Consider the following 1,153,433-nt stretch of genomic DNA (forward strand, 5'->3'; position numbering starts at 1 on the left):
GTCTTCCATCTTCTGCTTTTGCTTCACTGTCTTCTTCTCTGTGTTTCGTCCTCCTCTCAGGATTCTAGTCTCTCTGTCTCTCTCTCATGTGTGTTCTGTCTCTATTCATGGCTTTAGATCCATTCAAGCCCAAGACTATCAGTTCCCCCGTCGAATCACCTTCTGCAGCTGCACTTGGAGTTCCCTATTCGGCTTCATCATCAGCGCTTAGGGAGTGGCCACATGTCCTCCTATAAATGGTGCCAGCCTGCTTCGTCGATTCAATTCTTCAGTTACATTCGTGGGATGAGTCTTCCTCCACCGTGGCGGTCAAACGGACCTCAAATCTTTATAAACTGCGGCTTAATCCTTCATTGATTCCGCTTCCCCCATTGGGCATGATCTCAACCATTAGATCTGAGGCCTCTAGATCCGACGCCATATGCATGTTTCGCGCGGTTGACTTGCTTGACCTTTAGCACGTGATTAATGGCAATTTTCTCTCTCCTCCGCTTGCCACGCGTCGATCGTTGAGTGGAATCGCTCCACTTTCGTCCAAAACCACTTACCGTTTGAGGGCGCCCCGATCAATACTGCCGGTTTCGGAGTGGGTCCCGCCTTTAGCCTTTAACGCTTTTCGCCTTTTGCCCTATGGTTCTTTGGCTCCACACGTGACCAAGTGCTCGGGGCTTCCCCACTTCGAGCCTTTTCGCCCAGCAATGCGCAATTAATCCCGCATCAAAATCCACCTCCGTTTCCTGATCTGGGCCTCCCAAGGGCTAATTCAGCCTCCCGTGTAGTCTCCATGGGCCTCGGTTAGCACAATTTGATCGAGGTCCTCGTCGTTCCACGCTAGCTGCCATTGCCACTGGTTCGAGGTGCTTTTGATCGTTTTTTTGGAATTCTTTGATGTTTGTCCCGACCTGATACAGTCATGGTTCTTTGACAGTTCTTTATGGATCCAATTCTGATCAGACACTCTATTGGTCGAATTGTAAAATTTGTGGGTTTTAATGTAAATCTCGACATTAAAAACAAGAGTCGCTCATTAGGCGGTTGGTAACCGTGGGAAAATTTGGTGTGGGAGGCCTGGGTTCCAACCTCGCAGCCTTCCCAATTGGTGTGTCATTTTGTTTTGAATGAAACACATTGTTTATAGGGCGACACATTAATTTGGTAGTGGGCCATTTATTTTGGTTGGCACGTTTTTTAAATTTAGAGGGTGGTCAAGTGGGACTGCCCATGGGCGAGTCAACTGACAAGCTGAGTGTGATCGAATCCCACCAGCCCCATCACACATAGTTATGATACATGTATATCAGAAGTGGGTTGGCAGGGTTTGACCACCCGCCAACCAATTTTTCTATATATATTTTTTAACAAGTGGTGGGGGTTCATGGGGGTGGTGGTCTGCCACCCCATATATTTTTTATTTTTTATTTTATTTTTGTATATATTAGAACATATTGGAAAAAACCCACCAACCGAAAATTAGGGGTTAATGGAAAAATTGACAAGGTGAAAAATTCACCCATTCCGACAACAGGAATCCGTGCGCTGATAAATGCAAAATTGTTGCCTCGTTAGTGGTTAACACTAGGCCTAGTTTGACCAAAACTTTGACCGACCATAAGTTTCACATACGAACTCAAATTTAGGTGTTGTTTGTGTCATTAGAAATCTTGCACCGAGATCTTCGATTTGACCCTGGTCCCACTTTAATCTAATGACTTTGAATTTTGAGCTTTTCCAAAGCCACTTCTATTTCTAGACCCACTTGGATCATATCCCTACCATCATTTCTTTCAATTTTTTTAATTGTAGCACAAATTACTATTTTTGTTAGTTTTTTTGGGTCCTAAACTTCTGAATTCTTTTTGAGCGCCTAAAAGATGTTTTTTTGGGAAAAGCGAGAGATTAAAAAAGTGTAAGTCTAGTTTACTTGTTTTTTTCTTAGCCTCTTCTTGGAGTTTGTCGAAATGAGGTATTATCATAATCAAACAAAAATTGTATGCCAAAGTTATGACCTTAGGAATTTGACGTTCCAGCTAACCGCAATAGGGCCCACAAGCTTTTGGTGCTTCATCTCTTGGGGTTAGGGTTTTGGATGTTTAGGGTTTCCCATTGTTTCTTAATGATAAAAAGGCATCTGAGCCTCATTGTAACACAATTAAGAATGAATGTAGCTGCCACATCTCTTCTCAGATATAAACTACCATTGCCTGAAATAGTTTATTTCCATTCTACATGTAACAATTTTCAGTATTATGTTATTAATAAATTAAAGTAATTTTTTCATTGTAGCTCTATGGTTCTATTTATATCTATATTTCATTTCGTTCATGCACAAATCTAGATCAACATTTTATCGTTGGCATTATGATACAAGTGTTGTCCTTGATGGAAACTCACACAGATGACAGATCATAGTGCAGCAGGTTAGTAGCAACGAACTGATGATCAGACTACAAAGAATGAAGAAAGAAAAGTATATACGCAGGTTCACTATATACCAAGTCGTGTACACACAAAAGTTCACTATATACCAAGTCACGTATATACGCAAGTTCGCTATATACCAAGTAGTGTATACACGCAGGTTCACTATATACAAAGGCGCGTATACACGCGGGATTTTTGATCAAAAGTCGCGTATGCGTATGCACACACTTTCATGCATGGAAAAGCACGTACATGTGGGAAAGCTTATTTTTGGGTCCGTAGTATTTAGACCTATGGTTTTGGACCTTGGTATTGCATTCGAAGTGTTGAACCCAGGTATTTGGTCCCTGGTATTGGTTCTAAATGGTTTTGGACCATGGTATTGAGTAAGGCCTAAGACTATAAAAGGAGAAGAAGATCATTAGGCAAAGGCAATTGAGAAAATCTTGAATATCTGATGAAGTATGAGATCCAGTATGCAGGTTATGGGTTCATGATGCTTTGCTTGATCTGAGCTAAGGAGGAATCTCAGCAATTGATGGAGAACAAGATCTAAGGATAGATGGGAATTTAATGGCTTGGAATGAATCATATCTATACGGTTTGATCTTGTTAAGTCTATATCTGTATACTGACGCATGTAATGTTCTGTAAATATTATGATCTAAGTATAACTCAAGGTTTGGAATAGCTGCAAATCATGAATGAATATTTACAGATGTATACGCTGGTTGACTATGATAAAAGTGCGTACATACGCAGGTTAGATACATCTAAGTAGCGTATACCATATGAGCTATGATGTTTGAAGTTACAGGTGGTTCTGGTTGTTGATGAGTTCTGATGATTGTTTACTGGTGTCAGTATTCTGCATATTCCGTTTGGTTGATTGTGTTTAGCTTCAGTGTTGATGGATGAGATCTATAATAGATTAGGATCATAATGACTTATCTTTATGTGATCTGATGGACTAGATCTAGTTGCTAACATATGTATTATCCTTGTATATGTAATGATCTAGGTATGTCTGAAGTCAGGAAGTGCAGCGAAGTTATAAGTAAGTAATTGATGACATATACGCTGGTTCGCCTTGGTGAAGTTGCATATACACGCTGGGTCGGCACTTCCAAGTAGCGTATGCACTCTGATGCATGATTTTTGATGATACAGTTAGATCTGAATATTGTTGCAGAGTTCTGTGTTCTGCTAGGTATTCTGGTGACTACAGTTTGTTAACAGGGTTTCAGTGATTCAGTATTGGGAGTTTTAGTGATTGATGATGCTAGTGTTGATCGATTGTGTGCTTCAATGATATTGATGGGTCCAGTATGAAAATTGGATGAAATGTGGCCTTCAGATTATGGTGTTGTGCTTTAGGAGTATCCAGTCTGAAAATTTATGAAACGTGGTACCTGGAGGAAGAAAGAGAAGGTTGTAGCCTTCTGTAGGTCGGCACCAACGTACTAGTACATCAGCTAGTACAAGAGCTAAGGGGGTGGTAGCTCCCTTCCAGTAGCAGCTGGAAAACGAGTAAAGGTTGGAGCATTCGGTAGGCAGGCATCTACGTACTAGTAAAAGGAACGGTTAGTAAAAGAGCTAAGGGGGTTGTAGCTCCCTTCCAGGAGAAGCTGGAGAACGAGAGAACGTTGTAGCCTTCTGCAGGTAGAAGCCTGTGTACTGGTATAAGACTGCACCATTACAGAAATATTGTAAAAAGAAGTTTCTTATTAAAATAAGATAGAGACGACTTGCAGCAGGTGGTTTTCACCCACATTGGATTTCCACCTTATATCATGGTGTTCATGTGTGCTTCTTGTGTGTGATGATCTGTTCTGTTTTACTGCTCCTGTTTACTGTTCATATGGTTAATAATGTTCTGATGCACTCATTAAGGATCAACTCACTGAATCATAAGTTTACTGGATATACGCTTGTTGCATTAAACACAGTTGCGTATACACACAGTTTACCTTAACTGAAATAGCGTATATGAATCTGAATATGGAAATGAAAAATTTATATTGATTTGATAATACTGATTCACCCCACCTCTCAGTGTTATTTCCAACATTTATTTGGGTTACATTACTTTTAGTGTTTTGTCTAAGAGATGGAGTTCTTTGTTTGAAATACTGACTGAATGTTGGACTTACCATATTTTTTATTACTTTTGAAATGGTTCGTTATATTTATACACTTTTTAATGTGTATGGTACCATCTGAATATGGAGATCTCATGGAGTAACAAGGGACATAAGAGATACAAGGAATTTTGGGTTTTTATGGATGATTATCTCAATGATGAATTATGTAGTGGTTGTTTCATTTATTACATGATGAAGTCCTATTTACATTGTCCGCTGTAATCAACAATTTATTTTTTTGATTAATTTGTTTAAAAAAACTCAAACAAAGTTGATCGTTAAATGATATGCAAGAAAATAGGAAACTAATTTGGATGGATTAGAGAGGGTCCCACCTATTAGAACCTATTTCCAATTAACTTATTTTAAAAGCGACCTTTAGAAATTTCTCCTCTTGCCTATCTAATCATTCTTGATTAGAAATGAAATTAACTTAATCTTAAGTCTAAAGAAAAGTTTCCCAAACTACTTCAAGTCAATTTAAAAGGAGGAGAAATCTATGAAGTTGAGGGAGAAAAAAATTATTGGGAGAGGTATGCAATAGGCTTTGGTTGTTATCATTCTGCTGATTTTTCTATCTCTTTACAAAGTTAGAGGTTAATCCTGATGGTGACAACAACTCTATATCATCAAGGGGCGATGAACTAGGTGAATCCATTGAATTCATTAATCTTCATTCAGGTATTTTGTATTTTTCTGATTATCTTTCATTGTTGTTGGAAGGTCACGCTAATTTATTGTCGATGTTAACAACTTTTCGTTTGCAGAAAGCACGCTGCCCACATATTATTCGTTGGAAGGATTTCATTTTTATTGTTATTCTTGTTCCTCACTCAAATTATTGTATATGATACCTATACATTGTAGTAGTCTATGATTGGGCTAGTCAAAAGTCTTCACGTAGGCTTGTCTTTCATGATTTCGACTGTACTTTGTTATATTTTAATAAAATAGGCCTTTGATTAATTTGTTAGATATCTCTCTTTTGTCTACTTTTTTTTTTTATATCTAGTGGAATTGGCAACGGCGGTGCTATCATACTCGCATTACACAGGGTTGAATCCCACCGGTTGCCACTATAACCGCTAGGATGAATCGCCCAGCCCGCAAGAACAGCCCTCAAGTTAAGACGAGACTTGACCCGTGACCTGCACAGCGGCACAAACGACTTAGCAAACCGTCCGTTGGCCACGAGACCAAACCCTTGCGGGCACCCTTTTTTGTCTACTTTACACATACATTTTTTAAAATTTATTTACTTGTTTATATCAACTTATGCTCTATGTAACTTAGGTTACAAGTCTAGGCTCTTATTAGCTAGCTCCTCTTATATAAACTTTTCTACAATTTATATATTTAATGTGTATATATCTCTTTACTTTATTTTTTATTTTTGTTGTTATGATATATCAAATTTCTCAAAAAACCAAAAAAATCATAAAACATAAAAAAATATTTCCGCACACTTTCATATATGAACTATGTGTCTCATTATCACGTTGTGATAACAAATTCAAGGGAGTTTATTTTCTAAGATTAGTTAATCTCACGCTTTTAAGGTGCAAAAATAAATAGTCTAATAGATCTATAGGAGAGTTAGTTAAAAGGTCATGCCTTCACAATTCTTTAGTTTCCTTAAGCTTAGTGTTGGCTTCTCCTCTTTCATTCTTTTTTTTATATTACATTGGAAAAATAATATCATATCTTTATTGTTTAAATAGATAGTTTTTCTTTTCTTTTCTTATTTTTTAAAATATATTTTCTTTTCCTTCCTTTACATTCCCGATGCATATATAGATAAGACTGTTAATATAGTTGTTTGACATTGATTAAAAAGATACAAGGCCTTTCATACTATCAACTCTATCTCCTATCTCATTTATAACTTTGAACAACTTTATATATAAAAAAAAACAAAAACAAAAAAACAAACAAACTTTAAGTGTGTCAATCTCCAAAAAACTTTAAGTGTGTCAATCTCCAAAAAAACCCAAAATGATACTTATCATGTGGATCCAATTTAGATTAACTAAATATTTCTATAAAAAAATTGATATTTATCTATTTTTATTTTTATTTTGAAATTAAAAATGTGTTAACATGAAAACAACCTTACCTTACCAGGGTAACTCCAAACTGTATACATTACATTGATAATTTTATAGAAATGGAGACTCTTTAAGTATGTCCGTGTCTAGAAGTTTAAATTAACGTTCATTTTTATATGATATGAAAAATATCCTCTTACATATCTCGTTATTGGTAATTGGTCAAACAAGAGTATCGTTTTCATATATTTTCTAAGAATACCGTTGACATTCCTACTATACAAGGCATGAGCATTGCATGTTTCATAGAACCTTTATGGTGGGAACATTTAGTATGCCATGTTCCATTCCAAAAAGTTAGCTTGTGGATTCAAACGGAGATGACGTCATTCTGACATGTTACGTGTGTTTGTAGTTAGTTTCCCATGAAGGCGATGACATGTGCAGGCCAGTACTAATGATTGCCCTTGTGTGGGATTCACACGGAGATGACGTCATCCTAGCAAAATATGTCTCAAAGAGATCATATGTCATACGTTTGTTTGTAGAAGTTGCCTCTTGTAGATGGGATTCACAAGGAGATGACGTCATGCCATCAAAATATGTTTCAAAGAGATCATTATGTTTGATGTTTGTTTGTAGAAGTTCTCTTTTGTAGATAGTTGTAAGTGAAGGAAATTATGTTATCATAATATGTTTTAAATGGAGATGTAGATGATGTGTGTTTGTAAGTCATTGATGAACTCCCCCACCTTGGATTCTAAAGAAGGTGACATCATATTGACTCAGTGTGCTTCACAGGGTGAAGGAACACTAACCTTGTGAGAAGAACACCCTAAATTATTAGGAGATTGTTGTGTGGAGCATGATTATTTAGAGGTTTTTGTTTTAGCTAGATGTATACCCTAGGAATTTTATACATCCCTCCACGCGGGGGGTGCGGGGGGGACTTGTCCCCCCTGTGGGGTTCGGGGGTGATGGTCCGGGCGCTAACGGTCCCCCGGCGGGGGTTTCGGGGGCAGCTCCCCCGAAGCTAAAAACAGATATAAAATTGCCTTGTAAAAGTATAGTAATTTCTAGTCAATCTGGGCCATTCATTAGGTAGATAATCTAACGGTAGAACTTATGTTTAGTTTAGGGTCTTTTGCCCTAGAAGGCAACCCCCTCTCTTTGTAGGAGGGCATTGTATTGAGGTTATGTAATAGATGTGTATTCTCCGAGCGAGAAACAGAGAGGCGAGACTGTGAGAGAAAATAGAGGATATTACAACGGATCTACTGTAGGTTGTGTCTCTTCATTTTGCTGGATAATAAAAAGGAAGGACTGGCTGTTTGGGGTGGACGTAGCCCAAACTGAGTGAACCACATATATCTGTGTCTCTCTGGTTTTATGTGTTTTCTGTGTTTATATTTCTGCTATATTCTATGTGTTCCATTGCTTTGTAATTTATAATTTTCTAACAGAGAAGACGTCATCTTTGCTTAGCATGCTTCATAGGGGGATGAATGCCCTAGCCTTCAATTCATAAAGAGATGATGTCATTTTAGGTTTCGTATGCTTTAAAAGGATTAACAAGGAGATGACGTCATATTAGCTTAGTGGGTTTCTAGAGGGGAGGAGACCTTAGTCTTGGTTTCATAAAGATCATCAAACACCATTTTATTTATTAATTAGACATGTTTATTTTGAAAGGAGTAGCCTCTAAGTGTTATTTTTTGGAAAAAAATTTGGTTTATTTTCTAAAATCCAACAGGGATTCATTGAAATCATCAGTTTGAGGGTTTTGAATCCATATATATAATAAAAAAACCAATTTAAACAACACAAATCAAGAATTGACCAGATAGAAATCTGTTGGAAACTCCAAAAAGTCACTTTTAAAGACCACTCCATTTTGAAATAGAGCCTCTGAAATTTTAATTAAATTATGTATAATTATTAGATGGATGGTTGAGATTCAACCTCTATTGAATATTCTAAAATATTCATAGTAGCATACACAAATAAAAAGTTGAGATTGTTTCCAAAGTAGTTATGCTATTTTCGCTCTTTTAATTAAAATTGATTAATCAAAAAATGTCATAAAAACAAGTATCATATAAAGTGAGTTATGTTTTTTGGGCATGTGGTATTGATAAACCATGGTATTAATCCATGGTATTGTAGCAAAGCGTTCATGGTAAACTAGGATAAATCTATGGTTAATAATCTTATTTATGTTTTTTTAATGTAATAATTAAAAATAATATGATTGTGCCATAAGGCATTCCTCTTTAAAAACAATTCCCCTAGTTGCCAATGTGTATTATTCTAAGCCATTGGATGGAATGTTAGATGATTGAAGATTTTAAGGCCATCAGCCAATGTGTATTATTCTAAGCCATTGGATAGAATGTTAGATGATTGAAGATTTTAAAGTCATCAGATTAATAATTAATACTTAAAAAAACAAAGATTAATAATTAATGGTTAAGAAAAAGCTAATAATTAAAACTGATTCTTGGCGAACAATTTCTTAATGACTTATCAATGCACTCGAGTTATCATGGCGGCAACAGTGGATTCCAGTGGTCCGCTGCCTAAGTTTCAGTGCACTCTAGTTACCAAGCATTCACCTATCTGATAATCTCTCACCTCCAATGCAACTACTCAATAATTTTTATTTTTTTTCTGAGCTTTAGCGGGATAAGAAGGGTTAAAGATCGTTTTTTCCATTTAATTTGGTCATAGATATTGTTCTAAGCGTTCAAATTTTCATTTAAACAAATCATTTTCCCATTTTCAATAGTCTTTAAAAATTGTCAGAAATGTTGCGTGGCCGATATTGGGTTTTCCCGACGTCAGTAACTTGGGTAACGTAGCCCATCCATTTTTACGATTGCCTTGAGTGTACAAAGGCGATGTGGTTCATGGGATTATATATTTTGCCTAACCTAGATTATAGAAACAGAAAATAACAAATTTGGCGTCTTGTCTGTAAGGTGAAGAAAAACAAATCCACTTCCAAATTATTTTTTGGATAGAGTAGTGCCGATGTTGCTTTCGATGGATATGGAACATTGACATCTTTTCAATACATATAATAGAGTAGAGTGATCATGTTTAAAATCGATTTAATATATGTTGTTTTCAATATTAAAGAAATGGCCACAGATTTGTAAATATACCCCACGCACAAGAAAGATCAATTGGAAATATCCGTGTACACATTGAAATAGTTGTGAATTAGATTAAGGGATCTCGTAAATAGTTTGTCCATATATTTTGTTTGGGTTAATGCAATGGATTGAATCTTTGCAAAATCAAAGATACACTGTTTGGACTTAGAGAAAGACTTTCACATTACAATAATGTATTTAATAATAAATGACCAGATGGATTAGATCTTGACTAAATAGATTATACAATTTTTAAATTTGGAAGGAAGTTTAAAAATGAAAATGTCATATTAAAAATTATGTTGGTTTTTAAAATCAATTTAGTATGAGTTGTTTTAATGATAAAAAAAAACACTATTGATCCGTATATATCCCACCAGGCTCACTGAAATACACCCGAAATATTTTTTGCTTGGAGAGAAGTGCTCATGGAGTGAATGGCTACTGATTTGAACATCTATTTTTCAATTATTAGAGGTTGTTTATTTATTAGCTATTTTTTTTAAGTATAGATGTCAAATTCACATTCAGATTCAGCTGTAAGGACAAAATCATACATCACTTTTATATTTCATATTGATTTTTACAATGCATATATTTATATTTTGTTTAGTAGATTATGTTTTTTTATTAACTAATTAATTACATGTGCTCAATTCCACATTGAACATAGTAAAAATCACATGGCACATTCTTATTGGTTTTTATAATGTGTTCTAATCATAATTAGTAATTGGGTGCAAATTATAAGAAACTAAAACTAATATAAAAAAAATTGAAGTTAGATAGTGGAGACAAAAGAGTCGATGAAATCAGTTACATGTTATTTCTAGAACCTCTTAGACTTGTGGGTAATTGAAAATGAAAGATTTTTTTAAGTGTTATTAGTCTCTTTAATATTTAATAGGTTAGATTAATAAAAATGTTTTGTTGTGTTGATATTGCATTGATATTTATAACTATTTTGAAATAAGAAAGTACCAAATTCCCTTATATCGTTGTGTAATCGCAGTTAGTTTCCACAAAGGCAGAGAATTGGCCCAATTGGTTTCTAACCATGTAAACTTTGAAACAGGAACTATAAACTCAAAACGAGAACTCTGCCCAAAAAACTACTTCTAACAATGTAAACTTTGAAACGAGAACTCAACTCAAAAAATCTAGAAAAAACATGAAAAACAGTGCTAAAAATGAAAGTGTGTATACTAGAACGATGATTTTTTTTAGGGTCAATTTTGAACATGTTTTAAAACAGCCTGAAAATGAAAAGTCCTAATAATGGAACGATGGATTTTTTTAGGGTTAATTTTCAACATTTAAAAAAAATGCTAGTAAAACCGAATTTTTATGTGCAAAAAGTGTGCAAAAAACACCTTGAAAACGAAAAGTGTTATGCTCGAATAACATTTTTTATTTTATTTTTGGGTAAATTTTCAACAATTTGAAATAATGGTGTAAAAGATTTTGTTATGACTCCGAAAAACATAAAAATTCAAAAAAAAAATAATGAAAACATAAAATAAAAAATAAAAACAATGAAAAAACACAAAAAAAGGTTAAAAAAAATACCTAAACGTAAATAAAAATATATATTAAAAACAAAACATAAAAAAATAAAAAAATAAAAAATAATCAATCATAAAAATGTAAGAAAAAAACAAAATTAACTTATAAAATATAAGAATTAAAAAATTAAAAAATTTAAAGAAATAAATAATAAGAAAAACATATTTTCAAAAAAATAACATTTTTTTAATGTGGTAAACCATAAAAAAATTTGGAAGAAAAAATAAAGATAAAATTAACTATATAATTAAGTAAAAATAGAAAATTTTTAAAAAGCATTAAAAAAACTAAAAAGTTAAATTAAATTAAATTAAAAACAAACTAGATTAAAAAACAAATTAAAAAAAAAATAGAAAAATAACAAAAAAAAATTAAAAAAACTACAAAAATTAAGATTAAAAACATTTTCAAAAAACCCTAAAAAACAAAAATATGTTGAAATTAAAAATAAAATAAAAATCGGAAAAACAATTAAAATTAAAAAAAAAAAAAAACATATTTTCAAATTAAAAAATATATATATTTTTGATTTAAAAAATAATAATAATTCAAATTTTATATTAAAAAATTTAAAATTTAAAATTTGGATTAGACAATAATTTAAAAATTGGATTTAAAAAAAAAAATAAAAAAAACATTAAAATTAAGAAAAGCTAAATATATTTTTGATATTTTTTAAAATAACATTTAAAATATATATATATATTTTATAAATATATATAAAATTAAAAAAAACATTTAAAACTTATATATATATATTTAACAAAATTTATTTTTTAATTAAAAAAAACCAATTTTATCGGCCACCGCCCCCATACGCAGTCGGGTGGTCGCTATTCGATTCCGAGAATCAAATAGCCATTTCCCGGCCACCCCCACGGGTGGTTGGGCGATGGCTATTTGATTCTCGGTATCAGATGACCACTACTCAGTCGCCTGTGGGGGTGGCCGGATGGTGGTTATCTGATTCTCAGAATCGGATAGCCACTGCTGGGAGTGGCCGAACGGTGGCTATCCGATTCTGAGAATCGGATATCCACCTCAAGGGCAATTAGGGGGTGGTTAACCATCGCCTGACCACCGGTGGGGGTGGTTATTTGATTCTCAGAATCAAATAGCCATTGCCCGACTGCCCGTGGGGGTGGCTATCCGATTCTCGGAATCGAATAGCCATCGCCCGGATGCCCGTGGGGGTGGCTATCCAATTCTCGGAATTGAATAGCCATTGCCTGGTTGCCCATGGGGGTGGCTATTCGATTCTCGGAATCGGATAGCCACCGTCCGGCCACCTGTGGGGTGGCCTGGCGATGGCTATCTAATTCTCAGAATCAGATGGCCACCGCTCGACCACCCGTGGGGCCCATGGACAATCGTACGGTGGTTATTCGATTTCAATTACAATAACTGATACTGTTATGCGTTCAATATTTGTAATATGTGATTTTCACATTAATTTTTAAGTTAATCATTATTTTTTAAAAGAAAAAATGATTATTATTATTTTTTGACATGAAATTCATAAAAAAAAAAAAAAAACAAACAATTATTTAACCATTTTTATTTAAAATTTTCGTATAAAAATTGTGATTTTGACATGTCAATTCTAACAAAAAAATTATCAAAATGTGTAGTTTTTAGTTATATTTATGTTAAAAATGGTTATTTTTATGTCCATTGTTAAAAAATATTGTTTTTTAGAAACAATTATTTCATATGGATTGAAAAAATAATTAAGGATGTATAAATATGTAGAATATCGAAAATTCAAAATATTGACCTTCTAATTTAAAAACGCAAAACAATAAAAACCTCACTACAAAAAAATTAAAATTAAAATAAAAAGAAGAAAATATGAAGAAAACAACCACTTCAAAAATTATTAAATTTACAAAATAATTATTTACATTTCATACATTAGAAAATTTAAAGTCAAAAAATAGGTCTTTAAAAAAAATGGTCTGATACAGAATTACCACTTTTTAAGATCAACATGAAATTCACTACCATTCTAAAACGCAATGTACATAAAAAAAATTAAAGTGCCAAAAACTATGCTCTAAAAAAAACATGTGTGTTATGCATCACTCCTTTTCAAAATCAAGTCACTTTTTTGCTATCTCTACAAAATGGGTAACAGTATCAATTCTCGTTTCAAAGTTTACATTGTTTTCTACCAAAGCAGAGCTTGTTGACATTAACCAAAGACATATTAACAAATGTTTTCGGTACTAATTTCTCTTAAGAATGAGCTAGAAAAATTGGTTGTTTTGTGAATTATTTAGGATTCCTTTGCTTTTGTTGAACACTTAAGAATAACGTGTGTCTTTTAATTTCTTTTGAAACCTACCTTGTTTCTAGGATTTCTTTTGATAGAATAAAAACGGTTATGGTAGCATGTCTTTGAGGTTATGGAACACAGGTTCAGGCACATGAATTTTTTTTAAAATTGCCTTTTCTTGTGTTGTTTATTGATTCAAATATCATTGTACAATTTTAGTTAGTTTCCACAAAGGCAAAGCTACAATCTAATTGCCTTCTACCAAAGCAGAGCTTGTTGACATTAACCAGAGAACATGTATTTATTTTTTCCATTAAAGAAGTTTGTAATCCTTAGATTTTCCTTTGAAGTGGTATTGCATAAGTTGTAGGATTGTAGAAAATTTAAATGGACTTCCTTTAACAATTGAATATGGGAATAACGAAAGGCATTCACTAAATAAAAGAAATTGTGACAATGTTACAAAGTGTTGCACTGAAAATGATTGCTTCTTGCCTCTCGTGAATCAAAATAAAACAATCAAAACTAAATTATCATATCCAATTTGATTCCATTCTACAATCAAAACTAAATTATGATATCCAATTTGATTCCATTCTTAGATGTGAAATATCCATCCAAATGGAATGATTTTCAAAATTTTGGCAAAGTAGCTACTCCTTTAACCTGGCACCTAAGTCAAATGAAATTCATTGTGTGCAATGCAACCTGGTGGGGATCGCATCTTGATGCACTAACAAAAATAAAAAGTTAAAAGAAAAATGATAGCATCTAGTGTTGTTGCTTATACCTGAATTATGCCTAGATGATCTCCCAACTACCATCCATGTTGCCTTCATTACCTTCAGTGGCTTTGTAGGATCACCTCCCAATTTATTTTATGCTCTCTTTGAATGAATCTCTTCATGAGCGTTGTAAGCATCTGATCTTCTCTTGATATATTCTGGCAATGAATTGATCCTCACCTTCAAGTCATCATACTCTCTCTCTCCACCCTTCTATGCTCCTTCACAAAATTTGGTTTCACTTCATTTTTTATGAAGTCACCTTTTAAGTTGAAATAGCTCTCGGGATTGCGAGACATTATGCTATGATTTCTATAGAAAGGCATTGAGATTATGGAAAATATTAGGGATTTGTTCAAGAACCCATGATAAGGAAAACCAAATATCACATACCATTCACAATCCCCATAGCCACATTCCATCATTATTGACTTCTACCAAATCAGTGCTTGTTGACATTAACCAAATACATGCAAATCACTTGACGGTGGTTACAAAATATCATGAAGGTTCTGGTTGTTAATTACATGTTTCTATCCATTGCAAAAATATTGAAGTGCTCTATTGGATGATGTTAAATGGCTACACACTTTTTGTTTGTATAGGTGAATTGAAGGTACATTCTATTGAATACGAATATTAATGCATATCCATTTAAACCTAGTATGATTGCATGTCTCGGTTGTTAATCTCGACTATGTATTTTGACAACATAGAAATGGTTCACGTATGAAACCTGAATATGAATACTTGGGCTTAATAATATTGATTTGTTTATCAAACTCATATTCAGATGGGTTACATGACAAGCATCTTGTTACATTTGGAATTGTTGTTTTTTCTTCATTATATTACATTTTTATTGTTATTTCGGTAACTCGTACCTCTTTCAAACCATTAGTAAAAGATCCAAAGATAAATGTGTTAAATGCCCTCCTGCCTAATGTAGAGAATTTATAGCATATATGTCTTCAGACTGAGGAGGAACATTACATTGGTCCATTTGATGTAGTGGCAAAGAATTGTAAATATCAACCCCATGAGGCACCCTTCCATGAAGAGCTTCCTATGCTATTTGTGCCCAATTTTTACTACACTCTCAAAGATATTGTATTTGAGGCTACAAAGAATAAAGAAGGATTAAGTTGGTCGATTCACCATTCAACACACATATTTGGCTTCTCTCCTTGCAACTTGATGAATGTTTTAGGCATAATGTGTGTTTACACTGCCATTTACAAACATGAGGGGTTGTCTTTCAAGTACCCAGGGAACAATATTTCATGGGAATAATTTATGGAGGCATCTGATGCAAAATTGATAGCAGAACAGGAAATTTGGGCTGCCATAGATCCTTATCCAAAGAACGATCCCTTTGATTATGCTAATGGAGACGTGTATAAATGGAAACGCATAATACTAGCACAAAAAATCGATCTAGAACCATTACCATACGAGGGTGAAGGGTTTAGTCTAGTTGAGTCAATGAATGATAATTGTATGGTCTGGGATGCAATTTTTAATGAATGCTCTTAGATTAAACACTTGGGAAGGAGGTTGTGCATGCCTCTGTTTTGAGTAGATTGTTTGGTTGTACTACATTTAACATTAAGATTTATTTTTCATTTAAATTTGGCTATAGTTAGATCACATAAAATATCACATTTTATTTCATCTATGCTCTTCTTTGATATGCGCTACTAACTTATGGTGTTTCCCTTGCAACATCTGGTGCAAATGCTAGTTTAGTTTGTTTTTATGTTTTTTTAATTTTAGCAATGTAATATAGGATGTATTTCTGTGTTTTGATGTTTATTATTGATTACTGCTTATGAATGTTTACTATTCATTTAATTTATGGGATAAATCTCCATGGTTAATAATCTTATTTATGTTTTTTAATGTAATAATTTAAAAAATATATAATTTAGTTAGTTTTTATGTTTTTTTAATTTTAGCAATGTATTATAAGATGTATTATGAAGTCTGTGTTTTGATGTTTATTATTGGTTACTGCTTATGAATGTTTACCATTCATTTAATTTATAAGGTCGTGTTAGTGTGTGTATGCATATATTAATTTTCATCAATATAATTTTAAAGTTTGAATCTTTTCATCTTATGTGTAAGTTTGTCAGTACGTTTGTACCCATTTAAAATAAAAATAAAAAATAAAAATTATGTTCTAAATAGAAAAATAATGTCAGCTATAATTAAAGAAAAATGAATATGTTCTAAAGTAATTAGAAGTAAAAAGAAAACGTGAATCACATGTTAAATCTTATACTTTTCAAAACTAATTTCAACAAGAGATTTAAATAAACTATTTGAAAATCTATGTTAAATAAATTTTGTCAATATCAATTTCATATAATCTATAAAAATAAAAATAAATAAATTAAACTTTTAAGATTAAAAAATTTATTTGGTTTTACACTTTTCAAAAATATTTCAACAAGATATTTAAATAAACTATTTGAATATTTATGTTAACTAATTTATGTCGATATTAGCTTCATATATATATATATATATATATATATATATATATATATTATTAAAAAGTTAAGCTTTTATGGTTAAAATTTTTATTTGGTCTTATATATACTCTATTTAGCATTCAAAAATACAATTTAAACAATGAAAAATAACACATTGTATTTTTCACTCTAAAAACGTTTGTACGTGCAGAAATTTTGATCCCTCTCAGCTCATGTTAGATTTGTACTTAAGATGGATCCATGTTGGTTTTAACTAAAATCCGGCATGGATCTTTAATAACTTGAGTTTAAGTCGTTTAATCTATAGAATTCGTGTGCCCTTGGGTTTTTCAGGAATGAAATCGTATTGTTTTATTATGGTAGTTAGAGTACTCATTTTTTTATATTCTTAAAATACAATATCTTAATTAATCAATTATTTTTTCGAATAATATATATAGTAATAATAACTTAATTAATTAAGAAGAGTCTTTTCGGTAGAAATCACATAAGAGAAAATTTTGCTGAACTAGCTTGATGAACCACACTAGTTGGTTCGAAACGCATCTCCAATATTTTCTCCTATGTGATTTCTACTGAAAAATCTCTTCTTAATGTAATATGGATTATAGAAGAATTTAGAACTTCATTAATAATAAAATAAGAATAGTATTATATTATATGAAATTAAATCTATAATATATTATTTATAGTAATAATAACTTGACTAATAATAAGATATAAATATTATTATATTATATGAAATTGAAACTATCTTCAATGAAAAAAGCATTTAGTTAACTTTTATCAAAGAAAGAAACTCTAATTGATTTAATGAGCCATCTTTGAAGATTTTATATTGGATTAGTCTGGCCAAAGTAGAGTATGTAACTAGAAAGGCCTTTTAAGAATTTTGACTTTCTAGAAAGGCCTTTTAAGAATTTTGACTTTGAGAAATGACTTGTTGCTTTATAAAGCACGATCATAAGTTCAATGAATCAAGCTTTCCAAAATTTCTTAAACTATAATAGTTGACTTATAAAGAAAAGAACCCACCCTTCCTAATATCCTTTATCCAATGGGGACATGTTGGTCAAGGGAATAATCATTAATTACACCTTTAAGGCTTCCAATGTTTTATTATCTTGGGACGTGGTTGTATTTCTTTGGTTGTCTTGGATCATTATCCAACCTCTTTTCCAGGGAAAATTTTAAGGATGAAAATTTATCTTAAAGTTTAAAAATCTTGGCGAATCCCACCAATCCATAATATGAAATCTATAAAACATTTGGAGATATTTTTGTAAAAATATTGAAATTTACAATATTTTTATATAGTATATATATAATTTTTTGACAATTTTTAGGGTAAAATAATCTCATTCTATAAAATTTGGGTGAATCATTTTTACAAATAAATGGAAATTAGCGAATCTTTTTTTTGGAAAAGTATAGAAAATTAGCCCATGGGCGAATATTAGCCCCTAAAATTTTCCCTGCTCTTTTTTGACATACCCAAGTCTCGCATAATGAGGCAATTCCTCCACTTTGATGGGATTTACAATGTCTTTGCCCTTAATGTTGAGGCATTTCCATTGATATCCTATCTTCTTCAAAAATGTTGATCCAATTCCTGTAGTATGTTTCTCAAAAGAAGTGAAATCATCATCATAAAAAATACATGAAATTGAAGAATCATTTTTTACCTCGGGCTTGTTACGCTACAACTTTTCCGAGGTCTCCTCCTTGCCTTGTAATTGATGTTGCAACCTTTGTTTCTCCTTCTCTACTTCTTGTTGGAGTCTCCTTAGTTCAACATTCTCCCCCTGAATGCTTTGGTTGATTTGTTCGATTTCTTGGAGCCATGCAACATTTGGTGCCCTCTTCATTTTTAACACAACATCTACTGAAATCTTTGTCTCATTGCTCGAATCGGAACCCAAATCAATAGGTCCATCTTTTTCAATCCCAAATGAAAACCTGCAAATAAAACAGAACAAGAATAAAAAATAAACAAAGGAAAAGAGAAACTAATAATAGATGAAAATGAACTTGTAAATACATACCTGGAAGGAAATTCTCTATAGGTTTTACTTCATGAATCTTCTAATTCTTCCTTCGATATATCAAAATTCTGACTTTGTCAAAAATCATCTTATTATTTATTCTAAATCAGAGTGTGCAATCAGCCTAAATAAAATCTGTTTATTCATGTTTAGGAAATATGAAACTCATAAAATTTATCAGAAATAAAATGAAAATATGCTTCCCTTTGAATTGTAACAATAGTTTATTACCTCTGCTCATTCCGAATTAACTTGAGAAGAATCTGTATTGTTATAGTGATTGTTCAATAATGCCTTTAGTAAATAAATATGATGCAGATTGTAGAATTAGATAATAAACTAAAGATCATAATATGATAAAGCCACTCATTATGAAAGAATATAATTACAGATTCAAATGTGTGCACATAATAGCATGGACACCCTTAAGGTCATTTTAACCAATTTCGAGGAAAATAAACTTCATATGATTATAGTGAAAAGTTGTGATTATACGAAAAGTTAGACTGACTAATAATGATTGAATTGGCATTAAGCTTGTAATAGACAGTGATATATTTCATGGGACAATGAGATCATGAAGCTTTGTATCCTCAAAACCTTTAACAAATAAATTTCAGAAGAAAATCTTATAAGAACATCTCGAAATGGAGAATTGAGGTGATCGGTGCCAAGTGCAAACTCAATTGAGTTTAGTCAAGATGTTATTCAAAATAGGTAGAGATATAGTTATGAGTAGAGGCATTGTTGCAAGAAATTTTTTGATTTAAAAATGGGAAGCAAGAAATCAAAAAGTTTCAGATGAGGAGAAAATGTTTCACTGAACATGTATGATATGAGAAGAGTTGATTGTTTGCTTTATTTATATCTGCAGAACTATTGAAAATAAATTAACTACATTAATTCTACTCCTATTATTACCATATGTAGAAAAATGGCTAAGTATAGTCATATTTCCAATGCAACCATTCTCTCATTTTAATTTCTGCATATAGGTACAGTTCAAACATTAGTAATAAAAATAAAAATCTAATTAAACTAAGAAAATTAAATCTGCAATCAGAATGTACAGTTATTGTTAGCAACTTATTTACAATTACCTTCTTTAGAAATGTCTTTTCCAACTGAATTCCAATTGGATTATAAAAATCTAGATGGGTTTCCATTAAAGATTGGAAAATGTTCAAAAGAGGAGATGATAGGCAAGATTGTGGATATGAGCTTTTAAATTCAAAGGCTTGAAAAAAATTGTTAGTGTTATGTACAAATGTTAAGCTATTAACAATCTTCCTTGAAGGAAAAATTTCCAAACAGTTTTCAAATAGGCTAATGAAAAATGGATGGAAATCTGTTAGATATAATGGAAGATTATTAATTGAATTGGATTGCTAGCCAGATTGTAAAAATACATTCTCTTGTTGACACTGCCTTTGAGAAGATATAAGCTTTTGATAAAACATGAACATCAATTCAAATGAAATATTAATAGCTTTTGATGTTCATGGTTATAATATGAAGCTTCACTTTCCCAGTAGAGCAATGCATCAATTGAGTGTTCGCTATTAAAGTGCTTAATATGCCAACACAAAATATCAAAAATCTAAAAAATAAAATCAGAAATAAAATCTGATTTAAAACAAAATAAGTGAGGAAACAAAAATAAAATAAAATCACTAATGGTACAACTAATGTTACAGTACAATTGGGATTGTTTTGAAATAATTTCTTTTTCACGAGGATTATCCAAAATTATGGAATTTGAATAATTGTCAATTCTAACTTCTGAATTAGAAAGAGAATTATGATTATGAGTAGGAATGAGAGCTTGATCATGATATGAATCATAAATTAGAATGTTTTCTCGAATAGTGAAATCATGAAAATAATTTGATGCTCTAGAATAAGGATTGGTTGGAATAATTTTTAAATTGAAACGTTTCTCATTCTCAGATATTATTTGAATTTTCTCATGAGGATTCACTTGAGAAGAATAGAAATCAACATCTTCAATGTCAGAGTAATTATCATAAACGACTTCACAATATTCTCTAGAACTCCCTTCGATCTCATCCAATATATCAAAACAAGGAGGAATAAAAAATTTCATGTTCATTAATGGCAAAATAATGATCAATAATTATTTCTCTATCTTGATAAAAACTTATTGGTAATTCATTTAGATCACTCTCTTTATTTTCTTAAATATCATTCATACAAAGAGGGGAAAAATTACCATCACTAAAAATATCAGGATAAAGGGAAAAATGTGCATCTGAAATAATGCATTTAAAAAAGTCTTTGTTTGAGAACTCTTGTGCATTCTGTTCACTATAAATTTTATATTCTAGATCATTCCTTTGTGTACTCATGCTTTCTTGAAGAAGGTTGCTTCGCTGCTCTGATTTCGACATTTGTTCGTCATGGAAAAATTTAGAAATTTATACAACAGTTTGCATTTTATTATTTACTTTGATTGCTGCTTGCACTTGTTTATTTGCGATCTGATTTTCTGAATTTAATACAGAGTAATTTTCGGATTTCAAGACAGCGCTTTCTCCAAAATTGCTGATGTTGTCTTTTTGCATTTGGATAGAGATATTTTCCAAGCTTTGTGAGACCACTTCATCATAATTTATTTGCACATCCATGTTGGAATCCTCATTTATGTTGGAAGGGAATGAAACAAAACTTGAACTAATTTCATATGGATTGGGAATGGGAGGAAGAGAACAAATATATTTAAACTAATCTAGTGATTCTTCTTTTGTAGGTTTATCTTCGATTTTGAATTTTAAATAATTCAAATGAAATTGAATATTAAAATCTCGAACAGACTCATTTTCAAATCTTCGTAGATATTCAATTTCCTTGCATACCTGTTCATAATCATAGCCGTCAAATTTACAAATGAAAATTGTAACAAATTGATCCCAGCTGTGAACTGAGGCAACTGGAAGAGTTCTACACCAGTTTCTAGCTTTTGCCGCAAAATTTGAGAGTAAAAATTATGCATAAAATGCCTTCATCAATTCGTTGAAAATCATGATTTGAAACATTTTGAGTAAATTGAAAAACATGATTAAAAGCAAAAGAATTTTTCTTACCATTAAATTTTACCTAAGAATAGAGTCTTACCATTTCGGGTGGAGTATTGAAAGATGCACGTCCATGGATACAACTCCAAATTGGACGTTTAAGAGGAGCCATCATGATTAAATAAAATGTTAAAATTGAAAAGACTCCAATAGACAACAAGTTTCAGGCCCTCCTTCTAGCGTCAAAATGTTGAAGCCTTGAAAATCACTACAGCAACATGGGGGATGACCACCCGGTCCGGACCTTAAAGCAACTCCTTTTCCATTTGGAATGATGGTTTTGACTGGTTCAACTAGGTCCAATTACCTTCTCTCAATCTCCAATGGCTTTAAAATATGACTTTCATTCACCAATGGAGAAGAGACATCAGATCAACCCTCTTGCTGATTAGGGAAGAAAGTGATCCTTAAGCTAATTTGGGGTCAGCCAATCCACTACTAGAGTTTGCCTATTTGAGAAGAGGACTTAAAAGAATATAGAAATTAATCTAAATGCAAACTTATTCTAAGATGCAAACAAAATAAACTATCTTAATCCTATCTCAATTAGGCAGATATAGATCTAACCCAACCAAGAACAAGATATTTAAAATATTGAGATTTAAATATGTCTGGCTTATTATGAATATCAAATTAATGAAGTAGTTCAATTAACCGACATTATAGATACCAAAACACATCCTATTGAGACCTCTTCACTGAAATAATCAATCAGCAACACTCAGGGAGAAGTTCACAAAATGATATTGATCATTTAATTAGTAACTTGAATAATCAAATAATAATATGCGAAAGAAGTTCACAACATATCACTATTTATTAAACCCGCATTAAAAGACAGATTTATGAGCAAATAGTTACTCAAAAACCAGAATTCAGCCCATAAGAGCAGACACAAATAATAACATAAAATAGAGACAAATTACCCATACCGATAAAAGTGCACAAATATGTAAGTAAATTGACACAATTCTGTCATCATAAAATAAAACCAACATTTAAAATAATAGTGTTTGAAATACCAATTTATTGAATCCATTTCTCAAACTCCGGTCTCTAATAGTCATTTACAATGCCTAAACTTTTGCTTTAAAAAACAGAGCTACAATAGTGCAAACTCTGTTCAATATACATAACTCAGAATATAAAATAAAAATATCAATAATCCCCGGATCTAATATTTCCACTCCTCCCACTTACAACTCTAAATTCCTATTACATGAGGGCTTTTAGAATTTCAGAATTGCAGATGAAAGCAGCGCTTGTTACATTTTGCAATTTTTTATTTATAATATTTCCAAAGGTATTTTTGAGAAGAAAGTTTGTTGAAGAAAAATCTACCCAATCCAATTTTATTTTCTCGAAATTCCAATCTTTAATCGCTGAAGCATTCTTATTGATTGAAATCATTTTTTCCATATCTCTTCCACTGTTTTCCTGCAAAAAGAAATCAAAATAAGTTAAGATGCAACAATAAAATAAAAATGTCATTTGTGGCATTAAAACAAAACTAATCAAATGCAATTTAATTAATTAATTGAAATAAAATATAAGCGTTTTATTGATACCTAGGATGTTTTAATTGGCCAAGGATATCATTGACGAATGGATCTGCATTCAGAAGAGGCTTGGACAATTGAAAATGCAGAAAATAAAACTCAGAAAATTGATTTTGTTTTAAAAATTTGGAGCTTGATCTTCTGCCTGATTTTTCACCCAATAAATAACCAAATCTATTAGTGAAATCTCCACAAAAATTTTATCCTTGATTTTATCTTTCTAATGCGCCGTCGTGGGCCTCATTTAGCCAAGTAAAACTAATTCTTTGAGCATCCAAAGTTGTTGAGTCAAATTTGGCATAAATCTGGAAATTCTGTTGTTGGGCTAAAAACAGAATTTTAAAATAAAAAATCTAATCTTAAATTAGACTCTAATTATCTAATAATTAATACTAATTTAATTGTTAATCATAAATTAAACTAATTATTTAATAAACTATTATTAATTAATATTAATCTAACTAATCTAATCTATAATTAACTATTTATAAACAAATTAATTTAATTAATAATTAATCACAATTTAATTAATCATTAATTATAATTTAATTAAATTAATTATATTCTACATATTAATTAATTAATTTAATTTAAAATTAATTATTTTAAATATTAAATATTAATTCTAATATTAAATTAACACTATACTATCATTATAATTCCTGTTCCTATTTCACTATTTCAATTACGTATGAGTGTTTATTTAAACTTAAAGGTTAGTGTTATGAAAACTAAGGCAAGCACTTGAAGTCTTTCTTAGCCATCGCATATTGCAAAAATGATTGATCGCAATTTGTTTTGGAATGCCTTTTTATTAAAGATGCGATGCGAGAAATTGTGCGATGAAGTGAGCATGAGGTTATGAGAGTTCAAAGATTTACATTAATTTTTTTTAATACGCCGTATAAAACCAAATCATTTATTGCTCATTGCATTTTGCTTTGTGAAAATGTTAAGGTTTCTTTTTATTTTAAATCTGCAGTAAAACTTTGCGAGAAGTGTAAACTTGAATGTAACTAATTACCAAATTCATATACTCCTTTGACTTTTAGCCATCGCATATCGGCGCTCGAGGAATAAAAGCCATCGAGGTTTCTAAAAAATGCATGTTATGAAAATTGCAACGAAACCGATATTTTTATGAAATATTTTATATATTTTATTTTTGTTTGAGCTCCATGATATTTATTATTTGGTTAAGTTATGGGGTTATTTAAATCATAAATTGTCTATCTAAACTATAGCCATTTTGATTAAAAAAATTAAAAAATAAATAAATAAACTACAACCACTTCGATATTTTGAGTTTTCGAGATTGGTAATTTATTTGAAAATAAAAAATTAGAATAAAAAACTAAAATCCCGATGCTTCATGATTTGGTTGTATAAGTAAAGAAAATGAAAAATGTTAGTAATAACTAACTAGAGGTTAATATTTAAAATAAATGCATTATTGAACTAATTTAATTACCAAAATGAAATATTGTACATTTTATGCATTTTTAAACTTGGCAACATAAATGATTAGACTTCAAAGGAGTGTCATTTACAAATTAGTGGACCAAATGAGGCGAAACAAGTATTAATGGGAAACTTATAAAAAATCGATTTCAACCAAGCAATCAAAACAAAAATATAAAGAAGATGAAAAATTAAGAAAATCATAGGATAATCAACTTAATAAAAATCCTAAAAGACGTTTAGCCAAAAAATTTATAGAAAGGGTCCTCATTATTTGAAGTGAACAAGTCAAAAATGAAGGGATTGTGCTTTACCACAACAATGGCGACACACGGGAGAAGAAATAGTTATCTTTGTTTGATATGATAAGATTTTCCCGAAATTAAAGTAAAAATAATTAAAGAAGAGAGACTTGACTAGGTTCATTAATCTGAATAAAAGTAAGAATCATCTTATTGTAATTTTTCTTAAAATTTCTCATAAATTAAAATATTTCAAAAACTCTATATCAGTTCTTAATTAGTTGTAGAGATAAACCAAGGGTCACTTTACAGCTTAGCTTTTAAAATATACTCATTTGTCATAGGCAGAACCACTGTTGCCAGCAAATATCTATAGTCTCGACATGGTTACCTTTTAATCATTAATGATTCAGAATCCCATCTATTTAAGAATTATTGACCTAGAGATAAACTCATTTGTATATGTTTATTTTCTTTGTATTTGTATTTTTTATATTTTTAGTTCTTAAAAGCCATTGTCCTGGTTTGGTAGTCAGATAGTTGACAATGCCATTCACTGGTTATAACTGGATTGAACAAGCTGGCTCGTGATGAGACCCCTTGTCTTATAATTGGTTGCAATCATAAGGCATTACCCTGGTTTGTTTAACAGTGTTGGTAATGTCAGCCTATTTTTCCCCTATGATCATGGTAAGCAAGCTCATGATGAGACCTCTTATCTTTTAAGTTTAAATATATTTTTGGATTACACTCTAGAAAAATAAGACTTTTTTGGATAGGGAGAATCATTGACTCCTTAGGAGTTAAGAATGACAATTTCAGAGTTAAAAGGTGCTTTGCTGTAAAGTGTCTTTACTTGGTTATAAATAACTTTTCTTAATTGATAATAGAAGTTTGAAAGATCTTAATAAAGTATTGAAATCTCAAAATAATTATAATTCTGATGAAAAAGAAATTTCTCAAATTTTATGGTACTTTGTCAACTTCTCGTGTTTTGTAATCTCTTCCTTAAATATGTCTACCTTTATAATAAGAAAAACAAATTTTATTAAGAGATTTTAAGAAAAAACTAATAGTAGATTATTAACAATTTTTCCCTATGTATACCGACCATTGTTAGGTAACAAAAAGACCTTCCATATAAATCATGGTAGAGTCACCAAAATTAAAATTGAAAACTAAAGGAAAAGAATTCTGAAACTAAAGTAAGAAAGAAATCAGCAAACAAAAATAAAAATGAAAAAAGTTGAAAAGTGAAAGGAAAATCCAAGTTTTGAAATACACACTCTAACAAGAATGTTTATACTCAACAAAATGAAGTAAAAGAAAATAATCATGTAATCATTCCTTTTTTTGTCGAGATTCAGATGAATTATATCTTGCAGGGTTGTAAATGTTTTAGGCTTTAGATAGCAGTGATGATAAAATTCAGCCACAATGAAAACTTTCTATTTGACGTCAATCTTCTCGTTTCAAAGCATCATCTTAATCATTTTCTAATAAAATGAATACTTAAAGAAATAAACTAAAGGTTCAAAAACTTCCTAGTGTAGCTGTTTTCAACAAAAATTATCGCTACTTCTTGAAATAAAACCAGGGAAAGAGTATAGGACTTCAAAATATGATCTGGCGAAGGATTGAAAGCTTTCATAAAAGTCTGCAAAATAGATTTATATATCAGAAAAACAAAACTGACACTAAAGTAACAAAATGGAAATTAATGAAAGTGGGTATATGAATCTTACCGTTGGATAATTGCATTTGATCTTACCTGAGAGGTATCAGTTCTCCAATACTAGCTGACTTCTTCTTTTAGTTAACCTTAAAAACATGAAGAAGTCAAACTAGCCGAAATCCTATAACCAAAAATTATTATTTATTTTATTTAAACTAAAGCAAGCAGTGAAATGTAAAAAAGCACTGCTTTGTGTTCAAGGGAATTGAAATTAAAACAAGTTCATCAAAAATGAGAATGAGAATTTGCAGTAATGAATGTTCTCAAACTATTATAAGTTTCATATAAACTCCATGATTTTATAAATTTTCCAGAATTAAGACCAAATCCAAGATAATGAACTTTAAATGTGAGGATAGAGAGGTCTTGAATTTCATATTTAATTATAGAATTTATATTTAAAACTAAAATATATGAGAAATCGAAATGATTTAAATATGTTGCAAATTTATTATCAATTGCTTTAGTACCATAGTGGTTACCCAAGATTGCTTTAAAATATTCCATACAACGCAATGCCTTATCGGATGATTCACATTGCATGTTTTTCACCATGCTTAAAGTTCAATCTACAAAAATTTCACCTTTGTTGATATGCCATATATCGATTAAATGTTAACGACAAAGAGGCATGCATTGGAGTATATTACATAGGAAAATTGCAATGGCAAATTTGCGATATGAGACATGTGATGAGAATATATGCGATGAGATGGAGCGATCACACTATTGAAGAAATATTATATCGGGGATCGAGGAATAGTCATGTCATGCTTTGTTTTTCTCACATCACACATCATACATCACACATCGCACATTCAGAATTGTGATGTGAGCATAAATAAAAATGCGATGAAGCAATTGTGATATCGGCATATCGGGATATTAGAAAGTAGTCATGCGTAAATGCCAATACGATTCTTGCGATGTCGATATGCGATGAATAATGGACTCGATGGATTTATTATAACCATTAAATATCATATTAGATCCGAGACATCGGTACTTTTAAATTTATGCCCCTACCACTATTTCGATTGAATGGACGTGATATTTCTTATGAACTTGATTTAAATTTGATATTGGGTCCCGAATTATGTATACATCACAATATTGGTAAAGTTGATTATTGGAGATGGGTGCTTCAAGATAATGGAAGTATATTCAATTGAAAAACTCTAATATGTGAAACGCAATACAACATTTTATGAAAGAATGAGTGAGGTAACACATCGGAGGTCTTGAATTGTTGATCAAATGGTTGTGATATGAATGATGTGATATTGGAATGAAATAATTAATGAAGATGAGTGGGATGGGAATATTGCGAATATATATTCATTGTAATATCAACAATATAAAAATCAAGTTGAAATGTTTCTGATATGAATCCTATGATACTGTTTTAAATTTCACTTGAGTTTTCTAATGACTGAAATCAAATTTAAAGAATGCTCAAATTCTAATGAATCATAAATAAAATTTTCCTGAACCTGTTGAAAATTTGAAATGGGTTTGCTGCTTACTTCAAGTTTTGAAAACAAATGAAAACTTGCAAATAAAACAGAACAAGAATACAAAATAAACAAAGGAAAAGAGAAACTAATAATAGATGAAAATGAACTTGTAAATGCATACCTGGAAGGAAATTCTCTATAGGTTTTATCTCATGAATCTTTTAATTCTTCATTTGATTTATCAAAATTCTGACTTTGTCCAAAATCATCTTATTATTTATTCTAAATCGAAGTGTGCAATTAGCCTAAATAAAATTTGATTATTCATGTTCAGGAAATATGAGACTCATAAAATTCATCAAAAATAAAATGAAAATATGCTTCCCTTTGAATTGTAACAATAGTTTATTACCTCTGCTCATTTCGAGTTAACTTAAGAAGAATTTGTATTGTTATAGTGACTGTTCAATAATGCTTTTAGTAAATAAATACGATGCAGATTGCAGCATTAGATAATAAACTAAAGATCATAATAGGATAAAGCCACTCATTATGAAGGAATATAATTACATATTCAAATGTGTGCACATAATAGCATGAACACCCTTAAGGTCATTTTAACCAATTTCGAGGAAAATAAACTTCATGTGATTATAGCGAAAAGTTAGACTGACTAATAATGATTGAATTGGCATTAAGCTTGTAATAGACAATGATATATTTCATGAGACAATGAGATCATGAAGCTTTGTATCCTAAAAACCTTTAACAAATAAATTTAAGAAGAAAATCTTATAAGGACATCTCGAAATAGAGAAAATTGGCTTTGAGGTGATCGGTGCCAAGTGAAAACTCAATTGAGTTTAGTCAAGATGTTATTCAAAATAGGCAGAGACATAGTCATGAGTAGAGGCATTGTTGCAAGAATTTTTTTGATTTAAAAATGGGAAGCAAGAATAAAAAAGTTTCCGATGAGGAGAAAATGTTTCACTAAACATATGTGATATGAGAAGGACTGATTGCTTGCTTTATTTATATCTGCAGAACTGTTGAAAATAAATTAACTACATTAATTCTACTCCTATTCTAACCATATGTAGGAAAATGGCTAGGTATAGTTATATTTCCAATGTAACCATTCTCTCATTTTAATTTATGCATATAGGTACAATTCAAACATTAGTAATAAAAATAAAAATCTAATTAAACTATGAAAATTAACTCTGTAATCAGAATGTACAGTTATTGTTAGCAACTTATTTACAATTACCTTCTTTTGAAATGTCTTTTCCAACTGAATTTCAATTGGATCATAAAAATCTGGATGGGTTTCCATTAAGGATTGGAAAATGTTCAAAAGAGGAGATGACAGGCCAGATTGTGGATATGAACTTTTAAATTCAAAGGCTTGAAAAAAATTGTTAGTGTTATGTACAAATGTTAAGCTATTAACAATCTTCCTTGAAAGAAAAATTTCCAAACAGTTATCAAATAGGCTAATAAAAAATGGATGGAAATCTGTTAGATATAATGGAAGATTATTAATTGAATTGGATTGCTAGCCAGATTGTAAAAATGCATTCTCTTGTTGACACTGCCTTTGAGAAGATAGAAGCTTTTGATAAAACATGAACATCGATTCAAATTGAAATATTAATAGCTTTTGATGTTCATGGTTATAATATGAAGCTTCACTTTCCCAATAGGGCAATACATCAATTGAGTGTTTGCTATTAAAATGCTTAATATGCCAGCGTAAAATATCAAAAATCTGAAAAATAAAATCAGAAATAAAATCTGATTTTAAACAAAATAAGTGAGGAAACAAAAATAAAATAAAATCACTAATGGTACAAATAATGTTACAGCACAATTGGGATTGTTTTGAAATAATTTTTTTCACAAGTATTGGTCAGAATTATGGAATTTGAATTTTCAATTCTAACTTGTGAATTAGAAAGAGAATTATGATTATGAGTAGGAATGAGAGCTTGATCATGATATGAATCATAATTTGGAATGTTTTCTCGAATAGTGAAATCATGAAGATAATTTGCTGCTCTAGAATGAGGACTGGTTGGAATAATTTCTAAATTGAAACATTCCTCATTCTCATATGTTATTTGAATTTTCTCATGAGGATTCACTTGAAAAGAATAGAAATCAACATCTTCAATGTCAGAGTAATTATCATAAACGATTTCACAATATTCTCTAGAACTCCCTTCGATCTCATCCAATAAATTCAAAACAAGGAGGAATAAAAATTTCATGTTCATTAATGGCAAAAGAATGATTAATAATTATTTCTCCATTTTAACAAAAACTTATTGGTAATTCATTTAGATCACCCTCTTTATTTTCTGAAATATCATTTATACAAAGAGGGGAAAAATTACCATCACTAAAAATATCAGGATAAAGGGAAAAATGTGAATCTGAAATAATGCATTTAAAAATGTCTTTGTTTGAGAACTCTTGTGCATTCTATTCACTATAAATTTTAAATTCTAGATCATTCCTTTGTGTACTCATGCTTTCTTGAAGAACGCTGCTTTGCTGCTCTGATTTCGACATTTGTTCATCATGGAAAAATTCATAAATTTGTACAACAGTTTGCATTTTATTATTTACTTTGATTGCTGCTTACACTTGTTGATTTTCGATCTGATTTTCTGAATTTAATACAGAGTAATTTTTAGATTTTAAGGCAGCTCTTTCTCCAAAATTGTTGATGTTGTCTTCTTGCATTTGGATAGAGATATTTTCCAAGCTTTGTGAGACCACTTCATCATAAGTTATTTGCACATCCATGTTGGAATCCTCTTTTATGTTTGAAGGGGATGAAACAAAACTTGAACTACTTTCATATGGATTGGGAATGGGAAGAAGAGAACAAATATATTCAAACCAATCTAGTGATTCTTCTTCTATAGGTTTATCTTCGATTTTGAATCTTAAACAATTCAAATGAAATCGAATATTAAAATCTCTAACAGACTCATTTTCAAATCTTCGTAGATATTCAATTTCCTCACATACCTGTTCATAATCATAGCCGTCAAATTTACAAATGAAAATTGTTACAAATTGATCCCAGCTGTGAACTGAGGCAACTGGAAGAGTTCTACACCAGTTTCTGGTTTTTGCCGCAAATGTGAGAGTAAAAATTCTGCATAAAATGCCTTTATCAGTTCCTTGAAAATCATGATTTGAAACATTTTGAATAAATTGAAAGACATGATTAAAAGCAGAAGAATTTCTCTTACCATTAAACTTTACCTGAGAAAAGAGTATTACCACTTCGGGTGGCGTATTGGAAGATGCACGCCCTTGGATACAACTCCAAATTGGAAGTTTAAGATTAGCCATCGTGATTAAATAAAATGTTAAAATTGAAAAGATTCCAATAGACAACAAGTTTCAGGCCCTCCTTCTAGCACCAAAATGTTGAAGCCTCGAAAATCATTGCAACAACATAGGGGATGACCACGTGGTCCAAACCTTAAAGCAGCTCCTTTTCCGTTTGGAATGGTGGTTATGACTGGTTCAACTAGGTCTAGTTACATTCTCTCAATCTCCAATGGCTTTAAAATATGACTTTCATTCACTAATAGAGAAGAGACATCAGATCAACCCTCTTGCTAATCAGGTAAGAAAGTGATCTTTAAGCTGATTTGGGGCTCAGCGAATCCACTACTATAGTTTGTCTATTTTGGAAGAAGACTTAAAAGAATGTAAAAATTAATCTAAATGCAAAATTATTATAAGATGTAAGCAAAAAAAACTATCTTGATCCTATCTCAATTAGGCAAATATGGATCTAACCCAACCAAGAGCAAGATATTTAAAGTATTGGGATTTAAATATATCTGGCTTATAATGAATATCAAGTTAATGAAGTAGTTTAATTAACTGACATTATAGATACCAAAAAACATCCTATTGAGACTTCTTCACTAAAATAATCAATTAACAACACTCAAGAAGAAGTTCACAAAATGTTATTGATCATTTAATCAGTAACTTGAATAATCAAATAATAATATGCAGAAGAATTTCACAACATATCATTATTTATTAAACTAGCATTAAAAGACAGATTTATGAGTAAATAGTTACTCAGAAATCAAATTCAGCTCATAAGAGCAAAGCCAAATAATAACATAAAATAGAGACAAATTACCCATACCGATAAAAGTGCACAAATATGTAAGTAAATTGACACAATTCTATCATCATAAAATAAAACCAACATTTAAAATAATAATATTCGAAATATCAATTTATTGAATCCATTTCTCCATCTCCAGTCTCTAATAGTCATTTACAATGCCTGAGCTTCTGCTTTCAAAAGCAGAGCTACAATAGTGCAAACTCTGTTCATTATATATAACTCAGAATGTAAAAGAAAAACTTCAATAATCCCCAGATATGAGATTTCCACTCCTCCCATCTACAACTCTAAATTCCTATTATAGAAGTGCTTTTAGAATTCCATAATTGCAGAGGAGAGCAGCCCTTGTTACATTCTGCAATTTTTTATTTATAATATTTCCAAAGGTATTTTTGAGAGGAAAGTTTGTTGAAGAAAAATCTTCCCAATCCAATTTTATTTGCTCAAAATTCCAATATTTAATTGTTGGAGCATTCTCATTGATTGAGATCCTTTTATCCATATCTCTTCTACTGTTTTCCTACAAAAAGAAACCAAAATAAATTAAGATGCAACAATAAAATAAAAATGTCATTTCTAGCATTAAAACAAAACCAATCAAATGCAATTTAATTAATTAATTGATAATAAAATATAAGCTTTTTATTGATACCTGGGATGGTTTAATTGGCTAAGGATATCATTGACGAATGGATCTGCATTCAGAAGAGACTTGGACAATTGAAAATGCAAAAAATAAAACTCAAAAAATTGATTTTGTTTTAAAAATTCAGAGTTTGATCTTCCGCCTGATTTTTGACCCAATAAATGACCAAATCTGTTAGTGAAACTTCTTCAGAAATTTTCTTTTGATTTTATTTTTCCAATAAGCCGTCCTGGGTCTCATTTGGGGAAGTAAAACTCAATCTATGAGCCTCCAAAGTTGATGAGTCAAATCTGGCATAAATCTGGATATTCTGTTGTTGGGCTAAAACTCAGTTTTTTAAAATAAAAAATCTAATCCTAAATTAGACTCTAATTATCTAATAATTAATACTAATTTAATTGTTAATCATAAATTAAACTAATTATTTAATAAACTATATTAATTAATATTAATCTAACTAATCTAATATATAATTAACAATTTATAAACAAATTAATCCAATTAATAATTGATTATAATTTAATTATATTCTACATATTAATTAATTTAAAATTAATTAATTTAAAATATTAAATATTAATTTTAATATTAAATTAACACTATACTACCATTATAACTACCCTTCCTATTTCACTATTTCACTCACGTATGAGTGTTTATTTAAACATAAAGGTTAGTGTTATGAAAACTAAGGCAAGCACTTGAAGTTCTTCTTAGCCATCGCATATCGCAAAAATGATTGATCGCAATTTGTTTTAAAATGTTCTTTTTATTAAAGATGCGATGCGAGAAATTGTGCAATGAGGTGAGCATGAGGTCACGGGAGCTTAAAGATTTACATTAAAATTTTTTAATACGCCGTATAAAACCAAATTGTTTATTGCTTGTCGCATTTTGCTTTGTGAAAATGTTAAGATTTCTTTTTGTTTTAAATCTGCAGTAAGACTTTGCGAGAAGTGTAAACTTGAATGTAACTAATTACCAAACTCATACTCTTTTGACTTTTAGCCATCGCATATCGGCGCTCGGGGAATAAAGGCCATCGAGGTTTCTAAGAAAGGCATATTATAAAAATTGTGACGGTACCGATACTTTTACGAAATATTTTATATATTTTATTTTTTATTTGAACTCCATGATATTTATTATTTGGTTAAATTATGGAATTATTTAAAACATAATTTGTCTATCTAAACTATAGCCATTTTGATAAAATAAAATAAAAAATAAATAAATAAACTACAACCACTTTGATATTTTGAGTTTTCGAGATTGTTAATTTATTTGAAAATAAAAAATTGGAATAAATGATTGAAATCCCGATGCTTCATAATTTGGCTGTATAAGTAAAGAAAAATGAAAAATGTTAGTAATAATTAACTAGGGGTTAATATTTAAAATAAATGCATTATTGAACTAATTTAATTACCAAAATGGAATATTGTACATTTTATGCATTTTTAACCGTGGTAACATAAAAAATTAGATTTCAAAGGAGTGCCATTTACAAACCAGTGGACCAAATGAGGCGAAACAAGTATCAATGAAAAGCTTATAAAAAATCATTTCAACCAAGCAATCAAAACAAAAATCTAAAGAAGATGAAAAATTAATAAAATCATAGGATAATTAACTTAATAAAAATCCTAAAAGGCGTTTAGCCAAAAAAATTATAGAAAGGGTTTCCATTATTTGAAGTAAACAAGTCAAAATTTGGGGGGGGGGTTGTATTTTACCACAACACCTTCCCACAAGATGAGAGTAGTGCCACTCATTCGAACGGATGCTAGATGGATCTTGACTTTATCCTCTTTGATTCATTGTATGTGATAATACACTTCAAATAATGAGGACCCTTTCTATTAAAATTTAATTATTAAATTAAGTATAATTAAAATTTAATTATTAAATTAAGTATAATTAGAATTTAAGTATAATTAAAATTTAATTATTAAATTAAGTATAATTAAAATTTAGGTATAATATTTTTTTTAAATATGATTGAAAATAAATTAAATGAATTATAAGTTATTAACAAGAGTTTCAACTTATTAATTACATTTATATTTAATAATAAAAAACTAATTATGACTTATTGAATTAATTATAATTTAATATGAAATTGTTATAATTAAACATTATTTAATATAAATAAATTAATAAATTCAAATATGTTAAAATAAATAATTAAACTCATAATGAATTATAAATAGTAAAATTTGAATTTAAATTAATACTACTTAAAGTTAATGTCGGTTGTGCATCTCAAACATCTATTTATTGATATGAAGGATAGACCAGTCTTCCATAAAATCTTTCCCATCCTGATGATGAACCACCGTTGATGGTTTGAAACGTCGATCACAACTACAAACCTAATGCGAGATGAATTCGGAAGAAGATGTACACAAACCTGAAGATCGCAGAAACCTAAAATTTGAAAGACACTTCAACTTGTTTGATCCAATTATCTATCTTTTCTGCATTAGATTCTCCACTAAACGCAGGAAAATCAAACTTGACATCCAACCTAAAAAAAAAAAATAGATGCATTTCTATGATGCTTGTTAGAATGATTAGAAGAGGAAGAAGAATAAATTTCACTAGAGGATGGGGAGGTTCTCCTCTTCCACCTTCATGAATTACCTAGGCATGATCATCTGGTTATTTCATCTCAGGATTGATTGTCTTCTCATACTTTGCAAACAACTTGTCAACTTTCTCTGTCATGGTGATGTTGGGTGTGTGATATTCTTTCCACAACTAGTCGCATATGTGTGGGGGTCATAGGGAGTGATAGGCCCCCCTGTTCATTATGTTGGGCAGAACAGGGGGCTCACAGGGGGGTGGTAGCCCACCTCCATGGGGTTCAAGGTAACGCCCTGAGATATTTATTTTTAAACCCTATATTAGGTGGGTGGACCTACTTATGGTTTTGTACATGGGTTTTGCACATGGTTCTGGGCATGATTTTTTTCTTCCTATGGTATTTTGTAGATCCAGTCAAGGGAACTACGGTTATGTTCTAATCTAGGGTTAATGGATTAGGGTTTATGAATTCTTCGCCATGTATATATATGTATTATAACATTGAAAAAAAATAAAAATCAATTTGGTAGTTTCAATTTTGGGACCAGGGGAAATATCTGTGTATCTGTTTTATATTCTCATAATTATTTATTTTCTATTTTAGAATTCATATGTAGGTAATTTTTGTATAGGGTTAAAACCTAAATTTGGTATTAGAGTTGTTTCGTCTTCAAGGGGATGCCTTTGCTGCTCAGGGGTTTTTATCAGGCTCATGGTAGACCCTGTTCAGTGGGAGATCTATGAGATAGATTATTGTGGTGAAAGAAGATGGTGAGTAGTGGAAAGATAGAGATAGAGAAATTTAATGGTTAGAGTTTTGAGTTGTGGAAACTCAAGATGGAGGATTTGCTAGTGGATTGTAGTAGATCCGGTTACTAAACCAACGACAATGTCAAATGTAGACCGGGCGAAGTTGGATCAGAAAGAAAAGAGTACAATACATTTGTGTATCTCAGATTTAATATTGTTGAATGTATCAAGAGAAGCTATAGCAAAGGATTTGTGGAACAAGTTAGTGACTTTGTGCCAATCTAAGTCTATGGTGATCAAACTATTCCTACAGAAAAGGTTGTATAACCTGAGAATGAAAGATGGAGACTCGGTGACAGAGCATTTAAACGCATTTAATACTGTTGTAAGCCAGTTGTTATCTGTTGATATTAAAATTTCAGATGAAGATAAGTGCATCAGTTTGTTGTGTTTTCTACCAGATTCGTGGGATAATATGGTTGTTTCAATAGGTAGCAATACAACTACCTTGAAGTTTGATGAAATAGTCTCATCCTTGTTGTTGGAGGAAATGAGATGGAAAAATATAGAGGGAAAGAATGGAGATGCCTTTTTGTACAAGGATAGTCCTAGAACAGAAACAAAAATAATTCTTCAAGTGGGAGATATAAATCTAGAGGGAGATCTAAATCTCTAGGAAACCTTGTAAATGTGTGTTGGAAATGCAAAAATGAAGGGAACTTCAAAAAGGATTGTAGATCTAAAGCTCCTGAGAAAGGAAAGGGGTCTAATGATGCTCCTTCTGCAAAGGAAAAAACTACACTAGATGAAGATGGGGATGTGTACTTATCTTCTTCTTCAAGTACACATGTAGATCATGAGGCATGGTTGATTGACTCAGGTGCATCCTTTCACTTCACTCCCCATAGGGAGTGGTTCTGCGAGTATGATAAATATGATGGTGGTGATGTCTTATTAGGGGATGATAGGAAGACTAGAATCATTAGACGTGGAAAAGTCAAGCTAAAGTTGCAAGGTGGAAGGATTAGAACACTTATTGGTGTTCAACGTAGGCCAGAAATTTGATTTATGTAAGTAAGATGGATGATGTAGGTGTAAAAACAGTGTTTGAGAAAGATAATTGCAAGATGGTTTAGGGAGCACCAGTATTGATGCGGGGATTTCAAATTGGAACTCTATACAAGCTTCTAGCTAGTACTCTTATTGATGGGTGCAACAGTTATGTGGGTCCTGAAAGTGGAGCAGAAAATTTAGTCATCTCTGGAGAAAAAAACCATGTTGTGGCATCAAAGGCTTTGACATATTAGAGATAAGGGTATTTGAATACTTCATGATAGTGGTAGGGTAGAAGGTATGCCTAATTTATCTCTAGATTTTGATTTATGTGAACATTGTGTATATGAGAAGAAATATCGGGTGAGTTTTCCTCTGGTGCTAAGAGGGCGAAATGGATATAAGAGCTTCTGCACATTGATGTGTTTGGACCTGTGTCGATTCCATCATTGTGTAAGTCTGTGTACTATGTACCATTTATAGATGACTTATCAAGGAATACATGGATATATTTCCTCGGGAAGAAATCTAAAGTCTTTGACAGGTTTAAAGAATTTAAGTCTCTAATGGAAAACCAGACAAAGCAAAAGATAAAGGTGTTGAGGACAGATAACGGTGAAGAGTTCTGCAAGAAGTAATTTGAAGAGTTTTGTAATAAGTGTGGTATAAGATGGCATAATACTACTCCATACACACCTTAGCAAAACAAATTTTTAGAAAGAATGAATAGGACGTTGATGGAAAAGGAAATAGGCATGCTCAGTGGTGTCGGTTTAGGACAGGAATTCTAGGCAAAGGCAGTGGAGACTACATTTTACCTCGTTAATAGATCACCTTCATCAACTTTGGAGGATAAGACTCCACATGAGGTATGGACTGGTTAAAAAACCCTCTCTTTCACATCTGAGGTTATTTCACTGTGATGCATATGTACATGTTACAAAGGAGAAAAGAACCAAGTTGGATGGTAAATCTAAAATGTGCATCTTTATTAGGTATAAGGATAGTTTAAGAGGTTAAAACATTTAGAACCCAGAAACAAGGAAGGTTGTGTACAATTGAAATGTGGTTTTTAGAGAGGTGAACTATGTTACTAAACATGAAGTCGTGCCAAAGGAACCTGGGAAGATAGAGTTTGATCTAAACTAGGAAGAACCAGACTCTACAATAGAACATGAATCAAAAAATGAAGAGCCACAAACTCCAGATGTGAGAAGATTAGTTCGAGAAAGAAGGAAACTAGAAAAGTATAATCCATGTTATTTCTATTAAATTTTTCTTTATCTATTACTAATGATGATCCCAGAACTGTCAGGGAGGCAGTAAATTCGGAGGATGGAAATCTCTGGAAAGAGGCTATGTTTGATGAAATGGCATCTTTGGACAAAAATGAGGCTTGGGATCTAGTGGAGTTTTTTTTTGGAAGGAAACCCATTGGAAGAAAATGGGTGTTTAAGAAGAAGATGATTGCAGAAGGAAAAGTGGAGAAATACAAAGCTGAGTTGGTAGCAAAGGGTTATTTGCAGGTGTCCAGAATTAATTTTGGTGATATTTTTTCTCCTATTGCCAAGGTAGCTTATATTAGATTACTTTTATTTTTTGCTGCTACTTTTGATTTTGAGGTAGAACAGATGGATGTGAAGACAAAATTTATTCACGGGGTTCTGAAATAAGGGATCTACATGAAGCAACTTGAAGGCCTTACGGTGAAGGGAAAGAAAAAATGGGTATGCATGTTAAAAAATTCTTTGTATGGGTTAAAACAATTATCAAGGATGTGGTATCAGAAATTTGATACATATATATGGAGACTTGGCTTCACTAGAAGTTAAGCAGATCATTATATGTACTTTAAATTAATTGGTGACCATGTTATTTATTTGGTCTTATATGTGGATGATATGTTGCTGATTAGAAATGACAAAGAAATTATCTAGGATTTGAAGACCCAATTGTCTTCCACATTCGACATGAAGGATCTTGGTGTTGAAAACTATATTTTTGGCATGGAAATTAAGAAAGATTGGGAAAAGAGGAAACTCTGGTTAAACGAAAGGAAGTATGCCAAGATAATACTGCAGAGGTTTAATATGCAGGATAATAAACCTGTGAAGGTTCCTATTCCTTTAGGTGTAAAGTTATTTGTTGAATAGTGTCCCAAGACACAAGAAGAGGATGAGGACATGTCCTTTGTTAGGATTTGGTCAACGTTTCGAACTAGCTAATGCGGTTCATCCTCAGAACAAGGTGAAAAATCAATCGATCTGTAGGTATAAATAGCACGAATGCATCATTGCCTAGAGTTAGCCATTAAAAATTAGTCGTTGATAAGTTAGTTAAAAAAAAATTTAAGAATTTCTTTAACTAACTTACCAACGGCTCATTTTCAAAGGCTAACTTTGGGCAATGATGCATCCATGCCATTTATACCTACAAGTCGATTGATTTCTCACCTTGTTCTGAGGATGAACCACATTAGTTTGTTCGAAACATCAACCAAATCCTAACAATGTGATTAATCCGAAAGCCTTATATCTACATTATGGATCACAAAAGTCTTAGATCTAACAGGACATGTCTTGTGTTCCATACGCAAAATTAGTCAGTAGCTTGATGTATGCAATGGTATGTACTAGACCATACATTACACATGTAGTGGGAGTATTGAGTAGGTTTACGTCAAAACTAGGGAAGGAGCATTAGACATCAGTGAAGCAGGTTGTCAGGTATTTGAGTGGCACTAGTGATTATGATTTGTGCTACCAAGGAAGACCGGAATTGGACAAAGTTTTGGACATTTGTGGATTTGTTGATGTAGATTGGGTTGGAGATCTGAATCAAAGAAGATCTACAAGTGGGTATGTGTTTAACCTATTTGGAGGTGCATTCAGTTGGATGAGCAAGAGAAAATCTGTATTGACACCTTTCAACTAAAGAGGCAGAATACATGGCAGCCACTCATGCAAGCAAGGAAGCAGTTTGGTTGCGGAGATTGTGTTCAAGTATGGGGTTAGTACAATGAGCTATAAGGATAGAATGTGACAACCAAAGTGCAATTTTCTTGGCAAAGAACCCTGCTTATCATTCAAAGACAAAGGACATTTATGTTCAGTATCACATTGTGAGGGATATGGTTGAGGATAAAAAGGTGTTGTTGGTAAAGGTGTACACTTTGAAGAACGTTGCAGATGCATTGACGAAGTATGTGAGCATTGAGAAGTTTTCATAGTGTAAAGAAACAATGGGCATTGCAGGGTTGGACCAATGAATAATCTCTCTTGTGATCCCTTTGTGTGGAAAAGAAAACAACAAGTAGGAGAATGTTGGGTGTGTGTTATATTCTTTCCACAACTAGTCACATGTGCAGGAGGATCATGGGGGGGTGAGAGGCTCCCCTGTCCGTTGTGTCGGATGCAGCATGGGGGTCACAAAGGGGGCACAACCCTCCCTTGTCGAGGGGTTTCAGGGGGGGTGGTAACCTCCCTGCATGGGGTCTGGGGCAACACCCTGGGAAACTTTTTTTGGACCCTATATTACGTGAGTGGACCTACCTATGGTTCTGTGCATGAGTTTTGCACATGGTTTTGGGCATGATGTTTTTTGCCCATGGTATTTTGTAGATTTGTTCAAGTGAACTACAATTATGCTCTAATATAGGGTTAATGGATTGGGGTTTATGAATTCTTCGACATGTATATATATGTATTGTAACACTGAAAGGAAAATAATGAAAAATCAATCTAGTAATCCCGGTTTTGGGATCCAGGGGAAATCTCTCTGCATATGTTTTATATTTTCTTTATTGTTTATTTTCTATTTTTAGAATTCGTCTACAGGTAACTTTTGTACAGGGTTAAAATTTAGAGGTGAAGAAGATCTTGTGATAGTTTCTCTCTTGCTCCATTTGAGCTTCATCATATGCCATGTTTCGTCTTTCTATTGCACTCCCCATTTCGGTATCAAAGGATTTGAGTTTTCCTTCTCCTCTTTGGAGCTTCTTCCTGGTTAGCATTTACTCATGCAACTCACATCAAGAAGGCCAACTCTGATACCAAAATTGATCCAAATATTTTACTTCAAGGATGCATACAAAATTGCATTTAAAAGAGTGTGTAACTAAGTAACATAAACACATGAAAGAAGTAGAAATCAAAAGTAACCATGAGATCAAAGGCACAAGACAATTTGATGATAGAGTTCACCCAATGTGGGCTACGTCTTTGAGACCTTCTTTATGTGGGGAGGCCTTTTTCATTAAATGACAGCAGAAATTAATTTAAATCAGTTACATAAATGACCCTTATAACTCCATTTTCTGGAATGGTCTGAAAATGCAAATATCAACTGTAGAAACGGACATCACCGTTGAATTTGTGGTGTGAAATTGTGTCAAATGACTATAAACTTCACCCCTTTCTGACAATGTCAAAACCTGGACTCTCTGGAATCTCAAAGATTCCCCTAAGATTCCTTCTTGGAGATGGACGAAAAATTTGTTGCTCAGATAAACAAACCAATTGTGCCATCAGACTCTTGGTAAAATTATGGTTTGTTTGAGTATAAATTTGGCATTAATTTGATATTGTGAAATCTTGGCTCAAAAGGAATCTCCAATATTCTCTTCAAGATTTTGCACGGATATATTTTGTGGAATATTCCTTTGGAATATTCTATAAAAAATGCTCCCAAAAAATATGCCCACTTGGGCGCGATTCTACATAGCTCTGCTACTCGAAGTTCCTTCGTTCGACACTTTGTTGGTCGAATTGTAATATTTGTGGGTTTTAATGTAAATGTCGGCATTGAAAACAAGAGTCGCCCATTGGGCGGTTGGTAACTGTGGGAGAATTTGGTGTGGGAGGCTTGGGTTCCAACCCCGTGACCTCCCCACTTGGCGTGTCATATTTTTTTTAATGACACGTATTGTTTATAGGGCGACACATTAATTTGGTAGTGGGTCGTTTATTTTGGTTGGCACATTTTTTAAATTTGGAGGGTGGTCAAGTGGGGCCGCCCATGGGTGGGCTGACCGACAGGTTGGGCGGGTTCAAATCCTGACGGCCCCATCACACGTAGTTATGATACATGTATAACGGAGGTGGGTTGGCAAGGTTTGACCACCCACCAACCAATTTTTCTATATATATATATATATATATATATATATATATATATATATATATATATATATATATATATATATATATATATTTTAACGAGTGGTGGGGGTTTCATGGGGGTGGTGGTCCGCCACCCCATATATATATATATATATATTTTAACGAGTGGTGGGGGTTTCATGGGGGTGGTGGTCCGCCACCCCATATATATATATATATATATATATATATATATTAGAACATATTGGAAAAAACCCACTAACCAAAAATTAGGGGTCACCGATAAAATTAACAAGGCGACAAATTCACCCATTCTGACGGCAGGAATCCATGCACCGATAATTGCCAAATTGTTGCCTCATTAGTGGCTGCCACTAGGCCTAGTTTGACCAAAAATTTGACTGACTGTAAGTTTCACATACGAACTCGAATTGAGGTGTTGTTTCTGTCGTTGGAAATCTTGCATCGAGATCTTCGATCTGACCCTGGTTCCACTTCAATCTAGTGACTTTGAATTTTGAGCTTTTCCAAAGCCACTTCTATTTTTGGACCACCTGGATCATATCCCCACCACTGTTTCTTTCAATTTTTTAATTGTAGCACAACTTACTATTTTTGGTAGTTTTTTGGGTCCTAAACTTCTGAAGTCGTTTTGAGGGCCTAAAAGATTTTTTTTGGGAAAACCGAGAGATTAAAAAAGTGCAAGTCTAGTTTAGTTGTTTTTTTCAGCCTCTTCTTGGAGTTCATCGAAACAAGGTATTATCGTAGTCAAACAAAAATTGTATGCCAAAGTTACGACCCTAGGAAGTTGATGTTCCAGCTAACCCCAATAAGGCCCACAAGATTTTGGTGCTTCATCTCCTGGGGTTAGGTTTTTGGATGTTTAGGGTTTCCCATTATTTCTTAATGATAAAAATGCCTCTAAGCTTCATTGTAACATAGTTAAGAAGGAATGTAGTCACCACATCTCTTCTCAGAGATAAGCTACCATCACATAAACTAGTTTATTTCCATTCTACATGTAACAATTTTTAGTATTATGTTATTAATAAATTAAATTTATGTTTTCATTTGTAGCTCTGTGGTTTTGTTTATATCTATATTTCATTTCGTTCCTGCACAAATCCATATCAACATTTTATTTGGGTTACTTTACTTTTAGTATTTTGTTTAAGAGATGGAGTTGTTTGTTTGAAATACTCACTGATTGTTGGACTTACCATATTTTTTATTAGTTCTGAAATGGTTGGTTATATTTATACACTTTTTCTGTATGGTACCATCTGAATATGGAGATCTCATGGAGTAACAAGGGGCATAAGAGATACAAGGAGTTTTGGTTTTTTTTATGGATGATTATCTCAATGATGAATTATGCAGTGGTTGTTTCATTTATTACATGATGAAGTCTTGTTTACATCGTTTGTTGCAATCAAAATTTTAATTTTTTTATTAATTTGTTAAAAAAAACTCAAACAAATTTGATTGTTAAATGATATGAAACAAAAGAGAAAACTAAGTTGGATGGATTAGAGAGGGTCACACCTATTAGAACCTGTTTCCAATTAACTTAGTTTAAAGGCAACCTTTAGAAATTTCTCCTCTTGCCTATCTAATCATTCTTGATTAGAAATGAAATGATCTTAATCCTAAATCTAAAGAAAAACTTCCCAAACTTCTTCAAGTCACTTTAAAAGGAGGAGAAATCTATGAAGTTGAGGGAGAAAAAAATTGTTGGGAGAGGTATGCAATAGGCTTTGGTTGTTATCATTATGCTGATTTTTCTATCTCTTTACAAAGTTAGAGGCTAATCCTAATGGTGACAACAACTCTATATTGTCAAGGGGCGATGAACTAGGTGACTCCATTGAATTAATTAATCTTCATTATGGTATTTTGTATTTTTTTTATTGTCTTTCATTGTTGTTGGAAGGTCACGCTAATTTAATGTCGGTGTTAAAAACTTTTCATTTTCAAAAAGCAAGTCGCCCACATCTTATTCATTGGAAGGATTTCATTTTTATTGCCATTCTTGTTCCTTGCTTGGATTATTGTATATAATACCTAAACATTGTAGTAGTCTATGATTAGGCTAGTCAAAAGTCTTCATAGAGGCTTGTCTTTCATGATTTCCGTTGTACTTCATTATATTTTAATAAAATCGGCCTTTGATTAATTTGTTATATATCTCTCTTTTGTGTACTTTACACATACCTTTTTTTAAATTTATTTACTTGTTTATATCAACTTATGCTCTATATAACTTGGGCTACAAGTCTAGGCTTTGATTAGCTAGCTACTCTTATATAAAATTTTCTGTAATTTATGTATTTAATGTGTTATATCTCTTTACTTTATTTTTTATTTTTGTTGTTTTCATATATCAAATTTCTCAAAAATCTAAAAAAATAATAAAACATAAAAAATATCTTCGCACACTTTCATATATGAGCTAATGTGTCTCATTATCATGTTGTGATAACAGATTCAAGGGAGTTGATTTGTTAAGATTAGTTAATCTCATAATAAAATCGACACTTTTAAGGTGTAAAAATAAATAGTATAATAGCTCTGTAGGAGGGTTAGTTAAAAGGTCATGCCTTCCCAATTTTTTAATTTCTTTTAGCTTAGTGTTGGCTTCTCCTTTTTCATTCTTTTTTACATTACATTAGAAAAATAGTGTTATATCTTTATTTTTTAGATACATAGTTCTTTTTTGTCTTCTCATTTTTTTTTTAAATATTTTTTCTTTTCCTTTCTTTACATTCTTCATACATATATAAATAGAACTATGTTAATATAATTGTTAATATTAATTAGGAAGATATAAAGTCTTTCCTGCTATCAATTCTATCTCCTATCTTATCTATAACTTCGAACAACTTTATATATAAAGAACTTCAAACTTTACTTGTGCCGATCTCCAAAAAAAACCAAAAATGATAGTCAACTATTATCACTTGGATCCAATTCAGATTAACTAAATATTTCTATAAAAAAGATATTTATCTATATTTTATTTTAATTTTGAAATTAAAAATGTGTTAACATGAAAACAACCTTACCAGGATAACTCCGAATCGTATACATTACGTTGATAATTTTATAGAAATGGCGACTCTCTAAGTATGTGCGTGTCTAGAATTTTAAATTAACGTTCATTTTTATATGATATGAAAAATATCCTCTTCTATATCTCATTATTGGTATTTAGTCAAACAAGAGTATCGCTTTCATATATTTTCTAAGACTCACGTCGACATTCCTATTATAGAAGGCATGAGCCCTGCATGTGTCATAAAACCTTTACGGTAGGAACATTTAGTATGCCACGTTCCATTACAAAAAGTTAGCTTGTGGATTCATAGGAGATGACGTTATTCTAGTTCAACATGCATGGAGATGACATGTTACGTGTGTTTGTAGTTAGTTTCTCATGAAGGTGATGACGTGTGCAGGACAGTACTAATGATTGCCCTTGTGTGGGATTCATAAGGAGATGACGTCATCTTAGCAGAGTATGTCTAAAAGAGATTAGATGTCAATGTTTGTTTGTAGAAGTTGCTTCTTGTAGATGGGATTCACAAGGAGATGACGTCATGCCATCAGAGTATGTTTCAAAGAGATCATTATGTCTGACGTTTCTGTGTAGAAGTTGTCTCTTTTGTAGATAGTTTGATAGGTATATTTTTCACAACTGAAGTGCTCTGGAGGTTTTTGAGGGTGTTGAATCCATATATGTAGTCAAAAAACCAGTTTAAACAACACAAATCAAGATTTGACCATAAACTTTTTCGTCTGATTTTAGCCAGAAATCTGACGGAAACTCCAAAAAGTCACTTTTAAAGACCACTCCATTTTGAAATCGAGCTTCCAAAATTTTAATCAAATTATGAATAATTATTAGATTGATGGTTGAGATTCAACCTCTATTGAATATTCTAAAATATTCATAGCAGTATAAACAAATTAAAAGTTGAGATTTATCTCCAAAGTAGTTATTCTATTTTTGCTCTTTTAATTAAAATTGATTAATTATAAAAATATCATAAAAACAAGTATCGAGTTATGTTTTTTTTGGCATGTGATATTGATAAGCCATGGTATTGTAGTAAAGCCTTCATAGTAAACTGGGATAAATCTCCATGGTTAATAATCTTATTTATGTTTTTTAAATATAATAATTTAAAAAAATATAATTTAGTTAGTTTTAAAGTTTTTTAATTTTAGCAATGTAATGGAAGATGTATTATGAAGTATGTGTTTTGATGTTTATTATTGATTAATGCTTATCAATATTTACCATTCATTTAATTTATATGGTTGTGTTAGTGTATATATATATACACACAATTTTAAAGTTTGGATGTTTATAATTTACGATCTATCTGCCCTAATAATTTAGGGTGATGTATTTACGATCTCTCTGCGGTAATAATTTAGGGTGGTGTATTTCCCATCTCTCTGTGGTAATAATTTAGGGTGATGTATTTACAATCTCTCTCCGGTAATAATTTACGATCTCTCTACTCTAATAATTTAGGGTGATGTATTTACGATCTCTCTGCAGTAATAATTTAGGGTGATATATTTACAATCTCTTTGCAGTAATAATTTACGATCTCTCTACCCTAATAATTTAGGGTGATGTATTTACCATCTCTGCAGTAATAATTTAGGGTGATGTATTTATCATCTCTCTGTGGTAATAATTTAGGGTGATGTATTTACGATCTCTTTGCAGTAATAATTTACAATCTCTATGCTCACAATTTACGATCTCTCTGCGGTAATAATTCACGATCTCTCTGCGGTAATAGAAAAACAATCTGGGGCATGTGCATCTGGGGTCCGACTTGCTGATATCAGGTTCACACATTCCTTATATTTTTCTAATACATATCTGCACATATATTTTCAAGTATGAATAATTCACCGCAATTACCAAAGATTACCAAAGGAAGACCTAACAAAGTTACTTTACAGAGCCTCTATGAGTATATAGAGTCTTTAGAGAAACGTAGAGAAGAAAGAGAAGTCAAGCTACAAACAGAGTTAGCAGCCATGCTGGAAAATAAATTCACATCTCTTGAAGACAAGATCCAAAAACAAATAGAAAATAAAATATAACTATTGGAGAATAAGATGGAGGCAATGGAGACTAGGTTGCAGGTTATAGAAAAACAAAACCAAGATATGAGCCAAACATCCCAGCAAGTAGATGCTGATACTTTAGAGAGTCTTAAAATGAAGGACATGATTAAAGAGCTAGAAGAAAAAGTTAATAGCCGCCTCACACTAAATAGTGTGGCAGGTAAATTAGATATCAAACCAATTAAAAATGAAATGAAAAATTGATAGAATTAGACCATAAGCGTAACAAAAGGGCCTTGGACCTTATAATCTTCGGTTTGAAAGAGGAGGTAGACGAGGATACTTTAACCATAGCCCAGACAGAATTATATAACATATTACAAATTGAAACAACATGTCTCACAGAAGCAACAAGGTGGGGGAAACTAACTGAGAATAAAGGAAGGCTGATCTGAATAAATGTGAGCTCTATTGACCATATGTATGACATATTTAGTAAAATCTCAAGCCTAAAAAGAACGGGAATATTTATAAATGAAGATCTCATTCCAGAAGATCAAGCATAATTGAGAAAGGAGGTTCAAAAGGTAAAGGAAGCTAGGAAGGAAGGAAAATGGGCAATAATCAGAAATAAAAAAGCCGTTATTCGAGATAGAAACAAAAAAGATAACAATAAATAGCAATTCAACATGCTCTGGCTTCTTTCTTGGAACTGTTGGGGCTTTCCATGGAACAAAAGCCCCAAGCTAAGTTGGATCTCGAATGATGTTGATATTATTTTGCTTGTTGAAACTTGGGAGCACGAAGAATCTAAGGTCCCTAAGATAGATGGCTTTACATTATGGTGTACCTAGAATAAGCGATCCTCCCTTAGAGGCATTGGGGGTATAGCTTGTTACATTAAGAAGAACATCTCTCCCCATGCTAGGATTTATAAAAACGACCCTTACAACCAATATAGTTGGATAGAAATTATTGACATTTATGATAAAAATACTTACATAGCAATTTTTTATTTCCCCCCATCAATTCTAACTTCTATAAGAAAAAGAATCTAGATAAAAATAGTTCTTACACTGGTTTAGAGAATGATATTTCTAGCCTAAAGAATGAAGGCAATATCCTTTTAATGGGTGACTTTAATGCTCGAAGTTCAAGCAACCAAGCTATTCTTCTAAGCAATCATTCTAGCCCTAATCCTCTTTGGTTAGATGAAGACCTTCCTCTGGCTAGCCAGTACAAAAGGAGCTCTGAAGACCCCGGGGAGAATTTGTTTCGATCAGAGCTAGTTAAGCTTTGTAGTGTTCAGGATCTCATAATTTGCAATGGTCTAAAGAAGTGGCCCAATTCTAACCAGATGACTTGCATCCATGGGCTTGGTAGCAGCGTGGTAGACTATGTTATCTCCGATCTCCCTTTATACAATGAAATAAAATTTTTTGACATCTTAAACAACCACGAGCCTAACTCTGATCATAGGCCTTTACTTATAACTCTCAACTTTGTCTTACATAGAGATCCCATATAAGATAATCCTTATAGCCAAAAGTAGTTAATCTTTGATAGAAATAAAAAGGATCTCTTTCTAAATGAATTTAAAACTAATTTGCTTCCTTTATCTAGTATAGAAAACATAGAAGATCTCTATCATAATTTTACTACAACCCTCTCATATTCTATTAACAAGTTCTCAATTGAAGTTTCAAGTAATAAAAGAAATAGCAAAACCAACCCATGGTATGATGAAGATTGTAAAAGTGTGAGGAGAGAAATTAAGGAAGTTGTTGATGAATCTCTTAAAATTGGCAAGATAAAAAAATACAAAGCCCTAACTAAAAGGGAAAAAATGCAGTGTATTCGTAAAAGACAAGAGAGTCTCTTACACCTCTCTAAGGTAGCTCCTAAGAAATTCTGGAGGCAGATTCTAACTAGGAAAACTAAAGATAATAATAAAATTGCTTTACACGATTGGAATTCCTATTTTAAAAAGCTTTATGAATCTCCAAATGTCATGGATAATTTTGAAACCCTGCTCACAACAAAATAAGTTTTCTCATTAGAAGACAATGATTATGGGGTTAATCACTTGGCTAATGGGAAAGCTAAGGACATTGAAGGTTACCAGGCGGAAATCTTAAAAATTGGAGGTTCTGTCCTCATCCCCCACATTTACAGGATTTTCAACCAAGAGGTCAATCAAGGGTTCCCTAAACCATGGACTCAAAGCCTCATTATCCCTAATTTTAAAAGTGGGGATACAAATAACCCCTCTAATTATCAGACAATTATGATCAGCTCTCTTCTAGCCAAGTTATATGGTATTACTTTGGAAAGGAAGTTGAGCATATGGCTTGAAAATGAAGGTAAGCAGGCTAAAGGCCAAGCGGGTTTTCAAAAGCAGCACTCAACAACATACCACCTTGTCACACTTAGGATCATTGTGTAGGAATGTCGCAAAGATAAATCCAATTTCTTTTGTTGCTTTGTGGAATTTAGAAAGACTTTCGATACGGTTCCTAGAAACAACCTTTGGAAAAGATTAGAAGAGATAAAGGATTAATGGGGGGTGGAAAGCTTATTTCGGTCTTGAAAATAATTGTAAAACAGAAAACCTCGTAATGTGGGATAGAAAGAAGCTCCTCTTTGAAACTTTAGTCACTCCTGTTATCTTATATGGATGTGAGGTTTGGGGTTGCAGCATCTCTAGAGAATCTTGGAGAAATATTGAGCAAATCTAGAAGCGTTTTATAACGTATAACCTCAAAATTAAAAGCAATACACCATATCCTATTCTTCTTATTTAAGTAGGTCTTTCCCCTATCGAGAGCCTAGTTATGACTAGGCTTCTATTGTACAAGCACAAACTCAATAACATAGGAGACCATAGACTTCCTAAGCTAGCTTTAAACTCCAGCCAAAACCACCTAAGGCTCAAATGAGGTTGGTATAAAGACACCAGGGCCTGGTTAAACCATTGGGAGATCGACGAGAATGTTGCATTGCAAAACATTAATGACATTAAAAATATTGTTACTTCTAAGTTCAAAGAAAAAATGTGGTGTGAGAAAGATTTAGCTGCTAAAAGAAAATTAAGATATTATAAGGAGGTCATCAACCCCACCGTAGAAGATCAAAAATATCTTTCTATTTTATCTAGCTCAAAGAAGAAAATTAATATAGCCAAGATTAGAACGAACTCTCATGAGCTCCATAGTGAAACAGGTCATTGGGCAGTTCCTAAAACACCATGGATGGAAAAGTTCTACCATCTTTGTGAGAATACGAACATCGAGGATGAAAATCACTTCTTCTTAGAGTGCCCTGCGTACAACCACATTAGATTTCAGTTTCAAAATCTTTGTTGCAATACTGACCTTCCTAGCCTTTTACGTTGTCAAAATTACAGTGAGCTCGGGAGGCTTCTCTCCAAGCTTTTTGAGCATAGGAATAAAATCTTAAAGCAAACTAAATAATTCATTTCTTTAGGTCCGATAGAACTTTAACCATCACCATCATCATCATCAACATTATTGTATGTTCATAAAATTTAATATTTAAAATAATTTAATTATAATTAAAAAATTTAATTTTAATATATAATTCTAATTTTAATTTTTTAAGGTGTAGTCTAACTTATAAAAAAAAAGGGTTTTTTTTTTTTTTCACGATCTTTTTTTATTAATTTTAACTAAAATTGGGCATGGATTTTTAATAACTTGAGTTTAAGTTGTTTAATCTATAGAATTTGTGTCTTTTTTTTATTTTCTTAAAATACAATATCTTAATTAATCAATTATTTTTTCCTATCATATATATATATATATATAACTTGATTAATGATACAATAAAAATATTATTATATTATATGAAATTGAATCTATAATATCTTAATTAATTATTATTTTTTCCAATAATATATATTTTTATATTGTTGAATTGAGGCTTCTGTGATCCATATTATTTATAAGTAGAACTTCGGCGTAAATCACATAAAGAGATCCATATTATATTGTTAGATCTAAGACTTTTGTGATTCATATTGTACAAGCACAAAATAAATAACATAGACGATCATAGACTTCCTAAGCTAGCTTTAAATTCTAGCCAAAACCACCTAAGGCTCAATCGAGGGTGGCATAAAGACACAAAGGCCTGGTTAAACTATTGGGAGATCAACGAAAATGATGCATTGCAAAACATAAATAACATTAAAGATATTGTTACTTCTAAGTTCAAAGAAAAAATGTGGTGTGAGAAAGATTTAGCAGCTAAAAGAAAATTAAGTTATTTTAAGAAGGTCATCAACCCCACCCTAGAAGATCAAAAATACCTCTCTATTTTAACTAGCTCAAAGAAGAAAATTAATATAGCAAAGATTAGAACGAATTCTCATGAGCTCCATAGTGAAACAGGTCGTTGGGCAGTTCCTAAAACGCCATAGATGGAAAGGATCTGCCATATATGTGAGAATAGGAACATCGAGGATGAAAACCACTTCCTCTTAGAGTACCCCGCGTACAACCACATTAGATCTCAGTTTCACAATCTTTGTTACAATACTGACCTTCCTAGCCTTTTACAATGTCAAAATTATAGAGAGCTCGGGAGGCTTCTCTCCAAGCTTTTTGAGCATAGGAATTCCTATCTTAAAAAGCTTTATGAATCTCCAAATGTCATGGATAATTTGGAAACCCTTCTCACAACGAAAGAAATTTTCTCTTTAGAAGACATTAAGTTTGGGGTTAATCGCCTCGCTAATGGGAAAGCTAAGGACATTGAAGGTTACCAAGCGGAAATCTTAAAAATTGGAGGTCCTGTCCTCATCCCCCACATCCACAAGCTTTTCAATCAAACAGTCAAGCAAGGGTTCCCTAAACCTTGGACTAAGAGCCTCATTATCCCTATTTTTAAAAGTGCGGATACAAATAACCCCTCTAATTATCGAACAATTATGATCAGCCCTCTCTTAGCCAAGTTATATGGTAATATTTTGGAAAAGAAGTTAAGCATATGGCTTGAAAGTGAAGGTAAGCGGGCTAAAGGCCAAGCAGGTTTCAGAAGGCATCACTCAACAACAGACCACCTTGTTACGCTTAGGATCATTGCGGAGGAATGTCGTAATGATAAATCCAATTTATTTTGTTGCTTTGTGGACTTTAGAAAGGATTTCGATACGGTTCCTAGATACAACCTTTGGAATAGATTAGAAGAGCTAAAGGTTCCTCTCGAGTTGAGAGCTGTCGCTATAAGGTTATACGAGAATGTAATTGCCAAGCTAAAGAGCAATGAAGGGTGGTCGAAAGATATTAAGTGTAACATCGGAGTTAAACAAGGTTTCCCCCTCTCCCCTACCCTATTTGGCATTTACATCGATAAGCTCGAAGGCTATTTAGAGGAAGCAGGATGTGATGGCACGATCTTAGCTGGGATAGTCGTCATCCTTCTTCTTTATGCTGACTATATTGTTCTTTTGGCAAGGTGCCCATCTGATCTTAATAAGCAACTCCGGCTTCTTAAGGATTTCTGCTCTACCATGGGTATGACTGTTAACACTAACAAAACAAAAGTTATGATTATCAAATCCAAGAAGGACACTTACGCTAATTTTATGTATGACAATAATAACTTGGAGGAAGTGTATTCTTACAAGTACCTAGGAATTGATATTCATCACAAGCTCAACTGGAACCATAGCATTGAGAAAAGGATTAATGGGGGGTGGAAAGCTTACTTTGGTCTTGAAAATAATTGTAAAATAGCAAACCTTGTAATGTGGGATAAAAGGAAGTTCCTCTTTGAAACTTTAGTCACTCCTGTTATCTTATATGGCTGTGAGGTTTGGGGTTGCAGCATCTCCAGAGAATCATGGAGAAAGATTGAGCAAATCCATAAGCGTTTTATAACTTATAACCTGAAAATTAAAAGTAATACACCCTATCCTATTCTCCTTATAGAAGCAGGTCTTTCCCCTATTGAGAGCCTAGCTATGCTTAGGTTTCTATTGTACAAGCACAAAATCAGTAACATAGACAATCATAGACTTCCTAAGCTAGCTTTAAATTCTAGCCAAAACCACCTAAGGCTCAATCGAGGGTGGCATAAAGACGCAAGGGCCTGGTTAAACTATTGGGAGATCAACGAAAATGATGCATTGCAAAACATAAATAACATTAAAGATATTGTTACTTCTAAGTTCAAAGAAAAAATGTGGTGTGAGAAAGACTTAGCGGCTAAAAGAAAATTAAGTTATTATAAGAAGGTCATCAACCCCACCCTAGAAGATCAAAAGTATCTCTCTATTTTAACTAGCTCAAAGAAGAAAATTAATATAGCAAAGATTAGAACGAATTCTCATGAGCTCCATAGTGAAACAGGTCGTTGGGCAGTTCCTAAAACGCCATGGACGGAAAGGATCTGCCATATATGTGAGAATAGGAACATCGAGGATGAAAACCACTTCCTCTTAGAGTGCCCCGCGTATAACCACATTAGATCTCAGTTTCACAATCTTTGTTACAATATTGACCTTCCTAGCCTTTTACAATGTCAAAATTATAGTGAGCTCGGGAGGCTTCTCTCCAAGCTTTTTGAGCATAGGAATAAAATCTTAAATCAAAATAAATAATTTGTTTCTTTAGGTCCGATAGACCATAGTTTGGTCTCAGTGGACGTTAACCACCATCATCATCATCAATAATGTCTTTCGGATTAACCATATCAATAGGATTTGGTTTGGAACCAACTACTGTGGAATCAATAACATGAATGCATCATAGCCCAGAGTTAGCTCTTTGAAATTAGTCGTTAATAAATTAGTTATTAAATTAATTAAAATAATATTATAAATTAATTATTAGAATTAGTTACTAAAATATTATTTAATTATAAAGTAATTGTTAAAAATTTATTTATTTTATTAAATAAATAAATTTATAATATTGCAAGAATTAAACAATTATTAAACTCCATAGTGAAACTGGCCGCTAGGCAGTTCCTAAAACGCCATGGATGGAAAGGATCTGCCATATTTGTGAGAATAGGAGCATCGAGGATGAAAACCACTTCCTCTTAAAGTGCCCTGCATACAACCACATTAGATCTCAATTTCACAACCTTTGTTACAATACTGACCTTCCTAGCCTTTTACAATGCCAAAATTATAGTGAACTCGGGAGGCTTCTCTCCAAGCTTTTTGAGCATAGGAATAAAATCTTAAATCAAAATAAATAATTTGTCTTTTTAGGTCCGATAGATCATTATTTTGTCTCAGCGGACGTTAACCATCATCATCATCAAAATAATTAAAATAATATTATAAGTGATTAGAAATTAGTAATAATAATATATATTTATACATATATTTAGTGATAATAATATATATTTATAATAATAATAACTTGATTAATGATAAAATAAAAATATAACCCTTCCCTTTATAAAGCGCGATCGTAAGTTCAATGAATCAAGCTTTCCCAAATTTCTTAAACTATAATAATTGACTTATAAGAATAAATAACATGGGAAAAATCAATCCATCCTCAAGAATCGATAACCTGAATTATTAAATAAATTAATTTATAATATTGCAAGAATTAAATAATTATTAAAATAATATTATAGAATAAATAACATGGGAAAAATCAATCCATCCTCAAGAATCGATAACCTGAATTATTAAATAAATTAATTTATAATATTGCAAGAATTAAATAATTATTAAAATAATATTATAAGTGATTAAGAATTAGTAATAATAATGATATATATTTAGTGATAATAATATCTATTTATAATAATAATAACTTGATTAATGATAAAATAAAAATATTATTATATTATATGAAATTGAATCTATCTTCAATTAAAAAAGCATTTATTTAACTTTTATCAAAGAAAGAAACTCTAATTGATTTAATGAGCCATCTTTGAAGATTTTGTATTGGATTACGAATTTTGACTTTGATAAATAACCCTTCGCTTTATAAAGGGCGATCGTAAGTTCAATGAATCAAGCTTTCCCAAATTTCTTTAACCATAATAATTGACTTATAAAGTAAAGAACCCACCCTTCCTAATATCCAATGGCTACATGTTGGTCAAGGGAATAACCATTAATTACACCTTTAATTGATGGCTGTATGTTCTTGGTGTTGACCAGATAACCTCAAATTGATTTAAAATTAAATTTTAATTTTCTCTCCCTACGAAATCAATTTAATAATTTCGCCTCTTCAAATTCTTCGTTAAGATCCTTTGATTAGTTGCACCTGTCTTTTCTTTAATCATTCGTTATATATATAAATAATTGAATTTTTATATTGGTAAATTATTTTATGTATATTTTCAAATTATATTTTATGTTAAATAGGTTTATATTTATATGGTTAAATAAATGCTATTTAATAAATATTATATTATTATTATTATTTTAAAATATTAAATTTATATATTATTATTTAAAATCAAATTACAAATATATGTTTACGTGGAGAAAAAAATTAGTTTTTCCTTTTTCATATTTTTATAACATCCTGTCTATATCATAATCATATATTCATAAATATTATAAAAATATATATAAAAAATGATTTATATGTTAATTTTTAGATTCCTGGTTCAGTAAAGAAAGCAACTTTATATGTCATTTCAAAGTCTCATACATGAATTTGACATCTGGTTAAGTTGAGATTTTAAATGGAATAATAATAAAATTTTAATTTAATTTAGAGGTATAATCTAATTATATAGAGTAAAATGATTTATTTATAAAATTTATAAGTGACAAAACAAAAGTTATGATTATCAAATCTTAGAAGGCATTTACACTAATTTTACGTATGACAATAGTAATTTGGAGGAAGTGTCTTCCTACAAGTACCCAAGAATTGATATTCATCACAAGCTCAACTGTAATTATAGCATTGAGAAAAGGATTAATAGGGGATGGAAAGCTTATTTTGGTCTTGAAAATAATTGTAAAACGACAAACCTCGTAATGTGGGATAGAAAGAAGTTCCTCTTTGAAACTTTAGTCACTCTGGTTATCTTATATGGATGTGAGGTTTGGGGTTGTAGCATCTCTATAGAATCTTGGAGAAAGATTGAGCAAATTCAGAAGCGTTTTATAGCGTATAACCTCAAAATTAAAAGCAACACACCCTATCCTATTCTCCTTATAGAAGTGGGTCTTCCCCCTATCAAGAGCCTAGTTATGACTAGGCTTCTGTTGTACAAGTACAAACTCAATAACATAGGAGACTATAGACTTCCTAAGCTACCTTTAAATTCCAGCCAAAACCACCTAAGGCTCAAACGAGGTTGGTATAAAGACACTAGAGCCTGGTTAAACCATTGGGAGATCAACGAGAATGTTGCATTGCAAAATATTAATAACATTAAAAATATTGTTACTCCTAAGTTTAAAGAAAAAATGTGGTGTGAGAAAGATTTAGCAGCTAAAAGAAAATTAAGATATTATAAGGAAGTCATCAACCCCACCCTAGAAGATCAAAAGTATCTCTCTGTTTTAACTAGCTCAAAGAATAAAATTAATATAGCCAAGAATAGAACGAACTCTCATGAACTCCATAGTGAAACGGGTCGTTGGGCAGTTCCTAAAACACCATGGATGGAAAGGTTCTGCCATCTCTGTGAGAATACGAACGTCGAGGATGAAAATAGCTTCCTCTTAGAGTGCCCCGCATACAACCACATTAGATCTCAGTTTCAAAATCTTTGTTGCAATACTGACCTTCCTAGCCTTTTGCGTTGTCAAAATTACAGTGAGTTAGAGAGGCTTCTCTCCAAGCTTTTTGAGCATAGGAATAAAATCTTAAATCAAACTAAATAATTCGTTTCTTTAGGTCCGATAGACCAAAGTTTGGTCTTCGTGGACGTTAACCATAATCATCATCATCATCATAAAACTTTTTATTTATAGAATAAGAAGTTATTATTATTATTAAAAATTATAATTAAATTATACAACATTGAAGTGCAACAATTATAGATATTTTCAATTTTGTTAATTCAAAGTCTTATATATGAATTTGACATTTACTTAAGTTGGGATTTTAAATTAAATAATATTAATAGTAATAATAATGTTTTTATTTAATTTAAAGTTATATTTAAATTAAATATTAAAATAATTTATTTATAAAATTCCTAATTATATATAAAATTTCTTTGTTTATAGAATAAGAAAGTATTATTATTTTTAAAAACTACATTTGAACAATATAACATTGAAGTACAACAATTTTAGGTCTTTTTTATTTGGGTCAAATTTTCAAAACTAAGATCTTATAAGCCACTATACAAATTTCGCTTGCTATTTAAAATAGAGTTATCCTAATATACCTTCTTGCAATTTGAAATAATATATTTTTTTGCAATTTGAAATAATAAAGGTTATGACAAAATATAGACGATTTAGAAAACTAAACAAAGTAGATTCATCTTATTTTAGACTTTAGTATTACTAGCCTAGATCCATCATAACTCTGAATTTATCAAGCACTGAGAGGGATCAAATCTCTTGAGGTGCAAAGTTTTCCTCATGGTTTGCACTCAATAAAGAGGTTTACACCTTGATAGATTTCATGCTTCTCGGCATTTGATAGATTTTGAATTAAGATGGATCTAGGTTGGTTTTATTATTTTTTATTTTATTTTATTCTTATTTGACCAAGTCAAAATCTTTACATAACATAACATTACAACATCTCTTCCATACTGGGATGGTTGTTATTATTATTATTATAATACTGATTTAAAATGTTTACATAACATGACATTACAAAATCTCTTCCATACTAAGTTAGATAGCACCTCTCGGTGCAAACATCCACTTGGGACTCTAATTCTTGTTTCTTCATGTGCATAGTGTTAACATTGATGTACATGGTTGTTGTTATTATGAGAAAATGGTACACAGTCTCATTTGTATGCAACCTAAGACACTTAGAGTAAGTGAGCAACATATACAAAGGCTACATTTTCAGCTGGAAACATTATGAAAGGAAAAAATCAAAGAATTTTCCTAAAGTTTACTTAAACAATCAACTCTTGTTAGTGTTACAAAGACGGAAATTCACCACGTCATGACTTTTCCTTCGATAGTCGTGAGGGCTACTAGAAGCCTAGTGAACACCTCGAGACACAAACTTTCTTGAAAAACACTCAATCCTTTGACATGATGGGTTGACCATTCGAGACTTGAGCCCCAAGAAGCATTAATAGCAAGAGGATGGTAGCTCTCATATCATTTATGAGACAAAAAACCTCATTGATGAGCTAAATGAGGGAAGGAGTGTTCAAAATTTGTATAAATGAAAGAGCATGGAGAGCCAAAAACAACAATTTGTGCATTGTTATGCTACTAAAATTGCTCCAAAAAAATCTAGCATACCATTGTGAGGATAATTCCACCATTGTAGAGAGTTTTCTATGCTTCTTTGAGAGAGAAAGATCTTGCAAAAGAGATTGAGAAGGGGAAATCCTTGTTGAGAGCTATTGAGCACCATTGCTCAAGAAACTCTCTTCAAGTGTCTTTGATACTTATTTGTAACTCTTCCACTACCAACAATCAATAAAGAGGATCCTTTTCCTACTCCTTTTGTTGATTTGTTTTGTTTCAAAAGCTTGTTTTATGTTATTTTGTTTAGTTTTAGTTTAACTTTTCTCATGCATTGTTTCCATTCAATTCAATGCTTTGTTAGTCCATGTTTGTTCACTCATAACACTCATTTGTTTGTATATTCCTTGTAGGAAGCAACCAACTACAAGGAAGGTGTATCTGGGACACTCATGCAACCGAGAAAACCATACAAAATGGTGACTTCACTTGCTTGCCTTTTTTCATCTAATTGGTTGTTTTGTAGGTCTTTCCTCTTTGTATTTTCAATGTGTTCCCATCACATTATTTCTCTAAACTTGTGTGAGTCTCCATTAGACCTGTTCACGGTTGAAAAGTATCCAATTTTTTTCGAGCCAACCTCTCAATTTTTTCGAGAGACAATCATGAGGGTCTCACAACTATGCCGAAAATAACCCGCAAGACACACAGAGAACCAGAAAATTCATCATAATTTCCTTTTATAGAGTGTTGTGACAACCTTTAGTGACTTGCTTACACTCTTGCAATTTTTTACAGTTAAGATTGACTTTTAATTTGCTTTACCGACCACTGTAAGTAGAGAAATTACTTATATTTTACTTTGAAGTTTTGCATTCAAACATAGCTTAACTAGGAGGAAAGAAAGTGGTCCTAATCCACTGATCCTTTTTACTTGTTTTGCTCAAATCAACTCACATTATACATAGCTTAACTAGGAGGAAAGTAAGTGGTCTTAAATCCACACATCTTTTTCACTTGTTTTTCTAACCAAAACCAATGTTTTATTTCATTTATTTTGGGACTAGGAGTTAATGTTAGTAAAGAAAGAAAGTAGGCCTTGCCCCTCCTTGCACTCTTGTGGCGAACTTATGCGGTATCTGAAATATTTCTCAAAGCACTAATTTTCCATCTTCCTATATGCTCACATAGCATAATTAGGAAAGAAGTGGCCCATTGTCCACACATCCTTTCTTTTCTTACAAGGAACAAGCATAAAATAATGAAATTAGGGGAATCGTAAAGGATCATTGCATAGACACATCATTGCAATTCACACTTTGTATGATCAAAATTTCACTTGCACACATCTTCATTCCACACACTAAGTTCACTTAAACTTGGTATAAAGGGTATCCTCTTTTGGAATCTTTGTACTTAGTTTTTTTTAGCTTACATTTTTTTCACACCCGAAGTGAATCAAAGGCTCTCTAAAAAGAACTTTACCTTGAATACACTAAATTCCCCACAGGGGCCATAAGATAATTTATAGTTTATAAGGTTAGGACCAGAAGGGTAGGCAATACATTAGTTGTCATGGTTGTTCTCTATCTTGAAACATAGAAGTTGTCTTTTAGGGAGCTTAAAATCCTACATTATCAAGTGACCAATTTGGTAATGAGGAGAAATCTGTGAAGCGAGTAAGGCCTAGGTGGTGGACTATCACATACCTCCTTATTGTATCTCAACACTTGGTAGGAGTATTCGGTCCAAAATTGACAATTATAAGTTGAGATTCACTTATTCCCACTAGAAGTAGGTAACTTCGTGGCTAAATCTGTAGGTGTTAACCCTATATATAAATTACCTGCAAATGAATTCTTAAAAAATAGAAAATATACAATGGCGAGAATAAAAAAAAAATACATAGAGATTTTCCCCTGGATCCCAAAACCGGGACTACCAGATTGATTTTTCATTATGTTCCTTTCAATGTTATAATACATATATATACATGTCGAAGCATTCACAAACCCCAATCCATTAACCCTAGATTAGAACATAACAGTAGGTCCCTTGATTGAATCTACAAATACCTAGGCAAAAAATGATTATGCCAAAAAACATGTGCAAAACCCATGCACAAAACCATAGGTAGGTCTACCCACCTAATATAGGGTCCAAAAAAATTTCTCGAGCCCCGCCCTGTCACCCCCTATTGGCTTAGTGGGTCCTGACCCAGGTTCAGAGTTAATTGCACTAAACCAAACTCTACAGTACTGACCCTTTTCAGCATCAACCCACATAGTGTAGGCTGAAGTCTCACCCGAAGCAGTATGGGGGGATGCTGGAACCAAGTTTCCACATCTAGAGATTAGTGTGATGTCTTTTATTTCCCTAGATTTGTCTTTGTGCAGATCTATAAGCCCCTAAGTCTCGGTACTGCAACCTTTAAATGGCCGTTAGACTTTCTTGAAGGTCTACAATAGGTCTTTGCGAACCCTTAATAGATGAATTATCCACTTACACACACCATAAAATAACCCCAGATCTGAGCTCGCATAGATCTACCTAAGTGTTTAATAACCATAACAGAATGTATTATAATCTTCGTGAAAGTACTTAACATGCATTGCGTAAAGTTAATAACACTTATCCCATAGAGTCGTGCATCAATAGATTAATATTTCATAAAGACATTATTCCATCACATCATATATCGCAAACATAATTAAAAAATGTAAACAGATAAACACAAAGATTCTTCAACAGTCTTCTTTATTAATCTTCAATAAGGTATTACAGACTAAAAACTACCCTACGCATTCAGCTGCGAGGGTCTGCGCACTCAGCTGTGGACTCTACTCTAGGCCTCTGCCCACTCAATTGTAGCGCCTTTCCCTCCTCTATGACTCAAATCTCTATGCTTCTATTGACCCATTACATCCATCATCCTTAGATAATTTTTCCTTAGCCTTTCTAAGACACACCTATCTATACAATCCCATGGTTTGCGGACCAAGGGTGGATCTCAAAACCAACTCAAATTTACATAGACAAGGGGCTAAATCCCCTTTTAGTCCTAATTACCTACGCACTCCGCATCCATAAATCATGGAGACTTTACATCTTTAACCAAAATTTACATCAAAACTTGGGTTTTTAACCCCAAAACTGACCTAGGGGACCCCATCCTAATAGGCCCCCAACACAAAGGTCATAACTCACCCTCAAGTCACTCAGTTGGTGCTGCAATCTTGCCACGAATATGCCCCAGCTCCACCTGTACGATTACAACCTCGACAATGCTCTATGTAGCTACATGCTTGACCTCTTCGACTAGCTGCTCTATAGCTAGTCCTTTCACAACCAGCTTCATCATTTGTTGTGTTTGCTGCAAGCCCGTCAACTTATCCTAAATGTTGGTTGTGACTTGGTAGGGTTCTTCCAACTAAGGTCCCAACCTAGCCTTAAGCATGGCATCCTTATTTTGAGTTGCTTCTACCTGTGTGAGGAGCTGCTTTCCCTCCTGCAATTTGACAAGGCACTGCGCTGGAGAAATTGAGCATGTCGTCGTCCTGACCTCATCATACTGCTTCTGTAGCTCACGAACCTTTGTATTCAATATCTGTAGGTTTGGGTCTTCCTGTAGAGTCATCACTAATTCCATAGCTTGCTCAAATAAGGCCAAGTAGTCAGCGACTGCGACATCCAAAGTGGCCATTCCTTCTTTTACGGCAGCTTTGTGCTGCTCCCTGACCTTGGGTGGAGTCATAGGCTGTAATTTGAGCCGTAGCTCTGTGATTTTCATATTGAGCTCGAATTGAACTCGTCCAAATTCTGCCTTTGCCTCACACACTCTTGCCTGCAGCGCATGAAGAAGTTAATTTTGGAGCGCTGTGATATTCAGCCCAATGTCCTTAAAGGTACTTAATATTATGCGGTCATCGACCAACTCTACGCAGAGGGACCCTTCTGGTAAAGCAACATTTCGAATGTTATGAAACCAGCTCACAAAAAGATAGAAAAGATAGTTCAATGCCTTTTAAATAAGCCTCTTCGAGGGGGCAACCTCATTTACATTTCACAAATGAACAATTCTTGGATGATACAAATGGCAAGACCTCATTTCTATATATAGGAGTCTAAGGGGTCATAATATAATTAGAGCCGACATAACAATAATAATGTAAGGGCACAATAATAACAATAGTGGGCTTCTATGAGGCACAATAATAAAAATATGGGGACTACATGGGCACACCAATATAATAAGGGGGTTGTACTAATAACAATAAGGGGTTACACTAGTAGTATAGGGACCTAAAATGCCCCTCTCCTTCAAAAAGTGTTGTCCTCAATGCTTGAGTAGTTCTTGATGCTTATGTATAAAATTCTTGTCCTCCCATGTGGAATCTTTAGCGGGTAATTTCTTCCACTTGATGAGATACTCTGAATTTGATCGATTTCGTAGCTGTCGAGTTCTTGTTTTTGTGATTGCTCCAGGGTCCAATATGATTTTTCCTTCCTCGTCAAGTTCTGGCAATATTGTTTGAACTGGGATCTTCTGCAACTTTTGAATGAGTGACCACACTTCTTTGTCCTTCTTCCATTCATCCAATCTGGTTGGATAATAGAAATAGCACAAAACAATGCTTGAACATCCTCATCCTTTCTTGAGAGTGCATCTGCCACAACATTTTTCTTCCCTTTTTTGTAGATGATTTCAAAGTCATAGCCCAACATCTTTGTGACCCATTTTTGTTGCTCTTCAGAGGATAATCTTTGTTCTGAAAAGTATTTAAGACTATCATGATCCGTTTTTACCTTGAAGTGTCTTCCCATTAGGTAGGGTCGCCATTTCTTAAGTGCATGTAGTATTGCCAACATTTCCTTCTCATAAATAGCTTTGTGTAAATACTTTCCTTTGATAGGATGACTTTCGAAAGTAATGTGTCTTTCATCTTGCATTAAAACAACACCAATTCCATTTCCTAAAGCATCACATTCCACAATAAAGGTTTTTGTGAAGTCTGACATAGCTAAGACTAGTGCTTGGCACATTGCCTCTTTAAGATGTTCGAAGGCCTTTGTTGCTTCTGGAGTCCATGAAAATGCATATTTCTTCAATAATGTTGTTAGAGGTGCTACTATTCTCCCATAATTCTTAACAAACTTACAATAATACCCCGTCAACCCGAAAAATCCTCGCAAATGCTTTATGGATGTGGGGATTTTCCATTCCTTAATGGCTTTAATTTTGCTAGGGCCTACCTTAACACCATGAGATACAATATGACCCATATATTCCACCTCTTGTACTCCAAAGAAACATTTGGAGATTTTTTCATATAATTGTTTCTCCTCCAATAGTTTGAGCACCCTATCAACATGTTGAACATGATCCTTCCAAGACTTGTTGTAGATTAGTATATCATCAAAAAATACTAACACAAGTTTTCTAAGGGTGGGTTTGAAAATGGAATTCATCAAACCTTGAAATGTAGAAGGTGCTTTGGTAAGGCCAAAAGGCATGACCAAAAATTCATAATGATCCTCATTAGTTCTAAATGTTGTTTTTGGAATGTCTTCAGTCTTCATTATGATTTGTTGATATCCTGGAGAAATATCCAACTTGGTGAAGTAAATTGATCCATGCAATTCATCCAATAATTCATCAATGACAAGAATGGGAGATTTATCTTTAATAGTGAGCTTGTTGAGCTCCCTATAATCCAAACATATGCACCATGATCCATCCTTCTTGTGCACCAATACTACTATAACAGAGAAAGAACTTTGACTAGGTTGAATTATACAAGCCTCTAGCATTTCTGCAACCATTTGTTCAATTTCACTCTTTTGGGCATAGGGATATCTGTATGGCCTGATGTTTGGAAGAACACTTCTTGGAATCAAATGAATAGCATGATCATGATCACAAATAGGTGGTAGGCCCTTGGGAGTCTCAAATACCTTGGAATGATTGTCCAAGACTTTTTAGAGATCTAGAGAAACAGATGATTTCGATGTGGGAACCTCTAGCGAACATAATTGTTTAATTACACCTTGTTGTTCCTTCTTTAGAAGCTTTGTCATACCGTTAGAGTTGATTATCTTTTCTGGTTTCCCTACAATACCCCTTAATTTAACTTCCTTTACTTCCACACAAAATTTCATGAAAAGTTCCTGAAAATTAAAAGTTATTGTACCCAAGGATTGTAGCCATTGGACTCCTAGTACAACATCAGCACCACCCATTGGAATGGAAAGAATTTGGCTATTCAATACATATTCTCCCATGGATAGCTTGATATTATGGCACTTTCTAGAGCAATTTATGGTTCCTCCACTTGCAACCATCACTTGACACTCTGGTGCTGGATATAGGAAGCATTTCAATTCCTTGGCTATCTTACAATGAATAAAATTATGGGCACTTCTTGAATCAATCAAAATTGTTACCTTTTTCTTCTTGATATGTCTATCTATCTTGATAGTTTGAGGAGTGGTAATTCCAGCCAATGCATTACAAGATATGGTTAGATTCATTTCTTCTTTATCTAGGATTTGTTCTTGGAGTATATCCTCTTCTTTTGACATTTCTTGTTCCTTTTCTTCCTCCTCTTCACAATCTATGTAGAATAATTTATTCTTAGCACACTAATGACCTTTAGTGTATTTTCTATCACAACTGTAACAAAGCCCTTTTTCTCTTTTTTCTTCCAATTGTTGTGGTGTCAACCTTGTAGGTTGTGGAAGGCTAGGGGCAACAACACTTCCATCTTTATAGTTGTGAGTGGTAGGATTCCTAGTTGCCATAATTTTGCTTTACATTTTTCTTGCTAACCTGAATGCCTTCTCCAATGAATTAGGTTCCCAAAGGTGAATGTTAGGCCCCTATACTACTAGTGTAACCCCTTATTGTTATTAGTACAACCCACTTATTATATCGTTGTACCCATGTAGTGCCCATATTGTTACTATTGTGCCCCATAGAAGCCCACTATTGTTATTATTGTGCCCTTACATTATTATTGTTATGTCGGCTCTAATTATGTTATGACCCCTTAGACTCCTATATATAGAAAGGAGGTCTTTTCATTTGTATCATCCAAGAATGGTTCATTTATGTAATGTAAAGAGGTTTCCCCCTCGAAGAGTCTGAATTCTAAGGCGTTGATCTATCTTTTCTATCTTTTCTTGAGCTGGTTTCATAACATTTGGGACCAGAGCTTTGGATTCTAGGGTTTCGCTACTCCAAACAGGTCATCGTGGCATTTTCGCTATAACTTTTTTTTGTGACGTTTCAGAAGTTTAAAAACAAACCCATTGAGAAGAAATCATGCTGAACCTCAGGTCCAAATTTCAGATCTTTTTGCACTATATTTGCGGAGATATGATCTGAGGAAGTTGGTCTTTTTGCAGACTCCTGAATTACATTCCAAACATGTGACCTGGGGAAAATCGTCATAACTTTGTCTTTGGGCATTGGATTGAAAATTCGTAAGAAGGTATAGAAAGAGGATGGACTGTAGTTTCTTGTATATGTTTTTCAGAGCCAAAGGTCGAAATAGTGACATGTGGCACATCATACAAGTTCACTCTACTGAACTAGTCTATAATCAGGTCACTATGGTAGATTTCGCATAACTCTTCCTTGGAGAATCCAATTTGGGTCAGACTTGTGGCATTGGAAAGAGGACGCAGAGGGCTACTGCAAATCACAATTTCAGAACTTAAAGATCCAAAAGTACAGAGTTACTGTCGTTTTAAGATCGAGCTCCTAAAATCAAGAAAAAGCAAGATGAGGAAGTTTGATGGCAAGGATCCGGTAAATTGGATACTTCAGATGGAGCAATATTTTGATCTACATGGTGTACCACTGTTACAAAAGGTATGTATTGCATCTTCATATTTATAACTAGATCAATTTTTATGGTATAAAGGGCTTTGTTCTCGTAAACAACTTGTTACGTGGTCAATTTTCACAGAGGAAATGATAGCACATTATGAGGATACAAAGAGCAACACCTTATTTAGAGCAACACCACAACAATTGGAAATAGTAAAAGGGCTTTGTTACATAATGGAAAGTAAAATTATGTCAACAAGTAAGTCTACCCCTCACAACTATAAAGATGGAAGTGTTGTTTCTCCTAGCCTTCCACAACCTACAAGGGTTACACCACAACAATTGGAAGAAAAAAGCGAAAAAGGGCTTTGTTACAATTGTGATAGCAAATGCACTAAAGGTCATAAGTGTTCTGAGAAGAAATTATTTTACATAGAGGATGCAGAGGAGGAAGAAAAGATCAAGAAACGTCAAAAGAAGAGGATATACACCAGGACCCAACCCCAGAGAAAGAAGAAATGAACCAGGCCATATCTTGTAAAGCATTAGCAAGAATTACCACTCCTCAAACTCTCAAGATAGAAGGACATATCAAGAATAAAAAGGTGCAAGAAGTGAAATATCACATCGAGAAAGAAGAAATGAATCTAACCATATCTTGTAATTCATTGGTCGGAATTACCACCCCTCAAACTATCAAGATAAAAGGACATATCAAGAAGAAAAATGTTCAAGAAGTGAAAGATCACATCAAGCATCACGAAATGAATCCGACCATATCTTGTAAAGGATTGGAAGAAATTACCACTCCTCAAACTCTAAAGATAGAAGGACATATCAAGGAGAAAAAGATTCAAGCAGTGAAAGATCACATTGAGCATCAACAACAAGTTCTCCAACTTTTAAAGGATAACGCCATTTCAGTGCAAAATCAAACGAAACAACAAGTAGATCAACATCGTAGTGAAAAATGTTTTGATGTAGGTGATTGGGTATTTTTAGTACTACATCTCAAGCAAGTTATTTATGAGAAGGAAATGATGGCAACACTACATGCACTTAAAAAATGGCGACCTTACCGAATGGGAAGACTCTTCAAGGATGAGGATGTGGAAGAATTGTTTTGTGCTATTTTTATTATCCAACCAGATTGGATAAATGAAGCAAGGAATGAATGGAAGAAGGACGAAGAAGTATGGCCACTTATTCAAAAGTTGCAAAATATCCCAATTCAAACAATATTGCTAGAAATTGAAGAGGAAGGAAAAATCATATTGGAACCTGGAGCAGTCATAGAAATAAGAACCCGACAGCTACGAAATCGACCAATTTCAGAGTATCTCATCAAGTGGAAGAACTTACCTGCTGAAGATTCCATATGGGAGGACAAGAATTTTATACAGAAGCATCAAGAACAACTCAAGCGTTGAGGAAAACAATTTTTGAAGGAGAGGGGAATGTTAGGCCCCTATACTACTAGTGTAACCCCTTATTGTTATTAGTACAACCCACTTATTATATCGTTGTAGCCATGTAGTGCCCATATTGTTACTATTGTGCCCCATAGAAGCCCACTATTGTTATTATTGTGCCCTTACATTATTATTGTTATGTCGGCTCTGATTATGTTATGACCCCTTAGACTCTTATATATAGAAAGGAGGTCTTTTCATTTGTATCATCCAAGAATTGTTCATTTATGTAATGTAAAGGAGGTTGCCCCCTCGAAGAGGCTGAATTCTAAGGCGTTGATCTATCTTTTCTATCTTTTCTTGAGCTGGTTTCATAACAGCGAACCTCATGTTGGATATTGTCCTTGAAAGTCCCTATGAACATGTCAATCCTACACTCCTATGGAATATCTTTTACCCTTATGTTCAATTTTTGGAAGTCCTCAATGTGCTCCATCATTGAACCCTTTTGTTTGAGATTTAGCCCTCATATGTGCTATCATTTCTTCTGTAAAAATTTCCCAAGTGACAGTTTGTTTACGAGAGCAGAGCCATCGATACCATACAAACTTATTTGGTTCCAAATATAAAGTTGCAATACATACCTTTTGTGTGTTTTGCACATTATGGAGATCGAAAAATTGCTCCATCTATAGTATCCATGTTCCGGGATCCTTGCCATCAAACTTCCTCATATCAATTTTTGGAACATGGCGTTTCTTCATTCAAACATTAGAGTCTATGAAATCATGATTAACATTTCTGTTGTTCTCATCATTAGTTTCCTTTACTACCCTTTCACCATTAGTAACCATTTATTGTAGCAACTTATTCAAATTTATCTTCAATTCTTTCATCTTAGCGTCCATGCCATTCATCTTAGCATCCATGCCATCCATCGTAGCTTCCATGCCATCCATCTTAACTTGCACTCCATTCATATTAGCTTCCACGCCATTCATCTTGGCTTCAGTTACCTTTTGTGAGAGTGAGATTTGTTGTACTTGGTCTTGTAATTTTGATATATCATGTTGCATTTCTTCCTCTTCTTCACGAGCCATGCTAGAGATTTCAGGTTACTTGCTAGGTGTTTCCATTTTCTTTCTTTGGGGCATCAATTAATGCTAATAATTCTTCACTATTCCCTTTGAATTACTTCAAACTAATTTTTCAAACTAATCTTATGCAAAATTTAAAGAAAATTACACATTTTTTTCACTTTGTAAGAGCTCAATATTGAATCTATTGTATCTCTATAACTGTGGATCTTGAATATCTAAAATCGAGTCTTGCAGTAGCCCTTTGAGTCCTCTTTCTAACCGCGCAAGTATGATCAAGATTGGATTGTCCAAGGAAGAGTTATGCCAAATCTCCAACGGTGACCTGATTATAGAATAGTTCAGTAGAGAAAACTTGTACAAAGTTCCACGTGTCACTATTTTGACCTTAGTACCTGAAACTTATATACAAAAAACTACAGGCCGTCCTCGTTTTGAACCTTCTTACGAAATTTCAATCTGATGGTCAGAACAAACGTTATGCCGATTTTCCCCAGGTCACCTGTTTGGAATGTAATTCAGGAGTTTGCAAAAACCCTAACTTCCCAGATCATATCTTCGAAAATATAGTGAAACAAGCTTTGAAATTCAGACCCGAAGTTCAGAATGATTTCGACTCAAATGGGTTTGCTTTTAGCTTCTGAAATGTTGTAGAAAAAAATTTATAGCAAAAATTCCATGATGACCTGTTTGGAGCAGCAAAACCCTAGAATCCAAAACTCTGATACCAAATTTAATGAAACCAGCTCACTAAAAGATAGAAAGATAGATCAACGCCTTAGAATTAAGCCTATTCGAGGGGGAAACCTCCTTTACATTACACAAATGAACAATTCTTGGATGATACAAATGACAAGATCTGCTTTCTATATATAGGAGTCTAAGGGGTCATAATATAATCAGAGTCGACATAACAATAATAATGTAAGGGCACAATAATAACAATAGTGGGCTTCTATGGAGCACAACAATAAAAATATGGGGACTACATGGGCACACCAATATAATAAGGGGGTTGTACTAATAACAATAAGGGGTTACACTAGTAGTATAGGGACCTAACATCGAAGGTCCAGGGTCCTTACCAATTTCGCAACCTAATTCATCCCCAATGCCAGGCTCACTTGTGCTGTGCTCACTTGACCTGCGCCCACTTGTATCATGTTAGCCTGGATCTGCAGCTCACATAGATCCTTCTGGATGCTCCCTAGTGTCTTCATATACTGTTGCTGGAACCGCTGCATCACTTCAGTAGTAGTGTCCCGTATTTTTTCGCTAGTCTCATTGAGATTGCCCTTTGTTAATACCATGGGATCACTCCGCGCCTTGTCTGATTTTTGATTTTTGTGGGGACCTTCTCGCTACTCCTGTCTATGCTTCTTAAGTCAACATGGGGCGCGCTTTTCTCTGACTCGTGATTTTCTTGCTCAGCCTACTCATTAGCAACACACTCCTTCTCCATTTGATCCTTCTCTGTAGCTTCATTCTTCCATTGTGCGGCCAACTTTTGCACAACCTGCTTGGCTACATCCTTCCTTTTTTTTTCTATCGATATTCCCATGCCCTTACTAGTTCCGGCATCCAAGTCTGAGGGGGTGTGCTACTCTGTTGGCCATCACTTTATTACCTCTTTTATTGCATGATCTATGACCAAATATAGTAAATCACACCATTTCTGTTGTGGCTCCTTTCGGGCCTGAATGTAAATGCAGTGGAAGTCAGCCTTGAACACGACATAAGCTAACAACTTTTCGTACAAGGTCAGGGACAACCTTGGTCGTTAGTTTATGGATATGCGGAGGCTTGCTTCCATCAATGCCAATAATATTTTTGTTTATGTGACCCGCGTGAGGTCCTTTGTGGCCTAGAGGGAGGAAAATTGTCGACCTCCGACAATCCTTCTTACAACGGGGTAAAATGGCTATCCTCCAGCAGCTCCCATGCGACCAACACAATGGAGAGCAACAACCAAGCATAATGGAATGGCCTGGTCTCATCTTGGACCTCGCGGAAATTTCCGAGGAATTCACTACATAGGTACCTTGACCAATTGAAATGCACACCCTTCGCGCATTGTGCAACTAGAGAAACCAGGGGCGCTGACACTTCGTTTGCGTGACACTTCCTCATTACCTTCCCTGCCAAGATTTGTGTGGCAATATGCACTGTAGGGTTGTTGATAGAAGTGATTGAATATCTACGTGACTTTTTCATGAGGGAAAATTCCTTCTTCATCTTGTCCGCCAAACTCTTTTCACCTGTATTTCCACCAAACTCCTTGGCTAGATTCAAACCCTCATGTGGCAGGTGTGTGATCCTATGGGTGAGCATGTCAGTGATGGGTATAAGCCCTCCTAACCATAAGCACTCATTGTGAACTAGAGTAAGTAATTGACGCACATAGGTTGTGTTGATAGTGGTGTGGTGATAATGGGGTACCCACAACAAGTTCAACAACCCCGAATTCTCCACTCCGTGGATCTATTCCACTATCTCTAGCTCGGTGACACCTGAGTCTAGGTAGTAGACACGCTTCATATAGTTAGCTGTCGCTAGGTGAGGGAACCGCTCATGGTCTACTAGGTCCCAATATTCCATCTTCGATAGGGGAATCTGTGCAAGGCACGAACCTTTGAAGGGAACCTGCTCCGGCAGCAGAGGCGTAGAAATGAGAAATTTGTCCGAGTCTCGGTCCTTGGTGACCTTTTCCCTCCCCTTGCATGGAAGGATATAGTCAGGAAACTTGGTAAGGGGCTTCACCCCCTTAGAATCTATGTCCTCGGTGCCCTAACCTTCCTCGGCCTCGAAATCAACAACTCTCTCTAGCTGCTTGTCTTTCTTCTGCTTTTGAGTTGCAGCGTGTTTTCTAGGTGATTCACACACCATCATCGACTTCTTCTGTTTATCCTTCTTCGGTTTCTGGGTTTCTCTAATAGGGGTAGGCTTCGGCCTAGGCGACCTCGGCATCGTAGGCACGGGAGTCGGAGCTTCCATACTCACTACCTCTGGAGAAACTCCTTTACATGCGACATCTGTAGAATTTTTCTACAAATCAGATAGCTCTGATACCATGTAGAAATTCCCACTTGTAGATCACCTGATAATGAAATAGACTAAAGCAAAATACTTGATCTACTTCTACAAACAATTTGGCAGAAGCTTAATCGAACATTAGAAACATCAATAAGAACACATATAACTGATATGGAGAAATCAATCACACATAACACAGATGATATAACCCGGGGAAAGCCTCAGCCTAAAACCCCAACTTTGTATTATCATACAAGTGGAAATATAGCCAGTATTACAAAACTAATTGGCGTAAAAGCTATCCTGCTCTCTCTGCAATACCTCTGCTACTCATAGACAGTCAAAGACCTCTATCTAACCTCTGGTCTGCCCTCCAAGCCTCCTATTTCTTTGCGCAATTCTGATTGGGGTCTAGTGCAACCACTTGTGTGAATTGGCCTCTTCACACACTCACTAACCTGTAATCCAACTATACAGTCCTGAAGGAGATAAATCCTCATCATGGATGAGCTTCCTTTATAGGAAAAATATTCATCCAACTGATAGTACACTGTCCCTTCTCTAATCTCAACTGGGTCTCTATCTGAACTCACATGCATGATTTATCCATGAGTGAATACTCAGTTATCTAAAATACAGTGGTTACATGCATGCAAGCATTAACTAATTGAACTCTCATTAATTTAACAAACTGTTAAATTAATCTAACTGGACTTGACTTAGTTAACTAAGCCAACTAATTACAACTCATCCTTATCTCTTTAACTGATGGATAAATTACTCAATTAATAGATAAACTGTTGCATGTCCTCACATAGACTTCAAGTTTGTTTTTCCTTAACTAATTAACTCAAGAAGAATTAATTAATTAATTTACAAACTGTTGTTAATATAAAATTCAAATTTTACTTCCTATTTTTAGTCTAGGGACTAAATAAAATAGGAATCCATCCTAAACTGCTAAAAATAGAATGCTATTTTTAGCACATCCATTTTTCATTCCCTGTTGCCCAATCCAACACTGGTACCCAAACTGTTATTTTTAGCAGTGCTATTTTTAGCATTTCTTGTTTCCATTTTCAACAACATCTCCCCCAGTGCTTAGAGTCTCAGTAGGGCTTGGTCCTAACATGGTTTCAAGGATGAATTTCTAATTCAACTCTGGTAAATTGGCAAATGCAGGGCTCGCGACCAAATCCTCAAAAAACGAGTGGTTCATAAGCAACAAATAAGACAACTCAAAAACTCTAAGGGCACAAAGTGTTCTTTGTTGGAATAGAACATGTAATTTATAGGGTTTTTTGAATTCAAATCCAACCTTTCCCCCCAAAATTCGATCATTAATGTTGTTTTGGAGGCAGATCTTCAAACATTTTGGCCGTAAATGTTGCCAGCCCACTCCTCTTAACCGTCTTCTGGCTGTCAAATCATGCATAGTGACTCCAACGATAACTTTCATGTTGTGTTGCGTGAAACCTCCCTTTATAGTGCAACTTACTGAGCATAGCTTCTTATACTGCAACTTCACCCTTTTTCATGTAGCCCGCCTGCCGCATAGTCCTCCAATCCTAGCAGTGTAGTTTAGAGTCCCGTGCCCCCTTACAACTGTTTAGAGCACTAAGACTGTCCTTCTGCCATATAGTCATTGTGTCGAATCCCTTGTATAAGGCTTCCATCGTCTTCCATTCACCCTTCTTGTAAAAGGTTCTCCATTCAGCTTCGCGATTTGAACTACACCTCCATCTATAATCTCTTTGATAACGTATGGCCCAAGCCAGTGCATCTAAAATTTACTCGGAAACTTATTGAACTTTCTATCATATAATAAAACCAGATTATTTACTTTGAAAGTGTGTAGCTTGATGTGTCGATTGTGCCATGATTTTTCACATTCCTTCTGTACTTGCTAATGGAATCCAACCAAGAATTTGTCTTCTTCAAGCTCCATCAGTTGCGCGAGCCGTTATTTCAAGGCTTCGCGATCTGCCATACCTATGAAAGATTCTATGTGTAGACTAGGCACAATATATTCCATAGGCATCACAGCTTCTACACCATAGAACAATCTAAAAGGTGTTTGTCCTATCATCTTTTTACAAGTAGTTCTATACGCCCATAGCACTGCAGGTATGTGCACATCCCAGTCATTCCGCTACGCATTACAAACCTTCATCAGCACGTTATCCAAAATCTTATTATATACCTCTACAGTTCCATTAGCCTAAGGATGATACGGGGTGCTCTTCTGATGATAAACCTAGAACTCCTCAGTGAACGTGCTGATTGTCTCGTTTAGGAAGTGCGCACCTCGATCACTCATCAACACTTTTAGGCAGCCAAACCTGTTTAACACATATTCAAACAAGAACCTTGCTGCTATATCCCTTGTATAATCGTTCGCCAACTATGCCTCTACCCATCTGGTTAGATACTCTGTTGCAGTGATGATATAGCGCACACCGGTCTTCTTCCCTGGGGGATAAAATGGCCCAAATAAATCAATTTCCCATTTTTCGAATCGCTGCAATGATACTTGAGGATTCAGTGGAAACTCATCCCTCTGCAATGGTCTTCCCATTCATTGACATGCATCGCATGCCTTATAATACACTTTAGAGTCTTTATGCAGTGTAGGCCACCATAACCCTCCACGTAAAATCTTCTATGTTGTCACCTTTCCTGCGTAATGTCCACCCGCAACCCCTCCATGAGCTTCAACGAGAATGCTAGTCCTCTCAAAATCTAGCACATATCTTTGCAATGTCTCGTCCGCACCCATTTTATACAAATGTCCTGCAATTACTGAGAAGTCCACCATGTGCACTACTAGTTCCTTCTTTTGCTGACTAGTGTACCCTTCCGGAGCCATTCCCGTAGTTAGGAAATGAATGATATCTGCAAAATGGTTGTGTGCTATGCATACTGTGAAGAGCTGCACCTCAGGCAATTCTTCCTCCAAGTTAGTAGGCTCCTCTCCTGTTTCGATCCATGACAGATGATCAGGTCCTGCATTCAACCTACCTAGCTTCACAATAACCTCAAAGTCATACTCCTGGAATAGCAACAACCATCGACAGATTCCCCCCCCCAAGACAGGCTTATTGACCAGGTATTTCAAGGTAGAATGATCTGTGTACATTTTGATATGTCCGCCCAACAAATAATGCTTGAACTTTTGAAGCGTGTATACTATAGCCAATCCTTTGCGCTATGTCGTTGAGTAATTCTTCCTAGCCTTTGATAATTTCTTGCTCTCGAAGGCTATAGGGTCATGCATCTCTCCTTCACCGCCTTGTGTCAGCACTACTCCTAACGTAATGCAAGAGGCATCAACATGTACATGGATTTCCTTCTTTCAATTCAAGAAGACCAAAATCGGCGCGGTGACCATCTTTTCCTTTAATACATCCAAACTATGCTAACATTCTTCATCCCAACATAATGTAGCATCCTTCTTCAGCAGTTTCTCCATGGGTGCGGTAATTTGAGCATAAGCCTTGATGAACTTTCGGTAATATCCTATATGTCCAAGCGTTGTGCACAGCTGTTTGACACTTCTTGGGGCTTCCAAATTCACTATCACTGTGATCTTGGAAAGGTCCACCATCAACCCTTGCTTGCACACCACATGACCCAACAAGATCCAAAAGGGGACATAAAATAGAAACTTCTTCAGATTCAACGCAATTTGGCATCTGAGGCACGTATCCAGCATCAGGCACAAACTTGCTACATGGCGCTTTACTAAGCCGAACCCCGTCCAGTCATCAAAATACACTTCCAAGAACTTATGAATGAAATCCTTAAATGTTGCTATAACTATGTGAGAGAATATTGCAGGCGCATTCTTGAGCCCAAACGGCATCACGGTATACTGGAAACAACCCCATTCTGTCGCGAAGGTTGTTTTGCTCTTATCCTCTGGCATGATCTTGATCTGATGGTACCCAAAAAATCCATCAGTGAACGAGTAGGCCTCCTACCCTCCAACATTGTCTAATACCTCATTAGTAAATGGTTTTGTAAAAGGATCATGGACACAGGCATCATTAAGCTTCCTCAGATCTACGCAAATCCTTATTTCTCCCTTTTGTTTCTTCTCCTGAACGACCATAGGGCTCACCCAATCAGATTCTTCCACAGGTTTGATGATGCCTGCTTCTAGCATCTTATCCAACTCCAAGTGGAACTTTTCCTTGTATTTGGGATTAAGGCAATACAACCTCTTCTTAATAGGCTTCGTGTCCAGTTTCAAATTGATTTTCATCACACCCAAGTCACCTATGATGCCCTTCAGGTCTGAAAAATTTGTAGGAAAAAGATCCTGGTATTCACGGAGTAACTCAAAAACTTTATCCATTGTGGCATCAACCCAGTAATCCCCAATCTTCACAAATTTTGGCTCTGCTTTAGTACCAATGTTCACTTTCTTGGTTTTCAACGGCACGGTGATGTTTGGGTTTTCTATATGTGTACCTTCTACCTCGCGATGGCCTTTTTTGCCTCTGGAATATTAATATTTCTCAGATCTTTATCTCCCCCCTCAGATGTCACATTATATAATTTCAGCACATGGCACAGCTGGGTGCTCCAATATGGTTGAACCAAGTCCAAAAGATCCCGCATAATTATGAAGATTTCTGCTTTAATCTCCTGCAAAGCTTCATCAATGCTCTCGAACCCATCTTCAAAACTAAAGGTCATTAAGATTCCTTCCCTTAATATATCCCACTCCACGGTGCCATGGCAGAGCTCCGTTTCTAGATACCAAATCATAGGAATGGTATCCAAAGTATGACATTATAAGTGAACTCACTTCGGTTGTGGCTATGTTCCATAATCTTTTGTCCACTTTTCCAAATGATCACGCAGATCATTCCTCCCATTGTATTTCTCAGTCAGTCGAATCTTAGGACGACCAAATTGCAACCTCATCATCCTTCTATAGTCTCGCCATTCATAAAAGTTGTCCTTATGCATACCCCACCATCATGCGGGCGTAGCGCGCAGTGCCAATTCCAATACTTGGAAGCGATGATCCTCAGGGAATTTTTGTTCAAAAGCATCTAAAAACTTATCTACGTCAGTTAAACCATCATAATAGGGTAAAATTCTTACCTCTGATAAAACACAGCACAACGATTTAGTCATCATGTTGCAGCACAACAGGAGATACTTCATGCAACCTATTCTGCTAGTGCTCCAACTCTTCATCGGAGTCTGAGGTACAGGAACTTTCCCGGTCCCATGCAATCCTTCCATCAGCTATCAGGTTAACCTAGTTCTGGTCTCACGCAGTTATTTTGTAGATCTGATCCAAGTCATCACCACTCTCTTCATCATCACGAACCAGTTCAGTATAGCATGATCCTTCTGCAGGATCCAACGATACTACAACCCGAAGTGATTTTCTCTCAAATGAAATTGTACTTTTCTTCAAGTTGATGACTCCATTCATATCAATGGCCCAGTCAATTCCAAGGAGCACGGGGTATGGGTTGTTTTTGTTAACGATCTCTATTAATTCAAAATCAGCCAGCGTGCTCGCACCTCCTATATCCACTGTGACTCCATGTAGTCATCCCATAGGGATGATCTTCTGTTGGTTTTCCATCCTACACTGGATCAAAGACCACTATAGTGTAGGTCTCACTATTCTTTCCCATGTTTGTTTAGGCAAAATGTTCGCATTAGACCCCAGATGTAGAATGACTTGGTCCATCTCATAATCTCCTATGTGTGCAGTGAGCCTCATCTCGTGCCTTTTTCTTGCCTTATGTTTTCCATTTTTTCTTACTACGTGGTGTCCATCAGGAGCATTTTCCTTATTAGCACACTTGTTTATTAACTCCTGTAGGCCCTTCATAACTTTGCTATCACGCAGCAGTTTCATGCAGGTCTCCAAGAATGTGGTAAGCACAAAGGGATCAACCTCTGTAGGTGCGTTAGTTTTTGGTTCTCTGTTTTGGCTCCCTGAGGGGGATGCCTTAGCGAAGCTTTTATTGGCCTCCATAAATGCTTCCTTCACATGCTCCAGAACGAACCCAACTTCCTTCTCTGGGGCCTTGCGGACCCATTTGTCCTCCTTAGGCTGTTTTCCCTTATTCGCTCCTCAGCACTATATTCACATTCTGATCTTCTTTGTGGGGCTTAGCTCTCATCATTTGTAAGTTCTACATAGGTTGATGAGGCTACACCTTTTTCTCCTACATCTTAGTGATCAACACAGGGCATTATTCTATAGTGTGGTCAAACTAGCTACAATATTGACAAGACGGGCGTGTATGATTTTGACACTCCCGCGCGTAGTGCCCTGGAATTCCACAATTATAGCAAATAACTTGTTTACGACCTCTACCAGGTCCTCCTCCTCCTCGGCCTCGTCCTCATCCCTGATATCATCCGCATGCTTGCCCTGCGCCCTGATCTGGAGGCCGAGTTTTCGCTTGCATTCGGCGCACATGCATTCTTTCCATCAAATTTAATTCATAGCTACGACAATGGCGCTCATCGTGGTCCACCGATTTGCAGAAATCACAGAAAAACTGTTGTGGTGTCTGAACAAATTTTTGCATCAAATGAAAACTATCCATTATGTGTTTTCCAGCCACTTAACAAATAGGTGCACCATAGCGCGAGCCCCGTACTTGGTCCTGCTGAAGCTTCTGGCCTCAGGGGAATAGGCCCCCCTCCTATAATATAATTTGCAAAGATAGCACTATGATATTTATCATGCCCCTGGCTTTTACACTTTAGGCACTAGACTTTCTCGTGCACTTTTGGCCTAGCCTCCCTCTATTTTTTCAAGCTCTGCAATTCCAAGCAGAGGTTCTGCAACTGTGAGTGAATTTGTTGGACTCCCAAAGTCGCATCCTGAATAGGTGTCACATGCAATCTCATCGTGATTTCTAGGGCTTCTGCCTGAGTTCCTATCTTCTGTTGTGACAAAGTAATCTTTTGGTGGGGCAGAAGCACGACTATTAAACACTTGCGGTGCTAACCATCTGTGAGCTACATATTAGCTTCGCAAATCACACATTTCAGCCTTTGATCTAACTCCCAAGGCGTCTCATCAACCCTCATTGTGATTTCCTTAAATCTATTGGGTTTTGTTATATTCTTTCCATGACTAACCCACAGAGTGAACTGGGGGGTTCCGCCCCCCCTTCGTTTTGCCGATTGCGTAGCGGGGGAGTCACAGGGTGGTTTGAGGGGGGCGGGTAGGCCCCCTCTACGGGATCCGGGGTAGCGCCTCGGGAAATTTTTTTTGGACCCTATATTAGGTTGGGCGAACCTACCTATGGTTTTCAGTCCATGGTTTTGGACGCGACGGTTTTCGGTCCATGGTATTAGATACTTCGGCATGTATAAATATGTATTGTAAATTGAAAGGAATATAATGAAAAATCAAGCTGGTAGTCCCGGTTTTAGGATCCAGGGGAAAATCTCTGTGTATATGTGTTATTCTCTCGCGTTGTTTATTTTCTGTGTTTTAAAATTTGTATGCAGGTAATTTCTGTATAGGGTTAAAACCTACATTTGGTATCGAAGCTGTTTTGGCTTCAAGGGGATGCCTTTATTGCTGAGGGGTTTCACTCGGGCCTGTGGTAGACCCTGTTTAGTGGGAGATTTGCAAGATTGATTCTGGTGGTAAAAGAAGATGACGAGCAGTGGAAAGATAGATATTGAGAAATTTAATGGTCAGAGTTTGGAGTTGTGGAAACTCAAGATGGAGGATCTGTTGGTGGATAAAGATCAGTGGATCGCGGTAGATCTGGGTACTAAACCAATAGGAGTGTTCTATGAAGAATGGAAGAAGTTGGATTGAAAGGTAAAAAGCACAATACGATTTTGTGTCTTAGATTCAGTATTGTTGAATGTATAAGGGGAAGAAACGACGAAGGCTTTGTGGGACAAGTTAGGGACTTTGTACCAATCTAAGTCTCTGGTGAATAAACTGTTCTTGCAGAAAAAGCTATATAACTTGAGGATGAAAGATGGAGACTCAGTGACAGAACATCTGAATGCATTTAATAATGTGGTAAGTCAGTTAGCATTTGTTGATATTAAAATTTCAGATGAAGATAAGTGCATCAGTTTGTTGTGTTCTCTACCAGATTCGTGGGATAGTCTGGTTATTGCAATAGGTAGCAATGCAACTACCTTGCAGTTTGATGAAATAGTCTTAGCCTTGCTGATGGAGGAGATGAGATGGAAAAATATGGAGAGCCAGAATGGTGATTCCTTGTCTATATGAGGATGGTCCCAGAACAGAAACAAAAATAAGTCATCGAGTGGGAGATCTAAATCTAGAGGGAGATCTAAATCTCTAGGAAAACTTGTAAAGGTGGTGTGCTGGAAATGCGGAACGGAAGGGCACTTCAAAAGGGATTGTAAATATAAAGCTCCTGATAAAGCAAAAGGGATTTGATGATGCTCCTTCTGTAGAGGCGAAAACCACCTCAGATGAAGGTAAGGATGTGTACTTGGCTTCTTTAGGTACACTTGTAGATCACGAGGCATGGTTGATTGACTTAGGTGCATCCTTTCACTTCACTCCACATAGAGAGTGGTTCTGTGAGTATGAGAAATATGATGGTGGTGATGTCTTCTTAGGGGATGATAGGAAGGCTAGAATCATTGGTCACGGAAAAAATTTCAAAGCAGCTCCTTTCAATGTTGAAGGAAACAGTTTGAGTTTTTGAGAGTCTTCCATATAGTCATAGGTTCGGCACAAGACTTCAAACTCAAATAGAAATGTTTCAGGATCCTCACTTCGAAACCCATAAAATTTTGGGAGGACAGATGGTGAAATGTTTTTCATTGTTGTATGGGTTTCCTCATTGAAGTTGAAGTTGCAAGGTGGAAGGGTTAGAACACTTCCGGGCGTTCTACATATTCCTGCATTAGCTAGAAATCTGATTTCTGTAAGCAAGCTGGATGATGTAGGTGTAATGACAGTTTTCGAGAAAGATACCTGCAAGATGGTTCAGGGAGCACTAGTATTGATGTGGAGAGTTTGGATTGGAACTCTATACAGGCTGCAAGGTAGCACTGTTATTGATGGGTGCAACAATTATTTGGTTCCTGAAAGCGGAGCTAAAAATCTAGTGGTCTCTGGAGAGAAGACCATGCTGTGGCATCAAAGGCTTGGACATATTGGAGAGAAGGGCCTTAGAATACTTCATGGTAAAGGTATGGTAGAAGTATGAGTAATAGCTCTCTGGATTTTGATTTCTGTGAAAATTGTGTATACGGGAAGCAGAATCGTGTGAGTTTCCCCTCTGGTGGTAAGAGGGCGAAACAGATATTAGAGCTTGTGCACAGTGATGTGTTTGGACCTGTGAAGGTTCCATCATTGGGTAAGTCTGTGTACTATGTATCATTTATAAATGACTTCTCAAGGAATACATGGATATATTTCCTTAAGAAGAAATTTGAATTCTTTGACATGTTTAAAGAATTTAAGGCTCTGGTAGAAAACCAGACAGAGAAGAAGATAAAGTTGTTGAGGACAGATAACAGTGGAGAGTTTTGTAGTAAGGAATTTGAAGAATTTTGTAAGAAGTGTGGTATAGCATGGAAAAATACTACTCCATATACACCTCAGCAAAACGGAGTTGCATAAAGAATGAACAAGACGTTGATGGAAAGGGCAAGAAGCATGCTCAGTGGTGCCGAGTTAGGACAGGAATTCTGGGCAGAGGCAGTGGAGACAACATGTTACCTGGTCAACAGATCATCTTCATCAGCGTTGGAGGATAAGAATCCACAAGAGGTATGGACTGGTAAGAAACCCTCTCTTTCACATCTGAGGGTATTTGGATGTGATGCATATGTACATGTTCCAAAGGAGAAATGAACCAAGTTGGATAGTAAATTTGAAAAGTGCATCTTTATTGGGTATAAGGATGGTTTAAAGGGTTATAAGCTTTGGAACCCAACAAAAAGGAAGGTTTTGTACAACTGAGATATGGTGTTTAGAGAGGTGAAAGATGTTATTAAACATGAAGTCCAACCAAAGGAACCTAAGAAGATAAAGTTTGAGCTAAAGGAGGAAGAATCAGACTCTACAGCAGAGGAGGAATCAGAAGATGAAGAGCCACAAAATCTGGGTGTAAGAAGATCAGTTCGAGAAAGAAGACAACCAGAAAGGTATAGTCCATCTACTTTCTGTTCAAATTTTGCTTTATCTATTATTGATGATGATCCCATAACTGTGAAGGAAGTAGTAGATTTAGAGGATGGAAAACTCTGGAAAGAGGCCATGGTTGATGAAATGGCATCTTTGCAGAAAAATGAGGCTTGGGATCTGGTCGAGTTGTCGGCTAGAAGGAAACCCATTGGCAGCAAATGGGTGTTCAAGAAGAAGACAAATGTAGAAGGAAAGGTGGAGAAATACAAAGTGCGGTTGGTAGCAAAAGGTTATTCCCAGGTGTCGGGAATTGATTTTGGTGATATTTTTTCTCCTGTTGCCAAGGTAACTTCTATTAGGTTACTTTTATCTATTGATGCTGCTTTTGATTTTGAGGTAGAATAGATGGATGTGAAGAGAACATTTCTTCACGGGGATCTGGAAGAGGAGATCTACATGAAGCAACCTGAAGGCTTTGCGGTGAAGGGTAAGAAAGAACTTGTATGCAAGTTAAAGAAGTCTCTGTATGGGTTAAAATAGTCACCAAGGATGTGGTATCGGAAATTTGATACATTTATATGGGGACTTGGCTTCACTAGAAGCAAAGCAGATCACTGCGCATATTTTAAATTAATTGGTGACCGTGTTATTTATCTGTTCTTGTATGTGGATGATATGTTGCTAGTTGGAAATGACAAAGAAATTATCCAGGATTTGAAGACCCAATTGTCCTCCAAATTCGACATGAAATATCTTGGTGCTGCAAACTATATTTTGGGCATGGAAATTAAAAGAGATCAGGCAAAGAGGAAGCTCTGGTTAAACCAGAGGAAGTATGTCGAGACAATACTGCAGAAGTTTAATATGCAGGATAGTAAACCGGTGAAGGTTCCTATTTCTGTAGGTGTAAATTTATTTGCTGAATAGTGTCCCAAGACACAAGAAGAGGAAGAGGATATGTCCTGTGTTCCATATGCAAGTGCAGTCGGTAGCCTGATGTATGCAATGGTATGTACTAGACCAGACATTGCACATGCAGTGGGAGTATTGAGCAGGTTTATGTCAAAACCAGGGAAGGAGCATTGGACAGCAGTGAAGCGGGTTTTCAGGTATTTGCGTGGCACTAATGATTATGGTTTGTGCTACCAAGGAAGACCAGGATTGGATAGAGTGTTGGATATTCATGGCTTTGTTGATGCAGACTGGGTTGGAGATCTGGATCAGAGAAGATCTACAAGTGGGTATGTGTTTAACCTATTTGGAGGTGCAACAAATTTGATGAGTAAGAAACAATCTGTAGTGGCACTATCAACTACAGAGGCAGAATACATGGCAGCCACTCATGCAAGCAAGGAAGCATTTTGGTTGCAGAGATTGTGTTCAAGTATGGGGTTAGTATAGGGAGCTATAAGGATAGACTGTGACAGCCAAAGTGCAATTTTCTTTGCAAATAACCCTACTTATCATTCAAATACAAAGCACATTGATGTTCAGTATCACTTTGTGAGGGATATGACAGAAGACAAAAAGGTGTTTTTATCAGGAAAACTAGTGTCCATTTAGAGTTGCTAGTCCCACTAAGACAGGTAGCTATCTTAGAAACAAACAAACTAAAGTTACTTGTGTTTTCCTTTATGAGAGATAGATGAGAGAGAAGCAAAGAGTACCAACCTCAATCTTTCGCTAGTCTCCTTGCTTGTTTCCTTTCTCCTTTGATAGAGCTTTCGCCACTCCCTTCTCACTTGTCCCGCTTCAAAGAACACCTGTAGAGTCAAAGCAGAAAAATACCATCAAAGCATAGAGATCTATAACCATAAACAATGTAGGATCAGATGTATATTAACCATACAAATGCATATACAAATACAAGATTCAGAGATACACAAGTATATGGAGGAAAACTCAAATAGCTTTATTGATAGAAGTAGTAGAAGAGAGGATTACAAACAAGCTGTCTAATCCAGCATCATCCTCCCAGCATGAAAGCCCTCTTCACCTCATAAAAAGCAAGATCACCCAACAATGCAATGTCTCAAAGAGAAACCAACAACACTTCCTTACAAATTACAAAATTCCACCCGCCTGGATCTCTAGGATGAGGGATCCATATATAGATGTTTGCAAGAGAGTGAGTCAGCTTCTAGGATTTTGATTAGTGTCGTTTCACTGATAGTTCTTGGTTCCACTTGGAGATTTCATTGATCTCTTACTCATCCCTGGGTGAATTCTGAGAGGCAAGTGTCATATGAGCAGCTTCTAGAAGATTCTTTGAGTTTCCACCTAGAAAATTGCCTCTGCCATTTGTTTGCTCTCGCTCATCGCACCCTATAGAAGGGCCTTTCAGTATGCATCGCACCCCCCGTTTGTAATAGGTGAGATGCATTGCACCCTCAGCATGGGCAGTCTGTATGGTCCAGTTTGACCAGTTCTGAGTAATTTTTCAGGGAGAACTTCTAGGAAATGATGTAATCAGCTGACCTTGTTCCTTTAGGGTATGAAACAACACTTTTAGGGGTTTAGAAGCCCTTGGTTTATGGACATATGTAATTGGGGTTGCAGTGCCCAAATATGTCTATAACAGTTTCCCCCTAAAGCATGAGGTCGTAAATCTTTTGATGTCGGGTGAAATGCTTTATCATGAGGATCTGAGGTTTTTTGAACTGGAAGGTGACCTGTAATATGATACAATACAATACATTATCTTCATAATATTTTCATGATTTAGCTAAGGAGGGCATTCCCATGCTCAACTTTATAAATTCATTTTCGTTTACATGGGACAGACAATCGTTCGTGTGGCAGACTGATGATTCTGGTAGAGCCATCATCCCTTAGTTTGGATGATTATCTGTGCAGAAATGATGTACATTTGGTGTCTTTATTTTCCTAAATATATCGCAGCCCAGATGGATGAAACTAGATTCAGGGTCTTCAAACTCATTCAATCTTCGCCTGAAGTACAAGTCGATCCATGTGAAAAGATGTTCTGATGTCGAACATGGAAAGACATCCCTTGATTACCAGCCAATGATGTAAGCTGTTAACAGGCACAAGAGGAATCATTGATAATGATGATGAAACTCAAGGTACTGCAGTACAATTCACATGGTGTGAATACATAAGTTGATGTCAAACACCACGCAAAATCTTTTGGTCGAAGGCCATTGATGTAAACCTATCACCGGAAGTGAGAAACTTGCCATTGAGGCATGCAAGCTTCAAAGTACTGAAAGGGTTGTTCCTAAGTCAACTTCTTGGATAATGAGCTGATGTCGACAAGAAGTGACGCGTCGTATAAGGGCCTTAATGAATCCCACATCTACGACACAGAACGGAGCAAATGATTTTGTGGAGGTGAAAATGATCTGATGATACAAGGTTCAGGGTGTTGGTGATGAAAGAATGAAGCATTAAGGTATTGTAGCAGATGAGGCATTAGCTGGGTTGGTGAATTCTCTGAGTGACTTCTCTTGAACATATCGGCGACACTGGAATGGATTGGTAGTGTTAACCCCAAAATGGATGGTATGGAGGACCAATGGTGATATGATCGGTGAACGAAATAACCCAACCCAACTCAATCATGGTGATGGAGTGAATGTGTCATGTTCAAGAGCGACCTGCTACCAATGAAGTTATTCAAGTTTTCTTCCCTTTTCCCAGTCATTGCTGACCAATACCTCTTTATTTTTGTCAAGCTTGAGGAGGATAACATATTCTTGTTCTATAATTTGCCCTTCGGGAAAACTTGTCGCTATGTTTTAACGAGCCTACTGACAGTGAAACACGTTCTTGTCTGCATGGACAAGTTTGTCGCTATTGTTTTAACGAGTTTAATGACAAATATAACTCGGTCCTTTTCAATTTTAGAGAGTCTAAAAGAGACATAAAGGAAACTCTAGTAGTCCTTTTTTGTAATATAATCCCTTAAGTCCAAAATAATATAAAATAATACAAAAGGGATGACTTTTCGATAGTTTTAACGAGCCGAAGAAGAAAAACACTCGATCTTTTTGTGTAATGATCCCTTAGGTCCAAAGAGATTAAAATATAGAGGAGGGATGGCACTTCTAATGACTTTAACGAGTTGGAGAGGCCAATTGCTCAGCAATATTTTCATATTTTATGAGTCAGATGAAAAGAGCTTAAAGGAGACCCATTTTTTGAGGAACGAGTGATGTTTTTGGATAGCAACTGCTTCCAGGTAAGGTTTGGAACTTTTCAATCATGGGAGTGTAAAGAAGGTGGCTAATAGAATCACTCGTCGCAGTTGTTCCTCAAAAGGGTAAACAATCAAATGGAGGTGTATGATCAGCTAAAAAAGAGTGGAGGTGATGGTAAGAACACGACCAAGGTTCAAAAGCTGATAATTATGTGATCGCAATGGTTATTTACCGAAGGTGTGTTCATTTTTTAATGAACTTGAACTCTGGTGGAACATGTGCTCATTGCTAGGTTTATTTTTTAACGAGCTTGAACTTCGCGTAAAACTGCTCGTGCCAGTTGTATAATAAGGATGTCTCTCATTAAGAGGTTCATTTTTTAGGGAGCTTACCCCATGCGCAACTTTTCTCTAGAGCCTTTTGTATGCGAGCGAGGAACAACCAAATATGAGTTTAAAGGGTTGAGAGCCTACAAACTAAGAAAACAAAAGGTCGTTTTTCACTTGCATGAAAAAAGGTTTGCATGCCCCCAGGTATAATGAAAAGTAGAGTTTCTAGGTTACCATATGAAAGTTCTTGCATTATCAAGATTGTTCCATCTGCGTAGCAGACAAAATTCTTCCTTGGCTTTGTCCATCGAAATGGACGAAGGTGATTGTTTTCAGTGCCAATCACATAACCTCTGACGGGGGAATCCTTTTCCAGTCTAATCCCATTTTCCAAAATGGACAGGGGATCAGACTAGTCATATATCCTACGTGGAAACCTACCTTATATCTGGGGTTTTCCTATCGAAGTAGACCAGGGCGCATGCCCCCTGGGTTTAGTCACATTCACCGAATCACTAGCGATCATCAGGTGGATGGAATGGAGATTGATGAGACATTCCTTGTGCAAAAAGACTAGTTAGGGATGGCATTTGACTAGTAGCTGTGTTTGAACCAGGGAATGAAAGCTGGTCAACTAGGTGGACCACTCTGCCTTCATGCGGAAAACACATCACTCGAAAGAGTGAGGAAACAATAGCTCCCATGCTGTAAATGTAGTCACGCCCAAGGAGTAGATTGTAATCTAGAGGCCCTTGGACTATCATTACATTTAGATGAATGGTTTTTCTTCTCAAAGTTGTAGGAAAATTTGGAAGGATCCCTAACAGTCGACTGGTTCCTTTGTTAAAGCTTGATAGATTTTGAATCTCAGGCAGAAGCGATGGTGAACCAAGCGCTTTCCAAGCAGTTGAGGAAAGGATACTCATCGAAGCCCCTTCATCTATGATAGTACCAACCATGATCATTCTGTAAGCTTGTACTATGATTCGGAATGGTACATTAGATGGTAGGCGGGGTCTCACTAGTAGATTCCAATCGAAGGAAATGACTAGATTTCTTGGAGGAGGGACCGAATAAACGGCTGGGTAAATATCTGACGAACTTCCTTATTACGGTAAAGGAATGGGTAGATTGCCCCTATGTTCATCGGATTTTGTGTGGACGAAAATAATTTGAACGTTGTCGTTCTCATTCTCTTTGGTGACTGTATCATCTGAAGTGGACCTTCCGAAGACAAGACTGGGTTGACTTCCATCTCGACCTGTTGACTTTGGTCCAGTGTGGACTCAGAGGGTTCATCTTCAATGATGGGTGCTTCGACCGGCAACAAAGGTGTGTCAGTCGGATTTTCAACTAGTGATGGACTTGGCAAGAGTTTCTTGTATCCAAGAGGAAGTCACTGCGACAAAGCAGGATGGTTATCCCAGACTCTTTTAGCTTCGTCTAGGAAAGGACAATGGTGGAGGGCATGATCGCCTTCACATAGTCTACAAGGAAATTTAGATCTTCCTTTCTTTCCATTGGCTTCGTTTTCACTAGTTGATGGTGTGCTCTCAACATGATCGTCAGAGGTTGAAGACACCGGATTTTGCAAGTGGGGAGACCAGTCCCTCAAGATCCGTGGGATGCAAGGACAATCTCGATGATAGTGGTCTCCCTTGAAAATGACACATGGAGATTTAGGTTTGGATAGTGCAGTGTGTGGATTTTTGCCAGATGATGCATGGTTGCCCCTTTCGCCATTGGCTTCTTCTTCTTCTTCTCCTTCCCTTTCTTCTCCTTCTTAGTTACTTAGTTTTTAGCATTACTAGCTTCACCAAGCAAAGAGGAATAAGGAGAGGGAGAAACAAACGAAGTAGAAAATGGGGGAGCAACTTCGGCATCATCTGGTTGCTAATTTGATTGCTGAGGATTTACGGTGTTTTGAATGACAGAGGTCTAGAAAAGCCATACTGGCAGGCCAATTGTGAAACCTGGAAGGGACAATGTAGCCATGTGTGGAGCACCAACATCTCCCCAAGAGGAGAAGGGACTAGGACTTCCCCCAAGGGGAAACCCTTGATTGGTAGACTCCATTTTCTCAACCTAAGACCAACGAGGGAATAGTGATGTTATTCTGATTAAAATAAATTTTATGACACTTTGACACAACTTTCTTTTTCAATTTTCAAGAGTCAAGAAAAAGCTAAAGATGAATCTAGTCGCCTTCGATTTTTAATGAGCCTGAAGTGACAAGTGCTCAGATGGACCTTTTCTTTTAAGGAGTCTGAAAAGGAACGAAAGTGACTTCTCTAGAAATCTAGATAGAGGGATTACCAAACCAATCACAAAACTGTAGAATACTTTTTATAGTCTTCCCGAATGCTGTGTTCAATGCATTGCGATCGATAGGGCGGTAGACACGGCTTCCTAAGGATAAAAGATATAGCCTATTGTGGTCTCCCAATATATACTCGACGGTACGTGGGAGCACAAGTCCGTACTGGCACTTGTCGTATCAAAGAGGAGGAGTCACCCAACCTACAATGAAAATGATAGTTACCAAGCTTTACGACGCCAGAATACGTCTCTAGCAAAGACTTTTAGATGTTGTGGGTTAGGTTCCAAAGCGTTTTTATGTTCATTGAGGTTTACTTTGTTAGAAAATTATATATTATGGAGCAATGGAACACATAAAATATTGCAGAAATATAAACACAGAAAGCGCATAAAACAAGAGAGACACAGATATATGTGGTTCACCCAGTTTGGGCTACGTCCACCCCGAACAGCCAGTCCTTCCTTTCCATTATCCAGCAAAATGAAGAGACACAACCTATAGCAGATCCGATGTAATATCCTCTGTTTTCTCTCACAGTCTCACCTCTCTATTTCCTGCTCACTAAAATAAACATCTATCACATAGCCTCAAATACAATTCCCTCATATAAAGAGAGGGGTTTCCTTCTAGGGCAAAAAACCCTAAACTAAACATAAGTTCTACCGTTAGATCATCTGCCTAATGAACGGCCCAGATCGACTAGAAATTACTATACTTTTACAAGGCAATTTTACAGCTGTTTTTAGCTTCGAGGGCGCTGCCCCCGAAACCCCCCGCCAAGGGGGGGCTCCTAAAGGTCGCAGCCGCCCCCCCCCTGGACCCCCCCTACAGCGAATATTTTACGGGTGGCGTTGCCGCCCCCATTTCGAACTGGGGTCCAATGTGGCGATACCTTTGAATATAGAAGATAATCAGGCTCCACACCCAACATATTTTACAGTTGATCTTTCTTAAGAAGTTTTCCTTTAAGGTTCACCACGTGATGTAGATATACAATTCCTAAATGTGCAATCTAAGATGATAAACAATCGTTTACTTTCTTTTAGCAATGAAAATCCTACCTACTAAGGAAAGAGAAATGAAATTCTTTCAACATAGAGCAAAGAGCACACACTAGATGCACTTTTCCTAAATCAATTTCCGCATGCAGTCTAAATGCAAATGCACATGAATGTATTTGTTTTCCAGTTTCCTTAATGTGAGAATGACAAAAAGAAAACTAAGTATAGATCTGAACTATCTTCTTTCAAAGCGATAGTGCTAACAATTTTCTTTTCAAAAAACGAAAGGAAGACTAAGGCGACACTTTGCAATTTTGAATTTAAAATTGCTTTCAACACTTGAAATACTAATAATTTTAAATCAAATACAATGGAAAAAATGTAGTCGACGATCTAAAAGAGGAAGACTTTACGACACTCTTTTTCTTGACTGAAAACGACAGTTGCGACACTTTCAAATCAAAAGACGATAGCTCGATTAAGCTACTTTTTGCAAAGGAGAACTGTAAATGATGAAAAATACATAAAAAAGTTCACAATTCTTTATCAATGGAGGCTGAATAATGCAAAGGAAGATGGTTTCAACGGTGATATACTGATCATAGACAACAAAACTACTGAATAAAGCTGAAGACAACGAAGAAAAACCAAAATTTGGAGGCAGAAACAATCTTAGTCAATCATTGCACCTGTAACACAGGGAAACAGGGATGCATCTCACTTGCAACACACGGGAGGTGCGATGCATCCAGGTTGCCAATGAGAGATAGTGCGATGGTCCAAGGACGAGACTGAGCTTGGTTTTCACTCACAGTTTGCAGCTAAGTTTAGGGATTTAGGCTAAGCTAATGATAGACAGTAAACACAAAGTATAGGGGCTGATCTAATGAGGTTATTTGAGCTACCACCACGGCACTTAGGATGTTTGCAAGTCAGATGTTCAGTTCATAAACCAACCTGCAGATTGATTGAAGTAGCGTTGATCTACTTTGTAGTTGCATAGCAAAAGCAGTTCAAAGGCTAGCTGGCTTAACTTCAGGCTCCGTTTATAGTTTATAAAGCAAACAACAATAATAAAACAAACAAACTATTCGCTCCCCAGTGGAGTCTCCATTTTGTTATCGGGAAAACTAGTGTCCATTTAGAGCTTCTAGTCCCACTAAGATGGGTAGCTATCTTAGAAACAAACTAACTAAAGTTACTTGTGTTTTCCTTTATGAGAGATAGATGAGAGAGAAGCAAAGAGTACCAACCTTAGTCTTTCACTAGTCTCCTTGCTTGTTTCCTCTCTCCTTTGATAGAGCTTTCACCACTTCTTTCTCACTTGTCCTGCTTCAAAGAACAATTGTAGAGTCAAAGCAGCAAAATACCATCAAAGCTTAGATATCTATAACTATAAACAATGTAGGATCAAATGTATATTAACCATACAAATGCATATACAAATACAAGATTCAGAGATACACAAGTATATGGAGGAAAACTCAAATAACTTTATTGATAGAAGTAGTAGAAGAGAGGATTACAACCAAGCTGTCTGATCTAGGATCATCCTCCCAGCATGAAAGCCCTCTTCACCTCATGAAAAGAAAGATCACCCAACAATGCAATGTCTCAAAGAGAAACCAACAACACTTCCTTACAAATTACAAAATTCCAACCCCTTGGATCTTTAGGATGAGGGATCCATATATAGATGTTTGCAGGAGAGTGAGTCAGCTTCTGGGATTTTGATTAGTGTCATTTCACTGATAGTTCTTGGTTCCACTTGGAGATTTCATTGATCTCTTACTCATCCCTGGGCGAATTCAGAGAGGCAAGTGTCATATGAGCAGCTTCTAGAAGATTCTTTGAGTTTCCACCTAGCAAACTGCCTCTGCCATTTGTCTGCTCTCGCTCATCGCACCCTACAGAAGGAATTTTTAGTATGCATCACACCCCCTGTGTGTAACAGGTGAGATGCATCACACCCTCAGCATGGAGCAGTCTGTATGGTCTAGTTTTGACCAGTTCTGAGTAGTTTTTCAAGGAGAACTTCTGGGAAATGATGTAATCAACTGACCTTGTTCCTTTAGGGTATGAAACAACACTTTTAGGGGTTTAAAATGTACAACCAGCATTAGTGTGGAATCCAGGCTTGTGATTGTGGTCTTTGCTTTAGCTATCATGTCTTTCCCCTCTGAGTTGATGAGGAGGTCAATTTGTTGTATAACAGATGCCCCCTAAAGTATGAGATCAGAGGCTGCGACGATGGCCGAAATACTTTACTTTAACTGTAATTTTCCTTCAAAAAGAGAGAGAGGATTGAAGCTTCGGGTGGCAAGGGAAACTTGATACAACACATATATATAAAACTACTAAAATCATGTCCTAAGTCAGGCATTCCCATGCTTAGTAGCTATGTCAGAGTGATTTTCCTCCAAAGAGATATGACAATACTGACCATTGATAAGAACAATGTGGATCCGGTGTCATAATAGAATCATCCTAATAAGCTGTCTCCAAAAAACAATATCCACAACTTGGGAGAGGAAACAAGGCTGAATGATGCAAGCATCTACCCAAGGTCTTGATTTCCGCTTCACCGAACAACATAGATCGATACATGTGAATATATGCTTTGACATCGAACATGCACAAAATCATCTGATTACTAGTCAATAATGGAGACCGTTAACAAAGGCGAGGAAGGCCACCGATAATGGTGATGGTCTCCAAGATGAACATTACAATCTAACGACAGTGAAAGATGTCTTTGTCATCGAACACCCGTAGAATCGCTTAACCAGGAGCCAATAATGAGAACCCCTGATCAAACACAAGGCAACCTGCCACTAATGACTACAAGTACCAAGGCACTGAATGTGTTTCTGGGTTATGTTCCTAGATAGAGTGTTGAAGTCGATAGGAAGAAACCTGTCGAAAGGTAGGCAATAATGTGTCCTACATCAATCGACACGAAATGGGACAAGAATGATTTTGTTTTTTGATGAATCTTTTGAGCATTTGGGGCTAAACAACATAGGGCATGATGAAAGGATATGCTTGATGGGTTGATGGAGGAAACAAAAGGTTAACCCTTGAACAATAGAAGGCATGACAATGGTTTTAACCAGACAACACTAGACTCATGAACACCAAAGAGTGTTAGGATACGAAGATGCAAGAACATTAGGGTATATAGGCTAAACTCATAGGATGGTAGGATTCATATTGAGAGGCCGTTACAAGGAAGGTTTATCTGAGGGAGTGCCATGTTCAAGGGAAAAACTGCTGCCAAACCAGAGTTTCTAATACATAATATAATTGTATTGTCCACTTTCCCTGTCTGATTAGTTTAATGAGTCCAGACGGGTAAACTCATCGATCTTTTCATATTTAAAGAGTCTGAAAAGGACCGCAAAAAGAGTGACTCTCTGCCCTATCTGATTGGTTTAATGAGTCTAGATAGGTAAACTCATCGATTTTTTCATGTTTAAAGAGTCTCAAAAGGACCGCAAAAAGAGCGACTCTCAGCCCTATCTTATTAGTTTAATGAGTCCAAATAGGTAAAGTCATCAATCTTTTCATATTTAAAGAGTCTGAAAAGGACCGCAAAAAGAGTGACTCTATACCTTGTTTGTGTAATTTAAAGAGTCCAGACTAGACAACTCGGTGGTCTTTTCATATTTAGAGAGTCCAAAAAGATCATAAAGAGCAACTCCATGGTGGTCCCTTTGTCATAGTTGTTAACTGGGTGTGACAAAAAGTTAATAGTATACCCGGATCGGTTACTTTTCCGTGAGTTAATCCATTTAATCCAGATAAAGAGAAACCTATGTTCAATGGATGTCGACCTCATTTTGTTACGAGTGCGAGGAGATGGACTAAACTCATTTTTCGTCATTAATTTTTAATGAGTCACACGACGACAAACTCAATACCTTCATCGAATTTTAACGAGTCAAATGAAGAAAACTCAAGGTATCTTTCTTAGTTTAGTGAGCTAGGAAAAAGAGGTAAAAGAGCTGCTAATTCCTCCTTCGTAGATTTAACGAGCACAAAGGAGGGGAAAACTCGGGGATTTTTCTTTTTAAGAGCGAGAAATGGTCCCAAAAAAGAAAGTGCTCTTGTTGCTGCCATAGATTTTTAACGAGCCCGGTGACAAAAACTTGGGATTTTTTAGTTTAACAAGCGAGAAAAGTACCTAAAAGAAAGCTCGAGTCATCTTTATAAATATTTAATGAGCTTAAAGACAAAACTCAGGATTTTTTTAGTTTAATGAGCAAGAAAAAAGTGCCTAAAAAGAATGCTCTAATGGTCTTTTTCAGTTTAATGAGCTAGAAAAAGAGTGAAAAAGAATTGCTTAGACCATCATCGTATATGTTTTACGAGCCCAACGATGAAAAACTTGGTGATTTTTCAATTTTTTAAAGCAAGAAAATATCCCATAAAAGAACATTGCTCTTTGAGAATTGCATGCAGCTTTTACTGCTTTTCATTCCTGAAGGTACTTTCATCAAAAGCAGAAAAGTATAAAAATGCAGCAATTCCTACCATATAGGTTCATGTATGATAGAAAATCATGGAGAATGGACTACTTCATCTTTAATGATTTCAAAAAATCATGTCTCCAAAAATAAATATAAGGAAATTTTTTGAGCTTTCACATTCACCAGTTTCACTATTTGAGATTTGTGAAAGCCAAAGAGGAGCATATTTTCCACGAACCATTGCAGGAGATCCGGGTGACCATTCGATGTGTCGTCAGTCCCAGGTATTGGCTAAAACCTTTCTCTGTGAATTTATTAACCTTTCTTGGCATTTTCAGGGGTGGAATTTTGCAGATCTGAGGTGCCCTAAAGCCCTATTTGTGCACTAACGCCCTCCAGATGGCCTGTAGGGAGCATTAAACGCTCTGTACAAGCTACTGGAGGGTGCTAATCCTCCCTGTGTATCTCTGGGGGTAGCGTTAGAGATGAAGGGCACAGTTAAAAACCTCATGCATGGATTCCTGAAGCTAATTTGCCCCATTTTGATTGTTTTTAGGGTTATTTTGTGCAGGTTTTAGGCCATAATGACTAGCCTATGGAGAGAACGGGCCCATGATAGCCAGGAATTGTTGATGTGAAATGATCTAGCATGCATACTTGCATTGTGCTGCTGTGGTTTACTAAAGTATGCAAAGTTGGAATTGATGAAAGGGTAGGAGGATTTATTGAGATGGATTATACAGCGCTGGGATGAACACGAGCAAGTGTTTAGGATTGGAGATCAGGAGCTGGTTATTGACCATGATGACATATACTTTTTAATTGGTTTTTTGTGCTGTGGGGCACAAGAAAACCTCACCGGTGGTAGGCCAGATCCACGATCTACTCTAGAGCTGGTGCAATCCTACTGCATCCCTGAGAGCGGACTAGTCAGCAACAGAGTCCCCATAGAGAGGATAAGGCCCAGGTCTATGAGGGAAATTTTATGGTTGATTGTGCATTTGGTGGGGTCAAAGAGTCCCCACATTGCGACAAAGGCCCAACTATTGCTTGTAGTTGACTGTGTCCAGTCACAGATGTTTAACTAGTGTGAAGCAGTGCTTCGCCAGTTGAAGGTAGAGTTAACAGCATGCAAGACTCGTACCCAAAACAATTTTGGTTATGGCACTATCATAGTTTCATTCTTTCTTAAGAGGGTACCTGTTATGTGCCCAAGAATGAGCTTAGGTCCCCTTGATCCAAGGCAGCTGAGGCAGGGTCGCTAGTCATCACTCGATCCTCGCATAGGAGGAGGACTGATCCGACATTTCTTCGATGAAGATTTCTTCCAGTGGCTTCGTGGCCAAATTGTGATGATAGATGACTATGCTTATGAGGGCATGGACTTTACCAGTGACTCGGACTTGATGCTACCGCCCTGGACCAGCTGGGGTCCTCAAGGTGAGAATGGTTTTTGAAAGTACTTTAAGTATTTTTTTGCTTTTGAATATTTATGTAATGTTTTTATAGGCGAAATAAGTACTGGCACGAAGTTTGATGCTTAACACATATGTGGCACCATTATGACCTGCAAGCGAACCCCGCCATATGCGATGAGGCAGCCAACTACCTGTTTGGGGGGGGGGGCGATGCCGACAGTCTTCGCGAGGTTATGAGGAACCTTGAGGGCTTGACTATGGGTGTCCCCCCCTTCCTATGAGGGATATTCCCACTCATATGTAACGGCACACAGTCGGTGTACCTGAGCGATTTCTGGTTCCTCTTCGAAGGATAGCTAGAGTAGTTTTAGCATTTCAGGAGCAATAGGCTCTTTTTAGCAGGTGTTTTGGCGTAGCCAATGATTGTTTTTAGCTGGGCTTTTGAGAGATTTTGTACTTAAAACATCCAAGTTTTGGAGTATTTCGATGTAACAAGATTGGCTTTCGATATATATATATATATATATATATATATATATATATATATAGATATATATAGATATTTGTTTTTTGATGGTGTAAATGTTTTTTAAATGTTTTTGTAAAATTTTTAACTTAGTAAATTTTTACTTTTCATGCATGCTTCTATAAAGAATGAGACAGATGCCAATCTAATACATAGTTAGCTAATGAATCAACAACCACATTAAATTCTCGAGGAATGTGTTCATATGTGATTATTTCAAATTGACATTCCAGGAGTCGTACCCTTAGATAATGACGTAACAAGGTTGGATTACAAACGTGATAACGATTTGTTAATTGCATAACGACTAGCTGGGAGTCTAACCTGACCACCAGATTGGAGATGTCCCTTGATGATGCTTCTGTGAGAAGTGAAATTACAGACATGTACTCGGAAATATTGTTGGTGGCGGTACCAAGAAAGACTCCTCCGGAACAAAATAGTTCTTACTCGGGTGTGTAGATGACTGAAGCAGCTGATGCAATGTGTCGTGTATGACGACTGGCACCATCTGCGTATCCTACGTATGATAAGGGTAACGAAGACATCTGCATTGCGAGAAGAATATAGGAGACAAGTACTCCAATAAATATCAAAACAATCCAATCACACCAAAAATGGGAAGCAAAACTTATGAATACATAAAATTACAAAGCACATGCCTAGTGCAATACTAGGCACAATACTTTTTCAGATAGACCCAATTTCTAGGCTCCTTGAGCGGGACTCCTTCCCAGTGCTTCAGTTCATATGCCCCTTTGGAGAGGACTTTCTTGACGACATAGGGACCTATCCATAAGGGTTGAAATGTGCCTACCCCCAAGAGGTCATGTTTTTGATCATAGAACAAACAAGATCACCCTCTTGGTAAGAACGAAGCTTAACCTTTTTGTCGTATTGGGATTTTACCCGGTGCTTGTGAGTTTCAAGTGCCAATTTGGCATCTTGATGGGTTTCCTCCAGCTGATTAAGGTATAGTAAGCGTTCTTCTTTGGCAGTAGTGCCAGGCAGGAGTTCAACAACTAGTTTCAGGGAAGGGATCTGACACTCGATGGGTTTTTAATTATTGCAAAGCTTGGTCTCATGCTTGATGATAGATGGATCTATGTTGGGAATTTCTTCATAAGACTAGGCAAATACATCACGAAATTCCTTAAATAGGCAGGTGAAGCTTGAAATTTCCTCAGGATTGCAATCGGCTCCAATTTGGATGTTTTCCACGATGCCTGTCTTGATAGAAATATCGATGAGCAATGTCTTTGAAATATTGCCCATGTTTACTTCTGCCTCCAAAATTTGGATAGTCATATATGGTGAGGAAACGATTTCTGGTATGTCAGGGGATAGGATTTGAAGAGGCATCGTATCTGAATCAGATATCAAAACACGATGGTGCCAATCCTCCCAAGGTCGCTCTTCTAAACTCATGATTTCTCGAATAGCTTTGTCCGTAGGTAGGAATTGATTGAGTGGATCGAAAGAAGGAGCATTTATGGGAGGGGTGGTGGTACTGTTGGCTGGAACCAACGTGACCAAAGATGCAGATCTAGATTGAATGGCTTGGTAGGTCAATTTAGCTGGTGACAACGGCATTTGTTCTCTGTATGTGTCAAGGTCTGAAGGAGTCGGTATGATCCATGGATCAGTCTATTCATGAGGAATATATGAAAGCATGTTTACCATCTATGAAACCTTGGGTGCCTGAAGAGAAAAAAAACCCATGAGGGAAGAAGCCTTCAATAGACCGGTACCGAGACTGAAATAAGAGTCAGGTACACCACCTGCTAGGGGTATGGAGCCGCTTGGTAACAGGGAATAATTAGGGGTGAAGAAAGACAACTGATCTACTGTAACTACCTTTCCATCCAATGGAAATAGGATGATGCGAAAGATAGTAGATACAATGGCCATCATGGCATATGTCCAACTACAACCCAACAAGAGATTATAGTTGAGTTTTTTTATCTACGACTTCTATGTCCACCTTACCATTTTGCCATACAAAGTGATGGGGTAGCTCGCTAGGTAACCTTTTGGGATGAAAGTGTCGCCATCGAATGCATTAAGGGAATTCGATGGCAGGAATAGGGTTAGAGAACTGTTGTGCTTTACAACAACCCCCCATTTCTTATCATTATTTCTTTAGAAAAATTATCATATGAAATGGGTCCCTTTTCGTTTTGATTGGTATCAATATTATATTGTTCAAAAAGGTCCGAAAACAAAATGAAAAACATTATGAAAACCTTTTCGATAAACCCATTTTGATCATAATAAAACAAATAATCAATCTTTGATCATTGCGATAAAGCGATCGCAAGATCGCATATCACAATGACATAGGGAGCATAAGTTGATGGCCCAATGATTCTCACCGATGCGATATCGCTATCGGCTATCGACAATATTCTATGTATGTTCTTAAAGCGCCCCAGGCCATTCACCCCGATGCGATGCGATTTCGCTATCGGCGATCGGCGGTATGTTATCCATATTTTCATAGAGGCCCATACTCCCGATGCGATGCGATATCGCTATCGGCGATCGAGGATTTCAAAAGGTGCCAACATAAGAAGTTAAGCTTTCCCCGACGCCCGATTGCGATAAAGCCAAAAGCACAGATTTCAAAAAAGCCGTTAAGACTGAGGGATATTACGATCAATTCATATTAAAAGCTTGATTTGTCGAACAGTGATTTACCTCCGCTCAACCGCCAAAACATCCAAGGCACGCTTAAACGAATCATTCGGCCGATTAATGATATGATGGGTATTTAAAGGATTGGCAGGTTTAAACGGCTATTTAATGTAATAATAAGTTCTGAAATCTCCCATAGATTGTATTCGCGACCATTTTGAAAGCTAATCCCTCACCACGCATTGATCAATTTATCTTTCTCATATTGGGTTGTCATTGTCAACTCTCTGTGTTACGTTCATTTTCACCTCTGTGCAGAATTCATCCAAAGAAGAAAACTCAAGCAGAATGGGGAAGAAATCTAAGAAAACCACGGTCGCTTTTGTTGCGCTAGCCACAGGACAAGCCGTCGCTGATCCAACAAACAAAAAGAAAGGATTGATATCTGATACTACATGTTCTGGTCTCGGCAGAACTACTTGGCAAAGTACCTACAACCTGATTGAAGTCGAAGAACCCAAAGTGACAACAGTACAAGCTTCTGCAGATTCAACTCGGAAATCTGATGGTACTTTAAAGGACTTGGCTGACTCCTTCCTTCATCGGATAGCAGCTCGGGAACAAATTCTCCCATATACAGATGTAGTGCGATGGGCAATTGAAGAAATCCTGATCATGGACAGAACCTTCTGCACCAGAGACGGGAGGATTTTCGGGTCATTCAAGGCTGATGATTTAAGGCAAATGTATCATTTGCCCGAGCCAGAGAAGAAGTACAATAAGGCATTTTTGGAGAAATTCCGAAAAGAGAATGAGGTGGAATCCGAACCCATCCAGGATTGGAGACAAAATCCAGCAAAACACAAACATGAATCTTCCGGTAAGTACTCGGTTGATTCCCTATGTTCTCCTTATTGTTATGCTGGAATAATGATGTGTAGATTGTGGGGATTGCACGACTCTTCTAATTTCACTATAGAAATGGTTCCCTTGATGGAAGCGGCATGCAACAGTGAAATAATGGATTGGGCCACTATTCTCTCAGATAAACTAGCAACTGCTGTCCTTGAGTTTAGAAATAAGACCCGTGTTACTGAAAGAGTAATTCCCCCATTCTATTATAGTGCCTATATTTTAGACACTTTGTGTTTTAACTCTGAATTTCCTGTGCTCGGCTGGAGGTGGACGCCACAAGACCCCATGCCGATTCATATATACCATCATAAATTGTGGAAATCCTCGTATAAGCACCATTTATACCAAGTCTGCAATGGCTTTATGTTACCTATTCATTATTCTATTTTTGATAAACCTGCTCCCAAGATTTCTTATCAAGCCGGAATTGACCTAACATCAGTAGGAAGATGGTTCGGGGAGGAGAAGTTCACTTATATAAGAGTTTTCGGCAGCCAAGCCGAACCTCACGTCCTTCCGTTGTACATACTTGATAAACTGCTAGCGAGGGAAATAGCTTACCAGATTATTGCTGAGAGTGTTACACAGACTCTCAAGAAAAATAAAAAACAGGGCTGGCCCTCTTTTCCTTTGAGATGCGGTGTTTATACCTTGCATGATCTCAAACATGCAGAGAAAGAAGTTACTAAAATGAAATCGTTAACTCTAGCAACTCTCCCTAATAGGCAATTTGATCCCAACAAAGTCGCCTATAATGCAGTCGAACAGGCCAAATTGTCAAAATTTGATCATAAAGAAGATATGTTTGACGACCTGTTCTCCTCAGCTGAGTCAATAATGCAGGTTAAGGCATTTGCCAGAATGAAATATCAAGATGAAGGGTTGATTGAATTTAACAGACTTAGAGAACAGAGGTTGCAAACTCTGCCTCTAGATCTATTAGCAACAACCCCAACAACATCGTCAAGCGAGCCTGAACGGCAATAGTCAAAGGAACCTCCGGTTACAACAAAAGAACAAGAGAAGCCACAGGAGGAAACTCAGGAGAAAGAGCAGGAGAAAGTGCAGGAGGAGACCTAGACTAAAGAGAAAAAGCAGACCAACATTGAAATAAATGTGGATACTCATATTGATCCTAAATTGCTCCAGGAATGGCAGCAATTTGATTCTATTATCAGTGGTCTGGAGTGTTCCAAGAACACAGAAACTTCTAAAGCAGCAGATACACAAGAAACCACTTCACAACAGGTTCTAAGTGGAACCAGCGGCCCACCCATTTCAAAAGAAGTAGAGATAATACCGAAGGACCCCTCCGATCAAATCATTTTGCAGGTAGAAGAGATTCCTCCCTTGGATGTCTTCTACAGCCCAAGACATAAAGCTGTAGTAAAATGACAGAGGAAGAGAAGAAGGCCTGATCAACCTTCTCTTTTCCCAGAACAGACGGTCACGGGTAATGTGGTTTGGAAGGAGGAATTTGACCCCTCTGATGACCTGACAAAACTGTCACAATATGCTGGAGCCTATTCGGCAGCAACAATAGATAAGGCATTGGAGGTGAGTCTTTTACTGAAAACAAAAGACCAGGAAATCTTCTTATTACAGGCACAGCTAACTGAAGCAAAGGAAAAAGCGGAGCAGGCAGAACAACAATTGTTGACACAACAACAATTAAACAATCAACTAACTCAACAATTGCAGGCGGAAAAACAAAGGATTGACCACAGTGCAATCCAAAAGCAGAAAGAATTATCAGAGGCCTTGGCACAGTTGAAAGCAGCAAATGAAAAAATGCTAAAAACAAAAGATGAGCAAATTGCTCAACTATTAACACAGCTCGAGAAAACAAAGGGCATTCCACAAGTAACTGAATTTAGAATAGAAGCGCTACAAATAAATACTGCATTGATAGCCCAAATTAAGCTTCTATGTCAAAAAATCGCCCAAGTAGAGCCACTATGTGAATTAACGGCATCCATAAGCGAAAAAGTAGAAAAGGCTAGGACGGAATTGGATCAAACTGAAGAAATGATAGCGGCATTTCTTCACTGGAAAGATTCTGGTCAAGGACAAGCGGCAAATTTACCAAGAATTTTAGAGTCACATAAAGATATACTATTTACAGAATGGCAGTCCCAGTTAATGAAAGCAGAGAGGGCAGTTTCAAGATGCAAATCAACTTCAAGCAATTTAGTTGAATTAGTCAATAACACCCTCTACTTGTCAAACATGATTTCCCAATGCACACCAGGAAAATTGACCGCGATGAAAACATTGGAGCAGTCATGTTATCCGGATCTAGAGGAAAAGGGAAGGTTAATTGCTGGAATTAACAGTTTAACGTGGGACACCTATTGGTTCTTCTTGGTAAAACCACACACTCAGAGAGCCGCCCTCAAGTGCCTTACAGATGCAATCGGGTATATTATCCCCGATATTCAGGATGCCACCTATGCCGCCCAGCTCAGCACTCGCCTCAACAAACCACCCGAAGTGGAGCCAATGCTTGCGATAAGTCAACTCAGATTTAAAGGCAAACAACCTGCTTGATGATTCATGCCGCCGACTGCCAGATTGCTGAGGAAAATATTATCAAAATCAATTGATACCAATTAAGTAGGATTTCAGTTTCATAGATAGTTAGCTTAATTAGGTATTTATAGACCCTTTCATGTTTTTAGAAAGGGTCATAAAGTTTTGTACTTGACTGAAAGACTGAAGTTGCACTATTGTGCTTCAGCCATATTCTTTTATAAAACTGGACCAGTTATTCTAATTTCGACAAGGAAGCTTTTATGCAAATGTGCACTACTGTCTTTGTTTGAAAGTATTTCTGCGTTGAAGGAAGAATCACAGATAGCGATTGATATTGGGAGTGTTTAGCAGCTCATATGGTACTATTATCTATGTCTGAATCCATTCTTTTCATATGAATTGTTATTTAGTTACCTTTGCTATTATCGAATATATGTATGTGTTTTAATAGCATTTTCGTATTCCTTCCACTATTGGATGTTTATGGTATGCCTTTCCTTTGATCATATATGTTAGGCCCCTATACTACTAGTGTAACCCCCTATTGTTGTTAGTATAACCCACTTATTATATTGATGTACCCATGTAGTGCCCATATTGTTACTATTGTGCCACATAGAAGCCCACTATTGTTATTATTGTGCCCTTACATTATTATTGTTATGTCGGCTCTGATTATGTTATAACCCCTTAGACTCCTATATATAGAAAGGAGGTCTTTTCATTTGTATCATAAATGAGGTTTCCCCCTCGAAGAGGCTGAATTCTAAGGCGTTGATCTATCTTTTCTATCTTTTCTTGAGCTGGTTCCATAACATTTGGTATCAGAGCTTTGGATTCTAGGGTTTCGCTGCTCCAAACAGGTCATCGTGGAATTTTCGCTATAAAGTTTTTTCTGTGACGTTTCAAAAGTTGCAAAAAAAACCCATTTGAGAAGAAATTGCGTTGAACCTTGGTTCCGAATTTCAGAGCGTTTCGCGCAATATTTGCGGAGATATGATCTAAGGAAGTTTGTCTTTTTGCAGACTCCAGAATTACATTAAAAACAGGTGACCTGGGGAAAATCGTCATAACTTTCTCTCTGAGGATCGGATTGAAGTTTCGTAAGAAGGTACAGAAAGAGGACAAATTGTAGTTTCGTTTACCTATTTTTCAGATCCAAGGGTCGAAACAGTGACTCGTGGCACGTCGTACAAGTTCGCTCTACTGAAATAGTCTAAAAGCAAGTCACTGTGGGAGATTTCACGTAACTTTTTCTTGGAGAATCCAATTTGGATCAGACTGGTGGCATTGGAAAGAGGACACAAAGGGCTACTACAGGTCATAATTTCAGAACTTAAAGATCCAAAAGTACAGAGTTACAGTCGTTTCAAGGGCGAGCTCCTAAAATCAAGAAAAAGCAAGATGAGGAAGTTTGATGGCAAGGATCCGGTAAATTGGATACTTCAGATGGAGCAATATTTTGATCTACATGGTGTACAACTGTTACAAAAGGTATGTATTGCATCTTCATATTTAGAACCAGATCAATTTTTATGGTACAAAGGGATTTGTTCTCGTAAACAACTTGTTACGTGGTCAATTTTCACGGAGGAAATGATAGCACATTATGAGGATACAAAGAGGAACACCTTCTTTAGAGAAACACCACAACAATTGGAAAGAGTAAAAGGGCTTTGTGACATAGTGGAAAGAAAAATTATGGAAACCAGGAAGTGTACCCCTCACAACTATAAAGATGGAAGTGTTGTTTCTCCTAGCCTTCCACAACCTACAAGGGTTACACCACAACAATTGGAAGAAAAAAGAGAAAAAGGGCTTTGTTACAATTGTGATAGAAAATGCACTAAAGGTCATAAGTGTGCTGAGAAGAAATTATTTTACATAGAATATGAAGAGGAGGAAGAAAATGATCAAGAAACAACAAAAGAAGAAGATATACGCCAGGACCCCATCCCAGAGAAAGAAGAAATGAATCAGACGATATCTTGTAAAGCATTGGCAAGAATTACCACTCCTCAAACTCTCAAGATATAAGGACATATCAAGAAGAAAAAGGTGCAAGAAGTGAAAGATCACATCAAGAAAGAAGAAATGAATCCAACCATATCTTGTAATTCATTGTTCGAAATTACCACTCCTCAAACTATCAAGATAGAAGGACATATGAAGAAGAAAAATGTTCAAGAAGTGAAAGATCACATCGAGCATCAAGAAATGAATCCGACCACATCTTGTAAAGGATTGGAAGAAATTACCACTCCTCAAACTCTAGAGATAGAAGGACATATCAAGAAGAAAAAGGTTCAAACAGTGAAGGATCACATCGAGCATCAACAAGAAGTTCTCCGACTTTTAAAGGATAACGCCACTTCAGTGCAAAATCAAACGAAACAACAGGTAGATCAACATCGTAGTGAAAAATGTTTTGATGTAGGTGATTGGGTATTTTTATTGCTACATCTCATGCAAGCTATTTATGAGAAGGAAATGTTGGCAATACTACATGCACTTAAAAAATGGCGACCTTACCGAATGGGAAGACTCTTCAAGGATGAGGATGTGGAAGCATTGCTTTGTGCTATTTATATTATCCAACCAGATTGGATAAACGAAGCAAGGGATGAATGGAAGAAGGATAAAGAAGTATGGCCACTTATTCAGAAGTTGCAAAAGATCCCAATTCAAGCAATATTGTCAGAAATTGAAGAGGAAGGAAAAATCATATTGGAACCTGGAGCAGTCACAGAAACAAGAACCCGACAGGTACGAAATCGATCAATTTCAGAGTATTTCATCAAGGGGAAGAACTTACCCGTTGAATATTCCACATGGGAGGACAAGAATTTTATACAGAAGCATCAAGAACTACTCAAGCGTTGAGGACAACGCTTTTGAAGGAGAGGGGCATGTTAGGCCCCTATACTACTAGTGTAACCCCCTATTGTTGTTAGTATAACCCACTTATTATATTGATGTACCCATGTAGTGCCCATATTGTTACTATTGTGCCACATAGAAGCCCACTATTGTTATTATTGTGCCCTTACATTATTATTGTTATGTCGGCTCTGATTATGTTATAACCCCTTAGACTCCTATATATAGAAAGGAGGTCTTTTCATTTGTATCATCCAAGAATTGTTCATTTATGTAATGTAAAGGAGGTTGCCCCCTCGAAGAGGCTGAATTCTAAGGCGTTGATCTATCTTTTCTATCTTTTCTTGAGCTGGTTTCATAACAATATATGTGTCGATGATATAAATAGTGTAGCAATATTGCGCTAATCCTTTGTTTAACGATTTAAGTAGAGTAATTCTGAATGAATAAATTTCATGTTTATTGAATAGAGTCATCTACATGCCTGTTTATAAACATAGATCATCAAGCGCTACACTTTAAAAGTACAATAGTTCCCGGGATTAGTAGTAGTTCCTTTATTTCGTCAATAGATTAAGCTATTTGCCTATCATATAATTAGTTAACCAATCATTCATTTATCCCGTTTATCCATTTACTGGGAAACTGGTCCCATTATCCCCAGTTGGAGCCACCATTCCAAATGGAAAAGGAGCTGTATCAAGGTCCGGACTGGGTGGTTATCCCCCAATGTTGATACAAGGATTTTCGGGGCATCAACATTTTTGGCGCTAGAAGGAGGGCCTCAACTGTGAATGGCAAGAAAACCTAAATCTGTAGGCCATTCTAAGAGTAATTCTCCCTCTGTATCTCCTCGTACTTCCCAATTGCATGCTGGTTCTCCAGTATTCAAACAAGAAGAAGAGGAATCCACTACCATTGCTCAAACCCATCATACTCTAGAACAATTAAGTCTTGAATCCCCTGAAGTTCAGTCTCTTATCCACAAACTTCAGAGCTTCTCCATTTCACCACAGAAATCTGAGGTATCGCAAAGCAGTGCGACTTCGCAGTTTAATTTGCCTCACCCTCTCACCAGACTTCAGAGCGAAAATCTCAGTATTGAACCTACTGAGTTCCCTTTACCCAAAAGGAAAAAGGCGAAGAAATATACTGAAGGATCTGACAGTGAAGAGCTCTCATCCTCAACCTCCATCTCACTTTCCCCTGTGCGAAGTCAACCATCCACTCCCCCATTACATATTGTTGTTCATCAGGGATTAGGAGCTTTAACATCCCCATCTGCTCACTCCGCAACATTATTTCCTTCCCAGACATTTGGAATTTCAACAGTAGCATCAGCTGCTACTGCTGTTATAATGGCAGATCCATGGACTAGGCCTGGTGCAGTCAACATGCCTGCACCATTGCATGCATTACCTGATGCTCCTGAAAAATGGCTACCCAAGTTTAATCCAGATGATGGGACCCAAGCTGAGGAACACATTAATAACTTCATGTTGGCAGTCAACTTGAAAGGAGTAACAGAACAAGATGTTGTTGTTAGACTTTTCCCTTATACCTTGCAAGGATCAGCAGGATCCTGGTATTTTTCTTTACCCTCTGGTTCCATTACCAGTTGGAACACTTGCCAAGAACAGTTTCTTACCAAGTATGGAGATGATAGGTCTTTGGCTACACTAATAAACGATCTCTCCAATCTTAGGATAGAGCATAGGGAACCAATTAAGGAATTTAATGCTCGATTCAATAAACTCTTGAATAAAATCCCGACGGCCTCCAAACCAAGTGAACAAATTCGAAGCGAATGGTATATAACTGCCCTACCTGCCAGTATAGCTATTTTTGTAGACAGGGCTGGGAAACCTACTTTAGCTGAAAACATGAAAGAAGCACTTGCTGTGGAGAAACGCATTAATGCTCTAAAAAAGAAAGCTGCTCTGGAAGATAGAAAAGCCAAAAAAGTTTCTTTTAAAGATGATTCTAAGAAGAAAACCCCAAAAGATCCATATGACATGGAGGGTTTGCAAAAGGTCCTCAAGACTTTGTCAAACAAAATGGTTGAAATCAAGAAACAGGTAGCCGAAACCTCAACCAAAAGACCCTTTAGAAATTATAAGAAAATTGAACCAAAACCACCAAATGTTATATCAAATGCAGATTCAGATCTTGAAGAAGGAGAAGAAGAAACAGCTACACCTACTAATGAAGAAGAGGAGATTGTTGAATGTCACGGGATGTGGGATTTCATACTACCCAACTCCGATACCGATAATGAAGAAGAAGCGTTCCCTGTCACTACTAGGAGTAAAAGTACCTCCGAACCTGTTCAGGCAACTTCAAAGAAAAGGAGTGTAGGTGCTGCTACAACAAAGGAAAAAGTATCTACAAAGAAGCCACCTACAGTGGTCCCTCAAAACCAACCTTCAACCTCAAATACTCCTTCAACATCTAAAACTCTGGTAGTATCCGATTCGATGGATTACAATATTGTTGATGATATGAAGAAAACTAAGGCAAACATTACCATGTTTGAACTTAGCAAATTAAAACATCAGCAGAAATTGCTTCTCAAAGAATTTAATGCTGTTCCCACTTCACCTCTTCCCAGTGCTAAAGCTGCTACTGATACAGGTCATCCACCTTCTGGTATGGTCGAAGCTACTGATGCAGTCCTAATAGGAGATAGATCAAACTCTCATACTCCACCTTTCCTTCTAACCTATGAGATCTACAATAGAAACCTGCACAATTGTTTGATTGACTCAGGGGCATCTTCTAACATAATGCCAGCTTCAGTTTGTTCCAAACTGAACATTGAACCCCAGAAGTCTGCTATTCATATTGTACAGTTGGACAGGACTAAAGTACAGGTTTTAGGAGAGATTAATTCCGTAACTATCAGGTTATCTGCTGATCCCAGAATAATACAAAGAATTGATATCCTAATAGCTGATATACCTGAATTTTACGGTTTGATCTTGAGCAGGGATTGGTCTGAAAAACTACATGGGTATATTTCTACTGATTGGTCACATATGTGGCTTCCCTATAAGGGTAAGCCAAATCAAATAAGGATTGAACGAGAAAAACATATGACCCATACAGTTACTGAGTTTGAGCAAGAAAACCAACCAATAGCATTTAATAATAACATTTTGGGGAACTATTCATCAGAGTCATTCTTTGGCAACTTCGCCGCCCAGCCATCCCCTTTCTCAGTAAACCATTTTGCATCTCAGATTGAGAATTTTTTACAAACAGATAGGTCTAGATGTTTCAATGGTGCTGAGAAAACTGTAAATAAATTTGTTAATACTTCTTTATTTTGGTCGTTATATTTCGATGGGTCCAAATCTAGTGAGGGCTCAGGAGCAGGATGTATTTTGATTAGCCCACAAGGGGAAAAAACAATGTTGTCCTGTAGGTTAGAATTTGAATGCACAAATAACACAACAGAGTATGAAGCCTTAGTCCAAGGGCTATATAAAGCCATCAGCCTCAAGGTCCAATATTTGAAAGTGTTCGGAGATTCTGAAATTATTATCAAACAGGTAAGGAATACAATTCATTGTCTTTCCACCCATCTCAAGCATTATCAATCGCTAACACAAGAACTTACCTCCCACTTTTTGGCATTCAATATTTCTTCTATTCTCAGGTCTCAAAATTCGGTAGCCGACCTACTAGCCAATGTCGCTTCCAAGCTCCTACCTTCCGAAGACTACAGCCCAGATAGATTTTCAGTAGAGTTTCTTTTTGGGCCATCAATTCCTGACAATGTCACAAATTGGAGAGTATTTAACCATGATGAAGACATTTTGCAGTTCTTAACTTCCGAAAAGTCCTATGATGATCAAATCATCGAGGAAAATGAGCATGACCTTCAAATGAGAGGTAAACCTGAGGAAAATTCAATCCCTAAGCCTGTGGTAAAGCTTGAGGATCTGTATGATATTAAAGACAGGTTTAACCTGTGACTAATACAAAGCTCCATAGTTCTACCCTAAGGTTTGAATTGATAAACCTAGGCACTGAGCAAACTCCTCAAAACATTAATTTAGGATTAGGACTTTCTTTGGAAGAGAAGGAGGCATTCATTACACTGTTAAGGAAAAATAAACAGGTTTTTCCTTGGAAATATGATGATTTAAAGACATATGATACGTCCATCATCCAACATACCATTCCAATGCTTCCCGACCAAAAACCAATTCAGTAGAAGTTGAGGAAAATACATCCGAACTTAGAGAGTCAAATAAAATCTGAACTTAACAAACTCTTGAAAGCTAAGATTATTTTTCCCGTTCGGCATTCAAACTGGGTCTCCAATATGGTGCCAGTCAGAAAGAAAAATGGCGACATTAGGATTTGTATTGATTTCAGAAATTTGAACAAGGCAAGCCTAAAAGACAATTTCCCATTACCTACCATGGAGCAGATACTCCAATCAGTAGCAGGCTCTGAGTTAATGTCCTTTCTAGATGGCTTCTCAGGATATAACCAAGTTCTAGTTCATCCTGATGACCAACTTAAAACCACATTCAGAACAAAATGGGGAACATATGCGTATCAGAAAATGCCTTTTGGACTTATCAATGCAGGAGCGACGTTCCAAAGAGCAATGGATATAGCTTTTAAAGGGTTGATTAATAGAACAGTAGTCGTCTATTTAGATGATATTACTGTATTTTCCAAAGAGAGGTCAAATCATTTGCATGATCTAAATCAAATCTTTCAACGCTGCAAAAGATATGGCATTTCTCTTAATCCTAAAAAATCTTTCTTCGCTCTTGACCAAGGAAAGCTTTTAGGCTTTATCGTGTCTAAAGATGGTATTTATATTGATCCTGATCGGATCAAAGAAATCTCTGAAATCCCTTTCCCTCATAATAAAAAATCCATGCAGTCATTTTTAGGCCAAATCAATTTTGTCAAAAGATTTGTTCCAGATTTTTCTCAAATTATTTTGCCACTTCAAACTATGATTAAGAAAAATTCAGTCTTTAAGTGGGGATCAGCAGAAAAGGAAGCATTTGATTTAATCAAGCAATCAATAATCAATGCCCCAGCCTTAAATACTCCAAATTTTTCTAATCATTTTACATTGTATACTATCGCATCCAACTTTTCTTATGCAGCAGTACTCACGCAACTCAATTATCACAAGGTGGAAGCACCCATTTCATTCTATAGTTCAAATCTTCAGGGTGCTGAATTGAATTACTCCGAAGTAGAAAAACAAGCCTTTGCTGTGTATAAAGCTGTCAAACATTACAGACCCTTCCTTTTAAAAGCTCACACAAAAGTTATAGTTCCTTTCCCTGCAGTAAGGCAACTATTGATCCAAAGGGAACTAGGTGAAAAAAGGGCAAATTGGGTTACAACACTTCAAGAATATGACTTAGAAATTAAACCAGCAAAGATTGTTAGAGGTCAAGGTTTTTGCAGGTTATTGGCAGGAGCATCCAACATTCCAGAATCAAGTGATACAGATCAAACCAAAGATAACAACCAGATAAGTATTACTGATTCTGAGTCACAATATGCTGACTTAATCTTTTATTTGAAAAATGGATATGCACCTCCTAACATGTCTTACAAAAACAAAAGGGCCATTAGATTGAAAGCAAAAAAATTTACAATTATTGATGATGTGCTTTTTAGGCGAAATTATGATTCAATCTTATTAAGGTACCTAGAAAAACCTGAAGCACAAAAGGTTTTGCAGGAATTACATGATGGACCAGCAGGAGGACATTTTGGAGCTGACACAACAGCCCATAAAATCATTCATGCTGGCTACTATTGGCCCACTTTGTTTAGAGATGCTCATGAATATGTGAGGAAATGCCAAAATTGTCAAACTTCTAGTGGAAGACAAAGAAAATCAGCTTTCCCTTTGCAGCCGGTCAACATTGAACAACCATTTGAACAATGGGGATTGGATATCATTGGGGAAATTACTACGCATTCTTCCAAACAACATAAGTATATCCTTACTGCTACCGATTATTTTACTAAGTGGGTTGAAGCAATTCCTTTGAAGACAACGAATTCTGATGCAATAATTGAATTCATAGATCAATTCATCATTACCAGGTTTGGTGTCCCAAATGCTCTTGTTTTTGATAATGCATCTTATTTCTCAGGCAATGCTATGTTTGATTTCGCTATTAAAAGAGGATTTAAATTAAAATATTCCGCTAATTACTACCCTCAGGGTAATGGTTTAGCAGAATCTACAAATAAAAATCTGATTAAAATTATTAAGCGAACTATCGAACAGAACCATAAAACATGGCACAAATCCTTAATATTCGCACTATGGGCTGATAGGATAACACAGAAGGCTTCTATAGGATCATCTTCGTTTAACCTTGTGTATGGAAAAGAAGCAGTGGTACCAACTAATATTGTCCTACCTTCCTTAGCCCTAGTTCAATTTATTGAGGAAAGCCCTTCTTCTTCTATTCAGTTTAGACATGAGCAAATTCTAAAATTAGAAGAGGAAAGGGAAAAAACCAAGGTTATTCATGCGAAACATCAGCAAATCATCAAGTCATCCTTTGATTCAGTCTCATCCGGGTCAAAACAATTTCAAGTCGGTGATTTAGTTCTGAAATGGGACAAAGCCCATGAGGACAAGGGAAAACGCACCAAGTTCCAGAAAATGTGGCTTGGGCCATTTCAGATCTGTGAGAAGATAGGCCATTCGACCTTCATATTACAAGATTTATCAGGTTTGAGAGATTCTCTCCCTGTTAATGGCCTTATCTTAAAGAAATTCTTTAATTGAGGAGGTAACCCCTTCTCCTTTTTAGTTTAATAGAGTTTTGTAGTTTGTAGGACCATTAGAAAATAAAGTTATAAGGTATCTTCCATTGACCTTTGCTGTATTTAAAAGTTGCTCAACAGAGGTAGTGTGGATATTTACTTTTAGATAATAGAAGTCTTACATAAGAGGAAAAATTTCTAGGAAACTAGGTATACTTGCATCCCAAAATCACAATTCAATTTTTGTGAACCCCTCTCGAAGTTTAGAAGTATTGTAAATCATTTTATGTTTTCAGATTGGCCACAAAAGGGTTATCAATATCAAAACAGAAACTAATCCAACTTCAGCATCTTTAACTCTTACCTTGTCATCCATTTACTCTTAAGGAGAAAATTGTCCATCCCATTCACCAAAGATTATGGTTACTCAGAGTGTAATTCTAAAAAATCTGATATTAAAGATAAGAGGTCTTATTACAAGCCTGCTTACCATGTTCATAGGGAAATAGTTTAACTGACATTACCAATACTGCATACCAAAATAGGGTAATGGCTTACAATTCTAAGACAAGGGGTCTCATCACGAGCCAGCTTGTTCGGTTAAATTACTACCAGTGAATGGCATTGTCAATAGCTGGCCACCAAACCAGGACAATGGCTTTTTGTCTTAGCGGTAATAGAAAATGAAAGGAAATACAAAATATGAAAACATGTTTTGAATTCATTCTGTTAATCACACTCTTAAGTGGATGGGATCATGGACAATAATATGGTTTAGAGGTATCCCTGTCGAAACTATGAACGTTTGCTGGCAGCAGAGGCTCTACCTATGACAAAGGAGTCAATTCTAAAAGTTGATTTGGAAAGGTTCTCTATTTTATCATTATAAACCAAGAAACGCCAATTTAAAACTTAGAATGTATCTAATTTTAAGCAAGAGAGGAAATTAACAAAGATAGTTTTATTTTATTTAGAATGCAAATATACCTAGTTATATTAGAATTTTTTCCCTTTAATGAGAACTCTATTTTGGAAAAGTTTAAGTATTCCCATACTTTTCAGAGATAACTGTTTCTTCCAGCGAATCGCCAATTGTTGTGCTTTACAACAACCCCCCATTTCTTATCATTATTTCTTTAGAAAAATTATCATATGAAATGGGTCCCTTTTCGTTTTGATTGGTATCAATATTATATTGTTCAAAAAGGTCCGAAAACAAAATGAAAAACATTATGAAAACCTTTTCGATAAACCCATTTTGATCATAATAAAACAAATAATCAATCTTTGATCATTGCGATAAAGCGATCGCAAGATCGCATATCGCAATGACATAGGGAGCATAAGTTGATGGCCCAATGATTCTCGCCGATGTGATATCGCTATCGGCTATCGGTAATATTCTATGTATGTTCTTAAAGTGCCCTAGGCCATTCACCCCGATGCGATGCGATTTCGCTATCGGCGATCGGTGGTATGTTATCCATATTTTCATAGAGCGCCCATACTCCCGATGCGATGCGATATCGCTATCGACGATCGGGGATTTCAAAAGGTGCCAACATAAGAAGTTAAGCTTTCCCCGACGCCCGATTGCGATAAAGCCAAAAGCGCAGATTTCAAAAAAGCCGTTAAGACTGAGGGATATTACGATCAATTCATATTAAAAGCTTGATCTGTCGAACAGTGATTTACCTCCGCTCAACCGCCAAAACATCCAAGGCACGCTTAAACGAATCATTCGGCCGATTAATGATATGATGGGTATTTAAAGGATTGGCAGGTTTAAACGGCTATTTAATGTAATAATAAGTTCTGAAATCTCCCATAGATTGTATTCGCGGCCATTTTGAAAGCTAATCCCTCACCATGCATTGATCAATTTATCTTTCTCATATTGGGTTGTCATTGTCAACTCTCTGTGTTATGTTCATTTTCACCTCTGTGCAGAATTCATCCAAAGAAGAAAACTCAAGCAGAATGGGGAAGAAATCTAAGAAAACCATGGTCGCTTCCGTTGCTCCAGCCACAGGACAAGCTGTCGCTGATCCAACAAACAAAAAGAAAGGATTGATATCTGATACTACATGTTCTGGTCTCGACAGAACTACTTGGCAAAGTACCTACAACCTGATTGAAGTCGAAGAACCGAAAGTGACAACAGTACAAGCTTTTGCAGATTCAACTCGGAAATTTGATGGTACTTTAAAGGACCTGGCTGACTCCTTCCTTCATCGGATAGTAGCTCGGGAGCAAATTCTCCCATATACAGATGTAGTGCGATGGGCAATTGAAGAAATCCCGATCATGGACAGAACCTTCTGCACCAGAGACGGGAGGATATTCGGGTCATTCAAGGCTGATGATTTAAGGCAAATGTATCATTTGCCTGAGCCAGAGAAGAAGTACAATAAGGCATTTTTGGAGAAATTCCGAAAAGAGAATGAGGTGGAATCCGAACCCATCCGGGATTGGAGACAAAATCCAGCAAAACACAAACATGAATCTTCTGGTAAGTACTCAGTTGATTCCCTATGTTCTCCTTATTGTTATGCTGGAATAATGATGTGTAGATTGTGGGGATTGCACGACTCTTCTAATTTCACTATAGAAATGGTTCCCTTGATGGAAGCGGCACGCAACAGTGAAATAATGGATTGGGCCACTTTTCTCTCAGATAAACTAGCAACTGCTGTCCTTGAGTTTAGAAATAAGACCCGTGTTACTGAAAGAGTAATTCCCCCATTCTATTACAGTGCCTATATTTTAGACACTTTGTGTTTTAACTCTGAATTTCCTGTGCTCGGCTGGAGGTGGACGCCACAAGACCCCATGCTGATTCATATATACCATCAAAAATTGTGGAAATCCTCGTATAAGCACCATTTATACCAAGTTTGCAATGGCTTTATGTTACCTATTCATTATTCTATTTTTGATAAACCTGCTCCCAAGATTTCTTATCAAGCCGGAATTGACTTAACATCAGTAGGAAGATGGTTCGGGGAGGAGAAGTTCACTTATATAAGAGTTTTCGGCAGCCAAGCCGAACCTCACGTCCTTCCTTTGTACATACCTGATAAACTGTTGGCGAGGGAAATAGCTTACCAGATTATTGCTGAGAGTGTTACACAGACTCTCAAGAAAAATAAAAAACAGGGCTGGCCCTCTTTTCCTTTGAGATGCGGTGTTTATACCTTGCATGATCTCAAACATGCAGAGAAAGAAGCTACTAAAATGAAATCGTTAACTCTAGCAACTCTCCCTAATAGGCAATTTGATCCCAACAAAGTCGCCTATAATGCACTCGAACAGGCCAAATTGTCAAAATTTGATCATAAAGAAGATATGTTTGATGACCTGTTCTCCTCAGCTGAGTCAATAATGCAGGTTAAGGCATTTGCCAGAATGAAATATCAAGATGAAGGGTTGATTGAATTTAACAGACTTAGAGAATAGAGGTTGCAAACTCTGCCTCTAGATCTATTAGCAACAACCCCAACAACATCGTCAAGCGAGCCTGAACGGCAACAGTCAAAGGAACCTCCGGTTACAACAAAAGAACAAGAGAAGCCACAGGAGGAAACTCAGGAGAAAGAGCAGGAGAAAGAGCAGGAGAAAGTGCGGGAGGAGACCCAGACTAAAGAGAAAAAACAGACCAACATTGAAATAAATGTGGATACTCATATCGATCCTAAATTGCTCCAGGAATGGCAGCAATTTGATTCTATTATCAGTGGTCTGGAGTGTTCCAAGAACACTGAAACTTCTAAAGCAGCAGACACACAGGAAACCACTTCACAACAGGTTCTAAGTGGAACCAGCGGCCCACCCATTTCAAAAGAAGTAGAGATAATACCGAAGGACCCCTCCGATCAAATCATTTTGCAGGTAGAAGAGATTCCTCCCTTGGATGTCTTCTACAGCCCAAGACATAAAGCTGTAGTAAAACGACAGAGGAAGAGAAGAAGGCCTGATCAACCTTCTCTTTTCCCAGAACAGACGGTCACGGGCAATGTGGTTTGGAAGGAGGAATTTGACCCCTCTGATGACCTGACAAAACTTTCACAATATGATGGAGCCTATTCGGCAGCAACAATAGATAAGGCATCGGAGGTGAGTCTTTTACTGAAAACAAAAGACCAGGAAATCTTCTTATTACAGGCACAGCTAACTGAAGCAAAGGAAAAAGCGGAGCAGGCAGAACAACAATTGTTGACACAACAACAATTAAACAATCAACTAACTCAACAATTGCAGGCGGAAAAACAAAGGATTGACCACAGTGCAATCCAAAAGCAGAAAGAATTATCAGAGGCCTTGGCACAGTTGAAAGCAGCAAATGAAAAAATGCTAAAAACAAAAGATGAGCAAATTGCTCAACAATCAGCACAGCTTGAGAAAACAAAGGGCATTCCACAAGTAACTGAATTCAGAATAGAAGCGCTACAAATAAATACTGCATTGATAGCCCAAATTAAGCTTCTATGTCAACAAATCGCCCAGGCAGAGCCACTATGTGAATTAACGGCATCCATAAGCGAAAAAGTAGAAAAGGCTAGGACAGAATTGGATCAAGCTGAAGAAATGATAGCGGCATTTCTTGACTGGCAAGATTCTGATCAAGGACAAGCGGCAAGTTTACCAAGAATTTTAGAGTCACATAAAGATATACTATTTACAGAATGGCAGTCCCAGTTAATGAAAGCAGAGAGGGAAGTTTCAAGATGCAAATCAACTTCAAGCAATTTAGTTGAATTAGTCAATAACACCCTCTACTTGTTAAACATGATTTCCCAATGCACACCAGGAAAATTGACCGCGATGAAAACATTGGACCAGTCATGTTATCCGAATCTAGAGGAAAAGGGAAGGTTAATTGCTGGAATTAATAGTTTAACATGGGACACCTATTGGTTCTTCTTGGTAAAACCACACACTTAGAGAGCCGCCCTCAAGTGTCTTACAGATGCAATCGGGTATATTATCCCCGATATTCAAGATGCCACCTATGCCGCCCAGCTCAGCACTCGCCTCAACAAACCACCCGAAGTGGAGCCAATGCTTGTGATAAGTCAGCTCAGATTTAAAGGCAAACAGCTTGCTTGATGATTCATGCCGTCGACTGCCAGATTGCTGAGGAAAATATTATCAAAATCAATTGATACCAATTAAGTAGGATTTCAGTTTCATAGATAGTTAGCTTAATTAGGTATTTATAGACCCTTTCATGTTTTTAGAAAGGGTCGTAAAGTTTTGTACTTGACTGAAAGACTGAAGTTGCACTATTGTGCTTCAGCCATATTCTTTTATAAAACTGGACCAATTATTCTAATTTCGACAAGGAAGCTTTTATGCAAATGTGCACTACTGTCTTTGTTTGAAAGTATTTCTACGTTGAAGGAAGAATCACAGATAGCGATTGATATTGGGAGTGTTTAGCAGCTCATATGGTACTATTATCTATGTCTGAATCCATTCTTTTCATATGAATTGTTATTTAATTACCTTTGCTATTATCGAATATATGTATTTGTTTTAATAGCATTTCCGTATTCCTTCCACTATTGGATGTTTATGGTATGCCTTTCCTTTGATCATATATGTGTCAATGATATAAATAGTGTAGAAATATTGCGCTAATCCTTTGTTTAACGATTTAAGCAGAGTAATTCTGAATGAATAAATTTCATGTTTATTGAATAGAGTCATCTACATGCCTGTTTATAAACATAGATCATCAAGCGCTACACTTTAAAAGTACAATAGTTCCCGGGATTAGTAGTAGTTCCTTTATTTCGTCAATAGATTAAGCTATTCGCCTATCATATAATTAGTTAACCAATCATTCATTTATCCCGTTTATCCATTTACTGGGAAACTGGTCCCATTATCCCCAGTTGGAGCCACCATTCCAAACGGAAAAGGAGCTGTATCAAGGTCCGAACCGGGTGGTTATCCCCCAATGTTGATACAACGATTTTTAGGGCATCAACAAGAACCTAGGGCAATCCAACATGAAGCCAACATGACGCAGGTAGAAGCACCTTCGTCAATGACAGTTCGGTGTATACTTTTACCTTTCAAGAATTTGCACTTGAAATGCAAGCTGGTGAGAAAGGGGAGGTTTACACTTTTCCATGTCGAAAATAGCAAGCATGGAATCCTGTGGGTTGATACCACCAATATCCAAAAGCAAAGCTTTCTTTTGTGCTGGGCATGTTTGTAATACTTCGAGCGCTGACATAGCCAATGACACTTATGCCAAGTCTTCTACAATGCTGTAGTTTTGGGCGACACATGCAGATGTATTGTGCATTGTGCGTCGAAGTGCCCCTTTGGGGGGGTGAATTACAAGGTCAGTAACTAGCCTTTCAATATGCAAATTGTTGGGTGGCAGTGGGTTTTGACTTGAGGAAGGTTCCTCTGCATGGGTGACAGGAGCTCCATAAGATTTGGCTCTTATTTGTAGATCTACCATTTGAAAGGTGTAAACGGTAGAAGATCCTTCACCAACTGAAGAATGTTGCAAACCATCATTGTCCCCTTGCGGGGGTTGGTGTTTGTTTGCAATGAGGTTTTGTTGCTACTGAGAGGGAAAAGGATTTTTAAGGACAACATGGGTCTTAACCATATCCATTTTGGCAATGTATTCTGTGCATTCTTGAAGACGTGGAGAGTGATAAATCATGTGGTCTTCGGCACAGATTTTGCAAGGAAATCTGGTGGGTTTATCCTTTTCATCGTCAGGAGGCGCAGCGGCCTTCTATTTTGGGTTTGGTTGCTTTGTTGACTGTTCCTCAAAAGGAGCGGTCTTTTTCTTATTCTTCTTGTTCTTATCACTGAGTCGTTGCATAGAATGCACAGAGTTTATCACAGTGGTAGGAAGAGCAATCGATTTGGTAGAGGGTTCCACTGTCATCTGGGCAATGTGACCACTGAGTTGTTTTACAGCAACCGCAGAGGTTGTGCCGACAATCCCATCGGCGTGCACTCCAGGGTGCTGAGTAGCGGAAACATTAGAGTTATGAGGGGCATTGGGGATTATGTCGTAAAGAGTGCTAGACTATGAATATATCAGATCTAAGTGCTCGGCACGATATATGGATTGGTCTTCTATGACAACACCACCTAAAGCAACATCTTTAGTGATTTGTGGGACTAAGGACTTGCAAAACTAGTCTGCTAAGAGATAGTCTGGGAGGGGAGCTTTGACTAACCTCCGCCTACGTCTCCATTCATGTATATGATCAGAGATGTGGGTGGTGGTATCCTGGCATAATGAAGTGAGGAGCTCTGTCCCAGTCTCATAGCGGATGGGTAGCTAGAAGTGCTTTAGGAATTCCATCGCTAAAGCGTCGAAGGTGTTTACTAACACGTGTGGTAACTCAATGTACCATTTAGCTCTGTTGCCAGTGAGGGTGCGGGGAAAAAGATGTAACCGGACACTATCATCCACCATAGAGTTTGAAACACACCAAATATTGTAGGTGGTGATATGGGTGCCTAGATCCTCCCCTTGCTTTCCATCAAACTTAGGGATGTCCATTAGTATCTTATGCGGGATCGACGACCATTGTAAGTTATGATAGATGGGGTCATTTGTCAGTTTGTAGAAGTCGGGTATATCCAACGTTGCCAAGAAAGGCAGAGAGTTTGGTGCCCCCGACTCGGACCAAGGTGATGACATATGACTCGAGGAGCCTTGCACTCCTCCCATCATTTGACTCCCAATATTATACATGGGCTACATGGTGTAGCAGTTGCTTTGAGGTATGGTGTTGTAGAGTGGATTTCCATGAGGATTTTGATACTGGGGTATAGAATTTCCCCCAGGATAAGCGGTGCCCCCTTGACTCATTTGAATTTGTGAGTAGGGTGCCCCCATGGATTGGTTGGGACCTCCTAGAGGATTCTCGCTCATCACAAAACTAACCATTTGTCCTTGGTTGACATAAGGAATGTTCATGTCAATTAGCGACTGACCATGCATGCCTGAGAATGGTGGGGGAACTGTTACGTTCCCTACCGGCTTGTGCATATTGGGAACCCCCCAGATACATGAATCTGGGGGTTTGAACTGTATAATGGCAGCCGACCATATTGTTGGTAGATGGGAACCGCGCCCATAGTGCCATATTGAGCATTATAGGGAGCGTTGTATGTGGCACTTGTCGAAGGTATGTAGTTTGACACTATAGGGGTGGAGCCTGGCATCGGCTAGGTTCCACTCGTAGAGGGTGTCATGTGAATGGTTGTACCTAGGAAAAATGGGATAGCGAGGTTTGCCATCATCGGTGTTGTGGTGACTGTCAACTGGGGAAGTGGTCAGGGACCAAAAGTGTCCCTTAAGTCCCATGGCCCGTTAGTCGTCGATGGGATAGATGGAAATGTTCCAACTACCGGAGCAAGAAGTGTAGGTACCATGGGATCTAAGATTGGGTTCGACAGATTTGTAAGTGGAGGGTTTAAGGGAGGAAGGAATCCTTCGGTAAAGAAATTATTTGGAAAACTGGAATCGTCAGTTGTCCAAACAGATCCTGAGTGAGATCTGGGAGACTGATTCCCCAAATATGGGGAATCTGGTTCACTGGAGCTCGGTGGATCTTCCACAATGAGTGGAGGAAGTCCTAGCAATTGTCTAGATTGATGACGAGGGCTGGGTGTAGCCATGGTGACTGTTAATTTTTATCAATAAATTTTATCATGATATTTGTTAAAGTCTCAAAATGATAACACTTGGGTGCCTAAAAAATTTAAAAAATACACTAAGTTGATCAATTAGCAAACAAAGGGAAATTACCCTGTTTGATAAGCACTGATCACCGGAGATGAAACCCAGTATCTCAATGAATAACAGAGAAGGATGACTAGATGTATAGTTATGGTTACTCTAGAGTTTCACCCAAATCTCATATTGAGGGGCCAAGTACTCTCGTGAAGACGAGCACCCTCCAAAAAACTAAAGACAGAGTAGATTCGTCAGTGTTAGGTACCAGGACAGCTCGTCCTAGTCACCTTGTGTAAGTTTCTAAAATTTTGGCCACTAAATATACCTCAAATCACAGACACCACCGAGGGGAGACCTAGTCGTAGACATCACGCTGTGTGGGCAAGATACCTGAGTCCTCGACTCAGCTCCGAAATCCCCGAAGGGATCACCAATACACAAAATACCCAAAGGAGTTGTAAGAGAAGGTGAGCTACCTTCACTTACAGTTTGATGTTGTCTCGTATTTTGCTCTGCTTTTACTAGAGTGGTCCTGGTAGTATGAGTGCAGAAGTAATTTTTCTCTCTTTTAATGACACTAGTTTAGTTTTTGACATTGAGCAGTTTACTCACACTGCTTAGCCCAAGATCCTAGCCTGCACTAATGTTTGTTTGCTCAATAAAGAGTTACTGATTAATTTTAGGTAAATTTTATGTGTACTTGATTATTGTCTTCGGTAGGGGAGTTGACATATGAAATGTGATGAGACTCTTGACTCGATAAATCATGCACAAGACAATGCTTTTTAAAAAAAATTCAATTCGATGAAAACAAGCTATCTTCTATAGGTGAGAGTTTTTTACATATTCATATTCTTTCAATGCATCTTAGTCATTTAACACATTCATAACCAAAGACTTCTTTCTAATGTTTCTTAAAAACTACTTGAAACCAAAATAGAGCAGCTTTTAACCAGCGAAACAGAAGGATGAATAAAAAATCTGGGTCTTTCTTTCATAAAAAATTCTTTTAAGAAAGAAAAGCAAAACTTATTTCCCAGGAAAAAAAAATTTTTAGGACACCAATTTTGCTAGCAAAATGCAGTTACAGATCTTATTTCAGTCCATGAGAAGGCTTCCTATCCCTTTTGGCTTACAGACACAACTAAAAATCAAGTTATTGGGAGACTAATGCTCTGTAATAGTGGCTACAGAGAGTTAATGGGTCCACTAACGCTCCCTATGAGCAGACACAGTGCTTTATAAAGCTCTGTGTAGTCTGCTAACCTGCGTTAGTGTGGGAAATCAGTCAAAAAGAGGGCTTTCTAGATCAGATTCAGAGATGAATACATGTAGGCAAGATGCAGCAAGATATTTGGTGGGTCAGAAAGGGATTGCAGAATTATAGGGAGTTATTAGAAGGAGGAGAAAATCGAGAACTGTCCGGGAAAACCGGGAACTAGATGTATAGTCCCCAGTGGAGTCACCAATTCTGTTATAGGATAAAATGCACAGTGTATGGAGAATGAAGATACCCTCAAAGGTCTTCCCTGGACCTTCAGCAGACTATAAGATTATCTGCAACTGTCACAAAGTTACATGCATTTTCATAAACATTAACTAACTATCAAAGAAAAATAGAAGGATTACCTCAAGCCTCCGTGTAGATTTGATGGAGAGCACAATGTAGCTAGGTGGAAGTCCTCTGAGCCGGCTTCAGATCAAGTCCTGCACATAGAAGAGACAAGCGCAATCATAGCATACAAATCTGATAACTAATACATGAATATATAAAATAACATCTAGTTACATATAATTAAGCTACTCATGCTACAAGGTATTGGACAAACAAATGAATGAATGATAGTACCAACACCATGGAGTAGATAGTACAACCGCAGTTCTATATTAATGTTGGAAGAGTGATTACAACCATCTATTGTATCAGCTTTCCCTTACCCCTCCAGCTTCTCTCTCTCTCTCTCTGCCTTCTTACCAACTTCTTAATACTTGAGACAATGCTCAACAATCAAGTATGCTATCCTTTCAAATGCTATAACCTCTATCACCATAGCCCTAGCTTTGCATATGTAGAAATTGAGTTAGGGTTGCCAAGTTCCTCCTTGAGATATCTAGGGCAAAAGCAATGAACTTGCCATGCTTTTCAGCTCTTTCCCATTTGCCTCCTCCATTAGGATTAGAAATCCTCCAAATAGGTCGAATCTGGATATTTCCTTGCTTTTCTTGAGTAAATCTAGGAACAAATATCTAGATATTTATGAGTCAATTCGTTCCTTTGACCCTTAGAACTTCACCAAGTTTCACTAACGCTGTCCCCTTACTAGAAACTTGAGTTAGTAGGGTCACTAACGCACCCTTATGCTTGCAAACAAGCTTTATAAAGCAGGTTGTTAATGTACAACTAGCGTTAGTGTGGAATCCAGGCCTGTGATTGTGGTCTTTGCTTCAACTATCATGTCTTTCCCCTCTGAGTTGATGAGGAGGTCAATTTGTTGTATAACAAATAACAAAGATGGAACATCATCCAAAGTTGAGGATGAAGAGAATTTTTCATTGGATGGAAAGGGGAAGAAGGGAAAAGGAAAGAAGACCTAGAGCAAACCCAAATCTAGTGAAAATAATGGCAAGAAGAAAGACTTGATCAAGATAAAATGGTTCCATTTCCATGAAAACGGGCATTATGAAACAAAATGTTTGCATAAGAAGTCTAACAAGAATCCTTTATGAGGAACAACAGGTGAAGTAGTGGCTTCACAATTCGAATTAGAATCCACCTTAATAGCGTGCATGGACAATAATGTTATGGGGAGTGTGTGGTACCTTGATTATGGTGCCTCGTTCCATATGCTAGGGTGAAGGGCATTTTTTAGTAGTTTGGAGGAGAATGATCACCAGATGCATACCGAATTGGGGGATGATGAGAGGTACAATGCTACAGGAATTGGTACTTTCACCTTTGAGAGGGAGAAATCCTCTCCTCTTCACCTCAAAGATGTTATGTTTGTACCTGGGCTGAAGAAGAACCTAATCTCTGTAGCAATTTTGGAGGATCGTGGCTATGATTTTATTTTCAATAAAGGGAAAGCCTTTCTGAGACACATAGCCACCGGGTAAGTGAAGAAGTTTGGAGTTTGAGTCAAGAACATATAAAAAATCGAAGTGGGAAGTTGTGTTGCATTGACCAACAAGGAAAAAAAGGTGTAAAGTTGAGATTTTGGAGAACTTCAGCACAAGAGATTGGGTCATCTACACCATGGTTCCTCAAAAATCATGCAGAAAATTACCACCAGTCTCCCTAAAGGCTCCCTTGACCAACATGATGTTTACAAGGGTTTAACAGTGGGGAAATATGTCAAATCCACCTTAAATGATTGAGATAGCAGTTAAGATGCAATCTTGGAGCAAGTCCACTCTGACGTTTGTGGACCCTTTTCAGTAACCTCCATAGAAAACATAAGTACTATGTTATTTTTATTGATGATTTCTCTAGGAAATGTTGGATCTTCTTCATGCAGAAGAAGGATGAAGTTTTCTAAAAAATTGTAGAATTCAAGGCATTGGTCGAGAAGGAGATTGAGAATAAGGTGAATGCTCTTAGGAGCGACAATGGAGGTGAATTTATTTCGCATTCCTTCAAGGATTTATGTGCCAAATAATATATTCGAAGAGATTTGAAAGTACCCCATAACCGAAAACAAAATGGGGTAGCTAAGAAGAAGAACAAAAGCATAGTGGGAGAAGTAAGGGACATGTTACATGATCAGGGGCTTCCATTGCATCTATGGGAAGAAGCATGCAACACCACAATCTACTTGCAGAACCAAAGTCCTCATATAATACTTGGTATGATCACACTGAAGGAAGATTTCTTTGGGAGAAAGACTGATGTGTCTTGTTTCATAATTTTTGGAGCTTCTGTGTATTTTCATCTCTCCAAGGATTTGAGTAAACAAATTGAGCCTATAGTAGAGATGGGAGTTTTTGTAGGATACACCAAAACTCCACACAACTACCGGGTGTATTTTCCTCACTAAGGATGACAGTGGTAAGGAGAGATGTCAAGTTTGATAAGTAGAAATCTATGATATTCTCTCTGGAATGAGAGATCAATATCCCACCAGAGAAGGAGCTTGTAGCTCCAAAGGAGGAGCCTCAAAATGAGCTTCAAGAGGTTGTGGAGTAGCCACATGTAGAGGAGTAGACAAGAGGCAAAGTGTAGAAACCCACTCAACTAGAATCTTCTAGAATGTGGAGAAAGAGAACCAGAGAAGCTGATAGATTGTTGTAGGATCTTAGGGAGAATGTGAGATCCCCCACATCATAGTGTAGGCAGAGGAGGTAACATGATAGGTACACTAGTTAGATGGCTCTTATTACAAAGGTCATTGAGACATAGCCTTCTTCATTTGAGGTAGCAATTTCTCAACCTATTTGGGTTGATGCCATGGTGGGAGAATATGAATCCATCATGAAGAAAAATGTATGGGAGGTGGTGCCAAGATTAGAAGGTAAATCAATGGTTGGTTCCAGATGGATCTACAAAGTGAATCATGCAATTGACGAGAACACGGTTACAAACTATGGTGATATGCTACACCACCAGGAAGGAGTTAATACATTTGTTATATGCCAAAGCGCCATGTGGAGATTCATATATCTGCCATGCTATAGCATTAAAGTTATATGCTATATATTGTAATAATTTTATATGATTTTAAACCATAGGAAATGCACCAAACCTTCAACCATACGCCAAATATAACCACAGTTGGTGCGAGGTTAGGTAGCCACCAAATGATATATGGAATGTATTAAAACCAATGTCGCTGGTCCAAATGTCATATATTAAATGTTTGTTCTAACATTTGATATCAAATAATTGTAATTGCACCAAAGTTTCAATCCATAGGCCAATGCAACATGATGAAACTATAGGATATATTTTTTGGTGCAAGGTTGTAACAAAATATAACCATATGATATGGTGGTACACTATTTTTGAACTAGGATGCATTCGAATTAATTCAAATTGCAAATATAGTTAATATCTACTATGTTACAACAAAACTCTAAAAGTAGAGTTCCAAAAACCTTATAAAATGTTGTCGATGCACCAAAGGAAGAGGAAGCCATTCAAAGTCAGAGGAAAGTGAAGCCCAAAGTGGTGTCGAAGTCTAGCTTTCTAAGCTAGAAGGTGTTGATCCATTGTGCCATCGGAACGAGAAGGGAGTTGTGCAACTCAAAGTTGTTGATGTGAGCCATGTTATACGATCATTTAGTAATTGGTGTTTTGAAGTCATCTAGAGTCCAAATTGGGCGCTTGAAGAACCGAAACAAGGGTTTTGGTGCACTCCAACCTCATCGGTAGAGCTTGTTCGATAGTTGGAGAAACTAATTCTTCAAAAGTCAGTACCTGAACTGTTGTCTCTCCAAGTCCAGTTGAGACAGGTAATTGAATGATGTATTTTGGTGCATGATTGCTCAATTTCAATTAAAGTTTAGAGTCCTTGCAGGAGACTCTTTATTTTGTTGTAGATGACATGTTGATTACAGACTGTCAAGTGAGATTGTGAGAGTTCTTTTTAGGAGGACATTTCATGTACCTCATTTTAGAATACTGAAATATGAGAGGCCTAGCCTTTTGAGCAGGGTCCGAAGACATAGCCCAGGAGGGGTGAACTCCGTCACCAAAATTCATGTCGTTCTTCCTGATGTTTGTGTAGTTATTTGTGTTATGTTCTTTATGGCTAATTTCAACTTGTGAATTAATTCGTGCTTGAAGGAACACCAAATTAACATGATGTTTTAAAGACCCATTTTCAATATTGTCAAATTTCAGATAACAATCTTCTTTCACAATTTTCAGATCACTCAGGGTGCCTAATTGAGACCATAGAATGATCGTTTGATTCTGCACACATGAGACTCCCAATCAAATGTCTCAAAACCTTATGGTTTCTCTATGTACACTTCCTCCTCAATAACACTATTGAGAAATTTTGTTTTTATATCCATCTATTGGATATTCCACCCCATCTATGCAACCAGTGCAAGAATTGATCTAATGGATAAATACCTTGCTACAGGAGAAAAGGTTTCCTCATAGTATATTCCCTCAACTTGAGAGAATCCTTTGGCCACAAATATGACCTTATACTTTTCTATGCTTCTATCTATTTCATGCTTAACCTTGAAGATCTATCTCGAACTCACAACTAATTTATCTGTCAGTCTTGGGACCACTTCCCAAACACTATTCTTCATGATGGATTCATATTCTTCCATCATTACATCAAACCAAACTAGTTTCTCAACTTCTTTCTCAAAATAGGATGACTTAGTCTTTACAAGCTCAGTCATTAGAGCCATGTAGCTAGTGTACCTCTCAGGTGACCTCCTTTTCCTGCGAAAATTTGAAGGAGCTCCCACATTCTCACAAACATCCTGCACCAATATATCAACTTCCCTAATTCTTTTTCTACCTTCTATGGATGGTTTTACTTGAGTGGATTTCTCCACTCTACCTCCTCTTTGACCCTCCATTTGTGTGTGGCTTCTCCACAACTTCCTCAGGCTCCTCCTTTTGAGCTAAAAGCTTCTCTTCTAGTTAGATCTAAAGCTTCCTCTCAAGAGAGCATCTCATTTATTTTTCCTCATCAAAATTCACATCCCTTTGCACAACTGTCATTATGAGGGAAGGTAAGTACACTTGGTAATTGTGTGGAGTTTCAGTGTAACCCAAAAAAACTCCCAACTCTATTGTCAGCTCAAGTTTCTTCCTCGAATCTTTGGGGACATGGAAGTAAACAGAGGCTCCAAAAATTATGAAGTGATACACATCTGACTTTCTCCCTGAGAAATCCTTGTTCAGTGTAATCATACCAAGAATTAGATGAGGACTCTGGTTATGCAAGTAGACTATTGTGTTACATGCCTCTATCCTTAAATGTAGTGGAAGACCTTGGTCATGTAACATAGCTCTTGAAACTCCCACAATGCTCTAGTTCTTCTTCTCAGCTACCCCATTATGTTGTGAGTCGTGGGGTGTTTTGATTTGTCTTCAAATGCCTTCTTTTGCACACAAATCCTTGAAGTCATTCAAAAGATAGTGACCTCCATTTTTGCTCCTGAGAGCCTTCACCTTCTTGACTGTCTCTTTCTCAACCAGTGCCTTGAATTCTACAAATTTTGAGAGTGTTTCATCCTTCTTCCATATGAAGAAGATCCAACACTTTCTTGAGAAACCGTCAATAAAAATAGCATAATACTTATTTCTGGTAGTGGATGTTTTCGAGAAGGATCCACGAACATTAGAGTGGACTCTCTCCAAGACTGCATGTGCTTTGTTGTCTTGATCATAGAATGTAGATTTCACATACATTCCCAAGGTACAACTCTTGTAGATATCCTGCTGCTTAAGTGATCCTTTATGGATCCCAATGGTTATTTGTTGCATAATTTTTAAGGCACCATGATGAAAATGGCCTAATCTCTTGTTCCAGATCTCATTGACACTGTGACTCTGCATTTTCTCTTCCTTACTACTTAATGAAGCATAATCTTCCACATCAAGTTTATATAGGTTCTTCACATGAACCCTGATCTTCTTCACTTGTCCATTAGTTATTTTCCTTAGAAAGGATTTACCTTTGTTGAACATCACATCATAGCCACGGTATTTCAAAAATGCTACACAGATGAGGTTCTTCTTTAGGCCTGGAACAAACATGACATCTTTGAGGTGAGGAGGAGATCATGACTCCCTTTGAAAGGTTCTTGTGCCAATTCTAGTAGCATTGTACCTTCCGTCGTTCCCAAGATTGATATGCATTTGGAGATCTTTCTCCTCCAAGTCATTGAAAAAACTCTCTACACCTTGTCATGTGGAATGAGGCACAAAATCCAAGTACCACACACTCCCCATCACAGTTTTGATCATGCATGTGGTAAGGGTGAAGTCTAGCTCAAAATATGAAGCCAAAGCTTCACCTTTTTCTCCTCCTGAGTTCTTCTTTCTAGACTTTTTGTGTTGACACTTTGTAGCATAGTGCCCAAATTCATGACAATTGAAGCATTTTATTTTGGGCAAGTCTTTCTTCTTAACCCTTAGCTAGATTTAGGTTTCATTTGATATTTCTTCCTTTTTCCCTTATTTCCCTTTCCAACCAATGCAAATTTTTCTTCATCCTCTCCCTTGGATGAACTTCCATCTCTTATATTTCTCTTGATCTCTTCTTGTACCAAATTGGACCATAAGCGTTCCCAATTCGATAATTTCTCCCTCCCATTCATTGAGTCTTGGTAGCTATGCTAGGTTTTCAGAAGGCCTAGAAGAGTTAGGCTGACCAAGTCATCTTCTGCAACATTCACACCAACCCCTCCAAACTCATCCTAAACTTGTGTAAACCTGATGAGATACTGCGAAAAAGTATCATTCTTCTACGTCTTGATGTTTCAACTTTTTTCTTTGAGGGTCATTTTTGTATGGTCATTGTTATTCTCGAATAGCTTTGTGAATTCCTTCCACATTATGTTATGCAGGTAAATTCTAAGTGCAGACACAAACAATTCCTCTAGCCCAAGAGAGCAGTTCTAGTCACAAACAAACAATCTATGGAAAATATCCTTAACATAGAATTAGTTAAGAGGGCCTACCTCTTAGAATTCTATTCCACTTGGTGATGATCCTACTTCCTCACTCTAGCTATTTTTCATTTCCTTCCTTCAAACACCTGAAATAAGAAAATAACAGCAAACAACAAACGTAATAGCATACGATATTGTATTCAACCTACTTAACAGGTCAAGCAACATTAAGCCATAAATATGTAAAACAAAACTTCAAGTAGGAAATCAATCAATATTTGTATTCATATAAATCAGGAAGAGATTACAGTCAATGCCTTGACGTCGCCAGTCTCCTCCGACGTATCTGGGTTCCCACACTTCTACTAGCATTTCATGGATAACCCCAACAATGGAACTTTTAAGTCCCTTTTCCCTCTAGTCTCAAACCACACCAAACACACTATTCTCCCTCAATCATACACTAGAAAGCTACAAGCTATAGATGTCTTCCTGATCATTCAAATTATAAAAGCTCCAACTAACTTTTGCTTGGGAAAAGGAGAGGTTTATATAGCTTGGATGGATGGGAGATGGTTTCTCTCTTCATGGGAGAAGGTCTTATCTCTTGAGTTTGTTCCATCCTAATAGGGGAAAGGATCCCAAACTGACTTCCTTGGCTCCATCCAGCCCAACCATTTACCAAAATTCCATTACGAAGCTTCTAGAGCTAGAAGCTTCGACTCCATATTTAAAAAACTTGCGAAAAGAGGATCGACGGGACTATAAGAAGGGCTCAGTCAATCTGATTGGTGCTAGTGATGGTTTTAATATCTGAAAATCAGCGCGAGGAGAATAGAGGTCATTAGCGCCGGTCTTGTAAATTGGGATAAAAGGAAGCTTTTTGGGAAATTATGCAAAAGGGAATTGTTCTGCTCATGAAGAGGGACATACTGGGAGTTTCTTCATGATGGGAAAGAATGACGAGTTCAATGTAGAGGTCCAACAGGATCATGGATGGGGAGTATAGGGACAGTGAAAAAATGTGGCGTAACAGATGCCCCCTAAAGCATGAAGGTTGAACTAGAGTGAGGGGTGAAATGATTTACAAGTGCGTGCAGGGAACCGGAGTCCATCGTTGGAAAACCTGGGAGCAAGAATAGATACATATACATCACTAAAAACTCTGACAAATGATACATGAATCGTGGTATGGACACAAGATCCATAGAAAATTTTAGGGGCTAATATTCGCAGATGGGCTAATTTTCCATGATTTTTCCAAAAAAAAGATTTGCCAATTTCCATTTTTTTTAAATGATTTGCCCAAATTTTACAATATAAAATTATTTTACATTACAAATTGCCAACATTATATATAGAGAGAATATATATAATCATTATAAATTTGAATAGTTTTACAAATGCATCAATAAACATTTTATAGTTTGCATAATAGGGATTAGTGATATTCGCCAATGTTTTTAAACTTCAAGATAATTTTCCATCCTTAAAATTTTCCCTAGACACATCCATCTAGAGAATGATGATATAAATGGATCCAAGGCATGGGCGCAACCATCCGATAGAGCAGATCATAACGAAACCAAGGTATGGTCGCAACCATCCAATATTGAGAAGGATCATATATAACAACTCATGGTATGGTCGCATCCGTCCAATAATGAGAAGGATCATATATAACAACTCATGGTATGGTCGCGGCCATCCATCTGAAAGGGACATGTACATCAACATGATCATGTCACATTGCCTCGCAACCTAGACTCGTGTAATCTGAGCCCATGGGTCTTGCACTCCAAACGACTCGATCAAAGTACAAATCCTAACATGTGAATGAATGTGGTGAAGTCGAACATCCTAGAAAATCGCTTGATTGCTAGTCAATGATGTGAACTGTTAATAAGCACGAGAGAAACCATAAATAATGACAACGATTCTCAAGGTACTAGCGGCATAGTTCATGGAATGTGAATAAAGGAACTGAAGTCGAACACCCGTGAAATCACCTGATTGAAAGCCAATGATGTGAACTTGTCGTCGAGTGCGAAAAACTTGCCATTAGGGCATGCAAGCTCTAAGGTAATAGAAGGGAGTGTCTCGGCTAGCTTCCTGGATAATGAGATGAAGTCGATAGGAAGCAACCATGTCGAAGGAGGGCCATGATGTATCCCACATCATCGACATGAGACAAAGGGATGCAAATGATTTTGAATGATACAAAGAATCAGGAGTAAGTGTAACTGTAGAGGGACTAACTCTTGAACATATCGGGGACACAATTCCGGAGTTTGGTAGCTTTGGATACATAGGATCGGTGGCCATGATGATGTGGCAAAGATCAAATGGAAGGAAAAGTGAACGACCCAACCCAAAAAATTCAATGATGGAGTGAGGATATCCCAAGCTGACACAAAACAAAGAGTGTCATGTTCAAGAGTGAGCTGCCGACACAACTAATAGAATTTCCCATTTGCCCCCACCATTTCTGGCAGGTACCCCAATTATTTTTTATCGCAAGATTAAAGGGGATAGCATGTGCTTGCACGGTAAGTTCATCCTTCGGACGGATCTGACCTAGTAAGCTTAATGAGCCCTAGGAAGGAGAACCTCCCGTTCATCATGGTGATGAATTGGATGTCGTTTAATGTTTTAATGAGTCTGACGAAGGTGTAACTCAGTATCTTTTTCATGTTTAGAGAGTTTGAAAAAGACATGGAAAATAAAACTCCACATGGTCCCTTTTCGTACATTTGTGTCTCTCAAGCTCGAAAAGGTAGAAAACAATACTTGAGATAACCACTTGACCATTTCAGTCAAGGAGTACCTTTTTTGTAAATAGTTTATCCTAGCCCGAAAAAGGGGTAAACATATAATGGGTAAATGACATTTTTCAACCTTTAACGAGTTAAAAATGACAACAGCTTGGAAATCTTTTCATGTTTAAAGAGTCAGAAAAGAGCTTAAAGTGGACCCCCCGTTTTTATTCTCTTTAATGAGTCAAAAAGGGAAAAATACTCGGCAATCTTTTCATTTGAGTTTTACGAGCCAAGAATAGAGCTTACACGTGACTCTAGCACCATCATCAGTAATCCGTCACCTATTGCTGCACAATAGGTAAATGCATTATCCAGTTCTGAGGAAAAATAGGTCAAAAATACTTCTAAAACCCTAATATTTCATTAAAAAATGAATAAAAGGAGGAAAAAGTAATTAATTTTTACCACTTACCATTTTACCTTTGTGCGAACAGCTTTTTACCCACTTGTGCCCTAATTTTTCTGGAGCATATTGGGGAGATTTGGGAGACCATTCGCCGAGTCGTCAGTTGCAGGTAAGAGGCAAGACCTTAAGCTCCATTTTCATACATATTTCACCTGTTTTTAACCATTTTTTGGATTTAATGAGGAGGTTTTGTCAAAAAAAATTCGCCCTTGGTCGGCACGATTTCCCAGCACGAATCTGTGTCGATCGGGTGTTAAGAAAACTATCAAGTGCTTTGTCAGCACTACTGCTTTTAAAACAGTCGCGCTGGTGCCGTGATTTTTTTTTGCAAGTTCTTGCCTGATTCATCTAATGAAATCCAAATTTTTCCGGCCAAGAACGTTTATTGACTTGATTAAATGGTTTTTGTAGGAAAACAATCGTGAAAAATGGTGGATGGGAAGGAATCCAAGCATGAGGACATTGACACACAAGAAATGGATAACCCAAATTGCTTGGATTCTTTGAGGAACTGTGGGCTCCTCAAGTTCTTCCTAACACCAGGGATGCGTGCTCAACCCGAATTGCTACGACATCTGATCAGTCTCTGGGATGTGAATCAGGAAGTTTTCATCATCTGCGACCAAGAAATGGAGTTGGAAACTTCTGACATTTATTTCATCACAGGACTATCCTGAAGAGGGGAACTAGTCAACTTGTATGGATCTAGGCCGATTGGAGCAAGCGTGACCATGCTACTTGCAGAACATTGCCCGGAAGCACTCAAATCAAAAAGTGGCAAGATCGAGATTATTACTGTTCAGGATCTTGTGACGAGAGTGCTACTATTAACCATAAACATGGTGGCGGGGTCTCAAGCACCACATGAAACTAACAAACCCAAGTTTTAGTATGTTATTGACTGTATGATGCCAACAATCTTCAACTGGGCAGAAGCCATGAAGATAAATATGAAATGCCATCTATCAAAAGCTAAGGTGGGAAACCTAAAGTAGTTCTACTTTGGCTTTGTGCTAGTGACCTTCTTTCTGGAGCGGGTGCCGCTATTTCATTACCAGCTGGCTGAGGTGGAACCGTCATTGCTACGAGACCCACGGATGGTCTATTGGAGTGAATTGATGCCTAGGATTACTGGGGGCCAACACATGTCATATAAGGCCACCTTCTTTTCATGGTTACGGTGACAACTAATTGTAGTGGAGGATTGGCCTTATAGTGGTACTGACTTCCGCGGTGACCCAGATGTACTGCTCCTGGAGGGGGAGGATTACGATGATGGAGGTAAAAGAAAACAATTTTATTTTTTGATTTCTTTTATTGTTTTGGAGATATGTGTATCCATGACATTTTGATTTTATGAATGTAGATGTTGGACCAGAACGCCCTGCTGGGATGTCTCCAATTGCCAAGCACATTGCTTGGCGGTTCGAGGTCACTCCTTATCAGGAAGGAAGCAACAACAAGAAGGTGATTGCACGGAACCTTGAGGGATTGGCCCATGGTATCCAAGAGTATACCCAGATGGGTGATGTACCATGCTAGTATCAGAGGCATACAGTGGGGGTATCGGATCAGATCGCTGAATTCTGACTCGTGTAGTCTGAGTAGTTACATGCTATCATGAGAATCATGTTGTTTAGTGAATAGGTCTAGCATTCCACATTTTAAGGCCTGCGAGCCATGGTTGTATTTTGAACACACATATTATTTTTTGGGGTTTTGATGTATGGCACTTACCAAACATTATCCACACACACACACACACACACACACACACACATATATATATAGATATATATATATATATATATATATATATATATGTATATATATATATATCTATATATATATATATCTATATATATATATATATATGTGTGTGTGTGTGTGTGTGTGCGTGTGTGTGTGTGTGTGCGTGCTATATATCCTTGCTTAATATGGTACAAATTATTTGTTTTTGTACATCACATGTTTCGTAAATGTCTATCCAACACATAATTAGCTAATGCATCTGCCAATGTATTCATATGTCTAGGAATATGATGATATGTAATGTAATCAAAATTTCTCTCCAGTAGACGAATAAGTAGGTACATTCTCATTATCTGAGGCTTTCTGATGGAATATTACCCATTGAGTTGAAGAACAACAAGCTATGAATCAAGGTTGACAACTAATTCCCGGATGCCAAGAACGATAGCTTCTGATAACAATTTGATAACTGCGGTATACTCAACGATGTTATTAGTTGTTTGACCTAAACAAATACCTTTAATATCAATCAACACACCATGGGGTCATAAATGGCCCATGATGTGGATGATAGATTCTGGGTACTACAGCAAGCACCATCAACGAAACCGATATGAGGAGATACTGACATTTGCAAAGCAGGTAGAAACATAATAAGTAGGAAAGCTGCTTGAAAAAAACACACCAAACTGTTATAGACATTTTTGTTCCTTACAGCTCTAAGCATGAAATGTCCATAAACCAAGGGCTCCTAAGTCCCTAAAAGTGTTGTTCTAACTCCTAAAGGAACAAGGTCAACAAAATACAGATTCTCCCAGAAGTTCTCCACTAGAAACTACTCAGAATCAGTAAGCTGCTTGAAAAAAACACACCAAACTGTTATAGACATTTTTGTTCCTTACAGCTCTAAGCATGAAATGTCCATAAACCAAGGGCTCCTAAGTCCCTAAAAGTGTTGTTCTAACTCCTAAAGGAACAAGGTCAACAAAATACAGATTCTCCCAGAAGTTCTCCACTAGAAACTACTCAGAATCAGTCAAATCAGGATCATTTCAGCTGCTCCACTAGCTAGCTGCGTTGCAAAGCACCCAAATACACTAGCTAGGTGCGTTACAACGCACCTAAATGCACTACCAGGGTGCGTTGAGTGGGAAATGACAAGTGGCAGAGTCATTCCACGACGTGGAGAGACAATGGAAGCTTCCAGAATCTTCTCCAATGACACTTGCCTCACTGAATTCGACCAAGGATGAGTAAGAGGCTCTCAGTCTCCAAGTGGAAGCAAGAACTGACAAAGAAAAGACACTAGTAAAATCATAAGCTAACTCATACTCCTTGCATACATCTATATATGGATCCCTCATCCAAGAGATCCGGAGGTTGGAATATTATACATTGCAAAGAATTGCTGTTGGTTTTGAGATAGATATCAGAGTATTGGGTGATTTATGCTTTGTTGGAGGTGAAGAGGGGCTTCTCTGCTGGGAGGTTGATGCTGGATCAGGAATCATCGGTTGTAACACCTCCTTGATCTTCTTGTTATATCAATAAAACTATTTGAGTTTCTCCTACATGCTTGTGTATCATTGTTGTTTGTTACATTTGTATGTTTAGCTTAAATCTGATCCTAAGCTTTTTATGAGTATGAACCCATGTCTTTGTATAGTTTCCTTCTTCTGTGATCTTGCAGGTACTTGGTGAAGCTGGGCAAGTAAGGAAGCAGGTAGCTGGAAGCTGTCAAAGAGGAGAGAGATTGGATCAAAGGACTAGCGCAAGACACAGGTTGGTTCATCCTATTTCTCTTTGTTTATAGTTCATAAAGAAGAATACAAAAGTAGTTTTCTCTGTTTGTTTCTAAGGTCACTGTCACACCTTAGTGGGATAGGGTCGTTCTGAATAGACACTTTTCCCGATAACAAAATGGCGACTCCACTGGGGAGACGATTGTCTAGTTAGTTTGTTTGTGTTTCTCTTACTGTTTGTCTCATAAACTTAGAAGTAGCAAATCGAACTGCAATTGCCATTAACAAATGAAAAGTAGACATCTGCTGCTTCAATCCATTCACTAGATTTGTTTATGATTTGAACAACTGAATCACAAATGATCTGATTGCCCTTTGTGATAGCTGTTAGACCTCCTTTAAATCTACCCTCTGATTGTGCATTACTGATTGCTTTTACTCGGCCAAAAACCATAGATTAAACTGCAAACCGTGACCCAGAACCCGGATAGAATTCTCGTTTCTGTCCCAGCGCAGGTACTGTGAAGAGTTCCTGCATTTCAGCGCAGTTCCCGAGAGGGAAACCTGCGTTGCAATCCAGTTTCTCTATGTAGCAGGTGCGTTGATCAGCCTAGCCTTGTGCAGCTGAGGTTCTTTGCTCAATTTTTTCAGTTTTGTCTCTGATTTTTGCAGCCTGTGATCAGTGTGTGTGTCTGTTTAAAAACCCCTTTTCTTTGTTGATATTCCGCCTCAGTTGTATAAAATAAACTGTAGATGTTTTTGTGTGTTTGTTACGTCATTTACAGTTTTCCACTACAAAAGTAGAATAGTCATACTGTCGTCCTTTGATTTAGATCTGTCGCAAGTGTCGATTTTGATCATAGGAGAAAGTTTATTTGCTGTTGACAGTCGATTATGCTTTTACTTTTTCCTTTGGTCTGAATTTTTGACTTTCTAGTGTCGAAACGAGTGTTTATTTCAAAATCACAAAGTGTCGTAATCGTCTCTACCTTTTGATTTCGAAAAGAAGCTTGTTTGTGTTTTTCACTTGAAAGTGAAATCAGATTTGTACAACAACTTTCTTTTTAGGCATCAATATTAAGAAAGTGAAAAACAAAACACATGCATGTGCATTTGCATATTGACAGTCTGTTTGGCTTGATTTAGGAAAAGTGCATTTACAGTGTGCTCTTTGCTCTTTGCGAAAATATTGTGTCTTTCTTTTCCCTTGTAGCTAGGATTTTCATTACTGAAAAGAGATAAAAGTTTGTTTATCATCTTTAGATTGCATTTTAGGAATTACATCTACATCTCATGGTGATCCCAAAAGGAAAACTTCATAAGAAAGATCAACCTAAAATAAATTCAATGAACTTAACAACGCTTTGGAACTTAACGCACAACATTTAGAGGTCTAGGCTAGAGACGTATTCCGGCGTCGTAAAGCCTGGTAACTGTTGTCCTCACTGATGGTTGGGTGATTCCTCCACTTTGATATGATAAGTGCCAGTGTGGACTTGTGCTCCCACGTACCGTCGAGTATATATTGGGAGACCCCTATAGGCTTAAAACCTTTTATCCATAGGAAGCCGTGTCGGCCGCCCTACTGATCGCAATGCACCGAACACAGCATTCGGGAAGATTGACTGCCGTACCGTAAAAAGTATTCTGCAGTTTTGCAATTGGTTTGGTACTCCCTCTGCCTAGACCTCCAGAGCAGTCCCTTTCGTTCCTTTTCAGACTCCTTAATGGAAAAGGTCCATCTGAGCACTTGTCACTTCAGGCTCATTAAAAATCGAAGGAGACTAGAGTCATCTTTTGTTTTTTCTCGACTCTTAGAAACTGAAAAACCAAGTTGTGTCAAAGCGTGTTAAAATTTATTTTAATCGGAATATTCATCCCCTTTTCCTACGTTGATCTTTGGGTTGAGAAAATGGAGCCTACCAACCAAGGAATTCCCCTTGGTGGAAATCCTAGTCCCTTCTCCTCTTGGGGAGATGTTGGTGCGCCCCATATGGCCACATTGTCGCTTCCAGGACTGACAATTGGCTTGCCAGTATGGCTCTTCTCAACCAATGTCGTTCAGAACACCACTATTCCTGAACAATCGAATCAGCAATTAGACGAGTCCAGAGTTACCCACCAGCCTTCTACTTCCTCTAATTCTTCCTCTCCTCCTTCCTCTTCGCTTGATGGAACTGGTAAAGCTAAAAGCCAAGTTCCTAAGGAGAAGAAGGGAAAGAAGAAGAAAGAGAAAAAGAAGAAGGAGCCAAAGGCGGATGGGGGAAAACGAGTGTCGTCTAACGAAAATCCACACACAGCACCGACCAGGCCTAAATCGCCATGTGTCATTTGTAAAGGAGACCACTTTCACAGAGATTGTCCTTGCATCCCCCGGATACTAAGGGACTGGTCTCCTCGTTTGCACAATCCGGTGTCATCAACCTCTGGAGATCATGTTGAAAGCATGCCGTCGACTTGTGAAAGTGAGGCCCCGGGACAAAAAGGGAAAGCTAGATTTCCTTGTAAACTGTGCGAAGGCGACCATGCCCTCCACCGTTGTCCCTTCTTAGACGAAGCTAAAAGAGTTTTGGATGATCGTCCGGTTTCACCGTTACGACTTCCTCCTGGATATGAAAAACTCTTGCCGAGTCCATCACTAGTTGAGAATCCAGCTGGCCCGCTCAGGTGGTCGGTTGAAGCGCCTATCATTGAAGATAAACCAACTAAATCCATACCAGACAAAAGTCAAAAGGTCGAGGCGGCAGTTGACCCGGTCTTGCCTTTAGAGGTTTTATCTTCGGATGATACAGTCACTGAAGAGAACAAGGATGACATCGTCCAAATTCTCTTCATCAACACAGACTCCGATGAACATGGGGACAATCTACCCATTCCTTTACCGCAGGAAGGAAGTTCGTCAGAGCCATACCCGGCCGTCTACTCGGTCCCACCTCCAAGCAACCTAGTTGTCTCCTTCGACTGGAATCAACTAGGCAGACCCCGTTTGCTAGCAAGCATACCATTCCGAATTATCGTTCAAATATATAGAATGGTCATGGCTGGTACCATCATAGATGAGGGGGCTTCTGTGAGTATCCTTTCCTCTATTGCTTGGAAATCGCTTGGTTCGCCATCGTTGTTGCCTGAGATGAGAAATCTGACAGGCTTTGATAAAGGAACCAGTCGACCTTTAGGGATCCTTCCTGATGTGCCCATAACATTGAGAAGGAAGACAGTTCGCATGAACCTCATGGTAGTTCAAGGACCCTTGGATTATAACCTACTTCTTGGACGAGACTATATTTATTGCATGGGAGCCATCGTCTCCTCACTCTTTAGAGTAATGTGTTTTCCGCACGAAGGAAGAGTGGTCAAGCTCGTGGACCAGCTTTCATTTTCCGGATCACGCATAGCAAATAGTCATATACCGTCGCTAAATGGTCTCTTCACGTAAGAAATGTCTCAATCCCCAGTCCGTCCTCCCGATGAGCGCGAGTAATTCGGAGGGATATGACTGAAACCCAGGGGGCATGCGTCCTGGTCTGCTTTGGCAGGAAAACTTCGGGTATAGGGTAGGTTTCCGCGGGAGAATATGACTAGTCTGTACCTCGTCCATCGGTGGAAGAGGAGTTATTCTAGAATAATATTCTCTTGTCAAAGTTATGTGAGTTGGCGGACGTCGTCGCTCACCTTTGTTTATCTCGGTAGACATCGCCAAAGAAGTGTTTTGTTTGCACCGCGAATAGAGCAATCTTTGGGTAACCTGTAAGAGGTAGGCCTCTCCTGATAGAACAAATGTTTGGTCTGCAAATTGAGGGGTAACCTTGAAACCATATTTTATACCTGGGGGCATGCAAACCTTTTGGAGTGCAAGCAAAGGGCGACTATTTATTTTTTAAATTTTTAGGTCCTCCCTTTAAACCCGTAGGCTAACCCTTTAAACTCGTAGGATTAGTCGTCACCTAACTTGCATAAAGAAAGGATGTGGGGCAAAAATCTAAAAGTTGCCATTTTTATATGAGACATTCTTATCATATGACTGGATTATCGAGCAGTTTTAGCACATAGTTCAAGCTCGTTAAAAAATAAACATAATATCTGAGCAAATGTTTCCACCTGCGTTTAAGCTCGTTAAAAAATAAACTATTCCCCGGTAAATAACCACCGTGAATGAAACATTTCAGCCATTAAAGCCTTGGTCGTGTTTGCACCGTCACCTCCACTTTTCCATTGGCCAATCATTCACCTCCATTTGATTGTTTACCCATTTTGAGGAACAGCTGCGAAGAGTGATTTCACTAGCCATCCTTGTGACACTTCCGTGATTGGAAAATTCCAAACCTTACCTGGAATCAGTTGCTACCCATTTTATCACTCGTTCCTCAAAAGACGAGTCTTCTTTAAACTCTTTCCAACTGACTCGTAAAATATGAAAAGATTGCCGAGTTTTGGCCTTCCAGCTCGTTAAAGCGACAGGAAGTGCTATCCCTCCTCTAGATTTTAATCTTTTTGGACCTGAGGGATTATTACACAAAAATATCGAGCGCTTGTTTTGTTCGGCTCGTTAAAACTATCGAAAATTCATCCCTTCTGTATTGTTTTATACTTTTTCGGACTTAAGGGATTAGATGATGAAAAAGGAATTCCGGAGTTACCTTTACGTACCTTTTCAGACTCTCTAAAAATGAAAAGGACCGAGTTATCTTTGTCGTTAGACTCGTTAAAAAGATTAATAGCGACAAACTTGTCTTTAGACGAGAATGAGTTTCACTATCGCTAGGCTCGTTAAAACATAGCGATGGGTTTGCCCGAAGGGAAAATTATAGAACAAGCATATGTTATCCTCCTCAAGCTTGACAAAAATAAAGAGGTACTGGTCAGCAATGACTGGGGAAAAATTGGGAAGAAAACTCAAAGAAACTTTGTTGGTAGCAAGTCACTCTTGAACATGACACTTCCACTCCGTGCCTGAGTTGGGTTGGGTTGTTTCATTCACCGGTCACATCACCATGGTCACGCCATACCATCCACATTTGGGGTAAATGATACCAATCCATCACATAAGTGTTGAGGACATGTTCAAGAGAAGTCATCCAGAGAAGTCACCTGTGTCCCATCCACTACCATACATTATACTCCATTCCTTCATGGCCGCCATCCTGAACCATATATCATCAGATCGTTTTCACCTCCATCAAAATCATTTGCTCTGTTCCGTGTCATTGATGTGGGATTCATTAAGTCCCTCCTTTGACGGATCGCTTCTTTCGACATCAGCTCATTATCCAAGAAGTTGATCTAGGAACACCCCATTCAGTACTTTGAAGCTTGCATGCCTCAATGGCAAGCTTCTCACTTCCGGCGACAGGTATACATCAATGACCTTCGACCGAAAGATTTTGCGTGATGTTCGACGCCAAGTCCTCTATTCACACCACGTGAATTGTAATGCAATACCTTGAGGATCATTATCATTATCGGTGATTCCTCTCGCGCTTGTTAACAGTTTACATCATTGACTGGTAATCAAGCGATGTCTTTCCATGTTCGACTTCAAAACATTTCTCACATGGATCGACTTGTACTTCGAGTGAAGATCGGACGAGATTGAAGACCCCGGATCTAGTTTCATCCATCCGGGCTGCGATATACATTCAGGAAAATAAAGACATTGAAATGTACAACATTGCAGCACAGATAATCATCCTACCAAAAGGATGATAGCTCTATCAGAATCATCAGTCTACCATCAGACGATTGTCTGTCCTATGTACATGAAAATGAATTTATAAAGCTGAGCATGGGAATGCCCGCCTCAGCTAGATCATGAAAACAGTATGGAGATAATGTATTGTATTGTATCTTATTACAGGTCTCCTCCCAGCATTGAAAGAACTTCGGATCCTCCTAATAAAGCATTTCACCTGATAAATGACCTCATACTTTAGGGGGCAACTGTTATAGACATTTTTGTGCCTTACAGCTCTAAGCATGAAATGTCCATAAACCAAGGACTCCTAAGTCCCTAAAAGTGTTGTTCTAACTCCTAAAGGAACAAGGTCAACAAAATACAGATTCTCCCAGAAGTTCTCCACCAGAAACTGCTCAGAATCAGTCAAATCAGGATCATTTCATCTGCTCCACTAACTAGCTGCATTGCAAAGCACCCAAATACACTAGCTAGTTGCGTTGCAATGCACCTAAATGCACTACCAGGGTGTGTTGAGCGGGAAATGACAAGTGGCAGAGTCATTCCACGACGTGGAGAGACAATGGAAGCTTCCAGAATCTTCTCCAATGACACTTGCCTCACTAAATTCGACCAAGGATGAATAAGAGGCTCTTAGTCTCCAAGTGGAAGCAAGAACTGACAGAGAAAAGACACTAGTCAAATCATAAGTTGACTCATACTCCTTGCATACATCTATATATGGATCCCTCATCCAAGAGATCCGGAGGCTGGAATATTGTACATTGCAAAGAATTGCTGTTGGTTTTGAGATAGATATCAGAGTATTGGGTGATTTATGCTTTGTTGGAGGTGAAGAGGGGCTTCTCTGCTGGGAGGTTGATGCTGGATCAGGAATCATCGGTTGTAACTCCTCCTGGATCTTCTTGTTATATCAATAAAACTATTTGAGTTTCTCCTACATGCTTGTGTATCATTGTTGTTTGTTACATTTGTATGTTTAGCTTAAATCTGATCCTAAGCTTTTTATGAGTATGAACCCATGTCTTTGTATAGTTTCCTTCTTCTGTGATCTTGCAGGTACTTGGTGAAGCTGGGCAAGTAAGGAAGCAGGTAGCTGGAAGCTGTCAAAGAGGAGAGAGATTGGATCAAAGGACTAGTGCAAGACACAGGTTGGTTCATCCTATTTCTCTTTGTTTATAGTTCATAAAGAAGAATACAAAAGTAGTTTTCTCTGTTTGTTTCTAAGGTCACTGTCACACCTTAGTGGGATAGGGTCGTTCTGAATAGAAACTTTTCCCGATAACACAAACCACACTGCACAAAAATGAATGACACACTATTGTACAAAAGTAACCATGCAAGATGACCTAAGCATAGTACTTTTTGAGATAAATCCCATTACGAGGCTTGTCTAATGGATTACCTTCATAGTCAATAAGCTCATAGGTCCCTTTTTGTAACACGTGTTTAATAATGTAGGGCCCATGCCACATGGGTTCGAACTTCCCTACCCCCAGTGTATCATTAGCCTGATCATATAGAAGAACCAAATCGCCTTCGAAAAAAGCTCGAGGAGAAACAGACTGATCAAAATGGGACCTGACCCATTTTTTCTGTGCTTCAATGACCAAAACAGCAAGATGGCAAGTCTCATCCAGTCATTCTAAATACAAGAGATGCTCTTCCTGAGGTGAGGTCTCGGGGAGAAGTTCGACAGCCAGCTTAAGGGATGGAATTTCGCACTCAATCGATAAAGTTGCTTCCAGACCGTAGACTAGCTGGAATGGAGTGAATCCAATCACGTCCTTGGTTGAGGTTTGGTAAGCCCACAAAGCTAAAAAGAGCATGAGATGTCAATTTGACTTGTGCATCCCAATGGTGCGCTGAAGAATTGTAACCAAGAATTTGTTCACAACTTCAACTTGGCCATTGGCCCGAGGGTAATACGTGGTTGAGCCATCGTGGCGTAAACCCAACCTAGAGGTCATATCAGCCATCATGTAATCTCGAAAGTGGGATCCATGGTCAGTGATAATGGCCTAAGGCACTAGAAACCTGGAAATAACGTGATTGAATACACATTGAGTCGTTGTTTTACTATCTGTGGAGTATGTAGGCATCACTTCGGTCCACTTGGTTAAATAATCCATAGCAACGATAATATAACCATGCCCCCTTGACCAAACGAGGGTTATATGTCATATAGTCGATACCCCATTTGGAAAAAGGACCAACGATAATAACGGGGTGTAGGTGAGCGGGTGAGGAGTGCATATTTTGCTGGTAAATTTGGCACTCGTGACATTTGCGAATAGCAAAGATGCAATCCTTGAAGATGGAGGGCTAGAAATAGCCATCACGAAGTATTTTTTGAGTAGTAGCATATCCAGACATATGATCGCCACATGCGCTAGAATGGAAATCATTCAAGACTCTCTCAGCCTCCTCGAGAGTTAGGCATCGGCGAAGAACTGAATCAACACCTATGTGGTATAAATTATCTCCAATAATACACTAAGGTTGGGATTCATGCCGAATGCATCAGTGATCATCCTTAGTCAATGTGGACTGGAAGGTGGATGTCTGGAGATATACGATGATATCACCATACCATAGTTTGAGAGTGCTAATTAGGAAAAGAATCTCATCTGAGAGCTACTCACCAGCACCGGCAGGAAGAGAAGAGGAGGGAAAGGAGAAAATCAACTCAAAAAAGACTAGTGATTTCTTAGATTTGGCAGTAATGAATACCAAATAAAATTCTTGGAGGATAAAAATCCATTTAGAATACTTTCCCCCCAGCAACTAATGATTTAGGATGTAGGTCATGGGGTTACATTCAGAAATCACAATGGTTCTGCGGAGAAGGATGTAGTGCCAAAAGCGCTAAACAACCTGGACAGTGTCCAAATCCAACTTCTCGACATGAGCATAACGCATCTTGGTGTTGAGGAGATTGCAACTGAGGTAGTAAATAACATGTTCATTGCCTTCGTCATCATTTTGTACCAACACCATGGTGATGGTACTAGAGGCTGCAGCCAGCTAAAGGAAGTAATCACAGTGATAATTCGAAGGGTGCAGTAAAGGACCATTTACGAGGACAACTTTTAGGTCATCGAAAGACTTTTTGGAAACCTCATCCAAACAAATGGGGTCCCTTGCTTGTGCAACCAAGTGAATCCTAAAGCTAGCTCAGCATATTTTGGTACGAAGTGACGAAGGAAATTTTATTTTCCCTGCAGACTCTGCAGTTGATGCAACGAAGATGGAAGGGGTAAATTAACTATGGCCTTGACTTTAAGAGGATCATGGCAAATGCCTACCTTAGATACAATAAAGCCGAGGAGTCATTTAGATTCGACGCAAAAGACACATTTATGTGGATTCAGCTCAATGTTGTAGTGTCTATAGTGAAGAAAAATTTGCCGAAGATGATCAGGATGATCATCACGCTTACAAGAATGAGTGGGGAGATCATCCAAGTAAGGCTGAATGATTTTTCGAATGTCGTGGAATGCATAAGACATCTGTTGGGGTCCAGGTATGAACAATTTATTCACCCTATTCCTACATTAATTTATCAATCTGGGTGCATATCCTTTCAAGGCAACATGCAAGGTATATGCAGGGGCAAGAGCACAATCCATTCCAACCAAGGGTTCACGATTAAGATTCAAAACATTGTTGTGAAACTAAACTAAATACAAACTTCAGAAAAGAAATTACAAGAATTAAAGAGCTGTAACAACAAGCATAAACTAATAAATAACACACATAGAAAGACGCAACACCTGATCAGAAGAGTGGGCCCAGCTCTCTGATCAGGGCTGCATTAGTCACAGTGAAGATTGGAACAACAAAATAGATGATACTTTATTAATCTGAAAAGGGAAATTACAATATCGATGGGGCATCCCCAAATTATAGGAATAATCTGTCTTTTATACACAGCGAGGGAGAACAACATCTTTCCCCAAAACCTGGTAACCATATACCCAGAAATGTACATTAGTTGGAACGACACCAACACCAGATAGACAAGATCAACAAGAGGTCCAAGAATGGTTTGGGGATCTGCAACTCTAGCTGCAGCCTCCTTATGGCTGGTCGTTGCTGTGAATTGCGGATCTGCTACGGGATGCTGCAACATTGGTTCCTGTTCTCCAGAAGCTGCATTCAAACACACATTTTAGTGCTGCAAATAGGCAAAACCCTATGACTCTACTTCATTAAAAAAATATTCCAATAGACAAGACAAGGGTATTTACCTTACAGATTTAGCATAGTAATCATGGGTAAATAAGTGAAAAAAGGTCAAAAAGGGTGATGGAAATGCAACAGAATGATAACCCGATTTAGTGCCCAACATCTCCCCCCAACTAGCCTTCTACATGCCCTCATGAAGTTCGTTGCCTCCGCAGGTCTAGATTTTGTAGACTGTAGGCTTCATGAAGCTGAGCGAGATCATATTCTACTGCCATCTCTGTCCCTAGAACTTTAAAGCCATCTGAAAGGAGGACTTTCTTCCACTAGTCTCCCGAAACATTATACACTGGGGTATAATTTTCTACTGGCAACCAAATAGTGGGAAACTAAAACTGGATTCCCATCCACCGGACCCCACATGTTCAAACACATGCCACATACCTAAGCATTCTGGGGAGCGCTCGTGCAAAATTTGGTGCCCCAAAAGGTTCCCTATTCCGGACAGCTGTAGGTGACATCATCCACCTTTTCTGACAACAATCAAGGGCCTCATCTTGAAATGTGACTAATTGTCTGACACAATGATCAAGGCACTAGTTTTGTGTCCTCAACATTCTGTCTTTGTTCCCCTCAATTCCCAAAAAGGTGTTGTGTTTAGTGAACAATGTGATTGACCTCTCATGTTCTCCTCTTACTATAAATGGCCTTGTAACTTGATTGGATTCAAATGTGTTAAAAGCCTTCTGCCCGCTGACCTAATTGAAAGTGTAAGAGGTGAGGGCCCTTAAATGAATGTCCCCCACATATGGGACTGGGTTGAATTCTCTGTCTAGGCGTAGTAGATACCCATGCAGGTAAAACTCACACATCAAATGCTAAGTTGGAATGTCATGACTCCTCATTATTCAAAGGAATTTTACACCATCTTCTATTTCATAACTAATCTCATTTTTATGCTCTCCATGCAGAATAAAAGAAAACGTTCATGCAAGAATAAAGAATAACAAGAAGTAGGGGGGAAACATGCCATCACCTCTTGTGCCAAATTAAACATCTGCTCCTTATCAGATTTCATCTCTGCCACTTGCTTTTCCAGCTGCTCCATCTTGAGTTGCTGCTTTACATGCCTTAATCTCATGATATCTATGCACTCCACATATTCAAAAATGGTTGTGGAGGCTCGTTCTTGAGTTCTTATGACCTCATTTTGATACTGAGCCGCAGTAGATTTCCAAGTTTGCACTTCGGCCATTAAGGCATACTCACGGTCTTCAAACAATCGCTCGACCGGGTCTATTTGAGTGGCAATAGAGGTTGTGGCTATCTGGTCCACCTGAGTCTCTGCTTCTACTTCCATGGCCTTGGACATTTTAGCTTGCCACTTGTATTTCTTCATCCGCTTCTGCATTTTGTGTACCTGCCTCCTTATTTTCCTGACCACCATCTTAAGCCACATTGTCTCTTTAAATTGCAGCTGGTATTTTTGCTTGACAGGGAATCTTTGCTGTTCGCACAGCTCTACCCATTCCTGATTAACCAAAACTTCCTCAGTTTTAGCAGCTGGAGGTAAATCCCCCGGGACAGCTTCTTCCATGCTGAATGTTGGGTTTTCCTCCACTACCCATTCTTCTTCGATTATCTCTTGCTTCACGACTTTCTCACCTGGCTTTTCCACTGGCTCATTTGTCAGGACTACTTCGCTTGGTTCCTCCTCTTTGCCGACGAATACTTCCTCTTGTTGCGCACTCACCGCGACTAGTTGTGCCATTGCGAGATGCTCTCCTACTAATGCGTCTGCTGGAATCCTTCCTGGTTCTCCAGCCTTAGGGGCCTTTGTCTCTTCTCTCCTCTCAGGCTCTGAAGTACCTATCACTTGAGTAGCATCCACCCCACACAGTTGTGGCCTTTGTGACAAGTTCAAAGCTAGAGGAATGGCGAGATCTTCTTCTTTGCGCCGAGGGGAACGAGTTACCCTTGCTTCTCTTGGGATAGAGGAGAAAGAGGAGAAATGGTAGGGATCTTCAATGTTCGGTCCTGAGGTCGATGCTAGTTCTTGTGGGTCAACGCAAACCTCATGCCCTAGTTCTTCTAGAGCTTCTTCCATATGTTCCATGGCTTCCCTAGCTCCGAGCCCTTCTTGTCCTTGTTCCTCCTCTTCCATTGGTTATAAGGTCAGGGTGGTCACGACCTCTTCTTATTCGGTTGATCCTCCTCCATCAGCTCCATGCTGGCAGGAGGTCCTTGTGGGGTACCCTTGATCACAGTATTGACCAATTCGCCCACTCTTGTTTGTTGTGGTACTGCCTCTGTGGTTGCCATGCTATTAATTTGCTCAGCTAGTTCCACAGTCAAGGCTGGTTCTTATGGGTCAACCTCAGCCGTGGTACTAGTGGGCCTCTCTGTGTCAACTCCCGCATCTTCCATTGGTTCCACGGTTTTGGCTCGCTCTTGGGGAGCCGCCTCTTCTTCAAATTCTTCAACTTCCATCTCCATCTCTTCTGGTTCCTCCTGGTCAACATAATCATCTTCTCCTGCATTTTCTTCCTCCATGGCTTCTGGTTCATCTTCCCTGGCAGCCACAACGGCTACTACCTCTTCTTCTGTGGAATCCCAAAACAGTTCCCACAGGATTAGGATTCGTCTAATAGCATTCATCACTAACAACTGAACCAGCCCATGGTGGGTGATGACTGCCAATACCTGTCGTGACCCTTGAGCCGAATGTGCCATCAAGTGGAGGCTTCTCAGTAAGAAATAAGGCATATTCAGTGAAAAAGCCTCTGCTTGGGGAAATCACAGATGAGATAATATTCAAAGATGGTATTTGAATATAGTGGAGTATCTCCCTTCGCAATTTATATATTTTATACTCTGCTACTCCTCCCCATGGGTGCGGTAGCGAGTTTCAGTCTTATCCTTGACCCTTTTGCATGATGCTTTCTCTTGCCTGCAAAAAGGCTTCAAGAAACTCCAAAAGGGCAGTCCTTCTTGAAAACCATTGATGTCTGTTTTTAGGGAGCTTGCTGACTTCTGCAATGGCTTCCTCCGACATAGGGATTTCAATTCTGCAGACCCAAGATCTCTCCTCCCAAGTTGAGTGCAAATTTTGCCGCAATTTCTTCGTTTAACCCTCTCAACCTGTCAAAGTAAACGTTCCAACCTGCATTCTCAAAGACCTGCCATACCTCCTGATTGTTCCGAACTCTCGTTGTATCTTCTGGCTCATGCTACACAGACCATCCACCCATCGCTGTAGAGGCGGGATCAGCACGACGAATGTAGTTAGCTGGTAGGGGAGAATGATAGGGATCCAAACCGTTGGCAACTGTAATAACGTCATGGTTGCTTTGGGAACAATGGATGAAACAGTACTGGTACGTTTGAAAATGATGACGGGTTATGGTGGTACTGTTAGATATTTCAGTGATTTAATGTAGTGTGTTGGGGAGGTGACTGGTTATGATTTTGCGCGTATGAATACGCATCCCAACACATCAAATTTATGATTACGAGGTACCGAAATCATTAACTTTTGTTTGGTGAGGATTTGTGACATGAATGCTTTTCCATGGTACACCGTTGTTTATTATGACGGTTCCCCCCCAACTTAATTATGGCCGTCCACGACACGTTTTAATGTCTTTTTGGAATATTTTAATTAAATCCGTAAGAGTCAGCGAAGATGTACCTGGGGACCTACCTTGTGGTGGAGTAACAGCAACAACGGAGTAACGATAATGGCGGATAACAATAGTTACAGAGTAACAACACCGATGGAGTAACGGCAACAGCGGAGTAACGATAGTTACGGAGTAATAGCACCAACGGAGTAACGGTAGTTGTGGAGTAACAACACCGACGGAGTAACGACAGTTGCGAAGTAACAGCACCGGCGGAGTAATGGTAGTTGCAGAGTAACAACGGTTATGGAGTAATAGTAGTTACGGAGTAACAACACCGATGGAGTAACGACAGTTGCAAAGTAACAACAGTTATGGAGTAACAACAGTTACGAAGTAATACCAGTTATAGAGTAATAGCATTGTCGGAGTAATAGCAGTTGCAGAGTAATAGTAGTTATGGAGTAACAGTAGTTACAGAGTAACAACAGTTACAAAGTAATAGCAGTTATGGAGTAACAACACTTAGTGGAGTAACAACACTAGTGGAGTAACAACAGTTACAGAGTAACAGCAGTTATGGAGTAACAACACTTAGTGGAGTAACAACACTATTGGAGTAGCAGCACTTAGTGGAGTATCAGCACACACTAGTGGAGTAACAACAACATCTTAATAGCAGTACCGGTGGAGTAACAGCGCTGAGTGTTACATTTCTCCTGGCCATATTCCTTCGCTATTCCTACGAAATACAAACAAGTAAGTGATAATAGTATTATTATATTTTATTATTTATTTATTTTTATTTTTAATTTTTTAATTTTTAGAGTAGAGTGAGAGTGTCCTTTATTCCAACAACCATTAAATCAGATAAATCAGAAAGGTGTTTGACAAAGGCATCTCTAGAGGTTGGACAGTGGTATAGCTTTAGACGATGTCCATTTACTAAGAACGAGGTATGATTCTCATCTGTTGTAATTAATCTAACAATTCCATTGTCGAACACTGCGTCCACTTGATATGGTCCCATCCAACGAGTGCAAAGATTGCCTTTGAAATCCTTAAATCGGGAGTCATAATGTAATGCCCAATCCCCCACATGAAACACCTTACTTTTGATAAATTTATCATGCCATTTCATTCTCTGCTGTTGAACAGCAGTAGTCTTCTAGATAGCTATTGATCAAATCTCGTCCAACTCATTCAACTATTCTAGTCGGTGTTTCTGTGATTCTGATAGGTCTAGGCCTACTTCTAGAGCTTTTCTAAGTGTACTGATCTCAAATTCTAGCGGAAACAAGGGGGATTTCCCGTAGACTAATTCGAATGGAGAAAACCCAGTTTTGTTCCGCCATGTTGTTTTGTATGCCCATAAAGCTTCTAGAAGTTTTTGTACCCAGTCCCGGTGATGACTTGATGACTTGCTACTATTTTTGTCAAGATATTTTCCAATATCTTGTTTGTGCTTTCTACTTGTTTGTTCGCCCTGGGGTGATAGGGGGTTGTCACTCTATATTTGACGCCATATTTCTACATCAGCTTCCCTATCATGTGAGATGTGAACTGTGATCTGCCATCCGACACAATTTCCCTTGGAGTACTGTATCAGGAAAAGATTTCTTCAAAAAGAAAGTCTACCACTACTTGCTCTGTTGCTCTCGTGACCGCTCTGGCTTCCACCCATTTAGTCACATAATCAGTGTAGAACAAGATCTAATCTTTCTGATGAGAAGGTGGGTTAAAGGGTCCAACAAAATCAATGGCCCATTTCTTGAATGGTTCAAGGACTATCTGGGGCTGTAGAGGCATTTCATCTGCTTTCCCAAGTTGTCCCATTCATTGGCAACTATCACACCTTCGAACATAATCTCGAGCATCACGAAATATGGAGGGCCAGTAATATCCCATTTGCAACACTTTGTGACCTGTTCTTTTATCTGCAAAGTGTCCTCCACAGGGTCCATCATGTGTAGCCTTTAATATCTCATAGATATCATCTTCTCCAACACAGCGTCGAATCTATTGGTCAACCCCTGTATGAAAGATATATCCTGCCATCCATGAATATCAAGTACTTTGATGAATAATCTTCCTTTTCTCCTTATATGAAAGATTACAAGGAACCTTCCCTGTAGTAAGATAATTAGCAATATCTGCATGCCACGGAGTGTTAGCAGAAATTGCAAAAAGATGTTCATCTGGAAAATTATCTTCAATTGGTGTATTCTTACCATCGTGTTCTATCCTAGACAAGAAATCTGCAACCACATTATCCTTCCCTGGCTTATCTACTATAGTAATATCAAATTCCTGTAGTAGCAAAAGCCATCTTGTAATGCGACCAGGGGTAACAGGTTTATTCATTAAATACCTGATAGCTACATGATCAATATGCGCAAAGGTAGGATACTTGGTAATGTAGTGCCAAAATTTGTTGATGGCGTAAATGACAGCAAGGAACTCTTTTTCAGTTACTATGTAGTTTAATTCAGCAGGAGCCAAATTATTACTAACATAGTAAACTGCATATGGTACTCTGTCCTCTTGTTGTCCCAATACTGCACCAATCACTATTTGGGAAGTGTCCGTGTGAATATGGAAAGGTAATGCCCAGTATAGCCCTCTAAGGATCAGAGCGCTGCTAACCAATTCATTAATTTTCGCAAAGGCTGCATCACAGTCACCTGTCCACGCAAAATCTGAATCTTTTGTTAGCAATTGAAAAAGTGGATGTGCTACTTTCGCAAAATTTTCTATAAATGCCTGTAATAACTAGCACAACCAATAAAGTTGTGTACTTGCGTGGGCGTTTTGGGTGTCGGGAAGTGTAGAATTACCTTTATCTTCAATGGGTCAATTCGGATTCCTTTAGCTGAGAGAAAATTTCCAAGAACAATTCCCTCCTCCATCATCATATGGCATTTTACCATACTCAGAGAGTCACGTGCCTATATACACCTTTCGAGAACTTTTTCTAAATTTTTCAGCCCATCTACAAATGAACCCCATATGGAGTAAAGTCATCCATGTAAATTTCAACACTGTCATCTACTAAATCAGAGAAGATCCCCAAAATTGCCCTCTGGAATGTTGCAAGAGCATTACACAGGCCAAAAGGAAGGACCCGGTATGCGAATGTTCCCCAGGGGCATGTGAAAGTGGTTTTGTCTTGATCTTCAGGAGCTATCTGGATCTGGTTATACCCACTAAATCTGTCCAGGAAGTAGAAATTTTTTTTCCAGCCAATGTGTCCAGAACTTGGTCAATAAATGGTAAAGGAAAATGATCTTTTTGAGTTGCCTTATTTACTTCTTGATAATTCACACATATCCACCATTTACCATTTTTATTGGGGACCATTACTAATGGGGAAACCCATTAGCTATCTGAGATGGGATAAATAAAACCTACGTCCAGTAATTTCTGAAGTTCTTCTTTCACAACATTTTTCAATGCAGGGTTCATTCTTCTCTGAGGTTGTCTCACAGGACGACAATCTTCCTTAATGTATATGTGATGGGTACATAAATTAGTAGGAATCCCCTTCATATCTGAGTAATCCCAGGCAAAGGCTTCTTTATGTTTCCGAAGGACATCTACAAGTTGCTTCTTCTGGGATTCTGACAGGTTTGGATTAATATTCAGGGTTTTTCTTGGTTCTAATTCCACTAGGACACTTTCATGGGGTGCATCAACAGGTAGCTCCTCTGATCCTTCTACTGTTTCAATAGTTTCCTGAGTCTCATAGCTTAGGATAGATTCTAAGATTTGTTGATTTGGCTTTGAAACAGAGAAAGGATCATCCATAAAGGAGGTGATTACATCATCTTTCGATTCCATTTTCAACTGAAGGGACCGTCCAATAGTGAGGACTGGTCTCAATTCCTCATTTTCCGTTTCAGGCTCTTTCCTAGATAAAATTTCCTTGCCACCTACTAGTTTTACAGATGGGTTTGGTTCTGTAGGTGGGTATAACACTAGGTTCTTAGTGTTGTCCCTATTTGAAATAACCATGTGCCCTAAACGACACCCAATGTAAGCATCCGTAGTAGCCAACCATGGTCTACCCAAAATCAAAGGATGGCCGCCCACTGATGATTATGTATGTAAAACTAGGAAATCTATAGGATAGTGCCATGAATCCACTGAGGTTGTTACATCTTCCAACTTCCCTACAGGTTTGACTGTACATCGATCTGCCAGTTCCAATACTATAGGTGTATGTTTCAAGTTATGAAGACCTAATGCATGCATAGTTTTAGTGGTGATAACATTGATGACAGCACCCAGGTCTACCAACACATTCGGAATCTCTACCCTATTAATTTGTACCATCAGAATTGGGTTCCCTGGATCTCCATACTTTACAGGCATTGACTTTCCCATCATGAAATCTGATAATTTTCCCATAACATGAATAGTGAGGGGCTCTTTGCATTTCTTTGCAGGTTTATTTGAACAATATTCCCTAAGAGTCTTCATATATATCAGCACATCCTTCATAGCTTGTAACAAGAAAATTTTGACAAATAAGTTCCGCAATTCTCCTAATAAATTGAATTCAGCTTGAGGGCTTGGTTTATTCAAAGTTAGTCTCTTCGGGTAAGGTGGTTTGGATTGATATTGTTTTGTAGGAGGCGCTTGGTTTCTATTAGTTTTTTTTGGCTCTTTATTAATTAATTCTGATTCCTTACCTTCACTATCAAGTTGCTCAATGATAATTGGAGGAGGTTGAACATTGACTGTCCACCCTGATCACAAATTCATTTCATACAACTCTGCAGTAGAGATGCTATATGAAGGTAGGTTAAGAATGTCAGCTTGATGAGCTCCCTTATTATTAGGATTCAGGTTAGGTTGTATTGGAAGCTGAGGATGGGTAGGTTGATTACCAGGAGGCACATTAGAGGGTAGTTGGAGTTGCTGTTGTGGCATCGGCTGAGGAAACTGCCCAGGAGAGGATCCTCGCCAAGTTGGAGCCCATGGGGAGCTCGAACTGGCTTGAGGGTTCCACTGTTGCCAAGGTGGAAACTAGTATTATGGCCACATGGGAGGATAGGGCATGGACTGAGGATTCATACTGAAATTATTGGAATATTGAGATGGATCTGAGTACATACCTGGATTTCCCATTGGTGGTTGAGGTTGCCATGGCTTTCTAGACCCAATGAGGTACAGTTGCTCTGTATCTTCCCCTATGCCTTGAAATACTGCTTTTAGACCTGGCAAGGAGGGGCATGAGCTTGTTGCGTGATTTAGCTCACAAATTGCATATTCCTCTATGGAGTTTAGTGGAAATTCCCTCTCTGGGTGCTTCTTTCTACACTTCGGGTAGAATATCGCCATGGTCCTGTCCAATTCCAACTGCTTCTATTTTACTTGTAACGTATCCATCTGTGCCAACAGAGTACTGAGGATATCCGTTCTCAAGTTGTCTAGCAGGTTCCCGATTTCTACCTTCGTAACACCCCCGCCAGACCCCTTTACTGAGCGAACCCCTTGTTTGTTTCTTGCAAGCCCCCTTGAGCATTGAATGCATAGTTCATAGATAATGTCAAAGGTTTCCTTAGAGATGTCTCCCTTTCCCACAATGTTCAATAGTTCCATCGAGTCTTCACGAAAAGATCGGAGGAGGATAATTTTTAAAATTTCCTTATCTAGGTTGGAGTGACTTGACCTCTGTAAGGTGTACTTGAATCGTTCCACACAATATTCCAAGCTCTCGTCTTCTTTTTGTGTGAGCTTAAAAAGTTCCTCCTTGATGTTTCGAGATTTACAGTAGTCTTGGTATTTTTCCAGAAAAGCTGTCCGCATGTCATCCCATGTGGAAATTGAGCTTCCTCCAAGGCCCATGAACCATCGCAAAGCTATCCCTTTTAATGTAGCAGGGAAAATCTTCAACTTTTGGGCATCCGTCATGTAGTCATACCCCCAACATACTATGTCAAATTCAAATAAAAATGTGTTGGGGTCTTCTGAAACAAGCCCATGAAAGCTTGGTAAGGCTGCTAATGGAATAGGCTTTGTGGGCACACCAGCTCCCAGATCCTCGATCGGAAACTCGATGGTGGAAGTTGTGGGAGCCATAAATATCCTCCAATAACTACTAGAAATTTCAACAAGCTCTGTGGAAGATGCTTAAGGATTCCTTACCACTCGGATTCGAGTTTCTTTAGCATCACTTCCCTGGTCCCTTGGTGATGAAAGTACCCCTTCGTTTCCTTCTCCTGTGTCCTGATGACTTGATCCCTTGGCTACAACCTCCTTTCCCTTGCTAGAGTGGTCTGACTCTGTCGATGTTCTTCTTGTGATCTCTTCTCCTTCTATTACCAGCGTAAGGTTTCCCTGGTCAGGTATACTGTTGGATATTTCCTCAACTGTTGGAGGGACCTGCTGTGTCAAATCACCAAAGAATGTTGTAGACATCACTGGTTGATCTACTAATTGTCCCTCGGGCTTCACTCTCTGTGCCCTTGGTCTCACGGCTACGCGAGAGGATGCTTCTAATTCATCCTTTGTTATAATTTCCTAGATATAGGTCTTTCTTCCCAAATCTGGTCCTCCTCACTTTGGGGCTCTTCCTCTGCCCCTCTTATTTGGTTCTTTGTTCATATAAATGTTAGTATCTTGGTATCAACCTACAGTGCTTTAGTCTTGAAGTAAGGTGTCAAAGGACCATTCCTTCCCTAAGACGAAAGAACTCACAAAAAGAGAGACAACAAAAAAACAGGAATCTAGGGTTCTGTTGATGCCTTGAAAATCGTTGTATCAACATTGGCGGATAACCACCCGGTCCGGACCTTAATACAGCTCCTTTTCCATTTGGAATGGTGGCTCCAACTGGATATAATGGGACCAGTTTCCCAATAATGAATAAAAGGGGATGGATGAGTTATTGATTTCTAATAAATGATAAGGAATGGATGACCTAATCTATCAGCGAAAATATAAATAACTATTCTATCCCGGGAGGCTTCTATTCTTTGAAGTGCAACATTTGATAATCTCTGTTCATTGATAGGCATATAGATGACTCTAAGCAATAAACATAGATATTCCTTTACTTAATGATTACTTTGTTCAAATAGTTGAACAAAGTGATTAACACATTGTTACACCTATCTTTTTATATTATCGATACATGTATGATTAAAAGGAAAGCATGCTGTAAACATCCAGTAGTGGAAAGTATAAAGAATGTTGTTAAAACACATGCATATATCTGATAATAGCAAGAGCGATCAAACAACAATTCACATAAAAGGAATGAACTAAGACATAGATAATAGTACCATATGAGTTGCAAATCACTCCCAATATCAATCGCTATTTGGATTCCTTCTTTCGATGCAGGAACACTTTTAAAAAAAAGCAGTAGTGCACATTCACATAAAAGCTTCGTTATCAAAATTGGAATAATTGGCCCAGTCTTTATAAAAGAATATGCCTGAAGTACAGTAGTGCAACTTCAGGTTTAAGTCATATACAAAAACTTACGACCCTTTGTAAATACATGAAAGGGTCTATAAATACTTGATTAAAACTAACTAACTATGAAACTAAAATCCTATTTAATTGGTACAACTTGATTCTGAATATCTTCCTCACGGCAATCTGGCAGTCGGTAGCATGATTCATCACTTAGGTTGTTTGCCTTTAGACCTTAGCTGGCATATTGCAAGCATTGGTTCCACTTCTAGTGGTTGGTTGGGACGAGAATTGAGTTGGGCAGCATAGGTGGCATCTTGTATATCGGGAATGATACACCCGATTGCATCTGTGAGGCATTTGAGGGCAGCTCTCTGGCTGTATGGTTTGACTAAGAACAACCAATAGGTGTCCCATGTCAAACTGTTAATTCCTGCGATTAATCTCCCATTTTTCTCCAGCTCTTGATAACATGACTGCTCCAATGTTTTAGCCGATATCAATTTACCTGGGGTACATTGAGAAATCATGTTAGATAAGTAGAGAGTATCATTAATCAATTCAACCAAATTACTTGTGGTTAATTTGCATCTTGAAACTGCTCTCTCTGCTTTCATTAACTGGGACTGCCATTCCATAAATAATATCTCTTTATGCGATTCTAGGATTTTTGGAAAATTAGCTGCCTGTCCCTCAACAGTGTCTTGCCACTCAAGAAAATTAGTCAAGGTCTCATCGGCCTGCTCCAAGTCTATTCTAGCATCAACCGATTTATCACCTATTGACGCTGTTAAGTCACATAAAGGTTCTGCTTGGGCGATTTGTTGACATAACAACCTTATCTGTGTCACTAATGCCTTGTTTATCTGTAATGCCTCTGCTCTGAATTCAGCTGGTTGTGGAAGATTCTTGGTTTTCTCTATTTGGGCTGATAGTTGAGAAATTTGCTCATCTTTCGACTTCATCATTTGTTCATTCATTGCTTTTAGTTTTGCCAATGCTTCCGACAACTCTTTCTGCTTTTGAACTGCACTGGAATCAATTCTCTGTTTCACTTCCTGCAATTGTTTATTCAATTGATTATTTATTTGTTGCTATGTAAACAATTGCCGTTCTGCTTGATCTGCCTTCTGCTGTGCCTTCGATAGTTGTGCTTGTAGCAAAATGATTTCCTAGTCTTTTCCTTTTAATAGATTACTCACCTCTGATGCCTTGTCTATGGCGGCTGCCGAATAGGCTCCAGCATATTGGGACAATTTTGTTAGGTCATCAGAGGGGTCAAACTCCTCCTTCCAAACCACGTTGCCCGTCACTGTTTGTTCAGGGAATAGGGAAGCTTGATCAGTCCTTCTCCTTTTCTGCTGTCATTTTACTACAGCCTTGTGCTTTGGGCTGTAAAAGACATCTAAGGGAGGAATTTCCTCTACTTGCAAAACAATTTGATCGGAGGGATCCTTAGGAATTATCTCTATTCCTATAGAACTGGGTAGGCCGTTGTTTCCAATTGGAACCTATTTAGATGTTGTCTCCTGTGTGTCAGCTGCTTTTGATGTTTCGGCTTCCTTCAAGCTCTCAAGATTGCTGATGATTGAGACGAATTGCTACCATTCCTAGAGCAATTTTGGGTCAATATGGGCATCTACATTCACCTCTGTGCTGCTCTGTTCCTACTCTTTTCTCTGGGTTTCCTCTTGCTCTTTTGTCTGGGTTTCCTCTTGCTCTTTTGCATGCACTTCCTCCTGCTCTTTTGATGTAGCAAGAGGTTCCTTAGTGAGTCGCTGCTCAGGCTCGCTTGATTCTGTTGTTGGGGTCGTTGCTAACAGATCTAGAGGCAGAGTTTGCAACCTCTGTTCTCTAAGTCTGTTAAATTCAACTAACCCGTCATCTTGATATTCCATTCTGGGCAGCGATTGAACTTGGGATATTGAATCGGCTGAGGAGAACAGGTCATCGAACATATCTTCTTTATGATCAAATTTAGTTAATTTTGCCTGTTCAAGTGCATTGTAGGCGACTTTGTTTGGATCAAATCGCCTATTAGGAAGAGTTTCTAGACTTAGTGCCTTAATTTTATCAGCTTCTTTCCCTGCATGTTTAAAGTCATGCAGAGCATAGACACCACATCTTAGAGGAAAAGGAGGCCAAACCTGCTTCTTTTTACTCTTCAGAGTCTGTGTAACTCCTTCGGATGTAATCTGATAAGCTACCTCCCTGGCTAACAGTTTATCAGGTATGTACAAAGGGAGGACATGAGGTTTGGCTTGGCTGCCGAAAACTCTTACATAGGTGAATTTTTCTTCTCCGAACCATCTTCCTATGGATGTCAAGTCAACCCCTGCTTGGTAGGAAACCTTAGGAGCAGGTTTATCAAAAATAGAATAGTGAATGGGTAACATAAAATCGTTGCAAATTTGATATAAATGGTGCTTATAGTGAGCTTTCCATAACTTCTGATGGTATATATGAATGGGCATGGGGTCTTGTGGAGTCCATCTCCATCCAAGCACAAGAAATTCAGAATTAAAACACAAGGTGTCCAAGATATAGGCACTATAGTAGAATGGGGGAATAAACCTTTCAGTAATGCGGGATTTGCTTCTAAACTCAAGGACTGCGGTTGCTAGCTTATCAGACAGTATAGTTGCCCAATCCATTATTTCACTATTACATGCTGCCTCCATCAAAGGAACCATTTCTATAGTGAAGTTTGCGGAATCATGCAACCCCCACAACCTACACATCATTATCCTGGCATAACAATAAGGAGAACACAAAGAATCGACAGAGTACTTACCCGAAGACTCATGCTTGTGTTTTGCTGGGTTTTGCCTCCAATCTCGAATGGGTTCAGATTCAATTTCGTTCTCATTTCTAAATTTCTCCAAGAATGCCTTGTTGTATTTCTTCTCCGGTACAGGCAAATGGTACATTTTCCTCAAATCATCAGGTTGAAATGAACCGAATATTCTCCCATCCATGGTGCAAAATGTTTTGTTCGTGATTGGGATTTCTTCAATTGCCCACCTCACTACATCTGTATATGGGAGAATTTGTTCCCGGGCTGCTATCCGATGAAGGAAAGAGTCGGCTAAATCGTTTAGAGTAGCGTCAGATTTCCGAGTTGTGTCTGCTGTGGCTTGCACTGCTGTTACCTCGGGTCCTTCGGCCTCAATTAAATTATAGGTGCTTAGCCAAGTAGTTTTGCCGAGTCCTAGACATGTAGTGTCAGATATCAGTCCTTTTCTGTTTGTTCCTGGATCGGTGGTGGGTTGTCCTGTGGCTGGCGAAGCGGAAGCTATTGCGGTCTTCTTAGACTTCTTCCCCATTCTGCTTGAATTTACTACTTCGGAAGAGCTCTGCGCAGGAGTGAAAATGAACGTAATGCAGAGAATTGGTGGTGCAAACCAAATATGAACGAGATATATTAATCAATGCATGCTGGAGGATTAACTTAAGGTGGCTGCGGATAGAATCTGTGAAGAGATTTTAGACTGACTATCTCATTAAATGGCCGTTTAAACCTGTCAATCCTTTAAATGCTCATCATATCGTTTATTGGCCGAATGATTCATTCAAGCGTGGCTTTGATGTTTTGGTGGTTGAGCGTTAGTGAATCACTATCGAGAAGATAAGGCCTTTAATACTAATTAACCGTAATATCCCAGCTTTATCAATCCTTTTTGAAATCTGCGCTTTTAGCTTTATCGCAATCGGCCATCGGGGGAAAGCTTAAGTTGTTATATTGGTTCCTTTCGGAATCCCCGATTGCCGATAGCAATATCGCCAATTCACATCGAGAGTTTTAACTGAGGGCTTTGGAAAGCATGCATGGTACATCTTCGATCGCCGATAGCGATATCACATTGCATCGGAGCGAAAAGGGGCTTTTGTTATGATAGCTTATCATTGCCGATATTTGATAGCCTTTTGTGTATTGTCGCGTCGGAGAAAATCAATGGGTCTTTTAAGTCATGCCTCCCTTGTCATTGCGATATGCGATCTTGCGATTGCTTTATCACAATGATAAAAGATTACTCATTTATATGTTATAAGACCGATTAATTGGTTTATCAAAAAGGTTTTATAATGTTTTTATTTTGTTTCGGACCTTTTTGAATAATAATAAGTTGATACCAAATTTAAATAAAAAGGGACCCATTTCATATTATAGTTTTGAGAATAAAATTTGTATGAAATGGGGGGTTGTTGTAGAGCACAACAATTGGCGATTCGCTGGAAGAAACAGTTACCTCTGAAAAGCACTGAAATACTTAAACTTTCTCTAAATAGGAATCTCATCAAAGAGGAAAAGTCTAATATAACTAGGTATATATGCATTCCAAATAAAATAAAACTATATTTGCTAATTTCCTCTCTTGTTTAAAATTAGGTACATTCTAAGTTTTAAATTGGCCTCTATTGGTTGATAATGATAAAATGGAAAACCTTTCCAAATAAGCTTTTAGAATTGACTTGTTTGTCATAGGTAGAGCCTCTGCTGCCAGTAAACGTTCATAATTTCAACAGGGATACCTTTTAACCATATTACTGTCCATTATCCCATCCACTTCAGAGTATAATTAACAGAATGAATTCAAAACATGCTTTCATATTTTGTATTTCTTTTACTTTTTTGTTATTTTGTAAGATAAAAAGTTATTGTCCTGTTTTGGTGGCCAGCTAAGTGACAATGCCATTCACTGGTAGTAATCTAACCGAACAAGCTAGCTCGTGATGAGACCCCTTGTCTTATAATAAACCATTACCCTGTTTTGGTATGCGGTATTGGTAATGTCGATTAAACTATTTCCCGATGATCATGGTAAGCAGGCTTGTAATAAGACCTCTTATCTTTTATGTCAAATATTTTAGAATTACAATCTGAGTAATTACAAACTTTGATGAATGGGATGGACAATTTTCTCCTTAAGAGAGAACGGATGACAAGGTAAGAGTTGAAGATGCTAAAATTGGATTAGTTTCTGTTTTGATATTGATAACCTTTTTTGTGACCAATTTGAAAACATAAAATGATTTACAATACTTCTAAATTTTGAGAAGAGTTCACAAAAATTGAAATGTGGTTTCAGAATGCAATTATACCTAGTTTCCTAGAAATTATCCCTTTTGTCTAAGGCTTTTATTATTTTAAAAGCAAATATCAACACTACTTCTTTGAGCAACTTTTTCATATAGCAAAGGTCAATGGAAGATACCTTACAACTTTATTTCCTAATGGTCCTACAAACTACAAATCAAACTAAAAAGGAGAAGGGGTTACCTCCTCAATTGAAGAATTTCTTTAAGATAAGGCCATTAACAGGGAGAGAATCTCTCAAACCTGATAAATCTTGTAATATGAAGGTCGAATGGCCTATCTTCTTGTAGATCTGAAATGGCCCAAGCCACATTTTCTGGAACTTGGTGTGTTTTCCTTTATCCTCATGGGCTTTGTCCCATTTCAGAACTAAATCACCGACTTGAAACTGTTTTGAACCGGATGAAGTTGAATCAAAGGATGACTTGATAATTTGCTGATGTTTTGCATGAATAACCTTGGCTTTTTCTCTTTCCTCTTCTAATTTTAGGATTTGATCATGTTTAAGTTGAATAGAAGAAGAAGGGCTTTCCTCAATAAACTGAACTAGGGCTAGAGAAGGAAGGACAAGATTTGTTGGTAGTACTGCTTCTTTTCCATACACAATATTGAATGGAGAAGAACCTATGGAAGATTTCTGTGTTATCCTATCAACCCATAGTGCAAATATTAAAGATTTATGCTAGTTTTTATGATTCTGTTCGATAGTTCGCTTTATAATCTTGATTAGATTTTTATTGGTAGATTCTGCTAAACCGTTACCTTGGGGATAGTAATTAGCAGAATATTTCAATTTAAATCCTCTTTTAATAGCGAAATCAAACATAGCATTGCCTGAGAAATAAGATGCATTATCAAAAACAAGAGAATTTGGGACACCAAACCTGGTAATGATGAATTGATCTATGAATTCTATAATTGCCTCTGAATTTGTTGTCTTTAACGGAATTGCTTCAGCCCACTTAGAAAAATAATCCGTGGCAGTAAGGATATACTTATGCTGTTTGGAAGAATGTGGAGTGATTTCTCCGATGATGTCCAATCCCCATTGCTCAAATGGTTGTTCAATGTTGACTGGTTGCAAATGGAAAGCTGGCTTTCTTTGTCTTCCACTAGAAGTTTGACAACTTCGGCATTTCCTTACATATTCATGAGCATCTCTAAACATGGTGGGCCAATAATATCCAGCATGAATGATTTTGTGGGCTGTTGTGTCAGCTCCAAAATGTCCTCCTGCTGGTCCATCATGTAATTCCTGCAAAACCTTTTGTGCTTCAGGTTTTTCTAGGCATCTTAATAAGATTGAATCATAATTTTGCCTAAAAAGTACATCATCAACAATTGTGAAATTTCTTGCTTTCAATCTAATGGCCCTCTTGCTTTTATAAGATAGGTTAGGGGGTGCATATCCATTTTTCAAATAAAAGATCAAGTATGCATATTGTGATTCAGAATCAATAATACTTATCTGATTGATTTCTTCGAAATGTTCTATATCACCTGGTTGTTGAATGTTGGATGCTCCTGCCAATAACCTGCAAAAACCTTGGCCTCTAACAATCTTTGCTGGCTTGATTTCCAAGTCATATTCTTGAAGTGCTGTAACCCAGTTTGCCCTTTTCTCACCTAATTCCCTTTGGATTAATAGTTGCCTTACTGCAGAGAAAGGAACTATGACTTTTGTATGGGCTTTTAAAAGGAAGGGTCTATAATGTTTGACAACTTTATATACAACAAAGGCTTGTTTTTCTACTTCGGAGTAATTCAGTTCGACACCCTGCAAGTTTGAACTATATAATGAAATGGGTGCTTCCAAGTTGTGATCATTAATTTGAGTGAGTACTGCTGCATAAGACAAATCGGATGCGATAGTATACAATGTGAAATGACTAGAAAAATTAGGAGTATTTAAAGCGGGGGCATTAATTATTGATTATTTGATTAAATCAAACGCTTCCTTTTCTGCTGATCCCCATCTAAAAACTGAATTTTTCTTAATCATAGTTTGTAGTGGAAAAATGATGTGAGAAAAGTCTGGAACAAATCTTTTAACAAAATTGATTTGGCCTAAAAATGACTGCATTGATTTTTTATTATGAGGAAAAGGGATTTCAGAGATCTCTTTGATCCTACTCGGATCAATATAAATGCCATCTTTGGACACAATAAAGCCCAAAAGCTTTCCTTGGTCAAGAGCAAAGAAGGATTTTTTAGGATTGAGTGAAATACCGTACCTTCTGCAGCGTTGAAAGATTTGGTTCAAATCATGCAAATGATTGGTTCTCTTTTTAGAAAATACAGTAATATCATCTAAGTAGACAACTACTGTTTTATTGATCAATCCTTTGAAAGCTATATCCATCGCTCTTTGGAACATGGCTCCTGCATTAATCAGTCCAAAAGGCATCTTCTGATAAGCATAAGTTCCCCACTTTGTCCTGAATGTAGTTTTAAGTCTGTCATCAGGATGGACCAAAACTTGGTTGTATCCTGAAAAACCATCTAAAAAGGAAATCAATTCAGAGCCTGCTACTGAATGGAGTATCTGCTTCATAGTAGGTAATGGGAAATTGTCTTTTAGGCTTGCCTTATTCAGATTTTTGAAATCTATACAAATCCTGATATCGCCATTTTTCTTCCTAACAGGCACCATATTGGAGACCCAGTTCGAGTGTTGAACGGGAAAAATAATCTTGGCCTTTAAGAGTTTATTAAGTTCGGTTTTAATTTGACTCTCTAGGTTCGGATGTATTTTCCTGAGCTTTTGTTGAATTGGTTTTTGTTCTGCGAGCATTGGAATAGTATGCTGGATGATAGATATATCATACGTCTTTAAATCATCATACTTCCAAGCGAAGACATGTTTATTATTTCTTAATAGTCTAATGAATGCCTTTTTTTCTTCCAGAGAAAGTCCTAATCCTAGATTAATGTTTTGAGGATTTTGTTCAGTGCCAAGATTAATCAACTCAAACCTCAAGGTGGAACTGTGGAGCTTTGTATTGATCACAGGTTTAAATCTATCTTTAATGTCATAAATATCCTCTAGTTTCACCATAGGCTTCATATTGAGTTTTCTTCATGCTTTTCTCTCATCTGAAGATCATGATCGCTCTCCTCTATAATCTAATCATCATAGTATTTTTCAGAAGCCAGGAATTGTAAAATGTATTCATCGTGATTGAAAACTCTCCAATTAGTGACATTGTCAGGAATTGACGGCCTAAAAAGCAATTCTACTGAAAATCTATCTGGGTTATAATCTTCGGAAGGTAGGAGTTTGGAAGCAACATTGGCTAGCAAGTCGGCTGCCGAATTTTGAGACCTGGGAATGGAAGAGATATTGAATGCTGAAAAGTGCGAGGTGAGTTCTTGCACCAGCGATTGATAATGCTTGAGGTGATTTGAAAGACAATGAATCGTATTTCTCACCTGTTTGACAATAATTTCAAAATCGCCGAACACTTTCAAATATTGCACTTTAAGGCGAATTGCTTTGTACAGTCCTTGGGCTAAGGCTTCATACTCGGCTGTGTTGTTTGTGCATTCAAATTCTAACCTACAGGACAACATTGTTTTTTCTCCTTGCGGACTAACCAAGATACATCCTGCTCCTGAGCCTTCATTAGATTTAGAGTCATCAAAATATAAAGACCAAAATAAAGAATTCTCTACAATTGTATTTACAGTTTTCTCAGTATCACCAAAACATCTTGACCTATTTGTTTGTGAATAATTTTCGATCTGAGATGAAAAATTGTTTACTGAGAAAGGAGATGGTTGGGCTGTGAAGTTGCCAAAGAATGATTCCGACGAATAATTCCCTAAGATATTGTTATTAAATGCTATGGGTTGATTTTCCTATTCGAACTCTGTGACGGTGTGGGTCATGTGCTTTTCCCGATTGATTTTTATTTGATTTGGCTTTCCATTGTAGGGTAGCCACATATGGGACCAATCGGTAGAAATATACCCATGGAGCTTCTTGGACCAATCCCTACTTAAGATTAAACCATAAAATTCAGGTACATCGGCGATTAGGATATCAATTCTTTGAACTACTCATGGATCGGCCGATAACCTGATCATTACAGAGTTGATTTCTCCTACAACCTGTACTTTAGTTCTATCTAGCTGTACAATGTGAATTGCAGATTTCTAGGGTTCAATGTTCAGTTTGGAACAAACTGAAGCTGGCATTATATTTGAGGATGCCCCTAAATCAATCAAACAATTGTGCATATTATGATTATAAATCTCATAGGTTAATAGGAAAGGAGTATGGGAATTGGATTTGTCTCCAATCAGAATCATATCAGTAGCTTCGATCCTGTTAGAAGGTGGTTGTCCTGAATCATTTGTAGCTTTAGCACCGGGAAGAGGTGAGGAAGGAACAACATTCAATTCTTTGAGAAGAAATTTTTGTTGATGTTTTAGTTTACTGAGTTCAAACATAGTAATGTTTGCTTAGTTTTCTTCATATCATCAACGATATTGTAATCCATTGAATCGGATACTACTAATGTTTTAGATGTTGAGGGCATATTTGAGGTTGAAGGTTGGTTTTGGGAAACCGTTGCAGCTGGCTTCCTTGTGGATACCTTTTCCTTTGTTGTTGTGGCACCTGCACTTCTTTTCTTTGAAGTTGCCTGGATGGGTTCAGGGGCGCCTTTACTCCTAGTAGTGAGAGGAAAAGCTTCTTCTTCATTTTCTGTATCGGAGTTAGGTAGTATGAAATCCCACATTCCATGGCATTCAACAACTTCCTCTTCATCATCAGTTGGTGAGATTGTTTCCTCTTCTTCTTCTTCAGGGTCTGAATCTGCATTAGATATAACATTCGGTGGTTTTGATTCAGTTTTCTTGAAAGTTCTAAAAGGCCTTTTAGTTGAGGTTTCTGCTACTTGCTTTTTTATTTCAACCATTTCATTTGACAAAGTCTTAAGGACCTTTTGCATACCTTCCATATCGTAGGGATCTTTTGGGGTTTTCTTCTTTGAATCATCTTTAAAAGAAACTTTTTTGGCTTTTCTATCTTCCACAGCAGCTTTCTTCTCTAGAGCATTAATACATTTTTCCACAGCAAGTGCTTCTTTCATGTTTTCAGCTAAAGTTGGTTTTGCAGCCCTGTCTACAAAAATAGCTATATTGGCAGGTAGGGCAGTTATATACCATTCGCTTCTGATTTATTCACTTGGTTTGGAGGCCGTTGGGATTTTATTCAAGAGTTTATTGAATCACACATTGAATTCTTTAATTGGTTCCCTATGCTCTATCCTAAGATTGGAGAGATCATTTATTAATGTGGCTAAAGATCTATCATCTCCATACTTAGTGAGAAACTGTTCTTGGCAAGTGGTCCAACTAGTAATGGAACCAGATGGCAAGGAAAAATACCAGGATCCTGCTGATCCTTGCAAAGTATAAGGGAAGAGCCTAACTACAACATCTTCCTCAGTTACTCCTTTGAGATTAACTGATAACATGAAGTTATTAGTATGTTCCTCAGCTTGTGTTCCATCATCTGGGTTAAACTTGGGTAGCCATTTTTCAGGAGCATCAGGTAATGCATGTAATGGTGCAGGTATATTGACCGCACCAGGCTTGGTCCATGGATTTTCCATTGTAACACCAGTATTGGATGATACTACTGTTGAAATTCCAGATGTTTGGGAAGGAGTTGATATTGAGGATTGCGCAGGTTGAGATGTTGAAGTTCCTAATCCATGATGAACAACGTGTAATGAAGGGGTGGATGGTTGACTTCGCATAGGGGAAGATGAGATGGAGGATGTGGATGAAAGTGTTTCACTGTTAGATCCTTCAGTGTTCTTCTTGGCCCTTTTCCTTTTAGGTAAAGGGAACTCAGTGGGTTCAATACCGAGCTTTCTGCTCTGAAGTCTAGTGAGGGGATGAGGTAAATTGAAATGCGAAGTCTCACTGCTTTGAGATACTTCAAATTTCTGTGGTGTTATCGAGAAGCCTTGAAGTTTCTGGATGAGTAACTGAACTTCAGGGGACTTGGGACTTAATCGTTCTGGAGTATTGTGGGTGAGGGCAGTGGTAGTTGATTCCTCTTCTTCTTGCTTGGATACTGGAGAACCATCATGCAATTGGGAAGTACGAGGTGATGTGGAGGGAGAGTTACTCTGAGAATGGTCTATAGATTTGGATTTTCTCGCCATTCATAGTTCATGCCCTCCTTCTAGCGCCAAAAATGTTGATGCCCCGAAAATCGTTGTATCAACATTGGGGGATAACCACCCGGTCCGAACCTTAATACAGCTCCTTTCCGTTTGGAATGGTGGCTCCAACTGGATATAATGGGACCAGTTTCCCAATAATGAATAAAAGGGGATGGATGAGTGATTGATTTCTAATAAGTGATAATGAATGGATGACCTAATCTATCAGTGAAAATATAAATAACTATTCTATCCCGAGAGGCTTCTATTCTTTGAAGTGCAATGTTTGATAATCTCTGTTCATTGATAGGCATATAGATGACTCTAAGCAATAAACATAGATATTCCTTTACTTAATGATTACTTTGTTTAAATAGTTGAACAAAGTGATTAACACATTGTTACATCTATCTTTTTATATTACCGATACATGTATGATTAAAAGGAAAGCATGTTGTAAACATCCAGTAGTGGAAAGTATAAAGAATGCTATTAAAACACATGCATATATCTGATAATAGCAAGAGCGATCAAACAACAATTCACATAAAAGGAATGAACTCAGACATAGATAATAGTACCATATGAGCTGCAAATCACTCCCAATATCAATCGCTATTTGGATTCCTTCTTTCGACGCAGGAACACTTTTAAACAAAGGCAGTAGTGCACATTCACATAAAAGCTTTGTTATCAAAATTGGAATAATTGACCCAGTCTTTATAAAAGAATATGCCTAAAGTACAGTAGTGCAACTTCAGGTTTAAGTCATATACAAAAACTTACGACCCTTTCTAAATACATGAAAGGGTCTATAAATACTTGATTAAAACTAACTAACTATGAAACTAAAATCCTATTTAATTGGAACAACTTGATTCTGAATATCTTCCTCACGGCAATCTGGCAGTCGGCAGCATGATTCATCACTTAGGCTGTTTGCCTTTAGACCTTAGTTGGCATATTGCAAGCATTGGTTCCACTTCTGGTGGTCGATTGAGACGAGAATTGAGTTGGGCAGCATAGGTGGCATCTTGTATATCGGGAATAATACACCCGATTGCATCTGTGAGGCATTTGAGGGCGGCTCTCTGTCTGTATGGTTTGACTAAGAACAACCAATAGGTGTCCCATGTCAAACTGTTAATTCCTTCGATTAATCTCCCATTTTTCTCCAGCTCTTGATAACATGACTGCTCCAATGTTTTAGCCGATATCAATTTACCCGGGGTACATTGAGAAATCATGTTAGATAAGTAGAGAGTATCATTAATCAATTCAACCAAATTACTTGTGGTTAATTTGCATCTTGAAACTGCTCTCTCTGTTTTCATTAACTGGGACTGCCATTCCATAAATAATATCTCTTTATGCGATTCTAGGATTTTTTGGCAAATTAGCTGCCTGTCCCTTAACAGTGTCTTTCCACTCAAGAAAATTAGTCAAGGTCTCATCGGCCTGCTCCAAGTCTATTCTAGCATCAGCCAATTTATCACATATTGATGCTGTTAAGTCACATAAAGGTTCTGCTTGGGCGATTTGTTGACATAACAGCCTTATCTGTGTCACTAATGCCTTGTTTATCTGTAATGCCTCTACTCTGAATTCAGCTGGCTGTGGAAGATTCTTGGTTTTCTCTATTTGGGCTGATAGTTGAGCAATTTTCTCATCTTTCAACTTCAGCATTTGTTCATTCATTGCTTTTAGTTTTCCTAATGCTTCCGACAGCTCTTTCTGCTTTTGAACTGAACTGGAATCAATTCTCTGTTTCTCTTCCTGCAATTGTTTATTCAATTGATTATTTATTTGTTGCTATGTAAACAATTGTCGTTCTGCTTGATCTGCCTTATGCTGTGCCTCCGATAGTTGTGCTTGTAGCAAAATGATTTCCTAGTCTTTTCCTTTTAATAGATTACTCACCTCTGATGCCTTGTCTATGGTGGCTGCCGAATAGGCTCCATCATATTGGGACAGTTTTGTTAGGTCATCAGAGGGATCAAACTCCTCCTTGCAAACCACGTTGCCCGTCACCGTTTGTTCAGGGAATAGGGAAGGTTGATCAGTCCTTCTCCTTTCCGCTGTCGTTTTACTATAGCCTTGTGCTTTGGGCTGTAAAAGACATCTAAGGGAGGAATTTCTTCTACTTGCAAAACAATCTGATCGGAGGGATCCTTAGGAATTATCTCTATTCATGTAGAACTGGGTAGGCCGCTGGTTCCACTTGGAACCTGTTTAGATGTTGTCTCCTGTGTGTCAGCCACTTTTGATGTTTCAGCTTCCTTCGAGCTCTCAAGATTGCTGATGATTGAGCCGAATTGCTGCCATTCCTGGAGCAATTTCAGGTCAATCTGGGCATCTACATTCACCTCTATGCTGCTCTGTTCCTGCTCTTTTCTCTGGGTTTCCTCTTGCTCTTTTGTCTAGGTTTCCTCTTGCTCTTTTGCATGCACTTCCTCCTACTCTTTTGATGTAGCAGGAGGTTTCTTAGTGAGTCGCTGCTCAGGCTCGCTTGATTCTGTCGTTGGGGTAGTTGCTAACAGATCTAGAGGTAGAGTTTGTAACCTCTGTTCTCTAAGCCTGTTAAATTCAACTAACCCGTAATCCTGATATTCCATTCTGGCTAGAAATTTAACTTGGGATATTGACTCGGCTGAGGAGAATAGGTCATCGAACATATCTTCTTTATGATCAAATTTAGTTAGTTTTGCTTGTTCAAGTGCATTGTAGGCGACTTTGTTTGGATCAAATCGCCTATTAGGAAGAGTTGCTAGACTTAGTGCCTTAATTTTATCAGCTTCTTTCTCTGCATGTTTAAAGTCATGCAGAGCGTAGACACCGCATCTTAGAGGAAAAGGAGGCCAAACCTGCTTATTTTTACTCTTCAGAGTTTGTGTAACTCCTTCGGATGTAATCTGATAGGCTACCTCCCTGGCTAACAGTTTATTAGGTATGTACAAAGGGAGGACATGAGGTTTGCCTTGGCTACCGAAAACTCTTACATAGGTGAATTTTTCTTCTCCGAACCATCTTCCTATGGATGTCAAGTCAACCCCTGCTTGGTAGGAAATCGTAGGAGAAGGTTTATCAAAAATAGAATAGTGAATGGGTAACATAAAACCGTTGCAAACTTGATATAAATGGTGCTTATAGTGAGCTTTCCATAACTTGTGATGGTATATATGAATGGGCATGGGGTCTTGTGGAGTCCATCTCCATCCAAGCACAGGAAATTCAGAATTAAAACATAGGGTGTCAAAGATATAGGCACTATAGTAGAATGGGGGAATAAACCTTTCAGTAATGCGGGATTTGCTTCTAAACTCAAGGACTACAGTTGCTAGCTTATCAGACAGTACAGTTGCCCAATCCATTATTTCACTATTACATCCTGCCTCCATCAAAGGAACCATTTCTATAGTGAAGTTTGCGGAATCATGCAACCCCCACAACCTACACATCATTATCCCGGCATAACAATAAGGAGAACACAAAGAATCGACAGAGTACTTACCCAAAGACTCATGCTTGTGTTTTGCTGGGTTTTTCCTCCAATCTCGAATGGGTTCAGATTCAATTTAGTTCTCATTTCTGAATTTTTCCAAGAACGCCTTGTTGTACTTCTTCTCTGGTACAGGCAAATGGTACATTTGCCTCAAATCATCAGGTTGAAATGAACCGAAGATTCTCCCATCCATGGTGCAAAATGTTCTGTTCGTGATTGGGATTTCTTCAATTGCCCACCTCACTACATCTGTATATGGGAGAATTTGTTCCCGGGCTGCTATCCGATGAAGGAAAGAGTCGGCTAAATCCTTTAGAGTAGCGTCAGATTTCCGAGTCGTGTCTGCTGTGGCTTGCACTGCTGTTACCTCGGGTCCTTCGGCCTCAATTAAATTATAGGTGCTTAGCCAAGTAGTTTTGCCGAGTCCTAGACATGTAGTGTCGGATATCAATCCTTTTCTGTTTGCTCCTGGATCGGTGGTGGGTTGTCCTGTGGCTGGCGAAGTGGAAGCTGTTGTGGTATTCTGAGACTTCTTCCCCATTCTGCTTGAATTTACTGCTTCGGAAGAGCTCTGCACATGAGTGAAAATGAACGTAATGTGGAGAACTGGCGGCGCAAACCAAATATGAACGAGATATATTAATCAATGCATGATGGAGGATTAACTTAAGGTGGCTGTGGATACAATCTGTGAAGAGATTTTAGACTGACTATCTCATTAAATGGCCGTTTAAACCTGTCAATCCTTTAAATGATCATCATATCGTTTATTGGCTGAATGATTCATTCAAGCATGGCTTTGATGTTTTGGTGGTTGAGCGTAAGTGAATCACTATCGGGAAGATAAGGCCTTTAATACTAATTAACCGTAATATCCTGGCTTTATCAATCCTTTTTGAAATCTGCGCTTTTAGCTTTATCGCAATCGGCCATCGGGGGAAAGTTTAAGTTGTTATATTGGTTCCTTTCGGAATCCCCGATTGCCGATAGCAATATCGCCAATTCGCATCGGGAGTTTTAACTGAGGGCTTTGGAAAGCATGCATGGTACATCTCCGATCGCCGATAGCGATATCGCATCGCATCGGAGCGAAAAGGGGCTTTTGTTATGATAGCTTGTCATTGCCAATATCCGATAGCCTTTTGTGTATTGTCGCATTGGAGAAAATCAATGGGTCTTTTAAGTCATGCCTCCCTTGTCATTGCGATATGCGATCTTGCGATCGCTTTATCGCAATGATAAAAGATTACTCATTTATATGTTATAAGACTGATTAATTGCCTTATCAAAAAGGTTTTATAATGTTTTTATTTTGTTTCGGACCTTTTTGAATAATAATAAGTTGATACCAATTTAAATAAAAAGGGACCCATTTCATATTATAGTTTTGAGAATAAAATTTGTATGAAATTGGGGGTTGTTGTAGAGCACAACAGGTTCAAGACCCGGAGCAGTGCATCAAAGGACTCCTCCCTCCCCAGGACAAGAACCAGGAACAAACACACAGCTCGAGAAGACCTAATACTTCCAGATCTGAGGCAGGGCGTCAAAAGACTCCTCCCTCCCCAAGGTAAAAGCTAAGGTTTCCCGAAAAAACACATAAGGGTTTGAAAGAAATAAATCTAACTCAGGGCCTGGAGCAGGGCATCAAAAGACTCCTCGCTCCCTAGGACAAGAGAGTGGCCCAAATCAAATAGAAAATAAAAAAAAACACAAGCAGAAAGAACACCTACGCTCAGGACCTAGAGTAAAGTGAGAAAACTCTTTCTCTCGCCAGGACGAGAGATTGACCCTCTGGTTGGTCCGGATCGTGTTCGCACCTTGTTAGCCTCCCTGGAAATAGTACCAAAATGTTGGGGTCCAGGTATGAACGATTTATTCACCCTATTCCTATAGTAATTTATCAATTTGGGTGCATATCCTTTCAAGGCAACGCACAAGGTATATGCAGGGGCAAGAGCACAATCTATTCCAACCAAGGGTTCATGATTAAGATTCAAAACATTGCTGTGAAACTAAACTAAATACAAACTTCAGAAAAGAAATTACAAGAATTAAAGAGCTGTAACAACAAGCATAAAATAATAAATAACACACACAGAAAGATGCAGCACCTGATCAGAAGAGCGGGCCCAGCTCTCTGATCAGGGTTGTGTTAGTCACAACGAATATTGGAATAGCAAAATAGATGATACTTTATTAATCTGAAAAGGGAAATTACAATATCGATGGGGCATCCCCAAATTACAGGAATAATCTGTCTTTTATACACAGCGATGGAGAACGACATCTTTCCCCAAAACCTGGTAACCATATAACCAGAAATGTACATTAGTTGGAACGGCACCAACACCAAGTAGACAAGATCAACAAGACGTCCAAGAATGGTTCAGGGATCTGCGACTCCAGTTGCGTGGCCTCCTTATGGCTGGTCGTTGCTATGAATTGCGGATCTTCTATGGGATGCTGAAGCATTGGTTCGTATTCTCCAGAAGTTGTGGTCAAACACACATTTTAGTGCTACGAATAGGAAAAACCTCGTGACTTTACTTCATTAATAAAATATTCCAACAGACAAGATAGGGGTATTTACCTTACAGATTTATCACAGTAATCATGGATAAATAAGTGCAAAAAGGTCAAAAAGGGTGATGGAAATGCAACAGAGAGATAGCCCAATTTGGTGCCCAACAACGTCGCTCTCTAAAATGTAGCCCCAGCATTCTTAAGGCCAAAAGGGAGATTTTTATACATGAAGGTACCTGACGGACAGATGAAGGCTATCTTATCTTGATCAGCCAGTGCAATTTTGATCTGGTTGTAGCCAAAAAAACCATCCATGAAGGAAAATAATTCACTCCCAGCACATTCATCAATGAGTTGGTCAATGAAGGGAGTGGGGTAATTATCCTTTGGACAAACATGATTGAGATCATGGTAATTGATGCAAACAAGAATAGTGCCTTGTTTCTTTGTCACCGTACAATATTTGACACCCAATCTGTAAGAGGGATCGGATAAATAAATCTAGCTTTGAGAAGTTTTTCAACTTCACCCTTCATGGCAGCTGCTTTTCTAGGGTACACTGGGCAAAGTCATTGGCGAACGGGTTTCACATGAGGGTAAGTCTATATTTCGTGCACGACTATACTTGGGTCAATGTCGGACATTTCTTCATATGACCACACAAAAACATCCCAGAATTCTTGGAACAAACAAGTATAGAGCTTGATCTCTTCTATAGAACAAGTTACCCCAATATGGACATTTTCAATGACACCATGCTTGACAGAAATATCAATTGGCATCGATTGGGTAATGTTACCCATGTTCCTTCCCTACCAAACTTCATGAGTCATGATCAGTGTCTAAAGTGTTAGGGACAGGAACTAAGAAGAGAAGTCCTCAAGACAAGTAAACATGACCACTGGGCTAGGCAAGAATGAGGAACGATGATGAGTGTCATTCTAAGGTACTTCCTCCAGAGACATTACTTCCATGATACTTTCGTTAGAAATAAAAGTCTCGACTAAGGGATCGGGAGATTTTGAAGAACCAAGCAACGAGGATTGAGAATACGCATAGAGAGAGGTTCTCGAAATAGGATGATTTGAGGACACTGAAGGCGAAGCCGAAACAATTTCCATGTAATTAATTTCGGCAAGACTTAATGGCATAACCTCACCCCATGTATCAACAAGATCTGGAGAGGGAATAACCCAAGGATCAAACTTGAATGAAACCATGTTGATAGAGGCAACATGAGGGGGTGGGAGCACAAAAATTCCCATCAGAGCAGGATCTTTAAAGAGTCCTACCCCCACACTCTCATAAGGAGCACCAGTGTGCTTGACATACGAAACATTTCCATCCGAGAAGGAAGAGGCAAAGAAGGATAGTTGGTCAACTATGACTATCTTCCCTTGATGGGGTAAACGAATCACGCGGAACAAGGAGGCTACAACATACATGGCATGGTTTCGACTCCGTCCGAGTAGAATATTATAATTGAGATTAGTGTCAACGATCTCTACTTCGACATGCACTGTCTTGCCTTCCAAAGTAATGGCAAGGTTGTGTAAGACACCGAATTGCCACAAATCACGTCTGTCAAAATCTTCCAAAGTGTTATGGGACTGGTTCATAGTATGAGAACCAATTTCCTTCCAACAAGTGACAGACATGATGTAGGTGGAAGCACCTTCATCGATGATGATCCTGTGAATGGTTTTCTCATTTATGATGACCTGAATGAGAAAGGAAATTTGATGAGGCAAATGTGGAACATGGTTTTCCAAGTCAAAAAAAAAAGATTAGAATCGGTAAGATCAATACCCCCAATAGCTGACAATAATGATTTCCATTGAGAAGGACAGCTCTAAAGGACCTCGAGAGCAAACATAGTTGATGGTGCTTGAGCCAAATCCTCAACAATGTTATAATGTTGAGTGACTCGAGCATTTGGATTGTACGAGGACTTCCTTAGCACACCTCGAGAAGGTGGTCAAATGGCAGAATCAGGATTAGGTCGCTCTATATGGAGGGGACCGGAACTCAACTGGGTAGAAGAAGAAGGGATGCCTTATTTTTCTTTCCCTATTGTCGGGGATGGAGTGTGATAATATTTTGACATGGTAGCCACGTTAATTGGAGTACTAATCATGAACACTTGTGAAATTGAGGAAGAAAATGACTGAGGCTGGTCTACCATTTGGGTCTATTGGGACAGAAAGGGCTCTTTCAGGATAGGTGGGGTCCCTTTGAGCAAATGACTAGCTTCAGATCATCTGGTACAATCCTTAGTATAATGATCCTACTCACAAATGGGGCATGGATACTTGGGCTTCTGTTGAGAAGCATCACCAGCAGATGATTTGGGAGGACCCTGTTTTGGGGCATTTTCTTTACCCTTTCCTTTGCCTTTCTTCTTACCTTTAGAGGATTTGTCCACTACAGTAGACTGAACAGTGTGGACCTTCGAGGTTTTACCAAGGCTAGGTGGATTACAAGAAGACTCATTGGAAGCAGTGTTGGAGACTGACTTCTGTTTGGAAAAATATTTTGCAAGGGTTTGAGTCACTGAACCAATCACTCCATCAGCAGGAGGTGTAGTAGGAGACTTGGATGTCCTCAGATCACATGATGTTCTGGGCATTGGGTATCACATCATATAATGTGCCAGATTGTGAATAGACAAGCCCTAGATACTAGGCACGCGCGATGGCTTGTTCCTCAATGACACATCTGCCCATAGCAATGTCCTCATGTTTTGGAGAATTTGGTATCTACGGATAAATACTAATTCCATAGATAAGTAGTTGTATCTATTGTAGAAATTTCTCTATGGATCAACTAGCTCTAATACCATGTAGAAATTCTCACTGTAGATCAATCTGATAATGCAATGTACTAAAGAAAAATACTTAATCTACTTCTACAATCAAACTTGCGGAAGCTTAATTGATTTGAGCAAGATCAAGCAGAACACATATAATAGAGAAGAATAATAAATACACATGAAAGATAGAAGAATACTCTGGGGAAAGCCTCAGCTAAAAACCCCGCTATCTGTATTATCATACAAGTGGAAATATCTCAGGATTACACAAAGCTTTAGCTCACAAGCTACCCAGCTCTTAGTACAATCCCTCCCTGCTGCTCTTAGACACAATAGACAACACATATGCCTTCCTTTAGTCCTCCAAGCCTCCTATTTCCTTGCGTAGTTTCTCCCAGGTCCTCCAGCTGCAACCTGTGTGATTCTCACCTCACACACAACACTGAGCTCTAAATAACTACGCAATCCTAAAGGAGATAATTCCTTCTGCATGCATGAGTTTCCTATATAGGAAAAATCCTCCAACTGATAGTACACTGTCCCATCATTTGATATGAACTAGGTCTCTGACTGAGCTAACATGCATGAGTTATTTATGAGAGAATATTCAGTTATCTGAAGTGCAACAGTTACATTCATGCAAGCATTAACTAATTGAACTTACAATTAATTCAACAAACTATTTGAACTAATCTAACTAGACTTAACTAAGTTAACTGAGCTAACTAATTACAACTCAAATACAAATCATTCTTATCTCTTTAATTGATGGATAAATTCCTCAATGAATGGAGAAACCATTGCATGTCCCCACATAGACTTCATGTTTGATTTTCTCCAACTAATTAACTCATGATGAATTAATTAATTATTAATCAAACAACTGCTAAGATCAAAATCGAATTTTACTTCTCAATTTTAGTTCAGGGACTAACTAAAATTGGAATCCATCTCGAAATTCTATTTATAGCACTTCCATTTTTTCATTCCTTGTTGCTATCTCCAACACTGGTACCTGAGATGCTATTTATAGCATTTCTATTTTTATCATTTCTTGTTGCCATTTTCAACACTCCCTCTCAACAAGAAAGGCATTCAACTCGAACCCAATCCTGAACCTTTGGAATGTTTTGCATGCAACACTTCTCCTAAGTGTTGTTGCTCCAGCAACTCTAGAAACAAAAAAATCTCCCAACTGACCTCCCTATTGGGATAGAATCATCATCTGATGTTGAAGCTTCCTCTGCGGCATACAAGTGCTCCATTTGTGACCTCTGAGCTGCTACAACAGTCCATGCATCTCACACTATTGCACACCTCTCTGTCCCATCCTGCACTGGTGCAACACTCCTATGCCTCTCGCATTGTTGCAACCTACTAGCTCTACAATGTCTTGGGATTCCTGCAGTATAGCTTTCTTTGCCGCTCCATCCGCATCTTTCTCTACCCACTCATCCAGTCCGGCTACTCCTCGTCGGGGCTCCTGTAGCAAGGTCTAATCAAAGAGGTTGGGTACCTCATTGATCCTGCCCCTATTCCAGCTTTCTTGGGACTGTCACTCCACATCGCCCCACCTTTGACCTGGAGGTATGGATGCATGTGATCCCTTTGCCCACTTGGCTCAAAATTTCCCCCTACTGGAGGTATCTGCATGAGTGGATGCCTCCACTCGGTCTCCTCTCAGTTCTCTAGTTGTGGCTGCTCCACAACCTCCTGAAGTTGCTTCACCAATTGTGGATCCTCCACAATTGTCTGAGACTTCTTCTGGCACTGCATGTTGAGGTGTAATGTACTCTCCCTCTCAACCACCAAGTATCTAACCTTTGCCTTGCTCCTAAATCATTTGCATGCATATTGTACCTCAAGTTCATACATGTTCTTGGCTAGCACACCAATTTGTTTCATCTTTCCTGATGTCATGAAATTTTATGGAAAAAGAGTTGATTTTAAATCAGCGATATCTCCCTCATCTGAACTCCAATTCAGCCGTGTTTTTTTTTTTTTAGTTTGGGTATTTTTCCTCAAGGAATCCAGATCTGCTATTTGTTTCTAGAAATTTTGCACAAAAATTTTCAGATCTTCTCTGAAAACTCGCTGCCCAAAACTCAAAACTTCGAAATCTCCTCTAGTATATTGTTCTCCGCTTTGATCACCTTTGCTCTGATACCATGTAGAAATTTCTCTATGGATCATCTAGCTCTGATACCATGTAGAAATTCTCACTTTAGATCAATATGATAATGCAATGTAGTAAAGCAAAATACTTAATCTACTTCTACAATCAAACTTGCAGAAGCTTAATCGATCTGAGCAAGATCAAGCAGAACACATATAACAGAGAAGAAGAATAAATACACATGAAACACAGAAGAATACTCTAGGGAAAGCCTTAGCTAAAAACCCCACTATCTGTATTATCATGCAAGTGGAAATATCTCAGGATTACACAAAGCTTTAGCTCACAAGTTATCTAGCTCTCAGTACAATCCCTCCTTGCTGCTCATAGATAGAATAGACAACACATATGCCTTCCTTCAGTCCTCCAAGCCTTCTATTTCCTTGCACAGTTTATCCTGGGTCCTCCAACTACAACCTGTGTGATTCTCACCTCACACACAACACTGACCTCTGAAATAACTGTGCAATCTTGAAGGATATAATTCCTTTTGCATGGATGAGTTTCCTATATAGGAAAAATCCTCCAACTAATAGTACATTGTCCCATAATCTAATCTCAACTAGGTCTCTAACTGAACTAACATGCATGAGTTATTTATGAGAGAATATTTAGTTATCTGAAGTGCAACAGTTACATGCATGCAAGCATTAACTAACTGAACTCATAATTAATTCAACAAACTATTTGAACTAATCTAACTGGACTTAACTTAATTAACTGAGCTAACTAATTACAACTCAAATACAACTCATTCTTATCTCTTTAATTGGTGGATAAATTCCTCAATTAATGGAGAAACTGTTGCATGTCCCCACATAGACTTCATGTTTGATTTTCTCCAACTAATTAACTCAAGATGAATTAATTAATTATTAATCAAACAACTGCTAAGATCAAATTCGAATTTTACTTCTCAATTTTAGTTCAGGGACTAACTAAAATTGGAATCCATCCTGAAATGCTATTTATAGCAATGCTATTTTTAGCACTTCCATTTTTTCATTCCTTGTTGCTATGTCCAACACTAGTACCTGAGATGCTATTTATAGCAATGATATTTATATCATTTCTATTTTTAGCATTTGTCGTTGCCATTTTCAACATATAGAAAAACAGTTTAAAGTATTTTAGACTTTTCCTATAAGCAATAGATAAGATGAGAAGATAAGAATACCTACTTGTAGTCCCACTTTCCTCTCGTCTCCCTTGTATCGATCCTGTCACTCCTTCCCATACTTAATACGCTTGAGAAGTACCCTGTAAACACAACAGAAAACAAAGAACCGATCAAATCACAAGATCTATTGAATATAAGTGAAAGGAATCAGATACAATTCACACATATAAGCATTATGAAACAATACAAACATATGGAAAAAGGTTCAAACAATTTATTAGATAAAAGAAGGAATTACAACCATCGGTGTCTGATTCAAAGCCATTCCTCTAGCTTAGATCCCATCCACATCACATCAAAAGCATGACAAACTTGTAACATTACAATACTTGCTTCAAAGCCAAATCTCATAGCAGCATTATCTCCTTACAATTCAACATAATCCAACCCTTGATCACTTAGATGAGTGGTCAATTTATAGGAATATGAAGGAGGCTTTTTCATAAATGGTGGCATTGAATGGCCTTCCATACTTAGAATTAGTTCCATGGAGGAAGGGATGAGAGGATAGGATGCACCTTAACTCATTCCTCATCCATTTTCGAGCTCATAGGAGTTGATAAGTGAGGGAAACTTCTAGATGGCTCCAAAATATAAGAATATTCCCCAAACCCTATGTGAATTTTTCTCATTCTCACCTAGTGCAGGTGAAAGGAAGCCTAAGTGCTCTGCAGAGCACTCTGGTAGTGGACTCAACTTCTCTGCAGCACACCTTTACAAGGGCTTACCTGCGCTGGTCCCTCTAGATGCTTTTTCTGGATGTCTTCAAGTCATGAAACTGTTTGGGAAGGAGGCATTCAAAGGGCTGACTTGTTTAGGGCATGAAGCAACTGAAATTAGGGTTTGATGAGCCCTAAAACATTGATCTGGATGTTGGGATTTGATGTGCCCAAATGGATCTGTAACAGTTGCCCCCTAAAGCATGAAGTCAGAAAAATTCCATTGTCGAATGAAATGCTTTACGATGTGATGAGGAGGTATCAAAGTGGAAGGTGACCTATATCAATTACAATACATATATCATGACATTTGATTTTACATGAATTGCTAAGGGAAGGCATACCCATGCTCAACTTATAAACTTTCATTACATGTACGTAAACAGTCGTCTACAGATATAGACCCATGATCGGAATGACCATCAATGTAAAGCCATTGTACATATGATTTAGTACTCCTAAAATCACAACCCGGATGGATGAAACTAGATTTGCGGTCTTCTATCTTGTTTAATCGTTCGCTCAAGTACAATTCTAGCCATGTGAATATGTGATTTGAAGTTGAACATGGGAAGACACCATATGATTACTAGCCAATGATGTAAGTTGTTAACAGATACGAGAGAAATCACCGATAATTATAATGATCCTCAAGGTACTGCAGTACATTCTGCATGGTGTGTGTAGAAATTCCCACCTGTAGATCACCTGGTAATGCAATATACTAAAGCAAAACACTTGATCTACTTCTACAAACAATTTAGCGGAAGCTTAATCGAACATGAGCAACATCAATAAGAACACATATAAATGATATGGAGAAATCAATCACACATAACACATAAGAATTTACCCGGGGAAAGCCTCAGCCTAAAACCCCAACTCTGTATTATCATACAAGTGGAAATATAGCTAGTATTACAAAAAGAATCAGCTCAAAAGCTATCCTGCTCTCTCTGCAATACCTTTGCTGCTCATAGACAGTCAAAGATAGTCAAAGGCCTCTATCTAACCTCTGGTCTGCCCTCCAAGCCTCCTATTTCTTTGCACAATTTTGATTGGGGTCTAGTGCAGCCACTTGTGTGAATTGGCTTCTTCACACACTCACTAACCTCTGATCCAACTACGCAATCCTGAAGGAGATAAATCCTTCTCCATGGATGAGTTTCCTTTATAGTGAAAATATTCATCCAATTGATAGTACATTGTCCCTTCTCTGATCTCAACTGGATCTCTGTCTGAACTGACATGCATGAGTTATCCATGAGTGAATACTCAGTTATCTGAAATACAACAGCTACATGAATGCAAGCATTAACTAACTGAACTCTCATTAATTTAACAAACTGTTAAATTAATTTAACTGGACTTAACTCAGTTAACTGAGCCAACTAATTACAACTCAATATTACAACTCATCCTTATCTCTTTAACTGATGGATAAATTCCTCAATTAATAGATAAACTATTGCATGTCCACACATAGACTTCAAGTTTGATTTTCCTTAACTAATTAACTCAAGATGAATTAATTAATTAATTTACAAATTGTTGTTAATATCAAATTTGAATTTTACTTCCTATTTTTAGTCTAGGGACTAACTAAAATTGGAATCCATTCTGAACTAATAAAAATAGAATGCTATTTTTTGCACTTCCATTTTTCATTCCCTGTTGCCCAATCCAGCACTGGTACCCAAACTACTATTTATAGCAGTTCTATTTTTAGCACTTCAATTTTTAGCATTTCCTGTTGCCATTTTCAACACTCCCTCTCAACAAGAAAGGCTTCCTCTCAAACCTGATCCTGTACCTTTAGAATGTTTTGCATGCAACACTTCTACCAAGTGTGGTTGCTCCAACAACTCTCGGAACAAAAAGAAACTCCCAATTGACCTCTCTGTTGGTCTAGAAACATACTCTGATGCTGATGCTCTACCTGCTACTGACAAGTGCTCCCTCTCTAACCTCTGCGCTACTGCAACATCTCCATGCATCTCGCATCGTTGCACACCTCTCTGTGCCATCCTGCACTGGTGCAACACACTTGTTCCTCTCGCATTGCTACAACCTACTAACTCTGCACTGTCTTGGGATTCCTGCATTGTAGCTCTCTCTGCTGCTCCACTCGCATCTATCTCTACCCAATCAGTCAGTCCTGCTACTCCTCATTGAGGCTTCTATAGCAAAGTCAAATCAAAGAGGCTAGGTACCTCAAGGATCCTGCCCCTCCTCCTTGGGACGATCACTCCACATCGCCCCACCTCCTACCTGGAGGTATGGTTGCATGTGATCCCTCAGCCCACCTAGCTCGAAGTTTCCCCCTATTGGAGGTCTCTTCATGAATAGATGTCTCTACTTGATCTCCACTCAGCTTCCCTTATTTTGGCTGCTCCACAACCTCTTGAAGTTGTTGCACCAATCGTGGCTCCTCCACAATCATTTGAGACTTCTTTTGGCGTTGCATGTTGAGAGGTAATATACTTTCCCTCTCAACCACCAAGTCTCCATCGATTGCCTTGCTTCTCAAGGCTTTTCATGCATCTTGAACCTCAATAGAATACAAGTTCTTGACCCGTGAACCGATCTACTTCACCTGTCTAGTGATGATGTGTCTAAGGAAAACCTTTCCCTTACTGAAGACTACATCATAGCCTCTGTCTTCCAGCATCACGATCGACACCAAGTTTCTCTTCAGTCGTGGTACATACTTGACATCGGTCAAGGTAAGGCAAGCTCCATGCTCCCTCTAAAAAATAATTGTGCCTACACCTAAGACACTATACTTTTCATCATTACCCATCGCTATGAGTATCTGGAGATCTTTCTCCTCCAAAGTACTGAACAAAATCTCGTCTCCGATCATGTGGAAAGAAGCTCCACTGTCAAGAAACCAACCACTTTAGACCATGGATGAAACCATGCATGCGAAGAGTGTGAAATCCAACTTGAACTGTGAAGCAAGTGCCTCACCTTCAGATCCTTCCCCGAATCCCTTCTTGGATTTCCTCTGTGGACAATTTGTAGCAAAATGGCCCACCTCATGACAACGAAAGCATCACACTTTCAATTTGTCAAACTTCTTCCCACCATGGGAAGAGCTGGATTTGGAAAGCGAAACCTTCTCCTTCCCATTCTTCGCCTTACTCTCTAAGGCACAACTTTCTTCATCCTCCATGGATGAAGAACCATCTCTAGTGCTTCTTCTTATCTCCTCCTGCATCAAATCCGACCAAATTCGTTCCCAATCTAGCAATTTCTCTCTTCCATTAACCGAGTCCTGGTAGCTATGCCAGCTCTTAGGAAGACCAAGGAGTGCAAGACTCACCATGCCATCATCAGCTGTCACGATCCCTACACTTCCAAGCTCATCCCTGCATGTGGTGAGCTTGTTCAGATACATAGAGATCGTGTCACCCTTTTCAGACTTGATCTTTTGAAGTTTGTCCTTCAGTGCTAGCTTCCTCTGATCACTGCTATTCTGATATAGATCTTTCAATGTTTTCCACATTGAAAATGGTGTCTCCTTCCCATGGAGACTCGAGACTATGTGATCTCAAACTCCCTCCAGAAAGATTCTCCTTTCTCTAGCCACACACTTTTTCCATTCCACCAGTTGAGTAGCATCAGTCAGCTTCTGGACTTCTTGAACAATGAAGTCCTTTAGACCGTTATCTTCTAATACTGCTTCCATGTGATCCTTCCAGGCTATATAATTCAAACTGCCATCAAGGTCATATTCGAGTCTCAAACCACTGAATCCATCGGTGAAATAGATGTGATAAGAACTCAATTCAATCTTCAGAAACCACAAACTTCAACCTCTCCCTTCTTGTATACTACTCTTCCTTGATCACCTGTGCTCTGATACCATGTAGAATGTTTTCTACAAAACCTTGCTCTAATACCATGTAAAAATTCCCACCTGTATATCACCTGGTAATGCAATATACTAAAGCAAAACACTTGATCTACTTCTACAAACAATTTAGTGGAAGCTTAATTGAACATGAGAAACATCAATAAGAACACATATAACTGATACAAAGAAATCAATCACACATAACAGATAATAATTTACCCAGGGAAAGCCTTAGCTTAAAACCCCAACTCTGTATTATCATACAAGTGGAAATATAGATAGTATTACAAAAATAATCAGCTCAAAAGCTATCCTGCTCTCTCTGCAATACCTTTGCTGCTCATAGACAGTCAAAGGCCTCTATCTAACCTTTGGTCTGCCCTCCAAGCCTCCTATTTCTTTGTGCAATTTTGATTGGGGTCCAGTGCAACCACTTGTGTGAATTGGCCTCTTCACACACTCACTAACCTCTGATCCAACTATGCAGTCCTGAAGGAGATAAATCCTTCTCCATGGATGAGTTTCCTTTATAGGAAAAATATTCATCCAATTGATAGTACACTGTCCCTTCTCTGATCTCAACTGAGTCTCTATCTGAACTGACATGCATGAGTTATCCATGAGTGAATACTCAATTATCTAAACTACAATAGTTACATGCATGCAAGCATTAACTAACTGAAGTCTCATTAATTTAACAAACTGTTAAATTAATCTAAATAGACTTGACTCAGTTAATTGAGCCAACTAATTACAACTCAATATTACAACTCATCCTTATCTCTTTAACTGATTGATAAATTCCTCAATTAATAGATAAACTGTTGCATGTCCTCACATAGACTTCAAGTTTGATTTTCCTTAACTAATTAACTCAAGATGAATTAATTAATTAATTTACAAATTGCTGTTAATATCAAATTCTAATTTTAATTCCTGTTTTTAGTCCAGGGACTGACTAAAATTGGAATCCATCCTGAACTGTTAAAAATAGAATGCTATTTTTAGCACTTCCATTTTTCATTCCCTGTTGCCCCATCCAACACTGGTACCCAAACTGCTATTTATAGTAGTGCTATTTTTAGAACTTCTATTTTTAGCATTTCTTGTTGCCATTTTCAACAATTTGAATGGATGAATTGATGTCAAACACCATACAAAGTATTTTGGTCGAAGGCCATTGACGTATTCCTATCACCAGAAGTGAGAAACCTGCCATTGGTGCATGCAAGCCTCAAGGTACTGAAAGGGTGTTTCTAAGTCAACTTCTTGGATAATGAGCTGATGTCGACAAGAAGTTACTCATCACAGGAGGGCCTTGATGTATCCCACATCAATGACACGAAACGAGTGTAGTGATTTTTGAGATGGAATTTCACTGACGACACAAGGTTCAGGAATGGTGGTCATGAAAATGAAGGTTTATGGTATTGCAAAGGATGAATTTTGACTGAATGACTTCTCTTGAACATGTTGGCGACACTGAAATGAATTGGTATCATTGACCCAAAACAAAGTGATGGATGGTATGATAAACCAACGGTGTGATAACCATCAAGATAATAACCTAACCCAAATAGTCATGGTGATGGAGTGAAAGTGTCATGTTCAAGAGCGACCTGCTACCATAAAGTGGTTTTTCCCTTTTTCCCATTTTCCCCAGTCATTGCTGACTAGTACCTCTTTATTTTTATCAAGCTTGAGGAGGATAACATATGCTTGTTGTATAATTTCACCCTTCGGGTGAATCCATTGCTATTTGATGTTTTAACGAGTCTAGCGAAGGTGAAACTTAGTCTTGTCTAGATGGACAAGTTTGTCACTATTTGATGTTTTAACGAGTTTAACGACAAAGATAACTCGGTACTTTTCATGTTTAGAGAGTTTGAAAAGGGACAAAAAGAAAACTCCACAATTTCTTTTTCATAAATTAATCTCTCAAGCCCAAAAAAGCGTAAAAAAATACAAGAGAGATGTCGTTTCCAATCCGTTAACGAGCTAGAAAAGACAAGCGCTCGATAATCTTTTCATGTTTAGAGAGTCTGAAAAGAGCTTAAAGAGGGCTCCACTTTGAGGAATGAGTGGTGTCTAAGATAGAAACTAGATCTGGTGATGTTGGAACTTCTCAAAACATGTTGATTTATGTGAAGAGGCTGGCTAATAAGACCACTTGTTGCAAAACAACCAAGTGAAAGCGTATGATCAGCCAAAGGGATGGTGGCAATGGGATGAAAACAACCAAGGCTCATCTAACGAAAAATGCTGATAGAATGGCAATCACGAGGGTTAAAAATGGAAATGGGTTCAATTTTAGACAAGCTTGAACCATAGGGAACTATGCTTGGATTCAATTTCATGTTTATACAAGCTTGAAACGAAAAACTATGCTTGGATTCAGTTTCATTTTTACACAAGCTTAAAATGAAAAACAATGCTTAAATTCAGTTTCATTTTTACACAAGATTAAAACGAAAAACTATGCTTGAGATTGGTTTACATGCCCCCAACATGATAAAAGGGAGAGTCTCCTGTAACTACATGCAAGTCGCTGCGGTGAAGCAGGACGGTTATCGAACATCTTTTTGGCTTCGTCGAGATAGGGGCAAAGGTGAATGGGGTGATTCCCTTCACATAACCTACAGGGAAACTTAACTTTACGACTAGGTGCATGCCCCACAAACGTCATCACTTTCACCTAAGTAGACTACTTGTGGCTATCAGGTGGATGGAATTAAGGTTCTTTTAGGAGATCAAGTGAAAGACTCGACTGGGATTTTACGAGATCTAATCAAAGACTCAACTTGGAACTTTGCTCTAGGGGACCTTGTTTCATTTTTTAATGAGCTTGACACAAGACAAGGAACTCTACTCAAATTCCTTGTTTCATTTTTTAAAGAGGTTGACACAAGACAAGGAACTGTCCTCATGGACCTGTTTCATTTTTTAACGAGGTTGACATAGTAAAAGAACTGTCCTCCGTCCTTTGGATCACAACTCATAAGAGGTCATGAGGGAGAGATATGGTTCCAATGCCCCTAGTGCATGATGTACAACATCACGGAATTGATCATCTATTGATGTAGGCATGGAACGGGTTGCCAAATTATTAACCTAAGGCGGGGATGATACCATTGATACAAAAGGACCACTTAGAGAAGATGGTTGACTAGGAGCCATATTTGGACCGGGAAATGAAAGCTAGTTAACGGTGGAAATTCTGCCTTCATGCGGGAAACAAATCACTCGAAAGAGTGTTGACACAATAGCTCCCATGTCGTAAACATAGTAGTGCCCTAGAAGTAAATTGTAATCTAAAGGGCCTGGGACTACCATCACATTCAGATAAACAATTTTTCCTCCCAAAGTAATAGGTAACTGAGGGAAGATCCCTAATGGTTGACTGGTTCCTTTGTTAAAAGCCAATAGATTTTGGGTAACATACACAAGCGGCGGTGAACCGAGCACTTGCCAAGCAGTCGAGGAAAGGATACTCACAGATGCACCTTCACCTTCATCTATAATAGTGCTCGATACAATCATATTACAAACCTATACTATGATCTGCAAAGGAACATAAGAAGGAAGACGAAATCCTGCCAGTCGATTCCAATCAAAGGAAGTGACCACACTACTTGGAGGGGGTCCAGTAGAAACGGGGGAATTAAACCCTTGAGTTATGAGAACAGGAGGATTTTCCTCATGTCTTGATGGAACAGTTGGATTGCCCCCAAGCTCATTTGAATCTAAAGAAACAAAAAGAACCTGAGTGGTATCATATTCACTCTCTTCAAGAAAGGTATGATTAACTGAAGGTGAAATTGGGTCAACTGTTTCCTTGACCTGTTGATTTGGGTTGGGTATAGACTCATAGGATTCAGTTTCAGAGAGAGTGGGTTTGATTGACGGTTGACTTGAGTCAGTCAATTTATCAACTAGTGAAGGACTAAGGGAGAGTCTCCTGTAACTAGATGGAAGTTGTTGCAGTGAAGAAGGACGGTTATCCAACACTTTTTTGGCTTCATCCAGATAGGGACAAAGGTGAATGGGGTGATTCGGTTCACATATCCTACAGGGAAAATTAAATTTACCTTTTTCCCCATGAACTTTACTACCACTAGTTGATGGTGTGTCACCAGCATGATCTCCAGAAGTTGATGACACAAGATGATGTGAACAGGAAGAGCATTCTTCTAAGATCTGAGGAATACCAGAACTATTTCGAAGAAGATGATCTCTCGCACAATGTTTGCATGGATATCAAACTTTGTGAGGCTTGACGGGTGGTTTCTCATCAGATGTTGCATTCAAAGCAATAGTTTCTTGGTTGCCCCTCTGCTTAATTTGCTTCTTCTTCTTCTTCTTCTTCCCTTTCTTCTTCTTCTTAGCCACCTGATTACTAGTACAAATACTTTCACCAGGCGAAGAGGAAGAAGGGGAGGAAGAAACAACCGAGGATGAAGGCAATGGGTCAACTTTAGGATCAACTGGAGGTTGATTTTGTCCAGTTGGAGGAGTACTCGATTGTGGAGAAATCACGACATTTTGAACCAAGGAGGTTGAAAACAACCATACTGGCAAGCCAATGGTAAATCCCGGCAGGGATAATGTAGCCATATAAGGAGCACCAATATTTCCGAAAGGAGGAAAAGGACTAGGATTCCCATAAAAAGGAATTCCTTGAACGATGGACTCTGGATTTGTCGCCATATGTTTCAACCTAAGATCAGTTAAGGAGTGAGAAAGGAGGATGTTATACGTGGTCAATTAATTTTATTTTAATAAAAGTAACAGAACAAAACGAAAGAGGGATAATATAGGCAAAAAGTTTACCAAGCAACTGTGAACTGCAGAATACCTCTTGGTGAACCAAGAAGTACGGGTAGGCAATCTCCCCGAATGCTGTGTTCGGTGTATCACAGTGTACAAGGTGGCCGACTCGGTTACCTAAGGATGGATAGCAACCTAGTTTTTTCCTCCCATATATACCCAAAAGTACGTGGAGGCCCAATCCGTATAAGTGCTATCTAATGCAAAACCGCATAGTGAGATCATTCCCATATACTTTACGTACTGTAACACCACCCTATATACCCGAAGGTACATGGACGAGCTACAATATACTCACGTACATGCAATGAGGTATCACACTTGGGATGTATTGCAGACAGGTTAGTGACAACTGCTTTGTTTTACGACGCCAAAACACGTCTCTAGCCTAGAACCACTAAATGTTTTTCGTTAGGTGATAATGCTCCATTATGTAAATTCAGATAAATTTTAAGTTGATCTTCTTTAGAATTTGCCTTTCAAGGTTCACCATGTGATGTATGTTTGCAATTCCTAAAATGCAACTAATATGATAAGAATTGTTTTCATTCAATTGAACAATGAAAACCTTAGCTAGTAGGGATAGAGCAATCAAATCTTTGACAAAAAGAAAAGAGCACATCTAATGCAATTTCCCTAGCTATTCCTTTCAAGCATTCACAAACTACAATATGAACGATGCAAGTTTTTCTTTTCGAATCCCTTAATGTTAATATGAACAAAAGGAAATATGCACATACAATCAATTAATATTTAACAAGAATGAAGACTTTGACGATAGTTCTGTTGCGAAGGAAAGAAGACTTTACAACACTTTCTTTCAAACAAAGATTAAACTATATTCTAACTTTGACTATACATTAATAATGACAAAGAAAACATTAAAATGAATCAAATCAAAGTAGGGCTAGACAAGGAGATAAAAACTTGTTTTCTTAGACATGACATTCATTGATCAATCAGCAAACAATCAAAGAGAAGAAATTTGGCAAAAACTCAATCCAAAGGTGGGAATTTGACCTAAGGTGGATCAGCACAGCCCAGAGTGGGAGACAATGCATTTCATATCACTTTCCCTAAGCCAAGGGTGCTCTGTAGCGCACTGTGTTCCTGACAAGCCTGCGCTGGTGATAGTAAACCATTTCAAGAGGCAATTTGACATAGTTTTGACCAATTTTTCAATGTAAAGAGATGAATTACAGTCTATGAACACAAATAAGGTCTAAAAGGATGTCTAAGGAGGTGGATAAGATACTAGGAAAGAGTATCTTTCCCTAGTGGAGTCACCAATTATTTTTGGAGAATTTGGTATCTATGGATAAATACTAATTCCCTAGATAAGTAGTTGTATCTAGAACAACAGTTTAAAGTATTTTAGACTTTTCTTATAAGCAATAGACAAGATGAGAAGATAATAATACCTACTTGCAGTTCCACTTTCCTCTCGTCTCCCTTGTATCGATCTTGTCACTCCTTCCCGTACTTAATATGCTTGAGAAGTACCCTATAAACACAACAAAAAACAAAGAACCGATCAAAGCACAAGATCTATTGAATATAAGTGAAAGGAATCAGATACAATTCACACATATAAGCATTATGAAACAATACAAACATATGGAAAAAGTTTCAAACACTTTATTAGATAGAAGAAGGAATTACAACCATCAGTGTCTGATTCAAAGCCATTCCTCCAACTTGGATCACATCCACATCACATCAAAAGAATGAAAAACTTGTAGCATTACAATACTTGCTTCAAAGCCAAACCTCATAGCAGCATTATCTCCTTACAATTCAACATAATCCAGCCCCTGATCACTTAGATGAGTGGTCAATTTATAGGAATATGAAGGAGGTTTTGTCATAAATGGTGGCATTGAATGGCCTTCCATACTTAGAATTAGTTCCATGGAGGAAGCGATCAGAGGATAGGATGCACCTTAATTCATTCCTCATCCATTTTCGAGCTCAAAGGAGTTGATAAGTGAGGGAATCTTCTAGATGACTCCAAAATAGAAGAATATTCCCCAAATCCTATGTGAATTTCTCTCATTCTCGCCCAATGCAGGTGAAAGGAAGCCTAATTGCTGTGTAGAGAACCCTGGTAGTGGACTCAATTGCTTTGCAACGCACCTTTACAAGGGCTTACTGTGCTGGTCCCTCTAGAGGCTGTTCCTGGATGTCTTCAAGTCATGAAACTATCTGGGAAGGAAGTTTTCAAAGGGGTGACTTGTTTAGGGCATGAAGAAACTGAAATTTGGGTTTGATGAGCCCTAAAACACTGATCTGTATGTTGAGATCTGATGTGCCCAAATGGATCTGTAACAGCAGTGGAGTCGCCAATTTGATTTGGAGAATTTGGTATATACAGATAAATACTAATTCCCTAGATAAGTAGCTATATCTAGAACAACATTTTAAAGTATTTTAGACTTTTCCTATAAGCAATAGATAAGATGAGAAGATAAGAAGACGTACTTGTAGTTCCGCTTTCCTCTCATCTCCCTTGTATCGATCTTGTCGCTCCTTCCCATACTTAATACACTTGAGAAGTACCCTGTAAACACAATAGAAAACAAATAACCGATCAAAGCACATGATCTATTGAATATAAGTGAAAGGAATCAGATACAATTCACACATATAAGCATTATGAAACAATACAAACATATGGAAAAATGTTCAAACACGTTATTAGATAGAACAAGGAATTACAACCATCAGTGTCTGATTCAAAGCCATTCCTCCAGCTTGGATCCCATCCACATCACATCAAAAGCATGACAAACTTGTGGCATTAAAATGCTTGCTTCAAAGCCAAATCTCATAGCAGCATTATCTCCTTATAATTCAACACAATCCTGCCCCTGATCACTTAGATGAGTGGTTAATTTATAGGAAGATGAAGGAGGTTTTTTGATAAATGGTGGCATTGATTGACCTTCCATACTTAGAATTAGTTCCATGGAGGAAGGGATGAGAGGATAGGATGCACGTTAACTCATTCCTCATCCATTTTTGAGCTCATAGGAGTTGATAAGTGATGGAACCTTCTAGATGACTCCAAAAGATAAGAATATTCCCCAAACCCTATGTGAATTTCACTCATTCTCGCCCAGTGCAGGTGAAAGGAATCCTAAGTGCTCTATAGAGCAACATGGCAGTGGACTCAACTGCTCTGCAGCACACCTTTACAAGGGCTTACCCGCGCTGGTCCCTCTAGAGGTTGTTTCTGGATGTCTTCATGTCATGAAACTGTCTGGGAAGGAGGCATTCAAAGGGGTGACTTATTTAGGGCATGAAGCAACTGAAATTAGGGTTTGATGAGCTCTAAAACACTAATCTGGATGTTGGGATCTGATGTGCCCAAATGGATCTGTAACACCTCAACAATTTTGTTGACAAAAGATTTGGTGAACCACTTGGTCAACAAACGATCAACAATCTCGAACTTAATTAGGTGGTGCCTACGTCTCCATTCATGGATATGTTGGAGATGTGGGTCGTAGTGTCTTTTTTGAGCGACGTTAGCAGATGGGTGCCAGTTTCATAATTAACCAACAACTGGAAATGTGTGAGAAAGGCCATGGCGAGAGTGTTCAATTCATGATAAGTATTTCGAGGGAGCTCGATATACCATTTGGCTAGATCACGTATAAGAGTTCGTTGGAAAAGTTGAAGATGAACGAAATCATCAACAGACAAATTCGAGGAAAATCAGAGGTGATATGTCATCACATGGGCTTGCGGATCCTCTTTCCCTTTTCCTTCAAACTATGGAAAATCACTTGGGATATTGGAAGGGACTAGAGGCCAGTATGGTGAATGAAGAATCAGATCATTCATGAGTCGAGACACATTTGGCAACTCTAGTGTAGCCAATAATGACAATTGAGTATTGAAAGGCATTGGAGGACAATAAGTGGGCCCAACCAGAGGAGCCCATCCCTGTTGGTAAGAATTTTGTCCCCATAGTGGAGGGTTTTGTCCATATGGCATTTTATTTTTCCCCTACTGTAGGTTACCTTGCCCGTAGGGAGGACTCTGACCTTGAAAGCCTTGAAACTGTCTAGCCATAGGATGTTGATAAGCAACATATGGGTTAAAAGTCTGTTAAGCCTGTTGGCCTTGGACATATGGATGTTGCATTTGCTGTCCTTAGACATACAGGTTTTGAACCTATTTCCCCTGGACATAAGGGTTGAAGACCTGCTACCCTTGTAAATAAGGATTTTTCACTTTCTGCCCTTGGACATAAGGATTTTGGACCTGCTGCCCTTGAACAAAAGGATTCAGAACTTGTTTCCCTTGGACATTAGGATTTTGGGCCTACTGCTGCAGGACTTGACCTTGACCTTGTCCTTGCAAAGGTTGACCCTGTTTATATGAGTATAAGGGTTGTTGTTGTCTGGGATGGCCTTGCTATTGCAAGGGCTAACCTTGTAGATGCAAGTGTTTTCCCTGCGGCTGCAGAGGCTGGCCTTACGAAGACATAGGCTAGGTGGTTTGCTGAACATACTGCATTTGCAGCTGCACGGTTTCCTACAACTGTTGCAAGGGTTTCCCTTGTGGTTGTTGCAGTTGTCCTTACTGTAGCACTATTTTTCCTTGCTGCTACATGGATAACCTTTGCTACAAAGAAAGTTTCCCTTGTTGCTGTAGGAGCTATCCTTGCTACTACAAGGGTACTTGAACAGTCCCCGGAGTGACACCTTGAAAATTTCTAAACTGTATCTAGCCATAGCCACCGGGAGTTGAGGATGGACGAGGCTGAACATGCTATCCAAGCTAAAGGACATAAGGCATATTGACCATTCCTTGCAAACCATATTGAACAAGGAGTTTGGTATTAAACTTGAGCCATAATGGGCTGCTAGTATTGGACGTTACTTGACCCAGATGGACCAACAGGATTTTGAACCTGTTGATACTAGATATTGTTTGATCCAGTAGGACCAATAGGGTTTGGAATGACACCAGAAGAGGCCTGGTTCATCCCAATCATGTGAGCCCCTCACATTGGTTGTGCCTGACATCATGATCCAAAGATATTTTGTTGATAGATGTATTAAAGAATCACATGTAGAAATTGCAGCTTAACCATAGAAATATAATGTGCACATGAGAGAAGAAGAAGAAACACATAAAGCATGAGAAGAAGACAATAAAACTTGATAAGGGAGTTCATCCAACTTGGACTACATCTCTGGGCCTGCTCGATCAATGGGGAGGCCTTCATTCATTAAATGGCATGAAAAAGAAGAATACAATCATCAGTTACAACAAAGGAGTCTTATACCTCCATTCTGGAAAATGGTAGAGAAATGGAGAACTTAGTGGAGAAATGGATAGCACCATGGCATTTGTGGCATTGAGAAGGTCTAAAACCATATAAAATTTGTCAAATTTGGATAAAATGGACTTTTGCCTCTCCTGCTTGCTCCTGCCTCGAACTGCGTGCAAATATCTCCCCCCCTGCACTTTTCTGCGTTCATTGGGTTTTATAATATATCTTTGTTACAAGGCCGCTTAAATCAGGAGTTTGGTTGTTTATAATAGAAGTTGTTTGAACGAAAGGATTGACGGGCGTGACAAATCCGACTGTTTGACCTTTCTTTACCATAAAACCTCGAAAATAGCCTTTTTCCGCTCAAACAAACAATAAACAGAATAACACAGAAAATCTGAAAAATCGGACTTCAAATTTCATGAAATCAGGTCTATAACCCATTGAGTCTGGCCCTTTATCGCAAGTCGCATATCGCACTATCAATGGCCCTTTATATCGAGGATCCGTTGGTTTCCCGACCGCTGATCACCCCGATCAGATCTTGACCATTGATCTGCGCACCCGATCCAACAGTCCAGGTGCAATCGCACATCGGCCCATCACTTTATTGCATGTCGCTATCGCAATGGCCCCGAGGTTCTTCCCTTTGGTTATGCCGATCATCGATATGCCAATCTGCCGATCACCGATATCGCACCTCACGTATCGCATCGACGACGTCTATGCCTTCTGCTCCTCCAATCGCCGATGCTAATCACCGACGCCGATATCACATGTCGCCTACCCCCGGTTGCGATAAGTCAGAGATCGTTGATTGGGGGTTCCTTCCACCCAGCCTTAAGTCTGCCCTTTGGACCCCTCCGATTGCGATTTTCCTTTATAAGGCTTTTAGACCCATTTTTAGAAGAAATGCCTCCTTTTTCAAAGGAACAAAGGCAACTTCTTTTTGCGATAACTTCACCATTCGAAGTCCATTTTAGCCCATTCAAGTTGTAGTAGATCATAATGAAAAGATATATGCAATGGGACTATTTCTAGGAGCATCCTTGGACTTTCATTTTCCTCTATTTCCTGCAAGTCAACCCAGAACTTTGACTGCTTCTATCTCCTTCATTCGGACTCGGATTGGAGTGTCGTTCGCACCATTGGAATCAGGGTGACGAGCACTTCGATCTAATGTCAAGATAATTGCCTTTCTACCACCTTGAATTTTGAGATTTTCCCATGCCATTGTGTCTGAAGATCCACTTGGATCACATCATAGAAACAGATTTAAGAATAATCAAAACCATTCCTATTCTTAATCTAAAATTAAATTAATTCCAACCAAATATTAAAATTATTAATTGTATCAATTACTAAGCATCATTAATAAATTATCATTAATCATGATAGGGTCAACTACTATCATTCCCATCCCATCTCATAACTCTATTTGTTCATTCTGATGAGATCTTTCGTACACACTTACTGATCTATCCTAATGATGAGCCATGGTGGATGGCTTGAAACATCGATTCAAATAATTATGGTTGCGAGAACTCCAGAAGAAAACTATACACATCATAGAAACATTCAGATGCTTCCCCCCAGGTGGTGGCACAACTTGTCCAATTATTGGAGGGATCGAAGAACTGAAAAAGACATGACTCGAGGCCATCGATTGAACCAGACAGGTAACTTGGACCGATGAGACAAGAGGATTTAGCATGATGGGTTGCACCGGAACTGAGGTAACTGCAGAATGCGTAATCGGTCAGGAGATCAGGTCCTGGATGAACGAACCTGAGGTAGGTCTAGCACCAGATGACCAGATGGGGTTATGATAAAGCGATGAGGCACTAGGCATACCTGAAACCAACTGAGCTAAAGTCACGTAATTAGGTGGTAAATCAGGCTAAACACTGGTTGGAATGCTTCTCGTGTAGGGGAAACCTTCAGGAGGAAAAGGATATTCTTCCTCTTTGACTGTGTGCGGTGTGTTGGCATTATGTTTTCTGGTATGACTGTATGTTACAGATGTTGTACTTGATGGCAACTCCAGTGGCAAGGCTCTCAGTTTGTTGAAAATTAAGAAGGAAGTAGGAAACCAGTTCAGGAGGTGCGTACCCGCAGGTACACCATGCAGGGTCCGCGTCCAGCGACGCTGGCCAGCCGTTCAGGGGGTGCGTCCACCCAGTGCACACATTTCAAGGCAGAGAAAACGCATGTGGGGGTTTCTTGTGTGGTATCTAGCCGACGGTTTTGTGTTTCTATGGTGTCGGCTCGTGGTATTGTTCCATGTTTTGGGGAGGAGCTTGCCTATATAAAGCAAAGGAGTTCATTTGGATTGAGCATTGTCTTTGGTTGAATATCTTATTTGGTGAGATCTAGTCCAGATCTAAGAGGGCGAATCTTCTAATGGACTGTGATCTCTATGGCGCATGATCAGATCTGTAGATCTGACTGTTTGGGTTAGTCTTGAAGTCTTCATATCATTTATATCTGAAGGGACGCAGGTTCAGTGGAAGAAAAGTGCGCCGGGACGCAGGTACTGTAAAGGGCAAGTGCGCCGAGACGCAGCACAGTAGAGAGAGACCTGCGTGGGGACGCAGGGCGATCAAGGTTCAAGTGCGTCTCTGAAGCAGAAGGACGCGGCGCGATAGTGTTTTCAGGTGCGTCTCTGTAGCGAAAGACGCGGCGCGATAGTATTTTTGGGTGCGTCCCTGAAGCAACAGAACGCAGAGCAGTCAAAGGAACAGTGCGTGGGCACGCAGCGGAGCAGAAGGATATCTACGTGTGGACGCAGAGTAGCAGAAGGTTAACGGCGTCTGGTCGCAGGCCACAGAAAGAAAAACTGCGTCTCTGTTTTAAGATGTTCTGTTGATTGAATTTCTCTATTGATAAGGTGTTCTGGGTTAGTTCTGTTGTTGCTGATCTGATATCTGTAGTGATCTATATCTGTTATGTACTTGTTGATTATCTGATGCTTTATGAAAAGAAGTAGGGGGTTGTAGCTCCCTTCCAGGAGTAGACTGGAAAATGAGAGAGAGAGAGAGTTGTAGCTCTCTGCAGGTTGCAGCCTGCGTACTGGTAAAGGACTGCACCAGTACAAAATCATTGTAAAAGAAGTTTCTAAATTGAAAGAAGATAGAGACATATTGCAGCAGGTGGTTTTCACCCACATTGGGTTTCCACCTTACATCTTGTGTTCTTTGGTGTGACTATCTGTTTTTCATGCTCATTATTTTATGGTACTGACATGCTAAAATAATTCAAAGATCAAATAAGGAAGATTTATTAAATTGTTGCTAGATAATACTGATTCACCCCCCCCTCTCAGTATTATTTCCAACAATTGGTATCAGAGCAGGTCCTTCAGAGAAGCTTGATCGCTTGAAGGTAGATCGTTCATCATGAGCAACTACGAGAGAGAAGCATCAATCAGGCCACCGATTTTTGATGGGACAAACTTCAATTATTGGAAGGTAAGAGTTACTGCATATCTTCAATCTCTTGGTACAGAAGTTTGGGACATTGTAGAAATAGGCTATGCTTTTCCTTCAGCTACTCCTACAGATCCAGCTGAGAAAAAGAAGTATGAAATAAATGCAAAAGCAGTCAGTACTGTATTAGGAAGTATATCCCAAACAGAATTCATGAAGGTAATGCACTTCAAATCAGCAAAAGAGATATGGGACAAAATGGTCACGAGCTATGAAGGAGATGAACAGGTAAAACAAGCTAAACTTCAAACTCTCAGGATTCAATATGAGACTCTCAAGATGTATAATGATGAAAGTCTTGCTAATTATTTTCTTCGGGTAGATGAGATTGTTAATTGTATGAAAAATTTGGGTGAAGAAATAAAAGAGGCTATAGTAGTTCAAAAGATTCTAAGATCATTATCCCCCAAGTTTGAATCTAAAGTATCTGCAATAGAAGAAAAGGAAAATCTCCGTGTTCTCACTATGTCTCAGCTACATGGAATTCTAACTGCTTATGAAATGAGAAAGGGAGGTCCATCAGACAGAAGGGAAGCTACTTTTAAGGCATCAGGCAAAGAAGATTACTATGAAGCAAGCCATGTTCCAGAAGAAGAGGAAGAAGAATCAAATTTTGTCAGAAATCTTCAAAGGGGTTCTGGAAGGTTCAGAGGTAAGCTACCTTTCAAATGCTTTGCTTGTGGAAGAGTAGGTCATTATGCTGCAAAATGTCCTTATAAGGATAAAGGAAAGGAACCTGCTAGATGGAACAAGAAACAAAGTGCAAATAAGAAAAGCTACTACACCCATGAAGATAGTGATGGTTTATCAAACAGTGATGAAGATGAACAAGGTAATAAATATAAGTTGTTAATGGCATTTGAAGATGATGATTATGAGGATGCTGTAGATGTGAATAACCTCTATGATGAAATTACTAGACTCAAGAGATGTATAGAAGAAAAGAATGTGATCATTGATACTCTACAATTTCAAATTGATGAAAAAGGAAAACATCTTGAAAAACTAGAAGGTGAAATTGTTGGTCTCAGAAAAGAAATTGAGAAAACAAAAGCTATTAATCTTAAGTTTGTCAAAGGATCTGAAACTCTGGATGAGATTATCAATGTGCAGCGGTCTCCTCTAAACAAGACAGGTTTGGGTTACAATGGAGAAACCTCTCAAGCATCCACCTCAAAAAGTTATCTTGATGCGGCAAGAAGAAATGAGCAGAAGAACAATGAAGATAATCAGGTAAAGCAGGGACAAAATACAAACAGAAACTATCAGGGGCAATCCATCTTAAGGGTGAACAAAAGCTACAACCAGCCACAAGTAAAATCTTCTCAGTTTGGTTCAAGAATAGATGAAAATAGAAATTACAATCAGTTGGCAGGTAGATTCAATAACCGCAGAAGCTTCTTCAATGGACAATGCTTTTCTTGCCATAATTTTGGTCACAAAGCAGCTCAATGTGTTGCATATAAAACAATCATGACTAGGGAAGCTCAAAAACAAAGAAGTATGACAGGGATGACAAAAAGGACCTATAACAACTTTTCGGTTCTTGAAAATGAAGTCGAATGTTCTATTTGCAATAACTTTGGTCATGAAGAATCTGAATGCAGGAGCAGGTTTCAGCAGAAAAAGGAGCAAGCCTCAAGCACCAAAACATGGAGAATAAAGGAACCTCAAACAGAAAGATGTGGAATAGCATTTTATGCAGAGGGACAGGAAAATCTATGGTACATTGACAGTGGATGTTCGAAGCATATGACAGGTGATAAAGAAAAACTTGAATCTTATTCTGTTCTAGAAAAAGGAAAGAAAGTCTCTTTTGGAAACGATACTCCTGCAACTATAAAAGGAAAAGGCATTGCTCTGTTAAAAGGAAAGGTCAAGGCTAGAAATGTTTTGTATGTTGATGGATTGAAGCATAATCTTCTAAGTGTCAGCCAGATGTGTGATCAAAGGACCGAGGTTATTTTCAGATCGAATGGATGTCTTGTTCGTGATCTTGATACAGGTAAAACAGTACTCAAAGGCAAAAGAACTCCAAATAATCTGTACATATTTGAAGAAGGACAACAACAATGCTATCTGAGCAAGGATGAAGAGCACTGGTTATGGCATCGAAGGTTGGGACATCTAAGCTTCTCACAAATAAGGAAAGCATGCAAATATCAGGCAGTTCGCGATCTTCCAGATATCAAAATTCCTGACAACACCATATGCAGATCATGTCAGTTTGGAAAACAAACCAGGACTAACTTTCCAGAGAAGGAAGGATCAGCTAGCATGCCTCTTGAGCTAGTACATACAGATACATGTGGTCCATTCAGGAAAAGAACACCTAGAGGAGAGGAATACTTGATATTATTTATCGACGATTTCTCCAGGTTTGTCTGGTTAGGACTTATGAAGCACAAAGATGAAGCTTTCGAAAAATTCAAATCCTTCAAAGCCTTGGTTGAAAATGAATCAGGTCACAAAATTAAGTGCCTCAGATCCGACAGAGGTGGGGAATTTACTTCAAATGAATTTTTCGATTTCTGTGATGAACGTGGCATAAGGAGAGAATTCTCTACAGCTAGAACTCCTCAGCAAAATGGAGTTGTTGAAAGAATGAACAGAACAATCCAACAAATGGCTCGTGCTATGCTTGATGAATCAGGAACTCCCGCAACTTTCTGGGGTGAAGCTGCACATGTTGCAGTTATTATTCTCAACAAGACAAATGTCCGGGTAAACAGCACTCAAACTCCTCATGAGCTCTGGAGTGGTAAAACTCCTTCGGTAAAGCACTTCAAAATCTTTGGGAGCAAATGCTATATCAAGAATACTGATGAGCAGCTTGGCAAACTTGAACCTAGAGCAGATGAAGGCATTCTTCTTGGTTACTCTCCACATAGCAAAGCATACAAGTGCTACAATAAAAGACTTGGCAGAATTGTTGACAGCATTGATGTGGTGGTTGATGAGAAGGGATACATTCCTAGGCAAGTACATCGGGAAGATATCGAAGAAGATGAAGGCTACCCTCAAAGACAGAATGATGAAGAAGAAGAACCTCAAGAAGAACCAGAGGAGCAGACAAGAATAGAAGAGAAAACTCCATCCAGATATGTTCAGAAGAATCATCCAGAATCTCAGATTGTGGGGCAGAAAGAAGCAGGTGTACAAACAAGAAGAACAGTTGCAGAAGCCTCAAGCTATTTGGCATTACTATCCTCTACTGAACCACAAAATGTGAAAGAAGCATGCAAAGATGAATGTTGGGTAAAAGCAATGGATGAAGAACTTGAGCAAATCGAAAAGAACAACACTTGGGAGCTGGTTCCTAGACCAAAGGATAAGAATGTTATCGGAACAAAATGGGTCTTCAAAAATAAATTGAATGAAAATGGAGAAGTAATTAGAAACAAAGCCAGACTTGTTTGTAAAGGGTATGCGCAGCAAGAAGGAATAGACTTTGAAGAAACTTTTGCTCCTGTTGCAAGACTTGAGGCCATCCGAATGTTCCTTGCTCTCTCAAGTTTTCAAAACTTCAAAGTATTTCAAATGGACGTGAAATCAGCCTTTCTGAATGGAGACTTGGAAGAAGAAGTGTACGTTGAACAGCCAGATGGGTTCATTCTTGGAAATGATCCAAATCTTGTATGCCGATTGAAAAAGGCTCTCTATGGTCTCAAACAAGCTCCAAGGGCTTGGTACTACCAGTTGGACAAATATCTTCATCAATAAGGTTTTTCAAAAGGTTCAGCAGATAGCAATCTGTATATAAAAGTTGAAAATGACAAATTGCTAATACTTGTTGTGTATGTAGATGACATTATTTTTGGCAGCAATGAAGAAGCTATGAGTCAAAGTTTTGCCTCGGTCATGCAGAAAGAATTTGAAATGTCCTTGCTAGGAGAACTGACATATTTCCTTGGTTTGCAAATCCAACAAAAGGAAGGAGGAATCTTTTTATCTCAAACCAAGTATCTCAAACAGATTTTGAAGAAATATGGCATGGAAGATGCAAAACCAGTATGTACACCCATGGTCACAGGATGTAGTCTCAGTGCAAATGATGAATCTGCAGCAGTACATCAACCAACCTACAGATCTATGATTGGAAGTTTACTATATTTGACAGTTACCCGACCGGACATCATGCATGCAGTTGGAATAGTTGGAAGATTTCAGGCAAATCCGAAGGAGACTCATCTTCAGGCAGTAAAGAGAATCTTCAAATATCTTCAAGGGACTCAAAATTATGGCTTATGGTATCCTAGAGATACAGATCTTTCTCTTCATGCTTATACAAATGCAGATTGGGCCGGAAACGTGGATGACAGGAAAAGCACAAGTGGTGGTGCGTTCTTTATGGGTTCCAGACTGGTATCTTGGTTCAGCAAGAAACAGAGTTCGATCGCCTTGTCTACAGCTGAAGCGGAATATGTTGCTGCTGCATCTTGTTGCACCCAACTTCTTTGGATGATGCAGACTTTGCAGGATTTTCAAATCACTTGTACACCACCAATCCCCATCTTATGTGATAATAAAAGTGCAATCAGCATCTCAAAGAACCCTGTTATGCATTCAAAAACCAAGCACATACCAATCAAGTACCATTTTCTCCGGGAACAAGTGCTTGAACAAAAAGTCAAGTTGGAGTATGTTCCTTCCAAGGAACAAGTTGCTGATATTCTCACCAAACCATTGCCCAGGGACACGTTTGAATACCTCAGGAAAAAGCTGGGGGTTGTTGATGCATCATCTTATTGTTGAACATCTTCTTATTGGTGGTACAGGCTCAGGGGGAGCACATAATGCATTGTTGGCATTATGGAGAAGGAGATCTTGGAAATAGCTGCAATATGTCTCTATCTCTTTCATGGTGGATCTCTGGTTATTTGTTGCAGATCTGGAGGAGCATGAGCTTAGGGGGAGCATACCCTTTGCCCTTGATGTCAAAGGGGGAGAATGAAGCTGAAGTTTGTAAGGTTGCCATCAAGTCCAAAGGGGGAGATTGTTGGCATTATGTTTTCTGGTATGACTGTATGTTACAGATGTTGTACTTGATGGAAACTCCAGTGGCAAGGCTCTCAGTTTGTTGAAAATTAAGAAGGACGCAGGAAACCAGTTCAGGAGGTGCGTACCCGCAGGTACACCATGCAGGGTTCGCGTCCAGCGACGCTGGCCAGCCGTTCAGGGGGTGCGTCCACCCAGTGCACACATTTCAAGGCAGAGAAAAAGCATGTGGGGGTTTCTTGTGTGGTATCTAGCCGACGGTTTTGTGTTTCTATGGTGTCCGCTCGTGGTATTGTTCCATGTTTTGGGGAGGAGCTTGCCTATATAAAGCAAAGGAGTTCATTTGGATTGAGCATTGTCTTTGGTTGAATATCTTATTTGGTGAGATCTAGTCCAGATCTAAGAGGGCAAATCTTCTAATGGACTGTGATCTCTATGGCGCATGATCAGATCTGTAGATCTGACTGTTTGGGTTAGTCTTGAAGTCTTCATATCATTTATATCTGAAGGGACGCAGGTTCAGTGGAAGAAAAGTGCGCCGGGACGCAGGTACTGTAAAGGGAAAGTGCGCCGAGACGCAGCACAGTAGAGAGAGACCTGCGTGGGGACGCAGGGCGATCAAGGTTCAGGTGCGTCTCTGAAGCAGAAGGACGCGGCGCGATAGTGTTTTCAGGTGCGTCTCTGTAGCGAAAGACGTGGCGCGATAGTATTTTTGGGTGCGTCCCTAAAGCAACAGAACGCAGAGCAGTCAAAGGAACAGTGCGTGGGCACACAGCGGAGCAGAAGGATATCTGCGTGTGGACGCAGAGTAGCAGAAGGTTAAAGGCGTCTGGTCGCAGGCCACAGAAAGAAAAACCGCGTCTCTGTTTTAAGATGTTCTGTTGATTGAATTTCTCTATTGATAAGGTGTTCTGGGTTAGTTCTGTTGTTGCTGATCTGATATCTGTAGTGATCTATATCTGTTATGTACTTGTTGATTATTTGATGCTTTATGAAAAGAAGTAGGGGGTTGTAGCTCCCTTCCAGGAGTAGACTGGAAAACGAGAGAGAGAGAGAGTTGTAGCTCTCTGCAGGTTGCAGCCTGCGTACTGGTAAAGGACTGCACCAGTACAAAATCATTGTAAAAGAAGTTTCTAAATTGAAAGAAGATAGAGACATATTGCAGCAGGTGGTTTTCACCCACATTGGGTTTCCACCTTACATCTTGTGTTCTTTGGTGTGACTATCTGTTTTTCATGCTCATTATTTTATGGTACTGACATGCTAAAATAATTCAAAGATCAAATAAGGAAGATTTATTAAATTGTTGCTAGATAATACTGATTCACCCCCCCCTCTCAGTATTATTTCCAACACGGAGTGGAAACCTCTGAGTGACCTGGAGAGGAGACTGGAATTTCTCCTTCAGATTCCATGGGTGGAAACAATCACGAAAAACAACCGAAGATGTTCGAGGGGACAATTCCAAAGGAATACCTGACTAATCATACAGACTGTATGGACACTATGGTGATATCACAACAGGATCGAACAAAGGATTTAGAGGATAAAAAACTAGTCCAAGCTGACCTTCAGAAGTCGACAGACTCTCGAGAGTCTAGATAAGATTATCTGGAGATTCTGATCCAATGTCAAAAAGTGACCCAGTATCAAAGGGAGGTGGAGGACAAGATGACAAAGGTTGAATTCTCAGAACAGTTTGAAGTTCAACACCTTGCTCCTCAAGTGATTGCGTAATTCAGGAAACAACTCCTCAGGCAATCTTTCAGACGGAGGATAGGAAGAGGAACTAGGTGAACCTGATGGTTCAGCCATGATGTCTTTGTCTCAAATAATAGGCAAAGAGAGATAAATTCCAAGGCTTTAAAATGTGTTTAAAAGGAATACTCACGATTTGGTCTAGAAAAGACTAACAAGAATGTTATGAGATCGTGGGCAACAAGTTTTTAAGACACATAAACAAACTGGTGATCTTTCATGTTTTAAGAGTGGAGAAAGAAGCAAAGGTGACTCTATCACTTTTGGTTTGAAACAAGCTCGAAAGGACAAGCGCTCAGATGATCTTTCAAGTTTAAAGAGTCAAAAAGATCAAATTACTACTCATGATGATCTAGGAAAAAAGGATTACTAGGTAACTGTGAATTGTAGAATACCTCCTGGCGAACTGAGAAGTACGGGAAAGCAATCTCCCCGAATGTTGTGTTCGGTGTATCACGTTTACAAGGTGACATATTCAACTTCCTATGAATAAAGGATTGAAACCTAGTGGGGTCTCCCTTTATATACACGATGGTATGGGGAGCAGAAGTCCGTACTAGCGTTGTCTAGTGCCGAAGCGAATGACAACTGCTAGGTTTAAAGACACTAGAACACGTCTCTAGCCTAGACCTTCTGAATGTGATCATTAGATTTCAAATATTCCTTAGGTTAATTGAGTTCATTTTAAAGTTTATCTTGAAATTATGTCTCAGTTTTTAGGCCTTATTGATGTGACTCAAAAACTCCTATATGCAGCTAAATGAGACAAGACTCCTTTGATTTGATGAATTGTTTATGCTAATGAGAGTAGAGAACACAATAAAATGCAAACAAACAAGAAATTGAAAGCAAAATGACCTTTTCACTACTTCATTTTTGAAAATAAAATAATGAAAAACTCTTTCCAATTCCTATCTTCCCTGTCAAGTTCACTTCAAATAGTCCTTTTCAAAAGTAAAGAGAATTCATTTCATTTCCAATGGAAGTGTTAATGCAACTCTAGTCTTCAATGATGCTCGCTAACACAACATATTGATTCAACAAACTAGAATTAGGTATTTTTCAATGAAATGGCTAGACGGATCTTTCACAAACAGTTCAATGAAAACCTTCTAATACAATCAACCTCAAGCAAATGAAAAGCACAAAAGAGAATTCTTTCCAAACTAATGATGCAATGACTCAACCAAGAACAGGACGGGCAATGTGATCTATGCCTAGAAAGAGATGTTTAATCAATAAACGAAGCTTTTTAAACTTGTAAAATGAAAATCAAAGCAACAAAGGACTAAAAATGAGATGCAAGGAGAAACTTAACTATCAAATTGACTCTATGAGCACATAAGCAGCTGAAGGAGCGATGACCTAGATGTCCTATAGCCACCAACCATCCAAGGACTCAAGAAATCAAGTGAAGAAAAGGAAAATCAATCAAGCATACAAACCAAGCAAATAGAGCTTTCCAATTAGGGAGAACACAATCAGAATAAGTTGAGAGACATAAATCATAAGGGCAAGACACACTGGCTGTGATCTAGTGTAAACCCTAATCTTCACCTAAAGGAATCAGTGCAACTACCTAACTGAAAACAAGTTCCAGAAGGGGGTCAGCGTGACTATTTCAAAGAAACTTAATCCGATCGGTGTGACTGTTTTGAAAAATACCGCGTTGTCCGAGGATTCAAAGTAAAAAATAAAAATTTCCACAGGTAAAAACCAGACTTGCCACTGTAAATTTCAGACTCAGAGAAGTAAACCAAGCAAAGAAGAGAATACTAGAGGGAAATGGTGGTACTATAAAATTTCACACAAAACCATAAAATGACAATCAATCAAATAGAAGGATTGGCTCCCCAGTGGAGTCACCAATTTGTGATGCAAGTAAATTCTAAGTGCAGACACAAACAATTCCTTTAGCCCAAGAGAGTGGGTCTAGTCACAAACAAACAATCTATGGAAAATCTCCCTAATCTAGAATCAACTAAGAGGGCCTACCTCTTAGAACGATATTCTGCTTGGTGATGATCCTGCTTCCTCACTCTAGCTATCTTCGTTTCCTTCCTTCGAACACCTGAAATAAGAAAACAACAAAAAACAAAAAACATAATGGCATATAATATTGTATTCAGCCTACTTAACAGGTCAAGGAACATTAAGCCATAAAGATGTAAAACAAAACTTCATGTAGGAAATCAATCATTAGTTGTATTCATATAAATCAGGAAAATATTATAACCAATGTCTTGACATCACTAGTCTCCTCTGATGTATCCGGGTTCCCACACTTCTGCTAGCATTTCATGGATAGCCCCAAGAATGGAATTTTTAAGGCCCTTTTCCCTCTAGTCTCAAACCACATCAAAACACACTATTCTCCCTCAAACATACACCAGAAATTTACAAGCTATAGATGTCTTGCTGATCATTCAAATTCTAAAATCTCCAACTAGCTTTTTATTGGGAAAAAGATAGGTTTATATAGCTTGGATGGATGGGAGATGGTTCCTCTCTTCATGGGAGAAGGTATTATCTCTTGAGTTTGTTCCATCCTAATAGGGGAAAGGATCCCAAACTGACTTCCTCGACTCCATCCAGCCTAACCATCTACCAGACTTCCGTTATGAAGCTTCTAGAGTTGGAAGCTTCGACTCCATATTTAGAAAACTTGGCAAAAGAGGATCGACGTGAATGTAAAAAGGGCTCAATCAATCCGATCAACGCTAGTGATGGTTTTAATCTCTGCAAATCGGCATGAGGAGGACACAAGTCATTAGCATCAGTCTTGTAAATTGGGATAAAAGGAAGATTTTTGGGAAATTATGCAAAAGGGAATTGTTCTGCTCATGAAGAGGGACATACTGGGAGTTTCTTCATGATGGGAAAGCATGACGAGTTCACTGTAGAGGTCCTCGAGGATCGTGGACGGGGAGTACCGGGACAACGATAAAATGTGGCATAGCACATTGCGAAAGGAGTTTCTCTGCCATGGATATTTGAGACAATGTGGTCTCGCACTCCCTCCAAGTTATTCTCCTCACCTTGGCTACACATTTCTTCCATTAGGCTAGGTTCTGGGCATCATATGATCCTCGGTTGGGAATGGCTACCTTGACACATTCCAGTAATCCATTGTCATCAAGCACTTCCTCCATGCGATCCTTCCATGCAATTATATTAGATTTTTCATTCCAAGGCATACTCTAATATCAGTCCGTTGAAGGTCATTCTCCCAACTCTGAAGAAATCATGCTACACTGAAGCTGCAAATTCGAACCTTCTCAGGAACAACTTCAAAATTTTCTTCTAATGTGAATCTTGCTCTGATACCACATATTTTGAGGGAACCATCTTAGAATATATTTCAAATTCTATTTTCATACTTGGAGCCAAAAAAAAACCCTATGCCCATGAAAATACTCCATAAAATATTTAATTTAAACCTTAGAAAAAAATCCTTCTTGGTCTCATTACTTAAGCAAGTTATTAACCAATGAATGTCTACCACATCATCTCATTTTGGGGATGTTGAACACAAGAAGGGGGCACCAAATTTTATTGGTCATATCTCTAAAATAATGAGAAGCCTCATGATGTGCCACATATCATTGGAATTGGAATGACGAGAATCATCCAATGAAGGAGATCTTGACCCTAAAAGACTTAATTTACCTTGTCATTTTTTTCATCAAAGGAGGGTCTTCTTTTGGCATTGATTGGGTTGACATCAATGACAACCATATGTCAACAATCTCCCCCTTGGTCATTGATGGTGTTGTAGCAGCTACAACCACCCTCCAAAATTTTTCCTATGCTTCAATTTTGGAGCCTTCCATCTGTTGTGGCCACCAACAACCCCCCTCCTTATTTAGTATTAGCAATAACACTAGGTAAGTGGGGACCCTTAGTAAAAATTCGAAAAATCAATTAAGGCTCATGTATTTTACTCCTTAAGAAAACATCGCATTGCGCAAAGAACGATAGGACATTTCCTTATAAGTAAAAATGATAAACTGCGAGATTGCGACGTGAACTCCATCGCATCACATGCATTAAGAAATGCTCACATTGGAAAACCTTTAAAAATCACCAATATGCGATATGCGATGCCGCCATATCGCATATCGCAAAGTTGCATGAAAAACACATAATGATTTAACGATTACAGCGATCTGCGATTTTGTGATAGCGCGATCAAACGACCTTGCGATAACACAACCCAATGAAATTGCGATAATGCGATGCGAATTGCAGAAACATCCCATCACAAATTTCCCTGTCTCAATATTCAAGAAAAGTTTTCCATAAGCCAAAAACTGGATACGCGCTTTAATGATAATTAATGAATGATACGCCAGTTATTAATGAAAGATGGTTTTGTGTTGTTCGAAGAGTCAGGTTACGTCAGGTGGCATGTTTTTGTACATCCGTAAAGCTTAAAGCTTTCTTGTCGATTTTTATTGTCATTACTCTTTCCTCACTTACTGCAGGGACAAAAAACAGAAGTAACACAAAGAAATGTGCAGGAAGCCATGAAGGAAAAGGGTAAAGCTCCAATGCTCAGAGACAGAGAAAAGATGCCCTCATAAATGGATACCGCATGCAACAGAGCTGAAGATTCATAGAACGCTACTGAGCTATCCGTTACAGATCTTTCATTCACAGCCATGGTTGAATGAGTAGTTGAACAATGCTGATATCAACAAGCGGTTTAACACTCACGGTCAGAAGCTCACGAAAGCAGTATTTTTACAAATTTTGAAGTTTATACTCGGTGAAGGAAAAGGCGCTAAAGGCGAAAAACGCATCAGAGAGGCCCGGATCAAAGAACGGAGGCAGTTTCCGATGCGCGATTAGCGCTTAGCGCTAATCGCGCATCGCCGAAAAAATTGCTCAAAAAGAAAAGCCTCTAACTGCTCAGTCACTTATAAGCCCAGAAAATGCAAGAAAGCAATGGTAAAGAACAAACTAGAAACATAAAGCTGAAAGAAAAGGCAGAAGCAATTCGAGGATTAACCAAATGGAACTTGGATTATTACTGGGCATACACAGTAAATCCACATAGCCAGAGGATGACTCTCGAGTATATCATCGATTTTGCTGAAAATATGGTGCTAACTCTTACCATTTTTGTTTTCTTAGCTCAACCAAAAGCGGAAGACAGTTAGCCGACTCTACCCAGGAAAATATTGAATGCTCACAACATTAAGGAGCAAATGCAGAAATAGTTAGATTTTAGATTTAATTTTTAGAAATAGTTTTGCTTAGAAGAAGGGCGGTCATTTAAACCGTATCCTGAATCTGTGTAATTAAGTTATTTAGTTAGTAGTTTTTAAACCCTTCTCATGCATTTAGAGAAGGGTCCAGAAATTTATCAAAAACTTGTCCTCAGAACATGCACTTTTGCACCCTTAGAGGAGGTTTTGGTGAATGAATGGATCAATATTTGTTGATGTTTGCATTTGATATCTGCTACTGATGTTGCACTTCTGTACTCTTAGTGGATGTTAGAGCAAGGAGAGATAAATCATTGTTGCTTGAAGCTTATGAGTAGGACTAGTCATAAATGGTACTTTTATCTCTTGACCATTTCTGCTTATATATTAAAGTGATATACAGTTTTTAGTTGTTTATGTATTATTGCATGAATGCTTGAGTTATCATTTGGCACTTTTGTATGGTGATAGCTATTTATTAATGCCTAATGTATGAATAGCTCATTATGTGATATGTTTTTCACAATTGTTTCATCTAACTTTTTATGCGAAGTGGTTCATCTTGATTGATTTCCTTTCTTATAATCGTTGAATGATATTTATTAAGAGTTGTTATTTGAAATCTCTTTAGATCGCATAATAGAAGAATTACATCCTGGGTTAGTATAGATTTAGATGTGTTGTTTATTAGATTACAATAGCATAGAATTAGATTAAAGTTTGAATTAGAATATCTTAAATAGGAACTGTTAGATCAACAACATCGAATTCTACACACGCACACTCATAGATTGGGAAACTAGTCCCATTATCCCCAGTTGGACCCACTATACCAAATGGATAAGGAGCTGCCAACCAAGGTCCGGACCGGGCGGGTATCCCCCTTGTTGTCGACTCGATTTTCGGGGCCTCAACATATTTGGCGCTAGAAGGAGGGCCTGAACTATGAATGGCAAGTAAATCTAAATTTGAATACCATTCTGAGAGTAAATTGCCCTCATCATCTCCCACAACTTCTCCATTACACTTAAATCCAGAGTTAGAAGTCGGTCGAGTATCAACCGCTGCTACACACCCTGATATTCCAGAACAATCTACCGTTGAACTTCTTGAAGTCGAATCCCTGATTCACAAACTTCAGCAATTTTCCATTTCTCCTCAGAGGTCTGAGAAATCTCAAGGCAGCGTGACTTCGCAGTACAACCCTTCTCATCCCCTGACCAGGCTAAAGAGTGAAAAGTTTGGCGTCCAGCCAACCGAATTACCTCTTCCCACCAGGAAAAGAGCGAGGAAATCACCTAAAGAGTCTGACAGCGAGACTCTTTCGTCAACATCGTCCATCTCAACTACTTCACCGCGAAGTCAACCATCCACTCCACCACTCCAGAACATCGTCCATCCATCCACTGGAACCCCCACAACCCCTCTTCAATCATCTATAATCGTAGTATCCTCATCCTCCCAGCCGCAGGGATCATCTTCTACACTTTCCTCTGTTAGCAGTTCAACAATGGCCCAGTCTCCATGGAATAACCCTGGGGCAGTCCTAATGCCTGCACCCTTGAGTCAAATACTGGCCCATCCTGAGAAATGGCTGCCTAAATTTAATCCCGAGGCAGGCATGCTAGCAGAAGATCACATAAATAACTTCATTCTTTCCATTAATCTCAATGGGGTTACTAATGAAGATGTTGTTGTGTGGCTTTTTCCTTATACACTGCAAGGAACAGCCGGGTCATGGTATTTTTCATTACCCTCCGGATCCATCACAAGTTGGGACATCTTCCAGGAACAATTCCTAACCAAGTTTGGTGATGACAGGTCTACGGCAACGTTAATCAATGACCTATCCAATCTTAAAGCCGAAACTAGAGAGCCTATCAAGGATTTCAATTTACGTTTCAACAAAATTTTCAACAAAATTCCTACTACTTCCCAGCCCAGCGAAGAAGTACGATGTGAATGGTATATCATCGCTCTACCATCGAACATAGCAATCTTTGTGGACAGGGCCAATAAAACAACCTTAGCTGAGAACATGAAAGAAGCAATAGCAGTAGAGAAACGAATAATAGACCTGGAAAAGAAATCCGCGATAGAGGAACGTAAATCCAAAAAAGTCACCTTCAATGAAGACTCCAAGAAGAAACAAGCAAAAGATCCATTTGATTTGGAAGGATTGCAGAAAGTTCTAAAGACCATGTCCAATGAAATGGTCGACATAAAAAAGCAAGTAGCAGAAACTTCTTCAAAAAATCCCTACAGAGCTTTTAAAAGAGGTCCTTCAACGGATTCAAAGCCACCCAATGCCATTTCAAATGTTGAATCCGAGGAAGAGGAAGAGGAAATTTCCCCTGAAGGGAAAACTAATGACGAAGAAGTTGTGGAATTACAAGGAATGTGGGATTTCATCCTCCCACAAGAAGAAGATCAAGAAGTATTTCCAGTTAGCACACGAAGCAAAAATCAGCTTGATCCTCCCCAAACTACCCCTAAGCCAAAGAGCGCAAGCTCTGAAATAAAGGATAAAGTCGCGACAAAGAAAACGATGTCTAAAGTGACTCAAACCAGCCCAATCCAAACAGATGAAAAAACTCCATCTAAAACACTGATAGCGTCGGATGAAATGGAGTACAATATTATTGAAGACATGAAAAAGACTAGGGCTAACATCACCCATTATGAACTGAGCAAGTTGAAGCATCAACAGAAGATAATGATGAAGGAATTACATGCTGTGCCAATTGCACCTTTGCCTGCCGCTGTACTTTCTCAAGCTTCCCATAACATGGGAAGACCTCCAACTAACGTGATCAATAAGATTGATCCAAATGACATCTCTCTAATTGGAGGAAGATCAAGATCTCACACTCCCCCATTTCTCCTTACTTATGAGATCTTCAATAAAAATGTGCACAATTGTTTAGTAGATTCTGGTGCTTCATCGAATATTTTACCCAAATCTATATGTGCCAAGTTAAATTTTCAACCACAGAAATCCGTAGTGCGTATAGTTCAGCTAGATCGATCTCAAGTTGAAGTGATTGGCGAACTAAATCAAGTAACCATAAGGTTGTCATCCAACCTGAAGGTATGTCAGGTTATTGACATTCTAGTTGCCGATATCCCAGAATTCTATGGCCTAATTCTTAGCAGGGATTGGTCAGAAAAACTTCATGGATACTTTGCAACCGATTGGTCGCACATGTGGCTGCCCTACAATGGTAAACCGAATCAAATAAAAGTTGAACGAGAGCTACATCAAAAGTACATAGTAACGGAGTTAGAGGGAGAAAATGAACCAGTAGCGTATAACAGCAGCATTATTGGCAATTACTCGATAGATTCTTTCCTCGAAAATTTCAATGCTCATGTGTCACCTTATTTAGAACACTCTTTTTTGTCCCCAGTCGAAATTTTTTCTCGAATTGATAGTTCGAAATGTATCAATTTTTTAGATAAACCTGTAAATAAATCTTTGTTTTGGAAATTATTTTTTGATGGCTCTAGATCTAACGAAGGAGCAGGAGCAAGATGCGTTATGATTAGTCCAGAAGGAGATAAAATCATGCTCACATGCAAACTCGAATTCGATTGCACAAACAATACAACAGAATATGAGGCTTTGGTTCAAGGCCTGTATAAAGCAATCGGGTTAAATGTCAAGTATCTTCAAGTTTTTGGAGACTCTGAGATTGTGGTTAAACAGGTACGTAACACTATACATTTCTTATCAGGTCATTTAAAACATTATCAATCCTTAGTTCAAGATTTCACTGAGCATTTCATAGCGTTTAATATCTCTTCAATCCCCAGACTCCAAAACGCAAGTGCAGACCTTTTGGCTAACGTAGCTTCTAAGCTTATTCCTTCGGAATATTTTAGTCCAGATAGATTCTCAATAGAATTAATCTTTAGACCATCCATTCCTGACAACATCACAAATTGGAGAGTATTCAATGACGATCCTGATATCGTAAATTTCCTCACATCTAAAGGATCCTACTCCAATCAAATAATTGACGAAGACCAGCACGATCGACAATTACAACAAAATAGCACTAACAATGCTATACCTAAGTCGGTAGTCAAGTTAGAATACTTGTACGATTTGAAAGATTGGTTTAAGAGGTCTACCAATTCAAAACTCCAAAGTTCAACCTTGAACTACAAATTAGTAAACCTAGGGATCGATGCTAAACCACAAAACATTAATCTAGGCCTCGGCCTAGCCCCTGAAGAGAAACTAGCGTATATTCATCTTTTGAGACAATATAAAAATGTTTTTGCCTGGAATTATGATGAGCTGAAAACATACGACACTTCCATCATCCAGCATACTATTCCCATGATCGATACTGAAAAACCTGTCCAACAAAAGCTAAGAAAGATCCACCCCAATTTAGAAAATCAGATAAAAACTGAGCTCAATAAGTTATTGAAAGCCAGAATAATCTTTCCTGTCAGACATTCCAAATGGGTCTCCAATATGGTACCTGTTAGAAAGAAAAACAGAGATATTAGGATTTGCATCGACTTTTGAAACCTTAACAAAGCCTGTCAAAAAGATAATTTTCCTCTACCACCTATGGAACAGATACTGCAGGCAGTGGCGGGCTCAGAATTAATGTCTTTCTTGGATGGATTTTCAGGATACAATCAAGTGTTGGTACATCCTGATGATCAATTGAAAACCACATTCAGAACTAAATGGGGCACATACGCATATCGAAAGATGCCATTTGGTTTGATTAATGTTGGTGCCACATTTCAGAGAGCCATGGACATCGCATTCAAAGGTTTAGTCAATAAATCTGTAGTAATTTATTTGGATGATATAATGGTGTACTCGAAGAAGCGAAGCGACCATCTCAAAGACCTGAAACAAATCTTTCAACGGTGTTTAAAGCATGGAATTTCACTTAACCCAAAGAAATCTTTTTTCGCGCTAAGTGAAGGGAAACTTCTAGGATTCATAGTGTCAAAACGCGGGATTCACATTGATCCCGTCAGAATCAACGAAATTTCTGAAATATCCTTACCTCATAACAAAAAAGCCATGCAATCTTTCCTTGGTCAAATCAACTTTGTAAAGAGATTCATTCCAGATTTTTCACGAATCGTGTCTCCTTTGCAAACCATGATTAAAAAGAATTCAAATTTTAAATGGGGCCAAAATGAACATGAAGCATTCGACCTGATCAAACAAGCTATTATTAATGCTCCATCTTTAGCAACTCCGAATTTTTCAGAGCCTTTTATTTTATACACATTTGCCTCAGATAAGTCATATTCTGCGATTCTAACTCAAGCAAATCAAGAAAAAGTGGAAGCTCCAATTGCGTTTTTTAGTTCGAATCTACAGGGTGCTGAACTAAATTATTCAGACGTGGAGAAACAGGCTTATGCTCTTTTCAGAGTGGTCAAATACTTTAGATCTTTCTTACCTAAAACCCATACTAAGATCATAGTACCATTTCCAGTGGTAAGGAATCTTCTAGTACAGAAGGATGTGGGTGAGAAAAGGACCAATTGGGTTACTACCTTACAGGAATATGACATTGAGATCAAACCAGCAAACATTGTAAGAGGTCAAGGCTTCTGCAAAATGCTGGCTGGAGCAGCACAAATTTCTGAAATTCCATCTGAAGAGGTACAAATGTGTGAGGTAAGCCTAAACGATGCAAAACCATTATATGATGATATCATTTATTATCTTAAAAACGGGTATGCTCCTTCACACCTTGATCATACTAAGAAAAGAGCTCTAAGTTTGAAAGCCAAACAATATCAGCTCATAAATGATATTCTTTTTAGAAAAAATTATGATTCTATTCTTCTTAGGTGTCTTGAGAAAGCTAAAGCTGAAAAAGTTTTGCAGGAACTCCACAATGGGCCGGCAGGTGGACACTATGCTGGAGATGCTACTGCACATAAAATATTGTGTGCGGGATATTACTAGCCCACGTTATTTAAAGACTCGCATAGTTACGTGAGGAGATGTCAAGTCTGCCAAGCTACTGTTGGAAGACAAAAGAAGTCGTCCCTGCCACTACAGCCGGTAAACATCGAGCAACCTTTCAGTCAGTGGGGATTGGACATAATAGGTGAGATTGTTCCTCACTCTTCTAAGCAGCATAGATACATCCTCACAGCAACAGATTATTTTACTAAGTGGGTAGAAGCAGTTCCACTCAAGACGGCTAATTCTGAAAATATCATTGAGTTCATAGATCAATTTATAATCACCAGGTTTGGATTGCCATCCGCTTTAATGTTTGATAATGCATCATACTTTTCTAGAAATGCAATGACTGAATTCGCACTTAAAAGAGGATTCAAACTTAAATATTCAGCTAATTACTACCCACAAGGTAATGGGCTAGCTGAGTCAACAAATAAAAGCCTAATCAGGATTATTAAAAGAACAATTGACCAAAATCATAAAAATTGGCACAAGGCTTTGATATATGCTTTATGGGTAGATCGGATAATGCAAAAAGCTTCTATCGGCACTTCTCCCTTTAATTTATTTTATGGGAAAGAGGTGGTTCTTCCGACTCACTTAGCAATTCCCTCTTTGTCTTTAGTACAATACATTGATGAAGTACCCACTTCCTCCTTACAGCTAAGACAAATGGAAATAATTAAATTAGAAGAACAACGAGAACAAGCTAGGAAAACGCATGCTCATCATCAAGCACTAGTAAAATCCTCTTTTGATTCAAACATAATGACCAGAAAATATTTTCAGATGGGAGATTTAGTTTTAAAGTGGGACAAGGCTCATGAAGAAAAGGGCAGCTTCTATCAGCACTTCTCCCTTTAATTTATTTTATGGGAAAGAGGTGGTTCTTCCGTCTCACTTAGCAATTCCCTCTTTGTCTTTAGTACAATACATTGATGAAGTACCCACTTCCTCCTTACAGCTAAGACAAATGGAAATAATTAAATTAGAAGAACAACGAGAACAAGCTAGGAAAACGCATGCTCATCATCAAGCACTAGTAAAATCCTCTTTTGATTCAAACATAATGACCAGAAAATATTTTCAGATGGGAGATTTAGTTTTAAAGTGGGACAAGGCTCATGAAGAAAAGGGCAAACATACAAAATTTCAAAAGATGTGGCTTGGTCCTTTTCAGATTGTAGAAGTCATAGGTCCATCAACATTTGTGTTACAGGATTTAGCAGGTAAGAGGGATCCTTTGCCTGTTAATGGACAAATTCTCAAGAAATATTTTCCATAGAAGATTATTCTTCTAGTTTTGTAGAATAGTTGTTTTTATTTTTCATAATAAAACCAGTTGTGAGTGGTTACATTAGGCATTTACGAAAAAGACACCAATTCTCTTTCACATTTTTAACTTTTCGCTTGTATAAATAGCAAATCTTTTGGAAAACTGATCTTTATTATTGATAGATACAGTTAAAAACTTTAGCCTAGACATGATACTAGTTTCAACTTCAAAAAATTTGATGAAAGCAACCTTTAGTGAAGAAATTGTTTTATCTCAGTACAATGAAATGTATCAATAACAAAATAAAGATTCTATGTAGAATAGCTATTTCCAAAAACTCTATTATTGTCATCCAGAGCTATCTTAAGGAAACAATGACTTCCTCCTTGCTAAGGAAATCACAACTTTCAGAGGAATAACCCAAGGATACACTTTATCTTGAAGAATAAGAGGTCTCATCACGAGCCGGTTTATCATTATCACAGATATTATAACTGCTGACTTTGCCAATACTGTACACCACAACAGGGCGATGACTCAAGATTGTTGCAATCAAAAGGCAAGGGGTCTCATCACAAGCCAGCTTGTTCAGCAAAGTTATAAATCAAGTGAATGACTGTGTCATAATTTGGCTACCAAACCAAGACATTGTTCTTTAAGAATAAAAAGAAAATCAAAGCAATAAGTGTGGATATGGATTTTTCTTTGAAAGTTGTAGGCCACCTTAAGTAGGATACAGGATCATTGCTGGGTAACAGGTAACCCTGTCGAGGCTATAAACGCCTGCTGGCAGCAGAGGCTCCACCTATGAAAATGAGCATATTTAAAACTGGTTTACAGAGGAGACTTTGTTTTATCTTTACAAGACCAAGTAATGGCTGATGTAAATACAAGGACTAGCTTGAGGAAGAAAATAATCAAAGTAGAAAATGGTTGAAACAAAATATCATTGATGGTTTAGAGCATAATGTACTTTATCTTTCCATAATAAAGTTTAAATTTTCTGTTTTGGAAGTTTGAAAAATTCAGTAGAAAAACAGAGATAACTGATTCTTCCAAATGAATTTCCAATTGTTGTGGCCACCAAAAACCCCCCTCCTTATTTAGTATTAGCAATAACACTAGGTAAGTGGGGACCCTTAGTAAAAATTCGAAAAATCAATTAAGGCTCATGTATTTTACTCCTTAAGAAAACATCGCATCGCGCAAAGAATGATAGGACATTTCCTTATAACTAAAAATGATAAACTGCGAGATTGCAACGTGAACTCCATCACATCGCATGCATTAAGAAATGCTCACATTGGAAAACCTTTAAAAATCGCCGATATGCGATATGCGATGTCGCCATATCGCATATCACAAAGTTGCATGAAAAACACATAACGGTTTAACGATTACAGCGATCTGCGATTTTGCGATACTGCGATCTGCGATTTTGCGATAGCGCGATCAAATGACCTTGCGATAACACAGCACAATGAAATTGCGATAATGCGATGCGAATCGCAGAAACATCCCATCACAAATTTCCCTGGCTCAATATTCAAGAAAAGTTTTCCATAAACCAAAAACTGGGTACGCGCTTTAACGATAATTAATGAATGATACGCCAGTTGTTAATGAAAGAACGTTCTGTGTTGTTCGAAGAGTCAGGTTACGTTAGGTGGCATGTTTTTGTACATCCGTAGAGCTTAAAGCTTTCTTGTCGATTTTTATTGTCATTACTAACTTTCCTCACTTATTGCAGGGACAAAAAACAGAAGTAACACAAAGCAATGTGCAGGAAGCCATGAAGGAAAAGGGTAAAGCTCCAATGCTCAGAGACAGAGAAAAGATTCCCTCATAAACCGATACTGCATGCAACAGAGCCGAAGATTCACAGAACGCTGCTGAGCTATCCGTTACAGATCTTTCATTCACAGCCATGGTTGAATGAGTAGTTGAACAATGCTGATATCAACAGGCGGTTTAACACTCAAGGTCAGAAGCTCACGAAAGCAGTATTTTTACAAATTTTGAATCTTATACCCAGTGAAGGAAAAGGCGCTAAAGGCGAAAAATGCATCAGAGAGGCCCAGATCAAAGAACGGAGGCAATTTCCAATGCGCGATTAGCGCCTAGCGCTAATCACACATTGCTGAGAAAATTGCTCAAAAAGCAAAGCCTCTAACTGCTCAGTCACTTGTAAGCCCGGAAAACGCAAGAAAGCAATGGTAAAGAACAAACTAGAAACATAAAGCTGAAAGAAAAGGCAGAAGCAATTCGAGGATTAACCAAATGGAACTTGGATTATTACTAGGCATACACAGTAAATCCACATAGCCAGAGGATGACTCTCGAGTATATCATCGATTTTGCTGAAAAGATGGTGCCAGCTCTTACCATTTCTGTTTTCTTAGCTCAACCAAAAGCGGAAGACAGTCAGCCGACTCTACCCAGGAAAATATTGAATTCTCACAACATTAAGGAGCAAATGCAGAAATAGTTAGATATTAGATTTAATTTTTAGAAATAGTTTTGCTTAGAAAAAGGGCGGTCATTTAAACCGTATCCTGAATCTGTGTAATTAAGTTATTTAGTTAGTAGTATTTAAACCCTTCTCATGCATTTAGAGAAGGGTCCAGAAATTTATCAAAAACTTGTCCTCTGAACATGCACTTTTGCACCCTCAGAGGAGGTTTTGGTGAATGAATGGATCAATATTTGTTGATGTTTTCATTTGATATCTGCTACTGATGTTGCACTTCTGTACTCTTAGTGGATGTTAGAGCAAGGAGAGATAAATCATTTTTGCTTGAAGCTTATGAGTAGGACTAGTCATAAATGGTACTTTTATCTCTTGACCATTTCTGCTTATATGTTAAAGTGATATACAGTTTTTAGTTGTTTATGTATTATTGCATGAATGCTTGAGTTATCATTTGGCACTTTTGTATGGTGATAGCTATTTATTTATGCCTAATGTATGAATAGCTCATTATGCGATATGTTTTTCACAATTATTTCGTGTAACTTTTTATGCGAAGTGGTTCATCTTGATTGATTTCCTTTCTTATAATCACTGAATGATCTTTATTAAGAGTTGTTATTTGAAATATCTTTAGATCGCATAATAGAAGAATTACATCCCGGGTTAGTATAGATTTAGATGTGTTGTTTATTAGATTACAATAGCATAGAATTAGATTAAAGTTTGAATTAGAATATCTTAAATAGGAACTGTTAGATCAGCAACATCGAATTCTACACACACACACTCATAGATTGTGAAACTGGTCCCATTATCCCCAGCCGGACCCCCTATACCAAACGGATAAGGAGTTTCCAACCAAGGTCTAGACCGGGCGGGTATCCCCCTTGTTGTCGACCCGATTTTTGGGGCCTCAACACCTTCTTAATGATAACAACTCATCTCGTACTGATCTAGGCATTTGTTCTTTGACTGAGACTTATATTTTTAGTTCGGCTTGCATTTTCTTACTTAGTTTATTTTCCAAATCACAAGATGATCTCTTGACTTGGTTCCACATCAATGTTGGGCTTGCCACCAGAAACTGTGTAATTCTTGAGGGAAACTAGCCTTGCTGTTGGGAATTGCACAGTCCTGACTGCCAGTTAGCCTTGAGCTCGAAAACTGCATAGTCATGACGGGTCAGGCCAACACTAAACCCATAAATTGCATAACTCTTGCCAAGCTCGGAAACTGTGTAGTGTAATGAGCCATAAATTTTCCTAGTTCTCAGAACTTGTGCATGGAAAGTTTCCCCGGGAAAAGAAAAAGACAAAAAGAAAAACAAAATCCCTAAGTGTCACTTTTTCCTTGATTTTAGGCATGTGCATCATAAACCACAATTTGTCCAAATCTATTTAATCGACGTTGCTAGAGCTCATTTGCACATTCGATCTTGGATCTCTAACATTCTCGAGGAGATCAAATAGCCTTCGGTAAGATTGTTGTCGCTTTTCTAAGTGAGTTTTTATTTTTTCATATTTTTCCACTTTTTCTATTGCTTTTTGTTGTTTGGCTTGTGTGAGTGTTGTTTCACTTGCTTGTTTGCATGGTTTCTGGCATTTTAACTTGTAGAAGTGTTGTTTCAAGTTATAATTTTCCTTTCCCAAGTGTCGCATGAGGTTTCCTATTTTTGCACCAATGGTCATCGTTGCGGAGACTCTCCTTACACTCTTCATTTCCCTTCCATTTAATCAAATGTTGCACTTGATTCATATACATGCGTCTACACTTAGTCATATACGCATTAAGCTTCACACTATCTCTCATATCTGCTTGTTTTCACACTTCCCTTGGGTAGATCTAGGTTTCCCTTGCCCGTATCTCATTTTGCATAGCTTGCACTACACAATTTGGAGGCTCAAGAAACTAGACCGGTCTCTGTAATTTCGCAAAGAACATCCTAATATGGCTCCAACCATGCATTGCACAGTTCCAGGACCAAGCCTCCCAGCTTGGCCACTGAGACTGCACAATGCACAGTCTCTCCCAGTCATTTTCCCAGGCTGAACTGTGCATTGTGCAATTCCAATCATCAAGATTCCACCTTGGCTATTGGGACTGTGCAGTTCCCACAGTCATCTACTCACCCCTGTCAAGAAAAAATGCACAATCCCTCACATATAGTGATTGGCTTGCTACTTGAACTTGCCTTGAATTTGTTTTTCTTTTCAACTGACATTTGCTTGCCATGAGTGTCCTCTCTATCCAATAGGCACAACAATTTTTGAGCGTAGATCTCCAGCAGTCATAGTTAACATGACATCTAAGAGAGTTTCATCAAAGGAAACACCTGAGAGCAATACCGAGGAAGCAGTTGAGCAGACATCAGTTGATTTACCAGTGTTTGCAGATACTCGGTTGTTTATTAAGAAGGGAAAAACACTGACATGAAAACATATCAAAGACACTTTTATAAAAGACTTTGAGGCAGATTTGGAGGACTGGTAGGTCTATCTCAGTATTGATAATCATGGTTATACAATTTTTCATGCAGGTGCCTTGCCTTCCCATGTGTGAACATCATTAGCTAGATTGTCTCACATATAGATGAACAGACTATGACATTGAGTAGTGCCATTAGTCATAAGCTTGCCACCTTCAAGGCAGAAGACTTTCAACAGATGTATCACTTTCCCGAGCCAGTGAAGCGCATGGAATCACTCTTCTATGCCACCCATATCTATGTGAATACAAGATACATTGTCAAGCACTGGGTGAAAGAGCCATAAATGTTTTTGTAGACAGCCACCCATGCGTACAAGACAATGTTCCTCAAGAAGGCTTACCAATTTTTTATCATCTTTTCTCGCAAAATATATGGTCAAGAGAGCACATAAACCTTTCCTGAAGGGTGGGAAGTCTTACTAGACCAGTTGGTGAGTGATGGGAGGCCATTCAACTGGTTATATCTGCTGGCTCAATGATTGAAGTCCCATGTAGCACAAGCTTAGAATATGCCTAAGGATGAGTGTGCATGGTTATATATGTCCGCGTAATTATTGGATGCAATATGTGCATAGCAGCAGTTCCCCTGGCATGAGCTAGACATAGACATCACAAGGGATTGCTGTGAACATCTATTGCAAGTTTCTTTCCGACTACAGTTATCAAGGAGTGATGGCACACTAACTAACCACTTTATCATCCCACTATACAAGCTTATATTTGAAACAGATCCACCTTGCATGTCCGGAGAAGCAATGGAGGAGATAGTAGACATTGCAAAATGGTATGCCTCACCAGGTGGAACCTTCATCAAAGTGTTTGGTGGAGAGAAGTATCATCATGTCAGCAACAATGCATAGGAAGAAGAAAGCACCATGGCCCACTCTTCATTTTTGGATCAGATTATACGATATTAAGAACTTAAAACATGCAAATGTCGAGGTTAAGGACACAGTGAAATTCGAGTTCGGCACCAAAGACTTTAATCCATATGTTCCCCAAAGTATTTGCAAGGACCATAGTATGAGAGTTTACTTTTCATGGATTAGTGGGGCATTTAATTGTCTAGAGGAGGATCCTTGGAGGTACTGCTACAATGCCTCCACACTTTATGAGTTGGTCAGTATAGAAAGTAATTTGAAGGTTGCTCCATAGACAACAACAACTCCGAAAGCACCAACAACAACAATAAAAGGCATCAATCTAGTGCAGGAAAAGGGAAAGAGGAAGAGTGTTGACAGTCAATACAACGAGAAAAGTTGCAAAATGAAGGTAGATCCTATTATTGCAAAGGAAGCTTTGGCAGTGGAAGTAAAGAGGGAGAAATGGATGAATAGAGAAGAGCGAAGAAAGAAAGAAAAGCAGAGGTTGTAGGAAGAATAATGAAAGCTGCGGGAGATGGAGAAGAAGTTGAAGGAAGAACAAGAGTTGAGGAGGAGAGAATGAGAAGAGAAGAAAAAGGTGGAAGAAGAATAAAGGCAAGGCACGAGGATAGAGGAAAAAACATCGATATAGGTTGAAGAGATGAAAAAACCAGTAGCTGAGCAAGAAGGTGAACAAATGCAAGATCGATAACTTGATCAATAGATTGAGAAATTGATTGAAGTGACAAACATGGAGTTTTAATAGGAGCTGCAACATGAAGATGTTGACCTAATGTCGAGAGCACCACAGGTCAGCCCCAAGGGAGCAAGGAGATGTTGTTCTCCTTGATGATGATGTGGTCATGGATGTGTACAATCTATCATTCGATGAGTTCCACAAGAGGATTGTACAAGTATAGAGGAAGAAATTTTTGGATGATCACGCATCACTTGCATTCATCGAAGAAAGGGTGATAGTTTCAAACACTAGGAAGCATCCAACTTCCACTGCCAAAGCCAGGTTAGCTTATGCAAGAGAAATAATCTCAAATTTTCAGTATTTGACAACCGAGAATGAGCAATTGGAAAATAACTTGCAGGATGCCAGGAAAGAGGTATAAAAACTATGAGCAACAATGCAAAATGTAGTTTCCACATTGGTAGAGATGAGAACAATGATATTGGTTCAAGTATCAGCACTTCGAGAAACCATGCAGAAGCTCTATGAAGGACTTGTCACCATGCATAAAGAAGTTTTTTGTTTGCATGTCGTACGACAATGGAGCTAAGAGTTTGTTAAAACTCTCAAAAACATATATGCTACCGTCACCTATGTAGAAGAATGGAGAATGCAGTACAAAGTGGCCCCTGTTGACTTAGTGAAGAAAATGAAACTACAGGCAGAGCTGGATAAAGCAAAGGTCTAAATGTCTATTCAAAACAACGAGTAACTCACCTCATTCATCAGCAACACATAAGCCTCATATTGTGGTTGTACAATTGTTTGGATGTCTTGGTGAGAACACACTGGATCCCATCAATTGGTTCCCTCACCAATGCTAAACCCACGAACCAAGTATGACAGGAGATCGATGAGTACTTGGAGCAGCTAAGACAAGAGGCCACCAAGGAAAACTTGGAGTTGAACACACACAACATGCAAAAGTTCATCAATGGTCATGTCAAGGTCAAGACAATGTTTCTCATGCTTCAGAACGAGTTGGATATAGGTTTCAAGATGGTGTACCCAAATTCCATGGAGGATAGATTCCTCTTCTAGAAAGACGCGTTAAGAATTTTGGTAATACCATCACACAGTAGCAAGCTTGGCACGAATATATGATCGAGAAGCAACAAAGTGGAGGTTTCTGAGCTGGACTTCCCCCAAACTCTAGAGTTATAGGTTGTCCCTACCCTATTTTGTCTTATATGGGTACAAGTGGAAAATGTAATATTATTTGTAATTATGTTGTAAGTGAAATTCCAAGTGTCAATATTGGAATATGAAAAGTCACCATGTAATTTAATGTGTCATTTTGTGAAGAAGTTGAAGAGTGATGAGGGTAGTCCAAAGGTCACAAATGGGAGTTGAAGAGTCACCCCCTCTTGTTATAAATAGAACCTCATATCTCATATAACAGGCTTTTGGGAGCCAAGATTTTGGCTAGGCTTAGGCTTAGAAAGAGCTTGGGATTATTTTGAAGATCCTTGGCTTCTCCATATCATAGAGCGAATATAATTCTTTGGAGGAGGAGGTGTTCTTGACTATAATGTTCCACTATTGGGGTTAGTGTCATCAATGGTGTATGTATGGAAGGAACTTTCACTTATAATAATAAAATTAGATCTAACACACTTTCATGGATATGTTGTTAATACAGTAGGACTATTATTGTTGTATTGGAAATGTATGTTATTTAAATTAAGCATATTCTTATGAACTATTTTGTTTGAATTTGTATGAATCTTGTTGAATGCAAGTTGTTGGATTAACTCATCACTTTAACTTGTAGACTATTTCGCATCTTAACTTGTGATGTCATTTTTCTTGTGTGTTCCTTTCAAGATGCATACTGTTATAGGGTTCCAAGGGGAACACTTCTTTTTCCCTTCATGTATTGGAACCTTAATGCATCGCACTTGACTCTCCACAAGGTCAAACATTTTCTCTTACCAAAAGTTATCATACTTTCCTCTATGCATTTATGTTGTCAAGGAATTACATTACCACCCATTGTCATGACTCATACTCCAAATGGTGTAAGGTCTAGCTGGGACTTCATATCAGGGAGATCCCATGAATGTTGGCAGGTCTAGCACTGTCAACATTTCTGGTGCTAGAAGGAGGACCAGATGACAAGATGAGCCCTTGAAGTCTATTTTGAATTTATGCACACATTTGATGACTTCTCACCAAATCATAACCCCGCCATGTTTTTCTAACTCTACAAATTTGAAGGTGTCGATGAGCATTTTGAATGACTTGTCTAGATTTAAGTTCAATATCAAGGGTGGAATAACCTTGCTTAGCCACACAATTGATTTTCTTGGTTTCTGCAACAAGCATGCCATCCAATCTAAGGATGTTGCTTGTGGGTTCTTTTCTCTCACATTCGAAGGGCGCACAAAGCAATGGTGTCACACATTGCCTATAGCCTCCATACAGTCTTTCAAATAGTTTGTTGGTGAATCATGTCATGTTTTCTTTCTTTATGATCGTAAATCCCTTAATATAAAAAAAATTAATATTGCGAAAAATGCCTGATGAATCTCTTCAGGATTTTCATGATTTTTTTGTTCCTTACTATTTTGAATTTACTAAAGATGAAGTTGATTGAGAATTTAATGAAATATTTCAATATCTTGTTCACTTTTCTAAAACTCCACATGTGTTAGAATCCTTTGAACCTCTCCCAACATACCTCGGTGTTAGAGCTCCTAAATCTGAGACACATAAGGTTTTGGTTACAAGTAACCCTCCATCCCCCTCTCATCAAATACCTCTAGCTCCACAAGTCAAAGTGGGAGAAGTTGAGAATCCACCTGTTGATCTACTACCATCTCCTCCTACCCCACCTTCTCAGAATTTATACGCATATTTGGACTGTAACTTCGATGGTTTTATTGAAGTGTTATCTCCTCATCCTCCATCCTTTGGTCCCTCTGATCCTCCGAATTTTGGTGTTTTGTGTTCATCTGTGTTGGGAACGGGACCCCCCAAGGATCGTTTTGGGGCTAAAAGCCCATGTTTTGGGTCGAATTTTGTAATAAATTTGTAAAGTATCCGCGTTTTGTGGTCGTAGAGCACGAAGGTTTCATGAGTCATGAAGGGTTGTCTACCCTTATTTTGTAAAGTAAAGTCGGCTGTAAATATCTACCCATGGTCCGCGAACCATGGGATTGTATAAAAAGAGCTAAGTAAGTAAGCCCTAAGTAGTTAAGAAGTAGTAAGTTGAAGTATGAAGTCTTGAGAGATAAGAAGAGAAATGTAAGTTTTAGGTCTTAGTGTAGGTAGAGGCTTTGCATCTGAGTGCGTAGAGGCATAGGGTATAAGTCCGCAGCTGAGTGCGCGGACCCCTGCAACTATGTGCGCAGGGCGGATAAAGTCTGTAATCACTTGAAGATATCAATAAAAAGAAGTATTCTGCAAATTCTATGTCATTGTTTCCGGTTAATGCATCTTGTCATATTGTATATGAATTTCATTTATAATGCTTATGTGACACACAAAGGTATGTAATTACGTTGGATAATTGAACGCAAATAAGGATATATGTTTATGCAATGCTAACTATGATTGTTTAGTAAGATAAGTAAGACACTTAAGCTAGTTTGGGAATCTGCATGATAAGCTGCCCTAGCAGCACGAAAGCACTTGAACCACAGGTTAGGGTTGCGCGAAGACCAATCCTACCCCTTCGCGGAGGTACTGAAGGGTGAAGTAAAGGGCTAGACAGATAGAGCCCTAGAACTCTATGACCTACGCGAAGGCAGGAATAAAAGGAATAAACCAACATCACAACCATCTCAAGGTGCAGAAACTTGCTTCTAGCATCACCCCATATTACTTCGGGTAAGACTTCGGTCCGCGCTCTGTGGGCTGATGCTGAAGGGGCCAATAGTGTAGGAATCTGTTTCGCTAACTAATGTTGAACCTGGGTCAGACCCCACCAAGCCAAAAAATGATTTCGTTGTTGGGACTGGAATCTACATAAGAGATGTGCGATGTCGTATCATTGGAATCCAATGAAGAAAGAGATCAAAGACTAGTTGGATAGGAAGATCTACGAATTCACGGTGTAGGAGAATGGAAGCCCTCGACTGACAAAGGAATAGTGGCTAGACAGGTACCTATATACATAAATACACGAGATCTTTTTCTATTCCTTTCCGATTGAGCTATACGAGTGGATTGCGAAGCTAACAGATAGCCAAGGAAGGTGGAGACTTGACGGTCCTATTGTTTGGACTCTGGAGTTAATAAAGAGACTGGAATCCTCTAAGGATAAGATCACCCTCACTATCGATCATTGGCTCGATCGTATCATAGGATGATTTGTGACTGAATTCGCGGTGGAGGGGCACTTTTTCAAAGGACCGTGAGGTAAGTACTTGAAATATTTGAATACCTAGATTAAGATGTTATTGTGCAAAAAATGGGTTATGCAACCACCTTGATGTTTGGAGCTACGCAAAGTAGAAAAACTTATAGGAACGAAGGAAGAAAGGGTCCTGAGTATAGTCCATTGATTTCACCTCCATTGGGTGAAAAAGAGGGAGTAGCGCAGGCTTCTCCGTAAAGTTCTATTTAGTTAATAATACAAGGATTCCCACAACTGCCACCTCCACCCACACCACCATCACCTGCAACTTCACCCATACCACCTCCACCTCCACCGCAGTTTAGCATGGAAAATTCAGTGAAGCTGCCTATGTTTAAAGGCTTGGGAAATGAGGACCCAAACCAGTTCTAGTTCATCATGAAAGATGTATGGGAAGCTCAGGACATTACAAATGATCACATGAAGAAGGTGACAATGGTTGGTGCTCTGCAGGATCATGCGCTAACCCGGTACACCAAATACTCTAATGATAAACCAAATGCTGTGGTGGCAGACATCCAGACCATGTTGAATAAAGAATTTAGTATGCATAAATCTGAGGCACAGTCAATTGTGGGGTTCAAGGAAATCACGATGAAACTAAGCAAGACACCTTGGGAATTAGATCAAATGTTGAAGTGTAAAATCCACGAAGCTAACATGAACTTAACAGATGGATAGCACTGCAAGTGGTTCGCGGCTTCACCCTTGCCACACCTAAGGGTTGTGCTGTCACAACAGAAGATAACGACTCAGGAAGAGGCCTTGGAGATTGTGATGAGACTACATGAAACATCGATGCATGATCTGAATCTGGGGGTTCAGTAGATCCATGCGCAATTGAAAAATCTTTGCCTTTAGATGCAAATTTTGAAGCAAGATAGAACAGTTCGGCTAGAAGCGCGCGAAGAGGTATGGTGCCTGAAATGCAAGGGTTAGGGGCATGATAAAGACCTTTGCCTGGTCTTTGCGAACTACATTGTAGGAGGGGGACCAATGCCTTTAAATCCAGAAGCTCAAGTAGGACCAAGCGCGGGCCCTACATTGTGGTGCGCTATATGTCAGTTAACAGGAAAACATGCCATGGATAACTGTTATTTGCTGCAAAAGTTTGTACAAACACCATAGCAGCTGTTCTGCAACTTCTGTAGGCCGGTAGGGCATGATGAGTGCAAATGCAGAAGCTATGAACTGATGATGGATAGAACAACCACCTATAGGGTTCGGATAAAAACACAACCCCTTGACCAGAATGCGTGGATGGCACGAAAAGGCTTTCAGGGGTGCAGACGAGGCCGAGGCGGAGGAGGACCTGGCAGCGGTCGGGGACAACTAATTTGCTACAATTGCGGAGGACCAGGACACTATTCCCATGATTACACTAACCCAACACGTCTGTTGTGAAACTATTGCACTCTGTTTGATCATGAGACGAAGGACTGTCCTACACTAATAGCCAGGATACATGAAAAAGGGGTGCTACCACCTCAGCCAACTCAGAACCTACAGATGATGAGGTCTGAGCCTCACGAAGAGGATTTGAATGTGAGTATAGTGCTCCTAAGTGGAATTGCAATAGGGGATGATAAGGGGAAATAGCCTGAAGACAGCGCGTGGATTCGCAAAGCTCCTGTGAAGGAGGTTGAATTCAATTTGGAGTGCGCACGTGAAACATTCATGGAAGCAAAGAAGAGCTTTGTTGAGGCCTCCACCTCAGGGAGCAAGGATAAGCCTGATCAAGAAATGGACCCTTCTATGCTTACAACCTTCCTAGAGACCTACATGAAGTTTCTATGCGATAGCAAGGCTGTGAAGTAGTTACAAGAGCTTATAAATAGATGTGCCAGAAACACTCTAGGTGAACCGCACATGGTACAATAAAACAAGGACAAGGTGGGAGATGAGGCTAACCACGCAGATAGGAGAGTATGAAATGGATCAGGTTATTTTGGACCTAGGGTTAGATGCGAACATCCTACCAAAGTAGACTTGGGAGAGAATGGGAAGACCCGTGCTGCAGTGGTCTCTGATTCAATTAAGGATGGAAAATCAACAAAATATCATCCCCATGGGGTGGCTGCAAGGGGTGACTATAGATATTGAAGGCGCAAGCGTGCTGGCTAAATTTGTAGTAATAGAAATTGTGGATGACAACAACCCCTACCCTATGCTCCTTGGCATTGATTAGGCTACTGATATGAACAGGGTAATCAACTTAAAAAATCAAAAGATGATCTTTGAGAAGAAATCGCTCCATGTGATAGTACCCCTAGATCCTACTGAAGGATCGCATTATACTGAACCAATCCGTGATTACGAGAGCGATGACGATCTAGACTATATCTATAAAATAACAGCATGAGACCAAGATTGGGTGAATCCAACAGTGGATGGATGAATTACATGGGATCGCGATAGTTCCTGCACCTCAGACTCTGATGAAGAACTAGAGTAATGGTAGAATCCGTTACATGAAGTAACCACACTAAGTTGTAACATGATGACCCAGTCACTACACGGTGTGTCGTCAGAGGTAATAAGTCTGCCCACTTATGATGGCTTGAATGATGTAGATATCTTTTTGGATTCATTTGAGAGGGAGGTACTAGAGAAGCAGTGCTTCCAGGCTTTGGACTGGGCACTATGCACTATGCCCACAAGGTGGTGGGGTACGCACAAGGATAGTTTGATGATTGGTGCGCATGTAGGAGGATGATGAGAATGTGCTTTGGGAAGCTAAAGGTATGAATGACAGAAAAATATGATGGGCGGGATGATCCACGTGCGCACTTGGCCAAATGGGCTCAGGCTTATGGAGAGAAGCCCCAACCTGAATGGGTGCACTTGTTTTGTCACACCCTGGATGTCATCCCGATGAACTGGTACTTAGAAATAGAGCTCTACCATGGTACAGGTGAATAGGATATTTTGTGTGAAGGAATCATAATGACATTCAACTTTGAAGATGGCTTTGATTGCATTGACGAAGCGCTACAAGAAGTAAAAGAAACAATCTTTAGGATACCGCAGGATCCTTTGGACCTAATCCAACCGGATTGGACTACTCAGCTGAGTCGTGCGATGGAATGCTATAACGTAACCACTGAAGAAGAATATAAGGATTTGCAAAAGGTTAACATCCCTAAAACAGAAGGTCACCGCAAGGTTGAAGGACAGCAAATTGAGAATCTTGATATAATCGCGCCACTGAAAACGAAACAAGTAAATATTGGTACGGTGGTAGAGCCCAAATTCACGAAGATTCGAGATTAATAGGATGACGTGACGGTGGATAAGGTCACTGAATTACTCCATGAGTACCAGGATTTGTTCCCTACCAAGTTTACGAATCTAAAAGGGATAGTCGGGGACCTAGGTGTTATGAAGATCACGTTGAAGCCTGACACAAAGCCAATTAAGCAAAGACCTTACCATATCAATCCAAAGTATAAGGAGAAGGTCTGCTTAGAGTTAGACAACATGCCTGTGGTAGGCATCATTGAGACCGTAGAAGAATTTGATTGGGTAAGCTTAATGGTGGTATAGGAAAAGAACAAAAAGGATGAAATAAGGATATGCGTAGATCTCAAGAAGTTGAATGACACCTATGTACATGATCCTTTTCTGACCCCATTCACTGATGAGGTGTTGGATAATGTAGGTGGCTAGGAAGCATATTCCTTCATTGATGGTTTCTCTGGGTACCATGAGATCAAAATCGCGCTGGAGGATAGGAGAAAAGTGACCTTCGCGATTGAGTGGGGGTGTTTTCAGTACACTGTAATGCCTTTCAGATTGAAGAATGTGCTTGCGATTTTTCCGTGCATAGTCGTTGCAGCGTTCAAGGAATTTATTCATAAGTTCCTGGAAGTGTACTTTGATGACTGAACTGTGTTTGGGTTGGTGAAACACCATATCGCTAGTTTACGCCTAATGCTAGATACCTGTCAAAGATACCAAATCACACTCAATCTAAAGAAATGCCTATTTTTTGTTCCTTTTGGGACCCTGCTAGGTCATGTGGTTTGTAGACAGGGACTGATGGTAGATCGCATGAAGATCGCGGTGACACTTAACATGGAAGCGCTAAGGAGTGTGAAACAGTTGCATGCTACCCTAGGACATACAGGATATTATAGAAAGTTCATCAAAGGCTATGCCCAGATCAGCGCGCCTATGGAGAAGTTGTTGAAAAAGGATGTCACATTCTGTTGGAACGAGGATTGTAAGAAAAGCTGGGATGTATTGAAAGAAAAGATGGTCAGCACATCGATTTTAGTCTTCCTAGATTGGAAGAAGGAATTTCATGTACATGTCGACACGTCATGTATAGTGCTGGGAGCAGTACTAACACAGGTTGGCAGAGGAGACTTGGACCATCCTATAGCGTTCGCAAGCAGATAGTTATCCAAGGTGGAGAATAACTATTCCACCACCAAGCGCGAAGGGTTAGCCATGGTATATAAGCTCCATAAGTTTGGACACTACTTGCTGGGTGGCCATTTTAAGATGTATACTGATCATTTTGCATTGAAGTACCTAGTCAATAAGCCTGTGTTGGGGAGAAGAATCTGCAGGTGGTTGTTATTGCACCAGGAGTATGATTTTGAAGTTATTGTGAAACTTGGACGATTGAATGTGGGACTAGACCATCTGCCGTGCATTGAAACAGGGGAGGAGCCCACTAATTTGGAGGAGGGATTGCCTGACGCACAACTTTTTGCAGTGCGCGTCACGGATGGTCATTTTGAAGATATCATACACTTCCTAACAACAGGAATTTCCCCGGAAGATTACACCATTCAGTAGAAGAAGGAGTTAGTTGTGCGCGTGACGGATTTTTCTGTCATTACTGGGAATCTATACAAAATGGGGTCTGATGAAATATTGCGACGATATGTACCGAAGTTTGAAAGGCGCAGCATCCTCACGGATGCTCATGGGGGCGTCGCGAAAGGACATTATGCAGGGAGAGCGACTGCGCAGAAGATTCTACACACATGGTTGTGGTGGCAAACACTCCATCAAGACTCAAAAGCATATTGCAAGGCATGTGATGTGTGTCAAAGGATTGGCAGGACATCGCAGAGGGACGAGCTATGTTTGAATCCACAGATGATGTTGCAACCCTTTGAGAAATGGGCAATAGATTTTGTGGGATCTATTCAGCCCCAAGGAAAGATGGGAGCGAGGTAACATTATCATCATGAAGGAGTATTTAACTCGATGGGCGAAGGCACAGCCTGTAAAGGATTGCACAGGCACGACTACTGCAAAGTTCCTCTTTGAGTATGTACTGACACGATTCGGGTGTCCAAAGATTTTGATGAGTGTATACCCTATGGACTTTCTAAATGAGACAATCAACCCGCTAACGGAGGAATTTCAGGTATATCACTAGAAGAGATCACTCGTAGGCTAATGGGAGAGTGGAAGCATTCAATAAAGTGCTAGAGAGCGCGCTGACCAAGGTTTGAAATGCTTATCGAAGTGATTGGGACCTATGCATACCCGCGGTACTATGGGCCTATTGGATGACATGCAAGAAGTTGATTGGACAAGCACCCTTTAGGCTTGTCTATGGTGTTGAGGTAGTGATGCCCATGGAATACATTGTGCCTAGTCTACGCATAGCGGCACTCATGGGTATGACAGATCGTGGAGCCCTGGAAGAGAGGCTTGCACAACTAGCTGAGCTTGAGGAAGAATGATTTTTAGCTAGATTTCACCAACAGGTCCAAAAGCAGCGTGAAAAAGAATGGCATGATCAGCACATTAAGTTGCACATATTTAAGGTAAATGACCTGGTTTTGTTATATGATAGCAAGTTTGATAAGTTTCCAGGGAAATTCAGAATGCACTGTTTAGGGCCCTATTTCATTAATGAGATTACCAATAGAGGAGCGGTATAGCTGGTCAAATTGAATGGAGATCCCTTCCCAGGAAAGGTGAATGGCAATTGCTTGAAGCCATACACTAGTGGTCCATCCATGTGACTCTATGAAGGTAGCACAGTCTTAGCGCTCCAAGAAATTGAAAGGAGGTGCGGGACTATAAACTACACTGCCTAGGTTGGGGAGCTGCGTGATTGGAGGATTTTGCGAAGCAAGGAAGTGTCACAGGATTCGCAGCAGCACAAAGGGAACTGTACTACCCAGGGAGAAATCGTACACGTCAGCTGGAAAGTGACTGTTAAATTCACTGTTCATGATTTGACGGTAGAAATGTGGCCAAATGGAGTGGGCGGCCGGCATTTAAGACATAATTTATGGATCAGATCCTTGAAAATGTGCTGCCAATATGGAATTAATGAATTGAATTTGGGAGGAGCAGTCGGATTTGAATTCAAAGTGCCCTATAAATTACAGGTGGCTCTCCAGCAAAAAACACTTGGCATTTCGATAATTAAGTTGTTGAGCTTTCAAGAGCACATGAATCGCGAGCACTACGAACTTCTGATAGCCAATTCAGTATTTGAGACATTGTCGAAGGAGACACAAGAGTTCTTGCAGAACATCATGTTAGAATCCATAGAAGCTATCGATACTAAAGCAAAGGAGTTGATGCCAGAATTTGAGATGGAGGCCTAAGAAGCTTCTCCCGAGGTTGCCGAAGTATTAGTCGAAGTCCCCAAATCACCAAGGACGCCAAGACCAAAGCTGACCCCAACCAAGGAGAGCACAAAGGATAAAAAGGGCAAGCAACTTGCAATACTAGTGCGCGTATCGCCAAGAAGAAACCCACCGAAGCCTATCGCACAGGAGAAGGGCAAAGCCAACAATTTGGAGCAAGAGGAGGAAGAAATCGAAGACATCCCAATGGATGATGAGGATGTGGGAGTAGACGTGGAGGAAGTTGAAGCCTAGGGTGCTAACCCTATCACTCGGTTCCCTGAGTACGTACCTCTACACAAGGGCAAGACCAAGGTGTCAAAAGACATTGACGAGAGCAAGGTATCCTTGCAGACCTCTCCACTACCGGATGAAATTGTCTTCGAAGGACCGCGCTTGGGGCGGGTTCCTCTACTAAAACTCGAAGACTGGGACTTAGCTGATCATGAGAAGTTCCCACACCTAGCGACCGAGCAACTGATTCATCACATTATCGATGCAACCACTGGAATGACCACATTGGAGCCGCAAAGGTGGCTCAGAGGAGTAGACAAGGCAAGGTTTCTCAAGCTGCTTTGGGTGTCACACTACAACAGTACCCTGGTTACAATATTGGTCATCAAGCAGCTGCTATGCTTGGTGCATACTGGGTGTCTGTGGCTGGAGGAGCCAATACCCATCACTGACAGGTTGATCCACAGGATCTCATGGTTTCCTTACATAGGAGAAACTCCTACCATGATATTTGGTAGAAAAGGTGGTGAGCAGGCTCTCGTGGAGGCCATGAAAGATAAGTTTAAGTTGGTGAAGAAGCTGTGTGGATATGCCATATCCAGCATCTATGATCCTGCTGTAAAGGTGGCTACGCAGATTTTAGCATGGAAGGTGATGAGGAAGTTTCGCGTCGATGAGGTGCTGGCGCTCGTCGTCACACTAGCAGCCCAGTGCACTGAAGGAGTTCAGTTCAATTGGGCAGACTGTCTCCACGGTGAGTTCCTTGCGAATAGTCGCGAAGCACAGGAGCTCAGCAAGACATTCCACTACGCGTGGCTCTTGCTATCTATTGTGCTGGTACCATGGGAGCTGCCAGAGGATAGCCAATTCCCTTCGGTCACGCTAGACCTACTAGAGGCAGCGAAGTACACTTCGTTGTGGGCGAACAAGGATGCGCAATGAATCAAGGACAACAAGATCTTCTAGATCTTGATGGAGATGAACACATGCATGGCCATCAATTGCAAACCGTGGTTGTCACCTGTGGTGTTTGCCAACCTGAAGGGCTACGTAGAGTTCAAAGCAGATTTTCACCATGTGGCCATCAGGGCGCAAAAGGACCCTTCGCAGAAATGGTATGACTTTCCTTACCTAGCAACGGATGACGCCATTGATGCATTACTTGATCAATGGCTGACAGAGTGGTGCACCATAGCAGACTTGGCGGTGGGAGGGAGAAAGTCCGCCACATAGAGAAAGAAGGAGGAGGCCAAGCTAAAGATTATGCAGCTAGCCAAAAAGAGAAAGAAGGAGGCCGCTGACAAGGCCCATGCAGAGCGCGATGCCGCTCAACAGGAAGAAAGGAAGACAGGAGGAACATAGCGGGGCTCTGACAAAGGTGCAAGGTCGCCTTCACCTGAGACAGAGGAGGAGACAGATGAGTAGACAGAACAACACGACACGGACCCACAGGCGACGTCTGCTTGCATCAAGCATCCAAGGGAGAAGGAGAAAGGAGGGTCTAGGAAGAAATCAAAGGTTACTAAAACATCGTTGGACCCAATCACCCTAACCAAGGGTGATTTGCACAACATCAGTGAAACAATGCGGGATGTCACTGCAGAGGCCCTATAACAGTTTTAGCAGCAACAAAAAATAATATTGGGGGCTATCTAAATAGGTTTGCAGGATTTGCAGGTCCACGCGTCACTAACTGGCACGGTGTCTACCAACCTTGTTATCGACACTTAAGAAGCTTCCAAGATGCTACATGCAAAGGCCTCTAGTGCGATAGTGCTACCAGATGGAGCATTAACCACAGAGAATGAAGCTGATAGGCCCACTGTCAGCACCCTAAAGGGAGTAGGGTTGAATCTGGAAGCGCTCCCTGGGGAAGCGCTCCACCTTTTTCATGATGGAGTGATTGTGGAGCTGAGGGCCCGTGAGCACCGCACCCTCCAGGTGATTATTGAACATCGGATCAACAATGAGAAGATGGCACTACAGCAAGACTCTTCCATCGCCGCTATGACCGAGGCGACCAAACAGAACAAGCGTATTATGTGAATCGTCAAGGAGGCATGTTGAATGGTCCTAGAGTTGGCCATTCCTGAGGAGGAACCAGTTGAGGTGTGCGTCTGCAAGCTGGCCACAGGGTGCACGACGCTCGTATAGAAATGGTAAGGGTTCAGTTGGAGTTGAACCTGCAGATCACAGAGTTACAGTTGAAGGCCTAACCTTCAACCCTACCAGAAGTAAAGGAGCAGTATGTGACCGCTGTCACAGAAGCAACAACGGCGAGTGACAATGCAGTAGCAGACTGCATGAAACTTTTGAGCAGTCATTCAAGGTCCTGAAAAGCTTGCAAGAGGACCCCAATGTACAATAACTAGAGATACAAGCATGCAAGCTCCAGCAGTGCTATGATGAAGTCAAAGGCACAGCGTGAACTGTCGCGCTCACACAGAGATTGGAAAAGCTACAGGAGCCCAAGTAGCTGAAGGAACAGGTGGATGCAACACTACACAAGGAAGCAATGTTGAAGGCACGACTGAAGCCCTGGCTAGATGAGGCTTACATGGTGATAGCCTCTATTGAAGGAAAGCTTGCGACTCTGCAAGCAACTAAGAAAAAGCTTCAGGCTAACAGTTCAGGAACAGTGACCGAGCAGATGGTTGAAAATGCGAAGCAGGCGGCAACACAGTGCACTGCCGAGCTTGCGGTCATACAAGTCGAGATGGAAGGTCCTCACGCTAAGATCTCCATGCCTACTGAGTGACTCGAGGGTGAATCACGATGTTTGTGTTGGGGGCCTGTTGGGAACAGGATCCTGCAAGGACAATTTTGGGGCTAAAAGCCCATGTTTTGGGTCGAATTTTGTAATAAAGTTGTAAAGTCTCCCATTTTGTGGTCGCGGAGCGTGAAGGTGTCATGAGTCATGAATGGTTGTCCACCCTTATTTTGTAAAGTAAATTCAGTTGAAAAGATCTACCCATGGTCCGCAGACCATGGGATTGTATAAAAAGAGCTAAGTAAGTAAGCCCTAAGTAGTTAAGAAGTAGTAAGTTGAAGTATGAAGTCTTGAGCGATAAGGAGAGAAGTCTAAGTTTTGGGTCTTAGTGTAGGTAGAGGCTCTAGAACTAAGTGCACAGAGGCCTAGGGTAGAAGTTCGCAGCTGAGTGTGCAGACCCCTGTAGTTGTGTGCGCAAGGCAGATAGAGTTTGTAATCACTTGAAGATATCAATAAAGAGAAGTATTCTACAAATTATGTGTCTTTGTTTCCGGTTAATGCATCTTGTCATATTGTGTATGAATTTCATTTATAATTCTTATGTGACAGGCGAATGTATGTAATTACGTTGGAGAATTGAACGCAAATAAGGATATATGTTTATGCGGTGTTAACTGTGATTGTTTAATAAGATAAGTAAGACACTTAAGTTAGTTTGGGAATTTGCACGATACACTGCCCTAACAACACGAAAGCACCTAAACCATAGGTTAGGGTTGCGCAAAGACCGATCTTACCCCTTTGCAGAGGTACCAAAGGGTGGACTAAAGGGCTAGATAGACAGAGCCCTAGAACTCTACGACCTGCGCGAAGGCAGGAATAAAAGGAATAAATCGACATCACAACCATCTCAGGGTGTGGAAACTTGTTTCTAGCATCCCCCCATACTGCTTGGGGTGAGACTTCGGTCTGCGCTTCGTGGGCTGATGCCGAAGGGTCCAGTAGTGTAGGGATTTGTTTGGCTAACTAACGCTAAACCTAGGTCAGGCCCCACCAAGCCAACAATATGTCTCAGGTCTCTCTTGTGATGTTCATGAGGATCATGTTCTGGATGGAGTTGGCATTGAACAACCAACCTGTGATATCATTTTTGATGAGTATGTGTGGGAATATGAATAAGAACTTGCGATGAAGGATGACCTCCTTTCATCTGCACCTCTTCCATTGTATCCTGAAATTTTCCATGATTTTGTCATTTTTGTTCCATCTTGTGAAAATTCATTTTTGGATGTTTCTACTTTCTATCATTCACAAAACTCATGGACACCAATTTTTCATTTGAACACAAAGAGGACAAATATGTCTTCTCGGATCCCCCCAATCTCTCATCTTACCTTTCCAGAAACATAGAGGGTGAAATTCCTCATTTTCCATCATCTCCTCTTCATGATTCGTCAGATCATGAGGATGGCCCTATTCATGATCTTAAACTTCCTAATCACAGTTGTTGTGATATTTTCATTCATTCATTTGATCATGATTATGATTTGTCCACTATTGATCTTTCTAAGCCACCAATCTTTGATGATCCATATTATGATGAATTAGAACCTCCCCAAGTCGTCATGGCACTTCAACCCGAGATGATGGTTATGTCAGGTTCTTATATCTTTGAGGTTAGTTCCACATCGGATCAGAAATATCTTGAATCTCTCTAGGATCATCATCAATCTATTGCTCACACTGAAAATCAATCTCTCTTACAATTTTTGTATCCTCCATCTGTATCACACGATCCTATCACTCAATCATTGGAGGAGTCATACCTAGCAAGCACTGTTGCGAAACAAAAATTTTCTTCCTTCTTCATGTTTTCTGACTTTTCAAGTTAGAAAGTGTGTACATGCTTATCTTCCAATCACAATGTGTTAGGACACCATGGTACATCCGCAGAGTGCCTTTCATGCTCTTTTCTTTGTTACTTTTATGCGGGTACAATCAAGCTTCAAACGTTCTAGTTTGCATTGTTTTTCCTTTCTTGTTTGTTGGTTCTCTTGTATATCCTTCTTAACCTACGTTCTCTCGCCTATATGGGCCAACCAATGCATCGATGGTTGCATTGGAAGTATCACTTTATGTGAGTTGGACCATGTTTTGCTTAGGTTAGGAGTAGGAGTAGTTTTTATTTTCTTGTTTGTTTCTTGATTTGCTTTACTTTGTTTTGCTTTACCCCGCTTCTTTCCTTTGTTTTTTTTTCTTTTTGTAGCTATAGGTTAGTTTTCACATCAAACCATGTTTGGATTCTTTGACAAGAAAGGTGAAGTTCAAGAGGAACTTGTACTACTATCAACACTTGGTTATCTGTCTATTCCCTCTCTTTATGTGAATCTTGAATTCTCTTAGTCGGTGATACCCAGATGCAAAATAAGTTCCTTTCAGAGAGATTCATGGTCAAATCATGATGCTTTCACTTTTAAATAGTACCTCCTACTCTAATCGGTCTTCTATTTTCGGTTAACCCTTGTGTTGTGCTAAGAACATAACCCCCCCATTATTCACTTAATTTTCATTATGGGGACCCTTTGATTGAAGCTTTGTCATGTCACTTTCTGATTTTATGATTTTGGATTACTTCAATGAGTTTGATATGTTTTTGTCTTCCTATCAAAACTTGTTTGATTTCATTTGGTTGTTTGGTTTGTAAATGGCGCCTAATTGAAGATTGGATATTTTTCACTGCCATTGCCTATTAAAATGTATATTACCTTTTGTTTTATAAGTTACAGTTCTTTGTAACTATCTATATATATCTGTTAAATATTTATTTATTTCATTACATAGCCCCCGAGACCAAGACTAAGTCTTATATTACAAAGTGGCTTTTATATTATGAATTGGCTTATTGATAAAAATGGCGAAAGACCTATTGAAAAGAATGCATATATCAAATCTAATATCAGAGCTTTGATATTGGAGGAATTCAGTTAAAATCCCCAATATTCAAAGTCCAATCCATAAAGTGGCTCTTTTCAATAATCAAATTAATATATTAAGCGGCCATATATCTTCTGAACTATATAATAAAGTGACTATCAGAGGACCCACATACCATGTCATTATTTCTACTCCCGTATATCATAGGTAGTGCATATCAGAGATTTCCTTTCAAGACACATCTAAAAAATCTGATAACATCGTTCTTTGATACTCCGATATGGTGTTCCTTGTTGATATTATGATATGCCAATCCCATCGATATTCTGATACAACATATCCCTCCGATCTCAAATGTCTGATACAACACTCACTCCAATCTCTGATAGCGATATAACCTCCTTCTCCAATCTCTGATAATCTCTCCATTGTCGATATTCTAATGTGCCTCCCCCCTCCGACTTTCGATATCTACCAGGCTTCGATATCTAGCCCTGATATGCGTATTAACGATGGTCTAATAGGAATATTGTGTCTCCCTGTATATCAAAACTTTTAAATAGTAACAATTGTAAAATCCCTGATATCAAATCTCCGATACGAGGCTACAATATAATGGACCTGATAAAGTTATTAAAGGGAGTTGAATACGATATCACATCCGCTCGATATCGAAGCCCCCTAATATCGCAAATATTTTGTTTTGTCTCATTTTAAAAGTTTTGATATTCATTTCTCTAATACCTGTTAGCATCTACCACTTGTCACCTCCTATGGGTTGTTTTTGTATAAATTTTAAAAGTTGTGATTTATATGGGCTTGGGGCATAAATATAGTTCACATTTTATGGTTTGAGTTTGTTTTTCGACATATGGCATCACTACTTTTTACCCCAGATGATGTTAAATCTTTCCATGTGTACAGAAAGAAGAGATTATTGAAGGTCCCATTGGACCTACTGCAGATTGAACTAATAAGGGAGCCACCTCCCAGTGTAAGCTTGGAGGACAACTCCAAAGAGAATTTCGTGGAAGAAACCCAAGAGAGATCTATTCATGAGTCAGAGCACTCAGAGCACCAGTCTCAAAATGGGGAAGGCAATAAAAATAAAGAGTCTGAAAGAGATACAACTGGAACTACAGAGGAAACAACTGAGCAAACCTCGGTAACAAAATAGGAAGAAGTTCACACTACATCCACTCAATCAGAAAAAACCACCGTTATTGATTTGGAAAAGGAATGGGAAAATTTCAACAAGAATCTTCACACATATGAACAAACATTTGAGATATAGACTCCTAAGAAAACACAATACAAGTCAACTCAAGAAAAACAATAGAAAAAACTGTAGGCACTCAGGATGTTTTGCTCATTCCTGCAACCCCCACTTCAAAAATTATCTTGAGAAATGAGGAAATTCCTCCACTAGATGTATTTTATAGTCCTACCCACAACGTTGTCATCAAGAGACAGAGGAAGAAAAGAAAGTTAGGCATTGAACCTGTTACGACTCCTGAAAATGAACCAATGGACATTGTATGGAAGGACTCACCCATGGACCCATCTGAAAATCTCACAAAATTGTCACAATTCGCAGAATCCTATGCTGCAACAAGTATTGACAAAGCGATATAGGTCCAAATGCTTCTTAAAGAAAAGGAACAAAGAATTATGATGTTGGAACAAAAATTAGCTCAGGAGAAATCCAATAAACAAGCAGAATTACAAGTAGCCCAGCTCCAGCAAGAATTTGAACAGATGCGAATACAACATCAAGTTAGCCTAGCAAAAAGAGATGCGTGGATACAAACTATGTCAGATAAGTATAAAGATAATCTGCAAATCAATGAGTTCATAAAGGAAGCAGTCAGTCTTAGCTCCCAACTAACATAGCAGAAGGAAGTTCTTTTCCAAAAAATCTCGCAAATAAGTCCTTATTGCGAGATCAGTGATAAGCTAACAAGCCAAGTTGTCGACATGAGACTTGAGTATGACGAAATCCATAAATATTTCTAACTTTATCACATGACAAGAATCAGAAGATGGGAGAAAGACTGATCTGCCAAAGCTGGAGGATCACATAAAGACATCTTATTCACAGATTAGGATTCTCAGCTCAAGCAAGCGGAAAGGGCAACAACGACCGCATCAGCAGCAACAAACATCATAATAGAAGCCATCAACGAAATTCTGCATGGTGCCAACCTGGTTACAGAATGCATACCAAGATTTCTTCCAAATGTAAAACAATTAGAACAACAGTGGAGGCAGGCAACGAAGGAAAAGGAGGAGGTAATCAGACAGATGAGCAAGCTAAATTGGGAAGCATACTTGCAGTTCTTTGTAAAAACATGCTGTCAGTGGATGACCTTAAGATGCTTAATAACCTCCACAAAAAAAATAGTGCCAACAGTAACAAACACTATATTTACTGGGCAGTTAAAATCTGCGATCGGCCAACCAACATAACTCAAGCCTATGACAGATATTTGCGATCTCAAAGATCAAATGCAAAGGAGTTAGTCACTTAGTATATTTTTATTTTAGTTTTATTTCCGCATGATCTGAGGAAGGTCGTTTAAACCTCCTCAGCTATTTTTGTAATAATCTATTTTAGGACTTATAGTTTAGTATTTAAACCCCTCTCATGCATTTAGAGAGGGGTCCAGAAATTTTATTAGAAACATTCTTTGAAACATTGCACTTCTGTACTTTTGAGGAGGTTCTGATGAAGTGAATAGAACAAGATCTATTTTTTCTTAAATATATAGCACGCTCTACTGCAATTCACTTTTGTACTCTTAGAATATATTAGATTGATGGAAATTAGGTCAATATTATTGAACCACTTGAGTAGGACTCGTCATATATGGTACTTTTATCTTATGATCTTGTTTTATTTATGTATCAAGCAATACTTCTTCTTTTAATTGTTTTATGTGTGATAGTATGAATTACAGTTTAGCATTATTACACTTTTGTATGATGTTGGCTTTGACTTTATTTTGAATACATGAACAATTTTGTATGTGATATATCTTTCACAATTGTTTTGGCTAACTATTCATCCAAAACAATTACTGTTAAATGATTTCACTTTTTATTGCAGTCGAATGATCTTTATTACCAATTGTTGTAGGACATCATTGCAGATCGCATATTGTATTTAATTCCCGAGTATATTTCTATTTAAATAGCATTTAAACTAGGATATATGTATGTGTTTAGTAGTTTAGATTAGATTATACTTAGCTTAATCATTCCCCCGTTACATCATATATCACCCCACCAAAACTATCAAAATCTCTTCTGGGAAACTGGTCCCAGTATCCCCAATCGGAGCCACTACACCAAACGGGAAAGGAGCTGTTAACCAAGGTCCAAACTGGGTGGTTTTCCCCCATGTTGTAACAACGATTTTCGAGTCTTCAACAAGTTCTTACCAAAGTGTTAAATTATTGGGCGTTGGGTCCTTGTTTTAAGATGGCAGATAATTCGGCTTCTCGAGAGATAGTCAATGCCATCAAAGTGTTGAATAGAATTTTGGAAGCGGCCCAAGCACTTTTGGTCTCTATTCATAAATTAGAGGATATGGTAGACAAACAGAGGTGCTCCTTTCATCTCTTCTTGGAAGCAAAACTATTAATACATCTCGCGGATATGGAGCATTCACTTGAAGGCTTGCGAGAGGAGGTTCATTCCCTTTGTTATCGTTGCTATGTACTATAGGGATAAATGCACAGGTGATTGTGGTGGAAATACCCTCAGGGATCTTCCCGAGATCCTTGGCAGACAGATCAGATTAGCTGCAACTGGCACAAAGAGATGTATACATGTCCATATCAATGAGATGATAATCAAAGTAGGAGGGAAGATTTCTACCTCGGGTCCTGGTACAGTGTTGCTGGAGAACCCAATGTAGTAGAGTGGAAGACCCCTCAGCTAGCTCCTAGATTAATACCTACACATAGACAAGACAAGAAGTAACACTACAACATATAACCTTGATAATCAAAACAATAATACATAAGGACATCTAACTACACATATCTAAGTTACTCATAATGAATGGTGATGCATAAATATGTAAATAAATCACAATATCAATGCCATGGAGTGGACAACACAAATGCAGTTGTATATTAATGATTGAAAGAGTGATTACAACCATCAGTTGCATCAAGCTTCCCTTACTCCTGCAGCTTCTCTCTCTCTCTCTTCTTAACCTTAGAGCTTTGACAGTCCACAGGAAATCCTTTAGTCTATTCAGCCTCTAACCTTTCTAACCTCCTTCACAATGCCACAAGCCTCAAATATATAGCATGAGAGGATAAGCCTTGCCAATTCTTTCATGAGTTCTTTTGGGCAAAAGCTGAGATGTTTCCATGCTTTATCACTCTTTCCATATTTGTTAGATTCTATTAGGAATAGTAACTCCTCAAACAAGTCGAGTCTATATGTTTCCTTGCTTTTTGGGTTGACATATGAGTGAATAGTGGGATATTATTCAGTCAACCCGCTCCTTTGACCTCCATAACTTCACCCATATTATTAGGGATATTATTCATTGATCCAGGTGGATATTGGTGGCCACCTGCCAAGTCCACCTAGACCCCCACCATTGTCCCTCTTGACATTTCCAGTTTCCTTAATTATAGCACAATTTACTATTTTTAGCAGTTTTCGGGTCCTAAACTTCCGGAGCCGTTTTGAGGCCCTAAACGACGTTTTTTGGGAAATCCTGCTCCTGCGATTTTTTAGATAAAAAAATCATTGTTTGCGTTATAGTCCTCAGAAAGATCTTTTCAACGGGCTATCATGCGCGTAAAACGGAGATCGTATGCCAAAGTTACGACCCCGGGAAGTTGATGTACCAATTTACCCAAACGGGGCCCATAGTTTGGCGTTTTCATCTTCTAGGGTTAGGTTTTGGAATGTTAAGGGTTTTCCATTGTTTCTCAATAATAAATAGGCCTTCGAGCCTCATTGTAAAGACAGTTCGGAACAGTTCAGAGGCATGTAGCCGACACATCTCTTCTCAGAGATAAGCTACCATCGCCCTAGCTGGGTCATTTCTATTTGTAAGTATATTTCAGTATTCTCCATTAGTGAAATGAAGTATTATTTCCGCTGCATCTCTATTTTTATGGTTATCGCATCTCTGTATTTATGGTTATCTCTGTAATCTATTGCGTTCCTGCTTAAACCCGGATCAGTGGTATCAGAGCAGGTTATGATTCCATGGGAACGAGGGTTTGATGCATGTTTCAGTTTCAAATTTTGCAACAATATTCAACAAACTTCAGGCATGTGCTACAACCCCCATAGAGCACTTTCTTGGGTCAAGCAGGAAGAATTTTTCTTTTCTCATATTTTTGCAGGATTTTTTTTGGGCGGCGACTTTGCAGATCAGATCTGAAACATTTGGTACAAAATTTACAAAATCAAATACCAGATCTGGATTCCTCTCGAAAAATCACCCAATTTCAAAAAAAAATGGGTCAAATCGGAGTCCGGATGTGGGAGATATCGCTGATTTAAAATCAGCTATTTTATCAGAATTTTTGTGACGGCGGAACTATTGCAGCACAAATCTGAGATCTCAGAGTGCCCAGATAAGGATTTCCATCACATGGGAAGATGCAAAATGGTTCTTCTGCTTCCAAAAACAGGTTATAATAAATATTCTGAGTTATATTGGCCGAGTTATGTCCATTTTAATTTTGGAGTAGCATTCGGAGTGGGTTTCCATTGGAGACGTGCCCTCCCACCCCACTTTAGTAGGCACCTGCTTCACATTCATCAGTTTCAACATAGCAGCAATCGGCTTGGGTTATTTGGAGATGTGCCCTCCCACCCCAGGCTATGTAGGCACCTGCTACTTCATCAACAACCAACATCACGGTTGTGGGTCATCCACAAACCCACACTTCATCGAAGTCCATTTGCTAGGCCGTACACTGTTAGTATCACAGTTGGTCACAAGTATTACAGGGTATCTCTATCCTCGGATCTTCGTTCTTCATGGTTATGGGTCATCCACAAACCCACAATTCATCGAAGTCCATTTGCTAGGCCACACACTGTCAGAATCACAGTTGGTCACAAGCATTACAGGGTATCTCTATCCTCGGATCTTCATTTATCAGGGTTTTGGGTTAACCACGTAAAACCCTTATCTTCAGTGGATCTTCATATTCAAAAAAGGCTTTGCAGGAGGGAACTTTACGCAATGGGGACCATTGCTTCTTAAGGAGGGAGGAATGATCTGAATGGAAAATGGCATCAACCCATGGTACTCGTCCACCCATATTATTCATCGACCCATGGAATTTACCCATGGTATTGTAAATGGCATCCGCCCGTGGTATTGTAAAATCCACCCATGGTATTCATTCACCCATGGAATTTTCCCATGGTATTGTAAATGGCATCTGCCAGTGGTATTGTAAAATCCACCCATGGTATTCATTCACCCATGGAATTGACCCGTGGTATTGTAACTGGAAAATACTATAAGTAACAAGTCACATTTTGTTAAAGGACAGATTGTCTGCCACAATGTAGCCTTTACAGTTATTATCGGTTTTAATAAAAATGTTTCTTTGTGGTTTTGTTTATTGGGCATTCTGCTATTGTTTGAACTGTAGTGGGGAGCCCCTTACCCACATCTGGGAGTGGAAGAGACGCTCCTCCTCCTCTGGATCTTCGGGTTCATTTTTCTGGATCTTGGCAGTAGCAACAGTGGCGTTGGGATCCGCATCAATGATCTGCTTCCCTTTGTCATTCCCCTTGTCTGTTTCTGCCTCAGAGTCGGAACATGCATCTGATTCTGAAACCTTTAGTTCGGCCATCAGTGACTGCTTGGCCCGACACTCACTTGTGTTGTGAGTGGAGCTCTTATGGAACTCACACCATTTTCCCGTGTCCTTTTTCGGCTTTGCGGCACTGTTCTTTGCTTGTAGCTTTTGCGGGTTGTCTTGGGCTGCCCCGCCTTGGCTTTGTCCCTTGTTCTGTGGTTTAGGAGCACCTTTCCCTTGCTTTGGATTTGTAGATCCAAAGTCTCGCTTCTTTTGTTTAAACTTCTGCTCGATCTTGACGGCATATCGGTATACTATGCCGAGCGATGAGATGTTCAGGAATTCCATTTCTTCCTGGATGTACTTGTGCAGGCAGCCGCGGTATTTGAGTATCAGATGCTGCTCCGAATCCTTGATACCCAACTTCGTGCGAAGGGTATGGAAAAGATTGGTGAACTCTGGCACATCTTGATCCCTTCCCTGCCGCAGCGTGGTCCACTTTATGTATTCATCCTCATAGCTTCCAACAGGGTAGTATTGCTCCTTGATGGCATCTCGGAATGAATTCCAGGTGGGTGCGGCTGAGAATAGCGAGCCTGTAGTTTCATCCTTCTGCTCGCAGTAGGTCTCCCACCAGTCCTTGACGTGGGGGGCTGCTTTGAGAAGAGCGAAAACAATCTTTTCCCGACTTGAAAATTCATGAACAGAAAAATACCCATCTAGCAGATTTAACCATTTATCTACGGCATCTGCATCTATTTGACCCTCGAAGATGGGGATTTCAAAATTAACTTGTACCTTAAACGGTGTGGCGTTTCCAGAGTAGCTGCTGGAAGCTGATGCGTCACCTTTGGGTAGCCGCTGAAGGATTTGGGCAAAGTTGTCCATCATCGCGTTCCGTTGTCACTCGAGGGCTTCTTCGAGCAAGATTTTGATGGGATCTCCTGCTCCCTCGTCTTTCTTCTTATCCGCCATGGGAGGCCGTCGAGATTTGCGAGGCTGGTCTTGCAAGGGTTCAACCAGCTCAAGCCCTAACTCCTTATATCCCGACCTCGTCGGGGACATGCAAAGAAAAACAGAGAAAAAGCAGACCGCTCCGATATGGTCCCTACACCCTTACTAAGGCTGTGGGAGACAATGCATTTGAACTCAGCATTCCCCCATTCCTTGGCCTGCACCGAGTGTTCAATGTGGACCGCCTTCGGCCATACTTTCCACCATTGCTAGATACATTCGACATTACAGAACAGCTCACCCCCACAGAATTAAATCCAGATTGCATGGAACAAGCTGCAACTGATCGAATCATGGACACACAGATCAAGAATACTCGCCGACAGAATATTCAACTGTATCGAGTTGTCAAAGCAGGCCAACTCCTTCACAATGGCAAGTGGCTCACCAGGGACCAAGTTCAGCAAAAGTTTCCCCATCTCATGGAGGAACTCAACGCAATGGGGACCATTGCTTCCTAAGGGGGGAGGAATGATCCAGGTGGATATTGGTGGCCACCTGCCAAGTCCACCTAGACCCCCACCATTGTCCCTCTTGACATTTTCAGTTTCCTTAATTATAGCACAATTTACTATTTTTAGCAGTTTTCGGGTCCTAAACTTCCGGAGCCGTTTTGAGGCCCTAAACGACGTTTTTTGGGAAATCCTGCCCCTGCGATTTTTTAAATAAAAAATCATTGTTTGCGTTATAGTCCTCAGAAAGATCTTTTCAACGGGCTATCATGCGCATAAAACGGAGATCGTATGCCAAAGTTACGACCCCGGGAAGTTGATGTACCAATTTACCCAAACGGGGCCCATAGTTTGGCGTTTTCATCTTCTAGGGTTAGGTTTTGGAATGTTAAGGGTTTTCCATTGTTTCTCAATAATAAATAGGCCTTCGAGCCTCATTGTAAAGACAGTTCGGAACAGTTCAGAGGCATGTAGCCGACACATCTCTTCTCAGAGATAAGCTACCATCGCCCTAGCTGGGTCATTTCTATTTGTAAGTATATTTCAGTATTCTCCATTAGTGAAATGAAGTATTATTTCCGCTGCATCTCTATTTTTATGGTTATCGCATCTCTGTATTTATGGTTATCTCTGTAATCTATTGCGTTCCTGCTTAAACCCGGATCATTCATTTCCCTAATTCCCTATGATATTATGTAAATTTTGTTATATACTTGGGTCCTTTTGTAGAGTTTACAATAGCCATGGTTTTAGTGTTAGAAGGCTTTGCAGCCCTAGAGCTAGTAAACATTTTGAGTAGTTTGATGATATCATAAATCTCGTAGCAAAAAACTTATGAAAGAGTTCTGGCCCCATTTCTAGCTTTTATTAATATCAAAATCATTACTTGTTCTTTAAAAAAAATTAACTAAAATAAAGTAAGATATTTCCAATGCAAAAATAAATGCAAGTCTTTACCACACTCTTTTATAAAATCTTCACAAACTTTATATTTAAAATTTGACAACTAAAATGTATATAATTTATAAAAAAAAATTAAAATAAATATTTTTTTATTTGAAGATGTATATCAATTAGATTCAATTTCATATATTATAATAATATTTTTATTTTATCATTAATCAAGTTATATTAGAGAAAAAAAATAATTAATTAAAAAATTGCTTTCTAAATTATAAATAAATAAAAATTAAAATCATAAATTAAAATAACTTTCTTAAAAACTACAATCAAATTATTTTAAATATTAAAATTCTGTTGACACTACCAATATCCACACTTTAAAATTATATTGACAAAAATTAACACACCACATACACAAAATATATAAATATATATATATATATATATAAACTAAAAATAAACCGAGAGTTACCTAATGGAAACATAAAACCCATGTCCATTGAATCCTTGTGAATGGCTCCTCACGTTGAATCTTAAAATCCATCTACCATGTTGTAATGAAATGTCTTCAAGGCAGTTCATCAATGATGGCCTTAAACACTGCACAAACAAACGTCATCTACCCCCTATGTTGAACTAAGATGACGTCAATCTCCTTGTGAATCCAATGCTAGGGTGTTCCTCCCCTCTGAAGCACACTAAGCTAAAACGATCTCCTTGAGAAACCAAGGCTAGGGGTCTCCTCCCCTACGGAAACAAACTAACCTAAGATGACGTCATCTCCTTATGAATCCAAGGTTAGGGCGTTCATCCCCTGTGAAGCACACTTAGCAAAGATGACGTCAATACTGAGTCCAAGGCTGAGCAAAAATGACGTCAACTCCTTCTGAGTCCAAGGCTGAGCAAAGATGACGTCAACTCCTTCTGAGTCCAGGGCTAGGGTGGTCCTCCCAGAGTAAGTCAAGATGACGTCACCTTCTTTTGATGCCAAGGTTGGTGTGTTCTCAGTGGCTTAAAAACAAACGTCACACACACCATCTCCATCTCCATTTGAAACAAAGTAATCTCCATCTCCATTTGAAACAAAGTAATCTAGGATAAAGTCACCTCATGAACCCAGAAGGGCCCTCATCAATTATGACCTACACACAAACGTCATCTCCTTCACTGACAACTATCTACAAAAGACACAACTTCTACAAAGAAACCCCAGACATCACGATCTCTATGAGACATACTCTGTTAGGATGACGTCATCTCCTTGTGAATCCCAGACAAGGGCAATCATCAGTGCTGCCCTGGAGACCTCATCGCCTTCATGAACAATCATCAGTACTGCCCTGGAGACCACCTCATCGCGTTCATGAACAACTACACTTAACATGGCATCTCCTTTAAATCCACAAGATAACTTTTTGGAATGAAACGTGAAATAATAATTGTTCTATAGTAAGGATGCCGATGTTAGAGTTACAAAATATATAAAAACGATACTCTTGTTTTACCACGTACCAATCATGAGATGCATCAAAGGATATTTTTCATATCAAATAAAAAGGAAATTATTTTAAAATTCTAAGCACGGACATACGTAAAAGAGTCTTCATTTCTATGAAATTAGCATGGTATACAATTTGCATGAGTTATCCAACTAAAGTTGTTTTCATGTTAACACATAATTTCAAAATAAAAATAAAAAATAGATAAATACCCTCCTAGAAATTTCGAGCTAATATGGTAGATAAGGGCACAAATAGAGTGGGTAGTATGAAAGGTTTTATGTCATTCTAATCAATATCAATAATTATGTTAACATAGATTTCTCAATATAAGCTTAGAGAATAGAAATAACCGAAAAAACTATATATTTAAAAAAAAATGAAAGAAGATATTAGACACTATTTTTTTAATGTAAAAATAAAGATATTAGACACTAATTTTCTAATGTAAAAAAAAAGAGATGAAAGAAGAAAAGCCAACGTTAAGTGTGGGGAAATTGAAGAATTGAAGACGCATGGCTTTCTAACTAACTTTCCAATCGAGCTATTATCTTATTTATTTTTGCACCTTAAAAGAAAGGTTCTTTCGCTAAGATTGAGAGAAATTATTGCCTAGATTTCCATTTGAGCACCAAGAATGGACCAAACAACTCGAGGGTATTGTAACTTACAAATTGCTAAGAAATAAAAATCTAGATAAAGTGAATTGAAAATATATTTTTCCCATTCGGTTTCTAGAGTAAACACTAGGGTCTTGTGTGATGAATCCATATATTTCTTGTGTTATTTTTTGTCTATAAGTTTTAAATGAAACTACTATGTATTATAATGGCTACCTAGAAATTATAATCATGTGAGGTTTCATTTAATGGAATTACTCTAAATTTTACTTCGTGTATTCATTCTCCTGGCCACTAAAGGATCCCAACAACCCTGTGTTAAGGGATTTTTCACTACCTACGGTCTAAGTAAGTCCCTAAGCGAATGGGTTAGGTTCACTAATAGATTGAATGATTGATCCCTATCTAAATTCCACCTAGAACTTTCATACATATTAAATTTAAATGACAATGATTGAGAGAAGAACTCGATTAAATGATATTTTTTCTTGTCTTTTATGTGAGTTTCAAACAATCATATTCTTGTTCCAGCTTTTTATCAAATGTCTTGGGCATAAGGAAAACAAACAAAATCTTCCTCATTCTTCATTTACCATAATCAATAATACAAATTAACATGCAAAAAAAAATTCTGAGTTAATGTTAAGGAAATTGAATCTCCAATCAAAACGTCATTCAAATGTGATCAACAGCCAATACAATACAAAGATTGTGGGGGTAAAAAGAAGATAGATCTATATATTTAATGATAAATAAGTAACTACAAGTTTGATACCTAATTATTGATATTGTACTTCCTTCGCCAAAGATTGATTCCTTTCTTTAGCAACAAGTCTTTATCTGTTTATCAATATGATTTTGAAACTTACTGCACTAAAGTAACCAATTTAATCATAATTTGAACTTCTTTCAATCTTTAATTGTTACCACGAGAACTAATGCGAGCTATTTCATAGAAAAGGTATACTTATGGCCAAAGATATTTTGCTAAAGGCTTCGTCTTCATAGCGATGCTTTTACTTGACTCCCTTGCCACCTTTCCCTAGATCTTGTATTTATAAGATGTGGAGGTGATAAGATCAATGATGCATGGAATGCATGCCTTGCATGTGTGAGAGATGCATGATATTAACTCCCAACATTAGTTTTCTTTGTGTTTTTACTCTTTTTAAGGCATATTGAGATGGTCACAAGTTTTTCATTAGTATTTAATAATCATCCACATTTATCAGTAGGAACAACTATGGTCTATGTGTAATTTTGAAGGAAAAATACATACTAATGTGTTGCATTTTGGCACAAATATGTATATTAGCTCAAGTCAACTTTATTTTCTTCAAGTTGGTGCCAAATTTAAGTATAGCAAATGAAACCTAATGTATGAGGTTATAGGTGTTAGAAACCAGGACAGTATTGAGAGGGGGGGTGAATCAATATTGTGGGGGTTTTACAACTTTCTTTCACTAGTAAAGAATGTTTAGGACATGAATAAGCACTTCAAAAACAATTCATATCAACATCACAAGAATCAATCGTTAGAAGCACAAATAGAACACATAGAAAAATATGTTTAATGAATTTTATTAATTTTTCTTGTAGTAATTTTTATGAAGTCAAGGGTTATGGTGTGAAACTTGAATGATGTGATTAACTTGATTTCAAAGAAAAGAATGCAAAATATGAAATGCACTTTTTCTCTTTCAATGAAAAGTAACTAAAATAAGTGGGAGAGGGAGGAGCGGTAGGGGTTTTATTTAGCCCCGACGGAAAAAAATGTATCTCAATTCGGTTGGGGACTTAGCCTAGCGATCAATAATTAAGCTAAGTATCTAGCTTTATGGAAAGGATTGGAAATAACTATTGAAAATAAAATTTTGAGGCTATTAGTTCTGGGAGACTCAATGCTAGTCATTTGACAATTGACCAAGGCCAAGAAGGCGATATGATCAGATTTCTCTCCCTTGAATAAGAGGATCCTTGTCTCCACCTCTTAGTTTGATCAACTGGACATCTTTTCGTATATAGGAATTTGAATTTGGTTCCTAATGATTTTTCTAAAAAAGGTTCCACCTTGGGTCCAGGAAGAATGGAAAGGGATCACATATTTTTCAACTTTCCAATCCCTTATCTATGTTTGGCCTTTTAAAATGCAGTAAAGCCAGATGGGGAGTGGATACTATTATTTCTCCCCACCCTTTAATCATGTTTGGATTCCTAGAAGTAATCATTCCATAATTAATTTAGTCACTAGGGAAAAATTCTTTCAAATTGGGATGTGGTTGATCGCCTCCATAACTTCCTTGCTTTTGGCTCATTTCTAGAAGCGAAAGGGCCTCGGTATCCTGTGGCCTTTCATTTTCTAGCCACAGATCCTCAAGGCTCCTTCTTGGTGTCTTAATGTAAACTACAAGTGACATATATTATTAATCATCTTCTTCCCTGGGCATCTTGTCTATTTATTTTTCTCTTAGTGGGATCCATTGTGGATCACCTCGGTCGCAGAGTCCAATTTATTGTGTAGTAAAATGGATTTCATTTAGTTGTCCTGTGATATCTCTTCGACACCGATTCTATGTCCTGATGAGGCCTTGGTGATGGATTTAGAATTTTTGTTACAGTTTCGCTTGTGGCAAGGCCCCACCCTTGTCTATATATCAAATCTCTTAGCCCCTTAGTTTATTCAAATTCCCTCTTTCCATCTAGGTTCAAAAGTGGGAAGAGTTCTTACCAGAGTGTTAAATTATTGGGTGTTGGGTCCTTGTTTTAAGATGGCAGATAATTCGGCTTCCCCAGAGATAGTCAATGCCATCATAGTGCTCGGTAGAATTTTGGAAGCGGCTCAAGCACTTTTGGTGTCTATTCGGAAATTAGAGGATATGGTAAACATACAGAGGTGCTCCTTTCATCTCTTCTTGGAAGCAAAACTATTAAGACATCTCGTGGATATGGAGCATTCACTTGAAGGCCTGCGAGAGGAGGTTCATTCCCTTTATGCTTGTTTCTATGTGCTATAGGGATAAATGCACGGGTGGTTGTGGTGGAAAACTATTAAGACATCACGCAAATATGGAGCATTCACTTGAAGGCCTGCAAGAGGAGGTTCATTCCCTCTGTGCTCGCATCTCTGCATTGGAGGTCTCTAGGAGTGTAATTGTGCAACCGGATTTGGGAGGAGTTGGCTCAAGTGACATTGTGGAAAGGAAGATAACACGTCGCTCGAGGGGATTTGATGCTGCTAGTCAAGGTCGTTGTTGAGGTTCAAGTTGCTAGGTGGAATCTCATATGGTTCATTTCCCTGTTTCCCTATGATATTATGTAAATTTTGTTATATACTTGGGTGTTTTTGTAGATTTTACAGTGGCTATGATTTTAGTATTAGAAAGCTTTGCAGCCCAAGCGCTAGTAAACATTTTGAGTGGTCTGATGATATCATAAATCTCATATCAAAAAACTTATCAAAGAGTTCTTGCCCCATTTCCAACTTTTATTAATATCAAAACCATTACGGGTTCCTTAATTTTATATTTAAGATTTGATAACCGAAATATACATAATTTATAAAAAATTAAAATAAATATTTTTCTATTTAAAAATTTATATCAATTAAATTCAATTTCATATATATTATAATAATATTTTTATTTTATTTTATCATCAATTAAAAAATTGTCCTTCTAAAATATAAATAAATAAAAACTAAAATCTTAAATTAAAATAACTTTATTAAAAACTACAATCAAATTATTTTAAATATAAAATTTTATGGACAATACCAATATCCACACTTTAAAATTATATTGACAAAAATTAACACCACACCCAAAATAAACTTAAAATAAACCCAGAGTTACCTAATGGAAACATAAAACCCATTTGTCCACTGAATCTCTATGAATGGTTCCTCACGTTGAATCTTAAAATCCATCTACCATGTTGTAATGAATCAAGGCTGTTCATCAACGGTGGCCTTAAACAACGATGAATCTTAAAATCCATCGATCATGTTGTAATGAATCAAGGTAGTTCATCAATGGTGGCCTTAAACAAACGTAATGTACCCCTATGTTGAACTAAGATGACGTCAATCTCCTTGTTAATCCAAGGCTAGGGTGTTCCTCCATACTAAGCTAAGACCATCTCATCTAAAACATACTAAGCTAAGATGATATCATCTCCTTATGAATCCAAGGCCAGGGCGTTTATCCCCTCTAAAGCAAGCTAAGCAAAGATGACGTCAACTCCTTTTGAGTCCAAGATAAGTCAGAGATGACGTCACCTTCTTCTGAAACCAAGGGTGTTCCTCCCCTGTGTAGCAGAGTAAGTCAAGATGACGTCACCTTCTTCTGAAACCAAAGTAATCTAGCATAATGTCACCTCATGAACCCACAAGGGCCCTCATCAATTATGACCTACACTGACAACTATCTACAAAAGACACAACTTCTACAAACAAACCCCAGACATCACAATCTCTATGAGACATACTCTGTTAAGATGACGTCATCTCCTTGTGAATCCTAGACAAGGGCAATCATCAACGCTGACATGCACCCCTGATCGCCTTCATGAGTAACTAACTACAAACACACGTGATCCATGTAAGTTGAGCTAGAATGACGTCATCTCCTTTGAATCCACGAGATAACCTTTTTGGAATGAAACGTGACATACTAATTGTTCACTAATTTTTCGAGGACACATGACTTCTATAATAAGAATGACATACTAGAAACGTGACATACTAATTGTTCACTAATTGTTCCAGGGCACATGACGTTCGACTTAGTACATTATTTTAAAAAGAAAATTATTTTAAAATTCTAAACACGGACATACGTAAAAGAGTCTTCATTTCTATGAAATTAGCATGGTATACAAATGCACGAGTTATCCAACTAATGTTGTTTTCATGTTAACACATAATTTCAAAATTAAAATAAATAAAAAAAGATAAATACCTTTCTTCTAGAAATTTCGAGCTAATAATATTATAGGTAAGGGCACAAATAGAGTTGGTAGTATGAAAGGTTCTATGTCATCCTAATCAATATCAATAATTACGTTAACACACTTTTCTCAATATAAGCCTAAGCCTAGAGAATAGAGAATAAAAATAAATGAAAAAAATATATATTTAAAAAAAAAAACTGTATATTTAAAAGATAAAGATACTAGACACTCTTTTCCTAATGTATATAAAAAAAATGAAAGAGGAAAAGCCAATACTAAGTGTTGGGAAATTGAAGAACTGAAGATGCATGGCCTTTTAACTAACTTGCTTGACCTCTTTGATTCATCTTTCATACAATTTTCAAATCCAAATCATGAAGGCCACTACCTTTCATAAAGCAAATAAATTATCACCTCAATTATTCACCCCAAACGCCCTAAAATCACCTTCAACGATCTCTTATCACTGACCAATCCACCATACACACCAACAACATCAATCATGAACAATTCTTTTTCAACTCATATCTTGCAAATTCGATTATGCTTAAAAAGAATTAGGACTGATATTTTAGTTTTTTGAACTTTAGTAAACTTGCACTTAAATTTCACTTAACAAAGGTTTTGATCTCATTAACTTCTTACGTTTCTGTTTTTGGAATGTTCTCTTGACGTGTACAATAAGCCTTCAATCTATGCTTAGTTGTATCTCTGAGTAAAGATGAGTTAAAATGCTCAATTTTTCAATTTTGGAAAAAAATCAGAATTAGTCTGTGACTTTTTAAATTTGGATTACTCCAAATTTAGCCATACTGCTAAATTTTCCTCTAACTGTAGAAATATGGTGATAGAATTGCAACTTATCAAGAAATTTACTCTAAATCAACAGACACAATTCTACTCTACCGGTTTTCGAAAATTAATTCACAATTTAGAACAACATTCACAAACATGCATCAATCACATACACAAGTACATACATATATCTAGGGGAAGCCAACTTGCATTAATCATATGAATAGAGAATGTATTACAATTGCTTTCTCTCTTTGAGTTCAACTTGCAAGTGAATACTCTTTCTCTCTGCTCACTGAGAAGCTTTGACCCAAACTTAGTCAATTTACGCCTCTGCTTGAGCCCCGATTTCCTTGCGCAAATCGTGAGGAATTAGGCCCCTTTTTTTTTAGGAACATTCCTCCAATTGAATTTACAATTCCCAAGGTTGGGTCTTTGATTTCATGCAACACATGTACACTTAAGACTAGTCTATAACTGATTTTACACTTTCTCAAAATCTCCACCATAGCCAGGGAACTCGAATTCTTTGCATGCACTAATTATTTTTGGTTTATTGATCAAGTAGTTGGATGATCACTGAGTTAGACTATTGTTCCACTGTACAACTAACCTCCAACTAGTTCTATCATCAATTAGAACTCGTTTAACTGAATACAATTGGAAATAACCAAAATAGATTGCTACAAATTAGAAATCCCACATGCATAACTGAACTTCATTCCCTATAACTCGAATTTAATGAAATAACTGAGTGACAAGAGCCATTTCACCTCAGTTAAATACCTCCAAGTTGTCTGCTAATGTGGAAATTTGAATTTTCTCAATTTGACTAAGGCAAGTCCAATTGAGACTTTCTTGCAATGCTTCTCAACACTCCCTCTTAGCAAGAAATGGATTTTAAACCATCCCTATCCTGCGCCTATGGAATTCGAACTTCCCTCTTGAAAAATCCTTTGCCAAGATGTTAACATCTTGTTCCTCTGTCAGAATGTATTATAGAAACATTATCTTCCTCTAAACACAATCTCGTAAATGATGATACCATATATCTATATGCTTGGATCGATTATGAAATACTGGATTCTTAAAGAGCTTAATGCAACTCTGATTATCATAATAGATCAAAGTTGGATCGATCTGATCCATGTGGATATTGGTGGCCACACGCCTATTCCACTTGGACCCCCAACACTGTCACTTTCAGTTTTTCTGTTTCCTTAATTGTAGCACAATTTACTATTTTTGGCAGTTTTTTGGGTCCTCAACTTCTGGAGCCATGTTCAGGCGCTAAGTGATGTTCTTTTAGGGAAAACTTAGAGACAAAAAATGTCCAAAAACGATTGTCTAGTTTGTTTTCGGCCTTCTCTTCAAGATCTTCGAAATGAGGTATTATGATAGCCGAACGGAGATCGTATGCCAAAGTTACGACCCCAAGAAGTTGATATACCAATTTACCCAAATGGGGCCCACAGTTTTGGCACTTCATCTCCTAGGGTTAGGGTTTTTGATGTTTAGGGTTTTCCATTGTTTCTCAATAATAAATAGGCCTTTAAGCCTCATTGTAACACATTTCAAAGGCATGTAGCTGCCACATCTCTTCTCAGAGATAAGATACCATCGCCTGAGCTATCTTATTTCCATTATGTTTGTAAGCATAGTTCAATATTTTTCTATTAATGAAATGAAGTGTTTTTCTACTACATCTATGTATTTATGATTATATTTGTAAGTTGTTGCATTCATGTTTAAGTTTTGATTAGTGGTATCAGAGGGGTCTACTCTTTCTCTATTTTTCATTACATGTCCCCAACGAGGTCAGGGTATAAGGAGTTAGGGATCGATTTGGTTGAACCGTTGCAAGATTAGCCTCGCAAAGCCCGACGACCTCCCATGGAAGAAGAAAATAAAGATGAGGGGGTAGGATATCCTTTCAAAATGTTGTCCAAGGAATCCCTCGAGTGACAGAGGGATGCGATGATGGATAACTTTGCCTAGATCCTTCGATGGCTACCCATAGGCGATACATCTTCATCCAGCAACCACTCTAGAGGCACCACTCCTTTTAAGGTACAGTTTAACTTTTATATTCCCATATTGAAGGTCTAATAGATGCAGACGCCGTAGATAAATGTTTAAATATGTTGGAAGGATAGTTTTCAATTTATGACTTTTCCAATCAGGAAAATATTACTTTTGCACTTCTCAAAGCCGCCCCACACGTCAAGGACTAGTGGGAAACCTACTGTGAACAAAAGGACGAGAGTGAATCCTCGTTGTTTTCATCCGCACCCACTTGGGATTCCTTCCGAGACACCATCAAGGAACAATATTACCTTGTCGGCAGCTATGAAGATAAATACATAAAGTGGACCACACTATGGCAAGGAAGGGACCAAGATGTGTCAGAGTTCACAAATATTTTCCATACCCTTCGCACGAAACTGGGTATCAAGGATATTGAGCGACATTTGGTGCTTAAGTACTACAAGTTTCTACACAAGTACATCTAGGATGAGATGGAGTTCCTGGACATTTCCTTGCTTAGCACGGTGTACCGTTACACTGTCAATATTGAGAAGAAGTTTAAACAGAAGAAGCGAGACATGGCCCACAGTTTTGGGGCTTGATCTCCTAGGGTCAGGTTTTTGGATGTTTAGGGTTTTCCATTGTTTCTCAATAATAAATAAGCCTTTGAGCTTCATTGTAACACAGTTCAGAGGCATGTAGCCACCACATATCTTCTCAAAGATAAGCTACCATCACCCGAGCTATCTTATTTCCATTTTGTTTGTAAGCATAGTTTAATAATTTTCTATTAATGAAATGATGTGTTTTTCTACTGCATCTCTGTATTTATGATTACATTTGTAAGTTGTTGTGTTCCTGTTTAAGTTCGGATCACCATCTCTTGTCCAAACAGTCCCACAAGTATATTTCTCATTCATATCACCTCACATGTTTCTTAACTTGCACCACATACCTCTGCTTCCTTTTGTACCAGGAAATTGCTATAGACCCAACACTGAAAATTCCACCTGATGTAATCTTTCAGTTAGATGGACTCCTTTCCCAATCAACATATGTGAAGCCACACATCTTCACTCCCTTTATCCATATGTACCATAATCCATACTGGGTTATGCCTCTGAGGTATCGTAAAAAATTCTTTGTTTCCTTCCAATACAATTTGGTCAGCCTAACCATAGCATGGCTCAACTTGTTGACAACATAGCACATATATGGTCGTGTGTTCAGAAGATACATCAGTGAACCCACTAGCTTCTAGTAAATGGTAGCATCAACCTCTTCACCTAAAGTGGCATTCTCCTTCCTCCAATTGGTCAGTAGAGGTGTCTCCATGGGCTTACAACTCTCCATGTGAAATCTCTGCAGTATCTCGGTGGCATACTTTCCTTGAGACACAAACAATTCCCCATCACCTTGCCATACTTCCATCCCGAGGAAGTAGTGCATGAGACCCATGTATTTCATCTCAAATTCCCTTACAAGGTCCTCCTTGCAACAACTAATTAGTTTCTCATCACATATCAATGTTAAATCATCAACATATAAAACAATGATAAGAAATTGAACTTCTACCAAGATATGATAGAGGATAACATCTACTTCACTTTTGGTGAAGCCTAATCCAGTGAGATAACTGTCGATCTAAGTGTACCAATCTTGGTGATCCAAGATGGATTGTGTTGAGCCTAGTCAAAGTTTACTATGTAATGGTTGAAGACCAAGATGGTCATAGATAGCAACAATTCTCAACATGCTCAGAATTGTGTAGTCTCAGATGCTCACAAAATCAGTGCCAAGTCGAAGAGCTCGTCATGCTGATCTGGTGTTATATCCAGTTTCGAAAATGGCCTCTGTATGAGGAAGAAAAGGTATTTTGAAGTTTTCCTCCAAATAGGTAAAAAGTCAAAGTCAACACAGGTGGTGGTCAAGGCTCATGGTTTCACTGGTTAAAGCTCATGGGTCAAATTGACACTTGGCGCGCTCGGATTCCACCAAGTGACTCCTTCTAGTTTGTCAAAATTTTCGAATTTATGATTGGATGGTTGATTTTTATTATGACCAATAATGGAGCGCCACGTGGACCAATGATTGGTTGTCACGTGGCCTCCTCATGACATGCTAATTTTTTTTTATGAGTACAGGGCCTCCAGGAGATTTGATCTCATGACCTAGCACCAAGAAACAACAACCTTAACCACTACACCACCAATGGTCCTTGTTTAAGCTTGGGCGCAAAATGATATTTAAGGTTTGTTAAAGTCACATGAGGGGGTAGGGTGGCAGAGCTCGCCACATTCGGCAGCCCCGCTAACCCAAAAGCCATGGTTTAAGAAATGAAGATATGGAACCCGATAGTGTGGGATATGGCGAGTTCCAACCTTCCATCTGGTGGATGTTTATATGTGACCACGGTCAGCATCACTTCTAGATGTTTATATGTGACCACAGTCAACATCAATATCGGTGTTAAATGTTAAATCAGATGCCACGCACATACTGTCGAACTTCAGTTGGCGGATTTGGAACAGGTCACATACCATGCGGAGATGTGTGATATCACCACCAGTTCAACGTTCAATGTGCCACAAGTCAGCACAATATGTTATGAAGTAGGTCACCACACGAAACTGCTCGAGTTATTACTCACTTGTGGTGTAGAGTTTGGTTGGCAACGGAGGTGGCATTGGCATGGCACGAAGTTGGATCATTGGAACCATATGCCATGGAACCGCTGGACAGGGTTACAAACTATGGTGATATGCCACACTTCCAGGAAGGAGTTAATACATTTGTTATATACCAAAGTGCCATCTGGAGATTCATATATCTGCCATAATATAGTATTAAAGTTATATGCTATATATTGTAATAATTTTATATGGTTTTAAACCATAGGAAATGCACCAAACCTTTAACCATATGCCAAATATAACCACGGTTGGTGCGAGGTTAGGTAGCCACGGAATGATATATGGAATGTATTATATTAAATGTCCAAATGTCATATATTAAATGTTTGTTATAATGTTTGATATCAAATAATTGTAATTGCGCCAAAGTTTCGGTCCATAGGCCAATGTGACATGATGAAACTATAGGATATATTTTTTGGTGCAAAGTTGTAACAAAATATAACCATATGACATGGTAGTACACTATTGTTGAACTAGGATGCATTAGAATTAATTCGAATTGCAAATATAGTTAATATTTGCTATGTTACAACAAAACTCTAAAATTAGAGTTCCAAAAACCTTATAAAATGTTGTCGATGCACCAAAGGAAGAGGAATCCATTCGAAGTCAGAGGAAAGTGAATCCCAGAGTGGTGTTGAAGTCTATCTTTCTAAGCTAGAAGGTGTTGATCCATTGTGCCATTGGAACGAGAAGGGATTTGTGCAACTCAAAGTTGTTGACGTGAGCCATGTTATATGCTCATTTAGTAATTGGCATTCTGAAGTCATCTAGAGTCCAAATTGGGCACTTGAAGAACTGAAACAACGGTTTTGGTGCACTCCAGCTTCATCAGTAGAGCTTGTTCGATAGTTGGAGCAACTAATTCTTCAGAAGTCAGTAACTGAACTGTTGTCTCTCCAAGTCTAGTTGAGACAGGTAATTTAATGATGTATTTTGATGCATGATTGCTCAATTTCAGTTGAAGTTTAGAGTCTTTGCAAGAGACTCTTTATTTTGTTGTAGATGACACATTGATTGCAGACTGTCAAGTGATATTGTGAGAGTCCTTTGTAGGAGGACATTTCATGTGCCTCATTTTAAAACACTGAAATATGAATGGCCTAGCCTTTTGAGCAGGGTCCGGAGACGTAGCCAAGGAGGGGTGAACTCTGTCACCAAAATTCATGTCGTTCTTCCTGATGCTTGCATAGTTATTTGTGTTATGTTCTTTATGGTTAATTTGAACATGTGAATTAATTTGTGCTTGAAGGAACACCAAATTAACATGATGTTTTAAAGACCCATTTTCAATATTGTCAAATGTCAGAGAACGATCTTCTTTCACAATTTTCAGATCACTCAGGGTGCCTATTTGAGACCATAGAATGATCCTTTGAGTCTTCACACATGAGAATCCCAATCAAATGTCTCAAATCCTTATGGTTTCTCGACATACACTTCCTCCTCAATAACGCTATTGAGAAAGTTTTTTTTATATCCATTTATTGGATATTCCACCCCATCTATGCAACCAGTGCAAGAATTGATCTAATGGATAAATACCTTGCTACAGGAGAAAAGGTTTCCTCATAGTCTATTCCCTCAACTTGAGAGAATCCTTTGGCCACAAATATGGCCTTATACTTTTCTATGCTTCTATCTATTTCATGCTTAACCTTGAAGATATATCTCGAACTCACAACTGATTTATCTGTCAGTCTTGGGACCACTTCCCAAACACTGTTCTTCATGATGGATTAATATTATTCCATCATTGCATCAAGCCAAAATAGCTGCTCAACTTCTTTCTCAAAATAGGATGGCTTAGTCTTTACAATCTTAGTCATTAGAGCCATGTAACCAATGTACCTCTCAGGTGACCTCCTTTTCCTGCGAAAATTTGAAGGAGCTCCCACATTCTCACAAACATCCTGCACCAATATATAAACTTCCCTAATTCTTTTTCTACCTTCACTGGATGGTTTTACTTAAGTGGATTTCTCCACTCTACCTCCTCTTTGACCCTCCATTTGTGTGTGGCTTCTCCACAACTTCCTGAGGCTCCTCCTTTTGAGCTAAAAGCTCCTCTTCTAGTTGGATCTGAAGCTTCCTCTCAAGAGAGCATCTCATTTATTTTTCCTCATCAAAATTTACATCCCTTTGCACAATTGTCATTATTAGGGAAGGTAAGTACACTTGGTAATTGTGTGGAGTTTCAGTGTAACCCAAAAAAACTCCCAACTCTATTGTCAGCTCAAGTTTCTTCCTCGAATCTTTGGGGACATGGTAGTAAATAGAAGCTCCAAAAATTATGAAGTGATACACATCTGACTTTCTCCCTGAGAAATCCTTGTCCAGTGTAATCTTACCAAGAATTCGATGAGGACTCCGGTTATGGAAGTAGACTATTGTGTTACATGCCTCTAGACTTATGTTGTGAGTCGTGGGGTGTTTTGATCTCTCTTCAAATGCCTTCTTTTGCACACAAATCCTTGAAGTCATTCAAAACATAGTCACCTCTATTGTCGCTCCTGAGAGCCTTCACCTTCTTGACGGTCTCTTTCTCAACTAGTGCCTTGAATTCTACAAATTTTGAGATTATTTCATCCTTCTTCTATATGAAGAAGATCCAACACTTTCTTGAGAAAGCATAAATAAAAATAGCATAGTACTTATTTCTAGTAGTGGAGGTTTTCGAGAAGGATCCACAAACATTAGAGTGGACTCTCTCCAAGACTGCATGTGCTTTTTTGTCTCAATCATGGAATGTAGATTTCACATACATTCCCAAGGTAAAACTCTTGTAGATATCCTACTGCTTAAGTGATCCTTTATGGATCCCAATGGTTATTTGTTGCATAATTTTTAAGGCACCATGATGAAAATGGCCTAATCTCTTGTTCCAGATCTCACTGACACCATGACTCTGCATTTTCTCTTCCTTATTTCTTAATGAAGCATAATCTTCCACATCAAGTTTATATAGGCTCTTCACATGAACCCCGATCTTCTTCACTTGTCCATTAGTTATTTGCCTTAGAAAGGATTTACCTTTGTTGAAGATCACATCATAGCCACGGTATTCCAAAACTACTATAGAGATGAGGTTCTTCTTTAGGCCTGGAACAAACATGACATCTTTGAGGTGAAGAGGAGATCACGACTCCCTTTGAAATGTTCCTATGCCAATCCTAGTAGCATTGTACCTTTTGTCGTCCCCGATATTAATACGCATTTGGAGATCTTTCTCCTCCAAGTCACTGAAAAAAATCTCTACACCTTGTCATGTGGAATGAGGCACCAAAATCCAAGTACCACAGAATCCCCATCACAGTGTTGGTCATGCATGTGGTAAGGGTGAAGTCTAGCTCAAAATATGAAGCCAAAGCTTCACCTTTTTCTCCTCCTGAGTTCTTCTTTCTAGAATTTTTATGTTGACACTTTGTAGCATAGTGCCCAAATTCATGACAATTGAAGCATTTTATTTTGGACAAGTCTTTCTTCTTACCCCCTTAGCTAGATTCAGGTTTCATTTGATATTTCTTCCTTTTTCCCTTATTTCCCTTTTGAACCAATGCAAATTTTTCTTCATCCTCTCCCTTGGATGAACTTCCATCTCTGGTATTTCTCTTGATCTCTTCTTGTACCAAATTGGACCATAAGAATTCCCAATTCAATAATTTCTCCCTCCCATTCATTGAGTCTTGGTAGCTATGCTAGGTTTTGGGAAGGCCTAGAAGAGCTAGGCTGACCAAGTCATCTTCTGCAACATTCACACCAACCCCTCCAAACTCATCCTAAACTTGTGTAAACCTAGTGAGATATTGCGAAAAAAGTATCATTCTTCTACATCTCGATGTTTCAAAATTTTTCTTTGAGGGTCATTTTTGTATGGTCATTGTTATTCTCGAATAGCTCTGTCAACTTCTTCCACATTGTGTGATGCAGGTAAATTCTAAGTGTGGACACAAATAATTCCTCTAGCTCGAGAGAGCGGGTCTAGTCACAAACAAATAATCTATGGAAAATCTCCTTAAGCTAGAATCAATTAAGAGGGCCTACCTCTTAGAATTCTATTCCACTTGGTGATGATCCTACTTCCTCACTCTAGCTATCTTTCATTTCCTTCCTTTGAACACCTGAAACAAGAAAACAACAACAATCAACAAATGTAATAGCATACAATATTGTATTCAACCTACTTAATAGGTGAAGGAAAATTAAGCCATAAATATGTAAAACAAAAATTCATGTAGGAAATCAATCAATAGTTGTATTCATATAAATAAGGAAGAGATTACAATCAATGCCTTGACATCGCTAGTCTCCTCCGACGTATCTGGGTTCCCAAACTTCTACTAGCATTTCATGGATAGCCCCAACAATGGAAGTTTTAAGGCCCTTTTCCCTCTAGTCTCAAACCACACCAAAACACACTATTCTCCCTCAAACATACACTAGAAAGCTACAAGCTATAGGTCTCTTGCTGATCATTCAAATTATAAAAGCTCCAACTAGCTTTTGCTTGGGAAAAAGAGAGGTTTATATAGCTTGGATGGATGGGAGATGGTTTCTCCCTTCATGGGAGAAGGTCTTATCTCTTGAGTTTGTTCCATCCTAATAGGGGAAAGGATCCCAAACTGATTTCCTCGGCTCCATCCAGCCCAACCATCTACCAGAATTCCATTACGAAGCTTCTAGAGCTGGAAGCTTGGACTCCATATTTAAAAAACTTGCCAAAAGAGGATCAACGTGACTGTAAAAAGGGCTCAGTTGATCCAATCGGCGCTAGTGATGGTTTTAATATCTGTAAATCGCCGCGACGAGGACAAAGATCATTAGTGTCGATCTTGTAAATTGGGATAAAAGGAAGCTTTTTGGGAAATGATGCAAAAGGGAATTGTTCTTCTCATGAAGAGGGACATACTGGGAGTTTCTTCATGATGGGAAAGAATGACAAGTTAAATTTAGAGGTCCAGCAAGATCGTGGATGGGGAGTGCAGGGACAGTGACAAAATGTGGCGTAACAGATGCCCCCTGAAGCATGAAGGTTGAACTAGAGTGAGGGGTGAAATTCTTTACAAGTGCGTGCGGAGAACCAGAGTCCATCGTTGGAAAACCTGTGAGTAAGCATAGATACATATACGTCACTAAAAAATCTGACAAATGATATATGAATCATGGTATGGACGCAGGTTCCATGGAAAATTTTAGAGGCTAATTTTCGCAGATATGCTAATTTTCCATGATTTTTCCAAAAAAAAAATTTGCCAATTTCCATTTTTTTAAATGATTCGCCCAAATTTTACAATATAAAATTATTTTACATTACAAATTGCCAACAGTATATAGAGAGTATATATATAATGATTATAAATTTGAATAATTTTACAAATGCATCAATAAACATTTTATAGTTTGTATATTAGGGATTAGTGATATTCGCCAATGTTTTTAAACTTCAAGATAATTTTCCATCCTTAAAATTTTCCCTAGACACAGCCATCCAGAGAATGATCATATAAATGGATCCAAGGCATGGGCACAACCATCTGATAGAGAAAATCATAACGAAACCAAGGTATGGTCGCAACCATCCAATATTGAGAAGGATCATATATAACAACTCATGGTATGGTCACAACCATCCAATAATGAGAAGGATCATATATAACAACTCTTGGTATGGTCGCAACCATCCAATAATTAGAAGGATCATATATAACAACTCATGGTATGGTCGCAGCCATCCATCTGAAAGAGACATGTACATCAACATGATCATGTCACATTGCCTTGCAAACTAGACTCGTGTAATCTGAGCCTAGGCTCTTGCACTCCAAACGACCCGATCAAAGTACAAATCCTAACATGTGAATGAATGTGTTGAAGTTGAACATCTTAGAAAATCACTTGATTACCATTCAATGATGTGAACCATTAATAAGCACGAGAGAAACCATAAATAATGACAATGACTCTCAAGGTACTAGTAGCACAGTTCATGGAATGTGAATAAAGGAACTGAAGTCGAACACCCGTGAAATAACCAGATCGAAAGCCAATGATGTGAACTTGTCGTTGAGTGCGAAGAACTTTCCATTAAGGCATGCAAGCTCTAAGGTACTAGAAGGGAGTCTCTCGGCTAGCTTCCTAGATAATGAGATGAGGTCGATAGGAAGCGACCATGTCAAAGGACAGCCATGATGTATCCCACATCATCGACACAAGACAAAGGGATGCAAATGATTTCGAATGATACAAAGAATTGGGAGTAAGTGTAACTGTAGAGGGACTAACTCTTGAACATATCGGCAACACAATTCCGGAGTTTGGCAGCTTTGGATGCATAGGATCGGTGGCAATGATGACGTGGCAAGATCAAATGGACGGCAAAGTGAACGGCCCAACCCAAGAAAGTCAATGATGGAGTGAGGATATCCCAACCCGACACGAAAAAAATATTGTCATGTTCAAGAGTGAGCTGCCAACACAACTGATAGAACTTCCTATTTTCCCCCACCATTTTTGGCAGGTACCCCAATTATTTTTTATCACAAAATTGAAGGGGATAGCATGTGCTTGCATGGTAAGTTCATCCTTCGGACGAATCTGACCTAGTAAGTTTAATGAGCCCTAGGAAGGAGAACCTCTCGTTCATCATGGTGACAAATCAGATGTCATTTAATGTTTTAACAAGTCCGACAAAGGTGTAACTTGGTATATTTTTCATGTTTAGAGAGTTTGAAAAAGACATGGAAAATAAAACTCCACATGGTCCCTTTTCGTACATTTGTGTCTCTCAAGCTCGAAAAGGTAGAAAACGATACTTGAGAGAACGCTTGACCATTTCAGTCAAGGAGTACCTTTTTCGTAAATACTTTATCCCAGCACAAAAAAGGGGTAAACATATATTGGGAAAATGGTGTTTTGCAACCTTTAACGAGTTAAAAGCGACAAGATCTTGGCAATCTTTTCGTGTTTAAAGAGTCGGAAAAGAGCTAAAAGTGGACCCACCGTTTTTATTCTCTTTAATGAGTCAAAAAGGGAAAAATACTCGGTGATATTTTCATTTGAGTTTTACAAGACAAGAAAAGAGCTTACACGTGACTCCAACACCATCATCAGTAGTCCATCACCTGTTGCTACGCAAAAGGTAAATGCATTATCCAGTTCTGAGGCAAAATAGGTAAAAAATACTTTAAAAACCCTAATATTTCATAAAAAAATGAATAAAAAGGAGGAAAAGTAATTAATTTTTACCACTTACCATTTTACCTTTGTGTGAACAACTTTTTACCCACTTGTGCCCTAATTTTTCCGGAGCATATTGGGGAGATTCGGGAGACCATTCATCGAGCCGTCAATTGCAGGTAATAGGCAAGACCTTAAGCTCCATTTTCAAACTTATTTCACATGTTTTTAACCATTTTTTGGATTTAATGAGGAGTTTTTGTAAAAAAAAATTCGCCCTCGGTCAGCGTAATTTCCAGGCACGGATCTGCACCGATCAGGGGTTAAGAAAACTATCATGCATGCTGTCGGTGCTACTGTTTTTAAAATAGTTGCGCCGGTGCTGTATTTTTTTTTTGCAAGTTCTTGCCTAATTCATCCAATCAAATCCAATTTTTTCCGGCTAAGGACGTTTATTGACTTGATTAAATGGTTTTTTTAGGAAAACAATCATGAAAAATGGTGGATTGGAAGGAATACGAGCATGAGGACATTGACACACAAGAAATGGTTGACCCAAATTGCTTAGATGCTTTGAGGAACTGTGGGCTCCTCAAGTTCTTCCTCACACCAGGGATGCGGGCTCAACCCGAATTACTACGATATCTGATTAGTCTCTGGGATGTGAATCAGGAAGTTTTCATGATCTGTGACCAAGAACTAGAGTTGGAAACTTCAGACATTTATTTCATCACAGGACTGTTCTGAAGAGGGGAACTAGTCAACTTGTATGGATCTAGGCCGATTGGAGCAAGCATGACCATGCTACTTGCCAAACATTTCCTGGAAGCACTCAAATAAAAATTAGCAAGATCGAGATTATTATTATTCAGGACCTTGTGATGAGAGTGCTACTATTAACCATAAATAGGGTGGCAGGGTCTCAAGCACCACATGAAACTAACAAACCCAAGTTTTAGTATGCTATCAACTGTATGATGCCGACAATCTTCAACTGGGCGAAAGCCATGAAGATAAATATGAAATGCCAACTATCAAAAGCTAAGGCGGGAAACCCAAAGCAGTTCTGCTTTGGCTTCATGCTAGTGACCTTCTTTCTAGAGTGGGTGTCGCTATTTCACTACTAGTTGGCTGAGGTGGAACTGTCATTTCCACGAGACCCACGGATGGTCGTTGGAGTGAATTGATGCCTAGGATTGCTGGGGGCCAACACATGTCATATAAGTCCACCTTCTTTTCGTGGTTATGGCAATAGATGATTATAGTGGAGGATTGGCCTTATAGTGGTACTGACTTCTGCGGTGACCTAGATGTGCTGCTCCTGGAGGGGGAGGATTATGATGATGGAGGTAAAAACAAAAAATTTTATTTTTTGATTTATTTTATTATCTTGGAGATATGTGTATCCATGAAATTTTGATTTTATGAATGCAGATGCTGGACCAGAACGCCCTACTGGGATGTCGCCAATTTCCAGGCGCTTTGCTTGGTAGTTCGAGGTCACTCCTCATTAGGAATGAAGCAACAACAAGGAAGTGATTGGACAGAACCTCGAGGGATTGACCCACAGTATCCCAGAGTATGTCTGGATGGGTGATGTCCCAAGCCAGTATCAAAGGCATACAGTGGGTGTATCAGATCGGATCACTGACTACTGACTCATGTAGTCTTATTAGTTACATGCTATCATGAGCATCATGTTGTTTAGTGAATAGGTCTATCATTCCACATTTTAAGGCCTCCGAGCCATGAATATATAAGGCTTGCGAGCCATGGATGTATTTTGAACACACATATTATTTTTTGGGGTTTTGATGTATGGCACTTACCAAACATTATCCACATATATATCTATATCTATATATATATATATATATATATATATATATATATATATATATATATATATGTTTGTGTGTGTGTGCGCGCTATATATCCTTGATTAATATGGTACAAAGGATTTGTTTTTGTATATCACATGTTTAGTAAATGTCTATCCATCACATAATTAGCTAATGCATCTGTCAATGTATTCATATGTCTAGGAATATGATGATATGTAATGTAATCAAAATTTCTCTCCAGTAGACGAATACGTAGATACATTCTCAATATCTAAGGGTTTCTGATGGAATATTGCCCATTGAGTTGAAGAACGACAAGCTGTGAATCAAGGTTGACAACTAATTCCCGGATGCCAAGAGTGATAGCTTCTGATAATAATTTGATAACTGCGCTATACTCAACGATGTTATTAGTTGTTCAACCTAGACAAATACCTTGAATATCAATTAACTCACCATGGGGGTCATAAATGGCCCATGCCGTGGATAATAGATTCTGGGTACTACAGCAAGCACCATCAACGAAACCGATATGAGGAGATACCGACATCTGCAAAGTAGGTAGAAACATAATAAGCAGGAAAGCTACTTGAAAACAACACACCAAACCACATTGCACAAAAATGAATGACACACTATTGTACAAAAGTAACCATGCAAGATGACCTAAGCATAGTACTTTTTGAGATAAATCCCGTTACGAGGCTTACCTAATGGATTACCTTCATAGTCAATAAGCTCATATGCCCCTTTTTGTAACACATGTTTCACAATGTAGGGCCCATGCCACATGGGTTCGAACTTGCTTGCCCCCAGCTTATCATTAGCCTGATCATACAGAAGAACCAAATCACCTTCGGGAAAAGCTCCAGGAGAAACAGACTGATCAAAATGGGACTTGACACATTTTTTCTGTGCTTCGATGACCAAAGCAGCAAGACAACGAGTCTCTTCTAGTCATTCTAAATACAAGAGACACTCTCCCTGAGGTGCGGTCTCGAGGAGAAGTTCGACAGCTAGCTTGAGGGATGGAATTTCGCACTCAATCGGTAAAGTTGCTTCCAAACCATAGTCTAGCTGGAATGGTGTGAATCCAATCGCGTCCTTAGTCAAGGTTCGGTAAGCTCACAAAGCTCAAAAGAGCAATTGACTTGTGCATCCCAATGGTGCGCTGAATAATTGTAACCAAGACTTTGTTCATAGCTTCATCTTGGCCATTGGCCTGAGGGTAATACAGGGTTGAGCCATTGTGGCATAAACCCAATGTAGAGGTCAGATCAGCCATCATGTAATATCGAAAGTGGGAGCCATGGTCGGTGACAATGGCCTGAGGCACTCCAAACTTGGAAATAACGTGATTGAATACACATTGAGCCGTTGCTTTACCATCTGCAGAGTATGTAGGCATCACTTCGGACTACTTGGTGAAATAATCCATAGCAACGATAATATAACCATGCCCCCCCTAGCCAAACAAGGGTTACATGTCATATATTCAATGCCCCATTTGGAAAAAGGACCAACGGTAATAACAGGGTGTAGGTGAGCAGGTGGGGCGTGCATCTTTCACTGGTAAATTTGGCACTTGTGGCATTTACGAATAGCAAGGATGCAATCCTTGAAGATGGAGGGCTATAAATAACCAGCATGAAGTATTTTTTGAGCAGTAGCATATCCAGACATATGACTACCACATGCATAGAATGGAAATCATTCAAGACTCTCTCAGCCTCCTCAAGAGTTAGGCATTGACGAAGAACTGAATCAACACCTACACGGTAAAAATGACCTCCAATAATACGGTAAGGTTGGGATTGATGCCGAATGTGTCGGCGATCATCCTTAGTCAACGTGGACTAGAAGGTGGATGTCTGGAGATATACAATGATATCACCATACCATGCGTCAAGAGTGCTAATTAGGAAAAGAATCTCGTCCGGGAGCTACTCATCAGCACCAGCAGGAAGAGAAGAGGAGGGAAGGGAGCAAATCAACTCAACAAATACTAGTGATTTCTTAGATTTTGTAGTAGTGAATACCAAATCGAATTCTTGGAGGATAACAATCCATTTAGAATACTTGCCCCCCAGCGACTGACGAGTTAGGATGTAAGTCATGGGGTTACATTCAGAAATCACAATGGTTCTGCGGAGAAGGATGTAGTGCCGAAAGCGCCAAACAACCTGGACAACATCCAAAGCCAACTTCTCGACATGAGCATAACGCGTCTTGGTGTCGAGGAGATTACGACTGAGGTAGTAAATAACATGTTCATTGCCTTCATCATCATCTTGTACCAACACCATGGTGATGGTACTAAAGGCCACAGCTAGATAAAGGAAGTAATCACGGTGATAATCTAGAGGGTGCAGAAAAGGAGCGTTTACGAGGACAGCGTTTAGGTCATCAAAAGACCTTTGGGAAACCTCATCCCAAACAAATGGGGTCCCTTGCTTGAGCAATTGAGTGAATCCTAAAGCTAGCTCAGCATAGTTTGGTACGAAGCGACGAAGAAAATTTTCTTTTCCCTGCAGACTCTGCAGTTGATGCAACGAAGATGGAGGGGGTAAAGTAACTATGGCCTCGACTTTAAGAGGATCATGGCGAATGCCTGCCTTAGATACAATAAAGCCGAGGATTCATCTAGATTCGACACAGAAGACACATTTATGTGGATTTAGCTGATTGTTGTAATGTCTACAGCAAAGAAATTTTTTCCGAAGATGATCAGGATGATCATCGTGCTTACAAGAATGAGCGTGGAGATCATCCAAGTAAGGCTAAACGATGTTTCAAATGTCATGGAACGCGTAATACATGGCTCTCTGAAATGTAGCCCCAGCATTCTTAAGGCCAAAAGGGAGATTTTTATACACAAAGGTACCCCACGGACAGATGAAGGTTATCTTATCTTGATCAACCAGTGCAATGTTGATCTGGTTGTAGCCAAAAAAACCATCCATGAAGGAAAATAATTCACTCCCAGCACATTCATCAATGAGCTGGTCAATCAAGGGAGTGCGGTAATTATCCTTTGGATAGACACGATTGAGATCACAGTAATCAACGCAAAAAAGAATAGTGCCTTGTTTCTTTGTCACCGTACAATATTTGACACCCAATATGTAAGAGGGATCGGATAAATAAATCCAGCTTTGAGAAGTTTTTCAACTTCACCCTTGATGGCGGCCGTTTTTCTAGGGTGCACTGGGAAAAGTCATTGGTGAACGGGCTTCACATGAGGGTAAGCCTGTATTTTGTGCATGACTATACTTGGGTCAATGCCATACATTTCTTCATATGACCATGCAAAAATATCCCAGAATTCTTGGAACAGACGAGTATAGAGCTTGATCTCTTCTGGAGAATAAGTTACCCCAATATGGACATTTTCAATGACGCCAGGCTTGACAGAAATATTGATTGGCATCGTTTGGGTAATGTTATCCATGTTCCCTTCCGACCAAAATCATGAGTCATGATCGGTGTCTAAAGTGTTAGGGATGGGAACTGAGAAGAGATGTCCTCGAGACAAGTAAACATGACCATTGGGCTAGGAAAGAATGAGGAACGATGATGAGTGTCATTCCAAGGTAATTCCTCCAGAGACATTACTTCCATGATACTTTCATTAGAAATAAAAGTCTCAACTAAGGGATCGGGAGATTATGAAGAACCAAGCCATAGGGATTGAGAATACACATCGAGAGAGGTTCTAGAAATAGGATGATCTGAGGACACCGAAGGTGAAGTCGAAACAATTTTCATGTAATTAATTTCGGCGGGACTTAATGACATATCCTCGCCCCATGTATCAACAAGATCCGGAGAGGGAATGACCCAAGGATTAGACTTGAATGAAACCATGTTGACATAGGCAACATGAGGAAGTGGGAGTGGAAAAATTCCCATCAGAGCATGATCTTTAAAGAGTCCTACCCCCACACTCTCATAAGGAGCACCGATGTGCTTGACATACGGAACATTGCCATCTGAGAAGGAAGAGGCAAAGAAGGACAGTTGGTCAATTGTGACTATCTTCCCTTGATGGGGAAAATGAATCACGCAAAACAAGGAGGAGGCTACAACATACATGGCATGGGTCCAACTCCATCCGAGTAGAATATTATAATTGAGATTAGCATCAACGATCTCTACTTCGACGTGCACTGTCTTTCCCTCCAAAGTAATGGCAAGGTTGGGTAAGACACTGAATGGCCACAAATCATGTATGTCAAAAGCTTCCAAACTATTATGGGACTGGTTCAGAGTAGGAGAACCAATTTCCTTCCAACAAGCGACAGACATGATGCAGGTGGAAGCACCTTCATCGATGACGATCCTGTGAATGGTTTTCTCATTTATGATGACCTGAATGAGAAAGGAAATTTGATGAGGCAAATGTGGAACATGCTTTTCCAGGTCAAAACAAATAATATTAGAATTGGTAAGATCAATACCCCCAATAGTCGACAGCAATGATTTCCGTTGAGAAGGACAGCTCTAAAGGACCTCGAGAGTAAACATAGTTGATGGTGCTTAAGCCAAATCCTCAACAACATTATAATGTTGAGTGGCTCGAGCATTTGAATTATATGGGGACTTCCTTATCACACCTCGAGAAGGTGGTCGAATAGCGGAATCAGGATTAGGTCGCTCTATATGGAGGGGACTAGAACTCGACCGGGTAGAAGAAGAAGGGATGCCATATTTTTCTTTCCCTTTTGTCGGGGTTGGAGTGCGATAATATTTTGACATGGTAGCCATGTTAATTGGAGTACTCATCATGAACACTTGTGAAACTGAGGAAGCAGATGACTGAGGTTGGTTTACCATTTGGGTCTGTTGGGACGGAAAAAGCTCTTTCAGGATAGGTGGGGTCCCTTTGAGAAAACAACTAAATTCGGATCGTCTGGGACAATCCTTAGTATAATGATCCTCCTCATAGATGAGGAATGGATATTTGGGCTTTCGTTGAGAAGCATCACCAGCAGATGATTTGGGAGGACCCTTTTTTGGGGCATCTGCTTTACCCTTGCATTTGCCTTTCTTCTTACCTTTAGAGGATTTGTTTGCTGTGATAGACTGAACAACATGGGCCTTCAAGGTTTTACCAGGGCTAGGTGGATTACGAGAAGACTTGTTGTGGAGGTAAATCCCCTCTGCGGACAGAGGCGATCCCTACTAGCCTAGACCGGGTCTAGCAACAATCAAACAATGCTATCACGCAAGTTCCTAATTTCAAATTAAAGGTGGATGATGACAACCTACTTGGATTCCAACGCTAATATTCGTAGAAGAGACGTCGCTCTCGTTCCTTTGTTCCGGCTGGTCACGATCCCCACGATCTCCATGATTGGACACCTGCACATGCAAAGAACAACACAAATACAAGCATAAAATCCAATAGATGCAATTATATATCAGTCAGAAAAGATATAACTCAACATCAATCATTACAAAGGACAATGAGAGTGGAACCATAATGACAGTCATCTATTATTGATAAACAACAAAGAAGAATACAACCATAGTTCTGACGTCAAATCCTCCTTTGGTTGGGTGATCAGCTACACAAGTCTTGCAAAGCTTGTTGGCATGGGAAACAAGCCTCTCTCTCCTTGGTGACAAGAATCTCCTCACTTAGATTTGGCCTTATGGATGCAAAGAAGGCTCTTGCAACTTCAATCTCTTGAACTCCTGGAATTCTCCCTATCACTAGCACTAGCTTGCCCAAGGCATAGAGACGAGCTTTTATAGATAGAGGGGAAGGAGATAAGATCAATCACAATTTCCATGGGATTGGCTTTATCACTTAGGAGCTTCCATGAAAGGTGGCAAACCACTTCCCTTCTATGGAGATTCGAAGCCAAACCATCCTAACTCAACACAGATTCAATTGGTGAATGGGTTAAGGAGAACCTTCAGAAGTTTGTTTGTTAAAAACTTTACCCAACTGGGTTGGCGCAAGTGTGACTCTGAGACAGAGTGCCAACTGGCGCGCCCTCTTTAGAGGATTTCCCCCATTGGCACGGGAAGTACACGACGGACCCGCACTAATGCAAAAAGGGCTGTTTTTATGGGTATAATGCAGGAGATGTCTTCAGGGCATATGAAGCTCACACTTAGAGGAATAAAATGCAAGTGGTTTCAGGTTATGTCACTTCTCACAAGTCTCGGAATGAGTCCTCCAATGTACGGGAGAGGGGAAACAGGGACGTTGATAAACGGTGACAAATTACTGTGTAACAAGACTCATTGGAAGCAGTGTTGGAGACCGACTTCTATTTGGCAGAAGATTTTGCAGGGGTCTGAGTCACTGAACCAATTATTCCATCAACAGGACATGTAGCAGGAGACTTGGATGTCGTCAGATCAGATGATGATCTGGGCACATCGGGTAGCACATCATATAACGTGCCAGATTGTGAATAGACAAGGTCTAGATATTGGGCATGTATGATGGCTTGTTCCTCAGTGACACATCCGCCCATAGCAATTTCCTCATGTTTTGGAGAATTTGGTATCAACAGATAAATACTAATTCCCTAGATAACTAGTTGTATCTAGTGTATAAATTTCTCTATGGATCAGTTAGCTCTGATACCATGTATAAATTCTCACTGTAGATCAATTTGATAATGCAATGTACTAAAGAAAAATACTTAATCTACTTCTACAATAAAACTTGCGGAAGCTTAATCGATTTGAGCAAGATCAAGAAGAACACATATAATAGAGAAGAAGAATCAATACACATGAAACACAGAACAATACTCTAGGGAAAGCCTCAACTAAAAACCCTGCTATCTGTATTATTATACAAGTGGAAATATCTTAGGATTAGACAAATCTTTAGCTCACAAGCTATCCAGCTCTCAGTACAATCCTTCCCTGCTGCTCATAGATAGAATAGAAAACACATATGCCTTCCTTCAGTCCTCCAAGCCTCCTATTTCTTTACGCAGTTTCTCCTGGGTCCTCCAGTTGCAACCTGTGTGATTCTCACCTCACACACAACACTGACCTCTGAAATAACTGCGCAATCCTAAAGGAGATAATTCCTTCTGCATGGATGATTTTCCTATATAGGAAAAGTCCTCCAACTGATAGTACATTGTCCCATCATCTAATCTCAACTGGGTCTTTGACTGAATTGACATGCATGAGTTATTTATGAGAGAATATTCAGTTATCTGAAGTGCAGTAGTTACATGCATGCAAGCATTAACTAACTGAAATCAAAATTAATTCAATAAACTATTTGAACTAATCTAACTGGACTTAACTTAGTTAACTGAGCTAACTAATTACAACTCATTCTTATCTCTTTAATCGATGGATAAATTCCTCAATTAATGGAGAAACTGTTGCATGTCCCCACATAGACTTCATGTTTGATTTTCGCCAACTAATTAACTCAAGATGAATTAATTAATTATTAATCGAATAGCTGCTAAGATAAAATTGGAATTTTACTTCTCAATTTTAGTTCATGGACTAACTAAAATTGGAATCCATCCCGAAATGATATTTATAGCAATGCTATTTTTAGCACTTCCATTTTTTCATTCCTTGTTGCTATGTCCAACACTAGTACCTGAGATGCTATTTATAGAATTTCTATTTTTATCATTTCTTGTTGCCATTTTCAACATTCCCTCTCAACAAGAAAGGCATTCAACTTGAACCTGATCTTGAACCTTTGGAATGTTCTGCATGTAACACTTCTCCCAAGTGTTGTTGCTCCAGCAACTCTAGAAACAAAAAAATCTTCCAACTGACCTCCCTGTTGGGCTAGAAAAATCCTCTGATGTTGAAGCTTCCTCTGCTACATACAAGTGCTCCCTCTGTGACCTCTGAGCTGCTACAACACTCCATGCATCTCGCATTGTTGCACACCTCTCTATGCCATCTTGCAATGGTGCAACACTCCTGTGCCTCTCGCATTGTTGCAGCCTGTTAGCTCTACACTGTCTTGGGATTCCTGCACTGTAGCTCTCTCAGCCGATCCATCCGCATCTGTCTCTACCCACTCAGGCAGTCCTACTACTCCTCGTCGGGGATCCCGTAGCAAGGTCTAATCAAAGAGGTTGGGTACCTCAATGATCCTACCCCTATTCCAGCCTTCTTGGGACTGTCACTCCACATTGCCCCACCTTTGACTTGGAGGTATGGATGCATGTGATCCCTCTACCCACTCAGCTCGAAATTTATCCCTACTAGAGGTCTCTACATGAGTGGATGCCTCCACTCAGTCTCCTCTCGACTTCTCTAGTTGTGGTTGCTCCACAACCTCCTGAAGCTGTTTCACCAATTGTGGATCCTCCACAATTGTCTGAGACTTCTTCTGGCACTGCATGCTGAGAGGTAATGTACTCTCCCTCTCAACCACCAAGTATCTAACCTTTTCCTTACTCCTCAATGCTTTGCATGCATCTTGTACCTCAAGTGCATACAGGTTCTTGTCGAGCACACCAATCTGTTTCATCTTTCCCATCGTCACGAAATTTTCTGGAAAAAGAGCTGATTTTAAATCAGCTATCTCCCTCATTCGAACTCTAATTTAGCTAATATTGTTTTTTGAATTTGGGTATTTTTCCTCAAGGAATCGAGATCTGCTATTTGTTTCTAAAAATTTTGCATAAAAATTTTCAGATCTCCTCTGAAAACTCGCGGCCCAAAACTCAAAACTTCAAAATATCCTCTAGTATATTGCTCTCTACTTTGATCACCTTTGCTCTGATACCATGTAGAAATTCTCACTGTAGATCAATCTGATAATGCAATATACTAAAGCAAAATACTTAATCTACTTCTACAATCAAACTTGTGGAAGCTTAATCGATTTGAGCAAGATCAAGCAGAACACATATAACAAAGAAGAAGAATCAATACACATGAAACACATAAGAATACTCTGGAGAAAGCCTCAGCTAAAAAGCCCGCTATCTGTATTATCATACAAGTGCAAATATCTCAGGATTACACAAAGCTTTAGCTAACAAGCTATCCAGCTCTCAGTACATTCCCTCCCTGCTGCTCATAGACAGAATAGACAACACATATGCCTTCCTTCAGTCCTCCAAGACTCTTATTTCATTGCGTAGTTTCTCTTGGGTCCTCCAATTGCAACCTGTCTGATTCTCACCTCACACACAACACTGACCTCTGAAATAACTGCACAATCCTAAAGGAGATAATTCCTTCTGCATGGATGAGTTTCCTATATAGGAAAAGTCCTCCAACTGATAGTACACTGTCCCATCATCTGATCTCAACTAGGTCTCTGACTAAACTGACATGCATGAGTTATTTATGAGAGAATATTCAGTTATCTGAAGTGCAACAGTTACATGCATGCAAGCATTAACTAACTGAACTCACAATTAATTCAACAAACTATTTGAACTAATCTAAATGGACTTAGCTCAATTAACTGAGATAACTAATTACAACTCAAATACAACTCATTCTTATCTCTTTAACTGATGGATAAATTCCTCAATTAATGGAGAAACTGTTGCATGTCCCCACATAGACTTCATGTTTGATTTTCTCCAACTAATTAACTCAAGATGAATTAATTAATTATTAATCAAACAGTTGCTAAGATCAAATTCGAATTTTACTTCTCAATTTTAGTTCATGGACTAATTAAAATTGGAATCCATCTCGAAATGCTATTTATAGCAACGTTATTTTTAGCACTTCAATTTTTTCATTCCTTGTTGCTATGTCTAACACTGGTACCTGAGATGCTATTTATAGCAATAATGTTTATATCATTTCTATTTTTAGCATTTCTTGTTGCCATTTTCAACATCTAGAACAACAGTTTAAAGTATTTTAGACTTTTCCTATAAGCAATAGATAAGATGAGAACATAAGAAGGCCTACTTGTCGTCCCGCTTTCCTCTTGTCTCCCTTGTATTGATCCTGTTGCTCCTTCCTGTATTTAATACGCTTGAGAAGTACCTTGTAAACAAAACAGAAAACAAAGAATGATCAAATCACATGATCCATTGAATATAAGTGAAAGGAATCAGATACAATTCACACATACAAGCATTATGAAACAATACAAACATATGCAAAAAGGTTCAAACAATTTATTAGATAAAAGAAGGAATTACAACCATCGGTGTTTGATTCAAAGCCATTCCTCTAGCTTAGATCCCATCCACATCACATCAAAAGCATGACAAACTTGTAGCATTACAATACTTGCTTCAAAGCCAAATCTCATAGCAACATTATCTCCTTACAATTCAACATAATCCAGCCCTTGATCACTTAGATGAGTGGTCAATTTATAGGAAGATGAAGGATGTTTTGTCATAAATGGTGGCATTGAATGGCCTTCCATACTTAGAATTAGTTCCATGGAGGAAGGGATGAGAGGATAGGATGCACCTTAACTCATTCCCCATCCATATTCGAGCTCATAGGAGTTGATAAGTGAGGGAACCTTCCAGATGACTCCAAAAGATAAGAATATTCTCCAAACCCTATGTGAATTTCGCTCATTCTCGCCTAGCGCAGGTGAAAGGAAGCCTAAGTGCTCTGCAGAGAACCCTGACAGTGGACTCAACTGCTTTGCAGCACACCTTTACAAGGGATTACCTGCGCTGGTCCCTCTAGAGACTTTTTCTGGATGTCTTCAAGTCACGAAACTGTTTGGGAAGGAGGCATTCAAATGGGTGACTTGTTTAGGGCATGAAGCAACTAAAATTATGGTTTGATGAGCCCTAAAACACTAATATGGATGTTGGGATTTGATGTGCCCAAATGGATCTGTAACAGCTGCCCCCTAAAGCATGAAGTTAGAAAAATGCCTATGTCGAATGAAATGCTTTACGATGTGATGAGAAGGTATCAAAGTGGAAGGTGACCTGCATCAATTACAATACATATATCATGATATTTTATTTTACATGAATTGTTGAGGGAAGGCATACCCATGCTCAGCTTATAAACTTTCATTACATGTACATAAACAGTCGTCTATAGATATAGACCCATGACCAGAATGACCATAAGTGTAAAGTCATTGTACATATGATTTAGTACTCTTGAAATCGTAGCCCGAATGGATGAAACTAGATCTGGGGTCTTCTATCTCATTCAATTGTTCGCTCAAGTACAAGTCTAACCATGTGAATATGTGATCTGAAGTCGAACATGGGAAGACATCATCTAATTACCAACCAATGATGTAAGTTTTTAACAGATACGATGATCCTGGATGTTTTCGCTTATAGATGTATATAAAAGAATTTCATATAAACTTGCAACTTAACACATAAATGTGCACATATGAAAATAAGAAGAAAACACATAAAAAGGCACAAAAGAGAACACCAAGGCTTGATAACGGAGTTTGTCCAATTTGGACTATGTCTTCAGGCCTAGCTCAACAATAGGGAGACATTTCTTATTAAATGGCATGAATAAACAGAATTACAATCATCAATCTGTCCACAAAGAGGATTATACCTCCAGTCTGCCTGATGGCTATGAAATGAATGCCTGAGATGGAGTGGTGTGCAGCACCAAAGCTTCCTGCAGCAATAGAATAGGGTTGGAGTCGTGTAACTATTCAAAACAGCTCAATATATTCTCTCAACCTCTACTAAATAGCATGCTGCAACCATAAAAAGAATGCCTCTTCCCTGTGCTCTTCCCTTGATCCCATTTATAATGGAATTTCATACAAGATCCCCTTTAAATCGGGGCTTGCCTGGTTAATAAGAGAGGTTGGTAGAGTGGAAGTATCAGCGGGTGCAACTGTTCCCTGGAAATGGCCTCTTATCATTTAAAATGATAACACTTCAAAAATCCCGAATACACTAAGAAATCTGCCAAAACCGTTCACCCAGATTTCAAATATTATTAAATCGGGCATATAACCTGTATCGGGTCTGCACTGAAGTCGCAATTGGCGTTTCGCTGGTCCATAGGTCTTGTTCATGGGGAAGGGCTGACCGCTAATCACCGATCACTGATATCGGCATCGGCCGATCGTGTCAGTCTCGCTCATATATCGCCTCGATAATGGTTCCACCGAACGGTGTATCGCCAATCGGACTGCCCGATCACCGATATAAGCATAGATATATATATGATCGCTGATTGCGATTGCCTCCGATCCGATCTGATTGGAGAATGGAAATTTGGGGTTCCATGGTCCAATGCATAAGTCCGCCCTTAAGGCTTAAGACTCCTTTTTCAAAGGAAATTCCTCATTTTCTTAAGGATTGAAGAACCCTTCTTTTTGCAATAACTTCATCATCCGGACTCGGATTGAAGTACCGTTTGCACTGTTGGAATCAGAAATACAAGATATTCATTCTAGTTATGAGTTGGCTTCATTTTGATCACTTTGATTTCTGAGTTTTTCCATGACATTGTATCTGAAGATCCACCTGGATCATGTGAGAGAAATCACCGATAATGATAATGATCCTCAAGGTACTGCAATACATTCTGCATGGTGTGAATGGATGATTTGATGTCGAACACCATACAAAGTCTTTTGATCGAAGGCCATTGATGTATGCCTATCGCCAGAAGCGAGAAACCTACCATTGATGCATGCAAGCCTCAAGGTATTGAAAGGGTGTTTCTAAGTTAACTTCTTAGATAATGAGTTGATGTCGACAAGAAGTGACTCGTCGCAGGAGGGCCTTGATGTATCCCACATCAATGACATGAAACAATTATAGTGATTTTTGAGATGGAATTTGACCGACGACACAAGGTTCAAGAATGACGGTAATGAAAATGAAGGTTTATGGTATTGCAAAGGATGAATTTTGACTGAATGACTTCTCTTGAACATGTCGGTGACACTGAAATAAATTGGTAGCATTGACCCAAAACAAAGCGATTGATGGTATGATAGACCAATGGTTTGATAACCATCAAGATAATAACCCGACCCAAATAGTCACAGTGATGGAGTGAAACTGTCATGTTCAAGAGCGACCTGCTACCATAAAGTGGTTTTTCCCTTTTTCCCATTTTCCCCAATCATTGTTGACCAGTACCTCTTTGTTTTTATCAAGCTTGAGGAGGATAACATATTCTTATTGTATAATTTCACCCTTCGGGTGAATCCATCGCTATTTGATGTTTTAACGAGTCTAGCGAAGGTGAAACTCGGTCTTGTCTAGATGGACAAGTTTGTCACTATTGATGTTTTAACGAGTTTAATGACAAAGATAACTCAGTCCTTTTCATATTTAGAGAGTTTTAAAAGGGACAAAAAGAAAACTCCACAAGCTCTTTTTCATAAATTAATCTCTTAAGCCCAAAAAAGTGTAAAATAATACAAGAGAGATGTTGTTTCCAATCCGTTAACGAGCTGGAAAGGACAAGCGCTCAACAATATTTTCATGTTTATAGAGTCTTAAAAGAGCTTAAAGAGGGCTCCACTTTGAGGAATGAGTGTTGTCTAGGATAGAAACTGGTTCTGGTGATGTTGGAACTTCTCAAAACATGTTGATTTATGTGAAGAGGTTGGCTAATAAGACCACTCATTGCAATTGTTCCTAAAAAAAAGGTAAAACAACCAAGTGAAAGCGTATGATCGGCCAAACGGATGGTGGCAATGGGATGAAAACAACCAAGGCTCATCTAACAAAAAAGGTTGATAGAATGGCAATCACGAGGGTTAAAAATGGAAATGGGTTCATTTTTAGACAAGCTTGAATCATAGGGAACTATGCTTGGATTTAGTTTCATGTTTAGACAAGCTTGAAATGAAAAACTATGCTTAGATTCAGTTTCATTTTTACACAAGCTTAAAACGAAAAACTATGCTTAAATTCAGTTTCATTTTTACACAAGCTTAAAATGAAAATCTATGCTTGAGATTGGTTTACATGCCCCCATCATGATGAAAGGGATAATCTCTTGTAACTAGGTGGAAGTCGCTGCGATGAAGCAGGACGGTTATCCAACATATTTTTGGCTTCATCCAGATAGGGACAAAGGTGAATGGGGTGATTCCCTTCACATAACCTATATGGAAACTTAACTTTACCACTAGGTGCATGCCCCCCAAGCGTCATTACATTCACCTAAGTATACCACTTGTGGCTATCAGGTGGATGAAATGAAGGTTGTTTTACGAGATTAAGTGAAAGACTCGACTAGGATTTTACGAGATCTAACCAAAGACTCGACTTGGAACTTTGCTTTAAGGGACCTTGTTTCATTTTTTAATGAGATTGACACAAGACAAGTAACTCTGCTCAGATTCCTTGTTTCATTTTTTAATGAGGTTGACATAAGACAAGGAACTATCCCTATCCTCCTTGTTTCATTTTTTTAACGAGGTTAACACAAGACAAGGAACTATCCTCATGGAATTGTTTCATTTTTAATGAGATTGACATAGTAAAATAACTGTCCTCCATCCTTTAGATCACAACTCATAAGAGGTCATGAAGGAGAGACTTGGTTCCAATGCCCCTAGTACATGATGTACAACATCACAGAATTGATCGTCCGTTGATGTAGGCATGGAACGGGTTGCCACATTATTAAACCGTGGCATGGATGATACCATTGATACAAAAGGACCACTTAGGGAAGATGGTTCACTAGGAGCCATATTTGGACCAGGAAATGAAAGCTGGTCAACGGTGACAATTCTGCCTTCATGCGGGAAACAAATCACTCGAAAGAGTGTTGACACTATAGCTCCCATTTCATAGCCACGCCCTAGAAGTAAATTGTAATCTAAAGGGCCTGTGACTACCATCACATTCAAATAAACAATTTTTCCTCCCAAAGTAATAGGTAACTGAGGGAAGATCCCTAATGGTTGACTAGTTCCTCTATTAAAAGCCAACAGATTCTGGGTAACAGACACAAGCGGCGACTGTTACACTAAAAAATGTCACCTTGACTACTTATAGTTAGTATGGCTCAAATCAATAGTCATGCTACCCTCTTAGGCAAGTCTCATGCCTCTGTTATCCATCTCAAACTCAAAGAAGAGAGAAAGTCTTGTAAAAACAATGTTTATCTCTGGGGTCGCAGGTTCTCTCTGGCCTTACCTGCGGGGACGCTGACCATGTTCACAAAATCTGCGTCCATGGACGCTCTGTATGTTAAGGGACAGGTGCGTCCCTCTGTAAAAGGCAAAATGCGCGAGTTTTATCTTGAAAAAGTTACTTGTGGTTACTTCTAGAACATTCTAGAGGTCGGTTTGATGAAATGGATGCGCCTCCAGTTGGTTCATGTATCTCTATTAAGGGGGAACTTATCCCATCAATAAGGGAGCTATCCCACCCATAGAGGGGGATGATCCCATTGATAGTGGACCTGAATAACCTCTTTACAGCACTATAAATAAAGGCATTGAGCCACAAGGAGAGGAGGTTGGAGCTATACATTTTCTTTGGGTAAATGCTGCAGGATTTAGGTCTTCCATTAGAGCCTTTGTGAGGAGAGATTGTCTTCACTTGATTCTACTTGGGAGAGGGTGAGCTTTGTCAAAGTAGAGGAAAACCCTTGATGGACCCTGGGAGGAACTTGCACAACACCAAGGCCAGGTTGTAAGAGTTTCTTTGTTTCGTTATTAATACAAACTGGTTTATTTTTCTCAATAGCTTGTGTTAATGAGTTATTTCATGTGTTCCTTGGTCTGCATGTTGAATATATGTTTTATTATATGAAATGCAAGTGCTTGGTAATTGTTTGATTGTTTGTGGTTGCAGGAATTGACTTGAAGGAGGAGCTCATCCGGATCGTCAAGAACGGACTTCAACGACAGCGTTTTGGAATAAGGTAAGCCTAAACACTTGTAGTTTTCATGTTGTAAAAGGTGTATTTAGAGAAAGATCACTCCATTTTGTCTTGTTTGTCATTAGAATGTCTTAGAATTCTAGGAAGGTCAGTCGTGTCCGCACCCTTGATAGATTTCGTGTGACAAATTGGCGACTCCGCTGGGGAATCCATTAATGAGAGAGTCTTTTCCTTTATATGAACTTTGCTTTGAGAAAATCATTTTTATTTTCTGGTTTTTGACTGTGAGAATTAGTATTTGGGTGGCTTAGCTTTAGGTTTAGTTGGCTTTAGTTTTTCTTCCTTTTTCCAGAAGGACGCAGTCTCTGTGTGCTGCACAGTGCGTCCTTGGACGCGCTGTTGTCGACTGCACAGTGCGGGGCTGCACCTGTGACAACGGGTGGCCTGCGTCTTCCTGTAAAAGTTAAGAAAATTCCATTTTTGCTTTAAATTACTTTTAGATTTTGTTTTTCCTTAGTGTTTTCTACCCAGATCCTTTAGTACCCTGTCAAGAATTCTCACCTGAACTAGTTTTGTGAGCTTTGAGTGTTTTAGTGGTTTTCAACGAAGTTTAGACCTAGGGTTTGATTTTTGGAAAGGCTTTGTAGTGACTTTGATAGTAGAAAGTTGTCCAGCCTTAGATATCTCTGGTTAGTCAACCTTCTTAGAAGTTGAGCCTATCGTAAAGTCTCCTTGTTTGAGCAACTTGCCATTTGAGTTGTTTTGGGTCAAATTTCGAATTACTTGTTTATAAAGTATTGATTTCCATTTTACAAAAAGAACAAAAAGATTAGAGTTTTGTTTTGGCTAGTTTTTGATTCTGCAATAAGCTAGTCCTTGATTTGATTGTGATCAAGTAAAACACCTTAGAAATTATCATTGTTAGTTTTGGCCTCGTTAAGATTGCTTAGAGTAAATTTGTTTTTAGTTTGCTTATGAGTGCATTTTCATAGATTTTAAGAGTTGTTAAGATTGATTTATTGGTTACATTAGATTTACTTGCTTTATTAAAAGAAAAATACAAAAACATCTTCTTAAAAAGTCTTGTTTCAAGTAGCTTTTTGTTCTCAAAAGAAGAAAAGAGTTTTTTCGTGTATGTAAAGAGAAGTTATGTTTTTATGCTTGGAAAAGAAAAACGAATTGTTTCTTTGATTGTCTTCAATTAAGAAGTTGCTTTTATAAAGATTGCATTCTCTCAACTTTTTAGTTAAGCAATTCATCGAAAAAGTAAAGTAGTGGATAAATCATTGTAGGTGCATTTTGTAGTGGTTCCGAGTCGAGTCAACACACCACTAGTTTCACTTCCATCACCTTTTGACTTAAGAAACAACCTTAAAAGTAACGCTTAAATTAAAATCAATCTAGTAATCTTTATTTTTCTAGGGCTCTGAAGCACCAACATAGCTTAGGCTAGGGTCTTGGAGTAGGTGAGTACTTAACTCTCCAAGACTACAAAACCAAACAGATAGTCTATCTTGAGTAGAACAAATCCAATTGTTTCAGTTACATTCTGGGAAAGCTCCTCTTAAAGGAGAAACACAAGCTCGTGTCCGAACCAGTGAGGGGATCATTCCTCCCTCGTTGGGAACGACGCCAGGCAGTACGTATTACAAACGGTAAACCTCGGATTAACCATTGTTGAGGAGCCAGGGGTCACTTATCGGTAAACCTTGGATTGTTGTCAAGGAGCCGGTAAGGGGATTGGAGCTTGCTACTCTGCCCTTGCGTGCTGTCGGAGTTTAGACTGTTCCCTCAGGTGTAATTGTTGTGATTGGTAACCTTAGTGGCCATAATATCTAGGATTCTACCCAAGGTGACGGTGGAGGGAAGGTCCCACTGTACCTGGAGCAGACGTCGGTTATACTCACTTGGATTTTCTGGGGGGTTCGCTTCACTTCGAGACGGTTAAAGTGGAGGAACTTGGTCCAGTCTATTCATTAAGCAGGTTGCCGGGGTAACTGTTCCACCCACTATTTCTGTACTGAATCCTGCGAGGTTGGGCCTAATCACCAACTAGCGTTTTTGGTCCGGAAGACTACTGTTTGTGTGTGGTTTGACGCTCTAGATTATTTAGGCGTGTGCTTCAAATTTGATTGGTTCTTTAGAAAACTTTAGGTGGTTTGATTTGAAATTTTTTACTTTGTTTTCGTGTGTTGTAGTTAAAAATCTTTAATTGTGGCGGAATTACCGAGAAGGTCCCGTCGCATTGCGGGCCAGTCTCCTGAAGTTGTTTCTGTGGCCGAATTGTTGAGAAGATCCCGTGAACTTAGGGGTTCACCTCCTCGAGACGACCCCAGTCATTTAGAAGGTTTAAAGGTCCTTGTAACTCCTAGTGGCAGTAAAGTAGGTTCACCTGAAGAAGGAGAATCTTCTTTGGTAGTCCATCCAGATTACCAAAGATTAGAAACAGGTTACAATCCCGAAGCTGTTACAGTTTCCGATCTTGCTGGTAGTTTTTCATCTGCCAGTGAAACAGGCGAAGAACCTGAAATTTCTGAACCTGTTACTCCAACTCCTAGTGTTCCTGATTCACCAAGAATAGAAAGAATTATCACCGAAAATCTTCCTGTTGGATTAATTGCTATAGAAGAACTTGTTCCAGAGGAAGAAATAGGCGTGTCTGATTCTGAAGATCTAATTACCCTTGATCTAAGGGAGCGTGAATCCATCTTTTACAGTCCTCCTAGAAGTGAATCTTGGTACCTTGCATTAACCAATTTTTTAGACAACTCAGTAGGTTTTTCTACACCTCGTACTCCAGTTCCACCTAGAGGAATTCATTCTCCTGTAAATATGTCTGGTCAGTCATCTGTGTTTTCACAAAGTCCTGAATCATTTTTACATGGCGGTCCTTCTGTTCCTACTGGGTATCAATCACTTTCTGGTACCTTTGCGGGAGCATCTCCTCAACCCATTGATCATGGGTTATTAGTTGGAAACACTGGTAATGTACCATTGAGTATAGGTGACGTTTATATGATGTCAGGTTCAACTCCCATTAACCAACCTCAAGGTGGCCAATTACCGCCTGGGGGGCAACCTCCGTTAATACCTGGGGGGCAACCTCAAGGTACTTCATTCGTGACTGGGGGGCAACCTCAAGGGTATCAACCCCAAGGGTATCAACCCCAGCCTCAATATGTACCCCAAAGTCAACCTCAGTATCAATATCAACCTCAAGGATGGCAACCTCAAGGATGGCAACCCCAAGGGTATCAACCCCAAGGGTATCAACCTCAAGGATACCAACCTCAAGGTCAAGGTCAACCCCAGTATTCGTATTTACCTCAAGGTTATCAACCTACGGGTCAATACCCTGGTCAAGGTTATCAACCACCTCAAGGGCAATCATATGGGACTACACCTTACAGTTATCAACCCTATCCTCAATACGGCTATGGATCTCAGTATCCTCAACCTGTTACGAGTCAATACCCTGGAATGTTAACATGGGATCTGTCACAAGGTCAACAGATGTCGCAACCAAGTATACAGTCGGTACCTCAAGCAGGACAACCTGCAGTTCCTGGTCCACCCCAGCAACCGCAACCTGTCCAGTCAAGTGTTCAGACCCCTGTAACTTCCGTAGTTACTCAGCCGCCAATTGCACCTAGTACTCCTCCTCACATGGCTGCAGCAACTACCGCTTCATCTACCATGCTTACTTCTGGAGTATCGGCAGCTCCGGTTTCTACTGTCCCTGTAACCGCTCCTCAGACATCTGTACCGTTGTCTGGACCCACGGTTCAAACCACAGTCCAGATGCCTGCAGGCCAACCTGGTACAAGTACGGTTGTTACTACTCAACCTCAATTTGTTCAACCTCCGTACCAGGGACAGTATCAACCTGGGCAAGCTGCCCAACAACCGGTTTACCAGTATCAACCGTATCCTGGGTACACTTATCAATCACCTCAGCAACCCCAGTACGGTCCGGTTAATCCTGGTTTTCCAGGAGGATATAATATCCCAAATGCGACTCCTGTTCCTAGTTATCCTGGATATCCTCCTCCTGGGGCTGGTATTGTGACTCAGAGTTTTAGAGATCCTAACCGGCAGTTACCGTTTATTGCGACTTTAGATTTACCCGACTTGACGCGCCTAACGAACGATCCAATTCAATATCTTCCGTTCTGGCCGCCAATGCCAAATAAGTTGCCCAGCGATATACCCAAGTTCGAAGGTAAGTCTGGAGAGGATCCGTCTAATCACGTGATGACTTACCACCTCTGGTGTGCATCAAATTCCATCTCAGATGATTCTATCCGCTTACGTCTTTTCCAGCGTACACTCATTGGTCTCGCAGCCAAGTGGTACATTGAGTTACCACGGGCTTCTTTTTACAACTTTAGCCAGTTAGCTACTTCATTCTTAACTCATTTTCAGTTACCAGTCAGATACGATAATGGTACAGAATTATTAACTTCGCTAAAACAATCGACATCCACGTACATTTCTGATCACATCCATGAGTGGAGACGTCGAAGAAGATTAGTGAAAGTTTTTATCCCGGACCAAATCTTAGCTGAATGGTTTGTCAAATCATTATTACCAAGAATTACTGAAGATGTAGCTAAGGCCGGAGTAGTTACTGAGGAGCAAGTCATTGCTCAGGCACAATACCTTGACTTAGTTTACACTCAGTCGGGTACGTTACACGAGAAAATTCCGGATCTTCCAAAGTCAAACCAAATCGCTGCTGCTCCTTCGGGATCTCATGCCGCTGATGGTATGATCGGTATCGTGACTACGAAGAGTAAGAAGAAGTCTTCCAAGACCTCCAATACTCCAATTATCACTTTGCCTGATTCTCCGACAGGAGAGTCTTCTCCTCCTGAACTTACCGCCGACATTCACGCTGTAGAGTCATCTACGGCCAAATCCAAAAACGGTGGAAAGAAGAAAGGAAAGAAGAAGGCTAAAGCAGACAAGGCTCCAAAGGAGAAAACGGAAAAGTCGGAAACCAATGACGAAAAGCGCAAACCTCGTTATCCTTGTCTCATTTGTGAAGAAGATCATTTTACAAGAGACTGCCCTCATCGGGCCGAGGTAGTGAAAATAGTTAAAGGTTCTCCCACTCCTGCTGTGTTAAAGAATCCATTTCCCGAGCAGGAAAATAAGATGATAGGTTCTTCTTCGAATGCCAGTGAAGAACCCATTTTGATGATGTCTCATGTCAGGATTGCGACTCGATCGCAAGATTATGGTAGTAAGGCTCCTGTTGATGGTAAAGAAGCAGAATCTTCTCACTCTAACCCATCAACCTCAACTCCTGGTTCCGATCCACTACAGATCGAAAAACCTAACCCAGACTTAGTGATTAAGCCGCCCGCCAAGGGTGTACTTCGAAGGTCTGCTTTCAATCCACATGCGAGAGCAGCCCAGAATTACAACATTGTTGAAGACTTAGCTGTTTCACCTTCAGCAATGTCGGCACTCGAAGTGCTGCAATCATGTCCAGCGCAACGAAAATTGCTTTTGTCGGCTATTGGAGCTGTCGATGTTCAGGACCCGAACCTAATGATCTTTGATCTAGAAAGTAGTACACCGCGTCTCCCCCATCAAATGGCTTTCCAAATTCCAGTGATAGTCAAAAACAGGCCTATTCATCGGACTGTGATTGATGAGGGAGCTTCTACGTGTATTATGTCGATTCAATGTTGGAGATCGCTTGGTTCTCCTTCGTTGAACCAATCCCCCACCATCCTTAAGGCCTTTGATGGCCGTGGGTTCCGTCCGTTTGGTATTCTACAAGAATTGCCTATAGGGGTCGAAGGTAAAACCGTTAGTCTGGATGTGGAAGTGGTTGATGCCCCTCTAGACTACAACCTTCTTTTGGGTCGAAGTTGGTCATATGCTATGACAGCGGTTGTTTCATCGGTCTTCAGAGTCATTAAGTTTCCACATAACGGTAAGATCGTGACTATTGATCAGCTGACATACTTTTCATCCGACCCAACCTCTTTAGAAACTATCCAGCATGTTGGCAAAACGACAATCCCTTATAGGGACATTGGTGTAGGTTTAGTTAAGGATTCCGGTTTACTGGGAACTTTTCCTCTCCCTCCACTCAATGCAGACCCTTCATTCACAACAATTCATATGATCACGTCAGAAAACATTATTTATGATGATCCTTGGTATGTTCCCTCTGACTCTGAGCTAGACTCACTCGGTGATGTTATGCCGTTGAGTCCGTATGAGATTGCTTATGAAGCTCTTATGTCTTTTACCGACTTTCATTCAACCGACCAAATGAATGTGGTCAGTGAAGAGTCACTTTTCACCTCACCTTTAGAACGGATAACGTTTCCCAAAGAAGTCTCATCTGACGAACGACTTCGCGAAATCCTAAGTGTAGATGATCTACCATGGGAAGATCTCCATCACAGATCTTCGTTTTTACCTAAGGGCGATGCATTTGAAAATGATTTTTCATCTATCTTTACCGCTGATTATGTCAAAGACGCTCAGGATCCAACGAAACATTCTGATTCAGAGCTGAATTTAGGGAATATTTCTCGTACTGTCCCATTGATATTTCAGTGAAGCCCGGAATTAAGGAGAACATTCATATAGGTGCCGCATGTACTGACGAAGAAATTGAAACTTACAAGGCCCTATTCCAAGAATTCCGCGACGTGTTTGCCTGGTCCTACGAGGAAATGCCGGGAATTGATCCTGCCATTGTTGTTCATGAGATCAAAACCTACCCGGATGCTAAACCCATTCGGCAACGGTTGCGTCAGATTCACCCTCGAAAAGCGGCTGCGATTAAAGCAGAAGTCGAAAAGCTGTTGAAAGCAGGTTTCATTTATCCGATCCCGTTAACGGATTGGGTATCGAATATTGTTCCCGTCAATAAAAAACAAGGAACAATAAGAATCTGTATCGACTATAGGGATATCAATCGAGCTTGTCCAAAAGACAACTATCCTACGCCTTATATCGATCAAATTATTGATGATTGTGCCGGAAGTGAGATGTTTTCCTTCATGGATGGTTTCTCAGGCTATAATCAAATCAATATTCTACCTGCCGATCAACCAAAAACGGCATTCATTTGTCCATGGGGGACATTTGCTTATTGCAAATTACCTTTTGGACTTAAGAATGCCGGAGCCACTTTTCAACGGGCCATGTCTTATGCATTTCATGACATCAAGCACATTGTGCAACCCTATCTCGATGATTTGCCTGCTCATTCTTTACACCGAGCTGATCACCTTGTCCATTTACGAGCAATCTTTATGAGGTGTAGGCATTATCGAATTCGGTTGAATCCCCACAAGTGTGTTTTCTGTATAGAAACAGGTCGATTGCTGGGATTTGTTGTTTCCAAAACCGGCATTCGCGTCGATCCCTCGAAAGTCGAGGCTATCATCCAATTGCCTCCTCCTTCGAGTTTGCGCCAACTCCAAAGTTTGCAAGGGAAAGCGAACTTTTTACGCCGATTCATCCCTAACTACGCCGAGGTCACTAAAGGTTTTACACGGTTGTTGAAACAGAACGCACAATTCTTTTGGGACGAGATTGCTCAACAATCTTTTGATGCACTGAAACACGCGTTGACCCATGCACCGTTATTGCATCCTCCCAACTACAACCAGGACTACTTCTTATACCTCGCAGCTTCGCATTCCACCATTGGAATGGTGTTAGTTCAAGAAGATGAATTCAAGGCAGAGCATGTGATATATTACCTTAGCAGAACCTTAAATCCAACTGAGTTAAAATATTCACATGTGGAGAAATTGGCCCTGGCAGCCGTTCAAGCTGTCCAGCGTTTTCGTCACTACATTCTTCTCCGCAAAACTACTGTTATTTCGGATTGCAACCCTATGATTTATATCTTGACAAAACAACTGCTAGGGGGCAAGTACTCTAAATGGATCGTCATCCTGCAAGAGTTCGACTTGGAGTTTGAGAAGTCCAAGTCTAAGAAATCTTTAGTCTTCGCGGAATTGATGTGTGATTTCCCGAGTGCTGACACAGAGACTGTGGCAGAGGAGTCCATTGCGGACGAATCTTTGTTTCTTATTAGCACTGTAGATCCGTGGTATGGGGATATAATCATCTATCTCCAAACCCAAACCTTTCGGCCTGAAGCTTCCAAGGAAAACCGTCGAAAAATTCGGTTTCAATCCCAGCAATACAGAATTATTGGAGATACACTTTATCGCCTGGGGGCAGACTTAGTTTTTCGACGTTGTTTAACTCACGATGAGGCTGAGAGAGTTTTGAATGATTGTCACTCTGGAGCATGTGGCGGTCATATGTCTGGGTATGCCACAGCTCAGAAGGTGTTGCGCGCTGGCTATTTCTGGCCGTCTATGTTTAAAGATTGTATCCTTGCCGTCAGAAAATGCCACAACTGTCAAGTGTTTGATCGCAAGATGCGCGCTCCACCTGCTCCTCTCCACCCTATAATTGCCGCTGGTCCATTCGCCAAATGGGGCATTGACTTTATTACTTGTAACCCTCACTCGGCCGGGGGGCATGCGTATATCATCCTTGCGGTTGATTATTTTACTAAGTGGGCCGAGGCGATGCCTACATTCGACGCAAGCGGCAAGACAGCTGCACTTTTCGTATTCAATCATATCATAACTAGGTTTGGTGTCCCACAAGCAATCATTACTGACCATGGGAGCCACTTTCGAAATGTCATGATGACTGAGCTTACAAGCCAGCTTGGTTTGCGCCACGATAGCTCTACACCTTATTATCCGCAAGCCAACGGTTTGGTTGAGTCAATCAACAAAGTTCTAGTCATCATGATTCGACGGATCATTGGTATCCATCGAACGAATTGGCATAACATGTTATTTTCGGCGCTATGGGCATATCGAACTTCATTGAAAAATTCAACAGGTTTCACCCCTTTTCAGCTAGTTTATGGCTTAGAAGCTGTGTTACCTATTGAGTGCGAAATCCCATCACTTCAAATGGTTGTCGAATTACTTCCAGCTACTTCCGAAGAGGAGAAACGGTTGTTATACTTGGCTAAATTAGATGAGACTCGACGTGACACTACTTTAGCCATCGAGACTCACGCGAAACGAATGAAAGCCCAGTACGATAAAAATGTAACTCCTCGAAGTTTTTCAGAAGGAGACCTAGTACTATTATATGATCAAGCGAACGATAAGCTAGGTGCTGGAAAATTCGTTCCCATGTGGCATGGGCCCTACATTGTAAAGCGAAAGCTAGCAAAAGGGGCTTATGAGTTAGTTGATTTTGATGGGGACTCTTTGGGCAAACCCAGAAATGGACTTTACCTAAAGAGGTATTATGCTTAAAATGATGGATGGAGAATTTTTTAGATAGGTTAGATTTCCTTTCTAGCTAGCAAGTGTGTTAGTTTAGTCAGTGTGCTTAGTTTAGCGAGTGTGGTTTTCGTCATTATCCTGGCTTATCTTGGTTTTACTCTTGATATTGTAGATGTCGACGCCTCTCCAAACATACATTGGATTCGCTGATGGTGCTTGTCGTAGTACACGGAATATCTCTTCCGCAGCTTGGGTTATCTATTCACCCTCTGACGAGTTAGTTTCTATGCATGGGGTAAGCCTCGGTCAAACAACGAATAACATTGCAGAATACAGTGCAGTGGTTGAATTATTATTCGAATCTATTTCATTTGGAATTCGACGTTTGATTGTGCGGTTAGATTCTGAACTTGTTGTATTACAGCTTAATAGAGTTTATGCCATTAGAAATCCTGTGTTATTAAGGTTGTTTTTGAGAGTGCGTCTCTTGGAACGTGAATTTGATTACATTGAATATCAACATATTCCAAGGTCTTTGAATACATTAGCAGATGCAATTGCTTCTCGAATGTTGGACAGACATTTACAATAATCATGCAAGTAAATTTAAAGACATTTCATCATACATGTTAAACAAGATAAGCCGGTAATAGTGATATATAGATATAGATAGAAGTGTGTCCAAAAATATATACATCGTCTTTGATCATAGGTTTAACACACCTTATGATCGGCAAAATGATAGTACAAAAAGTCAAAAATGTCACATGTGACTACAAAAGTGACTAGTCAATCACTGGTGATGCTCTCTGTACGACACCACTGCGCGGGCTACCTTGCGCAAAAATCTCCTAAACGGTCCAGGGACCGCGACTACGAAGCGTTGAAGCCTGATAGGAATGTCGTCCATAGAAGTCTCAGGTATGTCTACCGTAAGACGATCTAGGTCATGCTCCAACTCAGCTAGTACGTCCGCAGCCGCGTCCTGTGGGGCCGGTGCCGGTGCAGCTGGATGTCGTCTGTCGTAAGGCCGGAGATTGGCTGGACGCTGTGGCCCAACATCTGCATTTTTAAAATTTTACTGTTACTTTGAGACGATATATATGAAAAATAAAAAATACATAATTAGAAAACTTGTGAAAATGAAAGTACCTCTGTCATCCCATTGTTCTCCCTATGGAAGAACCATGTCCGGATCACCTCTGAAATCCATTCCGGCATATGGAAAGTCTTGTATCACAAAAAGCTGGCCCTCTAGCCAGTCGAAGTAACTGTCCGAGAATCGAACCACTGCAGCACCCTCGTCAGGATGCCGGGCCATCACCGCAACCCATCGAACAAGCTTTGGCTCCCGAGGACCCAAGTCATCAACAGTGAGTTGCTGAGGGATCAGCATAGGAACTCTCTCCAAGGCAAAGCTCACGACTATAGGCCCATATCCAAAAGTCTTTAGTCGTCCGTTCTTTGCCTTGGTCAGTTGGCTCTTCATATGAGCCGACACAGCTTCGCACCAGTTGAAGATGGTGCCTTGGTAACAGTCAACTGCCATCCGCATTTGGGATCCGGAGGAAATGTGCAAGGCGGCCGCGCCACAAATCCTGGTGACCGTAAATGCAATAACTCTAAGTTCCGCCAGAGCGATGTGCTTTATCTCCACGCCTTTTTTATGGCGAGTCCCTGGTCTGCACCACTCCTCGCGGAGATCATCAAGGGATTGGCCACCCGGCCTGGTCCCCGCAAGGTTGAGTTGCTCACCTCTGTTTGGCAAGCCAGTGAGAAAGTATACATCCGAGGGCTCTATCTCGAGCTGGTGCCCTCCAATGTAAAAACATTGATCCTGAACGTTCCATCGCTCAACCAGCCATTCCAAAAATCTTACCTGGCCCCTCATGCCCGGTATGGTCCAATATTTGTACAATCCACATGTTCTTAAGGCATCCAGAGAGGGTTGGTGGTTAATCGCAGCTTCATCGTCCTCTACGTGCTCTCTCTCTCTCCAGTCTAACATGTTTTAGGTCCTGCACATCAAAAGAGTCAATTAGAAATTAATTTGAGCAAATTTGGTGGTTTTTTGAGAGAGTTGGGGTTTTGAAATGCGCCCTTTGCGGAAGACGCACCCCGGCTTTGTAGCATAGGGCGTCCGGACGCAGCTCGCCTGAAGGCGGACTGCGTCCCCCGACCTTTTTCCCGTGTGAGAAAAAGTCGGGGGACGCAGGTCACCCGAAGGGCATCTGCGTCCGCCGAGGGGCGCATTTTGAACCCAAAACCCCCCCAAAAAATGAAACAGAGACCAAAAACAAAAAACTAAACGGATAAAAATGAAGAGTGGGATGTGTAAAATACCTCGGTGAAGCGGCGTTCGATTCCGACGGTCAGATTTTCCGCAGCAACCACGGGAAGTTTCTTGTCAAAAGCTCCTTTTTCAACCTCAACAGTGAAATGGTAAAAATGACATGGTAAAAGGTCTTTTTATAGGTTTTTTGGATGAATTAGTTCATTTTTTACCATGAAAAGATGTTTTTGAATGTATTTTTGCCTATTTTAAACAGGTATGAGTAATGTGTCGCTTTTGTGCAGGACGAAGGGATTTCGAGGGAAATTGTAATTTTTCACAAACAAAATTTCAGAGTCATCTTTTAAGCCCTTTTCTGACTCCTAAAACATGAAAAGATCGCCGAGTGTTTCTTTTTCACTCGTTAAAACGGAATTAAAAGACGGTCCCCTTTTAGCTCTTTTCTGACCGCAAAATCAGGAAAAGATTGCCGGGTTTTTGTCGTTTCGAACTCGATAAGGAAATAAAACGACGTGTCCTTGATTGCTTTTTACTTTTCAGGTTAACGACACTATTATGAAAGTACTCCTTGGTCGCAAGATCAAGCGGTTCCCCCAGGTATTATTTTATGCTTTTTCGGGCTTGAGGGACACAAATATACGAAAAAGTTCAACGTGGAGTCTCCTTTAGTTTTTTCAGACTCTCTAAAATTGAAAAACGCCGAGTTTCTCCTATACTGGGCTCGTTAAACTTTTACAGTAGAGGACCTGTTCAATTACAAACAGGAACGAACCACTCCTTCCTAGGGATCGAATTTAAACTAGGTTGGACTCATCCGAAGGATGAGCTTATAATCAAGCATATGTTATCCTCCTCAAGCTTGTTAAAAATAAAGAGGTACTTGCCAGAAATGGTGGGGGAAAAAAGAGAAGAATGAACCTATTTGTCACCTTTTGTCTCTGAAGAAACTTTATTACCGCTCTTGAACACGACACTTTTCATTCACCTGGGTTGGGAAATCTTTTACCTCACAGTTGACCAAATCACTTTGAAAGTCTTTAACCGGGTTCCGGGGATTAACTTTGAGTTATTCGTCACCAAGCCATCTGTCGTGTCGTTATGTGTTCAAGAGGTCTGCAAGCAAAACTTTCATCTGCAAAATACTTGTCATCCATTTGACCATCCCTGAGTCAGTCCTTACAGCAACATTTCTTCAACTTGAACAATGATTTCGTGTTGCGGGCTTGCCTGCAACGGGTCGCTTTCTATCGACATCGACACATTATCTAGAAAGATGACTTAGGAATCGACAGTACCTTGAAGTCTGCATGCATCAATGGCAGGTTTCTCGCCTTTGACGTCAGTTTACATCATTGACTTTCGATCAGAGGATTCTGTGAAGTGTTCGACATCAAAACATCTATTCACATTTCACGGGTTGTGCTTGGTACTTTGAAGAACCATTGACATTACTGGTGGTTTCTCTCACGCTTGTTAACAGTTTACATCATTGACTGGTAATCAAGTGGTTTCTACCATGTTCGACATCGAATCATTTAATCACATGGCTAGAATCGTACCAATTCGGGAAGTAGAAGTGAAGACCCTGGATCTAGTTTCTACCATCCAGGCTGCGAGGAGTTTTGCATTCATTGTCTATGTAGACTAATCATAAACAGATGGCTGCGTCCATACTGTGTCTACAAAAGTCTATAAAAAATGATGTACTGCAAGATCATTCCTGTATCAGAATAGTTAGTCCATTAGTTAAAGTTTTGAATCTGAGTATGGGAATGCCTACCTCAGCGATGATATAATCTTATCCATGTATTTTGTGTTGAAAATTGCAGGTTCCAACCAGGCCATCCACAAGGCAAACCTTGAAATGATAAAGCGCTTCACCCTTCCTAGAATTACAAAACCCTATTCTATTCCAGGCTTCGCACTTTAGGGGGCAATCTGTTACACTAAAAAATGTCACCTTGACTACTTACAGTTAGTATGGCTCAAATCAACAGTCATGCTACCCTCTTAGGCAAGTCTCATGCCTCTGTTATCCATCTCAAACTCAAAGAAGAGAGAAAGTCTTGTAAAAACTATGTTTATCTCTGGGGTCGCAGGTTCTCTCTAGCCTTACCTGCGGGGACGCTGACCATGTTCACAAAATCTGCGTCCATGGACGCTCTGTATGTTAAGGGACAGGTGCGTCCCTCTGTAAAAGGCAAAATGCGCGAGTTTTATCTTGAAAAAGTTACTTGTGGTTACTTCTAGAACATTCTAGAGGTTGGTTTGATGAAATGGATGCACCTCCAGTTGGTTCATGTATCTCTATTAAGGGGGAACTTATCCCATCAATAAGGGAGCTATCCCACCCATAGAGGGGGATGATCCCATTGATAGTGGACCTGAATAACCTCTTTACAGCACTATAAATAAAGGCATTGAGCCACAAGGAGAGGAGGTTGGAGCTATACATTTTCTTTGGGTAAATGCTGCAGGATTTAGGTCTTCCATTAGAGCCTTTGTGAGGAGAGATTGTCTTCACTTGATTCTACTTGGGAGAGGGTGAGCTTTGTCAAAGTAGAGGAAAACCCTTGATGGACCCTGGGAGGAACTTGCACAACACCAAGGCCAGGTTGTAAGAGTTTCTTTGTTTCGTTATTAATACAAACTGGTTTATTTTTCTCAATAGCTTGTGTTAATGAGTTATTTCATGTGTTCCTTGGTCTGCATGTTGAATATATGTTTTATTATATGAAATGCAAGTGCTTGGTAATTGTTTGATTGTTTGTGGTTGCAGGAATTGACTTGAAGGAGGAGCTCATCCGGATCGTCAAGAATGGACTTCAACGACAGCGTTTTGGAATAAGGTAAGCCTAAACACTTGTAGTTTTCATGTTGTAAAAGGTGTATTTAGAGAAAGATCACTCCATTTTGTCTTGTTTGTCATTAGAATGTCTTAGACTTCTAGGAAGGTCAGTCGTGTCTGCACCCTTGACAGATTCTGTGTGACATCGACGAACCGAGCACTTGCCAAGTAATTGAGGAAAGGATACTCACAGATACACCTTCATCTATAATAGTGCCCAATACAATCATATTACAAACTTGTACTATGATTTGGAAAGGAACATAAGAAGGAAGACAGAATCTTGCCAGTCGATTCCAATCAAAGGAAGTGACCAGACTACTTGGAGGGGGTCTCGTAGAAACGGGGGGATTAACCCCTTGAGTTATGAGAACGGGAGGATTTTCCTCCTATCTTGATGGAACAAGCAGATTTCCCCAAGCTCATTTGAATCTGAAGAAACAAAAAGAACCTGAGTGGTATCATATTCACTCTCATCGGGAAAGGTACAATTAACTAAAGGTGAAATTGGGTCAACTGTTTCCTCGACCTATTAATTTGGGTCGGGTATAGACTCATAGGATTCACTTTCAAAGAGAGTGGGTTTGACCGATGGTTGATTTGAGTCAGTAAATTCATCAACTAGTGAAGGACTAAGGGAGAGTCTCCTGTAACCAGATTGCTACGGTGAAGCAGGATGGTTATCCAACACTTTTTTGGCTTCATCCAGATATGGACAAAGGTGAATGGGGTGATTCCCTTCACATAACCTACAGGGAAACTTAACTTTACCCTTTTTCCCATGAACTTTACTACCACTAGTTGATGGTGTGTCACTAGCATGATCTCCAGAAGTTGATGACATAGGATGATGTGAATGGGAAGACCATTCATCTAAGATTTGAGGAATACCAGAACAATTTTGGAGAAGATGGTCTCCCACACAAAGTTTGCATGGATATCAAACTTTGTGAGGCTTGATGGGTGGTTTATCATCAGATGTTGCATTCAAAGCAATGGTTTCTTGGTTGCTGCTCTGTTGAATTTGCTTCTTCTTCTTCTTCTTCCCTTTCTTCTTCTTCTTAGCCACCTGATTATTAATACAGATACTTTCACCAGGCGAAGAGGAAGAAGGGGAGGAAGAAACAACCAAGGAAGAAGGCAAAGGGTAAACTTTAGGACCAACTGGAGGTTGATTTTCTCCAGTTGGAGGAGTACTCGATTGCGGAGAAATCACGACATTTTGAACCAAAGAGGTTGAAAAAACCATACTTGCAAGCCAATGGTAAATCCTGATAGGGATAATGTAGCCATATAAGGAGCACCAATATTTCTGAAAGGAGAAAAAGGACTAGGATTCCCATATAAAGGAATTCCTTGATCGGTGGAATCTGGATTTGTCGCCATATGTTTCAACCTAAGATCAACTAAGGAGTGAGCGTGGAGGATGTTATACGCAGTCAATTAATTTTATTTTAATAAAAGTAATAGAATAAAACAAAATAGGGATAATCTAGGCAAGAGGTTTACCAAGCAACTGTGAACTGCAGAATACCTCCTGGCGAACCAAGAAGTACGAGCATGCAATCTCCTCGAATGCTGTGTTCAGTGTATCACAGTGTATAAGGCGCCTGACTCGGTTACCTAAGGATGGATAGAAACCTAGTTTTGTCCTCCCATATATACCCAAAAGTACGTGGAGGCACAATCCGTATAAGCGCTATCTAATGTAAAACCACATAGTGATATCATTCCCATATACTTTACGTACTGTAACACCGCCCTATATACCCAAAGTTATGTGGATGAGCTATGATATACTCATGTACATGGAATGAGGTATCACATTCGGGATGTATTGCAGACAAGCTAGCGGCAACTACTTTGTTTTACGACACCAGAACACGTCTCTAGCCAAGAACCACTAAATGTTTTTCGTTAGGTGACAATGCTCCATTAGGTAAATTCAGATAAATTTTAAGTTGATCTTATTTATAATTTTCCTATCAAGGTTCACCAGATGATGTATGTTTTCAATTCTTAAAATGCAAATAATATGATAAGCATTATTTTCATTCAATTGAACAATGAAAACCTTAGCTAGTAGGGATAGAGCAATCAAATCTTTGACAAAAAGAAAAGAGCACATCTAATGCAGTTTCCCTAGCTATTCCTTTCAAGCATTCACAAACTACAATATGAACGATGCAAGTTTTTCTTTTCGAATCCCTTAATGTTAATATGAACAAAAGGAAATATGCACATACAATCAATCAATCTTTAATAAGAACGAAGACTTTGACGACAGTTATGTTTCAATGGAAAGAAGACTTTACAACACTTTCTTTCAAACAAAGATTAATCAACTATATTATAACTTTGACTATACATTGATAATGACAAAGAAAACATTAAAGAAACATTAATCAATCAAATCAAAGTAGGGCTAGACAAGGAGATAGAAACTTGTTTTCTGAGACATGACATTCATTGATCAATCAACAAACAATCGAACAGAAGAAATTTGGAAAAAACTCAATCCAAAGGTGGGAATTTGACCTAAGGTGGATCAACGCAGCCCAAAGTGGGAGAAAATGCACTTTAGATCACTTTCCCTAAGCCAGGGGTGCTCTGCAGCGCACTGTGTTCCTGACAAGCCTGTGCTGGTGACAGTAAACCATTTCAAGAGGCAATTTGACACAGGTTTGACCAATTTTTCAATTTAAATAGCTGAATTACAATCTATGAACACAAATAAGGTCTAAAAGGATGTCTGAGGAGGTGGATAAGCTACTAGGAAAGATGATCTTTCCTCACTAGAGTCACCAATTTGTTTTGGAGAATTTGGTATCTACAGATAAATACTAATTCCCTAGATAAGTAGTTGTATCTAGAACAACAGTTTAAAGTATTTCAGACTTTTCCAAAAGAAGTAGATAAGATGAGAGATAAGAAGACCTACTTCTAGTTCCGCTTTCCTCTTGTCTCCCTTGTATCGATCCTGTTGCTCCTTCCCATACTTAATACGCTTGAGAAGTACCCTGTAAACACAATAGAAAACAAAGAATTGATCAAATCACACAATCTATTGAATATGAGTGAAAGGAATAAGATACAATTCACACATATAAGCATTATGAAATAATACAAACATATGGAAAAAGGTTCAAACACTTTATTAGATAGAAGAAGGAATTACAACCATCGGTGTCTGATTCAAAGCCATTCCTTCAGCTTGGATCCCATCCAAATCACATCAAAAGCATGACAAACTTGTAGCATTACAATACTTGCTTCAAAGCCAAATCTCATAACAACATTATCTCCTTACAATTCAACATAATCCAGCCCCTAATCACTTATATGATTGGTCAATTTATAGGAATATGAAGGAGGTTTTGTCATAAATGGTGGCATTGAATGGCCTTCCATACCTAGAATTAGTTCCATGGAGGAAGCGATGAGAGGATTGGATGCACCTTAACTCATTCCTCATCCATTTTCAAGCTCATAGGAGTTTACAAGTGAGGGAACCTTCTAGATGACTCCAAAAGATAAGAATATTCCCCAAATCCTATGTGAATTTGGCTCATTCTCGCCCAACGCAGGTGAAAGGAATCCTAAGTGATGTGCATAACACCCTGGCAGTGGACTCAACTGCTTTGCAGCACACCTTTACAAGGGCTTACCTGCACTGGTCCCTCTAGAGGCTGTTTCTGGATGTCTTCAAGTCATGAAACTATCTGGGAAGGAGGTATTCAAAGGGGTGACTTGTTTAGGGCACGAAGCAACTGAAATTAGGGTTTGATGAGCCCTAAAACACTGATCTCAATGTTGGGATTTGATCTGCCCAAATTGATCTGTAACAATAGTGGATTCGCCAATTTGTTTTGGAGAATTTGGTATCTATGGATAAATACTAATTCCCTAGATAAGTAGTTGTATCTAGAACAACATTTTAAAGTATTTTAGACTTTTCCTATAAGCAATAGATAAAATGAGAAGATAAGAAGACCTACTTGTAGTTCCACTTTCCTCTCGTCTCCCTTGTATCGATCCTGTCGCTCCTTCCTATACTTAATACGCTTGAGAAGTACCCTGTAAAGAAAGAACTGATCAAAGCACATGATCTATTGAATATAAGTGAAAGGAATCATATACAATTCACACATATAAGCATTATGAAACAATACAAAAATATGGAAAGGTTCAAACACTTTATTAGATAGAAGAAGGAATTACAACCATCTGTGTCTGATTCAAAGCCATTCCTCCAGCTTGGATCCCATCCACATCACATCAAAAGCGTGACAAAAATGTAGCATTACAATGCTTGCTTCAAATACAAATCTCATAGCAGCATTATCTCCTTACAATTCAACATAATCCAACCCCTAATCACTTAGATGAGTGGTCAATTTATAGGAAGATGACGGAGGTTTTCCATAAATGGTGGCATTGAATGGCCTTCCATACCTAGAATTAGTTCCATGGAGGAAGGGATGAGAGGATAGGATGCACCTTAACTCATTCCTCATCCATTTTCGAGCTCATAGGAGTTGATAAGTGAGGGAACCTTCTAGATGACTCCAAAAGATAAGAATATTCCTCAAACCCTATGTGAATTTCTCTCATTCTTGCCTATTGCAGGTGAAAGGAATCCTAAGTGCTCTGTAGAGCACCTTGGCAGTGGACTCAACTGCTCTGCAATGCACCTTTACAAGGGCTTACCTGTGTTGGTCCCTCTAGAGGTTGTTTCTTTTTGTCTTCAAGTCATGAAACTGTTTGGGAAGGAGGCATTCAAAGAGGTGACTTGTTTAAAGCATGAAGAAACTAAAATTAGGGTTTGATGAGCCCTAAAACACTAATCTGGATGTTGGGATTTGATGTGCCCAAATCGATCTGTAACATCTCAACAATTTTGTTGACAAAGGATTTGGTGAACCACTCGGTCAACAACTAATAAACAATCTCAAACTTAATTAGGTGGCGCCTACGTCTCCATTCATGGATATGTTGGCGATGTGGGTCGTAGTGTCTTGTTTGAGAAACGTTAGCAAATGGGTGCTAGTTTCATAATGAATCGACAACTGGAAATGTGTGAGAAAGGCCATGGTGAGAGTGTTAAATTCATGATAAGTATTTCGAGGGAGCTTGATATGCCATTTGGCTGCAGCACCTGTAAGAGTTTTTTGGAAAATTTGAAGATGATTGGAATCATCAACGGAGGAATTCGAAGAACACTAGATGTGATATGTCATCACATGGGCTTGCGGATTCCCTTTTCCTTCAAACTATGGAAAATCGCTCGGGATATTGGAAGGGACTGGAGGCCAGTATGGCGAATGAAGAATCAAATCATTCATGAGTCAAGACACCTCTGGCAACTCTAGTGTAGCCAAGAATGACAATTGAGTATTGAAAGGCATTGGAGGCCGATAAGCGGGCCCAACCAGAGGAGTCCATCCCTGCTGGTAAGGATTTTGTCCATATGGCATTCGATTTTCCCCCCATTGTAGGCTACCTTGCCCTAGGGAGGATTCTCACCTTGAAAGCCTTAAAACTGTTTGGCCTTAGGCTGCTGATAAGAAACATACAGGTTAAAAATCTGTTGAGCCTGCTGGCCTTGGACATATGGATGTTGCACTTGCTGTCCTTGGAAATACATGTTTTGAACTTGTTTCCCCTGGACGTAAGGGTTGAAGACCTGCTGCCCTTGGACATAAGGATTTTTTACTAGCTACCCTTGGACATAAGGATTTTGGATCTGCTGCCCTTGAACAAAAGGATTCAAAACTTGTTGCCCTTGGACATTAGGATTTTGGGCCTACTGCTGCAAGACTTGACTTTGACCTTGCTTTGCAAAGGTTGACCTTGTTGATATCAGTATAAGGGTTGTTACTGCCAATGTTGGCCTTACTGCTGCAAGGGCTAACCTTGCAGCTGCAAGTGTTTTCCCTGTGGCTGCAGAGGCTGGCCTTACAAAGACATAGGCTAGGAGGTTTGCTGTACATATTGCATTTGCAGCTTCACGGTTTCCTACAATTGTTGCAAGGGTTTCCCTTGTGGTTGTTGCAGTTTTCCTTGTTGTGAAACTATTTTCCCTTGCTACTATATGGATAACCTTTGCTGCAAAGAAAGTTTCCCTTGTTTCTGCAGGAGCTATCCTTGCTGCTGCAAGGGTACTTGAACAGTCCCCAAAGTGACACCATGAAAATTTCTGAACTATATCTAGCCATAGCCACCGGGTATCCAAGATAAAGGACATAAGGCATATTGACCATTCCTTTCAAACCATATTGAAAATAAGGAGTTTGGTATTAAACTTGAGCCATATTGGGCTGCTGGTATTGGACATTACTTGACCCAGACAGACCAACAGGATTTTGAACCTGTTGATACTAGACATTGCTTGATTCAGTAGGACCAATAGGGTTTGAAATGACACTAGAAGAGGCCTAGTTCATCCCAACCATGTGATCTTGTGATCCCCTCACATTGGTTGTGCCTGACATCATGACCCAAATATCTTTTGCTGATAGATGTATTAAAGAATCACATGTAGAAATTGCAGCTTAACCATAGAAATCTAATGCGCACATGAGAGAAGAAGAAGAAACACATAAAGCATGAGAAGAAGACAACAAGACTTGATAATGGAGTTCATCCAACTAGGACTATGTCTCCGGGCCCTGCTCGATCAATGGGGAGGCCTTCATTCATTAAATAGCATGAAAAAGAAGAATACAATCATCAGTTACAACAAAGGAGTCTTATACCTCCATTCTGGAAAATGTTTGAGAAATGGAGAGCTCAGATGGAGAAATGGATAGTGCCATGGCATTTGTGGCATCAAGAAGGGCTGAAACCATATCAAAATTTGTCAAATCAGGACAAAATGGACTTTCGCCCCTCCTGCTTTCTCCTGCCTCGAACCGCGTGCAAATTCCTCTCCCCCCCTACACTTTTCTGCGTTCATTGGGTTTTATAATATATTTTTGTTACAAGGTCACTTAAATCGGGAGTCTGGTTATTTATAATAGAATCTGTTTGAACGAAAGGATCGGCGGGCACGAAAAATCTAGCTGTCTGACCTTTATTTACCACAAAACCCCGAAAATAGTCTTTTTCCGCTCAAACAAACAATACACGAAATAACACAGAAAATCCGAAAAACCAGACTTCAAATTTCATGAAATCGGGTCTATAACCCATCGGGTCCAGCCCTTTATCACAAGTCACATATCGCACTGTCAATGGCCCTTTATATCGGGGATCTGCTAATCGCCCAACCACCGATCACCCCGATCAGATCCTGACTGTTGATTTGCACACCCGATCCAACGGTCCAGGCGCAATTACACATCGACCTATCGCTTTATCACATGTCGCTATCGCAACAGCCTCGTGGTTCTTCCGTTTGGTTATGCCGACCACCGATACACCAATCCGCCAATCGTCGATATTGCACCTCATGTATCACATCGGCGGAGTCTATGCCTTCTGCTCCTCCGATCGTCGATGCCAATCGCCGACGCTGATATCGCATGTCGCCTGCCCCCGATTGTGATAAGTCGGAGATCGCTGATCGGGGGTTCCTTCCGCTCAGCTTCAAGTCTGCCCTTTGGAGCCCTCCAATTTCGATTTTCCTTTATAAGGCTTTTAGACCCATTTTTAGAAGAAATGCCTCCTTTTTCAAAGGAACAAAAGCAACTTCTTTTTGCGATAACTTCACCATCCAAAGTCCATTTTAGCCCATTCAAGTTGTAGTAGATTCATAATGAAAAGATCTATGAAAGGGGACTATTTCTAGGAGCATCCTTGGACTTTCATTTTCCTCTGTTTCCTGCAAGTCAACCCAGAACTTTGACTACTTCTATATCCTTCATTTGCACTCGGATTGGAGTGTCGTTCGCACCATTGGAATCAGGGTGACATACACTTCTATCTGATGTCAAGATAAGTTCCTTTTTGCCACCTTGAATTTTGAGCTTTTCCCATGCCATTGTGTCTGAAGATCCACCTGGATCAATCCTCCCCACTAAAGATCTTTTGGACACTAAAAGCATTAGAATGTTGTCTTAATCCACACTTTCAATCACCTACACGTGAAGCCGGTACATTCTTGCAATCATGCACATGACACATGACTCAACAACCTCTCCTTGACAAGAGTTCATAGCACACTCATTGGCTAAGGATTACATAAAAAGTAATTAATGCCTCAAATACTAATAAGGAAAGGCCAAAATATCATCGTTGCATCTTTGAAGTGATGGGAAACATAGCATCAGTTTTACATTTACTTGCAACGTATGATTTACAATGGTGGCCATAACAAGCTACTACCCCTAAAAAAACCAACTTAACAAAGAAGACCACCGTGAATGGGGTGGATTTATCTGTTGAACATGTTCACCTTTCAACTCCTATAGTGATGTTTCTAGAGTGTGGAGTATCGGACATGAGGTTTGTTGGTGCCCCTCTTGGTTGCAATGACTACAATGATTCTTTCTCCTCCAGAATTTTGGGGATGCATTGAGGCGCTTTCCCCTGGTGTTCCTTCGATAAGTGTTCATGGAGCCTTCGCTATTGCTGGACTGTGAGGAAGGAATTTTGTCATCTGTCATTGGTTGGTTACTGGCTATATTGGAGCTTTCCCCCATTTCCTTTCTGGTGTATTCGAGTCCTGCATGGTGCGACAACTCCTTGACTTTGATGGGGTTTATGATGCCTTGGCCTTTGATGTCGCGGAAATTTCCTTGATATCCCATTTTCTTCATTAGTTTGGATCCAATCCCTATAGTATTTTTTTCAAAGGCAGCGAATTCATCATCATGAAAATCATATGAAATCGGAGAATCACTTTTTACCTCCAGATGGCTATGTTGCAGATTTTCCAAGGCCGTGTCCTTGGCTTGCAACTGGCATAGTAATATTTGGTTTTCTTCCCTTGCCTCCTGTAGAAGCCTCCTTAGCTCAACATTCTCCGCTTGGGTGTGGTGGTTGAGCTCCTCAAGTTCTTGGCGTCCTACTATGGGGAGTGCCCTTTTCGTTATGTCAGTTGAAATCCTTGATTCATTGCAGGAATCAGACCCCAAATTTATGGGTCCTCCTGCCATGATCCCAAAGGCTTCAAACTTCGTCTCGTCGCCAGAGTCAGACCCCAATTCAATGGGCCTACACCATGCGAGTCCTATAACTGTGACCTTCTTGTCTTCCTTTGACTTGAAATCTTGGCTTTGCTACATGGTGGTGATAACCTTCTACTTCCCTTTTCTGTCATTCCTCTCAAGTCTCATCTCAGGGTGCAGCTTCCAGCAATTCTCTTCGTCATGCCCCTATTTCTCACAATGTGTACAAGAGGGCTTTGCTCCCCTTCTCTTGGCTGCAGCAGTTCTCTTTGAGTGGTCATCTTTTCCATGTGTTCCCCTGTTTTCCAGATGGGTGGCCTTTACACTAGCCGAGTCAATGGTAGTAGGTTCAAACAATAATAAGGATTTTTAATGTAGCTATGTAATGATCCAATATACTTGGTTACTACTTCAGGTGAGTCAAGTGCAATGCCTAAATTAAGTGCTTGTTTTCTAAAATCCTCTGTAAAACTTTACACATCCTGACCTTTGCCTTGCCTTAAACATTGCCAATCCATTAAGGATTTTTGCTTATAACTCAAGGGATAAAGTTGTTCCTTTAATGCAGAAATGAAACTAGGCCGTGAGGAAGGAAGATTACCCACACTCTTACTACTTCACAATTTTCTCTCCCACCAGACGAGAGTGGTGCCACTTAGCTGAAGAGAGGCCAGCTGAATCTTTACCTCGTCCTCTGCAATCTGCTAAATCCTACAGTAGATCTCGATTTGCCTAATCCATTTATTAAGCTTCTCTGCATTACTTTCCTCGTTATACATGGGAAGATCAAATTTGACATCTAATTTAAAGAAAGTTTTCTTAGATGCATCCCTTGAATTTCTACGATTATGGTGATGGCAGGAAGAAGAACTTTCACTAGTGGAAGGAGAAGGAGAGGGTTCTTCTCCACCATTTCCATGTGTTGAACCTTGTTCTTATGGTTTTCTCTCTTCTGCTTTCTCTAGCCTTGAAAGCAATTGACTGACATTCTCTGCCATTAAATAGAAGGTTTTACGGAAATTGCACTCCTCTTCAAGACGAGCCTCTTCATTTGCCATGTTTCTCCTTCAATGTGCATGCCCCGCTTCGAGATTGAAAGACTCTAGTTTCCCTTCGCCTCTTCGGAGCCTATTTCTTATTAGCATACAAACATGCAATTCACATCTAAAAAGACCTGCTCTGATACCACTTGATCCAAAGATCTTTCACTGATAGATGTATTAAAGAATCACATGTAGAAATGACAGCTTAACCATAGAAATCTAATGTGCACAAGAGAGAAGAAGAAACAAATAAAGCATGAGAAGAAGACAACAAGACTTGATAACGGAGTTCATCCAACTTGGACTACCTATTTGAGCCCTGATCAATCAATGGGGAGGCCTTCATTCATTAAATGGCATGAAAAAGAAGAATACAATCATCAGTTACAAAAAAGGAGTCTTATACCTCCATTCTGGAAAATGGCTGAGAAATGGAGAAATCAGATGGAGAAATGGATAGCGCCATGGCATTCGTGGCATCAAGAAGGGCTGAAACCATATAAAATTTTTCAAATCTGGACAAAATGGACTTTCGCCCCTCCTGCTTGCTCCTGCCTCAAACTGCATGCAAATTCCTCTCCCCCCTGCAATTTTATGCGTTCATTGGGTTTCATAATATATTTTTGTTACAAGGCTACTTAAATCAGGAGTCTGGTTGTTTATAATAGAAGTTGTTTGAATGAAAGGATCGACGGGCATGACAAATTCAACTGTCTGACCGTTCTTTACCACAAAACCTCGAAAATAGCCTTTTTCCGCTCAAACAAACAGTACACAGAATAACACAGAAAATCCAAAAAACCAGACTTCAAATTTCATGAAATTGGATCTATAACCCATCGGTCCAGCCCTTTATCACAAGTTGCATATCGTACCACCAATGGCCCTTTATATAGGGGATCCGCCCATCACCCAACCGCCTGATCGCACTTACTGGAGGGATCGAAGAACTGATAGAGACATGACTCGAGGCCGTTGGTTGAACCAGACGGGTAACTTGGACCAACGAGACAAGAGGATTTGGAATGGTGGCTTGCACCAAAAATGAAGTAACTGCAAAATGCGCAATCAGTCAGGAGATCGGGTCCTGGATGAACTGACCTGAGGTAGGTCTAGCACCAGATGACCAGATGGGGTTATGATAAAGTGATGAGGCACTAGGCATACCTAAAACCAACTGAGCTAAAGTCACATAATTAGGTGGTAAATCAGGCTGAACACTGGTTGGAATGCTTCTTGTGTAGGGGAAACCTTCAGGAGAAAAAGGACATTCTTCCTCTTCGACTGTGTGTGGAGTGGAAACCTCTGAGTGACCTAGAGAGGAGACTGGAATTTCACCTTCGGATTCCATGGGTGGAAACAAGCACGACAAATGACCGAAGATGTTCGAGGAGACAATTCCAAAGGAATACCCGACTGATCATACAGACTGTATGGACACTGCAGTGATATCACAATAGGATCGAACAAAGGATTTGGAGGATAAACAACCAGTCCAAACTGACCTTCAGAAGTCGATAGACCCTCAGGAGTCTAGATAGGATTATCTGGAGATTCCGATCCAATGTCAAAAAGTGACCCAGTTTCAGAGGGAGGTGGGGGACAAGATGACAAAGGTTGAATGCTCAGAACAGTTTGAAGTTCAACACCTTGCTCCTCAAGTGATTGCGGTAATTCAGGAAATGGCTCCTCAGACAATCTTTAAGACTGAGGAGAGGAAGAGGAACTAGGTGAACCTGATGGTTCAGCCATAATGTCTTTGTCTCAAATAATAGGCAAAGAGAGATAACTTCCAAGGCTTTAAAATTTATTTAAAAGGAATACTCATGATTTGGTCTAGAAAAGGCTAACAGGAATGTTATGAGATCGTGGGAAACAATTTTTTAAGACGCATAAACAAACTGGTGCTCTTTCATGTTTTAAGAGTTGAGAAAGAAGCAAAGGTGATTCTATCACTTTTAGTTTGAAACGAGCTCAAAAGGACAAGTGCTCGAATGATCTTTTAAGTTTAAAGAGTCAAAAAGATTAAATGACTACTCAAGATGATCTAGGTAAAAAGGATTACCAAGTAACCGTGAAATACAGAATACCTCCCGGCGAACTGAGAAGTACGGGCAGGCAATCTCCTCGAATGTTGTGTTCGGTGTATCACGTTTACAAGGTGGCATACTTGGCTTCCTATGGATAAAGGATTTCTACCTAGTGGGGTCTCCCTTTATATACATGACAATATGGGGAGCACAAGTCTGTACTAGCATTGTCTAGTGCCAAACCGAATGATAGCTGCTAGGTTTAAAGATGTCGGAACACATCTCTAGCCTAGACCTTCTAAATGTGATCATTAGATTTCAAATATTCCTTAGGTTAATTGAGTTCATTTTAAAGTTTATCTTGAAATTATGTCTCGGTTTTTAGTCCATATTGATGTGACTCAAAAACTCCTATATGCAGCTAAATGAGACAAGACTCTTTCGATTTGATTAATTGTTTACGCTAATGAGAGTAGAGAACATAATAAAATGCAAACAAACAAGAAATCGAAAGCAAAATGACCTTTTCACTACACTTTTTGAAAATAAAATAAAGAAAAACTCTTTCTAATTCCTATCTTCCCTGTCAATTTCACTTCAAATAGTCCTTTTCAAAAGTAAAGAGAATTCATTTCTTTTCCAATGCAAGTGATAATGCAACTCTAGTCTTCAATGATGCTCACTAATGTAACATATGTTAAGGGAAAAGTTCCCCTAGGGTCTTGGGCTGATACCCTAGTAGACTGAAAGTTGTCTATATAGAGAAACACACATTCCATACAGCCATAATGCTAATATAAGCAAACTCTACGATAAGGGGCGTACCTGAGGTCCTACGTTTGAGAAGGTCCTTCCAGGGTCCAAACCCTTCTTGGAGTTCCTTTTGCTCCTTTGACCTGCAAAACAACCAATTCAAGAAAATACAACAGTATATGGACTAAACATTATAAAGAAACCATCTTCATATTATAAAGAAAGGTAGTTAGTTATGCAATTAAACAACCATTCATACATGAATCATAACATGGATATCATAAACATGAAGAAGATTTATATCAGGAACAAAGACAAGTGCTTCTTTTATTATAGAAAAATAAAGTACATAAAGGAATAATTTCACCTGAGTCGTCCTTTCGCAGGCTCCAAGCAGAACCGTCCTCCGGATTCGTCCAGTCTCAAGCCTTTAACAAACTCCTTCCATGACTTACTCCATGATATCACAAGTAGTAGATGGACATCATCACACAAGGAAACAAGGGTTTCCTGTAAAAATGGGGGAAGTGCAGGAGGCACAAGGATCTTTAGACCTGGTCAGGGAAATCTCAGCATAATAACCTTTCTCTCTCTTCTCTCCTCCCTTAGGCCTTCCCATTGAAGCCCTTTTATACTTTTCCCAAAGTAGTTTTTTAGTTGGGAATTCATTGGGAATAGTTGGGCCACGGGCACTAACAGGTGATCAGCAGGTAAAACCTGCGATCTCCGCCCGAAATTAAGGAGATTTATTTTTTTTAAGTGTTTTAAGACATATACGCGGGTTGGGTATACACAGACCCGCGTATACACGCGTTTAGCTCAGGGCAATGTCGTGTATAGGGAATAAAAAACTGTTTTTTAAATTTTGGACCAGGTCTGGAAGGAAGGGTTGCCCTGGGCCATGAGTGCAGCATCACAAACCCCAAGAGTGAGATTTGGAGCTATAACAACATATTGATTCAACAAACTAGAATTAGGTATTTTTCAATGAAATGGCTAAATGGATCTTTCACAAACAGTTCAATGAAAACCTTATAATACAATCAACCTCAAGCAAATGAAAAGCACAAAAGAGAATTCTTTCCAAACTAATGATGCAATGACTCAACCAAGAACAAGATGGGCAATGTGATTTATACCTGGAAAGAGACGTTTAATCAATAAACGAAGCTTTTTAAACTTTTAAAATGAAAATCAAAGCAAAAAAGGACTAACAATGAGAGGCAAGGAGCAACTTAACTATCAACTTGACTCTCTGAGCACACAAGCGGCTGAATGAGCGATGAACTAGATGTCCTAGAGCCACTAACCATCCAAGGACTCAAGAAACCAAGTGAAGAAAAGGAAATCAATCAAGCATACAAACCAAGCAAACAAAGCTTTCCAGTTAGGGAGAACACAGTCAGAACAAGTTGAGAGACATAAATCAGAAGGGCAAGACACACTGGCTGTGATATAGGGTAAACCCTGATCTTCACCTAAAGGAATCGACGCAACTGCCTAAATGACAACCAGTTCCAGAAGGGAGTTGGCGCAACTGTTTCAAAGAAACTCAATCCGATCGGTGTGACTATTTTGAAAAAGATTGCATTGTCCGAGGATTCAAAGTAAAAAATAAAATTTTCCACAGGTAAAAACCAGACTTGCCACTGTAAATTTTAGACTCAGAGCAGTATACTAGGAAAAGCAGAGAATACTATAGGGAAATGGTGATACTAGAAAAGTTCACACAAAACCATAAAATGACAATCAATCAAACAGAAGGATTAGCTCCCCAGTGGAGTCGCCAATTTGTGATGCAAGTAAATTCTAAGTGGGGACACAAACAATTCCTCTAGCCCGAGAGAGCTGGTCTAGTCACAAACAAACAATCTATGGAAAATATCCTTAATCTAGAATCAATTAATAGGGCCTACCTCTTAGAATGATATTCTGCTTGGTGATGATCCTGCTTCCTCACTCCAGCTATCTTCATTTCCTTCCTTCGAACACCTGAAATAAGAAAACAACAACAAAAAACAAACGTAATAGCATATAATATTGTATTAAGCCTAGTTAATAGGTCAAGGAACATTAAGCCATAAAAATGTAAAACAACACTTCATGTAGGAAATCAATCAATAGTTGTATTCATATAAATCTGGAAGATATTACGACCAATGCCTTGCGTCGCTAGTCTCCTCCGACGTATCTGGGTTCCCACACTTCTGCTATCATTTCATGGATAGCCCCAAGAATGGAATTTTTAAGGCCCTTTTTCCTCTAGTCTTAAAACCATCAAAACACACTATTCTCCCTCAAACATACACTAGAAAGCTACAAGCTATAGAAGTCTTACTGATCATTCAAATTCTAAAAGCTCCAACTAGCTTTTTCTTGGGAAAAAGATAGGTTTATATAGCCTGGATGGATGGGAGATTGTTCCTCTCTTCATGGGAGAAGGTCTTATCTCTTGAGTTTGTTCCATCCTAATAGGGGAAAGGAGCCCAAACTGACTTCCTCGGCTCCATCTAGCCCAACCATCTATCAAGCTTCCATTACGAAGCTTCTAGAGTTGGAAGCTTCGACTCCATATTTAGAAAACTTGCGAAAAGAGGATCGACGCAACTGTAAAAAAGGCTCAGTCAATCCAATCGATGCTAGTGATGGTTTTAATCTCTGCAAATCGACACGAGGAGGACACAGGTCATTAGCGTCGGTCTTGTAAACTGGGATAAAAGAAATATTTTTGGGAAATGATGCAAAAGGGAATTGTTCTGCTCATGAAGAGGGACATACTAGGAGTTTCTTCATGATGAGAAAGCATGATGAGTTCACTGTAGAGGTCCTCCAGGATCGTGGACGGGGAGTGCCGAGACAACGATAAAATGTGGCGTAACACATTGCGAAAGGAGTTTCTCTGCCATGGATATTTGAGACAATGTGGTCTCGCACTCCCTCCAAGATTATTCTCCTCACCTTGGCTACACATTTCTTCCATTGGGCTAGGTTATGGGCATCATATGATCCTTGGTTAGGAATGGCTGCCTTGATATATTCCAGTAATCCATTGTCATCAAACACTTCCTCCATGCGATCCTTCCAGGCAATTAAATTAGAGTTTTCATTCCAAGGCATACTCTAATATCAGTCTGTTGAAGGTCATTCTCCCAACTCTGAAGAAATCCTGCTACACTGAAGCTGCAAATTTGAACCTTCTCAAGAACAACTTCAAAATTTTGTTCTAACGTGAATCTTGCTCTGACACCACATATTTTGAGGGAAACATCCTAGAATATATTTCAAATTCTATTTTGATAATTGGAGCTAAAAAAATCCCTATGCCCATGAATATCTACCACATCATCTCATTTTGGGGATGTTGAACACAAGAAGGGGGCACCAAATTTTATTGGTCATATCTCTCAAATAATGAGAAGCCTCATGATGTGCCACATATCATTAGAATTGGAATGACGAGAATCATCCAATGAAGGAGATCTTGACCCTAAAGGACTTAATTTACCTTGTCATTTTTTTCATCAAAGGATGGTCTTCTTTTGGCGTTTCTTGGGTTGAGATCCATGACAACCATATTTCAACAATCTCACCCTTGGTCATTGATGGTGTTGTAGCGGCTGCAACCACCCTCCAAAATTTTTCGTATGCTTCAATTTTGTAGCCTTCCTTCTTAATGATAACAACTCATCTCATACTGATCTAGGCACTTGTTCTTTGACTAAGACTTATATTTTTAGCTCAGCTTATGTTTTCTTACTTACTTTATTTTCCAAATCACAAGCTGATCTCTTGACTTGGTTCCACAACAATTCTAGGCTTGCCTCTAGAAACTGCGCAATTCTTGAGGGAAACTAGCCTTGTTGTTGGGAATTGCATAGTCCTGACTGCTAGTTAGCCTTGAGCTAGGAAACTACACATTCATGAGGCGTCAGGCCAACACTGAACCCATAAATTGCGTAACTCTTACCGAGCTCGGAAACTGTGTTGCTAGTTCTCGGAATTGCATTGTCGTTCCTAACAATGTGCATGGAAAGTTTCCTCGAGAAAAGAAAAAGACAAAAAGCAAAAAAGAATCCCTAAGTGTCACTTTTTCCTTGATTTTAGGCATGTGCATCATAAACCATAATTTGTCCAAATCTATTTAATCGACGCTGCTAGAGCTCATTTTCACATTCAATCTTGGAGCTCTAACATTCTCGAGGAGATCAAACAGCCTTCGGTACGATCGTTGTCGCTTTTCTAAGTGAGTTTTTATTGTTTTGTCTTTGGCCGCTTTTCTAAGTGAGTTTTTATTGTTTTGTCTTTGGCATTTTAACTTGTAGAAGTGTTTTTTCAAGTTATAATTTTCCTTTCCCAAGTGTCGCATGAGGTTTCCTATTTTTACACCAATGGTCGTCGTTGCGGAGACTCTCCTTACACTCTTCATTTCCCTTCCGTTTAATCAAATGTTGCACTTGATTCATATACATGCGTCTACACTTAGTCAGATATGCATTAAGCTTCACACTATATCTCATATCTGCTTGTTTTCACACTTCCCTTGGGTAGATCTGGGTTTCCCTTGCCCTTATCTCACTTTGCATAGCTTGCACTACACAATTTGGAGGCTCAAGAAACTAGATCGATCTCTGTAATTTCGCAAAGAACATCCTAATATGGCTCCAACCATGCACTGCATAGTTCCAGGACCCAATCTCCCAACTTGGCCACTGAGACTGCGCAATCCATAGTCTCTCCCAGTCATTTTCCTAGGCTAAACTGTGCATTGTATAGTTCCAATCATAAATATTCCACCTTGGCTATTGGGACTGCGCAGTTCCCACAATCAACCAATCACCCCTGTCAAGTAAAAATGCACAATCCCTCACATATAGTGACTGGCTTGCTGCTTGAACTTGCCTTGAATTTGGTTTTCTTTTCAACTGACATTTTCTTGCCATGAGTGTCCTCTCTATCCAATAAGCACAACAATTGTTGAGCGTATCTCCAATAGTCATAGTTAACATGACATCTAAGAGAGTTTCATCAAAGGAAACACCCGAGAGCAGTACTGGGGAAGCAGTTGAGCAGACATCAGTTGATTTACCAGTGTATGCAAATACTCAGTTGTTTATTAAGAAGGGAACAACACTGACACGAAAACATATCAAATACACATTTGTTAAATACTTTGAGGCAGATTTGGAGGAATGGCAGGTCTATCTTAGTATCGGTAATGAGGGTTATACAATTTTTCATGCAGGTGCCTTGCCTTCCCATGTGTGAACATCATTAGCTAGATTGTCTCACACATATATGAATAGACTATGACATTGAGTAGTGCCATCAGGCATAATCTTGCCACCTTCAGGGGAGAAGACTTTCAACAGAGGTATCACTTTCCCGAGCCAATGAAGCACATGGACTCACTCTTCTATGCCACCCATATCTATGTGAATACAAGATACATTGTCAAGCATTGGGTGAAAGAGCCATTAATATTTTGGCAGACAGCTACCCATGCGTACAAGACAAAGTTCCTCAGGAAGGCTTACCAATTTTTTATCATCTTTGCTCACAAAATATATGGTCAAGAGAGCACATAAACCTTTCCTGAAGGCTAAGTCTTACTAGACCAGTTGGTGAGTGATGGGAGGCCATTCAACTGGTCAAATCTATTGTCTCAACAATTGAAGTCCCATGTAGCACAAGCTTAGAATATGCCTAAGGATGAGTGTGCATGGTTATATATGTCCACGTAATTATTGGATGCAATATGTGCATAGCTGCAGTTCCCCTGGCATGAGCTAGACATAGACATCACAAGGGACTTCTATGAACATCTATTCCAAGTTTCTTTCCAACTACAATTATCAAGGAGTGATGGCACACTAACTAACCACTTTATCATCCCACTATACAAGCTTATATTTGAAAAAGATCCACCTTGCATGTCCCGAGAAGCAATGGAGGAGATAGTAGAAATTGCAAAATGGTATGCCTCACTGGGTGGAACCTTCATCAAAGTGTTTGGTGGAGAGAAGTATCTTCATGTCAGCAACAATGCATAGGAAGAAGAAAGCACCATGGCCCACTCTTCATTTTTGGATTAGATTATACGATATTAAGAACTTAAAACATGCAAATGTTGAGGTTAAGGACATAGTGAAATTTGATTTTGACACCAAAAATTTTAATTTGTATGTTCCCCAAAGTATTTGTAAGGACCACTGTATGAGAGTTTACTTTTCATGGATTAGTGGGGAATTTAATTGTCTAGAGGAGGATCCATGGAGGTACTACTACAATGCCTCCACACTTTATGAGTTGGTCAGTATAGAAAGTACTTTGAAGGTTTCTTCATAGACAACAACAACTCCAAAAGCAACAACAACAACAATAAAAGGCATCAATCTAGTACGGGACAAGGGAAAGAGGAAGAGTGCTGACAGTCAATACAGGGAGAAAAGCTGCAAAATGAAGGCATATCCTATTATCGCGAAGGAAGCTTTGGCAGTGGAAGTAAAGAGGGATAAATGGATGAAGAGAGAAGAGCGAAGGAAGAAAGAAAAGAAGAGTTTGTAGGAAGAATAATGAAAGCTGCGGGAGATGGAGAAGAAGCTCAAGGAAGAACAAGAGTTCAGGAGGAGAGAACAAGAAGAGAAGAAAAAGGAGGAAGAAGAACAAAGGAAAGGCACGAGGATAGAGGAAACAATGTCGATATAGGTTGAAGAGATGAAACAACCAGTGGCTGAGGAGGAAGGTGAACAAATGCAAGTTTGGGAGCTTGATCAATAGATTGAGAAATTGATTGAAGTGACAAACATGGAGTTCTAATAGGAGCTGCAACATGAAGATGTTGACCTAATGTCGAGAGCACCACAGGTCAACCCCAAGCGAGCAAGGAGATGTTGTTCTCCTTGATGATGATCTAGTCATGGATGTGTACAATCTATCATTCGATGAGTTCCACAAGAGGATTGTACAAGCACAGAGGAAGAAATTTCTGGATGATCACACATCACCTGCATTCATCGAAGAAAGGGTGATAGTGTCAAACACTAGGAAGCATCCAACTTCAACTGCCGAAGCCAGCTTAGCTTATGCAGGAGAAACAAGCTCAAATGTTCAGTATCTGACAACCGAGAATGAACAATTGGAAAATAACTTGCAGGCTACCAAGAAAGAGGTATAAAAACTATGAGAAACAATGCAAAATGTAGTTTCCACATTGGCGGAGATGAGAACAACGATATTGGTTCAAGTATCAACACTTTGAGAAACCATGCAGAAGCTCTATGAAGGATTTGTCACCATGCGTAAAGAAATTGTTTGTTTGCATGTCATACGACAACGGAGCTAGGAGTTTGTTAAAACTCTAAAAAACATATATGCTACCATCACCTATGTAGAATAATGGAGAATGTGGTATAAAGGGGCCCCTCTTGACTTATTGAAGAAAATGACACTATAGGCAGAGCTGGATAAAGAAAAGGTCTGAATGTCTATTTAGAACAATGATAAACTCACCTCATTCATTAGCAACACATAAGCCTCATATTTGTGGTTGTACAATTGTTTGGATGTCTTGGTGAGAACACACCGAATTCCATCAATCGGTTCCCTCACCAATGCTAAACCTGGGAACCAAGTCTGACAGGAGATCAATGAGTATTTGGAGCAGCTAAGACGAGAGGCCACCAAGGAAAACTTGGAGTTGAACACACACAACATGCAAAAGTTCATCAATGGTCATGTTAAGGTCAAGACAATGCTTCTCATGCTTTAGAATGAGTTGGATATAGGTTTCAAGATGGTGTACCCGAATTCCATGGAGGATAGATTCCTCTTCTAGAAAGACACGTTAAGAATTTTGGTAATACCATCACACAGTACTAAGCTTGGCATGAATATATGATCGAGAAGCAACAAGTGGAGGTTGTTGAGCTGGACTTCCCCCAAACTCCAAAGTCATAGTGTTGTGTCTTGTTAGGTTGTCCCTACCCTATTTTGTCTTATATGGGTACAAGTGGAAAATGTAATATTATTTGTAATTATGTTGTAAGTGAAATTCCAAGTGTCAATATTGGAGTATGAAAAGTCACGATGTAATTTAATGTGTCATTTTGTGAAGAAGTTGAAGAGTGATGAGGGCAGTCCAAAGGTCACAAAGGGGAGTTGAAGAGTCACCCCCTGTTGTTATAAATAGAACCTCATATCTCATGTAACAGGTTTTTGGGAGCCACGATTTTGGCTAGGCTTAGGCTTAGAAAGAGCTTGGGATTATTTTGAAGATCCTTGGCTTCACCATATCATAGAGTGAATATACTTCTTTGGAGGAGGAGGTGTTCTTGACCATAATGTTCCACTATTGGGGCTAGTGGTCATAAATGGGGTATGTATGGAAGGAAATTTCACTTATAATAATAAAATTAGATCCAGCACACTTTCATGGATATGTTGTTAATACAGTAGGACTATTATTGTTGTATTGGAAATGTATGTTATTTAAATTACACATATTCTTATGAACTATTTTGTTTGCATTTGTACGAATCTTGTTGAATGCATGTTGTTGGATTAACTCATCACTTTAACTTGTAGAGTATTTCACATCCTATCTTGTGATGTCATTTTTCTTGTGTGTTCCTTTCAAGATGTGTACTATTACAGGCTTCCAAGGGGAACACTTCTTTTTCCCTTCATGTGTTGGAACCTTAATGCATCGCACTTGACTCTCCGCAGGGTCAAACATTTTCTCTTACCCAAAGTTATCATACTTTCCTCTATGCATTTATACGGTCAAGGAATTACATTACCACCCACTGCTAAGACTCCTACTCCAAATGGTGTGAGGTCTAGTTGGGACTTCATATCAGAGAGATCCCATGAATGTTGGTAGGTCTAGCACATCAACATTTCTGGTGCTAGAAGGAGGGCCAGATGACAAGCTGAGCCCTTGAAGCCTATTTTGAATTTATGCACACATTTGATGACTTCTCACCAAATCATAACCCCGCCATGTTTTTCTAACTCTACAAATTTGAAGGTGTCGACGAGCATTATGAATGACTTGTCTAGATTTAGGTTCAATATCGAGGGTGGAATAACCTTGCTTAGGCACACAATTGCTTTTCTTGGTTTCTACAACAAGCATGCCATCCAATCTAAGAATGTTTCTTATGGGTTGTTTTCTCTCACATTCGAAGGGCGCACAAAGCAATGGTGTCACACATTTCCCATAGCCTCCATACAGTCTTTCAAATAGTTTGTTGGTGAATCATGTTGTGCTTTCTTTCTTTATGATCGTAAATACCTTAATAGAAAAAATTTAATATTGTGAAAAACGCTTGATGAATCTCTTCAGGATTTTCATGATTGTTTTGTTCATTGCTATTTTGGATTTCCTGAAGATGAAGTTGATTGGGAATTTACTGAAATATTTCAATATCTTGTTCACTTTTCTAAACTCCACATGAGTTAGAATCCTTTGAACCTATCCCAACACACCTCAGTGTTAGAGCTCCTAAATCTGAGACACACAAGGTTTTTGTTACAAGTGACCCTCCATCCCCCTCTCATCAAATAGCTCTAGCCCTGCAAGTCGAGGTGGGAGAAGTTGAGAATCCACCTATTGATCTACTACCATCTCCTCCTACCCCACCTTCTCAGAATTTATGCGCATATTTGGACTGTAACTTCGATGGTTTTATTGAAGTGTTATCTCCTCTTCCTCCATCCTTTGGTCCCTCTGATCCTCTGAATTTTGGTGTTTTGTGTTCATCCGTGTTGGGAACGGGATCCCCCAAGGACAGTTTTGGGGCTAAAAGCCCATGTTGTGGGTCGAATTTTTTAATAAAGTTGTAAAGTCTCCGCATTCTATGGTCGCAAAGCATGAAGGTGTCATGAGTCATGAAGGGTTGTCTGCCCTTATTTTGTAAAGTAAAGTCGGCTGTAAAGATCTACCCATGGTTCGCGGACCATGGGATTTTATAAAAAGAGCTAAGTAAGCCAGCACTAAGTAGTTAAGAAGTAGTAAGTTGAAGTATGAAGTCTTGAGAGATAAGAAGAGAAGTCTAAGTTTCGGGTCTTAGTGTAGGTAGAGGCTTTGCAGTTGAGTGCGCAAAGGCCTAGGGTAGAAGTATGCAGCTAAGTGCGCGGACCCCTGCAGCTGTGTGCGTAGGGCGGATAAAGTCTGTAATCACTTGAAGATATTAATAAAGAGAAGTATTCTGCAAATTCTGTGTCTTTGTTTCTGGTTAATGCATCTTGTCATATTGTGTATGAATTTCATTTATAATGCTTATGTGACACACAAATATATGTAATTACGTTGGATAATTGAATGCAAATAAGGATATATGTTTATGCGGTTCTAACTGTGATTGTTTAATAAGATAAGTAAGACACTTAAGCTAGTTTGGGAATCTGCACGATAAGCTGCCCAGTAGTGCGAAAGCACTTGAACAACAGGGTAGGGTTGTGCGAAGACCAATCGTACCCCTTCGCGGAGGTACCGAAGGGCGAAGTAAAGGGCTAGACAGATAGATCCCTAGAACTCTATGACCTATGCGAAGGCAGGAATAAATCGACATCACAACCATCTCAGGGTACGGAAACTTGCTTCCAGCATCACCCCATACTGCTTCGGGTGAGCCTTCGGTCTGCACTCCGTGGGCTAATGCCAAAGGGGCCAATAGTGTAGGGATTTGTTTGGCTAACTAATGCTGAACCTGGGTCAGGCCCTACCAAGCCAAAAAATGGTTCGGTTGTCAGGACTAGAATCTACATAAGAGATATGTGATGTCGTATCATTAGAATCCAACTAAGAAATAGATCATACACTGGTTGGATAGGAACATCCACAAATTCACGGTGCAAGAGAAGAGAAGCCCTTGACTCACAAATGAATATTGGCTGGACAGGTACCTATATATAGAAATACACGAGATCTTTTTCTATTCCTTTCCAATTTAGCTATACGAGTGGATTGCGAAGCTAGCAGATAGCCAAAGAAGGTGGAGACTTGATGGTCCTATTGTTTGGACTCTGGAGTTAGTAAAGAGATTGGAAGCCTCTAAGGATAAGATCGCCCTTGCTGTCGATCATTAGATAGATCGTATCATAGGATGATTTGTAACTGAATTCGCGGTCGACACCTCAGTCAGCTACAACGAGGTGGAGGGGTTCTTTTCAAAGGACAGCGAGGTAAGTAGAAATATTTGAGTACCTAGATTAAGATGTTATTGTGTGAAAAATGGGTTATGAAACTACCTTGATGTTCAGAGCTACGTGAAGCAGAAAAACTTATAGGAACGAAGGAAGAAAGGGTCTTGAGTATAGTCCATTTATTTCACCTCCATTGGAGATGACGAGGGAGTAGCGCAGGCTTCTCCGTAAAGTGCTATTCAGTTAATAAGACAAGGATTACTGTGACTGCCACCTCCAACCACACCACCTCCAACTTCACCACCATCACCTATGACTTCACCCATACCACCTCCACCTCCACCACAGTTCAGCATGGAAAATTCAGTGAAGCTGCCTTTGTTTAAAGGCTTGGGAAATGAGGACCTGGACCAGTTCTGGTTCGTTGTGAAAGTTGTATGGGAAGCTCAGGGCATGGTTGGTGCTTTGCAGGATCGCGTGCTAACCTGGTACATCAAATACTCTAATGATAACCCAAACGATGTGGTGGCGGACATCCAGACCACGCTGAATAAAGAATTCAGTATGCCTAAATTTGAGGCACAGTGGATTGTGGAGTTTAAGGAAATCGCGATGAAAACGGGCGAGACACCTTGGGAATTAGATCAAATTTTGAAGTGTAAAATCCGTGAAGCTAACATGAACTTAACAGATGGACAACACCGCGAGTGGTTCGTGGATTCACTCTTGCCACACCTAAGGGTTGCGCTATCACAACAGAAGATAATGACTCAGGAAGAGGCCTTGGAGATTGTGATGAGACTGCATGAAACATCAATGCATGATTTGAATTTGGGGGTTCAGCATATCCATGCACAGTTGAAAAATATTTTCCTTTAGATGCAAAGTTTGAAGCAAGACAGAACAATTTGGCCAGAAGTGCGTGAAGAGGTATGGTGCCTGAAATGCAAGGGTCAAGGGCATGATAAAGACCATTGCCCAGTCTTTGCAAACTACATTGCAGGAGGGGGACCAATGCCTTTAAGGCCAGAAGCTCAAGCAAGACCAAGCGCGGGGCCTGTATTGTGGTGGGTTATATGTCAGTTAACAGGAAAATATGCCACAGATAACTGTCATTTGCTGCAGAAGTTTGTACAAACACCACAACAACTGTTCTGCAACTTCTGTAGGGTGGTAGGGCATGATGAGCACAACTGCAAAAGCTATGAACTGATGATCGATAGAACAACCGCCTATAGGGTTCAGACAGAAACACGACCCCCTAACCAGAATGTGGGGATGGCATGAATAGGATTTCAGGGGCACGGACGAGGCCGAGGCAGAGGAGTACCTGGCAGAGGTCGGGGACAGCTAATTTTCTACAATTGCGAAGGACTAGGACACTATTCCCGTGATTGAACTAACCCAACATGCCTGTCATGCAAATATTGCACCCTGTTTGATCATGATATGAAGGACTATCCTACGCTGATAGCAAGGATATGTGACAAAGGGACTACCACCTCAGCCGACTCAGAACTTGCAAATGATGAGGTCTGAGCCTCACGAAGAGGATCCGAATGTGAATATAATGCTCCGAAGTGGAATTGCAATAGGGGATGATAAGGGGAAATAGCCTGAAGATAGTGCATGGATTCACAAAGCTCGTGCGAAGGAGGCTAAATTCAATTTGGAGCGCACATGTGAAACATTCATGGAAGCAAAGAAGAGCTTCATTGAGGCCTCCACCTCAGGGAGCAAGGATAAGCTTGATCAGGAAATGGAACCTTCTATGCTTACAACCTTCCTAGAGACCTACATGAAGTTGCTATGTGATAGAAAAGCTGTGAAGGGGTTACAGGAGCTTATAAATAGATGTGCCGGAAACACTACAGGTGAATCGCACGTGGTACGAAAGATCGGTAAGCATAAAACAAGGACAGGGTGAGAGATGAAGCTAACCATGCAAATAGGAGAGTGTGAAATGGATTAGGTTATTTTGGACCTGGGGTCAGACACGAATGTCCTACCAAAGAAAACTTGGGAGAGAATGGGAAGACTCGCGCTACAGTGGTCTCCGATTCAGTTAAGGATGGTGAATCAACAAAAGATCATCCCCATGGGGTGGCTGTAAAGGGTGACTATAGATATGGAAGGCACGAGTGTGCTGGCTGAATTTGAAGTAATAGAAATTGTGGATGACAACAACCTCTACCCTGCACTCCTTGGCATTGATTGGGCTACTAATATTAATGGGGTAATCAGCTTTAAAAAGAGAAATATGATCTTTGAGAAGAAATCACTTCACCGTGATAGTACCCCTACATCCTACTGAAGGATCGTGCTATATTGAACCAGTCCGCGATTATGAGAGCGATGATGATCTGGACTATATCTATAAAATAACAGCGTGAGACCAAGATCGAGTGAATCCAACGGTGGATGGACAAATTACATGGGATCGCGAGAGTTCTTGCACCTCAGACTCTAATGAAGAACTAGAGTGATGGCAAAATCTGTTACATGAAGTAACGACACTAAGTTGTAACATGATGACCCGGTCGCTACACTATGTGTCGTTAGAGGTAAGAAGTATACCCACTTATGATGGCTTGAATGATGTAGATATCTTTTTGGATGCATTTGAGAGGGAGGTACCAAAGAAGCAGCGCTTCCAGGCTTTGGACTGGGCACTACGCGCTACGCCCACAAGGTGGTGGGGTACACACAAGGGTAGTTTTGATGATTGGTGTGAATGTAGGAGGATGATGAGAACATGCTTTGGGAAGCTGAAGGTACAAATGATAGACAAATATGATGGGTAGGATGATCCATGCGTGCACTTGGCCAAATGGGCTCAGGCTTATGGAGAGAAGCCCCAACCTGAATGGGTGCACTTGTTTTGTCACACCCTAGATGTCATCCCGATGAACTGGTACTTAGAAACAGAGCTCTGCCATGGTACAGGTGAATGGGATATTCTGCGTGAAGGATTCATAATGACATTCAACTTTGAAGACGGCTTTGATTGTATTGACGAAGCGCTACAAGAAGTAAAAGCAACAATATTTAGGATACCGCAGGATCCTTTGGATCTGATTCAACCTGATTGGACTACTCAGCTGAGTTGCACTGGAATGATATAACGTAACTGCTGAAGAAGAAGATGAGGATCCGCAAAAGGTTAACATCCTTGAAACAGAAGGTCACCGTGAGGTTGAAGGACCACAGATTGAGAATCCTGATATAACCCTGCCACTAAAAACGAAACAAGTAAATATTGGTACAGAGGTAAAGCCCAAATTCATGAAGATTGGAGATTACTAGGATGACATGGCTGTGGATAAGTTCGTTGAATTGCTCCACGAGTACCAGGATTTGTTCCCTACCAATTTTACTGATCTAAAAGGGATAATCAGGGACCTAGGTGTTATGAAGATCATGTTGAAGCCCGACGCGCAGCTGGTTAAGCAAAGAACTTACCATCTCAATCCAAAGTATAAGGAGAAGGTCCGCTTAGAGCTAGACAACATGCCCACGGTAGGCATCATTGAGCCCGTAGAAGAATCTGATTGGGTAAGCTCAATGGTGGTACAGGAAAAGAAGCAAAAGGATGAAATAAGGATATGCGTAGATCTCATTAAGTTGAATGACGCCTGTGTACATGATCCTTTCCCGACCTCGTTCACTTATGAGGTGTTGGATAATGTAGGTGGCCAAGAAGCATATTCCTTCACTGACGGGTTCTCTGGGTACCATGAGATCAAAATTGCGCCGGAGGATAGGAGAAAGACGACCTTCACGACTGAGTGGGGGTGTTTTTAGTACACTGTAATGCCTTTCGGATTGAAGAATGTGCCTGCGATTTTTTCACGCATAGTCATTGCGGCATTCAAGGAATTTATTCATAAGTTCTTGAAAGTGTACTTTGATGAATAGACTGTGCTTGGATTGGTGAAATTCCATATCACCAGTTTATTCCTGATGCTAGATACCTGTCGAAGATACTAGATCATGCTCAATCTAAAGAAATGCCTATTTTGTGTTCCTTTTGGGACCCTGCTAGGTCATGTGGTTTGTAGATAGGGATTGATGGTAGATCCCATGAAGATCGTGGTGATACTTAACATGGAAGCACCGAGGAGTGTGAAACAGCTCCATGCTACCGTAGGACATACAGGATATTAAAGAAAGTTCATCAAAGGCTATGCCAAGATCAGCGCACCTATGGAGAAGTTGTTGAAAAACAATGTCATATTTTGATGGAACGAGGATTGTAAGAAAAGCTGGGATGTATTGAAAGAAAAGATGGTCACCGTGTTGATTTTAGTCTTCCTGGATTTGAAGAAGGAGTTTCATGTACATGTCGACACGTCATGTATAGCGCTGGGAGCAGTATTGACACAGGCTGGCGGAGGAGACTTGGACCATCCTATAGCCTTCGCAAGTAGACAGTTATCCAAGGCAGAGAATAACTATTCCACCACCAAGCGCGAAGGGTTAGCCATGGTATACACGCTCCATAAGTTTGGACACTACTTGCTCGGTGGCCATTTTAAGATGTATACGAATCATTCCACATTGAAGTACCTGGTCAATAAGCCTGTGTTGGGGGGAAGAATCTACAGGTGGTTGTTATTGCTCCAAGAGTATGATTTTGAAGTTATTGTGAAACCTGGACGACTGAACGCAGGACTAGACCATCTGTCACACATCGAAATAGGGGGGGAGCCCACTAATTTGGAGGAGGGATTTCCTGTCGTGCAACTTTTTGCAATGTGCATCACTGATGGTCATTTTGAAGATATCATGCACTTCCTAATGACAGGAACTGCCCCGGAAGGTTACACTGTCCAGCAGAAGAAGGAGTTAGTTGTGCGCACGACATATTTTTCTATCATTGTTGGGAATCTATACAAAATGGGGTTTGATGAAATATTGCGATGATATATACCAAAGTTTGAAAAAGGTAGCATCCTCACGGATGCTCATGGGGGTGTTGCAGAAGGACATTATGCAGGGAGAGCAATTGCGCACAAGATTCTACTCACACGGTTGTGGTGGCCAACCCTCCATCGGGACTCAAAAGTGTATTGCAAGGTGTGTGATGTGTGTCAAAGGATTGGCAGGACATCGCGAAGGGATGAGCTACCTTTGAATCCATAGATGATGTTGCAAACCTTTGAGAAATGGGTGATAGATTTTGTGGGATCCATTTAGCCCCAAGGAAAGACGGGAGCGAGGTACATTATCACTGTGATGAAATATTTGACTCGATGGTTGGAGGCACAACTTGTAAAGGATTGTACAGGCACGACTACTGCGAAGTTACTCTTTGAGTATGTACTGACATGATTCGGGTGTCCAAAGATTTTGATGAGTGATTGCGGTATGCACTTTCTAAATGAGACGATCAACGTGCTAACGGAGGAATTTCAAGTATATCATCAGAAGAGATCACTCGTAGGCTAACGAGATAGTGGAAGCATTTAATAAAGTGTTGGAGAGCGCATTGACCAAGGTTTGCAATGCTCAGTGAAGTGATTGTGACCTACGCATACCGGTGGTACTATGGGCCTATTGGACGACATGCAAGAAGTTGATTGGACAAGCATCCTTTAGGCTTGTCTATGGTGTTGAGGCAGTGATGCCCATGGAATACATTGTGCCTAGTCTGCGCATAGCGGCACTCACGGGTATGACAGATCATGGAGCCTTGGAAGAGAGGCTTGCGCAGCTGGCTGAGCTTGAGGAAGAATGATTTTTAGCTGGATTTCACCAACAGGTCCAAAAGCAGCGTGAAAAAGCATGGCATGATCAACAAATTAAGTTGTGCACCTTTAAGGTAAATGACCTAGTTTTGTTATATGACAGCAAGTTTGATAAGTTTCCAGGGAAATTCAGAATGCACTGTTTAGGGCCCTATGTCATTAAGCATATTATCGACATAGGAGTGGCATAGCTAGTCAAATTGAATGGAGATTCCTTCCCAGGAAAGGTGAATGGAAGTCGCTTGAAGCCATAAACCGGTGGTCCATGTGACTCTATGAAGGTAGCATAGTCTTAGCACTCCAGGCAGCTGAAAGGAGGAGCGGGACTATAAACTACACTACCTAGGTTGGGGAGCTGCGTGATTGGAAGATTTTATGAAGCAAGGAAGTGCCACAGGGTTCGCGGAAGCACAAAGGGAACTCTGCTACCCAGGGAGAAATCACACAGGTCAGTTGGAAAGTGACCGTTAAAGTCACTGTTCATGATTTGACAGTAGAAATGCGGCTAAATGGAGTGGGAAGTCGTCATTTAAGACAGAATTTATGGATCAAATCCTTGAAAATGTGCTGCTAATATGGCATTAATGAACCGAATTTGGGGAGAACGGTCAAATTTGAATTCAAAATGCCCTATAAATTATAGGTGGCTGTCCAGCAAAAAACACTTGGTATTTCGAGAATTGAGTTGTTGAGCTCTCAGTCGCACATGAATCGTGAGCACTATGAACTTCTGATAGCCAGTTCATTATTTGAGACATTGTCGAAGGAGACACAGGAGTTCTTGCAGAACATCATGTCGGAATCCACAGAATCTATAGATACTGAAGCAAAGGAGTCAGTGCCAGAAATTGAGATGGAGGCCCAAGAAGCTTCTCTCGAGGTTGTCGAAGTATTAGTCGAAGTCCCCAAATCACCAAGGATGCCAAGACCAAAGTCAACCCCAACCAAGGAGAGCGCGAAGGATAAAAAGGGAAACCAGCTTGCAATACTGGTGCGCACATCGCCAAGAAGAAACCCACCGAATCTTACCGCACAGGAGAAGGGAAAATCCATCAATTTGGAGCCAGAGAAGGAAGAAATTGAAGACATCCCAATGGATGATGAGGATGTGGGAGTAGATGTGGAGGAAGTTAAAGCCCAGGGTGCTGACCCTATCACTCAATTGCCTGAGTACATACCTCCGTGCAAGGGTAAGACCAAGGTGCCAAAAGACATCGATGAGAGCAAGGCCCACTTGCAGACCTCCCTGCTGATGGATGAAATTGTCTTCGAAGGACTGCACTTGTGGTGGGTTCCTCTGCTAAAACTCGAAGACTGGGACTTAGCTGATCATGAGAAGTTCCCACACCTGGCGACCGAGTAGCTGATGCATCGCATTATCGGTGGAACCACCTAAATGACTGCATTGGAGCCACAGAGGTGGCTCAGAGGAGTAGACAAGGCAAGGTTGCTCAACCTGCTTGGGGTGTCACACTGCAACTGCACCCTGGTTACAGTATTGGTCATCAAGTAGCTGCTATGCTTGGTGCATAATGGGTTTCTATGGCTGGAGGAGCCAATACCCATCACTAACAAGTTGATCCATAGGATCCCGCGGTGGCCTTACACAGGAGAAACTCCGGCCATGATATTTGGTGGAAAAGGTGGTGAGCAGGCCCTCGCGGAGGCCATGAAATAGAAGTTTAAGTTGTTGAAGAAGCTGTGTGGATATGCCATATCCAACATCTGTGATCCTGCTGTAAAGGTGGCTACGCGAATTTTAGTAGGGAAGGTGATGAGGAAGTGTCGTGCCAATGAGGTGCTGGCACCTGTCGTCGCGCTAGCAGCCCAGTGCGCCAAAGGAGTTCAGTGCAATTGGGTAGACTATCTCTGCAGTGAGTTCCTTGCGAACTACCACGAAGCACAGGAGCTCAGCAAGACATTCCAGTACATGTGGCTCTTGCTGTCTATTATGCTAGTAGCATGGGAGTTGCTAGAGGACAGCCAATTCCCTTTGATCATGCTAAACGTACTAGAAACAATGAAGTACACTTCACTGTGGGTGACCAAGAATGCGTAATGCATCAAGGAAAACAAGATCTTCTGGATCTTGATGGAGATGAACACACACATGGCCATCAATTGCAAACCGTGGTTATGGCCTATGGTGTTTGCCAACTTGAAGGGCTACACAGAGTTCAAAGCAGATTTTCACCATGTGGCCATCAGGGTGTGGAAGGACCTGTTGAAGCCCCGAAAATCAGGTCGACAACAAGGGGGATACCCACCCGGTCCGGACCTTGGTTGGCAGCTCCTTATCCGTTTGGTATAGCGGGTCCGACTGGGGATAATGGGACCAGTTTCCCAATCTAAGGGGTGTGTGTGTGTGTAGGGTTAGATTATGCTGATCTAGGAGTATTCTAAGCTAATTTAATTCAAACTTCTAAACTAACTCTATGCTATTGTAATCTAGTGAGAAACAACACATCTAATCTACGCTAACCCGGGGTGTATTTCTTCTATTATGCGATCTAAAGAGATTTCGAACGATAATTGGTAATAAAGATCATTCAGCTATCATAAGAATAGAAATCAATTAAGATAAACCATTCTGCATAAAAAGTTAAGCAAAACAATTGTGAACAGCATATCGCATAATAAGTTATTCATATATCAAGCACAAATAAATGACTCCACCGTACAGAAGTGCCAAATGGTAACCCACACATTCATGCATTAACATATAAACAACTGAAAACTGCATATCACTTTAAGAATATAAGCAGAAACTGGTCAGGAGATAAAAGTACCATTTATGACTGGTTCCACTCATAAGCTTCAAGCAATAACGATTTATCTCTACTTGTTCTAACATCTACTAAGAGTACAAAAGTGCAACATCAGTAGCAGACATTAAATGCAAACATTGATAAATCTCGATCCATCCATTCACCAAAAACCCCCTCCGAGGGTGCAAAAGTGCATGTTCTGAGGACAAGTTTTTTGACAAATTTCCGGACCCTTCTCCAAATTCCTGAGAAGGGTTTAAATACTGCTAACTAATTAATCTTAATTACATAAATTTAGGACACAGTTTCAAATGACCGCCCTTCTACTAAAGCAAATTTATTTCTAAAAATTGAATCTAATTTCTAACCGTTTCTGTATTTGCTCCTTAGTGCTGTAAGCAATGCAACATTCGCCTGGGAAGAGTCGTCTGGTTGTATTCTCCTTTCGTTTGAGTTATGAAAATAGAAATAACAAAAGTTGGCACCGCTTTCTGACAAACTGGAAGATATTTTCCTCTGGCTTGGTGTATTTACTGTGTGTATACTTGGTAATAACCCAAATTTCTCTCAAACTGATTGTGCTGTTGCTATTTCGGTTTCCGGCCTTGCGAATGACTGAACAAGTTAGGGACTTTGCTCTCTGAACAATTTTCTGTATTGAAAACTGCTTCCGTTCTTTGTTCCAGGCTTTTCTGGTGCGTTTTCCCCCTTTAGCATTTTTCTTTTTGCTTTACCCAGTCTAAGCTTCAGGATCTTTTGTAAACATGCTGCTTTTGTGCGCCTTTGACTCTGAGTCTTGGATAGTCTATTTCCATCAGTATCTGTTGAGTGATACTCTGGAATTCGCGGTCCTGCTGCATGCGGCATCCGTTTGCGAAGGCATCTCTTCTCTGTTCTCCGAGTATTAACGCTTTCCCCTTTTCCTTAGATGTTTCCTGCACATTGATTTATGTTAGTTGCTATCTTACAGTTTACGCAAAGGAAAAGAGTAATGACGAAAAGATTGACATGAAAGATTTAGCTCTAATGAATGCATAATCATGACACTCATAATGAACTGACTCTTCGAAAAACACAACACAATCCTTCTCGGATACTTTGGCATACAATCATTAAATTCTTTTAAGGTGCGTGCCCAATTTTGGTCTACACACAGCTTTCCTTGAACACTGTGTCGAGGAAATTTTGCGATGAGTGATTTCTGCGACTCGCATCACAGTATCGAGGATTGCGTCGTCAAGATGTGTCATCGCAGGGATTGATGATCGCATTCATCGCAGATCGCAAATCGCAGATCGCAATATCGTAGATCGCAATATCGCAGATCGCAACGTCGCAGATCGCAAATCGCAGATCGCAATTAATCATCCAATCATTGTGTGCTTCTTATGCGATGTTGCGATATGCGACGTCGCATATCGGCCGTCGGTGATTGCTTAAGTTTTTCATTTAAGAGCGGTTCACAATATAAGCGATGCGATGAATTTCGCGTCGCTTCTTCGCAGCTTATTATGCGCATAGGAAAACGTCTCACTCTCTTCTCGCGATGCGATACAGCTTTAGGGAGTCAAAATACAAAAATTTTGATAAAATGTTTTTTTTTTTTGGATTTTTTGTTAAGGGTACCCATTTGCTTGGTGTTATTGCTAATACCAAACAAAGAGGGGGGTTTTTGGTGACCATAACAATGGCGATTCACTGTGAAGAACTAGTTATCTCTGTTTTTCTATATTGAATTTTAACTTCCGATGCAAATTTTTTTTCATATGTCTAAATTTTGTTATGGACAGATAGAGTATATTACTCCTTATCCTACCACTGATACTTCGTCTCAACCTTTTCATATTCCAATTGTTTGTTTCCTCAGGCTTAGTTCTTGTATTCACACCAGACATTACTTGGTCTTTTAAAGATAAAATACGGTCTTCTCTGCGTGCTGGCTTTTAAAATATGCTCATTTGTCGTAGGTAGAGCCTCTGCTGCCTGCAAGCGTCCATAGCCTCGACAGGGTTACCTGTTACCCAACAATGATCCTTTATCCTGCTTGAGGTTATTTACAACTTTTTCAGAGAAAAACCCATTTTGACACTTTTTCCTTTTTTATTCTCTAAAGAACAATGTCTTGCTTTGGTGGCCAAATTATGACACAGTCATTCACTTGATTTACACTTTTGCTGAACAAGCTGGCTCGTGATGAGACCCCTTGTCTTTTGATTGCAACAATCTTGAGTCGTTGCCCTGTTTTGGTAGACAGTATTGGCAAAGTCAGCAAGTTATAATATCTGTGATCATGATAAGCCGGCTCGTGATGAGACCTCTTATTCTTTGAGATACAGTGTTTTCTCGGATTGTTCCTCTGAATGTTGCGATTTCCTTTAGCAGGGAGGAAGTCATTGTTTTTCCTTAAGAAAGCTCTGGACGACAATAATAGAGTTTGAAAATAGTAGCTTTACAGAGAATATTTATTTTATTATTGATACCTTTCATTGTGCTGATATAAAACAATTTTTTACCAAAGGTTGCTTTCATCAAATTTTTGAAGTTGAAACTAGTATCATGTCTAGGCTAAAGTTAACTCTACCTGTCAATAATAAAAATCAGATTTTTCGAAAATTTTTGCTACTTGTACAAGCGAAAAGCTCAAAATATGATAGAGAATTGGTGTATTTTTCATGAACCCTTTTAGTGACCATCTACAACTGGTTTTATTTATAAGAAGAAGAAAAACAAATAAAAACTAAAACTATCCTACAAAAATAGAAGAGTGATCTTCTATGGAAAATATACTATAAGAATCTGTCCATTAACAGGCAAAGAATCTCTTCTACCTGCTAAATCCTGCAACACAAATGTCGATGGGCCTATGACTTCTACAATCTGAAAAGGACCAAGCCACTATTTCTGAAATTTCGTATGTTTGCCCTTTTCTTCATGAGCCTTATCCCATTTCAAAACTAAATCTCCCATCTGAAAATTCTTCCTGGTCATTATGCTTGAGTCAAAAGAGGATTTTATCAGCGCTTGGTGATGAGCATGGGTTTTCTTAGCTTGTTCTCGTTGTTCTTCTAATTTAATTATTTCCATTTGTCTTAGTTGTACGGAGGAGGTAGATACCTCATCGATGTGTTGTACTAAAGACAAAGAGGGGATGACTAAGTGAGTTGGAAGAACCACTTCTTTCCCATAAACTAAATTAAAGGGAGAAGTGTCGATTGAAGCTTTCTTCATTATTCTATCTGCCCATAAAGCATTTACCAATGCTTTGTGCCAATTCTTTTGGTTTTGGTCGACTGTTCTTTTAATAATCCTGATCAGGTTTTTGTTTGTTGATTCAGCCAATCCATTACCTTGCGGATAGTAGTTGGCTGAATATTTCAGTTTGAACCCTCTTTTCAGTGCAAACTCAGTCATTGTATTTCCAGAAAAGTATGAAGCATTATCAAACATTAACGCCGTTGGCAATCCAAACCTAGTGATTATAAATTGATCTATGAATTCAATAATGTTTTCAGAATTAGCTGTCTTGAGAGGAACTGCTTCTACCCATTTAGTAAAATAATCTGTTGCCGTGAGGATGTACCTATGCTGCTTAGAAGAGTGAGGAACGATCTCACCTATTATGTCCAAGCCCCACTTGTCAGGCGGAAAGAGTCGATAGTGCGGACACAACCAACCTCGCTAGGAGCCTAAGACTCTCTAGTGACAAACAAGACAAACAAGAGCAATCCTTCTCTAAACATGCATTTACAATATAAGAAATCAAGTGTTTAGATCCTACCTGTAATCCAACGCTGTTGTAGCAGTCCAGCTCCACTGATCCGGATGAGCTACTCCTTCACTTTGAAACCTGCATCCACTAACAATCAAACGATTAAATAGCACTTGATAATCTCATAGAATAAAACATATTTAACACATAGACCAAGGAGTACATGAAACAACTCATAAATAACAAGTTATTGAGAAGAATGGACTCATTTGCATTAATAGGAAACAAAAGGAACAATTACAACCTGAGCCTTGGTGTTGTGCAAGTCCCTCCCAGGGTCCATCAAGAGTTCTCCTTTACTTTGACAAAGCTCACCCACTTCCAAATAGAACAAGTAAAGATGACAATCTCTCCTCACAAGCTTCTAAATGGGAGTCCTAATTCCTGCAACATTTACCCTTAGAAATGTTTAGCTTTCAACCTCTCCTCCTTCTGGCCCAATGCCTGTATTTATAGTGGTTTAGAGGAAGTTATTCAGGTCCACCATCAATGGGATAATCCCCTCTTTGGATGGGATAGCTCCCTCATTGATGGGATAAGTTCCTCTTTGGTAGGGGTACATGAACCATCTGGAGGCGCTCAATACACGTCGAACAACCTTCTAGAATGCTCTAGAAATGACCACAAGTAACTTTTTAAAGATAAAACTTGCGCATTTTGACCTTTACAGGGGGATGCACCTGCCCCTTTACATACAGAGCGTACAAGGACACAACTTTTGTGAACATTGGGTGCGTACCCGCAGGTAAGGTTGAGAGAACCTGCGTACCCAGAGATAAATACATTTATAAAGACTTTCTCTCTTTTTGGAGTTTGACATGGAGAGCAGAGGCTTAAGACTTGCCCAGGAGGATAGCATGACTGTCGATAGAGCCATACTAACTGTACATAGCCATGGTGACATTTTTTAGTGTAACAGATTGCCCCCTAAAGTGCGAAGCCTGTAGTAGATTAGGGTTTTGTAAATCTAGGAAGGGTGAAGCGCTTTATCATTTCAAGGATTATCTCATGGAGAGCCTGGTCAGAACCTGCAATTTTCAACACAAAATACATGTATAAGATTATATCATCACTGAGGTAGGCATTCCCATACTCAGATCAAAACTTTAACTAACAGACTAACTACTCTGATATAGGAATGATCTTGCAGTACATCATAATCATATACTTTTGTAGACACAGTATGGACGCAGCCATCTGTCTATGATTAGTCTACTTAGATAATGAATACAAAATTCCTCGCAGCCTGGATGGTGGAAACTAGATCCAGGGTCTTCATTTCTACTTCCCGAATTGGTACGATTCTAGCCATGCGAATAAATGAGTTGATGTTGAACATGGTAGAAACCACTTGATTACCAGTCGATGATGTAAACTGTTAACAAGTGTGAGAGAGACCACCAGTAATGTCAATGGTTCTCAAAGTACCCAGTACAATCCATGAGATGTGAATGAATGAGCTGATGTCGAACATTTCACGGAATCCTTCGATCGAAAGTCGATGATGTAAACTGACGTCAAAGGCGAGAAACCTGCCATTGATGCATGCAGACTTCAAGGTACTGACGATTTCTAAGTCATCTCTCTAGAAAATGTGCTGATGTCGATAGAAAGCGACCCATTGCAGGCAAGCCCACAACACGAAATCATTTGTTCAAGTTGAAGAAATGTTGCTGTAAGGACTGACTCAGGGATGGTCAAATGGACGACAAGTATTTTGCAGATGAAAGTTTTGCTTGCAGACCTCTTGAACACATAGCGACACAACAGATGGCTTGGTGACGAATGACTCAAAGTTAATCCCCAGAACCCGGCTGAAGACTTTCAATGTGGATTGATCAACTGTGAGGCAAAGGATTTCCCAACCCAGGTGAATGAAAAGTGTCGTGTCCAAGAGTGGTAATAAAGTTTCTTCCGAGACAAAGGATAACAAATAGGCTCATTCTTCTCTCTTTTCCCCCACCATTTCTGGCAAGTACCTCTTTATTTTTAACAAGCTTGAGGAGGATAACATATGCTTGATTATAAGCTCATCCTTCGGATGAGTCCAACCTAGTTTTGATTCGAACCCTAGGAAGGAGTGGTTCGTTCCTATTTGTAATCGAACAGGTCCTTTACTGTGAAATTTTAACGAGCCCAGTATAGGAGAAACTCGGCGTTTTTCAATTTTACAGAGTCTGAAAAACTTAAGAAGACTCCAAGTTGAACTTTTTCGTAGATTTGTGTCCCTCAAGCCTGAAAAAGTATAAAATAATACCTGGGGGAACCGCTTGATCTTGCGACCAAGGAGTACTTTCATAATTAGTGCCACTGACCTGAAAAGTAAAAAGCGATCAAGGACACGTCGTTTTATTTCCAGTATCGAGTTTGAAACGACAAAAACCCGGCAATCTTTTCCTGATTTTATGGTCAGAAAAGAGCTATAAGGGGACCGTCTTTTAATTCCGTTTTAACGAGTGTAAAAGAAACGCTCGGCGATCTTTTCATTTTTTAGGAGTCAGAAAAGGGCTTAAAAGATGACTCTGATATTTTGGTTCGTGAAAAATGACAATTTTCCCTCTAAATCCCTTTGTCCTGCACAAAAACGACACATTACTCATACCTGTTTAAGATAGGCAAAAATACATTGAAAAATATCCTTCCATGGTGAAAAATAAACAAACCTAGCATTCATTCATGCAAAAAACCTATAAAAAGACTTTTTACCATGTCATTTTTACCATTTTATTGTTGAGGTTGAGAAAAGGGCTTTTGGCAAGAAACTTCCCATGGTCGTTGCAGAGAATCCGACCGTTAGAATCGAACGTCGTCTCTTCCAGGTATTTCACAACATCCTCCTCTTCAATTTCATCCGATTAAAATTTTGTTTTAGGTTTTAGTTTTGGTTTTTGGGGGGTTTTAGGTTTTAAAAACCGCTTTGCGGGGTACGCAGGTGCCCCAAGGGTGACCTGCGTCCCCCGACCTTTTCCTACACAGGAAAAAGGTCGGGGTACGCAGCCCACCTTCAGGCCAGCTGCGTCCCGACGCTCTGTGTCCTAAACGCTGGGTGCGTCCCCCGCGAAGGGCGGAATTTGAAAACCCAAACCCCAAAAATAACCATTTGAATTTTCCCAAATTAATTATAACCTTTATTTCTTGGTGTGTAGGGCACTCACCATGTTGGATTGGAGAGAAAGAGAGCACGAGGACGTTGATTTAGCCGCAATCAATCATCAACCTTCCATTGATGCCCTAAAAGCATGCGGACTATATAAATACTGGGCCATACCTGGCATGAGGGCTCAGGTGAGATTCTTGGAGTGGCTGGTTGAGAGATGGAACATTCATGAGAAATGTTTTTACATCGGAGGGCACCAGCTCGAGATAGAGCCCTTTGACATATACTTTCTCACTGGCTTGCCAAATAGGGGCGAGCAACTCAATCTAGCCGGGACCAGGCCGGGTGGCCAATCCCTTGCTAGTCTCCGGGCAGATTGGTGCATACCCAATCAAAACCATGCAAAAGGCGTAGAAATCAAATACATCTCTCAGCGTGAACTCAAGGTTATAGCTTTCACGGTTACCAGAATTTGCGGTGCAGCCGCTTTACATATTGCCACCGGGTCCTAAATGCGGATGGCGATTGATTGTTTCCGAGGCACCATCTTCAACTGGTGCGATGCTGTGTCGGCCAATATGAAGGCCCAACTGACTAGGGCAAAGAACGGACAACTGAAGACCTTTGGATATGGGCCTCTAGTTGTGAGCTTTGCCTTAGAGAGAGTTCCGATGCTGATCCCTCAACATCTCACTGTTGATATCTTGGGTCCTCGGGAGCCAAAGCTGATACGATGGGTTACGGTGATGGCCCGGCATCCTGACGAGGGCGCGGCAGTTGTACGATTCCCTGCTGGTTATTTTCACTGGTTAGAGGACCAGGTTTTTGCGATCCAGGACTTTCCATATGCCGGAGTAGATTTTCGAGGTGATCCAGACATGGTTCTTCCACAGGGAGAACAATGGGACGACAGAGGTACTTTATTTTTCACAAGTTTTTCAAATTATATATATATATTTTTTGTTTTTTTTATATATATCGTCTCAAAACTGACAGTAAAAATTTTCAAAATGCAGATGTTGGTCCACAGCGCCCAGCCAACCTCCGGCCTTTTGAGAGGAGACATCCAGTTGCACCGGTACCGACTCCACAGGACGCGGCTGCAGAGTCACTAGCTGAGTTGGAGCAGGATCTAGAGCGTCTGACGGTGGATATACCTGAGACTACCATAGATGATATTCCTATCAGACTTCAGCGCTATGTAGTCGCAGTCCCTGGACCGTTTAGGAGGTTTCTGTGTAAGGTAGCCCGTGCAGTGGTGTCGTATAGGGAGCACCACCAGTGATTGGCTAGTCACTTTTGTAGACACATGTGACATTTTTGACTTTTTGTACTTATCATTTTGCCGATCATAAGGTGTTTTTCAACCTATGATCGAAGACGATGTATATTTTTTGACACACTCCTATCTATATATATATCATTATTACCGGCTTATCTTGTTTAATATATGAGATGAAATGTTTTTAAATTTACTTGCATGATTATTGTAAATGTCTGTCCAACATTCGAGAAGCAATTGCATCTGCTAATGTATTTAAAGACCTTGGAATATGATGATATTCAATGTAATCAAATTCACGTTCCAAGAGACGCACTCTCAAAAACAACCTTAATAACACATGATTTCTAATGGCATATACTCTATTAAGTTGTAATACAACAAGTTCAGAATCTAACCTCACTATCGAACGTCGAATTCCAAATGAAATAGATTTAGATAATAATTCAACCACTGCACTGTATTCTGCAATGTTGTTCGTCGTTTGACCGAGGCTTACCCCATGCATAGAAACTAACTCGTCAGACGGCGAATAGATAACCCAAGCTGCAGAAGAGATATTCCGTGTACTACGACAAGCACCATCAGCAAATCCAATGTATGTTTGGAGAGGCGTCGACATCTGCAATATCAAGAGTAAAACCAAGATAAGCCAGAATAACGACTAAAAACACACTCTCTAAACTAGGCACACTATCTAAACTAACAAACATACTAGCTAGAAAGAAAATCTAACCTAACTAAAAATTCTCCATACCCACCATTTAAGCATAATACCTCTTAAGGTAAAGTCCATTTCTGGGTTTACCTAAAGAGTCCCCATCAAAATCTACCAGCTCATAAGCCCCTTTTGCTAGCTTTCGCTTTACAATGTAGGGTCCATGCCACATAGGAACGAATTTCCCAGCACCTAGCTTATCGTTAGCTTGATCATATAATAGCACTAGGTCTCCCTCCGAAAAACTTCGAGGGGTCACATTTCTATCATACTGAGCTTTCATTCGCTTTGCGTGAGTCTCGATTGCCAATGCAGCGTTACGTCGAGTCTCATCTAACTGAGCTAAGTATAATAAACGTTTCTCCTCTTCGGAAGTAGCTGGGAGTAATTCGACAGCCATTTGAAGTGATGGGATTTCGCATTCAATGGGTAACACAGCTTCCAAGCTATAAACTAGCTGGAAAGGAGTGAACCCTGTTGAAGTTTTCACTGAGGTTCGGTATGCCCATAGCGTTGAAAATAACATGTTGTGCCAATTCGACCGATGAATACCAATGGTTCGTCGGATCATGATAACCAGAACTTTGTTGATAGACTCAACCAAACCGTTGGCTTGCGGATAATAAGGAGTAGAGCTATCGTGGCGCAAACCAAGCTGGCTTGTAAGCTCAGTCATCATGATGTTTCGAAAATGGCTCCCATGGTCAGTGATAATCGCTTGTGGGACACCAAACCTAGTTATAATATGATTGAATATGAAAACTGCAGCTGTTTTGCCGCTTGCGTCGAATGTAGGCATCGCCTCGGCCCATTTAGTAAAATAATCAACCGCGAGGATGATGTACGCATGCCCCCCGGCCGAGTGAGGGTTACAAGTAATAAAATCGATACCCAATTTGGCGAAAGGACCAACGGCAATTATAGGATGGAGAGGAGCAGGTGGTGCGTGCATCTTGCGATCAAACACTTGACAGTTGTGGCACTTCCGGACCACAATGATACAATCTTTAAACATGGATGGCCATAAATAGCCAGCGCGCAACACCTTCTGAGCTGTGGCATACCCAGACATATGACCGCCACATGCTCCAGAGTGACAATCATTCAAAACCCTCTCAGCCTCTTCGTGAGTTAAACAACGTCGAAAAACTAAGTCTGCCCCCCGGCGATAAAGTGTATCTCCAATAATCTTGTATCGCTGGGATTGAAACCAAATTTTTCGACGTTCCGACTTTGAAGCTTCAGGCCGAAAGGTTTGGGTTTGGAGATAGATGATTATATCCCCGTACCACGGATCTAAAGTACTGATAAGAAACAAAGATTCGTCCGCAATGGACTCCTCTGCCACAGTTTCTGTGTCAGCACGCGGGAAATCACACATCAATTCCGCAAAAACTAAGGATTTCTTAGACTTGGACTTCTCAAACTCCAAGTCGAACTCTTGCAGAATAACAATCCATTTAGAGTACTTGCCCCCTAGCAGTTGTTTTGCAAAATATAAATCATAGGGTTGCAATCTGAAATAACTATAGTTTTACGAAGAAGAATGTAGTGACGAAAACGCTGGACAGCTTGAACGGCTGCCAGGGCCAATTTCTCCACATGCGAATATTTTAGCTCAGTGGGATTTAAGGTCCTACTAAGATAATATATAACATGTTCCACTCCGAATTCATCTTCTTGAACTAACACCATTCCAATGGTGGAATGCGAAGCTGCGAGGTATAAGAAGTAGTCCTGGTTGTAGTTGGGAGGATGCAACAACGGTGCATGGGTCAACGCGTGTTTAAGTGCATCAAAAGATTGTTGGGCAATCTCGTCCCAAAAGAATTGAGCGTTCTATTTCAACAACCATGTAAAACCCTTAGTGACCTCGGCGTAGTTTGGAATGAATCGGCGTAAAAAGTTTGATTTCCCTTGCAAACTTTGGAGTTGGCGCAAACTTGAAGGAGGAGGCAATTTGATGATAGCTTCGACCTTCGAGGGATCGACACGAATGCCGGCTTTTGAAACAACAAATCCCAGCAATCGACCCGCTTCTATACAGAAAACACACTTGTGTGGATTCAACCGAATACGATAATGCCAACACCTCATAAAGATTGCTCGTAAATGGACGAGGTGGTCAGCTCGATGTAAAGAATGAGCAGGCAAATCATCGAGGTACGGTTGCACAATGTGCTTGATGTCATGAAATGCGTAAGACATCGCCCTTTGAAAAGTGGCTCCGGCATTCTTAAGCCCAAAAGGTAATTTGCAGTAAGCAAATGTCCCCCATGGACAAATGAATGCCGTTTTTGGTTGATCGGCAGGCAGAATATTGATTTGATTATAACCCGAAAAACCATCCATAAAGGAAAACATTTCACTTCCGGCACAATCATCAATGATTTGATCGATATAAGGCGTAGGATAGTTGTCTTTTGGACAAGCTCGATTTATATCCCTATAGTCGATACAGATTCTTATTGTTCCTTGTTTCTTGTTAACCGGAACAATATTCGATACCCAATCCGTTAACGGGATTGGATAAATGAAACCTGCTTTCAACAGCTTCTTGACTTCTGCTTTAATCACAGCCGCTTTTCGAGGGTGAATTTGACGCAACCATTGCCGGACAGGTTTAGCGTCCGGGTAGGTCTTTATTTCATGAACCACAATGGCGGGATCGATTCCTGGCATTTCCTCGTAAGACCAGGCAAACACATCGCGGAATTCTTGGAATAGGGCCTTGTAAGTTTGGATTTCATCTTATGTACATGAGGCACCTATATGAATGTTTTCCTCAATTCCGGGCTTCACTGAAATATCAATGGGAATAGTGCGAGAAATATTCCCTAAATTCAACTCTGAATCAGGATGTTTCATGGGATTCTGAGCGTCCTTGACATATTCAGCGGTAAAGATAGATGAAAAATCATTTTCAAAAGCATCATCCTTAGGTAAAAACGAAGATCTGTGATGGAGATCTTCCCATGGTAGATCGTCTACACTTAGGATTTCGCGAAGTTGTTCGTCAGATGACACGACTTCGGGAAACGCTATCCGTTCTAAGGTTGATGTGAAAAGTGATTCTTCACTGACCACATTCATTTGGTCGATTTGGGTTGAACGCGAGTCGGTAAAAGACACGACGGCTTCATAAGCAATTTCATATGGACTCAAAGGCATAGCATCACCGAATGAGTCTAGCTCAGATTCAGATGGGACAATCCAAGGATCATCGTAAATAATGTTGTCTGATGTAATCATATGAATTGATGCAAATGAAGGGTCTGCGTTGATTGGAGGGAAAGGAAAAGTTCCCAGTAAACCGGAATCTTTAACTAAACCTACGCCAACGTCCCTATAAGGGATTGTTGTCTTACCGACATGCTGGATACTCTCTGAAGAGGCTGGGTCGGATGAAAAATAAGCCAGCTGGTCTATTGTCACGATCTTGCCATTGTGTGGAAATTTTATAACTCTAAAGACCGATGACACAACTGCTGTCATAGCATAAGACCAACTGCGACCCAAAAGAAGGTTGTAATCTAGAGGGGCATCAACCACCTGCACATCCAGACTAACGGTTTTACCTTCTACCCCTATAGGCAATTCCTATAGAATACCAAACGGACAGAACCCACGGCCATCAAAGGCCTTAAGGATGGTCGGGGATTGGTTCAGCGAAGGAGAACCAAGCGATCTCCAACACTGAATCGATATAATACACGTAGAAGCTCCCTCATCAATCACAGTCCGATGAATAGGCTTGTTTTTTACTATCACTGGAATTTGGAAAGCCATTTTATGGGGTAGACGCGGTGTACTATTTTCTAGATCGAAGATTATCAGATTCGGGTCCTGAACATCAACATCTCCGATAGCTGACAAAAGTAATTTTCGTTGTGCTGGGCATGATTGCAGCACTTCTAAAGCCGACATTGCTGAGGGTGAAACAGCTAAGTCCTCAACAATGTTGTAATTCTGGGCCGCCCTCGCATGTGGATTGAAAGCAGACCTTCGAAGTACACCCTTGGCGGGCGGTTTGATTACTAAGTCCAGGTTAGGTTTTTCGATCTGTAGTGGATCGGAACCAGGAGCTGAGGTTGATGGATTAGAATGAGAAGATTCTGCTTCCTTACCATCAACAGGATTCTTACTACCATAATCTTGCGATCGAGTCGCAATCCTCACATGAGACATCATCAAAATGGGTTCTTCACTGGCAGTCGAGGAAGAACCTATCATCTTACTCTCCTGCTTTGGAAATGGATCTTTCAAAACAGCAGGAGTGGGAGAACCTTTGACTATTTTCACAACCTCGGCCCGATGAGGGCAATTTCTCGTAAAATGATCCTCTTCACAAATAAGACAAGGATATCGAGGTTTGCGCTTTTCGTCATTGGTTTCCGACTTTTCCGTTTTCTCCTTCGGAGCCTTGTCTGCTTTAGCCTTCTTCTTCCCTTTCTTCTTTCCACCATTTTTTGATTTGGCCGTAGATGACTCTACAGCGTGAATATCGGCGGAAAGTTCAGAAGAAGACTCTCCTGTCGGAGAATCAGGCAAAGTGATTATGGGAGTAGATGAAGCCTTAGAAGACTTCTTCTTACTCTTTGTATTCACGATGCCAATCATACCATCAGCGGCATGAGATCCCGAAGGAGCAGCAACGATTTGATTCGATTTTGGAAGATTTGGAATCTTCTCGTATAACGTACCCGACTGAGTATAAACTAAGTCAAGGTATTGCGCCTGAGCAATGACTTGCTCCTCAGTAACTACTCCGGCCTTAGCTACATCTTCAGTAATCTTCGGTAATAATGATTTAACAAACCATTCAGCTAAGATTTGGTCCGGTATAAAAACTTTCACTAGTCTTCTTCGACGTCTCCACTCATGAATGTGATCAGAAATATACGTGGACGTCGATTGTTTTAGTGAAGTTAATAACTCCGTGCCGTTATCGTATCTGACCGGCAACTGAAAGTGAGTTAAGAACGAGGTAGCTAACTGGCTGAAATTGTAAAAAGAGGCTCGTGGCAACTCAATGTACCACTTGGCCGTGAGACCAATGAGTGTACGCCGGAAAAGACGTAAGCGGATCGAGTCATCCGAGATAGAATTTGAAGCACACCAGAGGTGGTAAGTCATCACATGATTGGATGGATCCTCTCCAGACTTACCTTCGAACTTGGGTATATCACTGGGCAACTTATTTGGCATTGGTGGCCAGAACGGAAGATATTGAATTGGATCGTTCGTTAGGCGCGTCAAGTCTGGTAAATCCAAAGTTGCGATAAACGGTAACTGCTGGTTAGGATCTCTAAAACTCTGGGTCACAAAACCAGTCCCAGGAGGAGGATATCCAGGATAACTAGGAACAGGAATCGCATTAGGGATATTATATCCTCCTGGAAAACCAGGATTAACCGGACCGTACTGGGGTTGTTGAGGTTGTTGATAATTGTACCCAGGATACGGTTGATACTGGGAAACCAGCTGTTGGATAGCTTGCCCATGTTGGTACTGTCCCTGGTACGGTTGTTGAACAAATTGAGGTTGAGCAGTGACAACCGTACTTATACCAGGTTGACCTGCAGGCATCTGAACCGTAGTTTGAATCGTAGATCCAGACAAGGGTACAGATGTTTGAGGAGTAGTTACAGGGACAGTAGAAACAGGAGCTGTCGATACTCCAGAAGTAAGTGTGGCAGACGTTGCGGTAGTTGCAGCAGCCATTTGAGATGGAGTACTAGGTGCAATTGGCGGCTGAGTAACTACCGAAGTTACAGAAGTTTGAACATTTGACTGGACAGGTTGCGGTTGCTGGTGTGAACCAGAAACTACGGGTTGTCCAGCTTGAGGTACCAACTGTATACTTGGCTGCAACACCTGTTGACCCTGTGATGGATCCCACACTAACATTCCGGGGTATTGACCCGTAACAGGTTGAGAATACTGAGATCCATAACCGGATTGAGGATAGGATTGATAATTGAAAGGTACAGTTCCCATACCTTGAACATATGACTGACCTTGAGGTGGTTGATAACCTTGACTCGAGTATTGACCTTGAGGTTGATAACCTTGAGGTAAATACGGATACTGGGGTTGACCTTGACCTTGAGGTTGATACCCTTGAGGTTGATACCCTTGGGGTTGCCATCCTTGGGGTTGATACCCTTGAGGTTGATACTGAGGTTGACCCTGGGGTACATATTGAGGCTGGGGTTGACCTTGAGGCATGTATTGCACCATAGGTACATACTGACCTTGAGGCTGCCCCCCAGACACAATTTGTGTACCTTGAGGTTGCCCCCCAGGCGGTAATTGGCCACCTTGAGGTTGGGAAACGGGAACTGAACCTGACATCATGTAAATGTCTCCTACACCCAATGGTATATTACCATTGTTTCCAGCTAATAACCCATGATCAACGGGTTGAGGAGATGCCCCCGCAAAGGTACCAGAAAGTGATTGATACCCGGTGGGAACAGAAGGACCGCCGTGCAAGAATGATTCAGGAGATTGAGTGAACACGGACGACTGACCAGACATATTTACAGGAGTATAAATACCTCTAGGTGGAAAGGGAGTACGAGGTGGAGAAAAACCTACTCCTGAGTTGTCTAAATAATTGGTTAACGAAAGGTACCAAGAAGTACTTCTAAGAGGACTGTAAAAGATAGATTCACGCTCCCTTAGATCAATAGTAGGTTGATCTTCAAGGTTAGAGACGCCTATTTCTTCCTCTGGAGCAAGTTCTTCAATAGCAATCAAACCAGTTGGAAGATTTTCGGTGATAACTCGTTCTACTCTTGGTGAATCTGGAACACTAGAAGTCGGAGTGACAGGCTCAGATATTTCAGGTTCCTCGCCTATATCACTAGTAGACGAAAAACTACCAGCAAGCTCAGAAACTGTAACAGCTTCGGGATTATAACCTGTCTCTAGACTTTGGTAATCTGGATGGACTACCAAGGAAGATTCTCCTTCTTTAGGTGAACCTACTTTACTGCCACTAGGAGGAGTTACAAGGACCTTCAATCCTTCGTACTGACCCGGGACGTCTTCAGGAGGTACACCCCGCGCTCTACGGAGTTTTCTCAACAAATCAGTTCTGGTAACAATCTCAGGTGACTTGCCCCGAAGTCTACGGGACTGTCTCGGTAATTCCGCCACAGCTAAAAACTTTTAACTACTACACACGAAAACAAAGTAAAATCTCAAATCAAACCACCTAAAGTCGCTAAAGAACCAAACAAATTTGAATCACACGCCTAAAGAATCTAGGGCGTCAAACCAAGCACAAACAGTAGCCTTCCAGACCAAAAACGCTAGTTGGAGATGAAACCTAACATCGCCGGATTCAGTACAGAAGTGGCGGGTGGAACAGTTACCCCGGCAACCTGCTTAATGAATAGACCGGCACAAGTTCCTCCACTTTAACCGTCTCGAGTGAAGTGAACCCCCCGGAAAATCCAAGTGAGTCTAGCCGACGTCTGCTCCAGGTACAGTGGGATCTTCCCTCCACCGTCACCTCGGTAGAATCCTAAAGATAATGGTCACTAAGGTTACCAACCGCAACAAATGCACCTGGGGGAACAGTCTACACTCCGACAGCACGCAAGGGCAGAGTATCAAGCTCAATCCCCTTGACGGTTCCTTGACAATAATCCAAGGTTTACCGACAAGTGACCCCTGGCTCCTCGACAATGGTTAATCCGAGGTTTACCGTTTGTAATACGTGCGTGTTTGGCGTCGTTCCCAACGAGGGAGGATTGATCCCCTCACTGGTTCGGACACGAGCTCGTGCTTCTCCTTTAAGAGGAGCTTTCCCAGAGTACAAATGAGACAATTGGATTTATTCTATCACAAGATAAGCTACTTGTTTGGTTTTGTTGTCTTGGAGAGTTAATTACTCTCCTACTCCAAGACACTAGCCTGATCTAAATTGGTGTTTCAGAGCCCTAGTAAATAAAAGTTACTATGTTGATTTTACTTTAAGCGTTAATTTTATGGTTTTTCTTAAAGACAAAAGGTAGCGGAAGTGAAACCAATGGTGTGTAGACTCGACTCAAACCACTACAAAGATGCACCTAAGATGATTTACGCTACTTTTCCCTTTCGATGAAATTCCTAACTAAGAGAGTTGAGAAATGCAAATTTTATAGAAAACAACTTTCTTAGTAAAGACGATCAAAGAAACAATTCTCTTTATCTTTTCAAGCATACAAACATGACCACTCCTTATGTGCACGAAAAACTCTTTTTCTTTCAAAACTCTTCAAAGCTACTTGAAACAAAACTTTTCAAAGGAGATGTTTTTGTATTTTCTCTTAATAAAGCATATAAATCTATTTTAACAAAAATCAATCTCAAAAGCTATAAAATCTATGAAAACTTGACTCACAAGCAAATCAAAAAGAAATTTACTCTAAGCAAACCTAACGAGGCAAAAGCCTACAAGGATGATTCTAGGTTGTTTTACTTGACCACAATCAAGTCAAGGACCAGCTAATGCAGAATCAAAAGACCAGTCAAAACAAAACTCAAATCTTTTTGTTCTTTTTATAAAATGGAATTCAATACTCAATCAACAAGTACTTCGAAATTTGCCAAAGAGACGACTCAAAGGTAAGTTGCTCTCACAGGTAGACTTTATGACAGGCCCGACTTCTCAGAAGGCTGACAAAACCAGAGAGATCTAAGGCTTGACAACTTCTACCGCCAAAGTCACTACAAGACCTACTCAAAAATCAAACCCTAGGGCTTAAACTTCTATGAAATCCACTAAAACACTCAATGCTATCGAAACAAGTTCAGGTGAAGATCTTTGACAAGAGACTAATGGATCTGGGCAGTAAAAACTAAGAAAAAGCAAAATCTAAGAGAAAAAATGCAAAAAATGGAATTTTCTTAAATTTTAGCAGGGGACGCAGGCAACCTGTTAAGCCAGGTGCGGGCCCGCTCTGTGCACACAGCGACAGTGCGTATAGGGACGCGCTGTGCAATACTCAGAGGGTGCGTCCTACTGGAAAATTCAAGAAAAACTAAATTCAATCTAACCCTAAGCTAACCCACCCAAAAACAAAGTCACAGAGCCAAAAACCAGAAAAGAAATGACTTTTCTCAGATCAAAGTTGCATACAAAGGAAAAGACTTTCACATCAATGGATTCCCCAGTATGGTCGCCATTTTGTCAGGCGGAAAGAGTCGATAGTGCGGACACAACCAACCTCCCTAGGAGCCTAAGACTCTCTAGTGACAAACAAGAGCAATCCTTCTCTAAACATGCATTTACAATATAAGAAATCAAGTGTTTAGATCCTACCTGTAATCCAACGCTGTTGTAGCAGTCCAGCTCCGTTGATCCGGATGAGCTCCTCCTTCACTTCGAAACCTGCATCCACTAACAATCAAATGATTAAATAGCACTTGATAATCTCATAGAATAAAACATATTTAACACATAGACCAAGGAGTACATGAAACAACTCATAAATAACAAGTTATTGAGAAGAATGGACTCATTTGCATTAATAGGAAACAAAAGGAACAATTACAACCTGAGCCTTGGTGTTGTGCAAGTCCCTCCCAGGGTCCATCAAGAGTTCTCCTTTACTTTGACAAAGCTCACCCACTTCCAAATAGAACAAGTAAAGATGACAATCTCTCCTCACAAGCTTCTAAATGGGAGTCCTAATTCCTGCAGCATTTACCCTTAGAAATGTTTAGCTTTCAACCTCTCCTCCTTCTAGCCCAATGCCTGTATTTATAGTGGTCTAGAGGAAGTTATTCAGGTCCACCATCAATGGGATAATCCCCTCTTTGGATGGGATAGCTCCCTCATTGATGGGATAAGTTCCTCTTTGGTAGGGGTACATGAACCATCTGGAGGCGCTCAATACACGTCGAACAACCTTCTAGAATGCTCTAGAAATGACCACAAGTAACTTTTTAAAGATAAAACTTGCGCATTTTGACCTTTACAGGGGGATGCACCTGCCCCTTTACATACAGAGCATACAAGGACGCAACTTTTGTGAACATTGGGTGCGTACCCGCAGGTAAGGTTGAGAGAACCTGCGTACCCAGAGATAAATACATTTATAAAGACTTTCTCTCTTTTTGGAGTTTGAAATGGAGAGCAGAGGCTTAAGACTTGCCCAGGAGGATAGCATGACTGTCGATAGAGCCATACTAACTGTACATAGCCATGGTGACATTTTTTAGTGTAACACCACTGGCTAAATGGTTGCTCGATGTTTACCGGCTGTAGTGGCATGGATGGTTTCTTTTGTTTCCTTGCAGCAGTCTGGCAAACTTGGCATTTCCTCACGTAACTGTGTGAGTCTTTGAACAGCGTGGGCCAATAATATCCTGCACGTAAGATTTTATGCGCAGTAGCATCTCCAGCATAGTGTCCGCCTGCTGGTCCATCATGGAGTTCCTGCAAAACCTTTTCGGCTTCAGTTTTCTCATGACACCTAAGAAGCACAGAATCGTAATTCCTTTTAAACAGAACATCATTTATGAGCTGGTATTGTTTAGCTTTCAACCTCAGAGCTCTTTTCTTGGTATGATCTAGGTGTGATGGAGCATACCCGTTCTTAAGATAATAAATGGTGTCAGCATATAATGATTCTGCATCGTTTAGGCTTACCTCATACGTATGTACCTCTTCAGATGAATTCTCAGGAATTTGCGATGCTCCAGCCAACATTTTGCAGAAGCCTTGACCTCTTACAATTTTTGCTGGCTTGATCTCAAGATCGTATTCTTGTAAAGCGGTGATCCATTTTGCTCTTTTTTCGCCCACATCCTTCTGTATCAGAAGGTTTCTTGCCGCTGGAAATGGTACTATGACCTTAGTATGGGCTTTAAGTAAGAAAGGTCTGAAATATTTGATCGCTTTGAAAACAACATATGCCTGTTTCTCCACGTCTGAATAGTTGAGTTCAACACCTTGTAAATTCGAGCTAAAAAATGCGATTGGAGCTTCCGCTTTCTCTTGATTTGCTTGAGTTAGAATCACAGCATAAGATTTCTCTGAGGCAAATGTGTATAAGATAAAAGATTCTGAAAAATTCGTGGTCGCTAAAGATGGAGCGTTAATGATAGCTTGTTTGATCAAGTTGAATGCTTCATGCTCATCTTGACCCCATTTAAAATTTGAATTCTTTTTAATCATATTTTGCAAAGGAGAAACAATACGTGAGAAATCTGGGACAAATCTCTTCACAAAATTGATTTGACCAAGGAAAGATTGCATGGCTTTTTTGTTATGAGGCATGGATATTTCAGAAATTTCTTTGATTCTGTCAGGTTCAATGTGAATACCAGATTTTGACACTATGAATCCTAGAAGTTTTCCTTCACTTAATGTGAAAAAAGATTTCTTTGGGTTAAGTGAAATCCCATACCTTAAACATCGTTGAAAGATTTGTTTCAAGTCTTTGAGATGGTCGCTTCGCTTCTTGGAGTACACTGTTATATCATCCAGGTAAATCACTACAGATTTATTGACTAAACCTTTGAATGCGATGTCCATGGCTCTCTGAAATGTAGCGCCGGCATTGATCAAACCAAATGGAATCTTCTGATATGCGTATGTGCCCCATTTAGTTCGGAATGTGGTTTTTAACTGATCATCGGGATGTACCAGCACTTGATTGTATCCTGAAAATCCATCCAAAAAAGACATTAATTCTGAGCCTGCTACTGCCTATAATATCTGCTCCATAGGTGGGAGGGGAAAATTGTATTTTTGATAGGCTTTGTTGAGATTCCGAAAATCGATACAAATTCTAATATCTCCGTTTTTCTTTCTAATGGGTACCATATTGGAAACCCATTTGGAATGTCTGACGGGGAAAATTGTTCTGGCTCTCAATAACTTATTTAGCTCAGTTTTTATCTGATTTTCTAAATTGGGGTGGATTTTTCTGAGTTTCTGTTGGACAGGTTTTTCATTGTCAATCATAGGGATAGTATGTTGAATGATAGAAGTGTCGTATGTCTTCAGCTCATCGTAATTCCAGGAAAAAACATTTTTGTATTGTCTCAAAAGACGGATATATGCTAATTTTTCATCAGGGGCTAGGCTGTGCCCTAGATTAACGTTTTGTGGTTTCTCATTGGTTCCTAGGTTTACTGATTCGTAGTTCAGAGTCGAACTGTAGAGCTTAGAATTGGTAGACCTTTTAAACCGACTTTTCAAGTCATATAAGTCTTCTAACTTAACCATTGACTTAGGTATAGCATTATCCGTGCTATTTTGTTGTATTTGGTGATCATGATGGTCTTCGTCAATTATTTGATTTGAGTAGGATCCTTCAGAAGTGAGGAAATTTACAATGTCTGGATCGTCATTGAATACTCTCCAGTTTGTAATGTTGTCAGGGATGGACGGTCTAAAAAATAATTCTATTGAGAATCTATCTGGACTAAAATCTTCGGAGGGAATAAGTCTAGAGGCCACGTTAGCTAACAGGTCTGCGCTCGCATTTTGGAGTCTTGGGATTAACGAAATATTGAATGCTATGAAATGTGCAGTCAGATCTTGTACTAAAGATTGATAGTGCTTCAAATGACCTGATAGGCAATGTATGGTGTTAAGTACCTGTTTGACAACAATCTCAAAGTCTCCGAAGACCTGAAGGTACTTAACGTTCAACCCGATTGCTTTGTATAGGCCTTGCACCAAGGCCTCGTATTCCGTTGTATTGTTTGTGCAATCGAATTCAAGTCTGCACGTAAGCATGGTCTTATTTCCGTCTGGGCTAATCAGAACGCATCCTACTCCTGCTCCCTCGTTAGATTTAGAGCCATCAAAATATAATTTCCAAAACAAAGATGTATTTATAGGGTCTAAAAAATTAACACACTTCGAATTATCAGTTTGGGAAAAATTTTCGACTTGGGACAAAACTGAATTTTCTAAGTAAGGTGAGGTATGAGCATTGAAATTGCCGAGGAAAGAATCTACCGAGTAATTTCCTATGATACTGTTGTTGTATTCTATTGCTTCATTTTCTCCCTCCAATTCTATCACTATGTACTTCTGGTGTAGCTCTCGTTCAACCTTTATTTGATTCGGTTTACCATTGTAGGGTAACCACATGTGCGACAAGTCGGTTGAGAAGTATCCATGGAGTTTTTTGGACCAATCCCTGCTAAGAATTAAGCCATAGAATTCAGGGATATCAGCTACTAGAATGTCAATAACCTGACAGACCTTCGGGTTAGACGACAATCTTATGGTCACTTGATTAAGTTCACCAATCACTTCGACTTGAGATCGATCAAGTTGAACTATGCGCACTGCGGATTTTTACGGTTGAACATTCAACTTGGCACATATTGATCTGGGTAAAATATTCGTTGAAGCACCAAAATCTACCAAACAGTTGTGCACGTTTTTGTTGAAAATTTCATAAGTGAGAAGAAAAGGGGGAGTGTGAGACCTTGATCTTCCTCCAATCAAGGCGATGTCATTTGGGTCAACCTTATTGATCGTGTTGGTTGGAGGTTTTCCCGTGTTGTGGGAAGCTACAGCTGTAGGCAAATTTTGGTCTACAGACAGCTTTCCTTGAACACTGTGTCGAGGAAATTTTGCGATGAGTGATTTCTGCGACTCGCATCACAATATCAAGGATTGCGTCGTCAAGATGTGTCATCGCAGGGATTGATGATCACATTCATCGTAGATCGCAATGTCGCAAATCGCAACGTCACAGATCGCAAATCACAGATCACAATATCGCAAATCGCAACGTCGCAGATCGCAAATCGCAGATCGCAATTAATCATCCAATCATTGTGTGCTGCTTATGCGATGTTGCGATATGCGATGTCGCATATCGGCCGTCGGTGATTGCTTAAGTTTTTCATTTAAGAGCAGTTCACAATATAAGCGATGCGACAAATTTTGTGTCGCTTCTTCGCAGCTTATTATGCGCATAGGAAAACATCTCACTCTCTTCTCGCGATGCGATACAGCTTTAGGGAGTCAAAATACAAAAATTTTGATAAAATGTTTTTTTTTTTTTTTGGATTTTTTGTTAAGGGTCCCCATTTGCTTGGTGTTATTGCTAATACCAAACAAAGAGGGGGGTTGTTGGTGACCACAACGGGACCCTGCGCAGAAATGGTATGACCTTACCTAGCAACAGATGACGCCATTGATGCAGTACTTTATCAATGGCTGGTAGAGTGGCGCGCTACAGCAGACTTGGCGGTGGGAGGGAGAAAGTCTGCCACGTAGAGAAGGAAGGAGGAGGCCAAGCTAAAGATTACACAGCTGGCCAGAAAGAGAAAGAAGGAGGTCGCTGACAAGGCCCAAGCAGAGCGTGATGCCGCTCAACAGGCAGAAAAGCAAAAAGTAGGAACAGAGAGGGGCTCTGACAAAGGTGTGAGGTCGCCTTCACTTGAGACAGAGGAGGAGATGGATGACCAGACAAAACAACACGGTGCAGACCCACAGGCGACGTCCTCTTGCATCAAACATCCAAGGGAGTAGGAGAAAGGAGGGTCTAGGAAGAAAATCGAAGGTTACTAAAACATCACTGGATCTAATCCCTCACTGAGGGTGATATGCGTGACATCGGTGACACGGTGCGGGATGTCACTGCAGAGGCCCTACAACAGTTTTAGCAGCAACAACAAATAATGTTGGGGGCTATCTAAACAAGTTTGCAGGAGTTGCAGGTCTGCGCATCATAGGCTGGCACGATGTCTACCAACCTTGTTATCGGCACTTCAGAAGCTACCGAGATGCTGCGCACAAAGGCCTCCAGTGCGATAGTGTTGCCTAATGGAGGATTTACCACACAGAACAAAGCTGACAGGCCCACTATAAGCACCCTAAAGGGAGTAGGGTTGAATCTGGCAGTGCTCCCTGGTGAAGCGCTCCACCTTTTTCACGATGGAGTGATTGCAGAGCTGAGGGCCCGTGAGCACTGCGCCCTCTAGGTGATTATTGAACAGCGGATCAACAATGAGAATATGGCACTACAACGAGACTATGCCATCATCGTTGTGATCGAGGTGACCAAACAGAACAAGCGTATTATGCAGGTCATCGAGGATGCATGCTGAATGGTACCAGAGTTGGCCATTCTTGAGGAGGAACCAGTTGAGGTGCTCGTCTTCAAGCTGGCCACAGGGGTGCACGACGCTCATACAGAAGTGCTAAGGGTTTAGTTGGAGTTGAACCTCCAAATCACAGAGTTATAGTTGAAGGCCCAGCCTTCAACCCCGCTAGAAGTAAAGGAGCAGTATGCGACCGCTGTCACAGAAGCAATAGCAGCGGTTGACAGTGTAGTAGCAGATTGCATGCAACTTTTTGAGCAGTCGTTCGAGGTCCTGACAAGCTTGTAGGAGGACCCCAATGTACAAAAACTAGAGACAGAGGCGCGCAAGCTCCAACAACGCTATGATGAAGTCAAAGGCACAACGTGAACCATCATGCTCACATAGAGATTAGAAAAGCTGCAGGAGTCCAAGCAGCTGAAGGAACATGTGGATGCAGTGTTGCACAAGGAAGTAGTGCTGAAGGCACGACTGAAGCCCTGGCTGGATGAGGCTTACACGGTGATAGCCTCTATCGAAGGAAAGCTTGCGACTTTGCAAGCAACTCAGCAAAAGCTTCAGGCTGACATTTCAAGAACAATGGCCGAGCAGATGGTTGAAGACGCGAAGCAGGTGCCAACACAGTGCACTACCGAGGTTGCGGTCATACGGGTCACGCTGGAAGGTCTTCACTCTAAGATCTCCATGCCTTTCAAGTGACTTGAGGGTGAATCACGATGTTTATGTTGGGGGCTTGTTGGGAACGGGATCCCCCAAGGATAGTTTTGGGGCTAAAAGCCCATTTTTTGGGTCGAATTTTGTAATAAAGTTGTAAAGTCTCCACATTTTGTGGTCGTGGAGTGCGAAGGTGTCATGAGTCATTAATGGTTGTCCACCCTTATTTTGTAAAGTAAAGCCGGTTGTAAAGATCTACCCATGGTCCATAGACCATGGGATTGTATAAAAAGAGCTAAGTAAGTAAGCCCTAAGTAGTTAAGAAGTAGTATGCTGAAGTATGAAGTCTTGAGCGATAAGAAGAGAAGTCTAAGTTTTTGGTCTTAGTGTAGGTAGAGGCTCTACAACTGAGTGCGCAGAGGCCTAGGGTAGAAGTTCGCAGCTGAGTGTGCAAACCCTTGCAGTTGTGTGCACAGGGCGGATAGAGTTTGTAATCACTTGAAGATATCAATAAAGAGAAGTATTCTACAAATTATGTGTCTTTGTTTCCAGTTAATGCATCTTGTCATATTGTGTATGAATTTCATTTATAATGCTTATGTGACGTGCAAATGTATGTAATTATGTTGGATAATTGAACGCAAATAAGGATATCTGTTTATGCGGTGTTAACTGTGATTGTTTAATAAGATAAGTAAGACACTTAAGCTACTTCGGGAATATGCACGATACACTGCCCTAGCAGAGTAAAAGCACCTGCACCATAGGTTAGGGTTGCACGAAGATTGATCGTCCCCTTTGCGAAGGTACCAAAGGGTGGAGTAAAGGGCTAGATAAACAGATCCCTAGAACTCTATGACCTGTGTGAAGGTAGGAATAAAAGGAATAAACCGACATCACAACCATCTCAGGGTGTGGAAACTTGTTCCCAGCATCCCCCCATACTTCTTCAGGTGAGACTTTGGTCTGCACCCCGTGAGTTGATGTCGAAGGGGCCAGTAGTGTAGTGATTTGTTTGGCTAACTAACACTGAACCTGGGTTAGGCCACACCAAGCCAACAATATGTCTCGGGTCTCTCTTGTGATGTTCATGAGGATCATGTTTTGGATGGAGTTGGCATTGAATAGCCAACCTACAATATCATTTTTGAAGAATATGTGTAGGAATATGAATAAGAACTTGCGATGAAGGATGACCTCCTTCCATCTGCACCTCTTCCATTGTATCCTGACATTTTCCATGATTTTGTAATTTCTATTCCATCTTGTGAAAATTCATTTTGGATGTTTCTACTTTCAATCATTGACAAAACTCATGGATGCCAATTTTTCATTTGAACGCAAAGAGGACAAATATGTCTTCTTGGATCCCCCCAATCTCTCATCTTACCTTTCCATAAACATAGAGGGTGAAATTTCTCGTTTTCCATCATCTCCTCTTCATGATTCGTCAAATCGTGAGGATGCCCCTATTCGTGATCTTAAACTTCTTGACTGCGGTTGTCTTGATATTTTCATTCATTCATTTGATCATGATTCTAATTTGTCCACTATTGATCTTTCTAAGCCACCAATCTTTGATGATCCATCTTATGATGAATTAGAACCTCCCCAAGTTGTCATGGCACTTCAACCCGAGATGATGGTTATGTTAGGTTCTTATATCTTTGAGGTTAGTTCCACTTCGGATCAAAAATATGTTGAATCTCTCTAGGATCCTCATCAATCTATTGCTCACACTGAAAATCAATCTCTCTTACAATTTTTGCATCCTCCATCTGTATCACATGATCCTATCACTCAATCATTGGAGGAGTTGTACCTAGCAAGCACTGTTGTGAAACAAAAATTTTCTCCCTTCTTCATGTTTTTTGATTTTTCAAGTTTGAAAGTGTGTACATGCTTATATTCCAATCACAATGTGTTAGGACACCATGGTACATCCGCATAGTTCCTTTCATGCTCTTTTCTTTGTTACTTTTATGCTGGTACAATCAAGCTTTGAACATTCTAGTTTGCATTGTTTTTCCTTTCTTGTTTGTTGGTTTTCTTGTATATCCTTCTTGACCTACATTCTCTCGCCTATATGGGCCAACTAATGGGTCGATGGTTGCATTGGAAGTATCACTTTATGTGAGTTGGACCATGTTTTTCTTAGGTTAGGCATAGTAGTTTTTATTTTCTTGTTTTTTTCTTGATTTGCTTTACTTTGTTTTGCTTTACCCCGCTTCTTTCCTTTGTTTTGTTTTCTTTTGCAGCTATAGGTTAGTTTTCACATGAAACTGTGTTTGGATTCTTTGACAAGAAAGGTGAAGTTCAAGAGGAACTTGTACTACTATCAACACTTGGTTATCTGTCTATTCCCTCTCTTTATTTGAATCTTGAATTTGCTTAGTCGGTGATACCTAGATGCAAAATATGTTCCTTTCAGAGAGAGTCATGGTCAAATCATGATGCTTTCACTTTTAAATAGTACCTCCTACTCTAATCGGTCTTCTATTTTTGGTTAACGCTTGTGTTGTGGTAAGAACATAACCCCCCCATTATTCACTGAATTTTCATTATGGGGATCCATTGATTGAATCTTGGTCATGTCACTTTCTAATTTTATGATTTTGGATTACTTCAATGAGCTTGATATGCTTTTGTCTTCCTATCAGAACTTGTTTGATGTCATTGGGTTGTTTGGTTTGTAAATGGCGCCTAATTGAATATTGGATAATTTTCACTGCCATGGCCTATTAAAATGTATATTACCTTTTGTTTTATAAGTTACAGTTCTTTGTAACTATATATATATATATATATATATATATATATATATATATATATATATATAGATATAGATATATATATATTTCATTACATAGCCCCTGAGACCAAGACTAAGTCTTATATTACAAAGTGGATTTTATATTATAATTGGCTTATTGATAAAAATTGAGAAAGACCTATTGAAAAGAATGCATATATCAAATCTAATATCAAAGCTTTGATATTGGAGGAATTTAGTTAAAATCCCCGATATTCAAAGTCCAATCCATAAAGTGGCTCTTTTCAAGAGTCAAATTAATATATTAAGTGGCCATATATCTTCTGAACTATATAATAAAGCGACTACCAGAGGACCCACATTCCATGTCATTGTTTCTACTCCAGCATATCATAGGTAGTGCATATCAGAGATTTCCTTTCAAGACACATCTAAAATATCTAATAACATTGTTCTCTGATACTCTGATATGGTGTTCCTTATCGATATTATGATATGCCAATCCCGCTGATATTCCAATACAACATATCCCTTCGATCTCAAATGTTTGATACAACACTCACTCCGATCTTTGATAGTGATATAACCTCCTTCTCCAATCTCTGATAATATCTCCATCGTCGATATTCTAATGTGCCTCCCCCTCTGACTTTCGATATCTACCAAGCTTCGATATCCGGACCTGATATGCATATTAACGATGGTCTAATCAGAATATCGTGTTTGCCTGTATATCAAAACTTTTAAATAGTAACAGTTGTAAAATCCCTGATATCAAATCTCCAATACAAGGCTTCGATGTAATGGACCTGATAAAGTTATTAAAGGGAGTTGAATATGATATCACATCCACTCCATATCGGAGCCACCCAATATCACAACTATTTTGTTTTGTCTCATTTTAAAAGTTTTGATATCTATTTCTCTGATACCTGTTAACATCTACCACTTGTCACCTCCTATGGGTTGTTGTTGTATAAATTTTAAAAGTTGTGATTTATATGGGCTTGGGGCATAAATATAGTTCACATTTTATGGTTTGAGTTTGTTTTTCGACATATGTCATCACTACTTTTTACCCCAGATGATGTTAAATATTTCCATGTGTATAGAAAGAAGATATTATTGAAGGTCCCATTGGACCTACTACAGATTGAACCAATAAGGGAGCCACCTCCCAGTGTAAGCTTGGAGGACAACTCCAAAGAGAATTTCGTGGAAGAAACCCAAGAGAGATATATTCATGAGTCAGAGAACTCAAAGCACCAATCTCAAAATGGGGGAGGCAATACAAATTAAAGAGTCTGAAAAAGACACAACTAGAACTACAGAGGAAACAACCGAGCAAACCTCGGCAAAGAAACAGGCAGAAGTTCACTCTACATCCACTCAGTCAGCAAAAACCCCAGTTATGGATTTGGAAAAGGAATGGGAAAATTTCAACAAGAATCTTCACACATATGAATAAACATCTGAGATACAGACTCCTAAGAAAACACAACACAAGTCAACTCAAGAAAAAACAATAGAAAAAACTGTAGGCACTTAGGATGTCGTGCTCATTCCTACCACCCCCACTTCAGAAATTATCTTGAGAATTAAGGAAATTCCTCCACTAGATGTATTTTATAGTCCTACCCACAACGTTGTCATCAAGAGACGGAGGAAGAAAAGAAAGTTAGACATTGCAGCTATTACGACTCCTAACAATGAACCAATGAACATTGTATGGAAGGACTCACCCATGGACCCATCTGAAAATCTCACAAAATTGTCGCAATTCACAGGAGCCTATGCTACGGCAACTATTGACAAAGCGATAGAGGTACAAATTCTTCTTAAAGAAAAGGAACAAATCATTATGATGTTGGAACAACCATTAGCTTAGGAGAAATCCAATAAACAAGTAGAATTACAAGTAGCCCAGCTCCAACGAGAATTTGAACAGATGCGAATAAAACATTAGGTTAGCCTAGCAGAAAGAGATGTGCAGATACAAGCTATGTCAGATAAGTATAAAGAAAATCCGAAAATCAATGAGTTCATAAAGGAGGCACTCAGTCTTAGCTCCCAACTAACGCAGCAGAAGGAAGTTCTTTTCCAGAAAATCTCGCAAATAAGTCCTTATTGCGAGATCAGTGATAAGCTGACAAGCCAAGTTGTCGACATGAGACTTGAGTATGACGAAATCCATAAAACAATTTCTAACTTTATCACCTAGCAAGAATCAGAAGATGGGATAAAGGTTGATCTGCCAAAGCTGGAGGAATCACATAAAGACATCTTGTTCACATATTGGGATTCTGAGCTCAAGTAAGCGGAAAGGGAAACAACGACCGCATCAACAGCAACAAACATCATAATAGAAGCCATCAACGAAAATCTGCATGGCGCCAATCTGGTTACAGAATGCATACCAAGATTTCTTCCAAATGTAAAATAGTTAGAACAACAATGGAGACAGGCAACGAAGGAAAAGGAGGAGGTAATCAGACAAATGAGCAAGCTAAACTGGGAAGCGTACTCGCAGTTCTTAGCAAAAACATATAGCTAGTGGATGACCTTGAGATGCTTAATAACCTCCACACAAAAAATGGTGCCAACGCTAACAAACGCTATATTTATTGGGCAGTTAAAATCTGCGAGCGACCTACTGACGCAGCTCAAGCCTATGACAGATATTTGCGATCTCAAAGATCAAATGCAAAGGAGTTAGTCACTTAGTATATTTTTATTTTAGTTTTATTTTCACATGATATGAGGAAGGTCATTTAAACCTCCTCATCTATTTTTGTAATAATTTATTTTAGGACTTATAGTTTAGTATTTAAACCCCTCTCATGCATTTAGAGAGGGGTCTAGAAATTTTATCAGAAACATTTCCCTTCTGTACTTTTGAGGAGGTTCTGATGGAGTGAATAGAACAAGATCTATTTTTTCTTAAATATCTAGCATGCTCTAATGAAATGCACTTTTGTAATCTTAGAATATATTAGATTGATTGAAGTTAGGTCAATATTGTTGAACCACTTGAGTAGGACTCATCATATATGGTACTTTTATCTTATGATCTTGTTTTATTTATGTATCAGGCAATACTTCTTCTTTTAATTGTTTTATGTGTGATAGTATGAATTACAGTTTAGCATTATTACACTTTTGTATGATGTTGGATTTGACTTTACTTTGAATACAAGAACGATTTTGTAAGTGATATATCTTTCACAATCATTTTGGCTAACTATTTATCCAAAAAAATTACTGTTAAATGATTTCACTTTTTATTGCAGTCGAATGATCTTTATTACCAATTGTTGTAGGACATCATTGTAGATCACATATTGTATTTAATTCCTGGGTATATTTATATTTAAATAGCGTTTAAACTATGTTAAGTTATGGTATGTTCTATGCTTATAACAGTTTACTTCTTTTTCTTATTATATTCCACCAATTAGCAATCACATGTACATAAAGTAAAGTGCAGATAGAACATTAAACGATCGACAAAAAACAAGCCAAGACAAGAGACACAAGATGTGGCGTCTAGCCAAGGACAAACCCCACAATGTGTGGGGAAACCCTTTGATAAAATCTTCTTTTATCTTCAATAATTCAGCAGAGAGAAATAGTACAATAAATCTGATTCATATCAGCAGTAGCAAACCCTAGATCAGTAGCATCAGCATTAGCGGCTTCATTATCAAACTAGGGCAGACCATATCTCACAAATCGACAGCTGGATTGACTTCATTCCACCACCAAAAGTTTCGGCTTCCAGAGGAGGTTCAGATGAACCTATAGCACAGTTTAGATGAGGAGATCTTCTAGGCCACGCAAGTCAATCTTTACTTCTGCAGTTGCAGCTTCAGTTTCAGCTGTTTACGGCTTCAAACTAGGGCAGTCAATATAATGCAAACCGTTCGTCGGATTGACTTCATTCCGCCACCAAAAATTGCGGCTTTCAAAGGAGGTTCAGATGAACCTATAGTGCAGTTCCAAAGAGGAGATTGTCTAGGCCACGCAAGTCAATCTTTACTTCTGCAGTTGAAGCTTCAAATTCAACAGCTTCCGGCTTCACATGTGTGAGAGAGAGACCCATTTCAGCGCAGTAGAGAAGAGACTCATATCTGTGCAGTAGAGAGAGAGAGATGTGATGAGATGAGTGAGTCCAAATGAGGAAAAGTCCTCTTATATTTATACACAACGTTGGTGGGTGAATAGATGCAACTGTTGGGCTTCTGAGCCTACATGAGTTGTAGGTCGGCTTGATAATAATTCCATAATCAAAATAAATTCATATCTCCATGAATACTTATCGGAATTGGATGATCTTTATATCAATCCTACACCTCTCAACGAGAGGAATCTAATAAAAATATTATTAACCATGAATAATATGACCCACATAAAGTTTTGCCCTGGTTGCCAATTTTAACACTCCCTCTCAACCATGGAGAACTTCATCTGCATTATGTCTATCGGTCGTTACTATTCATCCATCAAATGCACTACCTTGTACAGCCTGACCCTTGCCCTGCTCTGCTCTATTTTGCTTGTTCTGCTTTGTCTTGTTTTGCCCTGCACTGATCTGTACTGTTTTGTTTTGTTCTGCTCTGCTCTTGCATTGTTTTGTTCTCCTCTGCTTTTGTCCGAATTATGAAGAAGAAGAAATGATCGAGGATGTATCATACTAACTCAAAGTCAGTCTCAGAGTATGTACCACTGGTCCCAGACCAGTCTCAACCAACCCAAAGTCAGCGTCATAGTGAGTACAACTCCAACGGTCCCAAACCAATATCATCCTCCACTGACTCAAAGTCAGTCTCAGAGTATGTACCACTGATCCCAGACCAGTCTCAACCGACCCAAAGTCAGCGTCATAGTATGGTACAACTCCTACACTAGTCCCAGATCAATGGAGGTCATCCTAGCGTAGGGAGTACGGTAGTTACAACGATGCGTCCATCGGTACTACTATGGTCCCTAACTTCATTTCCTTGCTCATTGATCAGATGAGAGGTACTTCCCATGAGTCCCAGACTGCATGGGTAGGATGCCTCGACAGGAGAACTAATCAATCCTGTCCTCACAGGAGAACACATCAATCCTGCTACAATTTCCATGGAGAACACATCAATCCAGGCCTCACAGGAGAACACATCAATCCTGCTACAATTGCCATGGAGAACACATCAATCCAGGCTGCCATGGAGAACACATCAATCCAGGCCTCACAGGAGAAATAATCATCCTGCTACATAGGAGAGTGAATCATCCTGTTACACAAGAGAGCGAATCATCTTGTCCCACAAGAGAGTGAATCATCTTGTTCCGGTGTGCACCACCAGGGGAGGGTGAGTCACCCTGTGGTCATATGTTTCTCCGGCAGGAACCGCAAGCCCTCAAAGCTCCCAGAGCTCAACGTATGCAACATGCAGGACCCTTGTACAAGGGTTTCTTGCCGACTCCAAGTCGTTTTGGAAAATCACAGATTAAATCTTTCCTCGGGGATTTGACAAGGTGTATCAACCTGTACATCATCTTAATGTGATGGAGCTTCCTTGCTCATCAACTTACCATATCCCAGATGCTGTCTATCTGCTAGAGCAATTGATGAATACGAGATTCCTCAATAATCGAATCCCACCTCTGGTTGTTACAGAGAATCACAGTGGTATCCAATGTAAATCCAAACAGCTCACTGAAGAGCTTTCGCAACCAGACTGCCTCACATGAGGTTATGCTAGCAACAATATATCCCGCTTCGGCGGTGCTCAAAGCTACCGACTTCTGCTTCCTACTCATCCAGGATATCGAAGAAAATCCCAAGGTGAAACAGTACTTGGAAGTGCTCTTACGGTCCACCACACTGCTTGCCCAATCAACATCAGTATATCCAAGTAGTTTCACATCTCTGGCAGTGTATCTTAATCCATGAGAGATTGTGTCCTGAAGACATCTCAGAAGATTCTTGGCATCAATCCAGTGAGGCTCAACCAAATATGAGCTCACAATGCTAACTGCAAAACATATGTTCCGACGGAGGTTCACCAAGAACATCAATGCGAATGAGTTTTTGAAACTCAAAGGCATTTCCCAAGTCTGGTCCGACATCACTACCATATAACCTCTAAAAGTTAAGATCCTTGAGGTAGTCACAGGCTTGCAGTCCATCATACCGAATGTTTCCAATATATTTACCACATATTTTCCTTGAGCTAGGAAAATTTCCCTTGGCTTCTGCCACACTTCAAGTCCTTGGTCCTTCATTTCAAATTCAAAAGCCATCTCCCTCTAACATTTGTGAATGAGAGGGTTTGCACCTGTTAGAAAGAGGTCATCCACATACAACACCAGTATGAGAGGCTTGTCATCTTCAACCTTAAAGTAAAGGTTAGGATCGGCTTCACTCCTAGTGAATCCCAACTTCATCAAGTAGCTATCGATCCTCTCATACCATGCTCGGGGTGCTTGCTTCAACCCATAGAGAGCCTTCTTCAACCTGCATACATGAAATTTTCGATCATAAATCTCAAATCCTTCGGGTTTCTCCACGTAGACCTCTTCTTTGATCGAGCCATGCAAGAACACAGTCTTGACATCCATCTGATGTAGGTTCCATCCTTATGAAGCGGCAAGGGCTGTGATTGAGCGGATGGTCGTATATCTGGCAACAGGTGAAAATATCTCATCATAGTCTATACCTTCCTTTTGGGAGAAACCTCGAGCAACAAAACGAGCCTTATACTTTTCCGTGCTTCCATCTGCTGCATGCTTTATCTTGTAAAGCCATTTGGAAGTAACAACAGTCTGTCCTGGGGTCTAGGAACTACTTCCCAAACATCATTCTTTATGATAGACTCATATTCTTCGGTCATAGCATCCTTCCATACTTGATGCTTGACGACATCTGAGAATGACGAAGGCTCATTTTGTATGATCGTGCTCATGATGGTCAGGTATCCTTGATACCTCTTAGGTTTCTTACTTTCACAAAAGGTTCCTCGGGGTGCAGCATGTCCTTCAGCATCATCAAGTAACCCCCTAAGCCATGAAGGCCTCTTCCTAGAAGAGGAAGGCTCATGTGGATGAGAATCAATCAGATCCATGGGTTATTCTACATTAGGCATTGATTCATCATCCTTTTCTTTCGGTTCCCTGGTGTCGGCTTCTTGAGAGCTCCTCAAAGTCAGAAGATTGTTCACCTTGCGGTGAACTTTTCTTCAAGAGTCTTGGAACCCAATGCTTGATGAGGGCATTGATTTTGTACATATACGGTGGTGATTGTAGTTTCAGCCCATAGAAACTTCAGAAGTCTTTGATCATGTAGCATGGCACGGACAGCTTCCATCATCGTGCGGTTCTTCCTTCCCACCACACCATTTTGCTCGGGAGTATGTGGTGTAGTAGTCTCCCTCTTAATGCCAACCTCAGGTATGCCTGAGTGAACCAACTGTAATATATCAGAGGTCTTGGTTTGGCTTGAGGGGAACGGTCCCCTTTTGAGCTTTCCTTTGACACATCCCGGACATACACCTTCTTTCTCTACTTGGAATTCGGGCATCCCTGTCACCATTTGTTTTACACCAAGTAGAGCTTTGTAATGAAGGTGGGCAAACCTCTGATGCCAAAGTTCGGACTGAAGAGTTGTGTCACAAGACATGACACCTAGCGGACTTCCATCGACCTGATATGATGAATCAACACTAAACCCAAGAGTAAAGGCATTTCCATATACATACCTTGCCATTGCTTAAGGTTACCTTGTAGCCTTTGTCTTCCATTGCCGAGATGGACACTAGGTTCTTTTTGAGGTCAGGTGCATTTAATACATCCTGGACTTTCTAGCCTTATTGAATGGTTGTCCTCTTCCTCGATCCCCAGCTCTCCTCTTACCTTTGCTGTTGAATTTGTCATTCCTTTGATTTTCCATTAGAGGGATTTTGATCATTGTCCCGGTGTGAGTCCTTTCTATTAGGGCACTCCCTTGCATAGTGACCTGCTTTATCGCAGATGTAACATCATCCTTTTCTTCCACCCTTAGGTCCAGCATTTCCTTTTGATTTAGACCCAGAATTATTTCTTTTCTTAGCATGAGAAGAAAAAGCAGCAGGAGGACCTTTAGGCAAGGGCATTTCCTGCTCTTCTACCCTTGTTTGTTCTTGAATGCATCTAGCCATTAATTCCTCGAAACTAGGAATTACATTATTGTTCAGAAGAGTAGTCCTGAACACATACCATTCAAATGGTAATCCTCCGAGAGTTGTGAGTGCCATTTCTCTGTCAGTATTGGTTTCCCCAATAGATAGGAGATCGTTCTTGATCTCGGTGATTCTTAAGAAGTTGCTTGCATACTTTCATCTTTACCCTTCTTGATTTCCCTCAACTTATTTCTAAGAAACAAAACTTGATTTGCATCATTAACTTTAAATAAACTCACCAGTCTGTTGTAGATTTCCTTGGAGGTGTCTACATCAAAGATGTAGGCCACCAAGCGCTTGTCGATAGAGTCCCGGATGATCTTCTTTTTTTTTACTTCTCCATTTTTCCATTTGTTCCAGGCAGCAGCAGATGCATTTGATGAAGGCTCAACAATATTGCCTCTTACATGGTCCAGCACTCCTTGATCTTCAAGGGTTAGATCGATAGACATCTTCCATCCGTGATAGTCAGCTTTCTCACGGAGCTTGTCTTCGGCAAGAAAGAGTGTTGAGGACCCCATAGTTCTTTTAGGATAGCCTTGCCAATCTTCTCTTCAATGATTGCTCTTGCTCTTGCTCGGGCTTTGTCTTCACCTCAGCTTCGATACCATGTTAAGTTATGGTATGTTCTATGCTTATAACAGTTTACTTCTTTTTCTTATTATATTCCACCGATTAGCAATCACATGTACATAAAGTAAAGTGCAGATAGAACATTAAACGATCGACAGAAAACAAGCTGAGACAAGAGACACAAGATGTGGCGGCTAGCTAGGGACAAACCCCACAATGTGTGGGGAAACCCTTTGATCAAATCTTCTTTTATCTTCAATAATTCAGCAGAGAGAAATAGTACAATAAATCTGATTCATATCAGCAATAGCAAACCCTAGATCAGTAGCATCAACATTAGCGGCTTCATTATCAAACTAGGGCAGACCATATCTCACAAACCGACAGTCGGATTGACTTCATTCCACCACCAAAAGTTTCAGATTCTAGAGGAGGTTCAGAAGAACCTACAGCGTAGTTCAGATGAGGAGATATTCTAGGCCACGCAAGTCAATCTTTACTTCTGCAGTTGCAGCTTTAGTTTCAGCTGTTTCCGGCTTCAAACTAGGGTAGTCGATATCTTGCAAACCATTCATCGGATTGACTTCATTCCACCACCAAAATTTGCGGCTTTCAAAGGAGGTTTAGATGAACCTACAACGTAGTTCCAAAGAGGAGATCTTCTAGGCCACGCAAGTCAATCTTTACTTCTGCAGTTGAAGCTTCAAATTTAACAGCTTCCGACTTCACATGTGTGAGAGAGAGAGACCCATTTCAGCGCAGTAGAGAAGAGACTCATATCTGCACAGTAGAGAGAGAGAGATGTGATGAGATGAGTGAGTCCAAATGAGGAAAAGTCCTCTTATATTTATACACAACGTTGGTGGGTGAATAGATGCAACTGTTGGGCTTTTGAGCCTACATGAGTTGTAGGTCGGCTTGATAATAATTCCATAATCAAAATAAATTCATATCTCCATGAATACTTATCGGAATTGGATGATATTTATATCAATCCTACACCTCTCGACGAGAGGAATCTAATAAAAATATTATTAGCCATGAATAAGATGACCCACATGAATTTTTGCCCTGGTTGCCAATTTTAACAAACTAGGATATATGTATGTGTTTAGTAGTTTAGATTAGATTATACTTAGCTTAATCATTCCCCCATTACATCATATATCACCCCACCAAAACTATCAAAATATCTTCTGGGAAACTGGTCCCAGTATCCCCAGTCGGAGCCACTACACCAAACAGGAAAGGAGCTACTAACCAAGGTCTGAACTGGGTGGTTTTCCCCCATGTTGTAACAACGATTTTCAAGGCTTCAAAAAGTTCTTACCAGAGTGTTAAATTATTGGGTGTTGGGTCCTTGTTTTAAGATGGCAGATAATTTGGCTTCCCGAGAGATAGTCAATGCCATCACAGTGCTCAATGGAATTTTGGAAGCGGCCCAAGAACTTTTGGTCTCTATTCATAAATTAGAGGATATGGTAGACAAACAGAGGTGCTCCTTTCATCTCTTCTTGGAAGCAAAACTATTAAGACATCTCACGGATATGGAGCATTCACTTGAAGGCCTACGAGAGGAGGTTCATTCCCTTTGTGATCATTTCTATGTGCTATAGGGATAAATGCACGGGTGATTGTGGTGGAAATACCCTCAAGGATCTTCCCGAGATCCTTGGTAGAAAGATCAGATTAGCTGCAACTGGCACAAAGAGATGTATACATGTCCATATCAATGAGATGATAATCAAAGTAGGAGGGAAGATTTTTACCTCGGGTCTTGGTACAGTGTTGCTAGAGAACCCAATGTAGTAGAGTGGAAGACCCCTCAGCTAGCTCCTAGATCAATACCTACACATAGACAAGACAAGAAGTAACACTACAAAATATAACCTTCATAATCAAAGCAATAATACATAAGGACATCTAACTACAAATATCTAAGCTACTCATAATGAATGGTGATGCATAATATGTAAATAAATCACAATATCAATGCCATGGAGTGGACAACACAAATGCAGTTCTATATTAATGATGGAAAGAGTGATTATAGCCATCAGTTGCATCAAGCTTCCCTTACTCCTGCAGCTTCTCTCTCTCTCTTCTTAACATTAGATCTTTGATAGTCCATAGGAAATCATTCAGTCTATTCAGCCTCTAACCTTTCTAACCTCCTTCATAATGCCACAGGCCTCAAATATATAGCATGAGAAGATAAGCCTTGCCAATTCTTTCATGAGTTCTTTTGGGCAAAAGCTGAGTTGTTTCCATGCTTTATTGCTCTTTCCATATTTGTTAGATTCCATTAGGAATAGTAACTCCTCAAACAAGTCGAATCTGGATGTTTCCTTGCTTTTTGGGCTGACATATGAGTGAATATTGGGATATTATTCAGTCAACCCGCTCCTTTGACCTCCATAACTTCACCCATATTATTAGGGATATTATTCATTTCCCTAATTCCCTATGATATTATGTAAATTTTGTTATATAATTGGGTCCTTTTGTAGAGTTTACAATGGCCATGGTTTTAGTATTAGAAGGCTTTGCAGCCCTAGAGCTAGTAAACATTTTGAGTCATTTGATGATATCATAAATCTCGTAGCAAAAAACTTATGAAAGAGTTCTGGCCCCATTTCCAGCGTTTATTAATATCAAAACCATTACTTGTTCTTTAAAAAAAAATTAACGAAAATAAAGTGAGATATTTCCAATGCAAAAATAAATGCAAGTCTTTACCACGCTCTTTTATAAAATCTTCACAAACTTTATATTTAAAATTTGACAACTAAAATGTACATAATCTATAAAAAAAATTAAAATAAATATTTTTTTTATTTGAAGATGTATATCAATTAGATTCAATCATATATTATAATGATATTTTTATTTTATCATTAATCAAGTTATATTAGAGAAAAAAAATTAATTAATTAAAAAATTACCTTTCTAAAATATAAATAAATAAAAATAAAAATCATAAATTAAAATAACTTTCTTTAAAACTACAATCAAATTATTTTAAATATTAAAATTTTATTTACACTACCAATATCCACACTTTAAAATTATATTGACAAAAATTAACACCACACACACACACACACACACACTATATCTATATATAGATATATAGATATATATATATATATCTATATATAGATATATATATATCTATATATATATATATATATATATATATATATATATATATATATATATATATATATATATATATATATATATATCTATAGATATAAACTAAAAATAAACTGAGAGTTACCGAATGGAAACATAAAACCCATGTCCATTGAATCCTTGTGAATGGCTCTCCCATGCTGAATCAAGGCAGTTCATCAATGATGGCCATAAACACTGCACAAACAAATGTCATCTACCCCCTATGTTGAACTAAGATGACGTCAATCTCCTTGTGAATCCAATGCTAGGGTGTTCCTCCCCTCTGAAGCACACTAAGCTAAGACGATTTCCTTGAGAAACCAAGGCTAGGGGTCTCCTCCCCTATGGAAACAAACTAACAAACTAACCTAAGATGACATCATCACCTTGTAAATAACCTCTAAAGCATACTAAGATAAGATGATATCATCTACTTATGAATCCAAGGTTAGGGCGTTCATCCTCTGTGAAGCAAACTGAGCAAAGATGACATCAACTCTGAGTCCAAGGCTAAGCAAATATGACGTCAACTCCTTCTGAGTCCAAGGCTGAGCAAAGATGACGTCAACTCCTTCTGAGTCTAGGGCTAGGGTGGTCCTCCCAGAGTAAGTCAAGATGACGTCACCTTCTTGTGATGCCAAGGTTGAGACTTCTTGTGATGCCAAGGTTGGTTTGTTCTCAATGGCTTAAAAACAAACGTCACACGCCATCTCCATCTCCATTTGAAACAAAGTAATCTAGGATAAAGTCACCTCATGAACCCAGAAGGGCCCTCATCAATTATGACCTACACACAAACGTCATCTCCTTCACTGACAACTATCTACAAAAGAGACAACTTCTACAAAGAAACCCCAGACATCACGATCTCTATGAGACATACTCTGTTAGGATGACATCATCTCCTTGTGAATCCCAGACAAGGGCAATCATCAGTAATGCCCTGGAGACCTCATCGCCTTCAGGAACAATCATCAGTACTGCCCTTGAGACCTCATCGCCTTCATGAACAACTACACTTAACATGTCATCTCCTTTAAATCCACAAGATAACTTTTTGGAATGAAACGTGAAATAATAATTGTTCTATAGTAAGGATGCCGATGTTAGAGTTACAAAATATATAAAAACGATACTCTTGTTTTACCACGTACCAATCATGAGATGCATCAATGGATATTTTTCATATCAAATAAAAAGGAAATTATTTTAAAATTCTAAGCACGGACATACGTAAAAGAGTCTTCATTTCTATGAAATTAGCATGGTATACAATTTGCAGGAGTTATCCAACTAATGTTGTTTTCATGTTAACACATAATTTCAAAATAAAAATAAAAAATAGATAAATACCTTCCTAGAAATTTCGAGCTAATATGGTAGATAAGGGCACAAATAGAGTTGGTAGTATGAAAGGTTTTATGTCATCCTAATCAATATCAATAATCATAGATTTCTCAATATAAGCCTAGAGAATAAAATAACTGAAAAAACTATATATTTAAAAAAAATAAAAAAAATGAAAGAAGATATTGGACACTATTTCTTTAATGTAAAAATAAAGATATTAGACACTAATTTTCAATATGAAAGAAGAAAAGCCAACGTTAAGTGTGGGGAAATTGAAGAATTGGAGACGCATGGCCTTCTAACTAACTCTCCAATCGAGCTATTATCTTATTTATTTTTGCACCTTAAAAAATGGTTCTTTTGCTAAGATTGAGAGAAATTATTGCCTAGATTTCCATTTGAGCACCAAGAATGGACCAAACAACTTGAGGGTATTGTAACTTACAAATTGCTAAGAAATAAAAATCTAGACAAAGTGAATTGAATATATATTTTTCCCATTTCGGTTTCTAGAGTAAACACTAGGGTCTTGTGTGATGAATCCATATATTTATTGTGTTATTTTTTGTCTATAAGTTTTAAATGAAACTACTATGTATTATAATGGCCACCTAGAAATTCTAATCATGTGAGGTTTCATTTAATGGAATTACTCTAAATTTTACTTCGTGTATTCATTCTCTGGCCATTAAAGGATCCCAACAACCCTATGTTAAGGGATTTTTCACTACCTACAGTCTAAGTAGGTCCCTAAGCGAATGGGTTAGCTTCACTAATAGATTGAATGATTGATCCCTATCTAAATTCCCCTAGAACTTTCATACATATTAAATTTAAATGACAATGATTGAGAGAAGAACTCGATTAAATGATAATTTTTCTTGTCTTTTATGTGAGTTTCAAACAATCATATTCTTGTTCTAGCTTTTTATCAAATGTCTTGGGCATAAGGAAAACAAACAAAATATTCATCATCCTTCATTTACCATAATCAATAATACAAATTAACATGCAAAAAAATATCCTAAGTTAATGTTAAGGAAATTGAATCTCTAATCAAAACCTCATTCAAATGTGATCAACAACCAATAGAATACAAAGATTGTGGGGGTAGGAAGAAGATAGATCTATATATTTAATGATAAATAAGTAACTACAAGTTTGATAGTGTTAGGGTCCCACCCTAACCCCCTTATTTATGTAATGGGATCAAGTCATAGTCAAGAGTCAATAAAGCCCATATTAATAATTGTAAGTGGTTAACCCGCAATTAATGACGGGACCACAGTTAGTTGCAAATGGGCTGTAGTATTAGATAGATGGTATTAATAAAACCATGGTATTGATCCTTGGTATTGCATGTATGAGTCATATATAAATGATAGAGACTCCCTGCGAGGAGCATTGTGTCTTATTTTTGTATCGAGCTCTGCTCTATTGGAGGTTGCCCCCTCAAAGAGGCCAGTGAACATTGCTTTCTAAATAATAAAATATTTGTTGTTGTCTCTCACTATTCTATGTTCTGGGTATCTTTCTTCGCATATTCTGTATTTGGGTATCTTTTTGCAGGTTATGAGAATAACAAGTGGTATCAGAGCACTTTCCAGGGCCAGTGGGATCGCCATTTCTTAGCAAATTTTTTTTTTTGGCTAGAGACGTGTTCTAGCGTCTTTAAACCACAGGATCTGTCGCTGAGCGCATAAACCTGCGAATTTGGGGAGGCATGCACGCAGGAAATACAAGAGGTGGTCACGCTTGTTGGAATCCCTTGTAACCCCTTGTGGGTACCCCTTCGAGTAGTAGCGCATTAGACAGAACCGCATACAGACTGTCTTCCAAGTACCTTCTGGGTATATCGGAAGCCCCTTAGCTCGTCTGCAACCTCACCATAGATAAACCGTTGGCCGTCTTGCTGCTACGGTACACCGAGAACAGCACTCGGAGAGATTACTTGCCCATACGATAAGGTAGTCGGGTTGTACGGCTAAGGGTACGGTTGATCCTCCTTAGTTAGAGCCCTGAAACATTGGGCCGAGTACTACCGTCAGACCCTTATGTATATTGCGATCTATAGCACCTGACACTCCTAAAGACCATAGTTCCCTTTTCTATCTGGGGATCACGCATCATCTCTGCCAGATCAGCGCGCAAAGAGGTGCAGCAGCAGCAGACATCAGTCCCACAGTTCCGAGTTAGCAGACCAGCCATTCTGATCTATTAGATCCATCAGATCCGCAGCATCAGTCTGTTTCACCGCCTAGAGCTATCCGATCCACCATTCAGATCTCTCAGATCCACCAAATATGAGTAGTTGTGTGGGGTTCCTATACTGGGGTATAATTTTCGCAGGACTTTTGGCCGCATTGACATTTTGAGGATTTGGCGACTGCAGTATTCATAAGGAAGGAGTAAAACTCTGTTAGGAAAAAAAAGAGTCTGAGATCTCCCGGGGCGCTTATTGGTGATCTAGCCCATCAGAATCAAAACTCTGAGATCTCCCGGGGCGCTTATTGGTGATCTAGCCCATCAGAATCAGGACGACGAGCTGAGCACGGTGGTACCATTCAATTCTTAGTGAAAAAAAAAAAATTAGGCGGTCCCAATTTTCAAAAACATCAGGTCGGTGCATGGTAGAAACTAGAGCTCAAGCTATGGCCAATGAAAGGATGGACAAACTTGAAGAATCCTTGCAATCCCTTCACATTCAGCTTGACTGACTAAATATCCTGATCCCGAGCATAATCTCGATGGGAAAGGAGGAAGCCCATGAGGAGGCGTATATTGGCAATGGACACAGTGAGGGTGAGTCTAGCCACTCTCTTCACCTCGGGGGCCCCCACCAACAATCCCATCCGCGACCTCCCAAGTTGGATATGCATAAATTTGATGGTTCTCACCCGGCAGCATGGATAGCACAAATGGAGCAGTATTTCAATCGCATAACATCTTAGATAATGAGACTGAGCTTATGGTGGGGAGCATGTACTTGGACAATGAAAGGTGGAATGGTGGGAATGACATCAACGTTGCAATGGACCTTTTAGGACTTGGAACTCCTTCAAAAAAGCTCTTACAGAACGCTTTGACTAGGACTCTTCTTTTTTGGGTCTTCTTACTAAGCTCCGATAGACTGGCACAGTGGATGAATATATTACAGCCTTTGAAGCCTTAGCCTTCCGCACTAGGGGTCTCATAGATGTGTTCTACATGGAATGTTTATCAGTAGTCTTAAAGAAGCCATAAAAGCCCACGTCTTACTGCACCACCCTCCCACATGGACGGAGGCTTGTAAGGTAGCTCGTAACGTGGAACGTGCATTAGCAGCCCAGTACAATCGCCCAAATTTCACCGCTAAGGGTCGCCCCCCACAGGCTCAGAGCACAACTCAAACACTTAAGGTTCAAAAGGTGTCACCTGCAGAAATGGCCAAAAGAAGAAAACAAGGATTATGTTACTACTGTGATGAAAAATACTCCCCAGGTCATAAATGCAAGGAGCCCAAATTTTTTCAAATTGATGCCACTGATTACAGCTCATCGGAGGAAGACCCACCATTGGAGGAACATGAGGTGGTGGAAGAGGACAACCAAAAGGACAATGTCCCTGACGAACTAGTTATTTCACTGCATGCTTTGGCAGGGATTTCTTCACCTCAAACTCTCAAAATCAGAGGTTTTATTAAACATCGCCCAATAATAGTCTTGATTGATAGTGGACGTACACATAATTTCATCCATCAAAAAGTCACAGAAGTAGTGCATTGTTTTGTACGAGCAGTTTCTAACTTCCAAGTCCAAATTGTGGATGGGGGCACAATGAAATGTGAAGGCCGCTGTGAAAATGTCAAACTTCAAATGGGGGATTATCAGTTGAAGACCCACATGTTTGCCATACACATGGGAGGGTGAAACATTGTCCTTGGTGGAATTGCTTCGCACTCTTGGGCCAATCATATATTTCCAAGAGTTATATATGAGTTTTAAGCAGAACAACTCCACACATACCCTCTGTGGACTCCAGGCGGGAGCTCCCTCTATCATCAGCTCGCATAGGATGGAAAAATTGCTAAGAAAGGGCCATCATGGAGTTATAGTTCAATTTAATGCCATCCAGGCAGTCGAAACCAAGTCTCTGCCGATTCATCCTGAGATGCAGCAAATTTTAAATAACCATCTGCTGGTCTTTGACAAGCCTCATGAGCTTCCACCCTCGAGAGGGGAACATGATCATAGCATCACCTTGGTTCCAGGGGCCCAACCCCCAAATGTGCGCCCATATAGATATTCGTTCACCCAAAAGAATGAAATAGAAAAAATAATCAAGGAACTTTTGGAAGCAGGTGTCATTCGTCCTAGCATTAGTCCTTATTCCTCACCGGTGGTCATGGTGCTCAAGAAAGATGGGGAGTGGCGGATGTTTCCAGACTTCAGGGCCCTCAATAAGTTGACAGTCAAAGATAAATTTCCCATCCCGGTGGTTGACGATTTGCTGGATGAACTCAATGGGGCTCAATTCTTCACTAAGCTGGATCTTCGCTTGGGCTACCACCAAATTCGCATGAAGGAAGTCGACATTCCAAAGACTGCTTTCAGAACTCATGAAGGCCATTATGAGTTCCTGGTCATGCCATTCAGTCTTTGTAGTGCCCCCTCTACTTTTCAGAGCCTTATGAACCACATTCTCAAGCCATATCTCAGGAAATTTGTCCTTGTCTTCTTCGATGACATCCTCATCTATAGTTGCACTTGGGCCGCACATCTTCAACATGTAGATCTACTCTTGCAATTGCTCTGCAAGCATAAATTATTTGTCAAGATGTCCAAGTGTTCGTTTGGTGTGGAAGAAGTTGAGTATTTGGGCCACATTGTGGGGCGTGAAGGTGTCAAGGTGGACCCCAAAAATATCCAGGCAATGCAGAATTGGCCTCAACTTAAGACCTTGAAGAGCTTGAGAGGATTTTTGGGTCTCACAGGCTATTATCATAAATTTGTTCGCAACTATGGTCGCATAGCGAAGCCCCTCACTCAACTCCTGAAGAAAAATTCATTCTTTTGGAATGAGGACGCACAACAGGCATTTACAGCTCTCAAAAATGCCATGTGTTCCACTCCAGTCTTAGCACTACATGACTTCACCAAATCTTTTGTCATTGAATGTGATGCTTCGGGTATAGGTATTGGGGTGGTCTTAATGCAGGAAGGGCGACCTTTGGCCTTCACAAACCAACAACTAAGTGGGAAGAATCTGGGCCAATCTACCTACGAGAAGGAAATGATGGCCATCTTACATGCAGTAGAGACCTGTCGACCTTACTTATTGGGGCGACGTTTCCAAATCCGCACAGACCATCACAGTCTTAAATATTTTTTGGAGCAACGCCTATCCTCCCCACAACAAAATAAATGGCTCACCAAAATGCTGGGATATGATTATGAGATCATTTACAAGAAAGGGAAAGACAATAGTGTAGCAGATGCATTATCTCGCCAATTTGAGGAGGAAAGTACTCTGCTAGCAATTTCCCTCCCCATTCCAGAATGGATTGAAGAGGCTCACAGGGAATGGTTTTCACATCCCGGGCTCTCCCAACTCATTTCTCAATTGCAGGTAGATCCAAATTCCACCAAGGCTTACTCGTGGCAGGATGAGATTCTTCGTTATAGGGACAGAGTCATAATATCACCAACATCCACCCTCAAAAGTCGCATTTTGGCAGAATTGCACTCATCCCCCATTGCAGGACATTCAGGCTTTCAGAAGACGTATGCTCACACCAGAAGATCATTTTTTTGGACAGGCATGAAAAAGGACATCCTTACTTTCGTAGCAGAATGCCATGTCTGTCAATGCCACAAAGGGGAGATTGTCAACACACCAGGCACATTACAACCGTTGCCCATCACAGCATCAATTTGGACGGAGGTTTCTATGGATTTCATTACAAGTCTTCCAAAGTCAGGAAATAAGTCAGTCATCATGGTGGTTGTGGAAAGACTTTCGAAGTATTCTCATTTATGTGCCCTACTCCACCCATTTACACCGACTTTGGTCGCTCAATCTTTCATGGATCAGATCTTCAAATTGCATGGCATGCCCACTTCTATTGTGTCCGATCGCGACCCGATCTTCACCAGTAATTTTGGCAGGAACTCTTCAGGCTACAAGGCACTCAACTAAAACTCAGTACTTCCTATTATCCGCAAACGGATGGTCAAACTGAAGCCATCAACAAATGTCTGGAAACCTACCTTAGGTGTTTCACTTTAGAAAAGCAACATCTTTGGGTACAATGGTTACCTCTAGCTGAATGGTGGTATAACACCAACTATCATGCCACCACCAAAATGACTCCCTATGAAGCAGTATATGGTCAACTCCCTCCTTCCCCTACTTCTTATATCAAGGGGTGCTCAAAGGTACAAGCAGTGGATCAACTCCTACAACACCGTGCAACCATGCTTGCCCATCTTAGAGAGAATCTTCATCAAGCTCAAAACTGCATGAAGCAACAGGTAGACTAGCATCGCTCAGAGTTCCAATTTCAAGAAGGGGATCAGGTCTTTTTGAGGCTGCAACCATATAAGCAAACATCACTCAAAGACAAGGGTTGTCAGAAATTATCTCCAAAATTCTATGGACCATATCAAGTACTACAACACATTGGAGAAGTGGCTTACAAGTTGGCTTTGCCACCTACTGCAAAAATCCATCCAGTTTTCCATGTCTCATGCCTCAAGAAAGTGATTGGGAACAATTGCAGAATTCAAACCAGTCTACCTGAATTGGATGAAGAAGGGTCAATTTGGCTCCAACTTGAACAGGTCCTAGACACACGAGACAGGCACCTTCGGGACCGCATGATTAGGGAAGTCCTCGTCAAGTGGAAAGACACCTCTCCAGAAGATGCAACTTGGGAACCAGCCACTATTCTTCAGCAGTTTCCGCAGCTTCAGCCTTGAGGACAAGGCTAGTCTTAAGGGGAAGGGCATGTTAGGGTCCCACCCTAACCCCCTTATTTATGTAATGGGATCGAGTCATAGTCAAGAGTCAATAAAGCCCATATTAATAATTGTAAGTGGTTAACCCGCAATTAATGATGGGACCAGAGTTAGTTGCAAATGGGCCGTAGTATTAGATAGATGGTATTAATAAAACCATGGTATTGATCCTTGGTATTGCATGTATGAGTCATATATAAAGGATAAAGACTCCCTGCGAGGAGCATTCTGTCTTATTTTTGTATTGAGCTCCGCTCTATTGGAGGTTGCCCCCTCGAAGAGGCCAGTGAACATTTCTTTCTGAATAATAAAATATTTGCTGTTGTCTCTCACTATTCTATGTTCTGGGTATCTTTCTTCGCATATTCTGTATTTGGGTATCTTTTTGCAGGTTAAGAGCATAACAGATACCTAATTATTGATATCGTACTTCCTTCGCCAAAGATTGGTTCCTTTTTTCAGCCACAAGTCTTTATATGTTTATCAATATGATTTTGAAACTTACTGCACTAAAGTAACCAATTGAATCATAATTTGAACTTCTTTCAATATTTAATTATTACCACGAGAACTAATGCGAGCTATTTCATAGAAAAGGTATACTTATGGCCAAAGATATTCTGCTAAAGATTTCTTCTTCATAGCGATGCTTTTACTTGACTCCCTTGCCACCTTTCCCTAGATCTTGTATTTATAAGATGTGGAGGTGATAAGATCAATGATGCATGGAATGCATGTCTTGCATGTGTGAGAGATAGTTTTCTTTGTGTTTTTACACTTTTTAAGGCATATTGAGATGGTCACAATTTTTTCATTAGTATTTAATAATCATCCACATTTATCAGTAGGAACAACTATGGTCTATGTGTAATTTTGAAGGAAAAATACATACTAATGTTTTGCATTTTGGCACAAATATGTATATTAGCTCAAGTCAACTTTATTTTCTCCAAGTTGCTGCAAAATTTAAGTATAACAAATGAAACCTAATGTATGAGGTTACAGGTGTTAAAAACCAGGACAATACTGAGACCGAGGGGGGGTGAATCAATATTGTGGGGATTTTACAACTTTCTTTCACTAGTAAAGAATGTTTAGGACATGAATAAACACTTCAAAAACAATTCATATCAACATCACAAGAATCAATCATTAGAAGCACAAATAGAACACATAGAAAAATATGTTTAATGAATTTTATTAATTTTTCTTGTAGTAATTTTTATTAAGTCAAGGGTTATGGTGTGAAACTTGAATGATGTGATTAACTTGATCTCAAAGAAAAGAATGCAAAATATGAAAATGCACTTTTTATCTTTCAATGAAAATTAACTAAAAGAAGCGGGGGAGGGAGGAGTGGCAGGGATTTTATTTAGCCCCGATGGAAAAATGTATCTCAATCCGCTTGGGGACTTGGCCTAGCGATCAATAATTAAGCTAAGTATCTAGCTTTATGGAAAGGATTGGAAATAACTATTGAAAATAAAATTTTGAGGCTATTAGTTATGAGAGACTCAATACTTGTCATTCGACAATTGACCAAGGCCAAGAAGGCGATATGGTCAGATTCCTCTCCCTTGAATAAGAGGATCCTCGTCTCCACCTCTCAGTTTGATCAACTGGACATATTTTCGTATATAGGAATTTGAATTTTGTTTCTAATGTTTTTGCTAAAAAAGGTTCCACCTTGGGTCTAGGAAGAATGGAAAGGGATCACATATTTTACAACTTTCCAATCGCTTAGCTATGTTTGGCCTTTTAAAATGCAGTAAAGCCAGATGGGGAGTGGATACTATTATTTCTCCCCATCCTTTAATCACATTTGGATTCCTAGAAGTAATCATTCCATAATTAATTCAGTCACTAGAGAAAAAATCTTTCAAATTGGGATGTGGTTGATCCCCTCCATAACTTCCTTGCTCTTGGCTCATTTCTAGAAGTAAAAGGGCCTCGGTATCTTGTGGCCTTTCCCTTTCTGGCTACAGATCCTCAAGGCTCCTTCTTGGTGTCTTAATGTAAACTACAAGTGACATGTATTATTAATCATCTTCTTCCCTAGGCATCTTGTCCATTTATTTTTCTCTTGGTGGGATCCGTTGTGAATCACCTCGGTCCCAGAGTCCAATTTATTGTGCAGTAAAATGGATTTCATTTAATTGTCCTGTGATATCTCTTCGACGCCGATTCTATGTCCTGATGAGGCCTTGGTGATGGATTTAGAATTTTTGTTACAATTTGGCTTGTGGCAAAGCCCCACCTCTATCTATATATCAAATCTCTCAGCCCCTTAGTTTATTCAAATTCCCTCTTTCCATCTAGGTTCAAAAGTGGGAAGAGTTCTTACCAGAGTGTTAAATTATTGGGTGTTGGGTCCTTGTTTTAAGATGGTAGATAATTTGACTTCCCCAAAGATAATCAATGCCATCACAATGCTTGATAGAATTTTGGAAGTGGCTCAAGCACTTTTGGTGTCTATTCAGAAATTAGAGGATATGGTAAACAAACAGAGGTGTTCCTTTCATCTCTTCTTGGAAGCAAAAATATTAAGGCATCTCGCAAATATGAAGTATTCACTTGAAGGTCTGGGAGAGGAGGTTCATTCCCTTTGTGCTCCTTTCTATTTGCTATAGGGATAAATGCATGGGTGATTGTGGTGGAAAAGTATTAAGACATCACACAGATATGGAGCATTCACTTGAAGGTGTAGAAATTTGAATAATATAACACTTATTCATAGAGATTATCTTGATTATACACTATTTGTGGAATGCATATATAATACATAACCTCTTCTACCATTGATCATCAATTTGTGGAATTAAGAAACAATCGCATGCGCACATTGAAACATCAATCACACATATCAACACAATATGTAATGGGGAAAGCATACAGTTGAAAACCCCCAACTATCTGTATATTATAATGATAGAGAACATGTAACAATACATAGTACAATACTCCTCACAAGTACTCAGTACTATCTCCACATGCTACACACAAAACTAGCTCAGATCTGAATAAGTCATGGGTTCAAATCTCCTCCACTGTTTGCCTGCCTCTACTGCGCAATCCAAGTTGAGAATAGATCAGATCCGAGTTCAAATTTCCTTGGCTTGTACTGCGCAATCCTCATTGGCAATCTCAATCAATGATTGTGCAAATCTCATGCACAGCTATAGTCACAACTGATAGTAGTCTCACCCTTTCACCCACCTCTAACACTTGTCTCCACTGAACTGTCCATGCACTGAGTTAACTGATGTATTCTTTAGTTGATTTATGAGTTAATAATTAGTGAATTAATTAATAATTAATTCACATCACTCATCACTAGTGTATTTGGCAGTTAGACTAAATACAACTACTTCAACTAAGTCAAACTGAGCACAACTCCATCAACTCCTCAATCAACTCCACCAAACTCAATCACTTGAGTTCTAATTGAAGTCCATCATGCAATAGCTCAACTAACCCATAGGAAAAGCGTATTTCCTTCTGGCAGTTGCATGTGCCACATCCGTAGCTCGAAATGAAGTGCTACAAGAGGATAAGATAATGTTTATAGTCCAAATATTATTAAGAGCTAATAATATTCGACTGTTCTATTTTTAGACTCGCAGTCTAAAAATAGACTCGGCCCATATGTCTAAAAATAGAGGTCCATCTATTTTTACCAACATGACCAATCATCCATAAATAGCATCCTGCAACTCATAGACCATGATCCATATGTCTAAAAATAGACTTTGCACCAAAAATAGCCTACGGGCCCACTTAGTGAAGGCGACTTCTTTTCACTAAGCTCCATCATCTTGTTGCACTTTCAACACTCCCTCTCAACAAGATATGGATTATCTGCAACCCCTATCCTGCCTCTGTGGTATTCGAATTTGCTCCTAGTGAGCGCCTTCGTCAAGATATTAGCATCCTGATCCTCCGTGGGAATGTATGAACGTAACATGATTCTCCGCTACACACAATCTCTGATATGATGGTACCTGATGTCAATGTGCTTGGATCTATCATGAAATACTAGATTAGTCAAGAGTTTAATGCAACTCTGGTTATCACAATAAATCACAGTAGGCTCCAAGTGTGACCCGAACAACCCAACCAGGATCTTCCTCATCCATATAGCCTCGCATGCAGCCAAACTTGCTGCCATATACTCGGCCTCTGCTGAACTGAGTGCCACGGATCTCTGCTTCTTGCTGTACCAAGAAACTGTTGTCGACCCGATACTGAAGATCGCTCCAGATGTGCTCTTTCTGTCCATTGGGCTCCCTGCCTAATCTGCATCCGTGAAGCCACATAGCTTCACCTCATCCTCTTGTCTGTACCACAATCCATATCCCGATGTGCCTCTGAGATAATGCAATACATGCTTGCCTACCTTCCAGAAGAGCTTGGTTGGCTTAACCATAGCTTATGAAAGCTAGTTAACAGCATAGCATATATCGGGTCGTGTATTGACCAGATACATAAGTGACCCCACCAACTATCGATAAACAGTGGCATCCACTACCTCCGCTGAAGTAGCATCCTCCTTCCTCCAACCTCTAGGAAGAGGAGTATCAACAGGCTTGCAGCCATGCATGTTGAACTTCTCCAGTATCTCCCGGGCATACTTACCCTGAGAAATAAATAGTCCATCACTGCACTGCCAAATTCCCAATCCCAGGAAATAATGAAGGAGGCCCAAGTCCTTCATCTTAAACTCTCTAGCAAGATCCTCCTTGCATGAAAGTATCAACAGCTCATCTCCCATCAAAATCAAATCATCTACATAAAGTACAATGATCAGCAACTTATCCTCCACCACAATCTGGTATAGGTTAGGATCCGCCTCACTCTTGGAGAATCCAAGTCCGGTGAAATAACTTTCTATCTGTGTGTACCAAGCACAAGGTGCTTGTTTCAACCCATACAACGCTCTCTTGAGCCTGCACACATGTGACTCGCTGTTGAAGATCTCGAAACCTTCAGGTTTCTCTATGTACACCTCCTCCTCAATGACTCCGTTGAGGAACATAATCTTCACATCCATCTGATGGATGTGCCACCCCATCTGCGCTGCATGAGTGGTCTCTTCCACTCCATGAACTTCATCTTGTGGTTGATCCACATCCTGAAGCTCATCCTTAGGAACTAATAGCTCCTCATTTGCATGCAAGTGTGGCTCCCTCTCAAGAGAACACTTCATGGCTTTCTCCTCCTGAAATTTGATATCCCGTCGCACAACAGTCTTGCGACTGTCTGGAAAATACACACGATAGTTGTGGGGCATATCAGTGTACCCCACAAATATCCCAACCTCTGCGGTCGGCTCCATCTTCTTCCTGGCATCCTTCGTCACATGCATGTAAACAAGAGAACCAAAAATCCTCAAATGGGAAATATCAGGCCTCTTACCAGAATAAGCCTCCTTGGGTGTACTCATGCCAAGTATCTTGTGAGGACAACGGTTCTGCAAATATACTACAGTATTGCATGCCTCCGCCCACAAGTGAAGGGGTAGGTCCTGATCATGCAACATTGCCCGTGCAGCACCCATGATCGTTTTTTTCTTCTGCTCAGCAACCCCGTTCTGCTCTGGGTTATGGGGAGCTATGAGCTCTCTTTGAATCCCTTCTGCGTTGCAAAAGTCCTTGAACTCGCCAGAGATGAATTCACCCACATTGTCACTCCTAAGAGCCTTCACCTTCTTCCCCGATTCCTTCTCGACCAGTGCTTTGAACTCACAGAACTTTGAGTATGTCTCGCTCTTCTTCTGCATGAAGAAGATCCAGCACTTTTGAGAGAAATCATCAACAAATATCACATAGTACTTGTGCTTTGCTGTCGAAGCTATTGAGAAAGGTCCACACACGTCTGTGTGAATTCTCTCAAGGATCGTCGTGGCGTGACTATCCTTCTCATGAAAGGTGGCTTTCACAAATTTTCCCAAAGTACACCCGTTGCATTGATCTGACTGTGCAAGAGTGCCTTTAGGAAGCCCAGTAGAAATTTGCTGCAGTATCTTCAAGGCTCCATGGTGAAGGTGGCCCAATCTCCGGTGCCACAGCTTGCCATCATCCCGGCTCACCAATCCTTCTACCTTGCGTGCCATTGCTACGCAGCCATCTACATGCAATTGATAAAGGTTCTTGACTCGAACCCCTATCTTCTAGGTTTCTCCAGTTGTCTTACTGCGCAGGAAAGCCTTTCCCTCGCTGAAGACAACATCATATCCCTTGTCTTCTAACATCACCACAGAGATAAGATTCTTCTTCAATCTTGGAACATGCATCACTTCCTTCAATACGAAAGGTTTACCAGACTCCCTCTCAAAGGAAATGGTACCGATACTAGTCGCACTGTATCTACCATCATCGCCCATCTCGATGTGCATTCCAAGATCTTTCTCATCGAGATCAGAAAACAAATCTCGATCTCTGTCATGTGAAAAGATGCACCACTATCCAAGAACCATACCGATCCCATCACACTTGATACCAAGCATGCGATCAGTGAAAAATCCAGCTCAAACTGCGAGGCTAAGGCCTCTCCCGCTGCAGATCCAGCAGCTTGCTTATTTTTCTTCTTCTGTGGACAATTTGTGGCATAATGTCCGTGCTGGTGACAGTGAAAGCACTTCACCTTGTACATGTCCTACTTCTTGCCTTTCGCACCGGAATGAGAAGCTTTCTTGTTCTTCCCCTTCTTTGCTTTGGCAGCCAAAGCACAATTTTCTTCATCAGATGCCTTTGATGAAGATCTGTCCCTGGTATTCCGCCTGATCTCCTCTTGCACAAGATCAGACCAAAGTCTCTCCCATCCTAGAAATTTCTCCCGACCATTGACAGAGTCCTGATAGGAATCCCAACTCTTCATAAGAACAAGGAGAGCCAAGCTCACCAAGTCCTCATCATCGACAGTCACCCCCACACTTCCCAGCTCATCCCAGCATTGGGTGAACTTCGTGAGATACTTGGGCATACTGTCTCCTTTCTCACACTTAATATTTTTGAGTTTATCCTTGAGCGCCAACTTCCTCTAGTCGCTCTTGCTTTGGAATAAATCTTTCAACGCTTTCCACATCAAGTATGGAGAAGCCTTTCCATGCAAGCTGGATACAATGTGATCCTTCACACCCTCCAACAGAATCCTTCGACACTTTGCTGTCTTCTTTTGTCAAGCCTCAACTTGAGCAGCATCAGTAGGATTTGGGACCTCAGCATCTATGAACTCCTTCAACCCACTGTCATCTAACACCACCTCCATCCTGTCTTTCCAAGCAATATAATTTGAGTTGCCTTCAAGGGCATACTCCAATCGCAATCTGTTGAAAGACATTTTAACTTCGACACCAAGAAAACACTGCTGCAAATTCGAATTCCACCAGCTCAAAACTCAACTGCTTCTGATCTAAAATTCATGAGAACAAAGTATTTCTCGTACAGAGATTGACTGTATGGGCATTTACCAGATATATCACCTTCCAAAAGAAGGATGAATCCAGAGGCTACCTGGCCCGATTATAGACTCTGCCTGAAGAAATAAAATGTAATCACTTTCTGAATAATAGATTTGATGATCAACTTCGCTCTGATACCATGTATAAATTTGAATAATATAACACTTATTCACAGAAATTATCTTGATTATACACTATTTGCGGAATGCATGCATAATACATAACCTCCTCTACCATTGATCATCAATTTGCAGAATTAAGAAACAATCACATGCGCACATTGAAACATCAATCACACATATCAACACAGTATGTAATGGGGAAAGCATACAGCTGAAAACCCCCAACTATCTGTATATTATAATGATAGAGAACATGTAACAATACATAGTACAATACTCCTCACAAGTACTCAGTACTATCTCCACATGCTACACACAAAACTAGCTCAGATCTGAACAAGTCACGGGTTCAAATATCCTCCACTGTTTGCCTGCCTCTACTGCGCAATCCAAGTTGAGAATAGATCAGACCCAAGTTCGAATTTCCTTGGCTTGTACTGCACAATCCTCATTGGCAATCTCAATCAATGATTATGCAAATCTCATGCATAGCTATAGTCTCAACTGATAGTAGTCTCACCCTTTCACTCACCTCTAACACTTATCTCCACTGAACTGTCCATGCACTAAGTTAACTGATGTATTCTTTAGTTGATTTATGAGTTAATAATTAGTGAATTAATTAATAATTAATTCACATCACTCATCACTAGTGTATTTGGAAGTTAGACTAAATACAACTAGTTCAACTAAGTCAAACTGAACACAACTCCATCAACTCCTCAATCAACTCCACCAAACTCAATCACTTGAGTTCTAATTGAAGTCCATCATGCAATAGCTCAACTAACCCATAGGAAAAGCGTATTTCCTTCTGGCAGTTGCATGTGCCACATCCGTAGCTCAAAATGAAGTGCTGCAAGAGGATAAGATAATGTTTATAGTCCAAATATTATTAAGAGCTAATAATATTCGACTATTCTATTTTTAGACTGGCAGTCTAAAAATAGACTCGGCCCATATGTCTAAAAATAGAGGTCCATCTATTTTTACCAACATGACCAATCATCCATAAATAGCATCCTACAACTCATAGACCATGATCCATATGTCTAAAAATAGACTTTGCACCAAAAATAGCCTGTGGGCCCACTTAGTGAAGGCGACTTCTTTTCACTAAGCTCCATCATCTTGTTGCATTTTTAACAGAAGGTCTGCGATAGGAGGTTCATTCCCTCTGTGCTCGCATCTCTGCATTAGAGTTTTCCAGGAATGTAATTGTGCAACTGGATATGGGAGGAGTTGGCTCAAGTACCATTGCGGAAAGGAAGATAACACGTCGCTCGAGGGGATTTGATGTTGCTAGTCAAGGTCGTTTTTGAGGTTCAAGTTGCTGGGTGGAGCCTCATGTGGTTCATTTCCCTGTTTCCCTATGATATTATGTAAATTTTGTTATATACTTGGGTGTTTTTGTAGAGTTTACCGTGGCTATGGTTTTAGAATTAGAAAGCTTTGTAGCCCTAGCGTTAGTAAACATTTTGAGTGGTCCGATGATATCATAATCCTCATATCAAAAAACTTATGAAAGAGTTCTCGCCCCATTTCCAACTTTTATTAATATCAAAACCATTACTAGTTCCTTAATTTTTTTTAACTAAAATAAACTGAGATATTTCCAATGCAAAAATAAATGCAAGTCCTTACCACCCTCTTTTATAAAATCTTCAAAAACTTTATATTTAAGATTTGATAATTGAAATATACATAATTTATAAAACAAATTAAAATAAATATTTTCCTATTTGAAAATTTATATCAATTAAATTCAATTTCATATATATTATAATAATATTTTTATTTTATTTTATCATCAATCAAATTATATTAAGGAAAAAATTTTAGAAGAATTCTTTGGCAAAAATCACATGGAGAAATTTTTGTCGACGCGTTTCGAACCAACCAGTGTGGTTCATCGTCAGGACAAGTTGAATGAGCAGATCTGGCTATGCACTTTAAATAGATAGGGCATAATATCCACTGACTTAGATTTCAGCTAAAATCTGAGTCAGTGGATATTTTGCCCTATCTATTTAAAGTGCATAGCCAGATCTGCTCATTCAACTTGTCCTGACGATGAACCACACTGGTTGGTTCGAAACGTGTCGACAAAAATTTCTCCATGTGATTCTCGCCGAAGAATTCTTCAATAATTTGATATGGATCACAGAAGTCTCAATTCGAAAAAAATTTAATCAATTAAAAAATTGTCCTTCTAAAATATAAATAAATAAAAACTAAAATCTTAAATTAAAATAACTTTATTAAAAACTACAATCAAATTATTTTAAATATTAAAATTTTATGGACAATACCAATATCCACACTTTAAAATTATATTGACAAAAATTAACACCACACCCATATATATATATATATATATATATATATATATATATAAACTTAAAATAAACCCAGAGTTACCTAATGGAAACATAAAACCCATTTGTCCATTGAATCTCTATGAATGGTTCCTCACGTTGAATCTTAAAATCCATCGTCCATGTTGTAATGAATCAAGGTAGTTCATCAATGGTGGCCTTAAACAAATGTAATCTACCCCTATGTTGAACTAAGATGGTGTCAATCTCCTTGTGAATCCAAAGCTAAGGCTAGGGTGTTCCTCCTTGAGAAACCTATGGAAACAAACTAACCTAGGATGATGTCATCTCTTTGTAAATAACCTCTAAATCATACTAAACTAAGATGATATCATCTCCTTATGAATCCAAGGTTAGGGCATTCATCCTTTCTTTAGCTACAAGTATTTATATGTTTATCAATATGATTCTAAAACTTACTGCACTAAAGTAACCAATTGAATCATAGATTGAACTTCACTCAATCTTTAATTATTACCATGAGAACTAATGCGAGCTCTTTCTTAGAAACGGTATACTTATGGCCAAAGATATTTTGCTAAATATTTCTCCTTCATAGTGATTCTTTTACTTGACTCCCTTGCCTCCTTTCCCTATATCTTGTACTTATAGGATGTGGAGGTGATAAGATCAATGATGCATGGAATACGTGTCTTGCATGTGTGGGAGATGCATGATATTAACTCCCAACATTAGTTTTATTTGTGTTTTTACTGTTTCTAAAGCACATTGAGATGGTCACAAGTTTTTCATTAGTATTTAATAACCATCGACATTTATCACTAGGAACAACTGTGGTCTATGTGTAATTTTTGCACAAAGATGTATATTAGCTCAAGTCAACTTTGTTTTCTCCAAGCTGGTGCCAAATTTAAGTATAACAACTGACCCCTAATGTATGAGGTTGTAGATGTTAGAAATCTGGACAATACTGAGAGGGGGGAGTGAATCAATATTGTGGGAGTTTTTACAACTTTCTTTCACGAGTAAAGAATGTTTAGGACACCAATAAGCAATTTAAAAATAATTCATATCAACATCACAAGAATCGATCATTAGAAGCACAAATAGAACACATAAATTCTTTAAGCTTCTCTTTAATTATTTCCACAAAGGAAAGCTTCTACTTGCTATTACAAAGTTCTCTGGCTGCAACTAGAAGGAAGATTCTACTCCCTAATTTATCATCTACTACTAAAAGGAGCTACAATCATTGATTTATTAGTTGTTACTGAAAGGAGCTCCAACCCATAATTTTTTACCAACCACTACTAGAAGGAGCTACAACCCCTAATCTGCAAGTTGTCACTTGCTTGACCTCTTTGATTCATCTTTCATACAATTTTCAAATTCAAATCATGAAGGCCACTTCCTTTCATAAAGAAAATAAATTATCAACTCAATTATTCACCCCAAACACCATAAAATCACCTTCAACGATCTCTTATCACTGACCAATCCACCATACACACCAACAACATCACTTCATGAACATTTTTTTTTCAACTCATATCCTGCAAATTCGATTATGCTTAAAAAGAAGTAGGACTGATATTTTAGTTTTTTTAACTTTAGTAAACTTGCACTTAAATTTCACTTAACAAAGGTTTTGATCCCATTAACTTCTTACATTTATGTTTATGGAATGTTCTCTTGATGTGTACAATAAGCCTTCAATCTATGCTTAGTTGTATCTCTGAGTAAAGATGAGTTAAAATGCTCAATTTTTCAATTTTGGAAAAAAATCAGAATTTATCTGTTACTTTTTAAATTTGGATTACTCCAAATTTAGCCATACTGCTAAATTTTCCTCTAACTGTAGAAATATGGTGATAGAATTGTAACTTATCAAGAAATTTACTCTAAATCAAGAGACACAATTCTACTCTACTGGTTTGCGAAAATTAATTCACAGTTTAGAACAACATTCACAATCATGCATCAATCACATACACAAGTACATACATATATCTAGGGGAAACCAAATTGCATTAATCATATGAATAGAGAATGTATTACAATTGCTTTCTCTCTCTGAGTTCAACCTGCAAGTGAATACCCTTTCTCTCTCTTCACTGAGAAGCTTTGACCCAAACTTAGTCAATTTACACCTTTGCTTGAGCCCCTATTTCCTTGCGCAAATCTTGAGGAATTAGGCCCCTTTTTCTTAGGAATATTCCTCCAATTGAATTTACAATTCCCAAGGTTGGGTCTTTGATTTCATGCAACACATGTACACTTAAGACTAGTCTATAACTGATATTACACTTCCTTGGAATCTCCACCATAGCTAGGGAACTCGAATTCTCTGCATGCACTAATTATTTTTGGTTGATTGATCAAGCAGTTGGATGATCACTGAGTTAGACTATTGTTCCACTGTACAACTACCATCCAACTAGTTCTATCATCAATTAGAACTAGTTTAACTGAATACAATTGGAAATAACCAAACTAGATTGCTACAAATTAGAAATCACACATGCATAACTGAATTCCATTCCCTCTAACTCGAATTTAATGAAATAACTAAGTGACAAGAGCCATTTCACCTCAGTTAAATACCTCCAAGTTGTTTATTAATGTGGAAATTTGAATTTTCTCAATTTGACTAAGGCAATTCAAATTGAGACTTTCTTGCAGCACTTCTCAACACTCCCTCTTAGCAAGAAATGGATTTTAAACCATCCCTATCCTGCACCTATGGAATTCAAACTTCCCTCTTGAAAAATCATTTGTCAAGATGTCAACATCTTGTTCCTTTGTCAGAATGTATTGTAGAAACATTATCTTCCTCTAAACACAATCTCGTAAATGATGATACCATATATCTATATGCTTGGATCGATTATGAAATACTGGATTCTTAAAGAGCTTAATGCAACTCTGATTATCACAATAGATCACAGTTGGATCCATCTGATCCATGTGGATATTGGTGGCCACACGCCTATTCCACTTGGACCCCCAACACTGTCACTTTCAATTTTTTCGTTTCCTTAATTGTAGCATAGTTTACTAATTTTGGCAGTTTTTGGGGTCCTGAACTTCCAGTGACATTTTGAGGCGCTAAGTGACATTTTTTAGGGAAAACAGAGAGATAGAAAATGTTTGAAAATGGTTCTCTAGTTTGTTTTCGACCTTCTCTTCAAGATCTTCGAAACGAGGTATTATGATAGACAAACGGAGATCGTATGACAAAGTTACAACCCCGATAAGTTGATGTACCAATTTACCCAACCGGAGTCCACAATTTTGGCGCTTCATCTTCTAGGGTTAGTTTTTGGATGTTTAGGGTTTTCCATTGTTTCTCAATAATAAATAGGCCTTTGAGCCTCATTGTAGCATAGTTCAGAGGCATGTAGCTGCCACATCTCTTCTCAGAGATAAGATACCATCGCCCGAGCTATCTTATTTCCATTATGTTTTAAGCATAGTTCAATATTTTTCTATTAATGAAATGAAGTGTTTTTCTACTACATCTCTGTATTTATGATTATATTTGTAAGTTGTTGCATTCCTATTTTAGTTTGGATTAGTGGTATTAGAGGGGTTTGCTCTTTCTTTGTTTTTCATTGCATGTCCCCAACGAGGTCAGGGTATAAGGAGTTAGGGCTCGATCTGGTTGAACCATTGTAAGATTAGTCTCAAAAAGCCCGACGACCTCCCATGGAGGAAGAAAATAAAGATGAGGGAGTAGGAGATCCTTTCAAAATGTTGTTCGAGGAAGCCGTCGAGTGATAGAGGGATGCGATGATGGATAACTTTGCCCAAATCCTTTGATGGCTACCCATAGGTGATGCATCTTCATCCGGCAGCCACTTTGTAGGTGCCACTCCTTTTAAGGTACAGGTTAAATTTTATATTCCCATATTTGAAGGTCTGATAGATGCAGACGCCGTAGATAAATGTTTAAATCTGTTGGAAGGGTAGTTTTCAGTTCATGACTTTTCCAAGCAGGAAAATACTACTTTTGCAATTCTCAAAGCCGCCCACATGTCAAGGACTGGTGGGAAACCTACTGTGAACAAAAGGATGAGAGTGAACCCTCGTTGTTTTCATTTGCACCCACTTGGGATTCTTTCTGAGACGCCATCAAGGAACAATATTACCTTGTCGAGAGCTATGAAGATAAATACATAAAGTGGACCACGCTACGGCAGGGAAGGGACCAAGATGTGTCAGAGTTCACAAATATTTTCCATACCCTTCGCACGAAGTTGGGTATCAAGGATATTGAGCGACATTTGGTGCTCAAGTACTGCGGCTGTCTACACAAGTACATCCAAGATGAGATGGAGTTTCTTGACATTTCCTTGCTCGACACAGCGTACCATTACGCTTTCAATATTGAGTAGAAGTTTAAACAGAAGAAGCAAGACTTTGGATCTGCAAATCCAAAGCAAGGAAAAGGTGCCCCCAAACCATAGAACAAAGGACCAAGCCAAGGTGGGGCTACCTAGGACAACCCACTGAAGCTGCAAGAAAAGAACAACACCACAAAGACAAAGAAGGATAGGGGAAAATAGTGTGAGTTCCAGAAGAGCTCCACTCACAATACAAGTGAGTGTCGAGCCAAGCAATCATTGGTGGCCGACCTAAAGGCTTCTGAATCAGATGCATGTTCCGACTCTGAATTAGAACTTGATAAGGGCACTGGCAAAGGGAAGCAGATCATTGATGCAGACCCCAGTGCCACCGTGGCCACCACCAAGATCCAGAAGATTAAGCCTGAAGATCCAGAGGAGGGGGAACACCTCTTCGACTCACAAATGTGGGTGAATGGTTCTCCACTACAGTTCATTGTCAACAGTGGGAGCCAAAAGAACCTCATTTCAATAGAGGTCATGAAACGGTTGGGCCAAAATACTACAACACATCCATAGCCATACACCATTGGGTGGCTTCACCAAGGACGAGATCTTCCTGTCAGCCAGTAGTGCCGCCTTCCCTACAACATCAAGCTCTTCATGGATGAGGTACTGTGTGATGTTGCTTCTCTTGAAGTTTGTGATGTATTGTTAGGACAAACATACTTGTGGAAGTGACATGGTGTATATGAGTCTAGACCTCGCTCTGTGATTATTACCTTGGCCAACAAGTTGTACAAGATACCGAAGGTAGCCTCGCCTACCACCATCTCTTTGATCACTACAAAGCAATGCAGTAAGATTATTTCCCAAACCAGGAAATTTGTTTTCCTTATGATTCACCCTCAGGGAAAGAAGAAGGATGTGGCCATGGCTTCAAGGCAGGGCTCCTATGCACAACAACAAGAGATGGACAAGGTTGTGGAGGAGTACAAGGATATTTTTGCCTCACCTACAGGGGTACCTCTTCACTATTAAGTCAAGAACTCGATTGATATGACCCCAGGTGCATCACTGCCCAATGGGCCGATCTATCGGTGTTATGTTATGGAGAATGATGAGATTAGGAGGTTGATTCAGGAACTATTGCAGAAAGGGCACATCAGGCCAAGCTCATCACCCTGTGGGAGCCCAATTGTATTGGTACAGAAGAAGGATGGGACCTGGAGGCTCTATATTGACTACCAGGCGTTGAACAAGATCACTGTTCAGAATAGGTACCCAATCCCGTAGATTGATGACCTTCTTGACTAGCTCAAGGGGGCCAAATATTTCAGTAAGATTTACTTGAAGTCAGGGTATCACCAAGTGCCTATCAAACCCTTTGATGTGTGGAAGACTGCCTTCAAATCCAAGGAGGGTATTTTAGAATGGTTGGTCATGCCATTCGGATTGACGAACGCCCCTGCAACCTTCATGAGACTAATGGACAACATCTTGTGACCCTTCACCAATGAATTCATGGTGGTGTATTTAGATGACATCTTGATCTTCAGCTAGAGTTAGGATAAGCACCTCCACCATATTCGATAGGTCCTTCAAACCTTGTACAACACAAGTTGTTTGCTAACTTGGAGAAATGCACCTTTGGCCTAACCCAGGTTCAATATTTGGGGTACATAATTGATGGGCAAGGTGTACATGTGGAACCATCCATGATACAAGTCATTCGGGATTGCCCAGCCCCAACCACTCTAACAGAGCTCCACAACTTTTTGGGTCTTTCCAACTTCTACGATAGGTTCATGTTAGGGTTCTCTCATATCACTTGGCCTTTAAGTCAAGTCACCAAGGGCAGAGCAAAAGCAAAGTTTTTTTGGTTTGAAACCCAACAACAAGTGTTCTCCAAGTTGAAGAATTGCCTCTTTTTTGCACCAATGCTTACATTACTAGATCTGCAACAACCATTTAAGATTGAGACAGATGCCTCTGACTATGCTATTGGTGCGGTTCCTACTCAGCATGGGCATCTAGTGGATTACCACAGTGAGACACTTTTAGACACAGTTCGAAATTACCCCACTTACGACAACGAAATGTATTCCATTGTGCATGTCTGTCGTTAATGGAAGCATTACATTATGGCGAAGGAAATGCTCATACACATAGACCACCAACCTCTACAGTTCATACAAACACAAGGGAAGTTGTAGAACAATCACCATCAGAAATGGTCCACCTACCTGCAAGAGTTCCATTTGAACATTAAGTATAAGAAGGGCAGAACCAAACAATGTTGATGATTACCTCAGTTGACCACCTGTCATGGTGCTGATCACTGTGCTCAACTCCTGTGGGCATGAGACATTGGGGTGGCCGCATCTTTACAAAGTGATCTAGAATTTAACAGCACATACCAAACACTCCTGGAAGGAAAGAAAGTTCCAAATTTTCACCTTCAGGATGCACTTTTATGCCACCTAGGACACATCTGTGTTCCTTCAAGTGAGAATGCCAAGATGATTTGGGAGGCGCACTACAATCAGGTCATTGGACATTTTAGAGTAGAGAAAATATTGGTGGTATTGCAGAAGTATTTTTATTGGCCAAAACTTCATCAGGATGTTGGGAAGTACATTAGATCCTGTACTTCCTGCACCATTGCCAAAGAAACCATCAAGAAGCAAGGCTTGTATACTCCTCTACCTAATCTTAGTCGGCCTTGGGAATCTGTCTTCATGGATTACATGTCGGGCCTTCCTTCTACTAAGCACAATGACGATTGCACTTTTGTGGTCATTGAAAGATTCTCTAATATGGCCATCATGGCGGACTGCAAGAAGAGTATCATAGGAGAGGTCACTGCTAAGGTCTTATTTGAGCGAGTGTGGGTACACTTTGGGATCCCACAATCCATTTTCTCAGACAAAGATAGAATATTCCTGAGTGTATTTTGGTCAACTCTCTCGTCGATATTGGATACAAAATTACTAAGTCCATGACTTTCCATTCCCAAACTGATGGCCAAATAGAGGTTGTCAATAGGATGATCATACACATTATACGCATGTACAACTCAAAGCATCCATGCACATGGGATGAAAGCCTCCCCTATGTCCAAAACAACTACAACAGAGCTCTCCATAGCTCAATAGGTGACAACCCCTTTCAGATAGGGCTAAGATTTCAACCATTATGTCCCATTGATGTGTCCATACCATTTGTAGCTACTCAGGCAGATTCAGCTCATGTCTAGTCCGAAGCCAATAGGGCTAACAACTTCATTGAGCACATTCAATACATTCACCAACAGGCCCATGATATATTGGATAGAGCCAATGCTAAGTACAAGGAGCGCCATGATCAACATCGGGTGCTGCACAAGTTCCAGTTGGATGACAAAGTTTGGCTACATTTGCAGAAGGAACACCTCGTTGAACCCCACCGTAAGCTTCGATATGGTTCATACACCATCACCAAGGCTATAGGGGACAATGCCTTCAAGCTTATCATTCCACCATTCCTTGGTCTGCACCCAGTGTTCAATGTACATCGTCTTCAGCCATACCTTCCACCATTGCTGCACACATCCGATGTTGCAGAACAAATCACACCAACAGAGCTAAACCCAGACTGCATGGAACAGGCCACCACTGATCGGATCATGGACACACAAAGTTGGCCAACTCCTTCACCAAGGCAAGTGGCTCACTAGGGACCAAGTTCAGCAGAAGCTTCCCCATCTCACGGAAGCACTAAACGCAATGGGGACCATTGCATCCTAAGGGCGGAGGAATGATCCAGGTGGATATTGGTGGCCACACGCCTATTCCACTTGGACCCCAAACATTGTCTCTTTCAGTTTTCTAGTTTCCTTAATTGTAGCACAGTTTACTAATTTTGGCAGTTTTTCGAGTCCTGAACTTCCATAGCCATTTTGAGGCCCTAAACAACATTTTTAGGGAAAACAAAGAGACCCAAATGTACCAAACTAGCTCTCCCCTTTTTTTATAGCCTTCTCTTTGAGATCTTGGAAACGAGGTATTATAATAGCCAAACGGAGATCATATTCCAAAGTTACACCCCTATGAAGTTGATGTACCAATTTACCCAAACAAGGCCCACAGTTTTGGGACTTGATCTCCTAGGGTTAGAGTTTTGGATGTTTATGGTTTTCCATTGTTAATCAATAATAAATAGGCCTTTGAGCCTCATTGTAACATAGTTCAGAGGCATGTAGCTGCCACATCTCTTCTCAGAGATAAGCTACCATCACCTGAGTTATCTTATTTCCATTTTGTTTGTAAGCATAGTTCAATAATTTTCTATTAATGAAATGATGTGTTTTTCTACTGCATCTCTATATTTATGATTATATTTGTAAGTTGTTGTGTTCCTGTTTAAGTTCGGATCACCATCTCCTGTCCAAACACTCCCACAAGTATATTTCTCATTCATATCACCTCACAAGTTGCTTAACTTGCACCACATACCTCTGCTTCCTTTTGTACCAAGAAATTGCTACAGACCCAACACTGAAAATTCCACCTGATGTAATCTTTCGATTAGATGGACTCCTTTCCCAATCAACATATGTGAAACCACACATCTTCACTCCCTTTATCCGTATGTACCATAATCCATACTGGGTTGTGCCTCTGAGGTATCGTAAAAAATTCTTTGTTTCCTTCCAATACAATTTGGTCAGCCTAACCATAGCATGGCTCAACTAGTTGACAGCATAACACATATATGGTCATGTGTTTAGAAGATACATCAGTGAACCCACTATCTTCTAGTAAATGGTAGCATCAACCTCTTCACCCAAAGTGGCATTCTCCTTCCTCTAGTTGGTCACTAGAGGTGTCTCCATGGGCTTACAACTCTCCATGCGAAATATCTGTAGTATCTCAGTGGCATACTTTCCTTGAGACACAAACAATTCCCCATCACCTTGCCATACTTCCATCCCAAGGAAGTAGTGCATGAGACCCATGTATTTCATCTCAAATTCCCTTACAAGGTCCTCCTTACAAGAACTAATCAGTTGCTCATCACCTATCAATGTTAAATCATCAACATATAAAACAATGATAAGCAATTGAACTTCTACCAAGATATGATAGAGGATCACATCTACTTCACTTTTGGTGAAGCCTAATCCAGTAAGATAACTGTCGATCTAAGTGTACCAATCTTGGTGATCCAGGATGGATCGTGTTTGAGCCTAGTCGAAGTTTACTATGTAATCGTTGAAGACCAAGATGGTCGTAGATAGCAACAATTGTCAACATGCATAGAATTGTGTAGTCTCAGATGCTCACAAAATCAGTGCCAAGTTGAAGAGCTCGTCATGCTAATTTTGGTGTTATATCCGGTTTTGAAAATGGCCTCCATATGAGGAAGAAAAGGTGTTTTGAAGTTTTCCTCCAAATAGGTAAAAATTCAAAGTCAACGTAGGTGGTGGTCAAGGCTCATGGTTCTGTTGGTCAAAGCTCATGGTTCCAATGGACACTTGGCATGCTCGGATTCCACCAAGTGGCTCCTTCTGGTTTGTCAAAATTTTCGAATTTATGATTGGATGGTTGATTTTTATTATGATCAATAATGGAGCACAACGTGCACCAATGATTGGCTGCCACATGGCCTCCTCATGACATGATAATTTTTTTTAATGAGTACAGGGCCTCCAAGAGATTCGATCTCATGACCTAGCACCAAGCAAAAACAACCTTAACCACTACACCACCAATGGTCCTGTTATGTTGTACAATGACCCCCCATTTCATAAAATTTTTATACAAAATCATAATATGAAATGGGTCCCTTATAAAATAAACTTAGATGTATAAACAAATTGGTATTAACCCATCATAAGAAAAACCCTTATCAAAAGGCTTAATGTAAATGAAATATTTTAAAAGCCTTTTGAAAAGAAATAAAGTGTGGCTTTAAAACTATTATAAAACTCTTCGTTACTATGATAAAGCAATTGGAAGATTGCATATCACAATAACAAGGGAAACATATATAAAGACACATTCATTCACTTCGATCCGAAAAGGTAATCGAAATCGGATATCGGGGAAGGAAAATAACAAAGCACAATGAAATAGCCCCCACTTAATGTCTCCGATGCGATAAAGCGTATCACCATCAGAGATCAGAAATAACAAGTCAACACATGATTTAAGGCACACTCGAATCCTTCGATGCGATAAGGCACATCGCAATCGGCGATCGGTGAAATCACATTGACACGGTAATAAAACCCGAACCCATTCCCCGATTGCAATTCATTAATAAGGTGCATATCTCAAGAACATACTTAAAAGATTTGCATGCATTATATCACCTTTCGGTGATTGGAAATGTTTAAAACAAATATTAAAGCCTTTCCTTTCACGTTACCAATTGTTGATTTGCGGTTTACTTCTGATTATCCATCAAAGAAATATAAGCCACGCTTGAATGAATCATTTGGAATATAAATGACATGATGGACATTTAAAACCTCCTTTACCACAAATGACAGGTTAAGCGGCTAATCAATGAAGCAGTTAAGAGTAGATATTTTCATTAGATTTTATCCGTGACGATCTTATTATAATACATTATCACCTACTGATTGACGTAACTCTTTTCATTTTCATATTGGTCTATCGCAGCCATTTTCTGTATCACGGTTTTCCCATCGCTTGTGTAGAACTCCACTGAGATAAGAAATTTGAAACAAATGGGAAAGAAATCAAAAAAATCTGCAGCCGAGACTCCTACAGTAGTAGTGCAGCCAGCCAAGGATCCAGGGCCAAGAAAAAAAGGATTAATCTCAGACACTACATGCCTCGGCCTTGGAAATGCTAGTTGGGAGAGCATTTACAATTTAATTGAAGCAGAGGAGCCTGAGGAAATATCAAAAGGAGCCACAACTGACTCAACTAGCAAATCGGAAGCATCCCTCAAAGATCTAGCTTGTTCATATTTGCACAGAATAGCAGCACGAGAAAAGATTCTTCCATACACTAACATAGTGAGATGGGTGGTAGAAGAAATTCGAGTTTCAAATAGAACATTTTGCATAGTTGACGAAAGGATTTTTGGCTCATTTCAGCCTGATGATCTATGGAAAATGTATCACTTGCCTGAACCTAAAAAGAGGTACAACAAAGCCTTCCTTGAAAAATTCGACAATGAAAACGAGACAGAATTGGCCCCAATTAAGCAATGGAGATAGAATCCCGAGAAGCACAAACACGAATCATTAGGTAAGTGCTCTGTGGACTCATTGGCTTCTCCTTACTATTATGCCGGGGCGATGATGTGCAGAATGTGGGGGATACATGATTCTGCTAAGTTTACCATTGAAATGATCCCTTTAATAGAAGCAGCAGTCAATAGTTATGTGATGGATTGGGCAAACATTTTGTTCGACAAATTAGCCATAGCAATTCTTGAATTCAGATCAAATTCAGGCAAAACTATTAGGACCATTCCCCCTTTTTATTACAGTGCTTATATTATGGACACTCTTTGTTTTAACTCTGAATATCCGGTACTTGGATGGAGATGGACTCCCCAGGACCCTAAGCCAATCCATATTTATCATCAGATGTTATGGAAAGCTCACTATAAAGATCATTTGTACAAAATATGTAATGGTTTTATGTTGCCTGTTTACTATGCTATTTTTGATAAGCCTGCCCCAAGGATTTCTGAGGAAGCAGGGATAGACTTGACTGCAGTTGGTCATTGGTTCGGAGAAGACAAGTTCACTTATATAAGGCATTTTGGTAGCCTTACAAGACCCTATGTCCTTCCTCTGTATGTGCTCGATAAGCTGTTAGCTCGGGAATTGGCCTACCAGATAACAACAGAAGGGACATCCAAAACCCTTAGAAATTCTAAGAAACAGGTATGGCCTACATTTCCTCTAAGATGTAGTGTTTACACTCTCCATGATTAAAAACATGCAGAAAAGGAGGAAGAAAAAATACAAATGCTCAATCTTGTAACAATCCCCAACAGACAATATGATCCGTGAAAAGTTGCCTATAATGTTCTTGAACAAGCCAAACTTACAAAGTTTGATCATGAAAAGGATGAATTTGATGACCTGTTTTCCTCAACAGAATCATTATTTCAAGTAAAAACATTGGCCAGGATCAGGTATAAAAATGAAGGGCTGGATGTGTTTAATAGGCTTAGAGAAAACAGGGTGCAAACTCTGCCTCTGGACTTATTAGCCACCACCCCAACAATCCAGTCAAGCGAGCTTGAACAACAAACTATTGACAAACCTCCTACTGTTGAAAAAATTATCGAGAAAGGAAAAGAGCCAGAACATGAGAAAGAACAGGAAAAAGGCAGTGAACACATGGATATAGATACTCAGATCGATCCCAAGCTCCTTAAAGAATGGCAACAATTCGATTCCATTATAAGCAATCCTGAGAATTCACAGGGTTTTAGTATACCTCAAGTGACAATTTGTCATAAGACAGCAACAATTACGGTTCCAACTGAAAGAACCAATGGCCTACCCATAAGTAAAGATGTAGAGATAATTCCTAAGGATCCATTGGATGAAATTGTTTTGCATATAGAAGAAATACCACCTTCATATGTCTTTTACAGCCCTAAGCATAGGGCTGTAGTAAAAAGACAAAGGAAAAAGAGAAGGCTTGATCAATCTTCCCTTTTCCCAGCACAGACAGAGATGGGTAATGTGGTATGGAAAGAAGAATTCAATCCTTCTGAAGACCTCACAAAACTCTCTCAATATGCTGGGGCCTACTCGGCAGCTACTATGGATAAAGCATCAGAAGTGAGCAATTTACTCAGGGAAAAAGACCAAACAATTGTTTCATTGGAGGCACATGTATCCGAAAGACAATAGAAAATAGAGCAATTAGAACAGTAGTTAGCAGCACAATAGCAAGTAAACAACCAACTAAACAAGGAATTGCTCAAGGAAAAGCAGAGGATAGACAAAAGCGCAGTGCAGAAACAAAAGGAATTATCCACAGCATTGGCCAAGCTGAAGATAATGAATGAACAAATGAGTAAAACAAAATATGAGCAAATTGCTCAACTATCGCAACAGATAGAAAAGTTTAAGAGTTTTCCTCAACCAACAGAGTTCAGGTCCGAAGCTCTTCAAATCAATAAGGCATTGATTAAGCAGTTAAATTTACTATGTCATAATATTTCCCTTGCTAAGCCCCTCTGTGAGATTTATTCATCAATGATTAACAAATCAGTTGATGCCAGGCAGAATTTGGAACAGGCCGATGAGACTTTAACCAAATTTCTTGCTTTGCAAGAAACCAGTGAAGGGCAAGCTGCAAATCTGCCTAAAATTCTAGAATCACACAAGGAGATTCTTTTCCTAGAATGGCAGTCGCAATTAATGAAAGCAGAAAGGGAAACTTCAAGATGTAGATCAGCAACTAGTAATTTGATTGAGTTAATTAATGATACTCTTTATCTGTCTAATCTGATTTCACAATGCACTCTAGGAAAACTACCATCAGACAAAACATTGGAACAGACATGCAAACAAGAATTGGAAAAGAAGGAGTGATTAATCGCAGGCATCCAAAGTTTAATTTGGGACACCTTTTGGTTCTTCCTAGTTAAACCATACAGTCAAAGGGTAGCACTCAAATGTTTAACCGATGCAATCGGTTACATGATTCCCGAAATTCATGGGGCTACGTATTCAGCCCAACTACATTCTCGTCTGAGTCACCCTCCAGAATTGCAACCAATTCTTGCTATCTGCCAACTCAAGCCAAAGGATGATTGGTTGAAACAATGAATTATTCTACCGACTACAGGCAGACCTATTTCAAGGAGATTTTCATGATTTGTTTATACTACCTAATAGCATTTTTATTTCATAATCAGTTAGCTTAGATAGTATTTATAAGCCCTTTCATGCCTTTAGAAAGGGTCCTAAATTTTTGTATAAAACTTGGATCGGGAAGTCACACTATTGTGCTTTTGATATAATTTTTTATGAAGACTGGGGCCTATATTCTGAATTTTAATGAAGAATGCTTTGATGAGATATGCACTATTGCTTTTTGTGAGAGTATTTCTAAGTTAGAAGATGGAATCTGAATGTGATTGATATCGAGAGGGATCCAAATTACATATGGTACTATTATATATGTCTTTGCTCCATTCTTTTGTATGAACTAGCATTTATTCAATCTTGCTATCATTGGATATATGTATGTGTTTTAACATCAGTCCTTATACTTATCCCTATTGAATGTTTAATGAATGTTATTTTTTCAATCATATTTATGTCAATGATATATGAAGAATAGTGTAATAGTGTTTTAATGGTTACTTTGTTCAAATATTTGAACAAAGTAATTATCATATAAATGAATGTCTTTGTTTATAAATGGATTCATCTATATGTCTATTCGTAGATAAAGATCATCAAAAGTTGCATTAAAGTGGAATTTCCCGGGATAGATTAGTTGTTTATAAATTTTCATTTTAGAATAAATCATCCATCATTATCATTAGATAATAGAAAATAAACCACTTATCCATCCTATTTACAAACCATTGGGAAACTGGTCCCATTATATCCAGTCGGAGCCACCACACCAAATGGAAAAGGAGCTGCTTTTAAGGTCCAGAATGGGTGGTTTTCCCCGATGTTGATGCAGCGATTTTCAAATAAACAACATTTTTGGCACTAGAAGGAGGGCATGAACTGTGAATGGTGAGAAAATCCAAATGTATAACCCATTCTGAGAGTAAATCTCCCTCCACCTCACCTCCGATCTCTCCTTTGCATGCTGGAACTCCAGTCTTCAAACGAGAAGAAGAGGAGTCAACTACCACTGCTCAACCCCAACATATCCCAGAACGATTAAATCCAGAGTCTCCTGAAGTTCAGTCTCTTATCCACAAACTTCAAGGCTTTTCAATATCACCATAGAAATCTGAGATATCTCAAGGCAGTGACACTTCGCAATTCATTCTAGCTCACCACCTCACTAGACTTCAGAGTGGGAAGCTTGGTATTGAACCTACTGAGTTGTCCCTACCTAAAACGAAAAGGGTAAGAAAGACAACTGAAGGATCTGATAGTGAGACTATCTCATCATCATCCATCTCATCTTCTCGAGTGCGAAGTCAACCATCCACTCCTCCATTACCTGTTCAACAGGGATCAGGAACTTCAACACTTCAAACTTCCATATCTTCTCCTTCCCAACCATCTGGAACTTCATCAGCGATATCATCTAGTATTAGTTCTACAATGGATCAGGCTCAGAATCCATGGAATAATCTTGGTGCAGTCACGATACCTGCACCATTACATCCATTGCCAGCACATCCCGAAAAATGGTTGCCAAAATTTAATCTAGATGCGGGAATACAAGCCGATGAGCATATTAACAACTTCATGTTGGCATTTAACTTAAAAGGAGTGACAGAGGAAGATGTTGTTGTTAGAATTTTCTCTTATACCTTACAAGGATCAGCTAGGTCTTGGTATTTTTCCTTGCCCTCAGGATCCATTACAAGTTGGAACATTTTTCAAGAACAGTTCTTGACTAAATATGGTGATGACAGATCTCTAGCAATGTTAATCAATGATCTCTCGAAACTTAGGATAGAATCTAAAGAACCTATAAAGGAGTTCAATTCACGGTTTAATAATCTCTTGAATAAGATTCCATCTGCCTCTAAACCTAGCGAACAAATCAGAAGCGAATGGTACATAATAGCCCTACCTTCGAATATAGCTATTTTTGTAGATAGAGCTGCAAAAACCAACTTTAGCTGAAAACATGAAAGAGGCACTTGCTGTAGAGAAACGCATTATTGCTTTAGAAAAGAAGGCTACTCTTGAGATAGAAAATCCAAAAATTTTTCTTTCAAAGATGATTCAAAGAAGAAATGCCTAAAGACCCATATGATATGGAGTGTCTTCAAAAAGTTCTCAAGACTATGTCAAACAAAATGGTAGAAATAAAAAAAAAAAAGTAGATGAGACTTCAACAAAAAGGCCATTTAGAAATTTCAAAAAACTAGAATCAAAGCCACCAAATGCTATATCCAATGCAGATTTAGATCCTGAAGAGGAAGAAGAAGAAGAAACAGTGTTATCATCCAAAGAACCTGAAGAAGAAGAGACTGCAGAATGTCATGGGATGTGGGACTTTATTTTGCCTAATTCTGATACAGAAAATGAACAGGAAGCTTTTCCTGTAACTACCAGGAGTAAAGGTACTCCTGAACCTATTCAAATAACTCAAAGGAAAAAGAATGCAAGTACTACTACCAAGGAAAATGTTCCCACAAAGAAATCTATAGCGATAGCTTCTCAAAATCAGCCATCAGCTTCAAATCCATCTCCAATGACTAAAACATTAGTAGTTACACATTCGATGGACTACAACATTATTGAAGACATGAAGAAGACAAAGGAAAATATCACTATGTTTGAGCTTAGTAAACTCAAACATCAACAAAAATTGCTACTTAAGGAGTTAGATGTTGTACCTTCTTCTCCTCTTCCAAATGTTATATTGTTTAAAGCTGCTAATGAGATAGGTAAACCACCTCCTGGTAGAGTAGAAGCCACTGATGTTGTTTTAATCAGAGATAGATCAAATTCTCATACCCCTCCTTTCCTCTTAACCTACGAGATCTATAATAGAAATCTACACAACTGTTTGATTGACTCAGGGGCTTCCTCTAATATAATGCCAGCTTCAGTTTGTTGTAAACTAAACATAGAACCCCAAAAGTCTGCAATTCATATTGTAAATTTGGATAGAACTAAGGTCTAGGTTTTAGAAGAAATCAACTCAGTCATGATCAGATTATCAGCTAATCCAAGAGTGGTTCAGAGAATCGATATTTTAATCACTGATATACCTGAATTCTATGGCTTGATTTTGAGTAGAGACTGGTTTGAGAAACTTCATGGTTATATTTCCACCGATTGGTCTCATATGTGGCTCCCTTATAAAGGAAATCCAAATCAAATCAAGATTGATCGGGAGAAACACATGACCCATACTGTTACTGAATTCGAACAAGAAAATCAACCAATAGCATTCAATAAAAATATTTTGGGGAATTACTCATTTGAATCATTCTTTGGAAATTTCACTACCCAACCATCACCTTTCTCAGTTAATAATTTCACATCTGAAATTGAAAATTTTTCACAAATAGATACATAAAGATGTGTTAAAATCGCTGAGAAAACTGTAGATAAATCTTTGTTTTGGTCATTATACTTTGATGGGTCTAAATCTAGTGAAGGTGTAGGAGCAAGATGTATTTTAGTTAGTCCTGAGGGAGAAAAGACCATGTTATCATGCAGGTTAGAATTTGAATACACAAACAATACAACTGAATATGAGGCCTTAATTCAAGGACTCTACAAAGCAATCGGTCTTAAAGTTCAATATTTGAAAGTGTTTGGTGATTCAGAAATTGTTATAAAATAAGTTAGAAATACTATTCATTGCCTTTCTAGTCACCTTAAACACTATCAATATTTGATACAAGATCTTATATCTCAATTTTTAGCATTCAATATTTCTCCCATCCCTAGATTATAGAATGCGGTAGCAGATTTACTAGTTAATGTTGCCTCCAAGCTCCTTCCATTTGAAGATTACAGCCCAGATAGATTCTCAGTAGAGTTAATTTTTAGGCCATCAATTCCTGATAATGTCACTAATTGGCGAGTGTTCAATCACGATGAAGACATTCTAAATTTCTTAACTTCTAACAAGTCCTATGATGATCAAATTATTGATGAAAGTGACCATGACTTTCAAATGAAGGGAAAGCTTGAAGAAAACTCAATACCTAAACCAGTAGTTAAGCTTGAACATCTTTATGAAATCAAAGACAGGTTCAAACAAGTTACTAATTCAAAGCTCCAAAGTTCTACTTTGAGATTCAAATTGATAAACCTAGGTACCGAGCATAATCCACAAAACATCAATTTGGGATTAGGACTTTCTTCAGAAGAAAGAATTACATTCATTAGATTATTGTATAAATATAAAAATGTCTTTGCCTGGAAATATGATGATTTGAAAACATACGATACATCTATCATTTAGCATACTATTCCCATCCTTTCTGAACAAAGACTAGTACAACAGAAGTTAAGGAAGATTCATCCTAACTTAGAGAGTCAAATAGAAGCTGAATTAAACAAACTCTTGAAAGCTAAGATAATTTTCCCTGTTAGACATTCGAACTCGGTGTCCAATATGGTGCCAGTAAGGAAGAAAAATGGCGACATTAGAATCTATATTGATTTCAGGAATCTTAATAAATCAAGTCAAAAGGATAACCTCGCTTTACCTACCATGGAGCAAACACTCCATTTAGTAGCTGGTTTTGAATTAATGTCCTTTTTAGATGGTTTTTTAGGGTATAACCAAATTTTGATACATCCTGATGACAGACTCAAAAATACTTTTAGAACCAAATGGGAACTTATGCCTACCAAAAAATGCCTTTTGGACTTATCAATGCTGGAGCTACATTCCAAAGAGCGATGGACATTGCATTCAAAGGATTGATCAATAAATCAGTAGTTGTCTATTTAGATGATATTACTGTATTTTCCAAGAAAAGACCAAATCATTTACAAGATCTGAAACAAATCTTTGAACACTGCAGAAGATATGGTATCTCACTCAATCCAAAGAAGTCCTTTTTTGCTCTTAATTAAGGTAAGCTCCCAGGCTTCATTGTTTCAAAGGATGGCATTTATATTGATCCAGATAGAATCAAAGAGATTTATGATATTCCATTCCTTCACAATAAAAAAAAATCCATGCAATCATTTTTAGGTCAAATTAACTTTGTAAGAAGATTTGTTCCAGATTTCTCTCAAATTGTTTTGCCATTACAAACCATGATCAAGAAAAATTTGGTGTTTAAATGGGGGCCTGTAGGAAAAGAGGCATTTGATTCCATCAACCAATCAATCATAAACTCCCCTGCTTTAAGCACTCCTAATTTTTCAAATCATTTCATGATATATGTCAGGCCAGGGTAACTCCAGAATAGGCAGAGAAAAACTGATTTGCATAATTCATTAGCTAACTATCATTTATATACATAAATGGGACAGATCTGTTCATCTTCTTGATGACTGTTCATGTTCCAGTTCACCCATCCATTGAGGATTAGGTGTCAACATTCCCCCCCTTAATCTGAAGGGATGTTGGTGAGTCCAAGCATCGTTCTGAATCTTTCAAGCTTTTCTCTTCCAAGCGCTTTGGTGAAGATGTCTGCAATTTTCTCGTTTGTGGAACAATGACGGAGATGGATTGTTTTGGCCTCAACATGATGGCGGATAAGATGAATTAGTATTGATGTGCTTAGTACGATCATGGAACTTTGGGTTCTTGGCCAACTTTATTGCAGAGGTGTTATCAATCATGAGTGGAGTTGATTGTATTTGTTTTACCTACAAATCTTCAAGAATTTTCCTGAGCCACACAATTTCTTTCGTTGCTTCAACTGCTGCCACATATTCTGCTTCTGTTGTGGAATCTGCTGGTACTGATTGTTTGCGTGATCTCCAGGAGACAGCTCCTGATCCAAGACTCATAGCATATCTTGAAGTAGATACCCCGGTTTCTCTGTCTCCATCGAAGTTTGAATCAGAGTATCCAATCAATTTGAAGTCGTCCACCTGTGTATACTTGATTCCAAGGTCTTGAGTTCCCTTCAAGTACCTTAGAACTCTTTTTGCAGCAGACCAATGTCCCTCACAAGGCTTTTGCATAAACCTGGAGAGGATTCCAACAGCAAATGAAATGTCTGGTCTGGTAGTAGTGAGGTAGATGAGACTTCCTACAAGCTGTCTATACTTTGTTGCATCCTCAAATTCCTTTCCTTCAATAGATGTGAGCTTCAAGTTTTTTTCCATTGGAGTAGAAAGAGGATTGCACTCTGTCATGCCAAATATGTTTAACAAATCTCCAATGTATTTCTTTTGAGAAAGAAATATGGATTTTGGATGTTGGGTTACTTCAATGCCAAGATAGTAATGAACATAGCCCAAATCAGTCATTTCAAAACTTTTTCCTAATTCTTTCTTTATGGATGCAATATAGCTTTCATTTTTCCCTGTCATTAAAAGATCATCTACATATACCACAAGATATACAACTGTTTTGCCAACTTTCTTGACAAATAAAGTTGCATCATCAAGATCAAAATGATTGAAGTTGAGTTTCAGAAGATGCTCAGTTAGTTTTTCATACCAGGCTCATGGTGCTTGTTTGAGGCCATACAAGGACTTCACAAGTTTGCATACTTTATGTTCATGTCCTTTCACAGCAAATCCTTCAAGCTGGGACATAAAAACATTCACTTTTAGATCTCCATTCAAGAATGCAGTTTTTACATCCATTTGATGGACTTTCCAACCGTTCTGAGCAGCTAGTGCAAAGAGTGTCCGGATGGTGGCCCATTTTGCTGTGGGGGCAAAAGTTTCCTCATAATCGACCCCTTCCTTCTGTGCAAAACCTTTTGCCACAAGCCTAGCTTTGTGCTTGTCAATTGAGCCATCAGCTTTGTATTTGTTCTTGTAGACCCACTTGCAGCCAATTGGTTTGGTTCCAGATGGAGGATCAACCAGCTTCCAAGTGCCATTCTTTATGAGGGCATCATACTCCTTCTGCATCGCTTCTTTCCATTCATCATGAGAAGCAGCTTCTTTGAAGGAAGTTGGTTCAAAATCTGTAGACAAGTTCAATTCACAATCATAAGTAACATCCATATCAACAGGTGAATTAGAGTCATCTACATCACCTCCATCTTGTCGGTTTGTATTTCTGGTTCCTGTTTTTCCAATTTCATCAGGATGAACACTTTCAAGTGTCTTTGTCAGCCACTTTGGGGGACCTTTCTGAGATGGTCCAGGCTGCTCTGTTGATTGAGTTGGGACTGAATCAAGATTGAGTCTCCCAATTCTATCAATTACATCACTTAAAGCATCATCCGTTGTTGGAGTTTCATGCAGGGGAGATTGTTCTTCAGAAGAAGATTCCACATGTTGTTCTAGTATAGGAATCCCCCCTTCAAGATGTGGAATCTGATTATCAAATTCTTGAAATGATTTTGTTTTTGCGAATCTATCCAAGCGATCAAGTTGCGCTCAACAACTTTGTCAAATTTGGATGATTCGAGAAAAATGACATCTCTAGATAAAACAAACTTTTTATTTACTTCATCATAGCGGCGGTATGCTTTAGATGTGTTTGAATACCCCAGGAAGATACACTTACGACTTCTAGCACCAAGTTTGTTTCTATGTACCTTTGGTATTAAAGCATAACAGGTGGAACCAAAGATCCTGAGATGTTTTACCGAAGGAACATGTCCATACCACAATTCATAAGGAGTCTTGTTTCTTATAGCACTAGATGGAAATCTATTCTTTATATATGCAGCACATAGAACAGCATCAGCCCAAAACATTATCTTTACATTTTTGAAGAAAAGCATGGATCGTACCATATTCAATATTGTTCTGTTCATTCTTTCAGCTACACCATTCTGTTGAGGATTATAAGGCACAATTGTTTGATGTTTAATCCCATGTTGGCGAAGATAGTGTTCAAATTCATTTGATGTATATTCTTTTCCATTATTAGTGCGAATAGACCCAATATGAGATTGTGCATCATTTTCAATCCATTTATGAAAATTCTTGAATGTTTGAAAAGCATCAGATTTGTTCTTCAATAAATAAACCCAACAAATTCTGGTGTAATCATCAATAAATGTCATGATATATTTATTTCCATTTGCAGAAGGAACAGGCATTGGACCACATAAATCTGAATGAATGAGTTCAAGCTTCCTATGTGCTCTTGAATGTGAATCATGAAAAGACTGTTTGCTATGCTTTCCTAGAATGCAAGCATCACATTGCTTATGTTTTCTAGGAATTGTAGGCAAACCAGCAACACCATTTTTCTTTAATAAGCGGAGACTGTCATAGTTTAAATGTCCAAATCTAGCATGCCATAATAAACTTGATGGAAGTGTACCTTCTTCATGATGAGAAATATATGAGAAATGTTGTGCATGAGCAGAAGTTCCTTGCAGTTTAAGAAGTCTTTCTTCTTCTATACCCCTCATGACAAGTGAGTGGTCAGATGCCTTTCTTACCTCAAGCTTGCCATCAAACATATGAATGGAGTGACCTTGCTGGCGGATGTGGACTAGGGATAGCAAGTTTCTCTTGAGCTGTGGGAGATATAGAACATGATCCAGAAGAAAGTCTGGAAGACCAGGCAGTTTAAGCTTGATTGTGCCAAGCCCTGATGGCTTGATTTTTGACTGATCTGCAAAGTATACTGCTCCATCAACATTGTCAGTGAAATCTTCAAAGAAATATTTCCTTTGAGTCATATGACAGGTTGCTCCTGAATCAAGCAACCAATCATTTTTCGAAGAAGCAAGTGAAGCATTAAACAAATCTTCATTTACTCCAATGTTAAATTGTGCCTCAATATAGTGAGCGGATTTAGGTGCTTTACCTTTGTCTGTGTCATCAGTTTTACCTTTCTGCTCATTTCTTCTCTGCTCAATTTTGTCCCATGGTAGCTTGCATGTAGAAGCATCATGTGATCCATTTCGTTTGCAGCGAATGCAATGCAGATCTGCCTTTTCTGCTTGAGAATGTCTGCCCCCCCTGCCTCTGAAGTATCTTCCTCTTCCTCTTCGTCCACCTCTTCCTCTTGTAGAATCTTGAGCAGGATGCTTTTCTTTATGAGCAAGGCAAATAGTCTCTTCAGAAGATTCAGGGACTGTTTTCTTTCCAAAGGCTTTCTCTCTTTCAGCAAACTTTTTCACAAGAGAGTCAAAGGTTATATCTTTAAGATTTCCATTTGCTTGTAATGACTCAAGATAATTGGAGTAGGTAGGATAGAGTGCTTTGAGAAAGGCAATAAGAGAGATATCCAGCTCAACCTTAGTGGATTTAATATCATGCATTATAGACTTTATTTCAGATGCAAGAGCAAGAGGATCATTATTTTTCAGTTCAAGAGTGAAGAGTTTAATCATGAGCTGAACAACTTCAAGTGCAGAATGTGTATCATAGAGTTCTTTCAGCTTTTGTAAAGTTTCAAAGGCAGTGGAATAAGATGAAATATGGCGACTTACTTCTTCATTTACAGATGCTGCGATTAATGCATAGGCTTTGCTGTTCTTATTTTCCCAAATGGCGAGTTCTTTGTCTGATGTAGGCTGCACAGGGTCTTTGTCTTCTTCTCCGACACACACTCCTTTCCACAACTCATTGTAGATGAGGGTGTGTTTTACCATCCGGGACCATTCAGGATAGTTCTCCTTGCCAGTGAGAACTATTCCTACCATAGAGATGATTGAATGCATTCTGTAAAAATACTTCTGCTAAAAAAAACTTTTGCTGATAAAAAGAACTTCTGCTGATAAAAAATTTCTGCTGATATACAGTGAAATTGTTCTCAAAAGGGAAACAGATTTCAAATTATTTATGCACTAAGTTTTCTTCAAATGTCTCCAAAATTTTATAAAATATCCTCCAGAAAACAGCGTCCAAAACTTATTGAAACAACGTCCAAAATGTATTCAAAACTTATTCAAACAGCTTACAGCGCATTCAAAACTTATTCAAACAGCTGGTCAATATATCATCAACAAGGCATATACATGCGGTTTAATACCAAACTTTATGGAAACGTATACCACTCGGACGGTGCTAATAGTTCTCTGACATGAGCTTTCAGGCCTTCGAATAGTTGTAACCATCGCTGGACTTCTTCCACAGAATCATCCAATCTTCTGCACAATTTCACCTTTAGGAGGTGCTGTCGTTTGGAGCTCGGAGGGAGCGCAATGGACTGTCTTTGATGCAGTGGAATAAAAAAGGTGCTAAGTGAGTATCGCACGGGGTGTTATTCTATGTGCAACACACTTCGCCGCAGAGATTTTGACTTTCATCACACTGATCGCTGATTAATCTTAGAAGATGGATTATGTCGATGCGCTTGCGCCCAAGGCTTGGGGTCTGTCACGCGAAGAACAACACTCCTTGAAACAGGGACGGGGACGGAGAATAGCCATCGGGGACTTTGTGGGAAGACAATAGAACAACAATTAGTTTCTGCCCCTTTTCATAGTGGCCTGATCGAATCGGTGATCCTAGGCGAGTGTATTTGTTTCCACTCAAACTTTGCATAGATCTCTCACATACAAACCCTTGATTTGTGCGGTTTTTTATTCTCTGTTTCAGATATGGGGGAAAACAGCGATTACGAGTCCAGCGAGAGCGAGGAACAGTACTCTTCCGATGGGGTTTCGGGCCAAGCGGCCAGCTAGAGGCAGAGACAATGTATTCAGGATTGTTGTGGCTTCGAACAAAATAGGAAAAGTTATTGGGAAACAAGGCAGCAAGATTAACCAACTGAGAGAAGACACGGGCGCCAGAATCAAGATTGCAGATCCTATTACAGTAAGTTCATGATATATCTCGAATGCCCTTGCATCGGCAAGGCAGTTGATTCACATTTTCTGAATAAACACAGAAAAAATGGCGGAGAAAGAGGCCAGATACGTAGAATGGGCGAGGCTGAGAATAGCGGGGCGTGTCAATTTTCAGAAACTAAATGATATTCTAACCAGAGACAAGCGTTAGCGCTGGCAGAGGCAGAGACAAGCGTTAGCGCTGGCAGAGGCAGAGACAAGCGTTAGCACTGGCAGAGGCAGAGACAAGTGTTCAGGCAGAGGCACCAGGCAAACGTTCAGACAGAGGCGTTATGGCCAGAGGAGTTACAAGGAATCTGGGACTGGGACCTGCGCTTTGATACCATGTCAGGCCAGGGTAACTCCAGAATAGGCAGAGAAAAACTGATTTGCATAATTCATTAGCTAACTATCATTTATATACATAAATGGGATGGATCAGTTCATCTTCTTTATGACTGTTCACGTTCCAGTTCACCCATTCGTTGAGGATTAGGTGTCAACAATATATACCCTTGCATCTGATTCATCTTATGCAGCAGTGCTGACACAAATTAACGACCAAAATATGGAAGCACCAATCTCATTTTATAGTTCAAACCTTCAAGGTGCTGAACTTAATTACTCAGAAGTTGAAAAACAAGCCTTTGCTATGTACAAAGCCATTAAACACTACATACCCTTTCTCTTAAAAGCTCACACAAAAGTTATAGTCCCTTTTTCGGTAGTAAGACAATTACTAGTCCAAAGGGAATTAGGAGAAAAGAGAGAAAATTGGGTCATGACATTACAAGAATATGACTTGGAGATCAAACCAGCAAAGATTGTCAAAGGCCAAGGTTTTTGCAGGTTGTTAGCAGGAGCATCCAATATTCAGGAATCTAAAGGTACAAAAGACACTGAAGAAATCAATCATATAAGTATCACCAATCCTGAATCTCAATACGCAGATTTGATTTTCTATTTGAAAACTGGATATACTCCTTCTAATATTTCCTATAAAAACAAACATGCCATAAGATTGAAAGCAAAAAACTTCATAATTGTAAATGATGTATTATTTAGACGAAATTATGAATCAATTTTATTAAGATGCTTAGAAAAACCTAAAGCGCAAAAGGTCTTGCAGGAGCTACATGACAGACCAGTAGGAGGACATTTCGGAGCTGATACAACAGCTCGCAAAATCATTCATGTTGGATATTACTGGGCCACCCTATTCAGAGATACTCATGAATATGTAAGGAAATTCCAAAGTTGTCAAACCATTAGTGGAATACAAAGGAAGCCAACTTTACTTTGCAACCAATCAACATTGAACAACCTTTTGAACAATGGGGTTTGGATATCATTGGAGAAATCACTCCACATTAATCTAAACATCATAAGTATATCCTTACAGCTACCGATTACTTCACTAAGTGGGTTGAAGCAATTCCTTTGAAGACAGCAAACTCTGAGGCAATTATTGAATTCATAGATCAGTTCATTATTACTAGGTTTGGTGTCCCAAACACTCTTATTTTTGATAACGCATCTTACTTCTCTTGAAATTCTATATTTAAGTTTGATATCAAAAGGGGATTTAAATTGAAGTATTCTGTAAACTACTACCCTTAGGGAAATGGTTTGGCAGAATCCACCAATAAAAATCTTATCAAAATCATTAAGAGAACGATTGAACAGAATCATAAAAACTAGCATAAATCGTTGATATTTTCACTATGGGCTGACCGAATAACACAGAAAGCCTCCATAGGCACTTCTCCATTTAACCTAGTGTACGGAAAGGAAGCTGTCATACCAGCAAACTTAGTACTTCCATCACTAGGTTTAGTGCAGTTTATTGAAGAAAGTCCCTCATCTTCTATTCAACTAAGACATGATCAAATCTTGAAACTAGAAGAAGAAAGGGAAAAGACTCGAATTGTACATGAAAAACATCAGCAGATTATTAAGTCATCTTTCAATACAACTTCAATCGGCTCAAAACATTTACAAGTTGGTGATATAGTTTTGAAGTGGCACAAAGCCCATGAGGATAAAGGAAAACACACTAAGTTCCAGAAAATGTGGCTTTGACCATTCAAGATCAGTGAGAAGATAGGCCCTTCTACATTCATATTGCAAGATCTATCAGGAAAGAGAGATTCTCTTCCTGTTAATGGCCTTATCTTGAAAAAATTCTTCAATTGAGGAGGTAACCCCTTCTCCCTTTGTAAATATTCAATTTTCAACAGAATTTGTGTGAATAACTTATTTTGTTTAAAATCCTAGGAAAATAAAGTTGTGAAAAGCCTCTCATTGGCCTTTACTATATTGAAAAAGTTACTCAAAAGAAAATAGTTTTGATATTTACTTTTAAGAAATGGAAGCCTTAAAGGAATAGGAAATTTCTAGGAAATTAGGTATATTTAGATTCTGAAAACCCCATTTAATTTTTGTGAAATCCTCTCAAAACTTAGAAATACTGTAAATCATTTTAAAGTTTTAGTAGCCCAAAAAAGGTTATCAATACAAAACAAAGACCGATTCAATCTTAGTATCTCCAAACTCTTACCCCATCATCCATATTCTCTTAAGGAGAAAATTGTTCATCCCATCCATCAAAGTTTATAATTACTCAAAGTGTAATTCTAAAATATATCTGATATAAAAGATAAGAGGTCTTATTATAAGCCTACTTACCATGATCATAGATGAATAGTTCAACTGACATTACCAATACTGCATACCAAAACAGGGTAATGGCTTATAATTATAAGACAAGAGGTCTCATCACGAGCCGACTTGTTCAGTTAAATTACAACCAGTGAATGGCATTGTCAACAACTGGCCACCAAACCAAGACAACGGCTTTTTATCTTACAAAATAAGGAAAAAAGGAAAAAGTACAAAAAATATGAAAACATATCTTTTGGATTCATTCTTTATAATTATACTTTGAAATGGATGAAATAACGAATGATCAAATGGTTAAAAGGTAACCCTGTCGAGACTATAGACGTTTGCTGGCAGTAGAGGCTCTACCTATGACGAAGGAGTTATTATAAAAGCTAAGTTGGAAAAGTATTTTTTTTCATCATTATCAACCAATTAAGGTTTACTTAAAGCTTAGAATGTATTTAATTCTAAGAACATAAGGAAATAGCAAAAATAGCTATCATTATATTCAGAATTTATGATTACCTAGTTATATTAGATTTTCTCTATCAGGTAAGATTTCCATATTAAGAAATTTTAAGTATTTTAATTAATTTCTCAGAGATAACTGTTTCTCCCAGTGAATCGCCAATTGTTGTGATGTACAACAACCCCCATTTCATAAATTTTTTATACAAAATCATAATATGAAATGGGTCCCTTCTAAAATAAACTTAGATGTATAAATAAATTGGTATTAATCCATCATAAGAAAAACCCTTATCAAAAGGCTTAACGTAAATGAAATATTTTAAAAGCCTTTTGAAAAGAAATAAAGTGTGGCTTTAAAACTATTATAAAACTCTTCGTTACTGTGATAAAGTGATCGGAGGATCGCATATCGCAATAACAAGGGAAACATATATAAAGACACATTCATTCACTCCGATCCAAAAAGGTAATCACAATCGGATATCGGGGAAGGAAAATGACAAAGCACAATGAAATAGCCCCCCCTTAATGTCTCCGATGCGATAAAGTGTATCGTCATCAGTGATTGACAATAACAAGTCAACACATGATTTAAGGCACACTCGAATCCTTCGATGCGATAAGGCACATCGCAATCGGTGATCGAACAAGGGAAACATATATAAAGACACATTCATTCACTCCGATCCAAAAAGGTAATCGCAATCGGATATCGGGGAAGGCAAATGACAAAGCACAATGAAATAGCCCCCCTTTAATGTCTCCGATGCGATAAAGCATATCGTCATCAGTGATCGACAATAACAAGTCAACACATGATTTAAGGCACACTCGAATCCTTCGATGCGATAAGGCACATCGCAATCGGTGATCGGTGAAATCACATTGACACGGTAATAAAACCCAAACCCATTCCCTGATTGCGATGCATTAATAAGGCGCATATCTCGAGAACATACTTAAAAGGTTTGCATGCATTATATCATCTTTCGGTGATTGGAAATGTTTAAAACAAATATTAAAGCCTTTCCTTTCATGCTACCGATTGCCGATTTGTGGTTTACTTCTGATTATCCATCAAAGAAATCCAAGCCACGTTTGAATGAATCATTTGGCATATAAATGACATGATGGAAATTTAAAACCTCCTTTACCATGAATGACAGGTTAAGCGGCTAATCAATGAAGCAGTTAAGAGTAGATCTTTTCATTATATTATATTCGCGACGATCTTATTATAATCCATTATCACCCACTGATCAACGTAACTCTTTTTCATTTTCATATTGGTCTATAGTAGCATTTTTCTGTATCACGGTTTTCCCATCGCTTGTACAGAACTCCGTTGAGATAATAAATTTGAAACAAATGGGAAAGAAATCGAAAAAATCTACAGTCGCGGCTCCTACAGCAGTAGTGTAGCTAGCCAAGGATCCAGGGCCAAGAAAAAAAGGATTAATCTTAGACACTACATGCCTCAGCCTTGGAAATACTAGTTGGGAGAGCATTTACAATTTAATAGAAGCAGAGGAGCCTGAGGAAATATCAGAAGGAGCCACAGCTGACTCAACTAGCAAATTGGAAGCATCCCTCAAAGATTTAGCTTGTTCATATTTTTACAGAATAGCAGCACGAGAAAAGATTCTTCCATACACTGACGTAGTGAGATGGGTGGTAGAAGAAATTCTAGTTTCAAACAGAACATTTTACATAGTTGACGGGAGGATTTTTGGCTCATTTTAGCCTGATGATGTAAGGAAAATATATCACTTGCCTGAACCTAAAAAGAGGTACAACAAAGCCTTCCTTGAAAAATTCGATAATGAAAATGAGACAGAATTGGCCCCGATTAAGCAATGGAGACAGAATCCTGAGAAGCATAAACACGAATCATCAGGTAAGTACTTTGTGGACTCATTGGCTTCTCCTTACTATTATGCCGGGGCTATGATGTGTAGAGTGTGAGGATACACAATTCTACTAAGTTTACCATTGAAATGTTCCCTTTAATAGAAGCAGCAGTCAATAGTTATGTGATGGATTGGGAAAACATTTTGTTTGACAAATTAGCCACAACAATTCTTGAATTCAGATCAAATTCACGTAAAATTACCAGGACCATTCCCCCTTTTTATGATAGTGCTTATATTATGGGCACTCTTTGTTTTAAATCTGAATATCCGGTACTCGATGGAGATGGACTCCCCAGGACCCTAAGACAATCCATATTTATCATCAGATGTCATGGAAAGCTCACTATAAAGATCATTTGTACAAAATATGTAATGGTTTTATGTTGCCGGTCTACTATGCTATTTTTTATAAGCCTACCCCAAGGATTTCTGAGGAAGCAAGGATAGACTTGACTGTAGTTGGTAATTGGTCCAGAGAAGACAAGTTCACTTATATAAGGCTTTTTGGTAGCCTTACAAGACCCCATGTCCTTCCTCTATATGTGCCCGATACGCTGTTAGTTTGGGAATTGGCTTACCAGATAACAACAGAAGGGACATCCAAAACCCTTAGAAATTCTAAGAAACAGGTATGGCCTACATTTCCTCTAAGATGCAGTGTTTACACTCTCCATGATTGCAAAAATGCAGAAAAGGAGGCAGAAAAAATACAAATGCTCAATCTTGCAACAATCCTCAACAGACAATATGATCCGCGAAAATTTGCCTATAATGTTCTTGAACAAGCCAAACTTACAAAGTTTGATCATGAAAAGGATGAATTTGATGACATGTTTTCCTCAGCAGAATCATTATTTCAGGTAAAAACATTGGTGATGATTAGGTATAAAGAATCATTATTTAGAGGTAAAATTTTATTTACACTACCAATATCAACACTTTAAAATTATATTGACAAAAATTAACACCACACACAATATATATATATATATATATATATATATATATATATATATATATATATATATATATAAACTAAAAATAAACCGAGAGTTACCTAATGGAAACATAAAACCCATGTCCATTGAATCCTTGTGAATGGCTCTCCCATGCTGAATCAAGGCAGTTCATCAATGATGGCCATAAACACTGCACAAACAAACGTCATCTGCCCCCTATGTTGAACTAAGATGACATCAATCTCCTTGTGAATCCAATGCTAAGGTGTTCCTCCCCTCTGAAGCACACTAAGCTAAGACGATCTCCTTGAGAAATCAAAGCTAGGGGTCTCCTTCCCTATGGAAACAAACTATCTAAGATGACGTCATCTCCTTGTAAATAACCTCTAAAGCATACTAAGCTAAGATGATATCATCTCCTTTGAAACAAGCTGAGCAAAAATGACGTCAACTCCTTGTGAGTCCAAGGCTAGGGTGTTCCTCCCCTGTGTAGCAGACTAAGTCAAGATGACATCACCTTCTTCTGAAGCCAAGGTTGGGGTGTTCTCAGTGGCTTACAACAAACGTTGCACGCCATCTCCATGAACCCAGAAGGGCCCTCGTTAATTATGACCTACACACAAACGTCATATCCTTCAATGGCAACTATCTACAAAGAAACCCCAGACATCACAATCTCTATGAGACATATTCTATTAGGATAACGTCATCTCCTTGTGAATCCCAGACAAGGGCAATCATCAGTGCTGATTGTCACCTCATGAACCCAGAAGGGCCCTCATCAATTATGACCTACACAAACGTCCTCCTTCTAACAACTATCTATAAAAGACACAACTTCTACAAAGAAACCCTAGACATCACAATCTCTATGAGACATTTTCTATTAGGATGACGTCATCTCCTTGTGAATCCTGGACTGCCCTGCACACCTTATCGCCTTCATGAGCAACTACACTTAACATGTCATCTCCTTTAAATCCACAAGGTAACTTTTTGGAATGAAACGTGACATACTAAAAAACGATACTTTTGTTTGACCACATACCAATCATGAGATGCACCAAAGCATATTTTAAAATAAAAAGGAAATTATTTTAAAATTCTATGCACGGACATACGTAAAAGAGTCTTTATTTCTATGAAAGTAGCATGGTATACAATTTGCAGGAGTTATCCAACTAATGTTGTTTTCATGTTAACACATAATTTCAAAATTAAAATAAAAAATAGATAAATACCTCCCTTCTAGAAATTTCGAGCTAATATTGTAGATAAGGTCACAAATAGAGTTGGTAGTATGAAAGGTTTTATGTCATCTTAATCAATATCAATAATTGCGTTAACATAGTTTTTTCAATATAAGGCTAGAGAATAGAAAGAAATGACGAAAATATATATTAAAAAAAAAGAAATGAAAAAAGATATTAGAAATTATTTTTCTAATGTAAAAATAAAAATATTAGACATTATGTTTCTAATGTAAAAAAAAAAGAGATGAAAGAAGAAAAGCCAACGTTAAGTGTGGGGAAATTGAAGAATTGGAAATGCATGGCCTTCTAACTAACCTTCCAATCGAGCTATTATCTTATTTATTTTTGCATCTTAAAAGAGGGGTTATTTTGCTAAGATTAAGAGAAATTATTACCTAAATTTCCATTTGAGCACCAAGAATGGACCAAACAATTTGAGGGTATTGTAATTTACAAATTGCTAAGAAATAAAAATCTTAATAAAATGAATTAAATATATATTTTTCTCATTTTGGTTTCTAGAGTAAACACTAGGGTCTTGTGTGATGAATCCGTCTATTTATTGTATTATTTTTTGTCTATAAGTTTTAAATGAAACTACTATGTATTAAAATTTTCCTCATTCTTCATTTACCATAATCAATAATACAAATTAACATGCAAAACAAAATCCTAAGTTAATGTTAAGGAAATTGAATGTCCAATCGAAACCTCATTCAAATGTGATCAACAACCAATAGAATACAAACATTGTGGGGGTAGAAAGAAGATATATATATATATATATATATATATATATATATATATATATATCTATATATATATATATATATATATATATATATATATATATATATATATATATATATAGATAATTATAAATAAGTAACTACAAGTTTGATACCTAATTATTGTATCGTACTTCCTTCGCCAAAGATTGAGTCCTTCCTTTAGCCACAAGTCTTTATCTGTTTATCAATATGATTTTGAAACTTACTGCACTAAAGTAACCAATTGAATCATAATTTTAACCTCTCTCAATCTTTAGTTATTACCACGAGAACTAATGCAAGCTATTTCTTCGAAAAGGTATACTTATGGCCAAAGGTATTTTGCTAAAGATTTCTTCTTCATAGTGATGCTTTTAATTGACTCCCTTGCCACCTTTCCCTTGATCTTGTATTTATAAGATGTGGAGGTGATAAGATCAATGATGCATGGAATGCATGTGTGAGAGATGCATGATATTAACTCCCACCATTAGTTTTCTTTGTGTTTTTACTCTTTTTAAGGCATAATGAGATGGTCACAAGTTTTTCATTAGTATTTAATAATCATCCACATTTATCACTAGGAACAACTGTGGTCTATCTGTAATTTTGAAGGAAAAATACATACTAATGTGTCACATTTTGGCACAAATATGTATATTAGTTCAAGTCAACTTTATTTTCTCCAAGTGGGTGCCAAATTGAAGTATAGCATGACACCTAATGTATGAGGTTATAGGTGTTAGAAACCAGGACAATACTGAGAGGCCGGGGTGAATCAATATTGTGGGGGTTTTACAACTTTCTTTCACTAGTAAAGAATGTTTAGCACACGAATAAGCACTTCAAAAAAAATTCATATCAACATCACAAGAATCAATCATTAGAAGCACAAATAGAACACATAAATTCTTCAAGCTTCTCTTTAATTATTTCCACAAAGGAAAGCTTCTACTTGGTATTACAAAGTTCTCTGGCTGCAACCAGAAGCAAGATACTACTCATTAATTTATCATCTACTACGGAAAGGAGCTACAACCACTGATTTATCAGTTGCTATTGAAAGGAGCTCCAACCCCTAATTTTTTACCAGCCACTACTAGAAGGAGCTACAACCCCTAATTCGCAAGTTGCCACTTGATTGGCCTCTTTGATTCATCTTTCATACAACTTTCAAATTCAAATCATGAAGGCCACTTCCTTTCATAAAATAAATAAAGTATCACCTCAATTATTCACCCCAAACACCATAAAATCACCTTTAGTGATCTCTTATCTCTGACCAATCCACCATACACACCAACAACATCAATTCATGAACAATTTTTTTTCAACTCATATCTTGCAAATTCGATTATGCTTAAAAATAATTAGGACTGATATTTTTAGTTTTTTGAGCTTTAGTCAACTTGCAATTAAATTTCACTTAGCAGAGGTTTTGATCTCATTAACTTATTATTTTTCAGTTTCTGGAATGTTCTCTTGACATGCACAATAAGACTTCAATCTATGCTTAGTTGTCTCTGTGAGTAAAGATGAGTTAAACTGCTCAATTTTGTAAGTTTGGAAAAAAATCAGAATTTACCTGTGACTTTTTAAATTTGGCTAACTCCAATTTTAGCCATACTGCCAAATTTTCCTCTAATTGTAGAAATATGATGATAGAATTGCAACTGCTCAAGAAATTTACTCTAAATGAAGACACACAATTCTACTGTACTTCTCTGCGGAAATTAATTCACAATTTAGAACAACATTCACAAACATGCATCAATCGCATACACACGTATAGAGATTTTTCTAGGGGAAACTAACTTGCATTAATCATATGAATATAGAATGTATTACAATTGCGTGATCGCTCTGAGCTTAACCCGCAAATGAATACCCTTTCTCTCTGCTCGCTAAGAAGATCTGACCCAAACTTAGTCACTTTCTGCCTCTTCTTGAGCCCCTATTTCCTTGCAAAAATCCTGACGAATTAGGCCCCTTTTTCTAGGATTTTTTCTCCAATTTATTGTGCAAGTCCCAAGGTTGGATCTCTAACTGCATGCAACATATGTACACTCAATATTAGTCTATAACTGATGTTACACTTCCTTGGAATCTCCACCACAACTGGGGAACTTGAATTCTCTGCATGCACTAACTATTTTGGTTGATTGATCAAGTCGTTGGATGATCACTGAGTTAGATTGTTGTTCCATTGTACAACTAACCTCTAACTAGTTATATCATCAATTAGAACTAGTTTAATTAAATACAACTGGAAATAACTAAACTGAATTGCTACAAATTAGAAATCACACATGCATAACTGAACTCCAAGCCCTCTAACTTGAATTTAATGAGCTAACTGAGTGACAGGAGCCATTTCACCTCAATTAAATACCTCCAAGTTGTCTACTAATTTAGAAATTTGAATTTTCTCAATTTAACGAAGGCATAGTCAAATTGATACTTTCTTGCTACACTTCTCAACACTCCCTCTTAGCAAGAAAGAGATTTTAAACGATCCCTATCATACACCTATGGATTTGAACTTCCCTCTTGAAATTTCCTTTGTCAAGAGGTCAACATCTTGTTCCTTTATCAGAATGTATTGTAGCAACATTATCCTCCTCTACACACAATATCGTAAATGATTATACCATATATCTATATGCTTGGATCGATTGTGAAATACTGGATTCTCAAAAAGCTTAATGCCATCCATACTAGTTAGTACCTTTGAAGTAGTGTAAAACATGCTTTGTTTCCTTCCAATACAATTTGGTTGGCTTAACCATAGCTTGTCTCAACTAGTTGACTACATAGCACATATATGTTCGTACAAGATACATCAGTGAACCCAATAGATTCTAGTAAATGGTAGCAACAACCTCTTCACATAAAGTGGGATTCTCCTTCCTCCAGTTGGTTGCTACAGGTTTCGCCATTAGCCTTCAACTCTCCATGTGAAATATCTGCAGTATCTCAGTGGAATACTTGGCTTGAGACTGTAGGTTTTAACCCTGTATAGAAATTACTTGCATATGAATTCTATAAACAAAAAATAAATAATGGCAAGAGCATAAAACGTAAAATAGATATATACAAAGATTTTCCCTTGGATCCCAAACATGGGACTACCAGATTTATTTTTCATTATATTCCTTTCAATTTTACAATACATATATATACATGTCGAAGCGTCCATAAACCCCAATCCATTAACCCTGGATTAGAACATAATCGTAGTTCCCTTGATCAGATCTAGACAATACCATGGAAAAAAAACCATCATGCCCAAAACCATGTGTGAAATCCATGCACAAAACCATAGGTAGGTTTGCCCACCTAATATAGGGTCCAATTCTTTTTCCCAGGGCGTTGCCCCAAAACTTGTGCAGGGGGGGTAGTCGTGGAAAGAATATAACACACATCCAACATTCTCCCACTTGTTGTTTTCTTTCCATGAGGGGCCACAAGAGAGCTTAGTCATTGGTCCAGCCCTCGAATGCCCATTATTTCTCTACACCAAGAGAACTTCTCAGTGTTGATAGACTTTGTCAATGCATTTGCAATATTCTTCAAAGTGTCCACCTTTACCAACAACACCCTTTTGTCCTCAGCCATATCCCTCACCAAGTGATATTGAATCAATGTGCTTTGTCTTTGAATGATAAGTAGGGTTCTTTGCCAAGAAAATTTCACTTTGGCTGTCACAGTGTATCTTTATAGCTCATTGTACCAACCCCATACTTGAACACAATCTCTGCAGCCAAACTACTTCCTTGATTGCGTAAGTGGATGCCATGTATTATGCCTATGTAGTTGAAAGTGCCACTACAGATTGTCTCTTGCTCATCCAACCGACTGCACCTCCAAACAGGTTAAATACATACCCACTTGTAGATCTTCTCTAATCCAGATCTCTAGTCCAATTTTCATCAACAAATCCATGGATGTCCAAAACTCTGTCCAATCCTAGTCTTCCTTGGTAGCACAAACCATAATCATTAGTGCCATGCAAATACCTAAAAACCCGCTTCATTGTTGTCCAATGCTCCTTCCCTAGTTTTGATATAAACCTGCTCAATACTCCCACTACATGTGCAAATTTTGGTCTAGTATAGACCATTGCATACATCAGGCTACCAACTGCACTTGAGTATGGAACATGGGACATGTCCTCTTCCTTGTCTTGTGTCTTGGGACACTGTTCAACAGATAACTTTACACTGACATGAATAGGAACCTTCACTGGTTTACTATCCTACATATTAAATCTTTGCAATATTGTCTCAACATACTTCCTTTGGTTTAATCAGACCTTCATTTTTGCCCGATCTCATTTAATTTCCATGCCAAAAATATAGTTTGCAGCACCAAGATCTTTCATGTCGAATTTGGAGGATAGTTGGGTCTTCAATTCCTGGATAATTTCTTTGTTTTTTCCAATTAACAACATATCATCCACATACAAGATAAAATAAATAACACGGTCACCAAATAGTTTAAAATACACATAGTCATGTTCTTTTCTTTTGGTGAAGCCAAGTCCCCATATATATATGTATCAAATTTATGATACCACATCCTTGGTGACTGTTTTAACCCATACACAGACTTTTTTAACCTGCATAACAGTTATTTCTTACCCTTCAGCTTAATGTAGATATCTTCTTCGAGATCCCTGTGAAGAAATGTTTTCTTCACATCCATATTTTCTACCTCAAAATCAAAAGCAACATCAACATATAAAAGTAATATAATAGAAGCTACCTTGGCAACAGGAGAAAAAATATCACCAAAATCAATTCCCAACACCTGGGAATAACCTTTTGCTAGCAACCGAGCTTTGTATTTCTCCACCTTGCCTGCTTCATTCATCTTCTTCTAAACACCCATTTTATGCCAATGGGTTTTCTTCTAGCCGACAACTCCACCATATCCCAAGCCTCATTTTGTGCAAAGATGCCATTTCATCAACCATGGCCTCTTTCCAGAGTTTTCCATCCTCTGAATCTACTACTTCCCTAACAGTTCTGGGATCATCATCAGTAATAGATAAAGCAAAATTTGAACATAAAGCTGCTAGACTATACATTTTTGGTTTCCTTCTTTCTCAAACTGATCTTCTCACAGCATTAGTTTGTGGCTCTTCATCTTTTGATTCCTCTTCTACTGTAGAGTTTGATTCCTCCTCCTTTAGGTAAAACTCTATCTTCTCAGGTTCCTTTGGTAGTGTTAGTGTCTGTCAGTCCCCAACGATCAAATGTACTCTTTCAATATTTTTGTTAGGGTCCTAGGTCAAATTTTTATAGTTTCAATAGGTTTTTCAAATAAAAAATTGGTCACTAGTTAGTATGTCTAGGCATGTTACTACTCCCTTCGTTTCATGATCAAGTTGCCATTTTGGTCATGTCATCACTCATTGTGATGAGTCATCAGTAAAGTTTCATGATCACCATCTCAATCATCATCTCATGGTAGGTCATATTGCAAGGTTTAAAAGTCCAAATCATTAGTCTCATAATCCATTAGGTGTCATTATTAGGGTCAAGTCATGACATCACCTAGGTCATCATCATGGGAGTAGTAATTAGGGGAAAAATTATCAAGGAGATTTCAGCTTGTTTCTGTTGGGTTGTGTTATTTTTTGGACCCTATATTAGGTGGGTAGACCTACCTATGGTTTTTACACATGGTTTTTGGCGCAATGGTTTTCAGTCCATGGTATTTTGTAGATTTGGTCAAGGGAACTATGGTTATGTTCTAATATAGGGTTAATGGATTGGGGTTTATGGATGCTTCAAAATGTATATATATGTATTGTAACATTGAAAAGAATATAATGAAAAATCAATCTGGTATACCCAGTTTTTGGATCTAGGGGAAATCTTTGTGTATATTTGTTTTATTTGTTATGCTCTTGCCATTATTTATTTTCTATTTTTAGAATTCATATGTAGGTCATTTCTGTACGAGGATAAAACCTACAATCTCAACATCCTCATTCATACTCCATATACCTCCCTCAACATTCCCTTATAAATCACCTCGTTCCATAAAAAACCTCTTCTTCCTTGAGAAAATCCTTAAATCCTAGCCCAAAACCCATTTTTTTTACCTTGGAAAAAACTCATTCTCAAACTCTAGCCGAAATCCATTTGATATCAACTCTAGCTGCATTCCATTTAACTGTAGCCGCATTCCATTTAAACATGTTGAAGTTCATTTTAAAGGGCAAAAACCCACAAAGCGTATCACTATCGGCACAATCTCATGAAACAATACAATGGCCGCGCTCGTCTTCCCTTCCTGATTGCATTTTCAATATCACATATCGCAAATTCTCCAGCCCGCCGATATCACAGAACCCTTCCACAAGCCAATTGCGATATCGCAACGTTCTTTCCCCCTCCACCAATATCACATATTGTACCTTCCTCTGCTCATCGAGTGTGATGAGACTAGATCCTCCGATTACGATATCGCAATCGGGGATCACACAATCACAAGTTCCTCCTCCGCTAAAACCCTTCCCACTCCCCGATGGAGATGTGCGAGATTCCTTTGGACGTGATGTTTTATGTATTGCAATTTTTAAAATTTCGAGTCTAGCCTGTCGACAAAACAGGAAAAAACATGGTAAAGGTCCCTCCCCTGTTGCAATTGCGATAAGGATCAATGGCCCTAATTTAATCAACTTGGATCAGATAGCCCAGATCAACAGTTCATAATTCTCCTGGATAGTCAATATCAATTAATTTTTTCATGCCCCCGGCCACGGTTTCTCGTTGTTTTTCATGTAATTTTCCAAATTGGATGATTATGACCTTCATTCACAAAGCACCAAATCATTCATTCTGCCTCCACTCAGAGGAGAGCAAGGATATTTTTGACGCATTCCCATTTCACTTATGCTCAAATAGAATGAATACAAACATGGAAAGCATCACATTTCATCAGCCAATAGAACTAACAACAATGTCTATTTGAGGCTCAGTTACCACCAGAATGCCTAGAACAACACCAAAAATTAGCCGAATGATATTATTAGTAGTATTGATCTATTTTTATAATATTTGTAACAAATATTTAATTTTTTTCAAGACATTTGTTTTTGTATAATTGTATAAATGCTTCAGATTTCAAAGTGTTGTGGGTTGGATGTTTGTGAATCATAGCTTTGGAGCTAGTGTACATTTTGCAGTAATATAATAGACAGTTGTAATTATTATCTTGGGATTCTTGTGGTATGTTTCTATGACAGTGTTTTCTCTGATATTTCTTTTCCTACCATCTCTATGTTTTTCTTGTGATCATCTCATGAGTTTTAAACAAAATTCATAGGTTATATGCTCTGTTTTGTTGAGATTTTCATGCTAGTGTTCTTTCTTCTTGATGAATGAATTCATGGTTACATGCTCATTCTGATCTTCTATATTTTCATCTTTGCACCACCCCAACAACCTATTTATATCACTAATCATGCCTACCTTTCCCTGTTATATCTCTACACCACCCCAACAACCTATTTCTATCACTAATCATGCCTATCTTGCCTCGTTATATCTCTGCAATTGATCATTAGAAACCTTAGCCTAGTTCCTTGATCTATGAGCTTCATCCAGCAAAATCTAATCAAAGAACATTGAGCTTAATATCTAGCCTAACATCTGAATTCCCTCTCTAGTCATTTCATTGGCTGTGAGATTCTTGAGAGAGCCCTCTCTGATTTGGTAGGGCTAGCTTCCAAGTCTAAATATTGGCTTGAGGTTACCTCCTTGGCTTCCTTTCTTAACCTTGGGACATTAAGGAGTGCTAATAGGTAGGAATTCATGTTTAATAACATATTTCACCTCTCTAAACACCATATCACGACTATACACAACCTTCCTTATTTTTGGGTTCCAAATATTATAACCTTTTAAAGCATCGTTATACCCAATAAAGATGCACCCTTCAAATTTACTATCCAACTTGGTTATTTTCTCCTTTGGAACATGTACATATGCATCGCATCCAAATACCCTCAGATGTGAAGGAGAGGGTTTCTTACTAGTCCATACCTCTTGTGGAGTCTTATCCTCTAACACTAATGAAAGTGATCTGTTGACTAGGTAACATGCAGTCTCCATCACCTCTACTGAGAATTCATGTCCTAACTTGACACCACTGAGCATGCTTCTTTCCTTTTCCATCAACGTCCTATTCATTCTTTCTACAACTCCATTTTGTTGAGGTGTGTATGGAGTATTCTTATGTCATGCTATACCACACTTCTTACAAAACTATTCAAATTCATTCTTGCAAAACTCTCCACTGTTATCTGTCCTCAACCCCTTTATCTTCTTCTCTGTCTGGTTTTCCACCAGAGCCTTAAATTCTTTAAACCTGTCAAATACTTCAAATTTCTCCCTGAGGAAATATATCCATGTATTCCTTGAGAAGTCATCTATAAATGATACATAGTACATAGACTTACCCAGTCATGGAATCGACACAGGTCCAAACACGTCACTATGCAGAAGCTCTAATATTCGTTTCACCCTCTTAGCACCAAAGGGGAAACTCACCCTAGTCTGCTTTCCATATACATAATTTTCACAGAAATAAAAATCCAGAGAGAAATTAGACATACCTTCTATCATACCATTACCATGAAGTATTCAAAGGCCCTTCTCTCCAATATGTCCAAGCCTTTGATGCCATAATATGGTATTTTCTCCAGAGACCAATAGATTTTCTGCTCCACTTTCAGGAACCATAGAACTATTGCACCCATCAATAACAATGCTACCTTGACGCTTGTACATAGTTCCAATCCGAACTCCCCACATCAATATGAGTGCTCCCTGAACCATCTTGCAGGTATCTTTCTTGAACACTGTTTTAACACCTACATCATCAGGCTTGCTTACAAACATAAGATTTTTGGTCAATGTAGGAATATGTAGAACACCCAAAAGTATTCTAATCCTTCCACCTTACAACTTCAACTTGAATTTTCTGAGACTGACATTTCTAGCCTTCCTATCATCCCCTAAGAAGACATTACCACCATCATATTTATCATACTCGCTGAACCATTCCCTATGGGCAGTGAAGTGAGAGAATGCAACTGAGTCAATCAACCATGCCTCATGATCTACATGTGTACTTGAAGAAGAACCCAAGTACACATACCCACCTTCATCTGAGGTGGTTTTTGCCTCTATAGAAAGAGCATCATCAGATCCCTTTCCTTTTTTAGGAGCTTTAGATCTATAGTCCTTTTTGAAGTGCCCCTCCCTTCCACATTTCCAACACACCTTTACAGGTTTTCCTGGATATTTAGATCTCCCTCTAGATTTAGATCTCTTACTCGAGGATTTATTTTTGTTTTTGTTCTGGGACCATCCTCGTATAGACAAGGCATCACCATTCTATCCCTCTATATTTTTCCATCTCATCTCCTCTGACAACAAGGATGAGACTATTTCATCAAACTGCAAGGAAATCACATTGCTGCCTATTGCAACAACCAAACTATCCCACAAATCGGGTAGAGAACACAACAAATTGATGCAATTATCTTCATCTGAAATTTTTATATCAATAGATAACAACTAGCTTACCATAATATTAAAGGCATTTAGATTATCTGTCACCAAGTCTCCATCCTTCATCCTCAAGTTATACAACTTTTTCCGTAGGAACAGTGTATTCAATAGAGACTTAGATTGGTACAAAGTCCCTAACTTGTCCCACGAAGACTTCACCGAAGCTTCCCCTGATACAATAAACAATACTAAATCTGAGATACACAACCATATTATGCTATTTTCCTTTCGATCCAACTTCGCCAAGTCTTCGCTGGTTTAGTACCTAGACCTATCGCGATCCACTATTCTTTATCCACCAGTAGATCCTCCATCTCGAGTTTCCACAACTCAAAACTCTGACCATTAAATTTCTCGATCTTAATCTTTCTATTGCTTTTCATCTTTTTTCACCACAAGAATCGATCCCGCAGATCCCCCTCTAAACAGGGTCTACCATGTACTCAAGTAAAACCCCTCAGTAGAAAAGGTGTCCCCTTGAAGCCAAAACAACTCTGATACCAAATGTAGGTTTTAAACGCATACATAAATTACCTGTATACGAATTCTAGATACAGAAAATAAGCAATGGCGAGAGCATAAAACATAAAATAGATATAAACAAAGATTTTCCTCTGGATCCCAAAATCAAGACTACCAGATTGATTTTTTCATTATATCCCTTTCAATGTTATAATACATATATATACATGTCGAAGCATCCATAAACCCCAATCCATTAACTATGGATTAGAACATAATCATAGTTCCCTTTACCGGATCTACAAAATACCATGGGAAGAAAACCATCAAGCTTAAAACCATATGTGAAAACCATGCAAAAAACCATAGATAGGTCCACCCACCTAATATAGGGTCCAAAAAAAAAAAATCCTTGGGGCGCTGTCCCGAACCCCATAGAGGGGGGCTATTGCCCCCCTGTGACCCCCCTGCTATGTCTGGTGCAATGAACACAGGGTGTTTTCACCCCCCCTCGTGACCCACTTGCACATGGGGCTAGTTGTGGAAAGAATAAAACACACACCCGAAATTGGGAAGGCCTAGAAGAGCTAGGGTGACTAAGTCATCTTCTGCAAAATTCACACCAACCCCTCAAAGCTCATCCTGAACTTATGTAAACCTAGTGAGATACCGCGAAAAAGTATCATTCTTCTACATCTTGATGTTTGAAATTTGTCTTTCAGGGCTAGTTTTCTATGGTCACTGCTCTTCTCGAATAGCTCTTTCAATTCCTTCCACATTGCCGAAGGAGTTTCTTTTCAATGGAGATTTAAGACAATCTGGTCTCGCACTCCCTCCAAGATTATTCTCCTCAGCTTGGCTACATATTTCTTCCATTGGGCTAGGCTCTGGACATCACCTGATCCTGAGTTTGAAATGTTTGTCTTGACATATTCTAGTAATCCATTGTCATCAATCACTTCCTCCATGCGATCCTTCTGGGCAATTAAATTCAAGATGCCTTCTAAGGTATACTCTAATCTCAGTCCATTGAAGGTCATTCTCCTAACTCTAAAGAAATCCTGCTACACTAAAGCTGCAAAATTGAACCTTCTAAGGAACAAATTCGAAATTATTGTTCTAATGTGAATCTTGCTCTGATACCACATATTTGGAGGGAATCATCTTAGAATATATTTCAAATTTGATTTTGATACTTGGAGCCAAAAAACTCCATATGCCCATGAAAATACTCCATAAAATATTTAATTTAAACCTTAGAAATAAATCCATCTTGGTCTCATTACTTAAGCAAGTTGTTAACCAATGAATAGCTACCAAATCATCTCATTTTGGGATGTTGAAAGCAAGAAGGGGCCATCAAATTTTATTGGGCATATCTCTCAAATAATGAGAAGCCTCATGATGTGCCACATATCATTGGACTTGGAATGACGAGAATCATCCAATGAAGGAGATCTTGACCCTAAAAGATTTAATTTACCTTGTCATTTTTTTCATCAAAGGATGGGCTTATTTTGGCGCTACTTGGGTTGACATCAATGAAAACCATATTTCAACAATTTCCCCCTTGGGAATTGATGGTGTTGTAGCAGCTACAACCACCCTCCAAATTTTTTCCTATGATTCGATTTTAGAGCCGTCCTTCTTAACTATAGCAGCTCATCTCACACTGATCCAGGTATTCATGCTTCGACTGAGACTTATTTTTCAGTTTGGCTTGTGTTTGCTTGCTTAGTTTATTTTCCAACTCACAAGATGACTCTTGATTTGGTCCCATAGCAATTCTAGGCTTGCCCCCAAAAATTGCACAATTCTTGAGGGAAACTAGCCTTGTTGTTGGGAATTGCGCAGTCTTGACTGCCAATTAGCCTTGAGCTCAGAAAATGTGCAGTCATGAGGGGGCAACCCAGCATGAAGCCCAAAAATTGTGTAACTCTTACCTAGCTCGGAACTGTGCAATGTACTCAGCCAAAAATTTTCCCAATTCATGGAATTGGGGTGTCTTTCCTAGTAGTGTGCATGGCAAGTTTCCCCAGGAAAAGAAAAAAGCAAAAAGAAAAAAATAATCCCTAAGTGTCGTGTTTTTCTAGATTTTAGGCATGCGTGTCATAAACCATAATTTGTCTAAATATATTTAATCAACGCTGCTAAAGCTCATTTTCACATTCAACCTTGGAGCTCTAGCATTCCTAAGGAGATCAACAAGCCTTTAGTATGATCGTCATCGCTTTCCTCGTGAGTTTTGCTTTTTTCATCTTTTGCCGCTTTTTCTATTACTTTTTGTTGCTTGATTTGTGTGAGTGTTGTTTCACTTGTTTCTTTGCATGGTTGTTGGCATTTTAACTTGTATAAGTGTTGTTTCAAGTTATAGATTGCCTTTCCCAAGTTTTGCATGAGTTTTCCTATTTTTCCACCAATGGTCATTGTTGTAGCGACTCTCCTCACATTCTTTGTTTTCTTTTTGTTTAATCAATTGTTGCACTTGATTCACATGCATGCATCTACACTTAGTTAGATATGCACTCAGCTTCACACTATCTCTCATATGTTCTTATTTTCACACTTCCCTTGGGCATATTTGGGTTTCCCTTGCACGGATCTCACTTTGCAAAACTTGCACTACACAATCTGTAGGCTCAAGCCACTAGCTTGGCCTCTGGTATTGTGCATAGCACAGCCTGATATGGCTCCAACTATGCACTACACATTTCCAGGACCCAGTCTCCCTGCGTGGCCACTTAGACTATGTAATGCAAAGTCTCTCCCAAGCCTTTCCTAGGCTGAACTGCACATTGCGCAGTTCAAGTCATCAAGCTTCCACCTTTGTTGTTGGGAATGTGTAGTTCCCACAGTTAGTCAATCATCCCTATCAAGAAAAACTACACAATCCCTCACATATAGTGCCCAACTTGCTGCTTGAACTTGCCTTGAATTTGTTTTTCTTTTAAACTAACATTTTATTGCCATGAGTGTCCTCTCTGTCCCACAAGCATAACAATTGTTGATCATATCTCCAGCAGTCATAGTTAACATGGCATCTAAGAGAGCTGCATCAAAAGAAACAACTAAGAGTAGCACTAGGAAAGTAGTTGAGAAGACATCCGTTGATTCACCATTGTGTGCAGATACTCAGTTTCTTATTATGAAGGGAACAACAATAACATGGCAACATATCAAAGACACTTTTGTAAAATACTTTGAGGCAGATTTGGAGGCACAAAGGGTCCATCTTGGTATCCGACAGTAAGGGTTATATAAGGTTTAATGCAGGTACCTTTCCTTCCCACATGCGGACATCATCAGCTGGATTGTATCACATACAGATGAATAGACTATGACATTGAGTAGTGCCAGTGGGAATAATCTTGCCACCTTCAGGGCAGAAGACTTTTAGCAGATGTATCACTATCCCAAACTAGTGAAGCACATGGACTCACTCTTCTATTTCACCCATAGCTATGTGAATACAAGAGACATTGTCAAGCATGGGGTGAAAGATCCATCGACGTTTCAGTAGACACCCACCCATGTGTACAAGACAAATTCACTCAGGAAATCTTACCAGTTCTTGATCATATTTTCTTGCAGAATATATGGTCAAGAGAGAATATAAACCTTTCTTGAAGGGTCAGCATTCTTACTGGACTAGTTGGCAAGTGATGGGAGGCCATTCAATTGGTCAGAGCTATCCACCACTTCTCTTAAGAATGTTGGAAGGAAGGAAAGAAGAGGAAGAAAGAAAGAAGTGGGAGGAGATAGAGAGGAAGGCAAGATTCTATGCACAGGAAGAGGAAACTACAACAGAAGCATGGGATGTCAGGGAGGCCACTAGAGCAATGAAAGGCATGGATATAGATTGAATTACTCAGAGGATGAGCAACACTTTCAGTAGGGGGTGATGATGAGCCTCTTCTTTGGGTAACTATATGGACCTTAATACACCTCCTAGCTTATTTAAATCAACTCTTCTCATAATTCCTTACATATTTTGATTATATTTTTCTTAATGAGATGAGTAAAAGTGAGATATTATGCCTAGTGGACTAATGTGCATTGATTGTATGTTTTTGAGAGAAAATCATGGTGATTTTGGCTAATTAAGGGTAGAAACTCGAATGAAACAATAAGGAGGTATTGTAGGAGGTAGATCCTCCTCATTTACTTCTCACTCATTCGAATATTCCTCCATCAAATCACACTAGCTCAGAGTTGCAAGTAGCCAAGCCATGAAGATCGAAAGATAGTTGAGCCTTTGACAGTTAAAGAGCCAGTTCATCTTGAGTTTGGGAGCCGAGCTTCCCTATATTTAAGGAAGTTGTTGGAGACTTCAGTTGTATAAATAAGGAGGCCTAGAGCCTCATTAGGATTTGAATTTTCAATGTAAAAGCACTAAGCATTTTTCGAGTTCAAGACTTGTGGAAGACATTGTTATGTAATTTTCTGATTTGATAATGAGAATGAGCATTTCCTTGATCCAGCACTAAGTTGACTTAGAGGGTTGAAGCTCTTGGTTTAGGGCCCAACCCTAGCAGAAAAGGCTCCTCCTCTTATATTTATATGCTTAGTTGATTTCATAGATTAATGGTTGAATTGTTGTTAGTATTATTTCATTGCAAGTAGTTGTGGATTTGATTAGTTTACCTCCATTTGTGCATTGCTTCAACAATATCTTAGGAAGATTAAATAATATCAAAAAGATGTTAGTAGGAAGATTTGGCCTGACTCCTCCCTTCATGGACCATGGTTTGAGGACAGAACTCCTATGCAGCCCCAAAAACATAGAATTCTGATTTGTCATGGAATTTAGGGTTTTCTATTATTTAGGCTAGCATTTTACTAATTTCAAGAATAGGATTTAATTGCCATTTCTGATATATTCAACCTTGCATTAGATATCATAAATGTTTCAAATTATTATGCAAGTTTTTACATGCATTGAATAGGAAACTAGATAATAAAATTATGTTTTTCCTTAGTTAATTGAAATCCTTATTGTTTACATGGTTTATGGATAAATGTCAATGATTGATGCAGTGTAGGAGTTTTAGCAGTATGGAGATATTTCATGACCAGCAACCCCATCCTAACCTCATCCATCCATGATCATCATTTTTACCACTAAATCCTTCACCAAATTCATCATTCCATAAGAATACTTCTCCAAGCTTGTTGAGAAAATCCAACCATCTCACAAACTCTGTTTTGAGCTCTAAAGGAGTCCTAGCCACTTCTTTGCCTCATTTCTCTCACCATTCACCTTCCTTAAGCCTTACATAACCTTCCAAATCCCTCCTCTTGCTCACAGCTATATCATGTAGGAATACAGGGGATCATGTAGGAGCATTAGGACATCATGTAGGAGGCATTAGGACATCCTGTAGGTCGACCTGTAGTGGCTTGTTTTGAGGCTGAATTGTGGAAAAAGCACCTAGGAAGATAATAGAAGACCCCTAATTTCCACCCAAGCCATCTACCCATTCACCGTCATCCTTAATCCACCTGCCACATCACCAAGAGAAGTTAGCATTCAAAATTTCACACAAAAAAGACAGAAAGGAAAACAAAGTTATTTTGTTCATTTATATGCACAATAGTAGAATGTTTGGATGTTTCAAATTGCATGCCTAGGATAGTAGGATTGCACATATGTTAATTTAGCATTCTTTTGAAGCAAAGCCTCTTAGTAGTTAGTTAGATGAATAGTGTTTTTAAGCATTTGATTTCAATCTTTTCCTTACTATAGTAGATACGATTTCCTTTAGTGCAAATTTCCCTTTTTCTCATTGGTAATCAAGATTCTTCTGAATCAATAGAAGGCTGGATTGAGAAACCATAGTGGTCTATCGCTAGCTTAGCAGTGACAAAGAGCGGACCCATTGCATCTACTTGTGTATACAACACCGTCACCTCCACGTTTGTACAAACCCCAAGTTGATAAAGTAAAGTTGGTAGCCCCAGGAGTTGCAGCATTCTTGCTGCAATATTGGTGCTCATCACCCTTGACATTCCCCTTTGTGACTGTTCATCTATCCTCATGACTCTTCATCTACTCTATGACTATTACATCCAACTATTGACACTTGAACTTCCACTTGACAAGACATCACATACAATCTGCACATGTACCCATGTGAGACAAAATAGGCTTAAGAAAGCCATGCAAGACATCACTATGACTCAGGAAACTGTGGGAAGACCAAATCTTTGACATCCTCATGGTGGTTGATGGTGGTGAGCTGATGCCATGCTTAGTAGTCCGCGATGGTGTCTGTGTACTCTGTGGTGACATATTTCTGGAAATGAACTCTTGCCTCCATAGCATCCGGGTATACTGCGCAGGTTCCTTTGTCAAACACATCTGATAACATGTGCATCATTGTCTTGAGTGTGGCCAGACCAACGACATACTGATGCATGGTGTATACACTGATCACCAAGTCTGCGATGGTGGCTATGCACATCAACTCGTTAAAGTGAGATTCAAGCTCCAGTCGAACTTTTGCCTTTGTCTTTGCCTCGGTGAGTGTCCCAATAGATGGGATCATGTGTGCACGCACAACAACATCCATACTCCTTAATACCCATGCATGGGAAGCTTGTAAACTAGTGATGAGCTACAGGAGATCTTCATAGTTCCAGATCTGATTTTGGATGCGTGCCTTCAGCTTGACCACTTTGGGCTTCATCATCTTGGGAAAGTGTAATAGGGGTCCCTTGTATCTCATTACCCATGTTTTCATGTAATCAACAACAACATGCACATTTGACAAGATACATGCTCTCTTAGCACATCACTGTTACCAACCGTTAAGATAGACAAATGCCTTATGCACGGTACCAAACTTCAAATACAATGCCTGCATGAATGTCTCAAGGGACAATACTTCATCCAGTATTGCCTTCTTCAACTCTACTCGGGCAGATGTTGTAACCAGTTCTCCTCCCTGCTTGTTTTTCTGTAACTGCTTAGCCATTCGCTTGTTCTCAGCTATCAAGAATAAAACACTCAAGCTAGTGGCTTGGGCATATGCTCTAGTAGCATCAGCTAATGTTGTTGGATTCTTGCGAAGGTCGGACACGATCACTTGTTCCTCAATCTGCATAGGATATGTCTTATCATCCAGAGTAGACACTCTGTGAGATTGCACAACTCTATTTTGCGACTCATCGAATGAGATGTTGTGCATATCTCCTTCCAGATTGTCTCCAAGGATCTCAGTGTCTCCTTGGTCGCTTGGGACTTGCTCCCCTTCTATATCTAGTGAAGATAGTAAGTCTATCTCCTGGTGGTAAGGTATGAGGTCGATGTCTTGCTCTAACTCCTGTTGCTCCATATCCATAGCCATCTTCTCAAGTGCTTGTTCAATCTCTTGAGAAAAATTCTACTCCTGCAATTGCTCACCTTGTCTTCTTGGTGCTAGCTATTTGGATGAGTCGACTACTTGTACGGGTGCAGTTTCATCTATCTATATATGTTGCACCTCCTGTTGTACCTATGCTTGTTGCACTTCCTTCTCCTGTCTACACAACTCCTGCTCCTTCCAGAGTTTCTCCTTCAACTCATGTAACTCCTTCTCTGTTTCTTCCATTCTTTGTTTTTCTCTATGCCTTTACGTGTTCCTCCTATCGCGTTGTTACCTCTTTGCCTCTATTACCAAAACTACTTTTTGCACAAGTGGGTCTACTCTAAATTTGAAACTTTGTTCTGCCTTCGTGTTGTCAATAATATTCCTCTTGCCTTTGTCACGCGCTGGTATGTTTACCTCTGTTGTTGTTACTACTAGTGCTCTCCTAGATGCTTCTTCATGCTGTTTTTCTAACCATTCCACAGTGATGCCGACCGGTTCATTGGGCATGGAGAAGTTGTAACAATATCTCCATGGGTCTTCCTTTGACCAATGAAATGCCCCATGGATCCACTGAAACTATACTCTCGTGCAGTGATCTTTCACAAAACAATGCGGGTCATATGGATTGAAGCTTCAGGCGTCGAAAGGATATTTCTTAATCTCCTCGGCTTCATCATCCACATGCTTGAAATTACGTATCTTGTATAACCCGATCCACAACGAAAGAGCAGGCCAAGGTGCCTTCTTCTTCTGGTGTAGCCTAGCTAATAGTCTTGCCAAGATGTGGTATGATACTTCCTACATGATGATCTTGTCCAAGGCAAACTTCAGCAAACACATGCGGAGGCTTCTCCATGTTGTACATTCGTATGAAGGTGTCGGACGATGAGGAATACCAATCTGCTATGTCAATCAGTGCCTTCATTTCTGCCTTCGGCATGCAATGTGGATCATGCTCAAATATCATTTTGTACACTTAGTGTACAAGATGATCTGACAACTGTGTGATGACTCCTTTGAAGCTGCATTGAAACAAAATGATCTAACAACTATGTGATGACTCCTCTGAAGCTTCATTCGAACAACATTTTACAATAAGTGTTGATAAAGGTCTCTGCCGATGTCCATGCCCACTTCAAACCTGGGAACTCCTGATGGGCACAAATTTCATCCAATATGTAAGCGGACACGTAGATTTTTTCTTGCTAACTTTTGGGCGGCTACTGAGCCCTTGTTACTTGTTCTTTTAGCCTGTAAGCCAACATCTTGGACCAGTTGCATGCTTTTCCTTCACTAGCCAGTTGGTTCAATGTGATCACCCAACTCTTCGGGAAGGTCTCTATGCTCTATTGGTCACACAAGTGACATGAAAAGATGACAAAGTATTGATACGCCTGGAGTTGGGTGTCATCTTGAATTGGGCCGGCTCCTTTACCCAGTTCTTCAAGATATCCTTAGAGTTGGCATTGTTGCTGGGTCTGCTGTAGAGTGTTTCCATGGTGACCACTGGCTTCAACATATGATATTGTTGATGGTGTTGGACCCATCAACATGTCAGGGGATCTCCCTAGTAAGAAGTCCCAATTAGACCTCAGATCGTTTGGTGTAGGAGTCCCACCAGTGGGTCGTATGGAAATGCCTTGACCACAATTTTTCACAGAGGCAAGTAAGATAACTACGTTGGTAGCAAGGGTGTGGCAACTGCAATGAGTCAAGGAAGGTCCATGAGAGGTTCTAACACATGGGGGTTGAGGTGAATGCACCCCTTGGCAACCTGTAATAGTACTCGGCTTGGAAGGGAACACACGAGAAAAGATACATCACAACATGGAAGGAAAGTTAGCAAGCAATCCAAAGTGATGGTTAAACCAACATCACATTTTAGAAAGATTCATACATACTTATACAAAATAGCCCATACATGCATGTGTAAGCAAACCAATATATATATCATTTAGAGTAAACCAGATAGCATAGAATAGAATGCAACATATGCATGAAACATGTTGGCTCTTATTATATAAAGAAGTGTAAGTTTTAGCCATATAATACATCCATGTCCAACCACTATTTAAAATAGTGGAACGTTACAACCACATCCGCTTGCTCCCCCAAAGATATGTACTAGCTCTGCGTAGTGGAGAAGCCAAGGCTCATTACAATACTATCCAAGATCTCTCCAAGATAGTATTATCAGAAGCTTTGCTGACCAAAACCCTTTATAATGAGTTATGAGGTACTATTTATAGCAAAGGGTGGGTGATCCTTAACATTCCCCTTTGTGATTGTTCAACTATCCTCATGACTCTTCACCTACTCTATGAGTGTTACATTCAATTATCACAACTTGAATTACACTTGACATGACTTTACATTACAATGACATGTACCCATGTGAAACAAAATGGATTGAGCAAGCCAAGATAAACATCACTCTGACTTAGACAACCATGGAAGTCCAACTCCTCAACATCCTCATGTTGATCAAAAGTAACATATTGATGCCAAGATCGGTAGTCCTTGATGGTGTCCATGCACTCCACAGTGACATCTATCTGAAACCTGACTCTTGCCTCCATAGCATCTGGGTACATTGCTCGGGCTCCTCTGTCCAACTCATCTGAAAGCATGTGCATCATTGTATTCAATGTAGCTAGACCAACAACATACTTGTGCATGATGTCTGCACTGATGGGCAAGTCTGGGTTGGTGGCAATGCACATCAACTTGTCGAACTACAAGTCAAGCTCTAGTCGAACCTGTTTCTTTATCTTCACCTCGGTGAGAGTCCCAATAGATGGGATTGCATGTGTGTGCACGACAACATCCATACTCTTGAATACTCATGCATGGGAAGCCTGTATGCTAGTGATGAGCTACGGGAGCTCTTCATAATTCCGGATCTAACTCCAGATACATTCTTTCAGCTAGACTGCATTGGCCCTCATCATCTTAGGCAAGTGAAGCAGGGCTCCCTTGAATTTCATCGTCCATGTTTGCATGTCATCAACAAAAGCATGCAAATTCGTTAAGATACATGCTCTTCTAGCACATCGTTTCTACCATCTGTTGAGATGGACGACTACCTTATGCACAGTACCAAACTTGGAGTACAACATTCACATAACTGTGTTAAGGGACAATACCTCATCTAGTATTTCCTTCTTTAGTTCAACTCGGGCAGATGTTGTTACCAACTCTCCTCCATGCTTGTTCGTTTGTAGTTCCTTTGCCATTCACTCATTCTTAGTTATTAGAAAGTGAACACTTGAGCTAGTGGCTTCGACATACACTTTGGTTGCATCGGAAAACGTTATTGGATGTTTGCACACATCATTCATGATCACTCATTCCTCAACTTACGCAAGAGATGTATGATCCTTCGGAGTTGATACTTTGCAATATTGCACAACTCTATGTTGAGATTCATCGAATGAGATGTTGTGCATATCTCCTTCTGGCTGATCACCAAGGATCTCAGTGCCTCCTTGGTCACTTGAGACTTTCTCATCATATGGATGTAATGAAGTAGGTAAGTCAGCCTCTAGGTGATGAGGCATGAGGTCGATGTCCTGTTGCAACTCTTGTTGCTCCATGTTTACATCCAACTATTGAATTTCTTGTTCTATCTCATGAGTGAAGTCTTGCTCTTGCGATGGTTCACCCTGTTGGCTTGATGCTAGCTGATCTGATAAGTCCACTACCTGTATAGGCGCTGTTTCATCTGTTTGCACATGTTGCGCCCCTTATTGTATTTGTTGTTGCTACGCTTTCCTCTCCTGTTTGCACAACCCTTGTTCTTTTCAGAGTTTCTCTCTCAACTCATGAAACTCCTTCTCTACATCTTCCATTCTTCTCTTATCCCTCTGCCTCTACGCGATTCGCATGTCGCACTGATGCATATTTGCCTCTATATCCATAGATTCTTTCTCTTCTAATGGATCAACTCGAAACTTGCAGCTTTGTTACTCCTCCATGCGATCGAAAATCTTCCTCTTACCTTTGTCGTGCACTTGTATGATTTCCTCCGCTACTACTATTGTTGTTGGTGCTGGTGCTCTCCATGATTCTGCTTCGTGTTGCTTTGCCAACCACGCCATAACAAATCCAACCTATTCATTGGGTCTGGAGAAACAGTAGCAATATCACCATGGGTCCTCCTTGGCCTAATGAAATGCCCCATGGATCCAGTTGAACTAAAATCTCATGTAGTGATCCTTCACAATACAATGTGGGTCATATAGATTTTAACTTTGAAGGTCGAATGGATACTTCTTCATCTATTCTGCTTCAACATTTTCTTGCTTGATACTTCGGATCTCATATAACCCAATTCACAACAAAAGAGCAAGCCAAGATGCCTTCTTCTGGTGTAATGTAGTTTTCAATCCTCCTGAGATGTGATAAGCTACTTCCTACATGACAAGTATGTCAAAGGTAAACTTTGGTAGAACATGTGGAGGATTCTCTGCACTGAACATTCGGATGAAAGTGCCATATGGTGAGGCATACTAATCAGTAATGTCTAACAGTGCCTCCATTGCTTCCTTTGACATTCATGGTGGATCCTGTTTGAATATCATCTTGTAGACTGGGGTGAAAAAATTATCTGAAAGCGATGTGATTACTCCTCTGAAGCTGCATTCGGACAACATCTTGAAATATGTGTTCATGTCAGTCTCTGCTAGTGACCATGCCCACTCCAAGCCTGAGAACCCTTGTCGGGCACAAATTGCATCTAATATGTAGGTTGTCATGTAAATCTTTGCATGCATATCTTTGGGTGATTGTCAAGCCTTCGTTACTTATTCCTTCAGGTGATAAGTCAACACGTCGGACCAATTACATGGTTTTCCCTCTCTCGCCAGTTGGTCCAACGCAATCACCCAACTCTGTAGGAAAGTTTCTGTGCTTTCTTGGCCATACAGTCGACATGCAAATATGACCAAGTATTGGTACGCCTTTTGTAGTATCTTTGTCTTGTAGATCTGGTTGGGTGTCAATGTGAATCAAGCCAACTCCTTTACCTAGTTCTTCAAAATGTCTATGGAGTTAACACTACTGTTGGGTAAGATGAAGGGAGTCTTCATGATAGTCACAAGCTCTGACATCTGATACATCTCGTCACAGTCTCATGCCCGGAAGGTTGCAAGCTTCATCCCACTGATACTTCTCAAGGTCATTGTCTCGGGATCAGTGTGAGAGACAATCCAGTGTATCATGTATGCACATGGGAACATGGGATATCTACATGAAATTTGGTACAAGACGGACTTGTGAATGTTCATATACACCTTATGGTCTTCGAGGTATTCCTATAAAGTGCCTGAAAATTCTTCATTCACCTCTTGCCACTTGAGTTTGATGTCCCCGTCTAGAAACAACTTTGTATCCTCATAGATTGGTAGACTAGAGGACACTCGCTCAATTGTTGCTCTAGCTACCTTTCTATCAGTGTCCTATGATCTCGCTCTCTTGGAAGCCATTGATCCTATAATACTAATAAGCAAATGAAAACCTAAAATATCTGGAGACAAGCAACATGCATGGCAAGAAATATATCAGCAAAAACTAAAGAAAATTTGGGGAATGATAAAGAACATACCTGGAGAACTGATAGGCAAGATTGCGCAATTTCTTTTAGGAGTCTAGGTGACTCGCTACTAGAACTGTGCAAAAGGTACTCTGGGCTATCTGGGAGGCAAGACTGGCTGCTGGATCTACACAATGCACAATCCAGACTAGTTGGTGGCTGTTGGGATTGCGCAATGCGTAATTCCAGCTGGGAGTGACGAAGCCACTAGCTCAAGTGTTCGATTTCTGATAGCTGAGAATGAGTGAATGGAAAAGGAACTATAGACGTCAAAGCAAGGAGGAGAGTTAGTGATAGGGTCCACCCAAGCTAAGCTGAAGAAGGCTATACTAGGTGAAGTATTGTCCCTTGACACAGTTATGCAAGCATTGTACTCCAATTTTGGTACCATGCATAAGGCATTTGTCCATCTCAACAGATGGCAGTAGCGATGTGCTAGAAGAGCACATATCTTAACAAAATTGCATGCTGCTATTGATGACATGCAAACATGGATGATGAAATACAAGGGAGCCCCACTTCACTTGCCTAAGATGATGAGGGCCAATGCGGTCGGTCTCAAAGCACGTATCCAGAGTCAGAACAAGAACTGTGAAGAGCTCCCACAGCACATCACTAGCATACATGCTTCCCATGCATGAGTATTCAAGAGTATGGATGTTGTGGTGTGTACACATGCGATCCCATCTAGTGGGGCTCTCACCCAGGCGAAGACAAAGAAATAGGTATGACTAGAGCTTGACTCATACTTTGATGATTTGATGCACATTTCCACCAACCCAGACTTGCCCATTAGTGCAGACATCATGCACAAGTGTGTTGTTGTTCTGACCGCATTTAAGACAATGATGTGCATGCTTTCAGATGAGTTGGATAGAGGAGACTGAGCAGTGTACTCAAATGCTATGGAGGCAAGAGTCAGGTTTCAAATAGATGTCACTACGGAGCACACAGGCACCATCAAGGACTACTTATCTTGCCATCAGTATGTTATTGTCCAAGGAGTTGGACTTCCATGGTTTTCTAAGTCAGAGTGATGTTTATCTTGGCTTGCTCAAGCCATTTTGTTTCACATGGGTACATGTGCATTGTAATGTAAAGTCATTTCAAGTGTAATTCAAGTTGTGATAGTTGGATGTAACACTCATAGAGTAGGTGAAGAGTCATTTGGGTAGTTGAACTATCACAAAGGGGAATGTCAAGGTTCACCCCACACTTTGCCATAAATAGTCCCTCATAACTCATTGTAAAGGGTTTTGGTTAGCAAAGCTTCTGATAATACTATATTGGAGAGAGCTTGGATAGTATTGTAATGAGCCTTGGCTTCTCCACTACACAGAGCTAGTACATATCTTTGGAGGAGAAGGTGGATATGGTTGTAACGTTCCACTATTGGAAATAGTGGTTGGACATGGATGTATTGTATGACTGGAACTTACACTTCTTATATAATAAGAGCCAACATGTTTTATGCATATGTTGTATTGTATTCTATGCTATCTAGTTTACTCTAAATGATATATGTATTGGTTTGCTTAGGCATGCATGTATGGACTATTCTGTATAAGTATGTATGAATATTTATGAAACGTGATGTTGGTTTAACCATCACTTTTGATTGCTTGCTAACTTTCGTTCCATGTTGTGATGTATCTTTGCTTGTATGTTCCCTTCCAAGCCGAGTACTATTACAGGTTGCCAAGGGGCGCACTCACCTCAACCCCCATGTGTTAGAACCTCTCATGCACCTTCCTTGACTCATTGCAACTATCACACCCTTACTACCAATAGAGTTATCTTACTTGCCTTTGTGGGACTCCTACACCAAATGGTCTGAGGCCTAATTGGGACTTCTTACTAGGGAGATCCCCTGACATGTTGGTGGGTCCAACACTGTCAATATTTCTGGCACTAGGAGGGCTAGATGACAAGTTGTGTCCTCTCATTCGATTTTGAACCTTTGCATATCTTTCATGGATTCTTTCACTCTTCTCCCTCCGTGATGTTTTTCAAACCATGAAGATGTCACCATCACGAGGGAGTTTTTCGATCACTTGTCCACTTACACGTATGATGGTGAAGGTGAAGTGGCTTGGCCTGAGTACTTACACGACTTTCTTTCCATGCTTCATGAGGACGATGGGTGTTCTGATGAACAGGACAACTTGTTGCTTGCGTACACACTTCATGAATCTCCACTTTGATGGTTGTTCAGCCTACCGGATGATAGCATGCACTCACTTGAGCACTTCTGTGATCTCATTGAAGACACTTTCTATCATTTTGATCCAGACCATCTTGACCAAAAAGCTACAACAATTGAAGGCTCCGCATGAATCAATTATGGATTTTTGGTAGCGCTTCCATGACTTGCGGTTTCAAGCTCCGAGTAGCTAGATGAAGTTTGTCTATCTTTGGGACCAATTTGAGTATTGCCTTAAGAAATCAGCCCATCCCAAGAAGAAGTTTGAAATCAAGCCTCGCTCAACATTCTTCACTGATGGAGTTGCACAATCTCATCCGAATGCGGTCATTGTCACGATTGATTGTCTTCCATGCCCTCATCAAACAACTCCACCACTACCAAGTGATGTTGAGGATCATGCTCACACACCTATTCAGCTTTCACATCCTTCCAACATCACTTCACTTAATTTTCACGCAGACTTGGTTGTGCATCCATTGAGTTTTCATATGCATTATGTTCCACAACCTCTGTCTTCACACTTGGTTGTTCCTCCAAAGGATACTGTCTTGTGTTCTTCCATTCCGAACTCTTCACCTGATGTGAATGAGCAACAAGCCACTAACGGAGTTGGTGTTGCACAACCAACATGCATTGTCATTCATAAAGTGTATGAGTGGGAGCTTAAGCATCAACACTCGGCAAAGGATGAGTCCCTTCCATCTGAGCCTCCTCCATTCTTTCCTCACATCTTTGGTGAACCTACCATCCATGATTTTCCATTTGTATCTCCATCCATGGATGCACCCATTGTTGATCATTTGTAGGACACACCAGATTTTTCTCCATCATTCGACAATGAAGAGGATAAGTTATTCATTGAAAATCCACTTGATATTTTGTCTGTCTTTCTTGGAGACACAGAGGATGAGTTTGTTCTATTTTCATCTACCCCTCTGTTTGATTCATCTGATAATGAGGATGTCGATGAAATCATTTATTTTTCTGATCATGGCAGCCGTGATCTATTTACTACCATATTTGATCAAGATCATGACTCTATCGCAATTGATCTTTCGAAGCCATTGGTTTATGATGACCTACCTAATGATGAAGTTGAAACACCAAGACTGTTGAGGCACTTGAGCCCGAGATGATGGTTATGTCAAGCCCTCGCTCTCTTGGGGTTAGTCTCACTTCTGATTAGGAAATTGTTCAATCAACCAAGGCTCCTCATCACTCATCTGTATGCATTGAAGATCAATCTCACACACAGATCATACTTCCTCCACTCGAACTTCATGATCTTATCGCTCATGCATTGGAGGAACCTTACATTGCAAGAATGCGTGCATGATGCAAGTTGTCTTTGTTTATTTCTTTTGCTTGCATGTCATAGTCAAGAGTGTGCTGATGCTTCAAAGTTGCATGCAGTGTCGCAAAGCTTCATGACAAGTCCATGGACTAATCACCATGCTCTTGTACTCACTTATGTCCTGTGGGCACTATGAAACATGAAGTGTGGTCATCTTAATTGTTATATCTTTCTTTATTTCTAGTTCGCACAACTGGGTTGCTCACAGACCAAACCTTCACCAACATGGGTCATCCAATGCGCCGGTGGCTGCATTAGAAATATCACTTCACATGATCAGGCCCATGCACTGTTAGCTTAGGAGTAGGAGTAGTGTTTGCTTTCAGTCAATTTTCTTGCATGCTTGTTTGCTTGCTTTGTTTTTGTGTTTGTTTTCTTGCTTGTTTACGTACTTGCTTTTGCTTCTGCTCTTGCTTTGTTTTATTGTTAGTTAATTCACTTGTCTCATCCATAGGTTAGTTTCGCATGAAACCATGTATGACTCTTGAAATGAGATGGGTAAAGTACAAGAGGGCTTATACAACTATCACTACTTGGTTATTTGCCATCTTGCCTATGTATGAAGAACTTGTTACTTTTAGTCCATGATACGTCGAAGGAAAATACGTACTTTTCAAAGTGAACCTTGGTGAAAACACAACTCTTGCGCACTAACTGGTGTCACCTACTCTAGTTGGTTGTTTTTTGGGTTAACCCTTTTCAGCTCAGTCAAGTAGAGTAAGGTAAGTGGGAAAACTTTAACAGGCATGTTAGAGGTATATTAAATTACTTCTCTACTGGAACAATATCTTCTTCTGTCAATACGTTAGGATCCCTCTTTCACCTCTGAAATGAATAAGTGTTATGCATAGTTGAAAAAATGAAAATATGAAAAGTGAAAAAATTCAAAATTCAAAAATGAATAAGGCGAAAGAAGAGAAAGGCTTCTTGCGCAGAGAGGTGATGCAAGTAACTCCGCCGAGGTAGTGACCAGGCTCACTGGCAACGAGGCAACACCAAAGATGAAACTAAGACTCTAACGACTATACTACTTATGCACCAATATACCCTTCAACCCCAATTGAAACAATTGTGTTTCCTTGGCTTCGAATGTGTGTCAATCGACCAAGATCTTGGAAGATGCTACATCTTACAATCAAGCTAGTGTGAAACCAAGATGAGTTGAGAACTGAAAAATACTTCCGGAGGTGTTAGACTTGATTTTCACGAGAGCTGGAGTTATACCAGTGTGTCACCAAGTGTTGTAGCGGCTACAACCACCCTCCAAAATTTTTCCTTAGCTTTGTTTTGGAGCCTTCCTACCAACCTTTCACAACACATTTATTGCTTCATCAAGTACACAAGCTTCAATGTTTTTCTTGCACAAAGGCAGCCTATCGATCACAACTTGATGCATTTCCCCTATAGATTGTTCATCCAGACTTGATCCAACTGCAAACTAAGTAGCTCCCCTAAGAAATTGTGCATTTCTGGAGGGCAACTAGCCTTCCCTCCAGAAATTGCGCAATCTTGTTTGGTAGCCTGCTAGGCTCTAGAATTGCACAATTCTGCTAGCCAAACCTCACAGTGAAAATTGTGCAATATTCCCTAGCAGGGCTGCTCAGCCCAGAATTTTCACAAATCTAGGCAATAGTCAGTTGCTCTTCCTAGAAATTGCACAAATCTCTTGGGTAGCCAACCCAGCTCCTAGCCAGAAATGTGCATTTCCTTCAAGTAGTTGGGTAGTTTCACACATGAGCAGTTTGGTTGACTAGTTCCACCCAGGACCAAGGAAACTTGACTTGCATGCATGGCTTGATTTTTTCTGGAATAGCAAAAGGAAGAATGCAAAAGGCATCCCATGATTCATGGAGCTATTTTTAGCAGCTAGAGGTTACATGCAAAGTTGTTTCAGAAACTTTCCTCCAAGTTTCACTTTTTCCTAGACTTGTGGCATGCGCGTCATGAGCTCAAACTTATTTATTCGATGCGTCAGATCTCATTCTTTCACATCGATCTTGGAGCTCTGACATCCCACAACACATCCAGGACTCTTTTACACATTCGGCTCTGCTATTCATGGGTAAGTGGCCTCAACTTGTCTTTTTCAGCATTTCTGTCGCTTTTTGTGTTTTCACTTGTGTGAGTGTTGCTTGCTTGATTTCTTTGAACGGTTGCTGTCGTTTACATGTATACTAGCTTGTCCTAGCACTGTTTCAATTTTCATTGCTATACGGATTTTACAATGAACCAAAACCAGTCCGGATCTTCATTTCCCACTCCCTTGAACACAAGCAACTTTATCAAGCTTTCCATCTTAAAACACGGTGGTGGCGGAGGTGGTACGGGTGAATATGGAGGTGATGATGGTGAAACTAGTGGTGGTGTGGGTGGAGGTGGTATGTGCGGAATTCCTTGCCTTATCAAATGGATTTCACTTCACAGATATACCTTCGCGAGCTCTTCCTCATCCCTTCGTGGAGGTGAAATCAAGGGGCCAGTTTCCAGTCCCGCACTTTTAGTTTCTAGTCCCGCACTTCCTTCATTTTTGTAAATTCTCCCACCTTGCATAGCCCTGAGCATCAATGTAGCTGCATAATCTTCTTTTCGTACAATAGAATTTTAATCCAAGTGTTCACATACTTTGCGTACTTACCTCGCGATCCCTTGAGAAAGCGCCACTCTGCCTCACTATAGCTGACCGAAGTATCTACCGCGAACTCAGTAATGAATCATCCTATAATACGATCGATCTAGTGATCAACAGCGCATGCAATCTTACCCTCCAATGCTTCCAATCTGCGCACCAACTCTGGGGTCCACACAATAGGCCCGTCGAGCTTCCACCTTCCTTAGCTATCTGCTAGCTTCACAATCCACTCGTACAACTCAGTAGGGAAAGATGTGAAGAAAATTTCGTGGATCTCTGTGTACAGGTAGCAATCTAACCACTCTTCCTTCAATAGTTATGGATTCTTGTTCTCCTGTGCTGCAAATTCATGAATTTTCCTGTCCAACCACCCTTCAATCTCCTTAGTTGGATTCCAGTGACGTGACATCAGACATATCTATGCAAATTCAAGTCCTGACAATGGAACCATTTGTTGGCTTGATGGGGCCTAACCCAGGTTCGGAGTTAATTAGCCAAATAAATCCCTGTACTACTAGCCCCTTCGGCAACAACCCGCGGAGCGCAAATTGAGGTCTCACCCGAAGCAGTATGGGGGGACGCTGGAACCAAGTTTCCGCACCCTTGAGATGTTTGAGGGGTCAGTTTATTCCAACTGTGAATAACTTCACATAGGTTACTTCACGCACTTTCCTAGCTTGCGAGGCCTTCGCACTTTGTTATATTCACCTTGGCACAACCCTAATTAGGGGCTAAGGTGATTTCATGCTGCTAAGGCAATGATTTGGGCTCTTTTCCTAAGTTATACTGTGGATCTTACTTATCTTCTTATAACTATTAATTAACTTTGTGGAAACAGATACTTATCTTATATTCGCTTATTCAACATATTCATATAAGTTCACGCAGCATCTAAACAGTAAACTTGTAATTCATACCTAATATACTTCAATGCATAAAACAGGAAAAAGACACATAGAATGATAAGAAACTTCTCTTTCTTAATTTCTCCATGGTTACAAACTCGAATCACCCCGTGCACTCAGCTGTAGGGGTCTGCGCACTTAGCTGCAGACTACTAGGCCTCTGCACAATCAACTGTAGAGCCTTCTCTTATTCTATGACCCAAAACATGACTTTACACTTCCACCAACACTCAATTCATCATCATGAGATCTTACATGGATCTCTATCCCTTTAAACTTAGAGATTCGCGCTTTGTTTATAAAATCCCGTGGTCTATGGACCATGGGTGGAGCTCTCAAGCCAACATTACATTGCAAAAGTAAGGGTGGACAACCTTGTGACTCAATTACAACATCGCGATCTACACCCACACTTCGCCGAGTATTTACGTTGGACATAGTCAAAACTTGGGCTTTAAGCCCCAAAACTTGCCTTGGGGGATCTCGTGCCCAACAACAGCCAACTGGAAGTTCCCTCTGGGAATTGCATAGTTCTGGTTGCCAGTGACCCCAGTAGCCAACTAGCAATTCCCTCTAGGAATTGTGTAGTTCTGGCTGCCAGTTTCCTGGGCATTTCCCCTGAAAAATTGCATAATCTCTACCTAGTGATATGTGCGGTGGAGGTGTTATGTGCGGAATCCCTTGCCTTATCAAATGGATCACACTTCATGGATATACCTTCGCGAGCTCTTCCTCGTCCCTTCGTGGAGGTGAAATCAAGGGGCTAGTTTCCAGTCCCACACTTTTAGTTTCTAGTCCCGCACTTCCTTCATTTCTGTAAATTCTCCCACCTCGCGTAGCCCTGAACATCAATGTAGCTGCATAATCTTCTTTTCGTACAATATAATTTTAATCCATGTGTTCAGAGACTTTGCGTACTTACCTCGTGATCCCTTGAGAAAGCGTCACTCTGCCTCGCTATAGCTGACCGAAGTATCTACTGCGAACTCAGTAATGAATCATCCTATAATACAATCGATCTAGTGATCAACAACGCATGCATTCTTACCCTCCAATGCTTCCAATCTATGCACCAATTCTGGGGTCCACACAATAGGCCCATCGAGCTTCCACCTTCCTTAGCTATCTGCTAACTTCACAATCCGCTCGTACAACTCAGTAGGGAAAGGTGCGAAGAAAATTTTGTGGATCTCTATATACAGGTAGCAATCTAACCACTCTTCCTTCAATAGTTGTGGATTCTTGTTCTCCTGTGCTGCGAATTCGTGAATTTTCCTGTCCAACCACCCTTCAATCTCCTTCTTAGTTGGATTCCAGTGATGCGACATCAGAAATATATATGCAGATTCAAGTCCTGACAATGGAACCATTTGTTGGCTTGATGGGGCCTAACCCAGGTTCAGAGTTAATTAGCCAAATAAATCCCTGTACTACTAGCCCTTTTGGCAACAGCCCGCGGAGCGCAAATTGAGGTCTCACCCGAAGCAGTATGGGGGGACGCTGGAACCAAGTTTCCACACCCTTGAGATGTTTGAGGGGTCAGTTTAGTCCAACTGTGAATAACTTCACATAGGTTAATTCGCGCACTTTCCTAGCTTGCGAGGCCTTCGCACTTTGTTATATTCACCTTGGTACAACCCTAATTAGGGGCTAAGGTGATTTCATGATGCTAAGGCAACGATTTGTGCTCTTTTCCTAAGTTACACTGTGGATCTTACTTATCTTCTTATAACTATTAATTAACTTTGCGGAAACAGATACTTATCTTATATTCGCTTATTCAACATATTCATATAAGTTCACGCAGCATATAAACAGTAAACTTGTAATTCATACCCAATATACTTCAATGCATAAAACAGGAAAAAGACACATAGAATGATAAGAAACTTCTCTTTATTAATTTCTCCATGGTTACAAACTCGACTCACCCTGCGCACTCAGCTGTAGGGGTCTGCACACTCAGCTGCAGACTACTAGGCCTCTGCACAATCAACTATAGAGCCCTCTCTTATTCTATGACCCAAAACATGACTTTACACTTCCACCAACACTTGTGGACAACCTTGTGACTCAATTACAACATCGTGCTCTGCGCCCACACTTCGCCAAGTCTTTACATCGGAAATAGTCAAAACTTGGGCTTTAAGCCCCAAAACTTGCCTTGGAGGATCTCATGCCCAACAACAGCCAACTGGATGTTCCCTCTAGGAATTGCATAGTTCTGGCTGCCAGTGACCCCAGTAGCCAACTAGCAATTCCCTCTAGGAATTGTGCAGTTCTGGCTGCCAGTTTCCTGGGCATTTCCCCTGAAAATTTGCATAATCTCTACCTAGTGACTCTTCATTTAGCCAGGCCCGTTCCTCTAGAAAATTGTGCAAATCTGGTTGTCCAACCCCTCTTGACTGTTCGTTCCAGAAAATCCATAGAGAATTCCTACCTTGCCCTCCTGCAGCTTGGACTATCCCTCCCAAAATTTGCGTAATTTTTCTTCCCAACCAAGCCAGACCATGCAGACAGTCACTATCGACTCAGATTATCTGTCTCCATCTCTTAGTGACTCTTATGCAGTTTTCATTAGTAGTTTGTTGAAGCCATCATCCCACATCACAGCCCTACTGCCTCTCTTGGTCATCTACATTCGAATGATCATGTGTCTGGTAGACTAGAAGGTTTTGGATTTGATGTCGTTTCGTCATGAGTGACTGAAGGTACATGTACACCAAAAAACATGTCAAGATGACGAATGGGATGAACGAAGGGAGCACATGTAGATAGACAAGTTCACCAATGGATGAATGAACGAAGCATGCGAAGTGGATGAATGCGACGAACATGCACCTTCACTAACAAGTGAGCCTGTCAAGCCTTCCATCATGAAAGAATGGAACAACATGTTAAAGATTCATCAAGCGAACCAAGGACCATCGAGGACTCCATGAACTTCGCCATGCAGAGGTGAAGCTATGATACACCATGAAGACATCCATCACTCAGCAACATTGTAGCTCGACATGCACTCCAACAGCAATGCGAATGTACCAACATTGTCATGTCAAGTCATGTCGAGTCAACTCATGATTCATGTTTCCCACATCTGCACTATGGGCTTGTTTTCAATCAATGTGATGTAACATGGAAGTCCAATAGACCCACTTGTTGGACATAGAGTCATGTAAGTCGAAAAGCCATGGAATTCGAATGGTCATGAGGGTAGTCGAATAGCCACAAGGGTCAGTTTCACCCTTGGCTATAAATACCCCCCTCATTTGTACATGAAATGACTTTTGACCTCAGCTCCTCCCACATAGCCAAGAGAGTAAGTAAACTTTTCTTTGAGGAGTAATTAGTGGCTCCAACACCCTGCTGATGGGGTTAATGATGTATGGTGTAACAATGTGTCTTGGAACTTTCACTTAATTTAGAATCTTGTCAACAGGCCAACACATTTTCACACGTCTTTTATTTGTTGTAAGACTGATCTTTAACACTTTTAATGCATGTTTCTTTAACCTATGTTCTACATCTGAACTGATTCATTTGTTATAATGCATAATCTATCAATGGATATGTGTTGTATATGCTGCTAATTTTGTCTCGTCCATGTCGACTGCTCTATCGGACATCAGACAAAACTTTCACATGAACCTTGATGTAACAACTGTTGCACTCATTCACATTGATTAGTGAGTGTTGTACTTGTTATCTTACCTTGTATGTTGTGACTGCCGCATTCGAGTGGACTGCTCTACCGAAAGCTATGTATGTCCTTTGTGTTGTATGTTCCTAGCCGAGTTGGGACTGATCCCTTTCAACCTCGAACTCACCTTCACCTTCTTCCCCTCACAGTGAAAGAATCATTGACACAAGTACACGTACACTCACCAGGCATGCAAAACTCACTTCTCGAAGACAAAGCGAACCACTCTCCCATGCTGACAAGCAAGAGTTGAGGCAAATCCTTACGCTAATGGCAACCAGACCATCATACTGGATGGGACTCCCACACCAAATGGTGTGAGGTTTAGTTGGGACTTCATACTAGGGTGATCCCCTTAACGTTGGCAGTTCCAGCACCATCAGCAGGTTGGTACGTTGTATTTATGTAATGGAATTTCTAATTTTTTTAATGCTTTAACCTCCATAGGAGAAGATACAACATTGTGGCATCATAGGGTTGAGCACATGAGTGAGAAGGGGATGCAGATTCTTCACTTAAGAAATTTATTTCCAAGTTTGAAGCATGTTGATTTGGATTTCTGTGAGAATTGTGTTTATGGAAAATAGAAGAGAGTCAGATTTCTCAGATTTGGGAAAGAAAACAAGTGAGAAAAATTAGAGCTTGTGCCTCCTAAGGAAATTATAAAATAAACACGTGAAAATGGTTTGTTAGAAAGGATGAACAAGACAATCATGGAGCATGAAAGGTGCATGAGATTGCATGCATAATTACTTTTACAATTTTGGGTAGATGCTGTACACATTGCTATTTATCTAATAAATAGAGGGCCTCCAAGTTCCTTTACAATTTTGGGTAGATGCTGTACACATTGCTATTTATCTAATAAATAGAGGGCCTCCAAGTTCCTTGGATGATGGTATTCTAGAGGAGGCATGGACAGGTGAAAAGGAAAACTACTAATTTTTAAAGTCTTTCGGTTATTAAGCCTTTGTCCACATTAATAAAGAAAATAGAACAAAGATTGAGGGAAAATAAAATAAATGTACCTTTATTGGATATGGCGTCAATGATTTTGGTTATTTATTATATGATTATGAAAATCACAAAATCATTAGGAGTAGAGATGTCATATTCAATGAAAGGGAATCATATAAGGATCGGATGCAAGAAAAGAAACAGGAAAAGAAAACAAAGAATACACAGTGCTTGATGAGATCAAAGAAAAAGTAAAAGTGTTTGAAAATCATAATGATCAACAACCACAACAACAACATGCACCTCAAACACTTGAAAGTGGTGTTATAAAATTTTCCAAGATTAATAGACCCCTGAATGATACTCTCCTTCATTATATTATGTATTGTTGACTAATTCTGGTGAACCATAATGTTATGAAAAAGCAATGTAGGTAGAAACCAGGAATAAATGGGAGCTAGCCATGAAAGAAGACATGGCCTCCTTGGTACATAACGAGACTTGGGTCTTAGTCACGTTTCCTGTAGGTAAAACAACACTGCGGAATAAATGGGTTTATAGGTTGAAGGAAGAAGATGGAGGTAGAAAAAGGTATAAAGCTAGACTTGTGGTGAAGTGGTTTTCACAGAAGAAGGGTGTAGGCTTTGATGAAATATTTTCTCTTATTGTTAAAAGGACTTCAATCAGAAGTATTTTAAGTCTAGTAGCAGCAGAAGATTTGCATCTTGAGCAATTAGATGTAAAGACGACCTTTCTCCATGGGATTTGGAGGAAGATATCTATATGCAGCAGCCGCAAGGATATGCGATCAAACAAAAGGAGAAACTAGTGTGCAAGTTGAAGAAGAGATTGTATGGCTTAAAATAGGCTCCAAGCAGTGGTATCTAAAATTTGACAGGTTTATGTCTGAACAAGGTTATACTAGATGTCACTCTGATCATTGTGTTTATCTCAAAAGGAAAAATGATGGCAACTATATTATATTGTTATTGTATGTAGATGACATGCTTGTTGCAGGCAGGAAATAAATGTGCTCAAAAGAAAATTGTCAAATTCATTTGCAATGAAGGATTTGGGTGCTACAAAACAAATCCTTGGTATGAGAATAACTAGAGATAGGAAAAAACACAAATTAACATTGTCTGAGAGTGAGTACACACAAAAGGTGTTGGAAAGATTTAATATGAAAAATGCAAAACTAGTTAGTACATTTCAAACTAAGTAAGGAGATGTGTCCCAAGACTCAAGAAGAGATGGATTATATGCCTAAAGTTCCATATGCATCAGCAGTTGGAAGTTTAATGTATGCAATGGTTTGCACAAGGCCTGATATTTCACATGTAGTGGGATTTGTATGTAGGTACATGAACAATCTAGGAAACAAACATTGGATGGAAGTGAAGTGGATTCTCAGGTATTTGAGAGGTACCACAAATACAACATTATGATTTGGTGGTTCAAACATTTCTCTATAGGGATATGTTGATGTAGAAATGGCAGGTGATAGAGATAACATGAGGAGCACCATAGGGTATGTGTTTACTATAGTTGGAACAACTATCATTTGGGTTTAAAAAATGCAAAGTCTTGTTGCACTTTCAAAGATGAAAGCAGAGTATGTTGCTACTACAAAGGATAGTAAAGAAATGATTTGGTTACAAAGGTTTATGGATGAATTGGGTAAGAAGCAAGGGATGGGTAGGTTATACAGTGGTAGCCAAAGTGTCATTCATATTGCAAACAACTCAACATTTCATTCCAAGACTAAACATATACATCTCAAGTGCCATTTCATATGGTCAGTGTTGGAAGATGGACAATTGAAGCTAGAAAAGATACACACTAGCCAGAATCCTGCAGATATGTTAACAAAAGTTGTAACAAGGGAGAAATCAAGATTTCATCAATTTCAATTGGTCTTCAAGTATTATGATGAAGATGATAAACAACCAGGTCCAAAGTGGAAGCATTTTCCAGCAAATGAAGTAGCAGTGGAGTTGCTATAATCAATCTCCAAGTGGGAGATTGTTGGATGTGGAGCCTAATCTTTAGAGGTATTTCCGCATTGGACCCCAGTTTATAATAGGGTGGCAATGCCACCCATTTAATCACTATCAGGGGGGTCCATGGTGGGGCGATGGGTGTTCGGGGGTAGTGTCTCCATAGCTAAAAAAAGATGTAAAATTTCCTTTTAAAATATCATAATTTCGTAGTGAATCTGGGACGTTCATTAGGAGGATGATCTAACAATATAAGTTATGTTCAATTTAGGGTTTTTTTTCCCTAGAATAAAACCCCTCAGTTTATATGAGGGAATTGTAATGCGGCTGTGTGTTATTATTCTGAGCGAGCAAGAGAGAGGAGATTTAGTGAGAGTGAAGAGGAAATTATAGAGGATTTGTTGTATGTTGCATGTCTTCATTTTGCTGGATAATATAATGGAATGATTGGTTTTTTCTCCATGGATGTAGCCCAAATTGGGTGAACCACGTATATCTATGTGTCTCTTATTTTATGTGTTTTCTATGTTTGTGTTTCTACAATATTTTATGTGTTCCATTGCTCTGTAATATATTTGTTTCTAACAATACCTGCTAGTATTTTACATTATCAGGAATAGAAGACCTACTTCTGATTTCTACTTCATCTCTTAAATTAGGTTATGTGCAGGTTTAAAGGTGTTAGCTTCCACTACAAGTGAATTAGCCAATATGTTTCCTTCCCTTGGAAAAAATTAAATATTAAATATTAAAAATAAATTATCCACCAAGTCCCACACTTCATTCTGGTAAGATATAAGACTTAGGTCCTTTGTTTGACATTGATATCTTATCTACTTCACCACCAACTCTGAATCCCCAAAAATAGATAGACAACCAATTTTCATGTTCTTTGCACCCTGCAAACCAAGAATCAGAGCTTCATATTTTTTGATATCAGCCCCTAGGGGAAAGCAGTAAAACCCCTACACTATTTCCCTCTTTGGAATATGCACCATCAAAATACAACTTCCAAACATAATTTTGAACTACTTATTGTTTTTGAATTGTAAGAGGAACTTGCACCTGAGTGTCCTCAATAATTTCTTTATTCACTTCCAACATAAAACATGAAAAATATTTGTCCTAGCTATAAACTAGGGAATTACTAGAAATTCCCTCTTTTTTGAATATCTTGAAAAATCTAGACTCCTGGTATGGCCTTCTTTGTTCTCCACTAAATACTAGAATGATAGCATAAGCAAAATCCAACTTCAAAAATCCTCCCAACTTTGAGCCCAACATCTTGAAAGAAACATTCCAAATCTCACTGGGATGTCTACAACTAGAATGTCCATCATAATACTCCTAACTGGTATCTGTGCTAAGGAAACCACAAGATATTTAATTAGGCCAACACATTTTACTCTTTTGGAGTCAAATGTATATAGATCTTTGTATGGTTTCATAATCTTCAAATTTTGTTTCTTCGTTACAAAAAGAGGCATCAAATTATGAGAGATCCATGAGTCAAGGATGAAATTATGCAACATAAGATCATGCACTAAAATTGTAATGTAAAAAGGAGGAGTAGTTGAGTCTTGTTCCTCCACATAAGGACCAAACATGACCACTGGCCTTTCCTCTTGAAAATTGATTATATCTATTAAAACAATCACTTGAGATACATTTATGAAATCCAAAATCTAATTTCTGTAAGCAAACTACTCTACTAATTCATCCAATGCAATAGGAATATTTGTTTTCTCCAACTCATTTTCAAAATTAAAAGAGTGCACATTTTTTCTACCTTCACTTACTCTTCTCTGGTGATCTATCTTTTTGGAATTTCTGCTAACTTGTAGTAGAATGATTTATTTGCTTTTCTTGATTTACTTTGACCTGCTGACATCTGGATATCTCTCCTTACTGGACTAGAATAGTTAGGATTGGTTGCTTCCCCTTATGATCATCTTTGTGGGAATATTTTTGGGAGTGATCCTCACCTTGGTCTTGATTTCAAGATCTCCGCGGTCATATTTTTTATGCCACTCAGCTTGCATCATATCTTGTAAATTTTTTATAGCAATCATCAATTTCTTCCTCACCCAAAATAACTTAGGAATCAACATCAAGAGTCTCCTCGCACACCTCCTCTCTTTCTTCTTCGGATAAAGTGGAATACTAATTTTCATGAAATTTTAAAGGTTCCTCCACTGCTTCTTCTAGTTAATCTTCAATATATAAAGGAGGTTGCACCTGATATTGATCCTTCTTCTCCCTCTGCATCATTTGCAAGGGATGTCTCCTGAACTAAGGATTAAAATTTTAGTTTGGTGCCTACTAAATATGCCTAGGTGGATTTTCATTTTCCAGCTCCATTTTCAACAATTTATTGGATAAATTTCTAATGACCTTAGTTGTTTCATCCAATTTTTGTTCTTGTGAGTCCTTTTGCTAATTTTAGGTTCCAACTTCTTCTTTTCCCTTTTTCTTCTCTGTATGATCAATTTTTATTTTATCTTTCCAACTACAAATAAATTTTCCTCAATCTCTAAGGAATATATTTGAATTTGGTCTAATGTAGGAGATCTTCTTTCCCTTAGAGTAAATCTGAAGTTTGACTCGAAATATCCTACAAAAACCATGTTCTCACCTACATGAAGTGGTTTAATCTCTACTGGAAGACTATTATAGAGTTTATTGAATCTATTGATAAATTCAACAGCTTCTTCATTGGGCTTTCTTTTGACAACATTGAAATCTGTCAAGAAATAGCCATGATATTTTTTCTCTCCCCACCTTTGTATGAAAATATTCTCCAACTCTTCCCAAGTATTGATTGAATTTGTTGGGAGAATTTTAAACCATTTTCTAGCCTCTCCATCTAGAGACTGCAAAAACTACCTCATTACGAGATCCAAATATTCCACATTGAGATTTTCTGCAAAATTATAGAAGGTTGCTACATGTTTATCATTTGTAAGTTCATCCTCTCCTGTGAATATTGGTAACAACTTTAAGTGATCTTGAGGAATTTCATTCATGGGTTGAGGTAAATTCAAGTGAGAATATATGTTCAATAAAAAAACTTGGAATTTCCATGTTTTAATTGGGGGGGGAGGAGGAAAATTTCCTGCTTGAAATGCAACGAAGGGTGGAGGAATTGAAAATATTGGGATAGGTCGAGAAATCGCAGGAATGGTATGATATGCAGTGGAAATGTAAACAATATTTATTTCTTTAACTTCTGAAACTAATGGGAAAGAAAAAGAAATAGATTCAAAGGATCTTTCTTCAATAGTTGGTTTAGGAAAAGGGAGATTAGGAGGAGGAAAAATCCCCTTAGAGAAATCCAAGTTCCTTAAAATTTATTTTGGATATGTTTCTTTGATATCTTGGGAAAAAGAACTGGAACTAATAGTGTATAAAGTAGGACTTGGGGTTTTAGGAGACTGTTTTTCTCTCCAAACCCTTTTGGAAATAAGATTCTTAGGATCAGATAAGGCTGGGGTTTTTTTCTAGGAAGTATCTTACCTTGTGTGGTGTCTTCTTGGAGCCAGGATTGCTATTTTTTATTCCCCACTTGGTGATAAAGTTAAGCCAAATCAATTTATTTTCTCACCAGACAAATAAATGGTTTCAAGAAAACCCAAGGAAAAATAACTTCGTTCTCCATTCCCTAGAAACAATGCCAAAATATGTTGTAACCCTAGAGATAACCTCTGGTTGAGAGGAGGTCAGTTCCTAGGACATCTATATAGAATACGATTTTTTTTTTTCTCTCTTATACATGGTTGCCCACAGATGTATTATAAGGGTGTAATGTATGGCTAGCTCTTGGAGAGAAGACAAACCCTCCCATATGGCCACGATATTTGTGGAAATGACTTCCATAGTTGTAGTAGAGTGAAAATATGAAGTAGTGAAAGACTCTGTGTACAAGGCTACAGAAACAAAATATTTTACACTAGGCTTTAACTGAAACCATGAAATATGAAAGGGATGGAAACATGAAAATGTGGACTGCATTTTAAGGTTATTTTAAAAATATGTATAGGTACTATGATCTGTTTGAAAGAAAAAGTAAATATGTTTAATTGAAATAACAGGTAGCTTCTTTACACATTTGCAAAATAGGAAAGAAGATAATGACATACAGTGAAAGAAAGAGCACATATTATGCCCAATAGATAGTTGGAATCATTCATAAATTTTATTACCCTTACAAGAAATTCTAATACATTACACAACAAAAAATTCTCTTTGAGGCCAAAAATCAAAACCCCAAAACTAGTTCCTTCATGTCTTTTTAAAGAAACTTTTACATTGAAGACAATTACAAAACTGTTAACTGTCAAACTAAATCATAACTATATCTAATTTAATTTGTCCTTATGATGACTTAAAGGAATAAACTCAAAAACTAAACTATTTTAACTTTAAAATTAAATGTTATGTTTTCTCAAAATTGAAAATAAGTGCATAGTTATTGTTCAATAACTTGAGATTCCTGTGCAGGTTCGCTTGATGAAGCTCGAAGTTTCACCACTTGGATATTTGTTGGTGATATTAAATATTGACAATTATTCCATAGCACTAAGTTGGGAGCTGGGAATTGTATCATTTTATTGTAGGCCATCCTTAAATTAGTTACCCTATTGTATATTTGTTTCTAAGAAAACAAGGTCTTAGTTAACCACAACAATTGAAAATCCCTTTGCAAATAGTTCACAATTGTTGTTCCTTTTAGAATTACAATTCTTTCATGAGAAACATTAATTTTATTTTTAGCCTCCACTAGTAATGTTTCATATGTTTCCCAGGGAAGGAGATTTCCCTTCTAGTCCCAACATGAAGGAAACCTTTCTCGGACTCTCTTGCCAAAAATGGAATTGAAACTCAACATTGATTGCTTGACTTCCTCTAGCCTTCCCTCTACATTCTTCCTGTAGATGTTTTTTTGCACCATTTTATTTATTTATGAGACAATGGATGTTTTGTCTACAATATCCATTTCCCTAAGCTCCAAAGAATACTTGGCATTTAGAAAGTCAATCATCCTTTTTGCTAATTGTGCAATCTATTGTAACTTGTCTTTGTTACTAAGGATAATAGATTCAAGGTCTCTGACCATTGCTTTCTCCTCATCCATGACTATCATATGATCCCAAACTACTTTCACGTGTTGAATAATGTTGTTTCAGATGATCTCTCTTGCTTGAATAAGAGACATGTTTCCCTTTAATTTTTACTTCAATTCCTTTACTTCATCACAAACTAATTAGTAGCTCTTGTGATGTTGAGTGGAATTTTATCTAGCCATGTTTAACTGTCTCTCTTTGTGTTTCAACTATTCCTTTGTATCATCCAGATTATTTTGTATCTTTTTCATCTCATCATCCGAAATTTTCAACCCAGTCATGACTCTAGTGAGTTTCTTAGTGGGATCTTAAGAGTTAGGCTACACCACAATTGTGAAGACATGCTTATCTATCTTCTGTTGCAACATTTCATTGAGCTCTTTAAGACTTTCCACTTCCTTATTCCTCTCCACCAATTCATGAATCAAAATCTCCTTCTCTTTTTCAATTTGGGCCAGCTCTAGAGATAGAACATGTTTTGTGCCAGGAAACTTTAATTTGATTCTTAATGTCTACATTGGGACACTAATTTGTCATTCTTATTATCACTTTTTAACATTTATTTCCTCCATTTTACCATTATTTATCACGTCATATATCATAATTTATCATATAATTCCATTTTATAATTATTTATGCTTTTGTAGATAAAAAATATTTGTTCTCCTTTATTTTTAACAATTTGAAGATTATTATGCATGATTTTTCCAATTATGGTGTATTAATGAATTTGTTATAACATCACTCATAGTTTTAATCTGCAAGATCTCTTCTAGATTGCAAATTTGATCTTCAAATCATAGTCAAATATTCCAATTCATAAATTCATTGGGATAAAAAGTGATGATTTTTCATTGGATATTTTGGGAAAATGAAGATGAATTTTGAAAATACGAGACATGGATTTTGTGCAGAATGGACCAAATTAGTTTTCTATGGATATTTTTTTTTAAATTCAGTCTGGATTGAGAGAAATGCAAGTTTCTCTGAAGGAAATTTTCCTATATTTTTTTTTTTTATGGTTGTTTTCCAATTTTTCTTAATTGCAAAATCATATTTGACTTGCTCCAACTAATTGATGATGGAGATATCTTTCAGATTTTATATTACTAATTAACTCATTATAATCAATCCAAAATTGTAATGGAAAATTATTCTATTCAGTTTAGTTGTAATTATCCCTTTTCTCTTTGTATATTTAATTGAAGATAGAAATTAGAGAGGGGGATGGACAATTATTGAATTAGAGGCAGAGCTCAGAGTTGTATTGTATCTATCTAGATTTTAATGAAAGGAGTTATCAATGAAATTTCATAATTTTCTACTTGTAATCTGATCTGAATTATTTTTCAAGGAATAATTGACTCTTGGGTAGTTGGACCCACTACCTTGGAAGAGGTGTTGCCTTGAACATCTAAAGTAGTTTAGTTGTGTGATTGTTTTTTTGAATTTCAAATGATGTTCCTTAAAGAACATTTCCTTTTTTTTTCAAGTAATTTGTTGCTTACTGCATCATCCTGATTTGATGCTTCTTGCAATTTGTATATTTCTATTAATTTACTACTCTAGAATAGCATTTGAATTATGTTGGGTGCAATGGGTAACTTTTCCAATTCAGCAAGGTGTGGTTTAATTTAATATTGATTCAAGTTGTGTGGTTAGCATAATTATTTTCATTTGGTTTCTTCTTTTCATATTTAGTATTGTAATTCAAGTCTTACATTTTATTTCTTACATTTAGGAGTGTCGATTGTTGGTAGTTGCTTGCATATATTTTGCACTCTACCTTGAAACAAAAATACGCTCCTCGAGTTGATAATTAATGTCAAGGTGATTAGTTTTTTTTTATTAAGAAATTAATTTCCCCAACAGTTTGTATCTTAGATTATGCACTTTGAACTAGTGTCTGAAAACCTGTTTTATGTTTTGGGTTCACCCCAAGCTTAATGATCAATTTCTTAAAATCTTCATTCTATGTATGAAGAGATCGGGAGTTAGCTTTCTCCAGATTCAACTAATCAATCAGTTTTCCCAACAAGGCCTTTATTTTGCTTGCCACTAATGATTTTTCGCTGAGATCATTATAAATTAATTCTCTAGTCTTCTTGTGTAGGTTTATCTTGTCAGGCAAACGAATGTCTTTTGTATTCACAGACAAGATAATTGTCTTTTGAGTTAAGTCTTGGAGTATCCACAGTAATAACCATACATGTCAATGTTTCAAATCCCAACAGGGATTCATCATCAGGACAATTATTGAATGATGATAGAAGAAGAGCTTAGTGAGAGGAGAAATAGTAATAAGATAATTTGATTTAAGGAGGTTGACTATTTTTTTTTATAATAATTATTAACCATATTTAAAATTTTATTATAATCTTTATAATAAACTGTTTTTTAATTTTTATTATTATTAATAGATCTTTTAATAAATTGTTTTTAATTTTATTATTATTAATAGATTTTATATTATTATAATATTATTATAATGTGACTGATTTTGTAATAGATGAATGATTAATTAGTTGAATAGATTCTATTAATTTTTTTAAATTATTATTATATCTTAATTCTAAAAGATTAGTTAATTAATTAATTGATTATAATAATAATAATTAAATACTAATTATTATTGTAAATACTTAATAATGAATAATGATGACTAATTATTTCTAATTTTTTATTTATTTATTTTTTAATATAAGATAAATCGAATTTATTTTATTATAAATAATAATATAGCTAATATTATATTAGATTAAATTAATTAATTAATAGATATTATAATAACTAAAACTAATTATTATTATATGTTAATTCTAAAATGATTGGTTAAGAAAATTGTCCTGAAATCAGCTCCAAAAGAAATTGATTGTGAAACAATATGTGTGAAGGAGAGTTTCAACTAACTTCTTTCCAAATCCATGGTTGAAAGGAGTATGGATTGATAACTAGGGGTGGATTAAGCCTCCAACTAAGTAGCAACATTTGCCTTGATTTTCTTATTTCGTTCCTCAATTCCTTCATATGAACCCTTCAAAACACTTAAGGAACCACACTTTTCTTCTCCAAGAATAGGAGATGAGGGTGCAAATTTTACTCCTCTTATCTGCAACTAAAATCCAACTCCACTAGAAGGTGTTGAAAATGCAACAAGAAAATATTGATTTAATTTTTCCCTTGAATTAAATTAAGAATAAAATTTTAGTTCCACATCACAAGACAACTTTTATGAGTTAGCAAAGTTAATTTGAATTAGTTAATTCAAGTTGAGGATATATATTGAGTCATGTAGAGTGTCTCCTACTTTATAGGATCCCTCGTTGAGTTTATTTTTAGTTGTAATTGATTGATTCAGTTTAACTGAGTTAAAGTTAGTTAAAATAGTTCCAATTGATGGATGAAATAGTAGGAGGTCAGACAGTGGGGTGTTGCTTCATGTGTTCAACGAGTTAAATGATGATTCACTCATAAATAAATCATGCATGTCAGATTTCAGAGTTACCTAGTTGAGATTAGAGTTCAAGGGCAGTGTACTATCAGATGAATAATCATCCAAATTGTGGAGGTGGTTCATGCAGTTAAAGGAAGGCGTATGAGGATTGTGCAATTCCAATTGAGAAATTTCCATAATTGATAGGGGTTAATTCCTGAGGAAACAATGCAAGGAAATAGGGACTTGGAAAAGCAGAAAATTAATTAATTATTGGCCTAGGCTTGTCTAGGAAGCTATGTGACAGATAAAGATAGTACAAAAGTTTCTCAAGCTTGAGAAAAACATTGTAATATTCTCATATTTTCTGACTGATGCAATATACAGATAGCAGGGGTTTTTAGCTATGGATTTCCCCATGAAATCATTGTGTAATGTGTTGATTGAGAGTCTTTATCTTGTATGATTCATGATTTCTTAATCAATTAATTGTTTCTTCTAATGAGTAGAGTAGATTCAAGTCTATTGTTTTAGTAAATTATAATTAGCAGTTTGAATCTACAAGAAATTTCTACATGGTATCAAAGTAGAAATCACACTAGAAGAGGAGAATACGAGTTTGTATTTGCAAGTGAAATCAAATTTGTAGGAACAATATTCAGATCCAATAGGATGTCGTTCTATGAATTGAGACTTGAATATGCCCTTGAGGGTAGTTCAAACTATATTTCTTGGAAGGAGAAGATGGAGGCAGTGTTGGAAGACAATGGGTTGAAGGAATTCATAGACAAAGATATTCCTAAGCCTCCTGTTGTAACATTGTTCTGTATTTTACATTTACATGTCAATATATATAGGGTTGACCGCCCTCAATTTTTTACTGTAATGTCAGCTGTAGAGATCTACCCATGGTTCGCAGAACATGGGATTGTATAAATAGAGTGAGGATCTAAGTAGTTAAGACATCTAATGGAATCAATTGTTGATCATGGAATAGAGGCATAGCGGAGTATCTGAAGTGTAAAGTCTAGTTTTGGGTCATAGAATAGGAGAAGGCTCTACAGCTGAGTGCACAGAGGCCTAGTAGTCTGCAGTTGAGTGCACGGTGTTGGAAATAATACTGAGAGGGGGGGGGGGTGAATCAGTATTATCAGAAAAACTTTTTCATTTTATGCTCAGAAACATATACGCTACTTCAGTTAAGTGAAATAGCGTGTACACGCTACTATGTCTAAAGAAACCAGCGTATAAAAAGAAAACTTATGATTCAGTAGCTTATCTTCAGTAAATGCATCAGGACATTATTAACCATGATAGTAAAACAGGTGCAGTATAACAGAACAGATCATCACATAGAAAACACACACATGAACACCATGATATAAGGTGGAAACCCAATGTGGGTGAAAACCACCTGCTGCAAGTCGTCTCTATCTTTCTTTAATATGAAACTTCAGTTTACAATATTTTGTACTGGTGCAGCCTTATTCCAGTACGGAGGCTACAACCTGCTGAAGGCTTCAACCTTCTCTCATTCTCCAAACTTCCTTGGAAGGGAGCTCCAACCCCCCTTTGCTCTTGTACTAGCTAAGATACTAGTACGTAGGTGTTGGCCTACAATCTTCTTTCCTTCAGGTACCACTTTTCATACATTTTCAGACTGGATATTCCTGAAGCACAACATTACAATCTGAAGACCACAATTCATTCAACTTTCATAACAGATCATTGAAGCACAAAACAACCAATGCTACCATCATCAATCTTTGAATTACTGAACCACTGAAACCCTGTCAACACCAGTCACCAGAACACAGAGCAGACTACAGAACTCTGTAATAGCAATCAGACCCAACTGCAACCCCAAAAATCAAACTTCAAAAGATATACGCTACTTCAATGAGAGAAACCTGCGTATACACGCGCTTTTACCAAAGACAATCTGCGTACAGATCTAAAAATAAATTCTCTTAACTTGCAGCTGTACCAGACATCAGTTAGACCCAGAACATAACATTGCGTCAGTATGCAGATCTAGAAATACGCATAATCAACCATATCATAATAGTGCATTTCAAACCATTAGATCCCGATCTGTCCTTAGATCTAGTCTTCCATCAACCGGTGTGATCTCTCCTTAGCTTAGATCAAGCAACCCAGAACCTGCATACCAGATCTCTTTCTTTTTCAGATATTCAAGACTTTTCAATTTTATTTGCCTAATGATCTTCTTCTCCTTATATAGCCTTAGGCCTTGCTCAATACCACAGGCCAAAACCATAGAAATCCAATACCATCAACTTCAAAACTAGGGATCAACACGTCCGTCGAGACACCATGGTCCAAAACCATAGGCACAACTTCCAAGGAATAACCGCCACGGACCAAAGATAAGTTTTCCACATACACGCTCTTTTACTGAAGCCAACCTGCGTGTACACGCGACTTGGTATATAGCGAACCTGCATATACGCGACTTGGTATATAGTGAACCTGCTTGTATACGCGACTTGGTATATGGTGAACCAGCGTGTATATATTTTCTCTTCATACTTGTAGTCTGATCATCAATTCCTTGCTGCTATCCTTCTGCACTATGATTTGTCATCAGTGTGATTTGCCATCAAGGACAACACTTGTCTCATGATGCCAACAATCTCCCCCTTTGGACTTGATGGCAACCCCAAGATCCTTAGAACCTTCTCCCCCTTTGTCATCAAGGGCAAAGGGCTATGCTTCCCCTGAGTAGATGCTGATATCTCTACTTGGCTATGCTGAAACATGCTCCCCCTGACTGTAGGCAATATCTGCAAAAGATGTTCTTCAAAAGAACCAAGACCTTCCTATCACCAAAAGACTCAATACATACATCCATACTCCAAGAGGGGATACATCAGAAAGTTACATATACCAACCAATTATATTACATCATTCATCCCAGTCATAGTGGGGAAAACAACATAGGTTGTTACATGACCTTGACACCATAAAAGAGATACATGACATAGAGACAACAAATCTAGACCAAGACTTATGAATAATCACAAGCAGCATCTGATAAACATCTTTTAGATCAGCGACCAAGATTTCCTTCTAAGCTCCTTCTCCTAAAATCAACACCAGTTGTGTACTAGAACCAAAATCATCTAAATGCCAACAATGCTTTATGAGACTTTAAGCTGTTCCCCCTGAACCTGTGCCTGAAGAATTCTGGCATACCCATCTCAGACCTTCTCCAACCAGAGTCTGCCCTTGCTATTCAGAACTCCATATATGCGACTTCTCCTCCATAAAACAGCGTATGTACGCGGATATGATTTCTACAACACGCGCACGTCATACACGCGACTTTCCCAGCATAAATCTGCGTATATACGCGGATATCCCTTTCGTAACTTGCGTATACCAATTTTTCTGTAGAACAGACAAGCTTCAACAGCAGTATGAAGCATCAACTACTCCCAGCTTTTGTCTGAGATATTCAAAAGTTTCCCTGGGCAGTGGTTTTGTGAGAATATCAGCAACTTGTTCCTTAGAAGGAACATACTCCAACTTGACCTTCTGCTCAAGCACTTGTTCCCGAAGAAAATGGTACTTGATTGGTATGTGCTTGGTCTTTGAGTGCATGACTAGATTCTTTGAAATGTTGATTGCACTTGTATTATCACATAAGATAGAGACTGGTGAAGTGCAAGTGATTTGGAAATCCTGCAAGGTCTGCATCATCCAAAGAAGTTGTGTGCAACAAGATGCCGCAGCCACATATTCTGCTTCAGCTGTAGATAAGGCAATCAAACTCTGTTTCTTGCTGAACCAAGATACTAATTTGGAGCCCATAAAGAATGCACCACCACTTGTGCTCTTCCTGTCATCCACGCTTCCGGCCCAATCTGCATCTGTATAAGCATGAAGTGTGAGATCTGTATCTCCAGGATACCATAATCCATAATTTTGTGTCCCTTGAAGATATTTGAAAATTCTCTTCACTGCCTGAAGATGAGTCTCCTTTGGATTTTCCTGAAATCTCCCAACTATTCTGACTGCATGCATGATGTCTGGTCAGGTACCTGTCAAATAAAGCAAACTCCCAATCATGGATCTATAAGTTGGTTGATGAACTGCTGCTAATTCATCATTTGCACTGAGGCTGCATCCTGTAACCATGGGTGTACATACTGGCTTTGAATCTTCCATGCCATACTTCTTCAAGATCTGCTTGAGGTACTTGGTTTGAGACAAGAAGATGCCTCCTTCATTTTGTTGGATTTGCAATCCAAGAAAGTATGTCAATTCTCCAAGTAGTGACATTTCGAATTCTTTCTGCATAACCAAGGCAAAGTTTTGACTCATAGTCTCTTCATTACTGCCAAAGATAATATCATCTACATAAACAACAAGTATTAGCAATTTGTTATTTTCAACTTTTATATAGAGATTGCTATCTATTGATCCTTTTGAAAAGCCTTGTTGGTGAAGATATTTGTCCAATCGATAGTACCAAGCCCTTGGAGCTTGTTTGAGACCATAGAGAGCCTTTTTCAATCTGCATACAAGGTTTGGATCATTCCCAAGAATGAAACCATCTGGCTGTTCAATATATTCCTCTTCTTCTAAGTCTCCATTCAGAAAGGCTGATTTCAAGTCCATTTGAAATACCTTGAAGTTTTGAAAGCTTGAGAGAGCAAGGAACATTCGGATGGCCTCAAGTCTTGCAACAGGAGCAAAGGTCTCTTCAAAATATATTCCTTCTTGCTGCGCATACCCTTTACAAACAAGTCTAGCCTTGTTTCTAATTACTTCTCCATTTTCATTCAATTTATTTTTGAAGACCCATTTTGTCCCTATGACATTTTTATCTTTTGGTCTAGGAACCAATTCCCAAGTGTTGTTCTTTTCGATCTGCTCAAGTTCTTCATCCATTGATTTGACCCAGCATTCATCTTTGCATGCCTCTTTCATACTTTGTGGTTCAGTGGAAGAGAGTAATGCCAAATAGCTTGAAGCTTCTGCAATTATTCTTCTTGTTTGTACTCCTGCTTCTTTCTGCCCCACAATCTGAGATTCTGGATGATTCTTTTGAACATATCTGGATGGAGTCTTCTCTTCTATTCTTGTCTGCTCCTCTGGTTCTTCTTGAGGTTCTTCTTCTTCTTGAGGTTCTTCTTCTTCATCATTCTGCCTTTGAGGGTAGCCTTCATCTTCTTCAATGTCTTCATGATGAACTTGCCTAGGAATATATCCCTTCTCATCAACCACTACATCAATGCTGTCAACAATTCTTCCAAGTCTTTTATTGTAGCACTTGTATGCTTTGCTATGTGGAGAATAACCAAGAAGAATGCCTTCATCTGCTCTTGGTTCAAGTTTGCCAAGTTGCTCATCAGTATTCTTAATATAACATTTGCTCCCAAAGATTTTGAAGTGCTTCACCGAAGGAGTCTCACCACTCCAGAGCTCATGAGGTGTTTGAGTGCTGTTTACTCGGACATTTGTTTTGTTAAGAATAATAACTGTAGCATGTGCAGCTTCACCCCAGAAAGTTGTGGGAGTACCTGATTCATCAAGCATAGCACGAGCCATTTGTTGGATTGTTCTGTTCATTCTTTCCACCACCCCATTTTGCTGAGGAGTTCTAGCTGTAGAGAATTCTCTTCTTATCCCATGTTCTTCACAGAAATCGAAAAATTCGTTTGAGGTAAACTCCCCACCTCTGTCAGATCTGAGGCACTTAATTTTGTGTCCTAATTCATTTTCAACCAAGGCTTTGAAGGATTTGAATTTTTCGAATGCTTCATCTTTGTGCTTCATAAGCCCTAACCAGACAAACCTGGAGAAATCGTCAATGAATAATATCAAATATTCTTCTCCTCAAGGTGTTCTTTTCCTAAATGGACCGCATACATCTGTATGGACTAGCTCAAGAGGTATGCTGGCTGATCCTTCCTTCTCTGGAAAGTTAGTTCTGGTTTGCTTCCCAAACTGACAAGATTTGCATATAGTGTTGTCTGGAATTTTGATATCTGGAAGACCACGAACTGCCTGATATTTGCATGCTTTCCTTATTTGTGAAAAGCTTAGATGCCCCAACCTCCGATGCCATAGCCAGTGTTCATCATCCTTGCTCAAATAGCATTGTTGTGGTCCTTCTTCAAATATGTATAGATTATTTGGAGTCCTTCTTCCTTTGATCACTGTTTTACCTGTATCAAGATCATGAACACAACATCCATTTGATCTAAATATTACCTCTGTTCCTTGATCACACATCTGACTGACACTCAGAAGATTATGCTTCAATCCATCAACATACAAAACATTTCCAGCTTTGACCTTCTCTTTCAATGGAGCAACACCTTTTCCTTTTATGGCTGCAGAGATATCGTTTCCAAAAGAAACTTTCTTCCCCTTTTCTAATGCGGTATATGACTCAAGATTTTCTTTGTCCCCTGTCATATGCTTCGAACATCCGCTGTCAATGTACCATAGACTTTCTTGACCTTCTGCATAAAAGGCTATCCCACATCTTTCTGGTTGCGGTTCCTTTATTCTCCATGTTCTGACATTTGAGGTTTGTTCCTTCTGAGTTGTCTTTCGGAACCTGCTCCTGCATTCAGAGTCTTCATGACCAAAGTTATTACAAATAGAGCATTCAATTTCATTTTCAAGAACCGAAAAGTTGTTATAAGTCCTTTTCATGGTTCCAGTCATTCTCCCTTGATTTTGAGCTTCTCTAGTCATGATTGTCTTGTAGGCAACACATTGAGCTGCTTTGTGACCGAAGTTATGGCAAGAAAAGAATTGGCCATTAAAGAAACTTCTGTGATAATCAGATCTATCATCCAACCGATTGTAGCTTCTATTCACATTCATTCTTGGAGCAAATTGGGAAGATTTTACCTGTGGCTGATTGTAGCTTCTGTTTGTCCTTAAGGCAGTTTGTCCCCAAATTTCTTGATGGTCTTTATTTGTTCTTGAGGTAAACTGTCCTTGATTCACCTGATGACTTTTATTTGGCCTTTGCTCGCTTCTCCTTGCTGCATCAAGATAACTTTTAGAGGTAGAAGCTTGAGATGTTTCTCCATTATATCCGAGACCTGTCTTGATCAGAGGAGATCGCTGCACATTGATAATCTCATCCAAGGTTTCAGATCCTTTAACAAATTTAAGATTAATCGCTTTTGTTTTCTCAATCTCCTTTCTAAGACAAACAATCTCACATTCCAATTTTTCAAGATGTTTTTCCTTTTCAGCTAGTTGACATTGTAGAGAATCAATAATAGCACTCTTCTCTTCTAAGCAAACTTTGAGATCTTTCATTTCTTCACAAAAGCCTTCTACATCTATAGCATCCACCTAGTCATCATCTTCAAAAGCCATTAAAAGTTTATATCTATTACCTTGTTCATCTTCATCACTATTTGAAAGACCATTACTATCTTCATGAGTGTAATAGCTTTTCTTCTTTTCATTTTGTTTCTTGTTCCATTTAACAGGTTCCTTTCCCTTGTCATTCTTATCTTTGTGAGGACATCTGGCAGCATAATGACCTACTCTTCCACAAGCAAAGCATTTAAAAGGTAACTTACCTCTGAACCTTCCAGAACCCCTTTGAAGATTTCTGACAAAATTTGATTCTTCTTCTTCATCTTCTGGCATGTGACTTGCTTCATAATAATCTCCTTTGCCTGAATCCTTGAAAGCAGCTTCTCTTCTGTCTGATGGACCTCCCTTTCTCATTTCATAAGCAGTTAGAATTCCATGAAGCTGAGACATAGTAAGAATTCGTAGATTTTCCTTTTCTTCTATTGCAGACACTTTAGATTCAAATTTGGGGGACAATGATCTTAGAACCTTTTCAACCACAATAGCCTCTTTTATTTCTTCACCCAAGTTTTTCATGCAATTAACAATCTCATCAACTCTAAGGAAATAGTTAGCCACACTTTCATCATTATACATTCTGAGAGTCTCATACTTAATCCTGAGAGTTTGAAGTTTAGCACGCTTTACCTGTTCGTCTCCTTCATAGCTCGTGACAATCTTGTCCCATATTTCTTTTGAAAATTTATAGTGCATTACCTTCATGAATTCCGATTGGGATATACATCCCAATAGAGTACTGTCTGCTTTCGCATTTGTTTCATATTTCTTTTTCTCGTCTGCATCTGTAGGAGTAGCTGAAGGAAAAGTGTAGCCTGTCTCTACGATGTCCCAAACTTCTGTACCAAGAGATTGAAGATAGGCAGTAACTCTTACCTTCCAATAATTGAAGTTTTTCCCATCAAAAACCGGTGGCCTGATTGATGCTTCTCTCTCATAGTTGCTCATGATGAACGATCTACCTTCAAGCGATCAAGTTTCTCTAAAGGACCTGCTCTGATACCAATTGTTGGAAATAATACTGAGGAGGGGGGGGGGGAGGTGAATCAGTATTATCAGAAAAACTTTTTCATTTTATGCTCAGAAACATATACGCTACTTCAGTTAAGTGAAACATCGTGTACACGCTACTGTGTCTAAAGAAACCAGCGTATAACAAGAAAACTTATGATTCAGTAGCTTATCTTCAGTAAATGCATCAGGACATTATTAACCATGATAGTAAAACAGGTGTAGTATAACAGAACAGATCATCACATAGAAAACACACACATGAACACCATGATATAAGGTGGAAACCCAATGTGGGTGAAAACCACCTACTGCAAGTCGTCTCTATCTTTCTTTAATATGAAACTTCAGTTTACAATCTTTTGTACTGGTGCAGCCTTATACCAGTACGCAGGCTACAACCTGCTGAAGGCTTCAACCTTCTCTTGTTCTCCAAACTTCCTTGGAAGGGAGCTCCAACCCCCCTTTGCTCTTGTACTAGCTAAGATACTAGTACGTAGGTGCTGGCCTACAATCTTCTTTCCTTCAGGTACCACTTTTCATACATTTTCAGACTGGATATTCCTGAAGCACAACATTACAATCTGAAGACCACAATTCATTCAACTTTCATAACAGATCATTGAAGCACAAAACAACCAATGCTACCATCATCAATCTTTGAATTACTGAACCACTGAAACCCTGTCAACACCAGTCACCAGAACACAGAGCAGACTACAGAACTCTGTAATAGCAGTCAGACCCAACTGCAACCCCAAAAATCAAACTTCAAAAGATATACGCTACTTCAATGAGAGAAACCCGCGTATACACGCGCTTTTACCAAAGACAACCTACGTATAGATCTAAAAATAAATTCTCTTAACTTGTAGCTGTACCAGACATCAGTTAGACCCAGAACATAACATTGCGTCAGTATGCAGATCTAGAAATACGCATAATCAACCATATCATAATAGTGCATTTCAAACCATTAGATCCCGATCTGTCCTTAGATCTAGTCTTCCATCAACCGGTGTGATCTCTCCTTAGCTTAGATCAAGCAACCCAGAACCTGCATACCAGATCTCTTTCTTTTTCAGATATTCAAGACTTTTCAATTTTATTTGCCTAATGATCTTCTTCTCCTTATATAGCCTTAGGCCTTGCTCAATACCATGGGCCAAAACCATAGAAATCCAATACCATCAACTTCAAAACTAGGGATCAACACGTCCGCCGAGACACCATGGTCCAAAACCATAGGCACAACTTCCAAGGAATAACCGCCACGGACCAAAGATAAGTTTTCCACATACACGCTCTTTTACTGAAGCCAACCTGCGTGTACACGCGACTTGGTATATAGCGAACCTGCGTATACGCGACTTGGTATATAGTGAACCTGCTTGTATACGCGACTTGGTATATAGTGAACCAGTGTGTATATATTTTCTCTTCATACTTGTAGTCTAATCATCAATTCCTTGCTGCTATCCTTCTGCACTATGATTTGTCATCAGTGTGATTTTCCATCAAGGACAACACTTGTCTCATGATGCCAACAATACCCCTGCAGATAAGTGCACAGGGTGAGTTGAGTCTATAACAGTTGGATAATTAATAAAGAGAAGTTTCTTATCCATTCTGCATATTTATTTCCTATTTTATGCATTTGTTACGTTGAATATACATTGCACTTTTAATGCTTATATGATGCAGGAATATGTATGAATGTGTTGAATAAGTGAATACAAGATAGAATATTTGTTTATGTGAAGTTAACTAAGATCTTTAAGAAGATAAATAAGATACGCAGTGTAATTTGGGGAAATAGCACAGGACGCTGCCATAGCAGCGCGAAAGCATCTCATCCCCTGGTTAGGTTTGCGCAAAAGGTAGGCCCATTCAAGCCCAGTAAGACATCCCTTTCAGGCCCTTACCTTTCCCCCTAGCAATCAGTTGCTCAGGCCTATAACAGATCGTGAGGGTATTAAAGGTTAGGACAGTGCACGAAGTGACCTGTGCGAAGGTAGGCACAGTTGCACTAAATTGGCACCTCAAATATCTCAAGGGTGCAGAAACTTGGTTCCAGCATCCCCCCATACTGCTTCGGGTGAGACTTCAGTCCACGCTCTGCGGGTTGATGCCAAAAGGGCCAGTAGTGTAGGGATTTGTTTGGCTAATTAACTTCGAACCTAGGTCAGGTCCCATTAATCAAAGAAATGGTTTCGTTGCTGGGACCAGAATCTGCATAGAGATGTCTGATGTCGTATCATTGGAATCCAACTAAGAAGGAAATTGAAGGCTGGTTGGACAAAAGAATTCACGAGTTCACAGTGCAGGAGAACAGGAGCCCATGACTGACAAAAGAAGAGTGGTTAGACTCCTACCTGTACACAGAGATCCATGAAATCTTCTTCACCTCTTTTCCTACTGAGTTGTAAGAGTGGATCGCGAAGCTAGGAGATAGCCAAGGAAGGTGGAAACTCGACAATCCTATTGTGTGGACCCCAAAGTTAGTAGGAAGGTTGGAAGCATTGGAGGATAAGATTGTGTGTGTCGTTGATCAATGGCTCGATCGGATTATAGGAGGATTCATTACTCAGTTTGCGGTTGATACCTCAATTAGCTATAGCGAGGCAGAGCGATGCTTTCTCAAAGGACCATGGGATAAGTACGTAAAGTCTTTGAATACTTGGATTAAAATGATATTTTGCAAAAAGAGGGTTATGCAGTTACCTTGATGTTTGGGGCTACGTGAAGTGGAAAAACTTACAGGAATGAAGGAAATAAGGGACCAGAAACTAGCCCATTGATTTAACCTCCACGAGGGGACAAGGAAGAGCTCGCGAAGGTCTCGCTGCAAAGTGCGATCCATCTGATAAGGCAAAGAATTCCATGAATACTACCCCCACCCACACTGCTACCAGCTTCACCACCATCACCTCCATCTTCACTCATACCACCTCCACCACCATCGCGATTCAATATGGCAAGCACAGTGAAGTTGCCTGTGTTCAAGGGTTTGGCAAATGAGGATCCAGACCAATTTTGGTTCATGGTAAGTGCTATATGGGAAGCGCAAAGAGTTATAGATGACAATATAAATAAAGTGACACTGGTTAGCACCCTATAGGACCATGCACTGACTTGGTATATTAAGCACTCCGATGATAATCTAAATGTGAGAATCGCGGATATCCAAGTAGCGTTAAACAGAGAATTAGGAGGTCAAAGTCTGAAGCATAATCAATCATTGGATTCAAAGAGATCATAATGCTACCAGGTGAGACACCTTCGAAGCTGGATCAAAGGCTGAAATGTACAATTTGTGAAGCTAATATGAATCTAACGGATGGACAACATCGTGAATGGTTTGTAGCGTCACTAATGCCACATCTAAGAAGTGCACTATCGCAATAGAAATTAACGACTCAAGTAGATGCCTTAGAGATCGTGATGAGGTTGCATGAGACCCCAATGCAGGATCCCAACTTGGGAGTTCAAAAGATCCATGTGCAGCTAAAGAAATTATGCCTTGAGATGCAGAGTCTGAAACAAGATAGGACAACTTGACCAGAAGTGTGCGAAGAGGTGTGGTCTGTAAAATGCAACGGTCAGGGTCATGACAAGGACCACTACCCAGTTTTCACAAATTACCTCACAGGAGGAGAGTCGATGCCCTTAAGACCGGAAGTGCAAGCAAGACCCGGCGCGACACCTACTTTGTGGTGCGCGATCTGTCAAATAGCAGGAAAACATGCCATAGAAAACAGCCATTTGTTACATAAGTATACACAAAATTCACAACAATTGTTCTACAACTTTTGTTGGTCAGTGGGACACAATGAGCTTACTTGTAGAAGCTATGAGTTAATGATGGATAGAACTCCCACCTACAGAGTTCAGGCTAAAATGTGGCCCCTTGACCAAAATGCAGGAATGGTGCGAATAAGATTTCATGGGCGCGGATGAGGTTGAGGTGGAGGAGGACCTAGAAGAGGTCGCAGATAATTGATATGCTACAATTACGGAGGGCCGGGACATTATGCCCGCGATTGCACAAATCCAACATGCCTGTCATGTTTGTATTGCACCTTATTTGATCACGAGACAAAATATTGTCCTACGCTGATAGCTAGGTTACATGACAAAGGAGCGCTACCATCTCCCTCGACTTAGAACTTGTAGATGATGAGGTTTGAGCCACGCGAGGAAGACCTAAATGTGAACATTGTGCTCCGAAGTGGAATCACAATGGGAGATTACAAAGGCAAATAGCTAGAAGATAGTACTTGGGTTCACAAAGCTTCGACAAAGAAACGGAGTTTGAATTGGAGCACACGTGGGAAGCTTTCATGGAAGCTAAGAAGAGCTTCACTGAGGCTTCCACTTCAGGAAGAAAGGATAGAACGGAGCTGGAGATGGACCCATCCATTCTCACAACTGTTAGGACCTCATATTGTCCTTTTTTTTACCATACATTTTGCCATGATATCATCCTTTTCAACCTATATTTAAAAGTCCATGTTAGTGTTTTAACCCAATTATCCCAAAGGTATGCAATGATTCTTCTCATCACTATACATTTAATTATTTAGCATATAATCACGATATCTTCATAGTTAATCTTTAAATTGTTAAGTTGCTGAACAGTTAAAGAATGATGTGCAGTCCGCGTTGTTGAAACAGCCTAGAGTTTGCGAGACTATTTTTGCAGTTGCTGAAATAGTAGAAACGGCATGCAAATCTCGAAGCTGAAACAGTTGAGATTTTCATTCTAAATTTGATAGCAACAAAGGAACTAGACTGATCACCGAGGAAGCTGTCACACTGGATGTAACGCCTATAATCTAAAGACAGTATTACTGTAACAGCATTTTGTTGACGGGAAATTTATTCCCCTATTTTTGTATAATGGGTTAAAATAGAATTTATAATGTAAATCTTTTGTAATAGATGTCTCCTCTTTATAAAGAGGAGACATCTACATTAGAGGGGGGATGAATAGACTGTGGAAAAGGCTCAGTTGAAGGAACATGACTAGAATCCTTTTTGTAGCATGACATATTGATGGATGAATAAAATTTTGTTCTGAACATCTTTTTCTAGTTCTTGTCTCCTGGGGAATCTTGTGAGAAGGACAGGGCCCACCTTCATCACAAGATTCACCCATCATATTTTTGCAGTGCGTCAAGTGTGTCTTTTATTCGTGCCTTGTTAACAAGTATTGTTTGCTGAATATCGTTTATAATACCTTTGCTGAAACTTTGTTTCTTTCTCAATTGATTATTGTATTATTCAAAGTTAATTCATGAGTGTTTCACTGGTGATTATGTTACAGAGTGAATTGGCAAGCTAGATAATCAGAGGTGGGTGTTGAAGATTCCCGCTCTGGGAATAGCATCCTGATTCTCTATTACAGCACATCCATTGTTTTCCTTTGTAGATTGATTCTTTTCCATTATATGACTCTTTGAATGAAATTAAGCATTCCTTGATAGTTATCTGCAATAGAGTGTATTTGCTATAATACAGAGTGGAGCTTCAGTTTGTTAAATTGAGGTGTGATTTGTTTGTACTACAACTTTTGTTGCTTTTAGAATTGAGTACATATAGTATGCAGTTGCCTTTGAAATAACAAGACTTCCCTGGGTTGACAATTTATGTATCACTTTGTTGTTTAAATCGATAAGCAATTAAAGTGACCAACAACAACATTCTTGGAAACATGTATGAAGTTACTGCGTGATAGTAAAGTTGTAAAAGGGTTATAGGAACTCATTAACAGATGCACTAGGACCATGCCAGGAGAACTGCACATAGTCAGGAAGATCGGAAAACATAAGACAAGAATGGGAAGAGAGATGAGACTAACTTCACAGATCGGAGAGTATGAGATGGATCAAGTTATCGTGGATTTAGGATCAGATGTGAATGTTCTGCCGAAGTAGACATGGGAGCAAATGGGGAGACCTATGCTGTAGTGGTCTCTTATTCAGCTGCGAATGGCAAACCAGCAAAAGATAATACCCATGGGGCGATTGCAGGTAATAACTATGGACATTGAGGGAGTGAGCGTGCTAGCAGACTTTGAAGTGATAGAGATTGTTGATGATAGCAATCCCTACCCCATGCACTTCGGAATTGATTGGGCCACTGACATGAATGGTGTGATTAATAAGAAGAAGAGCAAGATGATTTTTGAGAAGAAGTCACTAGGCGTAGTTATACCCCTGGACCCTGCTAAAGGATCGTGCTATACGAAGCTGGTGCATGACTATGAAAGTGATGATGATTTGGACTGCATCTATAAGATAACAATGCGAAACCAGCACTAGGTTAATCCCATCACTGATGGGTGAATTGTGTGGAAGTGCGAAAGCTCCTGTACTTCGGATTTGGATGAAGAAACAAAGCGATGGCAGAATCGATTACATAAGATAACTACACTAAATTGTAATATGATGACAAGGTCATTGCACTGTGTATCGATAGAAGCAAGAGACCTACCTACTTATGATGGCCTAAGTGAGGTAGATACCTTCTTGAGTAAATTTGAAAGGGAGGTGCCGGAAAAGCAACGCTTCTAGGCCTTGGACTGGATACTGCGCACTACACCTGTGAGGTGGTGGGGTATGCATAAAGGGATTTTTGAAGACTGGAGCGAATGTAGGAAAATGATGCACATGATATTTGGGAAGCCTAGTGTGCGATTGATAAACAATTACAATGGATGGGGTGATCCACGTACACATTTGGCCAGGTGGGTGGAGGCATATGGAAAATAATCTACACGGATGCACATGAACTTCGCGCTGAACTATATGGTCAATAAGCATTTTTTTTTTGTGGGGGGGGGGGGGGGGGGGGGGGGGGGGGGGGGGAGAATGTCCAAATGGCTCTTAATGTTGGGGAAACAATATATAGGAAGAAAAATCACGTAGAATGTTATCCACAGGGAAGCATTCAACAAGGTGTGCAACGCGCTAAACAAAGTATGTAATGCACATCAAAGTGATTAGGACCTGCGCATACCCTCAGTATTATGGGCTTATAGGACGACATGCAAGAAACTAATGGGACAAGCACCTTTTAGGCTTGTCTATGGAGTGGAAGCTGTAATGCCTATGTAGTACATTGCGCTTAGTCTACGCATAGTGGTGCTCACAGGTATGAAAGATTGCAGATCCCTAGAGGAGAGGCCCGCGTACTTGGAGGAGCTTGAAGAAGAATGATTTTTGGCTAGATTTCAGTAGCAGTTCCAAAAGCAACAGGAAAATGCTTGGCATGATCGACATATTAAGTTGCACACCTTCAAGGAAAATTATTTGGCATTTTTGTATGATAGTAAGTTCGATAAATTCTCAGGGACACTCAAATTCATTGGCTGGTACCATATGTTATTAAGTAGATCACAAATGGTGGCATGGTACAGTTGGTAAAGTTAAATAGAGAACCCTTCCCAGGAAAAGTCAATGGCAGTTGTTTGAAGGCATACACAGGTGGCCCAACCATCTAACTAGCCATAGGAAGCATAGTCTTATTTCTCCAGGCAGCTGAAAGGAGGTGCAGGACTATAAACTACTCTACCTAGGAGCTGCGCGATGTCAAGATTGTGTGTAGTAGCGAAGTGTCACAGGGTCCGTGATAGTGCAAGGGTAGTTGCACTACCGTGCGAGTTAGCTGGAAAGTGACCATTGCAGTCACTATTCACGATGTGATTCTTGGCTTGAGACCAAATGGAGCGGGTGACCGACATTTAAGGAAAACTTTATGGGATAGATTCTTTAAAATCTACTGCCAAGTGAGCATTAATGGACGGAATGTGGGGGGAACAGAGGTCAGCATCACAGTGAAAGACTGTACAAAGTTGTTCGAAGAGTTGTTCAATGTTCTCACCACTCTATAGGAGGATCTGAACATCCAGTGCCTAGAAATAGAGGCGTGCGAGCTACAACAGAAATATGATGAAGTAAAATGGACCACACAAATGGTTGTTGATCCAAGAATGGATCTTGGATAAACCTCTAAGTCTAAAAGACTTCATATAAGAGGTAAAAGGTGCCAAATGGCATGAATCCTTTGTAAATCAAAGGAAAATGGAAGTCGCGGGCTACTCTTAGAAATAGTCTCTTTGCAGAGATCCCTTCATTCTGAATCCAATGCAACTTGAATGGGTGAAAACGGACTTCAGATGTAGAAGTTATCATAAAAGGAAGTTCCCATTTTTTTCTTTGGGAAAGAGGAAAAAACATAAGAAAACATCGAAAATAATGCCAAGAGCCAGAGCCAAGAGCCAAAGCCAGAGCTGAAGAACCATAGTGAGAGTCGAGGGCTAGAAAGCTGAGAGCTTCAAGAGCCAGGGGATAAGATGGTGTCTGAACCCACTGTTTTTGTGTAAAAAAGTAGGAGTTGAGCCAAGAGCTTGTAAAAAGGACTTATATCATAATCCTAGAGAGCCTAGTCGAGTTGACTAGAGCTCAAGGAGACGTAGCCCAAGAGTTTTGGGTGAACTCCGAATTAAATTGTTGTTATATGTGTTTTGTTTATTTCTGCATTAGTATTTATTGTATGTATTTACATATTAGCATACACAATAGATTTTAAATCACATAAATAGCCAACAATAAATATAAGCATACACCTATATTTTTAAGAATTTCTTAATTCTGCATTGGTTAATCAATAAGACTTGGGAAAATTCAAAGCTTTGGACATGGGAGAGGTTCTTGTAAGTTGGACAAGAAGCCTAAGTGCCCCATTTTTAGATTAGGTGGCATTAGAGCTTAATATTGATTAACCCCGCCTTCAAGGAAGGTTATATCAGAAAGATTGATTGATAAAGCAAAGACTGCTTGTCTGAAAGGTGTTTGAATAGCAAGAAGATGATTGTATGCTTGTTTTACAGACTGACTATTTTCTGAGTTTGCAGAGGTAAAGGGGAAGTTGTTGCTAGCTCAATCCAGGAAGGACAAATACGAAGAAGGGCTAAAGGCATTCTTCTATTCCAAGGACCTTAAGGCAATCCAAAGCACAGGAGGTTTGTTGCAAAAGGTTGCTTAAATAAGCTCTTTATTTATCTTGTTGAAGTTTTTTTGTTCATTTGCATAATGACAACTTCTATAAGTGGGACCTCAAATTCTGCATTCTTCACAAGATTCTTTGATGAAGACATGAAGCAATAATTGTCCACCATGATGGATATGGTGAGAGAAATGTATGAGGATGGAAGGAAGAGAAACATACTTAGAGAATAGTTTAATTCCATGGAGGAATAGAAACAGTTGCTTGTTGACAAATTGCAGGAAATGGAGAGGCAACTTCATATTGCAAATATGAACCTGAAGAGGATGCATGAGTTGGAAACCCAGCTCTTTGTTGCCCAAGAAACCTTAGTCAAGTATCATCTTGAAGAAGAGGTAAACCATTCCAGTTTGTCTTCAAATTCCTTTAAGGATGCTTATATTGGTTCTTTTGAAAAACATACTAGAGGCATAGGTTCCAAGCTAATGTCCAAGATGGGTTATGAAGGAAAAGGCTTGGGAAATCATGCACAAGGTATTGTTGAACCAATAATGATTGAGGAAAGGCCTAAGTATTTGGGTCTTGGATATGGACAAGCTTATGGAGAAAGTTCCAAAGCTGCCATGAAGGCCATTGAAACAACTCCAAGAAGGGGTTGCATTACAGAGTGTGAAGATTGCATTCAGGAGGAATGCAATAGTTTGAAACATCATTTGCAGGATGCAGGTGTTCAGAAGCACACACTTGAACCAGAGAATTGGGGAGACTATAACAACCTTGAAGAGATTGATGGTGTTCCAAAGGGAGCCACTTCCTCATTTGCCTCACCTCCTCATGAAGGCAATAAAGGTGAAAGAGAAAGGTATAAATCTTGTTCCAAACATTTTCCTTTTGATTGTGCAAAGCATGATAAATTTCCACATATGTATGGAAAAAGAATTGCATGTTCCTTTTTTGGGTTGGATAACCATAATGTTTCTAGATGTTGGAAGAGAATGGCCACATACATGAAGTAGAAGAAGGAAAATAAGCAAGAATCCAAAGGTCCATTGGACAAGGCAAATCATGCTGTCAAGAGGATGCACATGCAGTGCACTTACTGCCATAAGCAAGGAAATCTTGTTGCAAAATGTTGGACTTTGAATCCAGAAATGCTTCCACAAAAGTTGAAGAAAGTGGAAAGAGAAGATGGCAGAAATGGAAGTGAAGATTCCATGACTAATGTGTCTCAGAATGATCCACATGATGATGCTGATGTGCAGACAAAGGTAGTACCTTTGAAAGAGATTGGTAAGGAATGGTTAGAGTCCTTATCCGATTGAGATTTCATTTCTATTGATGCATCTACATTATATGTCATTTTAGCTTCGAAAGTATAGTGTGCTTAAGTGAAAGTTGAAGGATGAAATGCATGCATGAGCATGAGATGCATGAACACAGGGATGTTGAGGATTTCCTTGTTTTGAACATGTATGTATAATTAACTTGTAGGGTTGATTTCTTTGACATACATGTGATAACATGTTGACTTGGGAGAATTTAACTTGGTCTCCAAATGGAGATAATGATGAAGTGTTCATCTTTTGAAAAAGAGTCCTAATGGTCTTTTTATACATGCTTGACTTGAAGGGTCATTTGTTTAAAGGCATGTTTTGTGGGCTTGTTATCTAGTCCATCATTTGTATGCATATGAAGATATGGAGGTGTTCACAAGCTATGAAATATATTTCTTTTGTTGAAGCAGGAGTTTAAGCCATCCAATTGTTGTCTGTATGCTTGTTGTTGTTAACAGATGTTGTTGGCAGCGTCTCAAATAGGTACAAATGAAAGTTTTGTGGAGTAGATGTACTTCAAATTTGTTGAGCCACCTTGGATCAATGATCAAGGCAGAGAAGCTCAAACTACCTTGTATGACCATTTTAGCAGAAGTTCTACAGGAAGGCAAGGAGGAAGACAGTTCTTCCCAGGAAGACCAGACCATCCAGGAAGGGAAGTGGTCAAAAACTTTGGTTCAAAGGCACTATGCAAAGGCAAGTGTAGGGAGGCTGAAAGATGAGGGTGAGTCACTCTCATTTACTGGTCAGATCAGTGTATCAGTCTTTTGGAGACCAAAAGCTCTTTTAGTGGGAAGGTATGATCCAAAATGGATCCTGGATAAACCTCTAAGTCTAAAAGTCTTCATATAAGAGGTAAAAGGTGCCAAATGGAAAAAATCCTTTGTAAATCAGAGGAAAATTAAAGTCGCATGTTGCTCCCAGAAATAGTCTCTTTGCAAAAATCCCTTCATTCTGAATCCAGCACAACTTGAATGGGCGAAAATGGATTTTAGATGGAGAAGTTATCATAAAAGGAAGTTCCCATTCTGTTCTTTGGGAAAGAGGCAAAAACATGAGAAAACATCGAAAATAATGCCTATCAGAGGCTTAAGCCAAATCTGCACAGGAGCCGTTGGATCTGGCCGATCAATGGTCCAGATCCAATGGCATATCGCAATCGGCGAAGGCAGTAGGAGGGTGTCCGAGGCAGGTGCGCGAAAGGATCAAGCTGATGCAATGGTGCGATTGCTGAAATCGACGGATTGCAATCAGCGATGCCATGGGGCAAAAGCGGGACCCCACGACACATGATGTGCCGATCGCTGATATCTGTGGATTGCAAGCGGCGTCAGCATTAGTCATGCCATATGGAAACCCTGGACCAATGTGATGTGTGATTGTGATATTGTAATATCACGTCGGAGTCATGCGATGGAGTGGGCCGCATGTATATGTGTGATGCGATGAAATCCAGACCTGAAAGGGTTTTGGAATGAAAACGAATAATATTTAAAATCCACCATAAGCCATTTCTGCGATATTTGCATTGTTTTAATGTAATTTTAGAATACAAATGGAAGCCACAAAGAGGGGCATGGAGACTTGCGATAGCGATTCCAAGCGGACCCAATAGAAATATAAGGTGGGATTTAAGGACTTTTGAAGTCCAAAAGACTGCGTTTTGGTAGGTTTTCCCATGTTTTACAGCATTCTCTGTGTAAACAGGGAATCACTATTTATGAGGAATTTCAAGCGTCGATGCACTCATCCATTGCAAAATAGGTGGCTGCCTCCCCTGAATGCGCACGCTAGAAGAAGGATTTGAATAGGTAGAGGCCCAGAGCCAGATGGCAGTCGAACAGACAATGCACAAGGAAGCCAAAAAGCCACATAAGGATTATTGCACATAGAGAAATGGATGGGGTAGCCAGAAAGCCAGAAGCTCACCTCGAAGGAGGTAGAGAGCTCAATGGAGAGCAAGCCAAATGTGGAAAGTAGTATTAGAGCTGAGGGAGAGCAGAGAGAGCTGAAGAGCTACTACGCAGGCAGCTGAGGGAGCCTTTGGGGTCACTTGAAGTTCAAGTGAAAAGCCAGAGAGCTGAAGGTTGCAGAGGGCCAAGAAGCTAGAGCTGAAGAGCCAAAGCCAAAGCCAAAGCTAGAGAACCAAGAGCTAGAGCTAAGAGCCAAAGCCAAGAGCCAGAGCCAGAGCCGAAGAGCCAGAGCCAGAGCTGAGGGCCAGAAATCCGAGAGCTTCAAGAGCTAGGGGATAAAATGGTGTCTGAACCCACTGTTTCTGTGTAAAACAGTAGAAGTTGAGCCAAGAGCTTGTAAAAATGACTTATACCATAATCCTAGAGAGCCCAATCAAGTTAACTAGAGCTCAAGGAGATGTAGCCTAAGAGTTTTGGGTGAACTCCAAATTAAATTGTTGTTCTGTGTGTTTTGTTTATTGCTGCATTAGTATTTATTGTATGTATTTACATATCAGCATACACAATAGATTTTAAAGCACATAAACATCCAACAATAAATATAAGCATACACATATATTTTCAAGCATTTCTTAATTCCACATTGGTTAATCAATAATACTTAGGAAAAGTCAAAGCTTTGGAAGTGGGAGAGGTTCTTGTAAGTTGGACGAGAAGCCTAAGTGCCCCATTTTCAGATCAGTTTCCCTTACACAGAGACTCACGCAAATGCAGCAGGCAAAAGCGCTCAAGGAGTAGGTGGATGCTGCTAAACATAAGGAAATAGTTTTGAAGGTGCACTTACAACCATGGATTGATGAGGTGTACGTCATTACTACCTCTATTGAAGCAAAGCTCAAGCAAATGCAAGGAAAACAGGAACAGGTTTAGGGAAGTAGTTCAGCTATAACGGTTTCTGAATAGCACGTCTAGGATGTACAACAAGAAACTGCTCAGTGTGCTGCCGATCTTGCAGCGATCTAGGCATAGTTGGGAGGTCTTCACGTAAAGATATCCACACCGACAGAGTGACTCAAGGGCGAGTCACGATGTTTGTGTTGGGGGCTTGTTGGGCGTCGGATCCCCCAAAGGGAAGTTTTGGGGCTTAGAGTCTAGATTTTGGTCAAAAGTTGTAACCCCGAAGTAAAGACTCTGCATTTTGTGGGCGCAAAGCATGTAGTTTGTAAAAGAGTCATAGGGTTGTCCGCCCTCAATTTTGTAATGTAATGTCGGCTGTTGGTATTGTATAAATAGAGCGAGGCTCTAAGTAGTTAAGACGTCTAATGGAGTCAATTGATGATCATGGAATAGAGGCATAGCAGAGTATCTGAAGTGTAAAGTCTAGTTTTGGGTCGTAGAGTAGGAGAAGGCTCTGCAGCTGAGTGCGCAGGGCGAGTCCAGTCTATAACAGTTGGATCATTAATAAAGAGAAGTTTCATATCCATTCTTCATATTTATTTCATGTTTTATGCATCTGTTACATTGAATATAAATTGCACTTTTAATGTTTATATGATGTGTGAATATGTATGAATGTATTGAATAAGTGAATACAAGATAGAATATTTTTTTACATGAAGTTAACTAAGATCTTTAAGAAGATAAGTAAGATATGTGGTGTAATTTGGGGAAATAGCGCAAGACGCTGCCATAGCAATACGAAAGCATCTTAGCCCCTAGTTAGAGCTGCGTGAAAGGTGATTATAATAGATCGCGAAGGTATTGAAGGTTAGGATAGTGCGTGAAGTGACCTGCGTGAAGGTAGGCATGATTGGATTAAATCAGTACCTCAGACATCTCAAGGGTGCGAAAAATTGATTCCATCATCCCCCCATATTGCTTCAGGTGAGACTTCAGTCTGCACTCCACAGGCTGATGCTGAAAGGGCCAGTAGTGTAGGGATTTGTTTGGCTAATTAACTCCGAACCTAGGCAAGCCCCATTAGGCCAACACCAGTCCTTCCTTGCCATACAACTGTTACCCCTTGCCACTCCGCTTTTACCACTTGTCTCACCACGTCAACCCTGCTATGTCACATATCCGTTAACATTCAAAATCTACCGTGAAATCTCTTATGAACATTATCTCATTAAATTCTCGAGCATGTATATATGTTTCCCAATAAAACCTCCCACTCCATAGATGCTAATCTAGTTGTTATCAAACCAATTCATTTGTTTCTAAAATCTTTTGATGCCACTAGTTATTTTCCTTTTGCTCATTATTGATCCCGTGGGAAAAAAGTGAATTTCCATAAACTGCCAGCCTTCAACAACAATCTTCCTGCGCACAACCAATAGTTTCTATGGGTAATCTTGTTCCTCAAAATTCTTTTGTTAGGATTTTCTCTAGTATTATTTTCTATATACCCTCCTGGACTTTCATGATGTGAAACCGTAAGGGAAAGGGAAAGGATATCGAATCAAATCCACTCATTCCCCCAGTACCAGACTTTGATAAGGCTCCTGTTATAGCTCCAAATCTTACTCTTATGGTTTGTGATGCTGCACTTATGGCCTAGGGAAACCCCTCCTTCCAGACCTGGTCCAAAAATTTAAAAAACAGTGTTTTATTCCCTGTACGCGACTTTGCCCTGTGTTAAACGCGTGTACACGCGGGTCTGTCATACCCAACCCGCGTGTATCTATTAAAACACTTAAAAAAATATAATTTCCTCTTTTTCGGGCGGTGATCGCGGGTTTACCTGCTGGATCACCTGTTAGTGCCCGTGGCCCAACTGTTCCCAACCAACTCCTAACTAAAAAACTACTTTGGAGAGGGTATAAAAAGACATCAAAGGGAAGGCCAAGGGGAGAGAGAAAGGAGAGCAAGATTATTATGCTGAGATTTTTCCCTTAGACCAGGTCTGAAGTCCTTGGTGCATCCTGCACTTCCCCCATTTTGCATAGGAAACCCTTGTTTCCATGTGTATTGGTGATCATTCATCCTTGACATCATCATTGAGTAAGACTTGGAAGGAGCTCTTGCTGGAGGCTGGAGGCTGGAACGAATCCGGGAGGAAGCTTGCTTGGAGCCTGCTGAAGGTGTTCAGGTGATATCTTTCCGATATATGTACTTTATTTGCCTTTATATATAAAGAAACACGTCTTTGTTCCCGAATAATCTTTCTTTATGCTTATGAGATTCTTGTGTTGAATTCTTATGAAAGTAGTTACTTAAAGATTATTTATAACTAACTTTATAGCATAAAGATGATTTATACATAAACTTCTATACATGTACTGTTGTGTTCTTTGATTTGTTTGTCTTGCAGGTCAGAGAAAGAAGAAGGGAACTCCAAGAAGGGTTTGCACCCTAACGGTCTTCTCGAACGTAGGACCTTAGGTATGTACCCTAAACATTAGAATTTGCTTAAAAGTAAAAAAGATGGCTGTGTGTGTGTGTTTCTTTGTATAAGCAATTTTCAGTCTGGTAGAGTCTCAGCCCAAAGGACTCTAGGGGTACTTTCCCCTCAACCAGAATTGGCGACTCCGCTGGGGACAACACTCTTGTTGTTCCTAGTTTGGGTAGTCCTCAAGCCAATCAAGGCTCAGTCCCTCTGTTTGTTGGTTCTGACTGTCTGATATTTTCTTGAACTCCAAGCTTTTCCAGTTTTTCAGTTTGTGTTTTTTATTTTTCTTGAAACACTTCATATACGCACTTTTTCTGGATTACAGAAGCGTATATACGCAAGTTGCACTAAGTAAACCCGCGTATACGCAGGTTTCCTTAGTTACAGTCGCGTGTACACGCATTCTGAAAATAATTGCAGGCGCGTATATCACATAATTTTCAAGATTTATAATTTTTCTTTTGCTGAATGTCTGTCTGGTGGTTTGGGTCAGTTTAAAGCAGTCAAGTCCCAGTGACAGTTCTCTGTTTAACAGGGGGCATCTTGTTTCGAACTCTCTCTAGGAGTGCTAGTCTTGTTTTTCGTTGATTGCAAGCGTCATTGATTTTTGACACACAAGGTTTCTGTTTAAGAATCTTGATTGCTCTGTTTCGGCAGAGTGGGAAGATTGTCTTAAAATCTTTGTGTCCATTTTGTTTTCATGACATTTGTGTTTGCTTAACGAAATCATTTTTATGACCATTTGCTCCTTCGTTTCGGGAAAGTTGTTTGTTACCATTTCCTTGAAACTTGTCTTTTGATTTCTTGGACTTTCATTGCTGCTTTTGATTGTCAAAAGCGATTTCGAACACATTTTATTTTTGTTGAGTTCTCATCATTTGGAAGGTGTCAATTCACAAAAGTGTTTGGTGGCTTGTTTATCAATCATTAGTGTCAGTTTTTTTTTTTTGAGATTTTTCCTTTGAAAAAGACTTTTTGGTTTGATTGAAAGAAAATCTTTTGAAAGTTTTTGAGTTTCGCTTTCTTAAACTTGCTTCTCATCTGATTTCCTTTTTTGCGAAGTGAAAGTGCTTTGTTTTTTATCTTAAAACTTGTTTTTATTGTTTGGACGAAATGATTAGTAACAAATCATCTTCTATCTAAGCATTTCAGTGGCAAGACAAAATTTGGTAAAGCAGCAACTTTCCTTCTTTGTTTTTAGAGTAGTCTTTGAATCGTGCATCCACATTTAGTTCTTGCATTAGGGAAAGATTTGCATCTCTTTTTAGGCATATTTAGTTTTGTTAGTTTTTGTGAGTGTGAAGTCTGAAAAGAAAAAGGAAAATTTCTTGTTTATATTACAAGTGCCTTCTGAACCTCATAGAAATTGCTATTCATCGAAAACAAAAGTGCATGTGCATGTAGCTAGGTTTTATTAATTTCTTTTGCGTCCATAAAACACCACAAGTTTCACCTACATTACCTTTGACTTAAAGAACAGCCTAATAAAATCAAGCGCTTAATTAAAATCCACTAGAACTTTTTGTTTTAGTTATTACACCAACAAGTTTAGGATTTTAGGGCCTTGGATTAGGCGAGTGGAGAGTTAACTCTCCAAGGCCACACAAAACGTCAAACATAAGAGTCTGATTAAAGAGAGTAAATCCAATAGCGTTAGGGAGACCAGGAAAACTCCGGATCTGGGAGTTAAGCACGAGGGTCTGTGAAGACAGGGAAGAGAGATACCCCCTCTCCTACTTGTCCGAACTTACCTCACGACTGTTCCGCCTGGCTTCTGCGACGAGTTGGTACCCATAGTTGCCTCTCCTAGGGATCTGCATAGGTGGCTGCGGAGGGGAATCCCGTGGCACCTGAGGTCGACGTTGTATCACTCTCGACAGTACTTCCGAAGGGCACCCTTGCGAAGCTTGGGGGCTTGCACCGGCGCAGACTGTTGTTAGGAGGTCAGCGTAACTTCCTCTGATACCTTCGCTGATAGGACTGGGCCCTCATCATCCCGGACTATCCTCGGAAGGCCCTTTGATTCACTTTCTCGTATTTTGGTGTCCGGTCTCAATCACCCGGAGCGGAAATACTTGAAAGTTGTTTGACTGGTTGTATCTTTAGGAACTTTTTAGTGTGTGCTCTGTGCTCCTAGTTGGCCTAGCTTTTAATTTTTTGAGTCTTTAGATAAGATCATAACAAAAAATTCAAAGTGGCTGACCGGTCTCCAAGACGGTCTCGAAGACTTCGTGGTCTCTCGCCACCTAGTTTAGAGCCTTCTCCTAGAAGGCGCAGAGGGAATACTACTGGTGGGGTCCGTCCCACGCCGGCTGACGCATCGGGGATTGATCCTCCTCTCGGGGATATTAGCGGCCAAGCAAGGCCTGGTACTTTTGAACAAGAGAGGGACGCTCCAGTCTTTTCTCAAGTTCGCTTTCAAGCGGAGGATAACGTAGAGGTAGAAGAACTTTCAGAATCATTAGTGATTCCAAATTCTCCACTACCATCTAGTTACCCAGACGTATTGCAATACGTTGGGCCTCCATTATATAGACCAGCGAGTCCAGGTTACGCTACGCGCTTACCATTTATGATCACTACTGGAAGCATGGCTTCCACGAGTGCTGCGACTATGCAAACCCCAACATCGGTGCAAGGGGGAGGAACCATTTCCATCCCCTCCGCTTCCTTGTTCGGATCGTTTGCTAGCACATCTTTGGTTGGGTCTACCTCCATTCCGTCCACGAGTGGAAATGCCCAAACCAATGCTTTTAGTACTGGTTCCTTCCTTTTTGGCACCCAAGCACAGGGTATTCCGTCAGTTCCGTTCAGTGCCGCTACGTCCATGATGGGCGGATCGGCTTCATTTCAGGGTTTTCCTTTTGGAAGTGGTCATATTCCACATTCCAACCCAACGGTAGGATCCATGCCTTTTTCTTCAATAGGACAAAGCAGCAATCCTTTCCAAGGTTGGAATAACCCTGGGGTTAGTAACGCAGGAACTGCGAATCCATTCATTGGCCAACAAGGAAGTAGGCCGTATTCCACGGTTAGCATGTTTCAAAGTATTCCTCCCCTCGCTTCGGCTTGGAACCCATATCAGGGGTTATCGACTCCTTACAATTCTTTAGGAGGAAACTTTGCAAACTATGGAGCTTATACGGCAGGAGTTGGTCAAACTCCGAATTTTGCTGGACCACAAGGCTTGCCCTTTGGTTCAGCTGGTTCTACTGGTCACTTGGGGCAGCCTGGTGCCTCTCAAATCCCAGGACAATCTTTTCAGAACTTGGGGAGTTCTGCCCAGTCTGGGTGGAATCCCCTAGGTCCTCCTAGGCTTCCATTTCTGGCAACGTTAAACTTGCCAGATCTCACTAAGCTAACGAACGACCCTATCAGATACAATCCGGCCTGGCCTCCGGTCCCAACTAAACTCCCTTCGGACATCCCAAAATTCGAAGGGAAGAGTGGTGAAGATCCGGGCGATCATGTAACCACATTCCATTTGTGGTGCTCATCTAACTCCCTCATCGAAGATTCGGTTAGGTTGAGACTTTTTCAGCGCACCTTGACTGGTAATGCGGCTAAATGGTACATAGAGTTGCCAGGGGGCAGCTTTACATCGTTCGCAGACTTAGCTAATATCTTCTTGAATCACTTTCAGTTGCCTGTCCACTATGATGCCGGAACTGAACTTCTGGCTACCTTTCGTCAGGATAAGGCAACCCACATTTCTGATCACATACAGGAATGGAGACGGAGAAAAAGGCTCATTAAAGCCGAAATCCCTCCGGAGTACCGTCTAGAGTGGTTTTTGAAGTCTTTGCAACCTGAGATCTCCAAGGATGTCTCCATGTCTGGGGTCTATTCTGAGGAGCAAGCCATTTTCAGGGCCCAGCAATTAGAACTGATCTACTCTCAGTCTGGGATCCTCCAAAAGTACTTGCCAGATGCTCCTGGATCTAAGGTTGATTTAGCTAAGCCAAAGCCAGGTCCGCATGCGGATGGTATCGTGGGGTCTGTAGACTCGACTACAGTGAACTTGTTGAATCAATTGCAGCAGTTGTCATTACAAACTGCTCCTAACAACCAAGTCACAATGTCTAATCCTCCTGCTTCCCAAAATTCTTCCATTAACGCCGTCCAATCCGATAACCCCAAAGGAAATCAAAATTCCGATGGAAAAAAGAAAGGACGTGGTAAAAAGAAGAACTCGGATGGGAAGCCCGATGCAAATAAATCCAGCAACAACGCTGGTGGTGGTGGAAATGAGTCGAGAAAGAAAGTTAAGTTTCCTTGCAAGTTATGCAAAGGAGACCATCTAACTCATCTCTGCCCTAGAATTGAAGACGCTCAGCGCTTGTTAGGACAGCAAGGGACTTCTAGTTCGCAAGCTGTGTTAACTAACCCGTTTCCCCAAGGGCAGCAACTTCTTGCTGGCGCAAGTTCGAACCCTGGTACCTCCGCAGGGGGCAACCAGGAAGGGGACAAGTCATCAAATGTTTTCATGATGGGTGCTCACGCTAATGTGGCCACACGGTCACGCGATTATGGTGAAGGTGAAAATTCTAAGGGTAAATCAGTTCCCGAAACTAACAACCCACTTCATATTGAGCGACCTTCTGTTGAGACTATACCTCGGGTGCCGAAAGGTTCAGCTAAACGCGCGACTATCAACCCTAATATTAGGGCAGCCCAGAATTACTCCATTGTCGAGGATCTGGCTCAGAGTCCATGTGCTATGTCCGCGTTAGAGGTTCTCCAGACATGTCCTACTCAACGAAGTGCCTTGCTATTGGCAATGGGGGCAGTAGATCCAAGTAATTCCTTAGCTCTCTCTTTTGATATGAGTAATGTCAAAAAGAGACTTCCTCATCACATGGCTTTCCAGATAAAGTCTACCTACCAGAAAACGAATATTTTCCGGACGGTTGTAGATGAGGGAGCTTCCACGTGTGTCATGTCTATGTCATGCTGGAAGGCCATTGGATCACCGACGGTTGTTCCTTCACCCACCCTATTGACAGCATTTGATGGTCACTCTCATAGACCGTACGGGATTATCCCGGCTTTTCCTATATGTGTTGGAGGAAAGGTCGTTAATATTGAAGTAGAAGTCATAGACGCTAACCTAGATTATAATCTCCTATTAGGAAGGAACTGGGTATACGAGATGGAAGCCATTGTTTCGACTCTATTTCGTGTCATTTGCTTTCCTTATGAGGGGAAAATCGTTAAGGTTGACCAATTGGACTATTGTCCAGCTGATCCTCAAGCAAACTCTGACTCTACCATTCCTTTAGTGGGTAACCCCCGTCCGCCTATTGAGAGTCTAGGAGTCGGGATGTATTCTTCATTGATGGGTACGTTTAACCTTCCCCCTCCTACAGCTGGTATAGATACAATTTCATCCTCCAGGGATCCTTTACGGAGAGAGTTTGTCCAAACTCTTTATTCTTCGAATCCTGGAACCTTAGCTTCATCTGTGACCACATCAGGTGACGACAAGGTGGGTGAAATAGAATCTCTTATGTCTACAGCAGAACCTAGATGTGAATCTATCGATAACTCTGTAGATAACCATTCTACTATTTCCTCTGGGAAAGAAATAGATGGTGATGTGGCTCATTTTCGGACCCCTGATTCCACCTCTGCATCGGATTGCCCGGATATTGTTTTTCCATCGGATGAAGCGATATTCGAAGCAATGACGGCCGTAGATCGACCTTTGGAAGATTTACATCGTCGGTTATACTTTCATTCCCCTGTGCATGAAGTAGAATCTCGGTCCTCCAGTTCGACTAGTGATGTTTGTACGGTCCCTTTGGCTCCGACACATTTATTTGCCGAAGAGAGTATATTGATTGGTTCGATCGTCGTACCTATAAACATCCCTAGGTGTCAGTTGGCAGAGCCCCCTGACGGGCTCTACCCCAAGAAGTGCTTTGCTTAGCTTTGGCCAGGCAATAGCTTCTTTGTATTTTATGTATATTTGTACATATCTTATCGAGCGTTTTCTGATATCAGCACTTTTGGTCTGCTTTGGCAGGTGTTGATGGATGATTTGGTTTATTTTGGATTCGCCGATGGTGCTAGTCGGCACACTCGGAATCTTGCTTCCGCAGCTTGGGTACTTTATTACCCAACTGGTCAGTTGATGACATCGAGAGGCGTGTGCATCGGTCCTGCTTCAAACAATATGGCCGAGTATACAGCTGTTATCAATTTATTATCCGAGGCAATCTCTTACGGGATCGACTCGTTGGTAGTGTATCTTGATTCTCAATTGATAGTGTCTCAGTTAAATAACATTTATCGGGTTAGAGATCCATCATTATATCGCCAATATTTAAGGGTGAGGTTGTTGCAAAGATCATTTACTTACATTAATTATTTGCATATTCCAAGATCTCAGAATTGGTTAGCTGATTCTATCGCTAATCAAGCATTAGACTGGCATATCAATCATTCATCATCATAAAATCATGCATCAAAAAGTCAAACTGTATATATATATATATCACAAAGCGTCTCGAGTGTACATATGTGTGTCCAAAAATATACAAAATTGGGACTCAAATGCCCATAATCATGTCAGGCATATCTAATGCCTCGGCTCTGGATGAGCAGCTAAATAACTAACTATAGCATTGGCCACGCGCCGAAAAACGCGAACCCAGTCACGTGGCATCCCAACCACATGACGCTGCATATCTGGAGGAAGGTCCTCTATCTCGGCCATCGGTACTTGATAGCTCAATCTCGCCAAGTGTCGCTGGACGTTGGCGAGGGTCCTTTCCGCATCCGCAGCCGCCTCTTCGGCTCCTCGGCCACGCCGTCCGTGCCGTGGGAATCCATCTGGTCGCACAGGCCCAATGTCTGGAACATGATCATCATATCAGTCATTTGAATCTCATCAAAAAAATATATTTTTCAAAGTTCATCATTATGCTTGAAAAATCCTAAAAATCATAAAATCATAAAAATCAAAAAAATCTTACCGATCTCGCCCCATGCTGCATCTGGTGGCAGCACTAGGTCAGGATCTCCTTGGAAATCCAGTCCAGCATAGGGGTAGTCGTCTATGGCGATGATCTGTTGCTCCCACCAAGCAAAAAAGTCGTCGTCGAATGCATTCCTGGGCACTTCCCCACCCCCCAGACGTTTCATCAAGTCAGCCCACCGGCCCATACGTGGATCACGTGGACTACTGATGGGAACTGCTACCCTGGGGCGGAGTGCGGGAACCTTCTCGAAGAAAAATGTGCATAAAATGGTTCCGTACCCAAAGTTCTTGGTCTGTCCCTTCCTGATAGAAGCAAGCTGCTCCTTCATGTTGGCAAGTAGAGGAGTACACCAGTCAAACACCGTGGTGAGACAGTCCACTGCTACGCTCATGTTTACCCGTGATGCCTGATGTAGCGAAGATGACCCGTTCACTCGAGCTATGGTGAACAAGATTATCCGCAGTGACAAACTCGCCACGTGTGGGATCGAGATCTGACTCCCGACCTTCCGATGACCTGGGCAGTAAAGTTGTACATAGTCGTCTACGCTGAGACTATTCCGGGTCCTGCCCCGGGAGTGGACTACCTCTCCCCTTCGGGAAAGGCCCGTGATGAAATATATATCTTCCACTTCTATCCTGAGTGGCATTTGATCAATCATAAAAGCTTCTTCCTCGACATCCCAATAATCAATAAGTCTCTCGAGCAGGCGCACATTTGCTTTCATATTCGGCAACTTAAAGAATTTTAACAATCCGCATCCCCGTAAGGCATCTAATGCCTCATCATTGTCCATAACTTCATTATCTACAGCTGAGTGCTCTCTTTCACGCCATGTGAGAGTCATCCTGGAAGAAAAAATCATTTTCATCCATTAGTTTTTTGTATAAAAAAATTTTCGCTGCGCACACGCGGTTTACCCTATACACAGTCGCGTGTAGGGCCGTCGTATACGCGATTTATATACATCCAACCCGCGTGTACGCCGCAGAGCAATTTTTTGCAAAAATCTAACGGTGAAACATTAATTAAACTTCCTAAAAACTATCACAATTGATTGCAAGACAAGTTTAGTGCTTACCTGGAAGTTTTCGGCAAGTTTGAACGGTTGAATAAGTCACGGGGAAAGTTTGCTCCTTTTGCTCCGCAATTTGCTCTCCAAGTCAAACGGTGAAAATGGTAAGTCCAAAATTTCTTTTTATAAGTTTTGAAAATGCAAAATTTTTTCAAAATTTTATTTTGTTTGGTTTCATGTCACTTTTAACTTGGGAGCTTGGAATGTCGAGATTGAGTTGTTTTTCAGGACATTTTGGACATTTTTCGACGGATCGAGACGGTTCCATGACTGCTGACCCGTCATGGCAGGTATCGTGTTCTCACTGGCATATAGGTTAGGGACACCATTTTTCCGTTGCATTATGCATACTAGCCTCCATTTGACCGATACATCTGCCGTAGGGTCGATCCCATCATGTTATGGTTCGCAAGCCATTTTCACTCGCCGATTCTTTAAATCATGACATGATGGTAGAGCCATCCTTTTACATGGGCATCCTAGTTAGCACCTCACTGACATTTGTTGCCCATGCTGCTTCGTTTTGAGTAGGCTCGGGAGTCCTCTGTAGTCCCGCCATGACTTATGCGTTGAAGACTCATTCTTCCTTGCTTCTTCGCTTCGTTCTGGCCTTATACCCTAGAGGCTCCTATGTGTGTTGAGTTGTACTTCTGCATTGCATGTTGACCATTTGCACCTTTTGGCCTATAGCCGGCTTCACTTGGACTCGTGTTTAAGCCCACTTTTGACCATGGCGTCTGCAAAAATCAACCTTGCATCCCCTTGACCTCTGCAGCTTGACATACCCAGATCCGTGGAAGGAACATACCTCTGAGTGTCAATGACCAGTTTTTCACCTCTTTGCATTGAGCATAGGAACGTTCCTTTCCCAGGAACTAGAGCATCTGTTTCACCGACACTCATTCTTTCCACTGTACCATAGCATTCTTTTATTCTTTTTCCGGCTTATCAGAAAAAGACAAAAAAATTAAATATTCCAAAAAGAGCGGGAACAGGGACATTACTTCCATTTATTGTTGGCAGCTAGAGTCAGTCGTGTCGCCCTTGAACAAAGCACTCAAAACAAAGTCTCCTCCGCTTGGGTGGGATTTAGTTTGACTTAGGTAAGCCATAACCTTGTTATCGAGTCAGTTCTCCCCCGATTGGTTATCTCTTCCAATCATATGGAGGGTTCGTTCGTGCCTCCTGCATGGCGAACTTATACAGATTCATTATATGCTGCCACATAGTCACATTGAGTCGTGCTTTTGTTCAAGGGAAGTTAGCCTGAGTCGGCCTTTCTGCGGTGTCTCTTGACTCATTTTTCAGTCGGCCATCCCTGGTTGTCAGTGTCATGTCTATCATCACATCAGTTATATTGGTCCTTCACTCGTGCCGGTTTGAGAAGGTCCCCATTGACTTCTTGCTGGCGGGTCTTGTCCTTATCGACGACGACACATTGCTCTGAGGGCAGACCTAGAGACCGCACCCTGGCCCTATTTTCATTATTGATAGGTCACCTTGTGCTCAGCATCGATCAGTATCATGGGTCTTTGACTGAGTGGTTTCCCTTGTGTTCGACATCAGCATACATTATCACACATTGGGATTCGTGCAGTACCTTGGTTTCCATTTGACCCTATTGGTGGATACCTCGCCTCTGTGTCAGCTTTCATTATTGGTTGGTTCAGAGGGTTTCTGCCGTGCGCTAGCCACATCTTGTGTACGCCGGAAACGTACTTCGGTTGGGTTACTACATCTTTTTCGTCCGATTCCTTCCACATTATTGGCCTACGGGTTACACTCGCGCTAGATTGATGGAGGATGCCTTAATGCCTTCCTTCTAGCGGATCTTTCCCTATCGACTCCGACTCATTGCTCTGGGGCAAAGATCTAGAGTCCATTTGGCAGTACCTTGGGGTTTGCAGTCATTAGTGGCAGATTCCTCGCTATCGACAGTGGGAAACCATCATTGTCTCCTGATTGATAGATTCTTACAGGTGTTCGACTTCAGCTCATCTATTCACACTTGTTAGATTGTACTGGGTACCTTGACGCTCATTATCATTATCGGTGAGTAGTCTCGCGTTTGTTAACGGTATACATCAATGACCGGTAATCAAACGATTTCTCACATGGTCGACTTCAGATCATTTATTCCCATGGTGTAGAAATGTACCACGGCGGTCGGTGAAGACCTCAGGTTGTATCAGCATTCATTGGTTCACTTGACAGTTGCTCCTGTTGCTGCTAGTTGATACCATTCCACCTTATATGTTGCAGTCAGTCATGGCGACATTCTATATGCTGGCACCTGAGTTTGCAGTGTAGTACCATCCTATTCCATCATGTTCAGTTGGTACCTTATGGGATCAGTCTTTGATTTCAGTGATCCGTTGCATCTTTCAGCATCATTGACAGTTTTATATGTGATATTCAGACATGTACTTACTCATTATGGTCAGATGATCCATTATGTATTTTACAGTCATTTATACTTGTATACTTAGTGGATCCGCTTGTACTTGATATGCGGACATGCTTTACTTTTCCTGAGCATGGGTATGCCCGCCTCAGACAGTGTTTCTTTCTGATCTCCTTTCGGTGGCTTGGCAGGCTGAATTCTGGTGAAGTCCTCCTCGGTTTTTCGGCAGAGTTCCTTTCCTTGTACTTACTTAATGTATTTCGGCCATCATGTTCCCCTTCTGACCTCATACATTAGGGGGCATCTGTTATAGCTCCAAATCTTACTCTTATGGTTTGTGATGCTGCACTTATGGCCTAGGGCAACCCCTCCTTCCAGACCTGGTCCAAAAATTTAAAAAACAGTGTTTTATTCCCTGTACGCGACTTTGCCCTGTGTTAAACGCGTGTACACGCGGGTCTGTCATACCCAACCCGCGTGTATCTATTAAAACACTTAAAAAAATATAATTTCCTCTTTTTCGGGCGGTGATCGCGGGTTTACCTGCTGGATCACCTGTTAGTGCCCGTGGCCCAACTGTTCCCAACCAACTCCTAACTAAAAAACTACTTTGGAGAGGGTATAAAAAGACATCAAAGGGAAGGCCAAGGGGAGAGAGAAAGGAGAGCAAGATTATTATGCTGAGATTTTTCCCTTAGACCAGGTCTGAAGTCCTTGGTGCATCCTGCACTTCCCCCATTTTGCATAGGAAACCCTTGTTTCCATGTGTATTGGTGATCATTCATCCTTGACATCATCATTGAGTAAGACTTGGAAGGAGCTCTTGCTGGAGGCTGGAGGCTGGAACGAATCCGGGAGGAAGCTTGCTTGGAGCCTGCTGAAGGTGTTCAGGTGATATCTTTCCGATATATGTACTTTATTTGCCTTTATATATAAAGAAACACGTCTTTGTTCCCGAATAATCTTTCTTTATGCTTATGAGATTCTTGTGTTGAATTCTTATGAAAGTAGTTACTTAAAGATTATTTATAACTAACTTTATAGCATAAAGATGATTTATACATAAACTTCTATACATGTACTGTTGTGTTCTTTGATTTGTTTGTCTTGCAGGTCAGAGAAAGAAGAAGGGAACTCCAAGAAGGGTTTGCACCCTAACGGTCTTCTCGAACGTAGGACCTTAGGTATGTACCCTAAACATTAGAATTTGCTTAAAAGTAAAAAAGATGGCTGTGTGTGTGTGTTTCTTTGTATAAGCAATTTTCAGTCTGGTAGAGTCTCAGCCCAAAGGACTCTAGGGGTACTTTCCCCTCAACCAGCTCCCTTAATAGATATGTGATACAAAATTGCAGAAACATTGTTTGAATTTGATCTCTATGAGTTCCATAATTGGGAAAAACAGAAGTACCTGGATAAAAGTGATGAGTTAAGTGCCTGGGAATCTTTTCTCCCATAATTTTTCTTCCCCCAGACTCACTTATTTATTGTGTTTTCTATCTAGTGCCACCTTAGATACTTGTCTAGTCAAAGAGCACTCATTTCTCAAAACAATGAAGTCATTTTTCATATATCCCTTGAAAGTATCTATAAATCCTTGCAAATTGAATATCAGGCTCCCATCATCCTTTTTATACTGATATTCTAATGGAATTATATAACAAACTGACATTCCCTTAGATAACCCATATTTTTGAGTATTTTCTTCTTGAAAACTTTGAATTACCCAGAACCAGCCCCCCATATCCAGCTTCAATTTTCCCTGAAATGTCCAAGCAAGTGAATTCTATGGTAACCTGATTGCTTAGATACCATAGTGATCAATGGGTAGACGAGGTAGTGTTAGTATTTCTATCTACTTTTGCAGTTCGCAAGAAACCCTCTCTCGTTTTCAAGTACAGTCAGTTTTTGGTCAATTCAATCCATGACTAGTTTGTCAATTTTAAAGTAGAAGGTGTCTTTAAGTATCAATTAGTCTTAGTTTACCTTATGTTATTTTATCAGTCAAACAAATTTAAATTCTCTTTACATAATAAAAATAGCGAAGGTAACCCCTAGTGAGTCATTCATTAGACTTCTCTGGTTATAAATAACTCATAGGAGTACTCTTACACTGATTATATTGATAAATTTCTATATACCTCACTATTTTGTTAAGCAATGATGTTACCCCAAGAATCTCACCAGAGATAAAGAAATTTTTACACTTGTCAGAGCAAGCCAAAGTTGGAGACTAGTATTTATACCAGAACTACACTGAGATTAGAGTTTATGGATGAGAATTGCCTCCTTATAGGTTGCCAATTTTTGTACCTATTAGGATATTTTCATTGGAATACTCTAGATAGATGTTAAATATGAATGAAGTGAATTTTGTCTCTTACAAGAATAAAGCACAATTCAAATTAAAAGCTCATATAGGTCCCTACATCACCAACACCAAAGTTGCAACAAAGGAAATAGATGCATTCTTGAGTCAAATGAAATTCAAAATCAATTTTTCTTGGGATTATGATCCTCAAGGCATCATTTCCAAGCTTATATTGGAATAGAAAGGTACTTATTATGCCCACACATCAAGGCCTGAGATTGAAAAATATGTCAATTAGGAAGAATGGACCGAAGGTACTTTACCGAAAGCTGAAAAATGACTGGTCACTCAGTCATCCATACAGAAACCTATCTCTAAAGAAAATATATTCAAAAGTGATAAAGAAGACATGTCCCCAACTGACTCTGAAGCAGCACAATTTCTTGTTTTCAAAAGAAAAAATACCAAGGACCATAATAATACTCAGAAATCATATTCTCAAGCCAATCCTCAAGTGATCACCATTCAAGATGAAACTGTAGATGAAGGGGACACAGAGAAGCCAGCCACAGTAACTTTATTAGGGACTCCTATCATTCCTTCTATTCAATTAGAAGAAATAGTACAAGCACCTACTATAGAGGCAATAATCCAATCTCCAGTATCATTCAGTTCATAGGTTTCTACTCAGTAGAGTATCTTCTCGAGATATAGAGAAATAAAATTAAAGAATGAAGCTTTTAAGGCTTCCACCTACTCTTATTTTTGGAAGCAGACAACTAAGACTCAACACAGACTAATTTTTTCATTTGATTCAGAAAAGTGATAGTTCCAGATGGCCTTCATGGAACCTCTAGTGCCTGCCCCCAGGAGTGTTGAAGACTATAAAGGCTATATCTTTTCAATTGATACTAAGAAAATACATGAAATCGATCAGATCGATTTACATAAACAAATAGGGGAGGTGATATTTTCATCACTCACTAGTTCAACAATGATTGTTTCCAAATTACATTCATCTTTGAATAACATAAATTATCAGTTTAAAATTGAAAAAATGTCACCTTTTGATAAGGAAAATAGGATCAAATCTCTAAAAGATTTGATAATAAAGCTAGGACATGATCCTGAGGATATCAAAGCAGCAGAAGAGCTCATCAAAAACAAGGAAGCATTCATTCATGCATTAAGGAAGAAATTGAAGCTACCCTCCATAGAGCATCCTCAAGCTAAAGAAGTTGCCAATATAGAAATAGAGAAGGAACAACTCTTTACTATAGTGGTGGAGAAAAATGCACAGATTCAAAAGATGGAGTAAAGCATGGAAGCATTGTTGAAAGAAAAAGAACAGTGGGAAGCAATAGGAGTATATACATCAGGAACATGCATAATGGCAGAAAATTTAGCAAGGCCTATAGTTTCAGAATCTACAGAAGAGCTTACCAGAGCTCTAGATGAATTATCAACATTTAGTGAGAAAAAAGAAACAATTTCAGCAAAATTGGCTAATATGGAGGAGAGTAAACTTAAAATTTATAATGCATATTTGTCAGAACTTCATAAAAACTACAAACTCATGTAGCAACTACAAAAGTATGAAGACCAATACTTTGTCATTCTAATGTTTTTTTTTTTTTTTTTTTGTTACAAAAACAGAGAGTGATATATTAATTTTTGGCCAAAATGCCTCAAAACTGATTACAAAATGCTAACCAAAGTCCAGAAAACTCCTTGGCCAGGACCGATGTGTCTTTTTCTTTGCTACGCCAGAGATTTTTACAAGCTATTTTTCGGGAAACCGCCTCTATCTTTCCGACTTTAAAAATGCAGACAAACTACTCCAATAAAAGACAGTAAAACATATTCACTAGATAGTTAAGGAATGGGATCCCAACCTTCTTCTCCATCTCTGAGGATGAATCCGAGGGGGAGGAGAACAACTTTATTAGCTTCAGCGTCAGCATCTTTGTTGTTGTCTCTCTTGACATGATAGAAATTCAAGCTCTGAAAGGAATTTGACAAGGTTCTTATTCTGTTGATCAATTTGGACAGTCTTAGATCTGAAGGGAAGAGCTGTCTACAATGATTTTTATGATAGACTGAGAGTCGCCCATCACAATTGCATTATTGATACCGAGAGATTTAAGTTGCTTCAGACCTTGGAGAAGGGCTAGGGCTTCAGCTTGGATGCTGGTATTGAAGCCCACTCCCCAGGCATATCTAAGAACATTTCTGCCATCAGCTTTTTTAACAACTCCACCAGCTACCCCATCAAAGAAGAGAATGTTATGCACCTGCTTTGTGCAAAGAGCCACGAAATCTGATGCATTAAGTCTAATTTTCCATTCTTTGAGAGGAATGGGAGGCCTGGAAATTTCAATGAATCGAAGGTCCAGGATATCGCTCCAAGCAGCATCATGGTCTCTCAGGCCTGCCCCGTCCAGCTAATCTCCGACACATTCCTTTAACTGGCTTTTGATTTTAAACCAGACAATCTTGTGGTCTCTCTTCTTATCTCTGAAAATCCTCTGATTTCTTTCCAACTAGGTGTGCCAACAAATTAGTTTAGGAAGAATGCACCAGGCAACTTTGATATGTAAATTCTGTGGAGAGCCTCCAGGATACGAACGCAACTAGTTCGAAAACAGATCGGAAATGCTATTGGGGAGGATGAAATCCAAACTCCATGGGCCTAAGGTCTCATTCCAAAGATGAATTTACATTTGAGCATCAAGTGTGCAGCAGTTTCTACATTTTCTCCACACAACAAACAACGAGAAGGGCCTAGATAACCTCTTTTCTGTAATCTATCATTAGTCAAGATTATTTGATGACATAGGAGCTAGCAGAAGTAGTCGATTTAAGTGAAGACTAGGACCAAATCCCTTTCCATGGTTTCGGATTTGGAGGAACGTGGGGATGTGATAAGATCTGCCTATAAACCTGAGAGATTGAATAACTCCCAGGGGTCGGACCCTAGCCACGGGTATCCAATTTCCTGTTGTTCAAAGGAGCCTTGCCATTTAAGAAGACTAAGAAGATTGCAAACTCGTTGGACAGAATCTAGGGCACCTCAATGTTAATCCGTCTATGCCAATCTCCATTCTCCCAATTAGAAATATCCCACAGAGTAATGTAACTTGCTCTGTACATCCAGTCTTTCAACAAAGTCAGGGAACGATCATCAGCCAGAGGATTGAAACCCATTATACGATCCTCCCATATTCTAATTTGCTTGCCATTACCAGGGATCAAATGTGCATGTTAGCTAATTAAGAAGGAAGATTTTGCACAGAGCTTTTGAATTAGCGAGTAAGAGTTTGCTATGGGATGGTCCAGACACCTTTTTCTCTGCCCACGAATTTTTTTTTTCCACAAAGCGAGCTGAGCCCACCCCGGATTTGGGGCAATTATCCTCCAGATCAGCTTTGCTCCCGACACAATGTTCTGCATGTAAATATTCTTAAAATTCAATCCATCTTCCAATCTAGGCATGGAGATTTTAGCCTAGCTTATTAAAGGGATTTTCTTTTCGTTTGCTTTCCCACCTTTCCAAAAGAATTTTCTTATATGATCCTCCATTTTCTTCATAATTCCAACTAGAGCCAGCATCACAACAAACTGATAGATGGGGAGGCTATTTAGGATTGCTTTTATAAGCGCTGACTTGCCTACCAGATTAAGCCAGTTAAATCCTCAGGAGTGGATCTTAGATTCAAACTTTTCCAATAGGGGAAACCAGTCTCTGCTAACAGAACGTTTTTGGAAAATAGGGAGAGCCAAATACTTGAAGGAAGACCATGACAAGGAGGCCATGAAACCAAAGCAACAGGAGATGGCTTGCAGCGTGATGGCAGGGGTATTCCAGCAGTAGATATGGCATTTAGCTTTATTGAGGCTGCTTCCTGAGTCTTCACAATAGTCATGAACCACATCTTTAAATCTTTTAGCTGAGGACACAGAGGCAGCGCCCAGCAATAGGGAATCATCCGCGAATAATGCATGATTTATATTATTAACTCCTCTCGCAATGTTCAAGCCCATTAATTCTTGATCCTATTTCTTTTTGTTCAAAAGGAAGCTGAGGATAGAAGCTTGAAGGACAAAGAGCAGAGGGGATAGAGGAAACCCTTGCCTCAATCCACGAGAAGCTTTGAAGAAATCAGTGGCCCTCCCATTCACCAGAGGGGCTATCCATGGCTCGCTGATACAAGCCTTAATCCAGTTGATAAATTTGGATCCAAACCCAAATTTGCGTAGGACATCCATCAGAAAACTATGTCTCATTTTGTCAAAGGCGTTTTCAAGATCTAACTTGATAACCATTCCTTTCTCTTTGCGAACCAAACTAGAGTTAATTGCCTCTTGGACCAGGATAAAGTTATCCACAATCTATCTTCCTTGAATAAAACCTCCCTGGTTCATAGGAATGATGTCTGGGAGAATGATTTTTAATCTGTTGGCAATAACTTTCGTAATCAGCTTATAGCCTATATTACAAAGGGAGATAGGACGAAACCTGCTGAAGGTGTTGGCACCTTTCTCCTTGGGAATGAGAGCCAGGAAGTCCAAATTAGTGCTTCCCCCACTTATCTGACACTCTTGAGATTTCCGAATCATTCTGCATAAGTCTTTCTCCACAATCTACCAACAGGACTGCAGGAATCTAGCATTAAAACTGTTAGGACCCAGGGCCTTATCTGGTTCCATGGCGAAGAGGGTTTTTTTTATTTCATTGGTAGATATCCCAGCTTCTAGGAATTGATTCTTTCTAGTGGTAATCAGGGAGGGCACCTCATTCACAAGGATAGAAACATGTCCCAAGGCCTCTTCTTCACTATAGAGGTTTTTGAAATGAGTGAAGGCAGCGTTCTTTATGCTTCGGATTTCTCTATGCGTGGTGGTCTCTACTTTAATTTCTGAGATGGAGTTGAGGCATTTTTGGGCCTGAGCTTTCTTATGGAAGAAGGAAGAGTTTCTATCTCATGCCTTGAGCCATAGACTGCAGGATTTCAGTCTCCAATACTCTTCCTCTGCCAAGCTAGCCTTAAGGAGCATGTGCTGAAGATTAGCCTCCTTGTCAAGTATTTCTTTTGTGATCTCAACATTTTCCGAAACCAGATGTTGCATTTCAAGTCGTTCCTGAATCATTTTCCTTTCCACAGCAGGATTTGGTAAGGTTTTTACCCAAGTTTTTAGAGGAGCTTTAACTCTCCTAAGTTTCTCCTCCCAAACAAAGAAGGCAGAGCCTTTGACTGGGAGCTTCTAGCTTTCTTTTATTAGAGGCAAGAATGATTGTTCCTTGACCCAATGAGAGCTGAATTTAAATGGAATGGGACCTTGGTCCAAATGTGCCAGCAGGTCAAGTTTAATGGGTCGATGATCTGAAACACTACAAGGGAGAATATTCATTCTAGACTCTAGACCAAGAAGAAGAAAAGAACTTTGAACAAGGAATCTGTCTAACCTTGGAGCGATATGCCCCAGGCTAATTCTTTTGTTTGTCCAAGTGTACTTCTCGGACATAGGCTTAATATCTATCATGTCCTAGTCTTGAAGCAAATCGTCAACCCATTCCTGTGCCGGGTCCCTAACAGTGCTTCCTCCACGTTTTTCAGACAATGATAAGGTGAGATTTATATCCCCTGCTATTATTACATTAGCCAAATCTTCAGAATCTGCCAGACTTCTAATGGAGTCCCAGCAATGCTTTTTCTCTCCTGCACTGATAGGAGCATACACGTTAAAGAGGGAGAGAGTCATATATGTTTCTACGTGCTGTATCTTTGAGAACAACCAATGGGTGTTTTTGACTTCTTTGATCTTTATGAATTTGTTAGCATTCCAAATAGTGCCCAGTCCACCTGAAGCACCTCGAGCTGAGACTGCTTGTCCTTCGATTTTCTTCCACAATTTCTTACCGATCTGGAGGAAGGCATAGCCCTCCATTTTAGTCTCCTAGATAAGGAGTAGATCGGGAGATTTTGATCTTATCAAAATTCTTATGGCTTCTTCTTTTATTCTGCTCCCCATACCCCTACAATTTCAGGAGACGATCTTCATCACTTGCTTTTTGGATGGTGAGCTCCCCTAAAGCTCTGGGACTGATTTTTGTTCTTCTTCAGAGTATTTTCCAAGAGTTTCTCGAGGGTTGGTTGACATCCCTGAAGTTTGTCTTTGTAAGTCTCTTGCTCTCCTTTTTCCTGAGCAGATTTTCGACCTCTCAATGATCTTCTGGATGAGGTTAGCGAAGCCCCTATTTCGCCTTCTTCTTCTGATTCCTCCAAACCTTGCACTTCCTCTGTCTCTTCAATGAGGATCTCTTTTGATCTGTCTTCATTAATTTCCACATGCTTTGATCCCGAGGGGGACTCCTTGTGGGTCAATCCTTCCTTCTGCACCTCGGGTTCTTGGGTGCCTTCTATTGCTGAGCTTAACTGAGCAAATTTGTTTCCTTGCTCTTCCATGATAGGGGTTTGGTTTCTAGGGGTTTCCTGAGGGCCATTTCCATTTGTAATACCAGTTCGAATGGCTTTATGGGCATTTTTGGATCTTATAACCTGAGTCCAACCTTCATCCTTGCCTTTCTCCACTTCACTATTCTTTGGAAAGCTTCGAGCAAAATGGCCATAGACATGGCATTTCCTGCACTTGAACGGAAGCTGCTCATAATCCAGCTTTTGAACATGAGTCCAACTTCCAACCCTGATCTTTACTGCCTCAGGCAAACCAACCTCCAGGTCAACTTCAACGCAGATTCTAGCACAGTCGTATTGGTCTTTTTTGTTTGCTCGGTCGATGAATTTGCCCAAGGTGTTACCGATATGCTTTAGGGACTCCCAATTCCAACAATGCACTGGCAGATTGGGCAGCCTAACCCACACAGGAACGACTGTGGGAACGTCAACTGCTGGGTCAAAATCGGGCGTCCACTTGTTGAGATACAGCCCCTGAGGACCCATGAAATAGGGACCATTCCAGAATATCAGATCCTTATCATCCTTGTCAGAGAATTCAAACATAAAGAATCCCTTCCCTAGAAAATACGAGGTGACACCATTTTTAATCAGCGGAGCCCAGTTTCTAGCAACCCAGCTCTCCTTGGTTTTGGGGGAGGGCCAGAGGCTAGTGAACTGTCCAACCAAAGCTCTCTTAGCCAGAGAAAGGGCGACCTGGATCAGACCCTCAGGGGGGAGTGAAATCTCAGGGATGTCATCCAATTGTTTCATGAACTTCACAGCCTCCGAAACTTTCTTCTTCGGCAGGGATTCCAGGAGTTTGAGAAAAGCTTCAGCATCAGAGGGGGGAGGCGGAGGGGGCGGCTCCATTATTGCAGAGACCACAGATCCCAGTGATCAAGACCGATCCCCTCAAGCCATCGCAGAAGAGAACGAGCAGTGAGGAATAAAGAGCCCCAACCAATCCAAGAAGTAGAGGCTCAAAGCGCCGCGCAGAGAGGCCAGTACGCCGCACAGGGGCCAAGTGCCGCGCACAACCAAAACGAACACTGGGGGGCCGACTCAACGCGTCGAGCCAACCCAATGCACCGCGACACCCAATCAAATCGACGTGCAGGAGTAGGACCGGAACAGGAAACACTTCCCATAGGAGGTCAGCGGAGCCCACCGAAGTAGCCAGAGGGCCAAGCCAATAGCATCAGGCACAGAGGAGTTGCAGAGCAGCGTCTAGGTTTTTTTCCAGTCATTCTAATGTTATTAGAGGCTAAGAACAACATTTTTCAAAATATAAATGCAAACATAACAGGCATGTGGCCTTCAATACAGATCAATTTTGAACAAGAAGAAATTGTGCGCAGAGTTAAGGCAACAATAGAAAATACAAAGGTAGATTTGGAGCACAAGCCAAAAGAAGCACTAAAGATCATCAAGCTGCTGAATTCCAAAGCCAAGGAGGAACTAGAAGACTTAAACATTCTAGATAGAACAATAATAATCATGGAAGTTAAGAATATCTTGACCAATAATAATTTGATGATATAGTTGGAAAATAAATGTAAAGATCTTGAGTTGCAAGTCAAAAGGTTCAACAGAAAATTTACATTGTTGCAGGAAAAAGGCTTGCATACTCTCAGGAATTCTAATGACCAATTGATCTCATTAGAAAATTATCAAGAACAAATGTGCAATATAGGTGTTGATACTTGAAAATTTTCAAAATATAAAGGAATTGTCAATGGGGAAGCATTCATACATTGAATTTAGTTTGATTTAAATATCCAACACGAGGTCCACCACCTTTTTGTAAATAAACGAACTTTTGACACTTACACCGAGGTGGATGAAATATTCGTAAATATGGTTGGTTTTTCTATCCCAAGTGAAGAAAGGTGGGATCGGTTGCTAGAATTGATTGAGTGAAGTATAACTAAAGGAACAAATTTCCAACAAAGTATAAATCGTCATCAGCAGACTCCTACATAGCCTCAACAACACAACACATTTTCTGCAAATTTTCCTATTTTCCCCTCTATATCTGAAAAATATATGTGTCTTTTAACATATATTATTTTTTCAATGTATTTTATTTGAATTCTGGTCTGAGATGTAAAAGTTCCTATAAATACATAGAATAGAGACTTAAAAATGGTTGAACCATTGTGATAGACTTTTGAGCAGACTTGTATTCTTTGAAGTTATTTATGAAATAATAAAACAATTCTAGATTCATTTCAAAACATCTTATGTCCTTGTAAGTTCTTCTTTGTTATTATATTTTCACTCTGTTTTAATATGCATATGTTTTAAGTTTGTGGGAATTATGGGTATGATAATATTGAGTTTCAATTTATCTGAAATCCTCCATGAAGTTATAATCCTTTACAAAGATTAGTTAATTGAACTATCTGTTTAATTTAACTCCTCTACATCACTAAATTAAGATTTTCGCTTAAGTTTTAGTTTCTATGTTGGAGGACCATGGCTACAATGTGATATTTAGCAAAGGAAAGGCTTTTCTTCGTCACATATCCATAGGACAAGTGAAGCAGATTGAGATTCAAGTGAAGAACCTCTACAAATTGGATGTAGAAGATTGTGCTACTTTAAGCACAAAAGCAGAGAAAGTGTAGAGATAAGACATCGGTGAATTATGGCATAGAAGATTGGGCCACTTGCACCATGGATATTTGAAGATCATGCATCGTATTTCTACAAGACTTCCCAAGAGTGCATTAGAGCAGAGAGATACATGTAAAGGGCATACATTAGGGACGTACACCAAATCCACCTTCCATGATAAGGAAAGTTGAGTGCAAGTGATCCTTGAAAGAGTTCACTCATATGTGTGTGGACCATTCTCGATAGCCTCCATGTCCAAGAACACGTATTATGTAATATTTGTAGATGATTTCTCACGTAGGTGATGGATTTTATTCATGCAGAAGAAAGGTAAGACACTCTCTTAATTTTGTGAATTTAAAGCACTTGTTGAGAAATACACTGGGAGGAAAGTGAAGGCTCTCAGGAGTGATAACGATGGAGAATATGTGGCGCATGAATTCAAGAACTTCTGTGCATTAGAAAGAATTTGACAAGAGTTAATAGCACCCCATAACCCACAATAGAATGGGGTGGCTGAAAGGAAGAACAAAAGTATTGTGGGAGCTACATAGGCGATGTTACATGATTAGGGCCTACCATTGCACTTGTGGGCTAAGCATGCAACACAGTTGTATATGTGTAGAATATGAGTCCTCATCAGATTCTTGGGATGAGTACACCAGAAGAAGATTTTTTAGGTAAGATACCACATGTTGCACACTTAAGGATCTTTTGTTCATCAGTTTACTGTCATGTTACCAAGGATGCTAGGAAAAATTTAGAGACAAAATCTGAGTTGGGCATATTTGTGGGGTACAATAATACACCTCACAACTATCAGGTTTACCTTCCATCTCATAGGATGACAATGATTCGTAGAGATGTGAATTTTGATGAAGAGAAGGCCATGAGATGTTCCCTTGAGAGGGAGGTTCAGTTACATGCATATGAGGAGCTTTTAGCTCTAAAGGAAGAAACTCAGGATGATGTGGAGCAGCCACATGCAAAGGAGAAAATAGTGGAAGCACCCACTCTTGTAGAGACTTCCAGGGATGGAAGGAAGTGCACCAAAGAAGCTAACAAATTGATGCATGATGCTAAAGAGAATTTGGTAGCACCCACATCATAGCGCAGGTAGAGGAGGTCACCAGATCGGTACACTAGCTACATGGCTCTGATGAGTGAGAGTGTAGAGATTGAGCCATCCTCATTAGAGCAAGAAGTGCAACAACTAGTGTGGGTTGATGCCATGGTATAGGGGTATGACTCCATTATTAGAAATATTTTTTGTAAAGTGGTCCCAAGACCAACAGGCAAGTCAATGGTGAGTTCCAGATGGATTTACAAGGTAAAGAAAGTAGCAGGTGGGAATGTCGAGAAACACAAGGGAATATTTGTGGCTAGAGGGTTCTCTCAGGTGGAGGAAATTGATTACGAGGATACCTTTGCTCCAGTAGCAAGGTACTCTTCAATAATATCTATTTTAGCACTTTCAGTGCTGATGGGATGGAAGACACATTAGATGGATGTGAAGACAACATTCCTCAATGGAGTGATTGAGGAAGAGGTGTATATTGAGAAGTCAGAACAATTTGAGACCTTCAATATAGATTCACATGCGTGTAGACTCAAGTGAGTGTTATATGGATTAAAACAAGCACCCTGTTCTTGATACACCAGGATCGACAACTATTTCACTAGATTGGGTTTCACTAAAAGTGAAGCAGATGCAAACCTTTACCATATTTTGTTTGAAGGTAAATTATTTATTATAGTATTATATGTAGATGATTTAATTCTAACAAGTGATGAGAAGTTGGTCAAATCTCGCAAAGAGGATCTTACAAGAGAATTCAAGATGCAGGACTTGGGGCTCATGCATTATTTCCTTGTTATGGAAATATGGCAAGGAGATGAGGAACTGTTTATCTCTCAGGGTAAGTATTCCAATGAGATACTGAAGAAGTTCCACATGGAGATAAGAAAACCCATGGAGACTCCTCTAGCAGGGAATTGGAGGAAGGAAGATGCCACTTGAGGTGAAGTAGTGGAGGCTACTATTTATAGGCAACTTGTGGGTTCACTTATGTATTTGGTGAACACACGAACAAGCATATGTTTTTTCAATTAACCAACTTAGTCAAGTAATGGTTAATCCAACCAAACTCTATTTGAAGGCAATTAAACATGTGTTGAGATACCTCAGAGGCAACACTGAGTTTGGTCTTTAGTACAGACGGAAAAAGGGAGTGAAGTTTCAAGGCTTCACATATGCGGATTGGGCAGGGAGTCCATCATATAGGAAGAGCACATCAGGGGGCATCTTCAGTATTGGGTCAACAATAGTTTCTTGGTACAACAGGAAGCAGATATCAGTTGCACTTAGTTCAGTAGAAGAAAAGTACATGGCTGCTAGTCAAGCAACTTGTGAGATTGTCTGGATGAGGAATATCCTTGTTGGGTTATTTTATCAGCAGGTAGATCCTACAATGATTTATTGTGACAATCAGAGTTGTATCAAACTCTCTAAGAATCCAATTTTTTTGTGATTGGTCCAAGCATATCGACATTCAGTATCACCATCTACAAGATTGTGTGCAAAGGAGAATCATGTTGTTGGAGTACATTCTTACAGAGGAACATGATGCATACATCTTGACTAAGGCACTGTGAAGTGGAAAATTTGATTCTATAGAGGCAGAATTGGGGTATATGATAATCCCTTTCTCGTTAAGAGGGAGTGTTGGAAATGTAACAAAAAAATCCCTATTTAATTTTGTCCTTGAACTAAATTAGGAATAAAATTGTAATTCTAGATCACAAGAAACTTGTACAAGTTAACTAAGTTAATTTGAATTAGTTGGATCAATTAATTTGAATTGAGGGTCTAAACTGAGTCATGTAGAGTGGCTCCTACATTATAAGAGACCTAGTTGAGTTTATTTTGAGTTGTAATTAATTAATTCAATTTAATTGAGTTAAATTCAGTTAAACTAGTTCCAATTGATGGAGGAACTAGTAGGAGTTCAAACAATGGGGTGATGCTTCATGTGTTCAACCAGTGAACTGATGATTCACTCATAAATAACTCATGCCTATCAGATATGAGACTTACCTAGTTGATATTAGAGTTCATGGGTAGTGTACCATCAGTTGTATAAGCATCCTCATTGTACATGTGGTGCATGCGGTTAGAGGAAGGCCTATGAGGATTGTGAAATTCCAATTGAGGAATTTCCCTAATTAATAGGGGGCTAATTCCAAAGGAAAAAACACAAGGAAATAGGGACTTTGGCAAGCAAAAATTTGGTTAAGTATTGGATTAGGCTTGTCTAGGAAGCTGTGAAACAAATAGAGATAGTGCAGAGGTTTCTCGAGCTTGAGAAAAACATTGTAATTTTCTCATATTTTATGGCTAATGCAATATTCAAATAGCATAATTTTTTAGTTGTGGCTTCCCCCAAGAAATCATTGTGTAATGTGTTGATTGAATTATTTCTCTTGTATGTTTTGTGATTTCCCGATCGATTAATTGTTTCCACTAATGAGTAGAGTAGATTCAAGTCTATTGTTTTAGTAAATTAGAATTAGCAGTTTGAATCTACAAGGAATTTCTACATAAGGCCTCTCCACGAGATCTTCAAGTTTTCTTTCTTCTCTTTGTATTCTAGGAATTTTGTTTATTTGAGAACCTTCTCCTTCAAGATCAATGAAATTTTTAGCCCCTCTTTTCATCCTTTTTCAAAAGGGAGAGTTGTTTCAACTTCCACACTTCTCTTTGATTCAAACAAGCCACCATTTTCCAACTTCTCCCGCTTAGGCCTTAATTCATGTGCATAAGGGGCATAGAAATTATCTACTCTCCTTTTTAGATGATTTGATGTGGATCATAAGACCATTTTTCTCCCTGCTAGAAATTCATTTCTTGTAACAATTTTTCAACCTCCTTAGTCGCTTGTAACAATTTTTCAACCTCCTAAATGACTTGTCTATTATTAACAATGAATGGTCCAACAGTACTGGGAAATTTGATAAATATCCTTTTTTGGTTGCAACAAAATGTATTTTATCTAATTTAGGCTTTTACTAATGAACTCCAATGCAAATATCCTCATAGGCACAAAAAATGGAGTCCTATAAGGAAGAACCTCTACTCCATACAATTTGACTTTTGTATAATCCTCAAATTAAAACCAATTTCCAACCTTCAAATCTTTGCTCAGTGGCAAAAGAGACTGAGCCTTTGGTAAAATCCTAGGAGGGGAAACATTATTGATAACTATGTAAACAATAAACATGAAGTAGGAAGTATAATAGGAAAACCCCATTGTTTGATTGGCTTCTAACCAGGTCAGTCCAATTTACGATCGTTTGATTCTTTTTATTGGCATCCATAACATTTTGTCCTAGGTCCATAAACTATTCCACATGCACATGTAAGAAGAGATACACTAATAATGAGGGAAACCTAAAACACCTAGTAATGTTTAAATTAAAGAGTTGTGTATTGATGTAATTCCCCCATAAGGTAGGGATATTTGAAACCACATTAGGTTGCATCATGAGGTAAAACAATCATATAGCTTGAAAATCTATTACTGAAGTTTCATCCCTCCCCAAAATTCTCATAATGATTTGTAACATAGACCTGACACTCTCAGCAAAACAGGTTATAGGAAATTGGGTCGATTTTAAAGGTAGAACTTCATTTGGAGGAATAATATAGGCATATAGTTTATTACAGTCCTCTGTTGAAAGATTTTGAAAGGTTGACAAGAGGGTTTCATCAAAGAGAAAGAGATAATGGTTAGACTGTGGAAAATACAAACCATGGTGAATTATAAATGAAGTAAATTGAAAAAAAATTCTCTCCTAAATAATTCATGACATAACCCTGCTAAGGATACAGAGAGGAAGTCAAATCGGTGACAATTTTGGGAAAGGATAATTTTTTGGAACAATAGAGGAAAGAATACCCAACTTGACCAAACTAGCTAACACCTCTGAATCAATTTGATTAACAAGGACATTCTGACGAAATTATATTAAATTAACAAGACAAACTCAGTCGAAAATGTCGAGTTCCATATCCATAAGGGGAATGTGGGTTGAAGAACCAAAGAGAATAACTTTCTTTTTCATTTTAAACTTCCTTTCAAAATTCACAAAGTGATGAAGCTAGTTAAATACCTGGTGAATTTATAAGTGCTTATGTGATGACTTTGGAGCTATTGTAAGCAACAACAATCTTCATGAAAAAAGCAATTAAAATGAGCAAATTTGGGCAAAAAAGGTTTTTTGTAGACGGAGGGTGGGAAAAATAAAGTTAAGTGAGTATGGACAAAAAGAACAAAGGAATGATGTGATGGGTGATGTGGAAAATTATGTGGCATGTGACATGGAAAGGGTGGGTGAGGTGGCGTGATGATGTGGAAGTGATGACAAAAGGGCGTGCTCTCTTGTATCCCATTCGTTTTCCATAGAAACAACCATAATGTCAAAACAACTTACCACCATGGGGGCACCCTTGGTGGTAGGCGGTGTCCCAAGGGGGTGTTGTTGGGTTTGATCTCAATCATAGATCACCCCAACAATAGTTTTCCCCAAACTGCCTAATGGGGCACTCTCCCGCATAATAGCTGATTTGTTTGTGTTGTCGGGTTTGCTACGGGTGAGGTCCCGATGCATGCAACGACCACATGCCGGTTAAACTTCCCACGCTTTAACCTTTGGTTTGACACAGAAGGTGGCACACCTTTTTGCATAAAACATAATTTCAATATATTTTGTATTTAAATATTTCATTCAGTGTAGCGGGCCTGCATTTTTCTCTATCAAAACATTAGAAATTTTCAAATATTTGACACAAAGAGTCCCTTGAAATTTTTCTATTATTTTTCTTTCTTTCTTTTTCTCTTGTCTTTTTTGTCTTCCTTTATATGTATATATATATATATGTGTGTGTGTGTGTGTGTATGTATGTATGTATGTAGATATGTATATGTATATGTATATGTATATGTACCTGTGTGTGTGTGTGTACACATACATATATATATATATATATATATATATATATATATATATATATATATATATATATGTATGTATGTATGTATGTATGTATGTATGTATGTATGTATGTATGTGTACACACACATATACATATACATATACATATCTACATACATATATATATATATATGTATATATATGTATGTAGATATGTATATGTGTGTGTACACATACATACATACATACATATATATATATATATATATATATATATATATATATATATATATATATATATATATCAAGAAATACAAGGGAAATGGCTACAACATCTCACATTGAAACAATCCTTCGAACATGGGTTAATATGTCTGAAACATGGAGAAATAAATTTCTCTAGCCAAGGAAGGTTTCTTATTTTCCAGTTCATTGTTGGGAAGCTCTCCCAAAATTGATCTATTGGTCAATTTGGATTTCTAGCAATAGAGCAATATTCAAAGAAGAACACTGAGATCCTCCCTTAGTGGTCGAAAAGGCATCTAGTTTGTTATTTGAGGAAGTCATTGTACGCGGATTTAAATATATTGAACTCAACAATCTAAACCAAGAAAAAGGGATTGGATAAAAGTGGGAAAACCACTAAATCATTATAGTAGCTTCAAAATCTAACCAATGCAAAGAGGAAATTCTTGTATCAAGAAGAACTCGATGGACTTCCATCAATGGCACCTAGATAGGAATCAATTTTCATTATTTTTTTATGGAGCCTCAATAGGTAATCCAAAGGTGGTAGGAGCGGGAGGGGTTATATTTCGCCTCGATGAATAAATGAAGACTCAGTATGCCTAGGTATTGGGTGTCACATCCAATAATAAAGTTGAATACCTAGTCCTTTGCCAGGGATTGGAAATAGAAATAGTAAAGAAAATTACCAAACTATCAGTGTTTGGATATTGAATGATTGTAATTTGTCAAGTGTGGAAAGCTAAAGGATCGCAAAGCTCAAATCTTCCTCCTATCCTCTGGAGGATCATTTTGCAATCAAGGAAATTTGAACAAATTGAGATTTTTTCAAATGTATAAATAGTTGAATACAAAGGTAGATGCAATGGCCAGTAAAGGAACAACACTGGAGTAGGGGAAATTAGAATTGGACCAAAGGTTGATTCTTAACTCACCCATACCATGAACTTTGAAGGTGAAAATTATGACCCTAATTATGATTATAAAGGCTTCCTCATTTGAAAAATTGATCAAACTCTCAAATAAGATCTCGCTCGAAGATTTCTCCGATTATGCACACAGATTCTGGCTCATAACTCAGTGCTACCACAAAAGGAATGGTGGAAAATATTAATTTTTTTTCCACGTAGATCAAAGGCGATGAAGCTATGTCTTAATCATCTTAACATATGGTGGCAATAGGATGTTAATTGTGTGCATAAGTGGCATATTTCTTTAATATTTCAAGGCTGGAAGGAGTTAACACAAGTGAGGAGAGCGTCAACCCTGCAAACACATTAAATTCATATCAAAATTGCGTTAATACTTCTCCTTGTCTGAAGCATTCAGTTGGCATTGAAAGGAAATCACCAAGATACAGGCATGGATTTGGAAGCTCCGCAATTCAATGATCTAGGGTGGTGGTTCATAGGTGGAAAATGTTATATATGGATTTGTGTTTCTCTTTGATCCTGCTCTACACTATTACTGAGTTTTAATAATTGTCCTTAGAGGCAACTCTTAACTTTTGAAACTCGAAGCGTGGAGCACCATAGTCCTACTCTGGTGGAATTGAGGGAGAAGTTTCAAGAGGACGAGCAGGTCAAAGAAAACAAGTTGTTCACACATTTTCTCTAATATGTTGAAGGGTTGTTGAATACCCTCAAGTAGATCTCTGCAGAGGAGGAGCATAAGATGTATCAATTGGTCATGGATACTAAACATGAATTATTGCAGAGTAAAATGGATTAATTTCAAGTTTAAATTAGGTTTGAATTAACAGCCTTGGATATCAGGGTGGTTGAGATTAACGAAATCTCTAGTAGCAGTTTCAAATTCACTATGGAAGCAACAAAGACCAATGACGAACTTGTGAAGAAAAAGGATAGAAGTGTTCAAGAGGCAAGGACAATGGGATAGGGATGGCAACTCAATCCACATGAATACGTTGATGAACCACAACCTTCTTGATAGCTAAACTACTAGTTTACGAACCCTTTGATGTTATGTAGATATATATTATTATCAAGAGTTTTTTTCCGAGTATATAGTAGACATTTATTTAGAATAGTTGGTGAAAACTGTTTGATCTGGATTTAAACAGGAACACAAAAAATTACATATATAACCATAAATATAGAGATGCAGCAGAAATAACACTTCATTTCATTAATATCAAATATTGAAAGATGCTTACAAACAGAATGGAAATAAGATTAGCTTGGGGAATGGTAGCTTATCTCTGAGAAGCGATGTGGCAGCTACATGCCTCTGAACTGAGATACAATGAGGCTCAAGGGCCTTTTTATTATTGAAAAATAAGAGAAAACCCTAAATAACCAAAACCCTAACCTAAGGAGATGTAACACTAAGAGTTTATGGGCCCCGTTGGGGTTAGTTGGGCAGCTAACTTCCCAAGGTTATAACTTGGTCATATTATCTCTGTTTGACGTGCATGATACCTCGTTGGAAAGATCTCTTTGGGGACTATAGTTGTTGATGTTATTTCTTTTGGATTCACCAGAGGTAGTTTGCCAAAAAAACGTCGTTTAGGGCCTTAAAATGGCTCTGGAAGTTCAGGACCCAAAAAAATGCCAAAAAGAGTAAACTGTGCTACAATTAAGGAAATTGAAAAAAAACTGAAAGAACAATGGTGAGGGTCCAAGAACATAAACCTGCTCATTACTCCCACTGCATGTGCAGTGTATGGTTTAGTACAGACCATCACATACATCAGTCTACTGACTACACTTGCATATGGAACATGAGACATGTCCTCTTCCTCGTCTTGTGTCTTGGGACACTATTCAACATATAACTTTACACCTATAGGAACAGGAACCTTCACCGGTTTACTATCCTGCATATTAAACCTCTGTAGTATTGTCTTGACATACTTCCTTTGGTTTAACTAGAGCTTCCTCTTTGCTCGATCTCTTTTAATTTCCATGCCCAAAATATAGTTTGCAGCACCAAGATCTTTCATGTCAAATTTGGAGGACAATTGGATCTTCAAATCCTGGATAATTTCATTTTCATTTCCAACCAACAACATATCATCCACATACAAGACCAGATAAATAACATGATCACTAATTAATTTAAAATACATAGTGATCTACTTTGCTTCTAGTGAAGCCAAGTCCCCATATAAATGTATCAAATTTCTGATACCACATCCTTGGTGACTTTTTTAACCCATACAAAGACTTTTTTAACTTGCATACTAGTTCTTTCTTACCATTCACCGCAAAGCCTTCAGGTTGCTTCATGTAGATCTCTTCTTCCAGATCCCTATGATGAAATTTTGTCTTCACATCCATCTGTTCTACCTCAAAATCAAAAGCAACAACAACAGATAAAAGTAATCTAATAGAATCTACCTTGGCAACAGGGGAAAAAATATCACCAAAATCAATTCCCGGAACCTCGGAATAACCTTTTGCTACAAACCGAGCCTTGTATTTCTCCACCTTTCCTTCTGAATTCATCTCCTTCTTAAACACCCATTTGATGCCGATGGGTTTCCTTCTATCCGACAACTCCACCAGATCCCAAGCCTCATTTTTGTGCAAAAATGCCATTTCATCAACCATGACCTCTTTCCATAGTTTTCCATCCTCTGAATCTACTGCTTCCTTCACAATTCTAGGATCATCATCTGTGATAGATAATGAAAAAATTGAACATAAAAAAGATGGACTATACCTTTCTGGATGCCTTGTTTCTCAAACTGATCTTCTCACAACCGGAGTTTGTGGCTCTTCATCTTTTGCTTCATCTTTTGATGTAGAGTCTGATTCTTCCTCCTTTAGCTCAAACTCTATCTTCTCACATTCCTTTGGTAGGAATTCATGTTTAATAACATCTTTCACCTCTCTAAACACCACATCTCGACTATACACAACCTTCCTTGTTACTGGGTTCCAAAGCTTATAACCTTTTAAACCATCCTTATACCCAATAAATATGCACTTTTCAGATTTACTATCAAACTTTGTTCTTTTCTCATTTGGAATAGGTACATATGCATCACATCCAAATACCCTCAGATGTGAAAGTGAGGGTTTCTTATCAGTCCATACCTCTTGTGGAGTCTTATCCTCTGATGCTAATGAAGGTGATCTATAGACCAAGTAACATGTTGTCTCCACCACCTCTACCCAAAATTCTTGTCCTAACCCAGCACCACTAAGCATGCTTCTTTCCCTTTCCATCAACGTCTTGTTCATTCTTTCTGCAACTCCATTTTTCTCAGGTGTGTATGGAGTAGTCTTTTGTTGTGATACCCCACACTTCTTACAGAACTCTTCAAATTCCTTCTTACAAAACTCTCCACCGTTATCTATCCTCAACGCCTTTATCTTCTTCTCTATCTGGTTTTCCACCAGAGCCTTAAATTATTTAAACTTGTCAAAGACTTCAGATTTCTTCTTAAGGAAATATATCCATGTATTCCTTGAGAAGTCATATATAAATGATACACAGTACACAAGTTTACCTAGTGATGGAACCAACACAGGTCTAAGCACATCATTGTGCACAAGCTCTAATATTTGTTTCGCCCTCTTACCACCAGAGGGGAAACTCACCTGATTCTGCTTCCCATATACACAATTTTCACAGAAATCAAAATCTAGAGAGCTATTAGTCATACCTTCTATCGTACCTTTACCATGAAGTATTTGAAGGCCCTTTTGTTTCCAGGAAAACTAGTGTCTTTTCAATCTGCTAGTCCCACTAAGACAGGTAGCTATCTTAGAAACAAACAATCAAAGCAATTTGCGATTTCCTTTAAGTATAATAGATAAGAGAGCAGCAAGGGGACCAACCTAGATCTTCCGCTTGGCTCTTTGCTTGATTTTCTCTCTCCCTCGATAGAGTTTGCCACTCCTCTCCTACTTGTCCTGCTTTAAAGAGTACTTGTAGAGTCAAAGTAATAGAAAACCATCAAAGCATCTCGATCTAAAATATCATAAACAATGCAGAATCAGAAACACATTGACCATAAAATTGCATTCATAAACAAGAAGATTCACAAATACACGATTATATGGGGGAAAACTAAAAGAACTTTATTAATAGTAGAAGAGAGGATTACAACCCAGTTGTCTGATCCAACATCATCCTCCCAACATCAAAGCCCTCTTCACCTCATGAAAAGCAAGATCACCCAACAATACAATGTCTCTTCTAACAGATAAACCAACAACACTTCCTTACAAATTACAAGATTCCAGCTTCTAGATCTCTCAGATGAGGGATCCATTTATAGATGTCTTGCAAGGGTGTGAGTCAACTCTGGGTTTTTGATTAGTGTCATTCCAATGATAGTTCTTGGTTCCACTTGGAGATTTCATTGATCTCTTACTCATCCCTGGGCGAATTCAGAGAAGTGTCATGGGAGAAGTTTCTAGAAGATTCCTTGAGCTTCCACTTAGCAAACTGTCTCTGCCATTTGTCTATTCTCACTCATCACACCCTACAGAAGGCCATTTCAATATGCATCACACTTGGCTAGTGTGGCAACCAGTATGCATTGCACCTTGACCATGGAGCAGTCAGTATGGTCTAGTTTTGGCCAGTTCTGAGTGGTTTTTCAAGTGGAACTTCTAGGAAATGATGTAATCAGTTGACCATGATCCTTTAGGGTATGAAACAACACTTTTAGGGACTAAAGATCCCTTGGTTTATTGACATATAAGATTGGGGTTGCAGTGCCCAAATATATCTATAACAGTTTCCCCCTAAAGCATGAAGTCATAAATCTTTTGATGTTGGGTGAAATGCTTTATCAGGAGGATCTAAGGTATTCGAACTAGAAGGTGACCTATATAAGATACAATACAATACATCATCATCATATTATTTTCATGTCTGGCTGAGGCGGGCATTCCCATGCTCAGCTTTATAAATTCATTTTCATGTACATAGCACAGACAATTGTCTGCTGTTGTAGACTGGTGATTCTTCATATGAAGAGTCATCTTCTTTGGCTTAGATGACTATCTGTTCAGCTTTTGTGTACATTTGATGTCTTTATGTTCCTGAATATATCGCAACCCAGGTGGATGAAACTAGATCCGTGGTCTTCAAACTCATTCAATCTTCACTCAATGTACAAGTCGATCCATGTGAAAAGATGTTCTGAAGTCGAACATGGAAAGACATCGCCTGATTACCAGCCAATAATGTAAGCTATTAATAGGAGCGAGAGGAATCACCGATAATGATAATGACCCTCAAGGTACTACAGTAAAATTCGTGTGGTGTGAATATATGAGCTGATGTCAAACACCACGCAAAATCTTTCGGTCGAAGGTCATTGATGTAAACCTGTCGCCGGAAGTGAGAAACTTGCCATTAAGGCATACAAGCTTCAAAGTACTGAAAGGGTTGTTTCTAAGTCAACTTCTTGGATAATGAGTTGATCTCAATAATAAGTGACCCGTCGTAGGAGGGTCTTGATGTATCCCACATCTACGACACGAAATGAAGAAAATGATTTTTCTGTAGATGAAAATGATCTGATGATACAAGGTTCAAGAATGGTGGCCATGAAAAAATGAAGGGTGAAGGTATTGCAGTGGATGAGGCGTTAGCTGGGTAGTGAATTCTCTGAATGACTTCTCTTGAACATGTCGGCGACACTGAAATGGATTGCTAGAGTTAACCCCAAAAGATGGATGGTATGGAGGACCAATGGTGATATGACCGGTGAATGGAATAACCCAACTCGACTCAATCATGGTGATGGAGTGAAAGTGTCATGTTCAAGAGCGACCTGCTACCAATAAAATTCTTCGATTTTTCTTCCCTTTTTCCCCAGTCATTGCTGACTAGTACCTCTTTATTTTTCTCAAGCTTGAGGAGGATAACATGTGCTTATTCTATAATTTTCCCTTCAGGCAAACCTGTCACTATGTTTTTAGCGAGCCTAGCAACAGTGAAACTCATTCTTGTCTGGATGGACAAGTTTGTCGCTATTCTTTTAACGAGTTTAATGACAAAGATAACTCGGTCCTTTTCATGTTTAGATAGTTTGAAAAGGGATGAAAAGGAAACTCCAGCATTCCTTTTTTCGTAGAATAATCCCTTAAGTCTAAAAAAGTATAAAATAATATGAAAGGGATGACTTTTTGATCATTTTAGCGAGCCAAAAAAGACAAGCACTCGATCTTTTTGTTTGATAATCCCTTAGGTCCAAAAAGATTAAAATGTACAGGAGGGATGGCGCTTCCCCTTACTTTAATGAGCTGGAAAGGCCAATAGCTCGACAATATTTTTATGTTTAACGAGTCTAAAAAGAGTTTAAAAGAGACTCGTTTTTTAGGAACGAGTGATGTTTTCAGGTAGCAACTGGTTCCAAGTAAGTTTGGAACTTCTCAAAACATGGCAATGTGAAGAGGGTGGCGATCAAAATCACTCGTCGCAGCTATTCCTCAAAAGGGTAAACAATCAAGTGGAAGCGTATGATCAATCAAAAGAATGGAGGTGACGGTAGGAACACAACCAAGGTTCAAGAGGCTAATAGCAGGGCAATCACAAAGGTTATTTACCAAAGGAGGATTCATTTTTTTACTGAGCTTAAACCAGAAGAAACTATGCTCATAGGTGGGTTTATTTTTTAACGAGCTTGAACCTTGTAGAAATATTGCTCATGGGTGGGTTTATTCTTTAACGAGCTTGAATCTTGCGGAAACATTGCTCATTGGTAGGTTTATTTTTTAACGAGCTTGAACCATGCGATAACATTGTCATTTTGGTGCGGGTTCATTTTTTAGCGACAAGCTCAAACCTTGCGGAAAGTATGCTCGATGGCCTTTTTATGTAGGATAGCAATGACCAAACTACAAAGCTAAAAAAATGAAGTTGGTCGCTTTTCGCTTGCATAAAGAGGTTTGTATTCCCCTAGGCATCGAGAAAAGGAGAGTCTCCAAGAACCATATGGGAATCATTGTAGTTAAGTAGGATTGTTTTTGTCAGCAGTTTAGACAAAAACACTTCCTTGGCTTTGTCTGCCAATTAGACAAAGGTGAGTGGTGTGTCAGACCAATCACTTAACTTACAGGGAAATTCATATGGTAGGATGGTTTTGTCCGCAGAATAGACAAAACACTTCCTTGGCTTTGTCCACATCGTGGACAAAAGTGAATAGTGTGGGATGGCACTTCCAATCACATAACCTACAAGGAAACCTATCTTTTTAGCTGGGTACCTACAGGGAAACCTATCTTTTTAGCTGGATTCGTCTATCAAATGGACAAGGGTGTATGCCACCCAAGCTTCATTACATTCACCGAACTACTTGCAGTAATTAGGTGGATGGAAGGAAGGTTCCTTTACAAGATCAAGTGAAAGACTCGACTTGGAACTTTGCTCAGCCTTGTTTCATTTTTTAGCGAGGTTGACACAAGTCAACGAACTATCCTCCGATCCTTGGTTTCATTTTTTAATGAGGTTGACACAAGTCAACGAACTATCCTCCAATGACCTATGATCACAACTCATAAGGGGTCATGAAGGAAAGATCTGGTTCCAATGCCCCCAGTACATAATCTACAACATCACTGAATTGAGTCATGTCAGTCAGATTTTCAACTATGAAAACCTCGCAACGATCGACACTATCAAAATGGTCAGAGTCCTTCTTAATCTTTGATGATGTAGAAGATATATATGACAGGTTTCCACTATGGCCACTTCTGCCAGATTACTTGGTGGCGGGAGGGAAAAAGTACCCATTAAGGGTCTTTGAGGAGACCTACTCTGACATGTTGAAGCGATTGAGAACTTCCATGGATCATTGGAATGCTTCCAGTAGCTTTTGAACTATTGGAGAAAAAGGTTAGTTGGTCAACGATTGTAATTCCACCTTGGAATGGAAATGCAATCTTTCTAAAATATGTTGACACAACAGTGACCATAGCATAAATCTAGGGCCTTCCTAGCAAGATGTTGTAGTCAAGGTTTCCATCAATGACCTCAACTTCAATTTCTACTGTCTTGCCCCCCAGTTCAACTTGCAAGTTACTTAATATCCCATATGGCATGTATGTTATTCCATAAAATGCTTTTAATGTTGTTGATGATTGTGACAATGGTGGTGAGCCTAAATTTTTCCAGTAACTCATTGACATAATACAGGTGGATTCCCCCTCATCAACGATTGTTCGATGAATAGTTTTGTTGAGGGCTTTTATCTATATAAGGAAAGCAAGTTAGGCTGGTAACTGAGGTTCATATCCTTTATGGTTAAAGGCCACAAGATTGGAATCCGTTGGGTCAATCCCACCTATTGTTGATAACAAAGCCTGTTTTTGGGAGGAGCAATTTTGCAGTACTTCAAGTGTCAACATAGAGGATGGCGATTACGCCAGATCTTCCACTATATTATAATTTTGTGTTGCTCAAGCATGAGGATTAAATGTCGATTTATGTACTACTCCCTTCGGCGGCTTTATAGTTAGCTCAGGAATGATGGGCGGAACAACTTCGGGGGAAGTTGTTGTCGAACTATTGGGTTGATCTGTAGCCTTGTTGTTCGACGACAATGGATTTCCATGATCTTTATTCCTTGTTGATATCAATGCATCATTTTGTTGTTTTGATATGGATAGCATAAGCACTTGGGATGGTGAAGCATGATCGATAGCAACCAAATTGGTTTCTGGGTTCGGAAACAGATCAATCAACACTGCCGAGGTACTTGAAGTCTTTAAAAATTTCATAACCTCAGCTTTATGTGGACAATCTTTCATCCAATGCTCGTCGTCGCATATGAAACATGGTTGATGAGGTTTCTTTTGCCCAGTAGTGTTTTGAGAAGATTTTTCAAGAGATGAATTTTCATGTTTCTTCTTATGATTTTTCTCTTTCTTCTTGCCCCCTGGTTGCTTTGGATTCTTGCCCTTGTGAGATGACATGGCATTAATATCTGAGGCAAGAGGTTCTTCATTTGCTTTTTGACTAGAAACTACAAGGGATTTTTTAGATGGAGCCTTTGCGGTTTTTGTAGTAGAGGTGCCAATCACACCATCGCTAGCATGAGAGTCCCTGTTTGATTTAGGAGGGGGAGGAATGGAAAATTCTCGTCTAGGAGCATCAAGAATTTTATCGTAGAGCGTGCCAGACTGAGTATAGATGAAGTCTAAATATTGTGCACGAGAAATGGCTTGCTCTTCGGTGACAACTCCTCCTTTGGCCACATCCTCTATAATAGAAGGCAATAATGACTTAATAAAACACTCACTAGAAGCTGATCAGGAACATATGTCTTTACCATTCGACGATGACGTCGCCACTCATGAATATGATCAGATATGTGAGTGGCTATTGTCTGTTTAAAATTGGTAAGGAGTTCTGTCCCCGTTTCATACCTTATGGGTAATTCAAAATGGGTTAAAAAGGTAGTGGCAAGGGTGCTAAAGTTATTAAACGAAGCTTTAGGCAACTCAATATACCATTTTTCTACCGGACCAATGAGAATTCTCTAAAAAAGGCAAAGCCTAATCGAATCATCATTCAGGTGTTGGATGAGCACCAAAAATGAAAGGTCATTACGTGATTCGATGGGTTTTCACCCGAATTTCCATTGAATATAGGAATATCGGAGGGAAGTTTATGAGGAATCGCTGGCCACCAAGGGGCATAAACAATTGGATCATTCGTCAGTCGGCTCAAATCCAGTAATTCTAGAGTTGCCACAAAAGGCAATTGTTGATTCAATTTAGGTGAAGCATACCTAGGATAAGATGGGATCGCCTGCAGTAGGTCTTTGCATACCCGCATAGTGTATTTGATGTTGGTAACTTTGATAAGGTTGTTGGACATAACCATTATAGTATGGATGTTGATAACCATTTTGAAAATGTGGTTGTCCATTAGCTACAAAGCCTTACTGCTCAGGTCCTTGGTATGTTTGCTAGAATTACGGTTGTTGGTATTGTACCAGCCATGGTTGTTGGACCATTTGTTGTTGCCCAATACTAGATGATTGACCAAGATGCGGAGTGATAGTACCTGTTTGAGCTGGAGTCGTTCCAAGTAAGGAGGCACTAACCTGAGGTTGTGATTGAGCCGTAGAGACATGAGGCTATTGTATTGCAACCTGAGAGACTTGAGGTTGACACACAACAGGTAGTGCTTGTACTTGTGATATAGTCACAATAGTAGGTATAGTGGGAATATTCAACATAGGTTGGACTAGTTGCATTGAATATACAACCCTTGGTTGTTGAGGCAGTATTGGTATCCAACTGCTGGATGTAATTCCAGTTTGACTTGAATTTTGTTGTAAACCCTCATATGGTTTCTCTCTAGGAGGGAACAATGAAAAAGCATACTGCCCCCCATATGGTGGCAATCCAGTGCTTAAAGGCTAGATCGGTCTTTGAAGACTGGACTGTCCAAATTGATACTAACATATAGGATCAATTTGTTGAGTTTCAACATAAGAAATACTAGATGAGACTCCAGATGAGAAAATAGGAACAGACCATGTCATTGAAACAGTCCCTGAGTGGACTCTAGCTAGTGGTTGATAACTAGCCGGGATAGATGGTATACCAACAAACATTGTAGGAATGGTAGCAGGAAGCTATACCGTAGTTGTGTCAATTAACATAGTCCTATATGTTGATGGTTGTTTAGAAATATTTAGTCTATCCAAAATATTTCCTAGCGATTCGACGGGAACTTGCGATGAAAGATGATTAAAAGAACTAACTTTAGGAATAGAAGGATATAAGTGGATCCTAGTTCCAAAATGCAATGGAGTACTGGATGGAAGATCCTCTACTATCTCCTCTATGGAAATCAGTCCAGGTGGAAGAGGTAGACTGTTAGGTCCGTAAAATATTTTTGGAGCCGAAGAAGGTATAGCTTCTACAATAACAGATACTAGAGGGGTGGCACCTTCTGAATTCTAGAACTCAACTTCCAGATGTTCAGGTAAGTGAACTTCAGTCCCTGGTTCAACTCTAGATGGAGCTATCTCAGGTATATAAGTGCCTACCATTACACTAGGATCAGTTCTAATGTCTTCTTGTAACCACGAAGCTTCTTCTGTAAAGGCAGATGTAGCATAAATGATCGGAGTAACTGTAGTCTTTGAGGATGTTGAAACACAAGTTTCAAATAAATCAGGTGAATTGGACTCAGTTAAATGAGACCGTTTTGCCCAGAATGGTTTCGTCTCCGGAGTCAAAGATGGTTGACTCGCTAGTCTCCATGAACGATGGGGTTTTGATTGACTTTCTTCCACGATTGCGGATTACTTGATCAACTCAAAATTAAGAGGAAAAATGTTCTGTATTAAATAAATTTTAATGATGCTTTGACACAACTTTGCTCTTTCAATTTTTAAGAGTCGAGAAAAAGCTAAAGATGACTCTAGTCGCCTTCGATTTTTAGTGAGCCTGAAGTGACAAGTGCTCAGATGGACTTTTTCTTTTAAGGGGTCGAAAAGGAACGAAAGTGACTGCTCTAGAAATCTAGGCAGAGGGATTACCAAACCAATCGCAAAACTACAAAATACACCTTGGTGATAAATTAAAGAGAAATTACCAAGGACTTATGTATGGTAGTCAATCTTCCCGAATGCTGTGTTCAATGCATTGCGATCGATAGGGTGCAGACACAGCTTCCTATGGATAAAGGATATTAGCCTATTGTGGTCTCCCAATATATACTCGACGGTACGGGGAGCACAAGTGGCACTTGTCGTATCAAACAGGAGGAATCACCCAACCTTCGATGAAAACGATAGTTACCAGGTTTTATGACGCCGGAACACGTCTCTAGCCTAGACTTCTAGATGTGTTGCGTTAGGTTCCAAAGCGTTTTTATGTTCATTGAGATTTATTTTAGAGTTGATATTGTTTAGAAGTTTGTCTTTCAAGGTTCACCACGTGATGTAGATGTAAAATTCCTAAATATGAAATCTAAAATGATAAACAGTCATTTTTTTTTTTTTAGCAATGAAAATCCTAGCTACAAAGGAAAGAAGATTATGGTTCTTTCAATAGAGAGCAAAGAGCACACACTAAATGCACTTTCCTAAATCATATTCTGCATATAGTCTAAATGCAAATGCAAATGCATGTATTTGTTTTTTGTTTCCTTACTATGAGAATGCAAAAAGGAAAACTAAGTATAGATCTGAACTATTTTCTTCAAAGCGACATCTTGACAATTTCTTTTCAAAATGAAAGGAAGAATAAAATGACACTTTTTTATTTCGAATTGAAAACTGCTTTCAACACTCAAATATTGATAATTCAAATCAAATACAATGACAAAAGTCCAATTGACTATCTAGAGGAGGAAGACTTTACGACACTCTTCTTTTGACTCAAAATGACAGTTACGACACTCTTTGCGTCAAAAAATGACAGTTCGATTAAGCTACTTTCGACAAAGAAGCATTGTGAATGATGGAAAAATACACAAAAGCATTTACAAATCCTAATCAATGGAGGCTGAAAGGTGTAAAGGAAGAAGGCTTCAACAATGAGATACTGATCATAAGCAACAACACAATCAAATAGAGTTGAAAACAAGGACAAAAATCCAAATTTCAAAGAGAGAAAACAGTATCACTCAGTCATCGCACCTGTCCTTTAGGGAAACAGGGATGCATCTCACCTACAACACACGGGAGGTGCGATGCATATAGGCTGCCAGTTATAGATAGTGCGATGGACCAGGGAGAAAAAATGAGTTGGGTTTTTGGTCAAATTTTTAGCTGAGTTCAGGGATTTACGCTGAGCTATTATGAACAGCAAAGAACAAAGTACAGGGGTATGACCTTATGAGATTATTGAGCTAACACAAGGGTGCTTAGGATGCTTGTAAGTCATATGTTTAGTTCATAAACCAACACGGAGATTGACTGAAGAAACATTCATCTACTTCGCAATTGCATAGCAAAGGTGGTTCGATGGCTATCTGGCTAACTTCAGGCTCCGTCTGTAGTTTATAAAGCAAACAACAATTACAAACAAAACAAACTATTCGCTCCCCAGTGGAGTCGCCATTTTGTTTCCGGGAAAACTAGTGTCTTTTCGATCTGCTAGTCCCACTAAGACGGGTAGCTATCTTAGAAACAAACAATCAAAGAAATTTGCAATTTCCTTTAAGTATAATAGATAAGAAAGTAGCAAAGGAAACCAACCTGGATCTTCCGCTTGGCTCTTTGCTTGATTTTCTCTCTCCCTTGATACAGTTTGCTACTCCTCTCCTACTTGTCCCACTTTAAAGAGTAGCTGTAGAGTCAAAGTAATAGAAAACCATCAAAGCATCTCGATCTAAAATATCATAAACAATGCAGAATCAGAAACACATTGACCATACAATTGCAGTCATAAACAATAAGATTCACAAATACGCGATTATATGGAGGAAAACTCAAAGAACTTTATTAATAGTAGAATAGAGGATTACAACCCATCTGTCTGATCCAACGTCATCCTCCTAGCATCAAAGCCCTCTTCACCTCATGAAAAGAAAGATCACCCAACAATACAATGTCTCTTCTCACAGATAAACCAACAGCACTTCCTTACAAATTACAAGATTCCAGCCTCTAGATCTCTTAGATGAGGGATCCATTTATAGATTTCTTGCAAGGGTGTGAGTCAGCTCTGGGTTTTTGATTAGTGTCATTCCACTGATAGTTCTTGGTTCCACTTAGAGATTTCATTGATCTCTTACTCATCCCTGGGAGAATTCAGAGAAGCAAGTGTCATGGGAGAAATTTCTAGAAGATTCCATGAGCTTCCACTTAGCAAATTGTCTTTGCCATTTGTCTGTTCTTGCTCATCGCACCCTACAGACGGCCATTTCAGTATGCATCGCACCTGGCTGGTGTGGTAGCCAGTATGCATCGCACCTTGACCATGGAGCAGTTAGTATGGTCTAGTTTTGGCCAATTCTGAGTGGTTTTTCAAGTGGAACTTCTGGGAAATGATGTAATCAGTTGACCATGATCCTTTAGGGTATGAAACAACACTTTTAGGGACAAAAGAGGCCTTGGTTTATTGACATATAAGATTGGGGTTGCAGTGCCCAAATATTTCTATAACACCTTCTCTCCAATATGTCCAATCCTTTGATGCCATAGCATGGTCTTTTCTTGATCCAGGTGGATCTCCAGACACCAGTGGCATGGAAATGGCTCAAAATTCAAAGTGGCAGAAAGACAATTAACTTGACGTCAGATTGAAGTGCTTGTCGCCCTAATTCCAATGGTGTGAACAAAAATCCAACCTAAGTCCGGATGAAGGATATAGAGGTAGTCAAAGTTGGGTTGACTTTTTACTGACTAGGCAGGATTAATGAAGACACAATTTGGAATTTTTCCTGCTGATGGAATCTGGCCAACTCCATCCAGATTCTGGGCAAAATTGTCGCCTAGATAAAATGACTCCTTCGGTCAAAAATCCAGTTTTTCAAAAATACCATATTGTTTTGTGAAACAAAAATTGTTTAAAAAAAAGGGTGGCAAGCCAGCAACCCCACCACCCCAACCCATACCATTTCCAATGTATGGAGGGGCAAGCCACTACCCCTGGCCCCCTCTCATGGGAACTATCATAACTGAGCATAGAGTTTGGGTAGGTTGGCCCTTAGGGCACAGACCCAACCCATTTAAAATGAACCACATGCATTAAAGGTGGGCTGACCCTTGGGGCGAAGACCCAACCTCCAACCACCATACTATAGCACAGTGGAATGAGGGGAGCGGGCCACTGGGATTAGTGGACCTGCTGCAAAAAAGTATCATACAACGGTTATGTGGTAATAAATAAGGAGGGTGAGATTTGATCCCCCGACCCCTCCTCAATGAACCTTTAATTTTAACCAATTGTGCCACAACTAATTTCTTGTGATTTCCACCCACAATTTTTTATTTAAACGCAGTTCATCAGTGCACCCAAGCAGAGGAGGGAGTGCACATAGTTTGAGGCAGATTTTTGTAGGAGGGCCAGATTTTCACTTTGTCATATTTTGACAAATTTTATATGGTTTCAACATTTCTTGATGCCATCAGAGTTCTACATTTTTTGGCCATTTTTCAGTATGGAGATATAAAAATCCTTTTTGTAACTGATGCTTGTACTCTTCTTTCTCATGCCACTTAATGAATGAAGGCCTCCCCATTGATCAAGCAGGGCCCGGAGACATAGTCCAAGTCAGACGAACTCTGTTATCAAGTTTTGTTTTCTTCTTTCATGCTTTATGTGCTTCTCCTCTTCTCTCATGTGCACATTAAATTTCTATGTTTAAGCTACAATTTATGCATGTAATTCTTTAACACATTTATAAGCAAAATATTCTTGGATCAAGTGGTATTAGAGCAAGTCTTTTTATATGTGAATTGCATGTTTGTATGCTAATTGTCGGGCAGTATAAATGCAAGATTTACACCAACATATAATTTGTCAATCCGGGTAAGTAAACTTAGAGGTGTAGCACAATATATGCCAGAAAACAACCTCAGGGATCCGTTAAATAAAAACCAAACTCTTGCAAGAAATTCAAAAGGAGCATCATTCAGGAAAAATAAACAAGACTCTTTAAAGCAAAGTAAACACACTATGGGAATCTACTTCTGGCTCCTCTTTTGGGTTGAGTTGACTCCTGCAGTAAGTCTTCCTCAATTTTCCAGGGGACAAGGGAATGTAGGCCCCATTCAAAAGAAAGTGATTCAAGAAATAAAGAATGTGAAACCTCTTAAAACATTATTGCTATGTTGCAAACATGAATTTAAACTAGAAATCACACAACAACTTCATTCCAACTAATCTAAGGAAATAATTGAATGCTTTAAGAAGAATCAAAATAATAATGCACTGCTTCTCTTAAAGAAAATTTAGTACTTTAGTTGTAAGAGAAATATGCAATAAGAATCAATATATAATTCATGTTGTTTACCCTGATCTTATTAATTACTTCCTTATAATATAAGCAACATTTAGTTATATTGAAGAATTATGTGAGCGTTTTGTCAACAAGATTCACAATCTTTCCTTATGCTGATCTGAGCATCTGCTTGCAAAAGTGAAAGAATAAATGTTTTTCTGCAACAATGTAGGAATAAATGCTTTTATGCAAAAGTGCAGGAATAAATGTTTTCCTACAACAGTGCAGGAATAAATGTTTTTCTACAAAAGTGCGGAATCTATCTCATGTAATATTCAAAGGAAATTATGAGTACATGTTAAGTTAAGTTAACCAAAATTCTTGCTCAGCAATTGTTTCACCATTGCGTTCTAGAAATAAACTTTTTTATGCAACAATGAGATTAGGGTATATCTTTGTAAGAATAAATAAGAGACACAGTTAAAACATTCACCATTTACTTTAGTTCAGCCTTTATGAAAATACATCCAAAAGAATTGATATTAAACTTAAATAATCACAGCAGTAAAATAAAGCTTTTGGAATGAAATGGAAAATGAAATGACTGAAAGAAGAGCTATGAAATGAAATTTCGAAATTATCTAAGATCACACTCACACTAAGCAAACTAAAATGCAGCAAAAGAAAGTTAAGAGGTTTGGGGCAACGGACTGGCTGGTGGGCCCAACCATCCAGCTTGTTGCCCTTGAAGCAATTTAAATCACAATCTTAGAACATTATAGAGAAACAAAATTACTCAGAAGTGATTTCCAAATAAACTCATTTCAGAGTAGAAACTAGAATTCAGAATTTAATGCCAAGGAAATTCATTTCAGAAGTCTTGTTACAGATTCATTAAATAATGCAGCGCTGGCTCCAATGGTCCCCTCCAGGGATCATCCCACTGGTGCAAAACTCCTCCTTCCCTGCATAGCAAGATCTAACTCCTTGTTCTGCAACTGAAATACAATTTACAAAATACAAACTGCCATCCCCTCCCACCTACGTAGCTCCTCTCTTTTATATTGGTTTTTGCATGATAGTTTCTTTAGCAAATAAAATGGGGATTGAATCCCAACTAATATACATCAATAGAATATCATTACAACCATTTATCCATTGAAGGAATGAAGATCTGGCACGAATTTCCTAAGTCTGGCCATTTTCTACACTTTTGGAAAAATTGGTTTTTTTTTAACAAAATTCTTCCAAAGAACTTTGCGTATTTCCTTAACCATTACGAATTTCAGAAAACTATTTGGAGGTGATATAGATTGTTATATTTTCAACAATAACCTCTCTCAGAATTTTCTTGTTTAGGTCCATTGCCTCGGAAATCGTGCCCGAAAATCACTATTTGAAATATGAGATGCTAAGATTCTGGAAAAATAGTTTATTTTTAGAAAACTGCCTCAAGGACCGTTATTAACTTTTAGAACATTACGAATTTTAGAAATCGATTTGAGGCTTTGTCAATTTTTTATACTGGGACCAAAACCCATGTTCTAGAATTTCTTCATTCGCCTTCACGTGCATGGAAAACGCGGCAGAAGTTGGCAGTTTGGAAACTGTTGTGAATTTGGGGCCGAGGCATTAATTATTGCCTAAACATAAATCCGTATGACCTGGGTGTATCTTAGCTTATGTGGAAGTGTTCAAACAATATTTTGAACAAAAACCTCTTTCATATTTCCCTAGAGATGTGTCAATGTATGAAAGCCCCAAATTAGTGCAGGCATGTTGGTGTAGGCAGAGCTGGTGCAGGAATGTTGCTGTAGGCACAGCTGGTATAGGAACTGCTACTACAAGAATGTTAACACCTACCACAAAAGAGCCTGACATTAATGATATTTTCACATTAAATTAACAAAATAAGAAGAGTTCATAGATCAACAACTGTCAGCTCTAAATGCCTCTAAATGATAACTTAATCATGCATAAAACAAATAATAATGATTATAGACACTTAGTACAAACATAAAATTATTCAGGTAAATCATGAAAATTTGGACAAAATGGAGGCTCAACACTAACAAGGAACAAGCTCTGAAGAGGCAAAGGGAAACTAAAGTCTTTCGATCCCAAAGTGGGACACATCGAAGGAGAAACATGGCAAATAAAGAGGCTCGTTATGAAGAGGATCTCAATTTCCGCAAAGTATTCTATGTAATGGTAGAAAATGTCAGCCAGTTTCTTTCAAGACTGGAGAAAGCAGAAGGGAAAAAGGCTGAAGAACAAGGTTCAGTGCATGGACATGGTGAAGAAGAACCCCCTCCTTCTCCTTCCACGAGTGAAAGTTCTTCTTCCTCTCATCTCTATCATCATAGAAATTCAAGGGATGCATCTAAGAAACCTTTCTTTAAATTAGATGTCAAATTTGATATTCCCATGTTTAACGGTGAAAGTAATGTAGAAAAGCTTAATAACTAGATTAGGCAGATTGAAATCACCTACAGGATTCAGCAGATCGAAGAGGACAAGGAAAAGATTTAGCTGGCCTCTCTTCGGTTGAGTAGCATCTCTCTCGTTTGGTGGGAGAGAAAATTGTGAAGTAGTAAGAGTGTGGGTAATCTTATTTCCTCATGGCCTAGTTTCATTTCTGCATTAAAGGAACAATTCTATCCCTTGGGTTATAAAAAAAATCCTTAATGGATTGGGAATACTTAAGGCAAGGCAGAGGTCAAGATGTTCAAAGCTTTACAAAGGAATTTAGAAAACATGCACTTAATTTGGGCATTGCACTTGACTCACCTGAAGTAGTAACTAAGTATATTAGATCATTTCATAGTTACCTTAGACATTCATTATTATTGTTTGAACCAACTATTATTGACTTAGCCAGTGTAAAGGCCATCCATCTTGAGAACAAGGGCAAAAATAAAAGAGATGATCATTTCAAGAAACTACCTTTCAAACCTCCAAATGGCAAACCCAAAGTGAAAGGAAAAGGAAAGGAGAAGAGGATGGCATGAACCAAGAAAGATGAAGGAGAAAGACCTTATTGCACTCACTGCAAAAAGGAAGGTCATGATGATGATCATTGTTGGAAACTATACTTGGAAAAGAGGCCAAAGAAGTATGGAGGAAAAGGCAAGCAGAAGATAGTGGCAACTGTGTAGCAAGACCTTGGATTCGATTCGAGAGATGAAGCATTGATCACAGCAGCAGGAACAAAAGGTACTCTTACACCTCATGTTAATTTTGAACCACATGAAGGCACTAGTTCAATAGATGAGTCTCTTCATAATGAACGAAAGAGAATTGATCTATTTCATATTAGAGTTATCATAAATCATACGAAAGTGGAAACTCTATTTGATACCGGATCCCAAGCAAACTTAATTTTAGAGTACTTGGTAAAGAAGCTAGACTTAGAAACCAAACCACATCCAAAACCTTACCCACTTGGATGGATACACGATAAAGCAAAACTGAATGTAACTAAGCAGTGCAAGGTTAAATTTGTGATCGCCTAAGTTAGTGGATGAGGTAAAACTTGATGTGATACCATTGTATATCTGTGGCATGGTGTTAGGGATTCCATATCTATATGATAGAAAGGAAATCTTCTTCTGTCATGAAAACAAATACCAAATCACAAAAGATGGGGTAGAATATATTGTAAGGGCTCATCAAACTAAATCATTGTTAGCCTTGTAAGTGCAGGACAAATGAAGAGGTTGCTGAATTCCAGTAATGGTTGCTTGCTTATGGTTGTAAGGGGGAAAGATGCAGAATTATCCGATGCTTTCCAGGGTTGTGATCATGTGCATAAAAAGGAATTATGTGAATTAATTTCTAACTATGATGAGATGTTTCAGGAACCAAGGGGATTACCTCTGAAGAGGGAAATACAACATGAGATCCATTTGCAAAATGATGCTTCTTTACCAAATATTGGCATGTACAGGATGTCGACCATTGAGATGGAGGAGATCAAAAAGTAGGTGCAGGAACTATTGAACCAAGGGGTCATCAAACCGAGTACTTCTCCATGTGGCTCACCGATTGTCTTAGTGCCGAAGAAAGATGGCACATGGAGGATGTGTGTGGATTATCGAGCACTAAACAAAATCACAATGAAAAATCGTTACCCTCTTCCCTACATTGATGACTTATTAGATTAGTTAAAGAATGTTATTTATTTCACCAAATTGGATTTGCGTAGTGGTTATCACCAGGTCCGAATTACACAATAGGATGTGTGGAAAACTGACTTCAAGACCAAACAGGGGTTTCTTGAGTGGATGGTGATGCCATTCAGACTTTGCAACTCTCCAGCCACTTTCATGAGGGTCATGAATGATCTCTTTAGGCCTTTCATTGATGAATTTGTTCTTGTATATCTAAATGATATTCTTATCTTTAGTAAAAGTTGGAATGAACATGTATGCCATGTGAAGAAAGTGCTTGAGGTATTGAAAAAAGAAAACTCTATGTAAAATTGTCAAAGTGTGAGTTTGGGAAAACCTCTTTGGTTTACCTAGGTCATATTGTTGGTCATGGTGAGCTAAAAATTGATCCTTCTAAAGTTGAAGCTATTATAAATTGACCTAAGCCTACTAGTGTAACCGAGGTTCACAGCTTTTTGGGTGCAGTACAATATTGGAGGAGATTTATTGCCAATTTCTCTATTATTACAGCACCTTTACACGCATTGACAAGTGTAAAGCAAGTCTTTCAATGGGGAAGGAAGCAGCAGAAGTCCTTCAAAACATTAAAAGAAAAGATCAACACTACACCAGTCTTGGCCTTACCAGATCTCCAATAGCCATTTGAGATTGAGATAGATGCTAGCGAATATGCCATGGGAGTTGTACTGATGCAGCAAAAGAAGTCGATATGTTACCATTCAGAGAAATTTTCTCATGCTGTGATAAACTATCCCACTTATGACAAGGAGTTATATGCCTTCGTCCAGAGTGTGAAAAAGTGGAAACACTACCTGATTGGCAAGGAGACCATCATCCATACGGATCATCAGCCCCTGCAGTATCTTCAATCACAAACCAAGTTGTAGCAATCTCGTCATTTTAGGTGGATGAATTTTCTTCAGCAGTTTCATATGGTAATAAAGTATAAGAAGGGCACTAGCAACAAAATGGCTGATATCCTATCTCGCCCTCCTATTTCTGCTTCTGTTATTTTGCATAATCCTTCATTATCTTTTGAAAGTTATGCTACACAATATGCTAACGATGATGACTTTAAGGAGATTTATACAAAACTAACCCATGGTTCACAGGTGGAAAAATATCACTTGTAGGGGAAACTGTTGTATCACCTTGGAAAATTATGCATACCCGTAGGAGAAAGGGTAGATGTAATCCAGGAGGCCCACACCTCCCTTGTGTCTGGTCATTTTGGTGTTGAAAAAACTTTGTGTCATATACAAAGATTTTGTTTTTGGCCTCATATGAAGAACATCGTGACTCGCTATGTAAAGGGATGTGTGATGTGTTCTATTTCAAAGCCCTCTAATAGAAAACTCGGGCTCTAGACACCACTCCCTATTCCGAGTCATCCATGGGAAAGTGTGTCGATGGATTTTGTAGGAGGTTTGCCTCTATCTAGAAAAAGTCGTGACTATTTGTATGTCATCGTTGACCATTTTAGTAAGATGTGCATTTTAATGCCTTGTAAAAAGTAGATCACTGTAGAGCAGACTGCTTATCTTTTCTTTCAGCATGTTTGGGTCCATTTCGGGTTGCCCACATCGATTGTGTCAAATCGGGACTCTCGCTTTCTCAGAGAGTTTTGGACTAGCTTGTGGAAGATCATGGACACCAAGTTGAAAAGAAGCATGCCATTTCATCCACAGACTAATGGACAGACAAAGTTTGTCAACCACACCATTGTACACTTGTTGTGAGGCTATTGTGGGAAACATCCTAAGTTGTGGGATGAGCATCTTCCATATGTGCAACATTCCTACAACTAAGAAGTGCACTCATCTATGCATCGTTCACCATTTGAGACATGTTTTGGCTACCTGCCAAAAGACCCTTTTGATATGGTCTTTGGAAGGGAATATGATTCCAATGGATGTGATGACAAGGACAAAGTGCAATGGTTCATTCAGCGGATCCAGTTGATTCACCAAGAAATATAGGAAATGTTGGAGAAAAATCAATCCCAGTACAAGGCTTGGCATGACAAACACCAAGTCAACCATCAATTTCAAGTGGGCGACAAAGTGTGGTTCCATATCAACAAGGACAGGATGAAGGGAGAAGGGAAGAAGTTGTGACCAATCCGGTATGGTCCATTCACCATCTTGGAGAAGACTGGAAACAATGCCTTTCATCTTGATTTTCTGACATATATGCAAATGTACTCCATAGTGAATGTGGAAAACTTAAAGCTATATGAGCCACCATTGATTATGGACACCGAAGAGGTGGGCACAGTTCCTATAGTGTATGAATTTGCACTAGAGTATCTCGATGAGTTACCTGAAGAAATCATCCTTGACAGAAGAACCAGGACTTCACGATGGGGAGATGTGGAATACCTTTGAGTTGGTTTCAAGGGGATGCACCATAGCAAGGAAAAATAGCTGGAAAAAGAAAGAGTGAGGGAACAGTTCCCTTACTTTCCAATTGAGTAATAAAGATTTTGGCGGTCCAAAAGCTCCTCAATGGGGAGGATTGATCCAGGTGGATCTTCAGACACCAGTGGCATGAAAAAGGCTCAAAATTCAAAGTGGCAGAAAGATGATTAACTTGACATCAGATCGAAATGCTCGTCTCCTTGATTCCAACAGTGCGAACGACACTCCAAGCCGAGTTCGGATGAAGGAGATAGAGGCAATAAAAATTGGGTTGACCTTTTGCTGACTGGGTAGGATTAATGAAAACACAATTTGGTCTTTTTTCTGGTGGACAAAATCTGGCCAACTCTGGCCAGATTCTGGGCGAAATTGTCGCCTGGTTAAAATGACTCCTTCGGTTAAAAATCTGGTTTTTCAAAAATACCATATTGTTTTAAGAAACAAATATTGTTTAAAAAAAGGGGTGGCGGGCCACCAACCCCGCCACCCCAACCCATACCATAAGTAATGTATGGAGGGGAAGGCCACTAACCCCAACCCCTCCCCACGGGAACCACCATAACTGAGTGCAGAGTTTGGGTGGGTCGGCTGTTGGGCCTCCAAATGGTCCCTATTTTCACTCCATTATTCACCAACATCTTCACATTTTACCTTCATGTCACCTCCATTCCACCTCCACATCATTCCATTTACCTCATTATTGGGTTATAACTGTGCTTTTCCAAAGTTTATTAATTCTTAACATTTTTAAGTGAATTTATGGCTAAACTTTAGAAAATAATATGCTTATACTTATACCTAACAATTAGAATGAGTTTGTTGACATGTGTAGGTACAAAGGAAGCTTCCAGGGCATCTTTATGTGGCCTTGAATGATCAAATTCGAATTTGATAAGATAAGCCTCATGGAAAAGATCATGGAGAAGATCATGGGCCTCATGGAGGAGATCATGGAGGATAGGGTTATGTGTCTAGATGGTTGAGAAATGTATGGAACTAAAAGAGAGATTAGTGGATCATCATTATGAGTTTGTTATCTCATCTCATTGTATAAATAGGAGTACCTCCTCCATTCCAAGGGGAGGACTCTTGGAGCATTGTATCCAACTTATGATGGCATAGAATAAAGCTTCATTTTACATATATTTCCATTATGTAGTTTTAGATTTAATTTTCCTTAATGTAGTATAACGAATAATTTGTCTTGTTCTTAAGAGAATTGAGCTCACTCTAAAAGGATGAGAGAAACATGTTATTTCATATTAGATCTTATTTCATTTACTTGTTTAGATGTTTGAGGATTTGTCTGTGATTGATGAATGAGTTTTAAATTAGAATCTAATCAGCATATGAGAGGACAACTAAGGGTCTAAGTTAGGCTCTCTCTCTCTATTTGATTTGTATGATAATTGAAATTCATTCTTTTGCTTTTATGTTTCAAGTATCATATGAGGAGATACCAAGAGTCTAAGTTAGGCTCTCTCTCCATTGATTTATATGGTAATTGAAATTCATTCTTTTGTGCTTTTATGTTTCAAGTCATTTCATTTCTTATGCTTATGAATGAATCTTAGTTTAGTTTGGATTAGTACATGAGAGGACAATCAAGAGACTAAGTTAGTCTTTCTCTCTCTTTGAATCTGAACAACAATTAAAGTTCATTCTCTTGTCTTTATTTCAAGTTTTCGGTTTTATGAAAGATTTCTCTATGATACTGTAGGGAAGGACAACCAGGACCTCCTTAGTTAGGAGCCTCTTCCCTTGCATATTATATTGAATCATAAATAATTTAGCTAGACATAGAATTAGTTGCATACTCTTGCATATATATTGCTGGCACCATCACAAGCTTACGAGTTTCCCTGGTTGATAATTTAATGCAGCAATTTAAGCCCAATAAATTGCCCAACTTCCTATAGTGTATGAATTTGCACTAGAGTATCTCGATGAGTTACCTGAAGAAATCATCCTTGACAGAAGAACCAGGACTTCACGATGGGGAGATGTGGAATACCTTTGAGTTGGTTTCAAGGGGATGCACCCTAGCAAGGAAAAATATCTGGAAAAAGAAAGAGTGAGGGAACAGCTCCCTTACTTTCCAATTGAGTAATAAAGATTTTGGCAGTCCAAAAGCTCCTCAATGGGGAGGATTGATCCAGGTGGATCTTCAGACACCAGTGGCATGGAAAAGGCTCAAAATTCAAAGTGGCAGAAAGATGATTAACTTGACATCAGATCGAAATGCTCGTCTCCTTGATTCCAACAGTGCGAACGACACTCCAAGCCGAGTTCGGATGAAGGAGATAGAGGCAATCAAAATTGGGTTGACCTTTTGCTGACTGGGTAGGATTAATGAAAACACAATTTGGTCTTTTTCTGGTGGACAAAATCTCGCCAACTCTGGCCAGATTCTGGGCAAAATTGTCGCCTGGTTAAAATGACTCCTTCGGTTAAAAATTTGGTTTTTCAAAAATACCATATTGTTTTAAGAAACAAATATTGTTTAAAAAAAGGGGTGGCGGGCCACCAACCCCGCCACCCCAACCCATACCATAAGTAATGTATGGAGGGGTAGGCCACTAACCCCAACCCCTCCCCATGGGAACCACCATAACTAAGTGCAGAGTTTGGGTGGGTCGGCCCTTGGGGCATGGACCCAACCCATTTAAAACAAACCACATGCATTAAAGGTGGGTTGGCCCTTGGGGCGCGGACCCAACCTCCAACCACCATACTATGGTGTAGCGGAATGAGGGGAGCGAGCCACCGGGATCGAAAGACCCGCCTCCTAAAAATATCATACAACGATTATGTGGTAATAAATAAGGAGGGGTGGGATTTGATTCCCTGGCCCCTCCTCAACTAACCTTTAATTTTAATCAATTGTGCCACAACTAATTTCTTGTGATTTCTACCCACAATTTTTTATTTAAACGTAGTTCATTAGTGTGCCTAGGCAGAGGAGGGAGCGCACATAGTTCGAGGTAGATTTTTGCAGGAGGGCCAGATTTTCAATTTGTCATATTTTGACAAATTTTATGTGGTTTCAGCATTTCTCGATGCCACAAACACAATGGTGTTGTTCGTTTCTCCATCAGAGTTCTGCTTTTTTTGGCCATTTTTCAGTATGGAGGTATAAAACTCCTTTTTGTAACTGATGCTTGTACTCTTCTTTATCATGCCACTTAATGAAGGAAGGCCTCCCCTTTGATCGAGCAGGGCCTGGAGATGTAGTCCAAGTCGGACAAACTCCGTTATCAATTTTTGTTGTGTTCTTTCATGCTTTATGTGTTTCTCCTCTTCTTTCATGTGCACATTAAATTTCTATGTTTAAGCTACAATTTATGCATGTAATTCTTTAACACATCTATAAGCAAAAGATTCTTGGATCATTTCTCCGTAGTCCACTAGATTTTCTGCTCCACTTTCAGGAACACAGAATTGTTGCACCCATCAATAATAGTGCTACCTTGTAGCTTGTACAGAGTTCCAATCCAAATTCCCTGCATCAATACCAGTGCTCCCCAAACCATCTTGCAGATATCTTTCTCGAACACTATTTTTACACCTCCATCATCGAGCTTCCTTACAAAAATCAGATTTCTGGCTAATGCAGGAATATGCAGAACACCCGGAAGTGCTCTAATCCTTTCACCTTGCAACTTCAACTTGAATTTTCCACTACCAATGATTCTAGCCTTCCTGTCATCCCCCAAGAAGACATCACCACCATCATATTTCTCATACTCACAGAACCAATCTCTATGGGGAGTGAAGTGAAAGGATGCACCTGAGTCAATCAACCATGCCTCATGATCTACATGTGTACTTGAAGAAGAAGTCAAGTACACATCCCCACCTTCATCTGAGGTGGTTTTCACCTCTGCAGAAGGAGCATCATTAGATCCCTTTCCTTTCTCAAGAGCTTTAGATTTACAATCCCTCTTGTAGTGCCCTTCCTTTTAGCATTTCCAGCACACCTTTACAGGTTTTCCTGGAGATTTAGATCTCCCACTCAAGGACTTATTTTTGTTTCTGTTCTAGGACCATCCTCGTACAGAGAAGACATCACCATTCTGGCTCTCCATATTTTTCCATCTCAACTCCTCCATAAACAAGGCTAAGTCTATTTCATCAAACTGCAAGGCAGTTGCATTGCTACCTATTGCAACAACCAGACTATCCCACGAATCTAGTAGAGAACACAACAAACTCATTCACTTATCTTCATTTGAAATTTTAATATCAACATATAATCACTTACTTACCACAATATTAAATGCGTTCTGATGCTCTGTCACCGAGTCTCCATCTTTCATCCTCAGGTTATACAACTTTTTCCATAGGAACAGTTTATTTACCAGAGACTTAGATTGGTTCAAGTTCCCTAACTTGTCCCATAAAGCCTTTGCCATAGCTTCCCCTGATACATTCAACAATACTGAATCTGAGACACACAATCGTATTGTGCTTTTTTCCTTTTGATCCAACTTCTTCCATTCTTCATCAGACACTCCCATTGGTTTAGTACTAGGATCTATCGCGATCCACTGGTCTTTATCCACCAACAGATCCTCCTTCTTGAGTTTCCACAACTCAAAACTCTAACCATTGAATTTCTCGATCTCTTTCTTTCCACTGCTCGCCATCTTCTTTCACCACAAGAATCGATCCCGCGGATCTCCCACTGAATAGGGTCTACCACAGGCCCAAGCAAAACCCCTCAGCAGCAAAGGCATTCCCTTGAAGCCAAAACAACTCTGATACCAAATGTAGGTTTTAACTTGTACAGAGATTACTTGCATACGAATTCTAAAAACAGAAAATAAGCAATGGTGAGAGCATAACACATAAAGCAAATATACACAGAGATTTTCCCTTGAATCCGAAAACTGGGACTACCAGATTTATTTTTCATTATGTTCCTTTCAATGTTACAATACATATATATACATGTTGAAGCATCCATAAATCCTAATCCATTAACCCTGGATTAGAACGTAACCGTAGTTCCCTTGACCGGATCTACAAAATACCATGGACTGAAAACCATCACGCCCAAAACCATGTGTGTAAACCATGCACAAAACCATAGGTAGGTCCGGCCACCTAATATCAGGTCCAAAAATATTTTCCTCGAGGCGCTGCCCCGGACCCCGTAGAGGGGGGCTAGTAGTGGAAAGAATGTAACACAACCCAACAAGTTAGGCAGCTAACTTCCTAGAGTTATAACTTGGTCATATTATCTCTATTTGACATGTATGACACCTCGTTGGAAAGATCTCTCCGAGAACTACAGTTGTTGACACTATCTCCACCAAAATCACTAGAAGCATTTTGCCAAAAAAAACGTCGTTTAGAGCCTCAAAACGGCTCTAGAAGTTCAAGACCCAAAAAACTGCTAAAAATAGTAAACTGTGCTACAATTAAGGAAATTGAAAAATAAAATAAAATAAAAATGGTGAGTGTCCACATGGAATAGAAAGGTGGCTATCAATATCCACTTGAATCACTGTCAGAAGAACAAACTTTTTATATTTTGGACCTCATAATACAATACTATTTTTTATCATGAAGAAATATATAATGGTTCTAACATAGAATCTAGATTTTCCTTCTAATATAAATTACTACCTGTTTCTTTGAACATATATATATCTATATATCTATATATATATATATATATATATATATATATATATGGGCTCATGTATAAGATTAAGGTTAGTTTTTACTTAAAAGAACATGATGTTACTTGAAAGAATATGACTTTATCGTTATAGCTTTAACAATAATAATAAGAAATATTGGCTTTATTGTCAATATTATACTTTGAAGCATATTTTAAGATTGCATCTAATTGAAAAATCATCTTCCTTATATGTAAAAAAATGAATTATCATCTTCCTTGGATGTAAAAAAAAATGAATTAATAACTTAAAATCCAAAATCATCTCACAAAATTCTATCAACTTTCTTGTAAACATTATAAAATTACATCTAATTGGCTCAACTACTATTTTCTTCTAATATAAAAAAATAAAATAACAACTTAAAATCCAAAGTCATCTAACATAAATGGAACTATACCCATTACTAACCATTACCAAATTACTTTAAATTATTAAATTTTATTTACACACAATTATATTATTTAAAATCCTAAAGTAATTTCAATATAACCTAAACTAAGACATTGAAACAAATATAAAATTTCTATCCTTCTCTCATTATTTCACACACTAGGGAAAAAAGTGAAATTTCTATGCTGGTTTCTCTCTTAAATTTTCAAGTAATTGACCATGGAAATATGCTCTAGTATCCATATCCAAAGGGAATTTTCTAATGAAATCTCAATACATGGTTCCCCAGGGGAATCCTAAAACCCATTTGCCATGGTGTAATGAAATTTTTGTGGATGGTTCCCCAAGTTGAATTGTTTGTAAACCCATTTACCACGCTGGTAAATGGGTGTAAAGCCATTTACCATGTCAAGGGTGTTAATTCTTAGTAGCCAATCAGACAAACGTTATCTGCTTCTCCAGTGACCGTGTACAGACCCACATTAGATGCCATCTCCCTCATCAGCGACCATCTACAAACACAAGTCACACGTCACCTCCATCTCCATCAGAAGATATTGAACTAGGATGACGTCATCCCTTGTAATCCAAAATCTAACTTTTTAAGATGCGACAAATTTAGTGTTCGATAGAATTTGAGAGATTTTGGGACGCAATGCCATAGGGTATGATGGCTCAGGGCAACATTAGAATTGAGAAAATAGATAGAGAATATTAATGTTTTTTACTAAATACCAATCATGAGATAGGCCCCAAGGTATTTTTATATAAATTTATAAAATTGATTTCATATAAAATAAAATCGGGCAACCAAAAGAGTCTCTATTTCTACACTTATCAATGTTGTACTATTAATTTCAAAAGTAAAATAAAAAATTAGATAAATTATCTTCCTAAGGGCCTACATAAGTAAGTCCCTAGACAAGGAAACAACATTTATATTTTAAAATATTTTTTTTAATGGCATCATTCCCATCTCCCATTTATATCACTTTCGGTTTGCTCTGAGCCTTCTATGGTGACATCACCCAAGGGTAGGTGCTCTTATTGGCCAAATAATTTAATCAATTATTCACTGATTCTATCTCTTAATGATATCATTTTATCGCTAAGATACCCATGGAGAGGCCTCCCAATAAAAAGAAATAACCTTATGTCCACTCTTTATGGGAGATTGTGACATAAGATACCCATGGAGAGGCCTCCTCATTAATTAAGAAAATAAAACCTCATGTCCACCATATTCTCGATTGTGACATCACCTAATCAGGTTCTGTTGCCTTGACTATTGTGACATCACCAAATAATGAATTATTGATTTATTATTATAAGACAAAATACCCTTTTTGAAGATCCTTGACTAGGGTAGAACAAGGAGTTGAAGCATCTTATCCTATATAGGTTTACATTGAAAAGAAATTTCACAAAGTGAGGTATAGAATGGTACAACATGGGTTAATATTAATATTAAATATTGCAAGTGTATTGTGTTTGTAGTAAAGTTACAGATAGGTACAACCTCGGTTGGTATTAATATTAAATATTATTAAATATGGTAAGTGTATTGTGTTTGTTTTAATTTTAATAGTAGGTTTTAATGTAGTCAAATGTTGTAAATAGTTTTTAAATAAAATACGAAAATGTAATGGTAAATATACATTAATGTAGAATATTTATTTCAAAAATTTTATATATATATCTCATGAATTCATTTTCCTTATATTAGAATATATTATAATTTTTTAACAGAAACTATAAAATTATGGACTAACGCATCATGCACCATAAAAGTGCTAAAGGTGAAAGCTATGTATGGAAAACAAAAAAAAAAGGATAAAAAGACCACTCAACTTTTTTTTTGAAGATGTTACCCCCAAATCTTATGTAGGGTGACTTTTATCCCATTGCGCATGACATAACATACAAAATGAGAAAATAGTTGTGCAAAGAATATAACACATACTCAACACTAATATTAATAATAAATGTAAATATATTGTGTGAGAATTATATATATATATATATATATATATAAAATTAACATGGTCATTGTAGGTTGAGAAATGGTTAAAACAAATTCTCTTGAATATAAGGTTAAATTATTTCTTGGATGCTCATTGTTATTATTAAAATGAGTGTCAACATTGTATGATGTTGCATACACTTTCTAGAAGTAATTTATGTCTAGATTTATAAAAGCATTCAATGTTTGGAGTGGACATTCTACCCATCATTAAAGACAAGTAAAATATTACTCGTTCCTAATGATGGGTGAAGTATCCACTTAATATGTTTGATGTTTCGTAAATTTAAACATATGCAACATGTTCACAATCTATGAAAGCCTACACAATCAAACATTGTAAGATGTTTAGTCTCTTCTCGTATGGATTGCATTTATATATGTGAAGGAAAACTGACATGTATTATAATTTAAGTAATTATAAATATGATGTAAAAGACAATAAATAAAGTCATAAGGGAATTAAAAAGCACTGGTTGAGTATATGAAATACATAGTATTATTTGCATACATATGAGCAAAGGAAGCTTATTTCATGATATTGTTTTTAAGGCTTGTCAAATGCTCTCTTGCCTTAAAGTTGAAGAATGTAACTAGTGTCGGTATTCATAATTTCACTTGAGTCATGATGTAATATATCTATCAAAAGAAAGAAAATAAATTTTATTATTAAATAAATTGACCTATTAAAGCATGGGTTTCATGCTTGGGTCAATTATTTTTAGGTCAAAGCCTCCATTGTAGGCTTCTAGGGTTTATGTCAAGTGCATTTGTCCTTGTTGTAATGTAAAGAACCCTTCTTTGGATTTATTTGTCAAAGAAGAAAATTATTTTATTCTAAAATAGGTAAATTAGGCCTCCTCCACCAAGTCGCGCTAAAAAATGGAAAAGTCAGCCTAAACTGGGTAGAAAAACCACTATAATTAGGCAACAACTCGACCTTGTTTGTGACTCACTCATCATAAGTTTGATCTACAGTTTTTGGGTTAAGAAAAATTGTGAATTTCAAGGAAGAAGAGGAAAAAGGATAATGAATAAGAAGTAGGTATCTCACAAGGATAAGAAGTCAAAATTCTCTCCCTTTCTCTCTCATGTGTGAATCTGTGAAGCTGCTAGAAGGGCTAAAATTTTGTAGTTGCTAGGAAGGCCAAAACTTTGAAGATGCTAGTGAAGCTGGGGGGGCGAAATTTCTGGGTGGATGTTGGGTTATAGATGTTGGATAATAAGAGACTATTGAAAGACTGACTTGTTGGATGAGGAAGGTATGTTGGTTTAGGGTTTTGGTCCATCTCGATTTAAATTATTGAAGGAAGATTTATTGACTGAGTTTTCCCTTATATTGGAGTTTTAGCCTTGGTTGTTCGCCAACATCTGGTGTCCCTAATCTTCATGTTTTGTTTTGATAATTGCTTGATGAACCAAAGATAAAAATAAGAACATAAGAAAGTTAATACGAACATAAGAGTAACACAAGCAATTATCAACATAAGGAAATATTTATGCCTTTCTAATTTTCTAACATGGTATCAGAGCCAAGGTGAAGAAGAAGGAAAAAGGCAAGTCAAAGATCTATTAAGGAAAAGGAGATCAAAGAAAGTTCCTTAAGGAAAAGAATCATATAAAGAGACAAACCTACTATTTACAGGAACTATGACACACTCAATGAAGGGAGAAAACAAATTATAAAGAGCCTCCAATTTCAGGGCCTGGAAAAAGAGGATAGACCTCATTCTCCAAAAGAACAAAGTTTTGGATCTCGTTCAAGGAAATATCAAGAAGCCTACTAATGAATCAAGTGATGCAGAGAAAGAAAAGTTTAGAGAAATTGAAATTGTGGCTATGAACCTAATAGTGGATGGAGTTAAGGATAACTTAATTCCATACATATCCAACATAAATTCTGCTCAAGAAATGTATGAGGCACTCTCCAAGTTACTCACAATCAATAACATTGGTACAATAACAAGCCTCAAGAATGAGCTAAGAACTATTAAGATGACAAATGATGATATTGTTTCATCATACTTTATAAGGATACTTAGAATCAGAGATGAAATCCAAGCAATAGATGAAGTTGTCCCAGAAAAGGAGCTCGTAATTACTGCCCTTCTAGGACTACCAAATCTTGGAGTGTCTTTTCATCAAGACTTAATGGTTGGAAGGATACTCCAACATTTGAACAAATGTGGAATTCATGTAGTCAAGAAGAAGCTAGAATATCGTTAGTAAACAACAAGAAGGAGGAAGAAGAAAACACCTCGAATGCCTATTCTACTCAACACAAGAAGAAAGGAACATTCAAGAAGTTTAAATGACCAAAGAAGAAAGTGGACCTATCCAAGATTGAATGTTACAATGGTCACAAGATAGGTCACTACAAAAGCCATTGCCAAGAGAATCCAAGAAATAAGAAAAGAGAGAGGGAACCTGTGAATTTTGTTGACGAAGATCCACCAAAGAAGAATAATACTGAATAATCAAAAGTCAAAGACTTATACTACTAATTCCTCTCTCTCACATAGCCCTCTTAATATTTTATCCTTATTGTTTTCCTTTATGTTTTGAATTCTAGCGTTTCTAGGTATAACATATCCTGTTAGAACATTTTTCATTTTTGTAAAATTGTAAGTATCCCTTCATATTGGATTAAGAGGGAGCCCTCACCATTTTACCAGAGATAAGTATTTTACTCCTTGTCTTATATTTTATGATTAGTTTCCCTCTCTCAAGATGTGTTTGTATTGTATGCTAATAACCTTTTCTTTATATTTTCCTTGGTTAAGAAAGCTTGCAAGATACACAAAATCTATGGAGGAGACTTCAGTCGATAAAGTTGAAGCATGAAAGACGTTTTGTTGCAAAGGAAGCCCTTCAATAATTAATTTCATACAAGGTTTGTTAAGAAACGACTTGAGGTATGCATTGAACTATAAGCTTTGTTATAAAGTTCTCTTCATGTAAAATGTATGGTCATTCTTATTTTTAAATTTTCTTTATATTACTGACATCGTTATGTCCAAGTTTTTGAATCAAAAAGATTCTTGTTAGGGTGTTTAATCATTAGATTGAATCTACCCTCATTATATTATCATTATTTTGTTAGGCCCCTATAATAATAGTGATTCCCCGATTACTATTGTCATTGTATCCCTTATTGTTATTATTGTGCCCCTATTGTCCCCATTTTGTTATTAGTATGCCCCATAGAAACCCACTATTTTTATTTTAGTGCCCTTATGTTATTACTGTTATGTCGGCTTGATTACATTATGACCCCTTAGACTCCTATATATAGAAGGGAGGTTTAGTCATTTGTATCATCCAAGAATTGTTCATTTGTGTAATGTAAAGGAGGTTTCCCCCTCAAAGAGGCTGAATTCTAAGGTGTTGATCTATCTTTTCTATCTTTTTGTGAGCTGGTTTCCTAACATTTGGTATCAGAGCTTTGGATTCTAGGGTTTTGCTACTCCAAACATGTCATCGTGGCATTTTCGCTATAACTTTTTTTCTGCGACATTTTAGAAGCTAAAAGAAAACCCATTTGGGTTGAAGTCATTCTGAACTTCTGGTCTAAATTTCATAGCTTTTCTTGCTATATTTGCGGAGCTATGATATGAGGAAGTTGGCGTTTTGGCAGACTCCCGAATTATGTTCCAAACAGGTGACCTGGGGAAAATCGTCATAACTTTTGTTTTGAGCATCAGATTGAAATTTCGTAAGAAGTTTCAAAAAGAGGATGGCCTGTAGTTTTCTTTGTATCCGTTTCAAATACTAAGGTTGAAACAGTGACATGAGGCACATCATACAAGTTTTCTCTACTAAATTATTCTATAATTAAGTCACCGTGGGATATTTGGCATAAATCTTCCTTGGAGAATCCAATCTTGATTAGACTTGTGGGGTTAGAAAGAGGATGCAAAGGGCTACCGCAGGACTATAATTCAGATATTTGAGATCTGCAGTTACAGAGATACAATAGATTCAAGATCGAGCTCTTAGAAATTGAAAAAATGGTGTGTAGTTTTTTTTAATTTTGCATAAGATTGGTTTGAAAAATTAGTTTGAAGGAATTCAAAGGGAATAGTGAAGAATTATTAGCATTAATTAATGCCCTGAAGAAAGAAAATGGAAACACCTAGTAAGCAACCCGAAAGCTCTAGCATGACTTATGAAGAAGAGGAATAAATGCAACATGATATATCAAAATTACAAGACCAAGTACAAAAAATTTCATTCTCACTAAAGGTAAATGTAGCCAAGATGAATGGCATGGAAGCTAATATGAATGACATGCAAGTTAATATGGATGGCGTGGAAGCTAAGATGGATGGTTTAAAGAAAGGCGTAGAAGCTAAGATGAATGGCATGGACGTTAAGATGAATGCCATGGACGATAAGATGGAAGAATTGAAGATAAAATTGAATAAGTTGCTACAAGAAATGGACACTAATGGTGAAAGGATAGTAAAGGAAACTCATGATATGAACAAACGAAATGTTAATCATGATTTCATAGACTCTAATGTTGGATTGAAGACCCACCATGTTCCACAAATCGATATGAGGAAGTTTGATGGCAAGGATCCCACAACATGGATACTACAGATGGAGCAATTTTTCGATCTCCATAATGTGAAAAACACACAAAAGTTACGTATTGCAACTTTATATTTGGAACCAAATCAGTTTCTATGGTATCGATGGCTTTACTCCCATAAACAAATTGTCACTTGGGCAATTTCTACAGAAGAAATGATAGCACATTATGAGGATACAAAAAGCAACACCTTTTTTAGCCAATTGATAAATCTCAAACAAAAGGGTTCAATGATGGAGCACATTGAGGACTTCCAAAAATTGAACATAAGGGTAAAATATATTCTAGAGGAGCATAGGATTGATGTGTTCATAGGTACTTCAAAGGATGATATCCAACATGAGGTTCGCCTTTGGGAACCTGATTCATTGGAAAAGGCATTCAAGTTAGCAAGAAAAATGGAAAGCAAAATTATGGAAACGAGGAAGCCTACCACTCACAACTATAAAGATGGAAGTGTTGTTTCCCCTAGCCTTCCACAACCTACAAGGTTGACACCACATCAATTGGAAGAAAAAGAGAAAAATGGCTTTATTACAGTTGTGATAGCAAATACATTAAAGGTCATAAGTGTGCTGAGAAGAAATTATTCTACATAGATTGTGAAGAGGAGGAAGAAAAGGAACAAGGAATGTCAAAAGAAGAGGATATACTCTAGGAACAAACCCTAGATAAAGAAGAAATGAATCGGACCATATCTTGTAATGCATTGGCTGGAATTACCACTCCTCAAACTATTAAGATAGAAGGACATATCAAGAAGAAAAAGGTAATAGTGTTGATTGATTCGGGAAGTACCCATAATTTTATTCATTGTAAGATGGCAAAGGAATTGAATTGCTTCCTATATCCAGCACCAGAGTATCAAGTGATGGTTGCAAGTGGAGGAACCATAAATTTCTCTGGAAAGTGCCATATTATCAAGCTATCCATGGGAGAATATGTATTGAATAGCCCAATGCTTTCCATTCCAATGGGCGGTGCTGATATTGTACTAGGAGTCCAATGGATACAATCCTTGGGTACAATAGCTACAATCCTTGGGTACAATAGCTTTTAATTTTCAAGAACTTTCATGAAATTTTGTGTGGAAGGAAAGGAATCTGAATTAAGGGGTATTATAAGGAAACCAAGAAAGGTAATTAGCTCTAACGGTATGACAAAGCTTCTAAAGAATGAACAACGAGGTGTAATTGCACAATTATGTTCGCTAGAGGTTCCCACATTGAAATCATCTATTTCTCCATATATCCAAAAAGTCTTGGACAATCATTCCAAGGTATTTGAGACTCCCAAAGGTCTCCCACCTATTCGTGATCATGATCATGCTATTCGTTTGATTCCAGGAAGTGTTCCTCCAAACATCAGGCCATACAAATATCCCTATACCCAAAAGAGTGAAATTGAATGTATGGTTGCAGAAATGCTAGAGGTTGGTATAATTCAACCTAGTCAAAGTTTTTTCTCTGCTCCAGTAGTATTGGTGCACAAGAAGGATGGATCATGGCACATGTGTCTGGATTACAGGGAGCTCAACAAGCTCACTATTAAAGATAAATTTCACATTCCTGTCATTGATGAATTATTGGATGAATTACATGGATCAATTTACTTCATCAAGTTGGATCTTCATTCAGGATATCATCAAATCGGAATAAAGACTGAAGACATTCTGAAAACACATTTAGAACTCATGAGGGTCATTATGAATTTTTGGTCATGCCTTTTGGCCTTACCAATGCACCTTCTACATTTCAAGGTTTGATGAATTCCATTTTCAAACCCTTCCTTAGAAAATTTGTGTTAGTATTTTTTGATGATATATTAATCTACAACAAGTCTTGGAAGGATCATGTCGAACATGTTGACAGGGTGCTCAAACTACTGAAGGAGAAACAATTATATGCAAAAAGCTCCAAATGTTTCTTTGGAGTACAAGAGGTGGAATATTTGGGTCGTATTGTATCTCATGAAGGTGTTAAGGTAGACCCTAGAAAAATTAAAGCTATTAAGGAATGGAAAATACCCACATCCATAAAGCATCTGCGAGGATTTCTCGGGTTGACAGGGTATTATCGCAAGTTTGTTAAGAATTATGGGAGAATAGCAGCACCTCTAACAACATTATTGAAGAAAGATGCATTTTCATGGACTCCAGAAGCAACAAAGGCCTTCGAAAATCTTAAAGAGACAATGTGCCAAGCACTGGTCTTAGCTGCGCTAGACTTCACAAAAACCTTTATTGTGGAATGTGATGCTTTAGGAAATGGAATTGGTGCCATTTTAATGCAAGATGAAAGACCCATTGCTTTTGAAAGTCGTCCAACCAAGGGAAAGTATTTACACAAAGCTATTTATGAGAAGGAAATGTTGGCAATACTACATGCACTTAAGAAATGGTGACCCTACCTAATGGGAAGACACTTCAAGGTAAAAACGAATCATGATAGCCTTAAATATTTTTAGAACAAATATTATCCTCTAAAGATCAACAAAAATGGGTCACAAAGATGTTGGGTTATGACTTTGAAATCATCTACAAAAAAGGGAAGCAAAATGTTGTGGTAGATGCACTCTCAAGTAAGGATGAGTATGTGGAAGCATTGTTGTGCGCCATTTCTATTATCCAACCAGATTGGATAAACGAAGCAAGGGAGGAATGGAAGAATGATGAAGAAGTGTGGGCACTCATTCAAAAGATACAACAAGATCCCAGTACATCTGATAAATTTAGCTGGAAAAATGATTCGTTATGGTACAAAGATTGCTTATACCTATGTAAGAATTCCCAACTAAAATGAAAGATTCTTATGGAATTGCACACTTCTCCCTTAGGAGGGCACTCAAGATTTTTAAAAACTTACCACAGGGCTAAGAAGGAATTTTTTTGGGATGGCCTTAAAGTAGATATTCAAAAGTTTGTGGCGGAATGTTTGGTTTGCCAACAAAATAAAGTTGAAACAATTAAGACCCCGGGTCTATTACAACCTTTATCCATTCCAAGCCAATGTTTGGTGGAGGTTTCAATGGATTTTATCATAGGTTTACCCAAGTCCGAAGGAAAGAGTGTCATCATGGTGGTAGTTGAAAGACTTACCAAGTATGCACACTTTTGTGCATTATCACATCCATTTAAAGCCAATAAAGTTTCTACTGCATTTATGGAAACAATTCAAAAGCTACATGGAAACCCAAAGATTATTGTAAGCGACAGAGATCCCATTTTCATTGGAAATTTTTGGACAGAATTATTTTCTTGTCTCGGTCCTCAGTTAGCTCATAGCTCATCTTATCATCGTCAAACTGATGGGAAAACTGAGATAGTAAACAAATGTTTGGAAGAATATCTTCGTTTCTTTGTATCTGATAAACAGACACAATGGGTCAAATGGTTTCCTATGGCTGAATGGTGGTATAACAATTCCTTTTATACTGCAACAAAAATGACCCAATTTATGGCACTTTATGGATATCATCCACCATCCATCACATCATATTTAAGAGAAAATTCTAAGGTTCAAGCAGTGGAACATCACATCGAGCATCAACAACAATTTCTTCAACTCTTAAAGGATAACCTCATGTTGGTGCATAATAGAATGAAACAATAGGCAAATCAACATTGCAGCGAAAGAAGTTTTGATGTAGGTGACTAGGTATTCCTACAACTACAACCATATAAACAAATGTCCCTCAAGAAAGCTAAGAAGGATAATAGATTATCACCTAAGTATGATGGTCTGTACAAAGTGTTGCAAAATATTGGTACTATGGCATACAAATTGGAGCTTCTTGCAGCTTCCTGAGTGCACCTAGTTTTCCATGTTTCATGTTTAAAGAAGGTTATAGGTGACAAGATCCCATCTCAAACAATATTGCCATAACTTGACGAGGAAGGAAAAATCATATTGGAACCGGAAGCAGTCACAGAAAGAAGAACTCGACAACTACAAAATCAATCAATTTTGGAGTATCTCATCAAGTGGAAGAACTTATCCACTGAAGATTCCACATGGGAGGATGAGAATTTTATACAAAAGCATCCATAACTACTCAAGCATTGAGGACGACGCTTTTTGGAAGGAGAGGGGCATGTTATGGCCCTATAATACTAGTGATTCCCACATTACTATTGTCATTGTATCCCTTATTGTTATTATTGTGCCACTATCGTCCCCCTGTTATTAGTATGCCCCATAGAAACCCACTATTGTTATTTTTGTGCCCTTATGTTATTATTGTTATGTTGGCTTGATCACATTATGACCCCTTAGACTCCTATATATAGAAGGGAGGTTTAGTCATTTGTATCATCCAAGAATTGTTCATTTTTGTAATGTAAAGGAGGTTGCCCCCTCGAAGAGGCTAAATTATAAGGCGTTGATCTATCTTTTCTATCTTTTTGTGAGCTGGTTTCCTAACATATTTTAGAACCCTAAAAAGTTCATTGAAGAACCCTAACCTAAGGGCATATTAATATTTGTGAAAGCCTAGTCTACTTAGGGTTATTGATGAAATCTAGAAAATTCTATTCTTTTGATGTTTATGGTTTTGATGGAAGCCCTATTCCTTTAGGGTTTGTTGTATTGAAGCCCTAGATATTTAGGATTTGGTAAATTAGGGTTTATATGCATGACCATTATATCAGCTAATATGATGTCCTAGGAATGAAACCCTAGGTATATATTCATCTGTATGATTGGAACCCTATTCTAAATAAAATTGTCTATCTATCTTCGATGCCTTGATGTTTGTGTCTTAGATTTACGTAGCAGACATTGATGAAAAATATTAGTGCATGAATTCCCATATCTATATCTATATATATATATATATATATATATGAGTATTCTAACCTAAATGTTGATAGTTTTTTAATTATAAGGTTTGTAACAAAGCCCTAGTAGAATTTTGATATTCTAGGATATGATGATATTGTTTCTGATATGACTATAAAATCTAGGGTTTGTAACAAACCCTAGTAGAGTCTAAAATGTGTAGTAGAATTTTTATTTGATTGAATTATTGATATCTAAGGATTTGTGTCTCTAATATGGAATATAGGGTTTGTAATGGATCATAGTATAATATGTCATATATATTAAGGCCCTATATAGAATGAGATATATTTCTTGATTAAGTCGCTTTATGTTCTAGCCTAGGGTTTGTAACAAAACCCTAGAAAGAAGTTGAAGTTTAGAAGTATGTGTCTCTTCCTAATTATGAAGCTAACTAAGTTTAGGTATTTCATGTCTAAAATATACTACTTCCATTATTGTATTGACATGATTATGATATATTTAACTTCCTGCTTTTGTATTTGGTTGTACTCGTTATTTAAGTTGTGTAAGCACATAATCTTCAAGATGTTGGAGATACTCATAAGTAAAGTTGACTTAATAATATTAGTAAACATGATGAATACTGAAGATGATATAGATGACCTTCAAAAGAAATGAATCCATGATAAGTTCTATGATGTTGATCTCCCCAAATTAAGAGGGAGGGCATATTATGATAGTCATGATGGATACCTTGAAGAAGAAATTGGAGAAAGAATGAAAGTAATACAATGTATTGAGAATTGTTGGAAATAATACTGAGAGGGGGGGGGGGGGGGTGAATCAGTATTATCAAGTCAATAAAACTTTTCAATTTCCATACTTAGATTCATATACGCGGCTTCAGTTCAGGATATCCGCGTATATACGCGACTGTGTTAAATGCAACTAGCGTACATACAGTAATATTATGATTCAGTTAGTTAATCTTCAGTGAATGCATCAAAACATTATTAACCATATTAACAGTAAACAGAAGCAGTATAACAGAATAGATCATCACACATAAGCCACACACATGAACACCATGATATAAGGTGGAAACCCAATGTGGGTAAAAACCACCTGCTGCAATTTCTTTCTATCTTCCTTTAATAAGAAACTTCTTTTACAATGTACTGGTGCAGTCCTTTACCAGTACGCAGGCTTCTACCTGCAGAAGCCTACAACCTTCTTAGCTCTTGTACTAGCTGATCCATTTACTAGTACGTAGGCGCTGGCCTACTGAAGGCTCCAACCTTCACTCGTTTTCTAGCTACTCTTGCAAGGGAGCTACAATTACCTGGCTCTTGTATTGGCCAATATGTTTACCAGTACGTAGGCGCGGGCCTACAGAACTCTACAACCATCCAGGGACCACGTTTCATACATTTTCATACTGGATCCATGAAGCACAACATCATAATCTGAATCACCACTCTCTGAATCACCCAATGCTGAAACACTGAAAACCTGTCAACAACACAATCACCAAAACAGACAACAAAACTCTGCAACAATAACCAGATCATATCTCATAATGTATACGCTACTATGATGAACCAAACTTACGTACATACGTGCTTTTACCAAAGCCAACCTGCGTACAGATCTGAAAATATTTACTCATAACATTGCAGTTGTCCCAAACATCAATCATACCCAGATCATAACATTCATACAATAAACATGCGTCAATAGATCTAGTCTATCCATAATCAAACCATATAATGATAATCATTCCAAGCCTTAAGATCTCGATCCATCGTTCATCATCCTTCACATGAGTGCCTCCTTGGTTCAGATCAAGCAAGGCATCACCAACCCATAACCAGCATCTAGATCTCACACTTCATCAGATATTCATCACATGCACTCCCCACCTGGCCTAATGATCTTCTCCTTATATAGGTTTAGGCTTCTCTCAATACCATGGTCCAAAACCATGTAGAACCAATACCTTGGACCCAATACTTGGGGTCTTCACTTCGAACCAAATACCATGGACTAATACCAAAATACCATGGACCAAATACCACGGACCAAAACCATGGTTTCAAACATGTACACGCCTTTACTTCTATGAACCTACGTGTGTACGTGTATGCGCCTTTTGCTCCACTAACCCGCGTGTATATGCACTTTCATCACGGTCAACCTGCATATACCTTTCTCTTGACCGTCTGCACTATGATCTATCATCTGAGTGAGTTGCCATCAAGGACAACACTTGTATCATACCTCTGAGTGAGTTGCCATCAAGGACAACACTTGAATCATAATGCCAACAATCTCCCCCTTTGGACTTGATGGCAACAACCACACCAAGTCACTCTCCCCCTTTGACATCAAGGGCAAAGGGCGGACCAAGATATTCTCTTCTTTGATCTCCATCTGTTGTCCATACTCCCCCTGAGTACCTGCTGAAATCTATGATTGAGCTCCCCCTTTGTACATGCCAAGATGTTCCAATCCATCCATGCTCCCCCTGAGCATATGCAAGGTCTGCAAAAGCATAACATGACTCTATACATACATCAATCTCCCAACCAAGTGGGGATACATCATTTAAACTCATCCACCCAACCAAGTGGGGATATACCAATTGTTTATACATGACTCAACAACAAGAACCATTACATTATCCATCCCATGCATAGTGGGGTAACAAAATAAAGACCAGCAATCTAATCAAGACCAGCAACTATCATACACCATGTATGATCTGCATTCAGACCTGGAACCTGCAATACCATTCTTTTGACCGACCAACAATAAGTAGCAAGATGTATCATTTAGCTACATAAGCATCATCACCAAAGACTTCTAACCATCATGCCAACAATGCATTATTTGAAGTATATGCTCCCCCTGAACCTGTGCCATGCCATCATCAACCAGTGACTGAACCATATCTGACTTCTGTACTGCTGCTTTTCTTCAGAACTCCATATATGCGACTGTGCAGCGTCTAACTTGCATATATACATGTATTGTCTTCATGAAACAGACGTATGAGATTTAGAACACAGAGGTTCCACATTTTCAGCTTCCTCCGAGTCTACCATTTTCAACTTGTCCTGACGATGAACCACACTGGTTGGTTCGAAATGCGTCGACAAATGAGATTCCATGTGATTTTCACCGAAATCTTTCCCTTCCTCCAAGTCTATCATGTCTGTGTACTCTGCTATGCCACATCTTTTTGGTTGTACTTCCTTTTTCTTCCATATCTTCAACTGTGATGATGTTTTCTCCTTTTGGTTTGGTGTCCACAATCTTCTCCTGCATTCTTTCGCTATATGTCCAGGTTTGTTGCATGCATAACATCTTACATGTTTCATATTCCTCCTAACACAGTCAATGGCTTTGTGACCAAACATATTGCAAGAAAAACAATATCCCTTAAAGTACCTGGAACGAGATGATCTTTCTGTTTGACGGTCTTGAACCATTCTACTTCTGCATCTGGCTGCAACATGTCCAAGATTATCACATTCAACATTATTCATTGGAGGAAATAATCGTCTATCACTTCCAAAGTTAGGAGCAAAAGATTTTCTTTGAGGAATTCCTTTCCTTGGCTGTTGATGGGGTTGTATTCTTATCTCCTTGTTGATCATTTTTGATTTCTCATTAGAGTTCCTTGCCTCACCTTGTGAGCTAGATTCACATTTAGCAGATTCATAAAAACCAAGACCAGTTTTGATAGCAGGCGATCTTTGACTACTAAGAATATCATCCAAAATCTTAGTACTATCTTGAAATCGTAATAGTTTATCTTTTTCTTCTAATTTACCTTTCAAGATATTTACCTCAACCTGATGTTCTTCTTCCTTTTCCAGACATTGTGTTACACAAAAATATCGTCACCATGATTATTCGCAGTCAGTATGGGTCTATCATCACTTGTACTATCCTCCTAGGAAAGTCTCAGACCTTAGCTCTTCAAGTCAAGCTTTGAAAATAAGAGAAAGACATTAAAAATCAATGAAACTCTGGTTCCACACTTTCCCTCACTGTTACCTACGGTCCTGCACCTTCTGTTTACAAAACCTGTGGACCTGCCCGCTCTATCCCTAAAGATGTGGGTGCGGACCCCTGTGAAAGTCAAAAAGGTGCAAGTTTATTCTAAAAAACTCACTTTGGGTTAATTCTAGATGATTCTAGAAGGAATTTTGACGTGGATTTGCCGCTCTTAGGTGGTTCATGCATCCCAAAAGAGAAGGAGCTAATCCCTTGATGAGAGGAGCTATCCCTTTGAAGGAGGGCTTTATCCCTTTGAAGGAGGACCTAGTAACCTCCCTCCATTGCACTATAAATTCAGGCATTGGGCTGGTTGCTGGAGAGGTTAGAAGCTGAACATTTTTTAGGGTAAATGCTGGTGAAATTAAGACTTCCTAGTTGAGTTTAAGAGGAGAGATCACATACCTTTTTGGCTTCATTGGGGAGTGAGTGAAACTTGTCAAAGTAGAGGAGACTTCTTGCTGGACCCTGGGAGGAGCTTGTACAACATCAAGGCACAGGTTGTAAAGTTCTTCTTCTTTTGAATTAATACAATCAAACTCATTTTTCTCAACAAGTATCTCATGTTATTTGTTTCATGAACTCCTTGACTTTCATGTTAAATATGTTTTATGATATTGGATTTTCAGGTGCTATTTAATTTGTTTGCTTGTTTTTGTTTGCAGATTCGCGACAAAGGAGCTCATTTGGATCGAAGGAGCGAGGACATCCACAAACTTGCCTTGGACCTAAGGTAGGCCCTAAAAACACTTGTTTGCCTTTGTTTATTAAAGCATATTTAGAGAAAGATAGTGTCTGGTTGGTTTGCTTGTCATTAGGTCTTCTTTATATTCTAGGAAGGTCTATCTTGTCCGAAAGATCGACTTATTCCGTGTGACAAAATGGCGACTCCGCTGGGGACTTGATTGTTTTCCTTGTTTTTACTTTGACCTGAGAAACTGTGTTTTTGTTTCTGTTTTTGGCTTGTTGTGTGTAAAATTGGGTAGAGTTTGTAGATCCAGGGTTATTTTTCGTTTTTCATAGCTTTGGGAGAGGACCGCACCCTAGCCTTTTGACACAGTGCGTACCTATCCGCACCTTTGCTTTTAGCACAGAGCGGGACCGCACCTGTGTTAACTGTGGGCCTGCGGACCCTGTCAAAATTTTGAAAAACCTAAGATTTCCTCTGTTAGTCAGCTTAGTTTTTGTTTAGAAATTGTTATCCACTGCCCAGACCTGCATATAACTTGTCAGAAGCTTTCCTTAGGTTGATTTCATTAGTGTTAGGGTTTTAGGTGAAATTCCTAGGAGTTTTGCTTGTTGGGCTTGTTTTTCATTTTGGTTGTGTAGTGGCTCTGAGCTTAGAAGCTGTAGGGACTTCAGATCACCTTGGTGTCTACCAGCCTTCTTACGAGTCTGACCATTTATGACCATTTATGAAATCTCCCCTTGTTGAGGAATCCGCTTTGAGTTTTCTCTTTACAAAACTTCGAAAAGCTTGTGTTTAAAAGTTTGGATTTTCATTTTCAAAAAGAAAACAAAATTGGTTGTTCTTGACTGATTTGTGATTCTGCATAAATTGGTCCTTAGCTTACATCTAGCTAAGTAAAACATCCTTAAAAAAGACATCTTGTAGGCTTTGACTTCAAATAGGTTTTTATAGTTTATAGATCTCAAAGTTAGTCATTTCCATAGTTTTGAGTGTTTTATAAAAAATAAGAAAATAAAAATCTCTTTTGAAAAAAGTTTGTTTTTGTAGTGGTTGAGTGCTTTGAAACGAAAAAGGGAAATTTTTGTGAAATAACTAGTTGTCTCGTTTTGAGTGCATTGGAAAGGACAAAAGCTCTTCTTTTAATTTGTTTCTTAAGAAGGTTTTGTGTTTACAAAATATTTGCATTCTCAAACTCTTTCTTAGTTTAGAAGTTCATCGAAGAGAAAAAGATTGTTTAAATCATCTTAGGTGCATTTTTAGTGATTTTGAGTCGAGTCTTCATACCACAAGTTTCATCTCCACACCTTTTGACTTAAACAAAAACCAATAAAAATAAACACTTAAAGTAAAATTCATCTAGTAACATTTTTATTTCTAGGGCTCTGATACACCAACTTAGCTTAGGCTAGTGTCTTGGAGTAGGAGAGTAATTAACTCTCCAAGATAGTAAAAACAAACAAGTAGCAGTATCTTGTGGTAGGGAAGAAATCTAATTGTTGCATTTATGCTCTGGGAAAGCTCCTCTTAAAGGAGAAGCATGAGATCATGTCCGAACTAGTGTGGGAATCAATCCTTCCTCATTGGGAACGGCTCCAAATATTCACGTATTAAAAATGCTAAACCTTGGATTAACCATTGTCGAGGAGCCTGGGGTCACTTGTTGGTAAAGCTTGGATTATGTCAAGGAGCCTTCAAGGGGATTGAGCTTGCTACTCTGCCTTTGCGTGCATATCGGATCGTAGACTGTTCCCCCAGGTATATTTGTTTCAGTTGGTAACCTTAGTGGCCATATTCTTTAGGATTCTTCTTAAGGTGACAGTGGTGGGAAGATCCCACTGTACCTGGAGCAGATGTCGGCTAGACTCACTTGGATTTTCTGGGGGATTCTCTTCACTCGAGACGGTTAAGTGGAGGAACTTGTGCCAGTCTATTCATTAAGCAGGTTGCCGGGGTAACTGTTCCAACCGCCATTTCTGTATTGAACTCTGCGACGTTGGATTTCATCACCAACTAGTGTTTTCAGTACGGAAAGTTACTATTTGTGTGTGTTTGATCTCCTAGATTCTTTAGGTGTGTGATTCAAATTTGTTTGGTTCTTTAGAGACTTTAGGTGGTTTTGATTGAGATTTTATTTTGTTTGCGTGTGAAGTAGTTAAAAGCTTTTAACCGTGGCTGAATTACCGAGGAAGTCCCGTAGACTTCGGGGCCAACCTCCTGAGTTTTCACCGAGCCAGCTTGAAGGCTTGAAAGTCCTCGTAACTCCTAGAGACAGTAGAGTTGGGTCACCTGAAGAAGGAGAATCTTCTTTGATAGTACATCCTGATTTTCAAGCATTAGTAGCAGATTATAATCCACAGTCAGTGTCTGTTTCCGAAGTTACTGGTAGCTTTTCATCGACTAGTGATATAGGTGAGGAACCTGAAATACCCAAGCCTGAAAGTGAATTTGCTGCTACTCTGACATCGGGGTTTGCTTCTCCAGCTTCTAGTGGTCCTGGTTCACCTAGGGTAGAAAGAGTAATCACCCAAGATCTTCCTTCTGGACTTATTGCTATTGAAGAACTTGCTACTCTGGAAGAAGAAGTAGGCATCCCTATCCCTGAAAATCAACCTGTTATTGAACTAAGGGAGCGTGAATCAATTTTTTACAGTCCACCTAGGAGCAGTACTTGGTATCTTTCTTTGACTAATTTCTTAGAAAACCCAGGGTTAAGTTTTTCACCACCTCGCGTTCCTTATCACCTAACACCTAGAGGTTATTATCCTCCATTAAATATGTCAAGGTAGTCTTCCATGTTTACTCAATCGCCTGAATCATTATTGTACAGCAGTCCTTCTGTTCCCTCTGGGTATCAGTCACTTTCTGGTACTTTTTCGAGAGCATCTCCTCAACCCATTGAGCAAGGGTTATTAACTGGAAGCAATGGTACTAAGCTGTTGAGCGTAGAAGACATTCTCATGATGTCAGGTTCTATTCCCAATCCTCAACCTCAAGGTGGCCAGTTACCGCCTGGGGGGCAGCCTCAATTATCACCTGGGGGGCAACCTCAAGGTACCTAATTTGCATTTGAGGGGCAACCTCAAGGACAGTACATACCTACGGGGCAGTACGTTCCTCAAGGTCAACCCCAGACTCAATATGTACCCCAAGGTCAACCCCAGTATCAATTTATGCCTCAAGGTCAACCCCAGTATCAGTACGTGCCTCAAGGGTATCAACCCCAAGGTCGATACTTGAACCAAGGTTTCCAACCACCCTCCGGTCAAACGTATGTTCAAGGAACGAGAAATGTACCTTTAATATCAATCATACCCTCAACCCGGTTATGGTCCTCAATATTCTCAACCTGTTATGGGTCAGTACCCCAGAATGAATATAGTGTGGGATCCATCGCAAACTCAACAAGTGTTGCAGCCAAATGTACAGTTGTCACCTCAAACTAGACAATCCTTAGTTTCTAGTACACCCCAGCAACCAGTCTAGTCTAACATTCAAACTTTTGTACCTTCGGTAGTTTCTCAGCCTAGGCCTAGTACATCTCGTACTCCGCCTCAAACGACTGCTACAACTGGTGCAACATCTGTTCAATCTACCCCACCTACTTCTGGAGTATCGACAACTCCAGTTTCTACTGTTCCTGTATCTACTCCTCAGACATCTTTACCACCGTTTGGATCTATGATTCAAACTTCGGTTCAGATGCCTGTAGGACAACCTGGTTCAAGTACGGTTGTCACAAGTCAACTACATTTTACTTATCAACCGTACCAGGGACAGTACCAATTAGGTCCTGCTATGCAGCAGCCAGTCTATCAGTATCAACCATACCCTGGGTACACTTATCAACAACCTCAACAACCCCAGTACGGTCCGGTTAATCCTGGCTTTCCAGGAGGATACAATATCCCAAATGCAATTCCTATTCCTAGTTATCTTGGATATCCTCCTCCTAGGGCTGGTCTCATGACCCAGAGTTTTAGGGACCCTAATCGTCAGTTACCATTTATCGCAACTTTGGACATACCTGACTTGTCATGCCTAACGAACTATCCCATTAATTATCTTCCGTTTTGACTGCCAATGCCGAATAAGTTGCCCAGTGACATTCCTAAGTTCGAAGGTAAATCAAGAGAGGACCCATCGAACCATGTGATGACTTACCACCTCTGGTGTGCGTCTAACTCCATTTCAGATGATTCAATCCGTCTTAGACTTTTCCAGCACACTCTAATTGGTCTCGCGGCCAAGTGGTACATTGAGTTACCGCGAGGCACTTTTTATAATTTTAGTCAGTTAGCTACCTCGTTTTTAACTCATTTTTAGTTGCCAGTCCGATATGACAATGGCATGAAATTGTTAACTTCGTTAAAACAATCAACATCCACTTACATTTCAGATCATATTCATGAGTGGAGACGTCGACAGCGTTTAGTGAAGGTGTTTATTCCGGATCAGATCTTGGCCGAGTGGTTTGTAAAATCTTTGTTGCCAAAGATCACTGAAGATGTAGCCTAAGCCGGAGTTGTTACTGAGGAGCAAGTAATTGCTCAAGCATAGTACCTTGACTTGGTCTATACTCAGTCAGGTACGTTACACGAGAAAATCCCCGATCTTCCCAAGCAAAATCAAATGGCTGCAGCTCCTTCAGGATCTCATGCCGCCGATGGTATGATTGGTATGGTTAACACTAAAAGTAAGAAGAAATCTTCCAAGAATTCTTCTCCTATCATAACCTTGCCTGATTCCCCAACAGGAGATTCTTCTGCAGATATTTTCGCTGATATTCACGTTGTAGAGTCATCTACAGCCAAATCAAAATTCGGTGGGATGAAGAAAGGAAAGAAGAAGAATAAAACGGACAAAAATTCAAAGGAGAAACCTGAAAAATCGGAATCCAATGATGAAAAGCGCAAACCTCGTTATCCTTGTCTCATTTGTGACGATGAACATTTTACAAGAGACTACCCTCATCGTGCAGAGGTTCTGAAGATTGTCAAAGGTTCCCAAACTCCTACTGTTTTGAAGGATCCTTTTCCAGCTCAAGACAGTAAGATGATAGGTTCGTCCTCGAGCGCCAATGAAGAACCCATACTGATGATGTCCCATGTTCGGATTGTGACTCGATCGCAAGATTATGGTAGTAAAAGTCCTGTTGATGGTAAAGAAGCAGAATCTTCTCATTCTAATCCATCAACCTCAGCTCCCGGTTCCGATCCACTACAGATTGAGAAACCTAATCCAGACTTGGTAATCAAACCGCCCGCCAAGGGTATACTTCAAAATTTAGCTTTCAATCCACATGCGAGAGCGGCTCAGAACTATAACATTGTTGAGGATTTAGCTGTTTCACCCTCAGCAATGTCGGTTTTGGAAGTGCTGCAATCATGTTCAGCACAACGTAAATTACTTTTTTCGACTATAGAAGCTGTTGATGTTCAGGACTCGAACCTAATAATTTTCGATCTAGAAAATAGTACACCGTGTTTGCCTCATCAAATGACTTTCCAGATCCCAGTGATAGTAAAAAACAGGCCTATTCATCAGACTGTGATTGATGAGGGAGCCTCAACGTGTATTATATCGATACAGTGTTGGAGATCGCTTAGTTCTCCTTCGCTAAACCAATCCCCGACGATTCTAAAGGCCTTTGATGGCCGTGGGTTTCATCCTTTTGGCATTCTACAGGATTTGCCTATAGGGGTTGAAGGAAAAACCGTTAATCTAGATGTGGAGGTGGTTGATGCTCCTCTAGATTACAACCTTCTCTTGGGTCGAAGTTGGTCTTACACTATGACAGCGGTCGTTTCATCGGTCTTTTGGGTTATAAAGTTTCCTCATAATGGAAAGATCGTAACAATAGACCAGCTGGCTTACTTTTCATCCGACCCAGCCTCTTCGGAAAGTATTCAGCATGTCGGTAAAATGACCATCCTGTATAAGGATGTTGGAGTAGGACTAGTTAAAAATGCCGGTTTACTAGGAACTTTTCTTTTTCCTTCGATCAACGCATCATCTTCATTTGCAACCATTCATATGATTACATCAGACACCATTGTTTATGATGATCCTTGGATCATTCCTTCTGAATCTGAGATAGACTCATTTGGTGATGTCATGCCTTTGAGTCCATATGAAATTGCGTATGAGGCCGTGAAATCGTTTACCGACCCATTTTCAACCGAAAATGACTTCATGAATGTGGTCCGTGAGGAATCACTTTTCACATCAAGCTCAGATTTAATCACGTTTTCTGAACTTGTTCACTCTGATGAGCAAATTCGTGAAATCCTATGTGTAGATGATTTACCATGGGAAGATCTCCATCACAGATCTTCGTTTTTACCCGAGAATGATCGTTTTGAAAATGATTTCTCGTCAATTTTTATGACTAAATATGTCAAGGAACCTCAGAATCCAATGAAACATCCCGATTCAGAGTTAAATTTGGGAAACATCTCTTGAACTATTCCTATTGACATTTCGGTTAAGCCCGGAATTGTTGAGAACATTCATATAGGCGCCTCGTGTACAGATGACGAAATTCAGATATATAAGGCCCTATTTCAAGAATTCTACGACGTGTTTGCCTGGTCCTATGAGGAATTGCCAAGAATTGATCCCGTGATTGTTGTTCATGAGATCAAGACTTACCGAAACGCTAAACCCGTCTGGCAACATTTGCGTCAGATTCACCCAAGAAAAGTTGCTGCAATTAAAGCAGAAGTTGAAAAATTACTCAAAGCAGGTTTCATTTATCCGATCCCGTTAACGGATTGAGTATCGAATATTGTTCTGGTTAACAAAAAGCAAGGAACAATAAGAATATGCATCGATTATAGGGACATTAATCGAGCCTGTCCAAAGGACAATTACCCAACTCCCTATATCGATCAAATTATTGATGATTGTGCCGGCAGCGAAATATTCTCCTTCATGGATGGTTTTTCTGGATACAATCAAATCAATATTCTACCTGCCGATCAACCAAAAACGACTTTCATTTGTCCATGGGGGACATTTGCTTATTGCAAGTTACCTTTTGGGCTCAAGAATGCCGGAGCAACTTTTCAAAGGGCCATGTCTTATGCGTTTCATGACATCAAGCACATTGTGCAACCGTATCTCGATGACTTGCCTGCTCATTCATTACATCGAGTTGATCACCTTGTCCATTTACGAGCAATCTCTATGAGGTGTAGGCATTATCAGATTGGGTTGAACCCACACAAATGTCTCTTCTATATAGAAACGGGTCGATTGCTGGGATTTATAGTTTCGAAAGCCGACATTCACGTTGATCCCTCGAATGTCGAAGCTATCGTCAAATTGCCTCCTCCTTCGAGTCTTCGCCAACTCCAAAGTTTGAAAGGGAAAGCAAACTTTTTACGATGATTCATTCCTAACTACGCCGAGGTTACAAAGGGTTTTACCCGGTTGTTGAAACAGAATACTCCATTCTATTGGGACGAGATAGCTCAGAAATCTTTTGATGCACTCAAACACGCGTTGACCCATGCACCGTTATTGCATCCTCCCAACTACAACCAGGATTACTTCTTGTATCTCGCCGCCTCTCATTCCACTATTGGAATGGTCTTAGTTCAGGAAGATGAATTCGAAAATGAACATGTGATATATTACCTTAGTCGAACTTTAAATCCAACTGAGCTAAAATACTCACATGTGGAGAAATTGGCATTGGCAGCTGTTCAAGTTGTCCAACGTTTTCATCACTACATTTTACTACATAAAACTACAGTAATTTCGGATTGCAACCCTATGATCTACATTTTTACCAAGAAATTGCTAGGGGGAAAGTACTCTAAATGGATTGTTATCCTACAGGAGTTTGACTTGGAATTTGAGAAATCTAAGTCTAAGAAATCTTTAGTCTTTGCGGAGTTAATGTGTGATTTCCCGCGTACTGATACAGAAACTGTGGTGGAGGAGCCCATTGCGGACGAATCCTTGTTTCTTATTAGTACTTTAGATCCGTGGTATGGGGATATCATCGTTTATCTCCAGACCCAATCCTTTCGGCCAGAAATTTCCAGATCAGAATGTCGGAAAATTCGATTCCAGTCCCAACAATATAGGATTATTGGAGAGACTCTTTATCGCCGTGGGGAAGACTCTGTTTTTCGACGTTGCATAACTCACGAAGAAGATGAAAGGGTTCTAAATGACTGTCACTCTGGAGCGCGTGGTGGTCATATGTCTGGGTATGCCACAGCCCAAAAGATATTGCGCGCTGGCTACTTCTGGCGGTCTTTATTTAAAGATTGTATTACGGCAGTCCGAAAATGCCACAAATGCCAAATTTTTGATCGAAAGATGCGCGTTCCACCTGCTCCTCTCCACCCTATAATTGTCGTTGGTCCTTTTGCCAAATGGGGTATCGATTTTATTACATGTAACCCTCACTCGGCTGGGGGGCATGCGTATATCATCCTTGCGATAGATTATTTTACCAAGTGGGCCGAGGCGATGCCTATATTTGAGGCAGACGGCAAGACAACTGCAATTTTCGTGTTCAATCATATAATTGCTAGGTTTGGTGTCCCGCAAGCGATAATCACTGATCATGGGCATCATTTTCGAAACGTTATGATGACCGAACTTATAGGCCAGCTTGGTTTACGTCATGATAGTTCAACCCCTTATTATCCACAAGCTAATGGTCTGGTTGAATCCATCAACAAAGTTTTAGTCATCATGATCCAACGAATCATTGGGATTCATCAGTCGAATTGGCATAACATGCTATTTTCAGCGCTTTGGGCATACCGAACTTCAGTAAAAACATCAACAGGGTTCACTCCTTTCCAACTAGTCTATGGTTTGGAAGTTGTGTTACCCATTGAGTGCGAAATCCTGTCACTGCAAATGGCCATCGAGTTACTTCCAGCCACTTCCGAAGAGGAAAAGCGTTTGCTATACTTGGCTCAATTAGATGAGAATCGACGTGATGCTGCATTGGCGATTGAGACTCACGCAAAACACATGAAAGCTCAGTATGATCAAAATGTGACCCCTCGAAATTTTTCAAAAGGAGATCTAGTCTTAGTTTACGATCAAGCTAATGATAAATTAGGCACTGGAAAATTCGTTCCTATGTGGCATGGTCCCTATGTTGTCAAGCGAAAGCTAGCAAAAGGGGCCTATGAATTGGTAGACTTTGACGGGGACTCTTTGGGTAAACCCAGAAATGGTCTTTACTTGAAGAGGTATTATGCTTAAAGAATGGATATGGAGATTTTTAGTTAGGATAATTTTTCTTTCTAGCTGGTGTGTTTTAGTTTAAACAGTGTGCTTAGCTTAGAGAGTGTTTTTTTCGTCATTATTCCTGCTTATCTTGGTTTTACTCTTGATATTGCAGATGTCGATGCCTCTCCAAACATACATTGGTTTCGCTGATGGTGCTTGTCATAATACACAGAACATTTCTTCCGCAGCTTGGGTTATCTATTCGCCCTCTGACGAGTTAGTATCTATGCATGGGGTAAGCCTCGGTCAAATAATGAACAACATTGCCAAGTATAGTGCAGTGATTGAGTTATTATCTGAATCTATTTCATTTGGGATTCAGAGTTTGATAGTGAGGTTGGATTCTGAACTCGTTGTATTACAGCTTAATAGAGTGTATGCCATTAGAAATCCAGTGTTATTAAGATTATTTTTGAGAGTGCGTCTCTTGGAAGGTGAATTTGATTATATTGAATATCAGCATATTCCAAGATCTTTAAATACATTAGCAGATGCAATTGCTTCTCGAATGTTAAATAGACATTTGCAATAATCATACATGTAAATTTAAAACCATTCCATAACATGATTTACAAGGTAAGCCGGTAATAGTGATATATATATATATATATATATATATATATATATATATATATATATATATCACTATTACCGGCTTACCTTGTAAATCATGTTATGGAATGGTTTTAAATATATATATATATATATATATATATATATATATATATATATAGGAGTGTGTCAAAAAATACATCGTCCTCGATCATAGGTTGAAAAACACCTTATGATCGGCAAAAATGATAAGTACAAAAAACAAAAATGTCATATGTTCCGACAATAGGCGATCATCCTATCACTGGTGATGATCTCGATAAGAAACCACTGCACGGGCCACCTTGCAAAGGAACCTCCTAAAAGGTCTCGGGACCCCAATCACATAGCGCTGAAGTCAACGAGGAATGTCATCTATAGTGGTCTCCGGAATATCTCCTATCAAGCGCTCGAGATGACCCTCCAAATCGGCCAAAACCTCTGTTGATTCGTCCTGTGGGGCTGGCGCGACTGCAACTGGTTGTTTCTTCTCGTAAGGCCGGAGAGCGGCTAGTCGCTGTGGACCCACATCTGCATTTGAAACTTTTGCTATCAGTTTTGAGACGATGGAAAAATAATAATAAAAAAATTAAAATAGGAAAAATGTTGAAAATGATTTTACCTGAGTCATCCCACTGCTCTCCTAGTGGAAGAGCCATGTCTGGGTTCCCACGAAAATCTACCCCAGCGTAAGGGAAGTCCTGAATAGAAAAGACTTGGTTTTCCAACCATTGGAAATACTTAGGTTTGAATCGAGCAACCTCTGTCCTCTCGTCCGGGTGACGGGCCATAACTGCGACCCATCGCATCAGTTTGGGCTCTCGAGGAAGCCCAGCTCCAACAGTAAGGTGCTGCGGGATCAACATGGGAACCCTCTCCAGGCCAAAACTCACAACCAAAGCCCCATAACCAAAGGTCTTTAGTTGTCCGTTTTTGGTCCTAGTCAGTTGGCCTTTTAGATTGGCCAACACAGCATCGCACCAATTGAAGATGGTGCCTCGAAAGCAATCAACTGCCATACGCATCTGGGATCCGGTGGCAATATGTAATGCGGTAGCCCCGCAAAGTCTGGTGACAGTAAACGCAATCACCATGAGTTCAGGACGGGATATGGTCTTTATGTCTATCGACAGACTGGCCACCTGGCCTAGCCCCAAACAGAGTCAAGTCTTCGCCTCTCTTAGGCAAACTAGTCAAGAAATACATGTCCGCCAGCTCGATTTCGAGCTGGTGGCCACCAATGAAGAAGCATTGGTCCTGTATGCTCCATCTGTCAACCAGCCACTGTAAGAAATCCACCTGAGCCCTCATGCCAAGAATGGCCCAGAATTTGTACAAGCCGCACGCCCTCAAAGCATCAAGTGAAGGCTGATGATTCCATGCGGTAGCATCCACGTCGTCATGCTCTCGTTCACGCCAATCTAGCATGATGTACTCTCTGCATCAAGTAAAAAGATAAATTAAAATGCTAGAAATTATTTTGTTTGGTCCAATTTTGAGAATTTTTGGGTTAAAAACCCTTGCGATGGGGACCACACCCTCCGGGTTAGACACAGTGCCTGGGACCGCACCTTGTCTACATGGAAGGTGCGGACCCCTAACTTTTTCCCAATGGAGAAAAAGTCGGGGTCCACAGGCCAGTAGTGGAAAACCTGCGGGCCCCCGCGCGCGGGTTTTAAGCCTAAAAACCCTCCCAAAAAATGAAATGAATGACTAAAGCAAAAATTGAAACGGTTAAAAATGAAGAGTAAGATGATGTGGATTACCTAGAGAAGACGACGTTCGATTTCAACGGTTGGATTTTCCGCAATCTTCACAGGAAGTTTTCTAAACGAAAGCACTATTTTCTCACCCAAAGCTCAAACGGTAAAAATGAATTGGCGAAGACCCTTTTTATAAGTTTTTTGAGTAAATAAATTGCAAATTTGTTTATGTTTCACTTTGGAAAGGTATTTTTGCAACATTTTTATCCATTTCAAATAGGTATGAGTAATGTTTGCGTTTTTGTTCAAGATAACGGATTGTTCAGGCGAAATCTATCGTTTTCGATGGAAAAACATTTAGAGTCACCTTTAAGCTCTTTTCTAACTCCTAAAACATGAAAAGATCGCCGAGATTTTCTTTTAAACTCGTTAAAATAGAATTAAAAGACGGTCCACTTACAACGCTTTTCCGACCGTAAAAACATGAAAAGATTGCCGGATTTTTGTCGTTTCAAATTCAATATTGGTTATAAAACGACGTGTCATTGATCGCTTTTTTACTTTTTCAGATCAAGGGCACTAATGACGAAAAGTACTCCTTGGTCGTAAAAGATCAAGCGGTTCTCTCAAGTATTATTTTATACTTTTTCGGGCTTGGGAGACACAAATTTACGAAAAAGGTCAATCCTGGAGTTTTCTTAAGTTTTTTCAGACTCTCTAAAATTGAAAAACGTCGAGTTTCTCCTATACTGGACTCGTTAAAATTTCATAGTAAAGGACCTGTTCAATTACAAACAGGAACGAACCACTCCTTCTTAGGGTTCGAATTTAAACTAAGTTGGACTCATCCGAAGGATGAGCTTATAATCAAGCAAATGTTATCCTCCTCAAGCTTGTCAAAAATAAAGAGGTACTTGCCAGAAATGGTGGAGGAAAAGAGAGAAAAATGAGCCTGTTTGTCATACTTTGTAACCGCTCTTGAACACGACACTTTTATTCACCTGGGTTGGGAAATCCTTTGCCTAACAGTTGATCAAACCACATTGAAAGTCTTCAGCCGGTTTCTGGGTATTAACTTTGGGTCAATTGTCACCAAGCCATCTGTCGTGTCGTTATGTGTTCAAGAGGTCACTGCCAATAAGCCATTCATCTGCAAAATATCTTTCATCCATCTTGACCATCCCTGAGTCAGTCCTTGCAACTAAATTTCTTCGACTTGATCTATGATTTCGTGTTGTGGGCTTCCCTACGACGGATCGCTTTCTATCGACTTCAGCTCATTATCTAGAAAGATGATCTAGAAATTGTCAGTACCTTGGGATCTACATGCCTCAATGGCAGGTTTCTCACCTTTGACGACAGGTTTCATCATTGACCTTCGATCTAAGGATTCCGTGACATGTTCGACATCAACACATTTATTCGCATCTCATGGATTGTACTGGGTACTTTGAGAGCCATTGACATCATTGGTGGTTTCTCTCACACTTGTTAACAATTTACATCATTGACTGGTAATCAAGTGGTTTCTACCTGTTGTTGTCACCAACACCCCCCCTCTTCGTTTGATATTAGTAATAACATCAAACAAAGGGGGACCCTTAGCCAAAAATCCAAAAAATATTTTTGTTTAAAAAATCTTTTGTATCAGCTCCCTAAAAGCTATATCGCATCGCAAAGGAGCGCTTGCCCAAAAGCGCATAAATGCACCAAAAAGGAGCGACGCGAGAACCCATCGCATCGCGCGTTGAAGGCATTTGAAGAGGGAGGACCTAAAGAATCGCCGACGGCCGATATGCGACGTCGCACGTCGCAATGTCGCATGAGGCAACACAAAGTTACAAAGTGAAAACATTGCGATGTTGCGATCTGCGATCTGCGACCAAGCAAAACTGCGATTTGCGATATTTGCGATCTGTGATAACACGTAGTAACGTCGCAGCCATCGATACTGCGATACTAATCGCATGAGAAACTCATCGCAAGGATTCTCCGACATACACGGTAGATCCAGATTTGAACGCTCGCCTTAAGGGAAATTAATGACCGCATGCTTGAGTATCCAGAAATGATTGCATTTCATTTATCGAAGAGTCAAGTCATGATAAATGTCATTAACTTCGCATTCATTAGAGTTTAATGCTTTCATATCAATCTTTTCGTCATTTCCCTTCTTCTTTGCGTAAACTGCAAGACATACAACTGATATAAATCTATATGCAGGAAACATCTAAGGAGAAGGGAAGAGCGCCAATAAGACAACAAAGAGAAGATGCCTCCGCAATTGGATGCCGCATGCAGCAGAACCATGGATTCCAGAGCATCGCCTAATAGGCACTGATGAAAATAGACTGTCCAAAAATCAGAGTCAAAGGCACACAAAAGCAGCGTGTTTACAAAAGATCCTGAAGCTCAGACTTGGTAAAGCAGAGAAAGAAGCGCGAGAGAAGAAAGATGCTCCAGAAAAGCCTGGAACAAAGAACGGAAACAATTCTAGAAACAGAGGGTTGTCCATACAGCGCGACTTCTAACTCATTGAGTCATTCGCACGACTGGAAACCAGAACAGCAACAGCAAAATCAGTTCGAAAAGAAACTGGGTTGTACTAAGTGTGCGCACAGCAAATACACCTAGCTAGAGAAAGGTTTTCGAAAATATCTTCTAGTCTGACAGAAAGAAGTGCCAGCTCTTGTCATTTCTAATTATCAAGCTCGAACAAAAGGAAAGGACAACCAGCCGACTCTTTCAGGGCGAACAGCGCATTGCTTACAGCAATAAGGAGCAGATACAGAAACGGTTAGAAATTAGATTCAGTTTTAGAAATAAATTTGTTTTTAGTAAAAGGGCGGTCATTTGAAGCCGTTCCCTAAATTTGTGTAAATAAGATTAATTAGTTAGTAGTATTTAACCCTTCTCATGGCATTTGGAGAGGGGTCCGGAAATCTGTCAAAAAACTTATCCTCAGAACATGCACTTTTGCACCCTCGGAGGGGGTTTTTGATGAATGGATGGATCAGGATTTATTTATGTTTGCATTTTAATACCTACTACTGATGTTGCACTTCTGTACTCTTAGTAGGCACTAGAAGCAAGTAGAAATAGATCATTATTGCTTAGAGTCTGTAAGCTTAAATCAGTCATAAATGGTACTTTTATCTCTTGACTAGTTTCTGTTTGCATTCTTAGAGTAATATACAGCTGATGTTATTTATATGTTGACGTATGAATGAGTAGACTACCATTTGGCACTTTTGTACGGTGGAGTCATTGATTTATGCTTAATACATGAATAGCTGATTATGCAATATGCTGTTCACAATTGTTTTGCTTAACTTTTTACGCAAGATGATTCATCTTTATTGATTTATATTCTCATAATAGCTGAATAATCTTCATTACCAGTTATTCTGTGAAATCTTTCTAGATTGCATAATGGAAAAATTCTGCCCCGGGTTAGTATAGATTAGATGTACTGTTTTTGTTAGATTAAAGTAGCATAAAATCATTTCAGAGTTTAGAACTAGATTAGTTAAAGAATAGTTACAGATCTTATATTATCATTTTCCACACACACACACATCACTATTTTCTATACACACACCCCTTAGAACGGGAAGCTGGTCCCGTCATCCCCAATCGGACCCGCTACACCAAACGGGCACGGAGCCGCCAACCAGGTTCCCGACCGGGTGGGTATCCCCCTTGTTTTCGACCCGATTTCGGGGCCCTCAACATATTTGGCGCTAGAAGGAGGGCCTGAGCTATGAATGGCACATAAATCTATATCTAAACACCATTCTGAGAGCAAATCACCCTCACCAACTCCCCCGACTTCCCCGGTACGGTTAAACCCGGAACCAGAAGTCGCTCGGGTATCCACCGCTGCTATACACCCTAATACATCAGACCATCTTATCATTGATCCCCCTGAGATTCAAACTTTGATTCGTAAACTCCAGGGATTCTCTATCTTTACTCAGAAGTCTGATAAATCTAAAGGCAGCGCGACTTCGCAGTACAACCCTGCTCATCCCCTCACCAGATTAAAGAGCGAAAAATTTGGCATACAGCCAAGTGAACTCCCTCTTCCTACCAGAAAAAGAGCAAGGAAAACACCTCAAGAGTCTGACAGTAAGACTCCTTTATCCACTTCGTCCATATCAACTCCCTCACCGCAAAGTCAACCACCCACTTTTCCATTCCAACTCACTCACCCATCTTCCACAAATCTTCCTCTTCAAACATCAAAGATCCTGATTTCTTCACCTTCTCAGCATCAGGGGTCAGTTTCTGCACTTCCATTAGCTAGCAGCTCCACGATGGCCCAGTCTCCATGGAACAATCCTGGGGCGGTGTTGATGCCACCACCCTTGAGCCCTATACCGGCCCATCCAGAGAAATGGCTACCTAAATTCAACCCAGAAGCAGGAGTGCTAGCCGAAGAACATATCAATAATTTCATGCTTTCTGTTAATCTCAACGGAGTTACTAACGAAGACGCTGTTGTCCGGCTCTTCCCTTATACAATGCAAGGAACAGCCGGATCATGGTACTTTTCGTTACCTTCCAGATCCATCACAAGCTGGGACATTTTTCAAAGTCAGTTCCTCACTAAGTTTGGTGATGACCGATCCACGGCGACATTGATTAATGACCTATCTAATCTTAAGACTGAGGCTAGAGAACCCATTAAAGACTTTAACTTACGGTTCAATAAGATCCTCAACAAAATCCCCGCTGCTTCACAACCCAACGAGGAAGTAAGATGTGAATGGTACATCACGGCTTTACCTCCAAACTTGGCTATCTTCGTAGATAGGGCAAACAAGACCACATTAGTTGACAACTTGACAGAAGCGTTAGCAGTGGAAAAACGCGTGGTAGCCCTAGAAAAAAGATCCGCTATAGAAGAACGCAAGTCAAAGAAGATCTCTTTCAAAGAAGACACCAAGAAGAAGCAAACGAAAGATCCTTTCGATTTGGAAGGATTACAAAAGGTTTTGAAAGCCATGTCCAATGAGATGGTCGATATCAAGAAACAAGTAGCAGAGACTTCTTCGAAAAAGCCCTTTAGGACTTTTAAAAGAAATCCTCCCATGGAGGTAAAACCACCCAGTGTTATCTCGAACGTTGAATCTGAAGAAGACGAAGAAGAAGGGAATACCACTGAAGGGCAGACCGACGAGGAAGAAGTTGTAGAACTTCAAGGAATGTGGGACTTCATCCTCCCACAGGAAGAGGATCAAGAAGCATTTCCTGTTAGCACGAGAAGCAAGAATCAGCTTGATCCTCCCCAAACTACCCCAAAACAAAAGGGCGCAAGCCCTGCAACAAAAGAAAGGGTCGTAACCAAAAAGACAACTGCTAAAGCGACCCAGCTTAGCCCAGTCCAATCTGACCAAGCACCTCCATCAAGAACACTAATAGTGTCGGATGAAATGGATTATAACATCATCGACGACATGAAGAAGACTAGGGCTAATATCACTCTGTACGAATTGAGTAAACTGAAACACCAGCAGAAAATCATGATGAAAGAATGACATGCTGTGCCTACTACATCTTTACCTACAGCTGTAGTTTCCCACAATCTGGGAAGACCTCCAACCAATACGATAAATAAAATTGATCCAAATGACATCGCCTTGATTGGAGGAAGATCAAGATCTCATACTCCTCCTTTTCTCCTCACATATGAAATCTTCAACAAAAACGTGCACAATTGCTTGGTCGATTCTGGTGCTTCGACGAATATCTTGCCCAGGTCAATTTGTGCCAAATTGAATGTGCAACCTCAAAAATCCGCAGTACGTATAGTTCAACTTGATCGATCCCAGGTCGAAGTGATTGGTGAACTGAATCAGGTGACCATAAGATTGTCGTCTAACCCAAAAGTGTGTCAGGTTATCGACATTCTGGTAGCTGATATCCCTGAGTTCTATGGCTTAATTCTTAGCAGGGATTGGTCGGAGAAACTCCACGGATATTTCTCAACCGACTGGTCGCACATGTGGTTACCATACAATGGTAAGCCAAATCAGATAAAGGTTGAACGAGAGTTGCACCAAAAATACATAGTGACCGAACTAGAAGGAGAAAATGAAGCCATCACATACAATAGCAGCATTGTAGGCAATTACGCAATAGATTCTTTTCTAGGCAATTTCAGTGCTCATATTTCACCATACTTAGAGAATTCAGTTTTATCCCAAGTTGAAAATTTCTCCCAAACTGATGACTCGAAATGTTTTAGTTTTTTAGATAATTCTGTAAATACTTCTTTATTTTGGAAATTATATTTTGACGGATCTAAATCCAACGAGGGGGCAGGAGCAGGATGCGTTCTGATCAACCCAGATGGGAACAAGATTATGCTCACATGCAGACTTGAGTTCGATTGCACGAACAACACAGCGGAGTACGAAGCCTTGGTCCAAGGCCTATACAAAGCAATCGGATTGAATGTTAAGTATCTTCAAGTCTTTGGAGATTCTGAGATCGTCGTAAAACAGGTACGTAACACCATACATTGCCTGTCAAGCCATTTAAAGCATTATCAATCGTTAGTTCAAGATCTCACTGCACATTTCATAGCATTTAACATCTTGTCAATTCCAAGAATTCAAAACGCAAGCGCAGACCTGTTAGCTAATGTAGCCTCTAGACTTATCCCTTCTGAAGATTTTAGTCCTAATAGGTTTTCCATAGAATTAATTTTTAAACCTTCCATTCCTGACAATATCACCAACTGGAGAGTGTTCAACGACGACCCAGACATCGTAAGTTTCCTCACCTCTGAAGGATCCTACACAAACCAGATAATTGACGAAGACTGTCATGATCACCAAATACAACCAAGTAGCACTGATAATGCTATACCCAAATTGGTGGTCAAATTAGAAGACTTATATGACTTGAAAAGTCGGTTCAAAAGGTCGGCTAATGCCAAGCTTTACAGTTCTACTCTGAACTACGAATCAGTCAACCTAGGAACCGACGAAAAGCCGCAAAACGTTAATCTAGGCCAGGGCCTAGCCCCTGAAGAAAAATCAGCATATATCCGCCTTCTGAGACAGTACAAAAACGTTTTTGCCTGGAACTACGATGAGCTAAAAACTTACAACACTTCCATCATTCAACACACTATACCTATGGTTGACAACGAGAAACCTGTCTAGCAGAAGCTCAGGAAAATACACCCTAACCTAGAAAATCAGATAAAAACTGAGCTTAATAAGTTGTTGAGAGCCAAAATAATTTTCCCTGTCAGGCATTCCAAGTGGGTATCCAATATGGTGCCCGTTAGGAAGAAAAACGGAGACATTAGGATCTGTATCGACTTCCGCAATCTCAACAAAGCCTGTCAGAAAGATAACTTTCCCCTCCCACCTATGGAGCAAATTCTACAGGCAGTAGCAGGCTCAGAATTAATGTCATTCCTGGACGGATTTTCAAGATACAATCAAGTACTGGTGCACCCCGATGATCAGTTGAAGACTACGTTCCGAACCAAGTGGGGCACTTATGCATATCGAAAGATGCCATTTGGTCTGATCAATGCCGGAGCTACCTTTCAGAGAGCCATGGACATCGCGTTTAAAGGATTAGTCAATAAATCAGTAGTGATTTATCTGGATGATATAACAGTGTACTCTAGAAAACGGAATAACCATCTCAAAGATTTGAAGCAAATCTTTCAAAGATGCTTGAGGTACGGGATTTCGCTCAATCCAAAGAAGTCTTTCTTTGCATTAAGCGAAGGGAAATTACTCGGATTCATAGTGTCGAAATCTGGTATTCACATAGAACCTGACAGAATCAAGGAAATTTCCGAGATATCCATACCTCATAGCAAGAAAGCCATGCAATCCTTCCTTGGACAGATCAATTTTGTCAAAAGATTTGTCCCGGATTTTTCACGTATTATTTCACCCTTACAAAATATGATAAAAAAGAATTCAACTTTCAAATGGGGTCTAGACGAGCACGAAGCATTCAACTTAATTAAACAAGCCATCATCAATGCTCCATCTTTGGCTACCCCAAAATTTTCAGAGTCTTTCATCTTATACACGTTTGCCTCAGAAAAATCCTATGCTGCGATTTTAACTCAGGCAGATCAAGAAAAGGTAGAAGCCCCAATCACTTTCTTTAGCTTGAACCTACAAGGTGCTGAACTTAATTATTCTGACGTCGAGAAACAGGCATATGCCGTTTTCAAAGCAATCAAATATTTCAGGCCTTTCTTGCTAAAAGCCCATACCAAAGTCATAGTACCATTTCCGGCGGTAAGAAACCTCCTGGTACAGAAGGATGTGGGCGAGAAGAGAGTGAATTGGATCATGGCCTTACAAGAATACGACCTTGAGATCAAACCGGCACACATCGTAAGAGGCCAAGGCTTCTGCAAAATGTTAGCTGGAGCATCGCAAATCCCTGAGAACTCGTCTGAAGAGGTACACGCATATGAGGTAAGCCTAAACGACACAGAATCACTATATTCCGACATCATTTATTTTCTTAAGAACGGGTATGCTCCATCACGTCTGGATCATATCAAGAAAAGAGCTCTAAGATTAAAAGCTAAACAATACCAGCTCATAAATAATGTCCTGTTTAAAAGGAATTATGATTCTGTACTTCTTAGATGTCTTGAGAAAACTGAAGCCGAAAAGGTTTTGCAGGAACTGCATGATGGACCAGCAGGTGGACACTATGCCGGAGATGCGACTGCACACAAAATCTTGCGTGCACGATATTATTGGCCCACGTTGTTCAAAGACTCATACAATCACGCAAGGAAATGCCAAGTCTGCCAGACTGCTGCAGGAAAGCAAAGGAAACCGTCCATGCCGCTACAACCGGTCAGCATCGATCAACCATTCAGTCAATGGGGCTTGGACATAATAGGTGAGATCGTTCCTCACTCTTCTAAGCAGCATAAGTATATCCTTACGGCAACTGATTATTTTACCAAATGGGTAGAAGCAGTTCCTCTCAACACAGTTCATTCTGAAAATATTATTGAATTCATAGACCAATTTATCATAACTAGGTTTGGATTGCCGACGGCCTTAATGTTTGATAACGCTTCATATTTTTCTAGAAATGCTATGACTGAGTTTGCGCTTAAAAGAGGGTTCAAACTGAAATATTCTGCCAACTACTATCCGCAAGGTAATGGATTGGCTGAATCAACAAACAAGAACCTAATCAGAATTATCAAGAGAACAGTCGACCAAAACCAAAAGAATTGGCACAAAGCGCTGGCAAATGCTTTATGGGCTGATAGAATCACGAAGAAAGCTTCGATCGGCACTTCTCCCTTTAATTTAGTTTATGGGAGAGAAGTGGTTCTTCCGACTCACTTAGTCATTCCCTCTTTGTCTTTAGTGCAGTACATCGATGAAGTACCTACTTCCTCATTACAATTAAGACAAATGGAAATAATCAAACTAGAAGAACAAAGAGAACAAGCTAGGAAAACCCATGCACATCACCAAGCGCTAATAAAATCTTCTTTTGACTCAAGCATCATAACCAAAAAAAACTTTCAGATGGGTGATTTAGTTTTGAAATGGGATAAGGCACATGAAGAAAAGGGCAAACATACGAAATTCCAGAAGCTGTGGCTTGGCCCTTTTCAGATTGTAGAAGTCATAGGCCCGTCCACATTCGTGTTGCAGGATCTGGCAGGAAGGAGAGATTCTTTACCTGTCAATGGATTGATTCTTAAATTATATTTTCCATAGAAGAGAAATTCTTCTAAATTTTGTAGGATAGATTTAGTTTTTATATTTAATTTTGTTTTCTCTTTTTGATAAATAAAACCCGTTGTAGATGATCATGTGAAAAGGATTCATGTAAAGAGCTCGTCAATTCTCTATCAGATTTTGATTTCGCTTGTACAAATAGCAAAATTTTTGAAGAATCTGAATTTTATTATTGACAAATAGAGTTAACTTCACCTTGATTACGATATTAGCTTCAACCTCAAAAAACTTTGACGAAGGCAACCTTTGGTAAAAAATTGTTTTGTATCAGCGCCATGAAAAGTATCATCAATAATAAAATAAGTACTCTCTGCAAAGCTGTTGTTTTCAAAAAACTCTATTATTGTCGTCCAGAGCTTTCTTAAGGAAAAACGATGACTTCCTCCCGGCTAAAAGGGGATTGCAGCATTCAGAGAAATAATTCAAACAAAACACTATATCTCAAAGAATAAGAGGTCTCATCACGAGCCGGCTTATCATGATCACAGATGTTATAACTTGATGACTTTGCCAAAACTGTCTATCAAAACAGGGCAACGACTTAAGATTGTTGCAATCAAAAGACAAGAGGTCTCATCACAAGCCGGCTTGTTCAGCAAAAGTGTAAATCAAGTGAATGACTGTGTCATAATTTGGCCACCAAACCAAGACATTGTTCTTTAGAGAATTAAAAAAAAGAAAAATGTGTCAAAAAGGATTTTTCTCTGGAATGTTGCGAGTAACCTCAAGCAGGAAAAAGGATCATTGCTGGATAACATGGTAACCCTGTCGAGGCTATGGACGCTTGCGGGCAGCAGAGGCTCTACCTACGACAAATGAGTATACTTTTAAGCCAGTATGCAGAGAAGACCTTATTTTATCTTTAATCAGGACCAAGTAATGTCTGGTGCGAATGCAAGAAAAAGCCTGAGGAAGCAAGCAATTGAGATATGAAAGGTTGAGACAAAGTATCGTTAACAAGGTGAGGGGTAATCTACTCTATCTTTTCATAACAAAATTTAGACGTATAAAAATTTTGCTGTTTCGGAAGTGAACGGTCAATAGGAAAACAGAGATAACTGGTTCTTCAGAGTGAATCGCCATTGTTGTGGTCACCAACACCCCCCCTCTTCGTTTGATATTAGTAATAACATCAAACAAAGGGGGACCCTTAGCCAAAAATCCAAAAAATATTTTTGTTTAAAAAATCTTTTGTATCAGCTCCCTAAAAGCTATATCGCATCGCAAAGGAGCGCTTGCCCAAAAGCGCATAAATGCACCAAAAAGGAGCGACGCGAGAACCCATCGCATCGCGCGTTGAAGGCATTTGAAGAGGGAGGACCTAAAGAATCGCCGACGGCCGATATGCGACGTCGCACGTCGCAATGTCGCATGAGGCAACACAAAGTTACAAAGTGAAAACATTGCGATGTTGCGATCTGCGATCTGCGACCAAGAAAAACTGCGATCTGCGATAACACGTAGTAACGTCGCAGCCATCGATACTGCGATACTAATCACAGGAGAAACTCATCGCAAGGATTCTCCGACATACACGGTAGATCCAGATTTGAACGCGCGCCTTAAGGGAAATTAATGACCGCATGCTTGAGTATCCAGAAATGATTGCATTTCATTTATCGAAGAGTCAAGTCGTGATAAATGTCATTAACTTCGCATTCATTAGAGCTTAATGCTTTCATATCAATCTTTTCATCATTTCCCTTCTTCTTTGTGTAAACTGCAAGACATACAACTGATATAAATCTATATGCAGGAAACATCTAAGGAGAAGGGAAGAGCGCCAATAAGACAACAGAGAGAAGATGCCTCCGCAATTGGATGCCGCATGCAGCAGAACCACGGATTCCAGAGCATCGCCTAACAGGCACTGATGAAAATAGACTGTCCAAAACTCAGAGTCAAAGGCACACAAAAGCAGCGTGTTTACAAAAGATCCTGAAGCTCAGACTTGGTAAAGCAGAGAAAGAAGCGCGAGAGAAGAAAGACGCTCCAGAAAAGCCTGGAACAAAGAACGGAAACAATTCTAGAAATAGAGGGTTGTCCATACAACGTGACTTCTAACTCATTGAGTCATTCGCACGACCAGAAACCAGAACAGCAACAGCAAAATCAGTTCGAAAAGAAACTGGGTTGTACTAAGTGTGCGCACAGCAAATACACCCAGCTAGAGAAAGGTTTTCGAAAATATCTTCTAGTCTGACAGAAAGAAGTGCCAGCTCTTCTCATTTCTAATTATCAAGCTCGAACAAAAGGAAAGGACAACCAGCCGACTCTTTCAGGGCGAACAGCGCATTGCTTACAGCAATAAGGAGCAGATACAGAAATGGTTAGAAATTAGATTCAGTTTTAGAAATAAATTTGTTTTTAGTAAAAGGGCGGTCATTTGAAGCCGTTCCCTAAATTTGTGTAAATAAGATTAATTAGTTAGTAGTATTTAACCCTTCTCATGGCATTTGGAGAGGGGTCTGGAAATCTGTCAAAAAACGTATCCTCAGAACATGCACTTTTGCACCCTCGGAGGGGGTTTTTGATGAATGGATGGATCAGGATTTATTTATGTTTGCATTTTAATACCTACTACTGATGTTGCACTTTTGTACTCTTAGTAGGCACTAGAAGCAAGTAGAAATAGATCATTATTGCTTAGAGTCTGTAAGCTTAAATCAGTCATAAATGGTACTTTTATCTCTTGACTAGTTTCTGTTTGCATTCTTAGAGTAATATACAGCTGATGTTATTTATATGTTGACGTATGAATGAGTAGACTACCATTTGGCACTTTTGTATGGTGGAGTCATTGATTTATGCTTAATACATGAATAGCTGATTATGCAATATGCTGTTCACAATCGTTTTGCTTAACTTTTTACGCAAGATGATTCATCTTTATTGATTTATATTCTCATAATAGCTGAATAATCTTCATTACCAGTTATTCTGTGAAATCTTTCTAGATTGCATAATGGAAAAATTCTGCCCCGGGTTAGTATAGATTAGATGTACTGTTTTTGTTAGATTAAAGTAGCATAAAATCATTTCAGAGTTTAGAACTAGATTAGTTAAAGAATAGTTACAGATCTTATATTATCATTTTCCACACACACACACATCACGATTTTCTATACACACACCCCTTAGAACAGGAAGCTGGTCCCGTCATCCCCAGTCGGACCCGCTACACCAAACGGGCACGGAGCCGCCAACCAGGTTCCCGATCGGGTGGGTATCCCCCTTGTTGTCGACCCGATTTCGGGGCCCTCAACACTACCATGTTTGACATCAACACATTCATTCGCATGGATAGAATCGTACTGTTTCGGGAAGTAGAAATGAAGACCCTGGATCTAGTTTCCACAATCTAGGCTACGAGGAATTTTGTATTCATTATATAATGGACTATTCATAAACAGATGGCTGCGTCCATACTGTGTCCACATGAGTCTATACTTGTGATGTTTTAAAAGATCATTCTTGTATCAGAGCAGTAGTTATTTTTCTAAGTTAGTTTTGATCTGAGTATGGGAATGCCTACCTCAGCGATGATATGATCTCATGTATATATCTTGCATTGAATGTTTTTACAGGTTCTAACCAGGCTCTCCACAAGATGATCCTCGAAATGATAAAGTACTTCACTCTTCCTAAATGATAAATGAAATCCTCATCTACTACAGACTTCATACTTTAGGGGGCAATCTGTTACACAAAAATATCGTCACCATGATTATTTGCAGTCAGTATGGGTCTATCATCACTTGTACTGTCCTCCTAGGCAAGTCTCAGACCTCACCTCTTCAAGTCAAGCTTTGAAAATAAGAGAAAGACATTAAAAATCAATGAAACTCTGGTTCTGCACTTTCTCTCACTGTTACCTGCGGTCCCGCATCTTCTGTTTGCAAAAGCTGTGGACCTGCCCGCTCTGTCCCTAAAGGTGTGGGTGCGGACCCCTGTGAAAGTAAAAAAGGCGCAAGTTTATTCTAAAACACTCACTTTGGGTTAATTCTAGATGATTCTAGAAGGAATTTTGACGTGGATTTGCCGCTCTTAGGTGGTTCATGCATCCCAAAAGAGAAGGAGCTAATCCCTTGATGAGAGGAGCTATCCCTTTGAAGGAGGGCTTTATCCCTTTGAAGGAGGACCTAGTAACGTCCCTCCATTGCACTACAAATTCAGGCATTGGGCTAGTTGCTGGAGAGGTTAGAAGCTGAACATTTTTGAGGGTAAATGCTGGTGAAATTAAGACTTCCTAGTTGACCTTAAGAGGAGAGATCACATACCTTTTTGGCTTCATTGGGGAGTGAGTGAAACTTGTCAAAGTAGAGGAGACTTCTTGCTGGACCCTAGGAGGAGCTTGTACAGCGTCAAGGCATAGGTTGTAAAGTTATTCTTCTTTTGAATTAATACAATCAAACTCATTTTTCTCAACAAGTATCTCATGTTATTTGTTTCATGAACTCCTTGACTTTCATGTTAAATATGTTTTATGATATTGGCTTTTCAGGTGCTATTTAATTTGTTTGCTTGTTTGTGTTTGCAGATTCGCGACAAAGGAGCTCATTTGGATCGAAGGAGCGAGGGCATCCACAAACTTGCGTTGGACCTAAGTAGGCCCTAAAAACACTTGTTTGCCTTTTTTTATTAAAGCATATTTAGAGAAAGATAGTGTCCCGTTGGTTTTCTTGTCATTAGGTCTTCTTTAGATTCTAGGAAGCTGATAATTTCTTCATTGAGGGCACTCTCCCTTTTGCTAGGTAGATCTTGTTGATCTATGATTTTATCTGATGCTTCATTTGCTTGTCCATCTTCAATATGAGGTGATTTAGGATCTGAATACTTGCTTCCACTCAACAGCAGGCTGTCATTGTTCCTTTGAGTTGTCTTCTTCTTTTGATGCACTTTCTTTCCCATTGTTCTACGGATCTCCTTCAAGCAATCAAGCTTCTACCAAAGGACCTGCTCTGATACCAATTGTTGGAAATAATACTAAGAGGGGGGCAGGTGAATCAGTATTATCAATTCAATAAAACTTTTCAATTTCCATACTTAGATTCATATACGCGGCTTCAGTTCAGGATATCCGCGTATATACGCGACTGTGTTAAATGCAACTAGCGTACATACAATAATCTTATGATTCAGTTAGTTAATCTTCAGTGAATGCATCAGAACATTATTAACCATATTAACAGTAAACAGAAGCAGTATAACAGAATAGATCATCACACATAAGCCACACACATGAACACCATGATATAAGGTGGAAACCCAATGTGGGTGAAAACCACCTGCTGCAATCTGTTTCTATCTTCCTTTAATAAGAAACTTCTTTTACAATGTATTGGTGCAGTCCTTTACTAGTACGCAAGCTTCTACCTGTAGAAGGCTACAACCTTCTTAGCTCTTGTACTAGTCGATCCATTTACTAGTACATAGGTGCTGGCCTACTGAAGGCTCCAACCTTCACTCGTTTTCCAGCTGCTCCTGGAAGGGAGCTACAACCCCCTGGCTCTTGTACTGGCCAATATGTTTACCAGTACGTAGGCGCCGGCCTACAGAACTCTACAATCATCTGGGGACCACGTTTCATACATTTTCATACTGGATCCATGAAGCACAACATCATAATCTGAATCACCACTCTTTGAATCACCCAATACTGAAACACTGAAAACCTGTCAACAACACAATCATCAGAACAGACAATAGAACTCTGCAACAATAACCAGCTCATATCTCATAATGTATACGCTACTATGATGAACCAAATTCGTGTACATACGCGCTTTTACCAAAGCCAACCTGCGTACAGATCTGCAAATATTTACTCATAACATTGCAGCTGTTCCAAACATCAGTCATACCCAAATCATAACATTCATACAATAAACATGCATCAATAGATCTAGTCTATCCATAATCAAACCATATAATGATAATCATTCCAAGCCTTAAGATCCCGATCCATCGTTCATCATCCTTCACATGAGTGCCTCCTTGGTTCAGATCAAGCAAGGCATCACCAACCCATAACCAGCATCTAGATCTCACACTTCATCAGATATTCATCACATGCACTCCCCACTTGGCCTAATGATCTTCTCCTTATATAGGTTTAGGCTTCTCTCAATACCATGGTCCAAAACCATGTAGAGCCAATACCTTGGACCCAATACCTGGGGTCGTCACTTCAAACCAAATACCATGGACTAATACCAAAATACCATGGACCAAATACCACGGACCAAAACCATGGTTTCCAACATGTACGTGCCTTTACTTTTATGAACCTGCGTGTGTACGTGTACGCGCCTTTTGCTCCACTAACCCACGTGTATACGCACTTTCATCACGGTCAACCTGCGTATACCTTTCTCTTGACCTGCTGCACTATGATCTGTCATCTGAGTGAGTTGCCATCAAGGACAACACTTGTATCATACCTCTGAGTGAATTTCCATCAAGGACAACACTTGAATCATAATGCCAACAAAAATGTCTTGGTGCTATTGAATAAATGAAATATGAACAACTTCTGACTAGTTGCAGATAAATAACTTGAAATAAATGGCATGAAAATGATTGAATACACTGGAGGTTTATGTTTACTTGTATGTATATTTGAAAGTGTATTAATAATTGGGGTTTGTGCTTGTATCTCCATAAACAAGTTGAACACTTTGGGAGCATGCTTGGACAAATGAATATATATATTTTATTAGGGAGATATGAAGCATGTAATGGACTATGCTTGGGAGGACATTTGTCCGTCCTATGTGTGTTTGATGTCTAGATCCCAAATAGGGAGGGTGGAATTGGTCTTAGAGCCCTTACCTAGTTTTTTGTGTAAAATTTCTTGGAAGGTGTATAAAAAACACTTCACTTAATTCACTAGGTGACAAGTGACCCTAACAACAAGTTGATGGCTACTTGCATTTCAGATCTGCAATGAAAATGGAAAACTTGCAACAAAAGTATATACAATCTAGAATAGAAAGCAACATCAAAAATATCCAATGCAATAACCCAAATGGCAAGACTTTAATTGAATAAATTGTTTATTAAAAACACTAGGTGAAGGAGATTTACAAAAGGGTCTGTAAGTCCCCCTCCATGGGATGGGTCCTTTAATGTTCTTGATGCTTCAGAAAATGATCTTCTCTCTCAATATGTAAAAAACCCAGACAAAATATGGAGAACTCAAATGGGTGCTCAAAAGAAAAAATACGATAATGATGACGATGATTATGATCATGGCAAAGAATGAATGAAAAAACCTCCTATTTATAACAAAGTATTGAGTTACTCTCGAAAAATGGAGAATAATAAAATAATATTAACTAAATCAAGATCTAACCACTTGGAATACTTTATTACATTTATTGGAGAGGGGAAAGACATTTAAAATGGTTAAATATCTTTATTTAGAACTAATTAATAATGGTGTGAAATTGAAATAATTATTAAATAGTGATTTAACAATTATTCCAATAATAGAAATAAGGAATATTAAATAAATAGTGATTTATTTAATTATTCCTAAGGGATTTAGTCAAAATGTTACAAGGAATAATTATTTAAATAGCGATTTAATAATTATTCGTAGAGAAAATTAAATAAATAATGATTTATCTAATTATTCTCATGGGATTTTTTTATTTAAATCAGAAAATAATTTAATAAAAGTGGTTTACTAAATTATTTTCCATAGTGAAAGTGATTTTACTATGGTAAAATTAATCCTACATGGTGTATTTCGATCCACCTAGTTAAAAATGGCTAGGTGATCATTTTTTGGTGATAACAGATTTCCCCTACACGTATGAGTGTTAGGAGCAAATTGTATGACCAAAATATGTTGTAGGTTACACTTCCATGAGACACCAAAAGGGGAGTCAAAGAGAGAGAGAAAGAACTGAAGTAATACAAGGATGGACAAAAAGGGAGGGGGCAAGACCTTCTATATTGATAGAAGTCTCCTTTTATGTGGGAGTACATGATCTCAAATGAGGTGGGAGAGGCATACCCATACCTGTCAAGATAATTGCAAATAAATAATAATGATGAGCCCAACAATGTGGGACTGATCTACAAAGTACATGATACACTAGCATCAATGGGTGAGAAAATAATACAATTGATCCCATATACATAATGTGTTTGGAAAAACGTAGGCCAGGATGGAATATAATAACATCTAAGTACATGAGACATAATTCCCCTCAAGCTGACACAGTGAGGGGGGATCACAATCAAAGAAGCCCTGCTCGACAGGAAAGGGCTCTAAAGATCTTAATGGATCATATGAAGGAGCCATGCGTGTTGTGGATGTTGCAAGCGATGGAAATCAAACCCATCAAATCAGTGGAACTACATCTGAGGCTTGATCATCCAAGCACGTGATGGGCTACATGAAGGGCCACCCCCTCATGAGGTTTGAAACATCTCACACACACCTGGGAATCACTGGGACAATCGTCTAGATCACCGAACCGTCAAGTGTACGAATCTCAATCGTGCTATAAGGAGTTGAGGTTAAGCACATGAGAAACAACCAAGTCAAAGGGAAATAATGATTCCCTTTGCTTGATCCAAGGCACTGAAAAAAAAATATATATTGAAGTTGGGACCAAGGTACATTGCCCTCTAGACCATTCTTTTAGAATAAATTTACTGAGGTCGACAGAAGGCCTGCCACAATTAAGGTAATAAGGAATCCTTAACAGAGGCGCGAGGAAACATAGTAGAGTGACTCGTGGACTAACACCAGGGATGATTATGGAAGGAAGGAAACTGGTTGGGGGGCTGACAACTTCCCTTGTCTGAGCATAATAAGGATGGTTGACCATGCAATGAATGACTCGATTCCTAAGAGGATGGTTAATGACTCCAACGGGAGTTCGACAAAAATGGAGCAGTAGAGCTAGAGGCCAAATATGAGGAAAATGGGAGCAATGTGACACGAAGACGTATGAAACACTATAACAGGACATAAGGGGACTCGGAACAGACTCCATAAATACAAGGGTGACTCATCTTTGATGCTCTAAACAAGGGTGACTCAATGATGTTGCCACGTGGGGGAGGCCTAGAGAGGACCATGAGAACATGAGTAAATGATAGTTACTCATCAAGAAAATCGACACGTGAGTTAACCACTGCAAAGGTAAAGTGTTACCAAAGGATGGGTGGCTCAAATGAAGAAATTTGGTTTTAATAGGCGGCAAAGTGAGACCTCATGGGAAAAATGGCTTCCCAGTGAATTTCAAATTACCAAAAACAAATAGAGACCCATTATAGAACTCTATGAGAGCTTTCTAATGGTGTTGATGATTAATCAAACAGAGCTACGATTTGGTCACAATGGGCAACAGAAAAAATAGGTTTTTTCTTATAAAAAGGATTTTTTCCCCCAATTCCAATTCATTTTCATAGTGAGTTGTGGAGAATTTGGAGAGAAAGAGAAGGCCCTAAATCTTGTGGAGTTCATAGCGGACAAAATAACCGTCGGAATAAGGATATACAAGTTGGAGGTAGGTGGCCTAACCTTACTCATCATTTTTGGTGGATTAGACTTTCAGATTAGGGCTTTAACTCTCCGTGGGGGAACCCTGCCCATCCTCATAGTTGCAACACACTTTTGGGGGCCTGTTTTGTGCTCTGGAATGTAGAAACTAGGCCCACAAGCATGTCCAGTGCAGTTTTGAGGGAAAAAATTGCGTGGTGGGCTAAGAGGATTAGTAGGACTAGTGATCTACTGGGAGCTGAAGCTAAGTACTAGACATGCATGCATTCGACTCTGAATTGAAAAAAAATAAGGGTATTTTATAGGTATGGAAAAGTTGAAGGTATCATGGCAAGAACAAGATTTTGAGTCCCTCTGTGCTGAGATTCATGAGAATCAAGCAGTGAGAGAGGTGTTGGCACAATATGGCATGCTAAATTTCTTAGAGAACCCTATGATGAGGGCGGATGAGTCCTTGCTGTTGAGGATAGTGAGTTATTGGGACTAGATTAAAAGGCCTTTGTAGTAGAAGGGCACATGATCGAGATCATGATCCAAGACATATATTTTCTGATAGGACTACCCCCCTTGGGGGTGGTAGGGGAGATACATCTAGTGTTGCCTCGTGGGACACATATAAATGAGTTGTTTTATTGCCACTATGAACTGGGGAGTTGTGTAAAGGGAACGACCATACAAATCAATTACTTGCAGAGGCTTGAGACACAAGCTATAACCGCAGCGGTGCTACTGATCTGTGGTAGTCATGCCTTCCACCATATCACTAGAGGGCAGATGATTCTGGTGGAGAGTGTGTTGGGAGGGACCTACTAGGGGTGGGCCCATATGATGTTATCATCGTTGGAATGACAATTGACACTATGCAAAAGGAGGGCCAATGATAATTGTTCATTTGAGACAGTTTTATGCTCACTCTTCTTTGAGAATATCCCCACTATTCGTCCTCATGTTCATATCATGATGGGGGCCCACAGGAGCCTAGGATGCGCCGCTAGGGGAAGCTAATGAGACGAGGTGGAGGAGGGGGAGTCGGATGAGTGTTCTCACCTAATTTTTTCACTCATTCGGACCAGATGCTATTGTACATAGACGATTATCCATATAGTGGCATGAACTATCAGGGGGATCCTAACTTAGCACTTCCACTAGGATGAGCATGGGGCTGAGATGGTAAGTGAAATTTGCTATACATTTGATGAATTTATAATTTAAGAATACATTTATGTGGTACTGATTTATAAACTTTGTTGTATGAGGATATAGCATTGCTGAGGCCAGAAAGATACATAGTATGAACCGCAGTGCCTAGGGATGCAGATTAGGGTGGGGCCACATCACAACAGAGACTAGGTGGTGATTCTCTAATGGACGATCTCCAATGTAGATGCAATGTATTACTAACTGGGGCGACAGAGTGCAGGTGGCATGATCGAGAATATCGTTATATAGATGAGTGCACAAGTCTTCCCTCGAAGTGGTGAGGGATCATGCAGTGCATTGCGATGGGCAGTCAAGTAGTATGAGATCTATGGGATGGGGGGATGGAGCCATTGTCTCAGGAGCCTCCAGATGATAGTGATTATGCATAGGGACATGTGGGTCCACATTTTTATTTTATGATAACATGCAAATGAGCATGTTGGATGTATTTAGAGTAGTGGAATCAGAACACCATATTACAATACATATTTATGATTATGCATCTTTTTTGTGTGACAATTATGGTTCACCATTTTGTATAGGGATGTCTCCTTACATGTGATAAATGCCAATTTAGAATGTTATTAGCAATGGTATCTACATAGTGATTTCAGGCTCTAGGAACATGATTGAATGAAATGGATTCAAATTCATTCGCCAAAATCTTAACTCATAGATATTTTCTAAATAGGACAAGATTATGCACACAATAAAAGCCATTCAATTGCATGACATGTAGGAAGGAATCGAGACAAACATGAAGGTGAAGGATGCGATGGTCAAGGGCATCGGCTAACAAACCTAGCACAATATCATATTCAACCTAGTTATTGGTGGCAGATCTAATGAAAACTTCGTTGGAGTGGACTAAAGAATGAAAGGGGGGTGAAAATGGCCCCAGCTGCCAAGGCTAGATTCTTGGTGAAGCTACTCGCACCAATGGCATAACCAATATAAGTCCTGGATCATGGGTCCATCTAAAAGACACAAGAAGACAATGTGTAAGAATGTGGGGGATGCATATTACCTAAATGCAAGAAGAAAGAAAGAGTTACACACATTTCAATGGGAAATGCTATGGGTAAAATTTCTTGAGGTATAGTGCATTTTGAGGTTTGGGAAGGATTTCTCCTTCTGGATCCTCTAATAGGTATGCCCCTTTTCCCAAATAATTATGGATGATATAAGGCCCTAGCCATAATTGTTCAAACTTCCCTCATCCTATGACATCATGAGCTTGGTCATACACAAGAACAAGGTCGCCTTCATGGCAGGTACAAGGGTGGATATTATGGTCATACTAGGCTTTGGTGCACTCTTTGATCAATTCAATGGTTTGGAATGCAACACGAAGGTATTCAGTGGCACACTCAAGCGTGATGAGTCGTTGTTCTAAAGGTTGGGTGTCCGGGAGGAGTTCGATGTAAAGTTGAAGGGAAGGAATTTCACACTCAATTGGTAACACTGCCTTCTCTCCAAAGACAAGGTGGAAAGGAGTGAACCCAATGGTAATCTTGACAGAAGTTATATAGGCAGACAAAGTAGGGAAGAGAATTAAATTCTAGTTGGTATTTCATTTATTCACTGTCCACTGAAGCATAGTCTTAAGGATATTGTTGAAAAATTCAACTTGGCCATTTCATTGGGGGTAATAAGATGATGAATATTGATGTTCGAAGAGAAATAAAGAGGATAAAAAACGCCATATCTCATCTCCAAAATGTTGGTCATGGTTAGAGACCAATTCTTTCGGAACCCCAAATCGAGCGATAACATGTTTGAAGAAGAATAGGGCTATAGTAACTGCGGTGTTATTGAACGTTGGCATGGCTTCAATCCATGTTGGCTTGAGGGGGCCTGAGCTAGGTTTAGAGTTATTTAGCCAAACAAATCCCTGTACTACTGACCCTTTTGGTAATATCCCACGGAGCGCGAACTAAGGTCTCACCCAAAGCAGTATAAGGGGATGCTGGAACCAAGTTTCCGCACCCTTGAGATGTTTGAGGGGTCGATTTAGTTCAACTATGAATACCCTCGCACAGGTCACTATGTACGCTGCCCTGACCTGCAAGACCTTCGTACTCTATTATAATTGCCTCCGTGCAACCCTAATCAGGGGCTAAGGTGATTTTGCACTGCTTAAGGCAGCAATCTGCGCTCTTTCCCTCAATTACACTGCGGGTCTTACTTATCTTCTTATAACTGTTAGTTAACTTTGCGGAAACAGATACTTATCTTATATTCTCTTATTCAACACATTCATATAATTTCATGCAACAAATAAACCGTAAACTTGCAATTCATACCTAATATACTTGAATGCATAAAACAAGAAAAAGACACATAGAATGCTAATAAACTTCTCTTTATTATTTTCTCCAACGGTTACAGACTCGACTCACCCTGCTCACTCAGCTGCAGGGGTTTGTGCACTCAGCTTTGAATTAATAGGCCTCTGTGCACTCAGTTACACAGCTTTATCCTACTCTATGACCAAAAGACATGACTCGACGCTTCAACTAGGACTCAATGCTTCATCTTCTCTTAGATTTTTTGATTAACTTCTTCTTTACAACTTAGAGCCTCACTCTATTTATACAATCCCATGGTCCGCGGACCATGGGTAGAGCTCCGAAGCCGACATTACATTACAAAAGTAAGGTCAGACAACCCTATGACTTAATTACAACTTAGCGCTTTGTGCCCACAAATCACAGAGTCTTTACATCAGACTTAGTCAAAACTTGGGCTTTAAGCCCCAAAAATTTCCTTGGGGGATCCCACACCCAACAGGCTCCCAACACAAACATCGTGACTCGCCCTCAAGTCACCTGATCGGTGCATAGATCTTTGCATGGAGACCTCCCAACTCTACTCAAACTGCTGCAAGGTCGACAGCACACTGAGCGACTGCCTGTTGTATCTCTTGTATGCAATGTTCAGAGACCGTTGTATCAGAACTACTTCCTTGTATCTGCTCCTGTGCTCCCTGCATCTGTTTGTAGTCCTATGCCCCCTTGCAGTTGCCCGGAGCGCTAAGATTGTGTTACTGTCAGCTAGTCATATAGTCGGGCCACTCGTGTATGGATTCAACCAACTGCCATTCGCTTTGCCTGGGAAAGGTTCTCCATTTAGCTTTACCAACTGCACTGCGCCTCTGTCTGTGACCTCCTTAATAACATATGGTCCCAACCAATGCATTCTGAATTTTCCTGGGAATTTATCAAACTTACTATCATACAGTAACACCAATTCATTCACCTTGAAGGTGGGAAATTTAATATGTCGATCGTGCCAGGCCTTTTCGCGCTACTTTTGTACCTACTGATGGAATCCAGCCAAAAACCATTCTTCTTCGAGTTCCTCCAACTATGTGAGCCTCTCTTCCAGGGCTCCACATTCCATCATACCTATGAGCGCTGCTATCTACAGACTAGGCACGATTTATTCCATCGGCATTATGGCTTCCACTCCATAGACCAGCCAGAAAGGTGTTTGTCCTGTCAGTTTCTCACATGTCATCCTATAAGCCCATAATACTGCAGGTACGCCCAAGTCCCAATCACTTTGCTATGCATTGCACACTTTGGTCGATGCAGTCTCCAATATTTTGTTAAATGATTCTACTGTCCCGTTGGCTTGTGGGTGATATGGTGTGCTTTTCTGATGATACACCTGAATTTATTCTATCAGCATGTTGATTGTTTCGTTCAGGAGATGTGTACTGCGATCACTCATCAAGATATTCAGACATCAAAATCATGTCAATACATGTTTAAACAAAAACTTCATAGCCATGGCGGCTGTGCAATATTTTACCAGTTGTGCTTATGCCCAACGAGTCAGGTACTCTGTGGCAGTGAATATATCTTGCGCCTGTTTTTCCTTGAGGTTTGATCGGTCCTACGAAGTTGATCACCCACTTTTCAAAGGGTTGCAGCATCATTTGCAGATTCAAAGGCATATCGTCCCTCCACAATGGTTTACCTATTCTTTGACATACATCACAGGCCTTGAAATGTGCTTTTGAATCTTGATGAAGGGTCAGCCACCACAATCCTGCGCGGAGAATCTTCTGCACAGTTGCTCTCCCTGAATAGTGTCCTCCCATAGCGCCCCCATGCGCATTCACGAGGATATGGCTTTGTTCAAATTCAAGTACATACCTTCGCAGTATCTCATCGTTGCCCATCTTATATAGATGCCCCGCAATGATAGAAAAATATGCCGCGCGCACCACTAGTTCCTTCTTATGCTGGATGGAGTACTATTTCAGCATAGTTCCAGTTGTGAGAAAGTGGATTATATATTCAAAGCATTCATCTACTACATGCACAACAAAGAGTTGTGCTTCAGGTAATCCTTCCTCCATACTAGTAGGTTCCTCTCCTGTCTCAACGCGTGACAGGTGATCTAGTTCTGCATTTAGTCGTCCAGGCTTCACAACAACTTCAAAATCATATTCTTGGAACAATAAAAGCCACCTGCATATGCGCCCCCCCAACACAGGCTTATTGACCAAGTATTTCAGCGCGGAATGATCTATATACATCTTGAAGTGTCCCCCTAGAAAATAGTGCCGATATTTCTGGAGCGCGTACACCATAGCCAGTCCCTCATGTTCAGTGGTGGAATAGTTCTTTTCCGCTTTAGATAGTCAACGACTCACGAATGCGATAGGGTGATCCAAGCCTTCTCTGCCTTCTTGTGTGAGTACTACTCTAGCACTATACACGATGCATCAACATGAACATGAAATTCTTTCTTCTAGTTCGGGAAGACAAGAATTGGCGCGGTAACCATTTTCTCCTTCAATATATCTAGGCTCTTCTTATAGTCATCATCCCAACAGAATGTGACATCCTTCTTTAGTAGCTTTTCCATCAGCACGGTGATCTGGGCGTAACTCTTGATAAACTTTCTGTAGTACCCCGTATGTCCCAGGGTAGTGCGTAACTGCTTCACACTGCGCGGTGCTTCCAAATTCAGGATCACCGCAATTTTCACAGGGTCTACCATCAACCCTTGTTTACAAACCACATGCCCCAACAGGTTCCCAAAAGGAATGAGGAACATACATTTCTTGAGGTTGAGCACGATTTGGTATCTTCGGCATGTATCCAGCATCAAGCACAGGTTCGCTACATGGTTCCTAACCAACCCAAATATAGTCCAATCATCAAAATAGACCTCCAAGAATTTATGAATATATTCCCTGAACGCCGCAACAACTACACATGAAAATATGATCGACACATTCTTCAGGCCAAATGGCATGATAGTGTATTGAAAGCAACCCCACTCCATCGCGAAGGTTTTCTTACTTCTATCCTCCGATGCGATCCTGATCTAGTGGTACCCTGAGAACCCATCAGTGAAAGAATATGCTTCGTGACCACCTACATTGTCCAACACCTCATTTGTGAACGGAGTTGGGAATGGATCATGTACACATGCATCGTTCAACTTTCTCAGATCCATGCATATTCTTATTTCATCCTTCTGCTTCTTTTCTTGTACCAACATTGGACTTACCCAATCGTATTCCTCAACAGGATCGATAATGCCTATCACGAGCATCTTATCAATTCTACGCAGACTTTCTCGTATTTTGGGTTTAAGCGATATTGTCTCAGCTTCAATAGCTTCGCATTGGGTTTTAACGTGATCCACATTACCCCTAAGTCTCTGATTATTCCCTTTAAGTCCGTGAACTTGGTCAGGAACAAGTCCTGATACTTGCAGAGTAGTTCAACGACCTTACCCACTGTCGCAGCATCCTAATAGTCCCCAATATTCACAAATTTAGGTTCTGCCTCTGTAACAATATTTACCTGCTTAGTCTTTATTGGCGTGATTATGTCAAGGTTCTCAATTTGTGGTCCTTGAACCTCGCGCTGGCCTTCTATCTCTGGAATATCAATGTTCCTTGGATCTTCGTATTCTTCCTCGGCAGTTACATTATAACACTCCAATGCGCAACTTAGCTGAGTAGCCCAGTCAGGCTGAATCATCTCTACTGACTCCTATGGCATCCTAAAGATGGTTGCTTTTACTTCTTGTAGCCTTCATCAGTATTATCCCATCCATCCTCAAAGTTGAAAGTCATTACGAACCATTCATTTGTTCCATGGTGGAGCTTTGTTTCTATATACCAGTTCATTGGTATAACATCCAGGGTGTGACAGAACAGATGCACCCACTCAGGTTGAGGCTTTTCCCCATAGGCCTATGTCCACTTAGCCAGATGCGTACATGGATCATCTTTCCCATTGTCTTTTTATGTTAATCGCATCTTAGGTTTCCTAAAATGCATGCACATCATTCTCCTGCATTCATGCTAGTCCTCAAAGTTTCCTTTGTGCATACCCCACCACCTCGTGGGCGTAGCACGCAATACCCAATTCAAGGCCTGGAAACGTTGTTTTTCCAGACCTCCCTTTCAAATATTTCCAAGAAAGCAGCTACCTCACCTAATCCATTATAAGTAGGCAAATCTCTCATTTCCATTGATATGCATCACAATGATCTTGTCATCATGTTACAATTTAATGTGGTTACCTCATGTAACTGGTTCTACCATCGCTCTATCTCTTCATCCAAATCTGATGTATAGGAGCTTTCGCACTCCCATGCAAGTCATCCATCTGTGGTGGGATTTACCTAGTCTTTCTCTTGCGCGTTATCTTGTAGATGCAGTCCAAATCATTGTCACTTTCATAGTCACACATCAGCTCTTTATAGTGCGATCCCTCAGCAGGGTCTAAAGGTATGTCTACGTGTAGAGACCTCTTCTCAAAAACCGTCTTGCACTTCTTCAGATTAATCACCCCGTTCATGTCAATGGCCCAATCGATTCCTAAGAGTGTGGGGTAGGAATTTCCATCATCAACAATATCTATCACTTCAAAGTCTAATGGCGTGCTTGCCCCTTCAATATCCATGGCGATTCCCTGTAATCTCCCCATAGGTATTATCTTTTGTTGGTTTGCCATTCATAGCTGGATAGGAGACCATTGCAGTGTAGGCCTTCTCATGTGCTCCCATGTTTGCATCGGTAGAATGTTCACGTCTGATCCTAGGTCCAGAATTACTTGGTCCATCTCATATTCTCCAATTTGCACGGTTAACCTCATTTCTCTTCCTGTCCTCGTCGCATGCTTTCCAATCTTCTAGACTATGCACGGTTCTCCTGGCACGGTCCCAGTGCATCTGTTAATGAGTTCCTGCAATCCTTTTACAGCCTTACTATCACGTAGTAGTTTCATGCATGTTTCTAAGAATGTCGTAAGCATAGATGGGTCCATTTTCGGCTTCGATATATCTTTGCTTCTTGAAGAGGAGGCATCAACGAAGCTCTTCTTAGCTTCCATGAATGTTTCCTTAGTGCGCTCCAAATCAAACTCTACTTCTTTTGTTGGAGCCTTGCAAACCCAATTTCTATCTTCGGGTTGTTTGCCTTTATCATCTCCCATCGTATTTCCACTTCAGAGCACAATGTTCACATTTGGATCTTCCTGGTGTGGCTCAGACCTCATCATCTACAGGTTCTGAGTCGGGGGAGGTGGTAGCGCTCCCTTGTTGAGTATCCTAGCTATTAGTGTAGGACAATCCTCCATCTCATGATAAAACAAGGTACAATACATAAATGATGAACGTGTTGGATTCATACAATCACATGCATAATGTCTTGGCCCTCCGTGATTATAGCATATCATCTATCCATGACCTCTTCTAGGTCCTCCACCACCTCGGCCTCACCCATGCCCCTGAAATCCGGTTCGCGCCACTCTTGCATTCTGTTCAAGGGGCCACGTTTCGGCCTGAACCCTGTAGGTGGGAGTTCTATCCATCATCAGCTCGTAGCTTCTACAAGTGCGCTCATCATGTCCAACTGATCTAAAAAAATTACAGAACAACTATTGAGAATTCTATGTGTACTTCTATAACAAATGGTAGTTGTCTGTAGCATGCTTTCCTCCTATTTGACAAATTTTGCACCACAAAGCAAGCGTCGTTGATGCAGGCAGGGCCTGCAAATCCCGGAATCTTCCTATTGATTTCCATTTAAGAATGCATCTCCCGAAGTTGCCCAAATAAGACTCCAAGTCCGGAAATTACACACGCAAACTCTTCAACATATGTTTCCAGAACCATACTTTCATAAGCGAAAGCTTTACTCCATTAATAACTTATAAAATCTTCAAGCTTTGTGAACGCCTTTTCATGAGTCTTATAAAAGACTTTAACCATTCATCCACTAGTATTTAAAACTCCAAACTCATGACCGCACAATCCAAACAATTGAATCTGAATTTCATACCTGGATTTCTGCATCTTTGACCCGGAGTGAACTTCATTCCAACGTTGTACCATCTGCGCTTTGCCAGTCTTTACATGTCATCTAAACTCAATGCAAACAACGATCTGCCATTCTATTAACTTACCTCTCTGCACAATGTCCGTTATTTGTCAACACACCTTCCTCTGCCTTGAATTTCACCTTGCGCCTTCTATATTGATTATTGCTCTGGCAATTTCATAACTTGACATTATGAAACCTCATACAACTGCCGACAATTTATACTTTCACCATTTTAATTTGTACACCTGCACAGTTTCATTCCATATTTCATTAAACAGACCATACCAATACAGAACCTGCCCAATCGAATTCTATTCGATTATATACCATTCGATTTCAACCTTCTTTACGCAGACAATTTCACAGACAAATACTCCAATATCTACTATACACAATGGATGCAAATCCACCCATCCCATTCAATACGATAGTAGATTTGACCACGGTAATTACAAATGAGTTTATCTCGGAATGTCTACACCACTGAAGTGCGCCTTCACCCTATTCAATTTTGACCACGCTCTCACACCTCGAATTTCATTACAGCCATTATATACACGCGCAAAGTTTGATTAAATTCGAATGTCACAGCATTCGACCATAGCTATTGACTTAACCATAGTCGATTTTGCCAGCAATGTAAGAGTGTTTCAATTCTCAGTTCAACCTTCACGATTTCCTAACTCAGGTTTAAACCCAAATGCCGCGCTCACAATTAACATTCAACCATATTTTATTTCGATTAAAGGAAAATCAAAACTCAACAATCTGCTCAGGCAATTAACATACCTTCCATCCGAATGAAAGAACTTACCTTTTCATCCAACTAAATTTCTTCAATGCAATCCTCACTCAGCATTTAACGCTGCCATACTTCGATTTTTCCCATTTCTGTTCCATACTGTAGCTGCCTTCAATTCATGTTAAACCAGCATTTCAACACATTTCATCCATCAATATAATTCAACTTTGCATCCTCTGTTGGATGTTCTACAATATAACGTAACATTTATCCGCGGCATCGACTTATCGAGTTTGAATCGATTCTTAATGCGTCATCAACACAGTTCTTGGGTTCCCAGGAATGCGTTCATGACCCAGAAACGCCAATCTTCAATCTTCAATTGCGCCTTGTCCCACGCATTGATGCATGAATTGATCTTACTCTTGAATTAAACATTAACCCCACAAGTTAATGATCGATAGCCTTGGAATTGCCAATTAAATTCTTGGCAATCATTACGTCTGGCACTTCACTTCAAATGGTGCGTTCTCTTCAAAATTTGCAAACCTTCAAACAGTATAAAGTCGATATTACAACATCAATCCTTTCAACTACGTACAGAGACTCTTCTATTAAAGAGTTTATCATAAGAATGGATTCAGGACTCAACATCTTTCTACCAATTTGACCAGAATTACAATGCAAATCAAATTCTTCATAAATAAACCCAAATGAGATCAATTACAAAGATCCTTTACATGACCAGATTTTCAAATCAATGGTCCTCTACAAAAGCCCTTAGGCTTGCTGTCCAATCCACACTCTCCCTAATTATATAATTAAAACCTAATTGATACAAATACATGGTTTCATGAATCAATTCTGATTCTGAACCAGAAATCTCTCAACCTCTCCTAAAAAATCTCTTCAATCCCACTCTTTTCTAAACTAACACTAAATAAAGCTTTTAAAATCTCTCATACTCTATTCTAGCCAAATAAATCCAACTATTTTGCCTGATCTCCATACAAGGAGGATCACTCAGCCACTTATACCCTTTCCTCAATAAATAAACACTCTCACATATTTAAAAAAATAATTTAATTAAATTATTTTCTTTCAGCCCCTTGCTAGTCACAACATGTGACCATACTATCACATTGCTGACTGGCCTGAATGCTCCTGCATCAGTCGCGCTAGGTCCTTCTTGTGCCTCCAATCTTAACAGCATCAATGCTCCTCTCGTGAGGTAATTCATGAATACCAGGAAATGGTCCTTTTCATGACCCTGACCCTTACATTTAACACACCATATCTATTTGTGCACTTTTGGTTGGGCTGTCTTGTCTTGTTTCAGACTCTGCATCTCAAGGCATAAGTTTTTCAACTATTCATGGATCTGCTGAACTCCCAAGTTAGGATCCTGTATCAGGGTCTCATGCAGCCTCATCGTGATCTCCAAAGCCTCTTCCTGAGTCGTTAACCTCTGTTACGATAGCGCGTTCCTCAAATGCGGCGTTAACGATGCTACAAACCATTCGCGGTGCTGTCCATCCATCAAAGTCATATTAGCTTCTCAAATCGTACACTTCAGTCTCTGATCCAACTCCCAAGGAGTCTTGCCTAGTAACATTGTGATCTCTTTGAATCCAAGGATCGATTGTGCTTCTGACTTCGGCGTGCTAAATTCTCTGTTCAACACAATTTGGATATCCACGATCCCTGCATTCAGATTTTCATTAGAATGCTTAATATACTAGGTCAACACATGATCCTGCAGAGTGCTGACCAGCGTTGATTTTTTTATATATTATCATCTGTAACTCCCTATGCTTCCCATGCAACCCTTATCACAAACCAAAACTAGTCTGGATCTTCATTTCCTAATCCATTGAACACAAGAAACTTTATCGTGCTTGCCATATTGACTTGCGGTGGTGGCGGAGGTGGTACGGGTGAAGATGGAGGTGAAGGTGGTGAAGCTAGTAGTGGTTTGGGTGGGGGTGGTGTTATCACCCAAAAATTCTCTAAACTTGGACAATTTACATTTGTTCCTAAGTCATAGTGTTAGACATGGTCAAGTCATTTTTTTATGTTTTTAAGAGTTTCAATTATAGCGTTAGAGTCTCATTTCCATCATTAAATAAAGTCCATCAGCATTATCTGGCCCCATATGGATCCCATATCATGTTTTAAGTCTCATAGGTCTCATTTTCATATCCAAATAAAATCTAACCACCTTATTCCATGTCTCATAAGTCTCACATGTTGTTTAGTACCCATATTTTTAACCATTTTGAAAACTGTGTTGAAAAGGAGCATACACAGGAATCCACAGAGGAATCCACAATTTAGTAGCGTAGCTAGTTCAAAAAAGGTGATTTGCTCTACGAAAACAGCTAATTTCGTAGCGCGCTACGAAACTGCTGTAGGTGCAGTTTTGATGTTTTGATCAATTCTCAAAGGAAAGAAGTAGTTATTTTCTGGAGAATGATGTTGCTGGAGAATGTGAGGAGGTCACTTATGAAAGTTTAAAGCTCAAGCAAGGAAAAAACTCAAAGGTTAAAGGATATATGTAAAAGAAAAGTTCCGCGCTACAAAAACAACAATTAGTTTCGTAGCACATCTAGATTGACCTTCTTCATGCACCTTCAAGGAGTTTAATTTTTCACAAGTGAAAGAGTAGGGTTCTATGGCTAACTTAACATACGTTACATGATTAAAGGGGCTAGTTTTTTCATCAGAAGGATTTTAAGACAAGCATAAGGATGAAACCCTAAAAAGGAGGAACTCCGTCTCCTTGTTTTTAGCAGTCAACTTCCAAGGGGATTCCTGAGAAATTGAAAACTCATTTCTAAAAAGTGAAAGAGGTTTTTATTACTAACATACTGAGCTAAAAAATCTCTTTTATTTTCTTCAAATTCAGTATGCGGTGGGAGAAATTGATGGTTTAACTTGCGCTACAAAACTGCTAAGAGGAACTCTATTTTCTAGTTTTAGCAGTGTTCTTCAAGATCAGTTTCTGGCCACATTCAAATGTATTTTGGAATTCTGAAGGAGTTTTCTATTAATAAACTCTCCAGATAGAATAACCTATCTCACGTTTTTCATAAGTGTTACCCGTTGGGAGATACAAGGCTTTCTTTGAAGCCATATTTTCAGAAATCAAAATTTTCCAGTTTTATACATGATGTTCAAAAGCAGTTTCTGGGCAGTAGGAGAGGTATTGCAAAAAACCAAGAGAGGTTTTTGTTCAAGACAGCATGGTTTCCAAAATCCTCCTTTAGTTTCTCAGAATAAATTTTGGATAAGGAGATAAAATCTCTGTCTCAATACCTATTTTTCAGGGCTAAAGAGGCAAATTAAAGATTTTGAAATTCTACTAACAAAGTATGAAGGTCAGCTACAGCAGAGATGAACAAAGCAGTGGAAGGGCATGGTTATATGGAAGTGATAACACATGTCACTTGTATCAAAAAGTCAAAATTTCCAGCAAAATGGCTTGAAGATCATCAATAAAGGTAAAGTCATAATTGCAGAAAACAGGTTTCCTGGTTTTCAAGGTAGTTAGGTCATGGAACAATAGGGATCATAACAAGGCTGGAGACATCACCAAATTTGACCTCATGAGGTTGCAGGTGGAAAAGGATTAATTGAAGACTAGATAAGGTTGTTAGAAGTATATTTAGGAGTTTTAGTCCTACTTGAATTAGGACTCTTCAAAGACAGTCAAGCTGTCATTTTGTAATTAATAAGCCTGTTTTATGGTTAGAATAGGTGTCTAGGAGAGGAATTCGAATTCCTCTAATGGTGGATCATACATTCCAAGGTTGTAAAGCTATATATGAAGCAAGAGGTCGAATTGGCAAGGGGTTGGAGACTTTTTAACCCAGCTGCTGCTTTATGTGAAGGAATACAATCAGTAATGCAGAGAGGTTTTCTTGAACAAAACTGAGTTTAGATAGGGTTTAATCCTTTCTTGATCTATATGTTATTTTAATTACTTGCAGTAGATATTATTGTTAATACTTAGAATTAATAATCTAATGCTCTAACTTCCTTTAACAATAATATGACTGTGTTTTATCTTTGAACCACCAGCACTAGATTACATTGCTATTATTCAAAATTCACAACCATGTGCTCTGATTTCTTTTAGTAATGGAATGATTGTGTTGAGTAGTAGATCTCATTGCTCTTACTCAGAACTCATAATCTTATGCTCTGACTTCCTTTAGTAATGAGATGACTATGTTTTTTCTAAATCTTGTGAGTAAACCACTTCTGAACCATCAGCAATAGATTTCATTACTATTACTCAGAATTCATAACCCTATGCTTTGACTCCTTTAGTAATGGAATGACTCTTTTGACCTATTTTATTGAGTGAATCGTCTTTGTTTAAGAACCTTATTTGTCTCAGCTTTCATTAGAAGAAACCTTGCTATTGAATTTATTGACTTGTTGACTCCATAGCCCAATGGTAGCAAGCCTTCATCTTTTCAACCTACAAACACACAAAACCAAGATAGAGTTAGCCATCTATATTATCATTAATCAATATCATTAACCCTTGAGAGAGTCCTCTCAGGCCGAGGAGGCTAAGCCTTAGCTACAAGATTGGTTGGAAATAGTTACACTGAGATAGTCTGATCAACAGCCTATTAGGGTCCTATTTTTGTGATAACATTTTGGTGCTTTTTCCAGGAGTCTGAAGATTACTCATTCACTAAATCAAGAAGCTGAACTTCTGAGGTAGCAGGAGCTCAGGAATCTTTTCGAGGCTGCAAAACTACCTTGGCAACTCCATTGTTGAAGAATTAAAATTTCATAGATTTATGGTGATTCTACTGAACTTATGAGGAACTCAGATGCTACCATTCTTGTTTCAAGGCATGCATATATAAATTTTTCAGAAATTCATGGTTTGCCAAATCATTTTCCCAAGGATACATATTTTTTAAGGAATGGTCCAAAATTCAATGGAGAATATTTGAGTTTAACTTTGAAGCATATATCAGATTTCTGTGATTCTACCGAGCTTCTTAGAGTCAAACATGAGGATGTTTGCATTATGTTGTTCTATGATTCATTTCAAGGGAAATGTAAACAATGGATTGAAAGCTTTCCTGTCAAATCTATTAAGTCATTTGCAGACTTTTGGCTTATGTTTTTGGAGGAATGGATAGAAAGAACAGAGTTGGTGGCAAACTCTCCTTCAATTCAAGGTTTCAAACAATGGATTGATGATCATGTTAATGAAGAAATAGATGAAAATTTTTCTTTGTCCTTGTCTTCTTATCTAAAATCATTTGAGAGCGAGACAGAAGATAAGATGAAGTTTTTGGATGAATTTGCTAAGAACATTGAGAAAGACATTGAAGGTTTATAAGGTCAAATTCAATCATATAGTCTTCATGATCATGATCATACTTTTCAAAAGCTTTCTATGGTAGAATACAAAGGGAGGGATTTGCTTCCTTTCCCTTTTGAGATTGAGGAAGAATACATTATTTTTGAAAATCAATTTGAGGAGCAGTTTGAGAGCACACAGCTGAAGCCTTCTGTAGATGATCAAAGTATTGGTGAGTTGTCCAAAGCTGCGGATTATCACAAGACACATCAAACTAACCATGTGCTTTTTGATCCTATAGTTGGCTACATGGAAAGGCTATATAGTCCAGATTTCCAACTATATTTCCATTATGAAGATTAGATATATCTCATGTTGCCTCGGTTATTTCAGTATCATGTTTATTTTTACTTCAAGCATAGCCAAGAGATTCAAGTGTCAGATCAGATCAATGACTGGCTTCATTGGAATTTTTATGTTCCTTGAGCTACAAATGGAGATTGCAGCTAATAGGGTAGGTAGGAGTGTGCGAATAAGCTCAAGGTAGGTTGACCAAGCATTTTTTTTTAGTAGGTGTAGTTTGAGTCCTTCTTGTAGAAATCATTAAAGCTTCGAGAGAGGATTGGGCAGAATTTTAGAGTTTTATTCTAAAGGATGGATAGTAGCACTGGAGCTACCGGTTCTTAGTGCACCACTATGGCACACTATCCCTAATGGAGCCACTGTTATCACCCAAAAATTCTCTAAACTTGGACAATTTACATTTGTTCCTAAGTCACAGTGTTAGACATGGTCAAGTCATTTTTTTATGTTTTTAAGAGTTTCAGTTATAGCCTTAGAGTCTCATTTCCATCATTAAATAAAGTCCATTAGCATTATTTGGCCCCTTATGGATCCCATATCATGTTTTAAGTGTCATAGGTCTCATTTTCACATCCAAATAAAATCTAACAACCTTATTCCATGTCTCATAAGTCTCACATGCTGTTTAGAACCCATATTTTTAACCATTTTGAAAATTGTGTTGAAAAAGAGCATACACAGGAATCCATAATTTCGTAGTGCAGCTAGTTCAAAAAAGGTGATTTGCGCTACGAAAACAGCTAATTTCGTAGCGCACTACGAAACTGTTGTAGGTGCAGTTTTGATGTTTTGATCAATTCTCAAAGGAAAGAAGTGGTTATTTTTTGGAGAATGATGCTGATGGAGAATGTGAGGAGGTCACTTATGAAATTTTAAAGCTCAAGCAAGGAAAAAACTCAAAGGATAAAGGATATATGTAAAAGCAAAGTTTTGCGCTACAAAAACAACAATTAGTTTTGTAGCACATCCAGATTGACCTTCTTCATGCACCTTCAAGGAGTTTAATTTTTGCACAAGTGAAGGACAGGGTTCTATGGCTAAATTAACATATGTTACGTGATTAAAGGGTCTAGTTTGGTCATCATAAGGATTCCAAGACAAGCATAAGGATGAAACACTAAAAAGGAGGAACTTTGTCTCCTAGTTTTTAGCAGTAAACTTCCGAGGATATTCTTGAGCAATTGAAAGCTCATTTCTGAAACGTGAAAGAGGTTTTTATTCCTTACATAATGAATTAAAAAAACCTCTTTCAGTTTCTTCAAATTCAGTATGAGGTGGGAGAAATTAATGGTTTAACTTGCGCTACAAAACTGCTGAGAGGAACTATGTTTTCTGGTTTTAGCAGTCTTTTTCAAGATCCGTTTCTGGCCACATGCAAATGTATTTTGGAATTCTGAAGGATTTTTCTTTTCATAAACTCTCCAGATACAATAACCTATCTCAATGTTTTCATAAGTGTTACCAGTTGAGAGATAAAAGGCTCTCTTTGAAGCCATATTTTCAGAAATCATAATTTTCCAGTTTTATACATGATGTTCAAAGACAGTTGCTGGGTAGTAGGAGAGATATTGCAAAAAACCAAGAGAGGTTTTTGTTCAATACAATATGGTTTCCAAAAGCCACCTTCATTTTCTCAAAACAAATTTTGGATAAGGAGATAAAAGCTCTGTCTCAACACCTATTTTTCAGGGCTGAAGAGGCAAATTGAAGATTTTGAAATTCAAGTAACAAAGTCTGAAGGTCAGCTACAGCATAGATGAACAAAGCAGTGGAAGGGAACGGTTCTATGGAAGTGATAACACATGTCACTTGTCTCAAAAAGTCTAAATTTCCAGCAAAATGGTTTGAATATCGTCAATAAGGGTAAAGTCATAATTGCAGAAAATAGATTTCCTGGTTTTCAGGGCAGTTAGGTCATGGAACAACAGGGTTCATAACAAGGCTAGAGACATCACCAAATTCAGCCTCATGAGGTTGTAGATGGAAGAGAATTAATTGAAGACTAGATAAGGTTGTTATAAGTATATTTAGTATTTTTAGTCCTACTTGAATTAGGACTCTTCAAAGACATTCAAGCTGTCATTTTGTAATTGATAAGTCTATTTTATGGTTAGAATAGGTGTCTAGGATAGGAATTTGAATTACTCTGATGGTGGATCATAGAATACAAGGTTGTAAAGCTATATATGAAGCTAGAGGTCGAATTGGCAAGGGGTTGGAGACTTTTTGGCCCAGTTGTTGCTTTATGTGAAGGAATACAATCAGTAATGCAGAGAGGTTGTCTTGAACAAAATTGAGTTTAGATAGGGTTTAATCCTTTCTTGATATATATGTTATTTTAATTACTTGCAGTAGATCTTATTGTTAATATTCAAAATTAATAATCTAATGCTCTGAATTCCTTTAACAATAAGATGACTATGCTTTATCTTTGAACCACCAGCACTAGATTACATTGATATTATTCAGAATTCACAACCATGTGCTCTGATTTCTTTTAGTAATGGAATGATTGTGTTGAGTAGTAGATCTCATTGCTATTACTCAGAATTCATAATCTTATGCTCTTAATTCCTTTACTAATGAGATGACTGTGTTTTTTCTGAATCTTGTGAGTAAACCACCTTTGAACCATCAACAGTAGATTTCATTACTATTACTCAGAATTCATAACCCTATTCTCTGACTTCCTTTAGTAATGGAGTGACTCTTTTGACCTATGTTATTGAATGAATTTTATTTGTTTAAGAACCTTATTTGTCTCAGCTTTCATGACAAGCAACCTCGCCACTAAATTTATTGACTTGTTGACTCCAGAGCCCAATGGCAGCAAGCCTTCATCATTTCAACCTACAAAGACACAAAACCAAGATAGAGTTAGCCATCTATATTATAATTAGTCAATATCATTAACCCTTGAGAGAGCCCTCTCAGGCTGAGGAGGCTAAGCTTTAGCTAAAAGATTGGCTTGAAATAGTTACACTGATATAGTCTAATCAGCAGCCTATTAGGGTCCTATTTTTGTGATAACAGGTGGTATGCGCGGAATCCTTTGCCTTATCAAATTGATCGCACTTCGCGGCAAGACCTTCGCGAGCTCTTCCTCATCCCTTCGCAGAGGTAAAATCAAAGGACTATTCTCTGGTCCCTTACTTCCTTCATTTCTGTAGGTTTTTCCACTTGCCGTAGCTCTAGACATCTAGGTAATTTCGTAACCCTCTTTTCACACAATAACTTTTTAATCCAAGTATTCAGATATTTTACGTAATTACCTCGTAGGCCTTTGAGAAAGCATCGCTCTGCTTCGCTATAGCTAACTGAATTATCTACCGTGAACTCAATATTGAATCCTCCTATAATCCAATTGAGCCAGTGATCAACAACAAACGCAATCTTATCCTCCGATACTTCCAATCTGCGCACAAACTTTGGGGTCCACACAATAGGATTGTCGAGTTTCCACCTTCCTTGGCTATTTTCTAGCTTCACGATCCAGTTGTATAGCACAGTAGGGAAAGATGCGAAGAAAATTTCATGGATCTCTATGTATAGGTATCATTCTAACCACTCTTCTTTTGTTAGTCATGGGTTCCTGTTCTCCTGTGCCGTGAACTCGTGAATCCTTCAATTTCCTTCTTATTTGGATTCCAATGATATGACATCAGACATCTTTATGCAGATTCTGGTCCTGGAAACAAAACCATTCGTTGGCTTGAGGGGGCCTGACCTGGGTTCGAAGTTATTTAGCCAAACAAATCCCTCTACTATTGGCCCTTTTGGCAACAGCCCGCAGAGCATGGACTAAGGTCTCACCCGAAGCAATATGGGGGGGTGTTGGAACCAAGTTTTTGCACCCTTCAGATGTTTGAGGGGTCGATTTAGTCCAACTGTGAATAGCCTTGTGCAGGTCACTTTGCGTGCTGCCCTAACCTACGAGACCTTCGCGCTCTGTTATAATCGACTCTGCGCAACCCTAATCAGGGGCTGAGGTGATTTCGCACTGCTTAAGGTAGCGATCTGCACTCTTTCCCTAAGTTACACCATGGGTATTATCTTCTTATAACTGTTAGTTAACTTCATGTAAACATATACTTATCTTATATTTGCTTATTCAACACATTCATATAATTTCGTGCAACAAATGAACAATAAACTTTCAATTCATACCCAATATACTTCAATGCATAAAATAGGAAAAAGACACAAAAAATGACAAGAAACTTCTCTTTATTATTTTCTCCAAAGGTTACAGACTCGACTCACTCTATGCGCTCAGCTACAGGGGTCCATGCACTCAACTACAGACTACTAGGCCTCTGTGCACTCAGCTGCAGAGCCTTCTCCTACTCTACGACCCAAAGACATGACTCCACACTTCAACTAGGACTCAATGCTTCATCTTCTCTTATATTTTTCGGTTAACTTCTTATTTACAACTTAGAGCCTCACTCTATTAATACAATCCCATGGTCTGCGGACCATGGGTAGTACTCTCAAGCTGACATTACATTACAAAAGTAAGGGTGGACAACCCTATGACTTAATTACAACTTCGCGCTCTGTGCCCACAAATCGCATAGTCTTTACATCGGACTTAGTAAAAACTTGGGCTTTAAGCCCCAAAACGTGCCTTGGGGGATGTCGCGCCCAACAATCCATTTGGTAAAATATTTGACAACCACAATAATATACATCTAGTTATTAGTAGATGGGGGTTGACACTCCATGAAGTCAATAGCCAATTTATAGAAAGGACCGGCTATGACAACAGGATGGAGGGGAGTAGGTGAAGCTCGCACCTTAGAAGTGTATAAATCGAAATTGGGACAGTGTTTGACTACCTCAATACAATTACTAAAGAGAGAAGTCCAAAATTACCTGATGCACATGATTTTATGGGTAGTAGCCATTCCAGAGAGGTGACCACCACAAGCGCCACCATAGGATGCATTGAGTGCTTTATCAGCTTCAACATGGGTGAGAAAATAACGAAGAATAGATTCAAAATTGCAATGATAAAGTTCGTCATCGATGAGGAGGTAGTAAGGGGCTTGATGTCAAATACGTCATCGATCATCATGAGTGAGTTGGTGGGAAAATTTATGGGTCTGTATATAGGTAAGGATGTCACCATACCAAGGATCAACTGAGGTAATGGCGAACAAGTGTTCATATAGAATATCATCATTTACCAGTACACCAATAGGAAATTCGAAAATGAGGTTAGCAAGGGCTAAACCTTTCTTACTCTTTGGTGTGAGAAATTCAAGATCGAATTCTTGAAGGATAACTATCCAATAGGCATACTTCTCGCTGATGATCTGTCAACTCAATAGGAAAGGCATGGGGTCGGAATTGGTCACAACTTTGGTGGTGTGCATAAGGATATAATGATGAAGCTTTTGAGTAGAGAACACTACAACCAGTGCCAACTTTTCTTCATGGGAATAGGACACATGGGTACCATTAAGGTTCTTATTATCATAGTATATGACATGATCAATACTTGTAGAATCTTCTTGTATGAGGACCCCAATAGTCGAATAGGTGGATGCAGAGATGTACAAGATGAAATACATTTCAAGTTTGGTGGATTGATCAAGGGAGTAGAAGTGAGAGCACATTTTAGGGCATCAAAATACTGTTTATCTTGGTCATCCCAAACAAATGGAATGGTAGATCAAACGAGTCTAAGGAACCCATGAGTCATGGTGGCATAGTCAAGAACACAATAATGACGAAAGTTAGCTTTGCCTTGGAGGCTTTGTAACTGACGAAGGATACGAGGAGGAGGAAGTTCAAGAATGGATTGAACTTTGAGTAGGTCAAGAGTGATATCATCTTTGGATATAAATACGATACGCAAATCATGTAGGTGTTGCGACTGAAATTTGGAATGAGCGGTGAGATCACCGAGATATGCAAGGATAATATGAGCCAATTCATGAAAGACATAGGACATGGCACGCTGAAAAGTGGCCCCAGCATTCTTTAAACCAAAATGCATTACCTTGTAAGTGAAACTTCCCATGGACTAGTGAAAGCGGTTTTAAGATGATTGGCATAAAAAATATGGATCTGATTATATCCAGAGAATCCATCCATAAAGGATAGAACCTCATACCTTGCAAACTCATCAATGACCTAATCGATGAAGGGTGTGGGAAAGTTGTCTTTGGGACAAGATTTTTTCATATCAAATAATTCTATGCAAACACAGATGGTACCTTGTTTCTTGAGAATGATAACGGGATTGGACACCCATGTGGTGTATTCAATGGGATAAATGAAATCATCTTGCTTGAGCTTATCGATTTTAGCTTTAATAGCTTCACATTTTGCAGACAGGTATGGCATCGGGCCAAGTGTTGATGTGACGTTCAACAATGGCAGGATCTAGTATGGGAATTTCAGAATAAGACTAGGTGAAAACAACACAGAATTCCTTGAATAACTTGGTGTACACATCAATTTATTCGGGGGTGCATTGTGCCCCCAAGATGATATTTTCTTCAAACCTTGGTTTATTCAAAATGTTAGTTTTGATGGTAGGGGAAATGTTAGCCATATTTCCTTATTCAAAAGAATATAATGTAGGAATGGGATTTTTAAACCAATTGACTTCACCATGAATGAAGTCTTTGGACTCAACAACATATTGGTCATGGGTTTGCTACGGAAGGAAGTATGCACAGTGGTGCATATCATACCAAGGATAATCAGGGGTGGTCATAGCTTTCATGATGTATTCATCAGAATGGAAGATGGGTGAACTGGAGGAAGATGGGTGAACTGGTGGAAGATGGATCACATTATGGATAAGAGCTACCTGAAGCATCTTCATGAGAGACAAGTTTTGCATATGCATCATCAAGGTTGGGAGACATATGACTAGTAGATGGAATATCTACCGCTGTTGAGACTAGGGTGTTTCTCAAAGAAGGCTCAATAGAGCCACAATAAGAGACATAAAGGGAGTTCCAAGGCAACGATCTCATGGATCACGACAAGTAGAGAATGGTAGTGGTACTGTTCGTCATCTCGGCATTAGGGGGAGGGATCACAATAGGTGTATGAGGGACGTCGTCTTTTAGTGTAGGAGTGGAACCAGAATCCATAGGTAGAGGAGAACTGGACTCACTATGAGCGAACTCTAATTCGCGAAGCACTTACAGTGTATCATGAAAATATTTGAGATGGGGAAAACAATGAGAATAATGGCCATAATTACCACACAAATGACATGGGTGATTTGTGTGTAATGATCTGTTCTTCTTGGTTTACTTAAGTAAGGTGACACGGACCTCAGGAATGTTAGAATCAAGGAATGTATCAGTGACCACATCCTTAACATGAAGGAGTTTGGGACAATTATTGGTGGTATGACCAACAACATCACATAGAGCACATGGAGGAATAGGCTTTGGTGGCTTAGGAGGAGCTAGAGTTATTTGGGGTGCCTTGTCTTTAGTTCCCTTTTTCTGGGCTTTGCACCCCTCACGAGATGATTTCACAATAAGAGTAGGTTCCTATCAAGGTTGTTGTGGAATTGAACCAAAGGCAAGGGTAGGAACAATAGGTTAGACTGGGGTTAAAATAGTGTAAGATTTAAGTTGATTGGATGGAGTGTTTGTAGGAGGATCGGTGTACCAGATTGGGATCCCCAAGGTAATGTTGGGTAAACTCAACGTAGCCATAACATGTGTAGAATAAAATCTAGGAGGTGGAAAGAGGAATGTTATCTAACCAGAAGCATAATGGCCTGGAGGAACTGCTCCGAGATGATTAAGGTCCGAGGGAACAGTTTCGGGTGGGAACAGATTAGGAAAGACAACAGTAGAATGAAATGATGCTTGAGGAGTAGTACCGGGAGGATGGGTTGAGTTAGGAACGACAGGTTATGAAGATGCAGTTTGCTATGAAGGCATACCAAAACATTTGTGGGGGTCTCGCGATGTCGGAACATGCAAACACTAGATGAGCTAGGATCATAAGGGGTATATGGTGGAACATACTAAGCACCAAGAAAAGTGGAATATTTGTAGACTCTGGAGAGACATTGGTGAAGGATGAGACAATCTTATTGTTAGCCACAGAAGAGATGTTGGACTGAGGTGAAGTCTGGGATTTGGGATCATAGTATGTCAAATTATCAATGGTGATGATATTTCCATTGTGGGGAAATCACATATTATGGTGAATCGCAGATGCAACAACTGACATGGAATAAGCATAACTACAACCCAAAAGGATGTTATAGTCTAAGGGAGCATCAATGACTTTGATGTCAATAGAGACGGTCTTGCTAGCAACTGTGATTGGGTAGTTGCAATATAAGACAAGGGGTTTTGAAGGATGACCATCCCATGTAATAGTAGTGATGGTGGACAAGGATAGGTTAGGGGAACCAAGTTTCTTCCAAACACTAGTAGCCATCACACAGGTGGAGTCACCTTTGTTGATGATACACTGTTGAACATTGGAGTTTCTAATGGAGACTGCTATTTGAAATGAAACAGATGAAGGTAGGGGAGGATTTTTTGACTTGTCAACAAGAAAGATAATCATCTTATCATCTTGGGGATCCACAACACCCAAAGCATATAGTATAGATTTCCGTTGGGATGGGCACGTGTAGAAGACTTCCAGTGTTGACATGGTGACATGAGACTGTGCCAAGTCATCTACCATGCTATATGTATAAGCATATTTCGCAGAAGAAACATTTTGACATAATGGATATTTGGGGATATGGGGAATAACATCGACCTTAGGTTGATGGATCTGTAAGGTACCATTGGATGATGATAGAGGCTCGATGGAAACTTTGGGTTAGGACTCAGTCGCTGACTTAGTGGATGGCTTGTCGTATTGGCGTGATCGACTTTGAAGGTTGAATTTCTCGGTATTGACCTCATCAGAATTAATCATAAGAATATGATAATCATGGTGACCAAATGGTGGAGTTTTCTGAGTTTCCTGACCTTGTGTAGGTTGGGTAGATATATATCCTTGGTGAGGGAAAGGATTGGTAAGAATTGTGGGTTGAGATGAAGTAGGAGGGGGAGGAGGAGTGGTGGGTTACATTCTTCGAGAAGCTACTTGAGATTCCCATACCTAATGCCTATTAGGTAAAATATGAAACTCATGGGTATATTGACCATATACGTCACAAAATGCACAAGGTTTGTTTGTATGAAGACCCATTTTTTTCTTTGGATGACCACTCTATTTTTGGGTTGTGGGATTAGGTTGAGGACCCTAAGGGGCATTGCGTGGAAAACTTTGGTTGCCTTGATTATCTTGAGACTTTTGGTTCTAAAGACCCTTCCCCTTATTCCTTTTCTTGTAGTTAGGGGGACTGGGTCCTCTCTGTTGGGAATACACTTGACCTTGTGGAGGAGGTGGTTGCTGTGGTAGAGGGGGAGCAAGCATGGGGGCCTGGGACGTTGGTGCCGGAGGGGATGGAGCGCTAGGTGGTGCATAGTGATAATAAGGAGAGGGGTAAACATTGGGATAAGCATTCGATGCAAAAGTTGGCCCTGACATCTATTGATTTGGATGGGGATATGCATATGGTGTGATGGGACCTGGATAAGGGTTTTTGTGTGGATGATTGGGGGAGGGATAATTGTAAGAGGAATTGGTCCCTCCCTAAGGTGGAAAATAAATCATATGAGGTGGTTGAGGGTGTGAAATGGTTCCAACTATGTTATCCATGGCATGAGATGCCCCCGGTGCATTAGTTGCACCAGGCTGAAGTAGATCAGGGATGACAGTGTAAACATAACCTAACTAGACATAAATTAAATCAAATTTTAAGGCTACTTTGAGTGCGCCTTTCTCATATTATGGGAAGTGTGACGTGACATATTTATAAATGGGAGCCAACAATGATCTAAGGAACCAATCCATATAGACTCCGTCTTCAAATTCAGGAGCTCTACAGACACTCCTCCTTCGTCGCCATTCTTGAAAATGGTCGGAAAGGTGGGCAGTATAAGTTTGACGGAAATAATCAAATGTTCGCTACCATTGTCATAATGGAGAGGTAACTAGAAATAGGAAAGATACATTGTGGAAAGAGTCACACAAGTGGAATGAGTGGCTCTAGGTTGATCGACATACCATTTAGCAATAGCTCCAGTGAGCGTGCATGGAACAAATGAAGATGGATGGAGTCTTCAGTAGTGGAATTTGATGAATACCACATGTGGAATGAGCAAACATGATTAGTTGGATCTTCTCCATGATTATCTTCAAAATTTGGGATGTTTGAAGGGAGTTTAGTAGGAATAGCTAGCCAAGTGAGATCATGGATAAGAGGATCATTGATAAGCTGGCTGAAATTGGGGAGACTCAAACCAACCATAAAAGGAAGCAAGGGAGTAGAAGTGACCACACTGGTGGGGGTTCTGCTGGTGGGGGTACCTTGGTTGGTACCTGGGTTACCACCCTATTTTCCCGAACCCGTGTTGGTGCCTGACATGGTAGCAATACATGGTTGAGATGATGCAGAATCAAAGGAGGAATTAGATGAACCAGTAGAACCAAAATCAAAATGATGACTTGATGAAGGACTAGGAGGAAGTACTCTAACCCAATGGGGAGGAGTAATATGTCCTAACTAGAACTAAGGATTAAGACCTCGAATTCGTTGCGACAAACGCCTAGGGTGGTCAATGATGTCAATACAATAATGATCTAAGAACTAAAGGGTGATGATAGGAATAAAAGAGAAAATAATAGTAAGCAAACACCCATTATAGTGGTGCCAAGTGTAAAACAACTATTTTAATGATGTTAATCTAATACAAGAAAACATGTACTATCAAAGAAAAAGACCTCTACCCTATAGGTGATATAAATCCTCAAACAATCCTAGATCTCTTGTTTCAGATGGCCTTCCAAAGAGCAGAGATGTCTAGAGAAAGGTGGGATAGAGAACCATCTGCTTCCCACAGCTAGTCCAATAGGGTGTTTTCCTAAGATTAGCTACTATGATTACCTTCATCCCATGGGGGTGGTCGAGTCTTGAGCTTCTTAGTAGTCAGCCAATGTACGGGATTCCCTGCCATGGGTTGGGTAGCCTAAAGGAGAAACTATCACACGATGACCTAGCTTAACCCCCTCTGAATCGGGTTTCTGATGCACTTCGACTTTGGACCATGGAATGGTGAAGGATTTTAAGCTCCCTAATATGTCAACTTCTATGTCTCAATAAAATTGATTGATGGGTGTTATTGGAAGCCTATCCCAATGTTCATATACCTACACTACAAAGATTATTTGGCCCTGGTGCTCAAGTGGGAAAAATCTATGTGTGTTGATTTATTAAGGTGTAGTGTTTCAATTCTTTCCTTGGTGGTGTTAACCAAGCTCACGTTCTCTTAGGGTGTGAATGTGTGAAAATAATGTGTCAAGTGGATGAGTTAATTAAGAATGTTTCATGATGTCATGTGTTGCTAAAAATAAAAATCTAAAATACTGTAAATAAATCTAAAAATGATAGAAAAATAAACATCCAATCAAGCACACAAAACCACACCCATAAGGGCTACTAAGTAGCTAAGAAAGAGAGGGAAAACAAACTACTGAAAGACACATAAAAAGGCCTAAATGATCTAATATCAAGGAACTGAGATGTAAAGGCAATAATATGCTAGTTTGAAATTTCTTGGAAGGTGTACCAAAAACACTTCACTTAAGTCACTAGGTGACAAGTGACCATAACAAAAAGTTAATGGCTGCTTGTGATTCAAATCTACAATAAAAATGGAAAATCTGCAACAAAATTATAGATGATCCATAATAGTAATAAACAGTAAAAATATCCAATGCAATAACCCAAATGGAAAGACTTTAATTGGATAAATTCTTTGTTAAAAACACTTGGTGAAGGAGATTTACAAAAGGGTCTATAAGTCCCCCTCCGTGGGATGGGTCCTTTGATTTCCTTGATGCTTCAGAAAATGATCTTCTCTCTCAATATGTAAAAAACCCACACGAAATGTGGAGAACTCAAATGGGAGTTCAAAAGAAAAAAGAAGATGATGATGAAGATGATTGTGATCATGGTGAAGAATGAATGAAAAACCCTCATATTTATAACAAGGTATTGAGTTAATCTCGAAAATGGATAATAATAAAATAATATTAACCAAATAAAGATCTAACTACTTGGAATACTTTACTATATTTATTGGAGAGGGAAAAGACATTTAAAATGGCTAGTTATCTTTATTTAGAAATAATTAACAAATAAAATGATTTATTAATTATTTCGCGAGAATTAAGAATGTTGTGAAATTGAAATAATTATTAAATAGTGATTTAACAATTATTACAATACTAGAAATAAGGAATATTAAATAAACATTTATTTATTTAATTATTCCTAAGGCATTTAGTCAAAATATGACAAGGAATAATTATTTAAATAATGATTAATAATTATTCCTAGAGAAAATTAAATAAATAATGATTTATCTAATTTTTCTCATGGGTTTTTTTATTTAAATCAGAAAATAATTTAATAAAAATGGTTTACTAAATTATTTTCCATAGTGCAAGTGATTTTACTATGGTAAAATTAATCCTACATGATGTATTTCGATCCACCTAGTTAAAAATAGCTAGTTGATCATTTTTTAGTGATAACACTTGTATACGCACCTAGATCCCTGGGTTGATGGTTAGTTAGTAAGCCTGATGGTAGCTAGACTAATCAAATATCTAGTATGAGACACTGAGTGTGCCATAACTCTTCATATTTCATTTTGGAGATATTCCATGTACCTCTATAAATATAGGTAACTATGAATACCTCCCTAGTTAAGAGAGAGTATTGAAGAATGTAACTAATGTCGGTATTCATAATTGTACTTGAGTCATGATGTAATATATTTATCAAAAGAAAGGAAAATAAATTTTATTATTAAATAAATTGACTTATTAAAGCATGGGTTTTGTTATCACTCCAAAATTTCTTTGAAGTTGTTGGAGAAAAAAATGATAGAGGTAACCACAAATCTACTTTGGAGATTAGGATCTAGCCTTCCTAATGCTGAGAGAGGGCTCTCTCTTTATGATTTAACTTTGTCTTAGTTAATTGATTTTAGGTTAGTTATGATTGTACTTGGGTTTTGATTTGGAGTTGGCGGTGGGATCACTTAATTAGATGAACAGAGGGATGTTTTTACCATTGGGCTATGGGGTCAAATGTCAAACAAATAGCATTGGATCAAGTTCTAAAAACAGTGTCTACGGGGAAAGATAGCTAAGTTACTACATATCTCAAAGGCTAGATGGTAAAGTGTTTCCAATCAGATCCAAGGAGCAATTAAGGGTTCCTTAGGCCAGATTATGAAGAAAGTGAAAGAGGTCAACTGGGATGGGAGAGCAATTAAGGATTCTCAAATTTGGATATCAGAGGAAAACATAGAAATGATCAAATGTTCAAAACAGAGTGTACTTAAACAAATTTTGAGATAAATTTCCAGTTAATTCATTCAACTTTTAGATAACATTTAAGTTTGTGAAATACATGAGAAAATAATAAAATCTGACAAAGAAAATAATTCACTACAATAGCTCAACACATGAATCCTGTAATGCAATCTCTTTATTACTTGCTCCAATTTGCTGACTTGAAAAGTGATACAATAAACCTTAGGTTTATGATCAAAATAAATCTACAAATGTATAGCAATCCACCCTCAATGCTTCGAATTATGAATTATTTATACAAAAATAATTTACAAAATTCCCAAACTGTCTTGGGAATTAATCTAGGAGAAAGAAATATCTTCATGCAAGAAGATAGAGACAGATATTGAACTGTTTGTTTGCTGTCCCTATTTATTAGGCTGTGATGTCTTTAATATTTGATATTTTTCCTTTTAATCTCTGCTTTGCTATTTGGTCTTCATGCTAGATGTTCTATTCACTCTGACCTTTCAATTGGTACACTTTCACCTGATACACTTTCATCTAGCTGGCCTGTCTTTATCCTTTAACTGTTCTTTTTTAATCTTACTATATATTTTTACATTTTGACTGTGTATTTCTAAAATTAGTCATTTAATTTCTCCCATGTTCAACATCTGGTAATTGGATATTTATCATCGTCCTATAAATCTCATCTGCCTCTGTATACTTGGTAAAAGTAGGCTTGTTCACAAAAAGGGCGTTTTACCTCATGTTGGAGGTAAAACAAATTCTCAAAAGTTTGGTATAAAACTTTTCCAGTAGTAGATGAAGTATTCACTTGATCTCTGGCCACTTCTGTGATTTTTCAATTGTATTCCTCCTATGGCATTAACTTATCGCTTATTACCAAGGGATTTAGTAAACCCTTTTGCCTCAAAATTTCAAACTTAACCATGAATCTGTCTATGGCCAATTGCATGGTTGGCACTTATCTTCAAGGTTTAACATTAAATTCCTCTTGGTGAGGACCCTTTTTACTTCCAATATTGTACATGTTCTGTCAAGTATCTCTAATTCTTACAATTCATACTTATTTTTGGAGTTGAGGAAGTGAATGATCCTTGCAGCTTCCTCTAGCATGTCTCCTAGTTCTGCTTTTACTCTTTGTATGGCTTTTGTAGCCTCTTTTATTAAGTAAATCTGATAAAAAATTACTTGGATGGATGGCCAAATATCTTTGGCGTAGTCAATAACATTGGCCCACAATTTTTTTTTAGCCTAACCTAGGGGTTCCTTCAATGTCAGTTCCTTCTCCAAGTTTTTTATTCTTTCGTTCATCCTGGTTGATTTCTGCACTTCTTCCTTGTGCATAATCTGCGCAAGCTTGTAGTCAGTCTCTATACTAGTCACTTTTTCCTTGAGATTGTTCATTTCAGTGGTTTGATTGGACATGTCTTCCATTGCTTTGACCAACTTGCTTGTCTCATCACCTGTTGACCCTGTTGCTGATGTAGACCGTGTAGAAGCTAGCAATGTTCTAGCCATTGGAGTTGTAGGAGCTAAGGATGATGCCAAAGTGGAAGGTACTATAGTAGTAACTGTTGGGATTACAGTGGCAGGGATAGTCTCAAGACTAGCTTGTTTTAACTGTATCAAGCTGTCTATCTCCTTTTCCATTTCCTTCAGTTGATCATTCAATTGTAGCACCAGGTCCGTCATCTCCTCATGATTTGTTTGGCTCTCCAGGACCTCTTTTGTCTATGGGTGTTCTGAATGAGGCAACTTTAGTTTTTTCTTGAGAGCTGCTATATCCTCATTCTTCTTCTTAATCAACTTTTCAACAGCTTTGATGTCATTTGGATCATGGCCCATCTCAATTACCGAGTCCTCCAATGAATTGATCCTATTGTCTTTGGCCTGTGAGGAGATCTTTTCCAACTCATATTGGGCTATAATGTTATCAAAGGAGCCTTGCATCTTATGCGTAGCCATGGCCTTTCCTATTAGGGTGGAGTAGATCATCTCTCTAGCCTATTTGTGAAATTCTATCTGGTCAATGGGATGAACATCCCTAGCAAACACCTCAAAATCAGTTTTTCTGTAATCAGCTGAGGTCTTTGGCTACTGGATTGGTTGCATGAAGGACACCTTCATTTTTCCTGCTTTGATGTCAAAATCTGACATCAACTTGCTCTGATTGGCTGGTGTGTCCTTGAAGTATTAGGCATATGTCTCAGCTTTCAACTTCTTATTTCTTAGATTAATCTCCTTATACCTTTCCTTAATGTACTTTTCTTTATCTGCTGGCTTGGTGAAGGAAGAAACCTCAACACTTAGCTATCCCTCAATCAGTTGAATTTTAGATGTTGATGGTTGTTGTGTTTCTCCTAAAGAAGTTATGCATTTGCTTCTTTCCACCATTGTTTCAGTGTGAGTGATTTTCACTGATTCAATGGTTTCTTCCTGTTCAGTCACAGGATTTAGATTGGGCCTTTTTTTTAGCTCAAAATGCTCATTTGTGGTCTCCATAGGAGAACTGGAGCCCTCCTCACTATTTCTCTATGGATTTCTCTCCTCATTTATTGGGGTCTGTAAGACAGGAGAAATAGTCATGGGTTCCCCTAGTTCTGGAACTTGCAGGAAAGAAATTTGATCAATTTGTTTCTCAACATTAATCAGTGTATTTTCTACATCCACTACTGTGCTATCCATGTCAATCAATGTGTTTTCGAACCATTCTGATTGGTTGGAAAACTTCTCAATATCAGGTCAGGGATGGTGGATGAAAGGTCTTGTTGTAGCTGTTGTGACAACACCTCCAAAAAATCTAGGTAAACATTAAATTTTTGGAGCCCCTACATCAAGCCTAAGCTTCAGCCCTGTCAGGTCCTTCCCAAAGGTTCGTAAGTGTCGGTAAACCCGAAGAAAATCCAAGTTTTTGGCTAAGTTAAGCCAAGTTGCAAGTTCATGAGATAGACTGGGTCACATAGTTAGAACGTGAATATCGCCTGTACCCATGACCACGGTAACCCTTGCGACCATGACAACTCATGGGTCGCAAGGTCGCATAGTCGCACTTCCAACCACTCAAATTCCCTACGACCCTGTGACCCCGCAACCTCGTGACCTTCCGAGTCACAAATTCGCCTTATTTACCATCAATCACTTGTGTGACTACACAACAATGCAACTCCGTGACTCGCAAAGTCACAAGGTCACACCGCTTGTCCACACATTCCAACCTAAACTTGCGACCCATGCGACTTCACGACCTGGTAGGTCACAATATCCACACTCCTGACCCTCGTGACCTCTGCACATGTGACGATTTTATAAATAGGAGGGAACCTTGGTCGCATTTGGAAAGGCTCTATTGGTCGCACTGGAAACCAAAAATCCCTCCGACCTGACTTCACGCGCGCATATGTCTCCAGTAAGTAACGGTCCTCCCTCCTGCAATGATTATTTTCTTCCAAAGCCATTAATTGCACCTCTTGACCTTCGGCTTACCTCCTGCCCTAGGGTTTAGCCCTTTACTTAGCTTTCCTTTTTGTTTTTTCTTCATAAATTACCCTAGCCTTTCCTCGCTCCTCCACTTAGAGTTTCAGGTTTCCCTTGCACTTAATCCCCCTTATTAGATAAAGAACCCAAAGCTCCATTCTTTTGAAAGTGACCCCAGTCTCTCGAAGTTGTTTAGGGCCTTCTCTAAGACAATTTCATCCACAGTCGCGTGCCCTACAGCCACGATACCCTTCCCCTCACGACTTCGTAACTCCATGACTTCGCGACTCCTCTTTTCCCGCAACCTCCTATCATTTGCGACTTGCGACCACCACTTGCTGTGTGATTTACGATCTACTTTTGCGCATTGTGACCTTGCGGTCATACTCGATCCTTGACTTCAGTTTAACAGTCGTATCTTTTTTACACCAGATACCTTGCAACAGGCTCATCCTCGTGATCCTCCACTCACCGGCTAAGTTTTCTTTTTATTGTGTTTTAATTTATGGTCTTGCCCTCTCTCTCATTGTGGCATTACGTTTTTACATGACAGGTGACGTCGAGCTCGAGTGCATATCCATTTCTTCTTTTGAAGATGAGATGGGTCACCCGAGTACTAAAACAGCTCAAGGTGCATCAACAAGCAAGTCATGGAAGACTGATCCAGACGAATAACCATATATATTTATAGACATGGCTTACAACATAAATAAAACCACTAGGCTCTCTTGGTATGAGATCTATGAAGAATTTCTAAGAGGGATATCCAGGAAACACAAGAGGACTTCCAAGTATATATCTACATCAAAAGGTCAAGATTACATAAAGTGGTGGCTCATCCACTAATATTCCAATGTGCTGAGATCATCGAATGGGTCTTGCAGTGTACAAGCACAGATGACTAGATGATTATGGGTCATGATGGAGCACCTATAGCCACCATTGCTTCGACGAACATCAATGCCTACTACAAATTGCCTAAGAAGCAGCAGATTTTTAACACCAAGTAGCTTGCCAGATTCACTACCCCGATGAAAGACATCTTGAGGGATTGGTAGCAAGAACCTATGAAATTCCAAGTCAGGACATACCAGGCCTACAAGATAGAAGGGCTACGTAGAGTATATCAGTTAATCACTGCAGTGATGTGCCGACTATATGACGAGGTAGACTGCGATGTGTTTTATGGCACATGGGTCCCACTGATGTATGTTGTCGCCACTCAGGGAATTATTTTTAATTGGGCGAGCATCCTGTCATCATCCTTGAGGACCAACATAGTCGCTGCCCAAAGCCCACCTCTCGAGCAACCTCCAGAATTCTATATGTCTTCATACCTCCTTGATGCTGTCTGTTCAAGGTGCCACTTTGGGCACTGGAGCTGCAATTGGGACTCATTAGTATCCCAACCCATCCACTGCCACTCCAAGGTCTTCTGGGACATAGCTTATAGAGCCACATTGGATATAATATCTGGAACATTTATCATCTCATTATACAAACTATTGTTTGGGGAAGATCCACCTTGCATGTCAAAGAGAGCCATGAGGACCGTAGTTAAAGTAGCTCATTGGTTCCCTATCGATGAAGGAACGATCGTTAGGGTGTTTGGTACTCATAAAGCTCCACACGCTCTACCCAAGTTCATAACAGATAAGACTCTTCTACGAGAGGTTTGCTACCATATGACACAGGGTTTCGTGAAGGTGTTGAACAAAGGTAAGAAGAAACCTTGGCTGCCTTTTCCTCTCACTATTGGAGCATACGTAGTGGAAAACTTCAAACAGGTGGAAGCGGAAGCTGAAGAACTAGAGGGGAGCCATTTCGTGACCTTGAATTACAGAACATATGACCCCAAAAATTTCGTAGCTACCCACTGTAAGAAGGCAAAATTCAGTTGGTCTTATGCCCACACTATAGGGAAAATTTTAAGAACCCCCCCTAAATTTACATGTATAATAAATGGGTGAATCTCCATGGTATATAGAAAAATGGAAGGCGATTTTATCAATAATATGATATGTATATATAATTTTTTGGCGAATCTCTCACCAAGCATGGCGAATATTTTACCCAATTATAAAATCTTGTGTTTATTGAATACACAAATGAAATCATTGCATTTCTTTAAAATATCTTTTGAAATCAAAATTACCGAAATTACATATCGATAACCTAGTGGGTGTAGGATAAAATTCACCCGTGCCATTCACAGAAAGCATGAGAAAAAGCCTAATACTATATATAAAACCAAGAAAAATTAAAATTCATCACTTCTAGGGACCTCGTAACCACCCTGCCAATACACAAGTATGCTCATGTTTGCAATTAGAAAAATTACCCAAATTACAATATGTTTACTCCAGCATATGTTGGAAAGTTATAGAAGCTTGACTAGTGCAATCAATCCATTCCTTTTAGCCCTGTATTTGTTTCAGTTTAAACCAGAAGTATACAAATATACTTGTTCAATGTCTATGCTTTAACCATTCACCTTAAGATGTTTTTACAATATAATTTCCTAAATCTATTTAATATCTTCATTATCATAAAAACCAACCTATATCCATCTTAACTCCACATCTACCACTCTTAGGGGGATGAAATCTATTTATCCCTCTGAGCACTTGGTAGACCAAAAATTAAGATGGATCTAAGATGATAGAATTTCCCCTTTAAATAGTCTATGCTCACATGAATACCATGGTATTACCATGGGTCAATACCATGGGTTATCATAAACCTGGAGCTTAAAAATTACTATTAGTAATTTATAAAAATTAATAAAATTAATAGTTGATTTTTATTTTATTTTTTATTTTAACCAAGCTAAAATGTTTAACATACATTAAATTACAACATCCATTTTTACTCTTGATCGGATCAAATATTTTTTCATTCTATGCTAGTTTTCATATCACGATATTTGATACCTCTCGGGGGTTAGTAGATCCAGAGTAAAGTTGGATCCATGCTGGTTTAATTCCCCCATTTAAATAGGCTACATTCCAGGTGAATACCATGGGTCAATACCATGTGCCATTTTTATTTTTAGTAATACTAATATTAGGGTTAATAATGTTTTTTTGCATGGTATTAATAACAATCTAGTCCATGGTATTTGTCCCATAGTATTTTTCCCATAGGTTTCACCTAAATATAACGCATTTTTTGAGTGTTCGTAAATATAAGGTGACTTATGGAGTAAATATAAAAAAATGTTTTATTTGTTTACCATACCTCTCGTTTATTTATATTTTTATTAATTTACCATACCTCTTTTACAAATATGGTATTTGGCCCATAGGATTCACTTAAATAAAACCTCTTTCTTGAGCCTTCATAAATAGAATGAGGGTTATGGACTAAATATAAAAAGAGGTTTTATTTATTTACCATGCGTCTAGTTTATTTATATTTTTATTTATTTACCATACCTTCTGAGTAAGTATAAAAAGACATTTTATTTATTTACCATACCTCCACTTTACTTATATTTTTATTTGTTTACACCCTTGCATGTATATAAGGTGACTTATGGAGTAAATATAAAAAATGTTTTATTTATTTACCATACCTCTCATTTATTTATATTTTTATTAATTTACCATACCTCTTTTACAAATATGGTATTTGGGCCTTTGGCCCATAGGATTCACTTAAATAAAACTCTTGAAAATGGGTGAATGGATTCACTTAAACAAAACCTATTCTTGAAAATGGGCGAATGGAAGGTTGTAACTCCTAATTTCGAGGGCTAAATTTACCTTTTTTACCCTCTCCCTTAAAATAAGGTGGGCTATTTGAGGTGATTTGTAAAAATGTACTATGATACAAAATATTCGCCCACTAAAAATTTAAAACCCCTTAATTTTGCCAAAGGGCGAACATTCGCCCCTAAAATTTTCTATGCCACACTAAGAAGGATCTCGAGGACGGAATTAGGAACTAGTATCATTCCACAAGGGAGATCAGCCCTAGTGAGAAACAGGCCATAGAAGATGAGCTCCTTGATGATTTCCAGGATGATGTAAGCCTTAGATAAAGAACACCGAAGGGAGCCAAGACATCAGGGAAACAAAAAGGAAAATAAGTGGAAGACCCTCTAAGTGACACTGAGGAAGAGGAAGTTACGCTCATATAAAGAAATGCCAAAATTATGAGAAAGAAGTGAGAGCTAAAGAGGCAAAGAGAACTAGAAAGTAAACAATTTCAGGATTCCAGCGACCAAAGCCAGGATGAGATAGAGAAGAAAAGGCATGAAGACAAGAAAAGGCGGAAGGAAGAAGAAAAGAGAGCACATGATGAGATAGAGAGAAAGAAGGAAGAAGAGGCTAAAAAGCAAAGACAAGCAGAAGAAGCTGTGAAGATTAAACAAGAGGAACAACAAATATTAGAACATGAATTGAAGAACATGGAGGAAGAGCTAGAAAGGAAAACAGGCACTAGCAGAAAGAGAAAAGAGGCAACAGGATGAGGAGCTTAGGGAAAACAGGGAGAAGGAAGTTGTAGTAAATAAGCAAGGAGAGACGAGTAGGGTGGTCGACCCAAGCTCAGGAAAAAGTGAGCTTCCTCCTTTGGATGTACCTCCCGTTACTCCCCTCACTAGTGGACACCTACCCCTCCGAGAGCTAGGCATCTCAAAAGATCAAGATGAAGAGGTTCTAGATCTGACTAAAATCACATTTGATGAAGTAAACCTCAAAATTATACAAGAGAGGAAGAGATCCTGTAGCCGAAACCCAACTGACCCATTGTCAGTAACTACGACAACATATATCGTGTCAAATATCACGTCCAACCCTCAAATGATCGCCTCCAGCGGTACAACATTCGTGGCTGCCACAGAACGCAACGTAGCCTGGATGAGTAAACAAATTGTAGATTTGCAACACAGGTTATACGCATCCGATCAAAGGGCCAGCGTTGCAGAACAAGGGAAGAGAAACATGGAAGAGGAAAACGCGACACTCTGTTTGTTACATACAGGATCAGCTGATTTCCAAGCAATAGTTGCATTAGAAACAGAGATCTTGGGGCAGAATATGGCAATAGTTTATGAAGAAATAGCAAAACAGCACCACACTATAGCTCCCATAGTGGCTATTCAAACTCACTCAAAAGAAAGGGTTGCCATTCTCAAGGAGGCCTGACTGCCTTAGATAAAATACATGAGTGGTTTGAAAAGTACCCTGAAGCCTCGGTAGTAGTTCCCAGGAAATATTGGATTGCTATGAAGAATACCAGGGTCCAGCTTTCTATCAAAGTGGAGTCCAGAAAAAAAATGGCTAAAGGTGTAGAGAGGGTGTTGGCTTCCTACAGGAAATTGTTCAGTAGTTTGGTATCAGTGATCCAACTGCATGGGTCCCCTTCTATAGGAGAAATTGGACAGGTCAGAAATCAGGAGGAGGTCAACAATGAGGTGCAAGCATTCATGGAGACATAATGACAAGTCACCCACACAGGAGGTATGCTGGTCTCAAGAGAAAATATCAAGCGTTACATCATAGAACCAGTGAGGCTCTACACCAAGTTGGGTACCTGGAACAATCATATACGTTCCAAGTGAAATACCCTTATCCTGAATGCACTAGAGTGCTTACACTGACATGATGTAGGCCAGCCAAAAATCTCTCCCATTGGGGCAGAATATAATATATGGCACACTTACCTGACAAAAAAGCTCGGGCTCAGCATTCCGGAACTCACCATCTGCAGATTAGTCAACTAGGATAATAGTCATTTTTCTTTTGTGTACTATGATAGCACGGAATACTTTATGAACACGAAAGGTCACATAGAATGCCAAGAGCCATTTGGTTGGTGAAAGGTCATGTTGAGGGCCTCGAAGTCGGGTCAACAACAAGGGGGATACCCACCCGGTCCGGAACCTGGTTGGCGGCTCCTTGCCCGTTTGGAGTAGCGGGTCCGACTGGGGGTAACGGGACCAGCTTCCCGATGCATGGGATGTGTATGTGTGTGTGTATGGAATTTTGGTTAGGTTACTTCTAAGAAACGTTCTAAAACTATTGTAAATCTATCTTGCAAACTTGAATCTAAATTACTATAATCAAATGAAAAACAACACACAGAATTTACATTAACCCGTGATGTTTCTTTTGTTTATGCGATCTAGAAAGATTTCTAATAGCAGCTGGTAATAAAGATCATTCAACTGATATCAAAATATAAATCAATAAAGATAAACCATTCTGCATAAGAAATTAGGCAGAGCGGTTATGAACAGCACATCGCATAATCAAATCATTCGCATATTAAGCATGAATAGATAAATCCACCGTACAGAAGTGCCAAATGATAACTTATATATTCATATATTAGCATGCAAACAATATCAGCTGTATATCGCTTTAAGAATACAAGCAGAAATTAACCAAGAGATAAAAGTACCATTGATGACTAATCTTTACTCATAGACTTCAAACAATAACGATCTACCTCTACTTGCTTCTAACGTCTACCAAGAGTACAGAAGTGCAACATCAGTAGCAGACATAAAAATGCAAACATAAATAAATCACGATCCTTCCATTCATCAAAACCTCCTCTGAGGGTGCAGAAGTGCATGTTCTGAGGACAAGTTTTTGACAATTTTCTGGACCCTTCTCCAATGCAATGAGAAGGGTTCAAATACTACTATCTAATCCTAATAATAGTATTATTACAAAATTTAGGATGCGGCTCTCAAATGACCGCCCTTTTTCTAATTCAGTAAAACAAAAAGAAAAACAACTTTCTAAATTGAAATTACTTCTTAATTTGGTCCCTGAAATTGCAGTTATCAAGCATGGGCTTGAGAAGAGTCGGTTGGCCGACTTCCGTGCTTAGTTGGGCTGCGAAAACAGCGTCCATAAGAGCTGGCGCTACTTTCTCAGCTGCGTTCATGATGCACCTTACTGTCATGCATTGGCTGTGAGGCTTAACTAAGTAAGTCCAGTAACTTTCCCAGTTTAACCTAGCCAATGCCTGAATTGTCTTCCCGTTCGCCTGTGCTTTCTGCTTCCATTCTGCTCCCAGCTGTAACGCACTTGGTAAGTATCCCGGGGTGGACTCTGAAATCAAATTAGCTCTGTGCAAATTTTCATTTACACAATCGATAAGTATGGTCGCCTGTGCTGCCACTGACTCTGCTGCCTGTTCCGCCTGTGTTATTTGCTCGTCCCATTTGTTGAAGAGCAAGTCTTTGTGATTTTCATTAATCTTAGGCACCCCTGCTTTCTTCCCTTCCTCGTCATTTTGCCAAGCCAGATATTCTGTTACTCTTTTGTTGGCCTGGTCATAGTCATTCCGTAGTTCCACTACCTGGCTGGTGATCTTGTCGCTTAGCTCACAAAAATGCCTCCACTGTGATATTCTACGTACCATGTCTTCCTGTTGCTGTGACAGTTGGTCGTTCAAGCTGATGGTCTCTGAAATAAATTCTGTTAGCTTGGGTTCATCCTTGTGCATTTCTTGCACCGTCTGCAGTAGCTTTTCCTTTTCTTCAATATTTCTCTGGTGGCCCAGCTGCATCTGGCGAAAGTCTTCTTGTAGTTTTTCAAGCTGCTTGGAAGCTTCAGCGTTTATATTGGCTTGTTGCAACTGTTGTTGCAGCAGTTGTATTTGACTCTCACGTTCTTTTAGAAGTTGCTGAACTTCAGAAGCCTTGTCGATGGTCGCAGAAGCATATGCTCCTGCAATCTGAGACAACTTGGTGAGGTTTTCGGTTGGATTGCTATTTGGATCTTTCCACAAGACATCTAGGTGTTCAGCATCTTGAGCTAGTGCATCCGCAAGCTTTCTTTTCTTTCTTTGTCTCCTTACAACTGCTTTGTGCTGTGGGCTATAGAATACGTCCAGTGGAGGGATCTCTTCTAAGCTAAGTAGAAGTTCTGAGGATGGAGCGATAGGAAGATGCTCCATCTCTATGGTGCTACTGACTATGGTTGAGAGGACCTCTCGCGCCACCTGCGTGTTGTCCACGGGTGTTTTCGGGACCTGACCTTCAAGATTAATCAGTTCATTGAAGGTCTCCCATTCTTTATCTAATTCTACTGTAACAAGAGGTGCTTTGGTGATGGGGGGAGGAACTTCTCTTGATGATGAGGCGGCAACTTGCTGCTGAGCCATCGAACTTGACTGAGCTGTGTCCTTGATTGTTTCTTCGTTTCTTTCTTCTTTGCGGATAGACTCTTCAAGATCTGGAGATATTTCTTGCACGGCGCTGGAATCAGATTTGGAGGCACTGGAGTGTTCACTGAGGCTGACGCTTGGAGTCAGTTCTCTGGCAGCTATCTGCAGTCCTTCCAGTGGAATGTTAGCCAGCCTTCTTTCTCTATACAATGTGAATTTCCGAAAGTCGTCCGGGGACAGACTCGATCGTGCTTCCTGCAAAACTTCTTCGAGCGAGTTCTTTCCCTGGAAAAGATCGTCAAACAGATCTTTCTATCCAGAGAACACACCTATCCTGACGCTAGTTGTAAATTCCTGGGCAACTTTATTTGGGTCGAATGGCCTTGGTGGGAGTTTAAATAGTTGGAGACACGTCACATTCTCCACCTCACCAAAAGCGTACCCTACATCGAATAAAGAAAAGACCCCACACGTGACTGGGAATTGAGGCCAAATGGCCTTCTTTTTGTTCTTTAGGTCCTTAGTTAAACCACCTTCAGAACAAGTCTGATAAGCGATTTCTCGGGCCAACAATTTATCTGGGATATATAAGGGTAGGACATGCGGGGGTACTGTGCTTCCAAAAACTCGGATATAGGTAAACCATTCTTCCCCAAACCATCTTGCGATGGAGGTGATATCAATCTGTGCCTCGGGAGAGCATCTTGGGGGATCTTTATTGTATATTATCCTATGTATGGGTAATATAAGTCCATGGCAAATCTAGTAAAAATGGGGGGCAAACTGGGAATCCCACAGAATTTTATGATAGACATGAATAGGCAATGGGTCCTGGGTAGTCCATTGCCAACCCATGGTAGGGAATTTGGATACAAGACAGACATAATCCATTATATAGGCAGACAAATAAAAAGGCGGATAGACTCTTTGGGAGTGGGATCTTTTAGAACGGTAGTGGAGGACCGCTGTGTACAGAGTGTCAGAAAGGATTTTGGCCCAATCCACTATCTCAGAGTTAGTTGCAGCATCGATTAGGGGTAGCCATTCGGTTGAAAATTTATTGATATCTGGCTTACCGAATATTCTACAGAGCATAGCTGCAGCAAAACAATATGGGGAAGTAAGAGAACCAGTGCTATACATACCGTTCTTATCTTTCTTCAATGGTTCATCTCTTTTTTACCACTCCTTAGTGGTATCAGATAAGTCGAGATTTTCTGCTACGAACTTCGTAACGAATTATGCATTGTAGGTCGCTTGCGGCTCAGGTAAATGATACATGAGCCTTAGGTCTTGAGCTGCAAACGCTGCTACGATCCCATGTCCCTGGGCTTTGAACTGTCTCTGGTGCAACTCCGCATCATCTAGTATCCATTTGATCATGTCTGTGTATGGCAGGATCTTCGGCCTTGCTGCAATTCTGTGGAGGAAAGAACATGCTAGGTCTTCCAGGGATGCTTCTGAAGAACGTAGTGCATCCGGGACAGCAGGAGTTACTTTGATTATTCTCGGATTTTCTTCCTCCAATATCCTATACATGCCTTCCCAGGTTGAGATGCCCGCATCCTTATTGCATGCAGTGTCTGTGTAGAGGGGTGCCATCTCTTTGGTCTTTTCCCTTGCCTCTGAGCTCTGAGCTTTGTTCTTCTTCCCCATCTTGCTTAGCGTTTCTGTTCGGTTTTGCCTTCGAGCTTTGCTCCTGCAAGTTAAGAGCGAAATGGAAAGATCGATCAGAAAGGTGATGGGAAGGCGTTAAATGCAAGAGATAGATTAGATACGCCACCTTACGTGAAGCAAAATCCGCATTAAGGCACGCGTCTTCATGCCACTTAATAACTGACAACTAATTCATTACTAACATTGAATGCGCATAATTTCCAAGTCAGGTAATGGTAAGTGGATTTTCTTTGGGTGGCGTGCCCGAAAGAGTCGTACCGAGGTGCTTTTATGACTTGCTAGCGCATCCTCGCATATCGCGCGATCGCAAACGGTAGTGATCGCAACATCGCAGATCGTCATATCGCAGATCGCAACAATTCAATGCTTGCCAACGTACTTCGCCTAGTTTCTGCGATGTGCGATCGCACGATCGCAGGTCGGCGGGTTTACAAGTTTTTCTTTATGGGGGCTAGTGTATTGCGATGTGATGTTGTTCATCAACGCCGAGGCGATGCACATATTGGCGTTTTTAGAGAGGGAACGAATGTGTTTTTTATCTTTTTCGTGATGCACTCTTAGAGATTTGCTTTTATGAACATAGTTTTAGGCTTAAATCGTCCAAGGACCTTTTTCTACGTTTTATGCTTGTAATTTCATAAGAAGTCTTTGTTTTTCGAAATTTAACTAAGGGTCCCCTATTCAATCTATCATCATGACTGATATTAGGCTGAATTAGGGGGGGGTTGTTGCTGGCCACAACAATTGAAGATTCACTTGGAAGAACCAGTTATCTCTGCTCTTTTTCTATTGATGTTTTCGGACTTTTCTTTTAAAAATTTTCTCAGGGAATTCGAACTTTTTTAAAAAAGATAACAACAAACAATACTTCAAAGCATCAATGATGTTTTGTTTTATCCCCATCTTATTTCAATTACTTGCATTCCCAGGTTGTTTTCCGAGTTTAGATCAGTTACTACTTGGTCTTGTTAAGACATAGAAATAAAGAGTTCTCTTATGTATCAACCCCCTTTTAAGAATGCCCTTTTGTCGCAGGTAGAGCCACTGCTGCCAGCAGGCGTCCATAGCCTCGACAGGGTTACCTCTTATCTAGGAATGATCCTTTATCGAGCTTTGGGTTTTTTAACAACTTTTTCAAAAGAAATATACCTTTGCTGATGCTTTTTCCTTTTTTATTCTCTAAAGAACAATGTTTTGGTTTGGTGGCCAAATTATGACACAGTCATTCACTCGATTTATACTTTTGCTGAACAAGTTGGCTCGTGATGAGACCCCTTGTCTTTTGATCGCAACAATCTTGAGTTGTTGCCCTGTTTTGGTAGACAGTTTTGGCAAAGTCAGCAAGTTATAACATCTGTGATTATGATAAGTCGGCTCGTGATGAGACCTCTTATTCTTTGAGATATAGCATCTTTCTGGGTCATTTCTCTGAACGTTGCATTTTCCTTTAGCAGGGAGGAAGTCAAATTCTCTTTCCTTAAGAAAGTTCTGGACGACAATGATAGGGTTGCTTTTGATAATGGTTGCTTTCACAAAGAATCTTTATTCTAATATTGATACCTTTCATTGTGCTGATCTAAAACGAATTCCTCACCGAGATAACTTTCTTTAAAAAATTTCTGGGTTTGAACTTTAACATCATCTCTGGGTTAAAGATCTATTGATAATAAAGGCCAGACTCCCACAGGATTAGCTGTTCATAAGAGCCGAAATTCCAAAATCTTTAACAGAGACAAGGTTTCTTCAGTAACCGTCAAATACTGTTTAGCCAGAACAAACTTTATTTTGGATAGGCAATTGTTATCTAGGGTCATGTAGAGAATACAACTGACTTTGCCTATCTTTATTGGAAGCAAACTAATACCCTATCTAAATTACCACTACTCCTACTCTAATTATGTACAGGAAATAGCTAAGAAAAATGGTATTTCCAATGGAACCAACGATTCATTATTATTCCTAGCTGCATAGATCGCCCGAGCATAAAAAAAATGAATTGAATTCCCCTTGGGTAGAACTTGTTGGTTAGGGGGTAAGGAACCGTGAATCTAGTTGGAATCTTGTCTGATTTTATCTTCTTATGATAGGTTTCTTCCAACCGAATACCTATTGGATCACAAAAATTGGGATGAATTTCTTTTGTAAATGGGTGATCTTTCAATAGTAAGGATAACAAGCCGAACCGTGAAGTAGGTTCTTCAATTTCAATGGCTTGTAACCCGTTGATTGTTAATTCTGAATTTTTAGCGATCTTGCTTGAAATGAAAGTTTTTTTACATAAATCGCCAAAATCTAATCTATCAAAATTTTGGAGTTTTAAAAAGAAGTCCGATTTTGTACAAAAGGAATGTAAGCGAAAAAGAAAAGATTGGGTAGCTGTATATACAATGGCGTCGCACGTTTGGGAGTTACTTGTAACTTTCTGCTTTTCACAAGAACTGGCCGGGTTCTGCGAATTAGGAATTAAATCATGATTGCGATCAGGGATGGAGACCTCCTCTAGATATGAATCATAGATAGGAGCATCGTCGTGGATATTCAAATGGGATTTTGCTTTGAGATGAGGGTTAGATGGGATAGCTTTTGATTTAAGATGTTTCTTATGATCTGACCCTAATTGAGTTATTTGTGACAATTCGACATTATCACAGTTATCACAGCAATTATCTCGAAAGACTTTACCATTTTCCCTATGTTCCTCTTTTTCATTATGTGTTTTTAGACAAGGGAGATGAGGCAGCTCTTGTTTGGTATAAATCGTAGGCTGTGATATATTGGTCTCTTTATTTCGGAAGCCCAACGATGTCTTGTTTGAATAATCCTCTGATGGAATAGACTTGATATTATGAGGGAGAAGATTGTTACTACTAAAAACATCAGGGTAAAGAGAAAAGTGTGGATCTGGAAAAATGCATTTAAAAACATTAAATAAATCTCGTTCATCAGATCCACAATAAGTATCAGGCTTTAGATCATACCTTTTTTCGTCGATACTTTTCGAAAGAGAAACGGTGGATGGATCTAACCTTGGCATCAGTATTTGATTCGAAAAAATACTGTTTGACTTTTTTTTAAAGTCGTCTTCTGGTGTCAGGGTGCTTTCCTCTTCAGTACTTTCGCCTTCTTCTTTTGATGTCAGAGCATGCAAAACTCCCAGGCTAAATTATGTTTGTTCAGGTACAGGAGGTAGGGAAACCTCATCACAATCCGAAGATTCTTCATCTGTGAGCTCATCTTCAAGATCATATTGGAGGCATTTAAGATGAAATCGTATATTGAAATCCCTCACGGGTTCGTCTTGTTTTCGCAGATAGTCGATTTCATCATACACCTGGTCGTATTCATAGCAATCAAATTCCAAGATGAAAGCTTTAACGAGTTGGTCCCAGTTGTGGACTGATGCAGCTGGGAGGTTTCTGCACCATTTCCTAGCTTCTGCTGTGAATGTGAGAGTAAAGATCCTGCATAAAATGCCTTCGTCAATTTTCTGAATATCAGCACTAGAGACTCTATGAATGAACTGTAAGGCGTGATGAAATGCAGAAGAATTATTCTCACCATTAAATTTTACCTGAGATAATAGTCTTACCACATCCGGTGGAGTGTTGGAAGATGTAGGAACATGGATGCAACTCCAAATGGGAATTCTGTGAGTAGACATCCTCTTTTAGTTTTAAAAATATTCCAACAGACAATAGGCTCAGGCCCTCCTTCTAGCGCCAGAAATGTTGAGGGCCCCGAAGTCGGGTCAACAACAAGGGGGATACCCACCCAGTCTGGAACCTGGTTGGCGGCTCCTTGCCCGTTTGGAGTAGCGGGTCCGACTGGGGGTAACGGGACCAGCTTCTCGATGCATGGGATGTGTATGTGTGTGTGTATGGAATTTTGGTTAGGTTACTTCTAAGAAACATTCTAAAACTATTGTAAATCTATCTTGCAAACTTGAATCTAAATTACTATAATCAAATGAAAAACAACACACAGAATTTACATTAACCCGGGATGTTTCTTTTGTTTATGCGATCTAGAAAGATTTCTAACAGCAGCTGGTAATAAAGATCATTCAACTGATATCAGAATATAAATCAATAAAGATAAACCATTCTGCATAAGAAATTAGGCAGAGCGGTTATGAACAGCACATCGCATAATCAAATCATTCGCATATTAAGCATGAATAGATAAATCCACCGTACAGAAGTGCCAAATGATAACTTATATATTCATATATTAGCATGCAAACAATATCAGCTGTATATCGCTTTAAGAATACAAGCAGAAATTAACCAAGAGATAAAAGTACCATTGATGACTAATCTTTACTCATAGACTTCAAACAATAATGATCTACCTCTACTTGCTTCTAACGTCTACCAAGAGTACAGAAGTGCAACATCAGTAGCAGACATAAAAATGCAAACATAAATAAATCACGATCCTTCCATTCATCAAAACCTCCTCTGAGGGTGCAGAAGTGCATGTTCTGAGGACAAGTTTTTGACAAATTTCTGGACCCTTCTCCAATGCAATGAGAAGGGTTCAAATACTACTATCTAATCCTAATAATAGTATTATTACAAAATTTAGGATGCGGCTCTCAAATGACCGCCCTTTTTCTAATTCAGTAAAACAAAAAGAAAAACAACTTTCTAAATTGAAATTACTTCTTAATTTGGTCCCTGAAATTGCAGTTATCAAGCATGGGCTTGAGAAGAGTCGGTTGGCCGACTTCCGTGCTTAGTTGGGCTGTGAAAACAACGTCCATAAGAGCTGGCGCTACTTTCTCGGCCGCGTTCATGATGCACCTTACCGTCATGCATTGGCTGTGAGGCTTAACTAAGTAAGTCCAGTAACTTTCCCAGTTTAACCTAGCCAATGCCTGAATTGTCTTCCCGTTTGCCTGTGCTTTCTGCTTCCATTCTGCTCCCAGCTGTAACGCACTTGGTAAGTATCCCGGGGTGGACTCCGAAATCAAATTAGCTCTGTGCAAATTTTCATTTACACAATCGATAAGTATGGTCGCCTGTGCTGCCGCTGACTCTGCTGCCTGTTCCGCCTGTGTTATTTGCTCGTCCCATTTGTTGAAGAGCAAGTCTTTGTGATTTTCATTAATCTTAGGCGCCCTTGCTTTCTTCCCTTCCTCATCATTTTGCCAAGCCAGATATTCTGTTACTCTTTTGTTGGCCTGGTCATAGTCATTCCGTAGTTCCACTACCTGGCTGGTGATCTTGTCGCTTAGCTCACAAAAATGCCTCCACTGTGATATTCTACGTACCATGTCTTCCTGATGCTGTGACAGTTGGTCGTTCAAGCTGATGGTCTCTGAAATAAATTCTGTTAGCTTGGGTTCATCCTTGTGCATTTCTTGCACTGTCTGCAGTAGCTTTTCCTTTTCTTCAATATTTCTCTGGTGGCCCAGCTGCATCTGGCGAAAGTCTTCTTGTAGATTTTCAAGCTGCTTGGAAGCTTCAGCGTTTATATTGGCGTGTTGCAACTGTTGTTGCAGCAGTTGTATTTGACTCTCACGTTCTTTTAGAAGTTGCTGAACTTCAGAAGCCTTGTCGATGGTCGCAGAAGCATATGCTCCTGCAATCTGAGACAACTTGGTGAGGTTTTCGGTTGGATTGCTATTCGGATCTTTCCACAAGACATCTAGGTGTTCAGCATCTTGAGCTAGTGCATCCGCAAGCTTTCTTTTCTTTCTTTGTCTCCTTACAACTGCTTTGTGCTGTGGGTCGTAGAATACGTCCAGTGGAGGGATCTCTTCTACGCTAAGTAGAAGTTCTGAGGATGGAGCGATAGGAAGATGCTCCATCTCTATGGTGCTACTGACTATGGTTGAGAGGACCTCTCGCGCCACCTGCGTGTTGTCCACGGGTGTTTTCGGGACTTGACCTTCAAGATTAATCAGTTCATTGAAGGTCTCCCATTCTTTATCTAATTCTACTGTAACAAGAGGTGCTTCGGTGACGGGGGGAGGAACTTCTCTTGATGATGAGGCGGCAACTTGTTGCTGAGCCATCGAACTTGACTGAGCTGTGTCCTTGATTGTTTCTTCGTTTCTTTCTTCTTTGCGGACAGACTCTTCAAGATCTGGAGATATTTCTTGCACGGCGCTGGAATCAGATTTGGAGGCACTGGAGTGTTCACTGAGGCTGACGCTTGGAGTCGGTTCTCTGGCAGCTATCCGCAGTCCTTCCAGTGGAATGTTAGCCAGCCTTCTTTCTCTATACAATGTGAATTTCCGAAAGTCGTCCGGGGACAACCTCGATCGTGCTTCCTGCAAAACTTCTTCGAGCGAGTTCTTTCCCTGGAAAAGATCGTCAAACAGATCTTTCTGTCCAGAGAACACACTTATCCTGACGCTAGTTGTAAATTCCTAGGCAACTTTATTTGGGTCGAATGGCCTTGGTGGGAGTTTAAATAGTTAGAGACACGTCACATTCTCCACCTCACCAAAAGCGTGCCCTACATCGAATAAAGAGAAGACCCCACACGTGACTGGGAATTGAGGCCAAATGGCCTTCTTTTTGTTCTTTAGGTCCTTAGTTAAACCACCTTCAGAACAAGTCTGATAAGCGATTTCTCGGGCCAACAATTTATCTGGGATATATAAGGGTAGGACATGCGGGGGTACTGTGCTTCCAAAAACTCGGATATAGGTAAACCATTCTTCCCCAAACCATCTTGCGATGGAGGTGATATCAATATGTGCCTCGGGAGAGCATCTTGGGGGATCTTTATTGTATATTATCCTATGTATGGGTAATATAAGTCCATGGCAAATCTGGTAAAAATGGGGGGCAAACTGGGAATCCCACAGAATTTTATGATAGACATGAATAGGCAATGGGTCCTGGGTAGTCCATTGCCAACCCATGGTAGGGAATTTGGATACAAGACAGACAGAATCCATTATATAGGCAAACAAATAAAAATGCGGATAGACTCTTTGGGAGTGGGATCTTTTAGAACGGTAGTGGAGGACCGCTGTGTACAGAGTGTCAGAAAGGATTTTGGCCCAATCCACTATCTCAGAGTTAGTTGCAGCATCGATTAGGGGTAGCCATTCGGTTGAAAATTTATTGATATCTGGCTTACCGAATATTCTACAGAGCATAGCTACAGCAAAACAATATGGGGAAGTAAGAGAACCAGTGCTATACATACCGTTCTTATCTTTCTTCAATGGTTCATCTCTTTTTGACCACTCCTTAGTGGTATCAGATAAGTCGAGATTTTCTGCTACGAACTTCGTAACGAATTCTGCATTGTAGGTCGCTTGCGGCTCAGGTAAATGATACATGAGCCTTAGGTCTTGAGCTGCAAATGCTGCTACGATCCCATGTCCCTGGGCTTTGAACTGTCTCTGGTGCAACTCCGCATCATCTAGTATCCATTTGATCATGTCTGTGTATGGCAGGATCTTCGGCCTTGCTGCAATTCTGTGGAGGAAAGAACATGCTAGGTCTTCCAGGGATGCTTCTGAAGAACGTAGTGCATCCGGGACAGCAGGAGTTACTTTGATTATTCTCGGATTTTCTTCCTCCAATATCCTATACATGCCTTCCCAGGTTGAGATGCCCGCATCCTTATTGCATGCAGTGTCTGTGTAGAGGGGCGCCATCTCTTTGGTCTTTTCCCTTGCCTCTGAGCTCTGAGCTTTGTTCTTCTTCCCCATCTTGCTTAGCGTTTCTGTTCGGTTTTGCCTTCGAGCTTTGCTCCTGCAAGTTAAGAGCAAAATGGAAAGATCGATCAGAAAGGTGATGGGAAGGCGTTAAATGCAAGAGATAGATTAGATATGCCACCTTACGTGAAGCAAAATCCGCATTAAGGCACGCGTCTTCATGCCACTTAATAACTGACAACTAATTCATTACTAACATTGAATGCGCATAATTTCCAAGTCAGGTAATGGTAAGTGGATTTTCTTTAGGTGGCGTGCCCAAAAGAGTCGTACCGAGGTGCTTTTATGACTTTCCAGCGCATCCTCGCATATCGCGCGATCGCAAACGGTAGTGATCGCAACATCGCAGATCGTCATATCGCAGATCGCAACAATTCAATGCTTGCCAACGTACTTCGCCTAGTTTCTGCGATGTGCGATCGCACGATCGCAGGTCGGCGGGTTTACAAGTTTTTCTTTATGGGGGCTAGTGTATTGCGATGCGATGTTGTTCATCAACGCCGAGGCGATGCGCATATTGGCATTTTTAGAGAGGGAACGAAGGTGTTTTTTATCTTTTTCGTGATGCACTCTTAGAGATTTGCTTTTATGAACATAGTTTTAGGCTTAAATCGTCCAAGGACCTTTTTCTACGTTTATGCTTGTAATTTCATAAGAAGTCTTTGTTTTTCGAAATTTAACTAAGGGTCCCCTATTCAATCTATCATCATGACTGATATTAGGCTGAATTAGGTGGGGGTTGTTGCTGGCCACAACAGGTCACTAGGAAGTCCAAGAGTCAAGAGTAGACCAAAGGTCTCTCTCATCCTATAAATGTAACCTCATGCCTCATTTGTAAAGGCTTTTTGCTGAGGACCTTTTTGCAGATTTATAGACATATTGCTTGAGAGAATTGTTGCCCTTCTAGTCAATACAAGAGTTAATTGTACATTTTCACTATTGAATGCTTCAAATAATCTAAGTGCTTGTGCCATGAGTATTTTCTCACTTGATGGATTGGATGTTCCTGAAAGATATTTGATGTGTGGTCTCTCCACATGCTGTTTCGTACTCCAAATTTGGTTTTTCTACGTATGAATGGTATTTGGTTTACTCACTCTATACGCATGCCAATGAACTATTTCTTTAGGTATGAGTATAATCTTTCTTTTGACTGCACAGTTATGTATGCTGATAAATGGTTGATTGTTGTAAACTAGTTTTGCAATCATTAAGCAGTATTTATCTAGTTTGCACAAGTCTTATCCAAAGTCCTACTAACAGTAAATTTATGTCAGACTGTGTGGTTTGTTTTTTGCTATTCATGGTATATATATGGTACAAGATATTTGTCAATTATTCTCTTGTGTTTATTAAAGCTCATACATTCTACTAAGTTTATATAACACGTCCGTCCGAAGCTAGCTCCACAAAACTGAACTAGAGATGGGCTTACATACTGGAAGGGATCTCCAACACACTCAGTGTAGGCTCTAGTTGGGAACCTACATTGGAGAGATACCCTTGACTGTTGGTGATAAATTCCATCCCATCAATAGATTTGGCGCTACAAGGAGGGTTAAATGGCAAGCACTAAATTCACTCCTCATATAGAGACTTCCCATCAAGGAAGTAATCAACCTCGGCCTCCCACACCCCCTGAGGTACGCTATGTTGGTATATGACCAAAGTCCCACATTGACTAGAAGTGGGGAGGATCATGGGTATATAAGGATGGACAAATATCTCCATTGGTATGAGGCCTTTTGGGGTAAAACCCAAAAACAAATCCATGAGGTCTTAGGCCCAAAGTGGACAATATCATACCATTGTGGAGATATGTGGTGTCCAGAGTCCTAACAAGTGGTATCAGAGCCATGCCCCGAAGTTAGCCAAGTGGATGAATCCTCGGAATGCCAAACGAAGGTGGTGGGCCCTGGTAATATCACGATGGGATCCGTGGATGAGCTCGGTTAGACAAGCGGTGTGCTCTGGATTCTTCATGGACATGTCCTGGTCCCAACACGGTGAAGAGGAGTTGACCTGGGATAGAGCAAGCTCTCGAGGTAGGTGGTGCTTCCATGTAAGGCGTGTGCTTCCAACGCATTGGAGCGGAGAATCCTGGTTGGTAGAGAGTGGACGGATGGATAATCGTTTGAGGGGAGGCTCGATGGTCCTTTGTTCGAGGGGAGGATTGTTGGTATATGACCAAAGTCCCACATTGACTAGAAGTGGGGAGGATCATGGGTATATAAGGATGGACAAATATCTCCATTGGTATGAGGCCTTTTGGGGTAAAACCCAAAAACAAATCCATGAGGGCTTAGGCCCAAAGTGGACAATATCATACCATTGTGGAGATATGTGGTGTCTAGAGTCCTAACATGCTATAATCCTCCTTTCGGGCCACCCTTCACAAAACCTCTCCAGGAAGAACCTCATATTCCCCTCCTTGAAGACAACCCTAGAGGAGAGGAACTTCCCATGTACGAAGTCACTAATGAACAGCTCAGGGCTCTGCGCCCTATCACACACCAATTCGCCAGGGGTTTAAGATGTATCCCCACCACTAACTCCCTAGCCAACTCTTGCACCTCCAACCTTCAACATATGCGTCAGGGCGTCCTAGTTAACTCCATATCATAGTTAATTGGCTTAGCCCTAGATTACTACGTGGACACTGTCGAAAGACTATCTATCGAAGGGTTGGAAAGCCAGCTTGAATATGAAGAAGGGATCCTAAGAATACCTTTACTAGTGAGAATAATTGGATGCATAAAGAGGAAGTGCATGGTAACAACTGACGAATCATTGAGGAAACCCCTGTCAACAAGCAACCTCTCACCGAGGGCACTCATGGGATCTTGGGACAAGAGGCCGGGGACTACCTTAGAGACTACATAAACTTCTACGACAATCAAAGTCTCCTTAGAAACCTAAGAGACAACCGGAATGTGAGAAACACGAGAGACCTAGGACATCTCAAAGTGCTAAGAAGAGAAGCTAGACACCCCCCTCGCACCAACGGAAGGTCAAGAACAGACAGCGAATCAAAAGGAAACGATCGTCGCCTCCTTTTCAACCCTAGAGCAAACCGTTGTCCCCCGCTGCTGGCTTAGATGGTGCAATCCCATTTAAACCTTAGAAGCCTCCTTCATGATATGCCCCGACATTCTGAGAAGCACCTCCTAAAGTTTGACCCTGAGAAAGGGACCTTAGCTGATGACCACATTAGCAATTTCTACTTAGCTTTGTAAATGATGAAGGTCTAGTTCAACGACGTAGCATGCCTCCTATTCCCACATACCCTTGAAAATAAAGAGGCCACTTGGTATCGAGTGCTACGCGTCGCCTCCATCCGAACGTGGGACGAGTTCCGGAAATCCTTTCTAGACAATTTTTAGAAGATAAGACACCTTCCATGCTCCTCACCGAGCTTAGCACGCTGAAATGCCATAAGAAGGAGAAGGTAAAAGATTTTAATCAACATGTCACCACTATTCTGAACAAGTTCCCCATGGATGTAGCCCTTGATGATTCCATCACGATTGATTACTACACAAGAGCCCTGCTGCGGGACATTGCCGTTTTCATTAAGCACGAAGCAAAGCTCACTTTGGTAGAGAATTTTGCTGCGGCACTCGAGGTCGAAAAGGATCTTATTTCGATTGGTGCCTTGGAGCATGAGTCGTGAGAGGATCCAAAGTCCTTCGGTAAGAGGAACCAGACTTCCTCAAGTAAAATGGCTGATAAAGACAAAGACCCCTTTGATTTCGAAGGACTAACCAAATTGCTAAAACAACTAACCAATGAAGTATCTGAGTTGAAGCGAAGAACCAGTGTTGCTTTAGGATGGTCCAAGTCCACTAAGCCCTTTTTCCTGAAAACCAATAATTCCCCCCTAAGGTTTCGCAAAACCCTAGCTCAACCTTCAACGTAGAAGATTTAGGCAAAGATAACTTCTACACTTTCCATTAGGCTTCACACTCTGAAAAAACCTACCCGCAATGGTTTCATAATATGATCGTCATTTTCACCCAATTGTTAGAAGACCAGACCGCTGGGGAAGCAAAAGAGGAAACAAAAAAATTGGTAGAAGATGATTCCCCCCTTGGTGAGGATTCCCCGTCTGCTGTGTTAACTTTTGAGATACTCCGAGGAGGAGACGTGTGCACTATTATCACCTGGATTGAACCTCAGGTTGAAGGAAGGCAATGTCAGGGTAACCATAAACCATGCTTAGCCAAGTAGCTAGCCTTACTAGGCTAGGAGAGGGCTCTCTCTGTAAGGATATCAGCCAAATTGACTGGATCTAGAAATTGGTATTAGGCTAGGTATAGTAGCACAAGGTTTTTCTTTGATGTTTTGAAGGCTTTTGCTGAACTAGAAAAAGCCAAACAGTTAGGGCAACGAAATTAGGTCAAAACTGCAGGGTGTTCGATGGGGCAAGGTAGGAACAAGGCTAAGCACTCTAAGGTTTGATGGGTGAGGTGATTAAACATAGGTGAGGAGCTAGAAAGAGCATGTAAGTAACATGGATTCTCCCTAAACTAAAGAAAATAGAGACTATGAATATTTCCCCAAAGCAGAGCATAAAGTTATGGGTTCTTCCTATTAACTTGAAAACATCCACTTAAAAGCAATGAAATTATTGATGAAGTACAAAAAACATTATAACATATGATCAAAATAGAGAAAACTAAACTAAACATCATACCACATGGATCCCAAAGAAATAGCTGCAACGTTTCATTAATCTCCTACTAAAACTGATACAAATGATGTCTACTCAAAGCATAAGCATCCAACTGAGTCCAACCCTTAAAAATGACTAGGTAAATACATAATATAGGATTCAAACCACCCATCCTAACCTCAGGGGGTCGAATCCATGAGAAGAGGGAATGATCCAAGAAGGGTTGAATTGATAGCTAGAGTATAGGGTGGTCAAACTGACTCATCCCTAATCCAAGCAAACTGATTCATTACACCTCATGAACTTGATTTACCTAATGCATTTACCCTAGTAAGTACTAGAAGCATGATAATTACATTGAACTCATCATTTACATGGATAACATCATTATTTTCCAAGGTGAAAGTGAAAACTGAGATGAAACAGTGAAAACTTGGACAAATTGTCAAACGTGCAGCACCAGTGCTACGCACACAGCGCCAATGCTAGGCACCCTCTTCGTCTCCAGGTGGAATTTTGAGTGCCTTCCCTGTGTCCCAATTGGGCCCAAAATAGCATGTTGGAAAGCTCCTCAAGTCTACTTTCTTGAACATTTTGAATTGTTGCATTTGGAGTTCATTTTCCCTGTCAAAAATCAATTCTCCAAACATTGCTCAGCGCACAATACCTAGGCCAAAAAGAGGGTAGAAAGGTCATTTTTTGAGGGTTTTTGGCCCTTTTGGTCAAACATTTATGCTCCAAAACCTTAGAAAATGCATAGGGTGCATGTACTCATCATTGTGAATCCAAAAATGCTAACCATTTCCTCTTTGGATGCCCCAACAAACAGCGCAACACCCAAGGTGCTGCACATTTGCCTTCCATGACTATGCAAAAAATGGACTGAAAAACACAACAACTTCCTTCAAGCTCAAAAATGGTCCATAATGCCAAAAAATGTGTTTCTAGGACTAATCAAAGGTTAGAGGCATGTAGGGATTCCTCAGTAAGTAGGTCAAGTCTCCTCTTCTCCTCTTGCTTGGTCAATTTTTCAATTTTATCATGAGCTCTTTTGAGCTTACTCCTTGCCACTTGGTTTCTCCTTGCATAATACTTGGCCATCTTCCTCTGAATTTCATTGTCCTTATTAGTCATGGCCGAGAGCTTCTCTAAATGCTCACTGACTCTATCAATACAATATTCTCGGTCTTGATTGATCATTTTTTCCCATTGTTCATCAACAGTGAGCTTTTCAACAAGCTTAACTTGTCTTTTTCTTTCTAGTTCTAGAGCTCTTTGCAGCCCTCTAGTCCTAGGTCTCTGTCTTGGAGGCTGGTCCTCCTCATCATCAAGTTCACCATACTTTTCTAATTTCTCTTCAAGCAATACTTTAGCCTTCTCTACTTCTCTTTGTTCTTTGATGCATTTCACTTCATCAATGAAGTGTTTGGTTTTCAGCTGCTTGTTTTCCTGCTCTAGGAAGTCAATAACATATCTTGCTCTATCAAGATTGGTTTGGAGCTCATTGATCTTAGCATCTTAACCTACAAGGGCCATTTGAAGTTTCTCTTCATCCTCCATTGTGTCCAAGTCTATAAGTTCAAAATATGTTTCTTTCTCATGGAGGCCTTTCTCTTCCTACATGTCCGCCTCTGCCATTGTGCAATTTAGAGTGAAAAACAAAACCCTAGTGTTATAGCTCCAAATATCACCTTATGTATTTGTGATGCTTGGTTTATGGCCTAGGGCAACCCCTCCTTCTAGACTTGGACCAAATATTTAAAAAACAGTGTTTTACTCCCTGTATGCGACTTTGCCCTGTATTAAACACGTGTACACGTGAATTAGTGTATACCCAACCCACATATATGTCTTAAAACAATTAAAAAAAAAAAAATTCCTTAATTATGGGCGGAGATCACAGATTTTACCTATTGATTACCTATTAGTGCATGTGGCCCAACTATTCCCAATTGTTTCCCAACTAAAAAACTACTTTGGTAGAAGTATAAAAAGGCTTCAATGGGAAGGCCTTAAGGAGGAGAGAATATAGAGAATTACTCTGCTAAGATTATCCCCTGATCAAGTCTGAAGATCCCTGTGCTTCAAGCACTTCCTCAAGTTCAGGAAACCCTTGTTTCCTTGACAGTTGATATCCTTTCACTTGTTGGAGATATCCTTTTGTTGGTTATGGAAGGATCCTTTTGAAGACCAGGACTGGACAGATCTGGAGGATGGTTCCACTTGGAGCTGGAAGAGGAAGACTCAGGTGAACTCTTTCTATGTTTTTATTATAGTTATCTGCAATAAAAGAAACACTGTCTTGTTCCTAATATCAACTTTGTTCCTGCATCTGATGTTCTTGTTATGGTTTATATATGAATGACTATTTCAATGTATAACTAACCATCTACTTATATGTTATAAAGTTGATTTCACTATAATGCTTTATCTATATGTTGTTGTGCGTCTTTGAATTAGTTGTTTTGCCGGTTCAAAGATCGTGAGGAGTTGCAGAGGGTTTGAACCCTGGCTGGAACTACCCAAATGAAGGACCCCCGCGTATGTACATCCTCACATAGTTTGCTCGTTTAAGTATTTTTCCTGAGGTATATGCTTGTTTCTTGTTGTAGATTACTCCTGCTCTACTAGGGTTCTAACCCAAAGCCCCAGGGGACTTTATCCCTTAACAGAATTGGTGACTTCGCTAAGGACAACAACATTGTTGTTCCTAGTTTGGGTTATTTAGTGCCAATCAGGGCTCAACTTTCAGTTTGCTTGTTGTTATTATACTGTCTGCTCCTGTAGGTACTCAGACTTCAAGTCTGATCCTTCTCATCAGGCCTCATTTTTTGTTTTTTCTTGTAAACCTTTATATACGCACCTTTGTCTGGTTACAGAAGCGTATACACGCTAGTTTCTATGAACTGAAACCACGTATATGTGGGTTTCTTTTGGCCGAAATGCGTGTACATGCAGCTGTGTAGAGACACAGTCACATATACATTTGTTTTGCATGAATTTTTCAAGTCTTTCTATCTGGAAAGATTTGTTTCTTAGCCTGTGTGCTTCCTGAGTGATCAGTTTCTATTTTTAGATTTTAGTTTTTTCAGTGAGCTTACTGTTTCGAGTTCTCTCCTGCTTTGAAGAGTTTTTGGTCTCATTTTGCTTTAAAGTGAGTTTTATCATTTGTGTTTGAACACACAAGGCTTCTTGTAGAGGTTCTTGATTGTTCTGGTCTTCCAGAATAGAATATTGCCTGCAATCTTTGTGTCAAACTTCATTTTTATGGTTTTCTTGCTTGGCTTCCCATCAATTTTGTGGCCATTCACTTCCTCTTGCTTTTCAAAAGTTTTTGTTGACAAGTTTGAAATTGTGCCTTTCCTGATTTCTTGATCAGTGTCTCAAACCTCTTTTTGCTGCTTTTGGATCGTTTAATGTATCTTGAAACACCTATTTTGTTAAGTTTTCATTCCTGTTGAATTGATAACTTGCAAAGTTTCCTTGTGATTTGCTTTCGGTCTTTGAGTCTTTGGTAGCATTTTGAGTGCTTTTGAAAAGTTGTTTTTATTTGTTTCTTGAAAAGAAAATTCCTTCAAAAACATTGTTTTTCTTTTCTTTAGCCAAGTTTTTGGTTCTTTTTTCATTTTTGAAAGTGAATTGTGATCTTTTGCGATCTGTCCTTCTTGTTTGGAGAGAAATTTTTCATTCAAAATTTATATTATCTTCAATACTTAAGTTGGCTTATTAATCATTATAAACAATTGCTTTCGTTTCTAAAGTGATTTAGGATCTTGCATCTCCATTACACCTTGCATTAGGATAGGTTGCATTGTTAAAGCATTAGTAATATTTTTAGTTTTTTGCGTGTGTAAAGTGTGTTGCAAGCAAAGAAAGGAAAAAGTTTTTGCTTTATAAAAGTTTCGTAGAACCCACATAGAGATATCTTTTCATCAAAAGAAAAATGATTGCATTCATGTAGTTACTTTTTCTTTGATTTTGGTTGAGTCATACACACATCATTAGTTTCACTCCCATACCCTTGAATTAAAAGAACAACCACTTAAAATCAAGTGCTAATAAAATAAACTAGAAATTTTTATATTGTCAATAAGTACACCAACAAGTTTTAGGTTATTTAGGGCCTTGGATTAGGCGAGAGGAAAGTAAACTCTCCAAGGCCTCTCTAAATTGTGAAACATAGAAATCTAAACAAAGAGTGAAATCCAATAGTGTTAGGAAGACCGGGAAATCTCCGAGACTGGTATTTAAGCACGAGGGTTTTTGAAGATAAGGACGAGAGATACCCCCTCTCTTACTTGTCGGATCTTACCTCACGATTGTTCTGCCTAGCTTATGATATGAGTTGGTATCTTTAGTTGCCTATCCTAGGGATCTACACAGGTGGCTGTGGAGGGGAATCCCGTGGCACCTGAGGTTGATATTGCATCACATTCAACAGTACTTCTGGAGGGCACCCTTGCGAAGCTTGGCGGCTTGCACCAGCAAAGGCTGTTGTTTGGAGGTCAGCGTAACTACCTCTGATACCTTCACTGGTAGGTCTAGGCCATCATTATCCCAGACTATCATAGGAAGGTCCCTTACTTCACTTTCTTGTATTTTGGTGTCCGGTCCTCATCACCTGGAGTGGAAATACTTGGAAGTTGCTTGATTGGTTGTGTCTTTAGGGACTTTAAAGTTGAGTGCTCTTTGCTCCTTGTATATCGTTGGCTTTAGGTATTTTTATCTGGTCACTTTTGGACTTTAGATTTTGAGTGGCTTACCACTCCGCTGATCTTGAAAGACTTTTGGTCTTTCTTTTGAATGTTGTGGAGTTGCCTCCTCAAGGGCAAAGGTTTTGATTGTGCATCTATCTTCCTTGAAAATTCATTTGTACATTCCCGTAAGGGAAGGGTCTTTGAATCGGTTAGATATGGCCCATATTCCTGTGCAAAACAACCAAGGTACCCTCCCAAAAGGGGATCCTTGTGCTTTTTCCTTTCTTTGGAAATGTTGGTACTCCCTTGATGGTCACTTTGAATATTCCTAGATTGAATGTTGGACTACCCGTTTGGCTGTGGTCCACTCCAAATATTCCTAATGTTCTTGAAGCTTCTCAGATGAATGCTTTATTTCAGGGGAATCACATGGATGCTAATTGTTCATCTTCTTTCAAAGAGAAATCTAGGGTTCCTCTTTCTCCTCCTTCTTGTAATAAGAGATCAAAAAAGAGGATAAAGAGGAAGACGAAGAAGAAGAATAATTCTATCCATTCATCTTCAACCTCTACCATTCATGTTGGAGATGAGCCTTCAGCCACTGCAAGTCATGTTGGGGGCATAAGTCTAGTCACTACAAGTCATACTAGAAATTCATCATCAACCTCTGCAAGTCATGCTGGGGGCATAAGTCTAGTCACTATGAGTCATACTATAAATTCATCTTCAACCTTCGCCAATCATGTTGGAGATGAGCCTTCAGCTGCTGCAAGTCATTTTGGGGGCACAAGTCTAGTCAATGCGAGTCATACTAGCAATTCAGCATCAACCTCTACTAGTCATGTTGAAGATGAGCCTTCAGCCACTGCCAGTCATGCTGGGGGCATGAGTCTAGTCACTGTGAGTCATACTAGCAAAGAGTCACCGACCTCTGCAAGTCATGTTCAGGACTCTCCGCAAACCACGGCTAGTCTTGTTGGTGGAGTGGATGTTGATAAGAAACCTGGACGTAGAAGTTTTAAACCTAAGTTCCCTTATAAGATATGCAAGGGAGACCATCTTACTCATTTATGCCTTGGTATTCCAGAGGTACAAAGGATATGATCCAAGTCTGAAATTTCTTCTACTCCTGGATTTGATATGGTTTCTCATCAATCCCATCAACCATTGGTTGATAATGTGCTAGAGCCAGTGCAATCTCTGGCCAAATACACTCCTCTTTTTAGGGGTGAAGTGCCTAACAAAGGAGTCTGTTTGATTTCTAGTACAGAGTCTTTTGGTATAGGGGGCATTCTGGTTTCTTCGAATGTTCCCCCTCCAAGTTATAGGAGTGTTTCCTTTGATTGGGATAGTCTTGTCAAGCCTCGTCTTCCTTTTGCTGCACCTTTCCAAATAAAGGTCAGAGTTAATTCCACAAACGTCTATTGGTGTATGGTGGATGAAGTATCCTCTGCAAGTATTATATCCTCTTTGACTTGGAAAGCTTCGGGTTCCCCAAAGTTGTTGACAACTCAGAGTTAGTTGTTAGCCTATGATAGAAGACCTAGTGAATCTATGGGTGTTCTTCCTCAGTTGCCTATTACTTTAGGTGGAAAGACTCTCTTAATCGATATGATGGTGGTTGATAGCCCTTTAGACTTTAATATGCTACTTAGGCATGATTATGTCTTTGCTATGAATGTTGTAGTGTCTTCACTCTTTCGAGTGATGTGTTTTCAACATAAAGGGAATATTGTTACTATTGATCAGCTTACATCTGATAATTACCACCCTAATTCGAATTTACCATAGAATGCCCCTTGATTTGTTCCAAGTGTTCAAGTATACTCTGCCCTGCCACGGGTGAATTATGTGGCATTGAATACTCAATGTTCAATCACTTCTAAGAAGGATCCTTTGACCTATTATTATCCTTCTTGGGACTTGGTACCAGCAGTTGATCGAGAGATTCTTCTTATAGGGACATTGGACCCCTTAATTCCCTCTTTTGATCCTTGTAGTTCTCATGATTTCTCAGAATTTGATTTGCCTTCACAGAGGAACTCTTTGAAGCCATGAGTTTTGACTACCAAAGGAGTCCTTGGCATAAGCCCTACAAGGGGTTTGTCCAGAAGAAATATTAGGCATAAGCTACAAGGTTGCGTGGTTCCCTGTACCATATTGTATATATAAGGTATGCATTTTCAAGTTTTGTATTCTATAACACAAGACTTTATAGGAAATTTATATGTGGGATGTATTAAATTCTTGTCTAGTGTTCCTATTTATGTTTACAGAACTTGGAATATTTCTCCTTTGGAAATTGTTATGGTTGATCCATTCGGACAGGTATTGGTTCACGAAAATGGCATATAGGTTAGGTTTTCACCTGCATTGTGCACTTATCAGTTTCCTTTCCATTTTGGCCTTAGGATCGACCCCACCAAGTTATGGTGTGGAACCTTCTCATTGCTTATAAGTATCACGACTTGTGTGGTAGAGCCTACCTTATCATGGGTTCCCTAGATAGTACCTCGTTGTCACTTGGCACCCATGCTGATTTTTTGTTCCTAGGCTTGGGACTCCTCTTTATTCCTGCCATGACTTGTGTGTTGAAGACTCATTCCTCTTTTATTCTTCACTTCGTTCTGGCCTTATACCCTAGAGGTTCCTTTTTGTTGAGTTGTACTACTACATTACATTTGACCATTTGCACCTTTTGGCCTTGAGCTGGCTTCACTTGGACTTGTGTTTAAGCCACTTTTTTTACCATGTCTTCTGCAAAAATCAAACTTTCAATCCCTTAGCTTCTGCAACTTGACACACCTTCAGAACCCTGGAAGGAACATCCCTTTCAGTGTCCTTGACCAGCTTCGCCTCCCTGCATTGAGCATAGGAATGTTCCCATCCCAGGAACTAGATCATCTGTTTCACTGACACTTGTTCTTTCCATTGTACTATAGCATTCTTTTATTCTTTTTCCAGCTTAAAGAAAAAGACAAGAAAATTACATATTCCAAAAACGAGCGGGAATGGGACAACATTTCCATTTATTGTTGGCAGCTAGAGTCAGTCGTGTCTCCCTTAAACAAAGCACTCGAACAAAGCATCTCCTCCATTTGGGTGGGATTTAGCTTGACTTAGGTACACCTTAACCTTGTTATTGAGTTACTTCTCTTTCGATTGGTTATCTCTTCCAATCATATGGAGAGTTCGTTTGTGCCTCCTGCATGACAAACTTATATAGAGTCATCATATGCTACCACATGGTCATCATTGAGTCGTGCTTTTGTTCAAGGGAAGTAAGCCTGAGTTGGCCTCTCTGTGGTGTCTCTTGACCTATTTTTCAGTCGACCATCCCTGGTTTTCAATGTCTTGTCTATCATCACATCAATTATATTGGTCCTTTACTCATGCCAGTTTGAGAAGGTCTCTATTGACTTCTTTCTAGCGGGTCTTGTCCTTATTGACAATGACATCTTGCTCTGAGGACAGGCCTAGAGCCGCACCCTGGCCCTATTTTCATTATTGATAGGTCACCTTGTGCTCAGCATCAATCAGTATCATGGGTCTTTGACTGAGTGGTTTCCCTTGTGTTCAACATCAACTTTCATTATCACACATTAGGATTCGTGGAGTGCGTTGGTTTCCATTTGACCCTATTGGTGGATTCCTCACCTTTGTGTCAGCTTTCATTATTGGTTGGTTAAGAGGGTTTCTATCGTGCGCTAGCTACATCTTGTGTATACCGGAAACGTGCTTCGGTCGGGTTACTATATATTTTTTCATCTGATTCCTTCCACATTATTGGCCTATAGGTTACACTCGCGTTAGATTGATGAAGGATGCCTTAATGCCTTCCTTCTAGTGGATATTTCCCTATCGACTACGACTCATTGCTTTGGGGCAAAGGTCTAGAGTCCATTTGGCAATACTTTGGGGTTTACAGTCATTAGTGGTAGATCCTTTGCTATCGATAGTGGGAAACCATCATTATCTCCTGATTGATAGATCCTTACAGGTTTTCGACTTCAGCTCATCTAATCGCACTTGTTAGATTGTACTGGGTACCTTGACTCTCATTAACATTATCGGTGAGTAGTCTCACGTTTGTTAACGGTATACATAAATGACCAGTAATCAAATGATTTCTCACATGGTCGAATTCAGATCATTTATTCCCGTTATGTAGAAATGTACCACGGTGGTTAGTGAAGACCTAGAGTTGCATCAGCATTCTTTGGTTCACTTTTCAGTTGCTCCTATTGCTACTAGTTAACACCATTCCACATTATATGTTGCAGTCCTTCACAACGACATCCTATATGCTGGCATCTGAGTTGTGATGTAGTACCATCTTATTCCATCATGTTCATTTGGTACTATTGGGACCAGTTTTTGACATCAGTGATCAGCTTCATCTTTCAGCTTCATTGATCATCTTCTTATATGTGATATTCATACATGTACTTGTTCGATCGTGATCAGATGATCCATTATGTAATTCCAGTTCCTTATACTTGTATACATAGTGGATTCGCTTGTACTTGATATGCGAACATGCTTTACTTTCTCTAAGCATGGGTATGCTTGCCTCAGACAGTTGTTTCTTTCTGATCTTCTTTTGCTGGCTTGGCAAGCTAAAATCTGGTGAAGTCCTTCTCAGTTTTTTGACAGGTTTCCTTTCCATATACTTAATACATTTTGGCCATCATGTTCCCCTTTTGACCTCATATATTAGGGGGCATCTATTATAGCTCCAAATATAACCTTATGTATTTGTGATGCTTGGTTTATGGCCTAGGGAAACCCCTCCTTCCAGACTTGGTCCAAATATTTAAAAAACAGTGTTTTACTCCCTATATAAAACTTTTCCCTGTATTAAACGCGTGTACACGTGGGTTAGTATATACCCAACTTGAGTATATGTCTTAAAGCACTTAAAAAAATTAAATTTCCTTAATTATGGGCGGCGATCATGGGTTTTACTTGTTGATTACCTATTAGTGCCCATGGCCCAACTGTTCCCAACTGTTTCCCAACTAAAAAAATACTTTGGGAGAAGTATAAAAAGACTTCAATGGGAAGGCCTTAAGGAGGAGAGAATATAGAGAATTAATCTACTGAGATTATCCCCTGATCAAGTCTGAAGATCCCTATGCTTCAAGCACTTCCCCAAGTTCAGGAAACCCTTGTTTCCTTGAGAGTTGATATCCTTTCACTTGTTGGAGATATCCTTGTGTTGGTTATGGAAGGAGCCTTTTGAACACCAGGACTGGACGGACCTGGAGGATGGTTCCGCTTGGAGCTGGAAGAGGAAGAGTCAGGTGAACTCTTTCTATGTTTTTATTATAGTTATCTGCAATAAAAGAAACATTGTCTTGTTCCTGATATCAACTTTGTTCATGCATTTGACATTATTGTTATGGTTTATATATGAATGATTATTTCAATGTATAACTAGCCATCTACTTATATGTTATAAAGTTGATTTCACTATAATGATTTATCTACATGCTATTGTGCATCTTTGAATTGGTTTTTTTGCAGGTTCAAAGATCATGAGGAGTTGCAGAGGGTTTAAACCCCAGCTGGAACTACCCAAACGAAGGACCCCCGGGTATGTACATCCTCACATAGTTTGCTCATTTAAGTATTTTTCCTGAGGTATATGCTTGTTTCTTGTTGTAGATTACTCCTGCTCCGCTAGGGTTCTGACCCAAAGCCCTAGGGGACTTTATCCCTTAACGCCTAGGGAGGTGATGGAGGGGTATATAGTTGAAGGGAGTATGTGGTAATGAGAGGGAATTTTGATGGGATGGGAAGGATTATGGAATGTGAAAGGAATGACAGGGAGGTAGCAGTGATAGGGGTTTTTAGGCATAGGAGATGTGAATTGGGATTAAGGTATAGGGAGCCTAGGCAAATAGGTGCCTCTCAAGGTTAGGGTTTTTAGTTTAATTTAGGAAAAATTAAACACAATGATACATCAAGTGAACAATGTACAAGCAAAGAAAATAGAGAGAAACCTACTTATTTCATGTGATAAAATCCTTTAGGTGACAAAATTCCGAACTTTGGAGTTGTTTTGCTGAGTTTTGAGTGGCCCTGGACCTCACTGGGAAAATGCGAAACACTCTTAATAGGCGTGCAAAACCTTTTTGCAAGCCACATTTGGAGGCTTTCTTGATGTCAAAATTAGGCTTGGGATAGCGCATGGGAAATCTTTTCGAGTCTACTTTACAAATATGCCTCTATTTTCCCATTTCGAGTTGATTTGACCCCTCAAAAACTGGTTCTCCCAAGCTCACTCTAGAAGTGCAGCAACTCTCCTGTGACACCTGTAGTTTTGACATTTCTCCAAAACCATGACACCTATGTAAAAAATGGAGTTTTTCTTCCTTGTTCTATGATGGACAAAAACCTTGCTCACTTTTGTCCAATTCATCTTTTCTTGGTCAGAAACAAAGTTTGAAGAAAAACCGGCCCTTATGTGTGGCAAATGACTTCTTGACAAATGATGAAGACATGATGTTGATGATATGAAATGGACTCATACCTGTTGATATCCCTTATGCCTCCTCTACTCAGATATCTTTCATTCCATAGTAAACCCTAGCTCAGTGGGAGAGGAAATTAGGGTTTAGTGCTTGTGGAAAATGATGATTTGGACACCATTGGGAAAAGACAACTCCCTTTGGCATGCACTTAACCCTTTGAAACTTTACCCTTTCACTTGACTATTTCCTTTCAAAAATTGATCTTTTGATGGTCTGGCATCTTTGGAACACTGAGTTAATAGCTTGGGATGGTGAAATTATTACATTTCAAAGACATAAAATTACATAATGAAATAAGCATTTCTCTTTACAAATCATCTTCACATGGTGAAGGGATGTTATTTTATCACCCTTTACTTGCTGGTCTTATGCAATGGAATGGAACCTTGGAAACCTGAATGACCTAATGAAACCTTGAAAAACCCTAAAAGACCTAATGAGACCTTGAAGGACTGAATTTCAAGATGACATAATGACCTCATGACTGATACAAATGGCATGATAAAAATAACTTTATGGATGATGTAAAGTCAACAAGATATGAAACTATGCCAGAAAATAATCACATTTAGGGAAGAGTGATGTTTTTGGACTAGGACTACCATTAGTGACTAATTTTTTTGCATGACCTAATGAAATGATAAAAAAAAATTGTGTGGGACACCTAAAATGAATATGAAAAGAGAAATTTTGATCACTGATGGCAGTATGCAAATACTGACTCTAGCATGCGCTACACAAGAAGCCTTTGTCGGGGAGGCTCCCCGAAAGTTACAACCTCAGGAGTAAAGGTGCAATAGTGGACCCTTCCTTAGAAGAAAAGAAGAAGACTTTGTTGCGTAGGATCTTTCCCCTGACTGATACCAGTCAATCATCTTCCCCCTCACCCAGAGGAACATATGATCTATACTCGAACAAATCGCTTGCCAGTTGCGAAAAAGAACTCCTCCACACCTAAAAATTCATTCAAAGGGGTTACTACTAAGACTATCGTGGCAACACCATGCATAACGCCAGAATCCTTACCCACGGAGTTAGACTACAATATCATCGAAGATTTAAAGAAAATGCGAGCTAACATCTCATTATTCAGGTTCTGCAAATTGACAACTCAGCATGAGCTAATAGCCAAAGCCTTCACTTTCTCCCCTACCCCTGTTAAACCCACCTCGTCAAGCAAGGGAAATCCCATAGGCCGATCCCCAGTTGTGGTCGACCTGCAAGCTATAGTAAACACCACCAACACCAACTCGAGAGGCTCAACTCCCCCATTCCTCTTAACCTTTGAAATGTTTAATTTCAACATCCACAACTACCTCGTTGACTCTGGTGCATCAACCAACGTTATGCCTTGTTCGATATGCAAGAAACTGAATATTCAACTAGAGAAAACCAACGCCAAAATTATCCAACTTGACAGGTCTCAAGTCCCAGCCGTTGGAGAATTAAATAATGTCATCATTTGGTTATCTTCTGATTCCCTAGTGCACTAGTGCACTGACATAATCATTGTAGACATCCCGGAAGCTTACGATCTTCTTCTCAGCAGAGATTGGTCTTGCAAGTTGTAGGGCTACTTTGCCACCGATTGGTTTCACTTGTGGCTGCCTTACAAAGGAAGAAATAACTAGATCAGGTTAAATAGTGAGCCTTGTATGAAACATATTGTTACCGACCTTGAAAGCTCTAACAAACTAGTCAGTTATGCACAACAAGATCTACGAGTATGCCTCCTTGAATCTTCATTTGGGTGCTATCAGCCTCAGACCTCAACCGTTTCCTCAGATGCCCAGATTGAAATCCCCATGCAAACCTCGAGCTGCAATGACACAATTTTTTCTTTAAACTTACATACCTCAGGTTTTCCTCCCCCCAACACAGAGATGTGGACGCTATACTATGACGGTTCAAAAACCCACGATGTGGCAAGGGATGGATGCATCATGCTAAATCCCAAAGAAGATAGATTTTTGATCTCTTGTAGGTTATAATTCCAATGTACCAACAACACTGCTAAATACGAGGCCTTGGTGCTCGGCCTAAAAAAGGCTATCGACTTAAGATAAAACTTCCTAAAATTCATTGGGTATTCGGAAATCATAACGAGATAGGTACGCAATAGCATCCATTGTTCGTCTCCGCATCTAAAGAACTACCAGAAAGAGGTATGGTGTCTCATAAATTCTTTTAAAGCCTTCAATATCATGTCTGTTCCTAGGTTTAAAAATGTTGCTACTGATACTCCAGCTAATGTCGCAGCTAGGTTCACACCCCTTAGAGATGGGTTTTCTATTGAAATTATTTATAAAATAGTAGTACCAGACAACGTAACTAACTTACGCATGTTCAATGATGACCAACAGATTCTGGAATTCATGGCAAACATGGAAGTATTAAAATACGTGGCTATCGACGAAGAGGAACACGAGAAATCATTACAAGATGAGGTGGGTTCCAGGAAAGGAAATACCTTACCGAAAGGGGTGGTGTCATTGGAAAAATTGTTTGACCTTTAGTATCATTTCAGAGGTCCGCCAAAGCCAAGATGCATAGTTCCACTCTCTTGCATGGGAAAATCAATCTCGGGACTGAGTTTGACCCCAAATATGTTAACTTTGGAGAAGAGTGCACCTGAGAGGAAAGATAAGCTTTCATTAGTTTATTTCGGAAGTACCAAGATGTCTTTGCTTGGACTTATGATGACCTGAAAGCGTATGATACTCAAATTATTTAGCATGTTATTCCTACCAGAGAGGGGGTCAAACCATTTTAGCAGAAACTAAGGAAGGTGCATCCCGCCTTAGAACCCCTCATACAAAAGGAGTTAAAGAAATTTATTAGACGCCCTCATTATTTTCAAAGTCAGACACTTGACATGGGTATCTAACATGGTTACAGTAAGAAAAAAAATCCAGAGAAATACGCCTATGGGTCGATTTCCAGAACCTTAATTGGGCGTCAGACAAAGATAACTACCCTATTCCATCCATGGAGTAAATCATTTGAATTGTCTCAAGGGCTGAGCTCTTTTCTCTACTGGATGGGTTCTTCAGTTATAATCAGGTCCCGGTGTCAGAACTAGGTAGGATTAAGACAACATTTCAAACGAAGTGGGGAACATTCACTTTTTGTCATATGCCATTTGGAATCATAAATGTTGGGGTGACTTTCCAAAGAGCTATGGATATGGCTTTTCGGGGGTTAATGGGGCAGAGTGTGGTGGTCTACCTGGACGATGTCACCAATTTTCAAAAGAAAAGATGTGACCATATCCAGCACTTGAAACAGATTTTTGAAAGATGCTGGAAATATGGGATCTCTCTCAACCCTAAGAAGAGCATATTTGTAGTTTCGGAAGGCAACATACTGGGCCACATCATCACCAAGAAAGGGATCACCGTTGACCTCGGCTGCATGAAAACCATAGCACAAACCCCTCAACCAAACAACAAGAAAGGTATGCAATCTTTCCTTGGCAAAATTAATTTCCTGCGCAAGTTTATTTCAAATTTTGCACAAATTTCCAAACCTCTACAGAACATGATAAAGAAAGATACGATTTTCAAATGGAACCAAGAAGAAAAGGAATCTTTTGATCAGATTAAGGAAGCTATCACAGAGGCACCTTCCCTCTCAAGCCCCGATTTTAACAAATATTTTATCTTGTACACTTTCACTTCAGATTCATCACTGGCCGCGATCCTTACCCAAAATGACTGCAATCATGACGAACATCCTATATCATTCATGAGTACAGGACTCCAAGGGGCAGAGCTAAATTACATGGACATCGATAAGCATGCTTATGTTGTCTATAAAGCAATGAAACACTTCAAGCCCTACATCCTAAAAAATCATGTCACTGTGATGGTTCCCCATCTTGCCATCAGATCTCTCTTTGTACAACAAGAGTTGGGGGAGAGAAGAGCCAACTAGATGACATCCCTCCAAGAATATGATTTAGAATTTAAGCCCTCCCACACTGTAAAAGGGCATGGTCTTTGTAAACTGGCCGCCAAGGCCACAGATCTTTAGGACAGAGAATCTGATTGATTGGCCCAGGAAACAGAAGGATGGGAGCACGAAATCAAAATGTACCACAGCGAACTCCTCAGCTCACATGACTCCCCACCATGGTATGCTAATTTAAAACAATACTTAATATAGGGGTCTTTACCTGAAGTAATGTTCACTAAATAGAGAAGAGCCATCAGGCTTAAAGCAACCTCATATCAGATGGTCCAGGGGAACCTTTTCAGGAAGCATCACCTTGGTGTGTTGCTAAGATGTCTAGAATACGACAAAGCCCAATAGGTTCTCAAAGATATAAATGACGGACCGACAGGAGGTCATTATGCGGGCGACACCATGACGCACAAGGTTATGTGGGCAGGTTTCTACTGGCCCACTCTATTCAAAGATTCTCATGACTATGTAAGAAATTGTCCGATCTGCTAAAAGCATGCAGGCAGGCAGGCAAGGTCATCCACTCCCCTACAACCCATAGCAGTCAAGGAACCTTTTCAACAATGGGGTCTGGACATCATAGGCGAGATCATCCCTCACTCGTCAAAGCAGCATAGGTACATACTCATGGCCACCAACTACTTCACTCGATGGGTAGAAGCAATCCCATTATGAAAGGTTAACGATGATGAGGTAATATCTTTTATCAAGCAATACATCATCACCAGGTTCGACATTCCAACCTCCCTTGTTTTTGATAACACTACTTACTTCTCATCTTTGAAATTATATAATTTCGCTCTAGAAAATAGCATAGTGTTAAAACATTCATCTAATTACTACCCATAAGGAAACAGCTTGGCAGAATCAACCAACAAGAACCTCATTCATATTATCAAGAAAACCCTACTCTCACAGCAGAATAATTGGCACAATGCCCTCATTAACACTCTTTGGGCTGATCAGGTCACTCCCAAAACCTCAATAAGCACATTTTCATATTTCCTAGTCTATGGGAAAGAAGCCATCCTTCCCCCCAATCTATATCTCCCTGCCCTTAGGCTAGCCCAAGAGTCGCAAGGCACTCCTTGCCCATCTATAAAAATTCGGATCGATACCCTGGTGAAACTAGAGGAAGAAAGGTTCAAAACTAAGGAGAAGTTCGCCATTCACCAAGCCTGGATCAAAATATGATTCGATGGGAATCCGCAGGGTCCCACAAATTTGAGGTAGGGGACCTTGTGCTCAAATGGGACCGGGATCACGAAGACAAAGGAAAACACACAAAATTTCAAGCCTTGTGGGTAGGTCCATTCCAGATTTTAGAAAACATTGGTCATCACACTTTCAAATTACAAACCCTGGGAGGACGGGTGGAACCCCTTCCAGTGAACGACCATGACCTCAAACGTTACTTCACCTAGAAACCCTAAAGTTGCTAGTCCCACCTTGTACTATAGTCTACCATTTCTTTCATAGATAGTTGTCATTTATTGTCAGTTAGTTTCAATTGCTAGTTCAATTGTTTTTTTTGGAATAAAGTAGATATGGCAGGTTAAAGTTAAAACGACCCTACACTTTGGATCCCTTAGATTCTCTTCGGATCTGTTAACGGACCAAAGCTTAAGTCACAACAAGAATATAGTAAGAAGGATTGGTAACGATGGGGAACTCGATGGCATACACATGTCCTCATCCACACCCACGTCAGTTTATCTCCACTACTCACATGGTCAAAATTCTTGAAGTTGTTCTAGCTCACCTGCAGTCCTAGGAATGAAAGAGGAACTGAAGAAACCAGTAATGAGTATACACATATCCCGGGAAAACAATAAGGACTTTGAAAAGCTAGAAACAACCTCTTTGCAAGTCAAATAAGTTGGGATCCCTCATCTGCCCCACAACTGTGATACCCTTCCCCTCACAACTTCACAACTCTGTGACTTCGCGACTCCTCTTTTCCTGTTACCTCCTACCATTTGCGACCTACGACCACCTCCCGCTATGCGAACCGCGATATACTTTTGTGCATCGCGACCGCCCAACCCTTGACTTCAGTGGTGCAGTCGTAATTTTTTTACACCGGATACTTTGTGACTCGCTCATCCCCGCGACCCTCCTCTCACTTGCTAAGTTTTATTTTTATTGTGTTTTAATTTATGGTCATGCCCTCTCTATCATCATGGGATTGCATTTTTTACATGCTAGGTGACGTCGAGCTTGAGTGCATATCCATTTCTTCTTTTGAAGATGAGATGGGTCACCTGACTACTAAAACAACTCAAGGTGCATCAGGAAGCAAGGCATGGGAAACTGATCTAGATGAACAACCACCTATCTTTACAGACACAACTTGCAACATAAATAAAACCACCAGGCTCTCTTGGTATGAGATCTACGAAGAATTTTCTAAGAGGGATATCCCAGAAACACAGGAGGACTTCCAAGTATATATCAATGTCAAAAGGTCAAGATTACATAAATTGGCAGCTCATCCACCAGTATTCCCATGCGTTGAGATCATCAAATGGGTCTTGTAATGTACAAGCATAGATGACTGGATGATTAGGGGTCATGATGGAGCACCTATAGCCACCATTGCTTCGATGAACATCAGCGCCTACTACAAATTTCCTGAGAAGCAGTAGATTTCTAACACCAAGTGGCTTGTCGGATTCACTACGATGACGAAAGACATCTTGAGGGATTGGTGGCAAGAACCTGTGAAATTCCGAGTCAGGACAGATCAGGCCTACAAGACAGAAGGGCTACGCAGAGTATATCAGTTAATCATTGCAATGATGTGCTGACTATATGGCAAGGCAGACTGCGATGTGTTTTATGGCACGTGGGTCCCACTCATGTATGCTATCGCCACTTAGGGAATTATTTTTAATTGGGTGAGCATCCTGTCATCATCCTTGAGGACCAACATAGCCACCACCCAAATCCCACCTCTCAAGCAACCTCTAGAATTCTATATGTATTCATACCTCCTTGATGCTATCTGTTCAAGGTGCCACTTTGAGCACTGGAGCTGCAATTGGGACCCATCAGTATCCCAATCCATCCACTGCCACTACAAGGCCTTCTAGGATACAACTTATAAAGCCACATTGGATATAATATCTGAAACATTTATCATCCCATTATACTAACTGTTGTTCGAGGAAGATCCACCTTGCATGTCAAAGAGAGCCATGAGGACCGTAGTTAAAGTATCTCATTGGTTCCCTATCGATGAAGGAACGATCATCAGGGTGTTTGGTACTCATAAAGCTCTGCACGCTCTACCCAAGTTCATCACAGATAGGACTCTTCTACGAGAGGTCTGCTACCAGATGACACAGGGTTTCTTGAAGGTGTTGAACAAAGGTAAGAAGAAACCTTGGCCGCATTTTCCTCTTACTATTGGAGTGTACATAGTAGAAAAATTCAAATAGGTGGAAGCGGAAGCTGAAGAACTAGAGGGGAGCCATTTCGTGACCCTGAATTACAAAACGTATGACCCCGAAAAGTTCGTAGCTGCCCACTGTAAGAAGGAAAAATTCAGTAGGTTTTACGCCCACACTAGGAAGGATCTCGAGGACGGAATTAGGAACTGGTATAACTCCATAAGGGAGATCAGCCCCAGTGAGCAACAGGCCATAGAAGATGAGCTCCTTGATGATTTCCAGGATGATGTAAGCCTCAGAGAAAGAACACCAAACGGATCTGAGACATCAGGGAAATGAAAATGAAAAGAAGTGGAAGACCCTCTAAGCGACAGCAAGGAAGAGGAAGTTACGCTCATACAAAGAAATGCTAAATTGCAAGAAAGAAGTGAGAGCTAAAGAGGTGAAGAGAACTAGAAAGAAAACAATCATAGGAATCCAGCGACCAAAGCCAAGATGAGATAGAGAAGAAAAGGCAAGAAGACGAGAAAAGGCAGCAAGAAGAAGAAAAGAGAGCACTTGATGAGATAGAGAAAAAGAAGGAAGAAGAGGTCGAAAAGAAGAGACAAGAAGAAGAAGCTACGAAGAAAAAACAAGAGGAACAACAAATAGTAGAATAGGAACTGAAGAACATGGAGGAAGAGCTAGAAAGGTAGTGGGCACTAGCAGAAAGAGAAAAGAGGAAACAAGATGAGGAGCTTAGGGAAAACAGGGAGAAGGAATTTGTAGTAAATGAATAAGGAGAGACGCGCAGGGTGGTCGACCCAAGCTCAGGACAAATTGAGCTTCCTCCTTTGGATGTACCTCCCATTACTCCCCTCACTGGTGGACACCTACCCCTCCAAGAGCTAGGCATCTCAAAAGATCAAGATGAAGAGGTTCTAGATCTTACTAAAATCACATTTGATGAAGTAAACCTCAAAATTATATAGGAGAGGAAGAGATCCTGTAGTCGAAACCCAGCTGACCCATTGTCGGTAACTACGGCAACAGATATCGTGCCAAATATCACGTCAAACCCTCAAATGATCACCTCCACTGGTACAACATTCGTGGCTACCACAGAACACAACGTAGCCCAGATGAGTAAACAGGTTGTAGATTTGCAAAACAGGTTATACGCATCCGAGCAAAGGGCCAGCCTTGTAGAACAAGGGAAGAGAAACATGGAAGAGGAAAACATGACACTCTGCTTGTTGCATACAGGATCAGCTGATTTTCAAGCGGTAGTTGGATCAAAAACAAAGATCCTGGGGAGACTATGGAAGTAGTTTATGAAGAAATGGAAAAACTGCACCACACTATAGCTCCCATAGTGGCTATTCAAACTCACTCAAAAGAAAGGGTTTCCATGATCAAGGATGCCATGACTGCCTTAGATAAAATACATGAGTGGTCTGAAAATTACCCCGAAGCCCAGGTAGTAGTTCCCAGGAAAGACTGGATTGATATGCAGAATACTAGGGTCCAACTTCGTATCAAAGTGTAGTCCAGAGAAAAATTGGCTAAAGATGCAGAGAGGGTGTTGGCTTCCTATAGGAAATTGTTCAGCAATCTAGAATTAGTGATCCAACTACAAGGGTCCCTTTCTATAGGATAAATTGGATAGGTCAGAAATCAGGAGGAGATCAACAATGAGGTGCAAGCATTCGTGGAGACATATAGACAAGTTGCCCACAGAGGAGGTATGCCAGTCTCAAGAGAAAATATCAAGCGTTACATTGTAGAACCAGTGAGGCTCTACACCAAGTTGGGTACCTTGAACAATCATATATGAGCCAAGCAAAATACCCTTATCCCAAACGCATTGGAGTGCTTACACCGACATGATGAAGGCCAACCAAAAATCTCTCCCATCGCAGAAAAATACAACATATGGCGCACTTACCTGACAAAAAAGCTCGGGCTCAACATTCCAGAACTCGCCATCTGCAAATTAGTCAACTAGGATAATAGTCATTTTTCTTTTGTGTACTATGATAGCACGGAATACTCTATGAATGCGAAAGGTCACATAGAATGCCAAGAGTCATTTGGTTGGTGAAAGGTCACTATGATGTCCAAGATTCAAGAGTAGACCAAAGATCTCTCTCATCCTATAAATGTAACCTCACGCCTCATTTGTAAGGGATTTTTTCCAAGGACCTTTTTGGAGATTTATAGACATATTGCTTGAGAGAATTGTTGTCCTTCTAGTCAATACAAGAGTTAATTATACGTTTTCACTAGCCCCTCCTATTTCTTCTCTAGCGGCTTCGTACCTTCTTTTTTAGTGCTTAACTGCATTTGTTATACCCTAATTGTGACCACATTTAGACTGCTTTTTTCTATATTCAGGTTGGTTTCCCCCTCTCCTACTGCTGCTGTTGATATTCGGATCATATTTGGATTAGTATTCAGATTATATTCGGATTTCTATTCAGATTACATATTTGACGATTATTGCCTACCTCAACTTTCTTTGTTTGGGGTCTCTCCTTATATCTACGCTAATGCGAGTGACCTTATAGCTAGGAATGGAGATCTATCTGTGGCTTGATTGACTGTGAGGCAGTCACACGGAATCAGTCAAAAGTGCGGACACAAACGACCTTCCTAGAAGTCTAAGACATTCTAATGACAAACAAGACAAACTAGAACTATCCTTCTCTAAACATGCATTATGATATGAGAAATCAAGTGTTTCGTTCTTACCTTTGTCCAAACACTGTTGTAGAAGTCCAAGCTTTGTTGATCTGGATGAGCTCCTCCTTTTCTCCAAAACCTGCAATCACCAACAGTCAAACAATTAAATAGCACCTGATTATAACATAAAACAAAGCATATTCAACATATAGACCAAGGAGTACATGAAATAACCCATAAACAACAAGTTATTGAGAAGAATGGACCAATTTGCATTAAAGGTAATCAAAAGGAACCATTACAACCTGAGCCTTGGTGTTGTGCAAGCTCCTTCCAGGGTCCACAAGAGTCTTCCTCTACTTTGACAAAGCTCACCCACTTCCAAATAGAACAAGCAAAGATGGCAATCTCTCCTCACAAGCTTCTAAATGGGAGTCCTAATTCCTGCAGCATTTACCCTTAGAAATGTATAGCTTTCAACCTCCCCTCCTTCTGGCCCAATGCCTGTACTTATAGTGCTCAAGAGGAAGTTAATCAAGTCCACCATCAATGGGATAATCCCCTCTTTGGATGGGATAGCTCCCCTATTGATGGGATAAGTACCTCTTTGGTAGGAGTGCATGAACCATCTGGAGGCGCTCAATACACGTCGAACAACCTTCTAGAATGCTCTAGAAATAACCACAAGTGACTTTTTAAAGATGAAACTTGCGCATTTTAACCTTTTCAGGGGGACGCACCTGCCCCTTTACATACAGAGCGTCCAAAGACGCAGCTTTTGTGAACATTGGGTGCGTCCCCGCAGGCAAAGCTGAGAGAACCTGCGTACCCAGAGATAAACACTTTTACAAAGACTTTCTCTCATTTTGGAGTTTGACATGACAAGCAGAGGCATAAGACTTGCCCAGGAGGATAGCATGACTGTTGATAGAGCCATACTAACTGTTCATGACCATGGTGACATTTTTTAGTGTAACAGATTGCCCCCTAAAGTGCGAAGCCTGTAGTAGATTAGGGTTTTGTTTTATCTAGGAAGGGTGAAGCGATTTATCATTTCAAGGATCATCTCGAGAAGAGCCTGGTCAAAACCTGCAATTTTCAACACAAAATACATGTATAAGATTATATCATCGCTGAGGTAGGCATTCCCATACTCAGATTAAAACTTTAACTAACAGACTAACTACTCTGATACATGAATGATTTTGCAGTACATCATAATCATAGACTTTTGTAGACACAATATGGGCGCAGCCATCTGTTTATGATTAGTCTACTTAGATAATGAATACAAAACTCCTCGCAGCCTGGATGGTGGAAACTAGATCCAGGGTCTTCATTTCTACTTCCCGAATTGGTACGATTCTAGCCATGCGAATAAATGATTTAACGTCGAACATGGTAGGAACCACTTGATTACCAGTCGATGATGTAAATTGTTAACAAGCGTGAGAGAGACCACCAGTAATGTCAATGGTTCTCAAAGTACCCAGTACAATCCATGAGATGTGAATGAATGAGTTGATGTCGAACATTTCATGGAATCCTTCGATCGAAAGTCAATGATGTAAACTGACGTCAAAGGCGAGAAACCTGCCATTGATGCATGCAGACTTCAAGGTACTGACAATTTCTAAGTCATCTTTCTAGATAATGTGCTGATGTCGATAGAAAGCGACCCGTTGCAGGCAAGCCCACAACACGAAATCATAGTTCGAGTTGAAGAAAATGTTGCTGTAAGGACTGACTCAGGGATGGTCAAATGGATGACAAGTATTTTGCACATGAAAGTTTTGTTTGCAGACCTCTTGAACACATAACGACACAGCAGATGGTTTGGTGACGAATGACTCAAAGTTAATCCCCGAAACCCGGTTAAAGACTTTCAATGTGGCTTGATTGACTGTGAGGCAAAAGATTTCCCAACCCAGGTGAATGAAAAGTGTCGTGTTCAAGAGTGGTAATAAAGTTTCTTCTGAGACAAAAGATAACAAATAGGTTCATTCTTCTCTCTTTTCCCCCACCATTTCTGGCAAGTACCTCTTTATTTTTAACAAGCTTGAGGAGGATAACATATGCTTGATTATAAGCTCATCCTTCAGATGAGTCCAACCTAGTTTTGATTCGAACCCTAGGAAGGAGCGGTTTGTTCCTGTTTGTAATTGAACAGGTCCTTTACTGTGAAATTTTAACGAGTCCAGTATAGGAGAAACTCGGCATTTTTCAATTTTAGAGAGTCTGAAAAACTTAAGAAGACTCCAAGTTGAAATTTTTCGTAGATTTGTGTCCCCCAAGCCCGAAAAAGTATAAAATAATACTTGGGGGAACCGCTTGATCTTACGACCAAGGAGTACTTTCATAATTAGTGCCACTGACCTGAAAAGTAAAAAGCGATCAAGGACACGTCGTTTTATTTCCAGTATCGAGTTTGAAACGACAAAAACCCGGCAACCTTTTCTTGTTTTTACGGTCAGAAAAGGGCTATAAGGGGACCGTCTTTTAATTCCGTTTTAACGAGTGTAAAAGAAACGCTCGGCAATCTTTTCATGTTTTAGGAGTCTGAAAAGGGCTTAAAAGAGAACTCCAAGGTTTCACTTTTTCATAAGTTTTAACGAGTTCGAAAAAATGATAAAAATGTACTCATGGTTTTCACTTTTTCATAAGTTTTAATGAGTTCGAAAAAATGATAAAAATGTACTCATATGGCCGACTTTCAATTTAATTTACGAGCAGGAAAAGACGGAAATAACTCGGCATTTTCATTTGTTTTACGAGAATGAAAAATAGCAAAATAATCTCGGTATTTTCATGAGTTTAACGAGTCTTGAAAATAACTAAAATTGACTCGAGATAGGTTTCATTTTTACAAAAGCTTGAAACAGACAAAAACTATGCTTCAAAGTAGTTTCATTTTTTTACAAGCTTGAAACAGAGATAAAACTGTGCTTGATGCCCCCTAAGCATAACTGCTAGAGTGCATGCCCCTCAGCTTCATTTCATTCAACCAGTTGGATGAAATGAAGGTTGAGTTACGAGATCATTTGAAAGACTGGACCTAAAACAAAAGACTGAAATAACTAACCTAAATATACAACTTAACATTTATGAGGTCTAGTCAAACTCTCAACTCAATTAGAGGAGGATTTGTTTCATTTTCTAACGAGCTTGACACAGGAAAAGAACTATGCTCGGATTCGGTTTCGTGTTTACGCAAGCTTGAAACGAAAAACTATGCTTGTTATAAGTTCACATGCCCCCGGCATAATGACGCAAAACGAAATCAGTCAAAAGTGCGGACACAAACGACCTTCCTAGAAGTCTAAGACATTCTAATGACAAACAAGACAAACTAGAACTATCCTTCTCTAAACATGCATTATGATATGAGAAATCAAGTGTTTCGTTCTTACCTTTGTCCAAACACTGTTGTAGAAGTCCAAGCTTTGTTGATCTGGATGAGCTCCTCCTTTTCTCCAAAACCTGCAATCACCAACAGTGAAACAATTAAATAGCACTTGATTATAACATAAAACAAAGCATATTCAACATATAGACCAAGGAGTACATGAAATAACCCATAAACAACAAGTTATTGAGAAGAATGGACCAATTTGCATTAAAGGTAATCAAAAGGAACCATTACAACCTGAGCCTTGGTGTTGTGCAAGCTCCTTCCAGGGTCCACAAGAGTCTTCCTCTACTTTGACAAAGCTCACCCACTTCCAAATAGAACAAGCAAAGATGGCAATCTCTCCTCACAAGCTTCTAAATGGGAGTCCTAATTCCTGCAGCATTTACCCTTAGAAATGTATAGCTTTCAACCTCCCCTCCTTCTGGCCCAATGCCTGTACTTATAGTGCTCAAGAGGAAGTTAATCAGGTCCACCATCAATGGGATAATCCCCTGTTTGGATGGGATAGCTCCCCTATTGATGGGATAAGTTCCTCTTTGGTAGGAGTGCATGAACCATCTGGAGGCGCTCAATACACGTCGAACAACCTTCTAGAATGCTCTAGAAATAACCACAAGTGACTTTTTAAAGATGAAACTTGCGCATTTTAACCTTTTCAGGGGGACGCACCTGCCCCTTTACATACAGAGCGTCCAAAGACACAGCTTTTGTGAACATTGGGTGCGTCCCCGCAGGCAAAGCTGAGAGAACCTGCGTACCCAGAGATAAACACTTTTACAAAGACTTTCTCTCATTTTGGAGTTTGACATGACAAGCAGAGGCATAAGACTTGCCCAGGAGGATAGCATGACTGTTGATAGAGCCATACTAACTGTTCATGACCATGGTGACATTTTTTAGTGTAACACTATCTCCTCTCCTTGGGTAAGTAGCTCCTTGGTTCACTAGCTCCTTCCATCAATCACTAGCAACGAATTCAGATCTCCGAATAGCTGCGAATAATGTGACCTTATAGAGGTACGACCTCCTAGCTAGCAATGGCGACCTCCTTCCTGGCTCTAGCCCCCCCTACCACAACTGTTATAGCCAGATTCAAAACTACTATTGACTAAACAAAGCATGATGCTAGTTCGTTCATTCTTGGTCCCTGTGAGGTCCATTCCTGGTTCAGACATAAGCTCAGAAAGAGAACAATCTGGTTCTAAACGTACTTACTTGGGAGAGTCAAAAGCGAGACTCGGGAACAGGCTCATGATATACCGGAACAGGAGAAAGCGCAAGATCCATAGCTACCAGTTATAGATTGAGATCCTGCAGCATACAAGCTAGTATTTTAGCCAGATTGAGACCCAGCATCAGTATAAGTTGCTCGGGGTCCTTATTGCTCGGGAGATAATGCTTCAAATAATCTATGTGCTTGTGCCATGAGTATTTTATCACTTGACGGATCAGATGTTTGCGAAAGCTATTTGATGTGCGGTCTCTCCACATGCTGTTTCGTACTCCAAATCTGGTTTTGCTGCATATGAATAGCATTTGGTTTACTCACTCTATACACATGCCAATGAACTATTTCTTTAGGTATTAGTATAATATTTCTTTTTACTGCACAGTTATGTACGCTGATAAATGGCTGATTGTTGTAAACTGATTTTGCAATTGTTAAGCAGTATTTATCTAGTTTGCACAAGTCTTTTCCAAAGTCCTGCTAACAATAACTTTATGTGAGACTGTGTGGTTTACCTTTTGCTACTCATGGTATATATATGGTACAGGATATTTGTCAACTATTCTCTTGTGTTTATTAAATTTCATACATTCTACTAAGTTTATATGACACCTCCATCCGAAGCTAGCTCCACAAAACTGAACGACAGTCGGGCCTACATACCGGAAGGGATCTCGAACACACTCAGTGGAGGCTCTAGTTGGGAACCTACATCGGAGAGATACCCTTGACTGTTGGTGATAAATTACAGCCCATCAACAAGTCCCAATTTGACCTTGATTCTTATCTTATTTATGACCCCATGAGGGTCATACTGCCACATAAAGTTGTTCCTAAATTTCATTTGTTGCAACATCTTGTCAGCCTCTACTCTAGACTCTTTGTTATTACAAATGAAAGGGTCCAATTGGTTTTTCATTTTAAATTGGGTTTTCTTCCTAGCTACTAGGAATTTTACTTCATCTGAATTGATGATCTACCTAAAATATTCGAGTGCAAATATCCTCATAGAGAAGTATTTGGGTCGTCTATAAGGGGAAAGTTGGCATCCCTAAACTCTAATTTCTGTGAGGTTGTGGTATAGATATCGGTCTCCCACCTTGTTGTTCTTGGCCAAATGTAACACCCTTTTGATTTCTTGGTTGATTTTGGGCTGAGGGCTACTGGTCAGCATGTTAATGACTAGATGGACAAATGAACCAATGAAGTCCTTATAGGTGAATGCAGTGGAGTATTTCTTGATCAAGGGTGTCCAATATACAATTGATCTTTGGTTTCCCTTGGTATCTAACTTCTGGAAGCTGATAGGGAGTTTATCTTATTGATAATATAAAAACATATGAAATAACACAGAGGAGTACTTGAAGACTCTCTCAGTTGGCATTCTGGTGAACTATTCATGAATCCTGTCTACAATTAATTGAGCATAGTTGTACATGATAGCAGGAGGCTTGCCTAGCCTAAATATGGAAAGAAATGCAAGGATAACCTCATCCACATGCTCATCTGAGGTATATCCTAGGATGCAAGATAGAATGGTAATTATATGTCTGCCTTTCTCTGAAAAAATGGTGGCAGCATAAGGGGGACTATCTGTGGGAGTATGGCAATCTTTTATGATGAAAGTCTAGAAATTTTTTGCTATCTTAGCTAGGTCTACTTTGACATATAGGTCCAGCAAGTTTCCAATAGACAGTGGGGTCTCATTAGGGCTTGGTTGGACCTACAACATTTGGTTAATAGACTTTGCAATGATGGTAAATAATATAATAGTTGTTGGTTAGAGGCAACAATAGCTCTTTGGATAGGAATGTAGCAAGCATGACAGAAATGGATGATATCTCTGAAAGGATGCACTTCTGGAAACAAATATTTGGGTAAATTAGATTCCCAAAGGTGGATGTCATCATTTTTGTTTAGGAATCTATCCTTACTCCAACATTGGATCTTTAGAAGGTAAGCTGGGGAAGCAGTATCGTTTATTTGAAAATCTTTGTCTGCTAATGCTAGGTGGTCGATGTCCAGGTGATGGGTTGACAAAGGTCTCACATCCAGAGAGGTCTGGGAAGCCATGAATAAGTTTATGGATATGAATTAGGCTTGCAGTGGTTGTATAAGTAAGGTTTAGAAACCCTGGAACAATGGGTTGGTAGTTACAACTTTTAAAAGAAAGGTTTGGGGTATACAAGTGAAATACTCTTCAATTTAGGCAAATATATTAATTAAGATTTTAATTGGACTGTATGCTTTCAAATTTAAGGGTCGTTCTGGTTTTCCCAAGAATACCTAGAAATTGGTGGTCTGGTTTGCAAACTGGTTTCAATGGTGAATGCAGAGGGTACCGTGGCTTCAACTATGAATTGGCTGCTTGAATTGGGTGTCTGGAGCTTCTTCAGGCGACAGACAGTGGTTAATTTTGGTCACATAGGTTTAGGCTGTCACAGAATGGCTTGAGTAGTAGTTACAGTGAAAATGAGTGAAAAGAGTGAATTGGGGCTTTTCCAACCTTTTAATGGGTAACAATCACATTTTGGCATGGAAACTACAAATGAATAGTGGGCGGTTGTTGGTTTGGGTGGGGAGGTGGTTTTCTGGGCCATCACACCCCTTTTGGAGGGCAGGTGGTATTTTTCATGAGCACGTGATCCAGCCTGGGTCTGCCACGTAGCAGAACAGTGCCCAGGCAAAACAGCGAATATCGCATGCTCTCAGGCTGCTATCGATCGGACAGTGAACCCGCGTGATATGGATGCGCATCGTCAAATCTGGGGGTGGGAGATCAGACGATTGTCACATGGTTAAGATGCGAGGAGGTAATTGAGACCAGGATTTGCGGGGCCCGGGGTTTAATTACAAATAATTGTAATTAATTAGTAAATAAGGTAGGGATAAAATATAAGCAACAGGTTTAATGGAGTGGCACCAGGGGTTATTGTGGTGGGGTTTTTTAACTGCACTAAGGGTTGGTGGGTTAAAAGTGTTTGTCGAGGAAATATGAATCAAGGAGTTAATTAAATAATGTGGGGGGATAAAACTTAGGATAATGGGGTTTTTATGGGTTTTGAAGGGAAATAGGGAAATTAATAAGGGGGGAAGGTAATATTTGCAATGGGGAATGGATTTTACACTAGGAAAAAGGGTTTTGGGTAGGGGGATGATTTTTTCAGGGTAATTACTAGGGAAATGTGTGAAACAAAGGGGTAAGGGTCAGAATGAGGGGTAAAAAGGGAATTTTATAAGAAATGATGGGATAATGGGGAAATCAGTAAGTAAGTATGTGAGGGTGAAATGAAATGAGGGGAAGTTAGTCAAACAAGCTTGTGAATATCTTTTCATTCTCATAAATTCTCTTGCACATGAAACATAAGATTAAGCATGATAAATGTGCTTTTGATTCAGCAACCTTATGCATCTGCAACCTTTCTTCTACCTACTCTTTATTTATCCTAACATTTTTTCTTCACTTTATTGGGTGAATTTGAGCTTTTTGACCCTTTGTTTCCTTTTCTTTTGACAAACAAACTATCTAATTATGACCTTATAACTTCAAATGGCTCTGATTAAGCTAATGAGAACATTTTTATTCCTCTACCTAACTACTGATCTGCCAAGTTTAAACAGTTTGGCTAGATCTTTATTCTCTATCTATCTACATGGAATTTAAAACATGAATGAGTTAAGATTAAGCTATTTGACCATCATGGACTGTGGCATTTATGACAAGCTACACAAAACCATTATTTTTTATAGTAAAGTAAAAGGTAGTAGCATTTGAATTTTCATACTTTCATGATCTATTTTATTTCTGTGTAGGGTTCATATTTTTCTCTTTTTTTTAATCTTTTCTCTTTCTTTTTGTCCTTTGATTATTCTTTTAGGACATACCCTATTTACATTTATTAATTTTTAATATGGAAAACATTTCGCGAAAAGAAAAAGTATGTACAATATTACAAGACCAACCATAGCCAATTCAAAATTATGAATCCTATTATTATATGACCCTAACAGTGGCTCCAAATGGGGATGGAATTTCTTGGTGAAATATCAAGAACTTTTAGATAAATAGCCTTTGAAATTGTGACTAAAGTTAACTTGTAAATTGTTCTTCTATGATTCTGCTTTATTCATACTTATGATGGTGAACCCTTCAAGGCTCAGGGCCTTCTCTCCGGGCTTCAACTTCAAAATATTACCATCCAATCTAATCTAAACTCTGCAATTTTATATACAATGATTAAAGTAAAGTGAATCACTTTTAATTTTTGGATAAGTAATGCTTCAACATTCTACCATTGACAGGTCCTCCTGGTAGATTTGATCCATCTATCTCTCTCAAGAAAAAGGCATTATTACCTTTGTAACCATAAATGACATAAGGGCCTTGCCATAGGAAATAAAATTTTTCATGTTTATTGTTGGCTTATATGGGCCTAACCTAGGTTTGAAAGAATTATTTAGCCAAGCAAATCCCGTAGCTACCGGCCCTTTCGGCAACAGCCCGCGAAGTGCGGACTGAGGTCTCACCCGAGGTAGTAGGGGAGGGTGCTAGAAATAGGTTTCCGCACCCTTGGGATGTCTAGATGTGGTCTGGAGTTTGTTCTCCGTTCTGTAGCTTCGCGCTGTGCTGTATTCGTGTGGATCCTAAACACCTCGCACAATCTACAAATATAATCTAGTCAATGACGTATTGCGACTCAGATCTACTTTAAAGTGGTCTTTAAGCAAACATGTATCACTTTTATTTAGTTCACGTATTAAGATCAAATTCACAAGTATTCATTAATCAATGCGCATAGACCAAAACAACCTAATTAACCATACAAAGTGCCAGACTCGCGATAATTCAGAGATCACAAATAATTTTCAGAATGAACTTATCTTTATTTCCACTTAACACCAGTACCTCCAGATCAGCCCTACGCACTCAGCTATAGGGGTCCATGCACATAGCTGCGGAATCTTCTAGGCCTCTGTGCACATAGTTGCAGAGCCTCTATCCTCTACCCAAACCCTCGACTCAAACTTACAGATGCTTTCAGACTGCTTCTAACAACCCATTACAATTTAGCTCCAAGATCATGCCCAAAAAGAACTTCCTTTCCCTCATAGAGCCATGCTCTATTTATACCTATCTATGGTCCGCGGACTGACTTACTTCCTATTATTTTATATTATTTTTCGGGCAGACAACCCTTTGACTCGGTCTTTTACATTTTGCGCTCTGCATATTTCAGAGGTTTACAATATTTTTATCCTAATTTCTAGGCTATCAGACCCAAAACTATTACACGGGACCTCCGCTACCCAACAGTCCCCCAACACAATCATCGTGACTTGTCCTGAGTCACTCATTTGTGTGGTGAGACGCGCTGTCGTGGCTTCGCAGCTCACCTCCCTTTGAGTGACGCTCATCGTCCTACTGCTTCTTCGTTGTCTCCTACAACGCTTCGCCCGACTCCTACTTTAGTGCTTTTGCCACTTCTTGCAACCGATGCTACTCATTCTACTCCGCTCGGTTAACACAGAACACCCCCCCATCAGATTTTAGCTTGAGCAGGGGAGCCACGTATGGAACCTCCTTGTACCACTGTAGCCACTTCCAAGCTTCATATCCATTCTTCGCCATGTCTGCTGCAGCTTGTGTTGCAATTTTGCAAGACTGTTGCTGCTGTCCGTGAGATCCCACTCCTTAAGGTCTTTCAGAGACACCTTAGTAACTTTGTTTCCACCCGTGGTCTCCATTTTTCCATTCTTTTGCTGAATTGTTGTGGTTCGTTGACCTGCCCACAGCCGGGGCAATGACATCTGGACCAATTCTACTTCGTGTCTCCCCTTTTCTGGTACATCCCCTACTATTGGGGCAGTAGGCTGCGGAACACCCGTGGCTTTCAACACCATGCTCCTTAGATAGTCTTACTGCTCCATCAACCATATCACCACCCTCGGGCTTATTCCTTGTGCAGAGATACTAACCAGCTCCATATCAATACTTAGCATATGCTTTACGGCAATGTAGTTTGCTCAGTGGATGCCCCTTAGTGATTTATAAGCGATTCGAATTTCAAATTTCCTGATTCCTGCCTGTTCCAACATCTCCATGGAAATTCTATGGAAGCTTGTGCCATATCTGGCTTGTACTCCTCTTAATTTCCCGCCGCCCGCTCCCTTTTGCCATAATGTAGACATCTTTTCGTGAATAGTGACATGAATGGTCACCTATGGAGTAACGCAGCAGCGTGCTTCTGACCATGCGAATGTGATCTTGATGATGAGCCAGATCGACGTGTATCTTGGAACTCGCCCCTCTTTCTCCCAGACTGCTTTACCGTCCCACGCTCTCTTTAAACTAGCTGGAGTGGTGAGACTGTCCCTCGAATGGTTATTCAGGTGGCCAACCCACCCGTATAGAGCTTTAGGAGACTGCCATTCACTCGGCCTGGGAAGGGGTCCCCATTGAGTTTGGCAAGCTGAACCGCGCCTCCATCGGTAACTTCTTTGACGACATTGGGTCCCAACCAATGCATTCGGAGTTTTCCTGGGAATTTCTCGAATTTACTGTCGTATAGAAATACTAGATCATTCTCCTTGAAATTGCGCACCTTGATATGACGATCATGCCATGCTTTTTCGTGTTGTTGCTATACTTGCTAATGGAATCCAGACAAAAACCGTTCCTCCTCCAGTTCTTTGAGCTGTGCGAGCCTTTCCTCCAAAGCCCCGTAGTCTACTATACCGATGATTTCTGCTATTCGCAGACTAGGCACAATATATTCCATAGGCATAATGGCCTCCTTGCCATAGACTAACTGAAAAGGTGTCTAGCCCGTCAACTTCTTGCATGTGGTTCGGTATGCCCATAGCACAGCAGGGATTCGCAAGTCCTAGTCACTTCATCATGCATTACAGACCTTGGTCAACGCAGTCTCCAAGATTTTGTTGAATGCCTCAACGGTCCCATTCGCTTGCGGGTGGTATGGCATACTTTGCTGGTGATATATTTGGAATTCCTCAGTGAGTGCGCTGATTGTTTCATTCAGAAAATGCATTCCCCAATTTCTCATGAGAATTTTGGCACATCCAAACCTTGTTAGGACATTCTCGAACAAAAACTTCATAGTTGTTGCAGCTGTGCAATCCTTAACTGGTTGTGCCTCGGCCCATCGAGTCAAATAATCTGTCACGGTGATGATATAACGCGCACCTATTTTCCCTCACAGCTCGATAGGTCCTACGAAGTCGATTGCCCACTTCTCGAAGGGTTATAGCATCATCTGTGGCTGGAGCGGCACTTCGTCTCTCCGCGATGATTTCCCTGTCTGTTGACATACGTCATAGGCTCGACAGTGTGCTTTCGAATCCTGATGCAGAGTAGGCCACCATAATCTTGCACGAAGTATGTTCTAGGATGTGGTGCAACCTGCATAATGTCCACTAGCAACCCCCCCATGTGCTTCAGCCAGGATCTATTCTTGCTCAAACTCTGGGACATATCGATGCAAGATCTCATCGTTGCCCATTTTGTAGAGGTGTCCTGTAATCACGGTGAAGTCTGCTGTGTGTATCACCAATTCCTTCTTCTGTTGAATGGAGTATCCCTGCGACACAGTCCCTGTAGTTAAAAAATGGATTATATCTTCAAAATGACCATCCGCTACGTGCATTGCATATAGCTGAGCATTCGAAAGTCCGTCCTCTAGATTTGTGGGTTCTTCGCCAGTCTCAATTCGGGACTGGTGATCTGGGCTTGCATTTAGACCTCCCGATTTGACATACTTCTGGAATAACAGCAACCATCTACAGGTATGCCTCCCCAACATAGGCTTATTCACTAGGTATTTTAACGCTGAGTGATCGGTATACATCTTAAAGTGACCTCCAAGCAGATAGTGGCGGAATTTTTGAAGTGTGTATACCATCTCTAATCCCTTGTGCTCAGTAGTGGAGTAACTCTTCTCAGCTTTTGACAACCGCCGACATGCGAACACAATTAGGTGGTCAATTCCCTCCGCTCCTGGTTGAGTAAGTACCACCCCTAGTGCGATACATGACGCATCGACATGCACATGAAATTCGACGTCCCATTTCGGAAAGACAAATATAGGGGCCTATGCCATCTTCTCCTTAAGTGTCTCCAAAATTTTGTTACATTCCTCATTCTAACAATAAGTAGCATCCTTCTTCAGCAACTGTTCCATCAGAGCCATGATCTGAGCGTAGCTTTTGATGAACTTTTGATAGTAGCCCGTGTGTCCTAGTGTGGTGTGTAATTGCTTGACACTTCATGGCACTTGCAGATTGAGTATGATGGTGATCTTTTCCGGATCCACCATCAGGCCTTGCTTACAGACCACATGGCCCAGCAGGTTCCTGAATGGGACAAGGAAAGTACACTTCTTCAAGTTTAGCGTAATCTGATGTTGGCGGTAAGTATCCAACATCAACCACAAGTTCGCTATGTCCTTCTTAACCAGTCCAAGCATGGTCCAATCATCAAGATAGACTTATAAGAACTTGTGGATAAATTCTTTGAATGCCGCGACTACTATTCGTCAAAATATTGCTGGCGCATTCTTCAGTCTGAAGGGCATCACTGTGTACTGAAAGCAACCCCATTCAGTAGTGAATGTTGTCTTACTCCTGTCCTCTGGTGCGATCTTGATCTGGTGATATCCTAAGAACCCATCCGTGAAGGAGTAGGCTTCATGCCCCCCACATTTTCCAGTACCTCATCTGTAAACGGTGTTGGAAATGGATCGTTGAAGCAGGCATCATTGAGCTTCCTGAGATCCACGTAGATGCAAATTTCACCCTTCTGTTTCTTCTCCTGCACAACCATTAGACTTACCCAATCGGATTCCTCGACTGGTTCAATGATTCCTGCTGCCAGCATCTTATCCAATTCTTTGCGGACCTTTGCTTTATATTTTGGATTCAATCAGTAGGGTCGTTGCTTCACTAGTTTCGCGTCTGGCTTCAATGTTATCTTCATCATTCCTAAGTCTCCTAGGATCATTTTTAGCTTTGTGATCTTCATTGGGAACAAATCTCGGTATTCTTGAAGCAATTCGACGACCTTACCTACTGTGGCATTGTCCCAATAGTCCCAAAGTGTTGCATACTTCGGCTCTTCTTCGGTTCCAATATTAACTTGTTTTATTTTTAATGGCACCGTGATATCTGGATCTTCGATTTTGGGTCCGCGCACCTCCCGACTCCCCTCTGATTTTGAAATATTGATGTTTCACGGATCGTCCTCATCATCTTCTACCTAGACATTATAACATTCGAGGGCCTATCTCAGGTGGTGTGACCAGTCGGGCTGCACAGTTTCCTCTAGCTCTAACGGTGTCTTGAATATGGAGGCCTTTACCAGTTGTAACTCTTCATCCACGGGATCCATCCATTGATCTTCAAACAGGAATGTCGACAAAAATTTGGAGCACAAGATATCCCACTCGCCTGTGTTGTGCTGGAGCTCTGCTTCCGCATACCAGTTTCTAGGAATGACGTCCAGGGTGTAATAAAATAAGTTCACCCATTCTAGCTGAGGTTCCTCTCCATAGGCTTTCATCCACCTGGTCAAGTGGATGCGCAGATCATCACGTCCATCGTCTTTCTCCACTATGCGTAGTTCCTGCTTCCCAAATCTGATCTTCATCATGTGCCTGCCCAATCTTCGAACGTCCCTTAATGTGTGCCCCACCATCGTGCAGGCGTCACGCACAGCACCCATCTCATCGCATCAAACCGTTGGTGCTATGGTACTACGATTTCAAATTTGGCCAGGAATTCATCTACCATCGTCAACCCATCATACTTTGGTAATTCGCGATCCTGGGCCCTTATGCAGTACAACAATTTGGTCACCATGTTGTAGTGTAGCATGGTTACTCTATTCAACTTGTTGCGCCACCGCTCGTCTTCCTCCTATAAATCAGAAGTGCAGTGTTCTCCCTCACCCCATGATATTCTTCTATCCTCCGCTGTCTTGACCCATCCTCGCTTTTGAGTAGACATTCTGTAGCTATAATGTATGTCGTCATTGCGTTCTCTATTGTGCACCGGTTCGATGTAGCGCAATCCTTTAGCTAGATCTAGTGGAATGATCACATGAAGTTCCTTTGTTTCAAATATCATTGTCCACTTCTTTAGATTAATAGCTTCATTCATGTTGGTGGCCCAATCTATTCCTAACAATGTAGGATAGGGCGTACTTTCATCCATGAGCTCAATAACTTCAAAGTCCGTGCGGGTACTTGCACCGTCAAGGTCTACAGTAACCCCTTGCAACCTTCCCATGGGCAGCACCTTTTGTTGATTTGCCATCTGTAATTGGATAGGGGACCATTTTACTGTAGGCTTGCCCATGCGCTCCCATGTTTTTTTTGGCAATACGTTGGCATCTGAGCCCAAATCGAAAATGACCTGCTCCATCTCATAATCACCGATCTAGGCCGTTAACCGCATTTCCCTTCCGGTCCATGATGCATGTCTTCCCAAATTTCGAATGATGTGAGGTTCACTCCATCCTACGCATCTATTTATCAACTCTTGTAAGCCTTTAACTGCACTTTTGTCACGAAGCAATTTTATGCATGTCTCTAAAAAGGTAGTTATCATCGAGGGATCCTTGTCCGACTCGGGCTTATCCCTATTACCTAGGGTAGAGACCTCTGCGAAGCTCTCCTGAGCTTCCTGATATGTCTCATTATCACCCTTTGAGTTCTATCCATCCGCTCCTGTGGCCGTGCCACTCCTCAGCACCATGTTGACCTTGGGATCTTCCTCACAGGGTTCGGACCTCATCATCTGTGCATTTTGGGTTGTTGTTGGTTGCACTACATTTATTTTATGAATTTGCACTATCAGTGTAGGACAATCTATTAGCTCATGATCGAACTGCTCACAATAACTACACGAAATTCTAGTTGGGTTGGTACAATCCCACGCGTAATGTCCTGGTCCTCTGCAGTTGTAGTAGATTAGCTGCCCGCGACCGCTTCCTAGCCCCATTCCGCCCCATCCTCGTCCATGGCCCTGGAACCCACACGATCACCGCGGCTGGATCCTGACCTCGCGCCTCAATCTGCATTCTGTATGCAGGTGACTTGTCCATTAACATTTGGTAGCTACAACAGTCTCTTTCCTCGTGGCCCACCGACCTGCAAACGTTGTAGAATAGTTGCTGGGGGTCTGGTTGTATTTTGGTAATAGATGAAAGTTATCAGTGTTGTGCTTTCCTCCTACCTAATATACTTCGCACCAGAGTGGGGCTGTGGTGCTCGGTCCCATCTGTGCCTCTAGTCACAATAGCGTTGGTCCCCCTGTTGCCACAAAATTTACTACGACCGGGCAGTGATCTTTATCATGTCCCTAGATTCTGCACTTTATACGCCATACTTCCTCTTGAACTTCTGGTCATGGCATCTGTTCTTGTTTTAGCTTCTTCATTTCAACACACAAATCTTGGATCTACGCTTGGATTTGTTGAACTCCCTGTTAGCGCTCAAATCTACCTCAGGCTGAGGAAGGCAAAACTCAAGGCCACATCAAACCAAGCTTAGCCTCGTAGCTAGCCCTACAAGGACAGGAGAGGGCTCTCTCCAGGTCTATCGCAGCCAAAGGTCTTCAAAGGGGACGAGATGACTCAAAATTAATACTGATTTTAGGCTAGTAAACAGATAGGAAAGTTTGATTTAGATTTTTGAGTTTTTTGTTGGAGAAACGGGAAAACCAATTTTGGGTCCGGGGATAAGGCCAGATCTTTGCAGAATTCGAGTTGGGGCGAGGTAGGCAGTAGTCTTGATGCTTTTGATCAGGTGCGTGGATGTATCAGAACAAAAAGGAGCTGAATAGAGCAAAGGAGAACATGGATCCTCTCCAAACTGGCGAAAACATGTAAAACTAAACAAATTTAAAGGAAGAGCACTGTAAACAATGAATTTAACCTCATTTACTCATTCATTTAGTTTCAGAAGCATAAGAAGGGAATGGCATACATTTAAACATGAATAAACTTACAATCACTGAGAGATAACACCATAAATAACTGAAAGCCACAAGAATCCCAACAGGTGCTGCAAAACCTCTGATCTTTCCTTAGCCAAAATATGAAAAATATGTACAATAGTGTGCCAAAATCTTCCCAAGAGTCCAACCCGTGCTACTGACTGAAAATTTACATATATAGATCAAGACAACCCATTCCCTAACCCCTAGGGGTTGAGCTCCTCCTTCTAGGAGTAGTTTGAACAAATTCTAAACATGGAGCAAGAATCTAGGTGACCAAAACAACCTGCCTCTAAAAAGAAGGAAACTGATTCATTACATTAATTTTTTGCTAATTTATGAATGAATCATCTAGAATAAGGTAAATAAGTGCCAAGTTACCTCACACACATCAAATTACATCATGCTGGGTCAAAAATCACATCAAGAAGTGAAAGTGGTGAAAACTAGCCGAATTCCTGAGCTGGAGGATGAAAACTTGACCAAAAACCTCTATGCGTAGTGCCCTGATCCCTATGCGTAGCGTAACTTTCAGCCTATTTTTGGGGCACTTCCTGACATCGAAATCAAGCTCACAATAGCTGGTTGGAAAGGTTTGGATGTCTGCTATCCATCCCAAGTGGAATTTCCCAATTTGGAGCTCATTTTCCCCCTCAAAATTGCATTCTCCCAGAAGTACTTCCTGTTGTTGCAAAAGGTGGTAGCAAGGTGGTTTTCATGGTGTTTTTAGGCCTTTTGATCATCCAGAACTTGATGAAATGCTTCGGCAATAACTGAGCATGCATAACTTACCATGACAAACCCAAAAATACAAAGTTTTCCTCCAGAAAGTGTCCCAATCAAAAGCGAGCGCGTCGACGCGCTACTCGTAGAGCTGAAAAAACTGTTTTTGGGACCAAAAATTTCAAAATGACAAAAATTTCTCCGAATTTGCTCAAATTCGGAGCGAAGACCCTCCATCATGTATCATGTTCAGCCAGCAAAGCCTCGGCCAAAACTCGAAGTGGATCTAGCCTCTTTCGCCGTTTTAGTGCTTTGCTCAACCTCCTTTTCAAAATCTTCATTTTTGCTTTGCCGACATGCATGCGAGCCCAATAATGATTTTTCATGTGACGAAGCATGTCTTTGTCTCTATTGGCCTTCGCCAACAACTCCTCCAGATTTTGATTGACTTTCTCAAGCCAAAATTGCCGCTCAACAGGTGTCAAATCACCAGGTCTTTTTCGGGCTAGCCTTCGGTCTTCACGGATTTGTCACAGCTCTATAAGTGTATGCTCATCCTCTAGCTGCTTATTGCGCTGCTCCAAATATTTGATCAGACATTCTGCCTTTAGTAACTTCTCATTCAAGCTATCAATCTCGACCTTCTGCTCTTGGATGATCTCTTTCAGCTTCGAGCTAGGAGAGCTCCTATCCACATCACTCAATGTAAAATCAACATCATGACCTCCTGAATGGCCCTCCTCATATATTAACCTCTTGCCCCTATCCTGAACCTGTACCTATACTGAAGAAGAAGGCGAGACCCCTTCCACACCATGTGGAGATAGTACTCGTCGTGTAGCTGCAAATAAGGCCCTGTGGCCTCGCTGATATGTCACATATACTGGAGCATTGACATGCTCGGTCTCAGGAATGTCAAACTGATGTGAAGGCTCTCCCTCATCATGAACTATCTCTGGAGGTGGTTGTGGCGCTGTGAAAAAGTCACGAGAAATAAAATCCTCCCAAGTAATGCCCTGCTGTGCCAACTGATGAACCACTACGATCTTGATCAGCGCGTAATGATAAATACTTCTATGTTGCTGTGCTGGGGTCTTCTTTTGTACAAGAAACACCATCCTCTCTATGTTGCGAAACATGAAGTATGGAATGTTCATCATACATACCCTTGTAAAATTCATCAACAAACGGACATGGTACGCATAAAGACACAAGAATCTGCCCTCACAACTGAAATACCGAATGATGAGTTTCATCAAAGGTGCAAACTCCTCACTCAGGTATTGGAAAGGAAAAACCCTGCTCAGGTGCCTCATATACCCAGGTTTGATGTATGGATCATAGTAGGATTTGTCTAACTGCTGATGCTTATTCCATTTCTCTCCAATATTTGGTATCCTAGTGGCCTCTGCAATAGTCTCTGGTGACAAAATGAAATCAACTCCGGTGAGGTTTACATGGCCATCATGTAAATGTAGAACAAACAAACGAGCTAGTTCACGATGATGCTGGATTTGTGAAATTAACTCACAATAGTGATAGCATGATTGATGACGAAAACAATCCATTGCAAGCGGGCAAGCCTGCAATTGAACCAAAGAAGTAGGCTCTTCCCTGAGATGCTTACCACCTTTTCCACCTCTGTGAGGCCTCCGTGGCACATTACCCTCTGTTGTGGAATCACTGTCATACTGCTGCTCATAAACTAAATCTGTGTCTGACATGGCTTTGAAAACAAGATGTCTGCAATATGTATGTTGATATAGGTGTGGTGAAATCAAAATTTCAATGTATACTCAAAACCCAAGTATGTTACATATGTACCAAAGCATCATAGGAAACAAGCCGCAATGATAATAACTCTGTTTTAAGTGGATTATCATAAAACAGTCACTATTTTTTATCACAAGGAAAGTTTGACAAATGAGCAAAAAGTGAAAAGTGCAGCCTTTGCAATGCTGGCTAAACTTTGCCAAATGGGTATGGGATTGTATTTCATCAATGGAGAATGGGAAAATCTTCACAAAGCCACCCGCATGCCTTTAAAACCCTAAGGAATAAATCTGGTATGAAGCATAGGGTTTCATTTTTCTACACCCAACACATCAAATTTCCCACCTAAAACACACTACAAACATTTTAAAATTGACTGAGCAGCCATCAAAAACCTACTTGCAAGCTTTGGAGTCGATTTGGCAAGATCTGGACGCACTAGCAAAAATTTTTGGGTGCTGTAACTGTGTGCGTAGCGCACGAACCCAACGCATAGTGCACACTGTGTGCGTAGTGCCTGTGGTTTTTTACACTGGCTGGTGAGGCCCAGTGCGTAGCACGCACTATGTGCGTAGCGCATAGCCTGTATGGGTAACGCACACCTCCAAACGCTGTCCACAGGTATGCAAACACGGCTTCGGCCTTGAAAAACTCAAACACGATTTCTGCCTTTGGATTTTTGAACAAATGGAATTGTTTTGCCCCTTTTATATGTGAAGAAAATATCCCACCAAATCAGATTTGATTTTAAATTTACTCCATGACCCACTTTTATAATGTTTGGCACTTTGACATTTGACCTTTTAATACAATGTTGTTCTTTGGCTTTTCCTTGCTTTTTCTGAGTCTTGAACTGATAATACTTTGTTGATTTTTGCAGGGATCCGACATTTTGGCTTTGGAAAAGATCAGAGGCTTGCTTTGAAACTTTTATTGAGATAAAACAAATACAATTATTTACAATAACAATTTTTAGTTCCAAAATAGAGTTTTGGACTAAAAATGTTTTCAAATGCTTTCTGAGAAAATATATTAAATGAGAATCTTTTGAAACAAACCTCATGACCTGCGGGCTTTTATTATGTGTATGCAAAGGATTGAAAACCCTAGACTCTAGGACTAAAGACTTTTTAACGAAACTAATCTTTTATGACGATGAATGCAATAATCATATACTTTGGTGATTTTTGAGAAATGTTTTACTAACCTTGCAGGGACAAGCATGAGGAAACACAAGACAACCAGACCCCCTCATCAGTCAATGGCATGCCCCTAATGAAATGCAACGAAGTGGAACGAGCGAGACACCTAAAAATGATATGAAAAAGTGAAAAGATCTCTGACGGAGGGCTGTAAGGACCGACTCTAACACTCCCAACCCCAGGTCTTGCAATGGAGTTTTGTGTAACCTCATTGCTGTCTCTAGTGCTTTGGCCTGGATTGAGATCTTTTGTTGTGATAGAGCCACCCTTAGATGTGGTGTTAAGGATGCCATAAACCAAGCACAGTGCTGCGCATTTGCCAATGTCTTGTTAGCCTCGTGAATAGTACTCTTCAGTCTTTGGTCCAAATCCCACGGGGTTTCTCCAGGCATCATCACGATTTCTTTGAACCCTATAATCGACTGTATTTTTGACTTCGCCCGGCTAAACTCCTTCTTCAATTCGGTTTGAATTTCCGCTGTCCCCGCCATTGGGTGCTTGCTTGAATATTTTATGTACCATGTCAGTGCTCGGTCCTGCAGTGCACTGACTAAGGTAGCCTTCCTAATATTATCATCTGCAATTTGTTACATGTTCCATGCTGATGTTAGCACAAACCAGAATTGATTTGGGTCTTCCCCTCCTGCTCCTTTGAATACTGGTAGCTGAATCACGCTCGCCATAGTTACCCCTGATCCCTTCAACGGTATTCTTTATAATCTTCCCCACGTTTCACACCAAACACCCCTTAGGCAGATCCCGGTCCTGGCAATGGAACCATTTGTTGGCTTATATGGGCCTGACCCAGGTTTGGAAGAATTATTTAGCCAAGCAAATCCCACAGCTACCGGCCCTTTCGGTGACAGCCCGTGAAGCGCGCACTGAGGTCTCACCCAAGGTAGCAGGGGAGGGTGCTAGAACCAGGTTTGCACACCCTTGGGATGTCTAGATGTGGTTTGGAGGTTTAGTGTTCCGTTCTGTAGCTTCGCACTGCACTGTATTTGCGCGGATCCTGAATACCTCACGCAGTCTATAGATCTAATCTAGTGGATGACGTATTGTAACTCATATCTACTTTAAAGTGGTCTTTAAGCAAACATGTATCACTTTTATTCAGTTCACGTATTAAGATTAGATTCACAAGTAGTCATTAATCAATGCGTATAGACCATAACAGCCTTATTAACCATACAAAGTGCTAGATTCACGATAATTCAGAGATCACAAATAATTTTCAGAATGAACTTATCTTTATTTCCACTTAACAACAGTACCTCCAGATCCGCCCTGCGCACTCAGCTGTAGGGATCCGCGCACAAGGTTGCGGACTCTTCCAGGCCTCTGCACGCATAGTTGCAGAGCCTCTATCCTCTACCCAAACCCTTGACTCGGACTTACAGATGCTTTCAAACTGCTTCTAACAACCCATTACAATTTAGCTCCAAGAACATGCACAAAAAGAACTGCCTTTACCTCACAGTGCTACGCTCTATTTATACCTATTTATGGTCTGCGAACCGACTTACTTCCTATTATTTTATATTATTTTTCAGGTAGACAACCCTTTGACTCGGTCTTTTACATTTCGCGCTCCACATATTTCAGAGGTTTACAATATTTTTATCCTAATTTCTAGGCTATTAGACCCAAAAACATTACGTGGGACCTTCGCCACCCAAAATTTATCCTTATCTTCTCTTCTAGAATCCCATTTAAGTACTTTGTCACCTATGTAAAAATCATCAGCTTTAGTCTTTTTTATCAAAAATATTTTTTATTTTATCTTGGATCACTCGTGATTTGACATAGACTTCCTCTCTGGTTTGCCGCAAGTGTATTGTCTGATTTATCCTCCTTTGGATATCATTTGGTTCTACCTGCAACTCCTGAATGATCTTCATCACTAGTACTCCTAAAAAGGATGGAAAAAAAACATCCATCCCATAGACTAGTTGATAAGGAGATGTACCAATGAACTTTTTAGTAGTTAGTCTATCAGCCCATAAGGCATTGACCAAATTTTTGTTCCATGTCTTCTTGTTGTCTTCCAGTAATTTCATAATGATATTGACAAGGCTTTTGTTAGAGGATTCTACAAGTCCATTACCTTAAGGGTAATAGGTAGTGGAATGGCCAAGGGTGATGTGATACTTGTTTCAAAAGTCTACAATTTTCTTGGATTTAAAAGCAGCTGCATTATTAGTAATGAGCTTTTGGGGGCACCCAAATCTTGATAGGATATTGTTTTTAAGGAATGAGATAATGACAGAGTCTATGGCTTGTCTAGAAGGGATGGCTTCTATCCATTTGGTAAAGTAATCAGTGGCTATCAAAATCCATTTATGCTAAGCTGAGGAGGTTAGGTGTATTTCTTCAATGAAGTGTAAACCCCATTGTTGAAATGGAATTTCTGTGGGGATGGGTTTGAGAGGTAAAGGTAAAATATTTCCTTTTCCCTCAAATATCTGACACGTATGACAGGAGGTCACATGTTTCTTAACATCTACAAAAAGAGTGGGCTTGTGAAAGCCAGCCCTCAAAATTTTGTCAGTAGTAGTTTTCCAATACAAGTGTCCTCCATAATCTCCTGCATGAAATTCTTGCATAATTTTATCAACTTCATCTTTTAGTAAGTAATTTAATAGAATACCACCATTTTCTTTCCAAAATAAAGCATTATCTATAATACAATATTTCAGTGATTTCATTTTCAAAAATCTAGCTTTAGTTCTAGATAAACCTGGAGGAGCTTGTAAGTTTAGTAAAACAAATATGATATCTGCATACCAAGGTGAATCTGTAAAAGGTTCACTGATCTGTGGAGTCTCCATCTCTTCCTGATCATCTAGGGCACGAATGAAATTTATATCTAAGGCTTGATAGTTCGATTTAGCCACGAGTTCAACTAAACCTTGGCCTTTGATAAGTTTTGTAAGTTTTGTAGGATTTATTTCTATGTCATATTCCAAAATAGTGGCAATCCATTTGCCTCTCTTTCCTTCAGGCCCATTTTGTGTCAAAATGTCCTTTACTAATGAATTTGGAACATAAAAAATGATGCATGAATACAATATGTACACTCTTAAATCTTTAATAGCCTTCACTAAGCCCAATGCTTAATTCTCCATTATGTTGTACTTGAGTGTGGCATCTCTTAAAGATTTACTGAAAAATGTAATTGGTTTCTCATAACCTTGATCATTATTTTGCAACAAGACAGATGCAATAGTGTGTTCTAGATCAAAAGAAAAAATTATAAAATCTTTATGAAAATCAGGACTTATGAGGACTGGAGTTTTGGTAAGGGCTTCTTTGATGGCTTCAAAGGATTGTTTTACCTCCAATGTCCATTTAAGGGCCGAATCTTTCATTAACATGTTATTTAGTTCTCTATTCAATTATGCTAGCAAGATCCATTCTAATTCTATCTTTGGATATTATGTGTCCTAAGAGTTTACCTTCTTCTAGACCAAAGAGTGCCTTATTGGGATTTAAGAAAATACCAAATTTTCTACATTTAATGAAAAATCTTCTTAGGTGATTTAGATGTTCATTATCAGATTTAGAAAAGACTATGATGTCATCTTGGTAGACAACTAGAAAGTCATGGATTTCTTTGGCAAAAGCTATATCCATAGCTCTTTGAAATGTTTCTCCTACATTCATTAATCCAAAATGCATATTCAAATACATGAAAGTACCCCAAGGAGTAGTAAATGTAGTCTTTTCTTGGTCCTCTCATTGAACTAAGATTTGATTGTATCCAGAAAATCCATCAAGTAATGAAATTTTGGATGAGCCTACTACCCTCAGAAGAATATGGTCCTTTTTTGGGAGAGGATAGCTATCTTTCAACGAGACCTTGTTCAAATTTCATAAATCAACATAGAGCCTGATTTCTCCTGTCTTCTTCCTAGTAGTGACTAAGTTTGAGACCTAATCTGAATATACTATGGGAGCTATGATTTGGGCATCATACATCCTTTTGACCTCCTTTTCAATTGATGGCATAAGAACTAGATTAATTCTCCTAAGTTTTTGTTTAAAAGGTTTATGATCTTCTTTGATAGGTATCTTGTGTTGAATTATGTTGGTGTCATAAGACTTAAGGTCTTCATAACTCTAGGCAAAGACATCTTGAAACTCTTTGGACATATTTATATATTTAACCTTTTCATCTGGAGGTAAGCCTTTGGATATTTTAATGAGTTTATGTTTTTCTTTAGTTCCTATGTTACACTCTTTTATATCTGCTCTTAAAGGCTCCATTTTTGGTTTCCTAGCTACATCATTTGAATGAAACAAATATTCTAATGGGACTAATCCCTTAGGCAAAAAGTTATTTTTAAGGTTTAGAATTTCAGGATCATCATTCATTATTTCTTCTATTTCTATATTTTCTAGGTTAACTATATCTACTTTAGTGAAATTAGTGGGTTTACTTATATCTAAAATATTTACATCTATGTCACTATCTATGTTATTTTATACTGTACAGTCTGTATCTATTTTATAATTTTGAAACTCACCTTCAGTTTTCATGAAATCATAAATTTGAGAATCTTGTGAGAAAATCTGCCAATATTTCAAATTGTCACGTATAACAGGCATATGTCTCACCTCTGCAGTGTACTGGTGGTTGGGATGAAAAGGCAATTTGCAGGTACTAGCAAAAGTGGCCAGACCATGAGCTTGCATATTTTGTTTCCTAGGAATGGCAGCAAAATCTATTTCCAGAAGGTATTTAACCAAATCTAGGACAATCTCTCTATATTGGCTAAGTCTGGGATTATTTACACAGTATTCACCTTTAATTTGTTTAATAATCAATTCTGAGTCTCCCATTATAGAGATTCTTTTGGCTCCTAGTTTTCTAACCATTTTTAGCCCTAAGATTAGAGCTTCATATTATGCCATGTTGTTTGTGCACTTGAATTTTAACCTAAATGTATGACCTTCAGAATGATTATTCTCCATGTTGTGAATCCACACTCCCACACCTGCTCCTAATCTATTCACAGATCCATCAAAATCTAGATGCCATAGGGACTCATGAAAAATGTTTTCACTATCAGGAGCTTTGTATTTTTCTTCTACAACTATGATTTCATTGTTTTCATGTTCTAAATTATACAAGATGAAAGAGTCCATATCAGAATGCATGGAGTATATAGGGAAATTTTATGGTTTTTATGCACTAATCACCATGTATTTCATCAAGGTCTCTCTATAAAGTTTCCTTTGTTGACCAAAAACATATATGGTGGCATATGAAATATATAATTGTGAAGATCCCTGCAATTTTTCTCCCCATGAGTGAGATAACAACATTCCATTTTTGGGTGGGATGTCTGCAACTAGTATGTCCATCACAATACTCTTTGTTGGGCATTGGAATAGAGTTACACATAAATCCTTAATCAATCCAAGGCATTTAACATGGCTAGAGTCAAAGGAAAATAGGTCCTTATATGGTCTAGTGATATCTAAGTTTAGTCTCTCCATGATTGCTTCTGGCATTAAGTTATGGGATGCCCTTGAATCTAGCATAGCATTATGTAATATTTTTTCATGAATGTTCAGGCTAATGTAGAAAGGAGGGATACCCCCTTGCTGATGTGTTCCATTCACCTCAGGGCCAAATAATAACTCATGTTGATCATCAGTCAAATTGGCAACATCTTGTCCTTCACCTGTATTTAAATTTTTGGTGACCTGTGATCTATATGATTCATTTTTCACTAGCTTGGTCAAAGGAACTGATATTTTCAATTTTGCTATCTTAGTCTTGATGTTGAAAGGCATTTGAGTTTTGCTTGGTTTGATGATATCTTCCTTAACAAATTTGTTCTGTGTGCTTTTATCTTGTTTTTTAGTACTTGGCACTTCAGTCTGTCTTTCAGGTGTTTTGTTTTGATTACTCCTATTTGGAATGATTTCAGTAACAATTTTAGTTTGAGTTTCAGATGAAGTTATATCTACAATTTTTGGGCTAGAAGTCTCCTGAGTTCCCCTAGGGAGGATTTGTAAAACTTTGGTGACAGGATCTTTTGTTATCTTCTTAGTTTGGGTTTGGATTGATCTTTTAGTGGGAGTTTCATTATTATTTTTACTTCTCAGGCCATACTGTTTGTGAACCTCATATATAGTTGATTCATAGCCCTGTTTAAAGTCAAAGGACTCTCCAGATTCTAATTGCAATTGTTGCAGCATGTACAATTCCTATTATTCTTGAGTAAGAAAAGAAACATCTTAATTTTTTATCCCTAATTAGTTTATCTGGGTGTCATCCTCTCCCTCATGTCTTTTTGAACCCTCAGCATAGTTTTCTTGGAAGGGTGGCCTAACTTGCTGATCTGGTATCGTATTCTTTCCAGTGTTAGGATTCTTCCTGAAGTTGGGGTTTCTTATTGGGGGTGGCTATTGATTCTCCCATTGAGTTTTTCTTTCCATTTTTTCTAATCTATCCATTATTCTTTCTACACTCTTTTCTAAACTATCTATTTTACCATCAGAAGTAGAGTTTTCCTCTTTAATGACAACTCTCTTTTCATTTCTCATTCTAGCTTTCTTAACTAATAGATTAGCTTCTACACTAACATCATTACTTTGCGTTTGTTCCAATGTTTCAGGGTTTCTTTCCCTTAATTGGTATGAAATGTCAGTGTCAAAACCATCAGGGAATTTGATTAATGCTAGGTCTGGTGGAGGCTTAATATTAGCATGGATTTCATTGTAGATGCTATTGAACCTAGTACAATAATCTTGAACTGACTCATTAGGAGCTCTTCTAATGTTATCATATTCAGAAATTATTTGCATAGGGTTTTTCGTTCTCTCCCATCTATCAATGAATAATCTATGAAAAGAAGCTAAGTCTGTAATATGATTAGCAGGTAAAAATTTGAACCATTTCTTAACATCCCCAGTTAATGTTTGGGCAAACAACCTCATTTGAACATCATATTCATCAATCTCATGCAACTCAAAATAGTTAGTCATTTTATTCACATGTTGTTGGGCAGTATACTGACTAGTAGCATCAAACAAAAAGATTTTGCTTTGATAATATTGGGGCATGGCATGGATTTGTGTTGGTCAAACTAAAGGTGCATATCGGTCTGCCATGGTTGAGATTTTGGTTTGATTAGGGGGTAAAGTAGTGGTGCTCGAGAAAGGGATTGAAATGGATGGAGATGAATTAGATGAGGTTGAGGAGTTTGGTTGGATAGGAAGATGATGAATAACTGGTTTAGGGAAATGGACTGTGGTAGATATTATTGGTGAGGTGGTAGTAAATGAAGGTGTATTTACAGTAATTGAAGATTGTGCAGAAATTTCAGAGGCAGCAGTAGTGAGGGCAGCTAGTTCAACTGATTGTTGAAGGTAAGCATCATCTATATGGATTATCAATGTAGATGTTAAAGCTTCTAACTTGAAAAAAGTGTCCAACACAAGTTTATCAAAATATGGATGTATAGGCACCTTTTTTGATTGAATAAATTGGATAAAATTGGGGTCTACCACGGTTTCATGAATTGCATTTTTTGATTTAGTTCTAAACAATGAGAGGTCAAATGACAAATCAAATGGAATTTCCTCTAAATTCAATATTTCCTCGGGGAGTGAATTTGCTTTAACTAACTGGCTACTACTTGCTTGAGTTTCTACTTTTTTTGTTTTATTAAAATTTTGTCAGGGTCATCAACTATTGTAGCAGGGTCTGGATCTGGATTTGCCCTGGTATAGTGAGTCTTCTTGGGAGCCAGAATTTTAACTTTTTAAATTTTTTTTATGAAAATTTTCAAGAACAACTTCTAAAAATGACCTTAAGGGGCTTAAGATGAAATTTAAGGTTTCCTTAAATTTTTATTACACTGAGGATCGAAGTCCCTAGTATGGTCGCCAATATGTTATCACTCCAAAATTTCTTTGAAGTTGTTAGAGAAAGAAATGATAGAGGTAACCACAAACCTACTTTGGAGATTAGGATCTAGCCTTCCTAATGCTCAGAGAGGGATCTCTCTTTATGATTTAACTTTGTCTTAGTTAATTGATTTTATGGTAGTTATGATTGTACTTGGGTTTTGATTTGGATTTGGTGGTGGGATCACTTACCTAGATGAATAGAGGGATGTTTTTACCATTGGGCTATGGGGTCAAATGTCAAACAAACAGGACTGGATCAAGTTCTAAAAACAGTGTCTATAGGGCAAGATAGCTGAGTTACTACAGATCTTAAAGGCTGGATGGTGAAGTGTTTCCAATCGGATCTAGAGAGAAATTAAGGGTTCCTTAGGCCGGATTGTGAAGAAAGTGAAAGAGGTCAACCGGGATGGGAGAGCAATTAAGGATTCTTAAATCCGGATATCAGAGGAAAACATAGAAATGATCAACTATTCAAAACAGAGTGTACTTAAACAAATTCTGAGATAAATTTCCAGTTAATTCATTCAAATTTTAGATAACATTTAAGTTTGTGAAATACATGAGAAAATAACAAAATCTAACAAAGAAAATACTTCACTGCAATATCTCAACACATGAATCCTGTAATGCAATCTCTTTATTACTTGCTCCAGTCTATTGACTTGAAAAGTGGTACAATAACCCTTAGGTTTATGATCAAAATAACTCTACAAATGTATAGCAATCCATCCTCAATACTTCAAATTATGAAGTATTTATACAAAAATAATTTACAAAATATCCCAAACTATCTTGGAAAGTAATCTAGGAGAAAGAAATATCTTCATGCAAAAAGATAGAGATAGATATTGAACTGTTTGTTTGTTGTCCCTGTTTATTAGGTTGTGTTGTCTTTAATCTTTGATATTTTGCCTTTTAATCTCTACTTTGCTATTTGGTCTTCACACTGGATGTTCTATTCACTCTAACCTTTCAACTGATACACTTTCACCTGATACACTTTCATCTGGCTGGCTTGTCTTTATCCTTTTATTGTGCTTTTTTAATCTTACTGTATATTTTTACATTTTGACTGTGTATTTCTACAGCAAGTCATTTAATTTATCCCATGTTTCAGCATCTGGTAATTGGATATTTATTATCTTCCTGTAAATCTCATCTGCCTCTGTATACTTGGTAAAAGTAGGCTTATTAAGAAAAAGGTGTTTTACCTAATGCTGGAGGTAAAACAAATTCTCAAAACTTTGGTATAAAACTTTTCCAGTAGGCATCCCCTTCATGGATGAAGTATTCACTTGATCTCTGGCCACTTCTCCAATTTTTCTATTATAGTCCTCCTGTGGCATTAACTTATCGTTTATTACCAAGGGATTTGGTAAACCCTTTTGCCTCAAAATTTCAAACTTAACCATGAATCTGTCTATGGCTAGTTGCATGGTTTGGCACTTATATTCAAGGTTTAACATTAAATTTCTCTTGGTGAGGACCATTTTTACTTCCAATATTGTACCTATTCTGCCAGGTATCTCTAATTCCTGCAATTCATACTTATTTTTGGAGTTGAGGAAGTGAATGATCCTTGTAGCTTCCTTTGGCATGTCTCCCAATTCTGCTTTTACTCTCTGTATGGCTTCTGTAGCCTCTTTTATAAAGTCAATCTGCTCAAAACTTACTTGGATGGATGGCCAAATATCATTGACAGAGTCAATGATATTGGGCCACAATTATTCCTTAGCCTGACCTAGGGGTTCCTTCAATGTCAATTCCTTCTCCAAGCTTTTTATTCTTTCATTCATCCTGGTTGATTTCTGCACTTCTTCCTTGTGCATAATCTGCACAATCTTGTAGTCAGTCTCTAGACTGGTCACCATTTCCTTGAGCTTGTTCATTTTAGTGGTCTGAATGGACATGTCTTCCATTGCTTTGACCAACTTGCTTGCCTCATCACCTGTTGACCCTGTTGTTGATGTAGACAGTGTAGAAGATGGCAGTGTTGTAGCCATTGGAGCTGTAGGAGCTAAGGATGCTGCCAAAGTGGAAAGTACTACAGTAGTAATTGTTGGGATTACAGTGGTAGGGGCAGTCTCAAGACTAACTTGTTTTAACTATATCAAGATGTCTATCTCCTTTTCCATTTCCTTCAGCTGATCATTCAATTGTAGCACTAGGTCTATCATCTCCTCGTGATTTGTTTGGCACTCCAGGACCTCTCTTATCTGTGGGTGTTCTGAATGAGGCAACTTTATTTGTTTCTTAAGAGCTGTTATATCCTCATTCTTCTTCTTGATCAACTTTTCAGCATCTTTGATGTCATTTGGATCATGGCCCAGCTCAATTACCAATTCCTCCAATGACTTGATCCTATTGTCTTTGGCCTATGAGAAGGCCTTTTCCAATTTATGTTAGGTTGTAATGTTATCCAAGGATCCTTGAAGCCTATGTGCAGCCATGGCCTTTCCTGTCAGGGTGGAGTAGATCATCTCTCTAGCTTGTTTGTGAAATTCTATCTGGTCAATGGGACGAAAATCCCTGGACAACACCTCAAAATTGGTTTTTTTGTAAACAGTTGAGGTATTTGGCTGTTGGAGAGTTGGCTACATGAAGAATACCTACATTTTGTCTGCTTTGGTGTCAAAATCTGACATCAACCTGCTCTGATTGTCTGGTGTGTGCTTGAAGTATCAGACATATGTTTTAGCCTTCAACTTCTCATTTCTTAGCTTAATCTCCTTATACCTGTCCTTAATGTCCTTTTCTTTATCTGCTAACCTAGTGAAGGAAGAAACCTCAACACTTACCTATCTCTCAATCAGTTGAGTGTTAGATGTTGATGGTTGTTTCTCCACTGATTTAATGGTTTCTTCCTGTTCAGCCACAAGATTCAGCTTGGGCCTTTTTTTGAGCTCAAAATTCTCATCTGTGGTCTCCATAGCAGAACTGGAGCCCTCCTCCCTGTTTCTCTTTGGATTTCTCTCCTCATTTGTTGGGGTCTGTAATATAGGAGGAATATTCATGGGTTCCCCTAGTTCTACAACCTGCAGGAAATAAATTTGATCAATTTTTTCTCAACATCAATCAGTTTATTTTCTACATCCACTATTGTGCTATCCATGTCAATCAATGTGTTTTCCAACCATTTTGATTGGTTGGAAAACTTCTCAATATCAGGTCTATGATGGTGGATGAAAGGTCCCTATTTGACCTTGATTATTAACTTATTTATGACTCCATGAGGGCTATACTGCCACATAAAGTTGTTCCTAAATTTCATTTGTTGCAACATCTTGTCAAACTCTCGTCCAACGTCTCTGTTATTACAAATGAAGGGACCCAGTTGGTGTTTCATTTTAAATTGGGTTTTCTTCCTAGCTGCTAGGAAGTTTACTTCATCTGAATTGATGATCTACCTAAAATATTCGAGTGTAAATATCCTCATAGGGAGGTATTTGGGCAATTTATAAGGGGAAATTTGGCATCCATAAACTCTAATTTCTGAGTGGTTCTAGTACATATACCAGTCTCCCACCTTGCTATTCTTAGACAACTGTAACACCCTTTTGATTTGTTGGCTGATTCTGGGCTGAGGGCTACTGGTCAGCATGTTCATGACTGGATGGAAAAATGAATTAATTAAGTCCTTATAGGTGAATGCAGTGGAGTATTTTTGGATCAAGGTTGTCCAATAAACAACTGATCTTTGGTTTCCCTTGGTATCCAACTTCTGGATGCTGACAGGGAATTTATCTGATTGATAATATAAAAACATATGAAACAAGACAGAGGAGTACTTGAAGACTCTCTGAGTTGGCAGTCTGGTGAACTATTCATGCATCTTGTCTGAAATGAACTAAGCATAGTTGTACATGATAGCAGGAGGCTTATTTGGGCTTGTTGTGGCCACAACCACCACCCTATCAAAACTTGCCTTGGTAGAAATTTTGAATGGGTCCCCTAAAAGTTGATCTTTCACCTCTCTGAATGATCTGTTTTAGCCTAGAGACTTTAACTCCTTACCGAGTCAAACCTTCAACTCCTAATGGTTGGACCCTCCATTCATTTCCTCCATCATAACCCTTCCTAACCCTCCAAAAACCTTCTATCACACCTCATTCCCATTATAAATCTTTATAATGAAAATCCTTCATCAATATGCATAAATCACCCCCTTTTGCCTACTGCAATCAACATTAAAACACAACACATACATGGCTTCCAGACCCGACGGTTTTATTAACCAAAATGCATATATTTCAGGTCCGTAGCCCCATCGCATATCACTATCGGAGAGGTCCTGGGCTTTTATATAAGGCACTCCACTGTCTTCCAGACCCGACAACATTATCAACCATATTACATATATATATCGAGTCCGGAGCTAAATCGCTTATCGCTATCGGGAGGGTCCGAGGCCTATATATAAGGCACATTGCTATAACCCAGACCCGATGATGATTATTGACCAGGGCGTATAATATTTCAGGTCGAGCCTTATGGCCAGACACGAGATTTTCCCATATATTCTTGTTTTTCCGAAAAACATTGAAGTCAAGGCTTTTCAAAGGGAAATCATACATTGCGTACCCACCATGACTATTAAGTGCCATATACATATATTTTGGGTTTGCCTAGCCCAATCAGTTATCGCAATCGGCAGAGCTTGGGGGTTATGCAGTTAGCGGAGGAGTTATGACTAGACCCGACAATGATTATATGCCCGGATACATAATATTTGAAGTTTGGCCTTACAGCTGGCCACGAGTTTTTCTGTGTTTTCCCTTGTATTTGCAATAATACGCTGGGGTTCGGGTTTTACAAACAAAAGCCTTATGCGGTGGACCCAAAGGAATTATGAACCATGACATATATGTATGTCGGGTCCAGCCAATCAAAAGGCACAATCAGCGTAACTTTAAGCCCAAACACATGGCACGATGCGATGCGACATGGCAGACCCGATAGGGCATAGGTTCCTGCCTATAGTATTTCAAGTCCAGGTTTTGGATTCGGCTTTGTGTTTTGTGAGGATATTTAGTGTAAATCGGATTTTCGCATGCGAGACTGAATCAATGCATGGATTAAAGACTAGGGGCTGATTCTTTCACGATTGTTACTCTTGATGTCATAAAGCTTAATGAAGGCAAAGATTTATTTTTTTAAGCATTTTATTATATTTTCATAATCATAGCTAATACATATTATCTCTGCAGGCAAGGATTAAATGATGCATAAGCAGATTTGGAGAACTCATATATGCAGGTGTGTTCTGTTGAAAGAGTCGGCCTTTGGCATTCTCAGCCAGTTTCCATGTGTTGCCTGTATATTCCGAAGGAGAGGTTGTCCCGGATTTCATCATGAAGAGATGACACACAGTCATGCCCTTCTAATCAATATCTATTCATTTCCCTAGGAAATGAAGTGCTCTAGTGACAAGAAATGCCCTCTATGTGTCAGCAGTGACACCGATTGTCTTCATCTATGTATTCTGATCTGTATTGTGAAGAGAAAAGAGGGAAGGCGAAAGGGTGAAAAGGAAGACCGAGAGTCATTTCCAGTTGCATAAATATTCCCTCCAGATAGGAGAGAGGGGCTTTTTGTTTGGCAGGAAACAACTTTGATTTATTATGAATAAAGGAGACTGTTTTGGTTCAATGAGGAGCTTTTTGTTTTAGATTTAAGATCCTTTGCTTTCATGTGTTTTGAGACAGGATGTTGATTGATGGCATAAATGCAAATGTGTTTTGTTTTTGTGCAATTTGATAACCATACAACTTATAATTAGCCTTGTTTGTCTGAATGTAATTCTTCATCATAGTTAGTTCATAAGCAGTCCCTGATTTGAAACTATGTTGGACATTAGTTGCAAGCTTTTCTTCCATAAAATGGAATGTGTATTCCTGTATGAATGATTGGATTGCAATTAAGAATTAATGCAGCCTTGTTCTTATGTGAACTAGTAATTGATTCATTTAGACTTGGAATTCATATATGATGTTTAACCTCTCTTTGTCACGCTCCTGCAGCATAGATTAGGATAGTTAGGACATATACTAGAGTAGTTAGAAGAAGTGTAGATAGCATTCAATACATAGTGGTTAGTTGTTTTATTTTGTTGATGTAATTGAAGCCTTCTTCCCAGAAGCAATATTTCAACTCATTTAACAGTTTACAAGGTCCCTTAAAACCCACTGGAACTAGCCATTCCAAACGAAAGCAGGTCTACTTGGGGCTTGCGATCGGGTTAGTTCGCTTTGTTGGTATAGCGAAATTTCGCCATGTCAACAAATTAGCGCTAGAAGGAGGGCCTGAACCGCCGTCCAAAGCTTTTCAAGATTTCATCTATAAGTGCCACGCATGGATTCAAAAGGATTAATGTATGGATCGTAGAGGACAAAAAGACCACTCCACCCATTTGAAAGAGCCTTAGTTCGAGGAAACAGAGACCCTTCTAAGTCTTGTTTCTGGGTCACCCAAGGAAGACAGACTATGGGAGTACCTTGTCACTCAGGAACAACTAGTCAGAAGACTTACTCGGGCTTACGCTCGTTCCCTATCACAGCTCCTTATCTTTCAGTCTTTACCTTCGACAGAAAAAAGAAAGCTAAGGATCTATCACATAAACGAAGAGAAATCCGCAACCCCTTCTCTTGAAGATATTGTGCTTGATTCTTTGCAGAGTATCAACTCTCCTTGGGAAGAAATTCCTGATGATTCCCCTTCTGAAGGCAATCCCTGGCCTGATTTGGAAAATCCTAATGAAGGAACCCTCAACCAGAACCTCCATATCCATAACATGGCTAACGTTCCTCCCCAGGTGGGAATCAGCCTCTACTTCCTCCTCCGGGTGGGAATCATCCTCCACCACGTCCTCCAGGAGCACTCCCTCCTTGGCTTGCACAAGATGGCGTAGCGGTACCTGGGCAACAACATCCCTTACCCAAGAACGTAGAAATAGTATTGCCTAAATTCGACCCTGAGCAGGGAGATACTGCAGATAACCACATTCATTCTTTCTTCCTAGCCATGCACATGTTGGGGGCAGCTGATGAGGATGTGGTATGTCGCTTGTTTCCTTTTACTCTGATTGGTTCGGCATCCACAAGGTACTTTAGCTTGAGAATAGGGTCGATCACCTCATGGGGTGCCTTTCAATAGGACTTCTTAGAAAAGTTTGGCGATGACAAAACACCTGCGACCTTAGTTTTAGAGCTATCCCATTTGAAAATGGACACCAAAGAAAGGGTCAAGGATTTTAACATCGGGTTCAATACTTTATTTAGCAGAATCCCGACCACTGCTATACCTACTGATGAGGTTCTCATGGAATTCTACATCTCTGCTCTCCCTGTCCCCACTGTGATGTGGGTCAAGAGAAGTAACGCACAAACCTTACAAGGTGCTATTGATGAAGCATTAAAATTAGAGAATGAAATGATCAGTCTCACAACATGTCATCATATGACCAAAGGAAAGAAATCCTCTCAGTCATCCAAGAAAAGTAGTGGGAATGATAACAAAGTGGCTGAGGGCAAAGAAAGGGACACCACAGATGTGGAAGGTTTGCATCGGATCATTACGAAACTGACAAACACAGTCATCGATATGAAAAGGAAATCTGGAGAGAATGAAGGAGAGTATAACAACAGGAAACCCTTCAAACCTTTCTATCGCAAGAAGGAAGAAGGTGGTCATTATCAACTTGTGTTACCCGCGCCCCCCCCATGAAGGGAATATAAATATGGAAGAGTTGGCTCTCATTGGATCGCTCCTTAACAAAGAAGAACCTATAGTGGAGCTAGAGCTAGAATAAGAAAATGAGGAAGAATACCAAGTAGAAGAGCCCGTGGATGAAGAATCTCAGATCAATGTATTGTGGAATTTCTATACAAATGAAATTGATGATGACGAAGAAGAGTGCACGGCAGAAATCCACACTAAGGAAATCCACACATGAAGCAAAGGGCCACTTCCAGGTGTGATGAAACCTATAGACTAGACAAAGAAAGATATTCGCCCTGTGAAAGCATCCGCTCCCAAAGTTTCTATTGAGAAGGGCAGACCTAGTGGTGAGTCCAAGAATACCCTAGTTGCAAACTATCTAGAGAAAAAGAACACAGCTCCCACTGCAACGAAGGCAACTCCAAATGGTAAACTCCCACCTAAGAATAGAAAAACTGGTATGTTTACTCTACCCTATCCTGTTTATAACATTGATTACAATATTGTGGATGATCTTAAGAAATCTAGAGCTAATATCACATACTTTGATTTGCTAAAATTAATGCAGCAAAGAGATATGCTCTTGAAAGCTATGAATTAGTAGAACTATAAAGTCCTCACCATCCCAAGTAGCCAAACCAAGAAGTCAGTATCCAGACCTGTCAACACCTCCAGTACAACCCAAAAACCATCAGCTATGGAAGCCACTTTGTCTAAAATGAATCAAAAAACCCAAGATGTTGGTGCAGCCATGATAGGGAGGAAATCAAAATCCATGACTCCACCTTTCCTTATCACATTTGAGATCCTCAACATGAACGTACACACTTTCTTGGTAGATTATGATGCCTCGTCCACTGTGATGCCTTACGTTGTTGCCAAGAGACTACATGTGATACCCGAGAAAACTGGGACTCGAATTATGCAATTAGACAGGACAAATGTGAAAGTGATTGGGGAACTGAAAGATGTGTTGATTCGGATGGCTCTTAAACCACAATACACACAAGTCATTGATATAGTGGCAATCGATATACCCGAGGCTTATGGAATGCTTCTTAGTAGGGATTGGTTAGCAAAACTCAATGGATATTTCTCAATTGATTGGTCCCATCTCTTGCTACCTCAAAAGGGAAAAGGTGATATTCTAAGAGTTGATCGAGAAAGATACATGAAGTATGTGGTAACAGAACTAAATGGTCCCAATGAACCTGTAATGTTTACCAAGTCCATCCTTGGGAACTATAGTTTCAATGTTTATGCTACAGAAACCTGTTTTGGAGAATTCCATGAAAAAATATTTGAAGAAACTTTGACATACACACAGTTGGAAGCTCCCTCTCGTAATCCAACTGATGAACTATCCTATATCATAGTATATGATAGGACTAATTTCGTAGATATTAGTTCAATTGATGTAACATTAGATTCTATATTTTGGACACTCTATTTTGATGGCTCTAACTGCCTTGAAGGTGCAAGTGCTGGGAGAATTCTCATTGACCTACAAGGGAACCAACATTTGATGGCTAGCCAGTTGGAGTTTGTATGCACCAACAATACAGTAGAATATGAAGGCTTGTTGTAGGGCCTAAAGAAAGCCATTGATATGAAGTTAAAAAATCTTAAAGCTTTTGGTGACTCACAGATAATTCTGGATCAGGTAAGGAAAAGGATACATTGCAATTCACCACACCTGGTAAGGTACCAACATGAGGTATGGAGCTTAATTGACAGTTTTGATTCTTTTGATATCACATACATACCCCAAGGGAAAAACCAAGATACTGATCTGATGGCTAGTATGGATGCTAAACTTTTTCCTGATTTTAGATTGAAGAAAAATAAATGTTCTGTTGAATTGATCTTCAGACCATCCATGCCTGATAACATCTCAAATTGGCAGGTGTTTGAAGATGACGAGAAATTCCTTGAGTTCTTTCACTACGAGAAGACATTCAAGAATGCAATCATTGATGAAAACGAGCACGACAGGCTTATCAACGAGAGGGAAGATGAGGAAAAGGATCAACCCAATGTGATTCCCAAGTCAGTTGTTAAGATGGAGCACTTGTATGACTTGCATGATAAATTCAAGAAGTCGAATAACTGCGAAACGCATAGCTCATCCATGAAGTATGAATCAGTCAACCTTGGAACCAAAGAAGACCCAAAAAATGTCAATCTGGGCTTGTGGTGCTCTTCACAAGAAAAGGCTGCATTTGTCAAGTTGTTTAAAGAATACAAGGACGTCTTTGAATGGACATATGGAGACCTAAAAACCTTTGATACCAACGTGATGTAGCATGTATTTCCTTTGGAAAAGGAGGCTAGGTCCTACCAACAAAAGCTTTGTAAGATGCGTCCAAGCCTAGAAACGTTGGTGAAGAAAGAATTAAACAAAATGCTGGATGCTAAAATCATCTTTCCTGTTAGACACACATGCTGGGTAGCCAATCTCGTGCTAGTAAGAAAGAAAAATGGAGACATCAGGCTGTGTATTGATTTTAGAAACTTGAACAAAGCATCGCAAAAGGATAACTACCCTATCCCTTCTATGGAACACATTCTTCAGTGCGTATCTGGGTCTGAAAGGTTGTCCCTATTAGACGGATTTTCAGGATACAATCAAGTGTTAGTATCTAAATGGGATTAGCTTAAGACAACCTTCAACACTAAATGGGGCACTTACGCATATCGCAAAGTTCCTTTTGGACTTTTTAATGCAGGCGCCACATTCCAGAGAGCTATGGATATAGCTTTCCGAGGGTTGATTAACAGATCAATAGTAGTATACATGGATGACATTACAGTGTATTCATATCACAGAAGGGATCATATTTGTCACCTGAAACAAATCTTCGAAAGATGCCGAAGATATGGGATATCGTTGAATCCAAAGAAGGGCATCTTCGCAGTCACAGAGGGGAAACTACTGGGTCATGTCCTCTCTAAAGAAGGGATTGTTATTGATCCTGAAAGAATAGAGACTATCGTGAGAATACAAACCCCTGCAAATAAAAGAGAAATGAAATCTTTCTTCAATAAGATCAATTTCGTTAGGAAATTTGTCTCAGGTTTCGCCGAAATAGTGCGCCCCTTGCAGCTAATGATGAAGAAAGACGTTGTGTATAAGTGGAGTGATGAAGCCAAGAAAGAGTTTTAGTGAATCAAGGAAGCCATCGCTGAAGCTCCTACATTGGTCAGCCCCAATTTCGTCAAGGAATTCTTCTTATACACTTTTGCTTCTGATGTTTCATATGAGACAATACTCTCTCAGAAAAATAATGAAGGTAATGAAGTCCCTATTTCTTATATGAGATGTAATCTCCAAGGGGCAGAACTCAACTACCTAGACGTGGAGAAACAGGGCTTTGTGGTTCTCAAGGTCGTAAAACATTTTCGCCCTTATTTACTAAAGGCCAGGACCAAAGTAATCATTCCCCATCCTGTTGTAAGAGCCCTCTTCATGCAGAAGGAAATGGTTGAACAGAGAGGGAATTGGATAACCGCCCTTCAAGAGTTCGACCTTGAGATTAAGCCGACATAGATAGTTCGAGGGCAAGGACTTTGCAGGCTAGCAGTAGAAGCCTTGGCAGATAAAGAAGGGGCGTCCGAAGAACCAGAAATGTAGAGCATGCAATATACATAAATGGAATTCAGGGAGGATCCCCTATGGATTAACGAAGCACTGATGTATGAGTGAGAAACATAAAAATCCTTTTTGGATCTTGAGTCGTGGTACTACAACATACGCTCCTATCTAATACTGGGATCATTTCCTAAACACATGGATGCATCACAAAGGAGAGCACTCAGATTGAAACATGTGTTACAAAAAGGGGCATATGAGCTTATTGACTATGAAGGTAATCCATTAGACAAGCCTTGTAACAGGATTTATCTCAAAAAGTACTATGCTTAGGTCATCTTGCATGGTTACTTTTGTACAATAGTGTGTCATTCATTTTTGTGCAATGTGGTTTCGTGTGTTGTTTTCAAGCAGCTTTCCTGCTTATTATGTTTCTACCTGCTTTGCAGATGTCGGTATCTCCTCATATCAGTTTCGTTGATGGTGCTTGCTGTAGTACCCAGAATCTATCATCCACGGCATGGGCCATTTATGACCCCCATGGTGAGTTAATTGATATTCAAGGTATTTGTCTAGGTCGAACAACTAATAACATCGTTGAGTATAGCGCAGTTATCAAATTGTTATCAGAAGCTATCGCTCTTGGCATCCGGGAATTAGTTGTCAATCTTGATTCACAGCGTGTCGTTCTTCAACTCAATGGGCAATATTCCATCAGAAACCCTTAGATATTGAGAATGTATCTACGTATTCGTCTACTGGAGAGAAATTTTGATTACATTACATATCATCATATTCCTAGACATATGAATACATTGACAGATGCATTAGCTAATTATGTGTTGGATAGACATTTACTAAACATGTGATATACAAAAACAAATCCTTTTTACCATATTAAGCAAGGATATATATATAGCGCACACACACACACACACACACACACACACACATATATATATATATATGTGGATAATGTTTGGTAAGTGCCATACATCAAAACCCCAAAAAATAATATGTGTTCAAAATACATCCATGGCTCGCAAGCCTTATATATTCATGGCTCGGAGGCCTTAAAATGTGGAATGATAGACCTATTCACTAAACAACATGATGCTCATGATAGCATGTAACTAATACGACTACATGAGTCAGCAGTCAGCGATCTGATCTGATACCCCCACTATATGCCTTTGATACTGGCTTGGGACATCACCCATCCAGGCATACTCTGGGATACTGTGGGTCAATCCCTCGAGGTTCTGTGCAATCACTTCCTCGTTGTTGCTTCATTCCTAATAAGGAGTGACCTCGAACTACCAAGCAAAGCGCCTGGAAATTGGCGACATCCCAGTAGGGCGTTCTGGTCTAGCATCTGCATTCATAAAATCAAAATTTCATGGATACACATATCTCCAAGACAATAAAAGAAATCAAAAAATAAAATTGTTTGTTTTTACCTCCATCATCACAATCCTCCCCCTCCAGGAGCAGCACATCTAGGTCACCGTAGAAGTCAGTACCACTATAAGGCCAATCCTCCACTACAATTAGCTATCGCCGTAACCACGAAAAGAAGGTGGACTTATATGACATGTGTTGGCCCCCATCAATCCTAGGCATCAATTCACTCCAATGGACCATCTGTGGGTCTCGTGGAAATGACGGTTCCACCTCAGCCAACTAGTAGTGAAATAGCGACACCCGCTCTAGAAAGAAGGTCACTAGCACGAAGCCAAAGCAGAACTGCTTTGGGTTTCCCGCCTTAGCTTTTGATAGTTGGCATTTCATATTTATCTTCATGGCTTCCGCCCAGTTGAAGATTGTTGGCATCATACAGTTGATAGCATACTGAAACTTGGGTTTGTTAGTTTCATGTGGTGGTTGAGACCCCGCCACCCTATTTATGGTTAATAGTAGCACTCTCATCACAAGGTCCTGAATAGTAATAATCTCGATCTTGCTACTTTTTTATTTGAGTGCTTCCAGGCAATGTTTGGCAAGTAGCATGGTCATGCTTGCTCCAATCGGCCTAGATCCATACAAGTTGACTAGTTCCCCTCTTCAGGACAGTCCTGTGATGAAATAAATGTCTGAAGTTTCCAACTCTAGTTCTTGTCACGGATCATGAAAACTTCCTGATTCACATCCCAGAGACTAATCAGATATCATAGCAATTTGGGTTGAGCCCGCATCCCTGGTGTGAGGAAGAACTTGAGGAGCCCACAGTTCCTCAAAGCATCTAAGCAATTTGGGTCAACCATTTCTTGTGTGTCAATGTCCTCATGCTCGTATTCCTTCCAATCCACCATTTTTCATGATTGTTTTCCTAAAAAAACCATTTAATCAAGTCAATAAATGTCCTTAGCCGGAAAAATTTGGATTTGATTGGATGAATTAGGCAAGAACTTGCAAAAAAAAATACTGCACCGGCGCAACTGTTTTAAAAATAGTAGCACCGACAGTGTGCATGATAGTTTTCTTAACCCCCGATCGGTGCGGATCCGTGCCTGGAAATCGCGCCGACCGAGGGTGAATTTTTTTTGACAAAACCTCCTCATTAAATCCAAAAAATGGTTAAAAACAGGTGAAATAAGTATGAAAATGGAGCTTAAGGTCTTGCCTATTACTTACAATTGACGGCTCGACGAATGGTCTCCCGAATCTCCCCAATATGCTCCGGAAAAATTAGGGCACAAGTGGGTAAAAAGCTGTTCACACAAAGGTAAAATGGTAAGTGGTAAAAATTAATTAATTTTCCTCCTTTTTATTCATTTTTTATGAAATATTAGGGTTTTTAAAGTACTTTTTACCTATTTTGCCTCAGAACTGGATAATGCATTTACCTTTTGCGCAGCAACAGGTGATGGATTACTGATGATGGTGTTGGAGTCACGTGTAAGCTCTTTTCTTGTCTTGTAAAACTCAAATGAAAATATCACCAAGTATTTTTCCCTTTTTGACTCATTAAAGAGAATAAAAACGGGGGGTCCACTTTTAGCTCTTTTCCGACTCTTTAAACACGAAAAGATTTCCAAGATCTTGTCGCTTTTAACTCGTTAAAGGTTGCGAAATGTCATTTACCCAATATATGTTTACCCCTTTTTTGTGCTGGGATAAAGTATTTACGAAAAGGTACTCCTTGACTAAAATGGTCAAGTGTTCTCTCAAGTATCGTTTTCTACCTTTTCAAGCTTGAGAGACACAAATGTACAAAAAGGGACCATGTGGAGTTTTATTTTCCGTGTCTTTTTCAAACTCTCTAAACATGAAAAATATACCGAGTTACACCTTTGTCGGACTTGTTAAAACATTAAATGACATCCGATTCATCACCATGATGAACGTGAGGTTCTCCTTCCTAGGGCTCATTAAACTTACTAGGTCGGATTCGTCCGAAGGATGAACTTACCGTGCAAGCACATGTTATCCCCTTCAAGTTTGTGATAAAAAATAATTGGGGTACCTGCCAAAAATGGTGGGGGAAAATAGGAAGTTCTATCAGTTGTGTTGGCAGCTCACTCTTGAACATGACACTCTTTTTTTCGTGTCAGGTTGGGATATCCTCACTCCATCATTGACTTTCTTGGGTTGGGCCATTCACTTTGCCGTCCATTTGATCTTTGCCACGTCATCATGGCCACCGATCCTATGGATCCAAAGCTGCAAAACTCTGGAATTGTGTTGCCGATATGTTCAAGAGTTAGTCCCTCTACAATTACACTTACTCCCAATTTTTTGTATCATTCAAAATCATTTGCATCCCTTTGTCTTATGTCGATGATGTGGGATACATCATGGCCATCCTTTGACATGGTCGCTTCCTATCGACCTCAGCTCATTATCCAGGAAGCTAGTCGAGAGACTCCCTTCTAGTACCTTAGAGCTTGCATGCCCTAATGGCAAGTTCTTCGCACTCAACGACAAGTTCACTTCATTGGCTTTTGATCGGGTGATTTCACGGGTGTTCGACTTCAGTTCCTTTATTCACATTCCATGAACTGTGCTACTAGTACCTTGAGAGTCATTTTCATTATTTATGGTTTCTCTCGCGCTTATTAATGGTTCACATCATTGACCGGTAATCAAGTGATTTTCTAAGATGTTCGACTTCAACACATTCATTCACATGTTAGGATTTGTACTTTGATCTGGTCGTTTGGAGTGCAAGAACCTAGGCTCAGATTACACGAGTCTAGTTTGCAAGGAAATGTGACATGATCATGTTGATGTACATGTCTCTTCCAGATGGATGGCTGCGACCATACCATGAGTTGTTATATATGATCCTTCTAATTATTGGATGGTTGCGACCATACCATGAGTTGTTATATATGATCCTTCTCATTATTGGATGGTTGTGACCATACCATGAGTTGTTATATATGATCCTTCTCAATATTGGATGGTTGTGACCATACCTTGGTTTCGTTATGATTTTCTCTATCAGATGGTTGTGCCCATGCCTTGGATCCATTTATATGATCATTCTCTGGATGGCTGTGTCTAGGGAAAATTTTAAGGATGGAAAATTATCTTGAAGTTTAAAAACATTGGCGAATATCACTAATCCCTAATATGCAAACTATAAAATGTTTATTGATGCATTTGTAAAATTATTCAAATTTATAATGATTATATATATACTCTCTATATAATGTTGGCAATTTGTAATGTAAAATAATTTTATATTGTAAAATTTGGGCGAATCATTTAAAAAAATGGAAATTGGCGAATCTTTTTTTTGGAAAAATCATGGAAAATTAGCACATCTGCGAAAATTAGCCCCTAAAATTTTCCATGGAACCTGCGTCCATACCACGATTCATGTATCATTTGTCAGAGTTTTTAGTGACATATATGTATCTATGCTTACTCACAGGTTTTCCAACGATGGACTCTGGTTCTCTGCACGCACTTGTAAAGCATTTCACCCCTCACTCTAGTTCAACCTTCATGCTTCAGGGGGCATCTGTTACGCCGCATTTTGTCACTGTCCCTGTACTCCCCGTCCACGATCTTGCTGGACCTCTACATTTAACTTGTCATTCTTTCCCATCATGAAGAAACTCCCAGTATGTCCCTCTTCATGAGAAGAACAATTCCCTTTTGCATCATTTCCCAAAAAGCTTCCTTTTATCCCAATTTACAAGATCGACGCTAATGATCTCTGTCCTTGTCGCGGCAATTTACAGATATTAAAACCATCACTAGCGCCAATTGGATCGACTGAGCCCTTTTTATAGACACGTTGATCCTCTTTTGGCAAGTTTTTTAAATATGGAGTCCAAGCTTCCAGCTCTAGAAGCTTCATAATGGAATTCCGGTAGATGGTTGGGCTGGATGGAGCTGAGGAAATCAGTTTGGGATCCTTTCCCCTATTAGGATGGAACAAAATCAAGAGATAAGACCTTCTCCCATGAAGGGAGAAACCATCTCCCATCCATCCAAGCTATATAAACCTCTCTTTTTCCCAAGCAAAAGCTAGTTGGAGCTTTTATAATTTGAATGATCAGCAAGACACCTATAGCTTGTAGCTTTATAGTGTATGTTTGAGGGAGAATAGTGTGTTTTGGTGTGGTTTGAGACTAGAGGGAAAAGGGCCTTAAAACTTCCATTGTTGGGGCCATCCATGAAATGCTAGTAGAAGTTTGGGAACCCAGATACATCGGAGGAGAATAGCGACGTCAAGGCATTGATTGTAATCTCTTCCTTATTTATATGAATACAACTATTGATTGATTTCCTACATGAATTTTTGTTTTACATATTTATGGCTTAATGTTCCTTCACCTATTAAGTAGGTTGAATACAATATTGTATGCTATTACATTTGTTGATTGTTATTGTTTTCTTGTTTCAGGTGTTCGAAGGAAGGAAATGAAAGATAGCTAGAGTGAGGAAGTAGGATCATCACCAAGTGGAATAGAATTCTAAGAGGTAGGCCCTCTTAATTGATTCTAGCTTAAGGAGATTTTCCATAGATTATTTGTTTGTGACTAGACCCGCTCTCTCAAGCTAGAGGAATTGTTTGTGTCCGCACTTAGAATTTACCTGCATCACACAATGTGGAAGAAATTGATAGATCTATTCGAGAATAACAATGACCATACAAAAATGACCCTCAAAGAAAAATGTTGAAACATCGAGATGTAGAAGAATGATACTTTTTCGCAATATCTCACTAGGTTTACACAAGTTTAGGATGAGTTTGGAGGGGTTGGTGTGAATGTTGCAGAAGATGACTTGGTCAGCCTAGCTCTTCTAGGCCTTCCCAAAACCTAGCGTAGCTACCAAGACTCAATGAATGGGAGGGAGAAATTATTGAATTGGGAATGCTTATGGTCCAATTTGGTACAAGAAGAGATCAGGAGAAATACTAGAGATGGAAGTTCATCCAAGGGAGAGGATGAAGAAAAATTTGCATTGGTTCGAAAGGGAAACAAGGGAAAAAGGAAGAAATATCAAATGAAACCTGAATCTAGCTAAGGGGGTAAGAAGAAAGACTTGTCCAAAATAAAATGCTTCAATTGTCATGAATTTGGGCACTATGCTACAAAGTGTCAACACAAAAATTATAGAAAGAAGAACTCAGGAGGAGAAAAAGGTGAAGCTTTGGCTTCATATTTTGAGCTAGACTTCACCCTTACCACATGCATGACTAACACTGTGATGGGGATTGTGTGGTACTTGGATTTTGGTGCCTCATTCCACATGACAAGGTGTAGAGATTTTTTTCATTGACTTGGAGGAGAAAGATCTCCAAATGCATATTAATCTTGGGGATGACGGAAGGTACAATGCTACTAGGATTGGCGCAGGAACATTTCAAAGGGAGTCGTGATCTCCTCTTCACCTCAAAGATGTCATGTTTGTTCCAGGCCTAAAGAAGAACCTCATCTCTATAGTATTTTTGGAATACCGTGGCTATGATGTGATCTTCAACAAAGGTAAATCCTTTCTAAGGCAAATAACTAATGGACAAGTGAAGAAGATCGGGGTTCATGTGAAGAACCTATATAAACTTGATGCGGAAGATTATGCTTCATTAAACAATAAGGAAGAGAAAATGCAGAGTCACGGTGTCAGTGAGATCTGGAACAGGAGATTAGGCTATTTTCATCATGGTGCCTTAAAAATTATGCAACAAATAACCATTGGGATCCATAAAGGATCACTTAAGCAGTAGGATATCTACAAGAGTTGTACCTTGGGAATGTATGTGAAATCTACATTCCATGATTGAGACAACAAAGCACATGCAGTCTTGGAGAGAGTCCACTCTAATGTTTGTGGATCCTTCTCGAAAACCTCCACTACTAGAAATAAGTACTATGCTATTTTTATTGATGGTTTCTCAAGAAAGTGTTGGATCTTCTTCATATAGAAGAAGGATGAAATAATCTCAAAATTTGTAGAATTCAAGGCACTAGTTGAGAAAGAGACCGTCAAGAAGGTGCAGGCTCTTAGGAGCGACAATGGAGGTGACTATGTTTTGAATGACTTCAAGGATTTGTGTGCAAAAGAAGGCATTTGAAGAGAGATCAAAACACCCCACGACTCACAACATAAGTCTAAAGGCATGTAACACAATAGTCTACTTCCATAACCGGAGTCCTCATCGAATTCTTGGTATGATTACACTGGACAAGGATTCCTCAGGGAGAAAGTCAGATGTGTATCACTTCATAATTTTTGGAGCCTATATTTACTACCATGTCCCCAAAGATTCGAGGAAGAAACTTGAGCTGACAATAGAGTTGGGAGTTTTTTTGGGTTACACTGAAACTCCACACAATTACCAAGTGTACTTACCTTCCCTAATAATGACAATTGTGCAAAAGGATGCAAATTTTGATGAGGAAAAATAAATGAGATGCTCTCTTGAGAGGAAGCTTCAGATCCAACTAGAAGAGGAGCTTTTAGCTCAAAAGGAGGAGCCTCAGGAAGTTGTGGAGAAGCCACACACAAATGGAGGGTCAAAGAGGAGGTAGAGTGGAGAAATCCACTCAAGTAAAACCATCCAGTGAAGGTAGAAAAAGAATTAGGGAAGTTTATATATTGGTGCAGGATGTTTGTGAGAATGTGGGAGCTCCTTCAAATTTTCGCAGGAAAAGGAGGTCACCTGAGAGGTACATTGGTTACATGGATCTAATGACTAAGATTGTAAAGACTAAGCCATCCTATTTTGAGAAAGAAGTTGAGTAGCTATTTTGGTTTGATGCAATGATGGAAGAATATTAATCCATCATGAAGAACAGTGTTTGGGAAGTGGTCCCAAGACTGACAGATAAATCAGTTGTGAGTTCGAGATATATCTTCAAGGTTAAGCATGAAATAGATAGAAGCATAGAAAAGTATAAAGCCATATTTGTGGCCAAAGGATTCTCTCAAGTTGAGGGAATAGACTATGAGGAAACCTTTCTCTTGTAGCAAGGTATTTATCCATTAGATCAATTCTTGCACTGGTTGCGTAGATGGGGTGGAATATCCAATAAATGGATATAAAAACAAAATTTCTCAATAGCGTTATTGAGGAGGAAGTGTATGTCGAGCAACCATAAGGATTTGAGACATTTGATTGGGAGTCTCATGTGTGAAGACTCAAATGATCATTCTATGGTCTCAAATAGGCACCCTGAGTGATCTGAAAATTGTGAAAGAAGATCGTTCTCTGACATTTGACAATATTGAAAATGGGTCTTTAAAACATCATGTTAATTTGGTGTTCCTTCAAGCACAAATTAATTCACATGTTCAAATTAACCATAAAGAACATAACACAAATAACTATGCAAGCATCAGGAAGAACGACATGAATTTTGGTGACAGAGTTCACCCCTCCTTGGCTATGTCTCCGAACCCTGCTCAAAAGGCTAGGCCATTCATATTTCAGTGTTTTAAAATGAGGCACATGAAATGTCCTCCTACAAAGGACTCTCACAATATCACTTGACAGTCTGCAATCAACGTGTCATCTACAACAAAATAAAGAGTCTCCTGCAAGGACTCTAAACTTCAACTGAAATTAAGCAATCATGCATCAAAATACATCATTAAATTACCTGTCTCAACTGGACTTGGAGAGACAACAGTTCAGTTACTGACTTCTGAAGAATTAGTTGCTCCAACTATCGAACAAGCTCTACTGATGAAGCTGGAGTGCACCAAAACCATTGTTTCGATTCTTCAAGTGCCCAATTTGGACTCTAGATGACTTCAGAATGCCAATTACTAAATGAGCGTATAACATGGCTCACATCAACAACTTTGAGTTGCACAAATCCCTTCTCGTTCCAATGGCACAATGGATCAACACCTTCTAGCTTAGAAAGATAGACTTCGACACCACTCTGGGATTCACTTTCCTCTGACTTCGAATGGCTTCCTCTTCCTTTGGTGCATCGACAACATTTTATAAGGTTTTTGGAACTCTAATTTTAGAGTTTTGTTGTAACATAGCAAATATTAACTATATTTGCAATTCGAATTAATTCGAATGCATCCTAGTTCAAAAATAGCGTACCACCATGTCATATGGTTATATTTTGTTACAACTTTGCACCAAAAAATATATCCTATAGTTTCATCATGTCGCATTGGCCTATGGACCGAAACTTTGGCGCAATTACAATTATTTGATATCAAACATTATAACAAACATTTAATATATGACATTTGGACATTTAATATAATACATTCCATATATCATTTCGTGGCTACCTAACCTCGCACCAACCGTGGTTATATTTGGCATATGGTTAAAGGTTTGGTGCATTTCCTATGGTTTAAAACCATATAAAATTATTACAATATATAGCATATAACTTTAATACTATATTATGGCAGATATATGAATCTCCAGATGGCGCTTTGGTATATAACAAATATATTAACTCCTTCCTGGCAGTGTGGCATATCACCATAGTTTGTAACCCTATCCATCGGTTCCATGGCATATGGTTCCGATGATCCAACTTCGTGCCATGCCAATGCCACCTCCGTTGCCAACCAAACTCTGCACCACAGGTGAGCAATAACTCTGGCAGTTTCATGTGGTGACCTACTTCGTAACATATTGTGCTGACTTGTGGTACATTGAACGTTGAACTGGTGGTGATATCACACATCTCCGCATGGTATGTGACCTGTTCCAAATCCGCCAACTGAAGTTCGACGGTATGTGCGTGGCATCTGATTTAACATTTAACACCGGCAGTGATGTTGACTGTGGTCACATATAAACATTTGGAAGTGATGCTGACCGTGGTCACATATAAACATCCACCAGATGCAAGGTTGGAACTCGCCATATCCCACACTATCGGGTTCCATATCTTCATTTCTTAAACCATGGCTTTTGGGTTAGCGGGGCTGCCGAATGTGGCGAGCTCCGCCACCCTACCCCCTCATGTGACTTTAACAAACCTTAAATATCATTTTGTGCCCAAGCTTAAACAAGGACCATTGGTGGTGTAGTGGTTAAGGTTGTTGTTGCTTAGTGCTAGGTAATGAGATCGAATCTCCTGGAGGCCCTGTACTCATAAAAAAAATTTAGCATGTCATGAGGAGGCCACGTGACAACCAATCATTGGTCCACGTGGTGCTCCATTATTGGTCATAATAAAAATCAACCATCCAATCATAAATTCGAAAATTTTGACAAACTAGAAGGAGCCACTTGGTGGAATCCGAGTGCGCCAAGTGTCCATTTGACCCATGAGCTTTAACCAGCGAAACCATGAGCCTTGACCACCACCTGCATTGACTTTGACTTTTTACCTATTTGGAGGAAAACTTCAAAATACCTTTTCTTCCTCATACGGAGGCCATTTTCAAAACTGGATATAACACTAGAATCAGCATGACGAGCTATTCAACTTGGCACTGATTTTGTGAGCATCTGAGCCTACACAATTCTGAGCATGTCGAGAATTATTGCTATCTACGACCATCTTGGTCTTCAACCATTACATAGTAAACTTCGACTAGGCTCAACACAATCCATCTTGGATCACCAAGATTGGTACACTTAGATCGACAGTTATCTCACTGGATTAGGCTTCACCAAAAGTGAAGTAGATGTTATCCTCTATCATATCTTGGTAGAAGTTCAATTTCTTATCATTGTTTTATATGTTGATGATTTAACATTGATAGGTGATGAGAAACTGATTAGTTGTTGCAAGGAGGACCTTGTAAGGGAATTTGAGATGAAATACAAGGGTCTCATGCACTACTTCCTCGGGATGGAAGTATGGCAAGGTGATGGGGAATTGTTTGTGTCTCAAGGAAACTACGCCACTGAGATACTGCAGAGATTTCGCATGGAGAGTTGTAAGCCCATGGAGACACCTCTAGCGACCAATTGGAGGAAGGAGAATGCCACTTTAGGTGAAGAGGTTGATGCTACCATTTACTAGAAGCTAGTGGGTTCACTGATGTATCTTCTGAACACACGACCATATATGTGCTATGTTGTCAACAAGTTGAGCCATGCTATGGTTAGGCTGACCAAATTGTATTGGAAGGAAACAAAGAATTTTTTACGATATCTCAGAGGCATAACCCAGTATGGATTATGGTACATATGGATAAAGGGAGTGAAGATGTGTGGCTTCACATATGTTGATTGGGAAAGGAGTCCATCTAACTGAAAGATTACATCAGGTGGAATTTTCAGTGTTGGGTCTGTAGCAATTTTTTGGTACAAAAGGAAGCAGAGGTATGCAGTGCAAGTTAAGCAACATGTGAGGTGATATGAATGAGAAATATACTTGTGGGACTATTTGGACAAGAGATGGTGATTCGAACTTAAACAGGAACACAACAACTTACAAATGTAATCATAAATACAGAGATGCAGTAGAAAAACACATCATTTCATTAATAGAAAATTATTAAACTATGCTTACAAACAGAATGGAAATAAGATATCTCGGGTGATGGTAGCTTATCTTTGAGAAGATATGTGGCGGCTACATGCCTCTGAACTATGTTACAATGAAGCTCAAAGGCTTATTTATTATTGAGAAACAATGGAAAACCCTAAACATCCAAAAACCTGACCCTAGGAGATCAAGCCCCAAAACTGTGGGCCATGTCTCGCTTCTTCTGTTTAAACTTCTTCTCAATATTGATAGCGTAACGGTACACCGTGCTGAGCAAGAAAATGTCCAGGAACTCCATCTCATCCTAGATGTACTTGTGTAGAAAGTTGTAGTACTTGAGCACCAAATGTCGCTCAATATCCTTGATACCCAGTTTCGTGCGAAGGGTATGGAAAATATTTGTGAACTCTGACACATCTTCGTCCCTTCCCTGCCATAGTGTGGTCCACTTTATGTATTTATCTTCATAGCTACTGACAGGGTAATATTGTTCCTTGATGGTGTCTCGGAAGGAATCCCAAGTGGGTGCGGATGAAAACAACGAGGGTTCACTCTCGTCCTTTTGTCCACAGTAGGTTTCCCACCAGTCCTTGATGTGTGGGGCGGCTTTGAGAAGTGCAAAAGTAATATTTTCCTGATTGGAAAAGTCATAAACTGAAAACTATCCTTCCAACATATTTAAACATTTATCTATGGCATCTGCATCTATCAGACCTTCAATATGGGAATATAAAAGTTAAATTGTACCTTAAAAGGAGTGGTGCCTCCAGAGTGGTTGCTGGATGAAGATGCATCGCCTATGGGTAGCCATCGAAGGATCTGGGCAAAGTTATCCATCATCGCATCCCTCTGTCACTCGAGGGATTCCTTGGACAACATTTTGAAAGGATATCCTACCCCCTCATCTTTATTTTCTTCTTCCATGGGAGGTCGTCGGGCTTTGCGAGGCTAATCTTGCAATGGTTCAACCAAATCGAGCCCTAACTCCTTATACCCTGACCTCGTTGGGGACATGTAATGAAAAACAGAGAAAGAGTAGACCCCTCTGATACCACTTATCAAAACTTAAACATGAATGCAACAACTTACAAATATAATCATAAATACATAGATGTAGTAGAAAAACACTTCATTTCATTAATAGAAAAATATTGAACTATGCTTACAAACATAATGGAAATAAGATAGCTCAGGCGATGGTATCTTATCTCTGAGAAGAGATGTGGCAGCTACATGCCTTTGAAATGTGTTACAATGAGGCTTAAAGGCCTACTTATTATTGAGAAACAATGGAAAACCATAAACATCAAAAACCCTAACCCTAGGAGATGAAGCGCCAAAACTGTGGGCCCCATTTGGGTAAATTGGTATATCAACTTCTTGGGGTCGTAACTTTGGCATACGATCTCCATTTGGCTATCATAATACCTCGTTTTGAAGATCTTGAAGAGAAGGCCGAAAGCAAACTAGACAATCGTTTTATGCTCTTAACCTGCAAAATGATACCCAAATACAGAATATGCGAAGAAAAGATACCCAGAACACATAATAGCAATGATTTTATTATTCAGAGAGTAATGTTCACTTGCCTCTTCGAGGGGGCAACCTCCAATAGAGCAGAGCTCGATTACAAAATAAGACACGATGCTCCTCGCAGGGAGTCTCTATCCTTTATATATGACTCATACATGCAATACCACGGGCCAATACCGTGGGTTTTATTAATACCATCTATCTAATACTACGGCCCATTTGCAACTAACTGTGGTCCCGTCATTAATTGCGGATTAACCACTTACAATTATTAATATGGGCTTTATTGACTCTTGACTATGACGTGATCCCATTACATAAATAAGGGGGTTAGGGTGGTACCCTAACATGCCCTCCCCCTTAAGACTAGCCTTGTCCTCAAGGCTGAAGCTGCGGCAACTGCTGAAGAATAGTGGTTGGTTCCCAGGTTGCCTCTTCCGGAGAGGTGTCTTTCCATTTGACGAGGACTTCCTTAATCATGCAGCCGCGCAGTTGCTTGTCTCGTGTGTCTAGGACCTGTTCGGGTTGAAGCCAGATGGACCCTTCTTTGTCTAATTCAGGTAGACTGGTCTGAATTCTGCAATTGTTCCCAATCACTTTCTTGAGGCATGAGACATGGAAAACTGGATGGATTTTTGCAGTAGGTGGCAAGGCCAACTTGTAAGCCACTTCTCCAATGCACTACTTGATATGGTTTCTGACACCCCTTGTCTTTGAGTGATGTTTTCTTATATGGTTGTAGCCGTAAAAAGACTTGATCCCCTTCTTGAAATTGGCGCTCTGAGCGATGCTGGTCTACTTGTTGCTTCATGCGGTTCTGAGCTTGATGAAGATTCTCTCGAAGATGGGCGAGCATGGTTGCGCGGTGTTGTAGGAGTTGATCCACTGCTTGTACATTTGAGCACCCCTTGAGATACGAAGTAGGTGAAGGTGGGATTTGACCATATACTGCTTCATAGGGAGTCATTTTGGTGGTGGCATGATAGTTGGTGTTATACCACCATTCAACCAGAGGTAACCCCTGTACCCAAAGGTGTTTCTTTTCTGAAGTGAAACACCTAAGGTAGGTTTCTAGACATTTGTTGACGACTTCGATTTGACCATCCGTTTGCGGATGATAGGAAGTACTGAGTTTTAGTTGAGTGCCTTGTATCCTGAAGAGTTCCTGCCAAAAATTACTGGTGAAGATCGGGTCATGGTCGGACACAATAGAAGTGGGCATGCCATGCAATTTGAAGATCTGATCCATGAAAGATTGAGCGACCAAAGTTGGTGTAAACGAGTGGGGTAGGGCGTAGAAATGAGCATACTTCGACAGTCGGTCCACAACCACCATGATGACTGACTTGTTCCCTGACTTTGGAAGACCTGTAATGAAATCCATAGAAACCTCCGTCCAAATTGATGCCGGAATGGGCAATGGTTGTAATGTGCCTGGTGTGTTGACGGTTTCCCCTTTGTGGCGTTGACAGATATCGCATTCTGCTACGAAAGTAAGGATGTCCTTTTTCATGCCTATCCAAAAAAATGATCTTCTGGTGCAAGCATACGTCTTCTGAAAGCCCGAATGTCCTGCAATGGGAGATGAGTGCAATTCTGCCAAAATGCGACTTTTGAGGGTGGATGTTGGTGATATTACGACTCTGTCCCTATAGCGAAGAATATCATCCTGCCACGAGTAGCCCTTGGTGGAATTTGGATCTACCTGCAATTTAGAAATGAGTTGGGAGAGCCCGAGGTGTGAAAACCATTCCCTGCGAGCTTCTTCAATCCATTCTGGAATGGGGAGGGAAATTGCTAGCAGAGTACTTTCCTCCTCAAATTGGCGAGATAATGCATCTGCTACACTATTGTCTTTCCCTTTCTTGTAAATGATCTCATAATCATATCCCAGCATTTTGGCGAGCCATTTATTTTGTTGTGGGGAGGATAGGCATTGCTCCAAAAAATATTTAAGACTGTGATGATCTGTACGGATTTGAAAACGTCATCCCAATAAGTAAGGTCGCCAGGTCTCGACTGCATGTAAGATGGCCATCATTTCCTTCTCGTAGGTAGATTGGCCCAGATTCCTCCCACTTAGTTGTTGGCTTGTGAAGGCCAAAGGTCGCCCTTCCTGCATTAAGACCGCCCCAATACCTGTACCCGAAGCATCACATTCAATGACAAAAGATTTGGTGAAGTCAGGTAGTGCTAAGACTGGAGTGGAACACATGGCATTTTTTAGAGCTGTAAAGACCTGTTGTGCTTCCTCATTCCAGAAGAATGAATTTTTCTTTAGGAGTTGGGTGAGGGGCTTCGCTATGCGACCATAGTTGCGGACAAATTTACGATAATAGCCTGTGAGACCCAAAAATCCTCTCAAGCTCTTCAAGGTCTTAGGTTGAGGCCATTCCTGCATTGCCTGGATCTTTTTGGGGTCCACCTTGACACCTTCACGCCCCACAATGCGGCCCAAATACTCTACTTCTGCCATGCCAAACGAACACTTGGACATCTTGACAAATAATTTATGCTTGCAGAGCAGTTGCAAGAGTAGATCTACATGCTGAAGATGTGCGGCCCAAGTGCAACTATAGATGAGGATGTCATCGAAGAAGACAAGGACAAATTTCCTGAGATATGGTTTGAGAATGTGGTTCATAAGGCTCTGAAAAGTAGAGGGGGCATTACAAATACCAAATGGCATGACCAGGAATTCATAATGGCCTTCATGAGTTCTGAAAGCAGTCTTGGGAATTTCGACTTCCTTCATGCGAATTTGGTGGTAGCCTGAGCGAAGATCCAGCTTAGTGAAGAATTGAGCCCCATTGAGTTCATCCAGCAAATCATCAACCACCGGGATGGGAAATTTATCTTTGACTGTAACTTATTGAGGGCCCGGATGTTGGGACACATCCGCCACTCCCCGTCTTTCTTGAGCACCATGACCACTGGGGATGAATAAGGACTAATGTTGGGACGAATGACACCTGCTTCCAAAAGTTCCTTGATTATTTTTTCTATTTCATTCTTTTGGGTGAACGGATATCTGTATGGGCACACATTTGGGGGTTGGGCCCCTGGAACCAAGGTGATGTTATGATCATGTTCCCCTCGCGAGGGTGGAAGCTCATGAGGCTTGTCAAAGACCGGCAGATGGTTATTTAAAATCTGTTGCATCTCAGGATGAATTGGCAGAGGCTTGGTTTCGACTGCCTGGATGGCATTAAATTGAGCTACAACTCCATGATTGCCCTTTTTTAACAATTTTTCCATCCTATGCGAGCTGATGATAGAAGGGGCTCCCGCCTGGAGTCCACGGAGGGTATGTGTGTAGTTGTTCTGCTTAAAACTCATATATAACTCCTGGAAATCCATTGTGATTGGCCCAAGAGTGCGGAGCCATTCAGCGCTAAGGACAATGTTGCAACCCCCCATGTGTATGGCAAACATGTGGGTTTTCAACTGATAATCCCCCATTTGAAGTTTGACATTTTCACAGTGGCCTTCACATTTCATTGTGCCTCCATCCGCAATTTGAACTTGGAAGTTAGAAACTACTCGTACAAAACAATGCACTGCTTTTGCGACTTTTTGATGGATGAAATTGTGTGTACTTCCATTATCAATCAAGACTACTACTGGGCGATGTTTAATAAAACCTCTGATTTTGAGAGTTTGAGGGGAAGAAATCCCTGCCAAAGCATGCAACGAAATAACTGGTTCATTAGAGACATTGTCCTTTTGGTTGTCTTCTTCTAGCGGTTCATGTTCCTCAAGTGGTGGATCTTCCTCTATTGAGCTGTAGTCAGTGGCATCAATTTGAAAAAATTTTGGCTCCTTGCATTTATGGCCTGGGGAGTATTTTTCATCACAGTAGTAACATAGGCCTTTCTTTCTTCTTTCAGCCATTTCCGCAGGTGACACCTTTTGGACCTTAAGTGTTTGAGTCGTGTTGTGAGCCTGTGGGGGGCGACCTTTAGCTGAGAAATTTGGGCGACTGTATTGGGTTGCTAATGCACGTTCCACGTTACGAGCTACCTTGCAAGCCTCCGTCCATGTGGGAGGGTGGTGCAGTAGGACTTGGGCTTTGATAGCTTCTTTAAGACCGCTGATAAAACATTCCATGTAGAACACATCTGAGAGACCCCAAGTGCGGAAGGCTAAGGCTTCAAAAGCTGTAATATATTCATCCACTGTACCAGTCTGTCGGAGCTTAGTAAGATGACCCAAAAAAAATGATTCCTGGTCAAAGCGGTCTTGAAGAGCTTTAGTGAATTTGGTCCAAGTCCTAAAAGGTCCAGTGCAACGTTGATGCCATTCCCACCATTGCCACCTTTCATTGTTCAAGTACATGCTCCCCAACATAAGCTGAGTCTCATCATCGAAAATGTGATTCAGTTTGAAGTACTGCTCCATTTGTGCTATCCATGCCGACGGGTGAGAACCGTCAAATTTATGCATATCCAACTTGGGAGGTCGCTGACTGGGTTGTTGGTGGGTGTGCCAGACGTGAGGAGAGTGGCTAGACTCACCCTCATTGTGTTCATTGCCATTATACGCCTCCTCGTGGGCTTGCTCCTTGCCTTTCAGGACTATTTTATCGACCATGCTACATAGTCCGCTAAGCTGAATGTGGAGGTTTTGCACTGATTCTTCAAGTTTGTCCATCCTTTCATTGGCCATCGCTTGAGCTCTAGTTTCTACCATACACCAACCTGATTTTTTTTTTAAATTGGGACCACCTAAAAAAATTTTCACTAAGAATTGAATGGTACCACTGTGCTCAGCTCGTCGTCCTGATTCTGATGGGCTAGATCACCAATAAGCGCCCCGGAAGATCTCAGACTCGTTTTTTTTTTTTTTTTGAAAACTCCTAACGGAGTTTTACTCCTTCCTTATCAATACTGCAGTTGCCAATTCCTCAAAATGTCAATGCGGCCAAAAGTCCTGCGAAAATTATACCCCGGTATAGGAACCCTTCACAACGATTCCGATCTGGTGGATCTGAGATATCTGAATGGCGGATCGAATAGCTCTAGGCGGTGGAACAGACTGCTGCTGCTGATCTGATGGATCTAATAGATTGGAATGGTTGATCTGCGAACTTGAGACTACGGGACTGATGTCTGCTGCTGCTACACCCCTTTGCACAAGTGGATCTAGAAGAGATGATGTGTGATCCCCTGATAGAAAAGGGAACTATGGTCTTGAGGAGTGTCAGGTGCTACAGATCGCAATATACATAAGGGTCTGGCAGTAGTACTCGGCCCAATATTTTAGGGATCTAACTAAGGAGGATCGACTGTACCGTTAGTCGTACAACCCGACTACCCTATCGTACAGGCGAGTAATCTCTCCGAGTGCTGTTCTCGGTGTACTCTAGCCGCAAGACGGCCGACGGTTTATCTATAGCGAGGTTTCAAGGGAGCCTAGGGGGCTTCCGATATACCCAGAGGGTACGTGGAAGACAGTCCGTGCGTGGTTCTATCTAATGCGCTACTACTCGAAGGGGTACCCACAGGGATTACAAGGGAGTCCAACAGACGTGACCACCTCTTGTATTTCCTGCATGCATGCCTCCCCAAATCCGCAGGTTTATGCGCTCAACGACAGATCCCGTGGTTTAAAGATGCCGGAAAACATCTCTAGCCAAAAAAAAATTTGCTAAGAAATGGAGATCGTGCTCTGATACCACTTGTTATGCTCTTAACCTGCAAAATGATACCCAAATATAGAATATGCGAAGAAAAGATACCCAGAACACAGAATAGCAATGATTTTATTATTCAGAGAGTAATGTTCACTTGCCTCTTCGAGGGGGCAACCTCCAATAGAGCAGAGCTCGATTACAAAATAAGACACGATGCTCCTCGCAGGGAGTCTCTATCCTTTATATATGACTCATACATGCAATACCACGGGCCAATACTGTGGGTTTTATTAATACCATCTATCTAATACTACGGCCCATTTGCAACTAACTATGGTCCCGTCATTAATTGCGAATTAACCACTTACAATTATTAATATGGGCTTTATTGACTCTTGACTATGACGTGATCCCATTACATAAATAAGGGGGTTAGGGTGGGACCCTAACAAAGAGAAGGTCGAAAACAAACTAGAGAACCATTTTCAGACATTTTATGTCTCTCTATTTTCCCTAAAAAAACGTCGCTTAGTGCCTCAAAATGGCTCTGGAAGTTCAGGACCCCAAAAACTGCCAAAATTAGTAAACTGTGCTACAATTAAGGAAACGAAAAAACTGAAAGTGACACTGTTGGGGGTCCAAGTGAAATAGACGTGTGGCCATCAATATCCACATGGATCAGATGGATCCAACTGTGATCTATTGTGATAATCAGAGTTTCATTAAGCTCTTTAAGAATCCAGTATTTCATAATCGATCCAAGCATATAGATATATGGTATCATCATTTACGAGATTGTGTTTAGAGGAAGATAATGTTTCTACAATACATTCTGACAGAGGAACAAGATGTTGACATCTTGACAAAGGATTTTTCAAGAGGGAAGTTTGAATTCCATAGGCGTAGGATAGGGATGGTTTAAAATCCATTTCTTGCTAAGAGGGAGTGTTGAGAAGCACTGCAAGAAAGTCTCAATTTGACTTGCCTTAGTCAAATTGAGAAAATTCAAATTTCCACATTAATAAACAACTTGGAGGTATTTAACTGAGGTGAAATGGCTCTTGTCACTCTGTTATTTCATTAAATTCGAGTTAGAGGGAATGGAATTCAGTTATGCATGTGTGATTTCTAATTTGTAGCAATCTAGTTTGGTTATTTCCAATTGTATTCAGTTAAACTAGTTCTAATTGATGATAGAACTAGTTGGATGGTAGTTGTACAGTGGAACAATAGTCTAACTCAGTGATCATCCAACTACTTGATCAATCAACCAAAAATAATTAGTGCATGCAGAGAATTCGAGTTCCCTAGCTATGGTGGAGATTCCAAGGAAGTGTAATATCAGTTATAGACTTGTCTTAAGTGTACACATGTTGCATGAAATCAGAGACCCAACCTTGGGAATTGTAAATTCAATTGGAGGAATATTCCTAAAAAAAGGGGCCTAATTCCTCAGGATTTGCGCAAGGAAATAGGGGCTCAAGCAAAGGTGTAAATTGACTAAGTTTGGGTCAAAGCTTCTCAGTGAGCAGAGAGAAAGGGTATTCACTTGCAGGTTGAACTCAGAGAGAGAAAGCAATTGTAGTACATTCTCTATTCATATAATTAATACAATTTGGTTTCCCCTAGATATATGTATGTACTTGTGTATGTGATTGATGCATGTTTGTGAATGTTGTTCTAAATTGTGAATTAATTTTCGCAAACTGGTAGAGTAGAATTGTGTCTGTTGATTTAGAGTAAATTTCTTGATAAGTTGCAATTCTATCACCATATTTCTACAGTTAGAGGAAAATTTAGCAGTATGGCTAAATTTGGAGTAATCCAAATTTAAAAAGTCACAGATAAATTCTGATTTTTTTCCAAAATTGAAAAATTGAGCATTTTAACTCATCTTTACTCAGAGATACAACTAAGCATAGATTGAAGGCTTATTGTACATGTCAAGAGAACATTCCAGAAATAGAAATGTAAGAAGTTAATGAGATCAAAACCTTTGTTAAGTGAAATTTAAGTGCAAGTTTACTAAAGTTCAAAAAACTGAAATATCAGTCCTAATTCTTGTTAAGCATAATCGAATTTGCAAGATATGAGTTGAAAAAAAGTTGTTCATGAATTTATGTTGTTGGTGTGTATGGTGGATTGGTCAATTGTAAGAGATCGTTGAAGGTGATTTTATGGTGTTTGGGGTGAATAATTGAGGTGATAATTTATTTGTTTTATGAAAGGAAGTGGCCTTCATGATTTGAATTTGAAAATTGTATGAAAGATGAATCAAAGAGGTCAAGCAAGTTAGTTAAAAGGCCATGCATCTCTAGTTCTTCAATTTCCCAACACTTAATATTGGCTTTTCCTCTTTCATTTTTTTTATATACATTAGAAAAAGAGTGTCTAATATCTTTATCTTTTAAATACACAGTTTTTTTTTAAATATATATTTTTTTCATTTATTTCTCTATTCTCTAGGCTTATATTGAGAAAAGTATGTTAACGTAATTATTGATATTGATTAAGATGACATAGAACCTTTCATACTACCAACTCTATTTGTGCCCTTATCTATAATATTAGCTCGAAATTTCTAAAAGGAAAGTATTTATCTATTTTATTTTTTTTTTAATTTTGAAATTATGTGTTAACATGAAAACAACATTAGTTGGATAACTCGTGCATTTGTATACCATGCTAATTTCATAGAAATGAAGACTCTTTTACGTATGTCCCGTGTTTAGAATTTTGAAATAATTTTCTTTTTAAAATAATGTACGCGGTGAAACAAGAGTATCGTTTTTATATATTTTGTAAGTCGAACGTCATGTGTCCTGGAACAATTAGTATGTCACGTTTCTAGTGTGTCCTGGAACAATTAGTTTGTCACGTTTCATTCCAAAAAGGTTACCATGTGGATTGAAAGGAGATGACGTCATTCTAGCTCAACTTACATGAATCAGGTGTGTTTGTAGTTAGTTTCTCATGAAGGCGATCAGGTGTGCATGTCAGCACTGATCACTGCCCTTGTCTGGGATTCACAAGGAGATGACGTCATCCTAACAGAATAGAGATTGTAGAAGTTGTGTCTTTTGTAGACAGTTGTCAGTGTAGGTCATAATTGATGAGGGCCCTTCTGGGTTCATGAGGTGACATTATGCTAGATTATGTGTGACGTTTGTTTGTAACCCACTGAGAACACCCCAACCTTGGCTTCAGAAGAAGGTGACGTCATCTTGACTTACTCTACTACACAGGGGAGGAACACCCTAGCCTTGGACTCAGAAGGAGTTGACGTCATCTTTGCCCTAGCCTTGCATTCATAAGGAGATGACGTCATCTTAGGTTAGTTTGTTTCCATAGGTTTCTCAAGGAGATGGTCTTAGCTTAGTGTGGAGGAACACCCTAGCCTTGGATTCACAAGGAGATTGACGTCATCTTAGTTCAACATAGGGGTAGATTAAACTTGGGAAAGCATTTGTAGACATTTCATTACAACATGGTAGATGGATTTTAAGATTCATTCAACGTGACGAACCATTCATATAGATTCAATGGACAAATGGTTTCATGTTTCCATTAGGTAACTCTGGGTTTATTTTAAGTTTATATATATATATATATATATATATATATATATATTTTGGTGTGGTGTTAATTTTTGTCAATATAATTTTAAAGTGTGGATACCTGTAGTGTCCATAAAATTTTAATATTTAAAACCGTTTTAATATTTAAAATAATTTGATTGTAGTTTTTAAGAAAGTTATTTTAATTTAAGATTTTAGTTTTTATTTATTTATATTTTAGAAGGACAATTTTTTAATTGACTAAATTTTTTTCCTTAATATAATTTGATCGATGATAAAATAAAATAAAAATAGCATTATAATATATATGAAATTGAATTTAATTGATATAAATTTTTAAATAGAAAAATATTTATTTTAATTTGTTTTATAAATTATGTACATTTTAATTATCAAATCTTAAATATAAAGTTTTTAAGATTTTATAAAAGAGTGTGGTAAGGACTTGTATTTATTTTTGCATTGGAAATATCTCACTTTATTTTAGTCAAAAAAAAATTAAGGAACTAATAATGGTTTTGATATTAATAAAAGTTGGAAATGGGGCGAGAACTCTTTCATAAGTTTTTTGATATGAGATTTATGATATCATCGGACTACTCAAAATGTTTACTAGCGCTAGGGCTGCAAAGCTTTCTAATTCTAAAACCATAGCCACTGTAAAACTCTACAAAAACACCCAAGTATATAACAAAATTTACATAATATCATAGGGAAAAAGGGAAATGAACCACATGAGACTCCACCCAGCAACTCGAACCTCAACAACGACCTTGACTAGCAGCATCAAATCCCCTCGAGCGATGTGTTATCTTCCTTTCCGCAATGGCAATTGAGCCAACTCCTCCCAAATCCGGTTGCACAATTACATTCCTAGAGACCTCCAATGCAGAGATGCGAGCACAGAGGGAATGAACCTCCTCTCGCAGGCCTTCAAGTGAATGCTCCATATTTGCGTGATGTCTTAATAGTTTTCCACTACAATCACCCGTGCATTTATCCCTATAGCACATAGAAACAAGCATAAAGGGAATGAACCTCCTCTCGCAGGCCTTCAAGTGAATGCTCCATATCCGTGAGATGTCTTAATAGTTTTGCTTCCAAGAAGAGATGAAAGGAGCACCTCTGTCTGTTTACCATATCCTCTAATTTCTAAATAAACACCAAAAGTGCTTGAGCCGCTTCCAAAATTCTACCGAGCACTCTGATGGCATTGACTATCTTTGGGGAAGCCGAATTATCTGTCATCTTAAAACAAGGACCCAACACCCAATAATTTAACACTCTGTAAGAACTCTTCCCACTTTTGAACCTAGATGGAAAGAGATTTGAATAAACTAAGGGGCTAAGAGATTTGATATATAGACAAGGGTGGGGCCTTGCCACAAGCCAAACTGTAACAAAAATTCTAAGTCTATCACCAAGGCCTCATCAGGACATAGAATTGGTGTCGAAGAGATATCACAAGACAACTAAATGAAATCCATTTTACTGCACAATAAATTGGACTCTGTGACCGAGGTGATCCACAATGGATCCCACCAAGAGAAAAATAAATAGACAAGACGCCCAGGGAAGAAGATGATTAATAATACATGTCACTTTTAGTTTACATTAAGACACCAAGAAGGAGCTTTGAGGATCTGTGGCCAGAAAAGGAAAGGCCACAGGATACCGAGGCCCTTTCGCTTCTAGAAATGAGCCAAAAGCAAGGAAGTTATGGAGGGGATCAACCACATCCCAATTTGAAAGAATTTTTCCCTAGTGACTAAATTAATTATGGAATGATTACTTCTAGGAATCCAAACGTGATTAAAGGGTGGGGAGAAATAATAGTATCCACTCCCCATCTGGCTTTACTACATTTTAAAAGGCCAAACATAGATAAGGGATTGGAAAGTTGCAAAATATGTGATCCCTTTCCATTCTTCCTGGACCCAAGGTGGAACCTTTTTTAGCAAAATCATTAGGAACCAAATTCAAATTCCTATATACGAAAAGATGTCCAATTGATCAAACTAAGAGGTGGAGATGAGGATCCTCTTATTCAAGGGAGAGAAATCTGATCATATCGCCTTCTTGGCCTTGGTCAATTGTCGAATGACTAGCATTGAGTCTCCCAGAACTAATAGCCTCAAAATTTTATTTTCAATAGTTATTTCCAATCCTTTCCATAAAGCTAGATACTTAGCTTAATTATTGATCGCTAGGCTAAGTCCCCAACCGAATTGAGATACATTTTTTCCATCGGGGCTAAATAAAACCCCTACCGCTCCTCCCTCTCCCACTTATTTTAGTTAATTTTCATTGAAAGAGAAAAAGTGCATTTCATATTTTGCATTTTTTTCTTTGAAATCAAGTTAATCACATCATTCAAGTTTCACACCATAACCCTTGACTTCATAAAAATTACTACAAGAAAAATTAATAAAATTCATTAAACATATTTTTCTATGTGTTCTATTTGTGCTTCTAACAATTGATTCTTGTGATGTTGATATGAATTGTTTTTGAAGTGCTTATTCATGTCCTAAACATTCTTTACTAGTGAAAGAAAGTTGTAAAACCCCCACAATATTGATTCACCCCCCCTCTCAATATTGTCCTGGTTTCTAACACCTATAACCTCATACATTAGGTTTCATTTGCTATACTCAAATTTGGCACCAACTTGAAGAAAATAAAGTTGACTTGAGCTAATATACATATTTGTGCCAAAATGCAACACATTAGTATGTATTTTTCCTTCACAATTACACATAGACCACAGTTGTTCCTACTGATAAATGTGGATGATTATTAAATACTAATGAAAAACTTGTGACCATCTCAATATGCCTTAAAAAGAGTAAAAACACAAAGAAAACTAATGTTGGGAGTTAATATCATGCATCTCTCACACATGCAAGACATGCATTCCATGCATCATTGATCTTATCACCTCCACATCTTATAAATACAAGATCTAGGGAAAGGTGGCAAGGGAGTCAAGTAAAAGCATCTCTATGAAAACAAAGTCTTTAGCAAAATATCTTTGGCCATAAGCATACATTTTCTATGAAATAGCTTGCATTAGTTCTCATGGTAACAATTAAAGATTGAAATAAGTTGAAATTATGATTAAATTGGTTACTTTAGTGCAGTAAGTTTCAAAATCATATTGATAAACAGATAAAGACTTGTTGCTAAAGAAAGGAATCAATCTTTGGTGAAGGAAGTACGATATCAATAATTAGGTATCAAACTTGTAGTTACTTATTTATCATTAAATATATAGATCTATCTTCTTTCTACCCCCACAATCTTTGTATTCTATTGGTTGTTGATCACATTTGAATGATGTTTTGATTGGAGATTCAATTTCCTTAACATTAACTTAGAATTATTTTTTTGCATGTTAATTTGTATTATTGATTATGGTAAATGAAGAATGAGGAAGATTTTGTTTGTTTTCTTTATGCCCAAGACATTTGATAAAAAACTGGAACAAGAATATGATTGTTTGAAACTCACATAAAAGACAAGAAAAAATATCATTTAATCGAGTTCTTCTCTCAATCATTGTCATTTAAATTTAACATGTCTGAAAGTTCTAGGGGACTTTAGATAGGGATCAATCATTCAATCTATTAGTGAACCTAACCCATTCGCTTAGGGACCTACTTAGACCGTAGGTAGTGAAAAATCCCTTAACATAGGGTTGTTGGGATCCTTTAATGGCCAAGAGAATGAATACATGAAGTAAAATTTAGAGTAATTCCATTAAATGAAAACTCACATGATTAGAATTTCTAGGTGGCCATTATAATACATAGTAGTTTCATTTAAAACTTATAGACAAAAAATAACACAATAAATATATGGATTCATCACACAAGACCCTAGTGTTTACTCTAGAAACCGAAATGGGAAAAATATATATTCAATTCACTTTATCTAGATTTTTATTTCTTAGCAATTTGTAAGTTACAATACCCTCAAGTTATTTGGTCCATTCTTGGTGCTCAAATGGAAATCTAGGCAATAATTTCTCTCAATCTTAGCAAAAGAACCATTTTTTAAGGTGCAAAAATAAATAAGATAATAGCTCGATTGGAGAGTTAGTTAGAAGGCCATGCGTCTCCAATTCTTAAATTTCCCCACACTTAACGTTGGCTTTTCTTCTTTCATCTTGAAAATTAGTGTCTAATATCTTTATTTTTACATTAAAGAAATAGTGTCCAATATCTTCTTTCATTTTTTTTTTTTTAAATATATAGTTTTTTCAGTTATTTTTATTCTCTAGGCTTATATTGAGAAATCTATGTTAACATAATTATTGATATTGATTAGGATGACATAAAACCTTTCATACTACCAACTCTATTTGTGCCCTTATCTACCATATTAGCTCGAAATTTCTAGGAAGGTATTCATCTATTTTTTATTTTTATTTTGAAATTATGTGTTAACATGAAAACAACATTAGTTGGATAACTCCTGCAAATTGTATACCATTGCTAATTTCATAGAAATGAAGACTCTTTTACGTATGTCCGTGCTTAGAATTTTAAAATAATTTCCTTTTTATTTGATATGAAAAATATCCTTTGATGCATCTCATGATTGGTACGTGGTAAAACAAGAGTATCGTTTTTATATATTTTGTAACTCTAACATGCGCATCCTTACTATAGAACAATTATTATTTCACGTTTCATTCCAAAAAGTTATCTTGTGGATTTAAAGGAGATGACATGTTAAGTGTAGTTGTTCATGAAGGCGATGAGGTCTCAAGGGCAGTACTGAGGATTGTTCATGAAGGCGATGAGGTCTCTTCGGCAGTACTGATGATTGCCCTTGTCTGGGATTCACAAGGAGATGACGTCATCCTAACAGAGTATGTCTCATAGAGATCGTGATGTCTGGGGTTTCTTTGTAGAAGTTGTCTCTTTTGTAGATAGTTGTCAGTGAAGGAGATGACGTTTGTGTGTAGGTCATAACTGATGAGGGCCCTTCTGGGTTGTTTCAAATGGAGATGGAGATGGCGTGTGTGACGTTTGTTTTTAAGCCACTGAGAACAAACCAACCTTGGCATCACAAGAAGGTGACGTCATCTTGACTTACTCTGGGAGGATCACCCTAGCCCTAGACTCAGAAGGAGTTGACGTCAACTTTGCTCAGCCTTGGACTCAGAGTTGACGTCATCTTTCCTCAATTTGCTTCACAGGGCATGAACGCCCTAACCTTGGATTCATAAGGAGATGACGTCATCTTAGGTTAGTTTGTTTCCGTAGGGGAGGAGACCCCTAGCCTTGGTTTCTCAAGGAGATCGTTTTAGCTTAGTGTGCTTTAGAGGGGAGGAACACCCTAGCATTGATTCACAAGGAGATTGGCGTCATCTTAGTTCAACATAGGGGTAGATGACATTTGTTTGTGCAGTGTTTAAGGCCATCAATGATGAACTGCCTTGATTCAGCATGGGAGAGCATTTGAAGACATTTCGTTACAACATGGTAGATGGATTTTAAGATTCCATTAGGACAATGGAGAAATGGGTTTTATGTTTCCATTAGGTATCTCTAGGTTTATTTTAAGTTTATATATATATATTTATATTTCAATATAATTTTAAAGTGTGGATATTGGTAGTGTCCACAAAATTTTAATATTTAAAATAATTTGATTGTAATTTTTAAGAAAGTTATTTTAATTTAAATTTTAGATTTTATTTATTTATATTTTAGAAGGAAAATTTTTTAATTGATTAATTTTTTTTCCTAAATATGATTTGATTGATGATAAAATAAAATAAAAATATTATTATAATATATATGAAATTGAATTTAATTGATATATTTTTAAATAGAAAAATATTTATTTTAATTTTTTTTTATAAATTATGTATATTTCAGTTATCAAATTTTAAATATAAAGTTTTTGAAGATTTTATAAAAGAGTGTGGTAAGGACTTGCATTTATTTTTGCATTGGAAATATCTCACTTTATTTTAGTTTAAAAAAAATTAAGGAACTAGTAATGGTTTGGATATTAATAAAAGTTGGAAATGGGGCGAGAACTCTTTCATATGTTGTTTGATATGAGATTTATGATAACATCAGACCACTCAAAATGTTTACTAGCGCTAGGGCTACAAAGCTTTCTAATACTAAAACCATAGCCACTGTAAACTCTACAAAAACACTCGAGTATATAACAAAATTTACATAATATCATAGGGAAACAGGGAAATGAACCACATGAGACTCCACCCAGCAACTTGAACCTCAACAACGACCTTGACTAGCAGCATCAAATCCCCTCGAGCGACGTGTTATCTTCCTTTCTGCAATGGCACTTGAGCCAACTCCTCCCAAATCCAGTTGCACAATTACATTCTTGGAGACCTCCAATGCAGAGACGTGAGCACAGAGGGAATGAACATCCTCTCGCAGACCTTCAAGTGAATGCTCCATATCTGTGTGATGTCTTAATAGTTTTCCACCACAATCACCCGTGCATTTATCCCTATAGCACATAGAAACAAACACAAAAGGAATGAACCTCCTCTCGCAGGCCTTCAAGTGAATGCTCCATATCCACGAGATGTCTTAATACTTTTGCTTCCAAGAAGAGATGAAAGGAGCACCTTTGTCTGTTTACCATATCCTCTGATGGGACCAGCCCTGATCACCTACGGCTTATAATTTATTATTGATTGTAAAGTTGATTGTTTTGTGGTTGGTTGACTTTATGGCACGGTACGGGAGGTTATGTCGTGAAGACAACTGTCCTCCTCCCAGGGCTTGCTTCTCCCGCCTCTCCACTATCCCGCGGAAACCCTAACTCTGACCATTCTACTGTTGCTCTGCTATTCTGCTGCTCCGTCAAGGTCTCGACACCTGGTCTCTAGTTGTTGTTTCGCGAGGGTTCGTTTTCCCAGCTCTGGGAATGATTTCCCATGAGGGTTTCTATCTGCACATGTTGGTGATGTTTCCTGCTCCGAGCATGAAGTTCTGGGTCTGGAACCCCTGGTCTCAGTCTCTGGTTTCCGTCTATTTAGCCCTGGTTATGATTTTGGTTGTGGGTCTTTGTTATACACTGGCTTTGATTATGTTGTTGGTTTCAAAGTGTTTGCTTCGTTGTTTGACTGCTTGCTTGGCATTTTGTTGCAAGTCATGGTTGCAGGGTGGCTCGGCTCTCGGCTCTCATTCCACATTCAACCAAAGGTGAGTTCTCCTTCTTTGCTTTGCGTTTCTGCCTCGTTTTCTTCTGTCACTAACTGTTCTTTCTCCTTGTGAGCAGTGGCCACTCTGCGACTGTGACCGTGGTCTGCGGATTCCTTCCTCGTTCACACAGGCTCAGCTCCTTCGGTAACTCTTTCCTTAAACCTTACCTCTGCTTTCAGTTCTTTGCTTTTGTCGCTCCGTTTACTAGGTTCTAATGACCTTGCTTGTTGGCCACACAGGTATATGGTTGGGTTCTCCATTCGGTGGTCTCGTGCCCTGAGACCTGCACTTGTATCGAGTAGGGTCGCTCCTTATTTTGCCTCTGTCTGTCTATCTGAAGCATTCTCTGTTGGTAGTCTTCTCTCGGTCTGTTGTTGAGGATTTGGCTTTGGCCTCACTGTGTCTTCGCCTGTGTATTTATGCCTCTGGCTATTTAACTTATGAATTGTAATTATATCGGTCCTATGGTGACCTCGTGGTTGTATTTTGGCGCTGTTACAGGAGGAACTTTGTTTTCATGGCTTGTCTGTATTTGGTGATTGTATATTGGACTGTAACTATTCGATATCGATATATATACACAGTGATTTCTTTCTGTTAATTAAATAGCAAAGGAGAATGGTATGAGTTCTGTTGGTGCTTGTAACTATTTGCTTATTCCTTCGACAATGATTTACTTTATTCTTCTGTGAGCTCACTCCATTGTTTTGTTGAACTTGTTCGCATACTCTTTTTGCTCCTGTGTTAGTTATTCATTCTTTGTCTTCATTATAAAATGGTTAAATGATCTTTGTTAAGTTAGAAAGAAAATACTCAGGCTACAATATATTTATTTAGAATTTCTGTGTTAGTTATTCATTCTCTGTCTTCATTATAATATGGTTAAATGATCTTTGTTAAGTTAGAAAGAAAATACTTAGACTACAATATATGGATTCAGAATTTTTATTTTATTTTATTTATTTATTTATTTTAATTTTTATTTTAATTTTAATTTTTATTTATTTATTATTATTATTATTATTATTATTATTATTTATTTTATTTTTATTTTTTACTTTTTTATTTTTTTTTATTTTTTATTTTTTATTTTTATTTTTATTTTTTATTTTTGTTATTTTTTATTTTTATTTTTTTATTTTTTTATTTTTATTTATTTTTTTATTTTTTTTTTCAGAATGATTTCATGCTGGTTTCTATTCAATCCTATGATGATAATTACCGTAGCTTTTTCCTCTTTTTTCTTTGTAAAGATCACCGTACAGTTATTAAAATGACAGTAGTTACATTTAGTTATTCCTTGATAACTGTTCTTTCTTGACTATATTCTAAAAGTAAATTTTTAAATAAACAAAAGCAAATAGTGGGCTGAGACAGCCTCAAACTTAACATAAGGTCCGAAATACCATTAACTAGAAATTTAAATGAAAATTAAAAAATAAACTCACTGAAACTCCTTCTGTTTGCAAAGACAAACACTCCACCCATGACCTCCCTTAGTTGGATGCTCTTGCATCAGGCTCCTAGGGTAGATGAAGATTCATGGCTTCGGTCCATGAACTCCTCGATAGAATACCCTGCACATTGTATCTGTTCTGCGTCAAGCCATGAACTGTCCTTAATAGGGCGGTTCTTCCACTTGATGAGGTACTGTATGTACTCCTTTCTTCGAGTCCGCCTGGCCACCTGTGTATCGAGGATTCGTTCGATTTCAAGTGGTTGAGCTGAAGGCATTTGTCTCATCCACGAACTACTCTCTTCCTGGGTATCCTGTTTTGGCTGCACTGAATTGTCCCCTTCAGGACTAGTAGTGTATGGGAATAAATCTGCCACATTAAAGATGAGGGATATTCCTATACCTAGAGGCAATTGCAGCTCATAGGCATTTGCAGAAAACTTATGCAGAATTTTGCAAGGTCCAATTTTCTTAAATTTCAACTTATTGTATTCGCCCTTAGGGAATCTTTCTTTGCATAGATGCGCTAGAACTTGATCCCCTACGTTAAATTGTACCTCTCGTTGTTTTAGATCTGCTTTCTGTTTGTGCCTTTGACTGTTGTCCTGTAATTTTGACTTCACCTGCTCATGTAGGTCGTTAATTGCTCTTGCGAAATCTTCCCCGTCAGCACTTCTTCTCTCTAATTGTCCCAAATCTCGTAACTCATGCACTCCTCGGGGATGCATTCCATACAAGATCTAGAAAGGACTACTTCCCAGGCTTCGATTTGGTGAATCGTTGTAAGCAAATTCCACTTGGGCAAGTACATGATCCCACATTCATGAATTTTCCCCAACTAGACTTCGTAGCAAGTTTCCTAAGCTTTTGTTCACCACCTCCGTCTACCCACTGGTCTGTGGGTGATAAGCAGAGCTGAAATTTAACTTTGTATCCAGGTTTTTCCACAAGGTGTGCCAGAAATGTCCTGTGAATTTCACATCCCTGTCGGAAATGATGGACTTGGGTAAGCCGTGCAATTTGATGACTTCAGTGAAAAACAAGTGTGCTACATGGGTAGCGTCACTGGTTTTCCTGCAAGGGATGAAGTCTTCCGTCTTGGAGAAACGGTCCACCACCACCATGATGGAATCGAAACCCACGTTGTTTTTTTGGCAGACCCAGGACAAATTCTAGACTGACTGAATCCCACGGTCTGTTTGGAATAGGTAAGGGTGTATAAAACCCCGTGTTCTGACTGTGCCCTTTCACCAACTGACATATCTTACACCTGGTCACATATTGTTGCACGTCTCTACGCATCTTCGGCCAATAATAGAAATGACTAAGCTGATCCAAGGTTTTATCAATGTCAAAATGTCCAGCTAGACCTCCACTATGTTTTCCTGGATGATGTTCTCCCTCATCGAACATTCTGGAACACACAACTGTCCTCCCTTGAATAACAGCTCCTCCTACAAGTTATAGTCCAGCCATGGACTATTATTCCTCAACAAGGGATTTTAGCAAGCTTCATAAGTCTCCTTGAAATCTACATCTATTTGATACAAGTCCTTTAGGTGTTCAAAACCCAACACTTGTATTGTGCTCTCCTGTAAGAGTAAAACTCTTCGGCTTAGTGCATCAACTACCTTGTTGCCTTGACCACTGATATGCTTCAATACGAATGTAAAACTCTGCAAGTACTCCACCCACTTTGCATATTTATGATTCAGCTTATGCTACTGCATAACATACTGTAATGCAGAATAATCAGAAAACAAGACAAACTCATTACTCGACAAATAATGTCTCCAATGCTTCAATGCTTGAATGACGGCATAAAACTCCTTGTCGTAAGACGTGTATTTTTGCCTACTTTCATTTAATTTTTCACTGAAATAAGCTATTGGTTTATCTTCCTGGCTGAGTACAGCTCCAATTGCTGTACCACTAGCATCATATCGTACTTGGAAAAGTTTGTTAAAATCAAGCAACCTCAAAATTGGCCTTTCAGTGATCTTATTCTTCAATATTTGGAAGCTCTTCTCTGCAGCTTCAGTCCAATGGAAAGGCTAACTTGCCTTTTTGATGGTATCCAACATGGGTTTACAGATTCCACTAAAATCCTTTATAAACTTGCGATAGAAACTTGCCAACCCGTGAAAACCCCGAACTTCAAACAGACTCTTAGGAGATGGCCAGCTAAGTATAGTTACAACTTTTTCTGGGTCCATTTTCAGCTCATTTTCTGCAATCACAAAACCCAAATAGACTAACTCCTTTTGAAAAAAAGAACATTTTTAAAAATTTATTAGCAACTTATTTTGATGCAACTTCTACACAACATATATAACGTGTTGAAAATGTTCTTCCCTGGTATTGTTGAAAATCAATATATCATCAAGATACGCAATATCCTTCAACATCTCGTTCATCAGGTGCATGAAAGTGCTAGGGGCGTTACTCAACCCAAATGGCATCACCAGCCATTCATATAGACCTTCATTGGTTTTGAAAGCTATTTTCCATTCGCCCCCCTCTCTTATTCTAATATGGTGATATCTTCTCTTCAGATGTATCTTCAAAAATATGTTGCCCCACTTAAGCAATCCATCATGTCATCCATTCGTGGCAATGGAAACCTGTACTTGATAGTAATTTTATTTATTGCTCTCGAATCCGTACACATCCAACACTTGCCTCCTTTCTTGGGAGCTAAAACTGTCAGAACCGCACAGGGACTTAAACTTTCTCGTATCAATCCTTTTTCCAACAATTCCTGTACCTGCTTCCTGATCTCTTCGTTGTCCTTAGGACTCATCCGGTAAGCAGATTTGTTTGGTAAACTAGCTCTGGGAATGAAATCTATGTGATGACTGATACTCCGCTTTGGTGGTAACTTATCCGGTAAATTATCCACCACAATGTCGTTGAGTTCTTGCAACAAATCCTAGATTTCTTCAAGTAAGTCAGAAATTCCAATGTGCAACAGCACTGCTCTCGGTCTCCTTACAATGGCATACTTTAACTCATTATCTTCAATCTGTTTTAAAAATTCTTTTCCTCCCATCAACAGCACTTTTGTCCCACTAGTTTCTGTTGTTTCTTCTTCCTTGATGGGTACTAGGGTATGCTTAATCCCATCCTTGACAAACTTGTAACAATTTGTTTTTCCATCATGAACAACTTTTCGATCATACTACGAGGGTCTACCTAGCAAAAAATGACACACGTCCATGGGCATGATGTCACAAATCACTTTGTCCCTATACTTGCCAATATGGAATTCCAACTCACACTGCTCATCAACTAGCAGTTGATGACCTTTCTGTAACCAAGACACCTTATAGGGAGTTGGGTGCTTCAACCTTTTGAAACCCAATTTCTCCACCATCTCTATTGCAACCAGATTATCAGTGCTTCCACTATCTATAATCAGTTTGCAGCATCTTGCATGTGACTTGCACAGAGTCCGGAATAATTCCTTTCTCTGGGTTTGTTCAGCTGTCTCCTTTACTGGTTTCAGCAGTACCTTATTCAAGACTAGGGCCTCTCCTATCTCCAATACATTCTCTACCTCTTGGGGCGGTGCCTCTGCTTCCTCTGTTTGAGCAACATATGCTCCTCTTTGTCTAGCATGTTCTCCTTCAGGACACTCAAAGGACCTGTGCCCCCACTTGTGGCACTTGGAACACTGGTAGGCAGCCCCTCTGCCTCTGCCATTACTCCTTTCTCTCTGGTATGGCCTTCCTCCTCTAGTGCTACCTTCCTTTTCTGTTGTCCCTGAGGTCTTTGAATTGTTGCCCTCTTCACTGTTGTTGGCAGTCCTTCCTCTGCCAAAGGATTGTCCTTTTCCTCTGCCAGATCCATGTCCTCTTCTAGAATTCTTCTTCCTTGCGATATTTTCTTCTTCCTTTAAGGCACTCTGGTATGATTCCTCTATGGTTTTTGGAGAAAGAATACTTATCTCATCTAATATCTCTAGCCTTAGGCCATTCACAAACCTTGTTGTCTTTTTTGGGGTGTCTCCAATGTAACCAGCTCTCAGATTCACGTGATAAAATTCTTCGGTATATTCTTTCACTGTCATTCCTCTCTACTTCAAATTCTGCACCTGCCGATACAAAGCAATTTGGTAATCTTTGGGCAAAAACTTACCCTTCATCTTGGCGACCATTCTGGTCCACTTTTTCATAGGTAGCTTATTTGATCTTCTCCTTTCTGCTTGGACAATGTCCCACCATAATGCCGCATGTCCTTTTAACTTGGTGGAAGCAAATTTAACTTTCCTATCTTCGCTAATCTTCTCACATTCAAAGTATTTTTCTAACTCACTAATCCAGTCCAACAACACTTCTGTTGACAAACTACCATCATTGTTTGAAATCTCAAGCTTTGGCTTACTACTAGCCAATAAAACTGACCTTAACAATATGATTTCAGGTCCTTCCTCATCTAATCCATCTGTCGTAACTATAGCTTCTTCATCACTATCATCTCCTCCTTCCGGATCCCTCCTCCTTCCTTTTTCTACCACTGCCAAATGAGCATTCAGGATCCTAATCTCTTCTCTCAATCCTTCATCTACTACCCTTCGGATAGCTCTGCAACGACCTCTTCTTCCGACTTCCATTTTGTAAAGAAAAACAAATTAACTTTAATCTACTCTGATACAAAAATTTGATGGGACCAGCCTTGATCACCTATGGCTTATAATTTATTGTTGATTGTTTTGTGGTTGGTTGACTTTATGGCGCGGTATGGGAGGTTATGTCATGAGGACAACTATCCTCCTCCTTGGGCTCACTTCTCCCACCTCTTCACTATCCCGTGGAAACCCGAACTCTGACCATTCTACTGTTGCTCTGCTATTCTGCCGCTTCGTCGAGGTCTTGGCACCTGGTCTCTAGTTGTTGTTTCATGAGGATTCGTTTGCCTAGCTCTAGGAATGATTTCCTGTGAGGGTTTCTATTTTCACGCGTTGGTGATGTTTCCTGCTCCGAGCATGAAGTTCTGGGTCTGGAACCCTTGGTCTCAGTCTCTGGTTTTTGTTTGTTCAGCCATGCTTATGATATTGGTTGTGGGTCTTTGCTATACGCTAGCTTCAATTATGTTGTTGGTTTCAAAGTGTTTGCTTCACTGTTTGACTGCTTGCTTGGCATTTTGTTGTAGGTCATGGTTGTAGGGTGGCTTGTGTCTCAGTTGTCATTCTTCATTCAACCAGAGGTGAGTTCTCCTTCTTTGCTTTGCATTTATGCCTCATTTTCTTCTATCATTGACTGTTCTTTCTCCTTGTGAGCAGTGGCCACTCTACAACTGTGACCGTGGTTTGCGGCTTCCTTCCTCGTTCACATGGGCTCGACTCCTTCGGTAAGTATTTCTTTAAACCCTTTCCTCTGCTTTCAGTTCTTTGTTTTTGTGGCTTTGTTTACTGGGTTCTAATGACCCTGTTTGTTGGCCACACAGGTATACAGTTGGGCTCTCCATTCGCTGGTCTCGTGCCTTGACACCTGACTTGTATCGGGTAGGGTCGCTCCTTGTTTTGTCTTTGTCTGTCTGTCTGAAGCGTTCTTTGTTGGCAGTCTTCTCTGGGGCTATTGTTGAGGGTTTGGCTTCGGCCTCACTATGTCTTGGCCTGTGTATTTATGCCTCTGACTATTTAAATAATGAATTGTAATTATATCGGTCCTATGGTGACCTCATGGTTGTATTTTGGCACTGTTACTGGAGTAACTCTGTTTTCATGGCTTGTCTGTATTTGGTGACTGCATATTGGATTGTAACTATTCGATATCGATATATATACACATTGATTTGTTTTTGTTAATTAAATAGCAAAGGAGGATGGTATGAATTATGTTGGTACCTATAACCATTTGCTTATTCCTTTGACAATGATTTACTTGATTCTTCTACAAGCTCACTCCGTTGTTTTGCTGAACTTGTCCGCGTACTCTTTTTGCTCCTGTGTTAGTTATTCATTCTCTATCTTCATTATAAAATGGTTAAATGATCTTTGTTAAGTTAGAATGAAAATACTCAGGCTGCAATATATGGATTTAGAATTTCTTGTTTTTATTCAAAATGATTTTATGTTGGTTTCTATTCAATCCTATGATGATGATTACCATAGTTTTTTCCTCTTTTTTCTTTGTAAAGATCACTGTACAGTTATTAAAATAACAGTAGTTACATTTAGTTATTCCTTGATAGCTGTTCTTTCTTGACTGTATTCTAAAAGTAAATTTTTAAATAAACAAAAACAAATAGTGGGCTGAGATAGCCTCAAACATGACATAAGGTCCGAAATACTGTTAAGTAGAAATTTAAATGAAAATTAAAAAACTAACTAACTAAAACTCCTTCTGTTTGCAAAGACAAACACTCAAGCCATGACCTCCCTTAGCTGGATGCTCCTGCATCATCCTCTAATTTCTGAATAGACACCAAAAGTGCTTTAGCCGCTTCCAAAATTCTATCAAGCACTATGATGGCATTGACTATCTCTAGGGAAGCCGAATTATCTGCCATCTTAAAACAAGGACCCAACACCCAATAATTTAACACTCTGGTAAGAACTCTTCCCACTTTTGAAGCTAGATGGAAAGAGGGAATTTGAATAAACTAAGGGGTTGAGAGATTTGATATATAGACAGGGGTGGGGCCTTGCCACAAGCCAAATTGTAACTAAAATTCTAAATCCATCACTAAGGCCTCAATAGGACATAGAATCGGCGTCGAAGAATTGTGCCCTTATCTATAATATTAGCTTGAAATTTCTAGAAGGAAGGTATTTATCTATTTTTTTATTTTAATTTTGAAATTATGTGTTAACATGAAAACAACATTAGTTGGATAACTCCTGCATTTGTAATACCATGCTAATTTCATAGAAATGAAGACTCTTTTAGGTATGTTTGTGTTTAGAATTTTAAAATAATTTTCTTTTTAAGATAATGTACGTGGTGAAACAAGAGTATCATTTTTATATATTTTGTAAGTCGAATGTCGGCATTCTTATTATAGAATGTCATGTGTCTAGTATGTCATTTGTCACAAAACCTAGTATGTCATTCTTATTATAGAATGTCATGTGTCCTGGAACAATTAGTATGTCATGTTTCATTCCAAAAAGTTATCATGTGGATTGAAAGGAGATGATGTCATTCAACTTACATGGATCATGTGTATTTGTAGTTAGCTGCTCATGAAGGAAATCATGTGTGCGTGTCAGCACTGATGATTGCCCTTGTCTGGGATTCATAAGGAGATGACATCATCCTAACAAAATTGTGTCTTTTGTAGATAATTATCAGTGAAGGAGATGACGTTTGTGTGTAGGTCATAATTGATGAGGGCTCTTCTGGGTTCAAATGGAGATGGAGATGGCATGTGTGACGTTTGTTTTTAAGCCACTGAGAACACACCAACCTTGGCATCAGAAGAAGGTGACATCAGCTTGACTTAGTCTGCTACACGGGGGAGGACCACCCTAGCCTTGGACTCAGAAGGAGTTGACGTCATATTTGCTTAGCCTTGGACTTAGAGTTGACGTCATCTTTGTTCAGTTTGCTTCACAGAGGATGAACGCCCTAACCTTGGATTCATAAGGAGATGATATCATCTTATCTTAGTATGCTTTAGAGGTTATTTACAAGGAGATGATGTCATCTTAGGTTAGTTTGTTAGTTTGTTTCCATAGGGGAGGAGACCCCTAGCCTTGGTTTCTCAAGGAAATCGTCTTAGCTTAGTGTGCTTCAGAGGGGAGGAACACCCTAGCATTGGATTCACAAGGAGCTTGACGTCATCTTAGTTCAACATAGGGGGTAGATGACATTTGTTTGTGCAGTGTTTATGGCCATCATTGATGAACTGCCTTGATTCAACATGGGAGAGCCATTCACAAGGATTCAATGGACATGGGTTTTATGTTTCCATTAGGTAACTCTCGGTTTATTTTTAGTTTATATATATATATATATAGTGTGTGTGTGTGTGTGTGTGTGGTGTTAATTTTTGTCAATATAATTTTAAAGTGTGGATATTGGTAGTGTAAATAAAATTTTAATATTTAAAATAATTTGATTGTAGTTTTAAAGAAAGTTATTTTAATTTATGATTTTAATTTTAACTTATTTATATTTTAGAAAGGTAATTTTTTAATTAATTAATTTTTTTTTCTCTAATATAACTTGATTAATGATAAAATAAAAATATCATTATAATATATGATTGAATCTAATTGATATACATCTTCAAATAAAAAAAATATTTATTTTAAATTTTTTTATAGATTATGTACATTTTAGTTGTCAAATTTTAAATATAAAGTTTGTGAAGATTTTATAAAAGAGTGTGGTAAAGACTTGCATTTATTTTTGCATTGGAAATATCTCACTTTATTTTCGTTAATTTTTTTTAAAGAACAAGTAATGGTTTTGATATTAATAAAAGCTGGAAATGGGGCCAGAACTCTTTCATAAGTTTTTTGCTACGAGATTTATGATATCATCAAATGACTCAAAATGTTTACTAGCTCTAGGCTTGCAAAGCCTTCTAATACTAAAACCATGGCCATTGTAAACTCTACAAAAGGACCCAAGTATATAACAAAATTTACATAATATCATAGGGAATTAGGGAAATGAATAATATCCCTAATAATATGGGTGAAGTTATGGAGGTCAAAGGAGCGGGTTGACTGAATAATATCCGAATATTCACTCATATGTCAGCCCAAAAGGCAAGGAAACATCTAGATTTGACTTGTTTGAGGAGTTACTATTCCTAACGGAATCTAACAAATATGGAAAGAGCAATAAAGCATGGAAACATCTCAGATTTTGCCCAAAAGAACTCATGAAAGAATTGGCAAGGCTTATCCTCTCATGCTATATATTTGAGACCCGTGGCATTGTGAAGGAGGTTAGAAAGGTTAGAGGCTGAATAGATTGAAGGATTTCCTATGGACTGTCAAAGATCTAATGTTAAGAAGAGAGAGAGAGAAGCTGCAGGAGTAAGGGAAGCTTGATGCAACTAATGGCTATAATCACTCTTTCCATCATTAATATAGAACTGCATTTGTGTTGCCCACTCCATGGCATTAATATTGTGATTTATTTACATATTATGCATCACCATTCATTATGAGTAGCTTAGATATATGTAGTTAGATGTCCTTATGTATTATTGTTTTGATTATCAAGGTTATATTTTGTAGTGTTACTTCTTGTCTTGTCTACGTGTAGGTATTGATCTAGGAGCTAGCTGAGGGGTCTTCCACTCTACTACATTGGGTTCTCTAGCAACACTGTACCAAGACCTGAGGTAAAAATCTTCCCTCCTACTTTGATTATCATCTCATTGATATGGACATGTATACATCTCTTTGTGCCAGTTGCAGCTAATCTGATCTTTCTACCAAGGATCTCGGGAAGATCCCTGAGGGTATTTCCACCACAATCACCCATGCATTTATCCCTATAGCACATAGAAATGATCACAAAGGGAATGAACCTCCTCTCATAGGCCTTCAAGTGAATGCTCCATATCCGTGAGATGTCTTAATAGTTTTGCTTCCAAGAAGAGATGAAAGGAGCACCTATGTTTGTCTACCATATCCTCTAATTTATGAATAGAGACAAAAAGTTCTTGGGCCGCTTCCAAAATTCCATTGAGCACTGTGATGGCATTGACTATCTCTCGGGAAGCCAAATTATCTACCATCTTAAAACAAGGACCCAACACCCAATAATTTAACACTCTGGTAAGAACTTGTTGAGGCCTTGAAAATAGTTGTTACAACATGGGGGAAAACCACCCAGTTCGGACCTTGGTTAGCAACTCCTTTCCTGTTTGGTGTAGTGGCTCTGACTGGGGGTACTGGGACCAGTTTCCCAGAAGAGATTTTGATAGTTTTGGTGGGGTGATATATGATGTAATGGGGGAGTGATTAAGCTAAGTATAATCTAATCTAAACTACTAAGCACATACATATATCCTAGTTTAAACGCTATTTAAATATAAATATACCCAGGAATTAAATACAATATGCGATCTACAATGATGTCCTACAACAATTGGTAATAAAGATTATTCGACTGCAATAAAAAGTGAAATCATTTAACAGTAATTTTTTTGGATAAATAGTTAGCCAAAATGATTGTGATATATCACATACAAAATCGTTCATGTATTCAAAGTAAAGTCAAAGCCAACATCATACAAAAGTGTAATAATGCTAAACTGTAATTCATACTACCACACATAAAACAATTAAAAGAAGAAGTATTTCTTGATACATAAATAAAACAAGATCATAAGATAAAAGTACCATATATGACGAGTCCTACTCAAGTGGTTCAACAATATTGACCTAATTTCAATCAATCTAATATATTCTAAGAGTACAAAAGTGCATTTCATTAGAGCATGCTAGATATTTAAGAAAAAATAGATCTTGTTCTATTCACTCCATCAGAACCTCCTCGAAAGTACAGAAGGGAAATGTTTCTGATAAAATTTCTAGACCCCTCTCTAAATGCATGAGAGGGGTTTAAATACTAAACTATAAGTCCTAAAATAAATTATTACAAAAATAGATGAGGAGGTTTAAATGACCTTCCTTATATCATGTGAAAATAAAACTAAAATAAAAATATACTAAGTGACTAACTCCTTTGCATTTGATCTTTGAGATCGCAAATATCTGTCATACGCTTGAGCTGCGTCAGTAGGTCGATCAGAAATTTTAACTGCCCAATAAATATAGCGTTTGTTAGCATTGGCACCATTTTTTGTGTGGAGGTTATTAAGCATCTCAAGGTCATCCACTAGCTGTATGTTTTTGCTAAGAATTGCAAGTACACTTCCCAGTTTAGCTTGCTCATTTGTCTGATTACCTCCTCCTTTTCCTTCGTTGCCTGTCTCCACTGTTGTTCTAACTATTTTACATTTGGAAGAAATCTTGGTATGCATTCTGTAACCAGGTTGGCGCCATGCAGATTTTCGTTGATGGCTTCTATTATGTTGTTTGTTGCTGTTGCTGCGATCATTGTTTCCCTTTCCGCTTGCTTGAGCCAAGAATCCCAATATGTGAACAAGATGTCTTTATGCGATTCCTCCAGCTTTGGCAGATCAACCTTTCTCCCATCTTCTGATTCTTGCTAGGTGATAAAGTTAGAAATCGTTTTATGGATTTCGTCATACTCAAGTCTCATGTCGACAACTTGGCTTGTTAGCTTATCACTGATCTCGCAATAAGGACTTATTTGCGAGATTTTCTGGCAAAGAACTTCCTTCTGCTGCATTAGTTGGGAGTTAAGACTGAGTGCTTCCTTTATGAACTCATTGATTTTCGGATTGTCTTTATACTTATCTATCATAGCTTGTATCTGCACATCTCTTTCTGCTAGGCTGACCTAATGTTGTATTCGCATCTGTTCAAATTCTTGCTGGAGCTGGGCTACTTGTAATTCTACTTGTTTATTGGATTTCTCCTAAGCTAATGGTTGTTCCAACATCATAATGATTTTTTCCTTTTCTTTAAGAAGAATTTGCACCTCTATCGCTTTGTCAATAGTTGCCGTAGCATAGGCTCCTATGAATTGCGACAATTTTGTGAGATTTTCAGATGGGTCCATGGCTGAGTCCTTCCATACAATGTTCATTGGTTCATTGTTAGGAGTCGTAATAGTTGCAATGTATAACTTTCTTTTCTTCCTCTGTCTCTTGACGACAACATTGTGGGTAGGACTATAAAATACATCTAGTGGAGGAATTTCCTCAATTCTCAAGATAATTTCTGAAGTGGGGGTGGCAGGAATGAGCACGACATCCTAAGTGCCTACAGTTTTTTCTATTGTTTTTTCTTGAGTTGACTTGTTTTGTATTTTATTAGGAGTCTGTATCTCAGTTGTTTATTCATATGTGTGAAGATTCTTGTTCAAATTTTCCCATTCCTTTTCCAAATCCATAACTGGGGTTTTTGCTAACTGAGTGGATGTAGAGTGAAATTCTGCCTGTTTCTTTGCCGAGGTTTGCTCGGCTGTTTCCTCTGTAGTTCTAGTTGTGTCTTTTTTAGACTCTTTAATTTTTATTGCCTCCCCCATTTTGAGATTGGTGCTTTGAGTTCTCTGACTCATGAATATATCTCTCTTGGGTTTCTTCCACGAAATTCTCTTTGGAGCTGTCCTCCAAGCTTACACTGGGAGGTGGCTCCCTTATTGGTTCAATCTGTAGTAGGTCCAATGGGACCTTCAATAATATCTTCTTTCTATACACATGGAAATATTTAACATCATCTAGGGTAAAAAGTAGTGATGCCATATGTCGAAAAACAAACTCAAACCATAAAATGTGAACTATATTTATGCCCCAAGCCCATATAAATCACAACTTTTAAAATTTATACAACAACAACCCATAGGAGGTGACAAGTGGTAGATGTTAACAGGTATCAGAGAAATAGATATCAAAACTTTTAAAATGAGACAAAACAAAATAGTTGCGATATTGGGTGGCTCCGATATGGAGCGGATGTGATATCATATTCAACTCCCTTTAATAACTTTATCAGGTCCATTATATCGAAGCCTTGTATTGGAGATTTGATATTAGGGATTTTACAATTGTTACTATTTAAAATTTTTGATATACAGGCAAAAACGATATTCTGATTAGACCATCGTTAATATGCATATCAGGTCCGGATATCAAAGCCTAGTAGATATCGAAAGTTAGAGGGGGAGGCACATTAGAATATCGATGATGGAGATATTATCAGAGATTGGAGAAGGAGGTTATATCACTATCAAAGATCGGAGTGAGTGTTGTATCAAACATTTGAGATCGGAGGGATATGTTGTATTGTAATATCGGTGGGATTGGCATATCATAATATCGATAAGGAACACCATATCAGAGTATCAGAGAACGATGTTATTAGATATTTTAGATGTGCCTTGAAAGGAAATCTCTGATATGCACTACCTATGATATGCTGGAGTAGAAACAATGACATGGAATGTGGGTCCTCTGATAGTCGCTTTATTATATAGTTCAGAAGATATATGGCCACTTAATATATTAATTTGACTCTTGAAAAGAGCCACTTTATGGATTGGACTTTGAATATCGGGGATTTTAACTAAATTCCTCCAATAGCAAAGCTTTGATATTAGATTTGATATATGCATTCTTTTCAATAGGTCTTTCTCCATTTTTATCAATAAGCCAATTCATAATATAAAAGCCACTTTGTAATATAAGACTTAGTCTTGGTCTCAGGGGCTATGTAGTGAAATAAATAAATAAATAAATAAATAAATAAATATATATCTATATATCTATATATATATATATATATATATATATATATATATAGATATAGATATATATATATATAGATATATAGTTACAAAGAACTGTAACTTATAAAACAAAAGGTAATATACATTTTAATAGGCCATGGCAGTGAAAAATATCCAATATTCAATTAGGTGCCATTTACAAACCAAACAACCCAATGACATCAAACAAGTTCTGATAGGAAGACAAAAGCATATCAAGCTCATTGAAGTAATCCAAAATCATAAAATTAGAAAGCGACATGACCAAGATTCAATCAATGGATCCCCATAATGAAAATTAAGTGAATAATGGGGGGGTTATGTTCTTACCACAACACAAGGGTTAACCGAAAATAGAAGACCGATTAGAGTAGGAGGTACTATTTAAAAGTGAAAGCATCATGATTTGACCATGAATCTCTCTGAAAGGAACATATTTTGCATCTAGGTATCACCGACTAAGCAAATTCAAGATTCAAATAAAGAGAGGGAATAGACAGATAACCAAGTGTTGATAGTAGTACAAGTTCCTCTTGAACTTAACCTTTCTTGTCAAAGAATCCAAACACGGTTTCATGTGAAAACTAACCTATAGCTGCAAAAGAAAACAAAACAAAGGAAAGAAGCGGGGTAAAGCAAAACAAACTAAAGCAAATCAAGAAAAAAACAAGAAAATAAAAACTACTCCTACTCCTAACCTAAGCAAAACATGGTCCAACTCACATAAAGTGATACTTCCAATGCAACCATCGACACATTAGTTGGCCCAATAGGTGAGAGAATGTAGGTCAAGAAGGATATACAAGAAAACCAACAAACAAGAAAGAAAAAAACAATGCAAACTAGAATGTTCAAAGCTTGATTGTACCAGCATAAAAGTAACAAAGAAAAGAGCATGCAAGGAACTATGCGGATGTACCATGGTGTCCTAACACATTGTGATTGGAAGATAAGCATGTACACATTTTCAAACTTGAAAAATCAAAAAACATGAAGAAGGGAGAAAATTTTTGTTTCACAACAGTGCTTGCTAGGTACGACTCCTCCAATGATTGAGTGATAGGATCATGAGATATAGATGGAGGATGCAAAAATTGTAAGAGAGATTGATTTTCAGTGTGAGCAATAGATTGATGAGGATCCTGGAGAGATTCAACATATTTCTGATCCGAAGTGGAACTAACCTCAAAGATATAAGAACCTGACATAACCATCATCTCGGGTTGAAGTGCCATGACAACTTGGGGAGGTTCTAATTCATCATAAGTTGGATCATCAAAGATTGGTGGCTTAGAAAGATCAATAGTGGACAAATTAGAATCATGACCGACTGAATGAATGAAAATATCACGACAACCGCAGTCAAGAAGTTTAAGATCACGAATAGGGGCATCCTCACGATTTGACGAATCATGAAGAGGAGATGATGGAAAACGAGAAATTTCACCCTCTATGTTTCTGGAAAGGTAAGATGAGAGATTGGGGGGATCCAAGAAGACATATTTGTCCTCTTTGCGTTCAAATGAAAAATTGGCATCCATGAGTTTTGTGAATATGATCGAAAGTAGAAACATCCAAAAATGAATTTTCACAAGATGGAATAGAAATGACAAAATCATGGAAAATGTCAGGATACAATGGAAGAGGTGCGGATGGAAGGAGGTCATCCTTCATCGCAAGTTCTTATTCATATTCCTACACATATTCTTCAAAAATGATATTGCAGGTTGGCTATTCAATGCCAACTCCATCCAAAACATGATCCTCATGAACATCACAAGAGAGACCCGAGACATATTGTTGGCTTGGTGGGGCCTGACCCAGGTTCAGCGTTAGTTAGCCAAACAAATCACTACACTACTGGCCCCTTCGACATCAGCGCACGGGGCGCAGACCAAAGTCTCACTTAAAGCAGTATGGGGGGATGCTGGGAACAAGTTTCCACACCCTGAGATGGTTGTGATGTCGGTTTATTCCTTTTATTCCTACCTTCGCACAGGTCATAGAGTTCTAGGGATCTGTTTATCTAGCCCTTTACTCCACCCTTTGGTACCTCCGCAAAGGGGTACAATCAGCCTTTGTTCAACCCTAACCTGTGGTGCAGGTGCTTTCACTCTGATAGGGCAGTGTATCGTACAAATTCCCGAAGTAACTTAAGTGTCTTACTTATCTTATTAAACAATCACAGTTAACACTGCATAAACAGATATCCTTATTTGCGTTCAATTATCCAATGTAATTACATACATTTGCGCATCACATAAGCATTATAAATGAAATTCATACACAATATGACAAGATGCATTAACTGGAAACAAAGACACATAATTTGTAGAATACTTCTCTTTATTGATATCTTCAAGTGATTACAAACTCTATCCGCCCTGCGCACACAACTGCAGGGGTTTGCGTACTCAGCTGCAAAATTCTACCCTAGGCATCTATGCACTCAGTTGTAGAGCCTCTACCTACACTAAGACCCAAAACTTAGACTTCTCTTCTTATCACTCAAGACTTCATACTTCAGCATACTACTTCTTAACTACTTAGGGCTTACTTACTTAGCTCCTTTTATACAATCCCATGGTTTGTGGACCATGGGTAGATCTTTACAACCGGCTTTACTTTACAAAATAAGGGTGGACAACCATTAATGACTCATGACACCTTCGCACTCCACGACCACAAAATGTGGAGACTTTACAACTTTATTACAAAATTCGACCCAAAAAATAGGCTTTTAGCCCCAAAACTATCCTTGGGGGATCCCGTTCCCAACAAGCCCCAACATAAACATTGTGATTCACCCTCAAGTCACTCGAAAGGCATGGAGATCTTAGAGTGAATACCTTCTAGCACGACCCGTATGATCGCAACCTCGGTAGTGCACTGTGTTGGCACCTGCTTCGCGTCTTCAACCATCTGCTCGGTCATTGTTCTTGAAATGTCAGCCTGAAGCTTTTGCTGAGTTGCTTGCAAAGTCGCAAGATTTCCTTCGATAGAGGCTATCACCGTGTAAGCCTCATGTTACACAGCAATTTGTCACTGTCATCCAGTCAGTATCTCTACTGTGTCATGAAATCACATTTATCATACTCATGCTCTCTGAATTGGCCAAATGACCCTCTTTTCCAAAGTTTACTGCATCAGCGCGTCTGTTATTGAAATATCCGCGCTAACTGGCAGCTCATAGTGTATTTAGTGCGCTGCCAGCGCGGAAGAACATCACTTTTCCGCGCTGGTCGATTTCATAAGCCAGTGCACCTCTCCTTTGTATTGGGTCGCGCTGACATGACTTTCCTAGTTATTGAGGTGCGACGTCAGTGCGCCAGTTCCCTTATAATCCGCGCTGATCCTGTTTGAGCGAATTTGTTCTAACAGCCAACCTTCCAGATGACTCCAGACCTGGTTGTTGGCCTTGTGAATGTCGCCCTCCCTTCTATGGCATGTCTGTTCGTCATATGGGCCACCTTTCTTGGAGATAAGCTTATCCTTCCACCCTCCATGGAGACTCCTTCTCCTATATATTCCTCCACCATTACCATCAGCAGCTAGTTTTTGACAACAAGGAATTCATAGTGCTTTGTGTGCTGCTAGTAGGTAGTTGGTGTGATAAAGTGTGGATTGCTAGAGAGCTAGAGAAAGGTTGTGAAGTCTTAGAGTTTTGTGTGAGAGAGAGTTGCTTGACTTGGGAGATCCACTTCTATGGGTGAATGCTTATGAGACTTCCTGGCTGGACCCTCTTGAGAAGGACTCAGCGTCAGAACATTGGTTGTATCTTTCTCTGATTATTGATTAATAATAGATGACTACTGTTATGGTTCCATTCTCATTTGTCTATGCAATGGTTAAATGTGAATTACATCCTTTCTGACTGATGTATAATTGCCTTTATTAGATTTCACGCTTGTGTTTGTCTTTCTCTTCGTGTGTGCAGGTATCTATTCACGGAGATTGTGGAAGATTGTGACCGGCCAAGGCGAGGGAGCGAGAGCGGCATCTCTTCATCAAACAATAGCGTTGGAATCCAAGTAGGTGTTCTTTGCCTCTTGTTTATTTGCAATTAGGAACTTGCACAGTAGCATTGATTGATTGTTGCTAGACCCATTCTGGGCTAGTAGGGATCGCCTCTATCCGTAGAGGGGATTTACCTCTCCAACATTTTGGCGACTCCACTGGGGAGCTGGCCTGTGTCTCTTTTTGTTCATCCTTGTTTTTGAGTTTGATTGTTACTCTCTTGTCAAGATTGGGGATTGTTTCTCTGCTTTTAGACTTCCTGGGCCCATCTGGGAAGTGTCTTAATTGTCTAAAGAATTTTGCCTTTGGTTTGGGAGCTTTTGCTTTGATTTTACTTGTTTTTTACCCTCAGCGCGGTTTAATTCAAAACAGACGCGCTGACGTCGCATACTTGCTTCTTTGTCTTCCCTGTCATCGCGCCTGTATGTCTAACAGTCGCGCTGACCTCGTTTTTGAGACAGCGCGCTTAATCTGTGTGCTTCCGCACTGACGGCGCAAAGTTGCTACAGGCCTTCTCTTGTCAGCGCCGAGTTGCTGAAGGCCACCCGCGCTGATCCTGTAGAATTCATTTTTGTTTAAATTTGCCTCCTGAGCCTGTTGCTTTGACTTTCCCCTCTTCTTTCCACTTGGTCTATGACTTGTTTTTCATTGCCTGAACTCTGAGATACTTGCTTGCGAAGTCTTGTTCCACCAGGCTTCGTTTTTGCTCATTTTTCGGTTTTGCAAATACCTTCCTCTTTGCTGTCACTACTTGGTTTGCATTTTGGCCATGACTTTTACAATTGCTGGATTGTGTTGAATCTCTAATTGACTGGTTGTAACTTTCATCCTCCGGGTGTTTGCTTTTCTCCATTGATTTCGCACTCTAGCCCTAGGGCATCTAGTGGCCGTGTGTGTGTCAAGCCTTCCGCGGGAACCTTGTTTTCTCATTTGACCAGCCAACTCTAGATTTTCTTTTTACACTTGCTCAGTGATCGTTGAAGTGCTTTTGGTTGTGTTTCCGAGTGGTTTGCTTCCTCCTCCTTTGAATTCCTGTTTGTCTTGCTGAGCTTAGATCACATAGCTCGTGCGGAATTTGGTCTTTCCTTTTGATTTGGAGATCTGTTTTGGATGTTTTGGGAACTTTGTGTGCTTTCATTAAGTGATTTTATTCTCTTTGCTTGGTGTTCCTGTTCCTCAAAATTCATTTTAGGTGCTTTGTGCCATTGAAAAAAAAATCAAACTAGTATCTTTGTATTCGATAGTTGAAAAGGAAAAGAACATTTCATTGATTTGTATTCTCAAAAGAAAAAGTTTCATTTCCTTGCCTTTAGCTGCATTAGGCTGTTTGATCGCTTGTGTTCATTTTGTTTGATTGGAAAATTCTTAACCTTCTCATAGCTAGAATTCATCGAACGAAATGGTATTCTTTGGCGTGTAGTTTGCATCTAAGTAATTGTGAGAGAACACACGGTAGGACCTGAAATCGAAACTTAATTCAAGATCAACCATAAAATAAACTGAATAAACCTAAAAACGCATTGGAACTTAACGCAAACATCTAGAGGTCTAGGTTAGAGACGTGTTCCGGCGTCTTTAAACATAGTCACTATTGTTTCACATTACGGTTGGGTGATTCCTCCTTCTGTGACTCGATAGTGGTCTAACACGGACTGAGCTCCCACGTACCGTTGCATATATAGGGAGACCCCACTAGGCTTTTATCCTTGATCCATAGGAAGCCGAGTCTGCCGCCTTGTGAACTGTAACGCACCAAACACAACATTCGGGAAGATTGACTGCAGTACGGAAAATCCTTGGTTCTCATACGATTGCCAAGGTGTATGAGCAGTTTTACGGATTGCTTGGTAAACCCTTTGCCTAGAGTCTCCAGAGCAGTCACTTTTGATCCTTTTCGGACTCCTTAAATGAAAAGGTGCCTGTGAGCGTCTTGTCACTTCGTGCTCATTAAACATTCGAAGGAGACCAGAGTCATCTTTTCGTCCTTTTCTCGACTCTTGAAACATGAAAAGGTCAAGTTTAATTCCAGTGTCTTAAAAATTTATTCGGCCACGATAACTTTTCCTGGTTAGATCTTGTGTGCGCTAGCTTGAGTAGGGTTTTTATTGTTAGTTTCCTTTAGGTTTTGTGTGGGGTTGTCACCCTGGCTGACCCGTCAACCCCCGGTCCAAGTGATCAAGGTTCTCCATCTTCTGTTGCTCCTGAGGTACCGGTTGTGAGCGATACTCTTCCTATCATCCCAAGTATCCAGCCTATCAACGTACGTGCCCCAGGCGATGAGGATTACGAAGAAGATTGGAACCCTACTTGGGGAGGCGACGAGGACGATTTTCTTACCCCTCCCGGTATGTCGTCTCCGATGTCTACCATGGGGGAGACATCTCCTAGTGTCGGTGAGACCCCTGTGGTCACGGATATTGAAAATCCCATTCCAGCTACTTCTCCACTCCCTCCACGCTATCAGTCAATGAGGGATAGAATAGCTGCCAGAATGCCTTCTACGACCATATGGGATCCTAATGTCATTGCTACCTCGGGACCCTTTGTTTCACAACCCCATAATACGCCTGTTACCTCGGTTCCCACCAATCTAACTGTTTGTGTAGCGTACTCAACTCCAGTCGTCAGTGCTGTGACAACATCCTCATCTACAAACCCTGAGGCTGGTCCCTCTCATAGCCAAGTGAGCAGTGGCCAACCAGGGGTTTCGTCAGGAGTCATCAATCCTGCACAAAGTGCTCAGCCCTCTTCTGGTCCTGTTCCAGGAGCAGGGCCGTATGATGCCCATGGGCAACCCATTGTGGACCCGAATTACCAAGGTCCACTCTTTTATTATGATTCTAACGGTCAATACCTCGAGCACGTTCAATCCGTGCCTCTTCAACGTTTCGTTGAAGTCTCGACACCGTTAGACGTTACTTATGATCCCGTCACCCATACTTTTCGAGGGCGCCAGGCAATTCCTGGACAGCCCCAAGGACCACCTAATCTAGGCCAGCCACCTTATGTGCAAGCCCCCCAAGGGCAAACACTATATGGCCAGTCTTACCCAGGACAATCTGGGGGCCCACAAGGACAACCCTACCCGGGACAACCTTTGGCCATGGGAGGTCCACCCTTTTCCTATCAGAATCAACCTTCTGGTTACCCAGGGCAACCTGGTACCCAGCAAGGTTATCCGTCTGGTCAGCCAGGGCAGCCTTACATTCAGCAAGGCCAACCTGGTTTCCAGCAGAATTATCCCTCTGGACAAGCTGGGCAAAATTATAATCCTCAAGGTCAACCGGCTTTTCAGCAGGGGTATCCTTCTGGGCAGGCAGGACAACCCTACGTTCAACAGGGCCAACCTACTGCTCAATCCATGAATCCTTCTGGGCAGGCAGGACAACCCTACGTTCAACAGGGCCAACCTACTGCTCAATCCATGAATCCTCCTGGGCAGGGCGGGAAACCCTCCGTTCAGCAGGGCCAACCCACTGCTCAGCCAGCACATTCTTCCGGACAAATGGGCCAGCCTTCTATACAGCAAGGCCAACCCATTGTCCGCCCTAGTAATCCATCTGGACAGACTGGCCAACCGCAAGGTCAACCAGCTGTCCAGCCTGTTCGACCATCTGTTCCGCAAGGACAACCCTTGGTTGTTCAAGGGCAACCTGGCACCCAGCAAGTACATCCTTCTGGGCAGGCAGGTCCATCCCAAGTCCAACCAGGCCAGCCTTCCGGCTAGATCGTCTCAGCTCAACCGGTTCAAGGACAATATGCTGGGCCCCAAACTCAAATGGGTTATCAAATGCAAGGCGGGCCACAGCCCCAGCCTTCCTACCAAGGACAGCCTCCTTATCAGGCTCAGTATGGAGCTCAGCAAACGTATGGCTACCAGCAACCCCAGGGGCAAACTCAATTTTCCCCTTATCAAAATTATCAACAGCCGCAGGTCACGCCTTACCAAAATTATCAGTATGCTGCACCTGCAGGACAAGTTGCTAACACATGGGGTGCTGGGGGGCAGACTCAGGGTCAACTATCTGCATATGGACAAAATCTGTATGGGCAGAACCCCTCTGGACAAGGTCCCTATGCGCCAGGCCCTTTTGGGCCAGGTCCATCGGGACAAAGTTCTTATGCGCCAGGCCCTTTTGGGCCAGGTCCATCGGGACAAATTTCTTATGCGCCAGGCCCTTTTGGGCCAGGCCCATCTGGACAAAGTTCGTGGGGGCAGCCACCATCTGGTTGGAACCCTAATACTGCCTCGAATCCTCAGCCACAAATGTCCTTTAACCCTCAGTTGCCATTCTTAGCGACGTTGGAACTTCCGGATGTGTCCAAGTTAACGAATGATCCCATTCTGCATAATGCGTATTGGCCACCAGTTCCAACTAAAATACCCGGTGATTGTCCAAAATTTGATGGCAAAGCAGGTGAGGACCCTCAAGCGCATGTTATGACCTATCACCTTTGGTGTTCATCGAACTCATGGCTTGATGACTCTATCCGACTCCGCCTCTTTCAGAGAACTCTCACCTGCTCAGCCGCTAAATGGTATATTGAGCTGAATCGCGGCATGTTTCAAGATTTCAACTCGTTGGCTATGGCGTTTTTAACTCATTTTCAGTTACCCATTCGGTACGAGACAGGGACTAATCTCCTCACGTCTCTAAAACAGGACACGGCTACGCACATATCTGATCATATACATGAATGGAGAAGGCGTCGTCGCTTGATCAAATTCTGGATTCCTGATCAACTCCTGACCGATTGGTTCACAACCTCCTTTGTCCCTAAAATTGCAAAAGATATCGCCATGGGAGCTTGTGTAACCTAAGAGCAAGCGATCGCGCGAGCTCAGTACCTAGACTTAGTATACTCTCAGTCAGGTACTCTATATGATTATTTTCCAGATGCCCCGAGGCCCAGACAGACCAAGGCTCCACCGAAACCATCTGTTGATGGAGTCATTGGCTCTGTAAACTCGTCATCAAAGAAGTCGGCCGCGAACTCTGGGAAGCAAAAACAGAACGCTTCTAATGAGAATGCTTCTCAGGGCCAATCTAAGTCTGGGAATACTTCCGAGGTAAACGCCGTTCAGTCCACCGCGGCGGATAAATCCTCAAAAGGGAAAAAGAAAGGAAAAGCCAAAGAGAAAGCTGGACAGCCCAAGCAGGATGCCCCTAAACCTCCCTCAGAGGATGGAGCTAAGCGAAAACCTAAGTATCCTTGTCTCATCTGCGATGAGGATCACTACACTAAAGACTGCCCTAGGCGGTCCGAAGTTAGTCGATTATTGAAAGGCGCTCCTGGGACTCCTGCCGTGCTTAAAGAGCCTTTCCCTTCCCAGCAGACTCAAATGGTGGCAGATCCGTCTCAATCATCTTCCGCGTTCGGTTCTCAAGTGTTCATGGCTGGAACCATTCCCGTCCATGTTTCCACTCGAGCAAAGGACTATCCATCTAATGCCGGGAAAGAGCCGGAGGCCCCCTCCAGCGCTCCTCCGTCCAGTTCTAGTCCTCTCCATATCGAAAGACCCAGTGCTGAGACGATCCCCCGACCCCCTCCAAAAGGTGTACTCAGGAAGTCATCTTATAACCCTAATGCTCGTGCTGCCCAGCATTATAGCATTGTCGAGGACTTAGCTCAGGCTCCGTCTGCTATGTCCGCATTAGAAGTACTCCAGAGCTGCCCCTCCCAGAGGAAGTCCTTGCTATCAGCTATTGGTGGCATCGACCCGGCAGATTCAGATTTGATTTCTTTTGATCTCGAGGGTTTTACGCAGAGACTGCCTCACCAAGTTGCTTTCCTTATACAGGTCATCGTCAATAGCAAAACAGTTCACCGTACAGTTATTGATGAAGGTGCCTCAACCTGCATCATGTCTGTTGCTTGCTGGAAAGCTATTGGTTCTCCTACTCTGAGTCAGTCTTCTACGACCTTAGAGGCCTTCGATGGAAGAGAATCTCGACCCTATGGTATCCTCCAACGCTTGCCCATTTCTTTAGACGGGAAGACCGTAGAGGTGGAGGTTGAAGTTGTTGATGCCAATCTCACCTACAACCTCCTCCTCGGATGGAGCTGGACATACGCCATGCAAGCCGTGGCCTCCTCCCTATTCCATGTCATTCGTTTCCCTCACCAGGGAAGGATTGTCACGGTGGACCAGCTCTCTTTCTTCGCCTCTTCTTCTGAAGGTAATGTGCCATTTGTGGAGCATACCTCTAAGTCTCTTGAGAGTGTGGGCACCGGACTTTTCAAAGATCCCACTCTAATGGGAGTCTTTCCCCTCCCACCTCCGAATATCGCCCCTATTAACATGATCTCTGTACGCTCTGATCCATGGGTTCTTCCCCCTGCGAATCAGGAAGACTCTTGGGGTGATATGATGCCGTTGAGTCCTGCCGAGCTCAACTACATCGAAATCGTCGCTGCATCAGCTCCCCCTGATGAACCTGCTTTCTCAAGTAGTGTTCCCGATTCATATGATCATTTCCCTTGGTTAGGAGACGAGCCTACTTCAGACCCTTTGAAGGAGATATTCCCGTCTGATGAGGCCATCATAGAGACAATGTCTCTAGAAGAGCCCCCTTGGTCAGATCACCACCATCGCTCTTCATTTCTCCCTTCCCATCTGGAAATGACCGCATGTCTCGAGCGGTTTGCTTCATATGTCCCATCTCCGCCCCTCCAAACACCCATTCAGCTATATCAAGTGTCTTCTGAGGGCAATTTGGGAAATATCACGCAAACCCAGTCGATTGACATCTCTGTCAAACCAGGGATCGTCGAACATATTCATATCGGAGTCACTTGCACTCCAGAGGAAGTTCAACTCTATACTACTCTATTTCGTGAATTTCGTGATGTCTTCGCATGGTCCTACGAGGAAATGCCCGGCATCGATCCCAGTATAGTGGTGCACGAAATACCTACATATCCAGGCGCTAAGCCTGTTCGCCAGCGCTTACGTCCTGTGCACCCCCGAAAGGCCGCAGCCATCAAGGTCGAAGTCGAAAAGCTACTTAATGCCGGTTTCATTTACCCCATTCCCCTTACGGATTGGGTGTCCAATATAGTCCCTGTGAATAAAAAACAGGGCACTATCTGGGTCTGTGTTGATTACCGTGATATCAATCGTGCTTGTCCAAAGGATAACTTCCCTACGCCCTTCATCGATCAGCTTATTGATGACTGTGCAGGAAGCGAAATTTACTCGTTCATTGATGGCTTCTCTGGCTATAACCAGATCAACATAGCACCCGTAGACCAGCATAAGACAGCTTTTATTTGTCCCTGGGGTACCTTCGCTTATAAGAAGCTCCCTTTCGGTCTTAAGAATGCCGGCGCCACTTTCCAGCGTGCAATGTCCTATGCCTTTCATGATATTCGTCACATTGTACAGCCTTACCTGGATGACCTTCCAGCTCATTCAGCTAAGCGTCAAGACCATCCCTCTCATCTCCGCGAAATTTTTCTCCGCTGTCGACACTATCGAATTCGACTCAATCCTCATAAGTGTGTCTTCTGCGTAGAATCAGGCCGACTTCTCGGGTTCATCGTCTCTCGAGAAGGCATCCGTCTGGATCCCCTCAAAGTCGAGGCCATCTTGAATCTTCCTCCCCCTGCCTCTTTGCAACAATTGCAGAGCTTGCAGGGAAAAGTGAATTTTCTTAGACGATTCATCCCGAATTATGCCGAGGTGGCTAAGGGCTTCACACGGTTATTAAAGCGAGACACACCCTTTCGTTGGGATGCTATCGCTCAGGAGTCTTTCGAGCGACTCAAGGACCTCCTTGTCTCGGCTCCACTCTTAAGACCTCCGAACTATCACTGTGATTATCTTCTCTATTTAGCTGCCGCTGACACCACCATCGGCATGGTTCTAGTGCAGGATGACGATGCTGGCAATGAGCACGTAATCTATTACCTTAGTCGCAATCTTTTGGATACAGAAACTCGCTACGCGTATGTCGAGAAGTTGGCATTGGCAACTGTTTGCGCCATCCAACGGTTCCGGCACTATATCCTGTTGCGTACTACGACCGTGATTTCTGACTGCAACCCAATGACCTACATTTTGTCACGTCAGTTACTCGGGGGCAAATACTCGAAGTGGATTGTGATCCTCCAAGAGTTTGACTTGAAATTTACTACTGCCAAGTCAAAGAAGTCTCTGGTCTTTGCCGAGTTGCTCTGTTCTCTGCCATCTCATTCTGCACCATCTCGTCTGGAAGAGCATATCCTGGATGAAACATTGTTCCTCATCAGCACCCTCGACCCTTGGTACGGGGACATCATAGTATATTTGCAGACGTCTTCCTTCCGTCCCAATGTATCGAAAGACGCTCGACGGAGGATTCGTCACCAATCTCAACCCTATCACATTATTGGCGATACCCTGTACCGCATCGGCGTGGACTCTGTTCTCCGCCAATGTTTAACTCATGAGGAGGCTGAGCGGGTGTTGAATGACTGTCACTCCGGTGCTTGTGGCGGTCACATGTCCGGCTATGCTACCGCCCAGAAAATTCTCCGCGCTGGTTATTTCTGGCCCTCTATCTTCAAGGATTGTATCCTTGCCGTTCGTGCATGTCATGAATGCCAGGTCTACCACCGGAAAATGCGTGCACCTCCTGCACCACTGCACCCTGTTGTTACCATAGGTCCATTTGCCAAATGGGGCATCGATTATACGTCCTGTAACCCTCGTTCGGCCCAGGGGCATGGGTTTATCATCGTTGCTGTGGATTATTTCACCAAATGGGCCAAAGCGATGCCTACACTGAACGAAGACGGTTACATAGCGGCACAGTTTTTGTTTAATCATGTCATTACTCGGTTCGGAGTCCCTCAGGCTATTATCACGGATCACGGAAAGCATTTCTGTAATCACATGATGACAGAACTAACGATCCAGCTAGGCTTGCATCAAGATAGCTCGACGCCGTATTATCCTCAATCTAACGGCCAAGTTGAAGCTGTGAACAAAGTTTTGATCACAATGCTCCAACGTACCGTGAATACGCACAAGTCTAACTGGCATCTGATGCTGTTCCCTGCCTTGTGGGCGTACCGGACCTCTGTGAAAGACGCCACCGGTTTCACTCCTTTTCAGCTTGTTTACGGACTGGAGGCCACCCTTCCTGTTGAGTGTGAGATTCCTTCGTTGAAGTTAGCTGTCGAGTTGCTCCCCAACACCACTCTGGTGGAGGAACGGATTCTCTATCTAGAACGGCTAGACGAGACCCGTCACTTAGCTTCTCTAGCTATTGAAGCGCAGAAGAAGAGGGTTAAGGCTCACTTCGATAATACCATTCAACCCCGTTCCTTTGTTGAGGGAGATCTAGTACTGCTCTACGATCAAGCTAAGGATAAACTGGGGGCAGGAAAACTCGAATCCATGTGGCTAGGCCCCTATATTGTAAAACGAGTTTTGCAGAAAGGCGCATATGAGCTGATTGATTACGAAGGAAACCCTCTCGACAAGCCCCGCAACGGGCTCTATCTGAAAAAATGCTATGCATGATTTCGTGCACCTAGTTTGTACATACGCGTGTTTTTACAAGTGTGTTGTGTGTGCATGATTTCACTTTTTTCTTTGGCGTGAAGGCGTGTTTGCCTCTTATTATGTTTTCTGTTTCTTGTGCAGATGTCTAGTGCACCTTATGTTGGTTTCGTTGATGGCGCCTGCCACAGCACTTGCAATTTGTCTTCTGCGGCATGGGTGATCTACGATCCTCACGGAGAATTGATAGACCTTCAAGGTATCTGCCTGGGTCGTACCACTAACAACGTTGCCGAATACAGCGCTGTGATTGAATTACTGGCCGAAGTGGTTGACCTCGGCATCCGAGAATTGGTGGTGAACCTGGACTCTCAGCTGGTCGTCCATCAACTTAACGGGCGATATTCCGTCAGAGACCAACGCATACTAAGGTTGTATCTACATGTAAGATTGTTAGAATGGAATTTTGATTACATTACTTATCAACACATTCCGAGACGATTAAATACGTTGACTGATGCATTGGCAAATCGTGTGTTAGATAGGGATTTGCGTAATAGATAAACATCGTACAAGAAGACATAGATAGCATAATAAGACCATAAGCATGTGCATATAAATTTTCCAAGCATAGTTTGCATGCGTGTCGTGTGTGCTTTTAAGCTTGCATTCAAAAATTAAAATACATGGGTCATGCAAATTCATACATAAGATCACATTTGTACTGAACAATTGCATAACATAAACAAAACATCATCACATGTAACAATGATCCATCCAAAAAATCGGTATGTATATATATATATATATATCGTGTGGCGCACTGAGGCGCTAAAAAATAAGTGTATGTGTCAAAAATAAGAGTCACTGTTCTCCATACATTCAAGACATATGTCTCTCAAAACATCAAAAGGAAACCTAGGCGACTACTGTGCTGGGTTGTGCTCTCTGTAGCACACAGCTGCTCGTGCCACCCGCCTCAACAGGCGGTGCACCCTGGGTGCCACCCCCACTGTGTGGATCTGGTGCTCTATGGGAACCTCCTCGACTCCCTGGTAGTTTGGCACACCCTCCAGCAACCCCTCAAGGTTGCGAGCTATCGTCTCTGAAGTATCAACTCCTGGAGGGACTAAGGCCAGGGCTCCAGCTCCTTGCCCCTCTCTCCGTGCCTCTGGGGCTAGGCCGATGGGTCTAACAGGTCCCACATCTGCACACCGTGAGTTTTATCAAGACATGTACATGAAAAATCAAAAACATTAAAAAACTCAAAAAGATCAAGTGTCATACCTCCATCATCCCAATGCTCTCCCGCGGGCAGTGGCATGTCAGGATCGTTGCGGAAGTCCATACCAGCATATGGCCAGTCCTCTACGAAAATGATCTGCTGGTCCAACCACTCTCGAAAGAACACTCCCCAAGCAGCTGGACGGCCACCACCTCCGCGCGGCATGATGCGGGCCCATCGAGTGGCCCTCGTCTCCCGGGGACCTCTAGGTGGATCCACGGCCATAGTCTGCAGCCGCATGGCTGGCACCCGCTCCAGAATGAGTGGGAGTAAGAGCGACCCGTAGCCAAACTGTTTCGTCTCCCCGCGACGACAGTTGCTGAGTTGCCTCTTCATGCTGTTGGTCACCGCTGTGGCCCAGTCGAACACAGTAGGCTGTAAGCACTCAAGAGCTAGCAATAGGTGGGTCTTCGAGGCCTCATGGTTGGCCAAGCTTCCCGCTGCCCGAGTCACCATAGAAACGATGATGCGAAGGACTATATTCGTCACTGTGGGAATTGACACCTTCCCACTCCGCGATTTCACAGCCTCTGGACATACTCGAGCCATGAGCTGGTCAAGAGTTTCGTCGCTAGGCCGTTGCCCCTCTATGATAGGCCTCTCGCCCCGGCGTGACAATCCAGTCAAAAAATAAATGTCCATATGATAAAACTCAATGTCTTTGCCTCGGATGGTAAACTTGCCATCTATTGGGTTCCATGCCCTGATCAGGAACTCAAGTAGGTCGGGCTGAGCTCTCAGACGTGGAGTGAGAAAGAATTTCATAAATCCGCACGCCCGCATGGCATTTCGGCAATCCGCACTTGCAAAAGCAGCTACATCCTCAACATCATGGACCCTATCTTGCCACTGAAAGGCCATTGCGTCCTGCATGAACATTAAAAAATATTAAAGTGCTGGCTAATAAAATTTTCACATTCAAAACTTAAAAAACAAAATTTTACAGCCGCGCTGACCATGGTAGCGCTTTGTATTTTCTCCAGGTCAGCGCGGAAGAACACGGGTTTTCTGCGCTGACCGGGAAGGTGGTAGGTATAATGTTAATTCGATCAGCGCAGACCCGTGCGGATAATCCGCGCTGACCGAGAGCGCACCAACGCTCAAAGAATTTGCCCAAACGGCCAATTCCCACCGTTAAAATGCTTAAAAAAGGACTCAAAAGAGGGCGCATGGCAAAGGGAACCTACCTGGAGCAAGCCGTTCTATGAATGGTGTCCGCACGAGCAAGAATTGGCTCTGTCAACTTTGCAGCTTCACAACATTCTCAAAGGCTCAATATGGTAACTGTGGTAAAAATGACTATTTACCCTTCTATTTATAGTAAAAATGGCTTAATTCACTATAGATTTTACGAATATGGGTTTTCTGTCATGGATTTAGCACTTATGTCCATGTATTGTGCCTTTATGCATGTTTTACGATGATTTTTTAACATGTCAAATGGATTTATGCGGGTATTTTTACTGTGCAGGTCCTCAGAAACGGTGGAGTCATTATGGTCCAAAATACACTTGGTCCCAAAAAATGTCGTCTTTGAGCTCTTTTCTGACATGAAACAAGAAAAGATGGCCGAGCTTCCTTTCAGCTCATTAAAAGGAACGAGAGGCAGTCGTTTTAATGCTCTTTTTCGACCGTTTAACTTAAAAAGATTGCCGGGTGTTTGTCGTTTCACACTCGTTATTGGTTCTAAAACGACGTGCTTCCGACCGCTTTTCTACTTTTTCGGGTCGAAGGCACTATTTACAAAAAGTACTCCTCGATCATATTGGTCGGGCGGTTCTTTCGAGTATTGTTTTATACTTTTTCGGGCTCGAGAGACACAACTTTACGAAAAAGGACCCCCCCGGAGTTTCCTTTTCCGCTGTCTTTTCAGACTCTCTAAACAAGAAAAGATGCCGAGTTTTTCCGTCGTCAGACTCGTTAAAACTTAATGACATCGGGTATCGTCGAAATGACATTTCTTCAAGCATATGCTATCCCCGTCAAGCTTGTCATCCAAAAATAATCGGGGTACCTGCCAGAATTGGTGGGGAAAATGGAACTATAATCATAGTCGTGTCGACAGTATGTCGCTCTTGAACATGGCACTCCTCTGCTTCGTGTCTGGGTGGGACCATCTCATCTTGCTTTTTCACTGGCCTCCGTGGGTTTTGGGTTATCCTATTTGACCTCTCATCTGCTCATTTTCCTTGTCACCATGACCTCCGCTCATTTGATGTCAAATACTGCCAAGTCCACTGTCGTGCCGCCGATATGTTCAAGAGAAGTTGACCTCTGCAGAGTTACAACCTACCCTTGACGCCTCACATACTTCTGATTCATCACACTAATCTTCCTTTGTCTCGTGTCGATGATGTGGGAAACATTATGGCCCACCTTCGATCAAGGTCCCTTCCTGTCGACTTCAACTCATTATCCAGGACGACGACTTAGAGACTCCCTTTTCGGTACCTTGGAGCCTGCATGCCTCAATGGTAGGTTCTTCGTGTTCAACGCGAGGTTTTCATCATTGGCCTCCGATCGAATGATTCCGCGGGTGTTCGACGCCAGCTCATTGATTCGCATGCCATGGATTGTACCTATAGTACCTTGAGGACCATTGTCATTATTGGTGGCCCCTCTCGCATCTGTTAACAGTTTTCATCATTGACTGGTAATCAGACGATGTTCATGCATGTTCGACTTAAACTCATGTATTCACATGCTTGAACTTGTACTCTGTTCGGATTGGGATGGAGCGCAAGACCCTGGTTCTAGTCTGTTGTGAGCCAGGCTGCGATTTTTGTGGATTGGTATTACATGACTCGTTGATGGATGGCTGCGACCATACCTGTGTCCTTTAGGATGGCTGCGACCATACCTTGTTATCATCATGGTCTCTTCAGCTGGGTGGCTGCGTCCATACCACAGACCTTACTTCATATGTCTTTTGGATGGCTGCGCCCATGCCTGGACTACATGTAATCAAGCTATCAGTTGTACATACGTGCAGGTCCTTCCTGGTGGTGTTCCAGTTCGGCAGTTTTGTAAAGCATTTCACCCCTCCCACTCTCTCGGGCTTCATGCTTTAGGGGGCATCTGTTACACAGCAATTTGTCACTGTCATCCAGTCAGTATCTCTACTGTGTCATGAAATCACATTCATCATACTCATGCTCTCTGAATTGGCCAAATGACCCTCTTTTCCAAAGTTTACTGCATCAGCGCGTCTGTTATTGAAATATCCGCGCTGACTGGCGGCTCATAGTGTATTCAGTGCGCTGCCAGCGCGGAAGAACATCACTTTTCCGCGCTAGTCGATTTCATAAGCCAGCGCACCTCTCCTTTGTATTGGGTCGCGCTGACATGACTTTCCTAGTTATTGAGGTGCGACGTCAGCGCGCCAGTTCCCTTATAATCCGTGCTGATCCTGTTTGAGCGAATTTGTTCTAACAGCCAACCTTCCAGATGACTCCAGACCTGGTTGTTGGCCTTGTGAATGTCGCCCTCCCTTCTATGGCATGTCTGTTCGTCATATGGGCCACCTTTCTTGGAGATAAGCTTATCCTTCCACCCTCCATGGAGACTCCTTCTCCTATATATTCCTCCACCATTACCATCAGCAGCTAGTTTTTGACAACAAGGAATTCATAGTGCTTTGTGTGCTGCTAGTAGGTAGTTGGTGTGATAAAGTGTGGATTGCTAGAGAGCTAGAGAAAGTTTGTGAAGTCTTAGAGTTTTGTGTGAGAGAGAGTTGCTTGACTTGGGAGATCCACTTCTATGGGTGAATGCTTATGAGACTTGCTGGCTGGACCCTCTTGAGAAGGACTCAGCGTCAGAACATTGGTTGTATCTTTCTCTGATTATTGATTAATAATAGATGACTACTGTTATGGTACCATTCTCATTTGTCTATGCAATGGTTAAATGTGAATTACATCCTTTCTGACTGATGTATAATTGCCTTTATTAGATTTCACGCTTGTGTTTGTCTTTCTCTTCGTGTGTGCAGGTATCTATTCACGGAGATCGTGGAAGATTGTGACCGGCCAAGGCGAGGGAGCGAGAGCGGCATCTCTTCATAAAAAAATAGCGTTGGAATCCAAGTAGGTGTTCTTTGCCTCTTGTTTATTTGCAATTAGGAACTTGCACAGTAGCATTGATTGATTGTTGCTAGACCCATTCTGGGCTAGTAGGGATCGCCTCTATCCGTAGAGGGGATTTACCTCTCCAACACCTCATCTAGCCAGGGCTTCAGTCGTGCCTTCAGCACTACTTCCTTGTGCAACACTGCATCCACCTGTTCCTTCAACTGCTTGGGCTCCTGCAGCTTTTCCAATCTCTATGTGAGCATGACGGTTCATGTTGTGCTTTTGACTTTATCATAGCGCTGTTGGAGCTTGCGCGCCTCTGTCTCTAGTTTTTGTACATTGGGGTCCTCCTACAAGCTTGTCAGGACCTCGAACGACTGCTAAAAAAGTTGCATGCAGTCTGCTACTACACTTTCAACCGCCGCTATTGCTTCTGTGACAACGGTCGCATACTGCTCCTTTACTTCTGGCGGGGTTGAAGGCTGGGCCTTCAACTATAACTCTGTGATTTGGAGGTTCAACTCCAACTAAACCCTTAGCATTTCTGTATGAGCATCGTGCACCCCTGTGGCCAGCTTGCAGACGCGTACCTCAACTGGTTCCTCCTTAGGAATGGCAAACTCTGGTACCATTCAGCATGCCTCCTCGATGACCTGCATAATACACTTGTTCTGTTTGGTCACCTCAGTCACAACGATGATGGCATAGTTTCGTTGTAGTGCCATCTTCTCATTGTTGATCCACTGTTCAATAATCACCTGGAGGGTGTGGTGCTCACGAGCCCTCAGCTCTGCAATCACTCCATCGTGAAAAAGGTGGAGCGCTTCACCAGGGAGCACTGCCAGATTCAACCCTACTCCCTTTAGGGTGCTTATAGTGGGCCTGTCAGCTTTGTTCTCTATGGTAAATCCTCCATTAGGCAACACTATCACACTGGAGGCCTTTGTGCGCAACATCTCGGTAGCTTCTAAAGTGCCGCTAACAAGGCTAGTAGACATTGTGCCAGCTTGTGATGCACAGACCTGCAACTCCTGCAAACTTGTTTAGATAGCCCCCAACATTATTTGTTGTTGTTGCTAAAACTATTGTAGGGCCCCGCAGTGATATCTCGCACCGTGTCACCGATGTCATGCATATCACCCTCAGTGAGGGTGATTGGGTCCAGTGATGTTTTAGTAACCTTCGATTTTCTTCCTAGACCCTCCTTTCTCCTGCTCCCTTGGATGTTTGATGCAAGCGGACGTCACCTGTGGGTCTGCACCGTGTTGTTTTGTCTGCTCATCCGTCTCCTCCTCTGTCTCAAGTGAAGGTGATCTTGCACCTTTGTCAAAGCCCTTCTCTGTTCCTACTGTCTGCTTTTCTGCCTGTTGAGCGGCATCGCACTCTGCTTGGGCCTTGTCAGCGACCTCCTTCTTTCTCTTTCTGTCCAGCTGTGTAATCTTTAACTTGGCCTCCTCCTTCTTTCTCTACATGGCAGACTTTCTCCCTCCCACTGCCAAGTCTGCTGTAGTGCGCCAATCTGCCAGCCATTGATAAAGTACTGCATCAATGGCGTCATCCGTTGCTAGGTAAGGCAAGTCATACCATTTCTACGCAGGGTCCTTCCACACCCTGATGGCCACATGGTGAAAATCTGCTTTGAACTCTATGTAGCCCTTCAAGTTGGCAAACACCATAGGCCATAACCGTGGTTTGCAATTGATGGCCATGCATGTGTTCATCTCCATCAAGATCCAGAAGATCTTGTTGTCCTTGATGCATTGCGCATTCTTGGTCGCCCACAGTGAAGTGTACTTCGTTGTTTCTAGTACGTCTAGCATGATCGAAGGGAATTGGCTATCCTCTAGCAACTCCCATGCTACCAGCATAATAGACAGCAAGAGCCACATGTAGTGGAATGTCTTGCTGAGCTCCTGTGCTTCGTGGTAGTTCGCAAGGAACTCACTGCGGAGATAGTCTACCCAATTGAACTGAACTCCTTTGGCGCACTGGGCTGCTAGCATGACGACAGGTGCCAGTACCTCATCGGCACGACACTTCCTCATCACCTTCCCTACTAAAATCTGCGTAGCCACCTTTATAGCAGGGTCACAGATGTTGGATATGGCATATCCACGCGGCTTCTTCACCAACTTAAACTTCTCTTTCATGGCCTCCGCGAGGGCCTGCTCACCACCTTTTCTGCCAAATATCATGGCCGGATTTTCTCCTGTGTAAGGCAACCGTGTGATCCTATGGATCAACTTGTTAGTGATGGGTATTGGCTCCTCCAGCCACAGACACCCATCATGCACCAAGCATAGTAGCTGCTTGATGACCAATACTGTAACCAGGGTGCAGTTGTAGTGTGACACCCAAAGCAGGTTGAGCAACCTTGCCTTGTCTACTCCTCTGAGCCACCTCCGTGGCTCCAATGCAGTCATTTCGGTGGTTGTGTCGATAATGCGATGCATCAGCTGCTCAGTCACCAGGTGTGGGAACTTCTCATGATCAACTAAGTCCCAGTCTTCAAGTTTTAGCAGAGGAACCCACCACAAGCGTAGTCCTTTGAAGACAATTTCATCCATCAGCAGGGAGGTCTGCAAGGGGGCCTTGCTCTCATCGATGTCTTTTGGCACCTTGGTCTTGCCCTTGCACGAAGGTACATACACAGGCAACCGAGTGATAGGGTCAGCACCCTGGGCTTCAACTTCCTCCACATCTACTCCCACATCCTCATCATCCATTGGGATGTCTTCAATTTCTTCCTTCTCTGGCTCCAAATTGATGGCTTTGCCCTTCTCCTGTGCAGTAAGCTTCGGTGGGTTTCTTCTTGGCGATGTGCGCACCAGTATTGCATGCTGGTTGCCCTTTTTATCCTTCGTGCTCTCCTTGGTTGGGGTTGACTTTGGTCTCGGCATCCTTGGTGATTTGGGGACTTCGACTAATACTTCGACAACCTCGAGAGAAGCTTCTTGGGCCTCCATCCCAATTTCTGGCACTGACTCCTTTGCTTCAGTATCTATAGATTCTGTGGATTCCGACATGATGTTCTGCAAGAACTCCTGTGTCTCCTTCGACAATGTCTCAAATACTGAACTGGCTATCAGAAGTTCATAGTGATCACGATTCATGTGCAACTGAGAGCTCAACAACTCAATTCTCGAAATGCCAAGTGTTTTTTGCTAGACAGCCACCTATAATTTATAGGGCATTTTGAATTCAAATCTGACCGTTCCACCCAAATTTGGTTCATTAATGCCATATTAGCAGCACATTTTCAAGGATTTGATCCATAAATTTTGTCTTAAATGCCGGCTGCCCACTCCATTTAGCCGCATTTCTACTGTCAAATCATGAACAGTGACTTTAACAGTCACTTTCCAACTGACCTGTGTGATTTCTCCCTGGGTAGTAGAGTTCCATTTGTGCTTCCACGAACCCTGTGACACTTCCTTGCTTCATAAAATCCTCCAATCGCGCAGCTCCCCAACCTAGGCAGTGTAGTTTATAGTCCCGCTCCTCCTTTCAGCTGCCTGGAGTGCTAAGACTGTGCTACCTTCATAGAGTCACATGGACCACCGGTGTATGGCTTCAAGTGACTTCCATTCACCTTTCCTGGGAAGGGATCTCCATTCAATTTGACTAGCTATGCCACTCCTATGTCAATAATCTGCTTAATGACATAGGGCCCTAAACAGTGCATTCTGAATTTCCTTGGAAACTTATCAAACTTGCTGTCATATAACAAAACTAGGTCATTTACCTTAAAGGTGCACAACTTAATGTGTTGATCATGCCATGCTTTTTCACGCTGCTTTTGGACCTATTGGTGAAATCCAGCTAAAAATCATTCTTCCTCAAGCTCAGCCAGCTGCGCAAACCTCTCTTCCAAGGCTCCATGATCTGTCATACCCGTGAGTGGCGCTATGCGCAGACTAGGTACAATGTATTCCATGGCATCACTGCCTCAACACCATAGACAAGCCTAAAGGATGCTTGTCCAATCAACTTCTTGCATGTCATCCAATAGGCCCATAGTACCGCCGGTATGCGTAGGTCACAATCACTTCGGTGAGCATTGCAAACCTTGGTCAATGCGCTCTCCAGCACTTTATTAAATGCTTCCACTATCTCGTTAGCCTGCGAGTGATCTCTTCTGGTGATATACTTGAAATTCCTCCATTAGCGCGTTGATCGTCTCATTCAGAAAGTGCATACTACAATCACTCATCAAAATCTTTGGACACCCGAATCATGTCAATACATACTCAAAGAGGAAATTCACAACAGTCGCGCCTGTGCAATCCTTTACAAGTTGTGCCTCCACCCATCGAGTCAAATATTTCGTCACGGTGATAATGTACCTCGCTCTCGTCTTTCCTTGGGGCCAAATGGATCCCACAAAATCTATCACCCATTTCTCAAAGGTTTGCAACATCATCTATGTTAGGGTCCCACCCTAACCCCCTTATTTATGTCATGGGATCACGTCATAGTCAAGAGTCAATAAAGCCCATATTAATAATTGTAAGTGGTTAACCTGCAATTAATGATGGGACCACAGTTAGTTGCAAATGGGCGGAAGTATTAGTTAGATGGTAAATGGGCGGTAGTATTAGATAGATGGTATTAATAAAATCCACGATATTGGCTCGTGGTATTGCATGTATGAGTCATATATAAAGGATAGAGACTCCCTGCGAGGAGTATTGTGTCTTGTTTTGTAATCGAGCTCTGCTCTATTGGAGGTTGCCCCCTCGAAGAGGCCTGTGAACATTTCTCTCTGGATAATAAAATCATTGCTATTTTGTGCTCTGGGTATATTTTCTTCGCATATTTTGTGTTCTCGGTATCTTTTCTTCGCAAATTCTCTGTTTGGGTATCGCTTTGCAGGTTAAGAGCATAACAAGTGGTATCAGAGCACTTTCCAGGGCTTGGTGGGATCTCCAAATTTTAGCAAAAATTTTTTAGGCTAGAGACGTGTTCCGGCGTCTTTAAACCACGGGATCTGTCGTTAAGCGCATAAACCTGCGGATTTGGGGAGGCATGCACACAAGAAATACAAGAGGTGGTCACGTTTGTTGGACTCCCTTGTAACCCCTGTGGGTACCCCTTCGAGTAGTAGCGCATTAGACAGAACCGCGCACGGACTGTCTTCCACGTACCCTCTGGGTATATAGGAAGCCCCCTAGCTCCCCTGAAACCGCGCCATAGATAAAACTTCGGCCGTCTTGTGGCTACAGTACACCGAGAACAACACTCGGAGAGATTACTCGCCCGTACGATAGGGTAGTCGGGTTGTACGGCTAAGGGTACGGTCGATCCTCCTTAGTTAGAGCCCTGAAACATTGGGCCGAGTACTACTGTCAGACCCTTATGTATATTGCGATCTGTAGCACCTGACACTCCCCAAGACCATAGTTCCCTTTCTCTCAAGGGATCACACATCATCTATTCCAGATCAGCGGCAGCAGTTGTTCCACCATTCAGATCTCTCAGATCCACCAGATCGGACATTCCAGATCAGCAGCAACAGTTGTTCCACCATTCAGATCTCTCAGATCCATCAAATCAGACATTCCAGATCAGCAGCAGCAGTTGTTCCACCATTCAGATCTCCCAGATTCGCCAGATCGGAGTAGTGGGAAAGGGTTCCTGTACCTGGATATAATTTTCGCAGGACTTTTGGTGGCATTGACATTTTGAGGATTTGGCGACTGCAGTATTGATCAGAAAGGAGTAAAACTCCGTTAGGAGTTTTCAAAAAAAAAAAAAAGATCTTCCAGGGCGCTTATTGGTGACCTAGCCCATCAGAATCAGGACAACGAGTTGAGCAAGGTGGTACCATTCAATTCTTAGTAAAAAAAATTTTCAGCGGTCCCAAATTTCGTCAGACGGGTGTATGGTAGAAACTCGCGCTCAAGCAATGGCCAATGAAAGGGTAGAAAAAATAGAAGAAGAGGTGCACTCCCTCCACTCTACGGTGGAAAGGATCGAAAATCATCTTAAAGGATTAGAATGCCTACTACAGGACAAGGGCAAGGAGCCAGCCCACGAGGAGGCATATAAGGGTCATGAATACCATGAGGGGGAGTCTAGCCACTCTCCTCACGTCTGGCACACCCATCCACCACCCAATCAGAGACCTCCCAAGTTGGATATGCATAAATTTGACGGTTCTCACACGTCCGCATGGCTAGCACAAATGGAGCAGTATTTTCAATTGAATCATATCATAGATGAGGGGACTAAGCTTATGGTGGGCACCATGTACTTGGACAGTGAACGATGGCAATGGAAGGAATAGTATCAGCGTTGCAATGGACAATTTAAGAGTTGGGGTCAATTTACCAAAGCTCTTCGAAATCGCTTTGAACAGGAAGACTCTTTTTTGGGGCGTCTCACTAAGCTCCGACAGACGGGTACAGTGGATGAATATATTACCGCTTTTCAAGCCTTAGCCTTCCACACTAAGGGTCTCACAGATGAATTCTACATGGAATGCTTTATCAGCGGTCTTAAAGAAGCCATCAAAGCTCAGGTTCTACTCCACCACCCCCCCACATGGAACGAGGCTTGCCAGGTAGCCCGTAAGGTGGAACGGGCATTAGCAGCTCAATCCAGCCGCCCCAACTTTCCCGCTAAAGGTCGTCCCTCACAGGCTCCCAATATGACCCAAACACTTAAGATTCAAAAGGTGTCACCTGCAGAAATGGCCGAAAGAAGGAAGCAAGGACTATGTTACTACTGTGATGAAAAATATTCCCCGGGTCATAAATGCAAAGAGCACAAGTTTTTTCAAATAGATGCCACTAACTACAGCTCCACCGAGGAAGATTCACCACTTGAGGAACCAGATGCGACCGAAGAAGATAACCAACAGGAGATGGTATCTGATGAACCAATGATTTCGCTACATGCATTGGCAGGAATTTCTTCACCTCAAACTCTCAAAATCAGGGGTTTTCTTAAACATCGGCCAGTAATAGTTTTGATTGATAGTGGAAGTACCCATAATTTCATCCACCAAAAGATCGCCGAAGCAGCACATTGTTATGTCCGAGCAGTTTCTAACTTCCAAGTCCAGATTGCAGATGGAGGCACAATGAAATGTGAAGGTCACTGTGAAAATGTCAAAATTCAAATGGGGGATTATCAATTGAAAACCCACATGTTTGCAATACACATGGGGGGTTGCGACATTGTCCTAGGTGCGGAATGGCTCCGCACTCTTGGGCCAATCACAATGGATTTCCAGGAGTTATATATGAGTTTTAAGCAGAACGACTACACACATACCCTCCGTGGGCTACAAGCGGGAGCCCCTTCTATCATAAGCTCACATCGTATGGAAAAATTGTTAAAAAAGGGCCATCATGGAGTAGTAGCTCAATTTAATGCCATCCAGGTAGTAGATACCATGTCTTCGCCAATTCATCCTGAGATGCAACAGATTTTGAATAAACATCGGACGGTCTTTGACAAACCTCATGAACTTCCACCCTCGCGAGGGGAACATGATCATAGCATCACATTGGTCCCAGGGGCCCAACCCCCAAATGTGAGGCCATACAGACATCCGTTCACCCAAAAGAATGAAATAGAAAAAATCATCAAGGAATTGTTGGAAGCAGGTGTCATTCGTCCTAGTATTAGTCCTTACTCATCTCCAGTCGTCATGGTCCTCAAGAAAGATGGGGAGTGGCGGATGTGTCCAGACTTCAGGGCCCTCAATAAGTTAACAGCCAAAGATAAATTTCCCATCCCAGTGGTTGACGATTTGCTGGACGAACTCAATGGGGCTCAATTCTTCACTAAATTGGATCTTCGCTCAGGCTACCACCAAATTCGCATGAAGGAAGTTGGCATTCCCAAGACAGCTTTCAGAACTCATGAAGGCCATTATGAGTTCTTGATCATGCCATTTGGCCTCTGTAATGCCCCCTCTACTTTTCAGAGCCTTATGAATCACCTCCTCAGACCATATCTCAGAAAATTTGTCCTGGTCTTCTTCGATGACATCCTCATCTATAGTGGCACTTGGGCGGCACATCTTAAGCATGTAGATATCCTCTTGCAACTGCTCAACAAGCATAAACTATTTGTCAAAATGTCTAAGTGTGCGTTTGGCATGGAAGAAGTTGAGTATTTAGGCCACATTGTGGGCCGTGAAGGTGTCAAGGTTGATCCCAAAAAGATCCAGGCAATGCAAGAATGGCCTCAACCTAAGACCTTGAAAAGCTTGAGAGGGATTTTGGGTCTCACAGGCTATTATCGTAAATTTTTCTGAAACTATGGCCGCATAGCGAAGCCCCTGACGCAACTTCTCAAGAAAAATTCCTTCTTCTGGAACGAAGAAGCACAACAGGCATTTACCGCTCTCAAAACCGCCATGTGTTCCACTCCGGTCTTAGCCCTACCGGACTTCACCAAAACATTTGTCATTGAATATGATGCTTCGGGAACAGGTATTGGAGTAGTCTTAATGCAGGAAGGGCGACCATTGGCCTTCACCAGCCAACAACTAAGTGGGAAGAACTTGGGCCAATCTACCTATGAGAAGGAAATGATGGCCATCTTACATGCAGTTGAGACCTGGCGACCCTGCTTGTTGGGGCGATGTTTCCAAATCCGCACAGATCATCACAGTCTTAAATATTTTTTGGAGCAACGCCTATCTTCCCCCCAACAAAATAAATGGTTAGCCAAAATGCTGGGTTATGATTATGAGATCATTTACAAGAAAGGGAAAGACAACAGGGTAGCAGATGCATTGTCACGCCAATTTGAGGAGGAAAGTACTCTACTCGCAATATCCCTTCCCATTCCAGACTGGATTGAAGAGGCTCGCGGGGAATGGTTTTCACATCCTGAGCTCTCCCAACTCATTTCTCAATTACAGGCAGATCCTAATTCCAGCAAGGGCTACTCGTGGCAGAATGATATTCTTCGCTACAAGGACAGAGTCGTCATATCACCAACATCCACCCTCAAAAGTCGCATTTTGGCAGAATTGCACTCCTCTCCCATTGCAGGACATTCGGGCTTTCAGAAGACATACGCTCGCACCAGAAGATCATTTTTTTGGACCGGCATGAAACAGGACATCCTTACTTTTGTAGCAGAATGTGACGTCTGTCAACGCCACAAGGGGGAAACCGTCAACACACCAGGCACATTACAACCATTGCCCATTCCGGCGTCAATTTGGATGGAGGTCTCCATGGATTTCATTACAGGTCTTCCAAAGTCTGGGAACAAATCAGTCATCATGGTGGTTGTGGACCGACTATCGAAGTATGCTCATTTCTGCGCTCTACCCCAACCATTCACACCTACTTTGGTTGCTCAAACCTTCATGGATCAAATCTTCAAATTGCATGGCATGCCCACTTCGATTGTGTCCGACCGCGACCCAATCTTCACCAGTAATTTTTGGCAGGAGCTCTTCAGAATACAAGGCACTCAACTCAAACTCAGTACTTCATATCATCCGCAAACAGATGGTCAAACCGAAGCCATCAACAAATGCCTAGAAACCTACCTTAGGTGTTTCACTTCAGAAAAACAACACCTTTGGGCACAGTGGTTACCTCTGGCGGAATGGTGGTATAACACCAACTATCATGCCACCACCAAAATGACTCCCTATGAAGCAGTCTATGGACAACTTCCGCCGTCCCCTACTTCTTATCTCACGGGGTGCTCCAAAGTACAAGCAGTGGATCAACTCTTACAACACCGTGCAACCATGCTGGCCCACTTGCGCGAGAATCTTCATCAAGCTCAGAACCGTATGAAGCAACAGGCTGACCAACATCGCTCAGAGCGCCAATTTCAAGAAGGGGATCAGGTCTTTTTGAAGCTGCAACCATATAAGCAAACATCACTCAAAGACAAGGGCTGTCAAAAGCTCTCTCCAAAATTCTACGGACCATATCAAGTACTTCAGCGCATTGGAGAAGTGGCTTACAAGCTGGCTTTGCCACCTACAGCAAAAATCCACCTAGTCTTCCATGTATCGTGCCTCAAGAAAGTGATTGGGAACAATTGCCGAGTTCAAACCAGTCTACCTGAATTGGATGAAGAAGGATCAATCTGGCTTCAACCTGAACAGGTTCTAGACACATGAGACAAGCACCTGCGTGGCCGCATGATTAAGGAGGTCCTAGTCAAATGGAAAGACACCTCGCCGAAAGATGCAACTTGGGAACCAGCCGCTATTCTTCAGCAGTTTCCGCAGCTTCAGCCTTGAGGACAAGGCTAGTCTTAAGGGGGAGGGCATGTTAGGGTCCCACCCTAACCCCCTTATTTATGTCATGGGATCACGTCATAGTCAAGAGTCAATAAAGCCCATATTAATAATTGTAAGTGGTTAACCCACAATTAATGACGGGACCACAGTTAGTTGCAAATGGGCGGAAGTATTAGTTAGATGGTAAATGGGCGGTAGTATTAGATAGATGGTATTAATAAAATCCACGATATTGGCTCGTGGTATTGCATGTATGAGTCATATATAAAGGATAGAGACTCCCTGCGAGGAGTATTGTGTCTTGTTTTGTAATCGAGCTCTGCTCTATTGGAGGTTGCCCCCTCAAAGAGGCCTGTGAACATTTCTCTCTGGATAATAAAATCATTGCTATTCTGTGCTCTGGGTATATTTTCTTCGCATATTTTTTGTTCTCGGTATCTTTTCTTCGCAAATTCTCTGTTTGGGTATCGCTTTGCAGGTTAAGAGCATAACAATCTATGGATTCAAAGGTAGCTCATCCCTCCGCGATGTCCTGCCAATCCTTTGGCACACATCACAGACCTTGCAATACACTTTTGAGTCCCAATGGAGGGTTGGCCACCACAACCGTGTGCGTAGAATCTTGTGTGCGATTTCTCTCCCTGCATAATGTCCTTCTGTGACGCCCCCATGAGCGTCCGTGAGGATGCTACCTTTTTCAAACTTCGGTATATATCATCGCAATATTTCATCAAACCCCATTTTGTATAGATGCCCAAGAATGATAGAAAAATATGTCGTGCGCACAAATAACTCCTTCTTCTGCTGGACGGTGTAACCTTCTGGGGCAGTTCCTGTCATTAGGAAGTACATGATATCTTCAAAATGACCATCAGTGATGCACATTGCAAATATTTGCACGACAGGAAATCCCTCCTCCAAATTAGTGGGCTCCCCCCCTATTTCGATGTGTGACAGATGGTCTGGTCCTGCGTTCAGTCGTCCAGGTTTCACAATAACTTCAAAATCATACTCTTGGAGCAATAACAACCACCTGCAGATTCTTCCCCCCAACACAGGCTTATTGACCAGGTACTTCAACGTGGAATGACTCGTATACATCTTAAAATGGCCACCGAGCAAGTAGTGTCCAAACTTATGGAGTGTGTATACCATGGCTAACCCTTCGCGCTTGGTGGTGGAATAGTTATTCTCCGCCTTGGATAATTGTCTACTTGCAAAGGCTATAGGATGGTCCAAGTCTCCTCCGCTAGCCTATGTCTGTACTGCTCCCAGCGCTATACATGACGTGTCGACATGTACATGAAAATCCTTCTTCAAATCCGGGAAGACTATAATCAACACGGTGACCATCTTTTCTTTCAATACATCCCAGCTTTTCTTACAATCCTCATTCCAGCAGAATATGACATTGTTTTTCAACAACTTCTCCATAGGCGCGCTGATCTGGGCATAGCCTTTGATGAACTTTCTTTAATATCCTGTATGTCCTAGGGTAGCATGGAGCTGTTTCACACTCCTCGGTGCTTCCATGTTAAGTATCACCACGATCTTCATGGGATCTACCATCAATCCCTATCTACAAACCACATGACCTAGCAGGGTCCCAAAAGGAACACAAAATACGCATTTCTTTAGATTGAGCATGATCTGGTATCTTCGACAGGTATCTAGCATCAGGAATAAACTGGCGATATGGCATTTCAACAACCCAAACACAGTCCAGTCATCAAAGTACACTTCCAAGAACTTATGAATAAATTCCTTGAATGCCGCAATGACTATGCGCAAAAAAATTGCAGGCACATTCTTCAATCCGAAAGGCATTACAGTGTACTAAAAATACCCCCACTCAGTCGTGAAGGTCGTCTTTCTCCTATCCTCCGGCGCGATTTTGATCTCATGGTACCCAGAGAACCCATCAGTGAAGGAATATGCTTCTTGGCCACCTACATTATCCAACACCTCATTAGTGAACGGGGTCGGGAAAGGATCATGTACACAGGTGTCATTCAACTTAATGAGATCTACGCATATCCTTATTTCATCCTTTTGCTTCTTTTCTTGTACCACCATTGAGCTTACCCAATCAGATTCTTCTACGGGCTCAATGATGCCTACCGTGGGCATGTTGTCTAGCTCTAAGCAGACCTTCTCCTTATACTTTGGATTGAGATGGTAAGGTCTTTGCTTAACCGGCTTCCCGTCGGGCTTCAACATGATCTTCATAACACCTAGGTCCCCGATTATCCCTTTTAGATCAGTAAAATTGGTAGGGAACAAATCCTGGTACTTGTGGAGCAATTCAACGAACTTATCCACAGTCGTGTCATCACAGTAATCTCCAATCTTCATGAATTTGGGCTTTACCTCCGTACCAATATTTACTTGTTTCGTTTTCAGTGGCAGGGTTATATCAGGATTCTCAATCTGTGGTCCTTCAACCTCATGGTGACCTTCTGTTTGAGGGATGTTAACCTTTTACGGATCCTCATCTTCTTCTTCAGCAGTTACGTTATATCATTCCAGCGCAACTCAGCTGAGTAGTCCAATCAGGTTGAATCAGGTCCAAAGGATCCTGCAGTATCCTAAATATTGTTGCTTTTACTTCTTGTAGCACTTTGTCAATGCAATCAAAGCTGTCTTCAAAGTTGAATGTCATTATGAATCCTTCACGCAGAATATCCCATTCACCTGTACCATGGCAAAGCTCTGTTTCTAAGTACCAGCTCATCGGGATGACATCCAGGGTGTGACAAAACAAGTGCACCCATTTAGGTTGGGGCTTCTCTCCATAAGCCTGAGCCCATTTGGCCAAGTGCACGCATGGATCATCCTAACCATCATATTTGTCTATCATTTGTACCTTCAGCTTCCCAAGGCACATTCTCATCATCCTCCTATATTCGCACCAATCATCAAAACTACCCTTGTGTGTACCCCACCACCTTGTGGGCGTAGCGCACAGTGCCCAGTCCAAAGCCTGGAAGCGTTGCTTCTTTGGTACCTCCCTCTCAAATGCATCCAAAAAGATATCTACATCATTCAAGCCATCATAAGTGGGTATAATTCTTACCTCTAACGACACACAGTGTAGCGACCGGGTCATCATGTTACAACTTAGTGTCATTACTTCATGTAACAGATTTTGCCATCACTCTAGTTCTTCATTAGAGTTCGAGGTGTAGGAACTCTCGCGATCCCATGTAATTTGTCCATCCACCATTGGATTGACCCAATCTTGGTCTCACGCTGTTATTTTATAGATATAGTCCAGATCGTCATCGCTCTCATAATCACGGATTGGTTCAATATAGCACGATCCTTCAGTAGGATGTAGGGGTACTATCACGGTGAAGCGATTTCTTCTCAAAGATCATCTTTCACTTTTTTAAGCTGATTACCCCATTAATATCAGTAGCCCAATCAATGCCAAGGAGTGCAGGGTAGAGGTTGTTGTCATCCACAATTTCTATTACTTCAAATTCAGCCAGCACGCTCGTGCCTTCCATATCTACAGTCACCCTTTACAGCCACCCCATGGGGATGATCTTTTGTTGATTCGCCATCCTTAACTGAATCGGAGACCACTGTAGCACGAGTCTTCCCATTCTCTCCCAAGTTTGCTTTGGTAGGACATTCGCGTCTGACCCCAGGTCCAAATAACCTAATCCATTTCACACTCTCCTATTTGCATGGTTAGCTTCATCTCTCACCTTGTCCTTGTTTTATGCTTACTGATCTTTCGTACCACGTGCGATTCACCTGTAGTGTTTTCGGCGCATCTATTTATAAGCTCTTGTAACCCCTTCACAGCTTTGCTATCACATAGCAACTTCATGTAGGTCTCTAGGAAGGTTGTAAGCATAGAAGGTTCCATTTCCTGATCAAGCTTATCCTTGCTCCCTGAGGTGGAGGCCTCAACGAAGCTCTTCTTTGCTTCCATGAATGTTTCACGTGCGCGCTCCAAATTGAATTCAGCCTCCTTCGCACGAGCTTTGTGAATCCATGCGCTATCTTTAGGCTATTTCCCCTTGTCATCCCCTATTGAAATTCCACTTCGGAGCACTATATTCACATTCGGATCCTCTTCGTGAGGCTCAGACCTCATCATCTGCAAGTTCTGAGTCGGCTGAGGTGGTATCCCCTTTGTCACGTATCCTTGCTATCAGCGTAGGATAGTCCTTCATCTCATGATCAAACAGAGTGCAATATTTGCATGACAGGCATGTTGGGTTAGTGAAATTGCGGGAATAGTGTCCTAGTCCTCCGCAATTGTAGAAAATTAGCTGTCCCCGACCTCTACCAGGTACTCTGCCTCGGCCTCGTCTGTGCCCCTGAAATCCTTTTCACGCCATCCCCACATTCTGGTCAGGGGGTCGCGTTTCTGTCTGAACCCTATAGGCGGGTGTTCTATCAATCATCAGTTCATAGCTTTTGCAGTTGTGCTCATCATGCCCTACCACCCTACAGAAGTTGCAGAACAGTTGTTGTGGTGTTTGTACAAACTTCTGCAGCAAATGACAATTATCTGTGGCATATTTTCTTGTTAACTGACATATAGCGCACCATAATGCAGGCCCCGCGCTTGGTCTTGCTTGAGCTTCTGGCCTTAAAGGAATTGGTCCCCCTCCTGCAATGTAGTTTGCAAAGACTGGGCAATGGTCTTTATCATGCCCCTAACCCTTGCATTTCAGGCACCATACCTCTTCGCGCACTTCTGACCGAATTGTTCTGTCTTGATTCGAACTTTGCATCTAAAGGAAAATATTTTTCAACTGCCCATGGATATGCTGAACCCCTAGAATCGAATCATGCATTGATGTTTCATGCAGTCTCATCATAATCTCCAAGGCCTCTTCCTGAGTCATTATCATCTGTTGTGACAGCGCAACCCTTAGGTGTGGTAAGAGTGAAGCCACGAACCACTCACGGTGCTGTCCATCTGTTAAGTTCATGTTAGCTTCATGGATTTTACATTTCAAAATTTGATCTAATTCCCAAGGTGTCTCGCCTGTTTTCATCGCGATTTCCTTAAACCCCACAATCCACTGTGCCTCATATTTAGGCATACTGAATTCTTTATTCAGCGTGGTCTGGATGTCCGCCACCACAGCGTTTGGGTTATCATTAGAATATTTGATTTACCAGGTTAGCACGCGATCCTGCAGACCACCAACCATGCCCTGAGCTTCCCATACAACTTTCACATCGAACCAGAACTGGTCCAAGTCCTCATTTCCCAAGCCTCTAAACAAAGGCAGCTTCACTGAATTTTCCATGCTGAACTGCGGTGGAGGTGGAGGTGGTATGGGTGAAGTGATAGGTGATGGTGGTGAAGTTGGAGGTGGTGTGGGTGGAGGTGGTAGTCACAGTAATCCTTATCTTATTAACTGAATAGCACTTTACGGAGAAGCTTGCGCTACTCCCTCTTTGTCACCCAATGGAGGTCAAATCAATGGACTATACTCAAGACCCTTTCTTCCTTCGTTCTTGTAAGTTGTTCTGCTTCACGTAGCTCTGAACATCAAGGTAGTTGCATAACCCATTTTTCACACAATAACATCTTAATCTAGATACTCAAATATTTCAAGTACTTACCTCGCTGTCCTTTGAAAAGCACCCCTCCACCTCGCTGTAGCTGACTGAGGTGTCGACCACGAATTCAGTTACAAATCATCCTATGATACGATCGATCTAATGATCGACAGCGAGGGCGATCTTATCCTTAGAGGCTTCCAATCTCTTTACTAACTCCAGATTCCAAACAATAGGACCATCAAGTCTCCACCTTCCTTGGTTATCTGCTAGCTTCGCAATCCACTTGTATAGCTAAATTGGAAAGGAATAGAAAAGGATCTCGTGTATTTCTATATATAGGTACCTGTCCAGCCAATATTCCTTTGTGAGTCAAGGGATTCTCTTCTCCTGCACCGTGAATTCGTGGATGTTCCTATCCAACCAGTGTATGATCTCTTTCTTAGTTGGATTCTAATGATACGACATCACACATCTCTTATGTAGATTCTAGTCCTGACAACCGAACCATTTTTTGGCTTGGTGGGGCCTGACCCAGGTTCAACATTAGTTAGCCAAACAAATCCCTACACTATTGGCCCCTTTGGCATTAGCCCACAAAGTGCAGACTGAAGGCTCACCCGAAGCAGGATGGGGTGATGCTGGAAGCAAGTTTCCGCACCCTGAGATGGTTGTGATGTCGGTTTATTCCTGCCTTAGCGTAGGTCGTAGAGTTCTAGGGCTCTATCTGTATAGCCCTTTACTTCGCCCTTCGGTACCTCCGCGAAGGGGTACGATTGGTCTTCACACAACCCTACCCTGTTGTTCAAGTGCTTTCACACTACTGGGGTAGCTTATCATGCAGATTCCCAAACTAGCTTAAGTGTCTTACTTATCTTATTAAACAATCACAGTTAGAACCGCGTAAACATATATCCTTATTTGCGTTCAATTATCCAACGTAATTACATACATTCATGTGTCACATAAGCATTATAAATGAAATTCATACACAATATGACAAGATGCATTAACCAGAAACAAAGACATAGAATTTGCAGAATACTTCTCTTTATTAATATCTTCAAGTGATTATAGACTTTATCCACCCTACGCACACAACTGCAGGGGTCCGTGCACTTAGCTGCAGACTTCTACCCTAGGCCTTTGCGCACTCAACTGCAAAGCCTCTACCTACACTAAGACCCGAAACTTAGACTTCTCTTCTTATCTCTCAAGACTTCATACTTCAACTTACTACTTCTTAACTACTTAGTGCGGGCTTACTTAGCTCTTTTTATACAATCCCATGGTCTACGGACCATGGGTAGATCTTTACAGCCGACTTTACTTTACAAAATAAGGGCAGACAACCCTTCATGACTCATGACACCTTCGTGCTTTGCGACCATAAAATGCAGAGACTTTACAACTTTATTAAAAAATTCGACCCAAAACATGGGCTTTTAGCCCCAAAACTGTCCTTGGGGGATCCCATTCCCAACACGAATGACACAAAACACCAAAATTTAGAGGATCAGAGGGACCAAAGGATGGAGGAAGAGGAGATAACACTTTAATAAAACCATCGAAGTTACAGTCCAAATATGCGCATAAATTCTGAGAAGGTGGGGTAGGATGAGATGGTAGTAGATCAATAGGTGGATTCTCAACTTCTCCCACCTCAACTTGCATGGCTAGAGCTATTTGATGAGAGGGGGATGGAGGGTCACTTGTAACAAAAACCTTGTGTGTCTCAGATTTAGGAGCTCTAACACTGAGGTGTGTTGGGATAGGTTCAAAGGATTCTAACTCATGTGGAGTTTAGAAAAGTGAACAAGATATTGAAATATTTTAGTAAATTCCCAATCAACTTCATCTTCAGGAAATCCAAAATAGTAATGAACAAAACAATCATGAAAATCCTGAAGAGATTCATCAAGCGTTTTTCGAAATATTAAATTTTTTCTATTAAGGTATTTACGATCATAAAGAAAGAAAGCACAACATGATTCACCAACAAACTATTTGAAAGACTGTATGGAGGCTATGGGAAATGTGTGACACCATTACTTTGTGCGCCCTTCAAATGTGAGAGAAAACAACCCATAAGAAACATTCTTAGATTGGATGGCATGCTTGTTGTAGAAACCAAGAAAAGCAATTGTGTGCCTAAGCAAGGTTATTCCACCCTCAATATTGAACCTAAATCTAGACAACTCATTCATAATGCTCATCGACACCTTCAAATTTGTAGAGTTAGAAAAACATGGCGGGGCTATGAAATCGTGAGAAGTCATCAAATGTGTGCATAAATTCAAAATAGGCTTCAATGGCTCAGCTTGTCATCTGGCCCTCCTTCTAGCACCAGAAATGTTGATGTGCTAGACCTACCAACATTCATGGGATCTCCCTGATATGAAGTCCCAACTAGACCTCACACCATTTGGAGTAGGAGTCTTGGCAGTGGGTGGTAATATAATTCCTTGACCGTATAAATGCATAGAGGAAAGTATGATAACTTTGGGTAAGAGAAAATGTTTGACCCTGCGGAGAGTCAAGTGCGATGCATTAAGGTTCCAACACATGAAGGGAAAAAGAAGTGTTCCCCTTGGAAGCCTGTAATAGTACACATCTTGAAAGGAACACACAAGAAAAATGACATCACAAGATAGGATGTGAAATACTCTACAAGTTAAAGTGATGAGTTAATCCAACAACATGCATTCAACAAGATTCGTACAAATGCAAACAAAATAGTTCATAAGAATATGCGTAATTTAAATAACATACATTTCCAATACAACAATAATAGTCCTACTGTATTAACAACATATCCATGAAAGTGTGCTAGATCTAATTTTATTATTATAAGTGAAATTTCCCTCCATACATACACCATTGATGACCACTAGCCCCAATAGTGGAACATTACGGTCAAGAACACCTCCTCCTCCAAACAAGTATATTCGCTCTATGATATGGTGAAGCCAAGGATCTTCAAGATAATCCCAAGCTCTTTCTAAGCCTAAGCCTAGCCAAAATCTTGGCTCCCAAAAACCTGTTACATGAGATATGAGGTTCTATTTATAACAACAGGGGGTGACTCTTCAACTCCCCTTTGTGACCTTTGGACTGCCCTCATCACTCTTCAACTTCTTCACAAAATGACACATTAAATTACATCGTGACTTTTCATATTCCAATATTGACACTTGGAATTTCACTTACAACATAATTACAAATATTATTACATTTTCCACTTGTACCCATATAAGACAAAATAGGGTAGGGACAACCTAACAAGACACAACACTATGACTCTCGAGTTTGGGGGAAGTCCAGCTCAATAACCTCCACTTGTTGCTTCTCGATCATATATTCATGCCAAGCTTAGTACTGTGTGATGGGATTACCAAAATTCTTAACGTGTCTTTCTAGAAGAGGAATCTATCCTCCATGGAATTCGGGTACACCATCTTGAAACCTATATCCAACTCATTCTGAAGCATGAGCAGCATTGTCTTGACCTTGACATTACCATTGATGAACTTTTGCATGTTGTGTGTGTTCAACTCCAAGTTTTCCTTGGTGACCTCTCGTCTTAGCTGCTCCAAATACTCATTGATCTCCTGTCAGACTTGGTTCCCAGGTTTAGCATTGGTGAGGGAACCGATTGATGGAATTCGGTGTGTTCTCACCAAGACATCCAAACAATTGTACAACCACAAATATGAGGCTTATGTGTTGCTAATGAATGAGGTGAGTTTCTCATTGTTCTGAATAGACATTCAAACCTTTTCTTTATCCAGCTCTGCCTATAGCGTCATTTTCTTCAATAAGTCAAGAGGGGCCCCTTTGTACCACATTCTCCATTATTCTACATAGGTGATGGTAGCATATATGTTTTTGAGAGTTTTAACAAACTCCTAGCTCCATTGTCGTATGACATGCAAACAAACAACTTCTTTATGCATGGTGACAAATCCTTCATAGAGCTTCTGCATGGTTTCTCAAAGTGCTGATACTTGAACCAATATCATTGTTCTCATCTCCGCCAATGTGGAAACTACATTTTGCATTGTTTCTCATAGTTTTTATACCTCTTTCTTGGTAGCCTGCAAGTTATTTTCCAATTGCTCATTCTCAGTTGTTAGATACTGAACATTTGAGCTTGTTTCTCCTGCATAAGCTAAGCTGGCTTTGGCAGTTGAAGTTGGATGCTTCCTAGTGTTTGACACTATCACCCTTTCTTCGATGAATGCAGGTGATGCGTGATCATCCAGAAATTTCTTCCTCTGTGCTTGTACAATCCTCTTGTGGAACTCATCGAATGATAGATTATACACATCCATGACTAGATCGTCATCAAGGAGAACAACATCTCCTTGCTCGCTTGGGGCTGACCTGTGGTGCTCTCGACATTAGGTCAACATCTTCATTTTGCAGCTCCTATTAGAACTCCATGTTTGTCACTTTAATCAATTTCTCAATCTATTGATCAAGCTCCCAAACTTGCATTTGTTCACCTTCCTCCTCAGCCACTAGTTGTTTCGTCTCTTCAACCTATATCGACATTGTTTCCTCTATCCTCGTGTCTTTCCTTTGTTCTTCTTCCTCCTTTTTCTTCTCTTCTTGTTCTCTCCTCTTGAACTCTTGTTCTTCCTTGAGCTTCTTCTCCATCTCCCGCAGCTTTCATTATTCTTCCTACAAACTCTACTTTTCTTTCTTCCTTCGCTCTTCTCTCTTCATCCATTTATCCCTCTTTACTTCCACTGCCAAAGCATCCTTCGCGATAATAGGATATGCCTTCATTTTGCAGCTTTGCTCCCTGTATTGACTGTCAGCACTCTTCCTCTTTCCCTTGTCCCGTACTAGATTGATGCCTTTTATTGTTGTTGTTGTTGCTTCTAGAGTTGTTGTTGTCTATGAAGAAACCTTCAAAGTACTTTCTATACTGACCAACTCATAAAGTGTGGAGGCATTGTAGCAGTACCTCCATGGATCCTCCTCTAGACAATTAAATTCCCCACTAATCCATGAAAAGTAAACTCTCATACAGTGGTCCTTGCAAATACTTTGGGGAACATACAGATTAAATTCTTTGGTGCCGAAATCGAATTTCACTATGTCCTTAACCTCGACATTTGCATGTTTTAAGTTCTTAATATTGTATAATCTAATCCAAAAATGAAGAGTGGGCCATGGTGCTTTCTATTTCCTATTCATTGTTTCTGACATGAAGATACTTCTCTCCACCAAACACTTTGATGAAGGTTCCACCCAGTGAGGCATACCATTTTGCAATGTCTACTATCTCCTCCATTGCTTCTTGGGACATGCAAGGTGGATCTTTTTCAAATATAAGCTTGTATAGTGGGATGATAAAGTGGTTAGTTAGTGTGCCATCACTCCTTGATAATTGTAGTCGGAAAGAAACTTGGAATAGATGTTCATAGCAGTCCCTTGTGATGTCTATGTCTAGCTCATGCCAGGGGAACTGTTGCTATGCACATATTGCATCCAATAATTACGCGGACATATATAACCATGCACACTCATCCTTAGGCATATTCTAAGCTTGTGCTACATGGGACTTCAATTGTTGAGACAATAGATTTGACCAGTTGAATGGCCTCCCATCACTCACCAACTGGTCTAGTAAGACTTCCCAGCCTTCAGGAAAGGTTTATGTGCTCTCTTGACCATATATTTTGTGAGCAAAGATGATAAAAAATTGGTAAGCCTTCCTGAGGAACTTTGTCTTGTACGCATGGGTAGCTGTCTGCCAAAATATTAATGGCTCTTTCACCCAATGCTTGACAATGTATCTTGTATTCACATTGATATGGGTGGCATAGAAGAGTGAGTCCATGTGCTTCACTGGCTTGGGAAAGTGATACCTCTGTTGAAAGTCTTCTCCCCTGAAGGTGGCAAGATTATGCCTGATGGCACTACTCAATGTCATATTCTGTTCATATATGTGTGAGACAATCTAGCTAATGATGTTCACACATGGGAAGGCAAGGCACCTGCATGAAAAATCGTATAACCCTCATTACCGATACTAAGATAGACTTGCCATTCCTCCAAATCTTCCTCAAAGTCTTTTACAAAAGTGTCTTTGATATGTTTTCGTGTCAGTGTTGTTCCCTTCTTAATAAACAACTGAGTATTTGCATACATTGGTAAATCAACTAATGTCTGCTAAACTGCTTCCCCAGTACTGCTCTCAGGTGTTTCCTTTGATGAAACTCTCTTAGATGTCATGTTAACTATGACTATTGGAGATACGCTCAACAATTGTTGTGCTTATTGGATAGAGAGGACACTCATGGCAAGCAAATGTCAGTTGAAAAGAAAAACAAATTCAAGGCAAGTTCAAGCAGCAAGCCAGTCACTATATGTGAGGGATTGTGCATTTTTTCTTGACAGGGGTGATTGGTTGATTGTGGGAACTGTGCAGTCCCAATAGCCAAGGTGGAATCTTGATGATTGGAACTATACAATGCACAGTTTAGCCTAGGAAAATGACTGGGAGAGACTATGCATTGCGCAGTCTCAGTGGCCAAGTTGGGAGATTGGGTCCTGGAACTATGAAGTGCATGGTTTGAGCCATATTAGGATGTTCTTTGCAAAATTATAGAGACCGATCTAGTTTCTTGAGCCTCCAAATTGTGTAGTGCAAGCTATGCAAAGTGAGATACGGGCAAGGGAAACCCAGATCTACCCAAGGGAAGTGTGAAAACAAGCAGATATGAGAGATAGTGTGAAGCTTAATGCATATCTGACTAAGTGTAGACGCATGTATATGAATCAAGTGCAACATTTGATTAAACGGAAGGGAAATGAAGAATGTAAGGAGAGTCTCTGGAACGACGACCATTGGTGTAAAAATAGGAAACCTCATGCGACACTTGGGAAAGGAAAATTATAACTTGAAACAACACTTCTACAAGTTAAAATTCCAAAGACAAAACAATAAAAACTCACTTAGAAAAACGGCCAAAGACACAACAATAAAAACTCACTTAGAAAAGCGACAACGATCGTACCGAAGGCTGTTTGATCTCCTCGGGAATGTTAGAGCTCCAAGATTGAATGTGAAAATGAGCTCTAGCAGCGTCGATTAAATAGATTTGGACAAATTATGGTTTATGACGCACATGCCTAAAATCAAGGAAAAAGTGACACTTAGGGATTCTTTTTTGCCTTTTATCTTTTTCTTTTCCCGGGGAAACTTTCCATGCACATTGTTAGGAACGACAATGCAGTTCCGAGAACTAGCAACACAGTTTCCGAGCTCGGTAAGAGTTACACAATTTATGGGTTCAGTGTTGGCTTGACCCCTCATGAATGTGTAGTTTCCAAGCTCAAGGCTAACTGGCAGTCAGGACTATGCAATTCCCAACAACAAGGCTAGTTTCCCTCAAGAATTGTGCAGTTTCTAGAGGCAAGCCCAGAATTGTTGTGGAACCATGTCAAGAGATCAGCTTGTGATTTGGAAAATAAAGTAAGAAAGAAAACATAAGCCGAGCTAAAAATATAAGTCTCAGTCAAAGAACAAATGGCTAGATCAGTACGAGATGAGTTGTTATCATTAAGAAGGAAGGCTCCAAAATTGAAGCATAGGAAAAATTTTGGAGGGTGGCTGCAGCCGCTACAACACCATCAATGACCAAGGGTGAGATTGTTGAAATATGGTTGTCATTGATCTCAACCCAAGCAATGCCAAAAGAAGACCCTCCTTTGATGAAAAAAATGACAAGGTAAATTAAGTCCTTTAGGGTCAAGAGCTCCCTCATTGGATGATTCTTGTCATTCCAATTCTAATGATATGTGGCACATCATGAGGCTTCTCATTATTTGAGAGATATGACCAATAAAATTTGGTGCCCCCTTCTTGTGTTCAACATCCCCAAAATGAGATGATGTGGTATATATTCATGGGCATAGGGATTTTTTTAGCTCCAATTATCAAAATAGAATTTGAAATATATTCTAAGATGTTTCCCTCAAAATATGTGGTGTTAGAGCAAGATTCACATTAGAACAAAATTTTGAAGTTGTTCCTGAGAAGGTTCGAATTTGCAGCTTCAGTGTAGCAGGATTTCTTCAGAGTTGGGAGAATGACCTTCAACGGACTGATATTAGAGTATGCCTTGGAATGAAAACTCTAATTTAATTTCCTAGAAGGATCGCATGGAGGAAGTGCTTGATGACAATGGATTACTGGAATAGATCAAGGCAGCCATTCCTAACCGAGGATCATATGATGCACTGAACCTAGCCCAATGGAAGAAATGTGTAGCCAAGGTGAGGAGAATAATCTTGGAGGGAGTGCGAGACCACATTGTCTCAAATATCCATGGCAGAGAAACTCCTTTCGCAATGTGTTACGCCACATTTTATCGCTGTCTCGGCACTCCCCATCCACGATCCTAGAGGACCTCTACAGTGAACTCGTCATGCTTTCCCATCATGAAGAAACTCCTAGTATGTCCCTCTTCATGAGCAGAACAATTCCCTTTTGCATCATTTCCAAAAAATATTCCTTTTATCCCAGTTTACAAGACCGACGCTAATGACCTGTGTCCTCCTCGTGTCGATTTGTAGAGATTAAAACCATCACTAGCATCGATTGGATTGAATGAGCCCTTTTTACAGTCGCGTCGATCCTCTTTTCACAAGTTTTCTAAATATGGAGTCGAAGCTTCCAACTCTAGAAGCTTCGTAACGAAAGCCTGATAGATGGTTGGGCTAGATGGAGCCAAGGAAGTCAGCTTGGGCTCCTTTCCCCTATTAGGATGGAACAAACTCAAGAGATAAGACCTTCTCCCATGAAGAGAGGAATAATCTCCCATCCATCCAGGCTATATAAACCTATCTTTTTCCCAAGAAAAAGCTAGTTGGAGCTTTTAGAATTTGAATGATCAGTAAGACTTCTATAGCTTGTAGCTTTCTAGTGTATGTTTGAGGGAGAATAGTGTGTTTTGATGGTTTTGAGACTAGAGGAAAAAGGGCCTTAAAAATTCCATTCTTGGGGCTATCCATGAAATGCTAGCAAAAGTCTGGGAACCCGGATATGTCGAAGGAGACTAGCGACGTCAAGGCATTGGTCGTAATATCTTCCTGATTTATATGAATACAACTATTGATTGATTTCCTACATGAAGTGTTGTTTTATATTTTTATGGCTTAATGTTCCTTGACCTGTTAACTAGGCTGAATACAATATTATATGCTATTACGTTTGTTGTTTGTTGTTGTTTTCTTATTTCAGGTGTTCGAAGGAAGGAAATGAAGATAGCTGGAGTGAGGAAGCAGGATCATCACCAAGCGGCATATCATTCTAAGAGGTAGGCCCTATTAATTGATTCTATATTAAGGAGATTTTCCATAGATTGTTTGTTTGTGACTAGACTAGCTCTCTCGGGCTAGAGGAATTGTTTGTGTCCGCACTTAGAATTTACTTGCATCAAAAATTGGCGACTCCACTGGGGAGCTAATCCTTCTGTTTGATTGATTGTCATTTTATGGTTTTGTGTGAACTTTTCTAGTATCACCATTTCCCTATAGTATTCTCTGCTTTGCCTGGTTTATTGCTCTGAGTCTAAAATTCATAGTGGCAAGTCTGGTTTTTACCTGTGGAAAATTTTATTTTTTACTTTGAATCCTCGGACAACGTGATCTTTTTCAAATTAGTCATGCCGATTGGATTGAGTTTATTTGAAACAGTTGCGCCAAATCCCTTCTGGAACTTGTTGTCAGTTAGGCAGTCACGTCGATTCCTTTAGGTGAAGATCAGGGTTTACCCTAGATCACAGCCAGTGTGTCTTGCCCTTCTGATTTATGTCTCTCAACTTGTTCTGACTGTGTTCTCCCTAACTGGAAAGCTTTGTTTGCTTGGTTTGTATGCTTGATTGATTTCCTTTTATTCACTTGGTTTCTTGAGTCCTTGGATGGTTAGTGGCTCTAGGACATCTAGGTCATCGCTCATTCAGCTACTTGTGTGCTCAGAGAGTCAAGTTGATAGTTAAGTTGCTCCTTGCATCTCATTGTTAGTCCTTTGTTGCTTTGATTTTCATTTTAAAAGTTTAAAAAGCTTCGTTTATTGATTAAACATCTCTTTCCAGGCATAGATCACATTGCCCATCTTGTTCTTGGTTGAGTCATTGCATCATTAGTTTGGAAAGAATTCTCTTTTGTGCTTTTCATTTGCTTGAGGTTGATTGTATTAGAAGGTTTACATTGAACTGTTTGTGAAAGAACCATTTAGCCATTTCATTGAAAAATACCTAATTCTAGTTTGTTGAATCAATATGTTGTTATAGCTCCAAATCTCACTCTTGGGGTTTGTGATGCTGCACTCATGGCCCAGGGAAACCCTTCCTTCCAAACTTGGTCCAAAATTTAAAAAACAGTGTTTTATTCCCTATACGTGACATTTCCCTGAGCTAAACGCGTGTATACGCAGGTTTGTGTATACCCAACCCGCGTATATGTCTTAAAACACTTAAAAAAAAATAAATCTCCTTAATTTCGGGCGGAGATCGCAGGTTTTACCTGTTGATCACCTGTTAGTGCCCGTGGCCCAACTATTCCCAACGAATTCCCAACTAAAAAACTACTTTGGGAGAAGTATAAAAAGGCTTCAATGGGAAGGCCTAAGGGAGGAGAGAAGAGAGAGAAAGATTATTATGCTGAGATTTCCCTGACCAGGTCTGAAGATCCTTGTGCCTCCTGCACTTCCCCCATTTTTACAGGAAACCCTTGTTTCCTTGTGTGATGATGTCCATCTACTACTTGTGATATCATGGAGTAAGTCATGGAAGGAGTTTGTTAAAGGCTTGAGACTGGACGAATCCGGAGGACGGTTCCGCTTGGAGCCTGCGAAAGGACGACTCAGGTGAAATTATTCCTTTATGTACTTTATTTTTCTATAATAAAAGAAGCACTTATCTTTGTTCCTGATATAAATCTTCTTCATGTTTATGATATCCATGTTATGATTCATGTATGAATGGTTGTTTAATTGCATAACTAACTACCTTTCTTTATAATATGAAGATGGTTTCTTTATAATGTTTAGTCCATATACTACTGTACTTTCTTGAATTGGTTGTTTTGCAGGTCAAAGGAGCAAAAGGAACTCCAAGAAGGGTTTGGACCCTGGAAGGACCTTCTCAAATGTAGGACCTCAGGTACACCCCTTATCGTAGAGTTTGCTTATATTAGCATTATGGCTGTATGGAATGTGTGTTTCTCTGTATAGACAACTTTCAGTCTGCTAGGGTATCAGCCCAAGACCCTAGGGGAACTTTTCCCTTAACATATGTTACATTAGTGAGCATCATTGAAGACTAGAGTTGCATTAGCACTTGCATTGGAAAAGAAATGAATTCTCTTTACTTTTGAAAAGGACTATTTGAAGTGAACTTGACAGGGAAGATATGAATTAGAAAGAGTTTTTCATTATTTTATTTTCAAAAAGTGTAGTGAAAAGGTCATTTTGCTTTCGATTTCTTGTTTGTTTGAATTTTATTATGTTCTCTACTCTCATTAGCGTAAACAATTAATCAAATCGAAAGAGTCTTGTCTCATTTAGCTGCATATAGGAGTTTTTGAGTCACATCAACATGGCCTAAAAACCGAGACATAATTTCAAGATAAAATTTAAAATGAACTTAATTAACCTAAGGAAAATTTGAAATCTAATGATCACATTTAGAAGGTCTAGGCTAGAGATGTGTTGCGGCATCTTTAAACCTAGCAGCTATCGTTCGGTTTGGCACTAGACAACGCTAGTACAGACTTGTGCTCCCCATATTGTCATGTATATAAAGGGAGACCCCACTAGGTAGAAATCCTTTATCCATAGGAAGCCAAGTATGCCACCTTGTAAACGTGATACACCGAACACAACATTCGAGGAGATTGCCTGCCCGTACTTCTTAGTTTGCCAGGAGGTATTCTGTAATTCACGGTTACTTGGTAATCCTTTTTACTTAGATCATCCGGAGTAGTCATTTGATCTTTTTGACTCTTTACACTTAAAAGATCATTCGAGCACTTGTTCTTTCGAGCTCGTTCCAAACTAAAAGTGATAGAATCACCTTTGCTTCTTTCTCGACTCTTAAAACATGAAAGAGCACCAGTTTGTTTATGCGTCTTAAAAAATTGTTTCCCACAATCTCATAACATTCCTGTTAGCCTTTTCTAGACCAAATCATGAGTATTCCTTTTAAATAAATTTTAAAGCCTTGGAATTTATCTCTCTCTGCCTATTATTTGAGACAAAGACATCATGGCTGAACCATCAGGTTCACCTAGTTCCTCTTCCTCTCCTCAGTCTTAAAGATTGTCTGAGGAGTCGTTTCATGAATTATCGCAATCACTTGAGGAGCAAGGTGTTGAACTTCAAACTGTTCTGAGCATTCAACCTTTGTCATCTTGTCCCCCACCTCCCTCTGAAACTGGGTCACTTTTTGACATTGGATCGAAATCTTCAGATAATCCTATCTAGACTCCTGAGAGTCTATCGACTTCTGAAGGTCAGTTTGGACAGGTTGTTTATCCTCCAAATCCTTTGTTCGATCCTATTGTGATATCACTGCAGTGTCCATACAGTCTGTATGATCAGTCAGGTATTCCTTTGGAATTGTCTCCTCGAACATCTTCGGTCATTTGTCGTGCTTGTTTCCACCCATGGAATCCGAAGGCGAAATTCCTGTCTCCTGTCTAGGTCACTCAGAGGCTTCCACTCCACACACAGTCGAAAAGGAACAATATCCTTTTCCTCTTGAAGGTTTCCCCTACACAAGAAGCATTCCAACCAGTGTTCAACCTAATTTACCACCTAATTATGTGACTTTAGCTCAGTTGGTTTCAGGTATGCCTAGTGCCTCATCACTTTATCATAACCCCATCTGGTCATCTGGTGCTAGACCTACCTCAGGTCCGTTCATCCAGGACCTGATCTCCTGACTGATTGTGCATTTTGGAGTTACTTCATTTTTGGTGCAAGCCACCATTCCAAATCCTCTTGTCTCGTTGGTCCAAGTTACCCGTCTGGTTCAACCAACGGCCTCGAGTCATGTCTCTATCAGTTCTTCGATCCCTCCAGTAAGTGCGATCAGGCGATTGGGTGATGGGCGGATCCCCGATATAAAGGGCCATTGGTGGTGCGATATGCAACTTGTGAGAAAGGGCCGGACCTGATGGGTTATAGATCCAATTTCATGAAATTTGAAGTCCGGTTTTTCGGATTTTCTGTGTTATTCCGTGTATTGTTTGTTTGAGCGGAAAAAGGCTATTTTCGAGGTTTTGTGGTAAAGAAAGGTCAGACAGTCGAATTTGTCGTGCCCGTCGATCCTTTCATTCAAACAACTTCTATTATAAACAACCAGACTCCCGATTTAAGTAGCCTTGTAACAAAAATATATTATGAAACCCAATGAACGTATAAAAGTGCAGGGGAGGAGAGGAATTTGCACGCAGTTCGAGGCAGGAGCAAGCAGGAGGGGCGAAAGTCCATTTTGTCCAGATTTGAAAAATTTTATATGGTTTCAGCCCTTCTCGATGCCACGAACGCCATGGCGCTATCCATTTCTCCATCTGAGTTCTCCATTTCTCAGCCATTTTCCAGAATGGAGGTATAAGACTCCTTTTTTGTAACTGATGATTGTATTCTTCTTTTTCATGCCATTTAATGAATGAAGGCCTCCCCATTAATCGAGCAGGGCTCAGATAGGTAGTCCAAGTTGGATGAACTCCGTTATCAAGTCTTGTTGTCTTCTTCTCATGCTTTATGTGTTTCTTCTTCTCTCTTGTGCACATTAGATTTCTATGGTTAAGCTGTAATTTCTACATGTGATTCTTTAATACATCTATCAGCAAAAGATATTTGGATCAAGTGGTATTAGAGCAGGTCTTTTTAGATGTGAATTACATGCTTGTATGCTAATAAGAAATAGACTCCGAAGAGGCAAAGGGAAACTAGAGTCTTTCAATCCCGAAGCGGGGCATGCACATCGAAGGAGAAACATGGCAGATGAAGAGGCTCGTCTTGAAGAGGAGTGCAATTTCCGTAAAACCTTCTATTTAATGGCAGAGAATTTCAGTCAATTGCTTTCAAGGCTGGAGAAAGTAGAAGAGAGAAAACCATAAGAACAAGGTTCAACACATGGAAATGGTGGAGAAGAACCCCCTCCTTCTCCTTCCACGAGTGAAATTTCTTCTTCCTCTCATCACCATAATCGTAGAAATTCAAGGGATGCATCTAAGAAACCTTTCTTTAAATTAGATGTCAAATTTGATCTTCCCATGTATAACGGGGAAAGTAATGCAGAGAAGCTTAATAACTGGATTAGGCAAATCGAGATCTACTGCAGGATTCAGCAGATTGCAGAGGACGAGGCAAAGATTCAGCTGGCCTCTCTTCGGCTGAGTGGCACCACTCTCGTCTGGTGGGAGAGAAAATTGTGAAGTAGTAAGAGTGTGGGTAATCTTCCTTCCTCATGGCCTAGTTTCATTTCTGCATTAAAGGAACAATTTTATCCCTTGGGTTATAAGCAAAAAGCCTTAATGGATTGGCAATATTTAAGGCAAGGCAAAGGTCAGGATGTGCAAAGTTTTACAGAGGAGTTTAGAAAACAAGCACTTAATTTAGGCATTGCACTTGACTCACCTGAAGTAGTAACCAAGTATATTGGATCATTACATAGCTACATTAGACATTCCTTATTATTGTTTGAACCTACTACCATTGACTCGGCTAGTGTAAAGGCCATCCATCTAGAAAACAGGGGAACACATGGACAAGATGACCACTCAAAGAGAACCGCAGCAGCCAAGAGAAGGGGAGCAAAGCCCTCTTGTACACATTGTGAGAAAGAGGGGCATGACGAAGAGAATTGCTGGAAGCTGCACCCTGAGCTGAGACTTGAGAGGAATGACAGAAAAGGGAAGCAAAAGGCTGTCACCACCATGTAGCAAAGCCAAGATTTCTAGTCAGAGGAAGACAAGAAGGTCACAGTTATAGGATTCGCATGGGGTATGCCCATTGACTTGGGGTCTGACTCTGGCGACGAGACGAAGTTTGCAGCCTGGAATTCATAGAGAGAAGACAGTTCCAGGAACACCACAAGAAAATGGCGTGTTAGAAAGGATGAATAGGAAAATCATGGAGCATGCAAGGTGCATGAGATTGCATGCAAGATTGCCTTTACAATTTTGTGCAGATGCTGTAGATACTGATGTTTATCTAATAAACAGAGGGCCTTCAAGTTCCTTGGATGGTGGTATTCTAAAGGAGGCTTGGACAGGTAAAAAGGTAAACTACTCCTTTTTTGAAGACTTTTGGTTGTGAAGCCTTTGTCCACATTAACAAAGAAAATAGAACAAAGCTTGAGGCAAAATCAAAGAAATGTACCTTTATTGGATATGGTGTTAATGATTTTGGCTATCACTTATATTATTATGAAAATCACAAAATCATTAGGATCAGAGATGTAATATTCAATGAAAAGGTATTGTATAAGAATCAGTTGCAGGAAAAGAAACAAGAAAAAGAAAACAGAGAATACACAGTGCTTGACGATATCACAGGAAAAGTGATGGTGCCTGAAAATCATAATGATCAACAGCCAGAACAACAACCACAATAGCAACAAGCACTTCAAACACTTGAAAGTGGTGTTAGAAGATCTACCAGGATAAGTAGACCCCCTGAATGATACTCTCCTTCATTATATTATGTATTGTTGACTGATTTCGGTGAACTAGAATGTTATGAAGAAGCAGTGCAGGTAGAAACCAGGAAGAAGTGGGAGCAAGCCATGAAAGAAGAGATGGACTCCTTAGCACATAACCAGACTTGGGACTTAGTCAGGTTGCCTACAGGTAAAACAGCATTGCAGAATAAATGGGTTTACAGGCTGAAGGAAGAAGATGGAGGAAAACAGAGGTACAAAGCTAGACTTGTAGTGAAGGGGTTTACATAGAAGAAAGGTATTTATTTTGATGAAATATTTTCTCTTGTTGTTAAAATGACTTCAATTAGAACTATTTTAAGTCTAGTAGTAGTTGAAGATTTGCATCTTGAGCAGTTAGATGTAAAGACAACCTTTCTCCATGGGGATTTGGAGGAAGAGATATATATGCAACAACCACAAGGATATGAGGTAAAAGGAAAGGAGAAACTAGTGTGCAGGTTGAAGAAGAGCTTGTATGGCTTAAAACAGGCTCCAAGGCAGTGGTATCTAAAATTTGACAGGTTTATGTTTGAACAAGGTTATACTAGATGTCACTCTAATCATTGTGTTTATCTCAAAAGGTAAAATGATGGCAGCTATATTATATTGTTATTGTATGTAGATAATATGCTTGTTTCAGGTTCTAACATGCAGGAAATAAATGTGCTCAAAAGGAAATTGGCAAACTCACTTGTAATGAAGGATTTGGTTGCTGCAAAACAAATCCTTGGTATGAGAATAACTAGAGACAAGAAGAATCACAAATTAACATTGTCTCAAAGTGAGTACATAGAAAAGGTGTTGAAAGGGTTTAATATGCAAAAGGAAAAACCATTTGGTATACCTTTTGCTAGCCATTTCAAATTAGGTAAGGAGGCGTGTCCCAAGACTCAAGAAGAAATGGCTCATATGTCTAAAGTTCCATATGCATCAGTAGTTGGAAGCTTAATGTATGCAATGGTCTGCACAAGGCTTGATATTGCACATGCAGTAGGAGTTGTAAGCAGGTACATGAACAATCCAGGAAAACAACATTGGATGGTGGTAAAGTGGATTCTCAGGTATTTGAGAGGTACCACAAATCAAGCATTATGCTTTGGTGGTTCAAACATTTCTCTACAGGGATATGTTGATGCAAATATGGTGGGTGATAGAGATAACAGGAGAAGCACAACAGGGTATGTGTTTACTGTAGGTGGAATAGCTGACAGTTGGGTCTCAAAAATGCAAAGTGTTGTTTCACTCTCAACAACATAAGCAAATTATGTTACTACTACAGAGGCTAGTAAAGAAATGATTTGGTTACAAAGGTTTCTGGATGAATTGGGTAAGAATCAGGAGTTGGGCAGGTTATACAGTGATAGCCAGAGTACCATACATCTTGCAAAGAACTCTGCATTTCATTCCAAGACTAAGCATATACAGCTCAAGTATCATTTCATACGATCAGCGTTGGAAGATGGACAGTTGAAGCTGGAAAAGATACACACTAGCCAGAATCCTGTAGATATGTTAACAAAAGTTGTAACCAGGGAGAAACTAAGAATCTGCTTAGTTTCAGTTGGTCTTCAATTATGATGAAGAAGATGAGAATATCCAAGTCTAAAGTGGAGTCATTGTCTAGCAAATGAAGCAGTGGTGGAGTTGCTATAATCAGTCTCCAAGTGGGAGATTGTTGGGTGTGGAGCCTGATTATCTTCTGTATTCAAAGGTATCGCCGCACTGGACCCTAGTTCTAAATGGGGCGGCAACACCGCCCATAAAATATTCGCTATAGGGGGGGTCCAGGGGGGGTGGCTGCAACTTTTTGGGAGCCCCCCCAACGGGGGGATCGGCAATAGCACCCCTAAAGCTAAGAATAGATGTAAAATTGCCTTGTAAAATGTTGTAATTTCGTAGTCAATCTAGGCCGTTCATTAGGAGGAGATCTGACGGTAGAAGTTATGTTTAATTTAGGGTTTTTTTTCCCTAGAAGGCAACCCCTCACTATATATGAGGGAATTGTATTGCATCTATGTAGATCTGTATTCTGAGTGAGGAAGAGAGAGGATATTGAGAGCGAAGAGGGTGTTACATCGGATCTGCTGTAGGTTGTATCTCTTTAGTTTGCTGGATAATATAAAAGGAAGGATTGATTGTTTCTCCGTGGACGTAGCCCAAACTGGGTGAACCACATATATCTGTGTCTCTCTTGTTTTATGCATTTTTTGTGTTTATATTTCTGCAATATTTTATGTGTTCCATTGCTCTGTAATATATAATTTTCTAAGAGGGAGGTGAATCGGTGAGAGATTATATTCGTCAGTTCTGTCGGGAAGGATCTCAACCTAGTAGAGATGGAAAGATTCATATCCAAGATGTTATTGATCATCCTTTGAGAACTATCCTCTTTACCCTTGCTAAATTGGCTAGCAGTGCGGATTTACATTTAGCAAACAAATCTTATATGCAGTATGCCTTGGAATGCCTGGAACCGAAGGTATTCAACTGGTGTGAGGTGATTCTTCCACTTATGAAAGATCAACTGACCAAAGTGAAGGCTGGAAAGACCAAAAATTTTGGTTATGGGTCTATTTTGATTTCCTTCGCTTTGGAAAGAATCCCGCTCATGCAACCACAAAACATTTCTCTGGGAGTGCCTGGACCTAGAGAACCACGGATGCAGTGATGGGTAGACCTTATGGCTAGGCATGCTGGCCAGTCACTGATCTCATTTTCCTTCGCCTTATTTGAGTGGTTCAACTATCAGGAGATGGCCTTCATGAAATATCCATATGCTGGGATGGATTTCCGTGGCGATCCAGATTTAGCATTACCAGTTGGGGTGCAGTGGAGCGTTATTGGTAAATTGATTTGACCACACTTTTGTTTTTGAGTTTTCATTTTTTTTTGTGTTTTTTATTGTTACCAAGACTAAATAAACTCATATGTGTGTGCAGATATTGGACCAGTTCAACCTGCGGCACACCCATGGGAAGCAGATGCTCCAGTGGAGGGAGCTGTCGGGAGGGTAGTCCTTAGAGATTTGGACATAGCAGAGACCTTGGCTTAGTTGCAGGATCATGTAGAGGGCTTAACCCTCGGTATTCTGGATGTCCGGATTGATGAGTTACCCATGAGGCTGTAGTGCCATACCACTGGTGTACCGAGTCATTGGACAAGGCTCCTACGTATGATAGCACAGGCGATGACTTGTTATCATCATCATAACTTGTATAGGATGTTTCTGCATTCATTTTTGAGTTTCTAGGTCAGATGATGAATTTTGTCTTGGACACAAAATATTTGTAAAAAACTTATATACAACTATCTATTTGACTTTTGGAGTTTTATTATGGTTAAGTGATGAAATCCTATGCAAATGATGATGTGATAAAAAATGCTTTCTTTACATATGTTCCAAATGTCTATTTAACACATAGTTTGCTAGAGAATCAATCAATGTGTTTAAATTTATGGAAATATGTTGATATTGAATGAATTCAGAATGTCTTTCCAAAATTAGAACTCTTAGGAACATGCGATGAATGTTTGGGTTTCGGATGGAATAAACACCAGTAAGCTGTAGAATGACAAGTTGTGAATCTAGCCTAACAATGATTCGGCGTATGCCATGTGAAATGGCATCAGAGAGGAGTTCAATCAATGCACTATACTCAGTGATATTGTTTGTTGATCGACCAATACATATCCCTCTGAAACTCACTAACTCGCCACTTGGAGTGAAGATGGCCCATGCTGCAGAAGATAAGTTCTGTGTACTATGACTAGCTCCATCGGCATACCCAACAAATGGTTCCGAAAAGTTTGACATCTGCAACAAATGTGAAGTGGATTACCTAACCAAATCAAAACTCTAAAAGAAAATTAACACAGAAAAATGCAATGAAAGCATATGTAGTGAGTTTTACTACACTTAATCAAGCATAGTAACATTTAAGATACAACCCATTTCAGGGCTGCGACAATGGGATCCCATCATAATCGACTAACTCTTAGGCTTCTTTTGTCAACACACGTTTAACAATATAAGGGCCCATCCATAATGGTTCAAAATTCCATGCTCCTAATTTGTTAGAATCCTAATCGTAAAGAAATATCAGGTCACCTTCTAAGAAGACATGAGGCTTAACATCTTTGTCATATTGTGCCTTGATGCATTTCTTATGTGCTTTTTTAGCTAATGCAGCATCACGAAAGGTTTCATCTAGATGGATTAATTCCAAGAAACAAGCTTCTTCTTCAGAAGTGTCAGGTAGCAGGTCAATTGCGAGCTTGAGGGATGATATTTCACATTGAATTGGCAAGACTGCTTCCAAACCATACACCAACGGAAAAGGCGTAAATCCAGTTGCATTTCTCACCGAGGTCCGCTATGCCCACAGAGATGAGTACAGGATTAAATGCCAATTCCATCTGTGGACTCCAATCATTCTTTGCAACATGCGCTTAAGGATTTTGTTGATTGCCTCAACTTGTCCATTAGCTTGCGGATAATATGGAGTAGAACTATCATGAGACAGTCCTAATTTGGTAGTTAACTCGATCATCATGTGATTGCGAAAATGCGACCCATGATCTGTAACTATAGCTTGTGGTACACCGAACCTGGAAACCACATGGTTAAAAAAAAAAAGAGTAGCCATTTTGCCACTGTTGTTCAATGTAGGCATCGCCTCGGCCCATTTAGTAAAATATTCAATAGCGACTATATTACACCCATGCCCCCTGGCCGAGGTGGGGTTATATGTCATATAATCAATGCCCCATTTTTCGAATGGGCCAATAGCAATGACTGGATGCAGTGGTGCAGGTGGAAATCTAGTTTTACGTTTAAAAATCTAACAAGCATGGCACTTTCTGACAGCAAGTATGCAATCTTTAAATATAGATGGCCAGAAATAACCAGCTCACAGGATTTTTTGTGCAGTTGCGTAACCAGATAAATGCCCCCCACAAGCACCTAAATGGAATTCATTCAAAGCTTTCTCATCCTCCTCATGAGTAAGGCACCTACCTAAGATCATATCGACACCATGACGATAAAGTGTATCACCAATGATCAGATAATATTTGGCTTGGTATCGAGTACGTCGCTATTTAGAGCGAGAGGTGTTAGGCCTAAAAGCTTGGGTCTAGAGATAGACCAGTATATCCCCATACCATGGATCACTTGACAAAATTAGAAATAGAGACTCATCCAAGATTGATGCTTCTGATGTTAAATCATTGGAAGACGAGGGAAGGTCGCAAAGTAGCTCAGAAAAGATGAGAGATTTCTTTGATTTGGATTTGATTAATTCCAAATCAAACTCCCGCAAGATAACTATCCATTTAGAATATTTCCCCCCCAAGCAATTGACATGACAAGATGTATGGCATAGGGTTGCAATCTGATATAATGGTAGTTTTATGAAGGAGGATATAATGTCGAAATCTCTGCACATCTTGAACGGCTGCTAAGGCTAACTTTTCAACATATGAATATTTACTTTCTGTATCATTAATATTGCGACTCAAATAATATATAGGATGTTCAATTCCACTTTCCTCTTGCACTAAAACCATACCAATGGTTGTATCTGTAGTGGCGAGATACAGGTAAAAGTCTTTTTGATAATTTGGGGCATACATTAATGATGCTTTAATCAAGGAATCTTTGAGAGCATCAAAAGAAGCTTGCGCAACTTGGTCCCAATGGAAGGGTACCCCTTTCTTCAATAGACATGTATAACCTTTAGCCAATTCAGCGTAATTTGGAATGAACCTCCTCAGAAAGTTTGCCTTCCCTTGAAGTTTCTGAATCTGTAACAAATTTGAAGGTGGAGGCATGTCAAGAATTGCCTGAACCTTTATGGGATCGAGTCAAATTCCATATTTCGAAACTAAAAATCTAAGAAGACGACCAAAGCCAACAAAAAACACACACTTGTGTGGATTGAGTCTTATTTTCTAGTGTCGACAACGTTAAAATATTGCTCTCAAATGTTGCAGGTGATCAGTCCATTTTTGTGAATGAGCAGGTAGATCATCAAGACATGGTTGAACAATGTGTTTGATGTCATGGAAGCATAATTCATTGCCCTCTGAAATGTAGCCCCTATATTCTTCAAACCAAAGGGTAGTTTTCGATATGTGAACATGCCCCACAAACATATAAATGCAATTTTTGATTGGTCCTATGGGAGGATATTGATTTGATTGTAGCCAGAAAATCCATCCATGAATGAAAATATTTCGCATCCGTCACATTCGTCAATAATCTGGTCGATAAAAGGTGTAGGACAGTTGTCCTTCGGACATGCTTGATTTACATCCCTATAATCGATGCACACTCGAATTTTCCCTTGTTTTTTCATCACTGGAACAATATTTGATAACTAATCTGTAAGAGGTATAGGGAAAATGAAGCCAACATGTAAAATTTTCTTAACCTCTACTTTAATGGCAGCGGCTTTCTTAGGATGAACAGGTCGAAGCCGTTGTTGTACTGGTTTGACATCAGGATACATTTTAATCTCATGTTCAACAATGCTTGAGTCAATGCCTGGCATTTCTTCATAAGACCATGCAAAGACATCTTGAAATTCGTGAAAAAGAGCACAATGATTATCTAGTTCCAATGGAGAACAAGATTTGCCAACGTGAATATTTTCTACAACGTTGGGCTTGGTCGAAATTTTTATAGAAATTGTTTCTTCTATGTTAGACAGATACACTCAGAATCTAAAGTATTTACAGAATTCGACAAGAAATCAACTACTGATGGGTGATTGAGTTCATTTGAATAATCTTCATTGTCATCTCGAAGGTGGGAACGATGATGATAATCTTCCCACAGTGTCTCTCCTATCATCATTGATTGGAAGATTCCTTCATCCATAGAATGTATACACGAAAAAGGATCTGAAGAGGTGCCATATTCTAAAGACCTATCTACCCATACAACTGTTGAGTGCGGATTAGGTTTTGTCACACAAGCCTAATAGATTGATTGCTATAATGATTCAATGGGGCTTGGTGGCATCGCCTCATGATAATCATCACTTTCAGAATAGTTGGAATTCTTTAGGAGACCTACTCCAACATTTTGAAGTGATTGTGAATTTCCATGTATCAATGGAATGCTTCCTGTAGCTTGTGAACTATTAGCAAAGAAAGCTAGCTGATTGATGACTGTGATTCCACCTTTAAAGGGGAATGCGATCGTTTGAAAGTATGTGGAAACAACAACAGCCATAGCATATACCCAAGGCCTTCCTAGCAAAATGTTGTCATCAAGGAGTCCATCAATGACCTCGACTTCAACATTTATTTTTTTGCCCCCTAGTTCAATTTGTAAGTTACTCAAAATCCCATATAGAGTGTAAGTTCGTCCATCGAAAGCTTTTAATGTTGTTGGTGATCGTGACAAGGGTAGTGAACCAAGAGTTTTCCAACAGCTCATAGACATAGTGCAAGTAGATGCCCCCTCATCAATAATAGTTCGGTGAACATTTTTATTGAGAGTTTTAACTTGTATTAGGAAGGCTAGTTGTGCTGGTAACTATGGTGTGTATACCGTATGGTTAAAAACCACAAGATTAGAATCCGTAGGATCTATTCCAGCTATTGCTGACAACAAAGCCTGTTTTTGGGAGGGACAATTTTGCAACACATCGAGTGTCAACATAGCGGAAGGTGATTGAGCTAGATCTTCCACTATATTATAGTTTTGAGCTACTCAAGCACAAGGATTAAGTGTCGATTTGTGTACAACTCCCTTTGGTGGCTTTATTGTTAATTCAGGCATAACTAGTGGAACAACTTCTGGTGAAGTCGTGGTCGATGTACTAGGTTGATCAGTAGCCTGGTTATTCGACGACGATAGATTTCCATAATTTTTATTCCTTGTTGACACCAAAACATCATTTTTTGTATTTGCGTTAGACAACATAAGTACTTGGGATGTGGAAGCATTATCAGTGGCAACCAAATGCGTTTCTGTGTTCGGAACATATCTATCAACACTGTTGAGGTATTCGAAGCATTTAAAATTTTAGAGACCTCAGATCGATGTGGACAATGTCTTGTAAAATGCTCGTCATTACATATCAAACATAGATAATGAGGTTTCCCAGCTGTAGAAGGGGATTCAGATGATTTTTCAGGAGTAGGATTCTCTTGTTTCTTCTTATTATTCTTCCCCTTTTTCTTACCTCCTAGTTGCTTTCGATTTTTTCCTTTGTCAGATGACACAGCATCAATGTCCAAGGCAAGAGTCTTTTCGGACTAGTTTGCATTTTGATTGGAAATAGAAAGGGTTTTTCTAGATGGTCCCCTTGCCATTTGTGTTCTTAAGGAACCGATCACTCCGTCGCCAGCATGAGAGTCCCTACTCTATTTTTTAGGTGGTGGAACGGTGAAAGCTGGTCTACGTGCATCAGGAATTTTATCATAGAGCATGCCTAATTGTGTATAAATCAAATCCAAATATTAGGCACGAGCAATAACTTACTCCTCTGTGACAACTCCTCCTTTTGCCACATCCTCAGTGATAGATGGCAGCAAGGACTTTATGAACCACTTAGCTAGAAGCTGATCAAGAACATATGTCTTAACCATTCAACGACGATGCCGCCACTCATGAATATGATTTGATATATGAGTGGAGGTAGTCTGTTTAAAGTTGGTCAAGAGTTTTGTTCCAGTCTCATACCTGACAGGTAATTGGTAGTGGGTCAGAAAGGTAGTATCTAAAATGGTGAAGTTATCAAAAGATGATCTAGGTAATTCAATATACCATTTAGTAGTTGGACCAGTAAGTGTTCTTTGGAAAAGACGAAGTCTGATCAAATCATCATTCAAAGTGTTGGATGAACACCATAGATGAAAAGTCATTACGTGATTCAATGGGTCTTCTCCTGGATTTCGATTAAACTTTGGAATTTTAGATGGAAATTTATGTGGAATAACCAGCCACCAAGGCGCATATGCAATTGGATCATTAGTGAGCCGATTTAAATCTGGTAGTTCTAAAGTTACTACAAATGGCAACTGTCGATTCAAGTCAGGTTGAGCATACCCAGGATAGGATGGAATCGCTTGTGCCATAGGTCTTTGCATACCAGCGTAGGGAATCTGCATCTGATAACCTTGGTAAGGTTGTTGGACATAACCAGCATAGGGCAGTTGTTGATAACCAGTTTGAAAATGTGGTTGTCCATAACCTACAAAGCCTTGTTGCCCATATCCTTGGTAAGCTTGATATTGACCAAAACCAGTTTGAGCTTGTGAACCAAGTCCAAACTAGGGTTGGGACTGCTAGAATTGAGGTTGTTGATATTGTGACAACCACGGTTGTTGAACCAGCTGTTGTTGTCTAGTATTGACAGATTGACCAAGTTGTGGATTAACTGTACCAGTGTACGCCTGGGTCATTTCGGGTAAACGTACACTAACCTGAGGTTGTTTTTGAGCACCAGAAACAAGTAGCTGTTGTATAACAACTTGAGAAACTTGAGCCCCTTGCCTTGAAACTTGAGGTTGTGAGGAAGAAGGAACAGTTTGTATCAGTTGAGATACAACAGATTGAGTTTGTGACTATTGAATAGTAGTAACAACAAGTGTAGTAGGAATATTGGAAACATGTTGCATTGGTTGTGTTGGATACACAACTCTTGGTTGTTATGGTGGTACTGGTTTCCATTGACTAACTCTAACTCCAGTTTTACTTGAATACTGTGGGAAATTACCATATGGTTGTTCCCCAGAAAAAGGAGGAAACGATGAGTAAGCATATTGCTCTCCATATGGCAGAAATCCATTGTTTAGTGGATACACTAGTCTTTGATAACTAGATTTCCCAAATTGATACTGAAATGCAGGATCAAATTGTTGATTTCCCATGTGAAAAAAACTAGATTGGATTCCAGACAAGTTAATGGGTGTTGACCATGGTGCAGAAGCAACCCCTGAGTGGGTTCCAGACAATGATTGGTAACCAACCAAAATGGATGATTCACCATATAGGTGTGACTTAGGTGTCGTAAAAAACATCGAAGGAGTGACAATAGAAGATTCTGCTACAGCTGAATCAAATGATACAGTCTTGGATGTTGACGGTTTTTCAAACATGGTTAACTGGCCCAAAAGCTTTCCTAAAGATTCGACGGGAACTTGTGACGAGGCAGAATTAAATGAAGCAAAGTAATTAGGAGCAACAGGATAAAGATTAATCCCTGTTCCAAAATGAAACGGGGTGTCAGATGGGGAATCCTCTACTATCTCCTCTATGGCAATCAAACCAGGTGGAAGAGGTTGACCGTTAGGTCCGTAAAAGATTTCTGGTGCTGAAGAAGGTGTAGTTTCTACATTGGCTGATGTGGGAGGGGTAGCAACTTCTGGATACTAAAATTCAAAGTCCAGATGTTTAGGTAATTGAAATAAAGTCTCAAAGGGAGGTTCTTGAACAACTCCTAGTTTAGATGTAACCTCGGTTCAAACTGGAATGGGTTCCAGACCAACTCCTGATGGAGTTGTTTCAGGTTCAGAAGTACTTCTTGGTTGAACAATTTCAAATTGAGGATCAATTTGTTGTTGAACAACCTCGGTTACCGTTACACTAGGATCAGTACTAATGTCCTCAGGTAACTGTGAAACTTCCTCTTTAAAGATGGAGGTACCAAAAATAATTGGAGTAACTTGAGTCCCTGAAGATGTTGAAACGAATGTTTCAAACAACCCAGATGAACTAGACTCAGTTAAACAAGACTGCTTTGTCCAAATTGGTTTCACTTCTGGAGGCAAAGACAGTTGTGTTATGCTCTTAACCTGCAAGATGATACCAGAATACCAAATATGCGAAGAAATATACCCAGAACATAGAACAGTGAGAAATAACAACAAGTATTTTATTATTCAGAAAGAAATGTTCACTTGCCTCTTCGAGGGGGCAACCTCCAATAGAGCAGAGCTCGATTACAAAATAAGACACGATGCTCCTCGCAGGGAGTCTATCTCCTTTATATAGGATTCATACATGCAATACCATGGTTCTTATTAATACCATCTATCTAATACCATGGCCCATTTGCAACTAATTGTGGTGCTGTCATTAAATGCGGGTTAACCACTTACAATTATTAATATGGGCTTTATTGACTCTTTACTAACTATAACTATGACTTGATCCTATTACATAAATAAGGGGGTTAGGGTGGGACCCTAACATGCCCTCCCCCATAGGAATAGCCTTGTCCTCAAGGCTGAAGTTGTGGAAACTGCTGAAGAATAGTGGCTAGTTCCCAGGTTGCATCTTCCAGAGAGGTGTCTTTCCACTTGACGAGGAATTCCTTGATCATGCGGCCACGCAGGTGCCATTCTCATGTGTCCAGGACCTATTCAGGTTGGAGCTAAATTGACCCTTCTTCATCCAGTTCAGGTAGACTGGTTTGAATTCTAAAATTGTTCCCAATCACTTTCTTGAGGCATGAGACATGGAAAACTGGATGGATTTTTTGTAGTGGATGGCAAAGCTAGCTTGTAGGCCACTTCTCCAATGTGCTGAAGTACTTGATACGGTCCGTAGAATTTTGGAGAGAGTTTCTGACAACCCTTGTCTTTGAGTGATGTTTGCTTATATGGTTGCAGCCTCAAAAATACCTGATCCCCTTTTTGAAATTGGCGTTTTGAGCGATGTTGATCTACCTGTTGCTTCATGCGGTTTTGAGCTTGCTGAAGATTCTCTCTAAGATGGGCCAGCATGGTTGTGTGGTTTTGTAGGAGTTGATCCACTGCTTGTACCTTCGAGCACCCCTTGATATAAGAAGTAGGGGAATGAGGGAGTTGACCATAAACTGCTTCATATGGAGTTATTTTGGTGGTGGCATGATAGTTGGTGTTATACCACCATTTAGCTAGAGGTAACCACTGTACCCAGAGATGTTGCTTTTTTGAAGTGAAACACCTAAGGTAGGTTTCCAGAAATTTGTTGACTGCTTCAGTTTGACCATTAGTTTGTGGATGATAGGAAGTACTGAGTTGTAGTTGGGTACCTTATAGCCGGAAGAGTTCCTAACAAAAGTTACTGGTGAAGACCGGGTCACAATCAGACACAATGGAAGTGGGCATGCCATGCAATTTGAAGATCTGATCCAGGAAAGGTTGAGCGACCAAAGTCAGTGTAAAAGGGTGGGGTAGGGTGCAAAAATGAGAATACTTAGAAAGTTTGTCCACAACCACCACGATGACTGACTTATTTCCTGACTTTGAAAGACGTGTAATGAAATCCATAGAAACCTCCATCCATATTGATGCCGGGATGGGCAATGGTTGTAATGTGCTTGGTGCTTTAACTGTTTCTCCTTTGTGGCACTGACAGACGTCGCATTTAGCTACAAAAGTAAGAATTTCCTTTTTCATGCCTTGTAGAAATTTTGAATAATTAAACACTTATTCACATAGATTATCCCGATTATACACTATTGCAGAATACATGCACAATACATAATCTCCTCTATATTGATCATCAATTTAGCAGCATAAAAAACAATGAAACATCAATCGCATGCGCACATTAACACAGTATGTAACCCGGGGAAAGATTACAGCTGAAAACCCCACACTATCTGTATATTAATGATTGAGAACATGTAACATTACATAGTACAATACTCCTCACAAGTATCCAACACTATCTTCACCTGTTACACACAATACAACTCAGATCTAATCTCCAAATCTCCTCCGCTGCTTGCCTGCCTCCACTGCACAATCCTGCAAGAGAATGAATAAATCCAAACTCGTTCCAAGTTCTATTTACCTTGGAGAATCACTCACACTGGAAATCACGTGAGCACAGGCTATATTACTGGGCATTCTCATGGGCATACTCAATACATTGCTTGTGCAAAGTCTCATGCACAACTATAGTCTCAACTGATAGCAATCTCAACCTCTAACACCTGTCTCCACTGAACTGTACATGCACTGAGTTAACAGATGTATTCTTCAGTTGCATTATGAGTTAATAATTAGTGAATTAATTAATAACTAATTCACACAACTCATCACTTAGTCTATTGGCCAGTTAGACTAAATACAACTATTTCAACTAAGTCAAACTGAACACAACTCCATTAACTGCTCATCCAACTCCACAGAACTCACATGCATGAGTTCTAACTGATGTCATGCATGCAATAGCTCAACTAACTCACAAAGAAATTGTATTTCCTTCTGACAGCTGCATGTGCCACATCTGTAGCTCAAACTGAAGTGCTCTAAGAGGATAAGATAAAGTTTATAGTCTAAATATTATTATGAAACAATAATATTTTACTTTTCTATTTTTGACTAGCAGTCTAAAAGTAGACTCTGATCACTCCTACTGTGATCCAAAAATAGAATTCCATCTATTTTTTCCCAACATGACCAATCATCCATAAACAGCAAACTGCAACTCATAGACCATGATCCATATGTCTAAAAACAGACATAGTCTAAAAATAGACTTTGCGCCAAAAATTGCCTGCGGGACCACTTAGTGAAGGTGACTCCTTACCACTAAGCTCCATCATCTTGTTGCATTCTCAACAAGCATTTCTTGTTGCACACTTTTCAACACTCCCTCTCAACAATAAAGGCTTCCTCTCAAACCCGATCCTGTAACTCTGGAATGTTCTGCATGCAACACATCTGCCCGGTCCACTTTTCTCCAACAACACTTGGAACAAAAACACTCCCAACTGACCACTCTGTTGGGCTAGGAACATACTCTGATGCTGAAGCTCTACCTGTTGCTGACAAGTGCTCCCTCTCTCACATCTGCGCTACTGCAACATCTCCATGCATCTCGCACAATTGCACACCTCTCTGTGCCACCTAGCACTATGCAAAACACTTGTGCCTCTCACATTGCTGTAGCCTGCATGCTATGCACTGTCCTGGGATTCCCTACATTGTTGCTCTCTCTGCCGCTCCATCCGCATCTGTCTCTACCCAATCAGTTAGTTCCTGCTACTACACATTGGGGCTCCCATAGCAAGGTCTCATCCAAGAGGCTGGGTACCTCAAGGATCCTACCCCTCCTCCTTGGAACGATCACTCTATATCGCCCCACCTCCTACTTGGAGGTATGGCTGCATGTGATCCCTCAGCCCACCTGGCTCGAAGTTTCCCCTACTAGAGGTCTCTGCATGAGTAGATATCTCTACTCGATCTCCTCTCAGCTTCCCTTTTTGTGGCTGCTCCACAACCTCCTGAAGCTGCTGCACCAATCGTGGCTCCTCCACAATTGTCTAAGACTTCTTCTGGCTCTGCATGTTGAGAGGTAATATACCTTCCCTCTCAACCACCAAGTCTCCATCAGTTGCCTTGCTGCTCAAGGCTTTGCATGCATCTTGAACCTCAAGAGCATACAGGTTCTTGACCCGTGATCCAATCTGCTTCACCTATCTAGTGATGATGTGTCTAAGGAAAACCTTTCCCTTACTGAAGACTACATCATAGCCTCTATCTTCCAGCATCGCGATCGACACCAAGTTTCTCTTCAGTCTTGGTACATACTTTACATCGGTCAAGGTAAGGCGAGCTCCATGCTCCCTCTAAAAAATAACCGTGCCTACATCTGAGACACTATACTTCTCATCATTACCCATCACTATGAGTATCTGGAGATCTTTCTCCTCCAAAGTACTAAACAAACTTTTGTCACTGGTCATGTGGAAAGAAGCTCCACTGTCAAGAAACCAACCACTTCCCATCATGGATGAAACCATGCATGCGAAGAGTGTGAAATCCAACTCAAACTGTGGAGCAAGTGCCTCACCTTCAGATCCTTCCCCGGATCCCTTCTTGGACTTCTTCTTTGGGCAATTAGTAGCATAATGGCCCAACTCATGACAACAAAAGCATTGCACCTTCGACTTGTCAACATTCTTCCCATCATTGGAAGAACTGGATTCGGAAAGAGAAACCTTCCCCTTCCCCTTCTTCGCCTTACTCACTAAGGCACAGTTCTCCTCATCATGCATAGATGAAGAACTGTCTCTGGTGCGCCATCTAATCTCCTCTTGCATAAGATCTGACCAAAGTCTCTCCCATCCTGGCAATTTCTCCCTTCCATTCACCGAGTCCTGGTAGCTATGCCAACTCTTAGGAAGGCCAAGGAGTTCTAGACTCACCATATCCTCATCCTCAACAGTTACCCCCACACTTCCCAGCTCATCCCGGCATTGTGTGAACTTCGTGAGATACTGGGGCATACTGTCTCCATTCTCACACCTAATGTTTCTAAGTTTATCCTTGAGCGCCAACTTCCTTTGGTCGCTCTTGCTTTGGAATAATTCTGTCAACTTTTTCCACTTCAAATATGGAGAATCCTTTCCATGGAGGCTGGACACAATGTGATCCCTTATGCCCTCCAACAGAATCCTTCGACACTTTGCTGTCTTCTTTTGCCAATCCCTGACTTGAGCAGCATCGGTAGGTTTTGGGACATCTGCAACTATGAACTCCTTCAACCCATTATCATCTAACACCGCCTCCATCCTGTCCTTCCATGCAATATAGTTCGAGCTGCCCTCAAGGGCATACTCCAATCGCAATCCATTGAAAGACATTTCAACTTTCACACCAAGAAAACACTGCTGCAAATTCGAATTCCACTAGCTCAAAAAACTCAACCGCTTCTGATCTAAAATTCGTGAGAACAAAGTATTTCTCATACAGAGATCGACTGTATGGGCATTCATCGGATATCTCACCTTCCAAAAGAAGGATGAATCTAGAGGCTACCTGGCCCGATTACAGACTCTTCCTGAAGAAATAAAATGTAAACACTTTCTGAATAATAGATTTGATGATCAATCCTTGCTTTGATATCCTGTAGAACTTTTTCTACAAATCAACCAGCTCTGATACCATGTAGAAATTTTGAATAATTAAACACTTATTCACAGAGATTATCCTGATTATACACTATTGTGGAATACATGCACAATACGTAATCTCCTCTACTTTGATCATCAATTTAGCAGCATCAAAAACAATGAAACATCAATCGTATGCGCACATTAACACAGTATGTAACCCGGGGAAAGCTTACAGCTGAAAACCCCACACTATCTATATATTAATGATTGAGAACATGTAACATTACATAGTACAATACTCCTCACAAGTATCCAGCACTATCTCCACCTGTTACACACAATACAGCTTAGATCTGATCTCCAAATCTCCTCCACTGCTTGCCTGCCTCCATTGCACAATCCTGCAAGAGAATGAATAAATCAAAACTCGTTCCAAGTTCTATTTACCTTGGAGAATCACTCACACTGGAAATCATGTGAGAACAGGCTATATTACTGGGCATTCTCATGGGCATACTCAATACATTGCTTGTGCAAAGTCTCATGCACAACTATAGTCTCAACTGATAGCAATCTCAACCTCTAACACCTGTCTCCACTGAACCATACATGCACTGAGTTAACTGATGTATTCTTCAGTTTCATTATGACTTAATATTTAGTGAATTAATTAATAACTAATTCACATAACTCATCACTTAGTCTATTGGCCAGTTAGACTAAATACAACTAGTTCAACTAAGTCAAACTGAACACAACTCCATTAACTGCTCATCCAACTCCACAGAACTCAGATGCATGAGTTCTAATTGATGTCACGCATGCAATAACTCAACTGACTCATAAAGAAAGTGTATTTCCTTCTGACAGCTGCATGTGCCACATCTGTAGCTCAAAATGAAGTGCTCCAAGAGGATAAGATAAAGTTTATAGTCTAACTATTATTATGAGACAATAATATTTGACTTTTCTATTTTTGACTAGCAGTCTAAAAATAGACTCTGATCACTCCTGCTGTGATCCAAAAATAGAAGTCCATCTATCTTTTCCCAACATGACCAATCATCCATAAACAACAAACTGCAACTCATAGACCATGATCCATATGTCTAAAAATAGACATAGTCTAAAAATAGACTTTGCGCCAAAAATTGCCTGCGAGACCACTTAGTGAAGGCGACTCCTTTCCACTAAGCTCCATCATCTTGTTGCATTCTCAACAAGAATTTCTTGTTGCACACTTTTCAACATGCCTGTCCAAAAAAATGATCTTCAAGTGCGAGCATACATCTTCTGAAACCCTGAATGTCCTGCAGTGGGAGATGAGTGCAACTTTGCCAAAATGCGGCTTTTGACAGTGGATGTTGGTGATATTACGACTCTGTCCTTGTAGCGAAGAATCTCATCCTGCCACGAGTAGCCCGCTGTGGAACTTGGATCCAGCTGCAATTGAGTAATGATTTGGGAGAGCCAGGGATGTGAAAACCATTCCTTGCAACCCTCTTCAATCCATTCTGGAATGGGAAGGGAAATTGCAAGCAAGGTACTTTCCTCCTCAAATTAGCGAGATAATGCATCTGCTACAATATTTTCGTTCTCTTTCTTGTAAATTATCTCATAATCATATCCCAGCATTTTGGTGAGCCATTTATTTTGTTGTGGTGAGGATAGGTGTTGCTCCAAAAAATATTTAAGGCTTTGATGGTTTGTGCAGATTTGGAAGCGTCGCCCCAATAAGTATGGTCGCCAGGTATCTACTACATGTAAGATGACCATCATCTCCTTCTCATAGGTAGATTGTCCCAGATTCTTCCCACTGAGTTATTGGATTGTGAAGGCCAAGGGTTGACCTTCCTGCATTAAGACCGCCCCAATGCCTGTACCTGAAGCATCACATTCAATGACAAAAGATTTGGTGAAGTCAGGTAGTGCTAAGACTAGAGTGGAACACATGGCATTTTTGAGAGCTGTAAAGGCCTGTTGTGCTTCATCATTCCAGAGGAATGAATTTTTCTTGAGGAGTTGAGTGAGGGGCATCATAATGCGAGCATAATTGCGGACAAATTTGCGATAGTAGCCCGTGAGACCCAAAAATCCTCTCAGGCTCTTCAAGGTCTTAGGTTGAGGCCAATCCTACATTGCCTGGATCTTTTTGGGGTCCACCCTGACACCTTCACGCCCCATAATGTGGCCCAAATACTCAACTTCTTCCATGCCAAAAGAACACTTGGACATCTTCACAAATAATTTATTCTCGCGAAGCAGTTGCAAGAGCAAATCTACATGATGAAGATGTGCGGCCCAAGTGCGACTGTAGGTGAGGATGTCATCAAAGAAAACAAGGACAATTTTTTTGAGATATGGTTTGAGCAGGTGGTTCATAAGGCTCTGAAAAGTGGATGGGGCATTACAAATTCCGAATGGCATGACCAGGAACTCATAATGGCCTTCATGAGTTCGGAAAGCAGTCTTTGGAATGTCGACGTTTTTCATGCGAATTTGGTGGTAGCCTGAGCGAAGATCCAACTTAGTGAAGAATTGAGCCCCATTTAGTTCATCCAGTAAATCATCAACAACTGGGATGGGAAATTTATCTTTGACTGTCAAATTATTAAGGGCCCTAAAGTCTGGACACATACGCCATTCCCCATCTTTCTTGAGCACCATGACCACCGGTGATGAATAAGGACTAATGTTGGGACGAATGACACCTACTTCCAAAAGTTCCTTGATTATTTTTTCTATTTCATTCTTCTGGGCGAACGGATATCTATATGGGCACACATTTGGTGGTTGGGCCCCTAGGACCAAAGTGATGCTATGATCATGTTCCCCTCTAGAGGGTGGAAGCTCATGAGGCTTGTTAGAGACTGGAAGATGATTATTTAAGATCTGTTGCATCTCAGGATGAATCTGAAGAGAATTGGGTTCGAAGGCCTGGATGGCATTAAATTGAGCTATCAATCCATGATGGCCCTTTTTTAACAATTTTTCCATCCGATGTGAGCTGATGATAGAGGAAGCTTTTGCTTGGATTCCGCAGAGGGTATGTGTGTGGTTGTTCTGCTTAAAGCTCATATATAATTCCTGGAAATCCATTGTGATTGGGCCAAGTGTGCGAAGCCATTCAGCACCTAGGACAATGTCGCACCCACCCATGTGTATGGAAAACATGTGGGTCTTTAACTGATAATCCCCCATTTGAAGTTTGACATTTTCATAGCAGCCTTCACATTTCATTGTCCCCCCATTGGCAATTTGGACTTGGAAGTTAGAAACTGCTCGTACAAAACAATGCACTACTTCGGTGACTCTTTGATGGATAAAATTATGTGTACTTCCACTATCAATCAAGACTACTATGGGGCGATGCTTAATAAAACCTCTAATTTTGAGAGTTTGAGGCGAAGAAATCCCTACCAAGGCATGCAGCAAAATAACTGGTTCTTCAGGTACATTGTCCTTCTAGTTGTCCTCTTCTTCCTCCTCTGGTTCCTCAAGTGGTGGGGCTTCCTCCGATGAACTATGATCAGTAGCATCAATTTGAAAGAATTTGGGCTCCTTGCATTTATGCCCTGGGGAGTATTTTTCATCACAATAGTAACATAATCCTTGCTTTCTTCTTTCCGCCATTTTTGCAGGTGACACCTTTTTGACCTTGAGTGTTTGGGTAGTGTTGTGAGCCTGTGGGGGGAAACCCTTGGCGGTGAAATTTGGGCGATTGAACTGGGCCACTAATGCACGTTCTACTTCACGAGCTATCCTGCAAGCCTCCAGCCATGAGGGAGGGTGGTGCAGTCGGACATGGGCTTGTATGGCTTCTTTAAGACCACTGATAAAACATTCCGTGTAGAACTCATCTTGTAAACCTCTAGTGTGAAAAGCTAAGGCTTCAAAGGCTGTAATATATTCATCCAGTGTTCCTGTTTGTTGGAGCTTAGTGAGATGACCCAAAAAGGTAGAGTCATGGTCAAAGCGATCCATAAGAGCTTTTTTGAATGTCTCCCAAGTCAAGGGCCTTCCATAGAAATGTTGATGCCATTGCCACCATTGCCATCTTTCATTGTCCAAGTACATGATACCCACACTAAGCTGAGTGGCATTATCCAAGATGTAATTCAGATTGAAATATTGCTCCATTTGTGCTATCCATGCTGCCAAGTGAGAGCCATCACATTTATACATGTCTAGCTTGGGTTGTCATGGACGAGATTGTTGGTGGGTGCCAAAGAGGTGAAGGGACTGGGTAGACTCACCCTCACTGTGTTCAGTGCCAATATATGCCTCCTCGCGGGCTTCCGTCTTGCCCTTAGAGAGTGTTGTAGTTATTGCCTGCAGCTGTGCTTGGATGTCTTTCAAGGATGCTTCAAGGTTGTCCATCCTCTGATTCACCATAGCTTGATTTCTAGTTTGTACCATGCACCGAGCCAATTTACTTGAAATTTGGGACCACCCAAATTTTTTGGCACTAACAATTGAATGGTACCACCTTTCTCAGCTCGTTGTCTAGATTCTTATGGGCTAAGTCACCAATAAGCACCCCGAGGGGTCTCAAACTCTTTTTTTTTTTTTTACTCCTAATGGAGTTTTACTCCTTACTTAGGAATATTGCAGTCACTGAATCCCAGAAATGTCAATATTGCCAAAATTCCTACGAAAATCGCGCCCAGGTATAGGAACCCACACAACTACTCAAATCTGGATGGCGGATCTGAGGGATCTGAGAAATTTGAATGGCTGATCTGATAGATCGGAACGGCGGAACTGATTGCTGCTGCAGATCTAATGGATCTAATAGATCTAAATGGCTATTCTGATAAATCTGAATGGCAAAACTAATTGTTGTTGCTGCTGTAAAGCGCCACTTGCGAGATCTGATATGTTAGAGATTATGTGTGATCCCAAGATAGAGAAGGGGACTATGGTCTCTAGGAGTGTTCGGTCATAAGGGTCTGATAGTAGTACTCGACCCAATTTTTCAGCGCACTAACCAAGGAGGATCAACCGTACCCTTAGCCGTACAACCCGACTACCCTATCATATGGGCGAGTAATCTCTCTGAGTGTTGTTCTTGATGTACTGTAGCAGCAAGACGGCTGACGGTTTATCTATGGCGATCTTTCAAGGGAGCTAGCTAATATACCCAGAAGGTACTTGGAAGACAGTCCATGTGCGGTTCTGTCTAATGCGCTACTACTCGAAGGGGTACCCACAGGGGGTTACAAGGGAGTCCAACAAGCATGACCACCTCTTGTATTTCCTATGTGCATGCCTCCCCAAATCCACAGGTTTATGCGCTCAACGATAGATCCCATGGTTTAAAGACACGGAACACGTCTCTAGCAAAAAAACAATTTGCTACAAAATGGACATCCCACCAGCCCTAGAAAGCATTCTGATACCACTTGGTATGCTCTTAACCTACAAGACGATACCGGAATACCAAATATGTTAAGAAATATACCCAGAACATAGAACAGTGACAAATAATAGCAAGTATTTTATTATTCAGAAAGCAATGTTCACTTTCCTATTCGAGGCAGCAACCTCCAATAGAGCAGAGCTCGATTACAAAATAAGACATGATGCTCCTCGCAGGGAGTCTCTATCCTTTATATAGGATTCATACATGCAATACCATGGGGCAATACCATGGTTCTTATTAATACCATCTATCTAATACCATGGCCCATTTGCAAATAACTGTGGTCCCATCATTAAATGCGGGTTAACCACTTACAATTATTAATATGGGCTTTATTGACTCTTTACTAACTATAACTATGACTCGATCCTATTACATAAATAAGGGGGTTAGGGTGGTACCATAACAGGTTGACTCGCTAATCTCCGTGAATGATGGGGTTTGGATTGACTTTCTTCCACGATTGCGGATTACTTGATCAACTTAAAACTCAACTAAGGGAAAATGATGTTATTCGTAGTAAATTAATTTTAACGACACTTAGACACAACTTGCTTTTTTAGTTTTAAAGAGTCGAGAAAAAGCTAAAGATGACTCTAGTCACCTTCGATTTTTAATGAGCCTGAAAGGACAAGTTCTCAGATGATCCTTTTACTTTTAGAGAGTCAAAAAGGAATGAAAGTGACTACTTTGGAGACTCTAGACAAGAGGGTTTACCAAACAAATCGCAAAACTGTAATATACACCTTGGTGGTAAATTAAAGAGAAATTACCAAGGACTTTATGTACGGTAGTCAATCTTCACGAATGCATGTTCAGTGCATTGTGATTGATAAGGCGGTAGACTTGGCTTCCTAGGGATAAAGGATTTAAGCCTATTGGGGTCTCCCACTATATACGCGACGGTATAGGGAGCACAAGTCCGTACTAGCACTTATCATATTAAAGAGGAGGAATCACCCAACCTTTAATGAAAACGACAGCCACTAGGTTTAAAGACACCGGAACACGTCTCTAGCCTAGACCTCTAGATTACAACAGGGAAGAAATTCTTGGAGGGATATCCTCATACTAGGGAGCTGCTGCAAAAGAAATAATGGTTGCAGTTCATAGAAAAATTCAACAGTTTTCACAAGGAAGTGACAAAGACACTTGCACGCTCGTTTGATGGAACTGAAGCTAAAATAGGAGACTTTATGATCACCATAATGGATTCCATGATCGCGGAAGCTGCTGAATTACCAAGGAGCAAAGAAAAATGGTTCAAGAACATGGGAATTAATGGAGAAGATTGGAAGGTCTTCCTGAAAAATCCAATTATGGACACCACTGTCTTCAAGAAAGGTATTCATAGCACAACCATTAAGAGTAAATGGAGAAATTTACTACTTATACTTCAAAAATTTGTCACTTGTGAGGGTCAGTTTCAGTATATGTATTTTTACCATGTTAGGATGATGATGCATTTTCTTGAATATCACTAGATGAATCTTCCTTATTTTCTCTTATATAGTCTCAAGAAAATGTCCACAAATATTCAAAAGAGAATTCAATTCACAGGAAATACCATGTATCATCATGGCTTGATAAATATATTGGTTGAGTTCCATCTTCGAAGTATAGGGGATAACTAGGAAAGTTTTCTGGTTAGGAACCATCTTGAAGAAAGATCTCCAGAACAAGCTAGAAGCAATAGGACCCTCAGAGGAAAGAAGAGAACAATAGAAGTAATAAAAGAGTAGGAACCCTAGACTCAACAGGAATTATCAGAAGAAGAGCTGCCCATAGTGGATATTTTGCAGAAAATAAAAAAGGAAATCTTAGAAGAAAGAGAGCTAGCAAAAGAACAAAGTATTTACCACAAACCAGGAACCTTCCTCAAGAAGAAAAATAAAAAACTAAAAGAAGGAAAGTACAAGGATTACAAACCTCAGGACTAAGGAGGAGTACAAGGTTGAGCACAGTGCAACAGGCAGTCTCAAAAGCTACGAAATACATTGATCTTGAGGAAAATGAGCCAACTGAAAACCCTAAAAGTTCTCCAAGAGGATCGCCACAATCATCACCAAGAGTGTCACCACCACCTTGCAGCTCACCTCTAAGAAGCCCAGTGCATAGTATGGGTGTTGACCCTGTTCAACAGGAGATTTATGACTACATAGGGTTATTGGAAAGAGAAGAGACAACAACTAAAGAAACAATTCAAAGTCCTAGAGAAGGGAGAAATTAGTTAAATGAACCACAAGAACCTTTAGCCTCAAACATTTCAAAGCAAGAGATTTTTGAGTTGGATACATTGAACAGATATCTCAAGAATGAGAATCAAGCATTAAAAGCACAAAGTGAGATCGAAATTGCAAAAATTGACAATCTCATCCTTCATTTGAGTTTGTGGTACAAAAAGAACAAAAAGCTTAAGAAGGAAAACAAGACAATGCAGAGAGAAATTATCAGCTTAAATTACAAAATTCTCATGAGAAAACCAAGGATGCCAGTAGTTGCCAGAAAGAAGAAGAAAGTGAATCTTGGAGGTGATGATCAGAAGTCACACGTGACTAACAATGATGAAGTGTATGAGGACATACAAAACCTCCAGCATGGGGGAATGTAGAGTCCAGAGATTTTCTTACCTTGACATCCTATTTTTCCTTTATTTCCTCCCTAGACTAGAAGGCAGGAGTGGCGCGAACCAGATTTCAGGGGCACGGACGAGGCCGAGGTGGAGGAGGACCTAGAAGAGGTGGTGGATAGCTGATATGCTACAATTACAGAGGGCCAGGACATTATGCTCACGATTGTACAAATTGAACGTGCCCATCATGTTTGTATTGTACGTTGTTTGATCATGAGACAGAAGATTGCCCTACGTTGGTAGCTAGGATACGTGACAAGGGAGCACTACCACCTCCCCTGACTCAAAACCTACAGATGATTAGGTCTGAGCCACGCGAGGAAGACCTAAATGTGAACATTGTGCTCCGAAGTGGAATCATGACGGGAGATGATAAAGGCAAATTGCCCGAAGATAGTACTTTGGTTTGCAAGGCTTTGACGAAAGAAGTAGAGTTTGATTTGGAGTGCGTTAAGGAAACCTTCATGGAAGCTAAGAAGAGCTTGGATGATGCCTCCACTTTAGGAAGCAAAGATAGATCAGAGCTGGAAATGGACCGATTTATGCTTATGACGTTCTTGGAAACATGCATGAAGCTACTGCACGACAGTAAGGCTATAAAGGGACTACAGGAACTCATTAACAGATGCATTGGGACTGCGCCAGGAGAATCATGTGTAGTCAGGAAGATTGGAAAGCATGCGACAAGGACAAGAAGAGAAATGAGGCTAACCACGCAGATTGAAGAATATGAGATGGACCAAGTAATTCTGGACTCAGGATCAGATGTGAATGCTCTACCGAAGTAGACATGGGAGCGCATGGGGAGGCCTACGCTGCAATGGTCTCCTATCCAACTACGAATGGCTAACCAGCTGAAGATAATACCTATGGGGAGATTATAGGGAATCACCATGGATATTGAGGGAGTGAGCACGCTAGCAGACTTTGAAGTGATAGAGATTGTTGATAATAGCAATCCCTACCCCATGCTCTTAGGAATTGATTGGGCCACTGACATGAATGGGGTGATTAATCTAAAGAAGTGCAAGATGATTTTTGAGAAGAAGTATCTATGCGTAGTTATACCCTTGGACCCTACGGAAGGATCGTGCTATACAGAGCCGATGTGCGACTATGAAAGTGACGATGATTTTGTCTGCATCTACAAAATAATCGTGCGAGAGCAAGATTGGGTAAATCCCACTGCAGACGGACGAATCTCATGGGAGCGTGAAAGCTCCTGTACTTCAGTTTCAGATGAGGAGATAGAGCGATGGCAAAATCAGTTGCACGAGGTAACCACGCTGAACTATAATATGATGACAAGATCACTGCGCTGCGTATCGATAGAAGTGAGAGATCTTCCTACATATGAAGGTTTAGGTGACGTAGATGCTTTCTTGGACATATTCGAAAGGGAGGTCCCGGAAAAACAATGTTTCTAGGCCTTGAATTGGGTACTGCGTGCTACTCCCGTGAGGTGGTGGGGTACGTACAGAGGAAGCTTTGAAGACTAGCGCGCATGTAGGAGGATGATGCGCACACAGTTTGTGAAGCCTAGAGTGGGATTGGAAGTTAAATACAATGGATGGGATGGTCCACGTGCGCATCTGTCCAGGTGGGTACAGGCATATGGTAAACAACCTATGCGGATGCACATGAGCTTCACGTTGGGAAATATGGGCAATGAGCATGTGTTGGGGGGGGAATGCACGAATGGTTCCTCAAGTTGGAACGATAGGTTGTGGAGAGAACGAGCACGCAGAAGGTTATCTATGCAGAAGCATTTAACAAAGTACTGGAGACTGTGCTGACCAAAGTATACAACGCACAACGAAGTGATTGGGACCTGCACGTACCTGTAGTATTATGGGCTTATAGGATGACATGCAAGAAACTAATGGGGCAGACACCTTTCCGGCCTATATATGGAGTGGAAGTCGTAATGCCAATGGAATACATCGTGCCTAGTCTGTGCATAGAAACGCTTACAGGTATGCTGGACCATGAAGCCCTGGAGGAAAGACTCATGCAGTTGGAGGAACTTGAGGAAGCACGATTTCTAGCTGGCTTTCACCAACAGGTACAAAAGCAGAGTGAAAAGGCATGGCAGGTTAGACATATTAAGTTTCATACCTTCAAGGTGAACGATTTGCTGTTACTGTCTAATAGTAAGTTTCATAAATTCCCGGGAAAATTCAGAATGCATTGGCTGGGACCATATGTTATTAGAGAGGTCACAGACAAAGGCACGATGCAGTTGGTAAAGTTAAATGGAGAACATTTCCTAGGAAGAGTGAATGGAAGTCGGTTGAAGCAATACACGAGTGGCCCAAGTATATCACTAGCATACCGAATCATAGTCTTAGCACTCCAAGTAGCTGAGAGGAGGTAGGGGACTATAAACAGATGCAGGGAATGTGGGAGTAGATATAGGGAAGCAGTTCAGCATTCTCTGAACAATGTGTGTAGGAGATACAGCAGGTAGCTGCTCAGTGTGTTGCCTATCTTGCAGCAGTTCGGACAGAGTTGGGAGGTCTCCACGCGAAGATCTCCGCACCAACAAATTGACTCGAGGGCAAGTCACACTTTTTTTGTTGGGGGCTTGTTGGGTGCAGTGTCCCCCAAGGCAAGCTTTGGGGCTTAAAGCCCAGATTTTGACCAAATCCGATGTAAAGACTTCGTGTTTTGTGGGTACAGAGCGCGAATATTGTAAATGATTCATAGGGTTGTCCACCCTCATTTTTGTAATGTAATGTCGGCTTTAGAAACCTACCCATGGTCCGCGAACCATGGGATTGTATAAATAGAGTGAGGCTCTAAGTTGTAAACCACCGAAGTAAGTTAATAAGATCTAATGATGAAGAATTGAGTCTTATCTAAGTGTAGAGTTGATTCTTTGGGTCGTAGAGTAGGAGAAGGCTCTGTAGCTGAGTGCGCAGAGGCCTAGTAGTCCACAACTGAATGCGCATGGCGGGTCAAGTCTGTAACCTTTGGAGAAGTAATAAAGAGAAGTTTTACATCATTTCTATGCATCTTTTTCCTATTTTGTGCATTGAATGTATTGGGTATAAATTGCAATTCCATTGTTTATATGCTACACGAACTTATATGAATGTGTTGATAAAGTGAATATAAGATAAAGTATCTGTTTATGAGAAGATAACTAATTGTTATAAGAAGATAAGTAAGCTATGCAGTGTAACTTGGGGAAGTAGCGCAAATCGCTGCTACGGCAGCGTGAAATCACCTCAGCCCCTCGTTAGGGTTGTGCGAAGGAGATTATAACAGATCGCAAAGGCCTCATAGGTCAGGATAATGCGCGAAGTGACCTACCCGAAGGTATTTACAACTGGACTAAACCAACCCCTCAAACATATCAAGGGTGCGGAAACTTGGTTCCAGCATCCCCCCATACTGCTTCGGGTGAGACCTCAGTCCCACTCTGTGGGTTGTTTCCGAAAGGGCCAGTAGTAGAGGGATTTGTTTGGCTAATTTACTCCGAACCTAGGTTAGGCCCCCTCAAGCCAACAGAGAATTTTCCAAATGATCACACATCGCCTGAATTTATTAGAGAAAGGGTGATAGTTTAGACACGAGTATGAATCTATACTCCATTATCGAAGCCAAATTAGCCTTTGCAGGTGCAGTGAGATCAAACACTCAGTATTTGATGCCCAAGAATAATAAATTGGCATAGGACCTATAGGCTACTAGGTAAGAGGCAAAACAACTCTGCACAATAGAAACAAATGTAGATTGGTCTACTTAGAGGAAATGAGAGCAAGGATACTTAGTGAAGTCTCAACACTTGGAGAGACCATGCGGAACCTCTATGAGGAGTTTGTGACTATACATAAAGTAGTTTTTCATTTGCATAGCCTACAACAAAAGAGCAAATACTTTGTCAATATCCTTAGGAATTTACAAGTTTCCATTACCTTAGTGCATGAATGGACAATGCGATACAAAGGGGCACCACTTGACTTGGAGAAGAAAATGAAGCCATGGGCAGAGTTGGATAAAGCAAGAGTTTGGATGTTGACTCAAAACAACAAGCATATCACCTCATTTATTGGTAACATTCAGGCCTTGTATGTATGGTTATATAGTAGTTTGGATGTTTTGGTGAAAGTACACAAGATCCCATCAGTTGTCACACTCATCAAAGCCAAACCTAGGTCCAAAAGGAGATTTAAGAGTACTTGGAGCAACTCAGATAGGTCGCCACTATGGTGTTAGTTTTTGGTAGCATCAGAAGTTCTCTAGCCTCAAAAATTGGTGGAGAAGATAAGGCACATGAGTTTTAAAGAACCTAGAAACCATTTGGTGAAATTCCACCTGGATTGTATTTTATTAAAATAATTAATATTTTTAATGGGGTTCCTAAGTCTAAACTTAGGGAAATTAAAATATCAATGGGTATTAATCAAAATATGGGTGAGAATTATCTAGAAGGCGAATCAAGTCATCTTTTAATCTTAGCCATTGATTAGAGACTTAATCTTGGCCATTGAAGACTCAACGAGAAAAGTATAAAATGGAGGCTTGGGGTTCATTTGGAAACACGCATAGAGAGATTGAGGAAATCAATTTTCTGAGGTGAGAAGTTCTCAAGAGGAAAATCGAATGGGGAGATCTTACAACTAAGGGGCAAAGAGAATCTGGGAGAAGGAATTTCTGGAAAATATAGAACGAAGAGGCTGAGAGAGCTTGCAGAGAGGAAGTGCAGTAGTCGGGAGAGGTGACATAGGAAAGATGCCTGTCACGCAGAATCTAGAATGTCGGAACAGCCAAAAATGTCAGGAACTACCAGAATTGCAGGGAACTGCAGAAATAGCCGACGCTACTGGGAACTATCAAAAATGCAGAGACCTGTTGGGACTCTCAGGAACTGCTGGAACATCTGCAAGAGCTGATGCAGAGGCAGTGCAGTAGCTCGGAGAGCTGAAACAAAAAAATTACCTTTCACACAGAATCCAAAACTGTTGGAACTGCAGGTAAATTCATGAACAGCCAAGAGAGATGATGTAAAGGGAAAAGAAGGTGATTCAGGGCTGATGCAGAGCCAATGCACAAATAGTCGGGGTTATCCAATCTTGTGCCAGATTAGTTGGAATTCTGCCAAGTGAAGTGAGGTAAAACTCACTCAGATTTTCTGCCAATATTTTCTCTGTAAAAGATTGCTAGATGAACATCTTATATTTGTATTCAGATATTTCTCCTGCATAATAATAAAACTCTCAGAGATGTTGCATTGGTTTTCCCGCATTGTATTTTTCCGGGGACTATTGTGTCCAAAAATAAGTGTGTCCTATGTATCTTGTTATTTTCTCTGTTTTCGGTTTCATGAGATCAAATATTTAATTAGTGTAGGTTGTAGAAGTAATTGTCTTCAATATTCAGAAGAATAACTTGATGAATGTAATTTAAAAAAATCAAGTAGGAGAAGTAGAATCAGATTGGTTGCAGTAGGGGTTCCTTCAGTGTAGGAATTTTCACATGGTATCAGAGCATTGATTTTGAAACAGTAAGAGCATATCCAATGCTGAAAAGTGAGGCCGAAAGCTTCACTTGGTAGCAATTCGAATCTCCTTGAAGGGATTGCGCAGTCCTTGCCAGGACACAGATCCGAGGAAATCTCTCTCTAAGTGAGATGACAGAGAGGTGCATTTTCTCGTTTGTGAGTTTGTAGAAGCAAAGGGAGTGACGCAGAGCCTGAAATTAGTGCTTGAAGAGCGTAGTTTCTGCCGAGGTATAAATCCTCTAGAAAAGAACGAAGACACATAAAAGGGGAATTTTCTCCTCGGGGAACTTTCCGCAAGAAAGTTTGAATTTCTCACTTGCTGAGTAGTGCTAAGCAGTGACTAGAGGAGTTAGTTTGACAGTTGGGTGAGATGGCATCGCATGGGCTCAGAGATCAGGATAGGTTGGAAGGTGCTCCCAACTATGTCATATGGAAGACTAGAATCCTAGTTGTTCTGGAAGAACACGATCTCAAGACCTACGTTAATAGTGTTGTAGTTATTGAATTGAGGCTTCTGTGATCCATATCAATTATAAGAAGAGTTTTGGCGAAAATCACATGAAGAAAACCTTTGTCGACACGTTTCGAACCAACCAGTGCGGTTCATCGTCAGGACAAGTTGAGAAGTCAGAACATGGCTGCAACATAAACAGGGAGAGCAGATCTTCAAACGACTAGGTTTGCTATCAACGGCTATAATGTTAAAAAGTCAAAAGTAATTACTTCTAATAATGGACAATATCCTCATTATAATATATTATAAATTAGAATGTTATATTTATTAAAATATATTCAATTAGGATATTAAATTAAATTATTTAATTGCTTTTTTAATTTTTAATTTATTTTATCATATAGATGCGTGAAGGGGTTTTTTATTTTTATTCTAATTAGAATTTTATAATATTTATTTTATTAAGTATTGAATTACTTAATTCTAACTTCAATTAATCAAATGTGAAAAAAATAAATAAATAAAAATAAAAGTTCAATTTACATTTAAAAAAGAAGAAGAAGAAGAAGAAGAAGAAGTTTTGTTTATATTTTTATGTTATAATATTAATTTCATTTAAATATTGAATCACTTGATTCTAATTTAAATTGATCCAATAAAAAAAATATATATCAAGAAAACTATGAAAAGTCATTCTATTCTTTATTGATAAACCTAATCATTTAAACTACTAGGGAATAAATTATTATAAAAATTAATTTATAATTTTTGAATTTAATTAAATTTTGTTCATAAGGAGCTTAATAACAAATAATATCAAGAAAACTATGAAAAGGAAAAAGTAATAAAAATAGAACGAGCGACAGATTTTAAAAACTAGAAGGACCAGAAAAGGACAATAAGAGAAAACTAAACAAAGGAGAAACCTTAGGAGGATGGAAAGGGCAGCACAAGGAAAAAACGGAAACCTCGAAAATAAAAAAGGGGGGGAAGGGGGAAACAAGGAAGGACTAAGAAGAAAGGGTAGGGATCCAACAACTACTGATCTTCCAGCCATCATCTCTATTGAGATTGTTAGGCCTTTTTTCAATTTCAATTGCCTCCCTGAATTTACGGTGATGGAATTGCGCCACCTTGGTAATAACCTTGGCTTCCTCAATACAGACCTGATGCTTGGTCTTTTCTGCATGCTCCGCTAATGCTGAAGACTTGGTTCTCCCATGTCTTAGGTCAGCTGCATGTTCGCTGATCCTTTGATGGATAGAGTGCCCTGTTTCCCCGATATAGGGGGTCCCACAAGAACAAGGGATTAAGTAGACGCCCTTCATGTCCTTAGGGTCAATGGGATCTTTCACCGATCGGAGGGATTTACGAATGGTATTGAGGGGCCTAAAGGTAGAGGGAATATTATACTTCTTAAGGATCCGAGCAATCTTGTCCGTGGTTCCCTGGACATAGGGAAGATGGACACCTAGCAGGTGTTCTTTAGGTACTTTTTTAATAACCAAATTTTTAGATGCTTTAAGAAAAGCCTTCTGACCTAGGCACCTACTATAGCCATTCTCCATGAAGACATTAAGGAGATGGGATTTCTCCTTATCGAAGCTCTTATTATCAAAAATCCTAAGGGCACGAGTAGCGAGGGTGTTAAGAACACCCAATTTTTGAGCAGGGAAATGATGAGAATCGGCATGAAGATACTGCTCAGTATGCGTTTTCTTCCGGAATACTGAGTGGGAGAGGGAACCGTCCTGGTTTTTAGAAATAAGAATATCTAGGAAGGGGAGGCAACCATCGACTTCGTTTTCCATGGTGAACTTAATGGCAGAAGATTGACAGTTGAGGTGATTGAAGAAGAGATCCAACTCCTCCTGGCCATAATTACTTTTGACTTTTTAACATTATAGCCGTTATATAACCGTTGATGGTAAACATAGCCGTTTGAAGATCTACTCTCCCTATTTATGTTGCAGCCATGTTCTGACTCCTCAACTTGTCCTGACGATGAACCACACTGGTTGGTTCGAAACGCGTCGACAAAGGTTTTCTTCATGTGATTTTCGTCGAAACTCTTCTTATAAGTGTTGTAGTTGTTCCTCTTGACAAAAATCAAAAGAATAAATACAAGGTCGAGTAAGGGAAGGCAAAGAGACTCATTCTCGATGGATTTTGAGATCATGTGGTCTCACACTTGCAGGGCAAGGATATAGCCTAGGAAAAGTGGTAAGCCTTGTCTTCTCTGTATGAAGGCTCTTTCGAAAAGCAGAAGATGTATTTGGAAGAGAAGTTGCAGAGGACCTTGATGCAGAAAGGAGAAGGGGTGAACCTCTATCTTCAGCATCTTTAGGACACTAGACACCAACTTGCTACAGTGGGGTCTACTCCTTAGTCTACCGTGATGGTAAGTATGGCCCTAAATGGAGTCTTGAAACAATGGCAAGTCTTCATCCAAAGTGTATTGGGCAAGGAAAGACTACCTTCATGGGGGGAGATGTGGGCAACCCTTCAACAAGAGGAGTTAAGGAGGGACCTAGTCAAGGTCAACCTCAGTGGCAGCAGTGGGATAGCACAAGATGAAGGAGGAGGAGAATAACGTTGCTCTAACATCGAAGGTACACCAGAAGTCAAAGCGAAAGAAGGACATTTCGAAGGTGAAATGTTTTAGTTTTGGCGAGATGGGCCATTATGCATCCCAGTGTCCTTTGAAGAAAAAGGATAAGGATGAGAAACATGATCCTAAGGTTGCTTCAACAAATATTGACGAGGAGGATTTTTCCATGAGTGCCCATGCATCTCCAAGAGGGAGATGGGGCGATATTGAGTTGTAGTCAGGAGGACTATATGTGGGAAGGATCCTTGAGGAGTCCACCTCTTGGATCAATTCCTTGCTATGGGATCCCAAGATTCAGCAGTAGAGAGATGGACTTAGTGTTAGATGATGTTGTGTATTGTTTGGAGGACAAATGCAGTAGTTGGGGACCAGATATTGATCAGTGCGGAGAAAGGTTGGCAGCAGTGTAGTTGGCACAGTGCAAGAGTCAGCAGTAGCGCAAAAGTTTCAGAGGATCAGAATCAGTAGTAGTCAGATTCCAACATTCATTGTATTATTTTGAACACAGTTAATTTCAGCTCATTTTGGATAATTTTTAGTTTATTCTCTTAGCAATTGAGTTGCAGTATGAATGCAGTGTTAGTAGTGGCAATGCTAGCGGCATAGCAAATGCAACGTCTGAGAGGGAGCTATAGTATAGATGCAGTAGTGGTAGTGGAAGTGTCATGGGCATCAATATAGTAGCAACAAAAGCACAGTGTTGGTGGTAAAAGCAGTGCATAAAGCAAGTGCTTCAAAAACAGAGCAACATGCAGGTCAACATTGTTGATAGAGCACTTTCCTCGCTAAGAGGGAGTGTTAGTTTTTGGAATCTTTGGAAGTGTTCTATTCTTGAAAATTGGTGGAGAGGATAATATACATGAGTTCTAAATAACCCAAAAACCATTTGGTAAAATTCCACCCGGATTGTATTTTATTAAAATAATTAATATTTTAATGGGCTTCCTAAGTCTAAACTTAGGGAAATTAAAATATTAATGGTTATTAATCAAAATATGGGTGAGAATGATCTAGAAGGTGGATCAAGTCATGTTTTAATCGTAGCCATTAATTACAGACTTAATATCAGTTTTTGAAGACTCAACAGGAAAAGTATAAAATGAAGTCTTGGGGTTCATTTGGAAACACACACACACATAGATTGAGGAAATCGATTTTTTGAGGTGAGAAGTTCTCAGGAGGAAAATCGATTGGGGAGATATTGCAACTAAAGGGCAGAGAGAATTCGGGAGAAGGACTTTCCAAAAATACAGAACAGAGAGGTGGAGATAGCTTACAGAGAGGAAGCGTAATAGCTGGGAGAGGGGCCGTAGAAAATATGTTTGTCACACAGAATCTAGAACTATCGGGGCTAGATGAGGTTGACCTTGACTAGCACCCTAGGATTGCTAGATGAGCACCCTAGATTTGTATTCACATATTTCTCATGCATAATAATAAAACCCTCATAGTTGCTACATCGGTTTTCCCGCATTGGGTTTTTCCAGGGACTATTATATCCAAAAATAAGTGTGTCCTGTGTATATTGTTCTTTGCTATGTTTTCTATTTCATGAGATCAAATGTTTAGTTATTGTAGGTTGTAGAAGTAATTTTCTTCAGTGTTCAGAAGAATAACGTGATGAATGTAATTTAAAGAAATCAAGTAGGAGATGTAGATTCAGATTTTCTACAATAGGGGTTCCCTCAGTGTAGGAACATATGGAAGATTTAGAGTTAAACATACAGACCATCCAGAACTACATTGATGGCCTTATAAAGGTGAGAAAAATGTTGTGCATGCTTCAGGGGGGAGTTTAAACTGGTTCCAAATTGCTACATCTGGATGCCATGGAGGCTAGATTCCACTTCCAACTAGACACCATCACACAGTTTGGGGATGTCATCGCACAATACCAATCTTGGCACCTATATGTCACTAAGAAGCATCAAGTGCAAGTTGTTGAGCTAGATTTTTCCTGAACTCAAGCATCACAGTGTTTTTTCTTATTATGCTATCAAGTTGTCTCTATCATATTTTGTCTCATATGGGTACAAGTGTAAATTGCAATACTATTTAAAATTATTTTTTATGTGAAATTCCAAGTCTCAATATTGGAATATGAAGAGTCATGATGTAAAGTAGTGAGTCATTTGAAATAAGTTGAAGAGTTATGAGGGTATTCCAAAGGTCACAAAGGGGATTTGAAGGGTCATCCACCCCCTTATTATAAATAGAAACTCATAACTCATGTAAGGGGATTTTTGGGAGCCAAGCTTTTGGTTAGGCTTAGGCTTAGGAAGAGATTGGGAGTTTCTGAGAGCCTTGGCTTCTCCATCGTGTAGAGGGAGAATACTTCTTTGGAGGAGTAGGTGTTGTTGACTTTGACGTTCCACTATTGGGGCTAGTGGTCCATCAACGGTGTATGTATGAATGCAACTTTCACTTATAATAAAACTCACATTCGACACGCTTTCATGCATATGTTGTGAATATAGTAGGACTAGTTTTGTTGCATTTGCAATGTATGTGTCGTAGCGGCTACAACCACCCTCCAAAATTTTTCCTATGCTTCGATTTTGGAGCCTTCGTTCTTAACCATAACAACTCATCTCGCACTTATCCAAGTATTCATGCTTCGACTGAGATTTATATTTTCATTTTTTCTTATGTTTACTTACTTAGCTGATTCTTCTATGTCACAAGCTGATCTCCCAACTTGGTCTCATAGTAGTTTTGGGCTTGCCTCCAGAAACTATGCAATCCTTGAGGGAAAGCAGCCTTGATGATGGGAATTATGCGTTCCTGACTTTCAATGAGCCTTGAGCTTAGAAAATGTGCAGTTATGGGAGGAAACCTAACACCGAGCCCAAAAATTGTGTAACCCTCACTTAGCATAGAAACTGTACAATGCACTGAGTTAGAAAGTTACCCAGTTCCCAGAACTACACAATCTTTTCAAGAAGTGTGCATGGAAAGTTTCCGCAGAAAAGGCCAAAACATAAAAATAAAAATAAAAAAGCATCCCTAAAAGTAGGGATCTATTTTTAGTATCATGAAGGAGTCACTTGTGTTATTCTTAGGAACTTCCGCCAAGTGTCGATTTTTCCTTGATTTTAGGCATGTGTGTCATAAACCCTAATTTGTCCAAATCTATTTAATCGATGTTGCTAGAGATCATTTTCACATTCAATCTTGGAGCTCTAGATTTCTCGAGGAGATCAAGGAACCTTCGGTGTGATCATCGTTGCTTTTTCAGGTGAATTTTGATTTTGTGGTCTTTTGTTGCTTTTTCTGTCGCTTTTTGTTGTTTCGCTTCTGTGAGTGTTGCACTTGTTTCTCTTCATGGTTGCTAGTGTTTTTACTTTATTTAACTTGTAGAATTTTTTTTTAAAGTTTTATATTTCCTTTCCTAAGTGTCGCATTATTTTTCCCATTTTTGCACTAATGGTCACAATTGCGGCGACTCTCCTCACATACTTCATTTTCCTCTTGTTTGATCAATTATTGCACTTGATTCACATGCATCTATCTACACTTAGTCAGATTTGCACTCATATTCACACTATCTCTCATATCTACTTGATTTCCACACTTCCCTTGGGAAGATCTGTGTTTCCCTTGGCTGGATTTCACTTTGCCCAGCTGGCACCACATAATCTTGAGGCTCAAGGCACAAGCTTGGCCTCTGGAATTATGTAGTGCATAGTCCAAGCTAGCTACAACTATGCACTGCGGAGTTCTAGGAGCCAACCTCTGATATTTTCCACTTAGACTGTGCAATTCCCAATCTCTCCCAAGTCTCTTCCCAAGTCGAACTGCACATTGCATAGTTTCAACCATCAGGCTTCCACCCTTATTGTTGGGACTACGCAGTGTTCAGTTCCCATAGGAAGCTAGCCCCCCTGTTAAGAAAAATTGTGCAATCATTCCCATATAGTGCCCGATTTACTGCTTGAACTCAGCTTGTAAGTTTTTTTTCTTAGAACTATCATTTTCTTGCCATGAGTGTCCTTTCTGTCCCATCGGTATGATAGTTGTTGAGCACTTCTCCAGTAGTCATTGCTACCATGGAATATAAGAGATCTGCATCAAAGGAAACCATTTATATAAGTAATATGGAAGTAGTTGAGAAAACATCAGTTGATTTGTCATTGTATGTAGATACTCAGTTGTTTATAGAGAAGGGATCATCACTGACATGGCAGCAGATTAAAGATGCTTTTGCAAAATACTTTGAGGTAGACTTAGAGGACTAACAGGTTTGTCTCAACATCCAAAAGTTAGGGCTATACAAGGTTTCATGCAGGTATCCCACCTTCACATATGCAGATATCATCAGTTGGATTGTCTCTCACATGGATGAGAAGACTATGACATTGAATAGTGACAACAGTCAAAATCTTGCCACGTTCTGGGCAGAAGATTTTAAGTAGATTTATCACTTGCCAAAGCTATTAGAGCACATGGACTCACTCTTATATGCCACCCATAGCTATATGAACACAAGAGACATTTTCAAATTCTAGGTGAAAGAGCCATTGATGTTTTGATAGACACCCACCCATGTGTATAAGACAAAGTGCCTTGGGAAGGCTTATTAGCTCTTGCTTATCTTTACTTGCAAAATCTATGGTTAAGAGAGTACTAAAACCTTTCTTGAAGGGTGGGAAGTCTTATTGGACCAGTTAGTGAATGATGGGAGGTTGTTCAACTAGTCAGAGATGTTAGCTCAATAATTGAAGTCCCATGTAGCACAGGCTCAGAATCCACCCAAGGGTGAGCGAGCAAGGTTCTATATGTTTGCATTCATACTGGATGCAATCTGTGTGCAACAACAATTCCCTAGCATGAACTGGACATGCAAACCACGAGAGACTGCAGTGAACATATATTTAAAGTTTCTTTCATAACACAGTTATCAAGGAGTAATGGCACAACTAACTTACCACTTTATCATCCTGCTATACAATCTTATCTTTGCAGAATATCCACCTTGCATGCCACGAGAAGCAATGGAGGTGATGGTAGACATTGCAGATTGGTATGCCTCATAAGGTGGCACCTTCATTAGAGTGTTTGGTAGAGAGAAGCCTCCACCTGCATTACCAAGGTATGCCACTAAAAAATTGATCATGCAAGAAGTATCATATCATCTCGCTACAGGGTTGTCAGTAGCATTGCACAGGAAGAAGAAAGCATCATGGACCACTTTTCCTTTGCAAATTGGATTATATGAGATAAATGACTTGAAATTCATAGATTCCAAGGTTAAGGAGATAGTGAGATTTGAATTTGGCATTAAGGAATTTAATCTGTATGATCCCTGCAATATTTGCTAGGACCACTTTAAGAGAGTTCACTTTCTATGGATCAATGGGGCATTTCATTGGATAGAGGAGGATTCTTGGACGCACTACTGCAATGCCTCTAGACTCAATAAGCTGGTCAGTATAGCAAGGAATTCACAGGCTACTCCATAGACAGCAACAGCTCTGGAATCAACAACAGCAAAGGGCAACAATCTCGTGCAAGACAAGGGAAAGTGGAAGATTGTTGATGGTCTAAAGGGATAAAAAAGCTGCATAATGAAAGAAGATCCTCTTATCAAGAAAGAAGCTTTGGCAATGAAAGCAAGGAGGAATAAAATGATGTAGAGAGCAAAGAGGAGGAAGAGAGAAAAGTAGAGGTTACAGGAAGCAGAACTAAAGTTGCAGGAGAAAAAGAAGAAGTTAAAGGAAGAATAGGATTTGAGGAGGAGAGAACAAGAAGAGAAGTAGAAGTAGGAAGAATAAAAAAGGAAAGGCATGATGACAGAGGAAACAACACTAATATAGGTTGAAGAACAAGAATAGGAACAACCATCAACTGAGGAGGAACCATCAATATGAAAATCAACCATGGTCAACCATGTTTGTTTTAGGGTTTATAATATTTATCTTATGGTTTATATACCTTGGGTTAATAGTATTAATCCCTTGGGTTTTTAATCCCTTGGGGTTTTAGTATTAATCCCTCGGGTTTATTATATTCTTGGGTTTACAATATCAATCCCTTACTTGTATTAATCTAATGGTTCATATTCCTAGGGTACAATATTTTCCATAGGCTATATAATATTAATCCTAAGGTTTAATATAAATCCCTTGGGTTTATAATCATAGTCAACCATGGTCAACCATGGTCCAACATCATATTGTGACCAAGATTGTCTCAATATGAAAATCAACCATTCTCAACCATTGTCAACCATTTTCAACCCTAGTCAATCATGGTCAGGCATGTTTTTTATAAGGTTTATAATATTTATCTTAGGTTTTATATACCTTGGGTTTATAATATCAATCCCTTGGGTTTAATATTATTCCCTTAAGTTTATAATCCTTGGGTTTTTAGATTTAATCCCTTGGGTTTATTAGTTCATAGGGTTTATAATATTAATCCTACGCTTTAATATAAATACCTTGGGTTATAATCATGGTCAACCATGGTATGATATCACATTGTGACAAAGATTGTCTCAATATGAAGATTAACCATGTTCAACCATCATTAACCATCATCAACCATGGTTAATCATGGTCAACCACGTTAAATAATCATTGTCACATTTTGACAAAGACTGTCTCTTGGTCCAACTTCACATTATGGAAACCATGGTCAACCATGGTTCAATGTCGCATTGTGACAAAGATTGTCTCAAAATGAAAATCAACCATGGTCCAATGTCGCATTGTGACAAATATTGTCTCAATACGAAAATCAACCATGGTCCAATGTCGCATTGTGACAAAGATTGTCTCAGTACGAAAATCAACGATGGTAAACCATGGTCAACCATGTTTATTTTAGAGATTATACTATTTTTCTTAGATTTTTATACCTTGGGTTTATAATATGTATCCCTTGGATTTATAATCCCTTGGTTTTTTAGTATTAATCCCTTGGGTTTATAATATCAATTCATTGGGTTTATTAACCTAAGAGTTCATATTCCTAGTGTATAATATTATTCATCAGGTTTATAATATTAATCTTTAGGTTTAATATAAATCCATTTATAATCATTAGGTTTATAATATTTAATAATTAATATAAATCACTAAAAAAATATATTTATTTAAGGTTTAAATATTTAATATTACTATTATTAATCTAGTGCTACTATTTAATCATCATCGTTATCATCGTCATCATTATTTAATTACTACTATTTATTGAATTATGGCTTTTGTGATCCATATCAAGTTTCTGAGACATGTTTTCATCAATAATCACATCAAAATTCATTTGTTGACGCATTTCGAACCAGTAAGTATGGTTCATCATCAAGACAAGATGAAGAATCAGATCATGGTAACAAGTTAAATAGAGAGACTGACCATTCAAATGGCTAAAAAGAAATAGCTACTTTTGACCAAAAGAAACAACTACATTTGTTTGGGCTTCAGCTACAATTGATTGGACCAGAAGTTAGAGAAATTATTATTTTTTTTTTATTTTTTTAAGTTTGTTTATTTATTAATTTAAATATATAAATAAAACATATTTTAACTATGAAAACTTATGTATTATAAATACCATGTTTTATTAAATAAAAACTAATTAAAAACTTAAAAATATGTATTAGTGAAATATTAATATATATTTATAAATATATATGTTAGTGAAATATTATAAATGTACATATAACTAAATATACATTTTTATAATTAAAAATATACTTTTATTTATTATAATTATTAGGTTTAAATAAATAAAAACTTAAAAATATATTAAATTATATATCTATCTATCTATATATATGTTAAATTTTATTTATATTATAACTAAATATATATTCTAAAAATACCATGTTTGATTAAATTAAAACTAACTTAAATTATATTAGTAAGATATTTTATGTACCTAAATGAAGAAATTAACTAATACATAATTACTAAGAAATTATTTTCTTCTTTTCATTTTAAAACTAATAAAATTTTATGTTAATTTATATTAATATTATTATGATGATGATGGTGGTGGTTAACGTCCACTGAGACCAAACTTTGGTCTATCAGAGCTAAAGAAACGAATTATTTAGTTTGATTTAAATCCCTTGGGTTTATAATCATGGTCAACCATGGTCTGATGTCACATTGTGACAAAGATTGTCTCAATATGAAAATTAACCATGTTCAACCATCGTTAACCATCATCAACCATGTCTAATCATGGTCAACCATGGTAAATAATCATGGTCACATTTTGACAAAGACTGTCTCTTGGTCCAACTTCACATTATGGAAACCATGGTCAACCATGGTCCAATGTCGCATTGTGACAAAGATTGTCTCAAAATGAAAATCAACCATGGTCCAATGTCGCATTGTGACAAATATTGTCTCGATACGAAAATCAACCATGGTCCAATGTCGCATTGTGACAAAGATTGTCTTAGTGCAAAAATCAACGATGGTAAACCATGGTCAACCATGTTTATTTTAGAGATTATAATATTTTTCTTAGATTTTTATACCTTGGGTTTATAATATGTATCCCTTGGATTTATAATCCCTTGGTTTTTTAGTATTAATCCCTTGGGTTTATAATATCAATTCATTTGGTTTATTAATCTAAGAGTTCATATTCCTAGGGTATAATATTATTCATCAAGTTTATAATATTAATCTTTAGGTTTAATATAAATTCATTGGTTTTATAATAATTAGGTTTATAATATTTAATAATTAATATAAATCACTAAAAAACAATATTTATTTAAGATTTAAATATTTAATATTACTATTATTAATCTATTGCTACTATTTAATCATCATCGTCATCATTATTTAATTACTACTATTTATTGAATTAAGGCTTTTGTGATTGATATCAAGTTTCTGAGACATGTTTTCATCAATAATCACATCAAAATTCATTTGCTGACGCATTTCGAACCAGCAAGTTTGGTTCATCATCAAGACAAGATGAAGAATTAGATCATGGTAACAAGTTAAATAGAGAGACTGGCCATTCAAATGGCTAGAAAGAAATAACTACTTTTGACCAAAAGAAACAACTACATTTGTCTGGGCTTCAGCTACAATTGATTGGACCAGAAATTAGAGAAATTATTATTAATTAATTAATTAATTATTTTTTAGGTTTATTTATTTATTAATTTAAATATATAAATAAAACATATTTTAACTATGAAAAGTTATTTATTATAAATACCATGTTTTACTAAATAAAAACTAATTAAAAACTTAAAAATATGTATTAGTCAAATGTTAATATATATGTTAGTGAAATATTATAAATGTATATATAACTAAATATACATTTTTATAATTAAAAATATACTTTTAACCATGTTTATTTATTTATTGTAATTAATAGGTTTAAATAAATAAAACTTATATATATATATATATATATATATATATATATATATATATAGATATATAGATATTACTTAAATTTTATTTATATTATAACTAAATATATATTCCAAAAATATCATGTTTAATTAAATCAAAACTAACTTAAATTATATTAGTAAAATATTTTATGTATCTAAATGAAGAAATCAACTAATACATAATTATTAAGAGAAATTATTTTCTTCTTTTCATTTTAAAACTAATAAAATTTATATTAATTTATATTAATATTATTATGATGATGGTGGTGGTGGTTAACGTCCATTGAGACCAAACTTTGGTCTATCAAACCTAAAGAAATGAATTATTTAGTTTGATTTAAGATTTTATTCATATGCTCAAAAAGCTTGGAGAGAAGCCTCCCTAGCTCACTGTAATTTTGACAACGTAAAAGGCTAGGAAAGTCAGTATTGCAACAAAGATTTTGAAACTGAGATCTAATGTGGTTGTACACGGGGCACTCTAAGAGGAAGTGATTTTCATCCTCGATGTTCGTATTCTCACAGAGATGGCAGAACCTTTCCATCCATGGTGTTTTAGGAACTTCCCAACAACCTGTTTCACTATGGAGCTCATGAGAGTTCGTTCTAATCTTGGCTATATTAATTTTCTTCTTTGAGATAGTTAAAACAGAGAGATACTTTTGATCTTCTAGGGTGGGGTTGATGACCTCCTTATAATATCTTAATTTTCTTTTAGCTACTAAATCTTTCTCACACCACATTTTTTCTTTGAACTTAGAAGTAACAGTATTTTTAATGTTATTAATGTTTTGCAATGCAACATTCTCATCAATATCCCAATGGTTTAACCAAGCCCTGGTGTCTTTATACCAATCTCATTTGAGCCTTAGGTGGTTTTGGCTGGAATTTAAAGCTAGCTTAGGAAGTCTATGGTCTCCTATGTTATTGAGTTTGTGCTTGTACAACAGAAGCATAGTCATAGCTAGGCTCTCGATAGGGGAAAGACCCATTTCTATAAGGAGAATAGGATAGGGTGTGTTGCTTTTAATTTTGAGGTTATACGTTATAAAACGCTTTTGTATTTGCTCAATATTTCTCCAAGATTCTCTAGAGATGCTACAACCCCAAACCTCACATCCATATAAGATAACTGGAGTGACTAAAGTTTCAAAGAGGAAGTTCTTTCTATCCCACATTACAAGGTTTGTCATTTTACAATTATTTTCAAGACCAAAATAAGCTTTCCATCCCCCATTAATCCTTTTCTCAATGTTATAGTTCCAGTTGAGCTTGTGATGAATATCAATTCCTAGGTACTTGTAGGAAGACACTTCCTCCAAGTTACTACTGTCATACATAAAATTAGCATAAGTGTCCTTCTTGGATTTGATAAACATAACTTTTGTTTTGTCAGTGTTAACAATCATACCCATGGTAGAGCAGAAATCCTTAAGAAGTATTAGTTGCTTATCAAGATCAAATGGGCACCTTGCGAGAAGAACAATATCGTCAGCGTAGAGAAGAAGGATGATGACTATCCTAGCTAAGATCGTGCCAACATATCCTGCTTCCTCTAAACAACCTTCTAGCTTATCGATGTAAATGCCAAATAGGGTAGGGGAGAGGGGGCAACCTTGTTTAACTCTAATATTACACTTAATATCTTTCGACAACATCTCATTGCTCTTTAACTTGGAAATTACATTCTCGTATAACCTTATAGTGGCAACTCTCAAATCAAAAGGAACCTTTAGCTCTTCTAATCTGTTCCAAAGGTTGTTTCTAGGAATCGTATCGAAAGCCTTTCTAAAGTCCACAAAGCAACAAAAGAGATTGGATTTATCATTGCGGCATTCCTCCACAATGATCCGAAGTGTAACAAGGTGGTCTGTTGTTGAGTGCTGCTTTCTAAAACCCGCTTGGCCTTTAGCCCGCTTACCTTCACTTTCAAGCCATATGCTCAACTTCCTTTCCAAAATAAACCATATAACTTGGCTAGGAGAGGGCTGATCATAATTGTCTGATAATTAGAGGGGTTATTTGTATCCCCACTTTTAAAATAGGGATAATGAGGCTTTGATTCCATGGTTTAGGTAACCCTTGCTTGACTGCTTGATTGAAAATCTTGTGAATGTGGGGGATGAGGACAGGACCTCCAATTTTTAAGATTTCTGCCTAGTAACCTTCAATGTCCTTAACTTTCCCATTAGCCAAGCGATTAACCCCAAAATCAATGTCTTCTAATGAGAAAACGTATTTCATTGTGAGCATGGTTTCAAAGTTATCCATGACATTTGGAGATTCATAAAGCTTTTGAAGATAGGAATTCTAGTCGTGTAAAGAAATTTTATTATTATCTTTAGTTTTCCTAGTTAGAATCTGCCTCCAGAATTTCTTAGGAGCTACCTTAGAGAGGTGTAAGAGGTTCTCTTGTATTTTACAAATATACTGCCTTTTTTTCCTTTTAGTTAAGGCTTTGTATACTTTTATCTAGCCAATTTTAAAAGATTCATCAACAACTTCCTTAATTGCTCTCCTCGCACTTTTAGAATCTTTGTCATACCATGGGTTGGTTTTTTTATTTCTTTTATTACTTGAAACTTCAATTGAGAACTTGTTAATAGAATATGAGAGGGTTGTAGTAAAATTATGATAGAGATCTTCTATGTTGTCTATATTAGATAAAGGAAGAAAATTAGTTTTTAACTCATTTAGAAAGAGATCTTTTTTATTTCTATCAAAGATTAACTTCCTATGGCTATAAGGATTATCTTCTATGGGATCTCTATGCATGACAAAATTGAGAGTTATAAGTAAAGGCTTATGATCAGAGTCAGGCTCATGGTCGTTAAAGATGTCAAAATTTGTTATTTTGTTGTATAGAGGGAGATCGGAGATAACATAGTCTACCACGCTGCTACCAAGCCCATGGATGCAGGTCATCTAGCTAGAATTGGGCCACTTCTTTAGACCGTTGCAAATTATGAGATCCTGAGCACTACAGAGCTTGACTAGCTCTGACCTAAACAAATTCTCCCCGAGGTCTTCAGAGCTCCTTTTGTACCAGCTAGCCAGAGGAAGGTCTTTGTCTAACCAAAGAGGATTAGGGTTGGAATGATTGCTTAAAAGAATAGCTTGGTTGCTTGAATTTCGAGCATTAAAGTCACCCATTAAAAGGATATTGCCTTCATTCCTTAGGATAGAAATATCATTCTCTAAACCATTGTAAGGATTATTTTTATCTAGATTATTTTTCTTATAGAAGTTAGAATTGATGGGGGGGAATAACAGATTGATATGTAGGTCTTTTTATCATAAATGTCAGTAATTTCTATCCAACTATATTGGTTGTAAGGGTCGTTTTTATAAATCCTAGCATGGGGAGAGATGTTCTTCTTAATGTAACAAGCTATACCCCGAATGCCTCTACGGGAGGATCACATATTCCAGGTATACCATAATGTAATGCCATCTATGTTGGGGACCTTAGATTCTTTGTGCTCCCAAGTTTCAACAAGAAAAATAATATCAACATCATTCGAGATCCAACTTAGCTTGGGGCCTTTGTTCCATGGAAAGCCCCGAAAATTCCAAGAAATAATCCGGGGCATGTTGAATTTTTATTTATTATTATCTTTTTGGTTTCTATCTCGAATAATGGCTTTTCTATTTTTTATTATGCCCATTTTCCTTCCTTCCTAGCTTCCTTTACCTTTTGAACCTCCTTTCTCAATTTTGCTTGATCTTCTAGAATGAGATCTTCATTTATAAATATTCTCGTTCCTTTTAGACTTAAGGTTTTACTAAGTATGTCATACTTATGGTCAGTAGAGCTCACCTTTATTCGGATCAACCTTCCTTTATTCTCAGTTAGTTTCCCCAACCTTGTTGCTTCTGTGAGACACGTTGTTTCAATTTGTAATCTATTATGTAATTCTGTCTGGGCTATGGCTAAAGTATCCTCGTCTACCTCCTCTTTCAAACCGAAGATTATAAGGTTCAAGGCCCTTTTTTTATGCTCATGGTCTAATTCAATCAATTTTTTCATTTCATCTTTAATTGGTTTGATATTTAATTTACCTGCCACACTATTTAGGGTGAGGCAGCTATTAACTTTTTTTCTAGCTCTTTAATCATGTCCTTCATTTTAAGACTCTCTAAAGTATCAACATCTACTTACTGGGATGATTGGTTCATATCCTGGTTTTGTTTTTCTATAACCTGCAACCTAGTCTCCATTATCTCCATCTTATTCCCCAATAGTTCTATTTTATTTTCTATTTGTTTTTGGATCTTGTCTTCAAGAGATGTGAATTTGTTTTCCAGCATGGCTGCTAACTCTGTTTGTAGCTTGACTTCTCTTTCTTCTCTACGTTTCTCTAAAGACTCTATATACTAATAGAGGCTTTGTAGAGTAATTGTGCTAGGTCTACCTATGGTAATCTTTGGTAATTGTGGTGAATTACTTGAAAATATATGAGCAGATATGTATTAGAAAAATATAAGGAATGTGCTCACCTGATATCAGCAAGCTGGATTGTAGATGCACATGCCCCCGATTGTTTTTCTATTACCGTAGAGAGATCGTGAACTATTACCGCAGAGAGATCGTAAATTATCACTGCAGAGATCGTAAATTATTACCGCAGAGAGATTGTAAATTATTACCGCAGAGAGATTGTAAATTATTACCGCAAAGAGATTGTAAATACATCACCCTAAATTATTACCACAGAGAGATCATAAATACATCACCCTAAATTATTACCGCAGAAAGATGGTAAATACATCACCCTAAATTATTACTGCAGAGAGATCGTAAATACATCACCCTAAATTCTTACCACGGAGAGATCATAAAATTATTAACATAGAGAGAGCGTAAATACATTATGAGATAAATTAAAATTTAAAATAAATAATAATAATAATAAGAAGAAGAAGAAGAAGAAGAAGAATATTTAATATTAATAATGAATATTATTATTATTATTATTATTATAGTAGTAGTAATAATAATATAATATTAACAATAACAATACTGATAGTAGTAATATTAATTTATAATAATAATCATAATCATACGCATTAGTGTATTTCAATCACATTTATTAATGTGGTTTATTTTAGGGTTTATAATATTTATCTTAAGGTCAAACATGATCGACCATAGTTAATTATGACCAACCATGATCCAATGCAATATTATGACAAATTATTATATTTATTTTTTAATATAAGTAAATTATTATTCATTAATTTTTATTAATATTTAATTGAATTGTTTATTAATTAATAATTTTAGTAGCAATATTATTGTTATTTTTATTATTTTATTAAATTATTTATTATTTAATATTATTTAATAATTTTTTATTTTTTAAATATTTAATAATATTTATTTTAAAATTATTTATTATTTATTATATTTTATTTTTTTAATATTTAATATTATTATAAAATTGTTTATTATTATTTATTATTATTTAATAATAATATTAATTGATATATCAGAGGATTCAAGAACATACAATCGACCTAAGACACTTTAGAAACATGCAGAAAATATTAAACACCATATTTATTTAGAGGATTCCCAAGTCCTTGCTAGGATTGATCACTTCTATCACTATAAATTAAGGGAAGCCATCGAAATTGAAAAAAGGTCTAATATGCTAAATAGGGATGATGGATGAAAGATTAGTATCTCATGGATCGCATGTTGGCATTATGATACATATGTTGTACTTGATGGCAACCCACTCATCTCAGATAATAAATTATAATGTAGAGAAAATTTCACGCACTTATATGCAGAGAAAAGTTTATTTCATGTAGAGAAAAGTTCACGCACTTTTATGCAGAGAAAAGTTTATTTCATGTAGAGAAAAGTTCACGCACTTTTATGCAGAGAAAAGTTTATTTCATGTAGAGAAAAGTTCACGCACTTTTATGCAGAGAAAAGTTTATTTCATGTAGAGAAAAAGTTCACGCACTTTCATACAAGGAAAATCACGTATATGTTGGAGAACTTACCTTTGGTCCATGGTAGTTAGTCCTTGGTATTTGAACCTATGGTTTTGGACCATGGTACCTCGTCAGAAGTGTTGATCCCAAGTATTGGGTTCGTGGTATTGGTTTATTATGGTTTTGGTCCGTGGTATTGCATGTAGAGAAAAAGTTCACGCACTTTCATGCAAGGAAAAGCGCGTATATGTTGGAGAACTTACCTTTGGTCCATGGTAGTTAGTCCTTGGTATTTGAACCTATGGTTTTGAACCATGGTACCTCGTCAGAAGTGTTGATCCCAAGTATTGGTTCATGGTATTAGTTCGACAGTTTTTGATCCTATGGTTTTGGCCCGTGGTATTGCATCCAAAAGTGTTGATCTCACGCACTTTCATGGTTGGTTCATGGTATTAGTTCGACAGTTTTTGATCCTATGGTTTTGGCCCGTGGTATTGCATCCAAAAGTGTTGATCTCACGCACTTTTATGGTTGGTTCATGGTATTAGTCCAACAGTTTTTTGATCCTATGGTTTTGGACCGTGGTATTGAGAAAGGACTAAGGCTATAAAAGAGGAAGGAGATCATTTGACAAAGCATTTTCTGAATCATTGAATATCTAATAAAGTGCTAGATTCGGAATATTGTGATTGGGTTATGGTGCAGATCTGGATTTGAATGAAGAAGGAACCTGAGCGTAAGGAGAAGGATAAGTTCTATTGATGGGTCAAAATCTTAAGGCTGGAATAGTGGTATCTCTATATGATTTTGATCTGTGATATGTGGCCTACGCTTGATCTATAAATTTAATAATCTGGGTCTGAATTATTGATGCATGTTTTATTTTACACATGTTATGATCTGGGTATGTCTGATGTATGGAACAACTGCAAAGTTATAAGGAAATATTTGCAGATCTGTATGCAGGTTGGCTTTGGTGAAATCAGAGATTGATGATGCAAGTGTAGTTGATGTTTTTTTTTATGTTCTTGGATCCAGTCTGAAAATTAATGAAAAGTGGTCCTTGAAAGAAAAGAAGTAGGGGGTTGTAGCTCCCTTCCAGGAGAGACTGGAAAACGAGAGAGAGAGTTGTAGCTCTCTGCAGGTTGTAGCCTGCGTACTGGTAAAGGACTGCACCAGTACAAAATCATTGTAAAAGGAGTTTCTTATTAAAAGAAGATAGAGACATATTGCAGCAGGTGGTTTTCACCCACATTGGGTTTCCACCTTATATCTGGTGTTCTTTTGTGTGACTATTTGCTTTTCTTGTTCCTGCTCATTATTTTATGATTCTGACATACAAAGTAATGATCAATATTTGAAGAATTATTCAAAGTATAAATAAGGAAGATATATTGAAAAGAATTTGATAATATTGATTCACCCCCCCTCTCAGTATTATTTCCAACAATTGGTATCAGAGCAGGTCCTTCTGAAGAAGCTTGATCGCTTGAAGGAAGATCTAACATCATGAGCAACTACGAGAGGGAAGCATCAATCAGGCCACCGATTTTTGATGGGACAAACTTCGTATATTGGAAGGTAAGAGTTACTGCCTATCTTCAATCTTTGGGTACAGAAGTATGGGACATTATAGAAACAGGGTATACTTTTCCATCAGCTACTCCTACAGATTCAGCTGAGAAGAAGAAATATGAAACAAATGCAAAGGCGGTTAATACTCTTCTAGGATTTCTATCTCAATCTGAATTCGTGAAGGTTATGTAATATAAATCCGCAAAAGAAATATGGGATAAGATTGTTTTGAGCTACGAAGGAGATGAACAGGTAAAACGTGCAAAACTTCAAACCCTCAGGATTCAATATGAGAATCTCAGAATGTATAATGATGAAAGTGTGGCTAACTATTTTCTTCGTGTGGATGAGATTGTTAGTTGTATGAAAAAATTGGGTGAAGAAATAAAAGAGGATGTTGTGGTTGAAAAAGTTCTAAGATCTTTGTCACCTAGGTTTGAATCTAAAGTTTCTGCTATAGAAGAAAAGGAGAATCTACAACATCTTAAAATGTCACAACTACATGGAATTCTAACTGCTTATGAAATGAGAAAAGGAGGTCCATCTGACAGGAAAGAAGCTGCCTTCAAGGCTTCAGGTAAAGGAGAGTACTATGAATCAGGACATGGGTCAGAAGAAGAAGAAGAATCAAATTTTGTTAGAAATCTTCAACGGGGTGCTGGACGGTTCAGAGGTAAGTTACCCTTCAAATGCTTTTCTTGTGGAAGAGTAGGTCACTATGCTGCCAAATGTCCTCATAAGGATAAGATCGACAAGGGAAAGGAACCTATTAGATGGAACAAGAAACAGAATGCAAATAAGAAAAGCTACTACACTCATGAAGACAGTGATGGTCTATCAAATAGTGATGAAGATGAACAAGGTAATGACTATAAACTTTTAATGGCATTTGAAGATGATGATTACATGGATGCTATAGATGTGGATAGGTTTTATGAAGAGATTTCTAGACTTAAGACATGTATAGAAGAAAAGAATATGATCATTGATACTCTACAATTTCAAATTGATGAAAAAGAAAAATATCTTGAAAAGTTAGAAGGTGAAATTGTTGGCCTTAGAAAAGAAATTGAGAAAACAAAGGCTATTAATCTTAAGTTTGTCAAAGGATCTGAAACTCTGGATGAGATCATCAATGTACAGCATTCTCCGCTAAACAAGACAGGTCTAGGGTATAATGGAGAAACATCTCAAGCATCCACCTCAAAGAGTTATCTTGATGCAGCAAGAAGGAATGAGCAAAAGCACAATGGAGATCATCAGGTAAAGTAGGGATGAAATACATCAAGAATGAACAAAGACTATCAGGTAAACCAGGGGCAATCTGTCTTAAGGATGAACAAAAGCTACAACCAGCCACAGGTAAAATCTTCTCAATTTGCTTCAAGAATGGATGACAATAGAAATTACAATCATTTGGCCGGTAGATTTGATAATCGCAGAAGTTTCTTCAATGGACAATGTTTCTCTTGCCATAACTTTGGTCACAAAGCAACTCAATGTGTTGCATATAAACAATCATGACTATAGAAGCTCAAAAACAAATAAGTATGATCGGGATTACAAAAAGGACCTATAACAACTTTTCGGCTCTTGAAAATGAAGTTGAATGTTCTATTTGCAATAACTTTGGTCATGAAGATTCTGAATGCAGGAGCAGGTTTCAGCAGACAAAGGAACAAGCCTCAAGCACCAGAACATGGAGAATAAAGGAACCACAAACAGAAAGATGTGGGATAGCCTTTTATGCAGAGGGACAGGAAAATCTATGGTACATCGACAGTGGATGTTCGAAGCATATGACAGGTGATAAAGAAAAACTTGAATCATATTCTGCTTTAGAAAAGGGAAAGAAAGTTTCTTTTGGAAATGATACTCCAGCAGCTATAAAAGGAAAAGGCATAGCTCGGTTAAAAGAAAAGGTTAAAGTTGGAAATGTTTTGTATGTTGATGGCTTGAAGCATAACCTTCTGAGTGTCAGTCAGATGTGCAATCAAGGAACCGAGGTAATATTTTGATCAAATGGATGTAGCGTTCGTGATCTTGATACAGGGAAAACAGTGATCAAAGGTAGAAGAACTCCAAATAATCTATACATATTTGAAGAAGGACAACAACAATGCTATTTGAGCAAGGATGATGAACATTGGTTATGGCACCGGAGGTTGGGGCATCTAAGATTTTCACAAATAAGGAAGGCATGCAAATATCAAGCAGTTCATGGTCTTCCAGATATCAAAATTCCAGACAACACTATAAGTGATATTTCTAGAAATAGGTCTGATAAATCAGGTCTTGCAGAGCATGCTTGTTCCTCCTCTCACTATATATGCATGGAACAAGCTAAATTAATCCACAAGGAAGACCACTATTTAAAAAGAAGAATTAAAGAGGCTATAGAAATTAAAAAACTTGCTTGAATCTGCAAAAGATGCAATTGACCCAAAAAGTCACAAAGGAGTTTATTCGATTCCCTGTTCTTGTGGTAAAGTTTATATAGGGGAAACAGGGAGATCCTTTGGAGTAAGAGTAAAAGAGCACATAAGTGATATTTCTAGAAATAGGTCTGATAAATCAGGTCTTGCAGAGCATGCTTGTTCCTCCTCTCACTATATATGCATGGAACAAGCTAAATTAATCCACAAGGAAGACCACTATTTAAAAAGAAGAATTAAAGAGGCTATAGAAATTGAAAAATCTTCGAATAATTTGAATAGGGATGATGGTCTTAAACTAAGTAATACCTGGAAACCCTTATTAAACAAAATAAAGTAACTGTAACTTATACAAATTCTCCCTTAAGGCAGCATTTGTAGGTCAAGATAGTAAATAAATTAATATATATATATATATATATATATATATATATATATATATATATATAATTACATAAATTAATAACTAAATTCTATTAATTAACTAATCAAAATTTAAATTTAATTTAAAATAATTTATTTAATTAATTAATTAAATTGGTTCTATTTCAAATTTAGTTCAAACTTATTTTATTTTAGACCAAATTAATTTAATCTTATAAAAAGTTTTAAATTTATTAATTAAACTCAATCTAAATATTAATTAATTCATTAATTAATATAGTTTAAAATTTATTAATTAAACTAAATTTAAAATTAAATAAATTTAAAACTAATTTAATTAACTAATTAATCAATTAAATTGATTTAATTTAAATTTAGGTTAAATTAATTTTATTTTTTAATTTAGGTCAAATTAATCTAGTTAAGAAATTTTACTTTTAATATAAATAACTAAATTCTATTAATTAACTAATCAAAATTTAAATTAATTTATAACAATAATTTATTTAATTAATTAATTAAATTGATTTTATTTCAAATTTAGGTCAAACTATTTTTTATTTTAGGCCAAATTAATTTAATCTTATAAAAAGTTTTAAAATTTATTAATTAAACTCAATCTAAATATTAATTAATTTATTAATTAATAAAATTTAAAATTTATTAATTAAACTAAATTTAAAATTAAATAAATTTAAAATTAATTTAATTAATTAATTAATCAATTAAATTGATTTAATTTAAATTTAGGTTAAATTAATTTTATTTTTAATTTAGGTCAAATTAATCTAGTTAAGAAAATTTTACCTTTAATACAGTTTTAAAAATGTTTTTAATTAAAGTATATAATTTAAAACATAATTAAAATTTATTTAATCCTTTTACAGTAAACCAATTTTACTTTTAAATGAGGCCAAATTACTTTTAGTGAATTTAAAAAAAAAAAAAAAAAAAAAGAGAAGTTTTAAATTTATTAATTAAGCTCAATTTAAAAATTAATTAATTAATTAATTGATTAATCAGTATAGTTTTAAATTTATTAATTAAACTAGATTTGAAAATTAATTTAATTAATTAATTAATTAACCAATTAAATTGTTTTTATTTAAAATTTAATTTAAATTAATTTTATTTTTAATTTAGGTCTAATTAATCTAGTTAAATAAAAAATTTACTTTTAATATAGTCTTAAATTTATTTAAAAAAAAAATAATAATAATAATAATAAAATAAAATAAAATAAAAAATAATAATAATTAAAATTTATTTATTCCAGTTATTAATAAATTGATGAAATTCAAGCCGACCTCTCCAAACCTAGGTTAAGCTATCCATCCTTCTATTAATAGGTTCTCATTCTCTTGACTCTCTCTTCTCAAAATGCAGATCTCATTACCCTGATGATGGACTCACCTTGCTAGTCCGAAACGTCGGTTCAAAATCGCTCACAGGTCTTTCCATTAATTAAACATGTCAGTTTGGTAAGCAAACTAGAACCAATTTCCCGGAGAAGGAAGGATCAGCCAGCAAGCCTCTTGAACTAGTCCATACAGATGTATGTGGTCCTTTCAGGACGAGGTCACCTTGAGGAGAAGAATACTTGATATTATTCATTGACGATTTCTCCAGGTTTGTTTGGTTAGGACTTTTGAAGCACAAAGACGAAGCATTCGAAAAATTCAAATCCTTCAAAGCCTTGGTTGAAAATGAATCAGGTTACAAAATTAAGTGCCTCAGGTCCGACAGAGGTGGGGAGTTTACCTCAAATGAATTTTTCGATTTCTGTGAAGAACATGGGATAAGAAGGGAATTCTCTACAGCTAGAACTCCTCAGCAAAATGGAGTGGTGGAAATGATGAACAGAACAGTCCAACAAATGGCCCGTGCTATGCTTGATGAGTCCGGAACTCCCGCAACTTTCTGGGGTGAAGCTACATATGCTGCGGTTGTTATTCTCAATAAAACAAATGTCCGAGTGAACAGCACTCAAACTCCTCATGAACTCTGGTATGGGGAGACTCCTTCGGTAAAACACTTCAAAATCTTTGGGAGCAAATGCTATATTAAGAATACTGATGAGCAAGTTGGCAAACTTGAACCTAGAGCATATGAAGGCATTCTTCTTGGTTATTCTCCACACAGCAAAGCATATAAGTGCTACAATAAAAGACTTGGAAGAATTATTGACAGCATTGATGTAGTGGTTGATGAAAAAGGATACATTCCTAGGCAAGTAAATCATGAAAATATCGAAGAATATGAAGACTACCCTCAATGACAGAATGATGAAGAAGAAGAACCTCAAGAAGCACCAAAGGAACAGATAAGGGTAAAAGAGAAGACTCCATCCAGGTACGTTCAGAAGAATCATCCAGAATCTCAGATTTTGGGGCAAAAAGAAGCAAGTGTACAAACAAGAAGAACAATTGCAGAAGCTTCAAGCTATTTGGCATTACTCTCATCCACTGAACCACAAAATATAAAAGAGGCATGCAAAGATGAATGTTGGGTCAAAGCAATGGATGAAGAACTTGAGCAGATCGAAAAGAACAACACTTGGGAGTTGGTTCCTAGACCAAAGGATAAGAATGTTATAGGGACAAAATGGGTCTTCAAAAATAAGTTGAATGAAAATGGGGAAGTAATTAGAAACAAGGCCAGACTTGTTTGTAAAGGGTATGCGCAGCAAGAAGGAATAGATTTTGAAGAAACTTTTGCTCCTGTTGCAAGACTTGAGGCCATCCGAATGTTCCTTTCTCTCTCAAGCTTTCAAAAGTTCAAAGTATTTCAAATGGACGTGAAATCAGCCTTTCTGAATGGAGACTTAGAAGAAGAAGTATACATTGAGTAGCCAGATGGTTTCATTCTTGGAAATGATCCAAATCTTGTATGCAGATTGAAAAAGGCTCTCTATGGTCTTAAACAAGCTCCAAGGGCTTGGTACTATCGTTTGGACAAATATCTTCATCAACAAGGTTTTTCAAAAGGATCAGCAGATAGCAATCTTTATATAAAAATTGAAAATGACAAATTGCTGATACTTTTTGTGTATGTAGATGACATTATCTTTGGCGGCAATGAAGAATCTATGAGTCAAAGCTTTGCCTTGGTGATGCAGAAAGAATTCGAAATGTCCTTGCTTGGAGAATTGACATATTTTCTGGGCTTGCAAATCCAACAAAAGGAAGGAGGGATCTTCTTGTCTCAAACCAAGTATCTCAAGCAGATTTTGAAGAAATATGGCATGGAAGATGCAAAACTAGTATGTACACCCATGGTCACAGGATGTAGCCTCAGTGCAAATGATGAATCAGCAGTAGTACATCAACCAACCTACAGATCTATGATTGGAAGTCTACTTTATTTGACAGGTACCCAACCAGACATCATGCATGCAGTGGGAATAGTTGGAAGATTTTAGGCAAATCCAAAGGAAACTCATCTTCAGGCAGTAAAGAGAATCTTCAAATATCTTCAAGGGACTCAAAATTATGGCTTATGGTATCCTAGAGATACAGATCTCACACTTCATGCTTATACTGATGCAGATTGGGCCGGAAGCGTGGATGACAGGAAGAGCACAAGTGGTGGTGCATTCTTTATGGGTTCCAGATTAGTATCTTGGTTCAACAAGAAACAGAGTTCGATTGCCTTGTCTACAGCTGAAGCAGAATATGTTGCTTCTGCATCTTGCTGCACTCAACTCCTTTGGATGATGCAGACCTTGCAGGATTTTCAAATCACTTGTACACCACCCATCTCCATCTTATGTGATAATACAAGTGCAATCAGCATTTCAAAGAACCCAGTCATGCATTCAAAAACCAAGCACATACCAATCAAGTATCACTTTCTCCGGGAACAAGTGCTTGAACAAAAGGTCAAGTTGGAGTATGTTCCTTCTAAGGAACAGGTTGCTGATATACTCACCAAACCATTGCCTAGGGAGACCTTTGAATACCCCAGGCAAAAGCTAGGGGTTGTTGATGCATCATCTTGTTGTTGAATCTCTTCTGATTGTTGGTTGTACGCAAGGTTCATCTGAAGTATATGCGTACATGTGCTGGGTTTCGGATTGGTCAAAGATCGAATGGCATAGGTTCAGGGGGAGCATATCATGCATTGTTGGCATTATGGAGGAAGTACAGAAGGAGATCATGGATGCTGGTCTGAATATTGCTGCAATACGTCTCTATCTCTTTCATGGTCATGGATTATGGTTCTTCTTTGCAGATCTGGTTTATAGTCAGGGGGAGCATGTTCTTAGGGGGAGCATAACCCTTTGCCCTTGATGTCAAAGGGGGAGAGTGATTGGTTGTTGTTGCCATCAAGTCCAAAGGGGGAGATTGTTGGCATTATGATACATATGTTGTACTTGATGGCAACCCACTCATCTCAGATAATAAATTATAATGTAGAGAAAATTTCACGCACTTATATGCAGAGAAAAGTTTATTTCATGTAGAGAAAAGTTCACGCACTTTTATGCTGAGAAAAGTTTATTTCATGTAGAGAAAAGTTCACGCACTTTTATGCAGAGAAAAGTTTATTTCATGTAGAGAAAAGTTCACGCACTTTTATGCAGAGAAAAGTTTATTTCATGTAGAGAAAAGTTCACGCACTTTTATGCAGAGAAAAGTTTATTTCATGTAGAGAAAAAGTTCACGCACTTTCATGCAAGGAAAAGCGTGTATATGTTGGAGAACTTACCTTTGGTCCATGGTAGTTAGTCCTTGGTATTTGAACCTATGGTTTTGGACCATGGTACCTCGTCAGAAGTGTTGATCCCAAGTATTGGGTTCGTGGTATTGGTTTATTATGGTTTTGGTCCGTGGTATTGCATGTAGAGAAAAAGTTCACGCACTTTCATGCAAGGAAAAGCGCGTATATGTTGGAGAACTTACCTTTGGTCCATGGTAGTTAGTCCTTGGTATTTGAACCTATGGTTTTGGACCATGGTACCTCGTCAGAAGTGTTGATCCCAAGTATTGGTTCATGGTATTAGTTCGACAGTTTTTGATCCTATGGTTTTGGCCCGTGGTATTGCATCCAAAAGTGTTGATCTCACGCACTTTCATGGTTGGTTCATGGTATTAGTTCGACAGTTTTTGATCCTATGGTTTTGGCCCGTGGTATTGCATCCAAAAGTGTTGATCTCACGCACTTTCATGGTTGGTTCATGGTATTAGTCCAACAGTTTTTTGATCCTATGGTTTTGGACCGTGGTATTGAGAAAGGACTAAGGCTATAAAAGAGGAAGGAGATCATTTGACAAAGCATCTTCTGAATCATTGAATATCTGATGAAGTGCTAGATCCGGAATATTGTGATTGGGTTATGGTGCAGATATGGATTTGAATGAAGAAGGAACCTGAGCATAAGGAGAAGGATAAGTTCTATTGATGGGTCAAAATCTTAAGGCTGGAATAGTGGTATCTCTATATGATTTTGATCTATGATATGTGGCATACGCCTGATCTATAAATCTAATAATCTGGGTCTGAATTATTGATGCATGTTTTATTTTACACATGTTATGATCTGGGTATGTCTGATGTATGGAACAACTGCAAAGTTATAAGGAAATATTTACAGATCTGTATGCGGGTTGGCTTTGGTGAAATCAGAGATTGATGATGCAAGTGTAGTTGATGTTTTTTTTGATGTTCTTGGATCCAGTCTGAAAATTAATGAAAAGTGGTCCTTGAAAGAAAAGAAGTAGGGGGTTGTAGCTCCCTTCCAGGAGAGACTGGAAAACGAGAGAGAGAGTTGTAGCTCTCTGCAGGTTGTAGCCTGCGTACTGGTAAAGGACTGCACCAGTACAAAATCATTGTAAAAGGAGTTTCTTATTAAAAGAAGATAGAGACATATTGCAGCAGGTGGTTTTCACCCACATTGGGTTTCCACCTTATATCTGGTGTTCTTTTGTGTGACTATTTGCTTTTCTTGTTCCGGCTCATTATTTTATGATTCTGACATACAAAGTAATGATCAATATTTGAAGAATTATTCAAAGTATAAATAAGGAAGATATATTGAAAAGAATTTGATAATACTGATTCACCCCCCCTCTCAGTATTATTTCCAACATCGCATCCCTATACTCCTAGTTTTTTTTTTTCTTATGCCTTTTCCTTCATATTATTTTTTTTTTTTTCCAGTTTCATTATTTATTGATCCCATCTCTTTTTCTTACGTTTTTTTTATTGTCATTTTCATTTTTATTTTTATTTTTTTCTTGTTTCATTATTTATTGGTTTTTATTTTATATATATATGATAGCTTCTTATCATATTGCCTTGCATAAGTAGTTATTTCTTAGATTTTATTATTTTATTATTTTAATAATTTTGAAGTTCGCACTAACTAATTTATTATTTTATTTAAGAATATTAATAATAATGAAACTTTTCTTGTGTTTCTTTTTTTCTATTTTTAATATATTATACAACGTTCCTTTAATTATATTATTATTTGATTTCATAGTCGTTTGGAATTTACCGTTGCATCTCTACTATAACTATGTGGTTTGTTGATCTCTCTTTCCATTCTTTTCAAGATGATGAACCTTGGTAAGGCTTCAAAACGTGTCGATCCAAAAAACTAATATGATCTACTCGGAAGGGTTTTGCTTAATAGTAGCAATATTAATTAATAACATTAATCTTAATAATAATTATTATTTATTGATAATAATTATTATTTTAAAATGATTACAATATTTTTTATTAATTAAATATTATATTTAATATATATTAATTATTATTCTTAATTATAATAATAATAATAATAATATTATTATTATTATTATTATTATTATTAGTTTTTACCTGGATGCGGGTGGCAATCAATGATATTTATGAGGAGCCGCACAGAGCAGGCAGCTGGCCTTGCAGCTGGCTGGCAGACGGCCCCCATCGCATGCGCCTCGGGCTGGCAGACACCTTCAAAGGCACGCGAAATGACTCCGCTGCAGAACGGTATGTTGGTCACACAGTTCGGCATTTATGAGCGCCTGGTTCAAGAGCATTTAGGTAAGATTTTATGTATGGCTTCGTTTTTAATTCACGCCATTGTCACTGGTTTATTTCACCTCCGCTCGGAATTCTTCCCGCACCCTTGCCTGGCTCAACGTATTTGGAAGCTCGCCTGGTCTTTTGATGTTATTGGGCTCCTCTGCGCTCAAATTCTCACCTGTCTGCTCCGCCTCAACCCCTTCCTCAGTCAGCCTGTTATCCTAAGCATGCCTCGCCGTCGAGGAATCCCGCGCAGAGGAAGCAATACTGGGAATAGAGGCAGAACCTCTCGACCTGCTCCGCAGAATGTCATTCCCATTGCCTCAGCCTCCCCTTCTTCTCCGCCTCCGGGTCAAGCTGGGTCTCTTCCGCACAATTCTTTTCAGACTACCAGGTTCACATTCCACAGTAGGCTCAACAGGCCTGTATTGACGGCAAGCATCACAGTTATTCTCGCTGAGGAAGAGAGTAATCCTATCAGCTCGGCTCACGCTACTTCCTCTCAATCTCAGGAAGATAGCGTTCTTCAAGGGGAAATGGCCGGGGTGGTGTCTAACGCGGACAATATGCAGGAGGACACCCCTGTTTCTGAAGAGCCTCGGCATCCGGTCGACCCAACTCAGAGCGAGATTCTGGCCTGTGGGCCATCTCAGCGTGCAGGCTACATTCTCAATCTGGTGACTACTCCTGAAGGCGGCATTGAAGGAAATGATGACAATGGCTTCATCACCTGGGTCGCTTCTTCCAGCCAGGTGGATAAGGACACGCCTGACTCTCCGCAGCATGCAGACTAAGGCCGGCTCATCACCGACGGGTGGCATTCTTGCCTCTGCTCTGTGTAATTTTGACTATGTGTCTTCGTTTCCAAGTCTATGGTCCTATGTCTGGTTTATGTTCTTGTTCAAGCTCGTGGCGCTAGCCAACCTGCTCTCTGTTTACTGTTACAACTGTGGGTTTGATGGGTACCATTTTGTCTTTTTGATTAATGGCGGGCATGATAGTATGCGTCTTAGTAAAATTTCTAAAGATGTTAGCTTTGCCATGTTAGATGCAGAATAGAAATATCTCAGGGGGTCATGGTCCAAACAAAATCTTTTGAAGTCTGCAATGTGAAATCAGCAGAAAGCATGAAATGTATATCTCTGAATATCTGGCTGAGGGCTGGCATCTGCCCCCTCTGAGGTCTCGACCTCATTGTACATAAATTTTCTCTTTTTTAATAGAATTAGTATTTACGCAGGAAAAAAAAAAAATATTTTTTTTTGTAATAGTTTTTTTAATATTAGTTTTATTATTATATATCTATCAATGGCTTGATAGATGCAAATGAAGTCTTCGGCTTATATCAACCACATTATTATTTTTAATTTGGTTGTCCTAGTATTTACTTTTATCATTATATTAATTTTGGACATATTTAAATTAAAACGCTTTATTATGAATTGATCTCTCTGATGCTATTTTTATTTGACAATTTTTTATTATATTTACTTTTATAATGATACAAATTTTGGAAATATTTTAAATAGAACTCTTTATTATGAATTGATCTTTAATATGCTAATTTTGGAGTTTATACATTTTGCATGATGATTTTTATAATGTTTGTAGAAGATAATATGGAATTGGCCTCAAAATCTTAAAGGTTTTGTGAAGTTGTTTAATGAATAGTAGAATTACAAATCAAAACATGGTACATACTGCATTCATGAACCTTATCATGGTGTAGATTTCTAAAGCCGCGTAGTCTAATGAGGTAGAGGAGTTGCCCGGAAAGTTATGGAAATTCTGATCATATTTAGAGAAAATCCAGCAAGGATTTTTGTAAATTCAAATTATAGTTGTTAAACTAGAAAATTTAGGTGTCTTAGACGTTTTTGATGGTGCTGAATCCATTTCCACCATCAAAAACACAATTCAAACACCCCATCTACAAGATTTTTTGAAATTTTTTTTCCCTGGATTCCGGCCACTTTTAGCCGTCCAGACAATTCCTCCGCCTCGTTAGACAACTCCGTCTAAAACAATCATAACTTAAAATTTCATTACAAAACATGGTATACATTTTGCATTCATGAATAGTCATCATCTTGTATAGAAGAGGTACTATGGATATGGGTTGATACTTAAATTTTAATATAAATTTGTTCAAGTGATTATATTGACAACTTATGGCATCAGGTTGATAGTCTTGAAAGTAAACATGACTCTCGGTTTGATGATTTTCTTGGAAAAAAAAAAATATTTCCACTATAATACACCCTCTTTAATATATAAAAATGTTATCATCATAGTCCTCCAACAACATAATTTTTCATTCAGTGCATCATATCAAATAATACTTGACATTTTCTATATTGTTAATTGGTGCAACTACAACAAAAACATCTTCTACACAATAAAAAAAAAGGTGTAAATTCATATCATAATTAACAAGAAATTAGTTATCAACATGTACTTGATTTTATTATCTATTTAGATCTATATTTTAACTATTATCTAGATACTTATACACAATGATTTAATATATATATATATATATATCTATATATATATATATATATATATATATATATATATATATATATATATATATATCCTTTGAAAGAAATTGAAACGTTACCTTCTCTAACAAGATCATAAACTTGATCACCTTCAGATGACACTATAGTCTCCTTTTATTCCATGTTTTCTAAGATTGCAAGTGACATTTTCCCCTATGTATTAAGTTTTGTATGTTGCCAAGATTTCACATACATATTGTTTTCACAAACATCATTGAATTGTGTGTCCTCTATGCAAACAAGACAAAAACAAGATTATTTTCTTCTATCAAATGCAAAGATATTTTAGTACTCTTTTTGTTTCAACTGAATGCAATTTTCGAATCAATTTTACTATTTCAGCTTCATATGTAATCGACATATCTACATCTTGGACTCCAATATGCCAAAAAAACCTATAGTAAATTCAAACAAGAATTTAAATATGTTATTTAAAATATAATTTATATATCAAAGATAATAATTGATCAATTATTTAAACTATATAATTTTTAAATTTTTAAAATTTAAAACTTAATAAAAATCATCATTTATATATTAAAAATATATACAAGTTAATATGTATGTACATACCTACATACCTACCTTGATGGGTTAGTCTCATGGCTTAGTGCAGCAATGCACCATTGAACAACTTGTTCAGCTGAGACAAGTTGGTTTGCAAAGTGGTCCATCTGATATCTTTGAAGTGCTCGTTTTATACATGCCTTTGTGCCATTATGTTCTCCTTTTCCATGACCAGTCTCAAAGAAATTACAACAATGTTTAATGTTGGTTTTCATATGAAGACAACGTAACCAAAAGAACGATCGTGAAGATTTGTATTGACCTACGCATCCATCTGACCGTATCCAATGTTCATTGAATTCTATTCCACAACTTTTCAATGACTCATAATTCTTATCAAAGAAATGTTGTACAAAATGTGTATCATGTGTATGATCATCGCTGATATAAAAATGATATTCTTTAATAACATGTCGATTATCATTGATGTTTTCTATATGATCAAAATTTTGTTCGGCATGTCTATAGATAACATGGACAAGCATAGAGACTTGGTCAAAATGATAATATTCACTCGGTATTTCATTTTGTGAAAACAATGTGTAATTTTCTTCAAAATCAACTATCGACAACACAGTCCTTGGTGGAAAAAATTCATGATATTTTTTGAATTGCAAGTCCTGTCATCGATATCTATGAGAATTCTTGGTGTATTTATAAATTTCTATCTCTAACTTTTTCAAAAACTCTATCAAAAAATCTTCTTCTTCTTGTAAAGCAATCCTTCTAGCACATCTACTACTACTTGAACCATCAATGTATGGATATATTCATATCTCTTCCATTCTATTTTTATGGTTGACAGTGATTGATCATTCATATCAATAGGATATTTTCCATGAAACAAAGTCAAATTTCCACAATGGTCACATTTTTTGCCACCAACGCATTTCTTTTGGTAAAATAATTCATGATTTTCTATTCCACGTCGAATTTGGGATATGAAATCATGGATAGTGTAAGGATGAGGTGAATTTTTGCAAACATTTACCAAAACTAAGGAAGGTATCATAATATAATTGAAATTCCAAATGATAACGACAACAAAAAGTGTCACGTATAGTGAGAGGTTTAACATACCATGGTTTTTATTGCACAAAAGTACTGATTGAGACATTAACTCCATGATTATCTTCTTTGAACTTATTAAACAACTCTATCTAAGTAGTGTCCAAGATATGTTTTGCATGTTCTTCATATTGATTTCGTGTAATTTTTCATCACATCACATCCATTTCTTTTGGTGAAACATGTGAATTTTTCATCAAATAGCCATATATTATTTTTTTAACATTTTCTCCAAGTCTATCTTAGTATGGTTTCCTACAAATAGCTCTCTAGAAAGGAATCTCATCATTTGCATCTATTTGCAATCAAAATTTCCTATGCTTATGCAATTTTTTCGTGAGGTCCTTGATGCTTTTTCCATAGGTTTTACCAAATGGTTTTCTTTAGTACTTGATGAAACCATTGCTATTTGTATTGATCTATATGCATCTATATCACTTTTCTTTCTATAACTTCCAATTATTTTTAGAGAACTATTTATATTTTGAATCACATTTTCCTTCACATTTTTATCTTTCGTTGATTTTCGAATGCCCAATAGGGTTGTAGCTTCTTTTAATTTCTTCGATGTTAAGAGACCTCTCAAAATTTGAGCTTGAACTGTTATATTTTCATCTTTGAAGAACTTATCAATAATGAGCTTAACACGATATCATATAACATGGTCAACTTTTTTATCTCCATATGTGTCAGTGTCGACATTTTCAGACATTTTTGAAAATTTCATCATCGATATTGATTTCATTTGTACATATGAGAATTTAATGTAAATGAGTATAAAAATACATTAAATATAAAAATAGTGTTCATGAAATTGAAACTAATAAATACGTATAGTTTCAATATATATATATATATATATATATATATATATATATATATATATATATATATATATATATATATATATATATAGTGGTTCAACTTCCTCTTCACTTGAATATATTCAACATTTTCAACAACATCATCAATCATTGATTCATTTTCTTCTTCACTTTGTCTTTCAACATTTTCAATCTCATCATCAATGTTATGAGGAAAATCTCTCTCTATTTACATTGCAAAATATTTTTCAAATTAGTTCATCAAATAAAAAATAAATTTCACAATACACTATTAAATTTTAAATATCATTTATAATATCTAAATTTACATACCTGGTTCAACTTCTTATTGAGATTGATTTTCTCTTTCAATATTTAAGCATTCTTCCTTCTTTCTTTTGTAATAGTTTCTCGAGTATTCTATACAAGCCTCAATGTCTCTAATTTGATCATATTTTCTCTTGCAATTTCTTTAATTCCCCATAATAATTCAATCTATATAGATTTTAAAATCAAGCCCAAAAAATTCACTTCCAAAATCAAACCCAAAAAACTCACTTTCAAAATCCAACCCAAAAAACCTAATTTCAAAATCTAGCCCAAAAGTTTCACTTTACAAATTTAGCCCAAAAAATGTTTTCATCCAAAATTTAGATTCAAAGAAGTTCAGTATTTAGAAGCTGCACATGAAGAAAGTGAGTGCAAAAATTGCGTTTTGACCAAGTTTATTTATAGCATTAGGCCAAAACGGTTATATCGTAGGGTCTCATCTTTTCAATTCTATGGCCTACAGAAAATATGGATTGATTTTTCGGCCGAAAATTCTTTTTCATTAAATTTAACATTCTTTCACGACAAAAAAAATTGGTCGAAAAGAATATTTTTTAAGCTAAAAAAAAAGTATTTCAGACAAAAACCTGCAACTCTGCAACATCTCTGCTTTGTTCACCTTTCTCTAATTGTGGAATGGTTAAACTTTATCAAATATAATGAATTTACTTTTGGAACCAACACCAACATTTGCAGAATTGAATCTACTTTCAGTAGATATAAATTTCATAGATATTTTCTAATTTTAACTAATTTTTTAGTAAAATGTGTGCAAACTTTTTTTTTAAGTTCATTATGATTCAGTGAAATCAAAATTTTGTATAGTCCAAAATACACTATGAAAAAATATGGAAAAATTTATGGTGCACTACGTTGGTTCATCCTATTTAATGGGTAGTTTTTATATTTTTAGTTTTTAACTAATATGATAAGAAACATGGTGCTATGTTAAACATCTCCAATATCTGCATTTTTTTTTCATATTGATTCAATTAAAAAAATTCTAGTAATTATGATATGTTTATGTTGGTTTCGTAAATATAACCATAATGAAGTAGAGTCTATCTAGATTATTGCAGCAAATTTTTTTTTTAATGCAAGGTTAACAAAGAATACATTGTGGCAACAAAAAAATGACTTTTTATCAATCCCTTGATTTTTAAAGAACACACAGTCAAACAATTTCTAAGTTGACATATAAAATGTGAATAAAAAAATTCTAAAAAACAATCAATAGAAAGCTAATAAAATTTCTGACAATTTTTCTTTTTAGTGTAAAATGAAATTCTAAAGAAAAAAATTACTTTAGCTTGCCGAAAGTTGAAAAACTTCGAAAAAGGATATTTTTTTCTCAAAAAAGGGCCAAAAGTGTAACCCAACTTCACATTTTCACTCGTTGTGTAAGATGACTCTTACTATATTTAGAGACTGTGATATGTTGGATGCAACTTCACATTTTTCCTTGGAAACCCCAAGAAGACTTAAAGGAAAGGAGATGGTAGCTCCCATCATGTCAAGAGTTGGATTGTTCTTCAAGAAAGTTCATGGCCCGAGGTGTTGACAGGGATTTTTGTGACTGCGCAGATATCAAGGAAATAGTCATCCAACTGTTAATTTCCAGTAATGGTGCACCCACGCAGTTCAATTTTTTAACTTGAACCTTAGGAAAGATTTTAATTTTTGGTATTTGTGGTTCTTTTACCTGAAAATGTAACCTTTGTATGTGTTGATCACTGAATTAGTGCATACAGATGAGTGTATGATTTTCACATGATAGAAGGAACAATGGTAGATGATCAAGAGTTGGTATCCATTACTTTAAATGGACTTGTTTCTTCCTAGATGCCTTTTTTTAGGGTGTTTATACTCAAGAAACCCTGCTAAAGTTTCCAAATATTTGGGTTAATCTTATGCAATAAGAAATTAGATTGCAATTTTTTAAGGAAACGAGAGGAATTAGATGTAACTTGTTTGGTTGGAAGGATGAAGAAGGATAGCAAGAAAGGCTACAAGAAGAAAAATGGTACAAATATGAGAAATAATGACTTTAGTAAGGTGATGTGTTTTTTATGTCATGAGATCGGTCATTATGTTAGCTAGTGTTTATTAAAGAAGAAGGGAAAAGGAGAAAAATAGATTGCAACAAGGATTGTATTAGGTGTTGAGGTGGATCCCTATTAGCTTGAGATTTCCATACCCTCTCATTTCTCTTCTAACATTGTGTTTATGTTGGATGGTATGTGGACAATAGAGATTTGAAACATATGACATATGACAAGTCTTTATTTAACTTATTTTAGGATTAAGAGGGAGACATAAGTGTGGAGCTTACTGATGATGCTACTTATCATATGGGAGGAGTTGGTTCAATTCCCCTCTAGATTATTTCAACCGATGTTCTTGACTTGGATGGTTCTTTGTTTGTTCTTGGATTGAAGAAGAAGGTTATTTCATTGCCTTGTATGACATATTTTAAATAGATATTTTCTTTTGAAGGACAATAATGCACTACTATTGATTGTAATATATCTAGTTACAGAACCTTGACTAGAGGGGTGACAAATGGTGGGCTTTATAAGTTACGTGTTGATCTAGTTTTTGGCGCAGAAGGAGAATACTTGGGTTTCAAGAGAATTTTTCAATAAAACCCCTATAGACATCATCCCTTTTGGTAACACCTACGAGCAGGTTAAGTCCTACTTGAGGAATCTATAGGGAACTATAGGAACCTACACAATTCTATAGTGATGAAGGAGATGAGGATCTTGTACTAAAGTTACTTATATTCAACATATTATTATTGTTGTTCATTAAAAAATGAAGTATACGCCAATATGTGTATATTTTAAAGTAACAATATCATAAAAACAAACAAACCATTAAACATTGTGCAAATAGACAGAATAGACCCAAAACATATCTTTCTATTATCATTGTGAATCCTTCGTTACATTTGTATCCATCACATCTCACCAACCTAGTAATTCATTTATCATTATAGTGAGAGACTACATATCTCTTTCTCCAGATGAAAAAAAAAAATGTATTAAAAGTACATCTTTTACCCCTCAACCTTCATCTATTTATATATTTACATGTGGACCCATGCCAAACAAAAACTGTGGGCTAGTTAACATTACTATGGGTTAGTAAGCATTACTATGGGCTATTACATACAAAACTAGCCCAAATATTTTCCTTATTCTCTGTACTTTTTCACACTATCCTTTGGTTGGCCCTATTTTGTGGTACCTTCTTACATGATGTTTCTTTGCATAGTTCCCAAAACTTATTATCCAAGGCCCTTAACACTCACCTATGGCTCGTACTCAAGCCAATTAATCTTTCTAACATTCTAGTGAGGCCACTATCTCCTTCATTGTCACGAAAAATTTCTCGAAGGTTTTCCTCGCAGTATCAACCTTTGTCTTAACTCCCTCTTCTAGCACCAACATTTGTTCTACCACCTCCACTGTAATAGGGGTCTTCATTTTCTTCCCCTTCCTGCACTACTTTTTAATTGTTTGATATGTTTTCCCAATCTCGTCTATAACCTTTAGTGCTTCATACCACAATGTCTCAATCTTATGTGCCAATTGCTACCGATAAGATCTCATTTGATTAATATTCTTTCTCAACTACACATTTTCTAACATTGTAGCATTACACTCATTCATATGTAGTGTTTTCAAATTTTCCTTGAGCTTTTGTGTCTTCTCATATGCTTTTTGAATCCTCTACACAACTTCCTTCAATTATTCAATTTCTAGAAACTTTTCCCAAATCTACTTGCCTTCCTAATAAATCTTGTTGCACTCTGAATCCAATCCTTTGATTTGTTCAAATCATTATTTATTCCTATTATTTCTCTATATCTTATTTTTTTGGTGAAGTGCTTGCCTTTGTTTGCAACTCCATCTACACTATTTTGGCTTTGAGACCCTGAATGGCCTCACTAATCTTTGACAATTTCACCTCTGCTAGTGTATCCACCTCCATTAGGGCATCTAACAGGTTGTTGTATACCTCCTCTACTTCCTTCCTCAACTTCTATTCTCTCTATATTTCTTGCTCCTTTTCCGCTACTAGCTATATTGTTTCTACCTACAGGTCCTAATGGGATTTTGATAGTTGGGCCAACCCTATTGTGGTGGTGCTTGCATATAAGTATAGTTCTTTTGTGACACTTTGCTCCAGTTGATTTAAGTGTCCAATGATAATTTTGATGAGACCAGTTCCACATGGTTGAAACCTTAGGCAAATTGTTGCATTCTACTATTGGAAACTCCATTTCTTTTGGCAATATTTATAATGTTTTTTTCTCTCTTGATGTTGAGGATGGTTGGGACTGCATCATTCTTGTGTTAATCACCTTGGGTGTGTATTGTGCCTCTATTTTTCTATCCTTATCGAATATAACATGGATAGTCTATTAGACTCCAACAAATGTTGTAGTTGCTCCAACTACTTTTGTGTTATTATCTGTATCTGTTATTGTTGTTGTTCTACTTTTTAAGCACCTCTTTTGTTTTCTCCTTAACTTGGTCCCCAATCTTCTCTATATCATCATCAAATAATGATTTTATTTTTCTGACCGATGGTTCCATTTATTTTATCTTCAGCCTTTTGTGGGAAGTTCCTTCTTCTTTCATTTATTATTGCTTCCACTTTCACCAACTTGCACAGTGTCTTCTTCTAGAGACTCACCTACACCATCTTCTTGCCCTGTATCCTATGCAGACTCATGAATACATTTATCTTATTCTTGCTCCTTGTTGCTTTCAATGTTCTAATCCTGATCTATCTCCTCCACTGGGACTTTCCACTCGGCTTTCCAATCATTGATGATGTCAGTAAATTCTAATTCCTTTATCTCATAGCAACTTTGAAGCCACTCCATTTGGCTGCATCCACATAAAATGTGGGGTGGCTTAAATTGTGCAATCCCCTTGTATACTTCCATAATATATGGTGGTATTTGTGATATACATTCTATTATTTTCTTGAACACCTCCTTGTACACATAAAATGTTAAGTTGTTTTTCAATTACCTCTATTTATAAACAATATGCCATAATGAGGCATATCAGGGCACCAAAAATAGTTTGTGCACCATTTCTGGAAATTTTGTTTCCTCTGGCTCCCCCATGAGGTGATTAGAATTAGGTTCCATGCATAGTGGAACTTTGTGTTCTTGTATCACACCACTAGATAGTCTATTAGAAACTGATTTAACATAAATGTGTCTTAGTTCATCTGGACCCCCATTGTGCACTTTGTTGTTCTCACAATCACTCGTGTCAGTACTTGGTCCTTGCAACAATTACAAAGTAATTTGCAATCCATAACCTGGGATGCAAATCTAATTGCGTCATCATTTATGCTAGGTATATCAAACCCAAACACACCCCTTTGTGTGCCACATTTTCCCTTAACTTCTTCAACTAGGTTTGTCTCCCTACTTTTGTTTGTGAAGAAGGAATCCAAATATTCATCTATTATTGGTAGCCTTTTGATCTTGGCAATAACATTGGTGTTTATAGAAACCTTCTTGTCTAACAAGAGTAAACCTTCGTGGACATAACTCAACAAGTATTTGACACCAATATTGGTTTCAACACTATAGCCAAAATGCAAAAGTTCAAGTAAATTTAAGATACTTGATTGTGGCAGGTCATGCAACCTTTATCATAGTTTCATTGTGATGATTGGATCATCTGGACTCAATAAGTTTTATAAGTATTTCTCAGGTTCTAACTCCGGGAACTTTTTGACATTAGTGATGTCGTGGTATGAGTATTTCAAGATTTCTACTATGTTGAGCATGTTACCCTGTATGAGAACTCCCAACAAGACCATAGGCATCACTGTAGGGTATACTGGATCCTTCTTCAAATGGACTTGTGTTACGCTAAGTTTCCTGGGTGGCACATATATATTATCAAAAACTGGCCCTACAATGACCTAAAAAAATCGAGTGTAGGAATTGTGGTTTGACATTTTACTATCGGATGCACAGGGGGTAGAGGTGATTGTGATCCCCTTGTTGTCTTTGTCAGATTATCATTTTTGGAAGCAAATGCTCCTCCTCTAATGGCTACCATTTTAGCTAGTTTTTAGCCCACAACTTTGGTGCTTTGTTGGCTTGTCTCTCTTAATTCATTATATTCTCTTCAAATTCCTTAGACATAATAATCTCATCCAACTAAGTTGAAACAATTTATACATCTCTTCCATACTACGTGGTTATCTAAGAGTGATAACTCCAGAATCTACAAACATGATCTGATATTTTTTCACACTTAATTCTCCTGGTGGATATTGCCTTGGTTGACAAACTCGGGCAGGTGGTCATCCTATTAGTAGTCATTCCTATCAAATCCATTGATATGGAGGGATTATTTCATTAAATTTCATCCATTAATGAAGTGGATTTTCAACCTTTATGCATCCATTTTGTCCAACCTATGTGGTCAACAATGACATTTTCTGATCCTTTTTCCTTTTCCCTTCCTTCTTTTCCCATAGTGTTAGTGCCCAACAATTGTTTGCTTTTTTCTGTAGCTTCCATAGTTCCATGATGCTATCCACACAATTCGATTTACTTCTTCATTATTTAACTTATTTTATTCATATATATATATCTATATATATATATATATATATATATATATATATATATATATATATATATAGATAGATAGATAGATATGTATGTATGTATGTATATATGTATATATGTATATGTATATGTATATGTATATATATCTAGATATATATATATATATATATATATATATATATATATATATATATATTCTCCTGGTGGATATTGCCTTGGTTAATGGACTCGGACATGTGGTCATCCTATTAGTAGTCATTCCTATCAAATCCATTGATATGGAGGGATTATTTCATTAAATTTCATCCATTAATGAAGTGGATTTTCAACCTTTACGCATCCATTTTGTCCAACCTACGTGGTCAACAATGACATTTTCTGATCCTTTTTCCTTTTTCCTTTTCCCTTCCTTCTTTTCCCATAGTGTTAGTGCCTAACAATTGTTTGCCTTTTTGTGTAGCTTCCATAGTTCCATGATGCTATCCACACAACTCGATTTACTTCTTCAGTATTTAACTCATTTCCTTCATATATATATATATATATATATATATATAGATATTCTCATGGTGGATATTGCCTTGGTTAATGGACTCGGACAGGTGGTCATCCTATTAGTAGTCGTTCCTATCAAATCCATCGATATGGAGGGATTATTTCATTAAATTTCATCCATTAATGAAGTGGATTTTCAACCTTTACGCATCCATTTTGTCCAACCTACGTGGTCAACAATGACATTTTCTGATCCTTTTTCCTTTTCCCTTCCTTCTTTTCCCATAGTGTTAGTGCCTAACAATTGTTTGCTTTTTTGTGTAGCTTCCATAGTTCCATGATGCTATCCACACAACTCGATTTACTTCTTTAGTATTTAACTTATTTCCTTCATATATATATATATATATATATATATATATATATATATATATATATATTCCTATTCTTTTTTTTTGCATTACTGTGCAAAACATCCTTATTACACATCTTGTAGATTTTTAGTTGACTTCTATTGAAAAAACCTTCTATTGTTTCCCCACTTAGCTTTTCCAACTTTACAACCCCTTCTTTTGTCACATTTTTTATCGTATATGGGCTTAGCCAATGCATTTGAAAATTTCCTGGATGTTTCACATATTTGCTATCATACAACAAAACCCAATTGCCTAGCTGAAATTTATTTTGTTTTATATACCTATCATGCCACACTTTATTTCTTGACTTCTAGACATTTTGATGAAATACTACGATCTCATGGACTTCTTCTAACTACAACAAATATGGCATTTTCTTCTTTACTGTTCCAAAATTAGTCAAGTTCACTAATGTAGAAATGTGCAGACTTGGCATTATAAATTCCATAGGCATCACTGCTTCATGTCCATATACTAGATTGAAAGGTGGTTTCCCTATAAATTTCTTACATGTGGTCCGATAAGCCCATAGGACTACTATAATTTGTAGATCCTAATCATACCAATTTACATTGCAAACTTTTGTTATAGTATTTTCCAAGATCTTATTAAAGGCCTCAAAAGTGCCATTAGCTTGAGGATGATAGGATGTTCTCTTCTAATGGTGGATTTGAAATTCTTCAGTTAAGGAAACAATTTTCTTATTTAAGAAATGGGTACCTTGATCACTAAGTATTTTTGGACATCCAAACCTCGTAAATGCATTTTCAAAAAGGAATTGTGATGTTGTTTTCGTGCTACAATCTTTGACAGGTTTTGCTTCAAACCACCTAGTGAGGTAACACAATACAGTTATTATATACCTAGCTCTTGATATTTTTGTTGGTGGGTTGATAGGTCCAATAAATTATACTACCCATTTATCAAATGATTGTAGTGTCACCTTTGGAAATAAGGATCTTTCATCCATTCTGGATGGCTTCCCAATGCGCTGACATACAATGTAGCTCTCACAAAACTCCTTGGCATCCCTATGAAGAGTTAGCCACCAAAGTCCTGCACACAAGATCTTTTGCATAGCAGGTTTTCCTGCATGGTGGTATCCTACAACACCTTTATGTGCTTCTGATAATATCAAAGTCCTTTAATGTTCTAAAACACAACATCGAAGTATCCCATTTGTGCCTAGCTTGTATAGGCAACTTTATATGAGTTGATAATATGTTGACTTTACCACCAATTCTTTCTTCTACACTATCGTGTATTCTACTATGTTTTCTCATATGCTAAGGAATTGGATAATTCATGTGAAGTAGTCATCAACCATATCCACTGCAAACAAGTGTGCATCTAGCAGGTTTTCATTGATGTTTCCTGCATCCTCTCTAGTTAATATGTACGACAAATGATTTGGTCCTATATTAAGCCTTCTCAGTTTTACAAGAACCTCAAAATCATATTCTTCAAAGAGAAAAACCCATATACACATCTTCCCCACAAAACTACATTGTTGATGAAGTGCCTTAGTGCATAATGATCAATATACATCTTGAAGTGTGACCCAGAAGGTAATGCCTGAACTTTTGCAATGCATACACCATTTCTATGCCTTCTCGTTTTGTAGTGGTATAGTTTTGTTTAACAATTGATAATTTCCTACTAGCATGTGCAATAGGGTTATGTATGTCCCCCTTCTCCTATATGAGGTAAAACTAAACCTAAAGCTATGGAATATGCATCCATATGAATGTGAAACTACTTTCCCCAATCTAGAAAACCAAAATCGACCAAGTAACCAAACTTTCCTTTAAGGTGTCCAAAGTTTGTTGATATTATTCATCTCATTTAAACTTAATCTCCTTTTTTAGCAACCATTTTGAGGGGGTTGTAATCTATGCATATCCCCTTATAAATTTCTTGTAATATCCTATATGACCTAAAGTTGTGGATAATTGTCACACTAAGGTAGGTGGAGGTAATCCATTATGATAGAAATTTTTGCAGGATCAATCAACATGCCTTGCCTGCAAACTGCTTGACCCAACAAAATCCTAAATGGTTAGCAAAAGATACATTTCTTTAAATTTAATTAGATATGTAACTTTTTTATTGAATTTTTCTGGATCCATCACTCTGAGTTTTCTAAATCGATGTTTCGAGCCAACTAGTGTGGCTCATCATCAGGATAATGATGAGAAATCTAATCAAGGCCAACAAGATAAATAGGAGATAGACTCGAATGAGAAAGAAAAAGATAAATGTTAAGTCAAAGATGAACATTAAATAAAATCTAAAAATTAAATTAATCTTAAAAGAAAGGAGCCAAGAAATAAAAATAATAATAATTAATATAATAAATAAATAAATATAAAATGATAACAAACTATAACCATAAATAATAAACAATGTATGAAGTAACTCTATATGTATGTATATGAAGATTCTAAATAATAGGAACAAAGGAAAAAGAGATTAACCCCAGAAAATAAATAATAATAATAAAGCCCTAAGGGCTATCTCAATTGGTTGAGTACCCCTTGTTAAAGTATTTTTTTTTTTTTTTTTTTTTTATTGAGGGGTCACAACTCAATTATCTTCACACTCTCAGAGTCAGGCTCCATAGTTGAGCCAACAAAAATTGATTCCTTTAGGTGGATCTTCCTGGTACAAATATTATGTGGACGTAGTTGTCGCTGATCTCTAGGGTCCATGAACCATATAGAAAAAAATAATATGTATGTATATGTATATGTATATATATATATATAACCCATCTAGATAATCTTAAACTAATAATAAATGTTAATGTGATTAGTGAAATTAAAATATAATACTAACAATATTAAATATATTATTAATAATAAAATATTATAATTATTAATATGATTCATAGTATTTTTTTTTTAATATGTTAAGACTAACCTAAGTACCCACGGGGATTTGAACCGGTGACCTATAGCAAGGAGTGCCTTAACAGCGCACCCATTCACCGTCAATCCAAAGCCCCATGGGCTAATATGATTCACAATATTAATATGAGTAATTAATATAAAATATATATAAAAATCATTCATATATATATATATGAGATTAAAAATATTAATAAAAATGGAATATATGGATATAAAAATTTCTACCAAAGCAGAAATAATAACAATAAACAAAAATATAACAATCCAATCATAACCCCACACATACAAAATTTCTATTAATATTATTGATCATTCATATATAAATAATTATTAAAATGAGTTTTATATATATGTGAGAATATAATACTATATTATTATACTAGGAATATATATATATATATATTTATATATATAATTTTGAATTATGTTATTAATATTAATAATATCTTTAGTATTGTTAGTGCTATTATATTAGTTTTATTAATCACGCTAACACTATGATTTTTATTATCTAATACATTTATTATTAGTTTAAGATCATCTAGGTGAGTTCTAATTTGTTTATTTATTTATTTTTATATCTTTGGGGATAAATCTCCTTTTCCTTTGTTCCTATTATTTCTAATATTCATATACATATATAGAGTTAGTTTATACATTGTTTATTACTTAGTTATAGTTAGTGATCATTTTATATTTATTTATTATATTAATTATTATTATTATTATTTCTTAGCTCCTTTCTTCTAATATTCATTTAATTTTTAGATTTTATTTAATGTTCATCTTTGACTTAATGTTTATCTTTGTCTTTATTATTTGAGTTTCTCTCTTATTTATCTTGTCGACCTTGATCGGTATATCATATTTATCCCAACGATGAGCCACAGTAGCTGACTCAAAACGTCAATTCAAAAATTCAATCAAAATGATAGGCCCAGAAAAATTCAATCAAAATGATTCGTATCACCAAAGCCTTAACTCAATTAAAATATGTAACTACTTACATCTATCAAGAATCAAGCACAAAACCTTAATATGCCTCTCTAAAAGGATACATATTGTCGACTGACGCAAATAAGCCTCCATGAACTTATGAATGAAATCATTAAATGTCACTACTAGAACTCTGGAGAATATTGCATGTGTGTTCTTCATACCAAAAGGCATGACAATATACTAGAAATATCCCCATTCCCTTGTAAGGGTAATTCTATGTCTATCTTTTGATTTAATATTAATATGATGATAGCCTGAGAGTCCATCCGTAAATGAGTAAGCCTCATGTCCTCCTACATTCTCCAACACCTTGTCTATAAATGGGGTGGGGAATGGGTCATGCACATACATATCATCAAGCTTCCTTAGATCAACACAGATCTTGATTTCTCTTGTCTTCTTGTCCCATACTACCATTGGGCTCACCCACTCTGAATTTTATATTGTATTTATGATTCTAGCCTCCAACATCTTGTCTAGCTCTTTTTTCATTTTTTTCTTATATACTAGGTTCAATCTATATGGTCTTTATTTAACAGGATTTATCCCTAGTTTCAGCCGGATTTTCATCTCTCCTAGCTCCCCTACAATCCTTTTAATTTCTAAAAATGTATCTAGAAATAGGTCATGGTATTTGCATAGTAAATCAACAATATTTCCTATTGTTTCCTCATCCCAATAATCCCCTATAACTACAATCTTAGGATTCTTTTTAGTTCTAATATTCACTATGCATGTTCTAATAGTCCTTGCAGAATTTGTAGATGCTAGCTTCGGACTTACTACCACATGTTTTCCTTTTTTTATATCACTTATAATTTTCTTGGGTCATCCTTGTCTTCACATACTTCTATGGCATTGTAACATCCCATGAATTATTTAACAATTTGAGAATTCTTGTGCATGAAACGCAAGGGTATTGAACTCTACCCAATTTGTCCCTCTGGTCCAAAAGTATTGCTTTTGACATTTTGTAGAGATATGTCAACGGAAGGATAATATGATTAAAAACTAAATGTATCCTTAAAATTTTAAGTCATTTCTTCCTATTTTATTGTTCCTCTGTGCACTTCTAGCTCAGTATCTTAGTTTATTGGGATTATATAATATCCATACAAATAGGTGTACTCATTCCTCCTTTGGTATTTTCTTTTATTTCCATGTTCCAACACAACCCTTAAGATGAGTGGTAGGGAAACTCAATCCAGTATATATTGGCTCAATGCCTTGTTAGACAATTATATATTATAGAGCAATGGAACACATAAACTATATTGTAGAAATATAAACACAGTAAACACATAAACCAAGAGAGACACATATATACGTGGTTCACCCAATTTGGGCTATGTCCATGGAGAAACAATCAGTCCTTCCTTTTATATTATCTAGCAAACTAAAGAGATACAACCTACAACAGATCTGTTGTGATTCCCTCTTCACTCTCACACAATTTCCTCTCTCTTTCTCAATCATAATATAGATCTATATAGACTCAATACAATTCCCTCATATATACCGAGAGGTTTCCTTCTAGCGGAAAAAACTCTAAATTAAACATAACTTCTACCGTCAGATCTCCGCCTAATGAACAGCCCAGATTGACTACAAAATTACAACATTTTACAAGCCAATTTTACATCTATTTTTAGCTTCGGGGGTGCTACCCCCGATCCCCCACCAGGGGGGGACTCCTAAAGATTGTTTCTTCCCCCTCTAGACCCCCCTTGTAGCGTAAATATTATAGGTGGCATTGCTGCAACATTATGAACTAGTGTCCAATGCGGTGATACCTATGAATAAAGAAGATAATCAGGATCCACACCCAACAATCTCCCACTTGGAGACTGATTATAGCAACTCCACTGCTACTTCATTTGTTGGACAATGACTCCACTTTTGACTTGGTTGTTTCTCATCTTCATCATCATACTTGAAGACCAACTGAAACCGAGAAAAATCTTGGTTTCTCCCTAGTTACAACTTTTGTTAACATATCTGCAGGATTCTGGCTAGTATGTATCTTTTCCAGCTTCAATTGTCCATATTCCAATGTTGATCGTATGAAATGGTACTTGAGCTATATATGTTTAGTCTTAGAATGAAATGTAGAGTTCTTTGCAAGATATATGGCACTCTGGATGTCACTATATAACCTACCCAACTCCTGCTTCTTACCTAATTCATCCAGAAACCTTTGTAACCAAATCATTTCTTTACTAGCCTTTGTAGCAACAACATACTCTGCTTCCATCATTGAGAGTGCAACAACACTTTGCAGTTTTGAAACCCAACTGATAGTTGTTCCACCTACAATAAATACATACCCTGTTGTGCTCCTCCTGTTATCTCTATCACCTTCCATGTCTGCATCAACATATCCCTATAGAGCAGTGTTTGAACCACCAAAGCATAATGCTTGATTTGTGGTACCTCTCAAATACTTGAGAATCCACTTCACTGCCATCCAATGTTCTTTTCCTGGATTGTTCATGTACCTGCTTACAACTCCCACTACATGTGCAATATCAGGTCTTGTGCAGACCATTGCATACATTAAACTTCCAACTACTAACGGATATGGAACTTTAGACATATAAGCCATTTCTTCCTGAGTCTTAGGAAATAGCTCCTTACTTAGTTTGAAATGACCATCCAAAGGTATACTAACTGTTTGCATTCTTCATATTAAATATTTTCAACACATTTTCTATGTACTCACTCTGAGACAATGTTAATTTTTTATTCTTCCTGTCTCTAGTTATTCTCATACCAAGGATTTTTTTTGCAACACCCAAATCCTTCATTGCAAATGAGTTTTCCAATTTTCTTTTGAGCAATTTTTATTTCCTGCATGTTAGAACCTGCAACAAGCATGTCATATACATACACTAACAATATATAGCTGCCATCATTTTTCCTTTTAAGATAAACACAATGATCAGAGTGACATCTAGTATAACCTTGTTCAAATAGAAACCTGTCAAATTTTAGATACCACTACCTTGGAGCTTGTTTTAAGCCATACAAGCTCTTCTTCAACCTGCACACTAGTTTCTCCTTCCCTTTTACCTCATATCATTGTGGTTGCTACATATATATCTCTTCCTTCAAATCCCCATGGAGAAAGGTTGTCTTTACATCTAACTGCTCAAGATGCAAATATTTAGCTGCTACTAGACTTAAAATAGTTCTGATTGAAGTCATTTTAACAATAGGAAAAAATATATCATCAAAGTCTATATCATTTTTCTATGCAAACCCCTTTACCACAAGTCTAACTTTATACCTTTTTCTACCTCCATCTTCTTCCTTCAACCTGTAAACCCATTTATTCTTCAATTTTCTTTACTTGCAGGCAACCTAACTAAGTCCCAAGTGTGGTTATGTGCTAAGGAGTCCATCTCTTCTTTCATAGCTTGCTCCCACTTCTTCATGGTTTCTACCTACACTACTTCTTCATAACATTCTGGTTCACCAGAATCAGTTAACAATACATAATATAATGAAGGAGAGTATTGTTCAGGGGGTCTACTTATCCTGGTAGATCTTCTAACACCACTTTCAGGTGTTTGAGGTGCTTTTTGTTGTTGTGGTTGTTGTTGTTGTTCTAGCTGTTGATCATTATGATTTTCAAGCACCTTCACTTTTTTTGTGATCTCATAAAGCACTGTGTATTCTTTGTTTTCTTTTTCCTGTTTCTTTTCCTGCAACTGATCCTTATACAAAACCTTTTCATTGAATATGACATCTCTAGTTCTAATGATTTTGTGTTTTTCATACTCATAAAAGTGATAACCAAATCATTAACACCATATCCAATAAAGGTACATTTCTTTTATTTTGCCTCAAACTTTGTTCTATTTTCTTTATTAATGTGGGCAAAGGCTTCACAGCCAAAAGTATTTAAAAATGAGTAGTTTAATTTTTTACATGTGCGTGCCTCCTCTGGAATACCAACATCCAAGGAACTTGAAATCCCTCTGTTTATTAGATAAACAACAGTATCTATAGCATCTACCCAAAATTGTAAAGGCAATCTTGCATGAAATCTCATGCACCTTGCACACTCCATGATTGTCATGTTCATCCTTTCTGACACACCATTTTGTTGTGGTGTTCCTAGAACTATCTTCTCTCTATGAATTCCATTCTTTGAATAGCACCTATCAAACTCTTTGTTGCAATATTAACCTCCATTGCCTGATGATATGATAATCACCCTATGAGTGACCTCAATTAAATATTTATTGAATAAAGGTATTACAGACCCATGTGCTGGTGTGTGTGTCTATGTTATTTAAGCAACAGATCGACTAGATTGCAAATACACAGACACTTGAAATGGAAAGATAACAGAGAAATACAGCAAGCAAATACAAGAACACAAGAAATTAATAAGGAGTTCACCCTATCCTCCAAGGCTACATCTCCGGTACAGCTCTTAGTGGTGGCCTTATTTTATTGTGTCTTAAGCAGAGAATTACAATGCAAGGACTCAATATGAGTCTCATGAAACAGGTTTGCTTGGCAAGGTGGTTCTTGGATTCCCCAAGTCACTGGAGTGCACAGACTCTTTTTCCTACCAGCTCTTTGACCTCTTTGGTCTGACAGATCTTCTCGGGAATGGCTTGAATCTCTCAAGCTCTCGGGTGCTCGATGTTGCCTTTGGTCAGCTCAGCCCTCTATCTTCTTACTACTTTTGCTTCACTGTCTTATTTGCTTCTCTGTCTTCTATCTTCGGTTCTTCCTCTTTGGTCTCTCCCTCTGTCTCTTCTGTCTTCCTCTCTCTGTGTGTCGTCCTCCTCTCGGGGTTCTAGTGTCTTTCTGCTTTTCCTGTGCATGGCTTTAAGGCCATTCGTTCCCATGTCTGTTCAGTTCCTCTTCCTCCTCCATCGAATTGCCTACTATAGCTGTGCTTGGAGTTCCATGTTTAGCGTCATCATCAGGCTCACAGGGAGTGGCCACATGTCCTCCTGTAACTGTACCAGCCTACTTCGTCGGTTCAATTCTTTGGTTATGTCATGGAATGAGTCTTCCTCCACCATGGCAGTCAAAGCAAGCCTCAAATTCTTCTGAATCACAGCTTATTCCCTCATTAAATCTAGTCTTGTCATCGGGCGCGATGTCAATCGTCCGATCTAGGTCCCCCAAATCCAACGTCGTCCGCTCATTTTGCGCGGTTGACTTGCTCGACCATTAGCAAGCGATGAGCGGCGGTTTTCTCTCTCCTCCGCTCACCACGCGTCGAGTGCTGAGTGGGATCACTCCAATTTCACCGATTCCACTTACCACTCAAGGAGCCCCCGATCAATACTGCTGGTTTCGAAGCGGGTCCCGCCTTTTAGCTTTAGCCTTTTCTCCATGGTTCCCGGCTCTTCCATGCGACTGACACTTGGGGCTTCCCATTTCGATTGGTTTCACCCAGCAATGCGCTATTAGCGCTAAGCGCATCAAAAACCTCCTCTGTTTCCTGATATGGGCCTCCCAGGGGCTAATTTTGCCTCCCGCGCAGTCTCCATGGGCCTCGGTCACCGCGCTTTGACCGAGGTCCTCGTCGTTCCATGCTGGCTGCCACTGCCACTGGTTTGAGGTGTTTTTGATTGTTGTTTTGAATTCTTTGAAGTCGGTCCCAACATAATATAGCCAAGGTTCTTTCAACAATTCTTCATGGATCCAATTCATATCATGGCCTTCCCACTGAAAAGCTTTTGGACCACCAAAAGTTGGTTTTCAAGCATCAACTAAGTGAGGGTATTGTTTTCTCACTTGTCCAATCTCAATCCACTTTGCACTACTCAGCTTTGAACCTTTGAGCCCAATCCTGAGGTACTCCACATCTCCCCTGTGCATTTTCCTCACCTTCCTGTCCAGTATAGTGTCTTCGTACAATTCATTAAGATATTCATGTAGTAGGTCATCAATAGAAGGTAATTGAATTTTCTCTTCAGGGTCCTCAATCATTGAAGGTTCAAACAATCTCAAGAAATCTACATTTACAACTGAGTAGATGTGCATGTAAGCTGGTAGATCAAGGCGAAAAGCATTTTTACCAATCTTCTCAAGTATCTTGAAGGGTCCATACCTGATAGGCTTTAGCTTTTTACCTTCACCTTGCATCCTGTCCTTGTTGATATACATCCAGACCTGGTCACCAACTTGAAAACTATGCTCCATCCGATGCTTGTCATGCCTAGCCTTGTACTTGACTTGGTTCTTTTCCAGCTATTCCTGTACTGCTTGGTGGATCTCCTAGATTTTTTCAATGAACCTAGTTGCCTTGCCCACATCACTGTGTCCATCAACCATGGTATCTTTACCAAAGACAAAATCCAAGGGAGACCTTGGTGTGAAACCAAAACAGGTCTCAAAAGGAGATCTCTATGTAGAAGAATGCTTTGCTCTGTTGTAAGCATGTTGTACATAACACAAATGTTCATCCCAAAGCTTAGGATGTTTGTTGCAATATCCTCTCAGTAACTGGATCACTGTCATGTTAACTACTTCTGTCTGGCCATCAGTTTGTGGATGAAAAGTTGTGCTTTTCTTCAGTTTAGTGTCCATCAGTTCCCACAGACTTGACCAAAACTTCCCCACAAATCAGGGGTCTCGATCAGATACAATAAAAGTGGGTAATCCAAAATGAACCCATACATGTTCAAAGAACAATTTTGCAGTCTGTTCAGTCGTAATCTATTTATTACAAGGTATCAAAATACACATCTTACTGAACCTATCCACAACAACATATAGATAATCATGACCTTTCCTAGATTTAGGTAGTCCTCCAACAAAATCCATGGAAATACTTTCCCAAGGGTGAGAAGGTATTGGTAAGGGAGTGTACAAGCCTAGTTTTCTGTTACTGGGCTTGATTTTAGCACACATAGTGCACCCTCTTACATATCTAGAAACTGTCTTATTCATTTTCAGAAAATAACAAAACCTTTGCAGCTATGCAACTGTTTTACTTACCCCAAAGTGACCTGCTATCAGAGAAGTGTGTGCTTCCCTAATTATCTTTATCCTCTCAATTTGTGGAATGCAGAGTTCCCCACAATGGTATAAGAGTCGGTCCTTCACATGATAATCCAATTCTTCTACTCTTTTGCCTTGACTCAAAGTTGCTTATACATCTTTGAAATCCATATCCTGAGCATATTGTTCAATGTAGCTTTCATGTAGTATAGAATTATGCTTAAGTATGGTAGATGCATTTATAATGGGTCTAGATAACATGTCTGCAACTTTGTTATGTATGGCCTTTTTATATCTGATGACTAAATGAAACTGTTGTAGAAAACCCATCCATCTGTAATGTCTTGATTTTTGCAACTTAGTTTGAGAGTGCAAATGTTGAAGTGGTTGATGATCAGTATGTATCACTATCTCTTTGCCCATTAAGTAATGTTTCCACTTTTTCACAATCTGAACTAGTGCATACAATTCTTTATCATATGTAGGATGGTAATTAGTGAAGGATTAAAAGTCTCAGAATGATAACATATGGGTTTACCGTGCTGTGTCAACACTGCTCCCATGGCATAGTCACTGGCATCTATTTGGATCTCAAATGGTCTCTGTAGATCAGGCAGTGCTAGTACTGTTGTACTAATCTTTTCTTTAAAGGTGTCGAAGGCTTTCTGATGTTTGCCTCCCCACTGAAACACCTTGTTCAATCCTGTTAAAGCATGTAAGGGAGCTTTAATTGAGGAAAAGTTAGAAATGAACTTCCTCCAATATTGTGCTGCTCCTAAGAATCTTCTCACTTCTATAGAAAACTTGGGTTTAGGCCAGTTTACAATGACTGCCACTTTAGAGGGATCTATTTTCAATTCACCACCCCCTACTATGTGGCCCAAGTAGTTTAGAGATGTTTTTCCAAATTCACATTTTGAGAGTTTAACATAAATTTTTTCTCTTTTCAAAACATCTAATGTCTGCTTAACATGCTTTAAATGTTCTTCCCACGTTTTACTAAAAATCAGAATGTCATCCAGGTACACAATAACATAATCATCAAGAAAAGGTCTGAGTACATCATTCATTAATCTCATGAAAGTAGCAAGAGCATTGGTCAAGCCAAAAGGCATAACCAGCCATTCATACAATCACTGCTTTGTTTTGAAAGCAGTCTTCCATGCATCTTGCTCTGCAACCCTAACATAATGATATCCACTGTGCAAATCTAGCTTGGTGAAATAAACAGCTTCCTTCAATTGATCTAAAAGATCATCTATGCGAGGAAGGGGATAACGATTTTTTATTGTTATCTTATTCAGTGCCCGATAATCAATGCACATTCTCCACGAGCCATCTTTCTTTCTCACCAAAATGATTGGTAACCCACATGGTGATGTGCTAGGCCTGATGAACCCTTTCTCAAGCAACTCCTGCACCTGCTCCTTGATTTCAGCATTCTCTAAAGCAGACAACCTGTACATTCCAATGTTAGGCAATGGAACATCTTGCTGCAAAATAATATCATGTACTATTCCCTTTTTTGGTGGCAGACCTTTAGGTTCTTGAAATAAGACATCATACTCTGAAGCAACCTTTTCCATATCAACTTGTTGTTCAGCATTACAGCCCTCAAATACATTGGTTTTATCAGGTTTATTTTCCTTTACAACCATCAGTAAGAATTGTTTGCATGAATTTATCATTCTTTTCATCTGCCCTGAGTTTATGAGAGTATAATTATTCTTGAGCTTATGAGCTCTTACAAAGTATTCGATTCCATCTTTAACAAGTAGATAGTTGTTCTCAACTCTATAAAAGATAGCCTTCCTATCATACAAGTAAGCACTTCCTAAAACAATTCCACATATATCCAAATGAATTATGTCTAACTCAACCTCATCTACAAATGCTGACCCAAAAGAAAACTTGATTTTGCATTGTCTAGTCACTTGTAGTCGTGCTTTATCATTCAACCATCCTAATGGGTATGGTTTCTTGTGAGGTGTAGTTGCTAATCCCAATTTCTTTACAATTTCTTTAGAAATTAAATTTACTTGTGAGCCACTATCAAACAAAGTATCAATCTTTTGATGTTTAGAAATAGCTCGAATATGGAAAATCTCATGTCTTTGTTGCTGCCATTCCATTACCATCTTTTTCTTCTAGAAACACCATCATTTGTCTACCTTTCTCCTCCATAGACCCCTTATATCCATCGAAATTGATTAATTAATAGCATTATAGTTGTTAGTTTGCATTAAAGTTATTTTTTGAATTTTTATGTTAGAAATTAGGAATTTTCAATAAAAAGATTACAGGAAGTCATAACATCCTGTAAATGGTTTATCATCTGACACTTGGCATGATAGGCAAGCCAAAGCAATGGATAGGAACGAGACCTAGAATGTACATGCATGGTGAAAAATCGATTCTACAGCAAATCAAAAGCTCCTGGTTATGCGGTCAACGCTGGCCAAACCCTAGCCTTTTGGTTACAAAGGTAGTAAAAGCCATGGTTTCCCAGACCGGTTTCGTTTTGTTTTTTTTGGAAATCGATTTAGATTAGAAATGACAAAAAATCATTCCATTGTAAAAGCAGAAACATCTGCTTAATGAATGTGCATTCGATTTAGATAGGGACAGGCAGATAAAGACTGTGTATTATTTTGTTTTCAGGAACAGTTACGATTATTATCTCTGTGCATCGTTTGAGAACAGAACTCTTGTATGTGATTGCAATCTTCAGCACTTAAATATAGTCACAGCTTTACTCCAGCAGTGTTTATGCGTTAATACTCTCGTTGATTCAGTTTACTTCAGTGTACCATTGAAACGTGGACGGGCCCAACGTGGATTGGTATACTGTTAATTTCATTTCCTTAGCAGTTTTTGAATTTGAATAGAACGCATAATGTTTAGTGTTATTTCCATGTTTATGACTTTTTCGATTTTATTAGAAATTCTCACAAATGGTATTTATGGTGATAGCTTGAAGATTTTATCGTTAGATCATTGAAGCATATCTTGTAAGAGATTTGATCCATCATTATATTTTAAAGCATCTCCATAGACTATGTTTTCATGCATTTAAACTTTAGTGTGCTTTTGATTTTTCATGAATTCTTAAGTGTTAACTAGACAGAGCTTTTGTGCATAGCATCCTTGTAAGAGGATTAAAATCATAGTCTAGCAATACGCTGTATCCTTAGGACAGTTAGATAAGTTAGATTGATCTGAGTGTTAAGGTGAGAGGAAACATATTTTAACCTCCCGTAAAGGAGTATTGTAACCTGTCGCAGTAAACACTTAGTTAGGTAGACGAGATCCTTTTAGGTCTATAGATTTTAGACAAGCACCTCGAAGTTTACTTACCCTGGTTGATAATAAATCTAGTCTAATCTAGCACCCTAGATTGGCCACTACATTTTGGTGCCGTTGCCGGGGAGGCACAGCTAGAGGATTTCTAAAAAAAAAATATAAAATATAAAATAAACAAAAACAAGCAAAAACATAGATTTAATTTTAATTCATCATTTCAGAAGTCATGTTTACTTATGCCTAGATCTAGAGATAATAAAGGTAGATTCATAAAAACCCCCCATCCAAAAACTAACCTACCATCAGGAGCAGACCCTTTAGGAAAAGTTGAACACACAACATCAGCTGAGGAAGTCACCATACAAAAATTAGAGGATAAACAGAAATCAGGGCAAAGACTCACACTCATCGAGAGGCAAATCCTATTAGCACACAAATCACAGAAGAAACATTTCCCTGAATCCTCTATAAAAGGAGAAAGTAGCACAGTAACTCAACAATCTTTCCTTGAACTTCTCTTTGAAACAAGTGACACTGAACAAGAAATTAAATCAATAGAGGAACCTATCAAAATGGCTGAAGAAGGACATGGATCAGAAAGAGGACCACCAAATCAGGGTCAAGAGGAAGAGTCAACCTTTAAATTTGCTATCCAAGAACCAGAAGAGGATGACGAAATAAAAATGAAAAACATACCTCCATCTGTGCTACCAAAATTTTATGGCATGGCTTCAGAAGACCCAGATTCATTCTTGTTTGAGTTTGACATTGTATATCGAACATATGGTTACACAGATGATGCCCATAGGCTTAGACTCTTCCCAGCAACATTAAAAGCATCAGCATTAAGATGGTTCATGGGGCTTGGTGAACATGCAATAACTATTTGGGATGGCATGAGAAGAATATTCCTAAAGAAATACCAGCCTTATTGTAGATTGAAATATTCCAAAGACAATATCTTTAGGATGAACCAACAAGAGGATGAAAATTTAGAAGAGTACTTAGAGCGGTTTGTTTACAATTTACAAAAATCAAAACACAGAACCATGCCTCTTGATCTGATTTAAACAATATTTTTGAAGGGCATTCGAGAGGAATACTTAGATGATCTTAATTTGATGAGCAAAGGTGATATTTCCACTTTACCTTTTGAAGAAATTGCTGAGTTATGTGAAAAGTATTCTAGGAGCAAAGCCAAAATTGGAAAAAGAACCATATCATCCAAAGCCACAAAATATGCTTCAGCAAGTGTCACAAGAGCTGAAATAGGAAACCTGTTAGAGGAATTCAAAACAGATCTATTGAGTACCTTAGGAACTCAAATTGACACTCTCAAAGCTAAGAAAAGACAAGAATAGGAAGATCAAATGATGGCTATCTTTTGTCCAAAATGCCGGAAGAAACATGCCTTAAAAGACTGCCCATTAGAAAACATTCAAGTTTGTGCCTTTTGTACTGAAAATCATGATATATTTCATTGCTCTAAAGTCAAGGTTTTGCAAAATTATAATGCGGCAGCTAACACAGATATGGAAAATGTGTATTTCATGGGCGCAAAGAGACCATGGCAGCCAAAACCTGCACCTCAAAGGTATGTTCCCAAACCAGAATTTACAATTTCCTGCACATGATCAGATGTATGCTCAGAATTTGTGGAATGTACCCATGCCATGGCAGCACCAAAATTACCCACGACAACAATGGAGACCATCTCAGCAATACTCTCAACAATATCAATCATATCCTCAACCATACCAACCATATTCGCAGCCATATCAACAATATCATCAGCCATATTCGCCATATCCTCAACCATATCAGCAATATTCTTAGCAGCAAGTTGTTTACCCACATCAACCCCAACCCACTCAACAAGCAGTACCTACTCCTCCACCAATAAATCCACCACAATTACAACTTCCATCTAACCCACAACCTCCTAGACCTACTCAAATCCCTGCTCAACCTGTACCAAATCCAAATAATAGAGCAGAGAGACCAGCTTATAATGTAGATGAGGGACCATCATATCCCACATTACCTTTGCAAAATATCAATTTGAGGTCCGGTAAAATACTTCACAAAAAATCTCCAACAGCTGATAAACAAGAAGAAAACGAAGAAAATGAAAATGAAACTCCAATTCAAAGGAAACAAAATGATGACATCAAAAATAAACAAATGCAATCGTTGCATCCACCACCTTTTCTAGACCGATTGGCCCAAACAAGACTTCCCATGTCTATACCATAGTTTGATGTTTTAGATGAGCTAAAGAATGTCTATATAAAAATTCCGCTACTACAAGCCATAAAAGACATTCCCATATATACTAAAGCCATCAAAGAATTGTGCCTTAAAAAGCCTACTAGGAAAAGAGTTGATCCACAAACCATTCATGTTATTGGACATTTAGCTGGCCTTATGACAAACACCATTTCAATGGAAAAGTATGTTGACCCTGGTATTCCCAGAGTCACTACAATCATTAACAACATACATATTCCAAACACCTTAATTGACCTTGGGGCCGCAATAAATGTGATGACTCTTGAAACCATGAAAACACTCCAGCTCACAAACTTGCAGCACACAACAATTGTTCTAAAACTCGCTGATAGGTCTAAAGTGATTCCCGAAGGGATTTTGGAGGACATAATTGTTTCACTGGACTCTTGGGAGTATCCAGTGGACTTTTTAGTTCTCCAACCAAAATCCAATTTAGGAGAACACCCTATCATCCTTGGTAGAGCAAGGTTAGCAACTGTTAATGCATTTGTAGGATGTCGATCGGGTAATATGATCATTTCACGAGGAACTGAAAGGAAACAACTCACTCTTTACCCATCAGCACAATCACCAGCAGTAGCACACAATTTATGGCTTGACATGACAAGGAAGAAGTTCAATCTATTTTTAGCATCAACCAAATCTATGCTTTTCAAGAACATAATAATGACGATTTGGTAGAGTTGTTCCTTTCTCAACCTGATGTTTCTGAAGATTTGAGAAATGACCAATATCATGCTACAGATGAAATTTTGGCACAAAATTTTCAGGAAACGTGCACCATTCAGTCCTTGCAAAAAACATTTCACAACATTTTTCCTATCCAATCCATCACAAACACACAGAGTAACACCATAGAGATTAGTCCAGGAAAAACTTTGAATATTGGCACTCACCTAGACTCATCTCAGGAAGAGAAATTGATTCAATTATTGAGAAAATACTAGAAAGCATTTGCTTGGGACTACACCGATATGCACGAAATTCACCCTGAAACATTCACTCACCATATTTATACCGATAGTAATATCAAACCAGTGAGGCAACCGCAGAGAAGAATGAATCCCATGCTTCAAGATATTGTTAGAGATGAATTACAAAAACTATTGAAAGTCAACTTTATCTATCCTATCTCTGACAGTCAGTGGGTATCCCCATTGGTAGTAGTGCCCAAGAAAAATGGTAAGTGGCGGATTTGTGTTGATTACCGACAATTGAACAAAGCAACGCTCAAAGATTATTTCCCACTACCATTTATTGACCAAGTGCTAGACACATTAGCTGGGAAATCATCATTCTCTTTTCTTGATGGTTTCAGTGGCTACAACCAGATCAGGATAGCCTTAGAGGACCAGGACAAAACCACTTTTACTTGTCCCTGGGGCACTTATTCTTATAATGTTTTTCCATTTGGACTTTGCAATGCTTCAGCTACATTTCAGAGAGCCGTATTAGCTATTTTTCCTAATTTAGTTCATGATTGTGTTGAAGTTTACATGGATGATTTTTCAATGTATGGTAATTCATTTGAGCATGCATTAGAGAATCTTGAAAGAGTTTTGAAGAGATGTATTGAAGCTAATCTGTCCCTGAGCAATGAAAAGTGCTTTATGATGTTAAATGAGGGGATAGTATTAGGCCACTATATTTCTTTTCAAGGCATTAAAGTTGATCCATCAAAAATCCAGATCATTGTTAATTTGCCAATTCTGAAGACTCAAAAAGATGTAAGAAGTTTCCTTGGGTATGCAAGCTATTACAGAAGGTTTATTGAACATTTTAGTAAAATAGCTTCACCTATGTTTAAACTTCTAGCAAAAGATACACCTTTCAACTGGAATGAGAATTGTCAGCAAGCATTTGAAACACTCAAAGAAAAGTTATCAACCACACCAGTCTTAAAAGGACCTAACTGGAACCTACCATTTCACATCTTTACAGATGCATCTGATACTACAGTAGGTGCCTCATTAGGCCAAAAATAGGAGTCTTGTCATTATGCCATCAATTTCATTAGCAAAAATCTAACACCTGCAAAATTAAACTACACGGTCACAGAAAAAGAAATGCTTGCAGTCATACATGTTGTGAATAAATTCCGACATTATATAACTGGTTATGAGGTTTTTGTACATACTGACCATTCTTCCATTAAGCATTTAATTAATAAACCAGTAACTAGTGGCAGAGTTACCAGATGGTTGTTATTGTTACAGGAATTTAACATCACACTGTTAGATAGACTAGGTAAGGAGAATCAGGTGGCAGATTTTCTTTCTAGACTGCAAAATCAAGGTGACGTTGTTCCGGTTGAAGATTCTTTTCCAGATGAAAATTTATTTGCAATTTCAATAGTGAATCCTTAGTATGCTGACGTGGCCAACTATTTGTCCACAGGAAGAACACCTCCATATTTTACTCCAAAGGAAAAGAAGAGGCTAATTAAACAAAGTGCTCAATACTCATGGGTTAATGGAGATTTATTTTACACTGGTTATGATATGATTATTAGACGATGTGTAAGAAATGATGAAATAATTGATATTTTAAAATCTTGCCATGATGAACCGTGTGGCGGGCATTTTGCAGCTAAAAGAACAACATTCAAGATTCTTAGTCTTGGATACTACTGGCCATCTATTTTTAAGGATTCCAAAACGTATGTGAAGAGTTGTGATAGCTGTCAAAGAATGGGTAGGCCAACAGCTACAGATGAGATGCCACTTCAGCCTCAAGTACACCTAGAGCCATTTGAAAAATGGGCTCTAGATTTCATAGGACCCATTAATCCAACTTCCAATGGTAAGAAGTACATCCTAGTATGTACTAATTACGTAAAAAACTGGGCTGAAGCCAAAGCACTAGTCCGAGCAATTGAACAAATAGTGGTAAACTTCCTTTTTGAAGAGATTTTTGTAAGGTATGGAGTACCAAGGGAGATAGTGATTGATCAAGGTACTCAGTTTACTTCAAAGCTAGTTAAAGACATCATAGAAAAATATCAAATCAAGCACAGAAAAATTACACCTTACCATCCACAGGCCAATGGCCAGGTGGAATCCAAAAATAAAACATTGGAAGGAATTATCACTAAGACCGTAGCAATGAACAGAAAGAATTGGGAGGAGAAGCTCAAAGATGCACTCTGGGCTTATAGAATCACGTGGAAGAATACTACAGGATTTACACCATATCAGTTGGTGTATGGCAAAGAGGTAATGCTTCCTATTGAGTTTCAAATACATACTTTTAAGATGGCTGTAGATTTGGGAATTGATCTTAATGAAGCACAACAAGAAAGAATTCAGCAGTTGAACCAACTGGATGAAATGAGGCAGCAAGCAGAGGAGACAACACTCCTCATGCAGAAACAAAGGAAGCAGTGGCATGATGCACATATCAAAAAGAAACAGTTAAAAGAAGGAGACTGGGCTTTACTCTTTGACTCTAAATTCAGAGATCATAAAGCCAAATTTACCACACATTGGATGGGCCCATATGAAATAGTTCAAGTTTACGAAAATGGATCAGTCCAGCTTATTACCATTGATGGAGAAGGCCACCCCTTTCTTGTCAATGGCCATTGGTTGAAACTTTACCATAAGCCCATCAATAGGGAAGATTTTCTTCAAACTGTATCTCAGCAAAGGGAGGTTGAGATATTGCAGCCTTCAGTTGTGATATCTCTACCTTAGTTCATTTCATTTCAATTTAAAAAAAAAATTATTAAAAAAAAAACAATTAATAAAAAAAAAAGAGTTTAAAATAATAATAATGGTTTAGATGTAAAAACCAGACTCTGGCACACTCTAACCCAGAATTCTTACTTGAAAACCAATTCTTTGGCTGGTAAGAATTCCTTTTCTTTTTGTTTCCTGTTTGATTCATCGATTCAATAATGACTTGAGGACAAGTCAAAGCTTTAGTGGGGGAGAAGCATCAACATTTTTGTTTTTCTTATCTCATCTCCTCATTGTAAATTCTCAAAGAGCTTGTTTCAGCACTTCAGTATTTCAATAAAGAAGTTTTTTTTGTCTTTGTTCTAATCAGAGGGACCTGTTTAAGCACTATGCAGTGGGACCTGTTCAGAAGACCATGTTACCAGCACCAACACTAGAGGAACCTGTTCAACAAACATAAAAGGGACCTGTTAGATACTGCTATCTCAAGTTACTTCAGCAAAGATTCAACAAAGTTTCAACAGAGATTCAAAGGTTGCTCGTCACCGAGGCTCCATCAAACACCAAAGATCAAGGAAGCTGCACAAATATAGTTCTTTTCCAGATTTCAAAGAAGCTTCACAAACATTCTCCAGATCTCAGAGGGACCTGTTGTATCCAAATTCATCTCAGAGGGACCTGTTATGGACAGCAAGTATTAGTCATATCTGAATAAGAAAGATCAGTCCTACCTATGCATGCCAACTCAACTCTTGATCAACCAATAAAAGTGTAATGTATTGTTGTAATTCTTAATTTTAACATTTAAATTCTTATATTATTTTAGTGTCAAATGTGATGACTATGACTTCTTATGATCAATTTCAAAAACACCCACATATCCATCACCCTTGTCATATTCCTAATTCCTATCATTTCCCAACACTCTAGCCTATCCCCATACTCCTCCTACGATTTTTAAATCCTCTATTATACCACCCTCCCAGCCTTGTTATTAACTCCTTATTGGCCATCAAACTTTACTATCGGTCCAACATCTCCCTATTCGGCCAAGTACCAATGAGCAAGGGACAGGTGGTGAACTATTGGAAAGCCAAATGTTACACGGTTTCATTCATTGTTTTTGAATCAGCTAAGTTATAGCATGATTGTTCGACCAAGTTGACTCATGCAAACAACTATCCGTTATTATACTCCAGTACTCCATACATGCTTACAGTGTTCTCATGATGGTACTCATACAACCCAGTACAGCTACTCCTCTGTCATTGAAATATGAATACGCTCTGTTATTATTATAGTGAATTGGGTCAAGTCGGTTGTTAAAATTCCATTTCATTCTCAGTTGTAAAAAGGGTGTTCCATACTAGCAATTCAAGTGTTGTGATTTCAAAAGCAAAGGCCGAGAACAGCAAGTGCTACGAAAGGAAAGCACAGTAATTGGGCTCACAAGTTTCCACCTCTGCCATAATTCAAGGACAGTCATCTGGTCACTGCTTAAGCCATTGAAGGAGCTGATCTCGAAGAATAGAGGGTGCCACCAGGTCAGTTGTGTGGAGCGAAAAGCAAAGGTAAAAAACCAAAATACGCTTGTTAATTTAGTAAGCATAAACGAAGAGGGTTAGAGCAGAAGTTTCTCTGTCAAAATGACTAATAGAGTAGAGCCAAACACATTTGATAGTTCTCAGTACCACGAAGACTGTATTGCAATTTTAAGAGAAAAACAATGGCTACCCTTCTTGGAGAATTTTAATGGGAGCAATGAGGAAGTAGCTAAACAGTTTGCATTTACATTTAATGGGGAGAAAGCATTGATAGGAAATTTCTCATTTAGGATCTCAGAAGACACCATAGCACAATCCTTGGGGATCAGCCCAGAAGGAGAAAGATACTTCAAAACAAAGCAATTCAAAGAAAAATCATGGACCCAATTCATGTCCAGGTCAAGGGTTTCATCTGTTAACTAGAAGAAGGGTGTCCCTAGGAGCTGGTTGATGCATCCATGGGACGAAATGGTGTATATCATTCAATAATTTGTTATGTGTGAGGGTTGTTACAACATAGTCTTTTTATACCACATCAAACTCCTGTTACATTTAAAAGGGCAGTGCACCATTAGTTTACCTTACTTCCTCTTGCAGAGCTTGACTAAGATGTCAAAAACTATTCAAAATAAAAAGGGTAATGAAGATAAAAGTTTATGTCATTTTGGGTTAAGTTAAAATTCTAATTGAATTTGAAGTGCAGAGGAGGGGAAAGACATGGAAGGAATTTTTGGTTGCCAATCAAATCAAAGATGGAGAGGATGAGCAAGAACAACAAGAGCACTTAGGATTTATGCTTGACATTGATGAAGAGATCCCTGTGTGCAAATCAAGCAATGTCCCTCCACCCAGTAGTAGTGTGAGGATGAGAAAGATGAGACAAGAGGCTGCCCAGAAAATGGAGCAAGATAAAATTTTCACTACATATACAAGAAGATCCAGGAGAGCACAAAAGACCCAGCCACAAGAAGATCAACTAGAATCAAATTCACATGCACCGATGGACATCGAGAGCAATGCTCACTCACAGCCTGGACCAGAAGCCGAAATGGAGGTTGAGAGCAACAATAGGCAAGGAAAAGAGTCACCACCTGCAATCAAGAAACAAAGGAGGCTGGAAAAGCAAATTGAAAAGTTAAAAGAAGAACTGATGGAGGCCAACATGCTGGAGAAAGTCATTAAGAGGGAGAACGAAATGTTGAGAACTCAGAGTAAGGAGACTCAACAGAAAAATGAGAAGCTGAAGGAGCAAATCAAAGAACTCGAGGCTGAACAAACTGACATTTGCAAGTGGGCAACCAAATGGTATACCCAAAAGAAAGCCCTCAAGGAGAAATACAAGAGTTTGAAACATGAGCTCCACATTCAGAAAGATGCCCAAGCTAAGAAGAACATAGATGCATTGTTAAAAGCAGCAGAGGTACAGGCAAGAACAGAGTATAGAGGCAGCACATCAGGATTAGCATGAGGACATGCTAAGTCATTGAGCTTGGGGGAGATGTTGGTACCATTCCATTACCATCTTTTTCTTCTAGAAAAACCATCATTTGTCTACCTTTTTCCTCCATAGACCCCTTATATCCATCGAAATTGATTAATTAATAGCATTATAGTTGTTAGTTTGCATTAAAGTTAATTTATGAATTTTTATGTTAGAAATTAGGAATTTTCAATAAAAAGATTACAGGAATTCATAACATCATGTAAATGGTTTATCATCTGACATGTGGCATGACAGGTAAGCCAAAGCAATGGATAGGAACGAGACTTGGAATGTACATGCATGGTGAAAAATCAACTCTACAGCAAATCAAAAGCTCCTGGTTATGCGGTCAACACTGGTCAAACCCCAACCTTTTGGTTACAAAGGCAGTAAAAGCCATGGTTTCCCAAACTGGTTTCGTTTTGTTTTTTTTGGAAATCAGTTTAGATTAGAAATAACCAAAAATCATTCCATTATAAAAGCAGAAAAATTTGCTTAATGAATGTACATTCGATTCAGATAGGGACAGGCAGATAAAGACTGTGTATTATTTTGTTTTCAGGAACAGTTACGATTATTATCTCTGTGCATCGTTTGAGAACAGAACTCTTGTATGTGATTGCAATCTTCAGCACTTAAATATAGTCACGGTTTTACTCCAGCAGTGTTTATGCATTAATACTCTCGTTGCTTCAGTTTACTTCAATGTACCATTGAAACGTGGACGGGCCCTGTGTGGATTGGTATATTGTTAATTTCATTTCCTTAGCAGTTTTTGAATTTGAATAGAATGCATAGTGTTTAGTGTTATTTCCATGTTTATGACTTTGTCGATTTTATTAGAAATTCTCACAAATGGTATTTATGGTGATAGCTTGAAGATTTTATCATTAGATCATTGAACCATATCTTGTAAGAGATTTTATCCATCGTTATATTTTAAAGCATCTCCATAGACTCTGTTTTCATGCATTTAAACTTTAGTGTGCTTTTGATTTTTCATGAATGCTTAAGTGTTAACTAGATAGAGCTTTTGTGCATAGCATCCTTGTAAGAGGATTAAACTCTCAGTCTAGCAATACGATGTATCCTTAGGACAGTTATATAAGTTAGATTGATCTGAGTGTTAAGGTGAGAGGAAACATATTTTAACCTCCTGTAAAGGAGTAATGTAACCTGTCGCAGTAAACACTTAGTTAGGTAGACGAGATCCTTTTAGGTCTATAGATTTTAGACAAGCACCTCGAAGTTTACTTACCCTGGTTGATAATAAATCTAGTCTAATCTAGCACCCTAGATTGGCCACTACAGTCTTTTTCTCTCATTTTCTTCATCAATAACAGATTGAGCAGAATTACTAGTAGATGCTTCAGAATTCTTACCTTTTATACCTGTGGCTACAATAGTTCTTTCATCTCCTAAGGCTGACCCCAAATCTTTCTGAATAGCTGCAGCAGTCTTCTTCTTCTTGCCCTCAGACTTCTTAGGTCTAAGCTTTGGATGCAGAATCCAGCAATGCTCATCATCATTCCCATCCTTTTTACAGTGAGTGCATGAAGCTTTGCTTTTTTGTGCAATGTTAGCCTGCCTTGCTTTCCACTTCTGCTTTCTTTTCTCCTTGCTCTTGCTTGCAGTGGGTTGGGATGGTCCCCCAACTTCTGGATTTCCATTCTTTCCTCTAGCTTCTAGATGAGTAGCTTGTACAGATACCTCATCTATACTAGTGGGATTAAACATGAGGATGGTATGCCTCATGTAGCTATGTAGACCACCAATGTACTTCAAAAGAGTCTCTGGTGACTCTAGTGAGATTCCTAGAATCAATGCTCTCTTTCTAAATTCTTGAGTGTACCCTTACACACTTTTCCCTTTCAACTGCCGAAGGATTTGCCAACTCATCATGGCTTGTTGCATGTAGGCCAATGGATATAACTGTTTTTTAATTGCAGAAACAAAGTCACTACAGACAGAGATAGTCTTAGCATGTCTTTTCATATCAGCTTGGGTTCTTCCTTCCCACCAAACCAAGGCAGTGCCTCCTAGGCATAGGCTTGCCAGCTGAATCTTACTCTTGTCTGAGTCAATGTTCTATACTCTGCAATACACATCAATTTGTCTAATCCAATTGTCCAACTTTTCAGCATTTAGCTCTCCATCATATATGGGCAAATCAAATTTAACATCTAGCTTGATCAAAGATGCTTTCTTATTATGCACAGGGCTATTAGGAGGTGTGAGAAAGCTTTCCTCTTTCCCTTTTCCCTTGGAGTGGTCATGGGAGTGAGACTCATCTTCTTCTTTATCTTGTTTAGAACCTGATGAATCTTCAGCCTTATGCTTTCTAAAGTCCCTATACATTTATTCTACCATAGACTTTATAGCTAGGAAACTTTCTATGAATTGAGGGTCTGGCCCTACAGAACCTTCTTCTAACATTGTCTTCTGAGGATAGACTCTCCCAATTTCGGGATTAGTTTCAACCAACTCTCCTTCTCCTAATTTGAGCTTTGATCTAGTGAGTATTCAACAGCTAAACCAACACAAGCTTGTCTAACCTTACAGCCTAAAGCTCTAATACCACTTGATCTAATAATCACCCTGTGAGTGACCTAAGTTAAAGATTTATTGAATAAAGGTATTACAGACCCATGTGCTGGTGTGTGTGTCTATGTTATTTAAGCAATAGATCATTAGATGGCAAATACACAGACACTTGAAATGGAAAGATAGTAGAGAAATATAGCAAGCAAATACAAGAACACAAGAAATTAATAAGGAGTTCACCCTATCCTCCAGGGCTACATCTCCGGTCTAGCTTTTAGTGGTGGCCTTATTTTATTGTGTCTTAAGTAGAGAATTACGATGTAGGGACTCAATATGAGTCTCCTGAAATAGGTTTGCTTGGCAGAGTGGTTCTTAGATTCCCCAAGCCACTGGAGTGCATAGACTCTTTTGCCTACTAGCTCTTTGACCTCTCTGGTCTAACAGATCCTCTATGGAATGGCTTGAATCTCTCAAGCTCTCCAATGCTCGACGCTACCTTTGGTTAGCTCAACCCTTTGTCTTCTTACTACTTTTTCTTCACTATCTTCTTTGCTTCTCTGTCTTCTATCTTCGGTTCTTCCTCTTCGATCTCTCTCTCTTTGTCTTTTGTCTTCCTCTCTCTGTGTGTCATCCTCCACTCGAGGTTCTAGTGTATTTTTGCTTTTCTTGTGCATGGATTTAAGGCCATTTGTTCCCATGTTTGTTCATTTTCTCTTCCTCCTCCGTCGAATCACCTACTGCTGCTGTGCTTGGAGTTCCCTGTTCGGCGTCATCATCAGGCTCACAAGGAGTGGCCACATGTCCTCCTGTAACTACACCAGTCTACTTCGTCGGTTCAATTCTTCAGTTACGTCATGGAATGAGTCTTCATCCACCGTGGCGGTCAAAGCAGACCTCAAATTCTTCTAAATCACGGCTTATTCCCTCATTAAATCCAATCTTGTCATTGGGCGTGATGTCAACTATCCGATATGGGTCCCCGAGATCCAACGTCGTCCACTTATTTCGCGTGGTTGACTTGCTCAACCGTTAGGGAGCGATGAGTGGTGGTTTTCTCTCTCCTCCACTCGCCACGCATCGGGTGCTGAGTGGGATCGCTCCAATTTCACCAATTCCGCTTACCGCTCAAGGAGCCCCCGATCAATACTGCCGGTTTCAGAGCAGGTCCCGCCTTTTAGCTTTATCCTTTTCCCCACAGTTCTTAGCTCTTCCATGCGACCGACGCTCATGGATTCCCATTTCCAGGGGTTTCACCCAGCGATGCATGATTAGCGCTAAGCACATCAAAAACCTCCTCTGTTTCCTGATCTGGGCCTCCCAGGGGCCAATTTCAGCTCTCGCACGGTCTCCATGGGCCTCAGTCAGCGCGCTTTGACCGAGGTTCTCGTCATTCCACGCTGGCTGCCACTACCACTGGTTTGAGGTGTTTTTTATCACTGTTTGGAATTCTTTGAAGTCAGTCCCGACCTAATACAGCCAAGGTTCTTTCAACAATTCTTCATGGATCCAATTCAGATCACCTGATCTGATACACTTCAACCTTTTTCTTGTCTCATTTTCAACCAAATCTTTCCATTTCTTGAAAGTATCAAATACATCAGATTTATGTCGAATACAATAAATCCAAGTTTTTATGGTTGCATCATCAATAAAAGTAACATAATAATGAGAGCCATCGAGAGATGATACCTGAGTAGGTCCCTATACATCTGTATGCACAAGCTCTAATTTTTTGCTCTTCTTTTCTTTCCCAACTCTGAGGAATTTGAGTCTCTTCTATTTTCCATAAACACAATTCTCATAGAATTTTAAATCAACATGCTTCAAACTTGGCAACAAATTTCTTGAGTGAAGAATCTGCATCCTCTTCTCATTCATGTGCCCAAGCCTATGATCCCACAATGTCATATCTTCTCATGTAGAGGTTAAAGCATTAACAGAATTAGAAATACCATTGCATAAATAAAATGTACCAACTTTTTTTCCTTTTGCTATTACCAGGGGTCCTTTAGTGACCTTCCAGGTTTTATCTGTAAAAGTTGTTACACAACCTTCACCTCCCAACTGCCCTGTTGAAATCAGATTTTTCTTCATATCTGAAACATGCCTTACATCCTTCAATAGTCCTTGGTTTCCATTCTGTTGTTTTATGAAAATTGTACCCATTCCAATGATTTTACAGGGTTTATCATCGCCCAATCGAACCTATCCAAAATCTCCTTGAACATAATCATGAAAAAGTTTCCTATCAGGTGTGGCATGGAATGCAGCCCCTAAATCTACCACCCAAGCATCAATAATATTTTCTAATGAAAGAATCAAAGCATCTTGCAACACATCACCTGTCACATTCTCTTCATGATTGTTTTCTTGTTGCACGTCTCCTTCTTTTCCCTTCTGAGACTTGTAGTCTTTCTTCAGGTGTCCTTTCTTCCCTCATTTTGAGCACACTATCCCCAATCTAGACTTGGATCTTCCTTTCCTTGACTTACTGCAATATCTTGGGCTCTTTCCTCTTTGAAGTTTTCTTACCCTAGTCTCTACAGTCAAAGCATTACCTGATGTCTCACGAGAGATTTTCCCTCGCATTTTCTCGCTAAGGATTGCACTGACAACATCATCAAACTTTAAATTACTAGATCTAGAGATAGAGTTACTAATGGCCATAAATAAACCATTCCAACTTTCTGGCAATGAGCATAGAAATAATAGAGCCCTAGCTTCATCATCAAAAGTAACTCCTATAGAACTTAATTCCCAGGTAACTGTATTAAATTCATTTAAATAATCAGCAACAGATCCACCTTATGACATCTTCATATTAAATAAATGCTTTATAAGAAATACCTTATTTGAGGCCGAGGGTTTTTCATATAGTTTTGCCAATGCTGACATTAAACTATCTGTTGTCGTTTCCTTTGAAATATTAAAGCCTACCGATGCCGCTAGGCATAGCCATATTTTTCCAAGTGCCTTTCTTTCGAGAATATCCCATTCTGTGTCTATCATACTCGTCAACTTCTTTTTGTTTTTGCTCAATGGTAGGTATAGATATTTCTGGTACAGATAATATTCCATCTACATCTTCCATAGCTAGTAGTTTTGGCCATTAAAGTTTTCGACCCTAAACCTACCATCTTCCGCCATTACTCCCACTCGAACCAGGAACTGTTCTCTCTTGCAAGTTTATCAGTGAAATAGACCTTCGGCTCTGATACCAATTGTTAGAAAATTATATATTACAGAGCAATGGAACACATAAAATATATTGTAGAAATATAAACAAATAAAACACATAAAACAAGAGAGACACAGATATACGTGGTTCACCCAATTTGGGCTACGTCCACAAAGAAGCAACCAGTCCTTCCTTTTATATTATCCAGCAAACTGAAGAGATACAACCTACAGTAGATCCGATGTAATTCCCTCTTCGCTCTCACACAATCTCCTCTCTCTTTTTCACTTAGAATATAGATCTACATAAACGCAACGCAATTCCATCACATATAGTGAGGGCTTACCTTCTAGGGCAAAAAACCCTAAATTAAACATAACTTCTACCGTCAGATCTCCGCCTAATGAACGGCCCAGATTGACTATGAAATTACAACATTTTACAAGGCAATTTTACATCTATTTTTAGCTTCGGGGGCACTACCCCCAATCCCCCCCTGGACCCCCCTTGTAGCGCAAATATTATGGGCGGCGTTGGCACCACATTACGAATTGGGGTCCAATGCAGTGATACCTCTGAATAAAGAAGATAATCAAGCTCCACATCCAACATGCCTCCTCCATCCAACCTAAACCTAATTTGCAGCAAGTGTACATATCTTCCAATTATCCATCTTGTCCTTATGCATGGCCCACCAACGTGTAGGAGTTTCCTTTAAAGCTACATCTAAATCTTGTAGTCTTAGCCGCTCAGGTACCTGTAACTTAAATTCTTTCACAAAAGAATGAACATCTAGCACTCCATCAAACTTCAAGAGATCACATGCCTCTATTCCAATTCATTGTATTATGTGGTTGACATGTGCACTGTTGGGTCCCTATAATACTAGTGATTACCCCATTACTATTGTAGTTATACCCCTTATTTATATTGTTGTGCCCTATTACCCCCATATTGTTATTTCTGTGCCCCATAAAATCCCTCTATTGTTATTTTTGTGGCTTTATATTATTATTGTTAGGTCGGCTGGATTATATTGTGACTCCTTAGACTCCTATATATAGAAAGGAGGTTTTGTCATTTGTATCATCCAAGAATTGTTCATTTATGTAATGTAAAGGAGGTTACCCCCTCGAAGAGGCTGAATTCTAAGGCGTTGATCTATCTTTTCTATCTTTTCTTGAGCTGGTTTCATAACATTTGGTATCAGAGCTTTGGATTCTAGGGTTTCGCTGCTCCAAACAGGTCATCGTGGAATTTTTGCTATAACTTTTTTCCTGTGACGTTTCAGAAGTCACAAAAAAAACCCATTTGAGAAGAAATCGCGCTGAACCTTGGGTCCGAATTTCAGAGCTTTTTGCTCGATATTTGCGGAGATATGATTTGAGGAAGTTGGTCTTTTTGCAAACTCCTGAATTACATTCAAAACAAGTGACCTGGGGAAAATCATCATAGCTTTCTCTCTGGGGATCGGATTGAAATTTCATAAGAAGGTACAAAAATAGGATGGACTATAGTTTCTTGTGTGTTTGTTTCAGATTCAAAGGTTGAAACAGTGACTCGTGGCACGTCGTACAAGTTCGCTCTACTGAACCAGTATAAAAGCAAGTCACTGTGGGAGATTTCACATAACTCTTCCTTGGAGAATCCAATTTTGCTCAGACTTGTGGCATTGGAAAGAGGACGCAGAAGGCTACTACAGGTAGCAATTTCAGAACTGGATGATCCGAAATTACAGAGATACATCAGATTCAATATCAGGCTTCTATAAAGTGAAAAAAGGTGTGTAGTTTTTTTTAAATTTTTGTGTAAGCTTGGTTTAACGGAATTCAAAGGGCATAGTAAAGCATTATTATCGGTAACTGATGCCCCGAGGAAAGAAAATGCAAACACCTAGTAAGGAACCTGAAAGCTCTAGCATGACTCATGAAGAAGAGGAAGAAATGCTACATGATATATCAAAATTACAAGAACAAGTGCAACAAATGTCACGTTCACAAAAGCTAACAGAAGCTAAGATAAGTGGCGTGGAATCTAAGATAAATGGCGTGGAATCTAAGATAAAGGGAATGGAAGCTAATATGGAGGATTCGATGGCAAATTTGAAGATAGATTTGAAGACAGACATGGAAGAATTGAAGAAGTTGCTACAAGAAAGGGTCACTAATGGTGAAAAGGTAGTAAAGGAAACTCATGATGAGAACAAAAGAAATGTTAATCATGATTCCATAGACGCTAATGTTGGATCGAAGAATCACCATATTCCAAAAATCGATATGAGGAAGTTTGATGGCAAGGATCCCGCCACATGGATATTACAGATGGAGCAATTCTTCGATCTCAATAATGTGCAAAACGCACAAAAGGTACGTATGGCAACTATATATTTGGAACCAAATCAGTTTGTATGGTATCAATGGCTTTGCTCTCGTAAACAATTTATCACTTGGGCAATTTTTACGGAAGAATTGATAGCACATTATGAAGATACAAAAAGCAACACTTTTTTTAGCCAATTGATAAGTCTCAAACAAAAGGGTTCAGTAATGGAGCACATTGAGGAGTTCCAAAAATTGAACATAAGGGTAAAAGATATTCCAGAGGAGCATAGGATTGATGTGTTCATAGGGTCTTTAAAGGATAATATCCAACATGATGTTCGCCTTTGGGAACCTGATTCATTAGAGAAGGCATTCAGGTTAGCAAGAAAAATGGAAAGCAAAATTATGGCAACCAAGAAGCATACCACTCACAACTATAAAGACGGAAGTGTTGTTGCCCCTAGTCTTCCACAACCTATAAGGTTGACACCACAACAATTGGAAGAAAAAAGAGCAAAAGGGCTTTGTTACAGTTGTGATAGCAAATACACTAAAGGTCATAAGTGTGCTGAGAAGAAATTATTCTACATAGATTGTGAAGAGGAAGAAGAAAAGGAGCAAGAAAGGTCAAAAGAAGAAGATATACTCCAGGAACAAAGCCTAGATGAAGAACAAATAAATCCGACCATATCTTGTAATGCATTGGCGGGAATTACCACTCCTCAAACCATCAAGATAGAAGGACAAATCAAGAAGAAAAAGGTAATAGTGTTGATTGATTCAGGAAGCACCCACAATTTTATTCATTGTAGGGTAGCAAAAGAATTGAATTGCTTCCTATATCCAGCACCAGAGTGTCAAGTGATGATTGCAAATGGAGGAACAATAAATTGCTCTGGAAAGTGCCATAATATCAAGCTATCCATGGGAGAATATGTATTGACTAGCCCAATGCTTTCCATTCCAATGGGAGGTGTTGATGTTGTACTAGGAGTCCAATGGCTACAATCCTTGGGTACAATAGCTTTTAATTTTCAAGAACTTTTCATCAAATTTTCTACGGAAGGAAAGGAAGTTGAATTAAGGGGTATTGCAGGGAAACCAGGAAAGATAATCAACTCTAATGGCATGACTAAGCTTCTTAAAAAGGAGCAAAGAGGTGTAATTGCACAATTATGTTCGCTAGATGTTTCCACATTGGAATCATCTATTTCTCCAGATCTCCAAAAAGTCCTGGACAATCATTCCAAGGTATTTGAGACTCCCAAAGGTCTCCCACCTATGCGTGATCATGATCATGCTATTCATCTGATTCCAGGAAGTGTTCCTCCAAACATCAGGCCGTACAGATATCCCTATGCCCAAAAAAGTGAAATTGAACGTATGGTTGCAGAAATGCTAGAGGCTGGTATAATTCAACCAAGTCAAAGTTCTTTCTCAGCTCCAGTAGTATTGGTGCACAAGAAGGATGGATCATGGCGCATGTGTCCGGATTATAGGGAGCTCAACAAGCTCACTATTAAAGATAAGTTCCCCATTCCTGTTATTGATGAATTATTGGATGAATTGCATGGATCAATTTACTTCACCAAGTTGGATCTTCGTTCGGGATATCATCAAATCAGAATGAAGATTGAAGACATTCCGAAAACGGCATTTAGAACTCATGAGGGTCATTATGAATTTTTGGTCATGCCTTTTGGCCTTACCAATGCACCTTCAACATTTCAAGGTTTGATGAATTCAATTTTCAAACCATTCCTTAGAAAATTTGTGTTAGTATTTTTTGATGATATACTAATCTACAGCAAGTCTTGGAAGGATCATGTTGAACATGTTGACAGGGTGCTACAACTATTGGAGGAGAAACAATTATATGCAAAAAGATCCAAATGTTTCTTTGGAGTCCAGGAGGTGGAATATTTGGGTCATATTGTATCTCATGAAGGAGTTAAGGTAGACCCTAGCAAAATTAAAGCCATTAAGGAATGGAAAATCCCCACATCCATAAAGCATCTGCGAGGATTTCTTGGGTTGACAGGGTATTATCGCAAGTTTGTTAAGAATTATGGGAGAATAGCAGCACCTCTAACAACATTATTGAAGAAAGATTCATTTTCATGGACTCCGGAAGCAACAAAGGCCTTTGAACATCTTAAAGAGGCAATGTGCCAAGCACCGGTCTTAGCTACGCCGGACTTCACAAAAACCTTTATTGTGGAATGTGATGCTTCAGGAAATGGAATTGGTGTTGTTCTAATGCAAGATGAAAGACCCATTGCTTTTGAAAGTCGTCCAATCAAGGGAAAGTTTTTAAGCAAAGCTATTTATGAGAAGGAAATGTTGGCAATACTCCATGCACTTAAGAAATGGCGACCCTACCTAATGGGAAGACACTTCAAGGTAAAAACGGATCATGATAGCCTTAAATACTTTTTAGAACAAAGATTATCCTCTAAAGAGCAACAAAAGTGGGTCACAAAGATGTTGGGTTATGACTTTGAAATCATCTACAAAAAAGGGAAGCAAAATGTGGTGGCAGATGCACTCTCAAGAAAGGATGAGGATGTGGAAGCATTGTTGTGTGCCATTTCTATTATCCAACCAGATTGGATAAACGAAGCAAGGGAGGAATGGAAGAACGACGAAGAAGTGTGGGCACTTATTCGAAAGCTACAACAAGATTCCAGTACTTCTGATACATTTAGCTGGAAAAATGATTCGTTATGGTACAAAGATCGCTTATACCTCTGTAAGAATTCCCAGCTAAAACAAAAGATTCTTATGGAATTGCACACTTCTCCCTTAGGAGGGCACTCAGGATTTTTAAAAACTTACCACAGGGTTAAGAAGGAATTTTTTTGGGATGGCCTTAAATCAATATTCAAAAGTTTGTGGCGGAATGTTTGGTTTGCCAGCAAAATAAAGTTGAAACAATTAAGACACTAGGTCTATTACAACCTTTATCCATTCCAAGCCAACGTTGGGAGGAGGTTTCAATGGATTTTATCACAGGTTTACCCAAGTCTGAGGGAAAGAGTGTCATCATGGTGGTAGTTGACAGACTTACCAAGTATGCACACTTTTGTGCATTATCACATCCATTTAAAGCCAGTACAGTTTCTACTGCATTTATGGAAACAGTTCAAAAGCTACATGGAAACCCAAAGATTATTGTAAGTGACAGAGATCCCATTTTCACTGGAAATTTTTGGACAGAATTATTTTCTTGTCTTGGTACTCAGTTAGCTCATAGCTCATCTTATCATCCTCAATCTGATGGGTAAACTGAGATAGTAAACAAATGTTTGGAAGGATATCTTCGTTGCTTTGTATCTGATAAACAGACACAATGGGTCAAATGGTTGCCTCTGGCTGAATGGTGGTATAACACTTCCTTCCATACAGCAACAAAAATGACCCCATTTATGGCACTTTATGGGTATCAACCACCATCCATCACATCATATTTAAGAGAAAATTCTAAGGTTCAGGCAGTGGAACATCACATCGAACATCAACAACAAGTCCTCCAACTCTTAAAGGATAACCTCGTGTTGGCACAAAATAGAATGAAACAACAGGCAGATCAACATCGCAGTGAAAGAAGTTTTGATGTAGGTGATTGGGTATTCCTACGGCTACAACCATATAAGCAAATGTCCCTAAAGCAAGCTAAGAAGGATAATAAATTATCACCAAAGTATTATGGTCCGTACAAGGTGTTGCAAAAGATTGGTACTATGGCATACAAATTGGAGCTTCCTGCAGCTTCTCGATTGCACCCAGTTTTCCATGTTTCGTGTTTAAAGAAGGTTATAGGTGACAAGCTCCCAATTCAAACAATATTGCCAAACTTGACGAGGAAGGAAAAATTATATTGGAACCGGAAGCAGTCACAGAAACAAGAACTCGACAGCTACGAAATCGATCAATTTCAGAGTATCTTATCAAGTGGAAGAACTTATCCGCTGAAGATTCCACATGGGAGGATGAGAATTTTATGCAGAAGTATCCAGAACTACTCAAGCATTGAGGACAACACTTTTTTGAAGGAGAGGGGCATGTTGGGTCCCTATAATACTAGTGATTACCCCATTACTATTGTAGTTATACCCCTTATTTATATTGCTGTGCCCTATTACCCCCATATTGTTATTTCTGTGCCCCATAGAATCCCTCTATTGTTATTTTTGTGGCTTTATATTATTATTGTTAGGTCGGCTGGATTATATTGTGACTCCTTAGACTCCTATATATAGAAAGGAGGTTTTGTCATTTGTATCATCCAAGAATTGTTCATTTATGTAATGTAAAGGAGGTTGCCCCCTCGAAGAGGCTGAATTCTAAGGCGTTGATCTATCTTTTCTATCTTTTCTTGAGCTGGTTTCATAACATGCACACCTTCTAGTAGAGACGTCATGCAATCTTTTTTTCCAGTTCTCGAGTGCTTCCTCTAAATTTTACGAACAAGAATTAATGCTACACCAACTCAACACACCATCTAAAATTTGATTGAAATAATCATCCCTCCATGTAGTCACATTATAAAATTTTCAAGGTCTTCCACATTGAACTCCTACCTTATAGGTTCCACATAGTGACCTCCTTCCTATACGTCTAATGGTGTAGTAACCCTCAACTCTACTGATTCGAAAATCATTTGCCTCTTCTTTGGGTTAACTATGGCCTAGCTGTCAAAAATCCAATCAATTCCTAATAAGGAGAAATATGGATTTGTATCATTTAAAATTTATATCACCTCAAAATTAACGGTGCTTTTGACTCCATCAATGTTGACCTCTATGCATGTCAGGCTACCAATGGGAAAGATCATGTATTGATTGGATAATCTCATTTGGATGGGTGATTAAGTCAAATTTGGTATCCCCATCATTTCCCACATATTTTTAGGATGGATATTCAAATATGACCCAAGATCTATGATGATATTGTCCAAGTCATAATCCCCATTCTGTATGCTAAATTTGAATTCTCAATTTGTCCTCCTTTTGTGCACATGTTTAACTATGCACCAAGGGGTTTGCATGGTAGGTATTTCTCATTCTTACGAAAACTAAACAATCATTCTATGTATTTTGTCTAATGCCAATTCATCCTTTATTAACTCTAAGCATATTTTCAAGAAATTCTTAATAGGACTCACCTCCTCAAAAGGTTCCCTAATTGTGGAACTAACATATGCTCGAGGTATATCATATACATGCAGTCCTTGATGTGCAGTCAAGCTTGATGGGCCCCATTCTATCATAATCAACTCCCTTTTGTCTCCCTTGTATGTGTATTTTTCTTTTACTATATCAAACTTTGGGGTTGGTTCTACAAATTTTCTTACCTAATGATGAGGTTGACTTCCTTTTCTAGATATGTTTGTCCCTATCATTTTTCCTCCTCGTGTAATTTCTCTTACTTGTGGGTGGTTCATGCACACTTTAGCAGTTATCATTTGCATGTTATGACCTCTCTTGTCCTACCGTTTTTTAATCAGTTGAGGATAATCCTTAGCAACATGGTCCAATTGTGTATAATACATACAAGTTGTGCAGGGGTTGGAGAAATCTTGTACAATATGTCCTAGATGTGTGTAGTTATAGAAAATCAATGTACCCCTACCTCTTCCAAGTCCTCCCCAGCCTCTGCCTAGGAAACTTAGTCCTTTTCCTTACATTCCTTGGCCTCTACCAGGATGGGTATAAGCTCTTGGCTAGTTATAATTCTACACTCCTCCTTCAACCCCCTCAATTTCTTGTACTCTATATATATTAGAATTGTGCTCCCTCATTAGTTCTAGTGCGTGGCATGTATGGATATCATGTTCCATTTATTTACAAAATTCACAAAATACAGAGCTCTCATATACCTACATCATGGGACAGTGTTGGCTTATATGGGCTTGACCCAAGTTCGGAAGAGTTATTTAGCCAAACAAATACCGCAGCTACCGGCCCTTTCGGCAACAGTCCGCGGTGCACGGACTGAGGTCTCACCCAAGGTAGCAAGGGAGGGTGCTAGAACTAGGTTTCCGCACCCTTGGTATGTCTTGATGTGGTCAAGAGGGTTCGCTCGTTGTTCTTTTGCCTCGCGCCACTCCGCTTCCTTGTAGATCCGAAACAAGGCAATTCCTTAATGCTAATTATTAGTGAGTTGTTATAGATCAGATCTACAGTTTATGGTCTTTAAGCAAACATTTACCAGAGATAACCAATTTGTGCACCCAGAAAAGATAGAGATTTGCATAAACTTCAATATATAAGCATAAGCGCACAGATCAAACAGATATATCAACCATAAATTAACCAGGTCCGCAATAATTCAGATTCAACACAATATTTCAGATTCAATTCTTTCACTAATACAATCGGATCTGCCCTGTGCACTTAGCTGCAGGGGTCCACGCACATAGCTGTGGACTTTACCAGGCCTCTGCGCACACAGCTGCAGAGCCTCTATCTACCCACCAACACCCTCAACTCGGACTTACAGACACTTCAAGACTTCTTTCTTCAAAAACCCATTACATTCTAGATCCAAAAGTACATACCAAAAACTGACTCCTAACTCTAGAGCCTTGCTCTATTTATACATTTCCATGGTCTGCGGACCATGGGCGGGCCGAATTATTTTACATTATCTTTGGGCAGACAACCCTTTGACTTGACTCATTACAATTCACGCTCTACGCATCTCGTGGAGCCTTTACCATACCTTTACCCAAAATTGTGGGCTTTAAGCCCCAAAACCATTATGCGGGGCCTTTGCTACCCAACAGTCCCCCAACACAATCATCGTGACTCGTCCCGAGTCACTCAGTTGGTGTGACAATCTTTGCACGAAGGTCAGTTAGCAACTTCTGTACTTCACTTGTGCTTGCAGCAAATTCTTCCACCATTCGTTGTACCTATTCAACGCGTGCCACCGACACATCAGTCTTTGTCTCAGCTGCTTCCCCGGGTGCATATTCTGCCTGCATGTGTGCCACCTTGTGCTCAATGCTGGTGGAAACCATGAATGCCTCATCAATCCATGGTTGGATTCATTCGTTAATCACTACTTCCTTTTGTCGGGCAGCATCAGCTTGTATTTTCAGGGCCTGGGCCTCCTTCATCTTGGCCAAGCGATGTGTGATAGCAACTCTGTGCATGGTCCCTCTGGCATTATTGTAGGCTTGCTGGAGCTCCCTTGTTTCTATTTCTAGTTGTTATAGGGTTGGATCTTCCTGAAGTTAAGTGAGTGTAACAAGTGACTGAGCCAACAAGTCGGTGCATTCCTTCATACAACATGTGAACGTTTCCCACCCGGAGTAATGATGCTTTTGCACTGCTCGGTGACCTCCAGTGGCGTCAAAGGCTGTACCTGCAATTTCAGCTCTGCGATCTACAAGTTGAGCTCCAACTAAATCCTCACGCCCTCCTCCTTTGCATCATGGAACCCACTAGCCAGCTTGTGGATTCGTATGCCAACAGGTAAGTCGATCGCAATCTCTATCTCAGGGGCATGCGAACATTCTTCCCTTACCAGTTGCTCCAATTGTTGACTCTGGGCGACAGCTTTGTCCCACTAGAGGCTCAACTATTCTATATTAATTCTCTGTTCACTGAGTACTTGTTCCACGCATCTTTCCTTCATGCAGAGCTCCATCATGGCATTGTCTTGGAGCTAGTACAAACTTTCGCATAGGAGGGCAACCAAATTTAGGCCCAGCCCCATAAGCCGTCTGACCATAGCTCTATCCTCCGCATTTTATGTTATCAATGCTCCTACTAGAATCATGATAGTATGAGCCATTTGGGCCTTCAGCAGCTTCTCAGTGGCTAACTTACCTGTAACCTCATTAGTAGCGATGGTTCTTGTCTGTGCTGCCCATATCCCAAGTTCCTACAGCTACGCGCGAAGCTCCCACTGTTGGAAATAATACTGAGAGGGGGGGTGAATCAGTATTATCACATTAATAAAACTTTTTCATTTCCATAATCATATTCATATATGCTACTTCCACAGCTTCTTATGATTCAGTTAGTTGAGTGTATTAGAACATTATCAATCATATTAACAGTAAACTGGTGCAGTAAAATAGAACAGATAATCACACATAAGTCACACACATGAACACCATGATATAAGGTGGAAACCCAATGTGGGAGAAAACCACCTGCTGCAAGTCATCTCAATCTTCTTCTTAATAAGAAAATCCTTTTACAATATTTTGTACTGGTGTAGTCTTATACCAGTACAGGAGCTACAACCCCCTTTGCTCTTGTACTAGCCGATCCATTTACTAGTACGTAGGCTGCTACCTGCTACAATGCTCCATAGATTTCCCTTAGCTCTTGTACTAGCTTAGATACTAGTACATAGGTGCTGGCCTACAATCTTCTCTCCTCCAGGTACCACGTTTCATCAATTTTCATACTGGATACACTGAAGCACAACACATAATCTGAAAGGCCACATTTCATCCAATTTCATACTGGACCCAACAACAACATTGAAGCTCATAATCAAACAACCTTTTGAATCACCCAATCACCAGATCAATACATATACAATGAGAGTTATCAACCAGATCTAGTCCACCAGATCATATAAGGATAAGTCATTATGAACCTGATCCATTCATCTATCAATACTGAAGCTAATCATAATCATTCAATCAATCACTGCTATTATCAGAACATAATACCAGACATCACTTCAAAACCCAGAACACAACAATAATAAACAGGGGCAGCTAAATAGATTTCATGAAAAGTCCGCAGCTTAACCCATAGAACACCTACGTACATTCGCACTGTTTCCAACTGCTTTCCTGCGTACCCACGCACTGTGCCTCACGGACTTCCTGCGTACCTGCGCTCTGTGTCTAATGAACTGCCTGCGCACCTCCACATCTGCAGCGCTTCTGGGCCTGCGTATCTGCGCACCTGCAGTGCTTCTGCGCCTGCGTATCTGTGCACCTGCAACGCTTCTGCGCCTGCGTATCTCCGCACTTTTCTTTCACTGCACTTGCGGTCCTACGGGTATAGACAATTTTTAGACTTCAAGGATAACCCAGACTATCAGATCTACAGATCTGATCATGCGCCGAAGGGATCTCAACCCATTAGTAGATCCGACTTGTAACCCTCATGTTTCTCCTTGATTTAGATTCAGCTATCTCTCACAAACCCATCACTAGAATTTCAGATCGAGCTTCTCTTAAGATCTTCTTCTTTCACAAGTGTCTAGCCAAATTATCTCCTTTGCTTTATATAGGCAAGCTCTTGCTAAAACCAAGAGTCAATACCATAGATAACCAAAACAAGAGGCCCAAAAACATGGGGCTCAATAATAATAATAATAATATAAAACAATACCACTGACCAAACCATCGGATCAAATACGTCGGGCTAAGTACTATGGTCCACCATTGGATTCCCACGTGAGAGTACTTTTTCACTGCATGAAAGTGCGTGAACTAGGGTCCGCACCTTTTACATGGTGTACCTGCAGGTATGTACACACTTTATCTATGATATTCCTGCGGGTCCGCAGCTTTTGTACGGTGTACCTGCGTACCTCTTATTTTCTTCATTATTTGTGAGCTAATCATCAATCTTTGCTACTGACCTGTTATACTGTGATCCATCACCTGTATGAGTTGCCATCAAGGACAACACTTTAGCCATAATGCCAACAATCTCCCCCTTTGGACTTGATGGCAAAGCTTAATTGTCATACTAAGAACTTGCCATTTGATTCCTTTGAACTAGCCTGCATCCATGTATTATGTCACATCTGATATTTCTTCTGAAGATTCATCTGAATTTAAATAAGTGAGATGTTCTTCTATGAGTGGGTTGCCATCAAGTACAACACATGCATCATAATGCCAACAATCTCCCCCTTTGGACTTGATGGCAACAACACCACATTACTCTCCCCCTTTGACATCAAGGGCAAAGGGTTATGCTCCCCCTAAGAACATGCTCCCCTTGACTATAAATCAGATGAGCTCCCCCTTTGTATATGCCATGGTGCACCAATCTGATCATCCTCTTTCTGAGAACAAGCTGAAATGTCTGCTCTGCTATATAGTGTTGTTTATGCTCAAGCTTCCCTTGACTGTAAGCAAGGTCTGTAAAAAGATGTTCTATAAGAAGAACATGACTCTATATATCATAAATGACCTTCCTATCACCAAAAGACTCAATACATACATCCATCACCCAACCAAGTGGGGATACATCAAGAACTAAATACATTACATCTTCATCCCAGGCATAGTGGGGAAACCAACATAGGTCGTTACATGACCTGAAGAGATGACTACAATAGATAGAGACACACTATTACATCATGAGTCGTGATATGACATTTTATAACAGAGACCAATCACCTAAGATAAACATCAGAAACAACACTGTATGATCTGCTCCATAACATCTTTTATCATAAGGAGAAACACCAAAGCCATCCAGATCATCATTTGGGAATATCTGCATCAATCAACATATGTACGAAACAAACTATCATCATATAGGTAAGAGCTCATCATCATCATGTCTCCAACAATGCAACTTTGAATAATCACCCATGTATCCAGCTAACAATCCTCATATGTGCCAAGAATAATACGAATCTTGCATCATAATTCTTCTTATCCTTATGAAGATCACCATGTAAGCACCAGATATGTAGCATCAGAGAATCAACCATAAATCTGATCTGAAAATCAACTATGTAAATCCAAGAATCATATGAGATGGACAACTCATAACCACATCATAGCAAGATATATCATTTAGCCATATAATCTTCATCACCAAGGACTATTAACCATAATGCCAACAATGCATTAAAAACATATGCTCCCCCTAAACTGGTGCCATCTGTCAGATCTTATCAACAAGAAAAGTCAGCCAATAAATGCCTTAAGACAGATCCGCAGTTTCTCATTATATGGCCTGCGTGGCTCCGCACTTCACCTTCCACTCCTCTGTGTATCCCCGCACTTGACTTTCTGTGTTTCTGTGTATTCCCGCAGAGAGCCTTCTACTACAGCCTGTACCCACGCACCTGTGCCTTCAATCGCGCCGCGCACTTCTACTGTGCCCACGCAGCCTCGGCTTCTATCGCGCCACGTATCTATGCACCTGCGGCTTCTGTAGCGCCGCGTACTTTCACTGTGCCTCCGCACCTGAACCTCTGTCATGCCGCGTACCTCCACACTAGGACTGTGCCTTCGCTGCGTATCCTCGCACTTTCACTATGTATCACCTGCGTTCCTCCGCACTGGAACTTTCACTCTGCTGCGTGCGCCCGCACTTTCACAGAGAATCGTCTGCATACCTCTGATTAGAACCCAATTAAATGGTCCTCCAAGGTGCCTCTGACAGTCAGATACACAGATCTGATCTAGTGCTCGAGAGATCATACTTCATAGATTCACTTCCAACTTCACTTTCCCTACTGCCTTTCTTCAAACAATCATATACGCGATTGTGCAGTATCCAACTTGTGTATATACGCAACTTCCCTTTATGGAGTTTGCATATGAGATTCAGGACACTGAAGTTTTGTACTTTCAGCTCCCTCTGATTCTGGTATGTCTGTACGTTGTGCTGTGCCGCCTTTTTCTGACTGTACTTCCTTTTTCCTCCATATCTTCAAGCGTGATGATGACATTTTCTCCTTTTGATATGGTGCCCACACTTTGTTCCTGCATTCCTTAGCTATATGTCCAAGCTTGTTACATGCATAACATCTTACATGTTTCATATTCCTTCTATAGCAATCAACAGCTTTGTGACCATACATATTGCAAGCAAAGCAATATCCATAAAAGTACCTTGAATGTGATGATCTTTCTGCATAATGGTCTTGAACCCTTCTTCTTCTACATCTGGCTGCAACATGTCCAAGATTATGACATACATAACATTCAACATTATTCATAGGAGGAGTAAAAGATTTTCTTTGAAGAATCTCTTTCCTTGGTAGATGATGAGATTGCCCTTTCATCTCTTCGTTGATCATTTTAGAGTTCCTTGCCTCACCTTGTGAACTAGATTCACCTTCAATATTTTCATGAAAGCCAAGACCTGTTTTGATAGTAGGAGACCTTTGACTATTAAGAATATCATCCAAGACTTTAGAACTATCTTGAAATCGTAAAAGCTTATCCTTTTCTTCTATTTTACCTTTCAAGATATTTACCTCAACTTGAAGCTGTTCTTCCTTTTCCTGACACTGTTTCTTCAAAATTTCTTCAGATTTTCTTCCTTCTTCCATTTGTTGCCTTAGATTAAGAATCTCCTTTTCTTGTTCTTCATTCACATCCTGCTGCATTTGACGAATTCTGAAGGCACATTCCAGCTGAGATTTTAAGCTGATAACTTCATTTTCCTGTTTTGCAATAGCTTGGACTAGATCTTTATTCTGCTTCTTTGATTCTTCAAGATCTTCCTTTAGAGAGAAGATCGTGGCTTCAAGACTTTCATAGTAACTTGATCTATCTCTGAGTTTCTTGATGGTTGTGTTCTTTTCATTGACTTCATCTCTTAGAGATGTTGCTTCAACCTGCAACTTTTGATATTTTTCCTTGAATAACTCTCATTGAACCTTTTGTCTAGTAACAACTTCTTTGAGGGCACCACTCTTTATGTTCAGAAGTCTTTCTTGTTCACTAATTTTGCTTGTCAGCCTGTTAAATTCTGCCTCTATTTGATGTCCTTCTTCCTCACCCATAAGAGCACATTCAGTTGTTTCGTTATCACTTCCATCTTTTCCAAATGGATAGATAGCTGGAACATCAGAGGATAGCAAGTTCATACCTGATAGTTCATCTTCAATCTGAAATGATTCTGAATCTGAAGAGCTTCTTATACCTAATCCCCAATCGATTCTCCCACTGTCATAGTTCTTCTGAGATAACTTCTTCTTCTTAGGTGATTTCTTCTTAAGCTTCTTTCCCATTGTTCCACGGATCTCCTTCAAGCGATCAAGCTTCTACCAAAGGACCTACTCTGATACCAATTGTTGGAAATAATACTGAGAGGGGGGGTGAATCAATATTATCACATTAATAAAACTTTTTCATTTCCATAATCAGATTCATATATGCTACTTCCACAGCTTCTTATGATTCAGTTAGTTGAGTGTATTAGAACATTATCAATCATATTAACAGTAAACTGGTGCAGTAAAATAGAACAGATCATCACACATAAGTCACACACATGAACACCATGATATAAGGTGGAAACCCAATGTGGGAGAAAACCACCTGCTGCAAGTCATCTCAATCTTCTTCTTAATAAGAAAATCCTTTTACAATATTTTGTACTGGTGCAGTCTTATACCAGTACGGGAGCTACAACCCCCTTTGCTCTTGTACTAGCCGATCCATTTACTAGTACGCAGGCTGCTACCTGCTACAATGCTCCATATATTTCCCTTAGCTCTTGTACTAGCTTAGATACTAGTACGTAGGTACTGGCCTACAATCTTCTCTCCTCCAGGTACCACGTTTCATTAATTTTCATACTGGATACACTGAAGCACAACACATAATCTAAAAGGCCACATTTCATCCAATTTCATACTGGACCCAACAACAACATTGAAGCTCATAATCAAACAACCTTCTGAATCACCCAATCACCAGATCAATACATATACAATGAGAGTTATCAACCAGATCTAGTCCACCAGATCATATAAGGATAAGTCATTATGAACCTGATCCATTCATCAATCAATACTGAAGCTAATCATAATCATTCAATCAATCACTGTTGTTATCAGAACATAATACCAGACATCACTTCAAAACCCAGAACACAACAATAATAAACAGGGGCAGCTAAATAGATTTCATGAAAAGTCCGCAGCTTAACCCATAGAACACCTGCGTACATCCGCACTGTTTCCAACTGCTTTCCTGTGTACCCACGCACTGTGCCTCATGGAATTCCTGCGTACCTGCGCTCTGTGTCTAATGAACTGCCTGCGCACCTCCCCATCTGCAGCGCTTCTGGGCCTGCATATCTGCGCACCTGCAGCGCTTCTGCGCCTGCGTATCTGCGCACCTGCAACGCTTCTACGTCTGCGTATCTCCGCACTTTTCTTTCACTGCACTTGCGGTCCTGCGGGTATAGATAATTTTCAGACTTCAAGGATAACCCAGACTATCAAATCTACAGATCTGATCATGCGCCGAAGGGATCTCAACCCATTAGTAGATCCGACTTGTAACCCTCATGTTTCTCCTTGATTTAGATTCAGCTATCTCTCACAAACCCATCACTAGAATTTCAGATCTAGCTTCTCTTAAGATCTTCTTCTTTCACAAGTGTCTAGCCAAATGATCTCCTTTGCTTTATATAGGAAATCTCTTGCTAAAACCAAGAGTCAATACCATAGATAACCAAAACAAGAGGCCCAAAAACATGGGGCTCAATAATAATAATAATAATATAAAACAATACCACTGACCAAACCATCAGATCAAATACGTCGGGCTAAGTACTATGGTCCACCATTGGATTCCCACGTGAGAGTACTTTTTCACTGCATGAAAGTGCATGAACTAGGGTCCGCACCTTTTACATGGTGTACCTGTGGGTATGTACGCACTTTATCTATGATATTCCTGCGGGTCCGCAGCTTTTGTACGGTGTACCTACGTACCTCTTATTTTCTTCATTATTTGTGAGCTAATCATCAATCTCTGCTACTGACCTGTTATACTGTGATCCATCACCTGTATGAGTTTCCATCAAGGACAACACTTTAGCCATAATGCCAACAATCTCCCCCTTTGGACTTGATGGCAAAGCTTACTTGTCATACTAAGAACTTGCCATTTGATTCCTTTGAACTGTCCTGCATCCATGTATTATGTCACATCTGATATTTCTTTTGTAGATTCATCTGAATGTAAATAAGTGAGATTTTCTTCTATGAGTGGGTTTCCATCAAGTACAACACATGCATCATAATGCCAACAATCTCCCCCTTTGGACTTGATGGCAACAACACCACATTACTCTCCCCCTTTGACATCAAGGGCAAAGGGTTATGCTCCCCCTAAGAACATGCTCCCCCTGACTATAAATCAGATGAGCTCCCCCTTTGTATATGCCATGGTGCACCAATTTGATCATGCTCTTTCTGAGAACAAGATGAAATGTCTGCTCTGCTATATAGTGTTGTTTATGCTCAAGCTTACCTTGACTGTAAGCAAGGTCTGCAAAAAGATGTTCTATAAGAAGAACATGACTCTATATATCATAAATGACCTTCCTATCACCAAAAGACTCAATACATACATCCATCACCCAACCAAGTGGGGATACATCAGGAACTAAATACATTACATCTTCATCCCAGGCATAGCGGGGAAACCAACATAGGTCGTTACATGACCTGAAGAGATGACTACAATAGATAGAGACACACTATTACATCATGAGTCGTGATATGACATTTTATAACGGAGACCAATCACCTAAGATAAACATCAGCAACAACACTGTATGATCTGCTCCATAACATCTTTTATCATAAGGAGAAACACCAAAGCCATCCAGATCATCATTTGGGAATATCTGCATCAATCAACATATGTACGAAACAACCTATCATCATATAGGTAAGAGCTCATCATCATCATGTCTCCAACAATGCAACTTTGAATAATCACCCATGTATCCAGCTAGCAATCCTCATATGTGCCAAGAATAATACGAATCTTGCATCATAATTCTTCTTATCCTTATGAAGATCACCATGTAAGCACCAGATATGTAGCATCAGAGAATCAACCATAAATCTGATCTGAAAATCAACTATGTAAATCCAAGAATCATATGAGATGGACAAATCATAACCACATCATAGCAAGATATATCATTTAGCCATATAATCTTCATCACCAAGGACTATTAACCATAATGCCAACAATGCATTAAAAACATATGCTCCCCCTAAACTGGTGCCATCTGTCAGATCTTATCAACAAGAAAAGTCAGCCAATAAATTCCTTAAGACAGATCCGCAGTTTCTCATTATATGGCCTGCGTGGCTCTGGACTTCACCTTCCGCTCCTCTACATATCCCTGCACTTGACTTTCTGTGTTTCTGCGTATTCCCGCAGAGAGCCTTCTACTACAGCGCATACCCACGCACCTGTGCCTTCAATCGCGCCGCGTACTTCTACTGTGCCCACGCAGCCTCGGCTTCTATCGTGTTGCTTATCTACGCACCCTTGGCTTCTGTAGCGCCACGTACTTTCATTGTTCCTCCTCACCTGAACCTCTGTCATGCCGCTTACCTCTGCACTGGGACTGTGCCTTCGCTGCGTATCCTTGCACTTTCACTATGTATCACCTGCGTTCCTCCGCACTGGAACTTTCACTCTACTGCGTGAGCCCGCACTTTCACAGAGAATCGTCTGCATACCTCTGATTAGAACCCAATTAAATGGTCCTCCAAGGTGCCTCTGACAGTCAAATACACAGATCTGATCTTGTGCTCAAGAGATCATACTTCATAGATTCACTTCCAACTCCACTTTCCCTACTGCCTTTCTTCAAACAATCATATACGCAATTGTGCAGTATCCAACTCGCGTATATACGCGAATTCCCTTTATGGAGTTTGCATATGAGATTCAAGACACTGAAGTTTTGTACTTTCAGCTCCCTCTGATTCTGGTATGTCTGTACGTTGTGCTGTGCCGCCTTTTTCTGACTGTACTTCCTTTTTCCTCCATATCTTCAAGCGTGATGATGACATTTTCTCCTTTTGATATGGTGCCCACACTTTGTTCCTGCATTCCTTAGCTATATGTCCAAGCTTGTTACATGCATAACATCTTACATGTTTCATATTCCTTCTATAGCAATCAGCAGCTTTGTGACCATACATATTGCAAGCAAAGAAATATCCATTAAAGTACCTTGAATGTGATGATCTTTCTGCATAATGGTCTTGAACCCTTCTTCTTCTACATCTGGCTGCAACATGTCCAAGATTATGACATACATAACATTCAACATTATTCATAGGAGGAGTAAAAGATTTTCTTTGAAGAATCTCTTTCCTTGATAGATGATGAGATTGCCCTTTCATCTCTTCGTTGATCATTTTAGAGTTCCTTGCCTCACCTTGTGAACTAGATTCACCTTCAATATTTTCATGAAAGACAAGACCAGTTTTGATAGCAAGAGACCTTTGACTATTAAGAATATCATCCAAGACTTTAGAACTATCTTGAAATCGTAAAAGCTTATCCTTTTCTTCTATTTTACCTTTCAAGATATTTACCTCAACCTGAAGCTGTTCTTCCTTTTCCTGACACTGTTTCTTCAAAATTTCTTCAGATTTTCTTCCTTCTTCCATTTGTTGCCTTAGATTAAGAATCTCCTTTTCTTGTTCTTCATTCACATCCTGCTACATTTGACGAATTCTGAAGGCACATTCCAGCTGAGATTTTAAGCTGATAACTTCATTTTCCTGTTTTGCAATAGCTTGGACCAGATCTTTATTCTACTTCTTTGATTCTTCAAGATCTTCCTTTAGAGAGCGGATCGTGGCTTCAAGACTTTCATAGTAACTGGATCTATCTCTGAGTTTCTTGATGGTTGTGTTCTTTTCATTGACTTCAACTCTTAGAGATGTTGCTTCACTTGCAACTTTTGATATTTTTCCTTGAATAACTCTCGTTGAGCCTTTTGTCTAGTAACAGCTTCTTTGAGGGCACCACTCTTTATGCTCAGAAGTCTTTCTTGTTCACTAATTTTGCTTGTCGGCCTGTTAAATTCTGCCTCTATTTGATGTCCTTCTTCCTCACCCATAAGAGCACATTCAGTTGTTTCGTTATCACTTCCATCTTTTCCAAATGGATAGATAGCTGGAACATCAGAGGATAGCAAGTTCATACCTGATAGTTCATCTTCATTCTGAAATGATTCTGAATCTAATTCTAAATCTGAAGAGCTTCTTATACCTAATCCCCAATCGATTCTCCCACTGTCATAGTTCTTCTGAGATAATTTCTTCTTCTTAGGTGCTTTCTTCTTAAGCTTCTTTCCCATTGTTCCACGGATCTCCTCCAAGCGATCAAGCTTCTACCAAAGGACCTGCTCTGATACCAATTGTTGGAAATAATACTGAGAGGGGGGGTGAATCAGTATTAGCACATTAATAAAACTTTTTCATTTCCATAATCATATTCATATATGCTACTTCCACAGCTTCTTATGATTCAGTTAGTTGAGTGTATTAGAACATTATCAATCATATTAACAGTAAACTGGTGCAGTAAAATAGAACATATCATCACACATAAGTCACACACATGAACACCATGATATAAGGTGGAAACCCAATGCGGGAGAAAACCACCTGCTGCAAGTCATCTCAATATTCTTCTTAATAAGAAAATCCTTTTACAATATTTTGTACTGGTGCAGTCTTATACCAGTACGAGAGCTACAACCCCCTTTGCTCTTGTACTAGCCAATCCATTTACTAGTACGCAGGCTACTACCTGCTACAATGCTCCATAGATTTCCCTTAGCTCTTGTACTAGCTTAGATACTAGTACGTAGGTGCTGGCCTACAATCTTCTCTCCTCCAGGTACCACGTTTCATCAATTTTCATACTGGATACACTGAAGCACAACACATAATCTGAAAGGCCACATTTCATCCAATTTTCATACTGGACCCAACAACAACATTGAAGCTCATAATCAAACAACCTTCTGAATCACCCAATCACCAGATCAATACATATACAATGAGAGTTATCAACCAGATCTAGTCCACCAGATCATATAAGGATAAGTCATTATGAACCTGATCCATTCATCTATCAATACTGAAGCTAATCATAATCATTCAATCAATCACTGCTGTTATCAGAACATAATACCATACATCACTTCAAAACCCAGAACACAAAAATAATAAATAGGGGCAGCTAAATAGATTTCATGAAAAGTCCGTAGCTTAACCCATAGAACACCTACGTACATCCGCACTGTTTCCAACTGCTTTCCTGCGTACCCATGCACTGTGCCTCACGGACTTCCTACGTACCTGCGCTCTGTGTCTAATGAACTGCCTGCGCACCTCCCCATCTGCAGTGCTTCTAGGCCTGCGTATCTGCGCACCTGCAATGCTTCTGCGCCTGCGTATCTGCGCACCTGCAATGCTTCTGCACCTGCGTATCTCCTCACTTTTCTTTCACTACACTTGCGGTCCTGCGAGTATAGACAATTTTCAGACTTCAAGGATAACCCAGACTATCAGATCTACAGATCTGATCATGCGCCGAAGGGATCTCAACCCATTAGTAGATCCAACTTGTAACCCTCATGTTTCTCCTTGATTTAGATTCAACTATCTCTCACAAACCCATCACTAGAATTTCAGATCTAGCTTCTCTTAAGATCTTCTTCTTTCACAAATGTCTACCCAAATGATCTCCTTTGCTTTATATAGGCAAGCTCTTGCTAAAACCAAGGGTCAATACCATAGATAACCAAAACAAGAGGCCCAAAAACATGGGGCTCAATAATAATAATAATAATAATATAAAACAATACCACTGACCAAACCATCGGATCAAATACGTCGGGCTAAGTACTATGGTCCACCATTGGATTCCCACGTGAGAGTACTTTTTCACTGCATGAAAGTGCATGAACTAGGGTCCACACCTTTTACATGGTGTACCTGCGGGTATGTATGCACTTTATCTATGATATTCTTGCGGGTCCGCAGCTTTTGTACGGTGTACCTACGTACCTCTTATTTTCTTCATTATTTGTGAGCTAATCATCAATCTCTGCTACTGACCTGTTATACTGTGATCCATCACCTGTATGAGTTGCCATCAAGGACAACACTTTAGCCATAATGCCAACAATCTCCCCCTTTGGACTTGATGGCAAAGCTTACTTGTCATACTAAGAACTTGCCATTTGATTCCTTTGAACTGTCCTGCATCCATGTATTATGTCACATCTGATATTTCTTCTGTAGATTCATCTGAATGTAAATAAGTGAGATGTTCTTCTATGAGTGGGTTGCCATCAAGTACAACACATGCATCATAATGCCAACAATCTCCCCCTTTGGACTTGATGGCAACAACACCACATTACTCTCCCCCTTTGACATCAAGGGCAAAGGGTTATGCTCCCCTAAGAACATGCTCCCCCTAACTATAAATCAGATGAGCTCCCCCTTTGTATATGCCATGGTGCACCAATCTGATCATGCTCTTTCTGAGAACAAGCTGAAATGTCTGCTCTACTATATAGTGTTGTTTATGCTCAAGCTTCCCTTGACTGTAAGCAAGGTCTGCAAAAAGATGTTCTATAAGAAGAACATGACTCTATATATCATAAATGACCTTCCTATCACCAAAAGACTCAATACATACATCCATCACCCAACCAAGTGGGGATACATCAGGAACTAAATACATTACATCTTCTTCCCAGGCATAGTGGGGAAACCAACATAGGTCGTTACATGACCTGAAGAGATGACTACAATAGATAGAGACACACTATTACATCATGAGTCGTGATATGACATTTTATAACAGAGACTAATCACCTAAGATAAACATCAGCAACAACACTATATGATCTGCTCCATAACATCTTTTATCATAAGGAGAAACACCAAAGCCATCCAGATCATCATTTGGGAATATCTGCATCAATCAACATATGTACGAAACAACCTATCATCATATAGGTAAGAGCTCATCAACATCATGTCTCCAACAATGCAACTTTGAATAATCACCCATGTATCTAGCTAACAATCCTCATATGTGCCAAGAACAATACGAATCTTGCATCATAATTCTTCTTATCCTTATGAAGATCACCATTTAAGCACCAGATATGTAGCATCAGACAATCAACCATAAATCTGATATGAAAATCAACTATGTAAATCCAAGAATCATATGAGATGGACAACTCATAACCACATCATAGCAAGATATATCATTTAGCCATATAATCTTCATCACCAAGGACTATTAACCATAATGCCAACAATGCATTAAAAACATATGCTCCCCTAAACTGGTGCCATCTGTCAGATCTTATCAACAAGAAAAGTCAGCCAATAAATGCCTTAAGACAGATCCACAGTTTCTCATTATATGGCCTACGTGGCTCCCACTTCACCTTCCGCTCCTCTATGTATCCCCGCACTTGACTTTCTGTTTTTCTGCGTATTCCCGCAGAGAGCCTTCTAGTACAGCGCGTACCCACACACTTGTGCCTTCAATCGCGCCGCGTACTTCTACTGTACCCACGCAGCCTCGGCTTCTATCGTGTTGCGTATCTACGCACCCTTGGCTTCTGTAGCGCCGCGTACTTTCATTGTTCCTCCTCACCTAAACCTCTGTCATGCCGCTTACCTCCGCACTGGGACTGTGCCTTCGCTGCGTATCCTCACACTTTCACTATGTATCACCTGCGTTCCTCCGCACTGGAACTTTCGCTCTACTGCGTGCGCCCGCACTTTCACAGAGAATCGTCTGCATACCTCTGATTAGAACCCAATTAAATGGTCCTCCAAGGTGCCTCTGACAGTCAGATACACAGATCTGATCTTGTGCTCAAGAGATCATACTTCATAGATTCACTTCCAACTCCACTTTCCCTACTGCCTTTCTTCAAACAATCATATACGCAATTGTGCAGTATCCAACTCGCGTATATACACGACTTCCCTTTATGGAGTTTGCATATGAGATTCAGGACACTGAAGTTTTGTACTTTCAGCTCCCTCTGATTCTGGTATGTCTGTACGTTGTGCTGTGCCGCCTTTTTCTGACTGTACTTCCTTTTTCCTCCATATCTTCAAGCGTGATGATGACATTTTCTCCTTTTGATATGGTGCCCACACTTTGTTCCTGCATTCCTTAGCTATATGTCCAAGCTTGTTACATGCATAACATCTTACATGTTTCATATTCCTTCTATAGCAATCAGCAGCTTTGTGACCATACATATTGCAAGCAAAGAAATATCCATTAAAGTACCTTGAATGTGATGATCTTTCTGCATAATGGTCTTGAACCCTTCTTCTTCTACATCTGGCTGCAACATGTCCAAGATTATGACATACATAACATTCAACATTATTCATAGGAGGAGTAAAAGATTTTCTTTGAAGAATCTCTTTCCTTGGTAGATGATGAGATTGCCCTTTCATCTCTTCGTTGATCATTTTAGAGTTCCTTGCCTCACCTTGTGAACTAGATTCACCTTCAATATTTTCATGAAAGACAAGACCAGTTTTGATAGCAAGAGACCTTTGACTATTAAAAATATCATCCAAGACTTGAGAACTATCTTGAAATCGTAAAAGCTTATCCTTTTCTTCTATTTTACCTTTCAAGATATTTACCTCAACCTGAAGCTGTTCTTCCTTTTCCTGACACTGTTTCTTCAAAATTTCTTCAGATTTTCTTCCTTCTTCCATTTGTTGCCTTAGATTAAGAATCTCCTTTTCTTGTTCTTCATTCACATCCTGCTGCATTTGACGAATTCTGAAGGCACATTCCAGCTGAGATTTTAAGCTGATAACTTCATTTTCCTGTTTTGCAATAGCTTGGACTAGATCTTTATTCTGCTTCTTTGATTCTTCAAGATCTTCCTTTAGAGAGCGGATCGTGGCTTCAAGACTTTCATAGTAACTGGATCTATCTCTGAGTTTCTTGATGGTTGTGTTCTTTTCATTGACTTCATCTCTTAGAGATGTTGCTTCAACCTGCAACTTTTGATATTTTTCCTTCAATAACTCTCGTTGAGCCTTTTGTCTAGTAACAGCTTCTTTGAGGGCACCACTCTTTATGTTCAGAAGTCTTTCTTGTTCACTAATTTTGTTTGTCAGCCTGTTAAATTCTGCCTCTATTTGATGTCCTTCTTCCTCACCCATAAGAGCACATTCAGTTGTTTCGTTATCACTTCCATCTTTTCCAAATGGATAGATAGCTGGAACATCAGAGGAGAGCAAGTTCATACCTGATAGTTCATCTTCATTCTGAAATGATTCTGAATCTGATTCTGAATCTGAAGAGTTTCTTATACCTAATCCCCAATCGATTCTCCCACTGTCATAGTTCTTCTGAGATAAATTCTTCTTCTTAGGTGCTTTCTTCTTAAGCTTCTTTCCCATTGTTCCACGGATCCCCTTCAAGCGATCAAGCTTCTAACAAAGGACCTGCTCTGATACCAATTGTTGGAAATAATACTGAGAGGGGGGGGTGAATCAGTATTATCACATTAATAAAACTTTTTCATTTCCATAATCAGATTCATATATGCTACTTCCACAGCTTCTTATGATTCAGTTAGTTGAGTGTATTAGAACGTTATCAATCATATTAACAGTAAACGAGTGCTGTAAAATAGAACATATCATCACACATAAGTCACACACATGAACACCATGATATAAGGTGGAAACCCAATGCGGGAGAAAACCACCTGCTGCAAGTCATCTCAATCTTCTTCTTAATAAGAAAATCCTTTTACAATATTTTGTACTGGTGCAGTCTTATACCAGTACGGGAGCTACAACCCCCTTTGCTCTTGTACTAGCTGATCCATTTACTAGTACGCAGGCTGCTACCTGCTACAATGCTCCATAGATTTCCCTTAGCTCTTGTACTAGCTTAGATACTAGTACGTAGGTGCTAGCCTACAATCTTCTCTCCTCCAGGTACCACGTTTCATCAATTTTCATACTGGATACACTGAAGCACAACACATAATCTGAAAGGCCACATTTCGTCCAATTTCATACTGGACCCAACAACAACATTGAAGCTCATAATCAAACAACCTTCTAAATCACCCAATCACCAGATCAATACATATACAATGAGAGTTATCAACCAGATCTAGTCCACCAGATCATATAAGGATAATTCATTATGAACCTGATCCATTCATCTATCAATACTGAAGCTAATCATAATCATTCAATCAATCACTGTTGTTATCAGAACATAATACCAGACATCACTTCAAAACCCAGAACACAACAATAATAAACAGGGGCAACTAAATAGATTTCATGAAAAGTCCGCAGCTTAACCCATAGAACACCTGCGTACATCCGCACTGTTTCCAACTGCTTTCCTGCGTACCCATGCACTGTGCCTCACGGACTTCCTGCGTACCTGCGCTCTGTGTCTAATGAACTACCTGCGCACCTCTGCATCTGCAATGCTTCTAGGCCTGCGTATCTGCGCACCTGCAGCGCTTCTACGCCTGCGTATCTGCGCACCTGCAACGCTTCTGCACCTGCGTATCTCCGCACTTTTCTTTCACTGCACTTGCGGTCCTGCGGGTATAGACAATTTTCAGACTTCAAGGATAACCCAGACTATCAGATCTACAGATCTGATCATGCGCCAAAGGGATCTCAACCCATTAGTAGATCCGACTTGTAACCCTCATGTTTCTCCTTGATTTAGATTCAGCTATCTCTCACAAACCCATCACTAGAATTTCAGATCTAGCTTCTCTTAAGATCTTCTTCTTTCACAAGTGTCTAGCCAAATGATCTCCTTTGCTTTATATAGGCAAGCTCTTGCTAAAACCAAGAGTCAATACCATAGATAACCAAAACAAGAGGCCCAAAAACATGGGGCTCAATAATAATAATAATAATAATAATATAAAACAATACCACTGACCAAACCATCGGATCAAATACGTCGGGCTAAGTACTATGGTCCACCATTAGATTCCCACGTGAGAGTACTTTTTCACTGCATGAAAGTGCGTGAACTAGGGTCTGCACCTTTTACATGGTGTACCTGCAGGTATGTACGGACTTTATCTATGATATTCCTGCGGGTCCGCAGCTTTTGTACGGTGTACCTGCGTACCTCTTATTTTCTTCATTATTTGTGAGCTAATCATCAATCTCTGCTACTAACCTGTTATACTGTGATCCATCACCTGTATGAGTTGCCATCAAGGACAACACTTTAGCCATAATGCCAACAATCTCCCCCTTTGGACTTGATGGCAAAGCTTACTTGTCATACTAAGAACTTTCCATTTGATTCCTTTGAACTGTCCTGCATCCATGTATTATGTCACATCTGATATTTCTTCTGTAGATTCATCTGAATGTAAATAAGTGAGATGTTCTTCTATGAGTGGGTTGCCATCAAGTACAACACATGCATCATAATGCCAACACCCCCAACACAACCTGTTGCTTCGACATGGCCTTGTCAATTGCATCCCGAGTGACTTCGCGAACTGTGTCCCCTATGTCACTTAGGTCACCCTCGTTCAAGGTCGTCAGTTCTCTATCCCATTTATACGCCTTGGCCTTCTTCCGCGGCTTCGTCCGTTCTGTCGGTGGTGGCCATTTTAAGGGTGCACCTGTGTTGGTTGATGGTGTTCCTTCAGTCCCTATCTTTGTGGTCGTCTCTGTGGGTACCTTCTGATGGATTTCTTCCTTTGCAGCTGATCCAGCTAGTGCTTTATCTATCAAAGTCTGCGTCGCCTCCCGGGCCACTCGAACTTCCACAGCATGTTTTTCATTTTACTTCTGTTGTGCGACGCGCTTAGCTTCAGCCTTTTGTTTCTCGATGGCGGCCTCATTGCACCCCACCGCATCTAGTCTGTGCCATTTCGGTGGCCAAGTATCCAATATCGCATTGATAGCTTCATCAACGGCAAGGAAAGGAAGTGTAGTCCACATCTAGTCGGGGTCCTTGCACGCCTGGATGTAGACAAAGTGCATGTCTGCTTTAAACTCGGCTATGTGCTTGACACTGTCATAGATTTCATTGGATAATCAAGGTTGCTGGGTGACCCAGTGTCGAATTTCTACGTCGATCAGTATCCAAAAAATCTTGATGCCCATGATTCTTTCAGCATCCTTGGTTGCCCAAAGCGATGCAAATTTGGCGGCTTCTGGCCAATCTTGGTCCAAGGTGGGAAACTAACCATCTTCAGGTAAATCAGTGGTAACCAGCACAATGGACAACAACAGCCAAGCGTAGTGGAAGGTCTTTCCCTCCTCTTGGACCTCCCTATAGTTGGTCAGGAATTCTTCACAAAGGAACTGTGCCCAATTGAACCTTCCTCCAGCCGCGCATTCCTCAGCTAGCACAATGACGATCACTAGAACCTCGGTGCTGTGGCATTTCCGCATCACTTTCCCTGCTAGCAATTGGGTAGCAACATGGACTAATTTGTCCAAGATACTATCAATAACATACCCTCACTGCCCTTTCTCCAGCTTATATTTCTTTTTCAGGGTTTCTGTCATCAACAAATCTTCACTCTTATCTACAATTTCCCTGGGGTCTCTCCCTTCACAAGGAAGCAGTAAGATCCTATGAATTTGTTTGCCAAGCCATAAGTATCCATCATGTATGAGATAGAGCAACTGTCTGATGAAAAATATTGTAATAGGGGGTCGGAGAAAGTGGGGAATGGACAGGAGACAGAGCAACCCGGATTTTTCCACCTTTCGCAGCCATTCCTTTGGCTGAAGTGTCGTAACCGTCCCTTGTGCACTCTGCTCCATCAGTTCGCTGGTCGCCAAATGGAGAAATTTTTCTATATCTGCAAGGTCCCAGTCTTCAAATTTCATCATTGAAATCCGGCCAATCACCGTGCTTTCAACTAGAACCCCTTTTGGAAGAGACGGGGCGATGAGTATATTGTCAACATCATCCAGATTGGTAGGGACCTTAGCCTTCCCTTTGCTTGGAGGAACATACTTGGGACGTCGCACTGGCTAGATAGTTCCTTCATCGGGATTTATTTCTTCAATGTATTTCAGGGATCCCTCTTCCTCCTCGTCGCTTTCAATTGTAACAATTTTTCCATTTTCTTCCATTGTGAGCTTGCTAAAGCACAGATTTCACGGCGACCGCCTTACTGGTCCTGGTATCTGGGGGTCCTTCTTGGTCTGCAACGTCTTGGGTGATTTAGGGAGTGCGGCTACTTGCGGCGTGGGATTTTGTGGACTTTCCATGGTAGGGTTTATTGACCTGAGGAAGGACTCTCAGTATTCCTTTGGTAGTGCCTGAAACCATGGGTTTTCCTCCATTACTTTGTCATTCATCTTGCTCCTGTTGTCCTGAACCCAGGGTGTGCTATTCTTCGAATGATCAAACTTTGTGGTGTGCCCCTTTTCTTTCTTGTTATATATGATTTCAAATTCAAAGTCAGCCGTTCGCCCTCTTCGTGGCTCATTAATGCGATTTTGGCGATTATCCTTATGCCTTAATTGCCCGCCGCCTGCTCCTCCATGTTTTAAATGTGACATCTTATCATGAACAGTACCTACAATGGTCACCTTCCATCCCATCCCCGCGGTAGCGCAACTCCTAGTATGCGGGTACGTCCTATGCCTTTGACCGTCCGTGTGCGCTGCGACCAACTCGCGCAGCTTTCCTGCAGCCTGTTTTATAGTCCTGCGCCCTCTTCCAACTGCGTGGAGCACTGGGACTAGGCCTCCTACAGATATTCAAGTGGTCGTACCCATCATGCAAGCCTTTCGTTGCCCTACTAGCCCGAGCTGTGGGCACCCTTCGCATTCCTTTGAGTCTGATAGTGTATCGCGGTTTGTGTTCCCTTATGCCCTAGGGTGTAGTCGCAACCATGCTAGCAGGGTCACGGCTTGTCCTAGTATTTTAGGAGAGCCGGCTATGTCCGGTCCCTTCAATAGCTCTTGTGTGCAACTCGTGCGGGTGACTTCTAATTTTATTTTATCAATTTCTTCATCCACCCTCGCATTTTTCTTTCGTAGCCTGGCCCCTGTTTCCTCTAACTTGCGAAGTCTCATTTTGCCGCATCCAACGGCTTCCCATCATGCCGGTCTTCATGTTCTGGTTGGACCATAGGGGTAATGGCCCTTCCGTCCGTGGATAGAGTTCCCTTGGTGTACCTTGCTCTGTGTACGCTTGTATCGGCCCAATGACCCCTTGCTACATGCAAATTCAGTTGGGTCGATGGTCATGCAACATACAACCATACCCTTTGTTGTAGATGGATGACCGCCCTGCTCCAGCGTGGCTACCGCGCACGTCTTCCAATCTGTACATGGAACTGCCTTCTCCGTCTCAGCTTCCTCTATTCACACCACCTTGGTGCACGCGGCACTACTTCTGACACACCATGTTGCTTCTGGGCGACGATTAAGGTGCCAGGGTTGACGAACTGCCCCTCACTAGTTGCGTCGTTATCCGCTAGCCGTGGCCTTACTTCAGTGGTTATGTGCCGCAATGATCTAGTCATCATATTACAATTAAGTGTGGTGACTTCCCGCAGTCCATTCTGCCATCTCTCAATCTCCTCATCTAAATCCGATGTGCACGAACTATCGCACTCCCATGAGAATCTTCCGTCCACTAAGGGATTCACCCGACCCTGCTCTTGCACTGTGATGTGGTAGATGCAGTCTAGTTCATCGCCACTTTCTTCGTCGCGCACTAGCTTGGTGTAGCGCGTTCCTCTAGCTGGGTCCAACGGAACTATGACACGAAGTGCCTTTTTCTTGAAGGTCATTTTCTATCTTTTTAAGTTGATAACCCCATTCATGTCTGTGGCCAAATCTATTCCTAACAATTCAGGGTATGGATTACTATCATCAACAATTTTGATTACCTCAAAATCAGTCTGTGTACTTACTCCTTCAATGTCCACTATCACCCCTTGCATTCATCCCATTGGTAATATCTTTTGCTGATTGGCCATCTGTAATTGAATAGGAGACCACTGTACTACAGGCCTACCCATGCATTCCCATGTTTGTTTAGGCAATACATTTGCATCCAACCTTAGATCCAGAATGACCTGGTCCATCTCGTATTCCTTGATTTGCGTCGTTAATCGCATCTCCCGCCCAGTGCGCAGAGCATTTTTCCCCAGTTTCCAGACTACGCATGGTTCCCCTGATCCTATGCATCTAGTAATCTGCTCTTGGAGTCCTTTAACTACCCTATTATCATGTAGCAACTTCATACATGTCTCTAAAAAGGTGGTAAGCATAGAGGGATCCATTCCCGACTCAATTGGATCCCTCTCACCTAGGGTAGAGACCTTCGTGAAGCTCTCTGGAGCTTCTTTAATAGTCCCTTTCCCCTGCTCAGGTTCCTTTGTCAGAGCACAGTGACCCTTCTCATCTTCTCTAGATTGTTTCCTCACATATCCTCCAGTGGTTGCGCCTCTTCTTAGTACCATGTTTACACTGGGGTCCTCTTCGCAAGGTTCTGATCACATCATCTGGACATTTTGCATCGGAGTGAGCTGCAATACCCCTTTTTCACGCATTTGGGCGATAAGCGTTGGACAGTCTACCATTTCATGGTCAAATTGCTCACAGTACAGACAAGATATCCTCGTTGGATTTGTGCAGTCGCGAGCGTAGTGCCCTGGTCCTCCATAGTTATAACAAATTAGTTGTCCGTGCCCTCACCCAAGCCCCATTCCTCTTCCCCTTCCGCATCCTTGAAATCCCCTGCATGACCCGACGGCCGAGTTAAAACCCCGCGTTTCAGTCTGCACTCGATAGGCTGGGGTTCTCTCCATCATTAAATCGTAACTTCGACAAGTTTTCTCATTGTGACCCACTGATCTACAAAAGTTGTAATACAGCTGCTATGAGGTCTGGGTATACTTTTGCAATAGGTGGCAGTTATATGTTGCGTTCTTTCCTCCCACTTGACAAATTGCGCACCAGAGCGTGGGTACCGCACTTGGCCCTGCTTGTACCTCTAGCTTCAATGGCATCGGGCCCCCTCCCGCCAGATAGTTTGCAAAGACGGGGTAGTGGTCCTTGTCGTGTCCTTGGTTCTTGCACTTAATGCATCCTTCCTCTATACGCGCCTCCAGTCAGGGCGCCCTTGCTTGCTTCAAGCTTTGCATTTCTAAGCATAGGTTTTGTAGTTGCACGTGGATTTGCTAAACTCCCAACCCTGGATCATGTATTGGAGTTTCGTGCAACCTCATTGTTGTCTCTAGTGCTTCAGCTTGGACTGAGATCTTTTGCTATGATAGCGTTGTCCTTAGATGTGGTGTCAAAGACGCCACAAACCACGTGCAATGTTGCGCATCTATCAACATCATGTTAGCCTTACGGATTGTGCTTTTCAATCTCTTATCCAAATCCCAGGGGGGTTTCACCAGGCAACATCATGATATCCTTGAATTCAATGACCGACTGCATCTCCGATTTCGGCCAACTAAACTCCCTGGTCAACGCGTCTTGAATCACCACTATTCCTGCATTTGGATGATCGCTTGAGTACTTTATATACCATGTCAACACTCGGTCCTGCAACATGCTAACCAGAGTAGCCTTTTTTATGTTATCATCCATTATGCCTTGGGCTTCCCATACATCCCTTACCTCAAACCAGAACTGACCTGGTTCCTCATTTCCTACACCCTTAAATACCGGCAACTTGATTGCACTCGCCGTCCCAACCCTCGATGGTGGCAGAGGTGGAGGTGGAGTCAGTGAAGATGGATTTGATGTCAGTGAAGTAGGTGATGGTGTGGATGGTGGTGGTATCAGCGAAATGCGTTGCCCAATCAACCAGACTGTGCTTCTTAGAGAGAACCCTGCGAGTTCTTCCTTACTTTCTTGCGAAATGGAAATCAGAGGGCTTTTCTCTAATCCTTCGGTTCCTCGGTAACCTCTTCCACTCCGTGTTACGCCAGACATCAATAAACGCGCATAATCTATTTTTCACACAACAGCATCTTAATCCAAGTATTCAACGATTTGATATACTTACCCCGCGGTCCTTGGAGAAAGTGCCTTTCTGCTTCACTATAACTCACAGTTGTGTCTATCGCGAACTCAGTGATAAACCCTCCTATTATTCGATCCAACCAGTGATCTACTGCACATGCGATTTTGTCTTCAGATGCTTCTAACCTACGCACCAATTCTAGAGTCCACACAATAGGTTGATCTAGTCTGCACCTCCCCATGCTATCAGCTAACCTCGTGATCCACACATACAACTCTATCAAGAATGAAGCGAAGAATATCTCGTGGATGTCTATGTATATGTAACGATCCAACCACTGTTCTTCTGATATCCGCAGACTTTTGTTTTCTTGAACCACGAACTCGTGAAGCTTCTGATCTAGCCAATCTTCAAGCTATTTCTTCGTATGGTTCTAGTGTTTCGACATCAGACATCCCTTAGGCAGATCCCGGTCCTGGCAACGGAACCATTTCTTGGCTTATATGGGCCTGACCCAGGTTCAGAAGAGTTATTTAGCCAAACAAATCCTACAGCTACCGGCCCTTTCGGCAACAGTCCGCAGTGCACGGACTGAGGTCTCACCCGAGGTAGTAGGGGAGGGTGTTGGAACTAGGTTTCCGCACCCTTGGGATGTCTTGATGTGGTCTGGAGGGTTCGCGTGTTGTTCTATGGCCTCACGCCACTCCACTTCCATGTAGATCCGAAACAAGGAAATTCCCTAATACTTGTTATTAGTGAGTTGTTGTAGATCATATCTACAGTTTATGGTCTTTAAGTAAGCATTTACTAGAGATAACCAGTTCGCTCACCCAGAAAAGATATAGATTTTCATAAACTTCAATATATAAGCGTAAGCACATAGATCAAACAGATATATCAACCATAAATTAACCAGATCCGCAATAATTCAGATTCAACATAGTATTTCAGAACCAACTTATATTTATTCAATTCTTTCGCTAATACAACCAGATCTGCCCTATGCACTCAACTGCAAGGCTCTGCGCACACAACTGCGGACTTTACCAAGCCTCTACGCACATAGTTGCAGAGCCTTTATCTACCCACCAACACCCTCGACTCAGACTTACAGACACTTCAAGACCTCTTTCTTCAAAAATCCATTACATTCCAGATCGAAAAGTACATTCCAAAAACTGACTCCTAACTCTAGAGCCTTGCTCTATTTATACATTTCCATGGTCCGCGGACCATGGGTAGGCTGACTTATTTTACATTATCTTTGGGCGAAAAACCCTTTGACTTGACTCATTACAATTTGTGCTCCACACATCTCATGGAGCCTTTACCATACCTTTACCAAAAATTGTGGGCTTTAAGCCCCAAAACCGTTACACGAGGCCTCTGCTACCCAACAGACAGGCTATCTGTAAATGACCCTAAACCCTACAAATTCCACACCAAAGACCCCTACCTTGTACCAAGGTGTTTGCAGGACCTATAGCCATATAATTCTTCATAGCCAGACACTCAATTCTGTGGTGGCCTTGTTTTTTACAAATAGTGCACTGTACCTCTTCACATTTTTCCTTGCCCTTTGTTAGATCTTATAATTGTACTTTCAATGTTGCTTGCTAAGGAATTATTCGAATTTCATGTAAATCTCTAGTGCTGTAAACTACGATGTAATATTATGTTGGATTAATGGGATGTGTATATGAGGTAGCAATGCTACGACGAACCATTCCTTGTGTTGCACATATAGAATCTAAAAGGTTAATCAGTTCATAAACACCTTAAAATTTTGGTCAAAATCCCATATTGACTCATTCACATTCTGTTTAATCTCTTTTATTTATGTAATACACTAAGAATATGACTTTGGATTTTGAAATTCTTTCAACAATTTTTTCTTGATGTCTATCAATGACCAAGTCTTCCCTACTAGAAGAGTAGCCATGCATCTTATATAGCAAGTGAGTGTGTGATCCCTAAAAGTGACTTACATCCATGAAATAGTTTTTGGTTCATCCTGGACTTTTTTAACATTCAACACAATCTCACAAACAAACAAATGTTGTTCAGGATCCTCTATCCCAGTCCCATGAAACACAAGCATTTGCAAATTTAGATCAACACCAATCATTGTGTATTACATGGTATTATCTTGTGACACTAGTCCTAACTGACCTTTTGGTTCTTTGGGTTCCTCCCATTTTGTTTTACTACTTTGACTACTTTTATTTTATTTATCCCTACTTCCTTGACTTATTATAAGTGTATGAAAAATATTGTCAAATGATATTACCTATTGAATTGGAGATATGCCAGGGGTCGTGGGTTCCACACAAGTTAGGTCCAAGGCAGGGTCACTAAGATCCACTAGATCTTCCTGATGATTTTATTCTTTACGCCTTCTCCTATTGTTACTTAGGTTGTGTGATCTTTCATTTCCTTCTATGTGTGATACTTCATTGTGCAAGTGGTCTACGCTGATTTCTTATTTTGGTCACTAAACTCCCAAAATTTTCTATTGTGGTTCCTCCATTTCCATACTACTATTTTCCTATCAGTCACAACTTATGACGTAGATCTATTCTTTATCCCTCTAGTGCACTAAAATCTCATTCCACTATGCAATACTTCAATCACTTCTTCCATCGTGCTTCTTTCCTGCACCAATGTGCACACTCTTATCCTTCTCAAATTATTTGTGCTTTTGCCTCTATGATGCCTCGACATCCTCAGCTTATCCAATATTTAATTTTTCCTTGTTTCATCGCACACCCCTGTTTCTCATCATTCCATCCTCAATTCAACTCCTAGTCTCCCCATCATGCAAAAATAAATTTAGCTATGCATGTTGTCAGATTCCAATGACATAACTCGTTATTACACAACAACATATTTATCCATATCGACGATCATATCAGATATATTCCTCGCAATCCCTTAAAGAACTCCCTTTCAACTATATTGTATGACTAAGTACCCTCCACAACAAATTCAACAATATAGCATTCTAACACACTATTCAACTAAAACTCAACTACATGAGAAACCTTGTTACTTATAGAGTTCACCCTCTGAATCAATTCTGGAGTCCAACTTTACAGTATGATAGGACACCAAGTACCATGTACATCTGACAACCTTTATAACAACTCATCCAAGATGATTGAAAACTCAACAAAGAACGTTTCATGAAAATCTATAAAGATGTACCTTTGCATCCACTTTTCAAGGTTGATTTGTTGATTTATGGTCTGCTCTACATTAGACTTGTGTTCTTTTGTCTCCACCCACTATTGTATTTCCTCTTTACTAGGTATACACATCCCCTTTAGTCACATATATCAATCCCAAAAATGAAACCATTGGTTGGTGTATTGGGGGCAGACCCAGGGTTTAAGAGAGTTTTCCAACAAAACCCCTACAAACATCAGCCCTTTGAGCAACACCTATGAGCAAGTGAAGTCTTACCCATGGAATCTATGAGGGACTACAAGAACCTGGACAGTTTTATAGTGATCGAGAAGATGGGTACCTTATAATTAGGTTACTTATATTCAACATATTAGTGTTGTTTTTTCCAAAAAACAAAATGAAGTTTTCCCCAATTCTTAGAAACTACACATTCAACTCATTATGTGTATATTTTAAAGTAAACTTATCATTAGAATAGAAAATCCATTAACCATTTTGAAAATAGACATAATAGACCCAAAACAACTCTTGTTATTATCATTATGGATCTTGTGTTACATTCGTATCCATCACAACCCACCGGCCTAGTAAATCATAGAGATAGTTATCATCATAATTATTTAATAATAGAGTTAGTTATCATCACAATTATTTAAGAAAAAACATATCACTAAAATATCTTTTTCAATATATATTATTACTATTTTAAACTTGCCACTTCTAGTCATCCATGTCTAAAATGGGATCCTTTGTCCCACAAACAAGGGGGTCTCAAACTCTAATTTGACACCAGTTTGGTGTTTGACTTGATCATGACATTAAAATGTGATGATGATGAGCATCCACTAAGGCCTTAAGAAGGTAAGAGATCACAAAAAATATTTAACATTTTATTTCTATGCTCAAAAAACATTAAAATAAGTGTTCCAAGTTCACCAAAGTTTTACTAATTTAAAAGGTTAAAAATATTGTAGTGTGACAAATATTTTGAAAATTAAGTCAAATGTTAGTGATAGACCTTTTCATCCCACAGTGTTTTGGGAACTAACAACCACTCAATTTCACCATGAAGCTTATGAGAATTTGTTCTTATTTTAGCAATGTTCATTTTCTTATTAACATTAGTCAAGACATAAAGATATTTTTTATTTTTGAAATTGGGTTTAATCACCTCCTTATAATATCTTAGTTTCCTTTTACCCTTGAACTCTTTATTACACCACAATTTCTCCTTAAATTTGAAGTAATAATGTCTTTTATATTATCCTTATTCTAAAAGTTGATCTCCTCCTTTACCTTCCATTGGTCTATCCAAGACTAGGCATCCTTATGCCATCCCAACTTGAGCCGAAGGTGGGGGTTTTGGTTAAATTTAGAACCAATTTTAGGAAATTTCTTGGGTTTCGTGTGTTATTGCCTAAATCTACCTCAGGCTGAGAAAGGCAGGATCTAGGGTAATATCAAACCATGCTTAACCTGGTAGCTAGCCCTACCAGGTCAGGAAAGGGCTCTCTCCTTGTCAATCTTAGGAAAATATGATCAATGAGGTTTGAGATGACTAATGTAAAGATTGATTTTAGGCTAGGTATATGCTTAGAGGAGTTTGATTGAATTTAATGTTGGTTTGCTGGTTCAAATGTGAAAGGCAGATTTGGGTCTGGGGAATAGACACGGTCTTGCAGAGATCTCTATGGGGCGAGGTAGGAAAATGGCTTAGTACTTCAAATTGAGTGAGATGGAGAGATTTTAGACTGGTGAGGATTTGGAGAGGGCATGAAAGTCTCGGGGATTCTCTTCAAACATCTGAAAACATAAATAACTAAACAAACCCTAGGTAGAGCACTGCAACATCAATGAATTCTATCTTTATCCTTGATTCATTTAGTTAAGTTGAACAGAAAGAGATGATGACATACATAAGCACATGTAAACTTGCATTGCAGAAGGAAAAACAATACCAAATCAAGTTGCCACAAGAATCCCACAAAGTGTTGCAAACCCTGGTCTATTCCTTTGCCAAACTACAGAATTGAATGTACAATAATGCTCAAAGCATTCACAAGAGTCCAACCTTTACCAATCACTGAAAAACTACTAGATATAGGCAAAAAAACAACTCATGCTAGGCTTTAGGGGTCGAATTCATGAATTCATGATCTAAACTAAGAACTAAAAAGTAGGCAGTGGAACAACTTGCCTCTAAAACCTAAGAAACTGATTCATTCAGTTGCAAACTACCTTTTCATGATGTATCTACCTCCATGAGTAAATTTTAACATATTTACATAAAAATCCATCAAGTTACATCAAATTACATCATGATTTTGACTATTAGAGAGAGAAAAGTCAAACTGAGAAAAAAACTAGGCGCAAAACAGAGTCTTTTGGCAAAAATGACAAATTTTCATCATGTGCGCCGCGCTCCTGTCCTTGTGCGCCGCACTAATTTGTAGCTGATTTTGGAGGCCTTTACATGCACCAAATTTTATCCAAGTGGGCTTGTTGGAAAGGAATGTCTGTCTACTTTCCAAAACAAGTCGAATTTCTGAATTTGGTGTCCATTTTCCCCTCCAAAAATGAGTTCTCCCAACACTGCTTCCTGTGTGGCCAAAAAGGGGCAGAAAGGGCATTTTTGAGGTGTTTTTGACCCTTTTGGAAGCTCAAAACTTGACAAATTTCTTGGCCATGTGTGAGAATTCATATTTTTTCCTGAGGAATCCAAAAATGTTGAGTTTTCCTCCAAAGGAGGTCCCTAGAAAAATCGCGCGCCGGGTGGCGTGGCGCACCAGCTAGAAAAACTTGTTTTTTACTCCAAAAATTCAAAATTTGAAAAAAGTATCCAAAATTTCTTGAAATTTGGCTGAGTGTCCTGCATCAAGTGTTGTGTTGGGCTAAGGAAGCCTTAGCCAAGATCTGGAGTTTGTCTTGCTCTTTTCTCTTCCCTAATGCTTTCCTCAATTTGGCTTTCAAAGTCCTAATTCTTGCTTTGCAAACTTTATTTCTCGCCAAATAGTGGTATGCCATGTGACTCAACATATTCTTCTCTTTGTTGGCCTTCTCCAGCATCTTTTCCAAGTGCATGTTTGTCCTCTCAAGCTAAGATTCACGATCAGCTTCAATTTCTTTTTCAAGTGGTGTCAACTTGACTTTCCTCCTCTTGGCAGCTTGCCAGTTTTCTCTTATGTTTTGGAGCTCCATGATGGTTTGCTAATCCTCTAACTATTTGTTCCTCTGCTCCAGATAGTTGATTATCCACTTGTCTCTTTCCAGGTTGAGAGACAAGTCATGAATGTCATCTTGGTACTCCTGAATGATCTCCTTGAGCTTTGAGCTCAAATCAGTGTCATCATCTTGAATGAGAATGAAATCTGCCTCTTGACCTTTTGAAGGTCCCTCATCATGTAATGGCTATTTACCCTTATCCTATACCTGCTCTGCTATTGAAGGAAATGAGACCCCCTCCACCCCGGGTGGATATAGTACTCGTTTTGCTGCTGCAAACAATCTTCTAGTGCCCTTTTGATAAGTGACAAACACTAGCACACTAGTGGTTTGAGTCTCATGCACCTCTTGCTGATGTGAAGGCTCTCCTGCCTCATGAAAAATTGATGGGGGCACTTGAGGACTTGTAAAGACCTCATGTGAAATGAAATCCTCCCATGAAACATTCAGTAAACTTAGCTGATGCAAAACCACAATTTTGATTAATGCAAAGTGATAGATGTTGTTATACTGTTGATGAGGAGGCTTCCTTTGAACCAATGTGGTCATTTTCTCGATATTCCGGCAAATGAAATAGGGGAGGTTCATCATCCTCACCCTAGTAAAATGCATCAACAATCTGATATGACAGGAGTATAGGCGAGAAAATCTGCCTTCACAGCCGAAATATTTGATTATGAGTTTCATAAGGGGAGCATATGTGTCCTGTAGGTACCTGAAAGGGAAGACCCTACTAACATGCCTCTAAAAACCAGCCTTGATGTAAGGCTAATAATGATCTCTGTCTACCAGTTGCCCCTTATTCCACTGCTCACCTACATTTGGAATACCGGTTGATTGAGCTATAGTCTCAGGTGTCAAGGTGAATGTCACACCTGCCAAATTGACCTGGCCATTGTGAAGATGGAGCACAAATAGTCTGGAAAGCTCATGATGGTATTTGACTCTTTCCACCATCTCACAAAATTGATAACAAGAGTGATGTTGGAATCATGTGACAACAAGAGGGCAAGCCAACAGCTCAGTAAGTGTAGTAGGCTCCTCCCGGTTATGTTTTCCGCTCTTGTGAGGTCTCAGTGGTGCATGAATTTCTTTGGAGGAGTCACTGATTGTTTCCTCATTTCTGTCATAAGAAGAATCTGACTCCATGTTTGCCAATGCTTGAGTTTTCTTAGATGATCATGAAGAGATTTTAGAGTGACAATAGGTATTTGTTGCTAAAAGATAGGGATTGATGATAAGGACTATGAAGGGACTGTGAATAGGAGATTGGGGATGCTACTTGTTGGGTTTTTCGGGAATGGAAGGGTTTGGGAAATAATTTTTAGGGTTTAGGGTTGTTAATGAGGGTTTGGGATAAGTGAAGGTAGGGATTAGGGTTATTAGTTTTAGGGATAGGGGGAATAGGTAAGTGTAAGTGGAAAATGGAAAATGGAAGGATAAAAGAGATGAATGAAATGTAGTGAGGGAGTGAAAATGGTGGGATGATATTTAGACAGCAAAAACTGTAATTTATAAACCCTAGGAAGTTTTCTCAATACCACTATGCAAGGAACTAGGGTTTAATTTTTTCCCTATTGAAACACTATAAACATTGATGGAAACTCATACATTGGCAATATGGGGGTGTCAACTTACTTGTGAAATGAAGAATTTTCGATTTGGGAGCTTTGGAGGAAGATTTGGATGATTTCGGGCTTTGAAGACTAGTGTGCCACGCCCACTCACAGGTGTGCCATGCCTCTCTGGTGCATCACACCAGTTAGAAATTTCAACGTAGACTGCACTCTGTGTGCATAGGCCAGGTGCGCTGCGCCTCCAATTTTTCACTGTTTAGGTGCAAAATTGCTCCTTTGCTTCGGAAACACAAATTGCACTTGCTCTCTTCTCCTTTGGCATACAAATGAGCTTCCTTTGACATGAAAACACTTCATATACCAATGGTTTAATTTTTCACTTATGAAAACCCACTTTCCTAATGTTTGACTTTCACTTGCTTTTTTAAAACTCTGTTTTGGGCAGTTTGTCTTACATTTTTCCTTTGATGGACTAAATGCTTTGAAATTTTGTTTCTTTTGCAGGAACTGGAGTGCAAGAGCTTGGCAAGGTGACCAGGGCTGCACCTCAAAATTATTACATATAGAAAAAATGAAATTACATGAGATTTTGTACATAAAACATAAAAAAGCTCTGTTTGATTATTGAAATTTTTGTTGCTGAGACTTTATTTGACCTCCTCATGTGCCTGCTAACCATTTTGACCTTTTACAAGAGCTTATTGACAAAACCCTAGACCTAATGAGACCTAAAACCCTAAAAATGACTTTTGCAGATTTAAAGACAAAAATGACTACAAATGACTTAAATGTATGAAAATGGGCCAGCAGGTAAAGATCATGAGGGAAAATGTATAATATGCCACTACCATCAAATGATCCATGACCCTAATGGAATGCAGTTGATCGGATGAGACACCTAACATGCAATGCAACAAGAGAATTTTATCACTGATGGAGGGATGAAGATACTGACACTAACACCATGTTCTTTAAGTTCTTCTTATACAAAAGATACCTAGTCATAGCCATGATTTCAATGGGGGAAATACTTGCTCAATCAAGAGGATAAGTGTAGCAACTATAACCACCCTCCAAAAAATTTCCTTAGCTTTGTTTTGGAGCCTACCTACCAACCTTTCACAGTAGCATGTCTTGCTTCGTCAAGTACACAAGCTTCAATGATTTTCTTGCAGAAGGGTAGCCTGTCTATCAAAGCTTGATGCATTCCCCTCACAGGTCATTTCTCCAGACTTGGTCCAACTTCAGGCTTAGTAGCTCCCTCAAGAAATTGCACAATTCTGGAGGGAAACCAGCCTTCCCTCCAGAAATTGCGCAATTTTGTCTGGTAGCTTGCTAGGCTCCAGAATTGAGGAATCCTGCCAGTCAGGCTTCATCCAAAAAATTGTGCAATTCTTCCCAGCAGGGCTGCTCAGCCTAGGAATTGTGCAATCATGGGCAGTAGTCAGCTCTCTACCCAAAAATTTCACAAATCTCCTAGGCAGTTAGCCCAGCTCCTATCTAGAAATGTGCATTTTCTCCCAGCAGTTGAGCAGCCTATTGCATGTGCAGTTTGGTTGACCAGTTCCACCCAGGGCCAAGGAAAATTGACTTGCATGCATGACTTTATTTTTCCCAGAATAGTAGAAGGAAACATACAAAAAACATCCCTTGATTCAGGGAGCTATTTTTAGCAGCTGGAGGTTACATGCAAAGATCATTTTAAAATCTTTCCTCAAAGTGTCTCTTTCTCCTAGATTTGTGGCATGCACATCATCAGCTTCAAACTTATTTATTTGATGCATTAGAGCTCATCCTTTCACATCGATTTTGGAGCTCTGACATCCCACAACACATCCAGGACTCTTCGACACATTTGGTTCAGCTATTCACGGGTAAGTGGTCTCAACTTATCCTTTTCAGCATTTCAATCGCTTTTTTTGTTTTGGCTTGTGTGAGTGTTGTTTGCTTGATTTATTTGAATGCTTGTTGTTTCTTACATGCATAATATCTTGTACTAGCACTGTTTCAGTTTTCGTTGTTATCTCATTGTTGTCGCATGCATGAAATTGTTTTGCACTAATGGTCGTTGATTCGACGACTCACTTCACCCACATGCATGTTGTTCTGATTTTTGAATCTTTTATTCAATGTTTGCATGCATGATCAATCACTTCTTCTTTCATTTAGTATCACCATGCATTCACTGTCATATTTGCTTTTACTTGCCCATCGACAAGTTTGGCCAGCCTTGGCCCAGACTCTTCCTCACCAAGATAACATTACATAATCTTGAGAAGGAAGGATTTGTCTTCCTCTCTAGAAATGTGCATTTCTACCTAGGAGCTGTCCTCCAGGACTGATTTTCACATTTCTAAGGGACAGTGACTACTGGCCTAGAAAAATTGTGCAACGCAGTCAATGAGCCTACAGTCATTTCCAGCTGGAATCGTGTATTGCATAATCCCAACAGTCAGAAGTCAGCCTGGATTGTGCATTACACAAATACAGCAACTAGTCATCCTCCCCAGATAGTCCAGATTTCCTTTTGTGTAGTTTTGGTAGCCAGTCACCCAGCCTCTCAGGCGAAATTGTGCAATCTTTGCCTATCAATCCCCAGGTATGTGTTATGTCATTCCCTGAATTTGCTTTGGTTTTCGCTGAAAATTTCTTGCCATGCATGTCACTTTGTCTCCAAATCTTTCAGGTGTTCATCCACCTCTTAGTAGTACAAGATCAATGGCCTCCAACAAAGAAGGATCAAAGGACACTGGCGGAAGTTCAACTGGAGGAGGTGTTGAGCGAATTTCCTCAAGTCTACCGATCTATGAAGATACCAATCTATTTTTATACAAGGACATCAAGTTGAAATGTCAAGAGGTCAATGAAGCATTTACAGGCACTTTTTGGGAAGACCTCGAAGACCTCCAGGTGTATGTGAACATTCACAAGTCCTGCTTGTACTGGATTGCATGCAGATACCCTGCATTCCCATGCACATACATGATACACTAGATCGTCTCGTACATTGATCCCAAGACGATGACTTAGAGCAGTGTCAGCAGGAAAAAGTTGGCAACCTTTTGGGCACAGGATTATGATGAGATGTATCATATGTCAGAGCTCGTGACTATCATGGAGACTCCCTTCAGCTTACCCAGCAGTAGTGCCAACTCAAGAGACATTCTGAAGAACTTGGTAAAGGAGTTGCCTAGATTCAGGATGACACCCAACCAGATCTACAAGATGAAGATACTGCTGAAGGCATATCAATACATGGTCATATTTTCATGTCGAATGTATGGCCAAGAAAGCACAGAAACATTCCCACAAAGTTAGGTGATCGCACTAGACCAACTGGCCAAAGAAGGAAAACAATGTAACTAGTCTGGAATGTTGGCTCATCAGCTGAAGGAACCGGTAACGAAGGCTCGACAGTCACCCAAATTCATGCAAGTAGAGATCTACATGTCTGCCTACATCTTAGATGTAATTTTTGCCTGAAAGGAGTTCTCAGGCTTGAAGTGGGCATGGTCACCAGTGGAGACTGCTGTGAAAACTTATTGTAAGCTTTTTTCAGTATGCAACATCTTCAGAGGAGGTTGTCCAATCATTTTTTCACCCCAGTTTACAAGATGATATTCAAACAGGATCCACCCTACATTTTGAAATCAGCAATGGAGGCATTGATAGGCACTGCTAATTGGTATGCCTCACCGTCTGGTACCTTCATACGAATGTTCAGCACAGAGAAGCCTCCGCATGTTCTACCAAATTTTTCCTTGGACATACTTGTCATGCAGGAAGTAGCATATCACATCTCGGTAGGATTGATAGCTAGACTGCACCGGAAGAAGAAGGCACCTTGGCCCGCTCTTCTGTGTCAAATTTAGGTTATACAAGATCCAAACTTTCAAGCAAGCGGATGTCGAAGCAAAACATATGAAGAAGTATCCATTCGACCTTCGAAGTTACAATCCATATGACCCATATTTTCTTACGACAATTCATTGCACGAGAACATAGTTCAATTGGATCCACAGGGCATTTCATTGGGCAGAGTAGGACCCATGGAGATATTGCTACAGTTTCTCCAAACACAATGAACAGGTCGGCTTCACTGTGGAGTGGTTAGAGAAGCAACGTGAAGCAGCATCCCATAGAGCGCTAGCACTAGAAGGAGTAGCAGCAACAAAATTAAGCATACCAATGCCTGACAAGGGCAAGAGGAATATTTTCGATCGCATGGAGGAACAACAAAGCTGCAAGTTCCAAGAAGATCCACTTGTGGAGAAAGTAGCTATGGCCATAGAGGCGAAGAGGCAATACCACGATAAGTGAATCGTGCAAAGGCAAAGGGAGAAGAGAAGAATGGAGGAAACAGATAAGGAGTTGCATGAGTTGAAGGAGAAACTCCAAAAGGAAGAAGAGCTGTGCAAATAGGAAGGGGAATCGCAGTAGCAATAGGTACAATAGGGGTTGCAACATGTGCAAACAGATGAAATAGCACCAGTAAAGTTAGTAGACTCATCAGAATAGTTGGCATTAAGCAGACAGGGTGAACCATCGCAGGAGCAAGACTTTTCCCGTGAGATAGAGAAAGCACTTCAACAGTTGGATACAGATATGGTGCAATGGGAATTGGAATAGGACATCCACCTTATGCCTCATCACTAAGAGGTCGACTTACCTGCTTCACCACATCCAGAAGATGAGAAAGTATTAAGCGACCAAGGAGGGACTGTGATCCTTGGAGATCAGCCGAAAGGAGAGATGCATAACATCTCATTCGATAAATCTCAACATAGAGTGCTGACTCTGGATGATCATACATATCATGCGCAAGTTCAGGAACAAGTGATCGTGTCTGACGTGTGCAAACATCCAATAGCCTTCGTCGATGCTACCAAAGTGCATGTCGAAGCCACTAACTCAAGTGTTCCCTTTCTGATAACTGAAAATGAGCGAATGGCTAAGGAACTTCAGACGTCCAACCAAGGAGGTGAGTTGGTGATAGCGTCTGCCCGAGCTGAACTGAAGAAGGAAATATTGGATGAATTATTGTCCCTTAACACAGTTATGTGAACGTTGTACTCCAAGTTTGGTACCGTGCATAAGGTTGTCATCTATCTCAATGGATGGCAGCAACGATGTGCTAGAAGAGCATGTATCTTGGAAAACTTGCATGTCGTTGTTGACTACATGCAAACATGGACGATGAGATACAAGGGAGCCCCGATTCACTTGCCTAAGATGATGAAGGCTAGTGTGTTCAAGCTGAAGGCACATATCCGGAGTCAGATCTGGAACTATGAAGAGTTTCCACAACAAATCACTAGTATACAGGCTTCCCATGCATGTGCATTCAAGAGTATGGATGTTGTGGTGAGCTCGCATGTGATCCCATCTATTGGGACTCTCACCTAGGCGAAGACAAAGGCACAGGTCTGACTAGATCTTGACTCATACTTCGACGAGTTGATGTGCATTGCCACCAGCCCAAACTTGCCCATTAGTGCAGACATCATGTACAATTATGTTGCTAGTCTGGCTACATTAAAGACAATGATGCGCATGCTTTCAGATGAGTTGGACAAAGGAGCTTGAGTAGTGTAACTAGATGTTATGGAGGCAAGAGTCAGGTTCGAGAAAGATGTCATCTTGGAGAACACAAACACCATCACAGAATACCGATCTTTGCATCAGTACTTTATTGTTCATCATCGTGATGATGTTGAGGAGTTGGACTTCCATGGTTGTCTAAGTCATAGTGATGTCTAGCATGGCTTGCTCGAGCCATTTTGTTCACATGGGTACATGTGCATTGTAATGTAACGTCTTGTTAAGTGTAAGTCAAGTGTCGATAGTTGAATGTAACATTCATAGAGTAGATGAAGAGTCATGAGGGTAGATGAACTGTCACAAAGGGGAATGCTAAGGGTCACCCCACCCCTTGCTATAAATAGTCCCTCATAACTCATTTTAAAGGCTTTTGGTCAGCCAAGCTTCTGATAATACTATCTTGGAGAGAGCTTGGATAGTATTGTAATGAGTCTTGGCTTCTCCACTACACAGAGCTAGTACATCTCTTTGGAGGAGCAGGCAGTTGTAAATGTAACATTCTGCTTTCAGAACCAGTGGTTGGACATGGATGTATTGTATGACTGGAACTTACACTTCTTAATATACCAAGCACCAACACATTTCATGCATATGTTGTATTCTATTCTATGCTATTTGGTGTACTCTAAATGATATATGTATATGTTTACTTACGCATCCATGTATAGCTATTTGTGTATGTATGTATGAATCTTTCTGAAATGTGTCATTGGTTTAACCATCTAACTTGCCTTCCATGTTTTGATGCATCTTTGCTCGTGTGTTCCCCTCTTAAATGAATACTATCACAAGTTTCCAAGGGGCGCACTCATCTCAACCCCCGTGTGTTTTAACCTCTCATGCACCTTCCTTAACTCACTGCAGTTGTCACACCCTTGCTACCAACAGAGTTATCTCACTTGCCTCTGTGAGAAATCATGGTCAAGGCATTACTGTACAACCCACTATTGGGACTCCTACACCAAATGGTTTGAGGCCTAATTGGGACTTCTTACCAGGGAGATCCCCTAACATGTTGGCAAGACCAGCACCGTCAACATTTATGGCACTAGGAGGGATAGATGACAAGTTGTGTCCTTTCATCCTGTTTTGAACCTTTTCATATCTATCATGGATTATTTCACTCTCCTCCCTCCACGATGTTTTTTGAATCACAAATATGTCACCATCACGAGGGAGTTTTTCAATCACTTTTCCACTTACACGTATGATGGTGAAGACGAAGTGGCCTAGCCTGAGATCTTACATGACTTTCTTTCCATGCTTCATGAGGAAGATGGATGTTCTAATGAATAGGTCAGCTTGCTGCTTGCATACACACTTCATGAATCTCCACATTGGTGGTTGTGTAGCCTATCAGCTGACAACATGCACTCACTTGAGCACTTATGTGATCTCATTGAAGACACTTTCTATCATTTTGATCCAAAACATCTTGACCAAAAACTATTACAACAATAGAAGGCTCTGCATGAATCGACTATGGATTTTTGGCGGTGCTTCTATGATTTGCAGTTTCAACCTCCAAAGAGCCAAATAAAGTTTTTCTATCTTTGGGATAGATTCGAGTATTGCGTTAAGAAATCTGCTCATCCCAAGAAGAAGTTTGAAATCAAGCCTCGCTCAGTATTCTTCAGTGATGGAGATGCGCAATCACAGACGAAGACGGTCAATGTCACAAGTGACTGTCTGCTATCTCCTCATCAAACAGCTCCACCACCATAGAGTGATGTTGAGGATCATGCTCACACATCTGTTCATCTATCACATCCTCCCAACATCACTTTGCTTAATTTTTGCGCAGATTTGGTTGTGAGTCCATTGAGTTTCAATATGCATTTTGTCCCATAACCTTTGTATTCGCACTCGGCTGTCCCTCCAGATGATACTATCTTATGTTCTTCCATTCTGGACTCTACACTTGTTGTGAATGAGGAACAAGCCACTGAGGGAGTTGGTTTTGCATAAACAACATGCGTTGTCATTCATGAAGAGTATGAGTGGCAATTTGAGTATCAACACTCAGGAAACGATGACTCCCTTCCATCTGAGCCCCCTCTGTTCTTTCCTGGCATCTTTGGTGAACTTTCCATCTATGATTTCACATCTGTATCTTCATCTATGGATGCACCGATTGTTGATCACTCGCAGGACACATCGGATGTCAGTCCATCACCTGACAATGGAGAGGATAAGTTATTCATTGAAAATCCACTTGACCTTTCATCCGCCTTTTTCAGAAACACAAAGGATGAATTTTTTCACTTTTCATCTACCCCTCTGTTTGATTCATCAAATCATGATGGTGACGATGAAAACATTGATTTTTCTAATCATGGCTATCATGATCCATTCACACTCATATTCGATCACGATCATGATTCTATCGCAGTTGATTTTTTGAAGCCACCGGTCTATGATGATCCATATGATGATGAAGTTGAAACACTCCAAGCTATCGAGGCACTTTAGCCTGAGCTGATGGTTATGTTAGGCCCTCGCTGTCCAGAGGTCAGTTTCACTTCCGATCAGGAAATTGATCAATCACCCAAGGCTCCTCATCACCCATCTGTATGCATTGAAGATCAATCTCACACACAGATAATAATTCCTCCACTCGAACTACACGATCCGAACACTCATGCATTGGAGGAATCTTACATTGCAAGCACGCGTGCACGACGCAAGTTATCTTTGTTTCTTTTGTTTGCTTGCATGTCACAGTTAAGAGTGTGCCTATGCTTCAAAGCTGCACGTGGTGTCACACAACACCATGATAAGTCCACGGACTGCTTGTCATGCACTTGCACTCACTTATGTCCTGTGGGCATTTTGAAACATGAAGCGTAATTGTCTTCATTGTTACATCTTTCTTGCTTGCTAGTTCACACAACTAGGTTGCTCACGAACCAAGCCTTCATCGACATGGGTCAACCAATGCGCTAGTGGCTACATTGGAAATATAACTTCACGTAATTAGGCCCATCCACCGTTAGCTTAGGAGAAGGGGTAGTTTTTGCTATCGATCAGTTTTCTTGCATGCTTGTTTGCTTACTTGCTTTATTTGTTTGTTTTTTTACTTGCTTGCTTGTTTGCTTGCTCGCTTTGCTTTCACTTTTTCCTATTCTTCTTCTTTGGTTTTTTGTTCATTTGTTTGCTTGTTTTGTTCGTAGGTAGTTTCACATGAAGCCATGTATGACTCTTGAAACAATTTGGGTAAAGTACAAGAGGTCTTGTACAACTATCACTACTTGGTTACCTGTCTTCATGCCTCTGTATAAAGAACTTGTTACTTTTATTCCATGATATGTCAATGGAATATACGTACTATTCGAAGTGAAACTTGGTGAAAACACAACGCTTGTGTGATATCTAGCATCACCTACTCTAGTCGGTTGTTTTTGGGTTAACCCTTGTCAACTCAGTCAAGTAGGGTAAGGTTGGGGGGAAAACCTTAACAAGAACGGAGATATAATAAACTACTTCTCTGCAGGAACAACCTCTTCTACTCTCAATAAGTCGAGATCTCTCTTCTGCCTCTGAAATGAAGAAGTGCTATGCATAGCTATGAAAAAAAGAAAAAAAATTAAAAGTGAAAAAATTCCAAATGAAAAATGAATAAGGATAAAGAAGACAAAGGCTTCCTGCGTAGAGAGGTGATGCAAGTAACTCCACTGGGGTACTCACCAGGCTCACTGGCAGGGGAGCCATACTTGTGTTCCTATTTGACTTCGTCGAGATACTGTCTAGGTCTGCTAGCAGTGGAGCAACACAGGAGTGAAACTAAGACTTTGATGACTATACTACTTGTGCACCAATATACCCCTCAACCCCAATCGAAACAACTATGTTTCCTTGGCTTGGAATGTGTATGGCAGATGCTACATCTTACAATCAAGCTAGTGTGAAACCAAGATGAACTGAAAACTGAACAATACTTCCAAAGGTGTTAGACTTGCTTTTCACGAACAAGGCACATTCAGAGAGCTAGAGTTCTACTAGTGTGTTGCCAAGTGTTGTAGTGATTGTAACCACCCTCCAAAAATTTTCCTTAGCTTCGTTTTGGAGCCTCCCTACCAATATTTCATAGCATCATGTCTTGCTTCATCAAGTACACAAGCTTCAGTGATTTTATTGCAGAAGGGCATCCTGTTTATCAAATCTTGATGCATTCCCCTCACGGGTTGTTTCTACAGAGTTGGTCCAGCTGCACGCTAAGAAACTCCCTCAATAAATTGTGCAATTCTAGAGGGAAACCATACTTCCCTCCATAAATTGTACAATTCTATCTGGAAGCCTACTAGGCTCCAGAATTGCGTAATTCTTCCAGTCAAGCTTCATCCAGAAAATTGTGCAATTCTTCCTAGCCAGGTTGCGAAGCCCAGGAATAGCGCAATCCTGGGCAGTAGTAAACTACTATGCCCATAAATTGTGCAAATCTCCTAAGTAGTCATCCCAGCTCCCATCCAAAAATGCGCATTTTCTCCCAGGAGTTGAGCAACCTCTTGCATGTGCAGTTTGGTTGACCAGTTCCACCCGAGACCAAGGAAAATTGACTTGCATGCATGACTTTCTTTTTCCTAGAATAGAAAAAGCAAACACAAAAAAATCCCTTGATTTAGGGAGCCAGTTTTAGGATCTAAAGGTTACATGCAAAGATATTTTTAGAATATTTCCTCTAAGTGTCGTTTTTTCCTAGATTTGTGGCATGCGCGTCATGAGCTTCAAACTTATTTCTTCGATGCATTAGAGCTCATTTTTTCACATTGATCATGGAGCTTTGACATCCCATAGCACATCCAGGACTCTTCAACACATCCGGCTTAGTTATTCACGGGTAAGTTGTCTCAACTTGTCCTTTTCAGTATTTCTATCACTTTTTGTGTTTTCGCTTATGTGAGTGATGTTTTCTTGATTTCTTTGAACGTTTGTTGTCATTTACATGCATACTAGCTTGTATCAACAGTTGTCGCTTCAAAAACTCATTTCACCAACATGCATGTTGTTCTGATTTCTGAATCTTTCATTCATTGTTTGCATGCATTATCAATCACTTCTTCTTTCACTCAGTATCGCCATGCATTCCTTATCATATTTGCTTTCAGTTGCCTGTCGGTGACTCTGGCAGCCTTGGCCTAAACTTTGCCTGACCAAGACAACATTGTGCAATTTGGAGAAGGAAGGCTCTATCTTCCTCTCCAGAAATGTACATTTTTGCCTAGGAGTTGTCCTCAAGGACTGCTTTGCACATTTCTAAGGGCCAGTGACTGCTGGCCTAGAAAATTGTGCAATGTTGTCACTAAGCCTGCAGTCATTGCCAGCTGGAATTGCTCATTACACAGTCCCAACAGTCAACAGTCAGCCTGGATCATGCATTTCACAAATCCAGTAGCCAGTCAGCCTCCCCATACATCCCAGACTTCCTTCTTCAAAGTTCTGGCAGCTAGTCACCTAGCTTCCCAAGAGAAATTGTGCAATCTTTGCCTTTCAATACCCAGGTATGTCTTATGTCATTCCCCGAATTTTCTTTAGTTTTCGCCGACATATTTCTTGCCATGCATGTCGCTTTGTCTCCAGAAATTCCAAGTGTTCATCTGCCTCTTAGCAGTACACAATCAATGGCCTCTGTTAGTGTCGGTATCTTCATCCCTCCATCAGTGATCAAATTTCTCTTTTTGCATGCATATTAGGTGTCCCATCTGATCAGCTGCATTCCATTAGGTCATGGATCAACTGATGGTAGTGGTTCATTGTCAATTACCTCATGGCATTTACTTGCTGGCCTGTTTTCACATGTTTAGCTCATTTACTGTCATTTTATGTCATTTCATTTCCAAAAGTCATTTTTAGGGTTTTAGGTCTCACTAGGTCTAGGTTTTTCCACCAGGGTCATCAAAAACCCAATAAAGGGTCGGCAGGTACATGAGGAGGTCTAATAATTTCATAAGATCAAAATTTCACTAATGATATGCTCAATAAGTGATTTTTACCTCAAAACTCTATTTTGAGGTGAAAACAGAGTTTTTATTTTCTATGTACAAAATTTATGTAATTTGAAATATTTTCTATATGTAATAAGTATCAGCTGCTGCCCTTGTTCACCTTGCCAACTCCAACCACTGCAGATAAAAGTAAAATCATCAATGCATCAGTTTACCAAATGATCAAGAAAATTCAATTCAAATGAAAAAACAAAGCTTGTGACCAAAAGTGACTTTGACATTAGAAAATTGGGTTTGAATAAGTAAAAAATTAAAAGCCATCCATATATAAAGTCAAAGGAGTGCCATTCATCATTTCATTGTGAAAAAGGCCATTGGAGAGCAAAAAATTGTGATTTGGAGACAAATTGAGATGAGGAGATTAAAAACCCTGTTTTCCAAGAAAACTTGCTTAGCGCTATGCATCAGAGGAAGTGCGTTGCGCATCAGACTAGCGATGTGCATCACTGACTTAGTGTCAGTGTTAATTTGCACGGGCGGTGCGCATCAGGAGGGCATTGCGCATTGGGCCCAGTGTGCTGCGCATCAGTCCAGAACTTGCTAAATCATTCCAAATCGTTCAATAACCCCCAAAAAACGTTGCATTGTTATTCTACAAGTAAGTTATCATTCCCCTAGAGCTAAATTTGATCTCATACTTGTGTTCTTCATGAGTTTTGCATGTTGAAAGTTAAACCCTAGCTTGTCTTCATTAAACTCCTTTCCATTGTGCAATTTTCACTCCATAATCCCAAAAAGCATCATTAAACCCTTTTCCCTCTTCCATTTGTCTAAATCACTCCATTTATCCCATTTTCCATATCCCACTCCCCTAAACAACTAATTCCCTTCACCAAATCCTAAATCTCTCACTAAACCCTAGTTTCTCAAAACTAATCCCTTCATCCCCCAACTCCATTTTCCATTAGTAAAATCTCTTCATACTCATCACTCTCTTCCTCCCTCATTACCATTTTTCACCATATCATCATCACATCCCTTCCCTAAGATAAGCACCAAGCACCATGGCAAGAAACAGTGAGTCAAGCTATGAAGAAGAAACACTAAGTGAGAGTTCAAGGGAGAGGAATGTACAACCTAGGAGACCACACAAGGGTGGGAAAACTATCAGAGAGGAACCTATTAGCATTGCTGAACTCCTTGCTTGTCCCCTTGCCACCACTTGTTTCAGATACCAATCTTGCTTTGAGTTTTGTGGGATGGTTGAGAAGGTTAAGTATCATCATGAATTGGCAAAGGCAATTTTTGATCAACATGGGGAACAATATGGTAAACTTTGCTGGCATTAATTTCACTCTTTCACCAGCCATTATTGCAGAAGCAACTAGAATGCCAGATGTAGGGGAAAGGTGGAACAAAAGATAGAATATTAGCAAATAGCATTATGAACCATACATTAAGGCCAGATATCGTGGTAAATTGAGTAGGGTGTTTCCTTTCAAGTTCTTGGAGGACCGGTATGTTCCACTCATGAAACTCATCATCAAATACTTCACATGTGAGGGTAGGTTCTCCAGACTCTATGCCTATCATATCAGATTACTTATGAATTTCACCAGGGTTAGAATGATTAGTATTCCATATTTCATTTGCAAAAACATAGAGAGGATGACTGTGATTGCAAAGAGAAAACCATACCCACAGTAGCTTAACAGTATTTATCAGTTTGTTGGCATCAAGATTATTGTTGTGCATCAGGTTACTTAGTTGGGAGTGCCATGGGACACCTTCATTGCCCATGAAATCTTCAAGGGGCCTCAAATTTTTACAGATCCTCAAGAGGAAGGTGGACCTTCCGGGCAACAAAAAGAACATGAAAGCAAAACTGAGGAGGCTCACATTCTTGTGTTTATAACTTATGAAAAAGGCACAAGAAGACTTTTTACAGTTTCCAAACTAGTATTATCTCCACCAGGGGTGGAAGGGGTCTCGTTTCCTTCACCAGATCACAGGAAAAATGCTCTCTTCACCTAGGGTGAAAGGGGCTTTGCCTTCTTCTTTAGTAGGACAGTTACAGGACAAAGGAAAGAAAAAATTGCATGATGAAGGGCCTTCTGAAGGGCAAGACAAGGATTTTATTTTCGTTGAGGAAGATGACACTGATTTGGGCTCCCAAAGCTCAAGACTCAAGGATGTGGTCATCAAAGAGAAAGAAGCTGAGATCCAAACCTTATCACTTGAGCTTGAGAGGGCTAAGTGGATCATTAACTTCCTTCAGCAAGAGAACAAGCAATTGGAGGACAAAAAACAATCATGGAGCTGCAAACCATTAGGGAAAACAGACAAGTGGCAAAAAGAAGGAAAACCAAGATGACATCACTAGAACAAGAAATAGAGGCTGACTGAGAATTAGGGTTCGAAAGAGTGAATATCCACCTTGAGAAGCTGCTTGATAAGGCTAACAAGGAGAAGAACATGTTGCGCCACATGGCTTATCACTATTTGGCCCAGAACAAAATTTGCAAGACAAGGATAAGAAGCCTAAAAGCTAAGCTAAAGAGAGCCTTAAAAGCCAAAAAGGAGCAAGATAAACTTAAAATTTTGGCTGAAGCTTCCTTGGCTCAGCAAAGTAATTAGTAAGCTTGCCTCTTGCCAATTTTGAAGCAATTTTGAGAAATTTTTGTCATTTCACAAATTTTAATTGCAAAACATAGGAATTTTCCTCTGATGCACAACGCTACCAGCACTGCGCATTGATCTGGCTTGGAATTTTGCAAAATAGCTTGCATTTTTAGATTCCTCATGAAAAAATACTGAAATCTAGAAAGTTTCATGAAATTTGGAGGAGATATGGGTCACCTAAAGGGCGAAAAACACCTAAAAATGCCCTCTTTGCCACTTTTTGGACCCACAGGAAGTAGTCTTAGGAGAAGTGATTTTTGAAGGGGCAAATGGACTTCAAATCCAAAAATGCCAGTTGTTCTAGAAAGTAGACAGATAGAGCTTTCCAACAAGCCATCTTGGACCTAATTTGGTGAAGTGAAGGCCTTCAATCTCAGGCTTGAAGTGGCACTATGCATCAAGCTGGGGGCGCTGCACATCAATCAAAATTTTGCCAATTTTGCTCAAAAACTCATAATTTCGCCTAGTTTTCTACCAGTTTGACATTTTCTTCTCTCATGGTAAAATTCATGATGTAATATTATGTAACTTGATGTACTATGATGTAAAGATGATGAAAAATGACTTAAGGAGGTAGATACATCAGTTATAGGTGGTTTTGAGCTGAATGAATCAGTTTCCATAGTTTTAGAGGCAAGCTGTTCCACTGCCTATTTTTCAGTTCCTAGTTTAGATCTTGTTGAAATAGCTCCTTGACTCATGGATTCGACCCCTAATGGCTAGAATAGGTAGTTTGATTCCTATATCTTGTACTTTTTTAGTCATTTGTCAAGGTTGGACTCTTGTGGATGCATTGAGCACTATTGTACATCACTTATGCAGTTTGGCAAGGAAATAAACCAGAGTTTTGCAGCATTTTGTGGGATTCTTGTGGCAATGTGAATTAGCATTGTTTTCTACTTTTTTATTCAGTTTATCTTATGTTTATGCGTGCCATCATCTCTCAATTTCTTCATGACTAAATGAATCAAGTTTAAAAGGGTGGAATCCATTGATGTTTAGTGCTTTGCCTTGGGGTTTATTTAGTTCTAAATGTTTTCTATTGTTTGAAGAGGACTCATGACATTTGCATGCCCTATCCAACTCCTCATTAGTCTTTAGACTCACCATTACACTCATTTCAAAGTGCTAAAACACTTGCCTACCTCACGCCACAGAAACCTCTGCAAGTCTGTGTTGATTTCCCAGACCCAAAGTTGCCTTCCTCATCTGATCCAGCAACCCAACCATCAAAATCAAAAAAAATCATCTGAGCATATACCTAGCCTAAAATTGGTATTTATTTCAATCATCTCAAGTCTTACTTGCCATATTTTCATTGAGATTGACAAGGAGAGATCCCTCTCCCGACCTGGTAGGGCTAGCTACCAGGTTAAGCGTGGTTTGATGTTACCCTAGACCTGCCTTTCTTCAGCCTGAGGTAGATTTAGGCCATAACAGCCTCCAAGAGAGAGGATCAAAGGACACTGATGGAAGTGCAACTGGAGCAGCAGTTGAGTGAATGTCCTCAAGTCTACCGATCTATGAAGATACCAAGTTATTTCTAGACAAGTAAATCAAGCTAAAATGGAAAGAGTTCAATGAAACATTTGCAGGCACTTTTGGGTAAGACCTCAAAGACTGCCAAGTGTATGTGAACATTCACAAGTCTGGCTTGTACTGGATTGCATTTAGATACCCCACGTTCCCATGCGCGTACATGATACACCGGATTGTCTCGCACATTCATCCCAAGATGATGACTTTGAGTAGTGTCAGCGGGACAAAGATTGCAACCTGTTGGGCACAGGATTATGATGAGATGTGTCAGATGTCGGAGCTCGTGACTATCATGGAGACTCCCTTTAGCTTACCCAGCAGTAGTTCCAACTTAGAGACATTCTAAAGAACTAGGTAAAGGAGCTGGCTAGATTCAGGATGACACCCAACCAGATCTACAAGACGAAGATACTGCGGAAGGTGTATCAATACTTGGTCATATTTGCATGTCAATTGTATGGCCAAGAAAGCAAAAAAACATTCCCATGGAGTTGGGTGATAGCGTTGGACCAACTGGCCAGAGAAGGAAAACCATGTAACTATTCTAGCATGTTGGCTCATCAACTAAAGGAATAGATAACGAAGGCTCAACATTCACCTGAAGGCATGAAAGCAGAGATCTACATGTCCGCCTACATCTTAGATGCAATCTGTGCCCGACAGGAGTTCTCCAGATTGAAGTGGGCATGGTCATCGGTGGAGACTACTGTGAACACTTATTATAAGTTGTTATCCATATGCAGCTTCAGAGGAGTTATCACACGGTTGTCCGATCATTTTTTCACCCCGATTTACAAGATGGTATTGGAACAGGATCCACCCTACATGTCAAAAGCAGCAATGGAGGCACTGATCAACATTGCTAATTGGTATGCCTCACCATCCTGCACCTTCATACAAATGTTCAGCGCGAAGAAGCCTTCGCATGTTCTACCAAATTTTTCCTTGGACATACTCATCATGCAAGAAGTAGCATATCACATCTCGATAGGATTGACAGCTAGACTGTACAGGAAGATGAAGTTACCTTGGCCCGCTCTTCCATTGCAGATTGTCTTATATGAGATCTGGACTTTCAAGCAAGAGGATCTCAAAGCAGAACAGATGAATGAGTATCCATTCAAGATCCAAAGTTACAATCCGGATGACCCACATTGTCTTGTGAAAGGTCACTGCATGAGAGTACAGTTCAACTGGATCCACGGGGAATTTCATTGGGTAGAGGAGGATCCATGGAGATATTGCTACATTTTCTCCAGACCCAATGAACAGGTCATCTTCGTTGTGGAGTGGTTAGTGAAGCAACATGAAGAAGCATCTCAGAGAGCAACAACACCAAAAGTAGCAGAAATAAGCATACCAGTGTGCGACAAGGGCAAGAGGAAGATTGTCGATCGTATGGAGGAAGAGAAAAGCTGCAAGTTCCAAGCAGATCCACTTGTGGAGAAAGCAACTATGGCCATAGAGGCGAAGAGGAAACATCGCGATAAGTGAATTGCGCAAAGGGAGAGGGAGAAGAGAAGAATGGAGGAAACAAAGAAGTAGTTGCATGAGTTAAAGGAGCAACTCTGAAAGGAAGAAGATTCGCACAAATAGGAAAGGGAAGTGCAACATCAACAAGTATAGCAAGGGGTGCAACATGTGCAAATAGATGAAATAGTGCTCGTACAGGTAGTGGACTCATTAGAACAGCTGGCATCAGGCATACAGGGTGAACCATCACAGGAGTAAGACTTCACTCATGAGATAGAGCAAGCACTTCAATAGCTGGATACGGTTATGAAGCAATGGGAATTGGAACAGGACATCGACCTTATGCCTCATCACCAAGAGGTCAACTTACCCACTTCACCGCATCCAGAAAGATGAGCAAATCTCAAGTGACCAAGGAGGCACTAAGATCCTTGGAGATCAGCTGGAAGGAGAGATGCACAACATCTCATTCGACGAGTCTCAACATAGAGTTGTGCAGTCTTGTAGAGTTTCGACTTTGGATGATCATACATCTCCTACACAATTTGAGGAATGTGTGATCGTGTCTGACGTGTGTAAACATCTAGCAGCCTTGGCCGATGCTACCAGAGTGTATGCCGAAGCCAATAGCTCAAGTGTTTGCTTTCTGATAGCTTAAAATGAGTGAATGTCTAAGGAACTTCAGATAGACAAGCAAGGAGGTGAGTTGGTGACAACGTCCACCCAAGTTGAGCTGAAAAAGTCAATACTGGATAAAGTATTGTCCCTTGACACAGTTATGCGAATGTTGTACTCTAAGTTTGGTACTGTGCATAAGGCAGTCATCCATCTCAACGGATGGAAGAAACAATGTGCTAGAAGAGCACGTATCTTGGTAAACTTGCATGTTGTTGTTCACTACATGCAAACATGGACGATGAGATACAAGGGAGACCCACTTCACTTACCTAAGATGATGAAGGCCAGTGCGGTTGAGCTAAAGGTACGTATCCGGAGTCAGATCCGGAACTATGAAGAGCTCCCACAGCTCATCACTACTATACAGGCTACCCATGCACGTGTATTCAAGAGCATGGATGTTGTGGTTCAATCATAAGTGATCCCATCTATTGAGACTCTCACCCAGGTGAAGACAAAGGCATAGGTCCGAATAGAGCCCAAACTTGCCCATCAGTGCAGACATCATGCACAATTAAGTTGCTAGTATGGATGCATTGAATACAATGATGCCCATGCTTTCAAATGAGTTTTACAGAGGAGCCCATGCAGTGTACTTGGATGTTATGGAGGCAAGAGTCAGGTTCTACAATGATGTCACCTTGGAGCACACGGACACCATCGTGGACTACCGATCCTGACATCAGTACGTTACTATTGATCATCACGAGGATGTTGAGGAGTTGGACTTCCATGGTTGTCTAAGTCATAGTGATGTCTAGCATGGCTTGCTCGAGCCATTTTGTCTCACATGGGTACATGTGCATTGTAATGTAATGTCTTGTCAAGTGTAAGTCAAGTGTCGATAGTTGAATGTAACAGTCATAGAGTAGATGAAGAGTCATGAGGGTAGATGAACTATCACAAAGGGGAATGTCAAGGGTCACCCCACCCCTCGCTATAAATAGTCCCTCATAACTCATTTTAAAGGCTTTTTGTCAGCCAAGCTTCTAATAAGACTATCTTGGAAAGAGCTTGGACAGTATTGTAATGAGCCTTGACTTCTCCATTGCGCACAGCTATTACATCTCTTTAGAGGAGCAGACGGTTGTGGCTGTAACATTCCACTTTCAGAACTAGTGGTTGGACATGGATGTATTGTATGACTGGAACTGAATCATTATGAAATGTGTTGTTGGTTTAACCATCACTTTGGATTGCTAGCTAACTTTCCTTCCATGTTGTGACACATCTTTTCTTGTGTGTTCCCTTTTTAATTGCATGTTATCATAGGTTTCCAAGGGGCACATCATCTCAACCCCCATGTGTTATAACCTCTGATGCACCTTGCTTGACTCACTGCAGTTGTCACACCCTTGCTACCAATGTATTTATCTCACTTGCCTCTGTACGAAATCGTGGTCAAGGCATTACCATATGACCAACTGCTAGGACTCCTACACAAATGGTCTGAGGTATAATTGGGACTTCTTACTGGGGAGATCCCCCCGACATGTTGGCAGGACCAGCACCATCAATGTTTATGGCACTAAAAGGAGGGCCAGATGACAAGTTGTGTCCTCTCATCCTGTTTTGAACCTTTGCATATCTATCATGGATTCTTGCACTCTCCTACCTCCACGATGTTTTTCTAATCACGCAGATGTCACCATCATGAGGGAGTTTTTAGATCATTTGTCCACTTACACATATGATGGTGAAGATGAAGTGGCCTAGCCTGAGATCTTACATGACTTTCTTTCCATGCTTCATGAAGAAGATGGATGTTCTGACGAACAGGCTAGCTTGTTGCTTGCATACACACTTCATGAATCTCCACATCGGTGGTTGTGCAGCCTACCAACTAACAGCATGCACTCACTTGAGCACTTATATGATCTCATTGAAGACACTTTCTATCATTTTGATCCAGAACATCTTGACCAAAAATTGTTACAACAACGGAAGGCTCCACCTAAATCGACTATGGATTTTTGGCAGCGCTTCTGTGATTTTCAGTTTCAAGCCCTGAAGAGCCAGATGAAGTTCTTCTATCTTTGGGATAGATTCGAGTATTGTGTTAAGAAATATGCTTGTCCCAACAAGAAGTTTGAAATCAAACCTCGCTCATTATTCTTTAGTGATGGAGCTGCGCAATCACAGATAGAGATGGTCACTGTCACAAGTGACTGTCCATCGTCTCCTCATCAAGAAGCTCCACCACCACAGAGTGATGTTGAGGATCATGCTCACACATCTATTCAACTATCACATCCTCCCAACATCACTTTGCTTAATTTTCACATAGATTTGGTTTTGATTCCATTAAGTTACCATATGCATTTTGTCCCACAACCTCTGTCTTCGCACTCGGTTATCCCTCCGGATGATAATGTCTTGTGTTCTTCCATTTTGGACTCTACACTTGTTGTAAACGAGGAACAAACCACTAACGGGGTTGGTGGCTCACAACAAACATGCGTTGTCATTCATGAAGAGTATGAGTGGGAGTTTTAGTATCAACACTCGGCGAAGGATGACTCCCTTCTATCCGAGCCCCCTCTGTTCTTTCCTGACATCTTTGGTGAACCTGCCATCCATGATTTCGCATGTATATATTCATCTATGGATGCACCCATTGTTGATCACTTGTAGGACACATTGGATGTCAGTCCATCATCTGAAAATGGAGAGGATAAGTTATTCATTGAAAATCCACTTGATATTTTGATCCAAAATGGATCCAAAACACCCTTTAAGTCTTCAAAACCAAAAACTATCACAAAAGGAAAACCTTCACAAAAGGTGGATTACACTATTGGGAGTGAAAAACATGAAGAAACAATGGAAAACAAGCCTATCAGAGGTCAAAGGAACAACACACAGGAGCCATTGGATCTAGCCGATCAACGGTCCAGATCCGATCGGCATATCGCAATCGGTGGAGGATATCGGAGGCTATTAGAGGATACCATATGAAATATGCAATAGTGATCAGCGAAGGTCAACAAGGACCGTCGATCAAGCGCGCAGATCGACGGCCCATGTTAACTCACAAAATCACAATCGGCAGATTACAAAGGAGCGTATAGACGGCCCGAGGTCTATGCGATATGTGATTGCGATCAACAGCATCGCAATATTGTGTCAGAATAATACAACGGAGTGGGGCCGATATAAACATGACTTGCGATAGCCGGACCCGATGGGGTTATAAATGATATTTAACATATTTTGAGATCCGAAAAACGACATTTTTCTCTGTCTTTCGCATTTTCACCAAATGAATGAAATACAAAGGAAATGTGCTTGATGTGATAAAACCGGACCCGATGAAACTTATAGATGAAAATATATAACATTTCAAGTCCGCCATAAAGCCATTTTGCAGGATTTTCAGTGTTTTAATGTATTTTTACAAATACAAAGGAAACCATGGCATAGGGGCACTTGCGACTTGCGATAGCGATTACAGGCGGACCCGATAGGAGTATAGAGTGGATTTAAGGATATTTGAAGTGCGATAAATGGAAGTTTGGCAAATTTTCTTGTGTTTTTAGTGTATTTCTCTTTGTAAATAGAGAACGCTATTTTTGGGGATTTCAAAGGCCCGATGGTCCCTTCCGTTGCAGAACAGGTGGCCACCTTCCCTGAAGACATTATGCCATGATTGGTTAACGCTCAGAGGGGATTTGAGCAGACAGAGGCCGGGAGCTAGAGAAACCAGAAGAGGAAATGAACAGATAGCACCGATTGGCTTAAAAGCCACAGAAGACAGAAGACAGAGACAAGTAATGTTGAGATAGAGAGAAGACAGAGACAGAGAGTGAGAGAAAGAGTCTGTGTACTTAGAGAGGCTTGAGGGATTCAAACAAAACTCCTATTGTTTTGTATCTGTTGTGTTAAGACTCAATTTGAGCTCACATTTTGTAAAACTCTGCTCTTGAAGACATAATAGAGAGGTCACCATTGAAGGCTAGACCAGGAGACGTAGCCCAAGAGTTTTAGGTGAACTCCATATTAAACTTGTTGTGTTTATGTATGTTTGTCTATTATGTTTCTCTAATTGCTCAATTGTATGTATTATTCATAATCTTATCAATCCATTGCACTAAGTAATATAGGAAAATCCATGTAGATGAGTCTATAATACCTTAAAATTAATCTAAGATCTTATTTTCAGATCAAGTGGTATTATAGCTTTAGGTTTGCTAAGGTTAGACAAGATTGTGTTGGATTGTTGAATGCTAACTAGGTCAAAGCTCAAACTAGGAGAAGGAGAGCTTGTTGAGGTAAATCCAGAAATTGGAAGAGTCTACGCTCAGAGGAGAATGGCCGGAGAAGTCCCATTGGAATAATAATCTCAGTTCATGGACAGCTTTATGGCCATGTGAGCCATGGTGGAAGAAATGTATCGGGAATTTAAGAAGGATCGAGGTGAAAGCACCTCAACACCAAAACAAGGCAAAGGAGTGGAGGAACCTCTTCTAGTTTCCCATTCAGAAGGAAAATGGAAAGGGGAAGACCCTCCTCCATCAACTCCTCCTTCTAGCCCTGAAAATAAAAAGAAGAAAATATCTTTGATTAAATTAGATGTAAAGTTTGATTTGCCAATCTATGATGGAGAATTAAATGCAGAAAAGCTAGATAACTAGATTAGACAGATTGATTTATATTGCAGGGTGCAGAACATTGATTCAGAAAGGAGAAAGATTCAGCTGGCTAGTCTTCGCCTTGGAGGAACTGCACTAGTGTGGTGGGAAGGCAGGACACAAGTTGATTTGAAGAAGCATGGTAAAATTCTTTCTACCTAGAATGAATTTGTTTCTACCATTAAAAAACAGTTCTATCCTCTAGCTTATATGTAGCAAGCAATGATGAGTTGGCAAACTCTTTGCCAATTAAAGGGCCAAAGTGTACAAAGCTATACCCAGGAATTTAGAAAAAGAGCTTTAACTCTAGGCATTTCTCTAGACTCACCTGAAACTTTGTTAAGTATATAAGTGGTCTACATAGCTATTTGAAGTACACCATTCTCATGTTTAACCCCACTAGCCTAGATGATGCATTAGTTCAGGCTACACATCTAGAGGCTAGAGGCAAGAATGTGAACCCAGAGATTGGGGGATCATCAAAACTTTCTGCAAGCAAAAACAAGGAAAAGAAGAAGCTGAGATGGAAAGAGAGGAAGGAAAACATTGTACAGAAAGACAAACCTTCATGCACTCACTACAAGAAGGATGGACACGATGATGAACATTGCTGGTCTTTTCATCTGGAGCTGAAACCCAAGAATTTCGGTGTTAAGAAGAAGAAGACTGTTGTTGCTATTCAGAAAGACTTGGGGTCAAACTCAGGTAATGAAACAACAATCATAGCCACAGGTATAAAAGGTAAAAATTTTGAGGCATCTACAAGTAATTCTGCACAATCTATTGATAATGAAGATAATGAGAGGAAAAGACTTGAGCTTTTTCATATTAGAGTTATTTCCAAGCACCAAAAGATTGATACTTTATTTGATAGTGGATCAAAAGTAAACTTGATTTCTGAAACAATTGTAAAGAAGTTGGGCTTACTAACTACACCTCACAAGAAGCCATATTCATTAGGTTGGGTATGTGATAAAGCAAAGCTACAAGTGACTAGACAATGTAAACTTATGTTTGCATTTGGGTCAACATTTGTAGATGAGGTTGAGTTAGATATAGTTCCCTTGGATATATGTGGTATTGTTTTAGGAATTCCTTACTTGTATGATAGAAAAGCCATATTCTATAGAGCTGAAAATAAGTATCAACTCACTAAAGATGGAATAGAATACATTGTGAGAGCTCATAAACTCAAAAATAACTATTCTCTCATAAACTCAAGGCAGATGAAAAGAATTGTAAATTCATGCAAGCAATTTTTACTAATGCTTGTAAAGGAAAATAACCCTGACAAAACCAATGTATTTGATGGTTGTGATGGTTGTGATGCTAAATAGAAAGATGATTTAGTTAAATTTGTTTCAGAATATGATATCCTATTTCAAGAACCTAAAGGTCTGCCACCCAAAAGGGAAATAGTGCATGATATTCATTTGCAGCAAGATGCTCCATTGCCTAACATCGAAATGTACAGGTTTTTCGCTTTAGAGAATGCAGAGATCAAGAAGCAGGTACAAGAGCTACTCGATAAAGGGTTCATAAGACCAAGCACATCACCATGCGGATCTCCAATCGTGTTGGTGAGGAAGAAAGATGGTTCGTGGAGGATGTGCATTGATTACAGAGCACTGAATAAAATAACGATCAAGAGTCGTTATCCTCTTCCTCGCATTGATGATCTATTAGATCAGCTGAAAGAAGCAGTTTACTTTTCCAAGTTGGACTTGTGTAGTGGCTATCATCAAGTCAAAGTGACAGAACAAGATGCATGGAAGACTGCTTTCAAAACAAAGCAAGGGTTGTATGAATGGTTGGTTATGCCTTTTGTCTTAACTAATGCTCTTTCCACTTTCATGAGAGTTATGAATGATGTACTTAGACCTTTTATTGATGATTTTGTAATTGTATATTTAGATGACATTCTTGTTTTCAGTAAAACATGGGAAGAACATTTGAAGCATGTAAAGCATACTTTAGATGTTTTGAAAAGAGAAAATCTCTATATGAAATTGTCAAAATGTGAATTCGGCAAAACATATTTAAATTATTTGGGTCATATTGTAGGGGGTGGTGAATTGAAGATAGATCCCTCTAAGGTTGAAGTAATTGTGAATTGGCCTAAACACAAATCTGCTACAAAAGTTAGGATTTTCCTAGGAGAAGCACAACATTGGAGAAAGTTTATTGCTAACTTTTCCTTGATTGCAGCTCCCTTACATGCTTTAACAGGATTGAATAAGGTGTTTCAGTGGAGAGGCAAATAGCAGAAAGCCTTCAACACCTTAAAAGAAAAAATTAGTACATCACCAGTACTAGCACTGCCAGATCTTCAACGACCATTTGAGATTGAAATAGTTGCGAGTGACTATGCCATGGGAGCTATGTTGATGCAACATGGTAAACCCATATGCTATCATTCTGAGACATTTAATTCTACAGTAGTTAATTATCCCACATATGATAAAGAGTTGTATCCGTACAGAGTGTGAAAAAGTGGAAACATTACTTAATGGGCAAAGAAACAATCATCCATACAGATCATCAACCACTTCAGTATTTACACTCACAAACTAAATTGCAGCAATCAAGACACTATAGGTGGATGGGTTTTCTACAGTAGTTTCATATTGTCATCAGACATAAGAAGGGCATACACAATAAGGTTGTAGATATGTTATCTAGACCAACTATAAATGCATCTTCTATACTTAAGCATAACTCAGTAATGCATGAAAGCTACATTGAAAAATATGCTCAAGATGTAGATTTTAAAGATGTATATGCAACTTTAAGTCATGGAAAACAAGTAGAATAATTGGATTATTATGTTAAGGACTAGCTCTTGTATCATTTGGGAAAGTTATGCATTCCACAAACTGAAAAAGTTAACGTAATCCAAGAAGTCCATACTTCTCTTATATCAAGTCATTTTGGTGTAAGTAAAACAGTTGCACAGCTGCAAAGGTTATGTTATTGGCTAAGAATGCATGAAACAGTTTCTAGATATATTAAAGGGTGTACCATGTGTGCTAAAAGAAAGTCCAGCAATAGAAAAATAGACTTGTACACTCCACTACCAGTTCCTTCTCGTCCTTGGGAAAGTGTTTCCATGGAATTTATTGGGGGATTGACAAAATCTAGAAAAGGTCATGACTATTTATATGTTATTGTGGATAGGTTCAACAAAATGTGTATTTTAATACCTTGTAACAAGCAGATTACAGTTGAACAAAAAGCAAAGTTGTTCTTTCAGCATGTATTGGGTTCATTTTGGGTTACCCACTTCCATTGTATCTGATTGAGATTCCTGATTTGTTGGGAAGTTTTGGTCAAGTTCGTGGGAATTGATGGACACCAGACTGAAGAAGAGCACAACCTTTCATCAACAAATAGATGGCCAAACAGAGGTGGTTAACAGGACAGTGATCCAGTTGCTCAGGGGCTATTGCAGCAAGCATCCCAAGCTTTGGGATGAACATTTGTGTTATGTGCAACATGCTTACAACCATGCCAAGCACTCTTCTACACAGAGATCTCATTTTGAGACTTGTTTTGGTTTTACACCAAGGTCTCCCTTGGATTTTGTCTTTGGAAAAGACATAGAAGTTGATGGACATAGTGATGTGGACAAAGCAATCAATTTCATTGAATAGATCCAAGAAATTCACTAGGCAGTGTAGGAACAGCTGGAAAGAAGCCAAGCCAAGTACAAGGTAAGGCATGACAAGCATCGAATTGAGCATAGCTTCCAAGTTGGTGATCAAGTATGGTTGTACATCAGCAAAGACAGAAAGCAAGCTGAAGCCAATAAGGTATGGGCATTTCAAGATACTTGAGAAAATTGGTGAAAATGCTTTTTGCCTTGATTTGCTAGCTTATAGGCATATCTATTTAGTCATTATTGCAAAAAACTTGAGACTGTTTGAACCTTCATTGATCGAAGATCCTGAAGAGAAAATTTAGTTGCCTTCTATTGATGATCTGTTGCCTAAATATATTAATGAGTTGCAGGAAGATACAGTTCTGGACAGGAAGGTGAGAATTACGTGCAGAGGGGATGTTGAGTACCTCATAATCGGACTCAAAGGTTCAAAACCAAGCAGTGCACGATGGATAGAAATTGGACAAGTGAGGAAGTTGTATCCTCACTTGATTGATGCTTAAAAACCAACTTTTGGAGGTCCAAAAGCTTTTTCAGTGGGAATGCGTGATCCAAAATGGATCCAAAACACCCTCTAAGTCTTAAAAACCAAAAACTATTGCAAAAGGAAAACCTTCACAAAAGGAGGATTACACTATTGGGAGTGAAAAACATGAAGAAACAATGGAAAACAGGCCTAGTGGAGGTCAAAGGAACGATGCACAGGAGCCGTTGGATCTGGCCGATCAATGGTCCAGATCCGATCGGCATATCACAATCGGCAGAGGCTATTGGAGGCTATCGGAGGCTACCATATGAAATATGCGATAGCGATCAACGCAGGTCAACAAGGATCATCGATCAAGCACACAAATCGACGGCCCAGGTTAACTCACAATATCGCAATCAACATACTACAAAGGAGCATAGAAATGGCCCAAGGTCTATGCGATATGCGATTGCGATCAATCACATCGCAATATCACGTCGGAGTAATACAACGGAGCGGGGCTGGTATAAATATGACTTGCGATAGCCAAACCAGATGGAACTTATAGATGCAAATACATAACATTTCAAGTCTGCCATAAAGCCATCTTGCGGGATTTTCAGTGTTTTCATGTATTTTTACAAATACAAAGGAAACCATGGCACAGGGGCACTTGCGACTTGCGATAGTGATTACAGGCAGACCCAATAGGAGTATAGGGCAGATTTAAGGATATTTGAAGTCCGATAAATGACAGTTTGGTGAATTTTCCCGTGTTTTTAGTGTATTTCTCTGTGTAAACAGAGAACGCTATTTTTGGGGATTTCAAAGGCCTGATGGTCCCTTCCGTTGCAGAACAGGTGGCCACCTTCCCTGAAGACATTATGCCATGATTGGTTAACGCTCAGAGGGGATTTGAGCGGATAGAGGCCGAGAGCCAGAGAGCCCAGAAGAGGAAATGAACAGACAACGCCGATTGGCTTAAAAGCCACAGAAGACAGAAGACAGAGACAAGCAGTGCTGAGATAGAGAGAAGACAGAGACAGAGAGTGAGAGAAAGAGTCTGTGTACTCAGAGAGGCTTGAGGGATTCAAGAAAAACTCCTGTTGTTTTGTATCTGTTGTGTTGAGACTCAATTTGAACTCACATTTTGTAAAACTCTGCTCTTGAAGACATAATAAAGAGGTCACCACTGAAGTTTGGACCAAGAGACTTAACCCAAGAGTTTTGGGTGAAATCCATATTAAACTTTTTTTGTTTATGTGTGTTTGTCTTTTATGTTTCTCTAACTGCTCAATTGTCTATATTATTCGCAATCTTATCAATCCGTTGCACTAAGTAATATAGGCAAATCCATGCACATGAATCTATAATAACTTAAAAGTAATCTAAGATCTTATTTTCAAATCATCTTTCATATACCTTTTCTGGAAACACAAAGGATGAATTTTTTCGCTTTTCATCTACCCCTCTATTTGATTTATCAGATCATCAGGATGTCGATGAAAACATTGATTTTTCTACTCATGGATGTCGTGATCCATTCACTCCCATATTCGGTTGTTTTTGGGTTAACCCTTGTTAGTTCAGTGAAGTAGAGTAATGTGGGGGGAAAACCTTAACAAGAACATCAGAGATATAATAAACTACTTCTCTGCAGGAACATCATATCCTGCTCTCAATAAGTCGGGATCCCTCTTCCGCCTCTAAAATGAATAAGTGCCATGCACAGTTATGAAAAACAAAAATTGAAAAAATGAAAAAAAATGAAAAGTTAAAAAATTCCAAATGAAAAATTAATAAGGTGAAAGAAGAGAAAGGCTTCCTGCACAAAGAGGTGATGCAAGTAACTCCACCAGGGTATTGACCAGGCTTGCTGGAAGTGGAGCCATGCTTGTGTTCCTATGTGACTCCATCGGGGTACTGTCGAGGCTTGCTGGCAATGGAGCAACACTAGAGATGAAAGTAAGACTCTAATGACTATACTGCTTAAGCACCAATATACCCCTCAACCCCAATCGAAAAAAATATGTTTCCTTGGCTTGAAATGTGTCTCAATCGACAAAGATCTTAGAAAATTCTACATCTTACAATCAAACTAGTGTGAAACCAAGACGAACTGAGAACTAAACAATACTTCCGGAGGTGTTAGACTTGATTTTCATGAACAACGTACATTCAGAGAGTTGGAGTTCTACCAATGTGTCGCCAAGTGTTGTAACGGCTACAACCACCCTCCAAAATTTTTCCTTAGCTTTGTTTTGGAGCCTTCCTACCAACCTTTCATAGTAGCATGTCTTGCTTCGTCAAGTACACAAGCTTCAGTGATTTTCTTGCAGAAGGGCATCTTGTCTATCAAAGCTTGATACATTCTCCTCACAGGTTATTTCTCCGGAATTGGTTTAGCTGTAGGCTGAGTAACTCCCTCAAGAAATTGCACAATTCTGGAGGGAAACTAGCCTTCCCTCTAGAAATTGCGCAATTATTTCTAACAGCCTGTTGAGCTCTAGAATTGCGCAATTCTCTAGTCAGGCTTCAAAATTATTTATTCAATGCATTAGATCTCATTCTTTCACATCGATCTTGGAGCTCTGACATCCCACAACACATCCAGGACTCTTCAACACATCCGGATTAGTTAATCACGGGTAAGTGGTCTCAACTTGTCCTTTTCAGCATTTCTATCGCTTTTTTTTGTTTTCTCTTGTGCAAGTGTTATTTTCTTGATTTATTTGAACACTTTCTTTCATTTACATGCATACTAGCTTGTACTAGCACCGTTTCAATTTTCATTGCTATCTCACTGTTGTCACATGCATCAAACTATTTTGCACGAACAGTCGCTGATTCAGTGACTCGCTTCACCCACATGCATGTTGTTCTGATTTTTGAATCTTTCATTCAATGTTTTCATGCATGATCAATCGCTTCTACTTTCACTCATTATTTCCATGCATTCATTATCATATTTTCTTTCAGTTTCCTGTCGACAAATCTGACCAACCTTAGCCCAGACTCTACCTTACTAAGACAACATTGCAATCTGGAGAAGGAAGGATCTGTCTTCCTCTCTAGAAATGCATATTTCTACCAAGGAGCTATTCAGACTTCTTTGTGCATTTCTGAGGGATAGTGTATTGTCCCAAAAAATTGCACAATGCAGTCACTGAGCCTGTAGTCATTTCCAGCTGGAATTGCGCATTGCGAAATCCCAGCATTCAATAGTCAGCCTGGATTGCGCATTGCACAAATCCAATAGTGAGTCAGCCTCCCCAGATAGACCAAGCTACCTTTTGCACAGTTCTAGCAGCCAGTCATGTAGCCTCCCAGGAGAAATTGTGCAATCTTTGCTTATCAATCCTCAGGTATGTGTTATGTGATTCCCCGAATTTTCTTTGGTTTTCGCTGACAGATTTCTTGTCATGCATGTCGCTTTGTCTCCAGATATTTCAGGTGTTCATAAACCTCTTATTAGTACAGGATCAATGGCCTCCAAGAGATCGGGATCAAAGGACACTGACAGAAGTGCAACTGGAGCAACAGTTCAGTGAATGTCCCTAAGTCTACCAATCTATGAAGATACCAAGTTGTTTCTAGACAAGGAGATCAAGCTAAAATGGCAAGAGGTCAATGAAACATTTACAGGCACTTTTGGGGAACACCTCAAAAACCTCCAGGTGTATGTGAACATTCAAAAGTCTGGCTTGTACTGGATTGCATGCAGATATCCTGTGTTCCCATGCGCGGACATGATACACTGGATCATCTCGCACACTAGTTCCGAGACGATGACTTTGAACAGTGTCAACGGGACAAAGATTGCAACCTTATGGGCACATGATTATGGTGAGATGTATTAGATATTAGAGCCTGTCACACGGAATGAGTCGATCTTGTGGACAAGATAGACCTTCCTAGAATCTAAAGAGACCTAGTGACAAGCAAGCCAATCAAAAACTATCTTTCTCTAAATATGCATTTATAAACAAAGGCAAACAAGTGTTTTAGGCCTACCTTGGGTCCAATGCAAGTTTGTGGAAGCCTTGCTCCTTCGATCCAAGTGAGCTCCCTTGTTGCGAATTTGCAAACACAAACAAGCAAACAAAATAAATAGCACCTGAAAAGCCAATATCATAAAACATATTTAACATGAAGATCAAGGAATTCATGAAACAAATGACATAAGACAATTTGTTGAGAAAAATGAATCTGATTGTATTAATTCAAATCAAAGAAGAACTTTACAACCTGTGCCTTGACGCTGTACAAGCTCCTCCCAGGGTCCAACAAGAAGTCTCCTCTACTTTGACAAGTTTCACTCTCTTCCCAATGAAGCCAAAAAGGTATGTGATCTCTCCTCTCAAGCTTAACTAGGAAGTCTCAATTCCACCAGCATTTACCCTCAAAAATTTTCAGCTTCTAACCTCTCTAGAAACCAGCCCAATGCCTTAATTTATAGTGCAATGGAGGGAAGTTACTAGGTCCTCCTTCAAAGGGATAAAGCCCTCCTTCAAAGGGATAGCTCCTCTCATCAAGGGATTAGCTCCTTCTCTTTTGGGATGCATGAACCACCTAAGAGCGACCAATCCACGTCAAAATTCCTTCTAGAATCATCTAGAATTAACCCAAAGTGAGTTTTTTAGAATAAACTTGCACCTTTTTTACTTTCACAGGGGTCCGCACCCACTCCTTTAGGGACAGAGTGGGCAGGTCCACATTTTTTGTAAACAGGAGGTGCGGGACCGCAGGCAACAGTGAGAGAAAGTGCGGAACTAGAGCTTTGTTGATTTTCAATGTCTTTCTCTCATTTTCAAAGCTTGACTTGAAGAGCTGAGGTCTGAGACTTGCTTAGGAGGACAGTACAAGTGATGATAGACCCATACTGACTGCAAATAATCATGGTGACGATATTTTTGTGTAACAGATTGCCCCCTAAAGTGCGAAGTCTGTAGTAGATGAGGATTTCATTCATCATTTAGGAAGAGTGAAGTACTTTATCATTTCGAGGATCATCTTGTGGAGAGCCCGGTCGGAACCTGTAAAAACAAAACATTCAATGCAAGATATATATATGAGATCATATCATCGCTGAGGTAGCCATTCCCATACTCAGATCAAAACTGACTTAGAAAACTAACTACTGCTCTGATACAGGAGTGATCTTGTAATACATCACAAGTATAGACTCATGTGGACACAGTATGGACGTAGCCATCTATTTATGAATAGTCCATCATATAATGAATACAAAATTCCTCGCAGCCTGGATTGCAGAAACTAGATCCAGGGTCTTCATTTCTACTTCTCGAAATAGTACGATTCTACCCATGCGAATGAATGTGTTGATGTCGAACATGGTAGAAACCACTTGATTACCAGTCAATGATGTAAACTGTTAACAAGTGTGAGAGAAACCACCAGTGATGTCAATGGCTCTCAAAGTACCCAGTACAATCCATGAGATGTGAATAAATGTGTTGATGTCGAACATGTCATGGAATCTTTTGATCGAAGGTCAATGATGCAACCTGTCATCAAAGGCGAGAAACCTGCCATTGAGGCATGCAGATCCCAAGGTACTGACGATTTCTAGATCATCTTTCTAGATAATGAGCTGAAGTCGATAGAAAGCGATCCGTCGCAGGCAAGCCTACAACACGAAATCATAGATCAAGTTGAAGAAATTTAGTTGCAAGGACTGACTCAGGGATGGTCAAGATGGATGACAGATATTTTGTAGATGAATGGCTTATTGGCAGTGACCTCTTGAACACATAACGACACAACAGATGGTTTGGTGACAATTGACCCAAAGTTAATACCCAGAAACCGGCTGAAGACTTTCAATGTGGTTTGATCAACTGTTAGGCAATGGATTTCCCAACCCAGGTGAATAAAAGTGTCGTGTTCAAGAGTGGTTACAAAGTACGACAAACAGGCTCATTTTTCTCTCTTTTCCCCCACCATTTCTGGCAAGTACCTCTTTATTTTTGACAAGCTTGAGGAGGATAACATTTGCTCGATTATAAGCTCATCCTTCGGATGAGTCCAACTTAGTTTAAATTCGAACCCTAAGAAGGAGTGGTTCATTCCTGTTTGTAATTGAACAGGTCCTTTACTGTGAAATTTTAACGAGTCCAGTATAGGAGAAACTTGGCGTTTTTCAATTTTAGAGAGTCTAAAAAAACTTAAGAAGACTCCAGGGTTGCCCTTTTTCGTAAATTTGTGTCTCCCAAGCCCAAAAAAGTATAAAATAATACTTGAGAGAACCGCTTGATCTTTACGACCAAGGAGTACTTTTCGTAATTAGTGCCCCTGATCCGAAAAAGTAAAAAAGCGATCAACGACACGTCATTTTATAACCAATATCGAATTTGAAACGACAAAAATCCAACAATCTTTTCATGTTTTTACGGTCAAAAAAGAGCTGTAAGTGGACCGTCTTTTTAGTTCCGTTTTAACGAGTTTAAAAAGAAAAACTCGGCGATCTTTTCATGTTTTAGGAGTCAAAAAAGAGCTTAAAGGTGACTCTAAATGTTTTTTCGTCGAAAATGATAGATTTCACCTAAATAATCCATTATCCTGAACAAAAATGCAAACATTACTCATACCTGTTTGAAATGGATAAAAATGCTGCAAAAATTACCTTTCCAAAGTGAAACATAAACAAATTTGCAATTTATTTACTCAAAAAACTTATAAAAAGGGCTTTCGTCAATTCATTTTTACCGTTTGAGATTTGGGTGAGAAAATAGTGCTTTTGTCCAGAAACTTCTCGTGAAGATTGCGGAAAATCCAACCGTCGGAATTGAACGCCGTCTTCTCCAGGTAATCCACATCATCCTACTCTTCATTTTTAACCGTTTCATTTTTTGTTTTAGGCTTTTATTTCATTTTTTGGAGGGTTTTTAGGCTAAAAACCCGCGCACGGGGCCCGTAGGCCCACAGTTAACACAGGTGCGGTACCGCTCTATGCTAAAAGCAAAAGCGCGGATAGGTACGCACTGTGTCAAAAGCCTAGGGTGCGGTCCTCTCCCAAAGTTATGAAAAACAAAAAATAACCCTGGATCTAATAATTCTACCCAATTCCACACACAACAAGCCAAAAACAGAAACAAAAACACAGTTTCTCGGGTCAAAGTAAAAACAAGGAAAAAATCAAGTCCCCAGTATGGTTGCCATTTTGTCACATGGAATGAGTCGATCTTGCAGACAAGATAGACCTTCCTAGAATCTAAAGAGACCTAGTGACAAGCAAGCCAATCAAAACCTATCTTTCTCTAAATATGCATTTATAAACAAAGGCAAACAAGTGTTTTAGGCCTACCTTGGGTCCAATGCAAGTTTGTGGAAGCCTCACTCCTTCAATCCAAGTGAGCTCCCTTGTTGCGAATATGCAAACACAAATAAGCAAACAAAATAAATAGCACCTGAAAAGCCAATATCATAAAACATATTTAACATGAAGATCAAGGAATTCATGAAACAAATGACATAAGACAATTTGTTGAGAAAAATGAATCTGATTGTATTAATTCAAATCAAAGAAGAACTTTACAACCTGTGCCTTGACGCTGTACAAGCTCCTCCAAGGGTCCAACAAGAAGTCTCCTCTACTTTGGCAAGTTTCACTCTCTTCCCAATGAAGCCAAAAAGGTATGTGATCTCTCCTCTCAAGCTTAACTAGGAAGCCTCAATTCCACCAGCATTTACCCTAAAAAATGTTCAGCTTCTAACCTCTCTAGCAACCAGCCCAATGCCTTAATTTATAGTGCAATGGAGGGAAGTTACTAGGTCCTCCTTCAAAGGGATAAAGCCCTCCTTCAAAGGGATAGCTCCTCTCATCAAGGGATTAGCTCCTTCTCTTTTGGGATGCATGAACCACCTAAGAGCGACCAATCCACATCAAAATTCCTTCTAGAATCATCTAGAATTAACCCAAAGTGAGTTTTTTAGAATAAACTTGCGCCTTTTTTACTTTCACAGGGGTCCGCACCCACTCCTTTAGGGACAGAGCGGGCAGGTCCGTAGTTTTTGTAAACAGGAGGTGCGGGACCACAGGCAACAGTGAGAGAAAGTGTGGAACCAGAGCTTTGTTGATTTTCAATGTCTTTCTCTCATTTTCAAAGCTTGACTTGAAGAGCTGAGGTCTGAGACTTGCTTACGAGGACAGTACAAGTGATGATAGACCCATACTGACTACAAATAATCATGGTGACGATATTTTTGTGTAACAGAGCCTATGACTATCATGGAGACTTCCTTCAGCTTACCCATCAGAGTGTCAACTCTAGAGACATTTTGAAGAATTGGGTAAAGGAGTCGATTAGATTCAGGATGACACCCAACCAAATCTACAAGACGAAGATACTACAGAAGGTGTATCAATACTTGGTCATATTTGAATGTCAACTGTATGGCCAAGAAAGCACGGAAACCTTCCCACAGAGTTGGGTTATCACCCTGGACCAACTAGAAAGAGAAGGAAAACCATGTAACTAGTTTGGCATGTTGGCTCATCAACTGAAGGAACGGGTAATGAAGGCTCGACAATCACCCGAAGGCATGCAAGCAAAGATCTACATGTCCACCTACATCTTAGATGCAATATGTGTCTGACAGGATTTCTCAGGCTTGGTTCTTGCACTCTCCTCCCTCCATGATGTTTTTCGAATCACGATGATGTCACCATCATGAGGGAGTTTTTCGATCACTTTTCCACTTACACATATGATGGTGAAGGCGAAGTGACATGGCCTAAGTTCTTACATGACTTTCTTTCCATGCTTCATGAGGAAGATGGATGTCCTGACGAACAAGCCAGCTTGCTGCTTGCATACACACTTCGTGAATCTCCACATCGGTGGTTGTGCAGCCTACCAGATGACAACATGCAACCACTCGAGAACTTTTTTGATCTCATTGAAGACACTTTCTATCATTTTGATCTAGAACTTCTTGACCAAAAACTATTACAACAACGGAAGGCTCTACATGAATCGACTATGGATTTTTGGCAGTGCTTCTGCGATTTGCAATTTCAAGCTCCAAAGAGCCAGATGAAATTTTTATATCTTTGGGACTGATTCGAGTATTGCATTAATAAATCTGCTCATCCCAAGAAGAAGTTTGAAATCAAGCCTCACTTAGTATTCTTAAGTGATGGCTTTGCGCAATCACAGATGGAGACGGTCACTGTCACAAGTGACTGTCCTTCGTCTCCTCATCAAGTAGCTCCACCACCGCAAAGTGATGTTGAGGATCATGCTCACACATCTATTTAGCTATCACATCTTCCCAACATCACTTTGCTTAATTTTCACATGGATTTGGTTTTGAGTCCATCAAGTTGCCATATGCATTTTGTCCCACAACCTTCATCTTCACACTCGGTTGTCCCTCTGAATGATACTACCTTGTGTTCTTCCATTCCGGACTATACACTTGTTGTGAATGAGGAATAGGCCACTGCTGAGTTGGTGTTGTACAACCAACATGCATTGTCATTCATGAAGAGTATGAGTGGGATTTTGAGTATCAACACTCAGTAAACGATGACTCCCTTCCATCCGAGCCCCCTCCATTCTTTCCTGATATATTTGGTGAACCTGCCATCCATGATTTCACAGCTGTATCTTCCTCGACGGATGCGCCGATTGTTGATCACTCGTAGGACACATCGGATGTCATTCCATCACCTGAAAATGGAGAGGATAAGTTATTCATTATAAATCCACTTGACCTTTCATCTACCTCTTCCAGAAACACAGAGGATGAATTTTGTCACTTTTCATCTACCCCTCTGTTTGATTCATCAGATCATGAGGGTGCCGATGAAAACATTGATTTTTCTGATCATGGTTGTCATGATCCATTCACTCCCATATTCGATCATGATCATGATTTTATCGTAGTTTATTTTTTGTAGTCACTGGTCTATGATGATCCATCTAATGATGAAGTTGAAATGCTCTAGGCTATCGAGGCACTTCAGCCTGAGCTGATGGTTATGTCAGGCCCTCATTGTCCGAAGGTTGGTTTCACTTCCAATCAAGAAATTGATCAATCACCCAAGGCTCCTCATCACCCATATGTATGCATTGAAGATCAATCTCACACACAGATCATACTTCCTCCTCTTGAACTACATGATCCTATTGCTCATGCATTGGAGGAATATTACATTGCAAGCACACTTTCATGACGCAAGTTATCATTGTTTCTTTTGTTTTCTTGCATGTCATAGTGAAGAGTGTGCATATTCTTCAAAGTTGCACGCAGTGTCACACAACACCGTGATAAGTCCACAAACTGCTTGTCATGCACTTGCATTCACTTATGTCCTATGGGAATTTTGAAATACGAAGTGTGGTTGTCTTCATTGTTATATCTTTCTTTCTTGCTAGTTTGCATAACTGGGTTCCTCGCAAACCAAGCCTTCACCAACATGGGTCAAACAATGCGCCGATGAATTCATTGGAAATATCACTTCACATAATCAAGCCCATGCACCGTTAGCTTAGGAGTAGGAGTAGTGTTTGCTTTCAGTCAGTTTTCTTGCATGTTTTTTTTCTTATTTGCTTTATTTGTTTGTTTATTTGTTTGCTTGCTTGTTTTCTTGCTCGCTTTGCTTTTTCTTTTTCCTCTGCTTCTTCTTTGCTTTGTTGTTCATTTGTTTGCTTGTTTTGTTCATAGGTAGTTTCACATGAATCCATCTATGACTCTTGAAACAAGCTGGGTAAAGTACAACAGCCTTGTACATATATCACTACTTGGTTATCTATCTTCCTACCTCTGTATGAAGAACTTGTTACTTTTATCCCATGATACGTCAATGGAAAATATGTATTGTTCGAAGTGAACCTTGGTGAAACACAACGCTTGCATGATATCTAATATCACATACTCTAATTGGTTGTTTTTGGGTTAACCCTTGTCATCTCATTCAAGTAGAGTAGGTGAGGGGGGAAACCTTAACAAGCACGCCAGAGATATAATAAACTACTTCTCTGCAGGAACAACCTCTTCTGCTTTAAATAAGTCAGGATCCCTCTTCTGCCTCTAAAATGAATAAGTGTTATGCACAATTATGAAAAACAAAAATGAAAAAAATGAAAAGTGAAAAAATTCCAAATGAAAAATGAATAAGGTGAAAGAAGATAAAGCCTTCATGCATAGAGAGGTGATGCAAGTAACTCCGCTGGGGTACTGACCAGGCTCACTGGTAGGGGAGCCATGCTCGTGTTCCTATATGTCTCCTTCGGGGTACCATTCAGACCTGCTGGCAGTGGAGAACCACCAGCTATGAAACTAAGACTCTGACAACTATGCTGCTTGTGCACCAATATACCCCTCAATCCCAATCGAAACAACTGTGTTACCTTGGCTTGGATTGTGTATCAATCAACCAAGAGCTTGGCAGATGCTACATATTACAATCAAGCTAGTGTGAAACCAAGACAAACTGAAAACTGAACAATACTTCCGGAGGTGTTTGACTTGTTTTTCACAAACAAGGTACATTCAGAGAGTTGTAGTTCTACCAGTGTGTCGCCAAGTGTTGTAGCGGCTACAACCACCCTCCAAAATTTTTCCTTAACTTTGTTTTGGAGCCTCCCTACCAACCTTTCATAGCAGCATGTCTTGCTTCATCAAGTACACAAGATTCAATGATTTTCTTGCAGAAGGGAAACCTTTCTATCAAATCTTGATGCATTCCCCTAATAAGTTGTGTCTCCAGACTTGGTCCAGCTGTAGGCTGATCAGCTCCCTCAAGAAATTGCCAATTCTAGAGGGCAACCAACCTTCCCTCTAGAAATTGTGCAATTATACTTGGCAGCCTGTTGGGCTCCAAAATTGCGCAATTCTGCCAGTCAGGCTTCATCCAGAAAATTGAAAAATTCTCCTAGCGAGCTGCTCAGCCCAAGAATTGTGCATATCCTGGGCAGCAGTCAGCTGCTCTGACCAGAAATTGCACAAATATCTTGGGCAATCAGCCTAGCTCCCATTCAGAAATGCGCATTTTCTCCCAGCAGTTGAGAAGCCTCTTGCATGTGCAGTTTGGTTGACCAGTTCCACCCGAAACAAAGGAAACTTTACTTTCATGCATGACTTTCTTTTTCCCATAATAGCAAAAGGTAACATGAAAAAAACATCTGTTGATTCAGGAAGCTATTTTTAGTAGCTGGAGGTTACATGCAAAGATCGTTTTAGAATCTTTCGTCCAAGTGTCGCTTTTTCCTAGATTTGTGGCATGCGTGTCATGAGATTCAAACTTATTTATTCGATGCATTAGAGCTCATTCTTTCACATCGATCTTGGAGCTCTGACATCCCACAATGCATCCAAAACTCTTAGACACATCCGGCTCAGCTATTCACAGGTAAGTGGTCTTAACTTTTCCTTTTAAGAATTTCTGTCGCTTTTTGTGTTTTTGCTTGTGTGAGTGTTGCTTTCTTGATTTCTTTGAATGTTTGTTGTCGTTAACATGCATACTAGCTTGTACTAGCATCGTTTCAATTTTTGTTTCTATCTCACTATTGTCGCATGCTTGAAACTATTTTGCACGAACGATTGCCAATTCGGTAGCTCGCCTCACCCACTTGCATGTTGTTCCATCATATGAATCTTTCAATCATTGTTTGCATGCACAATCATTCACTCCTGCTTACACTCAGTATTGCCATGCATTCACTTTCACATTTGCTTTCAGTTGCCTGTCGGCAGGTCTGGCTAGCCTTGGCCTGGACTTTGCCTCACCAAGACATCATTGCGAAATCCTAAGAGGGAAGGCTTTGTCTTCCTCTCAGGAAATATGCATTTCTTCCCAGGAGCTATCCTCCAATATTGCATTGTGCAATTCTGAGGGACAGTGACTGCTGGCCCAGAAAATTGCGCAATGCAGCCACTGAGCCTGCACCAATTGCCAGCTGAAATTGCACATTGCACAATTCCAACAGTCAGCAGCCAGCCTGGATTGCACATTGCACAATTCCATAAGATATTCATGCCTCCTAGACAATTGAGACTGCCTTTTGCGCAAGTGTGGCAGCCAGTCTCCCAACCTCCAAGAAGAAATTATGCAATCCTTGCCAGTCATTCCTGATGAAAAGAGAAATAGGGGTATGACCAATTTCCCCTTTCATAACAATAATCAATCCTGGGACCTATGTGTTATAGGCCCACAAAGCCTATCGGAAGCATTCATTGAGGCTTTAAGCCTTTAAACCATGGACTTACACTTTATCGGGCCATTACATTATCCAGAGCATTTAAATATGCGTTTAGCCTTTAAAACCTCGCTTTTACCATAAAAACCCCAAGATAATACATATATCGGAAATAATGGGAACAAATGAAATACAAAGGAAAACCCCACCGGAACACATAAGCCAGAACTCAAAAATTATAAGCCCGCATTCACAAATATCGTTGGTTCTGGCTCTCACTTCAAACCTTTATCGCAATGCTCCTCTGATCTTCGAAACGTCAATACCTCCAATTGGCAATCAGCGATATCGCGTAATCGCATATCGACACATCGGCATTCCAATAACCACTAGCCCTTAACTCCTCCGATTTCAATTTTTGATCACATCTTGACTATCGATCAGGTTCATGATTCGACGATTGAGATTAAATCGCACGATCGCATTTCGCAAAACCTCAAGTCTAGGCACTGTCTGCTCTAAGGCGCCAATCTGATATCCTGACGGACCCGATATGGATATAGGCCAACCTTTATAAGATTTGAAGTCCGGATCTCAAATCCAACTGTGTTTTGCGTTGGTTCTTAGTGTAAGTTGGGTTTTTCACTTGCAAGACCAAAACTATATAATAAACTCCGCCAATGCAATATTTCGCTTTGCTCCTCAGCAACATCATCTGGATCGTTGATCCATGTGATAAAACGGCTCCTATGCATTCTCGCCCACTTCCTCTTTTACTTAATCGCGCTTGGTTTTTGATGGAATCTACGCTTAATCCAGATCCTCTACCATTCCTCTATTTATGCACAAACATGCATATATAACAACAACCATTAATCAGTGGATCGCCATCGATCCTTAAGTGATCGATGGTCGATCAAACCTGCATCACATAATCATTCAGACTATTTATAAAATACACACAGGTGCATCAATCAACACTTAACACACACTTTTCTATTATATATAGAGCGATTACAAGCTAAGGAATTTCAGCCTTAGAGACAAATTCCCTCTCTCGACTACATTGTGAACACTCTCCCTTATTGAACACGCAGGCTCATATATATATCTAAGGGAGCATTGGATCGGATCACTGTGAAGGATCCAATCAATCCTCTCCATGAATCACTCAACAACTCCCTAATCTCTCTACATGCATACATATATGGCAGATTACATTTAATATGTCTCCTCAAGACTTTTATCCATTCCATCATTTACTCTATTTTAAACAGAATTGTCCCCTTTTTGCTTGATGGTCCACGTCCTTCTCCTTGCTTCGCTTTGGATTCCTCCTTTAATTAAGAGGGGGTTAGATGCTCCTGCATCAAACTCCTGAGGCACAAAAATTTATGACCTCCTGGTCATATGTTTCTCCTTGTCCTTAGCAATTATACCCACATCTCAATGGAACCGCCTTCATGATCTTTTGTGAGCTGCAACCAACCTCTGCAGTAACAGTGTTCCTCTGCTACACGATACCTCACCAAGCCCTCCTCAGTCGATCTTTTGACATCCTTCTGATTCTCTTCTCTGGAACCAATTGAGCACTCCTTGCTCTAGGTTGCTGCATGTCCTCTCACCTTCCACTGCCACTATCTATACGACAATAAGACCACAAACTCTCCAGCTTTAAAAAATTGTACCTCCTTTCCCTTCTTCCTTCTCGCAGGAAAACTTTCCCTGCTCTAATACCACTTGATGAAAAGAGAAATAGGGGTATGACCAAGCTCCCCTTTCATAATAATAATCAGTCCTGGGACCTATGTGTTATAGGTCCACAAAGCCTATCGGAAGCGTTCATTGAGGCTTTAAGCCTTTAAACCATGGACTTACACTTTATCGGAGCCATTACACTATTGGGAGCATTTAAATATGCGTTTAGCCTTTAAAACCCCGCTTTTACCATAAAAACCCCGAGACAATACATATATCAGAAACAACGAGAACAAAGGAAATACAAAGGAAAACCCCACAGGAACACATAAGCCAAAACTCAAAAATTATAAGCTTGTGTTCACAAATATCGTCGGGTCCAGCTCTCACTTCAAACCTTTATCGCAGCGCTCCTCCGATCTCTGAAACACGATACCTCAGATCGATGATCGGCAATATCGCGTAATCGCATATCGGTACATCGGCATTCCAATAATCACTAGCCCTTAACTCCTCTGATTGCGATTTGCGATCACATCTTGACTGTCGATCAAGTTCACGATCCGACGGTTGAGATTAAATCATGTGATCGCATTTCACAAAACCTCAAGGCCAGGCACTATCTGCTCTAAGGTGCTGATCCAATATCCTTATGGACCCGATATGGATATAGGCCACCCTTTATAAGATTTCAAGTCCGGATTTCAAATCCGACTGTGTTTTGGGCCGGTTCTTAGTGTAAGTTGGGTTTTTCTTTTTCTGGTCAAGTAAGAATGGAGCTTTCTATTAACCGAAATAAGTACATTACATATTTTACAAGGTAAACCAAACTTCCTTGCGTTTACCAAAAAATGGTCCACATGACCTATCTGAAGCGGAGTTGGCTTTAAACCTTTAAAACTCGGAACCATCCCCTCTATCGGGAGATATGGCTAACACAGGTAATACACAAAAACTCAACCCGCAACCCATAAGGTCAAATTTCAAAATTATTACATTTGCTACCATAAAAAACGGCAAGTCCACATTCCCGATATAGCACCCTCCCATTGCACTCACCAAACCCCGATCACCGATCAGCCTAACATCCTCCATCCAGCTAATTCAATGATCAACGGCTAATGTTGAATCGTATATTCACATCCAACCCTCCACTTGCACAACCGACCCTCCACCATTGATCTACCCTTCGTGGATCCAACGGTCCATGCATATTTCGGGTGGAAAAGTAGCTCGAGGAATACCTGCCCGAAAAGTGGTATCCTCTTTTCTCTTCATTGCTACGTGTTGCTTGAAGAGTGGAATCAGAGGCCTTCCTCACAATCCCAGTTACCACTTAGACCCCTTTCGAAATACTAGTTGTGGTACAAGAAACCACTTCCTCGCGAATTAACTTGTGCGCTCTTCCGCTGAGTGATGACCATCGATCCAACCCATCGGATGCTTCTCGTTCCTTCCTCCCTATGTCATTGATCTTTTTCTTTTCGATAGATTTACTCTTAAACCCCAGTTTCTCTATTTTTTGTTGAATTAATGTGTCACCATTGATCCATACAGTGATCAATGAACAAACAAACCTGTAGCACTTCCAGAATCGGTCCTCTTACCACTGAATCCTTGGTCTTCCTCTGCTAGTCTCAACCTTTCCTATTGCTCCATATCTTTGGCAGCCTGATAGAGACAGTCCTCTAACAATTTTCCTGGGAGTAACAACTCCCAGACATGTCGGGTGTCCCTTTCCTTATTAATCACTCCTTCGTTCGCCAAATGATCTGCTACCATGTTAGCTTTTCTTTTCACATGGAAAAAGCTTACAGTCTTTTAGGTTTGAAGGTGGAAGTAGATACGATGAAAGACTTGCGAGAGCCTCCAGTGTTTTGACACTTTATCTAGTGATTGACCATTGCATATTTTCTTGGCCGCTCTAATAATCAATTATGAATCTTCTGCAATGATGACATTATGTGAATCTGAATCCACCAAAGTTTCCAAGCATTGCTAGGGCCATGAGTTCCACCATGATATTAGTGGCCTTCCCCAAGTGGCCATGAAAGATCTTCTTTATTTGCCCCTATTCATCTCTTATAACACCTCCAAAACCAGCTAACCCTGGGTTACCCTTAGATGCTCCATCTATATTGACCTTTAAGAAACCATATGGAGGAGGCTTCCAAATGTTTATATCTTAATTTATTTGGCTCACTCCCTTGATAATGGCCTGTGGGCTTATGGACTGGAGACCCAAATGTAGTAGAATACTCACAGCATGGGGCAGAGGAGGGTCCTTAGGCAGTGTCCTCAACAAGCTACTGACTGTGTCTTTAAGCTGCCTTAAAATTTGGTCAATTATGTGTTGGGGCTTGCTTGCTTTTTTCTTGAAGATCTGACTATTGTGCTCTTTCTAGACATTCCAGATGACAAAGCTTGGAACCATGGTTCAGGCTTTATTAATAATTTCATTCCCTGAGAAGTTTTTCCTTCAATTCTTCAAAGTGTTGGAGATGTTGAGTCTATCCCTATCAGTGTGCCTAAAGATTGAGGCCACCCATTCCCACATGATGGAGGTGAAAGGGCAGAGGTTGAGAAGGTGATCCATCATCTCCTCTTGTGAACCACAAAGGTAACATTTGGATGGTCCAGTGAAGCCTTTTTTCAAGATATTCTCCCAAGTTAAGATTTTCCTTTAATGAACCAGCCAAATAAATAACTTTATTTCCATCCAATGGGGGCTCTGTCAAAGATTATTCCAAAATTGATCAGGATTTAAATAGTTAAATCCTATTACTACCTGTTTAGCTTCTTTGAGGTTAAAGTTTCCTTCAGTGTTCTTTCCCCATCTTAGTTGGTCAGGAAAGGAGGATACCAAAATCCTCCTATGCTCTAGATCCTGGGTAAGAGAGTCTGCTTGGGCCCTCAGAGGACTCTCTTCACTGTGGCCTAGATCCTTCCAAGTTCTCCATTTTCCATTGTTCCTTTTCTGGTCCCAGAAATCTTTTACCATAAGTAGACCTTTTTTATCTATGTCATTCTTGAGAGCTGCTAATTCATCCTTATACAAGTTAGGTTCCTGCTGCCAGTTGTCCTCCCAAAATCGTGCTAGGTTCCGAGCTCGAATTTCCCAAAAACTATGTTGTTGAACAAAAATTTTATTTTCCCAGGCAAGGTTCCAAATGTAGGAGCCCTTAATGTGCCCTGACATTCTAATGTGATCTTTCTCCTACCAATCCTTGGCATATTTTTTTTTCCAAAGCTTAGCCCAGGGATTTGTCGATTCCTTAATACATCTCCACCAGAGTTTAGCTCCCAAAACCTTGTTGATGGATTCAGGATCATGAAGCCCCAAGCCACCGTGGCTCTTGGGTTTGCAGATCTTGTCCCAGGCTACTAAAGCCCATTTCTTTTCTCTTCTCCTTTGCCCCATAGAAAGTCCCTTTGTATGCTCTTGATCTGCTGCTTAACTCCTTTAGGAGTAGGAAGAGTTGAGAACATGAATACAGGAATAGCCTGCAGGATAGCTTGTGTGAGCACAAGGTGCCCCTCCAAGTTTAAAGACCTGCATGTCCATTTTCGGATCTTGTCCTACAATTTATTTATAATTGGCTCCCACACTTCCTTGCTAAGAGTATTATCTGTGAGAGGTATGCCCAGATACTTGGAAGGTAGCTAGTCCCTTTGAAACCCAAGAATTCTGGTGATATTTCTTTGAATAGCAATGTCAATGTTAAAGAAAAAAACTTTTGATTTGTTGAGGCTTACATCTATGCTAGCAGCCATAGCAAATTCATTCAAAATTTGTTTAATTGTTCTGGCTTCCTTGACCATAGGTAAGCCCTGCAACACTGTGTCATCCACAAATTGCTGATGCGTGTTTGCCTCTCCATCCAAGGTGAGTTTGATGCCTTAGATTCTTCCTTCAACATTAGCCATTTTAATCGCTCTACCAAGCCCTTCCATCATGAGAACAAAGAGGAAGGGTGAGAGTGGATCCCCTTGTCTGAGACCTCTGGAGGGTGTGAAGAGTCTTGAAGGAGCACCATTAAGTAGGATGGAGAAACTAGTCGTGGTAACTAGTGCCATAACCCATCTTATCCAGTTTTGATCGAAGCCATAGGCTTTTAGAACTACCCTTACATAATACCAGCTCAGCTTGTCATAAACTTTCGCTAGGTCTAATTGAATGATCATACCAACTTGTTTGTTGCTTTTGAGAGAGTGTACCACCTCATGAGCTTGGATGATATTATTGAGGATTTGTCTTCCTTCCACATAGCCTGTTTGCTCCTCTGAGATGAGAGCTGGTAAAAGGGGCTTGAGTCTATTAGCGATCACCTTGGAAATAATTTTATACACCACATTACATAAGGCTATGGGTCTGAAGCCATCCGGAGTCATGGAATTTTCCTTTTTTGGGATCAAAGCTATGAAGGAAGCATTAAACGCCTTCAAAACCTTTTTGGATCTTCTTGAGTCTTCCACCACCTCAAGGATATCCTGTTTGAATATTTTCCAACATGATTTGAAGAAGCCTACATTAAACCCATCCGGGCCTGGAGCTTTTGCATTTTGCATTTCATTGAACACCTCACTGACCTCCTCTTCTGACACTGGCCTGTTAAGATTGTGGTTATCTTCTTTGGTGACCAGTTGAGGGATGTACTAAGTGAAATGATTGATGAACCTGGATCTGTCCCTTAAAGGTTGACATACTAAAGAAAGATAGTTCCTATATGCCTCACCATCCAGGATTCCAAAATTTTGTGGGTCCCACGGCGTGAGAATCCCCCCCGCTGAGTTTTTTGCTTTAACCTATAGATACTCATACTTGATTAGCCATTTATTATGTATCTCTCTAATCTTATCCATCGAACATTTTGTTTCCTGAATAAAAAGTATATCTGGTTTTTCTTCTTTTATTCTATTACTGAGATTTCTTTGTTTCCTTCTATTTCTTATGCTTCTGATATTCTAGGTTGTGAGCTTCATTAAGAAAGATTAGTAAATAAGGAACTGGTAAGCTCTTTCATCTTACCTGAGTTAATCAATAGTTTCCCACATTTGTTCAGCAACTCCCTCTGTCTTTTTATTCCTCTTTTCCTACTTGGGTTCTTTGGAGATTGTGCCTGTGTCTCCTCCATCAGTTTGACCCCTCTATACTCTTGGCTTTCATGATTTCCTTTGAATCCAGTTCCCTTCAATTTTGATCTCCATAAGAAGAGCTATTGAACCCTGTCAAATTCCTCTTTTGGCAGGGAGTCCACTCCTTTGGTTGTCCCTTGTTCCAGAAATTTCTCTAGATCAAGATTTTCCCTAATATCTAGAATCTCCTGCAATTCCTGGGCCCCTGTTCCCACCTCACTTGGAGTCATATCATGGTCCTTATTTATCTCCCTAATGGTTTTTATGATATATTCCATGCTTTCATCCCTTTCCTTATCAATGATAATGTTCTCTATTTCCTGTTTTGTTTCTTTGTTTCCTTCGTCTTCTTCTAGGATCTTGAAGCTATTGTGGCTCGGTTGTTTTTCCTCATTGATCTTCTTTTGATGCCTCTTTCCACCTTTCCCTTCGCCCCTAACCTTAGCAAAACCCTCAAGATTTTTATCCACCATGGTTTTCACATTTCTCTCCATATTGTTTGTTGGGCAGTCTCTATATAGATGCCCATGCTCATGGCATTTGTGGAACCTAAATTGGATGTGCTCATAGTCCACAGCCTGTACCCATTCTTCATCATATACTTCTAGAATTATCGCATCTGGAAGTGCTCCAGATAAGTCCATTTCCACACATATCCGGGTGAAGGAGGTGTATTTTCCTTTCAGAGTCGCATATGAGATCTTTAGAAAATGCCCCAGTTTGTTGCCTATTGTTTTCAGAGATTCCGATAGCCAATAATGCAGAGGGAGTATAGTCTGATCCATACCAGTACCGATTTAAATGTCTCATGTTCCGGAACAAATTTCATCATCCATGGCCGCATGTAGAGGCCTGCCGCAACATAGAATTATGATCCTCCTTCTAACACTCTATCTTTATCCTCTAGGCTTGTGAATACTACTGTGAAGAAGCCCTTGGATCCCAGATGAAGGTGTGTTTCCCCCTTTGGCTTCCAATGGTCCCTTATTCATATATGCAATGCCCTTTCCATCGGCCATATCCCCATGAATTTGCATATGACCGCATGTTCCGTCATATAATCCCTATGTCCTTGTATCACTGGGTCGCTTAAGATGACCTGAGGAATTATGTTCAACTTAGGTTTGCAAACCCCATTTGTCTTTATAGAAGTGGGTTTTTGACTGCTGCCCCCTTTATCCTTTTCCTTACTAGCTTCATGCTGATCCCCTTCCTGTTCATGAGGTTTGTTTCCTCCCAATATGTCTGTGTTACTTGCCCCTGTTGTATTCTCTAGAGGTTTCTTGAAACATTGCTTTCTTGCTTCCTTGCTTCTATCTGTAACTGCTTAACTGTAGGAGGGAGAATCACTCCCCCTTGCGCGTTCTGCCATGGTGCCCAACTTCAAAACCCTAAACCTTAGATTAAGTTGCAAAGCCGCTCAATCTCTCCTTTCCCTACCTTTCCGTGTAAGTTGGGGCTTTTACTTGCAGGACCAAAACTGTATAATAAACTCTACCGATGTGATATTCCACTTTGCTCCTCAGCGACATCATCTGGACCATTGATCCATGTGATCAAATGGCTCCTGTGCATTCTTTCCCGCTTCCTCTTTTACTTAATCTCGCTTGGTTTTTTATGGAATCTACGCTTAATCCAGTTCCTCTGCCATTCCTTTGTTTATGCATGAACACTCATATATAACAAAAACCATTAATCAGTGGATCGCCATCGATCCTTAAGTGATCGATGGTTGATCAAACCTGCATCACATAATTATTCAGACTATTTATAAAATACACACAGGCGCATCAATCAACACTTAACACATGTTTTTATATTATATACAGAATGATTACAAGCTAAGGCGTTTCAGCCTTAGAGACAAATTCTCTCTCTCGACTACATTGTGAACACTCTCCCTTATTGAACATGCAGGCTCATATATATATCTAAGGGAGCATTTGATCGGATCACTATGAAGGATCCAATCAATCCTCTCCATGAATCACTCAACAACTCCCTAATCTCTCTACATGCATACATATGTGGTAGATTACTTTTAATAAGTCTCCTCGAGACTTTTATCCATTCCATCATTTACTCAGTTTTGAACAAAATTGTCCCCTTTTTGCTCGATGGTCCACGTCCTTCTCCTTGCTCCGATTTGGATTCCTCCTTTAATTAAGGGGGAGTTAGATGCTTCTACATCAATTCCCAAGGTATGTGTTATTTCGTTCCTCAAATTTGCAGACTTGCCATTATAAATTCCATAGGCATCACTTCTTCATGTCCATATACTAGATTGAAAGGTGTTTTCCCTATCAATTTCTTACATGTGGTCCGATAAGCCCATAGGACTACTAAAATTCGTAGATCCTAATCATATTAATTTAAATTGCACACTTTTGTTAGAGTATTTTCCAAGATCTTATTAAAGGCCTCAAAAGTGCCATTAGCTTGAGGATGATAGGATGTTCTCTTCTAATGGTGGATTTGAAATTCTTCAATTAAGGAAACAACTTTCTTATTTAAGAAATGGGTACCTTGATCACTAAGTATTTTGGGACATCCAAACCTCGTAAACACATTCTCAAAAAGGAACTGTGATGTTGTTTTCACACTGCAATCTTTGACAGGTTTTGCTTCAAACCACCTAGTGAGGTAATCTACTACAGTTATTATATACGTAGCTCTTTATCTTTTTGTTGATGGGTTGATAGGTCCAATAAATTATACTACCCATTTATCAAATGATTTTAGTGTCACCTTTGGAAATAAGGACCATTCATCCCTTCTGGATGGTTTCCCAATGCGCTGACATACATTTTAGCTCTGACAGAACTCCTTGGCATCTCTGTGAAGAGTTAGCCACTAAAGTCCTGCACACAAGATCTTCTGCGTAGTATTTTTCTTGCATGGTGGTCTCCTACAACCCCTTCATGTGCTTCTAATAATATCAAAGGCCTTTAATGTTCTAAAACACAACATTGAAGTATCCCGTTTGTGCCTATTTTCTATAGGAAACTTTATATGAGTTGATAATTTGTTGACTTTACCACCAAATGTTTCTTCTACAGTACTGTGTATTCTACTAGGTTTTGTCTTATGCTAAGGAATTGGATAAATTATGTGAAGTAGTCATCAACCATATCTACTGTAAACAAATGTGCATCTAGTAGGTTTTCATCGATATTCTCTGCATCCTCTCTAGTTAATATGTGCGAAAACTGATTTGGTCCTATATAAGCCTTCTCAGTTTTACAACGACCTCAAAATCATATTCTTCGGAGAGAAAAAACCATCTACATATCTTCCCCCCAAAACTAGATTGTTGATGAAGCGCCTTAGCGCATAATGATCAATATACATCTTGAAGTGTGACCCAAGTAGGTAATGTCTAAACTTGTACAATGCATACACCATTTCCATGCCTTCTTGTTTTGTAGTGGTATAGTTTTGTTTAACAATTGATAATTTTCTACTAGCATGTGCAATGGGGTTATGTATGTCCCCTTCTCCTATATGAGGTAAAAGTAAACCTAAAGCTATGGAATATGCATCCATATGAATGTGAAACTACTTTCCCCAATCTAGAAAACCAAAATCGACCAAGTAACCAAATTCTCCTTTAAGGTGTACAAAGTTTGTTGATACTATTCATCCCATTGAAACTTAATCTTCTTTTTCAACAACCTTTTTAAGGGGGTTTTAATCTATGCATATCCCCTTATAAATTTCTTGTAATATCCTATATGACCTAAAGTTGCGCGTAATTGTCACATTAAGGTAGGTGGAGGTAAATCCATTATGATAGCAATTTTTGCAGGATCAATCAACATGCCTTGCTTGCAAACTACTTGACCCAACAAAATACCAAATGGTCAGCAAAAGATACATTTCTTTAATTTAATTAAATATGTAACTTTTTGATTGAATTTTTCTAGATCCATCACTCTGAGTTTTTTAAATCGTTGTTTCCAGCCAACTAGTGTGGCTCATCATCAGCATAGTGATGAGAAATCCAATCAAGACCAACAAGATAAATAGGAGAGAGACTCAAATGAGAAAAAAAAAATGATAAATGTTAAGTCAAAGATGAGTGTTAAATAAAATCTAAAAAATAAATGAATCTTAGAAGAAAGGAGCCAAGAAATAAAAATAATAATAAATAAATATAAAACGATAACAAACTATAACCATAAATAATAAACAATGTATAAAGTAACTCTATAGATATGTATATGAAGATTCTAAATAATAAAGAATATATAAAGTAACTCTATATGTATGTATATGAAGATTCTAAATAATAGGAACAAAAGAAAAGGAGATTAACACCAAAAAATAAATAAATAATAATAATAATAATAATAAAGCCCTTCCCCAGATGCGGGTGTTAATTATGGTAATTAAGCTGATGAGACAGGGCAACGACGGATGGGGCGGCCACATGGCCCTCTGCAACCTTTCCAAGGTCACCATGAATGGCATTCATGGCACCTCATAGGAGTCATTTAATGCTTGCTCAAGACGAGGTAAGGCCATTACCCGCTTAACCATGGAGCCGGAGAACTTTCCTATTATTCTACCCCTGATTCACTGCGTATGCCCTCCGCAAGCGGGAGAGCCGACTGAACGCACCAGCACTGGGCGTAGATGTTGGCTTGTGAGCTACATTGATTTGGGTAATGGCTTCCACCATTCCCACACAAACCTCTGCAATTCAGCTCACGACCTCCAGCCCTCTGTAATTTCTGCACAAAGCTCTTCTGTAAATTCTTCTTCTACTCCTCCTGACTCTCTACCTGTTCCCATATCCACCATGGTCCGCCACCGTATGCGCAGCCAACGTGGTGGCATGCGAGGTGGAAGTTCTCGTTCCACTGCTTTTCATAGCCATGACTCTGCTTCCCTTGCCTCCTCTGCTGAAAATCTCCACCAGCACAGTTCTGCAGGTCAGTATACGGATACAAGAAGTGGAAAAGGTAGAGCTGGCCTCCACAGCTCAAGACATGAAGCTATAGCTATTCGCACTGCAACCTTTCCTCTGCCTCCGCATCCTGTTCCTCACACAATGCAGTTTCAGTTTCGCAGCTCTTTGAACCACCTGGTTATTGTAGCCACTGTCTCAATTTCCATTACAGAAGAGACCGAGCAGCATATTCCCATGACCATTTCTACGGAGGAGGCGAACAGAGCTGGCCCGAGCAGGAACAGGGGCAACAATGACGAGCAGGCAGTTGATGGAGGTCGGAACAAAAGGCACGGTAAAGCCATTGCTGGCAGTTCACATGTTGAGATGGGCATTCACAGTGACACGCAAGCCTTGGAGAACCATCTGGATGGCACGTCGGGCCTGCAGGTTGAGGCTGGCAACATGGAGGAAGGCCATCAAGCATTGGGACGTGGTTAGTCGGACAACCCGGATGACTGGGCATGTCCAATTGTGGAGGAGCCTGCTCCGGAAGACTTTGCGCCGCGTGTCATGTCTGCCAGGTGGCATTTCTTCTAGTTCTTGGTTTAGTTTTGTCCAGTCTTATGTGTCCTCAGGATAATCTATTGGTCGGTTGGTTTAGTTAGGATAAACTGTTGGTTTTGGTGTTGGTTTTGGTCGGTTGGTCTAGTCAGGATAAACTGTGGGTTAATTTTTGGATATATTCTGGACATATCTTTGGACTGGTTTCCCCTTTGTTGGGGCAGTCTCAGACAACTATCATGGATGCGTGTTGATTGAGGTCGGGTTCCTTTGTGGCCAAGAATCACTATAATTACTTTTTTTGTATCATATTAATAGATTAACCTTAGAAAAAAAATAAAAATAATAAAGACCCGAGGGCTAGCTCAATTGGTTGAGTCCCCTTCATTAAAGTACCTTTTTATTGAGGGATCACAACTCAATTATCTCCACGCTCTCAGGCTCCGTAGTTGAGCCAACAAAAAGTGATTCATTTAGGTGAATCTTCCTAGTACAAATATTTCATGGGTGTAGTTGTCACTGATCTCTAAGGTCCATGAACCATATAGAAAAAAATAATATATATATATATATATAACCCACCTAAATAATCTTAAACTAATAATAAATGTATAAAATAGTAAGAATCATAATGTTAATGTGATTAGTGAAATTAAAATATAGTACTAGCAATATTAAATATATTATTAATAATGAAATATTATAATTATTAATATGATTCATAATATCAATATGATTAATTAATATCTAAATATATATAAAACTCATATTATATATATATATATATATATATATATAATTAAAAATATTAATAAAAATAAAATATATGGATATAAAAATTTATGCTAGAAAATAAATAAAAACAATAACAATAACCAAAAAATAATAATCAAAATAATCCAACCCACACATAAAATTTCTATTAATATTATTGATCATTCATATATAAATAATTATTAAAATATGCCGTAAAACTGCTTCTGCTTGGCTAAGAGCTCGTCTTCCTCGGACGTAAGGAAACAGGTTAACGGCCCAAGACCCAGAGGCATCTGGCAGGAGTGAAAGCCTGCTCCCTTACGGACCACCAGCGGGTTATTACAGGTGGCGTGGTTTTCCTTGATAACGGTGATGAGTCAAATCGACATTCGTGGATAGCAGCCAGAGATGGTTGTCCTCACTGTTGGTTTGACACCTGAGTTTGATAGGTTTTGCCACCTTCGGAAAAAAAAAATAATAAAAAATAAATAAATAAATAAATAATTATTAAAATGAGTTATCTATATATGTGAGAATATAATACTATATTATTAATATATTATTATACTAAAAATAAATAAATAAATAAATATATTATTATTATTATTATTATTATTATTAGAAATAAATATTTATATATATATATATATATATATTTAAACTATTGGGAGATCAACGAAAATGATGCATTGCAAAACATAAATAACATTAAAGATAGTGTTAACTCTAAGTTCAAAGAAAAAATGTGGTGTGAGAAAGATTTAGCGGCTAAAAGAAAATTAAGTTATTATAAGAAGGTCATCAACCCCACCCTAGAAGATCAAAAGTATCTCTCTATTTTAACTAGCTCAAAGAAGAAAATTAATATAGCAAAGATTAAAACGAATTCTCATGAGCTCCATAGTGAAACAGGTCGTTGGGCAGTTCCTAAAATGCCATGGATGGAAAGGATCTGCCATATATGTGAGAATAGGAACATCGAGGATGAAAATCACTTCCTCTTAGAATGCCCTACGTATAACCACATTAGATCTCAGTTTCACAATCTTTGTTACAATATTGACCTTTCTAGCCTTTTACAATGTCAAAATTATAGTGAGCTCGGGAGGCTTCTCTCCAAGCTTTTTGAACATAGGAATAAAATCTTAAATCAAAATAAATAATTTGTTTGTTTAGGTCCGATAGACCATTGTTTGGTCTCAGGGGACGTTAACCATCATCATATATATATATATATATAAATAATTAAAAATATTAATATATATATATATATATAATTAAAAATATTAATAAAAATAAAATATATAGATATAAAAATTTATGCTAGAGAATAAATAAAAACAATAACAATAACCAAAAAGGATAACAATCAAAATAATCCAACCCACACATAAAATTTCTATTAATATTATTGATCATTCATATATAAATAATTATTAAAATGAGTTATCTATATATCTGAGAATATAATACTATATTATTAATATATTATTATACTAAAAATAAATAAATAAATAAATATATTATTATTATTATTAGAAATAAATAAATAAATAAATATATATATATATATATATATATATATATATATTATTATTATTATTATTATTATGAATGATGTTATTAATATTAATAATTCCTTATTATTAATAATATCCTTATTGTTAGTACTATTATTTTAGCTTCATTAATCACGCTAACATTTTGATTCTTATTATGATTCTTATTATTTAATATATTTGTTATTAGTTTAAGATGATCTAAGTGAAATTTGTTTTGTTTATTTATTTATTTTTATATTTTTGGGGTTAATTTCCTTTTCCTTTGTTCCTATTACTTGTAATATTCATATATATAGAAATAGTGTATATATATATATATATAATTTTTATATTATGAATGATGTTATTAATATTAATAATATCCTTAGTATTGTTAGTACTATTATCTTAGCTTCGTTAATCACGCTAACATTATGATTCTTTATGAGAGATTTTTTGGCGTAAATCACAACATATTTCACTTGTCGACCCGTTTCGAACCAGCTAGTGTGGTTCATTTGAATGAGAAGATTAGGCTTTTCATGTTAAATAGATAGAGCAGAAACTCCAACGACTGAATTCTTTGACTAGGTAACTCCAACGACTGAATTCCTTGACTAGGTAACGGCTATATAGATAACGGCTAGATTTGGTATGACCATTATATAATTAAAAAATATAACTTAGGTTAGTTAAATTCTTATTAAAATAAGAGTAAATGGATACTTTTTAACCAATTATAATTATGAATATATGTTTTTAAAAATAAATTATAACCTAAAATAATTTAGGTTAATAGCTAGTTATAAAAAAATATTATTAAATATATAAATATGCATAAATATCCATATATAATATTATTCACATATAAGTCAATGGGATTATTCCACAAACTAATAAATATTAATAATCTACTAAATTAATTTTAAATTTTAAATAATAGTTATTTAAATAAGTCAGCGTAACATTTATAACTTTTAACTAACTTTTCTAATATTTAGATTTAACAACTTGGATAACTTTTAATTTAAATTAATTCATTTTATAATTTATCTATCTATCTATCTATATATATATATATTTCTAATATCATAATTATAATTAAATTACTTTTCTAATATTTAGATTTAACAACTTGGATAACTTTTAATTTAAATTAATTCATTTTATAATATCTATATATATATATATATATATATATATATATATATATATATATATTTCTAATAACATAATTATAATTAAATTACTCTTCTAATGTTTAGATTTAACAATTTGATAGCTTTTAATTTAAATTAATTCATTTTATAATTTATATATATATATATATCCAAGTTGTTAAATCTAAATATTAGAAGAGTAATTTAAATATAATTATGATATTAGAAATTACTCTTCTAATATTTAGATTTAACAACTTGGATATATATATATATATATATTATAAAATGAATTAATTTAAATTAAAAGCTATCCAAGTTGTTAAATCTAAATATTAGAAGAGTAATTTAATTACTCTTCTAATATTTAGATTTAACAACTTGGATAGCTTTTAATTTAAATTTATTCATTTTATAATATATATATATATATATATAGATTAAAATGAATTAATTTAAATTAAAAGCTATCCAAGTTGTTAAATCTAAATATTAGGAATATATCATTTTAATTTAAATTAAAAGTTATCCAAGTTGTTAAATCTAAATATTAGAAATATATATATATATATTTCTAATATCATAATTGTAATTAAATTACTCTAGTTACTCTAACTTATTTAAATAACTATTATTTAAAATTTAAAATTAGTTTAGTAGATTATTAATATTTATTAGTTTGTGGAATAATCCCATTGACTTATATGTGAATAATATTATTTATTTTTTTTCCGAAGGTGGCAAAACCTATCAAACTGAGGTGTCAAACCAACAGTGAGGACAACCATCTCTGGCTGCTATCCGCGAATGTCGATTTGACTCATCACCGTTATCAAAGAAAACCACGCCACCTGTAATAACCCGCTGGTGGTCCGTAAGGGGGCAGGCTTTCACTCCTGCCAGATGCCTCTGGGTCTTGGGCCGTTATATGGATATTTATGCATATTTATATATTTAATAATAATTTTTTATAACTAATTATTAACCTAAATTATTTTAGGTTATAATTTATTTTTAAAAACATATATTCATAATTATAATTGGTTAAAAAGTATCCATTTACTCTTATTTTAATAAGAATTTAACTAACCTAAGTTATATTTTTTAATTATATAATGGTCATACCAAATCTAGCCGTTATCTAGCCGTTACCTGGTCAAGGAATTCAGCCGTTGGAGTTTATGCTCTATCTATTTAACATAAAAAGCCTAATGTGCTCATTCAACTTGTCGTGACGATGAACCACACTAGCTGGTTTGAAAGCATCTACAAATGAAATATCTTGTGATTTACGCGGAAAAATCTCTCATAAACTTAATATGGATCACAGAAGCCTCAATTCAACGATTATGATTCTTATTATCTAATATATTTATTATTAGTTTAAGATGATCTAAGTGAGATCTATTTTGTTTATTCAATTATTTTTATATTTTTGGAGTTAATCTCCTTTTCCTTTGTTCCTATTACTTGTAATATTCAAAAATATATTAATATTCAAAAAAAAATAAAAAAAAAATATATATATATATATAATTATAATTTTTATATTATATATATAATTTTTATATTATGAATGATGTTATTAATATTAATAATATCCTTAGTATTGTTAGTAATACTATCTTAGCTTCATTAATCACGCTAACATTATGATTCTTATTGTCTAATATATTTGTTATTAGTTTAAGATGATCTAAGTGAGATCTATATTGTTTATTTATTTATTTTTATATTTTTGGGGTTAATCTCCTTTTCCTTTGTTCCTATTACTTGTAATATTCATATATATATATATATATATATATATATATATATATAGAGAGAGAGAGAGAGAGAGAGAGAGAGAGAGAGAGAGAGAGAGAGAGTTTATACATTGTTTATTACTTATGTTATAGTCAATTATCATTTTATATTTATTTATTATATTAATTGCTATTATTTTTATTTCTTAGCTCCTTTATTTTAGGATTCATTTAATTTTTAGATTTTATTTAATGTTCATCTTTGACTTAATGTTTATCTTTGTCTTTCTCATTTGAGTCTCTCTCTTATTTATCTTGTTGGCCTTAATCGGATATTTCATCTTTATCCCAATAATGAACCACAGTAGCTAACTCAAAACGTCAATTCAAAAAACTCAGGGTGATAGGTCCAGAAAAATTCAATCAAAATGACTCGTATCATCGAAGCCTTAACTCAAAAAAAAATATGTAACTACCTACATCTATCAAGCATTAAGCACAAAACCTTAATATGCTTCTTTAAAAGCATAAATATTGTCGACTCACACAAATAAACCTCCATGAACTTATGAATGAAATCATTAAATGACACTACCACAACTCTAGAGAATATTGCATGTGTGTTCTTCATACCAAAAGGCATGACAATATACTAGAAATACCCCCATTCCCTTCTAAAGGTAATTCTATGTCTATGTTTTGATGCAACCTTAATATGATGATAGCCTAAGAATCCATGCGTAAATGAGTAAGCCTCATATCCTCCTACATTCTCCAACACCTTGTCTATAAATGGGGTGAGGAATCAGTCATGCACATACATATCATCAAACTTCCTTAGATCAACACAGATCTTGATTTCTCTTGTCTTGTTGTCCTATACTACCATTGGGCTCACCTACTCTGAATTTTATATTGTAGTTATGATTCTAGCCTCCAACATCTTGTCTAGCTCTTTTTATATTTTTTTCTTATATACTAGTTTCAATCTATACAGTCTTTAATTAATAGGATTTATCCCTGGTTTCAGTGGATTTTCATCTCTCCTAGCTCCCCTGCAATCCTTTTCATTTCTGAATAGCTAGAAATAGGTCGTGGTATTTGCATAGTAAATCAACAATCTTTCCTACTGTTTCCTCATCCTAATAATCCCCAATAACTATGATCTTAGGATTTTGTTTAGTTCTAATATTCACTATGCATGTTCTATTAGTCCTTGCACAATTTGTAGAGCTCTGGACTTACCACTACATGTTTTCCTTTTTTTAATCTTTTATAATTTTCTTGGGTCATTCTTGTCTTGACATACTTCTATGGCATTGTATCATTCCATGAATTATTCAATGATTTGAGAATTCTTGTGCATGAAACGCAAGGGTATTGAAATCTACGCAATTTGTCCCTTTGGTCGAAAAGTATTGTTTTTGACATTTTGTAGAGCTATGTCAACAGAAGGATCATATGATTAAAAACTAAATGTATCTTTAAAATTTTAAGTCATTTCTTCCTATTTTATTGTTCCTCTGCGCACTTCTAGCTCAATATATTAGTTTCTTGGGATAATATATAATATTTGTACAAATAGGTGTACTCATTCCTCCTTTGGTATTTTCTTTTATTTCCATGTTGCAACACAACCCTTAACATGAGTGGTAGGGAAACTCAATCATGTATTTATTGGCTCAATGCCTCCTCCATCCAACCTGAACCTAATCTGCAGCAAGTGTACATATCTTCCAATTGTCCATCTTGTCCTTATGCATGGCCCACCAACCTGTAGGAGTTTCCTTCAAAGCTACATCTAAATCTTGCATTCTTAGTTGCTCAGGTACCTGCAACTTAAATTCTTTCACAAAATAATGAACATCTAACACTCCATCAAACTTCAAGAGATCACATACCTCTATTCCAATTCATTGTATTGTGTGGTTGGCATGTGCACACCTTCTATTAGAGACATCGTGCAATCTTTTTTTTCTAGTTCTCAAGTGCTTCCTCTGAATTTTAGGAACAAGAATTAATGGTACACCAACTCAAGACACCATCTGAAATTTGATTGAAATAATCATCCCTCCATGTAGTCACATTATAAATTTTTTCAAGGTCTTCCGCATTGAACTCCTACCTTATAGGTTCCACAGAGTGATCTCCTTCCTGTAGCTTTAATGGTGTGGTAACCCTCAACTCTACTGATTCGAAAATCATTTGCCTCTTTTTTGGGTTAATTATGGCCTAGCTATCAAAAGGGCAATCAATTCCTAATAATGATCAATATGGATTTGTATCATTTAAAATTTCTATCACCTCAAAATTAGCGTGATTTTGACTCCATCAATGTTGGCCTCTATGAATTTCAGTCTACCAATGGGAAATCTCATGTATTGATTAGATAATCTCATTTGGATGGGTGATTAAGTCAAATTTAGTATCCTGATCATTTCCCATGTATTTTTAGGAAGGATATTCAAATATGAGCCAAGATCTAGGATGATATTGTCCAAGTCATAATCCCCATTTTGCATGCTAAGTTTTAATTCTCAATTTATCCTCCTTTTGTGCACAACATGTTTAACTATGCACCAGGGGGTTTTCATGGTAGGTATTTCTCATTCTTGCAAACGCTAAACAATAATTATATGTAGTTTGTCTAACGACAATTCATCCTTTATTAACTCTAAGCATATTTTCAAGAAATTCTTAATAGGAATCACCTCCTCAACATGTTTCCTAAATTTGGATCTATCATATGCTCGGGGTATATCATATACATGCAGTCCTTGATGTGCAGTCAAGCTTGATGGGCCCCATTCTATCATAATCAACTCCCTTTTGTCTCCCTTGTATGTGGATTTTTATTTTACTAGATCAAACTTTGGGGTTGGTTCTACAAATTTTCTTACCTACTAATGAGGTTGAATTCCTTTTCTAGATATGTCTGTCCTTGTCGTTGTTCCTCCTCATGTAATTTCTCCTACTTGTGGGTGGTTCATGCATGCTTTAGCAGTTATCATTTGCATGTTATGACCTCTCTTGTCCTACCATTTTTCAATCAGTTGTTTATAATCCTCAGCAACATGGCCCAATTGTGTATAATACGTACAAGTTGTGCAGAGGTTGGGGAAATCTTGTATAATATGTCCTGGATGCGTGTAGTTATAGAAAATCAATGTACCCCTACCTCTTCCAAATCCTCCCCAACCTCTTCCTAGGAAACTCAGTCCTTTTCCTTACATTTCTTGGCCTCTACCAGGATGGGTATAAGCTCTTGTCTAGTTGTAAGTGTGCACTCCTCTTTCATCCCCCTAAATTTCTTGTACTCTATATGTATTAGAAGTGCTCTCCCTCATTAGTTCCAGTGCGTGGCATGTATGGATATCATGTGCCATTGATTTACAAAAATCACAAAATAGAGAGCTCTCATATACCTACATCGTGGGACAGGCTATCTGTAAATGACCCCAAACCCTACAAATTTCACACCAAAGACCCCTACCTTGTACCAAGGTGTTTGCGGGACATATAGCCATATACTTCATCACAGTCAAACACTCATTTCTGCGGTGGCCTTATTTTTTGCAAATAGTGTACCGTACCTCTTCACATTTTTCCTTGCCCTTGGTTAGATCTTATAATTGTACTTTCAGTGTTTCTTGCTAAGGAATTATTCTAATTTCAAGGAAATATCTAGTGCTTCAAACTACGATGCAATATTATGTTGGATTAATGGGATGCATATATAAGGTAGCAATCCTACGACGAACCATTCCTTGTGTTGCGCATAGAGAATCTAAAAGGTTAATCAGTCCATAAACACCTTAAACTTTTGGTCAAAATCCCATATTGACTCATTCACATTCTCTTTAATCTCTTTTATTTATGTAATACACTAAGAATATGATTTTGGATTTTGAAATTCTTTCAACAATGCTTTCTTGATGTCTATCAATGACCGAGTTTTCCCTGCTAGTGCAGTATCCATACATCTTATATAGCAGGTGAGTGTGTGATCCCTAAAAGTGACTTACATCTACGAAATATTTTTTGGTTCATCCTAGACCTGTTTAACATTCAACACAATACAAAAAAATGTTGTTCAAGATCCTCTATCCTAGTTCCATGATAAACAAGCATTCACAAATTTGGATCAACACCAATTGTTGTGTATTACATGGTATTATCTTGTGACATTAGTCCTAATTGACCTTCTAGTGCTTTCGGTTCCTCCCATTTTTTTTTACTACTTTCACTACTTTTATTGTCTTTATCCCTACTTCCTTCACTAATTATAAGTGTATGCAGCAGATTGTTAAATGATATTACCTCTTGAATTGTTGACATGCCTGGGGTCATGGGTTCCACACAAGTTAGGTCCAAGGCAGGGTCACTAAGATCCACTAGATCTTCTTGATGATTTTATTATTTACTCCTTCTCCTATTGTTACTTAGGTTGTGTGATCTTTCATTTCCTTCTATGTGAGATACTTCATTGTGCAAGTGGTTTGCGATGATTTCTTATTTTGGTCGCTAAACTCCAAAAATTTGTTATTGTGTTTCCTCAATTTCCATACTACTATTTTCCTGTCAGTCACAAGTTATGATGCAGATCTCTTCTTTATCCCTCTAGTGCACTGAAATCTCATTCTGCTACGCAATACTTCACTCACTTCTTCCATCGTGCTTCTTTTCTGCACTAATGTGCACACTCTTATCCTTCTCGACTTATCTGCACTAATGTGCACACTCTTATCCTTCTCGACTTATCTGCACTTTTGCCTCTATGATGCCTCGACATCCTCATCTTATCCAATATTTAATTTTTCCTTGTTTTATCCCAAACCCCTGTTTCTCATCAGGCCATCCTCTATTCAACTCCTAGTCTCCCCATCACGCACAAATAAATTTAGCTATGCATGTTGTCAGATTCCAATGACATAACTCATTTATTACACAACAACATGTTTATCCACGTCGGCGATGATATCAAATATCTTCTTCAGAGTCCCTTAAAGAACTCCCTTTCAACTATATTGTATGACTAAGTACCCTCCACAACAAATTCAACAATATAGCATTTTAACACTATTCAACCAAAACTCAACTACGTGAGAAACCTTGTTACTTATAGAGTTCACCCTTTGAATCAATTCTGGAGTCCAACTGTGCGGTACGACAGGACGCCAAGTACCATGCACTTCTGACAACTTTTATAACAACTCATCCAAGATGATTGAAATCTCAACAAAGAACATTTCATGAAAATCTATAAAGACGTACCTTTGCATCCACTTTTCAAGGTTGATTTTGATTTATGGTCTGCTCTACATTAAACTTGTGTTCTTTTGTCTCCACCCACTATTGTATTTCCTCTTTAATAGGTATACACATACCCTTTAGTCGCATATCTCATTCCCAACAATGAAACCATTTGTTGTGTTGGGGGCGAACTCGAGGTTCAAGAGAGTTTTCCAACAAAACCCCTACAAACATCATCCCTGTGAGCAACACCTGTGAGAAAGTGAAGTTTATCCAAGGAATCTATGAGGGACTACAAGAACCTGGGTAGTTTTATAGCGATGAAGGAGATGGGGACCTTATACTTAAGTTACTTATATTCAACATATTAGTGTTGTTTTTCCAAAACAAAAAAAATGAAGTTTGCCCCAATTCTTAGAAACTATGCATTCAACTCATTATGTGTATATTTTAAAGTAAAAATATCATTAAAATGGAAAATCCATTAACCATTTTGAAAATAGACATAATAGACCAAAAACAACTCTTTTTATTATCATTATGGATCATACATTACATTTGTATCCATCACAACCCAGTAAATCATTTATCATTACAATGTAAGGCTACATATCTCTATCTCAAGATGCAACAACAAAATATATAAGAAGTACATGTTTTAGCCCTCAACCTTCATCTATTTATAGGTTTACATGTTGACCCAAGCCAACCAAAATCTATGGGCTAGTTAACATTACTATGGGTTACTAAGCATTACTATGGGCTACTACATAGAAAAATAACCCAATGAATTTCCTTATTCTTCATACTTTTGTGCACTATCCTTCAGCTAGCCCTCTTATGCAGCACCTTCTTGCACAATGCTTCTTTGCATAATTACCAAAACTTGTAACTATGCAAAACATTTCTTCAACACTAGTGAGATCTATACATTTTATTGAAAGGTTGGAAGAGCCTTCTAGAATCAATGAGGCACATGCAAGCATGCTAGGATGCCATAGAGATAAGCTAAAAACCTATTATGGTTCCAGTGACTAGTTTTAGGCTTGAAATGAATAGGAGTATTATATAGTATAGGGACAAGGTTATTGTATTCTCTCACGTAGAGGGAATTTACCTTGATGAGACTCTTGCTCTAGTTACCATAGGATTCTCTCAAGATGAGGAAGTTGACCATGTTCAAGTTGGTGCTTCAATTTCCATAGGTTATGAGGCACGTGAGAATGATTCTTATGTTAACATGTTGTTGACATCCCTGGATGGGTTGATATCCATAACATGATATTAGTATTTTAAGATCGATGAGATGACTTATGCATATTTATATCTTTGTGATTTTGATACATCTGATCCATTTGTCTTGGTATTGTATGGAGATGTGATTATATTTGCATGATAACATATATTGCTCATGATATCAAGTGATATGATTTTGGCACATGATGTTGACTTCATGGATGTTGGACTTTGGTAGAACTTTGATGATCTAGAGTTATGTTGCTTCATATTCACAGTTGGATAGTGTCTTTTGGGATTCAATATGTTGTGATTGAAGTGTATGTTATTGCATAAAATCATACTTCTATAGCTTACAAGATCAATATTTTAGAATAATGTGAGATTGTGGTGAGCATGGTTGTGAAGTGTGAGGGGGATGTGAGATATTCTAGTTCACATGGATCTCCTTTAAGAGGTTACGGTTCCCTAAACTAATTCAGTGACTTGATATGAGTCATATTTAGAGAGAGATGAGATGATGGATATGCCCCCACCTTCTATTCCAACACATACGAGACCAAGATGGTTCACCCAAGCATTAAGAGGCTAGAGAGCATGCACAAGCACCAATATCTTTAATGAGGGTAAGTATAGCTCCTAAGACATATTATAGCCATGTTACATTGGTTTCTTCTAGCTATGAGCCTATCAATTATATTGAGGATGTTTGATCTAATATCTTAGTGGAGGACTATGATGGATGAACGAAAACTACCTTTCAGGTGATATTGGTTGAATTTGAGACTTCAATAGGTACAAATTTAAGATGACAAGTTTGGTGGAGCTATAGAGGGAGTTTATAAGTGTTAATGAAAACACTTTCCTTATAAATAGGGAGTGCCACTTTCAGAGATTAGTGATTATGTATAGCTTACGAAATTGGTAACAATATTTCCATCCAATAAAAAAGACATGCTTAATTTATGTGAATGTGAAAATAATTTCTTTGTAAAGGAGTGTTATTTTTAAAAGTTACTCATTATGGATAGCTTATGAAATTAGTAGCAAGATTTGCATCCAATTAAAAAAACATATTTAATCTATTTGAAAGTAAATGTAACTAGTTCAACTTTTACCCTAGAAAATAATATGTTTTATTTGAAGTTGAATCTATTTATGCAATGTAATACCTATGATTCTATGATTGCATCACTTTTGAAATTAAGATACACCTTTGCCAATTTTTTATAAGATCAAAACCAATCCTTTTAAGTAAGAAAAATTCTTCATAACTTCTCTTTATAGGTTGAAAACCAGAGTGTCTGTAATAAATATTGAAAAGATAACTCCTTTATGTAAGTGGTACGAGAATCGCTCCCAATCTTTTGTTAATCGATTCTAAATGGTGCAACAGTTAAGGAGCATGAAAGATTAAATAAAACATTCCAAATGATAGCGTGGTATTGAGAATGTGAGAGTGATTTGGAAGCAATTAGTTTAGGAAATCGAAAGTTTGGGGAATTGCGGACTTGCATAATTTTTTATTCCTAAATTTTTAGGTTGGTCATTTTCTCCATAAAATAGATTATAAGTAAAAAAAATTAAACTTTAAATTTAGATTTTAAATTATTTATATCACTAATTAAACTGCTCCGAAACTACAAAATTATTATTTTAAATACCCCTTAAAAAGAATTCTATAAAATTCTCATTTAAATTTTATTTAATTATATCCTTTTTCATATTAAATTTATGCCCAAACATGTCTCAATTTAATTCAATAAACCAAAAAATTACCATATTAACCAAAACCATTTATTTTATCCTTTCATTTTTTATCAAACACTCAAAATTAACAAAACCGCCATGAAATGGCATTTACAATGTTTTCTTCCATTTAATTGTATCGAGTTGTGTTATTAATTTTGACTCCACAAAGTCCCCGACACCAAAAATATCAATACTTTTTACACTTTTTAAAATTATTTTAATTAATTTTTATTGTGAAATATTTAAGTTTTATCAGTTATAGAAACAAAATTTATTTTAGAATTTTTATATAGAAAATGGGCAAGGGTAAGTTGATTTTTCAATAAAATTTTGTAATCATAAGATATTATTTATTAGCATAATTATGTTATAACATCATTATTATTATAAAAAAAATTAATATATAATTTGATTCATAAAATATTGACTAATATTTAATTTATATATAGAGATTTATTTCTAGTTTATGATGCGGAGTTTTAATCTGTAAATAGACTTGGTTACAATACCATTGCTTATCAATACCACATGCCCAAAAAACCATAACTCATTTCATATGACATTTTTTTAATTAATTAATTTAATTAAACGAGAAAAATGACATAATCGCTTTGTAGAAAATTTTCAGCCTTTGATTTGTGTATACTAATAAGAATATTTTAGCATATTTCATTGAGGTTAAATCTCTATCATCCACTCCACTTAATAATTATTGATAACTAAATTAAAATCCAAAAAGCCCAAATCCAAGATAGACATGACTATCACATAGTTAAAATAATAATGATAAAGAATATAATATATTAAATAAAATATTAAATTTTTCATTTTATTTATTTATTTACTTTATTTTTGTACTTTTTAAAGAATGCAAAGCTTATCATAATTTAATTGTCAAAAAATAATGGAGATAGTTATCATCACAATTATTTAAGAAAAAACATATCACTAAAATATATTTTTTAATATATATTATTACTATTTTAAACTTGTCACTTCTAGTCATCCATGTCTAAAAGGAGATCCTTTGTCCCACAAACAAGGGGGTCTCAAACTCCAATTTGACACCAATTTGGTGTTTGACTTGATCATAACATTAAAATGTGATGATGATGATGATCCACTAAGGCCTTAAGAAGGTAAGAGATCACCAAAAATCTTTAACATTTTATTTCTATGCTCAAAAAACATTAAAAGAAGTGTTCCAAGTGCACCATAGTTTTACTAACTTAAAAGGGTAAAAATATTGTAGTGTGACAAATATTTTAAAAATTAAGTCAAATGTTAGTGATAGACCTTTTCATCCCACAGTGTTTTGGGAATTAACCAGCACTCAATTTCACCATGAAGCTTATGAGAATTTGTTCTTATTTTAGCAATGTTCATTTTCTTCTTAACATTAGTCAAGACATAAAGATATATATATATATATATATATATATATATATATATATATATATATATATATATATATATATATATATATATATTGAAATTGGGGTTAATCACCTCCTTATAATATCTTAGCTTCCTTTTTCCCTTGAACTCTTTATTACACCACAATTTCTCCTTAAATTTGAAGTAATAATGTTTTTTATATTATCCCTATTCTACAAAATGATCTCCTCCTTTACCTTCCATTGGTCTATCCAAGACTAGGCATCCTTATGCCATCCCAACTTGAGCTGAAGGTGGGGGTTTTGGTTAAATTTAAAAACAATTTTAGGAAATTTCTTGGGTTCCATGTTCTTTAATCTCTTCTTATACATAAGATACCTAGTCATAGGAATGCTTTCAATGTGGGAAAGATTTGCTTAATCAAGAGGAGGATAAGGAGTATTTCATTTAATCTTAATATTGTAGGTTATATACTTTTGGATATGTTCTATCTTCCCTCATGACTCTCTCGAGACACTACAATCCCAAAAGTCACATCCATATAAAATATCAGGAGTGATGAGGTTGTCAAAGATGAATTTTTTTGTTAACTTCGTATCCAAAAATACATTAACTTTTTTTTTATGTGTGGCTCACGAAAACTAGAGATCGGTGACCGCTACATCCATGGTAACTATCCAAGCAGATCCACCTGAAGGGATCACTTCTTGTCAACTCATCAACAGAGCCTAACCCCAAGAGTGTTGAGGAGAATTACCATCATAACCTCCAATTAACAAGGTTCTTTAACAACGAGAACTCAACGAATTGAGCTAGCCCTTGAGGTAAAATGCTAACTTATCATTATTGTCAATCCTATAATAAGCTTTTCATCCTCCATTTATTCATTTTTCAATGCTATAATTCCAATTGAAGTTGTGATGGATATTGATTCCAAAATCTCGTAAGAAAGAACTTCCTCCAAAATAATTGTTTCATATATAAAAATATCATATGTGATTTTTTGGATTTAACTAACATTTGTTGTCATATATGACATTATCTTATGTAATATTTTTGAATTTAATTATTATGACCTTAATTTCATTAGTATTAACAATCAAGCCCATCTTAAAATAAAAAATTTGAAAGATTTTTAATTGCTTGTCAAAATCTTGATGACTCGTTAAAAAAAACAATATCATAAAATTATAACTATATAAATAACCCTAAACCAACACAATCTAAATCTTCCAAATACTTTTCCAACTTATCCATATATATTCCAAAAATTATAATTTATCTAATATATTTTTTAATATATATTATCATTATACTTGTATATGCATTCTTCTTCAAAAACTCATCTATTAATATTATTATATGTAATAAATCATTTATTAATATTATTATATATACTATTATTATTATATATATAATAATTTTTTTATTGGGACCAAAATTTTTCCATGTTCACTTTCCATTAATATATTTTAAAATTTTTAACATATATGTTTTTATAAAAATAATATTTTGCTTAAGCTTTAGTAATTGGAAGATGTATTTTAATAATTTCACACACCAAATACATTTAACCTTGATCATAAAAAGATTCGGTTTATATAAACATACTAATTCATTATATATATATATAGATATATTCCTTTGAAAACGTAATCCCATTCTAATTGATGAATTGACAAAACTCTCGTTAAAAATTTGTAAATAAATAATGTCTACAATACTCGAAAACTTTATCAATTACTGGTATAATAATGTTTGCAACCATTTAAATTGAGACTAAAGGGTATTTCCAATTGTTTGAACAAGTAACAAAACTATGTCAGGGTGTAGAAGATAAGGTAGTTGGTTTAAAATAGAAAACCTTACATAGTATATAGCTACTTGTCATACGTGTTAAATAGAAATATGTTTCTTTTGGGTTATTCTACATTAAGAACCTATTATAATTAAATTTCATTAAATTTCATTGTGTTTGAGGTATTTTTGAGATTATTATGTAAGAGATGGTGTAATGTGTAGATATTTTGATTTAATTAAAATAAAATAAAATAATTTACGTTAAAATAAAATAATTTTGTTATTATTTTTTAATCAATTTTGTTGTGAAATTAAGGTAAACAAAGTAGTTTTTAAGTTTGATTTTTTTAAAGTTTTTAGTTGATTTTTTGGTCGGAATTTGCCAAAAAATGTGTGGCCAAATCTTGATTTGTGTTGTTTAAACTAGTTTTTTAACTGCATAAAAAGATTCAACACCCTCAAAAACCTGTGGGGCACTTCAATTGTGAAGAGTTCACCTGTCACACTTAAAGAGGAAGGTAAACTTCAAAATAAAAATTAAAAAAAACCCTATGTTAAAATAAAAATTCTATGTTATTAATTTTTTATTATTTTTTGTTTGGTAGTTAAGGTAAACTTGACTTGGTGTGGTTTTTGAGCTTTAAGTTTATGAGAACCCATAATACTAGCAATTGCATTAGATGTTGCAATGGAAATGCCGTAAGGCATAAATTCAAGAGCAACAGATGCTAACAAAACATCTAGAAGTGCATCATCATTTGCCTAGAAAACTTGAATCAAAGGAGGCAAACAATTTTTTGAACGAGTTCAAGAGCAACATATGGTAACAAAACATAACATAAATTCAATAGCAATAGATGCTAAGACAACATCTAGAAGTGCATCATCATTTTCCTAGACAAGTTGAATGAAAGAGGCAAACAATTTTTTGAATGAACATTCAAGCTCTAGAAAATCTAGAGAATATATTCTATGTTTTTTATTGTAAGTGTACAATTCCTTTGTGGATCATAATTGTCTTTCCTTTTACCAAATACCTTATCACAATCCCTTGATAGACTACCAAAACAATTTTTTTAATGAGCATTCCAGCTCTAGAAAATCTGGAGAATATATTCTATGATTTTTCTTGTAAGTCTCTTTGTGGATCATAATTGTCCTTGCTTTTACTAAATACCTTATCACAATCCTTCTATGATTTTTCTTGTAAGTCTCTTTGTGGATCATAATTGTCCTTGCTTTTACCGAATACCTTATCGCAATCCCTTACTAGACTACTGTTCTTTCAAGCACACAAATGTTTCTAGACCTCATTATTTTTGACACACCATTTTCATCTAAATTAACTATTTTTACCTTTCATTAACTTTTGAGATTTTTACCTTCCATAAACTTTTTGAGATTTTTCATCCAAGATCATAGAACATGAAGAGGCTAGTACTCTTCTTAACATATAATCAACTACCGTTTCTCTAAACTAGCAACTTAAATAAATTTTTTAAACAAAAAAAATTAACAATCACAATTTTTGGATTGTTTCTATTTGATACATCAAAAATGATTTTACTTTTTTCATTAATAATAATAGTTAAAAATATAAAAATAATATATATAATTTTATATATTTAAAAAATATTTTATAAAATGTATTACAAAATATATATTTAATTATTTTATATAACAAAAATAAAATAAAATTATATATAAATTATCTATATTACAAAATTATAATTATAATATTAAATACTTATATATTAATTTTTTTAATATATATTACTCAGTAATAATAAATTTATAATAATAAAATTAATAACACCCAGTGCCATTGGTATAAGTATTTATTTTTTTCATAATTTTTTTCCCTGACGTGACTTACTTGAAATGTTTCTCATCCAGTTGCTGGAGAATAATAAAATTAAGTGATGCAAAGAAGCCTTTCTTTTTTATTCAGAACCTCAAGCATGTTGGTTATTGTAGGAGGCAAAATCTATTATTTATTTATGTTTGGTGTCAGTGTGAGATAAACATATGAGAGCATGACGAAGGAAGATCCTGAACAGAGCACAGAGGGAAAATTCTTAACGCCGAAGTATTTTTGGGTTGTTCGATAGCTGAAACAAATTGGCCAACACAATGTCCATTCCTCCATTCCTCTTCTGATTGGATGTATGAGGTGAAGGAAATTTGATTCCCTTGATGGGATGTATGAAGTGAAGGAAATTTGATTCCCTTATAACCGCAGCAATTGTCATATTTAATCCTCTGGTTTTTGTTTTAGTAACTTCAATTATTTCTAGCCATTGTGCCAACAAAAAGTTTATTGAATTCAACTATTTAAATCAATTCATTAATGCATATGCAACAACATACTGGATCAAACACCTATTTACGAGTCGATCTAAGTTGATCCAAGTACTCGTACCCAGGCCTAGAATTTCAAATAATTTTTGCTCGTCAAACAGAAATTTCAAGACATTTTTACATTTTCAATGCCCTTCATTTTACGTTCTAAGTAAATTTAGAAATGTCAACCTCCCTCCCTAATTAGACAACCACTTTCCAAACTGTTTTTGATGCCCTTCATTTTACGTTTTAAGTAAACTTAGAAATGTCAACCTCCCTAATTAGACAACCACTTTCCAAAGTGTTTCATAAAGTGCAGGATGCTAACTAAAAATTGCAACCTCTACCAGCAAAAAAAACTACAACCTATGCTCAATTAAGAGAAATACCTCATTTTCACAAATGTTGAGTGCATTGAATATCCCACTGCACACACATTAGAGAAATTAAATAAATGGATACAAAGGAGTTATCAATTTCTATTGCTTTGAAACTCAAATATAAGTTTATTCGAGTTTTAGGGTAAGGAAAGCCTTCTTCAAAAACCGTTGGAACTTAACCCAATGACTACATAATTATCAATTTCCAAATGTTTATTTCAGTTCTCAAGTATCATCGATCTAAAGCTTTACAAGTCCAAAATAAAAGCTAATACCTTTGACCCGTAACCAGTGACACGCTTCCTCTTTGAACAGGGGCTCTATCTTTAAGGAGGACTAAAGACTAATTTTCCCCATTGCCCCAATCACCTCTGAGTTGCAAGTGGAGATCAAGAATTTGCTGCCCTTATCATTGGCAAAGCTTATGCCTACATCATCAAAATCAATGTGCTCCCACACATCGTCCAAAATCATAAGAAATTTTTTCTTCTCAAGAGATGCAGAAAAACTTACAACGATGAAGCCATGGTGCAAGGTCAAGTAATCAATTTAGTTATGGACTGACAGAATCTACGAAAGAAGCGTCCCTCAAATTTGAGGAAAGATAATGTTAAATCAGAATTGTTATTTCTTAATTAATGCAACAGGCGCCCGCCGTCTTCTTGAGTGATGTGGCGAATGAGGCACTCAAAATGGGGTTCCAGGTGCTCTGAGGCTTCCAAGAAACAGAGGTAAAGATGTTTAGGGATGGAGTCCATGTTTTTTGTGTGAGGAGGAAGATTGTGAGCGTCGTTGGAGAAGGGCAACTCCGCCAGGTGGATATCCAGACCAGGGCTAGCGGATTCGATCTTCAGTTGCAGGCTTCGAATAGTAGGCTTTGGATGTTGAGAGGCATATTGGCTATGGTTATGACAAATCCAGTTCTTTTGGAAATCAACTTGGCGAGCTGTAAGAAGGGAATAATATGGCCTTGAGCTGTGAAGGGGAGCAGCACCACATGGTGCTTGGCCTCTTTGGTGGTGATAGTGCTCAAATTCTCAGCGGAGAAGGGTGTGGTAGAATCCATTACAGGTGGAAAATTTAGGCAGCGAAATGGCCCGAGAAATCAACAAGCGTGCAGGTTGGAAAGATTGCACCTATTTCTCTGTAAAGCTTGCACCTCCTGCTCAATGATTCACATTTCACTAAACGGAAGGCGTGCGAGCAAGAAAATTAAAGTTGACTAAAGCGATGGTGTCTTTGGTGAGAAATAACTTACAATCCATCTAAAAATCAGTGTTCGGCTTCAAAAACTCATATGACGCTCTACAAATGAAATTCCATAGGTTAATCAGCTGCCGAATCTGTTAGTATAAAAAAGCAAAGCCGAATTTGTTTGTATAAAAAACAAACAAATCCCTCAAAACCCATACACTTTTTTATAAGCTCAAAAGCTTATCCTCCAATCAACCAAGATTCATGTTGTGGCATCTTAATATCTCTATTTTGAAATCAAGAACTTTAACCCAATCAACCACGACTGCTCCGTAGACAGCGTCTCGTCGATATACAATGTTGAGGTTGGTTGACGGTTCATAAAGAAGTCAGTTACCAATTCATCACCCTCCAACTACCTAGTCGCAACCATCGCACATTCAATTTAAATCAATGGGTAATTACAACTTAATCGTCTAACAAAAGATCCAATGGCATAGATTAGGACATAGATGCAGCTAAGTGAGTTCTTTTCAAAGAGGAATGCCTTACGACGTAATTACACATGGTATTCATGTCAAATATAGCCTATTTAAAGGGGATTAAACTAACCTAGATCCATCTTAACTCAAGATATACCAAGGGGACTTGGTAGATCTAGAGTTAAGATGGATAAAGAATAATTACCAATATAGATCCATCTTAAGTACGGATCTAACATGAGTCGAGAGGGATCAAATTTCTTCATGTGCAAACTTCTTTAGAGTGCAAAATACAATGTGCAATTTTTCATTATTTAAGTTGTATTTTTGAATGCTATATAGAGTATATATAGGACCAAATAAACATTTTAACCATAAATTTTTTTTTAGTTATATACACATATTTTTTTAAATGATACATAATATATACATAATTGACATTAAAATATTTTACATAACAAGTACAAAGAGACATTTTATCATTGCAAATTAGTTAACATAGATGTTAAATAGTTTATTTAAATCTCCTATTGAAAATATAACGTTTAAACATCTTACACTTTTTTTTTTACTTCTAATTACTTTACAATATATTCATTTTTTTTTATTATAGTTGACATTGATTTACTGAAAAACTTACACATCCTGTCATATTAAACTACAAAATAAACCTCTAAACTCAATAAATTTATTTCAAGTTTAATATTTATTTTGAAAAAAAATTATTCTATTTAAAAATATATATATTATTTTTTAGGATATATATTAAATTAATATTATATTAAAATAACTTAATCATAATTTTTAAAATTAAAATGAAAAACATTAATATGGAATAAATTCCATTCATAAAACATGTTATGCTGAGATAACTAACACTTACAAACTTAATAAAAAATATTTTAAAAGATAAAAAAAAGGCACAAAAATGGATATAAATAACCATTTTCACAATCATGGAACATATGGTAATGTCATGAAGCACCTTTTATAGATACTTCTCCTAATTTCCCCCTCCAAGGAACCTACCTTTTGTTGATAGGTGAATATTTAATGAAGTTGAAGACACTCCATGAGGGCCTCGGAAACCCAAGTTGAAAGGCTTATCCACCCAAATGTTAACTATACTTGTGATATCAAGAAACTTTAAAAAAACATATAATTCTTATGGTTAGTTAATTCATAGGCATCAAAATCTGTGTAGAAAAGAGAGCTAATCCCAATAATTTACGCAAATACATTCAAAGTTAATGATTATGATGAAACCCATTTCAAATCATAGAACTTCACATCTTCTTTCCTCTTTTTTTCAATCTAAATTAGTATAATCCTAATGTATTTTGATTTCTTTTAATATTTAAAAACTGGGAAGGAGCTAAGCCAATATCAATTTATATTTTATTTCTTTTTAAAAGAAGTCACATCTTGTTTCCTCATTTTCTCCGATTTAACTTGGTATTTTTTAATCATAATGCGTTTTGAATTTTTTACATATAAGTCACATTTTCTTCGGACTCACTTGGTATTTTTTAATCATAATGCGTTTTGAACTTTTTAATACTTTAAAAAAAGTGTGAAGGATCTAAGCCAATTGTTTTTTTATTGTTTTTTTTTTAAATAAGATAAGGGTTCTTTTTGGTGTAAGCAACTTTTAAAAAATAATAATAATATTAAAATGGGAAACAAAAAGTTTAGATTAGTTATAGTTTTTTAATATTTTATCTATATATATATAAATTTATTTATATATATAAATTAATTTAAGATATTAAGTTTGGAGAGATCAAATTTTTCATTATGTATTTTTATTTTTAGTGTAAAATTTTATAAAATATTTGTATTTTGAGAGATTTAATTTCTCTAATTGCTTAGTAGCTCTTTAGTTAATACAAATCTATGTTGGTTCTTAATAATATTATTTATATTATATAAATTTCACATCTCTCTATATAAAAAAATATCTAGTTGTTTTAGTTAGATTTTTAGGAAGCTTTTCCGATGGGCTTTTCCGGTCTAATTTCTCTAAAATCGGGCTTGAATTTATTGAAATCACAAACTTGATGGGTAACCCCTGCACAATTGAAGTTCCCTAAGAGTTTTTAAGGGTGTTGAATCCATATATACAGTGAAAAAACCAGTTTAAATAACACAAATCAAGATTTCACCTCAAATTTTTCGGGCAGATTTCTCTAAAATTGGGCAAGATTTTATTGAAATCACAAACTTGATGGGTAACCCCTACAAAATTGAAGTGCCCTAGGAGTTTTTTAGGGTGTTTAACAAAAGGGTCCAATATTTTTAATAAATTTAAAAAATTAGATTGGTGCCAAGTGGCTCCCTGCCTACCAATTTCCTAGGGATTTGAGATTACTCTAATCCTGATAAGTTCCACAAATTTTATTTAGAAAAATGGTCAATTTTACAATAAGAAGTGTAATTCTCAAGTTAAAGTTGACCCATAACCTTTTTATACGGGCATGAATTTATTGAAATCACAAACTTGATGGGTAACCCCTGCACATTTGAAGTGCCCTAGGAGTTTTTTTAGGGTGTTTAGCAAAATAGTCCAATATTTTTAATAAATTTAAAAAATTAGATTGGTGCCAAGTGGCTCCCTGCCTACCAATTTCCTAGGGATTTGAGATTACTCTAATCCATTTAGCAAAATGGTCAATTTTACAATAAGAAGTGTAATTCTCAAGTTAAAGTTGACCCATAACCTTTTTATACATGGTTAATCATGTAAATGTGTGCATTGGTAAGACATTCTTCACATTGCAGTAGTTATTTTCTTATATTTATGAAGTTTTCACTATATCAACTACATTAATATTTTATATATATATATATATAATACTACCTAAGCACCCACGGGGGATTTGAACCGGTGACCTATTCCAAGGAGTGCCTTAACAGCGCACCCATTCACCGTCAATCCAAAGCCCCATGGGCAACTACATTAATATTTTTAATGTGATTGTACTAGTTTAATTTAAACCTAGATTTAATCTCTATGGAATATCCATAGAATATTTTTAGTAGTAGTGAGGATAGAGGGTTTAGATATATCTCGAAAGTAATTATAACCATTTTGCTTTTAAATTTATTTTAAAAATATTACGAAAATAATTAAAATAAAATATCTATAAAATATTTTAAGTGTGAAATGAGTTATGGTCTTTAGGCATGTGGCTTTGATAAGCCATGATATTGTCCTATGGTATTGTAACAAAAATTATTCACAAGTTCTTAATATGGTAAAGTGGAGGTGAATATCCATGGTTAAAAATCACTTAATATTATAATTTTATTGTAAGTATTGAGTTTTTATGTGCTTATTAAGTTTAAATATGGTTACAAAATCATTTTTTTATTTATATGGTAAAATGGATGTTAATTTCATTTTTGATCTTGGTAGATCTCGAGTTAAGATGGATCTATGAACTTTGGATCTAACTCTCGATCTTAAATCTTAATCTACCAAGAGCAGAGATGAATCAAATCTCTCGAGGTGCAAACATTTCCTCATGTTTTTCACTCATCTTAAGAGATTTGATCCCTCTAGGAGCTTGGTAGATTCATGACACTTCTTTTTTAGTGCAAAACTTGAGAAAATGTTTTCACCTTGAAAAATTTGATTCTTCTCATTGCTTGGTAGATCCTTAGTTAAAATGGATCTATGTTGGTTCTCAATAATATCATTTATATTATATAAATTTCACATCTCCATATATAAAAATAGTATCATTTTTAATTTTATTAAAACTTTGATTTATCTCTATGAGATATTTGTCTAGTCAATTTGGCGTCTTAAATTGCTCTACATAAACTATCAATCTGGGTATCATAAACTGATGAAGTGTGGTGCACCATATGTTCTTAATTAACCATTTTTATTGCTTCGTTGTTTTATAGTTTATGTTGTTTTGGGGTTTTGTTTTTGTTGGTCTCCTAAAGTATTCTAATGCAAGGGAAATCCTAGTTTAAAGTTTTAAGAATGATCTTAAAGATCAAGTGTGGATGTATAGTTGAAGACAAGGTTTATGCTTCTTATGATAATTTCCAAACTTAGCACTTCAAAGATCTCAAAGCATGCTATCTATAAAATCAGAACTTGAACAAAAGTGTAAACATGTAGCTACATAAATCAAGTTAAAGATGAAGTACTAAAAATGAGGTTACTGTCTCTGCTGTCCATATAAATACAGAAATAAAATCTAAACTATTGCACTCAAAACTGATGCGGGAGCACCAGCACCAAAGCGAGCAAACATGGGCCACGACAGCAGAACAAAGGAAAGTCTGCGTTAAAGCAGATAAAGCAGATTTAAAGCATGCATGCGTCTTTTGTGGGAGAAAAAAAGGAGCGGTTCTGATCGGTTCTTCCTTTCAAACGCTTCTTATATAAGACAGAGATTGAGAGGGCGTGAGATATCTGATTAGGGAGGCATTTGTGAGTGGCAGGATGTAGCGAGCGTGAGCTCGGTTTTAAGGCTGAAATGCCTTAATTTTGTAACTATTTTATATAATTTATAGAATCGTGTTCAGTGTTATTTGTATACATCTGTGTGTGTGTTTTATAAGTAAGTCAAATCCAAATATGCATGCGTTGTGAGTTTGTCAATCTTCATCGATCGCGTGAGAGATCGTCGTGATGCGTTGGTTAGATTCATAATTGTGGAGTGAAGCAGGCATCTTAACCGATTGAATATATGTATAGCTCGTCTTACATTTCTATTATTTTAGTTCTCTGTGTTGGGCGTGATCGATTAACCTCGTTTATCGATTCGTTCAGCAACAGGGGTGTCCAGTGGAAGTGAAAATTAGCGATGAAGCCATTGTTCTGTGAAACCATAGAGTACGAGTTTCGGCAATAAGAATTTGAGCGTTTATTTGGCAATTATGAAGGAGCCTGAGGGGTCGATATGAAGCCAGGACATGCTTTCATCCACATGAAAGATGAGAAAGATGCCGAGGATGTAATACGAGAGCTGGATGATCCAAAATTTGGCAGGCAACGGTGTGGTCTCAACATGGACTGGAAGAAGCCGTTGATTGAGGTTTCTGCTGATCTGAGGATGGATGAAGATTCGTTACAGGTTTGAATGTTTAATCGAAAGAAACAGTTGGAAAATGTATGTGACCACCGCTGGCTATAGAGTCAGAAGTATTATCATGTATTCCCGTGTGTTGTGTTATGGTTTGGGATAGAGTTTATTATTTGACACCTATCAGGTATGCTGGTTGTGATTATAAATGGCGTTAATTGCGTGTTGTAAAATGGATTATTGTAATAAAGAACCGTTGATAAATTAAAAGGCTTAATCCCAAAGATGTTTCCGCAACAGAGACTTTGTGGGCCATAACCCACAAGTCCAGGTTCGAATTTTATTTGGGAATTGGGATTTTGGGTAACCCCCAAATTCTCATCCCATCAGTTTGGTATCAGAGCGAGAAAAAGATTTTGCGGAAGGAGGTACAGTTCTTGATAAAGTATGTATGGTCTTTATATTTTGTGTAGGTAGCAGCAAAGGAAGGTGAGAAGATTGCAGAGGAAGGTGAGAAGATTGCAATAGCCTAGAGTGATTACCAAAAGACCAGATCTGGAGGAAAGGATTGGTGAGGTAAGATGTAGCAAGGAGGACTTGCTGTTGCAGAGGTAAATTGCAGCTCACAAGTTAAACATATTATGAAGACCAGAAGCATATGACCAGGAGGTCATAAATTTTTGTGCCTCGGGAGTATGATGTGGGAGCACCAGCACCAAAGCGAGCAAACATGGGCCACGACATCAGAACAAAGGAAAGTCTGCTTTAAAGCAGATTTAAAGCGGATAAAGTAGATTTAAAGCATGCATGCGTCTTTTGTGGGAGAAAAAAGGAGCGGTTCTGATCGGTTCTTCCTTTCAAACGCTTCTTATATAAGACAGAGATTGAGAGGGCATGAGATATCTGATTAGGGAGGCATTTGTGAGTGGCAGGATGTAGCGAGCGTGAGCTCGGTTTTAAGGCTGAAATGCCTTAATTTTGTAACTATTTTATATAATTTATAGAATCGTGTTCAGTGTTATTTGTATACATCTGTGTGTGTGTTTTATAAGTAAGTCAAATCCAAATATGCATGCGTTGTGAGTTTGTCAATCTTCATCGATCGCTTGAGAGATCGTCGTGATGCGTTGGTTAGATTCATAATTGTGGAGTGAAGCAGGCATCTTAACCGATTGAATATATGTATAGCTCGTCTTATGTTTCTATTATTTTAGTTCTCTGTGTTGGGCGTGATCGATTAACCTCGCTTATCGATTCGTTCAGCAACAGGGGTGTCCAGTGGAAGTGAAAATTAGCGATGAAGCCATTGTTCTGTGAAACCATAGAGTACGAGTTTCGGCAATCAGAATTTGAGCGTTTATTTGGCAATTATGAAGGAGCCTGAGGGGTCGATATGAAGCCAGGACATGCTTTCATCCACATGAAAGATGAGCAAGATGCCGAGGATGTAATACGAGAGCTGGATGATCCAAAATTTGGCAGGCAACGGCGTGGTCTCAACATGGACTGGAAGAAGCCACTGATTGAGGTTTCCGCCAATCTGAGGATGGATGAAGATCCGTTACAGGTTTGAATGTTTAATCGAAAGAAACAGTTGGAAAATGTATGTGACCGCCGCTGGTTATAGAGTCAGAAGTATTATCATGTATTCCCGTGTGTTGTGTTATGGTTTGGGACAGAGTTTATTATTTGACACCTATCAGGTATGCTGGTTGTGATTATAAATGGCGTTAATTGCGTGTTGTAAAATGGATTATTAAGTGAATGCTCGATTGTAATAAAGAACCGTTGATAAATTAAAAGGCTTAATCCCAAAGATGTTTCCGCAGCAGAGACTTTGTGGGCCATAACCCACAGGTCCAGGTTCGAATTTTATTTGGGATTTGGGATTTTGGGTAACCCCCAAATTCTCATCCCATCAAAAACCAAAAATTGCAGACTAATGAGAACAAAATCAAATTATTTCACTTATAATCTGATAGCTCGCCAATTAACTTCTCGGGTTAAGCCATGGCACCAGATATAACATCAAATAACATGAAGAATTGATATCTAAATTACCTACTTGCAAAGTAATGAAAGCAAAATCAAATTACTTCACTTATAATCTGATAGCTCACCAATTAACTTCTCAAGTTAAGCCATGGCACTGGAGATAATGTCAAATAACCTGAAGAATTGATATCTAAATTACCTACTTGTAGATTAATGAAAGCAAAATCAAATTACTTCACTTATAATCCGATAGCTCGCCAATTAACTTCTCGGGTTAAGCCATGGCACCGGAGATAACGTCAAATAACATGAAGAACTTGATATCTAAACTAGCTAATAGCAGCAAACAAATCTCACTAAAATCAAAGCATAACAACTGAAATTTAAAAGCTAAAGTTCAGCAGAGAAGCAAATCCCATATCACTACTTGATGCAAAAACTACATTAAAAAGCTCGAGCAAAAACTAATAAGAAAATACAAGAACATGTAAAGAAAAACTAATCTACAATCAACCGGTTGAACACACTTGCATGAATTAAAATTGCATGAATGGAAAATCTAAACTATCAAACTTGAAAGCAATAAAATGACATACTTGAATGAAATCAAAGCAAAACTACAAAGCAAAATCTACTCTACCTTACATTCTAATGTGCTACATGACATCTACTTCACATCTCCTTCCATGTTGAAAACATCAAAGCTTTATTCAAATTCTTCAAAATTACAAAGTACAACAAAGCTCTCTAAAGCTTTCCAAAGCCATCACAGAAGAACTACAAGCTCCAAGCTACCAACTCTAAACTCTAAGCTAAAGAACTAAAAAGCCAAGCTAAGTTAACAAATGAAGGAAAGAGATCTCCTATTTATACAAAAAGAAGAGAAGCCATCTCATTAATTTGAGTCCATGAATCTCTCCCTCTACTTCTAGAATCCTAATCAAAATAGGAACTGATAAGACACATGTACTCTTAGAGTTTCAATACAATTAGGAGATGTGACACATATCCTCATGATCTCATGATTATCTCCACTCAAATTTGAATTTGGCCTTAGGGTGCCACATAAAGGTCTTCTAGAAGCCTTCTTTTAACCTACACATGTCAACAATCTCAACCCACTTGTTAGGTATAAGCATATACACATTATTTTCTAATATTTAACCACAAATTCACTTAAAAAGGCTTAGAATTAATAAAGTTTGGAAAAACATAAATGTGGCCCAATGATAATGAAAGTGGGATGAATGTGGTGACATAGTAGTGAAATGAAGGTGAAATGGAGGTGATATAATGGACATAATAGTGAAAGTGTAATGGAAATGAATGACATTTTCAAGACCCAACAATATCTACGAAATATTTTTAGTAATAATGATGATAGAGGGTTTAAATATCTCTCAAAAGTAATTATAATATTTTTGCTTCTATATTTAATTAAAAATATGTTATCAAATTAAATTAAATTAAAATATTTATAAAATATTTTGATTGTGAAATTGAGTTATGGTTTTTGTGCATGTTATATCGAGAAGTCATAGTATTGGCTCATGGTATTGTAACAAAGCCTATTTACAAATTAATAATGTCCAGGGTAAAGTGGGGTGAATATCCATGGTTAAAAATCTTGTTATATTGTAAGTATTACGTTTTTATATGCTTATTAATTAAATTGAAATATGGTTATAAAATCATTATTTTAATTTATATGATAAAATGGATGGTATTGGCCCATGGTATTGTAACAAAGCCTATTTACAAATTAATAATATCCATGGTAAAGTGGAGGTGAATATCCATGGTAAAAAATCTTGTTATATTGTAAGTATTAAGTTTTTATATGCTTATTAATTAAATTTAAATATGGTTATAAAATCATTATTATAATTTATATGATAAAATGGATCTTAATTTATAGGTGTTATTTATATGCTATATATTTTGATTATATATATGATGATTTTCTTTTATTTACAAAATTGTTCATAATTTTATTAATAAAAACAAAATTATGCCCATGGGGCAACTCAATTGATAATTGTCATGTTATGAAATATCATGTAAATGTTGAGATTCAAGGTTCAAATCCCCCCTATTCAAGCAAAAAAAACCAATAAAAATAAAAACAAAATTTCAATATAACAAATTAAATTTTATTACTTTTATTACTTTTAAACTTTTATTATTTTTTTAATTAAGTTGACATGTAAATGTTTACTAACATTTACACCACTACAACACCACCCCCATACTAGGTTGTAGAGAGCCTCTTGGGCTACAACATAGATCCATTTTAACTAAGGATCTACCAATAAATGTAAGGGATAAAATATTCATGGCAGACTTGAACTACAAGTTAATAATATCCATGGTAAAGTGGGGGTGAATATTCATGGTTAAGCATCTTGCTATATTGTAAGCATTAAGTTTTTATGTTCTTATTAATTAAATTTAAATATGGTTACAAAAACATTGTTAATACTTCCCAAGGCAAGATTCTAGCAATCAATTTGTTTGTTGATCACTATAGTTTAGCATTGAGCAATGCAAATTATAATGTCTAACTTTGAAAAAAAATATTTATTTTTTAATAATTAAGGAAAAAAAAACTATTTTCCAAACATTTGATTGGATTATATCTTAGGTCTTATTGCTACCTTTTTACAATATAATGGCACGTGGATAATTGCCTTCCATATTTTATGACCTAATTTATAGATATGGTTGCAATATTCATGCATGATTTTTAGATAGTTGTGTAGTGATTTTTTATTCTTAAGTTTTGCATGAAAACTATCCAAAAATAAAATCCTTGAAAATAGTTCATACTCATGTAAAAAAAACATTTCCCATCACTTACTTCCCACCATAATTTAAGAAATTCTTAGCATAAAAAATCCATAGGAATAAGATTTAAATAATTATACTTACCACCCATCATTATTTATGTTTTCCTTCCTACTTATGTAGGAGCAAAAATGTAAATGTGTAAACTTACTAATGATTACTACCACCAAAATTTATGCAAGTTATTCAACCTAAGAAATAAGTTAACTTATCCACTTCACATCTCAATTTATTAGTTCCTACCAAAGCTAAGACTATAGTATGATTTTCCCATTGACCACTATTAATTTAGCATCAACCAATGTAAGTAATAATTATAACTTTACAAATAACAAATTGAATTTATTATTTTTATTATTTAACTTTTTATTATTAATTGAATCTTGCACTCATTTATAGACACTACAACATGTCCCCCATAATTGGCTCTATATTACTTCTAACCTTTTACTATTTTTAATTGAGTAGACATGTAAATACTTACAAACATTTACACCACTACAACATTGCCCCCAGACTGGGTTGTAGAAAACCTCTTAACCCAATAAAAATCAATAAAGATAAAAGAATGGAAGGACTTGAAGAAGGAGAAATTGAGCCCAAATGATATTTCCAATACAATTAAAATTTAGAAAGATTTAGGGGTGGGGGTTCTTTTCTTATAAAAAAAATACACAAAAAATTACCTTCACTTTAGAAGATTTAGACCTCAATCCAAACTAGGTTCATGACATTAGACATAGCATGGATTTGAAGGGAATCCCAAAAATTTCATAAGATTGAATATTCAAAGTATTTTATCCTAACACCTTGAGGGGATGGAGGTTAATCATACTGACTTAACATGATTAGAAAATATCTTGAAAATAGTATGATTCAAAACCATGGCATACACTAGGGTCAAAAAGACATGATGACGCTAGTTGGATGTTGAATTAGTATGAGCCTTTGCCATATTCTCAGAAACCTTCAACATCAATCTTGAAAATTAAGAAAGAAGCCATAATGAGTTGGGATTCAAGTAGAGAAATAGACGATGTTACCAAACAAGAGTTACAATGGAAGGATTCCAAGCTTGATTTGTGGCTAGCTTAAAGAACGAAACGACTTGAAGAAGGAGAAATTGAGCCCAAATGATATTTATAATACACTTAAACTTTATAAAGGTTTAGGGGTGGGGGCTCTTGTCATATAAAAATGTTGAGGACACAAAAGATTGCCTTCACTTAGAAGATTTAGATCTCAGTCCAAACTAGGTTCATGACATTGGACATAACATAGATTTAAAGGGAATCCCAATCATTTTCAAAGATTTAATATTCAAAGTCTTTTGACCCAATACCTTGAGTGGATGGAGGTTAATGATACTGATTGAACAAGAAAAAACATCTTGAACATATTATGATTCAAAATCATGACACACACTAGGGCTAAAAGACATGATGAGGTAGTTGGATGTCGAATTGGTATGATCCTTCCTGACATTCTCAAAACCCTTCAACATTAATCTTGAAAATGAAGAAAAAATCCATAAGGACTTTGGATTAAACTAGATATATAAATGATGTGTTGGCATTATCGATAATGTGTTGTCCTTGATAGGAACCTGCTTGATAGAATTGTCCTTGATGTCAACATAGTGATAATATGATGATTGTGGAACTAATGTAGATATCAGGAATATTGGTGATCAAGGTGGATATTGGTGGCCACCCACCTATTCCGCTTAAAACTCTAGTCGGTTTCATCCATTTCCTTGTTTATTGCAACATTTACTATTTTTAGCAGTTTTTAGGGTGTTGAACTTCCGGAGTAGTTTTGATCCCCTAAACAATGTTTTTTGGTTATGCAACCAGCTCACAAAATAGAAGAAGAGATAGATAAATGACTTCAAAATAAGCCTCTTCGAGGGGGAAACCTCCTTTACATTACACAAATGAATAATTCTTGGATGATAAAAATGACAAAACCTCCTTTCTATATATAGGAGTCTAAGGGGTCACAATATAGTTAGAGCCGACATAACAATAATAATGTAAGGGCACAACAATAACAATAATGGGCTTTTATGGGAAAAATAATAACAATATGGGGACAACATTGGCACAACAATAACAATATGGGTCTATAATGACAATAATAATGGGGGAATACACTAGTATTATAGGGACCTAACATGCCCCTCTCCTTCAAAAAAGTGGTGTCCTCAATGCTTGAGTAGTTAAAGATGCTTCTATATAAATTCTCATCATCCCATGTGGAATCTTCAGCGGGTAAGTTCTTCCACTTGATGAGATACTCTGAAATTGATCAATTTTGTAGTCGTCAAATTATTTTTTCTGTGACTGCTTCAAGATCCAATATGATTTTTCCTTCCTCGTCAAGTTTTGGCAATATTGTTTGAACTGGGAGCTTGTCAACTATAACCTTCTTTAAGCATGAAACATGGAAAACTGGGTGCACTCGGGAAGATGTAGGAAGCTCCAATTTGTATGCCATAGTACCAATATTTTGCAACACTTTGTACGGACCATAATACTTTGGTGATAATTTATTATCCTTCTTAGCTTGCTTAAGGGACATTTGTTTGTATGGTTGTAGTCATAAAAATACCCAATCACCTACATCAAAACTTCTTTCGCTACGATGTTGATTTTCCTATTGTTTCATTCTATTTTGCACCAAAGTGAGGTTATCCTTTAAGATTTGGAGAACTTGTTTTTGATGCTCGATGTGATCTTCCATTACTTGAACCTTAGAATTTTCTCTTAAATATGATGTGATGGACAGTGGATGATATCCATAAAGGGCCATAAATGGGGTCATTTTTGATGCAGTATGGAAGGAAATGTTATACCACCATGTAGCCATAAGCAACCACTTGACCCATTATTTTTGTTTATCAGATACAAAAAAACAAAGATATCCTTCCAAAAATGTGTTCACTATCTCAGCTTTCCCATTAGATTAAGGATGATAAGATGAGCTATGAGCTAACTGGGTACCCAGACAAGAAAATAATTATGTCAAAAAAAATCCAGTGAAAATGGGATCTCTGTTGCTTACAATAATCTTTGGGTTTCCATGTAGCTTTTGAATTGTTTCCATAAATGTAGTAGAAACTGTACTGGCTTTAAATGGATGAGATAATTCACAAAAGTGTGCATAATTGGTAAGTCTATCAACTGCCACCATGAAACTCTTTCCTTCGAACTTGGGTAAACCTGTGATAAAATCCATTGAAACCTCCTCCCAATTTTGACTTGGAATGGATAAAGGTTGTAACAGACCCAAGGTCTTAATTGTCTCAACATTATTCTTTTGGAAAACAAAACATTCCTCCACAAACTTTTGAATATCTTTTTTTTTGCTCGGCAAGATTAACTACTGTTCTATTAATATGTACATATAACTTTACAATCTGAGAGACTATTGACCCAAGGCCTACAACGGCTCATGGGTGGCCTTTTCAAACAAGCACATTCGCCGCGCAGGGCCTTGCTACCAGAGAGATCAAAACACAAAAAACTGACAGTTTCCATAGTGACTCCATAACTGCCCTTGCAGGGGCCTTTCCAAACAAACCTACTCCCCAACCTACAGTGGAACCTGAAGACCAAAACATGAACAAACCAAGAACCAGGCAATTACCAAGGATTTGCGCCCAACAGAAAGTTAAATCCCCACTGCCGTGAAGGAGACCGCATACAAAACTTGTCGGAAACAAAACATAGACAATATTGTGACCCAGGAAATTGTAATTGTTCTTACCCCACGGCCTGACACAGAACCCCCCGCCAGGGCTATACCTCTGGCTCTTCTTCCATGGCTGACGAAGAAGGCACATGTTCCGGCTGCTCGGTAGCTCGAGATTGGGGAGTGTATTGAGAGCGGTCCGACCCAGAATTGCTCTCCTCATTCGCTGCCTCCTCCACTGGGAGCTGCCCTCGACTGCTTGCTGAGCCCTCCTCTTCAGTAGACTGCTCCCCCATTGGGCGTTTGCCTTTGCTCTGCACAACATTGTCTTCCGCCAGGACCAAAGACGATCCCTCTGCGTTCTCCTCCTCAGCTTGGGTGAACAGCACAGAGATATGGGCGTTGATGCCTGGATTATCCTCAGAACTACCCAAAGTAAATATAACGGAACCAAATGCAGGTAACTTGTGCTTCCCTCCGCTTGAGCTGCCCACTTCCATGACTTGACTGGGCTGGATAGGGGTGGCTCCCATCCTCCGGTGGCAATAACAACAACAACAGTGATGGTGAATGTCAGCAGCTGGAGGTCGAGAGGATTCTCCACGCCAGGTCCCTCTCCGACAGGGCATTCTCTCCCGCAACATGACAGCCACCAAACTTTGGTTTCTTTCCCCAGCCGACGAGAACCAGCTATGGAGCTGCGCCTTCCCCACAGCAAACGCTTCCCAGTTTGGGACCAAGCAACTCTTATATAGGCTAAAGACTGGTACGAGGAACGCAAGCGAGAATTGGAACGCGACCCAACTCTCCACCTCCTGCTCTTCACACAGACTCTCACCACACTGCAAATTCCTATTACCAAAATGAGCGCCCTTCTCCAGGCCTTCCTCATTCTTAAACCATTCTCCATAACCTATGAAATGACCAGCCATGAATGCCTTCCACAGGATAGTAATTCCCTCCCTTTGCTCCATTAAGACTGCTCAGAGGCCGCTTCAGACGAGGGGTACTGGCGGCGTATAACATTTAATGGAGGAGCTTCATCACGTGGCAGCCCATGGCTGTCATGTGGCGCGCCATTGAATGTCAAGCAGCCACCCGCATCCGGGGCACAAACTTTTGAATATCAGATTTAAGGCCATCCAAAAAAAATTCCTTTTTAATCTTGTGGTAAGTTTTTAAAAATATTGAGTGCCCTCCTAAGGGAGAGGTGTGCAATTCTAGAAGAATCTTTTGTTTGAGTTGGGAATTCTTACAAAGGTATAAGTGATCTTTGTACCATAAATAATCATTTTTCCAGCTAAATGTATCAAATGTATTGGGATCTTGTTGCAACTTTTGAATGAGTGCCCACACTTCTTCGTCATTCTTCCATTCATCCCTTGCTTCATTTATCTAATCTGGTTGCATAATATAAATGGCACAAAGAAATGCTTCCACATCCTCATCCTTTCATGAGAGTGCATCTGCAATAACATTTTTCTTCCCTTTTTGTAGATGATTTCAAAGTCATAACCCAACATCTTTGTGACCCACTTTTTCCTCTCTTCTGAAGATAAACTTTGTTCTAAAAAGTATTTAATACTATCATGATCCATTTATACCTTGAAGTGTCTTTCCATTAGGTAAGGTCGCCATTTCTTAAGTGCATGTAGTATTTCCAACATTTCTTTCTAATAAATAACTTTATTGAAATACTTTCCTTTGATTGGATGACTTTCAAAAGAAATGGGTCTTCCTTCTTGCATTATAACAAAACCAATTCCATTTTCTGAGGTATCACATTCCACAATAATTTTTTTTGTGAAGTCTAGCGTAGGTAAGACCGGTGCTTGGAACATTGCCTCTTTAAGATGTTAAAAGGCCTTCATTGCTTCTGGAGTCCAAGAAAATACATCTTTGTTTAGTAATGTTGTTAGAGGTGTTGTTATTCTCCCACAATTCTTAACAAACTTGTGATAATACCTCGTCAACCAGAGAAATCCTTGCAGATGCTTTATGGATGTGGGAATTTTCCATTCCTTAATGTCTTTAATTTTTCTAGGATCTACCTTAACACCTTCATGAGATACAATATGACCAAGATATTCCACCTCCTGTACTCCAAAGAAACATTTGGAGGTTTTTGCATATAAATTTTTCTCCTCCAATAGTTTGAGCACCCCGTAAACATGTTGAACATGATCCTTCCAAGACTTGTTGTAGATTAGTATATCATCAAAAAATACTAAAACACATTTTCTAAGGAAGCGTTTGAAAATGGAATTTATCAAGCCTTTAAATGTAGAAGGTGCATTGGTAAGGCCAAAAGGCATGACCAAAAATTCATAATGACCCTGATGCATTCTAAATGTTGTTTTCAGAATGTCTTTAGCCTTCATTCTAATTTGATGATATCCTGAAAGAAGATCCAACTTGGTGAAGTAAATAGCTCCATGTAATTCATCCAATAATTCATTAATGACAGGAATGAGAAATTTATCTTTAATAGTTAGCTTGTTGAGTTCCCTATAATGCGTACACATGCACCATGATCCATCCTTCCTATACACCAATACTACTGGATCCGAGAAAGAACTTTGACCAGGTTGAATAATACCACCCTCTAGCATTTCAACAACGATACGTTCAATTTCACTCTTTTGGCCATAGGGATATCTGTAAGGCCTGATGTTTGGAGGAACACTTCCTGGAATCAAATCAATAGCATGATCATGATCATGATCACGAATAGGTGGGAGGCCTTTGGGAGTCTCAAATAACTTGGAATGATTGTCCAAGACTTTTTGGAGATTTGGAGAAATAGATGATTTCGATGTGGGAACCTCTAGTGAACATAATTGTGGAATTACACCCCATTTTTGTTTCTTTAGAAGATTTGTCATGTCGTTAGAGCTGATTATATTTCTCGGTTTCCCTATGATACCCCTTAATTCAACTTCCTTTCCTTCCCAAAAAAATTTCAAGAAAAGTTCTTGAAAATTAAAAGCTATCGTACCCAAATATTGTAGCCATTGGAATCATAGTAGAACATTAGCACCACGCATTGGAATGGAAATAATTGTACTATTCAATACATATTCTCCCATGAAAATATTGATAGTATGGCACTTTACAGAGAAATTTATGGTTCCTCCATTTGCAACCATCACTTGACACTGTAGTGCTGGATATAGGAAGCAATTCAATTCCTTGGCTATCTTACAATGACCAAATTATGGGTACAACCCAAATCAATCAACAATATTACCTTTTTCTTCTTGATATGTCCTTCTATCTTGAGAGTTTGAGGAGTGGTAATTCCTACCAATGCATTACAATATATGGTTGGATTCATTTCTTCTTTCTCTAGGGTTTGTTCCTGGTGTATATCATCTTCTTTTAACATTTCTTATTTCTTTTCTTCCTCCTCTTCACAATCTATGTAAAATAATTTCTTCTCAGCACACTTATGATCTTTAGTGTATTTGTTATCACAATTGTAACAAAGCCTTTTTGCTCTTTGTTGGCCCTCATTTTTTATCAATTTTTTCCTATTAAAATACACCTAATTTCCATGTTATCCATCCATTTACCATCCATATACACCTTATTTTGACCATATTATGCATATTCAGTTATATAAATTAAGTTTTACTATTTTTTGATGTTTTTACAAAAATTGGATTTTAAGTGCATTTTTGGATAGGATCACAAATTCCTATAATGGCTCCATTCAAGTCATACTTGCAAGACACCTGGGCACGAGCTGAGCACGCTTCTAGAAAGCTTGGGAACTAAGATTAAATGAATTCCTATTGGTTCGGTCAAACCAATCTTAAACAGGCCCAGTCAAAGCTGGTCAAACAGTACCAATCATTCAGGAAATCCCTAGGAAATAGGGCAGTTTTAGTGATTTTTGGGATTTTTCCAAATTTTGTGTAACTGAATGGGTGGACTCAACCAGGATAGATGGGATTAGGATAGATATTATTGTTAGAGACCTTTTAGTCAAGTTTGTTTATTATTTCTCTATTTAAGCCAAGACTACTGAAGGCTTAAGGAGGTAGAATTTATGCAATTTGATTATGAAACTCTTTGAAGACTGAAATTTAATTGAAGAACCTGTTTCATTTCAATTTTTTGTTCATGCTTGGTTGATTTACTGAACTTTTTGTGGCTGATATTTCTTCAAATGTGAAAGGCAAGGGTGGAGGGCCCCCACACCAAGCTAAGTGCACTTCTTGGTTAAATTTTCATATTTTTTATAAATTAGTTATTGTTTCAAATGTATTTAGATGTGTGAATATTGCTGAATGAATATTGGTTTAATTATAATATACATATGAAGGGACATGCGGGAATTTAAGTTAAATTCCCCTTCTATTTGACCTTGAACTAAAAATGAATTTCATTCTCCTTTTCTTAGTTGAAGTTATTTCTGCATTTTTGGTTTGAAGCAATGGTGATTATGATAGAGTAGAATTGTGAAGAAGGACAACCTGGTCCTTCTTAGTTAGGAGCCTCTTATTTTACATCTTCTGCATCATAAACCATTGTTAATTAGTGCTTTTGGATTTCTCTTCATGAAAGTAGTATTGTAGGGAAGGACAACCTAGTTCTCCTAAGTTAGAAGCCTCATCCCTCACATATTACATAAGTGAATCATAAATTACTTAATTAGATTTTATATTTGTAATATGTATTTCTTTCAATCTTTATATTTCATCTTCTAACATTGACTACCATTGGAATCCATAGACTTTGGACATGCTTCGAAGTTCTACAAACCTAGATTGATAATTAAATATTTGTGTTAATTTACATAGTAAATTGACCCAACACTCTTTTTCCTTCCAACTATTATGGTGTCAACCTTGTACGTTGTGGAAGGCTAGGGAAAACAACACTTTCATCTTTATAGTTATGAGTGGTAGGATTCCTTGTTGCCATCATTTTTCTTTCAATTTTTTTTTCCAACCTGAATGCCTTCTCCAGTGAATCAGGTTCCCAATGGTGAACCTCATGTTGGATCTTATCCTTTAAAGTCCCTATGAAAAAATCAATCCTACGCTCCTCTGGAATATATTTTACCCTTATATTCAATTTTTGGAAGTCCTCAATGTGCTCCACCATTGAACCCTTTTGTTTGAGATTTATCAATTGGCTAAAGAAGGTTTTTCTCTTTGTATCCTCATAATGTACTATCATTTCCTCCATAAAAATTGACCACTTGAAAGTTTGTTTACGAGAGAAAAGCCATCGATACCATACAAACTAATTGGGTTCCAAATATAAAGTTTCAATGCATACCTTTTGTGTGTTTTGCACATTATGGAGATCGAAATATTGCTACATTTGTAGTATCCAAGTTATAGGATCCTTGCCATCAAACATCCTCATATCGATCTTTGGAACATGGTGGATCTTCAGTCCACAGTTAGAGTCTATGAAATCATGATTAACAATTATTTTGTTCTCATCACGAGTTTCCTTTACTACCCTTTCGCCATTAGTAAGAATTTCTTGTAGCAACTTTCTCAAATATATCTCCAAATCTTCCATGTTTCCTTTAGGTTTTGCTTCTATACCATCCATCTTAGCTTCCATTCCATTTTTAAACCATCCATTTTACCTTAAGTTAGTTTTTGTGAGAGTGAAATTTGTTGCACTAATTGGTCTCATAATTTTGATATATCATGTTGCATTCTTCCTCTTCTTCATGTGTCATAGTAGAGCTTTCGGGTTTCTTACTAGGTGTTTACATTTTCTTTCTTCAAGGCATAAATTAATGATAATTTTCTTCACTATGCCCTTTTAACCACTTCAAACTAATTTTTCAAACAAAACTTATGCAAAATTTTAAAAAGACTACACACATCTTTTTCACTTTGTAGGAGATCAATATTGAATCTGTTGTATCTTTGTCATTTTGAATCTCCAAGGTCTAAAATTTCATCCTGTGGTATCCCTCTAAGTCCTCATTCCAACCCCACAAGTATGATCAAGATTGGATTTTCCAAGAAAGAGTTATGCCTAATCTCCCATAATGACCTGATTATAGAATGGTTCTGTAGATCTAACTTTTACGAAGAGCCACGTGTCATTGTTTTGACATTCAACCATGAAAAAAATACCCAAAATACTATAGTTCATCCTCCTTATGTCACTTTTTATGAAATTTGAATCTAATGCTTAGAGGAAACTTATGATGATTTTCCCAAGGTCACCTATTTGAGATGGAATTCGGGAGCCTGCAAAAACCCTAACTTCCTCGGTTCATATCTCCGAAATATGGCGAGAAATTTGGACACGACGTTCATCATGATTTTGTCTCAAATGGGTTTTGTTTTAGCTTCCGAAGATTCGTAGAAAAAAATTATAGCAAAAATTCCACGATGATCTATTTGGAGTAGTGAAACCCTAGAATCCAAAGCTCTGTACCAAATTTTATGCAGCGAGCTCACAAAATAGAAGAAGATGTAGAAATTCTCATTGTAGATTAATTTGATTATGCAATATACTAAAGAAAAATACTTACTATACTTCTACTATCAAACCTGCGGAAGCTTAATCGATTTTGAGCAAGATAAAAAAGAACACATATAACAGAGAAGAAGAACCAATACACATGAAACATAGAAGAATACTCTGGGAAAGCCTCAGCTAAAAACCCTGCTATCTGTATTATCATACAAGGTGGAAATACTTCAAGATTACACAAAGCCTTAGCTCTTATAACTAGCCAGCTCTTAGTACAATCCTCCTGGATGCTCACAGGCAAACAAGGATTCTCACAAACCTTCTCCTCTACCCTCCAAGCCTCCTATTTCCTTCCGCTATTCCTCTGGGATGATTCACCTTCAACCAAGTGGAACACTGCTCTTACACATTGTAAAACTGCACAATCCTCAAGGAACCTTGTGCCTTCTACATGGATGAGTTTCCTTTATAGGAAAATTCCTCCAACTGATAGTACAATGTCCCTGTCTTTAATATCAACTGGGTCTTTGTCTGAACTGACATGCATGAGTTATTTATGAGATAATATTCAGTTAGCTAGAGAACAGTAGTTGCATGCATGCATGCATTAACTGACTGAACTCACAATTAGTTCCTCAAACTGTTTGGAACTAATTTAACTGGACTTAACTCAGTCAATTGAGCTAACTAATTACAAATCAAATACAACTCATCCTTATCTCCTTAATTAAAGGATAATTTCCTCAATCAAAGGGATAAATGTTGCATGACTTCACAAAGACTTCATGTTTGAATTTCTCGAACTAATTAACTCAAGATGAATTAATTAATTATTTTTCAAATAGCTGGTGAGACTAAATTTGAATTTTAATTCAAGGACAAACTAAAATTGGAATATATCCTGAAATGCTATCTATAGCAATGCTATTTTTAGCATTTCTTGTTGCTATTTTCAACACTCCCTCTCAACAAGAAAGGCATTATCTGCCACCCCGATCCTGTCTCTATGGAACGCGAATTTACATTTTGACAATGCTTAGTCAAAATGTCAGCATCTTGCTCCTCGGCCAAAATATACTGCAACAAAATGATCCTCCTCGCCACACAGTCTCTGAGATGATGATATTGAATGTCGATATGCTTGGACCTATCATGAAATACTGGATTCTCAGAGAGTTTGATACAACTCTGATTATCACAATAAATCACAGTTGGATCCATCCTGTGATCAAACAAACCAACTAGAATTTTCTGCATCCAAATGGCCTCACATGATTCCTGACTTGCAACCATGTATTAAACCTCTATTGATATAAGTGCAGCTGACCTCTACTTCCTGCTGTACAAATAAACTGTAGCTAAACCAAGGTTGAAAATTCCTCCTGATGTGCTCCTCCGATCTGATGGACTCCCTTCCCATTCTATATCTGTGAAGCCCTGTAGCTTCACTCCCTTTGACCGTTTGTACCATAATCCATACTGAGGTGTGCCTCTAAGGTATCTCAAAACATGCTTAGCTGCCTTCCAAAATAGCTTTGGTAGGCTGAACCATCGCTTGACTCAGCTGGTTCACTGCATAAAACAAATCTGGTCGTGTGTTCAGTAAATACATCAGTGAACCCACAAGCTGCCAATACACAGTAGCTTCTACTACTTCTCCTGAAGTAGCATCCTCCTTCCTTCAGTTACCTGCTAGAGGAGTCTACATGGGCTTGCACTTCTCCATGTGGAATCTCCTGAGTATCTCATTGGCATACTTGCCTTGAGACACAAACACTTCCCTATGCTTCAGCCACACTTCCATGCCTAGAAAGTAGTGCATGAGACCCATGCCTTTCATCTCAAACTCTCTTGCAAGGTACTCCTTGCAAGACATGATCAACTCTCATCACCTATCAATATCAAATCATCAACATAAATAACAATGATTAACTACTTACCTTCCAACATGATGTGGTACAAGTTCGCATCTGCTTCACTCTTTGTGAAGCCGAACCCAGTGAAGTAGTTTTCGATCCTGGTGTACCAAGCACGAGGAGATTGCCTCAGCCCGCACAAAGCTCTCTTGAGTCAGCACACATGTGACTCACGATCAAGGGTCTCAAAACCTTCCGGCTGCTCTATGTACACCTCTTCCTCAATATTGCCATTAAGGAATGTGTTAGGTTCCTATACCAATAGGTGTCATATTTCATGATTGACTAGGGAAATGCCAAATATGATCATCCTTTCCATGCTGCAAAGGTTCCATATTTCCAAAAAAACAGAAAAATTTAAAAAATGTAAAGAGGGTATGCCCTAAAAGAAAAATCAAAGGGCAAGAAAAATGAATTGGTCAAAAAGCAAAGAAAATGAACCCCAAAGAAAGACCAGGAAAGTGGCTAGTCAAAATGCTACTACTGTACTACTTTTTGCAAAGAAGTTTTGAATGTGCAATCACTGACTTCTGTCACATTTGATGGATGGCCCAACAACTCAATCTTGGCCAGTCCATGTTTAAATTTCTTGTTTTAGCATTAGAGGATAAGGTCTAGTCAAACAGTTCAAGCTTGGCAGATCACTAGCTAGGTAGAGAAACAAGGGTGCTCAACAGTTGAATCTGAGCTCCTGGAAGAGATAAGGGTAGACTTAGATAGGAGGGCAGTCAAAAGAAAAATAAAGAAAGGGTTTGCTAGTTAAAATGCACCCAAACAAGAAGAAGAAAAAATGTTAGGTGTAGCAGAATGGGTAGGTAATTTTGGTGTTGCAGAAGCAGGTTGCTGTTCAGTTTTAAATGTGATCTATCTCATGAGTATCACAAACATCATGGCAAAGTGGCTAAAGTTCAGTGGAGCATGACTGATTTCCCCTCTCATTTCCCCAAGAACACTTACTAACATCCCCTCAAGCACATTGGGATCTGCTCAGTGGTCCTAACTCATTTCATTTTATGAGAAATACTAAGTGAAACTTTGTGTTTACTTGGTCAAAACAAGTCACATTTCTTGTGTAAAATAATCATCCCATTTCCCTTTCATTTCCCTAAAGATCTAAGTTTTACCTCATAAACTTAGCATTCTCCTATCATTTGTCACATTAACACCCTAACATTATTATATAACTCCTATATAAAGTTTCCCTGCCCCTACTATATATAAATAACAAAAAACCCAAAAACATTATAAATATCCCACCCCGGCCTAATATGGCTATATTTTAAATTTCTCGGGAGTCATTGGTCCACCTGGGGCCAATAACAACCCACCACGTGTTCCGCCAGGATTTGTTTGACCTTTGGTTTAACAAATAACCATAGCTCGCCGCGCAATAGCACTGGGATTTAATTAACGTTTGGTTAATTAAATAACCATACCCGCATACCTCAACAACCAAAGTTTTTTAACCCCGCATTACATATAAAACATTAATATTTGGTAGGTTCCCCCGCCATAACTGCCCGCCACCTTACCTTTCCGTCAACCGTCGAATCGGGCCCTCCCCATCCAACGACTCTCGTTAATATCGGAGCCGCTCCGACATCCGGAGATTAGCGCCCGATGAAAAGTGGTTTTCCCGCCGTACCCCGGGATGCGTGTCGTCAGCCCATTGCATCGGGCCCGTTTTGCCAGAAACCGCCCCCGTACATAAGGCGGTGCGATAGAAATCAAAAACCGCTCCCGCTGACCATGTCATCTGCCCACGTCAGCGCCCGCGTTACTATTCCATCTGCCATGTCTGCCATGTCATCCGTCCATGTCAGGGACCACGTCATCCGCCACGTCACCTTCTGTACTTCGCTACAAGAAAAATTTACATCATGATGACGTCATCCCAAAAAAGTGCCAAAAGGCCTGAAAAAGCCCAAATTTGTTTAAAAGTCATGAAAGTGATGGTTTTGTTTATTTCTATTCATTGTATTGCGGAGACTGTGCATGCAAATTATGTCCAATTCGCCACCAGCGCTCCAGTGCGCCACCCAGGCGAGTTCACGCTGCAAACCCAGCTCCCTTAGCTCAGTCTACAACCACATTTCGCACCAGTCGCCTGTAAAACATGTATTTACTCGATATTCACCCGAAAACCCTGTTTTTCCGAATTTCGCTGTTAAATCACCTAAAGAACTAAACTCGAGTTAAATGTGCTGTTACCTACAAACCTCTGCACCTTAAGTCACTGTTTGACCATTGTTTCCAAAGAAAACCTGCAAATTCTGTTTTCCTCTGCAAATTGCCCATCAAACTGCAATACAAGCCCATTTCCGCCGGCAAAATTTCCAAAAAAAAGCCTAAATATTGACTTAAAATTGTCAAACTCACTTACAAAGCAGCACCATTTTCTCTGTTTTATCCAGTAACTGATTAAACTCTACAGACCCTATCTTTTCTTTTGAATCTTACCCACTGAGGCCATTTTTATACAAAATTTAGTTTGCAAATTCTTGTGAAAAACCACAGAGCCACTCCTTTGTTGTTCTGTTGTTACACATCCCAAATTCCAATTAAAAACACAGTTAACCATGGAAGCTCCAGTGGCCTTGAATGTTGCCCCCCTGAATGCACCACATAAGAAATTAGAATGGATACCCCTTGTTGACAGGGATTTCCAGATTAGGGATATGATGGGTGAGAAACCTCACCTGCAAGCCTTTTGTGAAGTTAGAAACAGCTACAAAAGCAATATTGATTTCTTGGGAATTTGGGAATCCAACATGCCTATTTATTACCTCCCTTCAGTAAATGTGCTGCCTGATTTCATCCACTTATGCTGTGCAAATTATGAACCCACACAAAGAGCAGTTATGGCTCCATCTGGGATTGTACTTTTCTATATTACTCCTCAATCCATAAATGAGATGTTGAACTTCAAGCCAACTCAGCCTCTGGCTCCTCTCACCATGAAATCCTTGCTTGACTAAGCTGCCAAACTACCCAGTTCAGAGATTACTAGAATAGCTCAATTATTCATGAGACCAGAAAGCCAGCCCAGGAATCCACCTCTTTTTAATCAAGTCTGGTTCAATGAGGCTGGTATACTCATTACTGATATGATTTCCTATATTCTGGGTTTCAAAACCAGTGAGCATATTGATGAAACTGTTGTGGCATTAATGTCCATATTCACTCCAGGACAGCCCCCTGTTGTCAAGTATGATTATGCCACCTTCATAGAAAATAAAATCCATGAGCAATTCAGGAATTTGGAGAAAGAAAGAGTGTTAAAATACACATCCTATATATATCATTTGCTGTTGTACTATCAACCTGATAGTTTCCAAGTTCCTCTTAAAAGATTGGACCTCAAAGGAGAAAGGAGGTCTGTGATTTTCTGGACCTCAGTATTCCATGAAGTCCACAACTCCCCATATACATATTGTGAGTTCATAGACCTGTTCATATATCCAGCCACTTCTTTGTTGATAACAACTCCTCCGGCGAGGCTCTCTGCTGAAATGTAGAAGATTTTACATCTCTCAAAGGAATACAGTATTGGTTTGGTATTTTTACCAAAACCACACAGTGATCAGAATTTATGGCTGTCAATTGACTCCCTACAAGCTATAGAAGTATGTCCCTATGAGACTCTTTGCCCTGGAATACTACTGGCAATTTAGTAGTTCCTATTTGACTCATTTCTATGGTGCTAGGAAAAAAGCACAGCTTAAGATAAGACATCAATTGGGCCCATTTATCTTCAATAAAAGGGAAGAAGCTTGGGAAGAAGTTGTAGGAATTTACAGGGTAAGTTCCACAGAAAGAATACCAAAAGGACACCGCTCACAACCAGATCTCAAATCAATACACCAGTATTTTTGACGTGGTTAAAACCCTCAGAGTGCAAGGAGGGAAACAGTCCACGGCCTGTCCCAACGTGGGTACTACAGGCAATTTATTAATCAAAGAATGAAAATTTACATAAGCTTCTCTCATGCATGGATTACCCGAACAATGACCCTCCATGCGCTTTAAATAGAACTCATGGACCAATCGGGTGTCAAGCCACGGATCAAGTGTTGGTAATACCGAGGTGAGAGTGAACCGTCGGATCACTACATATCGTGACCGTCGGATTGTAAGTTACAAAATGTACAACGGCAAAGAAACACACTTTACCTAACTCTAACCTAACTCTATACTAGACCAAGTTGAACTTAACTATATCCTATGTGTCGGAATATCCTAACATCCCCCCTTAAGAACAACTTGGGATAGGATTGAAGGATTTACAAATATGACACAATAGGAGAAGGAAGGAGGCACTAGAGCCTATCCCCCCTTAGTGACAACTTCCTGAACTCCAAGCATATATCGAAGTTTAGTGAACTTCGCCTCTGTGAGAGCCTTTGTGAAGATGTCTGCAACCTGATCATCTGTTGGACAATATTGCACTTCAAGAACATGGTCATGAATGAACTTTCTGATGAAGTGCATGTGTAGTTCAATGTGTTTGCTGTGCTGATGCTGGACTGGATCTTTGCATAGCTGAATGGCACTTTGGTTATCACACCAAAGTGTGGTTGGATGCTGCTGCTCAAAGCCAAACTCTGATAGGATCTAACGAAGCCACAAGGCTTCCTTACTAGCTTCCACGGCACCACGATACTCTACTTCTACTGACGAAAGAGAAATGGCAGCCTGTTTCTTACAAGCCCATGTAATAGGTCCTGAACCAAGAGTGAAGACATAACCGGCAATAGACTTCCGATCATCAGGGTCACCAGCCCAATCAGAATCAGTGAAACCAACTAACAAAGGAGCTGCTTTGGCACTGTAATGAATCCCAAACTGTACTGTACCTCGAACATAACGAAGTATTCTTTTAGCTGCTTTCCAATGACTTTCACGGGGGTTTTGCATAAAACGAGCAACAAGGCCAACAGCAAAGGAAAGATCAGGACGAGTATGGGTTAAATACAAGAGTTTTCCGACAAGTTGACGGTATAAGGTAGCATCAACTTCAGGAGAAGTACAAGAGACTGAAAGTTTGACTCCAGACTGAAAGGGAGAAGGGGCTGGCTTACAGTCTTCCATGTGAAAATGACGAAGAATATCACAAGCATACTTGGACTGGGAAAGGAAAATACCCTCCTGGGATTGCAAGACTTGAAGACCGAGAAAATAGTGTAAGTGTCCTAAGTCTGTCATTTCAAATTTCTTTTTAAGGCTAGACTTCACATGGTTTATAAGGTTGGGATCACTACCAGTAAGAATAAGATCATCAACATAAAGAACAAGGATGATAAGAGAGTTGCCCACTTTCTTGGTGTAGACAGTATTGTCAGAATGACACCTAGAAAAGCCAGATTCTAAAAGAAAGCTATCCATTTTGGCATACCAAGCCCGAGGAGCTTGCTTGAGGCCATAAAGGGATTTCTTAAGTCGACAAACAAGGTTGGAGTCTGTTTGTATGAAGCCAATGGGTTGTTCCATATAGATTTCTTCCTGCAAGTCCCCATGCAAGAAGGCAGATTTAACATCCATCTGATGGACTTCCCATTTTAAAGAGGCAGCAAGGGAAAGAACAAGGCGGATGGAGTTCATTTTGGCAACAGGGGAAAAGGTTTCAGTGTAGTCAATGCCTTCAACCTGTGAAAAGCCCTTAGCAACGAGACGAGCTTTATGTTTATCAACTTTCCCATCTGGTCCATACTTGGTTCTGTAAACCCATTTACATCTAACAAGTTTGCGTCCCTTTGGTAGAGGAACAAGATCCCATGTATCATTTGTCATCAATGAATGATATTCTTCATTCATAGCTGCTTCCCAATGTGGATGGCCCGAAGCTTCTGCAAAAGTGTCAGGATCATGATTTACTGGAGCTTGAGCCAGTAAAGAAGAGGCTCTTTCAAACTGAGAACGTGTACGTCGCTGATCTGTAGGATCACCGGCAAGATCACCTGCTGCATCCCGAGTAGCACGGACCCATCTTGGAAGTTGAGGATCCTGAGAAGGTGGGGGAGGATTATCATCCTCGCTTTCATCATCTGAAGAAGAAATGTTTTCAAAGATAGAAGAGATAGGAAGAGGTGGCACATCCGCCGGACTAGGCTCGCAGGCCGATTTATTTTCATCAAATTTTACATCTCTTCTAATGATAACATTTTTGGACTTAAATGGAATAAGTCTATAACCTTTTACATCTTTAGAATATCCAACAAAAGTACATTTCTCACTCTTAGGTTCTAAAGCTTTATGCTTTTCATCTGGAATATGGGCCCATGCTTCACTTCCAAACACACGAAAGTGACTTACATCTGGTTTAATGGAACTCCAATCTTCTTCTGGAGTGATATTCTCTAGAACCTTAGTAGGAGTGCGATTGATTATATAATTTGCACAATTAATTGCTTCGGCCCAAAAACGAAGACTGAGTCCTTTAGATTGCAGCATACAATTAGCCATTTCCTTTAAGGTGCGATTTTTCCTTTCAGCTACACCATTTTGTTGTGGAGTGTATGGAACAGTATGTTGCATTTGAATGCCATTTTCGGTGCAAAAGTTGATGAATGTGTTTTTAACATATTCTCCACCATTATCAGTTCTTAGCTTAAGAATTTGATGTCCAGATTGTTTTTCAACAAAGGCTTTGAAGGCCAAAAAGGTGTTAAATACTTCACTCTTGAGTTTTAAGAAGTATACCCAAGTGCGTCTGGAGAAATCATCAATGAAAGTTAAGAAGTACTTGCAGCCAGAGAATGAAGCAACAGGAAGAGGACCACATAAATCACTGTGCACAAGCTGTAAAGGGGCTGAGGCGTGCCAAGAGGCACGTTTGTCAAAACTGTCCCGATGATGTTTTCCGAGTACACATCCGGAACAAACACCATCTCTGCAAGATACCATAGGAAGACCTGTCACCATATTTTCTTTACATAGATGCTGAAGGGAGCGATAGTTTAAGTGACCAAATCGCTCATGCCAAAGTTTGCTCACTTCATCATTATGAGCAACAAATACTGAGGGAAGATTGGATGACCCAAAGTTGTGAAACTTATACAACCTTTTGGAATCATCAGCAAGACCAGTAGCTAGAATCTGTTTAGGATCTTTTAGATCCTTAATTACAACATCATGAGGTGAAAATTCAACAATTTTACCTTCACCTGAATGAGTTATCTGATAGACAGATAGAAGGTTGCAGGATAAGGTTGGAACACATAATACATCATTAAACTGACCATTGTCTAGATGAACAGTTCCAGTCCCTACAACATTAAGAGATCTATCATCACCAATATATATATTTTTGGTGTTACAATCATTTAAAGAAGAAAACATGGTTTGGTTTTTGGCCATGTGACAAGAGGCTCCAGAATCAATGAGCCACTCATGAGAATGAGAAGAAGAAGAAGATACATTTAATGCATAACCAGACTGAGATGATTGATAATGACATGCAGAAAGTGCCATTCCGGAAGTTGAAGTTGAAGTAGGCTCCACATGGATGTTATGTTTCTTCATTGCAGCTTCCAAGGCTTCCATCTTCTTAAAGCATTTAGATTCTAAGTGGCCATCTCGATTACAAAAGTTACAATGTCTATCAGTCTTCTTCCATTTGTTTTTATTGGTCTTATCATTTTGCTGAAATGATCTTTCATTTTGAGGCTGAGATGGTTTAGGACCATTCTTTTGAGGATATGACTTCTTAGGATTCTTTGAATTTGGTTGCTGCTGGGCGGCTAACGCTTTCGTGGAAGAGTTTCCAAGATTAAGAAGACCAAGGTGTAAGAGTTTTTCTTGTTCTCTTATTAAGGAATCACAAAAGGAGTCAAAGGAAGGGGCCTTGTATTCTTGTCCTTGACAAATGAAAGCTTCCCTTGTAGAATGGAAAGTGGAAACAAATATAGAGTAGGTTGGTCCCAACTTAGTAAGGATGGAATAAATAAGGTTACCATCTTCTTTCTTAACTTTAACACCTTCCAAGAGATATCTAAGGGTCTTGAATTTGGACAAGAAATCTTCAATGCAAGAAAAATTATTAGGATCCAAAGTAAGCAGCTCATTTTCAAGTTGATGGGCTCTAATTTCATTTTTAATCCCAAAAACTTTAGCAAGTTTTTCTAATGCTTCATGAGGAGTCTCAAGTTCTACAATGTGGAATCTAAGATCAGGAGAAATAGACATCCCTATCAAACCACGTGCTTGATCTTGTCTATTTTTCCATTTTGCCGCCTTGTCTTCATCTTTTGGTTTCTTCTCTTGGTCTGTGGCTATTCTGTAGAGACCTTTACTTCTAAGTAAATCTCCCATGTAGGCTACCCATTGGAAGTAGTTAGTGCTGTCAAGAATGACTTGGCATGGACTTTCCATTTAAAAAAAAACTGAAGCTGAAGATGCTGAAAGTAAGTGTTCCAATGGATAGATATCGAAAAAATAGGCGGTTTTAAAAAAAACGGCTCTGAAAAAGGCTTCCGGATGAAGAAGTTATGGCTTTTTGAAAAAAAAATTGTTGACGTTGCCGGCAAAGTGCGCGAATGTGCGGGAATGAAAAAATCCACCCCCACAAAATGGAGACTTGAACCCAAGACCTCTACTCTCTTAAAATAGCTTGAGAGAGAGAGAGAGAGAGAGGGAGGCCTTGGTTTGCGTGCTTGCCTTGAGAAAGCTCTTTTTCCCTACAAAACACAAAACACAAAACACAAAACCCAACACGAATATGCAAAGAAAAACGAACCTTGCGGCTCGAAGTTAGCTTTAGCCAAAAAACTAGAAATTTTAAAAAAAAAAATCTCAAGGTTAGCTTTAGCCGAAAAACTAAATATTTTTCTCAATGTTTCTGATTTTCCGAGATCACACTAAGGTGCAGGGAAAAGAGCATACGCATGAGAAAAATCCTTCCTTTCTATTTCTGATTTGCCCAGATCGCACAGAGTCGCAGGGCAAAGAGCATACGCAGAAATGAAAGGTATAGATCCGGTTAAAAAAAAAGGCTAAATAAACTGAGACCGAAATAAGCAGAGAGAAAATAACAGTAAACTGCAAAAAAAAACACTATATACCTCCCGATCTGAAAAATGACGCAGCTAGGGCTACCGGAAACCTTTTCGCGTGAAACGAAAGGGGTTCCTCATTGGAACAGATGCTCCGAATGCAACAGAGCAGTCCTCTCGGCCCGAAAGCAGTCAGAAACAACAGATCTAGGAAACGACAGCCGCATGCAGTTCTACCGGCTTCAGATTTGGATCACCAACGGACGCGGCCCTCAAATAGCTCTGATACCATGTAGGAATTTACAGGGTAAGTTCCACAGAAAGAACACCAAAAGGACACCGCTCACAACCAGATCTCAAATCAATACACCAGTATTTTTGACGTGGTTAAAACCCTCAGAGTGCAAGGAGGGAAACAGTCCACGGCCTGTCCCAACGTGGGTACTACAGGCAATTTATTAATCAAAGAATGAAAATTTACATAAGCTTCTCTCATGCACGGATTACCCGAACAATGACCCTCCATGCGCTTTAAATAGAACTCATGGACCAATCGGGTGTCAAGCCACGGATCAAGTGTTGGTAATACAGAGGTGAGAGTGAACCGTCGGATCACTACATATCGTGACCGTCGGATTGTAAGTTACAAAATGTACAACGGTAAAGAAACACACTTTACCTAACTCTAACCTAACTCTATACTAGACCAAGTTGAACTTAACTATATCCTATGTGTCGGAATATCCTAACAGAAGTAGATAAGATATTAAGAGATCAACTTATGCTGAAACAAAGTTTTCATTGGTCACCATATGACCCTGAACATTTCATAGGTTTTAGAAGAGTCAAAAACAAGCTTACAGGATATGTGCACCACAAAATCCCTGCAATTGAACAATATGCTAACCAACAGGAATGGGTAGAGGGCACAGTAGTTGAAGAGCTTACTGAAGAAGAGAAATTAGAAAAAGCAATGAAAGAAATTGAAAAAACACTTGACCTGGACTCTTTTGGAAAGGTCCCTTTCACATTGCCTCAACACATTGGAGAGGGCACATCATCTGCCACAACCTCACAACAACTTGCCCAAGAGACTGCTCCACTTGCAGGAAAAGGCAAGGAAGTACAACATTCATAGCAACAAGATACAATGGCAGATCGACCAGATATAGTCAAGGAGCAAAGTCAAGGGCAAGGTCCTTCGACACAAACAAAAGTACCCGAAATCCTTGTGTTACAAACTCCTCTCAATGAGGAAAGGGCCAAGAAAAGGGACAGACAGGAAGAGACACCCATAGGTGGATCGGCAGAGCAGCAAGGGGAAAAGAGGCAAAGATTGAACCCTTACTCTGAGGAAGAATTGACAGAAGAAACAGTAGGAAACCTAGGGGGTGAGGAGACAACTGAACAACAGGCTCCTCCGATTTTGGAGACATCAACTAGCTCATTCCAGCAAGAGCAAGAGAGGCAGCATGGTGTGGAGGTTACATCCACCAGGAAACAGAGTAAGCAAGGCTCGGATATCAAAAAAGCATTCACTGAAATAAAGGCCAGAAATGAGCCAGTAAGGTTCCAACTTTATAATCAATTGTTGAGAATGGGTCCCACCAATCAACAAAGGCTAATGGTAGCCTATGATATCCAAGAAGGGAAAATGATCCTTAGTCACTTCAGGCCTACAAAACAGCAGCCACAGTCAGCTGCTGATTATATTAGGACCAATCTGGAAGTTCTCTCTAAAGACATCCACCCAATGGACCAGATTGAGTTACATAAACAAACCGGAGAAATGGTATACTCTACCTTGGCAGAAAAAACATAATTGGCTCACAGATTGCAAAATTCATTGCACAATACTTCTGCCCAGTTGGAATTGGAGAAGGCTTCCTCACTAGCCAAGGATAACAGAACTAAATCCTTGGAGGAAATTATTATGGAGCTGGGACATGATCCCAAGGATGCCAAGGGCATACATGCCTTAATAAAAAAGAAAGAAGAAGATATAGTAGCCCTCAAAAAGCAGCTCAAGCTGCCAATTACAATGCATCCTCAGACCACAGAAGTTGCACAACAGAAAGAAGAAGAGTATGTGGTAAGTTTGCTAATGAGGATGAATGAAAGACTGGTAGAAACATAGAAAACCTTGGAGGTAGCACTGCAAGGAAAACAGGGAGAGTTGGCCTCTCAGCCAGCTCAAACAGCTCCAATTCTTACAACTGCTCCTCCTACAGTCACCACAGCAGTCCCTCCCATTGTCCCAGAATCAATAGAAGGTACCTCAACTACAGTAACAGTCACAGCAACAACTACAACAACAACAACGGCAGGTCAAGATGCTAGCCTGAGCATGGAAGAGATGATGAAGGAAATCAAGGCTTTAGAACTCCAAATGGCAGAGTTAAAGGAAGCCAAAGAAAAATTGGCCAAGATAGAGGTAAATTATGATAAATCAAAAATAACTATGGCTGAGAAAACAAGAGAAGTAAAGGCCTTGGAAAATAAGGTAAAAGCCTTGGAGAAGGACCTTACTCTTCACAAAACTCTGGCAAAAATCAAAACCATTTTGTGGACTAAAATTGGCCAGTCCATAACTGATCAATGGACATCTATACAGACTATTCATGACCAGATTGAATTAATAGGGATAGCTCAATTTGAGACTCAAAAAGCCAGAGCATTATTGGCAAACAAGCCCGAGCAGGCCAATAAACTAATTCATTTTTTGAATACTCATACCAGAGAGCAGCTAGCAGCTCTAGATATTCAGGACAGAACAGGTACAATTTTGACAGTAAAAAAGGTGCTAACCATGAGGAATTTTGTGCAGACTTTAGAAAGAAAGTGCTAAGAAATGCAGACAGAAATAAATGCCTTCAAAGAAAAGTTTGCAATGTTGCAGAGCAAAGAATTACCCAGCGTATTAACCAGCAATGGGAGACTATTGACACATGAACAGTATGCTCACAGGGTAAATACCTATGTCACCAATCAAATTACAACATCATCAAGCAGCACAAAAGAGACACTACCTCCCTCTGAACAGAGTTTATATGACAAATTAGAAAATTTGTTCTACATTGAACATGAGATGACACATCTTTTTGAGGTCCAGCCCAATTACTACAGGTATACTGAAGCTGATGAGACATTAATTAAACTACAAAGACACCAGTTGCCAACAGATCAATGGTGGCAGGGCATGCTTGAGGTTTTACCAAGGTAATTTTGGTTCTCTTCCTTTGACCATCCGCATTAAAGCAAATTCTAATATACGGGTCACCTATAAGAAAACCAAAATAACAAAGGAAGGGATTTATGCTAGAATGCGTTAAGGCAGAATTAGGCAAAGGTGACAAGGCCGTGACAGCAACTCGAGAACGCAAATCAAAGAGACAACTATCAGCGGATTAATTGGGTCAAAAATTCAAGCATAGGAGACCACCTAAGGCAACCAGTACAACGGAGTTACTTCTTCAGTCATTACGCGTTGTTTTCAACATCATTTATTGCCTTTGAAGAAGTAGATGGATAAATTTATTGCCTGATATTTTCCCTATGGGATATTTTGTAACTCTTTTTTATAAATACCTCCTTAAGAGATGTATTGTTGTTGGCTGGTGAATATCATTCTGGATCTGCATTGTAATTTTGTGAAACTTTCTGAATAAATATTGCTGGAATGCTTTGCTGGTGAAACTTTCTGTTATGGAATAAATGCAAAAAGAATATGTTGCAGAATTCTCGTGTTACTACATGGATCAATAAGTCTTTTAACCCATGTTTACTATGCTTATGTTTTACATATCATCTATATATCATATTCTGAACTGCAGGAAAATAGAAGAACCTAGAATTTACTTGATTGTACTTTGTGTTCAATTCCTGTTAATTTTTATGTTTTCTACAGGACCAGCATAGGCAAGAATTCTTGACTGCTCTTGTCTCCCAGGTTCTTTCACTCTGAATATCATCAATTAATTCTTAATTGCTCCTTCGTAATGTTTATTCAATTTCCCTCTGTTAGCATAATGAAAGATTCTTGATTGCCTTTCATTACCTGACTTCATTTCATCTTATTCCAGCTTAAAAATTGTTCTGCGTTTAATTATCTTGCTCTGTAGTCCTTCTTTTGCCAAAGAAACCATACCAGAGGTTCATTTTCAACTGAATCCATTAACCCAATGGTCTGAACTTCTCTTATCTTGTAGCCCTGTTCTACTGAATGTCACCTTCCAAACACCAAACAAATACCTGTGCTTCATAACTAGCCTAACATATAACAAAAAAAATCTAAATCACAAAGAGAGAGCCCTCTCTGGTTGCAGATCGGCTAGAATCTGCAGCTAAAAGACTGGTTAGTGGTTACCTCGGCCATATTCCCTTTTCTCAAGATCTTTTGAGGAACAACCTGAGTGATAACATCATTGGCGACTCCATTGGGGACTTGAATGACTGTATTTGTTACAGCTATCTATTTTCTAAAGCTACAGATGGAGCCTGAAGTTAGCCAGGTAGGCTTTGATACTAATTTTGTTGTGCATTTACAGGAGTAAATAAAAGCTGCTTCAGTCAATCTCCAGTATAGCTTTAGGCTTTAAAACAGCTGTCTCAAAAATTCAATCAAGTTTCCCTGTATTTCAAAAAAGATCTTTAGGAAAGTTCAAAACTTTTCAATTCATACTTTCTCAGAAAAATATTGTGAAAAACACTGTCCTTTAAACATTTCCAAAAAATACCAAAAACAGAACTAGAAGCTGGCTCCAAAGAAGAAAGTGCATTACACTAGATCAAATTCGGATCCTGACCCTCCAGCTATTTTTGAAAATCCGAATTTAATCTCCAAGACCCTCAGAAGACAAGAAAGTCTAAAGAATTATGCTGATTTAAACCTTGATATACTTCAACAAAACCTTACAAAATCTAAGCTTACTCCTGGGAGAGCAGCAGTCTTTTCTGTCAATACTACAGCCTCTCTGAGTTCTTCATCCACTCTTCAAAGCACCTCTTCCACTCCCTCATCCACCCCGTTTATCCCAGCTGTTATCCCTGTGCTACCAGCTATTCCATTTATACTTGTAAATATGGAAAACTGTTATGCTCCTCTGTAGTTGCCTGCAAATCCAAGGGCTATGCCTCAAGATTATCAAAGAAAAATTACATATTTTGATGGTACTAGCTCTTACACAGCCCAACAGCACACCAAGAAAATGATGGACTACTTTGAGAACTGTGAAATTGATGACAACGATGTCAGAATGAAAATTTTTGTTCAAAGTTTAACCGGTGAAGTAAGGACCTGGTTTAGGGCACTTGGTGCAAACACAATTGCTGATCTGGATGCCCTGTACCAAACTTTTTTGAACAGATGGGATAATAAGAAAGACCCATTGCATATTCTATCAGAGTATGACAGTTTAAAAAGAGGCCCACAAGAAACTGTCCAAGACTATTGTGCTAGATTCAACAATGTGTACAATGCCATCTCTCAAAACCTTAGACCTCCACTTGACTTAGCCTTAATTAAATTCCCTGATGGATTGACTCTAACATGGCATATCAGTTAAGAGAAAGAGCTCCTGCCAGCTTGGAAGACGTGCAGATCATAGCTGTTAGTGTAGAAGCAAATCTGATCTCTAAAAGAGCCCGAGCTAGAGCTGAAAGAAGGACTATTTCAAAGAAGAGCCTTCAACATTTGAAAAAGAACTAGATGCTATCATCAAAGGCATGGATAGACTGGGGGATAGAGTGGAAATCATTGAGAGAAAATATTCTTGGGAGGGTCAACCAAGTAACACCACTAGGAATCCAAACTTTAGAAAAAATCAAAATCCTAACACCAGGAAGGCTGGCCCTGATCAAAACATCAGACCTCCATTTCAAGAGAACTATGCTGCAGCCCCAACCTCTAGTGAGCCAACAGAGGACACCCAAATCAACCTAATGGGTTTAAACAGTGAGCAACAAATATTTCTAACACAAGATGACCAAGAGGCCCATAATTTCAATCAATTTCAAACCAAGTCTGGAGAATCATTTGATTTCAGAGAAGGGTATGATGCAGCGGTCTATGAGGTCCATAAACAATACAAACTAGGAAGCAGAACGATAGGCGTGCTGGAACCTAACAAGCTGAAAGATACCAAACATCCTAAGAAAGCAAAGGATAAAACTGTGCTGACAAAACTCCCTGCTAAAACAGACCCCAACCCAAAGGAACCCACGGTTGAGGATGTATCGGACTTACAACCATCAAGTAACCAACCATCCACATCCTTTCCTCCAAAAGAAAAAGTGAACAGCTCTCCTAAAAACAATTTCAAAGTAGATTTAGGTCACAACAACACTCATGATAAAGAAAAAACCACTGAGAACATAGCCAAAAAGGAAAACCTTGCTGCCTGGAATACAAAGATTCAAGTGGAAAAACCTTTCAACCTAGAAACAGAAATAGGTAAGTTGAAAATAGCCATTCCTCTGTCTGAATTGGCTAAACATGAAGTTTACAGAGAACAAATCAGTAGGTCACTTCAAATATCAGAGAATAGAGATGCAGTCAATGTTTTAGATGACCAACCAGAACTAATTTTTGGTCCTGAGGTAAATGGTAAAACAGTAGATGGAGGAGTTCCTCCATTCTATGTGAGCTTAAATATTCATGACAAGCTGCTGCATAATGCAATGTTTGATTCAGGAGCTTCCCATAATCTGATGCCTAAGTCTGTGATGGAAAGATTGGACCTAGATATCACAAGGCCATACAAAGACTTGTTCTTGTTTGATTCCAGTCAGGTCAGGTGTCTAGGCCTAATCAAATATTTGAGTGTATCTCTAGTGCAATACCCTGCCAAGACAATATTAATGGATGTGGTGGTAGCTGATATCCCACCTAAGTATGGAATGCTTTTTTCCAGATCTTGGGGCATAAAACTCCAAGGATCTTTGCAACTAGACATGTCCTATGCCACCATTTCAGTCTTTGGCCAGCCAAAAGGATTATACTGGGAAACATTGATGAAATATGTGGTCAACAGTCAAGAGAAACCCCAAAACTTCCCCATCTATTCCATGCATTCATATATGGATTCATTCATCTTATACAGTGCTGAAAGGTATCCCAAAACTAATGCCAAACTCCTAGAATCAGCACAAGCAAAGAATATAAATGAACAATCCAGTGCTCAAGATCAAAAAGTTTTTGAAGTGGTTGATGCAACAAATGAACAAGACATACCAGCTGAGTTACAAAATCCAAATCTTCCTACTGAACAAATTGTCAAAACTCCTAAGGCTAGCAGTAATCAAGAAATCTTATGGTGCTTAGAGTTTGATGGGTCAATGAACAAATTAGGAGTAGGGATAGGGGTTTGGATACACAACATGCAAAATGACCATGCTCAAGGACATGCATATAGGCTAAATTTTAGATGTACAAACAATATGGCCGAGTATGAGGCCCTTTTTCTGGGACTCAAACTGATTAGAAGTCTAGGGGCAACCAAGATTTCAATTCTAGGGGACTCAGATTTGATTATCCAACAGATAAAGGGAAACTTTGTTACAAATGATCTTAGGTTGAGAGCTTACAAAGGGGCAGCCATTGAAATACTCAACACCTTCTTGGAATTCCAGCTCACCAAAATCCCAAGAAACCATAACTTACATGCGCATAGTTTGGCAACTTTTGCCAGCACTTGCAAGCTGCCATTTGAGCCCAACCACCACTTCACTACTGAAATCAAACACAGACCTACTGTCCTAGATAATGTAAAAAATTGGCAAGTGTTTGAAAATGATACCCAAATCAATAATTTCTTGACTTTGAAAGAGGAATTCTCAAGCACAAATATAGACACAATCACCCTTTGTGATCAACAGCAAATAGACAAAATTGAGAAAAATATATCAGCTGAAACAACAAATCAGGTTTTGCATCCAACAATTTTTTCCAACAAAAACTTACAAGAGCTGAAACAAATGGACCTTGATGAGATTGCTGAAAGAGAAGCTGAAGTAATTGATTTGAAAGATAACTTTTTGCCCACAGGCCTGACTCCTTTGGAGGATATATTTTATTCAAATGATATTCCAAGAAAGCAAAAAATGTAGCCTCTAAATGTAGAAATTGAAGATTGTAACATAGGAACTGCACAAAATCCTAAAATGATAAAATTGTCCAAAGCCTTGCCTCCAAATCAAAAACTGAAATACATTGAGCTCTTTAAATAATTCCAAGATGTCTTTGCATGGAGCTATGAGGACCTCAAGTCCTATGATACTTCGGTCATCCAACACACAATACCTTTAAAAGAAAATCAAAAGCCTTTTAAGCAAAAGCTGAGAAGGGTTAATCCAGTCCTCCTTCCTCTCATTGAGAAGGAGGTCAAAAGAATGTACCAAGCTGGAATAATTGCACCTATTAGATTTTCAGAGTGGATTTCAAATCTAGTGCCCACTAGGAAGAAAACGGGAGAGATAAGACTGTGTGTTGACTTAAGAAATCTGAATAAAGTCTCTCTCAAAGACCACTACCCCTTACTCAAGATGGATCACATTTTACAAAGGGTAGTGGGAGCTTCTAGGATCTCACTGCTAGATGGATTCTCAGGATTCAATCAGATCTTAGTTCACCTAGATGATCAAGATAAAACTGCCTTTACAACACCATGGGGAACCTTCAAATATGTAAAAATGCCTTTTGGACTTAAAAATGCAGGGGCCACATTTCAACGAGCAATGGACATAGCCTTTTCAAAAGAGATCCATGATTTCTTCGTTATATATCTCGATGATCTCACTGCTTTTTCAAAATCAGACCAAGAACATTTAGAACATCTCAGACAAGTGTTCCTAATTTGTAGAAAATATGGCATATCATTGAACCCCAAGAAATCATTGTTTGGCCTAGAAGAAGGCAAACTCCTAGGTCATATAATTTCAAAAGATGGCATCAGAATTGACCCGGACAAAATTCAAGCTATCCTCCAAGTGCCTCACCCAAGGAACATCAAAGAATTGCAAGCTTTCCTAGGAAAGATCAATTTCCTAAGAAGATTCATTCCCAACTTGGCCGAGCTGATAAGACTATTGAATAATATGCTGAAGAAAGATTCTAAAGTCAAATGGACAATAGAAGCTAAACAAGCCTTCGAAGATATCAAAATAGCTTTGACTAAAACACCTATCCTCACAAGCCCCAAGTTTGATAGAGATTTTATAATTGTTTCCTCTGCATCTGATCATACTATTGCTGTTGTCCTATTACAAAAACATGACCAAGGATGTGAGAAGCCCATTGCTTTCTTCAGCAAAGCACTTAGAGATGCACCACTTAAATATCAAATCATGGAGAAACAAGATTATGCCCTTGTAAAGGCCATCAAGGATTTCAGAGTTTATATCTTGTACTCTCATGTGATAGCCTATGTTCCAAATGCCATGGTCAAGGACATTCTAATTCAAGAAGGAATTGAAGGAAAAAGGGGCAAATGGATAGCCAACATTTTGGAATATGACATTGAAATTAAACCAACAAAACTGATAAAAGGACAAGGTTTAGCTAAATTGATGACTGAAACCAATTTCCAAGCCCTTGACATCAATGAACTGGATAATGAGCAGGAGATGGCAACTCCACAAATTAATCAAGCCTTTTTACAATCACCTTGGTATGCTGATATAGTTTATGTATTGTCAAACCTGCAAGCTCCTCCAGGGTTATCGAGAACTAAAAAGAGATTCTTAAAAATGAAAGCTTCAAAGTTTTGTATTATAGACAATGTTTTATTTTGGAAAAATCATGAAGGTATTTTGCTGAATTGCCTAACACAGGATGAAACTGACAAAGTGCTCAAGGAATTTCATGCAGGGGACTATGGTGGACATTTGTATTGGAAGTCAACGACTGATAAAATTCTAAGAGTTGGTTTCTATTGGTCGTCCTTGTTTGCTGATGTGAAAAAGTTTGTAATTTCTTGCCATAAATGCCAAATTTTTGAAGGCAAGAAAAAGTTGCTACCCTTGCCCCTCAAACCCATTTCCACTGAAAGACCATTTCAACAATGGGGTTTAGACTTCATTGGGGAAATCCATCCTTCATCCTCTGGCCAAAACAAGTGGATTTTAACTGCCACAGACTACACCAACTGGATAGAAGCCATCCCTTGCAGGCAAGCCAATGACTCAATCATCATGCAATTCTTAGAAACCAATATCCTATCTAGATTTGGCTACCCAGAAAAGATCATAACAGACAACGTTGTTGCCTTTAAGTCCAAGAGAATGATCAATTTCTGTCACAGGTACCATATTACCTTAGGCCACTCCACAACCTATTACCCTCAAGGTAATGGTCTAGCTGAATCATCCAATAAGATCTTGATAAACATCATAAAGAAAGTATTGGAGGAGAACAAAAAGAATTGGCATAAAAAGCTTGTTAATGCACTATGGGTAGACAGGTTAACTACAAAAATATCTATTGGAACAAGCCCATATGAATTGGTTTATGGCATGGAGGCTGTATTCCATTCATCCTTAGGAATCCCTGTGATTAAATTGCTCCAAGAAATACAAGCAAAACCCAATGATATCCAAAGATGAATCAAACAAACTATTCACTTGCAGCAGACTAGAGAGGAAGTGTATCAGAGAACTCAAGTTCTGCAAGACAGACTCAAGAAGATTTTTGACAAAAGAACAAAAGCAGAGGATTTCTTCATAGGAGACAAAGTGCTGAAGTGGGATTCTAGGAGGGAAGACAAAGGAAAACATGGAAAATTTGATTTCCTATGGAAAGACCCTTTTGTCATTCAGGCTATACAAGGAAATAACACCTATTTTTTGAGAAGTTTGGATGGTACAAAAGCTGAGGAAGGGCCAGTCAATGGGCGAATGCTCAAGCATTATTTTGATCCCCTTTGTTAACATAATAGGATTGTATTTTGTACATAAATAGTGTTTATTTCAGCAATTTATTACAACAATAAGATAAGGAATAGGATGCAGCAAATTTTGAGGGAAAAGAAAGGAATTGTGCCACCTTTTGTGTATATTTTGAGTTTATTAGAAGAAACCAATAAGAAAAATTGGGAGCTATAGAGATAACGATAAATACTCAGACAAACCAGCAAAGACATAGCTGTGATTCTGTACAAATCAGCTCATGAAAAGTGTATACATGCCACAAAGGTTCAGTTTGTTTGTCTACAGCAGAAGGAAGTTTCAGATTACAGAAAGAATTGAAAGTAAGGCCATCTGACCTACTATTCTTGGATTTACACCTGGAAAAGCCATCCCCAAGTGGAGCCACTGTTAGGTTCCTATACTAATAGGTGTCATATTTCATGATTGACTGGGGAAATTCCAAATATGATCATCCTTTCCATGCTGCAAAGGTTCCATATTTCCCAAAAGATAGAAAAATTTAAAAAATGTAAAGAGGGTATGCCCTAAAAGAAAAATCAAAGGGAAAGAAAAATGAATTGGTCAAAAAGCAAAGAAAATGAACCCCAAAGAAAGACTAGGAAAGTGGCTAGTCAAAATGCTACTGCTGTACTACTTTTTGCAAAGAAGTTTTGAATGTGCAACCACTGACTTCTGACACATTTGATGGATGGCCCAACAGCTCAATCTTGGCCAGTCCATGTTTAAATTTATTTTTTTAGCATTAGAGGATAAGGTCTAGTCAAACAGTTCAAGCTTGGCAGATCACTAGCTAGGTAGAGAAACAAGGGTGCTCAACAGTTGAATATGAGCCCCTGGAAGAGATAAGGGTAGACTTAGATAGGAGGGCAGTCAAAAGAAAAATAAAGAAAGGGTTTGCTAGTTCAAATGCACCCAAACAAGAAGAAGAAAAAATGTTAGGTGTAGCAGAATGGGTAGGTAATTCTGGTGTTGCAGAAGCAGGTTGCTGTTCAGTTTTAAATGTGATCTATCTCATGAGTATCACAAACATCATGGCAAAGTGGCTAAAGTTCAGTGGAGCATGGCTGATTTCCCTCTCATTTCCCCAAGAACACTTACTAACATCCCCTCAAGCACATTGGGATCTACTCAGTGGTCCTAACTCATTTCATTTTATGAGAAATACTAAGTGAAACTTTGTGTTTACTTGGTCAAAACAAGCCACATTTCTTTCATTTCCCTAAAGATCTAAGTTTTACCTCATAAAATTAGCATTCTCCTATTATTTGTCATATTAACACCCTAACTTTATTATATAACTCCTATATAAAGTTTCCCTGCCCCTACTATATATAAATAACAAAAAACCCAAAAACATTATAAATATCCCGCCCCGGCCTAATATGGCTATATTTTAAATTTTTCAGGAGTCATTGGTCCACCTGGGGCCAATAAAAATCCACCACGTGTTCCGCCAGGATTTGTTTGACCTTTGGTTTAACAAATAACCATAGCTCGCCATGCAATAGCACTTGGATTTAATTAACATTTGGTTAATTAAATAACCATACCCGCATACCCCGACAACCAAATTTTTTTAACCCCACAATACATATAAAACGTTAATATTTGGTGAGTTCCCACACCATAACTGTCCGCCACCTTACCTTTCTGTCAACTGTCGGATCAGGCCCTCCCCATCCAACGACTCTCGTTAATATCGGAGCCCCTCCGACGTCCAGAGATTAATGCCCGACGAAAAGCGGTTTTCCTGCCGTACCCCGGGACGTGTGTCGTCAACCCATTGCATCGGGCCCGTTCTGCCAGAAACCGCCCCCGTACATAAGTCGATTCGATAGAAACCACAAACCACTCCCACCTCCTGCTGACCATGTCATCCGCCCACGTCAGCGCCCACATTACTATTCCATCTGCCGTGTCTGCCATGTTATCAATCCATGTCAGTGACCACGCCATCTACCACGTCACCTTCTGTACTTCGCTACAGGACAAATTTACATCATGATGACGTCATCCCAAAAAAGCGCCAAAAAGCCCAAAAAAGCCCAAATTTGTTTAAAAGTCGTGAAAGTGATGGTTTTGTTTATTTCTATTCATTGTATTGTGGAGACTGTGCATGCGAATTACGTCCAATTCGCCACCAGCGCTCCAGTCCGCCACCCAGGCGAGTTCACGCTGCAAACTCGGCTCCCTCAGCTCAGTCTACAACCACATTTCGCACCAGTCGCCTGTAAAATAGGTATTTACCCGATATTCGCCTGCAAACCCTGTTTTTCCGAATTTCGCTGTTAAATCACCTAAAGAACTAAACTCGAGTTAAATGTGCTGTTACCTACAAACCTCTGCACCTTATGTCACTGTTTGACTATTGTTTCCAAAGAAAACCTGCAAATTTCCCATCAAACTACAATGCAAGCCCATTTCCGCCAGCAAAATTTCCAAAAAAAAGCCTAAATATTAACTTAAAATTGTCAAACTCAATTACAAAGCAGCACTATTTTCTCTGTTTTATCCAACAACTGATTAAACTCTATAGACCTTGTCTTTTCTTTTGAATCTTACCCACTAAGGCCATTTTTATACAAAATTAAGTTTGCAAATTCCCGTGAAAAACCATAGAGCCACTCCTCTATTGTTCTGTTGTTACACACCCCAAATTCCAATTAAAAACACAGTTAACCATGGAAGCTCTAGTGGCCTTGAATGTTGCCCCCCTGAATGCACCACATAAGGAATTAGAATGGATACCCCTTGCTGACAGGGATTTCTAGATTAGGGATATGGTGGGTGAGAAACCTCACCTGCAAGCCTTTTGTGAAGTTAGAAATAGCTACAGAAGCAATACTGATGTCTTAGGAATTTGGGAATCCAACATGCCTATTTATTACCTCCCTTCAGGAAATGTGTTGCCCGATTTCATCCACTTATGTTGTGGAAATTATGAACCCACACAAAGAGCAGTTATGGCTCCATCTGGGACTGTACTTTTCTATATTACTCCTCAATCCATAAATGAGATGTTGAACTTCAAGCCAACTCAGCCTCTAGCTCCTCTCACCATGAAATACTTTCTTGACCAAGCTGCCAAACTGCCTAGTTCAGAGATTACCATAATAGTTCAATTATTCATGAGACCAGAAAGCCAGCCCAGGAATCCACCTCCTTTTAATCAAGTCTGGTTCAATGAGGCTGGTATACTCATTACTGATATGATTTCCTATATTCTGGGTTTCAAAACTAGTGAGCATATTGATGAAACGGTTTTGGCATTAATGTCCATATTCACTCCAGGACAGCCCCTTGCTGTCAAGTATGATTATGCCACCTTCATAGCAAATAAAATCCATGAGAAATTCATGAATTTGGAGAGAGAAAGAGTGTTCAAATACACATCCTATATATATCATTTGCTGCTGTACTATCAACCTGATAGTTTCCAAGTTCCTCTTAAAAGATTGGGCCTCAAAGGAGAAAGGAGGTCTGTGATTTTCTGGACCTCAGTATTCCATGAAGTCCACAACTCCCCATATACATATTGTGAGTTCATAGACCTGTTCATATATCCAGCCACTTCTTTGTTGATAACAACTCCTCCGGCCAGGCTCTCTGCTGAAATGCAGAAGATTTTACATCTCTCAAAGGAATACAGTATTGGTGACTGGTATTTTTACCAAAACCACACAGTGATAAGAATTTATGGCTATCAATTGACTCCCTACAAGCTGCCGAAGTATGTCCCTATGAGACTCTTTGCCCTGGAATACTACCGGCAATTTAGCAGTTCAGATTTGACTCATTTCTATGGTGCTAGGAAAAGAGCATAGCTTAAGATAATACATCAATTGGTCCCTTTTATCTTCAATAAAAGGGAAGAAGCTTGGGAAGAAGCAGGTAAGATATTAAGAGATCAACTTATGCTGAAACAAAGTTTTCATTGGTCACCATATGACCCTGAACATTTCATAGGTTTTAGAAGAGTCAAAAACAAGCTTACAGGATATGTGAACCACAAAATCCCTGAAATTGAACAATATGCTAACCAACAGGAATGGGTAGAGGGCACAGTAGTTGAAGAGCTTACTGAAGAAGAGAAATTAGAAAAATCAATGAAAGAACTTGAAAAAACACTTGACCTGGACTCTTTTGGACAGGTCCCTTTCACATTGCCTCAACACATTGGAGTGAGCACATCATCTGCCACAACTTCACAACAAACTGCCCAAGAGACTACTCCACCTGCAGGAAAAGGAAAGGAAGTACAACATTCACAGCAACAAGATACAATGGTAGATCGGCTAGATACAGTCAAGGAGCAAAGTCAAGGGAAAGGTCCTTCGACACAAACAAAAGTACCTGAAATCCCTGTGTTACAAACTCCTCTCAATGAGGAAAGGGCCAATAAAAGGGACAGACATGAAGAGACACCCACAGGTGGATCGGCAGAGCAGCAAGGGGAAAAGAGGAAAAGACTGAACCCTTACTCTGAGGAAGAATTGGTAGAAGAAACAACAGGCAACCTAGGGGGTGAGGAGACAACTGAACAACAGGCTCCTTCAATTTTTGAGACATCAACTAGCTCATTCCAGCAAGAGCAAGAGAGGCAGCATGGTGTGGAGGTTACATCCACCAGGCAACAGAGCAAGCAAGCCTCGGATATCAAAAAAGCATTAACTAAAATAAAGGCCAGAAATGAGCCAGTAAGGTTCCAGCTTTATAATCAATTGCTGAGAATGGCTCCCACCAATCAACAAAGGCTAATGGCAGCCTATGATATCCAAGAAGGGAAAATGATCCTTAGTCACTTCAGGCCTACAACAGAGCAGCCACAGTCAGTTGCTGATTATATCAGGACCAATCTGGAAGTTCTCTCTAAAGACATCCACCCAATGGACCAGATTGAGTTACATAAACAAACCGAAGAAATGGTATACTCTACCTTGGCAGACAAAACATTATTGGCTCACAGACTGCAAAATTCATTGCACAATACTTCTGCCCTGTTGGAATTGGAGAAGGCTTCCTCAATAGCCAAGGATAACAGAATTAAATCCTTGGAGGAAATTATTATGGAGCTGGGACATGATCCTAAGGATCCCAGGAGCATACATGCCTTAATAAAAAAGAAAGAAGAAGATATAGCAACCCTCAGAAAGCATCTCAAGCTGCCAATTACAATGCATCCTCAGACCACAGAAGTTGCATAGCAGAAAGAAGAGGAGGATGTGGTAAGTTTGCTAATGAGGATGAATGAAAGACTGGTAGAAACAGAGAAAGCCTTGGAGGTAGCACTGCAAGGAAAATAGGGAGAGTTGGCCTCTCAGCCAGCTCAAACAGCTCCAATTCTTACAACTACTCCTCCTACAGTCACCACAGCAGTCCCTCCCATTGTCCCAGAATCAACAACAGGTACCTCAACTACAGCAACAGTCACAACAACAACTACAACAACAACAGCAACAGGTCAAGATGCCAGCCTGAGCATGGAAGAGATGATGAAGGAAATCAAGGCTTTAGAACTCCAAATGGCAGAGTTAAAGGAAGCCAAAGAAAAATTGGCCAAGATAGAGGTAAATTATGATAAATAAAAAATAACTGTGGCTGAGAAAACAAGAGAAGTAAAGGCCTTGGAAAATAAGGTAAAAGCCTTGGAGAAGGACCTTACTCTTCACAAAACTCTGGCAGAAATCAAAACCATTTGTGGACTAAAATTGGCTAGTCCATAACTGATCAATGGACATCTATACAGACTATTCTTGACCAGATTGAATTAATAGGGATAGCTCAATTTGAGACTCAAAAAGCCAGAGCATTATTGGAAAACAAGCCCGAGCAGGCCAATAAACTAATTCATTTTTTGAATACTCATACCAGAGAGCAACTAGCAGCTCTAGATATTCAGGACATAACAGGTACAATTTTGACGGTAAAAAAGGTGCTAACCATGAGGAATTTTGTGCAGACTTTAGAAAGAAAGTGCCAAGAAATGCAGACAGAAATAAATGCCTTCAGAGAAAAGTTTTCAATGTTGCAGAGCAAAGGATTACCTAGCTTATTAACCAGCAATGGGAGACTATTGACACATAAATAGTATGCTCATAGGGTAAATACCTATGTCACCAATCAAATTACAGCATCATCAAACAGCACAGAAGAGACAGTACCTCCCTCTGGATAGAGTTTATATAACAAATTAGAAAATTTGTTCTACATTGAACATGAGATGACACATCTTTTTGAGGTCCAGCCCAATTACTATAGGTATATTGAAGCTGATGAGACATTAATTAAACTACAAAGACACCCGTTGCCAACAAATCAATGGTGGAAGGGCATGCTTGAGGCTTTACCAAGGTAATTTTGGTTCTCTTCCTTTGACCATCCGCATTAAAGCAAATTCTAATATACGAGTCACCTATTAGAAAAACCAAGTAACAAAGGAAGGGATTCACGCTAGAATGTGTTAAGGCAGAATCAGGCACAGGTGACAAGGCCGTGACAGCAAGTTGGGAACACAAATCAAAGAGACAGCTATCAGCCGACTAATTGGGTCAAAAAGTCAAGCATAGCAGACCACCTAAGGCAGCCAGTACAACGTAGTTACTTCTTTATTCATTACACGTTGTTTTCAACATCATTTATTGCCTTTGAAGAAGTAGATGGATAAATTTATTGCTTGGTATTTTCCCTATGGGATATTTTGTAACTCTTTTTTATAGATACCTCCTTAAGAGATGTATTGTTGTTGGCTGGTGAATATCATTCTGGACCTGCGTTGTAATTTTGGGAAACTTTCTGAATAAAGATTGCTGGAATGCTTTGCTGGTGAAACTTTCTGTTGTAGAATTAATGGCAAAAGAATATGTTGCAGAATTGTCGTGTTACTACATGGATCAGTAAGTCTTTTAACCCATGCTTATTGTGCTTATGTTTTAAATATCATCTATATATCATATTCTGAATTGCTAGAAAAAAGAAGAACCTAGAATTTACTTGATTGTACTCTGTGTTCAATTCCTGTTAATTTTAATGTTTTCTACAGTACCAGCATAGGCAAGAATTCTTGACTGCTCTTGTCTCCCTAGTTCTTTCACTCTGAATATCATCAAGGAATTCTTAGTTTCTCCTTGGTAATGTTCATTCAATTTCCCTCTGTTAGCATAATGAAAGATTCTTGATTGCATTTCATTCCCTGACTTCATTTCATCTTATTCTAGCTTGAAAATTATTCTGTGTTTAATTATCTTGCTCTGTAGTCCTCCTTTTGCCAAAGAAACCATACCAGAGGTTCATTTTCAACTGACTCCATTAACCCAATGGTCTGAACTTATCTTATCTTGTAGCCCTGTTCTACTGAATGTCACCTTCCAAACACCAAACAAATACCTGTGCTTCATAACTAGCATAACATATAACAAAACAAATCTAAATCATAAAGAGAGAGCCCTCTCTAGTTGCAGATGGCTAGAATCTGCAACTAAAAGACTGGTTAGTGGTTACCTCGGCCGTATTCCCTTTTCTCAAGATCTTTTGGGGAACAACCTGAGTGATAATAGAATGTAGTCTTCACATCCATCTGATGGATCTTCCAACCCATTAGTGCTGATAGTGCCAACATCGATCTGATAGATGAGTACCTTGCTACAGGAGCAAAAGTGTCATCATAGTCGATCCCCTCAACCTGTGAGAAACCATGGGAAAAAAAACTTGCCTTATGTTTCTCCACACTACCATCAGCAGCATGCTTTACCTTGTAAATCCAATGGGAACTCACAACTAACTTGTTCTCCGGTCTTGGAACCACATCCCAAACACTGTTCCGAACTATGAGGTCATACTCCTCCACCATAGCATCAACCCAAATCTGTTGCTACAATGCTTCCTCAAAGGAAGATGGCTCAGTCTCAACACATTCCCCAACAAGGGCCATGTACCCAGTGTACCTATTAGGTGACCTCTTCTGTTTGCGTTGAGAAGATGGTTCTCCCACATTCTCTCTTGCATCCAACATCAATCTGTCAGCTTCTCTCATGTTCTTCTACCCATCTCTGGAAGACTATGCTTGAGTGGATGTCTCCACTCCTAGAACCTCTACATATGGCTGCTTTGCATCAGTCTGAGGTTCCTCCTCCTTAGGAACCAAAATTTCCTCCACAGCCTGTAGTTGGAGCTCCCTCTCAAGGGAAACTCGCATGGCCTTCTACTCCTCAAACTTAAGATCTCTACGAACCACCGTCCTCCGACTGGTAGGCAAATACACCCGATAGTTGTGGGGTGTATCAGTGCACCCCAAAAGTATCCCCAACTTAGCTGTCGGCTCAAGTTTCTTCCGGGCATACTTGGTCACATGGAAATATACCGATGTGCCAAAGATCCTGAAGTGACCCACATCTGGTCTCTTCTCGGGGAAATCTTCCTCTGGTTTCTTCATCCCAAGAATGCGATGTGGGCATATATTCTGCAAATATACCACCATGTTGCATGCCTCAACCCACAAATGAAGTGGTAGGCCTTGGTCATGTAGCATCGCCCGAGCTGCCCCCACAATCATTCTATTCTTCCTCTCGGCCACCCCATTCTACTGTGGGTTATGAGGTGCCGTCAACTCCCATTTAATTCCTTCTGCAGCATAGAAGTCCTTAAACTCTTGAGACACATACTCTCCACCATTGTCTCTTCTTAAGGCCCTGATCTTCTTTCCTGATTCTTTCTCAACCAAAGCTTTGAACTCACAAAACTTTGAGAAGGTTTGATCCTTCTTCTACATGAAATAGATCCAACATTTATGAGAAAAATCATCATTGAAAATCACATAATACCTTTGTTTAGTGGCGGAGGTTGTCGAGAATGGTCCACACACATCTGTATGAACTCGCTCCAAGATTGCTTCAGATCACTATCTTGATCATGAAAGGAAGATTTTGCATACTTACCCAAGGTACAACCTTTGCATGTGTCCACTTGCTCAAGTTTACCTTTGGGAAGTCCGGTAGAAATCTGTTGCATTATCTTCAAGGCCCCATGATGCAAGTGGCCCAACCGTCTATGCCATAACTCGCCAATATCTTGGCTTTGCACCAATTCTGCTTTGGAACTCAATGCAGCACAGTCATCTACCTCCAGCTTGTAGAGATTCTTCACTCGAATCCCAATCCTCTTGGTCTGACCCGTGGCTATGTGTCTCAGGAATTCATTTCCTTTATTGAAGACTACATCATAGCCTTTGTCTTCCAACATCGCGATCGATACCAAGTTTTTCTTCAATCCAGGCACATACTTTACATCAGTCAGGCTAAGAGGAGCTCCATGCTCCCTCTTAAAAAAAACCGTACCTTCACCTGAAACATGGTACTTTCCATCATCGCCCATTTCTATGCACATCTTGAGGTATTTCTCCTCCAAGGTACTGAATAAAATCTTATCGCCGGTCATGTGGAATGAGGCTCCACTGTCCAAGTACCAAACACAACCCACCATCAATGAAACCATGCATGCAATGAGGGTAAAATCCAATTCGAACTGAGAGGCCAGTGCCTCACCTTCTGATCTTTTCGAGGATCCCTTCTTGGATTTCTTCAATGGACAATTAGTTGCATAATGGCCCACCTCATGACAATTAAAGAATCTCACTTTAGATTTTTCAATATTCTTCCCTCCATGGGAAGAACTCGATTTGGAATGGGAAGCCTTCCCTTTCCCTTTCCTCGCCTTACTTTCTAAGGCTAGATTTTCTTCATCATCATGCTTAGATGAAGAACCATCGCTGGTGCTCCTCCTGATCTCTTTCCGCATCAGATCTGACCATAGTCGTTCCCTATCCGGTAGTTTCTCTCTTCCATTCACTAAGTCTTGGTAGCTATGCTAGATCTTAGGAAGACCAAGGAGAGCAAGACTCACCATATCATCATCGGCTTTCGTGATTCCTACACTTCCAAGCTCATCTCTACAGGTGGTGAGCTTGTTTAGATATGTAGAAATTGTGTCGCCTTTTTCACACTTGATTTTCCGAATATTTTCCTTCAGCGCCAGTTTCCTCTGGTCGCTAATGTTCTGATATAGGTCCTTCAATGCCTTCCACATTGAAAATGGAGTCTCCTTCCAATGGAGACTCGAGACAATATGGTCTTGAACTCCCTCCAGAAGAATCCTCCTCGCACTCGCCACACACTTCTTCCATTTTGTCAATTCTTGGGCATTAGCTACTGCTATCTTGGGGACTTCTTAATCAATGAAATCCTTCAAACCATTGTCTTCTAATACCGCTTCCATGCGATCCTTCCATGCTATGTAATTTGAGCTACCATCCAGGGCATACTCGAGTCTCAAGCCATTGAATGCCATTGGTGAACTTTGAGATGTGATAAGAAATCAATTTTGTACCTATAATCAAGAACTTCAAACTTCGAACTTTTCCCTTCTCAATATGTTGTTCACAACTCTGATCACCTTTGCTCTGATACCATGTAGAAATTCTCACTGTAGATTAATTTGATTATGCAATGTACTAAAGAAAAATACTTAATCTACTTCTACTATCAAACTTGTGGAAGCTTAATTGATTTTGAGCAAGATCAAACAAAACACATATAACAGAGAAGAAGAATCAATACACATGAAACACAAAAGAATACTCCGGGGAAAGCCTTAGCTAAAAACTCTGCTATCTGTATTATCATACAAGGTGGAAATACATCAAGATTACACAAAGTCTTAGCTCTCACAGCTAGCCAGCTCTCAATACAATCCTCTTGGATGCTCACAGGAAAACAAGGATTCTCACAAACCTTCTCCTCTGCCCTCCAAGCATCCTATTTCCTTGCACTGTTCCTCTGGGATGATTCACCTTCAACCAAGTGGAACACTGCTCTTACACACTATAAAACTATGCAATCCTCAAGGAACCTTGTTCCTTCTACATGGATGAGTTTCCTTTATAGGAAAATTCCTCCAACTGATAGTACAATGTCCCTGTCTTTAATCTCAACTGGGTATTTGTCTGAACTGACATGCATGAGTTATTTATGAGATAATATTAAGTTATCTAGAGAATACTAGTTTCATGCATGCATGCATTAACTGACTGAACTCACAATTAGTTCCTCAAACTGTTTGGAACTAATTTAACTAGACTTAACTCAATTAACTAGGCTAACTAATTACAACTCAAATACAACTCATCCTTATCTCCTTAATTAAGGGATAACTTCCTCAATCAAAGGGATAACTGTTGCATGACTTCACAAAGACTTCATGTTTGAATTTTTCCAACTAATAACTCAAGTTGAATTAATTAATTATTTTTCAAACCACTGGTGAGACTAAATTCGAATTTTAAATCTCAATTTTAATTCAAGGATAAATTAAAATTAGAATATATCCTAAAATGCTATCTATAGAAACGCTATTTTTAGCATTTCTTGTTGCTATTTTCAACAGAAGATATAGATCAACGACTTCCAAATAAGCCTCTTCGAGGAGAAAACCTCCTTTACATTACACAAATGAATAATTCTTGGATGATAAAAATGACAAAACCTCCTTTCTATATATAGGAGTCTAAGGGGTCACTATATAGTTAGAGTCGACATAACAAAAATAATGTAAGGACAAAACAATAAAAATAGTGGGATTCTATGGGGCACAATAATAGCAATATGGGGAAAAAATTGGCACAAAAATAACAATAAGGGGCTACAATGACAATAATAATGGGGGAATACACTAATGTTATAAGGACCTAACATTTTTGGAGGTCTGCAACAAGCCCGTAGTTGTAGGCAAGGACCTATCACAAATACTGTAGTACTGGGAGGGATCTTTCCAATAAGGTATCATACATGCCAAACGAAGATAATATGACCAAGTTACTCCCTTTAGGGCGCTGAAATTGGGCTTGTCAGCCTCCTTCTCTGTGGTCAATGCTCCATCCAACATCACTATCACACTGGAAGTCTTTGTGTGCAGCATATAGGCAGCCTCTGAATTGTCGATAGCCACGCTGGTAGACATCATACCAGCCTGCAACACACGGGTTTGCAACTCCTACAACCCTATCTAGATGGCCCCTAAGATGATTTATTGATGCTGTTCAAACTGCTGCAGGGTCTCTGCGGTGACATCCCTCACTATGTCATTGATATCATGTAAATCGCCCTCTGTTAATGTAATGGGGTCCATGTTTTGGAGAATTTGGTATCTACAGATAAATACTAATTCCCTAGATAAGTAGTTGTATCTAGAACAACACTTTAAAGTGTTTTAGTCTTTTCCTATAAGAAATAGATAAGATGAGAAGATGAGAAGACCTACTTGCAGTTTCGCTTTCCTCTCGTCTCCCTTGTATCAATCCTGTCGCTACTTTTGATACTTAATATGCTTGAGAAGTACCTATAAACACAACAGAAAACAAAGAATCAATCAAAGCACATGATATATTGAATATAAGTGAAAGGAATTAGATAGAATTCACACATATAAGCATTATGAAACAATACAAACATATGGGAGAAAGGTTCAAACACTTTATTGAATAGAAGAAGGAATTAAAACCATTGGTGTCTAATTCAAAGCCATTCCTCTAGCTTGGATCCCATCCACATCACATCAAAAGCATGACAAACTTGTCACATTACAATACTTACTTCAAAGCCAAATCTCATAGCAACATTATCTCCTTACAATTCAACATAATCCAACCCCTGATCACTGAGATGAGTGGTCAATTTATAGGAAGATGAAGAAGTTTTTGTCATAAATGGTGGAATTTAATGGCCTTCCATACTTAGAATTAGTTCCATGGAGGAAGGGATGAGAGGATAAGATGCACCTTAACTCATTCCTCATCCATTTTCGAGCTCATAGGAGTTGATAAGTAAGGGAACCTTCTAGATGACTCCAAAAGATAAGAATATTCCACAAACCCTATGTGAATTTCGCTCAATCTCACCCATCATAGGTGAAAGGAAGCCTAAGTGCTCTGTAGAGCACCATGGCAATGGACTTGAATGCTCTGCAACACACCTTTACAAGGGCTTACCTGCGCTGGTCCCTCTAGAGTCTATTTTTGGATATCTTCAAGTCATGAAACTGTCTGGGAAGGAGGCATTCAAAGGGGTGACTTGTTTAGGGCATGAAGTAAATGAAATTAGGGTTTGATGAGCCCTAAAACACTGACCTGGATGATGGGATTGATGTTCCCAAATGGTTCTGTAACAACTGCCCCCTTAAGCATGAATTCAAAAAAATGCCAATGTCAAATGAAATGCTTTACGATGTGATGAGGAGGTATCGAAGTGGAAGGTGACCTGCATCAATTACAATACATATATCATGATATTTGATTTTTACATGAATTTTTGAGGGAAGGCATGCCCATAAACTTATAAACTTTCATTACATGTACATAAATAGTCGTCTACAGATATAAACCCATGATTGGAATGACTATCAATGTAAAGCCATTCTACATATGCTTCAGTACTCCTGAAATCGCAACCCGGATGGATGAAACTAGATCCAGTGTCTTCTATCTCATTCAATAGTTCGCTCAAGTATGAGTCTAACCATGTGAATATGTGATCTGAAGTCGAACATGGGAAGACACCATCTAATTACTAGCCAATGATGTAAGTTGTTAACAGATGCGAGAGAAATCACCGATAATGATAATGATCCTCAAGGTACTGCAGTACATTCTGCATGGTGTGAATGGAAATTTGATGTCAAACACCATATGAAGTCTTTCGGTTGAAGGCCATTGATGTCAACCTATCGCTGGAAGCGAGAAACCTGCCAATGATGTATGCAAGCTTCAAGGTACTGGAAGGGTGTTTCTAAGTCAACTTCTTGGATAATGTGCTGATGTCGACAAGAAGCGACTTGATGCAGGAGGGCCTTGATTTATTCCACATAAAAGACACGAAACGAGTGTAGTGATTTTTGAGATGGAGTTTGACTCATGACACAAGATTCAGGAATGGAGGTCATGAAAATGAAGGTTTATGGTATTGCAAAGAATAAATTTTGACTGAATGACTTCTCTTGAACATGTCGACGACACTGAAATGAATTGGTAGCATTGACCCAAAACAAAGTGATGGATGGTATGATAGACCAACGGTGTGATAACCATCAAGCTAATAACCCAACCTATATAGTCACGGTGATGGAGTGAAAGTGTCATGTTCAAGAGCGACCTGCTACCATAAAGTGGTTTTCCCCTTTTTCCCATTTTCACCAGTCATTGCTGACTAGTACCTCTTTATTTTTGTCAAGCTTGAGGAGGATAACATATGCATGTTGTATAATTTCACCCTCAAGGTGAATCCATTGCTATTTTATGTTTTAACGAGTCTAGCGAAGGTGAAACTCGGTCTTGTCTAGATGGACAAGCTTGTCACTATTTGATGTTTTAACGAGTTTAACGACAAAGATAACTCGGTCCTTTTCATGTTTAGAGAGTTTGAAAAAGGACAAAAAGAAAACTCTGTAAGTTCTTTTTCGTAAATTAATCTCTCAAGCCCAAAAAAGTGTAAAATAATACAAGAGAGATATCGTTTCTAATCTTTTAACGAGCTGGAAAGGACAAGCGCTCAGAAATCTTTTCATGTTTAGAGAGTTTGAAAAGAGCTTGAAGAGGACTCCAAAGGGGTTCCTTTTTCGTTTTTAACAGAGCTCAAAAAAGAGATAAAAGTGTGCTCTATGGTCAAAGGTACAATTTATAATCGAGCACATCGAATTTTGTAAGTCAATTGCAAAACCTGCTCAAAACAACACCAAATGGATTAAAAATAGTTGTTTCATAGGAAAAAATAGGTAAATACTAATGTTTACTCGATCAATGAACATGAAATAAACATAAAACAAGTTTTTACCATGACATTTTTACCATTTGGAACTTACCATTCAGTTTTGTGCTCTGAGCTAGTTTTTTACCTCAATCTTCACCAGCAGATTGCAAGATATTCTGTGGACCATTTCTCGAGCCGTCTAGACCAGGTAGGAGCTAAACTTCTCTACTTTCTTTCCTTGTCATTCTTTTGTCATTTCATGCAAGTTTTAGGGTTTTTTGGGGCCCCTGGGGTTTCATTTTTTCACTTTGGTATCAACATAGAATTTCACATTGAAAACTACGCTGAAGAGAAACCAGATAGAAGCCTGCATGCTTTGTGGAGCACTTTCTCTGTGCCTGGGCTAAGCTTGGTGAGTTTCCCAAGTTTGATTTAGCTACTTGCTCCAAAACCTGTCTTGTTTTTTGCATGGAAAGGATCCTAACTAAGCTTGTGATTTTGTTTCAAGCTTTCATCGGATCAGAATGTCGATTACATGGCAAGAAAGAGAGCATGAAGAACAAGACATGGTTTCCCTAAAAAATTCAGGTACATTTGAGGCCCTAAAAAATTGTGGGTTACTCAAATACTTCAAGTTGTACGGAATGAGGCAACAAATAGAACTACTGCAATTCCTTGTTCATGCATGGGATCTGACATATCTAACTTTTCACATTAGGGAAAAGATGGTCCCTATTACCATTGATGATATTTCCTTTCTTACCGAACTACGAGGTGAGGTGCCCCCATATCACTTTCTAGATTTTCCCATGGAGGTGAATCAGTGAGAGATTATGTTAGATAGTTTTTTCGGCCAAGTACACAACCTATCAAGGATGGGAAAATAAACATCAGGGATGTGGGTGATTTGTCTTTAAGAGCAATCCTCTTCGTAATCACAAAATTGGCTGGCAATGTGACACTACATCTAGTGAACAGATCTTATATGCAGTATGCACTGGAGTGTTTAGAGACAAAAGTTTTCAACTGGTGCGAGGCTGTGCTTTCCTCATTGAAAGAAAAACTGACCAAGGTAAAAAGTGGTAAGATGAAGAATTTATGCTATGGTTTAATCTTAATCATTTTTACCTTAGAGAGAATCCCATTGATGCAACCACAACATGCGTCACAAGGTGTAGCTAGTCATAGAGATCCACATATGCAGAGGTGGGTCGAATTGATGGCTCGACATGTAGGTCAGTCAACGATCATTTTTTCCACTGCATTTTTTAGGTTGTGCGAGTGACAAAATCTTATCATAGAGGAGCATCCATACATAGGTATGGATTTCCGTGGTGGTCCAGATTTGATTCTACCAGTTGGAGCACAATGGGGCGCAATGGGTAAGTTGTTTGACCAAAGTGTTTTTTTATTTTTCTAGTTTCCACATGTTTTTTGTGTTTTTAATGTTTCCAAGACTAAACTAAAATTACTCTTATGCATGAAAATGTGGGTACTGTTCGACTTGTGGGACACCAACAAGTTGTAGGTGGGCCAGCACAAAGAAACATTGTGGGAGCAGTTCTCCAGGAACTGGATTTGGCTAAGACCTTAGTAGAGTTGAAAGATCACATAGAGGGATTAACCCTTGGTATTCCAAATGTCCGGATCGAGGAGTTACCTATGAGGCTGCATCGCCACACTATTTTTGTTCCTAGTCGGCGGGTGACGCTTTTGCACATGATAGCATAGGCTATGACATGTTACCATGAGCACCACTAGATCTACTTAGGATGTTTTGCATGAATTTTGAGTTTTTTGGGTTAGATGAACAAATGTGTCTTGGACACAAATTTTGTAAAAACTTTTAAAACACCTATCTATTTTACTTTCAGATTTTTCTATGGTTATATGCAATCCTATTCAACTAATGATTTTAATTGAAAATATTACTTTTACATGTGTCACAAATGTCTATTTAACACATAATTCTCTAGAGAATCAGTTAATGTGTTAAGATTTTTTGAAATATGTTGATATTGAATGTGTTCAAAATGTCTTTCCAAAATACAAACTCTAAGGAACATACGAAAAATTGTTGGATTTTAGACAGTATAAATGTTTTTTAGTTGTAGTACAATGAGTTGTGAGTCTAGCCTAATGATGATTCGGCGAATGCCAAGTGAAATGACATCAGAGAGTAGTTCAATCAACGTGCTATGCTCAGTGATGTTGTTCGTCCATCGACCGATACAAATCCATTGAAAACTCAATAACTCACCACTTGGAGAGAAAAGAACCCATGCTGCAGAAGATAAGTTCCACATACTACGACTAGCATCATCAGTGTAACCAACAAAAGGTTCCGAAGACTCCAACATCTGCAACAAATGCAAAGCGGATTACTAACCAGATAAAATCTCTAAAAGATACACACACACACATGCAATGAAATCATATATACAAGAGTTTTACTACACTTAATCAAGCATAGTAATGTTTGAGGTACAACCCATTTTGGGGCTACGAAAATGGAATCCAATCATAATCTACTAACTCGTAGGAACCTTTTTCCAGAACACGCTTGAAAATATAAGGACCCATCCACATTGGTTCGAATTTCCCTGCTCCAAGTTTATCAACTTCTTGATCATAAAGCAAGACTAGATCTCCTTCTGAGAAGATACGAGGCTTGGAATTTCTATGATATTGCGCCTTAATACATTTCTTATGTGCTTCTTTAGCCAATGTTTCATCATGATGGGTTTCATCCAGATGGATTAATACCAAGAAATACGATTCTTCTTTAGAAGTTTCGAGTAACAACTCAATCACGAGTTTAAGAGATGAAATTTTGCATTTTATCGGTAAGATTGCTTCCAAACCATACACCAACTGAAAGGGTGTGAATCCAGTTGTATTTCTCACCGAGGTTTGATATGCCCACAAGGCAGGGTACAAGATTAAGTGCCAATTTTGCTTATGAACTCCCATCATTCTCTGCAACATCTGTTTCAGGACTTTGTTGATGGCCTAACTTGTCCATTCCCTTGCGGGTAATAAGGGGTAGAACTATCATGTGACAATCCTAACTTAGCAGTCAACTCAGCCATTATGTGATTGCGAAAATGTGACCCATGATCTGTAACTATGTCTTTTGGTACACCAAACCAGGAAACCACACAGTTAAAAACGAAAATAGCAGTTGTTTCGCCACTATTGTTCAATGTTGGCATCACCTCGGCCCATTTGGTAAAATAGTCAACAACGACTACAATATACCCATGCCCCCTAGCCGAGGTGGTGTTACATGTCATAAAGTCAATGCCCCATTTGGCGAATGGGCCAACAACAACGACTGGATGCAATGGTGCAGCTGGTAATCTAGTTTTTCGGTCATATATATAGCATACGTGACAGCTTCTGACAACAATAATACAATCTTTGAATATTTTTGGCCAGAAGTAACCAACACGAAGAATTCTTTATGTGATTGCATATCCAAATAAGTGTCCACCACAGACACTTGAATGGAAATCATTCAATTTTTTCTCAGCTTCCTCATGCGTGAGGCACCTCTGTAAAACCATATCGATACCACGATGATAAAGAGTGTCACTAATGATCAGATAATCATTGGCTTGGTATTGAATACGTCATTGTTGTGAGTGAGAGGTATGAGGCTAGAAAATTTGGGTCTCGAGATAGATCAATATATATCCATACCACGCGTTAGATGACGATATTAGAAACAAATACTCATCCAAAATCGATGGTTTAGATGTTGAATTAATGGAGGTCGAGGGAAGGTTGCAAAGTAACTCTGCGAAAACTAGAGATTTCTTTGATTTGGACTTGATGAATTCCAAATCAAATTCCTGCAAAATGACTATCCATTTTGAGTATTTTCCCCCTAGCAATTGACGTGACAAAATGTATGTCATAGGGTTGCAATCTGAAATGAAAGTTGTTTTCCAAACTAGGATGTAATGGCGAAATCATTGAACAGCTTGCACAGCTTCCAAAGCTAGCTTTTCGACATAAGAGTACTTACTTTCTGTATCATTGAGATTACAGCTCAAATAATAAATCAGATGTTCAATCCCATTTTCTTCTTGGACTAAAACCATGCCAATGGTTGTATCTGCAGTGACGAGATACAGGTAATAGTCATTTTGATAATTTGGAGAATACATTAATGAAGCTCTAATCAAGGTATCTTTAAGAGCATCAAAGGAAGCTTGCGCAACCTAATCCCAATGGAAGGGTATCTCCTTTTTCAAAAGACATGTAAAACTTTTATCCATCTTAGCGTAATTAGGAATGAATCTCCTCAGAAAGTTTGCCTTCCCTTGAAGTCTCTGTAACTGTAAAAGATTTGAAGGTGGAGGCAAATCCAGAATTTCCTGAACCTTTAATGGATTGAGTCGAATCCCCTCTCTAGACACTACAAATCCAAGCAATCGACTAGAACCAACACAAAACACACATTTGTGTGGATTGAGTTGTATCTTGTAATGTCGGCACCGTAAAAATATCACTCTCAAATGTTGCGGGTGATCAGTCCACTTTCGTGAATGAGCAAGTAAATCGTCAAGGTAAGGTGGAACAATGTGTTTGATGTCATGGAAGGCATAATTCATTTCCCTCTAAAGTGTGGCCCCTGCATTCTTCAAACCAAATGGAAGTTTCCTATACGCAAAAGTTCCCCATGGACAAATAAAAGTTGTTTTCGATTGGTCCTGTGGGTGGATATTGATTTGATTATAGCCGAAAAAACCATCCATAAATGAGAATATTTTGCATCCGGTACATTCATCAATAATCTGGTTGATAAAAGGAGTAGGATAATTGTCCTTTGGACATGCCTGATTTACATCCCTATAATCGACACACACTCGAATTGTCCCTTGTTTCTTCATGACAGGAACAAGGTTGGAAACCCAATCAGTAAGAAGTACAGGGTAAATGAAACCAACCCGCAAGAGTTTTTCAACTTCTGCTTTAATTACAACAGCTTTCTTTGGATGAATAGGTCGAAGCCGCTGTCTAACTGGCTTGACATCGGGGTACATTTTGATTTCGTGTTCAACAATGCTAGAGTCGATGCCCGACATCTCCTCGTAAGACCATGGAAAGATATCTCTAAATTCATGAAAGAGAGTATGTAACTATCGAGTTATGATGGAGAACAAGATTTTTCGACATGAATGTTCTCTACAACATTAGGCTTGGTCGAAATATTAATAGAAATCATTTCTTCAATATTTTATAGGTTTCACTCAGATTCTACTGTGTCTATGAAAACTGAATTCAAAAGGAAATCAACAACTGAAGGGTGGATTAGTTCATTTGAATAATCTTCGATGTCATCTGGAAGATGGGAATGATGATGATAATCTTCCCAAGGTTCTTCTCCTATCATCATTGATTGGACGATTCCTTCATCCATAGAATGTATACATGAGAAAGGATCCGAAGAAGTACCATATTCTAACGAATGGTCTACCCATACAATTGGTGAATGCAGATTTGGGTTTTCCACACAAGCCCGAAGAAATGATTGCTATGCTAGTTCAATGGGGCTTAGCGGCATTACCTCAATATTACTATCAACTTCACAATTGTTGGTAATCCTCCTTAAATTAGATGAGGTGGAGAACATCATGTTGCAAGTCTCTACTCTTACTACTTCCGCCAAATCAGATGGTGATGGTAGTGTAAAAGTACCCATTAGGGAAGGATTTTTAAAGAGACCTACTCCAACACTTTTAAGTGATAGCGGGGGTCCGTGTACCAAGGGAACGCTTCCCGTAGCCTGTGAACTATTGGCAAATAAGGCTAGCTGATAAATTACTGTGATTCCACCCTTATGAGGGAATGCAATAGTACGAAAGTACGTGGAAACCATAACACCCATAGCATATACCCATGGCATTCCCAGTAAAATGTTGTAATCGAGGGGTTTGTCAACTACCTCAACTTAAACAATAACTATTTTGTCCCCTAGTTCGATTTGCAAGTTACTCAAAATCCCACAAGGAGTATATGTTCATCCATCGAAAGCTTTTAACATGGTTTTTGATCGTGACCATGGTGGTGAACCAAGTGTTTTCCAGTAGCTCATTGACATAGTGCAAGTAAATTCCCCCTCATCAATAATATTTCAGCGAACATTCTTATTGAGAGCTTTTACTTGTATTAGGAAAGGTAACTGTGCCGGTAACTGTGGTGTATATCCTGCATGGTTAAAAACCACAAGATTGGAATACGTAGAGTCTATTCTGCCAATTGTTGATAGTAAAGTCTACTTCAGGGAGGGACAATTTTGTAACACCTCAAGTGTTCACATAGCAGAAGGAGATTGAGCAAGATCTTCCACTATGTTATAGTTCTAAGTTGCTTGAGCCTGAGGGTTAAATGTCAATCTATGCACAACTCCCTTTGGTGGTTTTATTGTCAATTCTGGTGCAATATGTGGAATATTTTTAGATGAAGTTGAAGTCGAAGGATTAGGTTGATCAGTGGGTTGACTATTCGACGATGATGGTGGATTTCCATAATCTTTGTTTCTCGTTGACACCAAAACTTTTTTGTGGCTTTGTGATGCATAACATGAGTACTTGGAATGTGGAAGCATGGTCTGTCGCAACCCAATGTGTCTCTGGGTTTGGAAACAGATCAGTCAACACTGCAAATGTGTTTGAAGTCTTTAAAAGTTTGGAGACCTTTGAGTGGTGTGGACAATCTCTTGTAAAATGCTCGTCATTATAGATTAGACATGGATAACGAGGTTTCCTTGCCGAAGTAGAGGAATCCGATGATTTCTCTTGAGGGGAATTATCTTGTTTCTTATTCTTTTTCCCCTTTTTCTTGCCTCCTGGTTGCTTTTTATTTTTGCCTTCGTCAGATGACACAACATTAACATTGGAAGCAAGAGTATTTTTTGATGCACTGGTAGTTTGATTGGTAATGGAAAGAGTTTGACCAAATGGTCTTCCTGCCATTTGCGTGCTCGAAGAACTGATCACACCATCACCGACATGAGAGTCCTTACTCGATTGTGGAGGAGGCGGAACAGTGAAATCTGGTTGGGGTGCATTGGGAATTTTGTCGTAGACCGTGCTAGATTTGTGTAAATCAAATCCAAGTATTGGGCTCGAGCAATTACTTGCTCTTCTGTGACAACTCCAAATTTTGCCACATCCTCAGTGATTTATGGCAACAAGGATTTTATGAACCACTCATCCAAAAGCTGATCAGGAACATATGTCTTAACCATTCGGTGATGACGCTGCCACTCATGAATGTGATATGATATATGGGTAGTAGTAGTCTGTTGAAAGTTGGTTAGGAGTTCCGTTCCAGTCTCATATCTGATAGGTAACTGGAAGTGGGTCAGAAATGTGGTGGCTAAAGTCATAAAGTTGTTGAAAGAAGCTCTTGGTAAATCAATATACCATTTAGCAGTCGGACTAGTAAGTGTTCTTTGGAAAAGATGGAGTCTAACCGAATCATCATTTAAGGAGTTTGATGAACACCACAAATGAAAGTTCATGACATGATTTGATAGGTATTCTCCAGGATTTCCATTGAATTTCGGAATGTCAGAAGGTAAATTATGCGGAATCACCGGCCACCAAGGTGCATATAAGATTGGATCATTAGAGAGCCTATTTAAATCTGGTAATTCTAAAGTTGCTACAAATGGCAACTGTCGATTCAGGTTAGGTTGAGAATACCCTGGATATGATGGAATTGTCTGAGCAATAAGTCTTTGCATACCAACATAGGGCATCTGCATTTGGTAACCTTGATAAGGTTGTTGTTAAACAAATCCGGAATAAGGTAGTTGTTGATAACCAGGTTGAATTTGTGGTTATCCATAACCTACAAAGCCTTGTTTACCAAGACCTTGGTAAGCTTGATATTGTCCAAAACTAGGTTGAGCCTGTTGGGCAAGTCCAAATTGGGGTTGTTGAAATTGAGGCTTCCACGGTTGTTGAACCAATTGTTGTTGTTGTTGGTACAACTGCTATTGATTTAATGGTTGTTGTTTCCTAGCAATGAAAGGTTGGCCAGGTTGTGAATAAACTATACCAGTGTAAAATTGGGTCAGTCCAGATAAGGGTATACTAACCTGAGGTTGTTGTTGAACCCTGAAAACAAATGGCTGTTGTACAAAAACCTGAGAAACTTGAACTTCTTGACCCGAAACTTGTGGTTGCGAGGTAGAAGGACTAGTTTGTACCGGTGGATATACAATAGTTTGAACTTGTGACTGTGGTACAGTAGTAACAACAGGTGTAGTAGTAATAAATGACACAGTTTACATTGGTTGTGTTGGATACACAAGCCTTGGTTGAACTAGCATTGTTGGTTGCCATTGACAAACTCGAATTCCAGGTTGACTTGAATACTGTGGGATATTACCATATGACAGTCCTCCAGAATAGGGAGGATAAGGTGAATAAGCATATTGCTCTCCATATGGTGGGAATCCAATATTTAATGGATACATAGGTCTTTGTTGACCAGATTTCCCAGCTTGATATTGATATGAAGGATCAAACTATTGAGTTCCTGTTAAAGAAGAATCAGGTAGAATTCTGATTGAGGACATGGGTGATGACCATGGTGTTGGGTGCTAAATGGTGTCTTTTAAAACTCCTAATTATGTCACATTAATCATCAACCCAGGCAAGTCCTTTTATTCCAAGAGTGTATACAATATGTGCATGCTATGAATCCAGAGAGTAATGTTTCTTCAAAATGAAATATAAATCTTTGAAACAACTCAAAAACTACAACTGTTAATAGAAATATTACATCAAGACTTAATCTTCAACTAAAACTGTAATCAGATCTCAACCCAGAAATTCAAATGGAAATTATGTCAACCAAGAGTTCAGTAGCGGTAACCAAACTCTTTCAGCTGATTAAATCAATAAGGTTCACTGTATTAACTGCTAATTAATTTAATCTACAATAAGCATAAATAGAATCAAATGAAAATGCAAAAGAAAATGTACTAACTTCAATATACGAAATCAGTAAATAGCAAATATGATAAACTCACAAAAAATGGGAAAAATTTCAAACCAATCAAAATTGCGTGAATTAGAAATATATAACACAAAGGATAGCAGTTTGATCCACCAGAGGCTAGTCCCTTAGCCACCAGCGAATACTACTGAGCTACTTCAGAGAATACAAATGAACAACAACGTAAATTATATATTAACCATTCAACTCAATTCTCATTACAGTATGGTTGTGTTCCTCCAAAGCAAGAGTCTGTACTGTAAAATTACAATATGAAATGAACAGAAAGTCGATCCCCTTTCCTCATACAGTTTTTACTTTTATAGCCAGAAAGATGTAAAAGATAAATGTGATCCCTCAGGATCGGGAGATCCTGATGGATTCACAACTGAATGCTATCTTTTGACACCCTTCATATTTAGTGTTGATCCTCCTGATTCATCCTCTGATCTGACCGCAAGTGACGTGCCTCATGCTTCCTTTGTTGGTTTATGCTATTCCATCTCTAGGGAACAACAACTGTTCCTTTCGTCATTTCTCTGCATAAAAAGGAATAAGAGTTAGTTACGGTGGCTAAATCTTAATCAAGAGTAGTTCATTCGTTTCTTATCATAATCCATCAATATGTTAGCATATCAAGATATGAAAGAGATAATAAAAGAGGAAAAAGGTGATGGAATTAAGAGTAAATACATACCCATTGTGTAACCCAAGATACTTCCCTACTTACCCTATTTCATGTCCTCATGAAAAGTAAATAGTTCTTATGCAGTGTAGTTGAAGAGTAGGCTGGAGAGAAAGCATCAAAAATTGGTATAAAACCATGATGTTGAGCCAGGAGCGCAAAGGTGGGCCCTTCAGGCAATTTGTAGTCAGCCCGATACCCTTCAGGGGGATACTAAATAGTGGGACTCTGAAACTAGCATCCTAACCAATAAGGTCCTTCTCTCAAATAAGATTATTCTAGGTGACCATATGGGCCGTAACAGCTTTAAAATTTCTGTAATTAAATGGTTCCTATCTTTCACACTATTAGTGGAGATCGTCCATCTGAGCTTAGATGCAGTCAGAGACATTTCTTGAATGGAGAGGAAATATGATATTCCTTTCTGCACAATCTCCTTATGTATGGGCCCTAAAGTTTTAATCACCCCTTCTTGTTTCATCAGACTCTTATGGTTGGCAAACATTTGTAAGGGGTGTTTAGGTTCACTTCTCACCCAAAGATCCAATCCATGTTCCTGTCTTTGAAATGCATTATAAGCTTTAAACCATTTGCGTTGATTAAATGAAATAAAAGCCTGGAATTGAACAACATCTCCTACAAAAGGGTTAGGGTTCTTTTCCACCTCATTTTCTAATATGAAATTGTGCAGATAAAACTAACAAAGAAGCCTTTGGATCTTTACACCATGTTGCTTGCAGCAATTTATAAAATCTCCAATTGGTTTACTAGCTCTTATGGCTTTGATTTTCAATAACAGGTATCGTTCTAATAAAAACAAGGCATAATTGGTGGCAGGAGACCCGCATGTCAAGACATGTGAATATAGTGAGCAGATGGTGTTTGTCTGACTTATGACTTTGTCTAGCTTGAACTTGATCTTCTCCATTTTTTCTTCTGCATTTCTACACCTGTCAAAATTCTCATTCTCTGTTATAGTCAATTCCCGAAGCTATTTCTACAACTTTTGATATTTCTGTCGAGAAACAGTCTGTTGTTCAAATTGTTCCAATGCAAGTCAGGCTTGTGCCAATTCCTCCTAAAGATTTAGTAGAATGGGGTCATGGTGCATCATAATGTCTTTGGCTTGTATATCTATCTGAGTGCCTATGCTATAAGAGGGGATATCTTCTGTCTGTACTTCTTTATTGTAGGAGGTCCAAACCTCCTGTTAGTGTCGGTCTTGAGCCCTCCATCAGTGATCAATAGCTCTTTGCATGTGCATTTGTAGGTGTCTCATCAGTGTCAGTTTTGCATCCCACTAGGCATGCCATAACACTGAATGGAGGAGCTGGTCTTTGTTCCCTTCTTGGCTTTGCTGGATCAGGTCATACAACAATGTAATTGAGTCATGCTTGTTCTTATTTTTTGTCTTGAGATCCCATGGTCTTAGGTCTAGGGTTTTGAGTCAAAATCATTTCAAGGTAATGAGTCATGGTCAGTAAGTGCCCAGCAAGCCGGAAGGAATTTTGTACATATGTTTCATTATCATTTTCTTCAGCTACAGCTCACTTTATGCCTTGGATTTAAAAAACCCTGTTTTTAAATCCAAGGCCATGAGGAATTTGTAAAAATAAAGCAATTTCCAAAAATTTGTAAAAGTGCCGGCAACAACCCTGGTTCCTTCACTACAGTCCCTCGGGCGGTCAAACTGCAAAAAGAATGGAGTCAAACGCATCAAGAGAGCTCATTTCAGGACAAAAAGACTCTAAACAGTGTTAAAGAGAAAAGCAAGTTCAAAACATTAGAAAGTGGGTTCTAAAGTTAAATTTTTTTTAAATGAACCTATAAAAGCTAATTTCCCTCTCTAGTCACTCTTATTGTGCACATGAAAGTCAAAATTTTGTGCTAGAGGCAAAGGAGGCAAATCGTGGCAATTTTCTGCAAGTTTCAGCACTTGGGAAGGTGCACGACCATTCCACAGGTGTGCGCGACCATTTGCTGGTGCGCGACCAAACAAAGCGCTTTTCTCTGTGTTAAAATACACGGGCGCGACCATTTGCTGGTGCGCGACCATTCTAGGGAGGTGCGCGACCAAAAAGTCTGCCCGCCTTAAAACTCACCCAAACGCCAAATCTCCCTCAAATTTGCTCGATTTTGTTGAGGTATGTCTCTTCCACGTGTTGTGTGATGGTTTTGTGGTTGCAAAGGAAGGTAATGCTCATGATTTTATGCAAGGAATCAATAGAGAATAAGCTAAATGACTTGATGTTTTGCAAGCAATATGCATGGACAGTTTGTTTGTTTTCAAGGCAATTTTTCCCTTATGTCCCTCCTTTCATTTTCCCATGTAAATTACATATGTTAACATGTCATATTTATTGATCTCATTTGCAAATTAATCATACCAACCCTACCCCTAAATCCTATGAAACCCTAACCCCTTCTAAACCATTTCAAACCCTAATTTTTTACCATGTTATATGCTCAAAACCTAAACACTAGCATACACAGCAAAGTAAAAAGGAAAACATTGTAAAAAACAAAAAGAAAAGTGATGACAAGGCATGCACACAAGAAATTGTAAAAACAGTGAAAATTACCATTTGCATAGCCTTAGAAAAAATAAAGAAAAATGTCATCTTGCTGTATGATGTCAAAGGTTACAAGCTGAATAAAGTCATGACAAAATTCATTAAAGGTATCAGCTGCATAGTTATCTAAAAAGAGCAGTCTTGCTGTGGTTAGAGTTTGCAGTAACATGGTATCATCTCCCTTTCCTAGAACTCTGTTTTTCCCTATCTATTCCCTATATTAAAACCCTAATTCAATTGCATTTCCCTTCATGCAAAACTCCTCATGCAAATTGAATGTCCCTCCCTATGATCAAAGCACACAGTGAAACCCTAATTCCCCATGGTAAAAGCATGATGAAGCTGCCACTGTCCTAAATGAATTGCTGTTACGAAAATTAGTTGGCAGTGATTATTAAAAGGGTTTCATTGTCCCCCTAAACCTAATTCCTAATATCCTCTCTTTTCCCTAATTCCCAAGTTACCAATTCCCTCTCCCTTCCATTGTAACATAATCACAGCAATCCCCTCTCCCTTCCTCTTGCAATCAAACACCCTAACTCCCTGTTTCCCAAAGCATCAAATGGCCATTCCAAAAGTTATAAAAAACAGAGTATGCTCCTCAAGGACATGCAAAAGCAAAATGAAATGAGCTGCCTGTTACTTGTACATAAGTGATGCTGCCCTATCCCCCTATGCCCATGACATCAATGCTCTCATTCCCTCCATCATGAAAATTTATATTGTCCTTTCCCTTGGTGATCATAACACAGTTTCCCTAAATAAAGTATTGATTTGCAAATGGTGAGAGATGGAATGACATGTTTAGCATTATGTGATGTTTTCCTTCAAAATTCCCTGCTTATATATATTTTTCCCTTTCCTATATGTTAAATTCCCTCCCCTAACATTTCCCTCATGATTTTTTCCCCTTGAAAACAACATACTTCACAGCATTTTGCAGGCAGGGCAGCGGTCATTTTGACTTGTTGATTCCACCTTGCTCAATAACATCAGGTCAACCAATGAGACTAATGAGCAAGGTGATGACCGGTCTTCTTCAACGGAGGTTGAGACACAGCAGAGGCTTTTAGAGAAGGCAAATCATGACAAAGAGCTGCTACGCAACATGAAAACACATTATTGGGCCAGAATGCATGTTTACAAAGCAAGGATGAAGATCCTTCAACGGCGGTTGAACGAGGCTCTCATGAGGAAAAAGAAAAGGACAAATACCCGTATCTTGGCTGAGGCATCCCTCACTCATCATGGTACTCATTAGCCTTGATCTAGCATCAAAATCTGAAAATTTTGAGAATTTTGGAGCATTTTGCAAATTTTTGGTAAAATTACAGGTTTTGCCCACGGTTTGGTCTCACCCCGGGTGAGACCATTTTGGAGGACTGCTCGGAATTTTGAACACTTGGCATTTTTGGAAAGGGCATGCAAAAAGAAAAATTACCAATACTTGGGAGAAGCCTGATTTTGAGTTTTGAGCCTCCAAAAGCTCAAAATACATCAAAAAAATGACTTTCTGCCCACTTTTTGAGTTGCAGAAAGTGACCTTGGGAGAAATGGTTTTTGAGGGGTCAAATCAACACTAAATTCAGAAATTCCACTTGGGATGGAAAGTAGACAGGCCAAGCTTTCCAATGAGCCATCTTGCACCTGATTTGGACCAGTGGAACCCACTCAAAAACAGCTGTGAAGGGGCGCGACCAGAACTTCCAGGGGCGCGACCAGAACTTCCAGATTTGCCAGAATTCACATTTTTGGTCAAAAAACACTGTTTTGACTATGGTTGACTATTTTTACTTGTAGATGATGGATAAATGTAATATTTTCATGGCACTTTGATAGGTTTTATCTTTCTTTACTCTTCTAGAAGCTTCTTTGATGTAAATAGTGAAAAATTAATGCATGGATGAGTTAGCTAAGTAATAGAGGCAAGTTGTTGGGCTGCCTATTTTCTAGTTCTTAGTTTAGAATTAGTTCAAACTGCTCCTAGGAAGCTGAGCTCGACCCCTAGAGGTGGGGAAAGGAGTTAGATGGTCTAGGAGGTCTATATTATGCTCTCTCCTTCTCATTTTCATGGTTGGACTCTTGTGGGAGAAAGCATTATTGTGTATTGTACATCTATCTCTGCAATTTAAGGAAAGGAAGGCCAGGGTTTTGCAGACTTCATTGTGGATTCTTGTGGATCATTGTGTTGATGGTGTGTCTTCTAATTGTTACTGTAAGTTTGTTTATGTGTTACATCTCTCTTTCTTTGCTGCTAATTGAACAAGATGAAGTGATAAAGTTTGAATTCATGCATGCCATGCTCAGCTTTTAATTCTGTTCAATATCTATGTTTTCCACTGTTTAAAGAGGATTCAAAGTCCGTGTTTGCCCTCTTTAGCTCCTCCTCTATCATTTCTGATCATCCATCATCAGATTAAAGCATCAGCACTCGCTCCTACCTTGCCCCTTAGATTCCCCTGTGAAAACTGTGCTCAATCCCCGCACCTTGAATTGCACTTCCACCAATTGCCACCAAAACCCCCACAAATCATCAAATCAAACCCCCTATCAATTTACTAGCTTAAAATCTTTATTTTTAATTGGTCAGCCCAATCCTATTGAAAGATCTATCGAATCTGACCCGAGAGAGCCTTCTCATACCTCGTAGGGCTAGCTACGAGGTGAAATGGTTTGATGTAGCCTTGAGAGTTTGTCTATCTCAGCCTAGGTGAATTCCAAGTGCTAACACCTCCATCTGAGTAGCTACGTCTACTAAATCTACATGCGGTCCTTCTTGAGTGATGATTGTTTGAGTAGGTATGAGCTCAGTTTGAGTTCTTGTAGGTCTATCTTCACATAATTTCATTTGCACGACCACATTTACTACCTCAAGGGTATTTTTCGGAACCTTTCCCATTGTGATTTCTTTTATTTTTCTTCGGAGCCTCTTGACCATCTTACGAAGCTTCTGGTGTTATTTTCTAAGATTCTTCAATTTCGTTCTGGCTCTGTGCCTTTTCTGAGGAGTAACTGGTCTACTAATAGTCTCGTTAATAGCTTTTGTCTCTAAAGAGCCCAGTTTTTCACCCTGGATTTGTTCCAATAAGACCGTGTCTCCAGATTTATTATCAGACTCCCGAATAACCTCTGTCTCTACTTCCTCTTCTTGGCCTATGTTTTCTGTGTCTAGACCTTCATGACTGTTTTCCACTAGGAGCGTGTCACCAGATTGGTTCTCTAATTCCTGAATAGCCTCTATATCTGTTTCCGCTTCGCGGTTTGTATCTTTTGAGGAAGACAGAATTTTGGTATAGCCATAATTCCTTGGAGATTGGGTTTCTCCTAAGTTAGGATTAAGTGGTTCTTCAGGCTGCATGTAGACATTCATGTTGGCCAGGACCTGGGCCATTCCTGCCTCGAAATTGTACAAAATATCATCTTGAGAACTCATATTTGGTGTTGGAGGAGGCCCCACTTCATTTCTTTGTTCATTGTCAGGATGCCCTGCTCTTTCCTTAGGTTCTGGTTCAAGGTTATCCTGTCCTCCTGACTCTGGTTGCAATTCTTGTACATTAACTAGGATGGATAATTCTATGGGTTGACTAGTGCTACCTTGAGGATTTTCAGACGTTCCCTGGTCTGAATTCAACCTTGTAGATCATCTGTGTTTGTGAGATCTGCTTCCTGAAAGGGTAGTCCTTTTTCTTTTTGGAATAGGGTTAGGTGCTGGCAGGTTTTCACCTCTTTCGAGGGCTGATATGAGATCATCCCAAATTGATTGTTGTTGGGAAAGGTTGTGACTAACTATTAACCTGATCAGACAATGGTGGCTAACTACTGTTTCTGGATGTTGAGACCATCTCAGCCTCTTGGCAGTGTCATGCAATAATGAATTCAACAGTGCAGGCAAATTAACAGAGCATTTTTGTTTTAAAACTGCTAAAAGTTTAAGTTGTTGCGACCTTACCACATCTCTACGCCCATCGCCGGTAATATAGTTCTGGAAAATTCATGCCAATTCTCCCCATGGCTCTCTAAGAGAAGATGGCCGAATTCCTTTACCCTTCTTGATTAGCTCTTGTCCTTCGTCCCTAAAAATCTCCATAGCATCATGCAGCCTTAATCGTTTGTTAGCACATACTAGTCCTTCTGCTGGCAACCCAGACACTTTTGCTATCACAACATCTGTTACATTGATTTGTTTACCTCTCACCAAGGATTTTCCATTCTGTAGATGTTGTAAAAATTCAATGGCGATTTCCTCATTGGGGTGTTGAAATATTGTAAAATATGTTGTCCATCCTGCACGAGCTAGAATTTCCCTGGCTTCATCAGAGACAGCCAATGTTGAAGGTTCTCAGCACACTGTTTTTCCTCCCATGATGCTTAACTTCTACAAATGATTATTGTAGTGGAGAAAGCACAACAACGAGTAGAGACAAGAGATGGAACAACAAATGGTTGTAATGTCTCTATCAGGTGATGTTTTATAAACATAAATACCGTTATCGAGGACTATTATAATACCACACGCTCTGTGATTATGGGATATCATATTATTCTCAAAATCAAATGAAAAGATGACAATGCATGCATGAGTATATTGGAGGTGCTCGCCTCCTCTTGAAATGATAGGTCGCCTACGACCGAATGGATGAAAAGATGACATGCTAGCGGCAAAGTACAGGGGTGCTAGATTGGGTAATAAAAGCGACAGGGTATGTATATTTATGAAAGGATCATAAAGGGATATTGGAGTAATGAAAACAAGGCGTGTAACAAGAATTATTAATAAGTGATAAGATGTCGTGAGGTGATGTGATAAAGAAAAAGGATAGCATACGCAAGAGATGATACTTTACCGTCGTTATTCCACTTGAAAATGTTGTGATTGATTTTAAAAGATTAACTCATGCATAAAGGTTCAAGGTAAGTTAGGGAAATAATCTCTCCGTAGAAAAAAAAGAAACATAAGAAGAGGGCATTGTAATAATTATTGATGTAGAAAATAAAACTTCAATACCATAAGCAAAGCTTCTATTGCCTGCAGGCATCCATAGCCTCGACAGAGTTTCTTTCTAACCCTTGGGAGCCATGGTCCTCTATGTATAATTGGGGAAGTGCATTATGATGTCCATAGTAGAGACCAATGTGCTAGCATGGTAACCAGATGAACACATTGCCATTCACTGGGAAGTGGTGAAAGTGTTCAAGCCGGCTCGTGATGAGACCTCCTGTTCCAAGGACTTTGTTTCTTGATGCATCCATTGGATCATATCCCTGGAGTGGTTGCCATAGTGGGAATTCCACTTCGCTCCTTCCTTATGATCATGGTAGGTTGGCTCGTAATGGGACCCCCTATCCTCCATCTGTGGAAAAAAATCATAAAATTGTTAGTGAATATATATATATATATATATATATATACATATTTGAACACTCCCCATTTTATATATAGAGGGTGGCTCAGTACTCCTTAAGAGTAGGGACGGTGGAAGAAGTTTGAACATATCAATAGAAAAAAATATACCCATAATCTTATTGGTAATAAACAGAGAGAATTATATGATACGGGGGAGAACCAGCATGGTAAAGATAATCAATCAGTTTCATTTATAGGAGAAATTGAGGGCAGTGAAGTGATATAGATAATTGTGTCCTTTCTTTTTCAATCATCATAGAGTAATATTGTTAAAGATGATAATATTCAAGATATTCGCCTGCTTCAATAGACTCCATACTTGTTGTCCTTAGATATATATTGTACTTTTATGCCATAAAGAGGATCATAAAGAGTGAACTAGGATGGGCTAGGAATGATCATGCAAGGGGAAGAAAGGGTGTTCTAAAAAATACTCACAAGGTGTTGTTCCCTGAAGGGAACAACAAAAGAAAACACATGCAAAAGTGTTGTTCCCTATAGGGAACAACAATTTTTCCCTATAGGGAACAACAAAGAAAAATACACGAAAAAAGTGTTGTTCCCTATAGGGAACAACAATTGTTCCCTGTAGGGAACAACAAATAAAAACATACGCGAAAAGTGTTGTTCCCTGTAGGGAACAACAAAGAAAAAACACACAAAAAGTGATGTTCCCTATAGGGAACAATAGCTATTCCCTGTAGGGAACAACAAGGAAAAACACACATGAAAAGTGATGTTCCCTATAGGGAACAACAGCTATTCCCTGTAGGGAACAACAGTTGTTCCCTGTAGGGAACAATAGGGAACAACAATTGTTCCCTGTAGGGAATAGCAAAGAAAAACACACGCGAAAAGTGTTGTTCCCTGTAGGGAACAACAAAGAAAAACACACACGAAAAGTGTTGTTCCCTATAGTTAACAGCAGTTGTTCCCTGTAGGGAACAACAAAGAAAAATACACACAAAAATTATTGTTCCCTATAGGGAAAAACAACTGTTCCCTATAGGGAACAACAAAGAAAAATACACGCAAAAAGTGATGTTCCCTATAGGGAACAACAAAGAAAAATACACGCAAAAATTGTTGTTCCCTGTAGGGAATAGTAAAGGAAAATAGGGGAAAAAATGACAAACAATCATCTGTACTGTTATAAGCAAATACAATCGAATAGAAAAAAATAGAAAAACAACTGTATGTACAAGTTTCAAAAATAAATTCTTTACGGGATTGGTGCTGTCGAAGAGTTGCCTTCTGCAGCAAGAATTTGTGTCGTAGAATCTTTGCGTATCTGTTGGCAAAAGGTTTCCCTTGTAAGCGGTTTGTGGTAGAGGCATACCCGATGCCCATTTGCTTTAAAAGAGTAGCCAGACCCATCAATGGTGGCTAATGTAAGGGTGCCATTATTGTGCACCTCTTTTATCTCATAGGGACTTAACCATCTAGTATGGAGTTTGCCCGAGAAATCCTAGAACCTAGAATCGTACAGAAGTGCCCAGTGGCCTTCATGGAATATATTTTTCTTGATGAGGGTGTCATGCCATTTTTCTCTTTGTTATTGAATAAGTGCAGTATGCTGAAGAGCTGATAGCCAGATTTCATCTAATTCATTTATTTGTTGTAATCTGTTAATATGTGCTTCATTCAAATCCAACCCTACTTCTTGGGCTATCCTCAATGTTTGAATTTCAAATTCTATGGAGAAGATAGGTTCCTTACCAAACACCAGCTGATATGGGGAGTATCCTGTGGTATTCCTCCAAGTCATGCGATATGCCCACAAGGCTTCTAGCAATCGGGTAGCCTAGTCACGTCTATGTGAGGCGACTGTCTTGTTAAAATGGCCTCGATTACTTCATTGGTACTTTCTACCTGGCTGTTTCCCTGCGGGTGGTATGGAGATGTGATTCTGTGAAAAATGTGATGATTTTTTAGTGTAGCAGCAATCTTATGGCCTACAAAGTGTGGCCCTCCATCCATAATTATTTCTCTGGACAAGCCATACCACACAAAAAATTTCGAAAAGAAATTTGATTATTGTTTGCTCTGTTGCTCTTGGTAATGCTACTGCCTCCACCCATTTAGTCACGTATTCCGTTGCAACCAGTATATATGAATTTTGATTAGAAGATGGATTTATTGGGACAAAAAAATCTAATGCCCAGCATTCAAAAGGTTCGATGACTAACTGTGGATGTAGGGGCATCTCGTCAGACTGGCTAGGGTGGCCCATTCTTTGGCAGCTGTCATATGCCTGGATAAATTTCTTGGTGTCCTTAAAAATCATGGGCCAATAATCGCCCATCTGTAAGATTTTATGTCCAGTACTACAGTCTGCAAAGTGTCCACTGCAAGGTCCATCATGGAAGGATTTTAGGATATCGTAGATTTTTTCTTCCCTGATACACCTGCGGATATGCATATCGGCTCCTGTGTGAAAGAGGTATCCTTCGATCTAGGAGAACCGAGTGATACATTGCACTATTAATTTTCTTTCTCTGGGTGTCAGGTGTTTCGGTAGCTTTCCCACTGCCAAGTAATTCACGACATCTGTGTACCATGTTGTTTTCATGGTCACAGCAAACAGGGGCTCATCGGGGAACTGGTCTTCTACCGCCACTGCATCGTCTGTTCTTGGCACACGTGAGAGGAAGTCTGCCACCAGATTTTCCTTTCCTAGTCGATCCTTGATCGTTATGTCAAATTCCTACAAAAGGATTAACCATCGTGTCACTCTTCCATTCGTAATAGGTTTATTAGCTAAATATTTGATAGCAGAGTGATCAGTATACAAGACCACAAGGTATCCTGTTATATAGTGTCTGAATTTGTTAATAACATAGATTATGGCTAGAAACTCTTTCTCGGTCACTGTGTAATTCAACTCAGCAGGAGTTAAGTTTTTGCTGATGTAGTATATCGCATAGGGTTTCTTGTCTTCTTCTTGGCCAAGAACTGCTCCAATGGCTGTATCAATGCATCAGATGAAATATGGAATGGTAAATCCTAGTTCGGGCCCCGTAGTACTGGGGCTGTTGATACTAGCCATTTTAATTCTGCAAAGGAAATGCCACATTTTTCAGTCCATATAAAATTGATATTTCCATGTGAAAGCATATAATGGTGCAACAATTTTGGAGAAGTTTTTTATAAATCTTCGATAATATCCAGAAAATCCCAAAAAACTACATACCTCTGTTTGAGTGCAGGGCGTAGGTAGTAAGAGGATTACCTGAATTTTTGCTGGATCTACCTGATTTCCAGCTACTGAGATGTAATGACCTAGGATCAGGCCTTCTGTCATCATCATGTTGGCAATTCTCATGGCTTAAGCAGAGCCTAGTAGCAATGCATCTTTCCAGGACTTTCTCTAGTGTCTGTAATTCTTGCTCGAAGTCATCTCCATAGGGTGTAAAATCGTCCATGTACACCTCTAATCCCTCATTTATCAAGTCCGCAGAAATACTAAGTATGGCTCTCTAGAATGTAGTAGGTGCATTGCACAGTTCAAAAGGTAATACCTTGTAAGCAAATGCCCCCCAAGGTCAGGTGAAGGTAGTCTTATCTTGGTCTTCAGGGGAAATTTGGATTTGGTTGTAGCCATTGAAGTCATTCAAGAAAGAGAAGATCTTTTTTACCTGCCAATGTGTCTAGAACCTGGTCGATAAATGGAAGGGGAAAATGATCTTTTTGTGTTGCTTTGTTAATCTCTCTGTAATCGACACATATACGCCATTTCCCATTATTTTTAGGAACCACAACTAATGGAGAAACCCATTTACTATCAGATATAGGATAGATGAAATTTACATCTAACAGTTTTTGTAGTTCGTCTTTAACAACATCCTTTAGGTGAGGGTTTAATCTTCGCTGAGGTTGTCGAATGGGTCTCGCATCTTTTTCAATGTAGATGTGGTGCATACATAATTGGGGGTCAATCCCTTTCATATATAGGTAATCCCAAGCGAAAGCCCCTTTATATTTCCTAAGGATTTGAATAAGCTTCTGCTGCTGGTCATCACTCAAGTTTTTGTTAATGTTAGGGACTTTCCCTGGCTCAATTTCAATAGGTTTGCTGTTTTTTTTTAATCTAGGATAATCGGTAACTGGCGAGAGTTATCCTGTACAAGGCCTAGGAATAGGTTTGCTGTTATAGACAGTTGTTGTTGGTATTGTTTGGTCATTGATATCTTTTAAAGGATCTTCTTCAATTTCATTATCAAGGACTGCTTCAATCTTGTGATATTTTAGATTAGATATGGAAGCAGGGTGGTTAATGTAAGTGTTAACAATATCATATTCTCTTTGGTTCTTAAATTCAAGAGCATCTGTTACAGTTAGTGGTGATCGAATATTTTCTATTAAATATGTTACAGGTTGCTTCCTAGTTTTTATTATGGTTAGGCTTGGCTGAGATGGAGGGTATAAAGCTAGGTTCTTCACATCATTTCCTCTGGCTATAGTCATATTGCCTGTTCGACAACTTATATAAGCATCTGCGGTCGCTAGCCAAGGTCTTCCTAATATTAGAGGATGTCCATCTAGCCGGTTTCTAGGATTAATAATCAAGAAATCTGCTGGGTACTCCCAAGAATCTACAGACACCATTACATCCTGTAATGTCCCTTCTGGTTTAATAATTGAATGGTCAGCAAGTTCCAGCAAGGTCGTAGTTGGATCTAAGGTTGTGATGCCAAGTCTCTGACAGGTTGTTGTTGTGAGAATATTAATGGCTGCCCCTAGATTGACTAACGCATTGGGAAAGGAGCATCCATTTATTTGTACTGTGACAATAGGGTTTCATGGGTCTTCATATTTCATTGATATCTCTCTGCCTAATAATAAATCAGACAAAGTTCCGACTACGTGGACAGTTGGTGTTACCTTTATTTTCCTCGTAGGCTTTTTGGTACACAATTCCTTAATTGTTTTTGCATAGATTGGAATGTATTGAATAGCCTGGAGGAGGGGTATTTTTACACAAAGATTTTTTAATTCTCCCAGGAGATCAAAGTCGAGATATTCGATTGGGCGAGGTATAATCAATATTTATGGGAATGGCAGAGAAGAGATAATAATCTGTTCGTGGCTTTTCTGCTTGACTGTATTCTCCCTTTGAGGTGTTTGTTCTACAGGCAGTGGTTCTTCAAATCACATATTTTTATCATCCTCTGGCACAATTCTTTGTCTAGACCTCAATTTGAGTTCATTACATTCTATCAAATCAGTTTTCGGATCCAGAATTTCAATAATTTGTACTGGATGGACTGTTCTGTTGTTAGTATTTGGGTTGGGTTGGGCTGGGAGTTGCGGTCTGATCCAGGTGGATATTGGTGGCCACCTGCCAAGTCCACCTGGACCCCCACCATTGTCTTTCTCAGCATTTTCAGTTTCCTTAATTGTAGCACAACTTACTATTTTTAGCAGTTTTTTGGGTCCTGAACTTCCGGAGCCGTTTTGAGGCCCTAAACGACGTTTTTTGGGGAATCCAGGGGCAACATGGGTCCATGGAATGGACCGATGTTTCCCGTTCCAACAATGATAGTGCTTGGATAGATCTTTCTAATGAGCTATTGTACACGTCAAACGGAGATCATATGCCAAAGTTACGACCCCGGGAAGTTGATGTACCAATTTACCCCCAAACGGGGCCCACAGTTTGGCGTTTCATCTCCTAGGGTTAGGTTTTGGAATGTTAAGGGTTTTCCATTGTTTCTCAATAATAAATAGGCCTTCGAGCCTCATTGTAACACAGTTCAGAGGCATGTAGCCATCACATCTCTTCTCAGAGATAAGCTACCATCGCCCTAGCTGGTTTATTTCTATTTCTGGTTGTAAGCATATTTTAGTATTTTCCATTAATGAAATGAAGTATTATTTCCGCTGCATCTTTGTGTATATGGTTATCTCCGTGATTTGTTGCGTTCTTGTTTAAATCCGGATCAGTGGTATCAGAGCGGTCTGCTTTTTCTCTGTTTTTCTTTGCATGTCCCCAACAAGGTCGGGATATAAGGAGTTAGGACTTGAACTGGTTGAACCTTTGCAAGACCAGCCTCGCAAATCCCGACGGCCTCCCATGGCGGACGAGAAGAAAGACGAGGGGGCAGGAGATCCCATCAAAATCTTGCTCGAAGAAGCCCTCGAGCGACAACGGAACGCGATGATGGACATCTTTGCCCAGATCCTTCAGCGGCTACCCAGAAGCAACGCATCGGCTTCCAGCAGCTACTCTGGAAACGCCACACCCTTTAAGGTACAAGTTAATTTTGAAATCCCCATATTCGAGGGTCAGATAGACGCAGATGCCGTAGATAAATGGTTAAATCTGCTAGAGGGTTATTTTTCTGTTCATGAATTTTCGAGTCGGGAAAAGATTGTTTTTGCTCTTCTCAAAGCAGCCCCCCATGTCAAGGACTGGTGGGAAACCTACTGCGAGCAGAAGGATGAAAGTACTGGCTCACTATTTTCAGCCGCACCCACCTGGGATTTGTTCCGGGATGCCATCAAGGAGCAGTACTACCCTGTCGGAAGCTATGAGGATGAATACATAAAGTGGACCACGTTGCGGCAGGGAAGGGACCAAGACGTGCCGGAGTTCACCAATCTTTTCCATACCCTTCGCACAAAGTTGGGTATCAGGGATTCAGAGCAACATTTGATACTCAAATACCGTGGCTGCCTGCACAAGTACATCCAGGAAGAAATACAATTCCTAAACATCCCCTCGCTCGGCGCAGCATACCGATATGACGTCAAGGTCGAGCAGAAGTTTAAACAAAAGAAGCGAGACTTTGGATCTGCGAATCCAAAGCAGGGGAAAGGTGCCCCTAAAGCACAGAACAAAGGACAAAGCCAAGGCGGGACAGCCCAAGACAACCAGCCGAAGCCGCAAGCAAAGAACAATGCCGCGAAGCCGAGAAAGGACACTGGAAAATGGAGCGAGTTCCATAAGAGCTCCACTCACAACACAAGTGAGTGTCGGGCCAAGCAGTCACTGGTGGCTGAGCTAAAGGTTTCAGAATCAGATGCATGTTCCGACTCTGAGTCAGAACCCAATAAGGGGTATGAAAAAGGGAAGCAGATCATTGATGCGGATCCCAGCGCCACTGTTGCTACCGCAAAGATCCAGAAAAATGAACCCGAAGATCCAGAGGAGGAGGAGCATCTCTTCCACTCCCAGATGTGGGTAAAGGGCTCCCCGATACAGTTCATTGTTGATAGCGGGAGTCAAAAGAACCTCATTTCGGCAGAGGTCATGAAGCGGTTGGGCTTACCGACCATAGCACATCCACAACCATACACCATTGGGTGGCTTCACCAAGGACGAGATCTTTGCGTGAGTCAGCAGTGTCGCCTTCCATACAACATCAAGCCCTTCACGGATGAGGTATTGTGTGACATTGCTCCCCTTGAAGTTTGTGATGTATTACTAGGAAAACCATACTTGTGGAAGCGACATGCTGTGTATGAATCAAGGCCCCGTGCTGTTATTATTACATTGGGAAATAAGTTGTTCAGGATACCAGAGGTAGCACCACCTGCCGCCATCTCTTTGATTACTGCAAAACAATGCAGTAAGATCATTTCCAAAACCAGGAAATTTGTTTTCCTGATGATACGCCCTCAAGGAAAGAAGAAGACAGTGGCCGTGGCCTCCAAACGGGGTCCCTCTGCACGACAACTACAGATGGACAAGGTTGTGGAGGAGTACGAGGACATCTTCACCTCCCCGGCAGGGGTTCCTCTGCACTGTCAGGTCAAGCACTCCATCGATCTGACCCCAGGTGCGCCGCTACCCAATGGACCAATTTATCGGCACTCCGTTCTGGAGAAAAATGAAATCAAGACGCAGATTCAGGAGCTCCTGCAGAAAGGTCACATCCGTCCCAGTTCATCACCCTGTGGGAGCCCGATCGTGTTGGTACAGAAGAAGGATGGGACGTGGAGACTCTGTATTGACTATCGGGCGCTGAACAAGATCACTGTCCGTAATAGGTACCCAATCCCATGGATTGATGACCTTCTAGACCAACTAAAGGGGGCGAAATATTTCAGCAAGATCGATCTGAAGTCAGGATATCACCAGGTACCAATCGAACCCTCCGATGTGTGGAAGACTGCCTTCAAATCCAAGGAGGGCCTCTTCGAATGGTTGGTCATGCCTTTCAGATTGACGAATGCTCCTGCAACCTTTATGAGGCTAATGGATGACATCTTGTGGCCATTCACCAACTCCTTTGTAGTAGTATACTTGGATGACATTCTGATCTTCAGCCAGAGTTGGGAAGAGCACCTCCACCACATCCGACAGGTTCTCCAAACACTGCGGCAACACAAGCTATGTGCCAATTTGGAGAAATGCACTTTTGGCATGACCCAGGTTCAGTATCTGGGATACATCATTGATGAACAGGGGGTGCATGTCGATCCGGCCAAGATCCAAGTCATTCGGGATTGGCCCTCTCCAACCACTCTAACAGAGCTCCGCAGCTTTCTAGGTCTTGCCAACTTCTACCGCAGGTTGTTGGGGTTTTCTCATATTTCTTGGCCCTTGAGTCAAGTCACCAAGGGCGGGGCGAAAGAAAAATTCTTTTGGTCTGAATCTCAACAGAAGGCATTCAGGGAATTGAAGGATCGCCTCTGCACGGCACCAGTGCTCGCGTTACCAGATTTAAAACAACCATTTGAGGTCGAGACAGATGCCTCTGACTATGCTATTGGGGCAGTCCTTACTCAACATGGACATCCAGTGGCATATCACAGTGAAACACTTTCAGACACAGTCCGGAAGTACCCCACTTATGATAAAGAGATGTATTCCATTGTACAGGCCTGCCGACAATGGAAGCATTACATTTTGGGGAAGGAAATGGTCATCCACACAGACCACCGACCTCTGCAGTTCATACAGACCCAAGGGAAATTGCAGAATGATCGCCATCAGAAGTGGTCTACATACCTGCAACAGTTTCACTTGAATATCAAGTATAAAAAGGGCAGCACCAATAATGTTTCAGATTGCCTCAGTCGGCCACCGATCATGGCACTAACCACCGTGCTCAACTCTTGTGGGAATGAGACTGCTGATTGGCCAATTCTCTACAAAAGCGACCCAGAATTCGGCCACACATACCAGACACTCTTGGAGGGTCGACATGTTGCAGATTTTCACCTCCAGGATGCCCTATTATGCCACCTCGGTCACCTTTTTGTTCCTTCAAGCGAGCGTGCCAAGATGATTTGGGAAGCACACTATAGTCGGGCTGCTGGGCATTTCAGGGTCGAGAAAACAGTGGCAGTACTGCAAAATTATTTCTATTGGCCGAATCTTCGACAGGTTGTTGGGAAGTACATCCGATCATGTACTGCTTGTGCCATTGCCAAACCGACCATTAAGAAGCACGGCCTCTATACCCCATTGCCTACCCTAGTCGACCTTGGGAATCCATCTCCATGGATTACATGTCAGGCCTTCCTTCCACTAAGCATGGAAATGACTGTGTTTTTGTGGTCGTCGACAGGTTCTCGAAGATGGCCATTATGATGGCCTGCAAGAAGAATATCACAGCAGAAGCCATTGCTAAACTCTTCTTTGAACGAGTGTGGGTGCACTTTGGGATCCCACAGTCTATCATCTCAGATCGGGACAGTCGGTTTCTCAGCACATTTTGGTCCAGTCTCTGGTCAATGCTGGACACCAAACTCACGAAGTCCACAGCCTTCCATCCTCAAACTAATGGCCAGACAGAGGTTGTCAACAGAATGATTGTGCACATTCTGCGCATGTATAACTCAAAGCATCCACGCACATGGGACGAGAGCCTCCCCTATGTTCAACACAGCTACAACCGAGCTCTTCACAGCTCCACTGGCCATAGCCCTTTTCAGGTGGGTTTGGGATTCCAGCCACTATGCCCCATTGATGTGGCCATGCCCCTTGCAGCTACTCACATGAATTCAACTCATGTCCAGTCCGAAACAGATAAGGCCACCAGCTTCATTGAGCGCATCCAACACATTCGCCAGCAGGTCCATGACATTCTTGAAAAATCAAATGCCAAGTACAAGCAGCGACATGATCAACACCGGGTGCCACACAAGTTTCAGGTGGGCAACAAAGTCTGGTTGCATTTGCAAAAGGAACGCCTTACTAGAGCCTATCGGAAATTGAGACCACTCCGATATGGTCCTTACACCATTACTAAGGCTATGGGAGACAATGCATTTGAGCTCAGCATTCCCCCATTCCTTGGCCTGCACCCAGTGTTCAATGTGGACCGCCTTCGGCCATACTTTCCACCATTGCTAGACACATCCGACATTGCAGAACAACTCAAACCCACAGAATTAAATCCAGATTGCATGGAACAAGCTGCAACTGATCGGATCATGGACACACAGATCAAGAACACTCACCAACAGAATATCCAACTGTATCGAGTTGTCAAAGCAGGCCAACTCCTTCAGCAGGGCAAGTGGCTCACCAGGGAACAAGTTCAGCAGAAGTTTCCTCATCTCATGGAGGAGCTCAACGCAATGGGGACCATTGCTTCCTAAGGGGGGAGGAATGATCCAGGTGGATATTGGTGGCCACCTGCCAAGTCCACCTGGACCCCCACCATTGTCTTTCTCAGCATTTTCAGTTTCCTTAATTGTAGCACAACTTACTATTTTTAGCAGTTTTTCGGGTCCTGAACTTCTGGAGCCATTTTGAGGCCCTAAACGACGTTTTTTGGGCCCGTTCCAACAATGATAGTGCTCGGATAGATCTTTCTAATGAGCTATTGTACACGTCAAACGGAGATCATATGCCAAAGTTACGACCTCGGGAAGTTGATGTACCAATTTACCCCCAAACGGGGCCCACAGTTTGGCGTTTCATCTCCTAGGGTTAGGTTTTGGAATGTTAAGGGTTTTCCATTGTTTCTCAACAATAAATAGGCCTTCGAGCCTCATTGTAACACAGTTCAGAGGCATGTAGCCATCACATCTCTTCTCAGAGATAAGCTACCATCGCCCTAGCTGGTTTATTTCCATTTCTAGTTGTAAGCATATTTCAGTATTTTCCATTAATGAAATGAAGTATTATTTCCGCTGCATCTTTGTGTATATGGTTATCTCTGTGATTTGTTGCGTTCTTGTTTAAATCCGGATCACGGTCGTAGATTGGGTTGAGGATTTTGCTGCAATGTGTAAGGTGTTGGTAGCGTAGGGTGAGGTAGGGGGACTATCCATAATGGATGGTTCGTAGGTCTTTTCTAGCTTGATTGCCAGTTTTGGTTTTGTGAAGTGGAGGGGGACCATTGAGATGGATATGGATTTTTCTGCTAGAATGATGGAAAATAAGAGGAATTTGGCCAACTATTGTTTGGATTTGACTGATTGGACCAAGGTGGCATAGAAAATGCTTGTGGTGCCCAATTAGGAAAAGGTGGCTGGTTCTGCCATGTAGCTCCTGTGTATTGCTGAGAATTATATTGTGAAGGCTAAAAGAATGAAGATGGGTCGGTAGGCATACTTGTTTATCATGCTTGCCATTGGTGATACTGGTTTAACAGGTAGACTAGTTTCACTTCTTCCTCTACGTCCTTGAGGACCGCCTTTAATCCTGGGAGCGGTGGGCAATTTTCTATAGCATGTTCTTTAGTGAATATGGCATAGGTCTGTACCATATCTAGTGGACATTCTTTATGACTATGTTTCTTCCTGCATCGAGGGAAAAAAATAACCAGGTTCTGTTATGCTTCGACTTGCTTCTGCTTGGCTTGCATGATGTCTAATTGTGTTGTCAAGGTTCCCCGGATATCCATTTTGAAATCTTCCAGAAGGTTTCTGATTTCAGCATGAGTAATGCTTCCGCCAGAGACTTTGTTGTCCCCGGTGATTGCATCGCGTTTAACTGGTTTTAGTCTTGTACTGCCCCTCGAGCACCTGATACACAAATTAATAATGTTAGCATAGTCTTCTTCATAGATATCACATTTACCCATGATATTCAGTGTCTCTATCCACTGGTCTTTCATCCCTTTAATCATCGTGGTTTTTAGCACATTATCAGGCAGATTTGCATAGGGAGACCTTTGGAGGTTATATTAGAAATGCTCCACATACTCTTCCAAAGTTTCGCTAGGCCTTGCTACCATTTGGAATATCTCATATTTTAGTTCTCTAGATCTGCAATAATCTTGATATTTTTTAAGGAAGGCAATTTTCATTTGGTCCCAATCATTGATGGTGCCTCCACCCAATCCCATAAACCAATGCAGGGTTGCTCCCTTTAAAGTGGAGGGAAACAACTTCAGTTTTTGGGGGTCGGTGGTGTAATCATAACCCCGACATAGGACGTTGAATTCAAATAGGAATGCATCTGGATCTTCTAAAGTGAGTCCATGAAAGGTGGGAATATTTTGTAGAGGGATAGCTTTCATGGGGGCATTGATAGCTGTGTCAACAATAGGATACTGTAATGTAGAGGTCTGGGGTGTTTTTGGATTATTGGCCATTGGATCAAAGATATGCCAGTATCCTTTTGGGATCTTTGGAGCTAGAGAGTTGTCCCTAGGATGTCTAGAAGAGGTGGGAATGATCCTAACAGCACTCCCTTGATCTGGGACACTAGGTGTCCTTTACTCAATTACTACCTCAGGAGATATTGGTTCTGCTGGTTTAACCTCGGATTCCCCTGTTTCTCCTTCTCCTTCACGGACGTTGCAAGAATTCCCTTCTTGTGAGGGAATTGATCGCAAATTTTCAATATCTTGAAAACTCTATTTAGTCCCTTCAGTTTTACTGTGGACCTCAGCGTAGGCTACAAATGGTGAGCCTGTGGCCCGAAGGGAGACAGTAGGATGTCTAGAAGCAATGGTTCGAGGACCTACTGATGGCTGAGATCCAACTTTTCTTAAGATGTCGTCGATAAAAGTTGATCCTCCAAGCATCACCGGTCCCTTAGATTTTTCAGGTTTAGGGTGTGGGATTGTATTGTTTTCTGGTCTTTTCTTCTTAGTCATTCATGCAAAAATTCAAATGTATATTTCTACCTTAAACTCCTACCAATTCTGTTGGAAAGTTGGTGGGGGAGTAGGCATTTTACTTGCTTCGTATGCAAGTTCTTACCTTCCATTTTTAATACCCAGTTCTCTCTTAATAGACAAACATCAAACACCTACTTTACTTTTCTGTAATTGTGCTGAAAAGCAGGTAGAGGAGCAAGCACTTTACTTGCTCGTTACATAGGTTCTTACCTTCCATTTTCAATACCCAATTCTTTCCTAGCAGCAATTATCAGATATACATCACTCTTTGTAAAATGGGGACACTCTCCCTGGCAACAGAGCCAAAATGTTGGGTGCTAAAAGGTGTCTTTTAAAACTCCTAATTACCTCACATTAATCATCAACCCGGGAAATTCCTTTTATTCAAAGAGTGTACACAATATGTGCATGCTATGAATCCGAGAGTTATGTTTCTTCAAAATGAAATATAAAGCTTTGATACAACTCAAAAACTACAACTGTTAATGGAAATATTACATCAAGACTTAATCTTCAACTGAAACCATAATCAGATCTCAACCTGGAAATTCAAATGGAAATGATGTCAACTGAGAGTTTAGTAGCGGTAACCAAACTCTTTCAGCTAATTAAATCAATAAGGTTCACTGTCTTAACTGCTAATTAATTTAATCTACAATAAGCATAAATAGAATCAAATGACAATGTTGTGAAGCATGTAAAGAAAATGTACTAACTTCAATATAGGAAATCAGTAAATAGAAAATAAGATAAACTCACAAAAAATGGGAAAAATATCAAACCAATCAAACTTGCGTGAATTAGAAATATATAACACAAAGGAAAGTAGTTTGATCCACCAAAGGCTAGGCCCTTAGCCACCAGTGAATACTGCTGAGCTACTTCAGAGAATACGAATGAATAACAACATAAATTATATATTAACCATTGAACTCAATTCTCATTACAATATGGTCGTGTTCCTCCAAAGAAAGAGTCTATATTGTAAAATTACAATTTGAAATGAACAGAAAGTCGATCCCCTTTCCTCCTACAGTTTTTACTTTTATAGTCAGAAAGAGGTAAAAGATAAATGTGATCCCTCAGGATCGGGAGATCCTGAGGGATTCACAACTGAATGCTATCTTCTGACACCCTTCATATTTAGCATTGATCCTCCTGATTCGTCCTCTGACCTGACTGCAACTGACGTGCCTCATTCTTCCTTTGTTGGTTTATGCTGTTCCGTCTCTAGGGAACAACAACTGTTCCTTTCGTCATTTCTCTGCATAAAAAGGAATAAGAGTTAGTTACGGTGGCTAAATCTTAATCGAGAGTAGTTCATTCATTTCTTATCATAATCCATCAATATGTTAGCGTATCAAGATATGAAAGAGATAAGAAAAGAGGAAAAAAGTGATGGAATTAAGAGTAAATACATACCCATTGCGTAACTCAACACATGGTGTAGAAGCAACCCCTGAGTGGGTTACAGATAAAGATTGATAACCAACTGGGACAGATGATTCACCATATAGGTGTGACTCAGGTGTGGTAGAAAACATCGAAGAAGTTGCAATAGAAGATTCTGCCACTGCTACATCAGATGATACAATCTGGGATGTTGACGGTTGTTCAACCATAGTTAACTGACTCAAAAGTTGTCCTAAAGAATCGATGGGTACTTGAAAATAAGTAGGATGAGATAGAGCAGTAAAATGAGGAGTATGAGGGTAAATATAAAGCCCAGCTCCAAAGTGGAATGGGGTTCCGGGTGTAGAATATTCTTCCAATTCTTCCTCTATAGCAATTAAACATGGTGGAAGAACTTCACCGTCTCATTCGTAAAATATTTCTGGTGTTGATAAAGTTGAATTTTAAGTAGTTACTGATGTCTGAGGGGTAACCGGTTGATTGTCTTCTGGTAAAGTAACAACTTCTGAATGTTCAAATTCGAAGTCCAGATGTTCGGGTAAAAGAACAACAATTTCAGAAAGAGGTTCCTGAACAACATATGTAGCTTTTGTTTTAATTGTGATAGGTTCTGGATTAATGTTGAACTGATTCAAGTTCAGAAGTAATTTCTTGTTGAGCAACTTCAAGTTGAGGATCAATTTGTTGTTGAACAACTTTGGTTACCGTTTCACTAGGATTAGTGCTAATGTCCTTAGGTAATTGTGAAACTTTTCCTTAGAAACGGATGTACCAGAAATGGTTGGAGTAACTGGAGTCTCATTACTTACCGAAATAGATGATTAAGGTAATTCAGATGAAGAACTAGGAGTTCCTGATGTACTTGACTCAATTAGGCGAGACTGCATTGACCAAATAGGTGTAGCTTCGGGTGGCAAAGGCGGTTCGCTTACTGCTCTCCACGAACGACGGGGTAAGGGTTGATGTTCCTCCATGATTGCTAATTAATTTATTATCAAAAAATAAATAAACAAAAAGGGGTAAACTAGGCAAAAGGTTTACCAAGCAATTGTGAACTGCAGAATACCTCCTAGCGAACCAAGAAGTACGGGTAGGCAATCTCCCCGAATGTTGTGTTCGGTGTATCATAGTGTGCAAGGTAGCCGAATCGGTTACCTAAGGATGGATAGAAACCTAGTGTTGTCCTCCCATATATACCTGAAGGTACGTGAAGGCCTAGTCCGTATAAGCATTATGTAATGCAAAACCACACAGTGAGAGCATTCCCATATAATTTACATACTATAACACCGCCCTATATACCCGAAGGTACGTGGACGAGCTACGATATACTCACATACGTGGAATGAGGTATCACATTCAGAATGTATTGCAAACAATTTAGCGACATCTGCTTTGTTTTACGATGCCGGAACACGTATCTAGCCTAGAACCACTAAATGTTCTTGTTAATGACAATGCTCCATTAGGTAAATTAATGTTAATTTTAAGTTGATCTTTCTTAGGAATTTTCCTTTCAAGTTCACCACGTGATGTATTATGAAATTCCTAGAAATGCAACTATCATGATAAGAATTCCTTCCATTCAATTTAACGATGAAAATCCTAGCTACTTAGGGATAGAGCAATCAAATTTCTTTTGATCAAATAGCAAAGAGCACAATCTAATGCAATTTCCCTACACTATTCCTATGAGCACACACAAACTTTTTCAATGCAACATGCATGTATTTCTTTTCGATTTCCTTAATGTGAATATGAACAAAAGGAAATATGCACATACAATCAATCAATCAATATTTCATAAGAACAAGGACTTTTACAACAGTTCTAATTCAAAGGAAGAGAAGACTTTACGACTCTTTCTTTCGAATGAAGATTAATCAACTATATTCTAACCTTGACTATCAATCGATAATGACAAAGAAAACATTAAGAAACATTAATCAATCAAATCAAAGTTTTGCTAGACAAGGAGATAGAAATTTGTTCTTTGAGACATAACATTCATTGATCAATTACCAAACAAACAAACAAATAAAAGTTGGCAAAAACACTTTCCAAAGGTAGGAAACCGACCTTAGGAGGATCAATGCAGCCCTGAATGGGAGATAGTGCACTTCAAAGCACTGTCCCTAAGCCATGGGTGCTCCGCAGCACATTGTGTCCCTCACAAGCTTGTGCTAGTGACAATGAGCCATTTCAAGAGGCAATTTGACACAGTTTTGACCAATTTTTCAATGAAAAGAGTTGAATTACAATTTATGAACACGAATAAGGTCTACAAGGACGTCCTAGGAGGTGGGTGAGCTACTAGGAAAGAGGATCTTCCCCAGTATGGTCGCCAATTTGTTTTGGAGAATTTGGTATCTACGGATAAATACTAATTCCCTAGATAAGTAGTTGTATCTTGAACAATAGTTTAAAGTGTTTTAGTCTTTTCCTATAAGCAATAGATAAGATGAGAATATGATAAGACCTACTTGTAGTTCCTCTTTCCTCTCGTCTCCCTTGTATCGATCTTAACGCTCCTTCCCATACTTAATGCGCTTGAGAAGTACCTTTAAACACAACAAAAAGCAAAGAATCGATTAAAGCACACTATCTATTGAATATAAGTGAAAGGAACCAAATACAATTCACACATATAAGCATTATGAAATAATACAAACATATGGGAGAAAGGTTCAAACACTTTATTGAATAGAAGAAGGAATTAGAACCATTGTTGTCTGATTCCAAGCCATTCCTCCAGCTTGGATTCCATCCACATCACATCAAAAGCATGACAAACTTGTATCATTACAATACTTGCTTCAAAGCCAAATCTCATAGAAACATTTTCTCCTTACAATTCAACATAATCTAGCCCCTGATCACTTAGATGAGTGGTCAATTTATAGGAAGATGAAGGAGGTTTTGGGGTAAATGATGGCATTGAATGGCCTTCCATACTTAGAATTAGTTCCATGGAGGAAAGGATGAGAGGATAGGATGCACCTTAACTCATTCCGCATCCATTTTCAAGCTCATAGGAGTTGATAAGTGAAGGAAACTTCTAGATGACTCCAAAAGGTAAGAATATTCCCCAAACCCTATGTGAATTTTGCTCAATCTCGCCCAGCGTAGGTGAAAGGAAGCCTAAGTGCTCTATAGAGCACCCTGGCAGTGGACTCAATTTCTCTGCAACGCACCTTTAGAAGGGCTTACCTGCATTGGTCCATCTAGAGGCTATTTCTGGATGTCTTCAAGTCATGAAACTTTCTAGGAAGGAGGAATTCAAAGGGGTGACTTATTTAGGGCATGAAGCAACTGAAATTAGGGTTTGATGAGCCCTAAAACACTGACCTGGATGATGGGATTGATGTGCCCAAATGGATCTATAACAGTCTAGGGAGGTCTTGGTTGCCTTTGATTTCTTCCTGGGCCCTCCTTTCTCCAGCTCTCTTGGGTGCTTGATGCAACTGGACATCTCTTGAGGGTCCATGTTTTGTTTTTCCTCTGTTTCCTCCTCGGTATCAGGTGAAGGTGACCTCGCGCCTTTTTCATAGCCTCGCTCTATCCCACCTGTCTGCTTCGCAGCCTCGTGCTCCGCCTGAGCCTTATCAGTAGCCTCCTCTTTCCTCTTCTCGCGCTAGCTATGTCATCTTAAGCTTGGCCTCCTCCTTTTTCTTCTGTGCGATGGAATTGCTTCTGCCCACCGCCAAATCTGTTGTTGAGTGCCACTTTGTCAGCCATTGATTAAGCACTGCATCAATGGCATCATCCATTACCAAATATGGAAAGTCGTGCCATTTCTGTCCACGGTCCCTCTGCACCCTGATGGATACTCAATGGAATCCAGCCTTAAATTCGGTGTAGCCCTGTAGGTTGGCATACACTGCAGGCAACAATTGCGGCTTATGATTGATGGCCATCCAAATATTCATTTCCATCAACATCCAAAATATCTTGCTATCCCTGACTCGCTGCGCATCCTTGGTCACCCATAACAAAGCGTACTTCGCTTCTTTAGGGAGGTCTGGCATGACCGGAGGGAGGTCTGGCATGACCGGAGGGAACTGGCTATCCTCTGGTAGCTCCCACACTACAAGCACAATTGACAACAAGAGCCATGCGTAGTGGAACGTCTTGCTGAGCTCTTGTGCTTCATAGTAGTTCACTAGGAACTCTCTGCGAAGGTAGTCTGACCAGTTGAACTAGACTCCTTCAGTGCACTGTGCTGTGAGAACGACGATAAGTGCCAGCACCTCATCGATGTGACACTTCCTCATTACCTTCCCCACTAAGATCCACGTTGCTACCTTCACAGCAGGGTCACAGATATTGGATATAGTGTATCCGCGCGACTTCTTCACCAGTTTAAATTTATCCTTCATTAACTCTGTGAGAGCCTACTCACCATCTTTTCTGCCAAAGATCATGGCCGTATTCTCTCCTATATATGGCAATCATGTTATTCGATGAATCAACCTATCTGTGTTGGGTATCAGCTCCTCGAGCGACAAACACCCATCATGCACCAAGCACAACAACTGCTTGCTGACCAAAACTGTTACTGGGGTGCAGTTGTAGTGTGACACCCAGAGCACGTTGAGAAACCCTGCTTTCTCTACTCCCTTGAGCCACCTCCTCGGTTCCAATTCAATCATTCCTGAATTCATGTCAATGATGTGGCGCATTAGCTGCTCAGTTGCTAAATGTGGGAACTTTTCGTGGTCCATCAAGTCCCAATCTTCATGTTTTAGCAGCAGCACTCGTGCCAAGCATGGACTGTTGAAAACGATGTCGTCTGATAGCAGAGGGATTTGCAGGGGAGTCTTACTCTCATCAATGTCCTTCAACACCTTTGACTTAAGCTTGCGCGGAGTGATATACTCTGGCAACCGAGTAATAGTGTCCGTGCCTTGGGTCTCAACTTCCTCTACTTCGACTCCCACATCCTCGTTGTCCATCAGGATGTCTTCAACGTCTTCTTCCTCTGGTTCTAAGTTTATGGCTTTTCCCTTATCCTGCACAGTAGGCTTTGGTGGGTTTCTTCTTAGCAATGTGCGCATCGATATGGCAAGCTGCTTGCCCTTCTTATCCTTCACAGTTTCCTTGGTTGGGGTCGGATTCAGTCTCAGCGTCCTTGGCGATTTAGGGACCTCCGCCAATACTTCAGCCACTTTCGGAGCTACTGCTGCCTCTATTTCCATTTCTCGTGTCGCCTCCTCTACTGCTTGTTTGGTATTTATAATCTCTGTGGGTGCTGACATAATGCTTTCTAACAATGCTCGTGTCGTCTCTTGCAAGTTTGCAAATTTGGGAGTCTCCTTGAAAGTCTCGAAGAATTATTGGTTCATGGATGCATGAGAGCTCAACAACTCAATTCTCAAAATGCAAAGTGTTTTTCGCTGGACAACCACTTGTAATTTATAAGGCATTTTGAATTCAAATCCAACCGTTCCCCCTAAATTCGGTTCATTAATGCTAGATTGGCGGCATATTTCCAAGGATCTGAGGCATAAATTTTGTCTTAAATGTTGGTTGCCCACTCCATTTGGCCGCATTTCAACTATCAAATCATGAACACTAACTTTAACAGTCACTTTTTGGCCGACCTGCATGATTTCTTACCGGGTAGTGCAGCTCCCCTCGTGGTGCCGCAGACCCTGTGACACTTCCTTGCTTGGAACCATCCTCCAATCGCGTAGCTCCCCAACCTAGGTAATGTAGTTTATATTCTCGTGCCTCCTTTCAGCTACCTGGAGTGCTAAGACTGTGCTACCTTCATCTAGTCACATGGTCAGACCGTCGGTGGATGGATTCAATCGACTGCCATTCACCTTTCTTGGGAAGGGATCTCCATCCAATTTGACCAGTTGTACCGCCCCTCCATCAGTAATCTCCTTAATGACATAAGGCCCTAACCAGTGCATCTTGAACTTTCCTGGAAATTGATCAAATTTACTATCATATAAAAAAACTAGGTCATTTACCTTAAAGGTGCACAACTTAATATGTCGATCATGCCATGCCTTTTCGCACTACTTTTGGACCTGTTGGTAAAATCCAGCTAGAAATCTCTCTTCCTCAAGCTCATTGAGCTATGCAACCATTTCCTCCAGGGCTTCGCGATCTGTCATACCTATGAGAGTTGTTATGCGTAGACTAGGCACAATATATTCCATAAGCATTACAACTTCAACACCATAGATAAGCCTAAAATGGGTTTGTCCAGTCAACTTCTTACATCTTGTTCGATAAGCCCATAGTACTATAGTTATGCGTAGGTCCCAATCAATTCGCTAAGCATTGCAAACCTTAGTCAGTGCATTCTCCAACACTTTATTGAATGCTTCCACCATCTCATTAGCTTGCGGGTGATAATTCGTGCTCTTCTGGTGATATACATGAAATTTCTTCATTAGTGCGTTGATCGTCTCATTCAGAAAGTGCGTATTGCGATCAGTCATCAAGATCTTTGGACAGCCAAATCACGTCAGTACATGCTCAAATAAGAACTTCACGGTAGTCACACTCGTGAAATCCTTCACAGGCTGAGCCTTTGCCCAACGAGTTAGATATTTTATCAGGGTCATAATGTATCATGCTCCTATCTTTCCTTGGGGCTGAATGGGGCCCACAAAATCTATCACCCATTTCTCAAAGGGTTGCAACCTCATCTGAGGATTCAAAGGCATCTCATCCCTTCATGATGGCCTACTAGTCCTTTGACATACATCGCACGCCTTGCAATACGCTTTTGAGTCCCAATGGAGGGTTGGCCACCACAAACCTGCACGTAGAATCTTCTACGCGGTCACTCTACTTGCATAATGTCCTCCCGCGACGCCCCCATAAGCGTCTGTGAGGATTCTACTTCTTTCAAACTCAGGTACATATCTTCGCAATCTCTCATCAACCCCATTTTGTATAGATTCCCATCTATGACAGAGAAATATTCGACACGCACCATTAGTTCCTTCTTCTGCTGGACAATGTATCCTTCTGAGGCAGTTCCTGTCGTTAGGAAGTGTATTATATCTTCAAAATCTACGATGCGCACTGCAAATAGCTACGCATCAGGAAATCCTTCCTCCAAATTAGTGGGCCCTTCTCCTATTTTGATGCGCGATAGATGGTTTGGTCCCGTGTTCAGTCGTCTAGGCTTCACAATAACCTCAAATCATATTCCTGGAATAATAACAACCATCTATAGATTCTCCCCCCCAACACAGGCTTATTGACTAGGTACTTCAGTGCGGAATGATCTGTGTACATCTTAAAATGGCCTCCCAGCAAGTAATGCCTAAAATTTTGGAGCACATATACCATAGCTAACCCTTCACGCTCGGTAGTGGAATAACTATTCTCTACTTTAGATAACCTTCTGATTGCAAACGCGATAGGGTGGTCTAGGTCTTTTCCATCAGCCTGTGTCAGCACTAGTCCCAACGTTATACATGATGCATCAACATGTACATGAAACGTTTTATTCCAATCCAGGAAGGCTAGGATCAATGCAGTGACCATATTTGCTTTCAATACATACAGGCTCTTCTTACACTCTTCATTCTAGCAGAATGTGACATCCTTCTTCAACAATTTCTCCATAGGCGCAGTGATCTGGGCATAGCCTTTGACAAAATTTCTGTAATATCCTGTATCTCCCAGGGTAGCGCGCACCTGTTTCGAACTCATCAATGCTTCTAAGTTTAGTATCAATGTGATATTCATGGGATCTACCATTAGTCCTTGTCTGCAAAACACATGACCTAGCAAGGTCCCAAAGGGAACACAAAATAGACACTTCTTCAGATTGAGCGCGATCTGTATCTTTGACAAGTATCCAGCATCAGGCGCAAACTTGCTACATGCAAATCACCAGCCCGAATATAGTCCAATCATCAAAGTACACTTCTAGGAACTTATGAATAAAATCCTTAAACGCAGCAACAACTACGCGCGAGAAAATTGTAGGCACATTCTTCAATCCAAACGGCATTACATTGTACTAAAAAAAACCCCACTCAGTCGCGAAGGTTGTCTTGCTCATATCTTCTGGCGTGATTTTGATCTGGTGGTACCCCGAGAACCCGTCAGTAAAAGAATATGCTTCCTAGCCACCTACATTGTCCAACACTTCATCAGTGAACGAAGTCGAGAAAGGATCATGTACGCAAGAATAATTCATCTTTATGAGATCAACACATATCCTTATTTCATCCTTTTTCTTCTTCTCTTATACCACCATAAGGCTTACCCAGTCAGATTCTTCCAAAAGCTCAATGATGCCTACCGTGAGCATCTTATCTAGCTCTAAGCAGACCTTTTCCTTATATTTTGGATTGAGATGATAAGGTCTCTGCTTAACCGGCTTCACGGTGGGCTTCAACGTGATCTTCATCATGCCTAGGTCCCCGATTATCCCCTAGATTCATGAAATTGGTATGGAATAAATCCTGGTATTCGGGGAGAAATTCAACGATCTTATCCACCATTAGGTCATCCCAGTAATCTCCAATCTTCCTGAATTTGGGATCTGCCTCTATACCAATGTTTACTTGTTTTGTTTTCAGTGGCGCGGTTATATCCAGATTCTCAACCTGTATTCCTTCAACCTTGCAGTGACCTTCTGTTTTAGGGATGTTAATTTTTCACGGATCCTCATCCTCTTGTTTAGTAGTTACGTTATAACATTCTAGCCTGTGACTTAGCTGAGTAGCCCATTCAGGCTGAAATAGGTCTAAAGGATCCCGCGGTATCCTAAATATTGCTGCTTTTACCTCTTGTAACACTTCATCAATACTATCAAACCCATCTTCAAAATTGAATGTCATCATGAATCCTTCGTGCAGGATATCCCATTCACCTGTCCCATGGCAGAGCTCTATTTCTACATACCAGTTCATCGAGACAATATCCAGTGTGTGACAGAACAAGTGTAGCCATTCAGGCCAGGGCTTCTCTCCATAAGCTTGGGCCCACTTGGAAAAATGCACGTGCAGATCGTCCTGCCCATCATACTTGTGTGTCATTCACATCTTCAGCTTCCCAAAGCGAGTTCTCATTATTCTCCTACATTCATGCCAATTATCAAAGCTTCCCTTTTGCATACCCCACCACCTTGCGAGAATAGCACGTAGTGCCCATTCCATCACCTAGAAGCGCCACTTTTCTGGTACCTCCCTCTCAAATGCATCCAGAAAAATATCTACATCATTCACGCCATCATGAGTAGGCAGATTCCTTACCTCTGATGGCACTCAGTGCAGCGACTGGGTCATCATTTTACAACTTAGCATAGTTACTTCGTGTAACCAATTCTGCCAGTGCTCTATTTCTTCATCTGAGTCCGAAGTGCATGAACTCTTGCGATTCCATGTAATTCATCCATCCATTGTTGGATTCACCCGATCTTGGTCTCACGCTGTTATCTTATAGATACAGTCCAGATCGTCATCACTGTCATAATTGTGGATTGGTTTAGTATAACGTGAACCTTTAGCCGGATATAGGGGTACTATTATGCAGAGCAATTTCTTTTCAAATATCATCATATGCTTCTTTAGGTTGATTACCTCATTCATGTTAGTAGCCCAATCAATTCCAAGGAGTTCAGGATATGTGTTGTTGTCATCCACAATTTCTATTACTTCAAAATCAGCCAGCGCGCTCGCACCATCAATATCCACAGTCACCCCCTACAGCCGCTCCATAGGGATGATCTTCTGCTGATTCGCCATCCTTAGCTAAATCAGAGACCATTGCAATGCGGGTATCCCCATCCGTTCCCAAGTATTTTTAGGTAGAACGTTCGCATCTGACCCCAAGTCCAAGATAACCTGATCCATCTCATACTCTCCTATCTGCATGATTAGTCTCATCTCTCGTCTCGTCCTTGTTCTATGCTTACCTATCTTTCATACTACACACAGTTCAGTTAGAGTGTTTCTGGCACATCTATTTATGAGCTCTTGCAGCCCCTTCATAGCCTTGCTATCTCACAATACCTTCATGCATGTCTCCAGGAAAATTGTAAGCATAGAAGGGTCTAACTCCTGATCAAGCTTATCCTTGTTTCCTGAGGTAGAGGCCTTAGTTAAGCTCTTCTTTGCCTCCATCAAGGCTTCAAGTGTGCGCTCCAAATCAAACTCAGTCTCCTTTACTGGAGATTTGCGGACCCATGTACCGTCTTTGGGATATTTCCCCTTGTCATCTCCTATTGTGATTCCACTCTGGAGCACTATATTCACATTTTGATCCTCTTCACACAGCTTAGGCTTCATGATCTGCAGGTTCTGAGTCAGTGGAGGTGGTAGCATCCCTTTGTCACGTATCCTATCTATAAGTGTAGGACAGTCTTCCATTTCATGATCAAATAGACTGCAATACTTGCACAACGGACGTGTTGGGTTAGTACAATCGTGGACATAGTGTCCAAGCCCTCCGCAATTGTAGCAAATCAACTTTCCCTGACATTTGCCAAGTCATCCTCCACCTCGACCTCTTCTGTGTCCCTGAAATCCTATCCGCGCCATCCCTCCACTCTGGTCAGGGGGCTGCGTTTTGGCCTGAACCCTATAGGCAGGAGTTCTATCCATCATCAATTCATAACTTCTGCAATTACGCTCATCATCCCCTACTGACCTACAAAAGTTGCAGAACAGTTGTTGTGGTGTTTGTACAAACTTCTGCGACATATGACAGTTATCCGTGGCATGTTTTCCTACTACCTAACATATAGCACACCATAATGCGGGCCCCGCACTTGGTCCTACTTGAGCTTCTGGCCTTAAAGGCATCGAACCTCCTCCTGTAAGGTAGTTCGCAAAGACCAGACAATGGTCTTTCTCATGCCCTTGACTCTTGCATTTCAGACACCATACCTCCTCGTGCACCTCGCTTTGCATCTCAAGGCAAAGGTTTTTCAACTGTGCATGAATCTGCTGAACCCCCAGATTTGGATCCTGCATTGGTGTTTCATGTAGCCTCATTGCGATCTCCAAGGCCTCTATCTGAGTTGTATCTTCGGCTGCGACAATGCAACCCTTAAGTGTGGCAAGAGTGAAGCCACAAACCACTCGCAATGCTGTCTGTGTTTTAGGTTCATGTTAGCTTCGTGAATTGTACACTTCAATCTTTGATCGAGTTCCTAAGGTGTCTCACCTGGTTGCATTGTGCTTTCTTTGAACCCTACAATAGACTATGCTTCAGATTTAGGCCTATAGAATTCCCTATTTAGTGTTGTTTGGATGTCTTCAACTACATCATTTGGGTTATCATTAGCGTACTTGATATACCAGGTCAACATGTGATCCTGCAGAGTGCTAACCAATGTCGCCTTATTCATGTTGTCATCTGTAATGCCCTAATATTCACATACAACTTTTACAATGAACCAGAATTGGTCCGGGTCCTCATTCCCCAAGCCTTTGAACAAAGGAAACTTCACTAAATTTGCCATACTAAAATGCGGTGGAGGTGGAGGTAGTACGGTTGAAGTCACAGGTGATGGTGGTGAAGTTGGAGGTGGTGTGGGTGGAGGTGGTATTCATGGGAATCCTTGCCTTATGAACCGAATAGCACTTCCTGGAGAAGCCTATGCTATTCCCTCTTCGTCACCTCACAGGGGTCAAACCAACGGACTATATTCAAGACCCTTTTTTCCTTTGTTTCTGTAATTTTTTCTGCTTCGAGTAGCCCTAAACATCAAGGTAGTTGTGTAACCCATTTTTCACCCAATAACATTTTAATCTAGGTATTCAAATATTTTATGTACTTACCTCACGGTCCTTTGAAAAAGTGTCGCTCCGCCTCGTTGTAGCTGATTCAGGTGTCAACCACAAATTCAGTCACAAATCCTCCTATGACATGATCGAGCCAATGATTGACAATGCGGGCAATCTTATCCTCTGATGCTTCCAACCTTCACACTAGCTCCGGGGTCCACATAATAGGACCTTCAAGTTTCCACCTTCCTTGGCTATCTACTAGCTTCACAATCCACTTGTATAGCTCAATCAGAAAGGAGCAGAAAATGATCTCGTGGATCTCTATAAACAGGTACATGTCCAGCCACTGTTCATTTGTTAGTCATGGTTTTCTGTTCTCTTGTGTCGCGAATTCATGGATATTCCTATTCAACCAGTCTCCAATCTCTTTCTTAGTCGGATTCTGGTGATACGACATCACACATCTCTTATGCAGATTCCGGTCCTGGCAACGGGACCATTTTTTGGCTTTAGGGGGCCTGACCCAGGTTCAGCTTTAGTTAGCCAAACAAATGTTATAGGACAAAATGACCTCCTCATCAAATCAGAGGTGAAAGACAGGATGACTGAAACAAAGACCACAATTGTAGGCCTTGCTTCCACACTAACACTCTCTGCACACTGCTAACCTACTTTATAAAGCTTGTTAACAAGCATAAAGGAGCATTACTCACCCTACTAAATCAAGTTGTCAGACAAGGGGGAGCGTTAGTGAACCTAAGGGAAGTTCAGTGGGTCAAGACAACGAATCTACTCACAAATATCTAGATATTTATCCCTAAATTTGCTCAAGAAAAGCAAGGAAACTCCAAAAATCGAGATATTTGGAGAAATTCCAATCTGAGAATGAAGGCAAATGGGAAAAAGATTGAAAACAGGGTAGGTTCATGGCTTTTTCCCTAATGAACTCTAGGAGGAGCCTGGCAGCCCTAATTCGATTACTACATAACCAGCGAGAGGGCCATTATGAAAGGGGTCAAAGCATTTGGAAGGATAGCCCATTTAGGTGTTGTGAATTGTCATACACTTGAAGAAGTGAGCTGAAGGAGAGAGAGAGAGAGAGAGAGAGAGAGAGAGAGAGAGGAAGAAGGGGCAAAGGAAGGCTGATACAATGGATGGTTGTAATCACTCTTCCATTATAAATATAGAACTGCAGTTGTGTTCCCTACTCCATAGTGTCAGTAATGTTGTTCATTTATTTGTTCATTTTGATGCTTGTCGAGATGAGTAGTTAAGTTATACACTAATATATGTTTATTGTGAATTCTTACATTAGTTTTCAAGAGCGTATGCTGTGATTGGTTTACCTTTTCCTTTGTGCAGGAATTGTCTTGGAGTCAGTCTTGAAGGAGTTCTTCTTGCCACATAGAGATCTCCAAACAAATCTAGAAGGAACTAAAGGTGATCCTCTTTCCATACCTTGTCAATTTATGTTTGATAGATGAACATGTGTGTAACTTGGTAGCTTTTGCAGATAATCTTACAATCTGTCAAAGGTCTCAGGAAGGCCTTTGAGGGTAATTTTCATCCTACAATACACCGTGCATTTTACCCCATAGCAGAATTGGTGACTCCACTGGGGACTATACATCTAGTTCCCAGTCTACCTGGACTCCTCTCAATTCTTCTTTTTCTTCTAAGAGCTTCCTACTTCTTCAAATCCTTTTCTGATCCACCAACTCTCTTGTTACATCCTACTAGTTTTCATTCTCCTCAGAAACTGATCCTTAAGGCCCTTTGTTTGAGCTATTTCCCTCACTAACGCAGGTTTCCAAGCTAAACAGAGCTTTATAAAGCACTGTGCCTGTGTACAGGGAGCGTTAGTGGCCCAACTAACTTTCTGTTTACACTGAAATAGAGCATTAGTCTCTCATTTCCATGATTTCCAGAAGAGTCTGTGGACCAAAAGGGGGAGAAACTTGTCTCAAGGGCTAAAGTAAGATCTGCAACTATATTATGTTAACAAATTTGGTGTCCTGAAAATTCATTTTTAGGAAAATGTTTTAGTTTTTCTCTCTTAAAATACATTTTTTTTGAAAGAAAGATTGATAAATTGTATTCATCCTTTTGTCGAAATAGTTGTAAGCTACTTCATTTTGGTTTTCAGTAGTTGTTAGGAAATGTTGGGAAAAGAATCTTTTGGTTATGCAAGTTTTGAATGGCTTTAGATGCACAGACGAATCCATGAATATGAGAAAAGATGAATATGTAGAATAAGACTTGTTTGCATAAGAAATTGAAAAAAACAATTCAGAGCATTGTTCTGCATGGTTTATTGAGTCAAGAGTCTCACCATATTCATATGTCAACACCCCTAGCGAAGACAAATAATCAAGTACACTAAAATTTACATTAAAATCAATCAGTTACTCTTTTGAGCAAACCAACATTAGCTAGATTAGGACCTTGGGATAAGCATGTGAGTGAACTGCCCAAGGTTGAAAACCAAAACTAGTGTCGTTAACGAGTGAAAAATCCTTCTGCACTCATATTACCAGGACCACTCCACTAACAACGGAGCGAAATATGAGACAACATCGGACTATAATTGAAGGTAGCCCGCCTTCTCTTACAAATCCTTTGGGCATTTTGTGTACTGGGGGTCCCTTTGGGGATTTTGGAACTGAGTCAGGGACTCAGGTTTCCTGCCCACATAGCATGTTGTCTACGACTATGTCCCCCCTAGTAATGTCTGTGATTTGAGGTATCTCTAGTGGCCAAAACTTCTAGGTACTTACACAAGGTGACTGGGATAGGCTATCTTGGTACCTAAAATAGACGGATCTACTTTGTCTTCAGTTTTTGGGAGGGTGCTCGTCTTCACAAGAGTACTTGGCCCCTCAATTTGAGGTTCGAGCGAAGCTCTAAAGTAACCGTAATTGTAAATTTGCCCATCATTCTCTGTTATTCATTGAGAGATTGGGTTTCATCTCCAGTGATCGGTGCTTATCAGACAAGGTACTTTCCCTCTATTTGTTGATTGATATATTTAGTGTATTTTTTATTTTTAGGTACCTGAGTGCTATCATTTTTGAGACTTTAAACAATATCACATTAAAATCTATTTGATAAAACTTAATGGTCATCGTGGCTACATCCGGCCCTCGTCATCACTCTAGATGATTGTTAAGACTTCCTCCACTCATTGTGGAAGATCTGCTGAGTTCCACTAACTCGGATTCCTCATCTTCGAGGAATCAGTCTCCTAAATCTCACACAGGATCTGTGTGGATGATCAACGATTCTAGTTTGCCGGAGGATTTCTTCATGGAATGATTCCTTCCTCACTTTAACACTCTTCTCACAAATCCGTCGGATCCTATTGTGGTTCCCGTGGTACCTGTACTTCCTTCTTCAGTAGGTAGAAGTTTCCCATCTATCTAGTCGACGACTCAAGGGTTGTGGAATTTTAGAGACACTATTGGTCCTCTACCACTTCCCCAGTCGACGATCATCACAACACCAGTAATGTGGAATCCCACTATCCCATTTATCCCAGGTACAACAACTCACATAACACCTATTATAAGTGGAACCCAGTAGATGCCAAGTTCCACTCCTATGGTGCCACAATGCATACCTTCGACTAGTGCCACATATAGTGCTCCATATAACACTCAATGCAGCACTATGGGCGTCGTTCCAGTTTACCAACAACGAGGTCGGCTGCCAATGTACAGTTCCAAACCCCAGATTCAGATATCTGTGGGGGCTCCCAATATGCACATGCCGGTGGGGAATGTCACAGTTCCCCCTCCATTCTCAGGCATGCATGGACAGTCACTGATTGACATGAGTGTTCCCTCTATCAATCAAAGCCATATGGTTAGTTCTGTGTCGGTTGGGAATCCACAAGGGATTCCCAACCAATCCATGGGGGCACCCTACTCACAGACTCAAATGAGTCAAAGGGGTACCACTTATATTGGGGGTAATTTCATACCCCAGTATCAAAATCCTCATGGAAATCCACTCAACAACACCGTACCGCAAAGCAACTACTACACCACACAACCCATGTACACTATGGGGAACCAAACAATGGGAGGAGCACAGAGCTCCTCAGGTCATCTGTCATCACCATGGTCTAAGTCAGGAGCACCCAACTCTCTGCCTTTTTTGGCAATGTTGGATATTCCTGACTTATACAAATTGACAAACGACCCCATCTACCACAACTTACAATGGCCGCTGATCCCACATAAAATACTGACAGACATTCCAAAGTTCGACGGAAAACAAGGGGAGGATCTGGGCACCCATATCACCACCTACCATCTCTGGTGTGTTTCAAACTCTATGGTGGATGATAGTGTCGGGTTATGTCTTTTCCCCATACCCTCATTGGAAATGCCGCGAAATGGTATATTGAGTTACCATGTGCATCAGTAAATACCTTTGACGCTTTAGCGATGGAGTTCCTAAAGCATTTTCAGTTACCTATCTGCTATGAGACTGGGACAGAGCTCCTTACTTCATTTTGTCAGGATAACGCCACCCACATCTTCGATCATACTCATGAATGGAGATGTAGGCGAAGGTTGGTCAAAGCTCCCATCCCTAATTTTCTCTTAATGGATTGGTTCTGTAAGTCCTTACTCCCACAAATCGCTAGAGATGTCACTCTAGGTGGTGCGGTCACAGAAGACCAATCCATACATCGTGCCCAGCACATAGATTTGATTTATTCACAGTCTGGCACTCTTTATGACATCATCCCCAATGCTCGTGGTTACCCCAATGCTTCCACCACTCAACACCCTGGAGCGCACGCCAATAGGATTGTCGGCGCAACCTCTGGGGTCGCTGTAAAACAACTCAGTGGTTCCATTGCCAAGCTGGTAGTGGACCCCTCTACCAAAGCAACTGTTCTTCCTGCCACTGCGATAAAGTCTATGTAGTCTACACAAAAATCCGATGGCAAGAACAAGAAGAATAAGAACAAGACCGCTCCTTCTGAAGAGCATTCATCCAAGCAGCCCAACCCGAAACAGAAGGTTGCTGCGCCTACTTATGAGGAAAAGGATAAAGGCACCAGATATCCATGCAAACTCTGTCTTGAAGACCACGTAACTTGGCGTTGTCCGCATCTTCAAGAATGCACAGATTACCTTGCCAAAAGGGATTCTAGTAAGGCACCTGTTGTCCTTAGAAATCCTTTTCCTACTCAACAATAGAAAAATCTCGTTGCCAACCAACTGCAACCCACGCCAGGGGGCAGCGAAGGTTCACAACATCCTTCAGCTGGTGAAGAAGTTCTAACGTTTACACATTTGAAATGGTAGAACTCGCCACAAGAGCCAAATCTTATGGAGCTCCTGTCGCTCCAGCAGCAGAACCATCCTCAGGTCAAAACCCATTGCCACCCAATGATTTGCATATCGAAAGGCTAGTTGAGGAATTTGTAATTCAACCCCCCAAGGGGGCACTTCGACGCACAACGCACAATACATCTACACATGCCGCCCAACACTACAATATCGTAAAGGATTTTGCGCAAGCACTGTCGGCTATGTCGGCGCTCAAAGTATTAGAAACATGCCCTAGCCAACAGAAAGCTTTGCTTTCGGCTATCAAAGGTATTTACCCTACGGATATCATGCTTGCTATTTTTGACATGGACAAGCGTAAACCTCCCCTTTCCCACCAGCTTGCATTTCAAGTGCACATCACTTCAAAAGGTAAAGGTATACAACGAATTATCATCGACGAAGGTTCTTGAACCTGCATCATGTTGGCTTCATGTTGGCTCGCCCTGAGTTCCCCAACCCTATCCCCATTGTCGAACTCCCTTAAAGCTTTCGACAGCCACACCTTTATCCCAAAAGGATACCTAGCCAGTTTTCCCATCACACTGTATGGGAAAACAGTAATGATGGACGTAGAAGTCGTGGACAAGAAACTCGAATATAATCTGTTGCTGGGTCGCAGTTAGACATATGCCATGACGGCCGTCGTATCCACTGTCTTTAGTATCATCCTATTTCCATTGGATGGAAAGCTCATTACAGTGGATCAGTTGTCTTTTTGCACCCTTGATTATTCACCATTACCAAGTGGCTCTATACCCCTAGTAGGAGGTGGAACTGATAGTTATGTTAGTATCGGTACCGGTATATTAAAGGCTCCTTCCCTTATGGGTTGTTTTCCTCTTTAGCCACCCTAGGTTTCACAATCGGTCAACATGCTTTCATCAATTCCTAATGAACTGATAGATCCCTGGATCCTAATGCCTCCTTCAGACCTTGACACATTCTACGAACAGATGCCGCTGTCACCAGCTGAATCAGCCTACCAAGGCATTCAATCCACATCCACATCTCCAGTCATGTTGGCTATCGTCGATGGTATCACCGCCCTTCCCATAACCGCCCCTCCTTTAGATCCATTCAATCAACTCATACCTATGAATGAAGCCATTCAAGAAGTTATGAGTTTTGGAGAGCAACATTGGGAGGATTAGCACCATCGTGTCCATATATCTGATTTGGACATGATGCCTCTTGAAATCCTGTCCTCTGACATACCAGAAATTGTTTCCTCACCATACGCGATCATCCAAAATTTAGATACGGAAGGAAACATGGGTGACACTTCTAGGTCATTTCCCATAGATATTTCAGTCACAATAAGAATCGTGGATAACACCCGGATGCGAGCAGATTGCAGTCCTGAGGAAATTACAAGCTCCACCTGCCTACATGAGGAATTCCATGATGAATTTGTTTGGTCTCAAGAGGAAATGCCTAACTTTAATTTGTCATTTGTCACACATGAGATCCAACTTTATGACAAGGCAAAATGAAATGGGTGGCCAATCCCTTCCCTAGAAATAGTCATTGAACCCATGCCCGACCCTACTGCAGAAGAAAAACACCAACTATACCTTAAACAACAGGGTAAAACCCATCGAGATGCCGATTTGGCACTCGCAACTCACAAGGAGCAGGTACAATCCCAATTTGCAAAAGAGGTTAGGTTTTGTTCTTTCCAAGAGGGCGACTTCGTATCGCTCTATCATCCAAAAGATAACCTCTTGGAGGCATGCACGCTTCGACCCATTTGGCTAGGTCCCTATGTCATAACGAAAGTCCTCCCCATGGGGCCATATGAACTGTAGGACTGGGACAGAGTCCCACTCAAGGAGCCCACATATGGGCTCTATTTGAAAGATTATTGTGCCTAGTATTGCACTGGGCATGTGCTTTGTAATTTTAGGTATTCATAAGTTTTTCTTACCTTTCTTGATGTGATTGGATTGTTTTGTTATTTAGTGGAGTACTTGTCTCATGCATTCTATTAGCCTCCTGTTGCAACATGTTTCATATTTCATGATTGACAGTGAAAGTACCAAAAATGTTCATCTTTTCTATGCTGCAAAGGTTCCATTTTTGAAAGTTTTCAGTTAAGGGAATGCCAAACAGCCTAAGCTTGGTTTCCCTAGGTTTAAATTTCATGTTGTAGAATATAGAGAATGATATCTGTCCAAACAGTCTAAGCTTGGCAGATTTGTAGATAGGTAGAGAAACTAAGGGACCCAACTGTTTAATCTGGGCCCTGGCAGAAATAAGGGTAGATTTAGATAGAAAAAAAAAAAAAATGCAAACATGGGTCTGTAAGTCTAAGTGCACCCAAAACAAAAAGAAGGAAAAATGTTAGGACAGTAGGCTGGGTAGGTAGCTGTTTGGTGGTAGAATGATAATTGATGATCAATTTTGTATCTCACAATGTCTTATCCTTTCAGATCATAGTTATCAGGTAGTTTTGCATTCAAAGGAGGTACTCAAGCCAGAACTCACTAACCTCCCCTTATTCTCATTTCCCCCAAGTCACTTACTAACATCCCCCAAGGGGTCAAGGTCTGCTTGAGCCCCTCAGTTTCATCATTTCCATGACATTCGCCTTGGTGAGGATCTGCTTCACTCAAGGACTGCTCACATATCATCTGTGAGCCTTCTTTTCCCCAACATAGCCTAAGGTCTCATACCTTAGCGCCCTCTTTTCATTTCCATATTAACTATTAACTTTATTATATAACTCCCTAACAATTTTCCCCTTCCCCTATTAAAATCATGTATATAAAACTCCCCTATGTAAATACCCCTCCCTGGAAATATAGCTATATTTCCTATAAGTCTGGGAAATCACAGTCCATCTGGGGCTGTCTTTAGCCCATTCGAGTCATTAAGGAGCTAGTCTGACATCAAGTCAGCTAGTAACCGCTTCCCTAGCCCTAAAAACCCTCAAAAACCTTCAAAAAAAACCCATTTTTGCACTTTTTGCCCAAGTCCTGTGCATAAAACACTAACCCCGCTTGGCAAAAACCCATATTTCGCCCCTATCCCTAAAACCCAAGTGTAAATATGCCAAACCGCACTCATAATATTCATACAACATGCCAATCCCGCCATTCCCTATGTTTAAACCCACCGCCGCGATATATTAAAAAAGGGAATATTCCCGCGAATATCCCCACCCACTAACCCGCCGTCGCTACCCATCTACCGCCAGCCGTTAGATCTGGCCTGCCACAGATCTACGGTGGGCGGGCTTTTCTATATGCAACACGCCCGGGCTTTAGCGTCTGGGAGTTCGGCGGTTTTGTCGCTGTACTCCCGCCATGCGTCAAGCTCTGGGGTGTGGCGGAGGTCCCCCTCATGAAACCACCATCCCCGAAAAGCAGTGCGCCACAAAACCGCTTACCACCCTGACGTCACACCCCACATCACCCCTGCACAGTCCCTGCTTACGTCACCCCTTTGTCCAGTCACCCGATGAGTCACCTGCCTGTGTGGCCTCTTGCCACATCACTGCCACGTGTCCTTGCCACCATACCTGCCATGTCATCATCCGTACATGATGACGTCATGCTGACGTCATCCCGCCACATCGCCCTGCTGACATCATGCTGACGTCACCCGCCGTACAATGTCACATCATGCTGACGTCATGCTGATGTCATTAGCACTTTTTTGGGCGCAGAGGCGCGAAAGTCGCACTTCGGAGCCTCGAAATCCAATTCTGAGGCAGTTTTTGATGAGCGATTTGCACCTAGCGCAAAGCGCAAATTGCTCATCGCAGGATTTTTTAGGCCGAAATGGAGAATCTTTAGGGAATCTTCTCATCATGCACCCCAGGAAGCCCGAAAAGGCACAAAAATGACCCATTTTCTTCACAGAGCATACCAAAAGGAGCAGAGGACAATTCCAGATGATACAGAGGCCGAACAATGGCCATTTACTGGTGATTAGACCCACAGCACATCAGATCAGCAGTCCAGATTTTGTCAAAGAGTATCAGTGGAAGAAAAGACGCCAAAGAGTATCAGCAAAGATTTGTTTAGGGGCTCGAAGCACCTGAACATTGATGAAGCCCCCAGAAAGTCAAATCAATAAGCATCAGCCCATCCTTGCCTTCAAATCACCATTAAGGCATTCAAAGCACCAGGACAGCAAGGAAGCAGAAACCCATGCATATTTATTTCAGAAGACATTGCCCCAAGGCACCCAAGACTACATCATTTATTCATTTCTTTTGACGGCCGCCCCCAGCGCAGCCTGAGAATCTCCATGCATTTATTTCAGATAGGAGTAGGTCAATAAATTATTTTTTATGACTTGATTAGGTCAAGATGTAATAAAAGCAGTAGATAGAAAGTTTTTCCCTATATATACCACCCTCTGTATAGTGTTAAGGGTTGGTAAATTGAGAATTCTTCACTAGAGACTCGTTGTGTATACTTGAATTTTTCTGTAATCAAAGATTGCTGAAAGCTTGGAGAGCGAACTGTCTGTTGTTGATAAATGCTTTGGAGACTGAAGATGGAATTCTTGTGCTGCGGCCTGAAGCAATAAGTGCCCCTTATCTCTGTTTATGTGTTTGCCATTATCTAGATAGCAGGAAAAAAGAATAGCCTAGAATTAGTTTAAATACTCTCTATGCTCAATTTCTGTTGTTTCTTGATGTTTTCCTCTGAATGAATTGGTTATGAATATTGAATTCCTTCTAGCTCATGTTTACCCCAATTCACCTGTGTTGGCCAATTATCTAGGGATTCTTAACTGCCCCTAGGTAGCACCCTGTTACTTTCTCTGTTAATCTGTTAGAGAGATTCTTAACTGCCTCTCTTTCTTTAGCATTCATTTCATCCTTTAAACCTAAAAATTGCTTCGATCGCAGCTATCTTGCTCCATGTTCCCTCACTGTTATTAAGGAAACACACCAGCAGTTCCCCTCCTCGACTCCACGCCCAATGGTTTGAAACATTCAGACTATACTCTGCCTCTCTACCTGAAAGTGTCAATTTTCCCACCAAAAATACAAACCAAACCCTTGAAACTAATAGCTAGCCTAAAATCATTTCCAAACAAAGCTAAATCAGAAAGAGAGAGCCCTCTCTGACTGCAGGTGGGCTAGAATCTGCAGTCCAAAGTTGGTTTGTGGTTACCTCGGCCGTATCCTTTCCGGAGCTTAAGGACAACCTGAGTGATAACACATTCTTCTCGCAATGCAGATGTCGTCGTTGCCCTTAGCATACGTAGGATATGTGGATGGTGCTAGTCGTCACACATGGCACATTGCATCAGCTGCTTGGGTCATCTACACACCCGAGTTAGAACTATTTTGCTCCGGGGGGGTCTTTCTTGGTACCGCCACCAACAATATTGTCAAGTACATGTCTGTCGTTTCACTTCTCATGGAAGCGTCATCAAGGGGCATCTCCAATCCGGTGGTCAGGTTAGACTCCCAACTAGTCGTTATGTAATTGAAAAACCATTATCACGTTCGTAATCCAGCCTTGTTACATAACTATCTAAGGGTGCGACTCTCGGAACGTTGATTTGAAATAATCACATATGAACATGTTCCTTGAGAATCAAATATAGTCGCTGATTCGTTAGCTAACTATGTATTGGATTGGCATTTGTCTCATTATTTATAGCAGCATGCATGAGAAGTAAAAACATTTACTAAAGTTAAAAATTTGTTACAAAAAACATTTAAAAACACATTTACACCACCAAAATACCAAAAATATCTGTATATCTATATATATATATATATATATATATATATATATATATATATATATATATATATATATAGATATATAGATTGAAATCCAGTTTTTTACATCAAAATATTCCAAAACTTGGATGATTTAAGTACAAAATGGCTCAAAGCCCAGCTACAAGCACTCATATGGCTACACCAGAACACCTGCTAAAATGAGCCTATTGCTCTAGAAAAGCTAAAATAACTCTAGCTACCCTCCGAAGAGGAACTAGAAACCACTCAGATACACCAACGGTGTGCCGCTGCATATGAGCTGGAATCTCCCTCATAGGGGGGGGGGACACCCATAGTTAAACCCTCTAGGTTCCTTAGAACCTCGCGGAGACTGTCGACATCACCCCCTCTAGCAAGTAGTTGGCTTCCTCATCACACATAGCAAGGTTCACTTGTAGGTTGTACTGGCACCACATCTGTGTTAAGCATAAAAGTTTCATGCCAGTTCTTATTTCACCTTTCAAAAACATTACATATACATTCAAAAGTGCAAAAATACTTAAGTACTATCAAAATTATTCTCACCTTGAGGACCCCAGTTGGTCCCAGGCAGTAGCCTCAAGTCTGGGTCGCCGGTAAAGTCCATGCCTTCATAGGCATAGTCATCAACAATCACAATCTGGCTACAGAGCCACTGGAAGAAGTCTTCGTTAAAGAAGTGCTGGAGGGGTCCTCCTCCTGTGCGAGGATCGAGTGATGACCAACGACCCTACCTTAGCTCCCTCGAATCAAGGGGACCTAAGCTCATCCATTGGCACATGACAAATACCCTCTCAAGGAAAAATGAGACTATGATAGTACCGTACCCAAAACTGTGTTGGGTATGGGTCTTGCATGTTGTTAATTCTACCTTCAACTGGCAAAGCACTACTTCACACCAGTTGAACATCTGTGGTTGGACACAATGAATCGCAAGCAACAGTTGGGCCTTTGTCACTACGTGGGGAATTTTTGACCTCACCAACTGTACAATCAACCAGAGAACTACCCTCATAGACCGAGATCGAATCCTCTCTATAGGGACTCTGTTGCTGACTAGTCCACTCTCAGGGATGCAGTAGATCTGTACCAGCTCTGAAGTAGATCATGGATTTTACCTGCCACCAGTGAAGTTTGCTTGTGCCCCATGAAACGACAAACCATTCAAAAATTAAATGTCATCCTAGTCAATCGCCATCCCCTGATCTCCAATCCTAAGCTCTTTCTCGTGTTCATCCCAGCGCTGTATGATCCATCTCAGTAAATCCTCCTATCCTTTCATCAGCTCTAGCTTTGCATACTTCAACAAACCACAGTAGCACAATGCAAGTATGCATGTTGGATCGTTTCATATCAGCAATTCCTCATTATCATGGGTTCGTTCTCTCCATAGGTGAGTCATTTCAGCCTAAAACCTGCACAAAATAACCCTAAAAACAGTTCAAGTGGGACAAAATCACTTACGGAATCCATGCATGAGGGCTTAAACTGCGCCCTACAACCCTAACGCTACCTCCAGTGCTGCACAGGGAGGATTAACACCCTCCAGTGGCTCGTACAGAGCATTTAATTCTCCCTACTGGCCATCTGAAGGGCATTAGTGTGCAAATAAGGCTCTAGGGAACCTCAGATCTGCAAAATTCCACCCATAAAATTGTTAAGAATGGTTTTGTAAGGCATAGAGAAAGGTTTTAGCTCTCACTTGGGACTGACGACAGGTCAAATGGTTGCCCGGATCTCCTGCAATGGTCCGCAAAAAATCTACTCCTCTTTAGCTCCAACAAGCTCTCACAAACTTCAAAGTAGTGAAAATGATGCATGTGAAAGCTCAAAGCATCTCCTTATATAAATTTGAGAGATATGATTTTTTGAAAATCATTAAAGAGGAAGTAGTCCATTCTCCATGAATTTTTATCATGCATGAACCCAGATAATAGGAATTGCTGCTTTTTAATACTTTTTACTGCTTTTGATGAAATTACTTTCAGGAATGAAAAGTAGTAAAAGCTGCATGCAATTCTCATTAGAGAAATTTTGGAGATATTTTATTGCTCTTTAAAAAATATAAACATCTCCGAGTTTTTTGTCATGGGGCTTGTTAAACATATACCGTGATAAATAGAGAACTTTTAGACATATTTTATTGCTCTTTAAAAAATATAAACATCTCTGAGTTTTCATCGTTAAGCTTGTTAAATCTTTGCAACGATGGTCAGAGCACTTTTTGTGATATTTTATTACTATTTAAAAAATATAAACATCTCTGAGTTTTCATCATTACGCTTGTTAAATACATGTAATGATGCTCTGAGCAACTCTTTTTTGATCTTTTTCCAGCTCATAAACTAAAAAAGACCAAAGGAGCATTCTTTTTAGGTGCTTTTTTCTCGCTCTTTAAACTGAAAAAAAAAATCCTGAGCTATGTCTTGCTGCTCGTTAAAATTGCTAAAGATGACCCAAGCTATGTCTTGTTGCTCGTTAAACTTGCTAAAGATGACTCGAGCATTATTTTAGGTACTTTTCTCGCTCGTTAAACTGAAAACCCCTGAGTTTTTGTTACTAGTCTCATTAAAGATTTATGACAAAACATGAGTTTAGTCCATCGCCTCGTACTTGTAACAAAATGAGGTCAACATCTATTGAAAAAAGGCTTCTCTTTATCTGCGTTCAATAGATTCAAATACTGAAAAGTAACTGATCCGGGTATACTATTAACCTTTTGTCGCACTCGGTTAACGACTATGACAAAGGGACCACCATGGATTCTCTCTTTACGATCTTTTCAGTCTCTCTAAATATGAAAAGACCACCGAGTTGTCTAGTCTGGACTCTTTAAATTACACAGACAAGATATAGAGTTGTTCTTTTTACGATAATTTTCAAATTCTTAAAACATGAAAAAATTGACGAGTTTGCTTGTCTGGTCTCATTAAACTAATCATATAGGGCAAAGAGTCGTTATTTTTGTGATCCTTTTCAAACTCTTTAAACATGAAAAGATCTATGAGTTTACCCATCTGGACTCATTAAAAAATTAGACAGAGAAAGTGGACAATACAACTGTACTCTATATTTGAAAGTGTGGTTTGGCAGCAATCGTTCCCTTGAACATGGCACTCCCTTAGATAAACCTTCATTTTGATAGCCTCTCAATATGAACCCTACCAACCCATGACTTTTAGCCTATATACCCTGATGTAATTGCATCTCCGTATCTTAACACTCTATAGTGTTCATGAGTCTAGTGCTGTCTGTTAAAACCGTTGTCGTGCCTTCTATTGTTCAAGGGTCCCCATTTGTTTCCTCTATCGACCTATCATACATATCCTTTCATCATGCCCTCCATTTTTTAGACCCAAATGATCAAAAGATTCCTCAAAAAACAAAATCATTCTTGTCTGGTTTCGTGTCGACTGATGTAGGACACATCATTGCCTACCTTTCGATAGGTTTCTTTCTATCGACTTCAACACTCTATCTAGGAAGATAACCTAGAAACACATTCAATGCCTTGGTACTTGCAGACATTAGTGGCAAGTTACCTTGTGTTTGATCACAGTTTTCATTATTGGCTCCTAGTTAAGCGATTCTACGAGTGTTCGATGACAAAGAAATCCTTCACACTCACTAGTTTGCACTGTGCATCTTGGCGACCATCACCATTATCAGTGGCCTTCCTCACATCTATTAACGGTCTTCATTATTGACTAGTAATTAGATGATTTCATGCATGTTCGATGTCAACACATCTTATCACATGTACTGATCTATGTTGTTCAGTGAAGCGGAAATCATGACCTTGGGTAGAGGCTTGCATCATTTTGCCTTGTTTCCTCTCCCAAGCTATGGATATATTTTTTTGGAGACAACTATTTCAGGATGATCTATGATGACACTGGATCCACTCTGTGCTTATCGGCAGCCAACATTGCTATATCTCAGAAGAGAAAATTACTTTGACATAGCTACTTAGCATGGGAATTCCCGACTCAGGACATGATTTTAGAAGTTTATATATATGTGTGTGTTGTATCAGGTTTTCCTTGCTGCCCAAAACTTCTCTCTCTCTTTACAAAATTTTGATAGAAAATTACAGTTTAGTAAAGTATTTCAGCCACCGTCTCTGCCTCTGATCTCATACTTTAGTTGGCATTTGCTATAGGACAAAATGACCTCCTCATCAACTCAGAGGTGAAAGACAGGATGACTGAAGCAAAGACCACAATTTATACAATAATCATTATATTAATTAATATATTAATTAATTATTATTATAATAATTCATTATTATTATAATAACAGTTAATTAATTATTTTATAATGATTAATTTTATATTAATTAATTTTGTATAATGAAAAAATTTTTATATAATGATTAATTTTTATATAATTAATTAACTAATTTTATAATTAATTTTATATTAAATAAAAATTTTTATAATGAAATTTTTTTTATAATAATTAATTTTAGATTAATTAATTTTATATTAATTAATTAAAATTCTTTTTTATCTATTAATTTTAATTTATATAATAATCATTATATTAATTAATTTATTAATTATTATATTAATTAATTATTTTAATAATTAATTATTATTTTAATAATTTATTATTATTTTAATAATAGTTAATTAATTATTTTATAATGACTAATTTTATATTAATTAATTTATGAATTATTATATTAATTAATTATAAAAATTAATTATTTATAATTATTAATATGATTTAAATATATTAAATTAGTTTAATTTATTTATTTATTTCTTATTGTCCCTAGTTTTATTATTAGGTTTTGAACTAAGTTTCTTTCTCTTAAATAATTTTTTTTTAATAATATTAAGGAAAATAAAAGCAGTTTATTAGATTAAATAAAATTATATAAATAAAAATTAAAAAGATTCTAGCCGACAGTGTGTTCCTCCTTGAAATATCCTTCCTCATTAGTATTTATTTCCCTGATCTGCTCTTCTTTTATTATCATTCTTCAACCCTGATGATGGATCCCACTTGGGATTTGAAACGTTGGTGTAAAAATGTTCATACTGTGGATTCTCCGGTCTCTGATTCAAAAGACCACAATTGCAGTCCTTGATTCCAAACTAACGCTCTCTGCACACTGCTAACCTGCTTTATAAAGCTTGTTACCAAGCATAGAGGAGCGTTAGTCACCCTGCTAACTCAAGTTGTTAGATCAGGGGGACCATTAGTGAACCTAAGTGAAGTTCAGTGGGTCAAGCCAATGAATCTGCTTACAAATATCTAGATATTTATCCCTAAATTTGCTCAAGAAAAGCAAGGAAACTCCAAAAATCGAGATATTTGGAGAAATTCCAATTTGAGAATGAAGGCAAATGGGAAAAAGCTTGAAAACAGGGCAGGTTCATGGCTTTTTCCCTAATGAACTCTAAGAGGAGCTTGGCAGCCCTAATTCGATTGCTACATAAGCAGCGAGAGGGCCATTGTGAAAGGGGTCAGAGCATTTGGAAGGATAGCCTATTAAGCTGTTGTGAATTTTCATACACTTGTAAAAGTGAGATAAAGGAGAGAGAGAGAGAGAGGAAGAAGGGGAAAAGGAAGGCTGATACAATGGATGGTTGTAATCACTTTTCCATTATAAATATAGAACTGCAGTTGTGTTCCCTACTCCATAGTGTCGGTAATGTTGTTCATTTATTTGTTCATTCTGATGCTTGTCGAGATGAGTAGTTAAGTTATACACTAATATATGTTTATTGTGCATTCTTACATTAGTTTTCAAGAGCATATGCTGTGATTGGTTTACCTTGTCCTTTGTGCAAGAATTGTCTTGGAGCCGGCCTTGAAGGAGTTCTTCTTGCCGCATAGAGATCTCCAAACAAATCTAGAAGTAACTAAAGGTGATCCTCATTCCATACCTTGTCAATTTATGTTTGATAGATCAACATGTGTGTAACTTGGTAGCTTTTGCGGCTAATCTTACAGTCTTTCAAAAGTCCCGCGAAGGCCTTTGAGGGTAATTTTCATCCTACAATACACCGTACATTTTACCCCATAGCAATAAATCCCTACACTACTGGCCCTTTTGGCATCAACCCATGGAGCGCAGACTGAAGTCTTACCCGAAGAAGTATGGGGGGATGCTTGAACCAAGTTTCTACACCCTGAGATGGCCGTGATGTTGTTTTATTCCCCCCTATTCCTTCCTTCGCACAGGTCACTTCGCTCTAGGGCTTGTCAGACGAACCTTCTATTCCATCCTTCTATACCTCCGCTAAAGGGTTTGATTGTCCTTCGTGCAACCCTAACCCTTGTTCTAGACCCTTTCGCGCTGCGAAAGTAGTGTACCATGCAGATTCCTAGATTAGTCCAAGTGTCTTACTTATCTTAATAGTTACTCCCGCTTAGCACCACGTAAACAGATATTGTTATATGCATTCATTTATCCAACATAATCATACATATTCGCGCATCACATAAGCATTATAAAGTAAATTCATACATAAAATGATAAGATGCATTAATCGGAACAAAGACACATATCTCTTTATTAATCTCTTCAAGTGATTACAGGCTCTTTTTACCCTATGCACACAGCTGCAAGGGTCCACGTACTCAGCTGCAGACTTCCACCCTAGGCCTCTGCGCACTCAGCTACAGAGCCTCTAGCTATGCTATGACCTAAAATTTAGACTTCTTACTTCCAATCTATCACTCTCTTACATTGTCTGTCTCAAAAACTACTTAGAACTGAGCTCTTTTTATACAATCAAATGGTCCACAGACCATGGGTAGATCTCTTACAACCGACTTTACTTTACAAAACTAAGGGTGGACAACCCTTTATCACTTATAACACCTACGTGCTCCATAACCACAAAATGTGGAGTCTTTACAAGTTTCTTACATAATTTGACCAAAATGTGGGCTTTTAGCCCCAAAACTACCCTTTGGGGGATCTCATTCCAAACAAGGGGGTAGGAGATCCTTTCAAAATTGTTAAAATTGGAAACTGGGGCCAAAATTCATGTGGGTCATCTTATTCATGGCTGATAATATGTTCATTAGATTCTTCTCATCAAGAGGTGTAGGATTGATCTAAAGATCATCTGATTCTGATAAGTATTTATGGAGATATGAATTTATTTTGATTATGGAATTATTATCAAGCCGACCTACAACTCATGTAGGCTCAAAAGCCCAATAGTTGTGTATAAATACAGGAGGACTTTTCCTCATTTGCACTCACTCATCTCATCACATCTCTTTCTCTCTACTGCGCAGAAAAGAGTCTCTTCTCTACTGCGTAGAAAAGGGTCTCTCTCTCACACATGTGAAGCCGGAAGCTGCTGAAACTGAAGCTGCAACTGCAGATCCAAAATTTGACCATCGTGGACCATCAAACCTCCTCTTTTTATCTATGTTGTAGGTTCATCTGAATCTCCTCGGAAGGCTGCACCTTTTGGTGGTGGAATCAAGTTGATCCGACGGACGGTTTGTGAGATATTGACTACCCTAGTTTGAAGGAAGCTGCTGAAACTGAAGCTGCAACTGCAGAAGTGAAGTTTGACCTGCATGGACTAGAAGATCTCCTCATCTGAATTGCATTGTAGGTTCATCTGAAACTCCTCTGAAGGCTGCAACTTTTGGTGGTGGAATCAAGCCAATCCGACAGTCGGTTTATGAGATACCGATTTCCCTAGTTTGATGATGAAGCCGCTAATGCTGATGCTGTTGATATAGGGTTTGCTACTGCCGATATAAATCAGATTTATTGTACTATTTCTCTCTACTGAATTATTGAAGATAAAAGAAGATTTGATCAAAGGGTTTCCCCACACGTTATGGGGTTTGTCCCTGGCTAGCTGCCACATCTTGTGTCTCTTTTCTTGGCTTGTTTTTTGTCGATCGTTTAATGTTCTATCTGCACTTTACTTTATGTACATGTGATTGCCAATCTATGGAATATAATAAGAAAAATAAGTAAACTGTTATAAGCATAGAACATACCATAACTTAACATGGTATCAGAGCTGAGGTGAAGAAAAAGCCTAAGCAAGAGCAAGAGAAATCACCGAAGAGAAGATTGGCAAGGCTTTCCTAAAAGAACTATGGGGTCCTCAACACTCTTTCCTGCTGAAGACAAGCTCCATGAGAAAGCTGACTATCACAGATGGAAGATGTCTATTCGATCTAACCCTTGAAGAAAAAGGAGTGTTGGACCATGTGAGAGGCAATATTGTTGAGCCTCCATCAAACGCATCTGTTGCTGCCAGGTACAAATGGAAAACTACAGAAGTCAAAACAAAGAAGAACATCTAGGACTCTATTGACAAGCACTTGGGGGCCTACATCTCTGACCTAAACACCTCTAAGGAAATCTACGATAGACTGGTGAGTTTATTTAAAGTCAATGATGCAAATCAAGTTTTGTTTCTTAGAAATACGCTGAGGGAAATCAAGAAGGGTAAAGATGAGAGTATGCAAGCATACTTATTAAGAATCACCGAGATCAAGAACGATCTCCTATCTATTGGGGAGACTGTTACTGATAGAGAAATGGCACTCACGACTCTTGGAGGATTACCATCCAAATGGTATGTGTTCAAGACTACTCTTCTGAACAATAATATAATTCTTGGTTTCAAGGAATTAATGGCTAGATGCATTCAAGAAGAAACAAGGGTAGAAGAGAAAGAAATGCCCATGCCCAAAGGTCCTCCTACTGCCTTTCCTTCTCATGCTAAGAAAATAAATAATTTCGGGACTAAATCAAAAGGAAAGGTTGGATCTAAGGGTGGAAGAAAACGATGATGTTACATTTGTGATAAAGCAGGTCACTATGCAAGGGAGTGCCCTGATAGAAAAGACTCACACCGGGACGATGATCAAAATCCCTCTGATGGCAATCAAAGGAATGACAAATTCAATAGCAAAGGTAAGAGGAGAGCTAGGAATCAAGGAAGAGGACAACCATTCAAGAAGGCTAGAAATTCCAAGATGTATTAAATGCACCTGACCTCAAAAGGAACCTGGTGTCCATCTCGACAATGGAAGACAAAGGCTACAAGGTAACCTTCAGCGATGGCAAGGTACGTATATGGAAAAATAATGTTAAAGATGCCTTTACTCTTGGGTTTCGTGTTGATTCATTATATCAGGTCGATGGAAGTCCTCTAGGTGTCATGTCTTATGAAACTTCTCTTCAGTCCAAACTTTGGCATTGGAGGTTTTTCCCACCTTCATTACAAAGCTCTACCCGATGTAAGACAGATGGTAACAGGGATGCCTGAATTCTGAGTAGAGAAAGAAGGTGTATGTGCCGAAGGAATGCTCAAAAGGGGACCATTCCCCTCAAGCCAAAGCAAGACCTCCGATATATTACAGTTGGTTCACTCAGGCATACATCAGGCTAGAATTAAGAGGGAGACTACTACTCCACATACTCCTGAGCAGAATGGTGTGGCGAAAAGGAAGAACCATATGATTGTGAAAGCTATCTAGAGACTTCCAAAGTTTCTATGGGTAGATGATGTAACAATGCCTGATGTGGAGGAACCCATATCCACTTGAGCCTTCCTCTTCTAGGAAGAGACCTTCATGGCTTAGGGGGAATACTTGATGATACATGCTGCACCCCGAGGAACCTTACATGAAAGTAAGAAACCTAACAGGTATCAGGGATACCTGACCATCATGAGCACGATCATACAAAATGAGCCTTCATCATTCTCAAATGCTGTCAAGCATCAAGTATGGAAGGATGCTATGATAGAATAATATAAGTCTATTATGAAGAATGATGTTTGGGAAATAGTTCCCAGACCCCAGGTCAAGACAATTGTTACTTCCAAATGGTTTTACAAGATAAATCATGTAGCAGATGGAAGCACAAAAAAGTATAAGGCTCGTTTTGTTGCTCATGGTTTCTCCTAGAAGGAAGCTATAGACTATGATGAGATATTTGCACCTGTTGCCAGATATACAACCATCCGCTCGATCATAGCCCTTGTTGCTTCACAAGGATGGAACCTACATCAGATGGATGTCAAGACCATGTTCTTACATGGCTCTATCAAAGAAGAGGTCTATGTGGAGCAACCCGAAGGATTTGAGATTTATGATTGAAAATCTCACTTATGCAGGTTGAAGAAGGCTCTCTATGGGCTGAAGCAAGCACCCCGAGCATGGTATGAGAGGATCAATAGCTACTTGATGAAGCTGGGATTCACTAGGAGTGAAGCCGATCCTAACCTTTACCTTAAGGTTGAAGATGACAAGCCTCTCATACTGATGTTGTATGTGGATGACCTCTTTCTAATAGGTGCATACCCTATCATTCACAAATGTAAGAGGGAGTTAGCTTCTGAATTTGAAATGAAGAACCAAGGACTTGAAGTGTGGCAGAAGCCAAGGGAAATTTTCCTATCTCAAGGAAAATATGTAGTGAATATTCTAAAAAGATTTGGTATGATGGATAGCAAGCCTGTGACTACCTCGAGGATCTTAACTTCATGTTATATGGTGGTGATGCTAGACCAGATTTGGGAAATGCCTCTGAGTTTCAAAAACTCATTCACGTTGATGTTCTTGGTGAACCTCTGTCCAAACATATGTTTTTCAATTAGCATTGTGAGCTCATATTTGGTTGAGCCTCACTATATTGGTGCCAAGAATCTTCTGAGATGTCTTCAGGACACAATCTATCATGGATTGAGATACACTACCAGAAATATGAAACTGCATGATTATTTGAATGTTGATTAGGTAGGTAGTGTGGAGGATCACTAGAGCACTTTTTAGTGTTGTTTCTCTTTGGATTCTTCTTCAATATAATGGATGAGCAGGAAGTAGAAGTCAGTTTCCATAAGCACCACAGAGATTGGATACATATCTATGAGTATGATCTCATATGAAGCTGCTTGGTTGGGGAAGCTCTTCAGTGAGCTGTTTGAACACATACCACTGTGATTCTCTGTAACAACCAAAGGTGGGATTTGATTATTGAGGACTCCTGTATTCGTCGATTGCTCCAACAGATAGACATCATCTGGGATATGGTAAGTCGATGAGCAAGGAGGCTCCATCGCATTAAGATGATGTACAGATCGATACACCTTGTCAAAGCCTCGAGGAAAGATATAATCTATGATTTTCCCAAATGACTTGGACTCGTCAAGAAACCATTGTACAAGGGTCTTGCATGTTGCATACATTGAGCTCTGGGAGCTCTGAGGGATGCGGTTCTCACTGGAGCAACATACGATCACAGGGTGACTCACCCTCCCCTAGTGGTGTGCATTGGAACAAGATTATTCGCTCTCTTGTGGGACAAGATGATTCGCTCTCTTGTGGAACAGGATGATTCACTCTCCTGTGTAGCAGGATGATTAGTTCTCCTATGAGGCCTGGATTGATGTGTTCTCCAGGGCGATTGTAGTAGGATTGATGTGTTCTCCTGTGAGGCCTGGAATGATGTGTTCTCCATGGCGATTGTAGTAGGATTGATGCGTTCTCCTGTGAGGCCTGGATTGATGTGTTGTCCATGGTGATTGTAGCAGGATTGATGTGTTCTCCTGTGAGGCCTAGATTGATGTGTTCTCCATGGCGATTGTAGCAAGATTTATGTGTCCGCCTGTGAGGCCTGGATTGATGTGTTCTCCATGGCGGCCTGGATTGATGTGTTCTCCATGGCAATTGAAGTAGTATTGATGTGTTCTCCTATGAGGACAAGATTGATTAGTTCTCCTACTGAGGCATCCTACCCATGCAGTCTGGCACTCGTGGGAAGTACCTCTCATCTGATCAATGAGCAGGGAAATGAAGTTAGGGCCCATAGTAGTACCGATGTACGCATCGTTGTATCTACCATACCCCCTACACTAGGATGACCTCCATTGATCTGGAATCAATGATACTAGTCTCGGACCAGTGGTAGGAGTGGTACATTCTATGACACTAACTTCGGGTTGGTTGTTACTGGTCTGGGACCAGTGGTACGCACTCTGAGACTAACTTTGAGTTAGTGGGGGATGTTACTAGTTTGGGACCAGTGGTAGGAGTTGTACTCACTATGACGTTGACTTCAAGTTGGTTGAGACTGGTCTGGGACCAGTGGTACAATACTCTGAGACTGACTTTGAGTCAGTATGATACATCCTCGATCATTTCTTCTTCTTCATAATTCAGACAAAAGCAGAGCAAAAAAGAACAAAGCAGAGCAAAGCATAACAGAGCAGAGTCATACAGATTAGTACAGGGAAAATCAAGACAAAGCAAAACAGGTAGAATAGATCAAAGTAGGGCAAGGGTCAGGCTGTACAGGGCAGTGCATTTAATGGATAAATAGTAGCAACCGACAGACAGATTGCAGATGAAGTTCTCCCTAGTTGAGAGGGAGTGTTAAAATTGGCAACTAGGGAAAAACTTCATGTGGGTCATCTTATTTATGGCTGATAATATGTTCATTAGATTCCTTTCCTTGAGAGGTGTAGGATTGATCTAAAGATCATATGATTCTGATAAGTATTTATGGAGATATCAATTTATTTTGATTATGGAATTATTATCAAGCTGACCTAAAACTCATGTAGGCTCAAAAGCCCAAAAGTCGCATCTATTCAAACATCAAAAGTTGTGTATAAATATAGGAGGAATTTTCCTCATTTTCACTCACTCATCTCATCACATCTCTCTCTCTCTACTGTGCAGAAAAGAGTCTCTTCTCTACTGCGCAGAAAAGGGTCTCTCTCTCACACATGTGAAGCCGGAAGCTGCTGAAATTGAAGCTGCAACTGCAGATCCAAAATTTGACCAGCATGGACCATCAAACCTCTTCTGATCTGCACTATAGGTTCATCTGAACCTCCTCTGAAGGCTGCAACTTTTGGTGGTGGAATCAAGTCGATCCGACAGACGGTTTGCGAGATATCGACTGCCCTAGTTTGAAGGACGCTGCTGAAACTGAAGCTACAACTACAAAATTGAAGTTTGTGATATCCTCATCTGAACTACGTTGTAGGTTCATCTAAACCTCCTCTGAAGGCTGCAACTTTTGGTGGTGGAATCAAGCCGATCTAAAGGTCGGTTTGTGAGATATCGACTACCCTAGTTTGATGACGAAGCCGCTAATGCTGATGCTGCTGATCTAGGGTTTGCTACTGCTAATATAAATCAGATTTATTGTACTTTTTCTCTCTACTGAATTATTGAAGATAAAAGAATATTTGATCAAAAGGTTTCCCCACACATTATGGGGTTTGTCCCTGGCTAGCCGCCACATCTTGTGTCTCTTTTCTTGGCTTGTTTTTTGTCGATTGTTTAATGTTCTATCTGCACTTTACTTTATGTACATGTGATTGCTAATCTATGGAATATAATAAGAAAAAGAAGTAAACTATTATAAGCATAGAACATACCATACATTAAGAAAAATCTTACTTGAAGAATCCCTCAAATGACAAACGAATGCAATGATCGACAACTTTGCCCAAATCCTTTAGCAACTACCCAAAGGCGATTCTACTTCCAGCAGACACTCTGGAAGCGCTACACCCTTTAAGGTACAAGTTAACTTTGACATCCCAGTAATTGAAGGTCAGAGAGATGCGAACGTCATAGATAAATGGTTAAATATTCTATAAGGATATTTTTCTGTTCATGATTTTTCTAGCTGGGAAAAGATTACATTTTCACTTTTCAAAGTTGACCCCCACATCAAAGACTGGTGGGAAACCTACTGTTAGAAGAAGGAAAAAAGTACACCCTCACTGTTTTCAATCACACTCACTTGGAAATTCATTATGGGATGCCATCAATGAGCACTATTACCTTGACGGGAGCTATGAGGATAAATACATAAAGTGGACCATGTTGTGGCAAGGAAGGGACCAACACATGTCGAAATTTACCAATGCTTTTCATACCCTTTGCATGAAGTTAGGTATCAAGGATTTTGATCAACATTTAGTACTCAAGTATCGTAACTACCTAAACAAGTACGTCTTCTCACTCAGCATAGCATACTAATATGTTGTCAAGATTGAGCATAAGTTAAACCAGAAGAAGTAAGACTTTGGATCTGCGAATCTGAAGCAAGGGAAAGGCACCCCCAAACTACAAAGACAAGGACAAACCCAAGGTGGGGTGACCCAAGAAAACCCATTGAAGTTGCAAGCAAAGAACAACACCATGAAGACAAAGAAGGACATGGGAAAATGGTGTGAGTTCCATAATAGTTCCACTCACAACATAAGCGAGTTTTGTTCCAAGAAGTCACTGGTGGTAGATTTGAAGGCTTCCAAATCAAAGACATGTTCTAACTAAGAGTGAGAACCTAACAAGAGGAATGACAAAGGGAAGAAAATCATTGAAGTAGATCCCAGTGCCATTATGGCCACCACCAAGATCCAGAAGAATGAGCTTGAAGATCCAGAGGAGGGGGAACACCTCTTCCACTCACAGATGTGGGTGAAGGGTTTTCCTCTTGTTGTAACAGTTACAACCACCATCCAAAATGTTGGATCGCATGCACATTTTAGATCCTACTGTGGATCTTGTGATCAATCGTTCCTTGGTCACCTATAAGTAAGTGGATGATCTCAAGCCCCCCCCTTGATCTTAAGATTTGTTCATTATCTCATATTTATGCAGCATGTATCATCTTTGGGAATAGGGATTATTTATTGTCATGCAAAAGGAATCTTGTTCTGCTTCAAGGAGAAATCTTGTGTGTATGGTTGTTCTCACTACATAGATATGTTTCACACTCACTTCACGCACTCTTGTCATGAAGGTTGTTACATCAAGAAAAGTACGTCTTATATGTTATGGATGGTCTATGTTGTATCACTAAGTGTTCAAGTGTGTGATCATAGTAGAGCTCTATCACTGTTTACATCTGTTTCACTGATCTCACACTTAGCCAATTTCTTGAGCAACCTAGCCTCATCCAACTTTCTGGAACTGCACACTTCACTTCTATAATGCTCAAGATTTTTCCCTTGCTTGCTGGAAATATGTAATGTGCAGATACCCCAACCTCTCTTGGCATCCAAAACTGCGTAGTGGTTTCCTCTAGTGACCTTCCCCAGCCGGAACCCATTATCTTCAGAAAATGTGCAGTATTATCCCTCAGTTTCCCAGTCTGTCTTGGATTCATAAACTGCACAGAGGTGTCCTCCCAGTACCTCATCCCTCAATTTACCTTGCATTCATAAACTGTGTAGTATTGTACCTCAGTTTCCTAGTCTTCCTTGCATTCAAAAACTACGTATATGGGTCTCCCAGGGCCTCATCATGCAGTAGTGTCTTGCATCTCAAAACTTCACAGTGTTTTCCTAGTTGTCCAATCTACCTTGCATTTAGAAACTTCAGATGAGCCTCCCAGGGCCTCATGTTGACAGCAGTCACTATCCATTGAAACTATGCATATCTATCTCTTACTGACC

This window comes from Pinus tabuliformis, chromosome 2_1, assembly GCF_031772625.1.
Source record: "Pinus tabuliformis cultivar Carrire ecotype Pingquan chromosome 2_1, CPIR1, whole genome shotgun sequence".
Lineage (NCBI taxonomy): Eukaryota > Viridiplantae > Streptophyta > Pinopsida > Pinales > Pinaceae > Pinus > Pinus tabuliformis.